The 1,129,230-nt window shown below is 44.5% G+C and overlaps 1 protein-coding gene across 2 annotated transcripts; it reads left to right on the forward strand.

The window, feature by feature from the left end:
- The first annotated feature begins 19,307 nt into the window (after positions 1-19,307).
- On the forward strand, positions 19,308-908,073 carry EPHA6 (EPH receptor A6). 2 transcript variants are annotated; one of them, XM_088481055.1, is made up of 17 exons: positions 19,308-19,410; positions 84,274-84,338; positions 210,212-210,875; positions 397,037-397,192; positions 419,015-419,350; positions 601,334-601,458; positions 652,442-652,604; positions 658,492-658,600; positions 699,380-699,450; positions 703,902-704,027; positions 737,842-738,027; positions 809,411-809,472; positions 820,546-820,755; positions 881,838-881,987; positions 900,235-900,428; positions 902,700-902,849; positions 905,514-908,073. In XM_088481055.1, the coding sequence occupies exons 1-17, from the start codon at positions 19,308-19,310 to the stop codon at positions 905,626-905,628; spliced, it is 2,985 nt and encodes a 994-aa protein (XP_088337181.1). In that variant the 3' UTR covers positions 905,629-908,073. The 2 variants fall into 2 exon arrangements, with proteins under 2 accessions (XP_088337181.1, XP_088337182.1); XM_088481056.1 differs by having other exon boundaries at positions 902,700-902,779; positions 905,514-905,649.
- Positions 908,074-1,129,230: the final 221,157 nt, after the last annotated feature.

Genomic DNA, 1,129,230 nt, shown 5'->3' on the forward strand with positions numbered 1-1,129,230 from the left:
ATCGTAAAATGGACGGTAACCATGTGAATGCCCATAACTGTTCCATCTTGTGGGAGTGTCGTAGGGCGTGTATACCGGCTTATGAGCTCGGTCTTAGCGTACAAACGGAAAACGGACGACTGTTTCAGATAGATCTTTTGTGCCCAGCATGGGGAGGGTGCAAGTCCAGATATTATTGATGACAGCTGCGGACATGAGAACAGTGGGCGGGATAGGCTTCCACATGCAGACACACAGATTTTTAGTATACATGGGCGGATTCCAGGATTAAGGAAGTAAGTAGGCTGATGCTGTCACACGGACAAGTGGCCCCGGATGCGTCAGAATCAGGCCCTTTATTTGCACTATGGGAGAGAACATTCGTTTTCCGTCAGCCCCTTAGCATGGAGTGTGCTTCTACCCAAACCTTTTACTGTACCTCCAGAATTTGTGCCCAGATAACAATTCATTCGTTACTAAATACAAATGATCTTAACATTTTGTAAAGTCTAATCACAAATACAAATTATTAAATACAAATATCTAATGAATATTCTGTTTGGAAGGATTTCACCCTGTGGGTAACTAGCCCCTTGGCAAAGATATATTTTAGTTTTCAGTAACCAACACCTATCAACCCAAAGACATTTGTTTTTGGTAGGTGGGTGAGTGCATGGGCTGGATATTTGCCCACGCTCATATATATGCAATCAATTATTAGTGAATGACTTACTGTGTATGGAAAAAATAAATGCATGGTTTACAGAGGAATCTAATATACTGTTAACACAGTGAGTATTGCTACAGTGCATGTACTTTTTTATTATACAACATTGAAGCTTGCAAATATATGTGCTTATATGCTGCTTTACATGTATGTCATTACATTATGAGGCATTAAGAGCAGACTGACAATATGTCTTATTATGACTACTGCAAATACCGCATATACTAGCATTGGTGTACGGCAGGTGTAGATGAGGAAGCCGGCGCTGGAGAAGGCAGCTGACAGTAAGTGACCTCTCCCTCTTAGTACATGAACCCCTAAGTCTATATAACAAGCATGCACTCCTGGTCCAGTGAAGAGGTATGTCAATCCTTATCTCTTCGGCATATTATCGCCGTGGAAGCTGAGTATCAATCGGATGCCTAATTCAGATCTTTTTTGAGAAATTGCTTAGATTTTGTGTGCCCCGCCATGGGCAAATGCAGGGGGGGTTTGTCTGTCTGGAAACCCCCCTCCCCAGCACACACCATGACCACAGTAGAAATAGTAATATAATAGAATGTAACTAGCGCTGCATGTTCTTCTCAGTATCACAAATTAAATGATTAGCACCACCTGTGTATCTTTTAACATGTGTCAGCTAATAATACATATACCTGTGCACCAACCATGCACTGTTAGGGGTGCACTACTATAGACCATCAATAGGGTTAATTATTAATACTGTATAATAATACACTATCCAGTACATAAGGAGACCAATATGTACATATATATGTCCAGGGCAGTGTTAGGTTCTTCTGCTGCTCCCTCAGACTCCCGGACTTGCTCCAATGATCTGGAATGATGCCCACATCTGACATAAAAACATTCAGCTCAGACAGGATGGACCTTACTGCCGCATCTAATGGCATACTGTGATCGCTGGTCCTCTATATGCTGGAATTATGACACACAATATACTTTGTATGTAACATATTAAAGCTGGATAAGTACAAATTCTACTTGGAATTGATAGAGTTTGAAATGAGGTGGTTTGGATGAGAGGAATTTTCCATCCAATGTTTTCCCTTTCTGTAATTCTAAAATTTCCGTGATATTCAGCGGAAATGGCACCAACCCTGCATTATGCTGTCCCTGTGGCTGTCCACACTCGCTCTAAAATCAAGCATTTGGAAACCCCCCTATAGAAATCCTGCGTTTGTCACTGCCTGCCCCCCCAAAAAAGAACTACAGGGAATCTTATTATTATTAGTTTTTTTTTTGTATTCATACTGGAAGTCAATGCAAAGTTTATAGTACAATAAATACAGTAATTACTTTCTAACCTGGTGATTAAGGTCCGGTTTCTGTGACATACTTCAAACTTTGCACCATATGCTCCTGGAAAAGGCACGACTAAAGTTGTAAAAATCCAATGAGTGACACAACTTCATAAAAACTATTCTCTAAAGAACCTTGCCTCCCAGGCTATTCCTGTCAGTGCCAACAAGATGGAGCTAAAGCAATTAATCTCTACAACCCTCTTTCCCAAATGCATTATGTAGTATTCTGGAATACAATTGAAACACATCTGACAGGGGGGCTGCTATTAATGAGTTCATTAAAAATCTCCATGCCCATAATTTGAACTGCCAAGTACATTAACACTTTTTTTTGTTAGTCAAATAAGGATCACAAGAACTATAGGATTATGACTACAACAAATATTGTATATTGTTAAGCTTTTCATTGAAATAAAAAATTGTATAGATGAGGTTTGCAGTAGTGACTTATGGGGAGATGTATCAAACCTTCATTGGAGGACAAGTCAATCTAGTGTACCTGATGCAACATATGCCTGCTGCTCCACCCCAGCTCTGTCATGCCCCCTCCTCGCTCTGTCCCCCTCCCTCCCATCTGTATATAGTTACCCTTTCCCAGCGCAGAGTGCCCCTTGTCCAGTGTCTAGGTATGTCCCAGTGCTCGCTGCTGTGGAAGCCGTTCAAGGACAGAGAAGGGAAAGACTTTAGGAGATTATTATTATATAGATTACGCTTATTTTGATGAGCTCGCGTCATTCAGTACCCCAGAATATCAAGATCACACTAATCTTCCCTGGGACCGACTGGTTCGGTCGGAAGAGTACCACAAACACAAAGCTGATAGAAGTCATCAGCAATCATCGACTATGACTATGGTTTCTGGTTGCCTCAAACACACTTGGAGGGTGCCTAAAGATATTGATACTTTTCAACACTGTTTGTAGAACACGCATTGGCAAACAGAGAAAATGTCCAAATTACATAGCAAGTAACGCTCATGTGTAGCCATCTTAACATGTTCTAAATTGATCAAAGCTACTCACAGATGAGTTAAAGGACTTTTGTACCTTGTTAGCAAATTGCCACATCACATACCTCCCAACCGACATTTCCAATACGAGATTCTACCCAGAGGTTATGCCCATGTCACAGTGATGGCCTTATCGCACCCACCTAGTGTACGTACTAACATTTCAATGGGGGTATAGTTACACAATTGGGGATGTGATCACAGCCACCAGGCGCATGCCTAGCATTTCAGCAGCTTCGTCCTGCCCCCAAACTCATTCACTCCCAGCACACCACTGGCAGACGTGAGGGACGCCCATACACTACCGTATTTGTCTGTTACCTCCCAACTTTCCCACCGTAGGGCACAGTTGTCCTGATCTGCTAGGCAGGATATAGCACTCCAATCGGGACTGTTCTGCCTAAATAGGGACAGCGCGTCTGATTTTGAGATGGATACAAGTGGGATGTGGACACATCACGTGCGGTTTCGGCATAATGCGAAGTCAGCAATACACGGACGGAGATCGCAACAGCAGGCAGATTGATTGGAACACTGTTAATGTGAAGCAGGCATGGGTGTAACTTGGTGGCAACCATGCGGACATCATGTCATGGGAGTGTCGTGGGCGTATAACTTAAGTTCAGTAACGTGCAGACGCAGATGGGTCACCTGTTTCAGCATGGAGAGGGTTCATGCTCAGATACTACTGATGAAGGTTGCTGCTGTAGATGGAAAATAGTGGATGGGGCGGCATTGCACCTGCATGGATGTGCGGCATTAGCATAAGATAGTAAGTAGGCTGCCTCGGCTGTACGGAAAAGCAGTCGCAAATGCCTGACTCAGGAACATCCCCGGTATGTGCAATGTAATCAGTGGCGTAAGTTCATCCCAGCCGCCCAGAGGCAAGTTATAATTTTGGTGCCCCCCCCCTCGAAGGCAGCAGCTGATGGTCTGACATGGAGCTCTCCACTATTGTATGGTGGCTTCTGAGGTGCCGGGAAGGGGTGCCGTGTATTGGGCGGCCATGACGGTACACTCCGGGAACATAGTTACAGCCCTAAGTGGGGTGAATATGTTGTGGACAATGGAGGAGGTGCCCGGCGGCAGGCGCCTCCATTGTCTCCCATAATTCTGCCCCTGAATGTAATAGATAACTTGCTGTAAGATACAGAAAGCATTGATCCCATTGCAAAACTTCAGAAACGAAGGACGAGACCAAAGCTCTGCAGAATCATGCCAGGGACTAATAACACATTGTTATTACTCCAATCTCACTCTATACCCATCCTAAGGTATGACGCCATTGAAGGACTGCTCCTCATGTCCTGTAATTACTATTTGGCCACACATTCATGTTGGTTATCTGTAAAGGCCGGATCAAAAATCATATTCACAGAAAAGGTTAACAGATAAATAGTCAGACTGGTTTACTTTACATAAAGCAATTACTGAAAAGATGCTCATTGTGTCCTATACCGAGGGCTCTCCTGCATGCAGGGGCTGCCAGCGCTTTCTGATCAGGTCACTTGAACTAAAAAGAATCCGTATTTTGTTGTGCTGCTAAGCGCTCCATTTTTATTATCTTCAGCCAAACAAGATGTGGGAGTTGCGTGTGTGTCATGGTGATACATAATGGGAAACCGTTACGGCTTCGCTTTGTGCAATTTTTTTTAAATGCAGAAGGAAAATTAAGCAGTTGGCTGCTTTTAAATTGCTAATAATGAGCTGTGCGCTCACTTTCTGGCAAGAAGAAAACTGGTATGAAGCTTAAGAAACAAGGGCAGGATTAGATATTCATGGGGGGAACTTGAACGTCCACAAATTTTTGCTCCTTATACATCATAATATTTTATAAAAAATATCTGAATACACAGCAAGTTTCCCGGGTATGTTCATCTTCATATTAATCTTCCAGCGTGCTCTAAAATTGTCACCAGCTCAGTACAACTGTGCACGAGTGTGCTTTTCTGTGTCTTTATTTTCCTGGAGGGATTGCAAAGCAGGAATAATACGGTCACAACTGGGACTCACCTCTGCCAGGATGACCTGTGGGAATGCAAGGGTTAATCAATCCAAGCCACCTGGCCTGTCAAATATGATTGAAATCCCCCTTATAATATTTGACACTCACCCTGTTCTGCCACCACTAAGAATGGATTTCCTAAAACTAAAGTCTGGCTTGTCCCCGCATATATCAACTTACTTTAGTCTGATCTACGTTTATCCTAAAAATATCTGCCGTAACATGAAGCGTTACAAAATAACTAGCATTGACTTGTAGATGAATACATTTAAAAACACAATGACAGAATTTACAGTATTTAAATGGTGCTTAAGATGACATAAAGCAGTCACACAGCTTCAGACACGAATATACCAAATCTAGACATACTGTACAGCAACAGATTACAAACATTTTGAAATAAAAGGGAATAAACAGAATGTTAAGTTACATTTGATTTATGTAGGGTGTGCCTGAGAGTGATGGACAGCTCAATGAGTGGATTGATTTACTTAAAACTGAATCAAAGGTCAGGAGACTCTGGGGGGAGAACAGCACCCTGCACTCTGGAAACTCCGGGCATGTACCCTGCAGACCGTAGGGCCGTCAGGAGTGTCCTAAGGAATACTCTTCTTATTGGCCCCTCAATGAGAAGTTGTGATGTGACATGTTCATTGGGTGGGGCCAGCACAGGGAGGGGCAGGGCCAGCACAGGGAGGGGCAGGGCCAGCACAGGGAGGGGAGGAGATGTACTAAGCCTTGGAGAGAGATACAGTGCAGGGAGATAAAGTACCAGCCAATCAGCTTGTAACTGGCATGATACAGGCTGTGTTTGAAAAATGACAGGAGCTGATTGGTTGGTACTTTATTTATCTCCACTTTATCTTTCTCCAAGGCTTGGTACATCTACCCCTAGATATGGATCATTGCAGGGGCTCTTGAAAGATGTGCACTGACATTAAGTGAAAAAGTTATCTCCTACTTCTGGCAGGAGAAATTGTAGATGTCAGCTTAGCGAGAATAACTCTTGGTGGCATATTTTTCACAATCCTCATCTTTAATACAGATGTGAGAAATATTTTACGTGTAAATTCGCAACATGCGAATGAGGATTTTCACACAGAATTTTCTATTCTGCTCTTGCCAGGAGACGGGCTCCGATCGTTGCCATACTGACGAAGAGCTGGAAGCAATGTTTTCAGGGGCGTATCTATAATGGGTGCAGGGTGTGCGGGGCACATGGGCCCCTGGGTCCAGGGGGTCCTGGCACCACACACCCTGCACCCATAGTATTATTTACCTCTCCGGAGTCCCACATCGGCGTGGGAGTCCGGAGCTGTATAAACTAGAAAATGGCCGCTGCGGCCATTTTCCCGTCATTCGCGCATGTGCAGTACAGGGAAAATGGCCACGCCGGCCATTTTCCCGGCGACCTGCGCATACTCTATAGACTCTGGGCGCACTCTAGTACCCAGAGTCTATAACTCCGGCGCCGGCCGCGCACAGCTCAGTGCGCTGCCGGCCGCCAGACAGAGAGGAGGAGGCCCATGTCGGAGACTGCACACGGGCCCCCTCCTCTCTAGAAATGCCCCTGAATGTGATAGCGTAAACCTATACACTACTTCCTGGTTCGGGTCCTCGGCGCACACTGCACATGCACGGCCATTGGCCAACGCACGCATCATGGGGACGACATAGAGGGATCCTGTCCATAGGATACTATAGGATAACGCCATCTGAAGATGGCGTTAGCTATCGGGGCCAAGCTCACATTCCGGAGCTTGGTGAATCGGGGAGCAAAGCAGGGGGCTGCTTTGGCGAATGAAAATGGAGGGACCGCGGCATCATTAAGCATGCTGCATGTTGCCGCAATTCACATACACCCTCCACCCCCACCCAAAAACAAAAACATCCCACATGCACCTCCCCTTCAGGGATCTATTATGCTTTACTAACAACACTCAAAGTAACACATGTAATAAAGAAGTTCTAGGGACCGTTCACAATCATCATTCATTTACAATATAGATGAGGCTAAACCCAGTTGCAAGGCTGGATTAAGGTTTGTGGGTGCCCCTACCAAGAAAATTGTAATTTAGCAATTTCCAAGTAATAAAAGTTCAAAGCTAAATGTCGGGTGCAGAACAATGCCCATTTACCAGGCGCCCCGTCAATCTCCTTGGTCTCCTTCTAACTCCCGTGGGGCTGTCAGAATTTCAGGGAGGGTGGGAGAGTGACGTCTGAACATGGCACGGAGCTACATGGACTGAGCAGTAGCTGTCAGACTCACAGAGAAGAGGAGGAGCTAGTGCACCTAGGAAGACTCACTATTTTCTGAAGTGGGTGTGTCATTGCTGGGGTAGAATTAGGGTAAGTGTGTGTGTGTGATTGCTGGGGTAGAATTAGGGTAAGTGTGTGTGTGTGATTGCTGGGGTAGAATTAGGGTAAGTGTGTGTGTGAGGGTGAGGCAATTGAGGTGCTGGGATAACGTTCAGTGTGCAGAAGAACGTAAAAACTATCATTGCTCAACTATGGAGCAAGAGTTGTATTTTTCCAAATTGATTGCTGCATTTGCAGAAAAAAAATAGAAACACACTTTTACTGTAAATTTAAATCTCCAATAATCCAGTGCAGTATTCTATTTGTAAATTGTAATAAATATAAGCATTTTAAATTAATTTTTTATGTTTATTTTAAGAAAAGGGGGGAGGATCTTCATTTGGGGTCTCCAAGGCCATTATGAACCTCTGAAAGTGCCTGGATCTGGCCAATAACTGCATAATGTATGCCCCAGGGGCGTGGTCCGACTTTTAATAGGCTGAAATGTGATGTATTATTTTTACTTTCCACCATGTGCATTTCCAACCACTACTGTTACCTACAAATGGCTGGGCATTATTCTTTTTCCTGGCCATTGCCAAAAAACATACTGTAGGTAAGGCAAGAATCAGCTCTTGTACTAAACTGCTTAGCTGTCTGCAAACGTGACTCAATAAACAGGCCCTGAGGAATTGTAACACTAAAATCACTAGATCCAAAGGCATTCCTTAGGGAAATATAAAAGTCACGTCAGGCACAACAGTTTATCTATTGGACTAAAACTATCCCAACTAGTTGACATTTGTAATAATAAGTGTTCACAATAATCATAAAACACAATTTTATATTATTATTATTAGTATTATTATTATTATTATTATTATTAATAATAATAATAATAATAATAATACTATTATAATAATATTATTAATACATAATAGTCTACTTCTAAAGGTGAGTAGCTGCATCTGTGCTTATTATCTATCACTTTCAGCCCGCTTACAAAATTTAAATACCAAAACTTTTTAGGTTTGATCGAGCGTGTACATTACATAAATGTACTCATCTTTGCATGGTATTTAATGCTAAGCACCCGTTCAAAAATAGTCTCATGGACAAAAAAACAAGACACTCCAGCAGTGTGTTTTTATGAGCAATAAAATTGGCAGTTTATAATAGATAATATAATAATAAAAGAGCTTAAAAAGTATACAGTATTTATTTTCCCTTTTTAAAAAATTAAATAGAACATAATAAAATTTATAAACCTAAAAATGCACTTTGTAGACCTAGCAACATCTACATAAATTGTAACATAAGCCAATAAACGTTCTCTAAGGGGATTGTGAAAATAAATTTATTACGCCTCCTTACTCTCTTGAAACACCCCTCAAGCGTACCGAGTTCCTCTACAATGTATGGAGTGGAGTGGAGTGTGTGCGGCCATAGAAATTATAAGATAAGCTTTTTCTGCCCCACTGAAGTCAATGAGGAATTCATGACAATAGATACAGAGGTAAATTGTGACTACTGTATATGAAAGGTATGTACAGTAGTTACCATCCCGGCAGTTGGGATATCATTGCTTAGAATACCGGCGCCGGAATCCCGACAGCAGTTGGAATCCCAGTGCCAGAATCCTGACCGTTGACATCCTGATGGTAAGTATTAGGGTTAGGGTTAGGCACTATCGGGAGGGTTAGGGTCAGGCTGCAGAGGGGGAAGATTAGGGTTAGGCTGCGGTATAGTTGGGTTATGGTTAGGGGTCAGGACAGTTACCTAATTGGGTCGGGATTCTGACTATCAGGATCACCTACCCTTATGAAAATACAGTAGTAGTGAATGTGTAAGTCACATGGTATCTTTGTTGTGTAATGTTAATATTTCTGTCATGTAATTTAGTGTGACTTAATGCTGATAAATTTTATTTACTACAATATGATGAAATTTCCCTTCGTATAAATGGCAACATACGTACCCTCATTACCAAATGACAAATTAGGACATCTCTACATTCACTAAAACCATGCTCAAGATCAACCAGACCACACCATTTCAGATGAGGACATGCACCTTTCCCAGTAGCCCGTGCCCTTTTTGGGTGCTTAAAATCAGGACTGTTGTATGAATGAATCACCTGCAACAGGATGTGATATGGTTTTGCCAGACAAAATTGAGCACATGTTGCTGCATATTTGCTGTCATTGGAGGTGGGGAATGCAGGAGGTGCTCAGGCATGGTGCCGTGAATTGCGCCATTGTGGTCCGGCCCCGCTGCTCATTGCCTCAATAGTATCATCAACCCCCAAGCTGCCCAATTCACTAAGGAAGTGGTCGGGACCTGGGAGACTTGTCTACTCTCTCAGGAAACCAGGAGAGCTCCCTGAAATGTACGTGTGTTGCAGGCTCTAATGAAGACACTTATTTGTAGATCTTGCAATCTGTAAAAAGTGATTAATTATCCAGAAACACAGGAATAAAAATTAACCTGAGTCGCATGGTTATTTCTTATTCTGGTATGCTGTCTGGTTTCATATATAGCTAGATTGTGAGCACCCAGGAGCAGGGTCCTCCCCCCCACTGTCTCACAGCCCTCTTCTCTAGCACTTCTATGACAGCCTTCACCTTCAGAGCTGTACTGTGTATGGAGAATTGTGTTGATAACTGTTACTTGTGTTCTGTTTATATGTTGGTTACTGTATTGTAATGTAATATTCTGTGTAGCCTTTACTGTATGTACGGTGCTGCGGACCACTTGTGGCGCCCTATAAATAAAATGTAATAAAAATAATAGTTGGTTCTTCAATTACAATCGAATAACCTTACCTAAGTAATTTGTGCGATAGTAAACTATTACTTATGTATGCGAAAACGAAGTTGATTTAGGTGTAGCATTGTACCACCCTCACACTTGGATAAAAGCGCGAGGGCATGCATTATGCAGTAGGGGAGTGGGCACTATATTGCTGCAATTCAAATAAAATTGCATAATCAAGGCGCCATCCACTTTAGAAGTAAACTCAGATAAGGGTGGGCTGGCAACTCTGTCTGGAATCTGGAAGGACTGCCCAAAATTCGGCAAGTAATTTTTGAAGCATACATTATCTGTAGTTAACCCACAATGAAAACAGCTATTTTGTGAGATGAATCATATTTTACCTGAGTGATGTCACTAGTTTTTTGGGATCAATCAGGCTCCATTCTGCTTAAATAGAATTAGAAAATATCTGCCTTGAGTGTGTGTAAGTGATGATTACACATTTAATGATCAGAAATTTATAATACTTAAGCAGGGTACACACTTACACATTTGTAGGACGACCCTGCAATGGTACGATATGATGTAACAATATATCGTGCCCGCCTACACACTACGCAATCAGCCATACGCTGAAATAATATATCTTTACAGGATTAATGTTCCCATACCACATTGTATGACAGATCATCCCATCTGATGTGCAGCACATCAAATGGGAAGATGCGACTGCTCACTTCATCAACCGATGTATCGGCGGTACACACTATTCGATGTTTGTTGCGCATCCATCGATCGCTAGATTAGCCTATATATCGTATAGTGTGTACCTAGCTTTTAAGTGATACTTGACAGGGAACTGAATGAAAAGATATACACTATAGGGGACATTGCTCATTTGACAATGCATCCAGCTCTTTAAGAATTCACTGTACATTTAATTGCAAGCAAACTGAGTGAAATTCTTCGACCAATGAATTAATTGATAAGTAACCAGCATTTTTTTTTTCCACCAGTTATAAATGTTGGACCACTTCCTAAGCCTGACGGTAAGCAGCCATAAATGTTTGATGATACCAGCTACATATTTGAAAACCATTGCAGTAACATTTGCTAGAACACAAGCCGAAGCCGTGCCAATTAAGGCATTAACCCTTACCGCAGTCGGATGGCCCCCTTGCAAAATTGCTGAGACTGGAAAATATTTTCTCCTGTTTGTCTAAAAAGATAAATACACCAATTATGCTTATTCCAATTTTAAGCATAGAGAGAGGAGCCATACTGTAATTCCCATTAGCTGCTATTGTGAAAATAAAACAAATGACAGTTTGCCAAAAACAAAAATCATGTCTATACAAATTAATGCCGATGTAGTCAACTTTGCAGCTATACATTATATAAGGCTGAACATACAAGGACAAGGTTTTAACTGAATACTGATCAAAATAACCTAAACAGACATTTTGTTTTTAAAATGAAGTTTAAATAATGGGTCAAATATTCAATATTTTTAAGGTGGTTATATATTAAAATTGAAGGTCATCTACAAAAATCCTTGGACAGTTCAAATGTAAACCGTTTGAACCAATCAAACATGTGCTTTCATTATCAACAATGGTTGGATAAGGTTTGCAAACTATTCAGAATGATATGACTTATTCTTTAGAAAAATGTGATCTTCAACAATTTCCAAATAATAGATGATAATAATAGGATCTAATAATAATATAATAATAATTATTATTATTATTATTATTATTATAATTATTATATTATATCACACTTTTCTCCCGATAGGACTCAAATAACGGGAATCTAATTAAGCAAAATACACACATTGTATCTGTTGGAAGAGCACATTGATCAATATTAAGTCTCTTTTGGAAACATGTGTGAACCTTTGTATTTCCTGACAACTCCTCCAGCAGAAATGACATCAAACAATTCCTGTTCTGTTGACTAAGCCCACACAATGATCTGCACGTATTTGGCTGCAGATGTGTCTTGATACACCCAGGGCCGTAGCTAGGGTAGTGCGGCCGGTGCCATGGCACAGGGCACCACAGGTCAGGGGGCGCTGTTTGGGCCTGTCAAATTTCTGTTTATTATCATTCTTGCTTGTAGCTTCCTCTTATTTCATCCCCAGCATCTCCTGGCCTCCCCTATCTCTTGCCTGGCCCTTCCCCATGAAGCCATGGCCCTTTTTTTGGTGCATTATGGCCCTCATTCAGAGGCGCTCGCCAAATGCGAGCGCTCGTTCTGAATGTGGGTGGCCGCTTCTCTTTTGAAGTGCAGCCTCCTGGTCGCTAGCTAAGCTGTGGGTTACCACCCACAGCTTTAGCAACCGACCAGGTAGATGGTCGCGATGGTCAAGACCATCTCGACCATCGGGGCTTGCGACAAGACCTTGAGGTTGGGTCTTGGCAACCGCAAACCCCAGGGAGCTTCCTGCTCTGATCGAGCAGGAAGCTCCCCACTGACATCACTGCTGATGTCAGTGCGGCCACCCACAAAACGGCAGCCGCCCCTTTTGTATTGAGCTCTCTCTCGCTCCGGGGCTTGTGCACGCGCAGTGCAGCCACTGCTTGTGCGCAGGGCCTAAACATCGACCCGCTTGCAAGCGCTCAGCTCTTGAATGAGGTCCTATGTCCCTTCGAAAAATGAGAGGGGCCCCAATGCTCTTTCTGGCACAGGGCACCAAAAAGTCTAGTTACGGCTCTGGATATACCTATCCTTTTTGAGCCATATAGTGCAGGATGCAGAACTTAGATGCTTCCCTACGGGGAGCAATTGCTATACATTAAGTACCATTTCCTAAATTTCCATCTTATTCCCATCATAGCCGCATAGAAATTTGTGTATGTTATACTAGGTGTTTAAGGTTAATCTTGTTGTAGGAAAGGAAACATTCTAAAGTTGCAAATTAAGCAAAGTGATGTGTGTCGCGAGGCATGGCATGGACCACTTGTATCGGACCTCTTTCTTTTGCCTTTTTACCCATATTACCTACTAAGGTGCGCACAGAAGCTGCATGAAATGACAGCATCAGTATTTTGGGTACATGTACTTTATGATTTTGTGGCATTTCTTGGTTATAAAGCATTGACGATCGATGGTTAACCCATCAATGGCTATCCTTACATTGTAGCATCCTACAGTATGTGTGTATATAGATATAAACTATTGTTGTGTTGTGTTTCGTGCTCTCTTAAATCCATGTAGAGAATGACACAGGTTAATAAATGGTGAAACACATTTTCCACGTGTGCACATAGGACCAGATTCACTACGGAATGCAACTGTGAATACAAAAGCGATTAGTGCGATAGTATGCTAATTCACTGTGATCGCTATGCCGCCGCTGCACTACATAAGGGCGCTCCCTTTACCTTACACACATCCATAATGTTTAGCGACACTGCAAAACCATCGGTAACATGGAGCACCATCGCAGCCTCACGCACACTTGCACAAGCTCTGACCTTACTCAGGAATTGCTAACTTCAGCGCACGCTATCAGGCCTCGTATGGCATCGCAGTGGATAATTTATGCACGCCCCTGCAACAGCGTTCAAACGCACCGGCACGCCTGTGTTCCCCCAACCCCCCCCCCCCCCGTCATCACCCACAAATGGCACTTCCTGTCAATCACTCTGCGATGGGTCTGTGTAGTCACGGTGATCACAGTGGCTGGTTCGTGCGCACGCAGTTATGCATATTCATGTGCAGTACGCAACAATGGGCCGATTGCGTGCATATTAGTAACTGCTTTCCTTGCTGAATCGGGCCCATAATGTTTCACCTTAATCAGGGCTCACCAGTGCAGTATATAAGGCTTATGGTCACAATGAAAATTCTATAGAGACAGCCTCACTGGAAGGATAAAAAGATTTAGAGGCATTTTTATATATATTCTATAGGGATCATATGTAAATAAGCCAAATCTATGTAAGAGATTTAGCATCTGGTAATTAGTACCAATAACTTTGGAACAATTATGTCCTAATAAATGTCTTTTGTGATCTGGAGAATGATTCAGTAAAAATATCTGGACATTTTGTAATGCTTGGACCACACAAGTGTGTCTTGTGGGCTGAAGGATATACAAGGAGAACGATACAAATAAAACCCCTGGGGACCCTACTTCCTGATAGATGCTTATTTATATGACATAGAAAATATATCAGGGTAACCTCCTTATAAAACCATGAAACATATTTATCAAAAAACACAAAGAGGAGACAGTATTCGAAATGAGGGCAATCTGGGGTGACCGGAGTCTTATTCAAAATCAAATCTTTATTAGATATGCAGATATCAGTCAGACAAATAAACAGCATGAATCCTATCAGATATTTTGTTTATAAGCTTTGGCAGACCTATGGTCACGCTCCCAGAGATCTTGGGGTATATTTACTAAAGTGAGAGTTTTTAGAAGTGGAGATGTTGCTCACACAGTAGCAAACAATCAGATTATACTTAACATGTATCTAGCACCTTCTGAAAGATAATAGCTAGAATCTGATTGGTTGCTATGGGGAACATCCCCACTTCTAAAAACTCTCACTTTAGTAAATATACCCTCTTGTGTCTGGTATCAGTTTTATCTCCTGTGCAATCACACCAAACAAGAAGAGATAATCGTGCCTGTTCCCCCCCTGGTCACAGGCTGTCTTTTCCCCTTTCTTTTATTCTGCTGGCTATGCTTCAAAATCTATAGGTGACCATCACAAGACATTAAGGGGGAGATGCACTTAGCTCTGAAAAGTGATAAACTGGAGAGTGATAAACCACAACCCAATTAGCTGCTAACTCATTTTTCAAACACAGCCTGTAACATGACATTTAGGAGCTGAGTGGCTGGCAGTTTATCACAATCCAATTTATCACTTTTGAGAGCTTAGTACATCTCCCCCTTAGACTGTGCCAGACAAAGAGTAGTTTGTATAAGTCCAAAAAGACCAATTATGATCAATGGGGGAGATGTAAGAAGCTCAGAAGCAGTATCAGCGCACGTTATGTGCGCTGATACCGCTTCTACCCGATGTATGATTGGGATGTTTGGTGGTAAATGACAGGGGCGCTATGCGCCCGTCATTATCGGCGATGCTATCTACAAGATAGCAGCGCCAATAGTCTAGGCCATGTATGAATGGTCAGATCGTCTGACCATTCTGCCCACTGTAGCTGTCGCTATCGACAGCTACAGCCTGGCGATGTCCTATCTCCACAGCAGGGACATCACTGTCCCTGCTGCGGTGGCTGCTGGCTCCAGGCTGCGTGCGGGGATCTCGCAAAATTTGCGAGATCCTGGGCATGCTCAGTGGAGTTGGCCGGGACTGAGACACAGGGGCTGATGCGCTGCGGTCTCTAGCGGGGAGTGCTGGAAAGGGGAGTTATAGCTCCCCCGCTCCGGCCGATGAGATATTTATACATCTCATCTGTAGTGCTTCCTGCTTCGTTTGGTAAAGAGGTGAAGCAGGAAGCGATATAGCGGCACGTTAAGTGCGCTATAATACATCTACCCCAATACCTGTTGAGAAGCCATCAGATATTGGTTGGGATTGATGGTAATTTATTAGGACAATGGTTACATCAGACTACAATTACAATGCCTTGTCTGACAGGCTAGTTTGGACATGGTAGTAGAATGTACATATTTCAGATTTGGTCACCAAGGTGTTTGTCCTTGTATGATTATAATCAAATGTGAAAGCAACTTGGCCACCTGAAGTTTTGCCAGAGTACATGGATTAGCTGCTGTATAATCAGTTTAAGACTTGCCGACAGGAGAACGGATTCAGGCCTTTTGCAAAAAAATAATTTTTTTGGGGGGTGGAACACTTGTGCCTAAAAAGACATTTCCACAGACAGAGAAACTGATAGAGCAATTTCACCCCTCAAAAACGTTCTTCGCAAAATAAAAATAAGATATTCTATAAGTAACCTCACTGTCCCTTTAAGGGTTATCGCAGAGTAGTAAGTACATGAAAAATTCAAAGCACTTCCTAAACACTTATTTTACCCCGTTTCATGGAATTATTAGACTTCAACACTTAGCGTCTGATACGCAATGCAAATATTTACGCAGATTGAGCGATTGTTAGCTATTGCTCATGTGTGAATGCTGCACTACACACATGCGCAGTAATTGCATTACTATTATGCTCGCACAGAGGATTCGCTCGCTGACAGGTAGTCAACGTTTGGTAATGGGAGGTGGCTAGAGAAACGCAGGCGTCTCGGGACAATTTAAACTCCATTTTACGGGCGCGCATGAATTAGCCAATGCAATCGCCTTTGCAGCATGAGAGCTCTCTGCATGTCATGAGAGCCGCAGTGTCGGAAACAGGTCAAACTTGACTTACAAGCTGTGTGGCTGCCAGATCTGCGTTGATGTTACCGATGTGTACGCAGTGGGAGTCCTTATGCTCGTCTAAGCTTTGGAAGACATTAACATATTTTAGTAATCGCGATCCTTAAGAGATCGCAATTTCATTGGCGTAAATCTCGGAATCAGGCCATTAATTCACAACATTAAGGGGAGGGGTTAAGTAAAGTTGCATGTTATGTAAAAACCGATTGAAATGTAATTGTAATAATTGTAAATCGAGTAGGCAGCTCACATCCTTAATGCACTGACTAACCATGTATATAGTACAGTAGGATTTTAAGCATTGGTTAAGAATCATATCAGCCAATGCACTTCTACAGTACTCTGCTTTGTGCATGGCAGGAAAACAATAAGGTAGAGCTGACAGAGCACTGAGTGGTATAGTGTCACTAACAGACAGAGGAAAATATCAATGGATAAACATTCTTATACACAGATGGTCTTATAATTATAGTCATTTACATACACAGACTCACATTCTTGTAATTTACATACAGTACAGTCATACACACACACACAGACACTCATGCATTACTATATTTATTATATAGTCACACACACACACACAGAGACACTCATACATTATTATATTTATTATATAGTCTCACACACACACACATACACATTTTAATTCTATAGTAACACACACAGAGACACATACATTATTATAATTCTATAGCAACACACACACATTATAATTATATACACACACATTATATAGTAACACATACACACACTGGTCCTCGTCCTCTATTAAACCCTTTTGTCGTCTGCTTGGTGTGATAAGTGATAACGGATACATGTTATATGAACAAATGATGGCTTGGACATGTAGGGGCTACAGCTTTAAATGAAGCCCACCCCCCTCTGCCGTGCTCTGCAAACCCTCTGAGAAGTGGTTAAGTGAATCCTGCTTTTATGCATTTGAACCTGTGCAGCCCTGGAAGAAGGCACCTGCTTTTCCCACGGTCTGTCCTCCTCATGCATCCACACAGAGAGCTTGTCTAGTCTACTAACCCCCTCTAGTGCCGAGCACTGCGTGTGACCTGCAGATAGCAGCCAGGGAAGCTGCTCTGCACTTCTCTGTGCCCGGCGGAGACATACAGCAGAACAGCTGGCTTCTCCCAACTCTCTGCATCCTCTATCCCTCAGCCACAGATTGCACTGGTACCTCTGTCTGTATCCATCTCCTCTGCTGCTGTATTATCCATGGAAGCAGGGCGCATTGACTTTCCCAAGCATCCCTCCTTACCTTCTGCATCTCACTGACACACCGACCCTGACAGAGCAATAAGGTCTAATGTCATATGTGGATGAGCCATCTCTTGTCAACTTGATTACATTTCTTGGGGGAGAGCTGCAAGTTTTATTTGGAGAGGCAGCTCCATGCCTGGAATGTAAAATGTCCTGTCTGCAACCTTGAGGACTGAATCCCCGGAGTGTGGCCAGATAGATGGAATTTCCCTGCCACTGATTTTTTGCTGGAAGGATTTGGGAGGAAGGAGATCTGCTGCTGCTGATGGGAGAGGGGGATGGGGTCTCTGTCATCTGAAGGGAGGGTCCTGCGAGGAGCCTTCTTCTCCAAACTTCCCACCTGCAGCCCAGAGCAGAGGCACAGCCAGGGAGCAGGACGCAGCAGTGCACTTCAAATGAGTGATCACTGGGGGTTCAGTACACACACACATCTACTCACCCTCATCTCATGCATCATGCACAGCTTGCACATCCTCAGCCAATACCTCTCGCCGTCTGTGCACTCAGTAATGCTGGTATAGCACATCTTCACAACAGATCCTCAGCACATATTGCACATCAGGGTGCAGAGCAGACTTTGGAGTGACTGCTCTGCTGCACTTGCATTGGTCCTGCAAGCCTGCCTGGTGGAGGTTCCTCATACGCACACTGTCTGCACTGGGATTAGTGCTTGGCGCACACGCAGAATACAAAGCGCTAGTGCGTGCGCCCAGCATTGCGCATACCAGTGCCTTCACTCCAGTTATAGTGCACAGTGCTTCAGGGTCGATGTACTAACTACAAGTCTGCTTATTCCAAACATGATGAAACCGATAAAACGGAGCTGCCTATTATCTGACGGGTCCACACTGAGCTGGTGCCAGACGGAGCGCACTCCAATGCTAGAACGCGCGTCTGGCTGAGTCACCGGCTGGTGCGCTTGGCTGAACCATAAGCTGCATCATAAGGAATAACTAGAACGGGCAGCGCCATCCATTAACGGGCTGCACTTCACAGACTGTCTGGCTGCACCTTTACATGACATTCTTCTGGATGCCACTGTCCACTCGCGACCCCATCTAGGCCAGGGACTAACATCTGGAACCGATACTCTTATCAGTCCTGGGCGCATGCCTATGGACTGCTTGTTAGCTGGAGGCTAAGGGCAACGCGCGAATGCAGTGTGTGACTACTAATCAATCACCTGCATAAAATAATATCACATGATCCCTGGATATTACAGAGGTTATAGTAAGCAACCGGATACACTTAAAGAATTGCCGAATTCAGTGTTTCCCAAAAGAGGTAGGAGAAACGGTATCAGATGTACTGTAGACGTCTCTGGCACCCGCTAAGTAAAACTGGAGCACATTGCACATTTGCACAAGGCCATTTTGCGACATAATTGTCTAATTGGCCTAGCCCCTCTTTTTTATTTTTTTTGCTTAAGCGCATGTGGGGAGCAGCCAGAGGCCACGCCCCCGAGGATCCTGCGCCTATTTCTGTGTTGGATTGTTAATTGCAACATTGAGAAGAGAGGAAGAAGAGCTGGAGCTGTCTTCAAAGGGAGCCGGTAAGACATGGGGACTTGTGATGAGAAGACTCTGCTGTTGAGGGCTTCTCTACTCTTGCCCCTGCTCACCAAGTTCTTGGTCGGCTCCAGCCACTTCACTGATAACCAAGGTGAGTAATGTAATGTCACTTAAGTGACACTACTTTGGTTTTTCTCAGTGACAGTACTGTGGTTTATACAGAAGTTATACTTTGTGGCATCTCTATGTGTTTTAATTAATTGTCATATTACTTGTAATATATCAGTAATCCACTAACTGGGTTTTGTTTATGAGGTTAACAAATTCACGTTATATTCAAGGCTTGGCATTAGAAAATTCAATACAGAATAACATCTCTGGTAAGGAACAGTAGAATGAATTAAATAGATGGACAGACAGAATTAAAATCAATTTATTAGTGCCGCACAGGAATATTTTGAGACTAAATATCCATGACTTCACACTATAGTGTAATACACGGGTGTAACTAAAATAACAAATAATCATTAATTCTGTATGGAATCTCTATAACATTATTTTACTTGTAAAAAAGTTAACTGACTTTTCGGTACTGTAGAGGAAAGTAGGTACTACCTGTAGTAAAAGGGGCTCTAAGCAAGTAACAAATTATGCAGTGATTCACTCTTAGGAAATGGTCAGGGAAGTTGTATGATATCCTCACCATCAATAAGGATTTGTTTAATTCAATCTTAGAAAATATATATTTTATTACTTATTAAGGTAATATGGTGTGTTGTTTTGGACAAATTATACTTTTTCCATTAGACTATTAGGATTTCTGTTTGTATTCCATTGTTGATTACTAATGTTTAGAAAGAGGTGAACTTATTGTACCTTTTTACCTATACTGTACCTGTTTAATTATATAGCTCCTACTGGTGAGTTGGTGCCTTACACAATGAATATCATTGACTTTATACAGTAAATCCATAGGCTACTGCTTTGAAGTTATTAACTTATTATATTACAAAACCTACAGTAGAAAGTACATAGACTACTCCTACAGCTTCATATAATCATGTAGTAGGCTTGCTTTGCCCACCTTCATTTCATACAGCGAACACTACTACAATAGTATTCACAATAGCCACACTGTACACCTTAAAGCGAAACATATATAACATTTGTTAGCTTTCCAATACTCATAGGGATAAAACAGCTATATACCATTTTCCTGGCTGTTCCGTGACTAAGAGGAAACACTCTTCATTTTTTAACTGTGTTTCATTATATAATTGCTATGTGTCATTAGTCAGTTGTGTGAGGACTTAACAAGTACGTGTATATGGTATTATACTCTAAAGGAATCTCCTTGCTTGAGAATTACAATTATATGCAAAGTGAGTAAATTAATACATTATCTATCTATCTATCTATCTATCTATCTATCTATCTATCTATCTATCTATCATTAAACATATTTCAATAAACATGTAGTTATTTTCTATAATCTAATGATATTTTAACTTTTTGCTAAGTTTAAGTGCATAGGTATCACTATCTGTGTATATTGTATACATACTAAACTATACGCATATAGTGCACCTTGACCCCGTATCACAAACCAATACAACTTAGAATGAGCAGCATCACATACCATAATGATCATGGGTGTTCTGGTGTTTGGACCCTTATTTGCTACACACTGCATTATATTGCTGGAGTATATTCTACCATAATAGATCTTATGGACTGAAAATTTTATATCTCTGTGTCCGATGAAAGAATAAGTTTTAAAAACTTTTAAAGTTGAGAGAGAGAGATAGAAGCCAGTTAAGTGGGTGTATTTATATTGTATTATTTTTGTAGCAAAATACTTTAAAAAGTTTGGCTTTGCCACATTCTAATGTTGCAGTCACACGCCTGTGTACTGTATTGTCTCCTGGTAAAATAAGTTTTCAGAAGTCTTGTTATAAAGAGGAATTCCACATACAGTATTGGCCTGTTTATATTTGGGCACACTACAATTGTTTATCTCCATATGAATATTTAATAATGCGTAATATCTGATGTCCATTGAAAATAGAAAGACTAGAATTGGCCAAATAGCAATATTGCCCCATAGAATAAATGGATGCAAAATGCATTAATAGATGCAACAGAAATATACTATATATTTATGATGTTACGGACGAATAACATGAATCTATTACTGGTATATTTTGGCGTTAGGGTTACCAATCGTTATTTATCAGCTGGTCTACATCAGAAATGACACATGCCGGCTGTATACTCTGTTTGCTATTTCCACTTAGGGTGTGAAATGTAGTTTTTTTTTCCAAAGTACCATCCACAATGGATTACATGCATCATAATTTGAAAACATCACTGGAAAATGGTCTACAGATGCACGCTGTAAGACATCCATTGTAAATCAATTTGGCAAAACATTAAATGCAATAAAAGGGTACATTTGCTGTAAAATGATGTTATGCCCAAAAATGTGTATTTCTTGATTAAATCAATGATTTGTCATTTTGAAATAAAGTGAAATAGATGTCTTCCATTGGCAGAATAACTGTCCACATTGCTTGCTTTTTTTTAAGTTTTACTTTTAGGAAAACCAGTATGTGTGATGATTATTTACTAACAAAGTACTATAAGTGACGAAAGGAAAAACACTCATAGCAACCAATCAGATAACTGCTTTTGTTGTCTCACCTGCACTGTATAGGTCAAAAGGTAATTGCTGAAAAGTCACCATGGGTCACTGTATTTTGCACCTTTATACTGTGTTATTAAATAACACATAGTTCAGTTTACAAAATGAATATCAAAAGAGAATGTGAACAATTGAGGTTACTGTGCTATAGCTATGATACACAGATAATGTAAAACTGCAAATTACATCTAAATTATGCATTTAATCCATAATACACCACTGGCATATGTTAACAAAAAACTAATTTGCAAGTGACCGTTTAATATTGGGCTCAAATTTACAATCTGAAAGCAATACCATAGCGCCATATCAGACAGTGCGGATAGGATGTGTTTTCATTATTTCCAAGAAGCTTCACAATTTGACATATTTCATAATTTTTTTTTAAAATAAACAGCATTTTAACTCAGCAATGAATAGGCCATCTGTCCTGCATCTATGTTAACACTTCAATCTTTAAACAGTAAGTTCAATTGAATGTATTTTATAATTCACCATAATGATTTATGCCGTTGATAAAAAAAAAAAATGTAATTTGGAGAAAATAAAAATATCTATGTATAATAGCGATGCGCAATAAAATGCTAAAACAAAATTCTAATGTTTGTTTCTGCAAGTATTTTCTTGTTCAACAACTACCTTCAATATATGAACATATTAAGAAAAATAGTTGACTGCTCTAAGATGCATGTGGACACCAGTGAGATTTTGTTTTTCCAATTTTGCTTATTGCCTAATGTTTTCCTATTTACAGTAGTTGTCTTTTTTTTTTCTTTATTTTTTTTTTTTTTTAGCCCATACTGCGAGAAAAAAAATGGCCTTTTAGCACAGGTGTTGTGTTGTTAAAAATGATTTATTATTGTAACATAGATTTCAAAGCTTTAATGTATTCAAATATTTCTTTTGTATAGGAATTTTATATTGTTATATTTCAATGCATAAATCTAATTAGGGATAATGTATGTCTAGGTGAGTACTTAGTGACAGGTGGGGTGTCTACAGATGTGGCCTTAGAAATTTGATTTAATACCTTGCTTGAAATTGATATTCTGAAAACAAAAGCAAAATCAATACAAAAAAAATAAGCTTTATTAAGTGTTGACATTTAGAACCATATATCTTGAATGTCAGAATGTCAAAAAGTTACTTTTCAATGACTGTGAGCTCATATTGTCAAAATTAATACTTTAATATTCTTTACACTGTTAAAGGTTACAGATAAATGTTTAAAATGTGCTGATTATTAAAATTAGAGGAATCTCCATAAACCCACCCTTGTTTGCACATACCATATGAGAACAATTAAAAATGAAAGCATTCAATTTGTTAAATAGACCTATTTTTCTGCTTCTTGATGCTGAAGAGAAAAATTATATAAACTCGGTAAAAATTGGTGCCAATAAAGTGCTATAGGATTGCAGAGGAGTAGTAATGTATGTAGCAATGTTAACAATGCACATATGTATACGTAATACTTTCAAATTTAAAGACATTTTGATAATTAAGGTAGAACTCCAGTCAAGATAAATATTTCAATGTAAATCATTACTATGGTTCTGTGGGAGTTGTGGCATAAGTTGCTTTTATCACTTGTCTCCGGTGGTCAGTTGTACCATAATGCTTGGTTGAGATGTCTGGAGTTCTCTGCTCGGCCAGATATTTCATATAAGCATCATGTATATCAAGGGTAGGCAATGTGTGGCACTCTTAACTGCTGTATAACTACACATGCCAGTATGCCGTGCCACAGTTTTGCTCTTAGGGCACGCTAAAACTATGACAGTATATGCTGGGATGAGTAGTTCTACAGCAGCTGGAGTGGTAGACATTGCCTACCCCTGATCTATATGGTTAAACTAGAAATTTTTCACCCGGGTAGACCTTAGATATTTACTGTTTCCATTTCCATCTCACCACTCCAGTAACATATTAATCCTTCACCTCTATAGTAATGCATCACTGCTATAGTAAGACATTACCCTCCCTCACCTATTTACTAACATATTTCACTCCCTCACCTCTGCAGTAACACATTATCATTGCTCTCCTCTGTAGCAACACATTTCTCTCCCTCGCCTGTGTTGTAACACATTCGACATTGCCCTCCCTCACATATGTAGAATTACAATCCCTCCGTCACACCTGTAGTAACACATTGCCCTCACTCACACATGTAGTACCTTATTCCCCTCCCTCACCTCTGCTCACTCCTGTAGTAAGACATTCCCCTCCGTCACCTCTGTAGTAACACATTACCACCGATAACCCCTGTGGTAATATATTCCCCTCCCTTGTCCTCTAGTAACACATTTGACATTCTTCTACCTTACCTGTGTAGTAACACATTCCCATCCCACATCTGTGTAGCAACACATTCCCCTTCCTCACCTGTGTAGTAACACATTCCCCTCCCTCACCTGTGTAGTAACACATTCACTTCCCTCACTACTATAGTAACACATTCCCCTGTCACTGCTCTTGTAACACATTTTCCTCTCTCACCTCTGTAGTAACACTATTCCCTTCCTTCACTATTCAAATGGAGCCACACCAACTGCCAGTCATATTTGGCAGCACTTAGGGTGATGGTTGATGTTTGTATATTGAACTGTACTGCAGCCATGATGAACCAGTCAGTCAGAACAATGCAAAGGGGGAGGAAAAATTTTAGGGGTCGAATTTCATAAAAATCCCTTCTTAGTGGGTACCTACATCATGGAAACAATATACTCCACGATTTTCATGTTTCTATGTCCAGGGGTTTGGGCTGGGCGTTGATAAGTTAGTGAGTCTGTCAGTACATAGGATTTTATATATATATATATATATATATATATAGATTGACTACTGATAAAAATTATGTCATCATGTTGGCATGTAATTACAGTTGGTGTGAACTATGAATCTATTCACCAGTGTCAGAGATGATACTTCCACAATGTTCCGGCATAACACACATCTACAGTCTCCAAAAACATCTGTTATTTCCCATGCTTACTCATCACATACCACCGCATGATGAAAACAAAAACACTCCTGATAATCACCCAATACCAACATCATAGCATTATCCACAACCAAAATTGTTTAATATTAAAGAAGAGATAAAACAGGCACAAATGAATAAATACAGAAATAAAAAGCAAGGATGTCTTAAAAAAAAGTACAGTAGTAAAGATAAAAAGAAAAAAGGTAAAGCTAAGGATAATCAATATATGTAATAAAATCGAGTGCTGATAAAAATGATGTCATCACATTGGTGCACCCCTTCCCCAGCTGCATCCCTAAACAAAGACAAAATAATTTCATTATCCCTCTGTAAAGTTTAGCAACACAATTCATGCATGTGCACGTTAGGTCTGCCATGCACATGTGCACAGGCCAATGCAGCGACATGTACAGTTCATGCCACAGCTTGTGTCTGGTTGGTGTAACAACTAAAAGAACTGAAGATGGACCCAATGGAAGGAGATACTGATGAGTAAAAACAGTGTGAGATGGGAGTAAAGAACAAAAAACAGAATGGATAAGAGAGAACGAGAGGGGAAAAAGTGCATGATATAAAAGGGGTGAAGCGAGAGAGAAGACAAGAAAGAGTAGTCGGAGAGAGAAAAAAAAGGTTGAATACAAAAAAAAGCAAAAATATATTGAATTAAGACGTGCTAATTGAATTGGGCATCAACCAAATTGTATTAGTTATACTAAGTGATATTGCAAAACAACATCTGGTAACTTCTGCACAGTGGACCTACAGTATCATACTTAATAACACACATAAGGCTTGTAAACCATGAATTATGATGTCTCTAGTGAAGAACTGTCATAAAAGCTGTCTTTTTGTGCAATTTTTCAAAATAGTGGGAAGCATAAAAATTTCCAACACCAAGAATAAATCTGACATCTTTTAAGATAAAATACTTTATTAATTGTCGTAGCATTCCAGAGAAATATCTTCTTTTACTGAAATATATTGGAAAAACAAAATAATTGAAACTCCAAGAACATACCTGTATGAGGAGAATAAGAAAACAATATAGAAACCCACCCAGTCTTTATTACACGATAATGCAGGAACAACAGTTGTTGTACCCTTAAAGCTTTTGAAATAATTACATGAAGAGGAAGAGGGGGAGACCTTCAGAAGACACTAGCACAAGGGTATTATTATTATTATCCTTTGTTTATATGGCACCACAAGGGTTCCGCAGCACCTCACAAAGTACATTAACAAATGAGCAAACTCGTAAAACAGAGACTTACAGTACAAGACAATACAGAATAAGAACATGGTTTATAAACATTGCTGCAGCGATCATAACACTCAAAAAGGGTAGATGTTTGAGAATTTTTAAATAAACACTTTACATCCTCATGAGTTGAACAAGGTTATGAAAAACTTATTTTTTTGGAAATAAAGTACAATATGTATCTACAGTTTTATTTCTTCTATTCCCACACTATTATTTCTGTATTTCTTTCTCAGAAAAGTTGTAAATGTCCTTAAAATATTCTTATGCTTAGTTGTATTCATTAACGTTCACTCATATTGCTCTGAATACTGACTGCTGACTTTGTATTTCTAAATATAAATATATACTGAAGTGCCAAAAGTCGTGGGATAGATGCCTAATATTGTGTAGAGTGGTATCAATCCCCCAAGTGGACGGAAGTCCTCTGGAGAGATGTGGACGTATACCATCTGGGTAGCTTCCAACAGTTACCTGATACTTGTATTTGCAGGATCTAGGGTGCGAATGAACCTCTCCACAAAATCCCAAAAATGCTCAATTGGGTCCATGTCCGGCGAATGTGGTGGCCACAATTCATCACAATTCTCCAGAATGCTATTCGAACCAATTCTGGACAACTTGGAACCGATGACACGGTGCATTATTCTGCTGAAATTTTCCATTGTTGTGGGGCTACATGAAGTCCATGAAGGGTTGCAAAGGGTGATCAAGCAATGCAACATAGCAGTTACCAGTCAATGACGTGTTCAGACAGACCCATCCCATGCCCGCGTGAATACACTCCACACCATTCTTTAACCACCGCCAGGCTGCATGGTGCCTGGTTGACAATTGGGGTTCATGGCCTCATGGGGTCTGCACTACACCCGAGCCTTTACCATCATTCCAAAACAACTGGAACTGTGACTCATCAGACCATGCCACATGTTGCCAGACCCATAGGGTCCAATTAGCGACTTCACGAGCCAGCCTCCCAGGGTCCAATTAGCGACATCACAAGCCCAGGTGAGGCGTGGTGTCCATTGTCATAGTGTTAACAGGAGGACTCTGGTGGGTCTTCTGCTCCCATTTCGCATTAAAGCTAAAGAACGTTGCACTGACCTGCTGGATATGCGTCTGGTACCTCATGCATTGAATATAGATGTGATTTCAGCCAGTGTCGCCTGCCTGTTACCATGGATAATTCTGGCCAGATGCCACTGGTCACGATCATTAAGCACTCATGGTCAGCCACTACGTTGTCTATGGTAGTTGGTTATGCCTTCCATGAGGTATTCCCGGAACACATGTGACACCGTAGATCAAGGAATGCTGAATGCCCGTACAACTACAGAAATGGAATGTTCCATCCGTTGGGCACTCACTATCGTGCTCCATTCGAACTCCGATAATCCACATTGCCTTGCCATGAGTAGCCTAGCCAGTGTTCAAACTGACTCACGAGATGTCATTACCTTTACATACTGCTATTCCATGACTTTTGGCACCAGTGTGTGTGTGTATATATATATATATATATATATATATACATTAACACCATCAATTTTAAATGTGGTCGCTATTGATTATTTATTGCAGACATTAATATTTAGTCAGGTTGACTGAGACAACATAAATTCAGACCTTTACTGATAACACCGTTTTTAGTGCATTGTCAATACTTGGATCTTCCCCGATAGTTTTTGTATTGTGGAGCATGCACAACACCATTAATTCAGTCTTTACATCTAGGAGACAAATGTTTCTTAGGTTCTGATATTAATCCTTCCCTCTAGAGTATTGAAAATTCATAGATGGGCATATAGTCCAGCTGCTTAATCCCTAGATCCTGTTACGTTATATCTCTAGTGGTAAGAAGGATTTTCAGACCTAGGAAGGCTGGGTAATCCTTCATATTGATCCATCTAACCAGATATGCTGTTTCAACCTTTTTTGTATAATTGACTGCAGATGGCCACCCAGTATTTCTAGATATGCTTATTTACTTGTTTTAATTGGTCGAGGCCACTCATTTACAGTAGTTATGTGTTGAACACGCAAATATATCTTTATATTCACCTTCCACTCTACACACTCTCTCTTCATTGGTAAATAATAGGTCAACCTAGAAGGCAGCCATCCTTTTGAAAACCTAGTGAACAATTCTCAGAAGTTCCATTGATAAACACTTTTTTAATAGTTATTAATAATCCGTTACATTAGGACTTTATTTCCCACACTTTTGACTGTTAAAAATGGGCACCATTCAGTGCTTTACTACCTATTCAAAAGCATAAATATGTTTCACTTTGCAAGAGAAATTTGCAAACAATGTTGTACTACTTCTATATATGTGTTGCAGTCATATCTTACTATGTCAAAGCCACGGTCCAGGCGTGTTGGGTTTGTTTTGTCACCATTCATAATGTTAACCTGAGAACATTGTCATTGCCGTAGTGTCGACATTCATCAGGTCGACACTGATGAAATGTTGCCATGATTATAATGTAGACAAAATTATGTATCCTGGCGGTGTGCCGATCACTTACCTGGTAGCAGCTCTGCCGACTGTGACGATGCAGCGGTGTCTTCTGGGTCCGGCGATGAGCTGATCCAGAGTTCTGGTGGTCATCATATCCATCAAGTAACGCTAACGCCCAACCCTCCAGCTAGTGCCTAAATCTATCCCACCCCTCTCGCAGCCTAACCCTATCCCACCCCACCCGCAGCCTAAACCTATCCCACCCCTCCCGCAGTCTAACCCTATCCCATCCCTCCTGCAGCCTAAGCCTCCCCTCCCGCAGCCTAACCCTCAGAATATTCATATCCCTCCCCAGCCTAACCCTATCCCTCCCCTCCTGCAGCCTAACCCTAACCATACCCTCCCGCAGCCTAACTATATCCCTCCCCTCCTGCAACCTATCCCTATCCCTCTCCTCCCCCCAGCCTAACCCTAACCACCCCCTCTCGCAGCCTAATTCTATCCCTCCCCTTCTGCAGCCTAACCCACCCACAGCCTAACTCATCGGAATTCTGCAGAATGTCGACATTTCACACGTCCACATTGCGAGTATGCAGTCTGCAGAAGTCGACATGTTGACATTTCAACAATACTGACATCCCAACTGTTGACATTGTGGTATTGACATTATGATTGTCAACATTTTTTAATGCTTACACGGTGGCTGCATTCTGTCCCAGGCTGTAGTTGTTTGGGCCTGTATTTTATGTTTTGCAGCTGTGGAGATTTTTTCCTGTAATGAATCGCTGCAATTTGCAAATATAAACTCCCTGTTACCTGGAAGAATAAAAAAAATCCTAATTATACAGAACATGTTTACTGTACTTTCTATTGGAGCTCTTCCGGAGTGATAAAAACGGAATGATTTTTTGTCATTACATAACATAAAACATGATGTAGTTAGCGGCCGCTCGTCTAAATCCCGGCGGCTGAATCCCGACAAGGGACTTGAGATAGTTGTCGAAATACAGACGCCTATCTTAACCCGAACGCCGGAACACAGAAGTACGGTTACCAGAATGAGGTAAGTCCGGGGCGTCCGTAGTGTTAGCCGCAGGGGGGGAGGGTTAGGTTTAGGTTACATAGTGGGGTTAGCGGTAGCTTTTGGGGGGTTTAGGCACCCCTAGGGGGAGGGTTAGGGTTAGCCACTAAGGGGGGAGGGTTTGGGTTAGGCACCACTGGGAGGGTTAGGGTTAGCCACTAAGGGGGGAGGGTTAGGTTTAGGCACTAACTGGGAGGTTTAGGGTGTGGAGTGGGGAGGGTTAGGCTACAAGAAGGGAGGGTTAGGGGGAGAAGGGGGGAGGGTAAGTATACTTACCTGACCTCTGTCGGGATACTAACCATTGGGATGCCGCTGTCGGTATTGTGACAGGAAGCATCCTGACGGCATTACATACCGATTCCCATAAAACTACACATAAGGCATGGCCATCAGTGTTGATAAATGACAAGAATGTCAATTTACTGTAATTGTTTTTTCTGGGTACTGTAGGTAGGATATTACATAGTACAACATGTATTCCTTATAATACATATCACAAAGGCATTCCATGACCATATAAAAGTAAAAGTCTGCAGATTTTATTTTAAAACAGACACTCAGGGATGCAGAGAGGTGGCGGCGGTGGGGGTGAGGAGGGGGTACCCTGGCTCTCAGTGATGGCATTACTGTACTCAGGGCTGGGGATATAACTTACTGGAGGTTGCAGTAATGTGACTTCCCGATATTACTGCACAACCCGACTGCTCCTACTGCCATGGCTGGAGGCCAGAGTACACAATCAGGAGATTACGGAGGAGTTAAGGAGGTAAAGTGTAGCCTCTTTAATGTATGATCAGCATGTTACAAGGATTATTTGCTGAAAAGTCAATGTACAATACCAATTAGTATGTGTTAACAAGTTCATAACGAAACAAAAAGTCGGAGCTAGTAAAACGTAATCTTTGTGTTTTGCTTTCGCTGACTGAGTCTGTCATCTGTGCAATCTCCGCACACTTTTTAAAACCAGTCATGTAGCAGAAGAAGGTGATTTTGACATTGGTCGAGTATAAAAGGTGCTTCTTGCTTTTAGCGAAACACTTAGAAGAAAAGCGTCTTTTGAACAAATGGATGGTGTGTACCAATTTGTTTTATTTCATCTGCTTAGTCAACTTGTCACTTGTTTCGAAAATACAGTGAAATAGGTGACAGACATAGGCTCAAATGTAACAGCCCGCGGTTTTCGTGCTCTGGCACAATATCATTCATATACTGTTTCTGTTAGATTTAAAGAGCCAATTAGTGTTAAGACTTTAAATATAGTGGCTATATCACCAGAATTTAGGCTGAAGCATTGGTCAGGAGAATGTAGTTTGCTGGAAACCAATAGTGATACAACTTATTTTCATGACATGTGTCTGAAGTATAGGCAGGTAATAGGTACCTTTAAATCTAGGTGTAAAGCTGTCGTGGCTTATGTGCTCAATACTTTAACATACCCACCTGTACATTTCAAGACATACAAATATTGTTTGTAATGTAATATAACGTAGTAAGCTTATATAATATATAAAATTCATTGGTATGTTTGTTTGTCTGTCTGGTTATGCATTCGAATACCCCTGCACCGATTGGGATGAAAACCTACCCGAGGTGGTACAGTTGGATCCCAGCCAGGTTCTAGGGGGGTTAGGGTCCACGTTGGACCTCCCATTGGAGTGCACTTGGCAGAACTTTGACCCAGGGAGCCTGTTCCGGGCCTTTCACTGTATGGACTTAGACAATATCACATAATTTGGCCGAAAACTTCACAGAGTGGTAACATTGGATCCCAGAAGACATACTAGGGGGTTGAGGTCCTGGTCGGACCTCCTGCTGGTATATGCTGGGCTGAACTTTGTTCCGGGGAGCCTGTACTGAGCCTTCCACTGGATGGATTTCAATGGTACTTCAACTAGTATTATATATATTGTAAGCTTGCGAGCAGGGCCTTCCTATCTCTGCCTGTCTATTATTACCCAGTTTTGTTCTATCAATGTTTCCAAATGTGAAGCGCAACGGAATATGTTGTTCTATATAAGAAACTGTTAATAAATAAATGAATAATGTTGTGTAATCAGATCTAATAGTAGTAGTTGTACCTCCCAAATCCACTACGTTTGTGAAGTTTGTCAATAGTTGATGGCAACATCGAAATACATAATAAATGTTGGACTAAACTAAAAGAACCTCTGTACTAATTATAACTGCTGTTAAGTATTGCTAATATTATAGACAGCTTATTTTAAGTTTGAAGGTGTTTGCGCAAAGAGTAATTACTGCTACAAATGATAGACATGCTCATATCTTGATCGGGGATGAATCATTAACACATCAATACATTTCTGTTGTTTAATATTAAATCTCAACTGCGATTAAACTGTATGTGAAGCATGCCTAACTCCGAGCTTTCCAGCTTGCTGCCGGCTAATTGACATGACTGCCCACGGTGCTATGTTGCACCTATCTCCTTTTAGGGTTCTTTAAAAAATACATTCTTTGTATATTGGTTCATAGTTTACATAACATATGCTAATTTCCGATGAAAATTCTCCAATAATGCCATACATGGAAGCTGATACTGTGTGCTACATAAAGATGTGCTTCCTATTAGTTTTCATTAAAAGGCTTTAAAGTAAGAGGGAGGCCACCTCTGCTTTTATTACCGCAGCCTTACCTGGCTTCTAGGGGCTGCCACCAATGCATTCCCTAGCAGCCTGTTTTTTCTGCTCATGTGTAAGTTTATGTTATCTTTTTTGCAGATGTGTAATGAATTGGGCAGATGACAGGACCACCTAGGAGCCAATCTGAATGCAGCCTGGGTCAGCACTACTCCTTGGCATTATGGGGTCTATGTACTAAGTCTTGGAAAGAGATAAACTGGAAGGAGATAAAGTACCTCCCAATCAGCTCCTAACTGCCATGTTACAGGCTATGTTTGAAAAATGACAGTTAGTAGCTGATTGGTTGATATTTTAACTCTTTCCACTTTATCCCTTCTCCAAAGCTTAGTATATAGAAACCTATGTCCCCATCCCCTACTGCTTCTTTCCTTCACATATTAAGAGTTATGGGTTTATCTTCGGCTGAACAAACAGGGAGTGTAGTGCTTGACTGTGACATCACATCATATCAGAGACCAGTGCTCCTTGTGGGGGTGCCACAATAGTATTAAAAACACTGGATGAATCATATATAAAATTAATTTGTATGTTTGTTTATTTGTCCGGTTATGCATTCGGACACCCCTGCACCAATTGGGATGAAACTTATTATAGGTGGTCAAGTTGGATCCTGGCCAGGTTTTAGGGGGGTGGGGTCCTGGTCGGACCTCGCTTGGGTGTACGCTGGGCAGAACTTTGACCCGAGGAGCATGTTCTGAGCATTCCACTGGATGGATTTAGACAAAAACTTAACAGAGTGGTAACATTGGATCCCAGAAGAAATACTGAGGATTTGAGGTCCTGGTCTGCTCTCCCTTGGTGTATCTTGGGCAGAATTTTGACCTGGGGAGCCCGTTCTGGGCCTTCCACTGGATTGATTTGGATGCAATCTTAACAGGGGGTGGCAATTGATCTGGGATGCCTAACTTAATAACCTGAAGATTAGTTCCTGTTGGACCTCCCGTTGGTGTACGCTGGGCAGAACTTTGACCCGGGGAGCCTGTTCTGGGCCTTCCACTAGATGGATTTGGATGAAAACTTCACAGAGGGGTGGCAATTGGTCTAGGATGCCTAATGGTGCGTACACACTGGGCGATTAAAGTGGACGACTGAACGATAACGATATCGTTATCGTTCAGTCGTCCACTTTATCGTCCATTTTTAACACAAAAAAGATGAACGATGACGACGACGCGCATTCCCGCGGGTCGTTCGTCATCCTCGTTCATCGGGCTGACATGCAGGCCAACCTGACGACCTCGTCAGGTTGCTGCATGTCAGGGAATGGGTGAGAGAGCCCGGCGCTGAACGATATCGCTAATGATATCGTTCAGCGGCTGTGCTCAATGTCATGAACGACATTGAGCACAGCCTGCCGGGGACACACTAGACGATATCGCTCAGGGAGCATATCTAGTGTGTATGCACCTTAACTTAATAACTTGAAGATTTAAACCCAGGCAACACCAGGTACTTAAGCCAGTGAAATTATATAACTCATTCAAGGTTTAGGCTCCCCTAAACATTGGAATTTTAGACAATCTCCTATTTTCACCTAATGGTCTCTTGATCACCCATTCCTGTCAAACAATGAAACTTTTGCACCCGGGCATAGCTTCCCTGGGAATTACATGAAAATGGGAACACTTTCCTAAGTGAGTGTGAGCCTCTGTGTATTCATTACAATAGTTTCCAGTAAACATATTGATAATTCACAAAATTGTTTGCTTCTTTACATACTTCTTATCTATATGTTTTCCTACATTTAATTCTATGCACTAAGTTGTGATGCAACCTGCAACCTAATGGTTTCATAATTTTCTGTAATGAAGAGATGGAGATATTTACTGTAAAACCAATTATTGACAATGTTGATAATGAATAGTGGAGCCATAAGCATATGTTTGCACTGCCATATTTAGTTAAACTATTTAATAAATAATGACAAGATATGTTTAAATATTTATATCGCCATCAATTAGAAAGCTATAATCTATCACAAAGACATTATCTTCTTCATATTCCAACCCCCTTTCCTGTTATCCTGTGTATTATTAACTGTTAATAGAGAGAGTTTGCGAAATGTCACTCATTCACAATAGCAGTGTAAGTAGTTTACTAAGACAGAGAATGAGCTGGTACAAACTTTAATGTGTTTACTGGTATGAAAGTATAGATAAGAATGGGTTCAGCCAACTCATTAAAATTCTGCCAACAAAAATCTCAATCGTGTTTTTATAGGATTGTACTAGGCAGGACAGTGCAGCCTATGTACTAAGCCATGGGGAGAGGTGAAGTGGATGGAGATAAAGTACCAACCAATCAGCTCCTAGCTGTCAATTTTCAAACACCGGAGTCTATGTACTAAACCTTGAAGAGAGATGAAGTGGATGGAGAAAATCTGACAGGAGCTGATTGGTTGGTACTTTATCCCCGTCCACTTCATCTCTCTCCAAAGCTTGGTACATTGGTCTCTATAAGGTTAGTCACTTCCATAAGGTTACTACACTGGTACACATTGTAGTTTTCACCCCTTGCTCGATTTTTAGGGACTACAGCAAAAGAAAAAAATACCTTTGGGTGGTAGTCAGAATAAAGTTAATTAAAAAAATGGCTTCCAGATTCCATTGTCTGATGGATCTTATGGTTTCACATTGTATTTCTCTATCCTCTTCCAGATGAGCTTGCTTACACACAGCATGATGGACAGATATATCTGCAGATATATTGGGCATTTGCTGTGCAGCACAACCGACTGGTTGGCTGGTACACACTAGCCCACGCACACAAGATATATTGATAGGACAATATATCTGCCAGCATGTACCCAACATAAAAGTCTCAAAATCTTATAGACTGGACTGGACACAATTTGAGGCTGTGACGAACATGAAACCTTTTGTGAAAGCAAACATTTTGCTGTTCCTCATATCTATCACTTGTCGAAAACGCTTTGAAATGAAAATGCATGCTATATATTGTGTGTCTGTTTACTTATTTAATCATGGCTGGCATCTAATGTTTTGATTTTAATACATATCCTGTTGCATATTGTAGCATTCACAAACAAGACTGCAAATGATAGTGTTTGTCATACTTGGCAGAGGGAAGATGGAGAATGAGTGGCTGTTTTCAGTAGCGCACGCAGGGGGGTTTCTGAGTACCTAGAAACCCCCCCTGCCAGGCCAATCCATCCCCGCAGCGCACAAGTATTTATTTGTTTTTTTTTAAGTGAGACAGAGAGCTTTGTCTCTGTCTCATCAGGCGGTTCTGTGAGCGCCGACTGGGCAGCCTCCGCGTAGCTATGGGGATGGCTGAGAGCAGTACAGGGGAGCTGCTGTGGCTGCAGCTCCTCCCTGACAGCTCCCATGTGCCTTTGAGTGCCAGTGATGTCACTCACTGCACTCCTCATCTGCACTCCGGGCAGCATGTAATTTAGCACTGCCACAAACATCATCACAGACAGGTACTGTACCTCCCAGCTCTGTTTATACCATGGGTGTGGGGGGAGATGGTCTGTAGTCCAAGTGTGTGTAATGTGCACTGCATGGTGTCTGTGTGTAATGTGCAGTATAAGTGTCTGTGTGTAATGTGCAGTATAAGTGTCTGTGTGTAATGTGCAGTGTATGTCTGTGTGTAATGTGCACTGCATGGTGTCTGTGTGTAATGTGCAGTATAAGTGTCTGTGTGTAATGTGCAGTGTATGTCTGTGTGTAATCTGCTGAATTTCTGTGTGTAATGTGCAGTGTAAGTGTCTGTGTGTAATGTGCTCTGAGTGTCTGTGTGTAATGTGCAGTGTAAGTGTCTGTGTGTAATGTGCAGTGTATGTCTGTGTGTAATCTGTTGAATTTCTGTGTATAATGTGCAGTGTAAGTGTCTGTGTGTAATGTGCAGTGTATGTCTGTGTGTAATCTGCTGAGTTTCTGTGTGTAATGTGCAGTGTAAGTGTCTGTGTGTAATGTGCAGTGTATGTCTGTGTGTAATCTGCTGAGTTTCTGTGTGTAATGTGCAGTGTAAGTGTCTGTGTGTAATGTGCTCTGAGTGTCTGTGTGTAATGTGCAGTGTGTGTCAGTGTGCAATGTGCAGTGTAAGTGTCTGTGTATAATGTGCAGTGTAAGTGTCTGTGTATAATGTGCAGTGTAAGTGTCTGTGTGTAATGTGCAGTGTATGTCTTTGTGTAATCTGCTGAGTTTCTGTGTGTAATGTGCAGTGTAAGTGTCTGTGTGTAATGTGCTCTGAGTGTCTGTGTGTAATGTGCAGTGTGTGTCAGTGTGCAATGTGCAGTGTATATCTGTGTGTAATGTGCAGTGTGTGTATGTGTATAATGTGCAGTGTAAGTGTCTGTGTGTAATCTGCTGAATTTCTGTGTGTAATGTGCAGTGTAAGTGTCTGTGTGTAATGTGCTCTGAGTGTCTGTGTGTAATCTGCTGAATTTCTGTGTATAATGTGCAGTGTAAGTGTCTGTGTGTAATGTGCAGTGTATGTCTGTGTGTAATCTGCTGAGTTTCTGTGTGTAATGTGCTGTGTAAGTGTCTGTGTGTAATGTGCTCTGAGTGTCTGTGTGTAATGTGCAGTGTGTCAGTGTGCAATGTGCAGTGTGTGTATGTGTATAATGTGCAGTGTAAGTGTCTGTGTGTAATGTGCAGTGTATGTCTGTGTGTAATCTGCTGAGTTTCTGTGTGTAATGTGCAGTGTAAGTGTCTGTGTGTAATGTGCTCTGAGTGTCTGTGTGTAATGTGGTGTGTGTCAGTGTGCAATGTGCAGTGTATATCTGTGTGTAATGTGCAGTGTGTATGTGTATAATGTGCAGTGTAAGTGTCTGTGTGTAATGTGCAGTGTAAGTGTCTGTGTGTAATGTGCAGTGTGTGTGTGTGTAATCTGCAATCTGAATGTCTGTGTGTAATGTGCAGTGTAAGTGTCTGTAATCTGCTCTGAGTGTATGTGTGCGGGAGGGGAGGAGGGGGGCAGTCCAAATTGGGAATACAACTATACTTACACAATACATTGCAAAAATGTAACTATTCATGTGTGACGGGCATGTGGGTGGTATATATATATATATATATATATACAAATCCTGCGTTTGCCCCTGGTTTTGTTCAGGGATGCAGAGAGGGGGGGTGGGTACAATTTACCCGGGCCCGGGCTTCCAGAGGGGCCCGGGTCTGGCGCCGCCTCCCCCTTTCTCCCTCCTCCCTCCCTCGCAACAGCCAATGCAGTGGGAAATTGCTCGCGGCTGCTAAGCAGCAGCCGCAGCAATCGCCTATGCCTGAGGGGGGGAGCGATCACACTGATCGCACCTCCCCCCTGGCTTTGCGCCGGGCTGAGGGGCTCACAGTGCCCCCTCGCTTGCGCGCAGCACCGCATATGGTTTTTTCCTCAAGGGGGCGTGGCCTTGCTTCCCACAATTAGGCCACGCCCCCTCTTTACCTGGGCCCGACGGCACTCTCTACGCCCCTGGTTTAGTTTCGTCTTTTTCTGTGACTGAGGCTGTACCAAGCTATATTCTAGCATATTGGGGGGAGATAACATATTATATTTGTTGAGATGTACTAAGCCTTGGGGACAAATGTAATAGGGTGAGAGTTTAGAAAATGTGAGAGTTTAGCAGTAACCTGTCACATTGGTCGAGTTTTATCTTCAAAATGGGAAAAAATCTGGATGAGATTTTAAATTGTGAGAGTTTTTTGAGTCTGAAAAACATGCGAGTTTGCTATGTTGCTTTGTTCTCTGACTCTATTATATTGGCCGAGTTTAAAAAGTGTGAGAAAACTCTCGCATTATCTAAACTTTCACCCTATTACATATGGTCCTTGGAGAAAGATAAATTGGAGACAGATAAAGTACCAACCAATCAGCTCCTAAATGTCATGTTACAGGCTGTGTAAGAAAAATGGCAGATAAAGTACCAACCAATCAGCTCCTAAATGTCACATTACAGGCTGTTTGAAAAATGACAGTGAGGAGCTGATTTGTTGGTACGTTTTCTCCGTCCACTTTATCTCTATTCCAAGGGGCCTATTCATCATCACTTAATTTTCACAAAAGCAGGTGAAAATGCACAATGAAATTATCGGGCCATTCATCAAGAAGGTAAAGCAAGAGGTATCACAGATATCTCTTACTTACCTTCCTCTTGCGGAATGGCCTGCTGTCCCCATACACCAGTATGGGGACAGAATTTATCAAGCAGCTTGACTGCGGGAGCATTCGCCATCTTCAGATGGCGAATGATCCTACTCCGACATCGCAACCCACTCCTTCCCTATGGGAAGGAGGTCCGGGTTGCGATGAAGGATCCTTTCGGATCCCTCTACCCCTGTCCAGCTCCTTCCAACAGACGTCGGGGCGTAGGTCACGCATGCGCAGTCCCGTCACTGCTCCGACAGGGGCAGTGAAAAGATTCACTGCTCCGAAAAAGAGGAGCAGTGAAGCGGCTCGCGGGGACAGCTGATATCGCATCAGCTGTCACTGCGCCGGAGCAATGATGAATTGCTCCGGTAGCCGCGGTGAGGCTGAATGTTAATTAACATCACGAATAGGCTCCCAAGGCTTAGTACATCTAACCCATTGTCTGTTCCTTTAATGCAGAATTACACATACAGTATTAAGGTATAGTAGCATATTTTAATAAAAGTATAAATATTGTGAATAGGCATCTGCATATACAATGCGGGCTATCTATATAATAAGTGAAAAGGCCTGTCTGTCTGTCTGTCTGTTTTTTTTGTCCCTTATGCACGGCCAGAGTTTTGGATCTAGCTCCACCAAATTTAGCATGGTGGTGTAGTTTGACCAGGATTAGGTTTGTGCCTAGGTTTAAACTTCATCAGGGCCACACACTGTCAAAAAGGGGACACTATTACATTACAAAGGTTCCCAAGGCTGGCTCCAGTGGAAATTGGAAGCCTCCCCCTATGTGCCATTAGCAGCCAGCGAGTGTGGATTTGGTTCCAGGATGCCAGCTATTTACAGCTGGCACACCGGCAGGCAGTGACAAACGTGGACAGACAACGCCGGCGCAATTTGAATATGGCACGGGTCGCAAGCCAATTGGAGCTTGTGGATCGACAGCCAGTCAGGAGCCGCCACTGCTGTTTCTGTCAGCCCTGCCATCTTGCAACTGATGTTGGGATAGTATGACTGATATGAGGCACAGTCTAATGGCCGTGAGGGGAAGGAGTGGTCTACCTGCTCTGACCTGGCTGGAAATTAGAATGAAATAGAGAACGTTACACACGTGTGAGGTCTTGTTACCTTACTTATTGAACCACCCTTGTATATACATGTGCATATCCAAATATATAAACCTCTAAACATCTTACAGAGAAGGTTATTGGGTTCTGTACTTAGGAAATATAATTTACAAGTGAGCATACACACGGTCAGATTTGTCAGACTTGTCAGACTTGTCAGATGAACGATTTGAACGATTTGAACGATTTTACCAAAGTTTTGAACGATTTGAACGATTGAACGATTTTTGACTGCATTAAAATGAATGGAATCGTCCAAGTCTGACTGCAAACACATCAGATGTCAGATATCGTTATCTGACAAATGGGAGCGCGCATTGTTGATCGTTCATCATTCAGGTATGTCAGATATGTAAGATTTTCCTTCAGATATGAACGACTGAACGATTTTTACATCGTTATCGTTCATATCTGAAGGAAAAATCTGACCATGTGTATGCACCAAAAGAATAATTGGCAATTATCTATTATGTGTACAGACCCAATTTATCTCCTCCAGATATTTTGAGGCTAATATATTTCAAAAGATAGCTTTTATACTAACATTATTAGTGCAATAATTATATATATATTCTGGAAATACAGGATGGTTCCAGCACTTTCTATGCTCTATCCTATAAATTTGTTTGATGGTGTTCGCAAAGTATTCAGAGATATGTAAAAAACAGAATGGTAATATCGTATAATACCGTTAAAAAAAAAGTTTCATTTTTTAAGAAATATAAACGCATTCACCATTTACCGGTGAGTGATAGGCGTTGGACACGGTGGTTGCAAACATCCAGCATATGCAGGACGATCAGACAACGATATCTAATCGTTGTCTGATCGTCCCATGTGTACAGGCCATGACAGTTAGGAGCTGATTGACTGGTACGATGGGACAGATGTACTAAGCCTTGGAGGTCTACTTACTAAGCTGTGTTAGGAGATAAAGTGAACGGTGATAATGTACCAGCCAATCAGCTCCTCACTGTCATTTTTCAAACACAGCCTGTGACATGGCAGTTAGGAGCTGATTGGCTGGTACCTTACCTCCGTTCACTTTATCTCCAGTCCTAACATAGCTTAGTAAATAGTGAAGAGTGAAGATGGCAAATGCTCCCGCACTCAAGCTCCGAAAATATTGTATTTTCGGAGCTTGATGAATTCTGTCCCCATACTAGTGTATGGGGACGGCGGGATATTCCGCGAGAGGAAGGGAAGCAGAAGATACAGTATCTGTGATATATCCTGCGTTACCTTTTTGATGAATGGCCCGATAACTTAATTTCTACAATTGCAGGTGAAAATTTTAATTTTCACCTATTTTTTGTAGAAATTAAGTGATGATGAATAGGCCCCTATCTCTTTCCAAGGCTTAGTACATAGATCCCTCTATATGAAATAACCTCTTTATTTCATTAGCAGTAAAACAGGGAACCTGTGCCTGAAGAAAAACATTTTTGCAAACTGTGCATGCTGTGCACCATGGATACGCACGTTGGTGGAAGATACGAGAGCGGATGGTTTGACCTGGGTGTGGCCGCTTTTCTCTGACAGTGAATATGTGAGTGGCAGTTGGGCGGTTACCATGCAGTTGCACACATCGGATCTGTCCCGTGGGAGTGTCATGTGCATGTTGCCTGACCTCCGTGTACATTTAAGGTGTGTGGACGGAGATGGGATTACTGTTTAAGATGTGTCTTTTGCTGATACTAATGAAGTCGGCTGCGGCCAGAAAAATAGTGGGCGGAGTTATGCATGCACATGAAACCGCATAAAAGATACTCGCATCACATAATTTATTAAATCTGCCAGCCGCAAACATTTGCATATGTCGAAACTTTGTGTCCGTCTCAGAAACAGGACCATTGTAAATGAATCAGATAGATGCTAAATTCTCGCTCAAAATGTGCATCTTATTCGCATGAATAAAACAACTGGTAGTGACAAAACGACATTGCTATGTTACACTGATCAATTTGATGAGCGACATTTGCACATCTGTGTGTGAATGACTCTGAGGGCTCTATTTACTGAGCAGTGTTAGGAGACAGAGTGAAAAGTGATAAGAAAGTGATAAGGTGCCAGCCAATCAGCTCCCAATTGTCATTTTTCAAACACAGACTGTGAGATGACAGTTGGGAGCTGATTGGCTGCCACCTTATCACTTTTCACTCTGTCTCCTAGCACTGCTTAGTAAATAGACCCCTGAATCTGTGTAAAAAGGCCTCCGATGCGAGTGCTCGCGGCTTTTCCTCACGCTGAGTTCCATTTCATCTGTGACTTACATGTGTAAAACCAATTCCTGTGTGGTAAAAGTCACAGCCTAGCATCTCTAATATACTGTGAGTGGCCTTTTGTTGCGTCTGCGATGCACATAACACGCACAATTTAAAGAAAAGTGCAGTATGCTACTCCTCTCAGTCGCAACGGGCGTCTCATGCCATATGGCGAATAGTCTCTAGGTGTATGAGGACACATCTGTAGTTCCTACTTTGCATGCAATGTGGGGGAAATCTGCATCGGCCCCCCTCTCTTTACTGTTAATTAGTGTATTATGTTCTATTCAAGCATTGTTCAAACAAAAATTTTCTTTACCATCAATTTTGTCAGAAATTGCTTGGGCTGGCATTTTTGTGACACAAATCCTCTGGTGGTTCCTGCTACATAGCTGTGTATTATAGTGTTATGGAATTGGGGGGACTGTACTGAAGACAGTGTATTTCCCTCAAGATTTCCTTATGTCACCTGCTTGAAGTCGAAAATAATTCATCACATTTTTATACTTACAAGAAATTTACATAGGATTGGCGATCTAAAAATGAAAATCGGTGCGCTTCAGCACTTGATTGATCATGCTTGTCAGCATTTGATTGATCATCCTGTGTTTTCTGAGGTATTAAACGTATAAAAGTTATACATAGCTCTGGAAGAGAGGTCCATTTCTAATGTTATAGACAGGGCTGTGATAGAGATTTGCAGCGGAAAAAACCCCAAAAACAAAGAAATCGTAGAAATAACAGCATTTGACGTAAACTGATGAAAGTGAAGCTTATGGGCTCCTAATCATTAGCATGTATTGTATAGGCTTGTATTTTAGACTGGCTCAGCACCACCTGTAAAACACTCCTTCGGTGAAGGCCCTGTGCTTTAAAATTGTAAATTATTAATGAAGAGCCTCTGAAAACAATGGCTGGCAGGTCTGCACAATGAAAGATGGCTACCATGCTGAATATTACTGCCTTTCCTTATTAATCTATAATTGCCCTGGTGCTACCACAGGTAAAGGGCTAAGAACAAAAATAAGAGCAGGTAATAGTGCTCCGGGTGATGAAGGAAAAGTAACCTGTCGGCTTAAAAACAGCAATTGATGATTCTCTGCTTGTGCAGCAGGGTTTTATTTGCCAAACTTGCCAACCCTCCCTGATTGTCGGGGACACTCCCTGAAATAGTAGCAATCTCCCTGACTCCCTGAAGAGGCTAGTAATCTCTCTGAATTCACCTTACCACCATTATTTAGCTGTTTTATAAAAAAAAAACAGATATATACATTCAGATGGGATCATTAGTATCATATTCCTGCATTGGTTATAAGGCACAATGATCCCTATGGCTACATGTATTTTCTGAAAAGTGTCAGTATGTTTTCATCAACACGTAGATCTTACTGACTGCTTTAGGGCTCATTTACATTTGTATGACACGCCTCTCAGATGTAGCAGTACACGCTCACTTTACCGCCGCGCTCATAGGTGTTGCTTTCACAATTTCCCTGAAATGTTTTTTCAAGCGTAGGCAAGTGTGTTTTATGTGCATAAACAGCATTTACGTGATGCAATTAAGACAAACACATTGAACACAATGCTACGTACCTTCAGTAAAGTAATACAAAGATTAGTGCTGTAAGGAATGTGGGCCTTATTCAGCAGTGCACGCTAGTGCTGAATGCAGATTCCCGATGATCGGGAACCTGCGCAGGCGCATAACCTGTTCTGCGCATGTGCAAAACGGGTCTGCGATCCCGCACGGAGACTGGCAGCAGACTGTTAGTGATTGACAGTCTGCTGCCGTTTGTGGGCGGGGAGGGAGCGGCGATGCCCTCCGTTTCTTGAAACGGAGGCATGTCTCCGCCGTTTGGGGGGGATGGAAGAAGCCAGGATGATAATATGCTAATCTGCGGTGGCCGACAGAGTGACCCCATGGGTCACCTTAGCCGGCCGATGTTCTGCAGAGTATCCAATGCTTCGTTGGACAACGCAGCTCAGATACGTAATGAAGTGTGATGCCTCGTCCTGCATTACCATATCTGCACAGATGGAATTGCTTGCGAGCAGCTTTGCAATTCCGTGTGAAGCTGGATCAGGCCCTGTAAGTGTAGATTTTCATTTGCTCTTAGCAAAAATACAATTATCATGGATGCTTATTATATGTTTTTGCCAAGAAGAAACCAGAATAAGCTAATGCTTTACCACAATATATGGGAGTTATGTGCATTTAGGGGCCGATGCAATATTGTAAGCAAGTCTGCCGCAATTGTTCCCACATTGCTTGCACAGAATTAAATGCGTATATTTGCCAGTAGGCGGAATCGTACGTAACTCTGCAGCAACTCTTACCAACTTTCTGGCTGCCCCCTCCAACTTCCTCCTCACAACAGGGGAACGTGGCATGGCAATCGGTGGGCAGTGCAGGGAGGGCATAGCAGCTCTATCGCGTCATCGTAGCCCGCCCCCCACTGTACAGAGATGATATTACAGGCACTGTAAAGTGGGGGCAGAGCTATGATGACGTGGTATTGCCACCCACCCCCTTACTCTTCCTGGTGGCCGTAACCGCCACCTCATTTTCGGGAGCCTCACGGCCATTGTGGGAGAGTAGGCAAGCATGCTCTGCGGTCGGACAGCCTCTATCCATACGGATTCAGTATGATTACCGCCGGTTCAAATCCCGACAATGGCAGCCCGACAAGGATGAAAATCCCGATCGTCCCAAGGTAAGTATTCACTAACCTAATTCCCTCCCTGAACCATAACCCTCCATTAGGGGTGCCTAACCCTAACCTTCCCCCCCCCCAAGTGCCTTGTGTAGTGCTGCGATGGTATAGCGATCGCAGTGAATTAGCCTACTATCGCAGTGGAACTGCGTGCATAGTCGAAATTGCAATCGCAGTGGCGATCTGTAATGAAACAGGCCCACAGTCTGGTGCAAAAGAAACAGGTGTTATGTAAGCACGCAACTCTGCGTAGCTCCAGATTTCCATCACTACGCTCTCTCTGAACCCCTTGTTACTGCCCGTTTCCTACTACTGAAGCACAAATACAAATACTACCCTGTTTTCCCCACTCTGCATCAACCCTAGTTGAGTTTTCATGCTAGCAGGACAGACATGGTGCGGTGCGACAAACTGCTAGATTAACTTTTGCAAACAAGCTGCATCAGCCCCCTAAAGTACTCCTATCGCCTGCACTATGGAAACCAACATGTTGTGGTCATTGAGTGGGTCTATCGTTATACCTGAAAGCTGCATAAATAATCACTGCAATAAGTATCAATAGGAAAAACGAATCTGCCTTATTGTAGAAATAGATAATAAACACCTATATGAGCAATGCCATTAGGAAGCACAGTTGCATCAATGACCTATTAAGCTTTAAATAGCCTAATAATGATGGATCAATGTCAAGGTATTTCTGGTGTTCTGCTTTGGCATGTGCATATATCCGCTGCTGGCATTGTCATCCTCTGATACTGAATGGTGCTGCTGACTGTGTCCCACTGTTTGTGTAAATGTGAAGACTTGCAGAGCAGACTGTGTAATAGTGTGAGAAAATGGAAAGGAGGGAGTAGTGCAACAGCTCCCTGTTATGTAACTAAAGTGTTCTCTCCAGCAGGCTGACCTTCACATTCAGATCTGGGAATACACGGCTTTTGTTGGAGTCTGAACTAGAATCAGCTCTTTTTGTAAGGGCAGAAACAGACTCTATTAATCCGAACTTACTTATACCCCTTTTCCACCTAAATTCCGGGTCTGACCCGGAGTTGGAACAAAGGGCCTGATTCTGAACCGCTGGCGAGCGCTGAGCGCTCGCAAGCAGGTCGATGGTGCCCAAGTGCGCATGCGCGTGACGGAGGCGCCTCCGTCGTGCGCATGCGCGAGACCCGAATAACGACGGCCAAGCCGTCGTTAAGGGTCTCGCACCAAAGGGGGCGTGCTGTCGATGGGGATTGACAGCACGCCCCCTTTGGTGAGCGTGCCGGGGACCTGGCTGCTCAGACGGAGGCGTTCCCATGGGAGCACCTACCATCTGGGTCCGGCCCCACTGACATCACTAGTGATGTCAGTGGGAGTGCTTTTGGCTCTGATAGAGCCAAAAGCACTCCTGGGCTTGTGGCAGCGTGACCCTACCGCAGGGTCTCATCGCAAGCCCAATGGTCGCGATGGTCTTGACCATCGCGACCATCATTTTGGCCGCTCGCTATAGCTGTGGGCCGCTCCAAAAAGGAGCAGGGACGGCCCTGATTCAGAGCGAGCGATCTGTCAGAGCGTTCGGCTCTGAATCAGGGCCACAGTTCCTATCCGGATCAGACCCGGAATTTTGCCGGCGCTGACTCGGGATATTCCCGAGTCGGCGCCGCACACACCGGAGTCGGGTCTGCATAGACCCGGCTTTTCCGGAATGAAAGTGGTCGCTTGGAGATGGCATCATCTCCAAGTGCCGCTGAAGCCGGACCAATCGGCCGGCTAGCAGCGCACTCCAGGTCATCGTGACCTGGAGTGCGCTGTTCTCACAGCGGGGTTTCACGGGCTATGCCCGTGTTAAACTCTGTTAGTTACCTGGGTTGGATTGCCAGGTCACTCGACCCGGCGATCCAACCCTCTCCCCTTTTACACCAGGGAGCTGCCCGGGTTAACCCATCAAAAACCCGGGTTTTAGCTCCGGTGTAAAAGGGGTATAAGTAAAAGAGGCTATGCCACACAGGATACAGAGGAACACTCAGGTAATGCTACACTCCCATAAGGAGTAAAGAAGAATTTGATAGAATATCCATGACTGTGCATGACTCATATGTGCCAACTCTCCCTCATTGTCAGGGAGACTCCCTGAAATAGCAGCAATCTCCCTGTCTCCCTGAAGAGTCTAGCAATATCCCTGATTGCTCCTTACCCCTATTATGTAGCTGTTATATACAAAAAAAACAGAGATATATACATTTAAATGGGATCATTAATATAATTTCCCTGCTTTGGTTATAAGGCACAATGGCCCTCATTCAGAGCCGCTCGTTAGCGGCAGTACGCTCGTTCCGAGCGATGTTTGCACATCTGCGCATGCGTACGGTTTTTAGTACGCATGCGCGAACCAGTCAGTGCGGCCAAAAATCGTTGGTACGCAATATAGCGAGTGCCTGCTATTTTGAATGACAGAATGAGGCGTATGTGGGTGGTAACAGGGGAAGGTGCTTGAAAATGGGGAGTGGAGATCTGAACGCAGGCGTGCTTAAAGGTCAAAACGGGCGTATTATGGGTGTGTATATTTAAAACAGCAGCGTCATTGTTCACGTCACTGGGTTATTTTATAGCCAGAACTGCTCGCAAATTTGTGGTAGCAAACACCAACCACAAGAATAGCGAGCAGTTCATACGCTGGTCGATGTACTCAATTAATCTAATAAATAGCGGACATGACGTAGGATGCGAGCGGCCAGGGGGCGTTTTTAACAAATAAACGAGCGTATGTTTTGCTCGCTCGTTCAGACTTAGAGGTGTGAACAGACTACAATGTGCGTACGGATCATTTGAATAGCCACCCCTTGTTTTTAAACGAACGACCGCAAATAGCGAACGGCTCTGAATGAGGGCCAATGATCCTTAGGGCTACATGCATTTTCTGAAAAGTTTTAATGTGTTTTCATCAATAAATAGATCTTACTAACTGCTTTGGGGCTCATTTACATTTGGATGTAAATCCATTTTATGACACGCCTCTCAGATGTAGCAGTACACGCCCACTTTGACGCCGCGCTTATAGGTGCTGCTTTCACAATCTCCCTGAAATGCTTTTTCAAAAGTAGGCAAGTATGGTGCATGTGAGAATGCCCATGTCCTGCTATCTTCTGTTCTGTAAGGGACTTTGTTCTTGTTTTGTTCATACTGTTTTGGTCTATGTAACCTGGAAAGCGCTGCGGACCCCTTGTGGCGCCATATAAATAAAGGATAATAATAATAATGGGAGAAAGTATCCAGAGGGAGGCGCCAGAGTAGTCTCCAAGAATAGGTTGATACTTCACCAACCAAACATTAGTACTGTGCTGATTCCTAGGGGTATATTTACTAAAGTGCGGGTTTTTAGAAGTGGAGATGTTGCCCATAGCAACCAATAAGATTCTATTTAACATTTATCTAGGCTCAGGTCTCAGAATGGGACAGTAGAGGCTGGCTGCTGCTGGGCCGGACACCCACCTACAGATATCTTTCTCCAATACATGCCGGGCCGTGGATCACAGACACCACCAGGCTGCTGCTGCCAGGGAGAGTACAGCAGTGACAAGATGAGACGTCAGGGGGAGGGGATCTGTCACTGGAGACGTCCAGTCTGCCCCGATCTTCCTCTTGTCCCTGCCCCCGCACACAGCCCTTCTCCCGGTGCCGACAGTCAGGGCTGAGTATGGGCTAGGGGGACACTCCAGCAGCTGTCATCCGCCACCTCCTCCCAAAGTTTTGCGTCCCCGCGTCCTCCCCTGCCAGCTCCCCAAGCAACCGCGGGTTCTTCAAGGACAGTTTTACGCCACCGGGCGGGCAGGCAGGCAGGCACAGGGTCGCAGGCAGTCACATGTTGCGTGAAGTCCACGACCAGACACCACAGAGTGCAGCAGACATGGAGGAGGAACGCCGCTGATGCTGATCGACGCTCAGCTCAGCGGCTCCTCTGTTTTGGAACTTAGAAGCCGGCAGGACATGGTATGGCTGGGACCCAGGTGACAATGGAGGAGGTGCCCCCTTCAGGGCTGGAGCCCGGCGGCAACTGACTCCATTGTCTCCGGGAGTTCCGCCACTTCTCCACTTCTAAAAACTCTCACTTTAGTAAATATACCCTTTAGTTGGGAGCTGAGCAAAAAAAGTTACTTACTTTGCACCTGGACAAATATGTAGCAATTCAAGTGGTACAAATATGTTTATTTTTTTGCATGCATGGTAAGTACTGGCTGCTTTTGCATGTAGCCCACAAATCAGATTTGCCAACTCTCCCTGATTGTCAGGGAGACTCTCTGAAATATTAGCAATCTCCCTGACTCCACGAAGAGTCTAGCAATCTCCCTGATTGCACCTTACCCCTAATATGAAGCTGCTATATAAAAATAAACAGAGATATATAAATTCAAATGTGATCATTAATATAATTTCCATGCTTTGGTTATAATGCACAATGGGGGAGATGTAAGAAGCGCAGAAGTGATATCAGTGCACGTTATGTGCGCTGATACTGCTTCTCCCCGATGCATGATTGGGGGGTTGCGCGGTAAATGACAGGGGCGTTATCTGCCCCTGTCATTATCAGGGCTGCTATTTACAAGATAGCAGCGCCGATCGGCAGGGCATGTATTAACGGTCAGATCGCCTGACCGTTCCGCCCACTATAGCTGTCACTATCGACAGCTGCAGCCTGGCGATGCCCTATCCCCACAGCAGGGACAGTCAGCTGCTGCCTCCAGGGCTGCATGCGGGATCTCGCGATGCTTGCGAGATCCCGCGCATGCTCATTGGAGCCAGCTGGGACAGAGACACAACGCATCAGCACTAGGCTGATGCGCTATGTCTTCAGGCAGGGATCGCTAGAGGGGGAGTTAACACTCCCCCTCTCTGGCCAATGAGATGTTCATACATCTCATCGTTAGTGCTTCCTGCTTCGCCTCGGTAAAGAGGCGAAGCAGGAAGTGATATAGCGGCACTTAACGTGCCGCTATTATACATCCCCCCAATGATCACTATGGCTACTTGCATTTTTGGAAAGTATCAGTGTGTCTTCATCAACAATTAGATCTTACTAACTGCTTTGGGGATCGTTTACATTAGGATGTAAAACAAGTTTATGACACGCCTCTCAGATGTAACAGTACACGTCCACTGCATCGCCGCGCTCATAGGTGTTGCTTTCACAATCTCCCTGAAATGCTTTTTGAAAAGTAGGCAAGTTTGCCACAAATCCTAGACAGCCGATGGCAAATCTATAATGGGAGCAGGGTGTGTGGTGCACATGGGTTCCTGGGTCTGCGGGGGTCCACACTGCACATTCTGCACCCATACAATTAATATACTCGGAGTCCCACATCGGCCGGTTCTGCAGACTGAAATCACAGGGAAAATGGTGCAGCGGCCATTTTCCTGGTGATTTGCTCATGCGCACTAGAGATGTCTCCAGAGCGCCATGTTCTCAGAGATGTAGTTCCCAGGATGAGTGCCACTACCCAGAGCTATTTAATTGCCTGCGCTGTAACCACACAACTAATGGATTTCTGCTCCCACCCTACTGAGGTGCAAAGAGAAATCTGCGCTAATTGGTGCCTTCGCATGCAGTGACAGCATTGTGCCTGACACTTAAGTCATGAAATGGCCATTTACTGTATAGCGACAAAGCCCCATTAGTCGCTGTAAACTGCATCTCCTGTATTAAGTGCCAGACGCAATGCAGTCAATTGAATAGCTCAGGGCACTCATCCTGGGAGCTACATCCTCTTCTAATTGAATTCCCCTCTAAAGGTGCATACACACTAGACGATATTTTGCACGAATTGCCCGATTTCGACACATCGGAACGACAAATCATGTTAAATATGTCCAAATTATGAGAGTCCACTCATGATCACAATGCCGATGCGCGTACCCACATGACGTACATCGCATCTTCAAATCTTGCCTACAGCAGACGAGATTTGCCAATCTCGTACACGATCTGGCGGCATACTGTGCAGTGTTTATGCCTGAACGATATGTTGTCCGGATCCGTATTCGATGCTGAATACAAAGTGAAAAAAAAAAAGGCGTGCCACACCCCCCCCCTCCCCAAAGCACAACCAGCCCTGGACGGTTGTGACCCAGTACTGGTTGTGCTAAACACAGGGGACAAACGATGTAGGAGTCCCCTGTATTTAGCGCAACCAGCATTTCCAGGTATTTCCGGCCCTGGTTCTGGAACTACCTGGGAAAAATTTTGTAGGGTTCCCATGTATTTGCCAGAACCAGCACCAAACTTTTTCTAGCATGGGGGCAATGCCACAGCCAGGGAAACCCTTTCACCTGGTCCCCAGCCAAGTATTACCGACGATCGCTAGTCAGCCCAGGCCGGAGATCGCTGGAGAATTGGGAACCCCCCAATAAAGGGGTCCCCCTCCCCAGGGCACCCCATGCCTAGGCTGAGAGTGGTAGTGTGAAGTAAAAAATTAGATGTATTTTGCTGTGGAACTACAGGTCCCAGCAAACCTCCCCCGCATGCTGGTACTTGGAGAACCACAAGTAGCAGCATGCGGGGCATTACGGACCCACTGATACCTGTAGTTCCACAGCAAAAGCATAATTAGAAAAACACATAACACACACCGTAGAAAGTAAAACTTTATTAAAACATACATGCACAAACACACATGTACACACACTATCTCACCTATGTATCCCTGTAGGCAATCTCGTCCTCTTCTCCTGTAGAATCCATAAGATACCTTTAAAAAAAATCCATACTCACCTCCTCCAATGCGTGGATCATGTCCTCTTCTGTCCATGTAAGCAATCCCCGATCTTGGCAAAACAAAACAATGGAAATACCCAGACCCGCAAACCAAGTGCTGTCCTCTAAGGACAGTACTACCCGAATGACCGATCAGCTGTGGGATTTCACCATGGAAATCCCAGTGCTGGACACTCATTGGCTGAGAGAGACGAGCCTTCCGCCACTCAGCCAATGAGCTGTTCTCACCATTGACTTCAATGGTGATAATTGCAAGGTTACTTAAGGTTACCTTTGCGGTTCTCACCATTGACCTCAATGGTGGGAACCGCTCATTGACTGAGAGGTGGATCGGCAAATCGTTAGATCGTGCACGACAGATCTTGTGTCACATTGTGCAGCTTTTGCTGCACATCGTGTCCTGGAGTGCTGGGGAGAGTTCAAGGGAAATCGCTCACGATACCGCATCGTGAGCACATCGTCCAGTAGTTATGCACCTTCAGAGTTATTGGTGTTACATAGTATCCAGAGCCGGCTATAGGCATAGGCAAACTAGGCAAATGCCTAGGTGCATGCATTCCAAGCCTAGTGACGGCTCAGCTTGGCAGCGGTGGGACCAGTGGATGGCGCTAGGCACTGACATTATGTGTATAAGGGCATTACTAATGTGTGGCATAATGTGTAAGGGGCATTACTGTGTGGTATTATGTGTATGAGGGCACTATTAATGTGTGGCATAATGTGTAAGGGGCATTACTGTGTGGCACTATGTGTATGAGGAGCTCTACTGCTGTGTGACATTATGTGTACAAGGTGCACTACTGTGTGATGTAGTGTATATATAAAGGGCACTGCTGTTTGGTGTAATGTGAATAATGAGCACTACGGTGTGATGTAATGTGAATGTCGGATACTATTGTGTGATGTAACATGAATAAGGAGTACTACTGTGTGGCGTAACATGTCGTGTAATGTAAATAAGGCACACTATTGTGTGACATAGTGCCATATTGAATTAGCGGCGAACAGCCGTTTTCGCCAGGTTTTTTTCGCCGATGATGTCATTTTTGCCGCTTTCCGGTTATCCCCGTATTCAATTGTTCTGACTTTTTGCCGGTGCGAAAAGTCAATGTATCAGGACCTGCGATAAAGTATCACCTATGAAGAGGTGGCGAGAAAAAGTGCAGAATTGGGGGTTTGGGGTTCAAACTTCCAAAAACCACCCTGCACCCCTTGGACAGTCCCCCAAAGATATTCTGTGTCAAAAATGTTTTAAAAAGTACCACGGGATACCCAAAAAAACTGCTTTCATTTGGGGGCAAAAAAAAAAACCAAAGTTGGGGGACAATCTTCTAAACTAGCAAAATAGACTTAGGGGGGGTCTCAAGGTATGCCCCAGGTGTTTCTTTCATTGCAGGTTGTTGCGTCAGGTGGATTTTTCACATATTTTAAAAGTTAACATTAGCCACTTTAAAATATGCTTGCACTCATAAACATGTACCCAAAATTTGGTGGGACTAGTCATTTTTCAAAAAAAAACGTAAATGCTTTTCTTCACCCTTTATGCAAAGACGCTAAACTGCACGTATTGAGACCCTTTAAACACCTCAAATTCCTTCAGAAGGGCTATTCCGGGATACCCATAGTGAACCCCCATGTCAGAGCATACATTGGGGGGTGTCAGGCTGATTTCCCCAAAAAGGACAGCACTTTTCACCTGTTTCAGATTCGCCGGCTCCCGTTTTCACCGATCAGGAATTGAATACGGGGATGCACGGGAACAAGCGCAATACCTTTTCTCTCTGAAAAGCGGCGATGATGGCGAAAATTTCCGGCAAGGGACTTTTTGCTCCTAATTGAATATAGCCAATAATGTGAATAAGGGGCACTATCCCGTGATGTAACGTGAATAAGTTGCACTGCTGAGTAGCGTAATTTGAATTGGGGGTACTATTGTGTGGCCATGTCCCTATTTAAGATATGGGGGGGTGCCAATGCTCTTGTTGGCAAAGGGCAGGGCTATGTGGATCAGGATTGCTATGGATGAGGGGTGATGGGTGTTGCTGGCTGCTAGTGTGTTGGGTCAGAGGTGGAACTAGTGGCGGTGCTAAGGGGCCCCAGCCAAAATCTTGCCTAGGGCATCATCTGATATTATCAATTATATTTATTATCAGTATGTTTAAAACTATTTTGCTTTTGATATGATTTACTTATTATAGTCAGAATAATGCATGCCTCCCACACGCACTGAATATTTATATACGGAACAGTCTGTGATGTATTTATCTTGATAAAGGCGCCACCTACCCCAAAAGCAGCTGCTGGCTGTTGGATAGTCTCACCTATATACTCACGCCTGTCATTAGGCAAATGTGAAGTCTAAAGCTGGATACACACGTAAAGATTTTCTGTCCAACCATCCAACTAGTTGATTGGTTGGAATGAAAATCTGGTACGGTATGAAAGCAGATGACAATCAGCAATTTGCTCCCAAATGCCGGAAACTGGACAAATTGTTTAGATCAACCATTTAACAAACTTGTCTGAACGACCATTTTCATCTGTTTTCTGGTATTTAGGAGCAAATTGCTGATCATCAGTTACTCCCATACGCAGGGCCGCCGTCAGGAGGGGACTGGCGGGACTGAAGTCCCGGGCCCGGACCCTGGCTGAAGGAGGGGGGACCCACCGGGGCCTGCTCGCTATCGCCACTGCACAGCCTGCAAACAGAAGAAAAGGGGACCAGCCGCCGGCGCCGCTGCTACCGGCCGCCAACCTGGTCCCCATGAATTGAGGAGGCAGCGGGCCCGATCGGGCCGCTCCTCCACCAACCTCAAGTTTTCCTCTTTTGAAGTCGGCGCGTGTGACGTCATTACGTCGTGCCGCGCCGCTGGAGGGAGAGCCTGAGGTAGGAGGAGCCACGGATCGAGAGGAGCTGGAGCAGCGTCTGCAGTGCTAGAGAAGAAGCAGAGAAGAAGCAGAGAAGAAGCAGAAGGCTTCTTCAAGGAAATAAGGTAAGTGGAAAAAAAATGCTGTGCACAGTAGGCAGAGACTGGATCTAATAATCGGGGAAGAGGACAGAGTGGAGTGGGGTAAAAAAAGCTGGACAGAGACTGGATCTAATAACCTGGAGGGGGGGGACCTGCCTATTTTGTCAGTCCCGGGCCCCACCATTTTTAATGGCGGCCCTGCCCATACGTTACCAGATTTTCATTCCAACCAATCAACAAGTTGGATGGTTGGACAGAAAATCTTTACGTGTGTACCCAGCCTAAATGAAGTGTTACTGTACATAAGACAGTCTTTTATGTAAGTACCTCAAGAAGGTTCCAGCTACACAATGTGGATTTGTAGGAAATAATTTTACCAAAGTGCTAGGTTGCCTATTTTTTTTTGTTTATTTATTGTCTTCATGACTGATTTTTTTGGCGTAATATAATGTTTGGGATATGATTTATTAATTTTGCTCATGTATTTATTTAATAGTGGCTGCACAGTTCTTGTTGCTCCTGTCTTACTCTCCTGATGTCAACTGGTTCTTTGATGATCAAACTTTGAATAAACAGATACTGTAATTCATCCCAGTTGAAACAAAATGAGTTAAGTCACAGGTGGGCAACCTGTGGCACTCCAGCTGCTATGAAACTACATACAGATGTATCCTCATACACTATTGCTGCAGTCACACCAAACATCTCTTCTCAACGCGCCAGGTCCTGTGCGACTCTGCTAGTGCCGAGCATCTTTTTTGCCCAAAAATGCCTCTTAGTCGCAATGCGCCAGTTGTATATCTGTGTGCGGCTGAGCCTGAATGTGTATGCCCGCACTTATCTGCCAAAATGGTGTGGTTAGGAGGGGACTGATGAAGCAATTCGCGCTGAATCCCGTCAGCGTAGCCCCACCCCCTGCTTTACACTGTCGGAAATTTCGGCATTGTATAGGAGAGATCAGGGCTGCGATGATACAGTCACACCGCCCCAATCCCGCCCCGGTCATCATTGCCGCCATCACGCCCCCTGCAGTGCCAACCTGCCATAGTCAGAAAGATGGGATGTACAGTACTGTGCAAAAGTTTTAGGCAGGTGTGAAAAAAATGCTGCAAAGTAGTAATGCTTTCAAAAATAGAAGTGTTAATAGTTTATTTTTATCAATTACCAAAATGCAAAGTGAATGAATTGAAGAGAAATCTAAATCAAATCAATATTAGGCGTGACCACCCTTAAGTCTTCAAAACAGCATCAATTCTTCTAGGTACACCTGCACACAGTTTTTGAAGGAACTCGGCATGGAGGTTGTTCCAAACATCTTGGAGAACTAACCACAGATCTTCTGTGGATATAGGACCTCATTCAGAGCCGCTCGCAAAATGCGAGCGCTTGCTCTGAAGGCGGCCGCATCTTAAAAATTATCCGGCCTCCTGGACGCCCGCTGGACGAGCGACCAGGATGATGGTCGCGATGGTCAAGACCGTTGCGACCATCGGGGCTTGAGACGAGACCCTCGGCTGCTGCAAGCTCCAGAGAGTTTTCGGCTCTAATAGAGCCGGAAGCTCTCCCACTGACATCACTGGTGATGTCAGTGGGGCCGCCCACAAATGGCAAGCGTTAGCTTGGGAACGCCTCCGTTTTTTAAACCACCCCCCCGCCACGCCTACAAAACGGGGCGAGCTGTCGATCAACATCGACAGCCGCCTCTTTTGTAGTGAGCCCCAGAGCAAGAGAATTCTCTCTCGCTCCGGGGCTTGCGCATGTGCAGTGCGGCCACTGCGCGTGCGCACAGCCAAACATCGACCTACTTACGAGCGCTCAGGCGCTTGCGAGTGGGTCTGAATGAGGTCCATAGCTTGCTCAAGTAATCCCAGACAGATTCGGTGATGTTGAGATTAGGGGGCCATATCATCACTTCCAGTACTCCTTGTTCTTCTTTACGATGAAGATAGTTCTTAATGACATTGGCTGTATGTTTGGGGTCGTTGTCCTGCTGCAGAATAAATTCAAAAGCCAATCCCTGATGGTATTCCATGATGGATAAGTACCAGCCTGCATTTCTCAGCATTGAGTACACCATTAATCCTTACCAAATCCCCAACTCCATTTGCTGAAATGCAGCCCAAAACTTGCAAGGAACCTCCACCATGCTTCACTGTTGCCTGCAGACACTCATTAGTGTACCGCTCTCCAGTCCTTCTCTGAACAAACTGCCTTCTGTTACAGCAAATATTTTGCAAATATTTTGCAAATAGTTCAGTTGCTCGGCCTTGTTTCCACATCAAAGGTATGGCTTTTTGACCGCAATTCTTCCATGAAAGCCACTTCTGGCCAGACTTCTCCAAACAGTAGATGAGTGTACCTGGGTCCCACTGGTTTCTGCCAGTTCCAAACTGATGGCACAGCTGGACATCCTCCGATTTCGAAGGGAAGTAAGCATGATATGTCTTTCATCTGATGCACTAAGTTTCCTTTGCCGATCAATGCGGCTACGGTCTTCAATGTTGCCCGTTTCTTTGGGTTTCTTCACAAGAGCTTGAACAGCACATCTTGAAACCCCAGTCTGCTTTGAAAACTTTGCCTGGGAGAGACTTTGCTGATGCAGTATAACTACCTTGTGCCGTGTTGCTGTTGCTCCGTCTTGCCATTGTGTATGACCTGTGACATGAAATTGTCTTCCACAACCTCACCTTTGCAGCAGAGTTTGGCTGTTCCTCTTCACCCAGTATTAATCCTCCTTCACAGCTGTTTATGTTTCATTTATTGGCAGCGTTTCAACCTACATAAGAAAATGCTGATCATTATCACCTGTTTGGTATGATTGGTTAATCATACACCTGACTATAATCCTACAAAATCTCTGACTCTGTGCAAGTGTACCTAGAAAAAGTGATGCTGTTTTGAACGAAAAGAGTGGTCACACCAAATATTAATTTGATTTATCAAATGAATCAGTGCAGTCACCTGGTGCAGATGCATTTTCCAATGAAAACATGCAAAAAATACCCTCAGTGCTAGCAGAGTCGCGTGGGATCTGGCGGCTCACTCACACCAGGTATCTCGCTCTGCATGGCGTATTGAGGCTAGGTGTATGAGGATACATATGTATGCCCTGCCACTGCTTTAACATGTCCTAACAGCACAACTGTGACAAGGCATGCTGGGATGTGTAGTTCCACAGCAGCTGGAGTGCCAAACATTGCCTACTCCCGAGCTAAACTATCTCTGCTAATATTCTTTAAGATTGTTCTAACTGGTTCAAAAGATAGCATTGGTGAACATCTGCCACACGGCAGGGAGAAATTAAATGCAGCCGCATGCTGGCATATACAGTATATTACATATAGCAGAAAGGCCAGCCCAATCTGTATCACTTACTTAGTTATTGCTGCTGGCTGCCAGGGCTTGGAGAAGCTGCTCAGCAGTGCACTGTGGTGCGGGCGAGGCTACTGCCTGATGACTCCTCGGATCTCTCAGCCAGTGATCTGAGCAGTCTGATGCAAATTAAACTGTCTCCTCAGATTACTGGCTGAGAGATAGAAGCAGTCATCAGGCAGCCCCGCCCCCATCACAGTGCTCTGCCTCTATAGCAGGGGTGGGTAACCTTTTTTCTGCCAAGGGCCATTTTGATATATATAACATTATTCACGGGCCCGGTGCAGGCCACGCCCCCTCCATGTGATGTCACACGGGGACGGGGCCACAATCTCCAGTGATTACAGCAATGCCAAGAGCATCCTGAGGATGATTCAGGGAGCTGTAAGGGCAGCGGTGTGACCGTCTGAAGCATCCTAAGGATGCTCCAGGTGGCACTGCTGCATAGATTCTGGCCGCAGGGTGCCATTGTAGGCACCCTGCTATCCAGATGAGGCTAGCAGAAAAAAGCTCAGAGGGCCAGACCAAATGACTCCGGGGGCCTTATACGGCCCCAGGGCCTGAGGTTCCCCATCCCTGCTCTATAGTCTCGCCCAGCAGTAGCAGTCAGGAAAAGGACTCAGCAGAAGACGTTGGCCAGGAAGCTACAGCAGGTAAGTGCAGCCTGGGGGGAGGGGGGGAACACAAAATGTGGGATGGGGTCGGGAAGCACAGTGGGGGATGGGAGAGCACAGTGTGGGATGAGAGAACAGTGTGGGATGGTGGATGGGATAGCACAGTAGGGGATGTGAGAGGACAATGTGAGAGGGGGGTTGGGAGCACAGAGGGGGATTGGAGAGCACAGTGTGGGATGGGGATGGGAGAGCACAATGTTGGATGGGGGATGGTAGGGCACAGTGTGGGATTGGGGTGGGTTAGGTCTTGAATAAGGTGCTTTACTGGACCTCTGACATCACAACCACGTGACCCGCGAGAAAAGGGGAGGGGCAAGGATTAGAACAGAGGGACAAAAGTGTTTGCTCGCTATGCTCACCACAGGTTTATATTCCCCCTCTGTGCCCATGTGAATAGTAACATGGTCTGGCTCTGCTGTGACATCAGAAGACCTTTCTCCAACTTGGATCTAGCAACAACCATGGGGGATGGGAGGGCACAGTGTGGGATGGGGAGGGCACATTGTGGGATGAGGTTTGAGAGAGTAAAGTGTCACATGGGGGGGAACAGTGGGATATGGCAGTACAGTGTGGGATGGGGAGCTTATTTGTAAAAAAAAAATGTATAATTAATATATATCAGAGAACCGGACTCACCCGAATTTTGGGGATCCGGGGTGATCAGAGTCCCTGCCTTCCCTGGATAGTTTTCCAAGGTTTTGCATTGAGCCGGCTTAACACTTATTGACGGAAAGAGCTGTCTGTCACGGTTCTCAGCGAATCAGCGTTAAGCCCACAGGAAGTTAGGTTTTAGGAAGATGCCGCCCTTGCCTGACACTGCCGGCACACCCCGCTGCCGACCCCCACTGGAAGCACCCCCCGCTGCCGATACCCCCACTGCCAACACTGCTGGCACCCTGCATTGAGGACACCACCGGCACCAATGCACTGCCGACACCATCAGGACCCCCACACTGAGGGCACTGCTGGCACCCCAGCTCTGCCGACACCACCGGCACCCTGCACTGAGGACACTGCCAGCACCCCTGCACTGCTGCCCCACATACTGAGGACACCTTCAGCGACCCCACACTGCAGACACTGCCAGCACTCCCACACTGAGGACACCACTGGTACCCCTGCAGTGCCAACACTGTCAGCACACGTGCACTGAGGACACCGCTGGCACCCTGCTTCGCTGACACCCTGCACTGAGGATACTGCCTGCACCTTCACACTCCCCCCATACTGAGGACACCGCAGCAATCCCACCCTGCCGACACTGCTGGCACTCCCACACTGAGGACACCACCGGCACCCCTGCACTGCCGACAATGTCAGCACACATCCACTGAGGACACTGCTGGCACCCCTGCTTTGCCGACACCACCGGCACCCTGCACTAAGGACACCTCAGCACCCCCGCACTACTGCCCCAGGTATTGAGGATGCCGTCAGCGACGCCGCACTGCCGCTACTCCCACACCGCTGGCACGCCCGCTCTGCCGACACTGCCAGCACTATGCACTCAGGACACTGCCAGGACCCCCACTCTGCCAACACGCCACACTGCCAACACCGACGGCATTTCCGCATTGAGGACACCACTGGCACTCTCGCATTGAGGACACCACCAGCACCCGTCACTGCTGTCACAGTAAGTGCACTATTGGTGTATCCAACCCACACTGTATAACATACTGTATCCGTGTTGGAACTTGGAAGCTGAACTGCCACATGTTAGTGCCACCCACTGCTTTTGCTTAGCTTAGTCAGCCAGCTAGCTGGATGCAACCTTTTGGCCCTAAACTAGATGAAAAAAATCAATATTGTGAGGTGGTCAAAATTGATTGGAAATGACTGGAAATAAATGTTATTGAGGTTAAGAATACTGTAGGACCAAAAACAGATCCAAATTATGTGATTTTAGCTGTTTTTATAAAAAAAATTTAGAAAAAAATCCAGATCCAAAACCAATAAACAAAACACGCAAGGGCGGTTTTGGCAAAACCAATCCAGATCCAAAACAAGAGGTGCACATCTCTAATATTAATATATATATTTGGTGACAAACAATGCCTTTTCCAGCATGATGGTGCACCTTGCCATAAGGCAAAACTGATAACTAAGTGGCTCAGGGAACAAAACATCTAAATTTTGGGTCCATGGCCAGGAAACTCCCCAGACCTTCCACTGAGAACTTGTGGTCAATCCTCAAGAGGCAGGTGGACAAACAAAAACCCACAAATTCTGACAAACTCCAAGCATTGATTAGGCAAGAATGTGCGGCCATCAGTCAGTTTGTGGCCCAGAAGTTGATTGACAGCATGCCAGGGCGAATTGCAGAGGTCTTGAAAAAGACGGGTCAACACTGCAAATATTGACTCTTTGCATGAACTTAATGTTGTTGTCAATAAAAGCCTTTGACACTTATAAAATGCTTGTCATTTTACTTCAGTACACCACAGTAACATCTGACAAAAAGGTCTAAAAACACTGAAGCAGCAAACTTTGCGAAAACCAATACTTGTGTCATTCTCCAAACTTTTGGCCATGGGCTACATATCTGTTTATATGTATATACATCTATATATATTTATATATATATATACTGAATAAATGTGTATATGCATATCATTTTTACATGGATATGTCGGCTGAACTCCACCATGGGGGGGACGACTGTATACACCCGTGCTATGGGGCCCCGAAAGAGCTAGTTACGCCCCTTATACTGCAGGTAGGTGCACAGCAGAGCATAGTCTTGAGCAGCCGTTATTCATATAGCCAGACTGCCCCACATGCTTTTTAGGAACTTTTAAAGGCATTGCAATCAATTTCCAGCCAACAGAACGGTGTTTAGAAGCTCAAATCGACTGTCTCTCCTTATTCTATTCACTTAGGGATTTGAAGTTCGATTTACAATCGATTTGCAAATCTATTGTTAGTAAATAAAGGTATCCTATATTCAACTATTGGAAAACATAGATGTTTTGCCTATATTCAAGTTTGAGTGAAATTCAGTTTTCTGATCGATTCTGGTCCTTCATGCCCCAGTCAGAACCTGGGTGGCAGATCTTGCGGACATGAGAGTGTTAAGCTGGGTACACATCTATACAATCGTCGGGCTGATCTTTCAGTATTGACCCATTCATGTAAATGATGGTTCAGCCCTGGCACTTTCCATAAAAGTGTGTGTGTTGACCTTTCATTGGGTGAGAGAAATTGGGTGAGCCCCTGGCTTTCTCAACCAATAAACGCTACCCAATAGACTTCAGTGATGGGAACTGCGGGGTTATTCAAGTTCATTCCCACCATTGACGTCTATGAGGGGTATTCAATATGAAACGTTAACTTCAATGTCGAAGTTAACGTTTCATATCTGAGTTTTTACCTGCGTTAAAGTATCGGGCGCGCTTGCGCTTATACCCGTATTCAATATAAAATTAACGAAAACGGGAAACTCCGAAAGTTGGATTTGCGTAAAGTTTCTATTTTTTCTTTAAAAAATTGTAAGACCCCCCCTAAAGTAGTAAAAACATGGGGGATCACTATGGGTACCCCCGTTTTAGCCTTTAATTGAAAGTCGGGGATTTAAATAGCCACAGCAGGTGTTTTTTTTCCGACATTGAAGAAGTGATGCAGAAGAGCACTTAGGTTATTTTTTTTCGTTTTTTTAAGTGGTCCCATCAAATTTGGGGTACATGAAAATGGGTACTAGCATATTTTTATGTCCCTAAAGTAAGTTTTTAAAAATTCTGCATTTGTGCACCTGCCGCTATAATTCTTTTCTAGAAAACATCTACCGCATACTTGCAGAATAGCCCTGAACCTATTTCCCTATTGTTAAACAATTTTTTCCCATTTTTTTTTTTCACCCCAATTTTGAAATCAATTTTTTGGGGTGTCCCTATTTTTTTTAAAACTTTTTGACGCAGTTCTTTTTTAAATGTCATTCCCAGGGGTGCAGGCTATTTTTTTTAAGCCTGCACCTCTAAACCCCAATTCTGCACTTTTTTTTGACACCTATTCAATGGTGAAAAGTTATCCCCGTTTTTTATCAAAGACTTTTCAAAACTGCGATAAGTCTTTGAAATTGAATACGGTGTAAAAGTAAAACCTGCGATAATGACGTCATACCTCCGATATTAACGCAAAAACGATGTTATCGCACCCATATTGAATACCCCTGTATGGGGGAAGCATTTATTGAGAACCGGGGACTCTCTCACACATTTCTATGGGAACTGCCATGGCTGAACTGTCAATCGGAAAGTACTGTCCTTAAATGACAGTACTGTGTCCGGTGGGCTCCACAATTTTAAATTTTTTTTATTTATGATGGCGAAAAGTCCGACCTCTGACTTTTCCCCTCAAATTGAATATGGCCCTTAGGGTCATACGAGTGAACTTGCACACACCACAATACGACCATTATCAATACAACCATTGAATGACAATTGTCAGCCCAACACGCTTCTTAGTAAATTTGAGTTCTGCTGTGGGAAACGTTATGGCAATAAGCTCCGATTTGTAATCGCAGCCCAACATGATTCTTAGTAAAAGATGGGACAGGAGATATTTTGCTTTTTCATGAGATTCTGGGGCCTGTTCATCGGCACTTATTTTTTACAAAAGCAGGTGAAATTAACATTTTCACATACATTTGTAAAAATTAGGTGTCAGGGCAATTCATGAAGTTCCGAAAAAGCTTTTTTTTGGTACTTGATGGTGTTACAGATGGCGTTCAGCCCCGATAATCTTCACAGGCTGCTATTTACATGGCCACAGCAGAGGGATCTATTAAGATCCCTCCCTGCTGTGTCTGCACTACAGAGCCCTGGAGCCGAGTGATCCGTGGCACCGCAGACATGTGGCCTGGACTCACCAGCAGAAGACAGGTGAGCCGGGGGGAGAGGATGCGGTGATGGGAGGGGAGGAGGACTGGACACACGCGCAGTGGGGGGGGGGTATCTCCCAGGTGACAGTTATGTGGGAAAGCACATTATTAGGCACATTTCATTAAAACATTAACAGCAGTGATGCAAGTGACTAAGGGGATTATCAAAGTATATTTGAGGTATAACACCCATTTTCGGGGGTTTACCTCAAATATTAAGGATCCCCTGTAAGGAGGGACTGTAGCAGGTATCTCTGATACCTCATGCATGCCCCCATAGGTTTCTATGGAGCATGCGATGCTGCCAAATTTACCAATATACCAGAATGCGATGCATTCCCAGTGTTGGCCCCCTCAGGTACCGCCATCTGAAGATGGTGTTAGCCGCTGTAGCATATGAGCTACACTGCGCATAATTAGACGGCAGAGGGATCCGCTGGAACCGCCCAGGCACTGGCCGGCAGCTCCCCAGGGACATCGCAGGGATGGGCTCCCATCGGAGCCTGTGCCCCTGCATGTCCCGGATGATACATCCGGCTGCTATGATCGCATTTTGCAATGCGATCATGGGTGGCACTGTCATGCTCTGATTGCGTTGCAAAAGCGATCATTAATACATGGGGCCCTAAGGCTCTTCCTGTAAAAAAACATATGAAATTATAACAGTAATATTTGGTATCCTCATTGACTGAGGTTAGGACCATCCTATTGGTGAGTGCACTTGGAAAATGGTGAAACTGTAATATATGTCTTTGTAAATGTATGCAATTAAGAAGTATGCATGCAAGAAATTAGAAGCTCATTTCATATTTACATTTGGTGGTTTTTTTCCTTTTTGCTGATTGGGTCCAGAGGGATCTTGGACCTCATTCAGAGGCTGACGGAGGATGCAAGCGGTCGCTCAGAAACTGGGCGGCCACTTGCATCCTGACCGCCCGCCTCTGTTGCGGTCGTTAGGCTGTGGGTTTACACCCACAGCTCTAACGACCGCTCGGGTGATGGTCGCGACCATCAGAGACCATCGCGACCATTGGGGCTTACGACGGGACCCTAGGGTAGGGTCTCCCTTGTCGTAAGCCCCGGAGAGCTTCTGGCTCTGTCTGAGCCGGAAATCTCCACTGACATCACTAGTGATGTCAGTGGGGCCTCCCCCAAACGGTAGGCGTTCCCCTCCATTTGTGCTGCCACCCCCCTGGCCCGCCTTCCAAACGGGGCGAGCTGTCAATCAACATCGACAGCTCGCCCCCTTTGGATCGAGACCCGCTACGACCGGCACTGTCGGTCGTAGCGGGTCTCACGCATGCGCACGACGGCGCCGTCGTGCGCATGCTCTGTGTGGGGCCATCGACCCGGTCCGAGCGCATCGGTGCTAACGACCGGGTCTGAATGACCCCCCTTGTCTTGTAAGGATATAGAGAACACAGATAAAAAGTTACATGATAGAAAAAAATGAATCAGGTTACTGGTAGCCTGAGAACTTGACGGTTTGCATAGTATAGTTGATAAGAACATTTTCATTGCAATAGGCCACCTTTAATCAGGGCTTCAGATGACAAAGTTATGTCTTTATATTTGCCCTTTGTACTTGTAATTTTACTAAATACGTTGCTTTTTCTTTCTGGCTTTCACACGTACATTTGAGCCAGTTTATTATGCAGGACAGAGTTTCTTACTTTCCATACCCTCGGCTACAACATAGACCTAATGTCTTCTTTGTGTTTGATGCAGTTGCCTCTAGAGAGCAGCCTTGTGTCACTCCCTAGGTTCATGGTGACAAAAATGTGTGCAAATGTTATAAATACATGGCTGAAAGGCACAGAATGAAGGTAGACCTAAACAAACAATTGTATTTAATTAAAGTTGATGGAGGACATGTAGAAAAAACTCCAGCAAATTCAAATAGTTTGAGGAGGGAAAAACCCTCTTAGCTGCACATTAGAGTGTGGTAAGGTCTGGTTCTGGGTATTTCTAAAGTATTGGGCCTATTTAATAACAGAGTTAAACAAGTATTTGCTCTGGGCAACATGCACCCGAAATCTAAAAATTCATCTGATAATGATCCTTTTGGGAAACAGTTGTACCCCTCATGGCTCCTAGAAAAGCATGAGGCTCATTAATGCTATGGGTATTTTTAACCCCGTAAGCTGCATTATCTGTTATGCATTTATATCTCATCCTTCATAAGCCTGATAGGGGAAAGTCTTTAAACAATTGATTTTTAGTTTAATCCAGGAGTCTCCATCCCCGTTAGAATCCACAAAATATAAATATAAATATAAACGTAAGTCTATAAAGTGTATCTGTTATAATAAAAACCTCTATTGTACGACACGCTTATCATCTCCTGGGGGTATAGTGCATTACTCTCCGAGCACAGGGGGTTAACAACAAAGACAGAGTTCCCTGCCACATGCCTAATTAACTTTATTATAATAATTTAAGAACTTCTTTATCAGACTAACGAAAGGCACAGTACGTTGCCGATGCCGCATAGTTTTACCCCGTGTCCATTCACTGCATACTCTCCCTGTTTGTGGATTCTAACGGGGATTGAGACTCCTGGATTAAACTAAAAATCAATTGTTTATAGAATCCCCTATCTGGTTTATGAAGGGTGAGCTATAAAGGCATGTTGCAACATTGTATCCTATTAGCAACTAAACAATTTTTGTTGGTTGACTTTGCAACATCTTTTATAACGGGATATCAATGAACTGTGTTTATTCACAAGTGGAATCCACATAACTACAACATTTTTTTTTAATGCAGATAAATAATATGTGACCCTTATATTGGTATACCAATAATATTATTTTAGATTGTAGCAATTGTATATTTATTTTTAATTTATTTTTGATTAGTTTTTTTGTATTCATTTATGTTGAAGTATGTCATATATATATTTTTTTTTGATGTAAAGATTAAATGTGATTCATTATTTTACATGGGCATTTCTTTAGACTATTTATTATCCATTCAGCGCTGTTCATTGATTTAGTTTGTTTGTTTTCTCTTTTTGGTTTGTTCAGTACTCCAGTCAGCGCCTGAGGCTGATTTCTTTAGTTTTTTCTTTGGATACTTATATAAGGACCTATCAATGCCAAAAAGTGGTTCAACTAGGTACCAGCAACTAGAGGGTGCTGCAGTGACGTAACTATAAATTTTGCTCCCCCATGCCAAAAAACTTTCAGGCACCACCTTGCCCAAAATACAAACACACCCAAAGATGACATTTAAGCTGTTGGTTTCATGATACAGTAATGTGCCTTACACCAGAGGTTCCCAAACTCAGGGCCTGATTCAGAGCCGGACGCTATTTGCGGACGATCGTTCCAAAAAAGGGGCTGGCTATTTAAATTGAGCGCTCGCTCTTTGCGGTTTGTTGACGCCTCTATGTCTGAGCGAGCGAACGAAAAATGTGCTCGCTATTTTGTAAAGACGCCCCTTTGCCGTTCGCATCACACGTCATCTCCGCTATTTATTAGATTAATCGGGTACATTGAAAGACATCTGAACTGCTTGCAGTGCTTGTGGTAGGTTTTTCCTACCGCTATCACTGCGAGCAGTTCAGGCTAAAAGACAACCAAGTGGCGTGGTCGATGACGCTCCTTTACTAATTATGCACTCCCATTAAACGCCCTTTTTACCTTTAGGCACGCCTGCGTTTTGATCTCCACTCCTCCGTTTTCAAGGACCTTCCCCTGTTACCACCCACAAATGGTACATTCTGTCAATCAAATTAGCAGCCTCTCGCTGTTTTGCGAGTGCACGATTTCCGACCGCAATGACTGGTTTGTGCATGCACATTACGACCCATACGCATGCGCAGTTGTGCGAACATCGCTCCGCCGCTTACATGCGGCTCTGAATCATGCCCTCAGTCCTCAAGGCTCCCCTACAGTTCAGGTTTTAGTGACAACCATGGTTAAGCACAGGTGGTTAAATCAAATTGACTGAGGTACTAATTAAGTCACCTGTGCTCAACCATGGATATCACTAAAACATGAACTGTTGAGGAGCCTTGAGGACCGTGATTGGGAACCTCTGCCTTACATATTGTGACACTAAGTAATGCCACTATATAACACATTATGCCACACCGGAATGCCCCTATAACACAATATGCCACACCGTAATGCCCCTTACAACATATTATGCCACACAGCAATGCCTTTACACATGCCACACAATAATGCCATGTATAACACATAATGACACACAGTAATGCCCCTATAACAAATTATGCCACGCCGTAATGCCCCTATTTCACATTATGCCACACCGTAATGCCACATACAATACAATATGCCACAGAGTAATGCCCCTTATAACACATAATGCCACACAGCATGCCACACTAAGTAATGCCCCTAATAGCAAATTGTGTACATAGTAATGCCCATTGCACATTATGCCATAGAGTAATGTAATGCCCATTACATCCCACCCTGACAGATCTACTTCACCAACCCTGCTCTCTGCTCCTGCCAGTCTGTCACTGCAGCTCAAGACAGCTTGCACAGTTTTTATCTCCATGTAGAACCAGATTATTGGGAACATAGTTTATAACCTGTAAACTGCGTATATCAATTTACTGCCCCTTATACAGTGTCCCCTGTAGTTTTGCCCCTTATGCAATGCCCCCTGTAGTCATGCTCCTTATGCAATGCCCCCTGTAGTAGTGCCCCTTATGCAGGGCCCCCTGTAGTAGTGCCCCTTATGCAGGGCCCCCTGTAGTAGTGCCTATTATGCAGGGCCCCCTGTAGTAGTGCCTATTATGCAATGCCCCCTGTAGTAGTGCCCCTTATGCAGGGCCCCCTGTAGTAGTGCCCCTTATGCAGGGCCCCCTGTAGTAGTGCCCCTTATGCAGGGCCCCCTGTAGTAGTGCCTATTATGCAGGGCCCCCTGTAGTAGTGCCTATTATGCAATGCCCCCTGTAGTAGTGCCCCTTATGCAGGGCCCCCTGTAGTAGTGCCTATTATGCAGGACCCGCTGTAGTAGTAGTAGTGTCTATTATGCAGGACCCCTGTACTAGTGCCTCTTATGCAATGCCCCCTGTAGTAGTGCCCATTATGCAGGCCCCCTGTAGTAGTGCCCATTATGCAGTCCCCCTGTAGTTGTGCCCCTTATGCAATGCCCCCTGTAATAGTGCCCCTTATGCAGTGCCCCCTGTAGTAGTGCCCATTATGCAATTCCTCCTATACTAGTGCCCCTTATGCAATGCCACCTGTACTAGTGCCCCTTTTGCAATGCCCTCTGTAGTAGTAAAGTAGTACCCCGTGTAGTTGTGCCCCTTATGCAATGCCCCTTAAAGTAGTGCCCATATGCAGTGTCCCTTAAAGTAGTGCCCCTGTAGTTGTGCCCCTTCAAGTAGTGCCTCCTGTAGTCGTGCCCCCTCCCCACCCCACCCCTGTACTTACCTGACTCAGCGCATCGTCCGGGCTGTCACTTCTGCTACTGTGCTGACTGGATCTAAATTGATCCAGCAGATGCGGCCGCGCAGGTTCCCCAGGTCGCGGGTGACGTCATGACGTCACCCGCGCACTGCATCACTGGGAGCGCTGGCCTCTGAAGTGAAGCCTCCGATCACTTCAGAGGCCAGCGCTCACAGTTGCAGTGGCGAAGCTATGGCCCCCGGCGCCCCCAAGCAACCTTGCGCCTCCAAGCCACCGCGGGGGCTGCGGGGGCAGTAGTTACGACACCAGGGCGCTATCATGTTTTCCTTTCACCTACTCCGGATTCCCACTGGCTCTACCGTCTGTTCTTTCCTAGGATCTCTTCATCATTCATCTGTTTAATGGGCATTGCAGCAAGGGACTTCTACAAATATAAGTGGGCAATGAGAAGGGGACAATGAGTTTCACCTAAGCAAGAAGCATTAGATAGGTAGAATAAACTTAGAAGTAGAATGGCATTTTTATTATGTAAACCTACTGAAGTACATGTCTACAGTATCTTAAACTTACAGGACAGCTCAACTATAGCGACTTACCCAGGAATTGTAAGATATTGCACAAACTAAGTGGCACTCTGAGCGAGTGTACCTTCCACTGTGCCCAGCGCCCACTAATGCACTCACCTTTATCTGCCTCCTGCAAGCACAAAACAGGGACTTGCTAGTTTGCTGTCATTGCTTCTCATCTAAGAACCCTTATGTTTTCTACATCTTCTGTCGGTTACATTGCTGAAGCGCTGTAAAGTGAATGCTATTTTAAGCTGACATGATAGGACGTGGCACATCTGATGCAGCATAAGGGCTGCATCTGCCTGTCGGTTCATTGCTTATTGCAGAATTGTGCAGAATCTAGGGCTCTCTGCTTAATGGCATCTTTAATACCTGATGACCTTACTTGGGGGGCGGTGGGGCGATGCAAGAAGAAAGAAAAGAAAATCCATATCTCCCTTTTGCATTATGGTCAGGTTAAAATATTTTGACTAGAGAAAAGTGAAGTGAAACATTTTATCTACACTTGTGACAAGTGAACAGGAACAGATAAGGTTGTCAGGTATTACACATATACTGTATGCTCTGCGGTAAATCTTATGGTAATGCCCCTATCTGGCTGTTTCAGTTAGTCCCTTAAAGGTAGTCATTTGACCTTTACAATGTTACCCTTTCTCCACAATGCGTATAAATGATACATATATCGATAGTGGCCTTCAGTCTGTTACACGAGAGAGCTTTTATCTCTAAGATTTCCCTATGGGAAGGTTTCTTTTTAAAGTAATCATTTTTTCTCCTGATATAATATCCAATCCCCAGTCTTAGTGGGTGGATTATATTTCATGTTCATTTCCGTATGGCTTTACTTGAAGATCTGCCTCTTATTTGGATTAAAATCCCTCTGTCCCTATTATTTTACTTAATGTTACTATTTGGGATTCTTTTCATCATTTAAATGTCATATTGTTCTTATTAAACAGTGGAAATATACATGTAGATAGATAGATAGATAGATAGATAGATAGATAGATAGATAGATAGATAGATAGATAGATAGATATGAAGGTAGATAGATAGATTGATAGATATGAAGGTGATAGATAGATAGATAGATAGATAGATAGATAGATAGATAGATAGATTGATAGATAGATATGAAGGTGATAGATAGATAGATAGATAGATAGATAGATAGATATGAAGGTGATAGATAGATAGATAGATAGATAGATAGATAGATAGATAGATAGATATGAAGGTAGATCGATAGATAGATAGATAAGATAGATAGATAGATAGATAGATAGATATGAAGGTGATAGATAGATTGATTGATAGATAGATATGAAGGTGATAGATAGATAGATAGATATAAAGGTGATAGATAGATAGATAGATAGATAGATAGATAGATAGATAGATAGATATGAAGGTGATAGATATATAGATAGATAGAGAGATAGATAGATATGAAGGTGATAGATAGATAGATAGATAGATAGATAGATAGATAGATAGATAGATAGATATGAAGGTGATAGATAGATAGATTGATTGATAGAATGCCACAGCCTACCTAAATATTGCTGCTTACCATGTGCACCACTTTAAATTGGGTTGTACATACCCCCCAACTTTCGTCATGACCAGGACCGTGCGTCGAAAGGAGTGTGACCTTGCAGCAAGAGGGCATGGCCTTGTGGGAAATGCTGTACTCACGAGCCACGCCCCCTATTTCTGTAACACTGTGGGCATGCCCAGAACTCCAGTCCCTTTCCCATGAATAGACGCTGTGTGCATGTCATCTATTCATGACTTGCTCTGCCTGAATAGCGGGGCTATCCCACCAACATCAGGATGGTTGGGAGGTGTGGGTTGTGATTTTTTTTTTTTTGGATCAGTTAGGGAGTTACTGAGGACTTGCTAAGTGTCAGCTCTTGTGGTTGCAGAACTTTGTGTTTAGCAATGAGCACAATTTTGTTTGCAATTTTTAGGTAGAGCAGATGGTTTTGTCAGATGGTTTTACCCCATTCTCTCCCACATGTCCTGCATGTTGCAATAACAGTTTTTAAGAACTAATATAGTGATATGCAATTAATGATGTTCTATAATTCCCCTTACCCGCTGGTATTAAATAGCATGATTTGACTAGCATTTGTTAAAGCTAATTAAAGCCTATATATGTGTATGGGAATGGAACCAATTGGTTGCAATAACCTCACACCCACATTTGCTTGCACCTGTGGTCATAAGCAATGGTGGCTCTAATTACTAGCAATTAAAGTGACTGCAGGGGGTCACTCACTCCCCAAGCAAGTGCAATGACTGATTACCACCATACGTCAACCGCAATCCCATTTGGAATTGTTAATACTTTGTATTCCAATTATACTGTGCTAAAAACTGGTCACACCTCTCATCCAGCATGTGGAAGCTACATGGTATATAGAGACATGGTATAAATATAAAACATGTGTGTACAAGCAAATAAGGCATTTTAAGCAGGAACACCCCTTTAGAATATATTTAAATTCTTTATTCAATAGCATATATAATTTTCTCTTAATTCAAATCTCACAACTGTAGGTTTAGGAGGGACAGTTCTGATTTCAGGGGACTGTCTCAATAGTCCAACTTTTGAAATTTGGACCCGAATATAAAGAAAGCTAAATTTTAGAAGACACAGTCAGGTCCATAAATATTGGGACATTCACAGAATTTTCAGATTTTGGCCTCTATTCACCACCACAATGGCTTTAAAATGAAACAAACAAGATGTGCTTTAACTGCAGACTTTCAGATTTAATTTCAGGGTAATTACATCCAAATCGGGTGAACGGTGTAGGAATTACAACAGTTTTAATATGTGCCTCCCACTTTTTAAGGGGCCAAAAGTAATGGGACTATCAACTCAAAAGCTATTTCATGGACAGGTGTGGGCTATTCCCTCGTTATTTCATTATCAATTAAGCAGGTAATAGGTCTGGAGTTGATTCTAGGTGTGACATTTGCATTTGGAATCAGTTGCTGTCAACTCTCAATATGAGATCCAAAGAGCTGTCACTATCAGTGAAGCAAGCCATCATTAGGCTGAAAAATCAAAACAAACCCAACAGAGAGATAGCAAAAATATTAGGTGTGGCCAAATCAACTGTTTGGAACATTCTTAAAAAGAAAGAACGCACCAGAGAGCTCAGTAACACCAAAAGACCCGGAAGACCACGGAAAACAACTGTGGTGGATGACAAAAGAATTATTTCCCTGGTGAAGAAAAACCCCTTCACAACAGTTGGCCAAATCAAGAACACTCTCCAGGAGGTAGATGTATATGTGTCAAAGTCAACAATCAAGAGAAGACTTCACAAGAGTGAATATAGAGGGTTCACCACAAGATGCAACCATTGGTGAGCCACAATAACAGGAAGACCAGATTAGAGTTTGCCAAACAACATCTAAAAAAGCCATTACAGTTTTGGAACAACATCCTATTGACAGATGAGACAAAGATCTACTTGTACCAGAGTGATGGGAAGAGAAGAGAAGGAAAGGAACTGCTCATGATCCAAAACATACCACCTCATCAGTGAAGCATGGTGGTGGTAGTGTCATGGCGTGGGCATGTATGGCTGCCAATGGAACTGGTTCCCTTGTATTTATTGATGATGTGACTGCTGACAAAAGCAGCAGAATGAATTCTGAAGTGTTTCGGGTAATATTATATGCTCATATTCAGTCAAATGCTTCAGAATTCATTGGACAGCGCTTCACAGTGCAGATGGACAATGACCCGAAGCATACTGCAAAAGCAACCAAAGAGTCTTTTAAGGCTAAAAAGTGGAATGTTATGCAATGGCCAAGTCAATCCCCTGGCCTAAATTCGATTGAGCATGCATTTCACTTGATGAAGACAAAACTGAAGGGAAAAGCCCCAAGAACAAACAGGAACTGAAGACATTTGCAGTAGAGGCCTGGCAGAGCATCACCAGGAATGAAACCCAGTGTCTGGTGATGTCTATGCGTTCCAGACTTCAGGCTGTAATTGCCTGCAAAGGATTTGCAACAAAGTATTAAAAAGTGAAAGTTAGATTTAGGATTGTTTAGTTTGTTCCATTACTTTTGGCCCCTTAAAAAGTGGGAGGCACATATAGAAAACATTGTAATTCCTACACCGTTCACCTGATTTGGATGTAATTATCCTCAAATTAAATCTGAAAGTCTGCAGTTAAATCACATCTTGTTTGTTTCATTTCAAAGCCATTGTGGTGGTGAATAGAGGCCAAAATATGAAAATTCTGTCAATGTCCCAATATTTATGGACCTGACTGTATGTGCAATTCATTATAGCAACAGAGATTAATTTTGTTTTATTATTGAACTAATATAGGTGCCTGCAATAGTAGGAATAATCTTAGACTGTAAGCTTATTTGGGCTGGACCACCTCTAATTTATGCTTCAATATTCCACTCCCTGGCGGGATGTACTAAATGGAAAATGCAATAAAAACCCAGTTTTGGGGGTGTTACCACATTTTCCATATGTACTATTGGCTGGCTCCCGGGGCTCCGATGTGGAGGGTAACGGCATAAACCCGGAAGTCCAGGGCACAGTGCTGATCACAAAGGACCGCTCTTATCGGAAGAGCTGTCTTTAGCGATACTGAACGCATATGTTAGTGCATATGCGATCGGTAGGGATGCGATGCATGGCGAGATGTACCGAGCAATGTTAGTACATCCCACCCCCTATCTAAGTTTGACATATTGATTATTTAGAATTTTTGGCTTACTTTGGTGATTCTTAGACAGCTCTTGATATCATCTATGCAAGGCTGTTTATGTCCATTGCCCACAGATATGACATAGAGCTGCTTTCTGTATACAACTGTATCCAATCCAAAAAGTAAAACAGGCTGTACTATTTCAGGGGTGATTACAATGAACAGTTCTGCCTGAAGGATACGATGACCTGGGTTTAAGATCTTCGTATAATTAGTAATTGACCAGGATATAACAGCATGGGCGTAACTATAGAGGGTGCAGGAGTTTCCATTGCTATTGGACCCAGTTTTAGGGGGCCCCGGACCCAGCTCATATAGTTGTCTACCAAGTTTCCAGAATTGTTTGTTAAGCAATTAGTTGCAGCCCGTTGCCAGGTCTGAATAGGAGGAATCATCAGCACAATATGGTGATCTCTGTCTTTCCCTCTTATTAAAGCTCCACACTGATAGGATCTATCCATACTTATCTACTCTTCTGGAAGTTGCGAGAGGCTCCCAAATTTTTGGGTAGCCCACTCCACCCTCAGAAGAGAGTCTGGATCTCCCACATCCAACCCACTTCTTAGTGAAATGGGCAGGATGGGGAGATAATTGCAGAGAATCGGCTCCTAATTGGGGGATGGGGCTAAATTATGTGTAAATGTGTCCTTTAGTCCTGCCCTCTCCTCACGGTCCCGCGATTCATAGCAATTTACCATGGCGGGGCAGGGCCTGATGACATAGGAGCCCAGCCCCAGCCCCTGAAGATGCCAGCTGCGTCTCCTGTCCGAGCATCTCCCGGAGAGGAGATATAAAATGTCGGCAAGTATGGTTCCATCTTCTGGCAGGCACTGCAATGTTACATTATATGAACTGAGAGGGGACTGTAATGTGGCATAAAATAATTTGGTGGCACCGAAATGTTGCACTGTATTAACTGGGGACACTATGATGTGGCACAATATGAATTGGGGAACTGAAATGTGGCATAATATGAACGGTGGGGCACTGCAATGTGGCATAAAATTAACGAGGCACTGTCATGTAGCACAGTATGAACTAGAGGCAATACAGTATGGCATAATATGAACAGAGGCACTAAAGTGTGGCATTATATGAACCAGAGGAACTACAATGTGGCATAATGTGAACTGGCAGCATTACAATGTGAAGAACTGAATGCACTGTATGGTGCAGTGTGAACTAGGGCATAACTATGGTGCATATTACCTACCCACCAACATGCCCCTTTCCATTAGGTACAAAATGCTCTCTGTGTTGAGCCAGTTATTTAATGAGAAGTTTGTTTCAGCACAGGTGGCTTCAAGAAGGAAGTCCAGGAGTAGAGCATTTTGTACCTAATGGAATGGGTCATGTTGGAGGGTCTGATATTATGGTTAAAAAATTAACTAGGGCACCACTATGGTACATAAAACTAACAACCGCTGTGGAGAGAGGTGTCCCTCTAGATCAGTGGTCGGGGAACAGGGGTAAATTACCCCACATGGGGTAAAAATTAAATTCCTGGGGGTAATGGACGGACAGCAGGGCATACATATGAATCATTCTATAATATAGAATGATTCATATGCATGCCCGGCTGTGCCACAGGGAGGCTCTAAGCCGGACGTTCGCTGAAATGTTATTACCAGCGGGCGCCCGGCTCCTTCCCTGCAGCGCCACTTTAGCCGGAGGCTGGAGTTCTCTTCTGAACTCCAGCTTCCGCCTCTTTCCATGCGCACTATGGGAGAGATGTCATGACGTCTCTCCCATAGTTCCGAGGAGCAGCCAGGCGGACAGCACGGCGTCGGATGCAGGAGCGGGGATTGAGGTGTTTTTTTGGGGTTTCTTTATACAAGCGGCACTACAGGGGCATTATACGGGGGCACTACTACAGGGGCATTATATGGGGGCACTACTACAGGGGCACTATATGGGGGCACTACTACAGGGGCATTATACGGGGGCACTACTACAGGTACATTATACAGGGGCACTACTACAGGGGCATAATATGGGGCACTACTACAGGGGCACTATTTGGGGGCATTACTACAGGGGCATTATATGGGGGCACTACTATATGATTTCCTTCCTTTCAAATCAAGGGGGTAACGTCGGCGTATCTAAATATATTTTGGGGTAAAAGCTAAAAAAGTTCCCTGACCCCTGCTCTAGATGCATTCGGACAGGGACCCCTTCAATAGTCGGCTTTGAGGCCCACAAAGTTCTGGCTACGCCCCTGGATAACAGTGTGGTTAGAAAGGTCACACAAGCGCATGCACAAGCAAATATAGGTCATTTAAAGTCATTTTATGTGGATATGACATACTAGGTAAATTTCATTGCACTGTACGTAATAATGTATACCTCTTAATCTATCATTTTACCAGACATTTATTCTGCACTCTCTCTTTTACTGATTGCACTTTTTTGTATTTTAAATGTCAATTCAATGTGTGATTCAAAAATGAGAGAACATAGATGCAGTGGAGCAGTAAGAATTGGCTGTAAATGCATAATAGCATATTAAAAAAAGGAAAAAAGAAAATTGCAGTCATTACTGTGTTTTCCTGTGTCAATTTACACTGTGCTTTCTTAAAGGAGAAATTGTAGGAAAAATATGTTACAAGTGTTTATGAAAACCTGGCTTATTTGCTCGATGCACTTCTATAATGACTTATCTTAGTGACTTGACAGCATTTATCTCTGTTGGATGAAGAGCACTCTGGTGCTGCCTCCAACCTCAGCGCAGACAGGTAAGCTGAGCAGGCAGTCTCTAGGACCTACCGAAGCTCAATGATGACCTCTGATATGTGCTACTGCGCATATGTGCTGTGTCTCCGCGCAGCTTTCTCCCTGGTATTCAAGCTGACTAGACGTGACTACAAGGGGTATATTTACTAAAGTGAGAGATTTTAGAAGTGGAGATGTAGCCCATAGCTGCATGCCAGCAAAAAGGGGGCGTGGTCTCATGGTTAGGGGACGTGGCCTCGTGGACAGGGGGCCCGAACCCCCGTTTTAGTCACTCCGGCAGTCCCAGAGATGCGGACTGCTCCCGGGGACCACTTTGTGTGCAGTGCCAGCTCCCTCACTGTCTCAGGAGCCAATTGTGCATGATATGCTACAGCGCAGCACCCACTGCACCCCCCTTGTGACGCTACTGTTGCAAGTTATTTTTCTTGGTTATCAGCTATTGCAGACTAAGCAGCATATGTATTAATTTTTGGGTATTACACCCGATAATTATAATTTCTTATTACCACTTATCGTGGCAATAGGGTATTAATAACTTTACTGTCACGATCGCATGGCATGATATGACCGCAGTCAGCTGGGCTTTTGCTGACACAGTTACATCCCATGTGACCATGCTGTCCCACTGGGTTCCTCGGCTGTGAATGAGGAAATCTGTTCTGCACATGTACCAAAGCCAAGCTCGAAGCATTCCAGAGCTTAGTAAATTACACAATTATACAGCCCCCATAGAAAGTGAAGGGGGCTGCTTTTGCGATATTTGCTGCGGTCCTCCCCCTAGATTTATCCAAGGGATACTTAATATTTGCAGATATCCTACAAATATTTGTTGATAAATATGCCCCTCATATAGGCTTTTTGCCGTGCCTTTCAATAGGATTACAGCAGAAAGTCTGCAGTGTATACAGGAAAAAACTGCCATGTACTGGATGAGGCGTCGGCATTTTCTAGTACCAGCTGCAGCTCAGCAGGGCCTGTTGTCTCGTCCTTCCTCCTCAGGGTCTCAGGTCACTGGACATGCCTCCTGGGATGATCAGCCCATAAGAGACTACAGAGTACCGCAAGTACCCTATGCCACCACCGCTAATCATGCTTGCCTACCCTCCCAATTTGTTTGGGAGCCTCCTGAAAATCATGGCCCTGCCTCCTTTTTCTGGCCACGCCCCCTGTGATGCCTATCTGGCAGCTCCCTCCCGGAAGGGGCAGCCAGAAAGTCGGCAATCCTGCCGCTAATACTATGGGGCTTATTGCCACTAGCCATCGGGGCATACTCCATGCCACCGCTTGGTGCACTACAACACCCATCAATACACATTTGCTCGAGGCTGCTCCAGCATTGTTGTTGTACTTGGTTATCCCTGTGTCTATGCCACATTGTTGCTCTTCATGGTTAAATAACTTGAAACCTGGTTAAGCTGTACCACATGTGGACTAACCACCAGCCGCACCTCTGCTGCTTAACTCACTTAACATCCTGTACACCCAGGGCCCAGTGTACTCCCAGTGTACTGTCTGTGGTTAAATACATATATTTACATCATACCATGTATTAAGTTCCGAACGCCAGTGTCCTTCCCTGGTCACTCTGCCAATAGGTCATGTGCCCAAGCGCACTCCGCTATACTATGCTAATACTGCGGTCACAGCTTTACCTCATATTTTTATAATATCTATACCTATTCTCCGTATCTCCTGTAGTACAAACGGTAGAGATAGCATATCATCAAGTTGGCAGGGTCTCTATGCAGGCTATTATTGTAATAATGTATTAACAGCATAGAGCACAGAGAAAAGTAGAGAAATAAATAAATGATGAGGCTAATTGCGCAGTACAGCCACATCTGCGTATGCATTGCGTGCTTGAAAATATATTCAATCTGGGCCTGATTCAGACCCGCTCACGAGTGCTGAGTGCTCGCAAGTGGGTGGATGTTGGGCAAGTGCGCATGCGCACGACGGACCCGGCTCCGTCGTGCGCATGCGCGAGACCCGGATAGCAACGGGCAAGCCGTCGCTATGGGTCTCGCTACAAAGGGGGCGTGCTGTCGATGGTGAGTGACAGCATGTCCCCTTTGGTGGGCGTGCCGAGGGCGTGGCTGGCCAGACGGAGGCGTTCCCATGGGAACGCCTACCGTCTGGGGCCGGCCCCACTGACATCACAAGTGATGTCAGTGGGACTGCTTTTGGCTCTGATAGAGCCAAAAGCACTCCAGGGCTTGCGGCAACGAGACCCTACCATCTTTTTGGCCGCTCGCTATAGCTGTGGATGGTCACCCACAGCTATGCGAGCGGCCAGGAGGCCGCTCAGAAAAAACAGAGGGACGGCCCTGATTCAGAGCGAGCGCTCTGTCAGAGCGTCCGGCTCTGAATCAGGGCCTCTGCCTTTATTCAGAGGCCGTCCCACCCCTAGACATAATATTGTGAGAGCAGGCGTCATCCTTTTCAGTACTCATTTATACCAGATCTATCGTTGGGGTGAAAGATCTGTCCGTAGGGTTACCACCCGTCCGGGATTCTGCTGCACAGTCCGGAAATCATGAGATCTGTCCGGAGACTGCCAAATCTCAGATGGGTGGTGTCCGGAATCCACAGCCTCTCTATTGCCCGCCCTCCACCGTCTCATTCAACCTTCCGGCTGCTATGTCACTGATCACTCAAGCCTGCTCCAGACCTAAGGTGTTGAGCCTTAGCAGCATTCAACAATAGGAGGGAAGTCCCCGGGGCACCACAATACTTTCCAGGACACACCATGAACTATCATCTCTGACTACCATCAAGTTTATCTACAGAGCCGGCCCTAGCCAATTTGATGCCCTAGGCAAAATTTGGACTGGTGCCCCCTAACAGATAATCCCAGCACCAATCTAAGGCCCCCATTTATCAAAGAAGCATAACCCCTTTAGCGCTCGATAAAGGGGTTATGCCATTTTTTCTGGATTTAACAAACAGCAGTAATCAAAGATTACCGCTGTTTGTCAAGCATCGCTCTCGCTATCTTTTCTGGCTTCAGCGAAACCTTCCAGGCAATGCCAGGTCCCCGTGTTATGCACATGCAAAGACGGACACACACCGGAGCCCAGTCACTGGCAGCGTTAAGCTGGCAGCAGTACAGCAGAGGACCTCGCCGAGGAGGAGGACTTCACGGGATCTCGCTGGAGGGGTAAGTATTGGTAAATACCAGTACATTTTTCATTTGTATCACATTCCCACTAAACGAAAAATTGTGCTTGTGCTTACCATCATTGATAAATGGGGACCTAAGTGTTTATACGTGGATACCAACGGTGAAAGGTGCGATAAAAAGCATTGTGTGTGTGTGTATATATATATATATATATATACACACACACATATATATATATATATATATATATATATATAAATATATATCTTGAGAAAATATATATATATATCTTGACATATATAAATATATCAACGTTTCGGTTTTATCTTGATAAAAGTTCTGCTAGAACTGAAACGTTGATCGAACCAGCCGAGAGTTGGGTGTTTTCTACTATGCCCAGAGTGCTGCACCGTGCTATATTGTAGCATTTATCCACATGAGGGCACCGGCGGCGGCTACACGGAGTGTGTCATTGGGAGTGCCAGGCTCATTGGAAATATATATATATATATATATTTATATATATATCTTGATATATATATATATATATATATACGCATTTGTATATATATATACATATATACATTTATTTAGATATATATCTATATATGTGTGTATATATATATATATACATGTGTATATTATATATAGACATATATATATGTATATATGTGTGTAATATATATATAGATATTTTATTTTTATATATATATGTTATATATTATACATATATATATATATATACACACACACACATATATATATATATATATATATATATTTATATATATACATGACACAGCTCATATAAGTTAAATGCAGGTGCAGCCTCCCTTTCTGCCCACAGTGCCTACCTGCCTGAGCAGCTGATGCTGCTGTTGACGGCTGGGGACTGAGCACTGGGCAGTGGCGGGTGGCATCCTACTGTAGTCAGAATGAGCTTCCGTGCAGAAGCTCATTCTGACATAGCTCACAGTTAGTCAGTGACCACCTGACTGCTGCACTGCCCGATCAGAGCTGAGCTCCGATCACAGCAGTAACTAGAGAGGGGGAAAGTAGCGTCATGGAGGGGGGGAAGCGGAGAGGGGGGGGGCAGCTTCAGAGCCCTGGAATGCCCTTAGGCATTCCAGTTGCCCTAGGCATTTGCTTAGAATGCCTATGCCTAGGGCCGGCTGTGTTTATCTAGGAACATTTTAGTAAGTCCTTTGTGACATCGGGATTCGGTCACTTGATCGACAGTTACCATGTGCACATTCATAATCTCAACACCACAATGTTAACATTAGAATGTCGACATAGTTCAACATGTTAACATCCTCAGAATGTCAACATTTTAAGTGTTGACATCTGAAATGTCGTCATGTGAAATGTCGACGTTTCCAGATTGCAGACGGTTAGGTGCTGCCGGAGGTTATGGTTAGGCTGTGATTTAGCGTTAGGTTACGGGGGAGGTTAGGGTTAGGCTGCATGGAGGGGGGTTAGGGTTAGGTTGTGGGGGGAGGAGGTTAGGGATAAGCTGCAAGGGGGGGGTTAGGGTAAGCACTAGGGGGAGGGAAGGGATTAGGGAATGAGGGAAAATACTCACGTCTTTGCCGGAACTGCTGGTCACATAACCACCGGGATCCGGAAGCCGCTGCTGCCAGAACAAGGTAAGGGAACCCTGGGACACTGGGGACGTTGGGTCGACATTCTGTCATGTCAACATGTCATCTGTTCAGACATGATAAATGTCAATATGGTAGCTTTGCATACAATCCATCTGTGACACTAACAATTGTAAACTCTGCTATGAAATGATCCTGAGTAATTGGAATAATCACCTGGATTACGTTCAAGAGTCTATAGCACCTACCTGCATCAATAGATCCAACCTATATACTATCACCATAACAGCTGAAATATTAACTAGTGGTTCATAGCATCTGTGTGGACAATCACAAGAGGACATGTTATCATATTATTCTGCAAATATCAAGGTCATCCTCAAATATCTGCAGCAAGTATGTTTTATTATCACCTATTGATGTGGTCTGATTGAGATGTTGCTGGACTGTTAATTTAACAATAATGTTGTGAAATTGAGATACCAACATGTTTATGTATTAGGATAATTTTTTGACCTGTCATCTATATTTTATTGGTTTATGTTTTATGTTCGCTATTAACTTTATTCTTGTCAGCGCAAATTTCCCTATTATGCTGATTGTCTGTCATTTGGGCCCAGTGCAGTGACCCCACTAGATAGCAGCAGACAATCTGTAATATTGAGCTATTTTCGCACCCATCTAAATTTTTGTTTGCATACAGCAGCGCTTTCTTTTGACGGTACACACCGGCTGCATGATACATCTGTTTATTATTTGCCGTCATCAGGTCCAGACACCACATATGACACTATACAGATGAAGGTGCTTGCTATTAGGTTATGGTTAGTCTTACTCATCCAAGCCTGGAATGTTATAGAGGAATCTGGGCCTGAATCAGCAGTGAATGCAATTGCGACTATGGGCATACATTGAGCGTTTGGCATTGCGTATGCTTATAAGACGCACTGCGGCTGCGCAGCGATTGTATTTCGATTTCGGACAAACAGAGGAATCCATTACAAAGTGAGTGACAGGCTGTCAGCTTGTGGGGGTGGTGATGGGGGGTGGTCAGAAAAACGCAGGCCTGTATGTACGGTTGAACGCCGCTTCATGGGCGTGCATAAATTAGCCACTGCGACTGCATGTGCGGCTGGTCAGACTTGTTGTAAATGGTGTGACTGCCTGATGTGCGTTGATGATACCGATGTTTACGCTGAATAGCGACATTGAATGGATATGCCACTAATTTCTTTGTAAATGTATCCATGTGAGCGAAGCTGCAGGCAAATGCTAGTTGAGTAATGCATATGATATAGTGACCCAATGGAACAGGTGATATTCTAAAAATAAGTTATTTATTAATAACATAATTGCTTAAAAATAATATATATATATATATATATATATATATAAATATACACATGCATAGGCACAGGGGTATATTTATTTAAAAGTGACAACTCCATTCACTAGCAAAGAAATAATACTGGAGAAAGGAGTTATTCTTGCTACGTTTTATTTATCAAGAAGGATACCGCAGAGAAATGACTGATCTTTCCTGTGATCCCTCATTTACTACAGCCCTCCTAATAGCCTGCTATGGGGACTGCGAGATATGCCTGACAATAGGGGACCCAGGCAGACGGCAGTAAAGGGACTCGCACATGCATCTGCCTCATACGCATAATACTTGATACCTAATCACTAAGCTAAAGGTGAGGGGAAGAAAAACTCAGCTTAGAGGTCTGTTTTTTGCTGCACTTTTGCATCAATGCGGGATGCCGATGTTCTAAATATCGGGATGCCTCTATCAGTAGTTTGACCAGCAGCATCCTGACCAGCGGAAACCCATACCCAACCCCTCTGGCCCACCTTTGATAAATATAGTAGACTCGATAGTGCTAACCTTTTTTTTTTTAGAAATGTAAGTCTATTAAACAAATTGTATCAATTAATCATTAATCAGCATCAGTTCCTTTCACATGGATGCAGCAATATAGCATAAAGCTTCCAAAATCAATAAATATAATATTAGCACAAATTCTGTAAATTCGATTGTGTAACCCAACATTATATGTTAAATGTTCACGATGATGCAAAAAAAAAAATTGTACTGCCCAGTTTTCCTCCACTTGAGTATACAGTATATCGCAACACTAATGACAAAATAGCTACCATTATCAAAGGGAACTTAAGGACTATTATTTAAGTCAATTTAGATGACAAAACACAGCAGAGTGAGTTTCATGCCTCTATCCTGGGTAGAAATAGAGAATGATTTATTTATTTTTTTGGTAAATTAAATGGGCTGCCATAGTTATAAGAGAATATATTACAGTATTGTTTTTTGTTTTTTTTAAATAAAAAAAATGAGCACTTATTTTGCCATTTTAAACCGCAGTATTAAAGGACTATTAGAACTTATATGCTACAAATAATTTTCTGTTCCCTTCAAACGAATAGACACAACTAAAAATGTAACATATTAATTAAATAAAAGATTAAAATAAATTCCTACCAAAAATATATTTATTTATTTATTGAACAAACTGGACAGGCTTAGGGTACATGTGTGTCTCAGAATAGTAGCAGTGATTGTGTTAGTTCCTAAATAATACTGACTTTTTAAAAAATTACACATATACTTCCAATTGTAATATTTAGATTTACTTTATGCAATATATCGATACAGACTATACCCAAATATTTACGTTATTTACTTTCTGTAATAAAAATAAATGAAGGAATATTTTTGTCATAATAAAAAGTAATTTTCTTATTTTATTACCCAGTAAACTAGTGAATCTGTACTAATGTAGCATGTCTATTTTCTTACAGTTGTGCTACTGGACACTACAACAGCGATCGGAGAATTAGGATGGAAGACATACCCGGTAAATGGGGTAAGACAACGTTTTCTTATTCTGTTGTTTTCATGCATACTGTACCTTCTAATTTGATCTGGCACATCAATTATTTACATCGGTCCAGCTTCACTCAAGTTAGAAATAAGGAGCAGATATATCAATACCTTCTAAGGAGGACAGATGGAGAAGTTGCCGATAGCAAACAATCAGCTTCTACCAATCATTTTATAGAATGTACTTGACAAAGGATAGCTAACAGCTGATTGGTTGCTATGGACACATTTCTCCACTTGTCCTCGTTATAAGGTTTAATACATTTCCCCTAATTGGGAACATAAATTCCAGCTAAAGATTGTGAGTCAGAGATGGACGTAATGGCGATGTTTTAATAAACTGACAATGTATTTTCTAATGTGCAAGTGTCGCAGTCACACAGTGCATTTGCCGCGATGGTCTTGCTTCGGTGGTCACAGACAGGATTTATTCGCAAAGGGATTGACAGTCAGGGACCGGTTGTGGGTGGTAACAGGGGGCAGCGCCGTAACAGGGTTTAAATGCCCCATATGTCACCCCAGTTAATGCAGCGCTGACAGGGACCTCTAATTGGCTGTACAGGCTGCCTGTCTGGAAGTGCCCAACATTGCTGCAGCAGCGATCCTGACTGCAGAGTGCGTGGGGTAGCGATGGTGCTGCCTTACAGAGCCCTATGCTCTGTGGACAGCATTGATGGTGCACCCCTAGCTACAATCCTGAAAGGGAGTGGCGACTCAAACGCTCATATGTCGCCACCATTTCAGAGAGTGTGTCACCGCCTGCGATCCCTTACGCAGTTGCTAATACGCCGGCCTCTTAGGTCCGATGCCCATACTGCTTGACCATAGGATTACTCAGAAGTTCATTGTTTGGTTGAAATGCATCTGCTGGTTGTGTCCTTGTATACAAGTGGACGTATGAACATAAATTCGAGTGGCTGCGACATTTGCATATTTTTGCACAGCTGCTGCATATCGGATCACAGATGCGACGGAAATTTGCGTCCATCTGTGAATCAGGCCCTGTGTCTCTTGAATTGTTCATAATAACTTTCTTGCTCTGCTTTTAGTCCCCTTCCAGCTGGAGATCTGCAGACGTTATCATTTGTAATAATTAATGCTGACTGGGCTTGCACGTAATTTCAGATGCTCACTGACTCTAGGATCAGAGCTTTCTCAGCTGAGTTCAGCTGCCCATATTGCTCATTTTTAGTGTTCTATAGTGAGAACAGCTACGACTACCATTAGAGGTGAATGGAAGTTTTAAATATCTCTTCCATTAAATATTCCTTCACAGGTGGATTTTTCCTGTAGGTTTCCCCTGTCCTGCCCTAACCACACCACAGCACAGGATGAATTAACTGTTGTCACCCCAAATCTATTTATCAATTCCAAGAAAAGTGAGTTTACAGATAGTGGAAATAATTCTGGGACGGGTGTAAGTTTGAATGCGGCTTCTTTTAGCAAGTTTTAGCGCTAGTTTTGCGCATGCGTCATAGCAAATATACACATCGTTACATCAGAGCAATTATGGGCCCCATTTATCAAGGATCGCTTTTGCAATGCGATCAGGGCATGCCAGTAACTCCCCTGATCACATTGCAAAATGCGATCCTATCGGCTGGATGTATTATCCGGTACATGCAAGGAGACTGGCTCCGAAAGGAACCCATCCCTGCGATGTCTCCGGAGCGCAGTCAGGGCTGCTGCGCATGCGCAGTCCCGCAGACTGCACATGAGCGGCTCTCATTGTCGGCTGATATGCGGTAAGTTGCCATAGACTACAGCGGCTAACGCTATCTTCAGATGGCGTTAGCTGCTGGGGCCAATATCGGGAATGCTTCGCATTCCCGATATTGATGCATTTGGCAGCATCGCATCCCCCATAGAAACCTATGGGGGAGGTGGCTGCTAGCAGCAATGGAGGGATCGCAGCAGGGATCGGAGATACCTGCTGCGGTCCCTCCTTCATACATCCGGGGGATGCTTAGTATTTGAGGTAAACCCCCGAAAACGTGTGTTTTCAGGGATTTAACCTCAAATATTGAATGATAAATAGGCCCCTAAGAGTGGGATGCTTGTCTCCGACATTTCTTTCAGTTCTTGAAATGTAAGTTTCCGGTTTCAAGAGGGCGGCAACATAGCATACACACGAAGGAGTACGGTCTCCTGGGCGTTTTGTTGTGGTAGTGTTGTGGGAGACATGAGTAGACCGAGGGGACGCCTATTTGAGTTTGTAGCTCAAACACCTAGCATGAGGTAGGTGTAAGCAGTGGCGTAGTAATGGAGGAGGGAGGGCGAGGGAGTAGGTAGGTCCGCACCGGGTACCACTTTTGAGGGTGCGCCAGCAGGAGTCGAGTCTGCCTAAGTCTGGCTTTGTGTCACTCACAGACTCTATGACGGTGTGTGAGTGACACAGACAGTCTCGCAGTCAAGACTCTGTCATGGCATTGACTTTGCGGCCACTTAGCACTGTGGGTGGGACTGAGTGTTGTGGGAGCCTGCCATGATTTTGTGTTCTGAATGAACAGTGTGGCTCCCAAGTTCCGTGGCACTCATGAAGGGACTCATATAGAGCACAAGCATGTATGAGCATGTAGAACACAAAGCCGGGAGGATTCAAGACTCAGAGCTGACCACAGGAGGTGAGTACTTGAGGGCACTTGGAGTTTTTACTTGCAGCATACAGTGGGCATATCTCCCACCTGTCCAGTGGGGCCACACCCCTTGCATGTGGGCATACGGAAAGTCCCTGTTTCATACTATCAAATGTTGGGGGGGGAGTGCAAAAGGTAGGGACTGCCCCGGGTGCCAAATATGTTAGGTACGCCGCTGGGCATAAGTACCAATGATGATGATAACCATTGCTCTGATGTACGGAAAAAGTGGTGAGATGCGATGTGTACCCATTAGGGCGTATATTAGCATTCCATTTGCAATCCATTTCAATTCAGAATGTGGGGCAAATTCAGGCCTGTGTGCCACTCAGATTCAGGCCCACAGTGTGGAATGATGAAGGATAAGTAGAAATCTAACACGGTGCCTTGGGAACATCGAATGCTTGCTAAGCAGGCTGTTCCGCTGCCAGATGGTGGACTGAACAATGCGTTGTCCAGTGTGTACCCAGTATAAGTAACATACAATAATATGAGACACCATTATTACCAGATCTTTGTTTTTGAATGCTGTTGAAAAAATATAACAATCCTCTTCAACCTCATCTGCAGTATCATCTTATTTTAACATTTAGGTCTGAACGCCCCCGATAATTAACATTCTAACTCGAATCGAGCCGGAGCAATTTATCATTGCTCCGGCATGGAGACAGCTGATCCGTTTAGAGCAGTGAAGCTAGAGAGCCAGTGTGACCTGAAGGTCATGCATGTGCTCAAGAGCCCCGGCGTCTGGCGGAAGTAGCTGGACTAGGGGCAGAGGGATCCAAAGTTATCCCTCTTCGTGACCCGGGACTCGCGAAGAGGGATCATTTCAGATGGAGCGGGTCCCAGGAGCACTCGCCATCTAAAGATGGCGAATGCGTCCACAGCCAAGCTCCGAAAATATTGTATTTTCGGAGCTTGATTAATTCTGTCAACATACTAAGTGTATGGGGACAGTGGGCCATTTCAGAAGTGAATGGTAAGCAGGAGATATCTGATTTTTGATGAATAGCCTGAAAACTTAATTTCTACAATAGCAGGGGAAATGTTAATTTTCACCTGCTTTTGTAGAAATTAAGTGATAATGAATAGACCCCATTATGTGTTGTTACATGTACAGCCCCAAGCCATATATTTAGTAGGTGTATCACAATCCATACAATGATGCAAGTAACACAGAGAGACGGAGGTACATACAGTAAATAGACTAATTTGCAGTTTTACCAGATGAACATACACTATGTACTGTATATAACATATGTTGCCATAACATGCTTTACAAAAATGTATTTCATTTTACATTTTATTCGACTCATGTCTTAGGTGGATATTTAACGAAGGGTGAAAACCACACTATACGCCAGTGATTTTCAACCTTTTTCAACTCGCGGCACACTGAACACGATTTTAGAATTGCTAAGGCACACCATCAAAAAAAATACACATTATCCCTCATGGAAAAAAAACACAAACATAGGTCCCACGGGAAAAAAACACACACACATTGGCCCCTACAGAAAAAAATATAAAACGCAGTGGCCACCACAGGAAAAAAAAATCAAAGACATTGGCCTCCACAGGAATAAAAATCAAAGACATTGGCCCCCACATGAAAAAAAATCAAAGACATTGGCTCCCACAGGAAAAAAAAATCAAAGACATTGGCCCCCACAGGAAAAACAAATCAAAGACATTGGCCTCCACAGGAAAAAAAAATCAAAGACATTGGCCTCCACAGGAATAAAAATCAAAGACATTGGCCCCCACATGAAAAAAAATCAAAGACATTGGCTCCCACAGGAAAAAAAATCAAAGACATTGGCCCCCACAGGAAAAAACTATAAAACTCAATTATTGCTCCAGTCCCCAGCAAAATACTAGCCTGACCTGATGGTAACAGTGATAGGAGCTCCGCACCCAGCAGTCAGGGATGTGTAGCCTCACTCACACTCAATCAATCATTTACTGCACAGTGCAGAGATAGAGCAGTGAGTGCGGGCAGATTGCGACGTGGCATGCGCAACCTATGATGTCATGCCACCACGTTTTATAGGTCACGGCCCGGGCAGTGTCTCTGAGTTACATGGAAGGGCCCAGCGCTGCTCGAAGTTAAACCGGCAATGGCTGCGCACTGGCGGCATCTCCGGCGGCACACTTGAGGACCGCTCAAGGTTGAAAAACGCTGCTATACGCTTATGTCTAGTGATCACTGCCAGCACCCATCAGCAGTAGCCGATTCCACAAGCATTGCGATACTTGTTCTGTTATTGCCATCTCAGGATGGGGCCCTCTAGACAACATTTTGAGGGGGCCCCATCCCTGCTTCACCATCTCACACAACAACGCTCTATAACAGCCGCATTTATTAGTTTAGGGACCTCTGAGCTTATATTCTATTTTTCTGCACATCAATATTTAATGATCTCTTTTTAGTAGCAGCTCATATCCATCCTGATGAATACAGCTAAAGCATATGCTGCATACAGGGGATCTTGTTTTCTATATCTTGATTCTTTATCCAGAACTGAATGGAAAAATAGAAATTGCATATGATTGAATAAGACTGGGGAACTATTGGTCTGGATGGAGCTTGTGTATATGATTGTCTTATTATAGGTGGAAAACAAAGATTGGGATTAAGGTAATTACATTTTTGACGAAAGCTTTAAATGAGTTTTGAGCAAAAAGAATAACAGAAAATGTATTTGTGGAGCATAATGTCTTATAATAGTATCCACGTAATAAGTGGTAACACAGCAGTCCGGAAGGAATCCTCTGCTTGTGCTTACTAGAGGGTAGTGTAATTTTCACATTCTGCTCTTGAGCCATTATCATCATTGTTAATGTTTCCCAACTATTAGGTCTGTTGTAGTTAAAAAAAAAAAAATTATATATATATACATATATATATATATTATATATACAGTATATCTATATATATATATATATATATATATATATTTATTTATACCAATACCCAGAAAATACTGTGCGAGGGCACTTAAGTTCAAACAAACCATATAATCTTTATAATAATGAAAGCAGTGGAAGGTATACATTCATATAATTTCTTTGTACCAGAGAAATTGACAATCCCTTTAGAGGCTTTTGGTTCCAGACTTCAGTAACGGATATCCAAAGTATTCAATTTTCTTGTACTGTAGATCTCTATCCAAAGTTCAAAAGATGTCTTAGAAATGATCCATAAAATGTCTGAGCTTGTCTGTGATTTCCTTTGGGGCACTAAAAAGACACCCTTGCACCAAGAGACACCAAAAAAATTAGGCCAATGGCCAACATTAATAGATTTGAATATTTTTTTTTATTAAAATTAATAAATTGTCAAAATAGACATAGAAAGTGCTTACACAGTTTTCAACATGCTGTTATGTTCCACATATGGGGAACATCCCCGTACCCTGAGATTAGGAATGTGGGTTCACAATAACAACCCTAACTGCTTTTAATTCCATACGCGTTTCATCTTTCCACGAGAATTCATCAGGGGTATATCTTATATAGGTGTGTAAATATCCCAAATTGGGTCACATGATATAAAACAGATGGTGCAGCATTTGGACTGAGAGATATACTGTAGGTCGTATTGGATCAGTTGAATTTAAAAACAGTTAGGGTTGTTATTGTGAACCCAATAGCAGGCTCCCTGGGTCAAAGTTGTTACCAGTGCACTCCGCCGTGAGGTCTGACCAGGACCCCAACCACCCCATTAGGCATCCCAGACCAATTGTCACCCTCTGTGAAATTTTATTCTAAATCCATCCAGTGGAAGGCCCAGAACAGGCTCCCCGGGTCCTGCCCAGCAGCCCCTGCCCAGCGGCCCCGGATCAAAGTTCTGCACAGCTTATATCAACGGGAGGTCCAACCGGGACCTCAACCATTTAGTATGTATTCTGGGATCCATTGTTACCACTCTGTGAAGTTTTTGTCCAAATATATCCTGTGGAAGGCCCAGAACAGGCTCCTGGGTCAAAGTTCTTTCCAGTGTACACCATCGGGAGGTCCGACCGGGACCCTAACCCCCCCTAAAACCTGGCCAGGACGCACACAAACAAACAGACAAATTAATAGTATATATAACATGCATATACTCTGTTGTACTTAGAAAACACTTTTAAATTCCCTAATGCAGTGGTTACCAAGCTCTTTCCTCAAAGCACCCTAGCAATTCAGGTTTTAAGGATATCCATGCTTGAGCACAGGTGACTTATTTAGTACCTTAGTCAATTTGATTTAACTATCTGTGCTCAAGCATGGATATCCTTAAAACCTGGACTGTTAATGGGTTCCTTAATGGGTCTCTGTACTAAGCCTTGGAGAGGCTTGGGGGCCTATTCATCATCACTTAATTTTTACAAAAGCAGGTGGAAAATGCACATTTTCACCTGCAATTGTAAAAATTAAGTTATCAGGCCATTCATCAAGAAGGTAAAGCACGTGATATCACAGATATCTCCTACTTTCCATCCTTTTGTGGAATGGCCCGCTGTCCCCATACACTAGTATGGGGACAGAATTCATCAAGCTCCGAAAATATTATATTTCGTAGCTTGAGTGCGGGAACATTTGCCATCTTCAGATGGCGAATGCTCCCGCTTGTGGATTGCAACCCACTCCTTCCCTATTGGAAAGAGGTCCGGGTTGCGAAGAGGGATCCACCCCTGTCCGGCTCCTTCCGCCATAAGTCGGGACTCTTGTTAACTATACCACAAAGTATAAATACCACACAGTGCGCACGGCAGCTAGTAGTGCGGCAAATTCTTTATAGTGGCTCTTCCAACCTCCACCACAGACAATACACATATGAATCAAAGAATACCGCTCCACCAGCGCTTGAAGGGTCAGTGGATGCTGTCAGTTCTTTTGCTTCTCGTATTGATTTCCAACTCCCAGGGAAGATATGTACCACCCCTCAAAAGTGCAGTTCACAACCGAAAAGAGAGGAAATAAATTCCATACATAGTGCAATATTGTAAAATACAAAATGCATTTCATCACAATGTATAAAAACACAGATAATATCACATAAAAATCCACAAATTAGACTGTATCCATAAATGTGTATCGAGATAGTCTCCCCAGCTGCAGCAACGGGTTCTCCTGGCATCAGCTCTCCTCCACAAAGCCGGCCCTGTCCACATCAAACGCCGCCCAAATAGGCACAGTCCTGCAAACATGCATGCGTTCCGACTCTCCCCGGGTCTTTCTCAAGTTCAGCTCCTGGAGTGAATGACTACAAGTTCAAATGTTGGGCTTATATCCCCCCTACTACATCCTTCTACGGGTGTATGTCTTGTGTAGCCTGCAGCTGCTTGGTAGCCGCTGTACTTGGGGCCCTCTGCCTTTGCGGCGGCTGTTTTCACACTGTGTTTGCGGATGCAAAAGATTCACTGCTCCGAAAAGGAGCAGTGAAGCTGCTCGCGAGGACAGCTGATTTCGCATCAGCTGTCACCTGGCCGGAGCAATGATGAGTTGCTCTGGATTCTGCAGCGAGTTAGAATGTTAATTATCAGGGTCCTTGTTTGGTAACCACTGGCCTAATGTGTCTAAGACGATTTGTTATAAATAACAAATCACTGACTTATTCCTGTGTAATGTTGGTTCTATTTAATACTGTTGTAACGCCTTGAAGAAGGACTCAGGAAGATATATGGTAATCCTCTAAATAACAGCAGAATATGTAGTAGTTATAGAAAATACAGTATCATACATCAGTATTCTGAATTCTCTCACTGTATTTAGGTTTGTGACAAAAAGAATACAATAACACAAGTAGGTTTACAAATTTGTGTTTTGTAAAACAGACAAAAAAAATTCTCAAGGTTTAATACTAATTTAAAAGAAAAATATATTATAATCTGTATTTTGATATACTTGGGAACTTTTTATTCCAGCCTAACTGAGTTAGAAAACTAAAGTGGTCATTATTTATACTCATTTACACTGGCCATATAACCCTGGTTATTGCCGTGTCAACCCTGGTTGCGGCTCAGTGTAAAAGGGTCCCCGAAAACCCCCCCAGGTCCAGGGACCCGGCAATCCAACACAGGTAGCGGGCAGGGTTAGTGTAAACAAGTCATCCGACCTGGGTCTCATTTACATCATGGGAATGACTGGCTCATCAGCGCTTGAAGATGATGTCATCTCCAAGTGCTGGCAGAAAACTTCTTCAGTCTATCCTGAATCTGCTGCTTAGGTCATTTTTCTCTCTCGTCAAGCTTATAATTTACTGGACCGACCTGCTCTATTACAGTGGTCTCCAACCTGTTGCTCGCAAGCTACCGGTAGCTCGCAGTCTTAATTTTGGTAGCTCACCTAGCTACAGTAATGCCAAGTCAACTAGGAGGAAGTGACCTCTGACGTGTGCTCCCCCGTGGCAACGATGCCATCGGTGGAGCCACAGGGAAGCATGTCAGGTGATTTCCGCAGCCTCCACAGCAATCACCTGACATGTTTCCCTGTGGCTACAGCGGAGCGAGTGATTCCTGCCCAGGCCGGCCGGAAAATCACACAGCAGCCCTGTCTATATATCTTTTGCTTCTCTACTGCACATACCATGTGCCTGTACTTACATTTTATTTACAAGCTACAACAATATCACTGTAATAATTAAATGCATTTTTATTTTTTATGAAACATTTTTTTTAATTTTCATTAAATTACCTTCAATTGTTTGGTTACTAGCCATTTTTTTTTTAATCTAATTTTAGTAGCTCTTCAGGAGGTTTCATTTTTCTAAAGTAGCTCACACCCCAACTAACGTTGGAGACCACTGCTCTATTACCTTATAGGACCTCTGCCAGTGATGAAAATGTTGTCCAATTGTGTGGGCAATAACCCAAGTAACCTGGATTAAATCCTTGGCCTACTACTTGCTCTCCCACTATATATTTGAATTTCTACAAGGTCCCTGCCAACATGTTCAAAAGGGACACTGGGTACCAATGGTCCCTGTAAATTGGTCTTGAGCAGGTTTTCCTACTGACAAGATGGCAATATCTGCCACATGGACTACAGCCCAGTTGAATCTGTGCAGGACCATTAAAGTGTTTTGTCCTCCCCAAGATGTCCCCTTCATATATGAGGATGTGCCATATTTAGTACCTGTGGGACCACTAGTTGTTCTAATGTATTCTATTCTCTTGGAATGTACTAACTTCATACAATAAGTCAGTTTTAACTAAAAAAAAAATGTCCCCAGCAGGTTGGAAAGCCTTTTCTGCCCCATTAGCTCTTGTTACATCTTTAAATGATTTGCTAGGGTAGCAGTGTTCAGCTGATCTCATGCAAAATACTGTAGCGGAACTGTCCTGTCCTGGGAGGCAACATTTCACCAGTGGTCTCTTCCAGTAAGACAGCACTGTGTCTCGCTCTTTTATCTTTGTTTACAACACTTTCCTCCCCGTTTCTTCTGTGAGTTGTCCAACACATTTCCCTTTTAGCATCTTGGAAATTCAGCTCAGTCTAGTGCCTTCGTTCCTCACGTGCACATGGAGGATTACCAAAAAATAAAAGTATTACCCCAGGATGAGGGAATATGGTAGCTTTGACACTACTGTTGCTACAACCTTGATAATATCTATATGTTTGCTCCACCCCTCCAGACCACAGGTGAAATGGTCTATCGACAAATTCCTTATGATCCATGTTGCCGAATTTTCCAGTTTGCATTTCTTAATTCATAAGACAATTCAGAGAGCTGCAAACTAACCCGTTTCGCTCATTCAAAGCACCAGCCATGGAATTTTTGTGCTCTCACAGTGGTTGTGACTCAAATATAAGCCAAAATCTCCTATTTTCAGTGTTGATAGTCCAACACCTGTATTTCATCCAAATCCATGTAGGTTTTCTGAACTTCACCACAAGTAAGATCCAGGCATTCGGTCCACTTTTCCACTGGACATCTGTCACATTTTCTTTCAAAACGCCTCTAGATACCCCGCAACATCATCTGCTGGCCTGATTATCTGCAGAGTATTCTGCACCACATTATCTTGCTGTTGCAGCAGTCTAGCTGTCTCTTCCTGCCTCTTATCACTTTGCAGCACTTGTGCTATATGTGCCGCAGTGACTTCCAAAATTCCTTTTTACATTCCCTCCATTTTATCTGTCTGAGTGGAAAGCGCAATCTATCAGCCTGAAAAATCCCACTTCTGGCACCACTTGTGATTCTGAAGATTTCAAGATGATGCTCACATCGTATCTTTGGTTTTACCATAGGTTGTTACATTTTTTTAAGCCCTGAGATCCTGACATACTGTAAGATCACTAATTTGTTTTGTAAAAAATAGCTTTCAACAGCCTTCACTAATGGAAACAGTGTGTGCTTTAGAAATGTAGCACTTGTACTATGTACAGAAAAATGCAAGGCAATAAGGCAATATAGAGGGGTGGCATATGTCATTAGCCTTATGGGCCTCAATCTAACTGGGATCCCCATAGCACCCTAATGTGTATTATTTAATTAAATACTGTATCTGAAATATCTAACTTTAACATTCCTATCAGAAAATAAACTTAACATGTCAAGGATTTTGTTTTCAAAGGGACAAATCTTTTTCACCTCTAATCTCAGATCAATAAAGTTAAGAAACTCTTGCCTTTTAGTTATGTCCGATTGTAAAGTCAGAGTGCAACTGTTCAATCAATGCCTTTGACTATTATGCCTTGAATATGAAAATAAATATTTGGGTTTTTGCATTGGATAAAAATTAAACTACAATAACAACTTCTGTTCTGCACTGTTCAAACGCCATCCGTTTCCCCCAGATTCTACTATTTTGCCTGTTTTACGCTTGAAAGGACTAACCAGATTGGGAAAAATGCTGCATTTTTTGTGTGCTCTACTAAGTAACTCCAGCATCTGGCTATTCAGTCTAATGCCTTTCAAACATATGGCATATTTGCATCCATGTGCAGTACATATTTATAATATCGCTATAATTAGGCTGCACCAATGAAAGGAATTATAATTATTTCACTGAAAAGTCTTTGTATACTGTAGATGTTGCCTGGGCACATATTTTTTATTTTGAATTTTTATAATAAATATTTGCGGGTCTGGTTAATAAAAAGTCAAAGGAATAACAAGGAGTATTTATGAAACAGAAAGCTTCAGTGATCAAAGCCTCCAGTGCAATTTAACATAACTTTCAACTCTCCCTAGATGACTGGTCATCTTAATGAAATTATGTGGCAGCCGAGCAGTGTCGCTGGCAGTCTAATTCAAACTCAAGTGAAAAGCTAATATTAAAAATCATATTAAAATCAAACTTCATTTTAAACACTTCCCACAGCTACCAAATAGTCTCTTCCCCTGGCAAGGTCGTACATGACATCACAGAATGCTACAATTACAAGAGGTTTTTGTTTTGCACTAGGCTGATTATTTGCCGTAATCTTTAATCAATTGCACTCACAGTATTCTATTTTATTAAAATCACAATCAGTATACCCCCTAGAGAGCAATTGATTTGAGTACCCTGCAGAAATGGGATACTGTATGTCACATTCTCGCAATAAGCTGGCTAGGAAGTTATAATCTTACAAGATTTCTAATTAAAAGAACTGTAAAGGGCAAAATGTGAATTTTCCATACATACATTCTCTGCTCATAACAGAATAACAATAGGCGGTTTCAAACGTTTGTTGTCCTTAGAAGAGTATCCTCTACAGTCAGGTCAGACATTTAAAATAGAACATGTATGAAAAACGCATGCATACACCTGTTGAATGTATCTGAATTCATTACAATTAGGTTCCGCCAGTGGTGTAACTAATGTCACTTGCAGTGGTGTCCCTCCCCGCGGTGACACCTGGTGTCGGGTGAGCTGTAGTGCGCATGGCTGCTGGTTAAAAGGGTGTGTGGCCTTGTGGGCAGGGGCGTGACCTCGCAAGGGGGGCAATTCGGGCACGGCCCGAACCCACGTTTTAGTCACTCGGGGGTCCCGTAGGTGCGGACTTCCCCCGTGGACCACTCTGTGTGCAGTGCTAGCTCTCTCACTGTGTCAGGAGCCGAGTGCTGGCACATAATGCTACAAAGCAGCACCCTGCTCCTGTCACTGAGGACCAGTCGGCACTTTGGTGTTACCCCTCGGCCGGTGACACCCGGGTGCGGCCCACACCCCCCTTGTGATGCCACTGGTCACTTACATGACCAGTCCCTTGTCTAATGTCTCTGATTTCTCTTGTCTCTAGTTAGCCCCCTCAATTTCCTTTGGACACCCTTTGCCTCATGTATTTTGTTTTTATCTACTTCCATCTCTTGTCAGCATTTTAGCTTTATCCTGCGAACATGTCCATCCCAATGCTAGGTACCCACCTGAACAATTTGACAGCATCCGATTTCGAGTGTACACAATAGTGATTAATCATTCCGATATGAACGATTATCATCTATAAGATTGCCACAAAGATTTTTAAATGAAATTTTGGCAGAAATGTCAGACAGATGATCGGAAATATATACTCACTACAAAATGGGCACGATATCGGCTCATTGTTTTTGATAAAATATCATGCAGCAGGTCAGATTCAATCATTTGATCTGATTGGTTTTGGAATGATAATCAGCCTTGGGTTCTGCGTACACACAAAGGGTCTGATTCGGAGTTGGGAGCAGGGGCGTATCTATAATGGGTGCAGGGTGTGCGGGAAACACGGGTCCCTGGGTCCAGGGGGACCTCGCACTGCACACCCTGCACCCATAATATTACTTACCTCTCCGGAGTCCCACGTCGGCGTGGGGGACCGGCACTGTAAAACGACTGGAAAATGACCACAGTTGCCATTTTCCCGTCGTTTGCGCATGCGCAGTACAGGGAAAATGGCCGCCGCAGCCATTTTCCCGGTGACCTGTGCAGACACTATAGACTCTGGGCACACTCTAGTGCCCAGAGTCTATAACTCCGGCGCTGGCCGCATACAGCTCATTGCGCTGCTGGCCGCCAGTCGGAGAGGAGGGGGCCCGTGTTGGAGACTGCACACGGGCCCCCTCCTCTCTAGAAATGCCCCCGGTTGGGAGTAAAGCAAAATGGAGGAAGTCAATTTGCACCTTGGTAAAACCATGCTGCACTGCAGGTGGGGCAGATGTGCAGAGAGATGTAGATGTGAGAGGGGCGTGTCCAAACTCGAATCTAAAAAAGAAACCATTTGTGGGCTACATACAACAGCAGCCGGTATTTACTCTGCATGCAAAAATATAAATGTATTTGTACCTCTTCCAGTGCAGCATGGTTTGTCTAGGTGCACAGTTACGTGCTCATTTTGCTTTACTCCCAACTCAAAATCAGGCCCAATGAGATGAGATTGTTGGACTGGGCAGCTGAAAATTGGCTGATTGGCCTGAATAGTATGTACCTAGCTTTATACCTCTTCCCTGCCCATAACTGAAGGACGTTCTCCAAGACAGGAGGTATCATGAGATGGCGGAGTTTGAATTGTGTACTGCATGGGGTTGCAAGTTTCTGTCAACCTTAGGCCCTTGGTTCCTATAAGTCTCAGATGGGGTAGAGGGAAGCGCTAAGTCATAAGTGTGAGATGTAGATGACTTGTAGAAATATACGTAACAACAATAAGATCATCACATACTCTTTCTGTATCATTCCCCAGCCACATAGCTGTCAAGGCAATTCTTTAGGTTTGTTTTATTTATGTGTACATTAATTTATCTTTTTAAATATACAGGGTATGTATGCTGCTTGTGTGATTGATAATTCGGTGCTGAATCTGTTTTGAACCAGTGTTTGTCAGTTTGTTGTGGAAGGAGTGTTTTACAAAGATTCCCAGGCTGGCAACAAATGTGAATTTGATGGGGTTATCAGTGGTGGTTGAAGAGATGAGGGAGCTTGTGTGCAGCCTCCGTGTGGGCCCTCTCCTCTTCCGGCAGCACAGTAGATTCTGGCTTTGTGTCAGAGTCTACTGCTCATGCGCAGGGCTCCGGGAAAATGTCAGCTGTGCCATTTTCCTAGTGAATTATGTCTGCAGCTCTGGCCGAAATGGGACTCCGGAGAGGTAAGTATAAGGTTGGTGAGTGTGCAGTGTGGACCCCCCTGTACTAAGGGGCCCATGTGCACTGCACACCCTGCACCCATTATAGATACGCCAATGAGGGCCACAGATCTAGTCCCATGACACAAACACTTGGCCACCAAGAGAGGGGAGGATCAAAGTGTTGACTAAGCCATTAAGAAACCACAAGCTCTCTGCTGGTAGGTTTCTAATGCTCTACAGTCCTCTAAGTTGTGTGGTGCTGCATCATAGGGAAGGGGGGCATAGGCCATAATAATGCCGCTAATATGCCACCAACATGACCTTTCTGTTACATTTCTGTTAGCAGTTATATGTTTTTATTTCCAGGGAGTAGATGCCAGTGACCACTCCGGGGACAAGGTCGGTCCTCCTGTGCCCCTCCCGCATGCAAAAAACATCTTGACAGTAGTGTAGTGAAATACTATTGTTCACAAAACAAATCTAATCCCCGTATATCAGGGCTCGACAAATCCCGGGGGCTAGGTCACCATGGCTACCAGATTTTCCTGCCTGGCTACTAGATTTTGCAGTGAGGGAGGAAGCAGATCCTCATCAGCTCCGGCGGAGATTCGTGCCTATAGTATAGCGGTGTTCACATCATGCACAGGAGTGCATGTGCTGAGTGTCACCTGTGGTGACTGCTGTGCCTCTGTCCGTCCCGGCCTGCACTGATGACTCCTCTCCATCCTGGCCTGCTCTGATCCCTGCTGTCTGTCCCAGTCTACGCTGATCCTCCAGTATGTCCTGTCTGTCTACTGTCTCCTATCTCCGGCTGTATAGAGCCCTCCGGTAGTAGGGTCTATGCATGGCCAGGGATTGTGGAGCGGCTTCAGAGGGATAGTGGTGTGACCACGAGGGGAGGGGGGTTTTGTTGTACTTTCTGGCACCAGTATTTTATGTGAAATGTGGTCCATTATTACTGGAGGGTGGGGGGTGGAGCAGGGGAGCTGTGCAGAGCAGTGAAGGGGCCTCCATTTTACTGTATCCATTCAACTGCAACCATTTTGTGGACTAGTATAGTGTGTGCTCCTCACTCACTCCTGTAATTTTTTGGGGGGGACAGTGGTCTGGCTCCTACACTTTCATCCTGGCTCTTAGATTTTAGAAAAATTTGTCAAGCCCTGTTGTATGTGGATGTAAGCGCAGGCCTGCACCTGATCTGGGTTTGGCAAGAAAAGGTCCCTGATCCATTACCTCCCATCACTGATGCCGCCGCCCTACTGGCCTGCCAATCTATGTACTTCCTGTAAAATTGCATGTATATACACGAAAGCGTGCACGTGGTATCAGTTAGCATTTCCATAAATAAGCCTTAAAGGCTGTAGACACCATTCTGCATAGACATTAATGTATCCTGTGCAAATTGGAAGCAGAACATCTATTATTTGTAAACAGCGGCACAATCTGTACAGTGCATCTGTCTGTCTAAACCTTTCATTAGTTCTACAATATGGGTAAACTTAGGCTCTATGAATACTGTCTGCACGCCCCATTAGTATACATAACAAAATGGATTGTTGTCACAAAAAATGCTTGTGCTCTCTCTTTTGAGAGGTTTCCTCAGGACTGTGCTGTCATGATAGGGGAAAGATTTACATTTATAAACCGGTGCTGGAGATGACATAGGTATGTGAAGTCCTCATTAGCATTCTTTAGACTTTTTTACAGCAGAGAGTGTTCTTTTTTGGCAGCTCAAATTGATTAGCGCTAATTGAAAAACGTATTGCAAATTGCTATGCTAATCAGGGTAAATCTAGCCCGAGCAGGTAGAGCATGATAACAAACTGAAATCTTTTCCAGGTCTGTTCATTTGTTGGTTCACTTTTGTCTATACTAAACAATTTGATACATTGCCTATAAAAGCTATTCACCATCCCTGGTATTCTTAACTTTTTATGCATTTACAATATAGATTTAAATTGGATCAACATACAATCTGTACTGTTAAATTAAGAAAAAAATAGTAAAGCTTTCCCTGAATTATTTAGAAAAATAAAATGCTAAAAATGAATTGACTACAGATGTCGCATAATCAATTAATTGATGTTCAATTGCATAAAACTAAAGTAGTTCAGTTTAATATATCTGTCTATTAGATGTCTCACAATTGGGTTGAACATTGTCGATCAAGGGCTTCATCACGAAGATCAAAGAGCATTCAAAGCAAATCTGAGAAAAGGTTATTGAAAAACAATGGGAGGATTAAGAGGCTTTCAAAGACCATTACTGTTCCCAGAGAGCTTGAAGTCCGTGATAAAGATATGTAGATAATATGACACCATTGTGTATTTGTCTAGAACAGGCTGTCCTCCAACACTGAACATCTGTGTGAGAATGTCCATTGTAATGGAAGTCACCTATAGATCTATGGCAACCATGGTAAGTTACAGTCTTCTATGGCAGAAAACTGGCCATTGGATTACTATTCCATGGGAATATGCACAAATTTGTTCCTTTTTGTTTTGTTTTTTTGGAAAGGTGGCATGGTTTCCCAATGCCTATTCAGGGCCTAGTGCTGACTAGAGTTCATAGCTATGGAATCCTGACCTTATTTTTAGCTCTTGATTACCATACCCCATGTCTCTACACATTACATATACTTCTTTTTCTAAGTATATGTAAGTGCATACAGGGCACTAAGGGGAGAACCATGCTACCGCAAGCGTGGCACCTAATAATGAAGTATCCAACTCACCGTGAGTTGCAATGGTGGATTCTTATCTACCAGAGCAATTCAGTATTGGCTCTGGTGCGGGCACAGCTACTCCAAAAAGCAACTGTCCAAAAAGCAACTGTCCCTGGGTGTTGGGTGTTTTCTTTTTGGATATGAGTCCAGCATTGTCTGTACTGAGAAATCATCACCAGTGTCTGTGCAATCTGAGCTGTCAAAGTACAGGACCGTTGTTTTCTCTGAGTTGAAGGGCTCACTTTGAGCAGTGCTAGCTGGCACCATGGGAGTAGAATCAGGGGTTGCGTTGAAGACTGCTATAATCCCAGTGGGCTGTGCAGGAACATCACACTAGTAAATTCAATGTAGTTCTCACTTTGATAGGACACATTTACAGAGAACAGGCGGCTTATTAGATAGCTACAAAGAAGTAGCCGAAAGTACAGAAACAGAAGCTAATTTCTGTGGCTGAACAGCTGAATTAAGTATTGTCTTGGGCCTGAAAAGCACATTCAGGGCACATTAGGGAGGCTTGGATACTCAGAAGCTGTATCTATATCAACCTTTTTCTTTAGGTGCAGTACTAGTAGATTTGTAGACTGTGTATTACTGGGTGAAATGTTCTGGAGAAGCACAGCAATAGCAAAGGCCTTCTTCCCCTCTGTGGTTGTGTTCTTCTTGAGTCCGGTGACCCTGTATGGCCCCTATCTCTATAGGTTCTTCTTTGGACCATACGTATGGAACCATGGGTTAACATCAAGCTTGGACTGGACTGAGATGGAAACACGAATACTCCTGCATTCTATACAATGTTCTTACAGCCGTAGATCAATAGTTGTACACTCAGCTTTACTCTTATCTGAAAATCCTCATTGTTACTGATGAAGACAAGTAGCCTCATTCCAGTCAGTTTCTTCGATCCAGTTGCAGATCTCTGAAGTTTAATCCAATACTGACTAGTGATTGCTTGCCTTGGCATTGGCAAGTTATATGGGCTTAGTCATGGAACTGCGGTGTGGATCACCAAATGCAGATGTGAAGGCAGTAAGGAAATTCAACATGAATGACGTTATCGGATCACTTTTTTTTACTCCAAATAAGGTTTAATCCAGATTAAGACATTGGACAAAATTTTACTAAGCAGCCAATGATTTTGTAGCGGTTTTGTGGTAGTTTTGCAACCCGCCTTTTTACTAAGGCTAATATCAAAGCACCATCAATGTTTTAGACCATAGAAAAAATAGAAAAGAAACCCCGCATTTATCAAGGCGCCAAACAACAGACCTGCATGTGGCAGGCGAGTTTGAGTGGAGCACTGCACAGATCACATTGATATGTGCAGGCTTCATTAGGTTTAAGAGGATAGAAATAGTTAATAATTAAAAAAAATAGTGGGGTTCCCTACTAAATCAATATGGTTCTTCAGCCTTAAATACCCTCAGACTGCAGGTGATTGGCTGTAACCAGGAGTTTGGAAGGAGAGCAAACTCAAGGTCAAGTGTAGCAGAACAATAGTCTACATAAACAGGAGCTGCTCTGTTTCAATTTGCAGGACTCCTGGTTTTCAATCAACAAAACTCCTGTATCAAATGCTGTGAAATGTATCAGCATTTTTTCTTGCAAAGAGCATGAGACACTGCATAGCTTGATTTGTGCAGGTGCATATTACCATCAGAGCTCAGGAGTTTGGAGAGCAGTATGGTGGTATGTGCACAACACATAGGATTTGCTGCAAGTACGGAGTAGTTGCAGAACCCTGTCCAAATGTACTTCTGAGTTAGGGCCTCATTCAGCAAGGATCGCAACTGCTAAAGTGTACGCAGACGGTCGATTGTTGCGTACTGCGTATGCAGTGCGCGTGCGTAAATTCCTCATTATGATCGGGACTGCAATCGCAGTGAGTACGCAGACCCATCGCAGAGTGATTGGCAGGATGAACCGTTTGGGGGTGGTGACGGGGGGGGGTGGTCGGAGAAACGCAGGCGTGTCAGTGCGTTTGAACGCCGTTACAGGGGCGTGCATAAATTAGCCAGACCTGCCTTAAATGTGCGAGTGGCTCCGATGTACTTCGATGTTACCGATGTTTTGGCTGGACTGCAATGTATTACGGATGTGCGAGAGGGGAAGTGGGCGTCTGCATGTTGTCCGAGCAAGTGCTTTGCAATTGCACATATTAGCATACTTTCACAGCAGACCTGCGTGCGCAATTGCAGCCGCAAGGTTTGTGAACTGAACCAATAAATACCAATGTACTTGTAGAGGCAAATGTATAGATGGATGGATGCATGATGTCTGTAAAAAACAAATATGAGCATCCACTGCAGCATTTCCATTCAGCCACGGCAGCCTATGGTACTTACTTATTCTAACGTGAGACTCCCCCCGTATATATATATACTGAAAAAAAACATACGTCTGCATGTGGAAACCTATCCCGCCCACTGTTTTTCAATCCGTAGCTGCTATCAGTATTTGACTTTAGCAGCTTCTGCAAGATATCCTCATGCTATTTCTCACCCCATAATTGATGCAGATAGTGCTGATGCTTGGATCACTGTTTTTTTTGGGAGGGGATGGGGGGTCGATGCTTGTGATCATCAGCGGCAGCACAGATCTTTGTTCCAGTGGTGGGAGACCCAATATGGATACGCCACCTGTCATATGCGCTGCTGTGTCTGCTTCTAACTATATAGCAATTACGTGAACACGCCTTCATTGTACTTGGTCTACTACAGACATAAAGAGGTATAAGTGATGGATATGTAATAGGCATAACACCAGCTCATGGATACCTACAGATGTGTCCTCATTTGCCGAGTGCTTTTGCACCATACGGTGCAAGATGCTTGCCGTGACTTAGACGCTGCACCATAGATATCCAATTTCTGAACTATAATCCGCCAAGTAGTTCACTAGGACATTGCTGTCCATATTCTGCAATATACAGTAGAGAGTCTACCAACACAGAAGCCCCCATCATGATGCATGAGAAGGAAACGTACCTCTCTCATCGTGCCTCTGCATACGTGAATGGGCCTCAGTATATTTGAAGAGCTGACAGCTGCTTGTAAGTATAATCTCCGATATGTATAGACACTCGTATAAAAAAGAAAAAATTCACTTCCACTGACAAAGACAATCCGTGCATGTATAACTGTACATTGAAATATACTGTTCCATATGGTGGATTTATGTTCTCACTCGTGAATAAGCTATTTTTGTCTTCCGTTTGGAAATATGATCAGCATTTCCTGCTATCATTCTGATTGCACTGAGACATCTCGATGCACTTGATTTTTAATGTAAGCATAATTTTGGAGATAACTGTCTGATTAAATGTGCAAGACCTCCAGCTGCTGTATTATTTCGGGAATGTTGGGGGGTAGACTGTCTGACATTAATATTTATACCAATATCTCCCAATATGTGTCACTTTTATACCAGAATTTATGAGTCTGGGGAGTTTTTCTGACAGTGGTTTGGATAACTCAGATTGTGCTGGTCCTGTCTTACTGTTTTGCTTTTAGAATGAAAATAAATTGGCAGAGTTCTACTTAGCCCAAAGCATATTAAATACACCATTATTATATCCATGACTACACAAGAATAGTTGTGTTCCCATAATTCCATTATGTGAGTGAAATATTTCAGTTTATGTATCCGACGGGGATAAACAAAATGATTTATGTTATATTTCACCTAGGCTTTTTTTTCTTCATTCAAATTAGCAGCATAATAGCTTTTTCTCATTGCTTTCGCCATAAGCCTACGCATTTTTCTTAGAGCTACTGAATGTGCTCTACATAGATGAAAACACAGATACTCAGGCACTCATTCTTTCTTCTTCATTATTGGACTTTGTGACAATGTAACTCTAAATATTTAAAGAACCAAGACATATTTAGTCATGGTCTTAAGCTGCAATGATGAGTCATATATATACTAGATTCGTTGTCCGTGCATTTCTTGCTTTTCTTTGTAGGTCAGGAGAGGGTAAAGCACTGGATCCTAGTTCTGTGAATCAAGTAATCTTCTGTGCTTTTTATGGATAGCACACATTAGGAATAGACAGGGGTGGGGGGGCTTTGGAGGTTTAATCGAGTGGCAGGTTATAATGGGGTTGGATACGGGATGCCGATGCTCTGGTTCCCGGCGGTCACAATCCCGATGCCGGCACCCCGTCAGGTTTAGGATACCGACACCTGTCGGTTGGTATCCTAACCCTCCCCCTCTTCCTACCCCTAACCCCCCCTCCCCGGTGCCTAAACCTAACCTCCCCCCTTGTACCTATAGGTAACCTCCCTCTCTCCGCACCCTAAACCTAACCCTCCCCCTCTCACTACCCCTAACCCTCCCTCTACCATGCCTAAACCTAACCTCCCCCCTAGTGCCTATACGTAACCTCCCTCTCTCCGCACACTAAACATAACCCTCCCCCCTTAGTGCCTAACCCTAACCCTCCCCCTAGTGCCTAACTCTAATCCCTAAGCCTAACCCTCCCCCTAAAGCTGCTACTTACCTTCATGATGCCGGCGGTTGAGATGCTGGTGCCGGGATTCTGACAGGTGTGGGTATTCCTGCACCGACATTCTGAGCGCCAGAATCCCCGCTGCCGGTATTATGACTGCATCCCGTTATAATGCGCTCTGTTGCGCAGTTTGTAAACTATGTAATATAAACTGCTCATCACTCTGAAACAGCAATTCCGCTTTTTGTCATAGGGGAAGCTTTCAGATCAAACTACATGGTGAACCAGGCTACATGATAGCCAATGGCCTCTTTATTTGTTATTAGGTGAACGGTGCAATAGCCAGGGTCACCACGATGAGGAGTGGGCCTCTGCATATCCCCTAAAACAGTGGAGGACAAGCCCCATTTGTCCTCCACAGCGACAGAAAAAAAAAGTACATTACTGTAACTTCTCGTCTGCGGTGCTGACAACCGGTAGGAAGTTCTGAAGCCCAGCATGAGTATTGTGAATGTGAAGTTCCCTATCACCTCCATAATGACACCTGCAACAGTGGGGGCACACACATTTGAAAGAGGGAAGTCCGCTATTTAAAATGATGCAGCCTTCTAGTGACTATTGTGTGGTAATCACCAGCCTGTGATCACCAGACATTATGAGGCTGTACTATGGAAACCATACGTTTTTCCTATATGATCAGGGTGGGCAGTACATTCCCTCTCACCCCATAATTGTATCTGAACACGTGGGGGCATCTACATTTGACAGGGGAGTTCCCTCTTTCAAATGATGTGTACCCTTAGAACTATTTGCTGTTGATAATCAGACATTATCACCGTGATGTATGAAAAAATAGCATTTTCCACAGGTGGGGTGAGAGTTTTTTCTGACCTGGACACATGTGGGGACGCCCTTATTTCAATGAAAATCTTTACAGGCCACACAGGGGTTCTTAGGCAAGGTCAGGATAACTTATTACATTTGATTTTGTATGAAGCAGCCGATTAAAAAATTATAATTATAATCAGAAATCCTGTTTATTTTGCATTGAATCCAGTATTTCTGCTTTTCTCGGACATTAAACCATGTTGTATATTTCTTCACGGTGCTTTTAAATTTAAACAAGTTTGAGTGAAATATTTTCCTCACTATGTCAGACAGATCCGAAGGATTTCCCAGATGAGCGCAGTCATAATGTTATCTCACTTTCCTGAATAACCTCCAGTCGAGTGGCCTCTGTTTTTGTGTTCTGCTAGAAGAAGCACTCTCCTGTCTTTTGTCTGCCAAGCAAATGCCAACAAATGCTTGCACAGCTTGAGTTCCATATACCACATTTATTTGTTCTGTGATAAGCACAGGCTGATGTGCGGTTTGATAAAGGAAACACTTCAATAGGGCTTCTCTACTTGGGTATTTCTAAATGAGCAGAAATACAAGTGGGACCGCATTGACATAGCAGATCACTCTGCCACACTTCAGCAAAAATTGCATGTAGGTCAGTAGCAGCAAAGTATATTATTATTATTATTATTATTACACTGATCAACACTCATTTAAAGCGATTTTGGGGTAATATTGTGGTGCAGATTCCGAATATGGCTTTGCGTTTTTCTAGATTGGCACAAATTTTGACTGCTGGTTGGGGGGGGTGCGATCATTTATATAGGGAGGGGGAATATTCTAGAATGATCGCGGAGTGAACACCTAGAATTCTTGTGCGTCTCACCTTCTAGAATGTTCAGAGAAATTCCCATATGCACGCGTTATGACTACGTTCCCGATTACCTTAGGGTGTCCATTATCTCAAGGACTAGAACCAATTGGAAAAAACTACTTTGAATTCTGCAACCCCAAAGTAAAGTAAATTTGTTCAAATGTCCATGGAAACTAAACAGTTTTGTTTTTTGTTAGGCTGTGTTATTATTATAATTGTTAATTTATAAAGTGCCACAAATTACAAGAAAATGTAGGGTTCCAACAATCAATTTATACAACAAGGAACGTAAATCCAATAACACTAAAGAAATTAAGCATAATATGTAAGATGTAAAAGACTGGTATTATTATTATTATCTTTATTTATAAGTCAACAAAGTGTCTACAGCTTTATACAGGGTGAACATGGAAACATTTCAAATTAGTAGAGTATCAGCGCAAAAGTACAATACACAGCATTAGACTATACTATACTGTAGTATAAGTACATAGGGATACGTTTAGGAAGCCAGCGGCCACTATCCCGACCGCCAGCTTCCCGAATCCTCTATCCCGCCTAGGGTTAAATGACAGGCGTCTAAAATCTAGACGCCTGTCATTTTCCCAACGCCGGGAGACAGGCGCCCGGCATCCCGATTGAAGGAATGCCGGGCGCTGCGAGTGGACAGCTGCGGGGGGGAGGGCTAGGTTTAGGGCACCCGGGGGGAATTAGGGTTAGGCACCCCCCCGGGAGGGTTAGGGTTAGGCTAGGAGGAGGGAGGGTTAGGGTTAGGCACCCCCGGGGGGGACTTATGGTTAGGCACCCCCCCCACAGGGGACTTAGGTTTAGGCAGAGGGGAAGGAGGTTTAGGATTAGGCACTTAGAGGGGGGAGGTTAGGGTTAGGCACTTGGGCGGGAGTTTAGGGTTAGGCACCCCTAAGGAGGGTTAGGGTTAGGGGGGTTGGTTAGTATAGTTTATACTTACTTTAGGGACAATCAGGATTTCCAGCGCTGTCGGGCTTCCGCTGCCGGGATCTGCTGTTTTGTCGGGCTGCCGCAGCCGGGAATCGATCTGCCAGTCATGCGGCAGTCAGCTTTTCATACCGAATGCCAGTACATAGTATAAGCAGTAAACATTAAAATAACATCACAGACTGGGTAGGACAGATAGCAGGGGCATTGGTTGGGGCTAGCAGGAATCGCAGATGAGATTCGATTCAGTATTTAGCGATCCTGTACCCAGAGTATGGGCGAGCAAACATTCAGATTCGCTGAAGGGTGAGAAGGAGTCAAGGGAGCAGACCACTGGTGACATGGAGTGTGCCAGGGAAGAACAAGATGGATGAGGGCCCTGCCAGTAAGAGCTTACATACTAAGGGGAGCGGTGAACAGTTGGAGGGTGAACTGGGAAGAATACAAGATGGAGGGGTTAGTGGAGAAAAGTGTTGAGCTATGAGGAAGACTAGTACGCTTTATTTAATAAGAAGGTAATTTTAAGGATGCTTTTCAAAGTGTGGAGCCTGGTAAAGAGTTTGACAGGAGGGGGGAGTGACTTCTATAGCATAGGGGCACCTAAGTCTTGGAATTGAGTGTGTGTGTAAGGAGGTTAGCTGCACGGAGATAACAAACGGACATCATGCTGAGTTGGATAAAATTTACGTCTAAAGCTCAAAGGGTCTATTTACTAAGCAGTGTTAGGAGACAGAGTGAAAAGTGATAAGGTGCCAGCCAATCAGCTCCCAACTGTCATCTCACAGGCTGTGTTTGAAAAATGACAGTTGGGAGCCGATTGGCTGGCACCTTATCACTTTTCACTCTGTCTCCTAACACTGCTTAGTAAACAGACCCCTTCAAGTGAGAAACATGTCCCATAAAAGGCACATTTCACTAGCCTGCAGAGCTGGCCATATAGCAAACAATATGCCTAGGATAGCCAGGGGTTGGGAACGGCATCCTAACGGTCACAATGCCGGGAGCAGATTCCCGGTGGTGAAAATGGCTAACCTCAACCCTAACCCACCCCTTCCGCAACCTAACCTTAACCACTCCTCCTTCCCTCTGCAGCTAAACCCTAACGCTCCCCTTCGGCACCCTAACTCTGCCATCCTGCAGCCTAACCATCCTCTCCCACAGCCTACCCCTAAACCCAACCCTAATACTTACCATTTGAAGTTGTTGGTATTTTGACCCGTAGGGATCCATTACCATTCTGGCTGTTGGGATGCTGACTAATTCATGATAGCCGGGGGTGCTTCAGGAAAGAACTGTAGCATACGCCAGGCGTTGTCATCATGAGTTTGCATATTGCACCAGGGGTTAAGCAGCCAGAAGTAATCTGCCTACTAGCAGGCACATATGCAGCTTTCTTGTGGTCAGCATGGTACACATTTTGCACAAACACATTCTTGCTGTAATTTGACTGCAGTTACATGCACCCTCCAACCCTTGTTCCAGCTCCCTAAGTTCAAGGTCATAAGTGCAAAATGTGTCCCAGACAGCTTGGGAAAGGACATCCACAGTTAAAAATTACAGTTTGTCGGGGAAAAACAGCTACATTTGCACTTGCGTCCAATCCCAAGGTACAGAACAGAAAATGCAAGAGACATTTAAAACTTTGGAGGTTGATTAACAGTCTAATTGGGCATGGAAGTGCTCTATGTGTGGGCAGTGGCATGAAGACAGCCATGTAAATGAGAATGGGCTGTGGTAATCATTTGGGAGTCAAACTGCTGGCTATGGGCAGAAGCAGAAAGGACTTTAGCAAGTGTAAAGTGACATGTGTCAAACTTGTGAGGTTAGGAGTGGTTCAGAGCTTTGTAGGCAAGGGTGAAGAGTTTGAATTGGATTCCATGGGATGGGAAAGTCAGTACTGGGATTGGAGGTGTGAAAACCATAAGTGGAGAGCAGAGTCAGATTGAGGGGGAAGGGGGCAGGGAGCACATGCACCCAGACCCCCCACCCTCAAAGGGCTCCCTGATCACCTCACTGGCCAATCGCGAATAGGGCTGCATAAGTTGTGCACCCCCACCTACGCAAACAAATTACTGGTTACGTTGGCTGAACTGTCCTGGGCATAAGTAATCTTACATCCAGCATTAATAAACGTCGGTATGCATGGGAGAAGGGGCGGGATGTATCGCACATGATACATCCCACCCTCAGTCTCTTTCTGAGGAGTAATTGCCCCTACCCTATAATATTCCCATTCATCTATGGGTGTTATTATTCAGCGTAAATGGTGGCGGTAGACAAATTGAGAACTGATGGGGTGTTAACTGATTTGACAATTTAGAGGTTTATAATTTGTAAGGACAAATAAAATAGCAAAAGTGGGCCAGATATGTGTTACAATGTGTTTGTTTGCTTTTTTAACCACTGTACTAATCAATCCCCTAAAAAGTACAAAGCCAAACAGTGTTTCCGAATGTTACCAGCAGCCGGACCGGATTCACTAATGTCAATAATGAGTGAGACAATAAATATTTTATATGAAATATACCAAACTACTGGAAGAATCATACCTTGCCTTGGGCAATTACAGAGGAATTAATTAGAACAGTGGTGACAACAGGTGAGTATATTGTCATTATTTTGTACTCTCCGGTGTCTGGAATATCACAGCAGAGGAGAAGCTCTATCAGCCAGTGCTAAAAACTGGAAATAATGAGCACTCTAAGGCACAAGCAAGAAATCAAGGTTATTAACATATTGTGAGTCAGCAAAGAGAATCACCATGTATGCAAATACAGCCGGCTTTTGTTCGCTGGATGCTGTGTTTTCTGGATAATGGTTTTCTTTTTATGGATAAAAGCGATTTTAACTTAATATCAAATTTATTTTTAGTGAGCGACTTCGTACACAAGTGGGTACGTTTGATATACTCTTAAGCAAATAGCCTCTGTTAGCAAGAAGATGTAAATAACTGGCAAGCTTCACGATACCTCTTCCTCTGCATTATTTCATGGCTTGCATATATATATATATGCACAGTCCGGTTCCTTTGAAACAGCTGTACACAAAGTGCAAAGGATTTATCATATATCCATGATGGCGGCACTCAGGAAAAATGACAGACTCGCAGGGTGAGTAACCAATGTTTCAATGCTGTATTGGGTAGTGCATTTTTGTCAGGGTGCACCCTAACGAAAATGCACTACCCAATACAGCATTGAAACGTTGGTTACTCACCCTGCGAGTCTGTCATTTTTCCTGAGTGCTGCCATCATGGATATATATATATATATATATATATATACACTCTGTCTCTCTCTCTCGCTATATATATATATATATATATATATATATATATATATATAATATACATAATATACTCACCCAATTCGTGAAATACAGAAATCTAGGGGCCCCTGATGATAGCCTTGATTAATACAGAAATGGACACTGACAGGTGGACATTATACATCTTTATGTTGGATTTTAAGATTCCTCTATTATTTTCATTGCAACAGTGAGTGCCGGTCCTTTCTTTCAGTATTTCATGGATTGGGTGAGTGTATTATATTATTTTTTATGGACCTTGGCACCACATTAAAATATTACTCGTCTTGTGTGCCGCAAGCTCCCTCTCTCTCTTTTACCTCTCCTCCCTCCCTCCCTCTCTCTCTCTCTCTCTCTCTCTCTCTCCTCTTACCAAGCTATGTAATATGTTACCCACCGGGAGAGGGAATTATAGAATGGCCGCTCACACAATCACAGTGTGTGCCATATTCAGGCCCGCCAAGAGCCCCCTTGCCGAGAAAAAAAAAAAAAAGATTTGCAGCGTCGCGAAGCAGCGCTGCGCGCTGGGGAGGGGGGGGCGCAGTGAGCCCCCTCAGCCCGGCGTAAAGGCATAGGAGACTGCTGCGTCTGCTGCTCAGCAGCCACGAGCAGTCTCCAACTGCGGCTCAGCACACGCTGTGTGCTGGGCTGCTGTGAGGGGGCGGGAGTGGCGCCGGCGTAATCTGTACCCGCTCCCCCCCCTCTTGGCGCCCCTGGCCATATTGGGGGCATGACCTACATGTCCCCTCTTTCAAGTCACACTGGCGGTGAGCCCAGTACTCCGGCAGCTGCTATGTTGCCCCCAGCCTCCTTACTGCACTAAATGGGCACTGCGCACAAGCGCACAGCATCCATTCACCTTCTCTGGCACCGCTGCTCTGCATATCAGTAGCGGTGACAGTGCCCCCCAACCTCCTGGCTGCCAGAATATTGGAAAAGCAGATAGTCAGCAACACTGAGGCCCGCGGGTGGGACAGTGGCCGAATAGCGGGCCCATCCCACTGCAATAGTGACCATTGGGAGGTATGCAATAGTGATCACTTTACTTCTTATACATCGCCAGAGCCCCGATCCCTGCATGTGTTGTGTTAAACATCCGTAATTTCGTATTGCCACGATAAACCGCTACAAGAAATTGTAATTATTATGACCAAGTCTTGATAATTAATAAATATGCCCTAAATTCTCATAATTCAGAGTCATGTCGTCATTTTGACCCTGTCGACCATTTGTACCCTTCGACCTTATTACATGTCGACCTTTAGTGTGTCAGCCTTTTGTCCCTGTCGACTTTTGTCCCTGTCGACCTACAGACTGTCTGAAATTTTGTGTCTATCTAGACATTGTCTACCTTTATACTGTAGATCTTTAGACGGGATCCCGTACTGTGAAGGCCTATACAGACCCGCGTATTGGGCATGATAGTGACTGCTTAAGACAGGTCTTAAGTTTATAAATAATTTTTTTTGTTTTGCTGGTTGTTTATCAGCGGACTGGGAGCTTTAATTCACAATGGTCTATGCAGCATAAATTTATTACGCTGCTACGGAAATGATTATATTCATTTTCTGGAGCAATGACATTTAAATGATAGGGTAAACTCATAGGAGACTCCTTTTCATACCAGAGTCATGTTTTTAAAATATATCAGCATGTTCCTTTCTTCTTTGTGTCAGCCATGGCAGCTGCATGCTGGGGAAAGGATGCTTACTCTATGTTCTGTCAAGACCACCTCTGTGGTTAAGTCTTTCAACAGCTCTGTCTGTTAAAATATATTTATGAAAAGGACAATAGTAACAGGCGTGTGTGGTGTGTCCATCCCTCAATGTGTCTGCTGATACTTTGCCTTTCACAACAAACCAGTAATATAGAACCAGTTAATGAGGAACCAGAAAAGCTGAGCATATCAAACATACAATACATATTTTCTGTTCTTGCCAAAGGTCCCAAATCATCCTCCGTAATTTGTGACTAACACATATATTAGATGGATTTTGCACAGATAATTTGTTATTATTTTCAACTCATAATTAGTATTAGAGATGCTGCCTATCTGGTTTTTCAGTATTGGGGAATTCTAGCAAGTAAAAATGAACGAGCAATTAACAGACAGACAAACGTTCAGTATTTTGTGCTAATCTTTAATCCTGGGATGTGATTAAGGTCACAATTTCGTGCACAGAGTTGGATAAGGCATAATCCTGCATCCTGTTTTTCATGACAACAACATCTTTATTGATTAACGCATTGTATTGAGGGCAAATTGACAGCGTTAGCATGCATGTTGCCAATTGTCCCCACTTTGCAGAAGCATCCCCAGGTTTTAAAGATTTGTTTCTTTAAATTATTAATCCAGGAAATGCCCCCTCTGTTTCACACTTACCAAACTGTAAGGGGTCAATCCAATTAGGTGCAAAGGGCATAGAAATGCTGGCAACGGCACGGCCATTCGCCTCCCTCGCGGCCCGATCTCACCTCGGACTCGCACATATTTTCTTTCTGCCACCAGAAATGTGCGAGTCCAGCAGTATCGTAGGTACAGCTGCACATACTAGCGGCTGGGAAGAACTCGCACCTAATTGGACTGACTCCACAGTACAATTCCTCTTTATTAATCTGATTTAAAAAATATCATCCATATTGAACAGATTGATAAATAGGCCCCTGTGTTTGGTAAATAGTAATTCTAGCTACTGTGCATTGTAACTGGCCCAAACCCTCACCAACTTGTCCACACGCCATCTCGTACTCAGGGCCTGACTCAGCAAAGACCACAAGTGCTAAGGCGCACGCAGTCGGACGATTTTTGCGATCTGTGCATGCGTATGCAATGCAGTGTGTGCGCACGAACTAGCCAATGCGATTGGGAATGAGATTGCAGTGTGTACGCAGACCCATAGCAGAGTGATTGGCAGGAAGTGCCGTTTGTGGGTGTCGATGGGGGTTGGTCGGACGAACGCAGGTATGCAGAACTTCCACGGTATCTTCACCTGGAAGGCCGCCACCCATCCAGGACTTCCCCGGCATCTTCTTTCTTCGGTAGCTCTTCACTGCTGCCTCTCCGCCGTCAGGCTGCCATGCCCTTGCCTCGTGCTGGCTTATATAAGCCAGCCGAGGGGGCAGGGTGATTACGTTGCGAGCCGTGATTGGCTTGCGGTGGCCATCTTTAAATTTGAGGTGCCATTTTTTAAATTGGCACGGAAGTAACCTTGAGTTACTTTTGCGGTTCTCACCATTGAAGTCAATGGTGGGAACCGTTCATTGGCTGAGAAGCCTCTCATTTCTCATACATTTCTGTAGTGCAGAGCCGTCAGTCGGGTAGTACTGTCCTTAGAGGACAGTTTTAAGTTCGTGGGTCTGGGTATTTCCAGTTTTTTTTTGTGCCAAGTCCGGGGATGCCTACATGGAATGAAGAGGACGTGATCCACGCATAGGAGGAGGTGAGTATGGATTCCTACTGGACAAGGAGATATGATGGCTTCACGGATACTAGTTGAGTATGTGAGATAGTGTGTGCATGTGCAGTGGCGGTTCTTGAGGTGGGCAAGCAGGGCTATTGCCCGGGTAGCTGCGTCCTAGGAGCACAGCCACAGTGTCCCCGCCGGCACCCACCCGGCTGTTTCACCGCCGTCATAGCTTACAGCAGATGCCACTTGCTCCTTCCCACCTTTCTCCCAGAATGCCGATGCGGCACCTCCGTGGCATTCTGGGAATCCAGAATGTAGATGTTGGCTGTCCTCTGTTCCCTGATCTTCCCCTAGAGACTTCAGGATCATTCGGCTGTGATAGAACCTGATCTCCCTGTGGATGTGCTCCCTGCTTTATCCTCCTTGTACTATGATGATGAGATGATGGCTGGGCGCTGCAGTCCTGGCATTTGGCAGGGCATAAGATGTGGCCCCTGCTGTGTTACACAGTTACTTATGTGCAGTCATCCTTATTACAATGAAAAGGGACAGTGTGCAAATGCTAGAAGTGATCATTTATAGCCCATATCCCCATGCTACTTTCTGTCTTGTTAATGTTTTGCATATAAACGTTTTTTGCTCTATATTATAGTGTGACATAATGTATTATAAAGGGCATTACTGCGTGTGGCATAATGTATTATAAAGGGCATTACTGCGTGTGGCATAATGTATTATAAAGGGCATTACTGCGTGTGGCATAATGTATTATAAAGGGCATTACTGTGTGTGGCATAATGTGTTATAAAGAGCATCTCATGTGTGTGGCATAATGTGTTATAAAGGGCATTACATGTGTTTGGCATAATGTGTTATAAAGGGCATTATTGCGTGTGGCATAATGTATTATAAAGGGCATTACATGTGTGTGGCATAATGTATTATAAAGGGTGATGAATTGGGGGTGTTCCACAAGGCCACACCCCTTCCACAATCAGCCACACACCCTTTCCGAAAGCGCATAGAGGAACGCCATCTGTAGATACTTTTTTGGGGGTCTAGAACCGGCGCTGTGCATGTGTGTGTACATGTGTGTGTGTGCATGTGTGTTTTAGTCAAATTTTACTTTCAACGGTGTGTATGTCTTGTGTTTATTTTAATATTTATTTTGCTTCGAAACTACAGGTACCAGAAGGCCTGTAATGCCCCTCATGCTGGTACTTGTGGTTCTCTAAGTACCAGCATGCAGAGGAGGCTTGCTGGGTCTTGCAGTTCCACAGCAAAAGACAATATTTTTACTATTATCATATGCACCTCACTATACTCAATCAACCCTGCACCCACCGGCCAGGGTTGCCCTGGAGAATGGGACCTCTTTGTTGGGAGTGTCCCCAGCTCCCTAGGGATCCCCAGCCTGGGCTGATTAGAGGTCAGGGGTGATGCTTCGGCTTGGAGATCCGGTGAAAGGGCTCCTCTGGCTGTGGCATTACCACTCCGCTAGAAAGGGTTTGGTGCTGGTTCTGGTAAATACAGGGGAACCCTATGCATTTTTTCCCCTCCATTTCCAGAACAAGAACTGGCTCAGAGCCCAGTGCTGGTTGCACTTAATACAGGGGACCCCTACGTCGTTTGTACACTGTATTTTGGCAACCAGGACTGGTTATGAAAAGCCAGGTGCTGGTTGTGCTGTATTTAGCACAACCAGTACTGGGCACATGTTTTTTTTTTTACACAGGTTTTCATTTTTTTTAAACACAGAAGCACATACGGATCTCACTGATTCTGTCCATGTTTCTGTGTTTATTTATCCACTGATGCAGGCACCACGGATCTTCCTGATCCGAGCCTGCATTTGTCTGCCGCTAATGCCCGCTATCTCCCCCGGGTCCTGCAGCCTGCACCACCACTGCCCGCACCGCCGCCGCTAAAGCCCGCTACCTTCCCTGAGTCCCAACCGCAGCTAACTCCCACTAACCTCCCCTCTGCTGGGTCCCGGCCACAGCTAACGCTCGCTTCCTTCCCCTGAGTCCCACCGCCGCTACCGCCGGCAAAGGACAGCCATCTTTGTGCACCCAAGTGAAGCCACTTTGAGTACACCCCCCTTCTGGAGGCACCTACTGCAGCTGCGCAAGAAGTCGAAGCTTCCTATCTGTATAATGGCGCATTTGTGAGGTAATAGTTTAAAAACTGTAACTTTCTAATTTACCTGAACCCCAAAAAGAACAATAGCTATCTAACAAAACAAACCCCATGTCTAAATTCGCCCCCTACCCTGAGTTATGCCTTCCCAAAAATCCCCCAAAGAGAACAGCAGAAAAGTGGTCCTAACTGAGAGTGTCAGAAAAAACTGACAGTTGGAACTTTAGATTACTCCCAAATCCTCATTTTTAATTGTTTTGTCCTGAAATTTGGCATGCAGCACCGAGCGAAAGTTCTACCCGTCCATGACAAATTTCAGCTCATGCCCACCTCAGGAGTTCTCTATGGGAGAATTCAGTTTTTTTTTTATTCAGCCTTAATATAAGGGCACGACTGTGGGCCTGGTTCAGCTTTGAGAATAGAGTAATATATAGCAAGTAACTGAGCATCTTGGTAAAACCATCCTGCACTGCAGTTGGGGCAGATTTAAAATGTGCAGAGAGATTTAGATTTGAGAAGGGTATGTCCAAACTGAAATCTAAATAGCAGTGTAAAAATAAAGCTGTGCAGTATTTGTGGGCTACATGCAAAAGCAGCCAGTGTTTACCCTACATTAATTTTTTTTTTAATGTATTTGCAGTTGCACCCTTTGCATTGCAACATGATTTGTCCAGGTGCACAGTTACTTGCTTTATCTTACTCTATTCCCGAAGCTGAATCAGGCCCTTTGCCCTTATAATATATATAGATAATAATTTGCATAGTTTTGATGAGACAGTCCCAGCTCAGAAATCTCAAACAGGATGGTAATTCACCCAAAAAGTGATACCAAAGCCCATCCCGATTTAGAATGAATCGGGATAGGTTTTGGTAGATCGAGGGACGGTCTTGTTTTATGTTGATTTTATGTGTCTAAATGTTGGGAAGTACGACAACACAGCACTTTTGGAAACTTTACATAATATTCCACAATAATGACTTACCATTACTGCTTATGGTACATAACAGCATTTCTATAATAATAAAGAATAAAGTATTGCAGCATTGGTGCAAACAGAATATAGGTAAAGGTGAATATGAAATGCTGGGTCTCCAAGTTTGGGTCACTTAGTGCTCTTAATAGGGAGTGCAAGGCTGACTTTGATAATCTAAGTAATAAAATCGACTGCTGATAAAAAAAAATATGTTATCACTTTGGAATGTAATAACAGTTGGTATGAACTGTGACCCATCCCACCTGTGACCGATAATAAACTACACTGGGTATTACAGCAAGTTTTATATATGGCACACTATTGGTACATGGGGAATGCAAAGCTACATATATGCCCTGATTTTACCTGGGAAAACTTGAAAAAAAAATATTCAGAGGAATCTTTACCGAACAGGGACCAAATCCGTCTTCAAATATTCCCATGCTCGCCTTAATAAAGCAAAGGTCTGAGTGGTGACACAGTTAATCCCATTTACATAAACTTTTCATTTTCATCCCTTGGCCCGGTGCCATTATAATGGATATCATAACACTCTCAAAAGGTGTAAATAAAATCTAAACTTTGAAGTGTAAATGACAGCGGAAAATATGTATTCACTGGAGTGTTACATAATAATTGCCATATAGCGCATCAATATCTCTGTGACATTCATTTTAGGCAAATGTTAAGGATAATCTTTGGCTGCTGATTGAACCTGCAACACATTATTTGCAAGAGGTGCCAGGGAGCAGTGGGCTTTCATAATTGAGAAGATCTCTACAATGGTAATTACCATAGCCATCGGTACACAGCCCAATCAATTGGAAATGATTTATAAATCATACTCTTTATGTATCACTTTCATTTGTGCGTGGTGCAGTTGATCTGCATATAAAAATAAAACTCCCGATGCACACTGTATGAAATGCAAATGTGACTAGGTTCTAATCCTTTTAGTAACACCAGCGGCAGGTCACAGCAAAAAAGCAAAAATCTGAGCAACTTTTTAAATATTTTTTCCGCCCGCATTGCCTTTTGTCAGGGCGCAATGCGATGAATTAAAGAGTTATGACATTTGCACCATCCCGGGTGTGCAGCTAAATCCTGATCTGCTTTACAGACCACTGTTCAGCAGACTAGATACTGACTCTTTTACAATTTAACTGTTTTCAGTCCTAGCAATAACTAATAACATTTCTTCAGTGTCTATGCTGCATCCGTGGTTACCAGCCTCTATTAATGTAACATATCATATGACTCACTTTCTATGTGATTACGTTTTCTGGGACACACTGATACAAAATGATTGTAATATGCAAAACCATAATTGAATTTTGTATTTTTATTTTCAATGAAAATGCGATTCATACTCTATATCAGGATTTCCCAAACTCGATCTCCAAGGCACCCTAACAGTCCAGGTTTTAAGGCTATCCATGTTTAAGCACAGGTGACTTATTTAGTACCGCAGTCAGTTTGATTACATCATTTGTGCACAAGGATGGATATACTGAAAACCTAGACTGTTAGGGTGCCTTGAGGACTGAATTTGGGAAATCCTGTAATAAAACATGATTCTGTGTGGGCAGAACATTAGGCATTCAGGCTAACCCCAGAGCTTAGACAGTTGTTAGGACCCCACACATGCCGTAATTAAACAGGAATTAGTATCATCAAAACAAGGTGTGCCGGTGAAACGTGTTGAGGTCACCAGTTTGCTGCTATGTTTGCTATGGACTTTCCCTTACAAACATCCACCGTGACCGGCTTGAGTCACTGTATATTTGAGGTATAATCCCCGAAACCACAAATATTAAATTTCCCCCGGATGTATTAAGGAGGGACCGCAGCAAGTATCTCCGATACCTGCTGTGATCCCTCCATTCCTGCAGGCAGCCGCATCCCCCATAGGTTTCTATGGGTTAATGCGATGCTTCCAAATTTACCAACATCCGGAATGCGATGCATTCCGGATATTAACCCCCGCAGCTAACACCATCTGAAGATGGCGTTAGCCGCTGTAGCTTATGGGCTACACCGCGCATAATTAGCCGGGGAGGGTGCCGGCCGTGCATGTGCAGCCCCGGCAGCTCTCTGGGAACATCACAGGGATGGTCTCCTTACGGAGCCCGTGTCCCTGACTGTGCCGGATGATACATCCGGGCGCTATGATCGCATATTGCAGTGCGATCATGGGCGGTAATGTCATGCCCAGATCGCATTGCAATAGGGATCATTAATAAATGGGGCCTAAGTCTTCAGCGGGAACACAGGACTATGCATCAATAAGGAATCTTTGATTGCCTGAATTTATCATTACTGAGCCGCCAAGGCAGGAGCTCCAAAAGGCAGTGAGGGGGGCGGGGTGGGACATAGCAGGGGGGGGCAGTGGATAGATAGGGGACAGGGCAGTGCAGCGGACAGACACTGAGGTGTTAAAAAGATGATAATAATGATAAATGTTTCTCTCTTTTTTAAATATGTTTGAGATTGTGTACAGTACATGTGCAACTGGGTTATGAAATCTGATCACATCACAGGGGAGTTTTTTTTCATTTGGGATGGGGAAGCCACTGACTGCTTAGAGGCATCTGGTCCAAAAAGAGAATAAATCTTGAAATCACTAAGTAAAATGATATGTTGGTCCTTATTTTACAGTATATTGGCATGGTTTGTTATGGCCAAGTCTGTTTGCATTAAAAAATTGGCTGCAACCTTGCAAAAAGGGGCTCTGGTATGCAAAAATGTGGTTAGTGTCTGTGAAATTGAGCTTTTAGATGGATAGTGAGCAAGATCGGCTCCTACCCTTATTGATGAGGAAGGCTGCCCACTGTGCTGCAGTCCAGGTGGTCGGAGTTCTCAGGGGAGAAAACACCTCCCCCTGGGACTGCCTGTCCTGTGTGTGATTGGCAGGTAGCGCTACCCATGGGAAGTTACTACCAGTGCACGGACTGCAACTGGCTCACTGGATGTGGCGGATTTTACTGGTGGGGGGGCGAGTTGTAGCCCTGCAGTCCCTAGATAAGATCCGCCACTGATAGTGAGCGTAACTTAATTTACTCTAATTCTAAATGGTTTGTGGTATGGGTGCAGGAAGAGAACACTTAGGGGTTTATGTGCAGATGTGTCCACATACATCTATCTCCGTGTGACCCGGTAGCGCCGAGCATCTTTTTGAGCGACTTTTTACCTTCAAATGTGCCTTATTCGCACGTGATGCAGATATAAAAATATGTGGCATGCCTATGTGCGACTGCGGGTGTATCTGCATAGGAAACGCTGAGTTACATTGTTACAGCCGCTGACACTGTAACGTAGCGTTTTGCATGCAGATACACCCGCAGTCACTCACAGAATATAGGCATGCCGCATATCATTTTAATCAGCAGAAGCTGTGCGAATAAGACGCATTTGCAAGTGAAAAGTCGCATGAATAGACACTCATATTATATATTATATATTATATTGATTATATGTGTGTCTTGTCTAGTAAGGGAGGAGTGTACATTTATTTATGCCCATATATTGTTGCTATTGGTGGATGTATACATCGGGAGCAGCAATATAGTACTACTAAATTGTCAAGAGAACTATATTTAATTGCACATGCTGATTTGCAGGCATTGCTTAGCCTGATCCCCCAACAATGTAGAGTTGTCTGTCACTTATATATTGACCATTGTCAGTGTTCTCCCTAAAAACATTTAAACGTATTCGGGTGGAGGCAGTGTAATACTTTGCAATAATGGAAAATGTTGAAATCCTTATATTGATTTGAACTCGTAGTTAACAATTTTAAATGAAAGGCCCTCATTATTATCACCAATAAGAGTACACATGAATATGCATTATGTACCCAGGTTATCCCAGATAAAATGTTATGTTGGCGGCACAATTATTTTACAACATTATAATACTCCATGTATGAAATGACCCTTTTGTATAAGCATTGCACGTGTTATGAATCTTATATTGCGGGCTATGCAGTGTCTCTCCCTATGGAATATGATTTCACGGCTTTCAGATTTTTGCTGAAATTGTTCTCGAAACTATTTCTTTGTAGAAAATAACAGAGTATTTTACCTCTGCACAGGCAGATGGCCTTTCACTGATTTGGCAACCCGAGCACTCTGTCAAAGCATTCAGAGATGGCAAGAAAAAAGGCTATTCTCACACTTTAACAGATGCTAACTTAAATTTAATAAAACTCAAATCCAGCATCGTTTTAAATAATCCTGACCATATGTATTGCCCTAGCGAGAGAGAATGTACCATTGTCTCAGTAGGTTGCTTTGTGTTTTTCCTTCTCACATTTAAATGCAACCAGGATGAGTATGATAAGTGTGATTTATCTTAATGAAAGGCTTATTACCATATTTACATAATTTATTGATTTGAAGCAAGAAGAAATAGCTGTAGTGAAGATACCTTACACAAACAGCATACTGTATATGTGACATTTTACTCTGGGACTGTGCAAGGGAAGCCAATCCCACCCCATCCTTGTAATCCCGGGATTCAGGATTGAAGAAATCTTGTCCGGGATTCGCAGGATGGATGGATGGATTGATTGGGATCCTAGGACTGGCTTCCCTAGACTGTACATACTGTATAACAGATACTCGCATTTCATGTCCCATAACTCTTGTGATTGATACATGAAGCTACACTGGAAAATATTTTAGAGCATAGAAATTAAAAAATGTAAATGAATGAAAAGTTTGCTACTAAAGTGGTAATAGGTTGGGCTTTTTAGTGACATTTATACTGCTGCCATCATGCGCATTTCCACCTGGAAACTCACAATCCCACAAACGTAGGTGTAGATTTTATCGGGGCAGGGTCAAACACCGGAATGTGGGGATGATCCTTGTTAGCAGCTAGCCAAGTAGATATAGCAATGCAGATTACTGATTGATTATTTGTGTTACTGCACACTTTGCTTAGGCTCTTTCTTAGTAAGTAACCCCTTTTAAGCAATAACAAATCAGGGCTATACTTTTTCGAAATACATTGCTACTGTATAATAATTTAGTAAGGTGTTGCACAGAGTTCACCATTCAGTAAAGTTGCCATTGCATGTGTCTCTTACCCATAATCCCCTTATCTCTTCTCAAGCCTGTCGGTTAGTTTATTCAAATGTGATAATCCTCTGTTGGGCCATTCACAATGCTACCACCAATACCATTTAAAGATGGTGAGATTGGCTAAATTACACATTTACTTATACTTAAAAAACACAACTCAAAAATTGTCTGTTAGTAAATGTGTGATTTAGCCCAGAGCGATTTTTTTAAATGGACGGGCTCAGCCTTCTACTTTCCCATCTACTTCATACTATACAAAAGAAGAAATAAACTAGCCGACAGTGAAAAGACTGAACGATAACGATATCGTTATCGTTCAGTCGTTCACTACACTGCAGGGTGCCCACACTGAACAATATGCCGTTCAGTGCAGGCACAATAAATCATCTGCAAACATGCTGAACCTGACGATATCGTCAGGTTGACCAGCATGTTTGAACGATGATAGATGTCTAAACGATGTCTAAAAGACCAAATTTTCAAACGATTTTCAAATGATTTTCAAACGATTATCGAACTTAATCGTCTAGTGGATATCCTAAAGGCGGGTATCCACTAATAGATATACAAACGAGAGCGGGTATCCACTAATAGATATACAAACGAGAGCACGATTACGACATTCCAGTCGTGCTCTCGTTTGTATATCTAGTGATGTGCCTAGACTGAATGTTCACTCGTTCAGTCCCGGCACATCCCTCATCCCCGCACATGCTGAACCTGATGGGATTGTCAGGTTGACCAGCATGTACGGGCGATGTCGGGTGTCGGCAGCGACCAGCGGGCACGCGCATCGCTGGTCGCTTCCGACCAAAACATGCCCAAGGCATGCGCGATTTACAAGCGATTGCACAATAACGATGTCGTTATCATGCAATTGCTTGTTAAAATCGCCTAATAGATACCCCTCTTAAGGGTTTAGGCAGATTACCTCCTGGAACTGTGTGATGTCTAAAACACATCTAAGCAGAAAGAGGAAAACTATTACTGAGCTCAAATTTCCATGGACTTGTGTCACCATTGAAAAAAATATATAGTATCTTAAATTAACAACAATTTATTTAATAAAAAGCAGATATAAAACAAAGCAGTATAACTATCAGACCGCTTTTACCGATATTCTGCCAGGTCGGTGCGGGGGCGTGCTTGCCTGATCCCGCCAATATTACCGGCAATGTAAAGCAGAGGACGGGGCTATGATGATGCTGTTCAGCGCGAATCGCGTCATTCCCGCAGACCATCCACTTTTGAGTGCAGGCATCGGGGCGGGGGGGGGGGGGGCGGCAGCTGTTCCGGGAGACTTGCCTACTCTTGCGGGGGTCGGGAGCGGCACCCGATTTTTTGAGAGGCTCCCGGCAGTCCCGGGAGTGTAGGCAAGTATGTATCAGACAGCATGCACACCAATGGAAACTGTGTTACTGACTGAACTGAATAAACGGATAATGGTATAAGGGATCTTGAAGACAGAATCGTATTGTCTGCCTCAGTCCGGTCCGGTATAAATGAATCACCACAGATAAACTTTCTCCCTGCAGTTGGAAATGTTCAGATTGAATAGACTATTAGGTGTATATTTACTAAAGTGATAGGTTTTAGAAGTGGAGATGTTGCCCATAGCAACCAATCAGATTCTACTTAAAATGTAACTATCACCTTCTAGAAGATAATAGCTAGAATCTAATTGGTTGCTATGGGCAACATCTCCACTTCTAAAAACACTCACATTAGTAAATTTAGCCCTTACAGTGTTCTCACAACAAAGTCCATGCTTTTTTTTAGGACAGTGGTAAAGAGTACACCCAATCTACTTCCCACTCTGGTATCCCAATTCTGTAATAAAACTGCCAAGGTAAAGCATTGAACTCTTGTTTCTATGCTACCCAGCACTGTACATTCCTCAGCTTAAACTCAGTAGCCGCTAATTAGCTGTCATGGTGCACATACAGTAAGTCTATCTACCTCACTGGCCCCCTGACCCACTATCACTGTGTAATACAGTACATAACCCACACCATGAGATGGGAAGCCTTCATAACATCTGCCCAGCTGGTTCTCTAAGGCTGGTACACGCTAGACATTTTCTCGGACAATATGGCAGATAGGACCAACACATCATCCGGATCGTGTGTATGCACTATGCGTGCTCCCGCGCAGCATCATCGGAGTCTTTACATCGGCCGTGCATGCACAGCAGATGGAGTGACCCAGCTACCGATGCCAGATGGGTGAATGGTCACACCGGATTGTGCCGTGTGTACGGACCACCCGATATATCGTGCCATTGTACCATCGAGCGTCGCATTGGCGGGTTGGGTAATGTGTATCTGGCTTAATGGTGCGATTACAATATTGTAATCGTACAGTCGTTCCTCTTCCCTAGCAGTGCCTTCACTGAACGACATGTCATTCAGTGCAGGCACCCTCCCTCATCCCCGGACATCCCCAATCTGTCGTTATCGGCAGATTAACCGGCATGTTTAGGCGATGATTGATGTCGAAAACGACCAGCGGGAGCGCGCATCGCTGGTCGTTTCCGACATTTTCATGCCCGATTTGTGCACGATTAATGAACTATAACGATGTCGTTATCGTTCAATCGCTCTGTTTAATCGGCAAGTGGATACGCAGCTTAAGACCTCCACTTATTCAAAGGACAACCCATGAGCCCCTCCCCTTAATCACATCACTGTCTGTGACAAACAGACAGTGATGTGAACAGCAGTAACAAATCAAATATTCATATCTCTAATAATTCCAAATAAACTTTTCACATTTTACATAACCTCTCATACTTAAAAAAAATATATAATAATAATAATAATAATAATAATAATAATAATAATAAAAAAGAATATATAATAATAATAATATAAAAGAATTATTTGCCTTGTATTATGAATAACAATTCATAATACAAGGCAAATACAAGCAATTTCCCAGCATCCCCATACTCAACTCTCCCTCACTTCAAATGGGTGGGGCTCATTGGAGTCATTTCACCTTCCCTTACTGTAATGCCGGTGTCAGGATTCTGACCGCTGGGATCCCAAACACGGGCATCCCGTACCCAACCCTTCACCATGACTATCAAGATTTCCAATTCCACAAGAAAGAGACCAGCAACAGGCTTCCGCTGCAGTCAGCTCTTGTTGGCTTCTGTAGGGAAAGCAGCTGGCGTAAGTACCCACTGACATCTCACTTGTCTCCTTGTGATGGTCCAAGACGTAAAGTGCTATGTTGCAAGATGCAGAGTTTTTGAAAGGATTCATCTTATATTGAAGCAGAGTACTGAGGCGCCTTACGCATCAACAGTATTAGCCATAATTGTATATATAATTTGGTCTTACATCATTCTTGCAATTGTATTATAATAGGCATAACATTGTTTCCTACTCAAGTTAGCCATCTTGCCGCAGTTACAGTAATACGTTATGTATTCAATACTTATTAAGCATCGCAAATTTGACAGCAAATCCAGAAACGTCCTGTACTAGGAAGAACATTTCCCTTTATGTAAACATTATTATTTCAAAAAGAAGGCATCAGAAAGGATTAATTTATAATTTATGGTCTGTGGGGTAAGAAGAAATATGCACGTCTTGCATGATTTATGCTACCGTGATATATTATGCAATAGATTATGGGTAGTACCAATAGGTTTCCCAGAATTAATCAGAAGCTTTATATTGATCTAACTCTTAATTAAAAGTTAAGCCATTATAAAAGCCCTACCCAAGTTATTATTAATTGAAGAAGTGCATCAGAAACACAGCTTTGTATAAATGTTTTAAGAATGAGTTCAACAGTTATTACAATCAGACGACAACTTGTAGTGGTAGAGTTTTGTAACCTCTCTGTTCCCAGCAATTTGTTTGCAGTCTGTCAGAGCAAGGGTGGCACTAACAAGCAAACAAACCATATCATTTTGTTTGTGCTGATTTACCCTTAGCTAACGATGCCATGGGTTCCATTTTTTTCTTTCAGTGGCTTTCATTAGTGTTTATCAATGGCTGAGAACAGTTGTGGCTGGCAGCAGACCTCGTAGCAGCTGTAAACAGTGACTCTGAAATGCAGGACTGGGAGTCTGAGCCTGCACAGTAAAGACCAGCTGATATACAGTACAGTATATACTACTAACTTGGGATACCAACTCTCCTGGCGGGATGTAGTCATGTGACTGGTTGTCACAATCCCGACAGCGGAATGCCGGCTAGGAATTCATGATAGGCGTCGAAATACTGACGCCTATCATAATCCCGATGCCGGAATGCCAAGGACGCCAGCCCGAACAAAGGTAAGTCTGGGGCGTTCATAGCGTTTGCCTCGGGGGGGGGGGAGAGTTAGGATTAGGAAGCCTAGCAGGGTTAGTGTTAGGTTTGGGGGTGGGATTAGGGTTAGGCACCCGTAGGGGGGAGAGTTAGAGTTAAGCACTGCCAGGGAGAGGTTAGGGTTAGGCACCCCCATGGGAGGGTTAGGTTTAGGGAGCGGTAAGGGAGTGTTAGGTACCCCCGGGGGTAGGTTAGAGCTAGGCACTAGTGGGTGAGGTTAGGGTTAGGCACCACTAAGGTAGGGTTGGGGGGGGGGCAGGGGAGGTAAGGGTACATACCTGCCCCTGTCGGGCATCCGCTGTCGGGATAAACAGCCGCCGGCATTTCAATCCCATTCCCTTCTGCCAAGTGATGACAGCTTGACAGTGTGTATCAGCAGTCTGTGTTGTCAATTGCACTAGCAAAATCACTAGTCCATCTCTAGTTCATACTACAGAAGGTCAGCAGCCGTGATTATCCCATTTATTTTAGCCACATGCCTACAAACTATCCCACTCCCTATTATTGACAGGTGGGTGGGTCACATAGTATAGAGTGTGGCCTCACTACAGTTAGGTGCATTATGGGCAGATTTGGGAGTTGTTTGGTTGGGTAATTTATTAAGAGTTTACAATCGGTAATGATGGCAGGTATGGGATTATTCTCTAGCCTCCTAGAGGCTTGTATCCTGATTTAATGCATAGTACTATACAAGTTATCAGTATGGTTGTAGCTGACACTCTATATGGCTAGGTCCTATAGTAGTTGTACCATTAACTATTCAGTTAGGAGGAGCTGTATGAAAGTATAACGTTGCCCATAGCAACCAATCAACTTCTGACTGTCATTTTATAGACTGTGCTAGATAAATGATAGCTACAGTAGCAGCTGATTGATTCCTATGGGTAACTTCTCCACTCTATGTGTAATTTCTGGCCACAGGAAATGTTGGGACGGGTGCACTATAATCTATGGAGCAATATGAAAAGTGCTAGGATAGCTCAAATTAATATACACACAAATTCACAAATCCCCAAATTTGACATGTAACCATTACTTTATATGTATATTTATTACTATTTCTCAATAGAAACACTTGTACAGTATTTTTGTTTTAGTGGAACATTTGTCACTGTCCAGAGGAAACATTGCATTGGGCTTGATTCAGAGATGTGCACTAATGCTGCCGCAGTAGGGATTTATATTGAGCCCACCAGCGGCTTCGCAAATGAAAGACGCAGCTCGGCAGCAGATCAGCCGATTATCAAACTTTTGAGTAACCCTTTGGTCGTGCCGAATTGCCGCCGGAACTGAGACGCCGGAGCGTCTTTGACAGTGCACGGGATCGCAGTCTAATGCAGAGACACGCCTCAAAGACGGTCGTGACACGTCTGAGTTTGAGCCGCCGCCCCCCTCGTTTCCGTCCAATAACGGGTCCTGCCTGTCAATCACTTTGCAAATAAATCCTTACTGCCAGTGACAATGGTAATGAATCTTGGCATATGCGCAATGCGACTCAGAGACATGCGCAGACAACCGATAATCGCTCAACTGTGTAAACATCACGATTCTGTCCATGCTGTATCTGAATCAGGCTTAGTTAGCCCGCAGGCTTACAATATAAGCATGAGGGACATTAAACCACGAGTGTTTGGAGCGTTGCCATTTTAATAAGGTGTTGGTGATTGCTCCTTTAAGTTTCGTTTGATAGGCAGCCAATGACTGGTTTGGGGGAGTGGTTAAGGTGTATATAGTGAAGAAAAGCAGTGTGATCTGCCTCTTTGTTCCAGTTTCCCACCCTCCCATCCCTTTTTTTTTTTGTTTGAATGTTTGATTGTTGTTGTGAGTGGCAGAAAAGAACGGCACTTTGAGTTAGTTTATGTTAATAGTTAGGCTTAGTGGGTGCGCTCTCCTTGAAGTGGAGTAAGGCGACAGCCAATTGTCCTGGACGGAAATGGCTATACCACCTGGACGGGTGGTTGAAGGTAAAGGAGAGTTGATTACCAATGCTTGGCTTGTGTGTGTCTGTTTGAGCTGTTTGGTTGTTTTTGTCCTGTGCGTCCTTTTTGTGCCGTCACCATTATTATTATTATTAACTTATAGTCTAAAATTTATTGACTTGTCAAAAATAAATTTGACAAAATGTTTTAACACCAACACTGTTGCCGGTATCTTTATTTTAGAAGTTTCATTGTATTTAAGAAGGTTATTATATGGTAACATGATAATGCACGTAAGTGAGTTTATATCTTTTCAGACTAATAATACTCTACCTTGATAAACAGATTAGACCACTTATAAAATGAAATTTCGATTCAACAATATATCTAACTGTAAAGTTTATTTCACTTGAACTTTTAGCTCATAGATATAGGCATATTAATAGGCTGTAATTATTTATTCCCTTAGAGAAATCATTAATTAAATGTAAAGCAATTCATTAAACATAGGCAAAAAATTGGTGTTATGCCTTTTAATTAAATTAAGGCTATTTTTTCATGGTTTCACACTGTTCCCTAATTGCAATACAGTGCTAATGAAATTTGTATTTTTTTCTAAGAAATTCAGTAGATATTTAATCTATATTGTTATGTACCATACAGTATATCTCTTTATTAAAAATTTTTTTTTTTTTAATCTTTTTTATTCAAGTGTTTTTTCAAAGATATGAGACATACAGTACAGCAATTAAAAGAAACATATAGCAAGTTACAATTACTATCGGGTTTACATAGCTGCTTGAGATATTGTTTAGAAGCCACAACAATAATAACATTGTATAATATAGAATCCTATTGTTGCTAAGCGTCTGTTTTGAATAAACATAAACATAGTGTCACAGAGGGACAAAGGGTGTTAGCTAAGACAGATAAAATTTGGGCTCCTTATTGGCGTGTACCATTTTACATTCCGATGTATGTAAATAAGGAGTAAATTGTTAAAGGAGTAGCAATATTCTGAAATAATTGATTAAGATACCCAGAATAGTAAAGTAACATATAGACAAATACAGAGAGGGGTAGGAAAGAACACGGGGGGAAGATAGGGGATTGATATTATATTAATAAAGACGCCTTGACATAAGGCCTGAGAATTTCTACAATTGTGACCGTACAATGAAGAATAATCACATATAAATGTTCTAGAGATTGTTGATAGTGTTGAGGTTGCTAGGGGGCTATCTAAAGTTGTCGGTGGAGAAACCACTCTGTTGTCTCAAAAATTTTATAGATTTGTGTTTGAGTAGATTGTTCCAGTTTATCAATATAGAGACCCCATTGTTTATAATAGGTCACAGCCCCTCTTTCTATATGTGGTTGTGTGGATTTCCTATCGAAATACATAAATTGGAGAAGTTTTACCTTAACTTCAGCGAGAGAGGGAGAGGATCTGGAAATCCAATGTGTCAATATGATCTTTTTCGATATCGTCACTATCATAGTAATAATAGGAATATGGGGGGTAGTAGAGGGTGTCATGTTCCAGTTGGAGAGGTCGACACAGAGGCAGGCCAGAGGGTCGGGTGAAAACCGGGTTGATAATAACTCATTAATATAGGCTACCACTTTGTTCCAGAAATGTTTAATTTTCCGGCATGTCCAGAAACAGTGGAAGAAAGATGCGAGTGAACATTGACATTTAGGGCATTCACCTGTAAGGTGTGGGGAGAAATGGGAGCATTGAGCAGGAGAGGTATATGCTCTTTGAATAGTACGCAAATGTACTTCTTGTAGATATCAGCAGTTAAGAGTCTTCATCGTCGAGTCAAACTGGTCAAACAATTGGTCTGAAGACAGTAAATTTGGGAGGTCTTTCTGCCATTGTTTGATCGTTCTGTCCCCACCAGAACTCGCAAATCTGTTAATCAGAGGGAGGTATATAAATTTAATGCGACATGTGAGATTTTCGCATAGGCTTATGGTGGACTGTAATAAGTCAGTATTTGTGAGATATCTGCGTTTAATATATTGTACTGATGAAAGGTAGTGTCTCACTTGTAAATACATATAGAAGTGTGACTGAGGTATGTTGTATTTCTCCCTAATGTCTGAAAATGTATATATTTGTCCTCCCGGATCAAATACTTGGGATGAGTTTGTTAGGCCTTTCTCTCTCCAGAGTGAGAAGTAATTATTGGACAGGGAGGGAGGGAAGGCTGGGTTGCCCCATAGAGGAATATATGCGGAGTAAAGTGGGTTTTGAGTGGAGTAGGGCTCCTGGGGACATAGGGTAAAAAAGAGCCTCATCTAATCGAATATAAGTGAATGTATTTTTTCCTAAGATCCAGTCTATCGCATACCTAGTTAGCACGGAGATAGAATAGGATGCAAAATCTGGGACCCCCAATCCCCCCCTTCCTCTGGGAGTTATAAGTTTAGTCATAGCTATTTTTGTTTTTTTCCCACGCCACATAAATTTATTCATGGACGAGCGTAGACGCAAAATGTCTGCTTTTTTTCAAGGAAATTGGTAACATCCTCATTAGGTAAAAAAATTTTGGAAAGATAACGCTTTTGAGTACCGCTACCCTGCCTAGGAGTGAAAGAGGGAGTAGTCTCCAATTAATTAACATCCCCAATATCTTAGAAATCATGGGAGAGAAATTTTCTTCATAAAGCTTAGAGAGATTGGCTGTAATCTGGATCCCCAGGTAAGTGAGTTTATTAGGAGCCATTTTGAATATGGATAGAGGGGGGCAAAGACTAATCGTGTCGTTAGATTGGTTAAGGTATAATAGTTCAGAGTTAGAAATATTAATACGGTATCCTGCGATTTTACAGAAGGAGTCTATTAGTTTTAGGATTTCTGGAATAGATGATAGAGTGTTTGAGACGAAGAGAAGCATGTTGTCTGCAAATAGGGATACTTTCAGAGTGACATTTGAGATTTTAATACCTGTAACGGAAGGCGAAGCCCTGAGGGCTATCGCTAATGGCTCCAATGCTATAGCGAATAAAAGTGGTGAGAGAGGACATCCCTGCCTTGTCCTTTCTGAATGAAAATAGAAGGGGATGTGTATCCATTGCAAATAATTTGTGTCTGGGGTTTATAATATAGGATTTTTAGTGTGTTTATGAAAGGTTCGGGGAATCCAAAGATGGAAAGTGTCTTGAACAAATGATCCCATTCGATTAAATCGAACGCCTTTTTGGCATTTAGGGACAGGATTGCATTCGATTGTGTATGTTAGTTCGAGGTGGATGTGTATATAGCTGAGATTACTCTTCTAATGTTGACTTCCGAGTGCCTTCCCCATATAAATCCTGTTTGATCTGTATGAATTATGTGTGGGAGAATAACCTTAACCCGATCTGCAAGAATTTTCGTTAATATTTTATAATCCAAGTTTAGAAGGGATATCGGGCGGTAAGAGCCTGGGAGAGAAAGATCTTTTCCAGGTTTTGGAAGAACTTTTAGGGTGGCAGAGTTGAAATGTGGAGGTAAGACGTCAGTTTTAAGCAGGGAGTTTAATACCAGTGTTAGTGAATCACCTATGCGGGGTAACAATATTTTATAAAAATCTCCGCTATACCCATCTGGGCCTGGAGCTTTGTCGCTTTTGAGGTGTTGGACAGTGTGTTGTATTTCCTCTAATGTTATTGGAGCCATAAGGGTTTGTGACAAGTCTGTAGTGATTTGAGGACAAGGCAGGGAGTCTCAGAAATCAGGAGGGATTGGAGCATTAGAGGGAATTGTTTGATTACTGGATGTGGTGGAAGAGTAAAGATTGGTATAAAAGGAGTGAAGTATTTCTACTATTTCTTTGTTAGATGTTGTGAGAGAACCTTTATCGTTTATGAGTGGTTGTACCACTGCAGGAGGACGGGAACCTTTGAGTAGGTTAGTGAGGAGTTTCCCCGTCTTATTACCAAATTTATGGTATCGGTAGTTTACAGAGAAAATATATTTTTTTCCCCCATGCCCCCCAAGAATTCATCGAAGTGAGTCTTGGCCAAGATATAAAATTGTTTATTTTGAGGGGAGGGGTTGGATTTATATTGTTGGAATGTTGTTGTGAGGTCTGACTGGTATTTCATATATTGCGTGGCATATTTTTTGTTTAAATCTGCGACATATGAGATTATTGCACCTCTTAAGCTTTTGCCGTCATCCAGAATAAAAGTGGGTCATTCTCAAGGTGTAGGATATTGTCATTTTTGTATTCCTCCCATACGGTTTCCAGCCTTTGTCTGAATCTAATAGATTTTGCTAAGTAGGATGGAAATTTCCAGGATTTTGAGGACCCAGATGACTCAGGGATATGCAGGGTGGCCGTTATCATAGCATGGTCAGAGACCGAGATAGCTTCTATTTTCGAGTCTGTGATATTAGGGAACAGTACTTGTGACATGAAAATGTAGTCTATCCTAGATAGAGTGTGGTGTGCCGCAGATAAGCAGGTATATTCCCTATCAATCGGGTGTAGGGCTCTCCAGACATCTATAGTTTGGAGATGTTGTGTTATAGAGGCGATGCCCAGTTTAGGTAAGGGAGGGGGGCGACGTATGTGTTGGGATTTATCTAGGATTTCAGAAGAAATTAAATTGAAATCTCCGCATAGGTTTAAAGGGATATGGAGGAGAGGGGATAAATGTGCTAACAGCTTTTGAAAAAATACTTTGGAATACTGGTTTGGGGCATAGACACTAGAGAGAATATATGCACAACCTCTGATCTTAATATGTATAGTCACAAATCTACCATGTGGATCTGTGTGGGTTTGTATAATTTCTACAGGAATGTGACGTTTTATTAGAATAGCCACCCCTCTGGCTTTGGAATTAAAAGAGCTGGACCCTAGAACCTTCCAATTAAGTATGTTCAGCTTCGCGACTTCCTCGGGGACTAAGTGAGTTTCCTGTAGGCAGACCATATCTACATTTTGTTTATTCAAATAAAGGAGTATTTTCCTTCGCTTTGCCGGGGAATTAAAACCCCCTACATTTAAGGAACCAATTTTTAGGTCAGTCATAGTATAGTAGTGAAATTAATAATGTCATAGGCCAATCAACCTTCAAGAAAAAGATAATATGCCAATAAGGGGGGGGAAGGAGACGGTAAGAGGGGAGGGTAGAAAGGGAGGTCAAAGGGGAGACAAGACAAAAGGAGCAAAAACATATTATAAAATGAATATGGTGTTGACAATGTTATACGGGTAATACCCCGTACTTCCGGGAGATAAGACTTTAGAAAAATAATTAGCAGGCAATAACTGCAATACAAATTGCCGGTGTGTGTGAGGTCCTGTTCCATCACAACCACCAGGATTTTAACAGATAGTATTTAGCATATAACACCAACCCGTGCTTAACCTGGAATTATGGAATCATAATTATAACTATACCTTTAGGCATCATCTTACAAATGAATTAGCCATAACATATTAATATGAATTATTAGACACAGAATTTTGAGGCATCTGCTCTTATAAAATCTAAGATGCAGAAATTCGTACAATAAGTAGTTTAGGGAGTAAGATAGACTTATCACAATACCGCGATTGGTATTAAGTTAAGAATATAAACAGCATATACACAGCATTATATAAGAACCTTGTGGGTAAATGGTATAATGAGCCTTAGCCTGTAGGAGAGTCACCAATATCAGTATCTGCAGCTTGGGATAATTCCTCTAAGTACCCTGATGCGTCAGCTGGGGTATTGAAATCGACATGCGAAGTTCCATCATATATCCGAAGGCGAGCAGGATACAATAAGCTGAATTTGCGGCCTTCTGAGATTAGCTTTGAGCAAATAGGCGAAAACGCTTTCCTGGCCTTTGTTAGTTCCACAGAATAGTCTTGAAAGACATATAATTTGTGGCCTTCCCATGTCAGGTTTTAGATACGGCGAGAAGCTGACCAGAATGCTGCCTTATGCAAGTGGTTAAGGCACTTAAAGAGGGTGACTCTAGGACGTGGTTTGCTTGGAGAAGGAGGAGGTCCCACCCTATGGACTCTTTCAATGACTAAGTCACTACATTCTTGAGTGATCTCCAATAAGGATGGTAATGTGTTACGCACAAAGTGTGCCAGGGAGGCTCCTTTCACGGATTCAGGTAATCCCACTAGGCTTATATTATTTCTACGGGCTCGGTTTTCCATGTCGTCTAATTTATTATGGATTTGGTGATTTTCTGAGGTGAGCTTCTGCCTGTGTGACTCTGTTTGTTAAGCGCTGAAGCTGCTGTGAAATATCTTGCACAGCTTGTGTTAACAGCGGGGCCATGGCCATTTGTATAGCCTCCACAACATCCCCATATGTGACAGGGGAGTCTAGTGGGCAGCTTACCTGGGGTGTTGTTGAGATGTCAGACTCCACTATTGTTTTTTTGGAGCTGGGAGAGGCAGGATGGGGACCTGCGGTCGGCGCCATATTGCCAGATGCGCGCCTTTTCTCCTGGCGGTTCTGCTGCTGTGGCGTCTGGGAGGCAGTGAGGACATAGCGGTCCATTCTGTGCAGCGGGAGGTAAGGAATGATGCGGGTGGTGGGTGGAGGCAAATAATTGCCTTTAATAGGTGTTTCCCGGTGGTCGGAGACGGAGCCCGAATCGGAGGCTTCCTCACTCCATCAGACCGGAACCGGAAGTCCTATTACATTTTAAATATACAGTATGGGTTGTTTTGTTGTCATTTGCATTCAGGACAAGACGATAAATAACAGCTGTTTATTGAACTCCATAGAGTTTCCCAGCTACTTCTGCCATACACAGAAACACAGAGATGCTGTAACTGCTAATATATTTCATTGTGATTAATTTTTCATAAGCGTGATTTTTAATTATCAGATTTAAGTTCCCCCAATGACTCATCTGATTGGAAGCACACCCTTGCTTTAAAATCATTTACAAGAAGAAGAAAAATATGAAATAGAAGAGCAAGCTACATAAAATATGAGTTTAAGTATTCATTTATAATAAATGGTAATTTCACAGAGAATTATAGTAAGTGTAGCATGTAAAAATTGAAATATAATTTGTTTCTTTTTTTTGTCACAAATTTACATTGCTTTTATCATTATTGGAACTGCAGTCTGTATTGTAGTTCAATACAGAAACAAAATTATGCCTTAAAAGAAATCTCTACCTTTTAAGGCATAAGTTACTTCTAAAGCCCTGTACACACTGAACGATGTGTTTATTGAGTGATATCGGCAGCAGCAGGCCCGGCTGGGGTTCCGGCAGCGGTAAGTGCATACACATTTGCCGATCCCGGGAACAATGCACAACTGTGAGGGGGGGGGGCATGCTGCATTCAACAGCATGGCATCGTAAACGATATCACCACATTGAGCTGCATGTACAGATGACTGGGGATATCGTTATCGACCACGGGAGAGCGCATCATTCATCGCTTAGTGTATACACACTGGACAATTTGAACGATGTATCGATCAAAGATGTAATTATCGTTCATAACGTTCACAAGAATCTTCCAGTGTGTACAGGGCTTTAGGATTCAAATGTGCAATATAGACTTAAAGACGGCGATTCAATTGTTAAATCGGAATTTAGCTCTCTGGAGCTATTCATTTAATTCCTGCGACGGCCTTTTTTTCGCTATAGAATGCACAGGGTTAGCCACTTAAGCAGCTTCTCCATGTACCCATGCAGTTATGGCGCACCTGACACTTGCGGCAAGCCCTTCTTCAAGCAGAATCCGCGATAAGTGTAGCCTTGGGGCTGGTTTCTGTAATTATTTGAATAGCACCCAGACACTTAGACCAAATTTCCCCTTAACAATTATCTATGAACAGCAAAATGATGCGAGTGCGCCTTATTGTCTGTTTAGTGCATGTCAATGTACAAGCTTTCTCCCAGAGCTTTGTAAACACCCCATGAATAATAATTACATGGAGACAAAATAACACTATAGGACCTAATTATCAGGTATATATTTGTTATAAATCATGGAGAGACATTTTCGTACTATTAGTATCAAGGTTGTTAAGCAATACATTAAAGCACATACAGTATCTCCTGCTTTAACCAAACTACTGCTCAGTACCGCCATCCGACCCGGCGACAGGGGGGTACAAAGGTACATCTGTCTAGAGTCCCAAAATGGGGCCTTGTTACCTAATAGTTATTTATAAACAAAATGGTGCAGCTGCCCGTCCGGCGCAAATAGGCAAAAATAAAATACAAAGCTGCCCCAACACCCTCGGTTATCCCCAACAGTGGCCTAGGCCATTCTGGTACTGCGCATTATAAGAATAACGTCACAATGCGTGACGTCATTGCTCATGATGCTGAGCCGGGCGTCGGCCCTTTCCTGCCGCCGTGGCTCAGCAAACCAAAGAGGAGGCAGAGCACTGCAGTCGAGCAGGGAACAGGAAGAAACGGCTCGCTGCCAGGCAACCTCAGATGCAACAGTACCCCTGAATGCCTGCAGCCCGGTGTTAATGAATGTGTGAATGTACCGTGTTATACATGGTTCCGGCGGTTACTGGTTTGGTCACTTCTATCTATATATGGTGGGGTAAGTAGGTTGTTTTTTTTACTGGATGATATTTTTCATACCTCCCAACATGACCCTCTCCAGGAGGGACACTGGGCCTGATTCAGAGCCGCTCGTAAGCGGCCACTCGTTCGTTCTGAGCGATGTTCGCACATCTGCGCATGCGGATGGGTTGTAATATGCATGTGCGAACCAGTCAGTGCGGTCGGAATTCGTGTGCTCGCAAAATAGCGAATGCCTGCTAATTTGAGTGACAGGAGGAGGCGTTTGTGGGTGGTAACAGGGGAAGGTGCTTGAAAACGGGAGAGTGGAGATCCGAACGCAGACGTGCCAAACGGTCAAAACGGGTGTTTTAAGGGTGTGCATAATTAACAAAGCAGCGTCATCGACCACGTCACTTGGTTGTCTTTTAGCCTGAACTGCTCGCATGATTGCGGTAGGAAAATGCTACCACAAGAATAGCGAGCAGTTCATACGCCTTTCGATGTACTCGATTAATCTATTAAATAGCGGAGATGACGTATGATGCGAGCGGCCAGGGGGCGTTTTTTTCAAAATAGCGAGCGAATGTTTCGTTCGCTCGTTCAGACATAGAGGCGTCAACAGACCGCAAAGAGCGAGCGCTCAATTTAAATAGCCAGCCCCTTTTTCTGAACGAGCGTCCGCAAATAGTGTCTGGCTCTAAATCAGGTCCACAGTGCTCTGGTCCTGGACTTCCCTGGTAATTTATGATTGGTGGAGGCTCCAGGGGTGGGGCTGCAGTACAGTCCAAAATTCAAATAGGGGTCACACCAACTGCCAGTGAGTCCCAGCCATGGATGTTTGGCAGTGTGTGAAATGACAGTTGGTGTGACTCCCCTATTTTACTTTTGAACTGTGCTGCAGCCCCACCTCTTACCAGGGAAGTCCAGGACCAGAGCATTGTGTCCCTCCTGGAGAGGGTCATGTTGGGAGGTATGTCTTTTTGTCTATTCTGTGTACTATTTTATTGTCTTACAAACGGTGCAGGATAGCACCGAAATGTGATTGCTTAAATTTCCCATACAAAGCTGGTTTTGCCTTTAAAATGATTGCCGCTTTAAAAATACTGTAAGACTCTCAGGTGTTTCCGCAGTGGCTGCAGATCACAACTTATTACATAAGCCCCCTGGTGTTTAACTCTCAAAATGGCGCGACTGTGTGTGGGTGAAAGGTGCACTCTAAGCTGCGTATACCTTGAAAGTTTAAGAACAATGGGCCTGATTCAGCAAGGAACGCACGGATGCAGACGCACACACCCGTCCACTGCGAGAATATGCTAATGATTGCATACGCAGGGCAATCGCAACACAAAGATGCAGACGCCCAGCACTACATAATGCCGCCCCCTTTACTCTCCGCTAACGTCCGTACTGATGCGCAAGGCTGAGAAAACATCGGGAATATCGAGTAACATCGGATCCGCACGCAGACTAAAGGTAGACCTGACCCTGCCGCAGGAGTTGAGAGACTTCCTGCATGCAGAGGGACGCCAAGCTGTCTCTGGCATCAGCGGCTAATTTATGCACGCCCCTGTAACATAGCGCAAACGCACTGGCACGCCTGCGTTCGGCAGACCACTCCCCGTATCCACCAACAAACGGCACTTCCTGTCAATTACTTTTCCCTGGGTCTGAGTATTCACTGCACTCGCTTTTGCGGACGCGACCCAGACGTATGCGCAGACCGCGAACATCGGACGATTGCGTGCGTCTGCATCCGTGCGTTCCTTGCTGAATCAGGCCCAATATTCAAACTGTTATTTTTTCAAGTCGACACACTCTTTCAATGCACGTAAGCTGTATACATACATACAGTATACTTCACCAAAGACCTGTTTAACGTTCCCCAAATACAATTATAGCTGATTCAAATTGTGCTCTAGTTACCCTGCAATTTACATTTATTTTATTTTATTGAATGTAGTAAGTGATTTTGGAATATGAAAATCTAACTCGCAAGACGGCTTAAGAATGATTTACAGAATGTAGTGTCAATTAGGGTCTGTTTCAGCAAAGACAAGCATTACATTTACATTTTCATCAGTGCAATTCTGTTAAAAACATTGCAATCACCTGGAGAAAGTAATTGAGAGCTTGAAAATCCGAATATTAAAACATTACCTTGGTGTAAAGTCATGATTTCGGGAGAACTACGTGACCATTATGTTACCAGAATTGCATTTCATGTCCTGCAGAATAACTGTTTTGGTATGTGACACTCTCTGCATGATAGCTCAGTGTCATAGAGTAATAATCTCTAGCTTATTTTCATATTTAAACGTGATCCATATTTAAACGTGATCCAGGCGACTGAGTCATTATATAAGATTACCACGTACAGTAGTATGTGTACAAATCTATTGCAAAGGCCAAGAATCTTTGAAATGTGCAGTTTAAGAAAACTTGCTGCCTACACACAATACGCTAAGGCAGCCGTTATGTGGTTGTAACAATGTTCATGAGAAATCAGCTATCAAATCATTAGGAATCACTTTTTGAGGCACTTCATGTCCACTTCATTGAGGCACTTCATGTCCACTTCACTGAGGAATGTCATGTTCACTTCATTCGGACACTTCAAGTCCACTTCATTGAGGCACTTCATATAAATTTCATTGAGGGCTTCATGCCCACTTCATTGAGACACTTAATGCTCACTTCATTGAGGCACTTAATGCTAATTTCTTTGAGGCACCTCATTGAGGCACCTCATGTTCACTTCATGATTACTTTATTGAGGAACTTCATGTTAATTTCATTGATGCACTTCATGCTCACTTCATGGATAAACTTCATGCTCACTTTTGAACTTCATGCTCACTTCATGGTTGAACTTCATGTCCACTTCATTGAGGAACTTCATGTACACTTCATTGAGACACTTCAAGTTCACTTTATTGAGGAACTTCATGTTAATTTCATTGATGAACTTCATGCTCAGTTTATTGATGAACTTCATGCTCACTTCATTGATACACTTCATGCTCACTTCATGGATGAACTTAATGCTCACTTTATTGATGAACTTCATGCTCAAATAATTGATGAACTTCATTCTCAATTGATGAACATCATGTTCACATCATTGAGGAGCATCATGTTCACTTCATTGAGGAAGGTTATGTTCACTTCATTGATGAACTTCATGCTCACTTCATTGAGGAACATTATGTTCACTTCATTGATGAACTTCTTGCTAACTTTATTGAGGAATTTCATGTTCATTTCATTGATGAACATCATGCTCACTTCATTAATGAACTTCATGCTCACTTCATGGATGAACTTCATGCTCACTTTATTGATGAACTTCATGCTCACTTCATGGATGAACTTCATGCTCACTTTATTGATGAACTTCATGCTCACTTCATGGATGAACTTCATGCTCACCTTATTGATGAACTTCATGCTCACCTTATTGATGAAGTTCATGCTCACTTCATTGATGAACATCATGCTCACTTCATTAAGAAACGTTATGTTCACTTCATTGATGAACTTCTTGCTCACTTCATGAACTTCATGTTCACTTCATTGAGGAACGTTATGCTCACTTCATTGATGAACATCATATTCACTTCATTGAGGAATGTCATGCTGACTTCATTGATGAACTTCATGCTCACTTCATTGATGAACTTCATGCCCAATTCATTAAGTGGCCTTTTCATCATTGGATGCCGTATGGCCTCTGATGATGAAGTATTCAATTCGCAGCAAGGGATACTTAAGTATCCAACTCGCAGCAGAGGAAATGCTCCAGTGAGGGGACAGCTGCTCCTAAAAACAGCTGTCCCCTCGGTTAGTATCACTCCTCCCAGTCATCCTGGCTACGTATGCGTGACCCGAGGTCACGCATGCGCACAGCCACTGGGGAAGTAGTAAGGAGGCGGTGGAGGGATCCGCTCGGATCCCTCTTCGCATCCCTGGAACTCTTTCCCACAGGCAGGAGTGGGGCTACGAGAGCAAGCGCTGTCTGAAGATGATTAAGTAAATTAAAGTTTTCGGAGTTTGCTGAATATCAGGTGGTCCTTTTCGGACCCTTGATGATGAATGGCCCGGTAGCTAAAATATTTCAGCATGGTTACCAGGCCATTTAGGGTTGATGAATAGGCCCCTAAGGGGCCTATTTATCAAGCTTGTTTTCATAAAATTATGTATAAACTGCAGTTTCTGCTTAATTTTATGGTTTGTTGCTATTTACTAATAGCACAATGCAGGAGATTTCACAGAAATCTCAGGCAGAGTGCTAATTAGCACTGCGGATTGCAGTCCCTATTATTATCAATGGGGACTAAAATCTGACCCCTTGGTACCCCTATGTACCTGGCCCTGTTAGTTTACAGTGTAAACTGCTTTAAGTCTATGGAGGCTTACAATCTTGCGGGCTGTGTCTTAAGCTGACTTTGTGCACATGTGCAGTGTCAGATTCCTACAGATGAATCTTTCGCAAATGTGAAAGACTTCTACCAAATGCCGGGGATGTAGCTCACATCGGTTATCGCAACTGTTGTCCCTGCGAGTTTCACTTATAACATAGTGGGGATATTTTCAGTAAAAATGTAAATATCCTTTTTAAAAACGGATACATAATAATCATTTCAGTTCCACGATTATTAATACATAGACCCCTAACTGTTCACTTCATTGAGGTACTTCATGTTCACTTTATAGTAGAAGTACATGTTCACTTCATTGAGGCACTTCAACATACCTCTCAAGTCTCAACTATCCAGATTTTGGAAGGATAATCCATATTTTGGTTGACTATTCTGCCATCCCCTGACCAGGACGTCCATCTGGATTTGCAGAGGGTTGGTAGGTATTCCACTGGCTCATTCAGCTAGACAGTGTGCTACATAACAATTGGCATTTTCTTGTTAAAACGGCCCACCACGCCCATTATGATGTGGTCATACCCCCAGCATGCTGCAGTCACGCACCCTGGCCTGATTTAGAATCCACCGTTGTTGGGAGGTGTGTTTAACAGCTATAGTAATATTCCTGAGGTCATTGGTTCTTTAGGGATTAATTGACTACAGTATAATGGAAGTGACAGTGAACTGTAACCAAAAACTTTACCCTAGATTTTTATTAATTAATGTGTTCAGTAACATTTGTGAACACATAAATCTGTGTATTTATTAGTATAAGTCCACATTAGATAAAATACGTTTTGTAAATAGCAACAATGCAGTGCCACCTAGTGTTTACATCATCACAAAACATAGCAGGTTGCTTACGTACTGTATCATTTTGCCATATCCCAAATATTTTTTATCAGCAAATAGATCTATAACGCAGTCATTGTACAATCACTAAATGATGTCCCTGTATATTGACTACTGATTCATTTACCATCTTGTAACATATTTTCCATTGTTGCATTTTCCTACAGCCCGATTTCTCAACTGAACATCTCAACAATAATGAATAAATCTGACTAAAAATACAAACAGGGCAGTAAACGTCATCTGTCAATGTCAGGAAAGTTGCTTAATCAGTGTTTATAGCCATGGTCTTAAAGCATAAAATCATGCATCATGTAAAGTTATGAGGTATTTACAGAAATAATCAATCCTTATTTCACTTTCATCTTAACGGGAAATATGCCTTCACGGCTTTGATAAATGCAGATATTTAGTTATCATGTCAGCTGTTTGCTATTTAGTTTGGGAGTCACCCAGCAGCTAAGGTGTTATAGAGTAAGGGAGGTAGAAAGTGCTTGGATATGGACAAGCTGAATAAAGAGATAATAGGACAGATAGGATTAGAGGTCTTACAATACTGGGGTCATGGACAAAGTGGACAGGACCAATGGTCCAGCCACGTATTCACTCTATTGATTACACTGAGATAGCTTTATTTAAAGTATCATCTGCAGACGGTGGAATCAGTTGCTTTGTGGCCAGAACCAACAGTCAGCCAATCAATGTACTAGTATGACATTACTGAGGCATGAGGTACAAATTGCACTGATGAGTTGAATGTGGGAACAAACAGTGGGCCGGATTCAACATGGATCACAGTTGCAACCGCGTAGACAGATCGTCCGATTATTGTGTGCTGCATATGCACCGCACTGCTGGACAATCGCACTGTGATTACAGATGCAGCCAGGAATCCATTGCAGGCCGTGAGCGTTTGGGGGTGGTGACGGGGGAGTGGTTGCAGAAACGCAAGCGTGCCTGTCCGTCTATACGACGTTGCATGGGCGTGCATAAATTAGCCACTGTGATTGCCTACACAGCTTGTGTACTCACTGCATGCAACGAGACTTACAATTTCTGAGACAGGTCAGAGCTGCTGTAATTGTGCATGACGGGCCGATGTTCTCCGATGTATATGCAGGTCTGCGAGGTATTACGGATGTGAGAAAGCAGTAGTGGGCGTCTCTATGCTGGCTTAACGGTGGCAGACATTAACATATTTTCGCAGCTGCATTGAGTGCAATTATGCAGCTGCGATCCTTGCTGGATCAGGCCCAGTGTGTGTTGGTGACAGGCACCCAAATAAGTGGTTGCAAAATATATCTCAGGGCTCAATTTCCTTAATTTTCCTTATTCAACCTCTGATTACAGACTGACGAGAAAACCATGATTTGCACCTGATGTAAAATGGTAACATGCCTATATATATATATATATATATATATATATATACACAGTATATATATATATGTGACATCATTGCCTGGAGATCTATATCTTTCTTACATTGCATGTCTACAGCAGTGGAATTTTGGTTGGTATTAACTTTTAACATTTATGTTACGTATAAGGCCTCATTCACATTTATGGTTATTCATCGGTTGAGGTGTAATAAAGAAAACATCAATATAAAGTCTACATAGTGCGTTTGGGCCGTTACTTGCGGCCATTGCAACATATGCGTATCATGTCATTGAATCTACAAGTGTCTGAAGTTGAGTAGCAGGGATGTAACCCCATTCTTCTGAAACAAGTCACTCAACTGGTGCCTGGATGATGATGTAATATGCTGTCTTAGGGGTCATTCCAAAACATCCCACAAACACTGAATTTGGTTGGGTTCTAGTAACAGAGAATACTTAACATATGGATAACTTTAATGGCAAACCAATGGGCGATTACACATGCTCTATGGATAAGGCCATTGTCATCCATAAAGCGACCGGGAAGCATCCTACTGTAGGAATGATATGCTGCAATGGGGGTGGGGAGAAGGAGCAGTAAGTTCCATTATGTATTAGCATTGGCCTTCCCTTCTCAGGAAATGACATTACACAAACTACAGTATACACAGAAAAAAGAAAATTGCCCCCCAGCACACTGCAGATAAATCAAAAATACTTGAATCCTACATGATAATAGAAATTCAGAGTTATTGGTTTACATACATTTGCAAATATATGAATAAGCGCTGGGCCGACGTCAAGGCTCCTCTATACCAGCGTCCCTAACATTAAGGGGTTCACATCCGAGAAACAAGGCACCCCAAAAAATTCCAGCCAAGAACCATCCCCAGGGCATCACACGAAAAGGGGAAAAAAGGTGATAGTGAAGTGTAAAAGAATAGATGTGTAAAGATAAATCAATAAGTGTTAATGAAATGTAAAAGAATTAAAATGACATAAATAATATACAAACGAATAGAGAAGTGAAAAAATATTCTATGTGAATTAAGTGGTGATGCCATGAGAAAGGTCCAGCCAGAACAACCCCGGGGGCCCATTCCCAAACGCTCACCCCAAAATAATTATTGCTACATAATAGTAGCACCCACTCTGGGTCATATAATTACAAATTGGTGTACTGCATGATAACAATACATGTATGAGCTGAGAGCTAACTTACCTTGGAGGTACCCCAAAAAACCTCCACATGGCACTATAAGGATCAGCACCTCCTCCTAATGCTGACTCCCTTCATGCCTCCAAACTGCAAGCAAAAAATATGGTAGTTGCTCAATCAGCTTAATGATATACTACAGGTTCTTGTAAAGGGTGGGGTTTACACTGAACACAGAAAAAAGAAAATTGCCCCCAGCACACTGCAGATAAATCAAAAATACTTGAATCCTACATGATAATAGAAATTCAGATGTATTGGTTTACATACATTTGCAAATATATGAATAAGCGCTGGGTCGACGTCAAGGCTCCTCTATACCAGCATCCCTAACATTAAGGGGTTCACGTCCGAGAAACAAGGCACCCCAAAAAATTCCAGCCAAGGACCATCTCCAGGGCATCACACGAAAAGGGGAAAAAAGGTGATAGTGAAGTGTAAAAGGATAGATGTGTAAAGATAAATCAATAAGTGTTAATGAAATGTAAAAGAATTAAAATGACAAAAATAATATACAAACAAATACAGACGTGAAAAAATATTCTATGTGAATTAAGTGGTGATGCCATGAGAATATAATTCACATAGAATATCTTTTCACTTCTCTATTCGTTTGTATATTATTTATGTCATTTTAATTCTTTTACATTTCATTAACACTTATTGATTTATCTTTACACATCTATCCTTTTACACTTCACTATTACCTTTTTTCCCCTTTTCGTGTGATGCCCTGTGGATGGTCCTTGGCTGGAATTTTTTGGGGTGCCTGTTTCTCGGACGTGAACCCCTCAATGTTAGGGACGCTGGTATAGAGGAGCCTTGACGTCGGCCCAGCGCTTATTCATATATTTGCAAATGTATGTAAACCAATACCTCTGAATTTCTATTATCATGTAGGATTCAAGTATTTTTGATTTATCTGCAGTGTGCTGGGGGGCAATTTTCTTTTTTCTGTGTTCAGTGTAAACTCCACCCTTTACAAGCACCTGTAGTATATCATTAAGCTGATTGAGCAACTACCATATTTTTTACAAACTACAGTATGTCAGTAAAATGCACCGCACAACATGACGGGACCAGGGGCAATTTAAGAGAGGAGATGACGCATGTGCAGTCTCCTTGTGTACCCCCTCCACTCTCGTGACACAGTTCTGAGTAGACCATGCCATTTTCCCAGTGACTTCTACAACAACTAATCCGGACCCCTCGTCCATATGCACCTCACAGTTTACATCCATTATACTGTAGATACGGCACTGGTCGGAACACTCAGACCCTCTGCTTTTGTAAACTAGCACACAGGGCTGTAGCGTTCTTTAGGCTGGCTCCACATGTGCTCTCATCTGTTGGTCAAGGATGATTCATCTGACCATATCACCTTGCTCCAACGCTTGCTAGTTCAGTGCCTGGGCTCTTGGCACGACAGAATTTGCAAACATGCATTCCCAAGTGGGACACGCAGTTTGTGTATTCCAACTCCACTGTGACATCCTGCTCTGTGGAGTTCATGTTGTACCATTTTATGCTGAAACAATCTTCTAATTGGCCTGCATATGTGGGAAATAGCCATTAAGAGACAGCTCAACTAACATCACTCTAGTCACTAGTCACCTTTAAAAATGGAGTAAAAAAGTCAGTATAAAATAAGTCAAATAGGATCCTAAAGGTGGAGAACACACAATTTAAATACAGATGTGTGTTTTTTGTGACTTTTGCTATGTGGGAAAATGGCTGTGACTGTAAGAAGACAATCATTTAGCATATATTAGGTGAATATTAAAATTGGCTACAGAGCCCAAAGCCAACATTCAGCTCAGTCCTTCAAAATTAGAGACAGCTGGCAAGTGACAATTATGGAGTAGCATCAATTTACCTGCATGAAAACTGGGCAGAACAGAATAGGGAAAGTGTTCCTCTTCCCTGATGGACATTCATAGAAGTGTTGAATGTATTGTTTATTGTCCAGTAGTCTCCAGTTTTAACAGGACTGTCCCGATTCTTAGCTCCAAATAGGGTGTTAGCTTTTGCCCAAGGCGCAAATATTTTCTGAAATATTGGGGGTCATTTTTTATTGTGTTAAAAGTGCACACGTGCAGTTTCCATTAGCAACAAGTAATAGTGTTAAATACTGTTTATGAGTGTTGATCAGTGTAGTGAAGATTAGAATATAAAAGCAGATGTCTGATTGTTGATACCACTTACTGTACTGCAATGTATACATATCTGCAAATGACCACCACTGTGATATTTAAAATATAAATCTCACATTGGCCTACTGGAAAGCTGTCGTTATCTCATTTTCAAATTCTTTCTGGAGGTTGCAAAAATATGGCAGTCATGTAAATCAGAGCAAACTGAGCTTAGAAGGGTGTTCAAAAGCCTGTCTTCTCACTACTGTACATTAAGTGACTGTGGTTGCCATAACACTGTGCTGAATTATAAATCGTTAATAGTGTCCTGCAGAAACAAACCAATGAAAAATGGCAAATAATATTCCTATAGCCTGCTACAGTGATGTCTGTTATTGCTGCTTTAATGTTCTTAGACATGCTGAAAGAACCTACTGTATCAGCAATATTTATGACCTAACATATACACATACAGTTTAAGCAAAAACACACAAGTAACTGTAAAGTTGTTTTCTGTCAATAAAGGCTTAATGAGCACTTTGTAGGTTCATATAAACACATTTGCGTCTACCTCATCCCAATGTGACACTTCACACAATAAGGATTGACAGCAGTTATTTTAGATTTTTAATGTTCTGTGGGAATTTTTGACTTGTGAAAACTCTTTTCCTGAACATATTGGCAGTGTTACTCCATAACAAGATCTTTTTCTTAGGTGTGCAATTAATGAAACCGAAAGAACAGCAGGGAGCATTGTACTACTTATAGAAATATGTAGACGATAGCATTAGACTACTTTTTGGTAAATAAATAAACCAAGAATTTACATTTGGTTTTGATGAGTGAACAATGGTCACCGCTTACCCCCAAATCTTCAGATTTCAACGGGACAGTCCCAATTAGCGGACTGTCAATGGGTTGGGGTTTAAGTGTGTGGAGCTCCACCAGTGTAGTTGGATGGAAATGAGGATGGGGTGAGATGTTGATAGATCGGAGGCAGGACTTGTTTTGTCCCAATTTTTCTGCATATATGTCTCAATATGGACAATCAGAATATCGACATGGACATTATGTGGACATTTGACATGTCGACATACACAAAGTCGACATTGTCATAATGTCAACATTGCCATGTCAGTGATGTGCATGTTGACAGTCGGCATGTCGACATAACGTTTATCTAGTATTAGAGGGCATGATTCAAAGATGTACGTTCATCCGAGGATGAATGCACATCTGCGATGTTGTAGTGTCTGTGCCAGTGCTGACCCCCCCAAGCAGCAGCATGATTGACATGCTGCAGCATTTAGGGGGCAGAGCAGGGGCGCGTCGGGGCACAGTTCCCGGAAACAGAGGCTTGTCGTCTCCGTTTTCTGTGAGGGTCGGGGCCAGGGTCTGCGTCGGTGGATACAGATTCCTGGCCTCTTGCGTGACCAGGTACCGGCCAGGCTATGCGAGGCTTTAGCTCCCACAGCCTGACCGAAGAAGCGACCATCGGTTCCGATGGTTGCAAAGGTGATCCCAGCCTGTGATGTCGATCACAGTGCTGGGATCACAAATGCAGTAAGGAGGTGTCTGACACCACCTTCAGCATTTGCATGTGAGATGGACGGATTTGCACAGCCTCTTGTGTGCGGCTGTGAAAATCCGTCCATCTCTGAATCAGGTCGAGTACTAACCCTTACCCTAAACCTTTACTGTTGGCGTTGTGATTGTCAACATTTACAATGTCAACATTGTCCATGTCGATATGTCCAATCATAATGTTGACACCACAATGTTCTCAGTTATGATGTTGGCATGCAACATGTCCACATCTGCAGAATGCCGACTTGTTCATAATGTCATCATGTGAAATGTTGACAGTCTGCATGGAGCGAAGGGTTAGGCTATGGCAGCGAAGGATTAGCGTTAGGACCTGGGAGGTGATGGTTGGGGTTAGGCATTAGGGGGAAGGTTAGGCTGTGGTAGCGAAGGGTTAGCGTTAGGACCTGGGAGGTGATGGTTGGGGTTAGGCATTAGGGGGAAGGTTAGGCTGTGGCAGTGAAGGGTTAGGGTTAGGATCTGGGAGGTGATGGTTAGGGTTAGGCACTAGTAGAAGGGTTTGGTTGCGGTAGGGAATGTTAAGTTTAGGCACTAGGGGGAGGGTTAGAGTTATAGGCTAGTGATACTCACTGCCAGAAGGCCCGCAGGAACAGCTGGAAGTCAAAGTCAGCTGACCGCTGGACACGAAGGGCACCGCTAGAGCCATTGGAACTATGGAACCAGGTAAGTCACCACTAGACCACCAGTAAACATTTTGTTGACATTTTAATCATGTTGTCCTTTCATCAATGTTGACATGATGAATATATGTATGGACAGTGCCACATGTTGACTTTAAAACCATGTTGACATTCTCATGCCAACAATATGAATGTCAACATGAATGTTGACAAAATATACAGAACGCTTCTATAGTGCCAATATAAGTGTTAAAACGTTTATATAATGGTTTGGGACATTGGGTGAGATGTTTAACACATTAAACACCATTCATGTTGGGATTTTCGATCATCTGTCCATGCCTATTATCATTTATCATTTCAAGGAATCTAGTCTAATTTACCTGCACACCTCTGTGGGGTACAAGGGAAAAGAGGATACATTGCCACGGAGGGTCTTCATGACCATTCTGACAATGGAGTGAAAATGACAATTACCTCCAAACACCGAGACCTTGATATATCAAACATGAATAACCTGAATTTCCACTACTTGTTTCCAGTAGACAAATCTAGGAATGAGACCTGACAACAAAGGTCATTCCTATGTAGGAGTATTTAACCGTACTTTAGCTGCATTACACATGAACAAAGCTTGGTTAATGAGTGTTCACAGACACTTAAACAAAATATCTTTAAAGCTGTGCCACATAAGTGACAGGATATGTACAATTGGATGACCAATCAGAAGTCAAAGTGTCCATGATTGTACTTTAAAATTGTTGCAGGTAGTCGGGTTCAGGAGGATCAATCAGAAGTCAAAGTGTCCATGATTTTGGCTTCTGATTGGACCTCCTGCTCACCACCACCACCACCCTTCGCAGAGTCACACAGCCCTTGGCACAGTGACTGGCTCCCTGTGTAGAGTGATTTTATAGAACACGTACAAGACTGTCATTTTTACCTCATTTTATGTATTGACGGGAAAGGAAGGTAACATATAGGAAAACCAGGTACCTGCATATTACAACACTGTTCGAATATGCATACGATTTTTTCCACTGATATTATGTACTATATAACATTTACATTCTTTAATCACTAGGTATAAGTATAGCACAAAAACTAACCAAACAGAATATTTAGCAGTTGCTGTATGAGAATGTTACTAATTATTCTGCAAATTAATGACATCAATGTTACTTGTTCTGTAAAAATGACTGGATTACATTAGCCGTCCTTCGCGACTGGGAATAATAGGAGTCGTAGTTCAGCCACAGCTGGAGAGAAATCTTTGAAATGATGCACTATGCAGTAATTCACCCAGCAAATGTGCGATGAGCTCAGTAAATCTAATGAAAATATATTTTATTCTACAAATATCATTTCATTCCTTTCAGTGAACAAGTGGTAAATATTTAATACTCCTACATATTTCACATGTTGACATTTATAGGCCATTTGCATTGATATTTACATTAAAATATGGTTATAAAATCTGTAATGTCCTGAGTTATTTCCTGTCCGCTGATGATACCCAGCTGTTTCCATCGCTGATGTTTTTTGGAAAGAAATTGTTGGTGTCAGAGATACTATGGTCTTACCGAGAACTCCTTCACACTTATGGTGATTTGAATGCACTTTGCCCATTGTGCCTTTGTCTCCTGGAATGTTAAGAAATCTAAAAATGTAAAATATTTTTGGAGTTATATACAATTATGAAATAGTAAGCCAAAAGTAGGGGATACTGTAGATGAACCACAAATTAATCACAGGTTGGGAAACCTCCATCACGACAGGTTTTAAATAGGAATTCTCGATATCTAAACTTATATACATCGGAGAGGGACATTGCCCTATAATAGCAAGATAGCTTAGGTAGACTTAACTTAAAAGTGAATTCTGTTCATTTCCAAGGTGACAGGGATCTCTCTATCTCCAGATCCTCTTGTAGCGTTATTTCAGCTTTATTATGGTGATGTAGCCTCGGGATAGGTATGTGATGGGCCACATTCTCATTGCCAATAAAGCTCTCATAGCGCACCATTGAAGTTCAAATGTTACACTGCGTCTTGAAGCAATTGAAAACAAGGTTCAAACTCATTGTGACTTTGAGACTGTGGAGATTCCTTATTCTACCACGGCCAATAACCTATTGGTTTGGGTGGATTGATTATAGGGCTATCTCCAACACAACTGCTAGTACCACTGGCATTCCCCTGGCTTCTTTCCCTATGTAGGGGGCTGGGTTTTGGTTATGGTTGTACGTTCTGCTTCATATACATAAGTTGTTGTTTTCTTTTTGTATTATTTATTTATTGTAGTTTACAGTTTATTGGGGGGGTGGCAAATCCATGTTTTGCTTTGTTGTGACTATTTGATTTCCCCCTTTTCTAGTTGTTTATATATGTATGTGTACATACAGTATGTATATACATAGATATATGTATATGTATATATATATATATATATATATATTATTTTTGTTATTATTTCTTCTTTTTTATATGCTTTACAGGAAAGTGTTTAATGGAATATGTAAGTGGTTGCATTGACTTATATAATTTCTAATTTTGCAAAAGAAAAGTGAATTCTGAGTATAAAGTTTGACACTTAATGGTTCAATTAAACTATGGAGGTACCACTAACTCTGCAGAGTGTTTTGTGGTGAGACATGCATGAGGTAGCACTGAATAATTGGAAACCAGTTTAGTAGCATGTGTCCTAGCCCCTTTCGCAAACTTGAATTGCTATGCAGACACAGCTGTACAGGGTTGTTTGCCTCTGCTAGAGCTGAAATGTCAGAAGTCTATTTAGCTAATATACAGTAGAAGGTTTTCTAACTGGAAGCACTGATGGCATCTGATTTCTAGAGGGGAGTGTTCAAATTTCTTGATTCAAAACAAAGCAAAGAAAACAAAGACGATATGACAGAATAGAGGTACCTGTAGTACAATATATAAATGTAATAACATGTTGCATTTAAAAAAAAGAGAAAGAGGCATAAAGTAAGCTAAACATAAAAAAATCATTACTAGAAAACTCATTTAAATAAATCCATATTGACCATATTTCCAGATTAATATAATACCTTGTAAATTAATAACAGTGTGCAAATTTATTTCAAATCTTCCCTCATATCAAATAAAATAACATAACAAATACAATTGATGTTACAGTTACTCACCCGGAATTTCACATCACTCACATGAGCACAAGTAAACTATTTTTCTGCATTTTCTTCTTTTTATAGCCATGTAAAAGTTCTAGAGCAGAAAAAAAATAAGAATCACAACCTAGAGCAAAAAAAATAACTAAAACCAACAATGATTACCATTTTGTTGAACCAAATTTTATTACAACATAGGCAGATCCCCACAAAAAAATTAGTGTAAGTGGTAGATTTACTAAATGTCGATTTGTCAAAGCCCCTGATGTTCAGCTGCTTTGACCAATTAATTTAAAGCAGCAACAGAAATAAATGCTAAACCGGGCTGTTTTAGTATTTATTTCTGTTGCTCCTTTAAATCCATCTGTCAAAGGTTTTGTCAAGCCACTAATTAGAAAATCTATCCCCTAGACTGCAAAGTATTAAAAACTCTAGTAAAGGGCTATTTTAGTTTCTGTCACAATAATATTACAATAATATTACACTAATATTACTAAAAAGAAAAAAAACTTTTCCAAAAATAAATTATGGCAGCGATAATCAATATAGAAAATTGTCTCAAGATGTGAGCATTATCAATACATTAAAATTATTATATAATCAATAAACCCAAAAAATGTTTTACCATACAATAATGTAATAAATTAATATTTGATTAAAAAAACCTAGGCTACAGAATATGGCTGGTATATAGATGGTTTATTTATAATTTGGGATGGGGTTATGATTTATCATTTGTGTTTGTTGCACACCATAATTAAATTAATTTAAATCCAGAATTCACTCATCATTTTAATTTTTACAATTAAGATCATGGATCTCACTCTATTGGTGCAGGGAAAAAGAATAATTTCCACAAATTCTATGAATCCAGATAATGCTAGTACGTATTTATATTTTACGAGTATTATGAAACAGAATGTTACCCTATATTTGAATTTAAACAAGTCAATAAGTTGTTGGATAGCTTTGCAGATAGAGGTTTTCCTGAAACAGTACTCTATTGCAAAATGGTTTAGTCCATGCTCCCTACCTCCAACTGGGTCAAAAGAATAAGGAAAGTTTTCTGCCAATAATCCCATACATTTTGTCTGAAAATTAAATAAAACTAGGAACATCTCCCTCTTTGTGTTAGCTCATCACCTTGATTATTAACTCTTGCTAGCAGGAACCTTTCTCTACTGTACTCTCTGCATGATTATGTAATTAGAGTACTGTAATTATTTATATAATAGCATATTTGCCCCCCCCCCCTTAAGTGCTCTGCCTGAACTTTCCAACATTCCCATCTTTCCATTCCCCCACAGAGGGTGCCATATCAATAGATTATAAAAAAACAACATATAATATTTTGAGGCATGATTCAATATTATACTGTATTGTTAAATAGATGCCAACAATAATTTTTAAGAATATACAAACCTGAAAAGTATTCTGGATTGACAAAGGAGAAGAAATCTTGGATCAAGACCCCCAGTTTTCTATTAATGCAATTTATACCATTTTATACCACATGATTTATTGGAATAAGATGACTAAAGTAATTTTGAGTGTTACAAATAACAAGTTCTCTATATGCCAATTTAACTGTGAATCTACTTATGTTATGAATGCAATTCCTCTCTCGCTGCCCCATATCTGCTGCGCAACTCTTCAAATCCCGATACTCGCTCAGAATGACCATCAGGATTAAATATGCCCACCTCAACCCTTCATACAACTCTGACAATATTGTGAGCTACACTCCCATCTGCCCTCTTTGACCTTCCTCTGACCCGTGACTCTCATCCTATTTTATAACCTGCCTGTCACTCCCGCCTCTAAAGCCTCCTGTGATTCTCCCCATTGTTGGAACTAACTTCCCTGCCTGACAAGACTCTCCCTCAACCTCGAATCTTTGGAGGACCCTATCAAAACCCACCTCTTCAATATGGGATATGGTTAATATCACAACCACTGGGATTCCGGCAGTCAGATTGCCAACACCAGAATCACGATACTTGTCAGAATGCTGGCGGAGAGGGGGTTATGATACAGACCAACAAAGTGTGAGTATTCTAACCCTGTTGGGATGCCCGCGTTGAGATTCTGACCGACGGGATCCCAAACACTGAGATCCCATACCCAACCTCTTCAATCTAGCCTATCCTACCTCCACCTGACTGACTCTACTATCTTAGCATGTTCTACCATTGTCCCACTAGCTTCTGTTGTCTGGGCTTTGTCCTATTCCTCTTGACATAGTAAACCCTGCCAGGCTCTACAGTCTGTTGTGAGAACACTACTTGTGTTCTGCCACTAGGTTTGAGAATTGAAGAAAACATGCGATTATGCTCTGTGAGGTTTACTACCCTTCCATCCCTCATTTGCATTGTACCTGGTGCTGCGTATGTGGGCCTATTTTAATTATTTGGCTGTAGGTCTAGTACTGCAGTATTGCATAAGTTGTCACTATACCAACAAGAAGCAGGCATCTAAACCAAATGCAAGGCAGCTGCATGTTCAAAATGCCTGACTTGGTCTCCATCTACCTTCTCGATATGGCAGCTCTGACGCCAAAGCTTTTTTAGAATGCATGAAGCGCTTGGAGAGATTTCATTGCAAACCTTGTTTTATGTCAGAATTTATAGATTTCGTGTGATAGGCCTTTGATTACTTTAGCTATGAAAATTTTTAGTATTTGCATTAACTGTAAAAAAAACTGATAATAAAAAAACATTCTCTGCCATGGATGGCCGTTCACTGCAATTGGGAATAGAATGTGACTCTCTTTTTACTGTAAGCAATCTAAGTTTTCAATTATGTAATTGATCATTTATTTCTTGTAAGTAGTCAACAATATTTATATGGCAAGTTTTAACTGTAGGAAATTTTATGAGCCTGAGTTGACCTCAGATTATTTTATATTTGATTTTACCAGTTTTGTGAGCTGACTTGTGAACATATATATAATTTTCGCATATCTTTCAAAGCAGCCCAATCTCCAAGTCATTGGTTGCTGCCACCACACTAACAGAAAAAAAAAATCAATTTCAATGTGTGCTCCCATCGGACCCAGACAGCGGGATGTTGTCATTGTCCTCACTTAACCTCCCATACTTGCACATCAAGACACTAGAAGACTGTACAGTATCTTTTCCTCAGTAGAATATTCTAGTGCGCACATCAAGGGATCACCTCTGCAAATCGCCAGCCTCATTCTAAAACTGATTTTGAGCTGGTGATTAGATTGCTCAAATTAGAAAATACGACCGCGCAATTAGAAAGATGACGGCTGACCCTTTTTTTATTTTTGAAGTTTTTGTAAAAGGGCTTTAATGTTGAGAGGAGAAGAGAAGTGATAACAGAATGAATAAATATATTATAGACTTACTTGTCGGCACAGTAAAAGATGATTTGATAGGTTATAGTAATGTAATTTTAAAGTGAAAGTATACTTTTATATGTATGGTTTATTTTAATGTTCTTTTATGTAACTATAAAATATGTTTTTGTTTAAATGTGTGTAGTATATTTAATTAATGCAATGTTAATCCAAAAACGATTTTTCATCAGATATGTTACCCATAGACAACAATAGGACAGGGCCATCTACTTGGCAAGTTATCATTTTATATATAAAATCTATTGGTCTGTTTGTTTGTCTGTCCACTTATGTTATTCGGACACCCCTGCACCAATTGGGATGAAACCAATGCAAGGTGTTCCAGTTGGGTGTGGACAGATACACAGTAATTAGATAGACAATGGTTAGATAGACACCAGATGTTAGATAGTCAATAGTTAGACAGGGACAAAAGGTCTACAGGGACAAAAGTCAGACACACTAAAGTTCGACATGTAAAAAGGTCGACAGGTACAAATGGTTGACAGTGTCAAAAGTTCGACATGAAAATGGTCGACACAAAAAAGGTCAACAAAACTTTTAATTTTTTTAGCCCTAATCTTCATCCTAACCCTCCCCTTGGTGCCTAACCCTAACCCTGCCTCCTGGTGCCTAACCCTAACCGTCTGAGTAAGTGCCTAAGCCTAACTGTGGGGGTAAGTGCCTAACCCTAAAAAAAAGAAGTGTCGACCATTGTCTGTGTCGACCATTTTCCGTGTCAACCATTTTCTGTGTCGACCATTTTCTGTGTCGACCATTTTTGTGTCAAACTTTTGACCCTGTCGACCTGTATACCTGTCAACATTTTTACATGTCGAACTTTAGTGTGTCCGACTTTTGTCCCTGACTGTCTAACATCTGGTGTCTATCTAGACATTGTCTAACTAATTACTGTCTATCTATAGTCCGGAACCCGTTCAAGTTGGATCCTGGCCAGGTTTTAGGGGGGCTAGGGTCCCGGTTGGACCTCCTGTTGGTGTACGCTGTGCAGAACTTTGACCCAAAAGCCTCTTCACAGAGGGGTGGCAATTTTCCTGAGATGCCTAATGGGGTGTTTGGGGACCCGGTCTAACCTCACGGCAGGGTGTGCTGGGCAGAAATTTCCTCATGGGTGTGTTGGAAGAGCTGCTAATTATTTTTAAAATGTTGACAGTTACATCCAACTCAGTGATAGCTTAATAACTTGAAGATGTAAACCTGCACAACTCCGGGTACTTCAGCTAGTAAAGAAATAAATATGATATACAGATTTTCTGCACACCTCTCTTACATATGGCTCTGGAATGATTTGATGCAGTTCAACCCATGATATGTGGAATGTATGCAGACCACAGGAAGAGCAACTGTATAAATAGAAGTGATTTATCGCTTGTTAGTCATTCTCTTTGGAGCTCGGTGAGCAGCAAGTTGTCATTGTTAAGGGTTCCTTATTTTTTTTTACCTTGAAAAGTGTAGGAGCCGCCACTGCTAAGGACTATGGGCCTGATTCAGTACCGATAGCGCCTACAGATTGCGACTGTGAAAATATGCTAATGCCTGCCAAAGCACAGACGGCATAAAGCCGGATTCAATTACCGGCTATATTATCGCATCCACGATATTAACGACTGATTTTTCGGCGATATTATTGCACCCGCTATAATTTATCGCCGATTTTTCATTGAAAAATTGAGAAAACTTTTCTTCATTTTGAGAAATGGGGAAAAATGTGCAAAATCCCTATTTTTGTGTAAAAGTGTGGAGATTTATTTCAAAACCCTTTGGCCAGCTTCACTTTTGATTTGTTTTCATAAGTTGCATACTTTGACGAAAAACGACCACTGAAATTTCTGTGTTTTTTTTTGTTTTCAGGACAAATGCATTTAATGTATTGGGTCTGGTATTTCAGAGGGCCATAAGGATGCGTCAAGTGTTTTAAACATCGCTCGTGGCTGGCCCAGGTGATATTTTAGCGGTTTTAAAAAACTACCTGCGCCAGCCATGTGCGAAGAATAAAACACTTGACACATCTTTACGGCCCTCCGAAATACCAGACCCAATACTTTAAACGCATTTTTCATGGAAAAAAAAAAACATTTTGACCGAAATTTCAGCAGTCGTTTTTCGCCAAAGAACGCAACTTACAGAATTTTTTTTTTTGCTAAAGTATCATTAGAAGAGCTGTCCAAAGGGTTCTGAAAGAAATCCCCACATTTTTACCCCAAAATAGGGGTTTATCAAAAAAATTTCACCTGCCCCAGGCAGGAGAATTTTTTTTTCCACTTTTTAGGTGAAAATCAGCTGCTTTTTTCGCCATCGTTGGCAAAATCGGCCGCAGAAATTTTGCCAGCGACAGTGAAATCGCCTCTAATTGAATTCCCCCCTAAGGGAAGGATAAGAGCAGAGGCAGACAGATTATTCTATGTGCCTATTTTACTGTGTAAGTAGGAGGAGGAAGAGAATAAAGGAGGAGATATGTGGGCGAAGAAACGTCTGTGAGACTCCTATGAGAGAGGGGCCAGGAGAAAATAACTTATGTGCCCCCATCTACTGCAAAGTCACTATATCAGTGTCAGACAAGCAGAAGTTTGCTGCTGGGACCATCAGTGCCAGCAGTCCTTAACGCACACATTTTCACACACAGCCCTGACTAAGGCGTCCGTCCAGCGGCACTTGGTGTAGCTATTTCCCTCCTTGTTAGCTCCACCCGTCCCATGTAACCCCGCCTCAGCCCTGTGCAGTCCTGCCTCTTGGTGACATAGAGAAAATCACCAGGACTCGGAACGGGATGCGGCGGGAGGGGGGGGGGCTTTCATCATCGGAATCAGGTGGTTTAAGTTTTAATTGTGCGCCAAGCACTGTGCCCACTTCTGTACAGTTTACAGAATAATAGAAGTGACCTGCCACTGGCTGCACAACGGGCAGAGTGAGGTGAGCTGGGAGCAAGGAGGCGGGCCCTGTAGGTACTATGGGCCCGATAGCAACTGCACTCCCTGCACCCACAGTAGCTACGCCCTTGTTGAGAGGTATGGCATCAGCCTGGTAACATAACCTTCCTTGTTTGAAATATTTATTATGATTGGGAATCAGATAGATCTAGAAATGATCATCAAGGTAGATAGATACAATTTATAAATTAGGGTTAAAACAGATAAATGGTAACATTAATCATCATAAGTAATACATCCTGAAATTATAATTTGCATACATAGTAAACTACTTTATGCTACAGCTCAAAACACCAAAATGGCAAACATTGCATCATAGCAAAACGGTGCTATAAAGAGGGTTTATTGAATGTATATACAGTAATTTCCATATGTGTAACTTGAAGGTGAAATGCAGTGCTGAAATGTAACCTGATTTTCCATTGCAGCTCAGTAAAAAAAAATAGTGTTATTGCAGGGGTGTCTGTAGAGAGGAGGGGGCCCGTGTGCATCCCCTGTGACGAGCCCCCTCCTCTCACCCCGGCAGCCGACTGACGCAGCTGGCCGGCCACCGCAGAATCAGTAGACTGTGCGATTTGCTCATAGCGCATGCGCAAGATTGCGGAAAAATGGCAGCGGCGGCCATTTTCCTGTGTTTTGAGCAGTGCTGAGAGACCCGACATGGGACCTCGGAGAGGTAAGTTTTAGATAATTTGGGTGCAGGATGTGCAGTGCAAGAGACAAATGACATACAGCTGCCAGGATTTAATCTACATTATTAGAAAATTCAGCTACAAAATGTTTTATTTGTATATATGTTGCAATAAATATCTGATAATCAAAGTATTTATTTACAATAATAACATTTAAATGTGTCTCTGCATAGCTGCATAATTTAATAATACATATCAAGTTTGCATTCCATCGCCTGAATGAATGAGTTGTAACAGGCTGATTAAGGTCTCGTATTGCCGATCCACATCAATTGAAACCATTGACTTACAAAATCAGATAGTTGTGGACAGGCTGATTAAAGTCTCATGTGATCCATGTCAGTTTAAAACCCTTTGACTGAGAAAATCAGATGGTAGTGGAAAGGCATTTACTGTCCAATCAACAGAGGGGTAAACAACAAACTGGATGCAGAGTGCACTAGTGTATGATAGTCTTATTCAACCTGTGCAGTAGCTTCTGTGCATTCACTGTATAAGTCCAAGTTGTTTCTGGTCCGCTGTCAGAATCTATTATTCTGTATACCCATGAGTGTTTTTTTTTTCTCCCACTAAATTGAATGTCACTCAGGAGTTATTGAGTGAAGAGAGCTTGTATACAGCCTATAAAGATGCAATCAATTAAGGGATATCCCTTGACGCGTTTCAGTGTCCATAAAACACTTTCCTCAGAAGGCATGCCTCGCTCCTTTCAACTAATATTATTTGCAGATGAGAGAAGTAATAGATTAAGCAGGAACCAGGGGTGAAACTATTGGCACTGCATGTTTTGCAGCCACTTCTTGCCCTATAGTTGAGGTGTCACGGAAATGTTTGAACACCCTCCTGAACTAGTGCATTGCGCTTGCTAATAAGGGCTTGCTTACTATTTATGTGATGTGCATATTAAGGTGGATACACAAATCTAAGTGTATCCCCTATTTAATTATTCCATGCCAGGAATGAGAAGTGGGTGTGGACCGTACACAAAAAAAGAATCAGTGTTGTTTTTTTTTTTTATGGTTTGTAATATAAATGAGCCTTACAGTCTGCCTAGTATATTTTGACTCTACTTAGTTGTTCCTGTTAAGGGCTATATCCAATTAGCCACGAAAAGCCGCGTTTTGGCGATGTGTTTGTAGGTACGAAAACTCCATAGACAAAAACCAGCGAGCTGTTTTCACTATCTCAGCGCAGGTGAGAAAATGTGCAAAATCCCTGACAAATTAGGCCCAAATATTTTTTTAATTATCTTAATTTGGCCAATAATGACATGTAATTTTTGGGGTGCAAACATTAAAAAGTGTTGGAAAATGGGTTAAAGTAGTGGGTCTGGTATTCTGGGGGGCTCTTTGGATGGGACGTGTTTTAAACATTACAGGTGGCTGCACCAGGTGTATTTTTACCATTTTTTAAAAGTGCACTTTTAGGACACAAAAATATACCTGCATCCATTTTACTGGACCCCTAATTTAAGTGCAGCATTTATTTTAGCCAAAAAACCTTGCTTTTTACAATGTTTCCAATGTTATACAAATATGCATACAACAGCCATTTAAGTTTTTAACACAATTTAAGCACCCAAAATACTTTTATGAGGACCACTAGTACACTTCTAAAATTATTTCCTATGTCAGTTAGCCTTTTTATGGGGTACAGATTTCCCCAAATCTTGCTGTACTTTTCGCTGGTTTCTCCACTAACAGTTTTCATGCAAATTAATTTTCACGTCTTTTGTAGTAGGGTTGCGCCTAAAACGGGAGCGCGCATAGGCAAAAGACCCAAAAATATCGCACCGAAACACACGAATTGTGTGAAAACTTCTCCTACGTTAAGTTTTAGCTTTGTTGTGGCTAATTAGATATGTCCCTAAGTTGTCCCAGAGGACCTGATTCAAAGTTGAATGCAAATGCCGTCGCATCTACGATTCTGTATCCAGTGGACTTGCGATAACATGCTATTGACTCAGGCACCTTCTTGTGCGTTGATATGCCCACCTCTGGTGTCTGATATCCGCCTATCACATACAGCAGTGGGAACACTGGAAACATCGGTCGCACATCGAACCTCTAACTAAGCCTATGCTGTATCAGACAGATGTCGGGCCTCACCAGCTGCGAACGAATTTGCAGAACCTCACTAAAACACACCCAGAAAACAGTACTGACACACCTGCATTTTTCTAAATGTTACCTCACGCAAACGCTGACTACCTGTCACTGACTTTGCGCAGAAATCCTATCTGCTACCGCCATCACTAATCCATTGCTGCTCTGCACAGTGTCGTTTTGGCGCATGCGCAGTGGCAACAAAATTGCTCCGCTGCGTCCAACACCGACCTAGCGTCCATCGCTGAAACAGGCCCTCTGAACGCAGAGTGCTTACACATGTTGTAGTGTAATATCTTATTTTGTAATAGATATATTGCAATGAAAAATTGTTTTAGGTACTATTGACATTATAAATGGAATTTAAACTAGATCTTGTTTGTAGTAATTTGCCCCGCATTTCACTAACAGTGTACATTTTATTAATTTCCTAGTACAAAAGGTGTGGATTTTACTCCAATTATATTAGTGGGGAATGTACAGATCAAATATTTGTGAATTGCAACATAAATATCTATATCAGCTTAGCAAGTTTTAAAAAAGACGGTTTTCATAGTAAAGGCCCCCACACACGTAGCAATATAGCGGCCGACCCGACGGTTTTGAACGATATCGCCGCTATATTGTTCTGTGCGTAGGCATGATATCATCTTCCGTGGGGTCATCCGTCGCTCCTCCAGATCTTTCTGCATGTTCAATTGATCTGGGGGATCGACGAACGAACCCATGCAGCGCTATGCAGGTGGGGGAGGGAGGTGCCGGCATATCGGGCGGTCGGCCTCCGAATCGCTCCATGTGTGGGGACCGCCCGATATGTTGATTGTCGGATCGGCCATCGCATCGCAAGGTGCATATTGCAACGTGTATGGGGCCCTTCAGTGGCAAACGCAGGATTTCTAGAGGGGGGTTTACAAACGCTTGGTTTAAGAGTGAGTGTGTCCAGTCCATGAATAATTAACACTTAACCAGCTTTAATATGCATCATACAAAGTGTATTGTGTCATAATTCCAGCGTATACAGGGACCAGTGATCACAGTATGCCATTATATGCGGCAGTAGGGCCATCCTGCCTGAGCTGAATGTTTTTATTTCAGATGTGGGCATCATTCTAGGGCATGGGAGCAAGTACAGGAGTCTGGGGGAGAAGCAGAAGAACCTAGCACTGCCCTGGACATATATATGTACATATTGGTCTCCTTATGCACTGGATAGTGTATTATTATACAGTATTAATAATTAACCATATAGATGTTCTCTTATGGCAGTGCACCCCTAACAGTGCATGTTTTCCAGCTCCCCTAGTTGCTGCACAGGTGTATTTATTACTGGTTAACAAGTATTAAAAGATCCACAGATGGTGCTAATTATCTCATTTGTAATACTGAGAAGAACATGCAGCACTAGTAAAATTATATTATATTACTGTTTCTATTGTGGTTATGGTTTGGGCTGGGGAGGGGGGTTTCCAGGCAACCGGAACCCCCCCCCCCACCTACGTTTGCCTATGCCCTTAAAGCCAGTATATAGAACAATAAAGTTTAATAAAAACATTTACCTGCAACCCTGTCAAGCACAACATTTACAGATACATCTTCAAGATGTACATGTGATCATTAGGAACAGGACTCCGGTGAGGATGATGGACAGATGTGTAGTCATAACAGCAAAGAATAAAACACTGCTAGTAATATGTCTTTCAGTTTATACAAACGTTCAAACGTCTTTGTTCATAATATTGCAGTAGGTCTGACGCAAATGATCAGAATATACTTTATACCTACTGCGCTGAAAACTGTTAAAATCTGCACCTTTTTATTTTCTATAGTTCAGATTAATTTAATATATAATATATTGAATGGCTCTATTTATCAATTATTTTTTTTACAAAAATAATGTGAAAATGGGAGTTTTCACACCCTTTTCACATTATTTTAGTTTCACTGAAATGTATTAAAAGGCTTTATGGAGCAGTGTTTGTGAAAAACTACTCCAAGCCCTTTAATTCGCATTTGTTTTATAAGCAGATCGCATTTCTCATACTTGTAATAGGAAATGCGATCTGCTTGAAATGTTCTAAGGGGGAATCGTAAAAAAAAATACCGGGTGGGAGCCCTGCTATAACAAAGCTATCTGGAGATGGCGTTAAGAAGGGTTCCCCGACTCTTGCTCTGCTCTGACGGGCAGAGCAGACGCGGGAGCCGGCCCCATGTGATCAGCTTTGAGGTCTAAATAGACCACAAGCTGATCGCTGTAAAAACAAAAAATCAAACAATCCGGTAATTGGTGAGTTCTCTCCGGGGTCACAGACCAGGAGCCCAGAGACCGGCTGACGGGAGGAGAGAGCTCACCGATCACTGATCACCGGGCAGGTAAGTGCAAGGATGGGGAGGCGATGACTGTGGTGGCGCTAGTCGGCGGCTGCGCATGCATGGAGGCACTCTCACTGTGTTTTTTGCAAAAAATACAGTGAGAAGTGTGTGGAGATGATTCGCATGGACAGAGCTTGCTTGCAAGGCTGTTTGGAAAAATTTATTTTTGTGATGGTTCCTAAATTCACAATGCAAATTTAGGTGAAATTATCACATTACAAATGCATTTGAAATGCAGATAGTAGTAAATAGGGGCCTTTGTCATGTACTTAAGTAAACCTAGTCGCATGCAGCTGTGTACAAGGCAGACTTGCCGACTTGTAGCTCCCTCCTTCCGGGAGGGAGCTGTCGGCCATCCTCAGCAGGGGGGCGTGTCCCATCAGAAGGGGCCGTGACCCGGACTATGACTAGCCAATGGGGGCGGGGCATGGGCATGACAACGCAATTGCGTCATCACGGCCCCGCCCCCTCTTCACAATGACAAGATAAATGGCAGTGTGAAGCAGGGGGCGGGGCCATGATGACGCGAATCGCGTCATCGGGCCCCCCGCTGATGGGGATAATACTGTATTTGTGGGGGGAGCGGCGGCGAGCCAGATGGATCGCCGGGGACCGGGAGACCTACCTACTTTTCCGGGGGGCCGGGAGCGGCACCCGATTTTCGGGAGGCTCCCGACCAAATCGGGAGGGTAGGTAAGAATGGTACAAGGCCGCAAGCTGCACATGCGCTGTAGAGAATATACGCATCTCTACTTATCTCCAGGGCATTTCTGAGTCAGGAGTCAGATAGATCTCGTATGTTTCTGTGGCCGCTAATTGGGCAATGCTGGGTGGCAACTTAGTGGCAGCAATGTGAATTCACGCAAAAGAACCATCTTATGTGAGTATGCCAATGGGACGCCTATTTCAGAAGCATGGTGGTGTTCATTGTTTTAGCCTATGGGCTATAATTCCCCAGAAGGAACCCTAAAGATCCTTCTACTATACTGGTCCCTTACACAAGCAGGTTATGATGTCTGATCTAGGGGGCACTTGACTCACAGTATAGCATGTAATTTATAGACTGTAAGCTCTCACGAGCAGGACCCTCAACCCTCTCAGTTCTTACCCTGCACTATCCTTGTCTCCAGTGTGCTCCCCAATTCACAGTGACTCTGATCCTTTCACCATCCCAGGTAACTGGGCTATTGCTTATTGTTGTAATTAACTGTCACTCACCTAGTTGTCTAAAGAGCTCACTGTTTGATGTTTCCACTTGTACTGTCTATTAGATCCTTTTTATATTGTATTATTCTCGTACAGGCCCTGCTGGAGAAACCCATTGGATGTAAGTCAGTATTATGACACGCCTCTCAGATGTAGCAGTACACGCCCACATTACCGCCGCGATCATAGCTGTTGCTTTCACAATCTCCCTGAAATGCTTTTTCAAAAGTAGACAAGTGTGAAACACATGCAAACATGGGAGAACATACAAACTCTACAAAGATAGGGCCATGGTGGGAATTGTACCCAAGCACTGAGTGCCGTGTGGCAGTTATACTAACCACTACATCACCCAGGCTGCCCATGGATAATAAAAACCCTTTCACAGCAAAGTAGCAGAGTCCTAGTTTAATTGGGCAAATACTGTGTTTAACATATGAAATGTAATAAAGATACTCTTACACTTGTGCTGTTGAGTAGGTCAGAGAAGAAAGGACATTGCATGTGTGTGACAACATGTATCCTAACTACTTGTTAGTTTACAGGAAATAAAATCAGGTCTGTCACCTCTTCTGTGCTCTCTTTTTTTTTTTTCTCTCTTTTTTTTTTTTTGTTCATTTCAATTTCTCATGTGTGTGACCCACTTTTCCCTACCTCCCAGTAATCACCCACATGGGAGGCCGTTCACACAAGAGATTGTCTATATTAGTTTCTGGGGGAGGCGAGACAGCCATGTGGATACACATAATAATCAGCAGTTGATATTCATGGTCTGTGTTTTATATTTAGCGTCATTTAGTGCTTTAGTTCAATGCAAATTGTGATAACCATGAAAACGCTTTGTGGCGTTGTTTCCAGTTCTGCGATTCCTGCACAATTAATCATAAACAACATCAAAGTAATCCCCATAAGATATCTCCTGCTGCAGCCATAAATACTGGTGCCTAGTATTCACCTGGGGAATAACGTTGTTGTATTTTACTTATGGGTTCAGCATATATTTCTATGTAATATATTATATATGTGCAGTAATTCCCATTTGCAATCCATGGATCAGAAAATGTTTATGACAAGTTATCATCTGTAACAATTTAATTATTCTAAATGTCACAGATGCAAATCTAGTGCAACGCAAATAGGAAAAAACCTGTAATAAATTTATCAAAAAGAAAAATGAAAGTCGGTCAGTGAAATAGTTTTCTTTTATTTATGATGGTAACTATGGATAGAAAGTACATGACATGTTGTCCTGAGAATGTGCCTGAAAGATAGTAGACGGTTAGAGGACTAGATAAATTGGAAGAACACTGGGCCTGATTCCTTACCGATCTCGCAACTGCGATTATGCACGCAATCGGCCAATTGATGTTTTCTGCGCATGTGTATGCAACGCAGTGCGTGTGCGCGAACCGGCCACTGCATTCAGGACTGTGATCGCAGTGACTACGCAGACCCAACGCAGAGTGATTGACAGGAAGTGCCGTTTGTGGGAGGTGACAGGGGGGTGGTCGGCGAAATACAGGTGTGCCAGTGTGTTTGAACGCCGTGGCATGGACGTGCATAAATTATCCACTGCGATGCCGTACACAGCAGAGGACTCATAGTGTGCAATGAAGTTAGCAATACCTGAGTAAGGTCGGAGCTTGTGCAAGTGTGCGTGAGACTGCGATGGTACTTAATTGTACCGATGGTTTTGCAGTCTTGCTAAACATTACAGATGTGTGTAAGGTAAAGTGGGCGTCCTTATGTTATGCTGTGGCGGCATAGTGATCGCAGTGGATTAGCATACTATCGCAGTGAGACTGCATGCGTAATTGCTATTGCATTCGCTTTTGCGATCCGTAATGAATCAGGCCCTATTTGGCTTCCCATGCCGCTGTACTTTCACTTTATTTTTCAAAATTATATTAATTTTGTTCTCCATACTGAAAACACAGACTCTGGGGTATCCAGTCATGATGTCAGCATTCCGAATGTCAACATGTTCTTAAAGTCAACAGACAGAATGTCGACATGGGTGTTAATGTGATGTGTCGTCATACACCATGTTGACATTGTCATAATGTCGACATATTCATTATCTTGATATTCAGAGTGTCAACACTACATTTTAGTGCTAGAACTAGGGTTAGGTTAGGGTTAGAGCTGTGTCTTCCAAACTGGGTGCCGTACCACCCTGGGGTGTCTCGGGGCCTTGCAATGGTGCCACGGGTTGGTGGTCCAGGTCTAAATCATATTATTTATGGTCAATGTGACAGGCAAAACCAGAGCTAGTGGCTGCCAGTTATAAAATATGTGGACAAACAGAATACAGCCCTGTCCACCACAACATAACTGACCCTAAGGATGACAGTTAAACACAACACTTAATTTAATATTTCTTTCTAAATTTCTCATTAAGAAACTTTTGGCCTAGAGGTACAGGTTGAGTTTCTCATATTCAAATATCCCGAAATATGGGAATTTTTTTAGCTCGACTGAGATAGTGAAACCTTTGCTTTTTTTGGTGGTTCAATGTACACAAACTTTGTTTGAGCCGCAAAATTATTGAATATATTGTATAAAATTACTTGCAGGCTGTGTGTATAAGGTGTATAGGAAACATAAATGCATTCTGTGTTTAGATTTGGATCCTATTCCCAAGATCTCTCATTATGATATGCAAATATTCCAAAATACGTATTATTCCAATATCCAAAAAAACCCTGGTCCCAAGCATTTTGGATATGGGAGACTCAACCTGTACTGTGAAAAAAAATGCTGATACTCTAGGGCGCCGTGATTCAAAAAAGTTTGGATACCACTTGGTTACGGCTTAAATAGTAAAAAAAAATACAATGTCAACATGCCGACTTTCAACATCATGGCCATGTTGACATTCTGAATGTCAATATTAAGACCATTTTGCCATTCTGGCATTCCAAATGTCAACTTAACATACCACACCCTACTCTGGTTCCTCAATTCTAATGTTACTTCCACTTGGTCAAGCACACAGTTGAATGAACTTCCCTTGGCTGGATAAACATGTAGCATAAAACTATGAACCAAAGTTCTCTCTTCCACCACCCCACACAACGGGAACCATGCACGCAAATCTGGTTTTCTGGTGGATATTGTGATTTTTTTATTTAGCACTGCGGATGCTCCATTGCCGATAGCAGACATATCAGCGAGCGATTCAGAGTCGCACCCATCTCAGATGCATCTTTTAGTGAGTTTAGTGAGTAGGATATAGTTAATAGACCGGCAGATGCGATGCCGCCAGTCTAAATCCCGTCTATACATTCCCGACACGGGATTTAAGATAGGCATCGAAACACCGACCCCGCGCCATCCCAATCGCCAAGAGCCAGGTAAGTATACTACTTAGACTGGGGATGGGGGGGTTAGGTTTAGGGACCCCCGGGGAGACTTAGGGTTAGGCACCCCCTGGGTTGGGGTTAGGCGCCACAAGGGGGAGGTTAGGGTTAGGTACCCCCCGGGAGTGTTAGGTTTAGGGTGTGGGAAGGGGGGGTTAGGTTTAGACACCCACGGGGGGACTTGGGGTTAGGCACATCCCCCTGGGAGTTTTAGGGTTAGGCACCACTAAGGCAGGGTTAGGAGGGGGAGACTTACCAGCTGGCGTTGGGATGTCCTGTTGGGCTGCCGTAGTCCAGATTTGATCCATCAGCTAAACAGCCGTCTGTATTTCAATCCCATTGAGGGCATGTCATCTGCGTCAGTGGCAAACGCAGGATTTCTAGAGGGAGGTTTCTAAATGCTTCATTTTAGAGCCAGTGTGGCCAGTCCATAATACCTGCATATACATTACCAGTGATCGCAGTAATCTATTAGATTCGGCAATAGGGCCATCCTGTCTGAGCTAAATGTTTTTATTTCAGATGTGGCCTCCATTCCAGAGCATTGGAGCAAGTCCGGGAGTCTGGGGGAGATCTCCTAGTTGGTGCACAGGTGTATTTATTACTGGCTGATACATGTTAAAAGATTCACAGGTGGTGCTAATTATTTCATTCGCGATACTGAGCAGAACATGCAGCACTTGTAAATTTATATTCTATAACTATTTCTATTGTAGTCATGGTGTGGGCTAATTCTAACCCTCTAGTGCCTAACTCTAACCCGTAACCCTCCTCCTAATCCCAATACTTACCGTTAGAATGCCGGCGGTCGGGATGTATCCTGACAGACGGAATTTAAACTACATCCCCGTCATAGTTATTTTATCAAGTGCATATGTGCCATTATGGTAGAAATCTAGAAGTGCACTGAGAAAAAAACAGTCACTTTGTCCTTGCATCTGTAGCGCTTAGTTCTACCAAATGCTGTCCTCCGGTCTACGGCTCCACAGAGGGACAGATCCGAGTTTTGCTTCCCTGGAGATCTGAAGTGGCCGCCTCGTAGTGCTTCTTTCATCGCTGCAGTCACCGTCCGTCACCAGCTGAGCTTTAGCCGGCAGACGGTTGAGAACAGTTGAACTGCAGTGATCACTCCGAGCAGACAACAGCAATGAGAGGTGTAGGGAAGGGTATAGAGACTCAGTGCTCGGCCTCCGTGGACCCATGGCCCAATTACCGGTAGAGGTGTCAACAGTGATGAATTTCCCATTAGGCACCTTAGGTACATGCCTAGGGGCGCCACATGTTGGGGGGAAGCACTTGGACACTTAATTTAATACTGTCAGTATGAAATTTACCAGTAACTTCAAAATATTTTCACTCTACCATACTGTACGCCATCTTCAGTGGAGTGTGGATTGGTAGGACATGTACAGATTGTATACATAATTAAAACTAAAATGAAAAGTCATAGTCAATGGCTTGTTTTATTATTATTATTACTATATTAAACTGGCAATCGTCAAATAAGGGCTTATAATCAAACAATGAAAATAATAAATTTGGGCAGAGGGGGCCAGCCATTCATTTTGTGCCATGGGGTGCCTTGACCCATAAATCTGCCCCTGGGTATCAACTTTTCTGGCGCCTGCTCCACTTCCTTCTACTCTCATAGAAGTCCGATGTTTTAAAGCAGCAGTCATTTAAAAGGCAAAACCAAGTTGATTTTGCCTTTGAAATGACTGCTACTTTAAAACATGAGGAAGTCTTGCACAGGACTTAACGATACCTGCAGTCCGCAGGCTATTACATATACCCCTTAGTGTGAACAATCTGTGGGTCACTGATTGGTCAGACAAAGGCCAGTATTCAATTAGAAGCGAAAGTCCATTGTCGGACTTTTTGCCGTCATCGCTGGTTGTGGGTGTGCGAAAAAGTATTGCGCTCGTCACCGTAAGCCATTCCAAATCGGTGAAAACGGGACCCAGCAAAACTGAAAACAGTGAAAAGTTCTGTCAGTTTTGGGGAAATCAGCCTGACACCACCCAAAAGATGCTCTGACATAGGGGATCACTATGGGTACCCCCAAATAGCCCTGCTAAAGGTATTTGGGGTTTTTAAATGGTCTCAGTAGGCGCTATTTAGCGTCTTTCAGCAAGTGGTGAAGAATAGCATTTTGCTACTTTTGGGGGGGAAATAAATATTCCCATCAAATTTGGGGTACGTGCAAATGGGTACAAGCATATTTCAAAGTTGCTAAAGTCAAGCATTAAAAAGCGCCAAAAACACACGTTCAGCAAAGACCTGGGCGTAAATTTACTAAGAATCGAGATAGGTCGAGTTTTTTTTTTTTATCTCGATTTGCAAATTTACTAAGAAGCCAGTTTAGCTGAAAGTCAGTTTTTGGATGGTGAAGCAAATCGAGATTTCTCTCCCGAGTTACAAGTGAAGATGTGATAACTGACCCGAGATTGCAGTGTTTTTTCACTGCAAATCTCGCCAGAGCTAGCAGCCTGCACATATCAGTGAGATATGTGCAGGCTGCTTGTTTTGTACCTGTAATAAATTTGGTTTATTTAAAAAAAAAATTATGTGAGCTCCCCCCACAAAACACTAACCAGCCCCAGACTTGCCAGCCGGTCCTGGTACCTAAAATTACAGGGAACAAAACGAATAGGGTTTTCCCGTAAATTAGGTACAAGCACCAGGCAGCAGGGACGGGGCTGGTTTTAAATATACGGGCAAAAAATTTGCATAGGGGTACCCCTATATTTAAACCAGCCCTGGACCCTTACTAGCGGGGGGCTGATGCCACAGCCAGGGGAGCCCTTTCACCGGGCCCCCCAGCCGCAGCATCAGTCCTGACCGCTAGTCAGCCCAGGCCAGGGATCCCTGGGGAGTTGAGTACCCCTCCAATCAAGGGGTACCCCTCTCCAGGGCACCCCTGGCCTAGGCTGATAGCCAATGAGCGGCTCCTCCACGTGGGTCCCAGCCAATGAACGGCCACTAATGGAAGCCACCGCTGATTGTCTAGCGCCCGGGAGACTGAACTCATTAGCAAGACTGTAACAGCATGCTGATACATGCTGTTACAGTGTGTCCGCCCACAGAATTGGATATCTGCGGAGAACGTCGCGGGACATAAGGGTGAGTATTGGCTTTTTCTTTCAGGGTTTTCCCACAGATACTTTACGTTGACAAGAGGACGTGAACATCTGGCAGCAGGTAAGTCAGTGTATGTATGTATGTGTGTAATAAAACTTTAATTTCACGGTGTGTGTTGTGGTTTTTTACTCATTTCTTTACAGGTGAACTACAGGTGCCAGCAGGACCTTAATGCCCCGCATGCTGGTACTTGTGGTTCTCCAAGTACCAGCATGCGGGGAGGCTTGCTGGCACCTGTAGTTCGACTGGAAAGACAATGTTGATTTTTCACATTTTACACAACACCGACACTATCAACCCGCCACCGACCACCCAGGGGTGGCGGGGATAGCCCCGGGCTATCAGCCTAGGCCAGGGGTGCTATGGAGAGGGGTACCCCTTGATTGAAAGGGTACTCAACTCCCCAGAGATCCCTGGCCTGGGCTGACTAGTGGTCAGGACTGATGCTGCGGCTGGGGGGCCTGGTGAAAGGGCTCCCCTGGCTGTGGCATCAGCCCCCCGCTAGTAAGGGTCCAGGGCTGGTTTTAAATATAGGGGTACCCCTACACAAATTTTTTGCCCCTATATTTAAAACCAGCCCTGTCCCTGCTGCCTGCAGCTGGTACCTAATTTACGGGATAACACTATTAATTTTGTTCCCCATAATTTTAGGTACCAGGACAGGCTGGTTAGTGTTTTGGGGGGGGACCTCACGTAATTTTTTTCAAAATTTTAAAAAAAATAATTATTATTTCGGCACGTTTCTGCATAACTCGCTGATCAAGAGGTGAGTGTTTAAAATGTCAATTTGGCAGCGAGTTTGCAGGCATCTATCCCGAGATTGTAATCTCGATTCTTGGTAAATTTGAGAGATGTATATCTGACAGTAAAAAACTGACCGATTTTTGCCGATGGTGAGTAAAGGCGAGATTTACATCTCGGGAGAGAAAAAAAAGTGAGAAAACTAAACTCACTAAAAAACCCACCCGAGTTTACACTTAGTAAATTTGCGAGATGAAAACATGTCTAAAGACACCCGAGATTGTCATCTCGACCTGTCTCGATTCTTAGTAAATTTACCCCCTGCAATAAAAAATACACCTCCCCCATACTTGCAGATCCCCCCAAAGGCTATTTCGCAAGTTTTTGAATTTGTACCCCCACTTTGATTTTTTCACCCAGTTTTTCAAAGTGTTTTTTTTGGGGTATCCTTTGTGGGTTTACCTCCTTGAAGAAGGCAGAGCCCCTGCTGAAACGCGTTGGAGACCCCCTACATTCTGACACCACAGCCAGCTTACACCAGAGCTCTTCATTCCTGCGGAGAACTCGGTCAAGCCTTGCTGCTTCCAGAACCCTCTCTACCCACCACCCGCAGGGCCACGCTGGGCATCACACCTAGCAAAGCCCTTCGCACCCCTCTTGATCACCACTACACCTGCTAGACCCAGGCGACCACGCACCGCCCCCTGGGAGCAACCAACACCAGCTCCACTCACAGCTGTTCGTCCAGCAGCAATCCCTAAGCGATCCACACCAGCAGGCACCCACCAGGCAGCGGGAACAGAACACCAGCAACGCGGTGCACCAAGCCCCACAGTGCACCAGCAAGCCACTACCACACACAGTGCTTCCTCCAACCGCTGACACCGCTGCAGCCATCCAACACCGCATCTGCAAAAGGAAACTAACACCAGCTACCAGCAGCCCAAGCCTTTTTCACCAACAAATCCTACCGGTAGGTAAGTGACTCCGAGACTTATACCCCTGGGCGAGACGCCGCCAGGGTGTACATCCACAACCACCAGACCCGCTGCCAACCCACCACTCCCCTCCCCCCGAGACATCCTAAGACTGTTGACCAAAGGTCCAGCAGGGGTAACGTGCCGGTCTATTGAACTGCACGGAAAGGAGCCCCCTAAAAGGGTCCACTCACCTCCCCAGTCTCCACCCACACACCCCCCCAAGTGGATCGCTCACCCCACCTGGGTGCCTGGGACCGAACAGGATTAGTACTGTTTTTTTCCAATAAACCCTTTGGCCCCCATTTCTGCCTCTGTCTTCATTTCCTCACCCACCACCTCCAGTCCATTAGACCCCCTTCCCTCCCTAAACCCCATCACTCCACAAACAACATCGAACACAAAAGACCACAACACACTATTACTCCAGCATTACACCCATAGGGCGAGCGCACCCTCCGCACCCTTTACCCCATTATATCGTTACACAGGACCCGGTACTCCTGCTTTTAGGAAGATGCAGCACCCCGACACAAACAATACATCTCACATCCCATCTGCCCATACAGCAGAGCGCAGTTCTAACCCATCATTTGCAGTTATCCTTTGTGGGTTTGTTTGCATTTTTTTACGCAGTTAGCGTCAGGGGGGTGTCCAAAGGCTGCAGGGTGGTTCCTGAAACATTTCACCCCAAAACCCCGATTCTGCACTTTTTTCCACCGAGTATTCATACTAGGGATGTGCGCCGGACCATTTTTGCCGGATTTGGATTTGGTTCTAATTCGTCGTCCGGCTTTGGATTTGGATTTGGATTTGCCAAACTGCGGTGACTGGCTTTGGATTTGGATTTGGATTTGGATTTTTTTACAAAAATTGACAAAAAAAGCTAAAATCACATAAATTGGTCTTTTTTTTCTTCCTAGAGTATTATTAACCTCAATAACATTAATTTCCAGTCAATTTAGACCATATCACAGCTTATAATATTGTTTTCAACATTATTGGCCAAAGGTTGCAGTGAGCTGACTGGTTACTAAGCGACAAAGCAGCGGCACAACGACACAGACACCACAGTATAAAGCACATCTATGACACATTGCCACACAGCAGTGGCAGAAATGAAAAGTAGTGCACCCACCCAGTGGGGTACGGCCAGCAGAGTCACAGTACTTGTTTACAAAGTGGGCTACGGCCCTAGGAGTCACAGTGCACAATCTTATTAGCATTACACCGCACATAGGGCCTGATTCACATTACACCATAAAGTAGTGTCTCTTATTTATGTTACGACACACAGTAGTGCCCCTTTTACACAATGCCCACAGTAGTGACCCTTTTACACAATGCCCACAGTAGCGGTGTCCCTTACACAATGTCCCCCAGCAGTGGTGCCCCCTATGCAGTCCCCTTAGTAGTAGGGTCCACTATGCAGTGCCCCCAGTAGAATGCCCCCCAGTAGTATGCCCCCCATTAGCAGCCCCCCCAGTAGTATGCCCCCCATTAGCAGGCCCCCCCAGTAGTATGCCCCCCATTAGCATGCCACCCAGTAGTATGCCCCCCCAGTAGTATGGCTCCCCCAGTAGTAGGCTGCCCCAGTAGCAGGCCCCCCCAGTAGTAGGCTGCCCCAGTAGTAGCCCCCCCTGTAGTATGGGCCCCCCCTGTAGTAGGCTGCCCCAGTAGCAGCCCCCCCCAGTAGTAGTAAGCCCCCCCAGTAGTATGGCCCCCCCCAGTAGCAGGCCCCTCAGTAGTATGGCCCCCCCAGTAGCAGGCCCCTCAGTAGTATGGCCCCCCCCAGTAGCAGGCCCCTCTGTAGTATGGCCCCCCCAGTAGTATAGCCCCGCCCAGTAGCAGACCCCCCCAGTAGTATAGCCCCCCCCCAGTAGCAGGCCCCTCTGTAGTATGGCCCCCCAATAGTGCAGATCCCCCCCAGTAGTATGGCCCCCCCAGTAGCAGACCCCCCCAGTAGTATAGCCCCCCCAGTAGCAGGCCCCTCTGTAGTATGGCCCCCCCAGTAGTATTGCCCCCCCCAGTAGAAGACCCCCCCCAGTAGTGCAGACCCCCCCCCAGTAGTATAGCCCCCCCCAGTAGCAGGCCCCTCTGTAGTATGGCCCCCCCAGTAGTATAGCCCCCCCCAGTAGCAGACCCCCCCAGTAGTGCAGACCCCCCCCCAGTAGCGCCCCCGGACCTTTGACAAGTAAAAAAATAAAAAAAATAAAACTTACCTGATTCCCCACTCCCGCGCCGTCCGCTCTGTCACACGCTGAGGAGGGAGCCGGAAGACGGAGCTCATGTGTGAGCTCCAGCCGGCTCCCTCCGTGCAGCAGCCAATGAGAGTCTGTGTGACTCTCATTGGCTGCTGTAACAAACACACAGCTGCCGCTGGCGGCTGTGTGTCTGTGTCTGTGTAGGGCAGAGCGCTATCACTGCGCTCTGCCCTACACGCGAGGAGACCTGATGTCGGATTCTCTAGTGAGAATCCGACATCAGGCGGCCGCCGTTCAGCCCCGAACGGGGATCCGAGTCAGGCGGTGAACACCCGAACATTGTTCGGGTGGACTCGGATCCCCAATGTTCGGAGCGGTTCGGATTCCACAGAATCCGAACCGCTCATCTCTAATTCATACGCGAAACTTTTTCACCTATTACATTGCATTGCGTTATCACGCCTGTGAAAAAATGCTACAATTGAATACGGGGATAAATTAAATCGGCGAAAATGACGTCATCGCCAAAAAAGTATTGCGGAAACGGACTTTTCGCTTCTAATTGAATGTGGCCCAAAGTGGCAGTGGGGCACTCAATGCAGGTGTGAGGGGGCTTAAATTCTGGGAACAGCTGACAGAACACAGTGACCGCTTAAGTGAGCTTTCCAGACATTGCCAGTCCGGGATTAACAGCAGTCCGGATTCCGGACAGATCTTCTGATTTCCAGGCTGTCCGGAGGAATCCCAGACAGGTGGTAACCCTTTTCTCACCCCTAACAGCTCATGTTTTCAGGATTTCTTTATTCATGCACAGGTTAATTCGTTTTCTTGTCAGGGTCAGAAATTATTATACCAGTTTCCGCAGACAGAAATCCTGAAAACCTGAGCTATTGGGAGTGCATAAGGACCAGATTTGGGAAACACCGTGATAAATAACAAAGTGGTTTCCACAACTAGAGTAGGCCTTTTCCACCGTTTGTCTCCAGACGCGCGTGAGAAATTAATAAAACTTGCTTTTGACTTGATAGGCACGCTCCTAGTGTTATAGAAGTACACTTGTAGTATACAGACTAACAGCACCAGCTTTGTGCGGGGAAGAGCAGAGAGATGTGGACGAAGACTAAAATTAAATTGATTATCAGGAATTCCTAGAATGGGAAGGTAAATCAAACATGAAAAGCAGACTATCTAGAGAGAATCAGAAACAACCATTTTTCAGGTTTACAATACAGCAGTGACAGGTTGATATAGAGCCTTTATACAGCAAGGGAGACACAGGACAGCATCGGCTATCAGATTGTTTACTGCATGTGCCTCTGAATAGAGATTTGTAGCCAGACTTAAAGATGAAATAAACTGCACAGTAATAACATGTAAAACTATAGCAGGCATGTAATTATTAATTTTCAGCTGTCACATATAATAGACATATAGAATGTGTAACAATATTGTCCCTCTGCCCATTGCCTGTTATCCTAGTGAATTAATAGAAAAAAATCGCTGCAGAATCAACATGTTGTATTTAAAGGGGTTTGTCGTAAATACGACTAATAAATATGTGCTCTCTGTTTTTTTTTTTTTATATATAGCTGTCTGGATTATGAATATTAATGCAGAACATATTACTGTGGTCTGTTAGATTAAGGATGCATATCATTTATTATGTGTTGTATTCTATCCAGATGTATCACATCTGTTATACCATTGAATTAAATACAGGCAAAAGTTCTAAGTGGGAATGCATTATGCAAAAAGATGTTTGAAGATTTAAGAGATTAAAAAACCTGCACAGTAATAACAGGAAAAATATTTATAATTATGAATATTTATTTCATTTCCCAGCAAAGAGGGGGTACTCTACATGTAATTAAGCTACACCGCTGTTCTTTTTTACATATAAACATTCTAATAATACATGCAGTACATACATGCAAATAATTCAAGTAATACAAAATCATAGTTTATATATACATACATTATATATGTCAAAAACAAAAAGTAAGCATATTGCATAGGTAAAAAAGCTACAAGGAAAGGATGTGTTCTGGATTCCAACAGTCATAAAAGCAGACGGTCACAATACTGATAGTGACATCCTGACGGTCACAACTGTGACAGTCTGATGGTAAGTATTAGGGTTAGGTTTTGGGTTAGGCACTAGGGGGAGGATTAAGGTAAGGGTTAGACTAAGGGAGGGGTGGGTTATGGTTAGGCTGCGGGAGAGTAGGGTTATGGTTAGGCTGCGGGAGGGGTAGGTTAGTGTTAGGCTGCGGGAGGGGTGGGTTAGGGTTAGGCTGCCGGAGAGTTGGGTTATGGTTAGGGTAATGGTTAAGATTTGGGTTAAGGTACTTACAAAAATCCGTCGGGGATTTTGACTGTTGAGATAGCGCTGTCGATATTCTGCCCATCAGCATCCCAACCTGCAGGATCCCGTACCCAACTGGCTAAACTCTTTTAGGAGTTTCTTTGCATTATGACAATTACGACTTTCAGATTTGAACACTTCAAATTATATTAAGAAAAAAAACTGAAATCGGAAAACCTACGCTGCTCCTTCGGAATAATTGCTTCTATTGGGTATGAAATGTACCTGTGGTCCCCTTAGTACACAGACCAATGTAGATTAAGAATAAAATTATTTCCATAGTGCTAATTTTTGCTGAATATCAAATGAAAATTACAGTCACTATAATTCTGGAAAATAGAGTTTGATTTAGCAAAGGTAAAATTCAAACTTGTAGGGTAAAAACTTACACATCAAAACTATTCTGCTGTCGTGCACAGACACTAAATAGGATTACATAAAATTATAATATAGACATAAAACTACTAAAAAAAACAGCTTTGCCTAAATGATCATACAATTGATGAAATAAAATTATTTATGTGTTACCCTACCATTTATTTTTAAACTTCAAATTATATGTTAATGCTGGGCAAATATAAAATCACAAAAAGGAGCAAGTTGCTCCTGGAACAAGTGATGTTGCATGGCAACAAACCAGGTACTACTGATGCTTTTATTTTATTTTTTTACCGGCTGCTTTTGTAAGTGGTAAAAAAAACAAAAAATCTGATGGAGGAAGCGAACAGGGTCCAGTGAAACGGGCAGCACTTTAGGAGGGCTACATACATACAGTTAGTCTCCTTAATCATTTTGCTCCTCATCACTTTTTTTTCATATTTTGTATATTTTATATTTTTGTTATTATTTTCTTATGATTATTTATATTTATGTACTTGTACTTGCATTAATGTTCTTGTTCTTACTATATAGTTTTTTCTGTAAAACCATCATAATAAAATATTTCAGTTTTTACTCATTTCTAATTTAATATTTTGATATGGAGTATTGCTCCTAAAATACATGCCTGCAAGTAGATATTCCATTCCACTGGACATCGGGTTTTACATGAGTGCCCAATGCCTATAACATCACACAAAAAGTGAGTACAAGAAACTATTATTAATGGATTTGCATCTCTGTTTATTATGGTTTTACACTATGCTGAATCCTCTATGACCCTTCTCTGAGCATCAGGATCCTCCTAAAACCATTGGATGGTGCCATATTCTCAGAAGTCAAAATCTGTGAAGAACACTGCACTAATGTAGAAGTAGGTGGTCCTGGCACTTCTCCAAACATCTTTGGAGATTGCCTGAAGTACTTTCAGGGGGAGAAGATTTGAACTGTCAGCAAGCATAATGGGCACTAATTCTATCCAGATTTGAGTTCTTCATAACATACCTCCCTGAATCCAGGAATGTCTAGGCCGTCACACTGACCCAGAAATTTTTTCTCAAACTCTCCATCATGAAAAACAAATTTATTATAAGGTCTAGGTTTTATTCCGGGAGAAGCCCTCTCTTTAAAGTTGATGGACAGAATTCATGCAAAATATGAAATAATCAGACTCAAATAGCGCTCAGGTGCAATAATATAATGTAGTGAACCCTATGGTGGTGCCTGCCCAGAGTCAATCAATAAATATAATTTTTACTTAGAACTATACATCCTTTAGTTATTAACTCACTAACTATTGCACACTATTCCACTCACTCCCACTCACACTGCAGCTTGAAGGGAAACCGAGGAGCAGAGAGCAGAAAGGAAGTGAACAACAATGGGTGAGTAACCTCCATCTCATCTCTCACTTCACTGCACAATGGCGTCCTATAAGTGCCTGATACTGTTCCTGATTTCCCATGAGGTGCTGTGATTAAAGTGTGAGGCATGGTATTACATGTGGATGAGGAGTGCTGGAAGTGGAAGTTACTGAGGAATTTAAGAGACATTTGCAAGATACAGTGGAACTTTTCTACCTTTTCATTTTTCCAATCTAATCACTGTTAAACAACATCAATCTCCTCTGAAGAGTAACTGTTCTAGAACAATTATTTACACTGACTTTGGAAAATTGTGTTGAATTGTTATCGGAACTACATTTTTGCCCTGGTTGAGTGCAACACAAATTCTATTGTTCTATAAAATGGCATCAATTACCAAGTTCTCAATGGCACCTGAAGGCAAGAGAATCTGCCAGCTGGAGGTCCTGCAATGTGGACAAAATTCACAATTGGCAGGGTATCCTGGCATCAGGGGAATAATTGCTCTAATGCTCCAGAAGATCTGTTGGCCAACTGTAAAGCTAGGTACACACTAGACGACTTACAAACGATGCGATGGTCGTCTAGATTTCCCTTGAACTCCCGGACAAACGACATAGTGCATACACACTGTGCAATCTACCAAATGACCATATGATATATCATCCAACGTTTGGTGATTAGATTGTTAACTATATAATGTTAACATATCACCTGATCGTCCGGTAGAGCGTACACCCTGCACAATTTGCAAGGAATCGTTAACGAGATTGACAGATTAAGCTGCATGTAGGGAAGATCTGAAGATGCGATAGACGATGATGCAGGTGCCCGTATAGTGCATGCATACTTGATGATTTGAACGATTTGTCGTTCTAATGCGTCAGAATCGGCCATATCATTCAAAAAATTGTCTAGTGTATAGGGGCCTTTATGAAGGATGTAACGCCTTTGTCCAAACATTCAGTACCTATGCATACACCAAGGTACTACAGACTGTTTTCTGATATGCTAAAGCACCAACCCATTCCACAGAGGCCATGGACCCATGTATTTATTGGTTTCATCATCCAAACATAGCATCACTATCCTGGTAGAAATGGACCAATTCTCAGCTCTCTCCCAGATCTTCACAAAAGAGGCATTTCCATTGCTCAGACTTTCTTTGGAGATTGTCTCCAACTGAGGGGTTCACTTTGTTTTTAATTTTTAGAGTCTTCTTGAGGGAACTGTTTTTTTTCTGTTAACTTCTAGTTTTGATGCCACCCCAATTTGAACTGACAGACAGAACATGCTAACTAATACTTCTAGCAGTTTCCTTGGCACTTTGTCTTGCGTGCTGAATGTCACTGGTTTCAATTGACTGCAAGGGCAGAATTATTACAGAAAAATGGTGCAGAACTGCATGGGGGTATCCCCATTCACTTGTTTCACTTCTCCCTTCTGAAACCAGGGGTGAAGGACCCATTTTTAAGATGAAATATGGTTCCTCTGCTCACATTAGTGGTGGTTGGTTGCCAGGACTACATCATCCAGTGGAATAGGCATGCGGTACCTGGTGCAAGGAATTTTGGACCCCTCTTGGATTAAGTCAACTGGTGTTCATGCATCTGCACTGATAAATACATTTTTCAGACTGCCCACTGCCAAGCCTAGAGAATCGTATCCTCCTAAAGACCTGTGATAATCTACTGCAACACCAGTTACAGACGGCAGTCAACACTTTGCTAAATTTGTATATCAGTTAAGACTAAGAAACTTCAATTCTGTGCAGCCTTTTGAAGGTTCTCACCTCTGCTCATCCTAAATGACCGATGTTGGGAATTAAATCTCTTTTGGTGCATAATTGTTTGCTTGCCTGTCTATAAACTTCACCTTTGACCCTCGCTAATTCTACATTCTCCAACCCATCGACTTCAGCTGTGCCAATCATGACCCATTCTTCCAACAACTTGGTTTTTCATAGTGTATCTCTGATAATTAGGGATGTGCACCGGACCATTTTGCTGGATTTGGATTTGGATTTGGCTCTGATTTTATAGAAATTGCCCAAAGATGCTAAGATCATATAATTTGGGATTTTTTTTTGTTCCTAGAGAATTATTAACCTCAATAACATTAATTTCCAGTCATTTACAGTAAATTTAGACCACTTCACAGCTTACAATATTGTTTTCACCATTATTGGCCAAAGGCTGCAGTGAGCTGGCTGATTACTAAGCGACAGAGCATCGGCGCAGCGACACAGACACCACAGTTTAAAGCAGATCTATGAAACATTGCCACACAGCAGTGGCAGAAATGAAAGGTAGTGCAAGATGGAATCGTCCTTGGGCCCTCCCATGCACCCAGTGGAGTACGGCCAGCAGAGTCACAGTACTTATACACACAGAGGGCTACTGCCCAAGAAGTCGGTGCTTATTTACACAGATGACTACTGCCCAAGGAGTCACAGTGCTTATATACACAGAGGGCTATTGTCCAAGGAGTCATAGTGCTTGTATACACAGAGGGCTATTGCCCAAGGTATCACAGTGCTTGTATACACAGAGAGCTATTGCCCAAGGAATCACAGTGCTTGTATACACAGAGGGCTATTGCCCAAGGAATCACAGTGCTTGTATACACAGAGGGCTATTGCCCAAGGAATCACAGTGCTTGTATACACAGAGGGCTATTGCCTAAGGAGTCACAGTGCTTGTATACACAGAGAGCTACTGCACTGCCCAAGGAATCACTTTCATTAACAGAGTAGCGCAGCATCAGCGTGCAGTGTGCCCCCCTATATTCACTTAACAGCACAGCCAGTAGCCACATGTCTGGAGTCTGGACACAGCCAACTTCCTTGCAGAGCTCTGCACAGCGTGTGTGCTGAGTGAGTCCAACTAACAAATAGCACAGAGGCCCTGATTCAGAGCTGGACGCTCTGACAGGGCGCTCGCTCTGAATCAGGGCCGTCCTTCTTGTTTTTCAGAGCGGCCTCCTGGCCGCTCGCATAGCTGTGGGTAACCACCCTCAGCTATAGCGAGCGGCCAGGAAGATGGTCGCGATGGTCAAGACCATCGCGACAATCGGGCTTGCGATGAGACCCTTGTGGTAGGGTTTCGTTGCCGCAAGCCCCAGAGTGCTTTCTGCTCTAACAGAGCCGAAAGCACTCCCACTGACATCACTTGTGATGTCAGTGGGGCCGGCCCAAGACGGTAGGCGTTCCCATGGGAACGACTCCATCTGGGCAGCCACTCCCCCGGCGCGCCCACCAAAGGGGGCGTACTGTCACTCAACATCGACAGCACGCCACCTTTGGTACGAGACACGGAGCGACGGATTGCCTGTCGCTATCCGGCTCTCGCGCATGCGCACAACGGAGCCGGCTCCATCGTACGCATGCGCACTGGAATTAGGCCCAGAGTCCCGGCAGCGCGGCGCCTTATATAGAGGCCAAATGTCATCAAAGTTTTGTGAGAATCCGACGTCGGGAGGATGACGTTCGGCCTCGAAGTGGGATCCGAGTCAGATGGGAACACCCGAGCCGCGGCTTGGGTGCAATCGGATCCCCGATGTTAGGAGCTGTTCGGATTCCACAGAATCCGGACCGCTCATCTCTACTGATAATACACCAGCCAGGTTATTCTCCTCGCAGAGCAAACAGCACCATAACACCAGTCAGATGTGAAGTACAGTACTTTATATACAGTAATTTCTCTTATATGCATGTAATGAATGGTCACATTCACCGTTATCATGGGAATTACTATCTATTTACCTTTTCTATATTTCAAACGAACAATATGCAAGACAACCACTGTGACAATTGGGGGTTCTGAACAAGCATCTGCTGCTTCGTCTAGGCAGGCTTCTGAATCCAGATTTCTGTTACAGCACAGAATATATTGTTAGTTTTGCATATAAGAAAATGTCCCATTCACGTGACTGACTCTTGCTAAAAGCTGAGATCTTCTGGTGGTTTTTGTAATGTTTTTCCATAGAGCAGGGGCATCTTAAGAGAGGAGGGGGCCGTGTGCCTACCCCGTGCCGGGCCCCCTCCTCTCTCCCCGTCGGCCGGCAACCGACTAACGCGGCTGGCCGGCTACCGCAGAGCCAGTAGACTCTAGGCACTAGAGTGTGCCCAGAGTCTACTGTGCATGCGCAGAACATGGCAGCGGTGGCCATTTTCCGGTGTTCTGTGCAGCGCTGACACCCAATGCGGGACCACAGACAGGTAAGTTTTAGATAATATGGGTGTGCGGTGCAGGACCCCTCTAGACCCGGGGGCCGTGTGCACCGCACACTCTGCAGCCTTATAGATACTCCCCTGGCATGGAGCCTATTTTACCGCTTAACTGGCTACATTTTTTTCCAAAAACTGTTCATAAATTGTAGTTTTTTTTATTATTGAATTAGGTCAAGAACATCTATTTAAAACTTACCCATCACAATTTTATATAAAAAAAAGAAATATGTATTTTTTTTTTAGACACATAACATATCGATTTTTTAAAATATCTACTGGGCGATATATCGGAATAACAGTCATCGGGACATTGTGACTTTACATTTCCTCGGCGGCTATTTCTTTCTGCAGTTGCTGGGTATACACTGAGGGGGGCTGAGGGCTGGTACATTTATATTTCCACCGGGTGGAGGGCACTGCCAGGGTGCCTTATCAGCAGCGTTCGGGAGCACGGCAGACTCTGGGGGAGGGTGCAGGGATGCAGAGGGGCTGGGAGGTCCCCCTGCCACTAGTCGCTGCTGGACGATTACCTGCCGGCAGCCACCCAGTGGGCGTTTCTGGCTGTTCACAATTGTCTTTATAAATGTCAGGTAAATGACACCTACAGTCAGGTGCATATATATTGGGACATTGACAGAATTTTCATATCTTGGCCTCTATTCACCACCACAATGGCTTTGAAATGAAACAAGCAAGATGGGCTTTAACTGCAGACTTTCAGATTTAATTTGAGGGTAATTACATCCAAATCATGTGAACTGTGTAGGTTTCTATATGTGCCTCCCTCTTTTTAAGGGGCCAAAAGTAATGGGACTATTAACTCAAAGCTATTTCATGGACAGGTGTGGGCTATTCCCTCGTTATTTCATTATCAATTAAGCAGGTAAAAGGTCTGGAGTTGATTCTAGGTGTGACATTTGCATTTGGAATCAGTTGCTGTCGACTCTCAATATGAGATCCAAAGAGCTGTCACTATCAGTGAAGCAAGCCATCATTAGGCTGAACGATCAAAACAAACCCATTAGAGAGATAGCAAAAACATTAGGTGTGGCCAAATCAACTGTTTGGAACATTTTTAAAAAGATAGAATGCACCGGAGAGCTCAGCAACACCAAAAGACCCGGAAGACCACGGAAAACAACTGTGGTGGATGACAGAAGAATTATTTCCCTGGTGAAGAAAAACCCCTTCACAACAGTTGGCCAAATCAAGAACACTCTCCAGGAGGTAGGTGTATATGTGTCAAAGTCAACAATCAAGAGAAGACTTCACAAGAGTGAATAGAGAGGGTTCACCACAAGATGTAAACCATTGGTGAGCCACAAAAACAGGAAGACCAGATTAGAGTTTGCCAAACAACATCTAAAAAAGCCATTACAGTTCTGGAACAACATCCTATGGACAGATGAGACAAAGATCAACTTGCACCAGAGTGATGGGAAGAGAAGAGTATGGAGAAGGAAAGGAACTGCTCATGATCCAAAACATACCACCTCATCAGTGAAGCATGGTGGTGATAGTGTCATGGCGTGGGCATGTATGGCTGCCAATAGAACTGGTTCCCTTGTATTTATTGATGATGTGACTGCTGACAAAAGCAGCAGAATGAAATCTGAAGTGTTTCGGGCAATATTATATGCTCATATTCAGTCAAATGCTTCAGAACTCATTGGACGGCGCTTCCCAGTGCAGATGGACAATGACCCAAAGCATACTGCAAAAGCAACCAAAGAGTTTTTTAAGGCTAAAATGTGGAATGTTATGCAATGGCCAAGTCAATCCCCTGACCTGAATCCGATTGAGCATGCATTTCACTTGATGAAGACAAAACTGAAGGGAAAATGCCCCAAGAACAAGCAGGAACTGAAGACATTTGCAGTAGAGGCCTGGCAGAGCATCACACGGGATGAAACCCAGCGTCTGGTGATGTCTATGCTTTCCAGACTTCAGGCTGTAATTGCCTGCAAAGGATTTGCAACAAAGTATTAAAAAGTGAAAGTTAGATTTAGGATTGTTTAGTTTGTCCCATTACTTTTGGCCCTTTAAAAAGTGGGAGGCACATATAGAAACCGTTGTAATTCCTATACTGTTCACCTGATTTGGATGTAATTACCCTCAAATTAAATCTGAAAGTCTGCAGTTAAAGCACCGCATTTCAAAGCCATTGTGGTGGTGAATAGAGGCCAAAATATGAAAATTATGTAAATGTCCCAATATTTATGCACCTGACTGTACATACCAGAACCTGCTCCTGGAAGCGGCAATTTGCAGTCCTATATACCACTGTGACAGTACCTATATGAGTCTTACTCTCTCTGAATCAGTGGCGTATCTATAATGGGTGCAGTGTGTGCGGGGCACACGGGCCCCCCAGGTCCAGGGGGCCCTGCACCGCACACACTGCACCCATATTATTTTAGATTCACCTGTCCGTGGTCCCACGTCGCGTGTCTGCGCTGCTCAGAACACTGGAAGATGGCCACTGCGGCCATTTTCCGGCATTCTGCGCATGTGCTGTAGACTCCGGGCACACTCTAGTGCCCGGAGTCTACTAAGGCTCAGGTGGCTGGCTAGCCGCGTCAGTCGGCTGCCGGCCGCCGGGGAGAGAGGAGGGGGCCCCGCACAGGAAGTGCACACGGGCCCCCTCCTCTCTTAAGACGCCCCTGCTCTGAATATATACTGTATGTTTATAAATGATGACAAATAATTATTATTGTGCTATTTTAATATTAAATGAATGATGCCATAATGCCTTTTAGCCTTTTCTACTCATTGTATTGTCCTAGTTCACAAAAAAATGAATTACAGCATATCCTGAATTACAGCATATCCAATTTTTGTTCTTCAAAGGGACAGCAGGCCTCATCATTCAGCAGGACATTTTCCTGGATTCTTTGCTGGATTTGTTTCATACCTCCCAATTCTTATTTGTTCTCTCTTTGATCTTCATTACGGAATAATATTTCACTGTCAGCAATTTCCCAGGGCAGTTTGACATAGTGTCTGCAATACCATTGGCAGCGTTTAACAAACGGAAAACTGCGCAAACCGTTCTCATGAAAAAAATGCCTTCTAATAAAATAAATTATGTATCCTAAAGATCCCACACCAAGATAAAAATGCAGTGGGATTAAATTTATTTTTTACTCTTTACTTCTTAGGCCTCATGGTGGCATCAGTGAACATCAATATTAAGAAATTACAGTGATTTAGAAGATGTGTTATAAGTTACGCCCTTAAATATAACCTAATCTTGCCAAAAGTGAATGGTGAACCACTTCCAGTGATCAGGACCCCATGTGACACATATAGAATACTCGCTATGAAAATTAATATACTGTATATCTTCTGTTGTAATAATTTAATTGTTTTGGATTATTCTATTTGTAATAATGAACTGCAATAAATATATTCTTAGGGATCCCTTAATACATCTAAAACACCTCATATAAATGCGTGTCTCGCTGCGGGAAACAACTACTACAGTAACCAATGTATGTCAATTCCTACATGTGTGTGCAGTATGTATAGGGTTGGGTTTGTTTTGTCAACATTCATTGTGTCGGCTTCCATACTGTTGACATGAGAATGTTAACATAGCTGTAAAGTCGAGATGCTTCATTGATGAAATGTCGACATGATTAGAATTAGTGCCTAACCCTATCTCTCCCCTCCTGCAGCCAAACCCTTTACCTCCTCTTAACCCTTACCTTCCGGTCCCGCAGCCTATCCCTAATCCTCCGCTCCCTGCAGAATGTTGACAAACATGTTGACATTTCAACAATGTTTACTTCATAAACTGTGAACATTGTGGTGTCGACATTTACTGCATACTGAAAATGTATATGTAGTGACACAAACAATGGGAGAATTGTTAAAGGGAGATATATATGGCCCAGGCTTTTATCTTCTACCTGCTAGAAGCTGATTAGCAGATTAGCAGCCTTGATTGCCAGCCCACCTGTGAGAGGCTGATAAAGGGTGTGGCAGTTTCCTTGCTCAGTTTCTTACTACCTGTGGAGCAGGTTGACAAACCTGTTGAGAGACACTACTTTCGCATTATGAAAGTGCTGTATTAAAAATCTGTTTTGTGTGAGTTGGACACTAGGTCCTCTCACCCTTAGAGAGGGAGACTTCTGTTTAGTTAGAGCCGGACAGGCTAGGATTTATTTTTATGACTATGTTTGTTTAGCTATACAAATAAAACTAGCTGCGGATACTTGTACCAAGGCCCTGGACTGGTGTGATACTGATTGGCTGCTGCATGCAGAATGCATCCGTTTACCCCAGGAAGCAGCATTCCTTAACCTGATCTTGTGAATATATATATATATATATATATATATATACATTTGTAACAGGGTCTGGGAACCGGTAGCATCTCCTGGGGTAGATGGCAATGCGCAACAGCTGACAGATCACACAATTTTGTTGGTTTGGTGCAGCTGACCTCAGCCAGTTTTATTATGCAGCAAAAACAAAATGACAAAAATAAACACCATGCTGTGTGGCACTAACTAAACACAGAATGATCCTAGCTCACTAACAAAACATACCAAGAGGTTTTACCAGGCACAACTCACTTGGTTTCAACAGCAGGTTTCTCTCACAGAGGTCTCTATTTACTACAATCCGTTTAGTGCATCCGTCTGAACCACAAACTTTTTAGAAAAGTCTGTTGTTATCAACAACGGTGTGTACATAAGGCCATTTTCAATGTCTGAATTGCTTTTTCAGCCTCAGGGCCCCATTTCACCATGTTAGACTGTTTCCCTTTTGTAAAGTCTGATAGCAGTACTGCTGTGGTGGCAACATTTGGGATAAACCATCTGTAATACCCAGTGAGCCCTAATAAGGCTCACAGGATATAACTCGTTTTTTTTGTTTATATTCTTTTGAGTGGCTGCCAGAGTCTCAGACACCTTACTTCTGGAATCATAGGGTTGAAACTACTGGCGGGCTAGGTTCGGCTGACAGGGCTAGTCTTTCCTTCCAAGGTTTGATTTGGTTAACATGATAGATTTGTTCAGGCTTCCTCTTGCCTGGTTGATATACTTTATAGTTAACCTCATTAACTTTCTCCCTGATCTCATACGGAGCTTGCCAAGACTTGCTTTCGATGGTGGGTATCAGAATAAGTACCCTATGCCCAGGGGTAAATGTATGAACCTGGGCATTCAGATTTTATACTCTTTGCTTGGCTTGTTGGGCCTGCTCGATATGTTCCTTGACAATGGGTTCAACAGCTGCAATTCTGTCCATCATGTGTGACACATGTTCAATTACACATTTATAGGGCGTGAGTTGCCCTTCCCATGTCACTTTGGCAATATCTAATAACCCTCTGGGATGTCTCCCATAAAATAGATCAAAAGGAGATAACCATGTAGAGGACTGTGGTACTTGATATAGGCAATAAGTAGTCCCAGTATTTCCCATCCTTATCAACAACCTTGTTAAGCATACTTTTTAAAGTTTTGTTGAAGCTCTTTACCAGCCCATCAGTTTGGGGATGGTACACTGACTTTCTCAGGTGAGTCACTTTGAACAACTTACAAAATTCCCTCATAATTTTAGACATAAAGGGGTACCTTTAGAAAAGAAGGAAATGAAGGTAGCGCAAGAACTCAGGTCCTAATAGGTTGCTGCCTTGTGAGGAAAAGGTAGGGGATCACCTTCCCTGGTATGTTTAAGAAAGAAAGAAAATCCTCTGGCGCCTCTTATAGGTCCCGTATATAGCAAAAAATACTAATCACAAGGTGCGTAATAAAATAGAATTAATTTAATAAAAAGCACCATAAATACATATAAGTATATATAGTATATATAGGCAAATATACTATATAGCTATAGCCATTAAAAAATAGACATACTCACTAACAACATTAAACATAAAACACATACAACTGTATATGGAGCAGCAGACACGCTAAGTATGCATTTTACTCTGCTAATTAATCCTGTTTTCCAATCAAGGATAGTCCAGATACTGGAGACATATGTCCTCCTAAGTAATGTCAATCTCAGGTAACAGTTCCAAGTAAGTATGGATATGTGCTTACCGCACTGGGTGATAATCCTCCACGCAGTAGCTTCCGAGGGAAGTAGGTCGGTAAAAATAGTTTGCCGGCAAACTCGTGGTGCCCTACATTCTGCAGACGTGAGACGGGTCCCCCTCCACTGTCATCAACGCGTTTCGCCTACTCAATAGGCTTTCTTCAGGATGGTACCATCCTGAGGAAGCCTATTGAGTAGGCGAAACACGTTGATGACAATGGAGGGGGACCCGTCTCACGTCTGCAGAATGTAGGGCACCCCAAGTTTGCCGGAAACTATTTTTACCGACCTACTTCCCTCGGAAGCTACTGCGTGGAGGATTATCACCCAGTGCGGTAAGCACATATCCATACTTACTTGGAACTGTTACCTGAGATTGACATTACTTAGGAGGACATATATCTCCATTATCTGGACTATCCTTGATTGGAAAACAGGATTAATTAGCAGAGTAAAACGCATACTTAGCGTGTCTGATGCTCCATATACAGTTGTATGTGTTTTATGTTTTATGTTTAATGTTGTTAGTGAGTATGTCTATTTTTTAATGGCTATAGCTATATAGTATATTTGCCTATATATACTATATATACTTATATGTATTTATGGTGCTTTTTATTAAATTAATTCTATTTTATTACGCACCTTGTGATTAGTATTTTTGCCATATACGGGACCTATAAGAGGCGCCAGAGGATTTTCTTTCTTTCATAAAAGGGGTACCTTGACCAGTCAAAATTTCATGTGGCATTCTCACCCTACTAAAAACACATACAAGCTCTCTAGCTATTGTCTTAGTTGACAAATTACGCAAAGGGATTGTCTCTGGATACTGACTAGCATAGTCCATTACTACGAGAATATATTGATGGCCCCGTACCAACTTTAACAAGGGCCCAGCTAGGCTATCCTGTCAAATGGAACCTCTATAACAGGCATGGACAAAGGGGACTTTTGAAATGCGGTTTGGAAGCATGATATTGGCACTCTGGACAGGAAGAACAGAACTCAGATACCTCTTTAGAAACCCCAGGCCATAAACAATGCTGTAACACCCTCTCAGTGTTTTTTTCAGCCCCTAGATGCCCTGCTGTGACGTGAGCTAGGTCCAACACGGTACTCCGATATGGGTGGGGTACCACGAGCTGTTCTATCACATCCTCACCCCTTTTTATCACTTGATATAACAGCTCATTGCTGAGGGCCATGTGTGGGTACCCAGGCTGGTTACCAGGATCTACCGGCTTCCCATTAATAGCCTTTACATTTTCCCTGGCTCTTATTAAGGTAAGATTCCTTAATTGTTCAGATGCAAATAGGTCCCTTCCCACTTCAAGGTTAGGCATACTACCAGCTCTGTCTACAGGTTCTTCCTCCCCGTGAGGAGATACATCATTTTGTTCTATTTTCCCAGCCATACCAGCAAAAGGACCTGGGTCTGAGGGTTTTGTGGTCACCACTGAGGCCACCATATTACCAGGGCAGTCTTCTGACTTTACAACATTCATACCTGTAACTACAGGAGATTCCCACATGTTCCAGAAATGGGGAATATCTCTCCCTATTATCACCTCATGTACCAAGGAAAGGACTAATCCAACCTAAACAACAGCTGTACCACAAAGAGTTTCAACATTCACTTCAGCAGTCTTATAATAACGGCGAGTGTCACCATATATATCTAGGTTACCCCAATAGTTGGTTGCTGGGACTTTAAAGCAATTATCATCCCAGCTCTAACAAGGGTAATGAGGCTCCCTGAGTCTAACAAAGCCTCTACAGGAATACCCTCCACAACAATTTTACACATTTGTTTCTCGTGTTCGGCTGAAGGTGCAACCGTACAGGCTAATTTGGCAAAGTAAGTCATTCTGCAAGACTCAAAGACATCATCACATTGCATGGGTTCCTGCACAACTGGGCAATTAGCAACAACATGTCCCGGCATTCCACATCTAAAACAGTTTATCACCTGACTGTCAAGTCTTTTAAGTGTCTGGGATCTTTCTATCCCCACTGGCCAGTCTTTGGACTGAGCATACCCAGCATCTTCATTTTGAAGTTTTCTTAATCGCCCAGAACCCTTTTTCCATGGAACAGTCTTACCCAGTGTGAAGACACCATGCCACATCCTGCGCTCAGATACGCCAACCTGACGCAGGTGGGCGGTTTTGACGTGGGTTTTACTTGAGCTGCCACCATGAAGAGTATTAGAATAGTGCTCTTGCGATCGCCAGATACTTAAATCACACTTCAACTCACAATTAATACACAAATGTAGCACGGGCCTCTCCAGGCACGTGAATTTATTAGTACACAGAGATAACGCTGATAAATATTTAGGATTTATTGACAAAATATCTCCAGGGTTAAATTACAAGGAAAAACAGGTGAATAAACAAGACATACAGATATAAATCCACAGATTGATTTCAAATAAAAGAAAATGATAAAAAGTCAGAATCCTAAGTTATCTTATTCTGAGGTCTTAGGGGATCTGTGTGGAGAGACACCACCATAGACCGAAGATGGGGAGTACTCCTAGAACCTAGCTACTCCCTTGTAGCAGTGTGGGCTGCTGGGCCTTATAGTCCCACGACTTCTCTCTCCCCCAGCAGCCCCCACCCTTTCCAGGCTCAAAAGGACTGTCCTTTGTTCCCCCAGGGTCTGTGTAGATGTAAATTAGCATGGCTATAAGAACCTACGTGTCGTATATCTCCATGACTTCAAAAGGCATTTTTTTGTAGGAAGACTGATAAGCTAAGGTGGAGAAATTACACTCTGGAAGCATGGGGGTCTGTGCATCAGGCTTGCACAATGGCCCCCTAGGGTGAAGAGCAAACATTACTTCCATAAAACTTTTGTCTTCAAAGACTAGATAGCACTTGGCCACTTGGTTCTGAGTAGCTGATGCAACCAAGTTTTGACATACTGTACCAATTCTTAGCAAGCAGACATTCCTAAAATATACTGTATATTTTAGGGGAACTATATTAATACACATCACTCTCATGGGCAGGTTGTTGCGCATAGTACCATGAGCACACTTTACCCAGGGCACACAGAATACATACAGCCATGTCACGTGGCTTTGAGAAATCGCTGTACCCCATGGCGATGGTCACACCCAGAAGTGCGCTGGCATGAATCCATGGGCCGCTGCGGCAAAGCTAGTAGTTCCTCTGCCGCCAACTAACTAGTCAGCTGTTTTTGGATCCCCATGGCTCACTCATTTGCGCACGGCCATGGGCATTGACCTCAAATATCGGTCCATGACAACTCTTTCCACCATTTATGGTCTGGTTAATGTCTCTGGTTGTGTAACCACTTTTTTGTTAGGTGTATGAGTCCGTGCATCTGTGAGCGGGGAGGCTTGTCCATGACATATACCCAGCGATGCACTCATTGTGCTCGGACTAATAGTGTAACCCCCAGACTAGTCAGAATGTCCACTTTTAGTTTCACATAGTTCAAAGCATCTATGGTGCATAAGTCAAAATAAGCTTTTTGAGGCTCGCCGGAGAGGAAGGGTGCCAGTAGACCGGCCCACTGTGCTTTAGGCCAATTCTCACGCTCGGCAGTCACCTCAAGCGTAGTCAGATAAGCCTACACATCACCCTCTGTTGGCACATTCAGATAAAAACTTCCAGGATGTGCTGCGAGGTTCCTCACCACCTCTTTAAGCATCTCTCGGTCTGGGTGCTGTTGCCTCCGTACCTCCTCAACCTCTAACTGATGTTGCTTGGTGGCTTCTTGTTAGACCCGGGAGGTCTCTTGCTGTGCTGCTGTCACTTGTAGCAAGGCCTTATAACTTCTTCCATATTGTTGGGTTTTTCCAGCAATTTTGTAGCCTCTCTTACACAGGATATCTAACGGAACATGTTTCTATAAACGTGTGGAGGCACCACAGCTTCCAGCAAGTGTCGCGCTGTAAAAATAGCTCTGCAATTTTTGCTCTGTGCCTTTATGTTAAATCTGGTTTAGTCCAGTAGACACAGTCCTGCTTCCTGAAGGGCTCTCAAAGCTCCTGCTCCTTTCACTTTTGCACAGATACAGTTACAGATACAGATGCATTCCCCACCACATTGTAACAGGTTTGGGGAACCGGTACCATCTCCTGGGGTAGATGGTACTGCGCAGCCACTGAGAGATCACACAGATCCATTGGTTTGGTGCAATTGGCCTCAGCCAGTTTTATTATGCAGCAAAAACAAAATAAGAAAAACAAACACCTTGCCGTCTGGCACTAACTAAACACAGAATGATCTTAGCTCACTAACAAAACATACAAGAAGGTTTACCAGGAACAATTCACTTGGTTTCAACAGCAGGTTTCTCTCACAGAGACACTATAGACTCTGCTTTTCCCCAGGCAGTTTCTCTTAATGACCAGCCTGACAGCCTTTAAAACACACACCCACAGCTGAAAGCCCTAATTAGCCTCCTGTGAGGCCAAAAACCCAAACTGGGCCTAATGAATGTAGCCTGCCCTCGCTCTCATCCATAAACCCCAGGAACCCTTTTCCAGCTTTGTCAAAAGCCCACAAAGCTGTTAACAAGAACACAACATTTTTTCTGGGGTTTTTAAAATACATAGGTTAGAAACCTAGGGCAAATATATCTGCCTTTTACCACTATGCCAGTGATCTTGTCACACAAACAGTCATACATACTTGCCGACTGTTTGCAAGGTGCCGGAGGAGGAGGCCTAGGTAGGAGGTCTTGGGGGCCATTATTAGCATTGATAGGTGTCAGTGGATGTGTAATGGATGTCAGTCCACAAGGAGATGTCTTAATTTGAAATGGTTTATTAATAAACAGGAACAATGCAGGGTTAACAAGGGTGCAGATGTGCAGTGTATGCATACTTAGTACCTACTCCCCCGGGAAGATGTGGAAGACTCACAATTTTTTGAGTAGTCCCCAGCACGGCTGGAAGAGTGAGTGAATCTTCCTAGTGAAGTGGGCATGATGGGGAGATAATGTCAGGAATCTCGGTTCCATATGTTGCGGCCGAGGCTAAAATGTTGCAAATCTGAGATAGGGCCTAATGATGTGAGAGCCCGACCCTGCCTCCTGGAATGGTCAGCTGCGTCTCCTACTGTATATGGGCCTCTCCCAGAGAGGAGCAACAAAAAGTAGGCATGTATGAGTATATGAAAAGTTAATGCAGTAGTAGTCAGCGGTGTCCTATATATCTCCGTATGGTAGAGAACACAGAGCAACCCCTTTCATTATGCAGATTAGCACAGAAACTGCACAGAGAAGCTGCTCATGCGCGGTAGTGCATCTGGGGTCACAGTGACATCATTGCGACTCCGGTCCTAGAATGCCGGGCCAAAGGGAGACAGCGCTCAGCCCTCTCCCTTCAACTAGCCAGAGCAGGGCCATAGGGAGGGTGGTGCGGCCGGTGCCTTTGCACAGGGCGGAATCCTCCAGGGTCACCGGCCACACACTTCCCGGCTCCAGAGGTCTGCAGGAAGAGACTTCCTGCAGTGGTGCGCTGCGCACCAAGAACGCTGGCGAAGGTTTCCGCTCGCCCTCCACTCCCTGGATGGAAAGGTAAGTGCTCAGGGAGAGGAGGGGGAGGAGGAAGGGGCGGGGGGGGAGCGAGAGGTGTGGCAGTGCTGCACAGGGCGCACTGCCGTCCAGATACGGCGCTGCGCCGGAGTTGCGTAATTGATGTACTACCCCACTATACAATACCACAGTTCTACATAAAGTGCCAGTGCAGGACACTCTGGGGAAGTGGGCAGATGCAGGAGTCTGTTCTACTCTCTTGGGAGCCAGGGAGAGTCCCCTAAACTTGAGGTGTCTCAGGAACATTCCCGGAGAGTAGACCAGAATTGCCAGACACATACTTCATGAACTTTTGGGTCTGGAGGGACATTACTGATTTACATACTTTTAAATAACAGTAAATTATAAACGGTGATAAAGGAATTGTGCCTACTGTTACGAAATGTATATAACATTAATTCTGTTTTATAGTATTGGAGATGGGCTTACCCAAATAAATATGAGAAAATGTTGCCATTAATTGCTCTTTGAACAACTCATCTGAACCGTAAAGATGGTTTCCAATTTAGAAACTCCAGAGGATTGTCTCTGATGATCTACAAAGCTTTTGTCTGAATTCTGAACAAGTTGGCATCCAGTCCATGCGTTTAGTTGGAGTGTAAGTGGGGAGCTGATTTGAACGGCTGAGAGCAGCCAAGTTTTGTTACTTACAACTGTTTATTGAAAAAGCAACTAGAAAGCATTGAAATAACAAAAACTTTTAGAAAGTTGTAGAAGTAATTTATAACACATGCATTAGATGTAATACCTATGCAAATTTTGACATTAAAATACTGTAGATTACAAACAAGACATTAAAATACTTTATAATAGGAACAAAAACAACATAACATTCTGAAAATGCTGCCACCGTAATCTAACAGTGTATATATATATATATTATATAAATAAAAAGTTTATGTGCATTCCATGACTCTTCAGTCATCTCTGAAATGTATTCATGGATGTCGATAAAGTTTAATAAAAAATCTTCCTAATAAAACTCACCCTATACAATATAAAAGGTTAATAGTATTATCCATGAAGTTTAAAGCAGTGAACTTGCACAATCTGGCATTTTAAGTTGCATTTATGAGCAGATGTTCTGCTTATTATGATATCATTTTGCATTAGCAATTAAATCCACACAGAACACAATTTTGAGAGGCCGCTCAAAGCTTTGTGCCATAGGCTTAATTTATATAGTTATCTGCTATGCAATTTTCAATAAAATATAACACAGCAAATGAAGCTCCGAAGTAATGGGGAAGTTGTTCAAGAGTGCACACAAGGATTGTGACGGGTATTCTACCGTAAGAATCGTGTTATTCAGAGTAATCAGTACGGATGGAAAAAAAAACTTAAAGGGCAGATTATTACATCAGGAGTCAAAATCATTCTGCCCATTTTTTTTTTATTTGACATGATCATATATCATAATACCATAATAATAGCAGCAGCACATTATCAAATCATAGTTATCAATATCCATATCCTTGCATACAGTAATACATATTCTGGGCTATTTTAAGTGTAATGGTAGAAAGTAATAACCTTATAAACTAAAGGTATTCCCTTTTAAACCTTTATAATACAGTGATACACTTAGGAGTCCATATTGCTGCCCTCTAACCTTCAAAAGGGCCACACATTAATCTTAATCTAAATTATGAATTAAAGCAATACATTTAATCATAGAAATCGACACATATCTGTGATAACATATCAGCACGCATTCTAAACAACCATTACAAGATATCCATGTAATAATCAGCAGTGGTCTACACCGGGATGTAGCTATGAATCGGACACCGGCTGTTGAAATCCCGGCGTCACAATCCCGACCCGGGACTAAACATAGCTGCCTAAATCCCAATGCCAGTTTAGATACCGATGCCGGATTCCCGACAGCTGGCATCCCGAACGTAAGTATAGCGGAGCCGGGTCAGGGTTAGCTTCGGGTGGCGGGGTTGGGGGGGGTTTAAGCTTAGGTTTAGGCACCACGGAGGGGTTAAGGATAAGCTAAGGGGGGAGGTTAGGGTTAGGCTATGTACAGGGAGGGTTAGGTTTAGGCACCACTGGGGGGTTAGGGTTGGCACAAATGGGATAGGGTTAGGTTTAGGCACTAACGGGGAGGGTTAGGAAGTGGGGAGGGTTAGGGTGCAAGAAGGGAGGGTTAGGGTTAGAGGCAGAAGGGGGGAGGGTTAGGATACTCACGTACCCTTGGCATCCCGACTGCCGGTATTTCATACCCAACCAGTCTACACCATTCGCAGACACACACCCCCACCCTGCTGCTCACACTGCAGCGAAGAGTTCGAGGAGGACCATGGCGCCAGCAACAGGGTGTAAGTGCAGTGAGGACTGGACAGGGAGGGGATGGGACGGGGGCTGAGCAGGGGAGAAACAGGGTGGATGGGGGTTATCTGAGGTGACATGGCCTATGCCAGGTCCATTTACTAGTAACAAATATAACAACAAAGCAGGAATGAGCTGTGGGCAGCAAACAAATGCTCAGGGCCACCTATTCCCTATTGCTGGTAAAGTTAGGTATAGTACAAACCAGTGAATGTATAGTAGGTGGCAGCCTTTTGATGACTGATTGTAAATAGATAGTTTATAGTTTAAAGGGGCTTATTCATGATAGTTAAGTAACTAGACCATTTATTATAAGGGGCCGCCTAATATTCAGCAATCTCCGAAAACCAAAAGTTTATGCAGTTTGCTTGCGGGAAACAACCGCTATCTTTAGATGGTATTGGTCCCCGGAGCTCCATTACTCCCTATGGGAAGGATGTCCAGGGTTGCCTCCGCACGGCGACCCTATAGCCCTATATGCATGACAGCAGGTCACGCATGCGCAGTAGGCGGCACAGCACTGGGCAGAAGGCGGAAGGCAGAAGGCACTGGTAAGTAACACTCCTAATTCAGTAGCAGTGTTGGGGAATGCGGGGACAGCCGCTTTTTGGAGCAACTGTCCTTGCACCGGAGCAATAATGAATTTCTCAGGTAATTAAATATCTAACGCCACAACTTGCGGCAAGTTGGATACTTAATCAACGGGGGCCACCCGACCCCCAGTGGCAGGGCCGGCTCCAGGGGTTGGAGCACCATGTGCCAGCTCTTTACAGAGAGCCCCAACATGACTGAAAATGGGGGTGGGCCCGCATGGCACGCCTCCAAATAACATCAGGCTGGGAGGGGCCTCACTAGCTGGGCTTCCCCCAGCCCCTCTCCCGTCACCGAATGGATGTCGTGCACAGCATCCATTCAGACCCCAGGGTCCGGGACTGCCACACAGTTGTGGCAGTGGGGGTCCCCAACCTCCCGATTAGACCACCTGCGGGCCACATCGGCCCATGGGTGGAACAGCGGGACAATACTGTCCCGCTGAAATTGGGATGTTAGGGAGGGGTGCACCGTCTATGGGTGGCGCCCCTGGTCAAACACCCCTAGAGCCGGCCCTGCCCAGTGGTGAATAGGCCTCAAAATGAGATGACTACTTAGAAAAAGAGATAATCATTAATGTTACTCATTCCCAGCCACTTTACTAAACAGTGTTCAATTATTAAAATGCAGTTTGTCTTGCGTGTTCCAGCCTTGCTGAAGAGTGCACTGAGGGGGGTGGCTAAATTAATTTGGTAATGACATTGCAATGTCGTTTCCAGTTGTAAAAGTACTGTAATATGTCCTAATAAGCCTTGTATCAGATCCAGTAACCAAACACTCAGTACCTAATGTCACCAGCACTTTGTACTGTATGTATGTGTAACGCTGGCCATACACGCTACAATTATCGGGGCGATCCGCCTGATATCGGCGGATCGCCCCGATAATTGTAGCGTGTGGGGAGGCGACCGAGGGTTAAATATTGCTCGGTCGGGCATGCCGGATTGTCCAGCATGCCCGTCCGATGCGATATTCTCCGGTAAACTGTCGGCCGCATCGGGCAGTGTATGCCCAGCGGCGGCCGACAGACAGACATATCCTACGGAAGGAACAGGGAAATGTCTCCTCCCCCGGGGGCGGAGCGCGGATGTCGGGCTGATACACTGTGAGAGAAATCTCAAAGTGTATGCAGGCTGCCAGATAAAATGTCTGTCGGTCTGACAGACATTTTTATCTGGCCGTGTATGCCCAGCATAAGTAATATAATCCCAAGCAATGCTACTCACCAGTATTATACCTGCAATGTCTGCTGTCATCTAGATAAAGCACATAACTCCTATCTGATAAGCCAGACTATTCTTAGTTATTACAATGTAATTTACATACAGGAAAAGATTTTTATACTTATTTGAACTGTGAAAGACAATTTCTGTCAAAAGTAAATCTTTACAAAAAGGTGCTGTTCTTAAAAGTAGTTAGATAGAATACACTGTAAATGTAGAACTCAATGACTGAACCTTGTCAAAGTGAAAATAGGACACACAGTTCTGGGAGAAAGCAGGGACAAGGCGCGCGCTATGGCTTGCAGCTGTGTGCTGGCAATCTGAGTCAAATGTATTTCAAAGCTTTATGCTCACAGGAGGTAAATTATCAATGACCCAGTGCTGCTGGAACAGCAAGAATGATGAAACCTTTACTTTGCGGTGGTTTATTTGGATTTTTTACATAATATGAGAAGTCTAGCTTCCAGCAGTACAGGAACTGAATGAGCAGAGGCAGAAGGTAACATTAGAACCTAAAGAATTGCTTGTGGCATGTTACTTGTAATAGTCAATTTCTACATATCTCTGTGGGCATCCCTCTTCTCTGGTCCAGTTAGCTACTCTGGGGCATATCTGTTAATTTATTTCTTGGACGGCGTTAAAACGAAGAACATCATTGTTTTTCTTAGGAAATTCTACATCTGTTTCAAATATCACATGACTACCTTCCCAATTAAAAAATTAGAGTTGAATCCAAGATGGTCGATTTCAAGATGGCCGCCATACTGGTGACAAACCCATATAACTGGATTAATATTTCCATACTCATTTCCTTTTTATAAGGGTGTTTCCACACTTATAGACCTCCCTGTATACACACACACACGGGTGGTTCAATAAGTAAGGTAACAAGACCTCTGGTGTGTGTATTGTTCTCTGTTTCATTCTAATTTCTCGCCAGGCCAGAGCAGGTAGACCACTGCTTCCCCTCACGGACAATAGACTGTGCCTCATATCAGTCATACTGTCCCAACATCAGTTGTAAGATGGTGGGGCTGGAAGAAACATGGCCAATCATTGAGGTGCGTAGTGTGATCAGATTTATGCATCTATCCGGCACATCAAGCAGCTTAAATTCATCGCCAACTTGTCAAGGTATACGGTGATAATGTCCACCATAGATGACAATTTGTGGCGCATTGAAGGTCTGATTCAGGAGGACAGACGCATTCAAGTTCTTGATATTGCTGACGAACAGAACATCTCAGTGGGTACTGTGCACATCGTTCATGAGCAACTGGGGTACAGGAAAAAGTGTTCATGCTGGGTCCCGAAGCAACTCACAGAAGTTCACAAATCCAATAGGATGGCATTGTTTCTCGTACACTTGACGCAGTACCATTAGGAGGGAGTGCAGTTCCTGCAGTTTATTGTTACAGGCGATGAAATGCGGGTGCATCGTGTGACACTGGAGACGAAGTAAGCATCCATGACATGGAAACACTCATCATCTCCACCTTCAAAGAAATTCAAAACAACTCCATTAGCAAAAAAGGTCATGGCGACCGTGTTTTGGGACCACAAGGGCGTGCTTCTTGTTGATTTCCTCATCAAGGGATATACTGTGAATGATGTCAGCTATTGTGACACGCTGAGCCGGTTGCGGAGGACAAGTAATTGAAAACTAACTGGGTTGCTGCAAACAGGCGTCATATTGCTGCACAATAACACCGAGCCACACTCAGCCAACCGCACACGTTAGTTATGACGCTACCATTGGGAGGTACTGGACCATTCTCACTACACCCTTGACCTGGCACCGAGTGATTTCCATCTCTATGGACCTTTAAAGAAGCACCTGGTTGAAGGGAGATTCGCAACCAACATTGGAGTTCAGCAAGCCATCATGTCATGGCTTTAGGCGCTTGACACTGGTTTCTTATATGCCAGGATAGATGTTTTTGTGTACTGTTGGAACAAAAGCTTAGACACCCTGATGAAAATGCCATTCGCATTGAAACGTTGGTAAACTACATTTACCTGCAGTTTCTATATTGAAGCATGGAGTGCCACCATTCATCTATATATTTGTATGCTGATGTTTTGGCCATCTGGGAGGGCACCTGAGAGATATATATATATATATATATATATATATATATTATATATATATAGTCCCAATAGTCCGCACTCACGTACCAACAAAATTCAGCAAAGGGGTGCTCCACTAAGGTAACAGGCAGTCCCTGTACCAATAATAGAAATAGTTATGGTCACTTGGGCCAAAAGAGGGCACTCACCAGTATAAGTAAAATGAAGGCTTTATTGATTCAACAGGTGTATCATAAGTCGACGTTGCGACCCCTGAGGGTCATTGTCAAGACAGTCCAAAAAGGCATCAGCCCTCTTTTGGCCCAAGTGACCATAACTTTGTATATATATAGATATATATATTTGTACTTAATTTTTTCATAACTTGTACTTATTTTCACTCACCAATTTCCAATAACTAATACTTTTAATGTCTTGCTCCAATACTCATTGGTCACTCTTCCGAGGCCTCACCCAATCCTTTCACAAAACACATTTGTCAAATACGCATTGTTTTTTCATGCATAGCAGAGATGGTGACAATGAGTATTTACTGTAAACTACAAGTGAGGATTGCTGTAGGTAGTATAATACATTGTACCGAAGATGAGGCTGATCCTTTGGCAGAGAAAGTGTATATGTTCATATAGACCTAGAGCTGATGTGGCACTACAAGTACTTGCATGCCTGTCCAGCATTCTGGGACTTGTAATTCTATACCTGCAATGAACCTTGGGATTATGCTGCCAGTCTTTTCCATTGCATGTGCCTTGAAAGCCCCGTTCATTCTAATTACTAGAATGAGTCAAGAGAGGCCGGATTTACTGAGCGGTATTAATCTTTGAGCCACCTTTCATGTCATTATTTAATGTCTCATTTATTTCTATTGGCCATCAGGGCCACATTTACAAAGACTGACTGGGAGGTGGCTGACTACTTTGGACAGTGAATAAATATTGTGACTAGTGCCGGCTATTCTGTTCATCTACAAACAGCAGACAGCTACTATACAGCTTAGTGATACTCATCTCCCCAGTGATACATGCTGGCACTGGTAAGAGGAATCCTGCCATATCGCCAGCAAACCCCACCATGCATCACAGGAAGTGTTAAATGACATCCAGTTTTAATTTAAAATAAATAAATACATTACATATATGATAAAAATATATAAAAATGTAAAAAAAAAATAGCTTTCTTTGAATAGAAAATAATTTCTGTGGATTAGCCAGAGAAAGGGCTAATCTAGTGTTAATAAAAACAAATTGTAATAAGAATACTATATCATATACTGTACTCTCAACTGCTGAGATCAGTATTTATGCTGCTCATATAGGGCCTCGGCTACTATAGTGCAATGTCTGTTGGGCTCCCAAATTTCGGAGGGCTCTCCCAGACTCCTGAGAAAGGTGGCCACATCCTGGATTCCGTCGATCTTCCCAAAAAGGGTGGGGTAGGACCGTGATGACACAAATCACAGCATTACTGAGAGAATTGCACCCTCACACGACACTGGCCTCTTGAATTTCCATCCATGATTTCCCTTATTGGAGGTCCAAAATGTAGGCAAGTATGGCATCATGTACTCAGGGGTGAAAGTAGATAATTTTTTACAGGTACTTCTGTGTGCGCATGCAAAAAAAGGGCGTGGTCACACATCATGAGGGGCATTGTCACGCATCCTGGGGCATGGTCACACATCATGAGGGGCATGGTCACAACCATGAGGAGCATGGTCACGCGTCCTGGGACATGGTCACATGTCATTTAGGGGCATGGTCACGCATCCCAGGGCATTGTCACGCATCATGAAGGGCATGATCACGCATCCTGGGGCATTGTCACGCATCACGAGGAGCATGGTCACGCAACCTGGGGCATTGTCATGAATCATGAGGAGCATGGTCACGCATCCTGGGATATGGTCACAATCATGAGTAGCATGGTCACGCATCCTGGGGCATTGTCACATATCATGAGGAGCATGGTCACGCATCCTGGGGAATTGTCACACATCATGAGGAACATGGTCACGTATCCTGGGGCATGGTCACACATCATGAGGAGCATGGTCACGCATCCTGGGGCATGGTCACACATCATGAGGAGCATGGTCACGCATCATGAGGGGCATGGTCATGCATCCTGGGGCATGGTCACGTGTCATGAGGGGCATGGTCACGCATCCCAGGGCATTGTCACGCATCATGAAGGGCATGATCACGCATCCTGGGGCATTGTCACGCATCATGAGGAGCATGGTCATGCAACCTGGGGCATGGTCATTCATCATGAGGGGCATGGTCACGCATCCTGAGGCATGATCACGCATCATGAGGGGCATGGTCACACATCCTGAGGCATTGTCACGCATCATGAAGAGCATGGTCACGCATCATGAGGAGCATGGTCACGCATCATGAAGAGCATGGTCACGCATCCTGGGGCATGGTCACACATCATGAGGGGCATAGTCATGCATCCCGGGGCATGTCCACTCGATACCCCCGGTTTCTCTGCACTCTGGGGGCTGGCCCAGCGCTCCGGGAGCTGTTGATTTGCCCTGGTCACTTATGAGCTGGCCCGGGCGCCGGGGTCTATCTCGCCACTGAGTGCTGTGACTCGCTTGATGGCGCAGCTAATGGCGCAGTAAGGTGGCAGGGCAGGTACGGCATAACGGCTACCAATTTCTTAATGTTATGCCGTGCCGGCTCATACCACCCTACTATCACTACTGCATGTGCAGTACTAGAATTAGGAACAAATATAAAGAGTTCATTCACCTGTTGATATGCAAGGGTTGCAATTTTTTTTGTATGCAGGGAGAATGTGTGACCTGAGTTCACGCACGCAGCCGCAGGTCTGGCAGTAAAGAGGCAGCCCGGACCCCCTAGTGTTTCTGCATGTGTAATGGGCCCATATCGGATGATGAATAGGCCCCTAAATATTAACAAATGCTTTTAAACAAAATAATCTATTTTCAGTACTTTTCACAACTTTTTCCATAACACGTTTCCATCCAAGACAGAAAATCATGGCATTAACACTCTGGTTGTGAGTTTTGTGACTTCAGTTGAAAATTTGTAAACTTAAACATTATTATTATTATTATTATTTTAACATTATTAATATTTACATTTATTTATATAGAGCTAGCATTTTACATTGTGTTTTCCAATTGGGAACACAAAAATAACACAAGACAGTGTATTAACAAACAGCCAGGTAAGAGGGCCCTGCTGACAAGGAGAAATAGGAATAATAAAAAATGTTATCAATATTTCTCTAAATGTAGTATTAATGAGAATACAGGGCCTGATTCAGCAAGGATCGATATTGCGTATACAGCTGCGAATCCGTACAGAACGCAGCTGCGAATGTATGATAATGCTTGTCACATCGCAGCGGGCATAGAGACGCCCAATGCTGCTTTCTCACATCCGCACTACATCGCACTCCGGCATATACATCGGTACCATCAATGCACATCGACCCCTCACGCATAATTTACACCAGTTCTGACCAGCTGCAGAAACTGCAAGTCTCGTCGCACACAGTGAGTACTCAAGGGGCGTATGCAATCGCAGTGGCAAATTTATGCACGCCCATGAAACAGTTCAAATGGACAGATGCCCACTACCCCGTTACCACCCCCAGACGCTCACAGTCTGTCACTCACTCTGCGATGGCTTCCTCTGTGCATCCGTAATCGCAGTGTGATCGCAGTGCAGTGCAGTTTTTACGCATGCAAACTAGTGAACAATTGGCCTATCTGCGTATACAGTTGCATCTGCTAACGTTGCTGAATCAGGCCCACACATTTAGATGATTGAACTGCCATCACAGTGGCAGATTAGTAAGCTAAGATATACAGTACACACTTACTCAATATATCTGGGCTGACATAACAACTGGGCTAGCATTTAAATGTGCCCGCCCAGTTGAGATGTCAGTGTCGGTGGTCCCAGTGTACGGGCGGTCGGCGGGTTGCCCTTAAAACAGCTGAATGTACCGATATATCTCTAAGATATATTGGCATCGGCTGTGCTACAGGGCCGACCTGATATGTCTGTGAACAACGTTATTCACAGACATATCGGGTGTACACACTTGTCAATGCACTCGCGATATATTTTGCTTGTCGACAGAACGAGTGCTGTATTGCCAAGTGTGTACAAGCATGTACACACTGACATTAAAATTCTGCCTTTAAGTTATATTTCCAGTGCCTTTTAAGCAAATGTAAATAAAGGTGAAAATATGATTACAGAATGAGACAGTACATATTGTGTTTCCATGCGTGTAACTTGCGTTGGAGACGCAGCGCACGCTTTGAAAGTTTCTTGTTCCATTTCAGTGTATCCAGCACATCAACACAATTGGAAATTTAAGCTGGGTACACACCATGCGATCCATTGCCCGATATATCATTCTGACACGGATCGGAACGATATACTGTATTGCGCGGATCGCAGAGTGTGTACCCCCAATCGCGCGTGCCCTCGGGTTGTTCATTGCATCGTACCATCTGCTTTGCTGCACTGTAGATGGGACGTGCAATGAATGACTCCATGCTGCTAAATGCAGCATGGAATGACACATCATGCTGTCGTCCACTGCATTATTCAGTGTATACGGACGGTGCGATAAATTGCTCCATCGCGTCGCCCCGATGCTGCATCCACACATCGTGTAGTGCGTACCCAGCATTGCATTAATTTCTGGGAGAGCTCATTGTAAAACGCGGTGAGATGTGGGTAAGTATTTCCATATAACAATTACCTGTTTCATTACAGAACGCGATAAATAATGTACTACAAATACCAATTTCTATGCAGCCAAAATGAACATGCAATACATATTTCTTTGCGCAGTGCTGTTGAATATTAAGCCAGATCTTACAGAGCTTCTGAGAGCCAGTAATGATTCTGTTGGCTCAATTCCACATACAATAAGTTAACTGACAGCTGGATGTCTTGATGGTTCTTAAGATCAGTTTCGGTATAATGGTCCTTTGCATCTCCACTGAAGTTGCTCCATTGAGACAATAATCTGATAAATGTGCCCAGATGGCTCTTAAACCATTGCTGAATCAGTGTCCCTTACTGCTAAGGTCACTATAATTGGTGTGTCTACACAGCTAAAACAACTTTCAGAGCAGTGGTGACATTTTCCTCAGCTACGTGAGATAAGTACTTGGGTAATGCGGGCAGCCATATTTCTATAGATTCAGAAAATATTAAGTGTGGCTGTTTCGCTGTTATCTTCTTTATTTCTCAGCAATTTGTTGTCAGGAAGCTGCAGTTTCCTAAGTGCCGTCTATTACTCATATCACTATAGCAAAATCCCAGGAAATAAGTAGGTTTATCCTTTTTATGCCCTACTCCAGCAGGTAATTAATGTGTAACTGTTGCGTCAGTGTTCTCAATGGTAGCGTTGCTTGGTTAAATCTTCCGAAGACATTTGTGTGTTGGACCAATTACAGGCACATTGAAAAGCTGTTAAACTTGTGCGAATTTTCTTGCATAGAGGCAAGTTGACATTTTGGCTTAATTCTGATAAATAATAGACCAGCCGTCAGTGGGCTTATTATTCAGGGATAATTTGCAATATGCATTCTCAACAGACAACAAAAAACAGGATTAATTACTAAAGTGCATGCTTTCACTGAAAGGATGCGTAACCTTACAGATACATTGTTGTTGTTTGGCGTTTTTATGTGCGCTGACTCTGTTTAAAGATATCAACGGCTTTTCAGTTTTGTTAACAGTAAATTATTTCTATTTGCACTTAAAGGGGTTTTCTATCTTCAGTTGACTTTAGTTTATTGGTGTGTATCTGTGTTTAGGCATCAACTCCTAATCAATGTATTTTTCTTTCCTACGAAAAGTCTGTGTTTTGTCAGGCAGTGCCATGATTGGTCATTTAGGCACAACTGCCTGTCCATTCCCCCACATTATCTCCAGCACTTGTACAACACCACCCACAATAAATACTTTCCAGGGCATATGCTTCTCATGACGTCATGACATAACCAGCGCTGTAAAGAGAAGACACCTGGCGTGTCCTTTATTGCACCGATCATAATTAATTGCACCAGGTGTCTCCTTACATATGAACAGGCTGGGCATTGGCCACACCAACCTTTCATATCGGGCAATGGTGTTTGTTATTGCGGCTATCTATACTGCCAACACACACTGTAGGTCCTGATTCTGAGTCAGACCCATCAGCGTACTTTTCTGTGTCATTTGCGACTTCATCCAAATACCGCTACAAGCCCTTCCCTGCTGCACAGCCATGTGTCTGAATGTGCAAGGACTGAGACGCCCACTTGGAGCATCTTCAGATGCTGGAATCATACTTGGTGTATCTTTGGACGTAACCATCGGTCGCACCATCGAAACTTGCACCAGCCCCATGCTAAGTGCCGATTGTCCTTCAGAGTATGGCCTCTAGTGTGAGCGATTGTGCATCTGAGTTCACAAACACTTCAGTGGGTATCGTACACATCTGCCAGTGTGTACCCGCTGTTCACTCTTGATGCGGGCTCCCAGCGACATCGCCCTTCGGACCTGCCGAATGCAGCATGCCCCCGCCGTCGTTCCGTTGCTGCCAGCATCGGCAAGTGTGTATGCACTTGTTAATGCCAGCACTGCCCCCGGGTCCAGCCGCTAACGACATCATGCTGGGTACACATCGTTTAGTGTGTAATCAGCATAAGACATACCATCTACCTCCGTCCGCATAGTCACCACACTAGTCACTGCCCAGGAACACCCCATACATTTTCTAGACAATTCTGAGTCCGTATGTCTTAATCGCAATTGCAAGTCTTTGCGCAGAGACTTTGGACGCATGCGCAGTCCAATTTAGGTGCATGCATAGCAGAATAAAATTGCTCAACTGCATCCAACATCGGCGATGCATCCAACTCAGAATCAGGCCCCTATTCATAATAATAGTCATAATGATACATACTATGATGTACTTTTTATTCATATTACATTGTGTGTATTTTTGCAGTGGGACGCCATCACAGAAATGGATGAATACAATCGGCCTATACATACATACCAGGTATGTAACGTAATGGAAGCAAATCAAAACAACTGGCTCCGGACGAACTGGATATCTCGGGACGCAGCACAAAAAGTGTTTGTGGAGATGAAATTCACCCTCAGGGACTGTAACAGCATTCCTTGGGTTGTGGGGACCTGCAAGGAGACCTTTAACCTCCACTACATGGAATCCGAGGACGCCCATGCTGTAAAGTTCAAGCCAACTCAGTACAGTAAGATCGATACTATCGCCGCTGATGAGAGCTTCACACAAATGGATTTAGGTGATCGCATCCTAAAACTCAACACAGAGGTTCGAGAGGTGGGTCCCATTACAAAGAAAGGTTTCTATCTCGCTTTTCAAGATATTGGGGCCTGCATTGCATTAGTCTCCGTACGAGTCTACTACAAAAAATGCCCATATATGGTGCGCAACTTGGCAATGTTTCCTGACACTATTCCAAGAGTTGATTCGTCTTCACTTGTTGAAGTGCGAGGGTCCTGCATAAAGTATGCAGAGGAAAGAGACACCCCTAAGTTGTATTGTGGAGCGGATGGTGACTGGCTTGTACCTCTAGGACGTTGTGTCTGCAGCGTTGGCTATGAGGAGGTAGATGGAACCTGCCATGGTGAGTAATTGACATCTTCATAATCTTTATTTTTGTCTATTGACGTTATTGTCTTTGAATGTTCATTCTTTGATTACATTAGTTATATATTTATTGATCTATCTGTGTTTATTATTGTTTTTTTGTATTATTAAAGTTGAGGAGGCTCCATTAAGGTTCTTTCTTAATTAATGTATAGATAAAGTTTAGATAAAATAAGCCCCAGCAAAACATTTTACATATATAAGGAGGTCCCCCATGTGTACGCACCACTCTTACCTGAAGCCACACTACAGGTCTTGACACTGGAGGATTAAGATCTGTCCGCATATACAACAGAGCCCATCTATTGATAACTATGGAGGCAGTGGCAGAACTATGGGAGACGATGGAGGCGCCTGCCGCCGGGAGCCAGCAATGAAGGGGCACCTCCTCCATTGCCCACAATATATTCACCCCACTTAGGGCTGTAACTATGTTCCTGGAGTGTACCGTCACGGCTGCCCAATACATGACACCTCTTCCCGGCATAGGCCCGTATTCAATTTGAGGCGAAAAGTCCGGATCCACGATATTTTTTCGCCGATGACGTGATTTTCGCCTGTTTTGGTTTTACCCCACATTCAAATGCGGTGTACAAGGCGAAAAAGTTTCACCTATGGTAGCAGGCGGAAAAAAGTGCAGAATTGGGGTTTTGGGGTGCAACGTTGTGGGAACTCCATGCAGCCTTCAGACAGTCCCCCCTAAGGTAAACTGTGTCAAAACAATTGAAAAAAATACTTAAGGACACCCCAAAAAATGACTTTGAAAAAGGACGCGAAAAAAAAAAAGTTGGGGAACAAAGTTAAAAACTAGCGAACTAGCGAAGTATGCCCCAAGTGTTTTTTTGATTGCAGGTGCTTGCGACAGATGGATTTTTCACGATTTTTTCAACTTCACTTTAGCAACTTTTAAATATGCTGACCCCCATTTTCAAGTACCCCAAATTTGATGGGAATAGTTATTTTCTGGAAAAAATGCTCCTGAATACTATTCTGGATCACGTTTAGAAAAACGCTATTTAGCAGCTATTCAGCCCGTTTAAAAACACCAAATACCTTCAGCAAGCCATAGTGAACCCCCATATCAGAGCATCTTTTGGGGGGTGTCAGGCTGATTTCCCCAAATCTGACAGCACTTTCCGCCTGTTTCAGTTTCGCCAGGTGCCGTTTTCGCCTACTTTCAAATTGAATACAGGGTAAAGCGTGCACGTGCGCGATACTTTTCCGCCTGCCAAACAGGCGAAGTAGGGGAAAAGTCCGGGCCGCGAAAAAGTATCGCGGCTCGGCTGAAATTGAATATGGCTCATAGATAGATAGATAGATAGATAGATAGATAGATATGCACTATATTTATTTTCCTTTTTGGGGGGGCACCAAATTAAAACTTGCCTCCGGGCACCTGAGATGAACTTACGCCACTTTATGGAGGCACTGCTCATTATAAAGCAGAAGGAAAATAGAGCATGATTTCAACTTAGTCAACGGTTCTTGGCTTGGCTGCTGAGAGGGTTGCGAAGGTGAGCCACACACCTATTTGATGTATTTGGGGTTCATACTTAGTAAAATAAATGCTCCACTAAAGGAGAAGATCTCCACTTAAAATAATATATATATATATATATATATATATATATATATATATATATACAGGTTGAGTCTCCCATATCCAAATATTCCGAAGTACGGAATATTCCGAAATATGGAATAATTTTGGCATGACTGAGATAATGAAGCCTTTGATTTTTGATGGTTCAATGTACACAAACTTTGTCTAAGGCACAAATTATTAAACATATTGTATAAAATTACCATCAGGCTGTGTGTATATGACACATAAATGAATTTCATGTATGTACACAAACTTTGCTTGAGCCACAAAATTATTGAAAATATTGTATAAAATTACCTGCAGGCTGTGTGTATAAGGTTTATATAACACATACATGCATTGTGTGTGTATATTGGGGTCCCATTCCTAAGATATTTCATTATGATATGCAAATATTCCAAAATACGGAATATTCCGATATCCAAAATACCCCTGGTCCCAAGCTTTTTGGATATGGGAGACTCAACCTGTATATATATATATATATATATATATATATATATATATACACACACACACACACATTTGTTTTACATGGCACTCTCTTTATAGCCAGGAGCCGCATGCATATTTGAGGCTCAATGTATACATTATTTGATTGGCAGCTCTCCTATAGTCTCCCTCCTCTACATCAGTAGGGAGCACTGATATTGAGACATGTGGCTGATGGTGGGAAGATAGAGCACTCCCAAGTCTAACTCATGGGGGAGATGTATCAAACCTTCTAAAGAAGAAAAGTGGAGGCATTGTACATTGCAACCAATCAGATTCTAGCTGTCAGTTACCTAGTACACACTATAAAATGACAGCTAAAAAATGATTGGTTGCTCTGGGGAACACCTCCGCTGTTCCTTTTTACAGTGGCGTAACTATAAATTTTGCTCCCCCCTGCCAAAAAAGTTTCAGACGCCCCCCCCCTTATTCCTCCCCCATTCCTCCCCCACATGGGATTTTGGTAAAATAATTACAGGGACGTTTATACGCAATTTGGCTCCTAGTGCAAAAGTAAAAAATGTGCCCCCACCCACCCTAGACAGTTTACGGTATTTTTCCTCCTTATAGTAATGCCCCTTACACATTATTCCACACCCCCTGCACCTCACATTACTTGCTTCCCCCCAAACCCCTGTGCCTCACACTACCTGCTTCCCTATCCTACTCCCTGCACCTCACAGTGCTCACACTACTTTGCCCCAGTTACAGTACCTCTCAGTCCCCTTTTGCTGACTGAGACCGGCTGCATCTCCTCCTTCCCATCCACAACGCTCTCCGTGGGCGGCACGGCACCAAGCAGGGCACTCCTTTGATCAGCGCTGCCTGAGGTCGGCTGCTTCTCCTCCCCTTCTCAAGGCAGGCAGTGGGTTCTCCGCGGCGGCTCAGCACCCAGCAGGAACACACACACACATCTTCAGCGCTGGGATAGTGAATCGGGTCCCCAGTGCTAGGGCATGAAGGCAGAATACAGTGGCAGCTTAAACTTTGAGCCGGCTTCTGAGGATGGATCCCACGCGGCGTCCTCATCTGCACACACTTGAGCTGCCGTCCTCAACGTTCCCCTCTCCGACCGTGCACACACACACACAGTGACAGCAGGGAGGCGGAGCTGACGAAACTGACGGGAGGGAGGCGACGCTGACGACAGCGTCGCAAGGAAGCGGAGCAGTGTACAGTTTGCCGGTACAGTACAGCGGGGAGCCCCTGGGTCCTTAAGCGTAAAAGACGCTAGAGGTCCAGTAGGATCTCTAGTGTATGTGTCCACCTTTGAGGCGGCCATATTTGGAGGGCCCGTTTTCAGCAGATTTTATGCGGACAGCTAGTCCACATGGAATCTGCAGCCCCCAAGCCTCTGCGCCCCCAAGCCACCGCGGGGTCTGCGGGGGCTGTAGTTACGCCACTGCCTTTTTAGAAGGTTGGATAAATCCCCCCTCCATAGCAAACAGTTTGGAAATCACCGGAACAGCAGATAGACCTAAGGTAATTGGACAAGTTTATAGTCCTACAATTCTTGACTGCATTCTAATTTATTCTTTCAGTTGATTTGATTGGATAATACTGTGTATTTAATAACAGTCATTAATATTTTTTATAAGTTTGATGCCCTTCTAACCACTTTTAAGCATGTAGAGTGTTGTTACTCTTTACTAAGATCTAACTTATTTCAATGTCACTGCTTTGGAGGTGTGATACTATTGTCATGTACATGTGATACTGTTCTAAGGAAAGTTTAATTGCTCTTATGCAGTCAGTAACAGTCATGATTTCTTTCATCTGATGGACTGATAAGTCATTTCTATGAGATATAAGGCTACTGTAGGAGAGGCCCCTGCCTTAGGCACTACATAATAAGAGGAGGCAATAAGTAGTAGCGATATAGGATCTGTTTACTAGGCCTTGGGGAGAGATAAAGTGGATGGAGATAAATTACCAACCAATCAGCTCCTAACTGTCACTTTACAGGCTGTGTTTGGAAAATGACAGTTAGGAGCTGATTGGTTGGTACTCTGGACCTCATTCAGAGGCGGTCGTTAGTTGCAAGCGGTCGAACTGAATCAGGGCGGCCGCTTGCATCCTGAACGGCCGCCTCCTTGTCAATCGTTAATGCTGTGGGTTACCACCCACAGCTTAACGACCGACCAGGTTGATGGTCGCGATGGTGATCACCATCGCGACCATCGGGGCTTACGACGAAACCTTAAGGTTGGGTCTGGGAACTCGTGGGCCCCAGGGAGCTTTCTGCTCTGATGGAGCAGGAAGCTCCCCACTGACATCACTGATGATGTCAGTGCGGACGCCCACAAAATGGTAGGCGTTCGGAAAGGAACGCCTCCGTTTTGGAAACCACCCCCCCGACCCGCCTACCAAAGGGGGCTATCTGTCGATCAACATCGACAGCCGCCCCTTTGGTAACGAGCTCCGGAGCGACAGAGCATCGGCGTTCGCGACCGACTCTGAATGAGGTCCTTTATCTCAATCAACTTTATCTCTCTCCAAGGCTTAGTAAGTAGACCCCACAGTACATTAGACCTCTGGAGATCTCTCTTGTCAGTTCATGTGTTCTATTGTTTTACATTTACAATGTATTATAGAGCTATGAAGATGCATTGTTGAAGTCTTTTTTCTTCCTTATCATACTACAAGTTTCAATAATTGTTTCAGCAAGAATGACTTTCCTTTGCTGGTGTGCCGTAGCTCATTTCTCTAGATAGAGGTGTGGCCTGCTTTTTATTTATTTTTTCATTTAGTACTTTTAGTACTTTGCTGATAGTAAAAATAATTTAAACTTACACTCTATGCAATAAAAAAGCATACCTTTCTACTTCTGCCGCTTCTCTGCACAGGCCATCGGGGCCTACAGCTAGTTCCATTCCTGAAGATCGATTAGTTTTGTTTCTGTCGATAATTGAAAGTCAACTTTTTAGGCAAAATGTGGCATGCTACATGGGCAAATACTGTACACAATGCACTAGACCATCAGTTCCGCTCTGCATATGGCACCATAGAAATCAAATTAAGTTAATGAAATGGAATCACAAAGACACATTTGCCTTTTGACTGATGTTTTTCTGAGCCGAAGGGACACCCCAAAGGCTCCAGTGTTCGAGGGCTGCACTTTTGTGTACTGCACCTCCTTAATTCAGACATGCTCCTGAGTTATTACTATAACTCCTTTCTTAACATATCATTCATGTGAAAGGGAACTTCACAGAGCACAGGTATAAATAACAACAATGGTTGGATATGTTTGTGCCCAGAATGCAAGCACACAAAGCATATCCTTATTGTACAAGATGAAGCCAGCATCAGAAGCATACAGTATATGCCAAGCTTACGTCAGAAGTATCAAACGTAGGGATAGATTAGAGATGTGGCTTCATTGTGTTGTTACATTAGCCTATTTGTAAACAATTTGATGACAATTCATATACACAATGTCTGGACAGTACGACTAATACATGTGGAAAACGCATTTATTATATAAAGTATAATGAAATATAAATATCTGTTAAAAATGTGAATCTTCTACTGACAGTCCAAATGGAAATGGCAATTAAGCACTGTGAGTAGATGTCAGAAAATGTATACAATATACTGTAGCAGCCACACTAATGTATAAAGTAAGGGGCCAAGATGGCATCAAGATGCAATAAGCCATTAGGAAGCAGCTGGCTGGTGCTGCCCATTGTCATCATCATTATTGCGTACAGTTGTCCTCCAGCACCCGCAAGAGATAAACCGCTTGAGAAGTGCGTATGCGTCTAGCAGGGGTATTCAATATGGGAGCGAAATGTCCGTGCTGGACTTTTCGATCCACAATCGGAGCTTTTCCTGGGATAAAGTGTCGAGCGCGTGCACGCTTTATCCCCGTATTCAATTTAAAATCAGCGAAAGCGGGACCCGGCGAATAGGGATCGGCGAAAAAAACAGGAATTTTCGGGAAATAATTGTAGGACCCTCCCCTAAAGATGTCCAGACCTCGGGGATCACTATGGGTACCCCCTTTTTAAATAGATGCAGCAGGTGTTTTCTTTTCCCGACATTGAAGAAGTGATGCAGAAGAGCACTTAGGTTTTTTTTTTCGTTTTTAAAAGTGGTCCCATCAAATTTGGGGTACATGAAAATGGGGGTAAGCATTTTTTTAAGTCCCTAAAATGTTTTTTCAAAATTCTGCAAAAAATGCACCTGCCGCTAGCACCTGCATTCTAGAAAACACCTGCCGCATACATGGGGACCCCCCCTGAGGCTATTCCGCTAATTTAATAATTTTTTCAAACACTTTTTTTTTTTTAAACCCCAAAATTTAAGTTAATTTTTTGGGGTGTCCCGAATTTTTATTTTTATTTTTTTTGACACAGTTCATCTTTAAATGACATTAGCAGGGGTGCAGGCTAATTTTTTAAAGCCTGCACACCTAAACCCCAATTCTGCACTTTTTTTCGGTGAAAACTTATCCCCGTTTTTTTTCAAAGACTTTTCGAACCTGCGAAAAGTCTTTGAAATTGAATACGGGGATAATTGAAATAGGCGAAAATGACTGTTCGCAGCCTAATTGAATACCCCTGTAGGTCTGCTTCAGTTGCCTCTACATTAATGTGCTGTTACTGCACTTGGCTTACGCTTGCTCACTTCTTCCTCCCTCTGTCCTACCTTTCCAAGTGTAAAGAGTCATATAGGCATATGAACAGGGTGCCAAGAGGGGGAGTGGGTTCCAATTACCTGGGCTTGATGGAGGGTCCAGGTCCGCCCCCCTTATTACCTGTCAGAGGCAACAGCCTCTCTCCGCAGCCCAGCACATAATGCGGTGTGCTGGGCTGCGGTGGATTCAGGGAGGCTGCTGTAGAGGGGGGGGAGCGATCGCACTGACCCCCCCCCCCTTCCTGTCTGGTTTTAACTTCTGACCGTGGCTAAGTGCACAGCATACTGTTTTTGTAGGGGTGTGTGACCACACCTCCATGATTAGGCCACAATCGCTACAGTACCCAAGCCCGACCCCACTCTCTAAGTTCCTGCATATGCATACAGATTATTGGTGCATATGCACAGTAGGAGAATGCGTATTTTATGTCATACACCCAACACTACATGAGCCCCACTGTGGGCCTGATTCAGAGGTGTATGTTATTGCAGCCGTCACTGCGTCATTATGCTAATGCTGTAGCCAATGGGATTCATACATAGAAGACTGCTGGCTGTGACACTAATCCTCCGCTGTGTGCAATAAGACACACCATCTGCGTCACATTGGTGGCACCAGGTGCAGAACATCCGTCTGAACATGGTCGCTGGAATCAGTGCAACTGCGGCAAGATCCAAATCTGGCTTGCCATTTCCCTGTTACCCCCCAGACACGGCCACTGAAATCGCCTCTCTCTAAATCTATTCTGCGGTTCCCGGTGATTACCATTGGGACGCATGCGCAGTCTGGTATCCGACATCTACACCGTGTCCACCTCTCAATCAGGGTGTGTGTGTTTTAAAAGGCCAGCTGTAGTTGGAGAGAGCAGCACAGCACTAGACCAATGTTTCTCAAACCTGGTCCTCATGGAACAGTGCATATTTTCCAGATCATCTTGCTGAAACATAGGTGTGTTAATTAACTAACACAATAGATTAACAGGTGGCACTAATTATTCCTGAGGATACCTTGAAACATTCACTGTTAGAGCTATTTCACACACTCCGGTTTTCAGCCTGGTGTAAAATCTACTACATGCAGGAATTCAGCGGGTCCTTTCACACGGCACGGTTGCCGTGTTATAGCCGGAAAAAACTACTATGCAGGACGGTGCCGTGCCGTGGCCGTGTCGTCCCTGCACGCCAGTAGTGTGAAGGAAACAATGTTTCCTTTCACACACACTGGCTTCTGCCGGCCGGGCTCGTGCAGCAGCTGATGCTGCGTATGCCCAATAGGATAAAATAAATAAATAACTAAAAGCGGCTCAAAGCCGCTACTTGTGAAAGGCACAGAGTGCCAGAAAAACCCCGGCCAGCTGCCGCTTGTTTCTTGCATGGCCGGCCAGAACCGGAGTGTGTGAAATAGCTCTTAGGGTTCTATGAAGCCTGTGTCTGAGAAACACTGCACTAGACTATTGGAGTCTGTACAAGGCTGATGATGTTTATACTGGATGGAATTTACAAAGCATTCCTTGATTTTGCAAATGCGTCTAAGTGGTCCTCCCGGCTCCAGAGGGTGAATTTAGTTTACAGCACTTTTCAAAGCCGCCATGTCTTCGACAATTCTGGTATATATGTATGTACTATTTTTGTCCCTTTAAATCCAGTGGCTGAAACTATTGAAGATGTGGTGGCTATGAAAAAACACTGCATAGTAAATGTACCCGCATGTATATCGGCATTCAGGAGCAGCCTTTGCAAACCTTTATAGGGACTAGAGGAATCTTTACAAAGTGCTCTATAAATGTCACATCAAAGTCCAATTCTACTTCCTTAGTACCACTCTTCTCATTTGCATAATCTTTCAGGGGCCTATTCATCATCACTTAATTTTTACAAAAGCAGGTGAAAATGAACATTTTAACCTGCAATTGTAAAAATTAAGTTATCGGGCCATTCATCAAGAAGGTAATGCAGGAGATATCACAGATATCTCCTACTTACATTCCTTTTGTGGATCCCTCCTCCACTATCCACCACTGTCTGCCTCCTTCCACCTGTAGGTCACACATGCGCACTCCGAAAAGGATCAGTGAAGCTGATCGCGGGGAGAAAGCTGATTTCGTATCAGCTGTCACCGGGCCGGAGCAATGATGAATTGCTCCGGATTCCGTGGAAAGTTAGAATGTTAATTATCCGTCCGGACCCTGATAATTAAGGCCCCTCAGTCTTTCTTCTAAAATATTACTGGATTATACTTAATTATGGCAGCACAGACGGTGTAATGGTTAGCGGTACTGCCTCACAGCAATGAGGTCATGGGTTCAATTCCCACCATGGTCCTAACTGTGTGGAATTTGTACATTCTCCCTGTGCTTGCGTGGGTTTCCTCCGGGTACTCCGGTTTCCTCCCACACTCCAAAAATATACTGGTAGGTTAATTGGGTCCCAACAAAAATTAACACATGTGTGTGTGTGCGTATGTGGTAGGGAATATAGAGTGTAAGCTCCACTGGGGCAGGGACTGATGTGAATGGCCAAATATTCTATCTGTAAAGCGGTGCGGAATATGTGTGCACTATATAAATAACGGGTAATAAATAATAAATAATTATAGATAGTATAAATAAAGTCAGGAGTTTTGTCACAAAACAGATACATTTTTATTAAATGTATCCAGCTCCTACCTCCATTTCACGGGGGGTCTATCTGTCTGAAATTTGGGCACGCTCGGGATTGTGACCCCGTACACGCGCACAAATCAACAAGCAGGCTTCTATGGACTGCATCAGCTGCAGTCCCTAGAAGCCAGATAGGGCTGCCGTTATAGCAGGGGAGTGGCTCCCCATTGTTAGTCCAGGCTGACAGCCTCGGGGAGAGAACACCAGTACACGTATGTAAGGCGCTGTTTAGAATCGCTCCAGATGTGTCTCAAGCAAATATATAATTACAATAAAATGATTATAAAAATTAGTAATAATAATAATAATAATGTAAAATCACACTCTGAAATTGCTGCCGTATACTAGAGTAGTCTCTCTGGGAATATACCGTACACAAACAAAAGAATAGGGAGAACCGCCGCATGTGTGATAATCTGTGTATTTATATAATTGGTATGTACACCATATATATGCACAAATTTGGAGAGTCATGTGGATATCTTAATAAATACACAATTTAATAAAATAAAATAAACAACAATAAAAATAGTATCTACAGCATGGAAAATACCAATGATATAGAACTGCTAATTAGCATGTATACATGTAGATATAGGGTATAACGTGTTTTTCTTTCTCAGAGGTACAACTCCCACAATCTGGTTTCAACCGTTTTATATATATATATATATATATATATATATATATATATAATATATATGCGATAATGTTATTGGAATAAAGGCCCTGATTCAGACCCACTCGCAAGCGGCTGTCCGCTCGCAAGTGGGTCGATGGTCTGCACTGAGCATGCGCACGACGGAGGGAGCTCCGTCGTGTGCATGTGCCAGACGCGACGAGCGAAGGAAAGTCCTTCGCTCGTTGTGTCTGATCAAAGGGGGTGTGCTGTCGATGTTGGTTGACAGCACGCCCCCTTTGGTGGGCGTGCCGGGGGCGTGCCTCCCTGACAGGGGTGTTCCCAAGGGAACGCCTACCGTCAGAAGCCGGCCCACTGACATCACTAGTGATGTCAGTGGGAGTGATTTTGGCTCTGATAGAGCCAAAATCACTCCGGGCCTTGCGGTTGAAACCTCAACCGCAAGCTCCGGCTCGCAGTTTCGATGGTTGCGATGGTCACGACCATCGCGGCCATCAACCTGCACGCTCGTATAGGCTGTGGGTGGTGACCCACAGCTATACGAGCGTCCAGGGGGACGCTCCATAGTTATGGAGGACGGCCCTCATTCAGAGCGTGCGCTCTGCTCAGAGCGTACGGCTCTGAATGAGGGCCAAAGTTCCATGCATAATTACCGGTACCACTCTTTCATGTGCAGATGGAATATGAGATATGTCCAAGGTGGGTTATTAATATCCTGCAGCCTGTGCAGTCCCTTTAGTCCTTATTCTCCAATGGCACAATGCATGAAACGGGTTCAGGGAAAATACACCTACGATCTATGCAGTCTCTGTTATCCCACAATCCCAGGTGGCACAATGTGGTTTAAGTGGTTTCAGCATGAGAATCCTGTATCAGTGTATTTGTTGTAGTAATCAAAAGGTGAAATCCGGTATAAACTCCAGTGTGGGGAGACCTCTCAGCTCTCAGGCTGATGCGTTTCTCTGACCCAGACAGCTTTATCAAAGGCATTGAATCAGGGAGAGAACACACCTGCCCTGGGACAGTCTATCTATCAGATGATAAGCAGAAAGTGCTTCCAATGGGAGGTCACTGCCACTGCTAGGCTTTCACTGGGGTGGCGGATTTTATTGGGGGGGGGTGCAACCCTGCAGCCCTTAGGTATAATCCGCCACTACATGTATCACTTTTGTGACAAGACCCCACCTTGCAGGCATGCTTACACTGCCCACTCCCAGACCCTCATGTACAGTAGGGTTGCCACTTGTCTAGGATTCCTCCAGGCAGTCTGGAAAACAGAAGATCTGTCCAGAGGGCTTTTGTTTCCAGATAGGTTGGGCTGGCATCATTGCAGACACTGTCAGCATAGCAAATCTGTAATGTATTGCAGGGTGTAGAAGGTCAGTGATGTATTGCAGGCTATAGAGCCATCAGTGCTGGAGTGAAGTATACGGCAGGGTATAGGAGGAGGTCAATGATGTATGGCAGGGTACAGAAGTGTCAGCGTGGTAGTGCAGCGATGTAGTGTGGGAATGTACAGTAGTGCAAAACATGAAGGGTTCAGGGATATTCTATAGTGTACAGAGAGATCAGGGATGAATTGCGGGATGTGGAGTGGTCAAGGACGTAGTGCAGTGTTGTCGTGCAGAGTATAGATAATCTATAGGGTTGCCACTTGTCCAGCACATAAAGGAACTTGAAGGGACTCTGAGGCATATAGAGGGGCATGAGTGAGCTCTGAGGCATATAGAGGGGCATAAGGGAGCTCTGAGGCATATAAAATGCATGTGGAGCCGATGGCACATAAAGGAACATATGATGTGAGGGCCTAAAATCTGAGAAATAAAATGGTTGTAATGATACTACTGCAGTGTTGGCCATGCCCATTTTCACGCCCATCACCGGTAATCTGAAAATGAAAAGATGGTAACCCTACCCTCATGTCCACTTCCTCTACTGTCTTCCACCACATTTAGCTAGTGCCCAATATGCTCCTATTTTCTCTCTTCTACCCTTCCTCTAGACTACAAGCTCTCATGAGCAATGTCTACACGCCTTCATATCTCATGTTTGTCCACTGTCCATTTACCTTGTATGTTCTCTGTCACGCCTTTTGCTGAATTCTGTGTGTGTACTATGCTGTTTGATTACATGCTTGAACAGATTCTCCTCTCGGTACATTCTCTGTTTGTAGCTGATGTTACTATGACGCCTCATTCATTCTTGTTCATCTTATTATTGTTTATGTATTCACGTTTGTCATATCTGTAATGATTGTCCGGCGCTACAGAATGTAGTATTATGGTGACCGCCACCTGTAATAAAACAGCCCCTTGTTATAAAAATATACTAGTCCCAGGGCTAGATAGTATAAGACTTGTGCTATAATGGTGCATCCACAAAAACACAGTATCCCCCTCCCTCCCAGGCGCTACTAGTCCCAATCTGAAAATACTGAAAAGCAGTCAACTTTGCCCTGGGCTATGCAGGACTAGTTATTCGACAAGATGCTGTGGCAGCATTGCAGTGGTCTCAATTCCAGTGGTCTCAGTGAAAGAGTCCCTAAGACCTCTTCCCATTACATCAAAAGATTTTCACTTTGCCCATCTGCTACCCAAGGTACAACAGTGAGTCCAAAATTGTGTTTGCACTGAGGACCTGCAGTTTATCCATTTGCAAACAATCTCCTTTGCATTTTTTAAAATCATAGTAAATGCAGCTAAATACCTTCGCCAATTTCATGTAGCACTATTGTGTTTATTTTTGCAGCTTCCCTTTTTGAATATATATATATATATATATATATATTCATATACAGCTGCACTGTCTTTATATCTGCTGGAAGACAGCTGTATGAATTTGGCAGTTCTCCTAACTCTTCTCTAAACAGCAGAGGGACAAACAACAAAATATCTTTTGTTTTTGGTATGCTCTCGGGACGTGCACCACAGAATACAAACGTATTGCTCACTCAAAGGCGAAATGCGTTGCTGAGGAAGGATAAGACACAATAAATGATGGTTTGGTGATTTTCTCTAACATTAAATCATTTCCCCTCTAGTTTTGTTACTATAAAGATGTCTGCCTATCCATGCTGTGAATCTAATTATTATTGCCAGTAACACATACGGAATTTGTAGGTTTATTGAAGCTTATAGTCATGCTTTGTGTGTGACAGGAACGTTTTCTGTGATTTCTCCTAAATAGTCAGTGACTGTTCACGCTGAGGTTGAACTTCGGGCCATATAACCAATCAGAATTTTCTACTATCGTTTTTTATTTTTTTATTGCCCAGAGCTGTATAACCTCTAAAGCTTTGCTGTTCCCATCCAGCTGTTGAAAAAAAAAGTAAAATGCCATGAGCATTATTAAACAAGCCACCTTGAATTCCAAATGATTATAATGCTGTCTTTTTTCCAAAATTGCCAACAAATGCAAAATACTGTCGGTTATGAGAGTAATAAATCTGAAAAAATGTGCTGCATACTTTTTTTTTCTCTTTTAGATTACAATGCTTATGCCAAGATGAAAGAAAAAACTTGGCGTAGCAAGCACACCTCCTCTCCTATCGAGCATAATCGAGAGGTATTATACAACAGCCATCTGACTATTCTCTTTGACAGCATTTTCAAAGCCGCAGACATATAGTCCTGTTATCACTCTCTTTTGTAATATTTTCTATGACTTTTCTTTAAACTTGCCCAGAGTCAATCTCTGGCATCCTTGGCAATTATTACTTTGGAATATTTGTGACATATTATGCAAGGCAATTCAGATTATAAATAGTCTGCATCACAAAATAACAATACAATATAAGCAGGTGTGCAAAAGACAGGATGAGTATATCAGCAAGTAAATAATGTTTGGTGCTGTATATTGAAACATATTTGAATAATTTAGAAGATATTATAATGCAGGCTTGGGCATACCTCCAGATGATTTCAGCTTTGTAGGGTAGTGTGATGCATAGGTGAAGTGCAAGGATGTTTTCTTGAGCGGAAAGGCATTTGGGGGTGGCTTTGTGCTTCAAAGGTGCTTGACTTGACCTCATTGTGACAAGGATTTGACATCACCATTATGTGGTGGCTACATCCCGTTTTTTCTATACTGAACTATTACAAATGGGAATATTGTGAGGTTTACTTAATCATTACGTACTTATTCACTAAGATTGCAGCGTCTGTAGACTCTGAAAGTGGGATCACAGATGTACAACAGGGCAGAGCATTGTAGTATCATTAGCATAAATTTGCAGGTGCAACTGCAGCAAAAGACACAAGAAAGGCCTCCGACTCCAAAATCAGGCCCTATGAGAAAGCAGTATCCCGCCCCCTCCACAGACCCCGCCTCCATTAGGGCTGCTGACAGAAATTTCCTGAGCTGGTTTTCCATCTCAATCCACCCCTGCAAGCAGACAAAAAAAAATAAAAAGACCATGGGGCACTTTGGGGCTGATTCAGCATTGGGCAGAATTACAAAGCTGCACGCAGGCAACTTTGTAATTCCGTCCTTGCAATTATGCAAATGCAGCAGGAGGTGTATGACACTCGCAGAATGGGTCCTGCGCACGCGAAGATTCCCGATTATCTGAATCAGCCCCTTTATTCACTTAAATGGAAAAATATACAGTTATTTTCCTTTATAAACATAAGAGGGGGAATGCTTTATTTTAAGCCCGGAGTGTCAGAAATCATACACGGACGTGCCTGGGTAGGAGGTGACATGACAATAAAGGTATTGGATTTTGGCACAACACCCAGTTTGGCACTGGCATTGTATACAGCCTTTGAGCATATTCGTCTCATTAAACTGTAGGAGAAGACTTCAATGACTATGGGAAGAATCTTCCTTTTCTTCCTGCTCTAATTATGAATTTTGTAATGAATCGGGCTGCTTGATAGCATGTATCATCTAACCTCTTTGTTCCAATCAAAGCTCTGCACATACCAGATTTCCCACAGGACTCTCCAAATCTGAATATTGCCAACCATGGAATTGTAGAGGAAGATGCAGTACTGTATATTTCAAAGAGCCAGGAGGGCTAAAGTGTCAGCATATAAAATTATGACACAAAATCCGAAGATCGCCCTAGCTTCCACACGCTCAAAATGGACAACTGCGCCATTAGATTGAGCTTCGTTTCTTTGAAATGCAGGCATTATCTTTTTGAAGAAGATCTAATGGCTTTATTTGATTCTCTCTAATAGCGCATTCATGGCCTGTAATGTAAATGTATCTTTTCATCATTAACAGCTACATGAGCGCTCAATTGTCACCCTAGTAATATTACACTGGTAAAGGATGAAAATTATATCTCATTCTCATTCAGTCTTTCAAGCTCCTACATTTGACAAAATCACATTAATGTCTAAATGGCATTACAATGTATTTGAGTGCTATGGATTTATTATTGGTATCTAAATTTAGGTAGAGGCATTGTTGTTTTCAATTGAGAGCGGATCGTGACTTTTCTAAAATGGAAAAAAAAAAACACAAAACAAAAGAGCAGTTCACATTTTTGGTGGTAAAGACAATGTTTTTAGAATTTTAATTCTTAAAAACCTGACTATGGAAGCTAATAATAATAATAATAATAATAATTTTATTTATATAGCACTTTTCTCCTAAAGGACTCAAAGTGCTTTACATTTGCCTTTACAGTACAAAATACAAAATAAGATTAAGCAAGGAACATTAGTGAAATGCTTGGGTGAATAGGTGAGTCTTGAGTTTATTTTTGAAGGATTCTTGAGTGGAGGCCTCTCGAACTGTGCGGGAAGTGAGTTTCCCCAAAACTGAGAGCTCGACCCCCAGACTAATTCCAGGAGATTATAGCTACTGTTAACAGTCCTTCATCAAATACTGTTAAATATAATTAATTTCTAACTGTAAGGGATACTGCCCTTGTTGAACCTTTTAAAGGCATTTTACACCTAAAATTGTAATTTTATTAATCTCATCCTCCTCTCTAAATTGAAAAGACAGAAGATTACATAAATCCAAGGTGTTGTTTGGTCTAGATATATGACAGCAGAATGTCCAGACTGAATAGGATGGCACAGTTGGCATAGTGGTCAGTATTACTGCCTCACAGTTCAGCTCCCAATCATAGTGGATCTGTTTGTATATTTGCTACATGTATACTCCAAGAGCTCCCGTTTCCTCTCACACTTAAAAAACATACTGGTATGTTAATTGGCTGCTGCCATTAATTAACTAAATACTGTGGGCGAGTGGCTGAAATATTCTCTGTAAAGCACTGCGTAATATGTGGGCGCTATAGAATTAATTGTAAATAAATAACGCCTAAGAGGAATATTTAGTGCACTCCTTGTAGGTCTTGCTTAAAAACTATTTGGACAAACCTGAAAAGCAAAAAGCCACAGATTGAGTGGTAGGTTGTCACTGTCTCTTTGCCTGATCCATGTTTCAGCCGCCAAAATTAATTTCTTAAGAAGTTAAAAGTGCCACCTCACAACATTTGCCACCCTTAAGCTGGGTACACACTGCACAATATATATTGTACGATATACCACTCCGACGCGGATCAGAATTATATATCATTCATATTGCAAAGTGTGTACGCCCGATCCGTCGTGAACAATGGTCTTTCATCGAATCATCCCATCTACTTTTTGACACAGCACGAGACAATGCAATGAACGACGCAGTGCATATAATGACACATTGTGGCCTCTTACACAGGATCGTGCAGTGTGTACAGCATGCGCAATGTACCGTTACATCGCATTGCAGTGTCAGCTGGGTCACACATTGTATAGTGTGTACCCAGCTTTAGACCCAAGCCTAATTTATTTGTAGGTCAGTAGTGGAGATAATAAAGTTAGAACACCTGGGGCGGGAAGCATGACGCAGGCATTTTGAAGGCGATGGATCCCGCCACTCATCGCAAGCATAATGGCATTTCCTGAGGTTTGACCACAATATGGGGGTCATTCAGACCCGGTCGTTAGCGCCGATTCACTCGGACCGGGTCGATGGCCTCCCACAGAGCATGCGCACCGACAGCGCCGGTCGTAGCGGGTCTCGATCCAAAGGGGGCGAGCTGTCGATGTTGATTGACAGCTCGCCCCATTTGGAAGGCGGGCCGGGGGGGTGGCAGCCCAAATGGAGGCGTTCCCATGGGAACGCCTACCATTTGGGGGCGGCCCCACTGACATCACTAGTGATGTCAGTGGAGAGCTTCCGGCTCAGACAGAGCCAGAAGCTCTCCGGGGCTTACGACAAGGGAGACCCTACCCTAGGGTCTCGTCGTAAGCCCCGGTGGTCCCACAGCCTAACGACCGCAACAGAGGCGGCTGGTCAGGATGCAAGTGGCCGCCCAGTTTCTGAGCGACCGCTTGCATCCTCCGACCGCCTCTGAATGAGGCCCTATATGCTTTGCTGCATCCCGCCCCTGAACTCCATCAAACATTGCCAGGCTTGCAACTTAAAGCCAGCCAGGAGACTTGTCCACTTTTCCAGGCGGCTAGGAAGCCACGTGATTGTGTAGAACCTCCCAACCGTTCCGGGACAGTAGGCAAGTATGTATATAATATTAACAAAAGTAAACTGAAATTGGTCGTGTGTCAGGTAAACCTAATAAAATAGCAAGAACAAAAAACCCTCAAACAAGACGCTAGAAATGAATAATTAACTATCGCAGCTGTGAGGAGTGTAAAACCTCCTAAATAAATCTCGAAAAAGAGACTGAAACAGAAAAAATAAACCACAGCGCTGAAACACAGGTAAAACAATAATGCAACTTTCTAATAATAGAACTCATTTAATGAATCAAAATATCAGTATTAAAACAGGAATAGCTTTAAAAAGCAGGAGCAGCAATTACTATTACACTGAATACCACACATTTAGAACCAAGCCATATATCAATACAATGAGTTTTAACTAGGGGTGTGCACCGGCCACTTTTCGTGTTTTGTGTTTTGGTTTTGGATCTGGATCTTTCTTCGTGTTTTGGATCTGGATTGGTTTTGCCAAAACCACCCTTCCGTGTTTTGGGTTCTGGGTTTTGTGTTTTGGATCTGTATTTCTTTGAAAAAAAGCATAAAAACAGCTAAAATCACAGAATTTGTAGGTTTTTCTGCTCCTATGCTATTATTAACCTCAATAACCTTAATTTCCACTCATTTCCAGTCTATTCTGAACACCTCACACCTCACAATAGTGTTTTTATGTCCAAAAGGTTGCACCGAGGTAGCTGGATGACTATGCTAAGCGACACGAGTGGGCGGCACAAACACGTGACCCATCTAGGCGTGAAACTGCAGTGGCAGACAGGATGGCAGTTTGAAAAACTAGGCCCCAAACTGTACATAATGCAAAGAAAAAAAAGAGGTGCAAGATGGAATTGTCCTTGGGCCCTCCCACCCACCCTTATGTTGTATAAACAGGACATGCACACTTTAACAAACCAATCATTTCAGCGCCAGGGTCTGCCACACAACTGTGGCTGAAATGATTGGTTCGTTTGGGCCCCCACAAAACAAGCTGGCAATTAATCTGTCCCTGCACAAACTGGCTCTACGGAGGCAAGATGTCATCCTCATCCTCCTCATCCACCGATTCCTCACCCTCTTCAGTGTGTACATCCTCATCCTCACAGAGTATTAATTCGTCCCTGCTGGAACCACAGGTCCCTCTGTATGTTCAGGAGGCTGGTCTCCCTGGAAGAGTTGATAATTCATTTTATGAACATCATCTTCTCCACATTTTGTGGAAGCAACCTCCTACGCCTTTCGCTGACAAGGTTCCCGGCTGCACTAAACACTCTTTCGGAGTACACACTGGAGGGGGGGCAACTCAGGTAAAATAGAGCCAGTTTGTACAGGGACCTCCAAATTGCTTCTTTTTCCTGCCAGTACAGGTACGGACTGTCTGACATGCCTACTTAGATGCTGTCACCGATGTAATCCTTTAACAGACAGACGCACGCTTGTCGCTGCTGCTTTGAGGATGCAAGTGCGGCTACAGCCCACACAATTCACAAAGACAGAAAAAAGAAGAAGAATATTTTTATTGTTTGTGTAGCACACTTTGAGGGTGTCACCACCCTTTAACAGACAGACGCACGCTTGTCGCTGCTGCTTTAAGGATGCAGGTGCGGCTACAGCCCACACATTTCACAAAGACTGAAAAAAAAAGAACAATATTTTAATTGTTTGTGTAGCACACTTTGAGGGTGTCACCACCCTTTAACAGACAGACGCACGCTTGTCGCTGCTGCTTTAAGGATGCAGGTGCGGCTACAGCCCACACATTTCACAAAGACAGAAAAAAAAAGAACAATATTTTAATTGTTTGTGTAGCACACTTTGAGGGTGTCACCACCCTTTAACAGACAGACGCACGCTTGTCGCTGCTGCTTTGAGGATGCAAGTGCGGCTACATCGCACACAAGTCACAAACACATTAAAAAATTTTTTTTTTTTTTTTGGAGCACTTTGAGAGTTACAACACCCTTTAACAGACAGACGCACGCTTGTCGCTGCTGCTTTGAGGATGCAAGTGCGGCTACAGCCCACACAATTCACAAAGACAGAAAAAAAAAGAACAATATTTTAATTGTTTGTGTAGCACACTTTGAGGGTGTCACCACCCTTTAACAGACAGACGCACGCTTGTCGCTGCTGCTTTAAGGATGCAGGTGCGGCTACAGCCCACACATTTCACAAAGACAGAAAAAAAAAGAACAATATTTTAATTGTTTGTGTAGCACACTTTGAGGGTGTCACCACCCTTTAACAGACAGACGCACGCTTGTCGCTGCTGCTTTGAGGATGCAAGTGCGGCTACATCGCACACAAGTCACAAACACATAAAAAAATTTTTTTTTTTTTTTTGGAGCACTTTGAGAGTTACAACACCCTTTAACAGACAGACGCACGCTTGTCGCTGCTGCTTTGAGGATGCAAGTGCGGCTACAGCCCACACAATTCACAAAGACAGAAAAAAAAAGAACAATATTTTAATTGTTTGTGTAGCACACTTTGAGGGTGTCACCACCCTTTAACAGACAGATGCACGCTTGTCGCTGCTGCTTTAAGGATGCAGGTGCGGCTACAGCCCACACATTTCACAAAGACAGAAAAAAAAGAACAATATTTTAATTGTTTGTGTAGCACACTTTGAGGGTGTCACCACCCTTTAACAGACAGACGCACGCTTGTCGCTGCTGCTTTGAGGATGCAGGTGGAATCTAGACGGGATTTGGAACCGAGGACACACTACCTCCATCAATTGTCTAAATCCCACTGCACTAATGGCGGATACCGGACGCACGTCTAACACCAACATAGCAGTCAAGGCCTCAGTTATACGTTTTGCTTCAGGATGACTGCTGTCGTACTTCATCCTCATCACTAGGGACTGTTGGAGGGTCAATTGTTTAGTAAAAGTAGTGATGTTCCTACTTCCTCTCTGGGATGATGAACAACTCCCAGCAGCAGCAACAGCACTAGGAGGAAGTGGTTCTTGATCTTTCCCTATTTTATTTTTATCGGAGAAAGTTTGGTCCTCCATTTATGTTATATTGATATATACGTGCGGCTAAAGCGCACACAAACACAGAAAATATTTTTTTATTTTTGCTGGAGAGTAGTGCACTTTGTGGGTTACACCACCCTTTAAGAAATGAGCCAGCCGTCTCTTTACTTATGGGACACAGGCGCACGCTTGGCGCTGCTCCTTTGTTGATGCACGTGCAGCCACAGTGCACACAAGTCACAAACACAGAAAATATATATTTTTTTGTTTTGGAGTGTACTTTGGGGGTTACAGAACCCTTTAACGGTCAAGCCAGCCGGCCCTTTACTTATGACACAGGCGCACGCTTGGCACTACTTTGTTGATGCACATGCGGCTACTGCGCACACAATTCACAAACACAGAAAATAATTTTATTTTTGGTTTGGACTGGAGTGTACTTTCGGGGGTTACAGCACCCTTTAACGGTCAAGCCAGCCGGCCCTTTACTTATGACACAGGCGCACGCTTGGCACTACTTTGTTGATGCACGTGCGGCTACTGCGCACACAATTCACAAACACAGAAAATAATTTTTTTTTGGTTTGGACTGGAGTGTACTTTCGGGGGTTACAGCACCCTTAACGGTCAAGCCAGCCGGCCCTTTACTTATGACACAGGCGCACGCTTGGCACTACTTTGTTGATGCACGTGCGGCTACTGCGCACACAATTCACAAACACAGAAAATAATTTTTTTTTGGTTTGGACTGGAGTGTACTTTCGGGGGTTACAGCACCCTTTAACGGTCAAGCCAGCCGGCCCTTTACTTATGACACAGGCGCACGCTTGGCACTACTTTGTTGATGCACGTGCGGCTACTGCGCACACAATTCACAAACACAGAAAATAATTTTTTTTTGGTTTGGACTGGAGTGTACTTTCGGGGGTTACAGCACCCTTTAACGGTCAAGCCAGCCGGCCCTTTACTTATGACACAGGCGCACGCTTGGCACTACTTTGTTGATGCACGTGCGGCTACTGCGCACACAATTCACAAACACAGAAAATAATTTTTTTTTGGTTTGGACTGGAGTGTACTTTCGGGGGTTACAGCACCCTTTAACGGTCAAGCCAGCCGGCCCTTTACTTATGACACAGGCGCACGCTTGGCACTACTTTGTTGATGCACGTGCGGCTACTGCGCACACAATTCACAAACACAGAAAATAATTTTTTTTTTGGTTTGGACTGGAGTGTACTTTGGGGGTTACAGCACCCTTTAACGGTCAAGCCAGCCGGCCCTTTACTTATGACACAGGCGCACGCTTGGCACTACTTTGTTGATGCACGTGCGGCTACTGCGCACACAATTCACAAACACAGAAAATAATTTTTTTTTTGGTTTGGACTGGAGTGTACTTTCGGGGGTTACAGCACCCTTAACGGTCAAGCCAGCCGGCCCTTTACTTATGACACAGGCGCACGCTTGGCACTACTTTGTTGATGCACGTGCGGCTACTGCGCACACAATTCACAAACACAGAAAATAATTTTTTTTTGGTTTGGACTGGAGTGTACTTTCGGGGGTTACAGCACCCTTTAACGGTCAAGCCAGCCGGCCCTTTACTTATGACACAGGCGCACGCTTGGCACTACTTTGTTGATGCACGTGCGGCTACTGCGCACACAATTCACAAACACAGAAAATATATTATTTTTTTAGCACTTGGGGGGAGCACCCCTGATGGACAGAGCACCCCCTGGACAACACTACAGCACTCCTTTAGGACTGGGACACTGCACAGGACTTTGGAGTAGACACAGCCCCTATGGAGAACTGACTGCACAACACAGTCCAGCCAGCCCATATGGACTTTGAAGTAGTGGACACAGCCCCTATTAACAACAGCAGCACAGCACAACACAGCCAGCCCCTATGGACTTTGAAGTAGTGGACAACAGCAGCACTACACTACACTACACTACACTACACAGCCCTAACTCCCACCCTCCCTCTTCACTGTCCACAGCCGAGTGAGAAAATGGCGCCGACGCGGGTACCTTATATAGGATCCAAAACCCGCGAGACTCGGAAGGCGGGATGATGACGTTTTGCCTCGATTTCAGATCAGAGTCAGGCGGGAAAAGTCGAGCCTGACTCGGATCGGACTCGGATCGGGGGGGCTCGGGGGGGTTCGGATTTCAGAAATCCGAACCCGCTCACCCCTAGTTTTAACAGTATATTATTAGCCACATGGGGAAAGTTTTTGATAAGCCGGAGTCCAGTACTGTGCCCTCTGATAACGGAGGTCTCCTATATAGCTTATAAATGGATGTATGGTATCCCCGAAGACCAAACTGGTATATAGGTAATAGTCTGTGGAAAGAGTTAAAGCCCCGTGCAGTGGGAGCCTGTGAAGGTGGCTGCAATAGCCTGAACTGTCACCGCATATGAAGAAATCCGGTACAGATGAGAGCGGCTGAGAGCAGGCGTCTCCAGGGATTCCAGGCAGACAGGCAAGGTGACGATTCTGTGGCACAGCTTAGAAAGCGGCTGAAGGCTGTAGGTAAATGTGGCTCTGTGCAGCCACATTTACACTAATGCAATTCACACTCATGTTTGTAATACTCCAGTTTATTATTATTATTATTATTATTATTATTATTATTATTATTATTGTCATTTATAATAGTATTTTGGTTTTATATACAATTATATACAATTATCATACAGTAGGTCATGTCATTCAGGCACGGCAGTCCACTGTCTACTAGTCTACGCCAGTGGTTCCCAAACTTTCTTGAATAACGGCGCCCTAGAGTATCAGCATTTTTTTCACAGCACCCCTGGGCCAAAGTTTATTACTGAAGAATTCACAAAAACATATTAAATTAAGTAAACTGTACTTTGCTGTCATCCTTAGATTCAGCTATGTGGTGGTGGACAGGGTTGTGCTTCTGTTTGTCCACATACAGTCAGGTCCATAAATATTGGGACATTGACAGAATTTTCATATTTTGTCCTCTATTCACCACCAAAATGGCTTTGAAATGAAACAAACAAGATATGATTTAACTGCAGACTTACAGATTTAATTTGAGGGTAATTACATCCAAATCAGGTGAACGGTGTAGAAATTACAACGGTTTCTATATGTGCCTCCCACTTTTTAAGGGGCCAAAAGTAATGGGACAAACTAAACAATCCTAAATCTAACTTTCACTTTTTAATACTTTGTTGCAAATCCTTTGTAGGCAATTACAGCTTGAAGTCTGGAACGCATAGACATCACCAGACACTGGGTTTCATCCCTGGTGATGCCAGGCTTCAACTGCAAATGTCTTCAGTTCCTGTTTGTTCTTGGGGCATTTTCCCTTCAGTTTTGTCTTCATCAAGTGAAATGCATGCTCAAACGGATTCAGGTCAGGGGATTGAATTGGCCATTGCATAACATTCCACTTTTTAGCCTTAAAAAACTCTTTGGTTGCTTTTGCAGTAAGCTTTGGGTCATTGTCCATCTACACTGTGAAGCGCCGTCCAATGAGTTCTGAAGCATTTGACTGAATATGAGCATATAATATTGCCCGAAACACTTCAGAATTCATTCTGCTGCTTTTGTCAGCAGTCACATCATCAATAAATACAAGGGAACCAGTTCCATTGGCAGCCATACATGCCCACGCCATGACACTACCACCACCATGCTTCACTGATGAGGTGGTATGTTTTGGATCATGAGCAGTTCCTTTCCTTCTCTTCTCTTCCCATCACTCTGGTACAAGTTGATCTTTGTCTCATCTGTCCATAGGATGTTGTTCCAGAACTGTAATGGCTTTTTTAGATGTTGTTTGGCAAACTCTAATCTGGTCTTCCTGTTTTTGTGGCTCACCAATGGTTTGCATCTTGTGGTGAACCCTCTATATTCACTCTTGTGAACTCTTCTCTTCATTGTTGACTTTGACACATATACATCTACCTCCTGGAGAGTGTTCTTGATTTGGCCAACTGTTGTGAAGGGGTTTTTCTTCACCAGGGAAATAATTCTTCTGTCATCCACCACAGTTGTTTTCCGTGGTCTTCCGGGTCTTTTGGTGTTGCTGAGCTCTCCGGTGCGTTCTTTCTTTAGAAGAATGTTCCAAACAGTTGATTTGGCCACACCTAATGTTTTTGCTATCTTTCTGTTGGGTTTGTTTTGATTTTTCAGCCTAATGATGGCTTGCTTCACTGATAGTGACAGCTCTTTGGATCTCATATTGAGAGTTGATAGCAACTGATTCCAAATGTAAATGTCACACCTAGAATCAACTCCAGACCTTTTACCTGCTTAATTGATAATGAGATAATGAGGGAATAGCTCACACCCGTCCATGAAATAGCTTTTGAGTTGATAGTCCCATTACTTTTGGTCCCTTAAAAAGTGGGAGGCACATATTGAAACTGTTTTTATTCCTACACTGTTCACCCGATTTGGATCTAATTACCCTCAAATTAAATCTGAAAGTCTGCAGTTAAAGCACATCTTGTTTGTTTCATTTCAAAACCATTGTGGTGGTGAATAGAGGCCAAAATCTGACAATTCTGTCAATGTCCCAATATTTATGGACCTGACTGTATATTATGATTAGCAGTCACTATCACTGGTTTTGCCTATCACATTGACCATAAATGACTTGATGTGTTCCTGGACCACCAACCAGTGGCACCCTTGCAAGTGACCCGAGGCGCCCCAGGGTGCCATGGCACCCAGTTTGGGAAGCACTGGTTTACGCTCATCCTTTCTCTGTGATCTTATCCAACCTCTTGCATAAGAGAACTTATCTATTAAGACTGTATGTATTATTATAATTATTATTATTAATATTATTTTGTTGTCTTTGATTTGTAACCACCTCGGTGCCCCACAGTGCCGGATAGTGGGGAAAAGAGAGGATTCTTTAAATATGGAACATCCCACTGTCCCATCCACAGGCCACAGTGTGCAACTGGGCAGGGGAGGCAGCAGTCATCAACAAAATGTCATCAACCAGGGGATGTGACATTGCCGACATGAAGCCACGCCCCCTTTTGAGTGTGCGCACATGAGGCGTGCACACACAGTCCCGATTCTGTCATCTAAACTGTTGGTAGGTATGGTGAAGGTCAATCCCTGGGGAAGGGTTGTATGGAGGTGGAGATCTGATTTGGAGGCTTCACAAGGGTAAAAACTTGCCTCTGGGATTCTAATTCTGCCACTGACAGTACCACTTCTCAGGCTACTGTATATATGAGGGTGGTTCAATAAGTAAAGTAACAAGACCTCTCACGTGTGTAATGTTCTCTAGTTGATGCTAATTTCCCGCCATGCCAGAGTAGGTACAGTAGATCCCTCTTCCCCTCAGAGCCATTAGACTGCGCTTAAGATCAGTCATACTGTCCCAACTTCAATTGTAACATGGCGGGCTGGCGGAAACATGAATTGCACCATTAAGGTGCGTAGTGTGATTAGATTTCTGCGTCTGAAGAGCACATCAGCTGCTGAAATTCATTACCAACCCGTTGAGGTATATGGTGATATCATCATGTCATGGAAACAGTTTCGGGTTTGGTGCACTGCCTTTGTTAATGGCAGGACAGACGTTCAAGATGAGCAGCAATCCAGCTGGCCAAGCTTGTCCACAACAGATGACAATTTGTGCCGCATTGAAGGTCTGCCCTTACCTGGCACCGAGTGATTTCCATCTCTTTGAAACATTGATGAAGCACATAGGTGGAAGGAGATTCGCAACAGACTGTGAAGTTCAGCATGACGTTATGCCCTGGCTTCAGGCGCTTGACACTGATTTCTTCTATGCCAGCATAGATGCCTTGGTGTACCGTTGGACAAATGTATGGGGACTATGTGGGAAAATTACTCTGTACCAAGGCGATACTATTGATTATATATATATATATATATATATATATATATATATACACAAGTTGATTACATTTACGCAATGAGAGGTCTTGTTACCTTATTTATTGAACCACCCTTGGATACTAAATTTCTTTGTTTAAAGTATATTAAATTCAGAATAATTGTTTTGTGGCCATGTTTAAAGATCATGAGGATTATTTAGTGAAAATTTGCACAAAAACTTAGTAACCAATCAGACATTTGCTCTCATTGCTAAATGTTGATTGATTTTTGTACCCACCTAGACAGGAATATCTATTACATCCTTATATGCACCCGTCCAAATGTTGCCAGCAAGTGTCATTAAGAAGTTGCCGGGCAGGAGCAGTGTAATCTGGCTGGACAGATATAATTTTTAAAGACTCCTCCAGGTATTGCCCACTTGCTGGCTGGACACTGATATAATTGTGTCCAGCAATGCAGGCTGAGAAACAGTGCTGTATGCTAAGACACAGTGGACATCAGCGCTCTTTGTCTATCCCATCTGCAGTGTTCCCGCCGTTTAAACTGCACATTGGGGGAGATGTACTAAGATCTGGAAAGTGATAAATTAAGAGATTGATAAACTACCAGCCACTCTGCTCCTGTCACTTTACAGGCTGTAGTTGAAAATGACAGTTAGGAGCTGTTTGGTTGGTAGTTTATGACTCTGAAATTTACCACTTTCAAGTGCTTAGAACATCTGCTCCTGCCTCTTAATGGTGGGGGAGGGATCTCCGTTGCTGTGCCTGAAACAGTAAGGTAAGCGTAGCGCTGCTCCAATTTTGACCGTCAGAAACAGGTTAGTGTGGGGGACATGTAGAAAAAGCTGGATGAAACGCCTATGAATTGATCCTGGGGAGAACGCTGCTGTCCAATCAGGGCCGGATTACAACTTGTGGGGGCCATAGGGCAACTAAGTTGTGGAGGCCTGCTTCAAGCCACACAGAGCCTAACCCCTCCCAGCCACATGGAGCCCACCAAACCCCCCCACTCCAACACACACACACACACACTCCACCGCCCAAGCCACAAGGAGCCCGACTGCCTCCAACCCCGCCTCTGATTACTCACCTGTCACCTCCCAATTCCAGCAGAGCTGCTCTGCAGTCCCCTCATCAGTGTCACTGACATGTCACGTGGCGCTGATGAGGGGACTCGGGAGCCGCACTGCGCTGTATGCAGCAGCACTGACTGTGGAACGCAGCTGCGGCAGTTGAGCCCCCATCCGGGAACAGGTGCCACTGGGCACCTGTTCTCGGCAGGGTCACACTGATCCTGTGTGGGGGCCCCAGGGCTGCCACCCCTGTCGCCCTCCCCCCTTAATCCAGCCCTAAAATTATAAAATTCTAAGAAAATATTGGCACCTATTCCTTCACAATATTCATCTTAAAAACACAACTAAAATGCAGGTTTTTAGAAGTGGAGATGTTGCCCATAGCAACCAATCAGATAGAAGGTGCTAGATAAATGATAAGTAGAATCTGATTGGTTGCTATGGGCAACACCTCCAGTCCCAAAAATCTGCACTTAAATATACCCCCTACAATTTAATTTTGGTGAATTTCATAAAAAATAAATTTTACGAGGTATATACAAATTTAATTACAATATTGTACTTACTAAAACAATACATGTAGCCATTATCAAAATATCTCCCTACCAAATACCTGAAGAGGGGAGGAGTTCATCTATGCTTTACTTCAGCAAAAATAAAAATAAATACTGTTTGCTGCATTAAAATGGTCTCTCCCTGCAGTAATACTTATAACGGGAGAGTGATAACCCACCATTAACCTCAAATTACCACAACGCTGCTGTTTCATGTATAATCTTTAAGAGTTATGTCCCCAGCCACGAATGCTCGGATTAGCGCTAATGCACGGATAAGCTCTTTCTCTCTATACAAAGGTTTTATTTAAATTAGGGATTGGAAAGTTAGCCATTTGCATAAATATTTTCCTTATTCAATAAAAAAGTTGACATTAATGGCATAAGTTGACGTTATAATACCCTTTCTCGATATTACTCTGGAGTATATATATCAATCTTATGCTATTCCTTAAAATCACTGCTGTGTCCCCTAAAAAATATAGCTAGCCTTCCTTGGACAGAATGATAACCTTATTTTTATTAAATGAAAGCAGTAGAGATATACATTATCTGTCTCCGGTAACAAGATGGAGTCAGTGGTGAAACTCATTACACACTCCGAATTAGCTTTCGTGCATGTCTTACTTTCAATTGATAATATTCTAAATGGAAATGACTATTTTCAAAATCTATTTTGCAAATGTATTTTTAAAATACTATATTTAGTGCTCCCTTTAAACGGAACAGTTGGAGAAAGACAGAATTTATTACATTTTGCATCGGCTCCATGCAATTCAGGCAAATGTTTAATGTCTATTTTTACCGACGCGTTTGCTTTTCTGCTACTACCTTGAAAACGGTTTTGTTAGCTGAAAAGATAGCATGTTCCTCCCAAAGGAAAACAGTCCAGAAAGTATGAAAATGTTTTTTTTTTTTTTTTAGCATTGCTGGAAATTCCGATGGAGCAGCTAGCACAGAGAATTGGATTTCTGAATGAATTTGAATTTAGTATATTTAGGTTTAAAGGTGCATACACTTGTAACGATTTTGTAACCAACGATTTTCTGTCAGATTTTCTGTCAGATTTTCCCTTGAAAAAGTGAACGATTTTTTGAAGTGTAATAAACGATTTTTGCAACGGTGAATGAAAAATGTTCCTTTCCTTAATGGAAATCGTTACGTTGGACAGTCTGAAATGGATGATGAACTACAAATGGGGGCACGCTTGAACGATTTTCGTTCATCGTTATAACGGTTTTTTTAACGATAACGATGTCGATAACCACAAATCGTTCAAAAAATCGTTACATGTGTATGCACCTTCACTCTTTGATTTAAATGCGTGTTTGCACAGTGGTACTGTAAAAGGACTGTTCGGGCGCCAATGTAAAAGTGGATTTTTTTCTTTGACTATTTCCTACCTGGTGTTACTATTATTATATCATATTCTTTAAGCAAATATTCTATTTTTATTATTTAATTATTTCACACCACTTATATTAATACACCATTAAGAGCTTACTCGCAAGGTTGTACCTGGGAAATATACCTTTGATTTATTAAGATAATTCTATTTAAGAAAGAGTGCATACAAGTATGAAATTGAGGCAAAAGTGAGAAAAGGACAAAGGGCCTGATTCAGAGCCGCTCGTAAGCGGCCGCTCGTTCGTTCCGAGCGATGTTTCCCAACTGCGCATGCATACGGATCGTAATACGCATGCGCGAACCAGTCAGTGCGGCCGAAAATCGTTTGTTCGCTAAATAGCGAATGCTTGCTATTTTGAGTGACAGGAGGAGGCGTATGTGGGTGGTAAGTTGGTAACAGGGGAAGTTGCTTGAAAACGGGGAGTGGAGATCCGAACGCAGGCGTGCTTAAAGGTCAAAACGGGCGTTTTATGGGTGTGCATAATTAATACAGCAGCGTCATTGACCACGTCACTGGGTTATTTTATAGTCAGAACTGCTCGCAAGATTGTGGTAGGAAAAACCAACCACAGGAATAGCGAGCAGTTCATACCCTGGTCGATGTACTCGATTAATCTAATAAATAGCGGACATGACGTAGGATGCGAGCGGCCAGGGGGCGTAGTTATCCAAAAAACGACCGCAAGTATTGTTCGCTCGTACAGACATAGAGGCGTGAACAGACCGCAAAGAGCGAACGGTTCATTTGAATAGCCACCCCTATTTTCTGAACGATCGACCGCAAATAGCGTCCGGCTCTGAATGAGGTCCAAAGAGAGAGACAGAGTGGAGGATGGCAAGTTAGACTGGTGTGAGGGAGCTATGGAGATGTGCGAGAGAAGAGAGCACATGGCCGCATGGTACTAGCGATTCTGTTAAAGCAAACTGGCTTACCAAACCAAACACACAGACTACATCTTGGAAAATGGGAGGGAGTGGAGGGGGGGTTACCCTTATCCCATTCCATTATTAATTCAACTCCCATGATAACAGACCTATTTGATCTATACCATCACATCTATCCCTATAACACAGATAGCAGTCTATGATTATATCCATGATACAATACAAGCTAATGAAGATATCTTTGCAACACTATTATAAAAATGTACAAAATGGATATCAGATGTCGATTGCTAAGGAAACATGGTAGCAGGTAAAAGATTTCCCGTAATACATGCGGCAGATCCGATATCCAATTGTCAGACAGCTCACTTTAGAGATGATTAAGTAAAATTCGCACCATTGTTCAACAAGGTCTCGGGTCCGATGCCGCCCTCCCTCTTACCTCACAGCAGCCCAGCACATGCTGCTGTGTGCTGGGCTGCATTGGGAGACTGCTCTGCCTGTGGGAGGGAGCCATCACACCCCCCCCTCCCATGGCTTTGCGCTGGGCTGAGTGGCTCACAGCGCACTGCAAAAAGGATTTTTTATTCCTAAGGGGGCGTGGTCCTGCCTCCCGCAATTAGGACTTACCCCCTTACCCCGGGCCAGCTCTTGATGCCCCTGACTAAAACAATACAATACATACCACACAATCCAATCATATTACAGGCAGTATTCACAGTCCTATGCATCCCAGGCTGTACCATTGTTCCAAGCACATGGTTCAAAGGGGGAGGGGTGTAAAGCATACTGTAGTAAGAGTAGATATACTACAATACATAAGATGATTCCACTATACACCACACATCCAACCATATCTTCTTAATCATATACAGTTAAAGCAACAATATATATAATCAATACTGTTGCTACAGCCAGCCATCCAGATATAAACAAATACAGTACTACATAACATAATAATTATTACCCTTAAAGCTAATTAAAAGTATAATAAACAGTGTCTACCAAACAGACCACCACAGCATTCCACAATAAACAGCATATACTGTTTATATTACACAAAACTGCCACAGTATTTCTACAGAAAATCTACCACATAACTATACAATAACAATTATCCATTATCCTTGTCCATGTAAGCCATGTATTTCACACATTGTACTAATTCAAGTTCCATTATCTGGCCATGTGTAGGTTACCAAAGTGTGTTATTAGATACTGTTACTTAGCCATTAATGTAGTTCATGCTTCCCCCAGGTGTGGTCAGCTCCATCGTGTGGGTCAGCGTCAGAGAGTGAGTATCTGTGTGATTTGGTGAGTGAGAGAAAGATCTTGGAATGTCCAAATCCATGGCCGAGTGAGAAAGTGTCTGGGGCCAGCGCAGGGAGCGGTCAACAGTGATTGCGCTTAGTGAAAATATGTGTGGGTCCCAGGGACCCCTCACTTTAAGAAATGGGGGTCCTAATCCACTGTTTCTGGGTCCCATTACATATTATGGGGATGAGGGCAGACAGCAGTTGCGACAGTGCTGGGGGCAAGGGGGGGCTAGGGGCAGGCAGTGCTGGGGGTAGGAAGAGGGGACAAGGGTAGTTAGCAGCTGGCACACTACTGAGGGGATATAGAAAAGGGCCTTAGACTGTACACCATGAATATATATATGTATATACAGTCAGGTGCATAAATATTGGGACATTGACAGAATTTTCATATTTTGGCCTCTATTCACCACCACAATGGCTTTGAAATGAAACAAACAAGCTGTGCTTTAACTGCAGACTTCTACTCGGGTTCGGTTCTACTCGGTTCCGTTCAGTTTTAAAAACCGAATCTTATTGGCTATCCAAAACTTGTGACAGCTGATAGCCAATAAGATTCGGTTTTTAAATCCGAACGGAACCGAGTAGAACCGAATCCGCTCACCCCTTATATATATATATATATATATATATATAATGGGAGGTGCTACCTGTGGACACAATTGTTGCATACAAAAAAAAGAAGAATTGCAAGTACACAACTCCAACATTACTAATTATATATAATACATTTTGCAATGGAATTTTACAACAAATAAATAGTGGTTTTGGCATAATCATGGCCATGGTTATGGGCCTACCCACCGCGCCCAGGTAACCTCTGAGGGTAGGTCCCTAACATACTGGGGTTGAAATCCAGAGCGCAGGACAGTACTGAGGGGACAAGGAGGGGGGTAATGGCAGGCAGAACTGGGGATAGGGAGGGGGGGCCAAGGGTAGATAGCAGTTGGCACAGTACTGGGGGCAAGGAGGGGGTTAGGGGCAATGCTGGGGATAGGCAGGGGCATCAGGATAGCAGCTGGGGCAGCATCGGGGGTAGGGAGGGGGCAAGTATAGATAGCAGCTGGGGTAGTATGGGGGACAGGGAGAGGGTAAGAGTAGATAGCAGCTAGGGCAGTACTGGGGGTCAAGGAGGGAGTTAAGGGCATGTAATACTGGGGGCAGTGCTGGGGGTAGGGAGGGGGTCAGGGTAGCAACTGAGGCAGTACTGTGGGTAGGGAGGGGGTAAGGGTAGACAGCACTTGGGGCAGTTACCTCTTTTGCTTCTGCTGGGAGCCCTTGGTTGGGTCACTTTTGTCCGCTGCAGCTCCTTTCTGCCCCATGAAGTGTAGAGAGCTCAGCTGGCTGAAGGAGCGCAGGCTGCTGAACGGTCCCGGCACCACTGACAATGCTGCTGCAGCCAAATCGCCATCGGACTTCTGGACTGTCGCCGTCCTTCATCAGGGACCTGTTCCATTTGCATCTACTTCTGATGCTCTGCTTCCTGCAGGAACAGTGCTCCTCTCTGCTGTTGCCCAACCTATGCTGGCTTCCCCACTTCTCCCTGGGTAGCTCCGCTCCGCTGGGAATGGATGCATTGCGGAGTGCACGTTGGCAGGAAAGAGGAGGTTTCAGGAGTCAGGACTTGCGGTGAGGGCGATTGGCTGGGGAGATGCCGCGCGGTGATTGGCTGGGAAGATGCTGTGCAGTGGTTGGCCGTGGAGACACCGCCATGCAGCAATTGGCTGGGGAGACATAGTCGTGCACCGATTGGCTGGGGAGACACCGCCGCATAGCGATTGGCTACTGCAGCATACACAGCGCCAGCGCAATCTGCAGGACCCCATCAGTTTTAAAATCTGGTTCCATAGTTTTCTGTAGCTCCTAAAAATGCGCTAAAGCGCATATTTTGCAATCACTGGGTCAAAATGTATTGTCTTAAGCAGAGCCGGCCCTAGGCATAGGCATTATAAGCAAATGCCTAGGGGCGACTCAGAATGCTAGGGGCATTCCTCCTCCTCCTCTCTCCCACCCCCCCGCCGCCGCCTGCCGCTAGCCGCTGCTTCCGCCTACCCCAGAGCTGGCACAGCTACCCAGTGGCTCTCTCCCCCTGCGCGCTGCCGCGATCGGAGATCTCCGATCGGGCAGCTCAGCAGATGGTCAGGCGACCGGCTTCTTCTCTTCTCTCTCCCCCCGGGCGCCAGCAGAACCCGGAGGATGGAGCTCACTCCTGAGCTCCAACTTCCATGTCCTGCAGTGCACTATGGGACTGATGTCATAACGTCACTCCCATAGTTCCAAAGAGCGGGCGCTGGGGACGGACGTCAGCAGCAGGCACTGGAGCGGGAGTGGGGTTTAAGGTAAGGATGGGTTTTTTTTGTGTGTATGTCAGTGTGCGGGGGACATTACTACCTGGGGCATAACAGGGACCTTACTACCTGGGGCATAACAGGGGCCTTACTACCTGGGGCATAATATGGGGGCATAACAGGGGCCTTACTACCTGGGGCATAACAGGGGCCTTACTACTTGGGCCATAATATGGGGCCATAACAGGGGCCTGCCTTACTACAGGGGGCATAATAGGGGCCTGCCTTACTACAGGGGGCATAATATGGGGCATTACAGGGGCCTGCCTTACTACTGGGTGCATTACAGGGGCCTGCCTTACTACTGGGCGCATCATATGGGGGCACTACAGGGGCCTTACTACTGGGGGCACTATTGGGAGCACTACAACTGGGGGCACTACAGGGGCCCTTACTACTGGGGCACTGCAGGGAGCATTACTACTGGGGGCACTACAAGGACATTACAACTGGGGGCACTACAGTGGCCCTTACTACTGGCGGCATTGCAGGGGGCATTAGTACTGACAGCACTACTACAGGGGGCATTATTTTTAGGGGCATTATTACCAGAGGGCATTGTTACCAGGGGCAATACTACAGGAGGCATTATTACTACTGGGGGCACTGTGTAAGGGGCACAATTACAGTGGGCATTGCATAAGGGGCACCATTACAGTGGGTATTTAGTGTTTTAGAGGAACTACTGTGGGTAATGTGTAAGACCTAAGTTTGGAGGGGCGCCTTAAAAATATTGCTATGAGGCCCAAAAAGTTCTAGTTACGCCCCTGGTTCTATGTATGTATGGGTATATATATATATATATGTGTATGTATGTATGTATGTATGGGTGTATATATATATATGTATATGTATAAATATATATATGTGTGTGTATGTATGGGTATATATATGTGTGTATGTATGTATGGGTATGTATGGGTGTATATGTGTCTGTGTGTGTGTTTGTATGTATGGGAATATATATATGTGTATGTATGTATGGGTATATATATGTGTGTGTATGTATGAATGTATGGGTATATGTGTGTGTTTGTATGTATGGGAATATACAGTCAGGTCCATAAATATTGGGACATTGACAGAATTTTCAGATTTTGGCCTCTATTCACCACCACAATGGTTTTGAAATGAAACAAACAAGATGTGCTTTAACTGCAGACTTTCAGATTTAATTTGAGGGTAATTACATCCAAATCGGGTGAACGGTGTAGGAATTAGAACGGTTTCAATATGTGCTTCCCACTTTTTAAGGGGCCAAAAGTAATGGGACTATCAACTCAAAAGCTATTTCATGGACAGGTGTGGGCTATTCCCTCGTTATTTCATGATCAATTAAGCAGGTAAAAGGTCTGGAGTTGATTCTAGGTGTGACATTTGCATTTGGAATCAGTTGATGTCGACTCTCAATATGAGATCCAAAGAGCTGTCACTATCAGTGAAGCAAGCCATCATTAGGCTGAAAAATCAAAACAAACCCATCAGAGAGATAGCAAAAACATTAGGTGTGGCCAAATCAACTGTTTGGAACATTCTTAAAAAGAAAGAACGCACCGGAGAGCTCAGCAACACCAAAAGACCCAGAAAACCACGGAAAACAACTGTGGTGGATGACAGAAGAATTATTTCCCTGGTGAAGAAAAACCCCTGCACAACAGTTGGCCAAATCAAGAACGCTCTCCAGGAGGTAGCTGTATATGTGTCAAAGTCAACAATCAAGAGAAGACTTCACAAGAGCGAATATAGAGGGTTCACCACAAGATGCAAACCATTGGTGAGCCACAAAAACAGGAAGACCAGATTAGAGTTTGCCGAACAACATCTAAAAAAGCCATTATAGTTCTGGAACAACATCCTATTGACACATGAGACAAAGATCAACTTGTACCAGAGTGATGGGAAGAGAAGAGAAGGAAAGGAACTGCTCATGATCCAAAACATACCACCTCATCAGTGAAGCATGGTGGTGGTAGTGTCATGGCGTGGGCATGTATGGCTGCCAATGGAACTGGTTCCCTTGTATTTATTTTTGATGTGACTGCTGACAAAAGCAGCAGAATGAATTCTGAAGTGTTTCGGGCAATATTATATGCTCATATTCAGTCAAATGCTTCAGAACTCATTGGACGGCGCTTCACAGTGCAGATGGACAATGACCCGAAGAATACTGCAAAAGCAACCAAAGAGTTTTTTAAGGCTAAAAAGTGGAATGTTATGCAATGGCCAATTCAATCCCCTGATCTGAATCCGATTGAGCATGCATTTCACTTGATGAAGACAAAACTGAAGGGAAAATGCCCCAAGAACAAGCAGGAACTGAAGACATTTGCAGTAGAGGCGTGGCAGAGCATCACCAGGGATGAAACCCAGCGTCTGGTGATGTCTATGCGTTCCAGACTTCAGGCTGTAATTGCCTGCAAAGGATTTGCAACAAAGTATTAAAAAGTGAAAGTTAGATTTAGGATTGTTTAGTTTGTCCCATTACTTTTGGCCCCTTAAAAAGTGGGAGGCACATATAGAAACCGTTGTAATTCCTACACCGTTCACCTGATTTGGATGTAATTACCCTCAAATTAAATCTGTAAGTCTGCAGTTAAAGCACATCTTGTTTGTTTGATTTCAAAGCCATTGTGGTGGTGAATAGAGGACAAAATATGAAAATTCTGTCAATGTCCCAATATTTATGGACCTGACTGTATATATATATATATATATATATATATATATATTTATGTAATAGATCTAATTTCTTGCGGCCACTCGCTGGCTAAAAGGGGCCGGCTATTTAAATCATGTGCTTGCACTGTGTCGCGTAAAGCCGCCCACTAAGTAATAGCGAGCGGCCGCACTATGCACTCGCACCTGTATAAAGATGCCCCTTTGCCACTCGAAACACACGTCATCTGAGGCAGTTGTAAGATTAATCGGGAACATCGAGAGTCATCGGAGCTGCTCGCAGCGCTTGTGGTAGCCTTTTCCCACCACAACATTGCGAGCAGTTCTGGCTAAAATACAACCTAGTCACGTGTGTAATGACGCTACTTTGCTAATTATGCACACCCATTAAACGCCATTCTGACGGTCGGGTACGCCTGCGTTCGCACATCCACACCCCCATTTACAAGCACCTTCCCCTGTTACCACCCACAAACGGCACTATCTGTCACTCAAAATAGCGGCCCGACTGCGGGCTACGGGCGAGCACTTTTCCATCGCAATGACTGGTTCGCGCACGGTCATTGCGACTCATACGCATGCGCAGATTGTGAAAAATCGCTCAATGCGAGGGAGCGCAGCATAGCGTCCGGGTCTGAATCAAGCCCAATATGTGCAATTGTAGCCCATAGGCTACTAACGGTTAGTGCCATCTGGAGATCCAATCAGGGCCAAGTTCCATCTTGGTAATCCGGCAGCACTGCTGTGGGGGCTGCACTTGAGGATGAAAATGGAGGGAACGCTGGAGCTTCTGTATCGAAGATATCTGCTGGGCCCCCTCCATATTACATCTGGGGGATCCTTAATATATGCAGGTACCCCAAAAAATGGCTGTTTTATAAAGGAATATCCCAGAAATATTTAATGATAGGCACTTTAGTGTTTAAATGTTTTATTTTATTTTTAAAGCCTATTTAGGACTCATTAAAATGTTAATATAAAAGATGTTTAAACATTTTTGTAACGTTACTATTCGCATTTGAGGTTCACAATTAAAAACGGTTAAAATGTATAAATTCGCCTGTTTGAATCGAATCACACATGTGAACAATAATAGCATGCATCATTTTATGTGTGTGTGGGTGTGCATGAATGGGGTGCTAACAGTATGACGGTGCCTACTTTAGAACGTTGAAATGGTTTGAGGAACATAATGCACCAAATAGCACAAAAAAGTCAATTGTGCCACTGCTTATGGTAACATATGCAGCTGTATAATGACAGTGACTTTTCATTACAGCCCCTAATTGCCATCACATGTCACTGGGTAGTTAGTTGCTGGATACACTTGATATATCATACCGTTCAGTTTACCTCCATTCATTCATGCAAACAGAAAAAGATTAACCAGCTCATTAACGGCCAAATAAGCCTTAGCTTACAATAGATTAGTGTTTATATTTAGTTTGGCTTTGTTGCAACAGCAATAATGTATTAACAATTTGTCCATTTTAAGTTGTCAAAGCTGTGCTAATAAAGTGTTCAGCAAAAAGAAAACAAAATCAGAGACAAGGAAGTATATTTGCTAATGGTCGATTTTTGAGTCGATTTTAATCGACTCAAAAGCGACTGTATAAATCACTGGCCAAATCTCTCATTTACTAACATTCCATTTTGAAATCAATGCGATCAAGAGTGTAAAAATGGTTGATAGGGAATGTGCACTTCACCTGCAAATCACAAAATTGGCAAAAAAGTATAGATATATAGGGGCATATTCCGGATTGTTTCGCCAGGTGCACTTTCCGCCTACATCGCTGGTTTTGGGTCCGGAAAAGTATCGTGTGCACGGCCGCTTTTCTCCCTATTCAGTTCCAAGGGTTGGGAAAACGGGACCCGGCAAAACTGAAACGGGCGAAAAGTGCTGTCAGTTTAGGGGAAATCAGCCTGACACCCCCCAAAAGATGCACTGACATGGGGGATCAGAATCGGTATAATTTACCGCCGGACCCATGCCCGGCGGTTGGAATCCTGACAGCGGCATCCTGGCAGAGGAGGAAATCCCGATCGTCCAAGGTAAGTATTGTCTAACCTAATTCTACCCCCTAACCCTAACCTTCCCCCCCCAGTGCCTAACCCTAATCCACCCTCTAAGTGCCTAAACCTAATCCCCCCTTCCCCGCCGCCCAAACCTAAGTGTCCCGGGGGGGTGCCTAACCCTAAGTCACCCCCTGGGGTGCCTAATGCTACCCCCCCTTACCCTAGCCTAAACCTAACCTCCCGGGGGGGTGCCTAACCCTAAGTCCCCTACGGGAACCCTAAACCTAACCCTTCCTCCCCCATGGCTATCCGCGTTCGGCGCTCAGCGTCCCTTCGATTGGGATGCCGGGCGCAGGTCTCCCGGCATCGGTAAAATGACAGGCGTCTAGATTTAGACGCATGTCATTTAACCCTCGTCTGGATTAAGCAGTCGGGAAGCCGGCTGTCGGGATTAGGTCCACTGGCTTCCCGACTGCATACCGGGGGATCAGTATGGATACCCCCGAATTGCCCTGCTGAAGGTATTTGGGGTACTTAAATGGTCTCAATAGGTGCTAATTAGCGTATTTGCATAAGGGGTGAAGAATAGCATTTAGCAATATTTTTTCATCAAAATAACTAGTCCCAGAAAATTTGGGGTACCTGAAAATGGGGGCTGGCATATTTAAAAGTTGCTAAAGTTGAGTTTTAAAAATCATGGAAAATCCACCTGATGCAAACACCTGCAAAGTAAAAAAAACACCTGGGCATACTTGGGGACACCCCTGGAGTCTATTTCGCTAGTTCTTATGTTTGTCCCCAACTTTGCACTTTTTCACTCCCAAAACGAAAGTGCTTTTTTGGGGTGTTCTAAAGGTTTTTTTAAACTTTTTTTATACAGTTTACCTTTGGGGGACTGTCCTAACACTGCATGGGGGCTCCCACAACTTTGTACCCCAAATCTACACTTTTTCCGCCTCCATTTAGAGGCGAATCTTTTTCGCCTATCTGAATGCATTGACTTTCCACTTAGGTGAAAAGTCATTGCAATTGAATTAGGCAGAAAGTCTTCAACTGGCGAAATTATGTCATCAGCGAAAACTTTTGCTTTCGTCTGCAATTGAATACAGCCTATAGTGTACCACCTTAAAAAGAAAAATATTGGATGGCTGCTCCCAGGGGGAAATTACCAATCCCCTTAAAGCTAAGCAAAGCTTGGTACACAAAGTAAAAATAGATGATGGAGCGCCTAATTATGAAATATTAAAACATATTAAAACATATAAAACTCACGGTTTCTAATCAGCATTTAATGTTACTAAAATTCGTCACAATGTAAAAAACAGGTACAAAGCATTCCTTTATACGTAAGCCAATAAACCAAGTATAAATTGCAATACTGTTACAAATAAGTATCTAAATATTTAAACTGAGCGATTCACAGTAGAAAAACAGACACTTTTTTAAAAAAAAGCTGAATATCCTGAGCAAACATCTTTCAAAAAGCTCCACTAACTGTTGTTCCACAGCAGCTTGGCCCTCCTGCTGCTGTGGAACTACACATCCCAGCATGCACTGCCACCTTTCTGATATAACAGCATGCTAAAACTATGGCAGTGCATGCTGGGATGTGTAGTTCCACAGCAGCTGGAAGGCCAAGGTTGAAGACCCCTGCTGTAGATGGTCATCCTGGTATCAGAGCAACAGAAGCTCTTGGCCATGTTTACACTGTACATCCGACAAATTTTGAATGCTTCTATCTCCGAAGTTTGCTTTACACCGTTACAGGTCCTACTTCCTTCGAAGACCTTAGGACTGTTGATGGGGAAGTTTGTCACACTTTTCGTGTGGCCTGCCTAAGGAGAGGTTGGTTGGAGGATGATGTGTAAACAAACATTCTTAAAATCTCGGGCAATGCCGGTTACTCCAGCTAGTTCACAATAAAGTTCTGTGACTATTAAGAGCCGTAGTTCATGCCCAGTATATTAAATAAAATATGAAGCAGTCTCCAAAAATACGAACAACTCCAGAGGTATAGAGGTGGGCAGTCTACAGTGCCGGACTGGGGCTTGAAGGGCTCACCAGGAAAATGCAGTCATGGGGCCCCACTAGGGAATTTGCCACTCTCCGGAAGGGGTGTGGCTAACCACCATAGAGAAGTGACCAGCCATTATAGCAGTGTCATAGTATACTATATAAATAAAAAGTGGACAAATAATAGGCAGTATGGGCCTGATTCTAAGTCGCACGCCATGCCGATGTTCACATAGTTTAGCGATTATTTTTACTGCGTGCATAAAAATGTCAGAAAACCCATATGACACCTGCGTAACCCTGAGTGTACGCCCAAAGGTGCTACTGCAATCTGGACAAATTTCATCATTTAAAAGTCAAAATGTTTGAACTTGACATTTAGAATGCTACAGGGGATACTGAGGACTCTAATCATCATCACTTCATTTATACAAAAGCAGGAGACAATTGTTATTTTCACCTACTTTTGTATAACTTGTCAGTGCTATTCATTATAAGGTAATGCAGGAGATGATATCAATGATACAGTATCTCCTGCTTACCTTTCATTCCCAAACTGTCCCGCTGTACCCATACACTAGTATGGGGACCTAAATTCATCAAGATGAAAATAAAAATACATTTCAGAGCTTCAGATAGTATTTGTTCCCACACTGCAACTGCTTCACTATGGGAAAGAGGGCCTGATTCAGACCCGGTCGTGAGCGCTGTGCGCTCGCAACCGGGTCGATGGTGGGCCAGTGCGCATGCGCAAGACGGAGCCGGCTCCGTCGTGCGCATGCGCGAGACCCGGATAGCGACGACCAATCCGTCGCTCCGGGTCTCGCACCAAAGGGGGCGTGCTGTCGATGTTGAGTGACAGCACGACCCCTTTGGTAGGCGGGCCGGGGGAGTGGCTGCCCAAACGGAGGCATTCCCATGTGAACGCCTCCGTCTGGGGCCGGCCCCACTGACATCACGAGTGATGTCAGTGGGAGAGATTTCGGCTCTGTTAGAGCCGAAATCTCTCTGGGGCTTGCGGCAACGAGACCCTACCACAAGGGTCTCGTCGCAAGCCCGATGGTCGCGATGGTCTTGACCATCGCGACCATCTTCCTGGCCGCTCGCTATAGCTGTGGGTGGTCACCCACAGCTATGCGAGCAGCCAGGAGGCCATACAAAAAAAAAATAGCCCGGCCCTGATTCAGAGCGAGCGCTCTGTCAGAGCGAGTGGCTCTGAATCAGGGCCAGAGTCCCAGACATGACGAGGAATCCATTTGCATGTAAGTGCAGCTGCATCTTTAGATACAGTCACTGACACAGACATGCCCGCATCTGGTAGCCACCCCCCCAGTTACCGCCCAGAAATGCCCATCGAAATTGCATGGACTTGCATGCAATTTTCATCTGCATCTCTGTGCGGTAACCATTGGGACCAGTGGTGGATGTTACCTAGGGGCTGCAGCCCCCCCCCCCCCCCCAGTAAAATCTGCCACCTCAGTGAGCTAATTGCAGTCCGCGACTGCACTTTCTACTCTGTGACTGGCAGTGGCTTCCTATTGGAAGTGCTGCCTGCTAGTCACACACAGGACAGGCAGCCCCAGGGGGAGGTGCTTTCTCCCCCTGGGACTGCCAATCTGGGCTGTGGTTATCAGAGAGCGGCTACCAGTGAAAGCCACCGCTCTGCCTTTCAGGCAGCCCTACTCAGCTTCTAATGGCTGTAACCGATGCAGTTCCTAGAATCCGATGCTATGCGCACCGCCATCCCATGTGCACATAAGTAGGTCCCGGCGCCTGCCCGATCTATTGTCCATGAGCCAGGCCGGACCAGCAGTGGCAGCTCCCCCACCCCTCTCATGCAAGAGGTTAAGATAAGCTGCTGATTGGGACACATCCGCAGAAGAAAACCATTGCCCACTTGTGTCCAATGGCTTTCCAGGGTCCACCTCTTAATCACCCCCACTGTCTCAGAGAAGAGATGAGATCTATCCATAAAGAAAGAAAGAAAAAAAACTGTGCTGCAATGGTGAGAAAAATATATATTAAGTGATGGTGCTTGATAGACCAATTAAATACAGGCTTCTTCTGACTACAGTATATATAAAAACATTTATTTCAAAATCACATACAATATAAGATTATTAATATCAGTAGTACATTCCCAATACTGCCGACAGTAATGGATAATAAGTTAGTAACAAATTCACAAACCTATGTAAATACAATGGGCCTGATTCTCCACTGGAATATTCCCCAGTGGACAGTGGGCCTGATTCAGAGCCGGACGCAATTAGCGCTCGCTCGTACAGAAAAAGGGGGTGGCTATTCAAATGAACCGTTCGCTCCTTGCGGTCTGTTGACGCCTCCATGTCTGAACGAGCGAACAAAACATGCGGACGTTTATTTGAAAAATACGCCCCCTGGCCGCTCGCATCATACGTTATGTCCGCTATTTATTAGATTAATCGAGTACATCGAACAGCGTATGAACTGCTCGCTATTCTTGTGGTTGGTTTTTCCTACCACTATATTGCGAGCAGTTCTGACTATAAAACAACCCAGTGACGTGGTCAATGACGCTGTTGTTTTAATTATGCACACCCATAAAACGCCCGTTTTGACCTTTAAGCATGCCTGCGTTCTGATCTCCACTCCCCGTTTTCAAGCACCTTCCCCTGTTACCACCCACATATGCCTCATTCTGTCACTCAAAATAGCAGGCATTCGCTATATAGCGAACAAATGATTTTCGGCCGCACTGACTGGTTCACGCATGCGTATTAAAAACCATACGCATGCGCAGATGGGCAAACATCATTCGGAACGAGCGTACTGCCGCTTACGAGCCCTGATTCAGAGTCGGTCGCTCTGACAGAGCGCTCGCTCTGAATCAGGGCTGGTCTTTTTTCTTTTTTAGAACGGCCTCCTGGCCGCTCGCATAGCTGTGGGTGACCACCCACAGCTATAGCGAGCGGCCAGGAAGATGGTCGCGATGGTCAAGACCATCGCTACCATCGGGCTGGCGACGAGACCCTTGTGGTAGGGTCTCGTTGCCGCAAGCCCCAGAGAGATTTCGGCTCTAACAGAGCCGGAATCTCTCCACTGACATCACTTGTGATGTCAGTGTGGCCTGCCCCAAACGGTAGGCGTTCACGTGGGAACGCCTCCGTTTGGGCAGCCACACCCCCAGCCCGCCCACCAAAGGGGGCGTGCTGTCACTCAACATCGACAGCACGCCCCCTTTGGTGCGAGACCCGGAGCGACGCATTGCCCGTCGCTATCAGGGTCTCGCGCATGCGCACGACGGAGCCGGCTCCGTCGTGCGCATGCGCTCTGGGTCACCATCGACCCGGTTGCAAGCGCCCAGCGCTTGCGACCAGGTCTGAATCAGGCCCAGAGGCAGCTCGCAGGGTCTGATGGGTGTGGTTTTTTGGTTTTGATTTTTGAAGTTCAGTCGCTCGGCAGGGCTCACGCATGCGCAACGCCGTACGCGGCACATGCGCAGGGGTGAAACATCGAAAGAAAGAAAGAAAGAAAGACCCATAGTAGTATAACCTCAGGATGTGCAGGTACCTAGGGTTACATAAACAACTTGGAGGACAAAGTGGATAATACTTTACAGTATTTAATTGTCAGCCCTTGTAAACATTTAAAAATGTCCACAGCAAAATGTGTATATATATGTATATTTATATCTCATCTGTCAGCCTGTTTGGCACATAACCACCATTTGTGCACATGTAAGGGGCAAGCAGAGCGTAGATCACACTGCACAGAGTAAGGTTACAGGCTCTGCCATGCCGGAGTATATAAATTATCCTTCACTGCGCATTCAACTACAAAATAAGAATGAATGCATGCTAATGCTACAGTAGCCATTGTAGCTTTGATGCACAGAAAATATTTCTCTTTGCTAGATTTTTTATTATTATTCTAATTTAGCACCTGTTTACATTCATTTTAAAAAATATTTCCCATGCACCAACATTGCTCCTGTACGGCAAGTCTCATAGGCTGCAAGTGAAATCCTGCACAGTCTTCTCCCCTGCGCTGCCCGCTCTGCGTGGCCTAAACACCCGGTACATATGACGGAACACTGTACTCTTTTGGTAATGGATACAGATGTGTTCTCATTCACCTGGCGTTTTTTTGGTGCCATATGGCGCATGGTGCTTGGTGCAACTACGACGCTCTGCCACCTTTAGTTCATATTTGTTTTCTAAGGTTGTTCCTATTGGAAGCGTTCCCTGCTAATCACAGCCAAACAGGCAGCCGATGCAGCCCCTAGCCTTCTTGTCAGTGGTTGACAATTTGTGCGCATACGCGGGATCCCACGTATGCTCACATTCAGACAGGCAGACCCAGTGCTGTGGATCTCAAGTCACTGTGCCTAGAAGTAAGCACCACCACCCCCAGAACTGACACTTTGTCCGGAGACAAGCACCACCGCCCCCGGACCTTATCGCTCTGCTCTCCCACTAGCAAGATCCTCTTCAGTTACTTGGCAAGAGGGAGCGCAGCGCAAAGGCAGACAGGCAAAAATCTTTTTGCCCAAAGACCCCCCGGGACACACCGGTGGCAGCTGACGCTGCAGGGATGGCCATCCACCATTGATGTTTATCAACCATGGATGGATTCCTCCCTGTGGTCGATAGTTGAACCATTGATAGTGGAGGTCCGATGGTAAAAGTGCATCACTTTGGCATATTGTGCATGTGTAGCAGCGTGTCATTTAATCTGTGCATTAGCGACTGTGAATTATCGATGTGTCTGGAAATAAGGGGAGGCCCCCTCCATGCAACAGTCAGGATGATGGAATGGCAACTAAATAGAGCATGTGCTCTTGCAGCGGGTGCTGCAGCAGTCAATGAGAGTCTGTCTGACTTTCATTGGCTGCTGATTCACACACACATCGCTGCCACTCGGCGGTGATGTGTGTGCAGTAGCAGCAGCAACCAATGAGAGTCTGTCTGACTCTCATTGGCTGCTGGTAAACACACACATCGCTGCCGCGCTGGTGGTGATGTGTGTGTTAGCACAGCATGAGCCCGCCTCCCACCCTCCTCCTGGCGCTATTGGTTAAGCGCTCAGGGGGAGAGAAGGGGCTCGGCTGTGCAGCACAGGACCAGCGCAGGGAAGCCTATCGCCGGTCCTGTGTAAATGTGTAGCGCTGATTGCACACACTGCGGTCGGTGCTACGCTGCCTAACTAGGGTGGGTCGGACCGTGGCCGGCGGTGCCCCCCCTCGCCTCCGGTCCTACAGCGCCCAGGGCACACACCCTGCTCGACCCCCTTTAGTTACGCCACTGGTCTTTGTGTGTTTTATATATAATAGTCTGTACATCTGTGCCTGCTTTTTAGACTTCTAATCTACAATAAAAAAATGTCCTTATCAAAAGTATTTCTCAGAAAGTTTCCATCCTGACTGTGGGGGGTCTGATGATGTGTGTCATGGCAGCCTCGCCGCCTGCTGCGCAGTTCTGTGATTTGTGTAATCATGGACCCGCCCACTTTGCTAGGGAAGATAGTAGGATCCGGGAAGGGCAGACTACTCTCCCCTGAGAAATTCCATAAATTTGGGAGTCCCCCTGGGCATTCCAGGAGAGTATGCAAGTATGATTAGAAGCCTCCCCTAACTCCTACAGTGCCTCTCACAGTGCAGGTGCTATAACATTGATTCTACCAGCATTTGCCAATCCTCTATTTTACCATATTGTTTACAGAATTGTCCCAAAGTACCTTGTGCCTCTTACTTTTGCTAGCTTCACACTTTACTATTTTCCCCTCATTATGATGTGCCTGAATGGTTCTTTGTGAATTAGAGGGAGATGTGCCAAACTTAAACAAGTGGATTATTTTCCACTTGTTTAGGTTTGATACTATCATTTAGGTGCTACCTATCATTTTATAGAATGCACTTGATAAATGCTAGCTAGGAGCTCATTGGTTGCTACTAGAGCTGTGCGCCGACCCCCGTGTTTTGGTTTTGGATCCGGATTCTGTTGGTTTTTTTTTTAATAGAAAAAAACAACTACAATGGCGTCATTTTGACCTGTTAGCATGCAATCCAAAACACAAGTTCGACTCAATACCCCAAAGTCATTCCGAACTCGGACTCTGAATGCATAAATTCGGTTGTTGTGGATTCTCCGAGAACCATCTCTAGTTGCTAGGGCGCAACTCTCCACTCTTTAGTAAGCTTAATACATTTCTCCCTCAGGGCTCTATTTATTAACATTATATTTACTAAAATAAAGTGAAAAGGGTGTTTTCACACCCTTTTCACATTATTTTAGTTTAACATAAATTTACTAAAGGGTAATTGGAGTATAATTTGTAAAATTCTACTCCAAACCCTAATTTATCACATATTTTTAGTAAGCAGATCACAATACCAATAATTGTAATGGGAAATGTGATCTGGCCAGATTTACTGAAAATAAATTGTGAAAAAATACAGAGGGAAGCCCTGTGATACTAATGCCACCTAGAGATGACGTTATCCAGGGTTTCCTCCGTTTCCCCAACTCCTACTCTGCTCTAACTGGCCACAGTGATCAGCTGTTTGGTCTAAATAGACCACAAGCTGATCACAGCAAAAAAAAAGCAAACACTTACCTCCATCCAGGATGATTGGTACTCTGGTGACGTCCTCCAAGGGCTCCAGTCAGCTGGTCTCCCGGCTCCGGCACTGTGACCCTGGTCAGCTGCTGCATAGATCAGCTTTCCAGATTCACAGTCCCGTAGCCGGGAGACCAGCTGGCTGGATTCAAATGCAGATTGTAGTAAATAGAGCCCTCAGAGAGGTTGCAGCCTTACAAAGTACATACCACCCAACTGCCCCCATTCTGGTTAGAAAATCCTCAATTGCTGACATTGGAAGGGGTGGAAAGTTACCCAAAAGTGTGTGTTTTTGTATACATAATTTTTGGAATTTGATGAATAGCTTAATTTTTACATCCCCATACTAAAGTACTAAAGTATGGGGAGTGTGGAAATTAACGCAGGCGGACTTTCTGTAACCAGGAGATATCAGTGTTAATCTCCTGTGCTAAGTGTGTTAATGAATACTAAAAAACGGTAATTAAGGAAAAATGTCCTTAAAACCGTTATTTTAGTTGATGAATAGGCCCCTTAGGTTGTTAAGATAAAAAAGGAGTTCTTCAGAGTAGCAGAAAGCACACAGGCTGTAAATGGTACTGCACTCCTGAAAAGGTTACTATTTTCCAGATAAGTAAAATATATAATATGCTGAAATGTATGTATCAGATACCATGTACTATGTTTGTGTATTGCATATTTTATGATTAATGTATTCTGTCACAAATATATAGCCATAAAATGAAGAGGAAAGGGAAAAAGGCATCTCACAGCAGTACTAAAGATTTTTACTTTATTTCCATTACTGTAAATCAGGAAAATGATGATTTCCAGAAGCTGCACATTCATCACAATAACAAATATAGAATCCCCACAGGGTTCATATCTCTCCCAGTGTGTCTGCCTGCTGGAGATGTCTCTCTATGTGAAAGCCTGTTCATTATACTGAAAGGCTATCTTTGATTTCCATAGCTTACATTACATCTATTGGATGTTGATGGAGGTTATCACTTTGCTGTTGGCAATTTATTTCAATGCTGTTATTATTTTATTCTATCAATGCAATTGAGAACCTGGGTCTTTTATTTAACAGGAGCGTTCCTGACTTGTCTTTTATAAGAAATAAATGTATTGATTGGAACAGAGACGGCACGTGGGGTCGTCGTACAGTGCTTTGTTATTTGGTGAATAACGTATGTGTTAGGTCTTACGGCACATTATAATCCAATTCTATAGACATTTAAATTAAATCAGACATTCAAAGTAACAATAACTTTATTTTTTTTGTGCTATGCATTTATAACATAGTTCATATACTGTGCCAATTCTTGTGGAACTGGCAGCAAGGCTAATATAGAAACCCTGACCTTCACTGGCAATATCTCCATACTATTTCCAGATATACTTTCTTTTCATTCATCCATCTAAGGTATCATAATCTTGGCAAAATAAAACACTGCATTACTTACAGTAGGAATTAATTCAATTCAATGCAATGGTCACGAAGCACATCCTGTACGGTCAGGCAAAGACACTTCACAACAAGTATCTTTGCAAAAATTTCCCTCACACCCAATAGAGGAGCAAGGGAAATATAGCAGAGATTGGGTACAGTAATTGGCAGTAATGATGAGTCCAGCCGGTGGTCATTGTGATATCTGCAACACATAGGGCTCTATTCGGCAAAAGTGACGATGTTGCCCAGAATATTACTGGCAACATCGTCACGATTTTTTAATTATTAAAACTTAAGTTAGCTATTCAGCATTATTTTGTGCAGGGACAGCGGTTGCGGTAACGCGCTGTCTCTGCGATGTTATAAAAGGCATTGTTTTCGGTTTCCGAAAACAATACCCTCTGTTTCTGCTACTGCGCATGCTCAGTCTTGCGCTTCCGAACAGTCTCCGTACCGGCTTTGAGGTGACCGCGGAGGGGTAAGTTCAATTTACAGCCTTTCCAAAGTGATTGACATGTGTTCACAGGCTTTATATTAGCCTGTATACATGTATATTTATGTGCTTTTATATTTAAAATGTATACATACACTTTAAATATAATAGCACATAAATATACATGTATACAGGCTAATATAAAGCCTGTGTACACATGTCAATCACTTTCGGCAGGTTTAATAGGCTCTAATTGGTCTTACCTGCCGGCGGTCACTGCAAAACAGGCACGGAGACTGGGCGGAGTTACAGGATGCTGCAGGGACTTATGGGAAATGTTCCCTCTGTCCCTGCAGTTGTCGGGCAATTTAAGACATTTTCTTCATATAACGCCATTCTCAAATGGCGTTATATAAAGTAATTATTTTTTGAGCAATTTTACACTTTTTGCTTTGCTGAATAGGAAAGAGCATTAAAGCATTGTAGAGATCAATGGCTGGTCTCTACGGTGCGAGATGGGAATTAATGGAGAAAATAATTGTGTTATCTTCTCCATTAACCCATTGCTGAATAGAGGATTTACATAAAAAATGCGGAAATTATGATTTCCGCATTTTTTATGTATGAAAATCTTTGCTGAATAGACCCCATAGCATCGATTTGAATTTTCCCCCCTACAAGATCACTGAAAATGACCATAATAAAACTGTTTTGTATAATAAACTGTTCTCATCAGGGCAAACAGTTTTTGATCATGAGTGACTATTGATCAGTATATTAGAGTTATTGTAGAAACAAAATATTGGCCAGGCCTAGTGCAGCAGAATTGCAGGAGTGAAGGATGGATATTTTACACGTTATAAACAGTAAAGTATTGATTTAATTCGACGGGTCTGGGTACTGAGGACTGTGGCCACTGGAGGGCACGTGGTTATGCCCCATGGTGGTACAGGTTTCTATATCGTTCACTGTTAGGAAGCACGGTCGCAGCATCATGGGGAGCGTGGTTACGCCTTCCCTGCGCTCCGGGGCCCCTGCAGAGGCCTTGGTACTTAGTAGTACCCGCTCCTCTATTTTCTCAGTACCCTTGGGCAAGCAATAGGGAACCATACAGAGGGTCGGGTGCTACACAAATGTGGCCTAGTGTTACAAAATGTAACTTCAGGCCTGGCATTTTTGTGTATCTTTATATACTGGTACAGAACTGGATTACAACTAAACAATCTCTGCTTTGTGCCTCACACATTATAGGTACTCTACCTACCTGCACACATTAAATAAACCCTGTACCATATTATACCAGAATTGTGCCGACATTACACTAATGTTCTCTCAAAACTGAGCCATTTGATAATTTATGAAATATATGGGTAACCAGATCAGAAACTCACCATGTACAGTATGTTGACATTTTCTGTTGATGAAATTACATACTGTAGAATGGTCTTTTTCTGTCAATTTCAGTTTTTATTACTTTAATTTCCAGATTGCGCAGCTTTTTCCGTGAACATTGTATCCAACTATTCTTACGTTTTTCATGGACTAGTACATTTGTATAATCTCCTCACTTTTTAATTAGCCAATTACTTTACTAATTTATAGAGAACTGTCAAGCTTCCAATTGGAATGTTCTACCAGACATTTCCTTGCAGAAACAATGTTACACTACAAACGTCAGTTCATTACTGTGGTTTTGGACAATTTTATAAATTTAATATATTTTGAAGAGAGTGATACATCTGAATAGATGACATCTGGGATACACTCTCTAGTCCCAGGTACATACAGTATGCCAGAGGTTCCCAAACTGTGCCATTACAGTCCAGATTTTAAGGATAACCATGCTTGAGCCCAGGTGACTTAATTAATACCTCAGTCAATTTGATTTAACTGTCTGAACTCAAGCATAGATATCCTTTAAACATGGACTGTAATGGTGGAGTTTGGGAAACACTGCAGTAGGCCATCTAATGTGTATTGGTGATAGGCTCATTCATCAACAGGAATCATAGGATTTAAAAGTAGTGGATAACATTAACATGGTTTTGGTAAAAGATTTTTATGCTTAAAAATGCATACATAAAATAGTAGTAATAATGAGTAAAACATCAATCTGTATATACAAGTGGTGGAAATATCAGTGACCCCCTAGGTATACAGCATATAGTTCTTATCTACTCAAGGCCGGTCTAAGAGCCACATGGGCCGGTGGCTGAAAATGATCAGGGGCCTATAAGCAGAAGAGGTGTGACCAGTGCTGTGTGGGTGTGGCCAGTACAATGTGGGCGTATACACCCCCTACACTACTATCACTGTCATCCCCAAAATCTCCCTAGCTAGTAGAAAAATATCATCATTTTTGTGAGGAAAGTAGAAATATACTGTAATTGTAATACCGGGAGGGGGGGTGTAGTAAGGAGGTGGTGGAGGGATTGGATCCCGCTCCGCATCCCCAGCCCTACTTCTCATAAGAAGGAGCGGGGCTAAGAGAACAAACACCATCTGAAGATGGCGCTTGTTCTTGCAGGCAAACTCCAAAAACTTTCAGTTTCTGGAGTTTGCTGAATATCATGTGGTCCTATTCGGACCCCTGATGATGACTGGCCAGGTAACCTAAATATGCGGAAACTAGTGACTCCACATGGTTAATGGGTCATTTATCGGAAGAATTGTAGCGGATTCTGGGCAGAAGGACAGAACAATTTGAAGTGAACCAATTATTCCCGGAAAGACGTCAGAAATTGTGCGTTTACACAAAGGGGCAAATATGCCACTAAACAGTTTCCATCATTTCTCTCAGCTCTAGTAGTAACTACAAATACACGTTGAAGCCAGGTCATTAAAACGTTTTGCTTTTAGCAACTGTTCAAAACCAGTGACCGCACTTCATATTTTTGGCATCAGTACTGTACATGGGAATCGCAATGTTGCAGCACAAATTTAAAAAAGAAACATTTTGCCGCATAAAAGACCCAATCTGTCTCTTTATTTGGAGCGTTATTACACAGAGCTGTTTTTGCATCTGGGATTCTTTGATAAATCCTTCATGTGGTCTCTGAAATGTAAAACTTTCTGTACTCGCACGAATAAAAGTCCAAGAAAGGTGAATTCTTTTGCTTACTCTAGATGTACTGTAGCCAAGTGGTGAATTTTCCATTTAAAGCTTTCCACACTTCAATAATTCTCATACTTCTGAAACTTTCAAACCAACATTGAATCATCCATCAGTATTCTGCGCCAGCATTTCTGCAATATGTTTCCTTTCATACCAGCCCATTAAATTGACAACCTTTAACAATCTATGTGTGCTACTCTTGGCTCCGCTCCCAAAAAGTTGAATCATTTAAGTTTTTCACTTACTGTATGCATTTCCCTTTCCTGTGCATCTTTCAATTAATGTAATTAAATGTGCAGCATAATTTGTACTTTTTATGGTGGCATGGAAAGAAATCACGTTTCATGAATACATTTTCAGGGTAGTAAAAGGATAGTTAAGTTTTGTTATCGCATTTCACAGGATGACCTTCTTTGGCAGACTTTAAAAAAAGTTCTAAGGTATCAAGGAACAGAACCAGTAAGCCGTGACATTCCGTGGGAACTGTTGGTCATGGAATGCGCTGCTGCGCTGCCTCCATATGATGCCTTTACTGAGGCATTAGGTCCTTTACCAAGATGGCTGCCAATATGTACTTTGTGCCATCTTGTCCACTGTGTGTTTGAGCACCACAGTACTACACAGCTGTATAGTACACAGCACGGAGGGAGATCGCTTAGCACCAGAATACCACTGTACATATATGACTGGACTTTCCTTCATATGCTTGCTGTGAGTGCGGCTGTACATATGTACACATCAGTGCGTAAAGGGCCGGTTGTATAGATTCAGGAGCTCTGGGCGAAAGTTTCAACAGGTGCCCTGAGCTTGAGGGTGTGGCCTGTTTGGGGGGCGTGATCATGGGCGGGGAACAATAATAATATAATATTAAAAATAAAATACTAATTGTGGGGATTCAGTTTGACCGAGGGGAGGGGGGGCGCCGTTTGCCTTGAACTTACCTTGAGAAGGCAGACGGGACCCTCCTCCTTCCTCTGCTCTGACTTCATCCACTTCTCACCACGGCCGCTCCCAGAATGCCACATGTGACGACGTCATGAGGTCACACCCGGCATTCTGGGAGACAGTGGGAGGGAACAACTGTACATCATGGCGCCACTACAGTTTACACTACATATTAATCGTGACATATTTTGTTATAAGTGAAATCTAATTTTATAGAATTATATGTTTTATGTTGATGTAATTGCTATGTAATTATTTATATCAAGTTTCTTATAACTTTTTATGTAATTAAACTCAGTCATCTGACAGTTCTTTGTACATGTCCTGTAACTTTTTGTGACTACATTGCTTTATATTGTATTTCTGCCTTCTTTCTGTGTTTTTCCGATTACTATGACTATTCTTGGCTGGACAGTTTGGTCATCTTTGACTATAAGTGTAGTGATTGCCGGAGACACTGACAAAAGAGATTAAATTCCACTTTTTCTTTTACTAATTCTAATCAATCTATGTGGTCAATATGCAAAGGCATGCTCTGACTGCATCTGTTTAATTTGGCCTACCGCATGTTTACAGATGAAGAACAATGTATTCAGACTGTAAGGTAAGAAATTATTAGAATTAGATGGTGGAAGCTACACTAGCTCCGCTTACTCCCATATGGGTCTATTAATTAAAAGGAGAATAGTCCTATTGCTGGCGAAAATGGTTGTCTATCAAATTGTCCCCACTGGCAGTAGCAAAGGCCTTCCTGTGCAAAGCATGGTGTAGCCTACCTAACGACCATCAAGGCAGTACAGGTACCACCACATTTCACCTGCTATGGCCATCTCAGGCCGCTTGATTGGATGGGTGCTACGACTTCTACAGTGCGGTGCCCTTAACGGTATGCAGTCGGGAAGCCGGCAGACCTAATCCCGACAGCCGGGTTCCCGACTGTCATACCCCGGCAAGGGTCTAAAGCCCCCTTAACACATCTAATAGTGATATGGAGGTGTTCAAAATAAGAAGTATAATAAATAAATAACTATAGGGACAGTTCCAGGAAGAAAAACCTGCAGGGACTTAAAGTTACTGTGACTTAGAGGTCTATCTACTAAGCTGAGATGTTTTCACCATTTGGATTTTCTCTGCTTCTCTCGTTTTAAGTAGCTGTTAGGCCTGGATAAATCTCTGATTGTGCCCCTCGCTGCGTTCCCATAGATATCTAGGGGGCAGCAGCATTAGTCAATTAGTCAATTTAAAAAGCTGGGCATAGCCTAGCATGGCAAATTACAGAGCAAATACCTTCTATCCAGCTGCCACTGATGATAAATAGACCCTTTAACATGGAAAAGAAGAACATGTGCTGTACACATAAGGCAGATAAACCATAAACTGCATACAAGTGCGCAACAAGGGATTACTGGAGTCATGGGACAGATTCTAATCAGGGCTTTTTCAGTGTTGAGTTTGTATGTTCTCCTTTTGTTACATGGTTTCTTCCCACATACAAATATAGATTGTAAGTTCTGCTGCGGCAGGGACTGATGTGACATTACATTTTCTCTGTAAAGTGCTGCGCAATACATAAGCGCTTTTTAAATAAATGTTAAGCCAATTGTTCATGAATTATACAGAATAACTGTTAAATTAGTCATTTGAATAGATCACAACAGGCTTAGGAAATCTATGATTCTGTTTTGGAACTACAGGTCCCAGCATTCCCTGACAGACTCTCTTGGTTGGAATTTGCTGCTGTACTGTAGCTCTGTCTCTCTGTATCTATACTCGTTATCATCAGTACTCATTTTAGGCATGGTGCAGGGAGGCTAGAAGCAGAGGGTAGACATACAGTTGTGCTAAAATGTTGGTAAATCCTTCTGAATTCCTGCATAAGTGTGACCTTAAATGTGTTCAGACTTTAATCTAAATCATAAAGATAAAGAGAACTCAATAGATAAAACTCACAAAAGGATATACATTTTTTTCATTCACCTAGTGATCAAAATGACCCAACATTATTAATATGCTTTCAGTAACTTGTATGAAATGCTTGCAGAAATGTTTTTTTCTATTCAGCTGTAATTGCCGATCAGTCCCGCACACCGGCTTGGAGGAAACTTGGCATATTGCTCTTTTACAGAAGAGCTTAAGCTCATGCATATTGGTGGGCTTTCGTGCATGAGGACCCAACTTTAGGTCCTGCCAAAACATTTCTATTGTATTTATACCCAGAGACATCACAAAGGGGTGCGGACGGCATCCGGGTGTCACCCTTCCAGGGGGTGACACTAAAATGCCGGATCCACAGATTAAAGAAGACATGGGCTTCAGTGAGGATATGTCCCCTAACTGCGAGGCCACGCCTCTATTCACAGGACGTGGGGGGGCTTATTTACAGCAGGATGGGGGGTTATTTACCGCACCGGTTGTCACTGACCCCGGTACCACCACCTGTACCTTGACTCAGCCATTCCAAAACATGAAGTGTCTTCAGCTCTGTACATTTTTTGTAGTCTGACTTTGAATTTAGGGTAGTGGCTTCCTCCTTACTATCGTCCCATGCACACTATTCTTCTTCAGTGTTTGCCTTGTGGTGGACTCATGAACTCTGACATTACCCAGTGCATAAGAAGCCTGCATAGTATCCTTTGACATTACTCTGAAATTTATATTATATGCCTCGCTCTTGGAGTGATTTTTGTTGAACTCCTGGGGGGGGATGTACTAAGCTCCGCATCTGCCGTGCGGTACATCCCGCCTCTTATTAGGTACATCCCACCTCTTGCTGGGTACATCCCGACCCTTTTTTAATTATGCCAGTATGTCCTAAGAAATGCAACTACAATTGTAAAGAACAGCTCTCCCGATAAAAGATGTCATTTGCGATAGACTCGGATAGAGGGACTTCCGGGTTTAACACCTTCTGGCGACCTTCTGTGCGCAGAAGGAAGCGCGCGCTTTAGGTGGGAGCTGGGAGGGATCCAATTGGATCCCTTCAGAGGGCGTCCTGAAAAGAAGCCCATAGGCTTCTATTGGGTAATGTCATCTTCAGATGGCGTTACCCACGGGATGAAGCGATGCATTCTGGTGCTTAGTACATTTGAGAAATGCAGTATACCCCCCAAAACTGCATTTTCAGGGGTTTTATCACATTTCTGCCCTTAGTACAGTACATCCCACCCCTGTGGAAATGTGACAATGGTGTTAAATATTCTATCTGACTGACAGTCGTTTGGTGAAGCACAATCTCTGTAGAAATCATTTTGTAACTTTTCCAGCCTGGTGAACATTGCCAGCTCTTTTTCGGAGGTCCTCAGAAATCTCCTGGCATGCATTCACAGACTTGTGTGGCATAGAACAGTCTTTGGTAGTGGAGTGTTTTTCTTACATAGGGTAAAGCTGGCCACACACTAGACCAACTTACATCCAACCATCCAACTAGTTGATTGGTTGGAATGAAAATCTGGTAAGGGATGAAAGCAAATGACAATCAGCAATTTGCTCCCAAATGCCGGAAAATGGACAAAAACTGTTGTTTGAACAAATTGTTTAGATCAAACATTTAACAAACTTGTCTGACGACCATTATCATCTGTGTTCTGGCATTTAGGAGCAAATTGCTGATCATCATTTACTCCCATACATTACCAGAGTTTTATTCCAACCAATCAACTAGTTGGCTGTTTGGATGTAATTTGGTCTAGTGTGTGGCCAGCTTTAGGCCACCCAAACTACCACCTGATGGTCATCCCATTGATTAGCACTTCTGACTCTAATTATCTCCTATGATCTTCAGGCCCCTATACATCAGCAAAATTGATTGCAGCAATCGTGCAATTTGCAATCGATTGTGTATAAACATCTTTCCCAATCGATTCCAGATTGCAGAATTGCCACAATCGATTAAAAAAGGGAAAGATTTCTATACACAATCGATTGCAAATTGCACAATTGCTGCAATCAATTGCTGATGTATGGGAGCCTTTAGAGATACACATTTTTTTCTGATAACGGTCTTTAGGGGCATTTTATTTCAGGAAATCCCCCGAAAACAGCCATATTCAGGGGATGTCACTAGCTCATAGTTATCTATGTGATACTTTTTCACATTTCTCCAATTTGCCCCCACTGACGCATGTGAAGTCCGTCCGTCCGAACCCAAAAGCAAAGAGATAGCAGTAGCTACTGTATCACTCTGTGCAGGCACAAGTCAGCTGCCATTACATTCTTTTTGCATGCATGTAATTTAATAAGGACATTCACCAAGTTACCCACATCTATACAAGTGTGTTGCCACTATCCATATGCTTGGTTCCGTAGCTGTGATCATTACCAGCAATGCACTTGCACAATCCTGTCCTTGATACAAGAGATATAGCTGATGCCAATTGCATCAACATCAACGTATCTCAGACCCACCCTCAATAAACTGTGCTTATGTGAGAACGCCCTGTTACCATCCAGTTACGCCACACGTGGAGATGCAATTTAATTGCTTACCACTCTGCGTTGTCCGCTGATACATGAGCTTGGCTCCAGAGCATGCTCAGTGCTGTAACAGGCAGGATCCATCTGCAAAACTGAGATGCATTCAAATCTACATCCGCATCACTGTGTGCCGGTGTAATGTGCTTCTACAAGAGCAGCTAGGTCTTACTTGGACTCAGGCTACTAAGCTATAGACAACACAAACCATTAAATAGTGACAACACTAATTATTTATAATTTGCTGCGCAGTGTAAAGCAACAGGTCAGGCCCAGGGAGAATAGGTACAGTACAATAGTAAATGAGGCATTTTATGCTGCGTTATTCACATTACAGCTATCGACTGCTCTAAGGTTATTTTTAAACATAAATTACAATTCTACAACTTCAACGATGGTATCTCTTTAATAGGCTGAAGTACCCATTGAATCTGTCAGAGGTACCCCTAAGGGAACATGAACCACAGATTAAGACACCATTATCTATTCTAGACAAATCCTTATTTGATGTTATAAAGGCAGGAGAACAGATTTACTTGGGAATGACAGGCTCACTTTAAAACCCAAGCCCTCTTTATTTGGGAGCATTAGATCTTGTCTCATCATAGAGTCCAGAGGCTTAGAAAGCTGCAGGATACCAGGCTGACCACTGTGCTGCATATTGCTGATCTCTGTATGAATTCTATTGTTCAGTTCAAAGTAAAGTATTCTCCTACACATGGATGCAAGCGTTCTGTCCTCTTACTGATTGCATTACATTGATGCAAATCTAAAACCACTCGTTTTGGGAATTTGCCGTTGATAGGAAAACAGAGTAATATGATATTTTGCAATTCTGTGACTATAAGCTTGATACGGTATAATGGGGTTTATAAACAAATATTTTGAAAAATCATAGATTAAAAAATCCAATTTCATGTTTGCTATATATGGGATGCAGTCAGGATACCCCGACACTGACAGCCCGACAGGGGACTAAAGATAGGCATCGAAATACCGACGCCTATCATTAGCCCCACTACAAAATCCCAACACCCGGCATATCGAACGAAGCTGTCTTAGCATCTAGCCGCGTGGGGGGGGGAGTTTTAGGTTTAGGGACCCCCAGGGGGACTTGGGGTTAGGCACCCCGTCGGGAGGGTTAGGGTAGGGAAAGGGGGGGTTAGGATTAGGCTCCACTAAGGGAGGGTTAGGGGCGGGAGATGGGAGGGTTAGGATACTTACCAGCCCCAGTCGGGAATTAGGTCCATCAATGTTCCGCTGTCGGTATTTGATCCGGCGGCCGTTCAGCCACTGGAATTAAATACCGATTCCCTATATATCTTGTATAACACTTTTAAGTAGAGACAGTTACTATGGGGTCTATGTACTAAGCCTTGGAGAAAGATAAAGTGGATGTACACAAAGTACCAACCAATCAGCTCCTAACTGTAATTTTTCAAATGCAGCCTGTAAAGTAACAGTTAGCAACTGATTGGTTGGTACTTTATCTCCGTCCACTTTATATCTCTTCAAGGCTTAGTACATTGGCCCTCATTCAGAGCCGGACGCTCTGAGCAGAGCGCTCGCTCTGAATGAGGGCCGTCCTCCATAAAAATGGAGCGTCCTCCTGGACGCTCGTATAGCTGTGGGTCTTGACCATCGTGACCATCGCCAGTGCGACCAGAAGCCTGTGGTCTGGGTTTTCGACCACAAGCCCTGGAGTGATTTTGGCTCTATCAGAGCCAAAATCACTCCCACTGACATCACTAGTGATGTCAGTGGGGCCGGCTTCTGACGGTAGGCGTTCCCTTGGGAACGCCTCCGTCTGGGAGGCACGCCCACCAAAGGGGGCGTGCTGTCAATCAACATCAACAGCACGCCCCCTTTGATCAGACACAACGAGCGAAGGAAAGTCCTTCGCTCGTCGCGTCTGGCGCATGCGCACGACGGAGCTCCCTCCGTCGTGCACATGCGCAGTGCAGACCATCGACCCACTTGCGAGCGGACAGCCGCTCGCGAGTGGGTCTGAATCCCTTATATACCAGTAGACTCTAAACAATAGAGTAGGGTAGCAGGCATAGAGACTACTAGTAGGTCCAAGTATAACGGGCCTCCAGCTGTAATCCTTGTATGCTCTTAAGGTTCAGGACTGATATGATATGACGAGAACAGATTATGGGGCAGAGGCAGACAGTTTACTGGAGGGCATGTATTATGGGGCTAGTGAAGGGGTATGTTTGGGTGATTAATGTGGGAAGCATGGCTGAGTTCATGTTGGGTATTATTAGTGGTGGTAAGATGTGAGGGGAGCGATGCTGGTCACTGGCCTGGTACACCATAGCTTGGACCAACCAGCTGGTGTAGGTGGCATCTCTATCTAGTTTTAATATTTCTCAACTCAAGGGTAGTGGTGCCAATTGGAGTAGCAGGAAAGTGCCGGGAATTTATGTCACTTCATCCAATAGACACTTTGTTCAGAATTACTAGGTGGCAGTTTGCATTTCTCTTACGGCTTGAAGTGCTGTTTGCAAACTGCACAATGTTTTAAAACCAATTTAAACCCTGTGAATTTAAACTACCTTAGGACAAAGTGCAGTGTGCTTTTTATACATTAGAAGAATCCAAAATGTGCAATCTATCAAGCTACTGTTTGCATTAAATCAACCCACAGGGTTGCCCATTTTTCTTCACCTTAAAACCTGACACAAACCCACTTTGTTGATACATTGTAAGGCAAACCTGGGTTCTTTGGAATACAAGAACATGAAACTGCCTAGATGATATAAAGGCTTTGGTGCAAAAATACAGAAAGTGCCTTGATGAAGCAATGTATTTAGTAAATTATCTAAAAGCATCAAACTACTGTATACTCCTATATCGTATCCCACTTAGACGATAGGATCATTTGTGTACAAAACATAAGTTTCGACTTTAATTTATACGTAGCGACAAAAAAGTGATATAGTGTGAGACTGCTTTAATACTACAGGTATATTTGCATATTATAATGCATAATGTGATCTTGTTGAGCTCAATAGAATTATATCCTGTCATATTACAGTGATGATTAATGTGTACAGGAAGAGGAACAGGTTGTGTATTGTTCCCTCTAGTTACAGAATGCAGATGTTGCAGAATCATTGTTTTTATAGCATGGAAAGAATTTCCTTCTTCACTTATCATTAAAAGTACTAATTATTGATTCTGTGCTAGAAGTATTCATTATGATTGAAGTCAAGAGGTGTTCTGAGACTATAGTTTTACTGCACACTAGTTTCCTTTATTGAGCTTCCTTAAGTTTATTGGAATACATTATATATGGCAATTAGTGAAGTATCCACAAAACAGTTTTCAAGAATGAAATAGTAACTGCATAATGAGTACAGTATCTGTACGCAGTATACCCACACTGATAAATAGCTGTCCAGCTGTCTTATAGTAAGTCGTTATTAGCATGAACTTTTTTAAGATACTCTTTACGGTTTGTTCTAGAGTTGTCCATCGATGGGTTAATCATTCACGGTCAATGGTTTTTAGCCATCGGGAAAAAAACGATGGTTCAGGTCTGTGCATGCGCAAGCGAACAGAGTTCGCGGCCGCACATACGTAGTATAGAAAAGCAATGTGCTTTTACGATTGAACTCCACCATGGACTATGAGGAGGAAACCATTGATGATCGATGGCTAACCCTAGTTTGTACATGACGTCCTCCAACTATTATGTAATATATTGTTTTCTTGCTTTGATTCTTTCTGTGTTATTCCACTATGTTTTTATATCCACAAGCAGTCATGGATTTTTGCCCCTTTGAGTAGCTGAAATGGACTAGGAGACAAGGGGTCTGATCCAGAACAGTACACAAACCTGATGGTTTATGTACTACTCCGATGTTAGAAGATCCATGCAGCATGAGCCTGGCCTTCTACTGTGAGATCTCTCGCAGTTCCCCAAAGCCGCAGCCTAATTGACAGACCTAGACCTGCAATGCAGGGGCGTATCAAGACAGGAGGATGCCCATGTGCATTCCCCGTCCGGGGCCTCCTCCTCTCTCCTCGGAGGCCGGCCGTGCACTGACTGCAGCAGTAAACTCTGGGCACTAATCTGTGCCCAGTGTCTACTGCGCATGCGCAAAACGCCAGAAAAAGGGCAGCGGCTGCCATTTTCAAGGTGTTTTGTGAAGCGCTGCAGCTGACGCGGAAGGGTAAGTATTAAAAAATATGGGTGCATGATGTGTGGTGTGGGCCCCCCCTGGACCCAGGGGCCTATGTGCACCACACACCCTGCACCCATCATAAATACCCCCCTGCTGCAATGTACATAGATGTTATTTGGAGGCTTTGTTTCTGCAATGGCTATTTGTGCTGTATTGGGCTAAATAATCACTTTTGAATGGATACTGATAATGCATGTTTGTTATTACCAGTGTTTTGTTATGTGGAGCCTCCATTTTTCTTTTTTGTATTCACTGTAAAATGTTATCTTCAACATGAATGTGTTTTGTTATTTAAGCAAATTGAAATTACAGCAATTACTTGGTAAAAATGTATTTTCATTTCATGTCAATTTGTCCTCTTTATTGGCCTCTCTCTGATCATAGAACAAACAAACAAAACAAATTGAATAAAACCAATCAGTGGGATAAGCTCTGAGTACAAAATAATGTTATATATTATCCAAGGAACACTGTAAAACATCTACATGTGTCTGTATGGGATGGTCATTGGAAATATAGTAACGGCACTGTTGTATACAGTATGTTACATGTGGCATAGGCTTATGCAGTACCGGGTGTGATATGTTAGGTCGACAGTTCTCATGTCAACATGCATCATGTCTACACGACCTAACATCGCTGGTGGCCCAGCAGTCACATACCTGGTCCTGGCGGCAGCAGAGTCTCCAATGCGGTCATCCATGTCCCCGAGGCAATGTGACCAGCAACACTGACGGAGCGGCATTCCGGTGAGTATTTTACCACTAACCATGCCCCAGTGCACAAGGGCACAAGGCACCGCAGGGCATGGGGCGCTATTGGGGCCTGTCACTTTTCTTGTTTACCATCATTATATTATCATCAATATTGTCAGGTTGCTGCATGTTGGGGAATGGGGGAGAGAGCCTGGTGCTGAACGATATTGTTAATGATATCGTTCAGCGGGTGTGCTCAATGTCAAGAACGACATTGAGTACACCCTGCCGGGGACACACTAGACGATATCACTCAGGGAGCATATCGTCTAGTATGTACGCTCTTTTAGGGCTCAATCCAATTACACACAATGTACTCACGGGTGCGAGTTATCGCGGCAGCGACTGCACTTGACGGCAGCCCAATTTGCATAAAAGTGCTTGCAGCCCCATAGGTCTCAGAACAAAATTATGCAAATTTGAGCTAGGTGTGGGCCACCAAGGGTGCAAGATAGCGTGCTGTTGCTGGCAACTCGCACCCTTCGCAATCAATTGGATTGACCCCTCAGATGCAAACCAGGCATATGGGCACTAGCATTGCATGCACAGTGAAAACTGTATATATTCGCCTGTATACAGATTTGTGCACATGTTGTGGTGCATCCGCTATCCATATACTTGCTTTGTTACTCTTCTTCACTTCATCATCATCAGTCCACACACCAGCCGATACTTGTTGCAAATGATGCGCTTGTAAACAAGCGTATTTACACTTATGTTCAACACTGCTTGACCCGTAGATGCGCTGACAGGCCGTCACTGAACTTTGCCTATGTGAGCACTCCATGTTACAGCCCCGTTCCCTCACTACAGTCATAAGTGAATGCAATTGAAATGTGTATGACTGCATCTCCTATATGCCTGAGATCACGCACAGTGTGAAAACACGCAATATATGATCTGCAGACAAACCATAGAGAACCATTCAGCGTGGGTAGAGCCAGAGGTGTAGCTAGGACTAGGGATGTGCGCCGGACCATTTTTGCCGGATTTGGGTTTGGATTTGGATTTTTTTACAAAAATTGACAAAAAAAGCTAAAATCACATAAATTGGTCTTTTTTTTCTTCCTAGAGTATTATTAACCTCAATAACATTAATTTCCAGTCAATTTAGACCATATCACAGCTTATAATATTGTTTTCAACATTATTGGCCAAAGGTTGCAGTGAGCTGACTGGTTACTAAGCGACAAAGCAGCGGCACAACGACACAGACACCACAGTATAAAGCACATCTATGACACATTGCCACACAGCAGTGGCAGAAATGAAAAGTAGTGCACCCACCCAGTGGGGTACGGCCAGCAGAGTCACAGTACTTGTTTACAAAGTGGGCTACGGCCCTAGGAGTCACAGTGCACAATCTTATTAGCATTACACCGCACATAGGGCCTGATTCACATTACACCATAAAGTAGTGTCTCTTATTTATGTTACGACACACAGTAGTGCCCCTTTTACACAATGCCCACAGTAGTGACCCTTTTACACAATGCCCACAGTAGCGGTGTCCCTTACACAATGTCCCCCAGCAGTGGTGCCCCCTATGCAGTCCCCTTAGTAGTAGGGTCCACTATGCAGTGCCCCAGTAGAATGCCCCCCAGTAGTATGCCCCCCATTAGCAGGCCCCCCCAGTAGTATGCCCCCCATTAGCATGCCACCCAGTAGTATGCCCCCCCAGTAGTATGGCCCCCCCCAGTAGTATGGCCCCCCCAGTAGTAGGCTGCCCCAGTAGCAGGCCCCCCCCAGTAGTAGGCTGCCCCAGTAGTAGCCCCCCCTGTAGTATGGGCCCCCCCTGTAGTATGGCCCCCCCCTGTAGTAGGCTGCCCCAGTAGCAGCCCCCCCCCAGTAGTAGTAAGCCCCCCCAGTAGTATGGCCCCCCCAGTAGCAGACCCCCCCAGTAGTATAGCCCCCCCCAGTAGCAGGCCCCTCTGTAGTATGGCCCCCCCAGTAGCAGACCCCCCCCAGTAGCAGGCCCCTCTGTAGTATGGCCCCCCCAGTAGTATAGCCCCCCCCAGTAGCAGACCCCCCCCAGTAGTGCAGACCCCCCCAGTAGTATAGCCCCCCCCCAGTAGCAGGCCCCTCTGTAGTATGGCCCCCCCAGTAGTATAGCCCCCCCAGTAGTGCAGACCCCCCCCAGTAGTATGGCTGCCCCCAGTAGCAGACCCCCCCCAGTAGTATAGCCCCCCCCAGTAGCAGGCCCCTCTGTAGTATGGCCCCCCCAGTAGTATAGCCCCCCCAGTAGCAGACCCCCCCAGTAGTGCAGACCCCCCCCCAGTAGTATAGCCCCCCCAGTAGCAGGCCCCTCTGTAGTATGGCCCCCCCAGTAGTATAGCCCCCCCAGTAGCAGACCCCCCCAGTAGTATAGCCCCCCCAGTAGCAGGCCCCTCTGTAGTATGGCCCCCCCAGTAGTATAGCCCCCCCCAGTAGCAGACCCCCCCCAGTAGTGCAGACCCCCCCCAGTAGCGCCCCCGGCCCTTGCACAAATTAAAAAATAAAAACTTACCTGTATCCCCGCTCCCACGCCGTCCGCTCTGTCACACGCTGAGGAGGGAGCCGGAAGACTGAGCTCATGTGTGAGCTAAAGCCGGCTCCCTCCGTGCAGCAGCCAATGAGAGTCTGTGTGACTCTCATTGGCTGCTGTAACAAACACACAGCTGCCGCTGGCGGCTGTGTGTTTGTGTCTGTGTAGGGCAGAGCGCTATCTGCCCTACACAATAGGAGCCCTGATGTCGGATTCTCTAGTGAGAATCCGACATCAGGCGGCCGCCGTTCGGCCCCGAACGGTGATCCGAGTCAGGCGGTGAACACCCGAACAGGGTTCGGGTGGACTCGGATCCCCAATGTTCGGAGCGGTTCGGATTCCACAGAATCCGAACCGCTCATCTCTAGCTAGGGCCCATGGTGCCCGGAGCAAAGGTTTGTGGCACCCCCCTCACCTGTACTGAATTGGAGTCGAGGCCAATATGTGAGCATGACACTGGCCATTCGTGACGTGTCAGTGACATCACACGCATCTCGCTGGGCAGGAGTTGCGGGTTCCACAGGGGTTTTTCACATAATATGGTATGTGTTGTCATTTCATTTCACGTTCTTGATAAAGGTGAAAACCCCAAAATGTTGTACAGGACAACTACATAATAGTCTGGTCTTTTTCAGCCCTGTGAGCTGGCGATGCACCAGAAGACGATCAAACTTGACTATCTAGAGGAAGTAAAACTCGTAACAAGGTTTCCGTAGGTGAACCTGCGGAAGGACCACCGGCACTTGCATAATGTGTCAGTCCATAAACTACATGAACTTAAATTGATCCTTTATATGTAAGTTTCATTTTGGATTGAGGAAACAAATACTATTTAGGTGTTCTAGATGTACAGTATTGTAGCATTCAAGTTTGAGTACTTTTTTATTTTATTCATTAAGTTTTATTTAATGTGCCCATTAATTTTCTGCTTTCTTCACCATTTCATCTTTCGCTTGTTTTTAAGTATTCTGAAAATTTAAGCCATGTGTTTATTGATTCCTGTTATTTGTTTCAGCACTGAACACGTCTGTAATAGATTGCAGTGCAATCAGCCATGAGTCATTTCAATTTGTTCTGAAAGTTTATTAATGGGTCTTCTTTTTCTTCCATAATTTTGACATAATTTTATTGGGCTCTAAATCAGTCTTTCACTTACTACATTATGCATTTGCTCAGTGAAGAAAATTCGTCTCTCCCTGTGCTGATGTATCAGGTAGTTACAGCCGTTCGAGAGTTTCTCGTAATCTGACAGCCTGAAAACCTATTTAAATTCGCATAACCCATCTGACTATATGCTTCTTTTATTTATCATGTGAATAAAACTGATCCAAGCAATACGCTTTTGAAATGAAATATTCAATTTATGCTGAAAACGAGCACAGCTCTTGCATCGACCCATTGTCACGATGTGCGGGCGGTTTATATGTTTTGTTTGTAGTTTGTGCTTTTATTGTAAATATTTTATTCTACCATGCTCTCACCTTAATAGCTTTCATTATATAAGTGTCATAATTCCATACCTCTCACCCGTTCAGTAATAAGAAATCAGGACAAAATAGTCCCTGTCTCCAATCCGCTTAGTCTTAACCCCCATTTAACTATTGCCACGTTCATAAAGAATATTATTATTATTATTACATTTTATTATTACATTTTATGTATAAGGCGCCACAAGTAGTCCACAACGCCGTACCTACGTCAACAGTAGGACAGTAAAGTGTACACAGAACATTACATTACAATACAGTAACTAAAACATAAACAGAGCACAAGTACAATTAGCAACACAATTCTCCATGCACAATACAGCTGGGAAAGTCAAGTGAAGGCTGCTAGAGTAGAGGGCAGTGAGAACAGCTCCTAAGAGCTTACAATCTAGTTACTATGGCCCTCATTCAGAGTCGATCGCTAGATAAAAGCGGTTGCTCTGAATGAGGGCGGCCGCTTGTGGTGTGAAGTGCGGCCTCCTGGTCTCTAGCTAAGCTGTGGGTTACCACCCACAGCTCTAGCGAGCGACCAAGTTGATGGTCGCGATGGTCAAGACCATCGCGGCCATCGGGGCTTGCGACAAGACCCTATTGTTGGGTCTCGGCAAGCGCAAAAACCAGGGAGCTTCCTACCTCTGATCGAGCAGGAAGCTCCCCACTGACATCATTGCTGATGTCAGTGAGGCCGCCCCCAAACGGCAAGCGTTCCGTCAGGAACGCCTCCGTTTGGCCGGCCACCCCCCATGCCCGCCTCCCAAATGGGGCGAGCTGTCAATCACCATCGACAGCTCGCCCCCTTTGGTGCGAGACCCGTAGCGACGGAGTGCCCGTCGCTAGCCGGGTCTCGCGCATGCGCACGTCAGAGCCTGGCTCCGACGTGCGCATGCCCAGTGGGCAAACATCGACCCGATTGCGAGCGCTCTGCGCTTGCCACCGGGTCTGAATAAGGCCCTATGTTTTGACCTATGAAAATTGGTAGTGTCTTATGAAAACAACAGGGCAGGATCCGATATTTATATAAGTATTGGAACAACAGCACCAAATATACTGCTTGTTTCCTACATTTGGGTGTAAATGTGTAGTTGCATGTCTTCCCTGGATTTTCAAAACAGCAAACGGGGTATTGGATTTGTATAACATAAAATACATATTATACATTTATATCCTGTCCTGGAAAACTCTACAACACAGGTTCTCAAACTCGGTCCTCAGGACCCCAAACAGTGCATGTTTTCCATGTCTCCACACTGAATCAAGTGCAATAATTAGCTCCACCTGTGGACCTTTTAAAATGTGTCAGTGAGTAATGATTACTCCTGTGCACCTACTGGGTGACCTGCAAAACGTGAACCGTGTGGGGTCCTGAGGACGAAGTTTGAGAAACACTGCTCTACAATATACATTGACCTGAGCTAGCGATGTGTGGTTCGGTTCTCCAGAAATCCAATCCACCCAAATTTCGTGACTCCCAACAGATCCGAGTAGCGGTTTTAATATCCTGATCCGGATAAATATGAGTCGCGGTTCTGATCTTCCAGCGGTTTGGAATTTGGATTTTAAATCCAAATTTCAGGTTTTGGATTGCAAAAATGACATGATTAATTGTTTTTAAAAACTTTTTATCATTTAAAAAAAAAAAAAATCCAGAACCAAAACCAAAACACGAAGATGAATCCAGATCCAAAATCCAAACACAGGGGTCAGCGCACATCTCTAATCTTGTCATTGCAAGGAGTTATGTAACAAAATGACCAGACACCAGTTAATCTCTCATACAACGTGCTTGCATCTGAAAATGTAGAGGTGCATTCTCACAATTTTACTGCAAGCTGGTAATTCATTTTGATGTTTCTGGATAATGGTCCTTATATTTCAATTGCATTGGCAGGCAGTAAAGCTGTAAGTGATCTCATCTGATTTGATTATGTTCATGTGTGGTCACATTGAATGATTAGGCTGGTACTTGTGTCTAGGGGTTGGGTACGGGATGCCAGCGCTCGGAATTCCGGCGGTCAGAATCCCAACACCGGCATCAGGGTTAGGATACCGAAACCTGTTGGCTAAGTATACTGACCCTACCCCTAACCTAACCCTCCCTCCCCGCTGCCCAAATCTAGCCCTCCCCCCCGCATCTTAAACCTAACCTCCCCCCTAATTCCTAACCCTACCCTCCCCCTAGTGCCTAACCCTAATCCCCAAACCCTAACCCTCCCCCTAACTCCACTACTTACCTTTGGTGGGGTTTGGCATTATGATCGCTGGTATCCCGTCTAGGATTCAATAATTAGTATTAGACAGGGGTGAGCTCCAAAAACCCAAAGGCCCTGCAAAACATATAATAAAATAACATACTATTATGTTGACTTTAGAACAAAGGGCCTGATTCAGCAAGGAACGCAGTTGCTAATACGCATGCAATCAGCCAATTGTTGTGCACTGTGCATGCGTATGCATCGTAGTGCGCGTGCATGAACTAGTCATTGCGATCGGGACTGTGATCACAGTGACTATGCAGACCCATCGTAGAGTGATTGACAGGAAGTGCCGTTTGTGGGCGGTGGCTGAACACAGTCGTGCAAGTGCTTTTGAATGCCGTTGCAGGGGCGTGCATAAATTAGCCACTGCGATGCCCTACGCAGCCTGAGGCCTGATAGCGTGCGCTGAAGTTAGCAATTTCTGAGTAAGGTGAGAGCTTATGCAAGTGTGCGTGAGGCTGCGATGGTTATCAATTGAAACAATGGTTTTGCAGTCTTGCTAAACATTACGGATGTGTGTAAGGTAAAGTGGGCGTCCTTATGTAATGCAGCGGTGGCATAGCGATAGCAATGAATTATCATACTATGCTGCTGAACTGCGTTCGTAATCGCTTTTGCAGTTGCAGTTGCGTTCCGTAGTGAATCTGGCCAAAAGACACTTTGGTTAACCATACAGGTGATCACCTATGAAGCATTGGTGGAACTCCTGGAGACAATGGAGTCATGACGTCACTCCCATAGTTCCGAGAAGCGGGCGCTGGGGACGGACAGCAGCAGGCACTGGAGCGGGGTTTAAGGTAAGTATTGGGGTTTTTCTTGTATGTGTGTGTGTGCGCCGGGGGGGCACTACAGGGGGCTTATTACAGGGGGCACTACAGGGGGCTTACTACTGGGGGCATTACAGGGGGATTACTACTGGGGGCACTACAGAGGGCTTATTACAGGGGGCTTACTACTGGGGGCATTACAAGGGGCTTACTACTGGGGGCACTACAGGGGGCTTATTACAGGGGGCATTACATGGGGCTTACTACTGGGGGCATTACAGGGGGCTTACTACTGGGGGAACTACAGGGGACTTATTACAGGGGGCACTACAGGGGGCTTATTACAGGGGGCTTACTACTGGGGGCACTACAGGGGGCTTACTACTGGGGGCACTACAGGGGGCTTATTACAGGGAGCATTACAGGGGGCTTACTACTGGGGGCTTATTACTGGGGGCACTACAGGGGGCTTATTACAGGGGGCTTACTACTGGGGGCACTACAGGGGCCTTACTACTGGGGCCATCATATGGGGGCACTACAGGGGGCATACAGGGGCCTTACTACTGGGGGCACTACAGTGGCATTACTACTGGGGGCATCATATGGGGGAACTACAGGGGCCTTACTATTGGGGGCACTGCAGGGGCCTTACTACTGGGGGCACTGCATAGGGGGACCACTACTGGGGGCATTGTATAAAAGGAACTGCATAGGGGGGCGGTGGCAGCTGGGGCTGGCATAGGTGCTGGGGGGGTGGTAAATGTTAATTGGGGGGGTACCAACATTTATCTTGCCTCCGGGCACCTCGGATTAAGTTACGCCACTGTAAAATAGTAAAATAAACTTAAAGTAGACATTTTGTTTTTTTATGTAGATAGATATAGATCTCACTCATAGATACAAGTGAAGTAATCCCCTGGGAATCAAAAGTCCCAGAATAACCTGCTATAACCAGACCCTCTCTCTTTAAGTAAGGGGTACGTACCCATACTTGGTTGCCCTCAGGTCCTAGGTTCTTAGGGTTAGAGGCTATTTCCAGGACCGACTCTAGCTCATAATACATGGGCGTCACAATAAAGTGATAAAGTGCTGTGTACACAAAGCACAGGTATTCCCACAGTCCTGTTGCTACTGTATGTCTGTGCAGAAATCAGCCTCTAAGGAAATCCAGGGTCACGGTTGGCAGATATCCAGGGAATATATAGGTCAGTGCAAGTAGCAATAAACATCCAACTCAGAGGTCAGAACCAGACTAGGCAAGCATTGCTAGAATAAAGCGTGTAGACAAGAAAATGTATAGCAGGCATTATATAGGAGCAGTGTGACTGTACCTATTCTCAACACCCATCATCACTCAATGTCTTCCTGCACTATAATACAGCTAGCCAATCAGGAGGCTCCGAGAGAGCTAAGCCCCCTTAGAGTAATATACTGCAGTGTGATCATAGCCTGCCCACCTGGCTTTTCAGAGATGTGAATGACAACTGTGCATCTAGGAAACAGTGGATGTGGATTGTGGTGATGTGTGCCCCATGTAGAATAATAAACCTGACCTTTCAATAGACAAACTATACTGACCAATCAGTACACTTGACATATGTATATGCATCTGGCAGTGAAATTCCAAAACTCCCAGCCATGGAAGGAGAAATATTCATTGGAGAGATGCTGTAGGGGCACTGATCTCACGCATTGCACACATGTTACCCTGGTACCTTAGTGGGGTGGGTTTAACATTAAAAGTTCCCATGAGTGGAATATTGTGCTGTTTCTGCATTACAACTTCCAGGGTCTGACAAACGTGCTTTACATTTGATGAATACCTATTGACTTTATCATACATAATCTTCTTCGGTATGTAAAATGTTGGTGTAGCGTATACACTTTACTGAACTTCAAACAGCATCTATCCCAAAAGGATCACTGATCCCTATAGTGTTAGCATTTCAATGGCCTTCATGTTTATTATATGGATTGAATACTTGGAAAATCCCATTAGACACTATATCACATATACTTAAAGTGCATACATTTTCATTACTAATTTCCCGTTTAACAAATGACTTTCCAAAAGAATAAGCAACAACATTCCTCAGGCAAAACTTATTTTGGCAACATTTAAATGAAAACCCTCTTTTTTGTGTATTTTATTCTTTTTTTATGCCCCACCTCTGGAACCGCCACTGCTAGTCAGTAGGTATTCCTGCTTCTGACATTGGTACTGTGTACTGAGGCGTCCACATTCATCGTGTCTGTGTGTTAGGTGCCAGTACCGGTTCATATCGGCACATAACACACAGACACGAGGTGGTGCTGTGTCAAATTTCACTAAATTACGGCAATTACTTTAAAAGTTATAAGAAAAACTTTGGGGCCAAGAGCGAGTGAAACATATGTGTAGTTGTGTGTTGTCCTTACTATATCTCGCAACACATTCAGAACAAACAGACTGTATGAGAAGGGGGCATGGCGAAGTATCTCAGGGCATTCTAGGCAGCGACGTAGCTATAATGGGCACAGGGTGTACAGTGAACGCAGGTCCCTGGGTCCAGGGTGGCGCACACTGCACACCCTACACCCATATATTATACTCACCACTCCAGAGTCAGCACTACAGAAATCACTGGGAAAATGGCACAGCTGCCATGTTTCAGGAGACCTGCACATGCACAGTAGACTCTGTAAAATGTCAGAGTCTACTGCATCGTGAGAGAGAAGGGGGCACGCACCCCCTCCTCTCTTAAAACCACCCCTAATTCCAGGACTCTGAACCACCGCGTCCTGTTCCCCTCCCCTTAATGCACCCGAGGAATGCTGCATGCGCTATGTCACGTGTGCGCGGCACCCATTCACTCCTATTGCTATGCAGATCATCTTTGAACGGGGCATACCTCCCAATCTTCCAGCCCGATTGGGACAAAAGGACAGGGCCATCAAGGTGGGATTGTCCCTCCTAAATCAGGACAGTTAAGAGATATTGATTGTCTGTTAGAGTGTTGCCATAGAGGAGCTGTTCACTTCTTGTTTATGAAGCACCAAACTGTAGTATTTAATTTATATGAGTAAACCAGAGATGATGTCACATGATTTGAGCAGACCCTGTCTCACAGAGCATTTAGATCTCACAGTATATTGTATAATGTGTATTCAAAAGTGCTGGGCATCATCCTTAAACTGTACACAAAATGGAGGCAGACATTGTGTGACCTGAATATGAAGCCAATTAATCCCCAAGGAAGTAGTGACATCATTAAGGCTTGAGTCACAAACTGAAATAAAAAAATATTGTTTCTGCCTCTGCTGTGAGTAGTTAATGGGTATACTTTATAATACTACAGTCTAGCCTATAAATTGCTGGAGTTTTATGATAAGGTCTGGCAGGCTACCAGCACTGAAAGATTAAAAAATTCTGCAGTAATCACTCCACAGTTCCAGACTGAGATTAGTGAACTTCTTGATTTCCATTTCTCAAATCATTAATTCTGGTTCAAATCATCAAATAATGGAAAAAAAAAAGGGTTGCACACACCAGAATTAAATGCTGCAACTATCAGTGTTGTGTTATCAGAACACAAGCATACATAACAGGTGCGTATATATATATATATATACATCAGGACAAAAATGTTGATTCATTGAAACGTTGACCACAGGAGTAACTTCCTTCTTGCATATTGAATCTTCTGAGTGCCGCACTTTTTGTATCTTTATTGTTGCAGGTCTGGACTCGTATGTGCTGGCAACGAGGTGAAGCTACAGTACATAAATATGTACTGTGTGTATGTGTATATATATATATAAGGAGGCTAAAAAAATAGCCAAATGAGGGCACTCACCGCACTAAAGATTAATGATTCAATCGGATTTATTCAAATAATGATATTCCACCAATATTCCATCAATATAGTCAATGTTTCCTAAGGGTCATTATCAAGACACATCAGCACTGACAAATATCCGGCATGTTGACAAAAGGCATGCCGACTGACATCCCGACGGTAAGGGTTAGGATTAGGCACTAGGGGGAGGGTTGGGCTGCAGGAGGGGAGGGCTAGGATTACACTGTGGGAAAGGTGGGTTAGGGTTAGAGGGCAGGTTAGGGGTTATGGTTAGGATACTTAGCTAATTATGTTGGGATTCTGACTGTCGGGATGCTGCTGTCAGTATTGTGACCGCCGTCATCCCGTACCCAACCCTATATACTTTATGTATATGTGTGTCTATATATATATATATATTTATTTATAAATATATGTATGTATGTATATAATATACACATGACTAGCACGTCATACAGGTATGATTAAATTACAGTTGATAGAATCTTCTAGCTTGCAATGTCAGTAGGATGTCATATTTCCACTCCCTGTGAGCAATTATGCATTCTGTCCCATAAATTTATTCGAGTCCCCGGTCAGCCGACTCTAACACATAATTCAAATGAGTGCATTGTTTCATTCATCTGTAGGGAAATTTATAGAGTACATTCTCGTATTTTTAACATGTTTTATTGCTTAGAAGTTAACAACACCAGTAATACTGCTGGGGCTTACCTTTTTGCGCAAACATTAAAACAGTAGTTAAAACGAACTGAATGCGGAAAATGAAACCACTTATTTGAAATATTTATGTATCCATTTATGTGCAGGTGACAAGTGTGTTATACTGAAAGAGTAAATATTATTTGAATTTCCCATACTGTTTTTGCCTGAAGAAGCTTTTTTCCCCCTCCCCAAATACTGTACCAGCCTCTACCAAACACATTGTCGGCAATTATATTTTCTGCAGGTGAGTAGCATTGCGTTGTATATTCTGGGAGCAGAGACAATTGTATTACAATGGAAATATTTTGTTTTAATTATCTATTATGTAAAACATTTATAGTGCATATATTCCGAGAAACAGCACTGTGTGCCGACCAGATTTTATTTTATGATTAAACAAAACTATTTAACACAAGCAAAAACACAATCAAGGTAAGTAATATACACAACACAATGTGGTGATGTCACTTACCTCACATTTGATGATGTCACACACCTCACATTTGATGATGTCACGCACCTCAGTTTGGACAGGAGCATCAGAATTTTCAGTAAAATCCATGGAACTGCAACTAGAGATAGTAACGTTTGCAGAAGAAAATAAGTTTTTACTTCCTGTAAGATTAGTTGGAGTGGAGTGAGGGCGTTCTTTGCTGAACTTGGAGAAGTGGCACTAGTACAGTACAGTACTAGTAGTTTTGCTGAACAAACATCTGATGATGTCAATATGTCGACCCAGTGTCGACATGGCTACTGTCAACCATCTGACCAGATACCGTTTTTCTTCTCAACATAAAAAATATGAGTGGGTTAAAATGATTTTATTTGACTTGTGTGGAATGTTATAACCCACAGTTAATATTGTAGTTCTAAGGAAAAGTAATGGGACAGTGAAATATATCTTATATAAGGTATTTGTGTTTTGTTGTATATGCTTTTTAGTTAATCTTCCAAATCATTCCACCTGTACAGGGCTGCTCTCTCACCCTTGGGCCCAAAATATTCGAACACATCACATAAACGTAATGAAATTAATGTCTGTCCAAGGGCACAAACGCAGCAGCACTGACAGAACAACAACTGTTAAAATAGACAAAGTGTTGTATCTTCGCCTCGTTATTGACAAAACGTTCAAAGCATGTTCTGTAAGCCACTCTGCAGCATAGTGTATTACTGGGTGCCGCCATAGAACCCCATTGTAGGCTACTAGCGTTAGAGCTCATGAACACTGTACGTACATTGAGACTGATGTGACATAATATGAAAGGCAGTCGGAAGGTTTGCGTGTACGGATTCATGAGTTTTAGGACTATCAACATTATAGTGCATTTGCCACGCTTTAAGAGCACACGATGAATGCCTGACAATAACCACTGTGTTGGAGCCTTACGTGTTTTGAATTGTGTATTGAGGAAAAGCCATGTTTATCGTTAACACATGACGTTTGCTCCTATTTCAGCTGCAGTAGTTATTTATGCAGCCTCTATTTTCCAAACACTGCCTATTATTGCCCCTTTCTGCAGTTCTCTTGATACGTACTTGACAGAAACCTCCATAAGTTCAGTTCTCATTGATTTTCTTGTGCAAGTGAAGGGAAGACAACTGCACAGGTTGATTGCAGCAGCAGTTGCTAACTATGGTCTATTATTTAGAGAACTGCCCTTGGTACCACACAGACACAAATGACAGACTTCCCTCTGTAAAGGAATTTCAGCTACATCCACTGCCATACGCCTGACAACATTCTAGGTACTGTGCACAGTCACTGAACATAGCAGAAGGAAAGTAATAGAATAATTATCTTACATTTATTTGTTGCCACTTCCTGAATATTCACTCACTAATTTGGTAACATAAGGTAGAGATGTACGCTATTGCAAATGTAGCTGCGAGTTTGCGCGGAGCGCAGCAGCAAAAATATGTTAATGTTTCCAAAGCTTTCCCAAGCACAGGGACGCCCACTGCTGCCTTCTCATATCCGTCTGACGACGTACAACAGCGTGAACAACGGTAACATTGACGCAGATCGGGCAGTCATGCAGCATATGCGCCAAGTCTGACCAGCCGCATATGCAGCTCTCATGGCACGCAGAGCGCTCTCATGCTGGCAATGGCTATTTTATGCATGCCCTATAAAAAGGGTTTAAATAGTCAGACAAGCCTGCATTTGCAAGCCCCCACGTTTCCTCCCCCAAATGCTAACTACCTGTCACTCACTTTGCGACTGTATCCTCTGTGCGAGCGTAATCGCAAAACAATCGCTGTGCGAGCGCAGTGTGGCTTACACGCATACGCAATGGCAAACAATCGCTAGATCTGTGTAAAAATCGGCATTGCTTTCATCTCTGTATCAGGGCCATAATGCAGTTTGGATAAACTAAATTCACACAGATGTGACATTAGGGGGTTTATTCACAGATATATCCTGCTTACCTTTCTCTCCTGGAATACCATATTTTCGGAGCTTGCCTGCAGGAGCATTCGCCATCTTCAGATAGCGTTTTCTCCTGCAACCTGCTCGTTCCCTATGGGAATGAGCCCCGGGATGCGAAGAGGGATACTTTCGGATCCCTTTGCCCCTGTCCGTCTCCTTCTGCCAAATGCTGAGGCTTTTGTAGGTCATGCATGCGCACTAGTGTCACTAATAGCATTAATTCATTCTCTAGTGATTAGCAAAGGGAATACTATACATTACTGCACCAGAATAGTATGATGAGGATTGCAGTTATTTTATTTTAGATATGCACGATCCATCCAAAGGGGGTAGTTGTTCCCAGTGCCAAACATGAGATGATATTATTATTTTCTACGGTCAGTAGTGCTGTACAGGAAGGGAGATAAATCTGAACATTCACAGTAACAAGTGTGAGAGCCGTGTTTGTGTGAGATGCCAAACAATTTCATTCTGAGAATAGCAAATTAAAAAAATATATATTTGTGACAGGTAATGGGGGCAGTGGCGTAACTAGGGCAGGGCAGGGCGAGCGGGGTGTGTGCCCTGGGCGCCATGGGACCGGCGGCGCGGGGGGCGCCGCTGGCCATGGTACCGGCCCACCCTAGTTAGCCAGTGTAGCGCCGACTGCAGTGAGTGCGGTCAGTGCTACACATTTACACAGGACCGGCGCTAGGCTTCCAGCGCCGGTCCTGTGCTGCACAGCTGAGCCCATTCCCTCCCCCTGAGCACTTGCCCAATAGCGCCAGGAGGAGGGTGGCAGGCGGGCTCAGACTGTGCATAACACACACATCGCCGCCAGCATTGGCGGTGATGTGTGTGTTAATCAGCAGCCAATGAGAGTCAGACAGACTCTCATTGGCTGCTGCTGCTGCACACACATCACTGCCGAGCGGCAGCGATGTGTGTGTGAATCAGCAGCCAATGAGAGTCAGATAGACTCTCATTGACTGCTGCGCGCCCACTGCAAGAGCCGGGGTTCCATCCGGCTCCTGCAGTGGTAATGGGAGAAACATCATGATGTCATGACGTCTCTCCCATAATGCAGAGCGGCCCGGCCCGGGAGGATGGACGTGCGGACGGCAGCGGGAGCAGGAGTGTGGATACAGGTAATCATTTTTCTTTTGTTTCATTTTACTGTGTATTTCGGGGGGGGGTCATGCTCTATTACAAAGAAGGGGGCTACTACTGGGGGCACTACTGGGGGGGATACTACTGTGGGCACTGCTTCAGGTGGGGGGGGGCAGTACTGGGGACCACTACTGGGTATGGGATACTACTGGGGCACTGCCTCGGGGGGGAACCACTACTGGGGACAACTACTATGGGGGGTACTACTGGGGCACTGCTTTGGGGGAGGGACCACTACTGGGGGATACTACTGGGGGGGATACTACTGAGGGCACTGCTTCAGGGGGGGCCCACTACTGGGGACGATACCACTGTGGGCACTGTATCGTGGGGGACCACTACTGGGGACTACCACTGGGGGGGATACTACTGTGGGCACTGCATCATGGGGAACCACTACTGGGGACTACCACTGTGGGGGGATACTACTGTGGGCACTGCATTGTGGGGGACCACTACTGGGGACTACTACAGGGGGCACTGCATCAAGGGGGACTCCTACTGGGAGAACTATATAAAGGGCACTGTATAGGAGGGACTACTACTGGGGGCACTATATAAGGGGCTCACTACTGGGGGCACTGCACAGGGGGGTCCACTACAGGGGGCACTGAAAAGGGAGAACCACTACAGGGGGCACTGCATAAGGGGGACAACTACTGGGGGCACTGTGTAAGGGGCACTGCATATGGGGGACCACTACTGGGGGCCTGTATAAGGGGAACTAATTGAGGCCTGCATAAGGGGGACCACTACTTGGGGCACTGCATAGGGGGGACTGTATAAGGGGCACTGCATTAAGGTGCAAATGGAAAGAAATGTTCCCAGTGACAAGAAAGGGGTGTGTGTCATGTTGACACGGCCCATTTTTCAGTGGCCACGTCCACTTTTCACTGCGCGAGCCTGCGGCGCTACATTTTCAAATTTGCCCTGGGCTCCAAATACTCTAGTTACGCCACTGAATGGGGGTTGTCACTTTTCTTAACATCTACCCCGGTATAGCCCCTCCCCATCCCCTGCTGTTAATTAAAGCAGGGATCGGGACAGCACTCTGGGATATATTAACGTACCTTCTCAATAATACAGCGGTAACTGACAATTGGTTCCATGGCTGCAGCAGTCATTTTTACTAGAGCTGTGCGTGGATCGCTTTGTTTTGGTATTGGTAAAACCACCCTCAAATGTTATGGTTCGGTTTTGGTTTTGAATTGTTGATAAAAACAGCTAAAATCATGTCATTTGGACCTATTTATATGCAATCCAAAATCCAAGTTTCGGTTTTTAAGTCGAAGAAGCAAATTTACATTAGACCCGAACCGGGATTCGGTTCTGCTCTGAGTCCTAAAGGTGGGAATCGTTTTGACTCAGAACCCCAAAGTTCAGGTATGTTTGGTTTTCAGGAAAACTGAACCATACATCTCTAGTTTTTACCTCTGTCTCGATGCAGCGCACTTTTCCTCCCCTCCGCAAAGACCCTTCACTGGACGCGTAATACCCAGGCTTAGTAGGAGTGACCTTTTAAAATATAACTGCGCAAGCCCCAGCCAGATAGCCTGGGCATGGGCAGTACACTGTACACATTTCCCCAATCTCCATATTTTTTCGATGGCACCCCTGGGGCAAAAGTTTCTTATTGAGTAATTCAGCAAAAAATGTAATGAAGTCAGTTGTGCTTATATGTCGCCCTTAGGGTCAGTTATGTGGTGGGTGACAGGGCTGTGCTTCTTTTTGTCCACATATTGTTTGATTGGCAGCCATGAACACTGGTTTTGCCTATCACACTGACTTAAAAATTATTTTATTTGGTGCTGGATCACCAACCCAAGGCACCCCTGCAAGTGTCCTGAGGCACCCCAGGGTGCCACGGCACACAGTTTAGGAATCACTGCTTTAATCTAAGAAAATTCAGGATTTTTGTTTGGTATCTGGGCATTCATGAATATGGGTGGTGTCTTATCTAGTTTGATGATGTGCAAAGTAAAATAAAATAACAGGTAACAGGGCCATAACTAGGATTTGTGTCCTGTGCTGTCACACAGGCTGCTGTGCCCTGGGGTTGGCGACATCACTGCCCCATGGCACCTCCATGTGGCTTGCAGGGTGCCTGGAATGGCACCCTGCAGAACCACCCAGAGCATCTGGAGCATCCAAGGAACTCTTCAGGCAGGTACCCTACAGCCTGTAGAGCTTGCCGTAGCATCCATTGGCATGACATAATTACGTCACAAGTTTAGGAGTGGAGCTGGAACAGGGCGCACTGCTGCCCTGTTACGGCACTGACGGGCAACAGTATACATAAAGTTTATCCCTGGGAACAAACAGTTATATTTTCCCATCGCTGACAATGGGCACGATTCTATTCAATGCGAAGTGAATAGCGCCGGGAATCAGCTCCCGAAGTTATTCAATTCATTTGTGCTGCTAAGCTCGACTAAGGATTTCTTGGGACTCAGTTCTAAGTAACCAGAGCTGGGACTTGGTTCTAAGTAACTAGAGCCGGGACTTGGTTCTAAGTAATCAGAACTCCAAAAGTAATCAGAGCCAGGACTCTGTTCTGTTCACAACCCCAAAAGTAATCAGAGTTGGGACTCAGTTCAACTTGGAACCCCAAAGTTCAGGTGTTTTCGTTTTTCATGAAAACCGAACCGCACGTCTCTACTATTTGAATTTTATTCCACCAATGTTCCATGCATCTGACCTGCAGCCGAAATAACCCTATGATATTGTAACAATAAACACAAAACTTCACCTATGTACTATACAGATGCACAATGTTATTATCTGACATGACTAAACATTCAACTAAAGGGAATTTTCTTTGTGCCACGCGTGAAGGCTGTAGCTTTTTTTAATGAGATTTATTTCCACAAGAAAAAAAAATATTACAGTACCATGCAATTCTGTAGTTAATTTGTTTCATGTATACATATATTAATGCAACTAGGGGCTGCCATTGTTTACGAGGCTGAGAAAAAATAACTATGCACTGGGAAAATGCCTATTAAACAAAAAACAGAAACCCTTCAGGGTATATTTTCTTTTAGAAAAAAGAACAACATTATGCAACCCTACTTATTGCATGCTAAATATCTTACATAACGTGCTCGTTCCAATTTGCATTAATTCTATATCACACAAGGCGCAAATACACTTAACGCAGGAAGGTGAACTTGGAAAGCAAACTATTTTGTCTTCCCTATTCCTGAGTTTCGGCTGCTAACGGTGGAATAAATTATGCAAAGTAAGTATCATACCTAACATTAGACATCTGAAGGAGTCAAGGGCTGCTCTTGAAATGCGTGCATTTAAAAGGCTGTTACTTCAAAGACAGTATGATCAAAGTCTACAAAAATTCTCAAAGGACACCCAAATATATGCAGACAGGGACTTTTTCTACTGCTAACAATGAATGTTTAGTTATTTGCTATGTGGTTGTTATATAATACTTTATCATGCATGTGAAATGTCTTAATTTAACTACAGTATGACAGTTTGGCTGTTACATATTTCAAAGTCCATCTTGCACGTATTTTGGGGGGCGCAAAAAAAAAAAGAGGAAAGAATTATATTTAATTCCATAATGCATGGCCAGACAGTGCAGCATACTGACAATCACAGGGAAATGAAATTAAACAGATCTGTAACTGTCCAGTTGGACAGATGCTTAAATCGTTGTTGAACTTTTATTCTAATTTTATGCAGCATTTGTGAGATTACGTGATTAAAGCCATAAATACTGTAATCTTAACGTGCCTGGAAAAACTCAATCTCCCCAACACAATTACTGAACGCCATTTAATTCTTCGGGAGCCATTGCAGCGCTGACAGCCGCAACACAAAGGCTACATGACTGTTCTTTGTTCTTTACAGATAATAATTTATACTCCATCATGAAACCAGTTGTAGAGGCAGACGTGAATTATACCTGCTTTGTCTGCAGGGCTACTTTATGTGAGAAGAAATGTTTAATTGCTGCTAGATTAGACCCATGGTTGTGTCTGGCCCCTGATAAAGTGCTGAATGAGGTTGTTAGCACAGTGATGCCATTGTGGCATCCGCCGCGCAGAAATGTTCGGTCACGGTCCCTGTTTTAAAAGGGTTATTTGGCTAATTTATCAGTCAAATAAAACCATAACTTAGAATGAGGACTGTTAATGACTACTCCATGTTTTACCCTTACTGAACTCTTCATAAAACTTTTACAATAATATAAAAGGATAAACTGTACTGTAAGTCTATTAGAGTCGCTGTGAGGGCAGAGTGATTGTCTAAATGTGGAAGTGAACATTTCTGAAAGCTATTCTACAGGTAATTGTACCGAAAGGAAAATTTGTTACCCTCAGCAACTGATAAAGGGGAGATTTACACTACAAAACCTTCTAAAGAGGACAAATGAATGTGTTACCCACAGCAACCAATCAGGTTATAGCATTCATTTATTTACTATATTCTATAAATTGATAGCTACAATCTGATTGGTTATCATGGGAAACTTCTCCCCTTTTCCACTCTTTAGAAGCAGGATCGGATTAATGCTTGTGGGGGACCCGGGGTAACTAAGTTGTGGGGGCTCCCTTCAATAAAATTGACACCTAGCCAGTATGAACCCCTTGCCTTGCCACACAGTGCCCCACACCTATATGCCACACGCTGCTCCCCCCCCCCCAATATGTCCATAGTCTTCATTTTAGCACCCTACACCTGTCACAACCCATGCAGTTCACCTATCCTGCCTGGGGTGGCGCTTTCTGCTCTGGTGCTTCTAGCACACTCAGCTGATGCAACAAACTGCAGAGATTCAGCATTTTGTGTACTAGAAGCACCAAAACAGAGAGTGACACCCCAGGTAGGAAAGAAGAACTGTACAGGTTTTAACAGGTGCAGGGTGCTAGAATGAACACTAATGGCCCACAGTGCAACCCACCCCCACTCCCCTCCCCACATGATTACTGACCTCCTGTTTGTCCGGCTTGTCTTGAATGGTTTCGGCTGATAGCTGAACTCTGTGTTTTTCTGCATGCAGAGTGCAGAGCGGCTCCAAGTTCCTCTCATCTCGGCAGGGACACACCGACCCTGTGTGGGGGCCCCTCTGTGTCTGCAGGCCCCGGGGGCTCTCCCCTTAATCCATCCCTGTTTAGAAGGCGCTATACATCTCTTAATCTATATTCACCACAATTTGTCATTAATATCTCTCTGAGGCAGCTGAGTAATACTCTGCAGACTGAGCACTACTGACGGAGCTGGGCCAGTCACTGCGATTTTGCACATGTGCAGACTTGGGGGCTCATGCAGAGTTGAATACTAATCCATTTTGCTGCTTTTTTTAATTTTGCGGCTGTAAAATGACGCATCACCATGCACATGCCGACCGAGTACATCTGTGATATCTCCTGCTTTACCTCCTTAATGAATGGCCCGATAACTTTATAAAATTGCAGGTAAAAATGTTCATTTTCACCTGCTTTTGTAGAAATGAAGAGATGATGAATAGTTCCCGACAGAATAGGGTAAGTATCCTAAACCAAAATCTAACTCTCCCCCTAACCCACCCCCCGCAGCGTAACCCTAACCTTCCTCTCTTGCAACCTAACCCTAACCCACCCCCCGCAGCCTAACCCTAAAGCTCTCCTCCTGCTGCCTAACCCTGACCCTTCCCCTAGTGCCTAACTTTAATACTTACCATTGGGATGTCAGTGGTCGGGGTTTTGGAGCTGGGATTCCGACCACCGGGATGCCGATAACAATCCGCAACGGGAGATTTTGCCCAGCCTAACTAAGCCGCATTTCAGGGGGTATGTCCCTATTATACATAACTTGCGCTTGCACCCTCCATGATTAACTCCAGGCATAGGGAGCTGCATGGTACATTTAACTATAACTGTTGAATGTCAGTACAGCTTTTAATCAGTACCATAGACGCTTTATTGAAAAAAATTATTTCATGTCAAAGTAATTTATATAGTTTTAGCAGTGGAATAACTTTTTTTTTGTGTCTTGTGTGTTTCTGTTCCACATTTTCAAACAATTTGTTTATATGTTGCATTTTATTTGTTTTTTTACAAATTAATTATTGTTCTTTTATGTTCAGAACTATTTTTACTTATTTTTACATTGTACCGAGGAATTTTATTTAATTCCTTCAGTTATCCAGACTAAATACTGTTAGAAAGAGAGCACAGCTCAGGCAATTTATACACAACAATACGGAAACAGTGAACTTTACAGCAGGTTATCAATATTGCATCTTTTCTATGCGCTGTTATTTACAGTGTGTGAAGCAACATAAACAATAACCACAGTGGGGGTTTCTATTAGTGTTTCCTGATAACAGGAGTCATATAAAAGTGTATATAAATCCCATTTAATTTTGTTTTGTTTATTGTGTATCACAATGACAAATACATCAAACGTTATTAAATTTCCATACTAAAGTACAAGATATTTTATATATTATTAGAAAGAACGATTATTTTATGTTTAATGGTAAACAAGGCGCTTAGGCATATAGTAGTTTGTTCTCTATAGTATACTGTAGAATGTGTAAGGAGGGGTTGAAAAAGCTACAGATGAAGCAGAATGTATTGCAGCAAATAGCATCGTAGTGTTTTTTTTTTAATTAACACTTATATTCCACACTATTCACAGCTAAACTTACAAGAGTTATGTCTCAAGATAGAGGTATTCTCCACTTCATCTTTAAACCATGGTGTACCATACACCGATAAACTACTCTGCATGTACAGTACATCTTTTTATTGCTAAACAGATTTATTCTAGTATTCCTACAAAAAAAAATGTTTTTCATAAGCCATGCCACTGGGGCTGTGACCATGTCATATTGGGTGCGCCCCTCCCAGCAGCCCTTTTACTACAAGAATGCACTTGTTTCCAATGTGAGTAACCTTCCAATACCCTGCAAAGCAGAATTGGGACTGTCCGGCTGAACTCGGGTTGAGATGTATGCTTTCACTGAGCTATTCAAGAGAATTTGATATTCTTTTTATGTTTTCAATTTAACCACTTGCCTGGTATGGTTGCTTGATATGTGATCACGCCAGGCTGGGCTTTCGCTTACACGGTTGCATCAGATGCAGCTGTGTCATGGAAGCAGAACCTCTGGCAGCCACCAGGCTCAGCCCACCCGCCAGCCCCATCGGTTGCCACAGCAACTTCTCCCCAGCCGGACAGCTCTTCTATCACGGCCATCCAGACTGATCGGCGCTGGCAGTGACAGTCAGCGACCGTGTCTGCTGCTGTGTTTCCCAGTATTTTTAGAGGAGACTCGTGCTGCATATGGTAAAAGAGAGTGATCCTTTGCCAATAAAGGGGGGGTTATACCAGTGGCGGCTCCAGAGGTGGGGCTGCAGCACAGTCCAGAAATTCAATTAGGGGAGTCACACCAACTGCCACCCCAAACGCTGCCAAACATCACCGGCCGGGACTCATTGGCAACTGGTGTGGTTCCCCTATTTGAATATTGGACTGCACTGCAGCCCCCACTCACCACTGGGTTATACCCCATAAAAGTTTTATTTACACCAGAGGGAGGCAGTTGCACATGTGGGATGTAGTCGAGTTCCCGGCGGCCGGAATCCTGACACTAAAATCCTGACGCCTATCCTGAGCCACATGGCAAAATCCCGACGCCCAGCATACCGAATGAAGGTAAGCCGGGTGTCTTAGGTTGTAGCCGCTGGCGAGGAGGGTTAGGTTTAGGAACCCTTAGGGTTAGGCACTAGGGGGGGAGGTTATGGTTAAGCACCCCCCCCGGTAGGGTTAGGTTTAGGGTGCGGAAGGGGGGGTTAGGCACCCCTGGGGGTAGGTTAGGATTAGGCACTAGGGGGGAGGTTAGGGTTAGGCACCACTAAGGGAGGATTTGAGGTAGGGAGAGGAGAGGGTTAGAGTGCTTAACAGCCCCAGTCGGGATTTTGATCAGTTGGTCTTCCACTGTCGGTATATGATCCAGTGGCTCTTCAGCCACTGGGATTACATACTGATTCCATACATGTATATAGTAGCACATGGGGGCGGGGTACTGATACAAGGGGGCATCTATCACCACTAGGGGGGTGAAGAGTAATGCCACTGTGGGTCTGTTTCTGCTGGGGAATTTTTTACAATGAGGGCGGGGGGAAATGTTACAATGTGTGCTTATAGACATAGTGGTGGGTGGGGGTTCGAGACACTCCCTAAGCCATTTTTTTTAATAAAATATTTCAATATCTCTTTAAAAGTATGTTCTAAACTTATTTTATTTAATTTTTTTTAAATTACAATTTCTGGGCATTTTATGAAGAAAGTAAATTGTGATTGTGTATTGTTTCCATTTGTAATGAAGTCAGTAAAAGTTTAGTATTAGTCATTTGTTTAGCATTACAGTGTTTTGTGTTATTCGGTGGAAAGAATTCCCGAATAAATTCATTTTCTTGTCCCAATGTAAGAAAATGTCACTGTCTAGCGTGACCCCTGGTCAGCGATGAGGGTCAACGTATACACTTCAGATGTATACATAGAATATATATCATATTTGTGTCAAATGTATAGTATGTGAGGTTGTTCTGCCTCTCTGTACTGTTTCCAGTACAAGAAGACTATATTTTATGTAAGTATGTTGTACATATTTATTGTAAATGGATTGATAATTAAATGAAAAAGGAATTATTTTTAATTAGTATAGCAAAATATGTTCTTTCTAAATTCATGTTATAATTTAAAGCAATGTTGCATCTCAGAAAAGTCAGAGATAATTCAGTTTTTACCATAATTAAGTCTTTTTTTTTCTTCACTTTGCTAGACTCGGAACAAACGTATTATAGCTTCTTTTCCAGACAAATAGTAGTATTTCAACAATCAAAAGGCATCCAGTAAGAAATATGAATAACACAGTACTGAAAAAAGAGCAGATCTGCATAGAGTCCCATTTTGTACAACTTTTTTTTTTTTAAATAAAAAATAAAGATTTAAGACTGTACTGATCAGATGGACAGTAGCATTATATTTTGAGCTATGTTATTGTCCATACCTCATAACTTTTTATGGCACAGAATTGGGAGAAAAGAATGACCTAGACCAGTGTTTTTCAACCAGTGTGCCCTGGCACACTAGTGTGCGGCGAGCGGTTGCAAAGTGTGCTGCGAGGTCAGTTCTGGACTCTTCTGGGAGGTGCCCGGGTCGTGACCTATGGAGATGCGGTGGCATGACATAGGTGACACATGCCGTGTTGCACGCCCACCTGCACGCTGCTCCCAGCTCTGCACTATGTGCTCAGTCACTGAGTGTGACTAAGCAACCCCAGTCGATGAGGGACAGGACAGGGACGATAGTGAGTCCTCTCAGCTGTTTTTTTTTTTTTTTTCTGTGGGGGCTAACCAATGTGATTGTTTTGTTTCTGTGGGGACTAACCAATGTGATTGTTTTGTTTCTGTGGGGACTAACCAATGTGATTGTTTTGTTTCTGTGGGGACTAACCAATGTGATTGTTTTGTTTCTGTGGGGGCTAACCAATGTGATTGTTTTGTTTCTGTGGGGACCAATGTGTGTGTTTGTTTTCTTTCTGTGTGGACCATTTTTGTTTAGATTTTTTTCTGTGGGGCCATTGTGTTTTATTTTTTTCTTTGTGGCCCAATGTGGTTTTTTTTGTTCTGTGGGGGCCAATGTCTGTTCTTTTTCCTGTGCGGAGCCAATTTGTGAGTGTTTTATCCTGTTGGGGACTGATGGTGTGTCTTAGCAATTTTAAAATCTTGTTTGGTGTGCTGTGAGCTTAAAAGGGTTGAAAATCACTGCCCTAGATCAATGCTTCTCAAATCCAGTCCTCTGAGCAGTGCCTGTTTTCCATATTTCCTTGCAGGAGCACAGGTGTATTCATTACTGATCAACACATGTTAAAAAATCCACAGATTGTACCTAGTTATTTCAAATGGGATTCTGTAAGAACACCTGGAAATCTAAGAGGATGGCGCAGAGTGAATAAAATATAACAATATAAAAGAAGTGATGCAAAAAATATATGTATATAATTAATTAATCGTATAGATAGTTAATTGATTCTGATTCAAAAATAGTGGAGGGACTGTGAATACTCTAAAAGTTACAATTTAATGGTGAATATTAAAAAGTACACACACAAGATCATTGTACACAAACGTAAATATAAAGAATATAAAAAAACACACGTGTGAAATAATTAGCACATTATTACGAATAAAAAATCTTCATAACATGAAGGTACTCATCCTTCAATTTGGACTGTATGGAACCTACAATTATGCGTATCTTATATGACTCTTGAGATATTTGGAGAAATGTAAAAAGGAGTGCAAATATCAAATCAGCATAATAATATTTATGGTGGACTTTTTATTCGTAATAACGTGCTAATTATTTCAAATGTGTTTTATATTCTTGATATTTACTTTTGTGTACAATGATCTTGTGTACAATGTACTTGTTTGTGTATTTTTTAATATTCAAAATTAAATGGTAACTTTTAGACTGAGTATTCACACGGTTCCTCCACTATTTTTGAATCAATGACTTATCTATACGATTAATTAATGCCATACATATATTTTTTGTATCACTTCATTTGTGATCTTTTATATTATTATATTTTATTCACTTTGCGCCATCCTCTTAGATCTCTATATATATTTACTTTGGGTGACTACCCTGTTTTAGAAGGCAGCAAAAAAGTGTTTTGATGATCTATTTATTTGTATAATTAAGTCTTGCTAAGGTGACCTCTGGTAGTGCCATCGTCCCCCCATACTATTTTTAGAACATGCACTGTTAGTGTATTTCCCAATGACTGGATTTGAGAAGCACTGCCCTATATCCAGTACAACTAAACACATTTCTCCCAAGTTTTCCCCAAATTCCACGGTACTGTCCTGATTTTCAGTATCAGGGAGGGACAAAGGCTTAAATATTTTGGACATGTAGCATCATCAAAGAAGATCATTTTCTTTTATTTAATCAGGCTGCACATCCCAAACATGTAAGCCTTGTTCCTCTCAGATCCTGAAATACAAGACAGTGCCGTGACATGTAAGACTATTTAAATATATGATTGTCTATGTAAACTACAACCTAGGGATGGCCATCGCAAGAATAGTATCAGCAGTGCTGCCATCGCAACATGATGGTGATGTGTATGCACAGTTGACATCTGTCTGTCTGTCAGACTATCTACATATCTAGCTACCTACGTAAAGTATGTATCTATCTATGGGCCTGATTTACTACTGCTCGTAACTGTGATTACGCACGCAATCCGCCGGTTGTTGCATTCTGCGCATGCGTCTGCGTCGCATTGTGCGAACCAGCCACTCCGATCGGGAAAGCAATCGCAGTGACTAGGCCGACCCAACGCAGAGTGAGTGACAGAAAGTACCGTTTGGGGGTGGTGGTCGGCGAAACGCAGGCGTGCCTGTGCGTTTGAACGCTGTTGCATGGGCATGCATAAATTGTCCACTGCGATACTGTACGCGTCCGACGAGGTTAGCAATTCCTGAGTAAGGTCAGGGCTTGTGCAAGTGTACGTGAGGCTGTGATTGTACTCGATGTTACTGATGGTTTCGCAGTCTTGAAAAGGATTACGGAAGTGTAAGGTAAAATGGGCATCCTTATGTTGTGTTACGACACCATAGCAATTGCAGTGGATTAGCATATCATTGCAGTGAGTCTGCGTGCGTAATCGCTATTGCAATCGCAGTTGAGATCCGTAATGAATCAGGCCCTCTATACCTTATATCTATTTAGATAACCATCATAAAGTATATGCACAACATAGACTTGTGTTTACTGAATTATATATTTGACAGACCATTTACAACATGTAATCACATTTTTTGCACTTGGCATCTTATATATGAGAGATTTAGGGAGAAGGATTTAAATGTCATGTCCAGTTACATTCTTTTTAGTATACCATTTGTAAATTCTTAAACATCCCATCTCTGATCGATTGTAATTGATTTTACCTGTCTGCAGTGACCCAGCTGGAAGATTTTCCCCTGGAGCTGTCACTTGGATGAGAAAAATTTAATTCTAATTGGCTGTGTCAAGACTCATAGTGACAATATTATAGTTTGTTTTCAGCTAATGTTTGAGGATTAATGTAATTGCACATCATCAAGGACAGGCCAGCGTACTGGGTGTTAATTTGGAATTTGTACTTTTCAGTCTTGGACACATTTTGCCAGTTGAAAAAAAAAATTGTGAAATTTCATTTAGTGATCTGAGAGGCTTCATATGAAGTTTTGTAACAAAGTTAACAGAAGAAGAGAGGTAATAGAGTTCTCGCTTTAACAGTCAGTAACAATGTTTTGACAAAAGTCCAAGACATGAATAATCGTGAGCATTTATTTTGTCTGGCTTTTTATGTACTCTCTGTTTTCCTCCCTTTGAACTGTATATAGGGTGGAAGGTGTTTATCACCTGTGCCAGCTGTTAATAGGTAAAGAATATGTCCTCTAATGTGCACATGATCCCCTCCAAATGCACATAAGCAGACATAATCATAACCTGTGATTGTTAATGTTCCAACTAATTATGCTTTCCTACCTGAAAGCCACAGTTAGGGATTCCAGTTAAAGGCACCAAGAAGGCAGTGCTGATACAAAGCACCTGTGCCCAGGCTCTTTTGGGGGCTGGCAGTGAGCGCCGTTAATGGGGGTGCAGGTTGGCACTTGGCAGAATATGCCATTCTTGATTATAATATATATATAGCGTTCCCGCTAGGCTGTTTTAGCGGGGCGCAGCGCCCTGCCCTCCTTCTGGAGGGCAAAAAGCACCCTGCCCTCCAGGAGGAGGGCAAAAAGCGCCCTGCCCTCACAGCTTGCAGGTGCCGTTCTCACCCGCGGGACGCAGTGTCCCGCGGGTGGAGAAACATGCGGGGTCCCGGTCACCGCCGGAGAATAGACGCCGGGCGCATGCGCCCGGCATCTATTCTCCCTTTCTGCAGCGCTTGGGGACTGCCCGGCATGTCCGTAAGCGCCGGGCACGCCCCCAAGTATGATGAAAAGGGGACCCGTCTTATAGACATGCCCCCTTTTCATGACCACGCCCCCTTTTCGCATAAGGTTGCCCTCTCTAGCTCCGGCACGCCCTGCCTGCCGCCGGAGCTAGAGTTAACACTACATATATATATATATATATATAAACACACACACACACATGTACGTAGTGGAAATGGTTATTGGACACAAAACCCCACTACGGGGTCTGTTGTGAGGACCCTTATATCTGCCTGCGCCTCATGGCTTCCTCTCCTCCCTCAATAGGATTAACTGTGTTGGTGTAACGAAACTTCCATGCCGGCATGTAGAATATCAATGGGAATATCATACATAGCTCTAATGAGAGCTAAATAATGAGATGTGTCCCTGAAGTAACTGCTGACTTAGCAGTCACAAGTGGCATGTCGTTTCTTAGCAAAAGTTGTTCCAGATCTGTAGTGCCGCCTAAAAAAAGAGTTGTTGATAGGAGCAGAGGAGGACTATGTTGAGTGGGAATCAACGGTATAAATTGGACGTCTGGGTGACATCTAATGTTACAATGTTTTGTAGAGCTATTCCTGAAAAAAGGAAAAATTGGCACTGCGCTTATGAAAGAGTCAAATTGAATTGGCATGGCTGAAAACGAAATGATCAAGACACCACAAAATGAAAAAATAATAAAAAAAATGTTTTACTATTAATTATAGTAATGCATATAATTGATTGTAGATGCATAATTGTTAACCCATACATATAGCTATATACATTTGCATAATTTCAAAATATATCTGTGTGTTATTACCCAGTTTTGTTCTATTTATGTTTCCAATTGTAAAGCGCAACGGAATATGCTGTGCTATATAAGAAACTGTTTAGAAATAAATAAATAATATATATCGCACATAAAATATATAAAAAATATACAGATATATATAGGTGTATATATATATATATATATATATATATATATATATTCCAGGTAAAGTAGAGAGCACTCACCAGACTTTTTATCGAAGAAAAAGGAAATATTTTTTATTACTCACACCATAGTAAAAAAGAGATGTCGAGATGTCGAGCTTCAGGTGATGCGGTCCATTGCTGTGGAACGCACGCCGGAGCTAATTATAAGTTACTTGATGATTTGCGCAGTCAGGTAGTGGCAATATGCCTTTTTTTCATGTCTCTGATTATCGTTGGCTAAACAAGTGTCCTGTAATGTGCTCTATGAGATTGTAGATATAGTTGACATTGTTTGATATGTATATGTATCCACTTCCTGGTTTTAAATGGGGGGTGTGTCTGTATGGGATGCCTCTGGTATATATAGGTCCTGTTGGGCAGGTGGTGGAATATGCTGCTTGGATGCTCTGGTCTCTGGGATTTGGGTCTTGACAAAGGACCAGATATGGTACGAAACGTCAACATCTCTTTTTTACTATGGTGTGAGTAATAAAAAATATTTCCTCTTTTCTACGATGAAAAAGTCTGGTGAGTGCTCTCTACTTTACCTGGAATATATGATGGCTAACTTTGGATGGACTCTGTTTTTTATCCCTGAGAATTATGCACCCCAGCAATTTTGATGCAAAAAACTTTGTGAGTGCCGCTTGATTCTGGACTATATATATATATATATATATATATATATACATATATATATATATGAAAAATAACAAAATAAGTAACAATAAATAAATAAATATAGGTATCTTTTATATATGAAATTGATCGACCAAAATCTATGCTGTTCACATCTAATAGAATCCTTTCATCCATTTTAGCAGATCATAAATGATAATATGCAGTCACTATCCAACTTGGGAAACTGTATGGAGTCTGTATTAGCACTTAGCTTCTCAAACCACTAGTTCTCAAATTCCCCAATTCTGTAAGTTCAGATCCAACTTCCTTGACAACCTTGAAGTCTACTGAACATTATGAAGAACAGCACACCATTTGCCACGGAATGCCAGATTATTACACCCTATAGGTTATACATTGGAAATACGAAAGCCTCTTGGAATTTTTTTTTATTGCAATAATAATCTAACGGAATTGTCCGTGTAGAACAAGATCTATTTCTCTATTGTTAAGTAATTTGTGATATAAATTTAATGGGGATTCAGCTGGTAGACTTAAAAATTCTTCCTGTTCAAACAGAACTTTCTCAGTGTCTTTGTCAGTTAAACTAATTGGCCCCATTTCAGATAGATTAAGCATCTGATCATAGTTGATTAAGCATCTGATCATCCAAAAACTTTGAATTTATTTGTGACATGACAAACATATAAATGTGTTAATGTCAAAAATTATACACTTGATAAAGAGATGGTGTGACTGAATAGCATAGCTGATCTTATAGCTGGAAATCTACACTAATTAGGAGCATGTATTAGAATAAACCACCAAAGGTTCTCAAGAGTTAACAAAACTTCACTGCAATGATCTACAATTGATAAGGTGAATAAGTAACAAAATGACACAGATGATTTTATGTTTAAATTTCCACACCTACTGTATCAGAAGCATACTAAAGAGCCAGACACATACTAAAGAGCCAGACACATACTAAAGAGTCAGACACATACTAAAGAGTCAGACGCATACTAAAGAGCCAGACAATGTCAAATAAACCAATTAATAAAGTATATTGATGGTACAGTGTACATATATGTTTAGTAACCTGAATAATTGTAGCAACCTACAGTGTCACACAAAAGTAATCAGTGGCCCAGTCAGGGTCAGCTCCAGGTGGAGTGGTGCCCTGTTTGAATATTGCTTGGTGCCCCCTGACTCCAAGCACACGGGCGTAGCCACGCTCATCCGGAAATGGGTTGTTGCCTATTTCCCATAGACCACGCTCCCAAATGATGCCATTCAGGGGGTGTGTCCATATGTCTCGCCTCCCGTTTTACATCATGCGCACGGCATCCATTCAGCTTCACCGCCACCGCTGCTCTGTGCTTAGCAAAGCAGAGCTGCGGCGGTGCGTGTCCAAAACCTCCCGACCACCTGCAGGACACTTCGGCCAGCGGATGGAACAGCAGAACAGTGCCTGAAAAACATGACTATCCCGCTGAAATCGGGACGGTTCGGGAGGACTGCGCCCTCTATGGGGTGGCGACCCTGTTTGACCACACTGGTCGAGCACCCCAAGAGCCGATCCTGTGCCCACTAATGTTAATTAACAACCTCCACTGCAATGATGTACACTTAATAAGAAGAATGTGTGAATAAATGACAGAGCTGATTTAGTAACTAGGATTTCACACACATTGGGAGCATACAGCCAAACAGGACAACATCCTGTAAATCAGTTGTGTATTAAGGGGCCTATGCACTAGGCGACCTGAAAGACTGAACGACTAGCGCTCAGACCTTCAGGTCGCCGAGGTGCGGTGCCCGCACTGAACGGCGTTCACTGAACGGCATTCAGTGCAGGAGCCTGACCACCTATCTCCGAACATCCCGAACCTGACGATCGTCATCAGGTTGATGGGCATGTTCAGTAGATAGTCAGGGTCGGCAAGGACTCAGCGTGCACGCGCATCGCTGGTCCTTGCCGGCTTTCCATTACACGACTTTCTGTATGATGCGACCAAAACCTCCGGGTTTTGGTCGGACCGTGCAAAAAGTCGTGTAATGGATAGGCCCCTTTAGTAGTACCGTGAACATATATGTTTAGTAACATGAACAATTGTGAAAGCTTGTAACGAGATCTTAATCAATATCCCACTTGCTTCTATTTAAAGAAGAATAGAATTGAACAGAGCATGAGAATGAGGGGATCGAGTCATTGAGAGGGAATTACTATGCATGATATCTGGATGGCTGGGTAGTATGTGCTGCTATATCTTACCCTTTGTGTACAATGTATTGTCCATGGAACATACACATCTCGAAGCGCTATCATATATAGGAGGCGCCATCAGTTGGGAAGGTGCACAGTATGCAGCATAGCATCAACATCGTATTTTATGCCATCATGTTTGTTATTTACTCTGGCATATTTCTTATTTTGAACCATAGGAGTTTCAGTGTCTCTTTTGCACTGGTCCAAAAACATAGCAGCATACTGTCACTGTAAGATAAGTATATATTTTTAGAGGGTTAAGGAACATTGCCAGACATTCTTTTTAAAATGATATATAATTTCTAAAAGCAATACTAACCAGCTTGTAATTGGTCAGCAACAAAGTAGCAGTATATATTTTATCTTACACATAACCGTTACTGAATAATGGATTTACACTTAAAGCGCATAATTTAAATGTCGTATATAAAAATTAAATCGTCACAGTAGAGAATGATATGCAAATCCCATGCGCATAATTAGTCCTTACTGACGTAAATGTAATCAGCGCTAAAGATGGAATAAGTCTGAGAGTTTAACCTATGTTAGCAAATATTCATGTAACAGTCACATTGTATAATCTGGACTGTCTATAGGAAATACTGTATATGAAGTAGACATATTCATACAAGAAAATTGGTATCTGTGTCACCATCCCCAAGTACATGTTCTCACACCAAATCTCCACAAACCTGTGGTTCCTTCCCTTTCACCAGTCACACACATGGCATTGAGGGCTAGCATCTTCAGGTAAAATCACATTATACTACAGTCATTAGGGTTATAACACTCTTCCACCAAAAACCCGGCTACAACCCGGGACTGAGCACCAGGGCCAGACCTCCACATAAAAATAGGCCCATCATCATAGCAGCATAAGCATGAGCAGCTGACTAGCTGGCGCATAGCCTGCAATTAAACATAAGTATTCAAATAGTTTAGTTTTCTAACAAAATTCAAATTTTTTTCTATTTTTATGTATTTAGTGTGACAGTACGGCTGATGGTATAGGGGATGTACACACCCACACCAAACTGGTCACAGTAACTCCCCTTCTCAGTATAGGCCCTTGAACATTTTCAGCCCCAGGCCCAAGTGACCCTTAATCCAGCCCTGCTGAGCACGGGTCGGAACCAGATTTTTCCCCATTCATTCCAGCGGCTGGACCCGGGTTATTCTCAGGTCCAGCCGTTCACACAGGACCCAGGTCTTCCGGTGTTACAGTTGATGCTTGGAAATGATGTAATCACCAAGCATCCCTTTACACCATGCCACATCCCGGCAATAACCCAGGTTATTTGGGCAGTGGAAAAGGGGTATTAGAGTTAGGATTCACTTAGGGTTTGAAAAAGCTTAATTATCCACATTACCATCCATACACTTATAGCTTCCCCGCAATTGATAGTTTGCCTACTTTTCAGGTCAGCTATCAAAAAATGCTATTCTGACTTCACCCCCTAATGCAGTCAAAATAGTATTTAATGTTAGATGAAACACGTTGATAAACATCTTTGTTTTCTAAAATCACGCAGCTTAATAATACATTTCCTGGACTACCTTATCACTACTTAGGAGATATATTTGTTCTACTGTATATGGGAGAAATTTGTTCTTTGTGATAGTTACCAGTATTATATGAGATAAGCAGGTTCAACCCATAATCCTGATGAAGTCATACTGACACCAAGGTCCAAAAGTAATAAGGTGAGAGTTTAGAAAATGTGAGAGTTTAGCAGTAAAACTCTCACACTAATACATAGATCGAGTTGTATTTTCAAAAGAGGAAACACCTGGATGAGAGTTTAAATCTTGAGAGTTTTTTGAGTCTGAAAAGCATGTAACTTTGCCTGTTCTGTGACTTTATTACATTGGCTGAGTTTAAAAATGTGACAGTTTTCTCTCACATTTTCTAAACTCTCATCCTATTATATTTGGCCCCTGGTAGGTGGAAGAGGTGAATTGCATTAGAGGAGCTCCAATTCCAGGGATGACTTATCTAAGAGAGAGAGCCTGATACCTGGATGTCTGATGTATTTCTGTTATTCTATTCAGATAAACTGTCTGTAATTTAAATGAATGTATGTGTGTTGCCTTTATGGTAATCTTTGTTTATATGTGTACATTGGGCGCTAGGATCTCTGGTTTACCTTTTTTTTAAGCTGCCATGCTAGAATTATTGGATATTTCTTCATTTGTCTTGAAAATATTTGATACTTTTGGAAGAATACAGTACCGGATACAAATAAGCATACCACTTTAATAGTCCACAGATTTCACACTGGTAGGGTTTTTTTTTATAATATTTGCAGTTTTTATTTGCTTTGTATCTGTTGGTTCAGTCCAATTACACGTGAAGGGTGCAAGTTGCCGTTACAGTGGCGTTAAAATGCCAGCAACGGCACTGCATCTCGCAACCCCTCGCGGCCGGCTCTGAGCCCGAAATCTCATCATTTTGCTTGGAGCCCTATAGGGCTGCGAGCACTTTTATGCAAATTCAGGCTGCCGTCAAGTGTGCCTGTTGTTGCGATGTCTTGCACCCATGAGTATATCGCGTGTAATTGGATGACCCCTTAAATATTATATTCACATATATTACATTCACATCGATGCAAAAAGTATCACTAAAATAAAAAAACATTGTTTCTGGCAAACCGATACAGTGCACACATCTGCATTTCCAGCTACATCTACTAACCCAGAGAGGAGAGGACTTGGGGGCAGAGCCAAACATCATGCTGTAGGTGTACATACCTCCCACCAGTCCCACATCACGCACCGCAAAAGGGGTAGAGAATTACACAAAAATGTGCAGATATTGGTATACCAATTCTGCATGTCTGAATGTTGGGAGGTAAGGCCCCCATACATCTGCGACGGATCGTCGTGATGTAGCGATGGAATCAGAAACGCAGATACGCTGTTTTTCAATCAAAAGACATTAGTACAATAACAAGGAATGGGATTGAAATACTGGCGACTGTTTAGCCGACTGCACAAGCCCTACAGGAGGATATCCCTACTGGGGCTGGTAAGTATTCTATTCCTCCCCCCTAACCCTAACCCTGCGTTGGTGGTGCCTAACCCTAAAACTCCCGGGGAGGTGCCTAACCCTAAATCCTCCCGGGGGTGCATAATCCTAACCCCCCCTTCCCGCACCCTAAACCTAATCCTCCTGGGGGTGTACCTAACCCTAACCTCCCCCCAGTGGAGCCTAACCTCCCCTAGCCTAACCCTAACACTCCCAGAGGGGTGCCTAAGTCCACCTGGGGGTGCCTAAACCTAACCCTCCCCCCCTGCGGCTAACAGTTAAGACGCGCCGGACTTAGATCGATCGGCCCAGCGTCTGTCTGTCTTCCAGCGTCGGAATTAAGATAGGCGTCGTATTTCGATGCCTATCTTAAATCCCGTGTTGGGCTTTAGGCGTTGGGATTTAGACCGGCGGCATTCAGTCTGCTGGTCTAATAACTGCCTCCCCAATAACACTGCTATCAAACCATCATGTTATTTGTGATTGTAAAATGAAAGATTGATTAATTACAAATGCAGATTTGTATGACATTTGATTGACATTTGTATTGTAAACTAAAGGCCATACATCTTCTGGCCATTTCCCCGATTATCTGATTGGATCGGAACCGCCGATCCACCAGTCAGAAATGCCAATAGGCAGCCATAGATGAACGCCAATCCAACGGGGAATTGGTGAAGTTCTTCATTTTAAAAATCCCCGGTTTCCTGATCCTGATCATATTTTTGTCGGGATCGACAAATCAGGGAAATCCAACATATTGGATTTCACCAATGCCCCAACCCCTGTGTTTGGGGATCAGGGAATTGCTGTATGATGGCTTCTAGTAAAATGCTCCAAAATCTGTCTCTTCCATCTCCTTTGCATTAGATTAGTAACAGCATTAGTCATTGCCAGCAAAAGACAATCAGGAGAACGCTAAATAAGTTGGAAGTATCAGTTTTTTCAAGTAAGCTAGAGGCAAGTTGTGTAAAACTTTGCGGTATGTGTAAGTAGTTGTAAGAGATCCAGGCTCATTACTCTAATCCAGTTTAGGTTTTTTTTGTTTCTATTAAATAAGCAAAATAAACCTATTTCATTGCTAACAACTGTTCAGTTCTCTTGATGTTCCAAATGTTTCTGAACCGAAGAGACAATTCAAATTTCAAGCTAATGAGATAAACTTTACACGGACTGTCTGGTTTAAATTTCATTCAATCAATAATAATGTAATAAAAGGTATATAATAAAAAGGTTTTCTTTGTGTGTCTACAATTCAATAGATGAGTCTGTTTTATGTAATGAAAAAACATCTCTATTGTACATTTTTGCTCTGTTTTACAAAGGAGACACTGGTACAATGTATGTGCTGGCGGGTGAGTAATAATATTAAAGAATATGCAAGTGTGTAAGCCTGGAACCTTTTATTCTCTTTCCTCAAATATAATCAACACCAACTCTACTTAGTAACAGCAAAGTGTATTGAATCTGAAACCATGATAAATATAAAATATTGTATCAAACTTCACAAAATTGAGAACCTTTGCAGCTATAGTTAATATGTGGCTCCGCTGCACGCTGAATGTATGTAGGAAAAGACGTACGCAAATAATGCATACTTACGTGCATACAACCCATCAGCCATAACATTAAAACCACCTACCTTGTGTAGGTCCCCCTTTGTGCTGCTAAAACAGTTCTGATCCATCGAGGCATGGACTCCACAAGACCTCTTAAAGTGTCTTCTGATATCTGCCACCAGTTCATTAGCAGCAGAACCTTTAAGTCCTGTAAGTTGTGTGCTGGGGCCTCCGTGGCTTGGAGACTTGTTTTTCTGCACAGCCCACAGATGCTCAATCAGATTGAGATCTGGGGAATTTGATGGCCAAGTCAACACCATGAACACTGTGCCATGTTCTTCAGACCGTTCCTGGAAATGTTTTCATTGTAACAGGGCGCAGTATCCTGCTGAAAGAGGCCACTGCCATCAGGGAATACCATTCGGGATGTCCTTGTTTAGGTAGGTTGTAAGTGTCAAAATAACATCCACATGAATGCAAGGACCCAAAATTTCCCAGCAGAACATTGTCCAAAGCATCACACTGACTCCCCGGCTTGCCTTTCTTACTATAGTGCATCCTGGTGCTATCTCTTCCCCCGGTAAACAACATACATGTACCTGGCTGTCCACATGATGTAAAAGAATACAGGATTCCTCAGACCAGGCCACCTTCTTCCTTACGCTTACCCATTTTTGCTGCTTCCAAAACATCAATTTCAAGAACTGAGTGTTCACTTGCTGGCTAATATATCCCACCCCTTTACAGGTGCCATTGTAACAAGATAATCAATGTTATTGTGTATTTTGTAGGTGCATCCAGCTCAAAAACAGGCAGGTGTTCATCAGGCATACAGCAAGTGAACAGTCATTTCTTGAAGTTGATGTTTGATTGCAGGAAAAATGGTGCAAGCGCCTGTAATCTATCCAGCGATATCATAAACATACAATCAGGGGCGTAACTAGGTATTTGAAGGCCCCATAGCAAAAGTTTGTGAACCAATAGGTCAATAAAACTTTTGTATTTACGACTAACACTGGGAAGTTGCATGTAAGGGCGTAACTACCATAGGTGCAAGGGGTGGTACCTATGGTAGTTACACCCATACATACAACTTCCCAGTGTTAGTAGTAAATACAAAAGTTTCATTGACCTATTGGATCACAATCTAATGATGTAACAACGTGTCATAGACACAAAAAGAAATGTCCAGACAGTTATAAATGAATGCAAAAGCTGCATTTTCCCTATGAAGCTTAGTTAAATAGTAACATCCATTGTTTTACCTATAAAGTTGCACAAAAACCTGCTTAACTGCAGTAGCCCAAGTGGAAATGAGAAATAAGTACTGTAGAACACTGATTATCTGAGTGCCATTTATTCTAAATGCCAATTATAGAAATATGACCTACAGAACCAAAGTAATTATTTTCTTTAGCTGTTCAATGCTCAAACTGGTTGGTGACTAATGCTGCTGGCATTAGTCCTTATTTCCTTATTTTCCGTTTGGTAAAATTATTTATTTAAAGGTATGTTAGCCTATAAAAAAATGTTACCTTAAAAATGAAGGAAAAACCCCAACATACATGGGCGCGACTCTACTTAGTGATGTACTATCAGTTGAAGAGGTGAATGTGCCATCATCCATCAGAAGTGGCTGTACGGTATGATGCAGCCAAGGGCGGTTTAAGAGATGAAGGGGCCTGTGTGCAGTCTCCCTTCTTTTCTCAGTGCAGTAAAAGACAGAGGACCTCATTCAGAGTCGGTCGTAAGCGACGATCGAGGATCAGAAAAAAAAACAATCGCACGGCCGGGCTATCGCAACCAAAGTGACGCCCATACGTGAACAATGCACCTCCTCTAGCTAACGAGTGATAGCAGCTAGCGATCGAGTCAATCGTTGTCAGTCGCTGTATGTTAATTTTCTTCTGCTGGTTGCGGCCGCTTGTGTTGTGTGCAAATTACACCAAAACTTAACAAAAATAAGAATAAGCCATCCCCATGAAATATATTTGTTCTTATTATTCGCTAATGCAAATGCAACTGAATCAATTACAAGCCAATTAGCAGTGTTATTAGCAACAACAAACGATTATTAGCTGCTTGCATTGTGTGGCACAAAATAGAAACATCAGACATAACATCAGTCACATTCGATAGTATCGATTGTACTCTGGGGCGTGACAGAGCACGTACACAACCTCAAGCTGTACGGTCAGCCAGGCCTCTAACCTGCTCGCAGAGTGACGTTTTACTATTTCCGGCCTTCTATGTCGGTCGTAGCAGGAAATTTATCTACGTCCCTGAAACGCCCTGAAAACGGTGAGGAACGCCTGCGTTTTTAGACCACCACCCCCCTCAACACCCACAAACGGCCTTTCATGTCAATCAACTCTCGGAAGCCACTTCCTGCTCGTAAGCCGTACGATCGACAGCATTTTGGATCGCAAGGTCTCATATGCACATGCGCACAACTAACTGTACGAATGCATGGTTTGGAAACATCGGATGCGTACGACCGAGCAGCCGCTTACGACCGACTCTGAATGAGGTCCAGAGTCTACTGTGCATGTGCAGGTTTCCAGAAACATGGCATCTGCACCATGTTCCAATTGACTCCACATGTGCAAATCTACCTCTCTTGCTAATGTAGTATGGGCGGAGGACTCCAGAGATGTGAGTATAATTATATTGGTGCAGGGTGTGTGGACCCAGGGGCCTGTGTGCACTGCACGCCCTGCACCCATTATAGATACGCCAGTGGTTGCACCAATTCTCACAGGAAATACACCTGGATATGCAACCATGTCTAATCCAGTTGCTAATGAGAATATGTCATTATTGTCCTGTTTCTATTTCCCCTTCGCACTGCCTTTCCTCCTCTACACGGCTATGGGGTTTCAAGTCGAAGGAACGCAAACATCTTCATATGAACGACGCAATTTGCATCACCATGATCCTACCCCAGGCACCACAGTGTTACGATTCCCCTCATCGTAGAACGGGGACCTGGGGCTTGCTGATGTGATTCACTGTAAATCACATAATCAAATTCCGGGAGATAATCATCATGCCCTAATAGCAACAATCAGATTCTAGATTTCATTTTATAAAATGTTCTGCATAAATGATAGCTAGGATCTCATGGTTTGTGGACAAAACCAGCATTTGACCTTTTAGAAGGTTCGATAAATCTCCCCATCAGTGGTGCACACAGGGGGGGTTTCTGAGTACCTAGAATAGTCTGCAAAGGAAAGTGGACTGTTCAGAGAGGCTGCAGTTGAGGAGGTCAGTCTCCTATACGGTCTGATCCAGCTCACTCATAGAAAAACGCATTTATGAAAGGGTGAAAAGCCCTAAAACTGTCGGCAAAAAAAAAAATTCTGCTGTTTTGTTTGATTTATTTTGTACTTCAGCTTTCATGTACAGGTTAACATACTGCATTACACAGGAAATAAATTGTAAAGTTATTTAGAAAAAGCCCCACAGAATAATTATTTTACCAGTAAAGGCCCATTGTAGATAGATGGGTGATCAGCTGTACACTTAGATGCTAATATTCCATTTATTCTCGGAACGTAACATTCTAACCTGCCAAAAAGAAATTAGGATCTGCTGTCTAAATTAGAAAATCAGTGTTAGTGCTGAGCAGTCAGCAATGTCAAGTGATGTCACGCTTCAGATCCCAGGTAATCACAGTCACTGTGCTTTAGACATCTTTGTAATTACGGTCTCTTGTGATGTTGATGCTGTTGATCAGATCATACTGTTTTGATTCCAGCTTGTAAAATTTATTAAATATTGTAGCTGTTTATACAGCCTTCAGTGCAGTTCTAAGTGTCTGAAGGATTTTTTTTTATTTCAGTATAAAATACAGACAATTATTTGTTTCAAAATAAAATGGAAAAACAAAAAATAATAGCTAGCTAGTGTATAGGTACTTAAGAATAAAATGAATTGCAATTTATAGTCTATATAAAAATCATTATAATTATATTTAAAGTAAGCTTACAAGAAACAATGGAAGAGGGACTATAGTCACAATCAGGTTAGGTACGGGATCCAAACTGTCAGGATGCAAACGGTAAGAATACCGCCAGTGGCATCCCGACAGTCAGAATCCCGACAGATTTAGCTAAGTGTTATAACCTTTACCCTAACCCACCCCTCCCGCAAGCTAACCCTCCTGTCCTGCAGCCTAACCCTCCCCTCTCACAGCCTAACCTTCCCCTCCTACAGACTAGCCCTAACCCGCCCATCCTGCAGTCTAACTCTAACCTTCCCCTCCCACAGCCTAACTCTAACCCACCTCTCCTGCAACCTAACCCTAGCCCTCCCGTCCTGCAGCCTAACCCTCCCCTCCCACAGCCTAACCCTAACCCTCTCCTCCCACAGCCTAGCCCTAGCCCTCCCGTCCTGCAGCCTAACCCTAACACTCCCCTCCCACAGACTATCCCTCCCATCGTGCAGCCTAACTCTAATCCCCTATCACAGCCTAACCCTAACCCAACCCACCCACAGACTAACCCTCTCCTCCCACACCCTAACCCACCCCTCCCGCAGCCTAACCCTCCCCTCCCACAGACTAACCCTAACCCTCCCATCTTGCAGCCTAACCGTACGATCCCCTCCCACAAAACTTTGTTTTCAACTTCTGCCCATCCTTATTAATGAGTTTTCAGGTTTGTAACAACATCAAGATCAATAATTTAATTATTTGTTTGCAATAAATATCCTGTGGTTCAGTAATGTACATGTCATTTATAGTAAATGTATATCTGGCGCTTTTGTAATGTATTTTCCCCAAATCTTGGATGGCTTTATAATGAAGGTCTCAATTTATAATATCTTTATCATTATTCCTTATAATACCTAGTGTAAAACGTAAAAGCATAAATTATCCCGTATTTACTCAAACACTTACAGTGTCTCTATTGAGAGTCAACGTCACACAAATAACACTATATCAATATATAAACTGAAAGAGTTAAAAATAAAAACACCTTGCGGCTTATGTAAGAGCCTGTGAGTTATAAGCACTGGTGAGAATCTTTCAAGTCAGCCTGTATTTTTAAAGTGGCAATCATTTAAAAGGCAACATCAACCAAGTTTTGCCCTTTAAATTACTGCTGCTTTCAAAAGATGGGCAGACTCACATCTATCTCGTCAGAGCTTGCCTCTCGCAGGTTATTACAGTACATAAGCCCCCTTGTGTATTACCCAATAATGATATTGACTGGTATTTATATGTGTGAGTGTATGCGTGTTTACACATACATACATACATAGAGAATGTATTTAGCTGCACCCTATAAATAAAAATTAATAAATAACCATAGCCGTAACTAGACTTTTTGGTGTTCTGTGCCAGAAAGAGCATTGGCGCCCCCCTCATTTTTCAAAGAGACATAATGCACCCAATAAAGGGCCATGGCTTCATGGGGAAGGGCCAGGGAATAGATAGGAGAGGCCAGAAGATGCTGGGGATGAAATAAGAGGAAGCTACAAGCAAGAATGATAATAAACAGAAATTTGACAGGCCCAAACAGTGTCCCCTGACCTGTGGTGCCCTGTGCGATGGCACCGGCCGCACTACCCTAGCTACGGCCCTGTAAATAACTATACATCTCTTGTTTTAAGTTTAATAAATAATGGCAATTTTCATTGTGACCACAGGAACTATAATAGTGTAGCAAAGATTTGTGCATTCACACTTCATACTAATTTAAATTAGTAGTTACAAATCCTCTTTATGTGCATTTGGGGGAGACGTGGCTGATCCTTGCGTAGATTTGATATTGAAGAGTCAGTCTTCATTCATTCCATTAGCCCTAATGAATGAGATTGCTATGTTATGATGAGAGATGTATTACTTTCTCTTGACCAGTTTATAGTAATATAGAAGGACAGTACATTAATAATCATTTGTCCTCACATAACACACTGTATGTCTGCAGACCCAGTCCGGGAAAGATGTAGATTCTGGGAAGATGAAGCTGAAAGTATTTTGCTATTAGACCAGCTCAGTCACACAATAGTCTACCATTAAATTCATATTATCATGTCTCCCCATTGCCTCTCGACCTTTATGCCACAATTACAATGCTTTCAAAGTAGAAGGAAAGCTGCAATAATGTTTTTGATATATTGTACTATATTGAATCTTTTCCTTGTTGTAAGAACAGTTAGTAGTGTGCAATAGAAAGTACATGATCTGTACATCGTCCATGTATTGCCGATACTCCCTGTTCATAGAGTGCTGGTTTTTGTGAGTTTTTCCCTTTAGCTTAAGGATGGACACTGAAAACCGATGGTTGGCAAACATCGATGTTCCTAATCCAGTGGAAATGCTTTTTCTACCAAATACCGGGTTTACGATGCTTGCCAACCATCAGATGCTTTCTTTCCAATCCCCATCTGATGGATGCTGGCTTGCATTTAGCTGCAAACAGTCCAGTTGCGCATGCTCCATCTTCTACTGTACACATAGTTTGACCATCAACTGGTATCCGTGCGATGGCTGCATGTGTGTGTGTGCGTGTGTTTCATTTGGGAGCAAAGTAAAGAAAAATAGTAACTTTGTACCTGGAACAAAGCATGATGCAATGCAAGGTGTGCAAATATGTATATATATATATATATATATATATATATATATATATACATATATATTTATTTATTTATTTTTTGCATGCATGGTGCTTTTACATAGGGCCCAGAAATGCTGGACTTTATTTTTAAACTGCAAATTAGATTTGACTCTGAAAACGCCATTCTCACATGTAAACTCTGCGCATTTCACATCTGTCCCACCTGCAGTTTTGCCAAGGTGCAAAGAACTTGTTCTTTTCTGCTTCCAAATCAGAATCAGCCCCTGATAAGTTTGTGTGACGTACGTGTGGTTCACTTATTGCACCTCTTGCTCAGTGAAGACATATATTAAGAAACAATTTATCCTCTCTTGTTCATTTACATGTTGGTATAAGTCATCACAGAGTTCCATGAGCTGTATAAAATCATGTAACTTGTAACCTGGTGCCCCTGTCTATATACAGAACCCCTCAGTGATTTGTAATGTCCTTAGGTACTTTTGTGCACATTTCCCAACACTTCCATATAGAATAGCAAGACAAATTCAGCAGCACTCCCAGTCTGCCGAGTCACTCCCATGTCCTCCAGAGAACTGCCCATTTAATAAAATCCACATTATTTTCCTAGAAGGCCATACTATGTAAGCTGCCTAAAATCTGGGTTGCCTGTGAAAATCGGGTTGGTTGGCTGGCAGGTATGTATATGCAGCAGGGCTGACCTTTGCAAAGGCATGGCCCTGTTTTGATAGTCATGACAAACCCCCTATCCCACCCCAGGAGACTTGGATGTGGTCATATGGACTATAGGTAGGTTAAGGCTGGGTACACATCAGACGATCCTAGATCGCGGCCAACGGGATGTATCGATGTAATGATACATCGGTTGCCCGTACACACAGAATGATATAGTGCGCGACCGCACTATATATCATTTAGTGGCTGCATCCAGGAGCATGCAGTCAACTGTTGAATTGTCACATCTGATGTGCAGAACAGCAGATGTGACGACCTCGATGTTGGCAGATGGGAGACGATGTGTTACTACAATCCGCGGGATCAGAGAACATATCGTCTGATGTTTACCCACCCTAACTGGGGACTTGATTTGTGCCTAACAAAGTCTGGCAGCCCACATCACTCTCTTCCTTTGCATATCACACACTTTCCTGTGCTCTTAGCAGAGTCCTTTTAACTGAGCTTATGTCCGGCATACAAGTGCCACATGGGAGTACTTATGCCCCACAATAGCGCAGAGATTCGGCTTACAATAGCAATAGGAGGAAGTACCACCTCTGTCTTTCTTATATAGGCTTCTCTTTGCATGGCAAAGCCTTTGCCAGAAAGCCCTAGATTGCTTTAAAAAAATAGGCAAAAACTCTCATTAATAAATAAGAAAAGTAAATAAGCCCCATTGTGGTTATGGATAGGCCTTTAGGAATCCAGTATAACTGCACAAGATGCAAGAAGGACTTACTGGTCTATTTACTAAGCTGTGGGCCTGATTCAGACCCGCTCGCAAGCGCTATGCGCTCGCAAGCGGTCGATGGTGGGTAAATGCGCATGCGTGGCGTGCGCAATGCGCGTGCACAAGCGCCGGAGCGAGTGAGAAATTCACTTGCTCCGGGGCTAGCTACAAACGGGGCGGCTGTCGATGTTGATCGACAGCTCGCCCCGTTTTGTAGGCGGGGAGGGGGGGTGGCTGGCCAAACAGAGGCGTTCCTGAAGGAACGCCTGCCGTTTGTGGGCGGCCCTACTGACATCACTCGTGATGTCAGTAGTTGAGCTTCCTGCTCTATTAGATCAGGAAGCTCACTGGGGCTTGCAGGAACGAGACCCTACCACAAGGGTCTTTTCGCAAGCCCGATGGTCGCGACCATCGCGATCATCATCTGGCCGCTCGCAAAAGCTATGGGTGGTCACCCACAGCTTAGCAAGCGGCCAGGAGGCCGGTTTTTTTTAAAAAAGCGGCCGCCCTGATTCAGAGCGAGCGCTCACTTTTTGCGAGCGGCTCTGAATCAGGCCCAGTGTTAGGAGATAAAGTGAACGGAGATAAGGTACCAGCCAATCAGCTCCTGTCATTTTTCAAACACAGCCTGTGACATGGCAGTTAGGAGCTGATTGGCTAGTACCTTTCGTCCGTTCACTTTACCTCCTAACGCAGCTTAGTAAATAGACTCCATAGGGTGATATGAAATATTACAATGGGGCTTATTTTAAAAAAATTGCTTTATATGCACTACAACAACCACTCGTATGGTTACGTTCATTTTGTAAGGTGCATGGAATTCCCCGTTGAAGTATAATATACTATAATTTGCAGTAAGGAGAACCCTGTCCCTTAAATATGTTTGTAGTATCTGTTCTCATTCTTCCCCTTTAACATGCATAGCAGCTGAGTCCCTTATGTCATCGTTAGAGATAGTATAGGGATTTACTCTATCTTTTAGCAATAATTGTGTTATTCATTTTTATACTTAGCTTCAATGAAACATTTCTAAATGTCAATCTCTGGCTCAGCTCCCTATTGCACAATTACCCATATACTAATCCTTACCCACACATCATTACAGATTCCTGCAGCGGAGCTGCCACTCGCTCCTTCATCATTTTTACTTTTGCCACAAAAGCCTTTGTTGATTGGAGTACAGAATCACGGTATATCATAATTGCAAGTTAGCACAGAACGCGTAAGTCTACCTTCTACAAATGACATCCGACTATCAGTAAGGGGACCATCCATCTTTCTACTCAATTTATCTGCCCAAGTAACTTCACTTAGCACAAACTTCAGTCTTTCCATTACTGCTAATAAATCAGAATTCTTCAATGTGACCTTCAAACTCTCCGTCCTTTCAAATTCTAAAACTTCATTTTCAATTCACTAGGCAAACAAATTATCCAGAATACCTGACAGTACATATTAGGAGATCCTTAACAAACTTATAGAAATGGAACTACCCATAACTAATCAGACCACTAAAGACAAATTTAGAAAATGTGGATTAAGTGTTCATAGCTCAGTTTGGCTAGAATCAACACAACTCAGATTGAACCATTTTAGCTGATTTGTTATGTACATTATAACCATAGCTAGAGCGGAGGGTCAGTTTCTGGTCATACACTAAGCGATAACAGGTCAACCAATGAAACAACTGCTCTGAGCTATTATCGTTCAGTGTATGGACCTGAAGAAATTGTTCACAGCCTGAAAACATGTCTGGATTGTTTGGTTTGGTTATCAAACCTGTTCGATCCTCCTGGCAGTCTTACAGGCAGTGGATGGAGATCACCTCTCATATATTTTGCAGTGTATAGTGATGCTCCGAATATCGGGCCTTCACCTTCTTGGCTCCCATTGTCCATGTTGGTTGGTCTGGTGCACTATAGTGCAGTCTATGGCCACCGTAAGTATTGACCAGTGAGATAACCTCTTGAAAATGATCCAGAGTACAGAGATGTTATAGGAAACATTGGACCTGACATGGACACTATATTACAGCTGCTATGTCATTGTACGCAGCAGCTGTGCTAACATGCGAAAGCCACAGGAGGCATCTTAAGTAAAAAAATGCCTCCTGCGTCCTCTCTGATCCGATGCTATGCTATGCTCCAAGGACGAAGCCACTGGATTACGCACGGCCAGAAAACAGGACCGCCATGCCCCATTCTCTGGAATCCTGCCCTTCGCCACCCCCAAATGCCAGCAGCATATGAATCATGCTGCACCTTTTTCGGCACTGAGAGCAACATCAGAGAAACAGATCTCCACATGAGTAGTGCACATGTGCCGCAATGCTGATGCGATGCGATGCCGGGCTCCAATTTAAGAGTTGAAGGGTTAGAGTTACTAAAACCTCTAGCATGGAGCTGTTACCCATAGAAACCAAATAGATTCTAGCGATCATTGATCTAGTACTTTACTATTCAGTCACTAATTCATATTGTTTGTAGAGAACTATTTAAAACAACCTTTTTCAATGTTTCAGTGAGGTTGCCCCCATAGCACAGGCGGTATTATGTAGTGAGGATGCCAACCACCGGCTTCCGGACTGTGCAATCCCGACAGGGGACTAATGATAGGCGTCAAAATCCTGACGCCTATCATTATCCCTACGCCCGGAGCCCGACGCCTGGCATTCCGAACGAAGGTAAGCCTGGCAGCGGGCGTGGACAGCCACGAGGGGGAGGGTTAGGTTAGGGGCTCCCGAGAGGGATTTAGGATTAGGCACTGCCCCGGGAGGTTTATGGTTAGGCTAGGGGAAGGTGGGGTTAGGGTTAGGCACCCCCGGGGGGAGGCTAGGGTTAGGCACCCCCTCGGGAGGGTTAGCTTAAGGCTGCGGGGACAGGGGGGATTGTTTTAGGCTCTTACGGGGGGTTAGGGTTAGGCACTAGGGGGGAGGTTACGGTTAGGCCAGGGCCAGCCCGAGCCTAATTTTTTTGGTAAGCGGATATAGATTTTGGCGCCCCCTAGTGAAATAATCCAAATTTTTCGGCACGAGAAAAAGGCTATTTAATTGTACAGCCTTTCCCCGTGCAGCATGGATTATTGACAGTGATTAGTCATGGGGGAAACCCTGCAGCTAATTGAATACCCCCCATAGGCTACGCATAAAAAAAAAACACATTAAGCCCCACATGAAAATAATTATGCTTTTAGGCTTTGCAAAAAAAACACATAGATCCCACATAAAAATAATTAAATACACACATATGCCCCCACATGAATATGTATACAGTCCTTATACAGCAGGACCACCCTGGGTGCTAAGCTACAATTATACCCAAAGATACATATTCAGGGAGAGGGTGACAGGGAGAGGGTGATAGCACTGGGTGATGGTGACAACAATGGTTGACAACAGGTAGAGGGTGACAGCAGTGGGTGACAGGGAGAGGGTGATGACAGGGAGAGGGTGACAGCAGTGGGTGACAGGGAGAGGGTGATGACAGGGAGAGGGTTTCAGCAGTGGGTGACAGGGAGAGGGTGATGACAGGGAGAGGGTTTCAGCAGTGGGTGACAGGGAGAGGGTGATGACAGGGAGAGGGTGACAGCAGTGGGTGACAGGGAGAGGGTGACGACAGGGAGAGGGTTTCAGCAGTGGGTGACAGGGAGAGGGTGATGACAGGGAGAGGGTGACAGCAGTGGGTGACAGGGAGAGGGTGATGACAGGGAGAGGGTGACAGCAGAGGGTGACGACAGGGAGAGGGTGACAGGGAAAGGGTGATAGCACTGGGTGACGGAGAGGGTGACAGCAGTCGGTGAGGGTGACAGCAATGGTTGACAACAGGGAGAGGGTGACAGCTGGGAAAGAATGACAGCAATGGGTGACAGGGAGAGGGTGACAGCAATGGGTGACAGGGAGAGGGTGACAGCAATGAGTGTCAGGGAGAGGGTGGCGGCAGTCGGTGTCAGGGAGAGGGTAACAGCCAGTGGATGACAAATATACAAATCAGGCCACACATGTAATGCCCTAATACATTATGCCACACATGTAATGCCCTTTATAATGCATTATACCACACACATGTAATACCTCCCCCCCCTCTCCTCAGTATTTCACTGCCTTCTAATCCTCCAAACCCAGCAACTCTTCGCCTCCTAAATCCCCCAGTGACTCACCTGCAGTTTGTCCCTCCAGGCAAAGGCAGCTCCTCCGTGTCCCGCTTCTGCAGGCTGCCCATGTCTTTAGTTCTCTCCCCTGCATCCCAGAATGCCAGGCGCAGCCGCGATGACATCGCACGGTGCGCCGCACAGGCATTCTGGGAGACAGTGGGATGGTCTTAGAGACAGTGGGAACTAGAAGGAGGCGGTGGCAGAGCCGAATTGAGACGTCATAGGACCCTAAGCAAGATATTAGTTTGGGGCCCCACTTCCTAAACTGCATGCAATTTTACACACATGGTTCTCTTAGCCTCACACACACACTGCCCCATAGCCGCACAAAAACACTTCCCCATAGCCGCACACACACACTGCCCCCACACACTAGCTGCACACACACACACACACATTGCTTTACTGACACGGACACCCCTTACTGACAGATACCAATTTCTGACACAGACCCCTTACTGACACTGATACAGACACACTTACTGACACACCATTTTCTAACAGTCACAACTTACTAACACAAACACACTTACTAACACAGGACCTGATTCAGGAGGGCACACAAGTGCACTGTTGAACGCAGATTCGCAATTATTGGGAATCTGCGTGTGCACAGAACCCATTCTGCGAGTGTGCAGACTGGGTCCTGCTAAGTCGCACGCAAGCCCTTGAATGCCTCTACCTGATTGACAGGCAGAGGCATTTAAGGGGCGGTGCGGGGGCAGGGGCTACCAGCGTGTCCGCCCTGTTTTCTAAGAGTGGCCAGCCCAGGGACTGCGTGGGCATATGCAGTCTGCTGGGCTCGCGAGCCAGCCAGTCTGGGTAAGCTGAGGCTGTCCGGCGCCATCCACCATCGTGACCATCGACCACCGATGGTTGTGATGGTGATACCAGCCTGTGACCTCTGTCTCAGTGCTGGGATCGCAAATGCAGCACCTCGAACTGCGTTTGCACTACTGCAAGGATCACAATTGCAAAGTTGCCTGCGTGCAGCTTTGCAATTGCGATCCTTGCTGAATCAGGCCCACAGATACCACTTACTGACACACACGGTCACTGACACACACACACACACTGACACACACACACACTTACTGACAGAGACATTCATTTATTATATAGTCACACAGCATGAGAAGACACACACAGTCCCCCCCTGTGGACTATAGCAGGTGGGTGCTGGAACTAACCACGCCCCCTAACTAGCCAACTAACCACGCCCCCTCCCCCGTGGTGTCTACTTTGTATGTGTGCTCACCTGTCTGCTCCTCAGCCTGGCAGCGCGTTGGTGGGAACTGTCACCATCTGCAGGCAGTCTCTGTCCTCGCTCTTACTGGCTTCCCTCAGCAGCAACAGGGCTGGGACCTCCTGCTCTCCCGACTAGTCCCGCTTCCTCCTGCTTCCACTTCCTCTTCTTCCTCTTCAGCAGCGCGCTGGCGCTGCTGCGGTGAGAGAGTTAGTGTGGTCGGTGCAGCTCTGTGCAGGGGGGCCCGGGGTTACTCAGTATAGGCTGCAGCACTGGTGGCGCCGGCGGGCAGTGCAGCGGTGCTGCTGTGGTAGACAGCGGCGGGACTCCGGACACGGCGCCCTTACAGCTTGGCGCCGTACGCGCCTGCGTCCCTGGCGTAATGGGCCAGCCAGCCCTTGGTTAGGCACCCCTAATGGTGGGTTATGGTTAGGGGGGGGAGAGGGTTAGCTATACTTACCTTAATTACCTGTCGGGATCTTCACTGTTGCCGGTGTTCCGGCATCAGGATTTGAACCGCCAGTCATTCATACCGATCCTGTCACTCTCTTATTAGGGTAATCTGCCTCCTCCACTGAGAGTGACAACCTGTCTGTTGGTGAGATTCTGTCTCAGCTCAGACCCCCAGTGAGTAAGGAAATGATGAAAGATTGGTGGAAAAACAAAATCTGCAAGCCTTATTGTATTTTGTTTTCAATTGTCTCTTTTTAAGACAACTTTTTCATAAATCTTAACAAATCTGCAAATTGTTCTGGTGCGCCTGCGTGACAAATCTCAAAAATTTTGGTTTGATATCTTTCCTGATCTTTATACACATTTATGTGATCCACAGTAGCTGCTCAATCCACTTGCCACTTGAATAATTCAATTTCCACTTCAGGGTCCATAGGGGGTCCACAGGGTTGACCTTGGGGTATAGGTTGGGAACCAAATCCGGGCACCACTCAGTTAAAGCTTTTAACTCCCAGGATGCACTTGGGTCCACTCTCCCTATAAACCCTCCCCCCAGCCAGAGGCACCTCAGTTTAAGTTGGTGCCCGTCCGGAGTCGGGTCACCGTTACTGCAGGGGGGCTGCTTAGCAGCCCCTAAGCTTAAAATTTATTTTAAAAGAGTTTTATTTTATTATTTTTTTACTACTCTTCAGAGCGGCAGCATCAGACTGTCCAATGGACGTCTGAGCTGCCGCTCCTACACCCCACCGGCGCTGCGACGCCAGTACAGATCTGGGGATCGCAGCGGGACCCCAGAGTCTGTACTAGCCGGGCTCTGGAGGAATGCCTGGGCTGCTGCCGGATCGACGGGGACAGGTAAGTCGCGTGGTCACCGCTTGCGGTGACCCGCATGTACATGCAACCTTATGCCTCCGGTCTCTGGGGACAGACCGGAGGCGCTAGCAGTGGCGGCGGGCTCCCCCTCCATGGAGGCATACCCTGCGTGTCCACAGCCCACCAGGGATTATAGCGGCAGCGGGAGCCGGCATCCCGGGGGGTTAATTGCTAGCCAGGGGAGGAAGCCTTCCCTGTCTAGCGGCTCCTCCCCTCAGCTCAGCGCGCCTTTCAATGCTACAGTCTGGCATTGCTGAGCTGCTTCCTCCGCGGGCCACGCTTCTTCTGAGGTCTCCAGCGGCCATTATCTCTCTGTGGTGCTGCAGAACTCCTAGGATGTCAGTGAGCCCAGTCCCCCTGCGTACCTGGCCATTTTGGGTGAGTGTACACAGCGCTATAGCCTTCCCAGACACTGAATCTGGGCAGTTGAATGTAGCGACATTGTGCAGTATATTATATGTCATGCAAATGTATGTATATATATTTTTCTGCATTGTATGTGACTTATGCTAGTGCTGACTGTCTGCTTTTTCTCTCACCTGTCAGTGTATATCCCTTTTCTTTATCTGCCCTAATACAGGTGTACCTGGGGTGGTTCTGAGACCTCGCATATATATACTTGTTAATATCTGTGAGGTTTGTCACATACTGTTGCGTGCTGCACGTTGCCATATTTTAGATGGAACTGTGAGTTGCATACGCTGCTAATGGGTCCCTGCAGCTAATCTTAGCGTCAGTCAGGACCGGTATGGCGCTGCTTAATATTTCCGTCAAGATAGTCAGATATATCTGACCAGGAGATTGCACACGATACTGCACCCATTATTGCTATCCTGCAAGTCATAGCCTGCAGGTAGTAGTGCGGAGGATTTTAACTCAGAAAGGTTTATGTATGCTGCACCGTCTGGTGCCGGGCCCCTTGCACGACCCCCTTAAAGGGCGGTTTATTTCTCAGGATCCTCTCCTTTGAGGATCGCCGGGCGGGCCCCATTGTCGTCACTCGCTTGGAGTTACTTCACCATACTGCCCTTTTGAACTCGGGGTATCTCGTAATTTCTTGCAATTTACCCCTGTGCAACAGACTATCGCTCCCCGCCGGGGTTTTTCACAGTACATGAATTACCTCCGATACCACATCGGTCTGTCATTCCCCTTGCAGGGATTACCACAACGGCCACCCTGGTGGATGTCGTTTTATACGAAATACTAATTGGCGTGATATACGCCCTGTGGTTACTTCCCAGTGGCTCTGCCGTGAACTGGATGGTGTATTCGGCTCTTTCCCTCTCACATGGGGGGAGCCGATTTCAAGTATTATTATCCCTGCTTTGGGGCTGGTAGCCAGGTTCATTCTGGATATAGAGAATGTCGATCCTGCACCTGTATCATACATCTCCCGTTTTCTGCCCAGCGGGTGGATCTCATAGCGGGAGTCTGGCTGTCGCCAGATACGAGGAGTCACAAAGGCCTCCTGTTTCCCATTCCCTGAGGGTCCTCACAAGTAATGGAAATCCCCTTCTGGGATGGATTTGTATGTTAATCGTCGGGTTACAGGCATTAATGCGCCTCCCATCCCGGCCTGGACGGATTTTACGGATCCGTAGGTGGTAACTTTGCCTGAAATCAATGTACTCGTTTTCAGGGCCTGTTGCCCATCCTACCATGGCCATCGCATGGTGATGCTTTTGTGACGTTTTTCCCCTCCAACACGTCTGGGCTTCAAATATCTTTTGCCGCTCACATAAAATATGCAGTGGTCATATGTGGGATTACCTACATGGGATGCCGGTCTTCTAACTTTCAGGGTTTCGGCGGCATCTGTATCCGCCGCAATACCCTATGGCTGCGTTATGGGAAAGCAGAGGTGCAGACTCCTTCCATGGGGAAGATCTTGTTTGGTCCTGACCTTGACAAGATCGTTGCATCATTGGCAGTATCACTAATGGGGAGATACCGTCTTTAGCTACTCCCACTACATTCAGACTAACTCTGTTAAGTCTTTTTGTCCTCAGGGTCAGCCTAAAGGCCTGTTTTTTCCTAGGCTGTCGGCCTCCATGTACCGAGCAGTCCTGGACTTCCGGACGACCCTGTTTCTACACCTGAGGATATACCCTCAGCCTGACGGGACATGTCTACATCTGGGGAATTCCAGAGTGAGGTACTGATTTTCAACGGCCTCTCATTGCTCAGGCGGCCTCCTAACAGGCATTGTTACACGGGCCCTTCTTCAGACCTGATCAGGGCCTTACAATCCCAGAAAGCTATACAGTCTTTGTGATAAGCAAAGCTATTTCGGCCAACCTCACTATCTCAGTGAGGGACTGGTTGTTCTACTTTCTTTCTGGGGCAGTGACCGACTGGTCCTCATTTGCCTATACTCTGTCTCAAATCCCTGAATCAGATTCCAACGGTGCCTGGACTCAGGTGGAATCGTCCATGCTCCATCATCCGACGTTTGGAACCTGGGGATTTTATGGTATATCTGAGTATTCAGGATACGTACCTACGGGTACATACAGAGCCCTCTCATCAGCATGGGTTCAGGTTTGCTGTGCCACAGCAACACTTGTAAGTTTCGGGCTCTGCCTTTTGGGACTGTCCTCAACTCCACCGGGGTTTACCAGCCTTATGGATTTTCTGACAGTTCACCTGTTCAGTGTATCCGAATGCTCCTTTCTCTGGACGGTCTCCTGCTTTTAGCAGGATCACCAAGGTACTTTACCGCCAGGTCAGGATAACCGTGGCTTCTTCTCGGCACAGATAATTAGTCAATGGAGAAAAAGTTCTCCCTGCATCCCTCACGGGGTTTTCTTCATCTGGGAGCACTGCTGGATTCTCAGAATCTGAGAATTTTTCTGGCGTAAGACAAGATCTCCACTCTTCAACTTGGAGTGTGCAGATATCTGCGCAGTCGACATATGTCATTACTCTTTGTGATGCGCGGTCTACCAGAGTGTCTACCTTTTGGTAGGGTGGAATGTGCTCAGTTCCATTCCAGGCCTTGCCATAATTGACTCCCCTCCAGATGGATCGAGTTTTTTTCCATCGGATCGCTGTTCGAACGATGATACTTTCTCCGGAGGCGAGTTGGTCTCTGTCCGGGTGGCTATGGCCATCTCATCCAGGGTGTTCTTTGCTACAGACAGTGTCTGGTCCGCATTCGTTTCGGGGCAGTTGGACGTCTGTCGCTTCTGCCCTACCACTTAACTTGTTGATACTTAAGGCTGTCTTGGACCTTCACTCTGGCCTAACCCATATGTCACGGTAAACCTGAATAGGTTCAGTCCGACAGTGTCACAACAGTGGCTTCCATCTAGGCAACACTGGTAGTTGGGTGGCAATGTCAGGAATGTCATCCATTCTGACATAGTCCAAGGGTCTTCTCCTGGCCAACTCTGCAGTGTTTATTCCCGGAGCTCTCCATTGGGAAGCGGGCTTCCTCAGCCGTCACGACGTGCATCTCGGGGACTAGTCTCTTCTCCAAGAGAGGTTTCAACTCCTGGTGAGCAGAGGGGGCCTCCCTGAGGGGATTGATCCTCATGGCCTTCTGACTCGATCACACATTACCGGTGTTACAGTCCAGCTCTAGGAGTACCTTCTACCTTCAGTGACTCTTTGTCAGTGAAGTGGTCCTTCCACTTTGTGTACCTGTGTCCTCCGGTCTCCCTTCTTCCTCGAGGTATTCGGAAGTTTAATTCGAGACGGAGGGGCTTTCCTTCTGGGGGCTCTAGTTCGTCCCAGACATCACTGGTACTAAGATTTTCGGAGTCTCCTCATCGATGCTCCTTTCCTACTGCTTCACTATCTGGACCTGTTTTTCCTTGGACCTGGATCGTTTGTCTTTGACTGTGCCCCTACTGTGGTCCTAGGGCTTCCCTGGCTCTGTCTTCATTGAGATGTTTAGAGCAGATAGGCCAGACTTTGCTGGGATCCGCCACGGACTGTGGCATTCATAATTCTTATGGTATCGTACCTGTCGATACGATCCTCCGGTGTCCAGGATTTCCAGATATTCTGGCATTCCTTCCGGCTGGCTTGGGTTTCACCCTTGGCCTGGCCTTCCTGACAGTGCGGATCTCTACACTGTCGGTATGGTTAAGATATGGAATTGCTCCGCTCTGGTATCCAGTTCATCCTTTGGAGTGTTTTCTGGATTATGCCTCCACTGGGGAGTTAGTAGTGGTTCTTTGTTCCCTCCGGGGACAGTCAATGGAACCGCTGGTTGTGATAGCCATTACATGGTCTATTGTTTAAGCTCTCTCTCTCTCTCTCTCTCTCTCTCTCAGGGTGTTTAAATCAACCAGGAGAGTGTCTGAATTGGGAGCGTTCTCATGTGGCTCCCTCTTCTGGAGGGCATCATGTCAGGGTGTGAGTTGCTCTCGCCCTGTGTTTCTTCTTAGAGTGGTTTTTAGGTTCCATATTATTCTGGAACTTATGGTACGGCCATTCAGTCCCCAGTCCTCTCGGCTGGTGTGGCCTCATTGACTGTGGTCCGGCCTCTTTGGCTTTATGTGATCCGTTCAAGTTCCTTATGGTAATCGGACTCCTTATTGGTGGTCTGCGGTTTCTGGTTTTCACAGGAAACGATGGCCGGCCTATAATGAAATGTTGGCTGGATGGCCTCGTATGTCTTCCTCAGGGGCCTACCCATGGGTGGGCATTTCTGTCATTGAGGCTTGTTTTTTCTCGGGCCATGTAACCCTCGTGGGCGGCTTGTTGTGGCGCCTCGGCTGTTTTGCCTTACTAGGTGTCCATGTGGTCTTCTGTCCATACCTTTTTAAGGTTCTAGGCATTGGTTTCCTTTGCCTCTCAGGATGCTTCCTTTTTGGCGACAGATTCTCCTCTCAGCACAGGAGCGTCCCCACCCTTGGTTGAACTGCTTTGGGACATCCCCAAGGTCAACCCTGTGGACCCCCTATGGACCCTGAAGTAGAAAACAAGAGATATGGTAAGAACTTACCTTTGTTATCTCTGTTTCTACGAAGTCCATAGGGTCCACGTGCCTCATTAATGTGTCTCACAGAGGCACGTCTTCCTATACTGTAGGTCTCGGATCATGTGTGTTGCAGAGACTTTTTATGTTATTATGAGGACCCAAAATTCTCAGCATCAAAGTGTCCCGTGAACATATTTAAAAATATTGACATTTATTCCCAAATATTGGCCAGCAAGTTCATGGTCTACCATTTGGATATCCACGGATTACCCTTGTTCATTCTGTGTTCTGAAAAGTTATATTAAGCGATCTATACATTTTTGTTGTTGCATGTAAATTGCTGTGACCACGGCACTATATCTTTCTTGTCAAGTTCCAAATAATCATAAAATAAAAGTACTGTACCCACCGAGCTCTCATTCCTGTCACTAGCCGGGAACATTTTCTCTATATTTATGTGATAAATGTGGTTGAACAATATAATTTAAAGTGCTTTACTTTTATCATCCAAGAGAAAATTGGGCCTTTACTTCATTACTCCAGAATGTTTCCCAGTCCTTATGCTAAGACACAAAAGACAGTGAAATAAATCAGATGGTGACTGGACAATTAAGAAGAAATTTGTCTTTTATTATGAATTTCTATATACCTTTATTTTTTTTGTTACATATAATTTTAGCCGAATGTGAGCATAAGAAATTGCGAAATGCCATCTAGTTGCTTTTAAGACGATCAGGATAGTATTATTTTTACTAGTTAATGTTTCTAAAATTGCTTGTTTTTTTATACATAGAAATGATTTACTAAAAACAAAACCAACAAAATAGTACTTAGAGGTATGAAATGCTATAATCTGCTTTTTCACAACTGCAGATGTAAAAGTTTCAATTGTTCCTTTATATTACAGGGAACGTAGTTTGATTATATAATAGCGTTCCAAACAGCCGCTTACTGTAAGACTGGTGTCACTTGGAAATGCTGCAGGTTGCGTCTGTTCATCACACACATCATAACTGATACACAGCTTTGCTGACACGCGGGAAGCACTTCAGAACGCCTCAGCTGTCCACAAGCTGCATGGAGGTAACAGTTATTTGGAGGCGAATTGCAAAGAAAATAGAATGAGTTTAGTTTTGTCATTGTTTTCCAAATGCTATGGTCTGAACAAATTGTTATGGAAATGAAGCTTTGCACTTGCCAAATAGGAACTAATAACATCAGTGAGGCATAAGGCTTACAACTGAGGAAGGAGGCCCACCCAGGTGTCAGTTTACAGTACGAGGATGAGGCAGAGTGCCTCCAGGTGTCGGTGTACAGTACAAGGATGAGGCAGAGTGCCTCCCAGGTGTTGGTGTACAGTACAGGGGATGAGGCAGAGTGCCCTCCAGGTGCCGGTGTAAAGTACAGGGGATGAGGCAGAGTGCCCTCCAGGTGCCGGTGTAGAGTACAGGGGATGAGGCAGAGTGCCTCCAGGTGTCGGTGTACAGTGCAAGGATGAGGCAGAGTGCCTCCCAGGTGTCGGTGTACAGTACAGGGGATGAGGCAGAGTGCCCTCCAGGTGTCAGTGTACAGAATAGGGGATGAATCAGAGTGCCTCCGGGTGTTGGTGTACAGTACAGGGGATGAGGCAGAGTGCCCTCCAGGTGCCGGTGTAAAGTACAGGGGATGAGGCAGAGTGCCCTCCAGGTGCCAGTGTAGAGTACAGGGGATGAGGCAGAGTGCCTCCAGGTGTCGGGGTACAGTGCAAGGATGAGGCAGAGTGCCTCCCAGGTGTCGGTGTACAGTACAGGGGATGAGGCAGAGTGCCCTCCAGGTGTCGGTGTACAGTACAGGGGATGAGGCAGAGTGCCCTCCAGGTGCCGGTGTACAGTACAGGAGATGAGACAGAGAGCCCTCCAGGTGCCGGTGTACAGTATAGGGGATGAATCAGAGTGCCTCCGGGTGTTGGTGTACAGTACAGGGGATGAGGCAGAGTGCCTCCCAGGTGCCGGTGTACAGTACAGGGGATGAGGCAGAGTGCCCTCCAGGTGCCGGTGTACAGTACAGGGGATGAGGCAGAGCACTCCTTGCAAAGTGAGTGACATGTAGTGAGAGTTTTTTTTTTTTTTTGGGGGGGGGGGTGGCTGGGGGCCCTGCCTAGTTTGTTAGTCCCGGGCCCCAAAATTTCTGATGGCAACCCTGGGCCCATCCATACGGACTAGTGACATCAGTGAGGCATGAGGCCCTTCACTAAGAACTAATAACATCAGTGAGGCATAAGGCTCATAACTGAGGCAATAGGCCTATCCCTAGTGGCTAGTGACGTCAGTGAGGCATGAGACCCTTCACTAAGAACTAATAACGTCAGTGAGGCAGAAAGCCTACAACTGAGGAAGGAGGCCCATCCAGATGGACTAGTGACATCAGTGAGGCATGAGGTCCTTCACTAGGAACTAGAGACTTCAGTAGGCACTAATGATATCAGACAGTGAGGCATTTCAGGGAACTAGTTCCATCACTGAGGCTTGAGGCCCTTCATTAAGAATTAGTAATTTCATTGAGGCATGAGGCCCATCAATAAAAGCATTGACATTAGTGAGACTTGAGGCCCTTCACTAGAAACTAATGACATCTTTGAGGCATGAGACTCTTCACTAGGAACATATGACACCAGTTTGGCATGAGGCATTTTGCTGCCAACTAAGGACATCTCTGATGTATGACGCCCTTCATTATGAACTAGTATCATCACTGATGCGTTATGCCCTTCATTAGGAGCTTGTGACATTAGTGAGGCATACGGCCATTAACTAGAAGCTAATGTCATCACTGAGGCAAGAGACCCTTCATGTTGTACTAGCTTCATCACCAAGGCATATGGCCGTTCATTAAGAACTAGTGACATCACTGATGCAGATGGGCACTGTCCAGTCATCCTGTTCACAGGCCGCACTGTCCCCATGGTTTCTCGGGGAAAGCCTTGACCACTCTCAGCTCCTTCCTTAATATCCCCCCACCCTTTCTGGAGACTGCGAACTATCATCACCCAACCGGTACACTTGCTGTATTATTTGTAACCCTACATAAACTACATTTGTCTCTTTTTCAGTGTTATACATTTTACGTAGTTGCTGTGTAGACCTGCCCCCCCCCTCCCTGCCTCCCTACTGCTCCTAACCGAAACCCCCCCACCCCCAATGCAGTCATTTTCTGGTTGTGTTTTTTTGCCATGTCAGTTTGTACTTTCTTTACCCTGTTATACTTGTTCAGAATGTGCTTATTACTGTAAATCCAAGGCCTATTGTGTCCTAGTTTTATGGTGCTCTGTATTGTTTGTTTTCCGGTCCTGTTAAAATAAAGAGTTGGAGAAAAAAACTTTGAATACTATCATTCCTAACACCCACCCAGCAATGCCCCATTTCTACACAAACTTCGCCTTTTTCTCCTGAACTTTCAGGAATAGTACAGCCTCCCGTATGCTGTCACTTCCCCAGCAATGTGGGTGGTTTGGTCACTTAAGATGATTTACGGCGATTTGCGACATTGTGGTGCTAGACACACCACTCCTCCTCCTACCGGCAGTCAAATGGCACAATCTCGGCATTGGGCAGAGTTATAATGACTGGATTTATGGCACCATCCGTGTCCCATCTGAAATGTCATCGAGTACTGTATAGTCAGGCACTGAGCCCTGAGTTAGCACCTACCAAAGCCGTACTTGGATCATTCAGCATTTTACAGTGCACATTTTAGGAACTGTAGGTTTCCATAAATGTGAGAAGACCAGAGAAGAAATGTCCACTCTTCTTCTATGGAAATTATTATGGGGCCTGTTCATCATCACGTAATTTCTACAAAAGCAGGTGAAAATGAACAGCAATTGTAGAAATGAAGTTCCCTCCGCCCCTGTTCGGCTCCTTCCTCCAGACGTCGGGGCTCATGTGCGCAGTGCCTGTCACTTCTCTGAAAGGAGCAATGAAAAGTTCCGTGGAGACAGATGATTTTCGGATCAGCCGTCTCCGCACTGTAGCAATGATGATTTGCTCTGGCACTTGCGGCGAGATGAAATGTTAATTATCGGGGTCCGTTCGGACCCCGATAATTTACATAATGAATAGACCCCTATATGATAGATTACATCAAGGTGCAAATTTGAAGCTCTGGATATGCAGAAACTTGTATCTGATTAGAATTACACGTAAAGTGGATATGAAAAAATATTGGAAAAAGAATGGGGAGAAAACAAGCTCCCAATAGTGTAATATTTTAAAATATGTGGTGGTTTTTATTCAAGCATCCTATTTCTATATGTGTACCAGATAAACTCTTGTACCATAACGTATCTAGTAAAAAGGGGTGTCCTTTCTCAGCTTCAAATCTTTCATCTATGGCCCACTGTGCGTCTTCGTTGTGTCCCCCATACGTGCAATTCAGCAGTATATAAAACAGGAAAATGAAGAGACCACGGGGTAAATTTGCTAAAGTGAGAGTTTTTAGAAGTGAGTTTAAAAGTGATGTTGCCCATAGCAACCAATCAGATTCTACTTAACATTTAACTAGCACCTTCTAGAAGATAATAGGTAGAATCTGATTGGTTGCTATGGGCAACATCACTTTTAAAACTCACTTCTAAAAGCTCTCACTTTAATAAATTTACCCTCACAACTGAGCAAAGTTCTATCAATAAAGTGACTTATGCAAAGAAAAAGGAGCTATTAAAGATAATATTTGTACTTTCATATGTACTAAAAATGTAGATATATATATGTCATTAAAAGTATAGAAATGTATTACACTAACACACACATCATCAAAACACCTAAAAGAAAAAAAGTGAAAAAAATATATTAGCAATGCTTAACTTAGTAAAGGAGAGTAGCTCCGTAAAGGATCTCTGTTCAGATAAGTTCCTCAGCACCAAATTTGCAGTTATTTCCTCAACTAGGTTCCAAATAAGGTAAGTCCACATACTGTATAAAGTCCATACAAATGTCTTGCAGGGATACTTATGTTCCAGACCCATAAATTACTTTAAATTCAGCTCTAAAGGGGAGATTTATCAAATAGTGAAAGGATTTGTACAGGAACTACGCTTAACCAATTAGTAGATATTTAAATCATCCATTCCAGACAATTTAAATCACAATTGACATAATTTATTAAAATTTACACCTATAATGTTGCATGGGTCCCAGCAAAAATAAACAAAACAATAATACACAATTAAAAGAGAGTAAATATTTTGCAATGACTGCAATAATAAAATATAGCCTTTAAATATCCAATTCTCTGCTGAGAAACTCTGCTGTTATTCCCACTTGTAATAATGTAGTAGTCTGTTGATGAATTGTGGCAATGTCCGTATTATAAATATGTAAAGATACAGTTTCTCACCATGATGTCTGCACAGTAATTCCGCTGTAATCCTTTAGTAGCCCATTGAGGGTGGGACATGCAGACAAGGCAGCTTATCCGGATGGTAGTGTCCAATCAGGGTCACTGGACCCTTGGCTTCCAACAGCATTCCCTGCGCTCACGCTGTGTCCGCACAGCGAGACCGACGTCTCTGCCGTACGTGAGGCTGCGGGTGCAGGGGGGGGGGGGGGAGCTGGGCAGCCTATAGCTGGTCACTCGGAAGATTCCGGCAATGTCCAATATGAGTCCCCAGACCGCCGGCTATCTGCCGCGGTAACCTCGCTCACGCTGTGTCCACACAGCAAGGCCGGCGTCTATGACGTGTGAGGAGCTGTGATTGCAGAGAAGGACAATTGTGCAGTTGAAGCTATCCCAGGGGCAGTGGCGTATCTATAATAGGTGCAGTGTGTGCGGGGCACACTGCACCCATATTATTTTAGACTAACCTGTCCGTGGTCGCACGTCGGGTGTCTGCACCCTTAGGTAATTTCGTCAAATGTTTATCAAACATACAAAAGAGGACGCATAAAGAAGATTCCCATGGGAACCAATCAGATTGTGGTTATAATTCATCTAGTACATTCTATAAATTATTGTAAGTATCTGGTTGGTTGCTGTGTGTAACTTTTCCATTTGCCCTCTTTAGAAGATTAGATAAATCCTTCCACATTACATCCTGTTGTTAACTGTTATTACATTTATAAATCATTTAAAAGCTCACAGTAAATTTTCTCACGTTTTCTAAACTTTAAATTCACTTTTAGTGCAAGTTGTAGTACCGTTCAGGAATCACAATGTATCACCATGACCTGTACCACAGAGGGAACAATTAGTTCTGCTGCAACAATCAATCAGATTTGTTTTTTTCAAGGGCTGAGTGCCGAAGGGTAACCAATCTGTCCGCAGAGTGCAAATATAATTATATTTCAGCGGAGAATGTAATACTACAGTACAGTATTTTTCTACCAAACACTCTATTTCCTTCTCAATTCAGTAGGGTTGCTATGAAATGTTGACGGGAAAACGAGCGCCAGTAATTTTGCAATCAGCTGCAATAAAAGTACATTTGAACTGTATTCTTCTAAGGATAATGCCACTCTAATAGTATTTATTGAAACAAGGAATTCCCCTTAGCTATAAAATTGTATATTTCAAACTATGTGTAAGAAATTGTTATTGAGGAATTGTTGCTTTAGTATAATGGCCTTTATTAGTCAGAATAATAGAGTTTTTCACGCTGCATATAATATCATTCATGCATTCGTTTTTGTCTGGAAACGCAAATATTTAATTCAAATCTACTGTATTGTAGATAACTCCTGTTCTGTGAACAATGGGGAATCATGTTGGTCTTCAATTGCCATTTCATTTTAAAAATAGTAATTGTTTTGTTTTGTTTCTTGTTTCTTTGATTTGGCTAATTATTTTATAAATACATCAGGGAGGAGATAGAGGCTGCGGTTGTACAATGAGTGTTGGCAGATGAACCAATTTAAGTAAGTGGTCCTTTGTTTTCTTTGAGAAATTTGTAAGGTGGGTTTGGACACTCATATGTCCCTTGGACTTTTAAGCTTTCTGCCAAGGTCACCGACACCGATAATACAAAGCTCAGATAGGTGTGTCATGGCTAAGAAATGGGGTAGGGGGGTGGTTTCTATAGAAGCTGCCACTATGATTCTCGGATGGGTGCTGTGAATCAGCCAATAGGATCCCAATATAATTTACCTATCCAGAGGGCAAACCTTTACAAAATGATAACCACTAATACAAAGGTCGAAATGTAATCGCCGACAATTTAGAGTCTGAAGAGCCAAGGTAACGGCAACAGGTGTTGGGTTAAAAACCCAAATATCTGGATAGACCCAGTGTTGTTTTTAAAAAGTGACTTATACTGTAGATATACTAGCTCTGAGTGCCTTGAAGGCACCAAAGTGCAAAGTTCAGGAAATAGATGGTTAGGAAAAAGTCCACCAGCTTGTTTCAGATGCAATAAGTTAGTGTTCTTGACAGACAACTATATAGCAAATAAGACAGCTGAGGTAATATCTAGGGTAGATCCACTCAAACAATATTTGAACTGAAGGCCTGACTCAGGTTGGTTCGCAAGGCTGCGTTCCCCGGTCGCTGCAAAAATATACTAATGAATGCAATCGCGAGGCAACCGCAGAACTATACCAAGACGCCCATCACTGTGTAAAGCCGCCCACTTCCCAAGTCAGCAAAAACATCGGTACCATCGAGTAACATCGAAACCATCCACACAGTTGTGGTTGACCTGACCCTACCGCTGAAACTGCTAAACTTCCTGTCGCCATCCTGACTTCTGCCAGCGTATGATATCACATGGGCTTAATTATGCCCACCCCTGTAACTGCATTTAAATTCCCAGGCATTTCTGCATTTCCTGACCACCCCCCGTCACCACCCTCAAATGGTCACTTCCTGTCAATCACTGTGTGTGAAGACTCTGCATGCTCACTGTGATTGCTTCCCGATCGCTGTGGCCGGTTCGCACACGCGCACTTCATCTTATACGCATGCGCAGAATGCAAACATCGTCTGAATGCATGCGAACGCAGCCTTGTGAACCAACCTGAATCAGGCCCTGAGTCCATCCATATAATCTCCGTATTGCAGTGCCCTTGTGGCCTGCAACATGTATGTATGACTACGAGAACTCTCAAAAGCTGCTGTAGAGAGCACAAGTAAAAGATCATGAAACATCTACTGAAGCATAATATCAGTAACATAAAGGAAATTCTCATGAATTAAGGGTAATAGAGGATAAAAAGATTCCCCCCCCCCAATCTTGGGAGGAGGAGGATAGACTTTCAGCCCTGTGACATAAAAGGGGTCTTTGGATATTCAAACTAAACTGCGACCAGAGCAGGGGTGAATTTAGGGGTCACACCGCCCCCTCGCTCCTCTCGGGATTCTGACGAAACTCTGCCTCCTCCAGCTACCTATTTTTTGGTCTTTTACCGGGATGAAAACTTTTCCAGGCTCCCAAATTGCACACGCAAATGTTCCCAGTGTCTCCCCCCCCTCAATATGGACCTTATCTTCCAGGTTCCTGGATGGTACATGCGCTCACTCTTGAGACTCCCCATGAGGCATCATGGGTGATGTAGTCTTTGTTCTGTGTCCAAATTGCAGTGGCTGAATTGGGACAATGGAAATCTCTGATGCAGAGGGACTGCTGTGCTGTCCTCAAAGTTTTTAAATGAGGCTTTTACATTTCACAAGTTTTGTTAAACTGGATGGAAATACAAACTTGTGTAGTATTGGAGGATGAATATTTAGCATTCTTACTACTATACTCCTCCCCCCCCTGATATTCTGAAATCTGTATCTGTTTGGTTAACCAAGATAGAGACCAGGGGGGAGATGTATCAAACTTTCTAAATAGGACAAGTGTAGAAGTTGCCCATAGTAACCAATCAGATTATAGCTATCATTTCTCAAGTGCATTGTATAAAATTATAGCTACAGTACATTAGAAGCGGATTAGTTGCTATGGACACTCATCCGTACCTCCTCATTAGAAGTAGGGATGTGCAGGCTCGGATAGGTTCGAATTTGCATGCCGAGTTCGGATTTTTCCCTCCAAAAAACGGGACTCAGAAAGAGGCAAAACGTCATCTTGCATGGTCAAACATTATCATTCCTGGACAAAAGTCCAGGAATGATTATGTTTGTCCATGCAAAATGACGTTTTGCCTCTTTCTGAGTCCCGTTTTCTTGAGGGAAAAATCCGAACTCGGCGTGCAAATTCGAACCTATCCGAGCCTGCACATCCCTAATTAGAAGGTTTCCTATGTGGTCCAGTTTGTGGGAAGGTAGAGCAAGAGTCTTATCCATTGTAATAATTGCTTCATATTTTAGGTCCAAGGTTTTTCATGACAAGGTAATGCTGACTATGGCCCTCATTCAGAGCCGTACGCTGAGCAGAGCGCACGCTCTGAATGAGGGCCGGGCTCCATTTTCATGGAGCGTCCTCTTGGACGCTCGTATAGCTGTGGGTCACCACCCACAGGCTATACGAGCGTGCATTGTGATGGTCGCGATGGTCGAGACCATCGCGACCATCGAATTTGCGAGCCGGAGCCTGCGGTTGAGGTTTTCAACCGCAAGCTCCGGAGTGATTTTGGCTCTTTCAGAGCCAAAATCACTCCCACTGACATCACTAGTGATGTCAGTGGGCCGGCTTTTGACGGGAGGCGTTCCCGTGGGAACGCCCCCGTCAGGGAGGCACGCCCCTGGCACGCCCACCAACGGGGGCGTGCTGTCAATCAACATTGACAGCACGCCCCCTTTGATCGGACACAACGAGCGAAGGACTTTCTTTCGCTCGTCGCGTCTGGCGCATGCGCACGACGGAGCTCCCTCCGTCGTGCGCATGCTCAGTCCATAACATCGACCCACTTGCGAGTGGGTCTGAATCAGGCCCTATGAGTCTATTATTGTTCCTCTGTCCTTAACTTTGGTACCCATGTATCTGTCATGTTAGATCAGTAAATGTACAGGATTACCTCTCAATGTTTATATTCCAGATGGTTTCTTTCGCAGATTTTGCTGTATATCTTTTGAAGATAATGCTAAATATGGGCAGAATAATCCTGTGTCTGTAAAAGGATTTCTTCTATTGTACAAAATGAATGGTTAATAAATCCAGTCAAAACTAAATGAGGAACCACTTCATTAGCTATACAATATTTTTTTACATAAACTATAATTATTATTATTATTATTAGTAGTAGTAGTAGTAGTAGTAGTAGTAGTAGTAGCAGTAGTAGTAGTAGTTGTAGTGATAATAATATAATAATAATAATAATAATAATAATAATAATAAAAACCCATATATATGCAGATATATGAACATGTAGCTACATTTTGGATTTTACAATAAAATATATTTTTAACAACAGGTGTTCAAGTGGAAATTTTGAAGTTTAGTTGAACATTGTTTTATAACAGTGTCTATTGTCTATGTCTGCTTTTCACAATGGGATGAAAAAAAGTCTGGAATGCTGGCACACATCAGGTGCTAACTAGCTAAGGTATTATTGTCCGCCTGTGAAGCAGTATAAAGGACAGCGTTAATACACACAATAAGCAGCTTTGATCAAGATTCAACGTGAAATGAAACGCGTCAGAGGAAACGAGTTGTAGAACTCAGGGGGTGATTCAGCGTTGGATGCAGGGAAGGCATCAGGCAGAAGTGGACAATGTTTTCCCTGTGTGCATGAGTCCTAGACAAAGATAAATGGTATTAAGGAATGCTTATGTGCACATACTGTAGACAATAGTTACCTACTCTCCCAGAATGTCCGGAATATATCTGAATTTCAGTCTCTGTCATGCAGCTCTCTTGTGTAATAGCAAAATAAAATATTCCAAATACATTTGGGAAATTTGTAAATGTCTGGTGTTACCAGCAGGTTTCTCGTTGCTGCATATTGTGCACATTGCCGGTGATGGGCGTTGATTAGAGACCCCTAAATCACATGCAGTTTAAGGTAAGCTGCAGCTGTCCTAGTTGTGGGGCAATCATACATTCAGGCTGCCACACTTAGGGTAGCAGGGCTATTGTTAAGTAGCACTGGTCCCATCCTGTTAACTCAGTGGGTAAATAATTTAGCCCCTTAAACAAATAAAAATGTTATCTGTGCCCCCTTCCTTTAAAAAAAAATATAATTTATGTGCCCCTTAAATGAATAAACATATACATACCATATTAATTGACAGCATATACTATATGTGCCAATTAACATCATATATGTGGCCCCTAAAGATTAAATATCATACCTGTGACTACCTTTGTAAATAAATTGTCCCTTTGTAATATATGGACATAATAATAATAATAATAATAATAATAATAATAATAATAATAATAATAATAATAATATTTGTGCCGTAATGATAATAAAAATTATTGATAATAATAATAATGTTCCCTAGAATTTTCTGCAGTATACTTACCTTTCTTGAGCTTGTCCAAGTGCACATCACAGGAAATATGTGACGATTAGAAACCCCTAAATGAGGAGCCAATGGAAAACTCTAAATGTGCAGCCATTGAAAGAATGCTTCTGATTCATTGCCTGCCTATAAAGTAGACGGGCTTTCCAAATCGTAACTCATTTGTGTCAGGGCGACTTCAGAGAGTGGTTCACTTATTTTTACAGGTTTTTTATTTCTTACCCCATTGGACAAAATTGGGGGACGTAATTTATTATTATTATTATTATTATTATTATTATTATTATTATTATTATTATTATCATCATCATTATTATTATTATCATCATTATTATTAGTAGTAATAAGGCGCTGAAGGACTGTCTTATTTTCTGCTTTCCAAAGGTCTGGTCTGGAGCAGCAGTCTGCAGCCCGCAGGTGATGTCTCACCAGGCCCATGGCGACCTGTGCACTGCTTGTTGCTTTAACCTAAATAAAATTACACTAGGTATATTTTTATCTTTGTATTCTCATGAGCCTTATTAAAGAAGAATTGTTTTATGGAGGATCGTCTAAGGAGACATTTTGAGATTTCAGATAAGCTTCATCATTCTTTTATATTGGTAGAGGGCCACTCTTTTTGAAGTCTTTGCAAATTTCTGAATTTCATACGCTATTGCACTGTGGGGCGCACTTGTGTTCTTAATCTATATATATAAAGTCAAATGTCCTGCCTGACTGACTCACTGACTCATCAACGCCCAGCACAAAATGGTGCATACACACGGTCAGATTTTCCTTTAGATTTGAACGATAACGATTTTAAAAATCGTTAAATCGTTCATATCTGAAAGAAAATCTGACATGTGTCCTTGCGACAATAAACGATGCGCGTTCCCATTTGACAGATAACGATATCTGACATCTGATGTGTTTGCAGTCAGATATGGTAGATTTCATTCATTTTAATACTGTCTAAAATCGTTCAATCATTCAAATCGTTTGTAAAATCATTCAAATCCTTGGAAAAATCGTTCAATCGTTCGTGGGTGAAAAGAGCTAAACTGTTTCCTCCCCCTGTGCAATGTCCTGCCTGACTGTCTCATTGTAGCTGTAGCACAGTTAATATTCCAACACCAACTCTCATCCCAAGTGCTGCCAAACATCACTGGCAGTTGGTGTGACTCCCCTATTTGAAATTGTGAGGGAAGGGAATGTGTTACTACAGAGGTGAGAGAGGAAGGGGAATGTCAAATGTGTTACTATGGGGTGAGGGAAGGGAATGTGTTACAACACGAGCGAGGGAGGGTAATGTGCTACTACAGGGGTGAGCGGGGGTAATGTGTTACTCCAGAGGTGGGGGAGGGGAATTAGTTACTACAGGTGTGAGTGAGGGTATTGTGTTATAACAGGTGTGAGGGGGAGGATTGTATTTCTACACAGGTGAGAGAGGGGAATATCAAATGTGTTACAACACGGGCGAGGGAGATAAATGTGTTACTACAGAGGTGAGGGAGTGGAATGTGTTACTCCAGAGGTGGGGGAGGGGAATTAGTTACTACAGGTGTGAGTGAGGGTATTGTGTTATAACAGGTGTGAGGGTGAGGATTGTATTTCTACACAGGTGAGAGAGGGGAATATCAAATGTGTTACAACACGGGCGAGGGAGATAAATGTGTTACTACAGAGGTGAGGGAGTGGAATGTGTTAATACATAGGTGAGGGAAGATAATGTCTTACTATAACAGTGATGCATTACTGTAGAAGTGAAGGATTAATGTGTTATTTGAGTGGTGAGAAACAGTAAATATCGAAGGTCTTCCCAGGCTAAACCAGTTACTTGAGCTAGTATATATATATGGATTGCCCTCCATTGTTCTTCCGTTAAGAAAGCCCTTCATAAGGTTGATGTTAATACCCCTACAGTGGCAAGACATTTTATGACAGCTAAACATCTCATTAAGGATTTCAGATGTATGCCAATTGACTATATACCTCATTTAAGACGAGGGGGTGACAGGAACAAGCTCTTATTGCAGAAGGAAAGTTTTTGGATTGACCGTTTAAACACTGTTTTACTCAATGGGCTTAATGAGGGTCAATATCTGAGCTGCTTTCTGTGATTTATATTTTCTTGATTTTTATTCTTATTGTATATTCTCAACTAATACCTGTATATGGGTCTATGTAATGCACCATATGCTTTTCTTTTCAGAATATTTCTTTATTTATTCTATTTAGTTTGGTTGGTATAGTGTTTTTGTATTTGTTTTTTTTATATGTTGTATTGTTCCTGTTATTGGTACCCAGTAATTGATGTGCACTTACACCATTTATAGCCACCTGTCGATTCTTACTGTGTATATATATCTTTAACTTAGTACCATTTTACATTTACTACAGGCCATGTTGTACCATATGAGTAGATTATTGACTTCTTTATGGATGAGTGTTATGACCGTCCGCACTTAGTTTTATTAAGACTATGATGTCGTCAGGTTACTATGACTACCTCATTACCAACGTTGCCTGGACGACCGCTGCGTCACCTCCGATCATGTGATCGGGGTTGTCACGTGGAGCGGCTTCACTCTGCACTTCCGGTCCCGCTGGGAATGGTGATGGAGACGCGAGCACCTGAGTTGCAGTTTGTGAGATTGGTTTGGCTATTTAAGTGGTGTTCTGTGTCACAGTTTTTCTGTTCTTGAGGAAGGCGCATGCAGCGCCGAAACAGCTGTCGAACAGATCTGTAACTATGTGGGTACTGTGAGATGTATGCATATTAACAGTTGTGGTGACCACCCTGGCTTGGCTGAGTTTACTGTTTCAACGTTATGCCTCACTTTTGTATTGGATCCCACTACATGCTGATAAAATTCATGTTGCTGCTAAGTTCATGATGCTATTGTATTTTTTTCACTAACACAGATTAACTTTTTGCATTTATAAATGGATGAGCTGGTTCTTTGTGCGAACTATTTACCAATATCTTTATGTACCAAGCACTCCTCTGCTTTTATACATAAGAGTGCAACTGGGTTTTGAACTCTCTCTCTCTCTCTCTCTCTCTCTCTCTCTCTCTCTCTCACTATATATACAAAGTCAGAAATCCACTGCACTCACCACTCCCAGATTTGAGGTGCAGATCTGCACTCGCCATTCCCAGGAATGGGGTGCAAGTGGCTTGTGACCACATTGCTTAAATAAATAAAATCAGAAAGCTCAGCACTCACCATTGTTAAATCACTCACAATAATGTATAAATAAATAATGGGGTTTTGGTTCATGGATTGATCAATGCATTTAAGCCTGCAGCCCACATCACGGGACCCCATTTCTCTGCAGGTCCTACACTATCTGTCACACTGATGGAAACCTGGTAGCTGCTATCACATAGTTTAAACTGAAAAAATGTTACCTGGTTAATTTATTTCTACATTATTGTGAGTGATTTAACAATGGTGAGTGCTGAGTTTTCTGATTTTATTTATTTAAGCAATGTGGTCACAAGCCACTTGCACCCCATTCCTGGGAATGGCGAGTGCAGGTCTGCACCCCAAATCTGGGGGTGGCGAGTGCAGTGGATTTCTGACTTTGTTTATGTGGTTAATTTTTAATTAACCATTTGTGATCATAGCTTTCTCATGCACCCCATGTGCAAACTCGTTTATAATAACCTGTGTCAGCTGCCTTTTTGGTAGTATGATAGAAGCTATGTTTGGTGACTGCCTTGCCTTTAAAAGCAATTAGCTGGCAGGTGAGCTTTAAACCAGGTAACATTTTTTCAGTTTAAACTATGTGATAGCAGCTACCAGGTTTCCATAAGTATGACAGACAGTGTAGGACCTGCAGAGAAATGGTGTCCCGTGATGTGGGCTGCAGGCTTAAATGCATTGATCAATCCATGAACCAAAACCCCATTATTTATTTATATATTATTGTGAGTGATTTAACAATGGTGAGTACTGAGTTTTCTGATTTTATATATATATATATATATATATATATATATATAATGTACTGGATATATATGCACACTCACACACGTGTCTCATTTTTTTAGATGAATCCAAATAGTCTGTTCTTTATGAAAATGACTGTACGTCTTTTATTTTCTTTGTATTGCATTATACGGGCTTCTGTATCATAATCCTGGCTGAATGGAAGATCAATGAATATTATACAAGAGCAGAATTACCATCTATACTGGAGACATTGAATTTGAATAATTTGGAATTTATCCAATTGTATCCTGTGGTTTTTTGATCTGCTAGGCTGCATGTTATATTCCTACAGACAAAAGGTTGCTATTATATAATAATGAATTAATCGTTTTAAGTGATAAAACCTGTAGCCAGGCTTTGTTTAATCCCAGCTACCGCACACAACTGCATGTTAAATTATGAGTCCCATTGGTAGATTGCATTACAAAATCTACTCTTAAAAAACTTTGCACAGTTGTACAGATAAAATAATAAGATGCAACTTTTGTAAAGCCTGAATGCATTAAGGAAAGATGTATCACTTTCAGACAGACAGCCTGTGTTCTTTTCTACCAGTCAGTGCAAGGATATCAAGATTAATTCCTTCACTTCCATGTAACAGCTTGTGTGTTTGGGAGCTGTTGTTAAAACATATTGTTTATTGTGAAAAACAGGAGATGTCCATTAAGAAGATGCAAATGAAATATTAATGAGAACATTTGAATGTGCAACATAAATGATTTCTCTGTATATTTCTTGGTATATACAGACTGGAAGAAAATAAAAGGGTTTTCTGGAAAGGTTAAACGAGTGCATGCTTTCCCTACCAAGCCATAAATAATTAGAGAACAAATGGACCTATGCATATTTATCAAGAAGAAATCTGTTAATTAAAGGGCATGTTTGTGTTTCATACATTGCTCTAAGCTATCTATGGATTCATCTTTGAAGAACGGTTCCCAGGTCATACGGAAAAAGAGACGCTCAGGTTTTCAAATGTTGACTTTGATTGTCGAATAAATTTAGGTTTTCTGTCTAGAATAGCAAATGATTATCTTTATAATATTCATATCAGGTCCTGGACTTGTCTGAAGCACCTCTACCCATTCTTAGTGTGGGGATGATACAAGGCCGCCTCTGTTAGTTCTCTCCGGTGGTTTGCGATCCAAACCACCAGAGGGAACTAAAGGTACAAATGTATGGTCCCTTAGGAGTTCGGCCGCACCTGCTCTAAAATCCTGCATTTGCCCTGCAGGCTGTGATACTAAAAATGTTAAGGTCCATCCTCATCACATATGGATCCCCATATGTATCAAAAGGATCCACAGCAGATATTAGCGCTATCTACTGAGGTCCCGCAGCACAGCAAGCCCCATAGGTTTCTACGAAGCTGCTATGTGGCCACATGCAGTAACACTTTCCGGAGCTAGTGCCCAATCACTAACGCAATAGATGCATTGGCTATAGAAGCCTATGGACTTTTTTTCTCAAAACTCTCAGGAGAGTGATCAGAAGGATCCTTTTCCATTACCTGGGTCTTGCAAATGCCCTGGTCCATGGCTGCACAGGCACATTTTGACCCCTTGATCATAAACATGGAAGTCTATGCATCACCGGGATGGCTCTATGTTGGAAAAAGCTGTCCCGGGAAAGCAGGTAATCCTGCATACCAGCGTTCTACACTGTTGTTATGGCGAATAGAGGGAGAGATGATCTCAATGTATCTGTTATAATTGATACATTTTCCTAACAGTATGGGAAAAAAAACAACAACCCTGATAGCTCAACATTTAATAATTATACATCATTGAACGTGTGTTCAGTTGACTCACCTCTGGGGGAGGGAAGAAAGCTTTTGGGGCCTATTTATCATTTGTTTTTCACAAAAAACATGCAGAAAGCAGCTGTTAGCACATTTCTTGTGCTTTGTAGTACTGTATTGGCCGCATTTATTAACCACTTTGCAGCACTCCATCGCTCCAATGTCCTGTATGGGAACGGCCATGCTTTGATGTGTATTAAGCTCTGAATTTATTTTTTGCAGACCATAGCAGGCAATTTTGCAGAGACTGCATAGAAGAGAGGGCACCTCTCAGATCCCTCCCCTGTATGTGGTCATCTCCCCTTCTCCTCCCTACTATATTTATTGGGTTTTGTTTTTTTTGTTTTTTTATTTTACTTTTGGACCACGTATATGAGTTGATAAACATGTTTTTAAAACTGATGATCTATCTTTTTATTTCATTTTTATTGATCTTTGTTTAATTTATATTTGTTTGTAAATGTTTATATAGTTTTAATACATTTCTATGAGTGGTATATTAAATTAAAAATAGTATAATAATAATATGATTCAATACTTACCTTTTCCTAAGATTTCCAAGGAACAGTCCACTGCTCTTTTTGTGAATGCCCAAGTTGAGTTCACACATTGTTTAATTGCTTCACATATGCCAATGAACGTCACTGGGACAGCTGGAGGAACTATCCTGTCACGTCTCGCTTGATACATTGTCATATAATACATTCTGAGCAATATTGGCGGATATGTACCAGCCAATTTTCACTAATATTAATACACTAGCTGGGATATCCAGCGTTGCCGAGTTGAAAACTGGACCTTGAAGTACACCTGTAGCCTTTATTTGTTTACATTGTCCTCATGTATAACCCCATTCCATCGATCCTGAAAAGGACCCCACTGTATGCTAAGATGCTTGCAAACATCAAGGGTGCAAGGGGTGTGACTGCTATGATGCCCGAGCTCCTCTCACGGAGCAATCAGAGCTCGCCAACTGGCAGCCAATTAGCAGTGGTGGCTCCTGATTGGCTGCCAGTACGCGAGCTGTGATTGTATCGCGATCAGCGCCAGATTCAAATTGCTCTAGCTCTGTCTGTCCATGTCTGCCAGTGCACCAGCTGTAGTTAGCTGGCGGCCCGGCCCCAAATCCACACCTACTGGCTGCTGATGGCACACAGGCAAGAGGCTGCTGGAGGAACATGGGGAGGTGAGTGTTGCTGGGGGGGCATAATGTGTAAAATGTGTTATATGGGGCACTACTATTATGTGGCATAATCTGTAAAGGACATTATTGTGTGGTATAATGCATACTTGTCAACTCTTCCTCATTGTCAAGGAGACTCCCTGAAATAGTCACAATCTCCCTGTCTCCCTGCAGAGTCTAGCAATCTCCCTTTTGCACCTTACCCCCATTATGAAGCTGTTGTATTAAAAAAACAAAACAAAGATATATACATTCAAATAGGATCATTAGTATAATTTCCCTTCATTGGTAATAGGGCACAATGATCCATATGGCTACATGCATTTTCTGGAAAGTATCAGTGTGTTTTTATCAGCAAATAGATTTTACTACCTGCTTTGGGGCTCATTTACATTGGATGTAAATCAATTGTATGACACGCCTCTCAGATGTAGCAGTACATGCCCACTTTAAAGTGCGCTCATAGGTGTTGCTTTCACAATCTCTCTGAAATGCTTTTTCAAAAGTAGGCAAGTATGGTATAATGTGTAAGGGGCATTACTGTGTGGCATAATGTATAAGGGGCACTACTACTGCTGCATGGCATGTGTTTAACGGGTACTACTGTGTGGCATAATCTGAATGGGGTCTGTGTGGCATAACATGAATGGGCTCTGTGTGGGGGCAAATGAATATGGTTTTTTTTACTCCAGGGGTGCCTAGAGAGGGGAAGCGGGTACTAATTACCCGGGCCCGGGTTTGTGTGCTGGACTGCTTTGGGAGACTGCTAGCTGCTGCAGCAGTCTCTGCTTGTGGGGGGGAGTGAACACACTGATTGCGCCCCCACTGGATTTGCCCCGGCTGAGGAGATTACAGCGCCCCCCTCCCCAGTGCGCAAAAATATTTTTTTCCCTAAGGGGCCGTGACCGCGCCTCCCACAATTAGGCCACAACCCCTTCCCCCAGGTCCAGGGCGGCTCTCTATGCCGCTGGTTATGCCCTTGCATGCAAACACAGAAGCTCTGGATTTAATATGAACTTGTACAGTATGAGTTATCAAGTTTGCGCAGACTGAGTTGAAAAATATATTTTTGTTGCATTCTTAAAAGTTTTTGGCAGGTTGACAATTTCCACTGGAGCCAGCCTTGGAAACTGTGTAGATCAGAGCTTCCCAAATGTTTTTGAATCGCGGCACCCTAGTGCATTAGAATTGTTTTTACAGCACTCCTAAGCCAAAAGTTTGTCATTGAGAAATTCAGAAAAAAATGTAGTGAAGTAAATTGTGCTTACCTGTCATCCTTAGATTCATTTATGTAGTGGGTGACAGGTTTGCGCTTCTGTTCGTCCACATATTTATGTTACATTGGCCATAAATAATTTGATTTGGTGCTGGACCACCAACCTGAGGCACCACTGTAAGTGTCCCGAGGCACAGTTTGGGAACCACTGGTGTAGATTAAGGGTGTCCCCATTTTTAGCGATTGTGTGATAGTGTGTGTCCCTGAAACTAATCCTGGTGAAACTACACCACCATGCCAAATTTGGTGGAGCTAGGTCCAAAACTCTGGCCGTGCATAAAGGACAAAAAGACAGACAGACAGACACGCTTTCTCACTTATTATATACAGTAGATATTGCACTAGACAGAGTCAAGTTAATTGCTGATTGGTAATAATAGTAAATTACCCTCTGTATGGTGTATATTTAATAAGGTACAGGCTTTTAGAATTGGAGATGTTGCCCATAGCAACCAATCAGATTCTACTGAACATTTATCTAGCACCATCTCTAGAAGATAATAGTTAGAATCTGATTGGTTACTATGGGCAACATCTCCAATTCTAAAACCCTGCACTTTAGTATATACCCCTATGACTTGCAAACATTAGCAACCAATAAAACACTAAGGCTGGGTACACACCTAAAGATTTTCTGTCCAACCATCCAACTAGTTGATTGGTTGGAATGGAAATCTGGTAACGTATGGGAGTAAATGATGATCAGCAATTTGCTCCTAAAGAAAATAGATGAAAATGGTCGTCAGACAAGTTTGTTAAATGTTTGAGCTAAACAATTTGTTCAGACAACAGTTTGTGTCCATTTTCCGGCGTTTGGGAGCAAATAGCTGATTGTCATTTGCTTTCATACCTTACCAGATTTTCATTCCAACCAATCAACTAGTTGGATGATTGGACAGAAAATCTTTAGGTGTGTACCCAGCTTTACTTTACTTTAAATTATATCTCCAAACACTTAGGGCCCTATTTAACAATAATATTATTACTAAAAAAAAATAAAAAAAAAATCACATCCTTTTCACATTATTTTAGTACCACATAAATGTATTAAAGGGCTTTTGGAGCAGTTTTGGTGAAAAACTACTCCAAACCCTTTAATTCGCTTATTTTTTTTAGTAAGCAGATTGAATTTTTTATACTTGTTATGGTAAATGCGAATTTGCTTGAAATGTATCAGAGGGAATTGCTAAAAAATACCGAGGGGGGGGGGGGGGCTGCGTTAACAACGCCACCAGGAGATGGCATTAAGCAGGGTCGCCCCTTTCCCAGGCTCCGGCTCTTCTCAAACAGGCAGAGCAGAGCCAGGAGCCGGTCCCTGTGATCAGCTTTGTGGTCTAAATAGATTACAAGCTGCTCAGTTTAAAAAATAAGTAAAAAACATAGTTTAAAAAAAAACACCTGAACAGGGATCGATGATCGGTGACCTCCTCTGACCAGCAGATCATCTGATGACTGCTGTCAGCTGAGATGCGGGAAAGTGCCATCAGCGGGAACAGTGGGTTAGAGAGGTGGGCTGCATCAGGGGGTCCAGGGCAGACTCAGCGCCAGCTGGGGAAGGGAGGGAGTCGGGCTGCAGTGCCAGGGTAAGACAGGCAGCAGCAGGGGGGGGGGGGGTGTCGGCATGTGCAGACACATTCTGTATTTTTTCTAAAAAATACAGTGACAAATGTGCGTAGGGGATTCATGAGTGATTCTTAATACATTCTTGTGCTATTTCCTTAATTCACAATGCGAATTTAGATGAAAATATCACACTACAGCCATATTTGAAATGCAAATTGTAGTAAATAGGGGCCTTAGGAATCCGAAATCAGGATATAATAAGCCTGCCTTCCCCAGGCACCCAAACCATACTGACCTACTCTCCTGGAAGTTATGGTAGACTCACATTTTTATCGGCCAGTCCCCAGGACCCCCGGAAGAGTAGGTGGATTGCCTACATTCTGCTTACTTCCTAATGATGGGTAGGATGGGTAGAAAATACTGGGAATTGCAGTTTCATAGGTCAAGAGCTTTGCCGAGACACTGTCCTGCCATCCTGACAGTATGGCCCTTTGACCTGACCCCCAGAAAGTTGAAGGGCTCCATAGCACTACGGTGCACTACAAGAGTCAGTGACCATGGGCCTCATTTAGTAACGTGTTTTATCACCAAAACGAGTGATAAATGTCCCTGTGTACGATAAATGGGGCTCCAGCCAATCACCTCCCAATTATCAACTGTAAGAAAAATGACAGTTGGGAGGTGATTGGCTGGAGCACCATTTATCATACACAGTGACATTTATCACTCGTTTTGGTGATAAAACTCGTTACTAAATGGGGGCCCATGTGCCTATTTGTTAGCTGTGTGACAATGTAATGAGGTATGTAAATGCATTGTTTGTAAATGGGATCTTATGTCTGTAAACAATTACTGTCTAGCATTCAGGGGCGCAGAGAGGGGGGGGAGCAGGTACAGATTACCTGGGCCCGGGCTTCCTGAGGGGCCCGGCGGGGGCACGGGTCTGGCGCCGCCCCCCCCTCACAGCAGCCCAGCACACAGCATGTGCTGAGCTGCAGTGGGAGACTGCTCGTGGCTGTTGAGCGGCAGTCACAGCAGTCTCCTATGCCTGTGGGGGGAGCGATCACACTGATCGTGCCCCCCCTGGCTTGGAGTCAGGCTGAGGGGGCTCAGAGCGCCCCCCCTCCCCAGTGCACAGCGCTGGTCACGCCTCCCGTGATTAGGCCACACCCCCTGTTACCCGGGCCCACCGCGGCTCTTGGCGGGCCGCTAGCATCCACTGCAGTATAAAATGGTGTGTCTCAGTTTATAGGGTATGCAGTCGGGAAGCCGGCAGACGCAATCCCGACAGCCGGCTTCCCGACTGTCATAGCACGGCAAGGGTCTAAAGACAGGCGTCGATATGCCGACGCCTATCATTAGACATATGCCGGGAGCCCGACGCCCGGCATCCCGATCGAAGGGATGCCGGGTGCCGAGCGCGTATAGCCGCTGGTGGGGGGGAGGGTTAGGTTTAGGGTTCCCGGGGGGGGGGGACTTTGGATTAGGCTCACCCCCGGGAGGTTAGGTTTAGGCTAGGGGAAGGGGGGGTTAGCGTTAGGCAATTAGAGGGGGTATTAGGGTTAGGTACTGGGGGGGAGGTTAGGGTTAGGCACCCCTAAGGTAGGGTTAGGGGGTAGAATTAGGTTAGCTCATACTTACCTGTGGACGATCGGGATTTCCACTGCTGCCAGGATGCTGGTGTCGGGATTCCAACCGCCGGACATGCGTCCGGCGGTAAATCATACCGATTCCGTTTATAGTTTGCTTGCATTTCCTCTTATAGGCTATGTTGTTTCTTGTGCTATAGTCAGTGGGTCTTGTGAATATCTCTCTTTCAATAATCTGATCATGTTTCTTACAATGCACTCAGAGATTCAGAGACAGCAGTGCTAGCAGCAGTATACCACCAGCATAGGAGCAGATAAGTAATATTGGTTATCAGCGCCCAGAGGACGAAAGAATGAAAGTGCTGGCACAAGGGCAAGAAGTATTTTATTTCTATGAGGGGACTGACTATATATACTGTATATTTATTTATTTCTATCCCAAATACAACTAAACCTTTTTGAAAATTGTAAGTTTAAATATAATCATTGAGCATTTTTGTCATCTGAACTTTTACACTTTACACAGTATAACTGAATTCTATTTTTACACTCCGTTATTGTCAACTTTAATTCTATTCCATGAGACATGAGTGATTCATCACACTGTGATAAACCATGAAACCATACTGCATGCTCTACGACATCGTGGCTGATAATAGATTTATTACCTGCATTAAACTCAGCTAGAATAATATAGAATGCAAAGCAAAACAATAAAACATGCTTTATGATGCAATTGTTGTGTATGAATGTATTTTAATTAAATATGATTAATGAGGTACAATTAGGAATTTTTAGGACTTGCTTCAAAATATTCTCTTATTAATTAAGCAAAAGATATTATTGCTGAACATGATGATAATATAAAACTATTATAATATGTTCCTAGGGCTTGGATCTGTTGATGTAAACAGGTGACGATGTCGATCACAAAATGCTCACTCTTCATTAGAAGCTGAATAACGCCAATATTTTATCTCCTTGCTTGTTTATATCTTTCTGATTGATGGTACAGATGTGTCCACTTGCACATATCCTCAAATTGCGGTTAAGAGCCCTGTTTGGCGCCATCAAAAAATATGACTTAGCCATGCCATGTATCAATATTTGCCAAATAGGCAACTTTTTTGCACCGCTAAAGCGAAGTTATGCGTACCCAGTATATCACTAGTGGGTTTGCGTATTAATAATAGTGAGAAAAAAGCTGCAAATCCTAAGTCTCCAGTACACTGCAAGCAGGGGCGTAACTAGGGGGGCGCCATAGGTCCAATGCCCCGCCTCCTCTGCGTGCTACCCCCCCCCCCCCACACTCACTCCTCGTGACTTACCTCAGCTGCACAGGGCAGGCACATGTCCTCTCCCGGTCAGCTCCATCTTTCCTCACTGACTGATGCTTGGAGGAGCCGTGCTGAGCCTGCTGGGACATTCCCGTATCACGGCCACGCCTCCTCCCAGTATCAGTCAGTGAGGAGAGACGGGGGCGGAGCTGACTGGGAGGGCAGATGTGTCTGCCCTGGCCAGCACACTGGCACTGCTGCTGAAGGAGGACGCGCTGGCCCGTAAGTGCAGGGGGAAGGCCGGGCCCCATAGCAGCCTCACCCCCTGCACCTACTGTAGTTACACCAGTGACTACAAGTCTGTTGGTGTGCTGCTGTGGTGCAAAAAAGACGCCATGCGATGCGAAACAGATGGCAAAAAAATTGCCACGATGCAGCGTCTAATTCGCACCATGTGGTGCATAATTGCTAGGTGAATTAGGACAGATCTGTAATAAAGTAAAACTTAGGGCCTGATTCAGAGCCGCTCGTAAGCGGCCGCTCGTTCGCTCCGAGCGATGTTTGCCCAACTGCGCATGCGTACAGATCGTTATACGCATGCGCGAACCAGTCAGTGCGGTCGAAATTCATGTGCTCGCAAAATAGCGAATGCCTGATAATTTGAGTGACAGAAAGAGGCGTATGTGGGTGGTAACAGGGGAAGGTGCTTGAAAACGGGGAGTGGAGATCCGAACGCAGGCGTGCTTAAAGTTCAAAACGGGCGTTTTATGGGTGTGCATAATTAAAACAGCAGCGTCATTGAGCACATCACTGGGTTATTTTATAGCCAGAACTGCTCGCAAAATTGTGGTAGCAAAAACCAACCACAAGAATAGCGAGCAGCCCATACCTTGGTCGATGTACTCGATTAATCTAATAAATAGCGGACATGACGTAGGATGCGAGCGGCCAGGGGGCGTAGTTTCCCAAAAAGCGACCGCAAGTTTTGATCGCTAGTTCAGACCTAGAGGCGTGAACAGACCGCAAAGAGCGAATGGTTCATTTGAATAGCCACCCCTTTTTGTTGAACGAACGACCGCAAATAGCGACCGGCTCTGAATCAGGCCCTTACAGTCCTATTTTTTCTATGGATGTTGTTGGTGACCCCCCAGTCAGGGGCGTATCAAGGAGCCATGGCACAGAGAGCATGACCCTTTCAGTCCAGTTATTTATACTCCCTTGGTTTTCTCCCCGCTCCCTGACTGACGTTACAGCACATTTTTGCGCAAACCGAACTCCGCAGCGGAACTGGACATTTTTCAGAGTTTTGCAGTTCCGGCAATACAGCATTTGAGGTTGTCTTTTGCTTCACCTTTCTGAAAATTTTACTCACTTGTAGTTTACAACCCATGACCTGATCCAACTTGTGCATTTCTAGTTATATACGGCTTGATTCAGAGCTGTACGCAAACCCGATGGTTAGCGTACAATGCCGATTGTTGGATTTTTTGCGCTTGCGTAGGACCTGTACTGCACATGTGCAGGTCTGTTTTTAGCGACTACGGTCACAGTGTCCCTAAGTCACAGCATGTTGTGGTGGTTTGAGGGGTGGAGAATGGGTAGCGATGGCCAGCGTTCCCGAAAGGTGAGTAACCTCATGTTGCTTCTTCGAATGCAGCACTTGGATCTGCGACGCCATCAGGTGGCGTCTTTTGTCCTCAGACGCCTCCCGCAGCATTAGTATGTTTCAGCACAGCTGCTGCGACCAAACACGCGGCAGCAATGCTAATAGTGGCCCATAGGCAAGTACCATATAACTTCAATCTCTCTCTACAGAAAGTATCAGAGTTGTCCTTTTGTTGATCTGTGGCTTAATATTATTGTGTTTGTAAATCTTATTCCAAAACAATATACAAATAGTGCTACAAAATATGTGAGCTGTAAATTATAATAATAATCCTATCAGAAACTTGTTCAAGAGGAAAGTGTGCACATTTTAGCAGACTTAGGGCCTGATTCAGAGCCGTTCGCTATTTGTGGTCGTTCGTTCAAAAACAAGGGGTGGCTATTCAAATGATCCGTTCGCAAATTGCAGTCTGTTCCCACCTCTAAGTCTGAACGAGCGAGCAAAACATACGCTCGTTTTTTTGATAAAAACGCCCCCTGGCCGCACGCACCATACGTCATGTCCGCTATTTATTAGATTAATCGGGTACATCGTACAGCGTATGAACTGCTCGCTATTCTTGTGGTTGGTGTTTTCAACCGCTATTTTGCGAGCAGTTGAGTTAAAAAAAAACAAGTGACGTGGTCAATGACGCTGCTGTATTAATTATGCACTCCCTTAAAACGCCCGTTTTGACCTTTAAGCACGCCTGCGTTCGGATCTCCACTTCCCGTTTTCAAGCACCTTCCCCTGTTACCACCCACATACGCCTCATTCTGTCACTCAAAATAGCAGGCCCTCGCTATATTGCGTACCAACAATTTTCGGCCGCACTGACTGCTTCGCGCATGCGTACTAAAAACCGTACGCATGCGCAGATGTGCGAACATCGCTCGGAACGAGCGTACTGCCGCTAGCGAGTGGCTCTGAATGAGGGCCTTAGATGCAGATAGTAAGGAAGAGGTTGTATTTATTTTGCACGGTTTATACCCCTTTGGGCCATATGTAAGAATTACTGTAATGTAGAATAGTCCCTACCACATGGCATTTGGAACTAAGTGATTCAGGCTGGCATCATACTGTAAGTGCTATTAATCAGCTTGCACAGCTCACAGAGAACGTGTCTCTGAGGCATTTACTTCTGTTTGCTCTAAGAGCATGATTATGTACACTACACTGCATCAGACTATCATAAATTACTTACTTTGTATCTTGTATAGTGACATGGTGGTGCAAAGAGGGATTGCATGGTGTAAGCTACTATATAGCAAGCTGAGGGGTCTATTTACTAAGCAGTGTTAGGAGACACAGTGAAAAGTGATAAGAAAGTGATAAGGTGCCAGCCAATCAGCTCCCAACTGTCATTTTTCAAACACAGCCTTTGAGATAACAGTTGGGAGCTGATTGTCTGGCACCTTATCACTTTCTTATCACTTTTCACTCTGTCTCATAACACTGCTTAGTAAATAGACCCCTGAGTCTGACGCAGGTCCAAAGGCATCCCACAGATATCTGCAGACGGCGTATGCTCTGCAGACAGCGACTGTGGGGAATGGGCGTTTCCGGGCGACAAGTGGATGGATGCAGGGAACTGGTCCGTCTCGCATGAGCATCGTGGCAGTGCCATGGCTGTGTAGGCCATACAGAGCATGCCTATAAAGATGGGAATGGATCTTTTGCACCCAGCATGGGGTGGATGCAAGTCCAGAAACTAGTGATAACGGCTGGGGATGGGAAAAAACAGTGGGCGGGCCTGCTATCGCCGTAAAGACGGGCGGATTAGCAACATAGATGGGCGGATACCTGAATTAGCATATAGAAAAAGGGCTGCAGATGGATCCGATTCAGAATGAGTTCCCTTGGCTCCACGAAACCATTTCATTAGATAAGAACCATTGTATTCCTTTTATATTCCTATTCTCAAGCTCTCATTGCATAATCAGGCCATGCTACTGCTGAGCAAGTGATGATACGTTACCTGTATGACAAGTGATTTTGTGTTACAATTTTTAATCAGACATCCTCTATAATATACTTCTAGGAGAGAAACCAATATTCTCTATTTCTCCGATGCTAAGTCATGAGTATTGCTGATAAATGCATTACCTAAAACGCTAAACAATCTTCAGGTCAATGGTTAAGCAATAAGGGGACATTAATGTATTGAGTGATGACCTCTACGTTTTATTGATTACCAGAAAAAATCTGCAAGGCGGACAAAAAATATACAGAGCTCTAGTTGTAATAGAGTTTTCTGTATTAACTGCATTTCATGTCTCTAGGGATTGTTAGCTTCATATGCAAAATAAAGGAATCTCTTTGTGTAAGTGTCCTTATATTATAGTACCGGTATATAGCTCCATGCAAGTTATACGGCCACTTGGAATGAATGTCTTTAAGTGTAAGAAGGTCACATATATGAGTGTCTTACTCTTTTACAAAGTGATGTAATTATATGGCTTAACATACAGAATTTCAGGGGGTAAAAATAGATGTTTAATTGAAGCCTGTAGTCACATGACCTTTGGGGCAGTAAACCCAGTCCCATATAATCACCGCATATTCTGTAAACCTCACGGTCCTGTTACAGATAGAACACAGATGGAGTTATGTATTAACATGTCACCTATCTCTGGTATGAGAGCTGGCTATGGCGGAAGCATTATTACCTGATTTCGTCATAGACTGCTAGTTATAATATATATTGGAGACACGGTCATAACCTGTTTTTTTCTGTGAAAACGCAGAAAAATGCATTACACAGGTCTGCGAAGTTTAAGGTATTGAAAGCTTTTTTAATAATACTTTTATATTCTTAATTATTCTCCTGTGTACATCAAGAAATAATATAGAAAAAAAGAATTACCACATCACATTTACCTATAAGGGGGTTACATACATTTTTAAGAAAAACAAGAAGTTTAATTGGTTTTTTTACAGATTTATTGTGAAATACGAAGAAGTGTAGATGATATCACTGTGTTTTTCTCTTAATTACATAATAAAATAGCAATAAAATCAATCAATAATAGAAACAAAACCATAATTATTGAAAAAATCATTAATATCTTGTTTTTTTTTGTCTTCAAACTTCGTTTTGTGGCTCTTCGCTTATAAGCTTTTTCTGTGTCGTCTCTGTGTATCATCCAGCAGTAGTCAGCCATCATGCTGACGTCCCAACGACCCTGGTATCTTCTTTCTACAACTTTAACGTCTTGGTGGAACCGTTCACCCTGTTCTTCACTGTAGTCTCCGACATTATTCGGGAAATGCGCAATATGAGAATTAAAAAAATTTACCTTTACACTCATATTGCAGCCAAGGTTTCTGTAACTATTAAGCATTTCCCTGACAATTTCTTTGTAGTTTAGAACCTTGACATTGCCTAAAAATTTTTAAATCACTTGTACTGTATGAGTGGTGTGTACTGTATATGTACTGTGTGTGTGTGTGTGTGTATGTGGTGGTAGGCAGGGGTTAAAATGAGCCGACACAGGGCAAAACTGTGTTGCATCTGTTGTATTTGCTTCCACCTTCGCCAGCTCACCTTGTAGTTGTTGTGTGTGTGTGTGTGTGTGTGTGTGTGTGTGTGTGTGTGTGTGTGTGTGTGTGTGCAATGTTCCTTTAGACCAGGGGTGGCCAGATTTTGGACTCGGTGATCTACTTCTAAAACTTAAAACCTTTTGTGATCTACCGAGCCAAAAATGGGGGCGTGGCATGCAAAAAAGGGGGCGTGACCTCACAGCAAGGGACATGGGGATCTGTCCTGGCAAAATCACAGTATCCCCAATTCAAATTACTCCACACAACAGCACAATCTTAATCACAATCTTAATCTTAATCACATTACACCACATAGTAGCGTTCCTTATTCACGTTACAACATACAATAGTGCCCCTTATACACAATTCCCACAGTAGTGCCCCTTATACAATGCCCCACTGTAGTAGTGTCCCTTATGCAATGCCCACTGTAGCAGTGCCCCATATTCAATGCCCCCAGTAGTAGTGCCCTTTATGCAATGCCCCAGTAGTTGTTCTCATTATGCCGTTCCCCTGTAGTTGTGCCCATTAGAGCCTCTTAAGAAATGCCCCTGTAGTTGTGAACATTATGCAATGTCCCCTGTATTAGAGCCCATATGCAGTGCCCCCAGTAGTACCCCTTATACAGTGTCCCCAGTAGTGCCCTCAGTAGTGCCTTTTATGCAGTGCCCCTTGTACAGTGTCCCCATTAGTGCCCATTATGCAGTGCCCTCAGTAGTGCCCTTTATGCAGTGCCCCCAGTAATGCCCATTATGCTGTTCCCCCACTAATGCCCCTAGTAGTGCCCCTTTTGCTGTGTCCCCAGTACTGGTGCCCCCTCCCCTGTGCATTACGTGCCTGGCCAGCGCTCCCATGTAGTCATTCGCTGTCTGCAGCTGGCTGGATCTAATTACATCCAGCAGGCGTGCTGCCTCTTCACATCGTGGGAGATGTGGGTGACGTCATGACGTCACCCACACTCCCGCACACTGCATCACTGGGAACGCTGGCCTCTGAAGCAATCAGAGGCTTCTTTAGTCTCTGATCACTTCAGAGACCAGCATTCCCAGGAACTGCAGCAGGTCGGTCGCTATCTACCGGCAGGAGCTCCGCAATCTACTGGTAGATTGCGATCAACCTTTTAGCCGGCCCTGCTTAGACAGTATGGGGTTTAGGCCCTTTGTAAATTTCAGCTCCAGGACCATGTGGACCTTAATCTGGCACCGGGCAGGGGGAAGTTTTATGACGAGAACTGAATTGCAATGTTCTATACTACCGACTGTATTCATTTAAGACAATGTGTTATAATAAATGTAGGCAGAATACATTTATTACTTGAATATTAAAAATATTACTTATTCATAAACAGAAAAACGTGATGTGATATGCAAAATCGGGAGTCATTTACGTGTTCAGAAGCCAAAAATCTATAAGTATCCCATATATTCGTTAAAAAATCTTTTTCATCGCAGACCTGTCTTATCACTACTTGATATATCGTAATCATATTCCTCATGTAACCCACTCCATAACTAGCTTGTTTAACACTTTCCAACCTTAAGGCCCCCATACATGGGGCAATATGCACCTGGCGATGCGACGGCTGATCCGATGGCCGACATATCGGGCTCCCCCCACACACGGAGCGATTGGGAGGCCGACAACTCGACATGCCGGCACCAAAGCATAGCGCTGCATAGGTTCGAACATCGCTCCCCCCAGATCAACTGAACATGCAGAAAGATCTGGAGGAGCAATGTACAATTCCACAGGAGCGCGCACTGGCCGATATCATACATACCCTTGGAACGATATAGCAGCGATATTGTTCCAATCCATCGGATCAGCTGCTATATCGCACTGTGTATGGGGGCTTGTAGTTTTACCCAGATTACAATCATTTTTCTTAGCAGATTAAATAGAGAAGCACACTGTGCCGATGTATTTGCTGGTCAGCGATTATCTGTAAATTGCACATGCTTCAAGTACATTACAGTAGTAGTTTTGCTGCAACTTTTTATTCACAGTCCGATTGATAGTCCACCAGTGTTTGGGTAAGGTAATGGGGAGTGGCAGCAAAAAGCAGACATGTTGCGACCGTTTTTTGGGACGTGTCACAGTCTGCACACAGGAAACATGGCTCCGGTGTCTGACTTCCTACAGCCACTTTGCAGAGTGGAGGGTAGGTAGTCTTAAGCTGGGTACACAGTAAGCGATATTTTGGACAATTTGCACAGTCTGTTATGCATTTCCCCAACCTTACTACATCCTGTGAGAACCAACTTAAAGCGGTTACATTTCATCCAGAGAAATCTGGACGGAAACATTCGCCCTCATTACCATGGTCTCTGAACGGCTTCACTAACAGCCTCATAACAGCCTCACAATCCACCTGCGAGCTGACTATTTCAGATTCTCCGGATTATTCCAACTACATGGGATCTCCAGAGCGACTTCCTAGATCACCACCAGTGAGCTCCCCGCAGGTCGGGTTGAGCACCGGAGCCAGCCATCCGTGGATGTGGTCTGCCATCACCGCTATTGCCGGACTCCCATTCAGCTTATTACGGGACATTTCTACCCGGGTTGCAGGTAAAGCCTATACTGCTACAAACTGATCACACAATACGTGTTCATTTGAAATATTGCCGGTTAAGTGCATCCACCTTCATTAACTTATCTTTAACTTGGAGCTCTGTCCATTCAGGAACAATTTACTATTGCTCATATGCTAGAGTGGTTCAGTTTCCGGGACTTCTTAATTACATTATATGCCGCATTGGCTATTACCTGTTGCAGCTCTTTAATACGGCTGCTATTTTTATTCCGCTATAAGTGTTATTGAACATGCTTTTTCATTCAACTTTTTATTTGTGTAACTGATGTGAGCGTATTAACTTATCACCGCAGACTCTGTAGTTGCTAATTGTTCCTACTATTAGTGAGGGTGACTCCCTCATACAACTACATTGAATCTGAAGGTGTTTTTTAACTCTTCAGAGCCTGGGCTATTTTATCTTGTTTCACTTCACTGAGAAGTAGGTGGGATGTGGGAAATCCGGCCACTCTTCTGGGAGTGGGTGGCCTCCAGCAACCTCTGGGAGATAAGGCAAGTAGGCAGCAGGTGCTCCTTACCCCAAATATAGAAGGACCCTCTACCTCGGGAGGTGGGCAAGGTACAAACTATGGTCCATTTTCATTTTGAAAAGGAAAGTATTGGTGTTACTTGTTCCAGCTCTATGTCCTTCCCTCTAATGTTATATTTTTTTGCCATTGACCTCTTTTGGTGCCCCACCCCTCTTTTTTCTGTTATTGTTGTAACCTCTTTTTTTGTCCCCTTCCACCTTTTCTCTTCTGTATTACATACATTGAAATTTGTTTCAATAAAAAAAATATTGAGGATAAAACAAAATAATAATAATAATAATAATAATAATCATAGCAATTCCCCTTACATCCTGATCACACACACTCTTTTCTGTGTGGCCTGGAAACCTTTGCCCTATAAATCCTGCATTTGCCCCTTCTCTATCGCACATTAGTGAATTCATTGGTAAAGGTTCTGTGATTCTAGAAACTGAGGGGCCTATTCATCAACACTAAAATAATGTTTTTAAGGACATGTTCCTTAAATAACGTTATTTTGGTATTCATGAACAGACTTAGCACAGAAGATATCACAGATATCTCCTTGCTAAGTTCCCCTGCGTTAATTTCCACACTCCCCATACATTAGTATGGGGATGTGGAAATTGTGGTATTCATCAAATTCCGAAAATTATGAATTTTCGGAATTTGATGCAGTTACTATTCGCCACTGTGAGGTGGCGAATAGCAGAATCGACTTACCTGTATCCGCGTGTGCAGGTCCCCCGACGAGTCCCTCCGGCGCTCTGCTCCGTCCTCAGGCTCCGGAGGCTGGTCGGACATGTGTGCTCCCCAGCAGAGCACAAGAAAGTTTAGAAAAAAAAAAAAAAAGTTTTTTTTTTTTCTAATCTGTCATGTGGTCTGTTGGGAAACCACATGACAGACCAGCAGGATGGAGCCGGAGGCTGCTGCGCGGACAGGTAAGTCGGGGTAGGTGAGCGGAGGGGGGTGGGGGGGGGTCGGGGGGTACACAAACTTAACGCATCTGTAGGCAGTGCTGCGCATGCGCTGGTTTTACAGATGTAACAGCGCATGCGCAGCACTGTTTTCAGATGTGATAAGGTAGTGTAGGCAGGGAAAAGTATCTATTTCCCGAAAAGCTGTCATCGCAAAAATGACAGCTTTTCGGAATAGATACTTATGGAGAGGTGGAATGATGAATTCCACCTATAATTAGGTAGAACTCCATGCGAGTTCTAAACCTAATTATCTCTACAGAATTTTTAGGTTTAATGAATAGGCCCCTGAGAGATAAAATAAAACATATCTAGCTAACCTCCATGTATGTGTGCTAGTTCTTTCTTTAATCAAAGACAAACATGAAATATTATTCTATTTTACGTTAGAACAGGAAGGTCTGTGTACATAAAACCTAAGCTCCGCACAAACTATTAGGTGGTGACTATTTGGCCCTCAGTCAATGAAACGTCTCAGGTTTTTTAGTAGAGCTACTTTGTGTAATCGTCATTGTTAGTGATGTAAGACACTGAATGACAGGTTAGATAAACAGAAACTGCAGGGTTTACAGACTGGATTTAGTCTTCTGTGTTAGTTTTTATTTTCTGAAACAGAAATTTTCAGCTAGAATCTGATACAGAACTGTGGGTATATTTTTGTTATGAATTATTTGACTTTTTTTTATAAAGTACATTACAGTATTTTAAACAGGATTTGATAATAGTGTTAATCAGATCTCAAGGATGACACTTATATTTAAGAGGGAAAAGGTGTCTTGATTCTGATTAAGTGCTTAAGCTGTTATTTCAATTGAATTGCGATAGTCTTTTTAAGTGAGTCCTTGAAAAATATTAAATAGAGTTGTAGAAAAAAAATGTTTGGCCTATAATTTCCAGGTAAGGGCAATATGGCACACTATGTAAGTTGTCTGAATGACTACTAGATTGCATTCTATTGTGCAGATGTAATTTACTAAATAGATCTCCCCTTGTTAAATAGCCCTGATGTTCAAACCAGTAATTTTAGCAGGACTGACTGCATTTTTGAGCTTACTAAATAGGCACCTAAATTTCACACTTTTGTGCTCTGTCAGTTTCAGACCAATTAGACCTTTGTCTTACTCTTAGTAATATTGTTGATACACATGTTTTTAGTATTGGTTGATCTCTGAAGCAGTTCCTGTGGCTTCCTCTCACTCAGAGAATCCCCGATGATGTTACAACTGCGATGTTACTGCACTCTCTGTTGTCTGCTGGGGACCTAAATATCCCGACAGTTGGCAAGAAAAGATTACTGTACTCTGCATTTCCCAAACTTGGTCTTCAAAGCCACCTAACGGTTTTAAGGCTATCCGTGTTTGAGCACAGGTGACTTAATTAGTACCTCAGTCATTTTGATTTACCGTCTGTGGTCAAGCATGGATATCCGTAATACCTGGACTGTAAGGGGTCTCTGAAGTCCGAGTTTAGGAAACACTGCTCTCCATGTAACCATGGGTACATCTAATTCTCTTGTGTTGAGTTCTGTTTTTTTATGTTTAATGTAGTGGTGACCCAGCATTAATACCGCTTCCAGAAATAATTGTTGAAAATCTTGCATGCATAGGGTGTTTCTACACACTAAACAAAGTGGTTGATGAACAGGGACAGAAATAAATATGTAATCAAAAATTGTGATAACAGCGAGATTCAGTCACCATATGGACCCTCACAATGTCCACAGTCATTGTTGAAACATGTCAACATGGAACATGTCGACATGTTCATAGTATCGACTACATAAATGACAACAAGTAATATATTGACATTTAACACAATGTCGACATTAGGGTCAGGCTACGGCAGGTTAGGGTTAGGCACTGGGGGAGGGTTAGGGTTTGGCTGCAGGAGGGAGGGTTAGGGTTAGGCTGTGGGAGGGTTAGGCTGTGGGAGGGTTAGGGTTAGGCTGAGGGAGGGAAGGTTAGGCTAGAGGAGGGAGGGTTAGGGTTAGGCTGTGGGAGGGTTAGGCTGCGGGAGGGAAGGTTAGGCTGCAGGAGGGAGGGTTAGGCTGCGTGAGGGAGGGTTAAGCTGCGGGCGTGAAGGATGAGCTGTGGGAGGGAGGGTTAGTTTGTGGCAGGGTTAGGGTTAGGCTGCGGGAGGGAAGGTTAGGCTGAGGGAGGGAGGGTTTAGCTGCGGGAGGGAAGGTTAAGCTGCGGGAGGGAGGGTTAGGCTGTGGGAGGGTTAGGCTGTGGGAGGGTTAGGGCTAGGTTGTGGAAGGGTTAGAGTTAGGCTATGGGAGAGAGGGTTAGGCTTAGCCTGGAGTAGGGAAGGTTAGGCTGAGGGAGGGAGGGTTAAGCTGCGGGCGTGAAGGATGAGCTGTGGGAGGGAGGGTTAGTTTGTGGCAGGGTTAGGGTTAGGCTGCGGGAGGGAAGGTTAGGCTGAGGGAGGGAGGGTTTAGCTGCGGGAGGGAAGGTTAAGCTGCGGGAGGGAGGGTTAGGCTGTGGGAGGGTTAGGGCTAGGTTGTGGAAGGGTTAGAGTTAGGCTGCAGGAGGGAAGTTTAGGCTGAGGGAGGGTTAAGCTGCGGGAGGGAGGGTTAGGCTGTGGGGGGGTTAGAGTAAGGCACTAGGGGGGGGTTAGGAATAGGGGCAACCTACTCACTGCCGGAACTGCTTCATCAAATGACGCCATTGAAACTCTGCGTCAACTGACAACAACACACCGCCAGAGATAACGGAGTAGGAAAGTGAAGCCGCTGCACCACTGGGACTGTTTTATTGAAATTCTAATCATGTGAACATTTCATCAGTGTCGATATGCTGCATGTTAACAGTACGACCTTGTCATTCTCATGTCGACATTATGGATGTTGACAGTATAAACTGAACTCATTAAGGTGGTCTATTCATGATGTTAATTATTGGGGTCTGAATAATTAACATTTTAACTCGTCGAGGACGCCGGAGCAATTCATCATTGCTCCGGCTTGGAGAAATCAGCTGTCCTCGCGAGCTTCACTGCTCCAGTAGGTCACGCATGCGCACAAGAGCCCCCATGTCTGGCGGAGGAATCCGAAAAGATCCCTCTTCACAACCTGGGACTCCTTCTCATAGGGAATAGGGAATGCTCCCGCAATCTAGCTCCAAAAATATTGTATTTTCGGAGCTTGATGAATTCTGTCCCCATACTTGTGCATGGGGACACCGGGCCATTCCACCAGAGGAAAGTAAGCAGGAGATATCTGTGATACTAGTGTATGAGGACAGCGGGCCATTCCGCCAGAGGAAGGTAAGCAGGAGATATCTGTGATACTAGTGTATGGGGACAGAGGGCTATTCCACCAGAGGAAGGTAAGCAGGAGATATCTGTGATACTAGTGTATGGGGACATCGGGCCATTCCACCAGAGGAAGGTAAGCAGGAGATATCTGTGATACTAGTGTATGAGGACAGCGGGCCATTCCACCAGAGGAAGGTAAGCATGAGATATCTGTGATACTAGTGTATGGGGACAGTGGGCCATTCCACCAGAGGAAGGTAAGCAGGAGATATCTGTGATACTAGTGTATGGGGACAGTGGGCCATTCCACCAGAGGAAGGTAAGCAGGAGATATCTGTGATACTAGTGTATTGGGACAGCGGGCCATTCCGCCAGAGGAAGGTTTGCAGGAGATTCTGTGATACCAGTGTATGGGGACATCGGGCCATTCCACCAGAGGAAGATAAGTAGGAGGTATCTGTGATACTAGTGTATGGGGACATAGGGCCACTCCACCAGAGGAAGATAAGCAGTAGATCTCTGTGATACTAGAGTATGGGGACAGCGGGCCATTCCGCCAGAGGAAGGTAAGCAGATATCTGTGATATCCCCTGCTTTACCCACTTGATGAATGGCCCGATAACTTAATTTTTCAATTACAGGTGAAAATTTCTGTTTTCACCTGCTTTTGTAAAAATTAAGTGATGATGAATAGGCACCTAAAAAGCCTAGTGTGCACACTTTTGTGTTCTGTGGCATGCAAAATTGAAGTTTCTCAATCAATTCATAAGTAACAGTAGGCGCTAGAGCGTGAATCATTATCTAGGAAAGAGCACAAACAAAAATCTCCAGCACCCTGGTGTTATCCAATAACAAAGCTCCCTTTTATTTGTAGATAAAATGCAGAATCTTAGAATTCTGTGTTACTCATGGGGACCAATGATCTCTGCGTATCTCTTTCCGAAACCCACCCAGGTGTATAACCTTAAGTGTTTCTTATTAAGAAAAGAACAGTACCTAAAGCTAGTATAAGGTAAACAGCAGGCTTTCTATTCTCCCAATTCACTGCAGAAATATAAATCTGATGTTCCATGGATTAAACATGAACCCGGCAAACTTTTTAGAAAAAGTTTACAAATAAACCTGAAGGTTTATAACTTTTATATGTTGACTAAATAGCTCATTTTATTCTATTATTTAACTAGTGATTCGCATTCGGCTTCTACTCTGAAAGAAGGTTTAAAGATGATGAAGTACATTGACAAAACACTAGTATGTACAGTATTTGCACAGACAGATAAATCTGGCTTACCATTAGTGTACCTAATCAAAATAAAATAAGAGACAGCACTAAACTATAACCAATGAGAAATATCGGTATAACGCCCCTGCTTATACCGATATTTATCCGGCTCAATTGAGATCTGCGGAGTGTTCACATGAATTACATAGTTCCACTGCATATTAGAAATGAGAATAAAGTCACAGTTGGTAAAGCAAAGACGACTATAAAGATATGATTCAGGGGCCTATTCATCAACACTAAAATAACGTTTTTAAGGACATTTTCCTTAAATAACGTTATTTTGGTATTCATGAACAGACTTAACACAGGAGATATCACAGATATCTCCTTGCTAAGTTCCCCTACGTTAATTTCCACACTCCCCATACATTAGTATGGGGACGTGGAAATTGTGGTATTCATCAAATTCCGAAAATTATGAATTTTCGGAATTTGATGGTTACTATTCGCCACTGTGAGGTGGCGAATAGCAGAATCCACTTACCTGTATCCGCGTGTGCAGGTCCCCCGACGAGTCCCTCCGGCGCTCTGCTCCGTCCTCAGGCTTCGGAGGCTGGTCTGTCATGTGTGTTCCCCAGCAGAGCACAAGGAAGTTTAGAAAAAGAAAAAAATATATATATTTTTTTCTAATCTGTCATGCGGTCTGCTGGGAAACCACATGACAGACCAGCAGGACGGAGCCGGAGGCTGCTGCGCGGACAGGTAAGTCGGGGGGGGAAGGTGAGCGGAGGGGGGTGGGGGGTGTCGGGGGGGTACGAAACTTAACGCATCTGTAGGCAGTGCTGCGCATGCGCTGGTTTTACAGATGTAACAGCGCATGCGCAGCACTGTTTCCAGATGCGATAAGTTAGTGTAGGCAGGGAAAAGTATCTATTTCCCGAAAAGCTGTCATCGCAAAAATGACAGCTTTTCGGAATAGATACTTATGGAGAGGTGGAATGATGAATTCCACCTATAATTAGCTAGAACTCCATGAGAGTTCTAAAGCTAATTATCTCCATTGAATTTTTACGGTTAATGAATAAGCCCCTCAATGTGTGGAGTAATCCGGATAATTACCCGGTCCTATTGTGAGTCCAGCTTCCGATAGTTATCTCGCTGCACATGGGGATGGGCTTCGCTGCACCAGCAATGCCTCTGTCTCCTGGTCCTGCAGGCTGAGAGCGGCTCTGAATTCTTCAGGGAACCTAATCGGAACTCAGCAGGTAAGTTTATGCACAAAGTCAATATTTGCAGTGTTGACCCTTCTTTTGCAAGGCCTCCAACAGTAAAGCATCCTGAGACCATTCATGTTTGGGGTTGCTTCTCAGCCAAGGGAATGGGCTCACTCACAATTTTGCATAGAACACAGCCATGAATAAAGAATGGTACCAAAACATCCTCCAAGGGCAACTTCTCCCAACCATCCAAGAACAGTTTGGTGATGAACAATGCCTTTTCCAGCATGATGGAGCACCTTGCCATAAGGCAAAAGTGATAACTAAGTGGCTGGGGGAACAAAACATCAAAAATTTTGGTCCATGGCCAGGAAAGTCCCCAGACCTTAATCCCATTGAGAACTTGTAGTCAATCCTCAAGAGGCGAGTGGACAAACAAAAACCCACAAATTCTGACAAGCGCCAAGCATTGATTAGGCAAGAATGGGCGGCCATCAGTCAGTATGTGGCCCAGAAGTTGATTGACAGCATGCCAGGTCGAATTGCAGAGGTCTTGCAAAAGAAGGGTCAACATTGCAAGTATTGACTCTTTGCATAAACTTAATGTAATTGTCAATAAAAGCCTTTGACACTTACGAAATGCTTGTAATTTTACTTCAGTATATCATAGTAACATGTGACAAAAAGGTCTAAAAACACTGAAGCAGCAAACTTTGTGAAAACCAATACTTGTGTCATTCTCAAAACTTTTGGCCATGGCTGTGCATTGCTGAAATAGCGATTAAAACACTCACAATAAGCAGCAAGGAGTTAGCAGTCAAGTGTTAGCTGTCCTTGTGGGGGGAGTAAGGAGTAGAAGAAAGTGTAAGGAGAAGCACATGAGGGAAGAGGTCCCTGCTCGTGAGAGCTTACATTCTAAAGGGGAGGGGCAGACAGACAGACGTGACACAGAAGGGGAAGATAGGGAGGAAAGAGCAGGAAGTGGGTTAGGATGAGAACTGGAAGGCCTTGTACTTTGCAGATATAATTTTCTATATTCAGTACTAATGACCATGTAGTTAGAAATTGATTGTCAGCAGGGATGATTATTTTGTTATGATGTCTTCAGTTTTAAAAGTATTTTGACCAGCAATAGCCATGCATGTTATGCCCAGCATTGAACACACAAGTACAATATATTGCCTAGGTGTGTGCATATACTCATTGCATCAAGAAGTGTGCACAATGATGTTGTGCCCAGCAGTGCCGACATACTCATTGTGCTCACATATTTCCCGTACACAGCATTGCCCACCTACTGATTGTGTATGTGTACTGCACAGCCCGTATACTTATAATGCCCCACGATGCCCACCGGCACTGTTTGCGCACATACATATTTGTGTTAAGAGCATACAGAATACTGTATGCAGTCAGGAATGGAACATGAGGTCATTCATATAATGATGAAACTCCATTGCTGCTGCGATCCCGTACTCAATGGACTTGTGAAAATATGCGAATGTGCTGCCATCTTGTGCACATCCGCTGCTAACGTGCAAAAACGAAAGCATCGGAAACATTGGTCGCACATCGGACCTCTGAGCAAGCCTATGCTGTCTCAGTACGAGCGTCCCACCTAAGATGCCAGGGCCTCCTCAGCTGCAAACAAATTTACAGAGGCTCACTAGGAGACACCCAGAAAACAGTCCCGACACACCTGCATTTTTCTAGCCTGCGCCAGCTACCGCCCCCAAACGCTGACTACCTGTTACTCACTTTGCGAATCAATCCTCTCTGCAACCTCCATCGCCGTTCGTGCCCAGTGCAGCTTTCACATCTGCACAGCGGCAAAAAAATCGCTACACTGCGCCCGACATCAACATCGCTGCATCTCTGAATCAGGCTCATTGCTACATCAGAATAATATCCTGGCACAGTAACATAGTGCTATTATCTTAGAGGAAGAGATGTATTCTGTAGCTGTATTCACAAAGAGGAGGGGATTATATTTGGTGGAATTGTGTCCATCATTTATAATCATAGAATATTATTGGCGACCACATCTTCTTGTCCTTCTGTTCCTCAGTAACATTATCATCGTGTGGGTGGAATATCTTTTAGATATAATGGCACCTTCCTGCCAATGCTGGCTCATAACAGTAGATTGGGACATGCTTCCACAACAGAAACATAATATCGGTACATAAATTCTCACAAAACTTCTTTTAGTCAACTCACTATCCAGGTGTATAAAGAGGTAGGTCACAGACAGGTTCATCTAGATTTGAATTTGACAACCTTGACGACCTCTGGGTAACTCCAGCCCAATCCACTTGCATGGCACTTATCTTATTTTGTAAAAATCTTATTTGATCTATTACAATAACTATATGGAAGACTGCTTTCTATCACAAACTGTCCTAGATGTGGACCCCCGGAATGGTATTTGCTAACTCATTTCATAGAGTTTAATGGGAACCCAGGTGTTAACCAAGAACTTCTCAAGTTGATGAACTTGAGATGAACTTGGTTGCAAAGAACCCATAGGTCTTAGCCCCAAGGGCAGCCTCGCTAATTACATACTGATAGACAGAAGAATGGGAATGCCTGATGACCAAGGACAAGGAGCATACAGTATATTTATAAACTGATAACTAATCCAAAGGTCTGCAAAGCGTCAATTACTTCTTGACTTTAGCATTCCCCTTTCCCATAAATCAGAAGAAACATTACATCACTGATTCTGTGCTCTGGGCACCCCCTAACCATTGGTGTTGTAAGTAATTGCCTAGGTTTGTCTAACGGTAGTGTCAGCTTAGATTCCAAGGTGTCCTACTGTATACACAAATTGTTAATAGTACATAGCTCTATTGAAATAATCATGAGGGCCCCACTGAAGTACCCCATTTTTTTAAGTTGCGACATACTGATTAGAAACACCTACAATCCCGTTTCTTGTTTCTTTCATATTGTCCAAAACCCAAAAAAATTCCATGCTAATGCTGATTTCTTTTTTTTTATTGGTACAGCATCAGTTTATGTTTTCTCTTTACAGTACTAAGCATGCAGCCTACAGTAACTGTTGTCCTTTGGTCCTTGTAATGTGCATCTCAATGTTATACCGTTTCTTTGCAGCTAAGATTCTCATTAGTAATATTTCCACGGCTTACCTTACCATGGAAAGCACAGCTTGCAAGCAGATTCCTTTTTCATGTTATGAGAATATGTGTGGGTGGTGAGTGTTCAGAATACTTGTCTTAATTGCACTTAAACAGGCATCGACAACCGCTAAAGTGGATCAGTTTAGACAGCTGTATGTTATAAAAATCCTTCTAGTGTCTACTTAAGTTAAGGCAATGATCAGATTGTTATAAGGCAGCATTACTTAACGGAAAAAAAATAAGAGGTTTGTTTTTTCCCACTAAGGGACAGTACTGAAAAGAGGTAATAAAAAAAAGGCGTAAATGACCGTATTAAAGTAGCCACAAGCACTAAATTTTACGATTGGTTTCGATCTTTGATTTAATTTATTTTTCCCACACCTTTTCATGGGCATTCTGCCAAGGAGACCTTAGTCAGCAAAATTATCAATTTGTATTGCTCTTCATTAAAATATCTACAGATGACACCACCCTAGGAAATCGTATTGGTGTATAGGCCCATAATGTGTACTATTCCTGAGAAAAAAACGTGATTTGCAAAAACCAAAGAGCAAAAATAAAAAGTAATATAATTAATGCCATTTAAATTAACTTTAAATAATGTTGGCTTTGCACCCTGACTAGTGCAGACTCATCTAGTTGGCCTATATGATAATATGCCCCAATTTAACTTAGGAGGTAACCAGTGGTTTGGGAGCAGGCAGGGCCGGCTCAAGTTATACTTGCACCCTGTGCAAGATTTTTTTGGAGCCTACATCCACAGAAGATTTGTGGTTAGTTCTCCAAGATGTTTGGAACAACATCCCTGCCGAGTTCCTTCAAAAACTGTGTGCAAGTGTGCCTAGAAGAACTGATGCTGTTTGAAGACTAATTTGATTTAGATTTCTCTTCTGTTCATTCACTTTGCATTTTGTTAATTGATAAAAATAAACCATTAACACTTCTATTTTTGAAAGCATTCTTACCTTGCAGTATTTTTTCCACACCTGCCTAAAAGCAAAGTATTGTGTGTTTATATATACACTGTACATATATGTAGATTTCAATTATGTGACTTTTATGTTAGGGTATTTGTAAATTTTTTTTTTTACTGTACATACATTTTTTATGATATTTCCTTTGTTAAGGGGCTCCTATCCAGTTGTCCAAAATTTATGGCTGCATTCCCTCTGAAGCGTAACATTAGGAAATGACCCTGCATTTGATGGAATTGTCCAAAGATCAAGGTTAATATCAGCAACAGTGATGATTCAATGTTTGGTTCTATCTTGGAACAGATCTGTACAAGTGAATTAATAAACCCATAAATCCAGTGTGTATCAACTGAGGGGCCTTCACTGAAACTGTTGTGGATTTCTTATAATAAGTATTCAAACTGTTTCATGATAAATAGATTAAAAAATGCATAAAATCTGAAAGAAGCAATTAAAGAAAACCCATACAGCTAAATTAAATCATTAAGCTCTTAGCGCAAAATATAGAATGGTGGACTTTGGATTTAATACAATGTTATAATATATAACTAATAAGATCTTCTCTCTCTCTCTTTCTCTCTCTGTCTCTCTCTCTCTCTCTCCCTCCCTCTCTCTCACTCTCCCAACCACCCACCCACCCACCAACTCAAAGTGTTAGGCCTACCAACCTGACTTGTCCTGACATTCCTTTCTGATTTCCACCTGGCACTTTGCAGTTCATTTGTGTAACAGTCCTGATTATGCTGTCGGGTCCTTTCCTTCTGCTTGGCAACAATAGAGCCTTAGCAGGACAGAGGGTAATGACTTGTGACGACCCCATAAGCAGCGAAGCCTCCATATTGGGGTCCCTGGTGAAAACTTAGGGTCCATTAGACTCTGTGCCTCTATTTCTGAAGGCGCTAACTACATACTAGCCAACTTTTCAAAAAGCAAGAGAGTTCTTGGAAGGGGCAACCATATCAAAGGTGTCGGAGAGGGCATGGCGCCGCTATTGCCTTAACATGGCTCTGCCCCCTGCTGTCCAGAGATGTCATTTGCTGCATTTTACAGCAGGGACAGGGCCACAATGATGCAATTCAATGCGAAACGCGTTGTAAAATCCCTGAGCTCTCTTATTCACTCGGGAAGTGGCAGCATGCAGGGGACCAACCTGTTCTTTCAAGAGTGTGTGAATCCCCCTGAAGTTCGGGACTCTCCTGGATGTTGCAAGGGAGTTCACAAGAGAGCATGGCTAACCCAAATCGGCAATTATACTTGGTTCCCTTTCAACATTCATGGCTTGGTGAAACCCTGGCCAGGAATGTGCTTCATCCATTTAAGACCTAATTATTTTCTGTTCCAACAAAGAAGACCACATAATAAATGCACTAATACATAAGGATGCAGCCCAAGTAATAATAGTAAGGTACAGTGACAAATTCACATGAATAGTTATGTATGTCGCAACAACAAAGAAAAACTTTAATACTTAAGCTGCATACACACACAACGATTTTGTTACCAACAATTTTATGAACGATTATCTGTCAGATTTTTTTAAGTGTAATGAACGATTTTTTTGAACTACAAATGATTTTTGCATATTCCCTTAATGAAAATCGTTGAGTTGACAAGTCTGACTGAACTACAAACGTGAACACGCATGAACGAAAATTGTTCATCGTTTGACTCAGAAAGTGAACGATTTTTTTCAAATGATTATCGTTAAACGATATAGTTTAACGATAATCGTTCAAAAAATTGTTGTGTGTGTATGCAGCTTTAAAGATATGATTTTTCTGCTCCAAGATTGTGAGTTAAAAAAAAATGGGGAAATGTGACACATTTACAGTGAATAATAAAATGTTTAGCATTTGGTATGTGAAATGATAATTGGTGTCATTATTTGATACGTTACACTGTATAATTGTTAGTAACATGACTGGAGCTATTTAACCATCATCCTTGCCAGCTTCCAGCTGAGCCTCAGTGCCCCCACTGTGAGGCTGCCTCATCACAATACAGACATACTTCAGTCACATACAGGATCTTACAGTATTTGTTTCTTTTCAAACCAACTCATTTAAAGTGTGAAGGCACTAAAGTATGTCTGACATGAGACATAGGGCCTGATTCAGACCCGGTCGCTATGAGCGTACGCTCGCTCAATGCGTATGCAAATATTTGAAAGTGACGTGGCGGGGAGCGATCGCTCGCCAAGGCATAAGCACGCCCATCGTACCTGTACGAGCGTTCGCTTTGTGTATGCAGACTCCCCTTAGTGAATGCAGAGACGCCCACTGCCCCACGTCATCTCCTAGAAGTTTGTGAAAACATTGGTACATCGACCACTATTGCATGTGAACGCAGTGCTTGTGGTAGCTTTTTACTACCGCAAGCATTGCGAGGAAAACAGAGGAAAAAAATGGCTGGTTACGTGTACTATGACGCTGCCTGTTAATTATGCACGCCTCTAAAAATGGCGTTGAAACACTCAGGCACGCCTGCGTTCGCACCTCCACTCCCCCGTTTTTACTGGACTGCCCCTGTCACCACCCACAAACGGCCTCTCCTGTCACTCACTCTGCTGGGCTGGCTTTGCTGTAGGAGCGAGGGAACTGCGAACGCACTGTGTAGTTTGCTCACGCGCGCTGCGATGCATATGCAGATTAGCAACCATTGGCAATAGCGAGCGCACTGCGGATAGTGTCTGGGTCTGAATCAGCCCCATAGATCCTAACGCTTTGTATTCCACATTTATAAAGACATTCTGATGGGGAAAATGCAAACTTAATATAGTTATGAATGAAGGCACATATTTAGCAACAGCAATCTTTATGCAATAATTTTGGAACATTTGATTGGGTAAATGCCCCATACATCAACAATCAATCGAGCCAATTCTGCGTTTTGACGATGATTGTGTAAAAAAATCGTCATTGTATGGGGATTATCAATCGCCGTTTCCGACCAAAAAATTATGGGAATCAGCGATTTAGGATTTCCAACATGTTGGATTTTGCCAATCATCTGTGAATTGGAGATTGGGCATCGTAGGGAAATCAGGCAATTGATGTAGGCGCTGCATAAATCTCTGTAATATTGATAATCATGACAAAAGCAGGTGCTGTTGATTGTCTTAATAGTGATCTACAAGCAGGGACGGACTGGGGCTGCTTGTAGATGCCCCTGAATTGCCTTGCTGCACGCCCCTTTCTTTCAGTATACCCGGCCGAGCAGAGCGCCGGGAGGCGGAGCTCCTCTGCCGAGGTTTGCAGCCGGACCGGCCCATCTGGCCAGCATAAGTACTAGATGGGTAGCGCGGCCCTGCCTACAAGTCAAATGTTTTCTAATTATTATTCTCATTTGTTTTTTTAAAATGTGACAGTATCTACCGCAGCAATGTGGAGAGTGATTATAACAATGCCAGTCTTGGATCATTTTGTGGCTGATGCTGAACTCCACTTGCTGAGCGTATCTTGGGGTTTTTCTTACTGCGTATGTTCCGGTACCAAGCATTGGTATGCAATCCAGTCACATCGCCACTTGCATCTGAGTAAGTGGCATTGCATTGTAATGGGGCACCCTCATGTAGGCTATGATAGGGCATGTCAGCTGAACTGCAAGCTATGCAGGTGTACATACTCCTGTTTCCAGATGCAGCTTTTCACCAAGGATAGGTCTGTGAAATGTGCACTAATAATAATGCCTATGAATCCAAGTGTATGGATAAGGGGCTGAGCAAGTACACACATTTACTTCTTTGCACATGGGAACTATTACAACTTGAGTTCAACTCTGCATTGGAGCAAACATGATGACAATGGGAATATGAAGCCACGTAAAACAACTTAACATATAACGGAAAAGGAATATAAGCAGGAGGTGAAAATAGAAGTTCACAGAGTGTGTATTAACAAGTTATACGTGGAGTGAGCAATTATGGGATCACATTATATATGTGTCTGAAGAAAGTAGTTTTGAGGGAGTATTTTAAAGTTTAGCGACTTAGGGGTCTTTTCATCATCGGGGACCTTATGACCGCTGTAATGAAGTATACACCTTGCAGCGGGGGATTCTTATCACTGGAGCAATTCAGCATTGCTCCTGTGCAGGGACAGCTACTCCAAAAAGCAGTTGTACTTACTTCTGTAACAGCGTTACTTACCTTTCCCCGTCGCCAGCTTCTGCGCGTATGTGACCTGAGGACACACATGTGAAAAGCCACTAGGGCGGCAGTGAGGAGGCAGCGGAGGGATCCCTCTTCGCATCCCGGATCTCTTTTCCATAGAAAGGAGCGAGGCCCCGACAGCAAGTGCCATCTGAAGATGGCATTTGTTTTCGCAGACAAAGTTGGAAAACATTTTGGAGTTTGCTGAATACACTGCATAACAATGAAAATGTTTCCGATGTGAAAATAGTTACTTCTAATTGATTTCAGCATGCAAAGAATGAATATGACATTTAAAACTCTCAGTTAGCTCTGAGTTCCGAGATATAGCCCATTTATGACGATGTAGGGGTATTCCTAGTGAAGTGGGCAGAATGGAGAGAATCTTACCAGCAATCTGCGTTCTGCGCAGAGGGGGCGGGGCCTAATGATCCAATTAAATGAATCAGTTATTTGTCCCCTCCCCTATTCAAATATATGCGATTCACGGGATTACCCACACAAGATAACTGTGGTGCACTGAGTGACAAGCATAGTGAGCGATTCCACCAAGACATTTCAGCAATGGAACAAAGATATCAGGGTAGGTGATCACTACTGTTGGACAGTGACAAGAGATGCCTCAGAAGAGGAGTACAAGCGACAAGCAAAGAGAAAGCACCCCCATGAATAGGCCACTATATTAGATAGTACTTTCGTTTGCTGTATGTTTGTTTCGTATGCTGTATGTTTGGTTCGTATGCTATATGTTTGTTTCATATGCTGTATGTTTGTTTCGTATGCTGTATGTTTGTTTCGTTTTGTGTTCTTATTTGTGATTGATTGAATTAAAACAACTGTTATTTATTTTCTATCAAGAAAATATCAGATTATTTTAAAATAGCTTTTCACTATAACTATATTACTAATGTACATACAGTATAGTGCAAGTAGTGTAGCTCAAAAAATAGAGCTAGTAAAAACATTCTGAAATCATTTTAGTTTTTCTTGACCTCAAATTAGTAATGTATGACTATTTTTAAAAAGGAAACAAATTAAAAGTATTAATTTGTTGTACAGTGAATATCAGATGGTCCTATGAAATCCCTGATGATGAATGGCCCGTTACCTTAAATACGCAGAAGCTAGCGTTTCCACATGTGTAACGGACCATTACGAGATGATGAATGGATCCCTTAAAGTGATGGGGAAATTGAGGAATAGGTCCAGAACTAGGAAGAGGTAGAAAGAAGGAGATCGTTTGCAGAACCAATATTCCTTTTAGGGGAGTACATAAACATTAGGAAATAATCATAAGCAGGTGTGAAATTGCTGAGAAGTTGATGCTTTAGGCTAAGACTAGGATTTTTAACTGCATCCTGTGCTTAATTGGGACAGCAAATGATAGTACATGAGGAACAGTAGGACACATGTATTGGAGTGGAGCTAGTCTGTTCAGTGTACAATAATACTATTTATATAGCCTTTTTGTCCCAATAGGACTCAAAGCACTTTACATTTGCATTTAAAAATCATAAGATAGAAAATAAAATGAACAGAAAAGAGAACTAAGCATTTGGGTGGTAGGTTTTAGGAACTAAAGAGACATTAGTGAAATGCGTGATTAAACAGGTGAGTCTTGAATCTGTTTTTAAAGAATTTTAAATTGGAGGCTTCTCGAACTATGCAGGGAAGCGAGTTCCATAGAGTTGGAGCCACAGAGCTAAAAGCTCGACCCCCAAATTGAATTTCAGGTAGATTCTAGATACTGCTAATAGTCCTTCATCTACAGATCGCAGCAATCGTGAGAGACAGTAAGGAATCAGAAGCTGCCTGAGGTACCTTGGTCCTGGTTTTGTAGGGCTTTGAAAGTCATTAAACCAATTTTGACTTAGTTTCTCCATCTTACAGGCAGCCAGTGAAGAGAGTAGAGAGTGGGTGTTATGTGTCTGGAACATGGCTGGTTGGTTAATAGCCTGGCAGCTGCATTCTGTACCATCTGCAAGCGGTGCACTTCTTTTGCTGGGAGACCCAGGTAGAGGGCATTGTAGTAGTCTAATTGTGATAATACAAATGCATGTGTGACTCTATGCAGATCTTCTGAGGAAATTAAGTGCTTCTTTCAGGCTATGTTCCTCAGGTGAAAGAATGAGAATTCGATTGTGGCTGATATATCTAATTTTTATGTGTCAACTCACTATACAGGACAAAACCAAGATTTCGCAAATGTTCAGTGTTTTTTAATTCTGATCCCCCAAGCGTAAGATCAGTTGGTTGGCAAAGCTATAGTTTTGTCCTTTGATGGTGAGCTCCTATCATAAGGACTTCTGTTTTATCAAGATTCAGTCACAGTCAACTGGCACTCATCCACTACTGGAGCTCAGCTAGACAGCCATTTAAGGTTGGCATTGGTTAGTTTAGGCCAAGACATCTGATTATTTCACCCAGTTGTAGCATGTATACTGCAAAATGCATGAGAGGTAGTATAAAACCTTGTGGAACACCGCATGGCAGTGGCACTAATTAGTATACTCCAGAAGAAACTATCTGTGATCTGCCGTGAGAAATTATTTTAACTAGCTAAGGACTGTGCCATCCAGTCCAAATGTGAGCTTGGCTATAGTATAGACCAATGTTATAGCTGTATGATGTGTCAGAATGCAATGGATGCGAGAGATATTCTTAGAGGGGTATTCAATATGGGAGCGAAAAGTCCGTGCTGGACTTTTCGCTCCACATCGGAGATTTTCCTGGGATAAAGTATCGGGCGCGCGCCCGCTTTATCCCCGTATTCAATATAAAAGCTATGACAACGGGAACCTGCGAAGTGGGATCTGTGAAAATATACGACATTTTCCTGGAATAAATTGTAGGACTCCCCTAAAGCTGTAAAAACATGGGGGATCGCTATAGGTACCCCCGTTTTAGCCTGCAAATGAAAGTCTGGGTTTTAAATAGCGGCTGCAGGTGTTTTTTCCCCGACATTGAAGAAATGTTGCAGAAGAGCACTTAGGTTATTTTTTCTGGTTTTTTTTTAGTGGTCCCATCAAATCTGGGGTACATGAAAATGGGTACAAGCATATTTTTAAGTCCCTAAAGTCTTTATTTAAAAATTCTGCAAATATGCACCTGCCGATAATAGCCTATTCTACAATACACCCGCTGCATACTTGCAGAATAGCCCTGAACCTATTTCCCTATTTTCAAACACTTTTTTTCCCTTTTTTTTTTTTTTCACACCAAATTTGAAATAATTTTTTTGGGGTGTCCCTATTTTTTTTTTTTGACACAGTTTATTTTAAAATGACATTCCCAGGGATGTAGGCAATTTTTTTTAAGCCTGCACCCTTAAACCCCAATTCTGCACTTTTTTTCGTCACTTATTCAGTGGTGAAAAGTTATTCCCGTTTTTTTTCAAAGACTTTTCGAACCTGCGATAAGTCTTTGAAATTGAATACGGCGTAAAACCAAAACCAGCAAAAATGACATCATCGGTGCGAAATTATCGCAAAAACTGACTTTTCGCTCCATATTGAATACCCCTATTAAACTGAAAAGCAGAGCTGAATGTGAGTGATGAATGAGAATTTATAGGTACAAATTACCCATAGGGCTTTGGAACTAGAGAAATTAGAATGCTATTAACAGTGATCAGACAATGGAACAGACTTAGGGCCATTTCCAATTAGCTGTTATACTTAGCATGGGCTTATAGCCTCGGACTTTAATGCTCAGAGGTATTCAATTACAAGCCCTTTTCCTCGTGCCGTAAGTCCGCTAAAGCTACATGTTTACGAGTTCATGGCGCCCGCAGTAAGGGCAAAAAGCCCTTCTTTCCGCAGATTTCTGTTGAGTGCAGCTTGCTGCGGCTGGCTGTAATTGAATAGCCGTGGGAACTGCTACAAGCCCGCAATAATCAGCGCAGCTTATTGAATCTGACCCTTAGAAGGAGGAGTGATCAGTTGTCCCAAAGACTACAGAGAGATCAGTAAGTAAGGGCTATTTGTGTGGAGTAATGAGAACGGAGCTTGGATCAAAGAGGGTCTATAAGAGAATATCAGTAAAGATGAACAAATTTAGATAAACATGTAATCGAGTACATTAGCTGTCACCTTTATGCCAACGTGTACATGTCTTTCCTAGACCCAACAGTCCAAATTTTAGTAACGCAAAGGGGCGAGCCATCAACTATTGGCATTGTGTGAGGCAACTCCAGTCGTGCCCTGATTGCTTGCAGGAGAAATTTTGAGGCATTGCATTGTCTTGTCACATCACTATTGTACCTGAAATTGCTAAATAAGAACCCAGCCAAAAACCGTTGATCACCCCTCTATTAGTAGAAAAAAAAAATCTCTCTGTGTAGTCCAATGGGTAGTTTTAATCAATGGGAAACCTTAATTTCTGTATTCAGTTAAAGCAAGGTCTTCACAATTATAATCTAAGAGGGCAGCACAGTGGCAAAGTTGTTAGTATTTTTGCCTCACAGTGCTGGGGTCATGGGTCCAATTCCAGACAGTACTCCACCAAAGAGATGGCACCTCCTGCCAGGGCTGTCTTTACAGCAGTGTAGGCCCCAGGGCAAAGCAATGCACTCGGGCCCCTATTAAAAAATCCTCCGCCAGGGATGGGATGTTACTGGTGAAGGCAGTGCCGTGGGGGGTGGGGGGGGGGGGTGTTGGCTATCGGCAGAAGGACAGAAGTCATTTGCAGGAAAAGAGCACAAGTCACAGTCTTAACATGTCTAGTGCAACACATTCCGAACAAATTGTGAGCACACATTATATTCTATATTTCCAGTGAAGGACAGGAAAAAAAGCTGTTTTTTAAAAAAATGTACTGAAAACACAGATAACATAGCACTTGCTGTGAATGAATAATGAGCATACACCATGAAACATACACATCTAAAGGCACAACATGCGTCCCAGAATAATGTCATAAGATTGGAATATGGAAAAAGAGAGAGGGAAAATGACAGCAGTATAACGTGATGGCAGAATAGGAACAAATAAGAAGGAAGTGTATAACCCACATACACAGCAGGAAGCCTGGCTGGTGTGACATCAGTAAGTGCTGCATAGCAGGGGGTACAGCAGACAGGACAAGGGGTGCCAACTGTGATGAGGGATGTACCTGGGGAAGATCATGCAGGTGTCAGTGGGCAATAATACACAATTTACCTGGCAGCTCTTCTTGTTGTGAAAGCCCACCACCACTATATAGAGCACCAGCCCCCCTCTACCACTGCCGCTCCCGGGACTCGTCTGCCCAGCCTGGACTCCCATATGCGAGCAGGCACAGCATGTTCGGCCAGAGCCAGCAGGGGGAGCCCTCCTGTGACACGGCATGAAGATTGGTGTGTGCGGGCAGTCTCCTGGAACACGGGAATCGGTGAAGCTTCTCTCTCCCTGCAACTCTCACACCCTGTGCTGTGTGTTACCCTGCAGATGGTTCCATGCCCCATGCAGGACTATCAGCGGTGGCAGCTATGCGATGGGGGGTTGGGGTGCTATCGGCCACGGACCCTTGAAATCCTGTGGCCCTTGGGCAACTGCCTGATTAGCCTATAGGTAGAGATGGCCCTGCCTCCAGCAATAGGTATGAAGGGACCTGCATCATGTGAGGGACCACATTCTTCACCCCACCCACCCTGTCTCAAAATTCCCCTATCTGGCTACCTCCAATCATCAATCTGAAGACAAACATGAAGGTTAATTAGTTACAATAAAAAATTTGTGTGCGTGCGAGGAATTTAGATTGTAAGCGCCAAAGCTGTATGTACTAATGTGAGTGATTTAAAGAAAAATAAAAAACAACAACTGAACGCACCCAAGATGGCTCCCTCACCTTCTGTAACAATGTAAAGTGCTTTGAGTCCTACTGGAAGAAAAGTTATATAAGGAATTATTACTATTATTATTATTATGCTTATTAAATTGGATTGTTGTCCATGCTACAGCAGAATTGCACCATCTAGTGCCCAAATTGGAATGGAGACCCCGACTTTCTACACCACTATGTATGATAATTTCTATTTGAATATATGAAATGGTGCTTTGACATTTCCAAGCAATTACTTTTGCAGACAACATCTCTGATACATAATGTACAGTTTATGCATACACAAAACATATGTTGTATTTCATGTCCAGAAAGTCTGTCCCTTTAACTCCTTGTCACATGGAACTATTTGTGTCTCTTCATTATAATTTGTCATCCTTGGTGGTATTAAAACAGATGCCACAGTTTCACCCAGATCGGCTACTATTTCATATCTCTCCCTGCACAGTGTAATGGATTAATGCCTATTTCTGATCCCTGGCTGACCTCATGCCCTCACACTATACAGACTTATTGCCTCTCTGAGTGCAGAACATTTACATTTTTATTAAGGAGCCCACAATTCTCAGACTTGACATAGGGTTATTTATGCCCAGCCCTGTACTACATGTCAAGCAAATATTTTCTTCTATAATCCTATAGATTTCAGGATTTGCCGTATAATTTATTATGGGGGATTTGACTTAGTCTTCAATATGATTTACTATTTGTCATCTTTACACATATCAATATATATTTTTTTAAGTTGGACTTCAATCTTGTTTTTTTCATGATTGGATTGGTATTTCTTTATGAGCAAAACTAAATATATTACTGTATTGGTTTTTGAGCTAACCGTCTTGTGTTTGCTAACTGCAGTTTATGTACCGTATACTCTATTACCACCCCCACCCCCCTTGGGTACTTTGGGTATCTAAGAAGGAGTTGATCCTCACAAAGGAGGGCCTTTACTGGACTAGGTCACCTCAGATCATAATCCTCCCTTAATATAACCTGCTGCCCATGTGGCAATCCATCCAGTCTTCTTAGTAGAGCTGTATGATGTGATTCCTGGTAATATGAGAAGCCTGGGAGCCCTATTTGCTATATAGGCTATTGGGTCACATTATGGGGAAATACTACTGATATTTAGGAGAATGATTCTTCTTAGTACTTAATATGGACTGTTTTATGATACAGACCATATGATATTTTAAACACCCTCTAAATCAGTGGTCAGGGAATAGGGGTAAATTACCCCACATGGGGTAAAAATGAAATTCCTGGGGGTAATGGTCGGACAGCCGGGCATGCATATGAATCATTCTATAATATAGAATGATTCATATGCATGCCCGACTGTGCCGCAGGGAGGCTCTAAGCCGGACGCCCGCTGAGATGTTATTACCAGCGGGCGCCCGGCTCCTTCCCTGCAGCGCTGCGTTAGCCGGAGGCCGGAGTTCTCTTCTGAACTCCAGCTTCTGGCTCTCTCCATGCGCACTATGGGAGAGATGTCATGATGTCTCTCCCATAGTTCCGAGGAGCAGCCGGGCAGACAGGACGGCGGCGGATGCAGGAGCGGGGATTAAGGTAAGTGGTTTTTTGTTTTTGTTTTTTTGTACAAACGGCACTACAGGGGCATTATATGGGGGCACTACTATATGATTTCCTTCCTTTCAAATCAAGGGGGTAATATATTTTGGGGTAAAAGTTAAAGTTCCCTGACCCCTGCTGTAAATGTTCAACTGAGCTGAAGATTACAGTGGTTCTAGTCTTCTTCGTAGCCATCGACCAAATACTCTTATGAAATGCATTATCATGGAATCCCTAATTACTTACCAAGAAGCACAGTAATGCTAACCTTGTCAGATACTGTGCCAATACACTCACACCAATAAAACCACAACTGCAGTTTTTTATTTATTTTATTTTAAGGCCTGTGACAGTGTATACAGTATATTATTGATATGAACATTGTTTGCCTTATATTTTATTTATTTTGCCATTTGTTACATTTTTAACTAAATATCTGCATTGTAGTTGTCCTTCCCATTTTCATCTTCATACATTTTTGTTACATGACTGAAGAAACATAAATACATTTCATTATAAAGTTTGTGGTTTTGTTTTACATATGAATGGCTATATACTGTAATAATGATACTTTGTAACATCCTGTGCTATGAGTGTTATACATTGTCACTTAAGCTGTAGTAACCAAATGAAAGCTAATTGCTGATTGGTTGTTACAGTTTGACTTTTCTTGATGCAGGAAATGGAATTGATGCACAGCGATATGTACAGGGATTGTCTTTGTCTTTTTATCTCCCTTAGAACATGGACCCCCTTGATGGCAGGAGGGAGAACATAGGGCCTGATTCAGAGCCGCTCTTAAAAAGTGCGAGTTTGTACTGAAACTCGCAAATTCAATAGCCTGCAAACTTTTCAGCTCGAGGCTACTGCATTTGCGAGTTTAGGTGAGTTTAGGACTATGTAAACTGACACCTTTTAATGCGAGTAGCATTAAAAGGTGCGAGTTTTAGAGAAGCCATCACAGATCAGTGAGATCCGTGATGGCTTCTGTGTGTGTGTGTAAAAGAAAAAAACCGTGCACCCCCTCCCCAAAAGCATAACCAGACCCTGGCTTTATAAAGCCTGTTTCGGTTCTAAAAATACAGGGGCCAAAATGCGTAGGGGGCCCCTGTATATTAAGAACCAGCACAGGGCTTTGTTGAGCTGGTCCTGGTTCTGGAAAATCAGGGGACAAAACGAGTAGGGGTCCCCTGAAAATTCCAGAACCAGCACCGAACTCTTTCTAGCGGGGGGATAATGCCACAGCCAGCATTATCCCTGACCGCTAGTCAGTCCAGGCCGGGGATCTCTGGGGAGTTGGGTACCCCCTCCAATAAAGGGGTACCCCTCTCCAGGGCACCCCAGGCCTAGATTGATAGCCCAGGCTATCCCCAGCACCCTAGGGCGGTGGGTGCTGGGTTGATAGTGCAAAGTGTAAAAATAAAGTTTGCATATTGTCTTTAGTTGTAGAACCACAAGTACCAGCAAGCCTTCCCTGCATGCTGGTATTTGGAGAACCACAAATACCAGCATGCGGGGCATTACGGGCCTGCTGGCACTTGTAGTTCCACAACTAAAGAAATACGTAAAAAAACAAACATACACAGTGAAAGTAAAATTTTAATAAAACATACATGCACACTCACACTCACACATACTCACCTAGTATCCGAAGTAATCCATAGGGGTGTACCTGAAAAAAAAAAACCATACTCACCTCTCCTATGCGTAGATCGCGTCCACTTCTCCACGTAGGCAATCCAGGGGTTAAAATAAAAAAATGCAAAAAAACCCGATCCATGCCGGACTGAGCAAAGGTATGTGTGTACACATACCTTTGCTCCGCGTAAATGACCGGGGCACACGTGTGCCCCGTCGGTGAAGGGGCCGCCAGCCAATCAGGGAGCATCTCTGTCGGAGCAGCTCCCTGATTAGCTGAATGCGGCCAGCCTGTGTCTCCCATAGACTTCTATGGTAACAAATCCCCATTGAAGTCTATGGTGGGAACCGCTACATCGTAGCCGCAAGATTAATTGAGGTTGTCGCGACATTGTATCATTGATGTAACCACAAGATTAACCTCAATTAATCTTGCGGCTACGATGTAGCGGTTCCCACCATAGACTTCAATGGGGATTTCTCACCATAGAAGTCTATGGGTCACAGGCTGGCCGCATTCAGCTAATCAGGGAGCTGCTCCGATGGAGATGCTCCCTGATTGGCTGGCGGCCCCTTCACTGACGGGGCACACGTGTGCCCCGGTCATTTACGCAGAGCAAAGGTATGTGTACACACATACCTTTGCTCAGTCCGGCATGGATGGGGTTTTTTGCGGTTTTTTATTTTAACCCCTGGATTGCCAGTAGACGTGATCGACGCATAGGAGAGGTGAGTATGGATTTTTTTTTTCAGGTACACCCCTATGGATTACTTTGGATACTAGGTGAGTATGTGTGAGTGTGAGTGTGCATGTATGTTTAATTAAAATTTAACTTTCACTGTGTATGTTTATTTACGTATTTCTTTAGTTGTGGAACTACAAGTGCCAGCGGGCCCGTAATGCCCCGCATGCTGGTATTTGTGGTTCTCCAAATACCAGCATGCAGGGGAGGCTTGCTGGTACTTATGGTTCTACAACTAAAGACAACATGGAAACTTCATTTTTACACTAACACTATCAACCCGGCACCCACGGCCATAGGGTGCCGGGGATAGCCCCGGGCTATCAGTCTAGGCCTGGGGTGCCCTGGAGAGGGGTACCCCTTTATTGGGGGGATATCCAACTCCCCAGGGATGCCTGGACTGACTAGCGGTCAGGGATAATGCTTAGGCCGGGGAAACCGGTGAAAGGTTTTCCCTGGCTGTGGCATTATCCCCCCGCTAGAAAGAGTTCGGTGCTGGTTCTGGAATTTTCAGGGGACCCCTACTTGATTTGTCCCCTGATTTTCCAGAACCAGGACCAGCTCAACAAAGCCCTGTGCTGGTTCTTAATATACAGGGGCCCCCTACGCATTTTGGCCCCTGTATTTTTAGAACCAGAACAGGCTTTATAAAGCCCGGGGCTGGTTATGCTTTTGGGGAGGGGGTGCACGTCATTTTTTTTTTATTTAAAAACATTTTACATAAGTACACACAGAAACATGTGCATATCTCATGGATATGTGCATGTTTCTATGTTAATCTGACCTGCTCAGGATGTACTCGCTAGCCTGAAGCAGGTCTATTATTTGGGGACTTTTGGTAATCTTTTTTTTGCGAGTCTGAAACAGACACATTGGGCGAGTTGATTGTTTTCTATGTGAAAACATCTGGATATGAGTTTGAGAATGGAGAGTTTTAGTAACTCTGAAAAATGCGAGTTTTAGTGAACAGACACCCTATTACATTGGAGAATTGTGAAAAATTGCGAGTTTAGCACCAAACTCGCAATTTACCAAAACAGACTACCTATTACATTTGGCCCAATAACCCTGATGTTACAAATTCTGAGTTGGGAGTAAGCTGGATATACCATGTTGCACTGCAAATACATTTATTTTTTGCATGCATGGTAAATAGTACTGACTGCTTTGCATACACAGTAGCTGCACAGCTTTATTTTAATTGCATTTGGACATGCCCCTCTCACATCTAAATCTCATTTTACATCTGCCCCACCTGCAGTGCAGCATGGTTTTACCAAGGTGCAGTTACTTGCTTTTTTTTTTTTTGCTTTACTTCCACCTCAGAGTCAGGCCGATAATCCTCTTAGGTAGCTCATGTGTATTGATCAGTGTAGGTGCTCCTGTAGGTCTCCCAAACTGTATGACTGTCCAGAGCAAGATGGCAGCATTTGTGAAGGCACAGAAAAGCAAAACAGCAAAGTATTTCTGTCACGGGGCACTGACGGATTAATCATACTTGTAGCCATAACAACTAGTGACCCATGATGAATTTAAAATATAACTTTTATTATGTCCTCTAAAATTAGGTCAGCAAAATATTTAGAATTGAATGTGAATAAAAAAAATTAGCTCTTTGCTTTTGCTGTTGTGACTATTTTTATTCCTGTGTGCGCGTCCCTCCATAATAATTATAATAATTTATTCATATAGAGGGAAGGATATTCTAAGAATAGAAGTTTGTGCGGATATTTTTCTACGTCTCTAAGCATTTGTGAAGGGACAGATTTTTGCATTGGCTATTATTATTATTATTATTATTATCCTTTATTTATACGGCGCCACAAGGGTTCCGCAGCGCCTTACACAGTACATAAACAAATGAGCACATAAGAAAACAGTTATTAACAGTACAAACAATGCAGGACAGATACATGATCAATACATTGCTGCATAACACTTAAATAAGCAGCATGGATTCAGCACCCAAGGGTGGGGTGCTGTTGTAATTAAAATATAATTAAGTGAAGGAGAAGCACATGAGGGAAGAGGGCCCTGCTCGTGAGAGCTTACATTCTAAAGGGGGATGGGCAGAGAAAGAACAATCCCTACTGACTGCCAAACCAAGGCCTTGTTCGGTTGAGCAACCAGTGTGTCTCCTATATAAGGTCCCCACATTTTACTTTACCTCTACGAATCCTGGCACTACAAGACAAACTAAAGTAAAGGTTGGCAGCGAGAAGACATGAGCATGGGGTCCATGTACTAATAGACCACTTACTGTGGAGAAAAAGCCGTTCCTGCTTCGTCTTTTACCGTTGTGAAGCAGGAGGAGGCTACCAGGATTGTTACTAATGCCGGGTACACTATGTCGTCTGATTGCGCAGATTGGGGCGACACATCAGGCACATCGTCATAGTGTGTACCCACTATTCGTGCCCCCGCTGCCCAACACGAGGTCGTTCTATCGTCCGTACATGCACGGCTGACTTTGCGACCCAGCTGCCGACGCCGGAAAGCTCAATGGTGCCAGTGACCGCCATATCAGGTGGTCAGTCAGCGGATTGTGCAGTATATAACATCCACCCAAAACAGATATGTCCTCTTGCATCTTTGCTGCGTATGCGGCAAATAGCGCCACGTATGGTGCGAGGCGTATGTCCGTGGGCGGATAAGCGCACTGCATTCACACCCGCAACCCCATAGGATTGCATGGTGCGATTGCAGTGCGTGCCATGGCGTATCGTAGCAATCACATGGCACAATGCGTGCGCACTTTGGTAGCGGGAGCGTCAAGGATTTTAAGAGGACACATCTGTATGTTATTCATCGGCACCTTAAGAGTAGCCCTGCAGGGGAGAGAGTGAACGTTAAGTCACCCCCCCGACGGTGGCATCACGGACACATCTTGTGCTGACTGCACCGTGTGTGACCACCTCTGCCCTATCCCGTGCAGCTGCAGCAGAGAGGATTTTTTTGTTTTTCAAAACTTTATTAACAAGCGGCCAAAGTGACAGATAGGCTACTGCCTGCTTCTTCACTGAGGAGGTACAAATAACGTCAGCTAGAGGTGACAAAGCTGACGCTGGGGAAGACAGCTGACAGTATGTGACCTCTCCCTCTAGTAACACCTGGGTCACTTAGTGCTAGCAGGTTGAAGGCAGAGGAAACCCTTTAGTACATACGGAGAAGCGATATGTACAGTGATTTTCCCTGTTTTCTTCGTCTGGCCCCCTTATCTCCCCTAAGTACATGAATCCTAATGTCCCATGATGGCAGGAGGGAGAACATAGATATAGGTGTACGCTTGAGCATAACACATAAAATGACAACAGTGTATCACAGGGATTTACTATAAATCCCTTGCAGGGACAGAGCTTGCGATAAAGCTCTGTCCCTGCGGATCCCATCCGCACTCTAGTCGCGGTATTTTCGGAAAAAATACCGCGACTAAGAGCCCGCGCATGCGCCGACCGACCACCCCTACTACACCCCCACCGACGCTAAGCCCCGCCCCCCGGTGCTAAGCCCCTCCCCCCGCGATCGCGGACCCCCGCGACCCCCCCTCCCTTCATTACACTTACCTGCATCCTCCTGGCCTCCGGTGATCTTCTCCGGGCTTCCCGATCAGGTGATCTCCCATACTGCACTGGGGCCCGATCACCTGATGACCGGGCAGCAGTGCACTGTGGGAGACCAGCTGACCGGAGAGGAGCCATCACCGGAGGCCCGTTCACCGGTCCCTGGAGTCTTTTTTTTACAGCAATCAGCTTGCGGTCTGCTTAGACCACATAGCTGATTACTGGTACCGGCTCCCGCCTCTGCTCTCCCCGTTAGAGCAGAGTGGGAGCCCAGTAACCGGGGGAGACCCTGGATAACGCCACCTCCGGGTGGCGTTATTATCACAGGGCTTCCCCCGGTATTTTTTTACAATTTATTTTTAGTAACTGTGGTCGGATCACATTTCCCATTACAATTATGGGAAATGCGATCTGCTTTACTAAAAATAAGTGATACTGGGGGTTGGAGTAGAATTTTACTAATTCTACTCCAATTGCCCTGTAATAACTACAGGTGAAACTAAAATAATGTGAAAAGGGTGTGAAAACACCCTTTTTCACTTTATTTTAGTAAAAATAATGTTAATAAATAGAGCCCACAATAACCCTGATGTTACAAATAACTTGTAGCAGTGATCATGTAACATTTTCTGAAGAGATTATGTAAAATAATAGTTTATACAGAAGCCCCAGGCTGGAGTAAGATCATGTATTTACTTTATTGCAAAATGAAAGTTTACATCAGGTAAGAACAGGTAACTTAGGGCCTGATTCAGACACGTTCGCACGCAGCTGTCCGCATCCAAAGTATGCAAATCCCGCCATCGCTAACAAGACATTAGCACGGCCACTATGCCTTGCCGTGCGATCGCGGTATGTATTTAGACGCCCACCAGCCTGACACAAGTCGCCCATTTACCCTTAGTAACATACGTCATCTCCAGGAAGTATATTCAACAATCAGTAACATAGGCTGACATCGGACCCATATGCAGCACTTGTGGCCTACGGCAAGCACTGCGAGTGCTTCAGTGTGTAATTCAGCCATGTGACGTGTATGCTGACGATGCGTCTTAATTATGCACATCCCTGAAATGGTGTGTCAACGCACAGACACGCCTGCGTTCGCACCACCACACCTCCGTTACCATCGACCACCCCCTCACCACCCACAAATGGCTCATCCTGTCATTCATGCTTACGGAGCGTCAGTGTACAGGGTGCGAACGCCTCCCAATCGCATGGACTAATTTGCGCACGCGCTCTGCGTCCTGTACGCATGCGCAGATTGCAAACATCGGCAGGTTCGTGCGAACGCAGCCTTGCGACTGGGTCTGAATCAGGCCCTTAGTGTAATAAACATGATACATGAACGTACCTGGGATACTATCACATTGTTTTGGTTAGTTTTATGATTTCAATAAATAGCTAGTAGAGAATATAAAATATAATTCATACTGGCAGAAAAAAGCAAAATCACAGTCATGACACCAGCCATACAGTACATCACGTGCCTATAGATTTTATATAATGTTTTCCACAGTAAACTCATGCAAACAGAACTATCAATAATAGATGTATAAGTACACATTGCAGCATCATATACTGTAGATGGAACTGAGGTGTGCCATATTAAATGCACCGTGTAGGATTTTCATGCGTTTGCTGTGAGTAAATAAAAATATAACTGTTATAGAGATGTGCGGGTCCAGTACTCAGAGAACTGACAACAACAGAATTTAGGGGTTCCGAGTGGAACCGAGTCCAAGATCAGAATAATTTTGGGGCACCAAGTCGAACCGAATCTTGGGTTGTAGCATCCCGCAGTTTGGAACGGATTTAAAAAAACAAACTCGTGTTTTGGATTGCATGCTAACAGGTCAAAATGACATAATTTTAGCTGTTTTAAAAAAAATATAAAAAAAATGCAGAAGCAAAACCAAAAGCAAAACACATAAGGGTGGTTTTGCAAAACCAAGACACAAACGTGAATCCGGATCCAAAACACCGGGGTTGGCGCACATATCTAACCTGTTATTTTTTGCAGAGCAGCACCTTGAATTCCCAGTTAGCGAATTCACACCAAGCATGAGCCATTACTGCTAAAAGGCATTATGGCATAGTAAATTGCATTGACTTTGGAAAATCACTAAAATGACACCTGTACCTAGCGTAAGTAAACTCATTACATACGAGGAGCTCATAGCAACCAATCAATCACGTTCTAGCTATCACTGTATAAAATGTACTAGATAAATGATAGCTGCAATCTGATTGGTTGGTATTGGAAACACCTTCATGTGTCCTCTTCAGAAGTTTTTAAATACCTCCCCCACAGTGTAGTCCTCAAATGCTCATTAACTCTCAAAGTGCTGGGTTACTTTTTCCAGCTGAAATCTGTATTCTAAATTGGACGAGGATTGAAGAATATGCAGCAGTTGAGAAAGCTAAGAGTTTCAGGTTATGGCATTAGAATTTATAACTAATTAAGTAACAGAGACTATAATAGGTCATAAATATCACTGTTGTGAGGAAATTGAGAAACTATTGACAGTAAAAGCCGTTTTCGGAGCGGTTATTGATTTGATTTGAGCTGTTGAGTACCTGCCTCCATGAAGAGACTAATGGTGAAGTGCTGGGATTTCTAACGGATTACTCTCTTTGGAAATTGCCCTTTGCTTGTAAAATGCAATTTGTATCATGTGAAATAATACAGTAGAAAGTGTAACACATTCAAAGATTATCCTTAAAACCTTGTAATCCTTAGGGGGAATTCATGAGTCTCTTCAAGTAGAGATATTAATGTGAGAGCTGTTCTTTATTCCTTTCAGGCTATTAGTATTTCTCAGCGAATGTTATATCTAATCACATGATAATACACTAGCTTATTTATATGTAAATGTATCAATGATGCTTAGGTTAAGTCGGGAAAGTTGATAGAGTTCATATACATGTAGGGTTGTAGCGGGCAGAACTACAGAGACAATCATGACTCTTTTACAGAGAAAAACATTTTTTTTACACATCTAATGTGCAATTTATTACCACAACGTGGATGTATGAACTTTGATTTATATTGATTTGCCTCTGATACCACAATCTTCCTGCATCAATGTAAACAGTGCAACACGTTACTCCACTGTAATGTGGGGGGACCCTGCTCCTTCCATTGTCATGTGTCTTCCAGCTTCCATCTTTTCTTCTCATCATGGGAGCCTAGGGGGGTTGAGTGCCTGAATGCAGAACTGTTGAGACATCCACAATGTACTAAAGGGGTGTGCCCAGATGCAGCAGGAGTGGCCATGCCCCCCTCCAAAAACTAATCATCAGCAGCAAGCCTGGGCCCTTACTGGGCCAGTCCAACAGACCCGGGCCTGGAAATTTAGTACTGGCTTCCCCCTTTCTCACCACCCCTGCCTGGGAGTGCAGGGGAGACGTAACCACATTGGTATGTACAAAAGGCGGTGAACCTGCACCCCCTCAGTGATCATGCCCCCTCAGTGGCTCTGCTTTTTATCACATCATGACACTGCACTTGTCACATGCAGTCCGCTCCTCATTAACACAATCACACAAGAGGACAGGTCACGATCACTCACAAAATCAGTACACTCATCTCCTGAAATAATCTGTGCTGCTGCAAATTTTTTTGATGCTCTAGTTGCCTACAGGTTGTTCTGTCCCCTCTATGAAATTAGGGACATTCAGATGAGAAGGAGATAACGATTGAATATAAAAAAGTGTTCTGACCCTAATCAAATGCACCTTAAAAACCCCAAGTCTGAATGAAAAGTGCTTGTGGAGTCTTTAGAGATAGATAAAGTGCAGAGAGATAAAGTACCAACCAATCATTTCCTAACTGTCATTTTTCAAACACAGCCTATAACATGGCAGTTAGGAGCTGATTGGTTAGTACTTTATCTATCTACATTTTATCTCTTTCCAAGGTTTGATACATCTCGCCCTTAAGGAAGATACTTAGAGTATGTGGTCTGAGGATACAGTATATGTTAGATGAACGATGGGAGCTGAAAAACATGGAACAGTAATTTAAAAGGGGAGAGAAGCGTTAAAGTGACTTTTCCACAGAAGCCACACTTTATTGTAAAGCTGAGTTGTGTAGGATGCTTTTATACATTCTTTACTATAAGTGAAGCATATCCGATTCATGACCAAAGCAAGTAAGGAGGGGACCAGCTCTTCCATTATGGCATTAATTGGCATGTTGAATTAGTATAGTTAGAACTTAGATGCATACATAGTGACTCCAAGAGAGGTACAGTAGTAGAATATGTTTGGATGCATTTGGGACACCTGCGACTAAGTTCCTTTGTGCATTAAAAACAGTCCCTTTATCCAATCGCTGTTATTGTTCACTTAATACTTAAATAGGGCTTGAATGGGGAGAACTTAAATAATGAGTATGGTGGTCCTCCTAATGTGTTAGTGTCCAGAACTCTGAAGTTCCATTGTTACTATTTCTGCTTTGCGCAGTTCCAGTCAGTCCTGCTATCTTGTACTGTACAAAACAGGAGCATCCCGTTTTTTTTTATCAGAGATGGTTCCAAAAGAATCAATTGTAGGTGGATTTTGTACTGAATAGTTACGCCTTGTCCATTGTATTGTAATGTACAGGTTAGTGATGTCTGTATGTCCCCACTTTTGAACTATGGATGCACGGAGACATGCATTTTTCATGCATTCAGCAGGTCTCCTTTCAATTTAATGAACTGAATCCCGCTAATTACATCAAAGTGAATAACTAGTACGACAGATGTGCATGAAAAGTATAAAAAGTGCAACGACAATTCATTTTCCTGTACTGTTCATGCACTTTTGGCGTGCTGACTGAGTAGGACTTCATTCAGTTTAATAGATTCCGATAATCCACCCACCTACATCCTCACTGAATATATTGACTTGATTGCATATGTACAGCTGTGCATGTGTGTAATGCACTTCCATCAAAAATATGAACAATTTTTTAAATTTCTTTATTATTTAACATTAAATTTATGTAAATTTTGGGGAATCGGTATGATTTACCACTGGACGCATGGCCGGCGGTTCGAATCCCGACAGCAGCATCCCGGCAGCAGTGAAAATCCTGATCGTTCTAAGGTAAGTATAAACTAACCTATTCTACCCCCTAACCCTCCCTTAGGCGTGCCTAACCCCCCCCCCTAGTGCCTAACCCTAATCCCCCCCTCTAAGTGCCTAAATCTAACCCCCCCTTCCCTGCTGCCTAAACCTAAGTCCCCCGGGAGGGGTGCCTAATCTTAACCTCCCCCGGGGGTGCCTAACACTAACCCCCCATTCCCCTAGCCTAAACATAACCTCAGGGGGGGGTGCCTAACCCTAAGTCCCCCCGGGAACCCTAAACCTAACCCTCCTTCCCCCGGCTATCTGCGCCGGTCTCCCGGCGTATGTCTAGGATTTCGACGCCTGTCTTCTTTAGACCCTTGCCGGTATCAGATAGTCGGGAAGCCAGCGGTTGGGATTAGGTCCGCCGGCTTCCCGACTGCATACCCATTTTGGGCCTGATTTAGAGATGGACGGATTTGCAGAGTTGCACACAAGCGGCTGTGCAAAAATGTCCATCTCAGATGCAAATGCAGAAGAAGGTCAGACACCTCCTTTCTGCATTTGCGATCCCAGCACTGCGACCAACATTGCAACCATTGCGACCTGCTCCTTCGGCCAGGCTGTGGAAGCTGAGGCTTCCCGCAGCCATGACCGGGTGCTGGTCTCTGAAGAGGTCATGAATCTGCATCCAACAACGCAGACCCTGACCTTGTTCCTCAAAGAAAATGGGAACGTGACCAGGCACGACCCTGCTCCGCCCCCCAAAAACCGCAGTTTGTCAATCATGCTGCGGCTTTGAGGGGGTCAGTGAGCAAGAACGCACAACCTGTTGTGCACATGCTCAAAACGGGTCCTCTGCAGACGCAGACCCCTCAACATCGGAGATGTACGTTAATCATCAGATTAACGTATATTTCTGAATCAGGCCCATTGTTTGTGTGGCTTGATTTATTATTATTATTTTCTGTTATTTAAGTAATTTAATTTGCAGTGTTATCTTGTACCTGGTACCGGTGTCTTTCCAATAAATGCCAGAAAACAAGTGCTTTCAGATGCTTCTATGGCTTCTGTTCTGTCAGTGGCAATGTCCTTTACTAGTCTTGTGTGTGTATATATTTGTTTATCATTCCTACAATGCCGCCATACAAAATGATAAAGCTAATATGTTCTGCGATTACTTAATTCTGTGTATCGTTAAAAAAAAAGCAAGAATACAGGAAAAGGCCATGTAAACATGATCACAGATTGAGTTTAGGGCTGGCCTCAGTTCAGAATTATAATTTTGACAATTACTTACTGTCACTGTGGGAAAACAGGCATAATGAAGTTCTGCCTGCAAGGATTTACAATCTAATTGTGCTGTCTGAGGTGCAGGGAGATAAAGTGACTTGCCTGCGGTCAGATGGAGCTTATATAGAGCGTCTAAGCAGGATTTCTCACTGTCACAGGAGAATGACAGATGAAATGAATGGGAGAAGTGAAGGGAAAGCATTGACTGGTTTGTCTTATTTTTTTTGCAGCGTGTCGGCCTGGGTTCTACAAGGCGTTTGCTGGGAATATCAAGTGCTCCAAATGCCCTCCGCATAGTTTCACGTACGTCGAGGCCACAACTGTCTGCCAGTGTGAAAAGGGTTACTACAGAGCAGAGAAAGACCCTCCGGCCATGGCCTGTACAAGTAAGTCATTATACAACGTGGGACTTAGTCAAAGACTTCCTAATCTCATAGAGTACCATATATTTGCCTACTTTTGAAAAGGAATTTCAGAGAATTTGTGAAAGCAAAACCTGCGTGCATGGTTTCGAAGAGGGTATGTAATGCTACCTACTTAGAGGCGTGTCATAAAATTAACTTACTTCCTTCTGTAGATGAGCTTTTTTACTTTACAAATATGACAGATAACAGGGTAAGGTGCAAATGCATTCCTCCAAACTTTAAAGTTGAAATAAGGACGATTGCAAGTGGTGAAAATGCATTCCCCAAAAAAGGGGTGTGACCTCATGACAGGGAGTGTGGCTCACGGTGCAGTATTTCTTACTAGGCTATTTTGTCATGCTGGGGCATGCCCAGCACTCCGGGAGCTACTGGGGTGCCCACTGTCCCTATCGCCACAGTGAATAGATACCGCCCACCACAACTGGTAGAACAGTGGGACAATGCCTGAAAAGCGGGACAGTCCCGCCAAAATAGGGACGGTTGGCAGCTATGCAAATATGATAAGTCTGTGGGCCTGACTCAGAGCCGGGCAATCTGACCAGAGCGCTCGCTCTGAATCAGGGCCCTCCTACCTAAAATTGGAGCGACCCACAGCTTATGCGAGCGGCCAAAAAGATAGTCAAGACCATCGCGACTATCGGGCTTGCGACGAGACCCTGCGGTAGGGTCTCGCTGCCGCAAGCCCAGGAGTGCTTTTGGCTCTATCAGAGCCAAAAGCACTCCCACTGACATCACTAGTGATGTCAGTGGGATCGGAGCCAGACGGTAGGCATTCCCATGGAAACGCCTCCGTCTGGGCAGCAACGCCCCCGGCACGCCCACCAAAGGGGGCGTGCTGTCACTCACCATCGACAGCACGCCCCCTTTGGTGCGAGACCCATAGCGACGACTGGCCGTCGCTATGCGGGTCTTGCGCATGCACACGACGGAGCTCCCTCCGTCGTGCGCATGCGCACTAAGGCACCATTGACCCGCTTGCGAGCGCTCGCGAGCGGGTCTGAATCAGGCCCTGTGCTTTGAGTCAAGTGTTTAAAAATAAAAAATCTACAATGGTCACAGACAGAGCCTGTAAAGATGACCAGTATGTTTGTTCTTTAGTCCAATAATTAAATCCACTAATGTGGGATGTTTTACCATGCATGACTTTGTTCAAAGTGCATTAAAAATATGCTGTACTCTACTATTTTTTAGCAGCTTTAATTAACCTCTCTAACATCTCCAGTAAATCTCACCTCCTTGGGCAGAAATTACCTGTAATTCATCCCACAATCTTAGACACTCATGTAGTCAATGTGCTGGAGAGTGGTGGCCATTTTGTTGTAGCACACTTCCTTCTTATTCTTCTCCCCAGTTTTTCATCCATGGTGGGCAGATAGTGATCTCATCATCACACCCAGACCAGCCTTAAGCTGGTGACAGGGTACATATTATACAATGTATCATTCAATATATCACTCCGACGTGAATCAGAAAGATATATAGCACACATTGTATAGTGTGTATGTCTGATCTGCTGTTCTGCTCGGCAGATTGGACCATGCAATAAATGACATGCTGCATGTAACAAAACATTGCGCCTTTGTACACCAGATTGTGCAGTGCGCAATGTATTGTTACATCGCATCATGCATGTCGCTAGGTTGCACCATTGTATGGCGTGTACTCAGCTTATGGGAGATTGCCAGACTCTTCATGGAGTCATGGAGATCAGCGCTATGCCATGGAGTCTCCCTGACATTACAGTTGGCTGGTATGGGGTATACGGTATTAAGTTTGCACAATAGACATATACAGTATATGAAGAGAAGACATATAAATAAAGTAAACATATGTTGGATTTACTGTAAATCCATATCTGTGATCTAAGGGCCTGATTCAGCATGGATCACTATTGTGATTGCAGCTGCGATTACACATGGGGGTCTGCTATGAAAATATGCTAATGAATGCAATCACACAGCCAGCATAGAGATGCCCACTACCGCTATCTCCCATTCGTAATTCCTTGCAGTCCTGCGTATACATCGGAAACATCGAGTAACATCACAATTACAGAAGGTCTCACCTGCCGCAGAAACTGCAAGTCTTGTTGAACTCAGTGATTTTCAGGAGCGGCTGTTCCGGGGGTCTGGTGTAAGAAGTTAGTTACCTTCTTGGAAGCTATAGGTACTAATGAGAATGGGATCTTCCCGCCTGCTTGCAAGAGCATGCTCACTGTGCTCCTTTCCGTGAGATTGTCACACTACTAGCTATAAGCTCTGTATGATCACACGGTATTAATGTAAAAGTACAGTATCATCAGCCATCACTGACAGCGACAAGTGCCCGAGTATTTTAAGAGGAGAATTAGAGAAGAAAGAGTTTGGTAGTTTAGTTTTTTATCTGATCTTTCTAAGAATATTATGTGTTAATCCTTTTATATTACAATTAGACTTTTACTCGTACAATACTATTAATCTTAGATTTACTGAGGGCACATAGCAAATTATTCCAGCTTGTTACATATACTACAGTATATTTTAAGGTACTCCCCGAATCCACTGTTTTCCTGCATCATGCTGAGGTCATTTTCAGAACAAACAATACTACACAGCAGTTTAGCATCACGTGCTGGTACTTTTAATTGAGCGACGCTGTGTAAAATAGATGGAGGAAGGGGAGTATTGTCCTGCAGGCACCAGCTAATTGTATGAGAGATGGTTTCCCCGGGGAGCCAAGGGAAAAGAATGTCCTGAAATGCGCTATTACAGCCGCATAATGTAATTATATTTCAAACTGTAAAGCCGGGCAGTGGTGACTTCTATTAACAAATCTTAGTGTAAGTATGCATAAAGTATAATGGAACTTTCAATAAATATGGAGTAATACGTTAGGATAGGACTTTCTGTTCTTCTTAACATAAACATTCTATTAAGTGATGAGTGTCATGTGTACATGTCATCTAAATTAACATAAATAGAGACTCAAGGGGAAATGTACAGTATCAAGCCTCGGGGAGCAATAAAGTGGAGAAGTTGCCCAAAGCTTCTACAGTAACTGTCATGTCAATGTCTGTGCTAGATAAATGACAATTGGAAGCTGACAGGTTGCTTTTGGCAACTTCCCCACTTTATCTTTCTCCAAGGCTTGATACATCTCCCCAGGGCCAGATTAACAATGGGGCGGATGGAGCTACAGCTCCAGACCTTCACATGAAAATAGGCCCATCATCATGACAGCATGATGTTGACTGGCCATCTGCTGTCCACAAGGTCAGCCATAAATCATAAGTAGTAAAAAAAATTTCTAGTTCCCTCACAAAATTAAGCTTTTTTTTTCTTTTACATATTTGGGGAGACATTGCGGCTGATAGTGTAGGGTGTGTACACACCCACATGGCGCTGGCCACACCCACACATTAATGGTTACACCTCCTCTGCTCTCATAATAGGCCCTTGATCATTTTTAGCTCCAGGCCCATGTAACCCTCAATCCGGCCCTGCATCTCCCCCTCAGAGACGTTTATTGGCAGGTAAAGTTTAGCTAGTTCTTGTAAACTGTTAACAAAATATATAAGGCAGTTATATAAGGCAGTACAGAAAGGATGGTCAGAATCAGTGCAGCCTATCAATGCACAACAAATCATCAACCATTCATTAACCAAAAAACAAAGTAGGGTATCCTAATTCTACCTTCTAACCTGACTATTTACCTGGTAGGATGATGACGTTGACCCATTTAGGGTGGCCAATGAAGGTGATTGAACCATTGCAACAAAGCTCATGATTTACTGTTCTTTCTCACCCAAAAATAGCCACCATAAAAAAACGATCAATTAAACCACCAAACCAATAAAAAAAGGAGGTAGGGTAAGTGTGTAAGTCACGCCCAGGCTTGAGCGTTAAAGCTACAGCATTAAATAACCTAACACAAGAGCATGCCCCCACAGCACAATTGGAAACTTAAACTATATAAGCAACAAGCCAGCCTGCACAAGCCAGCCTGCAGCCTGTGGTTTAATCCACCTCAGGCTTATAAAATACCTTCAGTTCTTTGGAAGTGTAGTACACACAATAATCATTCCATTTTTTGCACTTCCAATATTTTCAGTCCAACCAAATTCCAGAAAGTTTTTGTTGAAGGCTGCCATTCACAGTTCTTATGTAACAAAACCACTTGTATGTTGCCTATTGCATTGCCTATCTGATGCAAACCATAAACATGAAGCTAAGAAATAACAGCATGTTATACTGAAGCTTCACAGTCAAATATAAAACCCGTTACCTAATTAACTACTGTATGGATATTATATGATTGATGAGGGTCTCTAAGATCTAAAGCTACAAAGAATGCCGTGCTACAGAAAGCTCAGAGAGCCTTGTAGAAGAATGTCAGCACTTGGCTTATCGGCGCCTGACTTATCTTACTTGTAGCTTCATCTGTGCATAATGTATAAATGATAACAAAGCAATCAGGCCATATTCATAAACAGCCCAGTGACACATTATATTGTTAAATCTAAGGATTAGAATTAATTGTCCCTCTTTGTTCCAAGTTCTAAATCTTACTAAATGATTCACTGTATGTCATTACAGCTTAATATTTGCATGAAATCACAGTTTAGCCAGCATAATTTAATGGCAATTAAAAAGCTATTTAATCGTCATGCAAATTGGCATAAGGGCCCTTTAGTAAAGAGGGTATATTTTTTTCAGCATTGCGGTTGAGTGTTTTTTTTTTTCATTGGGACCCTATACTGTAATTGATAATATTGTGGTTATTCGAAGAACTAGGATTTTGCATTTATCTGTGCATAGTAATTAAATGAATAAATACAGGGAACTGAATAATTTGTCCTCCAACGCTGTTCCCTAACTATTCATTATTCATATTGAATAAAACTAAAAAAAAAACAGTAAAAGCACAAAAGATGAGTTCATGTGGAAGCCATTGATAGCTATTTCAGACATATGACATGGGTAGGAAACACATCCATTCCCTGTTATTTTGACAACTGTGAATTGAAAAATCCATCAGTGAAGAATGTGTTATCCCTATCAAAATTGACATTGTTACTAGAATTTCAAAAGTAGCGCAACCAGCTAAGAATCAAATCACGTGAATAAAAGCAGAAAACATTAAAATAATTTAAAATAATGAACATAAATAACTAATTTTTCAAATTAAGGAGGAGATATGTAAAGAGTGCGGAGGTGGAGAAGTTAGCCATAGCAACCAATCATCTTCTATCTATCATTCATAGAATGTACTTGATAAATGCAATCTTAACGGTGATTGGTTGAAAGTTAGCGAGCTGGCCATGCGGACATATCATATCATATATATAATATTTCTGGTTGCTGATCACTGAGCTAAATAAATGACAAAATATGTACATTTTATTGTTTTAAATACTCTTTATAAAGTATGGCAAAAGCAAAGTATAAATGGATTAACTCTTTAAAATGTATTGGTTCAAATTAGGAGCCTGACAGAACAGTGAAGTTGGTAGCCAGGTTTCCTCACCGTTGCCAGGGACCAGATAAATGACTTAAATCCTTGGAGATAATCATCTTCTTGGTACTTACACTGTCAGCCTTTCCTGCTGAAGTATGGCAGCTGTACAACAGGACACTGGCCCAACGCGTTTCTGCAAACACTTTATAGCACTATACTGAACACTGTGATTTTACTGGGAAGGATATGTTCTGAAATCAACCAATCATTGCACTTTGTTCACATTGGGAGTTTATTTACTATTGGGTGTTTTGTCAGCATCTTAGATAACAATGCAGTATAGAGGCTCTTATTGGTAATAAGGAAATTACTATAGGTTCTTAAAATGTGTCAAATGGCTTTTTTAAATGTTTTATTAATAATGGAAAAAATTATAGTTAACAAAACTTTTTCAGCAATTAAAGTCTTTACAGTATTTTGAGGTAATGAAAAATGTCTATAAAGTGATAGTTCAGTGTTTTTATTTACAAAACAGTGTTCCCATCATTACAACTCCTCAACATACCTGTCCCACATCATTTATCTAATTATTGAGCTTTTTAGAGATATTCACCTTAAACATGACATGTCTTTATTGGCCAAAGGGGTCGGGTATGAAATACTGGCAGTCGGGATGCCTGCTGTCAAAATGCCGACAGCAGCATCCAGATGCTCGGTATCCCGACAGGGGTCGGGTAAGTATACTAATCCTCCCCCCTTCTCCCCATAACCCACCTTTCTTGCACCCTAACCCTCCCCACCCAGTCGCACACATATACAGTATTCAATATATACACATATCAAATTAATCAGTGAAGTCTCCTGCGTCCTAGTTAGATCGCATTGCAACTGACGCATTTTCGGCAAGGACACCCAATGCTAGCAGAGTCGCACAGGACCTGGCTTCCCGAGAGGGGCTGTTTTATGTGACTGCAGCAGTGATGTGTGAGGACACATTTGTACAGTCACACACATAGTCCCATGATTATACACATACATACTGACAGTGCCCCCTCTCTGAGACCCTTTTACCTTATAGGCTGACTGCAGGATAGGCCTCGTCCCTTTGGGTCTGCAGCAGTTTTTACCCTCCTCTATCATGCTGCTGACACTGAATGTAGAGTGCCATGTAGTCACGCCCCCTTCTTAGGCTCCACCTTTCTCTTCTCCAGCTCACAGTGCAGTCCTGTTCTGCACTACAGCTGTAATTAAAGGATGGGGGGATCCAGAGCCAGCCCTAGCCAATTTGGTGCCCTAGGCAAGATTTTGTCTGGTGCCCCCTAGCAGGTAATCCCATACTGTATATATGATATAGTGATAGAAGCACTGGAAAAGTTTGGAATGGCTTCTATGTGCTTCCCAGATTCCTGTCCTATGTGTTTTGAAACCCCCAGGAGAAGTCTGTTTGACAAAACTGGCTAGAAATGTCGGCTTTGGTAAAAAGCCGGTATGGGTCCTGGGGGTGTTGATGTGAGGAGAGGGAGGGCTCCATCCACAGGCCACTCCAGGTGTTGGGCCTTTCAGCTTGGTAGCAGGCTCATTAGGGCTTGCACCTGGAAGTGGCTGATATAAGCTGGGTTTAGGCTGAGTGTCTCACACCTGGGAGAGCAGGCCCGCAGGCTAGCTTGCTCTGAGACACTGTTTGATATAAACCTGTAAGTACTGTGGACGTGAACTTGTTTTAGTGTTCTGATAGTGAGGGAATCTGCTGTATAGTTAGAGTCCAGACAGGCTAGGATTTTGTTTATGTTTTATTTTGTTTATGTGTCTGGTACAATAAAGACTGGCTCCGTCCAGCTTGCACGAGAACCCCAGAACTGTGTCTTGGAGGGAGTCCATCTACCCCAGGAGAGGGACCCCTATCCCTACTGTGTCACAATTGGGGGAGAATGCGAGCAGTCACACACTGAAATTGCAGCAAGGAAAAATTTTCCTTTAAAATTTAAAGGGACAGACACGAGATTGTGGAATCCATGAAGGTGGCATCAGCAAATGCTCAGAGGCCAGGTTCTGCTTTCAGCCTACCCCTAAAGACAACATGGAGGGCGTTGTAAAAGCCTTGCTTCAGGTTATGTCCGCTCAGCAAGATGCCCCCAGGGCTCAGCAGGAAGCTACCAGAGCTCAGCAAGAATCCACCCAGGTGCAACTATTAGCCTTGGAGGTAGCCCAGAGGCAACAACAAGTCACCATCGAGGAAACCCGCCAGGCCATAGCGGAAAACAGCCAGGCCATAAAAGAGGTGGTACAACACCTAGTAGCCTGGTCTGGAGATGCTTCCACTCCAACCCTCACTTCCTCCATACGCGCCAGTCATTTTTTACAGAAGATGACTCCAAGTGATGATGTGGAGGCATATCTCACAGCCTTTGAGAGAACTGCAGAAAGGGAGAGTTGGGCCAAGGAACAGTGGGCAAGTCTTGTGGCACCCTTCCTGTCTGGAGAACCACAAAAGGCCTACTATGATTTGTGCCTGGCTGATGCAAAGGACTATGTAAAGCTAAAATGGGATATCCTAACTTGCTTGGGAGTCGCCACATTTGTTCGTGCCCAATAAGTGCCCAATAAGTCCACCGCTGGGAGTTCCAAATGGGAAAGCCTCCAAGCTCACAGATGCATGACCACGTCCATCTAACCACAAAATGGCTACAACCCAAGATGCTGACAGGACCACAAATCATGGAATGAGTCGTGATGGACCAGTATCTGCGATCGCTACCTGCAACTCTGCGCAAGTGGGTGAGCCATGCAGACCCTAAGTCCGCAGACCAGTTAGTTGAACTGGTGGAGAGGTATGTTGCGGCTGAGGAGCTGTTGAGGCTGCCCCACTGAGCCCCGATGGCGCATCGGCGAACTCCTGTTGACACTGGTAAGACTGTTCCAGGGGAGAAGGGTGCTGGGCAATGGAATGTACTGAGGGTGTGGAACCTGGAGACAGGACAGCCAGGCAAGGAAGGTTCCTACCCCGTAAAAGACTAGATAATAAAATGATTCAGTGTTTCCAATGTGGTGGTTTCGGCCATATTGCGGCTAATTGTTCACTTACCTCTGAACCTATGCAATGTGATACTGCTCATGTCAACCGCAGGGGGTCTTTCTTTGCACAGCCACCCTGTACTGCTGACCGGCAGGCTGAGACAGATAAGCACATGTGTGTACTCACTGTAGAAGGCAACCGAGTAGAGGCTCTGTTAAATTCTGGTAGCCTGGTTACACTTATAAAAGCTGAACTGGTGAACCCCTTGGGACGTAAGGGGAAAACTGTTGGTGTGACCTGCATACATGGGGACACTCGCTATTATGTTACTGTGGAAGTGAACATAGAAACGCCATGTGGTTCTGCAATAGTCTCTGTGGGTTTGGTACATGGCTTAATGCATGATATAATATTGGGGAGAGACGTTGCTCAATTCTGGAAGTTGTAGGAAAGCCGATTTTTTACAGAGGTAAACCACCCTGATCCATTTGAGAAGGTTACTGATGTAGTTGCAGAGGAAGTTTCTTTAGGGTCGGAGATGCTCCCTTTTTCTAGTATGATTGGTGAACTAGAGAATGCGGAGCGTGATGGTGGCTTGCCAAGTGATGTGCCTCCCACTGAGGTGGGAAGTGTTATTGAGTCAGTTGATCATCTGCCTGATTTAGAGGTCAGAAGAGAGGTCTTTGCCGTGGAGCAGTTAAATTACCCTACTCTGGTAATAGCCAGGGAGAATGTCAAAGTTTTCGATGGCAAACCCATAGACCCTGATAGTCCTTTGTCATATCCTCACATGGCAGTTTGTCGGGATTTTTGTATCAGGTGACTAAGAAAGGGGAAGATATTGTGGAACAATTAATAGTTCCCAAAGCATACAGAAGAACATTGTTATATCTGGCTCATGGTCATATAACGGCAGGCCACCTGGGGGTAGAGAAAACCACTGAGCGAATTTTGCAGATGTTTTTCTGGCCCGGGATCCATAAAGAGGTATTTGACTTTTGTGCATCCTGCTCTGAATGTCAGTATCATGCTCCCAGACCACATTTTAAAAGTCCACTAGTCCCATTACCTATTATAGAGGTGCCATTTGAAAGAATAGCTATGGATTTGGTTGGACCCTTAATGAAGTCTGCCCGGCCCATCAATATATTCTGGTGAAAATTGGTTACGCTACCAGGTACCTGGAAGTGATACCATTGCGCAATACTTCAACCAAGTCCATTGCAAGAGAGTTAGTCCATGTCTTTAGCAGGTTGGGAATATCTAAGGAAATACTGTCCGACCAGGGTACCCCATTTATGTCAATAGTCATGAAAGAGTTATGCCGCCTGTTCAAAATTGAACAGTTAAGAACTTCGGTCTATCACCCCCAAACCGATGGGTTGGTGGAGAGGTTTAACAAGACGTTAAAACATATGCTAAGAAAAGTAGTCGACAAGGATGGTAGAGATTGGGATTACTTGTTGCCTTATTATTTGTTTGCCATAAGAGAGGTTCCCCAATCCTCCACCGGGTTTTCACCTTTCGATTTGTTATATGGGAGACACCCAAGGGGGTTACTAGAGCCCTCTGACGAAGTCCAAGCGATGAAATGTGTAGGGTGGGGACCTAGCGTTACCATTGCATGTTATGAGATTGCCGAGGAGAGTAACTGCTTGTTCCCGGAGACGTTTCTTTTTAAAGCTGTGTCTACTGTACCTGCGGTGGTCTGTCTGTACGTGTTTCATGACATATGGTTCATGTACTACATGTTTTCAATAAATGCTTAAGATAATGCATCATTGGGCGCTCCCTTTGTTTATCTTTTAGAAATTCATTTACCTGTATTGTGGATACAGGGACCTTTGCAAGGAGGGAAAGACGCCAGCCCAATATATGAGGCAATGCATACAGACCCACGGAGATAAAATATTTTATTGGGACTGAACTTTATTCAAGACTTGCGCTCCGATTGGTGTTTTTTATTATTTTTATATATATATATATATACATCATATATATATACAGTATATACTGTATATACAGTATATGACATATATATATATATACAATATATTTATATATATATTTTATTTATTTGTGTTAAAGACTGGCCACGCCACAAGGAAATATATATGTATGCCCATCCCCAGGCCACCAATGGCTCTCCAATCCAGCAGCACAGTTAGTTAGCACCCGAAGCAGCACCTCTCAGACTCAGTCAGATGATGATCCATCCAGCAGGCAGCACAGCACCCCTTTTTCCAGTGCCCATCAGCACCCCAGACAGCATCACTAAGTCTGACTCTGAGAGGCACTGAGTCTGACTCTAAATGGTGCTAGCTGGCAGCAGCACCACTCTGTGCCCAGTGCCTGCTCCTCTCCCAGCCTCAGCTAAGACAGACTCACTCTTGTCTGGTGGTGGTTTAATCATCTGCCTCTTCTTCAGCCAGGCCCGAAAGTGGGAGTCAGGACCGTCCCTGCTGCAGTACTAGTGACTTCTCCTGATGCCAGGATGTGTGGTGGGTGGTGGTGGCTAATGGAAGCGGAGGCAGAGCCATTAGTTGTCACTCCTCTGCTCCGCAAATGCCCTTTGGGAGGAATGACCGCGGCTGGGCATGTGCATCATGCCCTCCCGCAGCCATCTCACTTGTCTTGAAGCCAGAATGAGCTTCTGTGCATGAGCATGTGCAGTAGGAATCTGTATGGGTCCGGCGGTTCAAATCCCGACAGCGGCAGCCCGACAAGGATGAAAATACCTGATCGTCCCCAGGTAAGTATTCACTAACCTATTCTACCCCCTAACCCTCCCTTAGGGGTGCCTATCCCTAACCTCCCCCCTAAGTGCCTAACCCTAATCCCCCCTCTAAGTGCCTAAACCTAACCCCCCTTCCCCGCCGCCTAAACCTAAGTCCCCCGGGCCTAACCCTAACCTCCCCCCGGGGGTGCCTAACCCTAACCCCCACTTCCCCTAGCCTAAACCTAACCTCCAGGGGGGGTGCCTAACCCTAAGTCCCCCCCAGGGAACCCTAAACCTAACCCCCCCCCTCCGCAGTTATCCGCGCTCGGCGCCCGGCGTCCCTTCCATCGGGATGCCGGGCGCCGGTCTCCCGGCGTCAGTAAAATGACAGGCATCTAGATTTAGACGCCTGTCATTTAACCCTCGCCGGGATTCAGAAATTGGGAAGCCGGCTGTCGGGATTCGGTCCGTCGGCTTCCCGACTGCATACGTGCAGCATGCCCTCCCGCAGCCATCTTACTTGTCTTGTAACCAGAATGAGCTTCTGTGCAGAAGCTCATTCTGACCCGACCACTGCGCTGCCTGATAAGAGCTGAGCTCTGATTGCGCTAGCAGTGGGGATCCGGTAATCGCTGCACCCAGCTAGCGGTGCAATCATTATGTCATATTTGGAACCTGCAGAGCCATGGGATGCCTGTAAGGCAGTGGCGTCAAACTCGGGCCCTCCAGCTGCAGTGGAACTACACATCCCAGCATGCAGTGCCACCGTTTTGCTATTAGGGCATGCTAAAACTGTGGCATGGCATGCTGGGATATGTAGTCCCACAAAAGTTGAAGGGCCTGAGTTTGACACCACTGCTCTAAGGCATTCCAGATGCCATAGGCATTTGCTTAGAATGCCTATGCCTAGGGACGACTCTGGGCTGATCCCTGAGAGAGCGGGCCTGGGGCATGTGGTCCCCCCCCCCAATCTAGCTGTAGCCCTAACCATTGACGGCCTAGGCAGCCACCTAAGTTCCCCTAATGATAGAGCTGGCCCTGACTGTATCAGTTATTCTTGGGAATTGTGTGCAAATGAAAATCCCAGTCTTTCATGCTGAGTAAATGATTCAATGTAAAATTTTAAATAATTGGTACTGCAGTGGCGTCACTAGGCAGATGCGGGGGGTGCGGCCCGCATCGGGTGTCACCCTTCAAAGGGGTGACACCAAGAAGAGCAGCACTCACACCCTCGGGCCGCACCCTTCTCAGACACATCCCCACCGCACACCTCTTCCCCCTTACCACCGCACTTGGTCCCCGCTGACTCCATGAGCTGGATGCCGCAGATGCTTCACGTCGCCGCCAGGGCTCAGCTAATTCTGTCAGTGCGGCCGGCATCCAGAGACACACACAGGCACAGAGAATGTCTGTGCTTGTGTGTGGTGCTGGACGCCGGCCGCGATGATGTCATCGCGCGCTGCACGCTGGCTCCACTTGTGCTTCTGGGAGCCTGAGGGAGAAGAAGAAGGAGCCGGAGGGACTACGACTGTGAGCGCTGCCAGAGAGAGGACCATTTATTTAGCAAGTGTGCACCCCACCACCCAGACACCCCGAGTGCAGGCCAGGTCAAGAAGAGAGGGTAAGTAATGCACAGTGCACAGGGAAGGGGGCACAGCATAAGGGGCATTACTGGCCACTGAATAAGGGGCATTACTGGGGCCACTGAATAAGGGTTATTACTGGGGCCACTGAATAAGGGGCATTTTGGGGGCCACTGCATAAGGGGCATTACTGGGAGCACTGCATAAGGGGTGCTACTGGGGGTACTGTAAGGGGCACTACTGGGTTCTAAGGGGTTCTAATTCAGGAGCATTGCATATTGGGCACAACTACAGGGGGTATTGCATAAAAGGGCACTACTACAAGGGGAACTGCATAATGGGCACTACTACTGGGGGCATTGCATAAGGGGACAACTACAGGGGGCATTGAATAAGGGGCACTACTACAGTCATCATTGTATAAGGGGCACTACTGCGGGCATTGTGCATAAGGGGCACTACTACAGTCATTGTATGAGGGGCACTACTGTGGGCATTGTGTATACGGGGCACTATTACATTGGGCATTGCATAAGGGGCACTACTACAGTCGTAATTGTATAAGGGGCACTACTGTGGGCATTGTGTATATTGTTTGGATCGGCACTCACTCTAAGCAGCGTTCAGCAGCTCCGGTGCCCTCCACATAAATACAGTCCACAAGCAGCAACAAAAGACGGCGGCACTCAGAGGCTTCCACAAATATTTATGTATTCAAATAAGCATGTTAGACACCAACGTTTCAGGACCACAATGTCCCTTTGTCAAGGTAACACTTGGTGGTCCCGAAACGTTGGTGTCCAACATGCTTATTTGAATACATCAATTTATGTGGAGTGCCACCGCCTTTTGTAGCTGCATATATATATATATATGTTACAAAACAAAAACAAAAGGTGGAGAAAGAGCACCTCCTAGAGCAATATTATTACGTATCGGTAACCTGCACCCTCTGTGGATGGGGGTGTACCTTATTAAGTGGAATACACCACTTATAGATCAGTATGAACAACCAATGGAGTCCCCAAGTTATAGATTCTGGAAACCACTCGATATCTCACCTTCCATAGATGTTAGATTACTGTGGCCCTTGTATCCAGCCCATCTGTGTCACCCCTGGATGCCACGGTCACAGTAATCTAACATCTATGGAAAGTGAGAGGGGGGGGGGGTGACACCATGAGCCACCACACCGGGTGACACCAACCCTAGTGACGCCTCTGTGGTACTGTATACTGAATGTACATTTTGATCTGTCTATGTAGCTGAAAACCACCCAGTTATTACATTCTTGACGACAACAACCTTAAGTTGTTGGAACCTGGCCTGTTATACGGAGAGATAATCAATGTTTTGTTCACAAGAAACAAGACAGCATAATATAAGCATCTGAAAATATACCTCTCATCTGCAGAAAAGCAAATATTTTGACACCACTGTTGGACAAACTAAGGTGTTAGCTGCCAAGAAACAAATATTACAGTCATGAATTCAATTTGTATGTTTTTTTCTTCTCGAGCTGTATAAACAAGTACATGGTGTTTTATGCTATAAATTTTTTGTTTTTGCACTTGCTTGCTTTTATTTGCATTTGTTTTCACTGTGTGACCAGACTCGTTATTCTTAAGACTTGAATATCACATTAGCTTGAAAAATGTTATTATTTTCAAACTTATTCCCCTAAGTAGAGCAATGAATATTCTCTGGGGAAATGCTTATCTCTCAGTTTTCATTGAACTTATCCTTTTTTTTTTTTTACACATTTTATGCAGGATGGGACTTATTGGCATTTTAATGGTATAATACCCTGTAAAAAGTGAGTTTGTGTTCCTTTAACATAAATCACTCTGGAGAATTGTAAGAAGTTGGAGTTGCTAACTTTTCATTTGTGTTTTGAGTTTGCTATGAATGATTTATAATTTGCTAAGTGTCATGTGATTACCATGACTACCACAGTCACATTACATATTTTTTAGTGGTTTCAAAGAAATTGAAATTAGTGATGAGCAGTTCGGTTTTGACTGTGTTCTTTTCAGCAAATTAGTGCAAATTTGACTTTCCAAAACACGCGAGAGCCAGATAGCCAATAAGATGCCATTTTTTATATACAAACATAACCGATTAAAACCGAACCATTCATCTCTAATTTAAATATTCATGTCATGAACTCTGTTCCCTCCTTTCTCTACTGTCATAGGAGCACTGAGGAGCTTTTCGACTAACTGGCTCAGGCTTAGAGATCCGCTTAGTTATAGAAGAACCTCTTGGAAAAAATACAACTATATCATATTTGCCGACTTCTGTACTGCCCCCTTCAGCAGAGTCCTCTAGGGGACAGCTCTCTCTGATGGGGAGGGGATGTGGTGCTGCATTTGTGTCATCAAGGCCAGCCCCCCAACAAATTAAATACGTTATTTGCAGCATTTTGCAGTGGGGGCAGACCTACATGTTATCATGACCCCACCCACTGCTAGGATGATTTGATTAATTGTAAATCGTGCCATCCAACCTCCGGGCCACCCACTTCAATCAGGAAACGGGTGGCAGCGCGAGGCCAGGGAACTGTGTTGGGATCCCTGGAGAGGCAACCTATATTCGGTACTCTCCCGTCCCTACCACGAGAGTTGGCAAGTTTGAGCATTTGGTACTCTCCCGTCCCTTCCAGGGGAGTTGGCAAGTTTGAGCATATGGTTAACAGCTATTTTAATAAAAATAAAATGAAAGGTATATGTGGATTTGCACCTGTTAACACTTTATAGTTACCCAATCAACACTTTTCGCCTACACCTTTGTCATTGCTCCAATTACTGAATAATAATTTGATTTGACTTAATGCAATTATTTTATACCATGCACTTAAAATAAGTTTGATAAAAAATTATAGGAAAAAGGCATTAGTCAAACAATATGCCCAGAATATTATTGTGTCAACATAATGGAAGCATTAGCCGACACTGCAAAACATGATCGTATGAAAGCTTCTTAGCTTTATAGGATAAATGTAGATATCCTTGATTATCACTTAGCAGCCTAGACTACAACCTTTAGCATGACTACACTATTTTTATCAGCTGGAATTGTTCAGTGCACAAATGGAAATGAAAGGGGGTCATTAAGCACGTGGGCGCAGGGCAGTAACAAGGCGGCACCCGGATGCTATGGGCAGCTCTGTAGAAGCACTAGTGGTGGCAGGGTGCCGTTCCAGGCACCCTGCAAGCCACATGCAGGTGATGTGGGGCAGCATTATAAGCCAAAGGCTAAACTAAGCGACAGTGCAGCAGCACAAACACATACCAGTTTAAAAGAATATAGCACATCTATGAAACATGTGGTACTGGAGTGGCAGACAGGATGGCAATTCAAAAAACCAAAGGACCCTATAGAATGTTTTCATCAATCAAGAACTAATAGCGTAAAAGGTAAAAGCCTAGTAGTAAATATATTACCAGCACACTTCTCCAAATACCAACTCACAGGTCTCAGGCCAATACAGGCGATTCAACAGCCTAGTAGAAAAGATAATAAAAACAAACTTCTCCAACCAGCAAATCACAGGCTTGAGGCCAGTACAAATAAATGGGGATGGAGTAACAGTCTAGTAGTCTTTACACCAATACAGCAAGGTGGGCAAAGTTCATAATGAAAAGTGGTGCACGATGAATTTGTCCCCACCCACACTTATGTTGTATACTAAAAAGGACAGGCACAGTTTAACAAACCAAGCATTTCAGTGACAGGGACTCTCACTTTTGTGGCTGAAGTGCTTGCTTTGTTTGGACCCTAACAAAAGAAAATATTTTGGTGGTTTGGTTAAACCAAGCTACCAATGGGCTAAAGGCTAACAGTGTTAATCATTCTCAAATATCAAGATGTAATCATCCTCATCATCACCCTCATCTTTGTTGTTAATATCTTCACCACACAATATTAGCTCATCCCAACTGGAATCCAGTTACAGTCTCTGTTGTAAATTGGCAGCAAAGGTCTTCCTCATGGAATTTGTAGTTCATTTTGATGAACATCAGTTTTTCCAAATGTTTTATAAGTAGCGTCCTAAGCCAATCGCTTACAAGGTTCCTGGCTGTGCTAAAATCTCTTTCCGAGTATACATTGAAGGGTGGGCAGTGTAAGTTTAAAAAAAGCTAGTAACTACGAGGGGTTCTAATTTCCTTTTTTTCCTCCTAGTATTCAAAAAGACTCTGTGAGATGCTAATTTGTTCATTATCATAAAAGTAATCCTCCACCAATTTAATGATGTTTATTGTATCGGAGTCCATGCTAGAGGTGTCAATATATGGGGACAATTTGTTTAAGCCTGATCAGATGTCATAATGGTGTTTCACTCTAACTCATCCTCATTACCATTATCTTGGGAAAGGTCAGTTCCTGGCAGTAGCATTTGCAGGAGAAACTGAAGCACAAGATGTTGTGGCATGTGCCACTTGAGCTGACAACTTGCTTGCAAGGAGCTCTTTCATCTCTTAAGATCTGTCACTTGGAACAAAAATGCATTGCTTAAACCTAGGATTAGACATGGTTGGAAAATTGTAGTTTTCCAATTCCAAGATGTAGCAAACCCTTTGGTCTATGGTCTGTCCAACTTACGTAGCAGAATCACTTAATCTCCTCCAGCTTCTCTAGCTGCTTTCCAGTAGTTTGATTAAGGGTATGCCCTGACTGGTAGTGTCTAAACTCACTTCACAGGTTACAATTTCAAATTGTTTCAGTAATTTGCATAAAACGGAGTGTTCTCCACTGTGCTGGAGTAAGGTGATAACTTGTTCCCCCTCTCCGTATCTCATGGCTTGATATGTACATCATGATGACTTGTTGCTGTTCCTACAGTTGCTGTAGCATATAAAGGGTGGAATTCCACCTGGCTACTACCTCTTGCTTCAGTTGGTGGCATGGCAATTTAACCTTTCTTGCAGCACTTTAAACGTTCTTTATGTGGTTGCTGAATGCCAAAAATGCCCAGATATTTTACAGGCCACAGCCAGCATCTCCTGCATGGACCTGTCATTTTTTTATAAATTCTGAACCCCCAAGTTTATAGTGTTTGCAAAACATGGTATGTGTTGGAACTGACCAAGTTGTAATGCTCGCACAATATTACTTGTATTATCGGAAATGACAAATCCTAAGGAGAGTCTTAGCAGAGTAAGCCATTTTGTTATCACATCCCTGAGTTTTTCCAACAGATTGACACCAGTATGCTTCTTAGTGAACAGAGAGTAGCCTGTCTGTGAATGAGCTGACGTTGTGTGTTAGATACTGCTGTTGAAAGCGATACACCCACCTAGTGGGCTGTCGCCATCATGTAATCTTTAGTTTGACCAGAACTGCTTGTCCACATATCTGTAGTTAAGTGGTTAGTTGGTACAATGGCATTTTCAAGCCAAAGATTAATTTTTTATTTAAGGTGTACAGGTGAGGAATTGCTGTTCTGGTAATAAAGAATCAAGATAGAATTTGATAAACGTGGTCACATGACCTCAACTAATCAGCTAAAACCAGATGCATTTATGGCGGATATTGAGCACAGATCTAATGCTAACATAGCCATCATGACTTCAGTGATCCGCTGTGTAACAGGTTGGCAGCTGTCATGCTTAGTTCCTCTTGAAAATTATTGTTTTAGTCAATTACTAGTATTCTTGGGCCCCTTTTGTGATGAAGATTCAGACCAAGCAGAAGGATCAGCCCTAGCACGCAAGGTTTCTTCTTGAGAATGGTGGATTGCATTAGGGGAGTTAGTCTGCCTGAGAAAAATGGATGCAGTACTATTTCTGATCGCTAATGAGGAGGTTGATGATAAAGCTGTTGACGGTGGAGATTGCATGTGCTGGTATTTTCCTTGCTGCTGGTAGCTGACGCTGGACTGCTTGTTATTATGTTTGATTTTCCAGAGTTTGATAAACAACTTGAATGAACTTGCTGCAATTGACGTAACATGGAGGAGATGCTTAGATGGTTAATGTCCATACCTCTACTTACGTTCACACTAAAAATGGTGCAGATGCCTTGACAAATGTTGTCAGGATTTGGGTAAACAAATTCCACACATAAGAGGCATCTTTTTGGTCTTTTGCCCAGGCATGACAATCCACTTCTTTTCACTGGCATGAAGTGCTGCCATTGGTAGCTGATGTATTTCAACATAAACAACATCATCCTCTTGAATTTTATCAACTTGTTCTTGTCCAATACATTCATCATCAACATCCTCATTAATGTCAGATACATAATTATCCTCCTCATCCTGTTGCATTTCCAATGTAGCATCCTCAGGGGCCTAGTCATCAAAACATAATTATCACTTGCAGTTTTATTAAAAGACGGAAAAAAGTTTTAAACCTTGAAAAACTATTTTTTTGTAACTGTTATTATTTTGGGTCGCAACACCCAGTGAGTACAGTAATATTATCTGCCTCTCAAAAACACACAGTTTTCCCTTTATAAATTTAAAATGAATTATAAAAGACTTGAGAATTTTTTGAAACCACAAAAAAAAAATCTTTATACTGTCTCTGCCCCTAATGCACAATATAAGGTTGGGTATGGTAGACCGGCAGTTGGGATGCCATCTGTCAAAAGACCCGCTGCTACAAGCTAACACGGCCCGCTATATTTACGTTTGGGATGCCGGCTGTTGGGATTCAGGCGTAGGCATCTCAACTGATATCGGGATTCCAGCGCCGGTGTTCTGGCCGCGTGTCGGGATTCCTGCACAAGGGATTTTGACCTCCGGTAACCCGAACGGTGGTAAAATAACTACATCCCCACAATATATACTGCAGTGTAGATGATAGAAATACCCTTGTGAAAAACAATTGTAAGTGCAGCTCACTTCAACAAACAGGAGCAGCCTGTATTGCTGATTGCTTGTTTGTGTCTGACCCTCACAGACACACAAATTAAAGATGCCTTCTTTAAAAATATACTGCAGTGCAGCTTCATTTTATCCACCTACTCCAACCCCCTACAACTACAGTATCTGTAATGGCAACTGTGAAAGCACAACTACAGCCCACATCCCTCTCCATGCACTCTCCTGTGTATAATGGCGCCTGAAATAACGAGGGAGGAACTTATATGCAACCCAAGACACACAAGAGCCAACATTTCCAGGAAAATTAAGTTTTGCCTCGATTTGAGAACAAAACTTGGCGGGAATACCAGAACCTCTAGCAGGATCCACTCGGTAACTCAAAATTCGGTTCTGTTGGATTCTCCCAAATTCGAACAGCTCATCTCTAGTTTCCAGCCACTAAAGAGAAGCTACTAACACAAATCTCTCCCTTACAAGCCCTGCTGTGCCTATGAATCACACGGGACTTATGGTAACACAGTTGATCCACACCATGTCCCAAGTTCAGGACTGTAACATTTTGCCGAAGATATCCATTGATTTAATTTTCTATATTAACCATGATGAGCAATGTGCAACTGTTAGTGCCATGTTCGTACAACAGAAATAAACCAAGAAACTCCTACAGACATGATAGCTGATGCAGAGTAAGTACTATGCCAGTTTGCCTATCGTACCTGCGTGCAGTTGCTCTGTGTATTCTCAGAAAATGAACACATCCTGTACGTGTGCACTATTGCAAATCTGCCAGCTTCTGACACTTATAACCCCATATGATTGGATAGGTGAGGCTAGGGAGAGAATGGGGCCATGCAGCGTAAACTGAGTACAGTAAAGGCATTTATTCAAATGAGGCTATCACAGACCTGCCAAAACACGCATATACTACTGTTAGGAGGCATGTCTTTTGACCTGCTACAGGGTAGGTGCAAATTCACGCTGATGATGATGATGACCTAATGTAATTCAGGCATTTATATTCTGCCAACGCAGAGGCATAGAGTATGCAAGTCCCTCTCTGGGAGGTCAGTGAGGAGGAAAGTCCAGGTGGGCAGGATGGGAATGGGGCCCCGCAAATTATGCCATCGTAGCCCCGCCCCCAAGGACGGTTAGCCCTGATTCCCGTCTTTGCATCACTTGGGGCAAGGCTGTGATTATGTGACTCACAGCAAAATGCATTATCATTCCTTTTGTCCCGCCCACTTCACCTGAGAAGTGGTGTCGGTCGGTAGGTTGCGGGTGAGTTGCTCACTTTTCCGGGTGCTGGGAGACTCTCCCCCAAATTCAGGGGTCAACCATGAAGTTCTGGGAAAGTGAGCAAGTATGATCTAAGTATATCTACGGCTGTGAGTGTGCGCGGGAATGCACTATTATATTTTACGTTTTATTTGTTTGGGTTTTTTGCACTAATGTACTACCATTGTGCCAACAACTCTGCATTAGTCCCACTATGACATACTGTGGTATTCCTGACTTTGTTTTTAAAAAAAAGAAAGTGCATTGTATGTTAGCACAGCAAATTATACAGGGGTCATCATACCTGGTTGTACAGCAGCTTTCTCCTGTACCATGTTATTATTGATATAAAGCGGGGTAATAAATAAGCAAAGGGCAATTTTTTTAATTATTTAGATGAACAATCTTGTACAAAATAAGGAGGCAGAGAGGCAATGCTATACTCACACACTGTCCTGCAACAGTAAAACGTGCTTAATATAGAAAGAATTATATTCTATAAAATAGACACGCTTCCCTGGCTGTGGGTTACTGTTGGAAAGAGAGCACCTGTTGCATGCTGCCTTTGATGTTGTGTCTCAGTGGTATTGGACTTATTTTGTGTTGCTTGTCTTGGCTAGTTTTCATTTGCAAAATAGTTGAGATGTTAAAATGAGACATGAATTTTTAACACATTTTAAATTAAATCATTAGATTTATAGAGCTTAATGCAATTTCTTAAGGGTCTAGAGTGTTCTTGGCAGTGTTCGCATTGTCCCAGTAGGGGGCTGATTACTAACTAAGACTTGATTATTGGAGGAATGATTGCTTCATAGTCTACAACTGGGAAATCAAACTGTGCTCGGAACACAAGAGCGCAAAGGTGGGATGTCACCCAGATTGTATTAATTTCTTATTGTCGCTATTGTTTATTTTTGGCTTGCAGAACCACCTTCAGCTCCAAGAAATGTCAATTTCAACATGAATGAAACTGCCCTATATCTGGAATGGAGTCCACCGTTCGACACTGGAGGCAGAAAGGATCTCATCTACAATGTTCTCTGCAAGAAATGCGGGTTTGACCCTAGGCAATGTGACCTTTGTGGTGGGGGAATACGTTTTGTACCTCGTCATTCTGGCTTACTCAACTCTTCGGTCACCGTGTTGGACTTTTTATCTCATGTCAACTACACTTTTGAAATCGAGGCAGTCAATGGGGTATCGGAACTCAGTTTTACTCCCAAACACTACACGTCTATCACCATCACCACAGATCAGGAAGGTAGGTTCAGGGTTCATATTATTTTGCATTTGGAAATATTTCTTGCAAGGGTTAAGACCGGTGGAAGCTCCAGAGGTGGGGCTGCAGCGCAGTCCAAAATTCAAATAGTGGAGCCACACCAACTGCCAGTGATGTTTGGTAGCGTTTGGGGTGGCAGTTGGTGTGTTTCCCCTGTTTGAATTTTGGACTGCGCTGCAGCCCAACCTCTGGAGCCGCCACTGGTTAAGATGTAAAAGTTAGTGGAACCATTATGTAATTGTAATATGTTACAAGTACAACTACTAAAAATGCAAATGTTTGGTCAGACCAATTATGAAGATCTTCAAATACAATTTGCTTGTGTTGTACAGTTACAAAGGTTGTATCTAAAATTCACGTTTAAAGTTCACGGGTGCAGCTTGTACTTAGTAGGCAATAAATCAGGTTATATATAATTCAGCATGAGTTTTATTGTATATATAGTTGTTTGAGTTTGAATTTGCAGTCTGCATGCAAAAATACAGTACTACAAGATGAACATATTACATTTTGAACAAGCTCAAACCTATCTCTGATGGACAATAAAGAGTCTGGTGCTATATAGAATAATAACTACATACGCTCCTTCCTGACAAAATGACTGTACCATACCTCCCAACATTTGGGAGAGGAGAGTTTGGACTTTGTGCACGGGGATGAAGATGGGACGTGACCATGCACCCTCCCCCACTGCTCGTCATGCTGGGATTGTGCCATGTGCTTCCCAATCTTCTGGGTTGCCCCAGCCTCACTGTACACCGTTTAGATGCTGCATGTGCATCATCCATTCACTGCTGCTCTGCTCTGAGAAGTGGGACTGTCCTGGCAAAATGGGGACTGTTTGGAGGTATGCATTATTACCTCATTGTAAGGTAGACCCAGAGCCGGCCCTAGCCAATTTGGTGCCCTAGGCAAAATTTTGACTGGTGCCCCCTACCCCTACACACACACATATATATATATATATCATATCTATGTATATATATTTATATATATATATATATACGTACATAGTAATGACCCTGTAGTAGTGCCCATATACAGTAGTAATCCCCCTATGGTAATGCCCCTATAGTAGTGCCCCCATAGTAATGCTCCTGTAGTGCCCATGTACAGTAGTAATACCCTCATAGTAATTTACCTGTAGTGCCCAAATAGTAATACCCCTGTAGTGCCCAAATAGTAATGCCCCTGTAGTAGTGCCCCCATAGTAATGCCCCTGTAGTAGTGCCCATCTACCCCCATAGTAATAACCCTGTAGTAGTGCCCATATACCCCCATAGTAATGCCCCTGTAGTAGTGCCCATATACCCCCATAGTAATGCCCCTGTAGTAGTGCCCATTTACCCCCATAGTAATGCCCCTGTAGTAGTGCCCATATTCCCCCATAGTAATGCCCCCATAGTATTGCCCCTGTAGTAGTGCCCATATACCCCCATAGTATTGCCCCTGTACTAGTGCCCATATACCCTCATAATAATGCCCCTGTAGTAGTGCCCATTTACCCCCATAGTAATGCCCCTGTAGTAGAGCCCATATTCCCCCATAGTAATGCCCCCATAGTATTGCCCCTGTAGTAGTGCCTCCATAGTATTGCCCCTGTAGTGTCGCTTATAAAAACAAAACACCTTAATCCCCGCTCCTGCATCCGCCGCAGTCCTGTCTGCCCAGCTGCCCCTCGGAACTATGGGAGAGACGTCATGACGTCTCTCCCATAGTTCGCATGGGGAGAGCTGGAAGCTGGAGTTCAGGAGAGAACTCCAGCCTCCGGTTAACGCAGTGCTGGAGGGAAGGAGCCGGGTGCCCGCTGCTAATAACATCTCAGCGGGCGTCGGGCTTGGAGCCTCCCTGTGGCGCCGGGCTGGAGGACACTGGCACTGGGTGCAGTGGCGCACCCGGTGCACCTGCACCTCCAGCCCTGCCAGAATTAGCTTCTGTACAGAAGCTCATTCAGACCTGGGTCCTGGGCAAACACTGAGCTGCCGTTCGGAGCTGAGCTCTGATCGTGGCAGCGCCGGGGGCGGGGGGGCAGCGGCGAGGGGAGCTGCGCCTTGGGCAAACAACAGAGCCATCGGATGCCCCTGGGCATTTCAGTTGCCCCTAGGCATTTGCTTATAATGCCTATGCCTAGGGGCGGCTCTGGGTAGACCTAAAGGTACAGGAAGCTTTGCTGCTGCTTAGCAAAGCCTAATACCGGCAGTGGCAGTTTTTCTTGTACAAAATTAAAGATAGATAGATAGAAATAGAGAGATAGATATATATAGACAGAGTGATAGATATAGATAGATAGATAGAGATAGATAGATAGATAGATAGATAGATAGATAGATAGATAGAGATACAGTATAGAGAGAGAGAGAGAGAGAGAGCGAGAGAGAGAGAGAGAAAAAAAAGAGAGAGAGAGAGATACTTGTATAGGTATTTATTTTTGCAAATGTACTACTGGAAGCACAAGTTCAAAAGCAAAGTTGTGTCACACATACAGTATGCACAGAAAGGACCTGGGCTGACCGGCAAAGCATTAAGGACCTCATTCAGAGTCGGTCGTTGCGGCTGCTCGGTCGTAGGGGAAAGGGGCCGAATATGCAAACGAAGCGATCGTAAGTTGCGTCGCTAAGATGGGTTCGTTAGCTGAACGACCGAGGGTAAGAAGCGGTCGTAAGACTAAATACACGCCCCCTTCTCGATCACAACACAGGTCATCTCCGGGGATATAAGGATTAATCGAGACCATCGGGACCCAACGGAGCTGATCGCAGAGCTAAAGGTTGACCATGCCATCTCTTAAGCACTACAATCTAGTCAGTGTAATAACCACCCATGTCACGTGTGCCATGACATTACTTTGTTAATTATGCACTCCCATTAAACTCCCCTTGCATAGTCAGGCACGCCAGCGTTTGGATCTCCACACCCCTGTTCACAAGCACCTTCCCCTGTTACCACCCACAAACGGCTCATTCTGTCACTCAAACTAACGACCTGGCTGTGTTCAAGGAGAGAGCAATTTCTGATCGTAACAGCTAGTTTGCGCACGCGCATTGTGAATTTTACGCATGCGCAGTTTAGCGAACATCGGTTGCGTACGACCGAGCGGCCGCAATGACCGACTCTGAATGAGGTCCTAAGTCCCTGCTTACCGCTGCCAGGCAGTATCACCAGTATTACTTAGATGCCCCAGTGATGTTTTTTAGTCAAATAGGTCTGAAAAGCTTTTTCTGTAGAAAGAGAATTGCAATATAAAATTACTCTTTTTGGGCCATATTGATAAATAGGCTCCTGATGAACAGGTAAAGATACTTTAGGAACAGATAGGAGTCAGAAAGGGGCAGAGTGGCCCAGTGATTAGCTTGCTGCCTCACAGCACTGAGGTCTTGGGGTCGATTCCCACCAAGGCCCTATCTATGTGTAGTTTGTATGTGCTCTCAGTGTCTGCATGGGTTTCCTCCAAGTGTTCTAGTTTCCTCCTACAATCCCAAAATACACTTGTAGCTTAATTGGCTTCTGAAAAAAATGTACCCTAGTGTGTATATGTTTCCATGTGATAAGGTATATAGGGCCTGATTCAGAGATGTACACTAATACCGTCCTGACTGCCTCTTTTTACACAGCTGCTATCCGAAATATGCAAATGTTGCAGTTGCTGGGATATGAATTGAGATGCCGATCTGCGGCTTTGCAAATCTAAGCATCTGTGCAAAAAGTCACTGCAGATCAGATGATCGGCCGCAGATCAAACGATCATCATTCTTCCGAGTAACCCTTCAGCTACTTAGAATGGACAACAGAACTAAGACGGCACCAGTAAAACTGTATGCAAAGACGCAGTTGCTGGATCTGACTAGCCTATATAATGATTGCGTCACGCCCGCATTTTTCTAACTACCCCTCCATTACCACCCACAAACGGTCCATAACTGTCAATCACTCTGCGTCTAAATCCTGTCTGCGTGCAACACCGCAGAGTCACCGGGACTCATGCGACGTGCATCTAAGACACATGCGCTGTAATAAAAACACCGGCCAACTGCGTAAATTTCAGCATAGTGTACAACGGTGACTCTGGCCCATAGACTGTAAGCTCCACTGGGGCAGGGACTGATGTGAATGACCAAAAAAAAATACTAAATATTTCCTACAGTGTTAAATCTGCTGAAGAATAGAAGTTTGATTGGATGATCGTGATACATATTACTGCAGTGTTCATTCCTCCAGAAGATGACCTTAAATATATAGTGTGTTTATGATGTATTAATTTCTTTATGACTAATTGCAGTAGCTGGAGTCCCTGCATTCTGTAATACTCACTTTATTCCAGCTATAAGATTATTGTCTGTGCCCGGAGTTCACTATTTCCAATAAATCTCTCTGACACCACACAGGAACTTCCACATCAGAGAATGTTTTTCACACTGCACCCTTCTACTCTGACGGGAGCTGGCTCATAAATCTGTAACCACATAGATATAAATATGTAGCAGAATACTGGATGGACACTGACCCTGTGACTTTCAGAGATTTACATTGACACATCCATCCATACTTACCTCCTCTTGTGTCAGAAGATTTGCTGCACTTCTGGGTTTTTTCTTTCCTTTTAAAGGTGCATTACTATTTAATTTCTGGATGCTACTCACCTGCTCCTTTCCACAGTTACCAGCTTCTATAATACAGAAACGTAGGAGCCCAGGATAGTAAAACGTATTGATTAGATCAGTGGCTCTCAAACTCAGTCCTCAGGACTCTACACAGTTCACGTTTTTCAGGTCTCCTCACAGAGGGTATAGGAAAGGTTCCTGGACTGCACACCCTGAATATATATAATGGGAGGTGCTACCTGATGAGACTAATTGCAGGCACAGAAACAGACAAATCTCAGGTGCACAACTCCAAATTACTGATAATATATAAATGCAATAACGTTTTGCAATCAATAGAGGTTTTTAGCATAATCATGGCCAAGGTTATGGGCCTACCCACCATATCCAGGTAACCTCTTTAGGGTAGGTCCCTAACATACTAGGGTTCAAATCAAGAGCGCAGGACACCCCCAAGCTAGCCCAGCTAAGCCGCCCCAGGGCACCGCCATAGTAAGAAAAGTGCAGTGTAAAAGAGATAGTTAAGGGTTAAGGGGCCTATTCATCATGGAAGGCTGTATGGCCACCGATGATGGAGTTTTGAACTTGCTGCGAGGGATACTTAAGTAACCAACTTGCAGCAGGGTAAACGTGACACCGGAACAATTCATCATTGCTCCAGTGAGGGGACAACTGCTCCGAAAAGCAGCTGTACCCATGGTTACTATTGCAGCTACTTCTGTAGCTCCATTACTTACCTGCTCCCCATCGTCCCAGCTATTCAAAGCCGCCAGGGAGCATCCCTCTTCACATCCCGGAACTCCTTCCTATAGGAAGGTGCGGGGATCCGAGAACAAGTGCCATCTGAAGATGGCGCTTGTTCTCGGCAGCAAACTCCGACACCTGCGTGGGAGGGGTCATCAGACATCTGCGCTGGGGCGGGTCATCGGACAGCCGCAGGGTGGATCATCGGACACCCGCAGGGGGGTCATCGGACAACGGAGGACGCGGGGGTGGGAGGGGGGTATGGATCGGACACTGGAGGCTGCGGGGGGGAGGAGGAGAGACACAGCGGGGGAATAGAGAGTAAGGGAGGGGGGAGAGACATGCAACAGTGAGGATACCTCAGCTGTATGGGGAAAAGCTGACTCCGCAAAAAGAACAGCTTTTCGAAAGTGATACATTTGTTAGTGAGGCATGATGAATGCCTCCAAAACAATTTTTAAACTCGCAGCGAGTTTAAAACAAAATTATCACTAGTGATAATTATGTCATGATGAATAGGCCCCATAGGATTATAACCAATATAATGTTTGGTTCATATATTGTTATCTTTTGGACATACAGGGTAGATATTACGAAGCAGCAGCTGCTTCCAGGCGGGTCGCAGGAGTCAGTGTAAAGCACGCCGGGCTTTACACTGACTCCGAGTGCCATTTAAAATACTCACTGGCAATCCGCCGGGAAGCAGCGGTCATAAATTCTCCCCGTAGTGTGTTAAGTTAAAGTGTGGTTCTATATTGTTGGAACCAGCAACTATTTGAGACCACAGTAAATTGATGAATGAAAGCGCATTTACTAATTAGAATTAGAAACAAACTACATACTATTGAATCGGCAAAGTGTAGCTGGTGTGATGCGCCCAACTTTATAAACAATGTAACTGTGATCAAATATGCAATGTCAGATATGTTCCATGTAGGCAGCTGCAGGTCAGGCTCTGTTCATTTACAGGCAGTATTCCTATGAAATCTCACCACATGGATTATTCAGTGCTGTGGTCTCACAGGTGCTGCAGTGTCCTTTCTCCTTTAGCTGCCGTAGGTCAATAAGTGCTGCAGGAAGATCATGTGGTCACTCTATATAAGCCTCAGGCTATAGACTTTTCGTCTCCATACCGCTCAGATGTAAAACACTGAATGCTGGGAGAGATGCTATCTGCCGCCTTCTCGCCAAAAGCCTCCAAACCTGAGCATGTCTGCTTTCCCCAGGGAAGCGTGGTCTCCAAAGTGTGCATTATTATGACTCAAACTGAACCAATCACTTTGAACGTTAGTAATAATGGTTCACAATTCCAACAACTCAGTGGAGTTATTCTTATTAAATCTACAGAGTAAATGGATATGAGCCTCTTTATCCATTTGTTCATAAATCCAACTTTCTATGTGGTAGCAAGCAGGGCCGGCCTTGAACAATTTTAGTGCCCTTGGCAAGCTTTTAGCTGGTTTCACTTTAAATACGTTGGGGCAGGTCATAGTGATTCCTGGGTACCCACCCGCTCCCTGTAGCAAAAGTCAACAAGGTCCCAAGGAATCGTGACCGATGGGGCTTAAGCTCACCATACACTTTACAATAATTGATCAGATCATAGTCAGCCAATGGAATGATTATCGTTCATTGTATAGACATGAATGATAGTTCACAGCGGGAAAACGGCAAGAACGGGTTTGGTTGATTTGATTATAAAGCATGTCCGATAATCCTCACCATCGTTCAGCTGATTCCATGCTGTGAAGTGCAGATGGTTCCAATGCATTATGCAGTGTATGGAGGCATATCACTTATCAGTCCATCGCTCGGTCCCTTGTCTGTTCCGTCGGATCGTCTGCATAATGCTGTTGCCAGTATTGGAGTGTTCTGGCACTGTAAGAAAGGAAATGTGTTAGGTTAGTTCAATATTCTAACTATCCTTATATTAAACATATGTGTACATTGTAATACATTTTTTGCATTCTGCAATGTAATAATAATCCCAATTTTGGCAAATTCACTGATGTCTAAATGGGCGTTTCTGGGTGGATAAAAGTAGAGTTTGGGTGTATCAGGGGCTTATTTGCCCTAATTTTGAGTGTGTACATGTCAGGAGCTATAGTATGTTTCTTATTGCATGTGCTTACTGAGTGTGAATTGATATGCTGAGATTCATTAAGTAGACAACATAATGTTAATACAGTCTGAATGTCGACATTCAGAGTGTTGATGTGTTCATAATTTTGATAGATGGCATGTCGACATACACAATGCCAACACATGATGTCAACATTTTTAAATTGCTGACATACTGAATATCGACAGACACATTGACACTAATATTTTGTAACTCTGCTTGCACCTTAACCATGATTGAAGCCTAACCCTGTCGACATTGTGAGCATGTAGACAATATGTCAGTGTCGACATTGCGGATTGACATGTTATCTGTCGACATTCTGATTTTTGACATCCTGACTGGAACACGGGCTTACTATATTCCATACTTATCTGTTTTGATTATGTATGACTTTGCAATGTATTACTTGAATGTGTGAATAATAATATATAACCAAGTACAGGGCATGTGCTCCAATTTCTTTACTAAAAGCTGAGTTGCAGCACCAAATGTTAGTAAACTTTATACTGTACTCTGCAAGGGAGAAAAGATACAATAAGCATAAATTATTGAGCTTAGAAGAATTATTAAAGAAGAATTACACAGTATACTGCAGTATTTACTTTATCTTCAGTGTGGTTATTTATGAATATCACTATGTTTGACTCGTCTTTGCTATTTGGGTTCTAACGCCTGCCAGGAGGGGCTCCGTGGGAGTGCAGGGGAAGCGTGGAGCCTAGGAAAGTACTCCCCTCCAAAGGTTGCGCCCCCGCACCAGGGCATGCCCGACATATAACAGCCATGTCTGTCACATACGTTGCCTTTCCAGCTCACGTGGAACGATGCTGAGCGAGAGTGTAAATATAGTAGTTCCTCTGGATGTTAGCTTTATTAAATTACATGGAAAAATAATTGATGGAGTAAACAGTGTTGAGATTGAGTTTGTAGAAATAGTACATAGACCTGGCCCAAGGCAAAGGAACAGCAAAGGTGGCAGACTTCTATTACTCCATTTGTATTTATTTAGGCCACTTCTGAGACTATTTTTATTTTCCTTGTAACTGTCTGAAGTATATTTGTTCTGAAGAATGTAAGGAATAGTTCAACACAGGTAGGCAAGTTCTAACTTTTATGTGACAGTGTTTTCAAATTTGAACTCATCTTTTATACACTTTAATACTATGCTTGTATTGCATTAATTAGTTCTAAAAATAGTTAGAACCAGGCGCAACAATCTAAACAACTGTCAATTTGTATAATTCAATAACAGCAACCTCCCAGTAGGTAAATCTGAATTACCAATGGCTATGAAAAAGTAAATTAAGATGAATACACATCATAGGGGGCGCTCATAAATTAATCCAAAAACACATACTATAATATAAGAATATTTAGTAACATAATATAGTTCATAAAACACAAATTAATATAAAACTAGTTCTCATTCACAGGTAGACCACATCCACTTATATGTATTCTTGATCTAATACAAGTGTACATTTAATTAAAACAGCTTGCATATAAATACCAAGTTCTACCACATTTGTATAAAAGATCAGAATTAGTACACCTGTGTAGATATACAGATTTAATCCACTATTGAAGTTCCCAGGTGAAAAATCAATCACATATTATGCAAAGTCTCCTCCGATTGAGCTGGAGAGCTAATAAACCCACCTCCAGACATAATAAACAGGAGTAAGTTAGTGTAGCAAAAGATTTCAAGTCCTGTTACAGGTATCCCGCCGGCAGGTACCCCCATAGTTGTGTGGCCACTGGGGGGGAGAGACTAACTACTCAGTAATGTGACTGTGGGGGGGGGTTGTTTGCCCTGGGGGAAGCTGCGCAGCAATGTCGCTGCAGAACGGTGGTTTGCCTGGGGTACCCCCTCAGTAGTGTGGCTGTGGGAGTTGGTTGCCTGGGGGTTAGGTGCTCAGGAATGTGGCCCCAGGGGAGCTGTGCACAGCAGTGAGGGGGCCTCCATTTTACTGTATCCATTCAACTGTGTACATTTTGTGGACTAGTATAGTGTGTATAACAGATGCATAACACACAGAGCTGTGCTCCTTACTCACTCCTGTAATTTTTTGTGGGGACGGTGGTTCGGCTCCTACACTTTCATCCTGGCTCCTAGATTTTAGAAAAATCTAGGAGCTAAGTTTATTCATCTCTATATTTTCATTTAAACCATTCGGGATTACAGTACCCATGGTAAAGATCCAATAGTCCTATCTCAAACATAGCTGATTGAATCTGTCCCCACCTTTGCTGTTGGTGACGCTTTCTCGATACCTTTCACTGTCAGAACTTTTACATCTCCATGTTCAGAAAATACGTGGCGGGACACACTATGTAAGGGCTTCTTCTTGAGCACATTCCTTCTGTGCTCTAAAAATCTTGTATTCAGGCTTCTCGTTTTTCTATCCACATACTGTGCCCTGCACATGCAAGTAATAAGATAAATAATATATGTCGATTGGCAGTTGATATAGTTCTCAATTGTATGTGAGGTACACAATAAAGAGGAACAGAACCCTACACTCTTGTGTCTCACAAAATCACAAGGAATACATTTGGGTCTACCACATTTGTGGCATCCATTTGGTTTCATCGCCAACCAGGTGGGGCCCAACTTACTCACCCCCTTAGTGTCACTTTGTTTAGCAAAAGAATCGGAGCCAGATGGTTTTTAAGGCTTTTTGCCTTTTTAAAGATAATTACAGGTTCTTCTCCCAAAAGGGGTGCCAGAACCTTTTCCATCTGTAATATGGAGAAATTATTTCTTACTGTCCTCCTCATTTGATTTAAACACACATTAAACCTTGATATTAATGATAGTTCAAACTTTCGATCCCTCTCCCTTTCTTTGCTCCTCACTAAACCTATTCTATCTAGAAGCTCTTGTCTCTCACACTTTTCTACCTCATCAAATGGTTTACACAGGAAATCTTCTGAATAACCCTGCTTATGAAAGGCCCATGTCAATTCATGCGCCTGTTCATAATATTCCTCTATATTGGAACAATTACATTTAAGATGTAAATATTACCCTTTCTGGATATTACTCTTCCATTTTTGATGATGACAACTTGAAAAATGCAGGTAATTATTACAATCCACCTACTTTTTGAATGTTTTTGTGTGTATGCGACCATCTCTGACCGAGATGGCGATGTCCAGGAAGTTCATGTGTTTGGGGTGAACCGTGTGAGTGAAAGACAACCCAAAGTGTTAGAATTCAAGTGAGAAATAAAAGAAGAAACCAAATCCAAACGTCCTCTCAAAATAATAAATAAATCATCAATATACCTGCCATAGAGCACCAAGTTTGTCCCATATGGACCACCCCATATATATTTGACCTCGAAGAGGCCCATATACAGGTTGTTAAAACTTGGGGCAAACCTGGTGCCCATGGCAGTTCCGTGAAGCTGTAAATAAAATTGTGCATCAAACAAAAAATAATTGTGAGACAGTATGAACAAAATAGAATCCACCACAAACTTACATCTCCTCTTGCTAAGGTCACCATTAGAGTTAAGAAACTAGTGGCTGCCCTCAACACCCCCAATATCATGTTGATATTCTTTTGTTTATAGATGCAATGCACTCCAATGTAGTAATCTTTTCTTCTTTGCTTCCTTTTCCCCCTTTCTTTGGTATTCTATTATACCTAGAGGTAATCATATATGTCTAATGATATTGGAATGGTTTTATTTATTCTAATATTTACTAAAATTAAATTTAAATTAATTTATATGTGCCTCAGCTTGGAATAGAACTTGGGACTTCCTGGTGACTGTACCTGTGTCTTTAGCAGTTGAGCCACAGAACATGGGCTTTGAGTTAAATAGATTTGAGTATATGAAACATTAATGGTTTTCTGTCAATTTTATATATATGCATGTAATTTAGACAGATAGTTTGCTAATGTCTGTTTTTCATTGTGAACACATACTATTTTAATTGTTGATTGGACGCGTGTTTTTTGTATAACAATCATTAGGCCAGCCTGGGATAGGACAAGGGCGGTATATAAGGCCTTATTGAGTGCTAGCTCCTCTATACTCACTTCCTGATGAAACCGTCAGATTACTGTGATGGAGAAACGCGTCAAGGGATTTTCACTTTGCGGACCTACCACCTACCACCTTTGCTTATATATGGCAGTGAAATTCCCTGGAATCAACCACAGAACCAAGTACCGTGGAGCAAGTGCTGTTTAAAGCTTACCTGTTGGGACAAGCATATGTGCTCTTAGCGCTGTCTGTGGATCCTGTAGCCGCAGCCGGAGTGTGAAAAGACCGGACCAGCAATACCCTAAGGAAATGCATTTTGGGAGTCAGCTGGGTAATGCTCATAATTCTGCTGATGGTGGGATACCTGTAACAGGTCTTGAAATCTTTTGCTGTACTAACACGCTCTCGTTTATTACGTCTGGATGTGGGCTTATTAGGTCTCCAGCTCAATCGGAGGAGGAGATTTTGCATAATATACTATTGATTTTCACCTGGGAACTTCAATGGTGGATTAAATCTGTGTATCTACACAGGTGGACTAATTCTGATTTATACAAATGTGGTAGAACTTGGTATTTATATGCAAGTTGTTTCAATTAAATGTACACTTGTATTAGATCAAGAATACATATAAGTGGATGTGGTCTATCTGTGAATGAGAGCTAGTTTTATATTCATTTGTGTTTTATGAACTATTTTATTATAGTATGTGTTTTTACATTAATTAGTTCTGCTTAAGCAATATTCATTGCTTTTATTTCACAGTGAGTTTCTCCATATAATTAATAAGTCAATTCAAGTGCGGTCAGCCTGTGTTTTGGTAATGCATCTTGTCCAGTGTCAGATTTTATCTAGAGGCTGCAGGACTGCAGCCCATCCAGTACAGTCGGTCACCTCATTGGACCAGTTGCAGTTTGTGACTGCACTGGCTACACTGTGACTGGCAGTGACTTCCCACTGCAAGTACAAGCAGCCCCAGGAGGAGGTGTTTTTTCTTTGGACTGCCAGTCCTGGCTATGATTAGCAGAGAGCGGCTTCCAGTGGAAACTGGTGCTTTGCCTATTGGGCAGCCCAACATGGCCTCTAGGGGCTGCAGCCAATGAGGTCCCTAGAAGCCAGTGTGAATGAGGTACTGGCGCCTTCCAGATCCCTTGTGCAGGCACGCTGGACGGACAGACCAGCAGTGGCAGCCGCCTCATGCCAGAGGGTAGGAGCAGCTGCTGATTTTGTCTGCAGTACATCCAGCTCTGGGGTGATGGGGTGAATATTTATTTATGACCTTGTAGATTGCCCATAGAGTAAGATGTCCACATTTTCTGGTGACACTAAGCTACATCCGGTTATCAACACAGAGCAGGATAAAAATTTGGTACTGAAATATTAAGACAAATTTGCAAACCAGGTCATCTAATAACTAATGTAGATAAATGCAGAGTCATTTGCCTAGAAGATCATGGTAATGACTTTGTTTTACATGAAGAAACTGAGATGGATATGGACTTCGGGAATATAAATTGACACAATGCTGAGTAGCAGCACAGTGCCAGGCAGCAGCTGTAAAGCAAATAAAATCTGGTGATGTGTAAAACAGAGATGAAAATATGGTGAAAACTCAGCATTTCCATTGAATAAATTACTACTTAGGGCAGAGGTTCCCAAAGTCCGCCATTACAGTCCACGTTTTAGGGCTATCCATGCTTGAGCACAGGTGACTTAATTAGTACCTCAATCCATTTGATTTAACCATCTGGACTCAAGCTTGGATATCCCTAAAACGTGGACTGTAATGGCGGACTTTGGGAACCTCTGCTTAGGGAATTATGGATTTGATTGAACCAGGCAATATATCCGATTGCTGGTGTCTTCTAACTATAATATCTCTCTCTCTCTCTCTCTCTCTCTCTCTCTCTCTGTGAAGACCTGATGCAGAAAAGGAGCAATATTCACCTTGGCAAAACCTTGTTGCATTGTATGGGGCAGAGTGAAAGTGTGTAGAGAACTTTATACATGGGATGAGATGTGTCCTAGCTAAATTCTAAATTTCATAGTAAAAACAAAGCTGCTCAGTATTAATTTTATAATTATAATTACATTTACACCATTGCATTGTAACATGCTTCTAACTGTGAATCGGATCTATATGGTTTGCATGTTTCTGCTTGGCACTTGGAAACAGGCACATTAGGGGAAACATTTCCAGCAGAAAATATTCATTAAATTTTTTAGTTACAGGAAGTCATAGACTACACATATCTTTCAAATGGATGTCACTTGGACCTCTGTGTTATGAGAGGCAAGGAGTGCCACAGCCATCGAGTCCTGCGACGGAGGCAAACACTCATAAAGACTGCTGCATGGTTGTGTAATGGTTAGCATTACAGCCTCGCAGCATTGAGGTATTGGGCTCGATTCCCTTCACGATCCTAACTGTGTGGAGTTTGCATATTCTCACCATGCTTATGGGAGCTTCCTCCGGGTACTCTGGTTTTCTCCCACAGTCCAAAAGTATACTGGTAGGTTAATAGGCTCCTAACAAAAATTAGCAATAGTGTTTGCGTGTGCATGTGGTAGGGAACATAGGGAATAGAGTAAGATATAGCACGTAACTAATCATCTTGGTAAAACCATGCTGCAGGTGGGACAGATAAAAAATGTGCAGAGAGATTTAGATTTGGGGAGGTGGGTGTTCAAACTGACATCTAAATTGCAGTGTAAAAATAAAGCTGTGCAGTATTTGTGGGCTACATGCAAAAGCAGCCAGTATTTTCCCTACATGCAAAATAAAATGTATGTATATTCACCCCTTGCATTCAGGGCCGGATTAATAATGGGGCGGGTGGAGCTGCAGCTCCAAGCCCACCATGGAATTAGGCCCACAGGATCCACTGCAGACAGTACTGACAGGGAAAATAAAAATCCCTGTAAACACTGTCTGCACTGCACTGAAGCCTGACAACATGACTGTCTGTATTGCAGACAGTGAACTAGGATACGAATCCCGGTCCTTTCACACCCTCCCCCCCCCTATGCCGCCCAAAGCCACGCCCCGAACAGACAAGCTCCGCCCCTGGCTTTCCAAAGATCTTCTCTGTGTAGTTCAAAACTCCGCCCCCATGCTCCCGAAGCTCCGCCCCCAGGTCCTGCTTAACCAACCCGGCCTGGGTCGCCCACCATAGTTGTGTCCCCCAGGTGACCAGAAGGTCGGGTTCCGACTCCCTGGGTCATCTAAAGCTCCCCCGCCTTCCTCTGCAACTGGGCTGATACAGCTGGCCCTGGAAATTATGAGGCTGAGGTGGAGCGCAGAGGCTGAGCTGCCTTGCACAGGAGGGAAGGCACCTGTCACCAGCTGAAAAACAGCATGCATAACCAGGTCAGTGTAATGCCTGCCACCTATGTATGTGTTTATCTATGTGTGTGTATGTTTGTATGTATGTATATATGTATGTATATAGTGTGTGTGTGTACGTATGTATATAGTGTGTATGTGTTTATCTACTGTATTTGTGTATGTGTATATGTGTATGTATGTATATAGTGTGTATATATATATGTGTGTTTATGTATGTATATAGTGTGTGTATGTGTGTATATGTATGTATATAGTGTGTGTATGTATGTGTGTATATGTATATAGTGTGTATATGTATGTGTGTATATGTATATAGTGTGTGTATGTGTATATGTATGTACATAGTGTGTGTATATGTATGTATGTATATAGTGTGTGTATGTTTATCTATGTGTGTGTATGTATGTATGTATGTATGTATATAATATATATATATATATAAAATGTGTGTGTGTATATATATATATATTTATATATATATATATATATATATATATGTGTGTATATAGTGTGTGTATGTTTGTGTGTATGTGTATATAGTGTGTGTGTATATATTATATGTATACTTTGTGAACCTTGAAAAAAGAGTCTGGAGGCTCTGAAGCGTTGGTTTCTATGCTAATATAGATCGTCTTGTGCATCAGACTTGGAGTGCTGCAGTTCTTTCTACTTTTTCTATGCATCACTGAGGGCACCCAAGCAGCTTGGTTATATAGTCAGGAGTGCCAGTTCAATAGCGAAAGGGAGAGAGAGGGAGGGGGGGGAGAGATAGAGAGAGAGAGAGGACTGCAGCTATGTTGGCCTCCTGCCACAGCCGCAGTCTCAGTGTGCCCATGATGGCACGCTGGCTGCGGTGCACACAGTATGGAGGGAGTTGGGAGTGAATGATGGGGGAGGTAGGAGGGCGCAGGGCAGTGCTGTATTATAGATATAGGGCCTGATTGATGGTCAGATGCAGGTGAGGGATACCACACAGTTTTCCAATTACTGGAAAACTGCGCGTATGCAGAACAGATTCTGCAATATCGCTCTGAGATCCTCCAAGCCGCAGCATGATTGACATGCTGTGGTGTTTGGGTGGATGGAGCGTGGGCATGCCTGGGCACCGTTGCCAGAAATGGAGACGGGTCACCCCTGTTTTCCGGGAGCACCGAGGCCAGGGTCTGTGCCTGTGGACGCATATTTTCTGGCCTCACAGGCTGCCAGCCTGAATAAGCTGGAGCTTACTTAGTCTGGCCAGTGCTGCCGCCATCGAGACCGATAGTCGCGATGGGGATCTGAGGCAGCATCTACAGACACTGCACTCAGATTGCTCATGCTGTCAGGAGGCGTTTGCTTCCTATAGACACCTACTGCAGTATACAAATATTTGCTATACAGTGTTGCACAGCCGCTTCCTTGCAGCTGCCCAATACTGTCTGACCATGATCAGGCCCATACATCTGCCAGCAGCTTCCTATCTAACTTATCCCATTTCAGGTGCCATAATCGGTGGGTGTGATGTCCCCTGTATTTTGTAGTGGTCTTTGGAGTTCTCTGTATTATATGTCACTATGTGCAGTGTTCTTTGTAGTGTATGGTGGCCACTTGGATGCTTAGTGTATTATACTGTATGGTGGGTACTGATGGTCTATATGATGGTCAGTATTATATGGCACTAACTACTCTTTACATGGCAGTCACTTAATGCTCTCTGTATTATATGGCACACACTGTGATGCTCTCTCTATTATTTGGCACTCACTGCGATGCTCTCTGTATTATATGGCACTCACTGCGATACTCTGTATTATACGGCACTCACTGCGATGCTCTCTGTATTATATGGCACTCACTGCAATGCTCTCTGTGTTATATGGCACTCACTGCGATGCTCTCTGTGTTATACGGCACTCACTGCGATACTCTGTATTATACGGCACTCACTGCGATGCTCTCTGTATTATATGGCACTCACTGCAATACTCTGTATTATACGGCACTCACTGCGATGCTCTCTGTGTTATACGGCACTCACTGCGATACTCTGTATTATACGGCACTCACTGCGATACTCTGTATTATACAACACTCACTGCGATGCTCTCTGTGTTATACGGCACTCACTGCGATGCTCTCTGTGTTATACGGCACTCACTGCGATGCTCTCTCTATTATATGGCACTCACTGCGATGCTCTCTGTATTATACAGCACTCACTGCGATGCTTTCTCTATTATATGGCACTCACTGCGATGCTCTCTGTAATATATGCCAGTGTATTGCACTCTATATTATATGGAAGTCCCTGTGATGCTCTTTGAGATATATATATATATATATATATAACCATACAGAGTGTCCACACTTGCAGCACCAGAATCAACTTGGGGGTGCTCAATTAAGGACAAAACAGCCCACGAAATATAAAAAATGAGAAGAATTGGCACTCACCAGGTAGCTGACAAGAAAATTGGTTTTTAATTACCCATCTTGAGGGAGAAAGTGCATAAAGCCATAAAGTGCAATAGTCATAGTCTACGTTTCGGTCCTATGTAGGACCTTCTTCAGGACATCACAGCAGACATGTTTCAGCTTGAAAACCAAAGACAGACTAAATACCACCACCACTAGCTGACATATATACCCACTTCCATTAGGTGGAACTCCACCCACGCAAAACACAATGTATGCTGGGACATAGTCACTGCATATTATAAACAACTAAATAAACATATCCCAGACGACACTAAGATGATTTCCTTATTAGCAATGAGTCCCACCGCCCATAGAGCATCGAGAACAACTTCCACATGGAATTAAACAACAGATATAAGAGAAAGAAAACGGCGCTATTACCGGAAGTTCCATGCGTTCCACAGCAGTGGGACGCATACCTACAACCGGAAGTCGCGCACAAATCATTGTCGGGAATTAGTCAGCGCTATAGTTACAAATAGCGCTGACATTCTCATGGGGCTGTCATTATAATAGTGTCAGAGTGCCCATAATGGGATCAACGTCATCTGCACATTCAGCAGCAAAAGTTTATTGCTCTAATGCCTTCAATGGCACATAAGGACCCAAACAATAGAGGGCATGCAGCACAACATATCTCAATAACACCCCCTGCTGGTCTGGAGGATAATACAACTACACACCACAGGGAATAAATGTTCAAAAGTGGGTTCTCATTTAAAAAAATATTATTAGCAATGGGTTGGTGTAGGTAAATATGTCAGCATAAAACCAAACATTGAAAAAAATATATATTACATAAAATAATAATCAACAATAAAAAGTCATATATAAAGAGATGACCCTAAACAACATTAAATAAGGAAAAGGAAAAATAGGGACTCCCATAAATAAATAGAAGCCCTCATTTCAAAATACCATCATTACAAAAAACAACATCATTTCAAAAAAACATTAAGTGGATTGGATTCATTAAGTCCCTTTGGAACTAGAGTGTCTAACTCAAAAATCCATCTTGCTTCACGTTTACGTAAGGCAACATCCCGGTCACCACCTCTTCTCAAAGCAGGGATATGATCTATCATCATGCATTTCATACTAGACACTGAGTGCCCAAGTTGTAGAAAATGTAGTGCCACAGGTTTATCTGTTCTCTGTGTCTCTATCGCCATTCTGATGGATGAGCGATGATTCACCATCCGTTCTCTGAAGGGTCTCTTCGTCATCCCGACATAATACAACCCACATGGGCAAACTAGGATGTAAATAATAAAGTCCATAAGACAATGTAATTTGTGTTTTATTTTTATCCTTCTGCCATTGTGCGGATGAACGAAAGTAGCTCCAGTCAATAAAGACCGACAAGTTGTACAGTCTGGACATCTGAAACATCCCATCTTCCGATTGTGCAGCCAAGTGTTCGTTTTTACTTCTGGTGTCATAGTTGGTCGCATTAAAAGATTACGAAGATTGGGACCACGTCGATAGGCACAAACCGGCGGCTTCTTGCCCAATGCTCCTAATTCACGATCTGACGTGATTATGGGCCAATGTTTACAAATAACTTTATTGGCATGATTAGAGGTTGCATCAAAGGTGCTTGTAAATAGCATCCTTGTCGGGTCCAATCTGGAATTTTCTGTCAGACCTGTCTGTGAGTGCCGTGTTCTTGCCTTAGATAAACATCTACGTAAAGTCATGTCTGAATAACCTCGTTCCAAAAATCGCTGGGTCATCCCCGCAATTTGTGTTTCTGCTTGGGAAACTGAGGAATTGTTCCTAAAGATACGTAAGTATTGAGAAATTGGTAGACTTTCTTTTAATTGACTTGGATGTTGACTCGTAGAGTAAAGTAAGGTATTGCGATCGGTGTCCTTCCTATAAAGGGTGGTGCCGAGAGTGTTGCCATCACGATATATCGTGACATCCAGAAAATTGATCTCACAATGGTGTACTTGACTAGTAAATTTTATAGGGGAATCCAATTCATTCAACAAATTGACCATGTCCATAAATTGAGCCTCAGAGTCCAACCAAATCAAAAACAAATCATCAATGTAACGCTTGTAAAATAAAATTTTTGACCCAAATACAGGTAGGATATGCATCTGTTCAAATTGTGCCATATATAGGTTGGCATACGCCGGCGCCAAATTTGACCCCATGGCGGTGCCTTTACGTTGTATAAAATAACTATTACCATATTGAAAATAATTATTAGTCAGAACTAATTCAATAAGTTCCAGCATAAATTCAACTGGAGGACCATGATAATCATTGTTTGTGAGAGCTTGTTTAACAGCCTGTAGGCCGCCATCATGAGGGATCACAGTGTATAGCGAGGATACATCTAACGTAGCCAACAGTATATTGTCAGGAAGATATGTCAATGATTTAAGGCTAGTGAGAAAATCATTAGTATCCTTCACATAACTAGGCATCTTAACAACAATAGATTGCAAAAAAGAATCGACAAATTGAGCTAATGGTTGTAGAGTAGAATTGCGTGCCGATATTATCGGTCTCCCTGGAGGATCAACCAATTGTTTGTGTATTTTAGGTAGCGTGTACAATATCGGACACACTGGATATTCCACTCTTAACCACCCAGCAACCTTTTCATCAATCCAACCATGCTGGCATGCCAACTCAATGGCAGAGTCGACTTTACGTTTCACTTTAATCATAGGACTAGTATCAACCTTGGTGTAAGTGTTTATATCAGATAACTGTCGTTTGATCTCTCTGTCATAGGCATGCCAATCCTGCACCACTGTAGCTCCGCCCTTATCAGCTTGTCTAATCACAATTTGATCATTTTGTATTAGAGATTTAAGGGCAATTCTTTGAGCTCTAGACAGATTATCATATCTCGGCTTGGAGTTGACCATCCTCATATCATAATCCAAAAGCCGTAAGAAGGTTTTAATGCTTGCGTTGTTACTTTGGGGATCAAAGATACTAGGTGATCTAAACGATGAATCTGGTATAGAATTGTTGGAGTTACCAAAAAATTCTCTAAGTCTCATCTTCCTACCAAGTTTATAATGGTCGACAGACCAACCAAAACTATTATGTAAACTGGTAGGAACAAACGATAAACCACGAGATAAAACTTCCAACTCTGCTGTAGATAATTCATAGCTAGATAAATTGAATACGTTATTTAGTAGCGTCTGCCCCTGCCTCTCCTTCTTCTTGTACCCCCCTCTCCTCGTAGGGTATCTGGACCTCTTCCTCTGACCTGATCCACATTGGATCTGGTCACTCTGCCTAAAAAAGTGCCACTGGGAGGTCTAGAGACAACTAAATAACGTATTCAATTTATCTAGCTATGAATTATCTACAGCAGAGTTGGAAGTTTTATCTCGTGGTTTATCGTTTGTTCCTACCAGTTTACATAATAGTTTTGGTTGGTCTGTCGACCATTATAAACTTGGTAGGAAGATGAGACTTAGAGAATTTTTTGGTAACTCCAACAATTCTATACCAGATTCATCGTTTAGATCACCTAGTATCTTTGATCCCCAAAGTAACAACGCAAGCATTAAAACCTTCTTACGGCTTTTGGATTATGATATGAGGATGGTCAACTCCAAGCCGAGATATGATAATCTGTCTAGAGCTCAAAGAATTGCCCTTAAATCTCTAATACAAAATGATCAAATTGTGATTAGACAAGCTGATAAGGGCGGAGCTACAGTGGTGCAGGATTGGCATGCCTATGACAGAGAGATCAAACGACAGTTATCTGATATAAACACTTACACCAAGGTTGATACTAGTCCTATGATTAAAGTGAAACGTAAAGTCGACTCTGCCATTGAGTTGGCATGCCAGCATGGTTGGATTGATGAAAAGGTTGCTGGGTGGTTAAGAGTGGAATATCCAGTGTGTCCGATATTGTACACGCTACCTAAAATACACAAACAATTGGTTGATCCTCCAGGGAGACCGATAATATCGGCACGCAATTCTACTCTACAACCATTAGCTCAATTTGTCGATTCTTTTTTGCAATCTATTGTTGTTAAGATGCCTAGTTATGTGAAGGATACTAATGATTTTCTCACTAGCCTTAAATCATTGACATATCTTCCTGACAATATACTGTTGGCTACGTTAGATGTATCCTCGCTATACACTGTGATCCCTCATGATGGCGGGCCTACAGGCTGTTAAACAAGCTCTCACAAACAATGATTATCATGGTCCTCCAGTTGAATTTATGCTGGAACTTATTGAATTAGTTCTGACTAATAATTATTTTCAATATGGTAATAGTTATTTTATACAACGTAAAGGCACCGCCATGGGGTCAAATTTGGCGCTGGCGTATGCCAACCTATATATGGCACAATTTGAACAGATGCATATCCTACCTGTATTTGGGTCAAAAATTTTATTTTACAAGCGTTACATTGATGATTTGTTTTTGATTTGGTTGGACTCTGAGGCTCAATTTATGGACATGGTCAATTTGTTGAATGAATTGGATTCCCCTATAAAATGTACTAGTCAAGTACACCATTGTGAGATCAATTTTCTGGATGTCACGATATATCGTGATGGCAACACTCTCGGCACCACCCTTTATAGGAAGGACACCGATCGCAATACCTTACTTTACTCTACGAGTCAACATCCAAGTCAATTAAAAGAAAGTCTACCAATTTCTCAATACTTACGTATCTTTAGGAACAATTCCTCAGTTTCCCAAGCAGAAACACAAATTGCGGGGATGACCCAGCGATTTTTGGAACGAGGTTATTCAGACATGACTTTACGTAGATGTTTATCTAAGGCAAGAACACGGCACTCACAGACAGGTCTGACAGAAAATTCCAGATTGGACCCGACAAGGATGCTATTTACAAGCACCTTTGATGCAACCTCTAATCATGCCAATAAAGTTATTTGTAAACATTGGCCCATAATCACGTCAGATCGTGAATTAGGAGCATTGGGCAAGAAGCCGCCGGTTTGTGCCTATCGACGTGGTCCCAATCTTCGTAATCTTTTAATGCGACCAACTATGACACCAGAAGTAAAAACGAACACTTGGCTGCACAATCGGAAGATGGGATGTTTCAGATGTCCAGACTGTACAACTTGTCGGTCTTTATTGACTGGAGCTACTTTCGTTCATCCGCACAATGGCAGAAGAATAAAAATAAAACACAAATTACATTGTCTTATGGACTTTATTATTTACATCCTAGTTTGCCCATGTGGGTTGTATTATGTCGGGATGACGAAGAGACCCTTCAGAGAACGGATGGCGAATCATCGCTCATCCATCAGAATGGCGATAGAGACACAGAGAACAGATAAACCTGTGGCACTACATTTTCTACAACTTGGGCACTCAGTGTCTAGTATGAAATGCATGATGATAGATCATATCCCTGCTTTGAGAAAAGGTGGTGACCGGGATGTTGCCTTACGTAAACGTGAAGCAAGATGGATTTTTGAGTTAGACACTCTAGTTCCAAAGGGACTTAATGAATCCAATCCACTTAATGTTTTTTTGAAATGATGTTGTTTTTTGTAATGATGGTATTTTGAAATGAGGGCTTCTATTTATTTATGGGAGTCCCTATTTTTCCTTTTCCTTATTTAATGTTGTTTAGGGTCATCTCTTTATATATGACTTTTTATTGTTGATTATTATTTTATGTAATATATATTTTTTTCAATGTTTGGTTTTATGCTGACATATTTACCTACACCAACCCATTGCTAATAATATTTTTTTAAATGAGAACCCACTTTTGAACATTTATTCCCTGTGGTGTGTAGTTGTATTATCCTCCAGACCAGCAGGGGGTGTTATTGAGATATGTTGTGCTGCATGCCCTCTATTGTTTGGGTCCTTATGTGCCATTGAAGGCATTAGAGCAATAAACTTTTGCTGCTGAATGTGCAGATGACGTTGATCCCATTATGGGCACTCTGACACTATTATAATGACAGCCCCATGAGAATGTCAGCGCTATTTGTAACTATAGCGCTGACTAATTCCCGACAATGATTTGTGCGCGACTTCCGGTTGTAGGTATGCGTCCCACTGCTGTGGAACGCATGGAACTTCCGGTAATAGCGCCGTTTTCTTTCTCTTATATCTGTTGTTTAATTCCATGTGGAAGTTGTTCTCGATGCTCTATGGGCGGTGGGACTCATTGCTAATAAGGAAATCATCTTAGTGTCGTCTGGGATATGTTTATTTAGTTGTCTATAATATGCAGTGACTATGTCCCAGCATACATTGTGTTTTGCGTGGGTGGAGTTCCACCTAATGGAAGTGGGTATATATGTCAGCTAGTGGTGGTGGTATTTAGTCTGTCTTTGGTTTTCAAGCTGAAACATGTCTGCTGTGATGTCCTGAAGAAGGTCCTACATAGGACCGAAACGTAGACTATGACTATTGCACTTTATGGCTTTATGCACTTTCTCCCTCAAGATGGGTAATTAAAAACCAATTTTCTTGTCAGCTACCTGGTGAGTGCCAATTCTTCTCATTTTTTATATTTCGTGGGCTGTTTTGTCCTTAATTGAGCACCCCCAAGTTGATTCTGGTGCTGCAAGTGCGGACACTCTGTATGGTTATTAGTTGTATCTGGTTTTATTTATAAACTGGATTTTGTCCAGCACTGCTCAGTTTTTGTGGATTTGTTGTCAAGGATTATTACAAGTGATTGAAGAAAACCTGGATATTGACTGTTCCGCCATTTCACTAAATATGATCATTTTTTCCGTGAAAATTAAAATATTTTTTAATGAATAGGTGTTTTTGTATGTCACTTTTTATTTATGGTGACATTGTTGTCCATTTGTTGAGCCTCTCTGTCCAGCCCTGTTATTTGTTATTTGTTATTTATTATTTTCTATTATGGCGTCTGAACAGGTATATGAAATTGATGAAGCTATGTTTAGTGCCATTGAGAATAATGTCATTTCTCTAACTGATGATGATGCGGACAAAGTTCTCTTTGACCATTTGGAGTTTACACAACTTCCTGATGAAACTCCTAAAGATTTATTCTATAAAGGTTTAAGACTAAAGAAACGAGAAATTGAGCTTAAGTTACATGGGCAATTCCTGTCGGATTATTATAGAAATAAGAGGATCCCTAGAGGGTTTAGAGTGAACAATGTACCCACCATTGGTCGTAATAATCTTACATTCTGCACCAAATGGTGTGGTGTGTTGAACAAATGTTCATTAGATCTTATGTTGTTAGTAATTGAAGAGGTGGGGGTAGAACTTACCAAAATCCGACAGGAGATTGCCATATTTGATGAAAGCTCTCTGACTCTTCTTACAACAGATAAAACGGCTAATTGGTGTGATAAGCTCAAGGAACAAATTGACAGGTTCCAGCAGGATTTAATCACTTTCAAACGTAAAAAACTTATAACGGTCAATTATGACTATAACAACCACCAGGTGTATAAGTGGTTGAAAGGTGATTCAGGTCCCAAAAGATCAAGATGACTACCCAGAGCCCATACATATACATCTAGACATATTGATTCTTCCTCATCCCAATCTCTCTCGGAGAGTGAACACACTGATTCAAGTGTGATGGGCTCTATTGTCTCTAGACCTCCCAGTGGCAGTTTTTAGGCAGAGTGACCAGATCCAATGTGGATCAGGTCAGAGGAAGAGGTCCAGATACCCTACGAGGAGAGGGGGGTACAAGAAGAAGGAGAGGCAGGGGCAGACGCTACTAAATAACGTATTCAATTTATCTAGCTATGAATTATCTACAGCAGAGTTGGAAGTTTTATCTCGTGGTTTATCGTTTGTTCCTACCAGTTTACATAATAGTTTTGGTTGGTCTGTCGACCATTATAAACTTGGTAGGAAGATGAGACTTAGAGAATTTTTTGGTAACTCCAACAATTCTATACCAGATTCATCGTTTAGATCACCTAGTATCTTTGATCCCCAAAGTAACAACGCAAGCATTAAAACCTTCTTACGGCTTTTGGATTATGATATGAGGATGGTCAACTCCAAGCCGAGATATGATAATCTGTCTAGAGCTCAAAGAATTGCCCTTAAATCTCTAATACAAAATGATCAAATTGTGATTAGACAAGCTGATAAGGGCGGAGCTACAGTGGTGCAGGATTGGCATGCCTATGACAGAGAGATCAAACGACAGTTATCTGATATAAACACTTACACCAAGGTTGATACTAGTCCTATGATTAAAGTGAAACGTAAAGTCGACTCTGCCATTGAGTTGGCATGCCAGCATGGTTGGATTGATGAAAAGGTTGCTGGGTGGTTAAGAGTGGAATATCCAGTGTGTCCGATATTGTACACGCTACCTAAAATACACAAACAATTGGTTGATCCTCCAGGGAGACCGATAATATCGGCACGCAATTCTACTCTACAACCATTAGCTCAATTTGTCGATTCTTTTTTGCAATCTATTGTTGTTAAGATGCCTAGTTATGTGAAGGATACTAATGATTTTCTCACTAGCCTTAAATCATTGACATATCTTCCTGACAATATACTGTTGGCTACGTTAGATGTATCCTCGCTATACACTGTGATCCCTCATGATGGCGGCCTACAGGCTGTTAAACAAGCTCTCACAAACAATGATTATCATGGTCCTCCAGTTGAATTTATGCTGGAACTTATTGAATTAGTTCTGACTAATAATTATTTTCAATATGGTAATAGTTATTTTATACAACGTAAAGGCACCGCCATGGGGTCAAATTTGGCGCCGGCGTATGCCAACCTATATATGGCACAATTTGAACAGATGCATATCCTACCTGTATTTGGGTCAAAAATTTTATTTTACAAGCGTTACATTGATGATTTGTTTTTGATTTGGTTGGACTCTGAGGCTCAATTTATGGACATGGTCAATTTGTTGAATGAATTGGATTCCCCTATAACATTTACTAGTCAAGTACACCATTGTGAGATCAATTTTCTGGATGTCACGATATATCGTGATGGCAATACTCTCGGCACCACCCTTTATAGGAAGGACACCGATCGCAATACCTTACTTTACTCTACGAGTCAACATCCAAGTCAATTAAAAGAAAGTCTACCAATTTCTCAATACTTACGTATCTTTAGGAACAATTCCTCAGTTTCCCAAGCAGAAACACAAATTGCGGGGATGACCCAGCGATTTTTGGAACGAGGTTATTCAGACATGACTTTACGTAGATGTTTATCTAAGGCAAGAACACGGCACTCACAGACAGGTCTGACAGAAAATTCCAGATTGGACCCGACAAGGATGCTATTTACAAGCACCTTTGATGCAACCTCTAATCATGCCAATAAAGTTATTTGTAAACATTGGCCCATAATCACGTCAGATCGTGAATTAGGAGCATTGGGCAAGAAGCCGCCGGTTTGTGCCTATCGACGTGGTCCCAATCTTCGTAATCTTTTAATGCGACCAACTATGACACCAGAAGTAAAAACGAACACTTGGCTGCACAATCGGAAGATGGGATGTTTCAGATGTCCAGACTGTACAACTTGTCGGTCTTTATTGACTGGAGCTACTTTCGTTCATCCGCACAATGGCAGAAGGATAAAAATAAAACACAAATTACATTGTCTTATGGACTTTATTATTTACATCCTAGTTTGCCCATGTGGGTTGTATTATGTCGGGATGACGAAGAGACCCTTCAGAGAACGGATGGCGAATCATCGCTCATCCATCAGAATGGCGATAGAGACACAGAGAACAGATAAACCTGTGGCACTACATTTTCTACAACTTGGGCACTCAGTGTCTAGTATGAAATGCATGATGATAGATCATATCCCTGCTTTGAGAAGAGGTGGTGACCGGGATGTTGCCTTACGTAAACGTGAAGCAAGATGGATTTTTGAGTTAGACACTCTAGTTCCAAAGGGACTTAATGAATCCAATCCACTTAATGTTTTTTTGAAATGATGTTGTTTTTTGTAATGATGGTATTTTGAAATGAGGGCTTCTATTTATTTATGGGAGTCCCTATTTTTCCTTTTCCTTATTTAATGTTGTTTAGGGTCATCTCTTTATATATGACTTTTTATTGTTGATTATTATTTTATGTAATATATATTTTTTTCAATGTTTGGTTTTATGCTGACATATTTACCTACACCAACGCATTGCTAATAATATTTTTTTAAATGAGAACCCACTTTTGAACATTTATTCCCTGTGGTGTGTAGTTGTATTATCCTCCAGACCAGCAGGGGGTGTTATTGAGATATGTTGTGCTGCATGCCCTCTATTGTTTGGGTCCTTATGTGCCATTGAAGGCATTAGAGCAATAAACTTTTGCTGCTGAATGTGCAGATGACGTTGATCCCATTATGGGCACTCTGACACTATTATAATGACAGCCCCATGAGAATGTCAGCGCTATTTGTAACTATAGCGCTGACTAATTCCCGACAGTGATTTGTGCGCGACTTCCGGTTGTAGGTATGCGTCCCACTGCTGTGGAACGCATGGAACTTCCGGTAATAGCGCCGTTTTCTTTCTCTTATATCTGTTGTTTAATTCCATGTGGAAGTTGTTCTCGATGCTCTATGGGCGGTGGGGCTCATTGCTAATAAGGAAATCATCTTAGTGTCATCTGGGATATGTTTATTTAGTTGTTTATAATATGCAGTGACTATGTCCCAGCATACATTGTGTTTTGCGTGGGTGGAGTTCCACCTAATGGAAGTGGGTATATATGTCAGCTAGTGGTGGTGGTATTTAGTCTGTCTTTGGTTTTCAAGCTGAAACATGTCTGCTGTGATGTCCTGAAGAAGGTCCTACATAGGACCGAAACGTAGACTATGACTATTGCACTTTATGGCTTTATGCACTTTCTCCCTCAAGATGGGTAATTAAAAACCAATTTTCTTGTCAGCTACCTGGTGAGTGCCAATTCTTCTCATTTTTTATATATATATATATATATATATATATATATAAACACACGTATTTTCTCTCTCTCTCTCTCTACTAATAAAATACATTACATAACTGGTACTGCATGATAGAAAGTTTGTATTCTACAACCCCTTCCGGGAGGAGATATTTTTATGGACCCCCTGCACCCATTATAGATACGCCCCTGCCCCCACATCACTAGTCACATCACCACAGCGCTTATCAAACTCCCCTGTGGTGACACACAATAGGCCCTTCATAAATTTCAGCTCCAGGCCCATGTGGACCTTAATCTGGCACTGCTTGCATTGCAACATGGTTTGTCCAGGTACACTAGCTCTATCTTACTCTATTCCCAAAGCTGAAACAGGCCCTTAGTTTGTAAACTTCACTGGGGCTCCAATGGCCAAATATTATCTGTAAAGCACTACAGATAATGGGGGCAATCCATTTACCCGCGAAGGGTGCGCATCGGATGCATTTTGCCATTGCCACGGTGTTCAAACGCCACCAATGGCACTGCACCTCGCACCCCTCGTGGACCTCTTTTAGGCTGAATTCGCTGAATTTTCTACACAGCCCTGTGGGGCTGTGAACTGTTTAGAGCGAATTCAGGCTGCTGTCAAGCGCGGCCATTGTCACGATGACTCGCAGCTGCGAATGCATTGCGCTCAATTGGATCGGACCCATAGTGTGTGCTCTATAAATAACTATTAATAAATAATAATAATAATAAAATAGATGATGGCTCCTCAATCAGACCTGGCATCATGAGTGTGGGAGCCCCTTACTTTTTACAACTGGGTAACTTTCATACTAAGCAGTGTTTCGAACAAAAGCCTCTCTATTTGGATCATAGGAGTTTGCTGCCTTGTATGCATAAAAAATTCTATTGCTGGACCGTACAATATGTGCGACTGGGATGCAATCGGGAAACCGGTTGACGTGATCCCGACAGCCGGCTTCCCGATTGCTTTATCCCGGCGTGGGTTAAATGACAGGCGTCTATATCTAGACGCCTGTCATTTTCCCAATGCCGGGAGACAGGTGCCCGGCATCCCGATCGAAGGGATGCCGGGCGCTGCGAGCGGACAGCCGAGGGGGTGGAGGGTTAGGTTTAGCGCACCCGGGGGGTCTTAAGGCTAGGCACCCCCCCGGGTGGGTGAGGGTTAGGCTAGGGGGGAGGGAGGGTTAGGGCTGGGCACCCCCGAGGGGGACTTAGGGTTAGGCACCCCCCCGGGGGACTTAGGTTTAGGCAGTGGGGAAGGGGGGGTTAGGGTTAGGGTTAGGCACTTACAGGGGGGATTAGGGTTAGGCACTTGGGGGGAGGTTAGGGTTAGGCACCCCTAAGGAGGGTAAGGGGGATTAGGTTAGTATATACTTACCTGAGGATGATTGGGATTTCCAGAGCTGTCGGCCTGCCGCTGCCGGGATCTGTCCATCTGTCGGGCTGCAGGGAATCAAATCTCCGGCCATGCGGCCAGCGGTATTTCATACCGATTCCTGTGCGACCTATCTGTGCTATTCATTATGGTAAAGGCACTTTCTGCTGTATTGTAATAAGCATTGCTATCCACTGCTGTCACGGTGATGTCCATGATCCCATGTTTCACAAGCAAACATGGACCTGTTTCCGTGAGTTGAGACCGACTAGCAACCACAGTCTCTGGTATGTTGCTTCAGGGCTTAGCTGGGGAGGCCTCTGCTTGGTCATATGTCCTGCTTGACTCTTGTTATTGAAGAATTTTCATATTGTTATGATGAGTGCCATGGATTGGTCCTTCCTTCACTGAAAGTGATCTATGGAAGATACAGTTACTGCATCTCTGCAAACCTTATTATTCCACTTGTATATACTTATCTGTATACTACTTGACATTTTGCCCTGCCCCACCTGGGAGATACCGGCGGGGGAGGTGGATGTCATCATGGCTCTACATCTCATGTAAAATGCTGTGATTTGCTTTCTTACGCAGCAGGTGGGGCCAGAGTCATATTACCTATTAGAAACCTAGGCTCCTGTCTAGCGCACAGTGGGTATTAAGGGGCCCCAGATTACTGACTCCAGTTTTGAGTGTGATTTTTTTTGTCAAACTGAGAGAGGGGGGGGAAAGGGATCCCAAATCAGTATATTGCATAGGGCCTTAATGCAGCTCAGAGCAGGGCCATGATGATGAAATTTACTGCAACTCATGTCATGGAGCCCCCAGTGGGGCCCCGTACACGGTGCGATATGTACCTTGTGACGCAACAGGTGATCCGGTCCCCACACATGAAGCGATCCGCTGCCCGACCGCCCGATATGCCGGCACCCCCTCCCCCACCCGTATAGTCCTGCATGGGATCGTACATTGCATCCCCAGATCAAGTGAACACGCAGTAAGATCTGGAGGAGCGACCCCACTGGAGCGTGCACTGTGCGATATCATGCCCACACACGGTACGATACAGCAGCGATATCGTACTAATCCGTCGGATCGGCTGCTATATCGCACTGTGTATGGGGCCTTTACTCTCTTGGGAACCTGGAAGAGCTCCCTGACACTCGGAAGTCTCTCGGACCTTCCAGGAGAGCAGCCCAGTATGATCTTGTGTGACTGTCAGGATGGGTATGAAATCCTGGCTGTCGGGATGCTGCTGGGGTGAATACCGACAGCGACATCCTGACACCCATAACCCTAACCCCGCACCCTATGCTGGTGGTGGGGATACTGGTGCCGGGATCCTGACCTGTCGGGATTTCGGCGCCGGTATTAAGACCGGCGGCATCCCACTCGCCGGGATGCCGCCTACATCTCTATGGAATCATATGCTACTGTAGGACTACAGTAGTTAGTGGTTATACTGTAGGAATTTATGCTATCCATGAAGAATTGATATGAATATAATTTGGCACAGGCTGAGCTCTGTCTGCAGATGTTTATATTTTGCTATGTTGCATTTACTTTGTTCTTTTATGAACCTCTTAAATATATTTTCTTCTCGGTAACCTATTTCTACATGCAATGTAATGGCAGTGTTATGTTAAGTTTATGCAAGTTAGCATTGCCATTATTCTAGCCTGTGTCCTTTGTCAATTGTCTGCATCTAATGTCACCTTAAATCATAGTTATGAGGCGTCACTTATAGAAAGGTCATAAGCAGAAGAGGTACATCTTTCACACCCCAGTTGTCTAACCGTAGCTCAATAAACCGAAGTCCACGTTTGAAATAACAATTCAGATCCAAATGTTATCGTTATGCCTGCCTCAGGGACTGCATTCATATTTTTTGTTGTTGTAAATGAAGGTTGGTCTCTGCACCATTGCAGCTCGGCAAGGTACATTGAAAATGCAATAACGTGAAGGCAGTCACACCAGTAATCATTTCTCTGCTGTTTTTGGCATTTGTTGCCAGCTCTGAGCTCTATTTCCAATACACTTCAGCAATTTCACAGTTCAGCATCAGAATACTATATACTATTAACCAGTTGTGACCCCGAGACCTTATATACAGCTTTCTCTCTCTCTGCCAGTGAAAAATCTCAGCCTTCCAGTTTTGCAGTCACTGGTTAAACTGCGGATGAGATACATGAGTGCCATGTTCAAGGCTTCTATTAATTCATCTCCAGTTGGGAAATTGCTTCTTAAATATAATCTTACAAATGAAAGATAATTTGTTACGTAAAAGGGGGTTGTTCTATTTATTATACAGAAATAATCATTTCTGTGATGATGTAGAGATTTGTCTTAGCTAACTAGGCTTTATTTGTTAACTTTTGAAACTGGATATTAGCAATAAAAGTATTCATTATGGGACTGTACGCTATATTTACCAGTATAATAGATTGTGGGTCCTGCATCATTTGAGCAGAAAATTGTGATCAGTTATAGATATATAACAATTTACACTCCATTATAATACTAGAACTGAGACCTTGAAATACAGTAGCACAGAATCCAAGGTATCTAGCCTACCTAGAGATGTAAAGATTGTAAGAATACACTAACTGCCTGACTCTAAACTGTCACAGTAAACGGTTTGAATTGATTGTGCAAGTAGTTTGGAGAAATAGTTTGTCCTCCTCTGAATCATTATGTACCATAGTGATCTCCAGAACATTTTTACTGTCGTACAGTATGCTTCAGGACTCAATAAACACTATGACTTCCATCACTGGGGGATAAAAAACATGTTTCCTGCACTTCAAGTTAGGTCAGTTGTAACTTCTAACGGAATCAGTATGTGTGGTTCAAATCCGACGGGGTAAGTAATTCAACTATTGATAACCCTCTCCCCCCCTAACCCTCCCCTAAGGGTGCCTAACCCTAATCTCCCCCCTAGTGCCTAACCCCCTAACCCTCCCTTCCCCTAGCCTAACCCTAACCCTCCCGGGGGGGTGCCTAACTATAAGTCCCTCCCAGGAGCCCCTAACCTAACCTCCCCCTCCTCCCGCCCCACGACTGTCCACTCCCGGCTCCCAGCTTACCCTCGTTCGGAAAGGGATAAAGATAGGTGTCGGGATTTCGACGCCTATCATTAATCCCTTGCCCGGGATTTGACAGGCGGGAAGCCGGCGGTCGTCATTTCGACCGCCGGCTTCCTGACTACATACCGTTCTAACTATGGGCCTGATTCAGCAAGGGTCGCAACTGTGATTATGCATGCAATCGGCCTATTGTTGCATTCTGTATATGCATGGTAGTGCGCGTGTACGAACACTCCACTGCGATAGGGACTGTGATTGCAGTGGCTACGCAGACCCATCGCATAGTGATTGACAGGAAGTACAGTTTGGGGGTGGTGATGGGGTGTGGTCATCGAAACGCACGCCAGTGCATTTGAACGCGGTTGCAGGGGCGTGCATAAATTATCCACTGCAATGCCATACGCAGCTTGCGTACCCACTTCGTGTGACGAGGTTAGCAATTCCCAGTGTCGGACTAGAGCACGAAGGGCCCACCGGGGTAATGCAGTGATAGGGGCCCATATTTAGGGGTGTGTCCAGCATCCAGAAGGGGTGTGGCTAGCCTCCACAGAGGCTTAGCTAACCATTACAGAGTGCATGATCTGGGCCTCTTAAAAAATATATTTAGTAAATACTGCTAGTGCATACAATATATAATAGATTAATAACAACAATGCATTGTTGAATATACACCATAGTACTGTGCAGTATAATGTAACATACTGCATGTATAATGTATAATTCAAGTGCACAGTCTGGAACCTGATCCCTAGAGGAGGGGGTGGGCCCTTGGGCAGTGGGCCCACCGGGGGTTTCCCCTATGCCCCTGTGGGCCAGTCCGACCCTGACAATTCCTGAGTAAGGTCAGAGCTTGTGCAAATGTGAGTGAGGCTGCGATGGTACTCAATGTTACCGATGGTTTCGCAGTCTTGCTAAGTATTACGGATGTTTGTAAGGTAAGGTGGCCGTCCTTATGTTGTGCTGCGATCGCATAGGATTAGCCTACTATCGCAGTGAGACTGCTTGCGTAATCGCTATTGCAATCGCAGTTACGAGCCATACTGAATCAGGACCTGTATATATACCATTGTAACTGATCAACCAAATTCATAATCTTTAATTAAAATAAGTTTCAATTAATGGGCCTTAAAAAATTGTATTTGTGTCAAGGGACTGGTCATTTGTGCAACTTGCATCTGTATCCTGTATCTGGAGTGTCGTGTATACTGCACTAGGGGACATTTTACTTGGAGAAGTGGGTCAGGGGCAATCACATGTACAGTAAGTTCAGTACAATGAGGGTGTTGAGATGTGAGACAAATAGGCCCTTTAGAGATTCATCCAATTTTGATGTAGATTTACAATATACCTTTTAGAAGGTGTATCTTTGTATATCCCATAGACTTGGTGCATGCTTATGAGTTTATAATGATAATGAGGACACAGGGCCTGATTCAGAGCCGGACGCTCTGACCAGAGCACTCGCTCTGAATCAGGGCCCTCCTAGCTAAAATTGGAGCGGCCTCCTGGCACCATCGACCCGCTTGCAAGCGCTCAGCGCTCGCGAGCGGGTCTGAATCATGCCCACAGTTTTGCTCCATTCTATACTGTACTCTAGATTGAAGGCTGCATGTATTTAAAAAATAACTGTAACTCAAAATACAGCTGCAAAATATAAATGTAGGGATGCATTTCTGTGTCTACACAAGTCAAAATTTTATGTTCAACTCTAAATCATATTTATTTTGAATATATCTCATTATATCATAATTAGTAGAACAAGAAATGTCTTAAAGTTAAAACTTAATGATTTCATCACATTCCTGTCCCAGGATTTGTATATTTTCTTGCCCAGACAGTGGAAAAACTTGGGACCAAATGTAATAGGGTGAGAGTTTAGAAAATGTGATAGTTTAGCAGTAACCTCTCACTTTGGTCGAGTTTTATCTTCAAAATGGGAAAACATCTGGATGAGAGTTTAAATCGTGAGAGTTTTTTGAGTCCACAAACATGCGAGTTTGTATATTCTCAGACTCTATTACATTGGCCCAGTTTAAAAAAGTTTGAGAGGTTACTGCTAAACCCTCACATTTTCTATACTCTCACCACATTACATTTGGCCCTTGATCTTTGTGTTGTGGAATCCCATACAGTTGTATAAGACCTCCAGAGCCAAGGAGAGGTCTTCCGCCAATAACAGCCACCCCCTGTTCCCTTAGTGATAGATGTTCACACTGGTACTTAGGTGACCTCCTGGACTTAAGTCTCTAGCAGGAGTTTCTTACATAACTGAGGAAAGACCGCAGGACTGCTGGCAGGAGACAAGGTTATGCTATGAAGTGGCAGTCCTATCACTGCAGGAACTAGCTGGAGTTAAGCTGCAGGCAGTATGTAACTTGTACAGGAACAATGGTAAAGTACACTGGCAGCTGCAAGTGGTGATGGTCTCAGGTGCATCTAGGGACTATGATGCGACTGAGGCGCCAGGCATAAAGCAGCTAAACACTGAGTGGATATTTACTAGCTATGGAGCAGGAGCGACCGGGACTCTGATACAGCAGGGTCTCAGGCTATGGAACAAATAACTATGGATTCCAGTGCAGCTGAGCTGCAGGCTGTGGAGCGGCAGGATTGTGGTCTAGAGTGACCAGGCTGCAGAGTGATAGGAGCAAGGGCTTTGATGCGGCTAGGCCGCGGCAGGAGCGATTGGGCCATAGATGGTGATGCAGCCAATTTGCGGACTGTGAAACAACTGGACTGAGCACAATAGTGTGGCTAGGACAATGGCTGATGTAGCTGACTATGGTCCGAGGTGTGGCTGGTGATCGCTGGTGCGGCTTAGACCGCAGACTGGAACAACTGGTCTGTGGATGGTGATGCGGCCTACGCTGTGGACCTGCAAGCCCTACAGACATCCTCCTTCATGGCTGAATGGATTGCAGCTGTGAGCTGCACACACACTGACTAAGTTTCAGTTGCCTAGCAATAGCTGGGACTGGAATCTAAGGCATGATGCAGCGTGCCAGTCACCTAATACAGCCGGGACCTGCAGCCAAGATGATCCACTGCCGCGTATCATCATACCACTTTCAAAAAGTTTAAGAGGCGAAATGCGTTGAGGTTGGATGCTATATGTACAAGGAGGAGATGCTTTCTGATACATCTCTCTGACCAGCAATTATGTCATTTATATATATATATATATATATATATATATATATCTATAATAAGAGGTGGCAAGTACCTTTTATTAAATATGACTTACACTATACTTTTTTGACGTTTCCATTAATCTATATATCCACTATTGCTGTGTTATCATTTCCATACCTATGATTAAAAAAATCAACTTAATTTTTCTGCATGTAGATAAATGTACCTTGCAAACAAAATAGGTCACTGATAATAGATTTCTAGCATAAATGTTCCAGAGTTCAGCAATTATGTCCTTGCAAACCTTTAAGAGATTGTAATTGAAGACTGCTATAGAAGTCTTTTCTTTTTTGTGCACTCCAGTCAGTGATAAATTGAAGTACGGAAATCAAACACATTTCAATTAGCGGGAGCCTTTGCCACCTCTATTGTCAGAGCCCATATTGATTCTTTCACTGAGGCTTTAGTATGAGATTACATGTTTATTCTCTTAATTGCTGAAGTGTTGTTGTCCAGCAATGCACCATACAGCAGCCACTTTGTAATTAGAGCCCTATAACATAAACCTTAATTGAGTGACTCTCAGACTAGAGTCAAGTCATCAGCTTTATTTAGAAACCGATATCAGGGATTCATGCAGCACAGTGAACATCATGTTATGTTTATGATATGTAAAAGGGAAAATCTATATTTTATAAGCTGGCTAATAAAATCATCATGAAAAGGGGGCATTTTACATCACAGAGCTCCTTACATCGCCTGTGGAAGATCAAAGGAGGTTTTGGGTCAAGTAAAGTACAGGAAATCATTAATCACGGTTAGTCAATCTGAAACAAATTGTGTTTGTAGTGCGGTGACTTTCAAATAAAACTTTAGGGACCACGTTCAAAGCGAAGGACAAGCTAAAATATACAGTAAACCAATTCTGCTGATGCAGACTTTTTCGTAGGTAGCACATGTCCTTTGTATGGTCTGTCGCTGTTTGTCCTATGGGTGCAAAAGAGGCCAAATTCGTGGCAATTTGACATCCCTGGAGGAAGCATTGCTGTTTGCATTGGAAACTAATGGGTGCTAACTGTGATTGATGTAGGTGCGATGAAAAGTGGGATAAGGTGTCATTAGCAATACATTACATGATGGTAACAGCTAAACTGTTGTGAATGATATGTTACAGTAAGTCATTGTAGGAAGTCAGTAGCCATTGGGAAACTAAATAAAAACAGTTCACTCAGTTGAAGCAAATTTTATTTCTACATAGTCCTGCAATTGGACCCACCTGTGCGCCTTCTCTGAACAATGCTAGGAATACCATCACTTTACCAGCTCCTGCCCTCTGATAAAGTGAACAGAGGTAAGGCACCAGGTACCAGCCAATCATCTCCTAACTGCCATCTCACAGGCTGTGTTTGAATAATGGTAGTTAGGAGCTGATTGGCTGCTACCTTATCACTGATCACTTTATCTCCTAACACAGCTTAGTAAATAGACCCCTTAATCTGCACATTATAATGACGCCTGCCCTTATACAAGACTGTGGAAATGAACATGGCATCAGATCATGCAAATATCCCCTACTGTCCTCCAATTTTTCTATATGATTGCAAATTGGCCCGACTATTTAGGGACCCAGGTTTAAAAGTATTGTTAATGTTTTACCCTGAAATGCCTTTATTTGCATATACAGCCCAACTGTTCAGTATAATTCTTTCTCCATCCATGTATAAGATGCCATTCATTTAATTTATTCTTCTACTCTGGGCTTTACATGTTAATATGTATTAAGGATGTGACTCTAAAAATAAAACAATGAATACATTATAATTCTGGTAAGTTATCATGCATCACACTGTTGGCATCTTGACAGCAGCAGTAAACCTGGAAATGATAGTCAAATGTTGAGCACAAATCTATTGTGTGGAATACTCACCCCGTTCCACATATGGTAGCAAAATGTTGCATGTTTCTCTGATAGAAGTTTCCTTAAAGCAGCAATAATCAGGCAGGAAGAAGAATTGGCACTACCCAGGCTGCTGTTATTCACTGGTTCGCTGGCATCCACACTGTGCAGATGTTTCTCTCAGGGTTTTTGTGATATTATGGATCTCGTGACTTCTGATTGGTCCTCGCACCCCTTTCAGCAGCCATTTAAACATTGTGGCACAGAGTCCCTGGCTGTAGGGGGTAAATCTCTAAATAGTCCCAGACCTACCACAGGACAAGAGGAATTAAATGATTAAGTAGACTGAACTTTGTGCCTCTGCAAAAGGACCTTTACACCTGCAAAAACCAATGGGCACAACATATTACCTAACTATTAATTCAATAATTCTGTGCAGTTTTGTTTTGTGTTGCAACTAGTGAGAGGCTTGCGTATCTTTTGTGAGCGTAGACTTATGATGAAAGCATGCTGCGATCTATTAGCGTGCCACTGTACAGGACAGTATGCCAAATGCCAAGGTGTACAGGCTATAAATATGCAAGGGAAAGTAAATTTATAATAAATAAACAATAGCATTCCTAACCAAAATGAGCTCTGACAAGGGGCACTATGCAGCTGATTAGACATATACTGTACCTTTGTGGTTCTACATTATTAATCCTCTCTAAGCAGGAGTTTAAAGTGGACATTACACACACTCAAGCCTAGAGCGTAAACTTAGTGGTCTTCAAGTTGCATACCTACTTTCCGGAGACACCCCTGAACGGGTTGGGTATGAAATCCTGGCAGTCGGGATGCCTGCTGTCAAAATGCTGACAGCGGCATCCCGATGTTGGGAATCCCTACAGGACTCGGGTAAGTATGTTAACCCTCCCCCCCTTCTCCCCGTAATCCAGGGATGGGGAATCTTTTTTCTGCCGAGGGCCATTTTGATATATATAACATTAGTTGTAGGCCCAGTGTAGACCATGCCCCCTGCATGTGATGTCACACAGGGGGCGGGGCCACAATCGCTGGTGATTACAGCAATGCCCAAAGCATCCAGAGGATGCTTCGGGGAGCTGTAAGGGCAGTGGTGTGACCGTCTGAAGCGTCCTAAGGATACTCAAGGTGGCACTGCTGCATAGATTCTGTCTACAGGGTGCAATTCTAGGCACTCTGCTAGCCAGATGAGGCTAGTAGAAAAAAGCTCCAAGGGCCAGACCAAATGATCCTGCGGGCCTTATACGGCCTCCGGGCCTGAGGTTCCCCATCCCTGCCCTAATCCTAACCCTCTCTTCCTGCACCCTAATCCTAACCCTCCCCACTCTGCACCCAAACCCTCCCCGTTAGTGCCCAAACCTAACCCTCCCCTCTTGGTGCCTAGAACTAACCCTCCCCCCTTAGTGCCTAACCCTAACCACCCCAGTGGTGCCTAACCCGAACACCACCCCCGCCCCTGAAGCCTAACTCTAACCCCCCCATGGTGCCTAAAGCTAACCCTCCCCCCTGCGGCTAACAGCTAAGGAACCCCGGCTTACCTTCGATCAGGATACCGTCTGTTGGGATTCCGCTGTCAGTCTGTGGGCTGGCGTCGGGATTTTGCTGCCTATGTTAAATCCCGGGTCGTGATTTAACCGCATAAAGTTTCAAGCCGTCATATCAAAATCTGCTATCCTCATTTTTACGCAAGGAGAGAATACAGTTGTGCTGTGTGTTAAGCTGTGTTATGCAAAGCCGCATGTCAAAGTGCTAGAAGAAAGGCAGGCATTTTACACGTGGTTCTGTATGATTCTTATATAAAGAAACATTTCTGCTGCTAAGGATCTGTATTATCTGTTATTATTATAGATATTATAGCTCAGTGATGGGCTCAAAAGTGCCACACAGCACCCTTAATTTCAAGTATTAAAAACAATTTCAAAACGGTTACAGTTACAGCACCATAGATCACTCCTTCCAAAATCCCAGTCCCATATGCCCATAATTGGCACCAAGATTTTACCACAATGCCACTCAGACCCCCAACTTGCCACAAAATCCCCCCACAGGAACTCTGATCACCACTTGCCAAAAAATATCCCCGATACGCAACCCAGATCTCCCCACATTCCTGCATATGCCACACAGAGCTCCCCACATCCTGTCCAGGACAGCTCTCATGTCCCACAGATTGCACCATATGCCGGTCAAACTTTCCCATTTGCCCCCATTCACTAGATAATCTAGTTACCTTATATAAAATGAAACTAAAAATACTTCTCTGTAGTTTGGAGGCCACAGACCGCAGAGCTCCTATTATATGTACTGTTTTACCTTCCATCAGTGTGTATCAGAGGTCACAGGACATGTGCTATAGCTTATATAGTAAGCATAATACATTTTGATGTTTATTTGAGGTGCAAGCTTTTTATTTGCAGTTAGATCTTGTGCAGCGAGAAAACAAATTGAAACCTTTAGATTGATTCAAATGCAACACAACCGATCAAATACTATAAATGTGAGAAACAAGGGATAATAGGGAAAGAGTTTATCTGATATGGATAGGGGTTTTATTTTCTCTCTCTTTTTGGTTGACTCTGAGTGCATATGCACATAGTTTGTCAAATCACAATTATGCTGCCAAAGAATCATTATTAATTCTTAAACCTTCCAACATATTGTATACAGAATGCAGAGCTACAATTGAGTATTATTTGTGTAGAGAGCAGCACTAATGGTGATCAGGTCGCAGCTAATAAAATAAAGAATGTACTATCATTGGCAATGTAGGTAATTGGTAAAAATGATTTTTAAATTGGAAAACCTCTCTTACATAACTGGTTGCCAGTCTGTGACAGACCATTACTTGGCTACTGTCATGGAATGTCTGGAAGACTCACACATTTTGGGGAGTTCTCCTGCACTGCCGGGAGAGTAGACTAATCTCCCAGATCCCAGCTACTTTACTTTGAAATGCGCAGTCCATTAGCTTGTTGATGCAATTTGCTGTCAGTCGTGTCACAATATTGAATACTAGCTGATGTACAGGGTTGTCTTAACAGCAGTGTGGGCCCAGGGCAAAGCAATGCACTGGGCCCCCTACCCACCCATTCACGGGAAAAAAATGTAAATGGTCAATAAAATTAAGCCCTCCTGTATGCCCATCATGTGAGGTTCTGGTTTTGTTGTGGACCCGGGGTGGTATAAGGAGCAGACACTGGAGCTGATTTAAAAATAAATGTGGATTTTTTAATAAGTGGTTTGACAGACATGAAAATGGCAAAACAGAAAGTCCGGGTTTAGCACTAAATGCAAATGGGAAAAAGTCCAGGTAGTGACAACAGAAGGTCAAATGGCACCCATGCCAGAACGGAACGGAAGCATTGCCAGGCCTAACCAGCACAGAGTGACAATATGCCCAAACAGGACTACGTACAGCCAAAGCTCCCCACCAGGCACCAGCACCACCACCAGACGCCCCCCACCACAGCATCCTCACAGGTATCACCCGACCACCATGCCGAGAAACGCTGGTCATGACAAATCAGACCTCCCACACATGCAGAGAGACTCTGACTGGTCTGAAGCCGGCAGATGAAGTGAAACTGGGACTGAGGTGAGTACTTATCACCAGGGGGTGGAAGGTTAGATCAGAATACAGTGCAGCGGCGGCTGGCTTATAAAAATATCACAAATTTACCAACTGGCCGCGGCTCAGGGGGGGCAGGTTGGTGGGCCCCCACAAGCTTTGGGCCCTTGGGCAGCTGCCCAACAAGCCCAATGGAAGAGATGGCCCTGCTGATGTACCCGGTTTCACCTGGGTAGACCTTAGAAATGTACTGTTTCCATTTCCAACTCACTACAACAGTTACACAATAATCCTTCACCTCTATAGTAATGCATCACTGTTATAGTAAGACGTTACCCTCCCTCACATGTGTACTAACACATTCCACTCCCTCACCTCTGTAGTAATACATTATCCTTGCTCGCCTCTATAGTAACACATTTCCCTCCCTCGCCCTTGTTGTAACACATTTGACATTCCCCTCTCTCACCTGTGTAGAAGCACAATCCCTCTCTCACACCAGTAGTAACACATTACCCTCACTCACACCAATAGTAACTTATTCCTTTCCTTTCAATCTGGAGTATCACATTCATTCCCCTCCCTCACCTCTGTAGTAACGCATTACCCTTGCTTACTCCTATAGTAACACATTTCCCTTCCTCACTTATGTAGTAACACATTACCCCCGCTTATCTCTGTAGTAACACATTCCCCTCCCTCACCTCTGTAGTAACACATTACCCCCACTCACCCTGTAGTAAGTAGTAACACATTCCCCTCCCTCGGCTCTGTAGTAACACATTATCCTTGTTCACCGCTGTAGTAACACATTCCATTCCCTCACAAATAGGGGAGCCACACCAACTGCCAGTGATGTTTAACCCCCTCCTCCCCACCCATAGTAAAAAGGTAGGAACCTTCGCTGAAAGGTAAGTCTGCTATTATCCCCTGTTTAACTCTTCACAAGTTGAAGTGGAATAAAAAAAAATTAACATTCCCAGGATGGGATGCATCAAGCATGCAATGTATCCTGCCACTCATCGTATACATGCCTGCATTAATAACGCCGGTATGCATGAAGACTTGCGAGTTAAATCGTAAAGGACAGCTCTCCCGGTAAGAGCTCTCCTTTGCGATAAAGGGACGTCTGGATTTCTGACCCAAAAGTCCCTCTGCACATGCGTTGTACGCCGCGCGCCACAGGGGGTGCTGGGAGGGAGCCGATGGGATCCCTCTCACAGCACACTGCGATAAGAAGCCCATATGCTTCTATTGGGCAAAGCCATCTGAAGACGGCATTGCCCACCGGGTCAAAGCTGCGGGTACATAATGAGAGATGCAGTCAAACCCCTGAAAACAGCATTTTCGGAGGTTTGATCGCATAATTGATAACAGTGCATCCCGACCTTAGTGTAAAAGTACATTAACAATGAATGTATTTTCAAATGTGACTTTAATGCAGCCCAGTGGACTTTATTGTTTGATCTGGGATGATGTCTCTATTAAGGGGAGTAGGTGTCATTGAGATAAGCAGTATTTATTATAGTGAGTGGGGAATATTCCTCTATCTGGGACTAGATGCAGCCAGTGAGCTGTAACAGGGTTAGAGAGCAGTGAGTCCGGCACAGGTGTCAGACACAGTATTAAACTTCCCCACAAGACAATACACCATTCATCATCTATATTGTACTAAACTTCTAACACTGCAATTTTACAATGCAATCAGCTTTATAAATCTTTATAACTGCAGTTTAAATACTGTGTGTGATGTGATATTTTGCAGTCAAGACTACAGCAGGCACTGGAAATATCTGACAGAATCACTAACCTCCAACATGGGAATCACAGCATGATCCTGTGTTAATTGCATTCCAAGTTAATACCTGGTATTATGGCTCAGCGAGTCCCCAGGCTTTCTCAATGTCATGTACAGTATATACCGCAGCTTCTTCTCTGCATCTAGGATATATTGGATGCCATATTAAACTCGTGTGTGCAATTGTACTGAAATAAAAGAAGTATCAGCTAAATATGGAACTACGTAGTGATAGAAAACACACTGGGTCTAATTTCAAAGAACTCAGGCGTAATGTGACCATTCTGGGGACGTCACACTATGCAAGGAATATGGCTCCAGCATCTCAACTCCTAAAGCCATTCTGCGGCACCATAGGTTTACTCAGGACTGCGATAATCGAATGATCTGCAATCGATGCTGCGTCTTTGTAGGCAGATGATTGGATTTGCAAAGCTACTGGTTGGCGTCTCAATACATCACCCAGCGGCTGCAACATTTGCATATTTAGTGTTCCCGCTAGACTGCTGGCAGGGCAGGGCAGGGCGCTGAGGGTGTGAGCACGGGGTTTCTGTGCGCTCCCGAAAGGGTACATGGCTGACAAGGGGAGGGAGCCTGTCCTTGTGACATGCCCCCAATTCTCTCAAATTTTGGGGGCATGCTCAGCACTTATGGAGGTGCAGGGCTTTCCCATGCGCACAACATCTATTCACCCAGCGGAGATCTGTCATCATAACTTATTCCACCTGCAGGACACTGCGGCCCGTGGGTGGGGAAGGCATAGGACAGGCCGTTTTAGCGAGGCACCGCTAAAAGGGCAGGGCACATTTTGCCCCTTTAAAATTGGGCACGGCGCGGCACCCCGCTAAAACAGTAATAATTTTGCATAGCAACTGCAACAGCATTAGCGTACAACCCTGAATCAGGCCTAGTATGTAATGTGTATGCGGTGCGTTTTTACTTAACTAGCAGCAAGTTATATATGTGAAAGGTATCTTTAATTTAAGGGATATATTATTATTATTATACTTTATTCATAAAGTACCAACATATGCCGGAGCGCTATGGCAGTGACTTGTGAACATACAGGGGCTAATTCTGAGTGACAAGCAGCGATCTCCATGTCTGCGTGATTGGACAGTCACACGTCTGCGACTTTATACAAATGCCGCTACAAGCCCTTCCCTGATTACAGCCATGTGTCCTAGTGTGCAAGGACTGAGACGCTCACTGTAATGAATCTTTAGACACAACCATTAGTCGCACCATTGAAACTTGCACCAGCCCCGTGCTAGGGGCAGATGCTCTGTCAGCGTTTGGCTTCCAATGTGAATGACTGTGTGTCTGAGTTCGTAACCACTACAGCGACACACCTGTGATACTCCCATAACACGCCCATAAGATGGACCATGACTGTGCGTCTGCTTAGTCACCACCCAGGAACGGCCAATACATTTTCATGACATTTCTGATACCGCACATCTCAATCGCAACTGTGCAATCGCAACTGTGACTCTGTGCGACTAAAGTTGGGTACACACTCGTTGATGTGTTGTCCGATCCAGCGGAGCATGCCGCCATGTCGGCAAGTGTGTATCTACTATGACCGACCATGCGCGATCCTGCGGGGTCATTCATCGCATCGACAGATCGAGCCTACATGCTGCTTAATGTGCCAATTTGATGAATGACCCCATGCTTGTGGAGGCGGCTGGTGAACGACATACCGTGCGGTCCTTCACCAGACTGTGTGGTGTCAAACGGCCGCACAATATGTCGTTCATCGCATCGTGCATCGGCTGGGTACATCGTCTAGTGCTGTGGTGTCAAACTCAGGTCCTACAGCTGCTGTGGGACTACATATCCCAGCGTGCCCTGCCACAATTTTAGCATGCCCTAATAGCAAAACTGTGGCAGTGCATGCTGGGATGTGTAGTTCCACTGCAGCTGAAGGGCCCGAGTTTGACACCACTGGTCTAGTGTGTACCCGGCATTAGATGCATGCGAGGAGAAGTAAAATATTGCTCACCTGCATCGGCACTGAGTTCAGTGACACAGACGGTAAGAGAGGCCTGTGTACAAGAGCTTATTTATAGGATTGATCAATATTTCCCACATGGGAAGCTCTCAGTTTAATATGGACCAGAGCAATAAATGGTGATATTGGAAGAGGTTGCATAGAAAGGGGTTTGGTTTTCCAATATCCTCGTGCAGATAGTCTGTTTATAAAATTCATTAGGCTTCCCCGGATAGGTGCATTTTCAGCAAACACTTGAAAGATTATAGGATGATGCTTCATTGAACAGGAAAAGGTACTTAATTCCACAGTATTCGTACATCAAGGGAGGATGATAGAACTTGGGTAGTGTAAAATCAGGTAAGTATGTAAAGACAATGGCAGCAGTTCAGTATAGGATGGTACAGCATAGTGCAGAGGTCTTAGAAGGTTAGAGTCAAGTTTAAAAATGTTACCCTAAAGGCAGTAGTTAACCAAATGCATTGGATCTATAGATTGTAAGCTTGTGAGCAGGGCCTTTCTACCTCTATGTCAGTCTGTTATTACCCAGTTTGTTCTATTAATGTTTCCAATTGTGAAGCGCAACAGAATATGTTTCGCTATATGAGAAACTGTTAATTAATAATGACGTTGGAGCAAGTGATATATCAATCTGCCATCGGCTGTGCTGTGCAGCCAATACGATATATATGTATATGTATACTGTATATATGCAGTTGTAACCATATAATACTTTGTGTCATATCCCAGCATTATTATATATATACTTGGTTAAAACACACAGAGGGAATCCAGACTATCTAACAGACAGTAAGAAGATAAATAACATTATATATTGATAAAATATAGTTCATAAATGAAGCCTTTATAACTGCACAAATGCATAAAAGTTATAAAATTAGTCTTCCTTCCCCCCCCCCCCCCCTCCATTCAGTTACTGTGGCTGATTTGTTTTCCTATGCTAAAAATCCAATGTCTCATTATTTATATTTTGTGGCATAAGAAAATAAATGAATGTGCATCACAATAAATGTGCGCGCAACTTATCACTATCCAAATGCAGCTCTGTTTCCTAATCACTGTCATTAATCCATTTTACCTTTGCCATTGCGTAGCAACTAAAGATCAACACGAGCGCTGGAGTAAGGAACACAATGAGACAATGGATACAAAAAGAGAAATAGCAAAATGTAGCCACATTATTCATTATATAGTGTTACCAAGGTGTTTAATTCCAGTGCTGTAAGAGCATAAAAGAAAATTGTTATCATGTGACAAAGGATCTTATTTCTCTAAGAAGTGCTATCCTGTGTAGTCTAATGGTTTCCAGTCCTTTCAAATTATGGTTTTCAGCAATTAAAACCAATGCACCTGATGCCTCGTGATTATGATTTACATATTAGCTTGACAAAGACTTAAATCATATTTCAGTGTACATTGTATCTTCCAACTGCTAATCCTTAGTGAGCAAATCCAATCAACTCATTGATTTTTTGATTTTAACTTTTATTTTGTAATTTCTTTACTTCTTTTCATAATGTGAATTTTATATTTATCTATACTAATATAATAAGAACATTGAGTCTGTTGTTCCAAGTTGGTGCAAGAAACTACTGAACCGATATCCATGAAAACTGCATCATTTTGTAGTGGAAACTCCTAGAAATTACCTGCACTTTCTTTCATCTTGATCCGTCAAGTTAAAGCTGAGCAATAACAAAAACAAAATTTATCAACATCACCAATGCAGGAGATAAGTGTGGGACCATGCCCGCGGCTGGTAAAACAGTACTGTGCAAAGGTTTTAGGCAGGTGTGGCAAAAATGCTTCACACAGTGGGTGTTGATTCAAGAAAAAATGGTTCAACTACAAAGAAGAATTTCCTGTTTTGGTGCACTCTTTTCGGACAATACTGTCTAAAACTTAGCTTTTAACACAATCGAAAAATTAAAAAAGACTGAGCAACAAAAACAGTTTGCTTATTTTTCAAGCTTGATCCAACAAGTGATTTTTAACCAAATATATCGCTGCAAGGGTCTTCTCCCAGAGACAGTTTTTAATACATAAGTAACATTTTTCTGGCTCAAGGTAGTGTAGAAATCCATTTGGTATTGTAGCAATAAAATTTAACAAAGAAGCCGCATAGCTTTCAATATAAACACATTGTTGCATTTAACCAAGTATCAGGTATTCCAAAGAACAAAAAGTGAAATAACTATTGTTACCAATTTACCAATAATAGTGTTTAAATTATATTTAACCATATACCAGATTTATTTTTATTTCTTATTTCGGTTCAATACCTTAATATTTGTATTCTATGTATATGATAAATTATCTACTGCAAATAACTCATCATTGTTATACTGTAAATCCCTATTTATTGCTGATTAATTCCCAAAAACATTTGATCAGGTATATAAAAATTCATATATTCCTATCTCAAGTCCTTTCACCTATGACTTGTAACAGTTCTTAACACAATCGTCATCAATATGTACTTGTCTCCAGTATGTTACAAAATAAGCATCTGCTAAATACAAACCATAATAGCAAATAATTTATATTATATAATTGAAAGCAGACAGGATAAAGGAGTCAAAGAATTCTGACTTAATGGAGGAAGACCCCTCACCTCTGTCCCTGTTTACCTGATGGTATTGAACAGAGCAGTGGGAGAGCGAGACCCCCTAGGTTCAGAATGGAAGCAAGGAGGATAGGACCGGCTTCTACTGTCCATGTGGTCTCCAGTTATCCCCTGTTGTAAGACCACATTGCAAGGCGAACACACCAGAGACTGCTGGATGAGAGAGCCGGTAGAAATACCTGTAATAGCTGGAAGAGCAGTGTGGATACGGGTGTGCGGAAGCGTGGTCCCGTGTTGCAGCATTCAGGTGCTGTCGAGTGCCGGGTCATGTGGGCGCCATGCAGAGGCCCGGCAATCCAGCCCTCACAGATAGATGACGCGCGTTTCACTTAGGAGCTTGTTCACATCAGAGCCTGTGAGTTCTTTGTGACAAGACCTCTTTTAAAGCAATTGGGGGTGTGCTAAATTAGTTAATTATCATACTCATATGATTGCCGTTTGGGATTAATACTTTGGGACTCTGTATCCCATGTCAAATCTAATATAATCAGGTTGAGAAATACTCTTTAATTAGCATGGGGCATCATACATAGTCCAAATTGAAATAGTGCATTTGTGCAATATTCAGATTATTGTAAACAGTGTGATAATGAACATTGATAGTTAGATAATTGTTACTATATAAGTGATTACTAATTAAAGTGTTAAACAAAACAATAAAATTAAACAATGTGAATAAACAGTGCTATTAGATCTCCTAATCCTTTTATAAGGAATACAGAGAATATGGGAAAGTAATATAATTGTATGATATTTGTACGGTGATATAATATTCATTAGATGTGCAGTTTTACTAAAGTATTTAGTAATACTAAGATAAATCCATATTAAATAAAAACCATTGTGACTTATCCTAAAGTGCTGTGTACTACGTTAGATATTTAAACCATAGGTATGAATATATTACCCTCATTCGAGAATTCTATATACCGACAAGTAACAAAAACATTTTTTAGTGACAGGTAAGAATGAAATAAATCGATTCAATTTCCCCTAAAAGTGTTAATTATCATGAAGGAATAAGATATCTTAAACAAAGAAAAATAAGAATAAAATTATATACAAAGCATCTTTAACAAATATTTTTAAATTATTTAAATAACATGATATAGTGGTGTAGTGACATATCGTTTCCATCATATATAGATAGAGAATAGCATACTTAAAAGTTTCAAGTAGGATTCAGCTTCAAAAGTGCTGCAAAGTAAGAATGCATTCAAAAATAGAAGTGTTAATAGTTTATTTTTATCAATTAACAAGATGCAAAGTGAATGAACAGAAGAGAAATCTAACAGTGAACACTTCTATTAGCCTTCTTACTTTGCAAGATTTTTTCCAAACTTGTGGAATAAACTTTTGCACAGTATTGTGTGTGTGTGTCTGTGTATGTATATATATATATATATATATACACATACATACACACATATATTTATATATATATATATATATATATATATATTTATATTAAAATGTAGGGGTGACCTCACCAGTCTTTCCATCATATAGATATCAAAATCTTTATTCCATCATATCAAAAAAGTATTCACCAACGTTTCGGTCCTATCTGGACACCTGTCAAACTGTAGCGCAGGTGTCCTAAGGCGAGCTCAGGGAGGACAGAAACCTCCCGTGGAGCAGAAGGGCAATAGATATACTTTTTTTACAAAATAAATAATTGCATTTTTAGACTATTTCAGAAAATTATTAAATAGGGTAAACACTCTACCAGTGCTGAACCTGTACAAAATAAATAGATTGTTAGTTTGCAAGTGGGCCCATATACCTTTCTGTCTGCCTGATAACACCCAGTCTCATTTTATTACTGTTTTCTCCCTATAATTTCCAATGTTATTTATATATATATATATATATATATATATATATATATAAAGCACAGTATAATATGTTGGCACTATATAAATATCTATTATGGAAATAAAAATAATAATAATTGCCTTGAGTCATTGGTTAGGTACACTCTATATTAGGCTGTATCGCAAGGCCCAAACGTTATATGAATTACATGGAAATTAATCTATGTTATCTATTCTCCAGCTGTATCACTTTCCGGAGACAATGCCAATACCTTTGGCTACTGGGGTCAGCAGCGATATCTGGAGAGGAGCGCAGCTGCTGGCAGGAGTTTTGTGTCTGTTCTCCTCTAGAGTTTTCTATGAGTACGTCAGTTGTAAGTTTTATGCAATAGATATAATGCTGTGAAATATAGCACTTCCTTATATCAAGGTCAATTACAGATGGAGTAGACTTATTTTTATTTTGCAAGGTAACAAGAAATTAGTTAACACAAGTTGAATGTTGCAGCAAACTACACTTTGTATTTACAAGCAGATTTGTATTGGAGATGTCAAACACCATATAAAGACTAAGGGGCCTATTCATCAACACTAAATGGCGCAGTAACCATGCGGAAACGCTAGTTTCCGCATATTTTAGTTACCAGGCCATTCATCATATGGGGTCTGGTAGGAGCACCTGATATTCAGCAAACTCCTAAAACTGATAGTTTTCGGAGTTTGCTTCCGAGAACAAGCACCATCTCCAGACGGCGCTTGTTCTCGTAGCCCTGCTCCTTCCTATGGGAAGGAGTTCCAGGGATGCCAAGAGGGATCAGAACGGATCCCTCTGCCGCCTCCTCACTACCTCCCCAGTGGCTGTGCGCATGCGTGACTCCTGTAGCTGCGATACTAACCAAGGGGACAGCTGCTTTTCAGAGCAGCTGTCCCCGCACCGGAGCAATGATGAATTGCTCCGCTGTCAAGTTTCCCCCGCTGCGAATTAAGTAGTATCCCTCACAGCAAGATGATAACATAATCGTCAGGGGCCGTACGGCCACCGATGCTGAATAGTCCCCTAAAGCTGGGTACACACTATACGGTATATTGGTCAATCTTGAGATTCGCAATGGATCGCAATGACCATCATATAGTATGTACCCCCAATTCATTGTTTGATTAATTGTGTGGTCGCATATTCCCATCTCATGTGCTGCAGTATGATGCTGTGCAGGAACATTAATCCTGTAATGTTATATTGTGTCATTGTATGTTGGATCGTGTAGTGTGTATGCGGACATGATATATCGTTGCATCGTATCGGACTGTCGCAAGATGGCTAAGTTGTTCAACTCTGTACCCAGCTTAAGATTATTTATAATTTGTTAACATATAGGGGCAGAATCAATTAGCTGCAGGTCCCGTGCTCTGTATTCACGGGTTAACATTACTTGCTTTTTATGGGATATTATCATGAAGCCCCCCTCCCCCCGGTTCCCTTGCAATTCAGGTAGAAACAGCAAGCCGTGCATGTTGCACGCCAATTCTGCAGTTTACGACCTATGTGAAGAGTGGGGAAATCCCCCTGGACCCCCCAAAAGTGGCAAAAAGGATAGCAGGGCAGTGTATGAGGCTGTTATTGGGCCATAAGCAAAGCATTTTAGGCAATTACATGGCGTCAAATGGTAAAGTTTTGCAACATGATAGAAAAGTGATAGCCAGCAAGTATATTTCAGCAAATAAAAGTACCTAGAGTGTCTTGGTCCTCTAGCTAAAAGCGCAGTGATATATCCTGCATTGCAAGAATGCTAAATTACCCTGGCACTGCATTTATACAAAAATAGGGGAAAATCTTAATTTTCACCAACTTTTGTAGAAATTATATTCCTAATTCTCTTCTAAAATGCAAACTAAAAAAAAAAAATAATAGTATCTTGTTAGTTATACAATGGGGCATTTTTTTCTACCAGTCTCAGCACTATTTGTGGAAATACTTTCCTTCAAAACAAGTGACAGCAATGCAGTTATAGGAACCTTTATCTGGATACTATTATCCAGAGGGTTGCCAATCCCAAAACACAATCATTGCTAACTGGGCTGTCATCAGCAGGGGCTGTAGGGTCTAAAGTCACCAGCCTGTTACAGTTTGTGCACCGGCAGACAGCCATTAAGAGACAATGCTGGCGGCATTCCGAATTTGGCATCGGTCGCGAGCCAGTCTGAGCTTGCGGACCGGCAGCCAATCAGGAGCGGCTGCAGTAGCGGCACCTAATTGACTGCCGGTCCGCAAGCTCCAATTGGCTCGCAGCCAGCACCAAATTCTAAATGCCGCCGGCACTGTCTCTTCATGGCTGTCTGCCAGAGAGAGGTGAATGGGTACTAGATATGGCCATCGGTGGCTTTCCATTGATGGTCACCATCTGTCTCATTCCGTCTCTAGCTGTCTCAGGGTCTGAATCAGTAAGGAACCCAATTCTGCGTATACGCACGCACCGCAGTTGCTAATATCAGCGGTGCTATTTAAGTGTGTGCATTCACATTGCGTATGCAGCCTGACATAAGGACGCCTACTTCCCCTTACAACCGTATACTAGGTCAACATAGCGAAACAATCAGTTGAGACACACTGGCAAGCCTGCGGTCGCCCGACCACCCCCCTGTGATTACCCACAAACTAAACTTCTGTGAATCACTCTGTAAAGAGTCTGCGCTACGATGCACACACATGCGCAGTGCAAAATTATCGACCGATTGCGTGCGTATACACAACTGCGTTCCTTACTGAATCAGGCCCTCAGTGTCTCTGTATAGATCAGGTTCTGTGTCTCGATGTCTCCTTGTACCCCCTCAGTCCTTGCCATGCCCCCCTTGATTATTTTGTCAGACCTGAGTTCCACAGTTTCTGATGGCAACCCTGCCTGCTACTAGTATTGTTTATAACACAGAAATTCTGTTCACTGCGATTTGGCAGAATTTCATCTCAAAATAGAATCACTGAACATTTGTTTTACAATTCTGCTTGCAAATCACAATTTGCTTTGACTTGTAGGGCTTCCAGCTCTGGTTCACTTACTATTAGCCATCTAAAATCTGTGTGGAAACAGCAAGCAATACAACACAGTGGGTGAAAGCTAAATTGCGTGCTTCAGTGTAGAAATGCAGAGGTTGTTTAGTGTTGGTGTATAAAGCAAGCACAGTTATGCCTGAAAATTATAAGCGACTAGGCACTTGCCATGTCGGCTCTGCATGAGCCCTCAATTCCTGAAATGACACAGATTCAACAAACTTGAAAGGCATAATTTCTAAAGCTAGAATATTTGTTAGGAAAAGTGCTTTGCGATGTGTCCCGCAGATTACCGTGGCATTATTACCAGCATTAAGTGACTGTGACTGAGACATTACAATTTGCAATTGTCATCAGGTGCATCTTCAGTCCCAGAATGATCAATATGTACATCATCGGCACCCGCACCACCTCCATCCAATTCAACAACACTAGAACACTATTTAACATGTACATTTGTATAAATGGAACTTCCATTTGGTTTGTCAGGTCTGGGGTGTTTCTCTGAAACCAGACTATGATGTCTTTCCATTCGTTTGAACAGGACCAACATTTACAGGGGTAGTCAATATGGGAGTGAAAACTCTGTTTTTGCGTTAATATCGCACCTATGACGTCATTATCGCAGGTTTTAGTTTTACACCGTATTCAATTTCAAAGACTTTTCGGAGGTTTGAAAAGTCTTTGATAAAAAACGGGGATAACTTTTCACCATTGAATAGGTGTCGAAAAAAGTGCAGAATTGGGGTTTAGGGGTGCAGGCTTAAAAAAAATAGCCTGCACCCCTGGGAATGACATTTAAAAAAGAACTGTGTCAAAAAAGTTTAAAAAAAAAATAGGGACACCCCAAAAAATGAATTTAATTTAAAAATTGGGGTGAAAAAAAAAATGGGAAAAAATTGTTTAACAATAGGGAAATAGGTTCAGGGCTATTCTGCAAGTATGCGGCAGGTGTTTTCTAGAATAGAATTATAGCGGCAGGTGCACAAATGCAGAATTTTTAAAAACTTACTTTAGGGACATCAAAATATGCTAGTACCCATTTTCATGTACCCCAAATTTGATGGGACCACTTAAAAAAATGAAAAAAATAACCTAAGTGCTCTTCTGCATCACTTCTTCAATGTCGGGAAAAAACACCTGCTGCGGCTATTTAAATCCCCGACTTTCATTCAAAGGCTAAAACGGGGTACCCATAGTGATCCCCCATGTTTTTACAACTTTAGGGGGGTCCTACAATGTTTTTAAGGAAAATTTCGTAACTTTACGCAAATCCCACTTCGCAGGCTCCAGTTTTCGTTAGTTTCATATTGAATACGGGGATAAGAGGGCGCACGCCCGATACTTTAACGCAGGTAAAAGCTCCGATATGAAACGTAAACTGCGACAGCGAAGTTTACGTTTCATATTGAATACCCCTCTTAGAGTTCTGGTCTCTTATGACCTTGACTGACTTTTTGTGCACATACTATGCATGTTGCCATTTACAGTGCTTCACTCTAAAAACAAATTTCAAACAGATTGTGTTTGGCACTCAGTGGAGTCTGGCCTTGTGCATAATATAGGCTCTTTTTCTTGTGTTTACTGTTGTAGGTGATGGTGAATTAGTAATCATAGCATTGTCTTTATTGTGTGTTGCATCATTATGCATAAGTAGTCTTCCCCGATCACATAAAGGTGCAAACCTATGGATAATTGCATTCTGGACTCCAGACAGACCACAAAAGACAACAGGATCAGAAGGTAAAGATAGGTATGTTGGACTAAATACTTAAAGGAAGGTAGAAACTAATGTCATCCAAGGTGGGTCTCAAGTGGATGAATAATATTCAATACAGGAAGAGGAGCTGGAACGTTCATGTACTTTTAGTAATCTTCGGGTCACCACCAAGTTGAGGAGAGTGTAACAAACACTTTGAGACGAAGTGCAGGAGTCACAGGTGGATGCTAATCCTGTTTCGGCTGCGTCGTTATACGCAGCGGTACTGAGATTTTATGCTAACGCTAACTGAGATTTTATGCTAATTTGTACAGACATGCCCACCGGCTGTGTCTCTAATATCCACCGCTTGTGTACAAAGACGCACTATCAGTTGCACCATCAAACTTCTGAGCAACCCTATGGCTGTTCAGAATGCCCATTAGAAGTAAGCCTCCGGGGCCAGTGAAACTGTTTTGAAAAATGCAGTCGCTGGCTGCGACATGCCCACAAAATGCTTGCGGAATGCCTGTTTCTGACTAACCACGTCCCATTTCCTCCCATAAATGCACACTAACTGTCAATCACATTGCGTCCAAATTCCCACTACGGCTGCCATCGGTAAACCATCGTGAATCATGCGCAGTACAAAAACATTGCCCAACTGCGCAAACATCGGAATAGCTTCCACCACTGAATCAGGCAACTAGTTACCTAGACCCCAAATATGCTGTAGGGAAGCAGAGGATCCCTCTAGTGTCATTTAAGAGCTTGTCAAGGTGTGTCCTGACTGGAAAAAGAAGCTGCAGCACTAGCAATATATACTCATACCTAGGAGACTACATCATGTTTTATAGAGGTCTCCAAACCACTTCTCTGTGTCTCAGTAATGACAAGTGGCATCATCTCGTCCTAAAATAAACTAAACTAAAATATGACACAGTATATTCACCTACCAGGCTAACAGTTTTCTTAGCGCGTTCCCCATCCTGGAGTGCCAAAAGCGGTAAGAACTCTGAGTGAGGTTGGGAGGGAGACAAAACCTCCCCCAGGTTGCACTCTGTCACAACTTGTTTTTATTACCACCAACATAGTGACTTGTTGTGTAGTCAGCAGAACGCACAAGAGATCACAACAGTCTCACCCACAGCCTCTATTTAGGAAGCAGACCATAAAAGAGTGCAGACATAACTTCCTTTCATAAATGCTTTCATGTGCGCATCATCTTTTACTATCTTGCCACCTACTGGCATAAAATGCTAATGCAGCACACTTGACAACACAAAGATATTATTTTCTTGCAAACTTGGGGGCACTGGTTTATCAAAGGGTGGAGAGAGATAAAGTAATAACCAATCAGCTCCTAACTGTCAAATACAGCCTGTAAAATGACAGAAGCTGATTGGTTGGTATTTTATCTTTCTCCACTTAATCTCTCTCCCAGCTTTGATAAATCTTCCCCATAGTAAGATTTAAAGCTGGCCTGACAGAACTTCTTGTAAGAAAGGGCACATTCAGCATATACATAGCTTCAGCATTCATTAAACAAAATAGAACATTTGTTCTCACACATGAGTGTTCAATAGACATTGCAAGGTGTGTGCCTACAAATCTGATAAGGAGTCTTGTAACTGTACATCGATATAGACCATCTGTCCACTTAGTCATTGGAATGTCTGTCCATTCTTCTTGTTCTAGCTTACTCTGCTGAAAACAGTTATACCCAGTATGTCTCACAGAAAAATGTATACAAACAATTCATAGGACAGTGGTTCCCAAGCTGGGTGCCTCGGCATTTGCAGGGGTGCCTCAGGTTGGTGGTCTGGGATCAAATCAAATTATTTATGATCAGTGCGATAGGCAAAACCAATGCTTGCAGCTGCCAATCAAAATATGTGTATAAACAGGAGCACAACCCAATAACTGAACCTTCGGATGACAGATAAGCACAATTTACTTAATTTTATACTTTTTTTTAGCCTACGGGTGCCATGAAAATATGCTGATACTCTAGGGCACCGTGATTCAAGAAAGTTTGGGTACCACTGACATAGGGTATTAAAACTATGATATATATATATATATATACTATTTACTAATATACTGAATTATTGTATTATTATTATTGTTGTTATTATTATTATTATTATTGATAATACAGTAGTCATTAATCATTGGCTATCAAACCTACAGGTCTGCCACTGTCCTCTCTGCATCTCTCCTTTCTCTCTCTCTCTCTCTCTCCTGTTCAAACTCCTTTTTTCCTTTTTGCTTTCTTTATCACTGTCTTTTGTTTTATTTTTCTTTTCTCATTTTGTGTTTTATTTATTTTTTCTCTGTTTTTCTTGTTATCTTTTCTCATCTTTTTTTTCTCAGTTAGGGGTATATTTATTATCCCTTAATGGTGTTTGTTTCCAGACCCGTATAGGAAAGGGGTCCTTTTGGAACCCTTCCGACCCTGTTTGACTCCCTCCACTGGCCATTGGGATCTCTGTGTCCAGTGTGTATCCAGCTTAAGAGGGCGGAATCAAGTGTGACACTAAAGGAGTAAGCTTAAAAATTGTGGTGCTATTGTCGGTGAAGGCGATTAGATTTCATACCTCCCAAACATCCATATCTCAGCTGGACAGTCCCACTTTTCGGAGGCTGTCCCACCAGTGTGCTGCAGTGTACCGTGATCAGGCGGGAGGATGAGGGACACCCTGCCACCGCTCCTCTGCGTATGCTTGCGGTGTCCATTCACTGCCGGGAAAGGCTGGGGGCAGTGGACTTGCCTCAGCATGATGAAAAATGGAGGCATGACATGCGGTCACTGTGTAATTTGCAGTTAGTTGTATTTCAGGTGGGCTACCTACAGTACACATGGCTGCCGAATATTGGTGATTTAGATTATCTCCTTCTCAGTCCCTGAGGTTATTTTAATTTCCTTTCAGGTCAACTAGACGGGGAAGTTAAGGAATAGGGTTGATGGCAGGAGCACAGCTAGAGCTATGAGAGCTCCATACCAAAATTTTCTTGGGGCCCCCACAGGTCTAGCTACTCTCCTGAGTCTCTCCTCACTGATGCTGGGCGGAGGCGTGGCTGTGGTCCAGGAGTGTCCTAGCAGGCTCAGCACAGCCACGTGTCCTCCCAGCATCAGTGAGGAGAGTCATATCAGAAGAGGGGGGCCTACAGCGCTGATGATCCCTGCAGCAAACTGCTTCCCAGTCACAGGCTGAAGTATGCCTGTGACTAAGAAGCAGTTAACAGGAGGGATAAGTGGTCACTTCTATCACTGTAATGCTGCTGAGGCGAGTTTGGTGCAGTGGAAGGCGGGCCCCAAAGTAACCGCACCCCCTGCAACCACGGTAGCTACACCCCTGATTGATAGGGCAGGTTGTGTGGTTACTGTAGAGACTTTGGGTATATTTGCTAAAGTGCAGGTTTTTAGAAGTGTTTTTGCCAATAGCAACCAATCAGATTCTACAGTACTTAATTTATCTAGCACCTTCTAGAAGATAATAGCTAGAAACGGATTAGTTGCTATGGGCAACATCTCCACTTCTAAAAACCCGTACTTTAGTAAATATACCCCTTTGTCTTCGGTTAGTGTAGAGAATGACCTGAAGGTGGACTGAGGAGTTTCGAAGAAAGTGGATGGGTTATGTGGGGTTTGGCATTACAAAATGTTGACAGGATCCCATTAACTCTACCATATTCCCATTTTTTTGTTTATTTTTTGCTTTTGCAGATGGATCACTGAAGCTTTTCCTTAAATACCATTGTGGTAATAATGACCTCCTTTGCCCCATGTACCTAAGGTCCCTGCCGCCCAAACACGGCTCTAACAATATGGTCAGCCTTCTTTATTTAATTTTAATATTTTTGGCCTTGTGCCTCCCACAATTATCCACGTTACCAACATTTCTATAATATGAATAAGACTATGGGCAAAATTTACCAAGCGGCGGTTTGACGGCGGGTTCCACTCTAAGCCCCGGCGGTTTGGTGGTGGGTTCTATTCTGTTCTAAAATGTGTTTTGACTGTGGTTTGGCGGCGGTTTTGCTATTTGCAGATTTACTAAGGCCAAAACCGCTGCAAAACTGCCATCAAAACTCATTTTAGAATAGAATAGAACAGGGCTGTCATTTAGAAACCGCTGCAAAACCGCCACCAAACCCCCGGGGTTTAGAACAGAATAGAACCCGCCACCAAACCGCCGCTTAGTAAATTTTGCCCTCTGGGTTTAATCCACTGTATGATGCAAAATAAAGTAGTCATAAAAAGAGTATATTGCTTTTCAAATATGTGTATGGTGTGAATGTTGATGGAATCTAGTGAAGGTGACCTGCCAATGATGTATTGCGCTACTAAAACTGAAACTAAATGAGATAATGAATTTGTGCCTTTAGAACTCCTGTTGCAGAATGTCATGGAACATGTATATGTCTCTATCAAGTCTCACCCGATATGAAAACCACCGTCAGCTATTCTCCTAGTATGATATGCCAGAAAGAACAATTGGGCTGTAAGCGAATGTGACCTTATGGAGCGTAAGGCATTGTAAATCACGTGTCCCTTATCTAAGGCCCTCGTTTATTTTAGTTTATGTCCAGCTGGAACACAGATACAGTTGGGCAGTATGCTTTTTAATAATTTATTTTCTTTAGGCTTCATGCCTTGCTCTTTGATTTAATGCCTGTTACAATATCTGTAGCAATATATTACAGGCAGTGCGGCCCGACGTTAACAGCCCAACTGTTTTGTACATCTTTTACAGTGTAAATATTCCCTTTGCGATTATAACAATAGTAAATTATTTATCACATTACAACAGAAAACCCAGACACTGCTTACACAATACGATAATGCATCATTATTATAGCACCAGAAGATGTTCTAGAACACTGAATAAGGTTCACAATTTGACATATGAATAACACAGGACAATGCCAGCAAAATTGCATGCTAATTTACTCTTATAAATATTCTTTGGAAAAACATTGTTCGTTGGTAATAACACAAAAGAGCTTCATATGGTGCGGTGACATCCAATATATAGCTCTTTCCACTTCTTTTATTCTAAGAGCCATTTTATATGCAATAGTCAGCATAACACTGAGGTGCTGGTTCACAGCATTTCATCCATGTTCTTGAAAGAGGCCAGCTGCTGTAGGCTGCAAATTAAAATAAACCAATACACGGAAGCTTATTATAAACCCCTATTTCCAGATAACTGTTGAGTTGTCTGCATGGAAATTGGCTTGTGAAGAGATATTAGCAAGATATATAGTTTTTATTTAAATTTCTGTGTAAGCCGTGAGGGGTCCAACTCAGAAATGTTTCCAATTGGAACTTTACCCACCTAAAGCTAAACACTGACTGCAAAGTTATCCATGAGACATGGTCTAGGTGAAACTTTTACCAATTTTGAGCTATTTACTGTAAGTGTAAAATAGTAACCTGGATGACGCACTTGTGTAAATGGTATGCGTTTGGCATCCTGGCAGTCTGAATGACAACGCTTACCTTACCAGCACCAGAATACCGAAGCCAGTCAGAATCCCGGCGCCGGCATCGCAACCGTCAGGTTGCCGAAGGTAAGTAGCAGGGTGTGTGGGAGGGTTTAGGTTTAGGGATTAGGGTTAGGTTCTAGGGGGGGAGTTAGGGTTAGGTACTAAGGGGGGAGGGTTAGGTTTAGGGTGCGGTGAGGGGGAGGTTATGTTTAGGCACTTTGGGGGAAGGTTATGTTCAGGCACCAGGGAGGGAGGGCTAGGGTATGGAGAGGGGGAGCATTAGCATACCGACCAACAAGTGTCGGTATGTTAACCCTGTCTGGATCCAGGCATCGGGATTCTGAACACCTGGACACCTTCTGTCGGTATTACATACAGATTCCGAGTAAACAATTTGCGGCTATTGCAGAGGAAGATGCTTCTTTGAGTTCCCCTTTCCTAATACAACTCTTCATTATAGAAAATCATAAATATTAACCTGACAGTGGAAGCTGTGGGGTATTAGCTGTGGGGTAATAGCACTGTACTCCCTTAAGAGCTCCCATTGGAATGTGAGCCAGTGTACTACTAATAATGTGGATGTTAGGTGTAGTCAGTGGTGGCTCTAGAGGTGGGGTTGCAGAGCAGTCCAAACTTCAAATAGGGGAGCCACACCAACTGCCACCCCTATTTGAATTTTGGACTGCACTGCAACCCCACCATCGGGGGTAGTGTCCTCTGAAAACAATCCACTGCTAATGTTTGATCATCAATGCTACCTAAAAGTTTACATTTAATAGAAGTTTTATTGACGCTCCATGAAAACCTAAAATAAGTAGTCTGTTCATTTTCGAACTGTACGTCTTCCATAATTTCATTAGGCCTTTCAATTGTTTGGTTAACTAATTATGTTAAAATCATTAAAGTTCATTAGCGCAAAGCTATTTTGTCAGAGGATTGCATTATGAGTACTAATTTTAAGGGCCTGTAATAAAATGTAACTTTGCTTAAACATGTACAATGTGTAGAATTCACTACAGGAAACGAGGAAACTGTATGCAGTTGTGCCATATGTCCTAACATTGCTTAAAGTCCCCATGGGTAGAAGTGTGTACATTGCCCAAAAGCTCTGGTATATTTCCAGAAGGGACATGACCATCCCATCTTGTGAGATTGATTACAAAAGTAGCAGGAGATGACCCTTCTATGTAACACATTTTACTTTTACTAACACATCCCCCACATCCCTTCTGTGGTAACATATTTCTCCCCCTCATCTCTGTTGTAACTCATTTCCTGCTGAGCTCTGTAATACCCCCATTCCCACATATACCTTTCACAGGGCCGGCTCCAGGGTTCAGAGCACCTGCGCCAGCTCTTCAAAGTACGCTCTCACAATGGGGGTGTGGCCTAATTACCATAGGCCATGCCCCCTATGAGACGTTATTTGGAGGTGTGACCGCATGGCACGCCTCAAAATAACGTCAGGCTGGGGGAGCCTCACTAGCTGGGCTTCCCCAGCCCTCTCCCGTCACTGAATGGATGCCGCGTGCATGTGCGCAGCATCCATTCAGACTCCGAGGCCCGGCGCGGTGCCAGACCCCAGAGTCTGAATGGGGTTCCCCAACCTCACGATTTCACCACCTGTGGGCCACTTACTGTCCTGCTGAAATCGAGATGTTGCGGTGGGGCACGCCCTTTATGGGTGATGCCCCTGTTCGACCGCACTGGTCAAACACCCCTAGAGCCGGCCCTGGTCTGTCATATTGATGCTTTGTTGGTGCCAGGACGAAACGCATTGGTGGTCTTGTGTCATCTCCTCTCCTAAGAATTGTCCTTAGGGTTTTTCAGATAATCTTTTTCTATTAGTTTTACTGCACATGTATTTCTTTATAATAATTATAATATACTTTCTACTTTCTAAGAGTGACTGGCACCCTGACCCAAATGGGCTACCACAGCTTTTTGTAGCTCCATGCAATACCCTCTGGTTTCATAAAATGCAAAGAGGGGACACATCAATGTTACAACAATAAAAAACACAATAAAATAAATAGGATGCCATAGAGATACAGTGAACACTAAAGAGTGAGGTAAAAGTTGTCATAAATACTTCAAACAAGTTAAAATAAACTCCAAACCAACATTGAGTCAGTTTACTTTGGTGGCATTCCGCAATGACATATTTCCAGCTCTTGGGAAGCAGAATGGTGTCACAATATGCAGTCTTATGGCAGCGTGATATTTCGCTGTATTAAATATTCAATATACATATAAAAGGTCTTTATGGCAACATCCACGGGGCTCACCAAATAGAATGATTGATATCTCAAGTTTTCTCTTGAAAAGCATTTATGTGTGTGAGTGATATGTTTTGGCACAATATGAAATTACAGTCAACCTGCAACAGTCCATTTGTATGACTCTCGCTCCCCAAAACAAATCACTCAACAAATTCAGCAAATCAACTAATAACATTTATAATAAACTATGTCGCTGTAATAACATTTTGGATACAAATAAAATAAGATGTATTAATGGTGGTAAACTACACTGATGCCAGTATATACCAATGCTGCACACAGCCAGGGCCGGATTAAGGGGGGGGTGACAGGGGCTTCACCCGACGCTAGTGTCCCCTCCGCTAGTGTAGTGTAGACCGCGCAGTGAGCGCGGCCACACTACACAGTGACAAACACACAGCCGCCGGCGCCAGCTGTGTGTTTGTTACAGCAGCCAATGAGATTCACACAGACTCTCATCGGCTGTTGCTTCTACGGAGGGAGCCGGCTGGAGCTCATTCATGAGCTCCGTCTTCCGGCTCCCCCCGGGTGATGATGGGAGTAACATCATGACGCTGACGTCTCTCCCATAGTGCAGGAGAAGAGCCGGAGCGGACAGCGGTGGTCGCGTCAGGAGCGGGGATTCAGGTAAGTTGGGTTTTTTGTGTGTGTGTGTGTAAGGGGCACTGCATAGGGGGGGCCGCTTCATGGGGGTACTGGGGGCAAAGCATAGAACAACTACTGGGGGCAGTGAATAGGGGGGACTACTGGGGTCACTATATAAGGGGCACTGCATAAGGAGAGACCACTACTGGGTCTGGGGGCACTATATAAGGGGCACTACTGGGGGTACTGTATAGGGGGACCACTACTGGGGGCACTGCATAAGGGGCATTACTACAGGGGGCACTGCATAGGGGGGAACTACTACAGGGGCCCCCACAGACCTTAATCCGGCCCTGCACACAGCTGAAGGCTACAATTACCCCAACATACAGTACATTGCAAAAAATGAAGATAATTATTTTGTGAAGACTTAGTTGAAATAAAAACAATGGCCCTCATTCAGAGCCACTCGCTAGCGGCAGTACGCTCGTTCCGAGCGATGTTCGCACATCTGCGCATGCGTACGGTTTTTAGTACGCATGCGCGAACCAGTCAGTGCGGCTGAAAATCGTTTGTACGCAATATAGCGAGTGCCTGCTATTTTGAGTGACAGAATGAGGCGTATGTGGGTGGTAACAGGGGAAGGTGCTTGAAAACGGGGAGTGGAGATCAGAACGCAGGCGTGCTTAAAGGTCAAAACGGGCGTTTTATGGGTGTGCATAATTAATATAGCAGCGTCATTCACCACGTCACTTGGTTTTTTTTAACTCAGAACTGCTCGCAAAATAGCGGTTGAAAAAACCAACCACAAGAATAGCGAGCAGTTCATACGCTGGTCGATGTACTCGATTAATCTAATAAATAGCGGACATGACGTATGGTGCGAGCGGCCAGGGGGCGTTTTTAACAAATAAACTAGCGTATGTTTTGCTCGCTCGTTCAGACTTAGAGGTGTGAACAGACTGCAATGTGCGAACGGATCATTTGAATAGCCACCCCTTGTTTTTGAACGAACGAACGCAAATAGCGAACGGCTCTGAATGAGGGCCCATATCCGTAGTTATAACGACTATTACTGGGTGCAGATTAGCATGAATTGCTAATTTATTGTATAACTTTCAAATGCATGAAAAGATCTGTCTTACAAGTTTAAATGTAGGGTTTTTTTTTAGATAATGGACCTCTCATCGAATGCATGGGCTCTTTTTGTGTCATAGTTGCTACCATTGGTGTTTCACTTTATTACAAAGACCTCAACCAGCTCCTGGGGTAAGAGTCCTAGCCTGGCTGTCAATTCCTCTAGCAAATTTGCGTTGCCACCGTTTTATTTTTTACAACACTTGATACACACAAACACACAGGGGTGTGACCATTGGTGTATCAGTAAAGGGTGCAGGGTTTGCAGTGCACATGGGTCCCTGTGCCAGTGGGGGAACACCTTGCACCTAGAACAAATGCCACAGTGTGCCTACATTGGGTCACCCACCTTACCTATAGATAATGAATTAGAAACAGAAATGGGTTTTGCGCTAATTGATAATATATATCTGAAAGATATGAAAATATAAAAGTATAATAGGGATATGGTAGAACCACACAAAGATCAAGACGTCATTTTTAATAACATATAGGACCTGATTCAGACCCGCTCGCTCCTAGCGTATGGAAATTCAGCTAAGTGACATCAAGGCAGCCGCTCGCAGGGCAAGTCATAAGCACGCCCACTATGTATTGGCGAGCGATCACTTTTGTTTGTAGACGCCCACCAGCCTGTCTTAATACGCCCACGTGCGTACGTCATCTCCAGGAAGTGTACGCAACCATTGGTACATCGAGTACCATCGGATGCGATCGCAGCGCTTGAGGTTGACTGTACCCTGCCGCAAGCACTGCGAGCACTTCAGTGTAGATTTCAAACAAGCGACGTGTCCTATGACGCTGGCTGTTAATTATGCACGCCGCTGAATTTCTCAGGCACGCCTGCATTCGCTCCAACACTCCCCTGTTTCCAGTGGCCTGCCATAGTTACCACCCACAAAGGGCTTGACCTGTCACTCATTCAGCTGGGCTGATTATGCTCGGCGAGCGAGAGTTTCCCCATCGCTCATACCAGTTCGCGCACGCTCAATACGAAGCGAACGCATGCGCAGATTGAAAAACATCGCTCGCTCTGAGCGATCGGCCGCTTGCGAGCGGGTCTGAATCAGGCCCATAGTGTATTCTGAATAAAAGTAACAATAATATAACAATAAAAATATAACAATACACCCACATTAATAATAGCAGCATGAATATTAGCAGGAGCCCACTGGGATCTAATGCACTATAATGAGAAATCCTTAGAGCCCAGACCTGAACCATCGATAGTCAGCTTTGAAAAGTACAATTCTGTATTTATAAGTGCAAATTTAGCGTCCGCATAGGAATCTCACCACATCCAACCGGAAATGGACACCAGAGTCCACTCTTATGTATACAGGACCTGTCACAGAGTGCACCGTCTCGATCTTTGTGTGGGTTTTACCATATCCCTATTATACTTTTATATTTTCATATCATTCAGATATATATTATCAATTAGCGCAAAACCCATCTCTGTTTCTAGTATCTAGTGACCATTTTTTGGCCACAGTATTTGAGCTCACACAAGCACATCATTGTTTTGCTGCTTTTTTAGACGTAGTGATATATAGTTTTAATTATGTATTAGCGCCTGCTTAGTGGTTATTTTGTCCTATTACATAATGAATTACACTGGTTTATATCAATAATCTTGCTTGATGTTTGTGGGCCTGATTCAGCAAGGAATGCAGTTGCTTATACGCATGCAATCGGCCGATTGATTTGCACCGCGCGTGCGTACGCATCGTGGTGCGCACACCAGACACTGCAGTTGGGACTGCGATGGGAGAGGCTACTCAGACCCATGGCAGAGTGATTGACAGGAAGTACCATTTGTGGGTGGTGATGGGGGGGGGGATCGGGCGAACGTACGTCTCAATGTCGTTGCATGGGCGTGCATAAATTAGCAACTGCGATACCAGATGCAGCCTGAGGCCTCATAACGTGCGCTGAAGTAAGCAATTCCTGAGTGAGTTCTGACCTGCATTAACTGTGTGTATGCAATGCGAATGCAAATATTTACATATCACCACTGATATTAGCAACTGAGTTGGGTGCATATAAGCAGTATAGTGATCCTTGCTGAGTCAGTCCCTATGATCTTAAAGTTTTCATAACAAGAATTAAATAGGTAAACCTCCCGGATGATTTCTAGGAATATAATGTTAGCTTTATACGCTTAGTATATCGTATTGTATTTTTTAAATTGTTTTGTACTTTGTTGTTTTTTTTTTAGTATATATTGTATTTTCTTTCTCCAGTACTGTATCATATTTTCCTTGCAGTATATCCTATATTTTATGTTTCTCCATAGCTACTTTATGTAGCGACAACTTCACTGTATTCTATTATTTTCAATAAAAGGCTATTTTAAGTAGAATCCAGGATCTGCCAAGAACGTTAATATATTTATTCTTTGTTGCCGTGGCTGCAGTTATTCATTCATATATTCTATTACTAGCACATATATGTTAAGTAATATCACGACTGCAAATGTTCAAATTTGTGACTCTATTTATCATCTGTATAAACCTGTAGGAGATCTTTTGATACAGTGTCACCAGTCTACATTCTACCATTGATATGTTTTTCTGTATAAACACACAATAGACATACTGTAGAGTCACCTCCCATCTTGAGTGCAGATTTTACAGGAGCTAAATAAGGCACCAGCTACTGAAATATCAATTTGTCGTAGCTGGAATGGTTTACCCTGCAGAGATGTTATGCTGTAAAAATGAAATTAATGTAGTATACTTTTATATCATGTATTCTTTTTTTTATATCAAGCATCCATGTACATCCTGATAATGACAAAAGAACAAAGCCTAAATAAACATTTTGTTTATTATTTTTTTGTCAAAATGTTTTTTTTTTTTAATTAATCTATTAAAGTTCCAGCACATTAAATGATTATCATGTTGAATTTTAATTTTATACAAGGGGCACCGTTCTGTAATGAGTTGCATGTGCATTCTGATTCAGTTATGTTACTGAGCTCTACCACCTAGGTAAAATATGGTACTAAAGTGCCCGTCAGAGCTGTGGGGGCTGCTTCATCCAGCTGTTATTCCTGCAGCTATAATACATAGCCAGCAAAATCAATTAAGCTAACCGACATGCAGAGCATGAGTGGGAGCATCAATCAGTGTGTGATTGCTTATGCGGCCCGAGGCATAATCGGCATAGGCAGCTGTCTAGGGCCTCACCATTCAGAGCTGGATTAAGGGGGAGATGTTCTAAGCTCTGGAAAGTGATACATTGGAAAGTGATAAACTACCAGCCACTCATCTCCTAACCATCATCTTACAGGCTGTGTTTGAAAAATGGCAGTTAGGAGCTGATTGGTTGGTAGTTTATCACTGTCCACTTTATCACTTATCAGAGCTTAGTACATCTGCCTCTAAGAGAGAAACTTGCCAGGGCCTCCCTCACTCAGCGGGCCCCTTGCCACTGGTCGCCCACCGATCACCAGTGGGCAGCCAGTGGTCAGTGACAGCCTGAGTAGGCTCACTATCCAGACACAGGTAATACAGGCTTTAGGTTAGAAGTGGAGGATGGCACATGTGCCAAGTGAGGAACGCATAACACAGCAGCGAGTCTGCAGTGGCACAGGTTGAAAAAGTGAATCATTAAAATAATGACCACAAAACAATATATTTTCTAAACACATGGTGGATTGGGGGAGGGGGTATCTCTATGTATGTTCAAATTATATTGGAAATGGAGATGAGGAAAGAGGTAATAGGGTAGAATAGTGATTTTTTTTTTATTATGTCATTGTTTTATGGGGTCTGTCTTTTTTGCCTAAAGCTGTCTCTGTGTGACTGGTCCACCTGCCCATTCCCTCCTTGTTGATTTTCCATTAAGCAATACTAGATCATAACAGCATATAGTAGTAGTAAAATACTTCTGCCTATTTTTCTCTTGGTGTATATGCATCACTGTAACTCACTGCAATTAGTTGTTATTGTACTGATGACCCTATATTTTATGTTACATGTTTTGTTTTATGCAGTAACTCTGGCTTGATCCTGGAGATTGCCAGCATTTCATAAGAAGGGTGTGAGAATTTTACCAATATAAATCCAGATTAAGATCTTTTACCTGTTGCTGTATGGATTCTAGGCTTTTTAATAACCGTCCTCCATTGACCATAGGCCCATTTACCCACAGCTGGGAGCATCCAGTTATTTATATCTAAGTAGCGTATGTGATGGGTTCATCGGTAGTGATACTGGCAATCCTACAGATAGGGTCGCTAAGAAGGGGTATTTACAAAGCCTGGGCCAGCCGGTTTAGTGTATGTTGTGTGTAACTAACCTTGTCCCCCAGTATTGGAGCTGAGCTGTGCAGAGGTTGGTGCAGATGGAAATTAAGTAGGGGTGTGCACCGGCCACTTTTCGTGTTTTGTGTTTTGGTTTTGGATCTGGATCTTTCTTCGTGTTTTGGATCTGGATTGGTTTTGCCAAAACCACCCTTCCGTGTTTTGGGTTCTGGGTTTTGTGTTTTGGATCTGTATTTTTTTTTTAAAAAGCATAAAAACAGCTAAAATCACAGAATTTGTTGGTTTCTCTGCTCCTATGCTATTATTAACCTCAATAACCTTAATTTCCACTCATTTCCAGTCTATTCTGAACACCTCACACCTCACAATAGTGTTTTCATGTCCAAAAGGTTGCACCGAGGTAGCTGGATGACTATGCTAAGCGACACGAGTGGGCGGCACAAACACGTGACCCATCTAGGAGTGACACTGCAGTGGCAGACAGGATGGCAATTAGAAAAACTAGGCCCCAAACTGTACATAATGCAAAGAAAAAAAAGAAGTGCAAGATGGAATTGTCCTTGGGCCCTCCCACCCACCCTTATGTTGTATAAACAGGACATGCACACTTTAACAAATCAATCATTTCAGCGCCAGGGTCTGCCACACAACTGTGGCTGAAATGATTGGTTCGTTTGGGCCCCCACAAAACAAGCTGGCAATTAATGTGTCCCTGCACAAACTGGCTCTACGGAGGCAAGATGTCATCCTCATCCTCCTCATCCACCGATTCCTCACCCTCTTGAGTGTGTACATCCTCATCCTCACAAAGTATTAACTCGTCCCCACTTGAATCCACCACCACAGGTCCCTCTGTACCTTCTGGAGGCTGGTCTGCCTGGAAGAGCTGATAATTCATTTTGATGAACATCATCTTCTCCACATTCTGTGGAAGCAACCTCCTACGCCTTTCGCTGACAAGGTTCCCGGCTGCACTAAACACTCTTTCGGAGTACACACTGGAGGGGGGGCAACTCAGGTAAAATAGAGCCAGCTTGTACAGGGGCCTCCAAATTGCCTCTTTTTCCTGCCAGTACAGGTATGGACTGTCTGACATGCCTACTTGGATGCTGTCACCGATGTAATCCTCCACCATTCTGTCAATGGTGACAGTATCATATGCAGTGACAGTAGACATGTCAGAAATTGTTGCCAGGTCCTTCAGTCCGGACCAGATGTCCAAACTTGGTCCTGCCTGCCCTGCATCACCGCCAGCGGGTTGCTTAGGATACCTAAGTTTTTTCCTGGCAGCCCCAGTTGCGGGAGAAAATGAAGAAGGAGCCGTTGACGTGTCATGTTCCGCTTCAGCTGACAGTGTGTTCACCAGCAGGTCTTTGCACCTCTGCAGGCTTGTGTCGGCCGGAAAGAGAGACACCACATAGGCTTTAAACCTAGGATCAAGCACGGTGGCCAAAATGTAGTGGTCTGATTTCAACAGATTGACCACCCTGGAATCCTGTCAAAGCGAATGAAGGGCTTCATCCACAAGTCCCACATGCCGAGCGGAATCGCTCCGTCTTAGCTCCTCCTTCACTTTCTCCAGCTGCTTCTGCAAAAGCCTGATGAGGGGAATGACCTGACTCAAGCTGGCTGTGTCTGAACTGACTTCACGTGTGGCAAGTTCGAAGGGCTGGAGAACCTTGCACAACACGGAAATCATTCTCCACTGCGCTTGAGTCAGGTGCATACCCCCTCCTTTGCCTATGTCATAGGTGGATGTATAGGCTTGTATGGCCTTTTGCTGCTCCTCCATCCTCTGAAGCATATAGAGGGTTGAGTTCCACCGCGTCACAACCTCTTGCTTCAGGTGATGGCGGGGCAGGTTCAAGAGTGTTTGCTGGCGCTCCAGTCTTCGGCACGCAGTCGCTGAATGGCGAAAGTGGCCAGAAATTTTTCGGGCCACCCAAAGCGTCTCCTGCACGCCCCTGTCGCTTTTCAGAAAATTCTGCACCACCAAGTTTATTGTGTGAGCAAAACATGGGACGTGCTGGAATTTGCCCAGATGTAATGCCCGCACAATATTGGTGGCGTTGTCAGATATCACAAATCCCCAGGAGAGTCTAAGTGGGGTAAGCCACTGGGCGATGATTTCCCTCAGTTTCTCTAAGAGGTTGTCGGCGGTGTGCCTCTTACTGAAACCGGTGATACACAGCGTAGCCTGCCTTGTAACGAGCTGGCGTTTCTGAGATGCTGCTACTGGTGACGCTGCTGCTGTTGCTGCGTAAGGTGATACATCTACCCAGTGGGCTGTCACAGTCATATAGTCCTTAGTCTGCCCTGTTCCACTTGTCCACATGTCCGTGGTTAAGTGGACATTGTGTACAACGGCATTTTTCAGGACACTGAGGACACTTTTTCTGACGTTTCTGTACAGTCTCGGTATCGCCTGCCTAGTGAAGTGGAATCTAGACGGGATTTGGAACCGGGGACACACTACCTCCATCAATTGTCTAAATCCCACTGCACTAATGGCGGATACCGGACGCACGTCTAACACCAACATAGCAGTCAAGGCCTCAGTTATACGTTTTGCTTCAGGATGACTGCTGTCGTACTTCATCCTCCTCGCTAAGGACTGTTGGAGGGTCAATTGTTTAGTAAAAGTAGTGGTGTTCCTACTTCCTCTCTGGGATGATGAACGACTCCCAGCAGCAGCAACAGCAGCAGCGGCAGCAGTAGGCGTAGCAATGCAGGATCCTCCAGAGGAATCCCGGATAGGAGAGTCAGTCATGCCAGTGACATGGCCTGCAGGACTACTTCCGATCCTGACTAAGGAGGAAATTGACGAGGAGGGAGTTGACGGTGTGGTTTGCAGGCGCTTGGATACAACAGGACAACGGGATTTAGGTGTCCCTGGACTGCTTACGGTCTTAGCCAAAGTTTCTGAACTTGACAGTAACTTTTTATGAACGCGCTGCAGGTGCCGTATAAGGGAGGATGTTCCTAGGTGGTTGACGTCCCTACCCCTACTTATTTCACCTTTACATATGGTACATATGGCAAGACAGTTGTTGTCCGGATTTGGATAGAAATATTGCCAGACCAAAGAGGTGGAATGTTTGGTCTTCTGCCCAGGCATGACCGTGATGGGCTTTTTCATCCCACGGACAACAACTGTCTCCCCCGGAGCCTGATTTAAACAAACCACATCACCATCAGAATCCTCCTCGCCAACTTCCTCCTCAGCGCCAGCTACACCAGTATCCTCATCCTGTTGTACTTCAACAGTGACATCTTCAATTTGCATATCAGCAAGTGGACTGTGGGTGCTCCTTTCAGCACTTGCAGGGGGCGTGCAAATGGTAGAAAGAGCCACCTCTTCACGTCCAGTGCTGGGAAGGTCAGGCATCGCAACCACCACCACACTTGGACTCTCCTTGGGGATTTGTGATATCTTCTTAGAAAGCACAGTTCTTCGCTGTGCTTTTGCCAGCTTAACTCTTTTGATTTTTTTAGTGGGAGGAGGGCTTCCATCGTCATGTGAAGCTGAACCACTAGTCATGAACATACTAGGGATCGACCTTAGCCGTTCCTTGCCACTCCGTGTCGTAAATGGCATATTGGCAAGTTTACGTTTCTCTTCAGCTGATTTAAATGTCTTTTTCAAGGTCATTTTCCTGAACTTTGCCATTTGGGATTGTATGTGCCCTCTACTATGACATTGGGCATCGGCCTTGGCAGACGACGTTGATGGCATGTTATCGTCTATGTCATGACTAGTGGCAGCAGCTTCAGCACTAGGAGGAAGTGGTTCTTGATCTTTCTCTATTTTATTTTTATCGGAGAAAGTTTGGTCCTCCATTTATGTTATATCGATTTGATATATACGTGCGGCTAAACACAGAAAATAATTTTTTTTTTGGTTTGGACTGGAGTGTACTTTGTGGGTTACAGCACCCTTTAACGGTCAAGCCAGCCGGCCCTTTACTTATGACACAGGCGCACTCTTGGCACTACTTTGTTGATGCACGTGCGGCTACTGCGCACACAATTCACAAACACAGAAAATAATTTTTTTTTGGTTTGGACTGGAGTGTACTTTCGGGGGTTACAGCACCCTTTAACGGTCAAGCCATCCGGCCCTTTACTTATGACACAGGCGCACGCTTGGCACTACTTTGTTGATGCACGTGCGGCTACTGCGCACACAATTCACAAACACAGAAAATAATTTTTTTTTGGTTTGGACTGGAGTGTACTTTCGGGGGTTACAGCACCCTTTAACGGTCAAGCCAGCCGGCCCTTTACTTATGACACAGGCGCACGCTTGGCACTACTTTGTTGATGCACGTGCGGCTACTGCGCACACAATTCACAAACACAGAAAATAATATTTTTTTTGGTTTGGACTGGAGTGTACTTTGGGGGTTACAGCACCCTTTAACGGTCAAGCCAGCCGGCCCTTTACTTATGACAGAGGCGCACGCTTGGCACTACTTTGTTGATGCACGTGCGGCTACTGCGCACACAATTCACAAACACAGAAAATAATTTTTTTTTGGTTTGGACTGGAGTGTACTTTCGGGGGTTACAGCACCCTTTAACGGTCAAGCCAGCCGGCCCTTTACTTATGACACAGGCGCACGCTTGGCACTACTTTGTTGATGCACGTGCAGCTACTGCGCACACAATTCACAAACACAGAAAATAATTTTTTTTTTGGTTTGGACTGGAGTGTACTTTGGGGGTTACAGCACCCTTTAACGGTCAAGCCAGCCGGCCCTTTACTTATGACACAGGCGCACGCTTGGCACTACTTTGTTGATGCACGTGCGGCTACTGCGCACACAATTCACACAGAAAATAATATTTTTTTTGGTTTGGACTGGAGTGTACTTTGGGGGTTACAGCACCCTTTAACGGTCAAGCCAGCCGGCCCTTTACTTATGACACAGGCGCACGCTTGGCACTACTTTGTTGATGCACGTGCGGCTACTGCGCACACAATTCACAAACACAGAAAATTATTTTTTTTTTGGTTTGGACTGGAGTGTACTTTGGGGGTTACAGCACCCTTTAACGGTCAAGCCAGCCGGCCCTTTACTTATGACACAGGCGCACGCTTGGCACTACTTTGTTGATGTAAGTGCGGCTACTGCGCACACAATTCACAAACACAGAAAATAATTTTTTTTTGGTTTGGACTGGAGTGTACTGTCGGGGGTTACAGCACCCTTTAATGGTCAAGCCAGCCGGCCCTTTACTTATGACACAGGCGCACGCTTGGCACTACTTTGTTGATGCACGTGCGGCTACTGCGCACACAATTCACAAACACAGAAAATAATTTTTTTTTGGTTTGGACTGGAGTGTACTTTCGGGGGTTACAGCACCCTTTAACGGTCAAGCCAGCCGGCCCTTTACTTATGACACAGGCGCACGCTTGGCACTACTTTGTTGATGCACGTGCGGCTACTGCGCACACAATTCACAAACACAGAAAATAATTTTTTTTTTGGTTTGGACTGGAGTGTACTTTGGGGGTTACAGCACCCTTTAATGGTCAAGCCAGCCGGCCCTTTACTTATGACACAGGCGCACGCTTGGCACTACTTTGTTGATGCACGTGCGGCTACTGCGCACACAATTCACAAACACAGAAAATAATATTTTTTTTGGTTTGGACTGGAGTGTACTTTGGGGGTTACAGCACCCTTTAACGGTCAAGCCAGCCGGCCCTTTACTTATGACACAGGCGCACGCTTGGCACTACTTTGTTGATGCACGTGCGGCTACTGCGCACACAATTCACAAACACAGAAAATAATATTTTTTTTGGTTTGGACTGGAGTGTACTTTGGGGGTTACAGCACCCTTTAACGGTCAAGCCAGACGGCCCTTTACTTATGACACAGGCGCACGCTTGGCACTACTTTGTTGATGCACGTGCGGCTACTGCGCACACAATTCACAAACACAGAAAATAATATTTTTTTTGGTTTGGACTGGAGTGTACTTTGTGGGTTACAGCACCCTTTAACGGTCAAGCCAGCCGGCCCTTTACTTATGACACAGGCGCACTCTTGGCACTACTTTGTTGATGCACGTGCGGCTACTGCGCACACAATTCACAAACACAGAAAATAATTTTTTTTTGGTTTGGACTGGAGTGTACTTTCGGGGGTTACAGCACCCTTTAACGGTCAAGCCATCCGGCCCTTTACTTATGACACAGGCGCACGCTTGGCTCTACTTTGTTGATGCACGTGCGGCTACTGCGCACACAATTCACAAACACAGAAAATATTTTTTTTTTTGGTTTGGACTGGAGTGTACTTTCGGGGGTTACAGCACCCTTAACGGTCAAGCCAGCCGGCCCTTTACTTATGACACAGGTGCACGCTTGGCACTACTTTGTTGATGCACGTGCGGCTACTGCGCACACAATTCACAAACACAGAAAATAATTTTTTTTTTGGTTTGGACTGGAGTGTACTTTCGGGGGTTACAGCACCCTTAACGGTCAAGCCAGCCGGCCCTTTACTTATGACACAGGCGCACGCTTGGCACTACTTTGTTGATGCACGTGCGGCTACTGCGCACACAATTCACAAACACAGAAAATAATTTTTTTTTGGGTTTGGACTGGAGTGTACTTTCGGGGGTTACAGCACCCTTAACGGTCAAGCCAGCCGGCCCTTTACTTATGACACAGGCGCACGCTTGGCACTACTTTGTTGATGCACGTGCGGCTACTGCGCACACAATTCACAAACACAGAAAATAATTTTTTTTTGGGTTTGGACTGGAGTGTACTTTCGGGGGTTACAGCACCCTTAACGGTCAAGCCAGCCGGCCCTTTACTTATGACACAGGCGCACGCTTGGCACTACTTTGTTGATGCACGTGCGGCTACTGCGCACACAATTCACAAACACAGAAAATAATTTTTTTTTGGTTTGGACTGGAGTGTACTTTCGGGGGTTACAGCACCCTTTAACGGTCAAGCCAGCCGGCCCTTTACTTATGACACAGGCGCACGCTTGGCACTACTTTGTTGATGCACGTGCGGCTACTGCGCACACAATTCACAAACACAGAAAATAATATTTTTTTTGGTTTGGACTGGAGTGTACTTTGGGGGTTACAGCACCCTTTAACGGTCAAGCCAGCCGGCCCTTTACTTATGACACAGGCGCACGCTTGGCACTACTTTGTTGATGCACGTGCGGCTACTGCGCACACAATTCACAAACACAGAAAATAATTTTTTTTGGGTTAGGACTGGAGTGTACTTTGGGGGTTACAGCACCCTTTAACGGTCAAGCCAGCCGGCCCTTTACTTATGACACAGGCGCACGCTTGGCACTACTTTGTTGATGCACGTGCGGCTACTGCGCACACAATTCACACAGAAAATAATATTTTTTTTGGTTTGGACTGGAGTGTACTTTGGGGGTTACAGCACCCTTTAACGGTCAAGCCAGCCGGCCCTTTACTTATGACACAGGCGCACGCTTGGCACTACTTTGTTGATGCACGTGCGGCTACTGCGCACACAATTCACAAACACAGAAAATTATTTTTTTTTTGGTTTGGACTGGAGTGTACTTTGGGGGTTACAGCACCCTTTAACGGTCAAGCCAGCCGGCCCTTTACTTATGACACAGGCGCACGCTTGGCACTACTTTGTTGATGTAAGTGCGGCTACTGCGCACACAATTCACAAACACAGAAAATAATTTTTTTTTGGTTTGGACTGGAGTGTACTGTCGGGGGTTACAGCACCCTTTAACGGTCAAGCCAGCCGGCCCTTTACTTATGACACAGGCGCACGCTTGGCACTACTTTGTTGATGCACGTGCGGCTACTGCGCACACAATTCACAAACACAGAAAATAATTTTTTTTTGGTTTGGACTGGAGTGTACTTTCGGGGGTTACAGCACCCTTTAACGGTCAAGCCAGCCGGCCCTTTACTTATGACACAGGCGCACGCTTGGCACTACTTTGTTGATGCACGTGCGGCTACTGCGCACACAATTCACAAACACAGAAAATAATTTTTTTTTTGGTTTGGACTGGAGTGTACTTTGGGGGTTACAGCACCCTTTAACGGTCAAGCCAGCCGGCCCTTTACTTATGACACAGGCGCACGCTTGGCACTACTTTGTTGATGCACGTGCGGCTACTGCGCACACAATTCACAAACACAGAAAATAATATTTTTTTTGGTTTGGACTGGAGTGTACTTTGGGGGTTACAGCACCCTTTAACGGTCAAGCCAGCCGGCCCTTTACTTATGACACAGGCGCACGCTTGGCACTACTTTGTTGATGCACGTGCGGCTACTGCGCACACAATTCACAAACACAGAAAATAATATTTTTTTTGGTTTGGACTGGAGTGTACTTTGGGGGTTACAGCACCCTTTAACGGTCAAGCCAGACGGCCCTTTACTTATGACACAGGCGCACGCTTGGCACTACTTTGTTGATGCACGTGCGGCTACTGCGCACACAATTCACAAACACAGAAAATAATATTTTTTTTGGTTTGGACTGGAGTGTACTTTGTGGGTTACAGCACCCTTTAACGGTCAAGCCAGCCGGCCCTTTACTTATGACACAGGCGCACTCTTGGCACTACTTTGTTGATGCACGTGCGGCTACTGCGCACACAATTCACAAACACAGAAAATAATTTTTTTTTGGTTTGGACTGGAGTGTACTTTCGGGGGTTACAGCACCCTTTAACGGTCAAGCCATCCGGCCCTTTACTTATGACACAGGTGCACGCTTGGCTCTACTTTGTTGATGCACGTGCGGCTACTGCGCACACAATTCACAAACACAGAAAATAATTTTTTTTTTGGTTTGGACTGGAGTGTACTTTCGGGGGTTACAGCACCCTTAACGGTCAAGCCAGCCGGCCCTTTACTTATGACACAGGTGCACGCTTGGCACTACTTTGTTGATGCACGTGCGGCTACTGCGCACACAATTCACAAACACAGAAAATAATTTTTTTTTTGGTTTGGACTGGAGTGTACTTTCGGGGGTTACAGCACCCTTAACGGTCAAGCCAGCCGGCCCTTTACTTATGACACAGGCGCACGCTTGGCACTACTTTGTTGATGCACGTGCGGCTACTGCGCACACAATTCACAAACACAGAAAATAATTTTTTGGGGGGTTTGGACTGGAGTGTACTTTCGGGGGTTACAGCACCCTTAACGGTCAAGCCAGCCGGCCCTTTACTTATGACACAGGCGCACGCTTGGCACTACTTTGTTGATGCACGTGCGGCTACTGCGCACACAATTCACAAACACAGAAAATAATTTTTTTTTGGGTTTGGACTGGAGTGTACTTTCGGGGGTTACAGCACCCTTAACGGTCAAGCCAGCCGGCCCTTTACTTATGACACAGGCGCACGCTTGGCACTACTTTGTTGATGCACGTGCGGCTACTGCGCACACAATTCACAAACACAGAAAATAATTTTTTTTTGGTTTGGACTGGAGTGTACTTTCGGGGGTTACAGCACCCTTTAACGGTCAAGCCAGCCGGCCCTTTACTTATGACACAGGCGCACGCTTGGCACTACTTTGTTGATGCACGTGCGGCTACTGCGCACACAATTCACAAACACAGAAAATAATATTTTTTTTGGTTTGGACTGGAGTGTACTTTGGGGGTTACAGCACCCTTTAACGGTCAAGCCAGCCGGCCCTTTACTTATGACACAGGCGCACGCTTGGCACTACTTTGTTGATGCACGTGCGGCTACTGCGCACACAATTCACAAACACAGAAAATAATTTTTTTTTGGTTAGGACTGGAGTGTACTTTGGGGGTTACAGCACCCTTTAACGGTCAAGCCAGCCGGCCCTTTACTTATGACACAGGCGCACGCTTGGCACTACTTTGTTGATGCACGTGCGGCTACTGCGCACACAATTCACAAACACAGAAAATAATTTTTTTTTTGGTTTGGACTGGAGTGTACTTTGTGGGTTACAGCACCCTTTAACGGTCAAGCCAGCCGGCCCTTTACTTATGACACAGGCGCACTCTTGGCACTACTTTGTTGATGCACGTGCGGCTACTGCGCACACAATTCACAAACACAGAAAATAATTTTTTTTTGGTTTGGACTGGAGTGTACTTTCGGGGGTTACAGCACCCTTAACGGTCAAGCCAGCCGGCCCTTTACTTATGACACAGGCGCACGCTTGGCACTACTTTGTTGATGCACGTGCGGCTACTGCGCACACAATTCACAAACACAGAAAATAATTTTTTTTTGGTTTGGACTGGAGTGTACTTTCGGGGGTTACAGCACCCTTTAACGGTCAAGCCAGCCGGCCCTTTACTTATGACACAGGCGCACGCTTGGCACTACTTTGTTGATGCACGTGCGGCTACTGCGCACACAATTCACAAACACAGAAAATAATTTTTTTTTTGGTTTGGACTGGAGTGTACTTTGGGGGTTACAGCACCCTTTAACGGTCAAGCCAGCCGGCCCTTTACTTATGACACAGGCGCACGCTTGGCACTACTTTGTTGATGCACGTGCGGCTACTGCGCACACAATTCACAAACACAGAAAATAATATTTTTTTTGGTTTGGACTGGAGTGTACTTTGGGGGTTACAGCACCCTTTAACGGTCAAGCCAGCCGGCCCTTTACTTATGACACAGGCGCACGCTTGGCACTACTTTGTTGATGCACGTGCGGCTACTGCGCACACAATTCACAAACACAGAAAATAATATTTTTTTTGGTTTGGACTGGAGTGTACTTTGGGGGTTACAGCACCCTTTAACGGTCAAGCCAGACGGCCCTTTACTTATGACACAGGCGCACGCTTGGCACTACTTTGTTGATGCACGTGCGGCTACTGCGCACACAATTCACAAACACAGAAAATAATATTTTTTTTGGTTTGGACTGGAGTGTACTTTGTGGGTTACAGCACCCTTTAACGGTCAAGCCAGCCGGCCCTTTACTTATGACACAGGCGCACTCTTGGCACTACTTTGTTGATGCACGTGCGGCTACTGCGCACACAATTCACAAACACAGAAAATAATTTTTTTTTGGTTTGGACTGGAGTGTACTTTCGGGGGTTACAGCACCCTTTAACGGTCAAGCCATCCGGCCCTTTACTTATGACACAGGCGCACGCTTGGCTCTACTTTGTTGATGCACGTGCGGCTACTGCGCACACAATTCACAAACACAGAAAATAATTTTTTTTTTGGTTTGGACTGGAGTGTACTTTCGGGGGTTACAGCACCCTTAACGGTCAAGCCAGCCGGCCCTTTACTTATGACACAGGTGCACGCTTGGCACTACTTTGTTGATGCACGTGCGGCTACTGCGCACACAATTCACAAACACAGAAAATAATTTTTTTTTTGGTTTGGACTGGAGTGTACTTTCGGGGGTTACAGCACCCTTAACGGTCAAGCCAGCCGGCCCTTTACTTATGACACAGGCGCACGCTTGGCACTACTTTGTTGATGCACGTGCGGCTACTGCGCACACAATTCACAAACACAGAAAATAATTTTTTGGGGGGTTTGGACTGGAGTGTACTTTCGGGGGTTACAGCACCCTTAACGGTCAAGCCAGCCGGCCCTTTACTTATGACACAGGCGCACGCTTGGCACTACTTTGTTGATGCACGTGCGGCTACTGCGCACACAATTCACAAACACAGAAAATAATTTTTTTTTGGGTTTGGACTGGAGTGTACTTTCGGGGGTTACAGCACCCTTAACGGTCAAGCCAGCCGGCCCTTTACTTATGACACAGGCGCACGCTTGGCACTACTTTGTTGATGCACGTGCGGCTACTGCGCACACAATTCACAAACACAGAAAATAATTTTTTTTTGGTTTGGACTGGAGTGTACTTTCGGGGGTTACAGCACCCTTTAACGGTCAAGCCAGCCGGCCCTTTACTTATGACACAGGCGCACGCTTGGCACTACTTTGTTGATGCACGTGCGGCTACTGCGCACACAATTCACAAACACAGAAAATAATATTTTTTTTGGTTTGGACTGGAGTGTACTTTGGGGGTTACAGCACCCTTTAACGGTCAAGCCAGCCGGCCCTTTACTTATGACACAGGCGCACGCTTGGCACTACTTTGTTGATGCACGTGCGGCTACTGCGCACACAATTCACAAACACAGAAAATAATTTTTTTTTGGTTAGGACTGGAGTGTACTTTGGGGGTTACAGCACCCTTTAACGGTCAAGCCAGCCGGCCCTTTACTTATGACACAGGCGCACGCTTGGCACTACTTTGTTGATGCACGTGCGGCTACTGCGCACACAATTCACAAACACAGAAAATAATTTTTTTTTTGGTTTGGACTGGAGTGTACTTTGTGGGTTACAGCACCCTTTAACGGTCAAGCCAGCCGGCCCTTTACTTATGACACAGGCGCACTCTTGGCACTACTTTGTTGATGCACGTGCGGCTACTGCGCACACAATTCACAAACACAGAAAATAATTTTTTTTTGGTTTGGACTGGAGTGTACTTTCGGGGGTTACAGCACCCTTAACGGTCAAGCCAGCCGGCCCTTTACTTATGACACAGGCGCACGCTTGGCACTACTTTGTTGATGCACGTGCGGCTACTGCGCACACAATTCACAAACACAGAAAATATTTTTTTTTTGGTTTGGACTGGAGTGTACTTTCGGGGGTTACAGCACCCTTTAACGGTCAAGCCATCCGGCCCTTTACTTATGACACAGGCGCACGCTTGGCTCTACTTTGTTGATGCACGTGCGGCTACTGCGCACACAATTCACAAACACAGAAAATAATTTTTTTTTTGGTTTGGACTGGAGTGTACTTTCGGGGGTTACAGCACCCTTAACGGTCAAGCCAGCCGGCCCTTTACTTATGACACAGGTGCACGCTTGGCACTACTTTGTTGATGCACGTGCGGCTACTGCGCACACAATTCACAAACACAGAAAATAATTTTTTTTTTGGTTTGGACTGGAGTGTACTTTCGGGGGTTACAGCACCCTTAACGGTCAAGCCAGCCGGCCCTTTACTTATGACACAGGCGCACGCTTGGCACTACTTTGTTGATGCACGTGCGGCTACTGCGCACACAATTCACAAACACAGAAAATAATTTTTTTTTTGGTTTGGACTGGAGTGTACTTTCGGGGGTTACAGCACCCTTAACGGTCAAGCCAGCCGGCCCTTTACTTATGACAGAGGCGCACGCTTGGCACTACTTTGTTGATGCACGTGCGGCTACTGCGCACACAATTCACAAACACAGAAAATAATTTTTTTTTTGGTTTGGACTGGAGTGTACTTTCGGGGGTTACAGCACCCTTAACGGTCAAGCCAGCCGGCCCTTTACTTATGACACAGGCGCACGCTTGGCACTACTTTGTTGATGCACGTGCGGCTACTGCGCACACAATTCACAAACACAGAAAATAATTTTTTTTTTGGTTTGGACTGGAGTGTACTTTCGGGGGTTACAGCACCCTTAACGGTCAAGCCAGCCGGCCCTTTACTTATGACACAGGCGCACGCTTGGCACTACTTTGTTGATGCACGTGTGGCTACTGCGCACACAATTCACAAACACAGAAAATAATTTTTTTTTGGTTTGGACTGGAGTGTACTTTCGGGGGTTACAGCACCCTTTAACGGTCAAGCCAGCCGGCCCTTTACTTATGACACAGGCGCACGCTTGGCACTACTTTGTTGATGCACGTGCGGCTACTGCGCACACAATTCACAAACACAGAAAATATATTATTTTTTTAGCACTTGGGGGGAGCGCCCCTGATGGACAGAGCACCCCCTGGACAACACTACAGCTCTCCTTTAGGACTGGGACACTGCACAGGACTTTGGAGTGGACACAGCCCCTATGGAGAACTGACTGCACAACACAGTCCAGCCAGCCCCTATGGACTTTGAAGTAGTGGACACAGCCCCTATTAACAACAGCAGCACAGCACAACACAGCCAGCCCCTATGGACTTTGAAGTAGTGGACAACAGCAGCACTACACTACACTACACTACACAGCCCTAACTCCCACCCTCCCTCTTCACTGTCCACAGCCGAGTGAGAAAATGGCGCCGACGCGGGTACCTTATATAGGATCCAAAACCCGCGAGACTCGGAAGGCGGGATGATGACGTTTTGCCTCGATTTCAGATCCGAGTCAGGCGGGAAAAGTCGAGCCTGACTCGGATCGGACTCGGATCGGGGGGGCTCGGGGGGGTTCGGATTTTAGAAATCCGAACCCGCTCACCCCTAAAATTAAGGACTGGAATTTTCAGCTTCGACTCTGGTAGCCAGCACGGCCTCGGTGCACTTTTGCTTTGTACACCCAAATGTGGTGTGGCCACACCACCACCAACACAGCGTGGCCACACCGCCACCAACACAGCGTGGCCACAACCCCTTCGGTGGCGCTTCACAAACTCCTATGCATCTATGGAAATTTTTCCTGGTGGCCATGCCTACAGATCCTGGATAGATCTTTTTGGAGGCACACAAAGACTGATAATGACTTTTGCAATTAATGTCTATTCCCTTTCATTAGTATAGGTAATGATTTAACGTGAATGAATAAAATGGAGGCGGTATAAACAACAGAATGCATAATATGTAGATATATTTAACACTACAGATATACACTAAGGCCCAAATTCAATTAGCAGTGTATTACAGCTGGTCAAAAACCCACGGCCCCAACTTTTTCCTATTCAATTAGAAATTCACATTAAGTTAACGCAGGCCTCAATGGGAGTTACTGTAACACAGATCTTATTTTGCGGCCCCTGAGTAGGTGTAAAGTAGCAATATGAATTAAATAATCTCAGCGCCTGCTCTACACTCAAATAAAAATCAGTGTAAATTAAAAATCGCACATGCAGCAGAATGAAAGAGGAACTGTCAGCCTCTCATATAAAAATAAGAAATAAAAAACACATCAGCGCTGGTGTAATAATAATTATCCACTTATGTACACAAAAAAAATTGATTAAAGATGAATATTTATTAAAACTCATCACACATATTAATAGATAGCAATGGCACCATACACTAATATAGCAGTATTTAGTTCTCATGTTTATTAGATATACATATCAAGCTAAATAATGTTTGCAACATCAAATATAAATCCAGCGACCATCGATTCAAAAGTAACAATTAAGTTACAATGTTAATTGGTGTTACTGAAGGTGTTGCTGCTATGTACTGTAACCGTTTGTATTTCTGCAGCAAATAGCTGTGACCATGAGAGTCCAAATAAAGTCACAAACTTGCTGATACAGTGATATGTGTCAAAATGAGGTACCTGGTAACTTACCAGGACAAGAAATTGGGCATGATTCAGCTTTAGGAATAAAGGGCCTGATTCACTACCGATCGCAACTGCGATTACGCATGCAATCGGACGATTGTTGCGTCCTGCGCATGCATCACAGTGCGCATGTGTGAATCGGCCACTGCGACCGGGACTGCGATTGCAGTGACTACGCAGACCCATTGCAGAGTGATTGACAGGAAGCATCGTTTGGGGGGTGGTGACGCTGGGGGTGGTAATGCAGGCGTGCCAGTGCGTTTGAACGCCGTTGCATGGGCATGCATAAATTATCCACTGCAATGCCGTACGCAGCTTAAGGACTCATAGTATGTGATGAAGTTAGCAATTTCTGAGTAAGGTCAGAGCTTGTGCAAGTGTGCGTGAGGCTGCGATGGTACTCGACCGTACCAATGGTTTTGCAGTCTTGCTAAACATTACAGATATGTGGTAAGATAAAGTGGGCGTCCTTATGTACTGCTGCAGCGGCATAGCGATCGCAATGGATTAGCATACTATCGCAGTGGAACTGCGTGCGTAATCGCTATTGCATTCGCAGTTGCGATCGGTAGTGAATCAGGCCCAAAGTATGGTATTGCAAGTACCTGTGCATCTTGATTAAACCATGCTGCACTCACATAAAATGTGAGAGAATTAGATTTGGGAGGGGTGTGTCCAAAATGATATCTAAACTGCAGTGCAAAAATGAAGCTGTGCAGTGTTTGTGGGCTACATGCAGAAGCAGCCAGTATTTACTCCACATGTAAATAAAATATATGTATTTGCTTCCCTTGCATTGAAACATGGTTTGTTCAGGTACACAGTTACTTGCAATATTGTACTCTGGGCCTGATTCAGCAGTGCACGCAAGCGTACTGCTGATCGCAGATTCCCGATTATCGTGAATCTGTGTGTGCACAGGGCCCATTTTATGAGTGTGCAGAATGGGTCCTGCGTAGTCTCATTCAGGCCCTTCTATGCCTCTGCCTGATTGACAAGCAAAGGCATTTAAGTGTGGGGGCGGCCGGTGTTCCCGGAAACTAGGGCATGTCAGTCACGTTTTTTGGGAGTGGCAAACACAGGAACTGTGCCAACCGACGCAGTGTTCTGGGCTCGCAGCTGGCTGGCAGCCCGGCGCCATACACCATCGTGACCATTGACCACTGATGATCGCGATGGTGATCTCTCATACACCTCCTGCTGCATTTGCATAATAGCAAGGATGTAATTGCTTAGCTGCCTGCATGCAGCTTTGCAATTGCGATCCTTGCTGAATCACCCCTCTATTCCCAAAGCTGAATCAGGCCCAGAGCCGTGTATATTATGCTGCCGACAATAGAGGAATAATGTGCCATGGATCCTCAGTTGCTGCGCCATTTAATGGCAGTTCAATCCAATGCACCACTCACATAACTTGCACTAAGATACCATACAGTGGAGGGTGTCTAGCTTAGAATAAATGAGCTGAAATAGGCAGCAGCAGCTGCACTTAGAAATGCCACTATTATGATTGCCAATACAAATTAATCAAAACTACACCAAAAGATAACATTTCAGCGCAATTTACTGAGTGACATCCTGCCAGTTACGCCAGTTGTACCCCTTTGCCACTTTTTATGATTCTATGTTAATCAGTAAATAGACTCTGAGACTCAGTATTAGATTCAAATATAGAAATACAACGTATTGGTACATATAAGTGATACAAAGAAAACAGCGTGCAATTCAATAGAATAATAATTTTATAAAGAATTAATTATAAGTTAATACTCAGCTTTTAAATGTGAAGAGCTGTAAATATGTCCTTCATATCTGCAATATGTCTGAGGGGAATCTGCCATCATCGCTTTTGATGCTCAGAATCAATGGTCAAGAGTGACATGGGGGGGTCACCCAGGGCTCGTGCCCTGAGAGCCATCGTATCGGCAGTGCGAGGGGGGGCACAGCCAGCCACGGTCCAGGCCCATTTCAGTCAGTGTAGTGCGGACTGCAGTGAGTGCGGTCCACACTACACAGTAACAAACACACCGCTGCTGGGTATTACACTCGTACTACCCGGCAGCGGTGTGTTTGTTTTAGCAGCCAATGAGAGTTAGATATACTCTCATTGGCTGCTGCACCCGTGGCCGGAGTCGGGCTGTAGCATTACCTGGGATTGAGGTTTTTTGGGATAATAATTCACTATGCATGCATGATGTTTAAGTCTAACTCTCCCTACTACCCAGGCCTAAAAAATTCCACAGTCCTGCCCGAAATACCTACTGTACTTGTTTGGATTATTTTTCTTGCTGCAAGCTCCAATTGTAGTTTATTATTCCATCCTATTAAAAGTGCCGGTTTGAAATATTTTTGGCACAAGGATACTTTGTCACAGATGTATTGAGACAAAGGCCCTGATTCAGAGCCGCTCGTAAGCGGCCGCTCGTTCGTTCTGACCGATGTTCGCACATCTGCGCATGCGTACGGATTTTAATACGCATGCGCGAACCAGTCAGTGCGGCCGAAAATCGTTTGTTCGCTACATAGCAAATGCCTGCTATTTTGAGTGACAGAAGGAGGCGTATGTGGGTGGTAACAGGGGAAGGTGCTTGAAAACGAGGGTGTGGAATTAGATCGCAGGCGTGCTTAAAGGTCAAAACGGCCGTTTTAAGGGAGTGCATAATTAATACAGCAGCGTCATTGACCACGTCACTTGTTTTTTTTTTACTCCGAACTGCTCGCAAAATAGCGGTTGAAAAAAAAGCCACAAGAATAGCGAGCAGTTCATACGCTGTTCGATGTACTCGATTAAGCTAATAAATAGCGGACATGACGTATGGTGCGAGCGGCAAGGGGGCGTATTTTTCAAAATTACAACCGCAAGTTTTGCTCGCTTGTTCAGACTTAGAGGCGTGAACAGACCGCAATTAGCAAACGGTTCATTGGAATAGCCACCCCTTGTTTTAGAACGAACGACCGCAAATAGGGAGCGGTTCTGAATGAGGGCCAATATACATACTTTTCTCTACAAAAATATACTAATTGCATATTTCTAAACGGAATCATATCTGGAAATTTCTATGTTGCAAGTGTTTTAACTATATGCCATTTTACTGTGTAGAGTATATTACTGCTACATTTATTTTCTTAGTAGGAATAGAAATGCTGATATATTTGTGGTCTTGTTGATAATTACGCTATATGATCATCATTTTTCTTGTTGTATTGTGCTGGTGCAATAGAGTTGTTTTTTTAGATTAATACATTTCTTTTATATTGCATGTGTTCATTTCTTTTATATGTTATTAAAGATACTTTACTACTGACTAGCGCCTATCCCCTTTTTCCTTATCTTTGTTTTTTTGGGGGGTATCCAGTATCCCCCCATACGTGGAAGGGTAGCTGTCAGTAGAATTGTGCTATTTTGCACTATTAAAGCCATGATATATTTATCTAGTAGGTTAAGCACCTGTCTGTTTTTTCTACTCATGAGCTCCACCTTCCGGCTCCCGCAGTGGGTGATGGGAGAGACGTCATGACATCTCTCCCATAGTACCAAGCAGGAGGACGGAGGAGCGGACACCAGCGGATTCGGCAGGAGCGGGTATTCAGGTAAGTGTTTTATGTATATATGTCTGTGTGTTATATTCAGGTAAGTGTTTTATGTATATATGTCTGTGTGTTATATATGTAAGGGGCATTACTGGCTGAGGGCAGTGTATAGTGGGCACTGCATCACTTCTGGGGACACTGCATAAGGGGGACCACTATTGGGGACACTGACATCGCAGAAATACTAAGCATAGACACATTCCACATGGCTCTTTGCCTTTGTCGAATTCTGATAAAACATGGGTAAGACCTTTTCATGTATACTCACAATTCCGCTAACAAAGCTACTATTTCTGCTATTACAAAAAATTCCCTATAAACTGGTACTAACGGGTATTTGGACCATAATGCTCAGTGTACCCATTCTGTTACATATAACACCTGTCTTATGTTTAAGTTCTGTTTGCCATTCTGTTACACAAAGTTTGTAAGATCTGGGTAAAAACTCCTTGGCAGGGCCTCAGGTACTATAATGCAACAAAGATCTCTGAATTTCTATTATCATGTACTATTCAAGTCTTTTTGCTGTGCTGGAGGGAATATATTTTTTTTGTAGTCTAGAGTAAACCCTCCTCCAGCACCTGTGAAGGTTGATCTGAGCAACCACTAGTTTATAGTACTCACTACTCAGGCACTAAAATGGTAAGGCATGTACTGTAGAAATCACCAGCTACAATTTTAACCCACTGGTGACAAGTTGGAATTCATAGCTAATTAAACTGTGCCCTTTGTATGCAAATAATGTAGCAACTACATCAAAATTAGTCTCATTGAACTAGTTATGCCCAAAAAGTAAAAACTTAAATCAACCTCAATTAACAAGATAATTATTCGAAGTGAGAGGAAAGAAATTCATTAGTGTCATCTAATGACAGAGAGCGGAAAGCAGGCTTTAAATTAAAATTCAAGAAGAGAAGGAGAGGTATTGATTATTTCTTTAAAACCAGGCATAGCACGCTCATTGTAATAATCATCTTCAGATTTTTGCATGGGTGTTATTGCCATAAGAGTATTGTCTGTATATAGCCATACATTGTCAATGGGACAGTTCAATTGATGTTTATGCTGGTAAGGCCAGAGCCGGCCTAGGCATAGACAAACTAAGCAAATGTATAGAGGCATCCAAGCCCGCCCAGGGCTGGTGGAGGTTTGGTACAGGCACTGCTGGAGCACCTGCTGCCAGCTGGGCAGAGACTCTGGCAGCTGCTACTGCACAGTGTCCACGATTGGAGTTCAGTTGTCAGCTCCGATCGGACCTGGCAGCTGCAAACAGTGAGCGGGCAGCGGCAGAAAAGCTGGCGGCAGTTTGCGGGGGGCAGAGCACCTGGACGGCGGCTAATGATTAACGTTGGGCCGGCTCTGAGGTGTCACACAATCAGAATGAGCTTCTGCACATGTGCAGAGGCTCAATCAGGACTCTAAGTAATGGTCATGGAAGGGCTGCACCACGGGCCTTTGCGGAGCTCGGAGTAGTGAGTGTCACACAGCTGCAGCCTGCCAGCCTGAGATGGGAAAACTGGGTGCGCCACCCGCGGCTTGCTGTACCTTGAGTCGGACAGCTCTGCAGGCTGTGCTCAAGTACAGTTTGGAGCTGGGAGAGGGCAGGGGTGCTGTTGTGCTCATTGCTGGGAGAGGGGTGGGGTACGAGAGTGGGTGCTGATAACGTTCTGTGCTGTTATAAGGGGTGTGCTGTGCTGGGTGACAGCCCCTTCTGTGAGGCCACACCCCTTTTCAGGATGCCACGGGGAGGGGGCACTACCCAAAATCTTGCCTAGGGCACTAATTTGTCTAGGGCCGGCTCTGGGTAAGGCCGCGCACATGTCACACTTAATCTGGGTACACATTAGATGATATGTCATCAGATTGCATGCAGGTCCGATGGGCGATTACTTCAGCAGGGGCCATGCTCCCAGCATTGGCAAGTGTGTACACACATTACGCTGCCGGCACACCTGCAGGGACGCTACACATCGGCTGGGTACACATTGATAAGTGTGTACCCAGCATACTGTAACTGTATGTCTGATATTGTGTATTTTTGTGCGCACTACTATGGGACTGCAAGCAAAAATATGTGATTATGGGCAAAATTATTTGTATAACCTGTTGATAGAACCTGTTTGGTTACAATAGGTGTCATTGTAATGTGAAATGGATGTTAGTTACACAGATGTCCTAAACAGGATGTTGGATTTATTTGGGAACAGCAGTGTACACAGGGTTAACAGCTGTGGCAGCAGTAATAGCTGTGGCTGCGATAACAGCTGCAAGTCTCACCTAAGGAGCTAAGTACGTGCTGCAGCACTCTACACAGTGGTGCGAACAGAGTTTGCGCATGCTTACTAGCACGGCTGAGACATCATCCCACCGGCGCATCAATGGATAGGAGGAGACAGTGCAGGAGTGCACTCTAAAAGGGCAGCAAAAATGGCCAACCAAAATGGCAGCAAACTTGGGGAGATTTGGTGTGCCGCTGCTGGCATTTCCACACCGTTGCAATAGCAATTCGTGGGCATTGTCCGCAATTGAATCGTTCCCAAATGGTACTGTGCTCCAAATATTTTGGTCTAATGTAATACCTAACAGAATAATAACAAGGTTATCATAAAAATGTGCTATAGTTGTATGTCAGAAAAAAGTCAGTAAGTATTACAGTATACAGCGGTGGAGCGGTAGAGGTCCTTTAAGGATCCGCATGATGGATACTGGATGGCTGAAATATATATATATTAACACCCTGTCACTAAGCTAGCTAATCGCCTGCAGAGTAAACAAAAAACCACCACTCACGTTTAGATGAATCCACAGGTTTAATCACAAGACGTGTAGACAGACAAAGCACACAGCTATCAGTGGCCCAACGATCGTTTCAACTGTACTTCAGTCTCCCTCAGTGCTGGTTTTTTGTTTGCTCTGCAGGCGAGTAGCTAGCTTAGTGACAGGGTGTTAATATTACAACTTGTTTTGGACCTAGCACCCCTCTGCCAAATAGTGTTTTTTAAGTGCCATCTCTCATGATAGAGATATATATTATATATATATATATATAATATATATAAATATATATAAAATTATGTATATCCACTCTGTCAGTTCCTACATTGGTTTCCGCAGAGGTCATTTTCCTGCGTTCTGTGCTTGCGCAGTAGACTCTGGAGTGTGCCCGGAGTCTACTGCGCATGCGCAGAATACCGGAAAATTGGCCGCGGTGGCCATTTTCCGGTGTTCTCAGCAGCACTGACACCCAACGCGGGACCACGGACAGGTGAGTTTAAAATAATATGGGTGCAGGGTGTGCGGGGGCACTCGGGCCCCTGGGTCCAGGGGGGCCCCGCACCGCACACCCTACACCCATATTATTTTAAACTCACCTGTCCGTGGTCCCGCGTCAGTTGGCTGCCGGCCACCAGGGAGAGAGGAGGAGTCCCACACGGGGAGTGCACACGGTCCCCCTCCTCTCTTAAGACGCCCCTGCTTCATAGCTTTCCTACCAAATTACATTCCTTCTTACAGTCCACACATAACCTCACATATTTTCTCTTTCTTTACTTTCACATCCTCCTAACCCTAGGCCAGCATTCCTGTGTGACTGGATCATGCAGCCCACCAAGAACCTTTGCAATCTGGCTGGACCATTTTGCAATATGTAGCACCTATCCTTGTGTATCAACACCTATTTCCCTATAGATGTAAGCATGCGAGCATTACGTTTATGTCTTTCTGTTACTACCCAGTTTTGTTCTATTAATGTTTCCAATTGTAAAGCGCAACAGAATATGCTGCGCTATATAAGAAACTGTTAATAAATAAATAGAGAGAGAGAGTCTACTGCACCGCAGAGAGGAGGGGGTCTGCACAGAGTCTACACATGGCCCTCAGCCCTCTTAAATCGCCCCTGGTGATAACCCCTGTTTTGCAGAAGGGAAAGGTTATCACTGTTTCTTTCTATTCAACAAAACGGCTGCCGCATAGAAATCACGAATTTCTCCTGCAGTCCCTTTATTTCACTTGTTACAGCAGCTGCAAAGTGGATTCATTTAACAAGTGATAAAATGCTATGCTTTTTTTCCATTAGGTAACACAATCTTGAGAATCCCTTACCCTATACCCATCAGTGTGGGACCTGCGAAGCTGAAGGGGAAGCAGTCGGGAAGCCGGCGGACGTAATCCCGACCGCCAGCTTCCCGACTGTCTAATCCCGGCAAGTGTCTAATGACAGGCGTCAAAATCCCGACGCCTGTTATTAGACCTACGCCCGGGAGCCCGACACCCGGCTTACCCGTCGGGAGGGTTAGGTTTAGGCAGCGGGGAAGGGGGAGGTTAGGTTTAGGCACTTAGAGGGGGGTTAGGGTTAGGCACTTGGGGGGGAAAGTTAGGGGTAGGCACCCCTAAAGGAGGGTTAGGGGGAAAAAATGGTTAGCGATACTTACCTTTTGTAGCTTCAGGATTTTCACCCCTGCCGGGCTTCAGCTGTTGGGATTTTAACTGCCGGCCATGCGGCCAGTGGTAAATCATACTGATTCTAGCTGAAGAGGCTTCCCAAGATGCCCTCCAGTAAAATACTGCTGTTACTGCTTGCTGGCAGCATTGGGCTGCTGGTGTGGAGAAGTAAACCTCTGCATAGCAGCAAGAGGAGATTCAGATTGATAAATTGTAGCTGTAGCATGGAGGATTTACAACAGGGACAGCTGGGGCTGTAGATCAGCCCTGGCAGTCTGCCCTGTGCGCTCGCTCACGAAGGGGGGAGTGGTTGTTCAAAGGTGGAGTGCCGCTAGTCACGGGGACCTGGCCTCGCGATACGCCCCCGTCTCTTCCCAGCCAAGCACAGCACACTGGCCCATCACTGCCTCCACCCCTTCCATCTCCCTGAGCTCATAGTGAATCTGGAGCCGGGGGGTGGAGGGTGAGGGACACTTCCTCCCTCCTCGAGCCGGCCCTGAGGCCATCGGCCCTTCTAGCAATTGCGGATGACATATCGTCTAGTGTGTACCCTGTTTGCAGAAGGCCCAATGGCCAGTCCAATCCTGCTTAACAAGCTAAATTCTTGGAGTGTACAATATACAGTAACAATAAAGAGAGCCTATACAATGACATCGTAAGACACAGCACCATCTCCAGTCCCTCCAGTACAGCTTCTCAAGCAATAATCAGTTTGCAGCTTATTATTAATTTAGATGGTTTTTTGTTGTTGTTTTTTTCACTGCTTGGTTTTGTGCAATTTATTCTTTAAATTAAAAGTGAAAAAACAGCGCTTAGTGGGTATTACCTCCTTATTCATAATAAAGTAAAAATCATATATGTGGCTTGGTCAATAGTAAAAAAACATTTAATACAATTTAAAACATTATAATGTAGCAATATCCTATAGATTGTAAGCTTACGAGCAGGGCCTTCCTACCTATATATCTGTCTGTTATTACCCTGTTTTGTTCTATTAATGTTACCAATTGTAAAGCACAACGGAATATGCTGCTCTATATAAGAAACTGTTAGTAAATAAATAAATAAATAAATAAATATACTGTATAATAAATGTTCATGCATGGAAGAACGCAATAGCAAAAAGCTTAAAAATGAAAGAACAGTGTGTCCTCTGTTCCAATTAAGGGCCGTATTCAATTAGCCGAGATAATTTTGCAGCTGTTAGCGGAATGTACTTTTCGTCGACTTTGCGTGTTTTTGGAGGCAAAAACTTTTCGTGCACGGCCCCACTTTTCGCCCTAATTAATTCCACAGGATGCGAAAACGGCATCTGGCGAAACGCAAACAGGCGAAAAGTGCTGTCAGATTTGGGAAAATCAGCCTGACACCCTCCAAAAGATGCACTAACATTGGGGATCAATCTAGATGCACCCGAATAGCCCTGCTGAAGGTAGCTGGGGTACTTAAATGCTCTCATTAGCTGCTAATTAGCGTCTTTGCACAAGTGGTGAAGAATAGCATTTAGCAGGTTTTTGGGGAGAAAATAACTAGTCCCAGCAAATTTAGAGTACATGAAAATGGGTGCAAGCATGGTTAAAAATCGCAAAAGTGAAGGACAAAAAACGTAAAAGCGCCCCTTCACCAAGCACCTGCAATCATAATAACAGCTCCCCCGTACTTGCAGACCCCCCAAAGCTTATTTCGCTAGTTTTTAAGTTTGTACCCCGACTTTGAGTTGTTTTTTTCGCCCCCTAATTTTTTTGGGGGGGTATTAATTTTTGGGGGGGGATTTTTTTTATGCAGCTATGCTTTGGGGGGCTGTTCCAAGCGTGTTGAGTGGTTTCCCGACATTTACACCTCAAAACCGAAATTCTCCACTTTTTTTCACCACCTATTCATAGACGAATCTTTTTTGCCTATTACATTGCACTGTGTTTACGCGGCCGCGAAAAGTATTTGGAATTGAATACGGCGATAATTTTCCGCCTGGCAAAATTACTTTATCGGCGAAACTTTTTCGCCGAAAAATGGCTTTTCACGTCTAATTGAATACAGCCCTAAGTCTGAAATTAGTGCAAAAGTCCTGTGAACTTAAACACACTAATAGATGATATGGTGGTATATGAGAAACACAATGTTCCGGTATAATGTCCAGTAGTAGAGAAACTTGTGTTACCCAATTGTCCAAAGTAACCCATGCAGATCTCAATTAGCAAGGCATCCTCGCAAGGGTCTCATCAGAGGCAGCATGTAGTATGGGTGGGTACATCAGCTAATACCCTCTGAACCATCCCTTACATTCCCCACATTTGAGGTTCATGCTATACGACTCTTCCAACCAGTAAACCTCAGAGTAGCTGTCATTTACCGTCCCCCTGGCTCTCCCTCCAAATTCCTTGACAACTTCGCTTCCTGGCTCCCTCACTTTCTCTCCTCAGATCTTCCCTCCATTATCCTAGGTGATTTTAATATTCCTATTGACATTCCCACAGAATCCTCTGCAGCTAAACTCCTTACCCTCACCTCTTCATTTGGTCTCGCCCAATGGACCTCCTCACCCTCCCATGTGAGTGGGCACTCACTTGACCTGGTCTTTACGCACCGTTGTGATATTTCTGATTACTCCAATTGCCCATTCCCCCTCTCTGACCATCACCTTCTCTCTTTTAACCTATCCCTCTCTCCTTGCCCTCCTCTAACTCCTAAGGCTACCATTACTAAGCGTAATATTGAGGCTATTGACACTGTTGCTTTTTCCTCCCTGCTGGACTCTCTTCTCTCCCCTATCATTTCTCTCTCCTGTCCTGAACAAGCTACTTCCCTGTACAATTCCTCCCTTGCTTCTGCTCTTGATTCTGTTGCTCCAGCAATAACCACTCACCCTCGCAGATCCACACCACAACCCTGGCATTCCAAATGCACCAGATACCTACAAAAGTGTTCAAGAATTGCGGAGCGTCAGTGGAGAAAGTCACGCTCTAAGGCTGACTTCCTCCATTTCAAATTTATTCTCTCCTCCTACAGTGCTTCCCTGTCTCTCTCCAAACAAACATATTTCAAGAACCTCATCTCCTCCCAGTCCTCAAACCCCCGGCGTCTCTTTGCCACTTTCAACTCCCTACTCTGCCCTTCCCCTCCTCGCCTTCCCTCCTCGCTCTCTGCCCTCGACTTTGCCACCTACTTTACATCTAAAATTGACTCCATACGTGAGGACATCATATCCCATCAGACCCTTAGCACTCCTCTCCCTCCTTGCCCTTACCACCCCTCCCCTTCTGTCTCACCAACTCTGACATCCTTCTCCCCTGCTTCTGGAGAGGAAGTCTTGGCCCTCATCCGGTCCTCCCCTCCTTCCACCTCCCCTCTTGACCCTATCCCTTCCCGTCTCCTCTCCCACTTGTCTCCTTCTGCCTGTTCCCATCTGGCTCACCTCCTTAATCTTTCCCTATCATCTGGCACTGTCCCTTCTGCATTCAAACATGCTCTTGTCTCCCCCATTCTTAAAAAACCTACCCTTGATCCTAACATACTTTCAAACTATCGACCCATCTCTCTTCTCCCTTTTGCTTCCAAACTCCTTGAGCGTATTGTCTACAACCGCCTTACCACCTTTCTTTCCTCCCACTCCCTCCTTGACTCATTTCAATCTGGCTTCCGATCTCTCCACTCCACGGAAACTTCCCTCACGAAAGTCAGCAACGACCTCCTTGCTGCCAAATCCAAGGGTCACTACTCTCTGCTCATTCTCCTTGACCTCTCTGCTGCATTTGACACTGTAGACCACCCTCTCCTCCTGCAAATCCTTTACTCTCTCGGTTTACGTGAAACTGCCCTCTCCTGGCTTTCCTCCTACCTCTCTGATCGTTCCTTCGCTGTGTCCTCTCATGACTCCTCTTCCCCTCCACTTCCACTAAAGGTAGGAGTTCCCCAAGGTTCTGTTCTTGGACCTCTCCTTTTCTCCCTATATACATCCTCTTTAGGTGAACTCATTAACTCCTTTGACCTCCAATATCATCTCTATGCAGATGATACTCAAATTTACCTTTCCACCCCTGAGCTCACCCCTGAGCTCCTTACCCGTATCTCCAACTGTCTCTCTGCTGTCTCTTCGTGGATGTCCCAGCGCTTTCTTAAACTTAACATGTCTAAGACTGAGCTGATCATCTTCCCACCCTCTTCCACTACATCACTTTCCACAATTTCGTTATCTATTGATGGCACAACTATCTCCTCTAGCCCCAAAGTGCGCTGTCTTGGAGTTATCCTAGACTCCTCCCTCTCCTTTAAACCGCACATTCAGCACATCTCGCAGTCCTGCCGTTTTCACCTAAAAAATATCTCCAGGATTAGACCCTTCCTCACCCAGGATGCCACTAAAACCCTCATCCACTCACTGGTCATATCCAGATTGGACTACTGTAACCTTCTCCTAGCTGGCCTCCCAGTCTCTCACCTCTCTCCACTACAATCTGTTCTCAATGCTGCTGCTCGGCTCATCTTCCTCTCCAGACGTTCTATATCTGCTTCCCCTCTCCTTCAAGCCCTACACTGGCTCCCCTTCCCCTTCAGATGCCAATTCAAGGTTCTTACATTCACCTACAAAGCCCTCACCAAATCCTCTCCCGCATACATTTCTGACCTTCTCTCCCTTCACAATCCCACCCGCCCACTTCGCTCAACTAATGCATGCCGCCTCTCTTGCCAACTGATTACTTCCTCCCACTCCCGCATCCGAGATTTTGCCCGTGCTGCTCCCTACCTTTGGAATGCTCTCCCTCTCCCTATCAGACTCTCCACCTCTCTACAAATCTTCAAACGGGCTCTCAAGACCCACTACTTCATCAAGGCCTTCCAGCACTCCTCCTAACCCACCTCATGCTCTTTCCTTCCTATCTTCCCCTTCTGTGTCACGCCTGTCTGTCTGCCCCTCCCCTTAGAATGTAAGCTCTCATGAGCAGGGACCTCTTCCCTCATGTGCTTCTCTTTACATTTTCTTCTACTCTCTACTCCCCATTAGGGCACCTAACACGGGACCGCCAACTCCCGGCAGCTTATTGTGAGTGCTTTAATCACTATTTCAGCAATGTATATAAGTTGTGTCCCTGTCCTGCACTGTAATGTACTGTAAGTTACTTGTTTCTTGTTCACTTATTAGTTCTATGTACTATGTAAGGCGCTGCGGAACACTTGTGGCGCCATATAAATAAAGGATAATAATAATAATAATAATCTACTGTTGTAAATGGTCCAGAAAAACACAGGCAGGGTGGTATAACATGCAGGCAAATAGCGTTTCCGTGTGGAATAGACCAACACCTCCCTCAGGAGCAAATATGTATATGTCCCAAAATAGGGCCAAGCATATACAATATACTGCTCTTAACAGGTAAGTCATGTTCAGGTGTGATTTAATCAGTAACCAAGCCGCATAATAAAATGCAATATAAAATCATCTAGACCGAGGCAATCATGATGCAAACTTGGTATGTTAACCGTAAATAAAAATAAGTGCAAATACCTTCTATCTCAGTATAAATAGCTGTATTTGTGGATACAGTCCACGTCACGTGAGCATATCCCAGTCGGCTTAGCTGCCCCCTATTACCTACCAGATACGCTTACTGAAGTCAATACTCTGCGCCCAAACCTGTTCTGCATCCACATGTGATAACGTATGCGCAGTACAACTCCGACACATGCACAGAAGAAAAAACATCGGTCATTTGCGTGAATATCGGCACAGCGTTTGACTGTAAATCAGGCCTTTGTTCTCATGTATCAAATTTCCTATTTCCATATAGATTGTAAGCTTGCGAGCAGGACCCTGTCACCTCTTTCTCTGTTATTATTACCCAGTCTCATTTTATTCCCGTTTAGTTCCCAGTTGTAAATAATAATGGAATCTGGTGGCGCAATATATAAATTAATGTTAATAAATACATAAAATAGGTTAATCTCATACAGTACAAACATCTTATAGTCTATCTGCGCTGTTAAGTCAGCTTTTCATACTTCTTAACATTACTGAGAAAATAATGGGACACTGACTGTGCTTAAGATTCAGCTAGCCAAACCCTTACTAGCCAAACCCTTACTAGCTTAACCCTTACTAGCCAAACCCTTACTAGCCAAACCCTTACTAGCTAAACCCTTACTAGCCAAACCCTTACTAGCCAAACCCTTACCAGCCAAACCCTTACTAGCTAGACCCCTTACTAGCCAAACCCTTACTAGCCAAACCCTTACTAGCTAAACCCTTACTAGCTAAACCCTTACTAGCTAAACCCTTAATACTCCCAGCCATTTATTATTTCTTAATGTTTACCTATATGGCACCAGCAAACTCTGTCACACTTTATAATTGGGAACAAATCAGTAATAAAACAAGATAGATGAGAATAAGTGCTTCATATAGCAAATTGGTGCAGCCAGGTTGCAGAGGTTCTTTATAGTGGAGATGTAATTGGGTGGAATAACTTACATATAAAGGTTATGTGGGTGGTTCTGGAATAATATAAGCTTCTCTGAAGAGGTGAGTTTTTTTAGGGAATGCTTATAGGTTTGGGAGTATATTTATCACAATCCGCAATTAAAATCTGATTGTGGTGTTATGTTATTGCAGAAATTCGCATTAGGAAATACCACATGAATGTATTAAAATTGGGCTTTATTCAGAGATGAACGCAATGCCGATTTTTATACAGATTGTTTGCCATTGTGCATTCGTATAAGCCAAACTGCACACTCGCAGAGATTGGTGTGCGATTCCATATGCACAGAGGATCCTTTCACAAAGTAATTGACAGGTAGTCACCGATTAGGGGAGTGTGGCAGGGTGTGGCTTGAAAAATGCAGGCGTCTTATTATTTAAATGCCGTTACATGGGCATGCATAAATTAGCCGTTGCGATCTCCTACGCAGCATGAGAGCTCCCTGTGTATCAGGAGAGCCGCTGTATTTGGTACAGATGAGAAGGCAGCAAGTGGCGTCCCTATGCTCGGGTAAACTTTGGAACTATCAGCCTATTTTTGCAGCTGCGCTCTGTACAAAATTGCAGCTGTGATCGCATTAGTGTCCTTCTCTGAATCAGGCCCGATGTGCAGTGATCGGTGATCCAGTAATCTCTAAGGTGACCAGGTCAGCTGATCGCTGGGGTCCTGCTCTGTGACCCCGGTCATCTGATCTGTGCAGTAAAAAAGCCCTTTGATACATTTAAGTCATACCAAAATAATGTGAAATGGGTGTTTTCACTTTATTTTAGTAAAAAAAAAGATTGATAAATAGGCCCCTTGGAGAGTAGAAGAAGGGAGGGCATTCTCCAGAGTGGGTGCAGCATAAAAGAAAGTCCTAAGTAATGCATGTGGATGAGAGATGACGATCTTCTGAAGAGTGGAAGTGTCAAGCTGGGAGATATTTTGAGATAAGCAGAGAGATGTAAGTTGCTGTACTTTTGGTCAACAGTCTTATGTGTAAGTAGAAGTATTTGATATTACAGTCAGTAAAATACTGGCAACCAATGGAGGGACTGACAAAGGGGAGCAGCTGCAGAAGAAGACAAACAGTTTGCTAGGAAGATCAGTTTCTAGCTGCTGCATTCAAAATAAATTGTAGGGGTGAGATTCTGCTTAGGGGTAGACAAGTAAGGAGAATATTACAGTAATCTGTGTGTAAGTTAATGAGTCTGATTCTGAAGTTGGTTGTATTCGCGATGGCTTTTCCATTCAACCTTGGTAGCCTACTTCCTCCCTTCTGTTAATGTGAGAATCCACCTGTGTATACTAGAAATCCAAGTGTCTGCATATGGAAGCTTATCCTGCCCACTTTTTGTGTCCACAGTCACAACCATCATAGTATCTGGACTTGAACCCACCTCATGCTGGGTACAAAAGATCCGACTGAAACGGACGCCCAAATTCCACCCATGCTCTACTATCGAGCAAGAAAGCAAGTATGGCTTCCAAGCCAGAACATTTTATGAGTAGTGACCACAGGCTCATCTAAATGGATGGAGGCAGCTCCTCATCCAACATCTTAAATGTATGTATCGTGATTTGAATACAGATTGGATGACATATAGGCAACAAGTATGAGGTGTAGGGTTTATTGTCATAAGATCTCAGTCAACTAACATGAAAAATACCTCAACCCTTTAGGCTGCCAATCAAACTCAAAAACTCATGAAGATGTATCAAGCCCTGGAGAGAGATAATTTGGAGCAGTGGCGTAACTAGGGCAGGGCCACCGGGGCTCGTGTCATGGGCGCCAAGGTACCGGCGGCATAGGGGGTGCTGCCGGCCTAGTTAGCCAGTATAGTGCCAACCACAGTGAGTGTGATCAGCACTAAACAATTACTCTGGACTGGTGCTAGGCTTCCCCACGCCCAGCGCCATCCTGTGCTGCACAGCCACGCCCCTTCACTTCCCCTGAGAGCTTACCCAATAGCGCCTGGCGAAGGGTGGAAGGCAAGCTCAGGCTAGCCAGTGCATAACACACACATTGGCACCAACGCGGCGGCAATGTGTGTGTTTCAGCAACCAATGAGAGTCAGACAGACTCTCATTGGCTGCTGCTGCGCCCACTGCAAGAGCCGGGCTGGAGCTCACTCATGAACTCCGCCTTCCAGCTCCTGCAGTGGGTTATGGGAGAGACGTCATGACGTCATGATGTCTCTCCCATAATGCAGAGCATGCCAGCCCGGGAAGCCCAAGGTGCGGATGGCGGCAGGAGCAGGAGCCCGAGCGGGGATTCAGGTAAGTGGGGTTTTTTTTACTTGTGTGTCTGCACTACTGGGGGCACTGCATTGGGGGTGACCTCCACTGGGGGGGACTACTACTGGGGGCACTGCATCGGGGAGGGGGGCATCTACTGGGGAGGGACTACTGGGGAGGGACTACTACTGGGGGCACTGCATCGGGGGGGGACAACTACTGGGGGCACTGCATCGGGGGACCACTACTGGGGGCACTTCATAGGTGGGAACCACTACTGGGGGCACTATCTAAAGGGTACTGTATAGGGGGTACCACTACTGGGGGCACTACATGGGGGGACTACTACTGGGGGCACTATATAAGGGGCACTGCTTAGGGGGGACAACTACTGGGGGAACTGAATAGGGAGGACCACTACAGGAGGCACTGTATAAGGGGCACTGGATAAGGGTGACCACTACTGGGGGCACTGTATAAGGGTCACTACTTGGGGCACTGCATAGGGGGGACCACGGCATTTTGCACTGCATAAGGGGTATCACTACTGGGTGCCTGCATAAGGGGTACCACTGCTAGGGGTACTACTGGGGGCCTGTATAAGGGGGACCACTACTGGGGGTACTGTATAAGGGGCACTACTGGGGGCCTGCATAAGAGGGACCACTACTGGGGACATTGCATACTGGGGGTACTGTATAAGGGGCACTACTGAGGGACTAAAACTGGGGGCACTGCATAGGGGGGGCTGTATAAGGGGCACTGCATTAAGGTGCATATGAAATGGAAAGGTATGTTCAGATTGACGAGAAAGGCGTTTGTGTCATGTTGACATGCCCCATTTTTAAGTGACCTCACCCATTTTTTTGCCCCTCGCGCACATAGGGGGGGCTCCATTTTTCAATTTGCCCTGGCCCCAAATACCCTAGTTACGCCACTGATGTGGAGAAGTTGCCAAACCAACCAATCAGCTTCTGTCATTTATCCAGCACAGTCTTTGAAATTATAGTTAGCAGCTGATTGGTTGATTTGGGCAACTTATCCACTTTATCTCTCTCCAGGGCTTGATACCTCTCCCCCCAAGTCATATCAAAGCTCTTTAAGAATAATATTGTGATACAGGACAGAATGCGACACTTGTACATACTTCAATTTTGTTTCAGTTTTGTTAATGAATGAATCTGTAGAACTACAATTCCATGCAGTTCTGCTTTCTCCTGCCTGGGCTTAAACATTAGTATCAAGACCGAAAAGGTGGCATTTAAGAACAAGAGAAGACAGTCTTTGTTTGGAAAGTAAAGAATGGGTTAGAAGGCCATTTCTCCACAGGGAGGCATGCTGCGACTGACTGGTCTCATGTGAAACTTATTCTGCTTTTAGCACGGATCAAGAGATTCTAACAGCCTGTGAAAGAGATCTGAGCGGAAAGCAGGGATGAGGGAAGCTATTCCTATGGGCCGTTATCTCTCACCTGGTGACATTTGTGCAGAGATGCGCACAATCGGCTTATGATGTTGTGTGGGCACAAAAATAATTAAACCCTCTTTTTTATAGAGGAAAAATTAACTTAATGAAGCAGCCACTATTTTAATAGCAGTTGGCTAAAGTCATTTAGAGGTTTATTAAATACTGGTCATATACAGCATATCTTGTCTAAGGGAGCCGGGACTTTCCAACATTGCAGGAAATGTTCCCTACTGCACAATAAAGAAGCTTCTTATGGGATTAGAAAGCAGGTAAGTATCGCACGTTGGTGAGATTAAGTTATTGAAGTAGAGATGAGTGATATTTTCAAAACTGTTATACGTGTAGCCCCCTTCTCACCAGTGTGTACTGTTGTGGTGTCTGACACACTTGTCTCTTGCTCTGGGTTTCTCCAGGCTAGTTTAGCCTCTCTTATCTCTGGGCTCTCTGGGTAGAGGTGGTAAGCAGAAGAGGCCCTTGCAAACACAGATTTGAAAATCAGTCTGTTTAGTGACGACACAAACATAAAGTTCAGTTCATGTTACCGTTGATAAATAGCTATTGCACTCACTCGATAAAGTTTCTCCCCTTTATTGAATATTTCCAAAACATATCGGAGAGCTGCAAATAATTAAATGACAGAGGGCCTGATTCAGAGCCGCTCGTAAGCGGCCGCTTGTTCGCTCCGAGCGATGTTCGCACATCTGCGCATGCGTATGGGTCGTAATGCGCATGCGCCAACCAGTCATTGCGGTCGGAAATCGAGCGCTCGCAAAATAGCGAGTGCCTGCTAATTTGAGTGACAGGATGAGGCGTTTGTGGGTGGTAACAGGGGAAGGTGCTTGAAAATGGGGAGTGGTGATCCGAACGCAGGCGTGCCTAAAGGTCAAAACGGGCGTTTTAAGGGTGCGCATAATTAACAAAGCAGCGCCATCGACCACGTCACTTGGTTGTTTCTTAGCCTGAACTGTTCGCATGATTGCGGTAGGAAAATCCTACCACAAGCACTGCGAGCAGTTCAGACGCCTTTCGATGTACTCGATTAATCAAATAAATAGCGGAGATGACGTAGGATGCGAGCGGCCAGGGGGCGTCTTTACAAAATAGCGAGCACATGTTTCGTTCGCTCGCTCAGACATAGAGGCGTCAACAGACCGCAAAGAGGGAGCGCTCAATTTAAATAGCTGGCCCCTTTTTCTGAACGAGCGAGCACAAATAGCGTCCGGCTCTGAATCAGGCCCAGAGTCCCACACAGGGCTGGCTTAACTACGGGGTGGATGGGACTCACTAAATTATGCAATTTTTGGTAACTTATGAGACCTGTCGAGAGCTTCACCATCGGGATGCCGCTGTCAGTCTCCTGACCGCCGGAGTCCCGTACGTCGGTATAGCATATGGATTCCCTTTTGAAATAGCAACTTTACAAATCTTAATAGACTGACTCCTGGGATCATCATAAGAATCCTTTGTGGGACTCAAAGGGGTCTTTCAAATCCCCCCAGTTACCAGTACATCTAAATTATGGTGTTAGTCTAAGGCAGGGATCTAGCAGGGTGCCTAGAATGGCAAATTGCAGCCAGAATCTATGCAGCAGTGGAGCATGGAGCATCCTTAGGACGCTTCAGACAGTCACACCGCTGCCCTTACAGCTCCCCAGGGCATCCTCAGGATGCCCTGGGCATTGCTGTAATAACTGGCAGTTGTGGCCCCGTCCCCATGTGACATCACATGGAGGGGGCGTGGCCTGCACCGGGCCCGTGAATAATGTTATATATATCAAAAAGGCCCTTGGCAGAAAAAGGGTTCCCCATCCCTGGTCTAAGGGGCTTTAAATAACACTTTAAATAACACATAAGTGTCAACAACCTGTAACTGCCAATCAGATTCCATCATTTCTCAATAGATTACACCCCCTTTTGGGCTATGCACACAGTTTTCAGGAATTGTGCCGTCTATAGTATGTATAATAATATACCTAACAGCAGGTATAGACCCCCCTAAAAAACTATTCTCCAAAACCTATTATATTACATTCCTAATAAATGGAGGTTCTTGTTTTGCTAGTTATGTAAGATATAATGATAACATTTTATTTTACCACTTACAATGCTCTTAAAAATGTGAATTACCACTATAGATAAATGTATATAAATGTAACTTCAATGTTACATTTTATGCATTTGTCACATACTGTACAAAGTGATTTTTTTTTTCTTTAAGTGTTTAGGTTTACTGCAAAGTTTACAACCGGCATTCTCTACAGGTCTCAACGGGCCTTTAAAAATGTCCATGTGCTCAGGAGTAGTAATGTAACCTGCCGCTGCGCTGTCATTAGCTGTGTTGGTTAATTCTCCTTTCATGAATACCAGCAGCAGCAGCAGCAGCAGGTTACTTCAGTGATCTCTGCTTGGCACGGAGAGGGGAGCTGATGTCCTAGTACTGGTCATCAGCTCTCTGTATGATTTTGTCTGGTATTACCGGGGAGTATTGTAAAGCTGCACTGCGGGAACAGGAATTTATCTCAGACTCATCTTAAAGAGTTGATGTGTGTCTGTATATCACATCAGGTCGCAGTAACAGGGCTGTTCATGGCATAATAGTTAACAGATGAGTTATCTGCACTGTATGATTGTCTGCACTTCATACTGGTCATCAGGCGATGAGAGGTGTGCAAGGGCAAATGCAGGATTTCTAGAGGGGGGTTTCCAAATGTTTGATTTAAGAACAAGTATGGCCAGTCTATGAAGAGGGCATAATTAGCACTTAATTATAATGTATGTCATATGAAGTATAGTGTATGTAACAATTCTGACATATACAGGACCAGCGATCACAGTATGCCATTATATGTGGAAGTAGGGCCATCCTGCCTGAGCTGAATGATTTTATTTCAGATGTGAGGAGCAGCAAAAGAACCTAGCACTGTCCTGGACATATATGTACACATTGGTCTCCTTATACACAACATGTGGTGCTAATTATTACATTTGCAACACTCAGGGGATCTTAAAAACATGCAATATTAGTGTTATATGCAATTTTTTTTTATTGTGGTCTTCATGGTGTGGGCTGGGGAGAGGAGTTTCCAGGCAACTGCCCCCCCCCCCCTTCCTGCGTTTGCCTATGGTGTGCATTTTATTCTGGTCATTACGTAATGAGGTTGTACATTTGTATACTGATCATCAGCTATTGGGATGATGCAATATGTTGTATATTGTATTCTTCAATCATTCAAAAACGCCACTGGCTTCAAATATCCACACTTGAAAGTCATGTCCAAAGGCCAATATCCCATGCCCTTATTCTATTTCAGTGTGCACCATATATCTCCCTAATCTGTGCACCCATACAGTAGGTTTATGTTACTGTCAGTGATGCTGGCATGACAAACAGACAAACTAAGACCGATATTACTACAAATGTAGATATGTATAAACATAAACAGCAGGTACAGTAATACAGTGTAACCTATCATATATGTACTTAGTTAACATTCAGCCACAGTCATAAAATTGTTGATTGGTCACTACGGTTTGCTGTACTTGAGCCCCACTTATAGTAGAAAACTCTCAAAAATATTTTGGTTAAAGAGCTGCCCACTTAATATCATCTAACCTTTAGCTTTGCAGCAGACAAAAAGCATCAGCAAAGTCATGCGGAGTACCGTCTTCATTTCACGTAATATTCATTTATATTTTGTTATGTTCTTCACAGGACAGAGAAACTTTCATATAGATAATTTTTTTCTGAAGGACCCCCTCCCCAGCTCTATCAACCATCTCTATAAAAAATGATAATGGGAATTTCCGCAGTGCTGCACATAGATAACTGACCTTTGTACTGTGTGTCACTGGCCTGTATGAACAATAATATAGCATATTGCACAGCAAGGCTTCCGGAGGGGAAGTAACTTGACTATTTTCCAGAACAGTGCAGCTGACCAACATGACTAGCATTCCTTCCTACCTTTCTATGGAACCCTAATAAATGTACATAGATCTGTAAAATAAGCTTTGTACTAAGAACCACTTATTTTTTTTGCCCCTTAGGCCAAAATTTGTCATCCCTGCCCAGCAACTATAGACTATGTACAGCTATATTGTTAAACTTCCAGACTTAGCATAGGCGTATCTATAATGGATGCAGGGTGTTCGGCGCATGTGGGCCCTTGGGACAGAAGGGTCCCGCACCGCACACCGTGCACCCAGAGCAAAATTGGTGCCAGCAAGTGGGCTACCCTTCTAACATGGTGTCATCTTCCCAGTAATAGCTTCAAAAAGATGGTGCTGCTCATTGAAAGCAAGCACTTTGCCCAAGTCTTTTCTATCTTGTGCACTTGCACCATCTTCCCAAATATCGCTGGGAAGATGTCACTACGTATAAGGGGGACCCACTTGCCTGAGTGTGTAGGGGGTAGGGGTGGGCACTGTTCTGTGGAATATGGGCCCTGATTCAGAGCCGGACGCTCTGACCAGAGCGCTCGCTCTGAATTAGGGCCCACCTCCATAATTATGGAGCGTCCTCCTGGACGCTTGTATAGCTGGGGGTCACCACCCACAGCCTATACGAGCGTGCAGGTTGATGGTCGCGATGGTCTTGACCATCGCGACCATCGCCACTGCGAGCAGGAGCCTGCGGTTGAGTTTCTCAACCGCAAGGCCCGGAGTGATTTTGGCTCTATCAGAGCCAAAATCACTCCCACTGACATCACTAGTGATGTCAGTGGGGCCGGCTTCTGACGGTAGGCGTTCCCTTGGGAATGCCCCCGTCAGGGAGGCACGCCCCCGGCACGCCCACCAAAGGGGGCGTGCTGTCAATCAACATCGACAGCACGCCCCCTTTGATCAGACACAACGAGCGAAGGAAAGTCCTTCGCTCGTCACGTCTCGCGCATGCGCACGACGGAGCTCCCTCCGTCGTGCGCATGCACACTGCACACCATCGACCCACTCCTGAATCAGGCCCATGGTTCGCTGCACACAGTCCACCTCGAGCGTTAATACTGAGATTTGCTAATTCATAAATTATAGAAAGTATCTCCTTTATCAAGAAAACAATATGATAAAGACAATAGCAATTTATTATTTTATGTAAGCATATTTTAAAATGATAAGTACAGAAAAAAGTACTAAGGGCCTGTTTCAGAGTTGGGAATAGAGTAAGATAGAGCAAGTAACTGTGTACCTGACAAACCATGTTGCACTGCAAGGGGTGCAAATACATACATTTTATTTTGCATGCATGGTAAATACTGGCTGCTTTTGCATGTAGCCCACAAATGCTGGACATCTTTATTTTTACACTGCAATTTAGATTTCAGTTTGGACACACCCCTCCCAAATCTAATGGTGCATACACACTGTCATATCTGTCAGATGAACGATTTGCACGATTTTAACAACGATTTGAACGATTGAACGATTTCAGACAGTATTGAAATGAGTGAAATCGTCCAAATCTGACTGCAAACACATCAGATGTCAGATATCGTCATCTGACATGCGGGAATGTGCATCGTTCATCATTGTAGGGACACGTCAGATTTTATTTCAGATATGAACGATTTTTAAAATCGTTATCTTTCAGATCTGACACAAAATCTCACCATGTGCATGCACCTAGACACCATAACTCTATCTGCACATTTTATATCAGCCCCACCTGTGGTGCAGCATGGTTTTACCAAGATGCACAGTTACTTGCTCTATCTTTTTCTGTTCCCAACTCTGAATCAGGCCCTAAAATCTAAATTCAAACTACATATTATTTTCAAATTAAAGATGTCAAACGTTTTAAACTGTGGACTAATATACTGCAAAATTGCCAATTATTTTAGTTTAGCTTAGAACACAAAATATTTTTTTTAAAACAGTACAGTAAAATATTTATACTGTATTGTATATCCAACTTTTTTTTATTTAGTTTGTACTGTCTGCATGCAGGTAATCAGTTGACAAACAGTCAGCGTTATATTGTATCTGTGCTATAAATGCTTAACATACACTGACTAGGGGGACACTAAAAATGATTTATTATGGGAAAATAAGACAATTACAGTGCACTTGCACCTAGCTTCTTCAGTTTCAGCAATGTGAACAAGAGCCAGATAACGGGTCTTTGAGTTTAGAAGATTAGCTGTGACAACCAGCTGGGAAAAATAGCTGAAGCTAACAAAATATTCTGATGCAACAAAAAGTCTCATAAAAGTTATACAATAATGGACCATGCTATAAACACTTTCACTTAAATCCATTAAATAAGTCATGGGACACTTTTTTGCTTTACCCAGCAACTCCTACAAAATTTGTAGGGACATTTCTAGATAATGTATTTATTTTGTCATTGAATGTTTTACAAAACAGAGGGAAAGGCAGAGTGCGAGAGAAAACATTACCTGCAAAATGTAGTACTGAGGGATTAAACAAAAGAAAAAAAATAGAGAGCATGACAAAGACAGGGTGAGCTTATGTCATAGAGCTCGAAATTTAGCACCGCACCAGATTGTAATTTTTAATAATATTTTTATATCCGCTCCCGCTTTAAATAGTCTATGTTACAGCAGTAATCATTAATCACCAATTCTTTAGGGAGGTGCTACCACTAAACATAATTGTAGACCAATTGGGAACATTAAAAACAGTAAAGTTTGGAGCAGGTTAGGTCATTTCAGAGAAAACAGTTATCTCTGGCCCTAAATTCCTAGGATTTGTTGTAATTCCAGTGTAAAAGCCGTGAGGTTTCTCACATTGGATCCCATTTAGGATTAAGACTGCAGAGCCTATTTAGTTTTCAGTTTTTATATGGAAATGAATTTTGCAACACGTAAGGCGCATATCCACTACACAATATAAATGAACGATTAAACGATATCGTTATCATTCATCGTCCGCAATATCGTGCAGTGGATATGCCGGCAACGACCAGCGATACGCGTAGTTTTCGGCATCTGTCAAGTTGAGCATGTTCGGGGATGAGAGAGGGTGCCTGCACTGAACGACATCTCGTTCAGTGTGGGCACAATATCCACTGCACAGCATGATGAACGATTGGAACGATAACGATGTCGTTATCGTTCAATCGTTCATTAATCGTGTAGTGGATATGCCCCATTAGCTTTGCTTTATCAGACCTACTTGACGATGTTTATTTGCCAGGTCAACGCTTTTGAAAAAAGGCTGTCCTAGTGAAACGCTTTGCCCATTGTGAAGTCTCAGGAAAGTACTTAACTTCCTAGGTGACTGCAGCTTTGGGAGAGGGATACAATAATCTTCTTTGGCGATACTATAGTCCATAGGCTACAGTGGCTAGTAAATTGGGTCAGACTGTGGTCTGCAACCTTAAGCTGGGTACACACTGATAGATAAATCGTCTGTTCAAATGGACAATATATCTATAGTGCATCACCGGGTGTGTACAGTGGATGTCTGTGCACAACATTGTTCACAGACATATTCGGCCTGCTGTGCAGCACAGCAGATGGCCACTATATCTGAAAGATATACCGGCCATCTGCTGGGGTGTACGGGTGACCCGCCAATTGCCAGTACACATGCAGTGGGACCTGGCGGTGATTGACAGCTCAACTGGCCAGGCAACTTAAATGCCCGCCCTTTTGAGCTGTCAAGCCCGGCACATAGGGCAGACAAATTGGTAAGTGTAATAGTATATAATGTATGGAAACACAAAATGGCGCTCAATGTGTAAATGTATAGCAGCCTAATCCACCACCTCAGTTTCACACAAGAAAACAAAAACAATGCCAATATATGAAATATGGTGCAGATACTGGCGCTTAGCACTGATCACATACACCCACATGCTAATTGACTTAAAAGTACTTAAAGGAAATAATACTTCTCTTAAAATGTCATTTGGGTGCTGATTATTTCACAAACACTCTACTCCACCTAGGCGGTGGAGTAGAGTGAGTTGGAGTACGGAGTAATTTAACCACGAAGTTGGAAACATCGGATGCCGGGTCTCAAAAGTTCCGGAGCCTTGGATCTAGTCTTTGACTTACATGCACCTGATATATCACTTTCTGGTAAAAGCCTCCAACCTGCACCTTATGTGCTTTTTTTATTTTATTTATGTGTTATATTTGTGGAATAAATGTTGTGTTAATTATACTACACTATGTTGGGATTTCTCTCTTCTTTTATATTTTTTTGAGGTTACTGTATATTTTCCTGGAGAACGTGTGAAATAATCAGAATGCAAATTACATTTTAAGAGAAGTATTATTTCCTTGAAGTACTTTTAAGTCAATTAGAATTGGTAAGTGTGCATACACTTACCAATCATCAGATAGGTCTGTGGCTTACCCGTCAACCTAGTGTGTACCCAGCTTTAGTTTGCCCATTGCAGGTGATATCTCTGATATATTTTTTATAAAGCATTGTTATGTCTTCCAAACTATTTACTTTTATTTTTTTTAAATACTGGGCAATCTGCACTACAACCCAGGGATTGGGCTTTCAGTACGCATACCTGTTTTATAGCTGGTCAAATTTCCCTGTGAAAATTTGTACTTAAAATGCCATGGTACATACATTAGGTGAAAGTTTACAAAACTAAGGGCCTGAATCAGACCCGCTCGCTAAGCCGCGGACGCACGCTTTGGGCAATAGTCGCCCGTTTGACTTAGAACTGGTGCGGACCAGGGGAATCCGACTGTTTAATCAATATGCGCATGCGTCCGTCACTAAGTGCGATCGGGAATCGCGCTCTCATAGTACACAGACTGGACGCTATTTTGAGTGACACATTGCGCCGTTTGTGGGTGGTAACAGGGGAAGGTGCTTGTGAAAGGGGGAGTGGTGCTGTGAACAAAGGCATGTCTGACCGTCCAAACTGAGTTTTATGGGTGTGCATAATTAGCAAAGATGCGTCATTGTACACGTCACTTGGTTGTATTTCAGACTGCAGTGATCGCAGTGCTTGCGGCAGGGTAAGGTCTACCTCAAGCTCTGCGTGCAGTTCCGATGGCTCTCGATTGTTCCTACACTTCCTGGAGATGATGTGTGTTAAGAGAGATAAGTGGGCGTCTTTATACTGCTGTGCGTTCACTCTGCCGTCGTTCTCTAAGACATAGAGGGTGTCCTTATACCAGACAGTGCGATCGCTGCATTTGCATACCCGGCCCCTTTTAGCTGCGTGAGAGCGCAGCTTAGTGTCTGGGTCTGAATGAGCTCCTAAGGACGGTACAGAAAAATGCAGAAAAGGTAATTTTTATATCAAGTGAAATTTTATCTTGATCAGAGCCAAATTTAGTGCAAACCCTATTCCTGATCACGGTCAAATGTCTCTGAAAATGGGGATAAGAAACTTGTACAGTAAATGGAAACACTGCGCGAGGCTCATGTAAATTGTCCTGCAGCTTCAGGTGGCTGCATGATGCATCGTTTTGCTTCATTAAAAGCGCATCTTCAGTTAGTGTTCAGTGTGGATTAAAAGAACAACACATAAAGCAGCACTGTACAAAAAGGTAAGCAAACATTACTTAAAGCTGCATACACACGGTACGATCTGTTCAGTGAACGATATCGCTGAACGATTTCCCTTGAACTTTCTGTAGTGCAGGACAACCGATATTGGGTGTACACACTGAAAGATATCTATCATAGATATCTTTCAGTGAAGTCATCCTACCACATCTCTGAACAGGCAAATCTTGATGAAATCATCCAAGTTGGCCTGCATGTACTGGTCGTACGTTGGTCGTTCGCTGCATAAAAATGAGCGATAAGAATTATTTATCGTTGAACAATATCGTTATCGTTCATATCGTTCATAGATATCGTACCGTGTGTACATACTTAACAGTTCAAAGCAAGAAGCAAATACGACGTAGCTTGTATAAGCAAATCGAAAGTGTCCAGGGCAGATTGTCTTTTGGTACAAAATGGCTGTGCAGCCATTTCATGATCAAAATCTCATTTACTCTCCATAAATAACCTGACTAATAATAATAATAATAATAATAATAATATAAGAGGAAGAATATATGGCTTATTTAATTTAGTGTCAGCTCTAGGAAGACTGCCTTCTCCATACCTCCACCTGTGCTCATTCAAAGAAACAGCCTAAATAACTGAATTCATTTAAATCTTGATTTAGTGAACTATCCTACTAGTGATTGATGAGCGTTATGACAGAAAGGAAGAGGACATTAACTTGCCATTGACGACCCATGTGGTTATCGCCCCAGTCATTTAGCATTAAGTCAGCGACCTTTTGCTTTGACATCACTAGGTCAGGGGTCACTGCCCGCTGCTGCTGATAGTGGCGCAATCTGAAATATAGGAAATGTCAGTCTATAAAGTGAATGTCTTCTTTCTTTCTCTCTTTTTTTTAACTCAGTAGTAAATAAAGCAGTAAAACAGAAAATGGCTGAGATGGGATATAAGCGCGCTCTCCATATATCACTTTTTTATATGTTTTTCACCGTATAGTAGCAATAAAATAGGAAATAAATATGGTGTCTAACTCAAAAAGGTAGCGCTCCCAAAAGAGTCATTTTTTTGCCTTCAAATGTCTGATATTCTGTAAGCTCTGCTCATTTTTGTTCAGCATTTTAAGCTCCAACAAAGAAATCCATCTTTCCCTGTTAAGAGCCATATTTTATGACAGGATTAGATAAGGATTTGGGCTGTGTTGCGTAACAAATGAATGCCATTTATGTAAGGGCTCAGCATTCTGTGCTATTGGCTTAATATGTACTGCTCTGTAACCTACTAACTGACACATTACTACAGAATTCATTTCTTCAGCGTCACAGTTTCATTTTGATCTCTTAAAGCCGTATTCTGTACTGTCCTAAACAGTTCTGTTTTTTGTTTTGTCTTTTTACCTATTCAATTCACATAAATGTGTACTCACTCATTAGAGTTAAAATGTGCACTAGTATATAACATTAACTGAATGCAGGATAGTGCAGTACAAAACAGCTAATACTAAATATATATATGTGTGTACAAAATAAACGTTCCTAGTGACACTGGCAATACGTGATTGGAACACCTGTCCTTCAGGTCTGAAGTTACGCTTGTATGCCCCCTTAGCCCATGTTACGTTTACTGCCCAGAACCCTACACCCCAAAAATCACAATTATCCATCTCTATAAAACAAATAGAAACAGCTCAGTCACTACTAATGCTTATGTTGAATGGCTTCGGTGATTTTGTATCCTTGTAGGTGTGTCACTCTTGTATGTCTGCCCCTCCCCATTAGAATGCAAGCTCTCACCAGCAGGGCCCTCTACCCTCTTGTGCTTCTCCATACCTTCATCTACTCCTCAATCCCCACGTGGGCACCAATCAATTGTTTGCTTATGTCCTGTTGCTTATTTGAGTGTTATGATCACTAATGCTGCATACTTTCCTACTCTTCCAATTCGGCTGGGAGTCTCCTGAAAACCGGGTGGTACTCCCAGCCCCCCAGAAAATTAGGCAAGCCTCCTGACACACCTCACCACCCCCCCCCCGGCAATTTGCAGGCAAAGCCCGGCAGCGGTGGGGCGATGACACAGTTCGCACTGAATCGCGTCATCAAGACCTTACCCCACTGCTTCACAATGCCAGTAATCTCAACATTGTGTTGCGGGGGCATGGCCATATTGATGCAATCATGTGGCCCCGCCCCCATTAGCCCCTATTATCAGGTAATATTCCCCCCTGTACATCGACACCTCCCCCCCACCCCCCCTTGGCTTCCAGAATGACAGCAAGCATGATATAAACCTTGTCCTTGTCCTGCATTGTATTGTACTGTAAGTCACTGGTTCACTTATTTATGTATTTTGCAAGGGGCTGCGGAACATTTGTGGCGCCATTTAACTAAAGGATGATAATAATAATACTAAGGGGCATATTCATCATACCTAAACTTTCTCTGGAGGTAATTAGGTTTAGAACTCGCATGGAGTTCTACCTAATTACCGGAGGAATTCATCATTCCTCCTCCCCATAACTATCTATTCCGAAAAGCTGTCATTTTTGTGATGACAGCATTTCGGGAAATAGTTATCCCTGCCTGCTCTAACTTACCGCAGCTGGAATCTGTCATCCGCTCACCTCCCCCGCCCTCCGCTCACCTGCTCCCCTCCGCTCACCTCCCTCCGTCCCCGACTTACCTGCTCGCACAGCAGCCTCAGGCTCCATCTGCTATGCTTTCATGTGTTCTCCCCAGCAGAACTCAGTAGTTTAGAAAAAAAAAAAAAAAATTTTTTCTAAACTTTATTGTGTTCTGCTGGGGAGAACACATGACAGCATAGCAGACGGAGCCAGAGGAGAGTCCAGAGCGATGGAAGAAGATGCCGGGGGACCTCACCAGCTGAAAGCAGGTAAGTGTTACCTACTATACACCACCTCACAGAGGCGAATAGTAACACCATCAAATTCCGAAAATACATAATTTTCGGAATTTGATGAATAGCCTAATTTCCACATCCCCATACTAGTGTACTAATGTATGGGGAGTGTGGAAATTAACGCAGGGGGACTTGACCAGGAGATATCAGTGATATCTCCTGTGTTAAGTATCTTCATGAATACTAAAATAACGTTAATTAAGGAAAATGTCCTTAAACACGTTATTTTAGTGTTGACGGATAGGCCCCTAAAACTGTTGTTTTATATTATATCTCTTAGTAGGCAGAAATTATTTTGGGTTCTCATTATTATATGAAGAAGAGATAGAGTTTCTCCCTATTTAACTATTTAACAATCCCTGGAGTTGGTGGCTATTGCCAGGAATTACCTATCGCGTCTGTACTGCTGTAATCATTTTATTGCTATTGCTGTACTAGAATGGGTATAGTAGAGAAAAAGATGATTTGTTAATGAAATAAACAATTTTTTAATTTTTAAAAGTATATTAAAATAATAGTTTTATTTGAATTTTTCTTAGAATGTTTTTATTTTTATTATTTCTACTTTGTATGAAAACTGCTACAGGAAGCTCAAGTCGGGACACATGAGTGACACACATGCGCAGTGGGGAAGGCGCTGAGACCCCATACTTATACCAGCCAGTGCGGGCAGTCTTTTCTATGTGATAAGCGGTGATAGAAAATCAGTTTGATCGCCCATAATGGTAAATAGACACATTTATATGGGTTTAGCACAGAAACTGTGATTGAGAAGAAATCCTCTTAAGTAGGGTCATTGATTGATCTGCAGTGTCAGCAATCACAGATGCAGAAATTATTGACCAATAAGAAACCTTTACACATTTGGTAGTCTCTCAAAAACTTTGTCAGTGGCAGATTTTGAACCTGCATTAATAATATATTTAATTATTTAAGCCATTCTCAGTCATCATAAGTTTGTCACTTTTCAGCAAGCTTACTTTAGTTAAAGTTGCCTAAATATGGGACCTTGCACAGTGGTGTACGACCCTTTACTAAGAATCAGGAAATGGCAGCCTAGGTGCCAGCGATGAAGCCAGGAATATGTACTGATCATTCCTGGTCATAGAGTTGCTGTACATAGCGTTCAACTTGGACACGATGTATAACCCAGTGGGGAAGCACAGCATTTCACATTGCTGTGACATGACACCATTAAAGATTTACTTCAGCGGTAATAAGGCCAGGAATCTGCCTCTGTCTCAGATCTCCGCTGCCTGTCATCACTGGCATGTTAATTTCTCTAAGACCCAGGTTATACTGAATCTATCAAAGCTGGCAATAGTAGAGATCTGCTGATAAAACTACCAGGAAAAACAAACTCTATATTTAGAAGTATAAAAGATAAAAAGGGATTGGGGGAATTCAATTAGCCTCCATAATGCAATAATTGATCACGCGCTAAGCTTTTGCACCCTTCATAGGATTTTAATCGCTTATTGTGGCTATTTGCGTCCACATTTTTTACATGGCATTCGCATGATCATTTTTTGTGGATTTTGTCGCGATAAGTATTCATAAAAACGGGTAAATCTGACTCTACCCTCCAAAAAAGGCAAACTAATATAGGATAACAATAAAAAAAAAAGTATTAGTGGCCATATAAAAGTAATTGGGATTTTTAAAATGTATCAAAAGGCTGTTATACTGTATGCATGTTTCTAAAACGGAAAAAAATGAATTATGGGTGCATAAAAATGCCTATAAGTATGTATTTGTGCAATTTAAAGACGCCTTAAAAAAACCTTCAAAAATACACTTCTAACACCCAACTGCAATCTTAAAAACAGCTGTCCCACTCATATAGTACCCCCATATACCTGTCCCAGAGACGGAGACTTAGCTTTATTCGAAATGAACATTGGACATTTTATCGTTATTTGTGACTCTTAGGGCCTGATTCAGAGCCGTTCGCTATTTGTGGTCGTTCGTTCAAAAACAAGGGGTGGCTATTCAAATGATCCGTTCGCAAATTGCAGTCTGTTCCCACCTCTAAGTCTGAACGAGCGAGCAAAACATACGCTCGTTTATTTGATAAAAACGCCCCCTGGCCGCACGCACCATACGTCATGTCCGCTATTTATTAGATTAATCGAGTACATCGTACAGGGTATGAACTGCTCGCTATTCTTGTGGTTGGTGTTTTCAACCGCTATTTTGCGAGCAGTTCTGAGTTAAAAAAAAACAAGTGACATGGTCAATGACGCTGCTGTATTAATTATGCACTCCCTTAAAACGCCCGTTTTGACCTTTAAGCACGCCTGCGTTCGGATCTCCACTCCCCGTTTTCAAGCACCTTCCCCTGTTACCACCCACATACGCCTCATTCTGTCACTCAAAAGAGCAGGCCCTCGCTATATTGCGTACCAACGATTTTCGGCCGCACTGACTGGTTCGCGCATGCGTACTAAAAACCGTACGCATGCGCAGATGTGCGAACATCGCTCGGAACGAGCGTACTGCCGCTAGCGAGTGGCTCTGAATGAGGGCCTTAGTTCCCACTTCCAGCTGTATGGATCAGAACTTTCATTAATTTTTGATATTAATCATTTATGCTTACTATTAGCATTACTGTTTTTATGAATTATGTGATATATGTGCTCCCGGGAGTAATTAATATTAGCTTATGGTATCTATTTATGTTTAATAAACATTGTATTACTTTCAATTTGGTCTAATATTATGCTCAAGTTGGTACAGCGCCTTTGCAGTATTTCCTTGTTTTAACCACATCACCATATACCTATCCCACATCAATTATCCCATTTTACAGCATTTTTGTACTTTTTCAGCCCAAAAATTACATGTCATTATTGTCCAAATTAAGCTAATTAAAATAATAATGTCTACCTAATTAGCCTTTAAGGAGCCTGTCCCAGTGGTTCTGAACCAAGTCACAGCATTTTTAACCAAAAATAGGGGTTTCCCACAACTTTTCACCTACAAAGGAGGTGGTGAAAACTTTCTGCGGATAATGGTATGGAGAATTGGCACACCCGCGAAAAGTAGTGGCTAATAGAATTGCGTGCCAAGTATAAATTTGTGTGATAAGTCTTTTTTTTGCGGAAAAGCAGCTTATCACAGCTTATTGAATTTACCCCTAATTGTAATGTTCAAACCCCAAATCAATCATGATTACAATTAAAAAAAATAAGATAAATCCTTTCTTCACAGTACCAACTGTATACTTCAGACAAATTGGCCCAATCTTTGGGTAAAGTTATACAAGGAAGGAAAAGATATAGGTTATCTACAGTGTCAGACAGGGACACGAATGGCCCACCAGGGGAATGCAGTGATAGGTGCCCATACTTAGAGGTGTGGCCAGTCTCCAGTGGGGTGTGGCCAGCCTCCATAGAGGCTTGGCTAACCATTAGAGAGTGCATGGTCTGGGACCCTTTAAAAAATATATATAGTAAAAATATATATAGTAAATACTGCTAGTGCATGCATTATAATGTACCAGATTATTAACAGCAATGCATTGTAGAAAATACACCATACTCCTGTGCAGTATAAAGTAACATACAGTATGTATAATGTATAATTCAAGTGCACAGTTTGGAACCTGATCCCTAGAGGAGGGGGTGGGCCCTCAGGCAGCCGGGCCCATTGGGGGTTTCCCTTGTACCACTGTGGGCCAGTCTAACCCTGGTTATATACATAGTATCGCCATCTTTCCCAAATAATCCAAATAAATATGTAGATGGGGGCCAAATACCAGCTCATCACCAACAACTCAAGGCTTAGATGGGGCCAACTGCCAGCCCATTACCAACAACTCAAGGTACCCAAACTCACCTGCCAAGGACATATAAAAAGGCTCACCGAGACTGGTGGTGTTAATGACTCCAGTAAGGTAGATTGAGCCTGAACCCGTGCTCCTCATTTTCTATGCCAGTTTCAACTTTTAGGTATCACTCCAGCCTCTTGTCAAGGAGGCTGGAAAGACACAGGGCAGGTAGCGACATAGCAGGCACAAATCTGGTAGAACTTCAGGAGGATGGAGTGACAGGGGGAAGGAGGCTGGAAAGACAGGAGGTTGGAGTGACAGGGGTCAGGAAGCTGGAGTGACACACCAGCCTCCCTCCTGCCCCCTTTGTCACTCCAGTCTAATGTCCCTTATGTCACTACAGCCTCCTGTCTTTAAAGCCTCCAGCCTCCTGTCACTCCAGCCTCCTCTCTTTCTAGCCTGCCATGTAACCTCAAGAGCCAATCAGACTGGCTGCCATTTCGTGAGCCCTGATTAGCTCACAGCCAAAGCCATATTCAAAATGCCGCTGTCTCTTCAAGACTGGATGGCTGCCTGTTCGCAGCTCCAATCCACACCGCTGCCACTCGAATCCCAGGCGGGTTCCGGAATGCCGTTCCTGATGATGTAATTTTTCAATAGAGCTTCAGGAACAGTGTTCCATCGAAAATGAAATGCATCGCATGCGTGCCAGGTGGGTACCCAGAAATCTCGCAGATGCAACGACAAGTCGTGCAAGAACACCGTTCGAATGTCGGAGAGAATACCCGATTTCCTGACATTGATTGTGACGTGTGACGAATCGTGGATTCGTCATTATAATCCGGAATCCAAACAACAGTCCAGCATATGGAAACACGCAAATTCTCCTCCGCCCAAAAAATTCTATGTGATTCTTTTGACGTGTAAAGTCATGCTTCTGCTGTTATTAGATGCGCACGGTATGATCATATAGCACTGGGTTCCCTGTGGACAGACAATTAATGGTAACAACATAAAGAGGTTTCAAGCACTCTTCTCTAGGTACAGTCCAATAAAGAATTTTTCTTAATCTTAAAAGAATATACTTAGAAAGTCACATAGTCATATAGTCGCTTTTCTGTATTTCCAATAGTTTCTTATTCCTGTAGGTATTCCACTAAGTCCTGTTTAAAAAATCTTCTTTAACCTGGTCTCTCTGATGATAAAGGTTGTAGGTTCACACTTTAACCCCAATAAAAATGGTCCCGTACCATCAATAACCTTTTTTGAAAGGCACAATTCCAAGCATATAGGGGTATTAGATGCTTGGAATTGTGCCTTTCAAAAAGGTTATTGATGGTACGTGACCATTTTATTGAGTTTTTATGATTGTGTTTTATACAAATAAATGTTATGGTTTTACACTATATGTGCTTTCCCCTGTTTTGTTGCATGTACACTACATTTATGAGTGCATCGGTGCAGATGGGTGAATAGGACGCTACTTTGAAAAAGAAAAATTTTCAGATCCTTTGGAGTCATCTGTTTATGAATAAAAAAATCAGTCTCATTACTTTTCAATCAGCCCTTGTGTGTGTGTGTATATATATATATATATATATATATATCTCCATAATGGCAGCTCTCAGAAATGAAAACAGGCTCGCAAGGTGAGTTACCAACATTTCAATGCTATATTTGGTCGTGCATTTTCGTCAGGGTGCAAGATACGTAAAATGCGCGACCAAATATAACATTAAAATGTTGGTAACTCACCTTGCGAACTTGTTTCTAATTTCCGAGTGCCTCGTGTACAGTGGATTGGAAGGCACCGGCTTTAGGTATTTAAACGCATATTTGCACATGTTGAGGAGTGCCGCTTTCAAGATTTTGTTATATATACAGTATATATATATATATATATATATATATATATATTAATGTATGATGTCAAAATGTGAGTAATGACACATATTATGTATTGGAGCGGTGAAAGATAAAAATGGTAACCAGATATTGTTCTAAACATTACTTGGATTGAGCCGGAATAAAGATATTAACAAATAAAAGATGAAGGGGAAGGGGCTCAGCTGCAGCAGAGAAATAATCACAGGCGTTTCACCCTTATTTAGAAACTTAATGTGACCAGAGACGGTGTTGCTGAGTGCCTTATAAATCATGCACATTCCTCAATGTAAGAGCAATATTTGATCTATGCTGTGCATCCACCAGAACGCAATTAAAAAGTGAGATCCTTGTTTTCTATCAAATAAGGGGGTAAAGCTCTCGGGAGTGTAATTTGGAAAGGCTTTCTAATCTGTTTATTCTTCAAGAACAGAAGGAACAGACTGTGATAGATATTACTTCCAGTGTGTACAGTTACCATAAAAAATGTTATTGATATTTAGACATGTGCAGTGAGCCAAAAGACTGTGATTTAAATCTGTGTCCAAGCTAACGGCTGGGTGCCAGACTCGCCTTCTGTGACATGCATCACACACCATGTACTAGATGTTTCTATGATACTTTGGCACGCTATAAAAACACTGTTACTATGCTTTAAGGGGCTCATTTAGGGGCATATCTAACATGCATGTTTTTGCTGGCATTTGGACTCATCATTGCGTTTGCGTAACCCAATACAGTGCCGCAACTAGACATTTTGGTGCCCTGTGCGAGAAGTAGAATCGGTGCCCCCCCTCCCATGATTCTCTCTTCCAGATCCAGCACTCACCCGGGAAAATTAAAATGATCCTTCCTGTTCCAAGTATAAGGTAATAATTTATCAGATGGGCAATAAACAATAATATCTTCTTGTTTGCCATTGTCTTATTAAAATGAAGATATAGGATAATCCTGTGTTTTCATTTAAATACGATTACAGCAAACAGGAAGATATTATTGTTTATTGGTCACCTGATAAATTATTACCTTATACTTGGAACAGGAAGAATAATATTAATATTATTATAATGTCATATTGTAATCAGCTCCCGCTCCCACATCCTACTACCCAGGCTCCCTCCTACATGCAGTCAGCAGTGCACTCAATGATACTCTATGACCAGGCACAGACTGACACAGATTGTGTCACTGACACGCTGTTAGTGTCTGGGCTCTGCAGGGCCAGATTAACAATGGGGCCCATCATCATGACAGCATGATGTTGACTGACCATCTGCTGGTCAGCCATAAATCATAAATAGTAAAATTGTATTTCTATTTACCTCACAAAATACAGCATTTTTTTCTTTTACATATTTATGGAGAAATTGGTGTTGAGATTATAGAGGGTGTATATGCCCATGTGGCTCTGGCCACACCACACAGCCCTGGTCACACCTCATCTGCTTCTCATAATAGGCCCGGGATCATTTTCAGCTCCAGGCCCATGTGGCCCTCAAGCCGGCCCTGGGGCTCTGGAGTGCACTGAGGGTTCGGTTATGTCTAGACTGTACAGGGCTGATGGCCCTGTGACATCACACCAACGTGACTCGGCCTGAAAGGGGGAGGGGCGGGAATGGTAACGGGGGACCAAAACTGTCCCCTCGCGGGCTCGCTGCGCTCGCCACGCTTCGGGCACGGTGGCTCGCTGCGCTCGCCACAGATATTTATTCCCCCTCTGTGCCCTAGTGGATGGTAACGCAGGAGCGGTCCTGCCTCCTGCAGCGGTCACGTGGTGTCTACGTCACAGAGGTCCTTTCTCCAACTTGGAAATAGCAGCAACCCTGAGGGTTCTGCCCGGCCGGCGCTTGTGTATGGTGGTCTGCTCTGCCGCTGCACGCCCAACAGCTCCTCCTACCTCTTTCCAGTGTGGAGAGATGTTTTTCCCTACAGAGAGTGCCGGAGCCATAGGGGAGGCGGTGCTGGCTGTAAGTGATAGACAGGTGAAGTGTTACCGAGCGCACCGCTACTGATTTACACAGCAGCAAGCGCCAGGCAAAACAGAGTTGCGGTGGGTGTCCTGTTCTGCCCCAGGGTATCCTGCGCTCTGTGTGATGGAACCAGTCACACCACCCTAGTTACGACCCTGACCCAATATATGGAAAGCATTACCATTTTATTATCATCAGCAAAGGCATCTCCATGCAAGTCTAAGATATGCACAAATCTATATAGGAACAGAACTTAGAGCCTGATTCAGAGCCGCTCGTAAGCGGCCGCTCGTTCGCCCCGAGCAATGTTCGCTCGTCTGTGCATGCGTATGGGTCGTAATGCGCATGCGCCAACCAGTCATTGCGGTCGGAAATCGAGCGCTCGCAAAATAGCGAGTGCCTGCTAATTTGAGTGACAGATTGAGCCGTTTGTGGGTGGTAACAGGGGTAGGTGCTTGAAAACAGGGAGTGGTGATCTTAACGCAGGCGTGCCAAAAGGTCAAAACGGGCGTTTTAATGGTGTGCATAATTAACAAAGCAGCGTCATCGACCACATCACTTGGTTGTTTCTTAGCTTGAACTGTTCGCATGATTGCGGTAGGAAAATCCTACCACAAGCACTGCGAGCAGTTCAGACGCCTTTCGATGTACTCGATTAATCAAATAAATAGCGGAGATGACGTAGGATGCGAGCGGCCAGGGGGCGTCTTTACAAAATAGCGAGCGCATATTTTGTTCGCTCGCTCAGACATAGAGGCGTCAACAGACCGCAAAGAGCGAGCGCTCAATTTAAATAGCCGGCCCCTTTTTCTGAACGAGCGAGCTCAAATAGCGTCCGGCTCTGAATCAGGCCCTTAGTTCCTCCGCAATGGAAATGCGCATATTTACTCAACATTGTGTTAAGAGTGGAGCGCACTTCTGAGCAGACTCCTACTCCAAGGAGGCTTCATTTCCTCTACCAAGATGGCCGTCGACCTTACTACTGCACATGCGTAGGAGCGACGCAGGTGTACACATATGTACCACTTAGTTTCAATGAAACCCAGTATTACCTGATATCCAGATGCTTGTCCAGCATTCCGTATCATTTCCCGTATCCAACATACACTCACCAACTGACAAGAGTGTGTATAACAGTGAGTACGGCTGCACAATGTAGAACATCAATAAACCACTGTATTGGTTAAGCAGCTAGGATTGTTCATAATTTTGAGGCATCCGCTGATGTATACAAGACCTCTGCTAAATCCTCAAGTCTGTACACACATATTTCCATCAAAATGGATGTTCCTTCCAACTCTAAATGCTCTGAATAAAAGCAGACACAATATCACTTTTAATTTTTTACTCTTGTGTCAAAGCTGCATTTCTACCTAATCTATAAATGTTACTAAATTGCCCCTTAGGCTCCCAGTAGGCTCATCAGGCTGCAACGTAAAACGCTGAGTCCCCAGGTGCTAATACTAGTACTAATATCTGAAAGAAACATTTTTATTTTATTTAATGCCACTGGTGGCCACAGATCTTATAAGCCACCATCTCCCTTGTTATTAAACATAACCAGCCATTCAGCCCCTCTAGTGTCAGGTGCATAAAGCACTGTGCATTGTGTTTCGGGCAATTGGATACTATTGAGAAGATGTATTAAGCCTTGGAGACAGAGAAAGTGGAGTTGGTGCCCAAAGCAACCAATCAGCATCTAACTTTGCTAACTTGATACATTTGCCCCTATGTATTGTATGGCGGTCCCTGGAATGCTCTCTGTATTGTGAATGTGTCTCTGCATTACTCTCTGTTGTGTATTTTGGTCTCTGAAATGCTTTCCATATTTGTATTTCGATGAATGGAATACCCTTTGAACTGTATATCGGCTTTGTCATTGTTGTTACTTTTAACGTAAACATTGTTGCTAGATGGGGCAGGGGACAGTTGTTCTGTGAATGTATTAGCCTTGGAATGGCCAGAAGCTTTAAGCTTGCCAAGCAAACTTTTTCCCAGTGTTTACGGTTTCTATAGTATAGCATTAATAAGACATTTAAGTTTTTAATTGTAAAATGTCTGTGAAAGGGGGATCAAGCGGGAGACATGGGGGTATATTTACTAATGTGCAGGTTTTTAGAAGAGGAGATGTTACCCATAGCAACCTATCACCCCATGGGCTATATGATTGTGGCTTCTCACTCACACCTGCTCTTCACAGCATCACACAGCCAGCGCAAAGCTGCTCGTACAGGAGCACAAACGATTGTCAAACTTGTTTCATTTTCTTGGATTTAGCACTTTTTTCTCTTTAATTCAAGAAATGGCAACAAATTATTTTCATTTTGGTACCGATTAGACAAATAGGTTAAAAAAATAATGAATGGGCACTTTGAGCATCTCTAATTCTGATGTCTTGTTGTTATGTTATGTTGGTGTTATAGAGGGATATGTCCATGTATAGTAAGAGGCAGAAAGAGGCTCAGTAAGCCAGGAAATAATATATATGGGGAACCAGAGTAGACTAGATGACTAGTTAAAGGTTGCTCATTGTAGGCAGCCTAAGTGGTTTTATAGTAGACAACAGAACCGGCCCTAGGCATAGGCATCATAAGCAAATGCCTAGGGGTGACTGAAATGCCCAAAGGGCATCCAACGGCTCCGTTGTTTCCCCAAGGCGCAGCTCCCACGCCTTGGGGAAACAACGGAGCCGTTGGATGCCCACGCAGCTCCCCCCCCCCCCCCGGCGCTCAGTTCCGATCGGCAGCTCAGTGTTTGGCCAGGACCCAGGTCTGGCAGGGCTGGAGGTGCAACGGGTGCGCCATAGCACCAGGCGCCAGTGTCCTCCAGCACGGCGCCGCAGGGAGGCTCCAAGCCGAACGCCCACTGAGATGTTATTAGCAGCGGGCGCCCGGCTCCTTCCCTGCAGCACCGCGTTAGCCGGAGGCTGGTGTTCTCTCCTGAACTCCAGCTTCCAGCTCTCCCCATGCAAACTATGGGAGAGACGTCATGACGTCTCTCCCATAGTTCCGAGGGGCAGCTGGGCAGACAGGACAGCGGTGGATGCAGGAGCGGGGATTAAGGTAAGTGTTGTTTTTTTTATAAGCGACACTACAGGGGCATTACTATGGGGGTATATGGGCACTACTAAAGGGGCAATACTATGGGGGTATATGGGCACTACTACAGGGGCATTACTATGGAGGTATTACTATGGTGGTATATGGGCACTACTACAGGGGCATTACTATCGGGGTATATGGGCACTACTATCGGGGTGTATGGGCATTACTATGGGGGCACTACTACAGGGGCATTACTATTTGGGCACTACAGGGGCATTACTATTTGGGCACTACAGGTACATTACTATGGGGTATTGCTACTGTATATGGGCACTGCTACAGGGGCATTACTATGGGTGTATTACTCCTGTATACGGGCACTACAGGGACATTACTATGGGGGCATTACTACTGTATATGGGCACTACTACAGGGTCATTACTATGTATATATATATATAAATATATATATATATATATATATATGTGTAGGGGTAGGGGGCACCAAATTGGCTAGCGCCGGCTCTGGTACATAAAGTGGCATGGGGGTCCAATATTACACAAACAGGCATAGGGGGTTTCTAATGTAGCCTGATAGACATTCAGAGTTACATACAAGTAGACACAGGGGCATATTCAATTGGGGGCGAGCATATCAAAAATCCAGCTAAAAAATTTCCTGCAGGCGTGGGATTTTTGCTAATCAATAAGGTGTGTGTTTTTTTCTATTTTGAGCGCCGGGAGGTTTTTTTTTCTTGCACCTCCAGAGCAAGTCTGATCTTTCCTAAAATCATTAATTTTAGGAAAAATCAGTGGGACTTGCTCTGGGACCTCGGTGGCACCCCCCTCCTGAGGACTAATTAAGGAATTGGAAGTTTCCAATTAGCTTAATTAGTCCTTAATTACTTTCCTTCTGCAGCGCAGTATTCTGCATCCAGTGTCAGGTCTGCAGCAGCGGTGAGTATGCAGTGTGTTTGTGTATGTGACCCCTGGCGTGTCCCCCCCCAAGTGTATGTATGCCCCCCCGTAATGGGCACTGGGAGAACTACATCTCCCGGCAGCTCTTGTGCCTCCCTGCAGCCCCTGGAGCCTACCAGCAGTCCCAGGGACACCCAGCAGCCCCCTCCCCAGTGAGAAGATGGAGGGGAGGCAACGGAGACCACCCGAGACCCCAAGGCAAGTAAGTGTAATTCTTTCTTTTTTTCTTTTTTTACGCAGGGTTTTCAGAGCTGAAAACCCCATGACCATGTTTTTTTTAATTGGATACCGCGGGTATCGGGAGTGCGCATACCCGTCGTAATCCAAAATTGGACGCAAGGGGCGTGAGTTTTTTTCCTCACTAAACCTCTCGCTCACTTGAATATGCCCCAATGTGTTCTCTTTTATGGGGCAGGTGGTAGTCAGAGAGAAATGCAAATAGAGGTCAGGAAGCATGGATTTATTTATTTGTGCACCAATGGTGCTGTTACTGGAAGTTGGGGAGCAAAGCTGTAAGTGACTGGTTGCTTAGATGGCCCACACTACATGTATCTCCATCAAGCTCTTACAAGCCTTTTTTCAGACCATGAATTTCCCATGATTATCCCATTCCAGAAACCCTACAAGTCAATTACAGGTGACACCGCTGCCCCAGATTGCACTCCGCTAGTACAGACATGTGTGGTAATAGTCTTGAGGGTAACCAAGTCTACTGAACTTTGTAATATCTGAGTGATCTCAATTCAGTATTATATACAGTGATTGTGTACACTGTATATATACTGCCTTGCAGTAGTATATACTGTATAGTTATTATGATTTAGGATTGTAGTAGAAAGGCATTACTACAGCTATTGTGTGGCCAATAAAGAAGCATGTTTTAATGTAACAACAAAGGGCCTGATTCACTACGGATCGCAATATTGCGTACGCACGCAGTTCAACTGCGATAGCAAGCCAAACCACTGCGATCGCAATGCAAACTCAGCACTATATAAGGACACCCACTTTACCATACACACATCCGTAATACTCAGCAGAATAGCGAAACCATCGGTACAATCGAGTACCATCGCAACTTCATGCACACTTGCACAAGCCCTGACCTTACTCTGCCTATGGCTTCACAGTGACTAATTTATGCATGCCTCTGAAACGTCATACGAACGCAGTGGCACACGCCAGTGTTTCCCCGACCACCCCCCGCCACCACCCACAAATGGCACTTCCTGTCAATCATTCTGCGATGGGACTGCATAGCCTCTGCGGTCGCAGTCCCGATCGCAGTGGCCAGTTCACGCACACGCACTGCAATGCGTACGCATGTGCAGAATGCAACAATCATCCAAAGTCTTTAGTTATAGCAATTACCAGTTATTTTTAATTTGGCAACTCAGTCATTCTGTAGAGTCAATTTTGCTTCAGTACTTGAACAGTAGTTTGAGAGATTGCATAGCATCCCACTTCCCTCACACCATCCGCCTGTCAGACACAGAACATACCATTGCTGCATTACAGCTGTGAATCCACAAAGTTGAAAAATGAGGCCACTCAGATATTACAAAGTTCAGTAGACTTGTTTTTCTTCCAAACTATTTCCACACACACACACACACAACTGTGTACTACAATATTTACTATTCAATCCATCAGCCTTTTTCCTAAACTCAATAAGGAGACCTTTTGTGTTTTCAACTTTTTAAGTTCTCTATTTTCTTGCCAGGAAATTGATTTTAACGTTTATTTAACTTTTTATATATTTATATTTAAACACTGACTTCGTGATTTGCATAAATACATTAAAAAAGATTGGACATTTGTCTCATCATTCTCAGCTTATTTTATGAAGCTATTGCAACTATATTATAATACATTAGTGTTAGAGTAACTGTATTTAATAATAAAATAATTAATACTCAAAGTTGATTGATTCATCTCTTTTAAATTAATCAAATCATTTAGTCAACTAATTAAATAAATAAATAAATAAATAAATGTATTATTAATTAATTTTGTACAATAATACAAAATGTAACATACTACAAGAAGAAAAGTTTTAACAGTGTGTAAATGAAAAGTATCAATCTACTTAACCAGATTTTGATTTGACTTGATTTTTTTGTCAGTATATAACAAATGAAAGAACAAATCTCAAATAAGGGATGAGTATGAAGCTCTACACTGCCTCCTGCTGTTGTTTTAATTTTTCATCTTAGCGACCACCATACAAATATATTATGAGCATCCCTATACAGTGCCATCGCTAGGGAGGTTCGGGAGTGCAGGCCACACTGGGTGACACCATCTTAGTATTTGTAAATATAAGAATCGTATCACAACACCCGGCGCTGATGTCACCATAACAATTGTATAGACAAATAACAAGGTAGGATAAGAAAAAATAAATAAACAAAAATACTTTCCTTAAGACTGTATTTTTCTCTCAGTAAGTAGGTCAATATTTCATCATAAAAAGAAAAATATGAGCAAACATAGTGTAATTCCATAAAATATGATTTATTCCAAATAGGATCCAAATATATAAAACACAATAACATAAATACTAAAATCACAATATACTATACTGTATACTAAGGGTGTGTTCAGGTGTAAGTGCAGGTAAGCTTTTAACTGTGCAAAATAGCAACTTACAACACAGAAACAACAGCCAAACTATCACACCATACCAGAAAGCCACCCAGGTAGGCTTGGGGTGCAAATAAGGTGACTCCGGATTTCACCTTACGTGTCTAACAGAAATAGTCCTTAGTAGTCCTTGGTCATCAGATGTAAAGTAGCATGAAAGTTGTACCAATGCATTTCAAGTATAAGCTCTTCCTCAGCGTTAAGCCCTGAGGAAGAGTGTATCTCAACTCTAGGCTGCTGATCAAAGGTGCACTTTTTGGTCTATTTGCACCCCATTGTGTTTTCATACCATCTGACTATTAACTGAGTGCCTCATCGGGTGTCACCACCTATAGTGACTCCACTGTCCCAGTGGAAGCCATACAATACAAAGGACATCCAAATAACTGCCATGCAATACAGAGAGCATTAAAGTGACCAGTATACAATACAGAAATCAACCCAGTGACCACAACACTATACAGAGAGTATTCTAGTCACCTTAGAGTTTATCAATCCATTTCAACATTAGTAACTCTTTTATACTCATTAGTTCACTCATACCTATTATTAATTAACCACATCGCAAGTTAATCCCATTACCTCCATCAGTCTCATAAAAAGAACTACTATTTATTAATTAACACTATTAAGATTATTATCCCCTACACCAGGGTTTCCCAACCACGGCCCTCAAGACACACTAGCAGTCCAGGTTTTAGGGATAGCCATACTTGAGCACAAGTGACTTAATTAGTGCCTCAGTTACTTTGATTTAACCATCTGTGCACAATCATGGATATCACTAAAACCAGGACTGTAAAACTAGCCACACACTAGACCAACTTACATCCAACCAGCCAACTTGTTGATTGGTTGGAATGAAAATCTGGTAACGTATGGGAGTAAATGATGATCAGCAATTTGCTCCTAAATGCCAGAAAACAGATGAAAATGGTCGTTCAGACAAGTTTGTTAAATTTTTGATCTAAACTATTTGTTCAAACAACAGTTTTTGTCCATTTTCCAGCGTTTGGGAGCAAATTGCTGATTGTCATTTGCTTTCATACCTTACTAGATTTTCATTCCAACCAATCAACTAGTTGGCTGGTTGGACAGATAATCTTTAAATGTGTGGCCAGCTTAAGTGTGCCTTGACGACCAAGGTTGGGAATCACTGCCCTACACTCTCCTTATCAAACCCAATAATAAATAAAAAAACATTTTTAACCCCTTAATTATACCCCGTCCTCCTTCCATCCCCACTCACCTGTTGCTAATCATTTTGTTCTGTGTGTGTGTGTGTGTCTGTGTGGGGAGGGGGGTTCCACAAGAGAAGAGGCAGGGGTTGTGCAAGAGGGGTGCATTATTCTCTCCAGGCACCAGCTCACCTCCCCCAATGAAATGAAGCAATACAAAAAACAGGAGGTGGCCTTACAAGGAAAAAAATTAACATTAAGATCTATGTCCTCTTTGCCACTAGTATGCCTTCCCCCAACTTGGTTCCCTAGTCTACAGCCTAATCAGCCAATTGTTTTACCAGGCACAGTGTGTAAGAGCTCTAGTTTTTATTCTGCTAAATATTTTTGATTCAAATATGTTTTTATCCATATCCGAATAAAATGTTCAGTGTCCATGGGGTCTAAACTAATTTTTAGCAGTTTGTTGCACAGATGTATGTTGATTGACAAGTTCTCCTTGCATTTCTATTATAAAAAAAAAAAGATTGCAATTTTTCTAAAATTATAAGTCAACATTTGCTCTCGGTGTGGTCCCAAATCCACATGAAATCTTGGGCTGATTTTGTTTCATCTCACGATAAACAACATGGATAAATTTTCCAGTGAAACAAATTAACTTTTCATTCCTGGAAAAAATTACTTTACAGTCAAGGAGAGTTGTAGAACAAACAAGTTTCCTCTGAGTGTTCAAAGAGCACTTAGTAGAAGTTCTCAATGAGCCAAAAATGAGAAGGCAGACCCTAGAGACCGATCAGGTACAAATCAGTCCATTACTTAAAAAAATAGCACTTTTAAGTTACGCACATACTGTTTTATTGGTTCCCTTTTCAGGGAGAGCAGCTGATTTTTTTTAGCATCATCTAGAAAACTGGATATAGAAATCCTCAGGGCGGTATTTTGAACCAGATGCTAATGGTACGTGAACCTCTGAGGCTAGATAACAACACACATTTGCATAATACATAATGCATCAGAATCAGATAGACACAGAAGTGAAGAGACTTTAGGCGTTTCTTATGCGTTAACAAGTGCTCTGATTCAAACTGTTGAAAACCCCTAAATGTAAATGCATCTTATCTGTGGGAATTGCAGCTGACACATAATACAGGCACACCTGTCTTACTCTGTATAATAATAAAGTATTACAGCAGAATTTATACATATGTATTGTCAGTGGAATATATAATTTTGCAAACATATACAGTGCAAAAAGTTTTAGTACCTCTTATTTATTATACAGTATGAACCATTAATGATTGTTTATTATTATCTCTCTGGATATTTGCAGGTGTTTGTCCTGTTTTATCTCCCCCTTGAAATATATACTCTATGTATAAACTAAGAAATGCGTTACTAGAAAAAGCAAAACTTTAACTTCAAAGTTCCACCTACTAATAGTTTAGCATTACCCCTTAATTAATTTTTTTTTGAAAAATAGTTTCCTGCTAAATAAGGCTCAATTATCTTTTAGATAATTCAGGGATACATTTTGTTGCAGGTACTACTGTTTTACATTTAAGCTAATGTTATTTTACAATAACAAAGAGCGCAAAAAAATTATATAAATCAATATTTATAAAAAAAATGCACAAATATATACAGTTAAATATACTTTGCAATATATAGTGTCACAAAAAAACACTCTATTATATTTGATCTTACAGTACAACTTTCAATCTTCAATAATGTTGATGTATAGAAGGTGCATAGAAAGAATCCCATAAATCCAATTTAGGGCAACCAATTATATCCTTGTTTATTAGTAGAAATAGTTCAAAAGCCAGGAATCTCAGTAGTCCTTGTCTCCAAATATTAACGCTAGATATAGCACTTCCCTTTTAACTTGATGTAAGTCACAGTATCCAGACCACAAAATCCCCAGATTATAGCGGTATTATAAAGCAAAGCAAAGTCCTAAAATTAAAACTTTAATTTCCCTTGTTTAGAATCTATACGGGCTATGGGCCTGATTCAGAGCTGCTCGTAAGCGGCCGCTCGTTCGTTCCGAGCGATGTTTGCCCAACTGCGCATGCGTACAGATCGTAATACGCATGCGCGAACCAGTCAGTGCGGCCAAAAATTGTTTGTTCGCTAAATAGCGAATGCCTGCTATTTTGAGTGACAGGAGGAGGCGTATGTGGGTGGTAACAGGGGAAGGTGCTTGAAAACGGGGTGTGGAGATCCAAACGCAGGCGTGCTTAAAGGTCAAAACGGGCGTTTTAAGGGTGTGCATAATTAATAAAGCAGCGTCATTGACCACGTCACTGGGTTATTTTATAGTCAGAACTGCTCGCATGATTGCGGTAGGAAAAACCAACCACAGGAATAGCGAGCAGTTCATACGCTGGTCGATGTACTCGATTAATCTAATAAATAGCGGACATGACGTAGGGTGCGAGCAGCCAGGGGGCGTAGTTTCCAAAAAAACGACCGCGAGTTTTGTTCGCTCGTTCAGACCTAGAGGCGTGAACAGACCACAAAGAGCGAACGGTTCATTTGAATAGCCACCCCTTTTTTCAGAACGAACGACCGCAAATAGCGTCCGGCTCTGAATCAGGCCCTATGTTCTCCCCGCTCCCTCGGTTTGTGCAGGGCAAGCGGGCAGTGTATAGCAGAGTCAGTCTCCGGGAGGGAGTGTGCTGTGTATTTACATTTCTCTGGCTGGTACTCTTTCTGCCTTCTGAAGAAACCGCTACCCATAACAGTGGAGAAACGCGTTAAGTAAAGTAAAGGGATATTCCACTTACTTGTTTCCGTTGATTTCTTTGTATGCACCTTCTATACATCAACATTATTGGAGATTGAAAGTTGTACTAAGATCAAATATAATAGAGTGTATTTTTGTGACACTATATTTTGCAAAGTATTTTTACATTTATATGTATATGTATGCATTTTTATTAAATATTGATTTATGTACTTTTTTGCGCTCCTTGTTATTGTAAAATAACATTAACTTGTATTATTACCTGGAGTATTACAGAAATACTCAGTAGGAGCAGCAAAATATTAATACAAAAGGAAGTATTTTAAAATAATCTTACTTTAAGTTTTTATGCTCCTGAATTATATTTGATTTGGTTGTTTTACATATAAATGTTTATATTACATTTGTATTTAGGAGCATAATAATGTGCTTTACTGTGTAGATTATACCTGGTTGGTGCAGGTGACCTATTAAAAATGCAGTTTGCTGCCCGATCTCCCCTTTCTCAAAGGATATTATTTTTGGAAAGAGAAAGACCTTGTGTACAGCTGATAAAGCAGGAACATCCTCTTAAATGCTCAACATTCAACCCTTGAAGCTGATTGAAATATGTTAATTTCTCATCCTGCAATATGAAGTGTTGTTTTACATGAGGACACGTACATGAGGACACGTATGCCACTGTCGTGTTCGGATTTGGTTGTGGGTCCGGACTTGAGTCTCTGGCAGGAGTGGGTGCCTGGAAACTGGCTTGTCTGATGTAGTTCTGCTCATAGGACCTGGTTGCAACTGGTTGGAGTTTAACCGAAAGGCTGCTGATGAGTAAACCTCTAAGGATGACGCTATTTTGCGTATGCAGTTATACAGTAATTAAAGACTCCAGACCTAGAACCTGTGGTTCCAAAGCACAAAGTATTATTCAAGTAAAAGTACAGTCAGTTACACGCTAGTTATAAGTACAATTTAGCGCAAAGGAATTATACAAACCCAAGTACAGTTATACATACGCAGCGCTCTGGACCAGATGTAGACATCAGCAAGAAACCCCTCGTCAATCAGCATTCAGCACGAAGACTAGAAACCCAGGGTCAGAGCACAAATATTTATACCCCCCCCAGAGATAGACAACACAATAGAGAGTTTGTTGCTAATACCATTGGTCCTAAAGGAGAGGGCATATGTTACAAGACATCTAACAAGTTGGCTCAAATAGACACAGTCAAGCCTCTAACATCTGGTGGTCTCTGGTTTCCATACTCATGCACATCCTAACAGTTGGTCGTATAATGTACATTTTGTTGCTTGAAGTCTCTGCGGTCCATAAGTTGAGAATGCATGTTGCGATCTCTACATCGATGTTACCGGAATACTGTTGAGAGAGTACGCATCAGTACAATACCAAACATGGCTTATTTATCACGTATAAAACCTTAGTTACAAAATAATCTTTATTTCATAGCAATTATAGTAAATGTGCATACTTGAATCTTATACATTAAAGCTTATGGAACCTTGTATGTGAATATGTAATGTGTGAGTATGTGGGGTTTGATGTAAAGACGCTAGTTAACTTGGGGCAGATGCGTGTGCATGAAGCTAATATTCGGAGTTTTCATACACGATCTTATGCATTCGCTAATATGCGACTAGTTAACTGCGCAATTGTGTCTATTAATGTGTGTATGCGAAATGGTGTAAGATGCAATCGCATGATGCTAATAGTAATATCGCCACATGTACTAAAGTGTGAGTTTATCTAAAATGGCTTTGGGCGGCCATTCACAAAATGTCGTCTTGCTATTTTATTTCCAAGATGGCGTCTTGCGGCCAGTCGCAAGATGGCGTCGCTGCGATTCAGTTTTAAACTGATCTTGTCTCAGCCAATAATCCAGCTTCGACATTATGTGCCCAGCTGGATACAGTCTCTACTACAAGACCCACTGCGCCCAATGCAAAATGTTGAACTCTTGATTCTCCCACTTATTTTCTTATTGTAGCAGCTTAGTCTGAATAATTCAGTAAAGTTTTTACTTCACATGGGTTAATGTATTCAGCCTGGGATGTTACAATTTAAAAAAATATGCAGGAATTTTGGCAGCAGAAAATGTTGCCCTAGGTGACATGGGTTATGTCAGCGGATGAGCCTGTAGGTATTGGAAATTTGTAAATATTGTTACTCTTGTAGAAAAAGTACAATTTTATCCAGGAGCATAAAATACATAAATCAACGTATTGGATTGAAACATTTTTGTTTGCTGGTGGAGTAAACTCAGTATTACATATATAGGGGGAAACATCTAAAATAGAAATCACAGAAGCTTTTTGTTAGGCTTGTTTGCGAATGGAAATACTACGTCCACAAAGCACAGAGATAAGTCATTATGCCACACACAGTAATATCCTTTACACATTATGTCAGACACAGTAATGCCCCTTATAACATATGCCACACACAGTAATGTCCCTTACACATTATACCACACACAGTAATGTCCCATACACCTTATGCTTCCTCTGTGTCCCTCCAGCAGCCTCTCACCTTGTCCCCGTGTCCCTCCAGCAGCCTCTCACCTTGTCCCCTTGTGTCCCTCCAGCAGCCTCTCACCTTGTCCTCCGTGTCCCTCCAGCAGCCTCTCGTTTGCCTCAGCGGGTTTGGATTTGGAGCCGCACTAGCATATAGCCGCCTGCAGTCGTTGAGAGACACAGCCGTCATTCAAATCTGGTGCATCATTATCATTCAATCGCTTGTTAATTGGGCACAAATCGGGCAGCTTAATGTCAAAAACGACCAGCGATGCTCGCTCCCACTGGTCGTTTTTGACATCTATCATCGCCCGAACATGCTGGTCAATCTGCCAATAATGACAGATTGGCCATGTTCGGGGATGAGGGAGGGAGTCTACACTGAACGACTGATCGTTCAGTCATTTAGCATCACACTCTATGCTAAATGACTGGGTTGGTAGTTGTTTCAGAGCTGGTGGAGCTCTTAATCATACTTACAGGCCCACACCCTGATCTGATTCAGAAGACATTGATGAAATGGAAATTCTGGGGATAAACTATCTGTGTTATAACCTGATGAGGCAGTAACATAGCGTCAGCTGCCTTTTCAACAGTTACACTAAGATAATTACAATGGGGTTGTAGTCCCAATAATAATGTTCCATGCAGCTGTATTTCCTGGGGCACCACTGATTCTGAAATATAAAACTGGCATGACAAATGGGATGACAGATTAGTTGCGGCAATCTCTGTTACAGCAGCTTCTGATTGGTCATCCCTCTCATATCCCGCCTTCTTCTTGCACAGCCACAGATTTTACCCAGCACTGAGGTAAACATGGTTCTCTGGGAAAACTGGCTGTGTGGAGTAGGGTTGTCCATCGACAGTTCAGCTATCAAGGGTTGATGGTTTTTCACCATTGGCCAACCTCGGGACTTCCAGGGCAAATATTCACCATTGGTGAACATACAATGATGGCAATACTATTTGCCATTGATATCAGACCTTCAATGATTTCTAACTATCCCTAGTGTGGAGCAGCCCCCTAGGGCTCTAGGGAAACAAAGGAGCAGGTGAGTCAAATTTTGCAGTTAGGTGGCAATGTATTTGTAAAGTGAAGCTATATAACAACTGTTCATAAGTAGTCTCTGTAATCTCTGTTACTGCCAGAAATGTTCCTGTGTCACTAGAAAGAAATAATCAACTATATAATAAGTGGATGATGCGTTGCAAAGTGCACAGGACTCTAAGAGGTACATTTACTAAGATGGGAGTTCTATTACAAAGTGATGTTGCCCATAGCAACCAATCAGATTCTAGATATTATCTTCTAGAACAGGGTTCTTCAAACTTGGCCCTCCAGCTGCTGTGGAACTACACATCCCAGCATGCACTGCCACCTTTTTGATATAACAGCATGCTAAAACTATGTGCAGTGCATGCTGGGGTGTATAGTTCCACAGCATCTGGAGGGCCAAGTTTGAAGACCGCTGTTCTAGAAGGTGCTAGATAAATAAGAAGTAGAATCTGATTGGTTGCTATGGGCAACATGACTTCGTAATAGAACTCCCATCTTAGTAAATTTACCCCTAAGCCTAAGTTATAATTGGAAACAGTACTTGGCACTAATTCCACATTCAGATATGAGCATCCTGTGTAGATGAAAAAGAGTGACAAACTTCTATTTAACAAAGCAACAGTAATATAACTTGGAGATGCTTTTTAGTGTATGTAGTTAGTATTAAGAACTCAATAGCTGTTAGATTAATCCAAATGATTATTTAGAGTGATTTTTGTGTTTGTCATTTGTGTTCAAGTATGCTAATATTTACATAGCCACAACAATGCACACTGGCACTAATGATATAATGGTGGGGTTATTCATTTGTTCATGGAATAGAATAATAATGCCACAGAGATGATTATACAATGCTGTTGCTTTCAGCTTTGTTATGTTATCTAGAGCTAAGTTTCATGCTCTCACCCCGATAACAATATTCTCAATAGACGTAATGTGAAGAAACAAAAAAAAAGGGCATATTGGGCCCCATTTATTAACAAGTACCAGCAGCATATTTTGTTTAATATGGCAGTGATACAAAGGAATATGCCACTGGTATTCAGCATTACTTACCTCGCCGGCGAGGTCCAGCGACGTCCTCCTCGTCTGCAGGGTCCTCCGCTCAGCTACTGGCAGCCTATATCACTGCCAGGGACGCGCTTCTATGTTATTCGCATGCGCAATGGTCAGGCTGCACATGTGTACGGCTGTTTAACCCGACGGGGACCTGGCAGTGCCTGGGAGGCTTCACTGAAGCCGGAAAGGCTGCTGCCGGGTTCCCATTGCCAGCAATGAGGACCGCAATGCTCTCACCATCTAAAGATGGCGAGAGCGATGCAGTGACAAGCAGTGGTAATCTTAGATTACCGCTGATTGTTAAATATTAAAAGGATGACATAACCCCTTTAGCGAGTGGTAAAGGGGTTATGTATCGTTGTTAAATAGGGCCCAAGTTTATGCAGTTTAAGGTGGATTGCCTACCAGATGGGGAAGATGCACTAAGCCTTGGAGAGTGATAATGTGGAGTGATAAAGTACCAACCAGTCAGTTCCTAACTGTCATTTTTTAAACACAGCCTGAAACATGACAGTTAGAAGCTGATTGGTTGGTACTTTATCTTTCGCCATATTATCACTCCCCAAGGCTGTTAAATTGCATGTTAGAAACGGGATGCAATCGGGAAACCGGCTGACGTGATCCCGACAGCCGGCTTCCCGACTGCTTTATCCCGGCGTGGGTTAAATGACAGGCGTCTATATCTAGACCCGATCGAAGGGATGCCGGGCGCCACGAGCGGACAGCCGTGGGGGGGAGGGTTAGGTTTAGCGCACCCGGGGGGGACTTAGGGTTAGGCACCCCCCCGGGGGACTTAGGTTTAGGCAGCGGGGAAGGGGGGGGTTAGGCACTTACAGGGGGGATTAGGGTTAGGCACTTGGGGTGGAGGTTAAAGTTAGGCACCCCTAAGGAGGGTTAGGGTTGGGAGGTTAGGTTAGGTTAGTTATTACTTACCTGAGGACGTTCGGGATTTCCAGCGCTGCCGGTGGCATTTCATACCGATTCCGTTAGAAACAGTGAGGGGTGTTCCACTAAGAGACTCCTAAAATGTCCATCTGAGCGTTCTGGTAGATGGTAAGGGCAATCCTACGATGGGTGCAGGTGTCCTTGGATCTGGTCGCAGTGGAGCAAGGTTTTGTTATTGCGTGTACGTCAGAAATGCACTGTACACACACAGTAATTAGTTAGAATACATACGCGAAGTGAGTGATAGGTAGTGATAGATAGCGTTTGGGGAAGATAACGGGGAGTGGCTAGAAAAAACGCGTGTGTGTCGGGACCGTTTTCTGGGTGTGCACTGCTAAGCCTCTGAGAACTTTTGTAGCACAGCTGCAGAGGCCCCGGCGTCTTAGTTGAGATGCTCATCCTATGATAGCATAGGCTTGCTCAGAGGTTCCATGCGCAAACGCTGTTTCTGATGTTTTAGCTTTTGTATGTAAGAGGTGGATGCATTATGTGAGACATCGGAGGTGGGTGTCTCTGGGCCTGATTCACTACGGAACGCAACTGTGAATGCAATAGCGTTTACGCACACGCAGTTTAACTGCGATAGTATGCTAATCCATTGCGATCGCAATGCCCTCGCAGCACTACACAAGGACGCCCGCTTTATCTTACCACACATTTGTAATGTTTAACAAGACTGCGACACCATCGGTACAATCACATACCATCACAGCCACACGCACACTTGCACAAGCCCTGACCTTACTCAGAAATTGCTAACTTCATCACCCGCTATCAGGCCTCAGACTGCGTAGGCCATTGCAGTGGATAATTTATGCATGCCCCTGCAACGGCATTGAAATGCCCTGGCACGCCTGTGTTCACCCAACTACTCCCCCATTACCACCCACAGATGGCACTTCCTGTCAATCAGTCTGCGATGGGTCTGCATAGTCATTGCGATCGCAGTCCCGATCAAATGGCCAGTTCGCGCACGGGCACTGCGATGCATACGCAGTATGCAACAATCGTGCAATTGCGCGCATAATCACAGCTGCGTACGATAGTGAATCATGTGCACAGAACTACAACGGAGTCATTAGCATATTTTTGCAAGTCCGCTGTGTATAATATCACAGCAGCTACGGTATTGTGTGTATTTCTGAATCGGGCCCATAATCTTCAGTCCAGTATATTGTCCAACGCAGCTCAGTAGTACTTAAAGTTGTGGATGCTACTGTACTTGCTATTTATTATATATTGTACCCTGAAGTCTGGATCAAATACTTCTAATCTGTCTGTTTTTGGATGATGAGTTTTATTTTTTTATACTACCTGACTGAAGCTGTGTTGCCGAAGTTTATCTACCTTTGATGTTTGTCTACTTTCATGCTAAGTTGTTACTTTGATGCACCAGCAGTAGCTATAATTGAAACACAGAATGCTTCCTATGTACGTGCTTGTATTTCAGCTTCTGTGTACAGAAGAGCGGGTATGTGTTCTGAATTACAGGCACATTGCTCATTAGTACTGACAGCATTCAGGGGGTGTCACATCAGGGCGGGGGTTTTTTTGCATAATAAGAGCCCTGGTGCACCATCCCCAAAATATACAGGAGTAACTACATTTTTTTTTCTAGTAAAAAAATAAATAAATATATATATGTATGTATGTTTATATATAAACAGGAACAAATTCAGTGGCACTCAGAGAACTTGCAGAAATGGTACTATTGGTGTATTAACACCTAACACCATACTGTATCTCCACGTGGTAAACGTTTCATTTTATTTAAAAATTTCATCCTGAGGAAATTTTTAAATAAAATGAAACGTTGACCAGATGGAGATACCGTTTGGTGTTAGGTGTTAATACACCAATAGTACCATTTCTGCAAGTCCTGTGAGTGCCACTGAATTTGTTCCTGTTTGTATTCCACCTGGTCTGGAGGCACCTGGGCAAGATGGACCTATAGCGCAGTTGAGTGTCAGCTTACTTTGTATGTTTATATATATATATTGTATTTAGACAAAACTGCACATGCGCAAAATACAAAAATGGAGTGCAAAGCACATAATCATGTCGCAGCAGGAATAAAGGAGCCAGCATGTCCAAGGTTAAATATCTGACAATTTTGTATATATATATATATATATATATATTAGGGGTGAGCGGGTTCGGATTTCTGAAATCCGAACCCCCCCGAGCCCCCCCGATCCGAGTCCGATCCGAGTCCGATCCGAGTCAGGCTCGACTTTTCCCGCCTGACTCGGATCTGAAACCGAGGCAAAACATCATCATCCCGCCTTCCGAGTCTCGCGGGTTTTGGATCCTATATAAGGTACCCGCGTCGGCGCCATTTTCTCACTCGGCTGTGGACAGTGAAGAGGGAGGGTGGGAGTTAGGGCTGTGTAGTGTAGTGTAGTGTAGTGTAGTGCTGCTGTTGTCCACTACTTCAAAGTCCATAGGGGCTGGCTGGACTGTGTTGTGCAGTCAGTTCTCCATAGGGGCTGTGTCCACTCCAAAGTCCTGTGCAGTGTCCCAGTCCTAAAGGAGTGCTGTAGTGTTGTCCAGGGGGTGCTCTGTCCATCAGGGGTGCTCCCCCAAGTGCTAAAAAAATAATATATTTTCTGTGTTTGTGAATTGTGTGCGCAGTAGCCGCACGTGCATCAACAAAGTAGTGCCAAGCGTGCACCTGTGTCATAAGTAAAGGGCCGGCTGGCTTGACCGTTAAGGGTGCTGTAACCCCCGAAAGTACACTCCAGTCCAAACCCAAAAAAAAATTATTTTCTGTGTTTGTGAATTGTGTGCGCAGTAGCCGCACGTGCATCAACAAAGTAGTGCCAAGCGTGCGCCTGTGTCATAAGTAAAGGGCCGGCTGGCTTGACCGTTAAAGGGTGCTGTAACCCCCAAAGTACACTCCAGTCCAAACCAAAAAAAAAATTATTTTCTGTGTTTGTGAATTGTGTGCGCAGTAGCCGCACGTGCATCAACAAAGTAGTGCCAAGCGTGCGCCTGTGTCATAAGTAAAGGGCCGGCTGGCTTGACCGTTAAAGGGTGCTGTAACCCCCGAAAGTACACTCCAGTCCAAACCAAAAAAAAATTATTTTCTGTGTTTGTGAATTGTGTGCGCAGTAGCCGCACGTGCATCAACAAAGTAGTGCCAAGCGTGCGCCTGTGTCATAAGTAAAGGGCCGGCTGGCTTGACCGTTAAGGGTGCTGTAACCCCCGAAAGTACACTCCAGTCCAAACCAAAAAAAAAATTATTTTCTGTGTTTGTGAATTGTGTGCGCAGTAGCCGCACGTGCATCAACAAAGTAGTGCCAAGCGTGCGCCTGTGTCATAAGTAAAGGGCCGGCTGGCTTGACCGTTAAAGGGTGCTGTAACCCCCGAAAGTACACTCCAGTCCAAACCAAAAAAAAATTATTTTCTGTGTTTGTGAATTGTGTGCGCAGTAGCCGCACGTGCATCAACAAAGTAGTGTCAAGCGTGCGCCTGTGTCATAAGTAAAGGGCCGGCTGGCTTGACCGTTAAAGGGTGCTGTAACCCACAAAGTACACTCCAGTCCAAACCCAAAAAAAAATTATTTTCTGTGTTTAGCCGCACGTATATATCAAATCGATATAACATAAATGGAGGACCAAACTTTCTCCGATAAAAATAAAATAGAGAAAGATCAAGAACCACTTCCTCCTAGTGCTGAAGCTGCTGCCACTAGTCATGACATAGACGATAACATGCCATCAACGTCGTCTGCCAAGGCCGATGCCCAATGTCATAGTAGAGGGCACATACAATCCCAAATGGCAAAGTTCAGGAAAATGACCTTGAAAAAGACATTTAAATCAGCTGAAGAGAAACGTAAACTTGCCAATATGCCATTTACGACACGGAGTGGCAAGGAACGGCTAAGGTCGATCCCTAGTATGTTCATGACTAGTGGTTCAGCTTCACATGACGATGGAAGCCCTCCTCCCACTAAAAAAATCAAAAGAGTTAAGCTGGCAAAAGCACAGCGAAGAACTGTGCTTTCTAAGAAGATATCACAAATCCCCAAGGAGAGTCCAAGTGTGGTGGTGGTTGCGATGCCTGACCTTCCCAGCACTGGACGGGAAGAGGTGGCTCTTTCCACCATTTGCACGCCCCCTGCAAGTGCTGAAAGGAGCACCCACAGTCCACTTGCTGATATGCAAATTGAAGATGTCACTGTTGAAGTACAACAGGATGAGGATACTGGTGTAGCTGGCGCTGAGGAGGAAGTTGGCGAGGAGGATTCTGATGGTGATGTGGTTTGTTTAAATCAGGCTCCGGGGGAGACAGTTGTTGTCCGTGGGATGAAAAAGCCCATCACGGTCATGCCTGGGCAGAAGACCAAACATTCCACCTCTTTGGTCTGGCAATATTTCTATCCAAATCCGGACAACAACTGTCTTGCCATATGTACCATATGTAAAGGTGAAATAAGTAGGGGTAGGGACGTCAACCACCTAGGAACATCCTCCCTTATACGGCACCTGCAGCGCGTTCATAAAAAGTTACTGTCAAGTTCAGAAACTTTGGCTAAGACCGTAAGCAGTCCAGGGACACCTAAATCCCGTTGTCCTGTTGTATCCAAGCGCCTGCAAACCACACCGTCAACTCCCTCCTCGTCAATTTCCTCCTTAGTTAGGATCGGAAGTAGTCCTGCAGGCCATGTCACTGGCATGACTGACTCTCCTATCCGGGATTCCTCCGGAGGATCCTGCATTGCTACGCCTACTGCTGCCGCTGCTGCTGTTGCTGCTGCTGGGAGTCGTTCATCATCCCAGAGAGGAAGTAGGAACACCACTACTTTTACTAAACAATTGACCCTCCAACAGTCCTTAGCGAGGAGGATGAAGTACGACAGCAGTCATCCTGAAGCAAAACGTATAACTGAGGCCTTGACTGCTATGTTGGTGTTAGACGTGCGTCCGGTATCCGCCATTAGTGCAGTGGGATTTAGACAATTGATGGAGGTAGTGTGTCCCCGGTTCCAAATCCCGTCTAGATTCCACTTCACTAGGCAGGCGATACCGAGACTGTACAGAAACGTCAGAAAAAGTGTCCTCAGTGTCCTGAAAAATGCCGTTGTACACAATGTCCACTTAACCACGGACATGTGGACAAGTGGAACAGGGCAGACTAAGGACTATATGACTGTGACAGCCCACTGGGTAGATGTATCACCTTACGCAGCAACAGCAGCAGCGTCACCAGTAGCAGCATCTCAGAAATGCCAGCTCGTTACAAGGCAGGCTACGCTGTGTATCACCGGTTTCAGTAAGAGGCACACCGCCGACAACCTCTTAGAGAAACTGAGGGAAATCATCGCCCAGTGGCTTACCCCACTTAGACTCTCCTGGGGATTTGTGATATCTGACAACGCCACCAATATTGTGCGGGCATTACATCTGGGCAAATTCCAGCACGTCCCATGTTTTGCTCACACAATAAACTTGGTGGTGCAGAATTTTCTGAAAAGCGACAGGGGCGTGCAGGAGACGCTTTGGGTGGCCCGAAAAATTTCTGCCCACTTTCGCCATTCAGCGACTGCGTGCCGAAGACTGGAGCGCCAGCAAACACTCTTGAACCTGCCCCGCCATCACCTGAAGCAAGAGGTTGTGACGCGGTGGAACTCAACCCTCTATATGCTTCAGAGGATGGAGGAGCAGCAAAAGGCCATACAAGCCTATACATCCACCTATGACATAGGCAAAGGAGGGGGTATGCACCTGACTCAAGCGCAGTGGAGAATGATTTCCGTGTTGTGCAAGGTTCTCCAGCCCTTCGAACTTGCCACACGTGAAGTCAGTTCAGACACTGCCAGCTTGAGTCAGGTCATTCCCCTCATCAGGCTTTTGCAGAAGCAGCTGGAGAAAGTGAAGGAGGAGCTAAGACGGAGCGATTCCGCTCGGCATGTGGGACTTGTGGATGAAGCCCTTCATTCGCTTTGCCAGGATTCCAGGGTGGTCAATCTGTTGAAATCAGACCACTACGTTTTGGCCACCGTGCTCGATCCTAGGTTTAAAGCCTATGTGGTGTCTCTCTTTCCGGCCGACACAAGCCTGCAGAGGTGCAAAGACCTGCTGGTGAACACACTGTCAGCTGAAGCGGAACGTGACACGTCAACGGCTCCTTCTTCATTTTCTCCTGCAACTGGGGCTGCCAGGAAAAAACTTAGGTATCCTAAGCAACCCGCTGGCGGTGATGCAGGGCAGGCAGGACCAAGTTTGGACATCTGGTCCGGACTGAAGGACCTGGCAACAATTTCTGACATGTCTACTGTCACTGCATATGATACTGTCACCATTGACAGAATGGTGGAGGATTACATCGGTGACAGCATCCAAGTAGGCATGGCAGACAGTCCATACCTGTACTGGCAGGAAAAAGAGGCAATTTGGAGGCCCCTGTACAAACTGGCTCTATTTTACCTGAGTTGCCCCCCCTCCAGTGTGTACTCCGAAAGAGTGTTTAGTGCAGCCGGGAACCTTGTCAGCGAAAGGCGTAGGAGGTTGCTTCCACAGAATGTGGAGAAGATGATGTTCATCAAAATGAATTATCAGCTCTTCCAGGGAGACCAGCCTCCAGAAGGTACAGAGGGACCTGTGGTGGTGGATTCAAGTGGGGACGAGTTAATACTTTGTGAGGATGAGGATGTACACACTGAAGAGGGTGAGGAATCGGTGGATGAGGAGGATGAGGATGACATCTTGCCTCCATAGAGCCAGTTTGTGCAGGGACACATTAATTGCCAGCTTGTTTTGTGGGGGCCCAAACGAACCAATCATTTCAGCCACAGTTGTGTGGCAGACCCTGGCGCTGAAATGATTGGTTTGTTAAAGTGTGCATGTCCTGTTTATACAACATAAGGGTGGGTGGGAGGGCCCAAGGACAATTCCATCTTGCACCTCTTTTTTTTCTTTGCATTATGTACAGTTTGGGGCCTAGTTTTTCAAACTGCCATCCTGTCTGCCACTGCAGTTTCACGCCTAGATGGGTCACGTGTTTGTGCCGCCCACTCGTGTCGCTTAGCATAGTCATCCAGCTACCTCGGTGCAACGTTTTGGACATAAAAACACTATTGTGAGGTGTGAGGTGTTCAGAATAGACTGGAAATGAGTGGAAATTAAGGTTATTGAGGTTAATAATAGCATAGGAGCAGAAAAACCTACAAATTCTGTGATTTTAGCTGTTTTTATGCTTTTTTAAAAAAAAATACAGATCCAAAACACAAAACCCAGAACCCAAAACACGGAAGGGTGGTTTTGGCAAAACCAATCCAGATCCAAAACACGAAGAAAGATCCAGATCCAAAACCAAAACACAAAACACGAAAAGTGGCCGGTGCACACCCCTAATATATATATATATATATATATACACAAGTAACAATACCATTATCCTGCGCCAAAATTAGTAGTAAACTAAGCAGCACCCCTAAAAAGGTCTCCTGTTAGTGAGGCCGATAGTAATATGGCTTACAAGGTCTGAAGGGGGCGCTATTTTCTTAAAATCTTGGGTTATATATTAAACTGAAAGATGGTAATATATTTTAACCATTTACTTGGTCTACTTGCTCATTTGTTTGTATCAAAAGCCCATACAAATAATAAAATATATTATTGTAGACAGCCTAGAACAATTAAAAAACTTTTTATGACCACAATTGTTAAAATAGTACTTTACAGAGTATAAAATCATGTACAGTTTGGCAATTCATCATACAATTTTTCACTCTTGCGTTAATGAAATTCACCCTTTTAGGGACATGATTTTTCCAGTTGCTCACAAGTGAAGTACACAGTTGCAGGGAAGCTGCTCTCCAATGAATATCTCCAGCTGACGACAATAAGAAACATCAGGCTGGATAGGCCATTCATCATTTGACCTTGAAACTGAATATATATTGTGATAGGAGCAGCCAGTTACCTTAGTCTAAGTGCCTTTTAAAGGACGTACTTTTTGCCATCCTGATTGAGGATTAAAGTTTAGGCTGAAAGTTCATACACTTTGAATTAAACACCCCTGAAGAAGTCATTATTGACGAAACGCATTGGTGACTTGTTTCTGTGACCAAAAAGTGGGCTCAACAAGCAGTCAATGAGCTTGCCCCATTAAGAGGTGACAGCGAGTTATTAACAACATCTAACACACAATGGACACAATATATATGTGATGTAAGGTTTTCATTAATTTTACATTTATTTGTTTTAAATAAAACCAGATGTTAACGAAGCAGACAGAAACTGATTGATTGTCATTGGGTGTACTCTGGTTGAGGGTGTCATTGTAGAAACTGAAAGTGGACCCCTTCTTCGTCTTCATCTTCATCCCCTAAAAGGACATTAAAACAGAAAATATCAAGGGAAAATTTTAAACTGCATAATTAGAGTTTGGCGCTCCCCAAGATCACCATTCTATATATAAATATATATATATATATATATATATACACACACAATACTGTGCAAACGTTCTAGGCAGGTGTGGAAAGAGAGTTGCAAAGTAAGAATGCTTTCAAAAGTAGAATTGTTAATAGTTTATTTCCATCAATTAAAATGCACAGTGAATGAACAGAAGATAAATCTAAAGCAAATCAATATTTGGTGTGACCACCCTTCAAAATAGCATCAATTCTTCTAGGTACACTTGCACATAGTCAGGGATTTTATAGGATTATAGTCAGGTGTATGATTAACCAATCATACCAAACAGGTGAGATCATCATTTTCATAAGTAGGTTGAAACACAGTCATTGACTGAAACAGAAACAGCTGTGTAGGAGGCTTAAAACTGGATGAGGAACAGCCAAGCTCTGCTACAAAGGTGAGGTTGTGGAAGACAGTTTCATGTCACAGGTCATACAGTACACCATGGCAAGATTGAGCACAGCAACAAGACACAAGATAGTTATACTGCATCAGCAAAGTCTCTCCCATGCAAAGATTTCAAAGCAGACTGGGGTTTCAAGATGTGCTGTTCAAGCTTGTTTTGAAGAAGCACAAAGAAACGGTCAATGTTGAAGACCGTAGACGCAGTGGTCGACCAAGGAAACAGTGCATTAGATGAAAGATACATCGTGCTTATGTCTCTTTGAAATCGGAAGATATCCAGCAGTGCATCAGCTGAGAACTGGCAGAAACTAGTGGGACTCAGGAACACCCGTCTACTGTTCAAAGAATTCTGTCCAGAAGTGGTCTTCATGGAAGAATTGCGCCCAAAAAGCCATACATTCGACGTGGAAACAAGGCCAAGCGTCTCAACTATGCACGAAAACATAGGAACTGGGGTGCAGAAAAAGAGCAGTTGGTGCTATGGACTGATGACTCAAAATTTTAAATATTTGGCTGTAACAGAAGGCAGTTTATTCACCAAAGGGATGGAGAGTGGTACAATAAGTGTCTGCAGGCAACAGTGAAGCATGGTGGAGGTTCCTTGCAAATTTTGGGCTGCATTTCAGCAAATGGAGTTGGGGCTTTTGTCAGGATTAATGGTGTCCTCAATGCTGAGAAATACAGGCAGGTACATATCCAACATGCAGTACCATCAGGCATGCGCCTGATTGGCTCCAAATTTATTCTGCAGCAGACAATGACCCCAAACATACAGCCAATGTAAATAAGAACTATATTCAGCGTAAAGACAAACATGGAGTCCTGGAAGTGATGCCATGGCCCCCACAGAGCACTGATGTCAGCATCATTGAGCCTGTCTTTGATTAATTGAGTTGAGCAAGCCTACATCCACAGAAGATCTGTGGTTAGTTCTCCAAGATGTTTGGAACAGGATGTAGTCAGCATCCCAGCGCACGGGATGCCAACGGTCAAAATACCGGCGCCGTAAACCCGATCTCATATCTAGAATCCCGACCCGCTGGCATCAGGTATGGATATGGAGTTATGAAGGTATGGATCTGGGGTTAGGGGGAGGTTAGGTTTAGGGTTTATGGTTAGGCATTAGGGAGAGAGTTAGGGTTAGGCACTAAGTAAGGGGTGAGATTTAGGTTGCGGGGAGGGGGAGGTTAGGTTTAGGCACTAGGGGGGAGGTTAGGTTCAGGCACCGGGGAGGGAGGGTTAGAGTTAGGGGTAGGGGTACAGGTTAGTGGTAGGATACTTACGTAATGGTGTTTGTATTCTGACCGGCGGCGTCCCGACCGCTGGGATCCCATATGCAACCCGTTTGGAACAACCTCCTTGCCGAGTTCCTTCAAAAACTGTGTGTAAGTGTGCCTAGAAGAATTGATGCTGTTTTGAAGGCAAGGGTGGTCACACCAAATATTGATTTGATTTAGATTTATTCTTCTGTTCATTCACTTTTCATTTTGTTAATTGATAAAAATAACCATTAACACTTCTATTTTTGAAAGCATTCTTACTTTGCAACTTTTTTTCCAATCCTGCCTAAAACTTTTGTACAATACTATATATATTAGGGGTGTGCACCGGCCACTTTTCGTGTTTTGGTTTTGGATCTGGATCTTTCTTCGTGTTTTGGATCTGGATTGGTTTTGCCAAAACCACCCTTCCGTGTTTTGGGTTCTGGGTTTTGTGTTTTGGATCTGTATTTTTTTTTTAAAAAGCATAAAAACAGCTAAAATCACAGAATTTGTAGGTTTTTCTGCTCCTATGCTATTATTAACCTCAATAACCTTAATTTCCACTCATTTCCAGTCTATTCTGAACACCTCACACCTCACAATAGTGTTTTTATGTCCAAAACGTTGCACCGAGGTAGCTGGATGACTATGCTAAGCGACACGAGTGGGCGGCACAAACACGTGACCCATCTAGGCGTGAAACTGCAGTGGCAGACAGGATGGCAGTTTGAAAAACTAGGCCCCAAACTGTACATAATGCAAAGAAAAAAAAGAGGTGCAAGATGGAATTGTCCTTGGGCCCTCCCACCAACCCTTATGTTGTATAAACAGGACATGCACACTTTAACAAACCAATCATTTCAGCGCCAGGGTCTGCCACACAACTGTGGCTGAAATGATTGGTTCGTTTGGGCCCCCACAAAACAAGCTGGCAATTAATGTGTCCCTGCACAAACTGGCTCTATGGAGGCAAGATGTCATCCTCATCCTCCTCATCCACCGATTCCTCACCCTCTTCAGTGTGTACATCCTCATCCTCACAAAGTATTAACTCGTCCCCACTTGAATCCACCACCACAGGTCCCTCTGTACCTTCTGGAGGCTGGTCTCCCTGGAAGAGCTGATAATTCATTTTGATGAACATCATCTTCTCCACATTCTGTGGAAGCAACCTCCTACGCCTTTCGCTGACAAGGTTCCCGGCTGCACTAAACACTCTTTCGGAGTACACACTGGAGGGGGGGCAACTCAGGTAAAATAGAGCCAGTTTGTACAGGGGCCTCCAAATTGCCTCTTTTTCCTGCCAGTACAGGTATGGACTGTCTGCCATGCCTACTTGGATGCTGTCACCGATGTAATCCTCCACCATTCTGTCAATGGTGACAGTATCATATGCAGTGACAGTAGACATGTCAGAAATTGTTGCCAGGTCCTTCAGTCCGGACCAGATGTCCAAACTTGGTCCTGCCTGCCCTGCATCACCGCCAGCGGGTTGCTTAGGATACCTAAGTTTTTTCCTGGCAGCCCCAGTTGCAGGAGAAAATGAAGAAGGAGCCGTTGACGTGTCACGTTCCGCTTCAGCTGACAGTGTGTTCACCAGCAGGTCTTTGCACCTCTGCAGGCTTGTGTCGGCCGGAAAGAGAGACACCACATAGGCTTTAAACCTAGGATCGAGCACGGTGGCCAAAACGTAGTGGTCTGATTTCAACAGATTGACCACCCTGGAATCCTGGCAAAGCGAATGAAGGGCTTCATCCACAAGTCCCACATGCCGAGCGGAATCGCTCCGTCTTAGCTCCTCCTTCACTTTCTCCAGCTGCTTCTGCAAAAGCCTGATGAGGGGAATGACCTGACTCAAGCTGGCAGTGTCTGAACTGACTTCACGTGTGGCAAGTTCGAAGGGCTGGAGAACCTTGCACAACACGGAAATCATTCTCCACTGCGCTTGAGTCAGGTGCATACCCCCTCCTTTGCCTATGTCATAGGTGGATGTATAGGCTTGTATGGCCTTTTGCTGCTCCTCCATCCTCTGAAGCATATAGAGGGTTGAGTTCCACCGCGTCACAACCTCTTGCTTCAGGTGATGGCGGGGCAGGTTCAAGAGTGTTTGCTGGCGCTCCAGTCTTCGGCACGCAGTCGCTGAATGGCGAAAGTGGCCAGAAATTTTTCGGGCCACCCAAAGCGTCTCCTGCACGCCCCTGTCGCTTTTCAGAAAATTCTGCACCACCAAGTTTATTGTGTGAGCAAAACATGGGACGTGCTGGAATTTGCCCAGATGTAATGCCCGCACAATATTGGTGGCGTTGTCAGATATCACAAATCCCCAGGAGAGTCTAAGTGGGGTAAGCCACTGGGCGATGATTTCCCTCAGTTTCTCTAAGAGGTTGTCGGCGGTGTGCCTCTTACTGAAACCGGTGATACACAGCGTAGCCTGCCTTGTAACGAGCTGGCATTTCTGAGATGCTGCTACTGGTGACGCTGCTGCTGTTGCTGCGTAAGGTGATACATCTACCCAGTGGGCTGTCACAGTCATATAGTCCTTAGTCTGCCCTGTTCCACTTGTCCACATGTCCGTGGTTAAGTGGACATTGTGTACAACGGCATTTTTCAGGACACTGAGGACACTTTTTCTGACGTTTCTGTACAGTCTCGGTATCGCCTGCCTAGTGAAGTGGAATCTAGACGGGATTTGGAACCGGGGACACACTACCTCCATCAATTGTCTAAATCCCACTGCACTAATGGCGGATACCGGACGCACGTCTAACACCAACATAGCAGTCAAGGCCTCAGTTATACGTTTTGCTTCAGGATGACTGCTGTCGTACTTCATCCTCCTCGCTAAGGACTGTTGGAGGGTCAATTGTTTAGTAAAAGTAGTGGTGTTCCTACTTCCTCTCTGGGATGATGAACGACTCCCAGCAACAGCAACAGCAGCAGCGGCAGCAGTAGGCGTAGCAATGCAGGATCCTCCGGAGGAATCCCGGATAGGAGAGTCAGTCATGCCAGTGACATGGCCTGCAGGACTACTTCCGATCCTAACTAAGGAGGAAATTGACGAGGAGGGAGTTGACGGTGTGGTTTGCAGGCGCTTGGATACAACAGGACAACGGGATTTAGGTGTCCCTGGACTGCTTACGGTCTTAGCCAAAGTTTCTGAACTTGACAGTAACTTTTTATGAACGCGCTGCAGGTGCCGTATAAGGGAGGATGTTCCTAGGTGGTTGACGTCCCTACCCCTACTTATTTCACCTTTACATATGGTACATATGGCAAGACAGTTGTTGTCCGGATTTGGATAGAAATATTGCCAGACCAAAGAGGTGGAATGTTTGGTCTTCTGCCCAGGCATGACCGTGATGGGCTTTTTCATCCCACGGACAACAACTGTCTCCCCCGGAGCCTGATTTAAACAAACCACATCACCATCAGAATCCTCCTCGCCAACTTCCTCCTCAGCGCCAGCTACACCAGTATCCTCATCCTGTTGTACTTCAACAGTGACATCTTCAATTTGCATATCAGCAAGTGGACTGTGGGTGCTCCTTTCAGCACTTGCAGGGGGCGTGCAAATGGTGGAAAGAGCCACCTCTTCCCGTCCAGTGCTGGGAAGGTCAGGCATCGCAACCACCACCACACTTGGACTCTCCTTGGGGATTTGTGATATCTTCTTAGAAAGCACAGTTCTTCGCTGTGCTTTTGCCAGCTTAACTCTTTTGATTTTTTTAGTGGGAGGAGGGCTTCCATCGTCATGTGAAGCTGAACCACTAGTCATGAACATACTAGGGATCGACCTTAGCCGTTCCTTGCCACTCCGTGTCGTAAATGGCATATTGGCAAGTTTACGTTTCTCTTCAGCTGATTTAAATGTCTTTTTCAAGGTCATTTTCCTGAACTTTGCCATTTGGGATTGTATGTGCCCTCTACTATGACATTGGGCATCGGCCTTGGCAGACGACGTTGATGGCATGTTATCGTCTATGTCATGACTAGTGGCAGCAGCTTCAGCACTAGGAGGAAGTGGTTCTTGATCTTTCTCTATTTTATTTTTATCGGAGAAAGTTTGGTCCTCCATTTATGTTATATCGATTTGATATATACGTGCGGCTAAACACAGAAAATAATTTTTTTTTGGGTTCGGACTGGAGTGTACTTTGTGGGTTACAGCACCCTTTAACGGTCAAGCCAGCCGGCCCTTTACTTATGACACAGGCGCACGCTTGGCACTACTTTGTTGATGCACGTGCGGCTACTGCGCACACAATTCACAAACATAGAAAATTATTTTTTTTTTGGTTTGGACTGGAGTGTACTTTCGGGGGTTACAGCACCCTTAACGGTCAAGCCAGCCGGCCCTTTACTTATGACACAGGCGCACGCTTGGCACTACTTTGTTGATGCACGTGCGGCTACTGCGCACACAATTCACAAACACAGAAAATAATTTTTTTTTGGTTTGGACTGGAGTGTACTTTCGGGGGTTACAGCACCCTTTAACGGTCAAGCCAGCCGGCCCTTTACTTATGACACAGGCGCACGCTTGGCACTACTTTGTTGAGCCACGTGCGGCTACTGCGCACACAATTCACAAACACAGAAAATAATTTTTTTTTTGGTTTGGACTGGAGTGTACTTTGGGGGTTACAGCACCCTTTAACGGTCAAGCCAGCCGGCCCTTTACTTATGACACAGGCGCACGCTTGGCACTACTTTGTTGATGCACGTGCGGCTACTGCGCACACAATTCACAAACACAGAAAATAATTTTTTTTTTGGTTTGGACTGGAGTGTACTTTCGGGGGTTACAGCACCCTTAACGGTCAAGCCAGCCGGCCCTTTACTTATGACACAGGCGCACGCTTGGCACTACTTTGTTGATGCACGTGCGGCTACTGCGCACACAATTCACAAACACAGAAAATAATTCTTTTTTTGGTTTGGACTGGAGTGTACTTTCGGGGGTTACAGCACCCTTAACGGTCAAGCCAGCCGGCCCTTTACTTATGACACAGGTGCACGCTTGGCACTACTTTGTTGATGCACGTGCGGCTACTGCGCACACAATTCACAAACACAGAAAATAATTTTTTTTTTGGTTTGGACTGGAGTGTACTTTCGGGGGTTACAGCACCCTTAACGGTCAAGCCAGTCGGCCCTTTACTTATGACACAGGCGCACGCTTGGCACTACTTTGTTGATGCACGTGCGGCTACTGCGCACACAATTCACAAACACAGAAAATAATTTTTTTTTGGTTTGGACTGGAGTGTACTTTCGGGGGTTACAGCACCCTTTAACGGTCAAGCCAGCCGGCCCTTTACTTATGACACAGGCGCACGCTTGGCACTACTTTGTTGATGCACGTGCGGCTACTGCGCACACAATTCACAAACACAGAAAATAATTTTTTTTTTGGTTTGGACTGGAGTGTACTTTCGGGGGTTACAGCACCCTTAACGGTCAAGCCAGCCGGCCCTTTACTTATGACACAGGTGCACGCTTGGCACTACTTTGTTGATGCACGTGCGGCTACTGCGCACACAATTCACAAACACAGAAAATAATTTTTTTTTTGGTTTGGACTGGAGTGTACTTTCGGGGGTTACAGCACCCTTAACGGTCAAGCCAGTCGGCCCTTTACTTATGACACAGGCGCACGCTTGGCACTACTTTGTTGATGCACGTGCGGCTACTGCGCACACAATTCACAAACACAGAAAATAATTTTTTTTTGGTTTGGACTGGAGTGTACTTTCGGGGGTTACAGCACCCTTTAACGGTCAAGCCAGCCGGCCCTTTACTTATGACACAGGCGCACGCTTGGCACTACTTTGTTGATGCACGTGCGGCTACTGCGCACACAATTCACAAACACAGAAAATATATTATTTTTTTAGCACTTGGGGGGAGCACCCCTGATGGACAGAGCACCCCCTGGACAACACTACAGCACTCCTTTAGGACTGGGACACTGCACAGGACTTTGGAGTGGACACAGCCCCTATGGAGAACTGACTGCACAACACAGTCCAGCCAGCCCCTATGGACTTTGAAGTAGTGGACACAGCCCCTATTAACAACAGCAGCACAGCACAACACAGCCAGCCCCTATGGACTTTGAAGTAGTGGACAACAGCAGCACTACACTACACTACACTACACAGCCCTAACTCCCACCCTCCCTCTTCACTGTCCACAGCCGAGTGAGAAAATGGCGCCGACGCGGGTACCTTATATAGGATCCAAAACCCGCGAGACTCGGAAGGCGGGATGATGACGTTTTGCCTCGATTTCAGATCCGAGTCAGGCGGGAAAAGTCGAGCCTGACTCGGATCGGACTCGGATCGGGGGGGCTCGGGGGGGTTCGGATTTCAGAAATCCGAACCCGCTCACCCCTAATATATATATATATATACATATAAATATATAAATATACATATATATGTGTGTGTATATATATATTTATTTATATACATTGATACCTTGACAAAAGGGCACATTAGCCCTGAAACGTTGGACAATAAACTATTGATTGACTGATTAAGACCTCCATTGCCGCTGACTACCGAGTCTAGCTATCACTTTTACAGAGGGCACGGAGGCAGGGTTCTGATTACACAGGAGTAGTGCGGACCATTTGGATTTTGTATATATATATATATATATATGTATATATATATGTATGTATATATATATATATATATAAACAGAAAACTCAGCACTCACCGTTGTTAAATCACTCACAATAATATATATATAAATAAATAAATAAATAATGGGGTTTTGGTTCATGGATTGATCAATGCATTTAAGCCTGCAGCCCACATCACGGGACCCCATTTCTCTGCAGGTCCTACACTATCTGTCACACTGATGGAAACCTGGTAGCTGCTATCACAGAGTTTAATCTGAAAAAATGTTACCTGGTTTAAAGCTCACCTGCCAACTAATGGCTTTTAAAGGCAATACAGTCAGCAGACATAGCTTCTATCATACTACCAAAAAGGCAGCTGACACAGGTTAATATAAATGAGCTTACACATGGGGTGCATGAGAAAGCTATGATCACAAAAGGTTAATTAAAAATTAACCAAATAAACAAAGTCAGAAATCCACTGCACTCGCCACCCCCAGTTTTGGGGTGCAGACCTGCACTCGCCATTCCCAGGCATGGCGAGTGCAGTGGCTTGTGACCACATTGCTTAAATAAATAAAAATAGAAAACTCAGCACTCACCATTGTTAAATTACTCACAATAATGTATAAATAAATAATGGGGTTTTGGTTCATGGATTGATCAATGCATTTAAGCCTGCAGCCCACATCACAGGACCCCACTTCTTTATTTATATATTATTGTGAGTGATTTAACAATGGTAAGTGCTGAGTTTTCTGTTTTTATTTATTTATTTTATTTATTTAAGCAATGTGGTCACAAGCCACTGGCACCCCAGTCCTGGGAATGGCGAGTGCAGGTCTGCACCCCAAACCTGGGAGTGGCGAGTGCAGTGGATTTCTGACTTTGTGCATATATATATATATATATATATACACACACACACACAGGTTGAGTCTCCCATATCCAAATATTCCAAAATATGGAGTATTCCGAAATACGGAATATTTTTAGCATGACTGAGATAGTGAAACCTTTGCTTTTTGATGGTTCAATGTACACAAACTTTGTTTAAGGCACAAATTATTAAACATATCATATAAATTACCTACAGGCTGTGTGTATAAGATGTAAATGAAACCTAAATTAATTCCATGTACTGTATGTACACGACCTTTGTTTGAGTCACAAAATTATTGAAAATATTGTATAAAATTACCTGCAGGCTGTCTGTATAAGGTGTATATAACACATAAATGCATTCTGTGTTTAGATTCCAAAATACGGAATATTCCGAAATCCAAAATACCCTTGGTCCCAAGCATTTTGGATATGGGACACTCAACCTGTATCTATATAAAAATCTGATTTATTTTTATTTATTTTTAAGTACAGGTTGAGTCTCCCATATCCAAATATTCCGAAATACGGAATATTTTTAGCATGACTGAGATAGTGAAACCTTTGCTTTTTGGTGGTTTAATGTACACAAACTTTGTTTAAGGCACAAATTATTAAAAATAAAGTATAAAATTACCTATAGGCTGTGTGTATAAGGTGTATATGAAACAAATATGAATTTCATGTATGTACACAAACTTTGTTTGAGCCACAAAATGATTGAAAATATTGAATAAAATAACCTTCAGGCTGTGTGTATAAGGTGTATATAGAACATAAATGCATCCTGTGTTTAGATTTGGGTCCTATTCCTAAGACATTTCAATATGGTATGCAAATATTCCAAAATAGGGAATATTCCGATATCCAAAATACCCTTGGTCCCAAGCATTTTGGATATGAGAGACTCAACCTGTATTACTAGTGGGAAAATAAACCTTAATTATTTGCATGGAAGATTTTAAAGCATCAGAATTAGTGAGAGCTACTTACATTTGCATTAGAATGTGGTGCTATTAATCTAAAAATATCCATTTGAATGCTTCACCCCTACAGATTGTTCCTGAGGCAGCGTTACAGCACCATATTACCTATAGCTTGTGTTTTTTGAGAATAAAGCAGCCACAGTTGGAGTCAGCATTTTACTAGCCTTCTAGAACAAAGCAGCATGGTAAAATATACTGAGGTTTTAAGTGATTGTCGTGACAGGAGGCTTTGTTTTGCTGAAATTTGTATTACCTAACTGTGGGAGCTACAGTCATGTGCAGTATTAGATTATCTCGGCAGTATACCATTTTTACTTTACATATGGTTTTTTTTGCATGTCTTTGGGGACATTTTTGGAACTGGCTGTATTAAGTTTGATGCCCTTCTTTTTTTTGTATGTTAGCTACAGCCAATAAAATAGCTAAATGGTACTGCAATTAATTAAGTGACCTATATTTTGAGTGGGAAGAGATTAAGCGTTGCTCATAGGATTTGTATGGTGGCATAGAGGGGGATTTAACAAAGCCGCCCCCGTTTTCCGTAGGTTTTCTTTATACTTCAAAAAGGTCTGTTTTTCAACTTATTTGGACAAAAGTTAAACAAATTAAAAAATGGCAGTGTTGCAAAGGGTAAACACAGGTACAAAGATACCGTCAACCTTCTGCTGAATAGGGGGATGGAATATATCATAGCAGCTGTTCAAAGATTGAGATGAGTCCAGGTTTCTCTGTGCAGAATTCTGCTCTTTTGCATACTGTATTTTGTTTGTTCTCTGATTTCTCCTGACTACAGCATAAATAAACTTGTCAGGATTATTATGACTGAAGCAAATGTGTGTCCTTTTTTGAACCTGCCTCAGTCTTTTGAAGTTAAAAAATGGGAACTTCTAGTCTAGTGCAGGATGATTTTCATATTATGCAAATGCCAGATTGTACTGTCTACTGCTAAAAAACAGATAGGGCACTTGCTGCTGTGATATCTATCTGCCTGTCTGTCTATCTATATATCATCTATCTTTCTATCCATCATCTACAGTATCTATCAGTACATGGAGTACTAGAGCCTGGGCTCACACTTTAGCTCCTTTAGGTTTGCGCATCACACAGGTAAGGACAATAGAAATACATAATGACATCTTTATTACACAGCAAAGAATATAGAGTAATTCAGTAGCATAACTTTAACCAGAAAGCATTAAAGAATTGCCAGATAAATGACCAAGTTTCCAGGACGGGTTTGGTACATTTTGGCGACACTCATCCTGTCGGCATTCATGTCAACATGAGAAAAACTATATGGTCGTAATGTAGACAGGCTTGACATGTGAACATTCACCATGTGGACACTGATTAAATGAGGACGTTATTAGAATGTCGACAAAACTGTGTACTAGTAGTGGATCTGCGGCGGCGATGATGGTGACTTCCAGCTGTTATTCGGTGGCTCCAGTGGTTAGTAATGCTAATATCTAACCCTCCCTTTTCGCGGCATAGCCCTCTCCCTAGTACCTAACCCTCCCGCAGCCTAACCTTAACCCACTCGTACTGCACCCTAACCCTCTGGTCCCAGACCTAAACTATCCCCCTAGTACCTAACCCTAACTCTCCCACATCCTAACCCTCTCATGCTGAAGCCTAACCTTAAACCTCTGGTCCTGCAGCCTAACCCTAACCCTCCACTCCCTGCAGAATGTCAACATTTCCATGTTGACATTTCAATGATGTCAACATCATAACTGTGGTGTCGACATTCTGATTATGGACATGGCATCTCTCCAGAAGGCATCCTCAACCCTTCAATAGTGTTTGTACTCAACTTGGACGAATCTCAGTATTAGTGCTGTCACGTGTCCTAAGTTGGCTTGCCTAGCGACATGGGTCATGGATACTCAGCAAACTACTTTATGCTCTTGTCCGTACTTACTGACCCTCTCTGGTCCAGAATGCCATCTACCAGCGTGGTGGGGAACAGATATCAGTCATCCTACTTCTAGGGGTCTCTAAACCATTTCCTTCTTCTGATGGACATGTCATTGTAGGAACAAAGGTGAATGGAAGGGACCGGATATCAGTCACCTTACTCCTATATTTCCGTTGGGTTCTCCAAGCCATGACCGTCTCCTGATGGACATGTTAATGCATGTGCGAAAGCAAACACTTCACTTCCAACAGCGGGTGTTTCAGGGATAGCTTATCTTGTCCTAACATTGTAGAAGCCTACAACACAATGGTTACCCAAAAATATAGACCACTATAAAGTTCCAGGCTTGCTCTCTTTGTACACAATCAAATTCCCACAATGTTAGTATCACCCAAGGGGCGTATTTAATATTCCACAGCATGCGATTGGATAGCAATTTGAGATGGACTGTCTTGATGACATTTTATAATAATATAATACTTGTTTTTGCTCTCTACCCCTTTTGGTGCCAGTGAGTCTAACGTTGTACCTCCAAGGACAGTGGCCTCATTTAGTTTGGATCACATGTTTGCGTTCACACGCAGCCGGTCCATGTCCACGTTCTGCGCACGTGTAAGCACCGCAGTGAGCGTGCGCGAATCGGCTGCGAATCGGCCGCTGCAATCCCAGAGCCACAGAGAATTGATTGACAGCATGTGCCATTTATGAGTGGAGAAAGGGGGGTGGTCGACGGAATGCAGTTGTGCCTGTGCTTCTGAACGCTGTTACATAATTATGCCCATGCGATGGCATACGCAGCCAGAGGTCTAGATAGCGGCAGGAAGTTTCGCAGTTTGTGAGTCAGGTCAAGCTCAACCACAGCTGTGCATATGGGTCAGATGTTACTCGATGTTACCGATGTTTTTGCTGACTTGCAGATGTATGTAATGGGAAGTGGGTGGCTTTATAAGCTGGTGGGCATCTTGGTATAGTGCCCAGTGTCCACTCCACTATACTGACGAAGGGGCTTGGTCTGTGAGAGGAATATACTTCAAATAGTTAGCTCTTCACATGATTTTTATATGTAAATGAGATCCCAGTTCTTACTGTAGCTTCATGTTGGAAAGCAAAGGCCGAGGGGACAGGCAATGGGGAGCTGACAGATGAGGAACCTGGACCTGTATCTTATGAAACATAATAGAAACATAGCAGCCCGGATCGCGCGGTATAGGGGAATACTTGAAATCACTAATTTAACATAACAGAATATGCACCATCCAGAGTGCAATGTGTACCTAATAAAGCCGAATTTTCCTCTAATTGTGTAATAGTTGGCGGTCATCACCCTGTTATGATGGACATACAGCATTTATGTATCAGCGTACATTAGAACTGACCACATGTTCATATATACCACCAAGCTGCACTCATGTCCATTTTGTCCCCACTGTTGGATTATCCTGCTATTGCTCACTGGTTTCAGGCCAGCAGAAGGAAAGTTGTCACCGCATCACAGGATAAGATTGATTCCAGGTAGTGGGACGGCGATACGTTCAGTATCCCAGCACTGGCGATGCTGGCACTAAGAATACCAGCACCGTAATTCCGACATCTGTCAGAATCCCGGCGCCGGCATCATGAAGGTTGGTAGCATGGTTGGGGGAGGGTTAGGGTTAGGCAGTAAGGGGAGGGTTAGGGTTAGGCACTAGGGGGGGAGGGTTAGGTTTTGGGTGCTGGAAGGGGGAGGTTAGGTTTAGGCATGGGGGGGGAGTAACAGTTAGGCTCAGGCACCGGGGAGGGAGGGTTATTGTAGGAAGAGGGGGAGGGTTATGATGCCTAACCCTGTCGGGATGCTGGCATTGGGATTTTGACCGCCAGGAACCCGAGCGCTGGCATCCCGTACCCATCCCGTGTAACGAACTTGTCCCCATTCCAGTATGGAGCTGGGAAACATTAGAGGGCCTATAAAAGTATCAGTTCTTACCTCCTCTATTGAGTGAGTCAGAAACAGGAGACATTTTGAGTAAACAAATAGTGGTACTCCCTTGGAACCTGCCAGTGGGTAAAACCACACCTTGTTTTTTTGCAAATAGCAATGTACTGTAGAGTGCAGGCTGTTCTCTTTTCTTTATCCGGATGCAGTGAGATAATGTATAACTACCTTGAAATCTATACTCAAGCAAGAACACTACTATATGAAAAATACAAAAATCCATTAAGTTAATGATGTATACAAATAAAATTGTTTTTATTCCTTTGCAACACTTTGTGACATCTGTTTTAAAAGAACATATAGACAGACTTGACTAGCCCGTCTTTCCTCCATACATTTCCCAATACTGCACCTCTCTGTTGTTATTTTGTGTCCCTTATGTGGATCTATAAAATATAGATTTTCCTGCATACATCTCATAAATTACTATCAATCTTTCAATCTGGCTACTTAATTCAATATAACCATATTCTTTATGTTCATTGAGGATGCATTCCGGTTCCGCCTGCACTTCCTTTGCAATCTCTTGTGTCGATATGTTGATCATTTGTGAAAGACAGTGATAAACCATCTCTTCCCTTGTAATGCCACCCAAGGCGCAGTTAGGGCAGCCATGATGTTGTGGCCAAGTTAAAACATTTCAGCGATTGTGGCATCTTACAGGAAGCTAAATGTTTGTCATTACCTAGAAAAGCCAATCAACGTTTGCACACTGTTGAATTCCGTAAAGTGCGTGGGGGAGATTTATCAAATTACCAACCAATCATCTTTTAACTAGCACAGCCTGCAAAATGACAGGAGCTGATTGGTTGGTACTCTATCTCTCTCTACTTTATCTCTCCATGGGGCATATTCAATTAGCTGCGAAAAGTCGAGTACTATTCGCATGCCGGACTTTTCGCCATTATCGTTGGTTTTCCATGCGGAAAAGTTTTGTGGGCGTCCCCGCTTATCCCCGTATTCAATTAGAAATCGGCAAAAACGAGACGCAAACAGGCGAAAAGTGCTGTCAGATTTGGGGAAATCAGCCTGACACCCCCCAAAAGATGCACTAACATTGGGGATCATTGTAGATATCCCCAAATAGCCCTGCTGAAGCTATTTGGGGTACCGTCTCTGCACAAGGGGTGAAGAATAGCATTTTGCAGTTTTTTTGGGGGAAAATAACTAGTCCCAGAAAATTTGGGGTGCAAAACGTGAAAAACGCACCTTCAGCCACCACCAGCAAAAAAAAAAAAAAAAACCTCCCCCATACTTGCAGGCCCCCCACAAAGTCTATTTTGGTAGTTTTTAATTTGTACTCCAACTTTGTACGCTTTCACTCCCTTTTTCAAAGTCATTTTTTGGGGTGTTCTTTACATTTTTTTTTAGGATTTTTTTATGCATTTAACCCTTGGGGACCTATCCCAATGGTGCAGGGTGGTTTCCCCACCTTAGCACCCCAAAACCGCAATTCTGCACTTTTTTCCGGCTGGTTTCATAGGCGAATATTTTTCGCCTATACATTGAGTTTCCGCTCTGGCGAAAAGTCGCCACAATTGAATAAGGGGATAAGTTTTCGCCAGGCGAAATGACGTCACCGGCGAAACTTTTTCGCCAAAAACGGCTTTTCGCACCTAATTGACTATGCCATGATTTAATTTATTTGTCCCTTTATACTGTATACAACTTTTATTTCTTTTGTGTCTCATTTAGATTGTGTGTCTGCCACCCCCCACCCTCCAACAAGAAGAATGCCAGTTTTTAATCATTCACTGAATCACGTTATATCAGAGAGACAGAGTTAAAACAAATGTCATTTTTCCTCCAGTCATTTATTAAGGCTACAAAGATCAATGCTGAAACGGCTCATAAGCGTGATGATATCAGTAACTTAAAGCTCTGCTACAAATCACTGATGCAACAAGCAAATTGTCTGTTTGTGAGCATGCCGGCATCATTACCCCGAGAAATGAATTACAATAACTCACCCAGACACCATCATTCGTTTTCATTTCATTTTTAGCTCTTGACTTTCCATTTGAACTGACATTGCCTTAAATCAATTGAAAGTTGTCACTGTTTATACATTTCTGACTTCCTGTCTGTTATGTTTTATTTTGAGACACAAGGAAGAGATTTTTACAATAGAACACAGACCTGCCAAGATGCCTATTTATGACTCTTGTCATTCCTAAAACTAAGCAGGAAGCCCATTACAATTTATACAAAAAATACACTTTTAAAATGCTTAGTACAATAGAAAAGTATGTAGTCCGTGCAGTTACTGTACAAGTAGTCACTGCAGTTACTGTAGAAGTAGTCGGTGCAGTAGCATTTACTGTACAAGTAGTCAGTGCAGTTACTGTACAAGTAGTCAGTGCAGTTACTGTACAAGTAGTCAATGCAGTAGCAGTTACTGTACAAGTAGTCAGTGCAGTAGCAGTTACTGTACAAGTAGTCAGTGCAGTTACTGTACAAGTAGTCAGTGCAGTAGCAGTTACTGTACAAGTAGTCAGTGCAGTAGCAGTTACTGTACTAGTAGTCAGTGCAGTTACTGTACAAGTAGTCAATGCAGTAGCAGTTATTGTTCAAGTAGTCAGTGCAGTTACTGTACAAGTAATCAATGCAGTAGCAGTTACTGTACAAGTAGTCAGTGCAGTTACTGTACAAGTAGTCAGTGCAGTAGCAGTTACTTTACAAGTAGTCAATGCAGTAGCAGTTACTATACAAATAGTCAGCACAGTTACTGTACAAGTAGTCAGTGCAGGAGCAGTTACTTTACAAGTAGTCAGTGCAGTAGCAGTTACTATACAAGTAGTCAGTGCAGTTACTATACAAGTAGTCAGTGCAGTAGCAGTTACTTTATAAGTAGTCAGTGCAGTTACTGTTCAAGTAGTCAGTGCAGTAGCAGACACTTTACAAGTAGTCAGTGCAGTAGCAGTTACTATACAAGTAGTCAGCGCAGTTACTGTACAAGTAGTCAGTGCAGTAGCAGTTACTATACAAGTAGTCAGTGCAGTTACTGTTCAAGTAGTCAGTGCAGTAGCAGACACTTTACAAGTAGTCAGTGCAGTAGCAGTTACTATACAAGTAGTCAGCGCAGTTACTGTACAAGTAGTCAGCGCAGTTACTGTACAAGTAGTCAGTGCAGTTACTGTTCAAGTAGTCAGTGCAGTAGCAGACACTTTACAAGTAGTCAGTGCAGTAGCAGTTACTATACAAGTAGTCAGCGCAGTTACTGTACAAGTAGTCAGTGCAGTAGCAGTTACTGTAAAAGTAGTTAGTGCAGTAGCAGTTACTATACAAGTAGTCAGTGCAGTTACTGTTCAAGTAGTCAGTGCAGTAGCAGACACTTTACAAGTAGTCAGTGCAGTAGCAGTTACTATACAATCAGTCAGTGCAGTTACTGTACAAGTAGTCAGTGCAGTAGCAGTTACTGTAAAAGTAGTTAGTGCAGTAGCAGTTACTATACAAGTAGTCAGCACAGTTACTGTAGAAGTAGTCAGTGCAGTAGCAGTTACTGTAAAAGTAGTTAGTGCAGTAGCAGTTACTATACAAGTAGTCAGCACAGTTACTGTACAAGTAGTCAGTGCAGTAGCAGTTACTGTAAAAGTAGTTAGTGCAGTAGCAGTTACTATACAAGTAGTCAGCACAGTTACTGTACAAGTAGTCAGTGCAGTAGCAGTTACTATACAATCAGTCAGTGCAGTTACTGTACAAGTAGTCAGTGCAGTAGCAGTTACTGTAAAAGTAGTCAGTGCAGTAGCAGTTACTGTAAAAGTAGTCAGTGCAGTAGCAGTTACTATACAAGTAGTCAGCGCAGTTACTGTACAAGTAGTCAGTGCAGTAGCAGTTACTGTAAAAGTAGTTAGTGCAGTAGCAGTTACTATACAAGTAGTCAGTGCAGTTACTGTTCAAGTAGTCAGTGCAGTAGCAGACACTTTACAAGTAGTCAGTGCAGTAGCAGTTACTATACAATCAGTCAGTGCAGTTACTGTACAAGTAGTCAGTGCAGTAGCAGTTACTGTAAAAGTAGTTAGTGCAGTAGCAGTTACTATACAAGTAGTCAGCACAGTTACTGTAGAAGTAGTCAGTGCAGTAGCAGTTACTGTAAAAGTAGTTAGTGCAGTAGCAGTTACTATACAAGTAGTCATCACAGTTACTGTACAAGTAGTCAGTGCAGTAGCAGTTACTGTAAAAGTAGTTAGTGCAGTAGCAGTTACTATACAAGTAGTCAGTGCAGTTACTGTACAAGTAGTCAGTGCAGTAGCAGTTACTGTAAAAGTAGTTAGTGCAGTAGCAGTTACTATACAAGTAGTCAGCACAGTTACTGTACAAGTAGTCAGTGCAGTAGCAGTTACTATACAATCAGTCAGTGCAGTTACTGTACAAGTAGTCAGTGCAGTAGCAGTTACTGTAAAAGTAGTTAGTGCAGTAGCAGTTACTATACAAGTAGTCAGCACAGTTACTGTACAAGTAGTCAGTGCAGTAGCAGTTACTGTAAAAGTAGTTAGTGCAGTAGCAGTTACTATACAAGTAGTCAGCACAGTTACTGTAGAAGTAGTCAGTGCAGTAGCAGTTACTGTATAAGCAGTCTTTGCAGTAGCAGTTACTTTACAAGTAGTTAGTGCAGTTACTGTACAAGTAATAAGTGCAGTTACTGTACAAGTATATATATTGTGGGTTTGATTTAGAGTATTGCGCAATTCAGCCACATTGCCTGTTTGAAAATAGATCTCTGACTGTATTCAGAGTCGGCTGCGTCTATACGCCAGCTGCACTCTTATAGATCCGCACGTGGAAGTAGCTGTCATTACTGTCAGCAGACATTTGCATCAACCTTATCCTTGGTACAACAGATCTGGCTGATATTTGCCGGATCTCTGCCTATGGCCACCTCTGAATAGCCCGCAATTCCGTCTCCACACCCATGGTACACTTATCTTAAATGCGGACACTCCATTGCCTCCCAGCTACACCCATTTGGAGATGTGTCTCATTTGTAGTTGACAGATCTGCAGTGATGCGTATGCTCGCCTCGAGCTTGGTGCAGAAAACTGCAGATGCGGCTGCTTTGCGTGACCTGACCCTTTGTCTGTAATACAAATCAGTGAGAATGCTGTCACAAAAATAAATATTGTTAAAGATCATCAATTTACATAGAAGATAAAGCCAGAACCAAGGCAATACAATGCCCTGCCCACAGAAAAGGGAAACACAAAAGTGATTCCGAGGAAGAGTATCAGTTCAACTAATGTGGGGATTTGCGCACGTGCAAGCGGGAATCCTTGCCGCCCATTGATTTTATGCTGGCAGCCACAACCATCGACATTAGTATCATACTTGCCTATTTTCCCGGAAGTTGCGCGATGCTCACGATTATACAGGTAGTCCTCCCAAACCCACGGAAGATCCCCAGGGTCCTGCCCACTTTCTAGTGAAGTGAGGAGAATGGGGGAGATAAAAACGAGAATTGCCAGCCCCCTCTCCACAGACCAGTGAATCTCGCCATTTTGCTGCAATGGGAACAGGGCCTAATGATATCGGAGCCCGCCCCCAAAGTAGCATGCTCCGCCTACTCTCCGTGCTTCTCACGGAAAGGAGATAAAAAGAGTAGGCAAGAATGATTAGTATTAGCACTTGAACCAGCCCCATTCTGAGTGCCAGAGATCCAGCTGAAACCATTTTCCCTTCCCCCTACGCACGGTTCAGATTCGCACAGAGCTTTTGATTCATGTCCATGATACTCCCACAAGTTAGGATGGTTAAGGGGGTGATTCAGTAGTAGAGATGTGCGCCAGGCCATTTTTGTTGGTTTTGGTTCTAATTCATTGTCTGGTTTTGGGTTTTCCAAAAATTGATTAAAAAAAAACTAAAATCACATAATTTGGGCCTGTTTTTGTTACTAGAGTATTATTAACCTCAACAACATTAATTTCCAGTCAGTTCCACTCAATTTTGACAACCTCGCAGCTCACATTATTGTTCACCAATATAGGCCAGAGGCTGGCTGGCTAAGCTAAGGAACAAAGCAGCTGCACAAATACACAGCAATTATTTATTTTTACAAATGTTTTGCAAATTAGTAATGTGATCAATCAGCCTTTTTGTTGAGCAGTTCCACAAAATCTCTCCAACCATAAAACCGGCTCTCCGTACCTGCGGGTTAGATACAGTGCAGGTTACAGTGCGGGTTGGATACAGTGCAGGTTACAGTGCAGGTTGGCTACTGGGCCTGATTCAGACCAGCTCGCGAGCGCTGAGCGTTCGCAAGCGGGTCGATGGTGGCCCAGTGCACATGCGCACGACGGAGCTGGCTCCGGTGTTGCGTGCACGTGCGAGACCCGGATAGCGACGGGCAAACCGTCGCTCCGGGTCTCGTACCAAAGGGGGCGTGCTGTCGATGTTGAGTGACACCACGCCCCCTTTGGTGGGCGGGCCGGGGGAGTGGCTGCCCAGTCGGAGGCGTTCCCATGGGAACGCCTACCATCTGGGGCCGGCCCCACTGACATCACAAGTAATGTCAGTGGGAGCGCTTTCGGCTCTGTTTCAGCCGAAAGCACTCTAGGGCTTGCGGCAACGAGACCCTACCACAAGGGTCTCTTTGCAAGCCCGATGGTCGCGATGGTCTTGACCATCGCGACCATCTTCCTGGCCGCTCGCTATAGCTGTGGCTGGTCACCCACAGCTATGCGAGTGGCCAGGAGGCCGCTCTAAAAAACCAGAAGGCCGGCCCTGATTCAGAGCGAGTGCTCTGTCAGAGCGTCCGGCTCTGAATCAGGCCCACAATTCCAATCGTATACAGTGCGGAATACAGTGTGGGTTGGATATAGTGCAGGTTGATTAAAGTGTGGGTCAGATACAGTGCAGGATACAGTGCGGGTTGGATACAGTGCAGGTTGGATAGACCAATGGTGCACTTACTGTGACAAAGTGTCCCGGCGTTGTCCTCAGAGCGGTATGCAGTCGGGAAGCCGGCGGACCTAATCCCAACAGCCGGCTTCCCGACTACTTTATCCCAGCGAGGGTTAAATGACAGGCATCTAAATCTAGATGCCTGTCATTTTACCGACGCCAGGAGACCGGCGGCCGGCATCCCGATCGAAGTGATGCCGGGTTCCGAGCGCGGACAGCCGCGGGGGGGGGGGGAGTGTTAGGTTTAGGGCTCCCGGGGGGGACTTAGGGTTAGGCACCCCCAGGGAGGTTAGGGTTAGGCTAGCGGGAGGGAGGGTTAGGGTTAAGCACCCCCAGTGGGAACTTAGGGTTAGGCACCCCCCCGGGGGCCTAAGGTATAGGCGGCGGGGAAGGAGGGGTTAGGTTTAGGCACTTAGAGGGGGGATTAGGGTTAGGCACTGGGGGGAAAGTTATTTCCTCCTCTGCCGGGATGCCGCTGTCGGGATTCCAACTGCCGGGCATGGGTTAGTGAATACTTATCTTAGGGATGATCAGGAATTTCACCCATGTTGGGTAGCCGTTGTCAGGATTCCAACCGTTGGAGAGGTGTCCGGCGGTAAATCATACAGATTCCCTCAGAGCGGGGGTGCTGGCGGTGTCAGCCGTGTTTGTGGCAGTTCGGGGGGTGGTGTGGGTGTCCTCAGTCCAGCAGTGCTGGATGTGTCGGCAGTACAGGAGTGCCGGCACTATTCTCAATGCAGCAGTGCTGGATGTGTCGGCACTGCAGGTGTGCCGACACTGTTCTCAGTGCGGGGGTGCCTGCAGTGTCAGGGTGCCGGCGGTGTCCTCAATGCGGGGTTGCTGGTGGTGTTGGCAGTTCAGGGGTGCCAGCGGTGTCAGCATTACAGGGATGGTGGCGGTATATTTGGTGCGGGAGTGCTGGCAGTGTTGGCAGTTCAAGAGTGCCAAAAGAATTCTCAGTGCGGGGGTGCTAGCAATGTCGGCAGTGCAGGAATGCTGGCAATGTTCTGTGTGCAGAAGTGTGGGGTTGCTAGCTGTGTCGGCAGTGTTGGGGAGTTCCGGGGGTGTTGGCACCGCGGTGGGATTAAATCTGGGAGTTCTATCTAATTATCGGAGAAATTCATCATTCCTCCTCTCCATAAGTATCTATTTCAAAAAGCTGTAATTTTTGCGATGACAGCTTTTCGGGAAATACATACTTTTCCCTGCCTGCCTGCACATTTCACTGTCATCTTCTGTGTCTCCTCGCTCCTTCACCTCTGTCCCCCGGCTCCCACCCCCGCTGCCCGCTCCATGCACTCTCCTATTTGTCCACCGCAAACCTGCCCCCGCCTTCTTTCCAGGCCGGTCCTGCCTGGCTGTTCGGACCCCGGAGCTGTCACTTGTGGGCGGCTTTGAAGGGTCGCGGCCGGCAGGGAGATATGAGCTGGGCAGAGGGGGCTGCAGTACTTACCTCTGTTCTCCCCACTGCCGCATGCTGCTGCCGGAAGCGTCTACCATCTCACGGCTGTAGCTAGGGTACTGCGGCCGGTGCCATCGCACAGGGCACCACAGGGCAGGGGGTGCTGTTTGGGCCTGTCACTGTTTATTATCATTCTCACTTGTAGCTTCCTCTTATTTCATCCCCAGCATCTCCTGGCCTCCCCTATCTCTTCCCTGGACCTTCCCCATGAGGCAATTCCCCTTTTTTGGGTGCATCATGTCCCTTTGAAAAATGAGTTGGACGCCAATGCTCTTTCTGGCAAGGGGCACCAAAAAGTCTAGCTACGGCTCTGTGTCCCCTCTGTTCCCCGGTGACACTTTTTATTGTAATTAAACAGTTAATAGAAGAAGCACTTGCAAGTTGTCACCGGGGAACAGAGTGGAGAATCCGGCAGCAGGCAGAGGGGTGGACATACAGCCGGAGCCGGAGGAGGCAGCGACGGAGGGAGCCGGAGGAAGACCTGCAGGTAAGTATGTACCGCTGCTACACAAGCTGCCATGTAAACGGCAGCTTGTGTAGCCTTGCAGGGGCTGTACACCATCTAAACTTGCCGAATAGTAACACCATCAAATTCCAAAAATACATAATTTTTGGAATTTGATGAGTAGCCTAATTTCTACATCCCCATACTAATGTATGCTTAGTGTGTAAATTAACACATATGGACTTAACCAGGAGAGATCAGTGATATCTCCTGCGTTAAGTGTGTTATTGAATACTAAAAAACGGTAATTAAGGAAAAATTTCCTTCAAACCGTTAATTTAGTGTTGATGAATTGGACCCTCAGTGTGTTAAAGCATTTGGGTTTGGGTAGAGCAGGAGGGCCGGGCCCTGGAGGCGGCCTGAGCCCCGTAGCAGCCGCACCCACTGCACCTACTATAGCTACGCCTCTGTGCATAGCCTCTTACTATGATGATACCTAAAACATATATGAATCTAAATACAAATCTAAAACAGATATTGTATGAAGGAATAAGTCATTTAATTCATATTCGGAAAGATTAATGTATGAGAAGGAAGGAATTTTATTTTTAGGTCAAGATACATCTAGGAATTTAGTTTTTTTTATGTCTTGGCAAAATTCACAAATATTTCACTAAAACACTGGGCCATGCCATAATTTACCAGCACAGAATTATTATCATCCCATTCATCAGAAAATGCAGATCAATACTTGAAACCACTAGACAGGCATTACCTTACACATCAGATAATAATGAAATATTAGAAACATTACAATGAGAATGAGTATTGATTATGTACAATGTATGTATGTATGATGCTTATTTAGCATTACGGATGATCAACAAGATTTTAAAGTCACAAGATTTTCTCTGTAGAAAGATGGCATATTACCACAGCACAGCTAGATTGTCTCTCTGCCAGGTTGAGTCTCCCATATCCAAAATGCTTGGGACCAGGGGTATTTTGGATATCGGAATATTCCGTATTTTGGAATATTTGCATACCATAATGAAATCTCTAGGAAACTAGACCCAAATCTAACCACAGAATTAATTTATGTTTTATATACACCTTATACTGTACATACAGCCTACAGATCATTTATACAATATTTTCAATAATTATGTGGATCAAACAAAGTTTTTGTACATACATGAAATTCAATTATGTTTCATATACACCTTATACATAAAGGTTGAAGGTAATTTTATACAATATTTTTAATAAATTTGTGCCTTAAACAAAGTTTGTGTACATTGAACGATCAAAAAGTTTCCCTATCTCAATCATGCTAAACAAAATTCTGAATATTTGGATATGGGAGACTCAATCTGTCTGACTTTCATTTTAAACCAAAACAGTTTTTTTTCCTTCCAACTACTTGGCACTGCCATGGACACCTGGTGTTCACCCAGTGATGCTAACCTTTTATATAATATTGGATACATGGCACTATGGCATATGTTTAATGCAAACATTATTTATTTTTGAGAAATTAGCAAATTGTTTGCTATTACTGAATGTCTAAAATAAATGACATGAGAAGAGAATGTTTTAGTATTAGATACACTGAAGGAGTAGTAAGAAAGGTAGGAGGTGATCCAGAGAGAATAGTACAGCAAAGACCACAGGCATAGAGGAAAAGAGGGTGGTTGATTGTTTAAAGCATCAGAAAAATCAAGAAGGCTGAGTAATGAGGGGTGAACCTTTCGACTAAGCCATGAACAGATAATGAATCACTTTGGAAACTTCTGCTAGTGCTGTAGAATGTTAAGAGGTAAGCCTCCACACCACCCTGGACCATGCACTGCTTGGCTCTATCCCATACTAGCCCTTCTCCACCCTGGCCTCCACATCAGGACTATACCTCTGTCACCCAGGCCTCACCACCATCCAGCCTCTTCAATACATTCTTCTGTTACTTGGACCTCAACCCATGGACATACTCTCTCTGACCCACAACCATCTCTTCAATGGACCCTCTTATGACACCTGATCCACATCTCCTTCAGCTGCTGATTGCTGTCACTCTATCATAGTTATTAATCTGTATTACCATCTGCATTGCCATGTTTATTCGTATGTTTTCTCCCCAAGGTTTATCATAGCTACACTTGTGTATTGTTGTTTTTTGCAATAACCATGGTCTCCAATTTTTTGTTTTTATTTGTTTTACTACTTTATTGTTTTCTTGCATTCGGCATTACCTCACATACGGTCTTGCAGCTATTGGAGCCTTCTCACTCTTGAATGTCCTGTCCACCATTTTACTGTATTACTTCACCCAAGATGGGTTTGGCCTATAATCCCACTGGCTCCTTTTTATCTCTTTAATTCCCTTACTTTAGAATGTAAGCTCACACGGCTAAGGTCCTCCACCTTATGGGCCTGATTTAGAGGCGGACGCTAATTCCACCATGACAGTGACTTTTTACGCATAGCTACTGAGGCTTTATGCTAATGCAGCAGCTGATGGAATATGTTCAGAGACACCCACCACTGCTTTGCAGATCCGCAACTTTGTGTAAAAAGACGCATTATCTGACGCACCTTTGGACATTGCCACAGCTCTGGAGAAGCGAATGATGTTGGTCTAAACATGGCCGCCAAAATCAGTGCTACTGTGGAATAACCACTGTTTCTGGGCACGACAAGCCTGCGACAACCCCGAGTCTGGCTAGCTACAGATGTATCCTCGTACATTCTTGCCAATCACACTACAAACGTGCGCATACATCGCGCCATGTGATTACCCGCAGCAGCGAACGTGACTCTGTGACTAAATTCGTTCTGCATCCCCTGGCTGTAACTATCGGGTAACATGGCAGGAGTCCATCTCTGAATTAGGCCCAATATCTAAATATTAGTCCATCCTTTATAGTCCTCACGTACTGTATGCCTGTATAGGCCAAACTCTGCTGTCTGCCATGCAATTTGGTTGAAATGCATCCTATCACCTTTATTCTGCTTACTTGTATTAGTCACCTCTTGTGCGACACTGCAGACACTATGGGCAGTGTCTAACAGAGAACAAAAAGAAACTAATTTTCATTGGGGAACATAAAAATAATTTATAACTAAACATATAATTCAAATATGTCATGAACAATATTATTTATGTTATGTGACAATTATATGGTTTTTGGTAATATGGAGCAATTTGGACACTGTGTGCAGCCAACATCTTACAAGTATCTGTCTGATGGCCCACAGGGCACAACATTATCCAATGATTATAGTATCTCCTTACCTGTTTCTTATTTTCTAGGATTACTGCTATACTATATGTGGTTGAAATGTTTTAAATGTGGATTGAAGAAATCTTATACTGTGTATAAAATTGATTCACTGTTTGTTTGTTTATTTGTTTGTTTGTTTATTTGTCTGTCCGATTATGCATTCGGACACCCCTGCACCGATTAGGATGCAACCAATGTGAGGTAGTCCAGTTGGATTCTGGACAGCTTTTTAGAGGTTTTAGGGTCCCAGTCGGACCACCCATTGGTGTATGCTGGGCAGAACTTTGATCCAGGGAGCTTGTTCTGAGCATTGCACTGGATGGATTTGATCTAAAATGTCACAGCGTGGTAACATTGGATCCCAGAAGACATACTAGGAGGTTGAGGTCCAGGTCGAACCTCCCGTTGGTGTATACTGGACAGAACTTTGACCCATGGAGCCTGTTCTGGACCTTTCATTGGATGGATTTGGTTGAAAACTTCACAGAGTGGTAACATTGGATCCCAGAAGACATACTAGGAGGTTGAAGTCCCGGTTGGATGCTGGGCAGAACCTTAACCTGGGGATGCTGGCCAGAACTTTGACCCAGGGAACCTATTCTGAGCCTTCCACTGGATGGATTTGGATGAAAACTTCACAGAGGGGTGGCAATTGGTCTGGGATGCCTAATGGAATGGTTGGGGTCCTGGATGGACTTCCCGGCGGAGTGCGCCGGGCAGAACTTTGACCCAGGGACCCTTTCCTGGGCCTTCACTGAATACCAGTTAGTTTTAGATAAGCCTTAAGGATATGATTTGATTATTTTTACATTAGAAAAATGACTGATTTGGATGAAAACTTTACAGAGTGGTAACATTGGATCCCAGAATACATATTAGGGGGTTGAAATCCCGGTCGGACCTCCTGTTGGTGTACACTGGGCAGGACTTTGACCCAGAGAGCTTCTGGGTTTTCCACTGGATGGATTTGGATGAAAACTTCACAGAGGGGTGGCAATTGCCTAATGGAATGGTTGGGGTCCTGGTCGGACCTCACGGTGGAGTGCACCTTGGCCCAAGGAGCCTGTAATGGGCCTCCACTCGATGGATTTGGACGACATCACATAATAAAACTTATAAAGATTTAAACCCAGGCAATGCCGGATACTTCAGTTAGTTTTAAATAAACTTTAAGGCTATGATTTGATTATTTTTACATTAGAAAAATGACTGTAAGGAAAGCGATCAGAACTGTGGTTCTTTATAAAAGACAACTTAAATACTACAATGTTTATAGGACTTTCTCTTAATAGATAAAATAGTTTGATTTCTTAGGATTTTTTTTTTGTCTTTAGCATACCTAACCTGTTCTGGTAATAGAGCATCATTTTTTGCTGTTTTTCTGATGCTTCAAAACTCACCCAAACTACTCATCAAAATATGCCCTTTGCACTATCCAATATATATGCTTCAGCACTATCCAGTTACCCCATCACCATTTTCACCCCATCTTTCTAAAATATTGATCTTCAGGTCTCTGTACTTCTAATTCCACACTTATTTGTTGAATAGGGATAGGTATGGGATGCCAGCGCTCGGTATCCCGGTAGTCAAAATCCTGACGACTCCATCCTGACAGGGTTAGGATACCGACACCTGTTGGTAGGTATCCTAACCCTCCTCCTCTCCCTACCCTAACCCTAGCCCTCCCTTCTCGGTGCCTGAACCTAACCTTCCCCCTAGTGCCTAAACCTAACCTCCCCGCACCTAATCTTAACCCTCCCCCTTAGTGCCTAACCACTAACCCTTCCCCCAACCCTGCTACTTACCTTCGGGGTGCCAGCGGTCAGGATTCCAGCACCGGTACTCTAAGCACCCGCATCCCCTGCATCGGGATAGTGAATGTATCCCATTGAATAGATCCCAATTTTAATTATGCATCTTAAGATTTAGACCAGTGGTGGTTTGATCAAGGTGACCAGTCTGCATATATAATGTAATTTTATCTGTGTGCTTAATGCTAATAAACAGCAGCAGCTCCTACCCTCTTGGATGATTAGGACTGCAGCTACCCATGCTGACGCTGCCCGTGCTGCAGGGAGGACACAGTAGTACTGGGTGACCGGATCTCGATCTGGCAAGCACCGGGACCCATGCATGTGCACTTGTGGTGGTGAGACCACGCATACGCAAAACACTGGATTCTAGGAACTGCATCGGTTACAGCCTCTAGAAGCTGGGTAGGGTTGTCCGAAAGGCAGAGCATTGGCTTCTCACTGGATCTCTCTCGCTCTGCTAATCGCAGCCTGGCAGTCTCAGTGAGAGAAAACACCTTCCCCTGGCACTGTTTGTCCTGTGTGTGAATGGCAGGTAGCGCTTCCAATGGGAAGCCACTGCCAGTCACAGTGTAGCCAGTGCACTCATGGATTGCAACCGGCTCACTGAGGTGGGAGATTTTAATGGCGAATGTTGCAGCCCTTAGGTAAAATCCACCACTGCTAATAAATACACTAATAAAAAAGGCATGCTAATTGCAGTCATGCTTAATATTTTTACTAGCATTTTACTGTAGGATTCCCAATGCGATTATAAGCAAAACTCAGGAATTAATAGTGGTCTCTACTGTCAGATCCATTCACATGAATTCTGCATGTATTATTGAGTTTGATGATTTTAATATGGACAAAATGTAATGAGGATTAATACATATTTAAATTACAGTGTAGAATTCAGAAAATATTTATCACAATTAGAGATGTTTGCTCTAATTTATAAATTAATTTTGATTTTTAGATTCTATTTTGAGAGATTTTTTTTTAATGCTATAGTATGTACTGTAAACAGTCAGTATAACTCTATAGTATGTAGACAGTCAGCATAACTCTATAGTATGTAGACAGCCAGTATAACTCTATAGTATGTACTATAAACAGTCAGTATAACTCTATAGTATGTAGACAGTCAGTATAACTCTATAGTATGTAGACAGTCAGTATAACTCTATAGTATGTACTGTAAACAGTCAGTAAAACTCTATAGTATGTAGACAGTCAGTATAACTCTATAGTATGTAGACAGCCAGTATAACTCTATAGTATGTACTGTAAACAGTCAGTATAACTCTATAGTATGTAGACAGCCAGTTTAACTCTATAGTATGTACTGTAAACAGTCAGTATAACTCTATAGTATGTATACAGTCAGTATAACTCTATAGTATGTAGACAGCCAGTATAACTCTATAGTATGTACTGTAAACAGTCAGTATAACTCTATAATATGTAGACAGTCAGTATAACTCTATAGTATGTACTGTAAACAGTCAGTCTAACTCTATAGTATGTAGACAGCCAGTTTAACTCTATAGTATGTACTGTAAACAGTCAGTATAACTCTATAGTATGTAGACAGTCAGTATAACTCTATAGTATGTAGACAGCCAGTATAACTCTATAGTATGTACTGTAAACAGTCAGTATAACTCTATAGTATGTAGACAGTCAGTATAACTCTATAGTATGTACTGTAAACAGTCAGTATAACTCTATAGTATGTAGACAGCCAGTTTAACTCTATAGTATGTACTGTAAACAGTCAGTATAACTCTATAGTATGTAGACAGTCAGTATAACTCTATAGTATGTAGACAGCCAGTATAACTCTATAGTATGTACTGTAAACAGTCAGTATAACTCTATAGTATGTAGACAGTCAGCATAACTCTATAGTATGTAGACAGCCAGTATAACTCTATAGTATGTACTGTAAACAGTCAGTATAACTCTATAGTATGTAGACAGTCAGCATAACTCTATAGTATGTAGACAGCCAGTATAACTCTATAGTATGTACTGTAAACAGTCGGTATAACTCTATAGTATGTAGACAGTCAGTATAACTCTATAGTATGTAGACAGTCAGTATAACTCTATAGTATGTACTGTAAACAGTCAGTATAACTCTATAGTATGTAGACAGTCAGTATAACTCTATAGTCTGTAGACAGCCAGTATAACTCTATAGTATGTACTGTAAACAGTCAGTATAACTCTATAGTATGTAGACAGCCAGTTTAACTCTATAGTATGTACTGTAAACAGTCAGTATACCTCTATAGTATGTAGACAGTCAGTATAACTCTATAGTATGTAGACAGCCATTATAACTCTATAGTATGTACTGTAAACAGTCAGTATAACTCTATAGTATGTAGACAGCCAGTTTAACTCTATAGTATGTACTGTAAACAGTCAGTATAACTCTATAGTATGTAGACAGCCAGTATAACTCTATAGTATGTACTGTAAACAGTCAGTATAACTCTATAGTATGTAGACAGTCAGTATAACTCTATAGTATGTACTGTAAACAGTCAGTATAACTCTATAGTATGTAGAAAGCCAGTTTAACTTTATAGTATGTACTGTAAACAGTCAGTATAACTCTATAGTATGTAGACAGTCAGTATAACTCTATAGTATGTAGACAGCCAGTATAACTCTATAGTATGTACTGTAAACAGTCAGTATAACTCTATAGTATGTAGACAGTCAGCATAACTCTATAGTATGTAGACAGCCAGTATAACTCTATAGTATGTACTGTAAACAGTCAGTATAACTCTATAGTATGTAGACAGTCAGCATAACTCTATAGTATGTAGACAGCCAGTATAACTCTATAGTATGTACTGTAAACAGTCTGTATAACTCTATAGTATGTAGACAGTCAGTATAACTCTATAGTATGTAGACAGTCAGTATAACTCTATAGTATGTACTGTAAACAGTCAGTATAACTCTATAGTATGTAGACAGTCAGTATAACTCTATAGTCTGTAGACAGCCAGTATAACTCTATAGTATGTACTGTAAACAGTCAGTATAACTCTATAGTATGTAGACAGCCAGTTTAACTCTATAGTATGTACTGTAAACAGTCAGTATACCTCTATAGTATGTAGACAGTCAGCATAACTCTATAGTATGTAGACAGCCAGTATAACTCTATAGTATGTACTGTAAACAGTCAGTATAACTCTATAATATGTAGACAGTCAGTATAACTCTATAGTATGTACTGTAAACAGTCAGTATAACTCTATAGTATGTAGACAGCCAGTTTAACTCTATAGTATGTACTGTAAACAGTCAGTATAACTCTATAGTATGTAGACAGTCAGTATAACTCTATAGTATGTAGACAGCCAGTATAACTCTATAGTATGTACTGTAAACAGTCAGTATAACTCTATAGTATGTAGACAGTCAGTATAACTCTATAGTATGTACTGTAAACAGTCAGTATAACTCTATAATATGTAGACAGCCAGTTTAACTCTCTAGAATGTACTGTAAACAGTCAGTATAACTCTATAGTATGTAGACAGTCAGTATAACTTTATAGTATGTAGACAGCCAGTATAACTCTATAGTATGTACTGTAAACAGTCAGTATAACTCAATAGTATGTAGACAGTCAGTATACCTCTATAGTATGTAGACAGCCAGTATAACTCTATAGTATGTACTGTAAACAGTCAGTATAACTCTATAGTATGTAGACAGCCAGTATAACTCTATAGTATGTACAGTCAGTATAACTCTATAGTATGTAGACAGCCAGTATAACTCTATAGTATGTACTGTAAACAGTCAGTATAACTCTATAGTATGTACAGTCAGTATAACTCTATAGTATGTAGACAGCCATTATAACTCTATAGTATGTACTGTAAACAGTCAGTATAACTCTATAGTATGTAGACAGCCAGTATAACTCTATAGTATGTACAGTCAGTATAACTCTATAGTATGTAGACAGTCAGTATACCTCTATAGTATGTAGACAGCCAGTATAACTCTATAGTATGTAGACAGCCAGTATAACTCTATAGTATGTACTGTAAACAGTCAGTATAACTCTATAGTATGTAGTCAGTCAGTATAACTCTATAGTATGTACTGTAAACAGTCAGTATAACTCTATAGTATGTAGACAGCCAGTTTAACTCTATAGTATGTACTGTAAACAGTCAGTATAACTCTATAGTATGTAGACAGTCAGTATAACTCTATAGTATGTAGACAGCCAGTATAACTCTATAGTATGTACTGTAAACAGTCAGTATAACTCTATAGTATGTAGACAGTCAGCATAACTCTATAGTATGTAGACAGCCAGTATAACTCTATAGTATGTACTGTAAACAGTCAGTATAACTCTATAGTATGTAGACAGTCAGCATAACTCTATAGTATGTAGACAGCCAGTATAACTCTATAGTATGTACTGTAAACAGTCTGTATAACTCTATAGTATGTAGACAGTCTGTATAACTCTATAGTATGTAGACAGTCAGTATAACTCTATAGTATGTACTGTAAACAGTCAGTATAACTCTATAGTATGTAGACAGTCAGTATAACTCTATAGTCTGTAGACAGCCAGTATAACTCTATAGTATGTACTGTAAACAGTCAGTATAACTCTATAGTATGTAGACAGCCAGTTTAACTCTATAGTATGTACTGTAAACAGTCAGTATACCTCTATAGTATGTAGACAGTCAGTATAACTCTATAGTATGTAGACAGCCAGTATAACTCTATAGTATGTACTGTAAACAGTCAGTATAACTCTATAATATGTAGACAGTCAGTATAACTCTATAGCATGTACTGTAAACAGTCAGTATAACTCTATAGTATGTAGACAGCCAATTTAACTCTATAGTATGTACTGTAAACAGTCAGTATAACTCTATAGTATGTAGACAGTCAGTATAACTCTATAGTATGTAGACAGCCAGTATAACTCTATAGTATGTACTGTAAACAGTCAGTATAACTCTATAGTATGTAGACAGTCAGTATAACTCTATAGTATGTACTGTAAACAGTCAGTATAACTCTATAATATGTAGACAGCCAGTTTAACTCTATAGAATGTACTGTAAACAGTCAGTATAACTCTATAGTATGTAGACAGTCAGTATAACTTTATAGTATGTAGACAGCCAGTATAACTCTATAGTATGTACTGTAAACAGTCAGTATAACTCTATAGTATGTAGACAGTCAGTATACCTCTATAGTATGTAGACAGCCAGTATAACTCTATAGTATGTACTGTAAACAGTCAGTATAACTCTATAGTATGTAGACAGCCAGTATAACTCTATAGTATGTACTGTAAACAGTCTGTATAACTCTATAGTATGTAGACAGTCAGCATAACTCTATAGTATGTAGACAGCCAGTATAACTCTATAGTATGTACTGTAAACAGTCTGTATAACTCTATAGTATGTAGACAGTCAGTATAACTCTATAGTATGTACTGTAAACAGTCAGTATAACTCTATAGTATGTAGACAGTCAGTATAACTCTATAGTCTGTAGACAGCCAGTATAACTCTATAGTATGTACTGTAAACAGTCAGTATAACTCTATAGTATGTAGACAGCCAGTTTAACTCTATAGTATGTACTGTAAACAGTCAGTATACCTCTATAGTATGTAGACAGTCAGTATAACTCTATAGTATGTAGACAGCCAGTATAACTCTATAGTATGTACTGTAAACAGTCAGTATAACTCTATAATATGTAGACAGTCAGTATAACTCTATAGCATGTACTGTAAACAGTCAGTATAACTCTATAGTATGTAGACAGCCAATTTAACTCTATAGTATGTACTGTAAACAGTCAGTATAACTCTATAGTATGTAGACAGTCAGTATAACTCTATAGTATGTAGACAGCCAGTATAACTCTATAGTATGTACTGTAAACAGTCAGTATAACTCTATAGTATGTAGACAGTCAGTATAACTCTATAGTATGTACTGTAAACAGTCAGTATAACTCTATAATATGTAGACAGCCAGTTTAACTCTATAGAATGTACTGTAAACAGTCAGTATAACTCTATAGTATGTAGACAGTCAGTATAACTTTATAGTATGTAGACAGCCAGTATAACTCTATAGTATGTACTGTAAACAGTCAGTATAACTCTATAGTATGTAGACAGTCAGTATACCTCTATAGTATGTAGACAGCCAGTATAACTCTATAGTATGTACTGTAAACAGTCAGTATAACTCTATAGTATGTAGACAGCCAGTATAACTCTATAGTATGTACAGTCAGTATAACTCTATAGTATGTAGACAGCCAGTATAACTCTATAGTATGTACTGTAAACAGTCAGTATAACTCTATAGTATGTACAGTCAGTATAACTCTATAGTATGTAGACAGCCAGTATAACTCTATAGTATGTACTGTAAACAGTCAGTATAACTCTATAGTATGTAGACAGCCAGTATAACTCTATAGTATGTACAGTCAGTATAACTCTATAGTATGTAGACAGTCAGTATACCTCTATAGTATGTAGACAGCCAGTATAACTCTATAGTATGTTGACAGCCAGTATAACTCTATAGTATGTACTGTAAACAGTCAGTATAACTCTATAGTATGTAGTCAGTATAACTCTATTGTATATCCATGTGTCCCAAACCTTTTTAATTGCCCCTACAGCCCCATAGCCCTGGCACTTGTTCTCATGATAGTAGCATGGACCCCACCTCATGGTGTCTCAGTCAAAGTAGAAACCAGCCAAGCCTGAGTGAGTGAGCCTGGTTGACTGTTTTTGTAGGTTTGGAGTGGGCGCACCTTTCCTGTTTTTCTTTTTATTTGTTATACAGGGCATTGTACATGGAGACTGTTAAATGGTCTAATTGGCCTTAATTGCAGAAGTTCAGTCCTAGATACTTTTCAAGCAATGTAATAAAAAGTTTTTAACAAAAAGGGACACGTAATAAAAAAACAGTTCCGATATCCCCTCAGGATTTCTTTTGGTGATATATAAAGCTGAAAACAGCAGTTAATTAGGAGAAAAAATTAAATATTTAATTGAGAAAGGTGTTACTGAAGGGGTAGGAGGTTGGACTGTAATTATACTTTTCCACAATAACCATTTATCTGCTTCTCTGCACATCAAGGGGCACTTTTAGGGGCTGAGTTGAATGCAGGTCGGTTTTGCAGACAAATATTGCAGGTTTTTGCACTCCACATGCTCTGGAGCCAAGCATATGCAAGTATGGGCAATGTCAAGTGGCATCATTACTTGTGTGCTCTACAGAGCTGTGCGTACAGTATGTGTAATTGAAGCTATTTTCAGACTGAGCTTTTGCAGCATGCTTAGGGCTGTTGAAAGTGTACACAGACAATGGTGATGGCTATGAAAAAGTAGTGTACATGATAAGATTGTGTTCAAATCTGCCTTAGTGCTACAAGGTCAGAGAGTGGAGATGTACATTCCTGTGTGCATCACTGCAATACTGATGCGTTTTAAAGGGCATACTGAAAATGTTTTGTTTGGCGTATTAGGTGCTATTCAAAAATGTAATCCAATGTATTTAGTAAAGATTGCAATAGTACTTGTACATACCAATAGTTTCATTATTAATCAATCTAACAATGATCACCAGAGCAAAGGAAATACATTGTCTCACATAAATGTCTTTCTATCCTGTATAAAAGTACATTTTGTCTATATTTACACTATTATTATCTTCTTCTTCAGCTCCATCGCTAATTGGTATGGTGCGGAAAGACTGGGCATCTCAAAACAGCATTGCTCTTTCGTGGCAAGAACCAGACTATCCTAATGGGGTCATTTTGGATTACGAGATCAAGTACTATGAGAAAGTAGGTCTTGCTCAGCATTCCTGGAAAAACACTTAAGATGCAAGTAGTGCTTTCTTTCTGACTATCCGTTACATAATGCTTCCTATCTGTGTCTTAAATTCAACTTTAGAAATGTGTAGGATATTAAACAGTAAATTTTGGGACTACATTTAAGAAACATTTGTAATTTTGTTGTTATTTATTTTTATTTAGCAAGTTACCTTGATTACTCATTGTTTTTGCTATGCTTTTAGATGTGTGCATTTTTTTAAACATGCATTTATGACAACCAGTTAATATCTTGTTCAAGCCAATTGCACGTGGAAATACATACGCAAATTCTTCTTAACCAAATAGAAATTTATACCTGTCCCTCACATCATTATCCCAGTTTCAAAATCAAGTATGGCTGCCTGTCACACACAGATACAGATTCCTAGTATGTCAAGTGAAGGCAGAGTGGGTAGTTTACATTACACAAGGAATCTGACTGTCGTTGTCATGAAAGTCCAAGAAACTGTACAGAATTATAAATCATTAATAGCAGACTTAGGAAACACGAATACAGTGATTATTCCAGAGACCACCATACAATATAGAGAGCATTCAGAGGCCTCATACAATACAGAGAGCATATCGGTGACCAACACACACTACAAAGGGCATTCCAGCGACCACCATACAATATAAAGAGCATCCTAGTGACCACCATACATAACAGAGAGCACCACAATGACAGCCATACAAGGTAGAGAGCATCCTAGTGACCACCATACAGTTAAGAGAGAGCATTCTTTTGACTCTCATACAATACAAATAGCATCACACAATAGCATGTTTTCATCATTAATTAACACTTCCTCAAATCTTCAGCATCATCATAACAACCCCATTCAACATAATTAGCCCAGCATACAGGGAAAATATACACTCTTCCCCTGAGTCATAGCACCTTATCAAAAGACTTATCAGTTCTGCCGTACAGAAATATTCAATACCGGGATTCCACTCAGGCCTGTGGACTCCCCAAGCACTGTCAATGTTCATTCTTGTATGAAACAGTTAAGTTCTTCTGTGATAGCATTTGTGGACTTCATTTTATATCTATTCTACAGTGCAACACATGCAGTGTATAAATGTGGCTTTGTGTTTAGGATTTCAATGACCTGTGATTCAATTTATTTGTGTGTATGAGGTTTGAAGAAGACCGGAAGCTGATTGAGTACTGTGGCCTCTTTACACTAAAGAAGTTATAAGCTGCCAATTTATTAACAAACTTGCTTCAAAATGAATGGGTACGGTCAATAGGAAACATATCTCTATGTGAACCTAATCACATAGGTGCAATAACCTTAATAAACCAAGGAAACCCCAAAGGTGTTGCTGCGTATGTTAAATATATTTAGAGGTCAACACAATATTTGCAGCAATTTCATTTACCCTAAAATATAGATCTGAGTTCTGTTGGAAAATATGTTTTTATTCTGCCGTCTTTCCCTATCCATCCTAGTTTGTGATGCTAATGTCATTTTATTCTAGCACACTACCTCTAACAAATATAAATAAAGCAAAACTGTATTTTCTACAAGGACGCTTCCTCTGGAGATTAAGTGGCAAATTGTTGCAAGCAACTGTAAAATGAATTATAACATTTGTTGCCAAATTGCATTTACAACTAGCTCAGCTATTTAAGCTTACTGCTGTGGTGATTTCTGTTTAATCCTCCATATTTTTCTTATATTTAAGTCAAGTCTACAGCATGTTTACACCGCAGAATATATTTTTTAAAAGCCAAGCTGGTGTAAGCTAAGAGAGAATTTGGCTGTGATCATCGTTTATGAGTATATGGCACATATGTCTTATATATATATATATATATATATATATACACACACATTATATTGTAAATTATTAAAAGTTTTAAGATTTAAGTGTTGCTCTTGCGGTAAGCAGTCGGAAAGCCGGCGGACCTAATACCGACAGCCGGCTTCCCGACTGTCATATCCCGGCAAGGGTCTAAAGACAGGCGTCGATATGCCAACGCCTGTCGCTAGACATACGCCGGGAGCCCGACGCCCGGTATCCCGAACGAAGGGACGCCGGGCGCTGAGCGCAGATAGCCGCGGGGGGGAGGGTTAGGTTTAGGGTTCCCTGGGTGTCTTAGGGTTAGGCACCCCCCCCGGGAGGTTAGGTTTAGGCTAGGGGAAGGGGGGGTTAGCATTAGGCACCCATGGGGGGGGGACTTAGGGTTAGGCACCCCCCAGGGGACTTAGGTTTAGGCGACGGGGAAGGGGGGGTTAGCTTTAGGCACTTAGAGGGGGGATTAGGGTTAGGCACTGGTGTGAAGGTTAGGCACCCCTAAGGGAGGGTTAGGGGGTAGAAATAAGTTAGTCAATACTTACCTTAGGACAATCGGTATTTCCTCCCCTGCCGGGATGCCGCTGTCGGGATTCCAACTGCCGGGCATGGGTCCGGCGGTAAATCATACCGATTCTGCTCTTGCACCATAACTGTTTTGAATGGAAAGCATCAAACATGTATTGCAAAGCACAGCACAGACTTGCTGATAATATATATATATATATATAGAGAGAGAGAGAGAGAGAGAGAGACAAATGCAGCACTCAGAGGCTTCAACAGTATTCACAATAGATATACTTCCTGTGGTCAAGACCATCGCGACTATCGGGCTTGCGGCAAGACCCTTGCGGTAGGGTCTCGTTGCCGCAAGCCCTGGAGTGCTTTTGGCTCTTATCAGAGCCAAAAGCACTCCCACTGACATCTCTAGTGATGTCAGCGGGGCCGGCCCCATACGGCAAGCGTTCCCATGGGAACGCCTCCGTCTGGGTAGCCACGCCTCGGCACGCCCACCAAAGGGGGCGTGCTGTCAATCACCATTGACAGCACGCCCCCTTTGGTGCGAGACCCAGCGCTCGCGAGTGGGTCTGAATTAGGCCCAGAGGGTTAAGGTGCCCACACACATACCGATGTGCTCACGATCCGATTTCTTGTCCAATTTCCTCATGAACTTTCACGGGAGCTCCCTTGCCGTCGTGATCACGATTTTGCAAAAAAGACACCCAATCTGTTTTACGATCTATCCCGGAAGGAGCAACCAGATAGTCGGCAAGTATGATGTATTCCATCATTAAAAAAAACATAATAAAATTGACAGATTTGATTACACACATTGGTTGTTTGGCAATCTAGCTGATGTAGCTGCATGGAACTTCTATGTTCCAGGTAAATGTACTGTACATGATAGATTTGCCAGCATACATCAAGATCCATCTTGTTTGGTCAATATCAGTTTGACTTTATTGGGTTTTGGTTTGACATGATGGTCATTCAGCAGATATACATATATTTTCAGTGTCCGCCTAAACTGGACAACAATCATTTAAACTGACAGATACATTTGGTTTGTAGATGACTTGTTTAACATGTACGCAAATGTACTGCTATTGTGAACAGAATACCGTCAAAGTAAAATTTTAGTTTATGGTTTTATTAACAGTCACTAGTTTAGGAATGAGGGCACAAATCTCAGAATACATGGCTGCCCCAGCAGCACCTGTTTCCAGCTACACAAAGAGCTGTACACAGTATCAGGGCCGTAACTAAGGTAGTGCATCCTGTGCCATGGCACAGGGCACCGCAGGGCAGGGGGTGCTCTTTGGACCTGTCCATTTTCCTGTTTATTATCATTCTCACTTTTAGCTTCCTCTTCTTTTATCCCCAGCATCTCCTGGCCTCCCCTATCTCTTCCCTGGCCCTTCCCCATGAGGCCATGGCCCTTTTTCAGGTGCATCTTACATCCCTATTTAAAAAATGGGGGGGGGGGCAATGCTCTCTCTGGCACAGGGCACCAAAAAGTCCAATTACGGCTCTGCACAGTATCCCCGTAAAATTGCAGAGAAGCCAGAGAAGAATTACAGCAGCTGAGAGTAGCCCTAGTCGAGCAGTGATGCCAGGATAGATAAGAGTTGACTTAGTGCTTCCCTGGGCCAGTCCCTAGAGACAGGCGCTTACTGTACAGCACATTGGGATGGAGGTAAACGCTTTATTACCAAAATGATATATTCCTTTTCTATTTTTTACAAACTAATTTCTTTCTTCTAATTTTTTTATTTATTTTTTAATTAATGCCAAATCTGCAACTATAAGCCCAAGCCCAGGCTTCCTGTGCAGTGTGCACGAGTGTCCTGCCAAAGCCAGGCTGGGTGTGTGCAGAAGTAACCCAGACTGGCTAGCATAGTGGTAAGTCTCTGGTTACCACCGCCAGCCAGTATTGCTCGGGAGGGGAGCATCGCTCAGGGGTGTGGTATGTTAGGTCGATATTTATCATGTCAACATGCATCAGGTCGACATGAGAATGTCGATATGGTCAAAATGCAGCACGACCATTTCGACATTCATCATGTCTACACGTATGACATATCAACATGATAGACTGGTGGTCCAGTGGTCACTTACCAGTTTCTTCTTCCTGGTGGCAGCGTTCATGTGTGCAGCAGTTCTGGTCGGACGAGCAGCTGTTCTAGTAAGTATTTTTCTTTTATCCCTAATACAAATCCCTACCCCTAACCCTCCCCCAGTGCCTAATCCTAACCCCTCGCAGCCTAACCCCTCCTCGCAGCCTATCCCCAACCCTCCAGGTGGCGCCTAACCCTAATGGTTGGCATTCTGAGGATGTCAACATTATTGTGGTGTCGATATTATGAATGTCGACATGGTCACTATCGACTATGTGACCGGACCCCCCGTTTAGATGCCCCAACAATGTTTTTATTTTCTTTAAATAGGCCAGAAACAGATTGTCTATCTCACGGCAACGGGAAAAAAATCTTTAATGTCCTACAGTACTTGATAAATAGGCCACTAAAACAGTGTGAGCCTTCTTGTGGATCCTTAGTGCACGACAAGTTGTTCTGGTCAGGTCAGCGAGGTAACAGCTATTAAAACAGTGATATCCCTCCTTATTTTGGAAATAATTACTTATGTATTTTGCCCAGGAACTATAGTTTGAAAATCTCTCTTATCTCATATCTAATGTCATTGTTTTAGTAAAAATAAAGATATAAAAAAATTCCTGAACCTAGGGTCAGAGGGCCTGATTCAGAGACGGAAGCTAATGCGATCGTAGTAGCGTTTTCATATGCAACTCAGCTGCAAAAATATGGTAATGTTTGCGAAGATCACCTGAGCATAAAGATGATGCTTTCTTACCTGCGTGCGACGGACCATACCTGCGTAAATATCGGTACCATCAACCCACATCTGCGGCCATCTTGCATTTGCAGCAGGTCTGACCAGCCGCCCACTCGGGAGCTCTCCACTAACGCAGAGATCTCTCATGCTGCGCATGCAGTCGCAGTGGCTAATTTATGCACGCCCATATAGCGGCGTATAAACGGACAGCGTTTTTCTGACCACTCCCCGTTATCTCCCCCAAACGCTGACAGCCTGTCACCCACTTTGCGATGGATTCCTCTGTACATCCTTAATCGCAGTACGGTTGCTGCGCACGTGCAGTGCGGCTTATATGCATGCGCAATGGCACACAATTGCTCGGTCTGCATGAAAATCACATTAGCGCCCATCTTTGAATCAGGCCCAGGCTCCAGAGGCCTTTGGTGGGGGGATTGGGGGGGACTAAAGACTCCATAATTTCTGTCATCCCCTCTCAGTTTACCCATTTATAGCAAATAGCATTTTGGGTTTTCTTGCCATTGGCCTACTAACCAGAGAACCGCGCACGTTTCTACAAATAGCTGGATATAATACTGTACATGCAATCCCTTTCATGTGCATTAGGGAGACTTTTTATCTCCTTACTAACAATGTGCACTAAAGTATTCAAAATGGGGAAAAAAAATCTAACATTTTCATGAATATGGTATTAAAAAAAAGTTTAATTCGATCACTGAACACGGACCACATTTATACGTAAGATGATCAACTCTATCACTTTTATGGTAGACAGAAGCTGGTTTAGTGGCAAAGCCTATAGAATATACTGGAAAACAGTAGAAAATTATGTATTATCAGATAGTATGTTTCAGCTAAGACCTGGATATATTACAAATGGGCTCATAAGTCTTCAACATTACATTTCGCTGTTGCGGACTTAATATTTTGCCCTGGAACAAAGCTTTTGTTCTAGATACTGTTTTAACTCAGAGGAAAAAAGAGAATTTAAGGCTTGTGTCGGCAGCTTCAGGGTAGTTTGACAATTTTCTATTTAAAATGAGTTTCACTGCCATTCATTACAGCCAAAAGATTTCAACTAGTGTATAGCCCTTCGGGGATGAGCAAATCCATCCGCTTGCATAGGGAACATATTTTTCCTTCTCTTCACCACACAGGCTCCGAGCGGTAATTCCGGGGCCTTCGAATATTTTTACTAAAAAAAGCTGTGTGTGTTACTGTACGTTGCTTGTGGCAGAGAGATAAGGGACGCTGATATTAAGACCTGAGTAATGAGGCTGAATAATCCTGTGAGGTAGAATAATACACACTGCTCTGTTGTAAAAAAAAAAAGATATATATATAGATATACAATCAGGTATAAATATTGGGACATTGACAGAAGTTTCAGATTTTGGCCTCTATGAAATGAAACAAACAAGTTGTGCTTTAACTGCAGACTTTCAGATTTAATTTGAGGGTAATTACATCCAAATCGGGTGAACGGTGTAGGAATTACAGCACTTTCAATATGTGCCTCCCACTTTTTAAGGGGCCAAAAGTAATGGGACTATCAACTTAAAAGCTATTTCATGGACAGGTGTTGGCTATTCCCTCGTTATTTCATTATCAATTAAGCAGGCAAAAGGTCTGGAGTTGATTCTAGGTGTGACATTTGCGTTTGGAATCAGTTGCTGTCAACTCTCAATATGAGATCCAAAGAGCTGTCACTATCAGTGAAGCAAGCCATCATTAGGCTGAAAAATCAAAACAAACCCATCAGAGAGATAGCAAAAACATTAGGTGTGGCCAAATCAACTGTTTGGAACATTCTTAAAAAGAAAGAACGCACCGGAGAGCTCAGCAACACCAAAAGACCCGGAAGACCACGGAAAACAACTGTGGTGGATGACAAAAGAATTATTTCCCTGGTGAAGAAAAACCCCTTCACAACAGTTGGCCAAATCAAGAACACTCTCCAGGAGGTAGATGTATATGTGTCAAAGTCAACAATCAAGAGAAGACTTCACAAGAGTGAATATAGAAGGTTCACCACAAGATGTAAACAATTGGTGAGCCACAAAAACAAGAAGACCAGATTAGAGTTTACCAAACAACATCTAAAAAAGCCATTACAGTTCTGGAACAACATCCTATGGACAGATGAGACAAAGATCAACTTGTACCAGAGTGATGGGAAGAGAAGAGAAGGAAAGGAACTGCTCATGATCCAAAACATACCATCTCATCAGTGAAGCATGGTGGTGGTAGTGTTATGGCGTGTGCATGTATGGCTGCCAATGGAACGGGTTCCCTTGTATCTATTGATGATGTGACTGCTGATAAAAGCAGCAGAATGAATTCTGAAGTGTTTCGGGCAATATTATATGCTCATATTCAGTCAAATGCTTCAGAACTCATTAGTCTGCGCTTCACAGTGCAGATGGACAATGACCCGAAGCATACTGCAAAAGCAACCAAAGAGTTTTTTAAGGCTAGTAAGTGGAATGTTATGCAATGGCCAAGTCAATCCCCTGACCTGAATCCGATTGAGCATGCATTTCACTTGATGAAGACAAAACTGAAGGGAAAATGCCCCAAGAACAAGCAGGAACTGAAGACATTTGCAGTAGAGGCCTGGCAGAGCATCAGCAGGGATGAAACCCAGCGTCTGGTGATGTCTATGCGTTCCAGATTTCAGGCTGTAATTGCCTGCAAAGGATTTGCAACAAAGTATTAAAAAGTGAAAGTTAGATTTAGGATTGTTTAGTTTGTCCCATTACTTTTGGCCCCTTAAAAAGTGGGAGGCACATATAGAAACTGTTGTAATTCCTACACCGTTCACCTGATTTGGATGTAATTACCCTCAAATTAAATCTGAAAGTCTGCAGTTAAATCACATCTTGTTTGTTTCATTTCAAAATCATTATGGTGGTGAATAGAGGACAAAATATGAAAATTCTGTCAATGTCCCAATATTTATGGACCTGACTGTATATATATATATATAGAGAGAGAGAGAGAGAGAGAGAGAGAAAGAGAGAGAGAGAGGTACACTAGTTGTTACGTGTGATTTTGTCCACAATTAAATCGCTCCTGACAAAAAGTTTTTATTTGCGGTGTTCTAGTTGTATTGCTTTGCATAGGGGCTCTGTCGTGGGAGTGGCACACGTGACCAGCAGCGCTATACAGACTGTTGGCAGCAGCGCCTTCACCCACCACTCACACCAATGTCACTGTGTGCCCTGTGCACAGACTGCTATGTAGCCTGCCATATTTAAGTGGACGTGGGCCCAAAGCACCTCTCCTTCCTTCTCTTAACGGCCGCCAATAAATTCAATATGTCAATACATTTTTATATTTTATTTTCATTTATAAGTTTTTGTTATTGCTCAGCTTTAATTTGACAGATCAAGATGAAACAAAGTGCAGGTTATTTCTAGGAGTTTCCACTACAAAATGATGATTCATGAAAATCGGTTCAGTAGTTTTTGCGCCTACTTGGAACAAACAGACAGATACAACATTCTTATAATATATATATATACAAAAAACGGCACTCTGGAGGCAGCTGGAGCCTGATAATTAACTTGCTCGGGTGCCTTCCTTGGGATACTGTACCCCCAATGCATCCAACAAAATAAGGTGGCTCTCCGAGACTTGCATCAAACATGAAAACTAGTGTGTGTGTCCTGATGAAAAGGTACTGGACCCCGAAACGTTGATTAGACACTCTAGTTATCATATTTGATGCAAGTCTCGGAGTGCCACCTTATTTTGTTGTATATATATATATATATATATATATATAAATATACATACATAAAGTATATAGCACTTTAGCATGACATTGAAAGCAGTGTAATTAAAAGTATAGATTAACTGTTTTAGTGCCAGCTGCAGATAATGGAAAAGGAGCGTTCTGGAATCAGCAAGGGTGGATTAGCAGGGGAGTTGGCCCGTGTGCAGTCTCCGTGTGACCCCCTTCTTATGTAGACCCATGCACTGAGTAGACTCGGTTATGGTTGCAGGGAGTATGGTGTGGTTCCCCTTCGTCCCTGGGGCCCATGTGCGTCGCACAGCCTTCACCCAATATAGATACACCAATGGGAATCAGAACCCATAGTCAATGCTAATACTGAGTGATGCCATCAGTGCAGTCCATTTACAGACCCATACTGCTTTTTTTGTTTCAACAAGCACGCTCAATTGGCCGCTAGGCACATTTTAAGGCCAAATCCCTCATCAAATAAATTGCAGTTACATACTGTATGCAGGTTTGCCGATATTCCAGAAATTGCACTTCGTGAAAACCATAAATTAAAAAGTCACTGCACACTTCAGCCTATTTCCACTATAGAACCCCCCCCCCTTAATTAATTGAAACATTTTCAATTCCCTAGTAAAATACGGCTTAATTTATTTTAATTTGTGTGTTCAATTAATCATGATAGTGACATCGGGGCTGGAATTATTACCTGTAGCACTACTGGGTGGTTAAATGCTTTTAATGCATTAGTTGAAGTATGCCTAGATATGCACCGTTACTTGTATCTCCTCCAGTTAGCCATTAAAACGGTCTATGTACTAAGCCTGGGAGAGAGATAAAGTGGATAGAAATAAATAACCAACCAGTCAGGTCCTAACTGTCATGTTACAGGCTGTGTGAAAAATTATCGTTAGGAGCTGATTAGTTGGTACTTCATCTCCATCCACTTTATCTCTCTCCAAGGCTTAGTACATAGACCCCTTAAACTTGTCACTTCGGCATACGTCACCATTTTGTTTTGAAACATAAAAATAGGGGAATTTGCAAAATGGAGGACATGTGAGGTCGCCAATGAGTATTTGCATTGTGCTTCCACAGTCTCTGTAATACAGACGACAGGCCAATAATTGGAGGCCTCTATACACATGAGAGGTGTATGGAGGAGATCTCCATTCACAGCGTGGAATCGGTCTCAAGGATTGGACAGGCTTGATAACCAAAGCTAACGATCCAGAACGATTATCATTCCTGGCCTTACACTGAACAATAGATTGGTGTAGTTTGAAACCTTTACATGTTTATGCAATGAATAGTCTGTTGTAGAGAAAGCAGGGAATCTATGTGCAAATCGTTGATCTCTAACATCAAGGAGAAAAAAACAAGTATTGTGCAAATTATACACATTAGATAGACTATTTGTTCTATTATTATTATTATTATTTATATTTTCTTTCTACATAATTGACAACTTAATTTCCTCATTGGACAGCGGGAGGGAACATCATTACTCCGAGTTTACCTACAGTACGTGAAAACAGGAAGAACATACCATATCAATGCAGATAGCACACCGATCAGCACTGACCCTGTCGTTCATTTATACAGTTACAACCTCTGTGGTTGGCATGCATTTTACAGGAATGCACAAATACATTTACTATTAGTGTATATTTAAAAACTGCACAATACATCACAAGCTGTAATTACAGACGTGCTCTCTAGATGTATTTATAAAACAGTAAAGCTGTACTAGCACGCTAGATTTAACATCAGAGCAGCATAAAGCTTAAGGTGATAACTCACCTTCATAATGAATACTGTAGTTGTACGCATGAGCTGTCTATGAAAATGTACCTCTAAATGATTCTATTTTATGTGTAAGTCTTTTCACATTAACAGAGAAACTTCCGATTTATACTCTAAAGCTGGGTACACACTAGACAATATTTTGGACGGATTGGTATGACAAATCGTTCAAAGTGTACTCACTATCGCGTTCGTTGCGTCTTTTGATCAGTCCTACATGCTGTTCAATCTGAGGATGCTGTAAAAGATTTTTACCACATCGTGCAGTGTGTACGCTCTACCGAACGACCAGGCGATATGTTAACATTATCTGTTAACAATCTAACCACCAAACGATGCACGATATATCATTCCGTTGTTTGTAAGATTGCACAGTGTGTATGCACTTTATCGTTTGTCCGAGACTTCAAGGAAAATCGTTGACGATATTTCATTGTTTGCACATCGTCTAATAAGTACCCAGCTTAACTATGGTTAATTAAACACATACTGTACATATTTGCCTACACTCCTTGAATGTCAGGGAGAAATAGTTGTGATCTACCTGTCTCCCTGGAGAGTTTAGCAATCTTCCTGAGGATGGGCTGGGTTTTCACAACACAGTGATGATGTCATCACTCTCCGCCCACACATGAGAATGTCAGCTCTTGAGCCAAATGTCATTATTACCAAGCAGCTAAGTGATCTGTGCTGGAGTGTAAAGTGAGCAAATATAAATAAAGACTACCTTGTTTATCTTCAGCAAAGAAAGAGCGGACCTGGCACAAATTAATTTTTTTACACCTGCTGTCCGTACGCCATTATCCATAGGCAAACACAGGGGGTGGTGTCCAGTTGGCTGGAAACCCTCCTTTCAGTCTGACCAATGTCTCGATGACCACAATAGCAGTGGCATATAATACAATATTACCAGATCTGCAGCCAGGGACGTGCAGTCAGGGTAGGCAGGTCATACTCCTGAGATTTGATACAAAAATAATTAGAATAATACAGAGAAGATATTTATAACTTAAAACATCTTCTTTGTTTATTGTAATAATTTTTATAGTTAACACTCACCAGCTTTGTGCAGCTTCCTGGGACAGTAGGGAGACGAGAGATGAACAGGAATACTACTTGCAGAGCTGGGGGTGGAGCTACACCACAGGCAGTAAGCTGTACAGAAAGAGAGCTAACAGAGGTATGCCTCTGAGTATGGAGGGCATGCCTTGAGCACTGATGGACACCTTGGATTTGTCAATGGACCAGGAAGTGCACTGCAGTGTTTAGAGATCGGAGCTCAGTCAGCACTGCAGCAGAGAAGACACAGTGATGCATGTAGGAGAATCAATGGAAACTGAAGCTTAGTGTAGTGAGGGGAGAGTTACAGTGAGTAGGGGTTGAGACAGACTCCCGGCACTCAGACCCATCTCCATGCGTGCCTCTCCAGCCATTGTCCTCACCACACGTCACTGTCTGCAGATACAACATGAGGAATAAGGGAGGTAACAGAGCTGTGCTCTACTGGCACATCTCATTGCTTGCTGTGATCATTGGCCCTGTATATGTCTGAAGTTTTACATATGTTGCACTTTCTATGATGCTTGTTAAGTGAAAATCATGGACTGGCTGCACTCACTGTAAAATTAAGCATTTGGAAACCCTCTATAAATCCTGCGTTTGCCCCTGATTATCCTTGTACATATACACTACATGAATGTGCTGTTATTAAACCTGCATGTGCAGCTCCTCAGTGGCCTATGAGGACCTGAAAAAAGAAAGACTGGATTAGAACCAACGTACATTTTAAAGGTCACCGCTGAGGGACATTCACTTACCAATAAACCAAGGGGCTACAAATACGTATAATGCTATTTTCCCCAAAAAATATATTTCATCATTTATATACATTAAATTCTTTTTTCAATAGTTTTATAATGTCTATTTTATCTATACTTGCCTACTTTAAATTTTTCCTGCGCGGGAGAAGCCCGGGGAGGAGAAACAGGTGGACGCTGATGGGGCGGGGCTGGATGGTTCATGTCGCTAAGCCCCGCCCCTAGTGGGAAATGACTGATAATACCGTATATTTAACTAGGGGCGGGGCCAAATGACACAAACCTTCTGTGGGTGCGGGGGGGGTTACTCGAAAAATCGGGAGCCTCCTGCAGTTCCAGGGAGAGTAGGTAAGTGTGATTTTATCGGGTTATCAGTCACTAGCATTTTAATTGGTGATTAGGCATTTCAAACCATATTTGTTTATGTTCATGTTTAGAAAAAAACAAAACATGAAATCGCTCCCTTATTAGGCCTAATTGAACCCAGATTGACCCAGAGCCCTTCTGTACTTGGATCAGGTTAACATTTTAATTGCTGAAAAGATCCACAATAAAGACTTTTGAGCACAGCAGCTTATGGCGTTATGCTGCCTATGGTGCGACTGTTGAGTTGGGAGGATTGTTTAGTAAAGTGTTATCACTGCACTTGAAATACTGCAATTAAGAGGTAAATACAGTTGCACCAATGAAATGTAAAATGACACAAGCTTCAATCTGCTACAGAAAGCATTTTCTTTCTTTTTCCCCCACTGTACAGAATATGCATAATTTATTATTAATGGTTTCATTGTGTCCTTTCCCGTGCACTTGTCAGAAAGGCTGAGTTAACAACCTATTATTGTGTACTCCTCACTGTGTCGTTAATAGCTTAGTGTCTTTTGTGGGAATACACCTGCTGCTCATAAAAGCATTCAGACTGCTGCAAAAATGTGACCAGGCTTAAGGTTGTTTTTTTGGGATGACCTTGTACAAACTTTGCCTATCTCCATAACAAAGCCATAGATTGTGGCTTTAAAAAGCATTGCATCTGTTTGGAAAAAGCAAAGGAAACATGCTCGATGTCTTAGATGTTTATAAAACCGTTTCGTATTGCTGTTGCTCACATTTAGCATCTATTTTTATCCAGCTTTCAGCAAGCTCTCCAGATTTTGTTTCGATCCGTATATTGTGATGGCAGCTGCCTCCAACCTCTGTGTTTTGTGCAGATTGTGTTTGATAATTGCTGCCATTGACAATAACTTATGTTTACCAGTAGCTGAATGTGGTTTTATTCTCTCAACAATATGCTAAATTTCATACAATTCACTCAATCTAACCTTTGGTTGCCAATGTTTCTCCTTATTTTATTTCTTGTTGACATTACTGCAGAACATTACTCCTGATGTGCTGTTTTATTTGAATTATATATTTAGGTAATCAGCAATTATGAATCTGAAGTCTGCTGCAGTCTTATAATATTTTATAGTCTATAAATTGCCATAAGGACTATCTCTAGTCTTTAGATTGTGTGTAGGCATGATTGAGCTTAAGTCCTAAATGTTTGGTACGTGCTACATGTGTGTTTAAGCCATTTTATTGCTGGGTCTGTATTGGCTGGCAAGTGGGAAGTTGTTTTTAATAGGATGCACACCTGGCTACATCTCTACTTAAATATCATTCACTAGGCTGGTTAGTCTTGGCTGGAGTTAGCAGACGCCTAAGTGCAGAATCACAAGTGCAAAATAGATTTTAGGGAAAATGTCTGCCTTAAACCGAAGGAAAACAGAAGGAGAACATTTAATCAAACGCAAATAAACTGCTATCAATACTGCATATGGACACCTACGGAGCATCACTATCTCTTCAGAACAAATATCTGCTGCCTGCATAACCAGGACATGCAACACTGAACTCCTTGTTTGATCATTGCATAGACAATATGTCACTTGCTACTATTTGTGCTGCCTCTTTTTTCACTAAAAACAAAATTCTTATTTGAACCAATGCAAAGTAAACTCTAAACCTTGCATATACGGTCTGATTTACCATTGCTTTTGCCTAGTCTCACAACTTTGACCTTTTTTTTTTTATTACTCATTTTCAAAACCCTTAAAATCACATTTAATCCCCTCAATAAAAAAAAACACAACTTTGGTCATCAAGCATATACATTCACTAACAGTGTTCTTTCACCAGCATTTTTGAAAAACCTTCAACACTGTCGTTCTCACACATACACTATTCTTAGCTCATCCACACCGTGACCATGTTTTCTTCAAATTCTCACTTTACTCTGTGCCTACCTAATCCTTTATTCTGCCCCCTGTTCCCACCTCTATCCTTCCCCCCTAGTCTCCTCCCCTTCTCTCCCCTCCTCTGTCTATATTCCTCCCCTCTGCTTCCCTCCTTCTTCTCTCCCGTTACTCCTCTTTCATTCTTTTATCCCTCACAATGGTTCTACTACCCAACCACTAAGCTGAGCACCACCCTCCTCTCCCTATCACTTTACCAGACCTTCATCTACATCACACTAATCTCCCTCCCTTTCCTACAAATGCATCCAACCTCTCTTGTCTATTAATCAATTGCTTCCACTCCTACCTCCAAGATCTCGCCTGTGCTGCTCCCTTCCTCTGGAACTCTCTCCCTCTCAGACTCTCCACCTCTCTACAAATCTTCAAACGGGGTCTCAAGACTCACTACTTCAAAGCCTTCTAGCTCTCATCCTAACCTGCTGCTTACATGCTTCTTCCTCACTGTCTACCCTATCTGTGTCACCCCTGTCTGTCTCCCCCCCTATAGAATGTAAGCTCTCACGAGCAGGACCCTCTTCCCTTATGTGCTTTTCCTTCCCTCACTCATATGATCATCTACTCCAAACTCTCCACAAGGGCACTTTACACTTGGTAGCTGACGCCTTGCTGCTTATTGAGTGTTTCAGCAATGTTTATAAACTATGTTCATATTCTGTATTGTCTTGTAGTGTAAGTCACTGTTTTACGTGTTTTCTCATTTGTTAATGTACTTTGTGAGGCGTTGCGGAACCCTTGTGGCACCATATAAATAAAGGATAATAATAATAATTGTAGTAATAAAAATGCCATGAAGGCAGCCATCTTAGATTAATTATTTTTAACTTCGGCCATCCTAAAGAAATGTTGTGTAGTGCATTTATGGTTATAACATACTTGCTTGCTCTCCCAGAATGGCCGAGAGGCTCCCAAATCTGGGGTTCTGCTCCCGGCTGCCTGGTAGAACATTGAAGTCTCCCAGAGGCTGCAGTGTCTGAGTAAAGTGGGCGGTCCGGGCTTCATTGTAGCCATGCCCCGTGGTAATTCTGGCATTGTAAAGCGGGGATGGGGCCACGATGAAGAGATCGCGCTGTCATGTCACCTGCACCACCCCATTTACTTCGCCACGACCCATTCACTCTACCTGCCTTGCCAACCTGGCTTGGCTGCCCCCTTCCAGACAGCCAGAAAGTCGGCAACTATGGGTTATACTGTGTGTTATAATTTGTAAGGACAGGAAGCCTCATTTACTGATTGTTCTAGTGTTAGGCCAATACTTTAAGCTCAACGCCTTTTTGCCATTACTCTGTTGTCAATTGTGTACCCTTGCACTGCACTACGGAACCCTTTTGGCACTTTATTAATTAAACATAATAATAATAATAATAATAATAATAATACTTCCAATTGCCCCAACTTCGGGGCAAATTCACTCTGCAAATTTTTGTTTCCTGCAGCATCCTGTTTTCTTTTCTCCATACTGAGTCTGACATGACTGCCAGGCAGTGTAATTACTATGAAGGAATGCACTTTCATAGTAACCTAACAAAAATTATACTCTTAGGGGTAAATTTACTAAGAATCGTGTCTGGTCGAGTTTTGCAGATTAGAAACTCAATTTCCATCGCTGAAACTCAGGTGATTTTAAGCTTCTGAAACAGAGCAAATTTACCAAGAATTGTGTTTAGCTGACATCGTATTTTCCAATGGTGTAAGTGATCGAGTTTTGTCACCCAAGTTTTCAGTGTCTGACTACAGCCAAACACTCCCGAACAAGCAGCCTGCGCATATCAGTGGGATATGTGAAGGCTGCTTGTTTGTCCTATAAGTTACATTTATAAAAAAAAAAGACATAGGCCCCCCAACCCCCCCCCCCCCCCCAAAAAAAAGCATATCCAAACCTGGGCTTTCCTGCTAGTCCTGGTTCCAAAAGTACGGAGTAAAAAACATGTATGGCTCCCCCATATTTTAGGAACCAGCACTGGGCTGCTGAGCCAGTCCTGGTTTTAAAAATAGGGTGGAAAAAATTGCGGTGGGTTCCCCTTATTTTTAAAACCAGCACTGGACTCAATTCCAGCCGGGGTGTAAGCCACATCCAGGAACCCCTTTCAACGGGTCACCTCAGCCAAAGCATTATCACCCCAAGGCGCTCAGGCCAAGCCGGGAATCTCAGGGGAGGTGGGGACCCCCCCAATAAAGGGGTCCCCCCTCTCCCGAGCACCCCAGCCTGAAGCCCAGGGCTCTTCCCCGCACCCGTGGGCGGTGGGTGCAGGGGTAATAGTGGTGAAATTAACTATTGTTTTTTACAGTGGAACTACAGGTGCCAGTGTGCCTGCCCTTTGGCACTTCTGGCCGGCACACGTACTCCCGCTGTAAAAAAATAGTTAATAAAAACACAACACACACCATAGAATTTACTTTACTAGAGTTTAAGTTTTTTGCATACCTACCACACTCACACATACTTACCTGTCCCCTTCTCCTTATAGAAATCCACAGATGTACCTGTGAAAAAAAAAATCCCTTACTCACCTAAGTCTTGGTCTCTGTATCATCCAGGGGTCTTGGCAAAATAACAAACGAGAACCTGGACCATTTTGGACATTTAGAGATGCATGTGTGACCACATACATCGCTACCCGGCAATACCGACCGCCGGCTTCCAGACTACTTAATCCCGGCGAGGGTTAAATGACAGGCGTCTAAATCTAGACGCCTGTCATTTTACCGACGCTGGGAGACCGGCGCCCGGCATCCCGATCGAAGGGATGCCGGGCACCGGCCGCGGACAGCCATCTGGGGGGGAGGGTTAGGTTTAGGGCTCCCGGGGGGACTTAGGGTCAGGCACCCCCCCGGGAGGTTAGGGTCATGCTAGGGGAAGGGGGGGTTAGAGTTAGGCACCTCCCCTGGGAGGTTAGGGTTAGGCACCTCCTCGGGGGACTTAGGTTTAAGCGGCGGGGAAGGGGGGGGTTAAGTTTAGGCACTTAGAGGGGGGATTAGGGTTAGGCACAGGGGGGTTAGGGTTAGGCACCCTAAAGGAGGGTTATGGGGGAAAATTAGGTTAGTTTATACTTACCTTTAGGACTATCAGGATTTCCTCCTCTGTCGGGCTGCCGCAGTCGGGATTTGAACCGCCGGCCATGTGGCCAGCGGTGAATCATACCGAAGGCGTCACCATGAGTTTGCCAGTAATGACAGTCAAAGAGGATGCTGGATGCAGATGGATACAGGAGCATGGGATGGAAGCACATATTTTTAATTCATATCTTTTTTTCACAACTGATGCCACACAAACTAAATGATTAAATGCACATTTTCATTGGACATAGACTTTAAACGCCACAGTCTACCCCTTTCTGGACAGGTCCCTCAGTTAGTTTGAATTGAAATTCTTCCTTCCACATTCAAAGTATTATTGTCGCTCAAATATTTGTGCATAATAGTAAAAACAGACACAACCCTAAAAACATTGGCATACACTACAATAATCGTATAGTGTGATAAAACTATGGTTAGGGCTCCCAAACAGCAGTTAGGGCACCCTAACCAGGAGTTTAGATGAGTTTAGTCTTTTTATACTGCTAAAACCCAGTCTAATAGGACGTGGTGACCGCAATAATTAATGGGCGCCCAGAACAATTGAATTGCAACATGGGGTGCCCATTAATTATTGCCTGCCCTGTGTGTTGCAGCAGGACAGCGCCACTAGATGTTGAGGTTGGAGGGAGAACTGCAGGCTGAGCAAAGCTGTCATTTTACAAATCCTGTAACAATAACAATCCTGTAACAATTTTGGCAGAGGTGCAGTATTGCCATGTTAAAAAAATCCAAGTTCTGGATCTTTATGTCCTCAGTTATAGAGGGGGGGGGGGTATTCTAAACAGGGAGGGAGGGATTCTAAACAGGGAAATAGGCTGTTCTTTGATCTGACTATTTTACCTTACCAGCTGAGACAGTGGGGGTTCAGCAGATAAGGCATTATAACCACACTTTGGAATAGATTGAAAATGTTTTACTCAGATGGGTCATTAACCTAAGTGTGCAGAAAGCCTAAATGCAAGCGCACCAGCACTAAACTACAGTACGTGTGCTTATTCCAAATACACCATTCCAATCATAAGTAATCACAGTGCTATTTTCAATTTCTATAAAACATTTTTTTTTTAAATGGGAATTTTAACATCCCTTATGCAATGCTTTAATTGCTTGTCATATTTTACAATCTTGGAAGCAGCTTGCGGAAATGTCTATCCTATACCATACATCCACACTACCAACATGCCCAAAATAACACAATTCAAGCTATAATTCTGGCAATGTAATGCGAATACTGTCATTTGAAGAGTCTACATATGTCAAATGAGCCTGTCTCATGCAACAGTGTTTGAGCTGTTTTTTTGGCAAGATGTTTCCAACAATTCTTATTGCTGAGCTAATCCAGTTCAAACGCAAGAAGTAATTGTTATAAAAGTTTGTGTAGAGGAGATTATTGCGGCCCTGTAGAGCACTAAAGGGTTTGGAATGTATATGTGAAGCATGAGAAGGAAGATAAAAGAGGTGATAATGAAAACACAAAGCTCGTCTCAGATGCCATGCTTTCTTGTTCACAGTTTCTTTCATCAACTAATCACAATTGATGAGTCAATAAAACACTCTAAAGGAAAAAAATAGTAAAGCAAAAACAACACACAAAGACACACAGATAATCATTTACATATATTAAAGCCCAACAACAAGATACGATCTTAGAAAGTAAAAAAGAAGAGATGATTGAGATAACATATGGAGGTAGTAAAAATAAATACGAAGCAATAGAATTAACAATTAATTGAATGTGCATTTGAATTGGAAAGTGCATTATTGTTGAAAAAAGGATATCATTTGCCAGGCTCCCACTACAGCTGAAAGCTGGTGATGTTCTCCAAGACTGATTTTAGAACCATGGTGCACAAATCCAAACCTAATATTTTAACGAGGGATGGCAACCCCTGGCCGTACCTTGATTGGTCGAGAGGGGTGCCATCAGCAAGATATACCTGGCCAAAGAGGCTACTCAAGGATTGGATGTAAGCAGGTGATTGGTTTACATATACATACCACATTGGGACTCACTTTTCACCAGGGTCACCCCATTGCTGTAAAGCTTCCCCATCAGTTGCATTAAATATTTAAATTCAACCAGCGATTTCATTACAAAAGCACTAAAGGCATTTTCCATTATGAACTGCTCTGGATCACTATGGATAAATGTCTTGTTTACATGCATAATGTTGCTCTCAGCACATACCCTATTACAGAACACAGTTTGAATAAATATGCAGCTTATAGAGAACAATACATCCAGTAATTCACCAGAAAATTCCAATACATTTATTGATTTGACAATAGTCCAAGGTCGTCCTCATGCTGATATTTAGGGGGAATGTATCAGGCCTTCTAAAGAGTGTAGAAGAGGACACATGGAGAAGATTCCCGTACTGTAGCAGCCAATCAGCTTTTAGCTAGAGTTTATCTAGTACAGTCTATAAAATAAAAGGTAGAGCATATTTGTTGCTACGGGCAACTTTTCCACTTGTCCTCTTCCTCACTCTATTGAAGGCTTGATGTGTTGTACCCCGGCGCGGAAGTGTGGGCACAAATAAGTTAGGTACAGATGGTTCCTTGCTGTTGGACTTCCGTTCTTTTGGCAATAACTCCAGTGGCTTTTTCTTCCCAGACTACAGCAGAGAGGCCAGGCCCGTACACAGTAAAATGCCTTAACATGATAGCCTTGATAGGCAGAATAATCTGGTAAATGTATTATTGGGAGTAAAAGGACATAGGTCTAGGTATAGGATATGCAACAAATGACATGGGACTTCACCCAATAAAGAATATGCAGCGAATAGGTAGAAAGCAATTAGCACTATACAAAATATATACAATTAAAAATAATATTAATATGCAACAAATTCCTATCACTAACTCATGATTCATAACCGGCTAACTGTGTGTCTCTTTCTTGTTAATCAAACACACTTCTTAACTACGGCTGCTGCAGCACCTCTTTAATTATGACTAAGTTGAGAATGAGATTCCTAAACTACCTCAACACATTATAGTCTGAATTTACACAGGTAACTCTCACACATATGGATAGAACAGCAAATATGATCCTTTATGTTACTATGCAAAACATAAATACCCCACACTGATCAGTCATTTACTTTATAGGTGATCACAGCATTCTGTTTGTTGGAGTACTCACTTGCTAGGTGGTCACTCTCCTATTACATGCATGTAATTGGAATCCATAATAAGGCAAAGGTTAGCATCTAATGCTGTTTGTCCTGCACATAGAGAAAATGATATCTTCCACACTTTAGTAAGTACATCTCAGTCCTGAGTGCACAAATCTCTCCAGCTCTTAGCGATCAATATATAAAATCTTATATGTCTCTTCAGCACTGAGTAATGCTCAGTCCACTTTACACATAATACAAGCAAGATGCAGTACAGTCTTACTAAGGGCTTACTTGCTAACTTTCTGGCTGCCCCTTCCGGGAGTGGGCAGCCAGGTCGGAGCAGCAGTGGCTGTTGCAGCAGCAATGGTGGGCAGTGTGGGTGTGTGGTGGCACAATTGCTTCACCACGGCCTCGCCCCCGCTATACTATGCTGAGATTATCGGCATTGTAAAGCAGGAAGCGGGGTTACAATGATGCAATTCATCACTCGATAAGTGGGCGTGTGTGTGGGGGGTTTGGGGGGTGGGTGCACAGGTGGCGGCCAGTCTGGGAGACTTGCCCTTTCATACAGGTAGCCGGGAGCACCACCTGATTTTTCGGGAGAAAAGTGGGCACTTCACTTTTTACCCACTCACCAGCTCCACTTCTCAGCGCGCTCTCCGCCACACTTCACATGTGCAGCCAATAATCCCCTATTAAATTGCCCAAACATTTCTCCTGTGCTCCAAAGCGCCACCACCGTCAGTCCTCCAGTAATACAGGACCCATAGGCTTTAATGATAAAGCTGCGCTCAGGGGAATCTCAGATAAATCTCCCCTTTAACCTCTGTATATATGGGAAGTGATCCATGACTTATGATGCATTGGGACCTCAGCAGATATGGGGCCTTTGGCTGCCAATCCTCTTGTATATCCAGTTAGAAAGAGAAGATATCTGCTTTATTTTACAGACTGTAGTCTTGCTGTAGCAGCAAATTTGCAAGAGGTGGTGCAGGAAAACACTACCCACCCCAAGTAACAATTTGGTCATATGACAATAAAGGCTGCTTTTCAGCTCAGGATTTCAAGCTGACTTCAATGGCTTTATTGACGAAGCAGCAGCTTTTGTAAACCGCTGCTTCCTGGTGGGTTGCAGGTGAAAATCACTGACTGCTGGTGCCGTTTTACATTTTCAGCTGCAACCTGCTGGGAGGCAGCGACTTACAAAAGCCACTGCTTGTAAATAAAGCCCCAAGTCTCCATTTCACCTGGTTTTAATCATCCACAGTACCTGTGTAATTCACGTGTCCCAAATTAAAGGAATGATATGACAAGCCTACCTATACATGGCGTAATTGTACAAGGGAGAGTCAAGTCTTTTGATTGCATAGATGTCAGCCTGATCCATTTCACCTGGGAAATAAATCTCTGCTCCTAATTCAACAGTGAATTAAACTGAGCTCAATTAATTAATTGGCGTAAATGTCTTGTTTTATATCAGTCAATTAACGAAGCCTAGATTAACTGTAGAAAAAAGAAAGTGCTAATTTCAGGAGAAAACACATGTCTCCTGGATGAAATGGGTCATGGTGATGTCTGAAACCTATGCTATTTTTTCAACTTGGGGTATCTAATTATATCTTTTTTCCACCAAAAATCTGGGTCCGTCCTGGATTTTCAGACATGGTTCCAACCCAGGTCAGACACCGTTTACACTCACCATCGTTCTGGGTTATTCCCAGGTCAGCCCCGTTCACACTGCACCTGGGTCTGCCCTGCTAAACTTGTGAGGTCATAAAAAGTGGGAGGTGACTGCTCCACAACCACCAATCAGCTCATTTTAGGCATAACCCAGGTCGGATAACCCGGGTTGCGCCTTTTACACTGCACCATTACCCAGGTCCATCCTGGGTCCGACCCTGGATCTGGAGCTACCTGAGTTGGATTGCTAGGTCACTTGACCCGGGTTATTTTTCAGGGACCCTTTTACACTGAGCTGCGACCCGGGTAGACCCAGCAAAAACCCAGGTTTTTGCTCTGGTGTAAAAGGGGTATTAGATGTGGAGTGTCTTTCCCAAACCCTTATTCCTATGGGTTCAATAATCAAAAAAGCAGCAAACCAAAAACAAGCAAAGACCAAACGCTCATGATCCAGAGAATAGATTTTGATAAGGAATAATAGATCAGGAATAATAGAAATTCTCACAGCATAAAAAGATAAATAACTCATCTTTCTGACACATGCAGTTTACAGTGCGAATTGAAGTTACCTAAGGAATTGCACTAAGAATAAAAAAACAGCATATCTCAACACCACTGGTGTTAGGAGCCGAGCTTAGTGCTCATGCATAATAATTAGTAGTCCCTCTGGCCATGCCATTTACATTTAGCTAGTAATTATGGTAATTATACAAATAATTTGCAATAACCAAAGGAAAATGCATGATTGTTTAGGCTTTGGGCAGAGAAATATAATAAAGTTGTAATCACGAACATGCTAGAATAATTAAGGAATAATCATTCTTTAAGAGCCACTGTTAGGTTAGTTACAAAGTTGTTTCTTTTTACTGCTATGTCAGTGAACAGAGAAGCTTATGAACTTATCACTTACACATACTGGGGGCTGACATTTTGTTAATTGAATCATAAGAATGAAGGTGGTCACTGCACTTTAAGGTTGATGTGATGTCATTGCTTCCTAGTGAATTGATGAGCAGAATGGAATTTAGACTTTAAGCTCCAATGGACAGGGACTGATGAGTGACATATTATTATTATTATTATTATTATTATTATTATTATTATCCTTTATTTATATGGCGCCACAAGTGTTCCGCAGCGCCTTACATAGTACATAGAACTAATAGGTGAACAGGAAACAAGTAACTTACAGTACATTACAGTACAGGACAAGGACACGATTTATATACATTGCTGCAATAGCGATTAAAACACTCACTATAAGTAGCAGGGAGTTGGCAGTCACGTGTTAGGTGCCCTTATGGGGAGTAAAGAGTAGAAAATGTAAAGAAAAGCACATGAGGGAAGAGGTCCCTGCTCGTGAGAGCTTACATTCTAAAGGGGAGGGGCAGACAGACAGGCGTGACACAGAAGGGGAAGATAGGGAGGAAAGAGCATGAGGTGGGTTCAGGGGCGCCGAGAGGGGGGGGGAGCGGGTACAAATTACCCGGGCCCAGGCTTCCTGAGGGGCCCGGTGGGGGCCGGGTCCGACGCCGCCCCCCCCCTCCCTCACAGCAGCTACGCACAGAGCGTGTGCCGAGCTGCAGTGGGAGGCTGCTTGTGGCTACTGAGCAGCAGCCACAGCAGTCTCCTATGCCTGTGGGGGAGAGCAATCACACTGATCGCGCCCCCCTGGCTTTGCGCCAGGCTGAGGGGGCTCAGAGCGCCCCCCTTGCCATCGCGCAGTGCTGCTTCGCGGCGCTGAACTTTTTTTTTTTTTCGATGTGGGCGTGGCCACGCCTCCCACGATTAGGCCATGCCCCCTGTTACCTGGGCCCTCCGCGGCTCTTGGCAGGCCTGGGTGGGTTAGGATGAGAGCTGGAAGGCCTTGATGAAGTAGTGGGTCTTGAGAGCCTGTTTGAAGATTTGTAGAGAGGTGGAGAGTCTGATAGGGAGAGCATTCCAAAGGTAGGGAGCAGCACGGGCAAAGTCTTGGATGCGGGAGTGGGAGGAAGTAATCAGTTGGCAAGAGAGGCGGCGTGCATTTGTTGACATATATTCTCTGTACAAAGTTGTTTAATTTGTGGCTCTATATAACCAAAAACTATATTATTAGATGCGAGTGGGGTTCGGTCAGCTTTAGAGTGGGATTTGAGTGGTACTTCTATTTATTGTCACAAATACTATTTTATTATGTCATAGAGAATCTATGCAGACCTAGATATACAAGTACAGCAGTGATACATTGGTTTGTTTCCCTTTTATTTCCAAGAACAAAAAAAGGGTATAACGAGAAACAGTATAAAATCAATAATGTTGCAAACCGCATCAATTGTGCAGCTTTGTATTAAGTTACCACAGTGTTTCTCGTGAAAGACATCTAAAGAAAGTATAGATTTATGAGTTTAGGTTTAAAGAGCTCAAAGTCAATTTTAAGAACAATGTAATAATGTTGAAGAAAAGATAAAAGGTTTTTAAAAGAAAAAAAAAAGAAGAGTAGGAGAAGAGGAGGAAAGATGTTTAGAAGAGGTCAGAAATCTGACATACTTCTATTTATGGTATTTATCCTTAGTAATCTCCACAAGTGGAATTATGGGCCTAATTCAGTCCGGATCGCAACTGTGATCGCAATAACGATTACGCATGCAGTCTCACTGCAAAGATATGCTAATGTTTGCGTTCGCTATGCCATACGCAGCCTAACATAAGGACACACATCCGTAATACTTAGCAAGACTACGAAACCATTGGTAACATCGAGTACAATCGCAGCCTCACGCACACTTGCACAAGGTCTGACCTTACTCAGGAATTGCTAACCTCATTGCGCACAGTGAGTACACAAGCTGTGTATGGCATCACAGTGGCTAATTTATGCACACCCCTGCAACTGCATTCAAACGCACTAGCAAGCCTGCGTTTCGCTGACCACCCCCCATCACCACCCCCAAACGGTAATCCCTGTCAACCACTCCGCAATGGGTCTACGGAGTTGATGCGATGGCAGTCCCGGTCGCAGTGGAGTGTTCGCTCACGCGCACTGCGATGCATGCACATGTATGCACAGAATGCAACAATCGGCCGATTGCGAGTGTAATCGCAGTTGCGATTGGTAATGAATCAGGCCCTATTTCAATTGTCAACGGTGCACACTTGGTTTTCTGGACAGTGAAGTCCATGTAGATTGAGAGCAGAGAGAATGCTGGAGCACAGGCTTTGTTTGGTAACTAGAATGGTTAGTGGTGTGATTGCACTAAAGGGTTTTCAGTTTCCAACCAATGACAGTCCTTGGGTGATAGCTTGTGAGCAAGTCCATCTATTCATTGCTTCTCTATTTTGAGGGGATTTTCTGCCAATAAAGTTCGTTATGCAGTGTTGAAAGATTTGATTGTCTTGATGTCTGATTAAGATGAGTAGGAGAAAAACATGTAGAGTAGATGAGCCAAGAGCTTAATTTTAATAATGTTAAACCTGGACATTGGATTTACTGTATGTTTCAGGCAAGTCGTTCTTTCTTCAGTTTGCTGAATGCAGTGCTTACAGTGATGATGTGAGATTGACCAGCAGGTATTACCATTTTAAATTAAGTTACACTTTGTCTTTCCTTTCAGGGGATAGACATTGAGGGCCTCTGAGTTACTGAAATTAATCTTAAAGCTAGAATTCTTAATAATTTTGATACTGAGCTGAAAAGCTTAGAGAGGGAATTGATGTTAGGGATCAGTTGTTGGCCATGAACAGGAAGAAATGAGACGTTCCCAGCCTCTATCTTTACTAACTATCTGGATTGAAGTTCTAGTTGGGCACATAGCTACAAGACAAGTGCCTATCTAACAGGTGACTTTGCTACAAGTGACTAACAGGTGACTTTGCTACAAGTGCCTATCTAACAGGTGACTTTGCTACAAGTGCCTATCTAACAGGTGACTTTGCTACAAGTGCCTATCTAACAGGTGATTTTGCTACAAGTGCCTATCTAACAGGTGACTTTGCTACAAGTGCCAATCTAACAGGTGACTTTGCTACAAGTGCCTATCTAACAGGTGACTTTGCTACAAGTGCCTATCTAACAAGTGACTTTGCTACAAGTGCCTATCTAACAGGTGACTTTGCTACAAGTACCTATCTAACAGGTGACTTTGCTACAAGTACCTATCTAACAGGTGACTTTGCTACAAGTGCCTATCTAACAGGTGACTTTGCTACAAGTGCCTATCTAACAGGTGACTTTGCTACAAGTACCTATCTAACAGGTGACTTTGCTACAAGTGCCTATCTAACAGGTGACTTTGCTACAAGTGCCTATCTAACAGGTGACTTTGCTACAAGTGCCTATCTAACAGGTGACTTTGCTACAAGTGCCTATCTAACAAGTGACTTTGCTACAAGTGCCTATCTAACAAGTGACTTTGCTACAAGTGACTTTGCTACAAGTGCCTATCTAACAGGTGACTTTGCTACAAGTGACTAACAGGTGATTTTGCTACAAGTGCCTATCTAACAGGTGACTTTGCTACAAGTACCTATCTAACAGGTGACTTTGCTACAAGTGCCAATCTAACAGGTGATTTTGCTACAAGTGCCTATCTAACAGGTGACTTTGCTACAAGTGCCAATCTAACAGGTGACTTTGCTACAAGTGCCAATCTAACAGGTGACTTTGCTACAAGTGCCTATCTAACAAGTGACTTTGCTACAAGTGCCTATCTAACAAGTGACTTTGCTACAAGTGCCAATCTAACAGGTGACTTTGCTACAAGTGCCTATCTAACAAGTGACTTTGCTACAAGTGCCTATCTAACAGGTGACTTTGCTACAAGTGACTAACAGGTGATTTTGCTACAAGTGCCTATCTAACAGGTGACTTTGCTACAAGTACCTATCTAACAGGTGACTTTGCTACAAATGCCAATCTAACAGGTGATTTTGCTACAAGTGCCTATCTAACAGGTGACTTTGCTACAAGTGCCAATCTAACAGGTGACTTTGCTACAAGTGCCAATCTAACAGGTGACTTTGCTACAAGTGCCTATCTAACAGGTGACTTTGCTACAAGTGCCTATCTAACAGGTGACTTTGCTACAAGTGCCAATCTAACAGGTGACTTTGCTACAAGTGCCAATCTAACAGGTGACTTTGCTACAAGTGCCTATCTAACAAGTGACTTTGCTACAAGTGCATATCTAACAGGTGACTTTGCTACAAGTGCCTATCTAACAAGTGACTTTGCTACAAGTGCCTATCTAACAAGTGACTTTGCTACAAGTGCATATCTAACAGGTGACTTTGCTACAAGTGCCTATCTAACAAGTGACTTTGCTACAAGTGCATATCTAACAGGTGACTTTGCTACAAGTGCATATCTAACAGGTGACTTTGCTACAAGTGCCTATCTAACAGGTGACTTTGCTACAAGTGCATATCTAACAGGTGACTTTGCTACAAGTGCCTATCTAACAAGTGACTTTGCTACAAGTGCCTATCTAACAAGTGACTTTGCTACAAGTACCTATCTAACAGGTGACTTTGCTACAAGTGCCTATCTAACAAGTGACTTTGCTACAAGTACCTATCTAACAGGTGACTTTGCTACAAGTGACTAACAGGTGATTTTGCTACAAGTACCTATCTAACAGGTGACTTTGCTACAAGTGCCTATCTAACAGGTGACTTTGCTACAAGTGCCTATCTAACAAGTGACTTTGCTACAAGTGCCTATCTAACAGGTGACTTTGCTACAAGTGCCTATCTAACAAGTGACTTTGCTACAAGTGCCTATCTAACAGGTGACTTTGCTACAAGTGCCAATCTAACAGGTGACTTTGCTACAAGTGCCTATCTAACAGGTGACTTTGCTACAAGTGCCTATCTAACAGGTGACTTTGCTACAAGTGCCAATCTAACAGGTGACTTTGCTACAAGTGCCTATCTAACAAGTGACTTTGCTACAAGTGCCTATCTAACAGGTGACTTTGCTACAAGTGCCTATCTAACAGGTAACTTTGCTACAAGTGCCTATCTAACAAGTGACTTTGCTACAAGTGCCAATCTAACAGGTGACTTTGCTACAAGTGCCTATCTAACAGGTGACTTTACTACAAGTGCCTATCTAACAAGTGACTTTGCTACAGCTGAGTCTGCACCAACTGCCACCCCACGTCTTGCTTTGGGCCTCATCAGGCAAGTTATGACTGTTCTAAAAGGAAATACAGTAACACTGATTATTTTGCACCATGTATTTCTTACACATTGCCAAATCACATAATACATTACTCTGGCAATGCCGAGGACATCAGCTAGCAGTACATTTAACAACTGAATAAAAAGAGAATAAAAATAAAAGTCAGCAAAAGTGTATATTTGAGTAAATGATAGTAGGATCTCACAGATACTGTATATATAAATACATGTCCATAGCCAGGTGTTGGTATGTATTCAGCTGTATGAATTAATACAAAGTATGTGTTCCGTGCACCTAGGTGTTCCAGAATGCGGCTCAGGCCTCCCACACACAATTTATTCCAATGCTTAATATCAGAAAGCATCATTCAATAATATGCAGTCCAGTCAGGCCTGGAATATACTACTAAAAGCACAGAAACATTATTAGGCAGTAGAGCAGGGACACAGCGCTGTTTTAACCATGTGAAAATTTACTAACGCTTTCAGGGACTGTGAATTTGGTCTCGAGGGAGCAGTTTCTCTTTTTATTACCTTGACAAGTTATGCTCTGTGAGGCTTTCCACACTCCATCTTGAAATTTCCAGCTCTAGCAAATTTAGTTTCCCCATTAAGCACGAGAAGTGTGGATGTGATTTTAGCCTTTGCCTTACAAGAACAAATAGATTTTTTTTTCCCCGACATGGATCCTACAGAATGATATTATTTTCTCCCACAAAGACTTCTGCGTTAATCTGTTTTACAGAGCTATTTTTATTTTGATAATGTGATATAAAATATTTGCAGTTTAAAAAGAGGAAAAATATAATTTTGTTAGTATTCTTCTGCCCAGGAATATTCAGTGTATATTGTAACAGTAGCTGCTTTTTTTTTAACTCTTCGATTTCCAAAGGGTAATGCTGCTTCAAGACCACTCTGAATTTTACTTCTTGGAATGCACCAACTTTTAGGACCTATTATAGATTAGCCAACACAAATATTTAGCTTTTTTTTTTAAGGCTGAGAACAAATGTTCTTTAAATTTATGTAAAAAAAAATTCAACATGGTGGTGTTCATCTTATGTACCTGGGTGCCAAGAACCTACAGTATGCAGGGCTGTAGTGAGCTTAGTGGGGCCCCAGTAATATGGGGGTGTGGCTTAAGTAAGTAGGAGTGACCACTCCTTAAAAAATGATTTAAAAAAAATATATAGTATTTGCTGTGCCAATGCGCTCCACAGGGGGTGCCATGTTCCCCTCAGCCAGGGGGTCTCACCACAGCCCAGCACCCAGCAGCATGCTTGGCTGAGGAGACACATGCTGCTGCTGCTGACATGTAAGGGGGAAGGGAGGGTGGGCTGTGCACCCGGACCCCCACTGAGCCTCTCCATTAAGACTTCTACACTAGTACCCACCCTCTCGGTGCAGCCCTGTGGTAATATTTAAATGGGGCGGAATTCCACCCAGCGCAAACAGGATTGGGTAGTATTACCTTCCCTTAATTGGCTCAGCACTGGTTCTTCCCTGAGATGGGGACGAGGTACTCCCCTGAGGTAGTGACTCATTCGCCACTCTCAAATAGGAAATGCCACCAACTACTCTTGTGCCAAAATAGGCCAATGAGGAGCAGTGCTATCTGCCAAGCTGCGCCTTCCTTGATGGAAGAAAAGTACATGATATACATACAATCCAATGAAAATAAAAAAGACATAAAACAAAACAAGTTGTATGGGTGGGTGGGATCACAAACTGGAAAGATGAAAAATGGTAGGGATGGCCATCGACCATCGATGATTAACAAACATTGATGGTTCACCACCGATGGGCGATTGATTTTCCATCGATGGCAGTAATCCAATGGCTCGTCGCCATCAGTGGTATAGAGCCAAACAATGTTCTTATTTCCCTCCACGTGATGTTACTTTTTTCTCCCTCCATATGCCATGTTCCACCCCCCGACATGACCCGCAAAGTCCCCCCTCTCTTCCTGATTGGCCCGCTGCCCGGTCAGTATTAAAACAGGGATGACCATCGGTGAATGAAACCATTGATGATTATAAGTCGATAGTTTCATACCATAGATGTCATCCACCGATGGTACCATCGATGGCGACTATCGATGAGCAAGCTACTGATGGCCATCCCTAGAAAATGGATCCTCTTCCATTCTATTTATATGACATGTAAATCCCTCCTCTTTAAGGGGTCTATTTACTAAGCTGTGTTAGGAGATAAAGTGAACGGTGGTAAGGTACCAGCCAATCAGCTCCTAATTTCCATATCACAGGCTGTGTTTGAAATATGGCAGCTAGGAGCTGATTGGCTGGTATATTATCACCGTTCACTTTACCTCCTAACACAGCTTAGTAAATAGACCCGTATTAATCTAACTGGCTAGCTAAAACAGATTGACAGCTAAATGCTCTAAATCAAATATTTAAACCTTAACCTCCCCAAGCAAGTAACAATTACATAGAAAACAGTTTTCTGATATGTTTTCTTCATAAATTAGTGGAAAATACAAAGTGCAAGACATGTTACATCATGTTTTGCTAGAAACGCTATCACTATCAAGAACTAAAGAGAAAAATGAAGCACTGTTCACCAAGCAATTACTTTCAATACATTTAATTGTAAATATACAGTCAGGTGCATAAATATTGGGACATTGACAGAATTTTCATATTTTGGCCTCTATTCACCACCACAATGGCTTTGAAATGAAACAAACAAGATTTCTATATGTGCCTGCAAAGGATTTGCAACAAAGTATTAAAAAGTGAAAGTTAGATTTAGGATTGTTTAGTTTGTCCCATTACTTTTGGCCCCTTAAAAAGTGGGAGGAACATATAGAAATCGTTGTAATTCCTACACCGTTCACCTGATTTGAATGTAATTACCCTCAAATTAAATCTGAAAGTCTGCAGTTAAAGCACATCTTGTTTGTTTCATTTCAAAGCCATTGTGGTGGTGAATAGAGGCCAAAATATGAAAATTATGTCAATGTCCCAATATTTATGCACCTGACTGTGTATTATACCAATTTTGACATATATAATGGAAAGTTTGGACTCACTATAAAGAAACTTCTAATCACCAAAACAGGTTACTAATTAGCAACTGGCTTGACAGTATATGAACTGAGCTGGATAGCAATACAAGTTTGGCTATCAACAGCTTAATATATGGATATTGATTCTTTGGAAGTCATATAAATGAAATTAAGGTTATTTATGTGTTTTCCTTTTTGTGTTTAAGTATGAAGTATTAACAATTGTTTGAACTTTATATGTATCGGCCGTGTGTTTTAAATAGTATAATATATATTTACATTAAATGTAATGAAAGTAATTGTTTGGTGAACAGCACTTAATTTTTTTCTTTAGTCTATATATTGGGAGATTTTCAGTAACCCCACAAATTGGAGATAGAGTCTTCCAACATATTATATTTCACCAACCTTATATATTGGTAATTTGCACCTGATTACCTTTTAGACACTATCAAGAATTGCTCACCTCTGGCTGCAAATGCTGCCATCTTTATATACAACAAATATGTTGAGCCCATAGCTGCTTTTTCCTTGGGTGGCAGATGATTTTTGCTTTGTAAATTAGCAACACTGACCCCCTTTGAGATTAGTCCCATTTTCTTCTCATAGCATTTTAACAAATACATCAGTTGATATCACAATCATACCCCTTTTCCACCTAAATTCCGGGTCTGACCCAGAGTTGGAACATTCCCGAGTCAGCGCCGCTCACACCGCAGTCGGGTCTGCATAGACCCGGCTTTTGCGGAGTGAAAGTGGTCGCTTGGAGATGACGTCATCTCCAAGCGCCACTGAAGCCGGACCAATCGGCCGGCTAGCAGTGCACTCCAGGTCATCGTGACCCTGAGTGCGCTGTTCTCACAGCAGGGTTTCACGGGCTACGCCCGTGTTAAACCCTGCTAGTTACCTGGGTTGGATTGCCAGGTCACTCGACCCGGCGATCCAACTCTCTCCCCTTTTACACCAGGGAGCTGCCCGGGTTAACCCTTCAAAAACCCGGGTTTTAGCTCCGGTGTAAAAGGGGTATAAATTGCCAGTGTTTTTCTGCATCTACATAGCTAATGGCACTAATCACAAGTACAGAAACTAATTGTGCTTTGTGGTGGTCAGTGTATTGTAGTAAGGGTGTAAAAAGTGTAGGAAAAAAGTAAAATATAAATCAGTCAGAGAATGCGCCAGTTTTGTTTATATTAGAGGCAATGGGATGAGGGGCGTTACCAGGTCCATGCCACATTGAGAACCTACTCCAGCCTCTGAGTGGGTGAGGCCACGTACCCTGAGGTAATTTTTTAAAGTAAAAACATTTTATATGGTGAGCACTTTGGAGACACTTGCCTCTACAGCGTGCGGACCTCCCAACCACCACACGAATCAGGACAAATATCCTGATTGGTCCTAAGAAATTGTGACTGTCCCGCCAAAAATGTTTAGACAGCTATGTAGTAAATGCAGTGTACAGCAGAGTGTACAGTACTGTAGCCTGGGCTACAGTCACAGAGAGCATCCACAGACATCTTCCCCTAGTACAGTGCAGGAGCAATGAGCGTCAAGTGTGCTGTAAGCACTTTTTTTTATAAACTGTATACATTTTACTTTTGCTTGTTGATTGGTTACTTTATGTTCCATGCACTGTGATTGGCCTGGGTGTGAATTGTTTGGTGAATTTCAAGTGAATTGGGAATGATTTGTCAATTAGTCAATAGAAAGTCTAGGAAAATTTCCAAATCAGCTGTCAGTTCGCCAATCTCCAGTGATTGGGTTCCTAGATGTCACATTTAACTGGTCATAGTGGTGTTCAGTGGCAGTCTGGTTCCAGCTCCAGCATGATAGAATAGATTGCCTTTTATACAGAGTTTACTTGCCTACTTTTCTAATCCAATTTAGGTGACAGCTGATGGGGGCAGGTCCATACTAGTTGCATCATTAGGCCTCCCCACGTGGCAAAATTCTGTGAATTAGGCATCTGAGAAGACGGGACGTGGATGAAATGACACAGGTAGTATAGAATATAGCGTCTTATTGACACTGCCACCTCAAACACGGACGCAATTCCAGGTGTTATTCTCCCCATCCTGCCCTCTTACATAGCCAAGATGCAGGAGGACCACCTAGTCTTCCATGTGCCTGGGACACTCCTTAAAAATTAGGAGTCTCCCGCAGGTTGAGGGAGAGTAGGTAAGTATGATACAAAGTGCCTATTTGACTCCTGTCTGAATACCTTGAATACTGCCAGGACACAGGTGGTCAGCAGTCTCCAATTAGTTAAAGAGTACCTCTTGCTTACACAGTGGATTAAACTATTTTGTGAATTTAAGGAATATTCATTAGATACCAGCTTGTCACTGCAGTTCAATCTAGTGGGATCACCCTGGCATGAGGCACATACTGGCAAATGAGACATGCAGTGCCTCGTACCTCAATGATGTCACTAATTCTCTTGGTTGCATTCGCTGTAATATTGCTAGAGCCCACAAAATGGTTGCCTACATTGTGTTTTAACAAAACAATTCTGAATGCGCGAACAACATTTCCAATAGAAGCAATGCCGAGCTATGTTGGTAATGATCACTCCATCAATATTTCAGCTTCACGTGTGACTTTCATATTTCTGTGTGAGAAGCTGATTTGGTGAGTTGCTCTTTATTCTCCAAAGAAGAGAATAACAAGCCTCTGGTCCTGTGCTCAGTCAGTCAGTGCTTCTCTCCAGTTACTGGAATAACTGAAAGAGACTCAATATAAATGTTATTTTGGGCAACTGCAGGCACAAGAGCCCGAAAAGACAGCAATTATACATATTCGTATTTCATGAAAATGTCACATTCACTAATAACACCGTCAAGACTCTCTTGAGTATGGGACACACAGTTATCATTGGGAATAATATATTTGTAAACCTGTAGTAGAAATAGTGCTGTGTTCTGAGTCAGCTGTGTCTTGAGATCTCTATGAACGGTGCTTTTTCTATGAAGAAAAAGGTGCTGTATTTCACTGATTTCTTTCCCATTCCGGAACCAGTTATTAGAAATAAAAACTGTACTAAAAATGTATATATATATATATATATATATATATATATATATATATATATATATATAGACCGCAGACAGTAGTGGCACTCTGAGACTTAAATGCAAAAAACGTACACCGTTTATTCCAACATTTCGGGGCAACACCGCCCCTTTGTCACCTTGACAAAGGGGCGGTGTTTCCCCGAAACGTTGGAATAAACGGTGTACGTTTTTTGCATTTAAGTCTCAGAGTGCCACTACTGTCTGCGGTCTATACATTTGTTTTAGTGGAAGGCACCTGAGCATTTCAAGCTCTGGGATTGTTGTGAGTGCCGGACTATCCATGCGCATATATATATATATGGAATCGGTATGAAATACTGCCAGACCTAAGTCCGGCGGATGAAATACTGACGCTGGAAGGCCGGCACATGAAGATCCCGACACATCCCATATTATATATACAAAATATATAAACTTCACTGGATAAGCGGCACTCAGGAGACTTTCAAAGGTGACGAAACAATGTCTTTGAAATAAAAGACACATTGTTTCATCACCTTTGAAAGTCTCCTGAGTGCCGCTTATCCAGTGAAGTTTGCATTGGAGGGGAGTGATCTCCACCTATTGAGGGCACCTCTGGAGCAAGGTATGTGCCCAGTTTTGGGCTCATGGAGTGCCGGGCCATTTGTATATATTTATTTATATATATATATATATATATATATATATATGGGATGTGTCAGGATTTTCATGTGCCGGCCTTCCAGTGTCGGTATTTCATCTGGCGGATTTAGGTCCGGTGGTAATTCATACCAATTCCATATATATATATATATATATATATATATAAAACCAGGTTCCGGCACTCATGAGGACAATCCATAATTGCTGGTCCGGGTGCCTTCCATAGTGTGTTTCAAAGTCCAGAAACACTCTAGCACATACACAGTCCAATGGCGGCACTCCGTAGAAAAAATCACTCAACAAACTGAACTTGCTGCAAGTGCCGCCATTGGACTGTGTATATATATATATATATATATATATATATATACAGTTAGGTGCATAAATATTGGGACATTGACAGAATTTTCATATTTTGGCCTCTATTCACCACCACAATGGCTTTGAAGTGAAACAAATAAGATGAGCTTTAACTGCAGACTTTCAGATTTAATTTGAGGGTAATTACATCCAAATCAGGTGAACGGTGTAGGAATTACAACAGTTTCTATATGTGCCTCCCACTTTTTAAGGGGCCAAAAGTAATGGGAGAAACTAAACAATCCTAAATCTAACTTTCACTTTTTAATACTTTATTGCAAATCCTTTGCAGGCAATTACAGCCTGAAGTATGGAACGCATAGACATCACCAGACACTGGGTTTCATCCCTGGTGATGCTCTGCCAGGCCTCTACTGCAAATGTCTTTAGTTCCTGCTTGTTCTTGGGGCATTTTCCCTTCAGTTTTGTCTTCATCAAGTGAAGTGCATGCTCAATTCGGATTCAGGTCAGGGGATTGACTTGGCCATTGCATAACATTCCACTTTTTAGTCTTAAAAAACTCTTTGGTTGCTTTTGCAGTATGGTTCGGGTCATGGTCCATCTGCACTGTGAAGCACCGTCCAATGAGTTCTGAAGCATTTGACTGAATATGAGCATATAATATTGCCCGAAACACTTCAGAATTCATTCTGCTGCTTTTGTCAGCAGTCACATCATCAATAAATACAAGGGAACCAGTTCCATTGGCAGCCATACATGCCCACGCCATGACACTACCACCACCATGCTTAACTGATGAGGTGCTATGTTTTGGATCATGAGCAGTTCCTTTCCTTCTTTATACTCTTCTCTTCCCATCACTCTGGTACAAGTTGATCTTTGTCTCATCTGTCCATAGGATGTTGTTCCAGAAAGGTAATGGCTTTTTTAGATGTTGTTTGGCAAACTCTAATCTGGTCTTCCTGTTTTTGTGGCTCACCAATTGTTTACATCTTGTGGTGAACCCTCTATATTCACTCTTGTGAAGTCTTCTCTTGATTGTTGACTTTGACACATATACACCTACTTCCTGGAGAGTGTTCTTGATTTGGCCAACTGTTGAAAAGGGGTTTTTCTTGCCCAGGGAAATAATTCTTCTTCCAATACAGTTGTTTTCCGTGGTCTTCCGGGTCTTTTGGTGTTGCTGAGCTCTAAGGTGCGTTCTTTCTTTTTAAGAATGTTCTAAACAGTTGATTTGGCCACACTTAATGTTTTTGCTATCTCTCTGATGGGTTTGTTTAGATTTTTCAGCCTAATGATGGCTTGCTTCACTGATAGTGACAGCTCTTTGGATCTCATATTGAGAGTCGACAGCAACTGATTCCAAATGCAAATGTCACACCTAGAATCAACTCCAGACCTTTTACCTGCTTAATTGATAATGAAATAACGAGGGAATAGCCCACACCTGTCCATGAAATAGCTTTTGAGTTGATAGTCCCATTACTTTTGGCCCCTTAAAAAGTGGGAGGCACATATAGAAACCGTTGTAATTCCTACACCGTTCACCTGATTTGGATGTAATTACCCTCAAATTAAATCTGAAAGTCTGCAGTTAAAGCACATCTTGCTTGTTTCATTTCAAAGCCATTGTTGTGGTGAATAGAGGTCAAAATATGAAAATTCTGTCAATGTCCCAATATTTATGCACCTGACTGTATATATATACACACACATGTGTATGTATGCCGGTACTGCGTATCCCTGAGTACCATCACGAAAACAGCACTGCCTTTGACTCAAATACATATGGGACACCGCAATTTTTGTGATAGAATTTGCGCATGGATGTTGAAAATGCAAAAGTGCATCCAACTCTAAACGAGGCCCTAAATGTGCACAGAAATTGAAAGCACCAATAGAAAGCCAAGAGAGAGTTACAGATTGACGAAATGAAATCTACAGAATAGTATAAAGTATAAAATAATGGGGTGTAGGCACACCAGGTGTGACCAGTACAGCTTGTATGTACCATGCCATTGCATACCTCCTAACTGTCCCAATTTCAGCTGGGCATTCCATAAGTTAGGGCTCTGTCCTGCCCTAGACTTAGGGAAAGTATTGTTCCTATTAGTCAGAAAGGTGTGTCCCATTCACTGGTGCTTGTGGGTGTTAAGCAGTGGGGGGTCAGTTTAGTGTGCAAGCCGCTGAGGGGGTGTCACGGCCAGGGTATTTCAGCATGGCGCTAGGCGGGTGTTACCTGTGAGGTCGTTGTGGCACGGGCTGTCTGGTGGCGGAGCTGGTGTCTTGCGGGGGGCTTTGGCTGCGCGCGTTGTTGTGCGAGCCTGTTGTCATTCTGCGCTGGTAAGGCCTGGCGGCGTCTCCGTTCCGTTTGGCATGGGCGCCGCCATCTTGCCTTCTGGCCATGTGAAGCGGCCGGCCAATCCTGGTGAGTCACATGTTCCCTCCGGCCAGTAACAGCACAGCATGGGGTATTTAGGAAGGGTCAGTGCCTTCCTTCTTTGCCAGTGCAACGTGTATCTCAGCCTAGCTGAGAGGGAGTTCTCTGTGCTTATCTTGTTCCTGTGAATTCGCTGTCTGCCAGTCTGCCTGTCAGCTCCTAGCTTCCGCTGGACTACCCCGCTTCCTCCATCACCCTTGCCCATACCTGAGTGCCTGAGCCTGCTGACATCCTGCTCATTGCCTTAGTTCACTGCCTGCATACCTGGCTATTATTTTCCTGCATCACTACCTGCATACCAGTTTGATTATTTTCAGTCTCACTACCTGTACACCTGGACAACTCTAATTGTTTCTACTTGGACAGTAACCCATTGCTCCCACCACAGAACTCTTGTGGACATTTATATATTCCTGGACTTTTATTTACTGCCATATTTTATGTCTTTTCAAGCACCTATTAAAAAACCTAGTTTTTTATTCAAATCCGCTTCTGTGATCGCTCCTGCTACCACCCCGAGTCCACAAACAACCCAGAGCATAACAGTTTGCACTGGCCCCATGGAGCCGGCCATGGATCAGGAGTCAGGAGTGGATTTGTTCCGGTGCATTTCTGGTCGTTTAGAAAATCTGGAAAACATGCAGCATCAGATGGCTCAATTTCTGCAAGAGATGTCCAAGCGACAGGATAGTTTGCAAACTTCCTTTTCTACCCCTGTAGTACCAGCATCTACATCCGCATCAGTGTCTGGGAATACAGGAGGCAGATCATCTCCGTGCTTACATCTTCCTTTACCAAGTAAATTTGACAGCAACCCTAAACTCTGCCGAGGATTCCTAAATCAGTGTGACATACATTTTACCCTGCAGCCTGACAACTTTCTAACTGCAAGAACTAAAGTGGCTTATATAGTCTCTCTGTTATCCGGCCAGGCCTTAGAATGGGCTTCCCCACTCTGGGAGCGCTCAGATACGTTGCTGGATAATTACGCAGGCTTTGTGTCATCTTTCAGGAGGATTTTCGATGAACCTGGGCGTACTGTATCAGCATCATCAAACATCATGACACTGAGACAAGGGGTCCGTCCTGTCAGTCAATATGCCGTGCAATTTCAAATTTTAGCATCAGAACTCAAATGGAATGAGGAAGCCCTCACCTCGGCCTTCTGGCATGGGTTGTCAGACCCACTAAAGGATGGTCTAGTCACTCGAGAGCTTCCCACTAATCTGAACAACATGATTTCGTTGTGTATCAAAGTTGACCTACGCTTCAGGGAACGTCAGGCTGAAAAACACAGAACTGACCGGCAAAGGTCATTTGCCCCCTCCATTTCTACCCATCCCATTCCTTCTCCTATTGAAGAGGAGCCTATGCAGGTGAATTATACACACCTCTCCAAAGAAGAACGTCAGAGAAGAATGCAAAAAACCTCTGTCTGTACTGCGGAGAGTCCGGACACCTGCTGATCTCCTGCCCCCGTAAACGGGAAATGCCAAATCCTAACTGACCCTGGAGACATCAAGTTAGGAGTTATGAGCCCGTCTCCAAAAATTAAAGATTTCACGGTTACCCTAGCGTTGGATCTTAAACCCAAACCTGTCTTTGCTACTGCTCTACTTGACTCGGGAGCAGCCGGAAATTTCATAACGTCTAGTTTCATAGATAAATTTCAGATTCCCTGTTCGTCTCTCAACCATGCCATCTCTCTGACCTCTATAGACGGACGCCCTCTAACTAACGGGATAGTCACCAAGGAGACTCAACCAGTATTGGTCCGAATTGGGGCACTTCATTCTGAGTCCTTAAAATTTCTGGTGATATCAGAGGCCTCTCAAGAAATTGTTCTTGGTCTACCCTGGTTGCGTCAACATAATCCCAGGATTGATTGGAGTTCTATGTAGATTCTGTCATGGGGTATGGACTGTCAGAAATCCTGTCTTCCAAAAATTCGACCTGTAAGAAAGACAGTTCCATTAGTTTCTTCTGCCATTCCCAAGGAATATCAGATGTTCACCGACCAGTTCTCTGAGCAGCAAGCAAATACCTTACCTCCTCATAGGGAATGCGAGCTGTCCAATTGAATTGATACCTGATAAGACACCACCTCGTGGTCGTACCTACCCACTGTCCTTGCCTGATACTCAAGCCATGACTGAGTACATCTGGGACAACCTGGCTAAGGGGTTGATTCGCCCCTCTACCTCACCTGCCGGAGCTGGTTTTTCTTCGTTGGCAAGAAGGACGGTGGTCTAAGACCATGTATCGATTATCAGGCCTTAATGACATTACTGTAAAGAATCGATACCCTCTTCCCTGATTACTGAGTTGTTTGATAGGGTCAAGGGCTCTGTCATTTTTTCTAAATTAGATCTGAGAGGGGCTTACAACCTCATTCGTATCCGAGCTAGCGATGAATGGAAGACCGCTTTTAATACCAGAGATGGACATTTCGAATATTTAGTAATGCCTTTGGATTGTGCAATGCCCCTGCTGTCTTTCAGAGTTTCGTTAATGAGATTTTCCGGGATCTGTTATATTTTTCGGTTGTTGTCTATCTGGATGACATACTGATTTTTTCACCCTCCGTGGCTAAACATCAAGAACATGTTAAAGAAGTTTTGACCCGTTTGAGAGAAAACCACCTTTACTGCAAACTGGAGAAGTGCGTCTTTGGTGTGCCCAGTGTACCTTTTCTCGGCTACGTTATTTCTGGCTCCAGTTTGGAAATGGACCCCAAGAAGGTACAAGCAATTCTGGATTGGACCCGACCTCAGACACTGAAAGCCGTCCAGAGATTGTTGGGCTTCGCCAATTATTATAGACGCTTCATCAAGGGATTTTCTACATTGCTGGCTCCCATTACAGCCTTGACCCACAAAGGTGCTAATCCTTCCCAAAGGTCACCTGAGGCAGAGTCTGCCTTTCATCTTCTAAAACAGGCCTTTATCACAGCACCAGTTCTTTGACAACCAGATCTGGACAGGCCTTTTTTGTTGGAAGTAGACGCATCATCTGAAGCTGTGGGAGCAGTCTTGTCTCAACGTTATGAGGACAACCGAGTCCATCCTTGTGGGTTCTTTTCTAAAAAATTCTCACCTGCCGAAAGGAACTACGCCATAGTTGAGCAAGAGCTACTAGCTGTTAAGTTGGCGATGAAGGAATGGAGATATTTAATAGAAGGTGCTAAGTTCCCATTTACTGTATTTACGGACCATAGAAATCTCCTATTTCTCAAAAACCTTCAATGTGTGAGTCCTCGTTTAGCCCGCTGGGCAATATTCTTTGCCAGGTTTCAGTTCACCCTGACCTTCCGGTCTGGAGTACTTAATCAGAAGGCTGATGCCCTATCGAGATCTCTCCTCTGTGATGATCAATCTGAAAATCAAAGCAATACCCCTGTCTTGGAATCAAGAGTCTTTGCCGCATTACAGCTTCAGCCTCCTACGGGAAAATCATTTGTGGCCCCGGAATTAAGGAAGTGGCTTCTCACTTGGGCACATTCCTCCCACTTCGCAGGGCACTCAGGCACTTGGAAGACCTTGGAGTTCCTGAAAAGACACTATTGGTGGCCTTCTATGAAGGCAGATATAATGGAGTTCATCTCTCCCTGCTCCTCCTGTGCCCAGCATAAATCATCACGACAAGCTCCAGCTGGGGAATTGCTTCCACTACCTACTCCATCACGTCCATGGACGCATCTCTCCTTGGATTTCGTCACAGACCTGCCAGTCTCTCAAGGCTTCAACACTATCTGGGTTGTAATAGACCAATTCTCTAAGATGGTCCACTATATACCGTTGAAGAAGTTACCTTCTGCCCCTGACCTGGCACAGTTGTTTGTCCAACACATATTTCGTCTACATGGCATTCCTGCTGAAATTGTCTCTGACTGTGGTGTGCAGTTTACTGCAAAATTCTGGAGGGCTTTGTGTTCTGTTCTTCAAGTGAAGTTAAACTTTTCCACGGCCTACCATCCGCAAAGCAACGGCTCCACCAAGAGAGTTAATCAAGATCTAGAGACCTTCTTAAGAATTTTTATATCATCTTCCCAGGACAATTGGGCTGCCTTGCTGCCATGGGCCGAGTTTGCACACAATGCTTCCTACCACTCGTCAACTAACCAAACGCCATTTCAGGTTGTTTATGGCCTTCATCCTCGTGTTCCCGAATTCCGAAGCCTGCATGTTCCAGCCGTAGAGGACACGGTGCGGAATTTTGCTGCCATCTGGACTCAAGTACGGTCTGATTTGCTGAAGGCATGCTCTCGCTATAAGACCCAGGCCAATAAGAAGCGTAGAATAGTTCCATGCATGCAACTAGGAAACCAGGTCTGGTTGTCTACCCGGAACAGTCGTCTAAGAGTTCCTTCAATGAAATTTGCACCCCGCTTCATCGGTCCCTTCACCATAACAGAAGTCATTAATCCAGTGGCTTACCGTTTACAGTTACTCCCATACCTAAAAATTCCTAATTCCTACAATGTTTCCTTATTAAAGCACCTGGTCCTGAATAAGTTCCATAATGCTCTACCTGCTTCTCCTTGAGTCCAGACGGAGAGAGGAGTTGAGTTTGAAGTCGCCCAGGTCTTGGACTCTCATCTGCGCAGAGGTCATCTACAGTATTTGCTTGACTGGAAAGGTTACGGTCCAGAGGAACGTTGCTGGACCGATGCTTGTGATATCCGGCCAGGGTATTTCAGCATGGCGCTAGGCGGGTGTTACCTGTGAGGTCGTTGTGGCACGGGCTGTCTTTTGGCAGAGCTGGTGTCTGGCGGGGGCTTTGGCTGCGCGCGTTGTTGTGCGGGCCTGTTGTCACTCTGCGCTGGTAAGGCCTGGCGGCGTCTCCGTTCCGTTTGGCATGGGCGCCGCCATCTTGCCTTCTGGCCATGTGATGCGGCCGGCCAATCCTGGTGAGTCACATGTTCCCTCCGGCCAGTAACAGCACGGCATGGGGTATTTAGGAAGGGTCAGTGCCTTCCTTCTTTGCCAGTGCAACATGTATCTCAGCCTAGCTGAGAGGGAGTTATCTGTGCTTATCTTGTTCCTGTGAATTCGCTGTCTGCCAGTCTGCCTGTCAGCTCCTAGCTTCCGCTGGACTACCCCGCTTCCTCCATCACCCGTGCCCATACCTGAGTGCCTGAGCCTGCTGACATCCTGCTCATTGCCTTAGTTCACTACCTGCATACCTGGCTATTATTTTCCTGCATCACTACCTGCATACCTGGTTGATTATTTTCAGTCTCACTACCTGTACACCTGGACAACTCTAATTGTTTCTACTTGGACATTAACCCATTACTCCCACCACAGAACTCTTGTGCAAATTTATATATTCCTGGACTTTTATTTACAGCCATATTTTATGTCTTCTCAAGCACTTATTAAAAAACCTAGTTTTTTATTCAAATCCGCTTCTGTGATCACTCCTGCTACCACCCCGCGTCCACAAACAACCCAGAACTTAACAGGGGGTGACCATCCACCATTTGTCTCATGGTCATTCGATCTACCCCAGCCCAACTCCAGATCCCCTCACTTGAAATGTTGGGAGGCATGCCATAGAGTATCCCAATGTTTCAAGTTATGCAGGAGGGGGAGCAGCGTTATGTTTCAGCAAGAAAGTTGAGTGATGCCTGCTTGCTATTGGAGAAAAACATTGCATCAGGTAACTTGGTTGGCTTCAGTTCTGTTTACTGAGAAGACCATGACATATGGATAACACAGGTGTAATGCTCATCAAACCATTGATGAATCACACACACTCTTGGCCTGACACTATTCATGAGTGGCTGCGATCTCTTACAGATTGCCAGTTCAGCATTCACCTTCTGTAATAACGTGTGACTGACTGAGTAAACACTGAGACGGCCACTTTCACTGTCTGAACACTCCACCATCGATGCAAAAAATAGCCTCTGTGGTTTTGATGCTGTGAAAGAGAACGCAGCTGCGTGTATTAATATGGCCGTAACACTCCCATAACTGACTCTTTCTGCGTTCACTTCAGGTCACCTCCCAGTCACCACCTAGAAACGCTCATGATTGGCAGTCTCCTTTTCTAATGATAACGATCCCGTACACAACTACGGACGCTAATGAACAGTTAGGCTAGTGCGTGCGCAGTATGGGTTTTAAGGACTTTTCTCTCAGTAGGCAAAAATTGCTCAACTATGCCAATATCGGCATAGCGTCCACCTCTGAATCAGGCCCTCTGTTATACTTGAAGATACTTTGCCTATCAGGAAAGAAATGCTACAACATGGGGTGAAGACCATCACTCAAGATCATTATGTAGAGATTAGCACCCAAACTACGCTTGGAAATTGTGTCTGACAACATTACAGGACCAACAGAACCCTTCAATGTTGAAAGCAAATATTTGGGGGGGACAACATGGAAAAAGATGGTCCATCTGCGTACATCACTTTCCTCCACTGCTTAGTAGTCCATTGCCTGTGCTCTGTGGGCCAATGAAATGGCAAGGTGTATTATTCTCTGTGAGATTCAGGTTACGCACCAAGGTTATGATATTCTATTCTGTGGATTGCGTCTTACACTGCCTTTGATTACACTGTCTGCTTATGCAACAGCTGAAAATTTGCAGTCAATTATTCTTGCCTGTTTTGCTTTGTACTTTGAAATATCATACCAACTGCAACTGGAAGTTTTGATAAATATTAATATACACTGTATAGTTGTTGTGACCTCTACAGGAAAACCAAGTGATAACAAACTATATAATGTAACCAATGCCTAATTTGAAAAGGAAAAACAGCAACATGTTTGCAGAAAATATACATTATTTTTAGCTCTATACAAAGTACACAGACCACAACGTATTGTGTACACATACATACTGCAGAATTTATGTAATTCTGAAGAATTAAGCCACTTCTGAAATTTTATAATATTATATGTCTCTATAACATCTCCATGATATGGTTTGTGGCTACAACAAGCCTGTTATGCAGCTACTGAATAAACCATCAATGTTTAATTATATGGGTTTACCGCCATCAGATATCTTTAACTAGTTGAACAACGTTAACTCAATGCCTTGCTTCCTTGCTTTACTTCCCTTGTGTAGTTTTCGATCCTCCATGTGTTTAAGTTTCTAATAAACCATCACATGGTTCCATCCTTCACTCCTTTCGCTTATTTTAAAAATTTGGGTGTAGGATAGTCAGGCAAAAAAGTTATGTCCTCTCTACCTCACTAAGCATCTAGCTAGCATTTATGAAGTATAAAATGATTGGTAGAAACTCATTAGTTGGTAAGGTCAACTCCTCCACTTAGCAAACTTATAAACTCTTTAGAAAGCTTGAAACATCTATCCCTAAATCCCTTTTCCTCTTGCTCCCCCCCCCATTTCTAAAGAGTAGACAGATAGAAATGGTGTCCTGCAGGTGTTGTAGTGTTCAGAGGAGAAGAACTTCTTTTGTGACTACCATCCCCAGAAACTCCTTACTAGATACACAGAAGTTTACATCAGGCCCACAAGTATGTCATATGAGGACTCTCCTCTGTATTGCTGGTTCTATAAGAGAAAGACAGTGTTACAATTGATGACCTTATACAATCTTTAGATCTAGCATGCCAGTTTGGTGTCCATGAAGAGTCACAGTTCTAATTTCAGGCGCACACAGGGAGAAGTGTATAGAAAATATAGTAGGCGTTCCTGGGCAATGACAGGGAGGTGGCTTAGCGCACACACGGGAATGGTCCATCTTATGGGCGGGTTATGGGAGTGTCACAGGTGTGTGGGGGAGAATGGTTGCATACACAGATGCTGGAAAGCTCCCATTGGAGGCCATAATCGAATGAAGTACCTGCACCTGCCAAAGGATTACTGCAAGTTTCAATGGTGTGACTGATGGTGACATCTAAGGGCGCACCAATCGTTATTACTGAGTGTACATGTGCTGCAAGAGGGTGTCTTGCACATTCAGATGCACCGATGAGCACAAGGGAAGAACTTTCACAGATTGGCGATCACCAATAGACGCAGCCGCGGGCGCCTCTGTGTCCACCTCTAAATCAGGCCATATGGCTTTTGTTTAAAACCAAGCATACCACACTGCCAAGTATTGGAGAGTAGAAGAAAAGAAAAAATTTTGCAGGCTGTAAAGGCATTGGTGGAAAAATTGCATGGTAGAAGATAAGCTAAAAATAATTACGTGTGCTGGGGGGAGACGAAGACTGAGAGAAGGAAGGAAAGATACATAAAAGGTGAGAGGGATGATCTGGAAACATGTTATCCATACAAATATTCCTGTTTAATTAGATCATACTACTGTGGGTCAGCTTTTCTGCCTGGTGAAGAAGCAGAACTGTATGTCTAATGCATGATTCAGCCATTTGAAGTTAAATGTGCAATAAGTTTCCAATCTTTTTTGCTAACAAGGAATCTTTCATCTGGGCCAGAGTCCCAAAATTGCTGTCAAATATGTGCCAAAGGTCAAGGCCTGAGAAAGTGAATTATCTGATCTTTGATCCCCTGGATAGAGAGGATTACTGTAAGTTGCGTCCCAGCATTTGTGATCCAAATGCAGCCCCAACAAAACTCCTAATAGGGTATATTCATCTAACTGATCCAGAATTTGCAAAAAATTGTACAATGCTATTTGCAGACAGACATTTTCTCCTGAACTGCTAAAGGAAACAGTTCCAAACCTCTTCTTCATACATTTTCATCACAACCAGATTGCTTGGCTAATGACAGGCTGGCGTAAACCCTCCATTTCCAGGCAAGGTTATTGAGAAAGTAGTTGCAAGCCAACTGGAAACCTCTCTGTCAGCCTATCAATGATCCTTTGTGATCCATGTTTCAGGAGATGACATAATACTGAAACAGCCCTGATGTGTGTGCTTAATGATCTTCTTGTGGAAAGAGACAGAGGCAATTGTTTAGTCCTAATCCTCCTTGACTTGTCTGCAGCGTTTGATACAGTGGGTCATGAGATTCTTATTGAGTTTCCTATGAACTGGCACTATCCTTAATTCATTTTAACTTCATTCTATCATTGGTATGTCACATGGTGTTTCATGTTTCTAATTTATCTCCCAGGCTATTTGCAGTACTGGATAAAGCAATCAGACCTCAAGGCATGGATTACCATTGCTGTGCAGACAATGCTCAACCAGGCTTAAGATTTTAGGTTCTGAGTTGCCAAACATCATGTGCAGAATTGTTTTGTTATCCTTGTTTGTGGCTTGACACTTGTACAGTAGACATTAGCCATAGTCACTTGGACAACTGCGTCTTTCTTCTTGATTCTTCTTCATTTGTATTTCTTCTGTCTTCTCTCTTTTTGCTTCTTCTTTCTTCTCTCTTCTTCTTCCTGCTTCATTCTTCTTAATTTGTCTTCTGCTTTCCTCTTCATTCTTTATTTTTCTTTCTTCTTTCTTCTTCATTCTTCTTTCTTCTTTTGAACTATCCAATACAGTCATATAAAAATGACCAAAAATTTAATTTTCCTAGAACTTGCACTTAAATAATATTTTCGGCCCAACTAGTTTATTCTGTATGGTTCATCTCAAAATACTCCATGATAGCATGTTACAGTTATTGAATGTAAAATTCACCCAGATAAGACTATCGCTTTATACTACAGCAGTGATATAGGCTACAACTCTAGCTGTAAGGCAGGCCTTGTGTATTTTATTATTTTTGATACATTTTGTGAATATACCATTAATATAGTCTAGTAACTATTTTACTCTTCCTATAGCATTACCTATCTTTACAGCGACTGTGAATGCAACTTGTCGAAGCACAATGTTACTTATTCTCCTTTCAGTTTATTTATACATGTTAGTATCAGCAGAGGTAGAATTAATTAAAATTATATGCATGTTTCTCTCTCTCACCAACAGGACTACCCCCGGATAGCGCCGGCATTTTGGCACTACCTGCGGGTAGAAGTGAGTAATGATGAGTATTTAATGCTCACACTTACGTCTTCCATCCGTGTAACTAACAATGGGAGCTGCATACATGAGAATAAGTTATGGTTAACAGTGTAGTTTTAATTTAAACATTTTGTTTCCATGTATATAGTGTAGTTGAAGGCTTCAGGTGCTGCAGACATGAAATGGCCCTTAGTTATCGCTATGTTTACTATAAAGCATTTAATCAAAATGCACATAATCTGTATAATAAAGTAGTATGCAAGCAATACTGGCATAAATATATATTAAAGGGAAGTGCCACACACATTTTTTTCTCTATTCTCAATTGCTTAATAAATTACCTGCAAACTATTAAAAATAATTTTTTTACATTTTGCGATAAATAACACTTAAAAGTAACAGTAACCATGCCATTCCGGATAACGGTTTCAGAAATGAATGTAACTTTTAAAAAAAGGTTTTAAAGGTTGCAGAACTCAATTGGCTGCCTGCTACAGTCTATGATTGTGTATGAGCCAATTCAAAGTAAACACCCCACTATAATTAAATTAAAATTATAGAAGGTCAGCATGATCTTTCAGCGTACAAGTACAGATAGAGTAGAGTTTAGTGCAGGAAAGTTATCTTTTGCAAAAAGGCAGTGACCTTCTTAATACAGTAGGCCTGATTCAGAGATGGGCACAGTTAGCATCGTTGCTGCCAGTGTCGGACTGGGGTATGAGGGACCCACCAGAGGAAGGCATTGGTAGATGCCCATGCTTACAGATTGTAGCCAGGAACCACAGAGGCTCGGCTAACCGTTGTAGAGGACATAGCCTGCAGACAACATGGATACTACATGTATGGTCTGTTCATCCTTGTTCCTGCTCTACCAGGAAACTGACCCTATACTAGCGTAATAATGTATAATTCAAGTGCACTGTCTGAAACCTGACATTAGAAGAGGAGGTGTGGCCCACCGGGGATTTCCCCTGTACACCTGTGGGCCAGGCCGACCCTGGCTGATGCATCTTTGGATGCTGCGTGATGCTAACATATACTAATGCAGCCAGAGGCATCTGTAGGAAAATGACACATCCTGGCAGCATCTGCAATCCGAGTGTTGCGTCCAAAGACGCAGCATTCGATCACCATGTTAACAATCGGTCGCGATAGCCGCATTAATAGCCCATCTGCGTAAAGTTAAGCTTTTTCAGAATGAGCAATGTAACTGCTCAGCTGGGGTCAGGCAAGTCTGCATTGGGAGACGCAGACCCTGACCCTCCCAGAAAATGGGCTGGCACGCCCCATTTCCTTGAACGCAGGATGGCTCAACCCTCTCCCACCCCCAAAACGACCCCAGCCTGTCAATCAGTCAGCGGCTTTGGGGCACTGCGATCCCACTGTTGAAGACCTGTGCATGCTTAGTACAGATCCTGCACATGCACCAATCTTCTAACATCGGACATGTACATAAACTATCGGGTTTGCACACATCTCTGAATGAGGCCCAGTGCCTGGTTGTAGTGGAGTAACCTCTACTCCACCTGAAGATATAGTTCAACCATTGTAGAAGAGAAGATCCAGGGCCTGTTTCAGACTTAGGAGCAAATCAAACAAGGAGCAATTTGCTCCTGGAACCAACCATGTCACAATGCAAGGGGTGCCTCTACACTTTATTGTTTACCATGCAGAGAACACACTGGCTGATTTTGTTTGTAGCAAGCAAATACGTGACAGCTTTGTGTTTAAACTGACAATTATAACTAAGCAGCCAGTGTTTAGTTCTAAATGTTCCCCATCCCTACTTGAAATCTCTCTGCACATTTTGAATCTGCCCCACCTGCAGTGCAATATGGTTTTGCCAAGGTGCAAATTGCTCCTGTTTTTGCTCCTTTTTTGGATTTGCACCTTACTCTGAATCGAGCCCACAGTGTACAATTTAGGGGCATCTCCTTGTATAGTTTCAATCTGTCTCCAGAAAAGCCTATGTCAGCTCTAAGGTGACGCCAATAGTCATTAGTCCTCTATTGGGGAGGAACGGAGATCTCAGGGAATTCTGGTATTTGGCAAACTGCCCTGTCTGCTGTCTCCGGTGCATTCAGCTGTTGTCATTACATGTGATAACCAGGGAGCAAACTCAGGCTTTTACAAGTTGGCATGGCTACTGGATTTGAAGACTGTAGATGTAATCTGAATATGTATTCACCCAAATGCATGGGATTCATTAGCTGCAGTCTACTAGTGGCCATGCCAAAAGACTTGCAATATTTGGAGAATATTGGTATTGGCGATAGTAGGTGACGCTAAACCCATAACATTCACCTATGAAATATTCTAGTTCACCTTTAAGCCTGACTTATTATCATCGGTGTGGTGCCCCATGAAAGAAGCAATGTTATATTTCATTTTGCTTGAAAGTATGAATTGAGCGTTCATTGTCAAAGTATAGCTGAGTTTACCATACAGATAATTTCAGCACCGCTACAGCGCTTGTCATTTCACGCAGCAAATCAAAGACGCAGCTTTCAAAGTCAAACGAACAACAAAACAGTGGGGGAAAAAAAAATCTCACATTCAAACACATCTGTTACATAAACGCATTGTGCTTCTCACATAAAAAGTCCAAGCTGGGCGTCCGGATTAAAAATGAGAATAATATGGATACGTTTTATTTTATTCTAATCTATGACTGTTTTCTTTTGTCTACAGGAACACGAACAACTCAGTTATTCCTCCACAAGATCGAAAGCTCCCAGTGTCATTATCACAGGCCTCAAGCCATCCACCAAATATATATTTCACATTCGAGTCAGGACTGCTGCAGGGTACAGCGGCTACAGTCATAAGTTTGAATTTGAAACCGGAGATGAAAGTAAGTTTAATTAACCACAGTGTGCTTTATGTAAAAAAAACATACAGTATCAGATTTTAAAATGCTCCTTTTTATGGGACTTCGTGCTAATTAAAACATGCAAAAGTTCAATCTTTTCTTAATTTAATTGTACAGCTTTATTTTGTTACAGTAATAAGTGCACACAATAAGTTAGCCAGAGACAGGTAATTTAATGGCAGTAGTTGAACACTGCAAGGTAAAAGTTCTTCTGTTCAAGATTTTCACTGAAATATTTCTTGTGGTTATCTGGTAATTGAAATGGGACCGGAAGAAGGCTCCTCTTACGTCGTAGCATCACCTATAGGAAGAGAATGGGTACTGCATCCCAATCTTCATATTAAAGTGGACGTACAGTAAGGCCTACACACACCACATAGAGACATTTTTAAAAATAAAATGTAACAGTACCCAGTACTGGCACATTTTGTGAAGCCCTCCACCCATACAATATTTTAATACACCACCATTGTTGGTATATTTTAACTTCCCTGCCTGGATCTTTTATCACTTTGTTTTACGGGCCACCCTTTTAACTACTTAGCAAAAATCCTGGTGTGTTCCTTCACTTGGGCAGTGAATATCAGCCTCCATCATTCTAGCTACCTCATAGACCGGGGAGACACTTTACTTGGTTACAGCGCCTTCAGCGGAGGTCAGTACCGGTACTTTTTTTTTTCATAGACGAAAAGCACTGGTTAAATATATTAGTATATCATGATGACTATGACAGTGGCAGCTGATTCTCCCCCAAACTTTTATCCAATGCTGATTCCAACCTTGAGTCTTATTTGTATTAATGCCAAATTAGTGATTGGATGTGCTAAGTCCCTAATGTTGGAGCTTGCCTGCCATGCACAGGCTATTATGCACATATGGCCAATACGAAATCCCTATGCATGCCAGCTTTCCTAATGTAAGTATAGAGCTGTGGTTGAAGTGGGAAGAAAGAGGAAGATGTGGCATTAGTACCAGCAACCCCCGTGCCGTAGTACTGATGTTACAGAATTCAAAACGCTCTGGATCTCAGCATGTCTGGAAACTCAACAGTTATCACTGAACAACACAGTATTTATTAATAACATTTCTATTTGTAACCTGTACACAGCCCATAAGAGGAATAATTCAACATTTCAATATATTATTTTTTTTTATAAAAAGGTACATAGCTTGCATAAAACCAATTTATTATGTTTATTGCATACATAGTCAATAGTATTACCTTGACCTCCGCGGAAATTATACATTGAAAGGATTGAAATCCGCTAAAACGGTTGCTGAGTTGCATATCGCGCTGCCTATATAAAATATAGGTCTCATTAAGATCAGAGCAGTACTGCAGTAATGAACAGCGTGCAGTGGTTACTTCGAGGTTTTATTTTTTGTTTGAGGCGGCACACAATTTGTGCCGCCTCAATAATTTACAATAGAATCAGATGCATCATTACTAGAAGCATCCAGATGTGGAAAACCATTTTCATTTATAAGTGATTATTAATAGTAAGTTAGAAAGCAGATGCAAAAACGGCTGACCCGGCACGACTAGGAATTATTTTAAATCAATCATACAACGTATACATTCTTTTTTATTCTGCCAAATGAATATATGCAAATACTTAATGGCTCTATAGGGGCTATATAACTGTTCTATCCAGGTCTCATAAATAACAGCTCCCTTTACATCAAGCAAGCATAGATTATTACTATTTCTAGCTTTGCATGTAATTGGATAATCTCCTGTAACCCACTTTCTAAAAGAAAACAAGCAAAGCACGTGACAGAATTAGCATATGTATTAACTGAATCCCACTTTATTTATATAGTTACATTTGATTATGCTAATTTAGACTAAGTACAATAAAATGTTGTATTTAATATTATTAGTTGTTAAATTTATTCATGTTTCTTTTGTTAGAATTTATACTTTTAATATTCATCACCAGTATAATATTTGATCTTTGTATGTATGTATGTATATATATATATATATATATATTTTATATTATTTATATATACACACACATACACATATATATATATATATATATATATATATATACTTTTTAGATTATTTATAAATCTTTCACCATCATTATAGCATCACAACATTTTCTTGGTAATGTTTTTATTGTTATTAGAATTTTATATATTCGTTATTTCCACATTTTTTGGGAATTGCTATAGATTTCATGCTCTGCTTCAGCTATGATAAGATAGACACGTAGGTAAATACATTATTAGAGGATATTGTGGGATTTCTCTTAATGTAGGGAAACTGCACGGGTATAGTAGTGTGAGTGGCGTGGCATCAAGTATTAAAGTACCTTTTTTAATTTTTTTTTTGCGTAAAATCTTCTTTTATTGTTAATTTATTTTGGGATGCTGGGCGAAATGTTTATATTACACCTGTGGAGCTACAACCTCTTCAGATAAATTAAATAATATATATGCCCACTATACTGAGCTGGATACTTAGGTGCCGGTTCAATTAAGTGCAAGGTCCCTTATAAACTAGGAACCATAACACTTAGCAGGGCCATATCAAGAGAGATATGACCGGTGCTGCCACCCACAGCGCAGTGCTGAGGTGATGGTATGGTCGCTAGCCGGTGGCACCATGTTCTACCTTGCAGAGTGCTTGGAGAGGCAGTCTGCTACATGCAAAGTACTATTCATTTCTTGTGTGCATAAGACTAATGAGTTCTACTATTTCAGAATTAGATAGATAGAGAGATAGATAGATATGAAGGTGATAGATATATAGATGTATAGATAGATAAATAGATAGATACATAGATATGAAGGTGATAGATATATAGATGTATAGATAGATAGATAGATAAATAGATAGATACATAGATATGAAGGTGATAGATATATAGATAGATATGAAGGAGATAGATAGATAGATAGATAGATAGATAGATAGATAGATATGAAATATATAGATACTGTAGATATGAGATAGATAGATATGAGATAGATAGATATATAGATATAAGATAGATAGATAGATAGATAGATAGATAGATAGATAGATATGAGATAGATAGATATGAGATAGGTAGATATATAGATATGAGATAGATAGATAGATATGAGATAGATAGATAGATAGATAGATAGACAGATAGATATGAGATAGATAGATAGATATGAAATAGATAGATACTGTAGATATGAGATAGATAGATAGATAGATAGATAGATATGAAGGTGATAGATAGATAGATAGATAGATAGATATGAAATAGATAGATAAATATGAGATAGATAGATAGATAGATAGATAGATAGATAGATAGATATGATAGATAGATATATAGATATGAGATAGATAGATATGAGATAGATAGATATATAGATATGAGATAGATAGATAGATAGATAGATATGAGATAGATAGATAGATAGATAGATATGAGATAGATAGATAGATAGATAGATATGAGATAGATAGATAGATAGATATGAGATAGATATGATATAGATATATAGATAGATATGAGATAGATATATATATATATATATGAGATAGATAGATATATAGATATGAGATAGATAGATATGATATAGATAGATATATAGATATGAGATAGATAGATAGATATGAGATAGATAGATATGAGATAGACATATAGATAGATATAAGATATATAGATATGAGATAGATAGATAGATATTAGATAGATAGATAGATATTAGATAGATAGATAGATATGAGATAGATAGAGAGATAGATAGATATGAAGGTGATAGATAGATAGATAGATAGATATGAGATAGATATATAGATATGAGATAGATAGATATATAGATATGAGATATATAAAATAGATAGATAGATAGATATGAAGGTGATAGATAGATAGATAGATAGATATGAGATAGATAGATATGAAGGTGATAGATAGATAGATAGATAGATATGAAGGTGATATATAGATAGATATGAGATAGATATATAGATATGAGATAGATAGATAGATAGATATATAGATATGAGATATATAAAATAGATAGATAGATAGATATGAAGGTGATAGATAGATAGATAGATAGATAGATAGATATGAGATAGATAAATAGATATGAGATAGATAGATATGAGAGTGATAGATAGATAGATAGATAGATATGAGATAGATATAGATAGATAGATATGAAGGTGATAGATAGATAGATAGATAGATAGATAGATAGATAGATAGATATGAAGGTTATAGATAGATGGATAGATATGAGATAGATAGATATATAGATATGAGATAGATAGATAGATAGATATGAGATAGATATAGATAGATAGATAGATAGATAGATATGAAGGTGATAGATAGATAGATAGATAGATAGATAGATAGATAGATAGATAGATATGAAGGTGATAGATAGATGGATAGATATGAGATAGATAGATATATAGATATGAGATAGATAGATAGATATGAGATAGATAGATAGATAGATATGAGATAGATAGATAGAAAGATAGATAGATATTAGATAGCGAGATATGAAGGTGATAGATAGATAGATAGATAGATAGATAGATAGATATATAGATAGTTAGATATGAGATAGATATATAGATATGAGATAGATAGATATATAGATATTAGATAGATAGATATGAGATAGATAGATATATAGATATGAGATAGATAGATAGATAGATAGATAGATAGATAGATAGATATGAAGGTGATAGATAGATAGATAGATAGATAGATAGATATGAAGGTGATAGATAGATAGATAGATAGATAGATAGATAGATAGATAGATAGATAGATAGATATGAAGGTGATAGATAGATATGAAGGTGATAGACAGATAGATAGATAGATAGATAGATATGAAGGAGATAGATAGATAGATAGATAGATAGATATGAAGGAGATAGATAGACAGATAGATATCAGATATATAGATAGATATGAGATAGATAGATAGATAGATAGATAGATAGATAGATAGATAGATAGATAGATAGATAGATATGAGATAGATAGATTTAAAGTTGTGTATTCGCATGTATTACCGTACTGAATAATATATATACTGTATCAGTACTTGCTGGATGGCATTGCAGAAAATGTTATAAAAAGTGTGGATTGACTGACTTACAGACATGGGCGGGACCAATAATGTCACAGTAACTCAGTTTAACTTTTTGACCAGTATCGATCCCTTCAGGATACTGGTCTAAAGATGTGGGTGGAGTTTCAACCGTCTGTAATAGAGTCAGCAACTAATTCAATTACTTTTTAACAGAGCTGCAATGGATTGTTAGGTTACTACTAGATAATGATTTATATCTGAATGTATAAGTGTTCAGGCATCCTTTACTGCAGTCAGAGTACCCATATAATGGAGATCTGGGGGTGCCGTGTGGGGGGCAGCCATTCCCCCAAGATGGTGTGCCCTTGACTCCTTGAGCATCTACACATTAGGGGTCCCATATTCACAACATGAAATGGCTACGTAAACACATGCTTGGTCAGTCCCCCCTTCCCTCCACCAGTAACTGGGTCCCAAATTGTTTTATGGCGGTCCTGTGGACAAGTACAGGTTTTTACAAGAGGGTTTTCATGCTTGTTAGAGGCTCACAAGCATATGTGCATATAGATCTAATAAGGCTACTCTTGAATTCTTAGGCATTACTAGGCATTTGGTGTCACCGGTTTCTGTTGAGTGATTTACAGAACCGTGTTAAATTGTAATCACCAGGTGCCATAAGGCAAGTTTATTAACAGTACAGTATATTTTCTATTGTGCCTTTTTTTCTGTTTGTTTTAGTTGCCTCTCCTATTTTCCATGTACATGAGACACTGTTGTTTAATGCTGCTTGTTTTGTTTGTTGCAGCTTCAGATATGGCGGCAGAACAAGGGCAGATTCTGGTAATTGCCACCGCTGCTGTCGGAGGATTTACGCTCCTGGTTATACTCACTTTGTTCTTCCTCATCACTGGCAGGTAAGTAAAACTTCCCTATATTAGAACATAAAAACACATAAAGCCCCATCTCCTACAGAAAACATTGTCGATCTGCAAAGCGTCTATATTGTGCCTAGACATAGCATAAGTGTTCTGCATATAATACTGCATATTAGTAAATTTAAAACTATTGATCAGATTCACTTGCTGTTGATCTCCAACTGCTATATCGGTTTATACAGCCAAAAATGTGCAATATGTACAACTTAAAATTATGTATATATCTCTATTGTTCCATTTAAATAATGTAAAAATAATAAAATATAAATAAATCAGGTTTCAGTAATTTTTATTATGGTCAGTGTCGCCTAGACTATATGGCCCTGATGCAGAGCCGGACGCTCTGACCAGAGCGCTCGCTCTGAATCAGGGCCCACCTGCATAATTATGGAGCGTCCTCCTGGATGCTCGTATAGCTGTGGGTCACCACCCACAGCCTATACGAGCGTGCAGGTTGATGGTCGCGATGGTCTTGACCATCGCGACCATCGCCACTGCGTGCCGTAGCCTGCGGTTGAGTTTCTCAACCGCAAGGCCCGGAGTGATTTTGGCTCTATCAGAGCCAAAATCACTCCCACTGACATCTAGTGATGTCAGTGGGCCGGCTTCTGACGGTAGGCGTTCCCTTGGGAACGCCCCTGTCTGGGAGGCACGCCCCCGGCACGCCCACCAAAGGGGGCGTGCTGTCAATCAACATCGACAGCACGCCCCCTTTGATCAGACACAACGAGCGAAGGAAAGTCCTTAGCTCGTTGCGTCTCGCGCATGCGCACGACGGAGCTCCCTCCGTCGTGCGCATGCTCAGTGCACACCATCGACTCACTTGCGAGCGGACAGCCGCTCGCGAGTGGGTCTGAATCAGGCCCTATGTCTGGAATGGGTTCTGGGGGACTTGCAGGAGGGGACGTGGTTATGCCCCCTTATTATATTTACAGTTATAGCCCCTGCACCGGGGGTCATGATCGCGGCATAACAAGGGGGGTGGTTACGTCTCCCCTGCACTCCCAGGTCCCTATAGAGGTAGGAGCCCAGGTAATCCATACCCACTCCCCACTCCGCTCTTGGCAATCCTGATTGCGCTTGATAATGCCAACCATTGAAACCAGTAGTCTCTTCCTGATTATAGTAATAGAATAATAAATATCTGAGTCAATGTTAAATTAAAATCTATGGTACATTTTTCATACTGTTTAAAGTGAATGTGATCAATTTAGTGATTTGATTAATAGTTGTTTAAATTACTGTTTTGCTAAATAACAGAAATACATTTTGACATGGGAATATTTAATACATTTGTTTTAATCTTTACTGCGTACTAAGGGCCTGATGCAGCAGCAGAGGCAATGGCGATTACGGACGCAGATCAAGCGATTGTGTGCCATCGTGCATGCATATATGCTGCGCTGCTTGTGTGCAGCGCTCGCACTGCGATTACGGACACACAGAGGAATCCGTCGCAGAGTGAGCGACAGGCTGTCAGCATTTGGGGGCAATCGGAAAAACGTAGCAGTGTCTGTCTGTTTGAACGCTGTTTCATGGGCGTGCATAAATTAGCCACTACGATTGCATACGTAACCTGGCTGCTCTCTGCTTGCGAGGAGACTTGCAGAGTTTGCGGCTGGTAATGATGTTTGCACAGAAGATAGACATCGGACCGATATAAAGAGCAGCAGTGGGCATCTCTATGCCGCCTGAGCTATGACAGGCATTTGCATATTTTTGCAGCTGCGTTCCGTGCGTCCTCTGCTAAACCAGGCCCTATGTCTGAGAAAGCATAAAACATTTCTTACTTTTCCAAAAGTCATATATTGCAGTTATTTCCCTTTATGTCCTCACTCTGCTGCCTTCCTATTTTCATCATTTCATTCTGTTTTTGTCAAAGGTGAAGTGCCATCATGATGATTTAATTAGCAGACTGTTATTTCTTGCTTTGCATACTAATTACCAAAAATAAGTGCCTGAAATGATTAGCATGGAACTCATTTACAAGAAGTAGTATTTCACTGTTATAAAATGTCAGCCATTGATTGTGGGAGAGAAACATATTCTCTGTAAATGGACCAAAGAGGAACTGTAGCCATAGTCCTTTCTGTGCTAAAGGGCATTCAACAAGTTTTAAGGTTGAAAGGGATGACATTCTTTATTTTAATCACGCTAATTAACCTGAATTTTGTGCTGTGACTTCTAATGATTCTTAATTATTTATATTTTTTTTTATCTTGTTGCAAATATATGATACATGCAGAAGTCTCATTAAAACTTGAAAAATAGCAATTTTAGTCGACTGATACAGCCTCTCCCGTCAGTGCAATAAAAAAATGAATTATTGCACGTATGGAATGTGAGATGGAAGATTTAGATAAAGGACGTTATTGACAATGATGCTGGGTTAGCACAGCTATAACTGACGTGTCACAGATACAGCCTTCTGGGATATTTAAATAGATCCAAGCATAGAGCTAGGTAGACTGTGCATTTGGCAGGTGGAGGCGGTGGCTTTATTACCTGCTTAACACATATGAACATACTGTTTTACTTTCATCAAAGTTCATTAATAAACTGCAGGAATTAAAGAGATTATTTCATAGGAGGTTACCCGGGTTGCATTATTATAGTACATAACAAGACTATAGAATGTTCTCTGAAATAGTGGCACGGCCATGGGAGTAAATATGGAGACCAGCTCCCCGTGTAGCTGCCACCATAATGACTCTGGATCCTGCTCCACTTTCTATCTGCTCAGAGTGCTGCACTCAGATGAGAATAGCGCTTCCACAGTCAACAGTGAGGGTAAGATGCCCTTTGCAGTGTGACTACTGGCTGTGCAGGGCATTAGAAGCCATGGAATGCTACACATGCAAGCAACCCTGCCTATGACCCCATTTCTTTTACTGTATCTCTCCTTTGAAGCTGTTACTTGCTGTGTTCATGACTGGATAATTGCAAGCAGTTTTTTAAAGGGTCCATCAGCCTTGTCATACATTTAGATTGCTTGATTGTGTTACAATACACTGATGTTCATGCTCTTGCCAATCTTTCAGTCAGTGATTATTAGTTATGTGTCATACCTCCCAACTGTCCTGATGTCAGTATGATAATCCACATTAAAATGCACTGACTCTCTACCCTACGATTTGGATGTTCTTCCCTATTAACAGCGATGGTGGATGGGTTGGGTGGTCTTCCTATACAGACATTGGAGGCAGGTGACTCCAGTGCATACAGCATTCAAATGGTATTTTTGCTAAAAATGCTGACCGAGAGTATGGCGACGACCACTTTGACATGATCACACCCCCAGAGCCACGCCCTTGTCTCTATTAAAATCTGCCAATATGTTACCGGACCTTGGAGAGAGTAGGCCAGTCTCCCGCATGCCGCTCACCTCCACTCACAGTCTCATACTTCGTGAGTGAAGTGGGCGGTCCAGGCGGATTGATAACATGATTCACGTTGATGCTAATCTGCAATTCATACACCATCATCTAAGAATGTGCAAGCATTCACTTATCTAATCCCTCTAATCCGTGAGCTGCAGGGTTTGGCTAGAAGTCACAGGTAAACTCCCATAGCTCAGATTTACATGTGCTGCAATACTCATATGTAATGTGATTCGTAGGATTCAGTCACTTGAACTAGGGAAGATCTTTTCATGCTTACATTCTCCATCTTATTGTGACGCCATTTGTCTTAACTGCAATAGCATTTCTGACTGTTTTGGTACAAAACAAAGGTCTACACCATAGTGAAATAAAAATAGAACATGATTTAGCTTTGACTATTAGCATCAGTGATATAACATACGAGTAAAGCAAACAATATAGCTAATTCCCATGGTGAATACTAACTTATTTACCCTTCTCTATCAACTGTGAAACCGGGCGGGGTGGTTGGGTTGCGGGACTAGCAAAAGAGCAAAGTAGGGGGGGCGAAGCAATGGATAGAGCAAGTTGCAGTAAGGGGTGACATAGAGACTGGTCAGATGGTAATGGAAAAAGATGTGCAAGTGAACAGGATGGGGCGGGCAGGGCTAAATGAGGGTAGATGGCCATGGCAGCTTACAATCTAATGGGGACAGGCTGACAGAAGGATACACAGAGTGAGAGTAGAGGTGCAGAATAAATCGGGCAGGTGACTAGTAGGCTTTGATGAACAGATGAGTTTTCATTGAGCGTAGGAAGCATTGCGGCTAATGAGTTCTAAAGGTGGAGGGGCAGCTTGGGAGAAGTCTTGGAGGTGGCAGTGATCATAGGACATTAACAGCTGTTAAGCAGGGGATGTTGGCTGAGCAGAGAGGGCAGAAGGGAGCGTGGAAACAATATGATGATAGTGCAACAAAGACTCGGGGGCTGGCAGAGTTGGGTGTATGCACTTTCGTACTGTGCATGCCCACATAGAAAGGTGTATGCAGTCTATGGCTGTATGCAGGTTTGGTATTTATTCCTCCTTATGCTTGGAGAAACAGAACGGGGAAGGGAAGGGGTGTACAAGTTTGGAACAAGCACAGTTAAGGTGCATTCACAATTGGCAAATGAATTCAGACTCGCATGCAATGTATCTCAGTAACTATATCCTTGGTGACAACAACTGCTGCAGAACTTAGGGAACAAGTCTCCTGGCTCTGTTTCTAGTATAAGGTGGATGAAAACACCAGCTACACATTACTGGACATAGCAGTCGGATAACCACAAGCCAATGCTTTCCTACTCTCCCAGTACATCCGGAAGACTCCTGAATCTCGGGTGGCTCTCCCAGATGCCCAGAGTAGTAGGCAAGTCTCCCCGATGCATCCCAAGTAAAGTGGGTGGTCTGTGCAGCTCAATGAAACCACTTGCTTGCAGCACCCTATCAGGGGGGAGGGGGTCTTAGCCCAACACAATAAAATCACATTCTTCTCAGGAACCAGTAAGGGAAGGATGTACAGGTTTTCCCTTAAAATAAGAGCAAAAACATATTACATTCAGAAAATATTGCCTTTGTATATTTTATTTTATTTTAGGACTGGAGTAAATATTTTGTGCACATGACCACTAGATAAGTGTTAGGTGTCTTTTGTAGCCGCCTATAATTGCTGTACTCACAAATCCAAAGATTAGGTCAGTAGTTATTGGCTTAACATGCACAGGTATGCTAGCTATATGGGCAACATTAGTCTTCCCCTGTGACAAATCTAGGATACCTATGAGGGAACTGCCGCCAAAATAACACTTTGCCTGACCTTTCACATGTTTACTAGGCCAGATAGAAACGCAAATAAACTGATTTGTAATAACAATTACTTACATAGTAATAGAATAGTAATGAGGTCACTTGTATCCCTTCCTCCTTTATTGGAATCATGGTAACACTAGAACAGTGTTTTTTTAACATATATACGTAGCATTCCCAAATAATAAAGGCCCCTCTATCCACTAAACAGGATGTGCTAATGCATTTGCTGTCCATATAAAGGAGCAAGAGAGTTGACTAGAGCAGGTGAGACCTATACCGGAGGGTTTCGGGGCAGACATTAAAATCAAGGAGATCAGATAAGGGACATGGTAGACAAGCTAAGAATTTGCATTGTGGACTAGATGTCTTTGTGCATCAGTTATTGACATGATTGTTCTACTGCTGAATGTCAGTGACTTCTCCATCACTACAAGAATTGTAATACCTCCTGGATCACGGGGGCTTGATGACACTATCCTCAGCTAATTGCACCATCATGCCCCCTTCTACTCGATGCCTCAAAACGCAGCAGTATGCCCCCTCACTACTACCTAGGGGATGTAGTTAATATACCTACATGCGGCATCCTGGCTGACAAAATCCCGGCGCCGTAATGCCTTACCAGGCCAGAAGACTAGCACCGGAATACCAACAGTAGGTGACATGCCAACACCGGAATCCCAACAGCCAGGATGACGAACGTATGTAGAGCGAGCTTTTTATATCTTAGCCGCGGGAGGGAGAGATAAGTTTAGCTGTCAGGGGGGGTTAAGGTTAGGTTTGAGGAGGAGGAGGTTAGGGTTAGGTACCCCCAGGGGTGGGTTAAGGTTAGGCACCTCTGGGGGGAGGGAGGTTTAGGTTTAGATACTAATGGGAGAGGGTTAGGTTTAGGCAGCAAGCGGGCAGGGTTAGGTATAGGTACGATCAGGGAAGGTTAGGGTTCGAATAGGGTGGGGGGAAGGTTAGTGTTAGGATGTAGGAACAGAGGGTTAGGGGGAGAAGGGGGAGGGTAACTATACTTACCTGACCCTTCTCGGGATCCTGAGCATCGGGATGCCGCTGTCGGTATATTGACAGCAGGCTTCCCGACTGCCAGGATTCCATACCCATTCCCTACCTAGGGATGGTCGATTGGAGAGCTCCTATTTATCTTTTAGGTTGTTATTAGAAAATTTATACATGCGCACTGGGGGCCCTCTTCGTTGACAGAACACCCCTCTAACAGTGCAAGCAGTGCAAAGAGGGTAATTACAGATCCAGTCGATATATCACATGGACTCTATCGATAGAAAATCTGACCAAGAGCACTAAGGAGTAGATTTACTAAAGCTTCTAAAACAGACAAGAGCTGGTGTTGCCCATAGCAACCAATCAGATTCTGTCTACCATTTTTTAGAATGCAACACAGAAATGTTAGCTAGAATCTGATTGGTTGTTATGGGCAACACCTCCACTTGTCTATTTTGGAAGCTTTAGTAAATCTACCCTAAATATTGATGCTCGCGATACATACAGTATATATTCTCGATGCTCAACCCTAAAGCTACCTCCCCTCCAGGATCTCCTGGAGAGGAAGATTTCGAAGTACAGTAGACCAGTGAGGTTATTTCACTTGTTCCTAGTAAATGGCTAAACTGCCTTTCATGAATAGTGCTTGAGCCTACACTTGTGGCTGCCGCACTATCTATGTGTATGGTGTACTTTAACTGGGGATAAATGTGGACCTCTTAATGTGTTGGCTGTTGTGCACTGAATAAATAATCATGAAGCAGAGAAGGTGAATAATTACGAGGTAGGTAGTGCATTGTAGCAGATGTTTGTAAGAGTCAATGCACCTTTAATGGTGCAGATAACATCCAGTGTTTCATTGCCATTTCCTCAGAATCCAATTAGCTATAGTTCCTTCAATATTTATAGTGAATGGGGAAGAATCTTATGTCTTCATTTTCCTGAACGCACTGACTGAAGGACCTGTAGCATGTCGTAGCTAATCACATATGATGAGACCACATTAGGTATTTTTACCCTTGTGATTCCAGCTTGCTTTCCTTCAAGGCTGGAAAACATACATCATGAGAGAATTCTACAGCTCATTTCACATCAGTGAGGCTAATCTATTCTCATACAACAATTAACCATAGAGGCACAAGCATGCTCTTTCCATCTAGGTGCTGAGTTTGTGCAATCTATCAATGTGCTCCATCTGTAACACTATTGTTCTTATTTTACAGTGCGTACCTTTACTACTTGTATTTATAACTTGCAGATTATAGGCTTGCTAAAGCACTGCGTAATCTCAGAGACTTCTCAAATGTGTATATTGAAATACTGATGTTTCGATGATAAGATTTAAATTAGAAGCCAGAGAAAATGGATTTGTTTTAATTTTTAACTTTTTAACACCAACTTTTCTAAAGCAACCAAATTCTTGCAAGACATTTTCTTACTAGATCTGCCTTCTGCCCCGGGACACAAGTTTTCTCCGCTGTCTATTGCAAAGCCATACATCGCGCTTTTGTCAGGGTAGTCCCATTTATTGAAGACTGACCCATGGTCCAGCAATGGTAAGGATGGGATACATACGTTACACAAGACTGTCTTTATGTGGACATTGACTATGTCAAAATAAGAATGCTAGAGCCACGTTACCGACACAGTTGTACTGTTACTTATAGCATTTTAACTGTCCGAGCATTCTATCTTTAAACATGCTGTTAAAGTTAAAGTTAGAATGGCCGCACTTAAAGATCTATGTATTAATACTTGCAGAACTGCCGCAATTAATAAGGAGCTATATCACAGTGGATATTTTCATTTTTCTTAAAACTATCCCTGCTATGTACTAAGGGAAACTCGCAGGGACATCAGTTGTGGTAACCGCTGTCCCTGCAAGTTATATCCACGGCATTTTGTTGAAGTCTTTAACACGCGCACAGTGTCAGTGTTTGCGCAATCAGAAGATCTCTCTCCTGCTTGAAACCCTCCATAAGCTTAAACCTGTTTGGTACATAGGGGTCAGAGTGTAGTCCCTATAATAATAATGGGAACTGCGATCTGCAGTGCTAATTAGCACTGAAACGAAGATTTCTGTGAAATCTCCTACAATGGGGCATATTCAATTGGGGATGAGGTTTATCAAGGAAATAACCTAGCGCCCAATTTTGGATTACCGCGATAATGCGTGCTGCCGATACCCGTGGTAGACAATAAAAAAAAAGTGGTTGCGGGGTTTTCAGACCTGAAATCCCACGCCTTGTAAAAAAAAAAAAAAACACCTGCCCGGGGGTCTACGATGGTCTCCGTGGCTCCCGGTGGCCTCCCCTCCATCTTCTCACAGTGGATGGGGCTGCTGGAAGTCCCGGAGGCTGCTGGGAGGCTGCAGGTGCTGCAGGAAGGCACAAGGGCTGCTTGGTGAAGTAGTTCTCCCAGCACTTGTTACAGGGCGGGGGGCCTACTTACACTTGGGTCATACACACACCGAGGGTCACACACTCATGCACACACACACTGCTGCAGGAGACCGGGTCCCGAAGTTGGAGGGAGAAGACAGCTCTTTGGAAGGTGAGTATTACTAACTAATTAAGTTAATTGGAACGTACCAATTGCTTAATTAGTCATTAGGAGTGCCGCCGGGGTCCCAGAGCGTTTCCCAACCATTATTCCTAATATTATGAATTTTAGGAAAAATTGGTCGTGCTTTGGAGGTGTGCAAAAAAAACCTCCCGGCACTCAAATAATCAAAAACCCCGCTCCTAATTGAGTAGCAAAAATCCCGTACCTGCAGGCAAAACCTGGCGGGTGCGGGATTTTTACTATTCTCGCCCCCCAAATGAATATGCCCCATTGTGCAATTAGTACATAACAACAATTCATAAAATTATACAGAAACTGCAGTTTCTACATAATTGAATGAAAAAAGCTTGGTAAATAGCCCCCATAGTCACTGTCGACATAGTGATTGTCAAAAAAATGACTAGATACAATAACAACATTTGTCCCATTCTGTGGAGGTGTAGCACTGCCATGCACTGTGGTGGCAGGTATCCACAGGGATATGGCCACTCCTTCAGTGAGCATTGGCCACGGACCCCCCTCCCCCATCGCACTGCTGAGACCTCCAGTTTTGGGAGATATAGCTTAACAACTCCCTTATTGTATAGGCCTTCTTCTGAATTGACCTAAAAGTGTCAGATTTTATATACTATATTTAACTTGATTTAAAATTTAGCTTGTATAGGATGTGAAAAATATTTTACATTTAGGAAAATTTAATCTGTTGGCCATTTCTCTCTCGTACTTTCTTGCTTTTCATTTATCTGTATTTCCTGTTTAATAGCAGTGACATGCTGGGGAGGCACTGGCTAGTATCAGAGCCTAATTTACAGATAAATATATGAACCTGAGGGTTCATGTGGGCATTATACAGCGCTGCAGCAGTATATACTGTAGTGCTGGAAATTTGGTGTGTTTTGATCAGGGATGTGCGGAAATGGTAGACAGGGGAGGCAGTGCCTCACCTGCCATACACTTTTTACTCCAGCGTTTTGATTTTAAAAATGATTAGAATAATACATAGATATTTATAATTTCTACTTCAGGGTCCATAGGGTATCCACAGGATACCTTGGGGTATAGGTGATGACGTCAGTCTTCAGGCACCACAGAGTTAAAGTTTTCAGCCTCCCAGGATGCATCTGGGTCCCTCTCCTATACCCCGCCCCCGGGCCAAGGCATCTCAGTTTCGTTGGTGCCTGGCCGGAGTCGGAGGCACTGTGCAGAGGGGGGCTATGAAGAGCCCCTGAAGTTTCTTTTAAAGGCAGCGCTGGCTGCACATCTGGGAGTACAGCATGGACAGTCAGTACTGACGTCCATGCCGTCTCCCTTACACCCCGCCGGTACCAGAACGCCGTTACTGATCCGGGGATGCTGGTATACATCTGGGGTCACGGCTAGCGGTGCCCCCAGATGTCTTGGACCATGGCCGGATCCCAGGGGATAGCAGGTAAACAGCGGGGTCCCGCGGTGGGTCCCCGCTGGTCACATGGTCCTGAGTCCCCAGGCAGGGGGCTCCCTGGGGACTGGCTGCAGCATGGAGCCAGACGACCAACCTGCGCTTCCACTACCCCCTGGGACAGCGGGCCGCTGCTGAGCGGCATGCGCTGCGGCGTCCCAGGGGTTAAATGCATGCCAGGGGAGCGCGCTTTCCCTGTCTCACAGCCGGCGCCTCCCCTGCTGCACACAGCCTCTCTGCTCTTTCTGATTGGCCATAGTGTGTCAGCGCTCCTCCCCCAGGCCGGCCTCCTTCATCCTCTGCTCCTCGGTGGCCATCTTTGAAGCATGGTGAACGCTGCTGGAAGCCTGTGAGCGGTGGCATTGCGGTCTGGGTCCCCCAGCATACCTCTCCTCTGTTTGTCACAGGTCAGTGTATGCAGCGCTGAGTCCTACCAGCCTGAGGGTCCGAGTAGTTGAGAACCAGCGCTAATAGTGCAGGGATTTGTTTCTTCTGCATTGTATGTGACTAATCTGCTAGCCTGCTGTCTGTACTTTCACTTTCTACTGTCAGCCTTATTACTGTCCCTGATCTTGCTCTGCTCAAAGCCCTTGCGGTGCGCGTGTGCAGGGTGTTATTCGCACTATACCAATACGTATAGGTGTGAGTGTCACATACTTACCATCATGTCTGAGACTGACTTTCCTCTCCAGGTCATGTGTACTAAATGTAAGGTACCAATAGCGGAGGGGGAGGGTAACGTGGAGGGGTTATGTCCCCAGTGCATGGCACTGTCACGACCGATTATGGTCATGGTCCCGGTACAGGAACCTCCCTGGGCTTGTTTCGCTAAGGCGCTTACAACCCTTGTGGGCCAGCTAGCTCCGCCACCTGCGTTTACCCAGACGGGTTTGTCCCAGCGGTCAGTGGTGTCGTCACCCATGCGGGAGTTCCCGAGACAATTGATGGTACCCCACAGTCTCCCTGTTCCTTCCCAGGTTTCTCCAGAGCCTGCGTGGGTTAATACTCTAACTACATCGGTTCAGCATTTGTCCGATGTTTTACAGGGGCAGTCTGTGTTGCGGCCTCATAAAAGGCCGGTGGCGTCTTTAGCTGCTCCTTATGGGGATGACGATGAGACGTCAGATGATGGGGAGATTCTGGATCTATCTGACCAAGAACCTCTCCGTACCAAAGAGCCGGACGCTAAGTCCAAGGTGTATATCCCTGGTCTTATTCGAGCGGTCCGCTCGACTTTAGTTATTGAGGATATTGATCCTTTCGTGGCCACATTCATATATGCCTTTTTAAGGATATTAAGGGTGAGGCTACGGTGTTCCCTCTTTCTGATCAATTAGTGGATCATTTAGAGGAGGCGTGGAAAAATCCAGGTAAACGGTTTCAGCCCCAGAGGCACTTCGCCGTGGCTTATCCGTTTGCGGTCAATTATTTTTCTAAGTGGGAATCCCCTACGCAAGTGGATTCACATGTCACATGCCTAGTCAAAAGTGCCACGTTGCCTATGCCTTCGATGTCATCCTTGAAGGATGTCACTGACCGCAAGGTGGAGATCTGCCTCAAATCCGTTTATTCCCTTGCAGGGAAGCATCCAGACCGGCTCTGGCCGTGTGTTGGGTAGCCAGAGCTATGGAGCGCTGGGCAGATAATTTGGAGGCGTCTTTGGACTCTGACTGTTCGGCTGAACAGACCGAGTTGGTGGGCAATCTCCGAGGCTCGGCCACTTACATTAATGAAGCGGCCTTAGATATTTGTATGCTCACCTCTAGGATCTCCTCTGCAGCCGTGGCTGCTCGTCACACCTTATGGTTGCGTTCTTGGAAAGCGGACGCGGATTCCAAAAAGGGATTAGAACGTCTGGACAGGTGCTATTTGGTCCAGATCTGGACAAAATAGTAGCTACGTTGGCAGCAGCAAAATCTGCATGTCTTCCGTCTGCTACGATTCCTTCTAGTGCTGGTGGGTCGTCCTTTCGGCCTCACAGGGCCCAAGGTAGGCCTAAAGTACAGTCCTTTCCACGGCAGGCTGGGACCAAGTTATTTTCCAAGCCCAAGAAACAGGTCTGGAGTACCAGACGTCCGGCTCCTAGGTCAGATAACAAACCTGTGGCCTGGCGGTCCAGGCCTCCCTTTGGGGGACCCCAAAGTGAGGGGCGTCTGCTTCAGTTCGCCCAGTGCTGGTCGAGGACTACGACAGACACTTGGGTTCAGGAGGTGGTCTCTCACGGGTATGCCCTCTCCTTTCGGCACAGGCCTCCATCCCGGTTCTTTACCACAGGCCTTCCGCTAGACCGGAGCAAAGCCTCGGAACTGCGGAAGGTTTTGCACACTATGCTCCAGGCTGGAGTTTCAGTGCATGTTCCAATTTCCCAAAGGGGCCTGGGTTTCTATTCCATTCTATTTTTGGTGCAGAAACCCAATGGGACTTACCGTTCAATACTCCTAAAGGCCCTCAACAAGTCCTTGAGGGTGCCTCTGTTTCGGATGGAGACCCTGCGTTCCATTATTCTGGCACTGGAACCTGGGGACTACATGGTGTCATTGGACATCCAGGACGCTTACCTGCATGTCCCTATTCTTTTGCGCCATCAGCAGTTCCTCAGATTGGCAATCTGCAACGAACATTTCCAGTTCCGGGCACTGCCTTTTGGCCTGGTGACTGCTCCACGGGTATTCACCAAGGTCATGGCGGTCATGGCGGCTCTCCTGCGGACGCAGGGAGTCCGACTGTTGCCTTATCTGGACAACCTCCTGTTGATAGCGGGGTCTCCAGAACTTCTTTTACACCATCTGGATCTGACGATTGCGGTACTGCAACGTCACGGCTGGTTGACAAACTGGCAGAGGTCCACTCTCACCCCGTCTCAGAGGATCCTGCACCTCGGGGCCTTATTGGACTCCAGGCAGCAGTGGATCTTTGTGACGGAGGAAAAGATCCTTGCTTTGTAGTTGAGGGTGCGCAGTTGTCTGCAGTGTCGTCGAGTGTCGATACACTCGGCAATGAGGTTATTGGGCTCAATGGTGTCGGTATTCGACATGGTGGAGTATGCCCAATTTCTCTCCAGACCTCTGCTGCTATTGATCTGGTCCTGATGGAATGGATTGCCTCAGTGTCTCAAGTCCCAGACGATGGGGCTCACTCCGGACGTTCGCCTGTCTCTAACCTGGTGTTTGCAGATGACCCACCTCAATCTCCCAGCATTATCAGCAGTGTTCATCCCGGGAGTCCTCAACTGGGAAGCGGATTTTCTCAGCAGGCAGGACGTGCATCCGGGAGAGTGGTCGTTACACCAGGATGTCTTTCAGCGTCTGGTGGACAAGAGGGGTCTTCCAGAGATAGACCTCATGGCTTCCCGGCACAACAACAAGTTGCCGGTGTATGGGTCTCGAACAAGAAACGAAAAGGCGTCTCTGGTGTATGCCCTGTCCGTCCAGTAGACGTTCCAGTTTGCCTACCTTTTCCCTCTGTTTTCCCTTCTTCCGCGGGTAATACGGAAATTCAAATCAAGAAGGAGGTACGCTACTGTTGATAGCTCCCGAGTGGCCCAGACGGCACTGGTTCTCCGACCTCCAGAGTCTGTCAGTAGACATTCCTCTGAGGTTACCATTATGACCGAATCTGCTGTCACAGGGTCCTTGTCTTCACCCGGACCTGACTCGGTGTGGCTGTTGAAACGGTCATGCTAAGGTCCAGAGGGTTTTTCTGGCTCCGTGGTGCAAACCATACTAAGAGCTCGTAAACCTTCCTCGGCAAGAATCTACCATCGTGTTTGGCATACTTTCTTCCGGTGGTGTAGACCTAGAGGGTATTCCCTTAGGGAGTTCCGCCTGTCTAGGGTGTTGGCTTTCCTACAGGCTGGACTGGATCATGGGCTTCGCCTGGCTTCTCTGAAAGTGCAGGTGTCTGCCCTGTCAGTCTGGTTTCATCGTAGGATTCCTGCGCTCTCTCATGTGCACACCTTTATGCGAGGTGTTCTTCGAATTCAGCCACCTTTTGTTCCACTGGTGGCGCCTTGGAATTGGGCTGTGGTCCTGAGAGTTTTCCAGGGACCGCCGTTTGAACCACTGGACTCAGTGGACTTTAAATAGCTTACAGCTAAAACCATATTCCTTCTGGCCATTGCCTCGGCCAGAAGGGTTTCGGATTTAGGGGTTCTCTTGTAGACCCCCTTTTCTGATTTTTCATAGGAATAGAGCGGTGCTTCGCACTCGTCCGGGATTCCTTCCCGAAGTGGTATCCAGTTTTCACATCAATGAAGAAATTGTTGTGCCGGCTTTCAATTCACCTGGACTTTCAGTGGGTGACACCACTTGGGATGTTGTGCGGGCATTGAGAATTTATGTTGACCGCACTTCTTCTTTTAGGAAGTCGGACGCCTTGTTTGTCCTCTATGGCTTCCGTAAAAAGGGTTGGCCTGCTTCAAAGTAGACTTTGGCAGGCTGGATTCGTATGGCAATTTCAGAAGCTTATCTTCATGAAGGTCTTCCAGTTCCCTCCTTGGTGAGGGCTCATTCCACTAGGTCTGTGGGTCCTTCGTGGGCAGCTAGACGTGGTGCCTCTGCAGTTCAGTTCTGCAAGGCTGCTACGTAGTCTTCTGTCCATACCTTTGTGAGGTATTACGCTTTTGACACCTTTGCCTCTCAGGATGCTTCCTTCGGGCGGCGGATTCTCCTCTCAGCACAGGAGCGTCCCCACCCTTAAAGGATACTGCTTTGGGACATCCCCAAGGTATCCTGTGGATACCCTATGGACCCTGAAGTAGAAAATATGAGATATGGTAAGAACTTACCCTTGTTATCTCTATTTCTACGAAGTCCATAGGGTTCCACAGGACTCCCGCCCTGTCGCACCTGTACTGCAGATGGGCTTTATTCTGGTCACCAGTTTTTCCGTCTCCCTATGGTGAGAATGTGATTCTTGTGAGTGTCCAGATTTTTTTCTTCTTTCTCTTTCTTCTCCTCCTCCGGCCTATGGCTTGTGACGTAACTGAGATGCCTTGGCCCGGGGGCGGGGTATAGGAGAGGGACCCAGATGCATCCTGGGAGGCTGAAAACTTTAACTCTGTGGTGCCTGAAGACTGACGTCATCACCTATACCCCAAGGTATCCTGTGGAACCCTATGGACTTCGTAGAAATAGAGATAACAAGGGTAAGTTCTTACCATATCTCATATTATTTTCATTCAATTTTTCTTATAATTTCTATAGTCAAAACTGTGGAGTATACCTAAGTATGACAGGATAGGCTCTGCCTCACCTGACCGCACATCACTGTTAATAGTTTAGAACAGTGACAGGGACCATGTTCGGCAGCCCTCTAACCTTGATAAGGGCACCACATTACCTCTAATCTCATTAATAAGTTATAGCAATAGATTTAATGAAAGAGACCTCTATCTGTAATAAAATATCAGGTATGTCAAACAAATGTTAAATGCAGGCTTACCGTCTCTCCAGCAATGTCCGGAAGGCTCCCGAAAATCAGGGGAAGCTCGTGGCCCCCCGCAAGAGAGGGCAAGTCTCCCGGTTTGGGGGACACCGGAGAAAACTCTCTTACACACTTCTGCTACATAGAGGCGGAAAGCCGTGATCGGTTTTCGCCTGTTTCCGAAGTATCGCCCTATTCAATTCCAGGACGTTTTCGCCTAGGCGAAAACTCCATAGGCAACAACAGGCAAAAAGTTTATCCACCAAATGGCAGGAGAAAAGAAGTGCAAAATCCCTATTTTCAAGTAAAAAAGTGGGGACTTGGTTCAGAATCCTTTGGGCACCCTTCCTAATGATTAATTAGGCAAAAACATTTAAACAATTTCTAAATACCCCCTAAAAAAGCCATGTAATTTTTGGGGTGAAAATGCAAAAAGTATTTGATAATTGGGCTAAAGTACTAGGATAGGTATTTTGGCGGGCTCTATGGATGGGTCAGGTGTTTTTAGGATTGCAGGAGGCTGCAGCAAGTGTATTTAAAAAAAAATATTCTGCACTTTACAAACCCCAAAATATACTAGTTACCATTTACATGTACCCCCAATTTGACTACAGCAATTATTTATTATTTAATATCAATTTTCCACACTTATGTAAATATGCATATAACAGACCTTTAACCACTTGCCTGGCACGGTCGTATCAGATACGACCATACCAGACTGGGCTTTCCCTGACATGGTCGTATCCTTCTGGTCCCTCTACACCCGTGGCTCCCTGCCGCTGCGGCTCCGGAGAAACTTAGAACAGAAGAAGCAGCAGCTGCTGTTATGTACACTACCTGGGCAGCCCAGTGGCGCCCCCATCCACTCCGTCTTCCAACCTCAGCTCCGCCTCCCCATATGTCCCGATCACTGCTGGCCACAGTGATCAGGCAATATGTAAAATATAATAATATAGACTATATATACTGTGTATGTATGTATATATATATATATATATATATATATATGTACAGTATGTATATATGTACATATATATATATATGTGTGTGTGTATATATATATATATATATATATACACACATGTGTACATATATATACAGTATGTGTGTATATATATTTCAAAAGGGTCTGGCACTCACTAATAAAATATAGACTGCACCCCGTTGCCTGCACATGGGCGTTCGGACTCCAGACCCACAATATTAAAGATGAAGAAAGTGCGGCACTCAGGGGATTTAGGCCCTCATTCAGAGCCACTCGCTAGCGGCAGTACGCTCGTTCCGAGCGATGTTCGCACATCTGCGCATGCGTACGGTTTTTAGTACGCATGCGCGAACCAGTCAGTGCGGCCGAAAAACATTTGTACGCAATATAGCGAGTGCCTGCTATTTTGAGTGACAGAATGAGGCGTATGTGGGTGGTAACAGGGGAAGGTGCTTGAAAACGGGGAGTGGAGATCCGTTCGCAGGCGTGCTTAAAGGTCAAAACGGGCGTTTTATGGGTGTGCATAATTAATATAGCAGCATCAATGACCACGTCACTTGGTTTTTTTTAACTCAGAACTGCTCGCAAAATAGCGGTTGAAAAAACCAACCACAAGAATAGCGAGCAGTTCATATCCTGTTCGATGTACTCGAATAATCTAATAAATAGCGGACATGACGTATGGTGCGAGCGGCCAGGGGGCGTTTTTAAGAAATAAAAGAGCGTATGTTTTGCTCGCTCGTTCAGACTTAGAGGTGTGAACAGACTGCAAAGTGCGAACGGATCATTTGCATAGCCACCCCTTGTTTTTGAACGAACGAACGCAAATAGCGAACGGCTCTGAATGAGGGCCTTAGTATGCAAACAAGGACTTTACTCCTGTGGTCAACGTTTCAATGAGTTAACATTTTCGTCAGGACAAGGTATACAAAAGAGACTCACCCTATTTATGTGTTCACACTTCACCACACTGGGACGCTGACTCCCGCTGTGTGTGTACATATATATATAATTTTATATATATATATATATATATATATATATATTAGGGGTGTGCACCGGCCACTTTTCGTGTTTTGTGTTTTGGTTTTGGATCTGGATCTTTCTTCGTGTTTTGGATCTGGATTGGTTTTGCCAAAACCACCCTTCCGTGTTTTGGGTTCTGGGTTTTGTGTTTTGGATCTGTATTTTTTTTTTAAAAAGCATAAAAACAGCTAAAATCACAGAATTTGTTGGTTTCTCTGCTCCTATGCTATTATTAACCTCAATAACCTTAATTTCCACTCATTTCCAGTCTATTCTGAACACCTCACACCTCACAATAGTGTTTTCATGTCCAAAAGGTTGCACCGAGGTAGCTGGATGACTATGCTAAGCGACACGAGTGGGCGGCACAAACACGTGACCCATCTAGGAGTGACACTGCAGTGGCAGACAGGATGGCAGTTAGAAAAACTAGGCCCCAAACTGTACATAATGCAAAAAAAAAAAAGAAGTGCAAGATGGAATTGTCCTTGGGCCCTCCCACCCACCCTTATGTTGTATAAACAGGACATGCACACTTTAACAAATCAATCATTTCAGCGCCAGGGTCTGCCACACAACTGTGGCTGAAATGATTGGTTCGTTTGGGCCCCCACAAAACAAGCTGGCAATTAATGTGTCCCTGCACAAACTGGCTCTACGGAGGCAAGATGTCATCCTCATCCTCCTCATCCACCGATTCCTCACCCTCTTCAGTGTGTACATCCTCATCCTCACAAAGTATTAACTCGTCCCCACTTGAATCCACCACCACAGGTCCCTCTGTACCTTCTGGAGGCTGGTCTCCCTGGAAGAGCTGATAATTCATTTTGATGAACATCATCTTCTCCACATTCTGTGGAAGCAACCTCCTACGCCTTTCGCTGACAAGGTTCCCGGCTGCACTAAACACTCTTTCGGAGTACACACTGGAGGGGGGGCAACTCAGGTAAAATAGAGCCAGTTTGTACAGGGGCCTCCAAATTGCCTCTTTTTCCTGCCAGTACAGGTATGGACTGTCTGACATGCCTACTTGGATGCTGTCACCGATGTAATCCTCCACCATTCTGTCAATGGTGACAGTATCATATGCAGTGACAGTAGACATGTCAGAAATTGTTGCCAGGTCCTTCAGTCCGGACCAGATGTCCAAACTTGGTCCTGCCTGCCCTGCATCACCGCCAGCGGGTTGCTTAGGATACCTAAGTTTTTTCCTGGCAGCCCCAGTTGCGGGAGAAAATGAAGAAGGAGCCGTTGACGTGTCACGTTCCGCTTCAGCTGACAGTGTGTTCACCAGCAGGTCTTTGCACCTCTGCAGGCTTGTGTCGGCCGGAAAGAGAGACACCACATAGGCTTTAAACCTAGGATCGAGCACGGTGGCCAAAATGTAGTGGTCTGATTTCAACAGATTGACCACCCTGGAATCCTGGCAAAGCGAATGAAGGGCTTCATCCACAAGTCCCACATGCCGAGCGGAATCGCTCCGTCTTAGCTCCTCCTTCACTTTCTCCAGCTGCTTCTGCAAAAGCCTGATGAGGGGAATGACCTGACTCAAGCTGGCAGTGTCTGAACTGACTTCACGTGTGGCAAGTTCGAAGGGCTGAAGAACCTTGCACAACACGGAAATCATTCTCCACTGCGCTTGAGTCAGGTGCATACCCCCTCCTTTGCCTATGTCATAGGTGGATGTATAGGCTTGTATGGCCTTTTGCTGCTCCTCCATCCTCTGAAGCATATAGAGGGTTGAGTTCCACCGCGTCACAACCTCTTGCTTCAGGTGATGGCGGGGCAGGTTCAAGAGTGTTTGCTGGCGCTCCAGTCTTCGGCACGCAGTCGCTGAATGGCGAAAGTGGCCAGAAATTTTTCGGGCCACCCAAAGCGTCTCCTGCACGCCCCTGTCGCTTTTCAGAAAATTCTGCACCACCAAGTTTATTGTGTGAGCAAAACATGGGACGTGCTGGAATTTGCCCAGATGTAATGCCCGCACAATATTGGTGGCGTTGTCAGATATCACAAATCCCCAGGAGAGTCTAAGTGGGGTAAGCCACTGGGCGATGATTTCCCTCAGTTTCTCTAAGAGGTTGTCGGCGGTGTGCCTCTTACTGAAACCGGTGATACACAGCGTAGCCTGCCTTGTAACGAGCTGGCGTTTCTGAGATGCTGCTACTGGTGACGCTGCTGCTGTTGCTGCGGAAGGTGATACATCTACCCAGTGGGCTGTCACAGTCATATAGTCCTTAGTCTGCCCTGTTCCACTTGTCCACATGTCCGTGGTTAAGTGGACATTGTGTACAACGGCATTTTTCAGGACACTGAGGACACTTTTTCTGACGTTTCTGTACAGTCTCGGTATCGCCTGCCTAGTGAAGTGGAATCTAGACGGGATTTGGAACCGGGGACACACTACCTCCATCAATTGTCTAAATCCCACTGCACTAATGGCGGATACCGGACGCACGTCTAACACCAACATAGCAGTCAAGGCCTCAGTTATACGTTTTGCTTCAGGATGACTGCTGTCGTACTTCATCCTCCTCGCTAAGGACTGTTGGAGGGTCAATTGTTTAGTAAAAGTAGTGGTGTTCCTACTTCCTCTCTGGGATGATGAACGACTCCCAGCAGCAGCAACAGCGGCAGCAGTAGGCGTAGCAATGCAGGATCCTCCAGAGGAATCCCGGATAGGAGAGTCAGTCATGCCAGTGACATGGCCTGCAGGACTACTTCCGATCCTGACTAAGGAGGAAATTGACGAGGAGGGAGTTGACGGTGTGGTTTGCAGGCGCTTGGATACAACAGGACAACGGGATTTAGGTGTCCCTGGACTGCTTACGGTCTTAGCCAAAGTTTCTGAACTTGACAGTAACTTTTTATGAACGCGCTGCAGGTGCCGTATAAGGGAGGATGTTCCTAGGTGGTTGACGTCCCTACCCCTACTTATTTCACCTTTACATATGGTACATATGGCAAGACAGTTGTTGTCCGGATTTGGATAGAAATATTGCCAGACCAAAGAGGTGGAATGTTTGGTCTTCTGCCCAGGCATGACCGTGATGGGCTTTTTCATCCCACGGACAACAACTGTCTCCCCCGGAGCCTGATTTAAACAAACCACATCACCATCAGAATCCTCCTCGCCAACTTCCTCCTCAGCGCCAGCTACACCAGTATCCTCATCCTGTTGTACTTCAACAGTGACATCTTCAATTTGCATATCAGCAAGTGGACTGTGGGTGCTCCTTTCAGCACTTGCAGGGGGCGTGCAAATGGTGGAAAGAGCCACCTCTTCCCGTCCAGTGCTGGGAAGGTCAGGCATCGCAACCACCACCACACTTGGACTCTCCTTGGGGATTTGTGATATCTTCTTAGAAAGCACAGTTCTTCGCTGTGCTTTTGCCAGCTTAACTCTTTTGATTTTTTTAGTGGGAGGAGGGCTTCCATCGTCATGTGAAGCTGAACCACTAGTCATGAACATACTAGGGATCGACCTTAGCCGTTCCTTGCCACTCCGTGTCGTAAATGGCATATTGGCAAGTTTACGTTTCTCTTCAGCTGATTTAAATGTCTTTTTCAAGGTCATTTTCCTGAACTTTGCCATTTGGGATTGTATGTGCCCTCTACTATGACATTGGGCATCGGCCTTGGCAGACGACGTTGATGGCATGTTATCGTCTATGTCATGACTAGTGGCAGCAGCTTCAGCACTAGGAGGAAGTGGTTCTTGATCTTTCTCTATTTTATTTTTATCGGAGAAAGTTTGGTCCTCCATTTATGTTATATCGATTTGATATATACGTGCGGCTAAACCCAGAAAATATTTTTTTTTTTGGTTTGGACTGGAGTGTACTTTGGGGGTTACAGCACCCTTTAACGGTCAAGCCAGCCGGCCCTTTACTTATGACACAGGCGCACGCTTGGCACTACTTTGTTGATGCACGTGCGGCTACTGCGCACACAATTCACAAACACAGAAAATAATTTTTTTTTAGGTTTGGACTGGAGTGTACTTTCGGGGGTTACAGCACCCTTAACGGTCAAGCCAGCCGGCCCTTTACTTATGACACAGGCGCACGCTTGGCACTACTTTGTTGATGCACGTGCGGCTACTGCGCACACAATTCACAAACACAGAAAATAATTTTTTTTTTGGTTTGGACTGGAGTGTACTTTCGGGGGTTACAGCACCCTTAACGGTCAAGCCAGCCGGCCCTTTACTTATGACACAGGCGCACGCTTGGCACTACTTTGTTGATGCACGTGCGGCTACTGCGCACACAATTCACAAACACAGAAAATAATTTTTTTTTAGGTTTGGACTGGAGTGTACTTTCGGGGGTTACAGCACCCTTAACGGTCAAGCCAGCCGGCCCTTTACTTATGACACAGGCGCACGCTTGGCACTACTTTGTTGATGCACGTGCGGCTACTGCGCACACAATTCACAAACACAGAAAATAATTTTTTTTTGGTTTGGACTGGAGTGTACTTTCGGGGGTTACAGCACCCTTTAACGGTCAAGCCAGCCGGCCCTTTACTTATGACACAGGCGCACGCTTGGCACTACTTTGTTGATGCACGTGCGGCTACTGCGCACACAATTCACAAACACAGAAAATAATTTTTTTTTGGTTTGGACTGGAGTGTACTTTCGGGGGTTACAGCACCCTTTAACGGTCAAGCCAGCCGGCCCTTTACTTATGACACAGGCGCACGCTTGGCACTACTTTGTTGATGCACGTGCGGCTACTGCGCACACAATTCACAAACACAGAAAATAATTTTTTTTTAGGTTTGGACTGGAGTGTACTTTCGGGGGTTACAGCACCCTTAACGGTCAAGCCAGCCGGCCCTTTACTTATGACACAGGCGCACGCTTGGCACTACTTTGTTGATGCACGTGCGGCTACTGCGCACACAATTCACAAACACAGAAAATAATTTTTTTTTTGGTTTGGACTGGAGTGTACTTTCGGGGGTTACAGCACCCTTAACGGTCAAGCCAGCCGGCCCTTTACTTATGACACAGGCGCACGCTTGGCACTACTTTGTTGATGCACGTGCGGCTACTGCGCACACAATTCACAAACACAGAAAATAATTTTTTTTTAGGTTTGGACTGGAGTGTACTTTCGGGGGTTACAGCACCCTTAACGGTCAAGCCAGCCGGCCCTTTACTTATGACACAGGCGCACGCTTGGCACTACTTTGTTGATGCACGTGCGGCTACTGCGCACACAATTCACAAACACAGAAAATAATTTTTTTTTAGGTTTGGACTGGAGTGTACTTTCGGGGGTTACAGCACCCTTAACGGTCAAGCCAGCCGGCCCTTTACTTATGACACAGGCGCACGCTTGGCACTACTTTGTTGATGCACGTGCGGCTACTGCGCACACAATTCACAAACACAGAAAATAATTTTTTTTTGGTTTGGACTGGAGTGTACTTTCGGGGGTTACAGCACCCTTTAACGGTCAAGCCAGCCGGCCCTTTACTTATGACACAGGCGCACGCTTGGCACTACTTTGTTGATGCACGTGCGGCTACTGCGCACACAATTCACAAACACAGAAAATAATTTTTTTTTGGTTTGGACTGGAGTGTACTTTCGGGGGTTACAGCACCCTTTAACGGTCAAGCCAGCCGGCCCTTTACTTATGACACAGGCGCACGCTTGGCACTACTTTGTTGATGCACGTGCGGCTACTGCGCACACAATTCACAAACACAGAAAATAATTTTTTTTTAGGTTTGGACTGGAGTGTACTTTCGGGGGTTACAGCACCCTTAACGGTCAAGCCAGCCGGCCCTTTACTTATGACACAGGCGCACGCTTGGCACTACTTTGTTGATGCACGTGCGGCTACTGCGCACACAATTCACAAACACAGAAAATAATTTTTTTTTAGGTTTGGACTGGAGTGTACTTTCGGGGGTTACAGCACCCTTAACGGTCAAGCCAGCCGGCCCTTTACTTATGACACAGGCGCACGCTTGGCACTACTTTGTTGATGCACGTGCGGCTACTGCGCACACAATTCACAAACACAGAAAATAATTTTTTTTTAGGTTTGGACTGGAGTGTACTTTCGGGGGTTACAGCACCCTTAACGGTCAAGCCAGCCGGCCCTTTACTTATGACACAGGCGCACGCTTGGCACTACTTTGTTGATGCACGTGCGGCTACTGCGCACACAATTCACAAACACAGAAAATAATTTTTTTTTGGTTTGGACTGGAGTGTACTTTCGGGGGTTACAGCACCCTTTAACGGTCAAGCCAGCCGGCCCTTTACTTATGACACAGGCGCACGCTTGGCACTACTTTGTTGATGCACGTGCGGCTACTGCGCACACAATTCACAAACACAGAAAATAATTTTTTTTTGGTTTGGACTGGAGTGTACTTTCGGGGGTTACAGCACCCTTTAACGGTCAAGCCAGCCGGCCCTTTACTTATGACACAGGCGCACGCTTGGCACTACTTTGTTGATGCACGTGCGGCTACTGCGCACACAATTCACAAACACAGAAAATAATTTTTTTTTAGGTTTGGACTGGAGTGTACTTTCGGGGGTTACAGCACCCTTAACGGTCAAGCCAGCCGGCCCTTTACTTATGACACAGGCGCACGCTTGGCACTACTTTGTTGATGCACGTGCGGCTACTGCGCACACAATTCACAAACACAGAAAATAATTTTTTTTTAGGTTTGGACTGGAGTGTACTTTCGGGGGTTACAGCACCCTTAAAGGTCAAGCCAGCCGGCCCTTTACTTATGACACAGGCGCACGCTTGGCACTACTTTGTTGATGCACGTGCGGCTACTGCGCACACAATTCACAAACACAGAAAATAATTTTTTTTTAGGTTTGGACTGGAGTGTACTTTCGGGGGTTACAGCACCCTTAACGGTCAAGCCAGCCGGCCCTTTACTTATGACACAGGCGCACGCTTGGCACTACTTTGTTGATGCACGTGCGGCTACTGCGCACACAATTCACAAACACAGAAAATAATTTTTTTTTTGGTTTGGACTGGAGTGTACTTTCGGGGGTTACAGCACCCTTAACGGTCAAGCCAGCCGGCCCTTTACTTATGACACAGGCGCACGCTTGGCACTACTTTGTTGATGCACGTGCGGCTACTGCGCACACAATTCACAAACACAGAAAATATTTTTTTTTTAGGTTTGGACTGGAGTGTACTTTCGGGGGTTACAGCACCCTTAACGGTCAAGCCAGCCGGCCCTTTACTTATGACACAGGCGCACGCTTGGCACTACTTTGTTGATGCACGTGCGGCTACTGCGCACACAATTCACAAACACAGAAAATAATTTTTTTTTGGTTTGGACTGGAGTGTTCTTTCGGGGGTTACAGCACCCTTTAACGGTCAAGCCAGCCGGCCCTTTACTTATGACACAGGCGCACGCTTGGCACTACTTTGTTGATGCACGTGCGGCTACTGCGCACACAATTCACAAACACAGAAAATAATTTTTTTTTGGTTTGGACTGGAGTGTACTTTCGGGGGTTACAGCACCCTTTAACGGTCAAGCCAGCCGGCCCTTTACTTATGACACAGGCGCACGCTTGGCACTACTTTGTTGATGCACGTGCGGCTACTGCGCACACAATTCACAAACACAGAAAATAATTTTTTTTTAGGTTTGGACTGGAGTGTACTTTCGGGGGTTACAGCACCCTTAACGGTCAAGCCAGCCGGCCCTTTACTTATGACACAGGCGCACGCTTGGCACTACTTTGTTGATGCACGTGCGGCTACTGCGCACACAATTCACAAACACAGAAAATAATTTTTTTTTAGGTTTGGACTGGAGTGTACTTTCGGGGGTTACAGCACCCTTAACGGTCAAGCCAGCCGGCCCTTTACTTATGACACAGGCGCACGCTTGGCACTACTTTGTTGATGCACGTGCGGCTACTGCGCACACAATTCACAAACACAGAAAATAATTTTTTTTTGGTTTGGACTGGAGTGTACTTTCGGGGGTTACAGCACCCTTTAACGGTCAAGCCAGCCGGCCCTTTACTTATGACACAGGCGCACCCTTGGCACTACTTTGTTGATGCACGTGCGGCTACTGCGCACACAATTCACAAACACAGAAAATATATTATTTTTTTAGCACTTGGGGGGAGCACCCCTGATGGACAGAGCACCCCCTGGACAACACTACAGCACCCCTTTAGGACTGGGACACTGCACAGGACTTTGGAGTGGACACAGCCCCTATGGAGAACTGACTGCACAACACAGTCCAGCCAGCCCCTATGGACTTTGAAGTAGTGGACACAGCCCCTATTAACAACAGCAGCACAGCACAACACAGCCAGCCCCTATGGACTTTGAAGTAGTGGACAACAGCAGCACTACACTACACTACACTACACAGCACTAACTCCCACCCTCCCTCTTCACTGTCCACAGCCGAGTGAGAAAATGGCGCCGACGCGGGTACCTTATATAGGATCCAAAACCCGCGAGACTCGGAAGGCGGGATGATGACGTTTTGCCTCGATTTCAGATCCGAGTCAGGCGGGAAAAGTCGAGCCTGACTCGGATCGGACTCGGATCGGGGGGGCTCGGGGGGGTTCGGATTTCAGAAATCCGAACCCGCTCACCCCTAATATATATACATATATATATATATGCTCGGGACCAGGAGCATTTCGGATATGGGATTTTTTACATGGGGGTCTGGCTTGCATCGCAGGGGTTCAGCGGCATCGATGGTTTCTATTGATGGTTGAACCTATCAGCCAACGATGGTACAGCTGTCAATGGCCATCATTACAGTATACCATAAGAATTGCTATTTTATGGTATTTCATGGTATATGGTGTTTAAAAAATTTATTTATTTTTTTAAATCGTGTTGAATAAACTGTAAAAAGATGTTCTTGACCTAATTCAGTCATAAAAAAAACAATTTCTGAGCGGTTTTTGGGAAAAAAATTGTCAGTTAAGTGGTTAACTCAAAATAAGATCCCTAATTACTTTTATTATGACTAATAATATACTTCTATATTGATTCCCCGGGTGAGTTAGGCTTTATTGGGGGTACAGACTGATTTCCCCCCAAAAAACTGACCTTTTTCGCCAGTTCCGCTATTCAGAGCATTCGTCCATATATGTTTTCGCTTGTTTTACAATTGAATACGGCGAAAAGCGGGTGCGTGCATTGAGTAATCAGGCGAAAACTTCGCCTTAATACATGCGAATGAGGCGAAAACATTACGCTTTTCACCAATCTCTGCTTTTTGCGGCTAATTGAATCTGACCCTTAGAGTAGAAAGGATGTACTCAGTAGGTTGACATTGGCAATGGCAACACCACAATGTTGACAGTTATGTTGACATTGTTAAATAAGTTGACATGATCAGAATGTTGACATGTGAAATTAGCGTTAGGCTTCGGGGGGAGGATAGGGATAGGCTGCGGCGGGAGGACTGGGTTAGTCTGAGGGGGGGAGGATAGGGTTAGCCTGTGGCAGGAGTACAGGGTTAGGCTGCGGAGGGAGTACAGGGTTAGGTTGCGGGGGGGGGGATAGAGTTAGGTCGTGGGGAGAGAGGAGGCTTTGGTTAGGCACTAGAGGGAGGCTTAGGAATAGGGATAGGGGAGAAATACTCACCGGAATGCCGGAGGATCAGAGGTCTGACCTACAAGTGAAAGTTACATGACAGCCACTGCAGTTATGAGTGCTAAATGGCAACATGGTCAATGCCGACATTATGACCGTGTCAGCATTGTGACTATCGACATACAACACACCTGAATAGAAGGTTGTATTTAAAACATGCAGAAAAAGTGAGCTACAGAATTTTGATTTGTAATATTAATGTCATTTAGTGGATATCACTCATTTCCCCTCAGTGTTTTCTCTTGGTAATCACTGTGTATGATAAGTGCAAATGTAATAGGTTTAATGGATTCTAGTTCTGAGTTTGCCCCTATATAGAACATTAGCTGCTCTGATCCATTTGGAGAAGTGCGAGTGTAAAGCCACGTGCACGAGCTATAAATTCATTTTGGAGTATCATTTAAGCACAGTGATAAGGGGAATTCATTGGAAATTATTCTGTGAATGTCAGGCTGGGAAATTGTGAATAAATACTCCATTTACAAGCAAAAGTTAAAACAAATTTCATTTTGAAGAAGTGGATTGGTCCCTTACAGATGTGTTCTGCTACATTCCTTGGAATTAGCAATTTGATGAACTGTCGCATGGCACGTTTTCTGATGAGTCTATTCATATTGGAGAGGCCGCTGAGATAAGCACCTGCTGGTTTATCCGCCCAGCGATTATCCTCCAGAGGCAAACAGAATTCATTTCACAACCATTGCAAATAACATGCTGAAAGGTGTAATGCCAAAGATATGCCAAATGGCTTGTAGTAATTCCTTGGAAAGCGTGCCCTTTTGTGCCGCCTCTGCCTTAAAATTAGATAGAAAAGTGTGGAAGAGCATCTTAATTGTTCCCTCCGCCGTGTAAGGGGTCAGATCCAGCACAAACGATCATAAGTATATATTACATCATGGAGATCTACGGGAGTTACGTCAATCACAGCTCCGCTAAATGGAGATGTATCGTGTCGCTGTCAATATCCTAATCATAAGGAAGCCAATTGCTGCCTGATCTTCATGCGGCACACTACTTCTTGTTTTGATTAATATATACAAAAATGACAAGAACAGCATAAGCAATCTAAACAATATTTCAAATAATACCCCAACTAAAGCTACAAATGAACAACAAAAAGGGCGTAGGGGGAGAGGAGGAAAGTTCAACCATCTGCTTTATTAGGCCTGTGTTACCTTTTATAATTTTGTATGTGACATTTATAAGACATTTGGGGCTCAATCCAATTAGCCGCGAGTCTCCTGTATGCCGCACTTACGGTAACTCTGGTTTTTGTTCACGGCCCCATAGGGCTGCATACAAAAATGTGTGAGTATGGCGTGAGATCGGGCTGCAAGGGGTGCGAATGGCGGTGCCATTGCAGGCAGTTTTACGCCGTTGCAACGGCAATTCGACCCCTTTGCACCGAATTGTATTGAGCCCTTGGTGTTCTCTATAGTTTATGTACCTGCAAAAATATTTATTCGAATAAAATGACATCTTCTATTTCTCATAAGGGATGATAATTTTGTCACAAACGGTATAAAAAGTGTCCTTACTTCCTAATTAGCATGCAAATAAGAGACATTACCTAGGACTAAAGTTTGCTACCTGGCATCTCCTGAAGCTTAGTGGTTGCCGTAAATTCCTTCCAACCTCCATTATGTTTTAGTGGTAGCAGCCTTAATTGTAAATGGCTTCTTTGATGCGCCATGTGAGTGACGTCCGATCTTGCTGTATGCCTTTTGATGATTGTTGCATTAGTGAAATTAACATAGTTACATTAGTAATATAACCTAATATAAAATAAGCTGATAAAATAATAAAAAAAAAACAATAAGTGACTGTTATGTTACATGGTTTAAATTTTTGGGTTAATTCCACTTTAATGGAGTACTCTGTAGTCTATAGCTGTATGAGAGTAACAAGATAAAGATAGAAATTCTGAAAGGAGAGATGGACAGGAGATTTGGGTACACACAGTTGGGATCTGTGCCGTCCAAAAGGTCAGGTCCCCCAAGGCTAGCAGAATAGATTATTTGTGAAAATAATTCCAACATCCTCTGTGATACGTCAGATTTCACAGTTGGGGGTATCTTTTAATATGCTTGTTCTAATTATGTGCAGAATAGATTAGAGGTTACTGCTGTGACTATTTACAGAACACTAAGCATTGCCGTTTCAATATAAATCTAGATGCCAATTACTCATTACTGTGTGTTCTTTTAAATAAGGCCATCTTGTGTGAGCTTAGGGCCTGATTCAGAGCCGTTCGCTATTTGTGGTCGTTCGTTCAAAAACAAGGGGTGGCTATTCAAATGATCCGTTCGCAAATTGCAATCTGTTCCCACCTCTAAGTCTGAACAAGCGAGCAAAACATACGCTCGTTTATTTGATAAAAACGCCCCCTGGCCGCACGCACCATACGTCATGTCCGCTATTTATTAGATTAATCGAGTACATCGTACAGTGTATGAACTGCTCGCTATTCTGTGGTTGGTGTTTTCAATCGCTATTTTGCGAGCAGTTCTGAGTTAAAAAAAACCAAGTGACGTGGTCAATGACGCTGCTGTATTAATTATGCACTCCCTTAAAACGCCCGTTTTGACCTTTAAGCACGCCTGCGTTCGGATCTCCACTCCCCGTTTTCAAGCACCTTCCCCTGTTACCACCCACATACGCCTCATTCTGTCACTCAAAATAGCAGGCCCTCGCTATATTGCGTACCAACGATTTTCGGCCGCACTGACTGGTTCGCGCATGCGTACTAAAAACCGTACGCATGCGCAGATGTGCGAACATCGCTCGGAACGAGCGTACTGCCGCTAGCGAGTGGCTCTGAATGAGGGCCTTAGTTTGGTGGCCACTGCATCACATCACTTAGCATTTATTTATTTATTAACAATTACCTGTATAGTGCCAACACATGCCATTGTGCTTTACAATTGGAATCATATCAGTAATGTAACAAAACTGGGTACTAACAGACAGACTAAAGCTGGGTACACACTATGGGGGGTATTTAATTAGCCGCAGAGTTTACCCCGTGACTAATTGCCGGCCAAAATCCCCACGGCGCAGGGAAAAACTACTCAATAAAATATCCATTTTCCTGCACCGAAAAATCGGGACTCAAATGCATAAACACACTGATTCCGCGTAAACTGTGGAACCAATGGGTTTTTTTTCCCCGCACTAGCCCAATTTGGTGGATTTTACGCGGATTTTACCTCGCACCTCCATGAGCTGCAAGGTAAATACCGACTGTGGGGACTCGCACGCGGGATCTCGGGGACTCACACGTGAGGAATCCCTGCTGATTGAATAGGTCTGGCGCAGCAATTAGCTGCGGGGTAAACCCTATATGGGTGTATTACATGATATATTGCCCTGCCGCGGATTGGAACAATATATCGTATAGTGTCTGCCCGATCCATCGCTCCCAACTGTTGTTCAACGCATCGTCCCATCTGCTGTACTGCACGGCTGGGTAGGACAGTTACACGCAGCATGTAACCAAACATTGCGCCATTGTACGTGGGATCATGCAGTGTGTAGGGCACAGCCGATGTATCATTACATTGTTTGGGTCATCGCTGGGTCGCACTTCTGGGTCACACCGTCGTTCAAGTGTGTACCCAGTTTAAGAAGTGAGAGGGCCCTGCTCACCAGCTTACAATCTATAGGGAAGTTGGCATTTAATACACAAGAATCAGTGCTACATATTGTATATTACAGAGGTTTTTGGTGGGCTGTATGATCCGGTCACGCAGCAATGTTGACCTGGGGTCAGCAGAATTTGTGAGTGTAGAAAGAGAACATGTATAAAGTTATGTGTAGAAGGGAGGTAATTAGTAGAATAACTTTTAGAAGTTATGTTGGTTCTGAAATTTCATAAGCTGGCTTTAGAGTAGGGGTGTGCACCGGCCACTTTTCGTGTTTTGTGTTTTGGTTTTGGATTGGTTTTGCCAAAACCACCCTTCCGTGTTTTGGGTTCTGGGTTTTGTGTTTTGGATCTGTATTTTTTTGAAAAAAAGCATGAAAACAGCTAAAATCACAGAATTTGTGGGTTTTTCTGCTCCTATGCTATTATTAACCTCAATAACCTTAATTTCCACTCATTTCCAGTCTATTCTGAACACCTCACACCTCACAATAGTGTTTTTATGTCCAAAAGGTTGCATCGAGGTAGCTGGATGACTATGCTAAGAGATATGAGTGGGCGGCACAAACACGTGGTCCATCTAGGAGTGGCACTGCAGTGGCAGACAGGATGGCAGTTTGAAAAACTAGGCCCCAAACTATACATAATGCAAAGAAAAAAAAGAGGTGCAAGATGGAATTGTCCTTGGGCCCTCCCACCCACCCTTATGTTGTATAAACAGGACATGCACACTTTAACAAACCAAACATTTCAGCGCCAGGGTCTGCCACACGACTATGGCTGAAATGATTGGTTCGTTTGGGCCCCCACAAAACAAGCTGGCAATTAATCTGTCCCTGCACAAACTGGCTCTACGGAGGCAAGATGTCGTCCTCATCCTCCTCATCCACCGATTCCTCACCCTCTTCAGTGTTGTGTACATCCTCATCCTCACAGAGTATTAATTCGTCCCCGCTGGAATCCACAACCACAGGTCCCTCTGTACGTTCTGGAGGCTGGTCTCCCTGGAAGAGTTGATAATTCATTTTATGAACATCATCTTCTCCACATTTTGTGGAAGCAACCTCCTACACCTTTCGCTGACAAGGTTCCCGGCTGCACTAAACACTCTTTCGGAGTACACACTGGAGGGGGGGCAACTCAGGTAAAATAGAGCCAGTTTGTACAGGGACCTCCAAATTGCTTCTTTTTCCTGCCAGTACAGGTACGGACTGTCTGACATGCCTACTTGGATGCTGTCACCGATGTAATCCTTTAACAGACAGACGCACGCTTGTCGCTGCTGCTTTGAGGATGCAAGTGCGACTACAGCCCACACAATTCACAAAGACAGAAAAAAGAAGAAGAATATTTTTATTGTTTGTGTAGCACACTTTGAGGGTGTCACCACCCTTTAACAGACAGACGCACGCTTGTCGCTGCTGCTTTGAGGATGCAAGTGTGGCTACAGCCCACACAATTCACAAAGACAGAAAAAAAAAGAACAATATTTTTATTGTTTGTGTAGCACACTTTGAGGGTGTCACCACCCTTTAACAGACAGACGCACGCTTGTCGCTGCTGCTTTGAGGATGCAAGTGCGGCTACAGCCCACACAATTCACAAAGACAGAAAAAAAAAGAACAATATTTTTATTGCTTGTGTAGCACACTTTGAGGGAGTCACCACCCTTTAACAGACATACGCACGCTTGTCGCTGCTGCTTTGAGGATGCAAGTGCGGCTACAGCCCACACAATTCACAAAGACAGAAAAAAAAGAACAATATTTTTATTGTTTGTGTAGCACACTTTGAGGGTGTCACCACCCTTTAACAGACAGACGCACGCTTGTCGCTGCTGCTTTGAGGATGCAAGTGCGGCTACAGCCCACACAATTCACAAAGACAGAAAAAAAAAGAACAATATTTTTATTGTTTGTGTAGCACACTTTGAGGGTGTCACCACCCTTTAACAGACAGACGCACGCTTGTCGCTGCTGCTTTAAGGATGCAGGTGCGGCTACAGCCCACACATTTCACAAAGACAGAAAAAAAAGAACAATATTTTTATTGTTTGTGTAGCACACTTTGAGGGTGTCACCACCCTTTAACAGACAGACGCACGCTTGTCGCTGCTGCTTTGAGGATGCAAGTGCGGCTACAGCCCACACAATTCACAAAGACTGAAAAAAAAAGAACAAAATTTTTATTGTTTGTGTAGCACACTTTGAGGGTGTCACCACCCTTTAACAGACAGACGCACGCTTGTTGCTGCTGCTTTAAGGATGCAGGTGCGGCTACAGCCCACACATTTCACAAAGACAGAAAAAAAAAGAACAATATTTTTACTGTTTGTGTAGCACACTTTGAGGGTGTCACCACCCTTTAACAGACAGATGCACGCTTGTCGCTGCTGCTTTAAGGATGCAGGTGCGGCTACAGCCCACACATTTCACAAAGACAGAAAAAAAAAGAACAATATTTTTATTGTTTGTGTAGCACACTTTGAGGGTGTCACCACCCTTTAACAGACAGATGCACGCTTGTCGCTGCTGCTTTGAGGATGCAGGTGGAATCTAGACGGGATTTGGAACCGGGGACACACTACCTCCATCAATTGTCTAAATCCCACTGCACTAATGGCGGATACCGGACGCACTTCTAACACCAACATAGCAGTCAAGGCCTCAGTTATACGTTTTGCTTCGGGATGACTGCTGTCGTACTTCATCCTCATCGCTAGGGACTGTTGGAGGGTCAATTGTTTAGTAAAAGTAGTGATGTTCCTACTTCCTCTCTGGGATGATGAACAACTGCCAGCAGCAGCTACAGCACTAGGAGGAAGTGGTTCTTGATCTTTCCCTATTTTATTTTTATCGGAGAAAGTTTGGTCCTCCATTTATGTTATATTGATATATACGTGCGGCTAAAGCGCACACAAACACAGAAAATATTTTTTTATTTTTGCTGGAGAGTAGTGCACTTTGTGGGTTACACCACCCTTTAAGAAATTAGCCAGCCGGCTCTTTACTTATGGGACACAGGCGCACGCTTGGCGCTGCTCCTTTGTTGATGCACGTGCAGCCACAGTGCACACAATTCACAAACACAGAAAATAATTTTTTTTTTGGTTTGGACTGGAGTGTACTTTGGGGGTTACAGCACCCTTTAACGGTCAAGCCAGCCGGCCCTTTACTTATGACACAGGCGCACGCTTGGCACTACTTTGTTGTTGATGCACGTACGGCTACTGCGCACACAATTCACAAACACAGAAAATATATATTTTTTTGGTTTGGACTGGAGTGTACTTTGGGGGTTTCAGCACCCTTTAACGGTCAAGCCAGCCGGCCCTTTACTTATGACACAGGCGCACGCTTGGCACTACTTTGTTGATGCACGTGCGGCTACTGCGCACACAATTCACAAACACAGAAAATAATTTTTTTTTGGTTTGGACTGGAGTGTACTTTGGGAGTTACAGCACCCTTTAACGGTCAAGCCAGCCGGCCCTTTACTTATGACACAGGCGCACGCTTGGCACTACTTTGTTGATGCACGTGCGGCTACTGCGCACACAATTCACAAACACAGAAAATATTTTTTTTTTTGGTTTGGACTGGAGTGTACTTTGGGGGTTACAGCACCCTTTAACGGTCAAGCCAGCCGGCCCTTTACTTATGACACAGGCGCACGCTTGGCACTACTTTGTTGATGCACGTGCGGCTACTGCGCACACAATTCACAAACACAGAAAATATTTTTTTTTTTGGTTTGGACTGGAGTGTACTTTGGGGGTTACAGCACCCTTTAATGGTCAAGCCAGCCGGCCCTTTACTTATGACACAGGCGCACGCTTGGCACTACTTTGTTGATGCACGTGCGGCTACTGCGCACACAATTCACAAACACAGAAAATAATTTTTTTTTTGGTTTGGACTGGAGTGTACTTTGGGGGTTACAGCACCCTTTAACGGTCAAGCCAGCCGGCCCTTTACTTATGACACAGGCGCACGCTTGGCACTACTTTGTTGATGCACGTGCGGCTACTGCGCACACAATTCACAAACACAGAAAATATATATTTTTTTGGTTTGGACTGGAGTGTACTTTGGGGGTTACAGCACCCTTTAACGGTCAAGCCAGCCGGCCCTTTACTTATGACACAGGCGCACGCTTGGCACTACTTTGTTGATGCACGTGCGGCTACTGCGCACACAATTCACAAACACAGAAAATAATTTTTTTTTTGGTTTGGACTGGAGTGTACTTTGGGGGTTACAGCACCCTTTAACGGTCAAGCCAGCTGGCCCTTTACTTATGACACAGGCGCACGCTTGGCACTACTTTGTTGATGCACGTGCGGCTACTGCGCACACAATTCACAAACACAGAAAATAATTTTTTTTTTGGTTTGGACTGGAGTGTACTTTGGGGGTTACAGCACCCTTTAACGGTCAAGCCAGCCGGCCCTTTACTTATGACACAGGCGCACGCTTGGCACTACTTTGTTGATGCACGTGCGGCTACTGCGCACACAATTCACAAACACAGAAAATAATTTTTTTTTTGGTTTGGACTGGAGTGTACTTTGGGGGTTACAGCACCCTTTAACGGTCAAGCCAGCCGGCCCTTTACTTATGACACAGGCGCACGCTTGGCACTACTTTGTTGATGCACGTGCGGCTACTGCGCACACAATTCACAAACACAGAAAATATATATTTTTTTGGTTTGGACTGGAGTGTACTTTGGGGGTTACAGCACCCTTTAACGGTCAAGCCAGCCGGCCCTTTACTTATGACACAGGCGCACGCTTGGCACTACTTTGTTGATGCACGTGCGGCTACTGCGCACACAATTCACAAACACAGAAAATAATTTTTTTATTGGTTTGGACTGGAGTGTACTTTGGGGGTTACAGCACCCTTTAACGGTCAAGCCAGCTGGCCCTTTACTTATGACACAGGCGCACGCTTGGCACTACTTTGTTGATGCACGTGCGGCTACTGCGCACACAATTCACAAACACAGAAAATAAATTTTTTTTTGGTTTGGACTGGAGTGTACTTTGGGGGTTACAGCACCCTTTAACGGTCAAGCCAGCCGGCCCTTTACTTATGACACAGGCGCACGCTTGGCACTACTTTGTTGATGCACGTGCGGCTACTGCGCACACAATTCACAAACACAGAAAATATTTTTTTTTTTGGTTTGGACTGGAGTGTACTTTGGGGGTTACAGCACCCTTTAACGGTCAAGCCAGCCGGCCCTTTACTTATGACACAGGCGCACGCTTGGCACTACTTTGTTGATGCACGTGCGGCTACTGCGCACACAATTCACAAACACAGAAAATAATTTTTTTTTTGGTTTGGACTGGAGTGTACTTTGGGGGTTACAGCACCCTTTAACGGTCAAGCCAGCCGGCCCTTTACTTATGACACAGGCGCACGCTTGGCACTACTTTGTTGATGCACGTGCGGCTACTGCGCACACAATTCACAAACACAGAAAATTATTTTTATTTTGGTTTGGACTGGAGTGTACTTTGGGGGTTACAGCACCCTTTAACGGTCAAGCCAGCCGGCCCTTTACTTATGACACAGGCGCACGCTTGGCACTACTTTGTTGATGCACGTGCGGCTACTGCGCACACAATTCACAAACACAGAAAATATATATTTTTTTGGTTTGGACTGGAGTGTACTTTGGGGGTTACAGCACCCTTTAACGGTCATGCCAGCCGGCCCTTTACTTATGACACAGGCGCACGCTTGGCACTACTTTGTTGATGCACGTGCGGCTACTGCGCACACAATTCACAAACACACAAAAAATATTATTTTTTTAGCACTTGGGGGGAGCACCCCTGATGGACAGAGCACCCCCTGGACAACACTACAGCACCCCTTTAGGACTGGGACACTGCACAGGACTTTGGAGTGGACACAGCCCCTATGGAGAACTGACTGCACAACACAGTCCAGCCAGCCCCTATGGACTTTAAAGTAGTGGACACAGCCCCTATTAACAACAGCAGCACAGCACAACACAGCCAGCCTCTATGGACTTTGAAGTAGTGGACAACAGCAGCACAGCGCAGCACAGCACAGCACAACACTACTCTGCACTACACTACACTACACAGCCCAGCCAGCCCTAACTCCCACCCTCCCTCTTCACTGTCCACAGCCGAGTGAGAAAATGGCGCCGACGCAGGTACCTTATATAGGATCCAAAACCCGCGAGACTCGGAAGGCGGGATGATGACGTTTTGCTTCGATTTCAGATCTGAGTCAGGCGGGAAAAGTCGAGCCTGACTCGGATCGGCCTCGGATCGGGGGGGCTCGGGGGGGTTCGGATTTCAGAAATCCGAACCCGCTCACCCCTACTTTAGAGGTGAGTTTTCAGAGAATGCCAACCATGCCAACTGTAGCACTGCTTCATCTAGATGCAGGGCCGGACTGCCCATCTGACACTTCTTGCAAATGCCAGAAGAGCCGATGGCCAGATGGGCCGGTCCAGTGTCAAACCCTGGCCAAGCAGCTCTGCCTCCCGGAGCTCTGGGATACTGAAAGATGGGGGCATGCTGCAAGGCCAGGACCCCGTGACTCGCGACACACCCCCATGAGACAAAGGCCACACACCCTTTTGAGATGAGGCCTCGCCCCTTTTGTGGGTGCGCAGGGGGCTGCCAGGAGTCCGTCCGACGTACAGTCCTTCTTCACACTTAGAAGAACCGAAAACCTCCATGGAAAAACAGAGCAAAAAAATATGCAGCTCCCAGTAAATTAAGTGACAAGGCTTATTTGAAAATTAATGACTTTAAAGAATGATTGTATACACTAGATTAAGAAAAAAAATCTTAAAAGACAAAGAGATATCGTAACATATTTGTGGACATCCAATGGAGTAGTCATTTAACCCGTGTATAGCAGGTAGGTTGTCAGAAAAGTTAATAGGGGTCGTATTGCTCAAACCATGCTTACACACAGATTTTTTGTGCTGGAATATAATCTTTGTGGGTTACAAGAATGGATATTGGCACTCATTCAGAGGCGGTCGTAAGAAGCGAGCGCTCGCTCTGAAGGAGGGCGGCCGCTTCCCTTTTCAAGTGCGGCCTCCTGGTCGCTAGCTAAGCAGTGGGTTACCACCCACAACTTTAGCGACCGCCCAGGTCTCATCGGGGCTTGCGATGAGTCCCTAAGGTTGGGTCTCGGCAACCACAAGCCCCAGGGAGCTTCCTGCTCTGATCGAGCAGGTAGATCCCCACTGACATAACTGCTGATGTCAGTGCGGCTGCCCACAAAACGGCAGGCGTTCCTTAAGGAACGCCTCCGTTTGTGAAACCACCCGCCCGCCACTCCTACAAAACGGGGCGAGCTGTCGATCAACATCGACAGCCGCCCCTTTTGTAGTGAGCTCCGGAGCAAGAGAATTTCTCTCTCGCTCCGGGTCTTGCACACGTGCAGTGCGGCCGCTGCACGTGCGCAGGGCCTTAATAGCGACCCGGTTGCGAGCGCTCAGCGCTTGCGACCGGATCTAAATGAGGGCCATAGTCTTTGCCAATTAATCTGGCAATAAAACTAGTGTCCCAACATATAAGACACTCTTGGCTTATTATTTTGTATTTTTTAACTATAACAATTTGTACACAGTTTTTAACATAGGTTTTTAGTCTAAAGATGAGCAAAAACTGTCATTAAATATATGCCTAATTTTTCATGTTTCACTGGAGGAAGTTGACATTGAGGCTTCCCAGTGTTACCCCTGCAATACAACACAGCAGAATGATTTGACAATTGTCAGCCAGGGTCTACTTTATTTAGAAACTACAAATTTAATAAAATGTACATATAAAAGCAGTTCTTAATGGCATTACGGAGAATGGCAATACAAATTCACACCTTGGTAAAATAGTCTGTTCCACTGCAAAATTTCATATGCAGGACATTTTGCTGTGATTCGGTCAGTTCTAATTTGATGCCTCACAATCCAGTTATTGTAGCAGATTAAATGGCTTATATATTAAATGGAGAAGATGCAGGTCTCTGGCGAAGTTGTTTTGCAGTCACATACAGTAGTCATCAATTTCTATGTCAACCTTCATGTCGACAGTTATGTCGAGATATGGAAAATTACGACATTAGGGTTAGGTTTAGGGGTTACGGCTCCCTGGAGTGTGTGCTGCTCATTAGAGCGTCCAATCAGCACTGCACCTATTGGTCCTGCTGGCCCCACCCCCTCCCCGCGACATAATGACGTCATGCGCATGACGTCAGACACTAAGGGGGCTGGACGGCACAGGGCGCTATTTAGCCTTGTTACGGCACTGTTGTTCATTGTTGACATACTATACCAAACCCACAAAAATTTAATTACTAAAGATAGGGCTTCTCACTAACTGTCAAAAGGTCACCCGGGGAATATATTCGCTGTGTCGCCAGTGAATGCGTCTCAATGCAAACCTGGGGAAGCCTATTTAACAAGGTTTGCAGCAAATGTGTGAACCGTCTAGCCTTCAGCCCGTCACAAATAAACCCATAGAGAGGTAGAAAATAAGGTGTCTGAAACCCAGTCTGTCAGTGTGAGTTTCTCTTAAATTGAGACTGTCCTGCTTAAATTGGGACATTTGAAGTTACAGATGTGTCCTCATTAAAGTATCCTCAAACCACAAAAAAGTCAAAGAAAATATGAATTATCCGCACTACACAACCTACCACACAGTTTGTACCAAATGTGCGTCTAAAGCTGGGTACACACTGGAGCGATGTCGGGCCGATATGCCGTTTCGTAACAACATCGCCTCCATCGCTCAGTGTGTACTGGCAATTGCGTGCTCTCGCGGTCGCTAGCGACGGTCACCAGGTTAATGTGCTGCACATCAAACCTAGCGATATCGCTAGCGGCTAATGCATTGTTAATGAATGACGTAGCGCTGATCGTCCCGTCGTTCATTAAAGTCGTCCAACATGGATGCACAATCACTGTTCATGGGCATTTGTTACGATATCGGAACGAAGGCCTGTCGCTCCAGTGTGTACCCAGCCTACTTGCACCACGATTTGCAACAATAGTCTAATGCATGAGTATCCTGAACACTGCTATCGGCTTTGCATGCAGCAGCGGTGTGCAACACGGACACTAAAGACCCCCTTACATCAGCAATTGATTGCAGCAATCGTGCAATTTGCAATCGATTGTTTATATAAATCTTTCCCTTTTTCAAACGATTGCAGAATTGCCACAATCGATTAAAAAAGGGAAAGATTTTTATACACAATCGATTGCAAATTGCACAATTGCTGCAGTCAATTGCTGATGTATGGTGGCCTTAACCTGTGAAAAAGGCCGATAGGAGGAAGCCACGCCAAGCAGCACGCCGCACCAGTGTGTGATGTTATACCAACTCCATTGTGAGTTGTGCAAGTTAAGTTGATAGTCCGAGAGTCGCTACACGTGGTGAAATGACTGTGTCCCGCGCAATAACAGTGGGTAAATAAGGACTCATCTATGTGGTTCCTACCTTACTTTTCTTCTGTGCAGGCTTTAGAAAGCTTATCAGGGAAAGGGTGCAGCAAATAAACAGAGATGTGTATAAAATAATCTCTCTAGTGAAAGTATTTTCAGGGGCATCCTGTTTTATGTTGTTTTGCTAAATACACAGCAAATAAAGAATAAGTAAAAGAACAAAAAAAAGATTAAAGGAATTTTACTATAAGAGGATTTAGATGCTTTATAACTTGTTTATGCATTTTACAATATAAACAGTCTTATATTCTCATAATGATGATCACTTTATCTTTCCTCAAAGGTGCCAATGGTATATTAAAGCCAAAATGAAATCTGAAGAGAAAAGACGTGCAAATCTACAGAATGGAAACTGTGAGTACTGTGCTCGTCATTTGTTTTATGGTTGGTTTTTTTTGTGCGTGTGTTTTATATATATTTGTTCTGTTGTGTGTCATGAAAAACATTTGAGAGGTAGAAGATGAAGAGACAATTCTGTCTTCTCAACTCATTCTAAGCAAAAGATCAGAGGAACAAAACCTGAATAAAATGGTTTGAAGCATTGAAGTATGTGAAGTTGTCCAGTGCTGAATGCCATATTTAAAAAATTAATTAAAGTGCCTACTGGTTCTCTGTAACAATACTGCTTGGAACAGTCTGTGTAAGCAATAATTGCAATTCAGACAAACCTGACGACTTTGTAGGGGTTGAACACTTTTCCAAGCCACTACATGTATCAAATATTTTATATATATATATATATATATATATATATATATATATAATGGTTTATGTGTGGATTGATTTCTAGAGAAATTATCAGGGTTATCACAGTTTTTTACATGGAAATCTAAAAGTACCAAAGTACCAAGCACCTTGTCTAGCACAATTCCCCTATGGTGCCAGTGTATTGCAAGTAAATCATCTGCAGAATTTCCCGTCTTAGTAAACAGGGATTTGTGTATAAGCATCAAATATTCTCTCTACTGTGGGCATTTTAAAGCCCTGAAAATGTACCTTGTATTTGAAGCATCAGATTAAATTATTCATCATGCACAATTGACTCTAGAAGCACTTGACCTCTGTTCCATCCATAATAATACATGCACTTCTCATCCCGTCATGCCTGGAAGTCACCTATTATAACACTAGGGTGTAAACTCCTCTGGGCAGTGTCTCGCTTGTCTATGTTATTATCTGCATGCTGCTCTTTTTCTTAGTGTTTGTTGTCTACATTATCTTTTTCCTGCATTATAAATGTGCAGATTTACTGGACAGAGCATGAGAGACTGGAAATCACAAATTAACTACTCTTCAGGACAAGTGTGCTAAGGCAACTATTTCAAACAAACAGTGAGGGCCCATGAACTAGCATATTATCAATATATTATTATTAGTAGTAATAGTAATATTAGTATATAATAATAATAATAATACATTATTATTATTATTATTAGTAGTAGTAGTAGTATGTGTCTGCCAAAATGGAAGTAGCTATGTAGATTCTTTAATTATCTATAATGGATGCAGGGTCTGCGGTCCACGGGGATGCCATACCGCACACCCTGCACCTATATATTATACTTACCTTTAGGAGTCCCGCTTCAGCGTTGTTGAAATCACTGGGCAAATGACCCATAGCCAGAATCTTCTGCACTACAAAAGAGGAAGGAGAGTGCACAGAGACTGCACATAGGCCCCGTCCTTTCTTAAACCACTCTTGCTACACACACTAGACAATTAGCTTTATATTAAAATAAACACCCTTACAATTGTTTTCTATACACTAAATGCAGCTCATCTCTCTCTCTCTTTTCATTAGCGTAACTAGTGCTGGAATGCACTAGGACATAAGCCTGTGACTCCACCATATCTTGTGTTAGCAGCTGTGCACTCCCACTTCTATCCATTTAAAACACTATTGACACTATTATTGTATTCACATACTGTAGTGCTACTATATTTATATTTAAATTTTCCATCTGATCTAGACAGCTTTTTAACTAAATTTCTCAACTTTTTTGTCATGTCTGCCAGGACTTAAGGCACAAAAGTGGAGGCAAAACCTTGTGAAAATGCAGAAATCTTTATTACACTTGATATCAAGTTAAAATTTTAAATAGTCCTTTGGATCAAAGAGATAACTCACTATTGCACACTGGTAGCAATGTCAGGAATTTACGATTGCACATGGGTTGCATGGTGACAGGGACTCAGCATTGCACAAGGCTATGTGGAATACTCTACAGCAAAAAATAGGGTGTAATGGTTTTAGGATTGCACTTGAGTAGCAAAGTTTAAGCAACTCACAATTGTACATGCATAGCAGGGTATCAGGGACTCAGAATTGCATGCATGAAGCAGAGTGTCAGGATTGCACATGGAATGGAGAGTGTCAGGATCTCAAGATTACACTTGAGTTGCTGACTGTAAGAAACTGAGAATTGCAGACAGATACCAGATACACAAATACCAAAGTGCAACACTAAAATAACATATGGGTACCATATGTAACCCCTATTTTGGGTCAACACAGTTAAATATTAAATGTTGTCATTATTTATGTGTAATGTAATAGCTGTATATGTAATATTTATTTAATTTCATATGGATAAAAATATGTATGTAAAAAGTAATGTATGTATGTAATGTATTTCTGTACTGTTCTTACTTACATTTTAAGTTTGTCCTCAATTGAGATCACAAGAAAAGAAGAGTTCCTGATAAATAAAAGTAAAGTAAAGAGAGCTCTGTGTTATTGTACCATACATCTGTGTTCTTTGTTACTTAAGTATTCAGAGTATACTGTCTAAAAGAAAATTGTTGAATTTAAGAAACACATTTAGTCAAGTGTAATAGGGGTTGTCCCAAGTTAGCTTCTCACAAAATTGCAATTTTCTATATTTTCTATTAGCTTGGGTGGAGACACATCTAGTTCAGTAACCTACAGAACAATAGAACTATGGTTACACATATTGTCAGGAACTCAGCCTTGCACTTGGGTAGCAAGGTGTTAGGATCTCACAATTGCACATGGATAGTAGAATGCCTGGAACTTCTTATTCCACATTGATAGCAGAACGTTAGGTCTTCCAGACTGCACATCTGTCACAGATTATCAGGATGACATGGATAGCCACATATCAGGAGCTCACAGTTGCATACTGGTAGCTGAGGCACAGGAAGTCAAGATTGCACACGTGTAGCAAAGGCACAGAAACACAGGATTTCACACTGATAGCAGAGGCACAGGAACTAGAGCTTGCAGGATCAAGATACCTGGGGTATATTTACTAAAGGTTGATTTTTAATTGATTTTGATCAATTTTAAATCAATCTAATTTAATCTTGTGTTTCTGGGGTTAAATCACACATTTATTAACACTTAAAAAAACAAATCAAAAATTGTCTGTTAGTAAACGTATGATTTAGCCCCAGGAATACAACATTGATTTAGATCGATTTAAAATAGATCAACATCAATTAAATTGACCTCTAGTAAATATACCACCAGAGCACTGGATAGCAGTAACAGGATCATGACTGAATCACATGAACTGTAATGGTGCCTATCCACTAGAAGGCAGGCAAAAGACTGCACGATTACGACATTGTAATCGTGCAGTCGTTTGTCAGTATGTGATGTGCCTACACTGAACAAGCAGTCGTTCAGTGTAGGCACAATCAATCATCTGCAAACATGCTGAACCTGATGTTATAGGCAGGTTGACCAGCAAGTTTGCCCGATGATAGATGTTTAACGACCAATTTTATAAACAATCTGCAAACGATTTTAAATGATTATCGAACAATCGAACAATATCAATATCGTTAGAGTTCAATCGCTCATTTTAATCGTCTAGTGGAAAGGCACTTTACAGCATAAGATCAACAAAAACATTGCCATGATGGCAAAGAGCCGAATCTTTATCGACTAGGCAGCAGGTGCCATTTATTAACTACTTGGGAATAAAGCAGAGTATATTTGATCTGTTATTACAAACAGTTAGGTTTTCAAAAGTAACATATCCATATACACCAACTTTTCATACAGTGTTAATCCAGAAAAAGGCACAGCAAAGTCCTGAGTGTAAAAACAGCTGCCAGTTGATATTGCAATCACTATTCCCCAAGTGCCCCACTACATGTACAGAATATATACTATCTGTTCTGTTATATATGTATCATGAAAATGATTAAACGTTCTCAGTTAAACGCTGTGTAATATTTATTATAGTGCTATAAAAATAAAGGTTAATAATAAACAAGGGTCAATAATTGCAGATTGAAGGGCTCTGCCTCTAAAGTAGTTTGTTCTTCTACCGCTAGCGTTGAGAAGTTGTCTTTTAAAGTAGATATAAATCAGATTCCTTTGCAAGAACCGCAGCTTCATACTCCCAAATTATCTTTGAATAGTTCCTTTGCTGTTCCTTTAATTTATAATAATAATTGAATTTCAGTTTTAACTTGTTGAGCTCGGAGTTCAATGTCATGTACGTACTGTATATAAAAATTTGACCTTGTGCATTTACTGTATATGGGCACTGAAATCCTCTGCGATCCTCTAATATCCTTACATTTCACATTAAACCTGTTATCCCATATATTAAAATATATTTTAAAAGCACAAATTCAAAAAAACTCTCGATGTCCAAGGCATACAACTTAAGAAGAGATTAGGTCCATGACAGCGTACAGAACATGGCACACAGTACACTGCTGTTAGACAATCATGAAAATCACACAATCTTCCAGGGGCTTCTCCTATATTTGTAGACATTTTGTAAATTGAGCATTTTATGACAATTTAACTTTTTTATTTACAGTGAGGTTCCCAGGTGCAAAAACCTATATTGACCCAGACACATATGAAGACCCGGCCTTAGCTGTTCATGAGTTTGCGAAAGAGATTGACCCATCTAGAATTCGTATTGAAAGAGTTATTGGAGCAGGTAAGAAGTAATACAATTTTTCTGAGGTTTTCTACGCAAATCATTTGCTGTGTTTTGCAAATTTGATAGTGAACAATTAATATATGCTTGTCCATTGCAATCAGCGATAATAAAACTAATGATTCAAGAATGATCTAAATCAGGGGTGGGCAGCCCTTGGCACTAGTGCCAAAAGGTGGCACTTGAGGATATTGTGACTTCTGAGTGGCATTGGTGGGGTCCTCCATTCCCCTTCCAGCTCCTTCCTTCACAGAGGATACCCTTTTGGAACGCTATAACCTCTCCAAAACAAAGCATGGTCTGAATACACAGCCAAACCTGGGTCTCTGGTGCATGATCCACAGTTAGTCTTGGTCACAGTTGACAGACTTACAAATGATCAACTTAACCTGTGCAAACTAGCTTAGCAAAAGCATGGTCACGGAAGCCACTAACATGTATGTAGAAAGTGTACAATAAATCTGTGACCTATTTTGGCTTGGAATGATGAACTCCTGACACCCAAAGAGAAAAATGTTACCCACCTTTGATTTAGATTTTTTGGTTTCTGCATAAGAGTAGTTACCATGTTAATTACAGAGTTTGAGAGAGAATTTTCCAAATGGGGATTATGTATTTTTCTAGATTAGAAATTGTTCAATAAGAAAAGTGAAGCAACCCAAGCCAAATCATGGAATTAAAGAATAACAGCAAATGTACAGTACTAGTTTCCAATAATTAAAATTTTCTACTACAAAAACACATTGGGGTATATTTACTAAAGTGCGGGATTTTAGAAATGGAGATGTTGCCCATAGCAACCAATCAGATTCTAGCTATTATCTTTTAGAAGGTACTAGATAAATGTTAAGTAAAATCTGATTGGTTGCAATGGGCAACATCTCCACTTCTAAAAAACTGCACTTTAGTAAATATACCTCATTGTGACTACACATCCTGCCTCCTTTGGTCGACCTTACCTCATATGGTGCCTGATCACACCAAGCAGTATAGATTTGGGAGGTTGCGGGAGCAGGGCAATGTTTCAAGTGGGAACAGGGGTGAGTATCAGCCTTGGGATTATAATTTAGGATAACATTGCAAACATCAAAACCACGACCTTCTACATCTGTATCTTTATACATATGTAATTAAATGCCACCATCTGACTTTTCTTACTATACCTAAGCCCCCAAATCATCATCATTATTAGCTTCAGAATCAGGATCTACAGTAGCACAAACTCTTCATAATAGGGGATATACTGTATGGCTGAGTACACACCTAAAGATTTTCTGTCCAACCATCCAACTAGTTGATTGGTTGGAATGAAAATCTGGTAAGGTATGAAAGCAAATGACAATAAGCAATTTGCTCCAAAATGCCGGAAAATGGATGAAAACTGTTGTTTGTTAAAAGTTTGATCTAAACAATTTGATCAAAGTTGTCTAACGACCATTTTCTTCTCTTTTCTGGCATTTAGGAGCAAATTGCTCATCATATACTCCCATACGTTACCAGATTTTCATTCCAACCAATCAACTAGTTGGATGGTTGGACAGATAATCTTTAGGTGTGTACCCAGCTTAAGTCTACTGCCAGTGCTATTAAAGTTTTATTACCCATTGACAAGAGTGATTTGTCTACACTGGCAACACCAGTAAATACAGTAAATGTTTTGATACATTCTGCAAACAACCCACCCCCCCTCCCCGGACCCACACCAGCCCAACATCAACAGGGGCACTACATAAGGGCAATATATCTTTCTGATATTCAGGTGTTGCTCCTACTAAGATAGCAGTGGTATTGCTCTACATTTTTGTTGATGTTGTTGGAAATATGTGTGTACATGTGTGGTGGTTTGGCAGTGTTATGTCCACTACAGGCAGTTCAGTTCCTTAACCAGTAGGATGGTTTATTGGAGGATATGTGATGTGCAGCTGTACTCACTGTGATATACTGGTTTATGATAGAGTGGAGCGGGGTGAGATACAGATCACTAGCCGGTGACTGTATACAGCTTGCGGGTATTGGTGCAGGATGCTGGAACAGCCATAGGCAAACGCAGGGGGGTTTCCAGTTGCCTGGAAACCCCCCTTCCCTGTCCACGCCATGAATAGATTATAAATAGTAATAAAATGCAATTTTACTACTGCTGCATGTTTTCCTCAGTATCACAAATGAAATAATTAGCAACACCTGTGGATCTTTTAACAGTGCCAGCCACTAATAAATGCACCTGTGCACCAACTAGGAGATCTGGAAAACATGCCCTTTTAGTGTTGCACTGCTATAGACCATCTATAGGGTTAATCATTAATACTGTTATCCAGTGCATAAGGAGACCAATATGTACATATATACAGTATCCAGGGCAGTGCTAAGTTCTCTGGAATGGTTCCATCATGTGACATAAAAACACTCAGCTCAGGCATGATGGCCCTACTGCTGCATCTAGTGGCTTACTGTGATCGCTGGTCCTGGAAATGCTGGAATTATGACACACTATACACTTTGTATAATCTATATCAAATCTGGCCACACTCTAAAATTGAGCATCTGGAAACTCCCTTCTATAAATCCTGCGTTTGCCACTGGGAACAGTGGTAAAAAACAGCTTAACACTCCGGGTCTCTCAGAGATAAGTAGGAGACGTCCATCACCCACTGTGTCACTCTCTCATAGAAACAAGATGGCGCCACACATGCAGCCTTGGCAGCCATCTTGAATCAGGGAATGAAGCCTCCGTGGAGGTACTTTAAGCTTGCAGTCTTGCGCAGTACGCACCCCACTATCAACAAATGTAACACGCATGTCAGCTTTTCACCTATGTGTCTCATATCAGCATGACCAAGTACCTGTACAACAGAGTCCCTTTGAGTTTGTTTGCTTATATTTAAGTCAGTAATTTTACATCTGCATTTTTTTCTAGTTCAGCATGTTTTATGAATAATATTAGTGGTAATGAAAACAAAAGGATACATCAGAAAAGTGTGCTGAAATATTTATCAATCACTGTCTAATATTTCACAACTACCGTAATAATCACAAAATATCATTCTGAAATGTCAAAGAACAAGGACACAGTCTTATGCTGGGTAAACAATGGACATTCACAACTGAGTGGGAATATTTAAATGGAATCTTCTGAGCAGACATATCATGCGGCCGATTGGTATTTGTGTATGTACAATATGGTTTCCTGCAGGGCCGGACTGGGACTAAAAATAGGCCTTGGCATTTAAAGAGCGCACAGGCCCAACTCGCGTCAGCATCTGGCTGTTGGCTTGGACTCCTCCCCTTACTATTATTGGCCCCTCCCACTTCTTAGTCTATTCTCTTACATATATAATTGATATTAGAACAACATACTGTACAAGTACACATCATTCTCTGTATTAATAATGTAATACCTACAACAGAGCTCATCCTGCAGGGGATTCAAACATGTGCCATAGTCAGACATTACTGGTGTAGGTCACACACAAAGAAAAGGGAACGCAATTCCCAAATGACCAATCCCTGGCTTAGCAGTTGTACAGGATTAGATAGTGTTCACTGCAGGAATTTTTTAGGGCAGGGGTGCTGAACGCAGAGAACACATCTGTGCCACCAAAGCAGAGCCGTAACTACACATTTTGACAAAAGAATGTGTGTGCCGCAAACCACAGGTGAAGCAGGGAAAGCGCGTGCCTTCGGCACGCGGAAAAGAAATCCAGGTGTGGTCTCGCTGGGAAGATGCGTAAGCACATAATAGTACCCCCAATTAAAATTATGCCACACAGTAGTGCCTCTTAGTCACATTATTATTATCCTCTATTTCTATGACGCCATAAGTGTTTAGCAGCACCTTACAAAGTACAGTACATAAACAAATAAGTGAACAAGAAACCAGTGACTTACAGTACAATAGAATACAGAACAAGTATATGCTGCATTAGCGATCATAATGCTCAAAATAAGCAGTAGGGAGTCAGCAATCACGTTGCATCACACTGTAGTGCCCCATAGTCATGTTATGTCATACAGTAGTGTCCCTTAGTCACATTACACCACATGGTAGTGTCCCTTTGTCACATTACACTGCACAGTAGTCTCCCTTATTCACATTACGTCACACAGTAGTGCCCCATAGTCACATTATGTCACACAGTAGTGTCTCTTAGTCACATTACACCACACGGTAGTGTTCCTTCGTCACACTACACTGCACAGTAATGTCCCTTATTCATGTTACGTTACACAGTAGTGTCCCTCTTTCATGTTACGTCACACAGTAGTCTCCCTTTTTCATGTTACGTCACACAGTAGTTTCCCTTTTTCACGTTACGTCAGTGTCCCTTTTTCATGTTACATCACACAATAGTGTCCCTTATTCACATTACACCACACAGTATAGTCCATTCAGTTATGCCACCCAGAGCCCATTCACATTATGCCACACAGTAGTAGTGTCCCTTATACATTATGCCATGCAGTACTAGTGCCCCTTATACATTATACTACACAGTAATGCCCCTTATACATTATGACACACACAGTAATGCCCCTTAAAACACATTATGCCACTCACAGTAATACCCTGCCATCTGCAAATGGCGTCTGTCAGCAGATCATGAGGTGTCCAAAGATGGCATCCAGTCCATCCACTCAGCTTCTTGCCCGCCCTTTTCATCCATTGGCCGGCCGAGTCATGACATCAACGCGGCCGCACGTGACACTCCAGTTACTCCACCATGTCCTCAGCATGGTGCCACCGGGCAATCCTGCTGGCAGCTCACAGGAGCTGTCAAAATGCCGTCCAGCCATTCCTCCCAGATTATTCCCGGGCCCAGCCCCCGCCGTGCATCACATACCAGCCCACATCACTAATGACGTGGCCCAGGGCCATATTAAGACGTATTAAGACTTGTGGGGGCTCCATCAATAAAATTGCCAGGGGGAAGGGAGAGAGAGAGAGACAGAGGGAGGGAGGGAAAGAGTAATAGAGATAGAGAGAAGTCGAGGGAGGGAGAGGGAGAGAAAAAGAGGGAGGGACAGGGAGTGAGATATATAGCGGCCTATTCATCGACACTTAATTTTTACAAAAGCAGAGGAAAATTAACATTTCCACCTTCAATTGTAGAAATTAGGTTTTTGGGCCATTCATCAGGAAGGTAAAGTAGGAGATATAACAGATATCTCCTGCTTACCTTCCTCTTGCGGAATGGCCCATGTCCCCATACGCTCTTGTGCGCATGCGCACTTGTCTCCTCTGAAAGGAGCAGTGACACACTTTGGGGAGACAGCTGATTTTTGGATCATCTGTCTTCACGCTGGAGCAATAAGGAATTGCTCCGGTGCTCATGTAGCATTAAAATGTTAATTATCAGGGTCCGTTCGACCCTGATAATTAACATCAAATAGACCCCTAAGAGAGGGAAAGGGGGGGGGAGAGAGGGAAGCCAGCAGACGGAATGCCACCAGACGGTTTCCAGACAATTTAATCCAGACGAGGGACGAATGACAGGCGTCTAAATCATTTTATGTACGCTGGGAGACCTGCGCCCGGCATCCCGATCGAGCGGATGCCGGGCACCGCAGTGGACAGCCGCGGGGGGGGAGGGTTAGGTTTAGGGCTCCCGGGGGGACTTAGGGTTAGGCACCCCCGCGGGAGGTTAGGGTTAGGCTAGGGGGAGGGAGGGTTAGGCACCCTTGGGGGGAGGGAGGGTAAGGCACCCTTGGGGGGAGGTTAGGGTTAGGCACCCCCCCGGGGGACTTAGGTTTAGGTGACGGAGTAGGGGGGATTAGGGTTAGGCACAGGGGGGGAGGTTAGGGTTAGGCACCCTAAAGGAGGGTTAGGGGGAAAAATAGGTTAGTTTATACTTACCTAGGGATGATCGGGATTTCCTCCTCTGTCGGCCAGCCGCTGTTGGGATTTGAACCACCGGCCAGGGGTCCAGCTGTAATTCATACCGATTCCGGGAGAGAGAGGGAGAAAGGGACAGGGAGGGAGACAGGGTAAGAGAGGGGGGAGAAAGTGAGAGAGATGGAGAGAGACAGAGCATGAGGTAAAGGAAGAGAGAGGGAGGGAGGGGGGGACAGGAGTAGGGGACAGATAGAGAGAGAAGTGGAGTGAGGAAGAGAGAGAGATTGAGTGGTAGGAAAGGAGTGTGTGTGCACTGTACACTCTCTCAATAGCACTTAGGTACCAGCTTTCCTAAAAGGGGCGGGCACTTCGCGGCATAAGGCCATGCCCCCTACTCATGGCATTATTTCATAAAGAAAAGGGTGATGCTGCCGGGACGTGGGAGCCAGCCAGGGGGCCCCAGGACGACCGCCCTGCATATAATCCGGCCCTGACGTGGCCGCACATAGTAGCTGCCGAAGCAGGGCTGCTAGGCACTGTAGGCAGCCCTGCACATTGACAGCTCGCAGGACCCGTCTGACTAATTCACCTGCCCGGGGGTGGAGCTTTGATGGAGTCTTGGTGGAGCTTGACCGCCGGCCGCGTCATAACGTCATGACGCGCCTGCGTCATGACGTCATTACGCAACGACGCGGCCGCTGCTTCAGAGCATGGCGCCGCCCGGGAGGTAGTTCTGCCGGGCACGCCAGCGCTTTGTCAAACCGGCCTTTGTGGCCATCGGCCCTTCTGGCATTTGCCAGAAGTGCCCGATGGCCAGTCCGGCCCTGGTTTCCTGCATCCTTTTCAAAATCATAACAGTGGTCGTTCGGTCGTTAGAGCCATCGCTCAAGTGTGTACCCCACATTAGTCTAAGCAGCAGCTTGCAATGATAAGACATTTTTTTAAGTTGTAAAACACAGTTACCAACACATCCATTTCAAAAACTATAATTTAAGTTGCTTTTTTTAAGGAAATGCTTATGGAGATTTTAAAATTTGGTGACTGTTTTAAAGGAAACTTGCCATAAAGTCATTGATTTCTCAATCCCTCCCCTGCCAGACATTGCTGTTAAGTATAGAATAGGCTTAATATGTGACTGATTAATTTCATATATTGCCAAAAACTAAAGTCAGTGGTTTCAGACACTTGCCTTATAACCTGGGTGTGTGCTGAGACTGGCGATAGCAATGTCATCGACGAAGTGAGCAAAAACCGTAATGATTAATTATGAGTACAATGTGCTTACCTGCCATCTTCAGGTTCAGTTATATGGCGTAAAACACAGTCTTGGAACCATATTCAATTTGGAGCGAAAAGTCAGTTATCGGCGATAATTTATCGCCCATTTTGTCATTTTCGCCATTTTTAGTTATCCCCATATTCAATTTCAAAGACTTTTCGCCGCTGATCAGGTGGCGAAAAAAAGTGCAGAATTGGTGTTTTGGGGTGCAGACTTTAAATAAGTACCCTGCACCCTGCACCCCTTGAACTGTTCCTTAATAGGGATGTGTCAAAATATAAAAAAAGAAAAACCCATAGAACACCCCAAAAAAGTGGTTTCATTTTGGGGGCGATCAAAAAAAAGTTGGGGGACAAACTTAAAAACTAGCGAAATTGCCTCGGTCCCCATGTATGCGGCGGGTGTTTACTAGAATGCGCGTGGTTGCGGCAGGTGGATTTTTGAAGAATTTTAGAAAATCACTTTAGGGACTTAAAAATATGCTTGCACCCATTTTCATGTACCCCAAATTTGATGGGACTAGTAATTTGTCCAAAAAAATAAAGCTAAATGCTATTCTTCACCACTTCAAAGACGCATTTATGCACCTGCCGCGGCTGTTAAAAAACCCCAATTACCTTCAGCAGGCCATTTCGAGGGTACCCATAGTGATCCCCCATGTCAGACCATCTTTTAGGGGGTGACAGGCTGATTTCCCCAAAAGTGACAGGACTTTTCGATACTTACCTTTCTGCCGGGTCCCATTTTTCGCTGATTCCTAAATGAATACGGGGATAAGCGGGCACGCGCCCGATACTTTATCCCCTCCAAAAACGGCGATGATGGTGAAAAGTCCAACCTCAGACTTTTCCCTTCAAATTGAATTTGGCCCTTGGTCTCCATTTGTCCAAATTACTTCTGCTCAATAGCCACCAGCCTTGGGGAGGGGACAAAGGCACAATTGGGAATGGTGGAAGGGGGAGGGTCAGAGATAGAGAGGGGGCAGGGTCAGTGGATCACATAGGGAGAGGGGATAAGAAGAACACATGGAGATGCAGTGGTCAGTGGCACACATGGGTAGTGGTCTGAAGCACACATGTGGATGTGGGGTTCAGAAGCACACATGGGGAGTGTAATTAAGAAGCCCTTATGGGTAGGGGTTCAGAAACACTTTTGGGTAGAGAGGTTCAGAAGTACATATGAGAGAGTTAGAGTCAAATATGGGGATAGATGTGGGCAGAGGCACACATGGAAAAGTTGTGTGTGCCTCTATTACTATGCAAGTGGAAGTAAGAGTAGAATAAAGGAGGAGAGTTGGGGACATTGATACGTGAATTGCATGAACCGAGATGGAGATGGTCTCTAGACATAAGCTGGAGAACACAGCTTTCGTGCCTCACTCTAAATCCCCAGGCAAAATCAGACGTCTGCCTGAACCTAAGAAGCAGTTTGCAGGAGGGATCATCGGCCCCCACTGGTTCGCTGTAAGTTTGGGCCCCAAACATTAGTACCCCCTGTACCCTCCTGATGGTGGCCCTGCTGGCCATACACTTTTTCAGTAGTTCACCTAGCTGAACGATTATCTGATAGCTAAAAACAAGTTTGGTGTGCACATCACACACTTTAAAATAGAACCAGCACTAGTGCTTTCACCAAACCAGGTGAAAAAAGTGATATGGGGTCCCTCCTGGTGTTTGGCTAACTAGTACTAGGTTTTACCCGTCTGACAAGGTGGATCCATAGAGACCATTTTCCTCTAAAGCTGGGTTCGTTGGGGAGTGTGCCTGCAAATTGAATAAAAGTGTGCACCCCCCATCTAGAGTGTACCCAGTGCTATTACCAGTAGCACTAGGACCCTTCTCTCACCCTTGTAGAGTTGGGTTCTGGGTAATAGAGTGAAAAAATAGACTAATTACATTTTGTCTTTGGCATACTACAGGTTACAGCAGTGTCCAAAATATCTGCTAGGACATGTTGGCGCTTGGCCAACCCTGTAGCACGCCAAGGAGAAATGTAAAAACCCCACAAAAAAATAAAAACACTTAAAAAAAAGCCTCCTGGCACCTTTTTAGCACAGCCATATTTGTCAAATCCCTACCTCCATAGGCATCCACTTGAATATTCTTCCTTTAAACCATAATGGGTTAAAGAACATCCTTCTAAAAAACGCATGTTTACTCCAAGGGTACGTGAAATTATGAAACAATGGCCAGAACTACTTTCCTATTCTTACTATAGTTACTCAAGGTCAATGCCATGGGAATATACCATATTAAGAATAGGAATGTAGTTCCCCCCCAGTGATTCTTCATTATTATGGGGACTTGAGAGAATCCAGTCGCTATTTTATAAATTTTTAACCCAATATGGCAGAGGTTACCAAACACAGTCCTCAATTCACCCCAACTGTTCAGGTTTTAGGTTTTCCATGGTTGAGCCAGAGGCGATTTAAGAGAAGAGGGGGCCCTTGTGCAGGCTCTGATCGGGCCCCCTCCTCTCTGGTGGCGCAGTAGACTCTGGCATTGTGCCAGCGTCTACTGCGCATGTGCAGGCCTCCGGGAACATGGCACCCGCGCCGCATTCCCGAGACATCTCTTATGCGCATGCATGTATTACCGGAGAAATGGCCGCAGTGGCCATTTTCCTGGTGACGGAGAGGTGAGTATATTTAACTGGGTGCAGGGTGTGCAATGTTTGGGCCCCCCTGGACCCAGGGGCCCCTGTGCACCGGGATCGGCATGAAATACTGCCGGGTGCATGTTCAAATCCCGACGCCGAAAGACCAGCAACTGAAGATCCCGCCAGGTAAGTATTGTCACTATAACTAACCTTACCCCCCCTAATCCTAACCTTAGAGTTGCCTAACCCTAACCTCCCCCCAAGTGCCTAACCCCCCTGTAAGTGCCTAACCCTAACCCCCCCCTTCCCCTAGCCTAAACCTAACCCTCCTGGGGGAGTGCCTAACCCTAAGTCCCCCCCCAAAAGCCCTTACCTAACCCCCACACCCCACCGCGGCTGTCCATGCCCACCGCTCGGTTTACCTTCATCCGGTATGCTGGGCGTTGGGCTCCCGGCGTAAGTAAAAATGTCAGGTGTCAGGATTTCGACACCTGTCATTAGACAGTCGGGAAGCCAGCGGTCGGCATTTCGACTGTCGGCTAACTGACTGCATCCCTGTGCACCGCACACCTTGCATCCATCAGAAATTCCTGGGTTCAGCACAGGTGGTTAAATCAAATTGACTGAGGTACTAATTAAATCACCTGTGCTCAACCATGGACATCTCTAAAACCTGAACTGTTGAGGAGCCTTGAGGACTGCGTTTGGGAACCTCTGTATTATGGATTCAAAGAAATACGTAGACAAATATGAAATATACCTATGGTACATTTATTGTGCATACACGCAGGGCCGGATTAAGGCTTGTGGGGGCCCTGGGGCAACTAAGTTGTGGGGGCCCCACCAAGCCACACGGAGCCTACCCTCCCGCCCCCGCCACACAGAGCATACACCCACCCTCCCTGATTACTTACCTTCTGGCTCTGTGTTGTGAATGCAGCAGCACAGTCAGCGCTGCTGCAATGAGTGCAGAGTGGCTCCTGAAGCCCAACATCAGTGATCAGCGCCACATACTGTACATGATGTGTCACTCGATGCTGATGAGGGGACTTGGGAGCTGCTCTGCACTCTATGTGGCAGCGCTGACTGTGCTGTTGCATTCAGAACACAGATCAGCGCTCAGCCCCCATCCGGGAACAGGGTCCACTGGACACCTGCTCTCCGCAGGGTCACCCCGACCCTGTGTGGGCAGGGGAAAATACAGGATTTTCTGTGGGTGGGGGGGTTAAATACATTATATATATATTTTTTTTGTATTCTTTTTTTTTATTTATTTATGCACGTGTGTATTAAACACACACACTCATATACATATATATATAATATATGTAGCAAGCATATATAATATATATAAAATACACACATATACAGTATATACACACATACATGCACACTAACACATACACACATATACAGTATACACACATAAACACACACTAACACATAAAACACATACAGTATACAGTATATACACATAAACACATACATACACACTAACACAAACACATATATACACTCGCATATATACAGTATGCACACACATAAACACATATACAATATACACACACATACATACACACCAACACATATACATTATAAACACACACACACATACATACACTAACACATATACAGTATACACACACATAAACACATACATACACACAGCAATATACACAAACACTAACACATGTATACACATTAACACATACATATACATATATACACATTAACACATACATACACAATTAAACAGTACACATATACAGTATACACACACATAAACACATACAAACACACACAGCAGTATACAAATACTAACATACTGTATATACACATTAACACATACATACATACATACATACATACATACATATATACACAGCAGTATACACACACATTAACACATACATATACATATATACACAATAAAACAGTACATATATACACTTACTTTTTATGCAGCTGCTACTCACATCCTTAGGCTCCGCCCCCCCACGCCATAATGCCGCAATTCGAGGGTCATTTTGGGGTGGGGCTTGTAGTATTGGCTCCGCCCCCTCCGGACATGTTAGCAGGGTGAATAGCTTCTCAGAAACCCCCCTTGCGTGCTCTAGAAGTGGGGACCCCTCTGTGTGTGGGGGCCCCTGGATGACCGCCCCTGTCGCCCAGCCCTGCATACATGGCATATATAGTATCCTTGCACCCACAGTGCATTTTCCAGATAATACGCACAGTTGAGGATTCCTGTACCACTCATTTTAGATTTAAAATACTATGAAATGTACTTTGTTTATTATCAGGGAAAAATATGGTTTTTATTATCATTTTACACAAGGGAAGTATTTAGTGTAAATAACCTCTTGATTGGTATATTTTAATTAAAAACAAAAAAAATAAATACTTAACAGCACACATCTCACAGCAGTTTCTGCGGCTTGATAGGCTATTAGCGTATTCCACAAGGTATGAAGAAACACTCCAATGTGTGCTTTGCAGCCTTAAACTTTGTATGACTTTTCCTATACATGGCTAGAAAGCCTATTGTGCTGTTGATGAACGTCAGTAATTTCCTTGGTTATTTGAACTTATGACCCTACTTTATTCAACTGTTTCATATCCCTTACATACAAAAATTAAGATTTGTATATGGTTTATACACTGTGTACTTGCAATATGATTATTCAGTCTACTTGCTATGTTAATTTAACAATTAAATCTTACATGCTGGGGCGTTGCAAGGCCATGGCACCGGGGTGCCGACTCTGGGGCTAGATTTACTAAGTGGCAACTTTTACAAGCCATTGATTATCGGTGGTTTTGACTCTGAAATTTAAAACAACAATAATATCAAATCTAAAAGCTGCCACTTAGTAAATCTAGTCCTAATGGTGCATACACACAGGACGATCGACAACGATATCATTGTACGATCTCCCGGCTGTGCTGGATGATCGATATCGATCATGCAGCACACCACCAATTCACCAACGACTATAGCGATCCCTGGTCAATATCGTCCAGGTTGGCCTGCATGCATGGTCGATGGACGATATCGATATCATCCACAGTGCCTGTGCATCGCAGATAGTTGGACACCGAAAAATGCATGATATGAACGATAACGATATGATCGATATCGTTTATATCATCCATTTTAATCGTACCGTGTGTACGCACCTTAAGGGGTATATTTACTAAAATGCAGGATTTTAGAAGTGGAGATGTTGCCCATAGTGACCAATCAGATTCTAGCTATTATCTTCTAGAAGGTGCTAGATAAGTAGAATCTGATTGGTTGCTATGGGCAACATCTCCACTTCTAAAAACCCGCACTTTAGTAAATACACTCCGGTCTCAATATAGCATGATGGTTATTTTTTAATATTGATTGATAAATTTTTTATTTCTACGGTGTCATAAAAACATACTGTATATGATATATGAGTCCAGCACCAGTAGAGAATTAATAAACATACATTTCTTTCTTTATTATGGGTTTATCACATTTGTGCATGGTAGAAGTAAGTAACTTGGTTGAGGTACATACATCAGGTACCATATGTTTTGCCTTGTTGTAATAACGGGTTTATTTTTATAACAGTATATTTCGCTATAATATCAGTCCTCATATCTTGCATGTCCCCAGGGCCGTAACTAGAGTAGTGCAACCTGTGCCATCACACAGGGCACCGCAGGGCAAGGGGGCACTGTTTGGGCCTGTCAGTTTTTCTATTTATTATAATTCTCACTTGTAGCTTCCTCTTCTTTTATCCCCAGCATCTCCTGGCCTCCCCTATCTCTTCCCTGGCAAGGTTCCCCATGAGGCCATGCTTTTTCAGGTGCACTATCTTATGTCCCTATTTAAAAAATGGGCAGGGGGTGCCAATGCTCTTTCTGGCACAGGGCACCAAAAAGTCTAGTTACAGCTCTGCATGTCCCTATGTGGCCAGAGATAGAATTTTACACCAAAGTAAAAAACAACAAGTATTCAAGGCGCTGTCAATTAATACACTTTTAGATGGCATAGCCATATACCAATATTTAAATTCACATAAAATCACATAATACAATAAACATATTTCACATACACTAAACAGTAATCCTGCAAAGAAATTAAAAATGCACAGAGAAAGCTCCTTGTTCCAAGGCCGTGTGTTAAATCCTTATAACACAGCTTACACTACTATGTAACAATTTCACCAAGCAAAGACAATTTAAGTTGTTAGTATCCAATCTCTGGAATTATGTAGCAATTCACTTTCCAATAGAAGCCTGTTTTTATAACAGGGAATGTAATTAAGTCCACTTAATAAAATGCACTGAATATCTAGATAAAAAACACAAATGAGAGCTGTCTTATAGCAATCTCTGTTCATCAGCAGTATAGTACTTTTGTGTAACCACAGATGATCTTTAGTTTATAGGAAAAGATAAAGTTGAACCAAAACAGTTTGATTGATTGAAGAAAACAGGATCTTTTCCTTTTATACCCCTTTTACACCGGAGCTAAAACCCAGGTTTTTGAAGGGTTAACCTGGGCAGCTCCCTGGTGTAAAAGGGCAGAGAGTTGGATCGCCGGGTCGAGTGACCCGGCAATCCAACCCAGGTAACTAGCAGGGTTTAACACGGGCTTAGCCCATGAAACCCTGCTGTGAGAACAGCGCACTCCGGGTCACGATGACCTGGAGTGCACTGCTAGCCGGCCGTTTGGTCTGGCTTCAGTGGCGCTTGGAGATGACATAATCTGCAAGCGACCTCTTTCACTCCACAAAAGCCGGGTCTATGCAGACCCGACTGCGGTGTGAGCGGCGCTGACTCGGGAATATCCCGAGTCGGCGCCGGCAAAATTCCGGGTCTGATCCGGATAGGAACTTTGTTCCAACATTTATTTAGGTGGAAAAGGGGTATTACAAAAGGAACAAGATTAATGGAGTGAAAACCACTCCATTAAGGGCGCGCGTTTAAGTAGATGAATCAGGACACAGGTATACATCTAAGTATTAATTTTATTCCACACTAAAAAAGCATATTTAAACCCTCATTAAAATGTGTGCACATAAATATATGTAATAAAAGAAAAAACTCTCCTCCTCTTAAATACAATACTTGAAGACAGGAATCAATAGATAAATAAAGTCCTGCCCCAATTGATAGCACTTGATTAGTGGTTTATTCCATCCTGTTTCCACAAGAATTATTAAAATTGAAAGGTTACTTTGTAAGCTTTACTCCATATCGCAGCTTGATACACCTGTAAATAATATAGTCTCGTAACAATTAAGCAGTCTCTTCAGTTTTGACTCCAATGAGTCCAATATAATTATTAATATGAATTTGATCTTATAGAACTTGCTGAAATTCTCTATGGAAGCTGTTCCTTCTCACAAAGTGGACTTAAGCCAAACAGTAATCACCAATAACCGACTCCGGGGTAATGCAGGGAGCTGTGCAGAGATGAAAGAATCACTTGTCCCCTCTAGAAGCTGTCAGCAGTGGGACATACAGTGCCCACAAAGGTGTATAAAGAAGTGACTATAAGGTCTTGGCATAGGCTTGATTACCACATAGTGATTAGCTAGGTCCTCGCTGACGGGTAATAAGCGGTGGATATGGGAATTGTCCACATTAATCCAGTATCTGAATAGATTGTTAGGAGTAATCCACATAGTCCCATTATTCTTATTCTTGACGCGTTTCTCTGTTTAAATGTAATCACCGTTTCCTCAGAAGATAAGTAAAGTTGAACCAAAACGTGTTTGATTGATTGAAGAAAACAGGATCTTTTCCTTTTACTGTGTATAAATTAACTCAGATCCATTGTTTAGTGAGGACACAAACTAGCAGTCTCTGATCACCAGCATGGTACTTTTATTTTATATTTGTATATAGCTGCTTGTGGATCTTATCCCAGGAGGGGGAGAGCTTAAATTAGGTAAGCAGTATTCACTATGTCCCTCAGCAGCATGTGTGATTAAGCACCGTTCCTCATGCATGTGAGTCCAGGCCCTTTACACTACTAGCCGGACCAAGTAAGTCTCTCACCACCACTCCTTATCGCTCTCACGGCTTCAGCACTGTAATCCTATGTTGACCGGTCTGCTGTCTTCACTGTGAGACGTCTTCTATGCGTTTCTCTGCCTACTTTTTCAGCGGCTTCCTCAAAAACCTGCACCACCTGGATTGTAAATTCATTTTGGCAAGGTTATCTTTACCCAGTGCCATAGCCATTAAGCAACTCACACTTATACACATCTGCAAATTCATAATGGACAGTTATTGCTCTGGGACAGTATCACATTGGCAGCTGAGTATAAGCTGCTCCCAAGATTTTTTTTTAGTCAATTTCTGTGATAGAAGATATTGCTGTTAAAAGGGGCCTGTTGATAAGTAGGCCCCTCTGTGATCTGTGTTCTCACATGATAAGGGGCATAACTACAGCAGGTACAGGGGGCTTAGTTGCGATTGGGCCCTAACTGCATACCTCCTGACATATGGGAGTTAAAATCCAGAACCCTTTGCGAACACTGAAAAGGGAGTCCGGGAGTGTTGCCTTGAATCATGCCCCTATTTCCATAACTCTTGGAGATGCTGGACTGCCCACAGGCTCTCCCTGCACTGTGTAGATGCTGTGCTTCCCCCATTCCCTCCCAGCGGAACAGGGTTGAGCCCTGTGATGTGAAGAGGTCAGAGCAGGGTTGAGCCCTGTGATGCGGTGAGGTCGGAGCAGGGTTGAGCCCTGTGATGCGGTGAGGTCGGAGCAGGGTTGAGCCCTGTGATGCGATGAGGTCGGAGCAGGGTTGAGCCCTGTGATGCGGTGAGGTCGGAGCAGGGTTGAGCCCTGTGATGCGAAGAGGTCGGAGCAGGGTTGAGCCCTGTGATGCGGTGAGGTCGGAGCGGGGTTGAGCCCTGTGGTGTGATGAGGTCGGAGCAGGGTTGAGCCCTGTGATGCGAAGATGTCGGAGCAGGGTTGAGCCCTGTGATGCGGTGAGGTCGGAGCAGGGTCGAGCCCTGTGATGCTGTGAGGTTGAAGCAGGGTTGAGCCCTGTGATGTGGTGAGGTCGCAGCAGGGTTGAGCCCTGTGATGCAATGAGGTCGGAGCAGGGTTGAGCCCTGTGATGCAATGAGGTCGGAGCAGGGTTGAGCCCTGTGATGCGGTGAGGTCAGAGCAGGGTTGAGCCCTGTGATGTGATGAGGTCAGAGCAGGGTTGAGCCCTGTGATGTGATGAGGTCGGAGCAGGGTTGAGCCCTGTGATGCTGTGAGGTTGAAGCAGGGTTGAGCCCTGTGATGCGGTGAGGTCGCAGCAGGGTTGAGCCCTGTGATGCAATGAGGTTGGAGCAGGGTTGAGCCCTGTGATGCAGTGAGGTCGGAGCAGGGTTGAGCCCTGTGATGCGGTGAGGTCGGAGCAGGGTTGAGCCCTGTGATGCAATGAGGTTGAAACAGGGTTGAGCCCTGTGATGCAGTGAGGTTCCAGAACAGGGTTGAGCCCTGCAGTGTAACTAGAATCACTAGAATCCGGAGCGGGGTTAGCCCCGCGATGCAATGAAGGTTGAAGCAGGGTTGAGCCCTGTGAAGCGGTGTGGTTCCGGGAACAGGGTTGAGCCCTGCGGTGTAACTAGAATCCGGAGCGGGGTTGAGCCCCGCGATGCGGTGATGATAAATGTAACGGTGCAGTTGACAACTGTAACGAAGATGGGTTCGATGTCCACAAGAGTAAGAGACAACAGGCAAAGTAAATAGTGCAGCAAAAGGTGAAACCACAGCAATGGAGCAGAAATCCATACTTAGGCAATGGTTATGCTGAGCACTGTAGTGCGGCTGGTAACTGGCATCAGAAGTTTAGCTGGAACATGAGCGGAGATATAGCAAAGTCCACAGCAACCCACAGATACAGCAGGGATCTTGCAGGAGTCCAAGAAAGACCTGAAAGTAACGTTGCACAGACACTGAGACACAGTAAGTAACGGGCTTTATACTAGAGGTCTGTGATGCATAGGAAGTTCAGAACATGTGACCCAAATGGAATCAGGTTTGAAATAATGAGCAATCTAGGAATCCCACAACCTGACAACACCTTGGAAACAGATGATAACTTTAACTCTCTATCCCCTGTATGTGTAGAAAGTCAGCAAGCAGGATAGCTCCTCCAACGACCACAAAGGAACTATGGAAAAAGTAATCTATCTTTATGTACTGAGATAGTCGCACTCCTGACAACGGCCCATGCGTTGGATGACGGGACAGTCACTGAAAAATGCAACTGTCCCAACCAAAGCAGGGCAGTTGGGGGGTATACACCACTCTGCCAATAAGTCACATGCCCAGCTATACTCTGATAATAGTGGGAGTTTGCTTGTGTGTGTGGTGTCACAGATTGCAGGCACCGATGATCCCTCATGTGAACTGCTTCTTATGCTGGGTACATGTTTAACGATGTGCTCCCAGCAACCTATCATGCGATGGGACCCGGTGGGGGTCCCAGCATTTGCAAGTGTACACACACTTGTCGATGTCGGGAACGGCAGTGCGGCACCGAGGGCCATGCTGCATTCGGCAGCATGGCCCGCTGACAAAGTCGCCTTTCGGACCTGCATGCAGGTCCGACGGGCGATGTCACTGACGATGTGCACACTGACATTGAGTGTGCACACTAGACGATGTGCCCTATATGGATCAGACGACATATCCTCGAGTGTGTTCCGGCCATAAGTCACAGGCAGATTCTTGGACGAACAGACACAAGTCCGTGTATAAATCATTAGGGCTTTTTGTCAGAATGTAAGCTCTCACGAGCAGATCTCTACCCTCATGTGCTTCTTTTTACATTTTCTTCTACTCCTTACTCCCCATAAGGGCACCTAACACGTGACTGCCAACTCCCTGCTGCTTATTGTGAGCGTTTTAATCACTACTGCAGCAACGTATATAAATCGTGTCCTTGTCCTGCACTATAATGTACTGTAAGTTACTTGTTTCCTGTTCACTTATTAGTTTTATGTACTATGCAAGGTGCTGCGGAACACTTGTGGAACCATATAAATAAAGGATAATAATAATAATAAATTGTCGAATACAGTGCTATTGCCAGCGATAACCCTTGATGGTTATGACTGCCAGATTATGGCCTCCAATGTAAGCAATTAAGCATCAACAACTTTGTGACAACATTTGCGCCACGCCCGCGGCGCTCCTATAACACGCCCATAAGATGGTACATCTCCATGCATCTGAATAGCCAGCTCCCAGTCATCGCCCAGGAATGCCCAATACATTTCTGAGATGTGCGTCTCAATCCCTATTGCACCACTGTGTGTACACACCATGACACGCATGCGCTGTACGAATTTTTCATGACTTGAAAAACATTGAATATCAGCATTGCATGCAACTCAGAATCTGGCTCTAAGTGTCCTCCAAAAAGCACAATGTTATAATTTAAAACTCCTACTAAATTGATGGGGAAGATTGTGGAATATTAAATTCATAAATTCAACTTGTCAGTCAGTGTAAGCTACAGTCTCAGTGAATTGCCCAATCATAGTCCCAATTTCTGTGCATAAGGAGCAGGGCCAGCTTCAGGTGTGTTCGACCAGTGCGATCGCACAGGGGCGGCACGCATAGAGGGCGCACCCCTCCCCAACACCCTATGGTAATTAGTCTACACCCCCATTTTCCGTCGTGCGTAGCTTCGCCAACACAGGGTGCTCTGACCCCTGAAGCCGGTCCTGCATCTGCGCAGACCCAGAACCATCGGAGATGTACACAAACATCTCTGTATCAGGAGCAATGTCATCATGCCCTTGTTCCGGCCATTTCACCTAAGAATTAGATGCAGTTAATGCATTTTGAGAGAGTTGCTCACTTTTCCGTGAGCCAGGAGACTCTACAAATTTGGTAGTTTGCTGGCAATTCCGGGAGAGTGGACAAGTAAGAGTGAGTCTATCCAGAATGCTACCTCTCACATCCCTATGCTGTAAAGCAGCTACTTAGAAGGGAAGCGCTTCTCTATCTTCTATCACTGTGGTGCAGTGCAGAGTTTAAGTGATTAGTTTGCCAGAAATGTTCTGCAGGTAGTGCAGATCGGTGGGTATACATGCAGGCACATAGCCACAATGGTGGTGTCACAGCAAACACATCTAATTATCTAACCTTTATCATTTCAGATTTGTCTCCAATAATAACGCAGCTTTAGATGATGTCTGTTCACTGTAGAATCTGGCTTTTCATGTATTTTTTATATAAAGAAATTATTTTATTTTATAGCAAAGCTGCAGTTTAAAGTTATATTAAGGTGGGGCAAGTGCATTTCACAATTAAGTTGCGTAATTTTGGTTGTCCTTGTATTATGAACCATTCTTGATACATTCTTTTCATAAAATTATAAAAGTTAGGCACAAAGACATTGTATACAGTATTTAGTAATTACAGATAAATAAATGGCTTGCTGAATATGTCACATATCCGCCATATTGTAACTAACATGGCAAAGTAAGTTAAATACACGTCTATATTAGCTTATTAATCAGTCTGTGAGCTATCTTAACCCCCATATTATAGTCCATAGTAATTTTAATTCAATTCTGTTTTCATCAGTTCGAGTCATTTATTTAAATTATCATAATTAATGTTGTAATGTAGCCAGTGGTCCATGAAATAAGGCAAAATAATGTAATTTAACCTTGTTAATGTTTCACCGCCTGCCATAACTGCATAAAAACACAGATTGTGACGAGTTTAATAACATTACGGTGGGTATATAAAAGTGTTTCTCCTGCCCTCCCTTTCTGTTTATTTTTCCTCGCTGAATAAGTTCTCTTCTGCCCTATCTAGTAAGCTAGTTCTACTTTCCACCCTGTGGATCACACTGTCAACATCCTCTTTCTTTCCTCATTAAGCGGGTTCTCTGCCGAGTTCGCCATAGCAATGCTGAGCATTTTGTTTTATCTTTTTCCGATGTCAGCGTTTAATAACATGTCTGACAGTAGATGGTCAAATCACACAGCAACGGGGCTCTCCTCCCTCTTGGGGCCGTATTCAGTTAGTGGTGAAAAGCAGATAACGTCATTTCGCCAGGCGGAAACTTTTTGCCGTATTCAATTGCAAAGACTTTTCATGTACGCGGAAAGTCAATGCAATGTAATAGGTGAAAAAGTTTCGCCTATGAATAGCAGGCTGAAAAAAGTGCAGAATTGCGGTTTTGGGGTGCAAAGGTGCGGAAACCACTCTGCACCCTTTGGAACAGCCCCCCAAAGGATAACTGCGTAAAAAAAAACTAAAAAAAAAAGAGGAACACTCCAAAATATGACTTTGAAAATGGGGGCGAAAAAGTATAAAGTGGGGGTACACACATAAAAAGTAGCTAAATAGACTTTTGGGGGATCTGCAAGTATGGATGAGGTGTTTTTTTGATTGCAGGTGCTTGCTGAAGGTGCGTTTTTGACGTCACTTAAAACTTCACTTTTGCAGATTTAAACCATGCTTGCACCCATTTTCAAGTACACCAAATTTGACAGGACTACTTATTTTTCACGAAAAAAATACTAATTAATGCTATTCTTCACCACTTGTTCAAAGGCACTATATAGAGGCAATTGAAAGCACTTAAGTACCACAAATAGCTGTCAGGAGGGCTATTCGGGGACATCTGTACTGATCCCCAATGTTAGTGCATCTTTTGGGGGGTGTAAGGCTGATTTCCCCATCTTTGACAGCACTTTTCGCCTGTTTGAGTTTTGCCGGGACGTGTTTTCGCGTCCTTTGGAGTTGAATACGGCGAATAGCGGGGGCGCGCACGAAAAGTTTCCACGTACAAAACACGCGAAGTAGGTGAAAAGTCCGGCATGCGAAAAAGTATTGCGGGTGCGAAACTAATTAAATACGGCCCTTACTGGGAACATTAATGGTCAGGCATAGCTTGTGCTCTTTTTACTTCTTTCTAGGCCAGTGGACAGGACAGGCATCACCCACAGACCCCTCTGCTCTCCATCTGTCCCTACTACCCCTATTGCTCACCTAGGGCAGGATGCATGAAGCATCACACTCTGAATGCGATGCATCCCGCCACCCTTTGCATGCATGCCGGCGTTAGCAACACCGGCATGCATGAAGAACACTGCAAAGGACCACTCTCCCGGTAAGAGTGGCCCTTTGCGATGGAGGTACTTCTGGTTCTAAGACCCAGAAGACCTTCTGGCGTCCTTCTGCGCATGTTCTAAAGGACGCACGCGCCGCGGAGGTGCTAGGAGGGATACTATTGGATCCCTCTCACAGCACTCTCTCGATAGAAGCCAATAGGCTTCAATAGGGTAACACCATCAGGAAGATGGCGTTACCCACTGCAACCAAGCCCCGGAGTGCATCGGGTACCTTTGTATCTCTCCAGCATGTCTTTATAGGCCTGGGGGTATTCCTGCTCGTCCATGCGGTACTGCGAGGAGGAGGCACATAGAAAGCAGGGCCGGTGTGAGCTAAATTTCCTTGCTAAGCGAATATTGAGGGGGCGTGATCTCGTGGGAAAAGCCGTACCCCCGAGCCACACCCCATGTTTGGCACGCTGGAGGCATGCCCAGCGCTGAGTGAGACCGTAGACAGGTGCAAGACATTTGAAAAGAAAGAGCAAGAGAGGCAGAGAGGGGGGCAGGGGGGCAGAGAGGAGAGAGAGGAGAAAGGGGAGAGAGAGAGGCAGAGAGGGGAGAGAGGTGGCAGAGCGGGGAGTGAGAGAGGCAATGAAAGGAGAGAGAGAAGAGAGAGACAGAGAGAGGAGTAAGGGGAGAGCGAGAAGAGAGAGGGGACAGAGAGAGGCAGCAGAGAGGGGAGAGAGAGAGGCAGCAGAGTGGGGAGGGAGAGAGGCAATGAGAGGAGAGAGGGGAGAGAGAGAGGCAAAGAGAGGAGTGAAACATTTCCCTTTTGCCAGAAGGTAAAGAGAACCCCATGCATGACTGGAGAACACACTATCCATCAACCAGGCATATACCAAGTACAAACCACAAGAGGGACAATAGTTCACTTATTTGACTTTATCAATGTCACCACTCACTACAATAGCACTGACCTGAGATCAGATCTTCAGGCTTCCTATCCAATATGGTTTATATGCCACAGTGTGTCTTCAATTTTAGTTGTACATATACACACACCCACATATATGCAGGGTTACATATAGAGACATACAGTACATACACACACACAATACATACAGGGTTACATAGACACATACAGGGTTACAAAAAGACACACACACATATATATATATTCAGGCAGGGTCACACAGAGAGTGGAGGACATAAGCAATATCTTCCCCTGTAGTCTCACCTCCTCTCACCTTGATGTGGAGCCTCCAGTATTTCCCTTGTCCTCCATGCTGCCTGAAGCCCTGGACTGAGGAGTTGAAGAACAAGACGGTGTAGCCCCGCCCCTGCTCAAGTCAGAGGCGCACGTGTACTGAGCTCCTCCAATCAGGGCTCACCACACGGTCCTCTGACCTCCGGACTATCTCATAATATAGAAGCAGCAGGAAAGAGCTGCCTCCTGTGAGTATTGTGTGCCAGAACACCATTAGCATCCCTTCCCTGACGTAAATGTATACGCGAAATACAGAAAAACCAGCGCTAAAGAATAAAATATTACCAATAATATTGGTAAAAAAATTTATACGCGACCCTGGCCCCCGAGGACTCCGCGCCTGCCAGTGCTGCCACCAGGCTGCTACAGCTGGCAGAGACAACAGATGAGATGTCAGGGGGAGGGTATCTGTCACTGCCTCTTTTTGTCCCTGCCTGCACACACGGCAGCCAGTGTCCCAGCTGCCACAAGCCCTTCTCTCGGCGCTGACATGAGCATGGGCTCGGCTGTGTCCGTGGCATTGTACACGCCAGCCGCTTGTCATCCACCACTTCCTCACCAAGTGTTGCACACTGGAGAGGCAACTAACTGTAGGTACCCATGATAATTGGGTGGGGGCAGCATACCACTAGAACTCTGACCGCTATTCACTGCTTTCCATCCTCACACTGTAGAGACAGCTTAGGTACCTTCGATGAATGGGTGGGGATACCATACCACTAGAACTCTGACCACTAGACCCTGCTCTCCATCCTCACACTGGAGAGACAGCTTAGGTACCTTTGATAATTGGGTGTGTCACGGTCTTGCGAGCCAAACCTCAAGATACACCAATCTGAGAATCGCCACCCGTGACTTTTACAGGTTACCTCAGCACATGTGGTTCACTAAACTTGGTAACTGCCACCAGCAGAAGAAAACTGTAATGCTAAAGCATGAGGTGAGCTTCTGCTCTCACCTGCATACACAATTATCAATACTTATAAAAATAGGTAACATAAGCCATATGAGGCTTTGGGCCATAAAAACACAGATCCAGAACTAGAATTAATGTTTATTCAAGAATATCTTCAAAGCTTACAGTATGTACAAAATATTTTCAAAGCTTACAGTATGTACAAAAAGTTATAAAGAATATAGTATTGTTAAAAAGAATCACACAGTTACTGATGCTTTCTATAAAATAAAATAAAGGGGAAAACAAACCATTTGAGTCACAGTGGATTAAATAGTTCTCGGATGAGGCCTTCCCAGTGTCAAACTCTGGATCATCTGTATCCTTCGATAGCCTCATGCAGAATGAACGATAAGCCAGGGTTGAGTCACATACTTATGCCTGCTTTTCCAGCACCCCCTCCCTGTGGTGATTTTAACCCTTTTCAGCTCAGAGTGGATTGCCCAGCTGGCTGAAGCTCAGGGTTTCCTGGCCACATGTGCAGGGGTTCTTTACTTACACATTCAGCTCTCTTTGAAGTTGGGAAGCAGGCTGGGGTCATAAATGTACACAGCTGACTAGGTGAAGAGCGCTCACTCTGAATTAGGGCTTTTTTTTTGTGCGGCCTCCTGGCCGCTCATATAGATGTGGGTGACCACCCACAGCTATTGCGAGCGGCCAGGATGATGGTCGCCATGGTCAAGACCATCACGACCATCGGGCTTGCGACGAGACCCTTGCAGTAGGGTCTCGTTGCCACAAGCCTGAGAGAGCTTCCAGCTCTAATAGAGCCTGAAGCTCTCACACTGACATCACTGGTGATGTCACCTGCTCACTGGTGATGTCAGTGGGGCCGCCCACAAACGGCAGGCATTCGCTTCTGAACGCCTCTGTTTGTGAAGCCACACCCCGCCATGCCTACAAAACGGGGCTAGCTGTCGATCAACATCGACAGCCGCCCCTTTTGTAGTGAGCCACGGAGCGTGTGCTTTTTGCGCTCGCTCCAGGGCTCGGGCACGCGCAGTGTGCGCGCCGCACTGGGACACCATGAACCCGCTTGCGAGAGCTATGCGCTTGTGAGCGGGTCTGAATCAGGCCCACAGGCTCTTAATGACTGTTTTAGCAAGGGTCTGGTCAGCTGTCATATAATTCAACAGATATATTTCTTTCATGCCATATACAGCGAGACGGGTTGATGGCTGTTCAGGAAGACAGACCTTCATACAACCCCTCTTAGATTACACAGACCGTAGTTCAAAGCATTTGAACATAAAAATGATGCTACATAAATGGACAAGGGAAATTTTCCTGTTTTTACCAACATAATATCATGTGCAGTTATGCCCATGCTGATGTGAAATTAGCTTTTCTGCTACAGGATGGGGGTACCATACCACTAGAACTCTTACCACTAGACCCTGCTCTCCATCCTCACACTGGAGAGACAGCTTAGGTACCTGCGATAATTGGGTTGGGGCACCATACCACTGGTACTCTGGCTACTAGATCCTGCTACCCCTCTTCACACTAGAAGGACTGCTTAGGTACCTGTGATGAAGTGTGCACAAGCACATCCACTGTTAAGGGTAAGCAAATGGTTTGTAGGGGCGCATCTAGCCCACTGTTCTTCTTCCTTTTACAGTTACCTCTGTTGTCACCCACTTCTATCATGGCACAGATACTGCCAGCCAAAGCTGCCTCTAATTACCTCATTATAGATACACCTCTGTCTCCGATAAGCTATCAGCAGGTAGAGGCTTGCCCGCCAAAAGTAAATGCAATTAAAAATACAATATTATTTTCATCCCAAAAGGGAACCTTTATCACAAGTTGTCAGCAACTGTGGCAATACTAAATTATTTTTATCTTTTAATCAAATGAACATTTCACACGCCAGTAGTCCTGTATATCTCTCTATTTGCCATCCTCCATTTGATTAGGGTACCTATTACAAAACAGCTCATTATTACATTTCAATACCGCCATGTACCAGTGCATATTAATATCCTCCAGCTTGAGTCCACAGCTCTGTGTAGTACATCGGCTTGAAACTGAATTAATGTGTCATTATAAACTATAACAGTAATTGTGTGTTGCACCCCAGCACCACCACTGCGGCGAAGTGGCTACACTAATGTGCTAGTTCATCTAAAAATCTATTAAGCAAAATGTATTTTAGATGCTAGATAATTTTCTAAGCATTACTTAATTTTTATTCACAATACCCCATCCACATCAAACACTGATTATCTAACTAATGCAGCTTTCTGCTGTGCACAGTGATCATACACACAACTCCCTTCTATACTGTACTTCATTTAAGGAAATGTAACCTTATTGCATCATTACGCTACGGGCCCTGATTAAAGCTCACGTATTATTAGAAAGTGCCTGGCTAACATAAAAAATGTTTACTGCAGAAGATTTTCCACTGTAATGATAATTCAGAACCATCATTTAGGTAAACTGAATGAACACACAGCACAATTTCTCCAACAATAAAACATCTAATCTGTTTGAGTAGGTAGAAGGCTAAATATAATGGACTGCACCACAAGTATCTATATTTTATACTGAATGAAGAACATAGTACAACAAAACCTATAAAAATAAACAGCAATTATCTTCGCAAAAAGGAGAAATGGGCGGAAGGTAGGCGGGATACCTAAACTAAGTTTTGTACATTACAATTTCTGCTACCTGAATTACTAAACTAATAAAATACTGTCAATAGGAATGAATACATTTTGGATTGAATTCATCTTTCTGTATGTGTATATGAATGAACACGCCCAATACATGTCTTTTTAACAACCATCAAGTTATTTGACAAAATATAAAATAACACAGGGCCTGATTTAGAGATGAATAGCAGATCCACAGGCAACCAGCTGTTCAATTCCATCCATCTCAGAGGCAAATGCAGAAGTAGGTGTCAGACACCTCCTTGCTGAATCTGCGTGATTCCAGCACTGCGACCGAGGTCGCAGTGCTGGGATCACCATCAGAACAATCATACACAACATATAGTGTGTATGCCCGATCTGTCCATAACGACGGTCGTTCGTCGCATTGTCCCATCGGCTGTCCTGCACAGCTTATATTCAAGTATTTATCAGGCCAAAATATCTAACTTCATTGTAAACAATTACTGTACTCCGAGATTTGGTTTATATATATATATATATATATATATATATATATATATAGAAATCACAGGGGCTCTGCACTCACCATAATAACTAATAATAATAATAATAATAATAAACATAATAAACAGTGGGGTTTTGGTTTATGAATTGATCAATGCATTTAAGCTTGCAGCCCATCGTCACGGGACCCCACTTTACTGCAAGTCCCTACTCTATTGCTCAGAATTATAACATGGACATAGCCATCACATTAGTGTTAAACTCAGGGTATGCTATCAAGGTTTAAAGCTCACAGCAACTTTGCTTTTAAATGTGAGACAGTCACCAAGCATTGATCAATGCATTTAAGCTTGCAGCCCATCGTTTATTGGTGAATGGTGAGTGCCGTGGATTAGTGCTTTTTGTTTATTATGATTCATTTTTATAATTAATCATTTTTGTGATCACATTTTCTCATGCACCCCTATTAACTAGTTATCTAACTTGTGTCAGCTGTTTTCCTAGGTGCTTTGCAACAGGTGTGCTGGGTGACTGTCTCACATTTAAAAGCAAAGTTGCTGTGAGCTTTAAACCTTGATAGCATACCCTGAGTTTAACACTAATGTGATGGCTATGTCCATGTTATAATTCTGAGCAATAGAGTAGGGACTTGCGGTAAAGTGGGGTCCCGTGACGATGGGCTGCAAGCTTAAATGCATTGATCAATTCATGAACCAAAACCCCACTGTTTATTATGTTTATTATTATTATTATTATTATTAGTTATTATGGTGAGTGCAGAGCCCCTGTGATTTCTATTTAAACAATGTGGTCACATACCATGTTGCACCCCAAAACTAGGAATGGTGAGTGCCGTGGATTAGTGCTTTTTTTTTTTATTATATACTATATATATAGTTTGCATATAGTGCTAGCACCTAATAAAGTGCATAAAGGAGATTAGTAAACAGAGTAGAGCATAGAATAATACCTTGATATACATATATTAGGAACTAATCAGTCCCAAGCTAACGTCAACATAACTCCACTAACGCCAGTACCCCATAGAAATGATTAGATCAGGGTCATATCATCACTTCCAGGACTCCTTGTTCTTCTTTACACTGAAGATAGTTCTTAATGACATTGGCTGTATGTTTGGGGTTGTTGTCCTGCTGCAGAATAAATTTGGAGCCAATCAGACGCCTCCCTGATGGTATTGCATGATGGATAAGTACCCGCCTGTGTTTCTCAGCATTATGGAGACCATTAATCCTGACCAGGGATGCAATCGGGAAACCAGCTGATGTGATCCCGACAGCCGGATTCCCGACTGCTTTATCCCGGCGTGGGTTAAATGACAGGCGTCTAAATCTAGACGCCTGTCATTTTCCCGACATCGGGAGACAGGCGCCTGGCATCCCGATCAAAGGGATGCCGGGCGCTGTGAGTGGACAGCCGCCGGGGGGGAGGGTTAGGTTTAGAACACCTGGGGGGACTTAGGGTTAGTCAACCCTATGGGAGGGTTAGGGTTAGGCCAGGGGGAGGGAGGGTTAGGGTTAGGCACTTACAGGGGGGATTATGGTTAGGCACTTGGGAGGGAGGTTAGGGTTAGGCACCCCTAAGGAGGGTTAGGGTTAGGGGCTTTAAGTTAGGTTAGTATATACTTACCTGAGGACGATCAGGATTTCCAGCGCTGTCGGGCTGCCGCTGCCGGGATTTGTCCATCTGTCGGGCTGCCACTGCCGGGAATCGAACATGCGGCCAGCGGTATTTCATACTGATTCCCCTGACCAAATCCCCAACTCCAATTGCTGAAATGCAGCCCCAAACTTGCAAGGAACCTCCATTATGCTTCACTGTTGCCTGCAGACTATCATTATTGTACCGCTCTCCAGCCCTTCGGCGAAAAAACTGCCTTCTGTTACAGCCAAATAATTCACATATTGACTCATCAGTCGAGAGCATCTGCTGCCATTTTTCTGCACCCTAGTTCCTATGTTTTCATGCATGGTTGAGTTGTTTGGCCTTGTTTCCACGTCGAATGTATGGCTTTTTGGGCGCAATTCTTCCATGAAGACCACTTCTGGACAGAATTCTTTGAACAGTAGATGGGTGTTCCTGAGTCCCACTAGTTTCTGCCAGTTCTCAGCTGATGGCACTGCTGGACATCTTCCGATTTCGAAGAGACATAAGCACGATGTGTCTTTCATCTGATGCACTGTTTCCTTGGTTGACCACTGCGTCTACGGTCTTCAACGTTGCCCGTTTCTTTGTGCTTCTTCAAAACAAGCTTGAACAACACATCTTGAAACCCCAGTCTTCTTTGAAATCTTTGCCTGGGAGAGACCTTGCTTATGCAGTATAACTACCTTGTGTCTTGTTGCTGTTGCTCCGTCTTGCCATGGTGTATGATCTGTGACATGAAACTGTCTTCCACAACCTCACCTTTGTAGCAGAGTTTGTCTGTTCCTCACCCAGTTTTAAGCCTCCTACACAGCTGTTTCTATTTCAGTTAATGACTGTGTTTCAACCTACATATGAAATTGATGATCATTATCACCTGTTTTGTATGATTGGTTAATTATACCCCTGACTATAATCCTGCAAAATCCCTGACAATCCCCTTGCGCAAGTGTACCTAGAAGAATTGATGCTGTTTTGAAGGCAAATGGTAGTCACACCAAATATTGATTTAATTTAGATTTCTCTTCTGTTCATCCACTTAGCATTTTGTTAATTGCTAAAAATAAACTATTAACACTTAAATTTTTTAAAGCATTCTTACTTTGCAACATTTTTTCACACTCACACACACACACACACACGTGAGGCAGACCCTTTCCTGTTATGCTTGGGTATACTCCAGAGTTTTGACTATAAAAATTAAAAGAAAATGTAAAGAAAATATTCTAACTATCTTCTTTGTATTATTCTAATAATTTTTATAGTCAAAACTGTGGAGCTAAAAGTGTCTGGCAGGTGAGGCTTCTACATTTTCCGCACATCCCTGATCAAAACACACCAAATTTCGAGCACTGTATACTGCTGCACCTTTGTATAATGCCCAGGGGCGCCGAGAGGGGGGGGGCGGGTACAGATTACCGGGGCCCGGGCTTCCTGAGGGGCCCGGCGGGGGCCCGGGTCCAGCGCCGCTCCCCCTCCCTCACAGCAGCCCAACACACAGCGTGTGCTGAGCTGCAGTGGAGACTGCTCGTGCTTAGCCACAGCAGTCTCCTATGCCTGTGGGGGGAGCGATCACACTGATCGCGCCCCCCCTGGCTTTGAGCAGGGCTGAGGGGGCACAGAGCGCCCCCCTCCCCAGTGCGCGACGCCGCTTCGCGGCGCTACATATCTTTTTTTTTTTCCGGGAAGGGGGTGTGGCCACGCCTCCCACTATTAGGCCATGCCCCCTATTACCCGGGCCCGCCGTGGCTCTCAGCGGGCCTGATAATGCCCACATGAACCCTCTCCCCCGGCCAGAGCACATTACTGCACTGTGCAGTGCAGTGTATTTTCCAAGGGCTGGCCGATGAGTGGGCGTGGGCCAGACAACAAGTGGGGGCAGTGCTGACAAGAGAGGGTAAGCTAGATCAGTGGGGGCTGGGCCCTGTGTCTTAAGTGCCCCTGGCACCATAATGGCTAATCCGGCCCTGCCTTCAGAGGGTTATTAAAAAGGAGATAATGATTTGTAGGAGGACATTCCTGCTCCTCCTCCTCTCCCTCTATACTTGCCCCACTGTCTAACATGTCTCGCCAGTAGTGGGAACCATTGGACGGGGACCCCAGCTCCCACTGTACACGTCAGAGAAATTACTGATTTAGCAGATTATATATATAATTGCATGTCATCGTGGACAAGCAGATGTGTGCTTCACTGGTTAGAGAAAAACTGCAGATAGAGGTTTGTGAGCAAATAATTGCTGGCCAAGCTGGCCCGACCCCTCTCCCCCATACTCCAAACTGCAGCACATACCTCCACTTCCATAGAGTGGGAGCCATTATTATCGATAGAGAGAGAGAGAGAGAGAGACGGAGGGATAAAGAGAGAGAGAGATGCACACATACATACATGTATTACCATACATTTTTCATCAGATATATATCTCCAATAAACACCAGGTCCCTAGAGAGGAATAGCATATAAGGTTATTATCTCCCATATAAGCCACATGCTGGGATTATCCCATGGTATTATTTCAAATTGCTTTGTAATATTCATGAAAAATTTAGGCCTGAGTTTAACTGAGATGAGCATGCATAGATATATTATTAACCTAAAACCTAGTAATGTTGACCTAGGGGGAAATCACTTTGATATTACTGGTGGCAGGAAATAGATTTATCATTATGAGATATTACATACAGTACCATGTGTCATCCATCCATCATGAAGACTATTCTATCTTTAAAAAAATATATTTTATATGATTATTTTTAGCATCACATAATTTCAGAAAGATAACAACATTTTCTACTGTATACTAAGGAGACATGCAAAAGGGGTGTTCGCTAACCCTAACCTTCCCCCCCCAAAACCTAACCCTAACCCTGCTACACTCCCTAACCCTAAACCCCCCCCCCCCTGCGGCTAACACTAAGCAAGTCCCGGACTTACCTGGTTCGGGCTCTCGTCCTTCGGTGTTCCGGCATCGGGATTCAGATAGGTGTCAGTATTTTGACGCCTATCTGAAGTCCCCCGTCGGGCTTCTCGTGGCAGGATATAGACCAGCGGCATTTTGTCCGCCGGTCTATAAACTGCATCCCATGAGGACATATGGTTTAAAATTCCAACTGTTTCACACTTTTAGATATCATCATAGCTTCAGTGATTTATAAAAGTAATTTCATGCTGAGCCAATATTTTAAAATTCACAAATAACTTATAATTTTCTGTTACATTTGCCATGTTCAAAAAAAGAATAAAGAATTAAAATGAACATTAAAGCTTTAAATCAAACAGAACAGTGTAAGCAGTACTTACCGCACTATCATTGTATCTCTAATTGTCTCTCTTTCTGCTTGTTATTATTTCTCTCCTTCATCTACTGATTTCACGTTATTCACAAATCTACGCAGACATGTTAAATAATCAGCAGTGCAAGAAGATTGCTTTTATCTTTGGAACTAAGTGTACCAGACTTAAAGTTGCACTATGCGTATAATACTAGTTCCTATTTTGCATATATTTATTTTTGCCTTATGCTAAACTAATAAAATATTTCCCTTTTCCAACTATTCCTATCCGAAATATTGTCCATCCGGCAAAGAAGCAATCCTTTGCTGGAACCAAACTGACAACGCAGAAACCTGTACTCTCTGAGTGGCCAGGCGGAGACCGAGGACTAACCCAGTTCCAACTATTCCTTTCCAGATGTATATGTTTTTTTAGTTCAACATATACTTCATCAGGGATAACTTTAAAAATGGATTTAATTTCTTACAGGAACTTTGTGCCTACACATATTCCCTTATTTAAGAAATATATTTGTGCAGCTATATGTAGTAACATTGTGCTGATATTAGGATTGTTCTTATAGAACAAGATGGAACAGACTATAATTGCACATTTTGGATAGTGGACAGTAGATGTTTTTGCAATCTATGGGACGTATTTAATTCCGTGTGATGTTGAATAGCTGCGGGAGGGAGCTCCTGCAGCTATTCAATGCAACGCGCTGTTTGCCTTGTCGGGAATTGGTTAAGTCTGAGAATACCGGTTCTCGCGACTTAACCTGGATGCTGAGGTGCGTAGCCGGCATTCTCTGACTAAAGTGCCGGGCGCCTGGCTGTTAGCGCCACGCTAAGCCGGTCAACAGCTGCGCGCCCGGCACTTTTGTCAGATTTCTCCTCGCATGCCCAGGGGGGTGCGAGAAGAAATCCTTTAGCCACCCAAAAAGCGTGGCGTATTGAATAGCTCCCTCCCGCTGTTATTCAACATTGCACTGAATTGAATTCGGTCCTATAATTCTCAACTTCCTCTGGTAGCCACTGTGTGTTGTTCAACATTGTAGTTAAACAAATGGTGAAAGGAGACAGAAACAATGGTGCTTATTTATCAAAGGGTGAAAAGCTATATTACCAAGTGAAAATGTTTTTTTTTTGGTGAGTGATGCGTTTGGTCTAAGTCGCGCTAAGGGTTACTGGTAATAGCTTGCCCTGTTGCCTATTTTACACATTTTGCAGTGGTACATGTACGTCACTATTTTTATTATGTTGTTGGCTGTAACAGATCAAAATGATTGATAGTGGTTTTTTTAATGTTCAATGGTTTCTAAATATTTGTTTTTAGAGTACTTTCTATCTATTTTGTTTGTATTCATTAGTGGGACTGAAAGTCCATACAGCATTATAGAGTATTGTTTTACTTTTATATTTTGTGAATTGTTTTCTATCAGTTAATATCAATATTCACCACCTGTAACAATATTTTTTTTTTCTTTAATAAAAAAGTAAATTGTAATTAGCAATTTGCATTTCTTGTACTAAACAGTAGTGTAGTCAGAACAGCATTAAATGTTAATGTTATTCTAGTTGCTGGAAGATGTGCGTGGTGTTCCGGACATAAATAATATGAGTAGAGTATGATTTCTCATTGTTACTGTGTTTGGAGTAGACGTAAGAAATGTTATGAGTGTAGGTTGTACAATTTACACCATGATATGAGTGCTATTTATATTAATACCAAGTTATCTTTTAGGGGAATTTGGAGAGGTGTGCAGTGGAAGATTGAAGACTCCTACAAAGAAGGAAATCCCAGTGGCCATTAAAACTCTAAAAGGAGGTTATATGGACAGGCAGCGGAGAGATTTTCTCCGAGAAGCAAGTATCATGGGACAGTTTGATCATCCAAATATCATCCGGCTTGAAGGTGTTGTTACAAAAAGTAAGTTTTTAGATTCCTGTTAATGTGTCTGTTGACAGGAATCTTCCTTTTCACAATATAGCACTGTTTAATAGATCTTTTACTTGTAGTGGACACAAACAAACTCTAATACAAGCTGTTCAATTGTCCAAACAACTATAAATCTGTATTTTCAACCACTAATAGGCCGGATAACCACTGGTTATAAAATACATTCCCTTGCTAGTGTTGTTTTTAATGCCACAAACTCCAGGTAAATGCATAAGCGAATGGAACATATATATATACATATATATATATATATATATATATATATATATATATATATATATATATAAAAACAAAGTCAGAAATCCACTGCACTCGCCACTCCTAGATTTGGGGTGCAGACCTGCACTCGCCATTCCCAGGACTGGGGTGCAAGTGGCCTGTGACCACATTGCTTAAATAAATGATAACAGAAAACCCAGCACTCACCATGTTTAAACATTCACAATGATGTATAAATAAGTAAATAAATAATGGGGATTTAGTTCATGGATTGATCAATGCATTTAACCCCGCAGCCCACATCACGGGACCCCACTTTCTGCAGGTCCTACACTATCCGTCACACTGTGTATGTGATAGCAGCTAACAGGTTTCCATCAGTGTGACGGATAGTGTAGGACCTGCAGAAAGTGGGGTCCCGTGATGTGGGCTGCGGGGTTAAATGCATTGATCAATCCATGAACTAAATCCCCATTATTTATTTACTTATTTATACATCATTGTGAGTGTTTAAACATGGTGAGTGCTGGGTTTTCTGTTTTTATTTTTATTTTTTTTATTTTTATATATATATATATATATGACCACCTACCCACTTGCGCTCATGCCTGCGGATGGGTGCGGTGGCTGTAGCACGGCAGTAAAAGGGCCCATACATCTACGACTGATTGCAGCAATTCCCTGATCCCCGACGCCACCAAAAAATGATCAGGACTAGCAAGTCGGGGAGCAACATATCGGGTACATTGTCCATGATATGTGCACTCCCGCGGGTCGTGAGCAACATCCCCCATTCAGCCCTACTACAGGGCTGATGGGGGATGTCACTAATGATGCCACATCCCTCCACCCTGTCGGTCCCATCGCCCCCAAACGCCGGCCTGGGTACACATCGTCTGATGTCCACCCAGCTTTAATTAGTACCTCAATCAATTTGATTTAACCATCGTGACTCAAGCATGGATATCTGGGCTTCCTGTTACACGTATGCTAAGCACACTTGCCTACTATCCCGGAACTTCCGTGAGGCTCGCGAAAATCGGGTGGCACTTCCGGCCACCCTAAAAGTGGACATCTCTCCCGGCTTCACAATCCTGGTAATCCATGCCACGCCCCCTTATACTGCGCCACGTCTCCCCCAAACACACGCTGTGCCGATGCCGACCTGGAGAGGACTGCCAGAATGTCAACAAGTATGATGCTAGGGCGACTAATGATAAATGAGTTTATAGGATTACAGTGAGCAGGCTGCTGTCAGTACACAGGCTCTGTACATCCTCATTAATAGTAACACAGTAAATGTAACATATGGCTAGTTACATGATGTCTCTTCTGTTATCTGTTTAATGTGCATTTGTGTCTAAGTGACAGCCAGGTATCCTTTAATATAGAACTTACAACTCCTAGGAGTAACATTTCGCGCTGTTAGGTCTTTGACTGCTCTGTAGTGAATCAATCAGAGCTTCTTAAAGGTGATATAATTATAAAATATCTCTTAGTGAGGTACTGTAACTTATAGCGGTAAGACACGGTGGCAACTCTTACTTATGTTCAGTATATGTGAATAGTGCAAGGTGCTTTCTCACATCTCATCTGCTGATTAGAATGTAATGAAATTATTCTGTCAATCTCCAAACTATTTTAGTAAACTACATGCATGAGAAGCAGGTGGGTTACCAGTGACTGAGATCCTCCCTTAGGACCTGATTCAGACCTGTGAGCGATTTTCGCCCATCTGCGCATGCATATAAGTCACAGTGCGCGTGCGCAAGCCGGTATTTGCGATCTGATTTTGGTAGCTCGTAAGTCACTATCAGGTCGCTGCTTTGAGTGACAGATAGTGCCGTTTGTGGGTGGTAACAGGGGAAGGTGCTTGTGAACGGGGGAGTGGATGTGCGAACACAAGCGTGTCAGGCCGCCAAAAAGGCATTTAAGGGGCGAGCATAATTAGCAAAGTAGCGTCATTGTACACGTCATCTGCATGTATTTCAGCCCGCACTTATCGCAGTGCTTGCGGCGGGGAGAGGCTACCTCAAGGGCTGCGAGCATCTCCGATGGCTCTCGATGTTACTGATTAATCCTACATTTCCCAGAGATGACGTGTGTTGCGAGTGGCAAGGGGGCGGTTTTATACACTAGCAAAGTGCTCATTGCCGTAGCTTGCTAACAGAAAGAGAGCATGCTTACGCGACGCAGTCCGAGTGCTTCATTTAAATATCCAGCCCCTTTTTGCCAGCGAGCGATAAAATCGTGCGAGCAGGTCTGAATGAGCTTCTTAATGTCATAGTTATTGATATAAGACTTACGCATGTTGCAATTTGCAATTTCCAGAGTAGGACGTATACGTAATGTGTAATATAATGTATATAGCAGTGGTCCTCAACCTCAAGTTTTCTCAGCTGGTCATGTTTTCATGATTTTTGTCTGTGGAAGCATGTAGAATAGCTACTGACCCAGCAAAACAGAGAGATACTCCTTTTTCAGCAAAATGCCTTTCCGTCCCAGGATTTCGATTACCGTACCAAGCTGTGTCATAGCTGGGTCAGACCCTTTTTACACAGCACATTGGACCTCATTCAGAGTCGGTCGCAAGCGCCGATGCGCTCGTAACCAACTCGATGGTTAGTCCTGTGCACGCGCAGCGGCCGCACTGCACGTGCGCAAGCCCCGGAGCGAGAGAGAAACTCTCTCGCTCCGGAGCTCATTACCAAAGGGGCGGCTGTCGATGTTAATCGACAGCTCGCCCCCCATTTGGTAGGCGGACCGGGGGGGTGGTTTGCAAAACTGAGGCTTTCCTTAATGAACGCCTATCGTTTTGTGGGCGGCCGCACTGACATCATCAGTGATGTCAGTGGGGAGTTTCCTGCTCAAACAGAGCAGGAAGCTCCCTGGGGCTTACGAGTGCCGAGAACCAACCTTAGGGTCTCGTCGTAAGCCCCGATTAACCTGGTCGGTTGTTAAGCTGTGTGTAGTAACCCACAGCTTAACTAACGACCAGGAGCACTTCAAAAATGAAGCAGCCGCCCTCATTCAGAGAGAGCAATCGCTTCTTGCGACCGCCTCTGAATGAGGGCCATTGACCTGTGTCAGCCCTGCATGTCACTTTCTTGAGGCGGGCCTCTGCATCCACAGCCAATCAGCAGCTTTCAAAACTCACTCCGGGTCGAATAACCCAGGTTGCACCGTTTACACCGCGCCATTACCCGTGACTGTACCAGGTTTGACCCTAGTAGCTACCAGGGTCGGATTCCTGGGTAACGTGACCGGGGTTGACACTTTCACCCCAAACCTCGATCCGGGTTAAAAGTTTGGTGGAAAAGTGGTATTACTCACCTGTGCATGATAAAGACATCCACAAAACATGACCTGTTGGTGGTACTTGGGGATAGAATCCCAGATTTATAGTATTTGCAATTTATGCATAGACATAGAATGTGACATTTTTGGTAAAGGGAAGAGTTTGTTTCCCCTCTATGAAATTTCCCTGAAATGCATGATATATCTGTACATAGTACTGTGATTCTGTGTAAAACTATGGGTTCTAGGTTTTTTAATAGCAATAGGTCAGTAACTTTGTGGGAACTTAATGCACCATATATAAGTACTGACGCAGAGGGAGCCCTATGCAAGAGGGTGTGGCGTATTTTCACACTGTGTGGACGCAAAGTATGTGACGGATACAGATGCAGAGAGAGATGCATTATGGACACAACGGGCCTTCAGACCAGAAAGGCAGAATAGGGATGCAGAATGGTGTTCTCACAGAAGAGGAGAGGTATCAAACCTTGGAGAGAGATAAAGTGGAGAAGTTGCCCAGAACAAACAATCAGCTTCGGTAATTTATTTAGCACAGTCTATAAAATGACAGAAGCTGATAGGTTGCTGTAGGCCAGTGTTACCCAAACTCATTCCTCAGGGAGCACTAACAGTGCATGTTTTCCAGAGTCACCAGTGATATATTTAGCTCCTTGCTATGGATTTTTTCAAATGTGTCAGTCAGTAATGATTGCACCTGTGCACCAACAAGGAAAAATGGAAAACATGCACCGTTAGTGCTGAGTAATGAGTTTGAGAAACACTGCTATAGGCCACTTCTCCACTTTATCTCTATCCAAGGTTTAATACATCTCCCCCATTTAGAAGAGTTCAGTATGGTCGTGTTCAAGCAAATGTGTATTATTCAGACCAGCAGTTTTACCCATACCGCAGTTTGGAAGTGTAATTTTTCCATCGGCTTTAAGGCAGATGCAAATGCATGCTGACAATAATCACTTTTAATAAACCAGGGGCATATGATGACCATGAAGATCCGGACACACCTTTAGATGTGTACGGCTCTACAATCAATGGCATATCTATAATTGGTGCTGCGTGTGCAGTGTACACGGGCCCTTGGGACCAGGGGTCCCACATCGCACACCCTGCACCCATACTGTAGTATAGTTATACTTACCTCTCCGCTGGCCGGAGTTGCAGAGCAGCAAAAATCAAAGGGAAAAGGGCGCTGCAGCCATTTTCCCGGTGATTTGTACACTAGAGATGTCCCTGTAAATAAGGCACAGACACCATTTTCCTGGAGACTTGCGCCATGCCAGAGTCTACTGCGCTGCCAGAGAGAGGGGGCCTACACAGAGACTGCACTCGGGCCCCCTCCTCTCTTAAACCGCCCCTATCTATAATACTGTACACCTGTATGTGGAAATAAGCAGTTGCACACAATTTGATACCAACTCTGCACTATCCCCATAATGTGTCCATTACCTTTAATGTTAGAGGGCTTTGTATGTGATGGGAAAGTATGTTAAGTTATAGTAACCTTACTTTCTCTTGACGCTGCTTCTTTCCCTCGTTTATAACTGTCTCCCCGGCAGGCTCTTACTTGTCTAGCACGTAATGAGGCTCTAAACCCATTTTACAATGCATTTAACAGCTCTCTTGACCAAAATCATCTCTTAATTACCTCACATACAGCAACCTCTTCCCCTAGTCTGAGCTGAGATATCAGCAGAGCCCTTACAATTATAATTTTACTGTGCTAACCATGGCAATTGCAAGCTTTTTTTTTTGCTTTTTTTTAGAGGGAATCTTTATTTCAGCCCACAAAATTGGATGTTACCGGCACCGTCCTGCTTTTGCAATATGATATTAGACAAAATTATGCATTATATAGTAATTTTAGTTAAACAAGTACAGTATGTCATTTTCAAATCACTAATAATATTTTATCACCAATGATGGGACTGATACTGCATTTGCATAAAAAAACGCAGAGGGAGACTGTGCTAACTGCAAAATGCAATGGCGTGCGGATGCAAATTTTAATGAATTTCAGGATGTGTGCCAGTGTGCGCCAGTAATATATGCTTCAGGTTTACGTCAGGTATACATCAGAGACAGTTACACTTAGTTGTTTAAACATTTGTTTGTCAGCAAAAAATTCATTGCCTATTTGGTTTGAAAACCTTTCAAATATACCAGGTATACAAAGAAAATGAAGACAAGTACAATATGCCCACAATCATGTAATATATGCACAAACACAGATGTCAGCACTGTCAGCTCCAGAAGTGAGCTTGCAATCAGCCAATTAGAAGTGGGTAGCTAGTGCTGGGCAGGCGTGCTGAGGGGGGTGGATGAGGACATTGTACCTGGGCCCAGGCTTGTTTCGGTGGCCCGGGCCAGTTGTGCAAACCGCCATGTGCCACAAACAGGCTTGGTCATGCCTCCAGAATTTGGCCAAACCTCCCCAGCACTTGGGTCCATTATTGATCTCTACGGCTCTAGTGCTGGTATCTATGGGCATGTCTGGGCGCATGTCTGGGCGCAAGACATTGCGGTCGTTTTATCATAGTCCTGCCAACCGCTATGCAATGCTGCGATTACCGGCATTGAGAAGTGGGGGAGGAGCCACAAGGATGCAATTCAACGCTAGTTTCGTCATCGGCTGCCTTTGTCCGGAGCAAGATCAGGCCGTAAGTGGGTGAGAGGAGGGGCAGTTGCCACGACAATTCACCCCCTCCCGGCTAATTAAACTGACCCCAGAGACTGATACAAGTGTGCACTGATGATGATAACGAGTCGCCAGCAAACAAAACGCATAGATAAGAGGTGGGCGCATAACAAGATGCGTAAATAATGTGTACGTCTCTGCATACAGGCAAATATACGCATGTATTTCTGCCATTAGCTTGAGAGTCTGAAGCTACTGAAAGTGTGGCATATAGCCGCACTTACTCGCGCGGATTCACAGGGGGGGAGCTCAAGAAATGACCCCCTATACGTGGTACATACGATATGCCTGGAAATAGGCCTATTTGTGCTTCCATCCATCTCTGCATAGCCCGCTGTTCTGTCATTGCGCCCTGACTAGACTGCACCTACATGAGAACTCCTTATTACATCCCAGTTATACCGCATCAGATATAAGTGGCCATGCAGTTGGAATGTGTACAACTCTGCTTTGCCTGTACTTGTGAGCTCTTGGCTCCGGAGCACACACTGGGACTGTTTCTGAGTCACATAAAAAGTAGCTGTGGTTGCCAGCGGCCATGGAAATCTGATTTCTGCTTATGCTAATGCAACTGTCCGTTCAACTAATGTTGGGGATAATGCGCGTGTGCAAGCGGAAACCAATGCCGCCCATTGACTTTATGCAACCATCATTAGTACCTGTGCTAGCACCAGCTCCATGCTACAAGTAGGTGCAGGAGATGCGTCAGAAGCAGGTTTCCCTTCCCCCAATGCAGGACTCTGAATCGCTTTAAATACTGGCCCATGGCGTGCCCACAAGTCAGGGCGGTTACATGAGATCGCACCACTGTCAGCTCCCAGTTCCTGACTTTGCTATTTTATAACTCTTCCTGTCTCTTAGCAGGGACTGTCATGGCTTCTAGTGCTGGGAAACCACTTTGATTGATATCTATTAAGGGTAAATATAATTTTGGTAAGACAATTTCCAGGATCAGAAAAATTTGATAAATGACCCCATACGATAAGCACAGTATGATAAATGTGACAACGTGCAAGAAAGAACGGTGACAGCCATCAGTTAGAGTGAAGGAAAATATTACTAACAGAAAACAAAACAGCATTTTATTGAATAAGGTGGAGTGATGGGAATTTATTGATGCACAGATTAAAGCCCACATGACTTGACATGGACAGTGGAGTAAATTGGTGATGAATGTACATGTCACAGTGGCTCCAATAAGTATAGACATATTCATCCATTGCTGTAGCGATTAGCGATTATCACCAGCACTCCAAAGGGGAACTTGTTGCTTTTTACAAGATGTTTTATTTAAAGTGACTTCCTCTGTATTTAAATCATGGTCATTACTCAGAGCATGCTGCAGGCAACAATGCTGCTTTGTCAGGTTTATATCAAAATATGGATCCCTTCAGGGGATCATGCTGCTGTTCAGGGTCATTTGTCTATTGTTGGGATATCATCATTGGATTTGATTACCACACAAGTTTTCTGTAGATCAAAATGTATCCACAATAATACCTCTTTTCCACCAAAAACCCCGGGTCCGACCTGGGTTTTCAGACAAGGTTCCAACCCAGGTCAGACACCATTTACACAGCACCATCTATCTGGGTTATTCTCAGGTCAGCCTCGTTCACACTGAACCTGGGTTGGCCCTGCTAAACTTGTGAGGTCATAAAAAGTGGGAGGTGACTGCTCCACAACCACCAATCAGCTCATTTTAGATATGACCCAGGTCGGATAACCCGGGTTGCACCGTTTACACTGCACCATCACCCAGGTTTATCCTGGGTCTGACCCTGGTAGCTAACTGGGTTGGATTGCCGGGTCACTTGACCCGGGTTATTTTTCAGGGACCCTTTTACACTGAGCTGCGACTCGGGTAGACCCAGCAATAACCCAGGTTTTTGCTGTGGTGTAAAAGGGGTATAAATGGAGCAAATATTAGCACTATAGTAACAGTAAGAGCCACTACTGTCGGTAATAGGGAGAAATGTAAGTCTACAGTATACAAGATAATGATCAGTTGAAAATAATCTACCATAAATCCCTACAGTTTATATGAAGAACAAATGTTACCAGTATACATTGTGTGGTTATTCAGTCCTATACAGATGTCCTATTGCAAGATTCTAGCTTCAGGCCTATACAGTGTATTGTGTATTGCTGTGTTTAGGAAGTTTCTCTGTTGAATTACATCTTGAGATGCATAAAAACTGTATGTATGTAAATGCACTTTTTTTCCCTGCATGCATCTTTTCCTGCCTACTGTCGGGGCACAATTGTGTCCAGCTCTACATGAGTTCTTATGTATTATCCAACACAAGATAAAGTCAACTATTATGTAAGCAGAATACATGTCTTTGAGAATGCAGTGCCTCGTACCTCAGTAATGCCTCAGTGATGTCAATGCTTCATAGTGATTTGTTAGCCTAAACTTTCCTTAATAATTGGCGAAGTTCACACAATGGCGTCCCACACTGGCTGTAGCTTGAAGGGTATACTTTAACCAAAGCCACTAATAGGCAATATCTACTACCATAGAGGCACCACTGCTTTATCGCCTATAAAGTTTCACATGCAACAAATAATAACTAGGTCATTATTAACACCACGGGAACACTTCTTAGATATAAATTAACTAGCCGGGATACCCGGCGTTGCCCGGGTTGAAGAATGGACCTTGAAGTACATCTGCAGCCTTCATGTTTTACATTGTCCTCACCTATATCCCCATTCCATTGATCCTGAAATTTGCTAACATGGTTTTAGCACTGAAAAGGACCTATCTATCCATTGGGAAGTGGCAGCAGTGATCCTACACAATGGTAGACTTGATCCTGAACTTTAAATTTTCCATACATGAATGTTGAATCATCAAATGGACCTGTTGCTCCAAAGGAAGTCATTTGGAGAGCAGAGTTATATTTTCGAATGTCTGAGCAAAACACTTTAGATGTATTGTGTGTTCCAGCAACCAGAGACTTAAGTGGCTCAGGTGGGTTCAAGAGTGGTGGGAGTTTCACCTTGCCCCTACAGTAACACATACCATGTGTTTTTCTGCCCCATGTATTACCACTGCAGTACATGCATTGCCTGGACAGGTTCCCAATATTTACCTTAGGGTGGATATTTGCATCATAGTGAAATGCAGCATTTTCCAGTCTTGCCATGGTTTTAATCTAAGAACAGCAGATTGCTAACAGCATTAGCAGATTATCAAAATTGTGTTGCTGCTGGAGACTCCATGGCTCTTGAGGCTGTATTTTGCACAGAATTGGGTGACCGGTGGGTTTGTTTGTATCTGGGGACTCAAAGGCCCTGGATGTAGTAGTTTGTGCAGCCTTGATTTACTGACATGTTTGTCTTGCAGCTGCCGACTCCATGGCCCTTGAGGCTGCATGTCGAGTGGTGAGGTAGCCTTGCATTGAGTCATTCTCTCTCTCGAGTTGCTGCTAGTCTCTCTTGTTGAGCTGCCAAGTGTGCTTGTACTTTCTCTGAGGACTCCTCATGCTTTACCTCTCTTTTACTTCTAGCAGCTGAGGAGCTGTGACCCAGACTGGTTCGATTTTTTGTTGGCATGGCTATTCTGAAACGTAGTCTTTGGTTGTGCTTTAACAGTGAATGGCAGGGTCGTAACTAGAGTGTTATGACATGTGCCACAGCACAGGGCACCGAAGGGCAGGGGGCGCTGTTTGGGCTTGTCAATTTTTTGTTGAAAGCCATTCTCACTTTTAGCTTCCTTTTCTTTTATCCCTGGAATCTCCTGGCCATCCCTATCTCCTCCTTGGCTGACCTCCCCTCCATCTGGCCACCTCCACAAGCACCTTCAGTCGCATCCTCGTTTATTTAACACACAGCTATCTGCTCCATAAGTTCTGATGGCAGTCATGAACACAGCCACCATTCCCGACCCATCCTTGCTGGTGAGTTTTACTGCCGGTGCAGGGTACATACATGAATTTCCCCGCCGCTGATATTTGCTGCATATTTACAGTACTAAAAGCAGCGCTCTTTCTATACCTCCAGTCAGTGATGTACACTCCTGGCTCCAGACTTGTGCACGGCTGTTCTGACGGACAAATCCCGCTGCAGGTGCAGCTTCACCAGCGCTCTCCTACATGTAGAGCTGGTGAGTTATACTGCATAATTATTGTGTATGATCGCTGCAGTCATTGGATTCACACTGTATTTGGCAGTGACTCCTGTATAACAGTGGTACTCCCTCATCGTACCGGACAAATCAGATTTGTCATGGCCCACTGAAAAATGGGGAAGCATTAATGCTCTTTCTGGCTCAGTGCACCAAAAAGTCTAGTCACGGCTCTGGTGAATGGTCTTGAAAAGCACCACACTTTTAAAGGCTACGATGTGAAAAGAACTAAACTTAGTTTGAATGTGCTATACTAAAGGGGAAAGCTCTGACAAGGAATACAGAAGTAATTCACACTTGGATAACAATGCCATTTTGGAGTAAATAATAGTGCAGGCAGGAGTATTCGCTGACTGTTTGGAATGGGGTATATCAGGAGCAGAGCATCTTACAGCACAAGACAGAAATCGGTATAGCTTGCCAAATCACTGCAGTTTTAGAAATCACTGTATAACAGAAATAGTGCAGAATGCAAATCATTGCCGAGCAGAAATCTCTGTAGACCAACATTGGAGACCATGGCATATGAAAATGTTCTTGGAGAAAATTAGTAACTGTCAGTGCAGGTGCAGTGTGACAGTTGATCCTCCAACTCACTGCTCTTCCGTTGGAGCTCTGCCTACCCACACTGGTACATATCAGCCTGTGCCTTCAGGTCAGTGCAGTTTTAAGCATTGGAAGACATCCTGAGCAAACTTGCGTAAACAAAAATTTCAAATCAGAGACTCCTTGGTCCTGCCAAACTTTAAACATATTTCAAAACCTAATCCTGGTCAAACTACACAACCATGCCAAATTTGATGGAGCTAGGTACAAAAGTCACACACACATTTACTCACTTATAATATAGATATTACATCTTCCCTTAAAAGTATGATTATCCGAATGGGTTGGAAATTTTCTCCTCTATCTGTTCCTCTCAGGAGAAGTATATAGAGTAAAAAACAAATCTCACAATAATGTTATATCATACAGTTCAGTATACACAAATGATTGGTAAAAAGTCCAAAACAAAAATTAGAGGTAGAAATAGGTTCACAGGTGTCAACTTTCAGGGATCATCCCCTATGGTAACATGCTTACATTAAAGCTCTTTAACATGTACATATTAAGTTCAACTTCCATGGTGCTCCCTTATATGTCTTGATCCCTTTGGGTACTTATGCTGTACATAGGGAATAGGAGTCAAAACAATAGGATACTGTGGTAGCATTTTAAAAAGGTTTATTGATATAATCAATTAAGAGATCAACTAAAAAGACTTAATTTCTAAACAATAAGAGGGTGGATTAGCAGCAGGAGCTGGAGATTCAAACTGTAGGGGAAGTTGTATTATTCATTTATTTTTATGTTTTAGCTTTACTAGAGAAACCCATCTCTAGGGAATTGCATTTATCGGATTCCACTCTACATTACTGGTTTTTATCACATTAAATACAGCACAATATTTAGCTTCCGACAAACTAACAATTAATAATTCATTTATTGTCCACAGATTGGTCAATACTGAGTGATAATTAAGAAATTCTTATTGATGCATTTAGGAAGAATTGTCATTTTATGGCCTAGCACTAATCAGGACCATGGACAGCAATTACTATTACTACATGCACTATGCATTACTTTGAACGCTCCCATAAATACAGCAACACAACCTCCCAGCTAAACATACTGTATGTCACATTGCATATGGTGCTTAATTCCCTTTTACAGCAGGTAGTGTACGGGCAAAACTGGTGCATGTCATACTTTATGGGTCATGGGGGAGGTCAATACCAACTCCCATTGGCTTTACTTATTCACAGAAATGACGATCATTATATAGTTTAACAGGTTTTTTTTTTTCAAATTTTTTGTAAAAAAGTTGCCTTTTGTGTACAGAGAGTCTGATTCAGAGCCGGGCGCTATTTGCGCTCGCTCGTCCAGAAAAAGGGGCTGGCTATTTAAATTGACCGTTTGCTCTTTGCGGTCTGTTGACGCCTCTAGGTCTGAACGAGCGAACAAAACATGCGGACGTTTTTTTCTAAAAACGCCCCCTGGCCGCTCGCATCCTACGTCATCTCCGCTATTTATTTGATTAATCGAGTACATCGAAAGGCGAATGAACTGCTCGCTATTCTTGTGGTTGCATTTTCCTTCCGCAATCATGCGAGCAGTTCTGGCTAAAAGACACCCAACTGACGTGGTCGATGACGCTGCTTTGTTAATTATGCACACCCATTAAACGCCAGTTTTGACCGTTTGGCGCGCCTGCGTTCGGATCTCCACTCCCCGTTTTCAAGCACCTTCCCCTGTTACCACCCACAAACGCCTCACTCTGTCACTCAAATTAGCAGGCATTCGCTATATTGCGAGCACAAGATTTCTGACCGCACTGACTGGTTTGTGCATGCGTACTAAAACCCATACGCATGCGCAGATGTGCGAACATCGCTCGGAACGAACGAGCGGCCGCATACGAGCGGCTCTGAATTAGGCCCAGAATCCATTAGAATTCTCCCCTTTCCCTATCTTTGTGTTGTTAATAGTTTTCTTTGTCAAAGATTGCCATTAAAAAGTGAAATAGTATTTGATAATATTCTGGATGTATTGTTAACAAAGAACATTACCCACCATGACCTTGTAGTTAATTGCAAATATTATTTTAAGTATACATTATTTACATTGCGGATTTTCCCAATGGGCTTTTTTGTATTGTACTAAAGCGGCTCAGCATTAAGCCAAATCTGTTCCTTGCTGCTTTTTACAGAGTATTACATAGACGTCTTGTACGTGCTAAATTTAAGTTTGAAATATACCCCCTGCTGAATATCACCATTGTTTCTCAGTAGCTAGAGAATGCGTGTCTTTAAATAGAATGAGCACTAATTAAATTCTTAAACATAACCCAAGATGGGTTTCCATGTTTAAATTATTTAAAATAACTACAGCAATAGCTCAATCGCCATAAATATTTTCTAAGTCCCCAATTCGGCTTTTTGTTGAAAGCCTCTCTTATGTTTTGGTACGGTTAAACATATTAATTATTTCTACATCAAATTATAATGACACAGAAGTGTGATTGAACTTTTTGTTGATTCTCCTCTCAAAGCGATGTTTATTTTAATTAGGCAAAAAAACACACTGCTGGAGCATTCCTAAACTAATTAGAAGACCTTAATTATGTATGTAAGGTAGCAACAGATTGTGCATTGTGTTGTTCAAAATGGCAAAATCTATTGTTTGCAATAATCAAAGTCTACTATCTTGAATGGCATTCGGATCACCCAGACATTATATATGTAAGGAGATGAAAGAAAATTGTAATGACATGTTTGAAAGTATCTGTCTACATTCCCCGCACATCTTTCAACTCAGACCTGAGGATAAATAAACAAAATAAAAAGAATATTTACAATTATCTTGCCCTGTCTTCTCCCTGGAACATACGACTGATTAATACACTTTGTATGCAGAAAAAAAAACTTCTTAAAAGTTATGTAAAATATTTAATGACAATTATAAGCCACAGGATTAGTAACAAAAAATAATTAGTGGATTTTAGTAATGTGTGTTTGTTCTGTACAGACTTAACTGCATCTTTCTTTATATAAAACTGCTGAAAATAAGTTTGTGATCTCCACACAATGGAGCTTATTTATTAGTATGGTGCTGTGTGCAAAAGTGTGATGTAACCCACAGCAACCAATCCAATTATAGCTGTCATTCTGTAACCTAGACTAGAAAAATTTAATTGAGAATCTTATTATTTGCTATTAGCCAACGTATCTTTATGTACCTTTATGTATTTTGTATTATACAGAAAATGTGGTGAAAGGTCCCTGATCTCAAACTTACAATTTATTTATTTATAAATTAACATTTATATATGTAGCACCAGCTTATTCAATATTGGTTTACAATTTTGGAACAAATACGATAGTAAAACGAGACTCGTTATTAACAAAGAGGTAAGAGGGCAGTGCTGGCCAGCTTGCAATCTTTATGACAATAGGAGTTTGAAACATGAGGAAAGATGCCACATATTGCATATTGTTTCAGCTAGATTGCAAGGGTAAGAAAAGCGTTGTGGTCTATATGATCAACTTACACAGCATTGTCACATAGCAATGTTGGTCTGAGGTCAGAGGGTTGAGTATAGAAAGAGAACACAAGTTTTGTGTAATCTGTCTTAAGCAGTAATTTGGCTAATATGACTAGCGGGATATAACTGGTTAGAAAAACACGACGGGTTTGAGAGGGATGCTTAGGAACATGGTTAGTTTGCTTAAAGAGACGAGTTTTCAGGGAACACTTAATGGTTTGGAGGCTAGAAGAAAGTTTTGTGAGGGAGTGCAAACCAGGGCTGAATCTAGACCTTGTGTAGCTCAGGGAGAAAGTTTATTTTGGTGCCCCCATATCTGAAAGAGGGACAGTGCGTGGCTTAATGGAAAGGGGTGTTACTACAGAATAGTACCAATTCACATTACTGTACACCACACGGTAGTGTCTGTTATTCACATTACACCACACAGTAGTACTCTTTATACAAATTATACAACACAGTAGTACTCTTTTTACATGTAACACCACAGTAGAGCCCCTTATACACATTATGCCATGGTAGAGACACTGCAGAAGATGGGGAGGGAGCGGAGCGCACAGGACAGGCAGCTGCATCGCTGCCCACTATAATGTATATTAGCAGCGCTGCATCCGGCAGAGAAGGAGCCGGGCGCACCGCTACTATTATACACTACAGTAGCCAGTGGGTGGTAGGTGGTCAGTGGCGGCAGCGCATACACGTGTGGATTGCTGCATCCCCAGAAAGCTGTATAAGCTGGGAAATGTTGTTCTCCATGTGAAAACACTTAAATAGAAGCATTGCCCCCAACTGAAAACTCTGACAAACTCCACCACAGAGAGCTCCACTTCCCCCATCCACAACCCACACAGTGCTCCCCTTCCCCTATCTACATTAACACATGGCTCCTCTTCCCCTATCTACATCCCACACAGGGCTCCCCTTCTATCTACATCAACACATGGCTCCCCTTCCCCTATATACATCTACACATGACTCCCCTTTCCCCTTGTGTTCCCCTTCCCCTCCTCCTAATCGCACAGTATAAAATGACCTAATCCCACCTCCCGGTGGCCGCGGATTGCCTCACTGCACTTAACTTCCATACTCTCCTCCCCCTCCTGGCTACAGCTGACCAGGACCTAGAGAGGCTGAGCACTGGGGTGGGTGCTGGGCTGCTTTATGTTGATTCCCAGACCACTGGCTGAGCAATCTGAGGAGGCAGCCCTGCCCTCACACTAGTGCTGCCCAGCCCCCTACAGTACCGGCGGCTGTCTTATTAAAGAGTGTCAGAGGGATGCTGATGCCAGCCAGTTTTGAGGGTCGCCTGTGTCCAGAGCTGGCCCTGTATGTATATGCAGTGTGCAGCCTAAGGCAACTGGTGGCCCCCAGGGCTTAAATCGTAATGGCCACGGCAGGTAATGGCAGTGGCACCGTGGTGGGCGGTCAGTATGGGGCAAGGACAGTATTGGTTGTGGTTCTAGGTGTGCCGGTAGGATGACTGTGGCCATGCCCTCAAACCGCAGTGCTCACGGGCCCTGCTTGCCCACCCCCCAAAAACCACCACTGGTGCAAACAATAGAGTGGGTGCAGCCCAGAAATGTATTGTAACTGGGAATGGGAAGAATGGGAAATATGTAAGACATATTTGGGATATTTAGGAGAGATGTACAGTAAGTCAGGTCTGGACTGTGTATGAGATATGTAAGACCTATTTGGGATGGGGAGGAGAGAAGTAAGTCATGTCTAAGCTGTGCATGAGATATGTAAGACCTATTTGGGATGGGGAGAAGAGAAGTAAGTCATGTTATGTCATGTTAAGTCATGCCATGGGCACATCATTCGCACCAAGCTATGGGAACCTATTTGTAGCTTGGTGGGAAGACAACTGCATATTGCAGAACAACCCATTCCTAGATAAGATCAAAATATGGTGGAGATACATAGACGACCTCTTTTTCATATGGGAAGGTACAAAAGAAGAACTAACAGAATTCTTCAAAATGATGAACACAAATACCCTCAACTTAGAATTCACATCGACCTTCAAGAACTGGTCATCTTTTTAGATCTGGAAATCCTTGTCAAAAATAACCATCTACAAACAAGAAATCATGTGAAAGAAGTGAATGGGAATAACATTCTACCAGCCCAAAGCAACCACCATAAGAAGTGCATCAGCAATATTCCTGGTGGACAATTTCATAGTCTCAGATGAAACTGTACGAAAGACATCACCTTTAGACAACAGAGTACAGAGATGAAGAACAATTTTGTTCAAAAAGGGTACAAAGAGGAATATCTGGAATCCGAAATTGATAAAGTGTCCAAACTCAACAGGAAAGACCTTATAAACTATAAACCAAAGAATCAAGAAGTCTATGGACCATTATCATTTATTAGAACAGCAATCACACAATTTTCGAAAGGATTTTGCATAAGCACTGGAAAATTCTACTTCTAGATGAAGAGATGAAGAAGATACTTCCTGAAAAACCAAAAATAATATATACCAAAGCAAAAAACCTAAAACAACAACTGAAGTTTTTTGCCTACAAACACTATGAATAAAAGAAATAAAGAAAAAAACGGTTTTCACTACTGTACAAAATGTATAGGTTGTAGAAACAAAACAACAGGTACAAACCCATTCTGGAATTCACTTCGAAAACAACCAAAAAAACAACACAAAATTCTGAACGCAATTTCCTGTGAAACAGAGGGTGCCATATACCTATTGGAATGTACATGCGGCACACAATATGTAGGACAAACAAAGAGAAAAATAAAAATACGAATTTATGAATATATTAACAACATCAAGAAAGGATTAATGACCCACAGTGTATCAGCCCACTTCCATCAACATCACAATAGGAACCCAAAAGGTTTGACATTTTTTGGGCATCCAAAAAGTGACCCCCAATTGGAGGGGTGAGGATATAATTACTTTACTGAAAAAAAATGAAACACAATGGATCTATACATTGAAAACTTTAGATCCATATGGTCTGAATATAGACATCGAACTAAAAGCATTTTTTAAATTTTTTAAAGTGATATACAATCCCTAGCCTATATACTAAATACATCATTTTATCCTTCCCATGAGTTTTACATGTATTCCAATTTAATATAATTTTTTACACATATAGTATTTATAGAATGAGCGTTGAACCGGCAAGAAATACAAATGACTAATATATGAATTTTTAAAGTGGATTTTTATTTCAGTTTTGACAACACATGGTTGCCACCAAAAAGAAGGAAGTTCCGTTTTGCAGACTTCCTGTTTTAACCGATAGCTTAATAAAGAACAGCATAAATAGAGGCCTCAAGCAGCCCAACCCCCATCCTTGACAAAGGACCCAGCGAGGTCCGAAACGCGTTGGAGCAGGATAGTCTGGAGTCACGTGAAACAGTCCTCACCGCTAGAGCCCACTAGACACCCGTCTGCCGCTGCTGCATCTACAGCGCTGCAAGCAGAGTAGTGATCCGGAGGGAGAAGGCACCCCGTGCAAGGGAGAAGATAGCCGCTATCACCGGACACTCTGAGGTATAGTAAGGGATAGCTAGGAGAGGAACGGGCACACGGACTGTCACTCACAGCAACGCTGATAAGACACCAGCAAGCTGCAACTCTCACACCGTCGCAAAAGATTATAAACATATATGTGTTATTTGTACGTTTGTTTGTTTGTCTGCTCAGATCACTACAAGCGCTTAAACACTTTTTTCATTAGCATAAATGGGACAGATTAAGCTGTATTCAGCCAATCAGAAGTGACCACCGATCTTTATCATCATCACTTTGCATTTTGCACCAGTAGTCATGTACCCCCAAACTGGGTGTTACGGCGCTCTGCACTGACCACTCCCCTCAGCGCATGACATCATGACCTCATACTGAGAGGGGCGGATGCGCTAGCTATTCTTGCTGTAGTGTGCTTTTCCAGGCTCCATGCTAGCCAGATGCAGGGACCACGGGAGAACAGCAATGGTACCGCCAACAGGGCCGCGGCAACACTAACACACTCCTAGTTACAGCCCCGCCCCCAAGAGACCTGACTCCAAACAGGCGCACTTGCTTCTCTCTTATGATGAGCATGAAACACATTTTGCATGAATAGGCTCTTATAGTACTGTGGCTGCGCTTACACTTCAATTTCCTTTAGCGCAAGGGGTCGTAAGCTCCAAATGAATCTCTATCAGCATGGGAAATGATGCATACAAAGTTTTGCAACACAATTTGTGGGAAGAGAATGACAGATGTGCCCTCAATAGTCTTTGCTGCAGTCCTGCCAAATAGCCCCTCTCAGTCCCGTGAGACTCTGCTAGTGCCAGGCGACTTTTTTGCAGCTTTTTTTGGGGGGGGGCAAAAATGTGTCTAAGTCGTAATGCAATGAGCCTAGGATGCGCCAGGAGACTGTGCTGATTCATTTGATATGAGGCACTTGTATATCTATGCTAGTCTCTGAATCAGCATGCAAACTGCTACGATGCAGTGGCCGGAGCTTTTTTCCACGCCAAGTTCCTTTTACAGACTCCGTCGCACACAGATATACAAGTGTCGCACATGAAATGAATCAGCACAATTTCCTGGTGCGTCCTAGTCACATCACATTGCGACTTAGATGCATTTTTTGCAAAAATAGACGCTAGCAGACTTGCACAGGACCTTTCGGCTCTCTCACGCCAGGCATATTGTGCTGCATGGTGTATTGAGGCTAGATGAACAAGGACACATCTGTATACAAATTTAATTTACGTCCAACTGCACTTGAGCCTCTAAGTGTTCCAATTGTTCACCCATGACAACATAATTTGTTCTCATTGAGTGACTCAATTAACTATATCTTTCTCTATCAATATCTTTCAAGCTTTTGTGAATGTTTACAGGAATAAAACTTTATTTTCGACATCAAATGTTATTCTAATCAGAAAGTATTGGTGGCTGTGATCGGCCCAATTCAATGGAGAAAACCTTTGTACTCATGCTTCCGTGATAAATCTCTCAAAACATTTTGCACCTTAAGCTGGGTACACACTGACAGATATATTGATCAATTGATCGGCCAATATATCTGCTGACCGTCGGCCAGTGTCTACCCGCGATATGTCTGTGAACAACGTCGTTCACAAACATATCACGTCGGCTGTGCTGCACAGCCGATGGACAGATATATCTGCAGATATCTCTGTCCATCGGCAAGTACTGCGGCAGCCGCGGGGAGGGGGGCAGACACGCCCCCGACCCACCCGCCGGCCAGTGGGACCCATCCCCTTCTACTCACTGAATACAGATGATGAACAACCCTCATCCTAATGCTTTGCCATCTGTGTGTTGCCAATCGTAGTAACATTTCTTGGATTCTTCCACTAATATGGCCAGTGGTACCCACAGTGCTAGCAGCTTCTGTACTACTTCTCCAAATATTGTGCTTCAGTTCGGAGGAGTTTAACTGTTCACCTTTCCTAGGAGTGTGCTTTATAGTGCCACAGGTAATGTGTGACGAGAGTATAGAGCTCACCTGAATTCTTTTGCCATCTGCCGCCTGTGCTGAGACCCTCTTCCTCTGGCATGTTCTCATCTTCTGCCCTTACTGTACTGGACGTTCCTTTACTGTATGTCTACTTTTTTTTATCTTTGGTGCTTCTGTCTTTAGGGGTTGCTGCAGGGATATGCCTCAAACTCCTTCTTCAGTGATCTCTTGCGGAAATATGTTATTCTAGCCCTCCATGTAAATTGTGCCCTATTCCGCAGTCACAATTGCTAGGAAATAAATATCACTGACTACAATGAAAGTGAGCTAACGTTAGTTGCAATAAACCAACCATAAAAATAACTAAAGAGTTAAATGAAAATATAAGTTAACTGTGATATAAGAAAATCTGAGTAAAGTACCTCTGTTCTGATAAATCTAAAGCGTACAAACAGCAAAGTACAAAATCAATGAATTAGGTTTACAATAAACCACTGTCTAGATTGGATAGAAAATACTATAACTATTGAAAATGCAATTAAACAGTGCAGACAATATAAAATATGAAAAATATGTCGCACTAGAATCTAGATTTAAATTAAAAACACAAAAATATAATTACAGTATAAGGAAACAAATAACCCCAAGTACAACTAATCTGAATTAAAGTTAACTGTAATAAACCAACCTTTAGCTAAGAGAAGTATGTAATTGCATACAAAGAGTAATGTTAAATCAGCCAATATGAAGCAGGTATCTCTGTATAGCAGACAAATGCTACAATTGTGGAGCATACCAATAGAACAATATAGGCAATGGAGCCAGTGGCAAATGCAGGATTTCTAGAGAGGGGTTTACAAATGCCTGATTTTAGAGCGAGTGTGGCCAGTCCATGAAGAGGGCAGAATTAGCGCTTAACCAGATTTAATATGCGTCATACAAAGTGTATTGTGTGTCATAGTTCCAGCATATACAGGACCAGTGATCACAGTAAGCCATTAGATACGGCAGTAGGGCCGCTGAATGTTTTCATTTCAGATGTGGGCACCATTATAGAGCATTGGAGCAAGTCTGGTAGTCTGGGGGAAAAGCAGAAGAACCTAGCACTGCCCTGGACATATTTTGTATGTACATATTTGTCTCCTTATGCACTGTATAGTGTATTATTATACAGTAGTAATAATTAACCCTATTAATGATGACTGACTGACACATGTTAAAAGATTCACACATTGTGCTAATTATTTCATTTGAGATACTGAAAAGAACATGCAGCACTAGTAAAATGTTAGTACATTACTATTTCTATTGTTGTCACGGTGTGGAATGGGGAGGGGGGTTTCCAGGCATCCGGAAACCCCCCCCACGCATTTGCCTATGAATGGAGCTAATGTTGAGTTGGACGTACACCAGTTTCTGTAATACAGACTGATTCTGCCTGAGAGCAAGTTAAAATACAGATTGATAATGATGACGGTAGCCAGCACTAACTATACATTTCAGATTGTCTGAAGGACTGTGCATATTTTATATGATCTTGCAATTCCTCCAACTTTGCATATTCGTTTTTGGTGAACGCATTTTATGTCTACCTTTATTTTACCCAATTGCATTCAGTCTCTTTCTCCAATAGCTTTAAAGATAAAATTATGAAGCTGTCCCTCACTAGCTATGTGTGCATAGAGATGTGTCCTGCAACATCTTTGCTGTGTACGTGGCAAATCGCGACACGCATAGCATAAGGCGTGCATCCACGAGCGGATACGCGCACTGCATTCGCACCTGTGACTCGATAGGATTGCGTATGCTACTGCGGGTAACTGCATGGCGCGATGCGTGCGCATGTATGTAGCGCAATCGGCAAGGGGGGTGTAAGTTCACACATCTGTATCCGTACATCTGTATGCTTGTAGGATAAGTGTGGGTGCTGGGCTTACTTACCAACTTTTGATTTCTCTCCTCCAGAAGAAGCATGGAGGGGAGATGCAGCTGACTGGTGATGGGGGTGGGGCTGGGAGTTTTTCATCCTTAGGCCCCTCCCCCTAGTCCTAGTAGCATAATGCACAAATCAAAGTCAAGCAGTGTAGACTGGCACTATCAGTCACAGAGCCGGCACAGGGCCCTGAAGCAAGCTGCCTCCAACATTTCTTGCTTAATGTTTGTACAAACCCTCAGGAAGATTCAGGAGGCCGGGTCCAAGGGACAAGTGAGGAGACAGATTGCTCAGTCACCGTCCCATCCCCTACTGCATATCGGAAAAGAAAGTGAAACATAATCCGATATGCAGTTTTCCTCCTAACGGATGATAGGAAACAGCAGCGGCTCCTACTCTCTTGCATGAGGGGGCTGCCGCTGCTGCTGGTCCGACCGGCCAGGTCCCGGCACCTGCGCAAAAGATCTGGCAGGCCTTGTCCTTAGTCTGGCAATCTTTTAATTTATAAACATTAGAAAAATGATGTTCCACTTCCTCCTCTGCCCAGGGTGGAGCTTGCAGTGCATGCCTTTCTCTCACCTCACTATCATGCTTAAACTGACTGCTGTGACAAGTGCAGGGTGCCGGGCTACTTAAATATAACAGTTAAGCCCATCAGTAACTTTATATAGTACATTCAATGGGAGGTAGTTGAAATCCCGACAGCTGGGATGCAGGTGCTTACAATGCCATCGCCGGTCAGTCAGAATCCCGGTGCCGGTATCCCAACGGTTAGGAGGAGGGTAAGGGTTAGGCACTAGGGGGGAAGGTTAGGGTTAGGCATAAGGGGGTGTTAGGTTTAGGCACTGGGGGCGGAGATTAGGTTTAGGGTGTGGGTATGGAGGGTTAGGGGTAGGGTTAGGATACTTACTGACAGGTGTCGTTATCCTAACCCTGTCGTGATGCCGGCATCATGATTCTGACTGCTGGGATCCCGTACCCAATTCCCTTTGGTTTATAATTGTATGATCACTGTTCTCGCATTTTAGCAGGTGGGTTCCAGAGGTATCTATAGTTTCCCTGACATACTGTTTCACCCAAAATATCGACTATCACTTGAATTCATCGAGGTAAAAAGACAACTGTCTCACCCTCAAGAGTCGCCCCGACCACCGGCATAAGACTTTGCGGGATGTCCTATGATAGTAACTAAGGGCCTGATTCAAAGGTGGACTTGGTTTTGGTTCATTTGCAAATGGCTATTGTTGTGTGTGCTGCGAATGCGTCTGAGCCACATTGTGCATGTGCTGCGATGGTCTTGCAACGCTGGTCGCAGTGCGGTTTCAGGCAGAGTTTGTTTCACAGACTGCAACTTTTTGGGAAAGTGACGGAGAGGGGTGTTTAAAATGCAGGTGTGTTTGGGGGCATGTTGAAGCTAGTGACTGCGTCTTCCAAGGCAGATTCACCGGCTCCAACAGCTTTTACTGTGGCATAAATTCGAAGCAACTATAGGGTTGCTCAGAGGTCAGATGCTCCTGATGTTCGTCCAATTCTGCATCTTCAGACGCATGCACCAGATCTGAGAAGCCAGCGGAGGGCGTCTCGTAACAAAAGATGGCTCTGCAACATTTGCATATGTTCTCAGTTCCGCTGCGACCAGAGGTGCAGCACCAACCCAATTTGCATTTATCTCTGAATCAGGTCCTATGTCAGCCATGTTGTGCAGCAAGTGCCAGTCAGTCCAGAGCATGATTCTTTCTAAAAGGACAGTAAAGGGTTGAAAGGTGGCATGGCATGAGGTGCCCAGATAACAAAGCGATCCTGTTCCTTTGTTTGGTGGGCAAACATTATTCTACACTGAGTCAAGCTAGACAAAGTGCCTGCTGTTATGTGAGGTCCGAGGGGAGGCTAGGTGATAGCCCCTCCGATAAGCAGGTACCAATCCGGTGTGAACTAGACCAGGAGTAAAAGAGGACAAGAGTCTTCTCTTTGGGACAATAATATCTAGTCACAGCTCCTGTTGGGCTGGTCTGACATTTGGATTATTTATTTATTTAGAAAGGCCTAGCCTGGTTTCAGCAACAGCACAATAAAAACATGGTACATAGGTGCAGATTTATTCAGCCATTTATCGACATCTTAATATAATACAGTAAATTTAGATAGGTGGTTAGAGGTTGAGTAGCAGTTAAAGAGCAGCCTGATACCCTTGCATGAGCTGCTTGACTACATGCAGGAGCTTAACTAGAAGTTTGTTGGCCCCAGAGTGACATTTGGAGGGGGCCCCCAATGCTTCTAGAGAGATACCTCTCTCTCGCAGTGGATGTTCATTTTATGCCCCATAGGAGTGCCTTAATTTATTGTATACCCCATCATTGTACCCTGATGAATTGTATGCCCCATAGTATTGTCTCCAGTTCATATTATGCCACATTATACCACATTGTATTGTCCCCATTTTACCGTATGCCACATTCTAGTGCCCCTGTTAATATTATGCTAAATTGCAGTCCCCTATTTAACATTTTGCCACATTGTAGTGCCCTCAATTCACAATATGCTGTAGTGTAGTGCAGAGCCGTAGCTAGGATATTTTTGTGCCCTGTGCCAGAATTTGCATCGGTGCCCCCCCCACCCATGTTGTAAACAGGGACAGTGCGCGTTACAGGCGCGCGTCTGAAAAAAGGGTGTGGCCACACTATACTACCCCCCAATTCACATTACGAGACATAGTAGTTCCCCTTATTCACATTACACTACATAGTAGTGTTCCTTATACACGTTAGTAATGCCCCTTACACATTATGACCACACAGTAGTAGTGCCCCTTACAGATTACGCCACACAGTAGTAATGCCAATTACACATAATGGCCAAAGTAGTAGTGCTCCTTACATATTATGCCCACAATAGTAGTGCTCCTTACACATTATGCCCACAGTAGTGATGCCCCTTACACATTATGCCCTCAGTAATGTACCTTATGCATTATACCCACAGTAGTAATGCCCCTTACAAATTATGCCCATACAGTAAAATTCCCCCCTCCCCCTTACACATTATGCCCACACAGTAAAGTTCCCCCTTACACATTATGCCCACACAGTAAATATCCCCCTCCCCCTTACACATTAGGCCAAACAGTAACCCCCCCCCTTACACATTAGGCCAAACACTAAAAATCCCCCCTCCCCCTTACATAGTATGCCAATTAAAATCCCCCATTCCCGCACATAAAGCAGCACAGCTTTATAACGAGCCGGGGATGGGGGCATTAGGGAGCCGCAGTCTCTGTATGTGCCACAGTAGGGAGAATGGCAGCGGGCCAGCGGCTCCTCATCACAGGGCACCTTGGAACTGACTGGGAGACGTCATGACGTCTCTCCCAGTCCACAGTGATACTATCAGAAACAGAGAGGGGGAGCCCGGTCCACTGTAAAAAATATAAGTAGCGGTGTGCCCGGCAGTTAAAGAGCCAAGCACACCGCTACTATTAATCGTTGTAAAGGGCAGTGGTAGCCATGATCGTAGGTGGAGGCGGCCGGTACCGCCCACAGAGCAAGTGCGCTCTGTGCGGACGCACCGGCCGCACCACCCTAGCTACAGCCCTGGTGTAGTGCCCTGTTCATATTATACTCCACACTGTAGGGCCTCCATTTCATATCATGCTACACAGTGCCCCCCATTGACATTTTGTAACACAGTGCCCACAGTTTATACTATGCCTTAGTTCCCCCAGTTCACAATAGCTGCTTTCTGTGTGCCAAGCCTGCTGCATGCGTTCCAAAGTCAAGTAGTAGGGTGGTAGAAAGGGACAGTACACTGTACACTGAAGGGACGGGATGGACCACAGCGCTTGTGAGCGATGTTTAACAGAAGCCAGCCCCTGGAGAGGTCATTTTATGAAAACGAATGGTAACTTATCATTATAGTTCGTCATAGGGAAATGCTACCAAATACCGCTTATATGTACAAACCCTTTACATGCAATAATAAATATCGGGCACAGTTGTTTATCATCACTAACGACGAGTTTAAACAGCATAAACTCGTTAGTAAATGGAGCCCTTATTATCTTCTGAAACATGGGGGGTGCCATTCACCAAACTTTCTTATTTGTTTACAGATGCAAGAATATGAGTGTTGTAGCAATCTAGCTACTCCTGCTTTAAATGACTAATGGTGAGAAGCAGGTTTATGACTGAGGTCATCACCCCACTGACATTGGATGTGTAATAGCGATAACCCACATGTGTTTTCAGTTGGAGGATGCCAGCGGATATCATAATATTAATGCTTAAGTTCCCATCTCTCCTTTCTGCTCTTGCAGCCACACAGTGGAATGATTAGAAGATGCACTGCAACACAGCCTGTCCTGATAAGAGCCTAAGCTATTTATTTGATAGGTATCAGTGAGCTGTGAATGTAGGGCTGTAACTAGAGGAAAAAAAGTTTGATTAATAGAGCTGTAACAGTAGTCTCATCACATCCCTTCCCAATGCGAGCCATTACTTATCAGCTTGAAGCTATTACTAGTGCATACTGAAGTCATTTACAGGCATTTCTATTCATAACATTGTCACTGTGTATCGAGCTTAAATATTTTACTGCTACCCCAAATTTTACAGGACTTCTGGAGGAAAGGTTGACTAATTCAGCAACACAGAACTAGAGCAATATAATGACGGTAAGCGTCTGTCTGCTGGCATTGCTGAATTAATATTGCACAGAAAATGCCTCACCTTGCACTCACGTATTCTTGGTAAAGCAGTAAATGGGGCTGTTACAGCAATACTTTATGTTTAGTGGATGCTCCCTTCGCATATTTCATTTCTGAGAAAATTGCAGAGATATGTAGCAGTTTCTCATAGGATTTCCTATCAGATTATTCAGCTCCTCTTGCTAAATTGCTATATTATAAATAGGGCCATATGACTTCTTGGAACTTAGGAAGTATATTTCTTTTGGGTGAGACCATGTCGCTGATGGTGAGTTGGCCACAATTGTGCCCCAAACCACGGTAAATAAGTTGCCCTTCAGTTGCAACCAATCAGCTTCTACCTATCATTTTATAGAATATACTTGATAAATGCTAGCTAGAAGCTGATTGGTTGCAATGGGGAATTTCTACACTAGGACACTTCTGCACTCTTTAGAAGTATTGATACATCTCCCCCTTAGGTTTTTATAAAACTTATAAAAACTCTATTACATGAGTTGCCACTCTCCATCTTATGAACGAAAAAAAATAAAAATAGATAAAACTCATATACAAAAATTTTATAAATAAATGAGCAATGAAGGAATCACTTCCTATCCTCAGACCTCTCCACCATCATTATGGGTGATTTCAATATCCCCATTGACAGTCTACAATCTCCTCATGCCTCCAAACTACTCTCTCTAACCTCCTCTCTTGGCCTCTCCCAATGGACTGACTCCTCTACTCATAAGGAGGGCCACTGCCTTGATCTTGTATTTACCAGACTATGCCCAGTTTCTGATTTCACTAATGCTCCTTTCCCTCTCTCAGATCACAATCTTATCACCTGCACACTTTCCTCCATTACATCAACCTCAATGTCAGTGAAATCAACCAAACCTCCTAAAACCCGCAGAAATATTAATGCAATTAACTTTCTACAACTATCTACCTCTATACAACAACGACTCTCACCAATTTCTGCATTCATTTCTCCTGAGACTGCTGCACACACCTAAACCAGATTCTAGTAAAAGCCCTCGGTGAAGTAGCTCCAGCTACCCATCACACACCACGTAGACTTAGACGTCAACCGAGGCATTCTAACTTAACAAGGCATCTACAAAAACTCTCACGTAAAGTAGAACGTCAGTGGCGAAAGTCTCGCACTCCACGTGACTTCCTCACATATAAGTCTATCTACAACTCTTATCGTACTGCTCTGGACACTGCCAAACAAACATATTTCCAATCTCTTATCTCTGCTCAAGCCTCTAAACCCAAGCGACTTTTTAATACATTTAAACTGCTTCTTACCCCTCCCTTACCCAAGCCACCTGCTACTATCTGTGCACAAGATCTTGCCTCCTATTTCAAGGACAAGATTGATAATCTCCGAAATGAAATGTTATTCTCTTCCTCAGCTAGTGACCTACTCAATTCCCTACCTGAACCTTCTGGCACATTCTCTTCATTTGACCCCACAAATGAAGTTGAAGTATCTACACTCTTCTCATCCTCCTACTCTATTAACTCTCCTCTAGATCCTATACCCTCACAAATTAGTAAAGCTCAGTCTCCTGTGCTCATCCCAACCCTAACTAAAATCTGTAATCTCCCTCTCTCTACTGGCATCTTTCCATCACTGTTCAAGCATGCAGTGATTACTCCCATTCTGAAAAAACAAAATTCTGACCCTAACACTCTCTCAAATTACCATCCTATCTCCCAGCTCCCATGCCCCTCCAAGCTACTGGAGAGACTTGTCTACACCCACCTCACACACTTTCTTAACACCCACAACTTATTGGACCGACTTCAGTCTAGCTTTCGTTCCCAGCACTCCACAGAGACAGCACTGACTAAGGTAGTAAATGATTTGGTCACTGCCAAGGCTAATGGCCATTACTCACTCCTAATTCTTCTAGATCTCTCTGCTGCTTTTGACACTGTTGACCACTCTCTTCTCGTACAAACATTACAATCCCTAGGTCTTAAGGACACAGCTCTTTCTTGGTTCTCTTCCTACCTATATGATCGCTCTTTTTCTGTTCGTTTTTCTGATTCTGCCTCCTCTTCGCTACCTCTATCAGTTGGAGTACCGCAAGGCTCTGTCTTAGGTCCTTTGCTATTCTCAATCTATACCACCTCTCTTGGCAAACTAATACGCTCTTTTGGATTTCAGTACCATCTGTATGCGGATGATACTCAAATCTACCTATCCTCTCCAGATTTATCGCCATCTGTATTGGTCCGTGTCACTGAATGTATTTCTGCCATTTCATCTTGGATGTCATCTCGCTACCTGAAACTTAATATTTCTAAACCAGAATTAATTATATTTCCACCGGCCAATAACAGTTACCAATCTGATCTCTTTATCACTGTTGATAACTCAACAATCCACCCCACCCCACAAGCTCGCTGCCTTGGTGTCATCCTTGATTCTGAACTGTCCTTTGTTCCCCACATTCAATCTGTCTCAAAATCATGTTACATACATCTAAACAACATATACAAAATTCGACCATATCTCACACAAGACACTGCAAAAACTCTAATCCATGCACTCATTATTTCCTGCATTGACTATTGCAATAGTCTCCTTACTGGTCTTCCCAAAAACAGGCTATCGCCATTACAATCCATTATGAATGCAGCTGCGAGGCTTATCTTCCTTGCCAAACGTTCATCGTCTGCTGCCCCACTCTGTCAGTCCCTCCATTGGCTGCCAGTTTTCTACCGTATTCAATACAAAATACTGTTACTTACAGATAAGGCCATTAACCGAATTACACCAACATACATCTCTTCACTTATCTCAAAATATCTCCCAACCCGACCTCTCCGCTCAGCACAACATCTGCGTCTCTCATCCCCGCGCATTACTTGCTCCCATTTACGGTTACAGGACTTTCTTCGGGCTGCACCCACTCTATGGAATGCCTTACCACGCACAAATAGACTTACCTCTAGTCTTCAATCCTTCAAGCGTTCCCTAAAAACACACCTCTTCAGACAAGCTTATCAGATTCCAGAACTGACCACATAACCTTCATAGCTTCCATGTCTAATTACATCCCCTCTCACAGTCCACACATAACCTCACACATTGTCTTTCCGTCACATATCCTGACATTTGGCCGACATTCCTGTGTGACTGGATCATGCAGCCCACCAAGAAACTCTGCATTCTGGCCGGACCAAATTGCAATATATATAGCACCTATCCTTGTGTATCAATGCCTATTTCCCTATAGATTGTAAGCTTGCAAGCAGGGCCCTCTTACCTCTATGTCTGTCTGTTATTACCCTGTTTGTTCTATAAATGTTTCCAATTGTAAAGCGCAACGGAATATGCTGCGCTATATAAGCAACTGTTAATAAATAAAGGAATCACCTAGCAGCGTCAGTAAGTGCATTTGCAATCAGTCAGTCACAAGTGGTTTGTTAGTGCTAGTAAACATCAAATCATCATTGTGTATTTGCTACTGCACAATCACTGAATATGGTATGAATTGTAGGGGAATATAAGCATTTCTGTGCCATTCTGCATGTACATAACTGTGCAAACATGCCTTTACAAAACTCATTAATTCACCCCTTCCCTCCCGCATCTTCCTTTAACGGCTCAAGAGGGCGCAAGTGTCAGATTCAAACAAATCTGCATGGGTGCATATATGTGTGTCGCCTGTGAGTGATGGCATCTATTTTACCCTAAACAAATGGGCATATGTTTACTTTGCATCAACCCTAAACAAATGGGCATATGTTTACTTTGCATCAACCTCAATCTCTGGGTAGGCACATGCCAATGATAACATTGCTGAAGGGACTTTAGAAATGTATTTTATATAAATTTGACTTCAAGTTATTGTTTGTTTATTTAATATGTGAATATAAACCTATTTGACACCCCTGTTTTCATTGCACTGTTCATGCACATCTCTGAGTATCCCTGGCAAAGGTGAACTTACGTCCTCTATGAACACAAAGATTGACTTCAAACACCCACACTCTGGCAGGCTCCCAATCCTTGGTGCCCATCCTCTAGTCACACCAGAGTCGGACTGGCCCACAGGGGTAGAGGGGAAATCCCCGGTGGACCCCATTGCCTGAAGGCTCCACCCTTTACTCTAATGACAGGTTCCAGACCGTGCACTCAAAGTATACATTGCTACTCTATTAGAGATCCTTTTACATGGCAGAGCAGGAACGTGGGTACTTGGTTTGTTTTCTATAAAAACTACACCGAGAGTCCGAGCGGATAATCAAACTTTTTTTTTTTACAATGGCTTGTATGTAATTTGACCTTTACTAGACCTAATGCAGTCCCCTATCATATGTAAAGTGCACTAAAGTGGTATATATAGACAGGATCACCATCATGTGTATTATTATTATACATATATTACATTATACTGCATTCCCAGAGTATTCATTACAGTGGTGGCTGGCCAGACTCCTTAGCATGAGCTCCTACCATTGCAGTCCCCTGGTCTGACACTGAGGGTAGAATGCATCAAGCATTGCGCATCTCACCACTGGGCCTAATTCAGTACCAATCCCAAGTGCAACTACGTACGCAGATCAAGCAATTGTTTGTCATTGCGCATGCTTATAAGTCGCACTGCGTGTACGCTGTGATCGCACTGCGATTACGTGTAAACAGAGGAATCCATTGCAGAGTGAGGGACAGGCTGTTAGCATTTGGGGGTGGTGGTGACGGGGAAGTGGTCGGAAAAACGCAGGCGTGCCTGTCCGTTTGAACACTGTTGCTTGGGCGTGCATAAATTACCCACTGTGATTGCATACGCAGCTTGAAAGCCCACTGCGAGGAGACTTGCAGTGTCAGCGGCAGGTCAAACCTGCTGTAAATTCTACATGTGTGGTCGATGTGCATCGATGGTACCGATGTTTATGCAGAAGAGCAACAGTGGACGGATGTGAGAAAGCATTTATAGCCCCATCGGCCAGCGCACGCACGAGCCACGGGGGACTATTGGAGGGATCCTATTGGATCCCTTTTGGGGAAGGCTCCAAAAAGAAGCTGCAGTAATAGGCTCCTATTAGGCAATGCCATCTATAGGTGCCGTTGCCTATCGGGTCCAAGCTCCGTTTTGCTTTCCGGAGTGTGGTGCATAAAGTGATTGTGGCCAAACCTAAAACTGCATTTTTGGAGGTTTGACCACATTTTGCAGCACAGCGCATCCCGGCCACTTTCGCATGTAACATTCTCTATCTTTGGTGGTCCTGTTACAGAGCAGAATTATGACATTACTCATCTTCTGCAATAAACTGTATTTTGCTCAGATAATGATTTTTGCTAATGAAAGAGAAAAGGGCGGTATTCAATTAGTTTTGCATGGGTGAAAAAGTTCTGCCCACCTGACTTTTTAGCCTACATCACGTGTTTTGGACGTGAAAACTTATCATGCGCGTCCCTGCTTTTCTCCCTATTCAATTACTAACCAGGCGAAATCGCCAAGCGGCGAGTACAGAACAGGCAGAAAGTACTGTCAGAATGGGGGAGATCAGTCTGAACCCCCCAAAAAGATGCACTTAAATTGGGGATCAATGTAGATGTTGACCAAAAGCCCTAATAAAACTATTTGGGGTACTGAAGTTGTTTAAAGTCCTTGTTATTAGCGTCCTTGTAAAAGTGGTGAAGAATGGCATTAAGCAGTAGTTTTTTGGTGAAAATAAGTGGTCCTGTCAAATTTGAGGTACTTGAAATGGGTGCTAGCATATTTTTATGTCTCTAAAGTGAAGTTTTAAAAAACCTGGAAAATGCACCTGCTGCAAGCACCTGTAATCTTAATAACACCTGACCCATCCTCGCAGACCCCTAAGAAGGCTAATTCGCTAGCTTTTATGCTTGTCCCCCACTTTGTACTTTTTCACCCCCAAAAAGAAAGTACTTTTTTGGGGTGTTCTTATGTTTTTTCTCCAGATTTGTTGACAAAGTTGTACTTTGGGGGCTGTCCCCAGGGTTCTTAGTGGTTTCCCCACCTTTGCACCCCAAAATAAAAATGTTGCACTTCTTTTCTCCTGCTATTCAGAGGCGAATCTTTTTCGCCTATTATATTGCATTGACATTCCACGTAGGCGAAAACCGGCTGGAATTGAATATGGACCACGCGGAAAGCCACGATCAGCGATACTTTTTCACTTCTAATTGAATACGGCCCTAAATGTAGAAGGTCAGAGTTACGGTACCAAACTCTGCTTACTGAGCATAATTCTAACTTTATCAGTGTTCCCTGATGTACATATGGAAGCTCGTTTAGAGTTGAATGTATGACAATTAATTTAGCATGATGCACACATTATGTGCTTCAAGTGTAATGCGTATAATACTGTTTTTCAACTGGGCCAATATTATATGTCTGACTCAATGTACCATCATATGTAGGTTTTCTTTGCATGTGTCTTAATCTGTGTATATTTGGGACACATATGCATTCAACCAGTGGCGTAATGACGGGGGGTGCGTGTGAGACACTTTGCCCTAGGCGCCATCTGGTAGACCCAGTAGAGGGGGCGCCGCTGGCCAGGGCAATGTCAAGTATTTTATCCCAGTGCCGGAAGTTCTGCAGTCCGGTGAGATCATCCCCAATTGGACACATCAGTGGCCACTGCTGGGACAGTGTGTCTGTTCCAAGTGCTGGACTTAGACCAGCAGAGGGTGACATTTGGTGCCGTCACTGAGCTGGGTACAGCTCGTGGACTGGCAGGCATTGAAGAGCGGTGGCAATTTGAATTGCGAAGAGCTTCGGCAACCGCATAAGAGGCCAGAAGACGCCAGGCTCAAGAGAGAAGAGGATCGAAGAGTGCTGCATTGGTGGGAAAGTAAATGAGCTAATGAAGCTCACCACTGCACAGGTAGGCCCTCTATGAGGTCTTCCCATCATTAACCACTTCCTAGACAGCCATGTTATGGGGTAATCAGGCCCTAGGCCTGTGGCACAGATAGGCAGGCATTAGGCTTGTGCTTCTGAGGCTATAAGTGACTCTGGGCAAAAGGCCCAGGTCACTTAAATGGCGGGCATCATTTTTTCAACTTGCCCTGGGCACCAAACCCTCTACTTACGCCCCTACATCCAACTCTAAATAAGATCCATGGTTCACAACTGTTCCCAGCACCAGATTTACACAACTGCTCAAAGACTTCATATAGGTAGAAATAGTTGATATACCATGGCGCCTGATTGGAATTTGTATGCAAACCTGATGGTTTACGTACAAATCCGATGACTCTGGGTCTGCGGAGGTGCAGGACCCATTCTGCGCATATTTAGACTGCATCCTGCATCATCGCTTGCAGTCCCACCTTAGCCACAGCATGTCAGTCGTGCTGCGGCTAAGGGGGGGCTGTGAGCGATCACATTTCGGGGACCAGAGCAGGGGCCCGATGACCAGGACCGTTCTACAAAACGGGGAAAGGAGGTTCGTCCTCGTTTTATAGGCGTGCCGAGCCCAGATGAGGCAGACTTTCTAGACCCGGCAGAGGGGTTCTAATGGCCATGCTGAGATAGCTTCTGCTTACGCAGCCTGGCTGAGGGAGGCGATGGTGATCTGAAGCGGCGTCTATGGACGCTGCACTCGCATCGCAGATGCATGCAGGAGGCGTTTATTTCGACAGACACCTCCTGCTGCATTTGCATTTTACTTGTATGGTTAGGCTATGGCAGGGTTAACTACCCTCCCGATTCGTCCGGGAGCGTCCCAAAAATCGGGTGCCGCTCCCGGCCACCCAGAAAGGCATGCAAGCCTCCCGGCGGCCAATGACCCATCCGCCACCCTCCACCCCGCAGTTACATTAGAACGCACTGAATCGCATCATCGTGGCCCACCCTCTGCTTCACAATGCCGTTAATTTCGGCATTGTGAAGAGGGTGCGGGGCCACGATGACGCAATCATGCTGTCACACCCCAAGCTCCGCCCCCAACAGAGCATAATCGCAGCGTCACCTCTGTGGAAGCCTCACAGCTCCCTCCCGGTAGAAGGGAGTTGAAAGTAGGAAACTATGGGCTATGGATAAAGGCATGATGGGACAGGTCGTTGTTTTAGGAGAAGCAATCTATAGGGCTAAGTGATAACAGACCCATGGATAAACTATTTTGGTCAATGAATAATTTCTCACGTAGCTGTGTTGTTACTAGGATGCGTCTATATTGATGTGTTCTTGAAAAAGGCCTATAATGAGATCTTCTAATAGAGTGATTTTAACTGGTGATATTACTTAGGTAGGGGGTGGGCAATAAGCGGCCCGCCAGCTGTTGTAGAACAACACATCCCAGCATGTCCTGCCACATTGTGCTATTTGGCCATGCTAAAACTCTTGCAAGGCATGCTGGGATGTGTAGTTCAACAACGGCTGGAGGGCCGCTCATCGCCCACTCCTACACTAAGGCATACAAGTGCAATTTTTTTGATGCTAGAAACAGGTGTGATAACAGAGCTTCTGTACAAAATCCACTCAGAAGGCATATTCTATGAACAGCATTACTGGCGTAAGCCTTTAATTATCATGGGAATTCTTTCATTAAATATTCACCTTCCCTAACAAAAAACCAAACAATGTATATTCCTGAAGCCAATAAAATATGCAGCTCAGGAAAATGTTAGCTTGTTTTCCATAAGAGAAAGCTAATATATTAGTCTCATTAATCTAAATACATGACTGTGAGATTTGAGGACTTTCAGAGAGAAATATTGGACAAAATGTGTGACCTATGACATTTATCGCTCATTAGACAAAAAAGAGGACTCTTAAATTGGACTACACCCCCAACATGGTATATACACTGGACCAGTGTCGGACTGGAGCATGAAGGGCCCACCGGGTGATTGCAGTGGTAGGGGCCCATGTTTAAGGGGTGTGACTAGCCACCACAGTAATTTGGCTAACCTTTAGAGAGGACATAATCAGCCTGCAGAGAACATGCCATGAATACAGCAAAGTACATGTCTATATGGGGAAATCAACAGCCAGCCAGCTCCAGCAGACTTAAATAACTCCATTACCTATTACCAAATTATCCCATTGCCATGCACTGGTCCTTCCAAACTTTAATTGTGTCAACCTTAGTCGTCATGCTTATGTTTTCAGCTTTCCCTAATCCGGTACATTATTATTATGGGAAGCATTTGGAAGGCAGTACACCCAGACCCACAATGCAGTAGTACGGTACATTCGCCAACAGACAGGAACATATTTCTCTAATGATACCAGACTATCCCTATACTAACTAAATGGTGTTCTGATCTTACTGTCATCCACCTAGCACACAATAGGGGACATTTAAAACAAGACCGCATAGGTAAAAGATGCTATAACCTATGGCAACCTTTGGAAAATTGTACCTACTGTAAAACTTACATGGGAAACATATAATCTCAATGCTCACATAGGTTTACCGGGTGCCCTCTGCAGATTGGGTAAACTATGTTACTTTTGAGTCTCACAGTTAATCTCCATTAAATATTGTAATGTGGTTGAGGGCTGCCTTCCTCTTTAAGGAGTATATCCTATTAACATTTCTAAAACAAAAGTACAGTTATACCCTTCCAGACTTAAGCCTAAAACTCAGGTTTTTGCAGGTGAATGTGCATCAACCCGAGTCTAGCGTAAGTCTTATGCTGCCCATCCACTAGGCAATTATACCTAGCGATGGAGCGATAACGACGGTCGTTATCGCTCCTTCACTTGGTAATCGCCCGCAAATCGGGCAGTAAAAGGTTAAAAACGACCCGCTGGTCATTTTTAACATCAATCATCGCCTGAGCATGACGGTCAACCTGACGACCGCCGTCAGGTTGCCATGTTCGGGGATGATTGATCTGCACTGAACGTTCAGTGTATGCAGTTCACCCCGCCGGAGACGACGGCGTCGTAATCGTGCCGTCGTCCCCCACATCGTTGGATGGGCAGCATTAAAGGTTTGACCTGGCTTGACAGTCCCGGGTCTGCAACTCTGCTCTCTAACAGGATTTTTCCTGGACTTGCAACCTGGGTCGACAACCTGGCTCAAGTGTGAAAGGTGCGAACAAGGGCTTGATGACCTGGGACACGCGTAAAACAAACTGATTGATCGGGGATAGTAGTGCCCAAAGTGCCCACTGAATGCTGGAAGACCAGTGTCACTGTCTGCAAGACCCGGGTTCGGTGTTAAGGCTGACAACCCGGGGTAGCCTGAAGGGGTAGCCTGGCTTTAACCCTTGCTCTGTGTCCCGGGTCTGACCTGGGTTGAAGCCAGGAATTTAGTTCTGAAATTGGTATTAGCCTAGAGAATGCTAAGCAATAGCTGATTAGATTATACATATACTGAATATACTGTAGTGTGAATATTCATGTGGTCATTTTAACTTTTATTTCAAAACTTCCAACACCCTGACAAGTTCATATATTACAGTACTTTGTAATATGCAATTAAATATTCTCAGCAGAAACTTTTGAATGATATTCTGAGCTTGTGGAACATGTGCAGATTTGCATTCAACACGCCCAGCTCTGTATCTGACTGTGTTCAGCATTAGTAGTGAGAACAATCACTATATTAGGATCTGTATTATTGTGCCTGATTCCATCACTATGGCTCTTGAAGCAAGCTGTGCCTTTGAAAATGATATTAGCTGACACACTAGCGAGATCACATATAGATCACTTGCTTAAAGGACAACTTCTGACGACGCAAATGAAACCCTGGGGTCAGAAGGTATTAGTGCTCTGTCTTAGTTACCTCGACACTGTTTATAGACTAACACTTAAGGTACTTAATTAGGGTAGTTAACTGTAAAAAAAAGAAAAACACCAGACAGAAAATCAAGACACTTCTACATTGGAAATAATTTGCAAAAAAACATATTTTTAACCTAGGAATTCTAACCTAAGACTATTGCTGTGTTGTGCTATACTGTGTATCTGACAAAACTTGAATTATGTTGTTGGTCCTGCTCCACTGAGATAACATCACCACTTTCCGCAAACAGTCACAAGATAGGTGTTTGTAAACAATGAGAAAGACCAGCTTCGGGCTGATTGATAAGACTTCCTCTAAAAGAATCAGGGAGTTCAGGAACCAGCAACTTGTTAGCCTGTCCTGAATTTTATCTATTGCAGCTGTACAGTCTGATTATATCTACTGTATAAAGCGTCTGGCGTGGAAGATGTTCCTGCACAAGAGGTTCAGATCAGTAGTTATTTACAGGTCTTTTATAGTTGTGACAGTAAACCCTTTCTCTGCCGATGTGATGCTTGCGAGTTGCAACAGAAAAATATTTTATGCATGGTGATGTCTGACTTAAAGAATAACAATAATTTTACACATAAACAGGCTGTTCTGGTTTACATACGTATTGATGAATTTATTAATAGCTTATAATGATAAATGATCCAGTGCAGGTGGATTCCCCAGACTTTTTAACCACACCGATAGGCTTAAAGTCTTCACCTCTCCAAGGTGGGGATATCAGATATTCTACAGATGTGTCCGGCTACATCTTTGTCGATCGCACTACAAACGTGCCATGCGATTACCCACAGCAGTATATGCTATGGCGTGCACTGCAATCGCTACATGCATTTCTATGGCAGTGCGAGTGCAAACGCAGTTCACGTATCCACTCACGGGCACATACCTCACGGCATGCGTGGCACAATTTGCGGCGTACGCATCAAAGATGTAGCAGGACACATCTGTATGCGGGAAAAGTATTATACATACTAATAAACAGTGGAGAAGTGAACAAGTGTAGAAGTTCCCATAGCAACCAAGTAGCTTCTAGCTACTTGTATAAGCGCATGCTATAAAATGATAGGTAGAAGCTGATTGGTTTACTAAAGGCAACTTCTCCATTGGTCCATTTCTCCACTCTTCAGAAGGATTGATAATTTTTCCCCTAATCTTTTCTTGATCCATCTAGAAAAATGCAATTCTGCATAAATATACCAAAATAACCCAACATACTGAAAAACAAGTTAATAACATATTTGACACTTGCAATAGAGGCAGCATTGAAGTTTCCTCACTGTTACGTGTTATATGAAACATAAATAGGTGTCAGACAAGCTGTAAATTGTGAGAAATGGTCTAAGAATAAATGAATGAGAGGGAGGGTGAAATATGAATGCAGGCTGTGATTAGTGGGGCACATTTTAGTGCAGGAAATTGGCTTTTGAGATCCACCATCAGATCTGATATGATCAGATGCTCAGCAAGCTTTACCTTTTTTGCACTAACTGATATGCCGTTTGTCCTACATTGGAGAGTCACAGGTAAAGCTGGGTAAAGGCCCGGCGACAGGGCCTTTCATTCCTTCCATCCCTCCGGTGGTCAGCCTTCTGTGAGTGTCCATCCCTCCGGTGGTCAGCCTCCTGTGAGTGTCCATCCCTTTGGTGGCCAGCCCCCTGTGAGTTGAGCTGCATTCCTTCACAGACTCCCCGTACGGACCTGGCTGGTACTTGCCTACTGTGCCCTCCTGATCATGCAGAAAAGAAAGTACTATGTGTGGGCCCCTCCTGTGCCCCCTACAACCTTGGGGCCTGCCACAGCTGTGCCCCTAGTCCCCATCAGCATGTGCTGGGCTGCTGTGTTGTAAGAAGGGAGGACAACACCGGACCCGGGCCCCCACCGAGCCCCTCCATTACTACCTGCCCCCCACACTCTTGGCGCCCCTGATGGGGTGCCCCTAAAAATTTATGTACTGGACCCCATGATTTCTGTTGCCGACCCTGGCTGGGTACACGCTGACAGATATAGAGGCCGATCAATTGATTGGCCAATATATCTGGTGCCCATTGGCCAGTGTGTACCAGCGATATGTCTGTGGAGCCCGCCCCCCGGCCAGCGGGACCCGCGGCTGCCTGGAAGATGATGGTCTTTCATTGTCCACAACATATTCACCCCACTTAACCATGTACCCGGAGTGTGCCGTCACAGCCCAATACATGGTACCCCTTCCCGGGACCTAAGAAGCCACCATACACTAGTGGAGAGCCTGTCTGCATGCAAATTGCTACATTGTCAGCGGCTGTGACGGGGGGGCACCAAATTATAACTTGCCTTCGGGCGTCTTGGACGAGCTTACGCCACTGCATGCAGCCGCCACCAGCCACTGAAGCCACTGCTTTGCTCATTTCACTAACATCCGGACGTGCAAGAAAAAAGTAGAGGTTTTAACCTTCATTAAAATGTTGATGCCACTCTAGTCACTGTATAACGATATGCAAGATAACTTCAGTGAATCTCAACCCTATGGCTAAATTTACTTTGCAGCAGAGTCTGTGTCATTTAGTAACTGCCAGAAACTGCCATATTTTGACATCAGTTTCCATGTGTAATTGATTAAACATTAATTGGACTGCGCTTTTATGGTTGATAATAAATATGTTTGATGTATCAATACTTATACCTTAGTAACACTTGACTGAATAACCACAACAAAACAAGGCTTCTCTTAAGAATATACACATTTTATATCATACACAGTATGATACACATAACCCACTAATATGACATACAATGTTTAAAGCATGCAGAAATTGATAAATTATATATCCAAGGACTGAATAGCTGGTCTTACCTTCATTTGATTGCTGTGGGTGTTCCAGAGCTACCTAACCAGGCGAGTCACAGCCACCAGTTACCAATACCTATATTTATTTGGACTTATCATTCTGCCGACGGGTAAGAGAACTTGCTTATTAAACTCCCTATGGTTGATATGCGCACTATACCTTACCGACTTAGCACAACTAAAACTTATCTAAAAATAAACACACAGACAACAGGAGTTGGATTTAAAATTAAAGGTCAAATTTATTTGACATCAGATTATTAATAATTAATAAATAATTAATCATATTAAATTTGGGTTATCTAATTAGATAATTAGATGTTGCCAATTGAAATTAATTGTGAGCTTAAAGTTAGTATGGTAGTGGACAACAAAGAACGGACACTCCCACAGACACATGCAGACCAAACACATTGGTTTGTGTTCAACTCTCCCCAAAAAGCACTCCCGGACGAGCTGTGTCATTCCCGGAAGGGATGGGTTTGGCCTATCATTGAACCAGGAGAGGGCACCCATCTAATTTGCAGAACTAAAAGCACACTACAGTTCTTTCCCCCACAACACTCAAAACAAACACACAACAAACAGAGAGGGAGGGTGGGATTTCCAGAAACAAAGAGGAGTTAGTTGTCTTTGGCTAACAGACCTAATATACCAGCAAGGCCACACCCCCAAGGCACCCTATAGGATAACACTAATGACTGACACTTAACCACAAAAGTCTTTACAGGTATACTGCTCCCACAACCACGGGGTTTAAACTGGCTCAGTCAGATTGCGCCTGCCTTACGCTGTCCTTATACGGGCTGTGCACTACAATTGCTGCACAGGTTTTAAGAGAAGTAACACATCTACCAAGAAAAATTAAAAGACTGTGTACATTGGTTGTTTCTGATGTGCATCCTAGCGGTAATATATTATACAGTTACTAGTATCTATAAGTGGGTTATGTGTATCATATTGTGTGTTATATTAAATTTGTATATTGCCTTGTTTTGTTGTGGTTATTCAGACAAGTGCTACTAAGGTATAAGTATTGATACATCAAACATATTTATTATCAACCATAAAACCGCAGTCCAATTAATATTTAATCAGTAGTTTGCGCAAGAAGTGGACCAGTTGGTACTGCTAAATGGACTAGCTGCATTTAAGGGGGGATTTTTCAATAATAATAATTATTTTTTTGGAATTTAATATTATTTTTATTATAGCGAAGCGCAAGGATATTGGTTACTAAGCAATTAGTATCCAATAAATATCCATGTGTAATTGGGAGTATTTATTAAGCCACGTTTTTTGTGTCTAAACTGAATCCACCATCAATCCCTGGAGGTTTCTAAATGACAACCCACTGTAGCAAGTTCTATTTGGCGGGTGTTTCTATTGTAGTTAAACAATAGACCTTCCTGTGACAGGTGAGTTTGGGTGAAGCACTGAACAGATCACTATGATCTGTGCAGGCTTCATTAGGTTTAAATGTATAGCATTAGTTACGATTAAAAAAAAAAGTGGGTCCCCACTTCCGTAGGGATTCTAGCCCTGAGCTGGTTAATGGTATGGTAGGGGGCCCCAAGCTATGTGTCTCCTTGCTATAACATTATCTCCTGGCTAGATCAGTCTGGTGCTGGTTATATCCCGCTATTTTCCAATTCCAGACGAGGCTGAGAGGTCCGGGGCTGTTTATTTTTTGGGGGACCCCATTATTTTTTTCAATTTCTATATTGATATTCAATTCTGTTCTATTCTAAAGTGTGCTTTCTGTATGGTTTTGTTGCAGTTTTGGCCTTAGTAAATTGGCAGATTGCCAAACCACCTCAAAACCACTGGGAATTACAATCTGCCACCTAGTAAAATTAGCCCCTAGTGTTTAATGGCTGAACATGTAACAGAAGACACAACGTTAAGTTACAACAAAATAGGAGCAACTTCTTCTATAATCAGCTAAAGTTTACAAAAATTTTCCAAGATGGCAATTGAAATTTGACGGCCTTTTTCCCTTTAAAAAATGTAGAAAAGCAAAGCGATAGCTCTTTGTGCAGGAAAGTACATGGAAGAGAGTACTGTTTCATTTAATTTACTCTATTGACAAATTTTAAAAGATATGTTGAGTGAAATAATATCGTAATCAGCTAAAATGAATCATCATGTGCTCTGACTGTTTTTGCTTTTTATAGGAGAAAAACAAAGCAACTAATTTTTTCCACTTGTTACAAAAAAAAGCACATTTAGGTTATAACTATAATATCGCTTTCATTCTCCTTTCTTAGATTTTATTCCAGCACAAATGAATGGATATGTCTGAACAACCTCTTAGTTCAGTGGGATAAATGACAGTTTTGTCTGATTGACAACAAGCAATACTTTGATGTTATAGTCTGAAAAACATTTTTAGAATGTAAGCTCTTATGAGCAGGACCCTCTATCCTCTTGTGCTTCTCCCTACTTTACTTTCATCTACTTCTTACTCACCACTAGGGCACCTAACACTTTTTTGCTTATGCTCTGCTGCTTATGTGGGTGTTATGATCGCTAATGTAACTATGTACATTATCCATGTCCTTGTCCTGCATTGTATTGTATTGTACTGTAAGTCACTGTTCACCTATTTGTTTCTGTACTTTGTAAGGCGCTGCGGAACACTTGTGGCGCCATATAAATAAATGATAATAATCTGTATCATTGTATGATAAGAATGTTTACTTACTAGAAATAGTGCAATACCATAGCGATGGATAAGTCACTGACAGTATTAAAGGCTAAAACTGGTCACATTCATGACAAGAATTTGGGTGGACTCACCGGGCATATGGTCCATTCGGTAACTTTAGACAGGTCTGGTCACTTAGTCAGTGGGCCTAACAAATGGCTTATATTATATAGATCATGGAACTATGGCACCTATTATTTACCATTGGTGGGCATGGGTGACGATCATTATGTATCATTGCATATCATAGCAATACATAATCAAGTACCGCTGCAATTTCTCATTGAACTTTCACCGCAACCAATGTCCACGCATGCACATAGTGATTTGACCCGAGGGGACCCAGCAAACACTCTCTGGACCCCCTTTGACTGATAAGCAAAATAACTTGGCACAATGGTAAGCTCTTCAAGCAAGGGTAATGTTGGTGAAACCTGTTTTCTCCAGTGTTAACCCTTTATTAACCCTTTTTTTAAATACCAAAAACCGTTTGGGGCTGCCATTTTGGCTCTTCCCCACTTTTGAAATAGACCACAGCTTCCAACCATCCCTGTTTCAGAGGAACAGACCCTATCTGAGGACTATATCGTGTGCAGTGTTAAGCTACTCTAACCAAAAAGAAACTCCTTGCAGAGTTGGGCGCTCGTCGTCGGGGCTCCAAGAGCTCAGGCATGGTGAATACAAGAGCAACTTCAATCTGTATCATGGCAATACATTTTGTTAGTTAGTGCTAGAGACTGGTAAAAAGACCCCTTCATACCAGCACGTTTGCAGCTATATTGCTGACAGAAAATTGAATAGATTTGATAAAACATTTGTTGCAGATATTCAGCAATTATCACTTACTGGACACCACAGTTGTAATTAATATTGTATTTTTTGTTTCTTTTGAAACATTTTTACAAATTGTACATACAGTAGTGCTCTGTTCTTTCATTGTTCTGCACCAATTTATCTCAAATTTGTGAGCAATTATGTATTTTATTTCATTTTAAAAGCCCTCCTACACTAACTTGGGAAACTAACAACTGCCATTGTAATGAGATCATTTATACATACTGTAATTTAGAAGAAATAAAAGCAGCTGCTACATCTATGACTTTTTAATGGAGTTTAATCTAGTAAATGTCAAGCTATTTGCATTAGTGATGGCTGCATTGTGGTTAACAGGACCTAACCAAGGATGTTATTACATAACATGAAATATATGATGTAGACTTGTCCTCAGGAGTGTTACTTTAATCACATCTATGATAGGGAATAACATAGAGCTGTACAATGAGACCAACCTAATTGGTCTCATTGCAGCTTTATTACCAAGCCACTTTACTCATATTAAAACTTATATGAAACACTTATACTGTATATTGTTACTTATCTTTATAAAACATGAATTACTTCTTGTCCACGCCCATTTGTTATATATAATAATTCATGACTGCTAAATGCCAATGAGCTGGACTTGTAAGAAGACGTGTAGAGGGAGATCTGTACACTGTACATTTATACACTTGGAGACTTACATTGGTTAATTTGGTCAAGTTGACCAACCATATATAGGGTGGGATGAATCAAGTATCTCAATAGGTATATGATGCATTCCGCCACTCATCGCATGCATGCCGGCATTAATAACACCGGTATGCATGAAGAAAATTGCAAAGGACAACTCATAAATAGCGCTATACACTGCAGCCGCCAGGTCACTGGTTCCCCACTCCGTGGTCCGACTCTGTGACAATCTCCTTCCAGCTGCAGCTTCTTCTCACCTCCTGCAGGCTTCCCAGCTTCCACATGCAACATTCCCTCCAATGCTATCTGCTGGGCACAGACATGATAGTCTGTATCAGGTGACTGTCCATCCACCAACAGGAGGCCAGTTTGCTGTCACCTGATGCCTGCAGCCAATCCCTGCTTTCCCAGGGGTATATAAGGATTCTCCTTGCACACAGCACTTGCCAGTGCAATGTTGTCCTAGCTGCATGTTCCATAGGTGAGATACAACATATTATTCCTCTTGATCCGCTGTGCAAATTCCCACCTAGCTGCACCACTGGCTCCTGTTATCCAGTTCTACTCCGGTGATCCCGCACTCCGGTTCCATTGCGGTCACCCCGCACCATCGGTTTCAATTCAATATCCTGTATCATTGGTTCCAATCTGATAACCAGCACTATCAGTTCCAGTCCAATACCTGATTCCATCGGTTCCAGTCCAATATCCTGTATCATCTGTTCCAATCCAATAACCAGCACCATCATTTCCATTCCAATACCTGTATCCATTGATTCCAGTCCGATATCCTGTTTCTTCGGTTCCAATCCATTAACCAGCACCATCGATTCCAGTCTGATACCTGATTCCATCTGTTCCAGTCTGATACCTCACTTTGTTGGTTCTGAACCAATCACATTCTGGTGATCCAGCAATCAGGTCCCATTCCAGTGTTCCAGCAATCCAGTGCCATTCCAGTGTTCCAGTGATCATGTTACATTCCAGTTCTCAACATTTCGGTTCTAGTCCGGTCCAGTGTATTGTGGTCCAAGGCCAGTCCAGAGCTACTCCAGGTTCTGCTTGATCCAGTTCCCATCTGGTTCCAGCCTGGGTAAAGGTACCAAAGCTCTCCTTCATCTTGTCTACCTGCACTTGAGTGCATCAAGTATCTTCACTCTGGTTCCAACCAAGACGCTATTCCACCAGTGCTTCTAGTCGCCAGCAGCCAGATCTTGGATACCAGGTACACACAGTGCACTCTCAATACATTCCACCATTCCTTACACTAATCCATAAGCAGAACCCTACTTTAGACCATCATCATGCATCAACAGCTTTAGACTCCATTCCAGTCCATGACTCAAATTTGGTTCCACAAACAAATCCATGCACAAGAGTGACAGCGATAAACCCAGAAGTCCCTTTCCACATGCGCAGAACGCCATGCACACCGCAGGGGGCACTGGGAGGGATTCGATCCCTCACAGTGCTGAATGCGAATAGAAACCCAAAGGCTTTTACTTGGCAACGCCATTTGAAGATGGCATCACACATCATCTCCAAGCTGCTGAAAGCTTTGCTTTCTGAAGCTTGGTGCATATGAGAAATGCTGTCAAACCCCTGAAAACAGCATATTTGGAGTTTGAACGCATAATAGAGGATAGTGCATCCCACCCATAGTATTATAACACCTGACATATTCAAAATTTAATTGCATTAGATTTGATTTAGCAGGATATAAAATTAAGGTTGAAAAATAAACCACTTTATCTGAGGGGCAGGATCGGCCTTTGCGTGCCCAAATTGGTCATGTACTGTACACACAGCACGTACATAACCTCTTTCAGCTCTGGTCATCTTCAAATATTTTTCTGTCACAAAGCAAATGTATGAAAAACAAACTTAATTATAGCTAATTGTTAGCCTATAACCCTAATCTCCATATATTTTGTGAACATTTTTTAGAGTTTAATTTCTTATAAAAAAATATGATTTTAGTAATATGCTATCATGCATATATGCTTGAAAATGTGAAAATACCATTTTATAGCATATTTAATGTTTTGAATTTGGGCAGTCGTTACTAAAAATATTTATATGTCAGTAGTTATTAAGAGGGTTTAATACAGATTCACATTTCTTACTAACAAAAACTGACCATAACAACCTATACAGTACACGTGTTTGTTCTTACTCAACCACGCAGTTCATCTATTACAGAACAATTCTTTATAGCTTGCAGATTATTTGTATACTAACCAGTCCATGTAATACATTTTCTATTCTGTAGAAAATCCTGTAAACAAAACCTAAACTAGATTTTTGTTTTAACTCCTTATTACTGTACCTGTAATTTCCAATTTCTAAATGAAACTGGACTAAAAGTGACATTTTGGGTGCAGGTAGAAGTTTTATATGTGGAAAGTGATATAGTTTATACCAGCTGTGACCAAAAATTATATATCTTTTAAATCCCTAATTTTTTTTTTACTTAAATAAATATTGTAATAGGTGTGGGTAACAGTTCTGTTCATACCAGCTGTGCCCAAAAACTGTCTCATAAACTGTTTTTCTCTCAAATAAGTATTACGATAGCAGTTTTTCAAATTCAGATGTTTAAAGGAAATGTAGGGCGGAATATGTTATGAGTTATGAGTGCCTCTTTTACATTTGAACAAATTTTCCAATAGATGTTGCTGAAAATGTTTCTATGTACTTTATACTATTTTTCAAAGGAATATTAGTATGGTTCAGACTGCAGCAATATGTTTGTAATATTCGTTATACTTGTTGCAATAGATGTAATAAATGAATGGGTTAATTAAAAAAAAAAAGGACAGTGGGCCTGATTAAGCAGCGTACGCAATAGCTATTACGGACACAGTCGTGCGATTGGCATTTGCATATGCGTACCAGCTGCACTGCACGTGTGCAACACTCGCACTGCGATTACGGGCGCACAGAGCAATCCATCGCAAAGTGAGTGACAGACTGTCAGCATTTGGGGGTGGTGATAGGGGGTGGTCGGAAAAAAACGCAGGTGTGTCTGTCCGCTTGAACACCGTTTCATGGGTGTGCATAAATTAGCCATTGCGATTGCATACGCAGCATGAGAGCTCTCTGCGTGCAATGAGACTTGCAGTGTGTGCTGCATGACTGGTCAATGTGCATCGATGGTACCGATGTTTACGCAGAAGAGCGACATTGGGCGGATATGAGAAAGCAGCAGTGGGCGTCTTTATGCTGGCTGAGTAGTGACAGGCATTAGCATATTTTTGCAACTACGATCCGTACAAAATTGCATCTGCAATCGCAATTAAATTAAAACTCAAAAAGTCAAATCATGCACTGGCCAGATCAAGTTGGCGGTTCTAACTAACAATGTAACATCCAATTTCTGCTCATCATTTTTATTACATCATTATATAATTTACCCATACTTGCCGACATTCTAAATCCCCTCGCCGGGAGAAGCCCCGGAGAGGAGATTCTGTGACATCTTCGGGGGGCGGGGCCGGACTGTATACGTCATTAGGCCCCGCCCCACCACCGAAAAAAGCCCATGATTCGTGGGTCCACGAGCAGGGGGTGTGGCTAAATGACGTGATTCGCATAATTTTAGCCTCGCCCTCTACTCGCGGACTCGAAAATTCCCATAAAATCTCCCCCTCCTGCCCACTTCACTAGGAAGTGGGCGGGATGCGGGAGATATGCCTAATCTTCCGGGGGTGCCCGAAAAATGGGGAGCATTTACCAATATCATATTACATCATATTACCGATTTTATAAAATATGAAAATAAAAAAGGAGTGAAAAACTAGTAGACTGATCTACCTGACATACAGTATACACTAAATATCTACTTGCTATAGGTCAGAGAAGTCGAGGACATAAAATGAAAGGATAAAACGACAAAAACAATTCAAACAAACACCTCCGCCATCCCCTATTTATATTAGACAGAGAGTAACCAAAATGGCTCGAGGGTGCGGTGACTTAGCAGAGGGTACGGAGCCAAAATGGCTCTAGGGTACGGTGACTTAGCTACACAGTAAATTCCATTTACTAATGCTGCTTTCGTCAACAAATCACTGAATTGATTTGCGTTTTCAGCTAAATTCCTTGCAAATTGCTATCTGGCAGATTGGCTCATATACAGGTAGAAATAACTTACATCATTGGGTGCAGGTTGATTGAGGAAAAGGTTTATCTGCTGCCAGTTTTTCAGCTGGTATACACTGCAGGAACTCAGGCCAATCTTTTTGCCAGAAGTTAAGTATTGGAAATAAAAGATCTTGGATATTCCCACTAGCCAGGCCTGAAGCAATCCCAGCAATTTCATTGCAGGTCAGCTACTTTGCCGCAGGGCAAATAAACATCTCTTATGTCTTATATCTACTTATGGCAATAGCCACAAGGGCACTGATCAGCCTGGACATACGGTGTACGGTCTAATCTTCAATGGGTGCAGGGAAAACAGATACAGATATGTTCACATACATCTAGCCTCACTGAGCGCTAAACCTTCTAATGGCGCGACTCGGTAGCGCCGAGCATCATTTTGTGCAACTTTTTCCCTTAAAATGTATCTTATTCACAAAGCTGATTAAAATGATATGCGGCATCCCTGTATTCTGTGTGCGACTGCGGCTGTATCTGCATGCGAAATGCTACGTTACAGTGTCAAAGCCGCTGACACTGTAATGTCGAATATAGGCATGCCGCATATCCTTTTAATCAGCAGAAGCTGGTTGCGCGTCCTAATTCACATCACTTTGCACATAAGTCGTATTTTAAGGAAAGGATGCTTGGTGCTACCAAGTCGCACGACGCTCACTCGTTATGTGTAACGCGACTTGTAGCATGCGGAGAATAGATGTATGTGGGCACATCTGTACATTCACTCATTTTAACTATTAAACATGCATTGTTGCCGGGAATCAGGACTTAATACACACTTGACTTATCTGATCTGAGTTGCATTAGTTGACCTGTAGCCTTTTCACAAGGCTCAAAAATAAACCTTGCCCAGCCACATCCCAGCTTCTGGTGGAGCTGTTTAGCTAAAATCTATATTTCCTATGCTAGTGTATATCTCTCGTTATATCAGCATTTTTCTAAATCCATTCATGAGATATAATTATTTAGAAACAGCACTGTTGGCTCAAAATATATAAGATCAGTCATATGTTTCTTTAGCCTAAACCAAATTAGACAAATTATTCGGCTCCTTTCCCATAATGGAAGGAAGAGCTAAATAATTTAAAGAATTGCAGTGTTCTGCAGAACCTCAGTAATATAATTTTCAAATAAGGTGTGATAAATGACGTTCCTATTGCTGCAGTGCACGCTGTCCTGTCTTATATATACATTTAAATTAGATATCATAATACATGCATTGTAAGCGAGGGCTGGTTACTCTGTTTGCATATGAAGCTCATGCAGTACGATACTAATATATATATATTTTTTGTAGTAGGCTCATAAAGGTGGAGTTATAGTTATGCCAAAATGAAGTCAGCTTGTCTAGAACATCTTGTTTTTATTTCACTTAAAGCTCTATTTATAAAGAATTTTCCATAGGTATTGATCATTTTACAAAAAGAAAACACAGTATCTTCTGGTGTCTTCTGCAGTTGTGCGGTATCATGGTCCCCCAGCAAACTTCTAAAAATCCCTCGGTAGGACTTTTTGCCAATCTTGGACGTTTTAGTATAGCATATGCGTGGGCAGGGATTCCGCACATGCGCAGGTAACTGAGACACTTGTCTCAGTTAAGGCAGGGCTGGGCATGCATGAGCCGATAAGGTCGGGCATGATTACCAAGGCAACACTTCAACTTTCATTGCATGCGCGTAGTACCAATTTTGCCCTGGATCGCAGACAGGTGAAATGGCAAGGCCATTATTTAAAGGCTGTTGAGCCAATAGAGTGATGTATAAATTCCAAAAAGACTGAAGAACAGTGGCGGCTCCTAGACTCTTGGACAAGGAGGGCTACCTGTACTGCAGTCCTGAGACAGAGGCCCTGATTCAGAGCTGCTCGCAAAAAGCGAGCGCTCGCTCTGAATCAGAGCGGGCGCTTGTTTTTTTAGTTGCAGCCTCCTGGCTGCTCGCATAGCTGTGGGTGAACACCCACAGCTAATGCGAACGGCCAGGTGATGGTCGCGATGGTCAAGACCCTCGCGACCATCGGGCTTGCGACGAGACCCTTGCGGTAGGGTCTCGTAGCCTCAACCTCAGTGGACTTCCTGCTCTAATAGAGCAGGAGGTCCACCTACTAACATCACGAGTGATGTCAGTAGGGCCGCCCACAAACGGCAGGCGTTCCTGCAGGAACACCTCTGTTTGCCCAGCCACCCCCCCCCCCGCCTTCCAAACGGGGCGAGCTGTCGATCAACATCGACAGCCGCCTCTTTTGGATGCGAGCACCGGAGTGAATGCTTTTTGCGCTCGCTCCGGGGCTCGCGCATGCGCACTGCCTAACAATCAGAGGAGCGGCTTGCTATTGGGAGCGCTCTCTGTTATTCGCGGCCCGGACTGTCAGTAGGAGAAAACACCTCCTCCTGGCACTGCCTGTACTGTGTTTGTGAATAGCACATATTGCTTCCAACAAGAAGCCACTGCCATTGAAGCCAGTGTACGATCCATGAACTCCAACTGGCTCACTAGGGCTGGCGTAATTTACTGGGGAAAGAGGGGTGCTGCGGTCCCTAGGTCAAACCCGCCACTGCTAAATAATGGTCAGCAGCACCTGAGTGACTGCCCAGGAGAGGAGAGAAGCTGCCTGTGTCTCCTAGGTAACCTGCACAGCAATCTGGCTGCTTCTAATACAAAGGTTTTGCTAAAATATAAACATCTCATAGATAAGATTAATAATCTACTATTCTAATAATGGCATTGGCTATTACAGTACCTCCTTTTGTTATTATTATATACGGTATGTCAGCAAAAGGTTTTGTCCCCTTTACTTACCGAACACGCCAATTTCTCCTCAGCCTGACCCAATCCGCATCTGATTTCTTTCATAGCCTATGGTCTGCCTATCCAGAAATACTACTCTACCATAATTTTTCTGAGTCTGCTTCATTTCCTATAATCGGCCCTATTTGCTTTTGCAGTATTTGTTATCTGTCTTAAGTACCACATTCACTTTATTTTCCTTAGCTTTTTTGTAATCTGATGAGACAGAAAATAACATTATCATTATGAGGCACTCCTGGGGTTAAATCTCTCGTATAGAGGAAATATTTCTCTACATAATAAAAAAGAAAAATGACTTTATTAGTAAATTATGGATTATTAAACAATGTTCATTGAATCAACCCATAGCGAATATTTAAAAACATAGATGTGAAATGTAAGAAATCATATCTGTGTTAAGATTTAAAACTTTTTTCAAAAATTCATATTATTAGGTTCTCACATAAAACGCATGTCTTGGTTGTATCATCCTATTACCATCAATCTTGTTCTGACATCAATGCTTTGTCTTTCATGTAATAATGATTCCATGTACACTGAGAGTTCCCCATGTAACTAAATTGCAAGCAAGGGTACTGTGCTCCGCAGACAAAATAATATATTTTAATCACTGTGTTGTCTCTGGTGTAAGGTGATTTGAATTTATAATCGCAGGTTTACTTTATAATATAGTTGTTTTCATGGTGTTGTAAATAAAAGCGTGTGACATCTAAACCTTGTCAGTCTTTATGTTATTAGGTCTTTATGGGTGACGCCATCGCCACCCAAGTGCCCTTGCTTCTGGCAAGCAGGGTGCTTGGTACGACACCCTGCAGCGGGGATCGCTTGTGCAGTGCTGTACTGTGGATGCTCCCGATTGGCACACTGCATTCTGTGCAGCCAACCAGGCATCCTCAGGTGTTCGGTCAGCGCTGCATTTACCGGTTGCGCCGTCCCCGCCCCTTTTGCGCTCAGGGGGTGGGGTCAGCACAGGGCACATTTGTGCCCTATGACGGCCCTGGTGAGCAGTACCGTCTCCCAGGGTGTAGCACCCTGGAGGTGGCAGCCTCACTGTAATTGGCTTGCAGGGTACCTGGAATGGTGACCTCTGACTTGTAGTGCTGCTGCAAAGATGCCCGGAGCTTCCTTTGGACGCTCCAGCAATGCACCCTGGAGCCTGTACTGGCTTCCGGAAATTCCTAATGACACACATTACATCATGCTGTACACAACCCACAGTGTGATGCCATGATATTATGTGTTTGGGGGCCAGGCTGGCACAAGATGCATAATCTCCCTGCTCTGGCACTGTACTCAGTAGGGATGGCCATCAGTGGGTTAGCCATCGATGGTACCATTGGTGGTTAACCTTGATGGTGTGTAACCATCGACAGGAAACTATCAATGGTTTCGCCCAGCAATCATCAGCCCTGCTCTAGTAGTCCCCGAGCTGTGGGCCAATCAGATTTTCGGGGTGGAGCTTTGTAGATCATGCTGAGGGTGGAGTTATGCTCTGTGTCCTGGCACCAGAAAAATAAAAAAACACTGTGGGGCTATGAGCCATCAGTGGCAGAGAACCATTGAATCTCCACCATTGATGGCAAAACTCTGAGCTATTGGTGGTGGAGAACCATTGAATCTTCCCCATTGATGGCAAAACCATTGGCCATTGGTGGTTAACAATTGATGGTTGGTAATTATCGATGGTCAGTGGCCAGCCCTATTACTCAGGTCCCCAATCTCTGATAGAGAACTCTATCTAAATGGTAACTAGTGTATTTTCTCATTATTATCTCACAATAAATCCTTTGAGAAGTCACACATAGAGAATTACAGCTCTAAACAGACACCATTTGTTCAGTGGTCACGGGCAGCAAATACACAATGTTAAAGGCCTCTAAGTTTACGTATTCCGGTCGCCCATCTACCTCATCTAGGGACAAGTGCCATTCTGGTTAGAAAAACCTCTAGCACAAAAAAATCCCCTTTTAATTGTTATACATCCCATGAAGTAGAAGATATTTCACAAAAACAAGCTATAGAATCTTTAAAAAAAAAAAAAAAAAGATAAAATAAATGTAACTTATCACAGCAGATAACTAAATTGACAGGCGCTAGATACACAAATCAATTTTAAATTGCTGTCACATTAGATGTTGCTATGGCATTTTCTGTTTTACAGTCTTTGTGCAGCCTCTTCTCTTCTGTGCCAAGTAACGGGAAGAAATATAGATTTCCGGCCTTTAAAGGGATTCTCTGCACAAACCCATTCAGACCAATAACCCATGCACAAACCCATTCAGACCAATAACCCATGCACAAACCCATTCAGACCAATAAAAATGAAATAATCAGTGGGGGTACTGTACAGTAACATAAAACATTGTATATTGTCACTGAGCTTCATTTCTTGCAGGAATAGGTTAAAGGTTTGGCAAAGGATGTTTTTTTCCCCTGCCATGCTTACGGATAGACAGTGAGTTATTATACCCACCGGTGGACCACGCAGCCTGGTGCTGGGAGCACTTTCTAAACAAGACATACAGCATTTGTGAGGCTCACTGACAGGGCTCTCTGTGGGACTGTATTTTGTATACAACACATTAGTCAGTATAAGTAATCAGTAGATACAGGCTTCTATGCTTCCTTCTGGTTTAATCTGTTTATCAGACTGCTTTGCAGAATGGTTTAAAATATATTTTGTTTATTTCATTTATAACAGTGCGTATTGTACTTGGCAGTGGGTATATGCAGGAAAATAGCCTACTCTGTCTATGCAGTCCGTGTGAGCTCCCCAAAATGCAGGACCCTCCCGTACATTCTGGGAGAGTAGGCAGCTATGCATGTAGACTATCTTTCAATAGTAAGGTTTCTAGAATTACCAGAAAATAATCATTAACAGGTTGTTAAATAGTAATAAGTCAGTGGCATTTACAAGACCAAGATGTTGGTTTTGTATATTGGAAAGTTACAGCTTTAAATCTAGCAGCTAAATAGGTGAAATCTTATGGCTGCCGGCAACTCTAGACTATTACATTTATCCCCAAGACTTATGGAACCAGTACATCAGGCAGCTATTGGGGCAAGACCCCTTTCGGCTGATGCCTTGGTCAGGGCATCGGGGAAGTTCAACATGTTGGATAATCCCAATTCTGACCTGAAAATGGTCAGAATCTGTAAATTGGGGATTGTTAACATGTTGAATTTCCCCGATCCGTTGACGGATCGGCAGAACAGGGAATTGGGGCCGTAGATATATGGCCCATATTACATGGCACATCCAGGCGCGCAGACAGCCGCGTCGGTCCCGGGTGAAGGGGGGCATGGCCTATTCGCGGGAGGCGTTGCCACTCCTCCTTAGAGAAAAACAAAACATTTTTGCGCGCTATGGAGGGGGCACTGTGAGCCCCTCAGCCCGCGCATAGCCAGTGGGGGGCACGAACAGTGTGATCGCTCTCCCCACAGGCATAGGAGACTGCTGCGGCTGTGGCTTAGCAGCCGCGAGCAGTCTCCCAGTGCAGCCCAGCACAGAGGTGCGTGTGTGTTAACTTTCTTTTTGTAAATATATGTTTACATCCTAACTCTAAGCAAAGCTCAATATAAGGTGTGTCTTCACACAATCAAACTCCGAAAATATTGTATTTTCAGCGGTTGATGAATTCTCTCCCCACACTAGTGTATGTTGACATCGGGCCATTCCGCAAGAGAAAGGTAAGCAGGAGATATCTGTGATAACTTCAGGGCTGGCAACATAAATCTTGGGCCTTGTACACTGATCTTTCTTGGGGGCCCACCTCCTCACCCACACATCCCTCCCCTGCTTGTGTGATATTGTATGTGAAGCATGATAATGTTAATTGAAATATATGCCAGACTTGAAATAAAAGAAAAATACACTATGACTTACCACACTGGCTCTCTTTCACTAACAGTGCACGCCGTAGTGATTGTCTACTGTCTCTTCCAAGGTCTTCTATACTGGCAAATAATGGACATTCTATTGGCCAATACTGGCAAATAATGGACATTCTATTGGCCAATACTGGCAAATAATGGACATTCTATTGGCCAATACTGGCAAATAATGGACATTCTATTGGCCAATACTGGCAAATAATGGACATTCTATTGGCCAATACTGGCAAATAATGGACATTCTATTGGCCAATACTGGCAAATAATGGACATTCTATTGGCCAATACTGGCAAATAATGGACATTCTATTGGCCAATACTGGCAAATAATGGACATTCTATTGGCCAATACTGGCAAGTAATGGATATGTTATTATGGCTGTTAATGGGTACCTAACTGGGCAGTAGTCTTACTAATTGGCATCTTTTGGCTAATAGTGCTACTTTGGAGAATCTTACTGAGAATGTATCCTCCTAATGGTAATTATTATTACTGGGTATCTTATTGGGAATCTGCTGCTAAGGGCCATCATGTGGCATTATTATAGGCAGTAGTAGCACTGGTATATTTTTTAAGGTTTATCAGTAACATCTTGATTTAGTTTAATTGTACTATATGATGGGCTACTACTGCATATGTTCTAGTTTTTCCTGGAGAATCCTCTTTTTCCATCCAAAACACTTTTTTATTCAACATCTTATTTTCCCACAGTTTACATTCCACATGGACTTCATTTATGAATATAGGGCCTGATTCAACATGGATCGCAACAGCTAAAGCGTACACAGACAGCTGATTGTTGCGTACTGCGTATGCAACGCAGTGCGCGTGCGTGAAGGTCTCATTATGATTATGGAGACGACGGATAGCCATCGCAGAGTGATTGACAGGCAGTGAACATTTCGGGGTGGTGACTGGGGGGGGTAGTCGGAGAAGCGCAGGCGTGCCTGACCGTTTCAATGCTGTTACATGGGTGTGCGTAACTTTAGCCACTGCGATGGCATACACAGCTTGAGTGCTCACTGCGGGCAGAAAGGTTATCTATTGAGTAAGGTCTGACCTGCTGTAATTGTGCGTGAGGCTCCCAAGTTACTTGATGGGGTACAGATGTTTTCGCTAAACGAAGGTATTACGGATGTGAGATAGGGGAAGTGGGCGTCTTTATGTTGGTCTGTGGCGGCTTTGTGATTGCATTCATTAGCATATTTTCGCCTGTACATCTGACCGCGATCAGAACACCTCCTTGTTGCCAGAAAACTTCCGAGCTCAATCACAGCAAGCCACTCCAGTCTCGGCATCAGACACCACGAGCCGTACAATCCCTCATGTGGCTGAAATAAAACACTACCACACACTGCTACAGCTAATTCAGCCGGAATCATATTAACTACACCTGTCAGCATTCGGCATTCGGATCTGCTAGCTCAAACCACGGCTAACTGCTTAAACCTGCCGGACGTTTTTACCAGACGAATCTGTTAACCAAGCCTACAGTACTATGGGCCTGTTCAGACCCGGTTGCAAGCACCATGTGAACGCCTCCGTTTGGGGGCGGCCCAACTGACATCACGAGTGATGTCAGTGGGAGAGATTTCGGCTCTGTTAGAGCCGAAATCTCTCTGGGGCTTGCGGCAATGAGACCCTACCACAAGGGTCTTGTCGCAAGCCCGATGGTCGCAATGGTCTTGACCATCGCGACCATCTTCCTGGCCGCTCACTATAGCTGTGGGTCGTCACCCACAGCTATGTGAGCGGCCAGGAGGCTGTTCTAAAAAAAAAATAGCCCGGCCCTGATTCAGAGCGAGCGCTCTGTCAGAGCATCCGGCTCTGAATCAGGGCCTATGTGCTAACTCTTAAGGCTATTCTAATGTGCAGGAAGAGGGATGACTGGTGAATAACCTGGAGGTGTTCTTTCAGATTTTAATCTATTGGGAGAGGCATATGTTGTTCAGATAATCCTAAATCCCAATCAAAGTCAACATATGGACTAACTGAGAAGTACAAATTGCGGATTTCTATATGACTGATTAAATACTCATCGGTGCTGATTACCGCCGATGTAAATGCAGAGAGATCAGTATAATTCATGTGCACTTATTGATACAATTCTTACCACTGCATTTTATGAAGAATAGATACATTGTGTATAAAGAGATTTTTTTGTGTGTGTGTCTTGTGAGGAGAACTTTAACTGATACACTGTGTTCTAATCACTTATTAGTATTAGAGGACTTATATGTGTATTGTATGTTTTTTTTATTGCTGGATGTCCACAATAACTGTGACATTTTTTTTATATATGCTTTACAATCTTGGCTCATATATTATCTTAAGGTAGCTGAAGGCTGCATAAACCTAAAGCTACATAAGTGTACAGGCTTGGAGCCGATAGTAATAAAGAAACCAGGTTACATAGTTGTTGATTGACAGGTCGGTAGGACCTGTGTTTTCTTTGTCCTATCAGAGCGTAGGTAGGGCGGGTGTTTAGAATTTATATAGGTTTAAGTGGAAGCTGAGGACTTCCTCATTGCTCCAGGATTCCCAGGATTCCCCGCCCACCCACCCAATTATTTTATTTAATTAGTGGTCGTTGCTGTTTGTCTTATGATAGTTTGTTTTGAATGGATGGTATGTTCTGTCTAATAAATCAAGGAAATTATAACAAACATCATCAAGGCGGGAAAGCATTGCTTCTCAGCGGCCAATAGTGGACGCAAGTGGTAGCTGTTGGGGGCACCTTCCCTTTCGCAGGGCGAGCTGTCTCTGCCCAATGGGGGGACCTGGGCTTCTTCATTAAGGTTGGGCCCCAGCAGAGCTAAGCCAATAGATGGGGGAGTTTAGGCCTCCACGGCTCAGTTTGCGTCGGGGGGTGTACAGCCGCCTCCCCCCATTTGATAGTGAAGAATGTTTGGGCTAGAGCTGAGATTAGCAATGCTTTCTTTGGCCACCTTCTTTTTCTAATAAAAATTTGATTAGTTAAAATTAAATAATAAAAGTTGTGACCTTATTTAAATAGCAATTTCTGTGTCTGTCGTTATTTCTAGTTATATAGATATTAGTGAAGTAGGTTAATGATGATTAGAGGTTATCAAACTATAGACAACTTATATATACAGAATAAGATCAGCTCAAACTTTTTTGTCTTAATTATTTGTGAGTAAGGTCTGACCTGCTGTAATTGTGCGTGAGGCTCCAGGTGTAAAGCTGGCCACACATCTAAAGATTATCTGTCCAACCAACCAACTAGTTGATTGGTTGGAATGAAAATCTGGTAAGGTATGAAAGCAAATGACAATCAGCAATTTGCTCCCAAACGCCGGGAAATGGACAAAAACTGTTGTTTGAACAAATTATTTAGATTAAACATTTAACAAACTTGTCTGAACTTCCATTTTCATCTGTTTTCTGGCATTTAGGAGCAAATTGCTGATCATCACTTACTCCCATACCTTACCAGATTTTAATTCCAACCAATCAACAAGTTGGATGGTTGGATGCAAGTTGGTCTAGTGTGTGGCCAGCTTTACTTGATGGTAGCAATGTTTTTCGCTAAGTTGCAAGGTATTACAGATGTGATATAGGGGAAATGGGCGTCCATATGTGGTCTGCGAAAGGCTTTGCGATTGCATTTATTAGCATATTTTCGCAGCAGACCTGCGGGCGATTACGGAGATGTGATCGCAATAGCGATCCTTAATGAATCAGGCCCACATAATCCTTATAACTGTTTTACCATATTTGTTTGTATGGCCTGAATATTATGGATCCTAACCACAGGTGCTCATGGGATGTCCTAGGCAATTGTACACTGTTTTTGTCATGGTACCAGATGTTTAGGCCTCTTGTGTCCTATGGTTTTCCATATTGCAATTCTGTAACATTGAATTCTTATTTTCACAGAATACCAATTGATCTAATGTCAGGTTACAAATATGAGTGCCCCAATTTTCTTTTTCAAATTTACTTAAGCTGTATACAGTAATATTTGTCTTAGAAGTCAGTCATTTCTGCAGATTGCAAAAAAACCTGTTTTCCTCCTTTCTATGTGGGTTTATGATGCTTTGAGCACCTATTGTGTTGTTTCTTGAAAGCTGGGCACACATGCATGTTCTGGTGATTAAGTGGACCATAACATCGGTGCCGCCGTCGTGGCAAAGGTGGACACTTAAGGAATAAAATCCAATTTTTCATGTCACATGCTATGGAGACATCTGTCTCTGCAGTGTACAGTATGGCAACACCTCCCAACATCCCACCCACCCCTCGAGCGAATCGGGACAAACGTATTGCAAATAGACAGCCATTATTTTATAAAATGTAGCTGCAAAGTTAATCATACAAGTATTATCAGCTGGGGAGCTTAATAAATTATTAGCTAATCAGAAACGGCTCGGTTCTCCCTTCTTGCCCCGGATCCCTAATCGAGGCAAAACCTTGCAATCCCACTGTCGGATCTCGAGATTTTGCCTCAAGCGGCCATTTTACAAGTCCCATTAAATTCAATGGGCTTAATGCTTATTGGCTGAGAGAGCCATATGTCATGGCTCTCAGCCAATCAGCATTAAGCCCATTGAATTCAATGGGCACAGGAAGGTAGGAAGAAGCTGTCCATCCCCCTTGCCTGACAACGCTGCTCCTCCCGCTGCCAACACCACCACCCCCCCTGCCAACACCCGCCACTGGTGGCACCCCATGCTGCTGTCACCCCCTGCTGCCAACACTGCTGGCACCCTGCATTGAGGACACCACCGGCACCCATGCACTGCCGACACCGCCAGGACCTCCACACTGAGGACACCGGTGGCACCCACACTCTGCCTACACTACCGGCACCCTGTACTGAGGATACTGCCAGCACCCCTGCTCCACATACTGAGGACACCATCAGCATTCCCACACTGAGGACATCATCAGTACCCCTGCACTGCTGACACTGTCAGCACACGTGCACTGAGTACAACACTGGCACCTCGCTTTGCCGACACCGCAGGCACCCTGCACTGAGGACACTGCCAGCCTCTCCGCACTCCCCGCGTGCTGAGGACACCGTCAGCAACCCCACACTGCTGACACCGCTCTGCCTACACTACCGGCACCATGTACTGAGGATACTGCCAGTACCCCTGCTCCACATACTGAGGACACCATCAGCAGCCCCACACTGCCTACAATGTCAGCACTCCAACACTGAGGACACCATCGGCACCCCTGCACTGCCGACACTGTCAGAACATGTGCACTGAGCACAATGCTGGCACCCCTGCTTTGCCGACACCACAGTCACCCTGCACTGAGGACACTGCCAGCACCCTTGCACTCCCCACGTACTGAGGACACCGTCAGCAACCCCACACTGCCGACACTCCCACACTGAGGACACCACCGGCACCTCTGCACTGCCGATACTGTAGGCACACGTGCACTGAGGACACCGCTGGCACCCCCGCCCTGTTGCCCCATGTACTGTGGACACCATCAGCAACCCCGCACTGCCAACACTCCCACACCGAGGGCACCCCCACGCTGCCGACACTGTCAGCCCCCCTGCCCTGAGGACACTGCCGGCACCCTGCACTGAGGACACTGCCAGCACCCCCACTCTGCCAACACCCCTGCATGAAGGACACCACTGGCACTCTCATTTTGAAGACACCGCCAGCACCCCGCACTGCCGACACAGTAAGTGCACTATTGGTGTATACAACCCACACTGTATAACACACTGTATCCAACTCGCACTGTATTGAACCCGCACTGTATCCGACATGCACTATATCAGACCCGCACTATAAACTGCACTGTATCTGACCTGCACTGTAACTGACTCCCACTCTACCCTGCATTATATTCAACCCACATTGTATCTTGCACTATATCAGACCTGCACTGTATCCAATCCAACACTATATCTGACCTGCACTGCATACAACCCACTATGTATCCCCCCCACTGTATCCGACCCACACTGTATTCAACCCACACTGTATCCGACCTGCACTGCATCCAACCCACTATGTATCCCTCACTGTATCCGAGCCACACTGTATTCAACCCACACTGATCCGACCTGCACTATAAACTGCACTGTATCCGACCCGCAGTGTAACCGACTCACACTGTACCCTGCACTGTATCCGACTTGTATTCAACACACACTGTATAACACACTGTATCTGGCCTGCACTGTATCCAACCCGCACTGTATCCCCCACACTATATCAGACCCGCATTGTATCCCACACTGTATCTGACCTGCACTGTATCCAATCCACATTGTGTCCCGCACTGTATCCGACCTGCACTGTATCGCACTGTAACCGACTCACACTGTATCCGACCTACATTGTATCTGACCTGCACTGTATCTGACATGCACTGTGGGCCTGACTCAGAGCCGCTCGTAAGCGGCCGCTCGCTCACTCCAAGCGATGTTCGCACATCTGCGTATGGTTCGTAATGCGCATGTGCCAACCAGTCATTGCGGTCGGAAATCGTGTGCTCGCAAAACAGCGAGGGCCTGCTAATTTGAGTGACAGGATGAGGCGTTTGTGGGTGGTAACAGGAAAAGGTGCTTGAAAAACGGGGAGTGGAGATCCGAATGCAGGCGTGCCAAACGGTCAAAACGGGCGTTTAATGGGTGTGCATAATTAACAAAGCAGCGTCATCGAACCACGTCACTTGGTTGTCTTTTAGGCTGAACATTCTCGCAGTGATTGCGGGAATTAAAACCTACCACAAGCACTGCGAGCAGTTCAGACGCCTTTTCGATGTACTCGATTAATCTAATAAATAGCGGAGATGACGTATGATGCGAACGGCCAGGGGGCGTCTTTACAAAATAGCGAGCGCATGTTTCGTTCGCTCGCTCAGACATAGAGGCGTCAACAGACCGCAAAGAGCGAGTGCTCAATTAAAATAGCCGGCCCCTTTTTCTGAACGACCGTTCGCAAATAGCGTCCGGCTCTGAATCAGGCCCTCTATCCGATGTGCACTATATCTGACTTGCAGGTACGGAGCGCTGTTTTTTATGGTTGGGGAGATTTTGTGGAACAACTCAACAAAATGGCTGATTGATCGGGGCTTTACATGGGTCAGTCATAGGTGGTCCAGTGCCCCCAGTAGGAATATACAGTTTGGGCACTGAGAATAGACATGTGCTGGGGGCATGTGCACTTGTGTAGGGGGCATTCATGTCTGCTGTTGCTATTTACAAATGATTTAGAGGTTTGTTGTTTGCTGCTTGTTAACTACGACTAATTGTTTGGAGCAAGGGTATTCCACGTATGATTTTTAGTACATTTCTGTGTTGTTTTGTTTTCTATAGAATGTACTTGTGAGTTGGTTGGGCCTATGTAGGTGAACAATATTGTGTGAGGTGGTCAAAATTGACTGGAAACAAGTGGAAATTAATGTTATTGAGGTTAATAATACTATAGGAACAAAACAAAAGCCCAAATTGTGTGATTTTAACAGTTTCTATAAATTTTTGGGAAAAAGAACAGATCCAAAACCAAAACACACAAGGGCAGTTTTTGCAAAACCAAATCCAGATCCAAAACATGAAGGAGATACAGATTCAAAACCAAAACACGGGGGTCGGCACACATCCCTATTGCTTGCTGTTGCATCAGTCCTCCAGTACCTGCTACTTACGCCAGCGAGAGAGGGGTGGGCACTCAGAGCCTGCACATGGGCCCCCACCTCTCATAATATATCTGGGGATACGTCCATGTCTAATGATACTGCAGTCATATGAACATATCCTATTGTACCGAGCCCAGCTTGCTTTTATCAGCCTATCCCTGTCCTGCTTCTCTGGACACAAGTAAACAATCTACAAAAAAATCTATATTTTTGGTGCCCAGTAAAGAAATGAAAAAATTGATGTCCAGTACATCCAACTTTAAATGACCCCCCAAAGTCACATTATTTTTGTAGCTGCATTCGGTAACAAACTGTAACTAACTCAACATAAAGTCCAATTACTGTATTTTTAATTACATTGAAAAGTTGGAAAATGGCAGTAAATTATTAGATTATAAAAGTTGTAATAGGAAACATAACGTTTCTGTAATTTAATATAATTGTAGTTTTCCGCAACTGCGTTTTGCAGGGGGCATACATTATTATACACAATTGCTTCCTATTATATAGTTGAAAAACAGCAATAATTAAATTTCCACGACACTTACTGTAAAACACATGCATGAATTAAAAAGTCCTTTAAAGTATGTGGAGAACGGTAAAACTTAGTTGTTCCATGTGGAACAGCGAGAGGTACAATTCATTTGTTTGCACTACATTTTCAACGTTAATACCTTAAGTACATCTGGAAAATGTGACAAGTGGAACATTAAATTTGATAATTGAAAAATAAGACCACCCACAGCTAAGTCTGTCTGCTTATTTTATTCATTACAGATAAATGTACAGTACCTATATTCTTAATCCTTTTAATATACCTACAAAACATGATAAATGTATGTTCTTGTCATCAGTAATTAAAGAAGAACTCCAGCAACTGTACAGTTTCGACCTGATTTAAAATGGCGCCACGTATACTACACTTTAGGGCCATTGCGGTCAGAGAGGTTTCCTTGGCCCGTGACGTTAATGTACAAGAACAGTTCAGTGAGAACGTAGAGACACAAGTTACGCAATTTTGCAGTGCATCTTATTTTGTGCTCCACGGATTTTGAAATACGTTAGCTAAGAGACATAGATTTTGCCCATACATATACTGGGTGGTAGTTTTGGAGTTGTTAACGATGATAATCAGGGGCGTATCTACCCCTTGGCCAGGATGGCACTGGGTATGCCACTTAGTGGTGCCAACCACGGCCAGGGAAGTCATCCCTTCCAAGGCCAATTCACAGGTCCCCATCCGGCGCAGGCGGCCGGTACAGTAAAGTGACACGTTACAAAGTCCGTTACTTTGCCAGGGGTGCTCGGACCCCTAGATACACCCCTGATGATAATTGCCACATAGTTGATTCGGATGCATCTACATCTATAGTTGCATGGAACTCAAAATATAGGTTTGCTTGTGTGCAGAAGGAGCTTTGTTCATTAACCAACAGGGCCTCTTTGTGATCAGCTCTGAATCTGCTCCTTTATCAACAAGCCCTTGTCTCCCCAGCTGGTAGAGCTAATGCCAAGATACTCTGATTTTATAATCGTAAATACAGACATCTGCAGAACCGTAAACCCGGAGAGGTGGATCATGGACTTACACATGCAAGATCGTTATAGAAGGGGCGTGCACACAGAAGAGATACATGATGATAGCATCAGAACATATCTTTAGTCTATGGTTGCCTTGCATAGTTTCACAATACTACATAATAGTAAAAAAATCAACAGAGACAACCTAGAAAAAGCATGAAATGGTCCACATATTTCAGGGAACATATCACTGCCATCCAGGAGAGAGGAGTGGGAGCATGGCACCACAAATCTATTTGCCGGATTGTATCACAAGGCCATCCATTGCGGTAGCTATGATGATGTGATAAATGCCATCATGCTTCCCACACACTTCATTGGAAACGTATGCGGATACAAAGGAGGTTGTCTACTTTCACAGGAGCCAGGAAAGCTCTACTAAATTCCGGAGTATTGCAGAAATTCTGGGACAGTAGCCAAATATACTTTGCAGCCACTTGGACAGATTCCTACATGGTTGCACTCCACCTGTCCATCATCTGAGTCCTATCTTTTACATGTGCTAAATATAAGGCGACTTCAAACACTCCCTGGCTAAACTATATATACTACATTGTATTGCTAATTGTCTGTTTAGAGGACGTACTCAAAATTTACAATGTCATTACCACAATGTCGACAGCTGTGATGACAACATTGTTAAAATGTGAAACGCCGACATTCTGTATGGACTGGCAGCGGAGGGTTATTGTTAGGCTGCGTGAGGGGAGGATTAGGGTTAGGAATGGAACAGAGGGTTAGGCTGCAGAAGGGTAGGATTAGGATTAGGAATGGGAGAGAGGGTTAGGCTTCGGGAGGGGAGGATTTGGAATGGGACAGAGGGTTAGGCTGCAAAAGGGCAGGATTAGGAATGGGAGAGATGGTTAGGCTGCAGAAGGGGAGGATTAGGAATGGGAGAGAGGGTTAGGCTGCGGGAGGGGAGGATTTGGAATGGGAGAGAAGGTTAGGCTGTGGGAGGGGAGGATTAGGAATGGGAGAGAGGGTTAGGCTGTGGGAGGGGAGGATTAGGATTAGGAATGGGAGAGAGGGTTAGGCTACGGGATTGGAGGATTAGAAATGGGGGAGAGGGTGAGGCTGTGGGAGGGGAGGATTAGGAATGGGGGAGAGGGTAAGGCTGTGGGAGGGGAGGATTAGGAATGGGGGAGAGGGTGAGGCTGTGGGAGGGGAGGATTAGGAATGGGGGAGAGGGTGAGGCTGTGGGAGGGGAGGATTAGGAATGGGGAGAGGGTGAGGCTGTGGGAGGGGAAGACAATTCTTAGGAATTGGGAAGGGGGTTAGGCTGCGGGATGGGAGGATTAGGAATGGGGAAAGGGTTAGGCTGTGGGAGGTGAGGATTAGAATTAGGAATGGGGAGAAGGTTAGGCTGCGGGAGGGGAGGATTAGGGTTAGGAATAGGAGAGAGGGATAGGCTGCAGGAGGAGAGAATTAGGGTTAGGAACAGGGAGAAGGTTAGTCTGTGGGAGGGGAGGATTAGGACCGGAGGAGAGGGTTAGGCTGTGGGAGGGGAGGATTAGGGTTAGGAATGTTGCTTCACCATCGGAAAACTCACTCTCAGCTAAACTCACTTCTTAGTAAATTTGTGAGTTTCAAGAGCCTCAGATCACCCGAGTTTCGGCGATGCTAATCGAGTTGAAAAAAAAAAAAAAACTCGACCAGACTCGATTTTTAGTAAATTTACCCCTAGCAGTCTTCCTGATTGCAGCTTACCCCCATTATGTAGCTGTTATATACAGTACTTGGGGGGGGGGATAAATCAGAGATATTTATATACATTAAAATGGAATCATCAGTGCCATTTCCCTGCATTGGATATAAGGCACAATGATCCCTATGGCTACATGCATTTTCATATAAGGTTTTTCATGGCCACTTATATAGAGCCATTTGTAAAACACAATACATGAGCAAGTCCTGAAAAGTATCAGTATGATTTAATCAACAAGTAGATCTTACTAATTGTTTTAGGTTTACATTTGGATGTAAATCAATTTTATGACACACCCCTCATGTAACAGTACACGCCCACTTTACCACTGCGCTCATAGATGCTGCTTTCACAATCTCCCTGAAATGCTTTTTCAAAAGTAGGCAAGTATGTCCTAGACCCCCGTTTTGGTTTTGGAATCGGATTCATCTTCAACTTTTGGTTTTGGCTTTGCAAAACAACCCTCGTGTTTTGCGATTGAATCTGTATTCTTTAAAAATAATTAAAATAAAAAAACAGCTAAAATGATGTCATTGTGACCTGTTAGCATACAATCCAAAACCCAAGTTCGTTTTTTAAATCAGATTTCCGAACCGCAGAAAGATCCAAACCGGCACTTGGTTCAACTCGATACCCGAAAGTGATTTTGAACTCGGACTCGGTTCGACTTGTAACCCCTAAATTCGGTTGTTGCCGGTTCTCTGAGAATCGGACCCGCACATCTCTAGTAATTACCACTATAAAGTTAAGGCCCCCATTACACGGCACGATATACGTGCTGATCCGACGGATCGGCACGATATAGGTGCTATATCGTGCCATGTATGAGCACGATATCGTACCTGATATTGTGCTGTGCGCTCCCGAGGGATCATAAATTGCATCCCCAGGTCTTCCTGCATGTTCATCTGATCTGGGATACAATGTACAATCCCACTCAGATGAAGGAGGGGGAAGCCAGCATATGGTGCGGTCTGCAGGGACTGCACGATTGCTGGCGGGACAGCACGATCCGTCTGCTGATGGATCGGTAGTCGCCCTACATGGTGCATTGCACCATGTATGGGCACCTTTAGGCTTTGCTCTGTCTTAATACAATACTTAAGCAAAAAGCACTAGAGCCCAAAGCGTTAAATCTGTCTCCTCAGCTAAATCCGTAATTTCCATTTTAATATCTTTATTTATTTTTAATCACTTTCTAAAGTGATTCAAAGTGTGTGTATTACATTTCTGTATGTGCTTAAAGACATTGGATTAAGTTCTGCCGTTGTTCCACATCCACGTTAATTCCCACCTATCATACAGAACAAGTTTCACGGATTCAGTATGGCAACATGATAAATGAATGTAAGTTCTGAAAAGGCTGATCAGCTTCCAATAGGATAAGTGAATATCTTCAATTTCTATATTCTGACTGCAGGAAGGAAAAAACACAAACAAACATTTATCTGTAAGACCAGATTCCACTAACAGGGAACAGGGGGTTATTTAAGTCAGACACTGATCCAAGCGCCTACTTCAAAATAGTGATTAAAAGTAATTTCTTTCAAGTCTGTGACTTCTAAATGGCTGGAAATTACTGAAAGGTGACAATCAGCACGAGCAGCCTCGACCTATGTGGAAGTCACTCCATTAATTGCCTGTTTTGTTTGGAGAATAGCTTTGGGGTTTTAACATTTATTTGCGCATCTTCAGATAAAATGGTTCCAGGCATTTCTGCCTGTTAAATTGGTAACCCCGAGGCCAGGCCTAAAGATTGTTGACAAGCCTCTGTGCTTCCAAGCAACACATATTACATTCACAGCAAGGGTCTCTGAACTCTGAGATTGTAAGCGGTCTGCTCTCTCTCTGTTTATAGTAGAGATGCACAGCTCTAAATCACAAGGTCACTGCTGACAGGCTGAAGCCAGAACCTTTATTGTATCTTATTTTAACATTTTAAAAATTTTCAGAATTGGTATTTTGCTCGTGTTACGGAAAATCATTTTGGATGTTTTTTAAAAAAAAAAATGATATTGACCTAGTAAATTAGGTATGCAGTCATCATGACGAAATTCAGAACGCCGGCACCGTTATGTCGACATGGTCTGAATGTTAACATTCAGGGGTATATTTTCCAAAGTGCAGGTTTATAGAAGTGGAGTTGTTGCCCATAGCAACCAATCAGATCTAGATATTATCTTCTAGAAGGTGCTAGATAAATGATAAGTAGAATCTGATTGGTTGCTATGGGCAACATCTCCATATACAGTAAATTAGTAACAAACTTACTGTATATGTGACATATGTGTATATATGTGTGTGTGTGTAAGGTATTTGTGACATATGTATGTATGTATATATGTGTGTATATCTATATGTATGTGTATGTATACATGTATGTGTATATACACACACATACATATATATATATATATATATATATATATATATATATATATACAATATATATAAATATATATATATTTACACAGTTTGTTGAGATCAGCACTCCATATACTCAGTCCAGCGACCGGGGTGCAAATTCCAAAGAGCCAGACCTACAGCCAGGACACCATAAAAAATTTAGAAAAAGGCAGGACTTCTACGGTTTAAAGACACGGGAGAACTTGCTTCACGTGCAACGTTTCAGATGATTTATTTCATCTTTCAACTATATGCGTGTGTATGAATGTGGAAACCCCCCCCATAAAAATCCTGCGTTTGCCCCTGACGTCATCTCCTGGAAGTGTATGAGAACATTGGTACATCGAGCACCATCGGATGCGATCGCAGCGCTTGAGGTTGACTATACCCAGCCGCAAGCACTGCGATCACTTCAGAGTGAAATCCCACCAAGTGACGTGTACTATGACGCCGCATTTTATTTATGCACGCGTTGAGACACTCAGGCACGCCTGCGTTCGCACCTCCACTCCCCCGTTTCCAGTGGCCAGCCCGTCACCACCAACAAATGGCTTCTCCTGTCACTCACTCTGCTGAGCAGTCTATGCACAGTGAGCGAACGCATCCCGATCTCTCGCACTGGTTCGCACACGCGCATAGCGATGCATACGCATGCGCAGATTGCAAATATCGGCCAACTACGAGCGTTCGCATCATAGCGAGCGGGTCTGAATCCGCTCCAGAGTGTGTCTATGCTGTACAAAGTATTAGCAAATTGCATAAAGGCCATGACAGAAGATGTGGTTATGCAAATGATTTCTGTTTCTAACACGCCTTCGTTTGAATATTAAAAATACACTTTTTTTTGCTTTAGAATATATTATTATTTAATTAAGTTATTAATGCTTCATTTTTTTCTTATATATGATGTCCATTAGAAGCAGTCATGCATCATAAGATGTTATGTGGTATAAAATTTTATTGTGCAGCTGATCAATATAAAATAAAAGGAAATTTCTAGGGAAAACATTTCCATGACCAGATTTGAATACCATGGAAATGAAGGATTATTGGCAACTATGTATTTATATTTATCATGTATGGCACAGTTTGTTCAGTAATAGGAACTTTTAGGCTCCATTTCAAATTGGAGGGAAATGCTGTCACCAGGGCAACAGTCAGCACAGTTCTACAGTAGTTGATGGGGCTTTATACATTATATTTATTTTCTTTCATGGAAAGCTTATTTACTATCAGGGTGCAATATGCACAAATGTGGTGTAACTCATGGTAACAAATCCAATGTTGTTGTTTATCTACATTTTTCTAGCCAGTAAACATCTGATAATCTAGTTTTATGAGTTACTGCATGCTGAAGCCCATGTTATCTGTACATGTACAACGTTACCAGCTAACAATTCTCGCCATACAGTACCATGTTCTAATACAGTATGTTCTTTATTGTCTCTTGATTGTTGACTTTGGTTGAATAAATAAATAGAAATCAAGTCATGAAAACATAGATTTTAGGGTAACCGTTTATAAAAGGGGACAATCAATCATTGCTATTGTATTTTAATATACCTGTTTAAAATAGGTATTGGTAGACCTGTTTTTCTCATAATGGGGGAAATGTACCCTTAATCGCAAATATATTGTGATCATCTACCCCTGTTTTCGGTTACATACTGGCATTATAGATGCACAGGATGAAGGAATGCCTTCTTGCCTGGACAGCTCATCTGACTAACAGCTTTCCCTTCAATGCAGAAAGTTCCAGGATTATGACCAGGGTGTTAAAACGCGCATGCGTGGTCATCTACCTGCACATACGCAAGCCGCAAGTAACAGAGAGGGATCCTTCTCCAGGATTTTTTGCAAAAATAAGCCAACAGGCTTCTATAGCCAACGCCATCTAGCTGGCTGATGCCCATGGGGCAGTGTCAGTGCCACCCGCACAGCCCTGAGCTGTGAGCCTGATTCAGACCCGCTCGCAAACGCTTGAGCGATCGCGAGCGGGTCGATGGTGTGCTCTGCGCACGTGCAGCGGACGCACTGCGCATGCGCAAGCCCCGGAGCGAGAGAGAAAATCTCACTACAAAAGGGGCGTCTGTCAGTGTTGATCAACAGCTCGCCCCGTTTTGTAGGCGTGGCTGGGAGGTGGCTTCACAAACTGAGGCGTTCCCAAGCGAACGCCTGCCGTTTGTGGGCAGCCCCACTGACATCACCAGTGATGTCAGTGAGAGAGCTTCCGGCTCTATTAGAGCCAGAAGCCCTCTGGGGCTTGCGGCCACGAGACCCTATCACAAGGGTCTCGTCTCAAGCCCGATGGTCTTGACCATCGCGACCATCATTTGGCCGCTCGCAATAGCTGTGAGTGGTCATCCACAGCTATGCGAGCGGCCAGGAGGCCGCACACAAAAAAAACGCCCAGATTCAGAGCGAGCGCTCTTTCAGAGCGTCCGTCTCTGAATCAGGGCCTCAGTGCGGAGGCATCACTAGCACAACCCTAGTTACAGCCCTATTATTTATATCCCATATTCTATTTTGTGATTGCAAGTGATTAACAAAGATGCCCATAGTTGCACTAATGAAGTCCTGTGCCCGGCCTGCTGAGAACCGGGTCATACACAGCGTCTGTCCGTGTAGTCAGCGAGTAACATTCAGTGACGGATATTTGGCAGCATCCACGCTAGGTAATTTACTTCCAATGTTTTTTCCCCCTGCAGCATGAGACATATGAACTTCATTAAAGTAATACAGATAATCTTTCCGTAACAGCTGGAAATGTATAACCAACCCATAATACACCTTTAATCTTCCTAATGAATTCCTTTGCTGTTTTTGCAGGCAGACCCGTAATGATTGTGGTTGAATACATGGAGAATGGATCCCTGGACTCATTCCTGCGGGTGAGGTGTCATTTTCTGGTGACATTTGAATAAGAAACAATTCTTGGCTAGGATATCTCATAAATTAATTTTTACATAATGTTATTCATGGCTTTTATTTCTTTCGAATATCTGCGTTTCCCCAGGCTGAATTGTGATGATACATTAAACAATGTCTGGCAAATAAAGACCATTTGAACTTAAGAATATAATTGGTTCTAAGCAGAGTTACCATTTAGGAACAATGAAACTTAAAGTATTAGAAATAAGAAATACTGTAGATTTGTGTGCGCTGCCACTGCGGACGCTTCATGCCACGCAAGCTCAGAGCCCGTTTGCTTTTAGTTTCTTAGTGCATGTGCCGTCTTCGGAAGATCACGAGCAGCGCCTATTTTTGAACTTGCGTTTGATCCTATTAGCGCTGGTGCTGCGAGACCTTTTTTTGATGGGGACCTTTGTTTATTAAAATAACTATACATTTCTTTTTTGTGAAACACCAGAAAGGTCTATGTTAATCATCTTCAACGGTTACCTGGCAAAAGGGGTCACACACTCCCATCACAGACACATCCTTTGGCTTGTCTGTGGGGGCTTGCCACTTTGAAATATATCACAGTTATGTTAACACACCTTTAATGTAGATAGTCTATTCTAATAAGTCCCTTTCCTTCCCCTGGTCTGCCTCTGTAAGTGTAGGGAGTTACAAGTGGAAGCTGGGAAAATGCACTTTGCATTGGGTTTTATGCACATAATGTTTTTTTTGTGCAAATCTGCAGTATGCAAAATACATATTAATGCAGAAGAAAGTACTTGTATGCATCTTTACTCTAGATGAGCCCCAGAAAGTTGTAGCACCCCAAATATAAATAACCACTTTAAGGAAGGATGAGAATTAGATGTAGCTGCTACAGAGAGAATATCGGATTTATATGGTATCTAAGAATCTCACTTTATCCCTGTTATATGGAACTGCCGGTGTGTCCTTTGAAGATAGCAAATTCTAAACAAAGAGATAAAAGGATCACTGAACTCTGCGATCACTAGACCATGATATGTAATAAAGTAGCATAAAAGCTCTAACAAACATATAAATGAGAGCAGAGGTAAGGCATCTGGCCAACGGCTGCTTTGTGTGCGGACACACAAGCTTCGGCAAAGTACATGCGATCCATAAACTCTCTATCTCTTTTGTTTGGCAAAATGTCAGTTATGTTTCCAGTGAATTTATCTTATCTAACTCATGTGAGTTATTTTGCACCCAGGATAGGGCTGGTGTAAAATGCCTGCTGACAGCGATGGTGGCTGTTCTCACAAGCGCATGTACAGGAACAATGCAGCCACATACCTGCAACCAACTCTGAATACAGGGAGAAGTCCGCAAATATTTTAAAGAACACTTTGTGGCCACAGACTTGACCACTTTGCTTACCACTCTGAATCCGCACCATTGAGTATATCTATAAAAGTGTCCTGGTGAAAACATAAGATATTCATAATTATTGCTGTTTTACATTGTCTCAAAATGAGCAGCAGCCAAATAAAGTCTCACATTTTAATAAAACTGTGATTTTCCTATGAGATGCAAATAGATGTATGTAAATCACAAAAAAATTGCCATAAATACGCAGTTTTCAGCTCTTTGGTCTTCGCCTTTCAGGGGGTCCTTTCATTATATTAATTATCTGGTAGCCCCGATAATTAAGTATCGAACTTGCTGCGAGTAGCAGCGATGGACACAAAACCATCGGAGCATTTCAACATTGTTCCAGTATGGAGACAGCTGATTCACAAATCTTCTGTCTCTGCCATCCCCTTCACTGTTACTTCTGTAGCAGTGAAAGTTAGCACTGTCAAGTGCTGGTGCGCCAGCATGATCTGGGCTTCACGCAGACACAGAAAGCGGAAGGAGCCGGACACGGGCAGAGCTATTTGCAACCAGGACTCCTTCCCAAAGGGAAAAAGCAGGGGTACGAGAGCAAACGCCATCTGAAGATGGCAAATGTTCCCGCATTCAAGCTCCAAAAATATTGTATTTTATTGAACTTTATGAATTTAGAGCCCCATTAAGTCCATATGGGGACTGCGAGCCAGATCGGGGCTGACAGATATGCAGGAGATTTCAGTGATTTCTCCTGCATTACCTTTATGATGAATGGCCCCGATCCTTAATTTCTACAAAAGTAGGTGAAAATTTTAATTTTCAGATGCTTTTGGAGAAATTAAGTGGTGATGAATAGATCTCTAAATGAAAACAAAAAATTGTACCCCTATCCCCGATTCAGCTTCTGGCCTGGTCCTCTAGTGAGGAAGGGGTGTGGGGCTGCAGAACAAATGTGCAGCTCTCATATTCCTACAGATAACTGGCCCAGGGCTGAGTAGCATCGGGAACTTCCTGGTGCCCCTTCAGATGGATATCGAGAAAATAAGATTAATAGGGACCACACAATAATAAATGGGTTTTTTTTAAATACATACAGAAGAAAAGTGCTCCCATAAATAAAATATGATACTGTACATCCTTGGCCCTTTAACAAAACAGTGTACCATAGTAAAATAAAGAATATAAATATGCCCAGTTAGAATTACATATACATGCCACCATAGATATTACATTTTTAAGTATTGCCCTGATTTCATTTTAAAAAAATACCACCATCAAAAAGTAATTTCCTAACTTTGTATCTTTTACCTACATCCTTGTTCCTGTTGTGATCCAACGTAGTCTGTAGACTTGCTACAAAGAACCTCAGCAACGCAATGAGTTAAAAAAAAAAGGGCTGTGTTTTATCTTCAAGATAAGAAACAAAATGCATTTTTTTACATTTGTCCTAGTTCAACTCCTAGTAGCAACCTGACGCGTTTCCTCTTTATAACGACTTCATCAGAGGTATGTCAACAAAAATCTCTGTGAAGACCCAGCATTATCCATGTACAGTGCATGTCTCTATATATATATGTTAAAAAAGTGGGAAGCGCTCTTTTTAGTGCTTTGTTACTTTACTAGCTATCTAAATGTTGTTGAATCATGGTGCCTCGTCTCTATAGTGTACTATGTTACATTTGGTATCTATATATTTTCTGCATTTCTTATATTTAGATAGATGGCCTGAATAGCTCTTATTTGGTTGAGCAATAAAGCCACTTCCGATGTGATGTATTCCATTCAAGAGCACACATCTGGTGGTGTCTCTTTGCTAGTCCTTTCACTTTGTTGCACCCTGTACTGGAGTTTCTATGCCACACTATCATGATGATGATGAATTTCAAAGGTTTTTAACTGTTATCTCTTGTTATGCAGCATGTTTGATGCCAGGGCCGTAACAAGGGGGTGCAAGCGGTGCTGCAGCACAGAGTGCAGAGCCCTGTGGGTGACACCATCGCTGCCTCACAGCCCCTGCATCTGGACAGCACTGCTAGAATTGCTGTTGCAGTGCTGCCTGGAGCATCCTTTGGACACTCCAGACATGCACACTGCAGCAAGTACAGCTCCGGGCAGTGCTGTAATGCCCAGCGACGGCCCCAACCCCTCGGCATAACATCATACGCTCAGGGGGCGTGGCTGGAACAGAGTGCAATAAAGTCCTGTTACAGCACTGTTTGATGCATTCCACGGTGGAGCGCATTTCTGTCCCTTTCTGTTCCCCTTCTGGTTCTCAGACATTTTACAAAAATGGCGCCATAATCTATCTATCTATCTATCACCTTCATATCTATCTATCTACCTATCTATCTATCTACCTATCTATCTATCACCTTCATATCTATCAATCTATCGATCTATCTATCACCTTCATATCTATCTAACTATCTATCACTTTCATATCTATCTATCGATCTATCTATCTATCTATCACCTTCATATCTATCTATCTATCGATCTAACTATCACCTTCATATCTATCTATCTATCTATCTATCTATCTATCTATCTATCACCTTCATATCTATCTATCTATATATCTATCTATCTACTATAATATAGTATACCTCAAAATTTATTCTATTTTGAAATATTATTATATCTGTGTGTAAACTACCTAATATTATGACCGCAGGAGCTGTTCTTCTACAGAGATTGTGATATAGAACCATTAATCTTGTGTTATTATTTACCGTTAGTTACCGTTAGTACTGCAAAAAAGAATTTGTCAGTCACTGCCATGGCACGGTCTTGTTCCACCCACAGCCATTCTGCAGTTTAACAATGTGCCCATCAGTGTTCATTACACTTCTGGTGACATTTAAGACATCTATAAAACTGTACATAGCGTAAGAAGCATAAAAATAATAATTACTCACAAAATACAGACTTACTGGTTTTAAATACATGTTTAAGGCTTCATTTAACATGCTGTTCCGTATCCTCGCCACATTTTCTTGAGAGAATCTGCAGTGCCTACAAGTACCTGTCTTGGGAGTTATTATTATTTTAAATTTTGGAGGAAAAGTGACCACCACTGTTCCTGCCATATCTTCCATGCCCATGCCCATGTCCATGCTAGCTCTAGCACTAGTGCATCTTGTGGGAGCTGTCAGCTAACAGTAACAGCTGTCCAGCACCTTTCACCCTCTCACTTCTGTTACATCTAACCACCACTAGCTCCTCACCATCACCACCTTCATCGTCATGGTGATTTAGCTTCTATTTCATACAGTGATTTATAACTGCCCCCCAAAAAAGAAGAACAATGTCACCTTTGCAAAACGGCACTCAATTAGATTTCCCCCATGCCTGGTATAATTTGCTTGCTGTAAACTAGACCCTGAAGGTATTGTAATGGATTAAATAGATTATACTCTATCTTAACAATACTGTATATTCCTTACCTCCACATTCTGTTGAGCATAAACCCACAACTGTCACCTACTGTATACTAGCGGCCTGACAGTGATGCACCACAACATCTGATACACCTGTTGGCCTGCAATACAAGCCAGATACTACGCACACTAACTTCAACCATGAGTAATGGTGGGTGTGGAACAATGTTATAGATATAACACAGTAGTATCTATTGTAAACTTCAGCATTTGACCACAAAACATTGTTTACTTAAACATTCAGACCATTTAATGCATTTAACATTACACATTGTATTGTATTGCTAAAATTAGTATCCAGTTAAATTTGTATTATTAGCAAATAACATAATCAGTTGTGTGACGTTTACAGCATCTTATTGTTGATTGTTTTTTATTTGATTTTTTTATTTTTCCAGTTTGTGCTACAGCAACTCCTGCAAATATCTGTCACGTTTCCAGATCCTAAATTACAACCTTAAGTAGATGTGCGCTAAAATGTTGGCCTTGGACTCTCAATTATGTGATTTTGACTAAGTTAGCTATTTATGGTTATGCATGTGGTCGGTGTAAATGTATGTGTCAGCAGATCCCTTACATTTCAATATCCTGGGCATAAAACACCTTCATTAAAATCATAAGGAAACAAATATGGCAATTTCATCATCCCTGACAGGAAGCATGCGAATAAAACAGTGACCCCTTAGCAAGCAGGAAATGAATATGTCCCCTGAGTTAGTATGTTCCACACAAAAACAGCCTGTCTAATTAGACCTGGAACGTTTGGAATCCCTGGTTGTCCAGTGTTAGTTTTTAATTTTATTTTGCAAGAATAATGTAATTGTTAGGCAAACGGCTCCCATTGTCAGATATGTCTACTTTAAAATGAGCAAAAAGAACAATAAACCTTTTATTATAGAAGTTGCTTCTTGGCACAGTAGAAAACGTGTCTATGTGCTCATTTACATGCCCGTATCTGGGATCCCTTATGCCTAAGGTGTTCTTGAATTTGTAAAAGACTTGTTATAATGTCTGTTTTTGTCATGTAAATTTACAGCGCTGCTGCATTATTCTGTGCTGTGTATATCATAGTTTTTCATTTCCTTGTCTTCAGTTTGACAATAGTTCAGACTGAGCTCAGCTGAATAGCCAATACTAGTGAAGCAGAAACATAACTATGCTTTCTCAACTAAGATAGGGGGCAGCCATTTTGTTGGCTGACCTAGTGACCATGAGAATGTAGCCTATCAATTGACTAGAAAACAGTGATATTGCTTAGAGTACAGTCTATTGCTTGACTAGGAATTGCTGACTTCACTGAGGTCAGAGCCGTAACTAGGGTAGTGTGACCAGTGCCATGGCACAGGGCACTGCAGGGCAGTGGGCGCTGTTTGGGCCTGTCAATTTTCCTGTTTATTATCATTCTTACTTGTAGCTTCCTCTTCTTTTATCCCCAGCATCTCCTGGCCTCCTCTATTTCTTCCCTGGCCCTTCCCCATGAGGCCATGGCCCTTTTTCAGGTGCTCTATTATGTCCTTTTTTTAAAAATGGGAGGGCGCCAATGCTTTCTCTGGCACAGGGAACCAAAAAGTCCAGTTAGAGCTCTGACTGAGGTATTACTATTCATGATATGCATCAATTCACAGGATATTTTTTTAGACTACATAATGGCTGCCTCCATAGGAATTCCTTTATGAATCTCACTGGATGCACACTGAAAATGGCACTGGTTTTCCAGCATTATTCCACAATGGTCCCCCCCGTGCTTTTTCTGGTGAATACCTTCTCTCCAATTTCAGGAGAGCTAGAAGTGCTCCTAAGTGTCTAACCATTAACCACTTCATGACCAACGCTTTTAATAAAAATATATATTTTTTTTCACCTAAAATGCTACTTTGGTTTATCTTAGTTTAAAGCTTAGATTAATATTGAAACTCTGGTAACATCAGGGGGTAAATTTACCAAAAGTAAATTTTGGATCAAGTTTAAAATCAACCAAAGTCCAACCAACATCCCCACAAAATCGACCCCAGTGTTTCTAATCAAAATAGATGATTTACCATGATATGGACACCCAGAATGCCCCACATGCTTATCTACCCTGCTATAGGCATCATAATGATGTTTCAGCCAATTGCATATGTTTTAGAAGTTAAATAGACCTTTTCAGATGTGTCTATTAATTTTAGTGATTTGGGGTCCATTTTGAGGCAGTTTTTAAACAGACTGTTAGTAAATAAGAGATTTGTATAGGACTCTATGTTAAAGTACTGATGTTTTGGTCAATGTTCTATTTCAGTTCTATTTCAGATTAAAGTCTATTTTCTGGTGATTTTGAGTTGATTTTCAGTCCATTTTGCATGCAGGAAATACCTGATTTTCAAAATGGACAGAAAATAGACTGAAAATAACATGAAAATCAAAACTGACTGTTAGTAAATATATCCCCAGGTGACATTATGTGTCACTCTACTGTATACGGACCTTTTTATTATGTTGCCTTGATATGCGCTTCTTGGCCAAAGTGCAGCATGAAAGTGTGAAATTTGCCTCAATAAAGTCACTCAAATGTCTCCAACTTTGAACTGGTGCAATATTTAGTAGTAGCAGTTTGCTAAGTGAAAATGGTCTCCATGGAAACACCATTGTGATTGGCTGAGAGTTTCTTGATCCTTCATTCATTTTAAGTGATTCCACCACCGAAATACTGCAGCACGGCTAATTGTTTCTCCACTACATGCTTGCCGTAACATTTCATGAGTTTCATTTCCGCTTTTTCCAAGTTTAACACAAAATTCAATCACACATCTCTGACGTAACCTCACAGACACGTCTTCCTCATCTGCCATGATGTGACGTACAAAGATCTTCCACTCGCTGTGACCAAGCAAACAAGACTACGGCAGTCCAACAGCAGGTTCAGACTCATTGATGTATGAGCTTCACAAGGAGTCTTCTCTCCAATGTGACGGATGGAGGTGGCACTCTGATAAAGAAAGTATTATATGAAGCAAGTTATTGTAGTGTCGTAACTGCACAGCTGGCGCTAAATACATTTTATATATTGTAACAGTGTTATTATTCTGGATAGGTCACTGCTGTATACAGCTTTAAATAACAATTTGCCATGATATTACATATAGTAGCTTTAAGGAATAATAGAGTTAGTATATTTGTACGGAAGGTGTAATGGAAGTACGTATGTGTATACAGAAACACAGAAAATAAAAGGATTAAATGTGTGTCTGTACCCACACACCAGTGGCGTAACTTCATCCCAGGTGACCGGAGGCAAGATAAATGTTGGTGCCCCCCCCAAACTAAAATGTACCACCCCCCAGCACCTATGCCAGCCCCAGCTGCCGCCGCCCCCCTTATGCAGTTCCTTTTATATAATGCCCCCAGTAGTGGTCTGCCTATGTAGTGCTCCACAGTAATGGTCCCCCTATGCAGTACATCCAGTAGTGAGCCCCCGGTAGTTGCCCCCAGTAGTGAGGCCCCTTGTAGTTGCCCCCAGTAGTGAGCCCCCGGTAGTTGCCCCCAGTAGTGAGGCCCCTTGTAGTTGCCCCCAGTAGTGAGCCCCCTGTAGTTGCCCCCAGTAGTGAGGCCCCTGTAGTTGCCCCCAGTAGTGAGGCCCCTGTAGTTGCCCCAGTAGTGAGCACCCTGTAGTTGCCCCCAGTAGTGAGGTCCCTGTAGTTATCCCCAGTAGTGAGGCCCCTGTAGTTATCCCCAGTAGTGAGGCCCCTGTAGTTGCCCCCAGTAGTGAGGCCCCTGTAGTTGCCCCAGTAGTGAGCACCCTGTAGTTGCCCCCAGTAGTGAGTCCCCTGTAGTTACCCCCAGTAGTAAGGCCCCTGTAGTTACCCCCAGTAGTGAGCCCCTGTAGTAGGCCCCTGTAGTTGCCCCCAGTAGTGAGCCCCTGTAGTTGCCCCCAGTAGTAGGCCCCTGTAGTTCCCCCCAGTAGTAGGCCCCTGTAGTTGCCCCCAGTAGCAGGCCCCTATAGTTGCACCCAGTAGTGAGCCCCTGTAGTTGCCCCCAGTAGTGAGCCCCTGTAGTTGCCCCCAGTAGTGATGGCCCCCACCGCGCGCACACACACACACAAAAAAAACACTTACCTTTATCCCCACTCCAGTGCTGCTGCCGTCCATCCCTGGTGTCTGCTCCTCGGCACTATGGGGTGACGTCATTACGTTCCCATGGGAACGCCTCCGTCTGGGCAGCAACGCTCCCGGCCCGCCCACCAAAGGGGGCGTGCTGTCAGTCACCATCGACAACACGCCCCCTTTGGTGCTAGACTGTTGCTATGCGGGTCTCGCGCATGCACACGACGGAGCTCCCGCTCAGCGCTCGCGAGCGGGTCTGAATCAGGCCCTTAGTTCTGAATAATATAAATCCCTGGTAACCCAGCAATCATTTACATCTCTTACTCTATTAGTGGACTAATATTATTGCTAATTGTTACAGTTGGTGACTATACATTTGATTTTTCACACTACATGCCATTGGTCATAAAAGAATAACATCACTCCCTCCCATTGGCCCATTGGATGCAAACGAAAAAGGAAAAGAGTTGTCTTATTGGAGACACTCCTGTATAGAAAAGATTGTTAACTTTATTTAACAGGATAACTCCTTTATTTTTTGTTTTGCATGTTTATAGACGATATCCGAAAGAGCAGCCACTGAAAATATAAGCACTAAATATTAACAAAATATGATTAACAAGTGCATCACAGTTATAATCAAAATATTTCTGTAGGAATTTTATAGATACCAGTGCTGAGGTCATCCACATTCTCCCTTTCATTGGACTAAAGTGTTACTGATGTAGCTTCGTCTATCCTTATGATCCACTATCCTTATATTCTAACAGGCATCTATTTCCCAAGCCAATGCAATCCTCAATGCTCATTCACAACTATATGCTTTTATGCGCCTTTCAAACATTTATAGATTTATAAAAATAGGGGAAATGTGTCAGGAGTCCAGGGGGAAATTCCCCTTGTGTATGTGTCCGGAGGAATCAAAAGTATCACGGATGTAGATAAAACACAGGGTTCAATGCAGGACATAACAGGTGGGAGACACTGGATCAAACAAAGGTCAATAAAGAATTAACCTAGGAAAGACAGTATAGTGCTGAGTTGAGGGCAGAGTCAAAGGCACTTCAATATACACATGGAATGTGCTGCAGACAAAACAGAACACTTGTTTTGCTGATTTAAACAAAGTATTTAGAACAAATAGCAGAATGCAGTTTAGAGCCAGAAGCCTTTAAAGCAACCTAATAAACTGCCATGGAATTCCAGACACTGAGAAATAGCCCAGAAGTGGTGACACAGTGAACAAACACATGGGTTCTAATGATGATCTGGCAAGAGAAGCACTGTGAAGCAGGTATAAATCAGATAGACACAGGTGCAGCCCATAATCAAGACTGGCTTGCAGAATGACAGAAGGAATATGCTGGACAGGCACCACCAGGAAGAGCAGCGCCACTTGTAGGAGAATGGTACTGCGACAGATTGTGACAAAATTAGAGTCATTGGTGCTGTCTCTATCAATTGTACAAACTTATTGTATTTAAGTTTCATCATATGCCACCAGTACACTAGAGTGTGTTGGCAACAGCACATCACATGGAAAACGTGTTTTCATGCATAATTATAATGCAGCTAAAGCGTGCATATGTTTTCATTTGTTTTTATCTATTTTTCAGCACATACATGTATGTGTGAATACGACCTTAGTCATCATGCCTTCCACACTCCTTTTTGCCTTTGGCACAGGATGCTCATTACCAATGGTGGCTGAGGAAACAACACTGATTGTTGATTAAAAAAAAAAATCTAACAAAGTCATTTAACATGACCAAAACTGCTTGTCATGTATAGCTAGTTTTATGCATAAAGCTGATCACATGCAGCCCTGGCAGGTGAATGCTTTATACAAACGCCTGATTTACAGTATCAGTTCAGCTACACAGTGTAATGGTGGCAGTCATGGGTAGAGCCTGTAGGGGAGAAGTTTAACCATAAAAAAAAATCATAAAAGGTAATAAAATAAAGTTATAAATTATTCTAAATTAGCAGCCGGAAGATTAACTATAGCAGATCCAACTACTTAGTCATAATAATTTGGCTTCCTGCAGTTTATGGTTGCATAAATCCTGCGTACATTTGATCGTCCTGTGCCTTCTCCCCATGAGATGAAAACAGAAGACAAATGTGTTTGATATGAGACATTTCTCTAAGCACGGCCATGGAAAGCTAATCTTGCCTTGTAAATGTATTGCAGAAACACGACGGTCATTTCACTGTTATCCAGTTGGTGGGAATGTTGCGAGGGATTGCGTCCGGGATGAGATACCTCTCCGACATGGGATATGTGCATCGTGACCTGGCAGCCAGGAACATCCTCGTCAACAGCAATCTGGTGTGCAAAGTGTCCGATTTTGGCCTTTCTCGAGTGCTAGAAGATGATCCTGAAGCTGCTTACACAACCACAGTATGTACACACGAACATTTCATTATATCATTATAGGGTTTGTTTACGTCATAAATATTATAAGCTATAAGAAAATCAGAGCATTTAGGGTTTTGTAATGTATAATAAGTAACAGGTTTGCATTGATCTATCTGGCATAAATTGCTTATTTGATACACAAGAGACTGTAATCTCTACTTTTCATGTAGCAGTTCTATTTACAAAATAAAAAGGATGTCCTCTTTGTGGGTGTGGTTAACACGGATAGAGGGAGTGGTCTGGTAAGGTCATGGTCAGGGCTGTATTAGTGATGTATTTTTTTATTTTTAATAGATCTGGTAGTGGTACGGTGTGCAGAATATCATTAATATTTGCAAAGGGTTTTTACTTATATGCAAATATCTAAAATAAGTATGTACATATGGAGCAGCTTTTATTGCAACATTAAGCTTCAAATGATTGTCAATTAGATATAAGAAATTCACATATTTTACATGGGAAACAATGGTTTTGACATGTTGAGATATTTAGGGGTCTATTTACTAAGCAGTGTTAGGAGACAGAGTGAAAAGTGATAAGGTGCCAGCCAATCAGCTCCCAACTGTCATTTTTCAAACACAGCCTGTGAGATGGCAGGTGGGAGCTGATTGGCTGGCACCTTATCACTTTTCACTCTGTCTCCTAACACTGCTTAGTAAATAGACCCTTAGTGAAATATCAGATGTCTGAATGGCAGAAGGTGCTATAATGTACTGCTCAGATGAACAATTTACATGTATCTTTTTCTTAGCCATGTAATGTCACATAATGTTTATCTGTGTGTTACAACTTAAGAACAAATGATTTTGCAGAAGACTGTCCCAGCAGAGGCTGAAGCAATAAAGTTTTCCTTATTCAACAAATAGCGGAGGCTGCCAGTATTATAGGATACACAAAGCTTTCTATACTCTTCATGCCTTTGTCACTAGCTTAAAATTCTGATGAAAAATATTAACATTATTCCTCCCACAATTGGATGTGTGTAATTTAATCATTATTTAAAAAGGCTTCTTTTATCATTATAGCATTAGTTACGGTAAGTTGATTCAGATACAAAAGGCCAATATGTATTGTATTTCTTACGGAAATAATTTCTGTTTATTTCTATTAATTCACAATGTTCTTTTAAAATGTCTAGGAGTAGGAGTAGAGGAAAATGTCACTTGCACTATTAAATTTGTAAGGCTTCACAGCTTTTCTTTAAAAAAAAAAAAAAAAGAAATAAGATAATACTGAAAATAGAATAGAATAGAATACAGTAGTAAAAAGACAAATTGCTTTCCCTTAAAATCTTTATAATTAGCCAACACCATTTTAGTTACATTATGGTATGTTGATATATTCATTTGTGAATATTTTTGCGTATAGAGACAACTTTAATGATGATATTCATTTGGATCTTATTCATACACACACAATTAAGATCTACAAGTAGACTGGTCATTAATGTTACCCACGGACATAACAATGTAACGCAAGTTCTAAATGAAATGAAAGGCACAAAGAAAACTTTTTAAATTGATAGTATTGCTACAGAATATTTCAAAATCATAAGCAACCCGCTGACCAGGCTTCAAGAAGGTATTTTAATATAGGGAATAAAAGTTTCAGGGTTCATTACCATCCTGAGCAACCAATCAGACACTCACTTTCACTGTCTAAGTTGCACTTGACAAAATAAAAGCTATATGCTGATGGCAGTGAGGTCACTAGGGGGGTGCGTACCACACTGGGTGTTACCCTCCGAGGTGGGTGACGCCAAAATGCCAACTCCTGCACTGTTACGTTAGTGTGCAGCATCTGGCTCCCAGTCACTGAGGAAAATACGGCAGTGTGGGGAGACGTGCAGTCAGGGTCATAATCTTGAGATTTGATATAAAAATTATTAGAATAATACAAAGAATATATGTATAACTTATAAACATCTTCTTTGTTTACTGTATTCATTTTTATAGTTAACACTCACCAGCTTTGTGGAGCTTCCTGGGACTGCAGGGAGATGAGAGATTAGGCAGAAACAGCTCAGCCTCACTTCTGTATAGTCAGACACTGCTTGCAGAGCTGGGGGCAGGGCCACACCATAGGTAGTTAGCTGCATAGAAAGAGAGCTAATAGAGGCATGCCTCTGAGTATGGGAAGCATGCCTTGAGTACTGATGGACACTTTGGATGTGTCATGTGCTCAGGAAGTGCACTACAGTGTTTAGAGATCGGAGCTCAGCAGCAAGACAAAATACAGTGATGCAGGTAGGGGAATCCATGGACACTGAAGCTTAGTGTAGTGAGGGGAGAGTTAAAGTACAGTGAGTTGGGGGTGAGACAGGCTCCCAGTACTCAGACTCATCTCCCCAGCCATTGACCTCACCGCGCATCATTGGTCTCTGTGGGCAGCTCGGCATCTCTGGGAGTGCTGCTCACAACCCCCAGAGTGATGAAAACGGAGGCGGTGTGCCGGTAGACACACCCCTTATGTGCAAGACCATACCCCTTAATGTACGCACATGCCAGAGACTTGCTCAGGGGATCTATCAGCCGCACTAGGTGTCACCTACCTCAGCTGCATCACTAGGGAGGGATGCGGGTAGCCGAGGTGTGACATCAGAGTGCTGATTGCTCCTCAGTGACAGGAGCCAAGTGCTGCACTGTAGCATTACGTGCAGCTTTCGGCTCCTGACACACTGAGGGAGCCAGCACTGTACACAGACTGGTCCCCAGGGGCAGTCCGCATCTCTGGGACCCCCAAAGTGACTAAAATGGGGTTTGGGACCCGAGGCCACACCCCCTAGCAGCAGATGCCACGCCCCCTTTTTTGCAGTCACTTGTTTGGTTTTCTAACTTTTCCAGAGAGCTGCAGGTCATTTCCTTTACTGCAAAGGAAAACTTGGTGGACTTAGGTTAAGTACAGTACCTGTATACATTCCAGTGAACAACAGGACATCAAGTGTCTTTACTGCATGCAAACTTGCACATAACTGAAGAAACAACATGGCCAACTGGAGGTTTCCAGGGCAAAGACTGGTTTTCACAAAGGTCACTTTTCTCAATCATGGAACTGTACATATCTACTTACAGTATTTTGCATTTTATATACATGAAAAATAAATGGTAACAATTTGAGTATTCTGATGAGTACTGTTCTTCTGCAAATACAAGATTTCATTTCCACTGGTTAAAATCTTATGCTGAGATGGAGTAGCTGAAAATTGCTCATATTTGAAAGTGTTCCTGAGTTAGAAGAAAGACTTTTTAGCCCTGTAGGGGCAGATTTTCAATAATGTTTCAATTTCTTACAAATGATATAATAAGCAATAATCTGGGGTGATGTTTTTACTTTTGCAGAAATGTGCCCTTCAGTCATGGTCATAAATATCTGGAACATGTCAAGTGATCAATGAAATTGCAAAATACATATTAATCTATATATGCAGAATGGGCCTAATCTAGAGTCGGTCATACATCCAATTTTGGGTGGTAAATATACATATTTCCGTACTGCACAGGTTGTTATCTAACATGAGCTTTTATCTAGATTTGAGCATATCTGAAACCTGCAATTCCTTACGCTGGACGATTTTGTGGGTCATGTGGGCCTGGTGTAAAGACACTTGAGGAGGAGGAGAATGATGATGATGATGATGATAACACCAGCAGCGCTGTCTAGCTGTTACTGATTGGTTGCTTGTGTATGGAGCCCTCTAGCTGATGGTACTCTATGAAGGAAGATCCCCACTTGATTTCTAAAGTGGCAAATGATGGATATTGAGGAGTTTGTATTTCATTACAAGGTTTTCATTTATTAATAACAGTTTCAAAACACTATCTTCTCTTGTGTATACGACATAGAATGACAGCACTGTTCCTTTGTGTTGGATGTATCTTGAGATATATGCGACTCATAATACATATGTAAGTCTGTAAAATAATATTTATGACAAAAGTTTTACATATACATTCAATATGCATCAACCCCTAAAGTAGTCCCCAAAATAAACTCTATAATAGGTGCAACTGTGATTGAAAACTGACTGTACGGCCATATTTTCCAGGTTATTAAATGAACCGTAGTCCTGTAATGTCCTTGACTCAGACACTATTCTGGTCCATGTATCGCTAAATGACATACTCTAGTCAGGTCTACTGAGACCAGGCCGAGCACTTGCAGTTTTCTTGCTATTGATTATGTGAACGGCAATGATGTGGCACACTGCCATGTTTCTACGATCTGCACTGTTTAAACAACCTCATAAATTAACTTATTCGGATGTTTATTCATTTTCACATTTAATTATTGCCACTGATTTATTCATTAGACAGCTCACCCAGACGCTCTCATTCACGCACTCACTGCTTTGATTGTATACAATTGTATTATTAGAGAACTAGGGACGGCTGAACTACATTGTATTGTTGTACAAGCGTTTCATTATTCACTGAAGATATAAATATTATGGGTTATCATTGTACTTATCGTTCTATCTACAGTCTCCTTTCAAAATATATTCTAGTTCCTGGTACAGTTATAGTAGCAATTAATTAATTGTTCTGAGTTACTCGGTTCGTAAAGGATACTGATATTATAATGGTCACAGTGAGCATCTATAATTTTATATATACAGTCAGGTGCATAAATATTGGGACATTGACAGAATTTTCATATTTTGGCCTCTATTCACCACCACAATGGCTTTGAAATGAAACAAACAAGATGTGCTTTAACTGCAGAATTTCAGATTTAATTTGAGGGTAATTACATCCAAATCAGGTGAACGGTGTAGGAATTACAACAGTTTCTATATGTGCCTCCCACTTTTTAAGGGGCCAAAAGTAATGGGACTATCAACTCAAAAGCTATTTCATGGACAGGTGTGAGCTATTCCCTCGTTATTTCATTATCAATTAAGCAGGTCAATTTTGGGACTATCAACTCAAAAGCTATTTCATGGACAGGTGTGAGCTATTCCCTCGTTATTTCATTATCAATTAAGCAGGTAAAAGGTCTGTAGTTGATTCTAGGTGTGACATTTGCATTTGGAATCAGTTGCTGTCGACTCTCAATATGAGATCCAAAGAGCTGTCACTATTAGTGAAGCAAGCCATCATTAGGCTGAAAAATCAAAACAAACCCATCAGAGAGATAGCATAAACATTAGGTGTGGCCAAATCAACTGTTTGGAACATTCTTAAAAAGAAAGAATGCACCGGAGAGCTCAGCAACACCAAAAGACCCGGAAGACCATGGAAAAAAACTGTGGTGGATGACAGAAGAATTATTTCCCTGGTGAAGAAAAACCCCTTCACAACAGTTGGCCAAATCAAGAACACACTCCAGGAGGTAGGTGTATATGTGTCAAAGTCAACAATCAAGAGAAGACTTCACAAGAGTGAATATAGAGGGTTCACCACAAGATGTAAACCATTGGTGAGCGACAAAAACAGGAAGACCAGATTAGAGTTTGCCAAACAACATCTAAAAAATCCATTACAGTTCTCAACAACATCCTATGGACAGATGAGACAAAGATCAACTTGTACCAGAGTGATGGGAAGAGAAGAGTATGGAGAAGGAAAGGAACTGCTCATGATCCAAAACATACCACCTCATCAGTGAAGCATGGTGGTGGTAGTGTCATGGCGTGGGCATGTATGGCTGCCAATGGAACTGGTTCCCTTGTATTTATTGATGATGTGACTGCTGACAAAAGCAGCAGAATGAATTCTGAAGTGTTTCGGGCAATATTATATGCTTGTATTCAGTCAAATGCTTCAGGACTCATTGGACGGCGCTTCACAGTGCAGATGGACAATGACCCGAAGCATAATGCAAAAGCAACCAAATATTTTTTTAAGGCTAAAAAGTGGAATGTTATGCAATGGCCAAGTTAATCCCCTGACCTGAATCCGATTGAGCATGCATTTCACTTGATGAAGACAAAACTGAAGGGAAAATGCCCCAAGAACAAGCAGGAACTGAAAACATTAGCAGTAGAGGCCTGGCAGAGCATCACCAGAGATGAAACCCAGCGTCTGGTGATGTCTATGCATTCCAGACTTCAGGCTGTAATTGCCTGCAAAGGATTTGCAACAAAGTATTAAAAAGTGAAAGTTAGATTTAGGATTGTTTAGTTTGTCCCATTACTTTTGGTCCCTTAAAAAGTGGGAGGCACATATAGAAACCGTTGTAATTCCTACATCGTTCACCTGATTTGGATGTAATTACTCTCAAATTAAATCTGAAAGTCTGCAGTTAAAGCACATCTTGTTTGTTTCATTTCAAAGCCATTGTGCTGGTGAATAGAGGCCAAAATATGAAAATTCTGTCAATGTCCCAATATTTATGCACCTGACTGTATATATATACTGTCTTCTTTTTAATACAATCAGATCAAGCACAGTCATATGTTACTAAGAGCGGACAAGTATTTCCCATGCCTTTGGCTTTAGGGTTGATTACAGAATGTCCTCATCTGTAATAGGGCTCCCACCTGTACCTCCCCTAACTCTGATCTCACTGACCCAGTAATTCTACCTATTCATGCAGATTCCTTTCATGTGGACACATTGGGGATGATTTGGATACAGATGGGGCTTATTTGGATACAGATGGGGCTGATTTGGATACAGGTGTGGCTTATTTGGATACAGATGGGGCTGATTTGGATGCAGATGGGGCTGATTTGGATGCAGGTGTGGCCATGTATCATTTGCCGCAGTCACACCTGTAACTTTATGCTAGTGCTGCTACAAAGCCCTTCCCTGATGTACAGCTCTATGGCAGGTGCAGCTTCTCCTTTCTGAGTATTGCCTCCTATGTAAGCAGTTGAGTGTCTCTGTACGTGACCTATCAGCAATACACCCGCAACGCACCTGTGACACTCCCATAAGATGCTACCTCTCCCTGAGGCCTTTTAGCCACCTCCCTAGTACCTCCTTGTCGCCGACCATGCGTCCGAATCTGTACTGCGTCTCTGAACAGGCACCATTAGGATGCAGGCGCGATACAACCATGACGCATGCCCAGACATAGAACATTGCTCCACTGCGTCCAACATCGCCGCTGCGTTCAGCTCAGCATCAAACAACACATCTGATGTTTGCTTTTATTTCCTATACAGGGTAAAGGAAATAGAGTCTGGTCACTATGTGCAAAGCAACAGTTCACTCTTTCATAACTGTCCCAAATTGTCATTCTTGCAGTAATGTGCTCAAATACTATTAAATAACAAGCAAGCTCTTATCATGGCCTGTGCCCTTTGTGTAAGAAAATGTTGCAGCAAACATCCGAAGCCATGTATTCATTATAGCCACATATAGTATTGCACTAAGGTCACAGGTTACCAAGTGTTTGGGGTTCTATTCCTTGTGGTATATGAGTACTTATAGAAATGCTTCTCTTGCAAAAATGATATCTTATATATAAAATTCATTTGTCTGTTTGTTTGGTTGTCTGTCCGGTTAGGCATTCGGACACCCCTGCACCCATTGGAATGAAACCAACACGAGGTGGTCCAGTTGGATCCTGGGCAGGTTTTAGTGGGGTTAGGTCCCGGTCAGACCTCTCGTTGGTGTACGCTAGGCAGAAGTTTGACCCAGGGGCATTTTAAGAGAGGAGGGGGCCCATGTGCAGACTCAGTGCGGGTCCCCTCATCTCTCGTGCGGTGCCGCAGAGTCACAATGGTGCAGTCAATTCTAGCTTAGTGCCAGAATCTACTGCGCATGCGTGACTCTCTGACAATATGGCGCCTGCGCCGCTTTCCCGGGACAGCAGTGTCATCATCATTTCATCATCATTTAGTTATATGGCACCACAAATGTTCCGCAGCACCTTACAAAGCACATTAACAAGTTGTAGAGAAGCGGAGAAGTGACTTACAGAACAATACAATACAGGACCAGGACATGGATAATATATATTGCTACATTAGTGACCATAACACCCAGATAAGCAACAGAGCATAAGCAACCAAGTGTTAGGTGCCCTAGTGGTGAGTAAGAAGTAAATGAAACTAAAGTAGGGAGAAGTACAAGAGGGTAGAGGGCCCTGCTCGTAAGAGCTTACATTCTAAAAGTACACCGCATGCGCAAATCACTGGGAAAATTGCCACCATTTTTTCCTGTGATTTTTGCTGCTCTGCAATGTCGGGCCATTATATTGATACGCCCCTGTGGGGAGCATGTTCTGAGCCTTCCACTGGATGGATTTAGACGAAAACTTCACAGAGGGATGGCAATTGGTCTGAAGTGCCTAGTGGAGAGGTTGGGGTCCCGGTCGGTCCTCACGGTGGAGTGCAACGGGAAGAACTTTGACCTAGGAAGCTTGTTCTGGGCCGGGTACTTCAGCTAGTTGGCCATAAGTGCCAATGGACTAGTGGAACCCGAAAAAGTATGATGAGAAATTATTTGGGTAACAAAGAAAACCTTGCCAGGACAGTGGCCCTGCACATACGCATAGTCAAATTGTGTCAATCGGCCAAGGAGGAGCATGGAGTTTGCCATGGAGGCCTCCATAAAAAAAATGGCATTAGCTAATGGGGTCAATCTTTCTCTCTCTCTCCCCCTCTCTCCTTCTCTCTCTCTCCCTCTCCCTCTCTCACATTTCTAGGAAGGACAAGTCTCTTGTAAAGAAGTATAACCCCACTCACCTTAAATGGTTGATGTATTTGTTTAAACGTTATAATATTAATAATAATAAAGCAAGGACAGTATTTAACTAGTAGAATGTAGATATCAATTTTTATGAACCAAAATAAAATCGAAGGACAAACAAACCAACAGGGATAACGTGAGGGAAGGTAGTGATGGGAAGACGGGGGTGAAAAGTGAGTTGGGGAACATAAGAGGTAAAAATTATTTATAGTAAGAAAGTTAAAAAAAAGGAAGGGGGATGATAGTATGGTATGTATATACCAATCCAATCAAAAATTTATTAAAAAATAAGAATAAGAATATAAAAGTCCTTCCTTGAAAAAGGCTGCCGAAGACGGCAGAAACGCATTGGACACTACAGAAGAACACCAGCATCACTGTGGACCGCGAGTGACGGACAACAACCACGTCTTAAGCCACGCGATAAGGTAAGCCATGACTATGTGCTTAACAAGGGAGACATTGCCGGACGTGGGTACGTGACGGCTTGTACGGTATCAGCGGCGCACCTGCTGCCTGTACAAACCTGCACTATATCCCAAAACCCCGGCAATTATCCCCTTTAGCCAGGACTGCAGGGATCGCTGTATACACTGTCGACCATTGCAGTGTGGAATAGCGCTATTTCCAGACATTAACAACTATTACAGACCACCAAACTACATTGGGATTATTTACCTGAACATGAACTTTCCTGGTCAAAAATTATGACATATTAAGTCACAGCAACTCAAAGTGTTACTTTGTTTCTATGATATTTATCTGTCTGGTAACTTTTTAACAATTGGACTCCATGAACTATTATATTCTTATTTTTTAATCAATTTTTGATTGGATTGGTATATACATCTCCCTTCCTTTTTACTTTCTTACTATTAATAATTTTTACCTCTTATGTTCCCCAACTCACTTTTCACCCCAGTCTTCCCATCACTACCTTCCCCCACGTTATCCCTGTTGGTTTGTTTGTCCTTATCAATATTTATGAACCAAAATAAAATCTATCTACATTCTACTAGTTAAATACTGTCTTTGCTTTATTAGTATTAATATTATAACGTTTAAACAAATACATCAACCATTTAAGGTGAGTGGGGATATACTTGATTACTATAGTCATTTAATTGGATTTATGGACTAGATTCCATTCTCTTAAATTTCATTATACACATCAAGATGAGCCCTATATAACTAAACGTTTACAGTATTGCTAGGAATGGAGGTGGTGACTCATTTAATATAGCAGCTCCCGGACCCTTGCCCCAATAAATTAGCATAAGCACAACACTTATTTTTCTGTATTCTTATAAAGAAGTGCCTGCTGTAAATGCCTCGTGCAATCCTCATGCCACTAATTTGGCTAATCTACATTAGTAGTTGTCATGATGTTTCAATAGATAACTCAAAGTGTGACTTGCTCAATACAGAGATATCATAATTATAATCTTACATTGATGCATTTCTATTTATTAATATTGATATCATTTAATCAGAAAGTGATATCTAAATATGTTTTTCTCTGAATAATTTGAATATGTGAGATTATTAGTCAAGATAAAATCACATAGTTTGAACATGTCAGCACAAACTGAAATGGTACCAAATTGAGCAGATTAATAATGTCAAATGAAAAATGTGCAATAATGTGTTTGAGATAAGACTGGCAATGATGTAGCTTGGCAATGCATAGTAAACTGAGGCTTGGAAATAAGTCACCCATTGTTTGAATCTTACACAATGCTAATTCACTCACTTAACTACTAACTAGAATTAACCACACGGACACCTATGTGGAATTAAAAGAGGACACAGCCGAGATGTATTGATCAATTTGTATTAAGAAAATGGAGGCAGTAAAAAAGCAGTGCTCCAAGGCCACAGCTCGGCAAATATATTTGACTAAATAAGTAAGAGGTGGATCCCCTCCCGGCGTAAATTGGCCTGAGGTAGGACCATTCACCCTTAATTGGCATAGCCTCGACCTTTCCATAAGATGATGGCCCAGTCCCACCCTAAGGGGAATGACCAACTCGCCGCTATCAAAAGGCAAATGCTACCCAGGCACTCTTACGCTATAATAGGCCGCCTAGGAGCACTGCTTCCCGCCAGGCTGCACCTCCACCTGTTGGAAGGAAAAATTTTAAATTGCACAGTCTTGAACAAAATGTTCAAGAATTGCATACAGAACAGCTTAGACAGGTGGGTGGGGTTCCAGAACTGGAAAAGAGGAAGATGGCTCCTCTTCCAGATTATTTATAATGAATAGTAGGGGCCCTGCCCTTTATTGCTGCCATAGGCTATTATTTTGATGGACACAATCCTGGCTACGCCCCCTCCTCTCCTTTAACCCCTGGTGAGCTAGTAATATTCCATCACTAAACAGGGTGCTTATCTTTCCTCAAACTTATTCAAGTATTCAGATCTATTAAGTCACCCATTGTTTGAATCTTACACTATGCTAATTCACTCACTTAACTACTAACTAGAAATAACCACACGGACACCTATGTGGAATTAAAAGAGGACACAGCTGAAATTTATTGATCAATTTATAATTCGAAAGATGGTGGCAGTAAAAAAGTGCTCCAAGGCCACAGCCCGGCAAATATATTTGACTAAATAAATAAGAGGCGAATCCCTGCCCGGCGCAAACTGGCGTGAGGTAGAACCATTCGCCCTTAATTGGCATAGCCTCGACCCCTCCCTCAGATGATGGCCCAGTCCCCCCCTAAGGGGAATTACCAACTTGCTGCTATCAAAAGGCAAATGCTACCCAGGCACTCTTACACTATAATAGGCCATCCAGGAACACTGCTTCCCGCCAAAGCTCGACTCAAAGAGCCGAGCCCCGCCACCCATCAGGAAATTATCACCCAACAAGGAAGACTGCAATGCCGCCCCAATCCTGAAAAATGTGTGCCAAACTGATCTGGTGGCAAATCTAAAGCAAACAAACAGTTGTGAAAGACCCTTGTAAAGTAATACCTAGATAATGTTGTCTGAGTGACATGGATGAGCCAGCGTGCGCTGCCTGGGGGCCATAACCCATTAAACATACGGCCAAGCTGACTAGGATTGGTGAAAGGGTGTGCTTGAGCTGGGATCGCCCTTTAGCAAACTGTTCAGTTTATTAATCCATGAATACGACACAATTATAGGTTATACCGAAAACTTCATTCTCAAACAACAACCCGTTGATGTCTAGCTCATCTTATTTGATAACAACCCGCCAATTATAAAGATCCCTAAATAAGCTAACCAAAATCCCAAATGAAAGAGTTGTGCCTTTAAATAAACCGATGCGATACCCGATCCTGTAACTAACGGCTCCTTTAAAATTGATAGTTCAGTAGGTCTTTGCGAAATCACTTAGAATGAGGCGCTCCACCCCTGACCTCTCCCTACCTTAGCTCATAAAAAAACATCAGTTCGCAACCGACATACCAGGAAACTTTGCAAAATAAGGAAACGCTAGACCAAGCTTTGCTCGTGCTATTTCCAAACGATTCTAACAGGTGTGTATGGAATGGCAAACCTCCCTTGCCCTCATAAGCCAAGAAACCTTGCTAAACATTACAAGCCGTCAACTAAATCCTAAGCATACGCGAAGCCAATGACATCAAAACAAATTAATTAAATTCTGGCGCTACAACCAGCAGATATTAACAGGACCAGAGTAAGCCGTGTATTTCAGCAAAAAAGGGGGAGACCAGCCCCCGAAACCCAATTCATGGACAACAAGACAAGAACATCTGCTATCCCGTACTCCACTCCCGGAACGTGACGTGCCCTAACATCTATGCTCCTGCGCAAACACACAATGAGGTGAAAAAAACGCCTAAACAAATGCAAAGCCGGAGGGGACTCAGCCCCATAAATATTGATAGCATGAACTACACTCAAGATATCTCTGCATAACACAATCCTACTGCTGCCGAGTCCGGTAGCCCAGATTTCAGCTGCAATCATGATTGGAAAAACTCCCAAAAACAGCATTTGTCAGTTAGATCTTGCCGCATCCATGAATCCGGCCAAATTCTCACGTACAGCCGCCCTCCAATAACTCCCTTAAAGCAGCTTAACTAGACGCGTCCTTCAAACAACTGAAACCAATAATTATCCACCTGAGCAGGTAGCCAATTCTAACTCCGTTGAAATCCGGAAACATTGCCAACCAAACTTGCAGATCCACCCACCGGTCTCGAGACAAGCCAAAATGGCGAGATCTTGAATCCTGGCTATGCAGCAGTCCAAGCGACGACAATTTCCTGCCCGTGGGTACTACTCTACAATCAAAATTCACTGCCAATAAGCGATTGCAATTGCCTAAGTGACACTTCCCCAATAATTCCCCAATTCACTAACTTTATCCAAAGGCAATCGGCAAAGACCTAGCAAAGTGTCTATATCTATTCCCAGATAGGACAAACACAGAAAAGATACGGAGTGAAAGCGGCATTAAACGAAAATGTATTCGGTATCCACTTTAGCCAGGTGAGCTCACTCGCCAAAACTTTTCACCCTCTCCAGTGCCTACTCGAAGGTACAGCTCTCAGCAAACTGCCAAATCTAAACATGTCGTTACCAGATCACCGTTCTGGGTAGGAAAATTGCTGAATAAATCTAAACTTGCCTGTTACCCTCTTAGGTACAAACCCCAAAGGTGAGGTACAAAATCCCCTCCCAGGGAAAGACCAGAAATAGCCACCCATGCGCTCTAATCTAAAATCTGCTTCCCATTTATTCCAAACGACTTCTGGGGGATTGTGTATGGACTGAAAGTTCAGTTTGGAATACGATTTATATATTGCGCATTAAGAGCAAAAGAAAACTGCATTAAAATTCCCCTAACGCTATGAAATACCCCCTCGTCCTGCACCACCCATGTGGCTATATTACTGGCCGATGGCCATCACCACACAGCCCACAGAATTCAATGTACCTACGCCCGACTCCCTGTTGCAGTGGGCATTACTGAACGCATAGCCCTCACCGCGCCCGGTACTTGAGGAACTTGGACAGGCTGGACAGTGCTGCCTCCATGCTATCGTGGAACCCATAGGTATGCAGGACTGCCGAGTAACCTTCAACCCCACGTCCTTGAATCACGAACTGAAACACTGCCTAACCTTCCTGCTTCTTCCTGAAAAAACTACATGTACTTCAGCACATCCATGTATTTCCCGGCCAGGTTCTCCAGTAAAACTCACCGTGAATACAAACAAGCCAGTTAACAAAATCAGGTATGAATGACGGGAACCGACCCCAAAATGCCAAACCCATGCCTTTGCCTCAAACAACACTGAGAGAACATACACACTCCACATAGCTAGCACCTTTTGGGATTCAAACCCAAGCCCTCAGTACTGTGAGGCAGGAATGCAATGCCGTTTAAAATTAAACCTCAAAGTCAGCCCTGAGAGGCAGTAACGTTAACCACTACACCCTCTGAGCTGCCATAACTTTAACCTGAAATCACCTAAGTAGAGCTGCATTTGCACAATGGACCCCATCCCCCGCCGCAACCGGGACCCTAGCTGCTAATATAGTACTCTATCTCTTTGGGCTTTTACGCTTACTCTTAATCGTTTGCGCAAACAACCCTTGGACTTACTGATCAGTACGGCGATTCTTACTGATACGGTGTATCAGTAAGAATCGCCATACACAGCAAAGAAAAAGAAAAATGCTGCACAAAAAAAGAACAACATGCTCACATGATCCAGTAGATGAAGGCCCGACCCTGGCCAACTGCCCGCTAACGCTTGCCCCTAGCTGCGAGGTGCACCCACCACGACATGAGTCGCCTTCTGAACATCCTGGACAGCTGAAGACACTTCCTGTGGAACCCTGGAAGACTCTGAGACGGCAACCTGAGGACTTGGAATAAAATACGTGAGGTGGAAGCATGGGGCGTGAGCTCTATCCGCTGATCAGGATGGTGGTAGTGGGCCCGGGAGTAGTGTGGGGGGGTGTATATGACTGCGCTGAAATGACATGCGGCTGTAATTGCTGTTGAACCGGGAGCAAAATGTGAATTGGGCACAATCATGGCTGCATGGTTGCTGCAAAATAGGGTAACCAACTGGTGTGCAACAATAGGTGGGGGCTAGGAGCGTCCGCATGATAGTGTACAGAGCCTCGCTGCCGTTATTACCATTGCGGAGGGGGGGCTGCCCAGTGGTGAGGGGAGTAAGTGTACTGGGGGAAAAGGAGTATCTATGAGGAAAAGCAGGCCCTGGCCCCCTGGGGCCGATTTATGAAGCAAATAAATGCCATGGGCGTGCCCCTCGTGCCTGATGCGTGGGGGCGGGGGACAGCAGAGGCCATCATGGCCTTGGCCTGCTGCTGGATGGGAACTAAAATGTCCAACGGGTTGTAGTGGGCGGGGCCAGACGGTGGCGTGGAGCATGAGGAGGCTTGGACTGGGCTTGCTTGCACAGCCAGGCGGGGGTTGCTGGCCGCCTGCGGAGTCCCCCGTGACCAGGCAGTGAGAGAAGGGGGCAAACAGCGTGCCAGTTCTCCCGGTGCGCGTGCAGAGAAGGGGAGGAAGGCGCGTCATAACGTGCTGCCTGAAGCCAGAACGTGTCTGGAGAGAGGCGCGGCTGACGGGTAAGGGGAAATATGAAGCGTGGTGGAGGGGGAGAAAAGCGGTATGGTGCATGGTGGAGAAGGGGCTTTGGGGATGGAAGGAGGGAGGAGGGGGAGGGTGGGTAGAAAAGTGCAGCTTTGCTGGAGGCACGGGTCGGAAGAGCACAGGGGGTTTTAGGCCGGAGATGGAGGTGGGTTAAATAAAGCCACAGCTAGCATACAGTGGAGAATAAGACAGCAATATTAAATATAATTAGTGATACTCATCCCAGCCTGGTTCCAGAACTGGAAAAGAGGAAGATGGCTCCTCTTCCAGACTATTTATAATGTATAGTAGGGGCCCTGCCCTTTAATGCTGCCATAGGCTATTATTTTGATTGACACATTCCTGGCAACGCCCCTCCTCTTCTTTTATTCTTTTACCCTCTGGTGAGCTAGCAATATTCCATCACTAAACAGGGTGCTTATCTTATTTTAGTTTGTTATTTTAGTAAGTTAAAGAGGCTGTTTATAAAGTGCATACTACATTTGAGCCACAAAGCAAGTTGATTTTACTCTGCTGTTGTCAGATGGCCAACTAGCTTATTTTAAGGAGCAAGTTTGCTCACCCCGCCCTGGAGATGCCTTGGGAAACTCTGCCGAGAGAGCACTGCGCAATAGTCACATTAAAGTCCAGTCTCCTATCGCTTTGGTAGCACCCCAAAATAAAGCTTTCCTGTATTCTCCTAAAATCGTTCTCACTTTAGCCTCATTTATGACTTCAGTTAATAAGAGTGAGATGACTTTGGGCTCTATTTATTAACATTATTTTTACTAAAATAAAGTGAAAAAGGGTGTTTTCACACCCTTTTCACATTATTTTAGTTTCACCTGTAGTTATTACAGGGCAATTGGAGTAGAATTAGTACAATTCTACTCCAACCCCTAGTATCACTTATTTTTAGTAAAGCAGATCGCATTTCCCATAATTGTAATGGGAAATGTGATCTGTGTGCAAGTTACTAAAAATAAATTGTTTAAAAATACCGGGGGAAGCCCTGTGATAATAACGCCACCTGGAGGTGGCGTTATCCAGGGTCTCCCCCGGTTACCGGGCACCCACTCTGCTCTAACGGGGAGAGCAGAGGCAGGAGCCGGTACCAGTAATCAGCTGTGTGGTCTAAGCAGACCGCAAGCTGATTGCTGTAAAAAAAAGAAAAAAAAAATTAAATATTTTTTTTTTCACTTACCTGAATCCAGGGACCGGTGATCGGGCCTCCGGTGATGGCTCCTCTCCGGTCAGCTGGTCTCCCACAGTGCACTGGGGCCCGGTCATCAGGTGATCGGGCCCCAGTGCAGTATGGGAGATCACCTGATCGGGAAGCCCGGAGAAGACCACCGGAGGCCAGGAGGATGCAGATAAGTGTAATGAAGGGAGGGCGGGGTCGCGTCGCGGGGGTCCGCGGTCGCGGGGGCGGGGCTTAGCACTGGGGGCGGGGCTTAGCGTCGTGGGGGGGTAGTAGCGGTGGCCGGTCGGCGCATGCGCGGGCTCTTAGTCGCGGTATTTTTTCCGAAGATACCGCGACTAGAGTGCGGATGGGATCCGCAGGGACAGAGCTTTATCGCAAGCTCTGTCCCTGCAAGGGATTTATAGTAAATCCCTGTGATATTGCCTGAATTCGCAATGCGAATTCACTCGGTAATATCACACTACAATCCGCATTCAGTATGCGGATTGTAGTAAATAGAGCCCTTTGTGTCTTTATTACATGTGGCATAATCACTCCAATTATAAGTATAAGATGGGACTCGAAGACCTCAAACTCTGAGCTGAAGCATAGTAAAACTGCAGTAGTGCATGCAGGTGGGGTTTCTGAGTACCCCAGAAACCCCCCTGACAGACTTAAGAGCAGACACCATGTTCTTAAGCCCCATCCCCGATTCATGGGTCATTCGGGAGGAGGTGGAGCCAATATGATGTGATTCCCTTAGAATCACCTTATATGGCTCCGCCTCATCCTGAATGACCCATGAATTGCTGGCATTTTGCCGCTAGAGGGAGGAGCCTAATGGCATGGTGCAAGGTAAGTGTGTGTGTGTATACTGTATGTGTGACATATGTGTGTGTGTGCATATATGTATGTGTGTGTGTGTAAGGTGTGTGTGTGTGTGTGTGTGTATATATATATATATGTGTGTGTGAGGGCATATCTATATATATGTGTGTGTGTATATAGATATATATATATATATATATATATGTGTGCGTATGTATATAGATATATATATGTGTGTGTGGCGCCCTGTAAAAATCCTGCGTTTGCCCCTGTATTGATATCATTTTGTAGAAAGCCATACGTTCTCTGCACAGTGTGGAACGCCCTGGCAATGCTCTCTTCAACTACAGAAAACAAAAAAGAAAAACAGTTTCCCTCCAGCACACTGCAAAAAAAACAGCATAAAGGCTTGAATGCTACATGATAATAGAAATATATGCCTAAGCGCCGGGCCGCGTCAAGGCTCCTCCATACCGGCCTTCCTAACGCTACATAATAATAGCACCCACTGTGGGTCATATAATTGCATATTGTTGTGCTACATAATAACAGCACATACATAAATATATTTAAGCTGAGAGCTAACTCACCTAGTAGGTACCCCAGAAACCTCCAAATAACACTACAGGAACCAGCACACCCTCCCAATGCCGGTCCCATCCATGCCTCTCAGAACAGCAATACAAAATAAAGGTTGCTCATATCAATTTAATGGTTTTTCACAGGTGCTTGTAAAGGGAGGGGGTTACTGTGCACTACAGAGAAAAAAGAATAAAAGTTTCCCTCCAGCACACTGTAAAAATAACAGCACGAAGACTTAAATGCTACATAGAAATTCAGAGGTCTTTGTTGCATATACTTGCAAATATATAGTTGTCCCTAACGCTACATAATATAACCATAGCTGCAATCTGGCTGGGCAAATATGCAGTACAGTAGGTAGTACCTACTGTATCCCTGTATATCAATGCCTATTTCCCCATACAAATGTAAGCTTTTGAGCAGGGCCCTCTTATCTCTATGTCTGTCTGTAATTACCCTGTTCTATTACTGTTTGTTCAAAATTCTCCCCCTAACCTTAACCCTCCCTTCTTGTAGCCTAATCCTAACCCTCCCCACCCCACACCATAACCCTAACCCTCCCCTTTAGTGCCTAAACCTAAGTCTCCCCCTTTCGTGTCTAAACCTAACCGTTCCCCAGTGGAGCCTAACCCTATCCCCCCTAGGTGTGCCTAACCCTACCCCATCCCCAAATGTAACACTAACCCCACTATGCTACCTAAACCTAACACTCCTCCCCTGCGGTTAACAGCTAAGACGCCCTCAGCTTACCTCGTTCGGGTTGGCGTCTTGTCTGTATTCCGGCGTCAGGATTAAGACAGGCGTTGGTATTTTGATGCATATCTTAAGTCCCGTGTCGGGCTTCCACCATCGGGCTTCAGACCGGAGGCATGCCGTCCACCGGTCTAGTAACTACATCCCAAATACCAGGACCCAAGGTTTGCCAGCAGAACATTGCCCAGAGCATCACACTGCCTCTGCCGGCTTACCTTCTTTCTCTAGTGCATCTTGGCTCCACCTCTTCCCCAGGTAAAAGACGAACATGCAACTGACCGATCACGTGATGTAAAAGAAAACGTGATTCATCAGACCAGGCCACCTGCTTCCAAATCTGACCCTCACATGCCCATTGTAGGCACTTTTGGTCGTGGACAAGTGTCAGCATATGCATCAAGTGTGTTCTGACTGATAAACCGAATTCTGGTTTATCTGAAAATAAGACATTTTCTAAAGACGCGCTCAGTACATACAAATAAGATGTGCTGATATTCCCAGAACTACATTGTAATGCGCCCCTGCCCATCCATCCTTGTCCACCTATAATTCCCTATGTGCTGGAAAATGACTTCCCCAGGAACACTCTTCATTGATTTCCTCTTTCTATTCTAACCTAGGTTCACCTGTGTCACGTCAACCAATGCACTTAAATTTCGCTCAGTGAGCATAACGAGAGCAGCAGATGTCAGCTTTCCAGGTTAGGGAACTGTCTTCTAGTTGGGAATGCAGCATGCAACAACAGAGCACTTACAGTGGAGATTGCTGTGTGCCTGTCCCTGCATACAGAGCATGTAGCCACTATATCTCAGTGATGCATATAGTTATTAGGCTGCATTGCCATGAATACTGGTTCAGCCTCTGAAATGGCTTCTGCTATTAGGTCTAGGTATTGGGTACACTTTGACAGTCTGTATTTATAATTCTTATTTATTTAGCTGTATAATGGGTCTATTTACCATATGCTGCAATTGAACAAGACATGTTCGCAGGTGTAGCTGAGCCAGTGATACTGGTTGGGGAGGTAAGAGGGTTATTAGTGCTTCCACAGTCTTGGGGCCTTATGCAGATGTGCAGCTGAATTGGAAGCAAGGACTTGGGCTTTCGGTTACACTTTTCTGGAAATTTTAGTTATAAGTAAAACATAATAGCAACAAAAAAAAATAGTAAAGACATAAGACATATACATTAGGCATTAACTTTTGAATTAGATTCTTTATTTTGATAATAAAACACTGTAACTGTATCCTTCCTGTCTTTTCATGTTAGTCTGCTAATGAGGAAACGGCTACATGTGACAGGGACAGTGGCCCTCATTCAGAGGCGCTCGCTAGAAGCAAGCGCTCATTCTGAATGAGGGTGGCCGCTTCTATTTTTTAGTGCGGCCTCCTGGTCGCTAGCTAAGCTGTGGGTTACCACCCACAGTTTAGCGACCGACCAGGTTGATGGTCGCGATGGTCAAGACCATCGCGACCATCGGGGCTTGCGATGAGACCCTAAGGTTGGGTCTCGGTAGCTGCAAGCCCCAGGGAGATTCCTGCTCTGATCGAGCAGGAAACTCCCCACTGACATCACTGCTGATGTCAGTGCGGCCGCCCCCAAACGGCAAGCGTTCGCTTGGGAACGCTTCTGTTTGTGAAACCACCCACCCCGCCTACAAAACGGGCCAAGCTGTCGATCAACATCGACAGCCGGCCCTTTTGTAGTGAGCTCCGGAGCGAGAGAGTTTCTCTCTCGCTCCGGGGCTTGCGCACGCGCAGTGCGGCCGCTGCGTGTGCGCAGGTCCTTAACATCGACCTGGTTGCGAGCGCTCAGCGCTTGCGACCGGGTCTGAATGAGGTCCAGTGTCTTGGTGGGTGGAAGGAAATTGAGGCATGTGGGGAGCCACAGAGATTGAGGGGTCTATTTACTAAGCTGTGTTAGGAGATAAAGTGAAAAGTGATAAGGTACCAGCCAATCAGCTCCTTACTGCCATTTTTCAAACACAGCCTGTGAGATGGCAGTTAGGAGCTGATTGGCTGGTACCTTATCACCGTTCACTTTATCTCCTAACACAGCTTAGTAAATAGACCCCTTAGACAGAGGAGTGACCAGAGGGCCTGATTCAGAGCCGCTCCTAAGCGGCCGCTCGTAAGTGGCCGCTCGTTCGCTCCGAGCGATGTTTGCACATCTGCGCATGCATATGGGTCATAATGCGCATGCGCCAACCAGTCAGTGCGGTCGGAAATCGAGTGCTCGCAAAATAGCGAGTGCCTGCTAATTTGAGTGACAGGATGAGGCGTTTGTGGTTGGTAACAGGGGAAGGTGCTTGAAAACGGGGAGTGGTGATCCGAACACAGGCGTGCCAAACGGTCAAAACGGGCGTTTCAAGGGTGTGCCTAATTAACAAAGCAGCGTCATCGGCCACGTCACTTGGTTGTCTCTTAGCCTGATCTGTTTGCATGATTGCGGTAGGAAAATCCAACCACAAGCACTGCGAGCAGTTCAGACGCCTTTCGATGTACTCGATTAATCTAATAAATAGCGGAGATGACGTAGGATGTGAGCGGCCAGGGGGCGTCTTTACAAAATAGCGAGCGCATGTTTCATTCGCTCGGTCACACATAGAGGCGTCAACAGACCACAAAGAGCGAGCGCTCAATTTAAATAGCCGGACCCTTTTTCTGAACGAGCGAGCGCAAATAGCGTCCGGCCCTGAATCAGGCCCAGAGTCCACAGCAGCACATAGTAGTAACGTGAGGCTCTGATACAAGACGTTTGTGGTAGCAAATTCACCTTTATGCGACATTACATACTTACAATGCACCAGTTGTACAGTTACAATACATCAAGCACCAATTTTCCTACAGGCTTGCAGCCAGCGCTACTGACTTGCTATTCTAGGTGGTTGCCTGGGGTGCTGGTGTTTGGGTGGTGCTCAAACATTGAATAAGTGACACGATGTTACTAATTCAGTGTCTTTTTTGGGGGCTGCAGTGTCCCCTCCCCATGGCCAGCCCCTGTTACCACCTACAAACAGCTTCCCCTGTCACTCACTCTGCTGGGCTGTCTATGCGCAGTGAGCGAATGCATTGTGAACTTTCGCTAAGGTATGCACATGCGCACAATGTATACCATCGGCAGCAGCGAGAGTATACATCTTAGCGAGCGGGTCTGAATCAGGCCCTAAATTCTTCTGCCTTTGCTGTGCTAAGCAAGTGCTAAAATACTTTAGATTGGATCTGTTGTCTCATCAAAGTTTTGTTTTGTTTTTTTGTTAAGTTTAACAAACTTTATATAAAATTATATACTGTATACTACTAATATTCAAAATGAATATTAACAGAACCTTATTCAAACGCATCCAGAGTGCTTATCAAGATTAACAATATGCTGTTGTCTTGCCAATAGGCTGTTGTCTTGCAATTATTTTATGCAAATAAACCTGGCAAATTCAGGGATGGACTCGTATATGCTCAGACAGACAGTTACTGAGAATTCAGGAAGTTAAGAAAACATATATTTTACTTCTCTTCCAATTTAGTATATTGATTTATCTAAATACTGACCCAAGTTCTGTATCTTGTGGAAGCACCAATAGCCCATATGGTACTTCAGAGGAGGTAAGGCTATGACAGTCCAAGCACTATGGGGGAAATGTACTAAGCTTTGGAAAGTGATAAATTGGAGAGGGATAAACTACCAGCCATTCAGCTCGTAACTGTCAAGTTACAGGCTTTGTTTGAAAAATGACAGTGAGGAGCTGATTGGTTGGTAGTTTATCACTCTCCAATTTATCACTTTCCAGAGCTTAGTACATCTGCCCCCAAGTCTTTCCAGGATGGTGCTGAGTCGCAAACTTCCTGCCCTGTATCTAGCCAGTCATAATATTTCTAGGATAACACCAATTGCATTCAGTTGTGCAGTATAAATAACGTACAGATAATTAATCATAATGAGCTTTGTGCACAACACCCATGTGCCATTTGCACTTAAGTGTGCACTGCTCGCATTCATTAACCAAGCTATGGTGTTATGTAGGATATGCCTAAGGGGCATTTTCATCATCACTTACAGGCCCATTTATTATTATTATGATTATTATTATGCTTTATTTATATGGCGCCACAAGGGTTCTGCAGCACCTTACAAAGTGCATAAACAAATGAGCACACAAGACAAGTACATAAACAAATGAGCACACAAGAAAACAGTTAGTAACAGTACAAACAATGCGGGACAAATACATGATTTACATAGCTGCATAACACTTAAATAAGCAGCATGATGTCAGCAACCAAGGGTTAGGTGCCGTTGTAAATTAAAGTAGGAGTAAGTGAAGGAGAAGCAGGTGAGGAAAGAGGCCCCTGCTCGTGAGAGCTTACATTCTAAAGGGGAGGGGGCAGACAAACAGGGGTGACAAGGTTGGGCTGGATTGTGAGGAAGGAACATGGAGTAGTGGGTTAGGATGAGAGCTGGAAAGCTTTGAGGAAGAAAGGGGTCTTGAAAGCCCATTTGAAGATTAGGAGTCAAGAAGCAAAGTTAACATGGAATTTTGAGTTAAGGCCAGGGGGACAAGGAAAGTCAGCTACTCGAGGAAGTTGATATGAGCACTCAATGCAAATAATGAAGTGGAGAGTTTAGAAGGTAATAGTTGGTGGGAGTGACCAGATGATAGAAGTACCCCAACACAGTGGCAACCTCCAGGCCAGGGAGTGTGAAAGAATGTGAGGTCCCCAAATGAGAAAGCTGCAGGAGAAGTGGTGTCAGATAGGTAAGTCCATTTATCATTAGTGGCCCATTCTGGCCACCCCATAAGCAACAACCACCAAAGACCTACTGTATACTCATTAGGGCACATTTGCCACGTAATAAAACAGCCCCCACGCATAGTGTCCTGTGTAATAAACAAACATACAATAAAAAAAGAGCTGTTATCCTTACACCAATCCATAAGCAGCTCCAGCACTAGACAGCTTTGGTAGATTTCCACCATACCATAGAGACCACAGGTTTGGTTGTGAACAGAACTGTGACTCTATGGGAAGAGGGGCTGCAAACAAACTTCCAGGTGGAGTTCATATAACTGTAACTTTAAGACCAATGCCTTAGTGTTGTTTGTTATAGGACAAATGACTAGCATCTAAAATGCCAGAGTTCTGACTCTGGGCAGAAAAAGAATGCCATCTTCTACACTGTATATTACCCAATTACCATTCTCATAGTCAGAAATTTCAATGTAAGTTTTTGTTTTTCTTTAGTTCCACCAAAATTTGAACTAAAGAAAAAGTCAAACACAATTCAATGTCAGAAATGAAGAAAGTAAACAAGTATAATGAAAGGAATGGTGATCTCAGCTTATGTTCTTTACCACTGTAATTATTGTCAGAATTTCTAAACAGATTGAGTTATCAGAAAATCATTACTAACCGCTGTCAAAATGGGTCGGCGACCCTGGTTTTAACATGATTATTAGGGATGGGAAATTGCACACAAAGCTCTGAGAGCAAGTGGAAAAGAAAAGACATATAGTAGAGAAAACCAAAAGTTTGACCTATTAAAACGATTGCAGTTAAATGTCTCCATTTTACTGTAGCCTGAGAAGGCCGCATTTTGATATGTTGACCCTGTCCATTTTGGAGGTCTTATAGTCAGACAGTCAGTAGGCATGAAAAACTGATTTGTAGATGACAAAAAAATGATGTAAAAGAAATTGCAGATCTGTCACTAAGAGGAGTAGAGAGGTTATATGGCATTCGGGGGCAAAGCAATATATTTGTGCCTCTTTTATGTAAATTATTTAAAGCAATACTCCTCATTAGCCATGGCAGTGCTGTTTGACTGCCTTTCTAAGATGGCCACTGAAAATAGGTGTCCCCCTCAGCACCATTAAACATAGACAAGACAAGTTAGATTTTAGTGATGCATATGTCCCTTTTGTCTCTCTATTCTGGTCTTTACCAACTCTGTCTCAGTCTCCTCTCATCTCCTTTTACCCTCTGTGGGCCTCCAGCTCTCAGACACCTATGTTATCTGCTGACCACATCTACAGTACATTGTCTGCACCTCCTCATTACATGTTTGCTTCCATATGTGTGCTTTCCCATGTCTCTCATCTTCTTCCCATCTCTGCTCTGTAGGACTCTTCCTCATGTTGGTTTCCCACATCTGATCCACATATCACCCCCATGTCCACCATTTCCTCACATCTCCTCCGCCATTCTCCATGACTTGCACCAAGTTCATAAATAAATCTTTTGTGTTGAGCCTATGCTTCTGTCGGCACCTCAGGAACAGGACACATGTATGGGCACCATCTGTTTTGCCAACTTTTGAAAGGCTTTACCGAACAGTAATGGTAATCAGGGCTCCTAGTCAAAGTTGTCTTAAGAGATAAAACCCAGTATGAGCAATCTCATATTAAGGCACAACTAAAGACCAAGCTCTATAACACAACAGCAAAGCTATTTCCAATATCTAAGATTACATACATGGGCCTTAAGCTGGCCCCTATGTAGTGGCTAGCATACATGGGAAATAACAGTCTGCAGGCTAATAAATACACCTGACTCCAATATGGAGGGTAGTTTGCAGTGGTGATCCTAAAGTAATATCTAGTGAACAAAGTAGAACCCAATTTGGTTACCTATAAAGCAGACACCAATCTGGAGGCTGTACCCACAGGCTTCAATAGTGAAGACAGTGGTGTTAATGGCTGAACCAGCTATGTCTCTGGACTTGCAACTAACCTTAAAGTGGAGCCTGAAGATGAGCATAGGACAGGGCAGAAAATGTAGCACATGCTGACTGTAGCTACATCTTCTATTGAGAACCTTTCTTGTCCTACCCAGCCCAGCAATCGCAGCATTCACCTTGACAGCAACGACTATAGTGACTCTCCGATGAGATACCGTTGCAACCGTAGAGTTCCGTCCCTGCCATATATCGTGTATTACAGCTTGTTCAACAGGGCTCAAACGGTCTATCTGGCGACACTCCTCTTCCCAACCTGGACACATTATTTTATTTATTTATTTTATTTATTAACAGTTATTTATATTCGCACACATATTCCGGATCGCTGTACAGAGAATATCTTACCATTCACATCTGTCCCTGCCCGAGTGGAGCTTACAATCTATATTCCTTACCACATGCTCACAAACATACACACTATAGTCAAATTTTTGTGGGGAGTCAACTAACATACTAGTATATTTTTGGAGTGTGAGAGGAAACTGGAGTACCCGGAGGAAATCCACGCAAGCACAGGGAGAATATACAAACTCCACACAGTTAGGGCCATAGTGGTAAATGAACCCATGACCTCAGTGCTGTGAGGCAGTAACGCTAACCATTACACCGTCTGTGACACATCCAGCAATGTTTAACCATTAAGCTGCAGGCCACCACCAAGGAAATCTCACTTGCTAAATGTAACCACATTCGGGTTGACTACGTGTGGCAGTATAGCTTCAGAGACAGATGAACTACCCCACATTACGGAATATAATGAGTTGGAAAGAATAAGAAGTAAATGGCAAAAAGGAAAAGCACACAAAATGACACTCCAGGGAAGAAAACTGGCAAATGGAAAGTACACGATGGAGAATATAAATACATCACAACAGAAAAATGCATTAGGTCTAAATGAGTCAGGATTATAATTACATACTGTGCTCTATATATTACTTATTATTAGTATTGGGTTTTCTCCAGCATAGGAACAGACTCATTTGTAGGTTAACTTGCTAACATTTCCCTGTAGTGCTAAACATTATATACTTTTTAGCAGGATTAATTACTCCTTGGAGATCATGTTTCTGTAGTCTTGTTTCCTGGTTACTTTTTATTTTAAGAATAGAGTAAGAATTACCATGAATCATGATTCTTTTGGAAAGCTCAGTGCCAGGTGCGGTAGAGAGATGAGATATGATTATTAATAAGACATGCCTGAAGCTCTGGGATATATAACACAGATCAGTAGCAGGTAAATTGTGCATTGCAGACTAAGTGTATAGATGGACCTTTTTTTATCACAATTGCAGTTAAACTTAATTACAGGTGTCTTCCAGTCATATGACTAATTCCCTCATTTCACATTAATATACAGTAAATCATCAGATGTCTAGATTACTATTTAAACGCCTCTGCCAGCTGCAAAATGCAGGATGTACAGAAACATATTTGTGGCTGTTTCAGCGGCTGAAGGAATCAATAGTGATTTCCATCTTGTTGACAGATAGTATAAAATGTAACATAAAACATAAAGTAAGGAAGAAATTATAGATACACTGAATCGTGGTGGTATATTGACACAGGGTAAAAAAGGACTTTTATTTTTTTTCTTCCTAAACTTCCAGATACAGTACATTCTGGACTATTCTGAGAGATAAAAAAAAATAGGCTAGACCACCGTGGCCAGTAATAAGTCTGATATTTTAAGTATCACTGCAGAAGTAGAAGAAACTTAGGTCTTCACATAAATGAATTGTTATAAATTAAATTGATCATCTATTAATATCTGCAGTATTAGTATAAATACTGGCTGCAGTAGTGTGCAGAGGAGAAAATAGACAGCACTCTGGAACAGATGCAATAAACAAGGTGTGTTTGTTGTGCAGAAAACTGGCACTCTGCTCAAAGCAGCACGTACACGACACAATAGCATCACAATGGTGGCAGAGATGTCGGTTCCCGTAATATGTCACGGCGTCACCAACAACCCGTTCACTGTAGCAACTTTTGCTTTCACTGTTGCTAAAGTGTAACTTTGTCCCTGAGACTACAATGGGTGGCAAAAATTCGCTAACTTAGTTGCCTGGATGGATCTGCCTTGTAAGTGGTAAAACCCTGGTGTAAGTTGCACCAGTGGTCATGCTACGTTTTGTTTGGTGGAGTAAAAATATTCACATTTTTGAGGAGTATATTTACCCAAAGAGGTGTTTATCATTATCAGACTCCTCACTTCCATCCATGCTGTTGTTTGTTGTATAACTGCAGGGTTGTTGCTAGATCCAAGTTGGAAAAAGGAGCTCCGACGTCACAACCATGTGACCACTGCAGCAGGGCCGGACCGCTACCAGTGTTACTATCCATGTGGGCATACAGGGGGAATACAAACCTGCCTGAAGCATGGCACGCATAGCGAGCCTGCGAGGGGACACTTTAGGCCCCCATTCTGAACTTTGCCCCTCCCCCTATTGCCATGGGTCACATGAATGTGACATCAGAGGTCCTTTGCAGCACCTTGTTCTAGACCTAACCATAACTGCAGACCCCCTGGAGATCACGTCACCGCAGATGGTCTGTGATTGGCTGCTCGTGAGAGTTGTATGACGATCAGCAAACGGAAAACTGCTGTCACTACAAAAGACTTTTTCAGAGCATGCCTGTTTTTTCATAGGTATCTATATAGGCATTATTGCGATGGTAGGCTGTATTTCCCCTTCGCGCTAGGGACCAGGAAGTGACGTGAGTGAGGGCGGAAGTGCAGTTCCTGCCCATGACAGCCAGCTACAGAAATACTTTGTCCCCACTTACACAAGTTTGTTGTCCCCTCGCGGGCTCGCTGCGCTCGACACGCTACGGGCACGGTGGCTCGCTACGCTCGCCACATGGTTATATTCCCCCTCTATGGCCACTTGGATGGTAGGGAATGACTCTGGACACTGGCTGATGACGTCAGGGTCCTCTCGGTGAAGGGGATTTAGACATTACCTTATTGCGAGTTGAATGATGATGATGATTGGTCGCAGATGTTGAAAACACACCCATTCATGCAAAATCACTAAAAAGGCTCTCTCCTCTGGTACCCTCTCCTCTATCCTCTGATACGCTCTCCTCTCTCCTCTGGTACCCTATCGTCTCTCCTGTGGTACCCTCTCCTCTGGTATCCTCTCCTCTGATACCCTCTCCTCTCTCCTATGATATGCTAACCTCTTTCCTCCAGTACACTATCCTCTCTCCTCTGGTACCCTATCCTCTCTCCTCTGGTATCCTCTCCTCTGGTACCCTATCCCCTCTCCTCCGGTACCCTATTCTCTCTCCTCTGGTATCCTCTCCTCCATTTCCCTCTCCTCTGATACGCTAACCAATCTTCTCTGGTACCCTCTCTTCTATCCTCTGGTACCCTCTCCTCTCTCCTTTGGTACCCTCTCCTCGCTACTCTGATACGCTAACCTTTTTTCTCCGGTATATTATCCTCTCTCCTCTTGTACCCGATACTCTCTCCTCTGGTACCCTCTCCTCTCTCATCTGGCACCCTCTTCTCTCTCCTCTGATACACTAACCTCCTCTGGTATGCTATCCTCTCTCCTCTGGTACCCTCTCCTCTGGTACCCTCTCCTCTCTCCTCTGGTACCCTTTCCTCTCTCCTCTGGTATCCTCTCCTCTGGTACCCTATCCTCTCTCCCCTGATATGCTAACCTCTCTCCTCAGGTACACTATCCTCTCTCCTCTGGTACCCTCTCCCCTGGTACACTATCCACTCTCCTCTGGTACATTATCCACTCTCCTCTGTTACCCTATCCTCTCTCCTCTGGTATCCTCTCCTCTGGTACACTATCCACTCTCCTCTGGTGCCCTCTCCTCTGGTACACTATCCACTCTCCTCTGGTACCCTCTCCTCTGGTACCCTATCCTTTCTCCTCTGATACGCTAACCTCTCTCCTCTGGTACCCTGTCTTCTCTCCTCTGGTACCCTATCCTCTGGTACCTTATCCTTTCTCCTCTGGTACCCTATCTGTTCTTCTCTGGTATCCTTTCCTCTCTCCTCTGGTACTCTGGGCCTGATTCAGAGCCGGACGCCCTGACCAGAGCGCTCGCTCTGAATCAGGGCCCTCCTACATGAAAAACTACATGGGAACGCCTCCGTCTGGCAGCCACGCCCCCGGCACGCCCACCAAAGGGGGCGTGCTGTCAATCAACATCGACAGCACGCCCCCTTTGGTGCGAGACCCGGAGCGACGGCTACCCCGTCGCTAGCCGGGTCTCGTGCATGCGAACGACGGAGCTCCCTCCGTCGTGCGCATGCGCGGTGGGGTAACATCGACCCGCTTGCGAGCGTCCTGCGCTCGCGAGCGGGTCTCAATGACCCCCTCTGTCCTCTCTCCTTTGGTACCCTTTCCTCTGTCCTCTGGTATCCTCTCCTCTCTCCTCTGGTACCCTATCATCTCTCCTATGGTGCCCTTTCCTCTCTCCTATGGTGCCCTTTCCTCTCTCCTAGAATCCTGTCCCCTGGCATCCTTCTCTCATCAGTCCTGTCCCCATCACTGTTTCCTCTCTCTCTCTCTCTGAACTGTCCACACCATTTTCTGATGCCTTCTAATTTGGCATGCTCAACTTTCTCCTCTAGCATCCAGTAGTCTCTCCTGGGGACCAGGTCCTCTCCTTGCATCTGACCACATGGCACCTCTCACCCCCTTTTTCCTGGCATTTTCTCCAGAATCTTCGAAAATCCTCCTATCTCTTTTCTGACCTACTCCATTGGGGGGCCATTCCGCAACTCCCACCACACTCCGCTGCTTAAAATAAAAACGAATCATATGGAGCTTTTCTTTTTATTATTGTACGTATATTTATTTAATTAATGCTGAAAGTCACAGCTTTTCTTGCATGTGAAAAAAGCAGTATGGTAAAAATGAATTCAGCTCAGAGGATAAACTATGAAAACCGTAACCATAATTATATGAAAATAGTTTTTCCACCCATTTCAGCACCTGCATAATGATAGAACTCCTCGTATATTTTACATCACAATGTAGAATTCATTGGGAAGATACATAGTTCATCCTACGACAAAAGTTGAAGGTTAGCCGCCTCATTTCATTGCTAAGTAACCTGGAGATAAGCACCGCAGTACAGTGTATTACATTGCAATGTGCTGCTACACTAAGGCGCCAAAAAAAAGTATTAATTATGAAACGGGCGCACTAAAAATAAATAAGCTTAAGGAGCTTTCTTGCAACAAATGTAAGCACAAATTCAATTAAAAGTAAGGAGATCTTTTACAAAGCCTAAAACCTTATTTCAATTAAGATAATTACCCTCTTTTATGATAGAAGAATTTAAGTCTGTCTGTAAATGTTATTTTCTAACAATGCGTCATTTTTATTCTAATAATTGTTTAGGGCCACCTGTAACAGCTCGCCTTAATTTTAATTACATTGCAGATTAAAAGTCCTTTTAATGCGAAATGCAAAGGTATTTACTTTAACAATTATTATTACAACAAGTAGCCTGGCTCAGAAAGCTGTAACTCTAAATAAGCAAAATGCATGTAGATAATGTTACTGCCAGATAACATCATTATCATTATGCACTAGATATGGACAATCCCATACTTATTAACTGTCCTGATTTAGTGTGACTGTCCCACCGTACTGACAGTGAGGACCTTTGTCCTGAGTTATTGGGAATGTCCTGCTCACCACATTACTGCTGTACGATAGGTGCCAGCGGCAATGGAGAGGTGTCACCAATGGAGGCAAGAAGTGTCAGAGGCAGGAATGGATAAATGGTTGCATGAGCCCCTGGAACTCCGGGTAGTCAGAGAGGCCACTTTAATAAACTGTGTTCTTGCTGGTTATTCTACTTTAATGCTTGAAGGCTATAAATGTGGTGTCTCGTGATAAAAATTAATATCTAGTCATGTATGATGTGCTACGGGGAGCGGGAAATAGTCGAGAAGCCAGCGGATGCAATGCCGACCGCCGGCTTCCCAACTGCTGAATCCCGGCAAGGGTTAAATGACAGGCGTTGAAATCTTGACGCTTGTCATTTTACCTACGCCGGGAGACTGGCACCCGGCAACCCGATCAAAGGGATGCCGGGCATGGAGCGTGGACAGCCACAGGGGGAAGGGTTAGGTTTAGGGCTCCCGGGGGGGACATAGGGTTAGGCACTCCCTCTGGAGGTTAGGGTCAGGCTAGGGGAAGGGGGGGTTAGGGTTAGGCCCCCCCGGGGTACTTAGGATTAGGCGGCGGGGAAGGGGGGTTAGGTTTAGGCACTTAGAGCGGGGATTAGGGTTAGGCACTGGGGGGGGTAGGGTTAGTCACCCCTAAGGGAGGGTTAGGGGGTAGAATAGGTTAGTTTATACTTACCTTCCGACGTTCTGGATTTCCAGCTGTGTCGGGCTGTCGCTGCCGGGATTTGAACCGCTGGCCATGCGGCGGTTCATACTGATCCCACGGGGAGCACATACAGTGCATCCGGAAAGTATTCACAGCGCTTCACTTTTTCCACATTTTGACAATGGCTATGCACCGACACCCAACCTGATGGAGCTTGAGAGGTGCTGCAAAGAGGAATGGGCGAACCTGCCCAAAGATAGGTGTGCCAAGCTTGTGGTATCATATTCAAACAGACTTGAGGCTGAAATTGCTGCCAAAGGTGCATCAACAAAGTATTGAGCAAAGGCTGTGACTACTTATGTACATGTGATTTCTTTGTTGTTGTTTTTTATTAAATTTGCAAAAATCTCAAAAGAAACCTTTTACACGTTGTCATTATGGGGTATTGTGTGTAGAATTATGAGGACAAAAAGGAATTTATTCCATTTTGGAATAAGGCTGTAACATAACAAAATGTGGAAAAAGTGAAGCGCTGTGAATACTTTCCGGATGCACTGTATCGGCTAATTACGGTAGTCCCAGCATTACAGGTCTTCCTGATCACCCCTGTAGAGTGTGTGGCAAAACTTGCAAAATAGATGACGTTCCAGAATGGCAAATTACCTCCATCACCGAGAATCGAAGTCCCCCATAAATCGTTTGTACAGGCCAATAGTATGAAGTGAACCCACCTGCCAACACTCAGTATGTCCTCATTTGTCAATTTGCGAAAGGTGACTATCCTGCCAAAAATGGGACGAGGTCTTGCATAAAAAGTGGGTCTGATATGGTCAGTGCTAAGCTATGTTTATGTGAATTAGCGCATGGTCTAATTTGCCTTGATTTTCCAATTGGAAATGCTGAGATGTGTGTTACAAATAACTGTATGCGTGCATGCAAAGGAGCATTATAATGTTACATTTTTTGCATTGTCACTTGCAGCATATAAATATTTCTAACTTTAGCTGATGGCTCCAACCTCTATATCCTGGGGGCGTCTGTCGGTCTGCAATGTGCGCATGTTCGAGATCGCAATCCCACACATGTGCACAAATCAACAAGTAGGCTTCTGAGGGCTGCATCAGCTGCAGCTTCTAGTAGCCAGATCAGGCTGCTGTTTTAGCAGAGGAGCGACAGCCTGACCAGTGGCAGTGGCTTCCCATTGGATGCGCTCTCGCTGCTAATTGCAGTCTGGAGTGGCAGTCCCCAGGGGGAGAAGCACCTTCTTCTGGGACAGCCTGTCCATCAAGTGACTAGCAGGGAGTGCTGTCACTGGGTTCGTGGATTTTAATGGGGATGGGGGGCTGCAGTTATTACTGAGCTGTCAATGGGAGATCTCCTTCAATTTTTTTGGATTGGCAATGTCAGTAGTGTCGCAGGATTATGTACCATTACAACAGCGTGTATTTACTGGCACTCCAGTGCAGCTAGTGTAAGCAGAACATAAGGTGCGGAAACCACAGTTGATCATCCCCTCACATCCCCACATTTTACAGCCAATCAGATTCTGCTTACCATTTAACTAGCACCTTCTAAAACTCGGTTTTTCAACCACTGTGCCGCAGCAAACTAGTGTGCCGCGAGCGGTTGTCAAATGTGCTTCGGCGGTCAGCTATGTGCACTTGGCCTGAGGAGGCCAATGTAGTGTGTCTTATTCCTGAGGAGGCCAATGTAGTGTGTCTTATTCCTGAGGAGGCCAATGTAGTGTGTCTTATTCCTGAGGAGGCCAATGTAGTGTGTCTTATTCCTGAGGAGGCCAATGTAGTGTGTCTTATTCCTGAGGAGGCCAATGTAGATGGATTTTTTATGTGGGAGCCAATGTGTATGTTTTTTCATTGGTCATGCACGCCGCATCGGCGGATAGTGTGCCTTGGCAATTTTAAAATCTTTTTGTACTGTGCCTCGAGTTGAAAAAGATTGAAAATCACTGTTCTAGAAGATAATAGCTAGACTCTGATTGGTTGCTAAGGGCAACATCTCCACTCCTAAAAACTCTCACTAGTAAATGTAGCCCATACTGTACATTCCTCTATTTTCATAGAACTCCATAGACTTAAGCTGGGTACACAGTAAAAGATATACCCAGCAATATGACGGGCGACCCCCCCCCCACTGACAGGCCAACATATTGGGCAGCCAGTACACATTAGACGATCCAGTGCCTGGCTGCCCGATATGCAGGCCCCTGCCTACCCTCCCGATTCGGCCGGAAGCCTCACGAAAATCGGGTGCTGCTCCCGGCCACCCAAAAAGGCAGGCAAGCCGCCGACTCTTCTGGACCCCCGCCACCCATGGTAACAATAGAAACCCCCACGGGGGGTGGCCGATGACGTGATTCACGCTGAATCATCATGACCCCGCTCCCTGCTTCACAATGTCGGTAATCTTGGCATTGTGTAGCGGGGTCGGGACCAAAATTATGCAAACGCATGGCCACATCCCCGCTCCGCCCACAAATGCCAGGTAATATGCCCGGCCATGCCCCCCTTTGCCAGCCACGCCCTCCTGCTATGCCGACCTGGCTGCTCCCTCCCAGGCCAGAACGTTGACAAGCATGATGTAGGGACGACCTGACGATGCGGCTGACGACCAAATGGGAGCGCGCAACAGCCGACATAGTGGGTACATACTAGACGGTTTTGACTATATTTCATTCCGAGCCTTCGGAATCGGGCATATCATCCGAGAAATCGTATAGTGTGTACCATGCTTTACATAGACTTCCCATTGTTCATATGGCCGTGATCTTGCGGGATTACCGATAAACCCCCAGAATCCTGGAAAACCATATATATATATTTATACAAAATTTTGGGTGGTATGGAAAATGTAAAAATAATTCCTGGCAAAACAAACACAGCACAAAATCATGACAATGGGTTGTGTCATAGAGGTACCCTGTAAACCACTCCTGGGGGTTTATTTGCTAAGAGTCGGGTACTAAAACACGGCTAGTAAAATAATTACTCTTTTAAAATTGTGGCATAAACACGACCGGAAGCCCCTGGTTTTGGAACCTGACAATTAGTAAATAATCAACCTGGCCTTGAAAGGGTCAAAGACCACCTGACACCTACACGCAACCGCGGAGGGCTTTATTGTGGGAAGGAGCAAGTTTTAGCTTAATTTATCAAGAATCATGTGAGCGCTAATTATGTTATACAGCAGTTGGATGGTAGGTTAGGTCTGATGACCTTCTCAAATTGACAGCACAGCTTTTTTCTTATAATTACCAAGATATGCTCTGTGGTAGAATACTTGGTATTTTAATACAAAGGGTACAGTGAAAGCCATCTTGTCACCCCTAACGTATGATAAAAGGATAAAGGCAGCGGGGATCACCGTAACTCGTTTGAAATGTCAGTGACCTTTGCTAATTACAGAAATCCAGTTACTGTGGCTGTCCTTGTTTCATGGTTCCTACATGTGCTTTGGGCCTGATGCAGAGTTGCAGGCTATTGCACAGCCTCTGCAACGTTGTACACAGCGGATGTGCAATACTATGCGAATACCGCGGGAGGCGTCTTGTGTAAATAGACGCCTCCTGGCGGCTTCTGTGATTCACTGCTGCGTCCAAGGGTGCAGCATCCGATCACTATGCGTGACCCTCGTTCATCTGAGTGGTTACACAGGATGGACGGTGTTTAACGCAGCTGAAGCCAGTGACAGTGCATACAAGGATGCAGCCACCAGCTTCAGCACATCCAGAAAATGGAGCCAACATGCCCCCGTTTCTGGGATGATGCCTGACACCGCCCCTGGTCCTCCCCCAAACGGACGCAGTCTGTCAATCAGGCTGCGGCATCCGGGCAATGCGAAAGGAAAAACAGTGGGTGTATACTTGCACTAGACCTACGGAAACTGGCATTAGCATAAGGTAGTAAATCAAGCTCCCACAGCATCATGGAAAAAGAGCCACTTTGCGTGAGAATCAGTCCCAACATGTCAGCACGTCTGTCCTTTCTACAAATGTGGCAAAAGTTTACGTTTGTGACTAAATGTTTTCAAATTTTTCTTCTATTGACTCAGAGGGGAAACAGCTGGTGTCCTTGTATCTGCCCTATGGTGTTCTGATTTCTTCTTTAATGCTGAGACTGTGGGGTATAATTTTTGTTACTGAGCCTTGGCTTCAGGTAACGAGGCCAATCCCGGGATCAGGAGCTTCCAATCCCGGGATTTCAGGACTATTGATCACATGCACTGATTAGTTATTTTATTTATTTTTATGCCGGGCAGCACTGAGAATCTGCAGCACTTGTACAGATGCTACCCAGCTGCCCCGACCCCCAGCTGTGCATCTGTGTGCAACGTGACGTGACATCGGAGGTCACTCTGCACAGCCCTACACCAGCCCACCCCTTCAGCCGCACCTGCCCGTCCCATTGACCAACTCAATCCCAGGTATCCTAGGAATCCCAGGATTGAGTGGCTTTCAATCCCGAAAACCGGGATGATAATAACAACCCGGGATTGGCCTCCCTAGCGTCAGGTGATGCACTTACCTTTTTATCACACTCAACATCATATATGCATAGAACTGCCACTTAAAAAGAGATAATTACTCTAGTCATTTGCTGGACATTCACAGTATTACATCTGTTTTGCTTTAACCAACATAAAGAAATGAAAAAATAAATTATAGGAGATTAATGTTTTAAACAGCGAGATGTCCTTTTTCTTGTCCAATGTCTCCCACAACGTTTTTCCACTTAATTGATCGTAACAAAAGAATAATGAGACAAGAAAGTGCTCTGAGGAGAGACAGGAATTTCAGACTTACATCTATATACTCAGTGGAATTTGCAGTCTTTGAGTAATATTTAATTTTAACTTATCTCCCTTTATACATAAGACATTGGCGCAGTACCTGGTCTGTGACATTCCTGTAGAGAGCCCTGTCCTCTTGCTGCACATTACTCAGTCCGTGTGACACTTGTCTCCTCATTAGCGGAGATCCTTGACAGCCCACTGGTATTTGTCATTTCATTACATTCTGAGATAATTCAGCATTGTCATGAGTCAGGAGGCACTAAGAAGCCCAATTCATAAACGTTTCAATAGTTCAGTTAATACTGCATATTGCTCAGGAATCAAATTAGCATTTTTCTCTCAGCTCATTATAGTTTTATAGGCTGGGCAGAAATGCAGCATCGACCAGTTCAGATAGAGAGAGAGAAAAAGCTTGTTACCGGTAAAGGTTTTCTGGAGTAGGGAAATGACAGGTTTGATGAATCCTCTTCAGTACTCAGATCATTTAGGAATATTTCTAACCGGCGAGCAAGCACTTAGCATATTTTGGTCATGTTTTCTAGTCAGTATGAAGCAGAATAAAAAATGAGGGAAATGATCTATGAATTAGCATGGCAACTGTGGGGGTCAATATAGATCAAAGTTGTGTCCCTCCAGCTGTTTTGGAACTACAAATTCCAGCAATCCCTTGCCAGCCTTTTTTTATTGCCAACTTCTACTGCAGTTTCTTGCACCAAAGCAGAATATCCTTTTCAGGGTAACTATGCACTGAACCACATTTTTGGTCTAAACTACGGCTGTATTTGGAGTTAGTGCTCTGTAGAATAGGCTGGCATGAAGCTGAATTTAAAATACATAGGATTTACAAAACAATTTATTAATTAATTCCCATGAGGTCAGAAGAGCCACAAAGTAGCAGCATGCTCCAAGAAGAGGTGTGGCTGCCCCATCCATCTTTCCCTTCCCTTGTAATGCATTTACCCCTGTAGAAAGTTAGAAACACATTCTCCCCTCTTCCCCCTGTTGCAGCACAATCTTCCCTCTTCCCCCTGTTGCAGCACATTCTCACCTCTTCCCCCTGTATCAGCACATTCTCTGTTCTTCCCCCTGTATCAGCACATTCTCTTTTCTTTCCCCTGTATCAGCACATTCTCTGTTCTTCCCCCTGTATCAGCACATTCTCTCCTTATCCTCCTGTAGAAACAATTAGTCCCCTCTTCCACTGTAGAAACACATTCTTCCTTCTTCCTCCCATAGCGCACATTCTCCCCTCTTCCCCCTGTAGAAACATATTCTCCCTTCTTCCTCCCGTAGTGCGCATTCTACCCTCTTCCCCCTGTAGACCACAATCTGCCCTCTTTTTCCTGTATCAGCACATCCCCCCTTTTCCCCCTGTAGAAACACTTTCTCCCCTCCTCCCCCTGTAGAAACACATTCCCCATCTTCCCCCTGTATCAGCACATTCTCCCCTCATCCTCCTGTAGCAGCACATTCTCCCCTCATCCTCCTGTAGCAGCACATTCTCCCCTCATCCTCCTGTAGCAGCACATTCTCCCCTCATCCTCCTGTAGCAGCACATTCTCCCCTCATCCTCCTGTAGCAGCACATTCTCCCTTCATCCTCCTGTAGAAACATATTCTCCCCTCTTCCCCCTGTAGCAGCACATTCTCCCCTCATCCTCCTGTAGCAGCACATTCTCCCCTCTTCCCCCTGTATCAGCACATTCTCTGTTTTTCCCCAGTATCAGCACATTCTCTCCTTATCCTCCTGTAGAAACACTTAGTCCCCTCTTCCCCCTGTAGAAACACATTCTCCCTTCTTCCTCCCGTAGCGCACATTCTCCCCTATTCCCCCTGTAGAAACACATTCTCTCTTCTTCCTCCCGTAGCGCATTCTCCCCTCTTCCCTTGTAGAAACACATTCTCCCTTCTTCCTCCCGTAGCGCACATTCTACCCTCTTCCCCCTGTAAAACCACAATCTGCCCTCTTTTTCCTGTATCAGCACTTCCCCCCTCTTCCCCCTGTAGAAACACATTCCCCATCTTCCCTCTCCCCTCTTCCCCTTGTAGAAACAGTCCCCCGTCTTCCCGATGTAAAAACACATTCTCCCCTCATCCTCCTGTAGCAGCACATTCTCCCCTCATCCTCCTGTAGCAGCACATTCTCCCCTCATCCTCCTGTAGCAGCACATTCTCCCCTCTTTCCCCTGTAGCAGCACATTCTCCCCTCATCCTCCTGTAGAAACACTTTCTCCCCTCTTCCCCCTGTAGCAGCACATTCTCCCTTCATCCTCCAATAAAGACCCATTCCACCATCTTCCCGCTGTAGAAACACATTCTCCCTCTTCCCCCTGTAGCAGCACATTCTCCCCTCATCCTCCTGTAGAAACACTTTCTCCCCTCTTCCCCCTGTAGCAGCACATTCTCCCCTCATCCTCCTGTAGAAACACTTTCTCCCCTCTTCCCCCTGTAGCAGCACATTCTCCCCTCTTCCCCTTGTAGAAACACAGTCCCCCATCTTACCCCTGTAGCAGCACATTCTCCCCTCATCCTCCTGTAGCAGCACACTCTCCCCTCTTCCCCTTGTAGAAACACAGTCCCCCATCTTCCCCCTGTAGCAGCACATTCTCCCCTCATCCCCCTGTAGAAACACTTTCTCCCCTATTCCCCTTGTAAGACAGTCTTCCCTCCCCCCCTGTAGAAACACATTCCCCCATCTTCCCGCTGTAGAAACACATTTCTCCCTCTTCCCCCTGTAGCAGCACATTCTCCCCTCATCCTCCTGTAGAAACACATTCTCCCCTCTTCCCCCTGTAAGACAGTCTTCCCTTCCCCCCCTGTAGAAACACATTCTCCTCTCTTCCCCCTTTAGAAACACATTCCTCCCTCTTCCCCTTGTAGAAACAGTCCCCCATCTTCCCGCTGTAGAAACACATTCTCCCCTCATCCTCCTGTAGCAGCACATTCTCCCCTCATCCTCCTGTAGCAGCACATTCTCCTCTCATCCTCCTGTAGCAGCACATTCTCCCCTCATCCTCCTGTAGCAGCACATTCTCCCCTCTTTCCCCTGTAGCAGCACATTCTCCCTTCATCCTCCTGTAGAGACACATTCCACCATCTTCCCGCTGTAGAAACACATTCTCCCTCTTCCCCCTGTAGCAGCACATTCTCCCCTCATCCTCCTGTAGAAACACTTTCTCCCCTCTTCCCCCTGTAGCAGCACATTCTCCCCTCTTCCCCTTGTAGAAACACAGTCCCCCATCTTCCCCCTGTAGCAGCACATTCTCCCCTCATCCTCCTGTAGCAGCACATTCTCCCCTCATCCTCCTGTAGCAGCACACTCTCCCCTCTTCCCCTTGTAGAAACACAGTCCCCCATCTTCCCCCTGTAGCAGCACATTCTCCCCTCATCCTCCTGTAGAAACACTTTCTCCCCTATTCCCCTTGTAAGACAGACTTCCGTCCCCCCCTGTAGAAACACATTCCCCCATCTTCCGGCTGTAGAAACACATTCCTCCCTCTTCCCCCAGTAGCAGCACATTCTCCCCTGCTCCCCCTTTAGAAACACATTCCCCATCTTCCCCCTGTATCAGCACATTCTCCCCTCATCCTCCTGTAGCAGCACATTCTCCCCTCATCCTCCTGTAGCAGCACATTCTCCCCTCATCCTCCTGTAGCAGCACATTCTCCCTTCATCCTCCTGTAGAAACATATTCTCCCCTCATCCCCCTGTAGCAGCACATTCTCTGTTCTTCCCCCTGTATCAGCACATTCTCTCCTTATCCTCCTGTAGAAACACTTAGTCCCCTCTTCCCCCTGTAGAAACACATTCTCCCTTCTTCCTCCCGTAGCGCACATTCTCCCCTATTCCCCCTGTAGAAACACATTCTCCCTTCTTCCTCCCGTAGTGCACATTCTCCCCTCTTCCCCCTGTAGAAACACATTCTCCCTTCTTCCTCCTGTAGCACACATTCTACCCTCTTCCCCCTGTAAAACCACAATCTGCCCTCTTTTTCCTGTATCAGCACATCCCCCCTCTTCCACCTGTAGAAACACATTCCCCATCTTCCCGCTGTAGAAACACATTCTCCCTCTTCCCCCTGTAGCAGCACATTCTCCCCTCATCCTCCTGTAGCAGCACATTCTCCCCTCATCCTTCTGTAGCAGCACATTCTCCCCTCTTTCCCCTGTAGCAGCACATTCTCCCCTCATCCTCCTGTAGAAACACTTTCTCCCCTCTTCCACCTGTAGCAACACATTCTCCCTTCATCCTCCTGTAGAGACACATTCCACCATCTTCCCGCTGTAGAAACACATTCTCCCTTTTCCCCCTGTAGCAGCACATTATCCCCTCATCCTCCTGTAGAAACACTTTCTCCCCTCTTCCCCCTGTAGCAGCACATTCTCCCCTCATCCTCCTGTAGAAACACTTTCTCCCCTCTTCCCCCTGTAGCAGCACATTCTCCCCTATTCCCCTTGTAGAAACACAGTCCCCCATCTTACCCCTGTAGCAGCACATTCTCCCCTCATCCTCCTGTAGCAGCACATTCTCCCCTCATCCTCCTGTAGCAGCACACTCTCCCCTCTTCCCCTTGTAGAAACACAGTCCCCCATCTTCCCCCTGTAGCAGCACATTCTCCCCTCATCCTCCTGTAGAAACACTTTCTCCCCTATTCCCCTTGTAAGACAGTCTTCCCTCCCCCCTGTAGAAACACATTCCCCCATCTTCCCACTGTAGAAACTAGGGATGTGCAGGCTCGGATAGGTTCGAGTTTGCACGTGGAGTTCGGATTTTTCCCTCCAAAAAAACGGAACTCAGAACGAGGCAAAACGTCATCTTACATGGACGAACATCATCATTCCTGGACTTTTGTCCAGGAATGATGATGTTCGTCCATGTAAGATGACGTTTTGCCTCGTTCTGAGTTCCGTTTTTTTGGAGGGAAAAATCCGAACTCCACGTGCAAACTCGAACCTATCCGAGCCTGCACATCCCTAGTAGAAACACATTCCTCCCTCTTCCCCCTGTAGCAGCACATTCTCCCCTCATCCTCCTGTAGAAACACATTCTCCCCTCTTCCCCCTGTAAGACAGTCTTCCCTTCCCCCCTGTAGAAACACATTCTCCTCTCTTCCCCCTTTAGAAACACATTCCTCCCTCTTCCCCTTGTAGAAACTGTCCCCCATCTTCCCACTGTAGAAACACATTCTCCCCTCATCCTCCTGTAGCAGCACATTCTCCCCTCATCCTCCTGTAGCAGCACATTCTCCCCTCATCCTCCTGTAGCAGCACATTCTCCCCTCATCCTCCTGTAGCAGCACATTCTCCCCTCTTTCCCCTGTAGCAGCACATTCTCCCCTCATCCTCCTGTAGAAACACTTTCTCCCCTCTTCCCCCTGTAGCAGCACATTCTCCCTTCATCCTCCTGTAGAGACACATTCCACCATCTTCCCGCTGTAGAAACACATTCTCCCTCTTCCCCCTGTAGCAGCACATTCTCCCCTCATCCTCCTGTAGAAACACTTTCTCCCCTCTTCCCCCTGTAGCAGCACATTCTCCCCTCATCCTCCTGTAGAAACACTTTCTCCCTTCTTCCCCCTGTAGCAGCACATTCTCCCCTCTTCCCCTTGTAGAAACACAGTCCCCTGTCTTCCCCCTGTAGCAGCACATTCTCCCCTCATTCTCCTGTAGCAGCACATTCTCCCCTCATCCTCCTGTAGCAGCACATTCTCCCCTCATCCTCCTGTAGCAGCACATTCTCCCCTCTTTCCCCTCTAGCAGCACATTCTCCCCTCATCCTCCTGTAGCAGCACATTCTCCCCTCATCCTCCTGTAGCAGCACATTCTCCCTTCATCCTCCTGTAGAAACATAATCTCCCCTCTTCCCCCTGTAGCAGCACATTCTCCCCTCATCCTCCTGTAGCAGCACATTCTCCCCTCTTCCCCCTGTATCAGCACATTCTCTGTATTTCCCCCAGTATCAGCACATTCTCTCCTTATCCTCCTGTAGAAACACTTAGTCCCCTCTTCCCCCTGTAGAAACACATGCTCCCTTCTTCCTCCCGTAGCACACATTCTCCCCTATTCCCCCTGTAGAAACACATTCTCCCTTCTTCCTCCCGTAGCGCATTCTCCCCTCTTCCCCCTGTAGAAACACATTCTCCCTTCTTCCTCCCGTAGCGCACATTCTACCCTCTTCCCCCTGTAAAACCACAATCTGCCCTCTTTTTCCTGTATCAGCACTTCCCCCCTCTTCCCCCTGTAGAAACACATTCCCCATCTTCCCTCTCCCCTCTTCCCCTTGTAGAAACAGTCCCCCGTCTTCCCGCTATAAAAACACATTCTCCCCTCATCCTCCTGTAGCAGCACATTCTCCCCTCATCCTCCTGTAGCAGCACATTCTCCCCTCATCCTCCGGTAGCAGCACATTCTCCCCTCTTTCGCCTGTAGCAGCACATTCTCCCCTCATCCTCCTGTAGAAACACTTTCTCCCCTCTTCCCCCTGTAGCAGCACATTCTCCCTTCATCCTCCTGTAGAGACACATTCCACCATCTTCCCGCTGTAGAAACACATTCTCCCTCTTCCCCCTGTAGCAGCACATTCTCCCCTCATCCTCCTGTAGAAACACTTTCTCCCCTCTTCCCCCTGTAGTAGCACATTCTCCCCTCATCCTCCTGTAGAAACACTTTCTCCCCTCTTCCTCCTGTAGCAGCACATTCTCCCCTCTCCCCCTTGTAGAAACACAGTCCCCCATCTTACCCCTGTAGCAGCACATTCTCCCCTCATCCTCCTGTAGCAGCACACTCTCCCCTCTTCCCCTTGTAGAAACACAGTCCCCCATCTTCCCCCTGTAGCAGCACATTCTCCCCTCATCCTCCCGTAGAAACACTTTCTCCCCTATTCCCCTTGTAAGACAGTCTTCCCTCCCCCCCTGTAGAAACACATTCCCCCATCTTCCCGCTGTAGAAACACATTCCTCCCTCTTCCCCCAGTAGCAACACATTCTCCTCTCTTCCCCCTTTAGAAACACATTCCTCCCTCTTCCCCTTGTAGAAACAGTCCCCCATCTTCCCGCTGTGGAAACACATTCTCCCCTCATCCTCCTGTAGCAGCACATTCTCCCCTCATCCTCCTGTAGCAGCACATTCTCCCCTCATCCTCCTGTAGCAGCACATTCTCCCCTCTTTCCCCTGTAGCAGCACATTCTCCCCTCATCTTCCTGTAGAAACACTTTCTCCCCTCTTCCCACTGTAGCAGCACATTCTCCCTTCATCATCCTGTAGAGACACATTCCACCATCTTCCCGCTGTAGAAACACATTCTCCCTCTTCCCCTTGTAGCAGCACATTCTCCCCTCATCCTCCTGTAGAAACACTTTCTTCTCTCTTCCCCCTGTAGCAGCACATTCTCCCCTCTTCCCCTTGTAGAAACACAGTCCCCCATCTTCCCCCTGTAGCAGCACATTCTCCCCTCATCCTCCTGTAGCATCACATTCTCCCCTCATCCTCCTGTAGCAGCACACTCTCCCCTCTTCCCCTTGTAGAAACACAGTCCCCCATCTTCCCCCTGTAGCAGCACATTCTCCCCTCATCCTCCTGTAGAAACACTTTCTCCCCTATTCCCCTTGTAAGACAGACTTCCCTCCCCCCCTGTAGAAACACATTCCCCCATCTTCCCGCTGTAGAATCACATTCCTCCCTCTTCCCCCAGTAGCAGCACATTCTCCCCTCCTCCCCCTTTAGAAACACATTCCCCATCTTCCCCCTGTATCAGCACATTCTCCCCTCATCCTCCTGTAGCAGCACATTCTCCCCTCGTCCTCCTGTAGCAGCACATTCTCCCCTCATCCTCCTGTAGCAGCACATTCTCCCCTCATCCTCCTGTAGAAACATATTCTCCCCTCATCCCCCTGTAGCAGCACAATCTCCCCTCATCCTCCTGTAGAAGCACATTCTCCCCTCTTCCCCCTGTAGCAGCACATTCTCCCCTCATCCTCCTGTAGAAACACTTTCTCCCCTCTTCCCCCTGTAGCAGCACATTCTCCCCTCTTCCCCTTGTAGAAACACAGTCCCCCATCTTACCCCTGTAGCAGCACATTCTCCCCTCATCCTCCTGTAGCAGCACACTCTCCCCTCTTCCCCTTGTAGAAACACAGTCCCCCATCTTCCCCCTGTAGCAGCACATTCTCCCCTCATCCTCCTGTAGAAACACTTTCTCCCCTATTCCCCTTGTAAGACAGTCTTCCCTCCCCCCCTGTAGAAACACATTCCCCCATCTTCCCGCTGTTTAAACACATTTCTCCCTCTTCCCCCTGTACCAGCACATTCTCCCCTCATCCTCCTGTAGAAACACATTCTCCTCTCTTCCCCCTTTAGAAACACATTCCTCCCTCTTCCCCTTGTAGAAACAGTCCCCCTTCTTCCCGCTGTAGAAACACATTCTCCCCTCATCCTCCTGTAGCAGCACATTCTCCCCTCATCCTCCTGTAGCAGCACATTCTCCCCTCATCCTCCTGTAGCAGCACATTCTCCCCTCTTTCCCCTGTAGCAGCACATTCTCCCCTCATCCTCCTGTAGAAACACTTTCTCCCCTCTTCCCCCTGTAGCAGCACATTCTCCCTTCATCCTCCTGTAGAGACACATTCCACCATCTTCCCGCTGTAGAAACACATTCTCCCTCTTCCCCCTGTAGCAGCACATTCTCCCCTCATCCTCCTGTAGAAACACTTTCTCCCCTCTTCCCCCTGTAGCAGCACATTCTCCCCTCTTCCCCTTGTAGAAACACAGTCCCCCATCTTCCCCCTGTAGCAGCACATTCTCCCCTCATCCTCCTGTAGCAGCACATTCTCCCCTCATCCTCCTGTAGCAGCACACTCTTCCCTCTTCCCCTTGTAGAAACACAGTCCCCCATCTTCCCCCTGTAGCAGCACATTCTCCCCTCATCCTCCTGTAGAAACACTTTCTCCCCTATTCCCCTTGTAAGACAGACTTCCCTCCCCCCCTGTAGAAACACATTCCCCCATCTTCCGGCTGTAGAAACACATTCCTCCCTCTTCCCCCAGTAGCAGCACATTCTCCCCTCCTCCCCCTTTAGAAACACATTCCCCATCTTCCCCCTGTATCAGCACATTCTCCCCTCATCCTCCTGTAGCAGCACATTCTCCCCTCATCCTCCTGTAGCAGCACATTCTCCCCTCATCCTCCTGTAGCAGCACATTCTCCCTTCATCCTCCTGTAGAAACATATTCTCCCCTCATCCCCCTGTAGCAGCACATTCTCCCCTCATCCTCCTGTAGAAGCACATTCTCCCCTCTTCCCCTTGTATCAGCACATTCTCTGTTCTTCCCCCTGTATCAGCACATTCTCTCCTTATCCTCCTGTAGAAACACTTAGTCCCCTCTTCCCCCTGTAGAAACACATTCTCCCTTCTTCCTCCCGTAGCGCACATTCTCCCCTATTCCCCCTGTAGAAACACATTCTCCCTTCTTCCTCCCGTAGTGCACATTCTCCCCTCTTCCCCCTGTAGAAACACATTCTCCCTTCTTCCTCCCGTAGCACACATTCTACCCTCTTCCCCCTGTAAAACCACAATCTGCCCTCTTTTTCCTGTATCAGCACATCCCCCCTCTTTCCCCTGTAGAAACACATTCCCCATCTTCCCGCTGTAGAAACACATTCTCCCTCTTCCCCCTGTAGCAGCACATTCTCCCGTCATCCTCCTGTAGCAGCACATTCTCCCCTCATCCTCCTGTAGCAGCACATTCTCCCCTCATCCTCCTGTAGCAGCACATTCTCCCCTCTTTCCCCTGTAGCAGCACATTCTCCCCTCATCCTCCTGTAGAAACACTTTCTCCCCTCTTCCACCTGTAGCAGCACATTCTCCCTTCATCCTCCTGTAGAGACACATTCCACCATCTTCCCGCTGTAGAAACACATTCTCCCTTTTCCCCCTGTAGCAGCACATTATCCCCTCATCCTCCTGTAGAAACACTTTCTCCCCTCTTCCCCCTGTAGCAGCACATTCTCCCCTCATCCTCCTGTAGAAACACTTTCTCCCCTCTTCCCCCTGTAGCAGCACATTCTCCCCTATTCCCCTTGTAAAAACACATTCCCCCATCTTACCCCTGTAGCAGCACATTCTCCCCTCATCCTCCTGTAGCATCACATTCTCCCCTCATCCTCCTGTAGCAGCACACTCTCCCCTCTTCCCCTTGTAGAAACACAGTCCCCCATCTTCCCCCTGTAGCAGCACATTCTCCCCTCATCCTCCTGTAGAAACACTTTCTCCCCTATTCCCCTTGTAAGACAGTCTTCCCTCCCCCCTGTAGAAACACATTCCCCCATCTTCCCACTGTAGAAACTAGGGATGTGCAGGCTCGGATAGGTTCGAGTTTGCACGTGGAGTCCGGATTTTTCCCTCCAAAAAAACGGAACTCAGAACGAGGCAAAACGTCATCTTACATGGACGAACATCATCATTCCTGGACTTTTGTCCAGGAATGATGATGCTCGTCCATGTAAGATGACGTTTTGCCTCGTTCTGAGTTCCGTTTTTTTGGAGGGAAAAATCCGAACTCCACGTGCAAACTCGAACCTATCCGAGCCTGCACATCCCTAGTAGAAACACATTCCTCCCTCTTCCCCCTGTAGCAGCACATTCTCCCCTCATCCTCCTGTAGAAACACATTCTCCCCTCTTCCCCCTGTAAGACAGTCTTCCCTTCCCCCCTGTAGAAACACATTCTCCTCTCTTCCCCCTTTAGAAACACATTCCTCCCTCTTCCCCTTGTAGAAACTGTCCCCCATCTTCCCACTGTAGAAACACATTCTCCCCTCATCCTCCTGTAGCAGCACATTCTCCCCTCATCCTCCTGTAGCAGCACATTCTCCCCTCATCCTCCTGTAGCAGCACATTCTCCCCTCATCCTCCTGTAGCAGCACATTCTCCCCTCTTTCCCCTGTAGCAGCACATTCTCCCCTCATCCTCCTGTAGAAACACTTTCTCCCCTCTTCCCCCTGTAGCAGCACATTCTCCCTTCATCCTCCTGTAGAGACACATTCCACCATCTTCCCGCTGTAGAAACACATTCTCCCTCTTCCCCCTGTAGCAGCACATTCTCCCCTCATCCTCCTGTAGAAACACTTTCTCCCCTCTTCCCCCTGTAGCAGCACATTCTCCCCTCATCCTCCTGTAGAAACACTTTCTCCCTTCTTCCCCCTGTAGCAGCACATTCTCCCCTCTTCCCCTTGTAGAAACACAGTCCCCCATCTTCCCCCTCTAGCAGCACATTCTCCCCTCATTCTCCTGTAGCAGCACATTCTCCCCTCATCCTCCTGTAGCAGCACATTCTCCCCTCATCCTCCTGTAGCAGCACATTCTCCCCTCTTTCCCCTCTAGCAGCACATTCTCCCCTCATCCTCCTGTAGCAGCACATTCTCCCCTCATCCTCCTGCAGCAGCACATTCTCCCTTCATCCTCCTGTAGAAACATATTCTCCCCTCTTCCCCCTGTAGCAGCACATTCTCCCCTCATCCTCCTGTAGCAGCACATTCTCCCCTCTTCCCCCTGTATCAGCACATTCTCTGTTTTTCCCCCAGTATCAGCACATTCTCTCCTTATCCTCCTGTAGAAACACTTAGTCCCCTCTTCCCCCTGTAGAAACACATTCTCCCTTCTTCCTCCCGTAGCGCACATTCTCCCCTATTCCCCCTGTAGAAACACATTCTCCCTTCTTCCTCCCGTAGCGCATTCTCCCCTCTTCCCCCTGTAGAAACACATTCTCCCTTCTTCCTCCCGTAGCGCACATTCTACCCTCTTCCCCCTGTAAAACCACAATCTGCCCTCTTTTTCCTGTATCAGCACTTACCCCCTCTTCCCCCTGTAGAAACACATTCCCCATCTTCCCTCTCCCCTCTTCCCCTTGTAGAAACAGTCCCCCGTCTTCCCGCTGTAAAAACACATTCTCCCCTCATCCTCCTGTAGGAGCACATTCTCCCCTCATCCTCCTGTAGCAGCACATTCTCCCCTCATCCTCCGGTAGCAGCACATTCTCCCCTCTTTCGCCTGTAGCAGCACATTCTCCCCTCATCCTCCTGTAGAAACACTTTCTCCCCTCTTCCCCCTGTAGCAGCACATTCTCCCTTCATCCTCCTGTAGAGACACATTCCACCATCTTCCCGCTGTAGAAACACATTCTCCCTCTTCCCCCTGTAGCAGCACATTCTCCCCTCATCCTCCTGTAGAAACACTTTCTCCCCTCTTCCCCCTGTAGCAGCACATTCTCCCCTCATCCTCCTGTAGAAACACTTTCTCCCCTCTTCCTCCTGTAGCAGCACATTCTCCCCTCTCCCCCTTGTAGAAACACAGTCCCCCATCTTACCCCTGTAGCAGCACATTCTCCCCTCATCCTCCTGTAGCAGCACACTCTCCCCTCTTCCCCTTGTAGAAACACAGTCCCCCATCTTCCCCCTGTAGCAGCACATTCTCCCCTCATCCTCCCGTAGAAACACTTTCTCCCCTATTCCCCTTGTAAGACAGTCTTCCCTCCCCCCCTGTAGAAACACATTCCCCCATCTTCCCGCTGTAGAAACACATTCCTCCCTCTTCCCCCAGTAGCAACACATTCTCCTCTCTTCCCCCTTTAGAAACACATTCCTCCCTCTTCCCCTTGTAGAAACAGTCCCCCATCTTCCCGCTGTGGAAACACATTCTCCCCTCATCCTCCTGTAGCAGCACATTCTCCCCTCATCCTCCAGTAGCAGCACATTCTCCCCTCATCCTCCTGTAGCAGCACATTCTCCCCTCATCCTCCTGTAGCAGCACATTCTCCCCTCTTTCCCCTGTAGCAGCACATTCTCCCCTCATCTTCCTGTAGAAACACTTTCTCCCCTCTTCCAACTGTAGCAGCACATTCTCCCTTCATCATCCTGTAGAGACACATTCCACCATCTTCCCGCTGTAGAAACACATTCTCCCTCTTCCCCTTGTAGCAGCACATTCTCCCCTCATCCTCCTGTAGAAACACTTTCTCCCCTCTTCCCCCTGTAGCAGCACATTCTCCCCTCTTCCCCTTGTAGAAACACAGTCCCCCATCTTCCCCCTGTAGCAGCACATTCTCCCCTCCTCCCCCTTTAGAAACACATTCCCCATCTTCCCCCTGTATCAGCACATTCTCCCCTCATCCTCCTGTAGCAGCACATTCTCCTCTCATCCTCCTGTAGCAGCACATTCTCCCCTCATCCTCCTGTAGCAGCACATTCTCCCCTCATCCTCCTGTAGCAGCACATTCTCCCTTCATCCTCCTGTAGAAACATATTCTCCCCTCATCCCCCTGTAGCAGCACATTCTCCCCTCATCCTCCTGTAGAAGCACATTCTCCCCTCTTCCCCTTGTATCAGCACATTCTCTGTTCTTCCCCCTGTATCAGGACATTCTCTCCTTATCCTCCTGTAGAAACACTTAGTCCCCTCTTCCCCCTGTAGAAACACATTCTCCCTTCTTCCTCCCGTAGCGCACATTCTCCCCTATTCCCCCTGTAGAAACACATTCTCCCTTCTTCCTCCCGTAGTGCACATTCTCCCCTCTTCCCCCTGTAGAAACACATTCTCCCTTCTTCCTCCCGTAGCACACATTCTACCCTCTTCCCCCTGAAAAACCACAATCTGCCCTCTTTTTCCTGTATCAGCACATCCCCCCTCTTCCCCCTGTAGAAACACATTCCCCATCTTCCCTCTCCCCTCTTCCCCTTGTAGAAACAGTCCCCCATCTTCCCGCTGTAGAAACACATTCTCCCCTCATCCTCCTGTAGCAGCACATTCTCCCGTCATCCTCCTGTAGCAGCACATTCTCCCCTCATCCTCCTGTAGCAGCACATTCTCCCCTCATCCTCCTGTAGCAGCACATTCTCCCCTCATCCTCCTGTAGCAGCACATTCTCCCCTTTTTCCCCTGTAGCAGCACATTCTCCCCTCATCCTCCTGTAGAAACACTTTCTCCCCTCTTCCACCTCTAGCAGCACATTCTCCCTTCATCCTCCTGTAGAGACACATTCCACCATCTTCCCGCTGTAGATACGCATTCTCCCTCTTCCCCCTGTAACAGCACATTCTCCCCTCATCCTCCTGTAGAAACACTTTCTCCCCTCTTCCCCCTGTAGCAGCACATTCTCCCCTCATCCTCCTGTAGAAACACTTTCTCCCCTCTTCCCCCTGTAGCAGCACATTCTCCCCTATTCCCCTTGAAGAAACACAGTCCCCCATCTTACCCCTGTAGCAGCACATTCTCCCCTCATCCTCCTGTAGCAGCACATTCTCCCCTCATCCTCCTGTAGCAGCACACTCTCCCCTCTTCCCCTTGTAGAAACACAGTCCCCCATCTTCCCCCTGTAGCAGCACATTCTCCCCTCATCCTCATGTAGAAACACTTTCACCCCTATTCCCCTTGTAAGACAGTCTTCCCTCCCCCCCTGTAGAAACACATTCCCCCATCTTCCCACTGTAGAAACACATTCCTCCCTCTTTCCCCTGTAGCAGCACATTCTCCCCTCTTCCCCCTGTAAGACAGTCTTCCCTTCCCCCCCTGTAGAAACACATTCTCCTCTCTTCCCCCTTTAGAAACACATTCCTCCCTCTTCCCCTTGTAGAAACAGTCCCCCATCTTCCCGCTGTAGAAACACATTCTCCCCTCATCCTCCTGTAGCAGCACATTCTCCCCTCATCCTCCTGTAGCAGCACATTCTCCCCTCATCCTCCTGTAGCAGCACATTCTCCCCTCTTTCCCCTGTAGCAGCACATTCTCCCCTCATCCTCCTGTAGAAACACTTTCTCCCCTCTTCCCCCTGTGGCAGCACATTCTCCCTTCATCCTCCTGTAGAGACACATTCCACCATCTTCCCGCTGTAGAAACACATTCTCCCTCTTCCCCCTGTAGCAGCACATTCTCCCCTCATCCTCCTGTAGAAACACTTTCTCCCCTCTTCCCCCTGTAGCAGCACATTCTCCCCTCATCCTCCTGTAGAAACACGTTCTCCCTTCTTCCCCCTGTAGCAGCACATTCTCCCCTCTTCCCCTTGTAGAAGCACAGTCCCCCATCTTCGCCCTGTAGCAGCACATTCTCCCCTCATCCTCCTGTAGCAGCACATTCTCCCCTCATCCTCCTGTAGCAGCACATTCTCCCCTCATCCTCCTGTAGCAGCACATTCTCCCCTCATCCTCCTGTAGCAGCACATTCTCCCCTCATTCCCCTGTAGCAGCACATTCTCCCCTCATCCTCCTGTAGAAACACTTTCTCCCCTCTTCCCCCTGTAGCAGCACATTCTCCCTTCATCCTCCTGTAGAGACACATTCCACCATCTTCCCGCTGTAGAAACACATTCTCCTTCTTCCCCCTGTAGCAGCACATTCTCCCCTCATCCTCCTGTAGAAACACTTTCTCCCCTCTTCCCCCTGTAGCAGCACATTCTCCCCTCTTCCCCTTGTAGAAACACAGTCCCCCGTCTTCCCCCTGTAGCAGCACATTCTCCCCTCATCCTCCTGTAGCAGCACATTCTCCCCTCATCCTCCTGTAGCAGCACACTCTCCCCTCTTCCCCTTGTAGAAACACAGTCCCCCATCTTCCCCCTGTAGCAGCACATTCTCCCCTCATCCTCCTGTAGAAACACTTTCTCCCCTATTCCCCTTGTAAGACAGACTTCCCTCCCCACCTGTAGAAACACATTCCCCCATCTTCCCGCTGTAGAAACGCATTCCTCCCTCTTCCCCCAGTAGCAGCACATTCTCCCCTCCTCCCCCTTTAGAAACACATTCCCCATCTTCCCCCTGTATCAGCACATTCTCCCCTCATCCTCCTGTAGCAGCACATTCTCCCCTCATCCTCCTGTAGCAGCACATTCTCCCCTCATCCTCCTGTAGCAGCATATTCTCCCCTCATCCTCCTGTAGCAGCACATTCTCCCCTCCTCCTCCTGTAGCAGCACATTCTCCCTTCATCCTCATGTAGAAACATATTCTCCCCTCATCCCCCTGTAGCAGCACATTCTCCCCTCATCCTCCTGTAGAAGCACATTCTCCCCTCTTCCCCTTGTATCAGCACATTCTCTGTTCTTCCCCTTGTAGCAGCACATTCTCCCCTCATCCTCCTGTAGCAGCACACTCTCCCCTCTTCCCCTTGTAGAAACACAGTCCCCCATCTTCCCCCTGTAGCAGCACATTCTCCCCTCATCCTCCTGTAGAAACACTTTCTCCCCTCTTCCCCCTGTAGCAGCACATTCTCCCCTCTTCCCCTTGTAGAAACACAGTCCCCCGTCTTCCCCCTGTAGCAGCACATTCTCCCCTCATCCTCCTGTAGCAGCACATTCTCCCCTCATCCTCCTGTAGCAGCACACTCTCCCCTCTTCCCCTTGTAGAAACACAGTCCCCCATCTTCCCCCTGTAGCAGCACATTCTCCCCTCATCCTCCTGTAGAAACTCTTTCTCCCCTATTCCCCTTGTAAGACAGACTTCCCTCCCCCCCCTGTAGAAACACATTCCCCCATCTTCCCGCTGTAGAAACGCATTCCTCCCTCTTCCCCCAGTAGCAGCACATTCTCCCCTCCTCCCCCTTTAGAAACACATTCCCCATCTTCCCCCTGTATCAGCACATTCTCCCCTCATCCTCCTGTAGCAGCACATTCTCCCCTCATCCTCCTGTAGCAGCACATTCTCCCCTCATCCTCCTGTAGCAGCATATTCTCCCCTCATCCTCCTGTAGCAGCACATTCTCCCCTCCTCCTCCTGTAGCAGCACATTCTCCCTTCATCCTCATGTAGAAACATATTCTCCCCTCATCCCCCTGTAGCAGCACATTCTCCCCTCATCCTCCTGTAGAAGCACATTCTCCCCTCTTCCCCTTGTATCAGCACATTCTCTGTTCTTCCCCCTGTATCAACACATTCTCTCCTTTTCCTCCTGTAGCAGCACATTCTCCCCTCATCCTCCTGTAGCAGCACACTCTCCCCTCTTCCCCTTGTAGAAACACAGTCCCCCATCTTCCCCCTGTAGCAGCACATTCTCCCCTCAACCTCCTGTAGAAACACTTTCTCCCCTATTCCCCTTGTAAGACAGACTTCCCTCCCCCCCTGTAGAAACACATTCCCCCATCTTCCCGCTGTAGAAACGCATTCCTCCCTCTTCCCCCAGTAGCAGCACATTCTCCCCTCCTCCCCCTTTAGAAACACATTCCCCATCTTCCCCCTGTATCAGCACATTCTCCCCTCATCCTCCTGTAGCAGCACATTCTCCCCTCATCCTCCTGTAGCAGCACATTCTCCCCTCATCCTCCTGTAGCAGCACATTCTCCCCTCATCCTCCTGTAGCAGCACATTCTCCCCTCCTCCTCCTGTAGCAGCACATTCTCCCTTCATCCTCATGTAGAAACATATTCTCCCCTCATCCCCCTGTAGCAACACATTCTCCCCTCATCCTCCTGTAGAAACACTTTCTCCCCTCTTCCCCCTGTAGCAGCACATTCTCCCTTCATCCTCCTGTAGAGACACATTCCACCATCTTCCCGCTGTAGAAACACATTCTCCCTCTTCCCCCTGTAGCAGCACATTCTCCCCTCATCCTCCTGTAGAAACACTTTCTCCCCTCTTCCCCCTGTAGCAGCACATTCTCCCCTCATCCTCCTGTAGAAATACTTTCTCCCCTCTTCCCCCTGTAGCAGCACATTCTCCCCTCTCCCCCTTGTAGAAACACAGTCCCCCATCTTACCCCTGTAGCAGCACATTCTCCCCTCATCCTCCTGTAGCAGCACACTCTCCCCTCTTCCCCTTGTAGAAACACAGTCCCCCATCTTCCCCCTGTAGCAGCACATTCTCCCCTCATCCTCCCGTAGAAACACTTTCTCCCCTATTCCCCTTGTAAGACAGTCTTCCCTCCCCCCCTGTAGAAACACATTTCCCCATCTTCCCGCTGTAGAAACACATTCCTCCCTCTTCCCCCAGTAGCAACACATTCTCCTCTCTTCCCCCTTTAGAAACACATTCCTCCCTCTTCCCCTTGTAGAAACAGTCCCCCATCTTCCCGCTGTGGAAACACATTCTCCCCTCATCCTCCTGTAGCAGCACATTCTCCCCTCATCCTCCTGTAGCAGCACATTCTCCCCTCATCCTCCTGTAGCAGCACATTCTCCCCTCTTTCCCCTGTAGCAGCACATTCTCCACTCATCTTCCTGTAGAAACACTTTCTCCCCTCTTCCCACTGTAGCAGCACATTCTCCCTTCATCCTCCTGTAGAGACACATTCCACCATCTTCCCGCTGTAGAAACACATTCTCCCTCTTCCCCTTGTAGCAGCACATTCTCCCCTCATCCTCCTGTAGAAACACTTTCTCCCCTCTTCCCCCTGTAGCAGCACATTCTCCCCTCTTCCCCTTGTAGAAACACAGTCCCCCATCTTCCCCCTGTAGCAGCACATTCTCCCCTCATCCTCCTGAAGCAGCACATTCTCCCCTCATCCTCCTGTAGCAGCACACTCTCCCCTCTTCCCCTTGTAGAAACACAGTCCCCCATCTTCCCCCTGTAGCAGCACATTCTCCCCTCATCCTCCTGTAGAAACACTTTCTCCCCTATTCCCCTTGTAAGACAGACTTCCCTCCCCCCCTGTAGAAACACATTCCCCCATCTTCCCGCTGTAGAAACACATTCCTCCCTCTTCCCCCAGTAGCAGCACATTCTCCCCTCCTCCCCCTTTAGAAACACATTCCCCATCTTCCCCCTGTATCAGCACATTCTCCCCTCATCCTCCTGTAGCAGCACATTCTCCCCTCATCCTCCTGTAGCAGCACATTCTCCCCTCATCCTCCTGTAGCAGCACATTCTCCCCTCATCCTCCTGTAGCAGCACATTCTCCCTTCATCCTCCTGTAGAAACATATTCTCCCCTCATCCCCCTGTAGCAGCACATTCTCCCCTCATCCTCCTGTAGAAGCACATTCTCCCCTCTTCCCCTTGTATCAGCACATTCTCTGTTCTTCCCCCTGTATCAGCACATTCTCTCCTTATCCTCCTGTAGAAACACTTAGTACCCTCTTCCCCCTGTAGAAACACATTCTCCCTTCTTCCTCCCGTAGCGCACATTCTCCCCTATTCCCCTTGTAGAAACACATTCTCCCTTCTTCCTCCCGTAGTGCACATTCTCCCCTCTTCCGCCTGTAGAAACACATTCTCCCTTCTTCCTCCCGTAGCACACATTCTACCCTCTTCCCCCTGAAAAACCACAATCTGCCCTCTTTTTCCTGTATCAGCACATCCCCCCTCTTCCCCCTGTAGAAACACATTCCCCATCTTCCCTCTCCCCTCTTACCCTTGTAGAAACAGTCCCCCATCTTCCAGCTGTAGAAACACATTCTCCCCTCATCCTCCTGTAGCAGCACATTCTCCCGTCATCCTCCTGTAGCAGCACATTCTCCCCTCATCCTCCTGTAGCAGCACATTCTCCCCTCATCCTCCTGTAGCAGCACATTCTCCCCTCATCCCCCTGTAGCAGCACATTCTCCCCTTTTTCCCCTGTAGCAGCACATTCTCCCCTCATCCTCCTGTAGAAACACTTTCTCCCCTCTTCCACCTGTAGCAGCACATTCTCCCTTCATCCTCCTGTAGAGACACATTCCACCATCTTCCCGCTGTAGCAGCACATTCTCCCCTCATCCTCCTGTAGAAACACTTTCTCCCCTCTTCCCCCTGTAGCAGCACATTCTCCCCTATTCCCCTTGTAGAAACACAGTCCCCCATCTTACCCCTGTAGCAGCACATTCTCCCCTCATCCTCCTGTAGCAGCACATTCTCCCCTCATCCTCCTGTAGCAGCACACTCTCCCCTCTTCCCCTTGTAGAAACACAGTCCCCCATCTTCCCCCTGTAGCAGCACATTCTCCCCTCATCCTCATGTAGAAACACTTTCTCCCCTATTCCCCTTGTAAGACAGTCTTCCCTCCCCCCCTGTAGAAACACATTCCCCCATCTTCCCACTGTAGAAACACATTCCTCCCTCTTCCCCCTGTAGCAGCACATTCTCCCCTCATCCTCCTGTAGAAACACATTCTCCCCTCTTCCCCCTGTAAGACAGTCTTCCCTTCCCCCCCTGTAGAAACACATTCTCCTCTCTTCCCCCTTTAGAAACACATTCCTCCCTCTTCCCCTTGTAGAAACAGTCGCCCATCTTCCCGCTGTAGAAACACATTCTCCCCTCATCCTCCTGTAGCAGCACATTCTCCCCTCATCCTCCTGTAGCAGCACTTTCTCCCCTCATCCTCCTGTAGCAGCACATTCTCCCCTCATCCTCCTGTAGCAGCACATTCTCCCCTCTTTCCCCTGTAGCAGCACATTCTCCCCTCATCCTCCTGTAGAAACACTTTCTCCCCTCTTCCCCCTGTAGCAGCACATTCTCCCTTCATCCTCCTGTAGAGACACATTCCACCATCTTCCCGCTGTAGAAACACATTCTCCCTCTTCCCCCTGTAGCAGCACATTCTCCCCTCATCCTCCTGTAGAAACACTTTCTCCCCTCTTCCCCCTGTAGCAGCACATTCTCCCCTCATCCTCCTGTAGAAACACTTTCTTCCTTCTTCCTCCTGTAGCAGCACATTCTCCCCTCTTCCCCTTGTAGAAACACAGTCCCCCATCTTCCCCCTGTAGCAGCACATTCTCCCCTCATCCTCCTGTAGCAGCACATTCTCCCCTCATCCTCCTGTAGCAGCACATTCTCCCCTCATCCTCCTGTAGCAGCACATTCTCCCCTCATCCTCCTGTAGCAGCACATTCTCCCCTCTTTCCCCTGTAGCAGCACATTCTCCCCTCATCCTCCTGTAGAAACACTTTCTCCCCTCTTCCCCCTGTTGCAGCACATTCTCCCCTCATCCTCCTGTAGAGACACATTCCACCATCTTCCCGCTGTAGAAACACATTCTCCTTCTTCCCCCTGTAGCAGCACATTCTCCCCTCATCCTCCTGTAGAAACACTTTCTCCCCTCTTCCCCCTGTAGCAGCACATTCTCCCCTCTTCCCCTTGTAGAAACACAGTCCCCCGTCTTCCCCCTTTAGCAGCACATTCTCCCCTCATCCTCCTGTAGAAACACTTTCTCCCCTCTTCCCCCTGTAGCAGCACATTCTCCCCTCATCCTCCTGTAGCAGCACACTCTCCCCTCTTCCCCTTGTAGAAACACAGTCCCCCATCTTCCCCCTGTAGCAGCACATTCTCCCCTCATCCTCCTGTAGAAACACTTTCTCCCCTATTCCCCTTGTAAGACAGACTTCCCTCCCCCCCTGTAGAAACACATTCCCCCATCTTCCCGCTGTAGAAACGCATTCCTCCCTCTTCCCCCAGTAGCAGCACATTCTCCCCTCCTCCCCCTTTAGAAACACATTCCCCATCTTCCCCCTGTATCAGCACATTCTCCCCTCATCCTCCTGTAGCAGCACATTCTCCCCTCATCCTCCTGTAGCAGCACATTCTCCCCTCATCCTCCTGTAGCAGCACATTCTCCCCTCATCCTCCTGTAGCAGCACATTCTCCCCTCATCCTCCTGTAGCAGCACATTCTCCCCTCCTCCTCCTGTAGCAGCACATTCTCCCTTCATCCTCATGTAGAAACATATTCTCCCCTCATCCCCCTGTAGCAGCACATTCTCCCCTCATCCTCCTGTAGAAGCACATTCTCCCCTCTTCCCCTTGTATCAGCACATTCTCTGTTCTTCCCCCTGTATCAGCACATTCTCTCCTTATCCTCCTGTAGAAACACTTAGTCCCCTCTTCCCCCTGTAGCAGCACATTCTCCCCTCATCCTCCTGTAGAAACACTTTCTCCCCTCTTCCCCCTGTAAGACAGTCTTCCCTTCCCCCCTGTAGAAACACATTCTCCTCTCTTCCCCCTTTAGAAACACATTCCTCCCTCTTCCCCTTGTAGAAACAGTCCCCCATCTTCCCGCTGTAGAAACACATTATCCCCTCATCCTCCTGTAGCAGCACATTCTCCCCTCATCCTCCTGTAGCAGCACATTCTCCCCTCATCCTCCTGTAGCAGCACATTCTCCCCTCATCCTCCTGTAGCAGCACATTCTCCCCTCATCCTCCTGTAGCAGCACATTCTCCCCTCTTTCCCCTGTAGCAGCACATTCTCCCCTCATCCTCCTGTAGAAACACTTTCTCCCCTCTTCCCCCTGTAGCAGCACATTCTCCCTTCATCCTCCTGTAGAGACACATTCCACCATCTTCCCGCTGTAGAAACACATTCTCCCTCTTCCCCCTGTAGCAGCACATTCTCCCCTCATCCTCTGGTAGAAACACTTTCTCCCCTCTTCCCCCTGTAGCAGCACATTCTCCCCTCATCCTCCTGTAGAAACACTTTCTCCCCTCTTCCCCCTGTAGCAGCACATTCTCCCCTCATCCTCCTGTAGAAACACATTCTCCCCTCTTCCCCCTGTTAGACAGTCTTCCCTTTTCCCCTTGTAGAAACACATTCTCCTCTCTTCCCCCTGTAGAAACACATTCCTCCCTCATCCCCCTGTAGAAACACATTCCTCCCTCTTCCCCCTGCAGCAGCACATTCTCCCCTCATCCTCCTGTAGAAACTCATTCTCCCCTCTTCCCCCTGTAAGACAGTCTCCCCCCCTGTAGAAACACATTCTCCCCTCTTCCCCCTGTAAGACAATCTCCCCCCCCCTGTAGAAACACATTCTCCCCTCTTCCCCCTGTAAGATAGTCTCCCCCCCCTGACATTCTCCTCTCTTCCCACTGTAGAAACATATTCTGCCCTCTTCCCACTGTAGCAGCACATTCCCCAATCTCCTCGCTGTAGCAGCACATTCTCCCCTCATCCTCCTGTAGTAACACATTCCCCCATCTTCCTGCTGTAGAAACACATTCCTCCCTCTTCCCCCTGTAGCAGCACATTCCCCAATCTCCTCGCTGTAGCAGCACATTCCCCAATCTCCTCGCTGTAGCAGCACATTCTCCCTTCATCCTCCTGTAGAAACACATTCTCCCCTCTTCCCCCTGTAAGACAGTCTCCCCCCCTGTAGAAACACATTCTCCCCTCTTCCCCCTGTAAGATAGTCTCCCCCCCCACTGTAGAAACATATTCTGCCCTCTTCCCCCTGTAGCAGCACATTCCCCAATCTCCTCGCTGTAGCAGCACATTCTCCCCTCTACCGTGATAGCACATTTTCCTCTCTCCTCCTGCAGTAAAACATATTATGGATGGCCATTGACCATCAATGGTTAGCAACCATCAATTACTTGCCACTGATAGTGGAAATCTAATGGGTTTTTTTTCTATGCCCCCTGGTTGTAGCACACAGACTCCCCTTCCCTTATTGGCCTGCAGTCACACAGAACAGGAATGGCACCACTGAAGAAGACCGTCATTGGTTAAACCTCCAATGGCCACCCCTTACACATCTCCCCATATAGTAACACATTCTCGCGGCTCTAACTTGCTCTTCAAAGTAGCTGCTGTTACTTTCTGGCAAAACTAAGCTCTGCAGCAGTAAAAAGATTGTCTGCTAACCAAAGTAAGGCTCATGTATCCTAACTCACTGCCAGACTGACCTCTCTGACCAATGCTGGGTCTCTCTGTGGCATTTCTTTGCCCCATCCCATCTCCACAGTTGCAAGTGGATGAATGTGTCAGATTTGAGCACATCTGCATAGACACTTACGTGTGCAGCCATTTACTAGGAATGTGCAGAACCAATTTGCCTATATATTATGCATCTCAATACAATGAGGCTGATGCTCAACCTAAATACAGTGAGCCTGAGCATCAGCCCCATTGTTTGATATGCAAAATGTGGACTGAACCACAGCAACCAATCAGAAATGAGCTTCTGTGTAGTGGAAGTTTGACATGAAGATGTCTAATATGTTCTGATTTAGTGCAAATTTGCACATAAAATAAATGTGTCCAGCCAGGGCTCCTACAACTCGTCAAAACACTGGAACTTCTGAAACTTTGCTCCATAAAGTTTTAAAATGTACACTAGGCCTGATTCAGCAGTGGTTGCAATAGCATGTTGGTTGTAATTTGGCCAATGTTTTGCGAATGAGCATGCAGTGCAGTAGCAATGCACACAAGCAGGCGAATGTTTGCGGTCCTGCAGAAACATCAAAACAGCAGCACAGTGATGATTAACAGCCAGGCAGCGTTTGGGGGAGGTAACTGGGGGGTGGTCAGCTGATGCAGGCGTGACAGACCGCCAACTGTAGGGTGTGCATAAATTAGCCTTTACGATCCTTCACGCAGCAGGCCAGCTCTCAGCATATTACCGGCGTGCCACTGCATTTGAGACTTACCGAGAAGCTCCTGCGCCAGCCAATCCGCGACTATGTTACTGATTTTCTCGCTATTTGCCGACATCAAACGGACATGTGAAGGGACTGGATGACGTTCTTATCTACTGGGGAACCGGTGATTATTAGCATATTATCGCAGAAGCGTTCTTTGAAAGAATGCAGTTACGATTGTGTTAACAACCACTGCTGAATCAGGCCTCCTGTGCGCTAAACCAACCTAAATATATGGAGGCAGCTCACATTAACTTTCAGGTCCGTTTCTTAATGCAAATTAATACAGTAAAGATATTTTCTCCTTTTAGGGTGGAAAAATCCCCATCAGGTGGACAGCTCCAGAAGCGATAGCCTACCGAAAGTTTTCTTCTGCAAGTGATGCCTGGAGCTATGGGATTGTTATGTGGGAAGTGATGTCATATGGAGAGAGACCATATTGGGAAATGTCTAATCAAGATGTAAGTAGACATGTCATGTGTGTTATTTATAGTCATTGCCTGTTTCAATTTATTTTACATTCTATGGGACGTATTTAATGCCTCACAGGGGGAAATGATTCTCCCAAGTATAAAAAATAGTCCCTTTCCCCCATATCAATTGTATGTTTTTTTGCTTTTGAAAAGTTCCTGTCATTCATTTTGTTCGATGGTGTAATCATTCGTTGTCATTCGTATTATTGATTTGAGCAGCTGCCATTTTCTGTTTGTTGTTATGAGATGCATGAAGGAGCCAGCATTAGTAGGACATGCTGGTTCTAGTAGTGCTAGTTGGAGTTCCCAGGGGTGACTCCCAGGTAAGCTGGCTCTCAATTTGGATGCATTTATGTATGTGCCTTTATCAATTGATAAAATATACATGTGCCTTTATCATGGGGCCTAATAATTGGTAAATATATTACCTTTGGGGTGAGCATTTGGACGTAGGGCTCCCGGGGCTTCTCTGGCTGGGCCTCCTCAGGGCATCACCACTTAATATACATAGTCACTTTTCATATCACCTTTTATGTTTGTTTTTTATTCATGTAATTTTTTCACATATACTTTAACCCTTTTTCAACACTTATTAATTAGTCTTACACATCTATACTTTACACTTCACTGTCACCCTTCTTCCTTTTTTCATGTGATGCCCTGAAGGGGGTCCTGGGCTGGACATTTTTTGGGGTGCCCTGCGTCCCGGACGTGAACCCATTAGTGTTAGGGACTGCAAGTAACAGAGAAGCCGTGATGTGGCCTAGCAGCTTCCCATGGATTTGCAAATGCATGCAGCTAATATCTCTGAATTTCTATCAGCACAGACGGTGTAATAGTTAGCGTTACTGCCTCACAGCAATGAGGTCATGGGTTCAATTCCCACCATGGCCCTAACTGTGTGGAATTTGTATATTCTCCCTGTGCTTGCGTGGGTTTTCTCCGGGTACTCCGGTTTCCTCCCACACTCCAAAAATATACTGGTAGGTTAATTGGCTCGCCTCAAAATTTACCATAAGTGTGTATGTGTGTGTGCATGTGGTAGGGAATATAGATTGTAAGCTCCACTGGGGCAGGGACAGATGTGAATGGCCAAATATTCTCTCTGTAAAGCGCTGCGGAATATGTGTGCGCTATATAAATAACTGGTAATAAATAAATAAATAAATATAGTCTTCATGTATTGTTGCAGGTACAATTCAGTGTGCTGAGGAACAATAGGGGGTTAACCCCCCCCCCTTTTTTTCTACTAAATTTCAATAGTATAACACACATCACAGAGCCACATACCATTTCCATTGTAGAAGAAGTAATAGTTTATTAAATTAAGTATGTCACTCCTGTAATAGTTCATCTTTAAGAGCACACCAAGTTGTAGTATCTACAGTACTTTGCTAGGCAATTACTTACTATACAATGTAGCATACCTGCCTACTTTTGAAAACTAGTTTCAGGGAGATTGTAGTTGGTAGGAGAAAGCGCCGTTGAGGGGGCGTGTGATGCTTCCCCCAAAGTGCATATCTAGCTCTACCTATGGGTGTATTTATTGCCACTCGGGTGTTTTCTGCAGTGGCAGGGGAAACCTATCGTAGGGGGAGATTTAATAAAGCTCGGAGAGAGATAACATTGTGAGAGATAAAGCACCAGTCAATCATCTCCTAACTGTCATTTTTCAAACACAGACTGTAAAATGACAGTTAGGAGCTGATTGGTTGGTGCTTTATCTCCATCCACTTTATCTCTTTCCAAGCTTTACTAAATCTCTCCCTAAGCGTAACATACTGAGTTAGCAAACGTATAGGGGAAGATCTGCTGCACTCCACTACTAGGGGTTCTTGATAAGGTGCAGCCACTTGGAGATTAATCAGAGTCCTGGGCCCCTTCAAATGGAATATAGGTATAAGGAATACTCTAGAGCACACAAAGACTGGGATGGAAGACTCAAAATACCACAAGTTGCAAATCCCAAATGGTCAATACTATATATATTTTTGTGGCAATCAGAGTTTAATATACAATCAATTCTATGATTATTGTATTAATAAAGGTAAATTTGGAACACTACTTAATGCTGGACCATACTGCTTGATGTGGCACCAGAAAAAGCAGCCTCCAGTTAACAAGGCAGCCCACAACAGCCTGCAAAGTACATAAAATACATCCACTTGGCTACTTAAGGGGGAACACACATTTGTGACACAGCCTCAGTGAACAGCTTACAAAGTACAGTACTTTATAGTTACAGGCTCGGAGACAACCCCAGAGAAGTCACAGGATGTCGCTCCAGTGTCCCATCCCATAGTACTAAGCCCTTTCCCTTGAAGTGAAGGTCCGTCTGACACCCTCGATATGTGCTTCACAGCTCTGACCCGGGTCACTCTGTCAGTGCTGCTATTCCCCTTCTCTACGTGCACAGCAATGCTGCATGCATCTGCATCGTGGGGGCGGAGCCACATGTCAGTATGTTCCCGGTGAGAAGCCCTGGACAATCTCTACTAGTACATCAGCTGGTCCATGGCCGTGTTCCAACCCCATCACATTCACTCGGGGCAGTTGGAAATCCAGAACGTACAGGTGACATCCACAACCCACCCCCATTGCATCTGCACTAGCCCGGGTGCTATCTGGATTCATGACGGGGCAGTGGGGATTCCAGGAGTTTTATGTTACTTCCCGGGGCAGCAGGAGACTCTGTGGTCATCCGGGAGTCTCCCGCAGGATGCGGGAGGGTAGGCAATCTTGCAGTGTGGTGACCTCCATACAATACAGAGAACATTTTAGTGACCACAATATCATATAGAGAGCATTATAGATTAAGCCATACAAAACAACCATCCTAGTCACTCTTATGCAACACAGAGTACATCCCAATGACCGATATATAATACTCAGGGGCGAGATTTCCAAATGCTGGATTTCACCATAAACAATGAGTTCTCAATTCCAAAACTAAAGTACCACCAACAGGTCATGTTTGTAGATGTCTTTAATCATCCGCAGGTGAGTTAATCTACATTGCTGGGTCAGTAATTATCCCTCCTGCTTCCACAGACAAATATTCTCAAAATATGACCTGGTGGGGGTACTTCACGCTTGAGGCCGAGAAACACTGCCACAAAGCAATAAAAAAAAGAACAACCATATAATGAGAAAATAAATTGTACATAAACTGAACAAGGCCTATACAAGGGATGTCCTTCGAATATCAGGCAAATTTTAACCAAGATAGACCATTAGCGTAAGGTCTGTCTCTGCATAACAATTCATATAAATATGGCGATAGCCGCATTGTGTTGTGCAACGATAAACTGCAGTTAATTTCAAAAACAAAACAAAAGAAACATCCCATAATCTCTACTCTCTTCCTCGCCTCTGCTCCTTTAGCTCCATTGGATCAGCCGCTATGGGGCATATTCAATTACCCGCGGGACCTCTCCCGCGAGTAATTGATAGGTGAAAGTCCCGCGGCGCGGGGTAAAGCTATTCAATAGAATAGCTTTTTCCCCGCGTCCAAAAAACAGGACTTCCACGCGAGAACACACTGATTCCGCGAGAACTGCGGAATCAGTGTGTTAATATTGCTCGCGCGAGGCCGAATAGGGCGGCCTCACGCTGATTTTACCTCGCACCTTCATGAGGTGCGAGGTAAAATCAAACAGCGGGGACTCACGCGTGGAATCCCCGCTAATTGAATCCAGTCAAGCTCGTCAATTAGCCGCGGGCTAAACCCCGCGGCTAATTGAATATGCCCCTATGTGTTTAGATTAGGGATGTGCAGGCTCGGTTCTACTCGGTTCCGTTCGGTTTTTTTTACCGAATCTTATTGGCTATCCAAAACTCGTGACAGCTGAAACCCAATAAGATTCGGTAAAAAAAAACGAACGGAACCGAGTAGAACCGAGCCTGCACATCCCTAGTTTAAATGAGATGTAATTTAAACAAACAGAGATAATTGGTATACATACAGTAATAGAGACGAGCTGTATAAATCCTCTGGCCCTAATTCAAATGTGCACACTATTGGAGCCATCACTATGTCTTTTGCCACAGCGCTTCTACATCTTTATGCTAATGCAGTGCCCGATGATCTTCCTAATGAGACGCCTACCGGACGTGGCACTAATCCGCCACTATGCACACAAAGATACACCATCGGACAATGCACCAGCCCTATGGTCGCATAAACCGCCGCTGCTAGTGCAACTGTGGCAAAAGACCCATAATTGTAATGGGAAATGCGATCTGTCTGCAAGTTACTAAAAATAAATTGTGAAAAAATACTGGGGGAAGCCCTGTGATAATAACGCCACCTGGAGGTGGCGTTATCCAGGGTCTCCCCCGGTTACCGGACTCCTGCTCAGCTCAAACAAGCAGAGCCCGGAGCCAGCCCCAGTGGTCTAAACCACACAGCTGATCACTGGTTAAAAAAAATAGTAAAAAAAAAAAATAACTTACCTGACTCCATGAACCGGAGATCGGGGCTCTGGTGATGTCCTCCCTCTGGTCAGCTGGTTTCCCATCCTGCACTGGGACCCGGTCATCAGCTGACTGGGTCCCAGTGCAGGATGGGATGTCAGCTGACTGGAGCCACGGAGGACATCACCAGAGCCAGATCACCGGAGGTAAGTGTAACTAAGAAGTGGGGGGGGGCATGATCGCAGGAGGGCAGGGCTTAGCGGTGGCTGGTAGGCGCATGCGCGGGCACTTGTCACTGTGTTTTTGCGAAAAATACGTGATAAGTGTGCAGAGGGGATTCGCAGGAACAGAACTTTATCGCAAGCTCTGTCCCTGCAAGGGATTTTAAGTAAATCCCTGTGATATTAGCTGAATTCACAATGCGAACTCAGTCGGTAATATCACACTACAATTTGCTTTCTAAATGCGGATTTTAGTAAATTGAGCCCTAATTCTCTCACTAGGGGCAGATGCATTAAGTTCTGGAAAGTGATAAAGTGGTGAGCGATAAACTACCAGCCACTCTCCACTTTATTACTTTCCAGACCTTCATACATCAGGCTCTTCCACAACACCAGCTGGTGACTGTCACATAAAAAAAAGACAGCTGCGATCGCACATCGGAACCCATATGGAATCTCTGCTCAGGTGACCAGGAAGAGATGGAAGGAACGGGAAAAAACAGGAGTGGATGGGAAGAACATGGAGGAATGGGAAGAACATGGGGGGGGAGAGAACAGGGGGAGACGGGAAGAACAGAGGTATATGGGAGGAAGACGAGGAAGAACAGGGGAAGATGGGAGGAAAACAGGGTGAGACAGAAGGAAGAAGGAAGAACAAAATGGGAAGATGGGGGGGGAAATATATTATATATATGTATATATATATATATATATATATATATATGTATATAGTTTTGCTGGTCCAAAATAAATCAAGTCCACACACGGCACTACCAATGCAAATTAATGTATTTGGTATAGTTTAGTACATATTTTCAGTACACAGCAAAGTCAGCAACGTTTCAGGATCCCTTCGGACCCCGTCTTCAGGCTGCTGTGTCAATAATAATGTTATTTGCTATTATTATTGACACAGCAGCCTGAGGTCCGAAACGTTGCTGAAAATATGTACTAAACGTTACCAAATACAGTAATTTGCATTGGCAGTGCCGTGTGTGGACTTGATTTATTTGGGACCATAAAATCTACCTGTTTAAATACAAGTCGAGCGCACTGAGCTGCATCATAACAACCGAGTGCCGGATCTATGGAAAATTATATATATATATATATATATATATATATATACATATATATATAGCATCGCAGGGCCACTCACTGCTGGCATGAATTCCTGTCTACAGCAGATCAATCTCGACTCTCGTTCCTCCTAGCGCTGTGCTCACTTGAAGAGCCGCAGCGGGCGCAGCAATTGAGATTAAAAAAAATCCCGAAAATGTACAACACCTATAAACGCTCATTTGTCCGCTAAAGGGGGAAGAATTGGGAGTTTTTAAAGCTTAGGTGGAGCTTCTTCAGAAGCAACCAATTACTGGTATACTCTATACAGTAGTTTTTCAGCATTTCAGAATAACTCCAGCACACCTTCATAATAGGTTAATTTAAGTCCTGAAATTTCACTTGTTTAACTGTGTTCTATCTGTAATTTTATCTATTCCATGGATCTACATTTTGTTGGCTACAGTAAAGTGTGATGTATTAGATTTACCTGATACACTGGCGTTCTTCTGGATTGCTTCTAATGTAGCCTCTGGGAAGACTAATCCACTTCTGCCTGTCAATGATTTTTAATTTGACCTCAAAGGACTAAGAAAATGGCATCTTACATCCATAATAACCACTGCATATAATGAAGCATCTGTAAGACATGAGAGTAACCTTCAGCACATCACTCTACAGATCCAAGTACACCCTAATAAATGCTATAATAAGCACAATTTGTCTCTGCTGACTCTTACATCGTACCACTCCTCTCGCCTCATGGTAAGAACAGCTCAGGCCATCTATGAACATGAAAACCTGCAGACCCCGAGCACCAGGGCCGGCTCTAGGGGTATTCGACCTGAGCGGTCGAACAGGGGCGCCACCTATAGAGGGCGCACTCTTCCCCAGCATCACCGATTTCAGCTGAACAGTAGTGTCCCGCTGTTCCACCCGTGGGCCGAAGTGGCCCGCGGGTGGTCAAATCGGGGGGTTGGGGACCCCCACCGCCGCAGCAGTGTATCCATTCAGTGCCGTAAGAGGGCTGGGGGAAGCCCAGCTAGTGAGGCTCCCCCCCAGCCTGACGTTATTTGGAGGCGTGCCATGCGGGCACGCCCCTCAGATAATGTCACATAAGGAGGTGTGGCCTATGATAATTAGTCCACACCCCCAATTTGGGTGGCACATAGCTGCTCCGCGCGCGATAAAGAGCGCATAGCACTCGGCCGCCACAGGGCGCTATTAGCCCTGGAGCCGGCCCTTCCGAGCTCACATTACATTTGTTAGGTCATGCAACTTTTTTTTGTACCCTAGTCTATGGGACGCACATGGAATGATCTGGTCAAAATGGTGGTGACAGCAGTGGTGCAAACCTATACATGTTCTGATGGCAGGAGCTGGGTAAGGAGAAGGCAATCCCTCCCCAGCATGCTGGACTGTGCGCATACACTGACTGATGGCGGAACTTGCACAATAATGACATCGGATGTTCATCCTTTTCCCACTGTCATACAGCAAGCAGTGAGAGAACTGTCAGTGGGATTCAATTATTGCATGAAATGATTGATAAATGGCCCACAAATAGCATACATTTTCCACGCTCCGTACCTACAATATAGTCTGTGATTTGTGTTTTAATTTTAACCCTTCAAAGCATTAGCTAATTATCCGGCGGGTTTGGATGGCATAACTGCAATATGCAGTACTTACAAACCCGCACAGAAAACTGCTCCTTGATCATTTTACCCCATAGATGCAACATTACAAAAAAGTAAGTTTGTGTCTTTTATTTCTAAAAAAAAAAAAAATAATAATTTCTTGCCTGGATGGGGGTGAGAGATTTCAGGGGCTTAACTGTATTTGAAGGCCCCAAAGCAAAAGTTTGTTAGGGCCCCTACATACCACCCAATGGTGAAAAATGTCTATAACACATGTACCTTTGACAAGGAAGATGGGCCCCCTCAGCTCTGGGCCCCATAGCAGCTGCAGCCTTTTCCCCTCTGGTAGTTAAGGCCATGGGTGAGGATATATCATTAGCCACCTTCCATGTCATAATGACCAGTAACAGCTCTGTAAAATATCTCCTAGTATATTACCCCAGAACTTGTACACAGAGAAACAGAATTATGGGCCTGATTCAGACCCGGTCGCAAGCGCTAAGCGCTCGCAACCGGGTCGATGGTGGCCCAGAGCGCATGCGCACGACGGAGCCGCCTCTGTCGTGCGCATGCGCGAGACCCGGATAGCGATGGGCAATCCGTCGCTCCAGGTCTCGCACCAGAGGGGGCGTGCTGTCGATGTTGAGTGACAGCACGCCCCCTTTGGTGGGGCGGGTCGGGGGGGTGGCTGCCCAGACAGAGGCGTTACCATGGGAACGCCTACCATTTGGGGGCGGCCCCCACTGACATCAGTGGGAGAGATTTCGGCTCTGTTTGAGCCGAAAGCTCTCTGGGGCTGCGGCCACGAGACCCTACCACAAGGATCTATTCGCAAGCCCGATGGTCTTGACCATCGCAACCATCATCCTGGCCACTCGCATTAGCTGTGGATGGCAACCCACAGCAATGCAAGCGGCCGGGAGGCCGCTCCATAAAAAAAAAAAAAGGCGCCCTGATTCAGAGCGAGCGCTCTGTCAGAGCGTCCAGCTCTGAATCAGGGCCTATGTCCGAATATGTCTCCGAATGAAAACACTTAATAATATCTACTCTATCTACTACACAGGACATCAACTCCATTGCTAAGTGTGCAACACAGCATGTACTGAAGAGCCATTCACACCAATGAATGGGAGGAATGTTGGAAACAGCAGCTGTTCCCATTCAGAAGAATCTGAGTTATAAGAAATAAATGAGAAAACTTTACATCGCCGCCATTATGTGCGGAAAACATTCAAAACGATTTTTATCTGCAGAAAACAAAAAGTTTAGGCAAAGTACTTCTATCGTATATAGAATAATTCTAAAATACTTCTTTTCAATCCGTAAGTGAATGTATAAATTAACGTGCACTATAAAGCTTACGGATTCTCTGAGAAAGGGGGAAAAAACCGAGAGCACAGCTAATGGATTTCAAACAATACTGACATAATTGCTTGGAAAAAATTGAACAAAGAGCATGGCAGGCTGCTGCTAAGTGCGGTGTCTCCCAAGAGTAACAGCGGATCCAGGGGGAATGTCACTGTATTGTTCAAACTGATGGGGAAAAGTAAAAAAAAGAAAGTAACAATTTCTACTCAATTTATTCATCAAAAAGCTTTTTTTGCCGTTAAATCTACAATAAATGCCCCCAGAGAGCGCGGCACAGCATGCGGAGTAGTTATGAGGAGATAATGGAATTACTTGGTAAATGAACTCTAGGACCATTGGGTTTCACTACTCAGTGTCTTTGTTGCACATAGATGTTGCGGCATTATAGTTAATAAGAGCGAAACGAAATACTTTTTAAAGCTTTGTATAAATCACTCGTACATCACTTCAGCCACCCGGTGGTTAGTCATCTCACAGCCATGTACAACACCAATATTAAATCACGAAAACAATTAACATCAAATTCCCAACAGCAGCCCCTTTGGAACCTCACAATAGACCTGGGCTCCATGGGCTTGTAATAACAGGCCATGTAAATATAGTTCCGTTCAGCAGTAGTCTCGTTATTCTGGTGTTAATAGAATTTTCCCAATTATATAATAATAATGCAATCGTCAAAATAAGACATTTTGTTATATGGTTAACACTTTTAACTCCTATGTGAACATAAATCAATGTGCACATCTATAGTGTGTGTGGTGGGGGTAGGGTTTCCACTCTTACATTGTTCAGTTTTGGCTTTTTAATAATCCAGGATGGGCTAAAGCAGCCGTGCCACATGGTCAGTCATTTGTGATGGCGAGTGCTTTTGGAAGCAAGTTTTGATAATCCTGCTGAAGACTTGGTTGCAGGAGAGGATAGGGGGCTTTCCAGCAAAACCACAACATAAATGGCAGATATTCTGAAAAAGGAAAATAATCCAAACTCACACATGAATTACAGACAGTGGGAGACATGTAAGGAACATCCTAATAAAAGCAGACATGCCTCCTTAGCAAGCCAATAATACAGTCATCAGGAAATGTCACAGGGTCTCTATACTGTATGTGTATTGCTGACTCCTAATTTGGCTACCCTCTAATTAATAGAAAGTTCAGGCAAATATCACATTAAGCATTATTGGAATCATGTACTAGATTATGATAATTTTCCCCTCCTGGGTGCTGTATAAAGATGGCAAGTGGGATAATTATTATAATATATGGTACAGGGGGCGTGGCCTGACTGGCAAGCAGGGAAGACGTGCTTTGCTGCAGCTCCCTAAATTACCCTGCAAAATCACCCGTTCCCGCCGACTCCTGTGGTTATAGAGGGTCCTCTTCACAATCTTACCCACACGGGGCCCCACTGACCTCCTGGCTGACACCCAGGACAGAGTTACACCTCTGGGGCCTTTGCGGCCTACTCCGCCTCCAGAAGCCGCGGCCTCGATTTTGGCGCCGGGCCCGAGTTTGCCGCGCTAATCGCCGATCACCGCCGGACGCTGCCACAACTGCCATACCCTAACGGGACCCTCGCTGTCTGGCTGGAGAGGTGGGATAGGCAGCCTGTATCAACAGAAGACCCCTGGAAAGGCCCGTGATCGGAGTCGCAAACCTCAGGAGGACGCCATTTTAAACCCTATCCTCTACCCTGCAAGCGCTGAGTGCTGGAGGCTGCCCACTCTCTTTAGCATATACATGCTCTGTGGCCTCTCTCCTACCTACTAGCTGGGCTTCCGTGGTGAAGTGGTCACTGGCTGCTCTGTGCTTGGCGCTATTCCATTAACTTGCTGCCGCTGCTGTGTTGCATGAGGACCTCTGGGTGACTCTTCTATTTCTCTGCCGAAGGAAGGTGAATCTGCAGGAGGGGTCTGTATTACTCTTGCATTGCACCTGTAGTGTTATTACATCATATTGCACCCTACAACTTTGCTCACTCCATACATGAGGGTCTAGCTCCCTCTTGTGTCAGCATGATGTTAGATCAAGATTTAAAGAAACAGTGCCTCAGAATATATCATCAAAGATTTCCGGTGGGCGGGCCAAACGTAGCGGCCCCCTTTTTAAGAGAAGCTCCCTGTTCACTGTTGACCCAAGAAATAAATAAATCTTACTGGACAGCAACCAGGGATAAGCTCAGGCAAGGCGCTTACATCAACGCCGGCTCCCTGCTCTCTATACCCCCGGATCACGGCCTTGTGGCATATTGCGCTGCGGCCATTTTATTGTAATTTCTGGCGGCTGTTTCTCATATATTGACAGAGTGCTCAATGCGGCCAGTGGAAATAGACGGCGCCTATTTTGACTTCCTGCCCATAGTTCCTCTTCTACAGACAACGCCTTGTATTATTCTACATATATCCTAACAAGGAGCGCCACTTTAATCAACAGACACGCCGGTATCCCTTGCCCTTCTCTACTCACAAGAATCTCTCCACACTTGGTGTCTACAATGGAAAAATATGTGGCAAAAACCCCCAGAGGTCCTAGAGGCTCGCAAACTGGGCGCAATAAGGACAAAGCCTCAGCATCTGATGCTTCTTCTTCTCCAATGTCTTCTAAAAGGGATGACTCAATTGATGCTCTATTTGACACCGATAAATACAGTTCCCAATCTGTACAAAAAGCTAAAGAAATATCAGACATCATTTCGCCCTTACTTGATATAAAATTAGCACCACTAACAGAGGCAATTACAGCTGCAACTGCGCAACTCACACAACATTCCCAACGGCTGACAGAGGCGGAGGATCGCATCTCTACATTGGAAGACGAATTACATGAGGCAAAGTCTCTTCTCCAATCACATGATTCCACTGTGGCGGCTCTTCATGACAAACTTGAAGATATGGAAAACCGTAACAGAAGAAACAATTTACGTCTTATAGGTCTCCCTGAATCAGTGAAACCAAAAGATCTTCTTCACCTAGTATCTACATGGCTTCCTGAAACACTGGGTATATCATCTACCTCCTCATCCATCTTGGTGGAACGGGCGCATCGCATTGGTCCGGATCGTCAGAATACTCAACAACGTCCGAGACCTGTCATTTTCAAGCTTCTGAACTATCTTGACAATGTTAAAATATTGGAGGCTTACCGCAAATCTACAGGCGTTTACTACGACGACTTCAAATTGCTATTGTTTCAAGATTTTTCTTTTCAGGTTTCCACAAAGAGAAGAGAATTTTCCACAGTTTGCAAGGAACTGTTTACAAAAGGCGTCCGTTTTGCGCTCTTGTATCCAGCTAAATTGAGAATCTTTCACGCTGGAAAGCCACATTACTTCGACTCCCCAAAGTCAGCACAGAATTTTCTTCAGTCCCTGGGATCTGTCTCTCCTCATTCTACCCTGGACGATAATGACTGAACATTGGGAGAGTTGATAAGTATTACATTATTGTCTGTTTGAAATATCCCTATTGCCTTTTCTATATGTTATCTTTATATATTATGTCATTATTACTGCTACATTTAGCTGTGGTGTATTTTTGTTACGTATTTTTGCTGAATATGTATGTTTTTCATTCATATGTATTCCGACCCTTAGGGTTGTGCTCTTCTAATCTTTTTGATTACTGGTTTAAGTTGGCATGCCCTCAGGGGCTACCAAACTGGATTTTTCAAATATGTAAAAATTTTGATAGGCTGTTTTTTACGTGTATTTGTGTTATCTATGTCCACACTGGGTTTGCTTTGATTGTTCAGGTTATCGGTCATTATCAGGGATTCCCCGTGATTGCCCCCTTCTCTGCTCGCTGGGACAGGGTAAGGGAACCGGATAGAGAAGTTTCCTTTTTCATGTTTCCCAAATGGGGGTTGGTTGATGTCTACTATGCCACTAACTGACAATCCTAATGTCCTAACCAAAAGATCCATTAAATTCTTATCTTGGAATGTAGAGGGGTTAAACTCACCTGTTAAAAGGAAAAAGATACTACGTCATCTTAAGAAATTTCGTCCAGACGTGGTTTTTTTACAAGAAACGCACTGGAAATTAGATGACCCTAATACTTTGAAGGATAATTGGATACAAGAGTACAAAAGTACGTCCTTCACTACGAAAACACGGGGTGTGCTTATTTTGTTTGGTAATTCTATTAATTATAATATATTAGAGGAGTGGATAGACCCAGAGGGAAGGTTTCTCTTTTGAAGGTGAATATTGAAAACAAGATTTTCACCTTTGCATGTATATACGCCCCTCCAGGCCCTAATGCTTCCTTTTTCTCAGACATCTATGCAGCTTTACAAGGTTGGCTAGAAGGTTCCTTGATTTTAGGAGGTGACTTTAATGTAGCATTTGATTCCTCATTGGATGTTTCAGGTGGGCCTAGACAGACCGGAGGTAGACGTGGAAAGCCGTCTACTTTATCATTGCTTATAGAGTCTTTCCAACTAATTGATCCATGGAGACATTTAAATCCAGATTCTAGAGAATATTCCTTTTTCTCGCACCCACATAACTCCTTCTCTCGGCTTGACTATTGGTTGATACCAGGGATCTTATGTCATAGGGTTGAAAATGCTGCCTTAGCTGACATATTAATTTCAGACCATGCACCCATATGGTTTACTATTAAGTTGGAGGTTCCACGTTTTTCTTCTTTTAATTGGCGGTTCCCAGATTATTTGGCCTCTTCGGAAGACTTTCAACAACAACTAGTTCATCATTTTCAAAATTATTTAACAGATAATGTTGCTCATAATCAGAATATTAATCTTCTCTGGCAGGCGTCCAAACCAGTTTTAAGAGGACATTTATTAGCTTACGTATCTTTTAAAAAGAAAAACTTACAACAAAGATTCCAACAAGCTAGTGCTACTGTAACGTCTACCTACTCTGATTTATTGAATGATCCCTCTGAGGTAAATAGACAATCCTACAGGGAAGCTAAGGCCTTATATGATACTCTTTGTACGGAGCAAGCCCAAAAGAATCTGACTTATCAGAAAAATAGATACTTCCGATGGGGTAATCGACCAGGTAAATTGTTGGCAAATCTAATAAGGTCCTCTACTAACCGCAAACATATTTCCTCTATAAAAACTTCTACTGGGTCACTTAGCACTAATCCAGAAATGATTAATGACACCTTTCTTACCTTTTTTGATTCTTTATACCAAGCACCCCCTGATGAACCTACACAGGGAATTGAATTTTTGAGACAAGCGGGTCTTCATAAACTCAATAATGACGATAGAGAGGCTATCTTATCTCCTATAACAGACTTAGAAATAGAATCAGTAATTAAATCATTGCCAACAGGCAAAACACCAGGTCCAGATGGATTCTCAGCCGCCTACTATAAAATTCTCTCCTCACACATTGTACCACACCTTTCAACACTATATAATTCCATTCTTGCAGGTAATTCAGTTCCTTCAGGTTTTAACACAGCTTGAATTATCATGCTGCCAAAACCAAACAAAGATCCTACTCAGGTGTCATCCTATAGACCCATCTCTCTATTAAATCAAGATTTCAAAATTTTCACAAAAATATTAGCTATACGTCTCCAACCTATTTTGTCCAAAATACTTCACCCGGCACAAACAGGTTTTATAAAAACCCGTCACTCTGTTCATAACATCCGCACATTGTTGGCTACCATGATCAAAACACACCAGCTGAAAGAAAGGGGGAATATAGTGATTAGCTGTGATGCGGACAAAGCATTTGATAGAGTGTCTTGGTCTCATCTTATTAGAATATTTAATTACCAAAATTTTGGCCCTGCTTTCTTACATGTCTTTAACAGTCTATACCAAAATTCAACTGCCTTTTTGACTATTAACTCATTAAACACACGTTCTATCTATTTATCTCGTGGTACAAGACAAGGCTGCCCATTATCCCCGCTTTTATTTAATTTGGCCCTCGACCCCCTCCTTCGACATTTCATTAAAGAGACTAGATGGCAGGGTATTACATTTGGTCAGATAGAAATAAAATTTTCAGCATTTGCTGACGATCTTCTGCTGTACTTTGCAAACCCAAAAGTGGCTATGCCTTTTCTGGTCTCTTTATTTCATACCTTTGAATCAGTAGCTGGGTTTAAAATCAACTACACTAAAACTGAAGCACTGGCTTTTTTTCCTGACGCAAAATTGGGTTGGGGGGATTCTTTCCCTTTCAGATGGGCTGCTGATTGCATTACTTATCTTGGAATCAAGATTACTACACACCCCTCCCACCTATATGTTGCAAATTACACACCATTATTACAAAAGATTTTTTCAGATTTTACGAAATGGAGATATCTCCCTTTGTCCTATATTGGTAGGTGTCACCTATATAAAATGATTAGTTTCCCAAGGCTACTCTATGTTCTCCAAATGCTTCCTCTTATACCATCAAAGAACGACCTGAAACTGCTAATCAAAGCCCTAACAAAATTCATATGGGCAGATAAACGTCCCAGAATATCACTATTCAAATTACAACAGACGACTGATTTAGGTGGTGTCAATTTGCCATGTCTCCAATCCTATGCCCTAGCGGCTAATTATAGAATCGCCATTGATTGGATAGGGGGGGGCTAACAATTATACCATAAGATCTATGGAACAAGCTTTTATTCCAGACTGGAATCTAATATCTCTTTTACATACACCTCCACGATCTCTACCAACAGAAGTTAAAGATAATTTATTACTTTATACTACTTGTATGGCATGGAGATTGGTCCGTTCTAAATTGAAGATATCTAGATATGCATCTTTATTTTTACCTCTCTGGGGCAATCCAGCCTTTTGTCCTCATAGAACATCGCTGATATTTAAGATATGGCATGATAGGGGCCTTAAATATGTTTATCAATTTTTAAATGCAGATACTATGAATCCACTAATGCGTTCTCAATTACAAGACTTACACCCATCTATTACAATCCCTTTATTTCCATTTTTACAAGCCTTAAGTTATGTACAATCAATATTGCATGGGTTAGGTGAGAGGGACATGGAATGCGGATTGGATAACATGGTGCGCTGTAGACCTGAGAACCTCTATTCTACCTCACAGATATATGCGAACTCTCGTTCGCGACTTAATATAGATTCCGGTAATGTGGGATTATTAAAATGGAACATTGATTTCCCTGAGCTTTCATTGAAAACCATATTAGCTTCTTATGTCAAACTAAATAAACAATTAATTTAAATTTCATATACTGAAATGCATCAGAAAATACTACACAGGGCATATTTTACACCAAAATTGAAGTTCCTCATCGGTGAGTCTTCCACTTCCAACTGCTATATGTGTGGAACCCCAGAGGCTAATATTATACACTGTCTATGGGCCTGCCCTCAGGTGCAAGCATTGTGGATGAATCTTCAAAATTATATCAATAATACACTTAAGATTAAGTTTGTAGTCACAAAAACTTGGGCTTTTTGGGATATTCACCCCCAGGATACTGTTCATGGCCCCTCCAAAGGTAATCGTGTGTTACTTGCAAAATTGGCAGCAGCCACTAAAAAGACAATTTTATCTCAATGGATCTCATCAGATCCTATATCTATAACACTATTACACCCTAGAATTTCTTTTTTATTTTCTATGGACTGGTCTGAGGCATCATTGCATAAAGAAAAGCAGGTCAAACGGTTCTTTGACACATGGCTCCCATACATACACAATTTATCCCCAGTAATGAAAGAAAATTTGAGGAAATGTTTTCAGTTCACTTCTTGGTATAACCTGGAGGTTCTTAGTAATAGCACTCCTCCCTTTTGAATTTCAGATTGTTTTGAGGGTTGGATTGTATGTTCATTTTGGAATCTTCTAAGATATTGTTAAATATATTGACTCTGATGATGTTACGATTGGATATATTTGTGATGTTCAAGTGTTTTATAACTGTTGACCATTCTATATTGTATGATTGTATACAACCCAGATGTGTACTATTTATGTTATTTGCAAACCTATCAATAAAAATTGTTTAAAAAAAAAATAATAATAATATATGGTACATGGTCCTAGGTAGGCTGAATGAGATGGTTCCATGAACCCCTTACACAGATCTAAGGGATAACTGGATTTGGGTTTAGTTATATTTGGGGGGATCCTTATGAAACGGTTCAAATCCCGACGCCGGAAGACAGGCAACAGAAGATTCCGACAGGTGAGTATTTTTACTATTACTAACCCTACCCCCCTCTAACCCTAACCCTCTCTTAGGGGTGCCTAACCCTAACCTCACCTCCAAGTGCCTAACCCTAACCTCCCTGTAAGTGCCTAATACTAACCCCCCCTTACCCCGCAGCCTAAACCTAACCCTCCCGGGGGGTGCCTAACCTTAACCTCCCCCACGGGGGTTCCTAACCCTAACACCCCCTTAACCTAGCCTAACCCTTACCCACCGGGGGGTGCCAAACCCCTACATTCCCCCCGGGAGTCCCTAACCTAACCTAACCCCCCCCCCCCACACAGCAGATGATGGGATTTTGACACCTATCATTAGACCCCTGCCAGGATTAGACAATCGGGAAGCCGACGGTCGGCATGTCAATCATCGGCTCCCTGACTGCATACCTATGTGGGGTTTATATACATGTGTGGTGGAACTATCCCATTGCTAGGCTACACTAGAAACTTGGAAGCCCACCTTTCCATTTGCTTTGCCACCTTTTGCCCATCTGCTTTGATCCATTCTCCCACCACCCACGTGCTACCCCCTGCCTTATTAACAATGAGTAACCGCTATTTAAACAGATAAAACAGATACCAATGATATCTGAGAGTATGAGCCAGTGGAATGTCCCTCTTTTCTGCAGTTAGACTCCTAAACGTCTCTTGCTTTAGTATGGGCACCTTACCTCTGATGGTCAGCAGCAATAACTACGGCTCTGGCCCTCAGTCTCTTGTTTTGTGGGCTGTTAGCTTCCAGGACCTGATTGGCCAATGAATAAAACTCTTTATTTGGACTGGGCAGTGATTACACTGGTACCTCGGCGATATCTAGTATACATATAATTTACAGTAGGGAGTGCATTGTCTATATATACATATAAAGCTAAGTAGTGATAAAACGGACAATAGTAAAGATTAAACAAAAAAAGGTAATGCTAAAGATAATCTTTGAGTATATAATAAATCTAGTGTTGATAAGAGAAATAGACAGATGATGGGGAAGAAACAGACAGAGTATCAGGGGGAGAAAGAAGAGGAAAAAAAGGGGGGGAGGGCTGAAGAGAGAGAGAGCGGAGGAAAGAGAGAGGCAGAAGGAAAAAGAGAGACAGTAGGAGAGAGAGAGAAAACCCAGACAGTGATGAGGACAACATCTAGTCCAATATACAATATAACCCAAGTATTACAAAAAGTGCATTCTGAAATAAATGCTTTCACACAGTACTTTATCGCAGGTCCTTTCCAGAATATCTCAGGTGCTGGGTTATTTGGTCTTCATAACAAAGGCAGTTATACTCTGTATATACAACATATGTGTAATATAGTGCTATCTGTGTTATATTTCTTTAGGTCATTCTGTCTATAGAAGAAGGGTATCGTCTCCCTGCTCCGATGGGCTGTCCAGTCTCTCTTCATCAGTTGATGCTTCATTGCTGGCAGAAAGAAAGGAATCACCGACCCAAGTTCTCAGACATTGTGAGCTTTCTAGACAAGCTCATCCGCAACCCCAGCGCCCTTAACATACTAGTGGAAGATATTCTCGGGTAAGGAATACAGTATACCATAGGAATGGCTGCCTCTCGTACAATAAAAGCATTGCCCTTCAATGTGACTGTGTTCATAGCTTACACCATTAAGATAAGGTTGTGTTTAGCAATCAGCTAACTAGATAAAGGGCATGACATACATACTATTTTGTATATTATTTACTTTTTTTTTGTTTCCAAATCACTTGTGGGTTCAGGGTCCAAAAATCCTGTCTATCCCGATCTGTTCACCCACCTGCAGGGCTGCCATCAGAAATTGTGGGGCCCAGGACTGACAAAATGATGAGCACGCTCCCCCTTTCCCCGCCCCCCCCCCCCTCCAGAAGTGAATTAGGAAAGTTCCACGGCCACCCAAAATAGCCACACAGGACCCTAATCTCAAAAATACAGGAACACTTTTAGGTTGCAAAGCTCAATCATCCCTTATTATACATCTATAGCCAAATCTGACAGATATTGACCTTATTATATGGGCAGCTTCATTTTTCAATTTGGCATATAGTAAGTTGAGGGGGGAAAAACACAATTAGGGGGAGATGTATCAAATCTTCTAAAGAAACAGGTAACGTTGCCCAAACTGTAGCAACCAATCAGCTTCTAGCTATCATTTCATAAATAATAGCTGGAAGCTGATTGGTTGCTATGGACAACTCCTCCACCTGCCCTATTTTGACAATATATAAATGAGGGGGTTGCATCAGCTAATAATATAGCAAAGCAAAAGGCGGCAGAAAACAGATCACAAATTAAGATAATTAAATTCAAATGACTTTAACCTATGAACAGAAAAATAAGTCAATGTACATATTAAAGTAAAACCTTGACCAATATAGCTGCTATTAATCTACATGCATAAAGCCACCTCATAATGAAGAGGAGCTGAGCTGCAGGGTGACTGGAGTGTGCCCTCTGTGCTATGGCTCTGTTATTTATTCAGGTCTTAAACTTGTCATTGGAGTGGCACAATGCACCTGTGCTTTTTGTTCATTTACAGCATGCTGTTATCCTGAAAGATCTCTTAATCACGGTAATTACAGCTATCTGTTCCACTGACACAATCCTTTGAAGTATGAGTGTTGTCCATTATGAACGGTGAGCACAGCTCTCTGTAACGGAACACTAAACCTCACTTGATGAATTGTCACATCTGGGTTATTGGTTGGGGTCAGGTTGTTAATATATCATCGATACTATTGCTCCCATTGTTCTGTTCTGTCACTGCCAACCAACGAAAGAGAGATCGTTACAACGATGGTATACTGTACTAGAAAATGACTCAGAAGAGAGAGTCTTCGGGGATCATTAAGACTAATGGGTCACTTCTGATGATGGCATGTGATGGACCAAAACGTTTAAATGTGTTTTATTTCAGTGCCATTTTTTTTCTGTATTCTGTCTTGCACTGTTTCTTAATGCACTATTTTGCAAACATTAAAATATTGTTGGAGCCCTAGTATGGCTCTGCCTCTCATTTATATTGCAGCCTCACTTCTCTCTTACCCCAACCACAGAACACATTGCCCCAGTCATTGTCCCAGTTCTAGACTTTCAGCTGATGGCGAACTGATGAATCAAAGTATATCACTGGAACTTTGCCCGCCTGTGGACAGGCCCATTCCAGCACTCAATTCCACCCCACCAGAGGCAAATCCAGACCTTTGTGGGATCCATAGAAACATTTTGAAGGGGCCCCTGTCCCAATGCTTCTAGATAAACAGCTCTCAACAACTCTCCACAGTTGTTCATTTTATTCCCCATAATATAATAGTGCCCTAGTTCATTTTCTGAACCATTCTAGTGCTCTTCTGTAGTTCATGTTATGCCCCATATTAGGTCCCTAGTTTATTTTATGAACCATAGTAGTGTAAGTGCTGTACAAATAAAAATAATAAAAAAAAATATATATATATATCTATATTAGAATTAAAATATGGTGGTTACATTCATTATGTTATTTATTCTTATTACATGTTATGCTATTTTATTCTTATTATATGTTATTTTATTCTCATTATATGTAGAGATGAGCAGTTCATTTTACTTGGTTATGTTTGGATCTCAAAAACTGCATCTTATTGGCTATCCGGCTCGCGCGTGTTTTGGATGGCCAATATGATAAATCCGAACTTGTGCTAATTTGGGCAAAAAGAACAAAATCAAAACCGAACCACTCATCTCTAATTATATGTTAATTTATTCTCATTATAAGTTATGTTATTTTTCATAACTAAAACCTGACTTTTTCTCATGTGTCTATTCTCCTTGTAGTTTGCCGGAATCACCGGGGGAAGCACCAGAATATCATTTTTTTGTCACAGTCACTGAGTGGCTAGAATCCATTAAGATGGGTCAGTACGCTAATAATTTCATTGCAGCTGGGTTCACAACGTTGGACTTAGTGTCTAGAATGAGCTTTGAGTAAGTAATATAGAACTAAAGATAAACATTCCAGAACTGTTAATACAAAGCAAATCAGTTTCTGTATTTACCCAAACTTATATTATTGTATTGTTTAAATGCTAGAAACAAATCCCCAATAAGGAAGAATAATGAACATTATAACGGTATAATGGTACCCCGTGTTTGGAAAATGTATCAAAAGAGTTTGGGTTATGAAATATACAAAAAGAAACAGTTGTTCGTTTAAAACCATTTGAGAAACAACAAAGACAAATACATGACACGCTGTTATAAAAAAAAAGAAATGTAGTATCACAAACTTCAGAAGCAGTAACATTGTATAAAGCACATCTACAACATAGCCACGGCCCAGGGGCGTAAGTTCATACCAGGAGCCCAGAGCCAAGATAGTGGTTGGTGGCCCTTCCACTTGTATTCACTACCAACACCCCAGTCCCAGAAGCACTCAGACTCACTCCCCCTACCCACATTCATTATCAACACTACGGTAGCACCCAGTCACACCATCCACCACATTTACTACTAACACCGCAGCAGCACCCAGACACACACTCTCCCTCCTCCTGCATTCTCTAACAGCAGTACCAGACACACACTCTCCCTCCTCCTGCATTCTCTAACAGCAGTACCAGACACACACTCTCCCTCCTCCTGCATTCTCTAACAGCAGTACCAGACACACACTCTCCCTCCTCCTGCATTCTCTAACAGCAGTACCAGACACACACTCTCCCTCCTCCTGCATTCTCTAACAGCAGTACCAGACACACACTCTCCCTCCTCCTGCATTCTCTAACAGCAGTACCAGACACACACTCTCCCTCCTCCTGCATTCTCTAACAGCAGTACCAGACACACACTCTCCCTCCTCCTGCATTCTCTAACAGCAGTACCAGACACACTCCTCCCCCCCGCTAACTGTTGCTGATCAGAGTTTTCCATTCGGTATGCGTTCAGCATTCCGGCGGTCCGGATGCCAGCGCCAGAATACTGACACCGGTCAGAATCCCGGAGCCGGCATCTCAACCGCCGGGATGCTGAAGGTAAGTAACAGGGTTGGAGGGAGGGTTAGGTTTAGGGGTTAGGCACAAGGGGGAGGGTTAGGTTTAGGGTGCGGGGAGGGGGAGGTAAGGTTCAGGCACTAGGGTGGGAGGTTAGGGTTAGGCATCGGGGAGGGAGGGTTAGGGTAGGGAGAGGGGGAGGGTTAGCTGGAAACCATAGCAAATGTAATGAAAAAGCCGGAAATACATAGTAAATGTATTGGAAAAGGTGGAAATCATAGTAAATGTACTGGAAAAGCCGGAAATCATAGTAAATGTATTGAAAAAGTTGGAAGCCATAGTAAAGACTTCAATAACTTTCATATGGTTCCCAGCTTTTTCAATATATTTACTATAGTTACCGGCTTTTTGAATGCATTTAATATGATTTCCAGCTTCTTCAATACTTTTACTATGGTTTCTGGCTTTAACCCACACCCCATATTATACAGTGTTTTCATTGTAAACTTAGTAGCAGCAATAGTACAAAGGACGTGAAGTACTGATATTGTGGGTTCTTAACCAGTAGTGTGGTGAATCCTGTCATTTTGAATTGTCAGGATGATTACATAGTTTTTGTTACTGACCAGCAGCATTATTTATGACTATAATTTTTGCATTTACTGATGGTTGGCAACTATGTTCCCATCTTGCTTTCTCTGTACACTGTGGTATACCTGTCTGTCACCACACCTCACGTTCCCGCACAAATGGCAGGTGAGATGAAACCATTAGAAAAGACATGCATGGATCACAATGGTGCTAAGCAGGAAGAGGTGACATCTGTAATCTACAGCAGCCATGGTCCATAGCTAGGTGTTACCAAGCCCTAAACATATGCATGGTGATAGCAACAAATCCGTGTAGGTAAAGGTTACCTCACTATTAGTCCTATTTATCATTCATATGCCCAAAAAAGGAGATTATTTCCAAACATTAAAGAAAAAAAAAACAGCATCTACAGTACATGTATCCGCTTTTCTGTAGCAGTAAAGGTTAATTGTTTTCAGTGTGTCAGTGCCATAGCAGGGTGCCGAGGCGCATTGATCCGGCAACCCCTGCCCCGCCATACAGGATGAGCACCAGGGTGGCAGAGGAGGAGCAGGAAGGCGACTGCTGGTTGTAGTGCGCAGCTGCGACTTTCCTTACAAGGTAAAACAGTGTGGCAGGGTGCCATCGGGTGCCGACCATGCTGCTCCCTCGGCCCTGTGCCCTGGGCAGCAGTACCACTTGCACACACCTCTTTATGGCCCTGCAGTGTGTATTAACACTGTTTCAACAAAGTAAAAAGTGGATTGCACAGATATTAGATATTATCGCTTTAGTGCGCTGTTCATATGGTGCAGTTTGGCTGCAGTTAGAGCCCCCCCCTCATTGCATGCACTGCGCACAGCGAATACAGCAGTCATTGCAATGTTTGCGCTCCAACTACACCCCCCTCCCCCATATAAATATACTAGTATCTTTACAGTGTGAGGAGCAGAATGATAAACACTCTTTCCTCTCTATTCCTAGTAGATCGAGAACATTTTCAGATTCAGATTAATATATTTATTTTTTATAATTATTATTTGTTATTTATATATGATTGGTTGTAACCATCCTTTTTTCTTCTGCTTAGTGACATCAGGAGAGTTGGCGTCACACTCATCGGACACCAGAGAAGAATAGTGAGCAGCATACAGACTTTACGATTACAGATTATGCATATACAAGAAAAGGGATTTCATGTATGAAAGTAGTAGGAGAGACTGTTTTGTGCCTCAGTATTTCTTTAACAGAAGAGATTCTTATTCCTCATATTGGACTCTCGCTCTCTCGGCTATTGGACTCTTCTGGCCGGAGAGAGAGAGAGAACCCAACACTTCCAGACAAGTTTTTGAAAAACTTTAAATAGATAATGTCTTCAAGTTACTGACAAGTAGAATCCTGGGCCCCACAGCAAGACCTCTCGCATCTGATGAGTGACTTTGCATGGGTGTGCAACGTCGTGTGACAACTTCATCCTACTCTTCTTGAACTCGGTAGCAATTTTTGTCCACATTAACTTCCTGCTCATGTAGCAAGACTATAAATGGTAACAGTCCAACCAACTTTCCGCTTTTCTTTTTTTTGTAAACTTGTAGGTACTAATATAAAAAAAAGTGCAAATTAAAAAGAAAAAAAACAAAAAACAGAAAATATATAGATACAATATTTTAGGTGAATTTTGGGTCTACCGTTTCAAGTGTACCGCTCAACTTTTCACAGCGGAGGCAGCCATTTTGTGAGCTGAACCTATGTTTACGAGAATGCAGTCAATCGGGCATCACTGAGACACGTGGCACCTTGGGTAATTCGTGCCTCATTCCTCAGTGATGTCACTATTTCCTAGGGAATTCCTAGGAATACCGGATCCGCCAGCACGGTGGTTGCCTCTTCTGTGTGTATGCAACAGAAACCGTGAAAATCCAAAATTGAAGCTGCTAAAGTTTTTTTACTTTAAGTTATTATTCAGGAGTACTAGTTATCGCTACATATTTAAGTAATGGTTTGTTGTAGTGAGCTTGTGCGTATGAATATTTGAGGTAAATAACAAAGTGTACTTCCTGAGGCCCAGGATTAAATTGTCCATGTAATCAATACTCTATATTCTTGTACTTTTACAGTTTAGAATCTAAAAAAAAAAATCTTTGTCTTCTAGCGTTTTTACTTCATCTATGCCTCTTAGAACCTTTCCATAAAAGAGATGCAAGGGAGCTTTGTCAGTACTGGAAGCAGCCAGGAGAGGGCAGCTCAGATAGGACTTTGTTTTCTAGAAAATATATAAAAGCACATGGTAAATATAGAATAGACAATAGATTATATAGAAATGTTACAATACACCATGATTTTTCATGGTTCTGTATGGTTATCATATAGCGCTGTCTTTGGTTGCTCAGAACCCACATTACTTTTGTTTCTGATGTACAGTGGCATATTGTGCCTTCTTACAGGGTCGGTAATAATAACACAGCATTGCTGCTTCTAAAAGACTCCATACAAGTTCTCTGCAAATTTATTTATAGTCATTTCAACATCACTTTTGGGCAATGTCAGATAACTTTTTTCTGTACTCCCTAATACAATACTGTACTCCTTAATGCAACACAAAATGGTACATGGTATAATAATAGTTGAATACTCGCCTGCAATTTGTCAGAGACTCCTGGATTAGAGGGAAGCCTCCCCAACACCCGAGAGAGCAGAAAGTTCTTCTCCAAAGGCACTAACCTGACTACAAGATGAGCGGGGAGATGCAATGATCAAGCAAATGGCATAAGTCAGCTACAGAGTACAGTAGATTGGATCATGATGAGTTAGATAGGAACATCATCATACGTACACATTGTCCCACCCAATTCACGTCACCAAGTAACGATCACCCCTGCCTTTCATACCCACCATGCAGTATTCTTCGGAGGCAGGAGCATAACTAGGTATTTGAAGGCCCCATAGCAAAAGTTTGTAAGGGCCCCTATGTACTATCCAATGGTGAAAATGTATATAACACATGTAACTATGACAAGGAAGATGGGCCCCTCTCAGCTCTGGGCCCCATAGCAGCTGGACCCCTTGCAGCTATGGTAGTTACACCTATGCCCTGAGGGTAGCGCTGTAGCAGCTCTGCAATAGCCAAATACAAACAGTCCACAGGGAACTGGGACAATCACAGATAAGTCAAACATATATATATATGGGAAAATATATAACTTCTAGCACTTGTTTTAAAAGGTATAAGAACATAAGGGTTTATTGTAATTTGCCTAAAAAAATCTATTGAAAAATTACAGTCTTTCAGTCTTCCGCCATAAAGTACACACACATTATACATTATAGACAAACACTGTTTAGTAAAGTAACCAAACAGACCTCAAATATAACACTTGTGCACTTTGCGCTAGCAGGATAACATATGCTCAGGGGATGTCCTTCACAGAAAACAGTTACTTCATATTATCAAGTAAGTGGGTCATCCTCATAATCAGACATCAATATATCCCTTACTATAAAATATAAGGCAGTTAAAGGCCACATGAGAGCTTTGTGGACATACTGTATATTAGTGACTGACACACAGGGCCTGTTTGAGCAGGGGATGGAATTGCAAAGTCGCACACAAGCAGCTGTGTAATTCCGTCCTTGCTAAAACGCAAATGCAGCAGCGCTATTCCAGCACTGTGACCGAAGGTCATAGCCTGGTATCACCATTGTGACCATCTGTCTCGTTGGGTGGCGCTGGCCTGCTGAGAAAGCCTCAGCTTACACAGGCTGGCCGGCATGAGAGGCCAGGAATCTGCATACATGGACGTAGATCCTGGCCTTGCCACTCCCGGAAAACAGGGGCAAAGCGCCCCCAATTACGGGAACACAGGTCGTCAATCAGGTAGAGGCCAGCGTACGATCATGCAGGATTTGTTCTGCACATGAGCAAAACGAGTCCTGCACACGCACAGATTCCCGAAAATCAGGAATCTGTGATCGGCAGTGCACGCTGAATCAGGCCCACACTCCTCTCTGATTTCTAATACCTTATTATTCCTGAATTCCTTATAATATACTAATTTCTATTTAAAGCAAATAAAGTTGCTTGTGTGATGGAGGTGGGTAACCCTTAAATACAGGTATTCCATTATTTATTACCAGACTGGGTAATAACAGACCTGCAGAGAGAGAAGAGGGTTCTGCTTATATTTGATAGGATAAACTACAAGGTTAAACATTGCTTGGTGGGCTATATGATTCAGTCACACAGCAATGTTGGTTTAGGGTCAGAGGGTTGTTTGAATATAGAAAGAGAACACATGTAAATTTTGTGTGAACTGTGTAGTCACGTAGCACAAGTGGTATCCATATTCTCCAATTATAATAATGGCATTACTACTTACCAAATATAAGGATATATTTTACAGTATATTTTATATATATATATATTCATATCAATTGTGTATTATATGTACGGCTCTCTTCTCTGGTAAAGTTATTCAGAAAGTTCCAAAGTAAGAAAGGGAAAAAATAAAATATTGCTGCTGAATTTCTCTGATTTTATCACACATATAGACATAATCACCATGTGATCACCACCGCCTATAGTCACTATGAGGAACTCTGCTAACAATGTAATGAGGAGTGTTCAGAATGTGTTTTAAATACATTTTACTGTATTTTAAACATGGAATTCCACATTGTTTTAAAAAAAAAATCCTTATCCAGAAAACTGAAAGTCACAAGTTTTCCAGATCAGACTGTAGCAGTCCAGTTTAATCCTGACTATGCATTATGGGAAATAAGGGGGAGATTTATCAAATATTCTAAAGGGGGCAGGTGGAGATGTAGTCCATAGCAGCCAATAAGATTATAGCCATCATTTTATAGAATGTACTTGATAAATCATTGCTAGAATCTGGTCGCTATGGGCAACTTCTCCACTTCTGTATAAGGTTTGTTCTCCACTTCTGTATAAGGTTTGTTATTCACATAGGTGTAGATGTATCTAGCCTTGGAGGGCAGTAAAGTGGAGACAGATAAAGTACCAACCAATCAGCTCCAGTCATTTTTTAAACAAAGGCTTAGATTTATCAACAAGTGATGTTCTTGTTATCACTCGTTACTCATCCTAAATGGTGCTCCAACCAATCAGCTCCTACTGTAAGGCTGGGTATACACTTAAAGATTTTCTGTCCAACCAACCAACGAGTTGATTGGTTGGAATGAAAATCTGGTAACGTATGGGAGTAAATGATGATCAGCAATTTGCTCCTAAATGCCAGAAAACAGATGAAAATGGTCGTCAGACAAGTTTGTTACATGTTTGATCTAAACAATTTGTTCAAACAACAGTTTTTGTCCATTTTCCGGCGTTTGGGAGCAAATTGCTGATTGTCATTTGCTTTCATACCTTACCAGATTTTCATTCCAACCAATCAACTAGTTGGATGTTTGGACAGAAAAAAATCTTTACGTGTGTATGCAGCATAACTGTCATTTTTCAAACACATGACAGTTAGGAGCTGATTGGTTGGAGCACTATTTAAGATGAGTAACGAGTGATAAGAATATCACTCGTTGATAAATCTGGGCCACAGTCTGTAAAATGACAGAAGCTGATCTCTCTCCAAGGCTTAGTACTGTACATCACCCCCATAGTCCTAATTTGGACATTTAGGGGCATATCCAATTAGTGGCTAATTCACTTCCCAGACCTATTTAATTAGGTCCTGCATCCACATGCATAATGTTGATTTTTTTTCCCCTCAAAGCCTCAGGAGCTGCAAGGAAAAATCTGTGTTAAAAGCAACTTCACACATGGGGAAACCCATTAGATCCCAAGATTTTATGCAGAATCTATGGGTTACCCCAGGGTTTACTATAAGGGGAAAATGCAGAATAATTGAATAGCTCAAGACATGAATCCCGGAGCTTATCCCTGTGCAGTAAACCCTGCGCCTACTTGAATATGACCCTTAGTTTTTTTTTATACAATGTCTATAATAAGTAGTATGTACAGAGCACAAAAGTGCTGATATACCTACAGAAAATCAGCCAGTGTTAAAGAAAATATATATTTATTTCATACAGAACCTCTTTCCTAAAAAGTTACAATATAAATACACAATATTCAAGGACTGAAATAAAGTAACAATATAAGCTTGTATATTAAATTCATTACTTTGCCAGCATTTATACCTTATGTTATGTTACAATATAAAAAAAAAGTCTTCAATTAAAAATATTTTGTCTCGGGTGTTTATACCATTAATTATGGTTTATGGTTTATCCTATACGGTACCATATATTGTTAGTTCCAGATGGTTACAGCTTAATTTGTACTTATCTGTATCCTTATCCTAGTGCCAGTTATATTATGCAATGCTCGTATACTGGTGCTAAGAACAGGTTATATTATGCAATGCTCGTATACTGGTGCTAAGAACAGGTTATATTATTAATTTAGGACTTTTTTATGAGAATATTTTAAAATAAGGTATAAATGCTGGCAAAGTAATTAATTTTATATATAAGCTTATATTATTACTTTGTTTAAGTCCTTGAATATTATGTATTTTTATTGTAACATTTTAGGACAGAGGTTCTATATGAAATAAATGTTTTTTTTTGGTTTTTTTTAACATTGGCAGATAATTGGTCTTGTATGTGGATTTGTGGGGTTAGCAATACCCTTATATAAACTGCAGCAGGTAATAACCTTCATCTCAATTGTGATTCAGGCGCTTTGACATTTTTCCTTTTTCAGGACTGTGAGGGTGATTCAGGCTCGGACGGAGACACTATCGCAGCTGCTACTATGTTAGCAGCTGCGATGGCACTACTATGGTAACGCAGCAGGAGGCGTCCTGTCCTCTGCATGCATTGCTGATCTGCGCGATCCACTGCTGGTTGAGCAACCATGGGGTCACGCAAGGCGGCGATCGCAGTTGCTCAAAAGAGGCCAGGAAATCTCGGTCAGCCGAGATCCTGGCCTCTTCCCTCACCCCCCAATGGCGGCGACATGCCTCCATTTTGGGAAACGGTGGCCATCGCCGTCCCCTCCCCGCCCAGAAACTGCAGCAGACTGTCAATCACTGACAGTCTGCTGGCGCTCTGCGTGCTGGATCGCAGTCCAGTACTAGACATGTGCGGTATGGGTCCTACGCCAGCTACAATCGGAGATGTGCACTAACCATCGATGTATTGTACATCTCTGAATCAGCCCCAGTATATAGAGAGCACATCAGCCTGTTATTTACTGAGCAATATACATCTAACTGAGCTTACTATACAGCTTACAGGGTGTGGAAGTGTACAGTACAGTATATAGAAAAATATACATATTCACTACACTCTGTACAGTGTTTCTATGTACCAATAGTTTTCATCTTCAGGTTACTGCTATATATAACTGATGAAGAGAAAAATGTTTATGAACATTTTCCATATTGGTTTGTAATTGACTATTGTGCAAATGGGTGCACCTCTGCTCTACGTCAATCACACACTTAGGTTTGCACTAAAGCATTTGCCTGTCCAGTGTGCCATACTACAAATTAACATCTGCTTCACTGTTTGGTCTCCCTCATTACACGTCAAAATATAATTGCTCCTGCATATAAGGGGACACCTGAGCTCTGTATTACAAGTCTCTTTTATATAGATTTGAAATTTTACATATTCTATTTTGTGCACCTATCATTTGCTGGTGGCGCCCTAATAAACATGCTATTGCTATTTTTGATCAAGCAATACAATTATTGTTAATCATGCATCGAGAACTACCTGAAACTGTCTGTCATCATCAATAGCAAACATTTGCCCTTTTTCAACACACCTAATTTTGAAGTACATAAACTCTAAAGCTCCATACACACACAACAATGTTAGTAATCAACGATTTTAGTGAACGATTGTCGTCCAGATTTTCCCTTGAAAAAGTGAACGAAAATCGTTTATAAAAATCGTTGGTTACTAAATTAATAAACGATTTTCAAGAACGATGAACGATTTTTTAATCATGCATACAGTGAATGGACATCGTTCATGGTTCATTCTGTACAGCATGAACGATTTTCTGAACTAAAATCGTTTGTTGGACAATCAGAATGAACTACAAACGTGAACGCGCATGAATGATTATCGTTCACCTTAAAAAGATGAACGATTTTATAAATGATTTAACGATAACGACGTCGTTATAGTTAAATCGTTCAAAAAATCGTTATGTGTGTACGCACCTTTAGGGGTAAATTTACTAAGGTGAGAGTTTTTACAAGTGAGTTTTAGAAGAGATATTGCCCATAGCAACCAATCAGATTCTACTTAACATTTAACTAGCACCTTCTAGAAGATAATAGCTAGAATCTGATTGGTTGCTATGGGCAACATCACTTCTAAACGCCCTCAACATAACAGCCACACCCCCTCTCCAAAATTCATGGGACAGCATTGCTGAGATGTATGCATGTGTATGCTATTGGTAGACTAAATACTGTAAATCTGCTGGAAAGGTACTGTAATTGCTGATTGGCTGCTACCTGTTATAGCACATAGGGGTATATGTAATAGTCTGCGGACTGCAGGCATTGGCGAGTCCCGTGCAAGACTGCCCAATGTTTTAAAGTAGCAGTCATGTAAATAACAAAATCAACCTGGTTTAGCCTTTTGAATAACTGCTACTTTAAAACATTGGGTATTCTCGCACGGGACTGGCCGATGCCTACAGACCACAGGTTATTACATATACCCCTAACTAGAGTGTTCCAATACACTAGTAAATCCTACTGGGCATACATTGTCATGTATGGTGTTCTACCTCTGGGCAAAAAGAACACTGTAAAAAGTGTTCAAAACTCTGTTTAAATGAAAACTGTCAATATATACATCGAATAACTTTTTCCATCTTCCAACTCTTAGTTGCTTTTCAGATGTAACTGAAATTGTAAACATTTTTACAATTTTAACTATTAAGATTAAAAAAAAAAAAAAAAAAACTTGAGCCAAATTATTTTTTTTTCTGCTGGTTTATTTTACTATTTAAAATAGAAACATGACATTCTAATGCAAACTAGTATAGTCCTAAATACACTCCTACCTAGGAATCAGTCCCAAGGGTGCTGTTAAACATGTTACAGTGCAGTGACGTGCGTCAGGGGAGGCAGAGCCTCTCCTGTTGTACTCCTTAGATTTGATATAAAAATTATTGAAATAATACAAAGATGATATTTATAACTAATAAACATCTTCTTTGTTTATTGTAATAATTTTTACCATTAACACTCACCAGCTTTGTGGAATTCCCTGGGACTGCAGGGACACCAGAGATGAGGCAGCAACAGCTCAGCCTCGCTTCTGTATATTCATACACTGCTTGCAGAGCTGGGGGTGGGGCCACACCACGGGCAGTAAGCTGAGCAGAAAGAGAGCTAATAGAGGCATGCCTCTGAGTATGGAGGGCATGCCTTAAGCACTGATGGACACTTTGGATGTCATGTGACCAGGAAGTGCACTGCAGTTTTTGCAGATTGGAGCTCAGTCAGCAGCAGCAAGAGAAGACACAGTGATGCAGGTAGGAGAATCAATGGACACTGAAGCTTAGTGTAGTGCAGGGAGAGTTACAGTGAGTAGGGGGTGAGACAGTCCCGATACTCAGACCCATCTCCCCAGCCATTGACCTCACGGCACATCCTTGGTATCTGGGGGCAGCCCGGCATCTCTGGGAGTGCTGCGCACACCCCCAGAGAGATGAAACCGGAGGGGGGGTGCCGCAAGACTACACCCCTTATGTGCAAGACCATACCCCTTATGTGCAAGACCATACCCCTTATGTGCAAGACCATACCCCTTATGTATGCAAATGCTGGAGACATGCACAGGGGATCTATCAGCCGCACTAGGCGTCACCTACCTCAGTGGCTTTGGTGTCGCCGAGGGGTGACACCAAAGTGCCAATACCTCCTCAGTGACAGGAGCCAGGTGCTGCACTGTAGCATTACTTGCAGCTTCAGCTCCTGACACACTCCATGCGTGCCTCCCCAGCCATTGACCTCACCGCACGTCACTGTTACAGCATTAGCAGTGCAGAATATGAAGAAAATGCACTATTATTCTGAAATGTGTTCATAAGAGTAGTCACTTAAAAAAAATATATATATATATATTTCTTTTCTAGAGTCTTAGAACTTACACAAATATTAAATAAGGACAATGCATGTGGTACAGTACCTTTATTATTTAGTTATGGGCTAATTGAAAAGGGACACACACATCTGCCACTATTTCCATCATACATATATATATATATATATATATATTATATATATATTCTGTGCAGTAATGTGATGAGAGAGATAGCTGTGCTATTGCACCATCTTGTGAAGGACAGCAAAGCTCTGGCAACAGAAATAACCTTCAGAGTGTCATCACTGGGAACGTCCATCTCACTGACCCAGATCCGTCTCCCCAGGGGCTTTCCGTCTACGTCACAGCTCCTGGCCCTGAGAGTGCTTGTGAGACAGAGGGACAGACTATAGGAGGCTGCCAGGGTGCAAGCGCATCTCTACCTACTGCCGAAATCGCACGTACAGTCACGTTCTATATGATTACATAGCGCAACAGAGCAAGCTGGGAAGATGTCATCACAGGAGATCTCAACGAAGGAAGCTGAGATTGCAATTACTAATTAATACATTTATATTATGAGACGGATTTCAATTGTATACATTTATTATTAAATATCTATTTTAAAATGTAATTGCAAATGATTTAATATGTATTCACAAATGGTTCAATAGGCCTGTAGTGACCTGTTATAACTATAATTCATACAATCGCCTCAAAAGAGACTGGAACTATTATTTATACGCAGCCATATCATGTGCACTAATCATATACTGTACATATGTCATACACATATATTATAAATATCATGTACACATAACATATCAGCCGTAACATGTACAGTAACCATATACATATCATATTATACATATCTTTTACACACATACATCAGCCATAACATGGACACTAATCATAAACATATCACATACACATATCATATTAAACATATCATGTATACACATATAAGCCATAACATGTACTGTACACTAATCATAAACATATCATGTTGTAAATATCATGTAGACTTCAAATTATACATAGCCACAAAATCATGTACACTAATCATATGCATATCATGTACACATATCATATCAGTGAGATAATTATACAGCTATGAGAGTGACAAGTAACAATAGTAAAGCTTCATACACACTACACAATATCGTCATCAGCAGGCCCAGAGGGGGTATACACACTTGCCAATGCCGACCAGCAACGGACGACGACGGGGGGTGGAAGCGGGGCCATGCATTGAGCAGCATGGCTTCGCTCACGATATCCCCAGATTGGGCTACTTGTACAGCCAACTGGGAATATCATAAATGACCAGCCGGTCGTTTTTCACATACACACTGGCCGTTAGTGTGAACAATAACGATATCGTTCAATCGTTCCAATTATAGGCAAGTGTGTACGCGGTTTAGCACACAGTGACTCAGTGCTCTGAGGGTGGTGGACAGGAGGGATCACAGTTGCTGAGTGTGAGTGCACTGGAGACAAGGACACTGCACGGTGAGAAGCGAGAGGGTAGAGGACCCTGCTCAGTGTAAGGAGTTGGTGCATAAGACTGGGAGGTTAAATGGAAGGAGATGATTCGGGAAGAGAGAGGGGTCAGTAGGGATGTGAGGAAGGCTGGTTGGCTATAATGGTGTGTTTCAGGGCACGTTTGAACCCATGCAGGAAAGTACATAGGACCTCATTCAGAGTCGGTCGTAAGTGGCCGCTCGGTCGTACGCATCCAATGTTTCCAAACCACGCATGCGTACGGTTAGTTGTGCGCATGTGCGTACGAGGCTTTGCGATCCAAAATGCTGTAGATCGTACGGCTTACGAGCAGGAAGTGGCTTCCGAGAGTTGATTGACATGAAAGGCCGTTTGTGGATGGTGACGGGGGTCGTGGTCTGAAAACGCAGGCGTGCCTCAGCATTTTGAGGGCGTTTTAGGGGCTACGACCGACATAGAAGGCCGGAAGTAGTAAAACGTCACTCTGCGAGCAGGTTCGGGGCCTGGCTGATCGTACAGCTTGAGGTTGGGTACGTGCTCTCTCAAGCTCCAGAGTACAATTGATACTATCGAATGTTATTGATGTTAGGATTGATGTTTCTATTTTGAGCCACACAATGCAAGCAGCTAATAATCGTTTGTTGAAGCTAATAACACTGCTAATTGGCTTGTAATTGATTCAGCTGCGTTAGCATTAGCGAAAAATAAGAATAAATACATTTCATGGGGATGGCTTATTCTATGCGTTTTTTTGTTAATTTTAACATGCATTTAACAACAACACAACATTATTATTCCAAAATCCGGGTTTAAAATCTTTTTTATTTACAAACGCACTACCAGTAAAACATCAGCATGAACTAAATGACATTTGAACAATACAACACAAGCGGCCGCAACCATCAGAAGATAATTAACATACAGCGACTGACAACGACTGACTCGATCGCTAGCTGCTATCACTCGCTAGCTAGAGGAGGTGCATTGTTCACGTATGGGCGTCACTTTGGTTGCGACCGACCGGCCGCGCGATTGCTTCCTTTTTCAGTTTCTCTGTCGTTAGGCGTACGACCGAGCGGCCGCTTACGACCGACTCTGAATGAGGTCCATAATCTGATAGGACAGTTGAATGAGCTACATACTCGCCTACTTTCCCAGATTTCCTGGAGTTCTCCTGGTCCCCCAGGAGAGTAGGTCAACCTCCCGGATCCCACCCGCTGATGAATCGCTGTGAATTGTGTCATTAAGCCACGCACCCTCATGCATTATTTAGTGCAATTGTGCAGCAGGGGGCCGGACTGCAATATGCTAATAACGATGCCACACCTCAACTTCAACATTGTCCGGGTGAATATTTTCCATATATGGGTTTTACCCAAAGGTTAGGGAAAAACCTAGTAGAAAGGTGCTATAAGTTTACCCAGTATACACACACAACTTTACTGTATTTCAGTTGTTTATTTAAGTGAACTAATGGTTATGTTCTTTGTGAAAATCACATTATTCTGTGGGAAATGGTTTCAGTAAGTAAACACTTCGGAACTGGCACAAATAACATTCCCCCTTCCTAACGTACATAACCGTGATACATCTCTATGAAGAGTTTGCAGTAGCGTAGAGGCTGAGTGCCTCCCAGGGTTTCAGAAAAATATAAGACTGGGTACACAGTGGAGCGACGGGCATTCGTTCCGACATCAGAACAAATGCTTGCGAACAGTGATTGTCTGTCCACACTGGATGACTTTAATAAACAACGGAATGACCACCGTTATTTCATTCATTAACAATGCACTGGACGCTAGTGACATCGCTAGGTTTGATGTGCAGCACATCAAACCTGGCGACCATTGCTAGCGACTACGGGAGTGAACAAGCACCGGTACACACTGAGTGATGTAGGCGATATGTCATTACTAAATCCGTACACACTATGCAATCTTCCGAATGTCGGCATAATATATCATGTTGGGGGATTGCTTCCAGTTCGTGGTTTCTCCTGTACACACTATGCAATCATTGTGTAGATCATGGGCAGTTCAGGTGATGTCTTCAGTGGAAAGATTGGAGCAATATATCTTGTGGTTGTGTGAATGTGTCTGTGTGTACACACTACACAATGTGCACCACATCATTCATTGCATCGTCCTATCTGACGTGCAGCACAGCAGATACGACAATGTGGTGAATGACAGTAATGAATGACACATTGGGCATAGACAGTTACACTCTATATGATAAGTACAGTATATAACTGCAATCCACGTCAGACCAATATATTGGACAGTAGCTCTTACCCAGCTTAAATCTCAGTAATAAAAACAGCCCCAAAATTAACCCTACAAATAAACATAACATATACCTTGGGCCATCCACATGCCACTCGGATTCCCCACATGCTCCAAATTTACCACAAACTGTCCCTATATGCCATTCAATGTTCCACTCGGCACAAAATGCGCCCACTTGTCCCCAGAACACTACTTTCTAGAAAATGCCTCCACATGCCACACAGACCTCACTTACCTTGCCAATCAGTCTGGAGGCCACAGAAGTGGTAAGGACAGCACTGCATCCCTCCAACTATTTGTTCTAACAATCACTATGAGGAGCACTGATAAACAATTTAACTAGGAGGGGAGTTGCCATAGGTATGTCACCATGGATCAACCTAGGTCATGATAACTGCAATTTAGTATATTTTTAGCATGGTACCGCAAACTACCGAGGAAACATTAACCGAGTATCAATAAGTCACAAGCATTCCACAAAGTCTACTCTATAAAATGGAAGACATTTATACGCACAAGGCCCCGTGCTTGCACATGGGATCTAACATGCACAGAGCACGTCAACATAAGGACATATGTTTTATTACACTCACATACCCCATTCAGTACCACACTATTGACTGGGCGCGTGTGGGGTGTACGTTAGGTGGCACATGCACCCACATGGCACAGCAGCATACAGTTGGCAGCTGGGTGAGGAGGGGTGAAAGACTCTTATGGCCCATTGAATGACAGGTCACTAGGTGAAAAAAATAGATTGTGTTTATTATAATTCACATCATACGCTATATGATAATTAAAATTACACCATTGGCAAAGAAAATTATTTTGAATTTATGAAAAAAATACACAGCTGTAATCACTCACACATGAAGCAACATCAATATGCTTACAAATATTACAGAACATAATAAGAGTTGTCCACTGATTACTTTCAGATTGAAGCATGTGTGCTCAAGGTGATAAATTAAAATAACTACATTATACTAAAAATATCTAAACCATTGACTTTAATACACTGAATTAATTACATTACCTTTTTATTTTTATGTATCAATGTATTGCTGCTATCTCTTTACTGCAAGACAAGTACATTTTTATAGTCATTATCTAGAGATACTATAATAGCTTTTATTGCACTTACAGCATTAAACTGAGGCATTAATACCGGCAGCATTATCTAACAGACTAGATTTATTTAACAAACTATCCTCCATTATATTCACCAATTATAGTGTTATCACACCTAACATTAGCTTTGATTATTACATAGAAGAGTTGGAGAAAGTATGGGAAATCTGTTGTTTTCTTTTGTCTTTTGTATCTATTTTGTTACTTTGTATTGCCAATTCCCGATAAAATGATACAAAATGTATAGTTTTTTATGTTGACATGCATCCTTATGGAATGTGGTCCTGCTTTGTTTTTTATTCTTTTTCTCGCTTAGCAAATTTGTTTAGACATATATTTTATTATTTTTGTTTTCTTGGAATAAAGTTCTTCATCTCATGGTATTTTGCAGTTTCTATTCCCAAAATTATCCTAAAATATTCCAAAAGGGGAATTAAACTTGACACTCCACCCTCTTATACTCTTTTCAGACCTAAAATCCCGGCTCGAACAAGGGACACTGAGCACTGGTTGAAGTCAGGGTTACCCTTTTCAAACACGACACCGGAAGCGGGTCTTCCTGCATTCAGTGGGCACTTGGAGATGACCCCGACCAATCAATTTGTTTTAGGTGTGGCCTGGGTCATCAGGACCCATTTCGCACCTTTCACACATGAGCCGGGTCGTCGACCCAGGTTGTAAGTACCTGGAAAAAACCTTGATAGTGACCAGGGTCACGGACCTGGGACTGTCAACCCGTATCGGACTTTTTAGACATACTCCAGACCCGGGTCGATGCACGTTCACATGGCTGATAGAGGGAATGAGGAGGTTGTTAATTATATATGTTTTTTTATTGCCACACTGGGGCCAAACATCCCCCACCTCTGGTTACCTGTTATATAAAGATATGGAAAGGGAGGGTATAACTGTTAAGTCAATGGAATAGCAGAGTGGACAATAAGGCAACATGAAACCGTGCACCCCTAATACTGGGATGAGAAGAATATATGGGGAAAACTAATGGAGAGTGAGTTGCATGGTGGTCCACAACCCCATGTCATAACCAAGCCCACTCTGCCAGCATGGTGATTGGGCCATGGACTGACAGTTTGAGTATGTTGCCTGCTCCACTGGCCCTGACTGATGCTTGCCGTACATCTGCAATCACTAAAATGGATGAACCAATTCTGCAGGGTCTTTTCCCACCGATTCACCTATACGCGCCCATACATTGGTGATACTTTACATTGATTTGGAGATCTTTTTCATCCAATGACCGGATATGCGAATCATGAAAGGGTCCATACATCACCTCATAGGGTCGTCATTTTACTAGTCACATGTAAAGAAAATTGCGCTATACGCAAAACGGTCAGTAAAACGGCTGATCGTTATCATACGCTGGCAATCTATAGCTCCTACTGGTCTGTGAAATCCAACATGATTCACCCATTCCAATAATTTTTTGGTCGAATTCTGCAATCTGTGAACCCCATACATTGCAGGGGGGTTTTTTTTGTTTGTTTGTTTTTTTACAAAATCATCATCAAAAATCAGAATTGGCCCAATTGATTTCAGTTGTATGGGCCCCTTAAGGCACTAGCTCACTAATACCCATGAGGTCTGATTTATATTCATGAGGTGCTCAGTCGATAATCCTCATGAATATTTGTTCAGCACACATAATCGCTGACTCCACTGTGTCTAGGGGATAGGGCCTGAAATATCCCACCATGTACAGATATGTTTATATTCTGCTAAATATATTTGTGAAAAGTCAGGATTCAGTGTAGAGAATTGTCTTTGGGTACAGAGCATCCTTTCATACAATATATAGAAATAAAAATTTATTTTATTGTCCTCTCATATCATAAAAACTATTAAACAAATATCACAAATGTGTGAAGTCAGAGGGAAATTACAGTGTAGTACTGATGAGTAATTACCCCAAGGACAGGCTGGTTTATACCATCTATTGGAATGCAGGACCTGATTCAGAGCCGCTCGCTAGATGCGATCGCTCGCACGATGTGTATGCAAATTGCGTAGGCCCAATATTTCTTAGAGAGCGATCACATAGTGTATGCAGACACCCAGCAGCCTGTTTTAAGATCCCCACTTGTACACACCATGTCCAGGACGTGTATGCAACCATCGGTACATCGGATGCTATCGCAGCGCTTGAGGTTGACCATACCCTGCCGCAAGCACTGCGAGCACTTCAGTGTAATAACAAGCCAGGTGACGTGTGCTATGATGCTGTCTTATAATTATGCACACCTCTAAAACGTCGTTGAGATGCTCAAGCACGCCTGCGTTTGCACCTCCACTTCCCCATTTTTAATGGCCAGCCTGTTACCATCTACAAATGGCTTCCCCTGTCACTCACTCTGCTGGGCTGTCTATGCGCAGCGAGCGAATGCATTGTGAACTTTTGCTAAGGTATGCGTACGCACTGCGATATATACACACTGCATAACATTGGCAGCAGCGAGAGTATGCATCTTAGCGAGTGGGTTTGAATGAGCTCCACAGTCTCCAGTCAGCTGCTAGATCCAGTGAGTTACAGTGTCACTGCTGCTGTAAGAGGTCCTGGAACACAGGTCGGACGTGGACAGTCGCGAATGGGGTTTCCACTCCTGGCCCTGGAAAAGGCCCAGCCTCCGCGTGGTCTTTGCCGAAGGTGGAACACCTTACGCCACTTCCGGGCTTCCTGAAGTCTTCACCTGGGCAGCAGTGGCCTGGGATAGGTCTTTTTCAAGGTCCACCGCTGCCCCAAGGCTTCCAGCATCTTCTCCGGCTCCACTCCTGGTGGGCGTCGGTCGGCTGCTCTTCACCCGGTGGGCGGCGGCCTGTGTAAGCTCTTTTTCAATGGCCGTCGCCCTGCAGGACTTTCGGCGTCTTCTTCCTGCTTCTATCTTCGGGAGCTCTTCACCGCTCTGTTCCGGCCATCGTACTCTCTCTGCCCTCCTGCTGGCTGCCGGTCTGTGAGCCCTGATTGGCTCAAAGTCGGCGCCAAATTCAAAGGGGTGCATGCTGATTGGCTGAGTCTGAATCCATCAGGATTCAGACTTGCCATCACGCACGTGGAGCAGCGGCGATAATCCACCGCTACCTCCATGCCCGCTGCGCCGGATGGGGGGCGGGATCACGACCTATCCCGGCCCACCGCCCGGCCTGTTGCTGGGCCCCGCCACACCCTCAAACGGGCTGGGATCCCTCCGGATCCCACCCCACTCTGATGCCCAGGAATCCGTCCAACCCAAGGCACCCCCACCCTCCAGGCGTGGAAGGTGAGATGCCTAGTAGCAGGGTGAGTGACCGCACTGGTATACTCAGCCCTGCTATACTGCCATCTCTGCTCCTACTTTAGTGATCTCCGCAACCTCCTTGGTTGCAGCAGTTGCCAACACAATCTATGCAAATATGGACATGTGTTATGGCTTTGGTTACAGCAGTGAACATGACGCCAGACATGTAATCTACACTACATGTTATGGGTTGCCATCAGCCTAACCATTTTCAGTGGCACACAGATAGAAACTATAAAGTCCTTGCCTGCAGAGCTGAGAATGGTCTGGATATGGCTCGTGGGGCATGCAGGAAAGCCAGTGAGTGCATATGAGACAGCGGCATCAGATTAGTCAGTAAGAGCACGGCATCGGATCAGTCAGTAAGAGCATGGCATCTGATCAGTCAGTAAGAGCACGGCATCTGATCAGTCATTGAGAGTACCACATTGGTTCAGTTAATGTGAGTATGGCATCGGATCAGTCAGTGAGAGTACGGCATCGGATCAGTCAGTGAGAGTACGGCATCGGATCAGTCATTGAGAGTACGGCATCGGATCAGTCAGTGAGAGTACAGCATCGGATCAGTCAGTGAGAGTACGGCATCGGATCAGTCATTGAGAGTACGGCATCGGATCAGTCAGTGAGAGTACGGCATCGGATCAATCAGTGAAGCTGGGTACACGCTATGCAATTATCTGGCAGATCATCTGAGAATGTTATGATCGGCCAGGGAATAGTATAATGTGTACAGTACGCACACAGGGCCTGGTACAGAGCTGGATGCAGGGTCGATGCCGGACGCAAGTGGCCGATGTTTTCATTCCGTACATGCATCCGAATCACACTTCAGTCCACGCATGAATCCCCTTGGTTACTGCCAGGGGATGCAGTGCGAATTTGGACGCAGAGAGGTGACATTTCAGAGGGCGTTTCTGGGTGGTAACAGGGGGGTGGCTAGCCAGGCACAGGTGTGTTGTAGGCGTGTAGCAGTCAGCAAGTGTGAATTTTCCACCGTTGCACAGATTTCGATGACCATTTTCAGACGGATATTCTCCTCCATAGGGCTGGTGCAATGTTTGGTGGTGTGACTGGTGTGCGACCGAAGGTGCATCTTTTCACACAAGCAGCGGATTGGTGCCGCAGACATTGGGCATCTCTGTACAATTTCCATCGGCTGCAGCATCAGCATAAAGCCACAGTAGTGCTGCGTGAAAAGTCACTGTTGCACTGGCCTAAGCGTCCACCTCTGAAACAGTCTCCAATTATTGCAGATAAATCAGTGGATCAATAAGTATGCTTCAAAGATTCACATCGAAAGTGAGCATTGCATAGGAGGTTGGGAACGCAATCCCAGCACACACGATGCCAGCGGTTAGAATCCCAGCACCAGAATTCCTATGGTGGAAATCCCGATGCATGGAGGTAAGTGATCTACCCTTCCCCTAATTCTACATCTGACCATAACCCACCTTTCTGCAACCTAACCCTAAACCTCCCCTCCCACAGCCTAACCCTCTTCCCCTGCAGCCTAACCCTCCCCTCCCAAAGCCGAACCCTAGCCCTCCCCCTAGTGCCTAACCCTAAACCTATCCCTCCGCCTAGTGCCTAACTCTAACCCTAATACTCACCATTTTGATTGCAGCCGCCGTGATTCTGTAGCCGGGATTCTGACTGCTATTGGCATTTTGGTGCCGGGATTCTGAGAGCCGACATTGTGTGCGCCGGGATGCCGACTACATCCCTTGTATAGTGAGTACCTAGCTTGACTGCAGCATTGAATGGGATCAGTCAGTGAGTGTGTGAGAATGGCAGCAAGGCTTTCATTAGAGCTGTTTGTCATCCCGCTCTAAGAACCATCCCAGGTGTTCCAGAATTGGCAGGAAGAGTAATGGGTAGGAGGATACCTCCAAGCTGCAAGCGCAGTGTCACCAAAGTCAGGTTCTGAGCTGCTGGAGAAGGACTCCTGTACAGCCAGGCATTTGTGTAAAGCATATTGGTACCTGGGACACATATATCTGAGACAAGGCTCACAGTGCTAGATGCACCTCAGTACTAAAGTGACATATATGAACATATATGGGCTCTGCATCCACAATTTTACTACTATAATAATAAAAAGTTGCGGTTTAGGTGATAGGTAAAGAGTTTGGGACATAGTGATCTGTTGGGTAGAGACAATAGTCTATAAATTAGTTTAAAATACGGTAATTGGTTGTCTATTACATTTGGAACACTGCCTATAAAATAATAATCTTGGTAAGTCTATTTATCAATTGTGTTATCATAGACCTGTTTACAGTGAGTTTATTCTAATAAATTATCTCAGATTGTTTATAACTTTAGAAGGTGTGAGATCAATTAGCTAATTGTGTGGGTGCTATTTAGCTATTTCAATTGTTTCCATTCCTTATCTACTCCTTTTAATAAATGATTAATTCTCTAATCTCTGTGCAAATGTGTTGTCTATTGGGAAGGGTGTGGCACCAAGGTTCATCAAACCTGTAGTATAGGTCGTAGGGGTTCCCTGAGCTGATGGCTAGTGAACGTCCGCCTACTGGAGAGAAGACAGAGGCTCAGGTGGAGGCACAACCAAGACACAGGATCTGGCCAAGAAAGTTAATGTGATTCGCTCACCTGTTGACAAAGACAAATCCAGAAGAGCAGATGTCACAGACACATAAATTAGACATACAGCTACTCCAAGCATTAGAATCACCACAAGAGTCTCCATGTAGCATGAAAGCCAAAGATTTCCCCAGAATTGTCTTAGATATTTCTGCAGTGACTGATTAATTTTTAATGTCTCCACAGGGGACAGCAATGGAGTTGTTTCATAATGAGAGAAATATTAAATTCTAGGACTTCAATTGTTTCTGTATGGGTTTTGTAGTCAGATAACAAGCTGTAATGCCTGATTCCCCTACAAAGATTAGGTACAGGAGTAAGATGGATAGTTAATATAAATCTAACCCCCACTGCTTGCTGTGAAACACGGTGAAACTCATACTTGCCAACTCTCCCTGATTGTCAGGGAGGCTCCCTGCAATAAAAGCAATCTCCCTGTCTCCCTGAAGAATCTAGCAATCTCCCTGATTGCACCTTACCCCCATTATGAAGATGTTATATATAAAAATAAACAGAGATATCATAAAAACAGCTAAAATCACATAATTTGGGCCTGTTTTCAGTTCCAACAGTATTTTTGACCTCAATAACATTAATTTCCACTCGAATATATAGAGATATAGTTCTTGCGCCACTAGAAAAAGTCACAAAATATTCCTCTGTAAAATATAAGGAATAGGTCCGATGATATCAGTCACCAACGTTTCTTGCACAATATTACTGTCTCAAATCTTCTTATGGCCCAGGATAACACTTTAATGAATATTCCAAAGATCATGTAAACGAGAAGAAAATAAAAATTTCTGTATGGTGAACTATGTTTAGACAAACTTTATTTCCACATCAACATATAAAAACACAATCCAAGGATAGGGTAAAGATTAGCCGTGTACCGTATTATAGGGGTGTAGTCTCCTAGCACCCAAGCAAGCATAAGATGGTAAAACTCCACTACGTCTCCCGGGAATGACTCGTGGACTTGCTTCAGTCTTGGAGATATCCCCCCACGGTACCAGTCACACACCAACGCGTTTCGACTCACCAATAATCAGAGTCTTCCTCAGGGTATGTGTGTCCTGTATGCCACTCACTTATATCCCCCTTACTGGTTTCTCATTGGGTAGGACAATAACCTTTCAATTTTGTCTTAGTCCTAATCTGTCAGATCAATCACTATCCTTAATCCACTAGGTACTTTTTCAGTTAACCTGTATATATTCATTTCTATAAATAAAATCAAATATTAAACATATAATCCACAAATATACTTAATTGCGTTCCACAGCCGGAACGCATAGTGCTTCCTGTTTCCTGATTCCCCATTATCCATTTACTTCCGGTCCGGAGTGCATATCGTTCCATATCCTGCTGTCAATCTAAAGTCACCATGGTGACAGCCTCAACATCCTGACGCTGCCATACCTCCATGGTCCTTACCTACTACTGTAGCTATCGGGAATGTACAACCGATAACGCTAGTCGCGCCTACCACATGACTCTAGTCACGCCCTAAAGGCTACAAAGGTGCCGATATAGAAGGCCCTATCAAGGAGATGATAGAGGTTAATAGAGATGATTTATTACCGATCAGGGGAGGAGAGAAAAAGTTGGGAAATAACAGTGATTTGTCATTTATTACCACATTCAGTAGTCAATATAAGGAAGTGGAAAAAATAATTAAGAGACATTGGCATCTTTTGGGGAAGGATGTTTTGTTAAAATCCATCATATCAGAGCAGCCAAAGTTCGTGTATAGGAGGGCACCCAATATAAGAAATAAGTTGGTTAATAGTGCTGTGCCACCCAAGAGAGAGGGCAGAATTAAAACGACAGGGTTCCACAGATGTGGACTTTGTCTGATGTGCAGAAACCACAGGGGACAATCAAGTAAAGTTGAAACCTTTTTTTCCAATGTGACCAAGGTTAGGTATAAGATTAAAGATTTTATTACCTGTAACAGCAAAAACTGTATATACCTTTTGGAATGCCAGTGCGGACTCCAATATGTTGGTCGCACTTCAAGACCTTTAAGGGAATGCTGGGCAGAACATTTAAGAAATATAAAAAAAGGGTTTGAGAAACATTCGGTCTCCAACCACTTTAAAGAATTGCATGAATGTTCCGTTAAAAGTCTTAAATTTGTTATGGGCATTAGTCAGGTCACCAATCATTGGCGAAAGAAAAATATAGGTGATGATCTGGCCAAGGTTGAAATGAAATGGATTTATGACCTATGCACCTTGTCCCCTAATGGATTGAATACGGACTTTCAGCTCAAGTGGTTTCTTTAATGGTTATGTATCGTTTATGGACTTTTTTATCTGTTTTTATTAGTATATATTATTCATGTATTTTACTATATATTATATTTATTCTGTGCTGCACGTTGAGGCTACCCATTTGGGTATGGTTTTAGTGTCCCTTAAAATCGGTATTAAGTTTAGCTGTAGCAGCTTTATATGTATTTGTAACCAGCCTGTATCACTATTTATTTTGCTTTTTTGCACATTTATGGTGACTATTAGTATACTGATCCGGTTACCCACTCCGTATGTGGAACGCAATTTTCTGTGTTTGCGTTCCAAGGAGGTTGGGAACAACAAGCACATCCGGGATGCTGGACGTGACGTATTTCCGTCACGTGGAGGGCGTGACTAGCGTCATGTGGTAGGCGCGACTAGCGTTATCGGTTGTACATTCCCGATAGCTACAGTAGTAGGTAAGGACCATGGAGGTATGGCAGCGTCAGGATGTTGAGGCTGTCACCATGGTGACTTTAGATTGACAGCAGGATATGGAACGATATGCACTCCGGACCGGAAGTAAATGGATAATGAGGAAACAGGAAGCACTATGCGTTCCGGCTGTGGAACGCAATTAAGTATATTTGTGGATTATATATTTAATATTTGATTTTATTTATAGAAATGAATATATACAGGTTAACTGAAAAAGTACCTAGTGGATTAAGGATAGTGATTGATCTGACAGATTAGGACTAAGACAAAATTGAAAGGTTATTGTCCTACTGAGAAACCAGTAAGGGGGATATAAGTGAGTGGCATACAGGACACACATACCCTGAGGAAGACTCTGATTATTGGTGAGTCGAAACGCGTTGGTGTGTGACTGGTACTGTGGGGGGATATCTCCAAGACTGAAGCAAGTCCACGAGTCATTCCCGGGAGACGTAGTGGAGTTTTACCATCTTATGCTTGCTTGGGTGCTAGGAGACTACACCCCTATAATACGGTACACGGCTAATCTTTACCCTATCCTTGGATTGTGTTTTTATATGTTGATGTGGAAATAAAGTTTGTCTAAACATAGTTCACCATACAGAAATTTTTATTTTCTTCTCGTTTACATGATCTTTGGAATATTCATTAAAGTGTTATCCTGGGCCATAAGAAGATTTGAGACAGTAATATTGTGCAAGAAACATTGGTGACTGATATCATCGGACCTATTCCTTATATTTTACAGAGGAATATTTGGTGACTTTTTCTAGTGGCGCAAGAACTATATCTCTATATATTCGTGTGACTTTTATTTGGAGGAATAGAGACTTCTCCTATGTAGTTTTTTTGCAGCCTTAATAGTGTATGTGAAGCGCTGGTGCATTTTCTACTGTGTTTTAATAAATTTCCACTCGTTTCCAGTCAATTTTGACCACCTCACAGCTCACAATATTGTTTTCATCCAGTGTAGGCCCATAATTTGCACCAAGCTAGCTGGCTGACTAAGCGAAGTGGCAGCAGTGGGCTGCACAAACACGTAGCTGTTCAACATCAAACATGGCACATAAGGAAACATATGTTTTCATTAATCAAGAGGCCTGAGGGAGATGGAGTATTATTAATATTATTATATTTTATTTATATGGCGCCACAAGTGTTCCGTAGCGCCTTACAAAATATATAAACAATTACGTGACCAAAGACTTACAGTACAATACAATAGAATTCAGTACAAGGACATGGATAATATACATTGCTACATTAGCGACCATAACACCCACATAGTCAGCAGAGCTTAAGCAACCAAGTGTTAGGTGCCCTAGTGGGGAGTAAGAAGTAGATGAAAGTAAAGTAGGGAGAAGCACAAGAAGGTAGAGTATGTATGTAGTTGAAGGCAGGGAAAGGAAGTGTTGATTCATAGTAAATTGTATTTAAGTTTTGGATTCCAACGCAAATTTATGAAGGAGGGAGGTGGGGAGTCATTTTCAAAGAATATTTGACTCATTCACATCAGTCCTTGCCCCAGTTGAGCTCTTGTGGTGGTCCAGTATATATATTTTTTTTAATTAAAGGGGCATGCAGGAGATGCTGTCTGTGGCAGCACACAAAACGGAAGCTCTGAACAGGAAGGGGGCAGAGGGATTTTTAAAGTCTGGTACTAAACATCTGTTATCATTGTGCTTCTGGAATTATGGATGGGAAGGCTGGGAGGGGAGGAGAGAGAACATCTTCAGATACCATCACAAAATAGCCTTTCCATTTGGTGTTTGAGTTGCATCTGACCAAACATGGCTGTTATGATCAAGGACAACCAAGCCCACCAAGTTGGTATCTACAAATCATGGTTGAAAAATGGCATAAGAGTATTTTGTAAGTATGCCTATTTGTGATATGAGTTGAAATAAATACAGTATGAAACTATAAAAAACAATTAAGCGTCAGAGCAGCGGCACATAAGCATCGCAGTTTAAAAAATATAGTACATCTATTAAAAGTTTGCAACACAGCAGCGGCAGACAGGGTGGCAATTTCATAAACTATAAAATTAAAAATATCAGGCAGTAATGCCCAAACAGCACATAATGCAAAGGAAAGAGGTGTAAGATGGAATTGTCCTTGGGCCCTTCCACCCACCCTTATGTTGTATATATTAAATTAAACTTGGGCCCTTCCACCCACCCTTATGTTGTATATAGGACATGCACAGTTTAACAAAACAATCACTTCAGCGACAGGGACTGGCAATTGTGGTTGAATCAATTGTTTTGTTTGTCCTCCCACAAAACAAGCTACCAACAGGCAGCTGACATTGCTGGCAATGATCTCTGTGTGCACAAACTGGCTTTACAGAGGCAAGATGTTGTCGCCATCATCATCTGATTCCTCACCCTCATCAGTGTGTTCATCATCTTCACACAATATTAATTTGTCCACCATTACAGCCTCAGGTGCCTCTGTAATTTTTGGATGTAATTGGTGGTAAAGGTCTTCCTTGTGGAATTTCTAATTCATTTTGATGAACATCATCTTTTCCACATTTTGAAGAAGTAGCCTCCTATGCCGATCGCTGACAAAGGTTCACAGCTGTGCTGAAAACTCTGAGTATACACTGGAGGGTGGACAGCTCAAATAAAGCAAAGCCAGTTTGTGCAAGGGCCTCCAAATTGCCTTTTTTTCCTGCCAGTAGTGAAACGGACTGTCTAACATGCCTATTTGGATGCTATCATTAAAATAGTCCTCAACCATTCTTTAAATGGTGACCGTATCAGATGGAGTCATAGTAGAGGTCTCATTAATTGTAGGCAATTCTTTTAGACCCAACCAGATGTCAAAACTTGGTTGCGTTGACTGCATCACCAGTGGGTCTTTTTTGGGAAAGTTTAGTTTTTCCTGGCAGGCGCACTTGCTGGAGAAACTGAAGGAGGAGCCATCGCTGCATCACGTGCTGCTTGAGATGACAATTTGCTTACCAACAACTCTTTGCATCTCTTCAGATCTGTGTCTGTTGGGAAGAAAGACACAAAGTATGACTTAAACCTATGATCGAGCACGGTTGACAAAATGTATTGCTCCGATTGGAAGATCCTGGTAAGCCTTGGATCCCGTCGAAGAGAATAAAGGACTTGATCTACAAGTCCGACATACTTAGCAGAATCGCTTCATTTCAGCTCCTCCTTCAGTTTCTCAAACTGCTTTCCAACAGTCTAATGAGAAGAATTATCTGACTCAAGCTGGCAGTATCTGAACTCACGTCACAGGTGACTACTTCAAAGGGTTTCAGCACTCTGCACAACATGGAAAGTATTTACCACTGAGCTTGAGTAAGGTACAGTCCCTCTCCTCTTCCAATGTCATAGTTCATTGTGTAGTTTTGGATGGCTTTTTGCTGTTCCTCCATTCGCACAAAGATATAAAGGGTGGAGTTCCACCTCGTAACTACCTCTTGATTCAGCTGGTGATAGGGCAAATTCAACATTTCTTGCAGGTTCTGCAATCTTCCATATGCACCTGCTGAATGGCGAAAATGCCCAGAAATGTTGCGGGCCACGGAAAGCATCTCCTGCACGGCCCTGTCATTTAAAAAAAAAAAATTTGCATCATCAAGTTAATAGTGTGAGCAAGAACAGAGGACCTCAATTAACTGTCTAAAACCCAATGCACTAATGGCGGATGTCAGACGCACATCTAATACCAGCATAGATGTTATGGTGTCAGTGATCTGCTGTGCAACCGGTTGGCTGCTGTCATACTTGCTCCCCCTTGTAAAGGATTGTTTAACAGTCAATTGTTTTTTAGACCTACTTCTAGTAGTCTTCCTGGTCCCCTTCTGGGATGAAGATCCACTCCCAGCAGCAGCAGGCGTAGCACTCAAGGATTCTTCTGAGGAATCCAGGAGGCGGAGGACTGAGTTAGCCTTATCAAATTGGATGCAGAACTACTTCCGATCATGCTTGAGGATATTGTTGTTGAAGGTGTTGGTGGTGAAGATGCCAGGTGCTTGGATCTAGCAGAGAGAAGGGAGCTAGCTAATGCTGGACTGCGTGTTGTTACTTTTTTAGCCAAAGTTTCTGAATTTTGCAAATACTTTTGATGGATGCGCTCTAGATGATGTAACAGGGAGGAGTTTCCTAGATGGTTAGGGTCCTTACCTCTACTTACTCTGGCATGATAACGGGTACAGATGGCTTGACAATTGTTGTCCAGATTTGGGCAGAAATGATTCCACACATAAGAAGTGGATTTTATTGTTTTATGACCAGGAATGACAATGGGCTTTTCTTTATAATGGGCAACAACTGTTTCCACTGGGGCCTGATTTACACAAACAACATCCTCATCAACAACATCCTCATCATCAGCATCATCAACATTCTGATTAGCGTCAGCTACACAAATATCCTCCTCATCCTGGTGCACTTCAACAGAAACATCCTCAATTTCAGCATGTTGACTTGTGGTGCTCATCCCCACATGTGCAGAGGATGCACAAGTGGTGGAAGGAGGCTCCTCTTCGAGTACAGTATTGGAAAGGTCAGGCTCACACATGGCACCCACCGACACAGTTAGGGGTTAATCCTATTAGATGCGTAGGGTGCGATGTGCTGTTGCAACGGCATTTAAATGCCAGCAACAGCACTGCATCTCCCACCCTTTACTACCCGACCCGAGCCTGGATTCGCATAAGTTTGTTCGGAGCCCTATGGGGTTACGACCAATATTAGGTGAATCCGGGCTGCTGTAAAGCGTGGCCACTGCTACGATGACTCACATCGGCTAGATCATTGCGACTAATAGGATTGACCCCTTATGCTCTCCTCAGGTATTTGTGACATTTCTGAGCGCACAGTTAGTTCCTGTGCATTAACGATTTTAATTTTTTTTAAACGTCTACAGGGAGAAGGGCTTACATCATCATTAAAGGCAGAACCACCAATCATAAATAAAGGCCAAGGCGTTAGTCTTTCCTAGCCACTTCATGTGGTGAAAGGCACATTTCTGCAGTTAACTATCCCTTTGATGTTTTTTTCTTTACCACTGTAAAATATTGGTTCTTTGATTTTAGATGCCCTGACTTAAGCCCTATATGTCCTTGGGCATCCGCTTTAGTGTAGATGGACTAGTATCATCATGACTGGTGGCACTGGCAGCAGCTCCAGAACAAGTATGTGGTTCCTGCTCTCCTCCATATCAACAACACGAAGGAAGTGGGGTACAACACACATCAATTTGTACCAATTTTAAATATTACACTACAGTATCAATGACCTACAGTGACAAAATATTTTTTATGAATGAGAAAAGAACACACTGCTCTACCACTTACAGTGTCACAATATTTGTTATGAATAATAAGACACTACACTACCACTTACAATGTCACAATATTTTATATGAATAAGAATAACATACTGTGCTACTACACAGTGTCATAAGATTTTTTATGAATATGAATAAGACCCTGCACTACCACTTACAGTGTCACAATATTTTTTATGAATGAGAAAATAATAACACACTGCGCTACCACTTACAGTGTCATAAGATTTTTTGAGTAAAACACTGCACTACCACTTAGTGTCATAAAATTTTTTATGAATAAGCCACTGCGCTACCACTTAGTGTCACAATATTTTTTATGAATAAGAAAAGAATAACACACTGCGCTACCACTTACAGTGTCATAAGATTTTTTGAGTAAAACACTGTGCTACCACTTAGTGTCATAACATTTTTTATGAATAAGCCACTGTGCTACCACTTAGTGTCACAATATTTTTTATGAATAAGAAAAGAATAACACACTGCGCTACCACTTACAATGTCACAATATTTTTATAAATAAGAATAAGATGCTGCACTACCATTTACAGTGTCACAATATTTTTAATGAATAAGAAAAGCATAACAATCTGTGCTAACGCTTACGGTGTCACAAGAGTTTTTATGAGTAAAACTCTGCTCTACCACTTACAGTGTCACAAAATTTTTATGAATAAGAATAACACCTATAGTGTCAAAATACGTGGATGATAAACTGCGGTCTGGCCGGCAGTGTCACCGAACAATAATTTTTTTTTACACTGGGGAAGAGCACACCTGGATGAGGCAGCAGACTCTTGATGAACAACACAGCACCCCTTTATGGACAACAAAGCACAACTGCGGAGTGCGGACGGAACACCTGCAGAGTCACAAATACATTGATGATAAACTGCGGTCTGGAAGGTAGTATCACTGAACAATAATAGCGTAGCTAGCACACAAAAAAAAAATTTTTTAAAATTACTATAAATTGTAACTTTTTTTTTTTTTTTTTACACTGGGGAAGAGCACCCCTGGATGACACAGAACCCCTTTATGAACTGCAGGTCTAGCCCCTTGATTGACAGGACAACAGTGATACAGCAGCACCACCCACTTTATGTACTGCTAACACTGCACCCTTGAACAACATAGAACAGAGCACGTCTGTTCTGTACACTCTCCACAGGCGGAGTGAAAATGGCGCTAATCACCGGGACCTTTATAGAATCCAAAACCCGTGAGAATACGACAGCGGGATGATGACATTTTGTATCATTTTGGATTCCGAGTTACGTGGGAAAAACCTGAGCCGGACTCGGATCCTACTCGGATCCACTATGTTCAGATTAGGGGTGAGCGGGTTCGGATTTCTGAAATCCGAACCCCCCCGAGCCCACCCGATCCGAGGCCAATCCGAGTCAGGCTCGACTTTTCCCGCCTGACTCGGATCTGAAATCGAGGCAAAACGTCATCATCCCGCCTTCCGGGTCTCGCGGATTTTGGACCCTATATAAGGTACCCGCGTCGGCGCCATTTTCTCACTCGGCTGTGGACAGTGAAGAGGGAGGGTGGGAGTTAGGGCTGGCTGGGCTGTGTAGTGTAGTGTAGTGTAGTGTAGTGCAGTGTAGTGTTGTGCTGTGCTTTGCTGCGCTGCTGTTGTCCATAGGGGCTGTGTCCACTCCTTCAAAGTCCATAGGGGCTGGCTGGACTGTGTTGTGCAGTCAGTTGTCCATAGGGGCTGTGTCCACTCCAAAGTCCATCAGGGGTGCTCCCCTCAAGTGCAAAAAAAATATATTTTTTCTGTGTTTGTGAATTGTGTGCACTGTGGCTGCACGTGCATCAACAAAGGAGCAGCGCCAAGCGTGCGCCTGTGTCCCATAAGTAAAAGGCCAGCTGGCTTGTCCGTTAAAGGGTGCTGTAACCCCCAAAGGGCACTCCAAACAAAATAAAAAAATATATTTTTTGTGTTTGTGAATTGTGTGCGCAGCAGCCGCACGTGCATCAACAAAGTAGTGCCAAGCGTGCGCCTGTGTCCCATAAATAAAGGGCCAGCTGGCTTGTCCGTTAAAGGGTGCTGTAACCCCCAAAGGGCACTCCAAACAAAATAAAAAAATATATTTTTTTGTGTTTGTGAATTGTGTGCGCAGTAGCCGCACGTGCATCAACAAAGTAGTGCCAAGCGTGCGCCTGTGTCCCATAAATAAAGGGCCAGCTGGATTGACCGCTAAAGGGTGCTGTAACCCCCAAAGTGCACTCCAAGCAAAATAAAAAAAAAAATTCTGTGCTTGTGAATTGTGTGCACTGTGGCTGCACGTGCATCAACAAAGGAGCAGCGCCAAGCGTGCGCCTGTGTCCCATAAGTAAAAGGCCAGCTGGCTTGTCCGTTAAGGGATGCTGTAACCCCCAAAGGGCACTCCAAACAAAATAAAAAAATATTTTCTGTGTTTGTGAATTGTGTGGGCTGTAGCTGCACGTGCATCAACAAAGGAGCAGCGCCAAGCGTGCGCCTGTGTCCCATAAGTAAAGGGCCAGCTGGCTCATTTCTTAAAGGGTGGTGTAACCAACAAAGTGCACTAGTCTCCAACAAAATTGAAAAATTATTTTCTGTGTTTGTGTGCGCCTTAGCCGCACGTATATATCAATATAACATAAATGGAGGACCAAACTTTCGCCGATAAAAATAAAATAGGGAAAGATCAAGAACCACTTCCTCCTAGTGCTGAAGCTGCTGCCACTAGTCATGACATAGACGATAACATGCCATCAACGTCGTCTGCCAAGGCCGATGCCCAATGTCATAGTAGAGGGCACATACAATCCCAAATGACAAAGTTCAGGAAAATGACCTTAAAAAAAACATTTAAATCATCTTAAGAGAAACGTAAACCTGCCAATATGCCATTTATGACACGGAGTGGCAAGGAACGGCTAAGGTCTTTCCCTATGTTCATGACTAGTGGTTCAGCTTCACATGACGATGGAAGCCCTCCTCCCGCTAAAAAAATCAAACGAGTTAAGCTGGCAAAAGCACAGCGAAGAACTGTGCGTTCTAAGAAGATATCACAAATCCCCAAGGAGAGTCCAAGTGTGGTGGCGGTTGCGTCGTGTGCATGTGCGAGACCCTGATAGCGTCGGGCAAGCCGTCGCTCCGGTTCTCGTACCAAAGGGGGCGTGCTGTTGATGGTGAGTGACAGCACGCCCCCTTTGGTGGGCGTGCCGGGGGCGTGGCTGCCCAGACGGAGGAGTTCCCATGGGAACACCTACCGTCTGGGGCCGGCCCCACTGACATCACCCTACTTGTGGTAGGGTCTCGTTGCCTCAAGCCCTGGAGTGCTTTCGGGTCTATCAGAGCCGAAGGCACTCCCACTGACATCACAATGTCAGTGGGAGTGCCTTTGGCTTTGATAGAGCCGAAAGCACTCCAGGGCTTGCGGCAATGAGACGCTACCACAAGAGCCTCGTCGCAAGCCCGATGGTCGCGATGGTCTTGACCATCGTGACCATCTTCCTGGCCGCTCGCTATAGCTGTGGGTGGTCACCAACAGCTATACGAGCGGCCAGGAGGCCGCTCTAAAAATTAAGAAGGACGGCCCTGAATCAGGGCCTCAGTACTGTGAGTGCCCAATGTCATCACAACACCAGGAATCGGTACTGTGAGTGCCCGATGTCATCCCAACGCCATGAATCAGTACTGTGAGTGCCCGATGTCATCACAACGCCAGGAATCACTACTGTGAGTGCCCAATGTCAGAACAACCCCAGGAATCAGTACTATGAGTGCCCAATGTCATCACAACCCCAGGAATCAGTACTGTGAGTGCCCGATGTCATCACAACACCAGGAATCAGTACTGTGAGTGTCCGATGTCATCACAACAACAGGAATCAGTACTGTGAGTGCCCGATGTCATCACAACACCAGGAATCAGTACTGTGAGTGCCCGATGTCATCACAACGCCAGGCATCAGTACTGTGAGTGCCCAATGTTATCACAACGCCAGGCATCAGTACTGTGAGTGCCCAATGTCATCACAACGCCAGGAATCAGTACTGTGAGTGCCCGATATCATCACAACGCCAGGAATCAGTACTGTGATTGCCCAATGTCATCACAACGCCAGGAATCAATACTGTGAGTGACCGATGTCATCACAACGCCAGGGATCAGCATTGTGAATGCCCGATGTCATCACAATGCCAGGAATCAGTACTGTGAGTGCCCAATGTCATCACAACCCCAGGAATCAGTACTATGAGTGCCCAATGTCATCACAACGCCAGGAATCAGCACTGTGAGTACCCGATGTCATCACAACGCCAGGAATCAGTACTGTGAGTGCCCGATGTCATCACAAAGCCAGGAATCATTACTGTGAGTGCCCGATGTCATCACAACGCCAGGAATGAGTACTGTGAGTGCCCGATGTCATCACAACGCCAGGAATCAGTACTGTGAGTGCCCGATGTCATCACAACGCCAGGAATCAGTACTGTGAGTGCCCGATGTCATCACAACACCAGGAATCAGTACTGTGAGTGCCCAATGTCATCACAATGCCAGGAATCAGTACTGTGAGTGCCCGATATCATCATAACGCCAGGAATCAGTACTGTGAGTGCCCGATGTCATCACAACCCCAGGAATCACTACTGTGAGTGCCCGATGTCATCACAACCCCAAAAATCAGTACTGTGAGTGCACGATGTCATCACAACGCCAGGCATCAGTACTGTGAGTACCCTATGTCATCACAACACCAGGAATCAATACTGTGAGTGCCCGATGTCATCACAACGCCAGGAATCAGTACTGTGAGTGCCCGATGTCATCACAACGCCAGGAATCAGTACTGTGAGTGCCCGATGTCATCACAACACCAGGAATCAGTACTGTGAGTGCCGATGTCATCACAACACCAGGCATCAGTACTGTGAGTGCACGATGTCATCACAATGCCAGGAATCAGTACTGTGAAGGCCCGATGTCATCACAACGCCAGGAATCAGTACTGTGAGTGCCCAATGTCATCATAACGCCAGGAATCAGTACTGTGAGTGCCCAATGTCATCACAACGCCAGGCATCAGTACTGTGAGGAGCACAACTACACGGGCACTGCATAAGGGGCACAACTACAGGGGCACTGCATAAGGGGCACAACTACAGGGGCACTGCATAAGGAGCACAACTACAGGGGTATTGCATAAGGGGCTCTGCTACAAGGGGAACTGCATAAGGGGCACAACTACAGGGGGCAGGGTCGTAACATGGCACAGGGCACCGCAGGGCAGGGGGCGCTGTTTGGGCCTGTCAATTTTCCTATTTATTATGACTCTCACTTGTAGCTTCCTCTTCTTTTATCCCCAGCATCTCCTGGCCTCCCCTATCTCTTCCCTGGCCCCCATGAGACCATGGCCCTTTTTCAGGTGAACTATCTCATGTCCCTCATGTCCCTATTTAAAAAAATGGGGGGGTGCCTGCCAATGCCCTCTCTGGCACAGGGAACCAAAAACTCTAGCTACAGCTCTGACAGGGGGCATTGCATAAGGGTCACTACTACAGGGGGCATTGGATAAGGGGCACTACTACAGGGGGCATTGCATAATGGACACTGCTATAGCGAACATTGCATAAGAGGCGCTACTGTGGGCATTGTGTATAAGGGGCACTATCGTGTGTCGTCCCTTGCTGCAAGGTCACGCCCCCTTTTGCATGCCACACCCCCTTTTTCAGGCTCGGTAGATTGTGAAAGGTTTTTAGCTTTAAAAGTAGATCACCAAGTCCAAAAGTCTACCCACCCCTGCAGTATGGTGACATTTATATTTTCACTACACTTTAGAAAACTTCAAGGAGTACATATATTTTTTTAATATGCCTATTAGTGAGCATCCGTTACACAAGCTTATTTACATATTTCTAGATCCATTTCTAGATAATGCATAATAAAAATGGCATACAAATTGAATTATGTATGACTATTTAAATAATACCATCAATACATATGTATTTATTTATATCTACTTAAATGCAGGAAATAAACCAAAGTAATTATATTCTACACTCAGGCTACATTAACATACCATTACTGCCAAATACATTTCCGCAGAATATAATTAATTCTCTAAATAATACATCATTTCCATAAGACTTGTATCTGCATAGCAATTCAAACACTCTGGTAGGGATCAGTTATTACATTGTGGTTTATGACAGGGATGGAGGGAACAAGCAAGATTCTCAGAGACAGCTGGTTAGGGATTGATGAGAAGTCACAGAGATTAGATTGTAGAATATTCCAACTTTGTGGCTACTTTGTTTGGTTTATCAAACTCACATGTGCAGAACGGGTCCTGTGATCTCGCATGCAGACCCCCAAAGCCGCAGCATGACTGAGTTTGGAGGACAGAGTGGGGGCTTGCTTGGTCGCTGTTCCCGGAAACACAGGCATGTCGCCTCCATTTTCCAGGAGGGACGAGGTCAATGTCTGCGTCGGCGTGATCAGGCACCGGCCAGGCAGCGGGAAGCTTCAGCTCCCCGGGCCTGACCAAATGAGCAATGGTGATCCCAGCCTGCGACAGTGCTGGGATCGCAATGCAACAAGGAGGTGTCTGACATCTATGTTCAGCTCTGCAAATATGTCCATCTCTGAATCAGGACCTCAATCAGGTCTCGTGCTAAGTGCATTTAGCACTGTGTACTGACACATTGCTTACTATCGGCGGTGACCCAACATTCATGGCCTCTCTGGTAAAGGAGAAACCAACTGATGCGGTTTAGCACTGAGGATTTGGGGGTATTTTCGTGGTGTTTTATGTTATGAGGAATGTTTCTTAATTATTCATTTTTATGACAGTGGGCCTGATTCAGCTTAGGATGGCATTGCAAAGCTGCACGCAGGCAGCTTTGTAATTCCGTTCTTGTAATTATGGTAATGCAGCAGGAGGCATCACACCTTAGGTATGCCTTACTTATCTGAGCTGCGTTGTACAATGCAGCATTTTATAATCTGCAAAAACATTGGCCGGCTAAGTGACCCATCGGGTCATGCAAGCTGGCCACCGCAGAAGAGAGAAAGAGGCTAGGAAATCTTCGTAAGCTGACGGAGATCCTGGCCTCTTCCCTCCCCCCAAACGGCAGCAACACGCCTCCGTTCTGGGAAACGAAGGCCGTATCCGCCCCTTCCGCCCACCAACGGCAGCAGACTGTGTTTGACACTCTGCGTGCGAACATGCAAGGCCCGTACTGCGCAGATTCACGAACATCTGCACTGCTGAATCAGGCCCAGAGTACTCTATATACAGTATATCTCTATATATTGTGACACAGTCAGATTAGGGGTCCCTCTCCTGGGTAGAGGTCTCCTTCCTTACACACACACACAGCAGCAGGGAAGCAGCACACCAGTCTGGATGCAAGTACAAGCTGGTCAGCGCCAGTCTTTATTGTACAGTGTCAGAAATAACATAAAGAAAACATAAACATAAATCCTAGCCCTGTCGGGGCACTAACTTCACAGGTGGTTCCCTCACTACCAGAACCTGGCAGGGCCTAATGCCCTCACCAGCAACAAAGGCACAGCACAACACTCACAGTTAGGTTTTCATGTCTCTGAGCAAACTCCCTGCCTGCTCTCCCAGGTGAGACACTAAGCCCTAAACACACTAGGCTTATATTGGCCACTCTCAGGTGGAAACCCTAACAAGCCTGTTACCAGGCTGCGAGAACTAAAACCTGGAGTGGCCGTGGGTGGAGCCCTCCCTCTCCTCTCACCCACAACCCCCAGGTCCCAAACCGGCTTTTCAAAAAGCCGAGACTCAAGCCTGCTACACTGCAGACTTTCTCCTGGGGGTTTAGAACACATAAGACAGGAATCTGGGACAAATGTACCTGCCACAGACCACTTTACCAGTGATTCTATCACAATATAAAATCAGATGAGCTGACTGACTCACTGACTCATCAACGCCCAGGCCAAACCCCCTGGACCTAGAAACATGAAAATCCAGGGAGTATATTTCTTCCATGATGTAAGTACCCACTAACAAGGGATTTTTCATAATATGACTCCTAAGGGGGTGAAAAGAGATAAGGTTTCCTACCCCTGTGCAATGTCCTGCCTGATTGTCTCACTGTGGCTGTAGCACAGTTCAGAATTCAAACACCAACTGTCATCCCAAGTGCTGCCAAACATCACTGGCAGTTGGTGTGGCTCCCCTATTTGAATAGTGAGGGAAGGGAATGTGTTACTACAGAGGTGAGAGGGGAATGTGTTACAACAGCAATGAGAGGGGAATGTGTTACTATAGAGGTGAGGGAGGGGAATGTTAAATGTGTTACCACAGGGTGAGGGAAGGAAAGTGTTACAACACGGGCAAGGGAGGGGAACATGTTACTACAGGGGTGAGCGAGGGCAATGTGTTACTACAGATTTGAGGGAGAGATTGCATTTCTACACAGGTGAGGGAAGGGAATGTATTATTAATGTGTTATTTATTTATTTTTTAAAATGGTCTACACACGTGTAGTGCTCAGTAAATATATACTGGGGTTCAAACCTGGTTCATACAGGTAATGGATCCCATTATAAAAAGCAAAAAAGGGTGCACTCACCAGATTCTTCACAGTATCAAAAAATGTTTTTTTTCAGGCAGCATCATAGAATCAAAACTAACCAATGTTTCGGTCCAGTGCAGAGACCTTTGTGTTAGCTGCTGATTGCACTTATTGTGGGTTGTTTCCTACAGCACATTCTTGGTCCCATGCAATTGAAACATTTCACGATAAGTTCTCTGGAACATAGTTTTAATAGTATAGGAGAAGGGCAAATCTGTTTACTAATTATTATTTTTTTTTACAACTTTTCAGGTAAAGGTATCACATCTGCAGCAAAAGTAGAGCTGAAGGGTATGCCCGAGGCAATTCGGGACTATGCTAGACAAGCAAAGCAATAAGTGTATTTATTAATTTACTTAAAAACATTCCTGCAAATGTTAATGTAAATTAAAATACTCCTGTACAACTGCGATGCATGCTCTGAGTGAAAAGGATGAACAATTGTTAGTATATGAGAAAACAGAGGCACTTTATGCAGACGAGCCCAGTGTAGATTATAACATGCTGCGGGTAAGAACTGGCAATGAAACATTACAGACAGAAAAAAAATGATTTGACTGGAATTCTGTCACTTGTAACTACATAGAGATGCTGCTGGCTGAATATTAGTTCAAATATGGTAGTAAAAATAAAATAAAAAATGATGAATAGATTGCCGAGGGCTAATGATGTAGGTAATGATGTGTGTTTTAGCTAGATGTGTCTGCTAAATGTGTTTGTGAAGCCTCCTTATTTATTTCTATATTATTTATAAAGAAATATTTATATAGTGCCTATATATTACCCAGAGCTTCACAGAGAATACTGCAGTCATTCACATAAGTCCCTGCCCTAGTGGAGTTTACAATCTATATTCCTCATGACATGGATGGGCACATTCACAAACTAGGGTTAATTTCATCATAAGCCAATAGTCCTACCAGCAGAGGAGCCAGCTCTGTGGGTGTTGTGTGTTCTACCTCAAAATATGTGCAGTGTGCTAGAGATGGCCATCGGTAAGCTAACAATTGATGGTGCCATCGGTGATCACTATTGATGGCACAAAACCTTCTCTGGTGAACCATCAATGGTTTTCAACTCTCAATGGCCACCACTGCTGGGGGGCACGACGGGCTGAGGACCTATCAGCATCAGGAGTGTGGCTTAGTGGGTTGCAATGGGGTGGCGCTATGCCCAGTTTTGCAGGGACTGGCAGGAATAAAAACCTTGGTTTCTAGGCTGCCATCGATGGTGGAGCACCATTGAATCTCCTCCATTGATGGCAAAATCATCGGCCAAGGTAATTAACCTTCGAATGTTATTAACTATCGATGGTCGATGGCCATACCTACTGTGCACTGTCATGCCTATGCATAGCAATTTTTAGTTATATGGTGGATGACATGTGAGAGAGTGAGTTATATGAGATAAAAGAGATGTAGATAGTTCAAAGGAGGAGAAATAGATTTGTGTGTCATCTGCATATAGGAGAGAGTGGATCTATGCAGTGCCATGGTCCATGTTTGGATCTCTGCAGCGCCAAGGTCCAAGTTTGAATTCCCACAGTGTCAAGGTCCAAGTTTGGATTTCCACAGTATCAAGGTCCAACTTTGAATCTCCACAGGGCCAATGTCCAAGTTTGGATCTCCACAGTGTCAAGATCCAAGTTTGGATCTCCACAGTGTCATGGTCCAAGTTTGAATATCCACAGTGTCAAGGTCCACGATTTGATCTCCACAGTAAGGTTAGAGATTGAATCTTTGCAGTGCCAAGGTTTGGGTTTGGATCTCTTCAGTGCCAAAGTCTGGGATTGGATCTCTGCAGTGCCATGGTCCAAGTTTGGATCTCCACATTGCCATGGTCCAAGATTTGGATCTCCGCAGTGCCAAGGTTTGAGTTTGGATCTCTGCAGTACCAAGGTCTGGGTTTGGATCTCTGCAGTGCCAAGGTTCAAGATTGGATCTCCACCTAGCCATGGTCCAAGATTTGGATCTCCACAGTGCCAAGATTTGAGCTTGGATCTCTGCAGTGCCAAGGTTCGAGTTTGGAGCTCCACAGTGCCAAGGTGAGGTGGCTAAAGCTACATTGTCTTGGCGACTTCCTTTTCTTTCTGTCCTTCTCCACTGCCACTTTCTGCCCTACTTTACTTCTCCATTTTGCTTCCATACCACTTGAGAGGCTTGTATGTAACCACCTGACCCGCTTACATAGGTATACAAAAAAAACAAAGATGTGTGTACAACAATTCATACATGATAAAAAACTTGTGAAACAATATTAATAAAAACCTTTGTGCCAAAACATTCCAATGTACAGTCAGGTGCATAAATATTGGGACATTGACAGAATTTTCATATTTTGGCCTCTATTCACCACCACAATAGCTTTGAAATGAAACAAACAAGATGTGCTTTAACTGCAGACTTTCAGATTTAATTTGAGGGTAATTACATCCAAATCAGGTGAACGGTGTAGGAATTACAACGGTTTCTATATGTGCCTCCCACTTTTTAAGGGGCCAAAAGTAATGGGACAATTATTATTATTATCCTTTATTTATATGGTGCCACAAGGGTTCCGCAGCGCCTCACAAAGTACATTAACAAATGAACAAACTCGTAAAATAGCGGCCTATAGTACAAGACAATACAGTATAAGAACATGGTTTATAAACATTGCTGCAGCGATCTTAACACTCAAAAAAGCAGTAGGGCGTCAGCTACCAAGTGTTAAGTACCCTTGTGGAGAGTTTTGAGTAGATGATCGTATGAGTGAGGGAAGTTAAAGCACATAAGGGAAGAGGGCCCTGCTCGTTAGAGCTTACATTCTATAGCTGTTGAAACTGTTCAGGAAGCTAAGGAATAAAATCCATATACAAAGCCCTCTCAAAATCTTCAGACTGGGACAATACAAATTATTAATAGTAGCAACACATGAGAGCCTTCAGTTACAATATAAAAAATAATGTAAATAAAATTAGCACTGGCAAATTACCACAACAAAGTTTGTTGTGTGCATTAAACCATCAGAAATCAATGGTTTCACTACCTAAGTCATGCTAAAAAATTTCCATATTTCGAATATTTAGATATGGGAGACTAAACCTGTATTATAAAGTGTTCAAAAGTCATGATATAATCTACAATGTCTTGTTAGCAAAGAAGCTAGAGTTTATCTACAAGTCACCTCATTAGAGCCAGGTACCTATTGGCTGGTACTGATGGTACAAATCCTTAAGGGTAAATGAAATAGAACTTCCAGAGTAGATGGAAAGTATGAACGGCACTTGTGAGCTCACTGTTCCTAATTTAGTAGATTCAGTGGCCACGGTAATCGGCTCCTGTGTTGGAGCACCCTTTGAAGGGAATCTCAATTCACTTGCAGCGAGTAAGGTATAGTTCTATATGCACTGCAAGTCAAAGCCATGGCTCTCATGTCATGGTGTGGTAGTAGTGCACTGGGTCAGCCAGTGAGCGGGTGGGAGATGCTTAGTTAGTACAGCGACCGGTACAAGGTGGACTGGGGGCTCTCAAAGATTGTCTCCTCAACAAGTTTCTCTGTCATATGGACAGCTTTTTCAAGATGCATATAAAAGGTTTGTCACACGTCAGTTTCCTTCACAAGGCCCTGAAAGACTATTGAAAAGAAAAGTCATCTACTCTAAAAACATGAATAAATAAAGCACCCCAAAGTAAGAAATTACCTAGAAATAAGTATTCTTCTGTTTTTTTCCGGATGGTTTTAAGCTCCTTAATGGCAGGCTGTGTTAACAATCCTACTCATTGCATGGATTTTCCATGCTGTAATTTGTTACCTGCCAGTTTATACAATCGGCGATCCTGAAGGAACATCATGTGTGGGCCATCACCATTCCTAGTATTTGTGTGCACATTCCATAGAAGTTGAGTTCAAGTAGAGTGGAAGTCAAGTCTACAGACCATGCATGTATCAACTAGTGTCTCAAGGATGCTGTCCTTGTTTGCAATACAGAGATGCATCAAAGGGACACTATCGACTTGCCAGGAACGGATAAGCCACCTAGATATAAAAGCTCAAAACGCCTACACTGACACTACACACAACCATAGGAAATAGACACAGGAATGAAAAATTCCACTATCTACATTCTAGAGGTTTTTCTTTTCCAGTCTCCACTCTGCTGTTTACAGAGTTAACCTATTCGTTACGGCTGCTATGGAATTTGAGAAGGAAAAATAGCTTTTTATGAGACTGGCAAATCAGTTAACCCCAATCTGTTGTACAAAAATGTACTTACTGTGCTGAACACAACATACTTCCATCTGTTCCATTTTCAGTGAGACAGTTCAGATTTTGAGAGAATGTATTGCAGCGAAATAATGCATTCAGCTATGCTAATGTGCAAACCTATTTGGAGGTGACTATGGTTGTTAATATTGAGGATACTGATGCAGTTTAGTTGTTTAGGGTTGGCTGTTGGATGAATGGAGAATGAGACATTAGTATGGCTATTTAGAGACTATCAACTCAAAAGCTATTTCATGGACAGGTGTGGGCTATTCCCTCGTTATTTCATTATCAATTAAGCAGGTAAAAGGTCTGGAGTTGAATCTAGGTGTGACATTTGCATTTGGAATTAGTTGCTGTCGACTCTCAATATGAGATCCAAAGAGCTGTCACTATCAGTGAAGCAAGCCTCATTAGGCTGAAAAATCAAAACAAACCCATCAGAGAGATAGCAATAACATTAGGTGTGGCCAAATCAACTGTTTGAAACATTCTTAAAAAAGAAAGAATGCACCGGAGAGCTCAGCAACACCAAAAGACCCGGAAGACCACGGAAAACAACTGTGGTGGATGACAGAAGAATTATTTCCCTGATGAAGAAAAACCCCTTCACAACAGTTGGCCAAATCAAGAAAACACTCCAGGAGGTAGGTGTATATGTGTCAAAGTCAACAATCAAGAGAAGACTTCACAAGAGTGAATATAGAGGGTTCACCACAAGATGTAAACCATTGGTGAGCCTCAAAAACAGGAAGACCAGAATAGAGTTTGCCAAACAACATCTAAAAAAGCCATTACAGTTCTGGAACAACATCCTATGGACAGATGAGACAAAGATCAACTTGTACCAGAGTAATGGGAAGAGAAGAGTATGGAGAAGGAAAGGAACTGCTCATGATCCAAAACATACCACCTCATCAGTGAAGCATGGAGGTGGTAGTGTCATGGCATGGGCATGTATGGCTGCCAATGGAACTGGTTCCCTTGTATTTATTGATGATGTGACTGCTGACAAAAGCAGCAGAATTAATTCTGAAGTGTTTCGGGCAATATTATATGCTCATATTCAGTCAAATGCTTCAGAACTCATTGGACGGGGCTTCACAGTGCAGATGGACAATGACCCGAAGCATACTGCAAAAGCAACCAAAGAGTTTTTTAAGGCTAAAAAGTGGAATGTTATGCAATGGCCAAGTCAATCCCCTGACCTGAATCCGATTGAGCATGCATTTCACTTGATGAAGACAAAAACAGAAGGGAAAATGCCCCAAGAACAAGCAGGAACTGAAGACATTTGCAGTAGAGGCCTGGCAGAGCATCACCAGGGATGAAACCCAGCGTCTGGTGATGTCTATGCGTTCCAGATTTCAGGCTGTAATTGCCTGCAAAGGATTTGCAACAAAGTATTAAAGTTAGATTTAGGATTGTTTAGTTTGTCCCATTACTTTTGGCCCCTTAAAAAGTGGGAGGCACATATACAAACCGTTGTAATTCCTACACCGTTCACCTGATTTGGATGTAATTACCCTCAAATTAAATCTGAAAGTCTGCAATTAAAGCACATCTTGTTTGTTTCATTTCAAAGCCATTGTGGTGGTGAATAGAGGCCAAAATATGAAAATTCTGTCAATGTCCCAATATTTATGCACCTGACTGTAACTAACTACTGATGCATGCAAAGATTTTTCGAATAACTTAACAACTTAAAGAACTAAAAATCGAAGTAAGGTTGTAACAGTGACCATACTCTTCAGAAGTAACTGAATGGCCCAGACAGCCCCCATGTGTAAGAAACTCCCCTACAGGGCCCCTAGCTAATGATCCATTCTACTACCGCTGATGACAAAGCAGTTTAAAATCTTGGTGCTGGACACATTGTCAAAACAATTTGGATCTCTTGCTTAGCTAAAGGTGCCCACACACATAGCGACATTTTACACGATTTGGCTGATTTCGACGAATTGTGACAACAAATCGGGTAAAAAAAGTACAAATCGTGAGTTTATACTCACGAGCACGATGCCGATGCGCATCCCTGCTAGTCGTATATCGCATCTTCTGATCTGCCGTGCTGTAGGGCAGATTAGCCAACCATGAACCCGATGGACGCCGATCGTGAGGGTTTTTTTCCTCATGATGAATCGTACGATTCATCACACAATGCGGAATTTGACTGACAGAAGCCTGGACACGCCCCATCGCCATCTTGTGCAGCATCGTGTATGGAGCAAGACAGTCGCACTTTGGGAGCCTGCACACTGAAGTCTTGTTTTGTTGTATATTTGGTGAGTATTTGTACAGTTTGCAACCACACTGACCACCAATATGTGCTCCCCACTGCCCACCAATGTATGCCCCCAGGCAATAAATGCATGACCCAGCCACCGCCCGCCGTATTGAGGCGGGGGGTGGCTGGGTCATGCATTAAGCTCCCCCACTGCCCACCAATGTGTGCCCCCAGGTAATAAATGCATGACCCAGCCACCGCCCGCCGTATTGAGGTGGGCGGTGGCTGGGTCATGCATTAAGCTCCCCCACTGCCCACCAATGTGTGCCCCCAGGTAATAAATGCATGACCCAGCCACCGCCCGCTGTATTGAGGTGGGCGGTGGCTGGGTCATGCATTAAGCTCCCCCACTGCCCACCAATGTGTGCCCCCAGGTAATAAATGCATGACCCAGCCACCGCCCGCCGTATTGAGGTGGGCGGTGGCTGGGTCATGCATTAAGCTCCCCCACTGCCCACCAATGTGTGTAATACCTCAAATAAATAAATAAATAAACACGTTTTTTACAAAAAAAACACCATACATTACATTTAAAAACAAACATTATTTAAAGCTGGGGGTCTTCTACCTTTCGGTCTCCAGCTGTTGTGGTCTCCAGCTGTTGTGGGTGACAGGATGACCTGCCACCCACCTTTGAAACTGTTTTTAGGGCATCCTGGGATCTGTAGTTCTACCACAACGATAGGCCCAAAGGTGGAAAACCCATACTGTCAAACAAAGAAAAACATTATATTACCAAGCAATAAACACATAACATTCCTGTAAAAGAAAACATGATTAGAATACCATAACAAACCTTTAAAAACCTGTAAAAAAGAAAATATTAAAACATTAAAAATGTGAACTATAAGACTGCAAACACATCAGATGTCAGAAATCGTTATCTGACCATCGGGAACGCGCATCGTTGATCGTCCATCGTTCAGGCATGTCAGATATGAACGATTTTCCTTCAGATATGAACGACTGAACGATTTTTAAATCGTTATCGTTCATATCTGAAGGAAAAATCTGATCGTGTGTATGCACCATTACAACATTAAATTTTACAAAACTATATACACAAATATTTAAATGTACTTTTTTTCTTATTCATAGATAATGTCCATGGATTCAGAACGTGAATTCGTTACAGGATTCATTGAAATCCTGCACTCGAAAGACTGTCTGTGGAAGATCAGTTCTCGGAAGTACCACAATAAGTCGCAGAAGTTGGCCGCACTCGAGGAACTGTTGGTGTATACAAAAAAATACATATCTGATGCAGACCTGAAAACTGTACAGCAAAAGATACAAAATCTCAGGACAGTATACATCAAAGAAAAAAAGAAGGTGGATGACTCCAAAAAATCAGGAGCGGCTACAGATGAAATATATACTCCTGCGCTGTGGTACTACCAAATGATGTCATTCATCAGTGAACAAGAGCCTCAAAGGGAATCAATCATCTTGATGTCTGAGCGTGAGGGAGATGAGGAGGTTGCAGAAGTCTTGGTAAGTAGTGACACAGTTTAAACCAAAATCCTTAATGTTTTTGTTGTTAAATCCTAAATGTCCAATTTAGTCAGTAGTCCACAGACAGTCCTCCTGCCATGGTACAGCACCTGGTCCATTGAAATAGGCCATGTACTCCTCCCTCACTTCTTTGGCACGTGCGGTGGATGTTGTTGTAGTTGTTGGTGCAGACACAGATGTCAAATGTCCAATGTCCTCCAGGGGTCCTACATCTTCTGGTCTAGCTGGGACTGGTCCTCGTTGAGTACATTTTCTTCGCAGAAAGTTGTGCAGCACACAGCACGCCATCACGACCCAGTCTATCTTCTCCACATGTAGATTGATGGTGGTGTGGAAAATGCGGAAGCGGTTGCTCATTATTCCAAACGCATTTTCCACAATGCGCCGTGCCGGGATAGACGGTAGTTGTATATCCTTTTCTCTCTGGTCAGGCCCCTGTGTGCAAATGGCTTCATCACATGTTCATGTAATGCAAAAGCCTCGTCTGCAACGAAAACGTAATTTAGGCCGTGCTTTGTCTGGTCCAGTGAGGGCAGGTTGAGGGTTTTGTTGGCGAGTCTCTGGTAGAAAGCCGTCTTTTTGAAGGACCCACCATCCGAAGCACGGCCATTCTTGCCGACATCCGCAAACAGAAATTCGTAGTTGGCATTCACCACTGCCATGAGAACGATGCTGAAGAATCCTTTGTAGTTGTAGTAATATGATCCGGTGTTGGCAGGTGGGTTGATGCGGATGTGTTTCCCATCGATGGCTCCTCCGCAGTTAGGGAAATTCCAACGTTGTTCAAAATCTTCCGCGATGCTGGTCCACTCCTCCACGGTGTTAGGAAACTGTAAAAATAGGAAAAAAGATGTTAAAACATGACTATAATATTTTTTATATCTTTTTTCCCTATATAGACTCCCACCCAAGACCCTGATTTAACATCAACACCGGACCTCAGTCTGCTCGATGGCGACAGTGATCCGGAGAATAGCACACAAGTGGAAAGTCAAGTTCCACCTGGACCCTCATCTTCGCAACAACCCCAAAAAAAGAAAAAAAAAGTCAGAAAGGAGAATTTTACAGAACGAGAGGACCATTTTTTACAAAACGCAGAACGGCTGCTGCAGAAACCCCCAGATGCAATTGATGATTTCACAGCTCATGTGAACAGCACATTGAGAAATCTGGATGCAGATATCCAACGAAATTTTTTAAGGTTAAACTACGACCTGTTGAGTCGCTGTATGAGCAAAAATATCTCAAATTCGACATACATTGCAGATCCAATGCTATTTTCCCCTGCCCCAAATAGGTATGTCCGCCCCCCCCTGCCCAGTTAGATATTACTCCCCCACCAAGCACCCCAAGCACCAGCACCACCTTGTATAATGCTCTGCTGGATGCAGCAGATGAGTCGCCCCAATATACACAGATGTAAATTTTTTCTATATTGTAATATCACCAAATTTTATGAATTCCAATCGGTGCCTGCATGGGATAGGGTGGTGATGACGCCATTTGAACAAGGTCACTACGCACATGGCACAAGTACACATAGCTGGAAGCCGGGGCCACAATGTGTACTTGTGCCATGTGTGTATTGGCCAGTTCAAACTGGCGTCTGACCCACCCTATCACATACAGCCAGCTACCTATTGGGATTCATAAAATTTGGTGATAATGTTCTTTTGTAAAGTTGTAATAAAAAAGTATTTTGCACACAGTTTAGTGCACACTTTCAGTTGCCTGCAGGTCAGTGCACATTGTACTTAATGAAGGCTATTTATTTCTTTGTTTTAGAAAAAAATTAAATTTCTTTACACAAGAAACCAATGTGTGGTGTTCTTTTTTAACTTACCTTGCAATACTGGTACTGTAGCATTTTTACGATGGCTTTGCAGGTCTCCGGAATGATGACGCCCAAGGACTGAGGTGAGATGAGTGTCCCAAACTTTAGGTCTTCCAGTGACCTTCCTGTAGCCAGGTATCTCAGGGTAGCCACCAGTCTGTCTTCAGCAGGGATTGCCCTCCGCCACCTTGTGTCCTGTCTCTTGATGTGGGGGGTCACCAGATGCAGCAATTCTTGGAAGCTGGCGTCATCCATGCGCAGTAGTTCCGATAGTCCTCCAGGTTGTTCTCCTTGATCTCTATCAGCAGGGACATGTGAGAGTGGGTATCCCTTTGTAGCAGCCACTCCTTGGTCCAGCATGCTCTCGTCCTTCTTCGCTGGGCCCTCTTCCTAATCTCCCGGACCCCGGCTTCAGCGACCAACACTTTATACTGATAGGGACGCATCAGTACAGAATTCAGGAACAGGATAGAATGCAGGTAGGTAGCACACACTTTCAGGTAGAATAAACTTTGTATAAGGCAAGCCAAATACAAAGAGCACAGTAGCAATGTACAGGATTCAGCAGGAGTACACCTAGCCTCATCTAGTAGCAGAGCAGAATGTAGACAGAGTTTAGGGTGCCTGCTTTTTTTATACTCCCAAGCTAGCCCCTCCCATTGTTATGACTATTTAAATTTCCCTCCTATAGTCAAGAGCCTGTTTTATTTTTTTTTTCAACTCACGATTTGTTATGTCTAATCTCACGATGCGTACGATCCGATAGATCGTGAGATCGTAAGACAGATTGGGTGTCTTTTTTCCAAAATCGTGATCACGACGGCAAGGGAGCTCCCGTGAAAGTTCATGAGGAAATTGGCCATAAAATCGTATCGTGAGCACATCGTTATATGTGTGGGCACCTTAAGACCACAGACAATATCAAAACCTCGGTCATTGCTGAGCATAAGAACATCTGTCTAAGTAAGAGAAAAAGCTATTGATATTTTTTGTAGTCCAAAAGCCAGGATAGACCAGAGGAGGTACAGTAGGAGTAAATAATTACAAGGGCAATTACCAGAAAATAATTGAGGTCAGTAGACATAAAAAATAGTGAAAACCATCTAATGTCAGTCTCAGCCTTAGACAACCATTTCTAAGTGTGTAAAAGGGATGTTTTCAGAGATGTGTAGGCACACGGCATCTTTTACCAGTGTGTGGTTTTATTACTGTAATAATAATCCAAATGATACAACTACATGAGGTTTATTATTGTGTTTTATGACAGGCGCACTTATCGAGCATGACAGCATAGGAAGAAATAAAACTGAAGTGCAGAGTTCTATGCCATAGAAGGGAGACAAGGACAAGGACTTCATAACATAAAGCATCTTGTATGTCTTTTCCTAAACCCGCAGCAAACATTCTTACGCAAGATTCCAAGAGCTACATCTGAGTCGCGCTGTGAACTATCACCGCTGGCAATTGTACACATGCTTTTGAGAATTAAAGCCCCCTGCCTGTGTCGGCTGTGGAGATTAACCAGCACAATAAGAGAAAAAATAAAATACTCAAGACAAAAAGATTATATCCATTAGAAATTAGTTCGTAAACTTTTCCACAAAACAGTGTAAAACCTTGGCTGTATGTAAATTGGTTTAGGTCACAGACACAGGGACTGATTCACTACGAATCGCTGTTATGCTTATACGTACGCAACGCAGCTGCTAATATCAGCGGTGACATGTAAATGTTTGCATTAGTATTGCGATCACAGTCTGATATAAGGACTCCCACTTCCCATTACTCACATACAGGGCCGGATTAAAGGCAGGGCATCCCGGGGCCCCCACACATAGGGTGCCCCCACGCAGTGGCGGATTCAGGGGGGTGGCACTCAGGCATGTGCCCCCCCTGTCATTTCCGGGCACATTTTTTTTTTAAATTGCAATTTCTTTATTGCAAACAATGCGCTGGGACTGGGAGGAATGACGGAAGTAGGAACCCGCCCACCTGGCACCCGTCTGCAACCTCTGATTGGACGGGTGCCGGCCCACATGACCTGCTGGAAGGAAAGGAAACCGAGATGCGCTGCCGCGACACGACCCTGTCGGTGCTGAGAGCTCGGCTCAGTCAGTACCTGCAGCTGTAGTAGGTTACTGTGACTGTGGTGACACATCAAATGCAGGCTGCGCTACCATCAGTCAGCCCACCTTCCTCATCTACTTTTGTGGACGGTATCAACAAGAAGTTGGTGGCAATGGACAGAGGCGGCATGAGGGCAGGATGGTGGCATTGGACAGATTGAGCATGAGGGCAGGATGGTGGCACTGGACAGAGGGGGCATGAGGGCAGGATGGTGGCAATGGTTAGAGACAGGGGATGAGGGCAGTATGGTGGCACTTGATAGAGACAGGAAATGAGGGTAGGATGGTGGAGCTCAAGAGCGGCGGCATGATGGCAGGATAATGTTGCTGGACAGAGACAGGGCAGGATGGCGCTCAAGGGAGACAGGGCATGAGAGCAGGATGGTGGCACTGGATGGAGACAGGGTATGAGGGAAGGATGGTGGCACTGGACAGAGTCGGCATGAGGACAGGATGGTGGCACAGGATGGAGACAGGGCATGAGAGCAGGATGATGACACTAGATGGAGATGGTATGATGGAAGTCTGGTGGCACTTGAGGGAGATGGCATGAGGGAAAGATGGTGTTGCTGGCTGTATACAGGGCATTAGGGCTGTATTGTGGCACTGGATGGAGACAGTGTATGAGGAAAGGATGGTGGCACTGGATGGAGACAGCGTATGAGGGTAGGATGGTGGCACTTGATGAAGATGGCATGAGGGCAGTATGGTGGCACTGGACAGAGACAGGGAATGAGGGTAGGATGGTGGAGTTGAAGAGAAGCGGCATGATGGCAGGATAATGTTGCTGGATGGAGACAGGGCAGTAAGGCGCTCGAGGGAGACAGGGCATGAGGGCAGGATGGTTGCACTAGATGAAGACAGTGTATGAATGAAGGATAGTGGCACTGGACAGACACAGGGCATGAGGGCTAGATGGTGGTACTGGATGGAGATGGCATGAGTCGAGTAGCAGCATTGAGGACACACTGGAGAGGAGAGAGATGGGTTTTGGGAAGACCAGATAGGAGGAGGTTGCAGTAGTCCAAACTGGAGATGACCAGTGAGTGTAAGAGGGTTTCAGTAATATCATGGGTGAGATAGGGTCTGATCTTGGAAATATTTTTGAGATAGAAACGACAGGACTGCGAGAGGTTCTGGATATGTGGTTTGAAGGAGAGGGATGAGTCCAAGATAACTCCAAGATAGCGCACTATAGGGCTAGATGAGATAGTCATCAATTGATTAGAAAAAGGAGGGGGATTTAACCCCCTATTGTACCTCAGCACACTGAATAATACCTGCAACAATATATGAAGACTATATGGTCATAGAAATTCAGAGATATTAGTTGCATACATTTGCAAATACATGGGAGGCTGCTGGGCCACGTCACGGCTTCTCTGTTACCAGCAGTCCCTAACACTAAGGGGCTCATGTCCGGGGCTGGACGTTATTTGGGGTGCACTGCGCCCCGGACGTGAACCCCTTAGTGTTAGGGACTGCTGGTAACAGAGAAGCCGTGACGTGGCCCAGCAGCCTCCCATGTATTTGCAAATGCATGCAACTAATATCTCTGAATTTCTATGACCATATAGTCTTCATATATTGTTGCAGGTATTATTCAGTGTGCTGAGGGACAATAGGGGGTTAAATCCCCCTCCTTTTTCTACTTAGTCTGACCCCTCCCTTTCATGCACCTGATTAGTACTGCTAGATTGATTGAGCAGCTGCCATTTTTGTTTGTTTGTTATGAGTTGCATGAAGGAGCCAGCATTAGTAGGGCATGCTGGTTCTAGTAGTGCTAGTTGAAGTTCCCAGGGGTGACTCCCAGGTAAGCTGGCTCTCAATTTGGATGCATTTATGTATGTGCCTTTATCATGAGGCCTTACATTTAACAAAATTATATATGTGCCTTTATCATGAGGCCTTATAATTGGTATATTTTACATTTGGGGTGAGCGTTTGGGCGTAGGGCCCCCGGGACTGGTCTGGCTGGGCCTCCTCAGGGCATCACCACTTAATACACATAGTTGCTTTTCACATCACCTTTTATGTTTGTTTATTATTCATGTATTTTTTCACATATATTTTAACCTCTCATTCCACACTTAATGATTACTCACACACAGCTATACCTTACACTGCACTGTCACTCTTTTTCCATTTTCGTGTGATGCCCTGGGGGGGTCCTGGGCTGGACGTTTTTTGGGGTGCACTGCGCCCCGGACGTGAACCCCTTAGTGTTAGGGACTGCTGGTAACAGAGAAGCCGTGACGTGGCCCAGCAGCCTCCCATGTATTTGCAAATGCATGCAACTAATATCTCTGAATTTCTATGACCATATAGTCTTCATATATTGTTGCAGGTATTATTCAGTGTGCTGAGGTACAATAGGGGGTTAAATCCCCCTCCTTTTTCTACTTAGTCTGACCCCTCCCTTTCATGCACCTGATTAGTACTGCTAGATTGATTGAGCAGCTGCCATTTTTGCTTGATAGTCATCAATTGATAAAGAAATAGTGGGAAGTGAGGTTATGTGGGAGGGTGGGAAGATGATCAGCTCAGTTTTGGACTTCTTAAGTTTAAGAAATCGCTGGGACATCCAGGAAGAAATAGCAGAACGACAGTTGGAGATACGAGTCAGTAGAGAGGGGCAGAGATCAGGGGAGAAAAGGTAGATCTGAGTATCATCAGCATAGAGATGATAATGGAGGTCAAAAGAGCTGATGAGTACACCTAGAGAGGATGTATAGAGGGAGAATAGGAGGGGTCCAAGAACAGAAACTTAGGGAACATCTATTGCAAAAGGCTGTGGGGAGGAAGAGAAGTCATGAGAGGAAACAGAGAAGGATCAGTCAAGATGATCCACTGTATCAAAAGCAGCAGAGAGGTCAAGGAGAATGAGCAGAGAGTAGTGGCCCTTGGATTTAGCAGCAAGGAGGTCATTGAAGACTTTCATGAGGGCAATTTCAGTGGAGTGGAAAGAATGGAAGCCAGACTGAAAAGGGTCAAGGAGGGAGTGGGAGGAAAGGAAGGTGGTAAGGCACTTATAAATATTATGATCAAGGAGTTTGGAGGCAAAAGGTAGGAGAAAGATTGGTCAGTAGTTAGAATGTTAGGATCAAGGGTAGGTTTTTTAACAATCGGGGAGACAAGAGCATGTTTGAATGCAGAAGGGACAGTGCCTGATGAGAAGGAGAGATTAAGGAGGTGGGCAAGATGGGAGCAGGCAGAAGGAGAGAGGTAGCAGAGGAGGAAGGAAGGGATAGGGTCAAGGGGATGGTGGAAGGGGGGGGATGACCAGATGAGGGCTATGATTTACAGGGGAGAAGGATGTCAGAGTCGGTAAAATGGATGGGGAGAGGTAAGGAGGAGGTGGAGAGCTGGGGGACCCGGTTGGATATGATGTCCTGACGTATGGAATCAATTTTAGATGTAAAGTAGGTAGCAAAGTCAAGGGCAGAGAGTGAGGAGACGAGGAGGGGGTGAGCAGAGGAGGGAGTTGAAGGTCGTGAAGAGATGCTGGGGATTTGAGGACTGGGCAGAGATGAGGTTCTTGAAATATGACTGTTTAGAGAGGGAAAGGGCAGCACTGTAGGATGAGAGCATAAATTTAAAATGGAGAAAATTGCCTTAAAGTGTGATCTTCTCCACTGTCACTCGGCAGCTTGTGAACACTTTTGCAGGTATCTGGTGCATTTGGAATGCCAGGGTTGAGGTATGGATCTGCGAGGGTGAGTAGTGATTGCCAGAGCAACAAAGTCAAGAGCAGAAGTAATGGAGGCATTGTATAGGGAAGAAACTTGTTCAGGGCAGGAGAGAGAGAGAGAATAGGAGAGAGAAGTGAGTCAAGCAGGGAAGAAAAGGAAACTGTCTCGATAGCCTCAATGTTATGCTTAGTGATGGTGGCTTTAGGAGGTAGAGGAGGGGAAGGAGAGAGGGATAGTTTAAATGAGAGAAGGTGATGGTCAGAGAGGGGGGAATGGGGAATTGGAGTAATCAGAAATATCACAACTGTGAGTGAAGACCAGGTAAAGTGAATGCCCACTCACATGGGAGGGTGAGGAGGTCCATTGGGAGAGGCCAAATGAAGATGTAAGGAGTTTGGAGGCAGATGATTCTGTGGGGATATCAATTGGAATATTGAAGTCACCTAAGATAATGGAGGGAAGGTCTGAGGAGAGAAAGTGAGGGAGCCAGGAGTAACCGGGGGAAAAAAGGACCCCAACATGGCGACCCCCAGAATGAGGGGTATTGGAGAAGGTGAGAGAGTGCTGCAGGAGAAGTGGTGTCAGAGGGTGAATTCCAAGATCAGTAATGGCTAGGAGATTCAGGGAGTTGGAGATGAAAAGGTCATGGGTGGGGACCAGTTTATTACAGACTGATCTGGCATTACAGAGGGCACAGGATAGAGGATCAGAGTTTGTGGGAGAGATGTGAATGAGATTATCAGGGTTGCTGTAGCGTGGAGGTGAGATTAATTTGGGGGACCGAGATGAATATAGTGTAGGCTCCAGTGCTAGGAGGGGAACCTGTAGGAGGTGGGCAGGGAGTGGGAATAATGAGATGTGGGTGGAGGTGGGGAGAAGTGACAGGGAGAGGAGGGTGGGAGGAGAGTTTAGCAGTGGGGTGTAAGAGATTGAAAGTGGAGTAATGGGAGAAGAGGGGGAGGAAGGCAGACAGAGGAAAGGCGATAAGGGGAGGAGGAAGTGGAGGAGACCAAGGGGAAAGGATAAAGCTGGAAGCAGGGGGCAGAAGCAAGATTAGGTAGACACTGAGTGAAGGGAGGAGTTGAAGAAAACATGGTCATGGTTTGGTTGAGGTAAATATGGGAAGGAAAGGAAGTAGGAATGAAGTTAGAATGAGAGAGTGCAGATTTCCAGAAATGGAAGTAAAAGCACAGTGTGGGAGAAAGTGTCTGCACAAAAAAAGTTTATTATTGAGTATAATAAAAGTGGAGAATTGATGAGAGCATAAATTGAATATTAAAGTAGACAGTGGTAGTAGATAGATGATGTAAGACTAGCAAAAGAGCCAAGTTAAAGAGACATTATTAGAGAGGTAAATTGACATTTACACAGATAAGTATGCATTAAGATTATATGTAAAGCACAGAGCCAGCACAAATAGTAGCAAGTGAAGCACAAGGTTTATGTAGCCACTAAACAGGGAGTCCAAAAATGAAAGTCCAGGGCAGGGGTGTTTCTAGAGAGGAGGGGGCCTGTGTGCAGTCTCCTATACGGGCCCCCTCCTCTCCGCCCGGCTGCCAGCGCCGGAGTTATAGACTCCGGGCACTAGAGTGTGCCCAGAGTCTATTATGTATGCACAGGTCATCGGGAAAATGGGCGCGGTGGCCATTTTCCCTTTACTGCGCATGCGCAAACGATGGGAAAATGGCCACCACGGCCATTTTCCAGTCGTTTACAGCGCTGGACCCCCGCGCCGACGTTTGACTCCGGAGAGGTAAGTAATATTATGGGTGCAGGGTGTGCGGTGCGTGCCCCCCCTGGACCCAGGTCCCCATATTCCCCACACACCCTGCACCCATTATAGATACGCCCCTGGTCCAGGGTATGTAGTCTGCAGGATCTTGTAGTAAGGAGATTGTGAACCCACATTTGTTGATTCAACTTTGTCCAAATATAATTTAGAGTGTAGATAGATTGTTTCCTTTCTGTCTCACTTCGGTTTATCGCCAGTATAGCACCAAAATTACATTTAAAGTGTAAAGTGCACTTATGATATTCGGCACACCAGCCTGCAAATGAACCCGACATGGGAGACCTGGCATGTGAATCCACTGAATGCTAACAACCCCCAAAACACTACCACTAATACTGTATGGCTAGCAATAAATGAACTTAAACAAACAAACAGCCCATACCACTAAGCTAACATCTGGGTATGTACTTCAATAAGCTAACTAAAATAAAACATCACATAGAGATACTATGGGGTGTATCCAATTGGGGGCAAGAAAAGCAAAAATCCCGCACCTGCAAGGTTTTTCCTGCAGGTGCAGAATTTTTGCTATTCAATTAGGAACGGATTTTTTCCTTTTTATTCTCGCACCTCCAAAGCTAGTGTGATTTTTTATAAAATCGTTAATTTTAGGAAAAATCAGCAGGACTTGCTTTGGCACCCCGGTGGAACTCCCCTGAGGACTAATTAAGCAATTGGAAGTTTCCAATTAGTCCATAATTTCTGCAGCAGGGTGAGTATATCAGTGTGTGTTTGTTAGTGTTTGTAAGTGTGTATGAGTGAGTGAGTGTGTGTGTATGATTGTTGTGTGTGTGTAACCCGTGATGTGTGTGCCCAGAGCCGTAACTAGACTTTTTGGTGCCCTGTACCAGAAAGAATATTGGCGCCCCCCTCATTTTTCAAAGTGACATAATGCATCCAAAAAAGGGAAATGGACTCATGGGGAAGGGCCAGGGAAGAGATAGGAGAGGCCAGGAGATGCTGGGGATGAAATAAGAGGAAGCTACAAGCAATAATGATAATAAATAGAAATTTGACAGGCCCAAACAGCGCCCTCTGACCTGTGGTGCCCTGTGCCATGGCACCGTCCGCACTACCATAGCTACAGCCCTGTGTGTGCCTCCTGGTGTCTATGTGCCACCCATAATGGGCACAAGGAGAACTACATCTCCCAGCAGCCCTTGCTCCTCCCACCAACCCCTGGAGCCTCCCAGCAGCTACCAGGACTCCCAGCAGTGAGAAGATGGAGTGGAGGCCACCGGGAGCCGCAAAAAACCCCGGAGACCCACGGGCAGGTAAGTGTAGAATTTTTTTTCTATTCTTTTTCATGCGGCGCAGAGTTTTCAGCTCTGAAAACCCCGCGACCGCTATCTTTTAATTGGATACCGTGGGTATCGGGAGCACTCATACCCATGGTAATCCAAAATTGGGCGCAAGGTGTTTTCTACGCTAAACTTCACGCTCAATTGAATATGCCCCCATGCATTGATATGCTATTTAACATTACTTATGTTAAATGCTGAGAGGTGTAGTCAAGTACCTAATACAAGTTTTGAGGCTGAGAAGATGAGAAAAACATTCAAAAGCCATACAGATAGGACTTTAGTATGGAATTGAACTTATGACCCCATTACTATGAGCTAGCAATGCTAACCACTGTGCCCCATACCATGTCATATCTCACACATCATTGTTCCATTACACTATACCCTCCAACATTTCACAGGAAAAACCTGGTACAGGGGCGTGGCCACATACAAAAGGGGCAGGGTTACAGTTAAAGGGGCATGTCCATGGGTACTGTACATGGGGGCAGGGCCGGCTCCAGTGGTCTGAGCACCGTGTCGGCCCAGTATGCCCTGCAATCATGCGTGGCGTCATCGCGTGCAACCAAAATTGGGACGTGGCCTCATTTCCATAGGCCACACCCCTTAAATGACATTCTTTGGAGGCATACCCGCATGGCACGCCTCCAAATAACGTCAGGCTGGGGTAAAGCCCAGCCCTCCGTCACTGGCTGGGCTTCCCCCGCTCTCTCCCATCAGTGAATGGATGCCATACGCATGCGTGCCGCATCCATTCACACTCCGGGGGTCCGGCACTGCTGCACAGCTGCGGCAGTGGGGGTTCCCAACCTCCCGATTTAACCAACCACGGGCCACTTCGGCCCAAGGGTGGAACAGCGGGACAGTACTGTCCTGCTGAAATCAGGATATTGGGGAGGGGTGCGCCCTCTATGGGTGGCGCCCCTGTTCGACCGCACTGGTCGAACACCTCTAGAGCCGGCCCTGCATGGGGGCTGGAGACAGCTGACGCTGGCTGGTTTAACAGTCTGACTTCTGTGACTACATCAGTGTCAGTGCTGACTGCACTGCAGAGAACCACGGAGGATGGAGCAGAGCCGCCTGTCACTCAGCAACACTGCAGGAGTCCTGTGTCCCAGCAGTGCTGCTAAAGAATTCGGGAGATTGTACCCACCCAGTACAAAATGGTACAGACCTTTAAAAAAACAGTACTGTACCAGCTAAATTGGTATAGTTGGAGAGCATGTTACACCTGACTGCAGTTTCTGTGCCCCAGCTCATATAAGATCTCTTTATTGCCAAAGTTTCTCTTTTGCACTCTTGTTTCAGTCCCTGCTCTTCGCTTTTACCTCACATCAGCTGCATCTCTCATCATGGGCCAAATGTAATAGGGTGAGAGTTTAGCAGTAACCTCTTACACATTTTAAACTCAATGTCATAGAGTCCGAGAACCTGCAAAGTCACATGTTTTTAGACTAAAAAAAACTTGATTTAAGCTCTCATCCAGATGTTTTCCCATTCTGAGGATAACACACGACCAATGTGACAGGTTACTGCTAAACTCTCACATTTTCTAAGCTCTCATCCTATTACATTTGGCCCCAAGTCTCTTTTTCCCCTGCCTCATGTCTGCTCCTGTAGTCTCATTTCTTCCCTTGGTGTCTCTATTGTGTCTCTATTGTGCACTAACCTTAATGTTTTGCTACCCATAAAAATAGAATGCAGTATGTTTCCCCTTATCTCTATTTATCTTCATCTGTCACCTCTTATTCATAGATTGCCAATATGACGGTCTGAACCAATCTTCATATATATATATATATATATATATATATGTTTCTCATTACCTAATGCCACGTCTCTCCCTCTTGTTGCTGTACCTACAACACTGGGGTGGGTACTAATTACCCGGGCCCAGACTTATTGGAGGGGCCCAGTGGTCAGCTGCTACTGCGTCCCATCCATGTGGTCCTCGCGTCCCATCTGAGCAGGCTGCAGCAGCTGCTGGGGGATACAGCCCTGTTCTCTGCGGCCCTGTATGTCTCTTGTCTGACACTTGACCTCATTACCTACGCTTATCTGTCGACATGCTGCTCGTGCCTTCTTTATCTACATCTGCTTTGTTTTGGAGAAGCTGTTTGCTCAATTTTAGAGCTTTCAAAGTACACAGGAAACAACACAATTCACCTCTATGTTGAATACTCCCGTCGGCAGCCCAGCACACGCAGTAGAAGACTGCTTGCTGCTGCTGAGCAACAGTCTCCTCTCCGCTCCCCCTGGATTTGTACCGGGATGAGGGTCTCACAGCACCCCCCGCCCCAGCGCGCTGCAAAGACAAAAACAGAAAAATAAAAAACCAAAGGGGATGTGGCCCCACCTCCAACAATTAGGCCACGCCCTCCCTCGGGCCTAGGCCAGCTCTCTAAGGTCCTGACCATTACACCAATGCTATAGTGGAATTGTTCCCATTCATATCAGTGGCCCATTCATTTCAAAGAGGTTTTGCGCTACATGTAGAATCATTGAAATTAATAAGCCATTAAAATGTTTGGGCTTACACAGTATTGCTCATTTGTTTATTTCCCCCACCACTAATCATCAATTTATATCTATTGATGTGTGATTCAATCAGGGAGTCCCTCAACAGTCACGGTTCAGGGAAACACTGGATTAGTTAGTATTGGTGCTACTAATACCAGTAGCACTGTTCTAATGTACTGGGGACCCCAGCAAGGTGGTTTGGACTTTGTTGCGCCAGCCAGGGATTCGGCAACAGAAACCTTAGGGCCCGATACACTGATGGATCTGGGGGCCCTCCACCGCCATCCTCGACTCCACTACCCTCAACCCCTGCACCCACACATACCTCCCCTGCGTGTACCAATACATGTAACACCAAATATCCTACACATACTCTTACGTCACACTGTTTCACTAATGATAATTCATGCTGCCACCTGTGTGTACTACTTGTATCATGACTCACTGGTCAATAGACTACTAGGTACCGCTGGCCTGGTACCGGGTCTGGTACTATGCTGCAGCTGCCTCAGGGGTGAGGAGGGTGTCTGCAGGACAGTGTGGCAGCTGCTTGCTCTCCCTTGCTTTCTGCACCTCGAAGGTGGCAGGGGTGGCGACAGGTACAGAGAAGGACCGGTGCATCACAGCATCGCTTGTAATGACGCTGCCTCGGCGTCACTGATTACTGTGGAACATGGCCAGCAGTGGTGCACTAGGTGATGTTTCCTCGGGGGGACGTGGATAACCGGGCAGACTCCGGAGAGGTAACTATTATTTTGTTTTACTTTGTATAGTGTCGGCCGGCTTGGTCCCTACTGCAAATTTAGCTAGTTGGTGCTGCGGCCCTTGGTTTTTGGTGCTTTGGTTTTGTGCCCATCCAGACTCGGGGCCCCTCAGGAACCTCAAGAACTATCCCCTTAGCCACCCCCCTGTCGCCGGGCCTGGCGCCAGGTATGCAGTTTTTTGCCTCCCAGGTTTCTAGGGGGACATGCATCAAGCCTTGGAGCAAAATAAAGTGGAGAAGTTTACGCAAAGCAACCAATCTAGCACAGTTTTGAGATGACAGTTAGATGCTGATTGGCTGCTTTGGGCAACTTCCCCACTTTATCTCTCTTCAAGACTTGATACATCTCCCCTATAGCCTGATAGGCTGGTGGTGAAGAAGCACAGAGAGTACTCATCAAGCTGAGGTCTGGTAGACTTTGGTTCTCATATATGCTATAGGCATTATTCATGTAAGAGTCAGGTTCAAGCCAGAGGTCATACACGGAGAGGTCACAGATAGCCAGAAGGATAATTGCAGAGAGGTGTCAGGAACACGCTGGAGGTCATACACTGGAAAAGTCTCAGACAAGCCACAGGGATTGCAGCACAGGAGAGAAGTCAAAGTCAAGTCAGGAGTCACACACAGGGGAGCAATACAAAATGGGAACAATGGAAACTGGAGCAAGGCGGTGAGCTTAACACTCTGGCAGCATGTTGCAGCTAGAGTGAGGCTTAAGTTTTATGGATACTTAATTAAAACCTCTATGCAATCCTGATTATTCCTACTAAAATCCTGCCTATACTTTCTAAAACTGTCGCCATTTAGCGTAATGAGTCGCACAGTAAATAAATGCTTTCATGCTTTGAATGTGGTTCTAAAGCACAAAAAGTTATTATTCAATATAAAAACAGATGGTTACACGCTGTGATCTAAAGACAATTAGCGCAAATAAATCATACAGACCCAAGGTACAGTTGTTATATACGCACGCGCTCTGGGCCCAGATACCGGCATCAGCATTAGAAACCTCCGTCAACAGCACAGCAAGAAGACTCAAGACTGGGGTCAGAGAGCGCACATATATACTCTTACAGGGATAGGCAATACAATAGACAAGTTTGACATGATTCCAATGGTTCTTCTTAAAGGTGCTTCTGTTACAGGATAGTTCATAGGTCAATTCGAATGGACACAAACAGCCTCTAACAACCCTTTGTGTCCTTATTCCCTCTGCAAGCTAATTTAAGCTGCTAACATTACAGAGTACATTTTAATGTTTTAACTCTATAGTCCGTAGTTTGCAGACGCATGTTGCGATCTTCTCACCAATACCGGAAATCTGTGGAGACACAGTGGATCAGTACAACACCAAACACGGTCTGTTTACCATGTACTAAACCTTACATATCAAATAACCTTTATTACACAACATTAATAAATACTGCATAAACCTTGGATATTACACTTTAATGCTAGGGAACCTTTTATGTAAGTGTGCAGTGTGTAAGTATTGGGGAATTGGGAAAAGACGCTAGTTAGCATTGTGCGACCATGTGTTTTGTGGAGTACACCATGGTACGTGTTTTGCAGGGATAATCATTTTATATGTTTTAATGACTGTCTGTATTTACATGACGAGGACTTTTAACTTATTTCTATTGCGTGGGAATCGCACGACGCTATATAATAGCATCGCCGTATGTACTTATAATGGCGAGTTTCACTAAAATGGCGCTGGGCGGCCAGTCGCAAAATGGCGTCTCATTGCCATTCGCAAAATGGCGTCGTCCCGATCTAATTTTACACCGATCCTATCTCAGCCAATTATCCGGCTTCGACAGTCCACCCTTTGATAGCAAACAACATGCTATCATACTCTGACTTTAAAATTAATTTAGGCTTACATTATGACATATTATTCAATGTTATATTGTGGGATGGCACAAGGTGGTTCTTAATCCATCAATAATGTGTCCCTAGGAGGGTACATAAAACTACCCTTATACAAACACCGCGGATCTTGGGAGATCATGGGAAAGATGTGGGGATGCACCAATCATATAAAGAAAGTCTTGGGGGTGAATAGGGACTTACATTATTTAAGATGTTTTAAAATTACATTTTAATAATACATTTTTATGCATGTCTAAATATTGTACATTATATTATGGTATTTCCTAGTTCAGGGTTCTAATGCAGTCCTACATTTAACTCAGTATTCATATTGTTACTAGTGACCACCATCATAATTTCATTCTTCCGGTTCACCTTATCTTTACATTTTCCACATTTCAACACAGTAGAAAGAACACACCTGACACATAAGCCAATTACTATGATGACAACCAGTATGAGGATCAGCAGTTTACCTATGCTCGCAATGATTTCCTGGGCACACTCTCCTACACTTGAGAACCATTTCACTGGGTTCAACCATGAAACCTATTCCTCTACCTTCTCCTCTACTTCAGCCACTGAAGCATTATGGTTCTTTCGAAATTCCCATTTTAGCTGCAGAATTTCATCCATCTTATGGTCTATTACGTCCTTGGGATCGCTGGTATCATTTGTAATGTAAGTGCAACACTTTACTCCAAATTGGGTGGCCAAAGTTACGCAATACCCTCCAGTGACAGCTGTTAAATAATTTAACACTAGTCTGTGTTGCACCAGTTCTTTCTTGTATGCTTGCAATTCCCTACCTGTATACCTGAATGTGTCATCATACATCTCAGTGATATTATCTATTAATTTAGCAAGATCTTGGATATATCTAAAATTTAGTGTACCCCGAGCGATCCTGGTGGGATCCAGTGCTACCAAAACTTGAAAGCCAGTTGTCTCACTAATTAACTGAGTGGCTTTATGCACGTCACAAGGTATCATATTTCTTTTGTCTCTGTGTTCATACTGTGTGTGAAGATATGGTGATGGTGTGCTTTTATGAATACCAGTGGCGTAACTAGGGCAGGGCGAGCGGGGTACGTGCCCTGGGCGCCATGGCAAGCCCTGCAGAGGGGGCGCCGCCGGCCAGGACATCGTACCCGCACGCCCTCCCCCGTACCACCATTGTGTCCTGAGTTTGGTTTTCAATGAGCAGGCAAGTGTGCCTGCTGTTGGCTTGGCTGCCTGTAGGGGGAGCTGCAGTGGAGACTCGCAGCCCCTCCTAAGCAGCCTTCTTACAGCTCTATCCTCCCCTCCTCCTGATCTGCTGGAGTCCTGGACTAGAGCCAGAGCTGCCGTCTGCGCCGGGTGAGGAGTGATTCTTCCCTCCCCGGCGCTCTTCATCTCCGCTGCCCGCTCTCACTACAGGTAAGGTCTTGGGAGAAGGGGGGAGGGTGGCTAATGGATCTGCTGGGGGGAGGCTGTATTGGATGGCTAAACTGCCGCTGGAGGGGAGGGGGGTGTTCATTTTTGATGTGGGGGGCTGCTGGCTGCATTTGTATGTAAGTGTCTGTATAGGCTGTATGTGTGTGTGTCTGTATGTAAGTGTCTCTTTATAGGCTGTGTGTGTGTGTGTAAATGTCTCTGTATAGGTTGTGTGTGTGTGTAAGTGTCTCTGTATAGGCTGTGTGTGTAAGTGTCTCTGTATAGACTGTGTGTGTAAGTGTCTCTGTATAGGCTGTGTGTGTGTGTGTGTGTGTAAGTGTCTCTGTATAGGCTGTGTGTGTGTGTGTGTAAGTGTCTCTGTATAGGCTGTGTGTGGAAGTGTCTCTGTATAGGCTGTGTGTGTGTGTGTGTATGTGTGTAAGTGTCTCTGTATAGGCTGTGTGTGTGTAAGTGTCTCTGTATAGGCTGTGTGTGTGTGTGTGTGTGTGTGTGTGTGTGTGTGTGTGTGTGTGTGTGTGTGTGTGTGTGTGTGTGTGTGTGTGTGTGTGTGTGTGTAAGTGTCTCTGTATAGGCTGTGTGTGTGTGTGTCTCTGTATAGGCTGTGTGTGTAAGTGTCTCTGTATAGGCTGTGTGTGTGTGTGTAAGTGTCTCTGTATAGGCTGTGTGTGTAAGTGTCTCTGTATAGGCTGTGTGTGTGTAAGTGTCTCTGTATAGGGTGTGTGTGTGTGTAATTGTCTCTGTATAGGTTGTGTGTGTGTAAGTGTCTCTGCATAGGCGTTGTAAGTGTCTCTGTATAGGCGTTGTGTATGTGTGTGTAAGTGTCTCTGAATAGGCTTTGTGTGTGTGTATATGTGTCATGGTGTATGTGTATATTTGTCAGTGTGTGTGTGTGTATATATGTGTCAGTGTTTGTGTGTATGCAGTGTTCGCAAAATACGCGTTACAGACGATGAAGGACTCCATTTTTTAAATGAACGGGTCCTGTAAGAACGCGCTGTGTGCCTGCCGCCGCAGCAGCTGGGCCAATTACATCCTCAGCAGCTACCACACCAATCACCATGGGCGGCAGCATCTTCTCCTCCAATCGGCATCAGAGTCTCCGCCTCCGGGTCACGTGACGCTGCCAGGCTTTCTCTACTCAAGATCTCTGCAGCACCGAATCCTGCCTCCTGTTCCCTGACACCCTGCGCGCATACTGCGGGCAGAACTGACATGCGACACTGGCTGGCATGTGACACTGTGCGGCTACTGGCTAGGTGACTCAGGATCCCCCCTTCTCCTCCTGGGCCGATCCTCAGACCCCAGCTGTGTCCAATATTGTCTGCCGAGTTCATGGGCCCCAAGAACAGGCTGCCGGGTGCTTATGACCTTGAAGTCTTCCCCGAGCTGCAAGTGTGTGTGGTGGGAACTTTCTGTGTGGTGCCAGGGTGCTCCCCCTGTGAGCCTTCTTTGTGATGCCACTATGTGTTGGGACCCTACTGTTTGGAAACAGGGTGCTGCCAGTGTAGTACCAGTGTGTGGTGGGACCCTTCTGTGCAGTGCCAGGGTTGTGCCATTGTGTTTTGGGACTCTTTCTGTGTAGTACCAGTGTGTGGTGGGAGAGGACCCTTCTGTGCAGTGCCATAGTGGTGCCATTGTGTTTTGGGACCCTTCGATTTGGTGCCAGTGTGTGATAGGGCCCTTCTGTCTGGTGCCAGGGTGCTGCCAGTGTTTGCTGGGATCCTGCTGTGTAGTGCTAGTGTTTGCTGAAACATGTTTGTGCAGTGCCAGGGTGCTTTCAATGTGTGGTGGGACCCTTCTGTCTAATGGCAGTGAAATGCAGTAACCCCTCCTTGTCCCCCAGTACTGCATCAGCTGCTATTTACCCTTGCCCCAACCCTACCCCCAGCCCTCCCTGCCCCTTGTCTCCTCCTTGCCCCCCAAGCACTGTCGCAACTGCTGTTTGCACCAACACCCTCCCTACCCCTAGCATCACCTGCCCTTATTTCCCTCTACCCTCAGCGCTACCCCATCTTCTCCCTGCTTTTACCCCCCCAGCTCTATCCCAACTGCTACTTACCCTTAACCCCCTCTACCCCAACTGCTACCTGCCCCCAGCTATGTCGCGACTGCTGCCTGCCCTCACCCCCCATAATATGTGATGGGACCCAGAAACAGTGGAGTAGGACCCCAATTTTCTAAAATGAGGGGTCCCCGGGACCCACAAATGTTTACGCTCAGCACGATCACTGGTATGTATATGTATGTATACATTATATATATATATATAATCTATATCAGAGTGTGTGTATATGTCAGTGTGTGTCAGTATGTATATGTGTGTGTGTATATATGTATATGTGTCAGTGTGTGTGTATATGTAAATGTGTCAGTATGTGTATATTTTCGGTGTGTATGTGTTAGTGTGTATCTATGGTAGTGTGTGTGTGTATGTCTGTCAGTGTGTATCTATGGCAGTGTGTGTATGTGTGTGAGTGTGTCTGTGTGTTGAGAGACAACGCGGGGGGATGTGATGGTGTGCTGAGAGTTAATGCAGAGGGGAGATGATGGTCTGCTGAGAGATGACACAGGGGGGGAGGCAATGGTGTGGCTAAGAAAAGATGACACAGAGGGAGATGATGGTTTGGCTGAGATGATGCAGTGAAATGATGGTATGGCTGAGAGACGCAGAGGGAAGGAGTCTGGTTGAACCGCTATCGTATGATGATGACCTTGTTAATATTCCTATACAAACAGGCATCTTCCGGACAATGTGACCTACATGAATATTGAATACCGACTGAAGACGCCGTCGTCCCAGGGAGGATGTATTTCTTCAGAGGTTCCACAGTGTGAGAAACTACCATATAGGTAAGGTGCGTATGGAATAGAAAGGAATGTTCCCAGACTGACAAGAAATTGGTGGCATGTCATGTTGGCCCGCCCCATTTTCAATAGCCACACCCCTTTCTGCATTTGACCACGCCCATTTTTGCCGCTCGCCGAAGGCGCGCTAAACTTAGTGGGGGGCTCCAATCTTAAATTTGCCCTGGGCTCCGAAGACCCTAGTTACGCCACTGATGAATACCAAGCATTTCACTATGTGTAAGGGTCATAACCTCTGGGACTACTCTTCCCAGGTAACACAAACTTCGGAACTCGGAGAGTGCCACTTATACGTTTTCTTTCCACATATAAAATATACATCATCGGGGAGAACATAAGCAATAGTGGGCCTGTTTCAGAGACGGACGCTCTGAAAGAGCGCTCACTCTGAATCAGGGCCGGGCTTTTTTTTTTTGGAGTAGCCTCTTGGCCGCACGCATAGCTGTGGGTGACCACCCACAGCTATTGCGAGCGGTCAGGATGATGGTCGCGATGGTCAAGACCATCATGATCATCAGGCTTGCGACGAGACCCTTCCCATCTGGCAAATACATGTTTCTGGTTGAATAACCTTAGCACAGTACCCTTCTGATATTCTACCAATCATTTCTTTGGTGTTACTCAGTGTATATTTATATCGGAAGTGTCTTCCGCCTGACCTAATTTTGCATAACAGTTCATAATTCATAAACTCATGGTCAGCTCTTTGTGAGAAGGTCATCGTCTGGTTATTCCCAGTCACCTCCCAACTTCCTGGTTCATTGGAGTTGGTGATGTTTAAACATAAAAGTGCTTTATCTGCCTGGTACTGGTGGAGTTTAAAATGGGGTGGTTTAGTGTTAAGAAATTTTCCATCCAGTGTCTTCCTTTTTGCAATTCTAAAATTTCAGAGATATTTAATGGGAATGGCACTAATCCTACATTTTGTTGTCCTTGGGGCACGTGAGAGCACACCCAACAGTCGGTTTGGTTAAAAATTTTGCCCACCATGGTTTGATAATCCCCTAAAGGATACCCACCCCAATACTGGTTATACTTAGATTGACACTGTTGGATGCATCTCTTTGACTATGGACCCACAGAACTCACACATACAATAATTCTCAGACGACAGACCTTCACACTGTCTCCGAGTATCCAAAATAGCAGATTTTTTAACAATTACAGTACTAAGGTTGGTCAGACACTCCCTTGATTGGCATAGCACTCCTCCTCTCGACTCCACTCCATCAATACTGCCATTAGCTCCCATTTCCTCTATCAGTCCCCCGTCACAGAAACCAGAAATCCCTGAACAAACCAAGATGATGGAAACTCTGGAAGAGAGTACAAAAATGAACACAGCAGACCAGTCCATTGCCGTAGCAAGGACCTACAAATTTTTTTAGCTCAGATATCTCACTGCAACCTTTTAACCTTCCTGGAACAAGCTCGCGATCGACAGGTCCACGTTATCTGCCTCGTCTCCGCCTTGTTTCTCCACCGGTTGGTTGACCTTCTTGCAGTGAGTGGAATGGACCCAGGTATCTCTCTTGGCCACCTTCAGTGATGTGGTATTCATCAGCAACACCTGATACAGACCTTCCCAATGATCAATCAAACAACCTGAACGCAAGAAATTTCTGATCACAACATCTTCTCCAGGTTCAACATCATGACAGTTTGTTTCAGGCATATCATGGGACAACAATTTCAGTTTCTGCTGTTGCTATTTTAACTGTTTACTCATTGTTATAAGATACCTTACAGTTACCTCTTTGTTACCTTTCAAATCTTCCTGCGGACTTATAATCAAATGAGGTTGTCTACCAAACAATATTTCAAAGGGGGACAGATTTAGAGGGGTCTAGGAGTGGTCCTTATGCTATGTAGGACCAACGGTAATGCTTCTGGCCATCCTAGTCCAATCTCTGCCATGATCTTACTTAATTTATTTTTAATAGTACTGTACATCCTCTCCACCTTGGCACTGGCTTGCGGTCGGTAGGGGGTATGAAGTCAACTATTAATACCCATCAGTTTACACATATTTTGAAAAACATCACCTGTGAAATGAGTACCCCTATCACTCTCGATAATTTTAGGGATACCATATCTGCACACAAACTTTAAGATCGTGCGCAAACTAGCCGCTACGATCTTAAAGTTCTCTCTCCTTGAACACAGCCAGGTCGGTAGTTTGAGTGACAGATGGAGGCGTTTGTAGGTGGTAACAGGGGAAGGTGCTTGAAAACGGGGGAGTGGAGATCCGAACGCAGGCGTGCCTCATTATGCGAATGGCATTTTATGGGAGTGCATACGGATTATGGGAGTGCATAATTAACAAAGTAGCGTCATGGCACATGTGACATGGGAGGTTTTTACACTGACATGATCGTAGAGCTTAAGAGAGGGTATGGTCAACCTTAAGCTCTACGACCAGTGCCGATGGTTTCCGATGGTCTCGATTAATCCTTATATGCCCGGAGATGCCGTGCAAAGCGTACGAGAAGGGGGCGTATTTTTTAGTCTTCCGACCGTTTCTTCCCCTTGGTCGGCCAACTACCGATCCGAACTTAGGGACGCAACTTGCGAGGGAATCATTTGAATATCCGGCCTCTTTTTCCATTTCGACCGACTCTGAATGAGGTCCTAAGTCCTGTAATAGCAAGGCCAAAATAGAAAAACCTGGGATCCACATTCTGCAGTATCCACACATTCCCAAGAAGGTATGAATTTGCTGTTGGTTCTGCGGCAGTGTCATGTTCTGTATGGCTTGGATTCTGTTATTTGTAAGATGTCGTAACCCCTGAGTTAGGCAGTGTCCTAATATTTAACCCTGGACTGGCATGGCTGTAGTTTGTCCTTAGCAACCTTGTGTCCTGTTTGCGAGAGATGAAGCAACAAAAGTTTAGGATCATTTAAACATGACATAAACGAGTCAGAACATAACAATAAATTGTCCACATATTGTATTAGAACAGATCCATTGGCAGGTTGAAAAGATTGTAAACAGTCGTATAAGGCCTGGGAGAAGATACTGGGGCTGTCTATGAAACCCTGGGGCACTCGTGTCCATGTGTATTGTACACCCCTGTATGTAAAGGCGAATAGGTACTGACAGTCAGGATGAAGAGGTACAGAGAAGAAAGAACAGAGGTCAATGACAGTGAAATGGGTTGCATTGGGTGGGATCTGCATAAGAATGACAACTGGATTTGGCACTACGGGAAATTGGCTTTCTACCACCTTATTAACTCCTCTAAGGTCTTGTACCAGCCTATAACCCCTCCCACCACTCTTCTTTACAGGAAAGATGGGACTGTTGGCTACACTTGCTATATGAACTAAAATTCCCTGCTGTAACAATCGCTCAATTATGGGATAAACCCCTAATTCTACCTCCTGTTTTAATGGGTACTGGGGAATTTTAGGCACTTGCCTACCACTTTTTAGATTTACCTTTATGGGACTTACATTTGCCATTAATCCAGTGTCCTGTCCATGCTTGGTCCAAAGTGAATCTGGAATTTGGGATAACATTTGATCTACCTGAGATGGATTTCCACTTAAACCAGTAGAGTGATACATTATCCTTTGGGGAGTGTCCAGCATATCCCTCACCTCGTGCGCAACTCTCTCTGGGATATCTAGAAATACACCATCAAGGGTACAACACATGATGCATCCCATCTTACATAACAAATCCCTTCCCAGTAGGTTAGTTGGAGCCGCTGCTGCCAGGAGGAAACTGCTACTTTCACATCATAAACATTTTCTTTATGATTACTTATGAGAGGGTACAAGTTACTTGTTACATTTTTATGGGTTTTTTCAACAACTGTACCTGCACCCCCATCCACATAGGGCGGCAGTGGTGCGCATGCACCACTGGCAATACCTTCCGCAACGCTACCTTGCTGCCCGTGCGCGCTATCTTGCGGCACGCACGCACCACTGTTTAGTGCTGCGTGTGTACTCTCCGGTAACGTGCTCACGACACTAGTTTGTGTCGCGTGCACACATTTAAGCCACGCATCCCCCTCACATTGCCAGAATTTTAAACACTCATTATATTTTACCTTTTTCATTCAAGAGCGCACCATACAGATGCTATCTTAGACATTGTTCAATACCTCCTTATCAAAGCTGCCAATTCTGGGAAACGGTCTAACACTCTTCATCGTCATTTTAAACCATACATCACAGTACCTAATTGCATAAGCACCATACTTAGTATGCATAATATGGCGTGCCGACCCAAGCTGCGCTTCCAACAGCAGCACATCATCTAACATCTCTACCGTTTGCTTGGCTCCCATTCTGGGAGAACCCTAAGCTTTTCAATAGAGATTTAAACTGGTGAAAGACAGTCAAGATATTTTCACTTACCTGCGGACGATATTAACAGGATGCATCCACACACCTATGGAAGAATAACCAGGCTGCTTCCACGCACCTAATCCCTTTTTGACTACCTTTTAACTGCTAGCATGTAGGCATTCCAATAACACCTACCCTTTTCAGTGATTTCATCCACCCTCTACCCAGTTCACAATCACAATTTAGCCAAAACTGTGCGATTCAATTACAATGCTCAAATAACCCTAACTGATCACTGAATACTGTAATCACACTGGGAGCAGAACCTAAAACAAAGACAACAACTACACCTGCTTATGTGTTAGAACGGTATCTACTATCAAGCTACTAGGTCGACCCTTGCGCCTAGTCCTTAAGGGTCCTACAATACCCTTAACTAGGGAACTGTCGTCCCTACCAACAAATACTCACTGTTACACACCCTTTTCCTGCGCAGAAAAATACACGTTTTCCCAGACTATGGCAACACTGATCAATGTATTTACAACAATGCTATCTATCAATATCACTGTGCACTCTCAACGGCTTTGTTTAAAACACGTGGCAGCAATACAGGAAATACGTGTACGCTATTGTGCGACTAGTCGCATACACAATAATGTGACTACTACACAACATGTATTATGATTCTTATGCTATAGTGCAACTGGTCGCATACACAATAATGCAGCTTCCCCTTTTTAACACAAAAAACTATCGATGAAGGAAAACAAACTTTTTCCTCCCTCGTCCCTGGATTCTCAATCAGCGCTCCTAAAGCTACAATAACAGGTAGCGGACCCTCAGCAACAAAGTGGTAGCAGATTTCGAAGGCACAATGCATTCTCCTGCTATGGCGCCTCCACCCTTTTGCTGAGAGATCGCTACCGAGTGTTACCAAGTGACCGGTAGTGTGATTAACACTGTGAGTCCCCAACTACGGATACCTAATTAAAACCTCTATGCAATCCTGTTTATACCTTCTAAAATCCTGCCTATACCTTCTAAAATTGTCGCTATTTAGCGTAATGAGTCGCACATTAAATAAATGCTTTCAGACTTTGAATGTGGTTCCAAAGCACAAAGTTATTATTCAATATAAAAACAGATGGTTACACGCTGTGATCTAAAGACAATTAGCGCAAATAAATCATACAGACTCAAGGTACAGTTGTTATATACACACGCGCTCTGGGCCCAGATACCGGCATCAGCATTACAAAACCTCCGTCAACAGCACAGCAAGAAGACTCAAGACTGGGGTCAGAGAGCACACATATATACTCTTACAGGGATAGGCAATACAATAGACAAGTTTGACATGATTTCATTGGTTCTTCTTAAAGGTGCTTCTGTTACAGAATAGTTCATAGGTCAATTCGAATGGACACAAACAGCCTCCAACAACCCTTTGTGTCCTTTTTCCCTCTGCATGCTAATCTAAGCTGCTAACATTACAGAGTACATTTTAATGTTTTAACTCTCTATAGTCCATAGTTTGCAGATGCATGTTGCGATCTTCTCACCGATGATACCGGAAATCTGTGGAGACACAGTGGATCAGTACAACACCAAACACGGTCTGCTTACCATGTACTAAACCTTAGATATCAAATAACCTTTATTACATAACATTAATAATTACTGCACAAACCTTGGCTATTAGACACAGTGGATCAGTACAACACCAAACACGGTCTGCTTACCATGTACTAAACCTTAGATATCAAATAACCTTTATTACATAACATTAATAATTACTGCACAAACCTTGGCTATTACACTTTAATGCTAGGGCACCTTTTATGTAAGTGTGCAGTGTGTAAGTTTCGGGGAATTGGGAAAAGATGCTAGTTAGCATTGTGCGACTATGTGTTTTGTGGAGTACACCATGGTACGTGTTTTACAGGGATAATCATTTTATATGTTTTAATGACTGTCTGTATTTACATGGCGAGGACTTTTAACTTCTTTCTATTGAGTGGGAGTCGCACGACGCTAAATAATAGCATCGCCGTATGTACTTATAATGGCGAGTTTCACTAAAATGGCCCTGGGCGGCCAGTCGCAAAATGGCGTCTCATTGCCATTCGCAAAATGGCGTCGCCCGATCTAATTTTACACTGAACCTGTCTTAGCCAATTATCCGGCTTCGACAGTACGCATGCCCGCTATTAGGGGGGTAGGGCCGGTACTGATGTAAGGGGCCCTGGCTTATGAAAGGGGGCACAGCATGCTGATGATCTCGCCGCAATCTGTCTCTTATTCACAGGCAAGAGCCTGATTCTAAATTGGGAATAAAGCAAGAAAGAGCCAGTAATACCCCTTTTACACCAGAGCTAAAACCCGGGTTATTGCTGGGTTAACCCGGGTAGCTCCTTGGTGTAAAAGGGGAAAGGGTTGGATTGCCCGGTCAATTGACCCTGCAATCTAACCCAGATAACTTGCAGTGTTTAACACGGGAATAACCCGTGAAACCCTGCAGTGTAAATGGCGTGTTCCGGGTCAGGGTGCAGGGAGATTTAGATGTGAGAGGGACTTGTCCAAACTGAAATCTAAATTGCACTGTAAAAATAAAGTTGTCCATCATTTCTGGGCTACACGCAACAGCAGCCAGTATTTACCCTGCATGCAAAACAATATATGTATTTGCACCCCTTGCACTGCAGCATGGTTTGTTCAGGTGCATATTTACTTGGTTTTGCTTTATTGCCAATCAGTCCTAGAATCACCAGCAATAAAATCCTGGAACAAATCCTGCAAGAGAGCTAATGCATCTATTGTTTTGTAAGCAGGGAAAAAAATGGCTGATTTCACATGAGCAAATACCGGGCAGCTTTGCTTTTATATTGCAATTTAGAAGAAGTTAGGCAACATCCTTCCCAATTATAAATGTATCTGCACATTTTAAATCTGCCCCACCTGCAGTACAACATGGTTTTGTCAAAATGCAAATTGTACCTAACTCTGAATCAGGCCCTAAGTCATACAAACCTACTCTCCTGGAAGTGTTGGGAGTCTCCTGAATTATTGGGGAACCCCCACACCCCCGGAGGAGCATCCACGTCTCCAGCATCCCGCCCACTTCCTAGTGAAGTGGACAGGATGGGGAGATAAATACTGGGAATCACGGCTCCGTATGGAGTGGGCGGGGCTAATGATGCAAAAACGCCCCCTCAACATGCTCCCACGATTCGCGGCAATTTGTCGTGGCTGGGGCAGGGCCTAATGATGTAGAAAGCCGGCCACGGCCCCTAAGCGGTCACCAGTGTCTGCTCCCCGGGCATGTCCCGGGGAGCAGATAAATTAAAGTAAGTATGCCCTAAGTGCATTTAACCATTCCAGTTCCTCCTTTCCCACCAGCAATTCTCTTCTTCCCTCCCTATCAGCCACAATCTATACCCCATTCCATCAAGAAAATCAATCCTCACGCTAGAAATGTCCCGAAAGATGATTTTCTTTAATGTTAAAGGGTCTGGACGGTCCCCAGAAGTGTACTAGCCCTTTCTCTTCTGTAAATCAGATGGCAGGGGATGCTGTGTTTTTCCAGGAAACTTAAGGTGCGTACACACTAGGCGATCAGGAAAGACAGTACGATTACAACATCGTAATCGTACCGTTGTTCCTGATCCCCTGTAGTGTCTGCACTGAATGATCAGCGTTCAGTGCAGGCACTGTCCATCATTCCTGAACATGCCAATCTGTCGTTATCGTCAGATTGTGCTGCATGTTCAGGCGATGGACAATGTCGGAAACGACCAGCTGGAGTGCGCATCGCTGGTCGTTTCCTACATACAAGTGCACGATTTGTGCACGATTACTGAGCGACTGCACGATTACGATGTTGTAATCGTGCAGTTGCTCAGTAATATCGCCCAGTGTGTACCCACCATTACTTCTTGGGAAAGAAACCTTCTGAATTGAAATACAAGAGATATCCTAATACATCTTGCATGCGATTCCAGACAAAATAAAGAGTTACAAAACATCTCCAATTTCAACCAGATGATAAAATCAGGAGAGTACAGAGTGGAATTATATAATATTGGGTTAAGTCCCCCGTACAAGTTACAGTCAGGGTTGCCAAGGGGGGGAGCGAGTACTAATTAACCGGGCCTGGGCTTGTTGGAGGGGCCTGGTGGGGGCCCGAGTCCGACACCGCACCTTCTCCCTCTTACCTGTCAGTAGCCCACCACACACTGCTATGTGCTGGCTCCAGTGGAAGAAGACCAGGGAGACAGTCTGCCTGTGGGGGGAGCGATCACACTGATCATGCCCCCCCCCCCTAAATTTGCGCCGGGCTGAGGAGCTCACAGTGCCCTTCTCCTCTGCATGTGGCTCTGCAAATAGGGTATTTTCCTAATGGACAAAAGAAGAATTGTTCCACAAGAAAAGAACTCTATGGGGCATATACAATTGGGCGCGAGGTTTAGTGAGGTAAAGATCTTGCACTCCTCATGCCCAATTTAGGAATTCTGATACCCACGGAATTCAATTAAAAAAATAGTGGTCGCTGGGTTTTCAGCTCTGAAAACACAGCGCCACGTAAAAAATAAAATAAAAAAAATCTTCACTGACCTGGCTACAGCGGCTCCCGGTGGCCTCCCCTCTCTCTTCTTACTGGAGAGGGGGCTGCTGGGAGTCCCGGGGACTCTTGTGAGGCTCCAGCGGCAGGTGGGAAGGGCAAGGGCTGCTGGGAGATGTAGTTCTCCCAGCGCCCGTTCTGGGGGGCCCACACATACACACACTCATGCACACACACAGTCACTCATACACATTTACAAGCACCACACACACTACATACTCCCCCTGCTGCAGAAGAGCCGGCTCCCGACGCTGGATTCAGAAGACACTGCTTCGTAAGGTGAGTAATTAAGGACTTATTAAGCTAATGGGAAACTTACGATTGCTTAACTAGTCCTAATGGGGGGTGCAAGAGCAAGTCCCACTGATTTTTCCTAAATAACGATTTTAGAAAAAAAACACGCTTGCTCTAGAGGTGCGAGAATAAAAACCTCTGGGCGTGCAAAAAAAAAAAACACGCACCTAACTGAATAGCAAAAAACCCGCACCTGCAGGAAAAACCTTGCAGGTGCGTGTTTCTTGCTATTCTCGCACCCAGTTGAATATGCCCATAAGGGAGCACTCTAATAGCTTAGGTCAGGGTTGCCGACATTCTGGCTGCCTCTTCCGGAAGGGGGCAGCCAGATCGGTATAGCAGGGGGCGTGACTGGCATTGAGGGGCGGAGCGGGGAGCATGGCCATGCGACCGCGTCATTTTGGCCCCGCGTCCGCTACACAATACCGAGATTACCGGCATTGTAAAGCAGGGGTTGGGGCCAAAATTACGCGATTACTCGTCACCGTCCCCGTCACTGCGGGGGATTCTCTTGTAACCACGGGGGAAGGCGGAGTGGTTGGCGGCCGCCGGGAGGCTTGCCTGCCTCTCCGGGAGGCTGGGAGCAAATAGGGACATAAGATATTGCACCTAAAAAAGGGCCATGGCCTTATGAGGAAGGTCCAGGGAGGAGATAGGGGAGGCCAGGAGATGCTTCAGATAAAAGAAGAGGAAGCTACAAGTGAGGATAATAAGCAGGAAAATTGACAGGCCCGAACAGTGCCCCCTGCTCTGTGGTGCCCTGTGCCATGCACTACCCCAGTTATGGCCCTGTTAAATGGTGTACAAGCCACTGAAGGTCCTACATTATGAAATCTTATTAAATATATTGATTCTCACTAACCGAATCTGTTTGGGCTATTACTTCATTTAGCTACCTATTTCATATTATTAGAAATATCCAATCTCCTTAGTAAAGTGCAAATGCTCGAGTAAACTTTTACATAACACGGATGCATCAAAATATAACATTTGTACATCAAGCAGGTATGCGTATATTGCTTCCATTAAGACATATGTATAGCCCAAGGTTCAAAAAATCAATGTAAGGAATAAAGTGCATATGCTTAATCGAAAATAAAATAAACCCCTGTATCCGGTAAATATAGTGCTAGTGTCTAATATCTATCCAGACAGATCACAAATTTCATATACAGAGTTCAGAGAGGGTTCTTTCATGAAGTCCAGCTGTAACTATGCACAGATTTATACATGAGTAGTGTAGCAATACCTTCAGCTACTACAAATTAATATCTTATTCATCTTACAAAGTATGCCTGTCATTATGGACAATATAGCAGTGTTACTACCTGTCAGCGTCTGTAGACAGGGATGTGAGATGAAAAGAAATGCACTTGCACTTGGTAATTAAATATTCTGGTAATCACATACGACCTTGGTGTTGGGGTGTCCCGTACTGTGCAGTCACGAGGCACCCTGGATTACACACTGGTGGCCGGTACAATAAAGATTTTTGTTATTGTGGCACATGGGAGCTTGGAGTGACACAGGGGAGCCTAGAGTGACACAGGGGAGCCTGAAGAGACACATATGGTGACAAGGGAAGTCCTGTAGAGACACAGCGGACCTGGAGTGACACGGGGGGTCATCTGGAATGACACAGGGGGGCTGGAGTGACACAGGGGTCACATGGAGTGACACAGGGGGCAGTCCTTTACTTTGCCAGGGGCGCTCGGACCCCTAGATACACCCCTGGTGGTGTGTACTGGTTTGTGCTTCAATTGGAAGCTCTTACTGCTAATCTTATGCAGAGTTAGCAGGCCCAGGTGGAGGAAACTCCTTCCCCTGGGACTTCCTATCTGGAGTCTGGAGCAGTAAGAGCTTCCAACTGGAAGCCCACCTGTCAGCAGATTTATCTTTTAAACTCTATAAGGCAGTTAATTATAAATGATAATTAAGCCTTTTATAGTGTTCATGTTGCTGACAGGTGGAAGATTATTCCTATAACATTAGTAATTAAAAATAATTTTAGAACACTAACCCACTATGATTATATAAGTATTTGAAAAATATATGCATTAACAACACTATAACTGAAATTGCAGCCCCCCTTAAATCTAAAGGTAGGAGCGTGGGTTCCCAGGTCCAAAATTAAGTAAGTCTCCAAGTCTCCAGCCTGGATCCACGAGGGTGGCAACGTATCACGTATGGAGCCAGCAGTCCTGCTGAGAACACAGAGAAAAATGTCTGGAGAGCGAAGACTGCTTCAGCAAGCAATGCAACCCATAGCCTGAAAGGACAGGCTGACCAAATCTCCCTTATATAAACTCTACAACGAGAATCTCTGTTCTTTTTATGTTTAAGTGCTGGTGTTTTATTGCAGCAATAATACAAGTGTAAACCACTGACAAGAGATTGTTACTGTGAAGTAGCTGAATGCTGCAGGACAGTTTTTTTTGTATTATTTGGCACTGAAAAAGGATTTGTCGATAGACAGGTTGGATTTATAACCTGTGAGAAGCACAGGAGATGAGAGCAACGCAGAAAAAAAGAGAGCAAATTAGCTCCTTGGCAAAACCATGTTATACTGTAGATTTAGAATGTGCACAGAGAATAAAGTTGGGTTTGGCGTTTCCTAGCTGAAATATAAATTGCAGTGTGAAAATAAAGCTGTCCAACATTTGGTGGCTACATGCAAAAGCAGCCAGTATTTACCCTACATGCAAAGTAAAAATTGCCACCCTTCTGTGGGGTACCTCTCAACCACATGAACAAACATGTCCAACAAAAATTCTTATATGACACCTAGATCAATTTTGGGCACCAGTGTTGGGCCATATGTACAGCAATATCAGTTTATTGGCCTGTTATCGGCTGCAATATCACAGCATCTATGCAGTGGCAGAACTAGAGAGTGGTGGGCCCAGGTGCAAGAATATGCTTTGGGCCCCCCTATGCAGTGCTCCCAGTAGTGGTCCCCCTATGCAATGCCCCCAGTAGTGCCCCATATACAGTGCCCCCAGTAGTGGTCCCCCTATGCAGTGCCCCCAGTAGTGCCCCATATACAGTGCCCCCAGTAGTGGTCCCCCTATGCAGTGCCCCCAGTAGTGCCCCTTATACAGTTCCTGGGAAAGATTTCTGGACTGCACAACCTGACTATATATATGATGGGAGGTGCTACCTGATTAGACTAATTGCAGGCACAGAAACAGACAAATCCCAGGTGCACAACTCCAAATTATTAATAATATAAATGCAATAAAATTTTGCAATCAATAGAGGTTTTTAGCATAATCATGGCCAAGGTTATGGGCCCACCCACCATATCCAGGTAACCTTTCGGGTAGGTCCCTAACATACTAGGGTTCAAATCCAGAGCGCAAGACCCCCCAAAACTGGCCCAGCCAAGCTGCCCCAGGGCACCAGCATAGTAAGAAAAGTGCAGTGTAAAGAGATAGTTAGGAGCAGCTTCAGCTGTATATAAAGAATGAAAATAAAAACGTGAAGTACATATATATTAAACACATAGTGAAGGCTTAAAATGTGTTATAAAGGAAAATGTGTTATAATACGGTGCCCTGAGACAGATCAACCAACGCAATCCAGGGGGACCCACACCCCAAAAATTAACCAAAGTTGCACTACAGTATATAACTTGTAGGACTTATCTAGAATTGTGCCTAATACAGTGTGCATATACATTACCATACTCCATGCTTTTAAACCAATAAGGAAGGGTGCTAATCCAGAATGGGGGCGTCTCCTTTCCCTCAACAGTGCAATAAAGCACATTAAATGGAGCATATGGGAAAGATTTCTGGACTGCACAACCTGACTATATATATGATGGGAGGTGCTACCTGATGAGACTAATTGCAGGCACAGAAACAGACAAATCCCAGGTGCACAACTCCAAATTATTAATAATATAAATGCAATAAAATTTTGCAATCAATAGAGGTTTTTAGCATAATCATGGCCAAGGTTATGGGCCTGACCACCATATCCAGGTAACCTTTCGGGTAGGTCCCTAACATACTAGGGTTCAAATCCAGAGCGCAAGACCCCCCAAAACTGGCCCAGCCAAGCTGCCCCAGGGCACCAGCATAGTAAGAAAAGTGCAGTGTAAAGAGATAGTTAGGAGCAGCTTCAGCTGTATATAAAGAATGAAAATAAAAACGTGAAGTACATATATATTAAACACATAGTGAAGGCTTAAAATGTGTTATAAAGGAAAATGTGTTATAATACGGTGCCCTGAGACAGATCAACCAACGCAATCCAGGGGGACCCACACCCCAAAAATTAACCAAAGTTGCACTACAGTATATAACTTGTAGGACTTATCTAGAATTGTGCCTAATACAGTGTGCATATACATTACCATACTCCATGCTTTTAAACCAATAAGGAAGGGTGCTAATCCAGAATGGGGGCGTCTCCTTTCCCTCAACAGTGCAATAAAGCACATTAAATGGAGCATATGGGAAAGATTTCTGGACTGCACAACCTGACTATATATATGATGGGAGGTGCTACCTGATGAGACTAATTGCAGGCACAGAAACAGACAAATCCCAGGTGCACAACTCCAAATTATTAATAATATAAATGCAATAAAATTTTGCAATCAATAGAGGTTTTTAGCATAATCATGGCCAAGGTTATGGGCCCACCCACCATATCCAGGTAACCTCTTTCGGGTAGGTCCCTAACAAACTATTGTTCAAATCCAGAGCGCAAGACCCCCCCGCAAGACCACCCTTCACTGTGTGTTTAATATATATGTACTTCACCTTTTTATTTTCATTCTTTATATGCAGCTGCTCCTAACTATCTCTTTACACTGCACTTTTCTTACTATGCTGGTGCCCTGGGGCAGCTTGGCTGGGACGGTTTTGGGGGGTCTTGCGCTCTGGATTTGAACCCTAGTATGTTAGGGACCTACCCGAAAGAGGTTACGTGGATATGGTGGGTGGGCCCATAACCTTGGCCATGATTATGCTAAAAACCTCTATTGATTGCAAAATTTTATTGCATTCATATTATTAATAATTTAGAGTTGTGCACCTGGGATTTGTCTGTTTCTGTGCCTTATGCAGTTCCCCCAGAAGTGGTCCCCCCTACGCAGTGACCCCAGTAGTAGTCCCCACTATGCAATGCCCCCAGTAGTAGTCCCCCCTATGCATTGCCTCCAGTAGTAGTCACCCCTATACAGTGTCCCCAGTAGCAGCCACCCCTATGCAGTGCCAGTGCCCCTTACACACACACACACAAAAAAAACACACAACTTACCTGAATCCCCGCTCCTGCTGCGACCGCTGCTGTCCGCTCCTCCCGGCCCGCTCTGCACTATGGGAGAGACATCCTGATGTCTCTCCTATCACCCGCTGCGGGGTGTGTTTGTTACTGTGTAGTACGGACCGCTCTGTCTGCGCTACACTTAAATACAGTGGGGCCTGGGGGACACTGGCGGCGGGAGCAGTGGCTATGGGCCCCTGCATCACAGCAGGCCCCGGTGCAAGCCACCGCCTGCACCGTCGCTAGTTACACCACTGCGTCTAGCATCAGCATTATGCTTGCTATAAACATGTTAAGCTGAATGTTTGACATTCACATCCATAACAATTAAATCACATGTAGATTGATTCAATTAATGACATAAAAAAAATATATATATATATTAAATAATTAATTTAAAAAACTAATATTTCCCTCACACAATTATAAAAAAATACTCTTGAATCCCATCAATTTCGGTCCACAAACTTTCAACTAATAAGAATGGATTTATAATCAATTTGGTTACATAGATTTACTTGCATTGGGTTGTACACATTTTTTTAACAAATTAATTCAAGTCAATAGAATGAAGCAACCAGAAATGGTACAAAGGAAAGCGGTTAAAGGAAAGTTTAGTTTAGCAAAAACTGAAAAAAAAAATGTAGATTTCAGAGTTATAGAAAAAAGGCTTTTTTAAAAAATAAATAAAAGAAGTAATGAGTAAAGAGCTTGCAGCTGTTGTGCAGCAATATGAAAGAGTCTTGCCTGGGCCAGGAAGTACCACCAGTGGACTACTGAAGACCGGAAGAAGGTCTTATGGACCGATGAATCAAAATGAGAAATCTCAGGTTCATCACGCATGGTTTTTGTACATCACTGAGTAAATGAAATGATAGTTCCTCCGTGTGAGTGGCTTATTTACTAGTGTTGGCTTGTAAAAGCTGTTTCCCAGCATGTTTAAGCCCAAAATGTTTTGCTATATCAAGCATTCTTGACAAGGTTTACTGAAAAGCAGGAGTTTTCCCCAAATTTCTTACACTATACAAATGTTGCCTATAACCCTTTCCAAAAAGGGCATTCATGATTATGAGAAGGTATTTACTAGGTTTCTTTGGCAAGAGAAAAGGCCTAGGGTTGCTCTGTCTAAACTACGATTACCTAGTCCGCAGGGGGGTCTTGGAACTGCGGATATTCTGACCTTCGCTAGGGCAGACAGGCTATGGAGCAGGGACCCCTACACAAATAGATTGCTTGAGCTCACCATACTCACCGGCTGCCCTACTCCCCTTCTAGCATCCCGTCAGAGATACAATCTAATATTATGTTTATAGACACTTATTGCTCCTGGTTGATGATCAATAAAAGGTTTAGTAGGAACCATATTTCCACACCATTTACCACATAGTGGGGTACCCAATTTAGGTGGAGATGTACTAAGCCTTGGAGAGAGATAAAGTGGAGAGAGATAATCAGCTCCTAGCTGTCATTTTACAGTCTGTGCTTGAAAAATGACAGCTAGGAGCTGATTGGTTGCTACTTTATATCTCTATACTCTATCTCTCTTCAAGGCTTTGTATACTTACCCCTTATTCTTGGTCTGGATAGATAAAGGTATATTAGCCATTTGGGATGTATTTGACCCTGGGGGAGTTATTATTAAAATAGTATTAAAATTATTAAACTTTATTTATAGGGCACCGCACATGGGGCTCGATTCAGACCCACTCGCTAGATGCGTTTGCACTCAGCGAAAGTATGCAAAACCGCGATCGCAGTGTATAGCAATAGCATGCCCACTATGTCTTAGCGTGCGATCACTCTGTGTCTGCAGGCGCCCACCAGCCTTTCTTAAGATGCCCACTTTCCCACATCATGTCCAGGAAGTGTATGCAATCATCGGTAATATCAAGCGCCATCGGATGCGATTGCAGCACTTGTGGTTGACCATACCGTACTGCAAGCACTGCAAGCGCTTCAGTATGTAAAACAACCAAGCGACGTGTACTATGACGCTGCGTCTTAATTATGCACACATCTGAAATGGTGTTAAGACGCTCAGACATGCCTGTGTTCGCACCACCACTCCCCCGTTTTCATGGACCATCCCCTGTCACCACCCACAAACGGCTTGTCCTGTCACTCTGGCTAGCGAGCAGTCTATGTGCAGCGAGCGAACACTTCCTGATCACATGGACTAGTGTGTAATTGGGAAAGGCAAGGGAGAAAAAGATAACCAGCATTTCCCCATTAATGAGATGAGTCATTACGAGACAAACTTAAATGATGACATGACACACACACAAAGTTATTGATACAAATGCCCACTGCTTGGACTCCACAGCAGGGACACACACAGGCAGACTCACAAATTTGTCAAAGAAAACATGATGATCGGTGTCCGCGTGGGTCCTCTAATGGCAGCTCCTCTAATGGCAGATGACGTCACTGCGTTGTCGGAAGAGTGACAGTGGACGGAAAGCAGCAGTGGGCGTCTTTATGCCGGCTGAGCTTTGGCTAGCATTATCTTATTTTAGCAGGTGCATTCCATGCGAGTTTGCAGTAGCGATCGCTGCAGAAGGCCCCCTGACCAGTATGATTCCCACGCCCAGTTAGCCCCATGCAGCTGCAAGTGGAGATGCTGCTGAGATGTGCACAACTGCCCAATAAAGCATGCATCCGGCCAGGGGCGTAACTAGAACTTTGTGGGCCCCATAGCAAAATTTCGAAAGGGGCCCCCCTAAGTCAGGTATCCACCACAGTGCCCCTCACCCTGTAGCACCTCACTCACTCCCTTCACCCTGTAGCACCTCTCCCTTCACCCTGTAGCACCTCACTCCCCTCACCCTGTAGCACCTCACTCCCCTCACCCTGTAGCACCTCACTCCCCTCACCCTGTAGCACCTCTCACTCCCCTCACCCTGTAGCACCTCACTCCCCTCACCCTGTAGCACCTCACTCTGTAGCACCTCACTCCCCTCACTCTGTAGCACCTCACTCCCCTCACTCTGTAGCACCTCATTCCCCTCACCTCATAATACCTCTCACTCCCCTCACCCTGTAGCACCTCTCACTCCCCTCACCCTGTAGCACCTCACTCCCCTCACTCTGTAGCACCTCACTCACTCCCTTCACCCTGTAGCACCTCACTCCCCTCACCCTGTAGCACCTCACTCCCCTCACCCTGTAGCACCTCTCACTCCCCTCACCCTGTAGCACCTCACTCCCTTCACCCTGTAGCTCCTCATTCCCCTCACAATACCTCTCACTCCCCTCACCTCACAATACCTCTCACTCCCCTCACCTCACAATACCTCTCACTCCCCACACCCTGTAGCACCTCACGGACTCCCCTCACCCTGTAGCACCTCACTCCCCTCACCCTGTAGCACCTCACTCTGTAGCACCTCACTCCCCTCACTCTGTAGCACCTCACTCCCCTCACCTCATAATACCTCTCACTCCCCTCACCCTGTAGCACCTCTCACTCCCCTCACTCTGTAGCACCTCACTCCCCTCACCCTGTAGCACCTCACTCCCCTCACTCTGTAGCACCTCACTCACTCCCTTCACCCTGTAGCACCTCACTCCCCTCACCCTGTAGCACCTCACTCCCCTCACCCTGTAGCACCTCTCACTCCCCTCACCCTGTAGCACCTCACTCCCCTCACCCTGTAGCACCTCACTCCCCTCACCTCATAATACCTCTCACTCCCCTCACCCTGTAGCACCTCTCACTCCCCTCACCCTGTAGCACCTCTCACTCCCCTCACTCTGTAGCACCTCACTCCCCTCACCCTGTAGCACCTCACTCCCCTTACCCTGTAGCACCTCTCACTCCACTCACCCTGTAGCACCTCACTCCCCTCACCTCATAATACCTCTCACTCTCCTCACCCAGTAGCACCTCACTCCCCTCACCTCATAATACCTCTCACTCCCCTCACCCTGTAGCACCTCACTCCCCTCACCTCATAATACCTCTCACTCCCCTCACCCTGTAGCACCTCACTCCCCTCACCTCATTGCACCTCTCACTCCCCTCACCCTGTAGCACCTCACTCCCCTCACCCTGTAGCACCTCTCCCTTCACCCTGTAGCACCTCACTCCCCTCACCCTGTAGCACCTCACTCCCCTCACCCTGTAGCACCTCTCACTCCCCTCACCTCACAATACCTCTCACTCCCCTCACCTCATTGCACCTCTCACTCCCCTCACCTCACAATACCTCTCACTCCCCTCACCCTGTAGCACCTCACTCCCCTCACCCTGTAGCTCCTCATTCCCCTCACAATACCTCTCACTCCCCTCACCTCACAATACCTCTCACTCCCCTCACCTTGCAGCACCTCACTCCCCTCACCCTGTAGCACCTCACTCCCCTCACCCTGTAGCACCTATCTCCCCTCACCTCACAATATCTCTCACTCCCCTCACCTCATTGCACCTCTCACTCCCCTCACCCTGTTGCACCTCACTCCCCTCACCTCACAATACCTCTCACTCCCCTCACCCTGTAGCACCTCACTCCCCTCACCCTGTAGCTCCTCATTCCCCTCAAATACCTCTCACTCCCCTCACCTCACAATACCTCTCACTCCCTTCACCTCACAATACCTCTCACTCCCCTCACCCTGCAGCACCTCACTCCCCACACCCTGTAGCACCTCACGGACTCCCCTCACCCTGTAGCACATAACTCCCACCACACCAGGGGGGTAGGGTGTACTCTCCCTCATCGGCAGCGGGAGTCCATCTGATCTGTCCGAGTCAAACGCCGGCTTCTTCTGCACTGCTTCCGGACTTGCATGATGATGATGTCATCATCTTGCGGGTCTTTGGCATCTTGCGGGCGGCTTTCACTCTCCTCAGTTCGGAACTCCTGGTGAGACCCGAACGGATCTTAAACTTTTATTAGAATAATAAAAATTAGATTGAAATTATCTTTAAAAAAAAAAGAAAAGAAAAATAAGTTCAGATTGCTTATTTCAGATAGCGGCGGGGCCCCATAGCAACTGCACTCCATAGGGTACGATGTAGTCAGGAAGCCGACGGTCGAAATGCTGTCCGCCGGCTTCCCGACTGTTAAATCCCGGCAGGGGGTCTAATGATAGGCGTCGAAATCCTGACACCTATCATTATCCCTACTTCAGGAGCCCGACGCACGGCATACCGAACGAAGGTAAGCCGGGCGGCGGACACCTGGGGGGGGAGGGTTAGGGGCTCCCGGGGGGGACTTAGGGTTAGGCACCCTCCACGGGAGGGTTAGGCTAGGGGAAGGGGGGGTTAGGCACCTCCGGGGGGAGGTTAGGATTAGGCACCTCTCCGGGAGGGTTAGGTTTAGGCTGCGGGGAGGGGGGGTAAGGCTTAGGCACTTACAGGAGAGGTTAGGGTTAGCACTAGGGAGGAGGTTAGGGTTAGGCACCTCTCCGGGAGGGTTAGGTTTAGGCTGTGGGGAGGGGGAGTTAGGCTTAGGCACTTACAGGGGAGAGGTTAGGGTTAGGCACTAGTGGGGAGGTTAGCGTTAGGCACCCCTAAAGGAGGGTTAGGGTTAGTGGGGGTTAGTTCATTTACTTACTCCGTCGGGATCTTCACTTCCGGTCTTCCGGCGTCGGGATGTGAACCGCCAGACTTAGGTATTTAGGATTTAGGAATCATACTGATTCCCTCCATAGTTACGCCACTGCATACGGCTACATGGGCAGCGCTACAAAGTCTGTGATGCTACATTTAGTAAGGAATCAAAGATTTATTAAAATGGATACACTGATCTTTGACTTGCTAACTTAAAGTTTTATATTTTATGATTAGGCAATACTATTATATGTATCAGATTGCTATATACCCGTTTTGGTATCTCACAGACAATGACTGTATATTTAGTACAGATAAAGTTGGCCACATGTTTGCTCTGCATATACTGTACATAACCTGAAGTCAGTACACCAAGATTCAGAACAAAGGATCACCATGGGATGTCAGCATGTATCTGAAGAAGTGTTATTGTTTAGGTGTGAGTGTAAATATATATCTCACAGCTTCCAGGCTGCCAACTGACAGATCACAACTTGTAATGAAACTTAAAAAAGGGAGAAAGTGTTAAGTACATTTTTATATTGTACAAAATCATTTAAATGGAAGCAGTAGCCAGTAAGTTTAGCCAGGAAGTTTCACGTTCTTTTTAAACTACTATTAGCCAATGAAAGTCATTATTTGTATTTCTGTCATCTACGACCCACATCCCATTTTGTCCTCACCTTCACTACATAATTGAAGGGGTTGCACTAGAGGACTTACATTTTCCAAATGGTTCTGCGTAAATTCACCTCTACATTTGGGGCAAACAATGTTGCATGCTTCACTGGCAGAATACGATCTTGAGTGCTCCCAGTTATGCCCTGACCATAGCCAGGGATGGATTAAGGGTTGTGGGGGCCACATGGCAACTGTCTTGTGGGGGCCCCTATCAACAAAATTGTACATATTATAAACTGCCATCAACATATGGGGCCCCATATGCTACTTAACTGCCCATTAGATCTCGCCATGCCCCATTCCATCAGACCACTCCAGCAAAATAGGAGACCTCAGCCAGAGTATTTAACCTGCCTCAGAGAAAGCCAACTTCACCTCGGTCCCTAGAGTACTGCCAACCCTTGTATATGAGCCACAATGGGAAACAATGTGATGGGAATGTGCTGACAAGCACTTTTGTTAAAAATGTAGCCGCACTTCTAGGGGTAGGGCCACGGACAGGTAAAAGTTCAAAGCATGAGGTACACTAACTTTTTACCATATAGATATGAGATAGATAGATAGATGTATATATGGTAAAAGTTTACTTATGTTAGGTTATTATATCACGTGTTTACGTATGTTAGGTTAGTGAACTCCGAGTTCTGAACTTTTACCCAGGGAATGGACGGGTGATTGTGGCTACACTGTGATAGGGGTGGAGATCGCTCCGATTGCCCCCTTCTGGATGCGCCACTGTCTCCAACCTGACTGTAAATCTACATGCCTGCCTGAGGTAACATTGGCTGCTGTGATACATAAACAAGATCTGGCCCTGCTGCCGGAAACTTCTGGCTGCCGAGATCTGAGGCCATTTACTGTCAGCCTCTTCTCCCTACTCCACAGAGACACTACCTTTGAGTGCCTGGACCTTACAGATTCACTTTTTCTGTTCTGACTTAATTTAGCTACCCTAGGCTGCTGGCTCCAAGCTTTCTGCACAAGCGGGACTATTCCCCCAGTTACAGATCAGCAGCGACAGATCCCCATAGTCAGCCCTCATCAATTTTGTTATTTAGCTTTGGCAGCTAACTGCTAAAAGGGCTCTCCGCTACTTTAGTGTAACCCCCTCATCTTTGCCCTGCTTGATGAGCTACAGGGCTGTCACTGCAGGAGTTGTTGAGCCTGAATAAGAGATGCATGCAGTGCCGAACTTTACAAAGTTGAGCAATGTTTTGCTACTGTGCATGCAAGCCAAAGTGTATGATGGCGTATGCATTTACATACAACGTCTTTATTACTTGAGACAGCTTCTGTAATCCATAGGAGGGTCAGGGTGGAGATTGGGAGGTGATCTAAAGTCTTTGCAAAAAGAGGAGCTGACATGGAGCATCTTATGGAAGTGTGCTGGGCGTGTTATGGGAGTGTCCTGGACGTGTTATGGTAGTGTCCTCGGCGTGTTATTGGGAGTGTGCTGGGCGTGTTATGGGAGTGTGTTGGGCGTGTTATGGTAGTGTCCTCGGCGTGTTATGGGAGTGACAAAGGCGTTTTATGGAGTATCCTGTGCGTATTATGGGAGTGACATGGGCGTGTTATGGAAGTGTCCTGGGCTTGTTATGGAGTGTCCTGAGCATGTTATGGGAGTGTGCTGGGCGTGTCATGGTAGTGTCCTCGGCGTGTTATGGGAGTGACAAAGGCGTTTTATGGAGTATCCTGTGCGTATTATGGGAGTGACATGGGCATATTATGGGAGTGTCCTGGGCTTGTTATGGAGTGTCCTGAGCATCTTATGGGAGTGACATTGCATGTTATGGGAGTGTCCTGGGCATGTTATGGAGCGTTATGGGCGTGTTGTGGTAGTGACATTGGCGTGTTATGGACTGTTATGGGAGTGTCCTTTGCATGTTATGGGAGTGTTCAGGGCAAGTTATGGGAGTGACATGGCGTGTTATGGGAGTGCCCTTGGTATGTTATGGGAGTGACATTGGCGTATTATGGGTGTGTTATGGGAGTGTCCTGGGCATGTTATGGCTGTGTCCTGGGCATGTTATGGGAGTGTCCTGGGCGTCTTATGGGAGTGTCCTGGGCGTGTTATGGGAGTGTCATGGCATGTTATGGGAGTGTCCCAGGCATATTACGGGAGTGACATGGCGTGCAGTGGAAGTGTCCTGGGCATGTTATGGGAGTGTCTTGGGCGTGTTATAGGAGTGTCCTGGGCATGTTATGGGAGTGTCATGGCGTGTTATGGGATTGTCCTGGGCATGTTATGGGAGTGACATTGGCGTATTATGGGAGTGACATGGACGTGTTATGGAGTGACATTAGCATGTTATTGGAGTGACATGGTGTGTAGTGGGAGTGTCCTGGGCATGTTATGGGAGTGTCATGACGTCTTAAGGGATTGTCCTGGGTGTGTTATGGGAGTGACATTGGCATATTATGGGAGTGTCATGGTGTGTTATGGGAGTGTCCTGGGAATGTTATGGGAGTGACATTGGCGTGTTATGGGAGTGTCATGGGAGTGTCCTGGGCATTTTATGGGAGTGTCATGGCGTGTTATGGGAGTGACATGGCATGTTATGGGAGTGTCCGGGGTGTGTTATCGGAGTGACATGGCGTGATATGGGAGTGTCCTGGGCATGTTATGGGAGTGTCCTAGGCGTGTTATGAGAGTGACATGGCGTGTTATGGGAGTGACGTTGACTTGTTATGGGAGTGTCCTGGGCATGTTATGGGAGTGACATTGGCGTATTATGGGAGTGACATTGACGTGTTAGGGAGTGACATTAGAATGTTATGGGAGTTTCCTGGGCATGTTATCGGAGTGACATGGCGTGTTATGGGAGTGTCCTGGGCATGTTATGGGAGTGTCATGGCGTGTTATGGGAGTGTCCTGGGCGTGTTATGGGAGTGACATTGGCATGTTATGGGAGTGTCATGGCGTGTTATGGGAGTGTCATGGCGTGTTATGGGAGAGTCCTGGGTGTGTTATGGGAGTAACATTGGCATGTTATGGGCGTGTCCTGGGTGTTTTATGGGAGTGTCATGGCATGTTATGGGAGTGACATTATCGGGTTATGGGAGTGTACTGGGCGTGTTATGGGAGTGTCCTGGGCATGTTATGGGAGTGTCATGGCATGTTATGCGGAGTGTCCTGGGCTAGTTATAGGATTGAAATTGGCGTGTTATGGGAGTGTTCTGGGCATGTTATGGGAGTGACATTGCCGTGTTATGGGAGTGTGCTGGGTATGTTATGGGAGTGTCATGGGCATGTTATGGGAGTGACATGGCGTGTTATGGAGTGTTATTGGTATATTATGGGAGTGGCATGGCATGTTATGGGAGTGTCCTGGGCATGTTATGGGAGTGTCCTGGGCATGTTATGGGAGTGTTCTGGGCGTGTTATGGTAGTGACATTGGCGTGTTACGGGAGTGACATGGGTTTGTTATGGCGTGACATTGGTGTGTTATGGGAGTTTCCTGGGCATGTGATGGGAGTGACATAGCATGTTATGGGAGTGTCCTGGGCGTGTTATGGGAGTGACATTGGCATGTTATGGGAGTACCCTTGGCATGTTATGGGAGGGACATTGGTGTGTAATGGGAGTGTCCGGTGTGTGTTGTGGGAGTGTCATGGCGTGTTATGGGAGTATCCTGGGCATGTTATGGGAGTGACATTATCTTGTAATGGGAGTGTCCTGGGCATGTTATGGGAGTGTCATGGGTATGTTATGGGAGTGTCCTGGGCATGTTATGGGAGTGTCCTGGGCATGTTATGGGCGTGTCATGGTGTGTTATGGGCGTGTCATGGTGTGTTATGTGAGTGTCCTGGGCATGTTATGCGGAGTGTTATGGGAGTGTCCAGGGCATGTTATGGGAGTGACATTGCCGTGTTATGGGAGTGTCCTGGGCGTGTTATGGGAGTGTCCTGGGCATGTTATGGGAGTGTCCTGGGCATGTTATGGGAGTGTCCTGGGTGTGTTATGGGAGTAACATTGGCGTGTTATGGGAGTGTCCTGGGCGTTTTATGGTAGTGTTATGGGAGTGTCCTGGGCGTGTTATGGGAGTGTCCTGGGCATGTTATGGGAGTGTCCTGGGCATGTTATGGGAGTGTCATGGCGTGTTATGGGAGTGTCCTGGGCGTGTTATGGGATTGACATTGGCGTGTTATGGGAGTGTTCGGGGCATGTTATGGGAGTGTCCTGGGCGTGTTATGGGAGTGTGCTGGGCATGTTATGGGAGTGTCATGGGCATGTTATGGGAGTGACATGGCGTGTTATGGAGTGCTATTGGTATATTATGGGAGTGGCATGGCATGTTATGGGAGTGTCCTGGGCGTGTTATGGGAGTGGCATTGGCATGTTATGGGAGTGTCCTGGGCATGTTATGGGAGAGACATTGGCGTGTTACGGGAGTGACATGGGTGTGTTATGGCGTGACATTGGTGTGTTATGGGAGTGTCCTAGGCATGTTATGGGAGTGTCATGGGCATGTTATGGGAGAGACATTGGCATGTTATGGGAGTATCCTTGGCATGTTATGGGAGGGACATTGGCATGTAATGGGAGTGTCCTGGGCGTGTTATGTGAGTATCATGGCAAGTTATGGTAGTGTCCTGGGCGTGTTATGGAGTGACATTAGCATGTTATGGGAGTGTCCCAGGCATGTTATGGGAGTGACATGGCGTGTTATGGGAGTATCCTGGGCATGTTATGCGGAGTGTCCTGGGCGTGTTATGGGAGTGACATTATCGTGCAAAGGGAGTGTCCTGGGCATGTTATGGGAGTGTCCTGGGTGTGTTATGGGAGTGTCATGGCGTGTTATGGGAGTGTCCCTGGCATGTTATGGTAGTGTCCTGGGCATGTTATGAGAGTGTCATGGTGTGTTATGGGAGTGTCCAGGGCATGTTATGCGGAGTGTTGTGGGAGTGACATTGGCGTGTTATGGACTGTTATGGGAGTGTCCTGGGTGTGTTATGGGAGTGTCCTGGGCGTGTTAGGGAGTGACATTAGCGTGTTATGGGAGTGTCCTGGGCATGTTATCGGAGTGACATGGCATGTTATGGGAGTGTCCGGGGCATGTTATGGGAGTGACATTATCGTGTTATAGGAGTGTCCTGGGTGTGTTATGGGAGTGTGATGGTGTGTTATGGGATTGTCCTGGGCATGTTATGGGAGTGCCCTAGGCGTGTTATGAGAGTGACATGGCGTGTTATGGGAGTGACGTTGACTTGTTATGGGAGTGTCCTGGGCATGTTATGGGAGTGACATTGGCGTATTATGGGAGTGACATTGACGTGTTATGGAGTGACATTAGAATGTTATAGGAGTTTCCTGGGCATGTTATCGGAGTGACATGGCGTGTTATGGGAGTGTCCTGGGCATGTTATGGGAGTGTCATGGCATGTTATGGGAGTGTCCTGGGCGTGTTATGGGAGTGTCATGGCGTGTTATGGGAGTGTCATGGCGTGTTATGGGAGTGTCCTGGGTGTGTTATGGGAGTAACATTGGCATGTTATGGGCGTGTCCTGGGTGTTTTATGGGAGTGTCATGGCATGATATAGGAGTGTCCTGCGCATGTTATGGGAGTGACATTATCGTGTTATGGGAGTGTACTGGGCGTGTTATGGGAGTGTCCTGGGCATGTTATGGGAGTGTCCTGGGCATGTTATGGGAGTGTCATGGCATGTTATGCGGAGTGTCCAGGGCTAGTTATAGGATTGAAATTGGCGTGTTATGGGAGTGTTCTGGGCATGTTATGGGAGTGACATTGCCGTGTTATAGGAGTGTCCTGGGCGTGTTATGGGAGTGTGCTGGGTATGTTATGGGAGTGTCATGGGCATGTTATAGGAGTGACATGGCGTGTTATGGAGTCTTATTTGTATATTATGGGAGTGGCATGGCATGTTATGGGAGTGTCCTGGGCATGTTATGGGAGTGTCCTGGGCATGTTATGGTAGTGACATTGGCGTGTTACGGGAGTGACATGGGTTTGTTATGGAGTGACATTGGCATGTTATGGGAGTACCCTTGGCATGTTATGGGAGGGACATTGGTGTGTAATGGGAGTGTCCGGTGTGTGTTATGGGAGTGTCATGGCATGTTATGGGAGTGTCATGGCGTGTTATGGGAGTATCCTGGGCATGTTATGGGAGTGACATTATCTTGTAATGGGAGTGTCCTGGGCATGTTATGGGAGTGTCCTGGGTATGTTATGGGAGTGTCCTGGGCATGTTATGGGAGTGTCCTGGGCATGTTATGGGCGTTTTATGAGAGTGTCATGGTGTGTTATGGGAGTGTCCTGGGCATGTTATGCGGAGTGTTATGGGAGTGTCCAGGGCATGTTATGGGAGTGACATTGCCGTGTTATGGGAGTGTCCTGGGCGTGTTATGGGAGTGTCCTGGGCATGTTATGGGAGTGTCCTGGGCACGTTATGGGAGTGTCATGGCGTGTTATGGGAGTAATATTGGCGTGTTATTGGAGTGTTCGGGGCACGTTATGGGAGTGTCCTGGGAGTGTGCTTGGTATGTTATGGGAGTGTCATGGGCATGTTATGGGAGTGACATGGCGTGTTATGGAGTGCTATTGGTATATTATGGGAGTGGCATGGCATGTTATGGGAGTGTCCTGGGCGTGTTATGGGAGTGTCCTGGGCATGTTATGGGAGTGTCCTGGGCATGTTATGGTAGTGTCCTGGGCGTGTTATGGGATTGACATTGGCGTGTTATGGGAGTGTTCGGGGCACGTTATGGGAGTGTCCTGGGAGTGTGCTGGGTATGTTATGGGAGTGTCATGGGCATGTTATGGGAGTGACATGGCGTGTTATGGAGTGCTATTGGTATATTATGGGAGTGGCATGGCATGTTATGGGAGTGTCCTGGGCGTGTTATGGGAGTGGCATTGGCATGTTATGGGAGTGTCCTGGGCATGTTACGGGAGTGACAATGGCGTGTTACGGGAGTGACATGGGTGTGTTATGGCGTGACATTGGTGTGTTATGGGAGTGTCCTAGGCATGTTATGGGAGTGTCATGGGCATGTTATGGGAGTATCCTTGGCATGTTATGGGAGGGACATTGGCGTGTAATGGGAGTGTCCTGTGTGTGTTATAGGAGTGTCCTGGGCGTATTATGTGAGTGTCATGGCATGTTATGGGAGTGTCCTGGGCGTGTTATGGAGTGACATTAGCATGTTATGGGAGTGTCCCAGGCATGTTATGGGAGTGACATGGCGTGTTATGGGAGTATCCTGGGCATGTTATGCGGAGTGTCCTGGGCGTGTTATGGGAGTGACATTATCGTGCAATGGGAGTGTCCTGGGCATGTTATGGGAGTGTCCTGGGTGTGTTATGGGAGTGTCATGGCGTGTTATGGGAGTGTCCCTGGCATGTTATGGTAGTGTCCTGGGCATATTATGAGAGTGTCATGGTGTGTTATGGGAGTGTCCAGGGCATGTTATGCGGAGTGTTGTGGGAGTGACCTTTGCATGTTATGTGAGTGTTCTGGGCAAGTTATTGGAGTGACATGGCGTGTTATGGGAGTGCCCTTGGCATGTTATGGGAGTGACATTGGCATGTTATGGGTGTGTCCTGGGTGTGTTATGGGAGTGGCATTGGCGTGTTATGGAGTGCTATGCGAGTGACATTCGAGTGTCCTGGGCATGTTATGGGCGTGTCCTGGGTATGTTATGGGAGTGTCCTGGGCGTGTTATGGGAGTGTCCTGGGCGTGTTATGGGAGTGTCCTGGGCATGTTATGGGAGTGTCCTGGGCGTGTTATGGAGTGACATTAGCATGTTATGGGAGTGTCCCAGGCATGTTATGGGAGTGACATGGCGTGCAGTGGAAGTGTCCTGGGCATGTTATGGGAGTGTCATGGGCGTGTTATAGTAGTGTCCTGAGCGTGTTATGGGAGTGTGATGGCGTGTTATGGGATTGTCCTGGGCATGTTATGGGAGTGTCATGGGCTTGTTATGGGAGTGTCCTGGGCATGTTATGGGAGTGACATTGGCGTATTATGTGAGTGACATGGACGTGTTATGGAGTGACATTAGCATGTTATTGGAGTGACATGGTGTGTAGTGGGAGTGTCCTGGGCATGTTATGGGAGTGTCATGGCGTGTTATGGGATTGTCCTGGGTGTGTTATAGGAGTGTCCTGGGCGTGTTATGGGAGTGACATTGGCATGTTATGGGAGTGTCATGGTGTGTTATGGGAGTGTCCTGGGTATGTTATGGGAGTGAGTGACGGTGTGTAGTGGGAGTGTCCTGCGCATGTTATGGGAGTGTCATGGCGTGTTGTGGGATTGTCCTGGGTGTGTTATTGGAGTGTCCTGGGCGTGTTAGGGGAGTGACATTGGCATGTTATGGGAGGGTCATAGTGTGTTATGGGAGTGTCCTGGGTATGTTATTGGCGTGTAATGGGAGTGTCCTGGGTGTGTTATGGGAGTGTCCTGGGCATGTTATCGGAGTGTCATGGCGTGTTATGGGAGTGACATGGGCATGTTATGGGAGTGTCCGGGGTGTGTTATCGGAGTGACATGGCGTGTTATGGGAGTGTCTTGGGCATGTTATGGGAGTGACATTATCGTGTTATGGGAGTGTCCTGGGCATGTTATGGGAGTGTCATGGTGTGTTATGGGAGTGACATGGCATGTTATGGGAGTGTCCTGGGCATGTTATGGGAGTGACATTGGCATGTTATGGGAGTGACATGGGTGTGTTACGGGAGTGTCCAGGGCATGTTATGGGAGTGACATTGGCGTATTATGGGAGTGACATGGGCGTGTTATGGAGTGACATTAGCGTGTTATGGGAGTGTCCTGGGCATGTTATCGGAGTGACATGGCGTGTTATGGGAGTGTCCTGGGCATGTTATGGGATTGTCCTGGGCGTGCTATGGGAGTGTCCTGGGCGTGTTATGGGAGTGTCCTGGGCATGTTATGGGAGTGACATTGGTGTATTATGGGAGTGACATGGACGTGTTATGGAGTGACATTAGAATGTTATGGGTGTGTCCTGGCATGTTATTGGAGTGACATGGTGTGTAGTGGGAGTGTCCTTGGCATGTTATGGGAGTGTCATGGCGTGTTATGGGAGTGTCCTGGGCGTGTTATGGGAGTGACATGGGCATGTTATGGGAGTGTCCTGGGCATGTTATGGGAGTGACATTGGCGTATTATGGGAGTGACATGGGCGTGTTATGGAGTGACATTAGCGTGTTATGGGAGTGTCCTGGGCATGTTATCGGAGTGACATGGCGTGTTATGGGAGTGTCCTGGGCATGTTATGGGATTGTCCTGGGCATGCTATGGGAGTGTCCTGGGCGTGTTATGGGAGTGACATGGCGTGTTATGGGAGTGTCCTGGGCATGTTATGGGAGTGACATTGGTGTATTATGGGAGTGACATGGACGTGTTATGGAGTGACATTAGAATGTTATGGGTGTGTCCTGGCATGTTATCGGAGTGACATGGCGTGTAGTGGGAGTGTCCTTGGCATGTTATGGGAGTGTCATGGCGTGTTATGGGAGTGTCCTGGGCGTGTTATGGGAGTGACATTGGCATGTTATGGGAGTGTCCTGGGCATGTTATGGGAGTGTCACGGCGTGTTATGGGAGTGTCCTGGGTGTGTTATGGGAGTGTCCTGGGCGTGTTATGTAGTGACATTAGCGTGTTATGGTAGTGTCCTGGGCATGTTATCGGAGTGACATGGCATGTTATGGGAGTGTCCTGGGCATGTAATGGGAGTGACATTATCGTGTTATAGGAGTGTCCTGGGTGTGTTATGGGAGTGTGATGGTGTGTTATGGGATTGTCCTGGGCATGTTATGGGAGTGTCCTAGGCGTGTTATGAGAGTGACATGGCGTGTTATGGGAGTGACATTGACTTGTTATGGGAGTGTCCTGGGCATGTCATGGGAGTGACATTGGCGTATTATGGGAGTGACATGGACGTGTTATGGAGTGACATTAGAATGTTATGGGAGTTTCCTGGGCATGTTATCGGAGTGACATGGCGTGTTATGGGAGTGTCCTGGGCGTGTTATGGGAGTGACATTGGCATGTTATGGGAGTGTCATGGCGTGTTATGGGAGTGTCATGGCGTGTTATGGGAGTGTCCTGGGTGTGTTATGGGAGTAACATTGGCATGTTATGGGCGTGTCCTGGGTGTTTTATGGGAGTGTCATGGCATGTTATGGGAGTGTCCTGCGCATGTTATGGGAGTGACATTATCGTGTTATGGGAGTGTACTGGGCGTGTTATGGGAGTGTCCTGGGCATGTTATGGGAGTGTCCTGGGCATGTTATGGGAGTGTCATGGCATGTTATGCGGAGTGTCCTGGGCTAGTTATAGGATTGAAATTGGCGTGTTATGGGAGTGTTCTGGGCATGTTATGGGAGTGACATTGCCGTGTTATAGGAGTGTCCTGGGCGTGTTATGGGAGTGTGCTGGGTATGTTATGGGAGTGTCATGGGCATGTTATAGGAATGACATGGCGTGTTATGGAGTGTTATTGGTATATTATCGGAGTGGCATGGCATGTTATGGGAGTGTCCTGGGCATGTTATGGGAGTGGCATTGGCATGTTATGGGAGTGTCCTGGGCGTGTTATGGTAGTGACATTGGCGTGTTACGGGAGTGACATGGGTTTGTTATGGCGTGACATTGGTGTGTTATGGGAGTTTCCTGGGCATGTGATGGGAGTGACATAGCATGTTATGGGAGTGTCCTGGGCGTGTTATGGGAGTGACATTGGCATGTTATGGGAGTACCCTTGGCATGTTATGGGAGGGACATTGGTGTGTAATGGGAGTGTCCGGTGTGTGTCATGGCATGTTATGGGAGTGTCATGGCGTGTTATGGGAGTATCCTGGGCATGTTATGGGAGTGACATTATCTTGTAATGGGAGTGTCCTGGGCATGTTATGGGAGTGTCCTGGGTATGTTATGGGAGTGTCCTGGGCATGTTATGGGAGTGTCCTGGGCATGTTATGGGCGTGTTATGAGAGTGTCATGGTGTGTTATGGGAGTGTCCTGGGCATGTTATGCGGAGTGTTATGGGAGTGTCCAGGGCATGTTATGGGAGTGACATTGCCGTGTTATGGGAGTGTCCTGGGCGTGTTATGGGAGTGTCCTGGGCATGTTATGGGAGTGTCATGGCGTGTTTTGGGAGTGTCCTGGGTGTGTTATTGGAGTAACATTGGCGTGTTATGGGAGTGTCTTGGGCGTTTTATGGTAGTGTCATGGTGTGTTATGGGAATGTCCTGGGCGTGTTATGGGAGTGTCCTGGGCATGTTATGGGAGTGTCCTGGGCATGTTATGGGAGTGTCATGGCGTGTTATGGGAGTGTCCTGGGCGTGTTATGGGAGTGTTCGGGGCATGTTATGGGAGTGTCCTGGGCGTGTTATGGGAGTGTGCTGGGTATGTTATGGGAGTGTCATGGGCATGTTATGGGAGTGACATGGCGTGTTATGGAGTGCTATTGGTATATTATGGGAGTGGCATGGCATGTTATGGGAGTGTCCTGGGTGTGTTATGGGAGTGGCATTGGCATGTTATGGGAGTGTCCTGGGCATGTTACGGGAGTGACATTGGAGTGTTACGGGAGTGACATGGGTGTGTTATGGCGTGACAATGGTGTGTTATGGGAGTGTCCTAGGCATGTTATGGGAGTGTCCTAGGCATGTTATGGGAGTGTCATGGGCATGTTATGGGAGTGACATTGGCAAGTTATGGGAGTATCCTTGGCATGTTATGGGAGGGACATTGGCGTGTAATGGGAGTGTCCTGTGTGTGTTATGGGAGTGTCCTGGGCGTGTTATGTGAGTGTCATGGCATGTTATGGGAGTGTCCTGGGCGTGTTATGGAGTGACATTAGCATGTTATGGGAGTGTCCCAGGCATGTTATGGGAGTGACATGGCGTGTTATGGGAGTATCCTGGGCATGTTATGCGGAGTGTCCTGGGCGTGTTATGGGAGTGACATTATCGTGCAATGGGAGTGTCCTGGGCATGTTATGGGAGTGTCCTGGGTGTGTTATGGGAGTGTCCCTGGCATGTTATGGTAGTGTCCTGGGCATGTTATGAGAGTGTCATGGTGTGTTATGGGAGTGTCCAGGGCATGTTATGCGGAGTGTTGTGGGAGTGACATTGGCGTGTTATTGACTGTTATGGGAGTGACCTTTGCATGTTATGTGAGTGTTCTGGGCAAGTTATCGGAGTGACATGGCGTGTTATGGGAGTGCCCTTGGCATGTTATGGGAGTGACATTGGCGTGTTATGGGTGTGTCCTGGGTGTGTTATGGGAGTGGCATTGGCGTGTTATGGAGTGCTATGCGAGTGACATTCGAGTGTCCTGGGCATGTTATGGGCGTGTCCTGGGTATGTTATGGGAGTGTCCTGGGCGTGTTATGGGAGTGTCCGGGGCGTGTTATGGGAGTGTCCTGGGCGTGTTATGGGAGTGTCCTGGGCGTGTTATGGAGTGACATTAGCATGTTATGGGAGTGTCCCAGGCATGTTATGGGAGTGACATGGCGTGCAGTGGAAGTGTCCTGGGCATGTTATGGGAGTGTCTTGGGCGTGTTATAGGAGTGTCCTGAGCGTGTTATGGGAGTGTCATGGCGTGTTATGGGATTGTCCTGGGCATGTTATGGGAGTGTCCTGGGCTTGTTATGGGAGTGTCCTGGGCATGTTATGGGAGTGACATTGGCGTATTATGGGAGTGACATGGACGTGTTATGGAGTGACATTAGCATTTTATGGGAGTGACATTAGCATGTTATGGGAGTGTCCTGGGCATGTTATTGGAGTGACATGGTGTGTAGTGGGAGTGTCCTGGGCATGTTATGGGAGTGTCTTGGCGTGTTATGGGATTGTCCTGGGTGTGTTATAGGAGTGTCCTGGGCGTGTTATGGGAGTGACATTGGCATGTTATGGGAGTGTCCTGGGCATGTTATGGGAGTGTCATGGTGTGTTATGGGAGTGTCCTGGGTATGTTATGGGAGTGAGTGACGGTGTGTAGTGGGAGTGTCCTGCGCATGTTATGGGAGTGTCATGGCGTGTTGTGGGATTGTCCTGGGTGTGTTATTGGAGTGTCCTGGGCGTGTTATGGGAGTGACATTGGCATGTTATGGGAGGGTCATAGTGTGTTATGGGAGTGTCCTGGGTATGTTATTGGCGTGTTATGGGAGTGTCCTGGGCATGTTATCGGAGTGTAATGGCGTGTTATGGGAGTGACATGGGCATGTTATGGGAGTGTCCGTGGTGTGTTATCGGAGTGACATGGCATGTTATGGGAGTGTCTTGGGCATGTTATGGGAGTGACATTATCGTGTTATGGGAGTGTCCTGGGCATGTTATGGGAGTGTCATGGTGTGTTATGGGAGTGACATGGTGTTATGGGAGTGACATGGCATGTTATGGGAGTGTCCTGGGCATGTTATGGGAGTGACATTGGCATGTTATGGGAGTGACATGGGTGTGTTATGGGAGTGTCCAGGGCATGTTATGGGAGTGACATTGGCGTATTATGGGAGTGACATGGGCGTGTTATGGAGTGACATTAGCGTGTTATGGGAGTGTCCTGGGCATGTTATCGGAGTGACATGGCGTGTTATGGGAGTGTCCTGGGCATGTTATGGGATTGTCCTGGGCATGCTATGGGAGTGTCCTGGGCGTGTTATGGGAGTGATATGGTGTGTTATGGGAGTGTCCTGGGCATGTTATGGGAGTGACATTGGTGTATTATGGGAGTGACATGGACGTGTTATGGAGTGACATTAGAATGTTATGGGTGTGTCCTGGCATGTTATCGGAGTGACATGGCGTGTAGTGGGAGTGTCCTTGGCATGTTATGGGAGTGTCATGGCGTGTTATGGGAGTGTCCTGGGCGTGTTATGGGAGTGACATGGGCATGTTATGGGAGTGCCCTGGGCATGTTATGGGAGTGTCCTGGGCATGTTATGGAAGTGACATGGGCGTGTTATGGAGTGACATTAGCGTGTTATGGGAGTGTCCTGGGCATGTTATCGGAGTGACATGGCGTGTTATGGGAGTATCCTGGGCATGTTATGGGATTGTCCTGGGCATGCTATGGGAGTGTCCTGGGCGTGTTATGGGAGTGACATGGCGTGTTATGGGAGTGTCCTGGGCATGTTATGGGAGTGACATTGGTGTATTATGGGAGTGACATGGACGTGATATGGAGTGACATTAGAATGTTATGGGTGTGTCCTGGCATGTTATGGGAGTGACATGGCGTGTAGTGGGAGTGTCCTTGGCATGTTATGGGAGTGTCATGGCGTGTTATGGGAGTGTCCTGGGCGTGTTATGGGAGTGACATTGGCATGTTATGGGAGTGTCCTGGGCATGTTATGGGAGTGTCACGGCGTGTTATGGGAGTGTCCTGGGCGTGTTATGTAGTGACATTAGCGTGTTATGGGAGTGTCCTGGGCATGTTATCGGAGTGACATGGCATGTTATGGGAGTGTCCTGGGCATGTTATAGGAGTGACATTATCGTGTTATAGGAGTGTCCTGGGTGTGTTATGGGAGTGTGATGGTGTGTTATGGGATTGTCCTGGGCATGTTATGGGAGTGTCCTAGGCGTGTTATGAGAGTGACATGGCGTGTTATGGGAGTGACATTGACTTGTTATGGGAGTGTCCTGGGCATGTCATGGGAGTGACATTGGTGTATTATGGGAGTGACATGGACGTGATATGGAGTGACATTAGAATGTTATGGGTGTGTCCTGGCATGTTATCGGAGTGACATGGCGTGTAGTGGGAGTGTCCTGGGCATGTTATGGGAGTGTCATGGCGTGTTATGGGATTGTCCTGGGCGTGTTATGGGAGTGACATTGGCATGTTATGGGAGTGTCATGGCGTGTTATGGGAGTGTCCTGGGTGTGTTATGGGAGTGACATTGGCGTGTTATGGGAGTGTCCAGGGTGTGTTATGGGAGTGTCATGGCATGTTATGGGAGTGCCCTGCGCATGTTATGGGAGTGACATTATCGTGTTATGGGAGTGTACTGGGCGTGTTATGGGAGTGTCCTGGGCATGTTATGGGAGTGTCCTGGGCATGTTATGGGAGTGTCACGGCATGTTATGCGGAGTGTCCTGGGCGTGTTATAGGATTGAAACTGGCGTGTTATGGGAGTGTTCTGGGCATGTTATGGGAGTGACATTGCCGTGTTATGGGAGTGTCCTGGGCGTGTTATAGGAGTGTGCTGGGTATGTTATGGGAGTGACATGGGCATGTTATGGGAGTGACATGGCGTGTTATTGGTATATTATGGGAGTGGCATGGCATGTTATGGGAGTGTCCTGGGCATGTTATGGGAGTGGCATTGGCATGTTATGGGAGTATCCTGGGCGTGTTATGGGAGTGTCCTGGGCATGTTATGGGAGTGTCCTGGGCATGTTATGCGGAGTGTCCTGGGCGTGTTATGGGATTGACATTGGCGTGTTATGGGAGTGTTCGGGGCATGTTATGGGAGTGACATTGCCGTGTTATGGGAGTGTCCTGGGCGTGTTATGGGAGTGTGCTGGGTATGTTATGGGAGTGTAATGGGCATGTTATGGGAGTGACATGGCGTGTTATGGAGTGCTATTGGTATATTATGGGAGTGTCCTGGGCGTGTTATGGGAGTGACATTGGCGTGTTACGGGAGTGACATGGGTGTGTTATGGCGTGACATTGGTGTGTTATGGGAGTGTCCTAGGCATGTTATGGGAGTGACATAGCATGTTATGGGAGATTCATGGGCGTGTTATGGGAGTATCCTTGGCATGTTATGGGAGGGACATTGGCGTGTAATGGGAGTGTTCAGTGTGTGTCCTGGGCGTGTTATGTGAGTGTCATGGCATGTTATGGGATTGTCCTGGGCGTGTTATGGAGTGACATTAGCATGTTATGGGAGTGACATGGCGTGTTATGGGAGTATCCTGGGCATGTTATGCGGAGTGTCCTGGGCGTGTTATGGGAGTGAAATTATCGTGTAATGGGAGTGTCCTGGGCATGTTATGGGAGTGTCCTGGGTGTGTTATGGGAGTGTCATGGCGTGTTATGGGAGTGTCCTGGGCATGTTAAGGGAGTGTCCTGGGCATGTTATGGTAGTGTCCTGGGCATGTTATGAGAGTGTCATGGTGTGTTATGGGAGTGTCCTGGGCATGTTATGCGGAGTGTTATGGGCGTGTTGTGGGAGTGTCCTGGGCATGTTATGGTAGTGTCCTGGGCATGTTATGAGAGTGTCATGGTGTGTTATGGGAGTGTCCTGGGCATGTTATGCGGAGTGTTATGGGCGTGTTGTGGGAGTGACATTGGCGTGTTATGGACTGTTATGGGTGTGACCTTTGCATGTTATGTGAGTGTTCTGGGCAAGTTATCGGAGTGACATGGCGTGTTATGGGAGTGCCCTTGGCATGTTATGGGAGTGACATTGGCGTGTTATGGGTGTGTCCTGGGTGTGTTATGGGAGTGGCATTGGCGTGTTATGGAGTGCTATGCGAGTGACATGGGAGTGTCCTGGGCGTGTCCTGGGCATGTTATGGGAGTGTCCTGGGCGTGTTATGGGAGTGTCCTGGGCGTGTTATGGGAGTGTCATGGCATGTTATGGGAGTGTCCTGGGCGTGTTATGGAGTGACATTAGCATGTTATGGGAGTGTCCCAGGCATGTTATGGGAGTGACATGGCGTGCAGTGGAAGTGTCCTGGGCATGTTATGGGAGTGTCTTGGGCGTGTTATAGGAGTGTCCTGAGCGTGTTATGGGAGTGTCATGGCATGTTATGGGATTGTCTTGGGCATGTTATGGGAGTGTCCTCGGCTTGTTATGGGAGTGTCCTGGGCATGTTATGGGAGTGACATTGGCGTATTTTGTGAGTGACATGGACGTGTTATGGAGTGACATTAGCATGTTATGGGAGTGTCCTGGGCATGTTATTGGAGTGACATGGTGTGTAGTGGGAGTGTCATGGGCATGTTATGGGAGTGTCATGGCGTGTTATCGGATTGTCCTGGGCGTGTTATGGGAGTGACATTGGCATGTTATGGGAGTGTCCTGGGCGTGTTATGGGAGTGTCCTGGGTATGTTATTGGCGTGTTATGGGAGTGTCCTGGGTGTGTTATGGAAGTGTCCTGGGCATGTTATCGGAGTGTCATGGCGTGTTATGGGAGTGACATGGGCATGTTATGGGAGTGTCCGGGGTGTGTTATCGGAGTGACATGGCGTGTTATGGGAGTGTCTTGGGCATGTTATGGGAGTGACATTATCGTGTTATGGGAGTGTCCTGGGCATGTTATGGGAGTGTCCTGGGCATGTTATGGGAGTGTCATGGTGTGTTATGGGAGTGACATGGCATGTTATGGGAGTGTCCTGGGCATGTTATGGGAGTGACATGGGTGTGTTATGGGAGTGTCCAGGGCATGTTATGGGAGTGACATTGGCGTATTATGGGAGTGACATGGGCGTGTTATGGGAGTGTCCTGGGCGTGTTATCGGAGTGACATGGCGTGTTATGGGAGTGTCCTGGGCATGTTATGGGATTGTGCTGGGCATGCTATGGGAGTGTCCTGGGCATGCTATGGGAGTGTCCTGGGTGTGTTATGGGAGTGTCCTGGGCATGTTATGGGAGTGACATTGGTGTATTATGGGAGTGACATGGACGTGTTATGGAGTGACATTAGAATGTTATGGGTGTGTCCTGGCATGTTATGGGAGTGTCATGGCGTGTTATGGGAGTGTCCTGGGCGTGTTATGGGAGTGACATTGGCATGTTATGGGAGTGTCCTGGGCATGTTATGGGAGTGTCATGGCGTGTTATGGGAGTGTCCTGGGTGTGTTATGGGAGTGTCCTGGGCGTGTTATGGAGTGACATTAGCGTGTTATGGGAGTGTCATGGCATGTTATCGGAGTGTCATGGCATGTTATGGGAGTGTCCTGGGCATGTTATGGGAGTGACATTATCGTGTTATAGGAGTGTCCTGGGTGTGTTATGGGAGTGTGATGGTGTGTTATGGGATTGTCCTGGGCATGTTATGGGAGTGTCCTAGGCGTGTTATGAGAGTGACATGGCGTGTTATGGGAGTGACGTTGACTTGTTATGGGAGTGTCCAGGGCATGTTATGGGAGTGACATTGTCGTGTTATGGAGTGACATTAGAATGTTATGGGAGTTTCCTGGGCATGTTATCGGAGTGACATGGCGTGTTATGGGAGTGTCCTGGGCATGTTATGGGAGTGTCCTGGGCGTGTTATGGGAGTGACATTGGCATGTTATGGGAGTGTCATGGCGTGTTATGGGAGAGTCCTGGGTGTGTTATGGGAGTAACATTGGCATGTTATGGGCGTGTCCTGGGTGTTTTATGGGAGTGTCATGGCATGTTATGGGAGTGTCCTGCGCATGTTATGGGAGTGACATTATCGTGTTATGGGAGTGTACTGGGCGTGTTATGGGAGTGTCCTGGGCATGTTATGGGAGTGTCCTGGGCATGTTATGGGAGTGTCATGGCATGTTATGCGGAGTGTCCTGGGCTATTTACAGGATTGAAATTGGCGTGTTATGGGAGTGTTCTGGGCATGTTATGGGAGTGACATTGCCGTGTTATGGGAGTGTCCTGGGCGTGTTATGGGAGTGTGCTGGGTATGTTATGGGAGTGTCATGGGCATGTTATGGGAGTGACATGGCGTGTTATGGAGTGTTATTGGTATATTATGGGAGTGGCATGGCATGTTATGGGAGTGTCCTGGGCATGTTATGGGAGTGGCATTGGCATGTTATGGGAGTGTCCTGGGCGTGTTACGGGAGTGACATGGGTTTGTTATGGCGTGACATTGGTGTGTTATGGGAGTTTCCTGGGCATGTGATGGGAGTGACATAGCATGTTATGGGAGTGTCCTGGGCGTGTTATGGGAGTGACATTGGCATCTTATGGGAGTACCCTTGGCATGTTATGGGAGGGACATTGGTGTGTAATGGGAGTGTCCGGTGTGTGTTATGGGAGTGTCATGGCATGTTATGGGAGTGTCATGGCGTGTTATGGGAGTATCCTGGGCATGTTATGGGAGTGACATTATCTTGTAATGGGAGTGTCCTGGGCATGTTATGGGAGTGTCCTGGGTATGTTATGGGAGTGTCCTGGGCATGTTATGGGAGTGTCCTGGGCATGTTATGGGCGTGTTATGAGTGTCATGGTGTGTTATGGGAGTGTCCTGGGCATGTTATGCGGAGTGTTATGGGAGTGTCCAGGGCATGTTATGGGAGTGACATTGCCGTGTTATGGGAGTGTCCTGGGCGTGTTATGGGAGTGTCCTGGGCATGTTATGAGAGTGTCTTGGGCATGTTATGGGAGTGTCCTGGGTGTGTTATGGGAGTAACATTGGCGTGTTATGGGAGTGTCCTGGGCGTTTTATGGTAGTGTCCTGGGCGTGTTATGGGAGTGTCCTGGGCATGTTATGGGAGTGTCCTGGGCATGTTATTGGAGTGTCATGGCGTGTTATGGGAGTGTCCTGGGCGTGTTATGGGATTGACATTGGCGTGTTATGGGAGTGTTCGGGGCATGTTATGGGAGTGTCCTGGGCGTGTTATGGGAGTGTGCTGGGTATGTTATGGGAGTGTCATGGTCATGTTATGGGAGTGACATGGCGTGTTATGGAGTGCTATTGGTATATTATGGGAGTGGCATGGCATGTTATGGGAGTGTCCTGGGCGTGTTATGGGAGTGGCATTGGCATGTTATGGGAGTGTCCTGGGCATGTTATGGGAGAGACATTGGCGTGTTACGGGAGTGACATGGGTGTGTTATGGCGTGACATTGGTGTGTTATGGGAGTGTCCTAGGCATGTTATGGGAGTGTCCTAGGCATGTTATGGGAGTGTCATGGGCATGTTATGGGAGTGACATTGGCATGTTATGGGAGTATCCTTGGCATGTTATGGGAGGGACATTGGCGTGTAATGGGAGTGTCCTGTGTGTGTTATGGGAGTGTCCTGGGCGTGTTATGTGAGTGTCATGGCATGTTATGGGAGTGTCCTGGGCGTGTTATGGAGTGACATTAGCATGTTATGGGAGTGTCCCAGGCATGTTATGGGAGTGACATGGCGTGTTATGGGAGTATCCTGGGCATGTTATGCGGAGAGTCCTGGGCGTGTTATGGGAGTGACATTATTGTGCAATGGGAGTGTCCTGGGCATGTTATGGGAGTGTCCTGGGTGTGTTATGGGAGTGTCATGGTGTGTTATGGGAGTGTCCCTGGCATGTTATGGTAGTGTCCTGGGCATGTTATGAGAGTGTCATGGTGTGTTATGAGAGTGTCCAGGGCATGTTATGCGGAGTGTTGTGGGAGTGACATTGGCGTGTTATGGACTGTTATGGGAGTGTCCTGGGTGTGTTATGGGAGTGTCCTGGGCGTGTTATGGAGTGACATTAGCGTGTTATGGGAGTGTCCTGGGCATGTTATCGGAGTGACATGGCATGTTATCAGAGTATCCTGGGCATGTTATGGGAGTGACATTATCGTGTTATGGGAGTGTCCTGGGTGTGTTATGGGAGTGTGATGGTGTGTTATGGGATTGTCCTGGGCATGTTATGGGAGTGTCCTAGGCGTGTTATGAGAGTGACATGGCGTGTTATGGGAGTGACGTTGACTTGTTATGGGAGTGTCCTGGGCATGTTATGGGAGTGACATTGGCGTATTATGGGAGTGACATTGACGTGTTATGGAGTGACATTAGAATGTTATAGGAGTTTCCTGGGCATGTTATCGGAGTGACATGGCGTGTTATGGAGTGCTATGCGAGTGACATTCGAGTGTCCTGGGCATGTTATGGGCGTGTCCTGGGCATGTTATGGGAGTGTCCTGGGCGTGTTATGGGAGTGTCCTGGGCGTGTTATGGGAGTGTCCTGGGCGTGTTATGGAGTGACATTAGCATGTTATGGGAGTGTCCCAGGCATGTTATGGGAGTGACATGGCGTGCAGTGGAAGTGTCCTGGGCATGATATGGGAGTGTCTTGGGCGTGTTATAGGAGTGTCCTGAGCGTGTTATGGGATTGTCCTGGGCTTGTTATGGGAGTGTCCTGGGCATGTTATGGGAGCGACATTGGCGTATTATGTGAGTGACATGGACGTGTTATGGAGTGACATTAGCATGTTATGGGAGTGTCCTGGGCATGTTATTGGAGTGACATGGTGTGTAGTGGGAGTGTCCTGGGCATGTTATGGGAGCGTCATGGCGTGTTATGGGATTGTCCTGGGTGTGTTATAGGAGTGTCCTGGGCGTGTTATGGGAGTGTCCTGGGCATGTTATGGGAGTGTCATGGTGTGTTATGGGAGTGTCCTGGGTATGTTATGGGAGTGAGTGACGGTGTGTAGTGGGAGTGTCCTGCGCATGTTATGGGAGTGTCAAGGCGTGTTGTGGGATTGTCCTGGGCGTGTTATTGGAGTGTCCTGGGCGTGTTATGGGAGTGACATTGGCATGTTATGGGAGGGTCATAGTGTGTTATGGGAGTGTCCTGGGTATGTTATTGGCGTGTTATGGGAGTGTCCTGGGCATGTTATCGGAGTGTCATGGCGTGTTATGGGAGTGACATGGGCATGTTATGGGAGTGTCCGGGGTGTGTTATCGGAGTGACATGGCGTGTTATGGGAGTGTCTTGGGCATGTTATGGGAGTGACATTATCGTGTTATGGGAGTGTCTTGGGCGTGTTATGGGAGTGTCCTGGGCATGTTATGGGAGTGACATGGTGTTATGGGAGTGACATGGCATGTTATGGGAGTGTCCTGGGCATGTTATGGGAGTGACATGGGAGTTTCCAGGGCATGTTATGGGAGTGACATTGGCGTATTATGGGAGTGACATGGGCGTGTTATGGGAGTGTCCTGGGCATGTTATTGGAGTGACATGGCGTGTTATGGGAGTGTCCTGGGCATGTTATGGGATTGTCCTGGGCATGCTATGGGAGTGTCCTTGGCATGCTATGGGAGTGTCCTGGGTGTGTTATGGGAGTGTCCTGGGCATGTTATGGGAGTGACATTGGTGTATTATGGGAGTGACATGGACGTGTTATGGAGTGACATTAGAATGTTATGGGTGTGTCCTGGCATGTTATCGGAGTGACATGGCGTGTAGTGGGAGTGTCCTTGGCATGTTATGGGAGTGTCATGGCGTGTTATGGGAGTGTCCTGGGCGTGTTCTGGGAGTGTCCTGGGCGTGTTATGGGAGTGACATTGGCATGTTATGGGAGTGTCCTGGGCATGTTATGGGAGTGTCATGGCGTGTTATGGGAGTGTCCTGGGCGTGTTATGGAGTGACATTAGAATGTTATGGGAGTTTCCTGGGCATGTTATCGGAGTGACATGGCATGTTATGGGAGTGTCCTGGGCATGTTATGGGAGTGACATTATCGTGTTATAGGAGTGTCCTGGGTGTCTTATGGGAGTGTGATGGTGTGTTATGGGATTGTCCTGGGCATGTTATGGGAGTGTCCTAGGCGTGTTATGAGAGTGACATGGCGTGTTATGGAAGTGACGTTGACTTGTTATGGGAGTGTCCTGGGCATGTTATGGGAGTGACATTGGCGTATTATGGGAGTGACATTGACGTGTTATGGAGTGACATTAGAATGTTATGGGAGTTTCCTGGGCATGTTATCGGAGTGACATGGCGTGTTATGGGAGTGTCCTGGGCATGTTATGGGAGTGTCATGGCGTGTTATGGGAGTGTCCTGGGCGTGTTATGGGAGTGACATTGGCATGTTATGGGAGTGTCATGGCGTGTTATGGGAGTGTCATGGCGTGTTATGGGAGAGTCCTGGGTGTGTTATGGGAGTAACATTGGCATGTTATGGGCGTGTCCTGGGTGTTTTATGGGAGTGTCATGGCATGTTAAGGGAGTGTCCTGCGCATGTTATGGGAGTGACATTATCGTGTTATGGGAGTGTACTGGGCGTGTTATGGGAGTGTCCTGGGCATGTTATGGGAGTGTCCTGGGCTAGTTATAGGATTGAAATTGGCGTGTTATGGGAGTGTTCTGGGCATGTTATGGGAGTGACATTGCCGTGTTATGGGAGTGTCCTGGGCGTGTTATGGGAGTGTGCTGGGTATGTTATGGGAGTGTCATGGGCATGTTATGGGAGTGACATGGCGTGTTATTGGTATATTATGGGAGTGGCATGGCATGTTATGGGAGTGTCCTGGGCATGTTATGGGAGTGGCATTGGCATGTTATGGGAGTGTCCTGGGCGTGTTATGGTAGTGACATTGGCGTGTTACGGGAGTGACATGGGTTTGTTATGGCGTGACATTGGTGTGTTATGGGAGTTTCCTGGGCATGTGATGGGAGTGACATAGCATGTTATGGGAGTGTCCTGGGCGTGTTATGGGAGTGACATTGGCATGTTATGGGAGGGACATTGGTGTGTAATGGGAGTGTCCGGTGTGTGTTATGGGAGTGTCATGGCATGTTATGGGAGTGTCATGGCGTGTTATGGGAGTATCCTGGGCATGTTATGGGAGTGACATTATCTTGTAATGGGAGTGTCCTGGGCATGTTATGGGAGTGTCCTGGGTATGTTATAGGAGTGTCCTGGCCATGTTATGGGCGTGTTATGAGAGTGTCATGGTGTGTTATGGGAGTGTCCTGGGCATGTTATGGGAGTGTCCAGGGCATGTTATGGGAGTGACATTGCCGTGTTATGGGAGTGTCCTGGGCGTGTTATGGGAGTGTCCTGGGCATGTTATGGGAGTGTCCTGGGCATGTTATGGGAGTGTCCTGGGTGTGTTATGGGAGTAACATTGGCGTGTTATGGGAGTGTCCTGGGCGTTTTATGGTAGTGTCCTGGGCGTGTTATGGGAGTGTCCTGGGCATGTTATGGGAGTGTCCTGGGCATGTTATGGGAGTGTCATGGCATGTTATGGGAGTGTCCTGGGCGTGTTATGGGATTGACATTGGCGTGTTATGGGAGTGTTCGGGGCATGTTATGGGAGTGTCCTGGGCGTGTTATGGGAGTGTGCTGGGTATGTTATGGGAGTGTCATGGGCATGTTATGGGAGTGACATGGCGTGTTATGGAGTGCTATTGGTATATTATGGGAGTGGCATGGCATGTTATGGGAGTGGCATTGGCATGTTATGGGAGTGTCCTGGGCATGTTATGGGAGAGACATTGGCGTGTTACGGGAGTGACATGGGTGTGTTATGGCGTGACATTGGTGTGTAATGGGAGTGTCCTAGGCATGTTATGGGAGTGTCATGGGCATGTTATGGGAGTGACATTGGCATGGTATGGGAGTATCCTTGGCATGTTATGGGAGGGACATTGGCGTGTAATGGGAGTGTCCTGTGTGTGTTATGGGAGTGTCCTGGGCGTGTTATGTGAGTGTCATGGCATGTTATGGGAGTGTCCTGGGCGTGTTATGGAGTGACATTAGCATGTTATGGGAGTGTCCCAGGCATGTTATGGGAGTGACATGGCGTGTTATGGGAGTATCCTGGGCATGTTATGCGGAGTGTCCTGGGCGTGTTATGGGAGTGACATTATCGTGTTATAGGAGTGTCCTGGGTGTGTTATGGGAGTGTGATGGCGTGTTATGGGAGTGTCCTGGGCATGTTATCGGAGTGACATGGCATGTTATCGGAGTGTCCTGGGCATGTTATGGGAGTGACATTATCGTGTTATAGGAGTGTCCTGGGTGTGTTATGGGAGTGTGATGGTGTGTTATGGGATTGTCCTGGGCATGTTATGGGAGTGTCCTAGGCGTGTTATGAGAGTGACATGGCGTGTTATGGGAGTGACGTTGACTTGTTATGGGAGTGTCCTGGGCATGTTATGGGAGTGACATTGGCGTATTATGGGAGTGACATTGACGTGTTATGGAGTGACATTAGAATGTTATAGGAGTTTCCTGGGCATGTTATCGGAGTGACATGGCGTGTTATGGGAGTGTCCTGGGCATGTTATGGGAGTGTCCTGGGCGTGTTATGGGAGTGACATTGGCATGTTATGGGTGTGTCATGGCGTGTTATGGGAGTGTCATGGCGTGTTATGGGAGTGTCCTGGGTGTGTTATGGGAGTAACATTGGCATGTTATGGGCGTGTCCTGGGTGTTTTATGGGAGTGTCATGGCATGTTATGGGAGTGTCCTGCGCATGTTATGGGAGTGACATTATCGTGTTATGGGAGTGTACTGGGCGTGTTATGGGAGTGTCCTGGGCATGTTATGGGAGTGTCCTGGGCATGTTATGGGAGTGTCATGGCATGTTATGCGGAGTGTCCTGGGCTTGTTATAGGATTGAAATTGGCGTGTTATGGGAGTGTTCTGGGCATGTTATGGGAGTGACATTGCCGTGTTAAGGGAGTGTCCTGGGCGTATTATGGGAGTGTGCTGGGTATGTTATGGGAGTGTCATGGGCATGTTATGGAGTGTTATTGGTATATTATGGGAGTGGCATGGCATGTTATGGGAGTGTCCTGGGCATGTTATGGGAGTGGCATTGGCATGTTATGGGAGTGTCCTGGGCGTGTTATGGTAGTGACATTGGCGTGTTACAGGAGTGACATGGGTTTGTTATGGCGTGACATTGGTGTGTTATGGGAGTTTCCTGGGCATGTGATGGGAGTGACATAGCATGTTATGGGAGTGTCCTGGGCGTGTTATGGGAGTGACATTGGCATGTTATGGGAGTACCCTTGGCATGTTATGGGAGGGACATTGGTGTGTAATGGGAGTGTCCGGTGTGTGTTTCGGGAGTGTCATGGCATGTTATGGGAGTGTCATGGCGTGTTATGGGAGTATCCTGGGCATGTTATGGGAGTGACATTATCTTGTAATGGGAGTGTCCTGGGCATGTTATGGGAGTGTCCTGGGTATGTTATGGGAGTGTCCTGGGCATGTTATGGGAGTGTCCTGGGCATGTTATGGGCGTGTTATGAGAGTGTCATGGTGTGTTATGGGAGTGTCCTGGGCATGTTATGCTGAGTGTTATGGGAGTGTCCAGGGCATGTTATGGGAGTGACATTGCCGTGTTATGGGAGTGTCCTGGGCGTGTTATGGGAGTGTCCTGGGCATGTTATGGGAGTGTCATGGCGTGTTTTGGGAGTGTCCTGGGTGTGTTATGGGAGTAACATTGGCGTGTTATGGGAGTGTCTTGGGCGTTTTATGGTAGTGTCATGGTGTGTTATGGGAGTGTCCTGGGCATGTTATGGGAGTGTCCTGGGTATGTTATGGGAGTGTCCTGGGCATGTTATGGGAGTGTCCTGGGCATGTTATGGGCGTGTTATGAGAGTGTCATGGTGTGTTATGGGAGTGTCCTGGGCATGTTATGCTGAGTGTTATGGGAGTGTCCAGGGCATGTTATGGGAGTGACATTGCCGTGTTATGGGAGTGTCCTGGGCGTGTTATGGGAGTGTCCTGGGCATGTTATGGGAGTGTCATGGCGTGTTTTGGGAGTGTCCTGGGTGTGTTATGGGAGTAACATTGGCGTGTTATGGGAGTGTCTTGGGCGTTTTATGGTAGTGTCATGGTGTGTTATGGGAGTGTCCTGGGCGTGTTATGGGAGTGTTCGGGGCATGTTATGGGAGTGTCCTGGGCGTGTTATGGGAGTGTGCTGGGTATGTTATGGGAGTGTCATGGGCATGTTATGGGAGTGACATGGCGTGTTATGGAGTGCTATTGGTATATTATGGGAGTGGCATGGCATGTTATGGGAATGTCCTGGGCGTGTTATGGGAGTGGCATTGGCATGTTATGGGAGTGTCCTGGGCCTGTTATGGGAGTGACATTGGCGTGTTACGGGAGTGATATGGGTGTGTTATGGCGTGACATGGGTGTGTTATGGGAGTGTCCTAGGCATGTTATGGGAGTGTCCTAGGCATGTTATGGGAGTATCCTTGGCATGTTATGGGAGGGACATTGGCGTGTAATGGGAGTGTCCTGTGTGTGTTATGGGAGTGTCCTGGGCGTGTTATGTGAGTGTCATGGCATGCTATGGGAGTGTCCTGGGCGTGTTATGGAGTGACATTAGCATGTTATGGGAGTGTCCCAGGCATGTTATGGGAGTGACATGGCGTGTTATGGGAGTATCCTGGGCATGTTATGCGGAGTGTCCTGGGCGTGTTATGGGAGTGACATTATCGTGCAATGGGAGTGTCCTGGGCATGTTATGGGAGTGTCCTGGGTGTGTTATGGGAGTGTCCCTGGCATGTTATGGTAGTGTCCTGGGCATGTTATGAGAGTGTCATGGTGTGTTATGGGAGTGTCCAGGGCATGTTATGCGGAGTGTTGTGGGAGTGACATTGGCGTGTTATGGACTGTTATGGGAGTGACCTTTGCATGTTATGTGAGTGTTCTGGGCAAGTTATCGGAGTGACATGGCGTGTTATGGGAGTGCCCTTGGCATGTTATGGGAGTGACATTGGCGTGTTATGGGTGTGTTATGGGAGTGGCATTGGCGTGTTATGGAGTGCTATGCGAGTGACATTCGAGTGTCCTGGGCATGTTATGGGCGTGTCCTGGGCATGTTATGGGAGTGTCCTGGGCGTGTTATGGGAGTGTCCTGGGCGTGTTATGGGAGTGTCCTGGGCGTGTTATGGGAGTGTCCTGGGCGTGTTATGGAGTGACATTAGCATGTTATGGGAGTGTCCCAGGCATGTTATGGGAGTGACATGGCGTGCAGTGGAAGTGTCTTGGGCATGTTATGGGAGTGTCTTGGGCGTGTTATAGGAGTGTCCTGAGCGTGTTATGGGATTGTCCTGGGCATGTTATGGGAGTGTCCTGGGCTTGTTATGGGAGTGTCCTGGGCATGTTATGGGAGTGACATTGGCGTATTATGTGAGTGACATGGACGTGTTATGGAGTGACATTAGCATGTTATGGGAGTGTCCTGGGCATGTTATTGGAGTGACATGGTGTGAAGTGGGAGTGTCCTGGGCATGTTATGGGAGTGTCATGGCGTGTTATGGGATTGTCCTGGGTGTGTTATAGGAGTGTCCTGGGCGTGTTATGGGAGTGACATTGGCATGTTATGGGAGTGTCATGGGCATGTTATGGGAGTGTCATGGTGTGTTATGGGAGTGTCCTGGGTATGTTATGGGAGTGAGTGACGGTGTGTAGTGGGAGTGTCCTGCGCATGTTATGGGAGTGTCATGGCGTGTTGTGGGATTGTCCTAGGTGTGTTATTGGAGTGTCCTGGGCGTGTTATGGGAGTGACATTGGCATGTTATGGGAGTGTCCTGGGCATGTTATGGGAGGGTCATAGTGTGTTATGGGAGTGTCCTGGGTATGTTATTGGCGTGTTATGGGAGTGTCCTGGGTGTGTCATGGCGTGTTATGGGAGTGACATGGGCATGTTATGGGAGTGTCCGGGGTGTGTTATCGGAGTGACATGGCGTGTTATGGGAGTGTCTTGGGCATGTTATGGGAGTGACATTATCGTGTTATGGGAGTGTCCTAGGCATGTTATGGGAGTGTCATGGTGTGTTATGGGAGTGACATGGTGTTATGGGAGTGACATGGGTGTGTTATGGGTGTGTCCTGGCATGTTATCGGAGTGACATGGCGTGTAGTGGGAGTGTCCTTGGCATGTTATGGGAGTGTCATGGCTTGTTATGGGAGTGTCCTGGGCGTGTTATGGGAGTGACATGGGCATGTTATGGGAGTGTCCTGGGCATGTTATGGGAGTGACATTGGCGTATTATGGGAGTGACATGGGCGTGTTATGGAGTGACATTAGCGTGTTATGGGAGTGTCCTGGGCATGTTATCGGAGTGACATGGCGTGTTATGGGAGTGTCCTGGGCATGTTATGGGAGTGACATTGGCGTATTATGGGAGTGACATGGGCGTGTTATGGAGTGACATTAGCGTGTTATGGGAGTGTCCTGGGCATGTTATCGGAGTGACATGGCGTGTTATGGGAGTGTCCTGGGCATGTTATGGGATTGTCCTGGGCGTGTTATGGGAGTGTCCTGGGCATGTTATGGGAGTGACATTGGTGTATTATGGGAGTGACATGGACGTGTTATGGAGTGACATTAGAATGTTATCGGAGTGACATGGCGTGTAGTGGGAGTGTCCTTGGCATGTTGTGGGAGTGTCATGGCGTGTTATGGGAGTGTCCTGGGCATGTTATGGGAGTGACATTGGCATGTTATGGGAGTGTCCTGGGCATGTTATGGGAGTGTCACGGCGTGTTATGGGAGTGTCCTGGGTGTGTTATGGGAGTGTCCTGGGCGTGTTATGTAGTGACATTAGCATGTTATGGGAGTGTCCTGGGCATGTTATCGGAGTGACATTATCGTGTTATAGGAGTGTCCTGGGTGTGTTATGGGAGTGTGATGGTGTGTTATGGGATTGTCCTGGGCATGTTATGGGAGTGTCCTAGGCGTGTTATAAGAGTGACATGGCGTGTTATGGGAGTGACATTGACTTGTTATGGGAGTGTCCTGGGCCTGTCATGGGAGTGACATTGGCGTATTATGGGAGTGACATGGACGTGTTATGGAGTGACATTAGAATGTTATGGGAGTTTCCTGGGCATGTTATCGGAGTGACATGGCGTGTTATGGGAGTGTCCTGGGCATGTTATGGGAGTGTCATGGCGTGTTAGGGGATTGTCCTGGGCGTGTTATGGGAGTGACATTGGCATGTTATGGGAGTGTCATGGCGTGTTATGGGAGTGTCATGGCGTGTTATGGGAGTGTCCTGGGTGTGTTATGGGAGTAACATTGGCGTGTTATGGGAGTGTCCTGGGTGTGTTATGGGAGTGTCATGGGCATGTTATGGGAGTGTTCTGGGCATGTTATGGGAGTGTAACGGCATGTTATGCGGAGTGTCCTGGGCGTGTTATAGGATTGAAATTGGCGTGTTATGGGAGTGTTCTGGGCATGTTATGGGAGTGACATTGCCGTGTTATGGGAGTGTCCTGGGCGTGTTATAGGAGTGTGCTGGGTATGTTATGGGAGTGTCATGGGCATGTTATGGGAGTGACATGGCGTGTTATTGGTATATTATGGGAGTGGCATGGCATGTTATGGGAGTGGCATTGGCATGTTATGGGAGTGTCCTGGGCGTGTTATTGGAGTGACATTGGCGTGTTACGGGAGTGACATGGGTTTGTTATGGCGTGACATTGGTGTGTTATGGGAGTTTCCTGGGCATGTAATGGGAGTGACATAGCATGTTATGGGAGTGTCCTGGGTGTCTTATGGGAGTGACATTGGCATGTTATGGGAGTATCCTTGGCATGTTATGGGAGGGACATTGGTGTGTAATGGGAGTGTCCGGTGTGTGTTATGGGAGTGTCATGGCATGTTATGGGAGTATCATGGCGTGTTATGGGAGTGTCATGGCATGTTATGCGGAGTGTCCTGGGCTAGTTATAGGTTTGAAATTGGCGTGTTATGGGAGTGTTCTGGGCATGTTATGGGTGTGACATTGCCGTCTTATGGGAGTGTCCTGGGCGTATTATGGGAGTGTGCTGGGTATGTTATGGGAGTGTCATGGGCATGTTATGGGAGTGACATGGCGTGTTATGGAGTGTTATTGGTATATTATGGGAGTGTCCTGGGCATGTTATGGGAGTGGCATTGGCATGTTATGGGAGTGTCCTGGGCGTGTTATGCTAGTGACATTGGCGTGTTACGGGAGTGACATGGGTTTGTTATGGCGTGACATTGGTGTGTTATGGGAGTTTCCTGGGCATGTGATGGGAGTGACATAGCATGTTATGGGAGTGTCCTGGGCGTGTTATGGGAGTGACATTGGCATGTTATGGGAGTACCCTTGACATGTTATGGGAGGGACATTGGTGTGTAATGGGAGTGTCCGGTGTGTGTTTCGGGCGTGTCATGGCATGTTATGGGAGTGTCATGGCGTGTTATGGGAGTATCCTGGGCATGTTATGGGAGTGACATTATCTTGTAATGGGAGTGTCCTGGGCATGTTATGGGAGTGTCCTGGGTATGTTATGGGAGTGTCCTGGGCATGTTATGGGAGTGTCCTGGGCATGTTATGGGCGTGTTATGAGAGTGTCATGGTGTGTTATGGGAGTGTCCTGGGCATGTTATGCGGAGTGTTATGGGAGTGTCCAGGGCATGTTATGGGAGTGACATTGCCGTGTTATGGGAGTGTCCGGGGCGTGTTATGGGAGTGTCCTGGGCATGCTATGGGAGTGTCCTGGGCATGTTATGGGAGTGTCATGGCGTGTTTTGGGAGTGTCCTGGGTGTGTTATGGGAGTAACCTTGGGCGTTTTATGGTAGTGTCATGGTGTGTTATGGGAGTGTCCTGGGCGTGTTATGGGAGTGTCCTGGGCATGTTATGGGAGTGTCCTGGGCATGTTATGGGCGTGTTATGAGAGTGTCATGGTGTGTTATGGGAGTGTCCTGGGCATGTTATGCGGAGTGTTATGGGAGTGTCCAGGGCATGTTATGGGAGTGACATTGCCATGTTATGGGAGTGTCCTGGGCGTGTTATGGGAGTGTCCTGGGCATGTTATGGGAGTGTCATGGCGTGTTTTGGGAGTGTCCTGGGTGTGTTATGGGAGTAACATTGGCGTGTTATGGGAGTGTCTTGGGCGTTTTATGGTAGTGTCATGGTGTGTTATGGGAGTGTCCTGGGCGTATTATGGGAGTGTGCTGGGTATGTTATGGGAGTGTCATGGGCATGTTATGGGAGTGACATGGCGTGTTATGGAGTGTTATTGGTATATTATGGGAGTGTCCTGGGCATGTTATGGGAGTGGCATTGGCATGTTATGGGAGTGTCCTGGGCGTGTTATGGTAGTGACATTGGCGTGATACGGGAGTGACATGGGTTTGTTATGGCGTGACATTGGTGTGTTATGGGAGTTTCCTGGGCATGTGATGGGAGTGACATAGCATGTTATGGGAGTGTCCTGGTGTGTTATGGGAGTGACATGGTGTTATGGGAGTGACATGGCATGTTATGGGAGTGTCCTGGGCATGTTATGGGAGTGACATTGGCATGTTATGGGAGTGACATGGGTGTGTTATGGGAGTGTCCAGGGCATGTTATGGGAGTGACATTGGCGTATTATGGGAGTGACATGGGCGTGTTATGGAGTGACATTAGCGTGTTATGGGAGTGTCCTGGGCATGTTATCGGAGTGACATGGCGTGTTATGGGAGTGTCCTGGGCATGTTATGGGATTGTCCTGGGCATGCTATGGGAGTGTCCTGGGCGTGTTATGGGAGTGACATGGCGTGTTATGGGAGTGTCCTGGGCATGTTATGGGTGTGACATTGGTGTATTATGGGAGTGACATGGACGTGTTATGGAGTGACATTAGAATGTTATGGGTGTGTCCTGGCATGTTATCGGAGTGACATGGCGTGTAGTGGGAGTGTCCTTGGCATGTTATGGGAGTGTCATGGCTTGTTATGGGAGTGTCCTGGGCATGTTATGGGAGTGACCTGGGCATGTTATGGGAGTGTCCTGGGCATGTTATGGGAGTGACATTGGCGTATTATGGGAGTGACATGGGCGTGTTATGGAGTGACATTAGCGTGTTATGGGAGTGTCCTGGGCATGTTATCGGAGTGACATGGCGCGTTATGGGAGTGTCCTGGGCATGTTATGGGAGTGACATTGGCGTATTATGGGAGTGACATGGGCGTGTTATGGAGTGACATTAGCGTGTTATGGGAGTGTCCTGGGCATGTTATCGGAGTGACATGGCGTGTTATGGGAGTGTCCTGGGCATGTTATGGGATTGTCCTGGGCGTGTTATGGGAGTGTCCTGGGCATGTTATGGGAGTGACATTGGTGTATTATGGGAGTGACATGGACGTGTTATGGAGTGACATTAGAATGTTATCGGAGTGACATGGCGTGTAGTGGGAGTGTCCTTGGCATGTTGTGGGAGTGTCATGGCGTGTTATGGGAGTGTCCTGGGCATGTTATGGGAGTGACATTGGCATGTTATGGGAGTGTCCTGGGCATGTTATGGGAGTGTCACGGCGTGTTATGGGAGTGTCCTGGGTGTGTTATGGGAGTGTCCTGGGCGTGTTATGTAGTGACATTAGCATGTTATGGGAGTGTCCTGGGCATGTTATCGGAGTGACATTATCGTGTTATAGGAGTGTCCTGGGTGTGTTATGGGAGTGTGATGGTGTGTTATGGGATTGTCCTGGGCATGTTATGGGAGTGTCCTAGGCGTGTTATAAGAGTGACATGGCGTGTTATGGGAGTGACATTGACTTGTTATGGGAGTGTCCTGGGCCTGTCATGGGAGTGACATTGGCGTATTATGGGAGTGACATGGACGTGTTATGGAGTGACATTAGAATGTTATGGGAGTTTCCTGGGCATGTTATCGGAGTGACATGGCGTGTTATGGGAGTGTCCTGGGCATGTTATGGGAGTGTCATGGCGTGTTAGGGGATTGTCCTGGGCGTGTTATGGGAGTGACATTGGCATGTTATGGGAGTGTCATGGCGTGTTATGGGAGTGTCATGGCGTGTTATGGGAGTGTCCTGGGTGTGTTATGGGAGTAACATTGGCGTGTTATGGGAGTGTCCTGGGTGTGTTATGGGAGTGTCATGGGCATGTTATGGGAGTGTTCTGGGCATGTTATGGGAGTGTAACGGCATGTTATGCGGAGTGTCCTGGGCGTGTTATAGGATTGAAATTGGCGTGTTATGGGAGTGTTCTGGGCATGTTATGGGAGTGACATTGCCGTGTTATGGGAGTGTCCTGGGCGTGTTATAGGAGTGTGCTGGGTATGTTATGGGAGTGTCATGGGCATGTTATGGGAGTGACATGGCGTGTTATTGGTATATTATGGGAGTGGCATGGCATGTTATGGGAGTGTCCTGGGCATGTTATGGGAGTGGCATTGGCATGTTATGGGAGTGTCCTGGGCGTGTTATTGGAGTGACATTGGCGTGTTACGGGAGTGACATGGGTTTGTTATGGCGTGACATTGGTGTGTTATGGGAGTTTCCTGGGCATGTAATGGGAGTGACATAGCATGTTATGGGAGTGTCCTGGGTGTGTTATGGGAGTGACATTGGCATGTTATGGGAGTATCCTTGGCATGTTATGGGAGGGACATTGGTGTGTAATGGGAGTGTCCGGTGTGTGTTATGGGAGTGTCATGGCATGTTATGGGAGTATCATGGCGTGTTATGGGAGTGTCATGGCATGTTATGCGGAGTGTCCTGGGCTAGTTATAGGATTGAAATTGGCGTGTTATGGGAGTGTTCTGGGCATGTTATGGGTGTGACATTGCCGTGTTATGGGAGTGTCCTGGGCGTATTATGGGAGTGTGCTGGGTATGTTATGGGAGTGTCATGGGCATGTTATGGGAGTGACATGGCGTGTTATGGAGTGTTATTGGTATATTATGGGAGTGGCATGGCATGTTATGGGAGTGTCCTGGGCATGTTATGGGAGTGGCATTGGCATGTTATGGGAGTGTCCTGGGCGTGTTATGCTAGTGACATTGGCGTGTTACGGGAGTGACATGGGTTTGTTATGGCGTGACATTGGTGTGTTATGGGAGTTTCCTGGGCATGTGATGGGAGTGACATAGCATGTTATGGGAGTGTCCTGGGCGTGTTATGGGAGTGACATTGGCATGTTATGGGAGTACCCTTGGCATGTTATGGGAGGGACATTGGTGTGTAATGGGAGTGTCCGGTGTGTGTTTCGGGCGTGTCATGGCATGTTATGGGAGTGTCATGGCGTGTTATGGGAGTATCCTGGGCATGTTATGGGAGTGACATTATCTTGTAATGGGAGTGTCCTGGGCATGTTATGGGAGTGTCCTGGGTATGTTATGGGAGTGTCCTGGGCATGTTATGGGAGTGTCCTGGGCATGTTATGGGCGTGTTATGAGAGTGTCATGGTGTGTTATGGGAGTGTCCTGGGCATGTTATGCGGAGTGTTATGGGAGTGTCCAGGGCATGTTATGGGAGTGACATTGCCGTGTTATGGGAGTGTCCGGGGCGTGTTATGGGAGTGTCCTGGGCATGTTATGGGAGTGTCCTGGGCATGTTATGTGAGTGTCATGGCGTGTTTTGGGAGTGTCCTGGGTGTGTTATGGGAGTAACATTGGCGTGTTATGGGAGTGTCTTGGGCGTTTTATGGTAGTGTCATGGTGTGTTATGGGAGTGTCCTGGGCGTGTTATGGGAGTGTCCTGGGCATGTTATGGGAGTGTCCTGGGCATGTTATGGGCGTGTTATGAGAGTGTCATGGTGTGTTATGGGAGTGTCCTGGGCATGTTATGCGGAGTGTTATGGGAGTGTCCAGGGCATGTTATGGGAGTGACATTGCCATGTTATGGGAGTGTCCTGGGCGTGTTATGGGAGTGTCCTGGGCATGTTATGGGAGTGTCCTGGGCATGTTATGGGAGTGTAATGGCGTGTTTTGGGAGTGTCCTGGGTGTGTTATGGGAGTAACATTGGCGTGTTATGGGAGTGTCTTGGGCGTTTTATGGTAGTGTCATGGTGTGTTATGGGAGTGTCCTGGGCGTATTATGGGAGTGTGCTGGGTATGTTATGGGAGTGTCATGGGCATGTTATGGGAGTGACATGGCGTGTTATGGAGTGTTATTGGTATATTATGGGAGTGGCATGGCATGTTATGGGAGTGTCCTGGGCATGTTATGGGAGTGGCATTGGCATGTTATGGGAGTGTCCTGGGCGTGTTATGGTAGTGACATTGGCGTGTTACGGGAGTGACATGGGTTTGTTATGGCGTGACATTGGTGTGTTATGGGAGTTTCCTGGGCATGTGATGGGAGTGACATAGCATGTTATGGGAGTGTCCTGGGCGTGTTATGGGAGTGACATTGGCATGTAATGGGAGGGACATTGGTGTGTAATGGGAGTGTCCGGTGTGTGTTTCGGGCGTGTCATGGCATGTTATGGGAGTGTCATGGCGTGTTATGGGAGTATCCTGGGCATGTTATGGGAGTGACATTATCTTGTAATGGGAGTGTCCTGGGCATGTTATGGGAGTGTCCTGGGTATGTTATGGGAGTGTCCTGGGCATGTTATGGGCGTGTTATGAGAGTGTCATGGTGTGTTATGGGAGTGTCCTGGGCATGTTATGCGGAGTGTTATGGGAGTGTCCAGGGCATGTTATGGGAGTGACATTGCCGTGTTATGGGAGTGTCCGGGGCGTGTTATGGGAGTGTCCTGGGCATGTTATGGGAGTGTCCTGGGCATGTTATGGGAGTGTCATGGCGTGTTTTGGGAGTGTCCTGGGTGTGTTATGGGAGTAACATTGGCGTGTTATGGGAGTGTCTTGGGCGTTTTATGGTAGTGTCATGGTGTGTTATGGGAGTGTCCTGGGCGTGTTATGGGAGTGTCCTGGGCATGTTATGGGAGTGTCCTGGGCATGTTATGGGAGTGTCCTGGGCATGTTATGGGCGTGTTATGAGAGTGTCATGGTGTGTTATGGGAGTGTCCTGGGCATGTTATGCGGAGTGTTATGGGAGTGTCCAGGGCATGTTATGGGAGTGACATTGCCATGTTATGGGAGTGTCCTGGGCGTGTTATGGGAGTGTCCTGGGCATGTTATGGGAGTGTCCTGGGCATGTTATGGGAGTGTCATGGCGTGTTTTGGGAGTGTCCTGGGTGTGTTATGGGAGTAACATTGGCGTGTTATGGGAGTGTCTTGGGCGTTTTATGGTAGTGTCATGGTGTGTTATGGGAGTGTCCTGGGCGTGTTATGGGAGTGTCCTGGGCATGTTATGGGAGTGTCCTGGGTGTGTTATGGGAGTGTTCGGGGCATGTTATGGGAGTGTCCTGGGCGTGTTATGGGAGTGTGCTGGGTATGTTATGGGAGTGTCATGGGCATGTTATGGGAGTGACATGGCGTGTTATGGAGTGCTATTGGTATATTATGGGAGTGGCATCGCATGTTATGGGAGTGTCCTGGGCGTGTTATGGGAGTGGCATTGGCATTTTATGGGAGTGTCCTGGGCATGTTATGGGAGTGACATTGGCGTGTTACGGGAGTGACATGGGTGTGTTATGGCGTGACATGGGTGTGTTATGGGAGTGTCCTAGGCATGTTATGGGAGTATCCTTGGCATGTTATGGGAGGGACATTGGCGTGTAATGGGAGTGTCCTGTGTGTGTTATGGGAGTGTCCTGGGCGTGTTATGTGAGTGTCATGGCATGCTATGGGAGTGTCCTGGGCGTGTTATGGAGTGACATTAGCATGTTATGGGAGTGTCCCAGGCATGTTATGGGAGTGACATGGCGTGTTATGGGAGTATCCTGGGCATGTTATGCGGAGTGTCCTGGGCGTGTTATGGGAGTGACATTATCGTGCAATGGGAGTGTCCTGGGCATGTTATGGGAGTGTCCTGGGTGTGTTATGGGAGTGTCATGGCGTGTTATGGGAGTGTCCCTGGCATGTTATGGTAGTGTCCTGGGCATGTTATGGGAGTGTCCAGGGCATGTTATGCGGAGTGTTGTGGGAGTGACATTGGCGTGTTATGGACTGTTATGGGAGTGACCTTTGCATGTTATGTGAGTGTTCTGGGCAAGTTATCGGAGTGACATGGCGTGTTATGGGAGTGCCCTTGGCATGTTATGGGAGTGACATTGGCGTATTATGGGTGTGTCCTGGGTGTGTTATGGGAGTGGCATTGGCGTGTTATGGAGTGCTATGCGAGTGACATTCGAGTGTCCTGGGCATGTTATGGGCGTGTCCTGGGCATGTTATGGGAGTGTCCTGGGCGTGTTATGGGAGTGTCCTGGGCGTGTTATGGGAGTGTCCTGGGCGTGTTATGGAGTGACATTAGCATGTTATGGGAGTGTCCCAGGCATGTTATGGGAGTGACATGGCGTGCAGTGGAAGTGTCCTGGGCATGATATGGGAGTGTCTTGGGCGTGTTATAGGAGTGTCCTGAGCGTGTTATGGGATTGTCCTGGGCTTGTTATGGGAGTGTCCTGGGCATGTTATGGGAGTGACATTGGCGTATTATGTGAGTGACATGGACGTGTTATGGAGTGACATTAGCATGTTATGGGAGTGTCCTGGGCATGTTATTGGAGTGACATGGTGTGTAGTGGGAGTGTCCTGGGCATGTTATGGGAGCGTCATGGCGTGTTATGGGATTGTCCTGGGTGTGTTATAGGAGTGTCCTGGGCGTGTTATGGGAGTGTCCTGGGCATGTTATGGGAGTGTCATGGTGTGTTATGGGAGTGTCCTGGGTATGTTATGGGAGTGAGTGACGGTGTGTAGTGGGAGTGTCCTGCGCATGTTATGGGAGTGTCAAGGCGTGTTGTGGGATTGTCCTGGGCGTGTTATTGTAGTGTCCTGGGCGTGTTATGGGAGTGACATTGGCATGTTATGGGAGTGTCCTGGGCATGTTATGGGAGGGTCATAGTGTGTTATGGGAGTGTCCTGGGTATGTTATTGGCGTGTTATGGGAGTGTCCTGGGTGTGTTATGGGAGTGTCCTGGGCATGTTATCGGAGTGTCATGGCGTGTTATGGGAGTGACATGGGCATGTTATGGGAGTGTCCGGGGTGTGTTATCGGAGTGACATGGCGTGTTATGGGAGTGTCTTGGGCATGTTATGGGAGTGACATTATCGTGTTATGGGAGTGTCCTGGGCGTGTTATGGGAGTGTCCTGGGCATGTTATGGGAGTGTCATGGTGTGTTATGGGAGTGACATGGTGTTATGGGAGTGACATGGCATGTTATGGGAGTGTCCTGGGCATGTTATGGGAGTGACATTATCTTGTAATGGGAGTGTCCTGGGCATGTTATGGGAGTGTCCTGGGTATGTTATGGGAGTGTCCTGGGCATGTTATGGGCGTGTTATGAGAGTGTCATGGTGTGTTATGGGAGTGTCCTGGGCATGTTATGCGGAGTGTTATGGGAGTGTCCAGGGCATGTTATGGGAGTGACATTGCCGTGTTATGGGAGTGTCCTGGGCGTGTTATGGGAGTGTCCTGGGCATGTTATGGGAGTGTCCTGGGTGTGTTATGGGAGTAACATTGGCGTGTTATGGGAGTGTCCTGGGCGTTTTATGGTAGTGTCCTGGGCGTGTTATGGGAGTGTCCTGGGCATGTTATGGGAGTGTCCTGGGCATGTTATGGGAGTGTCATGGCGTGTTATGGGAGTGTCCTGGGCGTGTTATGGGCGTGTTATGAGAGTGTCATGGTGTGTTATGGGAGTGTCCTGGGCATGTTATGCTGAGTGTTATGGGAGTGTCCAGGGCATGTTATGGGAGTGACATTGCCGTGTTATGGGAGTGTCCTGGGCGTGTTATGGGAGTGTCCTGGGCATGTTATGTGAGTGTCATGGCGTGTTTTGGGAGTGTCCTGGGTGTGTTATGGGAGTAACATTGGCGTGTTATGGGAGTGTCTTGGGCGTTTTATGGTAGTGTCATGGTGTGTTATGGGAGTGTCCTGGGCGTGTTATGGGAGTGTCCTGGGCGTGTTATGGGAGTGTTCGGGGCATGTTATGGGAGTGTCCTGGGCGTGTTATGGGAGTGTGCTGGGTATGTTATGGGAGTGTCATGGGCATGTTATGGGAGTGACATGGCGTGTTATGGAGTGCTATTGGTATATTATGGGAGTGGCATGGCATGTTATGGGAATGTCCTGGGCGTGTTATGGGAGTGGCATTGGCATGTTATGGGAGTGTCCTTGGCCTGTTATGGGAGTGACATTGGCGTGTTACGGGAGTGATATGGGTGTGTTATGGCGTGACATGGGTGTGTTATGGGAGTGTCCTAGGCATGTTATGGGAGTGTCCTAGGCATGTTATGGGAGTGTCATGGCGTGTTATGGGAGTATCCTGGGCATGTTATGGGAGTGACATTATCTTGTAATGGGAGTGTCCTGGGCATGTTATGGGAGTGTCCTGGGCATGTTATGGGAGTGTCCTGGGCATGTTATGGGCGTGTTATGAGAGTGTCATGGTGTGTTATGGGAGTGTCCTGGGCATGTTATGCGGAGTGTTATGGGAGTGTCCAGGGCATGTTATGGGAGTGACATTGCCGTGTTATGGGAGTGTCCGGGGCGTGTTATGGGAGTGTCCTGGGCATGTTATGGGAGTGTCCTGGGCATGTTATGGGAGTGTCATGGCGTGTTTTGGGAGTGTCCTGGGTGTGTTATGGGAGTAACATTGGCGTGTTATGGGAGTGTCTTGGGCGTTTTATGGTAGTGTCATGGTGTGTTATGGGAGTGTCCTGGGCGTGTTATGGGAGTGTCCTGGGCATGTTATGGGAGTGTCCTGGGCATGTTATGGGAGTGTCCTGGGCATGTTATGGGCGTGTTATGAGAGTGTCATGGTGTGTTATGGGAGTGTCCTGGGCATGTTATGCGGAGTGTTATGGGAGTGTCCAGGGCATGTTATGGGAGTGACATTGCCATGTTATGGGAGTGTCCTGGGCGTGTTATGGGAGTGTCCTGGGCATGTTATGGGAGTGTCCTGGGCATGTTATGGGAGTGTCATGGCGTGTTTTGGGAGTGTCCTGGGTGTGTTATGGGAGTAACATTGGCGTGTTATGGGAGTGTCTTGGGCGTTTTATGGTAGTGTCATGGTGTGTTATGGGAGTGTCCTGGGCGTGTTATGGGAGTGTCCTGGGTGTGTTATGGGAGTGTTCGGGGCATGTTATGGGAGTGTCCTGGGCGTGTTATGGGAGTGTGCTGGGTATGTTATGGGAGTGTCATGGGCATGTTATGGGAGTGACATGGCGTGTTATGGAGTGCTATTGGTATATTATGGGAGTGGCATCGCATGTTATGGGAGTGTCCTGGGCGTGTTATGGGAGTGGCATTGGCATTTTATGGGAGTGTCCTGGGCATGTTATGGGAGTGACATTGGCGTGTTACGGGAGTGACATGGGTGTGTTATGGCGTGACATGGGTGTGTTATGGGAGTGTCCTAGGCATGTTATGGGAGTATCCTTGGCATGTTATGGGAGGGACATTGGCGTGTAATGGGAGTGTCCTGTGTGTGTTATGGGAGTGTCCTGGGCGTGTTATGTGAGTGTCATGGCATGCTATGGGAGTGTCCTGGGCGTGTTATGGAGTGACATTAGCATGTTATGGGAGTGTCCCAGGCATGTTATGGGAGTGACATGGCGTGTTATGGGAGTATCCTGGGCATGTTATGCGGAGTGTCCTGGGCGTGTTATGGGAGTGACATTATCGTGCAATGGGAGTGTCCTGGGCATGTTATGGGAGTGTCCTGGGTGTGTTATGGGAGTGTCATGGCGTGTTATGGGAGTGTCCCTGGCATGTTATGGTAGTGTCCTGGGCATGTTATGGGAGTGTCCAGGGCATGTTATGCGGAGTGTTGTGGGAGTGACATTGGCGTGTTATGGACTGTTATGGGAGTGACCTTTGCATGTTATGTGAGTGTTCTGGGCAAGTTATCGGAGTGACATGGCGTGTTATGGGAGTGCCCTTGGCATGTTATATGAGTGACATTGGCGTATTATGGGTGTGTCCTGGGTGTGTTATGGGAGTGGCATTGGCGTGTTATGGAGTGCTATGCGAGTGACATTCGAGTGTCCTGGGCATGTTATGGGCGTGTCCTGGGCATGTTATGGGAGTGTCCTGGGCGTGTTATGGGAGTGTCCTGGGCGTGTTATGGGAGTGTCCTGGGCGTGTTATGGAGTGACATTAGCATGTTATGGGAGTGTCCCAGGCATGTTATGGGAGTGACATGGCGTGCAGTGGAAGTGTCCTGGGCATGATATGGGAGTGTCTTGGGCGTGTTATAGGAGTGTCCTGAGCGTGTTATGGGATTGTCCTGGGCTTGTTATGGGAGTGTCCTGGGCATGTTATGGGAGTGACATTGGCGTATTATGTGAGTGACATGGACGTGTTATGGAGTGACATTAGCATGTTATGGGAGTGTCCTGGGCATGTTATTGGAGTGACATGGTGTGTAGTGGGAGTATCCTGGGCATGTTATGGGAGCGTCATGGCGTGTTATGGGATTGTCCTGGGTGTGTTATAGGAGTGTCCTGGGCGTGTTATGGGAGTGTCCTGGGCATGTTATGGGAGTGTCATGGTGTGTTATGGGAGTGTCCTGGGTATGTTATGGGAGTGAGTGACGGTGTGTAGTGGGAGTGTCCTGCGCATGTTATGGGAGTGTCAAGGCGTGTTGTGGGATTGTCCTGGGCGTGTTATTGTAGTGTCCTGGGCGTGTTATGGGAGTGACATTGGCATGTTATGGGAGTGTCCTGGGCATGTTATGGGAGGGTCATAGTGTGTTATGGGAGTGTCCTGGGTATGTTATTGGCGTGTTATGGGAGTGTCCTGGGTGTGTTATGGGAGTGTCCTGGGCATGTTATCGGAGTGTCATGGCGTGTTATGGGAGTGACATGGGCATGTTATGGGAGTGTCCGGGGTGTGTTATCGGAGTGACATGGCGTGTTATGGGAGTGTCCTGGGCGTGTTATGGGAGTGTCCTGGGCATGTTATGGGAGTGTCATGGTGTGTTATGGGAGTGACATGGTGTTATGGGAGTGACATGGCATGTTATGGGAGTGTCCTGGGCATGTTATGGGAGTGACATTATCTTGTAATGGGAGTGTCCTGGGCATGTTATGGGAGTGTCCTGGGTATGTTATGGGAGTGTCCTGGGCATGTTATGGGCGTGTTATGAGAGTGTCATGGTGTGTTATGGGAGTGTCCTGGGCATGTTATGCGGAGTGTTATGGGAGTGTCCAGGGCATGTTATGGGAGTGACATTGCCGTGTTATGGGAGTGTCCTGGGCGTGTTATGGGAGTGTCCTGGGCATGTTATGGGAGTGTCCTGGGTGTGTTATGGGAGTAACATTGGCGTGTTATGGGAGTGTCCTGGGCGTTTTATGGTAGTGTCCTGGGCGTGTTATGGGAGTGTCCTGGGCATGTTATGGGAGTGTCCTGGGCATGTTATGGGAGTGTCATGGCGTGTTATGGGAGTGTCCTGGGCGTGTTATGGGATTGACATTGGCGTGTTATGGGAGTGTTCGGGGCATGTTATGGGAGTGTCCTGGGCGTGTTATGGGAGTGTGCTTGGTATGTTATGGGAGTGTCATGGGCATGTTATGGGAGTGACATGGCGTGTTATGGAGTGCTATTGGTATATTATGGGAGTGGCATGGCATGTTATGGGAGTGTCCTGGGCGTGTTATGGGAGTGGCATTGGCATGTTATGGGAGAGACATTGGCGTGTTACGGGAGTGACATGGGTGTGTTATGGCGTGACATTGGTGTGTTATGGGAGTGTCCTAGGCATGTTATGGGAGTGTCATGGGCATGTTATGGGAGTGACATGGGCATGGTATGGGAGTATTCTTGGCATGTTATGGGAGGGACATTGGCGTGTAATGGGAGTGTCCTGTGTGTGTTATGGGAGTGTCCTGGGCGTGTTATGTGAGTGTCATGGCATGTTATGGGAGTGTCCTGGGCGTGTTATGGAGTGACATTAGCATGTTATGGGAGTGTCCCAGGCATGTTATGGGAGTGACATGGCGTGTTATGGGAGTATCCTGGGCATGTTATGCGGAGTGTCCTGGGCGTGTTATGGGAGTGACATTATCGTGCAAAGGGATTTTCCTGGGCATGTTATGGGAGTGTCCTGGGTGTGTTATGGGAGTGTCATGGCGTGTTATGGGAGTGTCCCTGGCATGTTATGGTAGTGTCCTGGGCATGTTATGAGTGTCATTGTGTGTTATGGGAGTGTCCAGGGCATGTTATGCGGAGTGTTGTGGGAGTGACATTGGCGTGTTATGGACTGTTATGGGAGTGTCCTGGGTGTGTTATGGGAGTGTCCTGGGCGTGTTATGGAGTGACATTAGCGTGTTATGGGAGTGTCCTGGGCATGTTATCGGAGTGACATGGCATGTTATCGGAGTGTCCTGGGCATGTTATGGGAGTGACATTATCGTGTTATAGGAGTGTCCTGGGTGTGTTATGGGAGTGTGATGGTGTGTTATGGGATTGTCCTGGGCATGTTATGGGAGTGTCCTAGGCGTGTTATGAGAGTGACATGGCGTGTTACGGGAGTGACGTTGACTTGTTATAGGAGTGTCCTGGACATGTTATGGGAGTGACATTGGCGTATTATGGGAGTGACATTGACGTGTTATGGAGTGACATTAGAATGTTATAGGAGTTTCCTGGGCATGTTATCGGAGTGACATGGCGTGTTATGGGAGTGTCCTGGGCATGTTATGGGAGTGTCATGGCGTGTTATGGGAGTGTCCTGGGCGTGTTATGGGAGTGACATTGGCATGTTATGGGTGTGTCATGGCGTGTTATGGGAGTGTCCTGGGTGTGTTATGGGAGTAACATTGGCATGTTATGTGCGTGTCCTGGGTGTTTTATGGGAGTAACATTGGCATGTTATGTGCGTGTCCTGGGTGTTTTATGGGAGTGTCATGGCATGTTATGGGAGTGTCCTGCGCATGTTATGGGAGTGACATTATCGTGTTATGGGAGTGTACTGGGCGTGTTATGGGAGTGTCCTGGGCATGTTATGGGAGTGTCCTGGGCATGTTATGGGAGTGTCATGGCATGTTATGCGGAGTGTCCTGGGCTAGTTATAGGATTGAAATTGGCATGTTATGGGAGTGTTCTGGGCATGTTATGGGAGTGACATTGCCGTGTTAAGGGAGTGTCCTGGGCGTATTATGGGAGTGTGCTGGGTATGTTATGGGAGTGTCATGGGCATGTTATGGAGTGTTATTGGTATATTATGGGAGTGGCATGGCATGTTATGGGAGTGTCCTGGGCATGTTATGGGAGGGACATTGGCGTGTAATGGGAGTGTCCTGTGTGTGTTATGGGAGTGTCCTGGGCGTGTTATGTGAGTGTCATGGCATGCTATGGGAGTGTCCTGGGCGTGTTATGGAGTGACATTAGCATGTTATGGGAGTGTCCCAGGCATGTTATGGGAGTGACATGGCGTGTTATGGGAGTATCCTGGGCATGTTATGCGGAGTGTCCTGGGCGTGTTATGGGAGTGACATTATCGTGCAATGGGAGTGTCCTGGGCATGTTATGGGAGTGTCCTGGGTGTGTTATGGGAGTGTCATGGCGTGTTATGGGAGTGTCCCTGGCATATTATGGTAGTGTCCTGGGCATGTTATGGGAGTGTCCAGGGCATGTTATGCGGAGTGTTGTGGGAGTGACATTGGCGTGTTATGGACTGTTATGGGAGTGACCTTTGCATGTTATGTGAGTGTTCTGGGCAAGTTATCGGAGTGACATGGCGTGTTATGGGAGTGCCCTTGGCATGTTATGGGAGTGACATTGGCGTATTATGGGTGTGTCCTGGGTGTGTTATGGGAGTGGCATTGGCGTGTTATGGAGTGCTATGCGAGTGACATTCGAGTGTCCTGGGCATGTTATGGGCGTGTCCTGGGCATGTTATGGGAGTGTCCTGGGCGTGTTATGGGAGTGTCCTGGGCGTGTTATGGGAGTGTCCTGGGCGTGTTATGGAGTGACATTAGCATGTTATGGGAGTGTCCCAGGCATGTTATGGGAGTGACATGGCGTGCAGTGGAAGTGTCCTGGGCATGATATGGGAGTGTCTTGGGCGTGTTATAGGAGTGTCCTGAGCGTGTTATGGGATTGTCCTGGGCTTGTTATGGGAGTGTCCTGGGCATGTTATGGGAGTGACATTGGCGTATTATGTGAGTGACATGGACGTGTTATGGAGTGACATTAGCATGTTATGGGAGTGTCCTGGGCATGTTATTGGAGTGACATGGTGTGTAGTGGGAGTGTCCTGGGCATGTTATGGGAGCGTCATGGCGTGTTATGGGATTGTCCTGGGTATGTTATGTGAGTGTCCTGGGCATGTTATGGGAGTGTCCTGGGCATGTTATGGGCGTGTTATGAGAGTGTCATGGTGTGTTATGGGAGTGTCCTGGGCATGTTATGCTGAGTGTTATGGGAGTGTCCAGGGCATGTTATGGGAGTGACATTGCCGTGTTATGGGAGTGTCCTGGGCGTGTTATGGGAGTGTCCTGGGCATGTTATGGGAGTGTCATGGCGTGTTTTGGGAGTGTCCTGGGTGTGTTATGGGAGTAACATTGGCGTGTTATGGGAGTGTCTTGGGCGTTTTATGGTAGTGTCATGGTGTGTTATGGGAGTGTCCTGGGCATGTTATGGGAGTGTCCTGGGTATGTTATGGGAGTGTCCTGGGCATGTTATGGGAGTGTCCTGGGCATGTTATGGGCGTGTTATGAGAGTGTCATGGTGTGTTATGGGAGTGTCCTGGGCATGTTATGCTGAGTGTTATGGGAGTGTCCAGGGCATGTTATGGGAGTGACATTGCCGTGTTATGGGAGTGTCCTGGGCGTGTTATGGGAGTGTCCTGGGCATGTTATGGGAGTGTCATGGCGTGTTTTGGGAGTGTCCTGGGTGTGTTATGGGAGTAACATTGGCGTGTTATGGGAGTGTCTTGGGCGTTTTATGGTAGTGTCATGGTGTGTTATGGGAGTGTCCTGGGCGTGTTATGGGAGTGTCCTGGGCGTGTTATGGGAGTGTTCGGGGCATGTTATGGGAGTGTCCTGGGTGTGTTATGGGAGTGTGCTGGGTATGTTATGGGAGTGTCATGGGCATGTTATGGGAGTGACATGGCGTGTTATGGAGTGCTATTGGTATATTATGGGAGTGGCATGGCATGTTATGGGAATGTCCTGGGCGTGTTATGGGAGTGGCATTGGCATGTTATGGGAGTGTCCTGGGCCTGTTATGGGAGTGACATTGGCGTGTTACGGGAGTGATATGGGTGTGTTATGGCGTGACATGGGTGTGTTATGGGAGTGTCCTAGGCATGTTATGGGAGTGTCCTAGGCATGTTATGGGAGTATCCTTGGCATGTTATGGGAGGGACATTGGCGTGTAATGGGAGTGTCCTGTGTGTGTTATGGGAGTGTCCTGGGCGTGTTATGTGAGTGTCATGGCATGCTATGGGAGTGTCCTGGGCGTGTTATGGAGTGACATTAGCATGTTATGGGAGTGTCCCAGGCATGTTATGGGAGTGACATGGCGTGTTATGGGAGTATCCTGGGCATGTTATGCGGAGTGTCCTGGGCGTGTTATGGGAGTGACATTATCGTGCAATGGGAGTGTCCTGGGCATGTTATGGGAGTGTCCTGGGTGTGTTATGGGAGTGTCCCTGGCATGTTATGGTAGTGTCCTGGGCATGTTATGAGAGTGTCATGGTGTGTTATGGGAGTGTCCAGGGCATGTTATGCGGAGTGTTGTGGGAGTGACATTGGCGTGTTATGGACTGTTATGGGAGTGACCTTTGCATGTTATGTGAGTGTTCTGGGCAAGTTATCGGAGTGACCTGGCGTGTTATGGGAGTGCCCTTGGCATGTTATGGGAGTGACATTGGCGTGTTATGGGTGTGTTATAGGAGTGGCATTGGCGTGTTATGGAGTGCTATGCGAGTGACATTCGAGTGTCCTGGGCATGTTATGGGCGTGTCCTGGGCATGTTATGGGAGTGTCCTGGGCGTGTTATGGGAGTGTCCTGGGCGTGTTATGGGAGTGTCCTGGGCGTGTTATGGGAGTGTCCTGGGTGTGTTATGGAGTGACATTAGCATGTTATGGGAGTGTCCCAGGCATGTTATGGGAGTGACATGGCGTGCAGTGGAAGTGTCTTGGGCATGTTATGGGAGTGTCTTGGGCGTGTTATAGGAGTGTCCTGAGCGTGTTATGGGAGTGTCATGGCGTGTTATGGGATTGTCCTGGGCATGTTATGGGAGTGTCCTGGGCTTGTTATGGGAGTGTCCTGGGCATGTTATGGGAGTGACATTGGCGTATTATGTGAGTGACATGGACGTGTTATGGAGTGACATTAGCATGTTATGGGAGTGTCCTGGGCATGTTATTGGAGTGACATGGTGTGAAGTGGGAGTGTCCTGGGCATGTTATGGGAGTGTCATGGCGTGTTATGGGATTGTCCTGGGTGTGTTATAGGAGTGTCCTGGGCGTGTTATGGGAGTGACATTGGCATGTTATGGGAGTGTCCTGGGCATGTTATGGGAGTGTCATGGTGTGTTATGGGAGTGTCCTGGGTATGTTATGGGAGTGAGTGACGGTGTGTAGTGGGAGTGTCCTGCGCATGTTATGGGAGTGTCATGGCGTGTTGTGGGATTGTCCTAGGTGTGTTATTGGAGTGTCCTGGGCGTGTTATGGGAGTGACATTGGCATGTTATGGGAGTGTCCTGGGCATGTTATGGGAGGGTCATAGTGTGTTATGGGAGTGTCCTGGGTATGTTATTGGCGTGTTATGGGAGTGTCCTGGGTGTGTCATGGCGTGTTATGGGAGTGACATGGGCATGTTATGGGAGTGTCCGGGGTGTGTTATCGGAGTGACATGGCGTGTTATGGGAGTGTCTTGGGCATGTTATGGGAGTGACATTATCGTGTTATGGGAGTGTCCTAGGCATGTTATGGGAGTGTCATGGTGTGTTATGGGAGTGACATGGTGTTATGGGAGTGACATGGCATGTTATGGGAGTGTCCTGGGCATGTTATGGGAGTGACATTGGCATGTTATGGGAGTGACATGGGTGTGTTATGGGAGTGTCCAGGGCATGTTATGGGAGTGACATTGGCGTATTATGGGAGTGACATGGGCGTGTTATGGAGTGACATTAGCGTGTTATGGGAGTGTCCTGGGCATGTTATCGGAGTGACATGGCGTGTTATGGGAGTGTCCTGGGCATGTTATGGGATTGTCCTGGGCATGCTATGGGAGTGTCCTGGGCGTGTTATGGGAGTGACATGGCGTGTTATGGGAGTGTCCTGGGCATGTTATGGGTGTGACATTGGTGTATTATGGGAGTGACATGGATGTGTTATGGAGTGACATTAGAATGTTATGGGTGTGTCCTGGCATGTTATCGGAGTGACATGGCGTGTAGTGGGAGTGTCCTTGGCATGTTATGGGAGTGACATGGGCATGTTATGGGAGTGTCCTGGGCATGTTATGGGAGTGACATTGGCGTATTATGGGAGTGACATGGGCATGTTATGGAGTGACATTAGCGTGTTATGGGAGTGTCCTGGGCATGTTATCGGAGTGACATGGCGTGTTATGGGAGTGTCCTGGGCATGTTATGGGAGTGACATTGGCGTATTATGGGAGTGACATGGGCGTGTTATGGAGTGACATTAGCGTGTTATGGGAGTGTCCTGGGCATGTTATCGGAGTGACATGGCGTGTTATGGGAGTGTCCTGGGCATGTTATGGGATTGTCCTGGGCATGTTATGGGAGTGACATTGGTGTATTATGGGAGTGACATGGACGTGTTATGGAGTGACGTTAGAATGTTATCGGAGTGACATGGCGTGTAGTGGGAGTGTCCTTGGCATGTTGTGGGAGTGTCATGGCGTGTTATGGGAGTGTCCTGGGCATGTTATGGGAGTGACATTGGCATGTTATGGGAGTGTCACGGCGTGTTATGGGAGTGTCCTGGGTGTGTTATGGGAGTGTCCTGGGCGTGTTATGTAGTGACATTAGCATGTTATGGGAGTGTCCTGGGCATGTTATCGGAGTGACATTATCGTGTTATAGGAGTGTCCTGGGTGTGTTATGGGAGTGTGATGGTGTGTTATGGGATTGTCCTGGGCATGTTATGGGAGTGTCCTAGGCGTGTTATAAGAGTGACATGGCGTGTTATGGGAGTGACATTGACTTGTTATGGGAGTGTCCTGGGCCTGTCATGGGAGTGACATTGGCGTATTATGGGAGTGACATGGACGTGTTATGGAGTGACATTAGAATGTTATGGGAGTTTCCTGGGCATGTTATCGGAGTGACATGGCGTGTTATGGGAGTGTCCTGGGCATGTTATGGGAGTGTCATGGCGTGTTAGGGGATTGTCCTGGGCGTGTTATGGGAGTGACATTGGCATGTTATGGGAGTGTCATGGCGTGTTATGGGAGTGTCATGGCGTGTTATGGGAGTGTCATGGCGTGTTATGGGAGTGTCCTGGGTGTGTTATGGGAGTAACATTGGCGTGTTATGGGAGTGTCCTGGGTGTGTTATGGGAGTGTCATGGGCATGTTATGGGAGTGTTCTGGGCATGTTATGGGAGTGTAACGGCATGTTATGCGGAGTGTCCTGGGCGTGTTATAGGATTGAAATTGGCGTGTTATGGGAGTGTTCTGGGCATGTTATGGGAGTGACATTGCCGTGTTATGGGAGTGTCCTGGGCGTGTTATAGGAGTGTGCTGGGTATGTTATGGGAGTGTCATGGGCATGTTATGGGAGTGACATGGCGTGTTATTGGTATATTATGGGAGTGGCATGGCATGTTATGGGAGTGTCCTGGGCATGTTATGGGAGTGGCATTGGCATGTTATGGGAGTGTCCTGGGCGTGTTATTGGAGTGACATTGGCGTGTTACGGGAGTGACATGGGTTTGTTATGGCGTGACATTGGTGTGTTATGGGAGTTTCCTGGGCATGTAATGGGAGTGACATAGCATGTTATGGGAGTGTCCTGGGTGTGTTATGGGAGTGACATTGGCATGTTATGGGAGTATCCTTGGCATGTTATGGGAGGGACATTGGTGTGTAATGGGAGTGTCCGGTGTGTGTTATGGGAGTGTCATGGCATGTTATGGGAGTATCATGGCGTGTTATGGGAGTGTCATGGCATGTTATGCGGAGTGTCCTGGGCTAGTTATAGGATTGAAATTGGCATGTTATGGGAGTGTTCTGGGCATGTTATGGGTGTGACATTGCCGTGTTATGGGAGTGTCCTGGGCGTATTATGGGAGTGTGCTGGGTATGTTATGGGAGTGTCATGGGCATGTTATGGGAGTGACATGGCGTGTTATGGAGTGTTATTGGTATATTATGGGAGTGGCATGGCATGTTATGGGAGTGTCCTGGGCATGTTATGGGAGTGGCATTGGCATGTTATGGGAGTGTCCTGGGCGTGTTATGCTAGTGACATTGGCGTGTTACGGGAGTGACATGGGTTTGTTATGGCGTGACATTGGTGTGTTATGGGAGTTTCCTGGGCATGTGATGGGAGTGACATAGCATGTTATGGGAGTGTCCTGGGCGTGTTATGGGAGTGACATTGGTATGTTATGGGAGTACCCTTGGCATGTTATGGGAGGGACATTGGTGTGTAATGGGAGTGTCCGGTGTGTGTTTCGGGCGTGTCATGGCATGTTATGGGAGTGTCATGGCGTGTTATGAGAGTATCCTGGGCATGTTATGGGAGTGACATTATCTTGTAATGGGAGTGTCCTGGGCATGTTATGGGAGTGTCCTGGGTATGTTATGGGAGTGTCCTGGGCATGTTATGGGAGTGTCCTGGGCATGTTATGGGCGTGTTATGAGAGTGTCATGGTGTGTTATGGGAGTGTCCTGGGCATGTTATGCGGAGTGTTATGGGAGTGTCCAGGGCATGTTATGGGAGTGACATTGCCGTGTTATGGGAGTGTCCGGGGCGTGTTATGGGAGTGTCCTGGGCATGTTATGGGAGTGTCCTGGGCATGTTATGGGAGTGTCATGGCGTGTTTTGGGAGTGTCCTGGGTGTGTTATGGGAGTAACATTGGCGTGTTATGGGAGTGTCTTGGGCGTTTTATGGTAGTGTCATGGTGTGTTATGGGAGTGTCCTGGGCGTGTTATGGGAGTGTCCTGGGCATGTTATGGGAGTGTCCTGGGCATGTTATGGGCGTGTTATGAGAGTGTCATGGTGTGTTATGGGAGTGTCCTGGGCATGTTATGCGGAGTGTTATGGGAGTGTCCAGGGCATGTTATGGGAGTGACATTGCCATGTTATGGGAGTGTCCTGGGCGTGTTATGGGAGTGTCCTGGGCATGTTATGGGAGTGTCATGGCGTGTTTTGGGAGTGTCCTGGGTGTGTTATGGGAGTAACATTGGCGTGTTATGGGAGTGTCTTGGGCGTTTTATGGTAGTGTCATGGTGTGTTATGGGAGTGTCCTGGGCGTATTATGGGAGTGTGCTGGGTATGTTATGGGAGTGTCATGGGCATGTTATGGGAGTGACATGGCGTGTTATGGAGTGTTATTGGTATATTATGGGAGTGGCATGGCATGTTATGGGAGTGTCCTGGGCATGTTATGGGAGTGGCATTGGCATGTTATGGGAGTGTCCTGGGCGTGTTATGGTAGTGACATTGGCGTGTTACGGGAGTGACATGGGTTTGTTATGGCGTGACATTGGTGTGTTATGGTGGTTTCCTGGGCATGTGATGGGAGTGACATAGCATGTTATGGGAGTGTCCTGGGCGTGTTATGGGAGTGACATTGGCATGTTATGGGAGTACCCTTGGCATGTTATGGGAGGGACATTGGTGTGTAATGGGAGTGTCCGGTGTGTGTTTCGGGCGTGTCATGGCATGTTATGGGAGTGTCATGGCGTGTTATGGGAGTATCCTGGGCATGTTATGGGAGTGACATTATCTTGTAATGGGAGTGTCCTGGGCATGTTATGGGAGTGTCCTGGGTATGTTATGGGAGTGTCCTGGGCATGTTATGGGAGTGTCCTGGGCATGTTATGGGCGTGTTATGAGAGTGTCATGGTGTGTTATGGGAGTGTCCTGGGCATGTTATGCGGAGTGTTATGGGAGTGTCCAGGGCATGTTATGGGAGTGACATTGCCGTGTTATGGGAGTGTCCGGGGCGTGTTATGGGAGTGTCCTGGGCATGTTATGGGAGTATCCTGGGCATGTTATGGGAGTGTCATGGCGTGTTTTGGGAGTGTCCTGGGTGTGTTATGGGAGTAACATTGGCGTGTTATGGGAGTGTCTTGGGCGTTTTATGGTAGTGTCATGGTGTGTTATGGGAGTGTCCTGGGCGTGTTATGGGAGTGTCCTGGGCATGTTATGGGAGTGTCCTGGGCATGTTATGGGAGTGTCCTGGGCATGTTATGGGCGTGTTATGAGAGTGTCATGGTGTGTTATGGGAGTGTCCTGGGCATGTTATGCGGAGTGTTATGGGAGTGTCCAGGGCATGTTATGGGAGTGACATTGCCATGTTATGGGAGTGTCCTGGGCATGTTATGGGAGTGTCCTGGGCATGTTATGGGAGTGTCCTGGGCATGTTATGGGAGTGTCATGGCGTGTTTTGGGAGTGTCCTGGGTGTGTTATGGGAGTAACATTGGCGTGTTATGGGAGTGTCTTGGGCGTTTTATGGTAGTGTCATGGTGTGTTATGGGAGTGTCCTGGGCGTGTTATGGGAGTGTCCTGGGCATGTTATGGGAGTGTCCTGGGTGTGTTATGGGAGTGTTCGGGGCATGTTATGGGAGTGTCCTGGGCGTGTTATGGGAGTGTGCTGGGTATGTTATGGGAGTGTCCTGGGCATGTTATGGGAGTGTCCTGGGCATGTTATGGGCGTGTTATGAGAGTGTCATGGTGTGTTATGGGAGTGTCCTGGGCATGTTATGCGGAGTGTTATGGGAGTGTCCAGGGCATGTTATGGGAGTGACATTGCCATGTTATGGGAGTGTCCTGGGCGTGTTATGGGAGTGTCCTGGGCATGTTATGGGAGTGTCATGGCGTGTTTTGGGAGTGTCCTGGGTGTGTTATGGGAGTAACATTGGCGTGTTATGGGAGTGTCTTGGGCGTTTTATGGTAGTGTCATGGTGTGTTATGGGAGTGTCCTGGGCGTATTATGGGAGTGTGCTGGGTATGTTATGGGAGTGTCATGGGCATGTTATGGGAGTGACATGGCGTGTTATGGAGTGTTATTGGTATATTATGGGAGTGGCATGGCATGTTATGGGAGTGTCCTGGGCATGTTATGGGAGTGGCATTGGCATGTTATGGGAGTGTCCTGGGCGTGTTATGGTAGTGACATTGGCGTGTTACGGGAGTGACATGGGTTTGTTATGGCGTGACATTGGTGTGTTATGGTGGTTTCCTGGGCATGTGATGGGAGTGACATAGCATGTTATGGGAGTGTCCTGGGCGTGTTATGGGAGTGACATTGGCATGTTATGGGAGTACCCTTGGCATGTTATGGGAGGGACATTGGTGTGTAATGGGAGTGTCCGGTGTGTGTTTCGGGCGTGTCATGGCATGTTATGGGAGTGTCATGGCGTGTTATGGGAGTATCCTGGGCATGTTATGGGAGTGACATTATCTTGTAATGGGAGTGTCCTGGGCATGTTATGGGAGTGTCCTGGGTATGTTATGGGAGTGTCCTGGGCATGTTATGGGAGTGTCCTGGGCATGTTATGGGCGTGTTATGAGAGTGTCATGGTGTGTTATGGGAGTGTCCTGGGCATGTTATGCGGAGTGTTATGGGAGTGTCCAGGGCATGTTATGGGAGTGACATTGCCGTGTTATGGGAGTGTCCGGGGCGTGTTATGGGAGTGTCCTGGGCATGTTATGGGAGTATCCTGGGCATGTTATGGGAGTGTCATGGCGTGTTTTGGGAGTGTCCTGGGTGTGTTATGGGAGTAACATTGGCGTGTTATGGGAGTGTCTTGGGCGTTTTATGGTAGTGTCATGGTGTGTTATGGGAGTGTCCTGGGCGTGTTATGGGAGTGTCCTGGGCATGTTATGGGAGTGTCCTGGGCATGTTATGGGAGTGTCCTGGGCATGTTATGGGCGTGTTATGAGAGTGTCATGGTGTGTTATGGGAGTGTCCTGGGCATGTTATGCGGAGTGTTATGGGAGTGTCCAGGGCATGTTATGGGAGTGACATTGCCATGTTATGGGAGTGTCCTGGGCGTGTTATGGGAGTGTCCTGGGCATGTTATGGGAGTGTCCTGGGCATGTTATGGGAGTGTCATGGCGTGTTTTGGGAGTGTCCTGGGTGTGTTATGGGAGTAACATTGGCGTGTTATGGGAGTGTCTTGGGCGTTTTATGGTAGTGTCATGGTGTGTTATGGGAGTGTCCTGGGCGTGTTATGGGAGTGTCCTGGGCATGTTATGGGAGTGTCCTGGGTGTGTTATGGGAGTGTTCGGGGCATGTTATGGGAGTGTCCTGGGCGTGTTATGGGAGTGTGCTGGGTATGTCATGGGCATGTTATGGGAGTGACATGGCGTGTTATGGAGTGCTATTGGTATATTATGGGAGTGGCATCGCATGTTATGGGAGTGTCCTGGGCGTGTTATGGGAGTGGCATTGGCATTTTATGGGAGTGTCCTGGGCATGTTAAGGGAGTGACATGGGTGTGTTATGGCGTGACATGGGTGTGTTATGGGAGTGTCCTAGGCATGTTATGGGAGTATCCTTGGCATGTTATGGGAGGGACATTGGCGTGTAATGGGAGTGTCCTGTGTGTGTTATGGGAGTGTCCTGGGCGTGTTATGGGAGTGTCATGGCATGCTATGGGAGTGTCCTGGGCGTGTTATGGAGTGACATTAGCATGTTATGGGAGTGTCCCAGGCATGTTATGGGAGTGACATGGCGTGTTATGGGAGTATCCTGGGCATGTTATGCGGAGTGTCCTGGGCGTGTTATGGGAGTGACATTATCGTGCAATGGGAGTGTCCTGGGCATGTTATGGGAGTGTCCTGGGTGTGTTATGGGAGTGTCATGGCGTGTTATGGGAGTGTCCCTGGCATGTTATGGTAGTGTCCTGGGCATGTTATGAGTGTCATGGTGTGTTATGGGAGTGTCCAGGGCATGTTATGCGGAGTGTTGTGGGAGTGACATTGGCGTGTTATGGACTGTTATGGGAGTGACCTTTGCATGTTATGTGAGTGTTCTGGGCAAGTTATCGGAGTGACATGGCGTGTTATGGGAGTGCCCTTGGCATGTTATGGGAGTGACATTGGCGTATTATGGGTGTGTCCTGGGTGTGTTATGGGAGTGGCATTGGCGTGTTATGGAGTGCTATGCGAGTGACATTCGAGTGTCCTGGGCATGTTATGGGCGTGTCCTGGGCATGTTATGGGAGTGTCCTGGGCGTGTTATGGGAGTGTCCTGGGCGTGTTATGGGAGTGTCCTGGGCGTGTTATGGAGTGACATTAGCATGTTATGGGAGTGTCCCAGGCATGTTATGGGAGTGACATGGCGTGCAGTGGAAGTGTCCTGGGCATGATATGGGAGTGTCTTGGGCGTGTTATAGGAGTGTCCTGAGCGTGTTATGGGATTGTCCTGGGCTTGTTATGGGAGTGTCCTGGGCATGTTATGGGAGTGACATTGGCGTATTATGTGAGTGACATGGACGTGTTATGGAGTGACATTAGCATGTTATGGGAGTGTCCTGGGCATGTTATTGGAGTGACATGGTGTGTAGTGGGAGTGTCCTGGGCATGTTATGGGAGCGTCATGGCGTGTTATGGGATTGTCCTGGGTGTGTTATAGGAGTGTCCTGGGCGTGTTATGGGAGTGTCCTGGGCATGTTATGGGAGTGTCATGGTGTGTTATGGGAGTGTCCTGGGTATGTTATGGGAGTGAGTGACGGTGTGTAGTGGGAGTGTCCTGCGCATGTTATGGGAGTGTCAAGGCGTGTTGTGGGATTGTCCTGGGCGTGTTATTGGAGTGTCCTGGGCGTGTTATGGGAGTGACATTGGCATGTTATGGGAGTGTCCTGGGCATGTTATGGGAGGGTCATAGTGTGTTATGGGAGTGTCCTGGGTATGTTATTGGCGTGTTATGGGAGTGTCCTGGGTGTGTTATGGGAGTGTCCTGGGCATGTTATCGGAGTGTCATGGCGTGTTATGGGAGTGACATGGGCATGTTATGGGAGTGTCCGGGGTGTGTTATCGGAGTGACATGGCGTGTTATGGGAGTGTCTTGGGCATGTTATGGGAGTGACATTATCGTGTTATGGGAGTGTCCTGGGCGTGTTATGGGAGTGTCCTGGGCATGTTATGGGAGTGTCATGGTGTGTTATGGGAGTGACATGGTGTTATGGGAGTGACATGGCATGTTATGGGAGTGTCCTGGGCATGTTATGGGAGTGACATTATCTTGTAATGGGAGTGTCCTGGGCATGTTATGGGAGTATCCTGGGTATGTTATGGGAGTGTCCTGGGCATGTTATGGGCGTGTTATGAGAGTGTCATGGTGTGTTATGGGAGTGTCCTGGGCATGTTATGCGGAGTGTTATGGGAGTGTCCAGGGCATGTTATGGGAGTGACATTGCCGTGTTATGGGAGTGTCCTGGGCGTGTTATGGGAGTGTCCTGGGCATGTTATGGGAGTGTCCTGGGTGTGTTATGGGAGTAACATTGGCGTGTTATGGGAGTGTCCTGGGCGTTTTATGGTAGTGTCCTGGGCGTGTTATGGGAGTGTCCTGGGCATGTTATGGGAGTGTCCTGGGCATGTTATGGGAGTGTCATGGCGTGTTATGGGAGTGTCCTGGGCGTGTTATGGGATTGACATTGGCGTGTTATGGGAGTGTTCGGGGCATGTTATGGGAGTGTCCTGGGCGTGTTATGGGAGTGTGCTGGGTATGTTATGGGAGTGTCATGGGCATGTTATGGGAGTGACATGGCATGTTATGGAGTGCTATTGGTATATTATGGGAGTGGCATGGCATGTTATGGGAGTGTCCTGGGCGTGTTATGGGAGTGGCATTGGCATGTTATGGGAGAGACATTGGCGTGTTACGGGAGTGACATGGGTGTGTTATGGCGTGACATTGGTGTGTTATGGGAGTGTCCTAGGCATGTTATGGGAGTGTCATGGGCATGTTATGGGAGTGACATTGGCATGGTATGGGAGTATTCTTGGCATGTTATGGGAGGGACATTGGCGTGTAATGGGAGTGTCCTGTGTGTGTTATGGGAGTGTCCTGGGCGTGTTATGTGAGTGTCATGGCATGTTATGGGAGTGTCCTGGGCGTGTTATGGAGTGACATTAGCATGTTATGGGAGTGTCCCAGGCATGTTATGGGAGTGACATGGCGTGTTATGGGAGTATCCTGGGCATGTTATGCGGAGTGTCCTGGGCGTGTTATGGGAGTGACATTATCGTGCAAAGGGATTTTCCTGGGCATGTTATGGGAGTGTCCTGGGTGTGTTATGGGAGTGTCATGGCGTGTTATGGGAGTGTCCCTGGCATGTTATGGTAGTGTCCTGGGCATGTTATGAGTGTCATGGTGTGTTATGGGAGTGTCCAGGGCATGTTATGCGGAGTGTTGTGGGAGTGACATTGGCGTGTTATGGACTGTTATGGGAGTGTCCTGGGTGTGTTATGGGAGTGTCCTGGGCGTGTTATGGAGTGACATTAGCGTGTTATGGGAGTGTCCTGGGCATGTTATCGGAGTGACATGGCATGTTATCGGAGTGTCCTGGGCATGTTATGGGAGTGACATTATCGTGTTATAGGAGTGTCCTGGGTGTGTTATGGGAGTGTGATGGTGTGTTATGGGATTGTCCTGGGCATGTTATGGGAGTGTCCTAGGCGTGTTATGAGAGTGACATGGCGTGTTATGGGAGTGACGTTGACTTGTTATGGGAGTGTCCTGGGCATGTTATGGGAGTGACATTGGCGTATTATGGGAGTGACATTGACGTGTTATGGAGTGACATTAGAATGTTATAGGAGTTTCCTGGGCATGTTATCGGAGTGACATGGCGTGTTATGGGAGTGTCCTGGGCATGTTATGGGAGTGTCATGGCGTGTTATGGGAGTGTCCTGGGCGTGTTATGGGAGTGACATTGGCATGTTATGGGTGTGTCATGGCGTGTTATGGGAGTGTCCTGGGTGTGTTATGGGAGTAACATTGGCATGTTATGTGCGTGTCCTGGGTGTTTTATGGGAGTGTCATGGCATGTTATGGGAGTGTCCTGCGCATGTTATGGGAGTGACATTATCGTGTTATGGGAGTGTACTGGGCGTGTTATGGGAGTGTCCTGGGCATGTTATGGGAGTGTCCTGGGCATGTTATGGGAGTGTCATGGCATGTTATGCGGAGTGTCCTGGGCTAGTTATAGGATTGAAATTGGCGTGTTATGGGAGTGTTCTGGGCATGTTATGGGAGTGACATTGCCGTGTTAAGGGAGTGTCCTGGGCGTATTATGGGAGTGTGCTGGGTATGTTATGGGAGTGTCATGGGCATGTTATGGAGTGTTATTGGTATATTATGGGAGTGGCATGGCATGTTATGGGAGTGTCCTGGGCATGTTATGGGAGTGTCCTGGGCGTGTTATGGTAGTGACATTGGCGTGTTACGGGAGTGACATGGGTTTGTTATGGCGTGACATTGGTGTGTTATGGGAGTTTCCTGGGCATGTGATGGGAGTGACATAGCATGTTATGGGAGTGTCCTGGGCGTGTTATGGGAGTGACATTGGCATGTTATGGGAGGGACATTGGTGTGTAATGGGAGTGTCCGGTGTGTGTTTCGGGAGTGTCATGGCATGTTATGGGAGTGTCATGGCGTGTTATGGGAGTATCCTGGGCATGTTATGGGAGTGACATTATCTTGTAATGGGAGTGTCCTGGGCATGTTATGGGAGTGTCCTGGGTATGTTATGGGAGTGTCCTGGGCATGTTATGGGAGTGTCCTGGGCATGTTATGGGCGTGTTATGAGAGTGTCATGGTGTGTTATGGGAGTGTCCTGGGCATGTTATGCTGAGTGTTATGGGAGTGTCCAGGGCATGTTATGGGAGTGACATTGCCGTGTTATGGGAGTGTCCTAGGCGTGTTATGGGAGTGTCCTGGGCATGTTATGGGAGTGTCATGGCGTGTTTTGGGAGTGTCCTGGGTGTGTTATGGGAGTAACATTGGCGTGTTATGGGAGTGTCTTGGGCGTTTTATGGTAGTGTCATGGTGTGTTATGGGAGTGTCCTGGGCATGTTATGGGAGTGTCCTGGGTATGTTATGGGAGTGTCCTGGGCATGTTATGGGAGTGTCCTGGGCATGTTATGGGCGTGTTATGAGAGTGTCATGGTGTGTTATGGGAGTGTCCTGGGCATGTTATGCTGAGTGTTATGGGAGTGTCCAGGGCATGTTATGGGAGTGACATTGCCGTGTTATGGGAGTGTCCTGGGCGTGTTATGGGAGTGTCCTGGGCATGTTATGGGAGTGTCATGGCGTGTTTTGGGAGTGTCCTGGGTGTGTTATGGGAGTAACATTGGCGTGTTATGGGAGTGTCTTGGGCGTTTTATGGTAGTGTCATGGTGTGTTATGGGAGTGTTATGGGAGTGTCCTGGGCGTGTTATGGGAGTGTTCGGGGCATGTTATGGGAGTGTCCTGGGCGTGTTATGGGAGTGTGCTGGGTATGTTATGGGAGTGTCATGGGCATGTTATGGGAGTGACATGGCGTGTTATGGAGTGCTATTGGTATATTATGGGAGTGGCATGGCATGTTATGGGAATGTCCTGGGCGTGTTATGGGAGTGGCATTGGCATGTTATGGGAGTGTCCTGGGCCTGTTATGGGAGTGACATTGGCGTGTTACGGGAGTGATATGGGTGTGTTATGGCGTGACATGGGTGTGTTATGGGAGTGTCCTAGGCATGTTATGGGAGTGTCCTAGGCATGTTATGGGAGTATCCTTGGCATGTTATGGGAGGGACATTGGCGTGTAATGGGAGTGTCCTGTGTGTGTTATGGGAGTGTCCTGGGCGTGTTATGTGAGTGTCATGGCATGCTATGGGAGTGTCCTGGGTGTGTTATGGAGTGACATTAGCATGTTATGGGAGTGTCCCAGGCATGTTATGGGAGTGACATGGCGTGTTATGGGAGTATCCTGGGCATGTTATGCGGAGTGTCCTGGGCGTGTTATGGGAGTGACATTATCGTGCAATGGGAGTGTCCTGGGCATGTTATGGGAGTGTCCTGGGTGTGTTATGGGAGTGTCCCTGGCATGTTATGGTAGTGTCCTGGGCATGTTATGAGAGTGTCATGGTGTGTTATGGGAGTGACATGGTGTTATGGGAGTGACATGGCATGTTATGGGAGTGTCCTGGGCATGTTATGGGAGTGACATTATCTTGTAATGGGAGTGTCCTGGGCATGTTATGGGAGTATCCTGGGTATGTTATGGGAGTGTCCTGGGCATGTTATGGGCGTGTTATGAGAGTGTCATGGTGTGTTATGGGAGTGTCCTGGGCATGTTATGCGGAGTGTTATGGGAGTGTCCAGGGCATGTTATGGGAGTGACATTGCCGTGTTATGGGAGTGTCCTGGGCGTGTTATGGGAGTGTCCTGGGCATGTTATGGGAGTGTCCTGGGTGTGTTATGGGAGTAACATTGGCGTGTTATGGGAGTGTCCTGGGCGTTTTATGGTAGTGTCCTGGGCGTGTTATGGGAGTGTCCTGGGCATGTTATGGGAGTGTCCTGGGCATGTTATGGGAGTGTCATGGCGTGTTATGGGAGTGTCCTGGGCGTGTTATGGGATTGACATTGGCGTGTTATGGGAGTGTTCGGGGCATGTTATGGGAGTGTCCTGGGCGTGTTATGGGAGTGTGCTGGGTATGTTATGGGAGTGTCATGGGCATGTTATGGGAGTGACATGGCATGTTATGGAGTGCTATTGGTATATTATGGGAGTGGCATGGCATGTTATGGGAGTGTCCTGGGCGTGTTATGGGAGTGGCATTGGCATGTTATGGGAGAGACATTGGCGTGTTACGGGAGTGACATGGGTGTGTTATGGCGTGACATTGGTGTGTTATGGGAGTGTCCTAGGCATGTTATGGGAGTGTCATGGGCATGTTATGGGAGTGACATTGGCATGGTATGGGAGTATTCTTGGCATGTTATGGGAGGGACATTGGCGTGTAATGGGAGTGTCCTGTGTGTGTTATGGGAGTGTCCTGGGCGTGTTATGTGAGTGTCATGGCATGTTATGGGAGTGTCCTGGGCGTGTTATGGAGTGACATTAGCATGTTATGGGAGTGTCCCAGGCATGTTATGGGAGTGACATGGCGTGTTATGGGAGTATCCTGGGCATGTTATGCGGAGTGTCCTGGGCGTGTTATGGGAGTGACATTATCGTGCAAAGGGATTTTCCTGGGCATGTTATGGGAGTGTCCTGGGTGTGTTATGGGAGTGTCATGGCGTGTTATGGGAGTGTCCCTGGCATGTTATGGTAGTGTCCTGGGCATGTTATGAGTGTCATGGTGTGTTATGGGAGTGTCCAGGGCATGTTATGCGGAGTGTTGTGGGAGTGACATTGGCGTGTTATGGACTGTTATGGGAGTGTCCTGGGTGTGTTATGGGAGTGTCCTGGGCGTGTTATGGAGTGACATTAGCGTGTTATGGGAGTGTCCTGGGCATGTTATCGGAGTGACATGGCATGTTATCGGAGTGTCCTGGGCATGTTATGGGAGTGACATTATCGTGTTATAGGAGTGTCCTGGGTGTGTTATGGGAGTGTGATGGTGTGTTATGGGATTGTCCTGGGCATGTTATGGGAGTGTCCTAGGCGTGTTATGAGAGTGACATGGCGTGTTATGGGAGTGACGTTGACTTGTTATGGGAGTGTCCTGGGCATGTTATGGGAGTGACATTGGCGTATTATGGGAGTGACATTGACGTGTTATGGAGTGACATTAGAATGTTATAGGAGTTTCCTGGGCATGTTATCGGAGTGACATGGCGTGTTATGGGAGTGTCCTGGGCATGTTATGGGAGTGTCCTGGGCGTGTTATGGGAGTGACATTGGCATGTTATGGGTGTGTCATGGCGTGTTATGGGAGTGTCATGGCGTGTTATGGGAGTGTCCTGGGTGTGTTATGGGAGTAACATTGGCATGTTATGGGCGTGTCCTGGGTGTTTTATGGGAGTGTCATGGCATGTTATGGGAGTGTCCTGCGCATGTTATGGGAGTGACATTATCGTGTTATGGGAGTGTACTGGGCGTGTTATGGGAGTGTCCTGGGCATGTTATGGGAGTGTCCTGGGCATGTTATGGGAGTGTCATGGCATGTTATGCGGAGTGTCCTGGGCTTGTTATAGGATTGAAATTGGCGTGTTATGGGAGTGTTCTGGGCATGTTATGGGAGTGACATTGCCGTGTTAAGGGAGTGTCCTGGGCGTATTATGGGAGTGTGCTGGGTATGTTATGGGAGTGTCATGGGCATGTTATGGAGTGTTATTGGTATATTATGGGAGTGGCATGGCATGTTATGGGAGTGTCCTGGGCATGTTATGGGAGTGGCATTGGCATGTTATGGGAGTGTCCTGGGCGTGTTATGGTAGTGACATTGGCGTGTTACAGGAGTGACATGGGTTTGTTATGGCGTGACATTGGTGTGTTATGGGAGTTTCCTGGGCATGTGATGGGAGTGACATAGCATGTTATGGGAGTGTCCTGGGCGTGTTATGGGAGTGACATTGGCATGTTATGGGAGTACCCTTGGCATGTTATGGGAGGGACATTGGTGTGTAATGGGAGTGTCCGGTGTGTGTTTCGGGAGTGTCATGGCATGTTATGGGAGTGTCATGGCGTGTTATGGGAGTATCCTGGGCATGTTATGGGAGTGACATTATCTTGTAATGGGAGTGTCATGGGCATGTTATGGGAGTGTCCTGGGTATGTTATGGGAGTGTCCTGGGCATGTTATGGGAGTGTCCTGGGCATGTTATGGGCGTGTTATGAGAGTGTCATGGTGTGTTATGGGAGTGTCCTGGGCATGTTATGCTGAGTGTTATGGGAGTGTCCAGGGCATGTTATGGGAGTGACATTGCCGTGTTATGGGAGTGTCCTGGGCGTGTTATGGGAGTGTCCTGGGCATGTTATGGGAGTGTCATGGCGTGTTTTGGGAGTGTCCTGGGTGTGTTATGGGAGTAACATTGGCGTGTTATGGGAGTGTCTTGGGCGTTTTATGGTAGTGTCATGGTGTGTTATGGGAGTGTCCTGGGCATGTTATGGGAGTGTCCTGGGTATGTTATGGGAGTGTCCTGGGCATGTTATGGGAGTGTCCTGGGCATGTTATGGGCGTGTTATGAGAGTGTCATGGTGTGTTATGGGAGTGTCCTGGGCATGTTATGCTGAGTGTTATGGGAGTGTCCAGGGCATGTTATGGGAGTGACATTGCCGTGTTATGGGAGTGTCCTGGGCGTGTTATGGGAGTGTCCTGGGCATGTTATGGGAGTGTCATGGCGTGTTTTGGGAGTGTCCTGGGTGTGTTATGGGAGTAACATTGGCGTGTTATGGGAGTGTCTTGGGCGTTTTATGGTAGTGTCATGGTGTGTTATGGGAGTGTTATGGGAGTGTCCTGGGCGTGTTATGGGAGTGTTCGGGGCATGTTATGGGAGTGTCCTGGGCGTGTTATGGGAGTGTGCTGGGTATGTTATGGGAGTGTCATGGGCATGTTATGGGAGTGACATGGCGTGTTATGGAGTGCTATTGGTATATTATGGGAGTGGCATGGCATGTTATGGGAATGTCCTGGGCGTGTTATGGGAGTGGCATTGGCATGTTATGGGAGTGTCCTGGGCCTGTTATGGGAGTGACATTGGCGTGTTACGGGAGTGATATGGGTGTGTTATGGCGTGACATGGGTGTGTTATGGGAGTGTCCTAGGCATGTTATGGGAGTGTCCTAGGCATGTTATGGGAGTATCCTTGGCATGTTATGGGAGGGACATTGGCGTGTAATGGGAGTGTCCTGTGTGTGTTATGGGAGTGTCCTGGGCGTGTTATGTGAGTGTCATGGCATGCTATGGGAGTGTCCTGGGCGTGTTATGGAGTGACATTAGCATGTTATGGGAGTGTCCCAGGCATGTTATGGGAGTGACATGGCGTGTTATGGGAGTATCCTGGGCATGTTATGCGGAGTGTCCTGGGCGTGTTATGGGAGTGACATTATCGTGCAATGGGAGTGTCCTGGGCATGTTATGGGAGTGTCCTGGGTGTGTTATGGGAGTGTCCCTGGCATGTTATGGTAGTGTCCTGGGCATGTTATGAGAGTGTCATGGTGTGTTATGGGAGTGTCCAGGGCATGTTATGCGGAGTGTTGTGGGAGTGACATTGGCGTGTTATGGACTGTTATGGGAGTGACCTTTGCATGTTATGTGAGTGACATTGGCGTGTTATGGGTGTGTTATGGGAGTGGCATTGGCGTGTTATGGAGTGCTATGCGAGTGACATTCGAGTGTCCTGGGCATGTTATGGGCGTGTCCTGGGCATGTTATGGGAGTGTCCTGGGCGTGTTATGGGAGTGTCCTGGGCGTGTTATGGGAGTGTCCTGGGCGTGTTATGGGAGTGTCCTGGGCGTGTTATGGAGTGACATTAGCATGTTATGGGAGTGTCCCAGGCATGTTATGGGAGTGACATGGCGTGCAGTGGAAGTGTCTTGGGCATGTTATGGGAGTGTCTTGGGCGTGTTATAGGAGTGTCCTGAGCGTGTTATGGGAGTGTCATGGCGTGTTATGGGATTGTCCTGGGCATGTTATGGGAGTGTCCTGGGCTTGTTATGGGAGTGTCCTGGGCATGTTATGGGAGTGACATTGGCGTATTATGGGAGTGACATGGACGTGTTATGGAGTGACATTAGCATGTTATGGGAGTGTCCTGGGCATGTTATTGGAGTGACATGGTGTGAAGTGGGAGTGTCCTGGGCATGTTATGGGAGTGTCATGGCGTGTTATGGGATTGTCCTGGGTGTGTTATAGGAGTGTCCTGGGCGTGTTATGGGAGTGACATTGGCATGTTATGGGAGTGTCCTGGGCATGTTATGGGAGTGTCATGGTGTGTTATGGGAGTGTCCTGGGTATGTTATGGGAGTGAGTGACGGTGTGTAGTGGGAGTGTCCTGCGCATGTTATGGGAGTGTCATGGCGTGTTGTGGGATTGTCCTAGGTGTGTTATTGGAGTGTCCTGGGCGTGTTATGGGAGTGACATTGGCATGTTATGGGAGTGTCCTGGGCATGTTATGGGAGGGTCATAGTGTGTTATGGGAGTGTCCTGGGTATGTTATTGGCGTGTTATGGGAGTGTCCTGGGTGTGTCATGGCGTGTTATGGGAGTGACATGGGCATGTTATGGGAGTGTCCGGGGTGTGTTATCGGAGTGACATGGCGTGTTATGGGAGTGTCTTGGGCATGTTATGGGAGTGACATTATCGTGTTATGGGAGTGTCCTAGGCATGTTATGGGAGTGTCATGGTGTGTTATGGGAGTGACATGGTGTTATGGGAGTGACATGGGTGTGTTATGGGTGTGTCCTGGCATGTTATCGGAGTGACATGGCGTGTAGTGGGAGTGTCCTTGGCATGTTATGGGAGTGTCATGGCTTGTTATGGGAGTGTCCTGGGCGTGTTATGGGAGTGACATGGGCATGTTATGGGAGTGTCCTGGGCATGTTATGGGAGTGACATTGGCGTATTATGGGAGTGACATGGGCGTGTTATGGAGTGACATTAGCGTGTTATGGGAGTGTCCTGGGCATGTTATCGGAGTGACATGGCGTGTTATGGGAGTGTCCTGGGCATGTTATGGGAGTGACATTGGCGTATTATGGGAGTGACATGGGCGTGTTATGGAGTGACATTAGCGTGTTATGGGAGTGTCCTGGGCATGTTATCGGAGTGACATGGCGTGTTATGGGAGTGTCCTGGGCATGTTATGGGATTGTCCTGGGCGTGTTATGGGAGTGTCCTGGGCATGTTATGGGAGTGACATTGGTGTATTATGGGAGTGACATGGACGTGTTATGGAGTGACATTAGAATGTTATCGGAGTGACATGGCGTGTAGTGGGAGTGTCCTTGGCATGTTGTGGGAGTGTCATGGCGTGTTATGGGAGTGTCCTGGGCATGTTATGGGAGTGACATTGGCATGTTATGGGAGTGTCCTGGGCATGTTATGGGAGTGTCACGGCGTGTTATGGGAGTGTCCTGGGTGTGTTATGGGAGTGTCCTGGGCGTGTTATGTAGTGACATTAGCATGTTATGGGAGTGTCCTGGGCATGTTATCGGAGTGACATTATCGTGTTATAGGAGTGTCCTGGGTGTGTTATGGGAGTGTGATGGTGTGTTATGGGATTGTCCTGGGCATGTTATGGGAGTGTCCTAGGCGTGTTATAAGAGTGACATGGCGTGTTATGGGAGTGACATTGACTTGTTATGGGAGTGTCCTGGGCCTGTCATGGGAGTGACATTGGCGTATTATGGGAGTGACATGGACGTGTTATGGAGTGACATTAGAATGTTATGGGAGTTTCCTGGGCATGTTATCGGAGTGACATGGCGTGTTATGGGAGTGTCCTGGGCATGTTATGGGAGTGTCATGGCGTGTTAGGGGATTGTCCTGGGCGTGTTATGGGAGTGACATTGGCATGTTATGGGAGTGTCATGGCATGTTATGGGAGTGTCATGGCGTGTTATGGGAGTGTCCTGGGTGTGTTATGGGAGTAACATTGGCGTGTTATGGGAGTGTCCTGGGTGTGTTATGGGAGTGTCATGGGCATGTTATGGGAGTGTTCTGGGCATGTTATGGGAGTGTAACGGCATGTTATGCGGAGTGTCCTGGGCGTGTTATAGGATTGAAATTGGCGTGTTATGGGAGTGTTCTGGGCATGTTATGGGAGTGACATTGCCGTGTTATGGGAGTGTCCTGGGCGTGTTATAGGAGTGTGCTGGGTATGTTATGGGAGTGTCATGGGCATGTTATGGGAGTGACATGGCGTGTTATTGGTATATTATGGGAGTGGCATGGCATGTTATGGGAGTGTCCTGGGCATGTTATGGGAGTGGCATTGGCATGTTATGGGAGTGTCCTGGGCGTGTTATTGGAGTGACATTGGCGTGTTACGGGAGTGACATGGGTTTGTTATGGCGTGACATTGGTGTGTTATGGGAGTTTCCTGGGCATGTAATGGGAGTGACATAGCATGTTATGGGAGTGTCCTGGGTGTCTTATGGGAGTGACATTGGCATGTTATGGGAGTATCCTTGGCATGTTATGGGAGGGACATTGGTGTGTAATGGGAGTGTCCGGTGTGTGTTATGGGAGTGTCATGGCATGTTATGGGAGTATCATGGCGTGTTATGGGAGTGTCATGGCATGTTATGCGGAGTGTCCTGGGCTAGTTATAGGTTTGAAATTGGCGTGTTATGGGAGTGTTCTGGGCATGTTATGGGTGTGACATTGCCGTCTTATGGGAGTGTCCTGGGCGTATTATGGGAGTGTGCTGGGTATGTTATGGGAGTGTCATGGGCATGTTATGGGAGTGACATGGCGTGTTATGGAGTGTTATTGGTATATTATGGGAGTGTCCTGGGCATGTTATGGGAGTGGCATTGGCATGTTATGGGAGTGTCCTGGGCGTGTTATGCTAGTGACATTGGCGTGTTACGGGAGTGACATGGGTTTGTTATGGCGTGACATTGGTGTGTTATGGGAGTTTCCTGGGCATGTGATGGGAGTGACATAGCATGTTATGGGAGTGTCCTGGGCGTGTTATGGGAGTGACATTGGCATGTTATGGGAGTACCCTTGGCATGTTATGGGAGGGACATTGGTGTGTAATGGGAGTGTCCGGTGTGTGTTTCGGGCGTGTCATGGCATGTTATGGGAGTGTCATGGCGTGTTATGGGAGTATCCTGGGCATGTTATGGGAGTGACATTATCTTGTAATGGGAGTGTCCTGGGCATGTTATGGGAGTGTCCTGGGTATGTTATGGGAGTGTCCTGGGCATGTTATGGGAGTGTCCTGGGCATGTTATGGGCGTGTTATGAGAGTGTCATGGTGTGTTATGGGAGTGTCCTGGGCATGTTATGCGGAGTGTTATGGGAGTGTCCAGGGCATGTTATGGGAGTGACATTGCCGTGTTATGGGAGTGTCCGGGGCGTGTTATGGGAGTGTCCTGGGCATGCTATGGGAGTGTCCTGGGCATGTTATGGGAGTGTCATGGCGTGTTTTGGGAGTGTCCTGGGTGTGTTATGGGAGTAACATTGGCGTGTTATGGGAGTGTCTTGGGCGTTTTATGGTAGTGTCATGGTGTGTTATGGGAGTGTCCTGGGCGTGTTATGGGAGTGTCCTGGGCATGTTATGGGAGTGTCCTGGGCATGTTATGGGCGTGTTATGAGAGTGTCATGGTGTGTTATGGGAGTGTCCTGGGCATGTTATGCGGAGTGTTATGGGAGTGTCCAGGGCATGTTATGGGAGTGACATTGCCATGTTATGGGAGTGTCCTGGGCGTGTTATGGGAGTGTCCTGGGCATGTTATGGGAGTGTCCTGGGCATGTTATGGGAGTGTCATGGCGTGTTTTGGGAGTGTCCTGGGTGTGTTATGGGAGTAACATTGGCGTGTTATGGGAGTGTCTTGGGCGTTTTATGGTAGTGTCATGGTGTGTTATGGGAGTGTCCTGGGCGTATTATGGGAGTGTGCTGGGTATGTTATGGGAGTGTCATGGGCATGTTATGGGAGTGACATGGCGTGTTATGGAGTGTTATTGGTATATTATGGGAGTGTCCTGGGCATGTTATGGGAGTGGCATTGGCATGTTATGGGAGTGTCCTGGGCGTGTTATGGTAGTGACATTGGCGTGATACGGGAGTGACATGGGTTTGTTATGGCGTGACATTGGTGTGTTATGGGAGTTTCCTGGGCATGTGATGGGAGTGACATAGCATGTTATGGGAGTGTCCTGGTGTGTTATGGGAGTGACATGGTGTTATGGGAGTGACATGGCATGTTATGGGAGTGTCCTGGGCATGTTATGGGAGTGACATTGGCATGTTATGGGAGTGACATGGGTGTGTTATGGGAGTGTCCAGGGCATGTTATGGGAGTGACATTGGCGTATTATGGGAGTGACATGGGCGTGTTATGGAGTGACATTAGCGTGTTATGGGAGTGTCCTGGGCATGTTATCGGAGTGACATGGCGTGTTATGGGAGTGTCCTGGGCATGTTATGGGATTGTCCTGGGCATGCTATGGGAGTGTCCTGGGCGTGTTATGGGAGTGACATGGCGTGTTATGGGAGTGTCCTGGGCATGTTATGGGTGTGACATTGGTGTATTATGGGAGTGACATGGACGTGTTATGGAGTGACATTAGAATGTTATGGGTGTGTCCTGGCATGTTATCGGAGTGACATGGCGTGTAGTGGGAGTGTCCTTGGCATGTTATGGGAGTGTCATGGCTTGTTATGGGAGTGTCCTGGGCATGTTATGGGAGTGACATGGGCATGTTATGGGAGTGTCCTGGGCATGTTATGGGAGTGACATTGGCGTATTATGGGAGTGACATGGGCGTGTTATGGAGTGACATTAGCGTGTTATGGGAGTGTCCTGGGCATGTTATCGGAGTGACATGGCGCGTTATGGGAGTGTCCTGGGCATGTTATGGGAGTGACATTGGCGTATTATGGGAGTGACATGGGCGTGTTATGGAGTGACATTAGCGTGTTATGGGAGTGTCCTGGGCATGTTATCGGAGTGACATGGCGTGTTATGGGAGTGTCCTGGGCATGTTATGGGATTGTCCTGGGCGTGTTATGGGAGTGTCCTGGGCATGTTATGGGAGTGACATTGGTGTATTATGGGAGTGACATGGACGTGTTATGGAGTGACATTAGAATGTTATCGGAGTGACATGGCGTGTAGTGGGAGTGTCCTTGGCATGTTGTGGGAGTGTCATGGCGTGTTATGGGAGTGTCCTGGGCATGTTATGGGAGTGACATTGGCATGTTATGGGAGTGTCCTGGGCATGTTATGGGAGTGTCACGGCGTGTTATGGGAGTGTCCTGGGTGTGTTATGGGAGTGTCCTGGGCGTGTTATGTAGTGACATTAGCATGTTATGGGAGTGTCCTGGGCATGTTATCGGAGTGACATTATCGTGTTATAGGAGTGTCCTGGGTGTGTTATGGGAGTGTGATGGTGTGTTATGGGATTGTCCTGGGCATGTTATGGGAGTGTCCTAGGCGTGTTATAAGAGTGACATGGCGTGTTATGGGAGTGACATTGACTTGTTATGGGAGTGTCCTGGGCCTGTCATGGGAGTGACATTGGCGTATTATGGGAGTGACATGGACGTGTTATGGAGTGACATTAGAATGTTATGGGAGTTTCCTGGGCATGTTATCGGAGTGACATGGCGTGTTATGGGAGTGTCCTGGGCATGTTATGGGAGTGTCAAGGCGTGTTAGGGGATTGTCCTGGGCGTGTTATGGGAGTGACATTGGCATGTTATGGGAGTGTCATGGCGTGTTATGGGAGTGTCATGGCGTGTTATGGGAGTGTCCTGGGTGTGTTATGGGAGTAACATTGGCGTGTTATGGGAGTGTCCTGGGTGTGTTATGGGAGTGTCATGGGCATGTTATGGGAGTGTTCTGGGCATGTTATGGGAGTGTAACGGCATGTTATGCGGAGTGTCCTGGGCGTGTTATAGGATTGAAATTGGCGTGTTATGGGAGTGTTCTGGGCATGTTATGGGAGTGACATTGCCGTGTTATGGGAGTGTCCTGGGCGTGTTATAGGAGTGTGCTGGGTATGTTATGGGAGTGTCATGGGCATGTTATGGGAGTGACATGGCGTGTTATTGGTATATTATGGGAGTGGCATGGCATGTTATGGGAGTGTCCTGGGCATGTTATGGGAGTGGCATTGGCATGTTATGGGAGTGTCCTGGGCGTGTTATTGGAGTGACATTGGCGTGTTACGGGAGTGACATGGGTTTGTTATGGCGTGACATTGGTGTGTTATGGGAGTTTCCTGGGCATGTAATGGGAGTGACATAGCATGTTATGGGAGTGTCCTGGGTGTGTTATGGGAGTGACATTGGCATGTTATGGGAGTATCCTTGGCATGTTATGGGAGGGACATTGGTGTGTAATGGGAGTGTCCGGTGTGTGTTATGGGAGTGTCATGGCATGTTATGGGAGTATCATGGCGTGATATGGGAGTGTCATGGCATGTTATGCGGAGTGTCCTGGGCTAGTTATAGGATTGAAATTGGCGTGTTATGGGAGTGTTCTGGGCATGTTATGGGTGTGACATTGCCGTGTTATGGGAGTGTCCTGGGCGTATTATGGGAGTGTGCTGGGTATGTTATGGGAGTGTCATGGGCATGTTATGGGAGTGACATGGCGTGTTATGGAGTGTTATTGGTATATTATGGGAGTGGCATGGCATGTTATGGGAGTGTCCTGGGCATGTTATGGGAGTGGCATTGGCATGTTATGGGAGTGTCCTGGGCGTGTTATGCTAGTGACATTGGCGTGTTACGGGAGTGACATGGGTTTGTTATGGCGTGACATTGGTGTGTTATGGGAGTTTCCTGGGCATGTGATGGGAGTGACATAGCATGTTATGGGAGTGTCCTGGGCGTGTTATGGGAGTGACATTGGCATGTTATGGGAGTACCCTTGGCATGTTATGGGAGGGACATTGGTGTGTAATGGGAGTGTCCGGTGTGTGTTTCGGGCGTGTCATGGCATGTTATGGGAGTGTCATGGCGTGTTATGGGAGTATCCTGGGCATGTTATGGGAGTGACATTATCTTGTAATGGGAGTGTCCTGGGCATGTTATGGGAGTGTCCTGGGTATGTTATGGGAGTGTCCTGGGCATGTTATGGGAGTGTCCTGGGCATGTTATGGGCGTGTTATGAGAGTGTCATGGTGTGTTATGGGAGTGTCCTGGGCATGTTATGCGGTGTGTTATGGGAGTGTCCAGGGCATGTTATGGGAGTGACATTGCCGTGTTATGGGAGTGTCCGGGGCGTGTTATGGGAGTGTCCTGGGCATGTTATGGGAGTGTCCTGGGCATGTTATGTGAGTGTCATGGCGTGTTTTGGGAGTGTCCTGGGTGTGTTATGGGAGTAACATTGGCGTGTTATGGGAGTGTCTTGGGCGTTTTATGGTAGTGTCATGGTGTGTTATGGGAGTGTCCTGGGCGTGTTATGGGAGTGTCCTGGGCATGTTATGGGAGTGTCCTGGGCATGTTATGGGCGTGTTATGAGAGTGTCATGGTGTGTTATGGGAGTGTCCTGGGCATGTTATGCGGAGTGTTATGGGAGTGTCCAGGGCATGTTATGGGAGTGACATTGCCATGTTATGGGAGTGTCCTGGGCGTGTTATGGGAGTGTCCTGGGCATGTTATGGGAGTGTCCTGGGCATGTTATGGGAGTGTAATGGCGTGTTTTGGGAGTGTCCTGGGTGCGTTATGGGAGTAACATTGGCGTGTTATGGGAGTGTCTTGGGCGTTTTATGGTAGTGTCATGGTGTGTTATGGGAGTGTCCTGGGCGTATTATGGGAGTGTGCTGGGTATGTTATGGGAGTGTCATGGGCATGTTATGGGAGTGACATGGCGTGTTATGGAGTGTTATTGGTATATTATGGGAGTGGCATGGCATGTTATGGGAGTGTCCTGGGCATGTTATGGGAGTGGCATTGGCATGTTATGGGAGTGTCCTGGGCGTGTTATGGTAGTGAAATTGGCGTGTTACGGGAGTGACATGGGTTTGTTATGGCGTGACATTGGTGTGTTATGGGAGTTTCCTGGGCATGTGATGGGAGTGACATAGCATGTTATGGGAGTGTCCTGGGCGTGTTATGGGAGTGACATTGGCATGTAATGGGAGGGACATTGGTGTGTAATGGGAGTGTCCGGTGTGTGTTTCGGGCGTGTCATGGCATGTTATGGGAGTGTCATGGCGTGTTATGGGAGTATCCTGGGCATGTTATGGGAGTGACATTATCTTGTAATGGGAGTGTCCTGGGCATGTTATGGGAGTGTCCTGGGTATGTTATGGGAGTGTCCTGGGCATGTTATGGGCGTGTTATGAGAGTGTCATGGTGTGTTATGGGAGTGTCCTGGGCATGTTATGCGGAGTGTTATGGGAGTGTCCAGGGCATGTTATGGGAGTGACATTGCCGTGTTATGGGAGTGTCCGGGGCGTGTTATGGGAGTGTCCTGGGCATGTTATGGGAGTGTCCTGGGCATGTTATGGGAGTGTCATGGCGTGTTTTGGGAGTGTCCTGGGTGTGTTATGGGAGTAACATTGGCGTGTTATGGGAGTGTCTTGGGCGTTTTATGGTAGTGTCATGGTGTGTTATGGGAGTGTCCTGGGCGTGTTATGGGAGTGTCCTGGGCATGTTATGGGAGTGTCCTGGGCATGTTATGGGAGTGTCCTGGGCATGTTATGGGCGTGTTATGAGAGTGTCATGGTGTGTTATGGGAGTGTCCTGGGCATGTTATGCGGAGTGTTATGGGAGTGTCCAGGGCATGTTATGGGAGTGACATTGCCATGTTATGGGAGTGTCCTGGGCGTGTTATGGGAGTGTCCTGGGCATGTTATGGGAGTGTCCTGGGCATGTTATGGGAGTGTCATGGCGTGTTTTGGGAGTGTCCTGGGTGTGTTATGGGAGTAACATTGGCGTGTTATGGGAGTGTCTTGGGCGTTTTATGGTAGTGTCATGGTGTGTTATGGGAGTGTCCTGGGCGTGTTATGGGAGTGTCCTGGGCATGTTATGGGAGTGTCCTGGGTGTGTTATGGGAGTGTTCGGGGCATGTTATGGGAGTGTCCTGGGCGTGTTATGGGAGTGTGCTGGGTATGTTATGGGAGTGTCATGGGCATGTTATGGGAGTGACATGGCGTGTTATGGAGTGCTATTGGTATATTATGGGAGTGGCATCGCATGTTATGGGAGTGTCCTGGGCGTGTTATGGGAGTGGCATTGGCATTTTATGGGAGTGTCCTGGGCATGTTATGGGAGTGACATTGGCGTGTTACGGGAGTGACATGGGTGTGTTATGGCGTGACATGGGTGTGTTATGGGAGTGTCCTAGGCATGTTATGGGAGTATCCTTGGCATGTTATGGGAGGGACATTGGCGTGTAATGGGAGTGTCCTGTGTGTGTTATGGGAGTGTCCTGGGCGTGTTATGTGAGTGTCATGGCATGCTATGGGAGTGTCCTGGGCGTGTTATGGAGTGACATTAGCATGTTATGGGAGTGTCCCAGGCATGTTATGGGAGTGACATGGCGTTATGGGAGTATCCTGGGCATGTTATGCGGAGTGTCCTGGGCGTGTTATGGGAGTGACATTATCGTGCAATGGGAGTGTCCTGGGCATGTTATGGGAGTGTCCTGGGTGTGTTATGGGAGTGTCATGGCGTGTTATGGGAGTGTCCCTGGCATGTTATGGTAGTGTCCTTGGCATGTTATGGGAGTGTCCAGGGCATGTTATGCGGAGTGTTGTGGGAGTGACATTGGCGTGTTATGGACTGTTATGGGAGTGACCTTTGCATGTTATGTGAGTGTTCTGGGCAAGTTATCGGAGTGACATGGCGTGTTATGGGAGTGCCCTTGGCATGTTATATGAGTGACATTGGCGTATTATGGGTGTGTCCTGGGTGTGTTATGGGAGTGGCATTGGCGTGTTATGGAGTGCTATGCGAGTGACATTCGAGTGTCCTGGGCATGTTATGGGCGTGTCCTGGGCATGTTATGGGAGTGTCCTGGGCGTGTTATGGGAGTGTCCTGGGCGTGTTATGGGAGTGTCCTGGGCGTGTTATGGAGTGACATTAGCATGTTATGGGAGTGTCCCAGGCATGTTATGGGAGTGACATGGCGTGCAGTGGAAGTGTCCTGGGCATGATATGGGAGTGTCTTGGGCGTGTTATAGGAGTGTCCTGAGCGTGTTATGGGATTGTCCTGGGCTTGTTATGGGAGTGTCCTGGGCATGTTATGGGAGTGACATTGGCGTATTATGTGAGTGACATGGACGTGTTATGGAGTGACATTAGCATGTTATGGGAGTGTCCTGGGCATGTTATTGGAGTGACATGGTGTGTAGTGGGAGTGTCCTGGGCATGTTATGGGAGCGTCATGGCGTGTTATGGGATTGTCCTGGGTGTGTTATAGGAGTGTCCTGGGCGTGTTATGGGAGTGTCCTGGGCATGTTATGGGAGTGTCATGGTGTGTTATGGGAGTGTCCTGGGTATGTTATGGGAGTGAGTGACGGTGTGTAGTGGGAGTGTCCTGCGCATGTTATGGGAGTGTCAAGGCGTGTTGTGGGATTGTCCTGGGCGTGTTATTGTAGTGTCCTGGGCGTGTTATGGGAGTGACATTGGCATGTTATGGGAGTGTCCTGGGCATGTTATGGGAGGGTCATAGTGTGTTATGGGAGTGTCCTGGGTATGTTATTGGCGTGTTATGGGAGTGTCCTGGGTGTGTTAGGGGAGTGTCCTGGGCATGTTATCGGAGTGTCATGGCGTGTTATGGGAGTGACATGGGCATGTTATGGGAGTGTCCGGGGTGTGTTATCGGAGTGACATGGCGTGTTATGGGAGTGTCCTGGGCGTGTTATGGGAGTGTCCTGGGCATGTTATGGGAGTGTCATGGTGTGTTATGGGAGTGACATGGTGTTATGGGAGTGACATGGCATGTTATGGGAGTGTCCTGGGCATGTTATGGGAGTGACATTATCTTGTAATGGGAGTGTCCTGGGCATGTTATGGGAGTGTCCTGGGTATGTTATGGGAGTGTCCTGGGCATGTTATGGGCGTGTTATGAGAGTGTCATGGTGTGTTATGGGAGTGTCCTGGGCATGTTATGCGGAGTGTTATGGGAGTGTCCAGGGCATGTTATGGGAGTGACATTGCCGTGTTATGGGAGTGTCCTGGGCGTGTTATGGGAGTGTCCTGGGCATGTTATGGGAGTGTCCTGGGTGTGTTATGGGAGTAACATTGGCGTGTTATGGGAGTGTCCTGGGCGTTTTATGGTAGTGTCCTGGGCGTGTTATGGGAGTGTCCTGGGCATGTTATGGGAGTGTCCTGGGCATGTTATGGGAGTGTCATGGCGTGTTATGGGAGTGTCCTGGGCGTGTTATGGGATTGACATTGGCGTGTTATGGGAGTGTTCGGGGCATGTTATGGGAGTGTCCTGGGCGTGTTATGGGAGTGTGCTTGGTATGTTATGGGAGTGTCATGGGCATGTTATGGGAGTGACATGGCGTGTTATGGAGTGCTATTGGTATATTATGGGAGTGGCATGGCATGTTATGGGAGTGTCCTGGGCGTGTTATGGGAGTGGCATTGGCATGTTATGGGAGAGACATTGGCGTGTTACGGGAGTGACATGGGTGTGTTATGGCGTGACATTGGTGTGTTATGGGAGTGTCCTAGGCATGTTATGGGAGTGTCATGGGCATGTTATGGGAGTGACATGGGCATGGTATGGGAGTATTCTTGGCATGTTATGGGAGGGACATTGGCGTGTAATGGGAGTGTCCTGTGTGTGTTATGGGAGTGTCCTGGGCGTGTTATGTGAGTGTCATGGCATGTTATGGGAGTGTCCTGGGCGTGTTATGGAGTGACATTAGCATGTTATGGGAGTGTCCCAGGCATGTTATGGGAGTGACATGGCGTGTTATGGGAGTATCCTGGGCATGTTATGCGGAGTGTCCTGGGCGTGTTATGGGAGTGACATTATCGTGCAAAGGGATTTTCCTGGGCATGTTATGGGAGTGTCCTGGGTGTGTTATGGGAGTGTCATGGCGTGTTATGGGAGTGTCCCTGGCATGTTATGGTAGTGTCCTGGGCATGTTATGAGTGTCATTGTGTGTTATGGGAGTGTCCAGGGCATGTTATGCGGAGTGTTGTGGGAGTGACATTGGCGTGTTATGGACTGTTATGGGAGTGTCCTGGGTGTGTTATGGGAGTGTCCTGGGCGTGTTATGGAGTGACATTAGCGTGTTATGGGAGTGTCCTGGGCATGTTATCGGAGTGACATGGCATGTTATCGGAGTGTCCTGGGCATGTTATGGGAGTGACATTATCGTGTTATAGGAGTGTCCTGGGTGTGTTATGGGAGTGTGATGGTGTGTTATGGGATTGTCCTGGGCATGTTATGGGAGTGTCCTAGGCGTGTTATGAGAGTGACATGGCGTGTTACGGGAGTGACGTTGACTTGTTATAGGAGTGTCCTGGGCATGTTATGGGAGTGACATTGGCGTATTATGGGAGTGACATTGACGTGTTATGGAGTGACATTAGAATGTTATAGGAGTTTCCTGGGCATGTTATCGGAGTGACATGGCGTGTTATGGGAGTGTCCTGGGCATGTTATGGGAGTGTCATGGTGTGTTATGGGAGTGTCCTGGGCGTGTTATGGGAGTGACATTGGCATGTTATGGGTGTGTCATGGCGTGTTATGGGAGTGTCCTGGGTGTGTTATGGGAGTAACATTGGCATGTTATGTGCGTGTCCTGGGTGTTTTATGGGAGTAACATTGGCATGTTATGTGCGTGTCCTGGGTGTTTTATGGGAGTGTCATGGCATGTTATGGGAGTGTCCTGCGCATGTTATGGGAGTGACATTATCGTGTTATGGGAGTGTACTGGGCGTGTTATGGGAGTGTCCTGGGCATGTTATGGGAGTGTCCTGGGCATGTTATGGGAGTGTCATGGCATGTTATGCGGAGTGTCCTGGGCTAGTTATAGGATTGAAATTGGCATGTTATGGGAGTGTTCTGGGCATGTTATGGGAGTGACATTGCCGTGTTAAGGGAGTGTCCTGGGCGTATTATGGGAGTGTGCTGGGTATGTTATGGGAGTGTCATGGGCATGTTATGGAGTGTTATTGGTATATTATGGGAGTGGCATGGCATGTTATGGGAGTGTCCTGGGCATGTTATGGGAGGGACATTGGCGTGTAATGGGAGTGTCCTGTGTGTGTTATGGGAGTGTCCTGGGCGTGTTATGTGAGTGTCATGGCATGCTATGGGAGTGTCCTGGGCGTGTTATGGAGTGACATTAGCATGTTATGGGAGTGTCCCAGGCATGTTATGGGAGTGACATGGCGTGTTATGGGAGTATCCTGGGCATGTTATGCGGAGTGTCCTGGGCGTGTTATGGGAGTGACATTATCGTGCAATGGGAGTGTCCTGGGCATGTTATGGGAGTGTCCTGGGTGTGTTATGGGAGTGTCATGGCGTGTTATGGGAGTGTCCCTGGCATATTATGGTAGTGTCCTGGGCATGTTATGGGAGTGTCCAGGGCATGTTATGCGGAGTGTTGTGGGAGTGACATTGGCGTGTTATGGACTGTTATGGGAGTGACCTTTGCATGTTATGTGAGTGTTCTGGGCAAGTTATCGGAGTGACATGGCGTGTTATGGGAGTGCCCTTGGCATGTTATGGGAGTGACATTGGCGTATTATGGGTGTGTCCTGGGTGTGTTATGGGAGTGGCATTGGCGTGTTATGGAGTGCTATGCGAGTGACATTCGAGTGTCCTGGGCATGTTATGGGCGTGTCCTGGGCATGTTATGGGAGTGTCCTGGGCGTGTTATGGGAGTGTCCTGGGCGTGTTATGGGAGTGTCCTGGGCGTGTTATGGAGTGACATTAGCATGTTATGGGAGTGTCCCAGGCATGTTATGGGAGTGACATGGCGTGCAGTGGAAGTGTCCTGGGCATGATATGGGAGTGTCTTGGGCGTGTTATAGGAGTGTCCTGAGCGTGTTATGGGATTGTCCTGGGCTTGTTATGGGAGTGTCCAGGGCATGTTATGGGAGTGACATTGGCGTATTATGTGAGTGACATGGACGTGTTATGGAGTGACATTAGCATGTTATGGGAGTGTCCTGGGCATGTTATTGGAGTGACATGGTGTGTAGTGGGAGTGTCCTGGGCATGTTATGGGAGCGTCATGGCGTGTTATGGGATTGTCCTGGGTATGTTATGGGAGTGTCCTGGGCATGTTATGGGAGTGTCCTGGGCATGTTATGGGCGTGTTATGAGAGTGTCATGGTGTGTTATGGGAGTGTCCTGGGCATGTTATGCTGAGTGTTATGGGAGTGTCCAGGGCATGTTATGGGAGTGACATTGCCGTGTTATGGGAGTGTCCTGGGCGTGTTATGGGAGTGTCCTGGGCATGTTATGGGAGTGTCATGGCGTGTTTTGGGAGTGTCCTGGGTGTGTTATGGGAGTAACATTGGCGTGTTATGGGAGTGTCTTGGGCGTTTTATGGTAGTGTCATGGTGTGTTATGGGAGTGTCCTGGGCGTGTTATGGGAGTGTCCTGGGCGTGTTATGGGAGTGTTCGGGGCATGTTATGGGAGTGTCCTGGGTGTGTTATGGGAGTGTGCTGGGTATGTTATGGGAGTGTCATGGGCATGTTATGGGAGTGACATGGCGTGTTATGGAGTGCTATTGGTATATTATGGGAGTGGCATGGCATGTTATGGGAATGTCCTGGGCGTGTTATGGGAGTGGCATTGGCATGTTATGGGAGTGTCCTGGGCCTGTTATGGGAGTGACATTGGCGTGTTACGGGAGTGATATGGGTGTGTTATGGCGTGACATGGGTGTGTTATGGGAGTGTCCTAGGCATGTTATGGGAGTGTCCTAGGCATGTTATGGGAGTATCCTTGGCATGTTATGGGAGGGACATTGGCGTGTAATGGGAGTGTCCTGTGTGTGTTATGGGAGTGTCCTGGGCGTGTTATGTGAGTGTCATGGCATGCTATGGGAGTGTCCTGGGCGTGTTATGGAGTGACATTAGCATGTTATGGGAGTGTCCCAGGCATGTTATGGGAGTGACATGGCGTGTTATGGGAGTATCCTGGGCATGTTATGCGGAGTGTCCTGGGCGTGTTATGGGAGTGACATTATCGTGCAATGGGAGTGTCCTGGGCATGTTATGGGAGTGTCCTGGGTGTGTTATGGGAGTGTCCCTGGCATGTTATGGTAGTGTCCTGGGCATGTTATGAGAGTGTCATGGTGTGTTATGGGAGTGTCCAGGGCATGTTATGCGGAGTGTTGTGGGAGTGACATTGGCGTGTTATGGACTGTTATGGGAGTGACCTTTGCATGTTATGTGAGTGTTCTGGGCAAGTTATCGGAGTGACATGGCGTGTTATGGGAGTGCCCTTGGCATGTTATGGGAGTGACATTGGCGTGTTATGGGTGTGTTATGGGAGTGGCATTGGCGTGTTATGGAGTGCTATGCGAGTGACATTCGAGTGTCCTGGGCATGTTATGGGCGTGTCCTGGGCATGTTATGGGAGTGTCCTGGGCGTGTTATGGGAGTGTCCTGGGCGTGTTATGGGAGTGTCCTGGGCGTGTTATGGGAGTGTCCTGGGTGTGTTATGGAGTGACATTAGCATGTTATGGGAGTGTCCCAGGCATGTTATGGGAGTGACATGGCGTGCAGTGGAAGTGTCTTGGGCATGTTATGGGAGTGTCTTGGGCGTGTTATAGGAGTGTCCTGAGCGTGTTATGGGAGTGTCATGGCGTGTTATGGGATTGTCCTGGGCATGTTATGGGAGTGTCCTGGGCTTGTTATGGGAGTGTCCTGGGCATGTTATGGGAGTGACATTGGCGTATTATGTGAGTGACATGGACGTGTTATGGAGTGACATTAGCATGTTATGGGAGTGTCCTGGGCATGTTATTGGAGTGACATGGTGTGAAGTGGGAGTGTCCTGGGCATGTTATGGGAGTGTCATGGCGTGTTATGGGATTGTCCTGGGTGTGTTATAGGAGTGTCCTGGGCGTGTTATGGGAGTGACATTGGCATGTTATGGGAGTGTCCTGGGCATGTTATGGGAGTGTCATGGTGTGTTATGGGAGTGTCCTGGGTATGTTATGGGAGTGAGTGACGGTGTGTAGTGGGAGTGTCCTGCGCATGTTATGGGAGTGTCATGGCGTGTTGTGGGATTGTCCTAGGTGTGTTATTGGAGTGTCCTGGGCGTGTTATGGGAGTGACATTGGCATGTTATGGGAGTGTCCTGGGCATGTTATGGGAGGGTCATAGTGTGTTATGGGAGTGTCCTGGGTATGTTATTGGCGTGTTATGGGAGTGTCCTGGGTGTGTCATGGCGTGTTATGGGAGTGACATGGGCATGTTATGGGAGTGTCCGGGGTGTGTTATCGGAGTGACATGGCGTGTTATGGGAGTGTCTTGGGCATGTTATGGGAGTGACATTATCGTGTTATGGGAGTGTCCTAGGCATGTTATGGGAGTGTCATGGTGTGTTATGGGAGTGACATGGTGTTATGGGAGTGACATGGCATGTTATGGGAGTGTCCTGGGCATGTTATGGGAGTGACATTGGCATGTTATGGGAGTGACATGGGTGTGTTATGGGAGTGTCCAGGGCATGTTATGAGAGTGACATTGGCGTATTATGGGAGTGACATGGGCGTGTTATGGAGTGACATTAGCGTGTTATGGGAGTGTCCTGGGCATGTTATCGGAGTGACATGGCGTGTTATGGGAGTGTCCTGGGCATGTTATGGGATTGTCCTGGGCATGCTATGGGAGTGTCCTGGGCGTGTTATGGGAGTGACATGGCGTGTTATGGGAGTGTCCTGGGCATGTTATGGGTGTGACATTGGTGTATTATGGGAGTGACATGGATGTGTTATGGAGTGACATTAGAATGTTATGGGTGTGTCCTGGCATGTTATCGGAGTGACATGGCGTGTAGTGGGAGTGTCCTTGGCATGTTATGGGAGTGTCATGGGCGTGTTATGGGAGTGACATGGGCATGTTATGGGAGTGTCCTGGGCATGTTATGGGAGTGACATTGGCGTATTATGGGAGTGACATGGGCGTGTTATGGAGTGACATTAGCGTGTTATGGGAGTGTCCTGGGCATGTTATCGGAGTGACATGGCGTGTTATGGGAGTGTCCTGGGCATGTTATGGGAGTGACATTGGCGTATTATGGGAGTGACATGGGCGTGTTATGGAGTGACATTAGCGTGTTATGGGAGTGTCCTGGGCATGTTATCGGAGTGACATGGCGTGTTATGGGAGTGTCCTGGGCATGTTATGGGATTGTCCTGGGCATGTTATGGGAGTGACATTGGTGTATTATGGGAGTGACATGGACGTGTTATGGAGTGACGTTAGAATGTTATCGGAGTGACATGGCGTGTAGTGGGAGTGTCCTTGGCATGTTGTGGGAGTGTCATGGCGTGTTATGGGAGTGTCCTGGGCATGTTATGGGAGTGACATTGGCATGTTATGGGAGTGTCACGGCGTGTTATGGGAGTGTCCTGGGTGTGTTATGGGAGTGTCCTGGGCGTGTTATGTAGTGACATTAGCATGTTATGGGAGTGTCCTGGGCATGTTATCGGAGTGACATTATCGTGTTATAGGAGTGTCCTGGGTGTGTTATGGGAGTGTGATGGTGTGTTATGGGATTGTCCTGGGCATGTTATGGGAGTGTCCTAGGCGTGTTATAAGAGTGACATGGCGTGTTATGGGAGTGACATTGACTTGTTATGGGAGTGTCCTGGGCCTGTCATGGGAGTGACATTGGCGTATTATGGGAGTGACATGGACGTGTTATGGAGTGACATTAGAATGTTATGGGAGTTTCCTGGGCATGTTATCGGAGTGACATGGCGTGTTATGGGAGTGTCCTGGGCATGTTATGGGAGTGTCATGGCGTGTTAGGGGATTGTCCTGGGCGTGTTATGGGAGTGACATTGGCATGTTATGGGAGTGTCATGGCGTGTTATGGGAGTGTCATGGCGTGTTATGGGAGTGTCCTGGGTGTGTTATGGGAGTAACATTGGCGTGTTATGGGAGTGTCCTGGGTGTGTTATGGGAGTGTCATGGGCATGTTATGGGAGTGTTCTGGGCATGTTATGGGAGTGTAACGGCATGTTATGCGGAGTGTCCTGGGCGTGTTATAGGATTGAAATTGGCGTGTTATGGGAGTGTTCTGGGCATGTTATGGGAGTGACATTGCCGTGTTATGGGAGTGTCCTGGGCGTGTTATAGGAGTGTGCTGGGTATGTTATGGGAGAGTCATGGGCATGTTATGGGAGTGACATGGCGTGTTATTGGTATATTATGGGAGTGGCATGGCATGTTATGGGAGTGGCATTGGCATGTTATGGGAGTGTCCTGGGCGTGTTATTGGAGTGACATTGGCGTGTTACGGGAGTGACATGGGTTTGTTATGGCGTGACATTGGTGTGTTATGGGAGTTTCCTGGGCATGTAATGGGAGTGACATAGCATGTTATGGGAGTGTCCTGGGTGTGTTATGGGAGTGACATTGGCATGTTATGGGAGTATCCTTGGCATGTTATGGGAGGGACATTGGTGTGTAATGGGAGTGTCCGGTGTGTGTTATGGGAGTGTCATGGCATGTTATGGGAGTATCATGGCGTGTTATGGGAGTGTCATGGCATGTTATGCGGAGTGTCCTGGGCTAGTTATAGGATTGAAATTGGCGTGTTATGGGAGTGTTCTGGGCATGTTATGGGTGTGACATTGCCGTGTTATGGGAGTGTCCTGGGCGTATTATGGGAGTGTGCTGGGTATGTTATGGGAGTGTCATGGGCATGTTATGGGAGTGACATGGCGTGTTATGGAGTGTTATTGGTATATTATGGGAGTGGCATGGCATGTTATGGGAGTGTCCTGGGCATGTTATGGGAGTGGCATTGGCATGTTATGGGAGTGTCCTGGGCGTGTTATGCTAGTGACATTGGCGTGTTACGGGAGTGACATGGGTTTGTTATGGCGTGACATTGGTGTGTTATGGGAGTTTCCTGGGCATGTGATGGGAGTGACATAGCATGTTATGGGAGTGTCCTGGGCGTGTTATGGGAGTGACATTGGCATGTTATGGGAGTACCCTTGGCATGTTATGGGAGGGACATTGGTGTGTAATGGGAGTGTCCGGTGTGTGTTTCGGGCGTGTCATGGCATGTTATGGGAGTGTCATGGCGTGTTATGAGAGTATCCTGGGCATGTTATGGGAGTGACATTATCTTGTAATGGGAGTGTCCTGGGCATGTTATGGGAGTGTCCTGGGTATGTTATGGGAGTGTCCTGGGCATGTTATGGGAGTGTCCTGGGCATGTTATGGGCGTGTTATGAGAGTGTCATGGTGTGTTATGGGAGTGTCCTGGGCATGTTATGCGGAGTGTTATGGGAGTGTCCAGGGCATGTTATGGGAGTGACATTGCCGTGTTATGGGAGTGTCCGGGGCGTGTTATGGGAGTGTCCTGGGCATGTTATGGGAGTGTCCTGGGCATGTTATGGGAGTGTCATGGCGTGTTTTGGGAGTGTCCTGGGTGTGTTATGGGAGTAACATTGGCGTGTTATGGGAGTGTCTTGGGCGTTTTATGGTAGTGTCATGGTGTGTTATGGGAGTGTCCTGGGCGTGTTATGGGAGTGTCCTGGGCATGTTATGGGAGTGTCCTGGGCATGTTATGGGCATGTTATGAGAGTGTCATGGTGTGTTATGGGAGTGTCCTGGGCATGTTATGCGGAGTGTTATGGGAGTGTCCAGGGCATGTTATGGGAGTGACATTGCCATGTTATGGGAGTGTCCTGGGCGTGTTATGGGAGTGTCCTGGGCATGTTATGGGAGTGTCATGGCGTGTTTTGGGAGTGTCCTGGGTGTGTTATGGGAGTAACATTGGCGTGTTATGGGAGTGTCTTGGGCGTTTTATGGTAGTGTCATGGTGTGTTATGGGAGTGTCCTGGGCGTATTATGGGAGTGTGCTGGGTATGTTATGGGAGTGTCATGGGCATGTTATGGGAGTGACATGGCGTGTTATGGAGAGTTATTGGTATATTATGGGAGTGGCATGGCATGTTATGGGAGTGTCCTGGGCATGTTATGGGAGTGGCATTGGCATGTTATGGGAGTGTCCTGGGCGTGTTATGGTAGTGACATTGGCGTGTTACGGGAGTGACATGGGTTTGTTATGGCGTGACATTGGTGTGTTATGGGAGTTTCCTGGGCATGTGATGGGAGTGACATAGCATGTTATGGGAGTGTCCTGGGCGTGTTATGGGAGTGACATTGGCATGTTATGGGAGTACCCTTGGCATGTTATGGGAGGGACATTGGTGTGTAATGGGAGTGTCCGGTGTGTGTTTCGGGCGTGTCATGGCATGTTATGGGAGTGTCATGGCGTGTTATGGGAGTATCCTGGGCATGTTATGGGAGTGACATTATCTTGTAATGGGAGTGTCCTGGGCATGTTATGGGAGTGTCCTGGGTATGTTATGGGAGTGTCCTGGGCATGTTATGGGAGTGTCCTGGGCATGTTATGGGCGTGTTATGAGAGTGTCATGGTGTGTTATGGGAGTGTCCTGGGCATGTTATGCGGAGTGTTATGGGAGTGTCCAGGGCATGTTATGGGAGTGACATTGCCGTGTTATGGGAGTGTCCGGGGCGTGTTATGGGAGTGTCCTGGGCATGTTATGGGAGTATCCTGGGCATGTTATGGGAGTGTCATGGCGTGTTTTGGGAGTGTCCTGGGTGTGTTATGGGAGTAACATTGGCGTGTTATGGGAGGGTCTTGGGCGTTTTATGGTAGTGTCATGGTGTGTTATGGGAGTGTCCTGGGCGTGTTATGGGAGTGTCCTGGGCATGTTATGGGAGTGTCCTGGGCATGTTATGGGAGTGTCCTGGGCATGTTATGGGCGTGTTATGAGAGTGTCATGGTGTGTTATGGGAGTGTCCTGGGCATGTTATGCGGAGTGTTATGGGAGTGTCCAGGGCATGTTATGGGAGTGACATTGCCATGTTATGGGAGTGTCCTGGGCGTGTTATGGGAGTGTCCTGGGCATGTTATGGGAGTGTCCTGGGCATGTTATGGGAGTGTCATGGCGTGTTTTGGGAGTGTCCTGGGTGTGTTATGGGAGTAACATTGGCGTGTTATGGGAGTGTCTTGGGCGTTTTATGGTAGTGTCATGGTGTGTTATGGGAGTGTCCTGGGCGTGTTATGGGAGTGTCCTGGGCATGTTATGGGAGTGTCCTGGGTGTGTTATGGGAGTGTTCGGGGCATGTTATGGGAGTGTCCTGGGCGTGTTATGGGAGTGTGCTGGGTATGTTATGGGAGTGTCATGGGCATGTTATGGGAGTGACATGGCGTGTTATGGAGTGCTATTGGTATATTATGGGAGTGGCATCGCATGTTATGGGAGTGTCCTGGGCGTGTTATGGGAGTGGCATTGGCATTTTATGGGAGTGTCCTGGGCATGTTAAGGGAGTGACATGGGTGTGTTATGGCGTGACATGGGTGTGTTATGGGAGTGTCCTAGGCATGTTATGGGAGTATCCTTGGCATGTTATGGGAGGGACATTGGCGTGTAATGGGAGTGTCCTGTGTGTGTTATGGGAGTGTCCTGGGCGTGTTATGGGAGTGTCATGGCATGCTATGGGAGTGTCCTGGGCGTGTTATGGAGTGACATTAGCATGTTATGGGAGTGTCCCAGGCATGTTATGGGAGTGACATGGCGTGTTATGGGAGTATCCTGGGCATGTTATGCGGAGTGTCCTGGGCGTGTTATGGGAGTGACATTATCGTGCAATGGGAGTGTCCTGGGCATGTTATGGGAGTGTCCTGGGTGTGTTATGGGAGTGTCATGGCGTGTTATGGGAGTGTCCCTGGCATGTTATGGTAGTGTCCTGGGCATGTTATGAGAGTGTCATGGTGTGTTATGGGAGTGTCCAGGGCATGTTATGCGGAGTGTTGTGGGAGTGACATTGGCGTGTTATGGACTGTTATGGGAGTGACCTTTGCATGTTATGTGAGTGTTCTGGGCAAGTTATCGGAGTGACATGGCGTGTTATGGGAGTGCCCTTGGCATGTTATGGGAGTGACATTGGCGTATTATGGGTGTGTCCTGGGTGTGTTATGGGAGTGGCATTGGCGTGTTATGGAGTGCTATGCGAGTGACATTCGAGTGTCCTGGGCATGTTATGGGCGTGTCCTGGGCATGTTATGGGAGTGTCCTGGGCGTGTTATGGGAGTGTCCTGGGCGTGTTATGGGAGTGTCCTGGGCGTGTTATGGAGTGACATTAGCATGTTATGGGAGTGTCCCAGGCATGTTATGGGAGTGACATGGCGTGCAGTGGAAGTGTCCTGGGCATGATATGGGAGTGTCTTGGGCGTGTTATAGGAGTGTCCTGAGCGTGTTATGGGATTGTCCTGGGCTTGTTATGGGAGTGTCCTGGGCATGTTATGGGAGTGACATTGGCGTATTATGTGAGTGACATGGACGTGTTATGGAGTGACATTAGCATGTTATGGGAGTGTCCTGGGCATGTTATTGGAGTGACATGGTGTGTAGTGGGAGTGTCCTGGGCATGTTATGGGAGCGTCATGGCGTGTTATGGGATTGTCCTGGGTGTGTTATAGGAGTGTCCTGGGCGTGTTATGGGAGTGTCCTGGGCATGTTATGGGAGTGTCATGGTGTGTTATGGGAGTGTCCTGGGTATGTTATGGGAGTGAGTGACGGTGTGTAGTGGGAGTGTCCTGCGCATGTTATGGGAGTGTCAAGGCGTGTTGTGGGATTGTCCTGGGCGTGTTATTGGAGTGTCCTGGGCGTGTTATGGGAGTGACATTGGCATGTTATGGGAGTGTCCTGGGCATGTTATGGGAGGGTCATAGTGTGTTATGGGAGTGTCCTGGGTATGTTATTGGCGTGTTATGGGAGTGTCCTGGGTGTGTTATGGGAGTGTCCTGGGCATGTTATCGGAGTGTCATGGCGTGTTATGGGAGTGACATGGGCATGTTATGGGAGTGTCCGGGGTGTGTTATCGGAGTGACATGGCGTGTTATGGGAGTGTCTTGGGCATGTTATGGGAGTGACATTATCGTGTTATGGGAGTGTCCTGGGCGTGTTATGGGAGTGTCCTGGGCATGTTATGGGAGTGTCATGGTGTGTTATGGGAGTGACATGGTGTTATGGGAGTGACATGGCATGTTATGGGAGTGTCCTGGGCATGTTATGGGAGTGACATTATCTTGTAATGGGAGTGTCCTGGGCATGTTATGGGAGTATCCTGGGTATGTTATGGGAGTGTCCTGGGCATGTTATGGGCGTGTTATGAGAGTGTCATGGTGTGTTATGGGAGTGTCCTGGGCATGTTATGCGGAGTGTTATGGGAGTGTCCAGGGCATGTTATGGGAGTGACATTGCCGTGTTATGGGAGTGTCCTGGGCGTGTTATGGGAGTGTCCTGGGCATGTTATGGGAGTGTCCTGGGTGTGTTATGGGAGTAACATTGGCGTGTTATGGGAGTGTCCTGGGCGTTTTATGGTAGTGTCCTGGGCGTGTTATGGGAGTGTCCTGGGCATGTTATGGGAGTGTCCTGGGCATGTTATGGGAGTGTCATGGCGTGTTATGGGAGTGTCCTGGGCGTGTTATGGGATTGACATTGGCGTGTTATGGGAGTGTTCGGGGCATGTTATGGGAGTGTCCTGGGCGTGTTATGGGAGTGTGCTGGGTATGTTATGGGAGTGTCATGGGCATGTTATGGGAGTGACATGGCATGTTATGGAGTGCTATTGGTATATTATGGGAGTGGCATGGCATGTTATGGGAGTGTCCTGGGCGTGTTATGGGAGTGGCATTGGCATGTTATGGGAGAGACATTGGCGTGTTACGGGAGTGACATGGGTGTGTTATGGCGTGACATTGGTGTGTTATGGGAGTGTCCTAGGCATGTTATGGGAGTGTCATGGGCATGTTATGGGAGTGACATTGGCATGGTATGGGAGTATTCTTGGCATGTTATGGGAGGGACATTGGCGTGTAATGGGAGTGTCCTGTGTGTGTTATGGGAGTGTCCTGGGCGTGTTATGTGAGTGTCATGGCATGTTATGGGAGTGTCCTGGGCGTGTTATGGAGTGACATTAGCATGTTATGGGAGTGTCCCAGTCATGTTATGGGAGTGACATGGCGTGTTATGGGAGTATCCTGGGCATGTTATGCGGAGTGTCCTGGGCGTGTTATGGGAGTGACATTATCGTGCAAAGGGATTTTCCTGGGCATGTTATGGGAGTGTCCTGGGTGTGTTATGGGAGTGTCATGGCGTGTTATGGGAGTGTCCCTGGCATGTTATGGTAGTGTCCTGGGCATGTTATGAGTGTCATGGTGTGTTATGGGAGTGTCCAGGGCATGTTATGCGGAGTGTTGTGGGAGTGACATTGGCGTGTTATGGACTGTTATGGGAGTGTCCTGGGTGTGTTATGGGAGTGTCCTGGGCGTGTTATGGAGTGACATTAGCGTGTTATGGGAGTGTCCTGGGCATGTTATCGGAGTGACATGGCATGTTATCGGAGTGTCCTGGGCATGTTATGGGAGTGACATTATCGTGTTATAGGAGTGTCCTGGGTGTGTTATGGGAGTGTGATGGTGTGTTATGGGATTGTCCTGGGCATGTTATGGGAGTGTCCTAGGCGTGTTATGAGAGTGACATGGCGTGTTATGGGAGTGACGTTGACTTGTTATGGGAGTGTCCTGGGCATGTTATGGGAGTGACATTGGCGTATTATGGGAGTGACATTGACGTGTTATGGAGTGACATTAGAATGTTATAGGAGTTTCCTGGGCATGTTATCGGAGTGACATGGCGTGTTATGGGAGTGTCCTGGGCATGTTATGGGAGTGTCATGGCGTGTTATGGGAGTGTCCTGGGCGTGTTATGGGAGTGACATTGGCATGTTATGGGTGTGTCATGGCGTGTTATGGGAGTGTCCTGGGTGTGTTATGGGAGTAACATTGGCATGTTATGTGCGTGTCCTGGGTGTTTTATGGGAGTGTCATGGCATGTTATGGGAGTGTCCTGCGCATGTTATGGGAGTGACATTATCGTGTTATGGGAGTGTACTGGGCGTGTTATGGGAGTGTCCTGGGCATGTTATGGGAGTGTCCTGGGCATGTTATGGGAGTGTCATGGCATGTTATGCGGAGTGTCCTGGGCTAGTTATAGGATTGAAATTGGCGTGTTATGGGAGTGTTCTGGGCATGTTATGGGAGTGACATTGCCGTGTTAAGGGAGTGTCCTGGGCGTATTATGGGAGTGTGCTGGGTATGTTATGGGAGTGTCATGGGCATGTTATGGAGTGTTATTGGTATATTATGGGAGTGGCATGGCATGTTATGGGAGTGTCCTGGGCATGTTATGGGAGTGTCCTGGGCGTGTTATGGTAGTGACATTGGCGTGTTACGGGAGTGACATGGGTTTGTTATGGCGTGACATTGGTGTGTTATGGGAGTTTCCTGGGCATGTGATGGGAGTGACATAGCATGTTATGGGAGTGTCCTGGGCGTGTTATGGGAGTGACATTGGCATGTTATGGGAGGGACATTGGTGTGTAATGGGAGTGTCCGGTGTGTGTTTCGGGAGTGTCATGGCATGTTATGGGAGTGTCATGGCGTGTTATGGGAGTATCCTGGGCATGTTATGGGAGTGACATTATCTTGTAATGGGAGTGTCCTGGGCATATTATGGGAGTGTCCTGGGTATGTTATGGGAGTGTCCTGGGCATGTTATGGGAGTGTCCTGGGCATGTTATGGGCGTGTTATGAGAGTGTCATGGTGTGTTATGGGAGTGTCCTGGGCATGTTATGCTGAGTGTTATGGGAGTGTCCAGGGCATGTTATGGGAGTGACATTGCCGTGTTATGGGAGTGTCCTGGGCGTGTTATGGGAGTGTCCTGGGCATGTTATGGGAGTGTCATGGCGTGTTTTGGGAGTGTCCTGGGTGTGTTATGGGAGTAACATTGGCGTGTTATGGGAGTGTCTTGGGCGTTTTATGGTAGTGTCATGGTGTGTTATGGGAGTGTCCTGGGCATGTTATGGGAGTGTCCTGGGTATGTTATGGGAGTGTCCTGGGCATGTTATGGGAGTGTCCTGGGCATGTTATGGGCGTGTTATGAGAGTGTCATGGTGTGTTATGGGAGTGTCCTGGGCATGTTATGCTGAGTGTTATGGGAGTGTCCAGGGCATGTTATGGGAGTGACATTGCCGTGTTATGGGAGTGTCCTGGGCGTGTTATGGGAGTGTCCTGGGCATGTTATGGGAGTGTCATGGCGTGTTTTGGGAGTGTCCTGGGTGTGTTATGGGAGTAACATTGGCGTGTTATGGGAGTGTCTTGGGCGTTTTATGGTAGTGTCATGGTGTGTTATGGGAGTGTTATGGGAGTGTCCTGGGCGTGTTATGGGAGTGTTCGGGGCATGTTATGGGAGTGTCCTGGGCGTGTTATGGGAGTGTGCTGGGTATGTTATGGGAGTGTCATGGGCATGTTATGGGAGTGACATGGCGTGTTATGGAGTGCTATTGGTATATTATGGGAGTGGCATGGCATGTTATGGGAATGTCCTGGGCGTGTTATGGGAGTGGCATTGGCATGTTATGGGAGTGTCCTGGGCCTGTTATGGGAGTGACATTGGCGTGTTACGGGAGTGATATGGGTGTGTTATGGCGTGACATGGGTGTGTTATGGGAGTGTCCTAGGCATGTTATGGGAGTGTCCTAGGCATGTTATGGGAGTATCCTTGGCATGTTATGGGAGGGACATTGGCGTGTAATGGGAGTGTCCTGTGTGTGTTATGGGAGTGTCCTGGGCGTGTTATGTGAGTGTCATGGCATGCTATGGGAGTGTCCTGGGTGTGTTATGGAGTGACATTAGCATGTTATGGGAGTGTCCCAGGCATGTTATGGGAGTGACATGGCGTGTTATGGGAGTATCCTGGGCATGTTATGCGGAGTGTCCTGGGCGTGTTATGGGAGTGACATTATCGTGCAATGGGAGTGTCCTGGGCATGTTATGGGAGTGTCCTGGGTGTGTTATGGGAGTGTCCCTGGCATGTTATGGTAGTGTCCTGGGCATGTTATGAGAGTGTCATGGTGTGTTATGGGAGTGACATGGTGTTATGGGAGTGACATGGCATGTTATGGGAGTGTCCTGGGCATGTTATGGGAGTGACATTATCTTGTAATGGGAGTGTCCTGGGCATGTTATGGGAGTATCCTGGGTATGTTATGGGAGTGTCCTGGGCATGTTATGGGCGTGTAATGAGAGTGTCATGGTGTGTTATGGGAGTGTCCTGGGCATGTTATGCGGAGTGTTATGGGAGTGTCCAGGGCATGTTATGGGAGTGACATTGCCGTGTTATGGGAGTGTCCTGGGCGTGTTATGGGAGTGTCCTGGGCATGTTATGGGAGTGTCCTGGGTGTGTTATGGGAGTAACATTGGCGTGTTATGGGAGTGTCCTGGGCGTTTTATGGTAGTGTCCTGGGCGTGTTATGGGAGTGTCCTGGGCATGTTATGGGAGTGTCCTGGGCATGTTATGGGAGTGTCATGGCGTGTTATGGGAGTGTCCTGGGCGTGTTATGGGATTGACATTGGCGTGTTATGGGAGTGTTCGGGGCATGTTATGGGAGTGTCCTGGGCGTGTTATGGGAGTGTGCTGGGTATGTTATGGGAGTGTCATGGGCATGTTATGGGAGTGACATGGCATGTTATGGAGTGCTATTGGTATATTATGGGAGTGGCATGGCATGTTATGGGAGTGTCCTGGGCGTGTTATGGGAGTGGCATTGGCATGTTATGGGAGAGACATTGGCGTGTTACGGGAGTGACATGGGTGTGTTATGGCGTGACATTGGTGTGTTATGGGAGTGTCCTAGGCATGTTATGGGAGTGTCATGGGCATGTTATGGGAGTGACATTGGCATGGTATGGGAGTATTCTTGGCATGTTATGGGAGGGACATTGGCGTGTAATGGGAGTGTCCTGTGTGTGTTATGGGAGTGTCCTGGGCGTGTTATGTGAGTGTCATGGCATGTTATGGGAGTGTCCTGGGCGTGTTATGGAGTGACATTAGCATGTTATGGGAGTGTCCCAGGCATGTTATGGGAGTGACATGGCGTGTTATGGGAGTATCCTGGGCATGTTATGCGGAGTGTCCTGGGCGTGTTATGGGAGTGACATTATCGTGCAAAGGGATTTTCCTGGGCATGTTATGGGAGTGTCCTGGGTGTGTTATGGGAGTGTCATGGCGTGTTATGGGAGTGTCCCTGGCATGTTATGGTAGTGTCCTGGGCATGTTATGAGTGTCATGGTGTGTTATGGGAGTGTCCAGGGCATGTTATGCGGAGTGTTGTGGGAGTGACATTGGCGTGTTATGGACTGTTATGGGAGTGTCCTGGGTGTGTTATGGGAGTGTCCTGGGCGTGTTATGGAGTGACATTAGCGTGTTATGGGAGTGTCCTGGGCATGTTATCGGAGTGACATGGCATGTTATGGGAGTGTCCTGGGCATGTTATGGGAGTGACATTATCGTGTTATAGGAGTGTCCTGGGTGTCTTATGGGAGTGTGATGGTGTGTTATGGGATTGTCCTGGGCATGTTATGGGAGTGTCCTAGGCGTGTTATGAGAGTGACATGGCGTGTTATGGGAGTGACGTTGACTTGTTATGGGAGTGTCCTGGGCATGTTATGGGAGTGACATTGGCGTATTATGGGAGTGACATTGACGTGTTATGGAGTGACATTAGAATGTTATGGGAGTTTCCTGGGCATGTTATCGGAGTGACATGGCGTGTTATGGGAGTGTCCTGGACATGTTATGGGAGTGTCATGGCGTGTTATGGGAGTGTCCTGGGCGTGTTATGGGAGTGACATTGGCATGTTATGGGAGTGTCATGGCGTGTTATGGGAGTGTCCTGGGTGTGTTATGGGAGTGTCCTGGGCGTGTTATGGAGTGACATTAGCGTGTTATGGGAGTGTCCTGGGCATGTTATCGGAGTGACATGGCATGTTATCGGAGTGTCCTGGGCATGTTATGGGAGTGACATTATCGTGTTATAGGAGTGTCCTGGGTGTGTTATGGGAGTGTGATGGTGTGTTATGGGATTGTCCTGGGCATGTTATGGGAGTGTCCTAGGCGTGTTATGAGAGTGACATGGCGTGTTATGGGAGTGACGTTGACTTGTTATGGGAGTGTCCTGGGCATGTTATGGGAGTGACATTGGCGTATTATGGGAGTGACATTGACGTGTTATGGAGTGACATTAGAATGTTATAGGAGTTTCCTGGGCATGTTATCGGAGTGACATGGCGTGTTATGGGAGTGTCCTGGGCATGTTATGGGAGTGTCATGGCGTGTTATGGGAGTGTCCTGGGCGTGTTATGGGAGTGACATTGGCGTGTTACGGGAGTGACATGGGTTTGTTATGGCGTGACATTGGTGTGTTATGGGAGTTTCCTGGGCATGTGATGGAAGTGACATAGCATGTTATGGGAGTGTCCTGGGCGTGTTATGGGAGTGACATTGGCATGTTATGGGAGGGACATTGGTGTGTAATGGGAGTGTCCGGTGTGTGTTTCGGGAGTGTCATGGCATGTTATGGGAGTGTCATGGCGTGTTATGGGAGTATCCTGGGCATGTTATGGGAGTGACATTATCTTGTAATGGGAGTGTCCTGGGCATGTTATGGGAGTGTCCTGGGTATGTTATGGGAGTGTCCTGGGCATGTTATGGGAGTGTCCTGGGCATGTTATGGGCGTGTTATGAGAGTGTCATGGTGTGTTATGGGAGTGTCCTGGGCATGTTATGCTGAGTGTTATGGGAGTGTCCAGGGCATGTTATGGGAGTGACATTGCCGTGTTATGGGAGTGTCCTGGGCGTGTTATGGGAGTGTCCTGGGCATGTTATGGGAGTGTCATGGCGTGTTTTGGGAGTGTCCTGGGTGTGTTATGGGAGTAACATTGGCGTGTTATGGGAGTGTCTTGGGCGTTTTATGGTAGTGTCATGGTGTGTTATGGGAGTGTCCTGGGTATGTTATGGGAGTGTCCTGGGCATGTTATGGGAGTGTCCTGGGCATGTTATGGGCGTGTTATGAGAGTGTCATGGTGTGTTATGGGAGTGTCCTGGGCATGTTATGCTGAGTGTTATGGGAGTGTCCAGGGCATGTTATGGGAGTGACATTGCCGTGTTATGGGAGTGTCCTGGGCGTGTTATGGGAGTGTCCTGGGCATGTTATGGGAGTGTCATGGCGTGTTTTGGGAGTGTCCTGGGTGTGTTATGGGAGTAACATTGGCGTGTTATGGGAGTGTCTTGGGCGTTTTATGGTAGTGTCATGGTGTGTTATGGGAGTGTTATGGGAGTGTCCTGGGCGTGTTATGGGAGTGTTCGGGGCATGTTATGGGAGTGTCCTGGGCGTGTTATGGGAGTGTGCTGGGTATGTTATGGGAGTGTCATGGGCATGTTATGGGAGTGACATGGCGTGTTATGGAGTGCTATTGGTATATTATGGGAGTGGCATGGCATGTTATGGGAATGTCCTGGGCGTGTTATGGGAGTGGCATTGGCATGTTATGGGAGTGTCCTGGGCCTGTTATGGGAGTGACATTGGCGTGTTACGGGAGTGATATGGGTGTGTTATGGCGTGACATGGGTGTGTTATGGGAGTGTCCTAGGCATGTTATGGGAGTGTCCTAGGCATGTTATGGGAGTATCCTTGGCATGTTATGGGAGGGACATTGGCGTGTAATGGGAGTGTCCTGTGTGTGTTATGGGAGTGTCCTGGGCGTGTTATGTGAGTGTCATGGCATGCTATGGGAGTGTCCTGGGTGTGTTATGGAGTGACATTAGCATGTTATGGGAGTGTCCCAGGCATGTTATGGGAGTGACATGGCGTGTTATGGGAGTATCCTGGGCATGTTATGCGGAGTGTCCTGGGCGTGTTATGGGAGTGACATTATCGTGCAATGGGAGTGTCCTGGGCATGTTATGGGAGTGTCCTGGGTGTGTTATGGGAGTGTCCCTGGCATGTTATGGTAGTGTCCTGGGCATGTTATGAGAGTGTCATGGTGTGTTATGGGAGTGTCCAGGGCATGTTATGCGGAGTGTTGTGGGAGTGACATTGGCTTGTTATGGACTGTTATGGGAGTGACCTTTGCATGTTATGTGAGTGTTCTGGGCAAGTTATCGGAGTGACATGGCGTGTTATGGGAGTGCCCTTGGCATGTTATGGGAGTGACATTGGTGTGTTATGGGTGTGTCCTGGGTGTGTTATGGGAGTGGCATTGGCGTGTTATGGAGTGCTATGCGAGTGACATTCGAGTGTCCTGGGAATGTTATGGGCATGTCCTGGGCATGTTATGGGAGTGTCCTGGGCATGTTATGGGAGTGTCCTGGGCGTGTTATGGGAGTGTCCTGGGCGTGTTATGGGAGTGTCCTGGGCGTGTTATGGAGTGACATTAGCATGTTATGGGAGTGTCCCAGGCATGTTATGGGAGTGACATGGCGTGCAGTGGAAGTGTCTTGGGCATGTTATGGGAGTGTCTTGGGCGTGTTATAGGAGTGTCCTGAGCGTGTTATGGGAGTGTCATGGCGTGTTATGGGATTGTCCTGGGCATGTTATGGGAGTGTCCTGGGCTTGTTATGGGAGTGTCCTGGGCATGTTATGGGAGTGACATTGGCGTATTATGTGAGTGACATGGACGTGTTATGGAGTGACATTAGCATGTTATGGGAGTGTCCTGGGCATGTTATTGGAGTGACATGGTGTGAAGTGGGAGTGTCCTGGGCATGTTATGGGAGTGTCATGGCGTGTTATGGGATTGTCCTGGGTGTGTTATAGGAGTGTCCTGGGCGTGTTATGGGAGTGACATTGGCATGTTATGGGAGTGTCCTGGGCATGTTATGGGAGTGTCATGGTGTGTTATGGGAGTGTCCTGGGTATGTTATGGGAGTGAGTGACGGTGTGTAGTGGGAGTGTCCTGCGCATGTTATGGGAGTGTCATGGCGTGTTGTGGGATTGTCCTAGGTGTGTTATTGGAGTGTCCTGGGCGTGTTATGGGAGTGACGTTGGCATGTTATGGGAGTGTCCTGGGCATGTTATGGGAGGGTCATAGTGTGTTATGGGAGTGTCCTGGGTATGTTATTGGCGTGTTATGGGAGTGTTCTGGGTGTGTTATGGGAGTGTCCTGGGCATGTTATCGGAGTGTCATGGCGTGTTATGGGAGTGACATGGGCATGTTATGGGAGTGTCCGGGGTGTGTTATCGGAGTGACATGGCGTGTTATGGGAGTGTCTTGGGCATGTTATGGGAGTGACATTATCGTGTTATGGGAGTGTCCTGGGCATGTCATGGGAGTGTCATGGTGTGTTATGGGAGTGACATGGTGTTATGGGAGTGACATGGCATGTTATGGGAGTGTCCTGGGCATGTTATGGGAGTGACATTGGCATGTTATGGGAGTGACATGGGTGTGTTATGGGAGTGTCCAGGGCATGTTATGGGAGTGACATTGGCGTGTTATGGAGTGACATTAGCGTGTTATGGGAGTGTTCTGGGCATGTTATCGGAGTGACATGGCGTGTTATGGGAGTGTCCTGGGCATGTTATGGGATTGTCCTGGGCATGCCATGGGAGTGTCCTGGGCGTGTTATGGGAGTGACATGGCGTGTTATGGGAGTGTCCTGGGCATGTTATGGGAGTGACATTGGTGTATTATGGGAGTGACATGGACGTGTTATGGAGTGACATTAGAATGTTATGGGTGTGTCCTGGCATTTTATCGGAGTGACATGGCGTGTAGTGGGAGTGTCCTTGGCATGTTATGGGAGTGTCATGGCTTGTTATGGGAGTGTCCTGGGCGTGTTATGAGAGTGACATGGGCATGTTATGGGAGTGTCCTGGGCATGTTATGGGAGTGACATTGGCGTATTATGGGAGTGACATGGGCGTGTTATGGAGTGACATTAGCGTGTTATGGGAGTGTCCTGGGCATGTTATCGGAGTGACATGGCGTGTTATGGGAGTGTCCTGGGCATGTTATGGGAGTGACATTGGCGTATTATGGGAGTGACATGGGCGTGTTATGGAGTGACATTAGCGTGTTATGGGAGTGTCCTGGGCATGTTATCGGAGTGACATGGCGTGTTATGGGAGTGTCCTGGGCATGTTATGGGATTGTCCTGGGCGTGTTATGGGAGTGTCCTGGGCATGTTATGGGAGTGACATTGGCATGTTATGGGAGTGTCCTGGGCATGTTATGGGAGTGTCACGGCGTGTTATGGGAGTGTCCTGGGTGTGTTATGGGAGTGTCCTGGGCGTGTTATGTAGTGACATTAGCATGTTATGGGAGTGTCCTGGGCATGTTATCGGAGTGACATTATCGTGTTATAGGAGTGTCCTGGGTGTGTTATGGGAGTGTGATGGTGTGTTATGGGATTGTCCTGGGCATGTTATGGGAGTGTCCTAGGCGTGTTATGAGAGTGACATGGCGTGTTATGGGAGTGACATTGACTTGTTATGGGAGTGTCCTGGGCCTGTCATGGGAGTGACATTGGCGTATTATGGGAGTGACATGGACGTGTTATGGAGTGACATTAGAATGTTATGGGAGTTTCCTGGGCATGTTATCGGAGTGACATGGTGTGTTATGGGAGTGTCCTGGGCATGTTATGGGAGTGTCATGGCGTGTTAGGGGATTGTCCTGGGCGTGTTATGGGAGTGACATTGGCATGTTATGGGAGTGTCATGGCGTGTTATGGGAGTGTCATGGCGTGTTATGGGAGTGTCCTGGGTGTGTTATGGGAGTAACATTGGCGTGTTATGGGAGTGTCCTGGGTGTGTTATGGGAGTGTCATGGCATGTTATGGGAGTGTCCTGCGCATGTTATGGGAGTGACATTTTCGTGTTATGGGAGTGTACTGGGCGTGTTATGGGAGTGTCCTGGGCATGTTATGGGAGTGTCCTGGGCATGTTATGGGAGTGTAACGGCATGTTATGCGGAGTGTCCTGGGCGTGTTATAGGATTGAAATTGGCGTGTTATGGGAGTGTTCTGGGCATGTTATGGGAGTGACATTGCCGTGTTATGGGAGTGTCCTGGGCGTGTTATAGGAGTGTGCTGGGTATGTTATGGGAGTGTCATGGGCATGTTATGGGAGTGACATGGCGTGTTATTGGTATATTATGGGAGTGGCATGGCATGTTATGGGAGTGCCCTGGGCATGTTATGGGAGTGGCATTGGCATGTTATGGGAGTGTCCTGGGCGTGTTATGGGAGTGACATTGGCGTGTTACGGGAGTGACATGGGTTTGTTATGGCGTGACATTGGTGTGTTATGGGAGTTTCCTGGGCATGTAATAGGAGTGACATAGCATGTTATGGGAGTGTCCTGGGTGTGTTATGGGAGTGACATTGGCATGTTATGGGAGTATCCTTGGCATGTTATGGGAGGGACATTGGTGTGTAATGGGAGTGTCCGGTGTGTGTTATGGGAGTGTCATGGCATGTTATGGGAGTATCATGGCGTGTTATGGGAGTGTCATGGCATGTTATGCGGAGTGTCCTGGGCTAGTTATAGGATTGAAATTGGCGTGTTATGGGAGTGTTCTGGGCATGTTATGGGAGTGACATTGCCGTGTTATGGGAGTGTCCTGGGCGTATTATGGGAGTGTGCTGGGTATGTTATGGGAGTGTCATGGGCATGTTATGGGAGTGACATGGCGTGTTATGGAGTGTTATTGGTATATTATGGGAGTGGCATGGCATGTTATGGGAGTGTCCTGGGCATGTTATGGGAGTGGCATTGGCATGTTATGGGAGTGTCCTGGGCGTGTTATGGTAGTGACATTGGCGTGTTACGGGAGTGACATGGGTTTGTTATGGCGTGACATTGGTGTGTTATGGGAGTTTCCTGGGCATGTGATGGGAGTGACATAGCATGTTATGGGAGTGTCCTGGGCGTGTTATGGGAGTGACATTGGCATGTTATGGGAGTACCCTTGGCATGTTATGGGAGGGACATTGGTGTGTAATGGGAGTGTCCGGTGTGTGTTTCGGGAGTGTCATGGCATGTTATGGGAGTGTCATGGCGTGTTATGGGAGTATCCTGGGCATGTTATGGGAGTGACATTATCTTGTAATGGGAGTGTCCTGGGCATGTTATGGGAGTGTCCTGGGTATGTTATGGGAGTGTCCTGGGCATGTTATGGGAGTGTCCTGGGCATGTTATGGGCGTGTTATGAGAGTGTCATGGTGTGTTATGGGAGTGTCCTGGGCATGTTATGCGGAGTGTTATGGGAGTGTCCAGGGCATGTTATGGGAGTGACATTGCCGTGTTATGGGAGTGTCCTGGGCGTGTTATGGGAGTGTCCTGGGCATGTTATGGGAGTGTCCTGGGCATGTTATGGGAGTGTCATGGCGTGTTTTGGGAGTGTCCTGGGTGTGTTATGGGAGTAACATTGGCGTGTTATGGGAGTGTCTTGGGCGTTTTATGGTAGTGTCATGGTGTGTTATGGGAGTGTCCTGGGCGTGTTATGGGAGTGTCCTGGGCATGTTATGGGAGTGTCCTGGGCATGTTATGGGAGTGTCCTGGGCATGTTATGGGCGTGTTATGAGAGTGTCATGGTGTGTTATGGGAGTGTCCTGGGCATGTTATGCGGAGTGTTATGGGAGTGTCCAGGGCATGTTATGGGAGTGACATTGCCATGTTATGGGAGTGTCCTGGGCGTGTTATGGGAGTGTCCTGGGCATGTTATGGGAGTGTCCTGGGCATGTTATGGGAGTGTCATGGCGTGTTTTGGGAGTGTCCTGGGTGTGTTATGGGAGTAACATTGGCGTGTTATGGGAGTGTCTTGGGCGTTTTATGGTAGTGTCATGGTGTGTTATGGGAGTGTCCTGGGCGTGTTATGGGAGTGTCCTGGGCATGTTATGGGAGTGTCCTGGGTGTGTTATGGGAGTGTTCGGGGCATGTTATGGGAGTGTCCTGGGCGTGTTATGGGAGTGTGCTGGGTATGTTATGGGTATGTTATGGGAGTGTCATGGGCATGTTATGGAGTGCTATTGGTATATTATGGGAGTGGCATCGCATGTTATGGGAGTGTCCTGGGCGTGTTATGGGAGTGGCATTGGCATTTTATGGGAGTGTCCTGGGCATGTTATGGGAGTGACATTGGCGTGTTACGGGAGTGACATGGGTGTGTTATGGCGTGACATGGGTGTGTTATGGGAGTGTCCAAGGCATGTTATGGGAGTGTCCTAGGCATGTTATGGGAGTATCCTTGGCATGTTATGGGAGGGACATTGGCGTGTAATGGGAGTGTCCTGTGTGTGTTATGGGAGTGTCCTGGGCGTGTTATGTGAGTGTCATGGCATGCTATGGGAGTGTCCTGGGCGTGTTATGGAGTGACATTAGCATGTTATGGGAGTGTCCCAGGCATGTTATGGGAGTGACATGGCGTGTTATGGGAGTATCCTGGGCATGTTATGCGGAGTGTCCTGGGCGTGTTATGGGAGTGTCATGGCGTGTTATGGGAGTGTCCCTGGCATGTTATGGTAGTGTCCTGGGCATGTTATGAGAGTGTCATGGTGTGTTATGGGAGTGTCCTGGGCATGTTATGCGGAGTGTTGTGGGAGTGACATTGGCGTGTTATGGACTGTTATGGGAGTGACCTTTGCATGTTATGTGAGTGTTCTGGGCAAGTTATCGGAGTGACATGGCGTGTTATGGGAGTACCCTTGGCATGTTATGGGAGTGACATTGGCGTGTTATGGGTGTGTCCTGGGTGTGTTATGGGAGTGGCATTGGCGTGTTATGGAGTGCTATGCGAGTGACATTCGAGTGTCCTGGGCATGTTATGGGCGTGTCCTGGGCATGTTATGGGAGTGTCCAGGGCGTGTTATGGGAGTGTCCTGGGCGTGTTATGGAGTGACATTAGCATGTTATGGGAGTGTCCCAGGCACGTTATGGGAGTGACATGGCGTGCAGTGGAAGTGTCCTGGGCATGATATGGGAGTGTCTTGGGCGTGTTATAGGAGTGTCCTGAGCGTGTTATGGGATTGTCCTGGGCTTGTTATGGGAGTGTCCTGGGCATGTTATGGGAGTGACATTGGCGTATTATGTGACTGACATGGACGTGTTATGGAGTGACATTAGCATGTTATGGGAGTGTCCTGGGCATGTTATTGGAGTGACATGGTGTGTAGTGGGAGTGTCCTGGGCATGTTATGGGAGCGTCATGGCGTGTTATGGGATTGTCCTGGGTGTGTTATAGGAGTGTCCTGGGCGTGTTATGGGAGTGTCCTGGGCATGTTATGGGAGTGTCATGGTGTGTTATGGGAGTGTCCTGGGTATGTTATGGGAGTGAGTGACGGTGTGTAGTGGGAGTGTCCTGCGCATGTTATGGGAGTGTCAAGGCGTGTTGTGGGATTGTCCTGGGCGTGTTATTGGAGTGTCCTGGGCGTGTTATGGGAGTGACATTGGCATGTTATGGGAGTGTCCTGGGCATGTTATGGGAGGGTCATAGTGTGTTATGGGAGTGTCCTGGGTATGTTATTGGCGTGTTATGGGAGTGTCCTGGGTGTGTTATGGGAGTGTCCTGGGCATGTTATCGGAGTGTCATGGCGTGTTATGGGAGTGACATGGGCATGTTATGGGAGTGTCCGGGGTGTGTTATCGGAGTGACATGGCGTGTTATGGGAGTGTCTTGGGCATGTTATGGGAGTGACATTATCGTGTTATGGGAGTGTCCTGGGCGTGTTATGGGAGTGTCCTGGGCATGTTATGGGAGTGTCATGGTGTGTTATGGGAGTGACATGGTGTTATGGGAGTGACATGGCATGTTATGGGAGTGTCCTGGGCATGTTAAGGGAGTGACATGGGTGTGATATGGGAGTGTCCAGGGCATGTTATGGGAGTGACATTGGCGTATTATGGGAGTGACATGGGCGTGTTATGGGAGTGTCCTGGGCATGTTATCGGAGTGACATGGCGTGTTATGGGAGTGTCCTGGGCATGTTATGGGATTGTCCTGGGCATGCTATGGGAGTGTCCTGGGCATGCTATGGGAGTGTCCTGGGTGTGTTATGGGAGTGTCCTGGGCATGTTATGGGAGTGACATTGGTGTATTATGGGAGTGACATGGACGTGTTATGGAGTGACATTAGAATGTTATGGGTGTGTCCTGGCATGTTATCGGAGTGACATGGCGTGTAGTGGGAGTGTCCTTGGCATGTTATGGGAGTGTCATGGCGTGTTATGGGAGTGTCCTGGGCGTGTTATGGGAGTGTCCTGGGCATGTTATGGGAGTGTCATGGCGTGTTATGGGAGTGTCCTGGGTGTGTTATGGGAGTGTCCTGGGCGTGTTATGGAGTGACATTAGAATGTTATGGGAGTTTCCTGGGCATGTTATCGGAGTGACATGGCATGTTATGGGAGTGTCCTGGGCATGTTATGGGAGTGACATTATCGTGTTATAGGAGTGTCCTGGGTGTCTTATGGGAGTGTGATGGTGTGTTATGGGATTGTCCTGGGCATGTTATGGGAGTGTCCTAGGCGTGTTATGAGAGTGACATGGCGTGTTATGGGAGTGACGTTGACTTGTTATGGGAGTGTCCTGGGCATGTTATGGGAGTGACATTGGCGTATTATGGGAGTGACATTGACGTGTTATGGAGTGACATTAGAATGTTATGGGAGTTTCCTGGGCATGTTATCGGAGTGACATGGCGTGTTATGGGAGTGTCCTGGGCATGTTATGGGAGTGTCATGGCGTGTTATGGGAGTGTCCTGGGCGTGTTATGGGAGTGACATTGGCATGTTATGGGAGTGTCATGGCGTGTTATGGGAGTGTCATGGCGTGTTATGGGAGAGTCCTGGGTGTGTTATGGGAGTAACATTGGCATGTTATGGGCGTGTCCTGGGTGTTTTATGGGAGTGTCATGGCATGTTATGGGAGTGTCCTGCGCATGTTATGGGAGTGACATTATCGTGTTATGGGAGTGTACTGGGCGTGTTATGGGAGTGTCCTGGGCATGTTATGGGAGTGTCCTGGGCTAGTTATAGGATTGAAATTGGCGTGTTATGGGAGTGTTCTGGGCATGTTATGGGAGTGACATTGCCGTGTTATGGGAGTGTCCTGAGCGTGTTATGGGAGTGTGCTGGGTATGTCATGGGCATGTTATGGGAGTGACATGGCGTGTTATGGAGTGTTATTGGTATATTATGGGAGTGGCATGGCATGTTATGGGAGTGTCCTGGGCATGTTATGGGAGTGGCATTGGCATGTTATGGGAGTGTCCTGGGCGTGTTATGGTAGTGACATTGGCGTGTTACGGGAGTGACATGGGTTTGTTATGGCGTGACATTGGTGTGTTATGGGAGTTTCCTGGGCATGTGATGGGAGTGACATAGCATGTTATGGGAGTGTCCTGGGCGTGTTATGGGAGTGACATTGGCATGTTATGGGAGGGACATTGGTGTGTAATGGGAGTGTCCGGTGTGTGTTATGGGAGTGTCATGGCATGTTATGGGAGTGTTATGGGAGTATCCTGGGCATGTTATGGGAGTGACATTATCTTGTAATGGGAGTGTCCTGGGCATGTTATGGGAGTGTCCTGGGTATGTTATGGGAGTGTCCTGGGCATGTTATGGGCGTGTTATGAGAGTGTCATGGTGTGTTATGGGAGTGTCCTGGGCATGTTATGCGGAGTGTTATGGGAGTGTCCAGGGCATGATATGGGAGTGACATTGCCGTGTTATGGGAGTGTCCTGGGCGTGTTATGGGAGTGTCCTGGGCATGTTATGGGAGTGTCCTGGGCATGTTATGGGAGTGTCCTGGGTGTGTTATGGGAGTAACATTGGCGTGTTATGGGAGTGTCCTGGGCGTTTTATGGTAGTGTCCTGGGCGTTTTATGGGAGTGTCCTGGGCATGTTATGGGAGTGTCCTGGGCATGTTATGGGAGTGTCATGGCGTGTTATGGGAGTGTCCTGGGCGTGTTATGGGATTGACATTGGCGTGTTATGGGAGTGTTCGGGGCATGTTATAGGAGTGTCCTGGGTGTGTTATGGGAGTGTGATGGTGTGTTATGGGATTGTCCTGGGCATGTTATGGGAGTGTCCTAGGCGTGTTATGAGAGTGACATGGCGTGTTATGGGAGTGACGTTGACTTGTTATGGGAGTGTCCTGGGCATGTTATGGGAGTGACATTGGCGTATTATGGGAGTTACATTGACGTGTTATGGAGTGACATTAGAATGTTATAGGAGTTTCCTGGGCATGTTATCGGAGTGACATGGCGTGTTATGGGAGTGTCCTGGGCATGTTATGGGAGTGTCATGGCGTGTTATGGGAGTGTCCTGGGCGTGTTATGGGAGTGACATTGGCATGTTATGGGTGTGTCATGGCGTGTTATGGGAGTGTCCTGGGTGTGTTATGGGAGTAACATTGGCATGTTATGTGCGTGTCCTGGGTGTTTTATGGGAGTGTCATGGCATGTTATGGGAGTGTCCTGCGCATGTTATGGGAGTGACATTATCGTGTTATGGGAGTGTACTGGGCGTGTTATGGGAGTGTCCTGGGCATGTTATGGGAGTGTCCTGGGCATGTTATGGGAGTGTCATGGCATGTTATGCGGAGTGTCCTGGGCTAGTTATAGGATTGAAATTGGCGTGTTATGGGAGTGTTCTGGGCATGTTATGGGAGTGACATTGCCGTGTTAAGGGAGTGTCCTGGGCGTATTATGGGAGTGTGCTGGGTATGTTATGGGAGTGTCATGGGCATGTTATGGAGTGTTATTGGTATATTATGGGAGTGGCATGGCATGTTATGGGAGTGTCCTGGGCATGTTATGGGAGTGTCCTGGGCGTGTTATGGTAGTGACATTGGCGTGTTACGGGAGTGACATGGGTTTGTTATGGCGTGACATTGGTGTGTTATGGGAGTTTCCTGGGCATGTGATGGAAGTGACATAGCATGTTATGGGAGTGTCCTGGGCGTGTTATGGGAGTGACATTGGCATGTTATGGGAGGGACATTGGTGTGTAATGGGAGTGTCCGGTGTGTGTTTCGGGAGTGTCATGGCATGTTATGGGAGTGTCATGGCGTGTTATGGGAGTATCCTGGGCATGTTATGGGAGTGACATTATCTTGTAATGGGAGTGTCCTGGGCATGTTATGGGAGTGTCCTGGGTATGTTATGGGAGTGTCCTGGGCATGTTATGGGAGTGTCCTGGGCATGTTATGGGCGTGTTATGAGAGTGTCATGGTGTGTTATGGGAGTGTCCTGGGCATGTTATGCTGAGTGTTATGGGAGTGTCCAGGGCATGTTATGGGAGTGACATTGCCGTGTTATGGGAGTGTCCTGGGCGTGTTATGGGAGTGTCCTGGGCATGTTATGGGAGTGTCATGGCGTGTTTTGGGAGTGTCCTGGGTGTGTTATGGGAGTAACATTGGCGTGTTATGGGAGTGTCTTGGGCGTTTTATGGTAGTGTCATGGTGTGTTATGGGAGTGTCCTGGGCATGTTATGGGAGTGTCCTGGGTATGTTATGGGAGTGTCCTGGGCATGTTATGGGAGTGTCCTGGGCATGTTATGGGCGTGTTATGAGAGTGTCATGGTGTGTTATGGGAGTGTCCTGGGCATGTTATGCTGAGTGTTATGGGAGTGTCCAGGGCATGTTATGGGAGTGACATTGCCGTGTTATGGGAGTGTCCTGGGCGTGTTATGGGAGTGTCCTGGGCATGTTATGGGAGTGTCATGGCGTGTTTTGGGAGTGTCCTGGGTGTGTTATGGGAGTAACATTGGCGTGTTATGGGAGTGTCTTGGGCGTTTTATGGTAGTGTCATGGTGTGTTATGGGAGTGTTATGGGAGTGTCCTGGGCGTGTTATGGGAGTGTTCGGGGCATGTTATGGGAGTGTCCTGGGCGTGTTATGGGAGTGTGCTGGGTATGTTATGGGAGTGTCATGGGCATGTTATGGGAGTGACATGGCGTGTTATGGAGTGCTATTGGTATATTATGGGAGTGGCATGGCATGTTATGGGAATGTCCTGGGCGTGTTATGGGAGTGGCATTGGCATGTTATGGGAGTGTCCTGGGCCTGTTATGGGAGTGACATTGGCGTGTTACGGGAGTGATATGGGTGTGTTATGGCGTGACATGGGTGTGTTATGGGAGTGTCCTAGGCATGTTATGGGAGTGTCCTAGGCATGTTATGGGAGTATCCTTGGCATGTTATGGGAGGGACATTGGCGTGTAATGGGAGTGTCCTGTGTGTGTTATGGGAGTGTCCTGGGCGTGTTATGTGAGTGTCATGGCATGCTATGGGAGTGTCCTGGGTGTGTTATGGAGTGACATTAGCATGTTATGGGAGTGTCCCAGGCATGTTATGGGAGTGACATGGCGAGTTATGGGAGTATCCTGGGCATGTTATGCGGAGTGTCCTGGGCGTGTTATGGGAGTGACATTATCGTGCAATGGGAGTGTCCTGGGCATGTTATGGGAGTGTCCTGGGTGTGTTATGGGAGTGTCCCTGGCATGTTATGGTAGTGTCCTGGGCATGTTATGAGAGTGTCATGGTGTGTTATGGGAGTGTCCAGGGCATGTTATGCGGAGTGTTGTGGGAGTGACATTGGCTTGTTATGGACTGTTATGGGAGTGACCTTTGCATGTTATGTGAGTGTTCTGGGCAAGTTATCGGAGTGACATGGCGTGTTATGGGAGTGCCCTTGGCATGTTATGGGAGTGACATTGGCGTGTTATGGGTGTGTCCTGGGTGTGTTATGGGAGTGGCATTGGCGTGTTATGGAGTGCTATGCGAGTGACATTCGAGTGTCCTGGGAATGTTATGGGCATGTCCTGGGCATGTTATGGGAGTGTCCTGGGCATGTTATGGGAGTGTCCTGGGCGTGTTATGGGAGTGTCCTGGGCGTGTTATGGGAGTGTCCTGGGCGTGTTATGGAGTGACATTAGCATGTTATGGGAGTGTCCCAGGCATGTTATGGGAGTGACATGGCGTGCAGTGGAAGTGTCTTGGGCATGTTATGGGAGTGTCTTGGGCGTGTTATAGGAGTGTCCTGAGCGTGTTATGGGAGTGTCATGGCGTGTTATGGGATTGTCCTGGGCATGTTATGGGAGTGTCCTGGGCTTGTTATGGGAGTGTCCTGGGCATGTTATGGGAGTGACATTGGCGTATTATGTGAGTGACATGGACGTGTTATGGAGTGACATTAGCATGTTATGGGAGTGTCCTGGGCATGTTATTGGAGTGACATGGTGTGAAGTGGGAGTGTCCTGGGCATGTTATGGGAGTGTCATGGCGTGTTATGGGATTGTCCTGGGTGTGTTATAGGAGTGTCCTGGGCGTGTTATGGGAGTGACATTGGCATGTTATGGGAGTGTCCTGGGCATGTTATGGGAGTGTCATGGTGTGTTATGGGAGTGTCCTGGGTATGTTATGGGAGTGAGTGACGGTGTGTAGTGGGAGTGTCCTGCGCATGTTATGGGAGTGTCATGGCGTGTTGTGGGATTGTCCTAGGTGTGTTATTGGAGTGTCCTGGGCGTGTTATGGGAGTGACGTTGGCATGTTATGGGAGTGTCCTGGGCATGTTATGGGAGGGTCATAGTGTGTTATGGGAGTGTCCTGGGTATGTTATTGGCGTGTTATGGGAGTGTTCTGGGTGTGTTATGGGAGTGTCCTGGGCATGTTATCGGAGTGTCATGGCGTGTTATGGGAGTGACATGGGCATGTTATGGGAGTGTCCGGGGTGTGTTATCGGAGTGACATGGCGTGTTATGGGAGTGTCTTGGGCATGTTATGGGAGTGACATTATCGTGTTATGGGAGTGTCCTGGGCATGTCATGGGAGTGTCATGGTGTGTTATGGGAGTGACATGGTGTTATGGGAGTGACATGGCATGTTATGGGAGTGTCCTGGGCATGTTATGGGAGTGACATTGGCATGTTATGGGAGTGACATGGGTGTGTTATGGGAGTGTCCAGGGCATGTTATGGGAGTGACATTGGCGTGTTATGGAGTGACATTAGCGTGTTATGGGAGTGTCCTGGGCATGTTATCGGAGTGACATGGCGTGTTATGGGAGTGTCCTGGGCATGTTATGGGATTGTCCTGGGCATGCCATGGGAGTGTCCTGGGCGTGTTATGGGAGTGACATGGCGTGTTATGGGAGTGTCCTGGGCATGTTATGGGAGTGACATTGGTGTATTATGGGAGTGACATGGACGTGTTATGGAGTGACATTAGAATGTTATGGGTGTGTCCTGGCATTTTATCGGAGTGACATGGCGTGTAGTGGGAGTGTCCTTGGCATGTTATGGGAGTGTCATGGCTTGTTATGGGAGTGTCCTGGGCGTGTTATGAGAGTGACATGGGCATGTTATGGGAGTGTCCTGGGCATGTTATGGGAGTGACATTGGCGTATTATGGGAGTGACATGGGCGTGTTATGGAGTGACATTAGCGTGTTATGGGAGTGTCCTGGGCATGTTATCGGAGTGACATGGCGTGTTATGGGAGTGTCCTGGGCATGTTATGGGAGTGACATTGGCGTATTATGGGAGTGACATGGGCGTGTTATGGAGTGACATTAGCGTGTTATGGGAGTGTCCTGGGCATGTTATCGGAGTGACATGGCGTGTTATGGGAGTGTCCTGGGCATGTTATGGGATTGTCCTGGGCGTGTTATGGGAGTGTCCTGGGCATGTTATGGGAGTGACAATAGCATGTTATGGGAGTGTCCTGGGCATGTTATGGGAGTGTCACGGCGTGTTATGGGAGTGTCCTGGGTGTGTTATGGGAGTGTCCTGGGCGTGTTATGTAGTGACATTAGCATGTTATGGGAGTGTCCTGGGCATGTTATCGGAGTGACATTATCGTGTTATAGGAGTGTCCTGGGTGTGTTATGGGAGTGTGATGGTGTGTTATGGGATTGTCCTGGGCATGTTATGGGAGTGTCCTAGGCGTGTTATGAGAGTGACATGGCGTGTTATGGGAGTGACATTGACTTGTTATGGGAGTGTCCTGGGCCTGTCATGGGAGTGACATTGGCGTATTATGGGAGTGACATGGACGTGTTATGGAGTGACATTAGAATGTTATGGGAGTTTCCTGGGCATGTTATCGGAGTGACATGGCGTGTTATGGGAGTGTCCTGGGCATGTTATGGGAGTGTCATGGCGTGTTAGGGGATTGTCCTGGGCGTGTTATGGGAGTGACATTGGCATGTTATGGGAGTGTCATGGCGTGTTATGGGAGTGTCATGGCGTGTTATGGGAGTGTCCTGGGTGTGTTATGGGAGTAACATTGGCGTGTTATGGGAGTGTCCTGGGTGTGTTATGGGAGTGTCATGGCATGTTATGGGAGTGTCCTGCGCATGTTATGGGAGTGACATTTTCGTGTTATGGGAGTGTACTGGGCGTGTTATGGGAGTGTCCTGGGCATGTTATGGGAGTGTCCTGGGCATGTTATGGGAGTGTAACGGCATGTTATGCGGAGTGTCCTGGGCGTGTTATAGGATTGAAATTGGCGTGTTATGGGAGTGTTCTGGGCATGTTATGGGAGTGACATTGCCGTGTTATGGGAGTGTCCTGGGCGTGTTATAGGAGTGTGCTGGGTATGTTATGGGAGTGTCATGGGCATGTTATGGGAGTGACATGGCGTGTTATTGGTATATTATGGGAGTGGCATGGCATGTTATGGGAGTGCCCTGGGCATGTTATGGGAGTGGCATTGGCATGTTATGGGAGTGTCCTGGGCGTGTTATGGGAGTGACATTGGCGTGTTACGGGAGTGACATGGGTTTGTTATGGCGTGACATTGGTGTGTTATGGGAGTTTCCTGGGCATGTAATAGGAGTGACATAGCATGTTATGGGAGTGTCCTGGGTGTGTTATGGGAGTGACATTGGCATGTTATGGGAGTATCCTTGGCATGTTATGGGAGGGACATTGGTGTGTAATGGGAGTGTCCGGTGTGTGTTATGGGAGTGTCATGGCATGTTATGGGAGTATCATGGCGTGTTATGGGAGTGTCATGGCATGTTATGCGGAGTGTCCTGGGCTAGTTATAGGATTGAAATTGGCGTGTTATGGGAGTGTTCTGGGCATGTTATGGGAGTGACATTGCCGTGTTATGGGAGTGTCCTGGGCGTATTATGGGAGTGTGCTGGGTATGTTATGGGAGTGTCATGGGCATGTTATGGGAGTGACATGGCGTGTTATGGAGTGTTATTGGTATATTATGGGAGTGGCATGGCATGTTATGGGAGTGTCCTGGGCATGTTATGGGAGTGGCATTGGCATGTTATGGGAGTGTCCTGGGCGTGTTATGGTAGTGACATTGGCGTGTTACGGGAGTGACATGGGTTTGTTATGGCGTGACATTGGTGTGTTATGGGAGTTTCCTGGGCATGTGATGGGAGTGACATAGCATGTTATGGGAGTGTCCTGGGCGTGTTATGGGAGTGACATTGGCATGTTATGGGAGTACCCTTGGCATGTTATGGGAGGGACATTGGTGTGTAATGGGAGTGTCCGGTGTGTGTTTCGGGAGTGTCATGGCATGTTATGGGAGTGTCATGGCGTGTTATGGGAGTATCCTGGGCATGTTATGGGAGTGACATTATCTTGTAATGGGAGTGTCCTGGGCATGTTATGGGAGTGTCCTGGGTATGTTATGGGAGTGTCCTGGGCATGTTATGGGAGTGTCCTGGGCATGTTATGAGAGTGTCATGGTGTGTTATGGGAGTGTCCTGGGCATGTTATGCGGAGTGTTATGGGAGTGTCCAGGGCATGTTATGGGAGTGACATTGCCGTGTTATGGGACTGTCCTGGGCGTGTTATGGGAGTGTCCTGGGCATGTTATGGGAGTGTCCTGGGCATGTTATGGGAGTGTCATGGCGTGTTTTGGGAGTGTCCTGGGTGTGTTATGGGAGTAACATTGGCGTGTTATGGGAGTGTCTTGGGCGTTTTATGGTAGTGTCATGGTGTGTTATGGGAGTGTCCTGGGCGTGTTATGGGAGTGTCCTGGGCATGTTATGGGAGTGTCCTGGGCATGTTATGGGAGTGTCCTGGGCATGTTATGGGCGTGTTATGAGAGTGTCATGGTGTGTTATGGGAGTGTCCTGGGCATGTTATGCGGAGTGTTATGGGAGTGTCCAGGGCATGTTATGGGAGTGACATTGCCATGTTATGGGAGTGTCCTGGGCGTGTTATGGGAGTGTCCTGGGCATGTTATGGGAGTGTCCTGGGCATGTTATGGGAGTGTCATGGCGTGTTTTGGGAGTGTCCTGGGTGTGTTATGGGAGTAACATTGGCGTGTTATGGGAGTGTCTTGGGCGTTTTATGGTAGTGTCATGGTGTGTTATGGGAGTGTCCTGGGCGTGTTATGGGAGTGTCCTGGGCATGTTATGGGAGTGTCCTGGGTGTGTTATGGGAGTGTTCGGGGCATGTTATGGGAGTGTCCTGGGCGTGTTATGGGAGTGTGCTGGGTATGTTATGGGAGTGTCATGGGTATGTTATGGGAGTGTCATGGGCATGTTATGGAGTGCTATTGGTATATTATGGGAGTGGCATCGCATGTTATGGGAGTGTCCTGGGCGTGTTATGGGAGTGGCATTGGCATTTTATGGGAGTGTCCTGGGCATGTTATGGGAGTGACATTGGCGTGTTACGGGAGTGACATGGGTGTGTTATGGCGTGACATGGGTGTGTTATGGGAGTGTCCTAGGCATGTTATGGGAGTGTCCTAGGCATGTTATGGGAGTATCCTTGGCATGTTATGGGAGGGACATTGGCGTGTAATGGGAGTGTCCTGTGTGTGTTATGGGAGTGTCCTGGGCGTGTTATGTGAGTGTCATGGCATGCTATGGGAGTGTCCTGGGCGTGTTATGGAGTGACATTAGCATGTTATGGGAGTGTCCCAGGCATGTTATGGGAGTGACATGGCGTGTTATGGGAGTATCCTGGGCATGTTATGCGGAGTGTCCTGGGCGTGTTATGGGAGTGTCCTGGGTGTGTTATGGGAGTGTCATGGCGTGTTATGGGAGTGTCCCTGGCATGTTATGGTAGTGTCCTGGGCATGTTATGAGAGTGTCATGGTGTGTTATGGGAGTGTCCTGGGCATGTTATGCGGAGTGTTGTGGGAGTGACATTGGCGTGTTATGGACTGTTATGGGAGTGACCTTTGCATGTTATGTGAGTGTTCTGGGCAAGTTATCGGAGTGACATGGCGTGTTATGGGAGTGCCCTTGGCATGTTATGGGAGTGACATTGGCGTGTTATGGGTGTGTCCTGGGTGTGTTATGGGAGTGGCATTGGCGTGTTATGGAGTGCTATGCGAGTGACATTCGAGTGTCCTGGGCATGTTATGGGCGTGTCCTGGGCATGTTATGGGAGTGTCCAGGGCGTGTTATGGGAGTGTCCTGGGCGTGTTATGGAGTGACATTAGCATGTTATGGGAGTGTCCCAGGCACGTTATGGGAGTGACATGGCGTGCAGTGGAAGTGTCCTGGGCATGATATGGGAGTGTCTTGGGCGTGTTATAGGAGTGTCCTGAGCGTGTTATGGGATTGTCCTGGGCTTGTTATGGGAGTGTCCTGGGCATGTTATGGGAGTGACATTGGCGTATTATGTGACTGACATGGACGTGTTATGGAGTGACATTAGCATGTTATGGGAGTGTCCTGGGCATGTTATTGGAGTGACATGGTGTGTAGTGGGAGTGTCCTGGGCATGTTATGGGAGCGTCATGGCGTGTTATGGGATTGTCCTGGGTGTGTTATAGGAGTGTCCTGGGCGTGTTATGGGAGTGTCCTGGGCATGTTATGGGAGTGTCATGGTGTGTTATGGGAGTGTCCTGGGTATGTTATGGGAGTGAGTGACGGTGTGTAGTGGGAGTGTCCTGCGCATGTTATGGGAGTGTCAAGGCGTGTTGTGGGATTGTCCTGGGCGTGTTATTGGAGTGTCCTGGGCGTGTTATGGGAGTGACATTGGCATGTTATGGGAGTGTCCTGGGCATGTTATGGGAGGGTCATAGTGTGTTATGGGAGTGTCCTGGGTATGTTATTGGCGTGTTATGGGAGTGTCCTGGGTGTGTTATGGGAGTGTCCTGGGCATGTTATCGGAGTGTCATGGCGTGTTATGGGAGTGACATGGGCATGTTATGGGAGTGTCCGGGGTGTGTTATCGGAGTGACATGGCGTGTTATGGGAGTGTCTTGGGCATGTTATGGGAGTGACATTATCGTGTTATGGGAGTGTCCTGGGCGTGTTATGGGAGTGTCCTGGGCATGTTATGGGAGTGTCATGGTGTGTTATGGGAGTGACATGGTGTTATGGGAGTGACATGGCATGTTATGGGAGTGTCCTGGGCATGTTAAGGGAGTGACATGGGTGTGATATGGGAGTGTCCAGGGCATGTTATGGGAGTGACATTGGCGTATTATGGGAGTGACATGGGCGTGTTATGGGAGTGTCCTGGGCATGTTATCGGAGTGACATGGCGTGTTATGGGAGTGTCCTGGGCATGTTATGGGATTGTCCTGGGCATGCTATGGGAGTGTCCTGGGCATGCTATGGGAGTGTCCTGGGTGTGTTATGGGAGTGTCCTGGGCATGTTATGGGAGTGACATTGGTGTATTATGGGAGTGACATGGACGTGTTATGGAGTGACATTAGAATGTTATGGGTGTGTCCTGGCATGTTATCGGAGTGACATGGCGTGTAGTGGGAGTGTCCTTGGCATGTTATGGGAGTGTCATGGCGTGTTATGGGAGTGTCCTGGGCGTGTTATGGGAGTGACATTGGCATGTTATGGGAGTGTCCTGGGCATGTTATGGGAGTGTCATGGCGTGTTATGGGAGTGTCCTGGGTGTGTTATGGGAGTGTCCTGGGCGTGTTATGGAGTGACATTAGAATGTTATGGGAGTTTCCTGGGCATGTTATCGGAGTGACATGGCATGTTATGGGAGTGTCCTGGGCATGTTATGGGAGTGACATTATCGTGTTATAGGAGTGTCCTGGGTGTCTTATGGGAGTGTGATGGTGTGTTATGGGATTGTCCTGGGCATGTTATGGGAGTGTCCTAGGCGTGTTATGAGAGTGACATGGCGTGTTATGGGAGTGACGTTGACTTGTTATGGGAGTGTCCTGGGCATGTTATGGGAGTGACATTGGCGTATTATGGGAGTGACATTGACGTGTTATGGAGTGACATTAGAATGTTATGGGAGTTTCCTGGGCATGTTATCGGAGTGACATGGCGTGTTATGGGAGTGTCCTGGGCATGTTATGGGAGTGTCATGGCGTGTTATGGGAGTGTCCTGGGCGTGTTATGGGAGTGACATTGGCATGTTATGGGAGTGTCATGGCGTGTTATGGGAGTGTCATGGCGTGTTATGGGAGAGTCCTGGGTGTGTTATGGGAGTAACATTGGCATGTTAGGGGCGTGTCCTGGGTGTTTTATGGGAGTGTCATGGCATGTTATGGGAGTGTCCTGCGCATGTTATGGGAGTGACATTATCGTGTTATGGGAGTGTACTGGGCGTGTTATGGGAGTGTCCTGGGCATGTTATGGGAGTGTCCTGGGCTAGTTATAGGATTGAAATTGGCGTGTTATGGGAGTGTTCTGGGCATGTTATGGGAGTGACATTGCCGTGTTATGGGAGTGTCCTGGGCGTGTTATGGGAGTGTGCTGGGTATGTTATGGGAGTGTCATGGGCATGTTATGGGAGTGACATGGCGTGTTATGGAGTGTTATTGGTATATTATGGGAGTGGCATGGCATGTTATGGGAGTGTCCTGGGCATGTTATGGGAGTGGCATTGGCATGTTATGGGAGTGTCCTGGGCGTGTTATGGTAGTGACATTGGCGTGTTACGGGAGTGACATGGGTTTGTTATGGCGTGACATTGGTGTGTTATGGGAGTTTCCTGGGCATGTGATGGGAGTGACATAGCATGTTATGGGAGTGTCCTGGGCGTGTTATGGGAGTGACATTGGCATGTTATGGGAGGGACATTGGTGTGTAATGGGAGTGTCCGGTGTGTGTTATGGGAGTGTCATGGCATGTTATGGGAGTGTTATGGGAGTATCCTGGGCATGTTATGGGAGTGACATTATCTTGTAATGGGAGTGTCCTGGGCATGTTATGGGAGTGTCCTGGGTATGTTATGGGAGTGTCCTGGGCATGTTATGGGCGTGTTATGAGAGTGTCATGGTGTGTTATGGGAGTGTCCTGGGCATGTTATGCGGAGTGTTATGGGAGTGTCCAGGGCATGATATGGGAGTGACATTGCCGTGTTATGGGAGTGTCCTGGGCGTGTTATGGGAGTGTCCTGGGCATGTTATGGGAGTGTCCTGGGCATGTTATGGGAGTGTCCTGGGTGTGTTATGGGAGTAACATTGGCGTGTTATGGGAGTGTCCTGGGCGTTTTATGGTAGTGTCCTGGGCGTTTTATGGGAGTGTCCTGGGCATGTTATGGGAGTGTCCTGGGCATGTTATGGGAGTGTCATGGCGTGTTATGGGAGTGTCCTGGGCGTGTTATGGGATTGACATTGGCGTGTTATGGGAGTGTTCGGGGCATGTTATGGGAGTGTCCTGGGCGTGTTATGGGAGTGTGCTGGGTATGTTATGGGAGTGTCATGGGCATGTTATGGGAGTGACATGGCGTGTTATGGAGTGCTATTGGTATATTATGGGAGTGGCATGGCATGTTATGGGAGTGTCCTGGGCGTGTTATGGGAGTGGCATTGGCATGTTATGGGAGTGTCCTGGGCATGTTATGGGAGAGACATTGGCGTGTTACGGGAGTGACATGGGTGTGTTATGGCGTGACATTGGTGTGTTATGGGAGTGTCCTAGGCATGTTATGGGAGTGTCCTAGGCATGTTATGGGAGTGTCATGGGCATGTTATGGGAGTGACATTGGCATGGTATGGGAGTATCCTTGGCATGTTATGGGAGGGACATTGGCGTGTAATGGGAGTGTCCTGTGTGTGTTATGGGAGTGTCCTGGGAGTGTTATGTGAGTGTCATGGCATGTTATGGGAGTGTCCTGGGCGTGTTATGGAGTGACATTAGCATGTTATGGGAGTGTCCCAGGCATGTTATGGGAGTGACATGGCGTGTTATGGGAGTATCCTGGGCATGTTATGCGGAGTGTCCTGGGCGTGTTATGGGAGTGACATTATCGTGCAAAGGGATTTTCCTGGGCATGTTATGGGAGTGTCCTGGGTGTGTTATGGGAGTGTCATGGCGTGTTATGGGAGTGTCCCTGGCATGTTATGGTAGTGTCCTGGGCATGTTATGAGTGTCATGGTGTGTTATGGGAGTGTCCAGGGCATGTTATGCGGAGTGTTGTGGGAGTGACATTGGCGTGTTATGGACTGTTATGGGAGTGTCCTGGGCGTGTTATGGAGTGACATTAGCGTGTTATGGGAGTGTCCTGGGCATGTTATCGGAGTGACATGGCATGTTATCGGAGTGTCCTGGGCATGTTACGGAAGTGACATTATCGTGTTATAGGAGTGTCCTGGGTGTGTTATGGGAGTGTGATGGTGTGTTATGGGATTGTCCTGGGCATGTTATGGGAGTGTCCTAGGCGTGTTATGAGAGTGACATGGCGTGTTATGGGAGTGACGTTGACTTGTTATGGGAGTGTCCTGGGCATGTTATGGGAGTGACATTGGCGTATTATGGGAGTGACATTGACGTGTTATGGAGTGACATTAGAATGTTATAGGAGTTTCCTGGGCATGTTATCGGAGTGACATGGCGTGTTATGGGAGTGTCCTGGGCATGTTATGGGAGTGTCATGGCGTGTTATGGGAGTGTCCTGGGTGTGTTATGGGAGTAACATTGGCATGTTATGGGCGTGTCCTGGGTGTTTTATGGGAGTGTCATGGCATGTTATGGGAGTGTCCTGCGCATGTTATGGGAGTGACATTATCGTGTTATGGGAGTGTACTGGGCGTGTTATGGGAGTGTCCTGGGCATGTTATGGGAGTGTCCTGGGCATGTTATGGGAGTGTCATGGCATGTTATGCGGAGTGTCCTGGGCTAGTTATAGGATTGAAATTGGCGTGTTATGGGAGTGTTCTGGGCATGTTATGGGAGTGACATTGCCGTGTTATGGGAGTGTCCTGGGCGTATTATGGGAGTGTGCTGGGTATGTTATGGGAGTGTCATGGGCATGTTATGGAGTGTTATTGGTATATTATGGGAGTGGCATGGCATGTTATGGGAGTGTCCTGGGCATGTTATGGGAGTAGCATTGGCATGTTATGGGAGTGTCCTGGGCGTGTTATGGTAGTGACATTGGCGTGTTACGGGAGTGACATGGGTTTGTTATGGCGTGACATTGGTGTGTTATGGGAGTTACCTGGGCATGTGATGGGAGTGACATAGCATGTGATGGGAGTGTCCTGGGCGTGTTATGGGAGTGACATTGGCATGTTATGGGAGTACCCTTGGCATGTTATGGGAGGGACATTGGTGTGTAATGGGAGTGTCCGGTGTGTGTTTCGGGAGTGTCATGGCATGTTATGGGAGTGTCATGGCGTGTTATGGGAGTATCCTGGGCATGTTATGGGAGTGACATTATCTTGTAATGGGAGTGTCCTGGGCATGTTATGGGAGTGTCCTGGGTATGTTATGGGAGTGTCCTGGGCATGTTATGGGAGTGTCCTGGGCATGTTATGGGCGTGTTATGAGAGTGTCATGGTGTGTTATGGGAGTGTCCTGGGCATGTTATGCTCAGTGTTATGGGAGTGTCCAGGGCATGTTATGGGAGTGACATTGCCGTGTTATGGGAGTGTCCTGGGCGTGTTATGGGAGTGTCCTGGGCATGTTATGGGAGTGTCATGGCGTGTTTTGGGAGTGTCCTGGGTGTGTTATGGGAGTAACATTGGCGTGTTATGGGAGTGTCTTGGGCGTTTTATGGTAGTGTCATGGTGTGTTATGGGAGTGTCCTGGGCATGTTATGGGAGTGTCCTGGGTATGTTATGGGAGTGTCCTGGGCATGTGATGGGAGTGTCCTGGGCGTGTTATGGGAGTGACATTGGCATGTTATGGGAGTACCCTTGGCATGTTATGGGAGGGACATTGGTGTGTAATGGGAGTGGCCGGTGTGTGTTTCGGGAGTGTCATGGCATGTTATGGGAGTGTCATGGCGTGTTATGGGAGTATCCTGGGCATGTTATGGGAGTGACATTATCTTGTAATGGGAGTGTCCTGGGCATGTTATGGGAGTGTCCTGGGTATGTTATGGGAGTGTCCTGGGCATGTTATGGGAGTGTCCTGGGCATGTTATGGGCGTGTTATGAGAGTGTCATGGTGTGTTATGGGAGTGTCCTGGGCATGTTATGCTGAGTGTTATGGGAGTGTCCAGGGCATGTTATGGGAGTGACATTGCCGTGTAATGGGAGTGTCCTGGGCGTGTTATGGGAGTGTCCTGGGCATGTTATGGGAGTGTCATGGCGTGTTTTGGGAGTGTCCTGGGTGTGTTATGGGAGTAACATTGGCGTGTTATGGGAGTGTCTTGGGCGTTTTATGGTAGTGTCATGGTGTGTTATGGGAGTGTCCTGGGCATGTTATGGGAGTGTCCTGGGTATGTTATGGGAGTGTCCTGGGCATGTTATGGGAGTGTCCTGGGCGTGTTATGAGAGTGTCATGGTTTGTTATGGGAGTGTCCTGGGCATGTTATGCTGAGTGTTATGGGAGTGTCCAGGGCATGTTATGGGAGTGACATTGCTGTGTTATGGGAGTGTCCTGGGCGTGTTATGGGAGTGTCCTGGGCATGTTATGGGAGTGTCATGGCGTGTTTTGGGAGTGTCCTGGGTGTGTTATGGGAGTAACATTGGCGTGTTATGGGAGTTTCTTGGGCGTTTTATGGTAGTGTCATGGTGTGTTATGGGAGTGTCCTGGGCGTGTTATGGGAGTGTCCTGGGCGTGTTATGGGAGTGTTCGGGGCATGTTATGGGAGTGTCCTGGGCGTGTTATGGGAGTGTGCTGGGTATGTTATGGGAGTGTCATGGGCATGTTATGGGAGTGACATGGCGTGTTATGGAGTGCTATTGGTATATTATGGGAGTGGCATGGCATGTTATGGGAGTGTCCTGGGCGTGTTATGGGAGTGGCATTGGCATGTTATGGGAGTGTCCTGGGCCTGTTATGGGAGTGACATTGGCGTGTTACGGGAGTGATATGGGTGTGTTATGGCGTGACATGGGTGTGTTATGGGAGTGTCCTAGGCATGTTATGGGAGTGTCCTAGGCATGTTATGGGAGTATCCTTGGCATGTTATGGGAGGGACATTGGCGTGTAATGGGAGTGTCCTGTGTGTGTTATGGGAGTGTCCTGGGCGTGTTATGTGAGTGTCATGGCATGCTATGGGAGTGTCCTGGGCGTGTTATGGAGTGACATTAGCATGTTATGGGAGTGTCCCAGGCATGTTATGGGAGTGACATGGCGTGTTATGGGAGTATCCTGGGCATGTTATGCGGAGTGTCCTGGGCGTGTTATGGGAGTGACATTATCATGCAATGGGAGTGTCCTGGGCATGTTATGGGAGTGTCCTGGGTGTGTTATGGGAGTGTCATGGCGTGTTATGGGAGTGTCCCTGGCATGTTATGGTAGTGTCCTGGGCATGTTATGAGAGTGTCATGGTGTGTTATGGGAGTGTCCAGGGCATGTTATGCGGAGTGTTGTGGGAGTGACATTGGCGTGTTATGGACTGTTATGGGAGTGACCTTTGCATGTTATGTGAGTGTTCTGGGCAAGTTATCGGAGTGACATGGCGTGTTATGGGAGTGCCCTTGGCATGTTATGGGAGTGACATTGGCGTGTTATGGGTGTGTCCTGGGTGTGTTATGGGAGTGGCATTGGCGTGTTATAGAGTGCTATGCGAGTGACATTCGAGTGTCCTGGGCATGTTATGGGCGTGTCCTGGGCATGTTATGGGAGTGTCCTGGGCGTGTTATGGGAGTGTCCTGGGCGTGTTATGGGAGTGTCCTGGGCGTGTTATGGAGTGACATTAGCATGTTATGGGAGTGTCCCAGGCATGTTATGGGAGTGACATGGCGTGCAGTGGAAGTGTCTTGGGCATGTTATGGGAGTGTCTTGGGCGTGTTATAGGAGTGTCCTGAGCATGTTATGGGAGTGTCATGGCGTGTTATGGGATTGTCCTGGGCATGTTATGGGAGTGTCCTGGGCTTGTTGTGGGAGTGTCCTGGGCATGTTATGGGAGTGACATTGGCGTATTATGTGAGTGACATGGACGTGTTATGGAGTGACATTAGCATGTTATGGGAGTGTCCTGGGCATGTTATTGGAGTGACATGGTGTGAAGTGGGAGTGTCCTGGGCATGTTATGGGAGTGTCATGGCGTGTTATGGGATTGTCCTGGGTGTGTTATAGGAGTGTCCTGGGCGTGTTATGGGAGTGACATTGGCATGTTATGGGAGTGTCCTGGGCATGTTATGGGAGTGTCATGGTGTGTTATGGGAGTGTCCTGGGTATGTTATGGGAGTGAGTGACGGTGTGTAGTGGGAGTGTCCTGCGCATGTTATGGGAGTGTCATGGCGTGTTGTGGGATTGTCCTAGGTGTGTTATTGGAGTGTCCTGGGCGTGTTATGGGAGTGACATTGGCATGTTATGGGAGTGTCATGGGCATGTTATGGGAGGGTCATAGTGTGTTATGGGAGTGTCCTGGGTATGTTATTGGCGTGTTATGGGAGTGTCCTGGGTGTGTTATGGGAGTGTCCTGGGCATGTTATCGGAGTGTCATGGCGTGTTATGGGAGTGACATGGGCATGCTATGGGAGTGTTATCGGAGTGACATGGCGTGTTATGGGAGTGTCTTGGGCATGTTATGGGAGTGACATTATCGTGTTATGGGAGTGTCCTGGGCATGTTATGGGAGTGTCATGGTGTGTTATGGGAGTGACATGGTGTTATGGGAGTGACATGGCATGTTATGGGAGTGTCCTGGGCATGTTATGGGAGTGACATTGGCATGTTATGGGAGTGACATGGGTGTGTTATGGGAGTGTCCAGGGCATGTTATGGGAGTGACATTGGCGTATTATGGGAGTGACATGGGCATGTTATGGAGTGACATTAGCATGTTATGGGAGTGTCCTGGGCATGTTATCGGAGTGACATGGCGTGTTATGGGAGTGTCCTGGGCATGTTATGGGATTGTCCTGGGCATGCTATGGGAGTGTCCTGGGCATGCTATGGGAGTGTCCTGGGCGTGTTATGGGAGTGACATGGCGTGTTATGGGAGAGTCCTGGGCATGTTATGGGAGTGACATTGGAGTATTATGGGAGTGACATGGACGTGTTATGGAGTGACATTAGAATGTTATGGGTGTATCCTGGCATGTTATCGGAGTGACATGGCGTGTAGTGGGAGTGTCCTTGGCATGTTATGGGAGTGTCATGGCTTGTTATGGGAGTGTCCTGGGCGTGTTATGGGAGTGACATGGGCATGTTATGGGAGTGTCCTGGGCATGTTATGGGAGTGACATTGGCGTATTATGGGAGTGACATGGGCGTGTTATGGAGTGACATTAGCGTGTTATGGGAGTGTCCTGGGCATGTTATCGGAGTGACATGGCGTGTTATGGGAGTGTCCTGGGCATGTTATGGGATTGTCCTGGGCGTGTTATGGGAGTGTCCTGGGCATGTTATGGGAGTGACATTGGTGTATTATGGGAGTGACATGGACGTGTTATGGAGTGACATTAGAATGTTATGGGTGTGTCCTGGCATGTTATCGGAGTGACATGGCGTGTAGTGGGAGTGTCCTTGGCATGTTGTGGGAGTGTCCTGGGCGTGTTATGGGAGTGACATTGGCATGTTATGGGAGTGTCCTGGGCATGTTATGGGAGTGTCCTGGGTGTGTTATGGGAGTGTCCTGGGCGTGTTATGTAGTGACATTAGCATGTTATGGGAGTGTCCTGGGCATGTTATCGGAGTGACATTATCGTGTTATAGGAGTGTCCTGGGTGTGTTATGGGAGTGTGATGGTGTGTTATGGGATTGTCCTGGTCATGTTATGGGAGTGTCCTAGGCGTGTTATGAGAGTGACATGGCGTGTTATGGGAGTGACATTGACTTGTTATGGGAGTGTCCTGGGCCTGTCATGGGAGTGACATTGGCGTATTATGGGAGTGACATGGACGTGTTATGGAGTGACATTAGTATGTTATGGGAGTTTCCTGGGCATGTTATCGGAGTGACATGGCGTGTTATGGGAGTGTCCTGGGCATGTTATGGGAGTGTCATGGCGTGTTAGGGGATTGTCCTGGGCGTGTTATGGGAGTGACATTGGCATGTTATGGGAGTGTCATGGCGTGTTATGGGAGTGTCATGGCGTGTTATGGGAGTGTCCTGGGTGTGTTATGGGAGTAACATTGGCGTGTTATGGGAGTGTCCTGGGTGTGTTATGGGAGTGTCATGGCATGTTATGGGAGTGTCCTGCGCATGTTATGGGAGTGACATTTTCGTGTTATGGGAGTGTACTGGGCGTGTTATGGGAGTGTCCTGGGCATGTTATGGGAGTGTCCTGGGCATGTTATGGGAGTGTAACGGCATGTTATGCGGAGTGTCCTGGGCGTGTTATAGGATTGAAATTGGCGTGTTATGGGAGTGTTCTGGGCATGTTATGGGAGTGACATTGCCGTGTTATGGGAGTGTCCTGGGCGTGTTATAGGAGTGTGCTGGGTATGTTATGGGAGTGTCATGGGCATGTTATGGGAGTGACATGGCGTGTTATTGGTATATTATGGGAGTGGCATGGCATGTTATGGGAGTGTCCTGGGCATGTTATGGGAGTGGCATTGGCATGTTATGGGAGTGTCCTGGGCGTGTTATGGGAGTGACATTGGCGTGTTACGGGAGTGACATGGGTTTGTTATGGCGTGACATTGGTGTGTTATGGGAGTTTCCTGGGCATGTAATGGGAGTGACATAGCATGTTATGGGAGTGTCCTGGGTGTGTTATGGGAGTGACATTGGCATGTTATGGGAGTATCCTTGGCATGTTATGGGAGGGACATTGGTGTGTAATGGGAGTGTCCGGTGTGTGTTATGGGAGTGTCATGGCATGTTATGGGAGTATCATGGCGTGTTATGGGAGTATCCTGGGCATGTTATGTGGAGTGTCCTGGGCGTGTTATGTGAGTGACATTATCTTGTAATGGGAGTGTCCTGGGCATGTTATGGGAGTGTCCTGGGTATGTTATGAGAGTGTCATGGTGTGTTATGGGAGTGTCCTGGGCATGTTATGCGGAGTGTTATGGGAGTGACATTGCCGTGTTATGGGAGTGTCCTGGGCGTGTTATGGGAGTGACATTGGCATGTTATGGGAGTGACATTGGCATGTTATGGAAGTGACATTGGCGTGTTATGGGAGTGTCCTGGGCATGTTATGGGAGTGACATTGGCGTATTATGGGAGTGACATGGACGTGTTATGGTGTGACATTAGCGTGCTATGGGAGTGACCCAGGCATGTTATCGGAGTGACATGGCGTGTTATGGGAGTGTCATAGGTATTTTATGGGAGTGACATTGGCGTGTTATGGGAGTGTCCTGGGCATGTTATGGGAGTGTCCTGGGCATGTTATGAGAGTGTCATGGTGTGTTATGGGAGTGTCCTGGGCATGTTATGCGGAGTGTTATGGGAGTGTCCAGGGCATGTTATGGGAGTGACATTGCCGTGTTATGGGAGTGTCCTGGGCGTGTTATGGGAGTGACATTGGCATGTTATGGGAGTGACATTGGCCTGTTATGGAAGTGACATTGGCGTGTTATGGGAGTGTCCTGGGCATGTTATGGGAGTGACATTGGCGTATTATGGGAGTGACATGGACGTGTTATGGTGTGACATTAGCGTGCTATGGGAGTGACCCAGGCATGTTATCGGAGTGACATGGCGTGTTATGGGAGTGTCACAGGTATGTTATGGGAGTGACATTGGCGTGTTATGGGAGTGTCCTGGGCATCTTATGGGAGTGTCCTGGCTGTGTTATGGGAGTGACATTGCCGTGTTATGGGAGTGTCCTGGGCGTGTTGTGGGATTGTCCTGGGCATATTATGGGAGTGTCTTATGTGTCGAAGCTGGATTATTTGCTGAGACAAGATCAGTTTAAAATTGAATCGCAGCGACGCCATCTTGCGACTGGCCGCAAGATGCCATCTTGGAAATGAGATCGCAAGACACCATTTTGCGAATGGCCGCCCAAGCGCCATTTTAGATAAACTCACACTTTAGTACATGTTGCGATATTACTATTAGCATCATGCGATTGCATCTTACACCATTTCTCATACACACATTAATACGCACAATTGCTCTGTTAACTAGTCGCATATTAGCGAATGCATAAGATCCTGTATGAAAACGCAGATTATTAGCTTCATGCACACGCATCTGCCCCAAGTTAACTAGCGTCTTTACATCAAACCCCACATACTCACACATTACATATTCACATACAAGGTTCCATAAGCTTTAAGGTATAAGATTCAAGTATGCACATTTACTATAATTGCTGTGAAATAAAGATTATTTTGTAACTAAAGGTGCCCACACATATACCAATGTGCTCACGATACGATTTTATGGCCAATTTCCTCATGAACTTTCACGGGAGCTCCCTTGCCGTCGTGATCACGATTTTGGAAAAAAGACACCCAATCTGTCTTACGATCTCACGATCTATCGGATCGTACGCATCGTGAGATTGGACATAACAAATCGTGAGTTGAAAAAAAAAATAAAACAGGCTCTTGACTATTGGAGGGAAATTTAAATAGTCATAACAATGGGAGGGGCTAGCTTGGGAGTATAAAAAAAGCAGACACCCTAAACTCTGTCTACATTCTGCTCTGCTACTAGATGAGGCTAGGTGTATTCCTGCTGAATCCTGTACATTGCTACTGTGCTCTTTGTATTTGGCTTGCCTTATACAAAGTTTATTCTACCTGAAAGTGTGTGCTACCTACCTGCATTCTATCCTGTTTCTGAATTCTGTACTGATGCATCCCTATCAATATAAAGTGTTGGTCGCTGAAGCCGGGGTCCAAGAGATTAGGAAGAGGGCCCAGTGAAGAAGGACGAGAGCATGCTGCACCAAGGAGTGGCTGCTACAAAGGGATACCCGCTCTCACATGTCCCTGCTGATAGAGATCAAGGAGAACAACCCGGAGGACTATCGGAACTACCTGCGCATGGATGACGCCAGCTTCCAAAAATTGCTGCATCTGGTGACCCCCCACATCAAGAGACAGGACATAAGGTGGCGGAGGGCAATCCCTGCTGAAGACAGACTGGTGGCTACCCTGAGATACCTGGCTACAGGAAGGTCACTGGAAGACCTAAAGTTTGGGACACTCATCTCACCTCAGTCCTTGGGTGTCATCATTCCGGAGACCTGCAAAGCCATCGTAAAAGTGCTACAGTACCAGTATTGCAAGGTAAGTAAAAAAAAAACACCACACATTGGTTTCTTGTGTAATGAAAACATTTTTTTTTATTTTTTTCTAAAACAAAAAAAAAATAGCCTTCATTAAGTACAATATGCACTGACCTGCAGGCAACTGAAAGTGTGCACTAAACTGTGTGCAAAATACTTTTTTATTACAACTTTACAAATTTTATGAATCCCAATAGGTAGCCGGCTGTATGTGATAGGGTGGGTCAGACGCCAGTTTGAACAGGCCAATACACACATGGCACAAGTACACATTGTGGCCCCGGCTTCCAGCTATGTGTACTTATGCCATGTGCGTAGTGACCTTGTTCAAATGGCGTCATCACCACCCTATCCCATGCAGCAAGCACCGATTGGAATTCATAAAATTTGGTGACATTAAAAGCAAGTCAAAAAAACAACCAAATTAAATATCACCAAATTTTATGAATCCCAATAGGTAGCTGGCTGTATGTGATAGGGTGGGTCAGACGCCAGTTTGAACTGGCCAATACACACATGGCACAAGTACACAGTGTTTTTCCGGCTTCCAGCTATGTGTACTTGTGCCATGTGCGTAGTGACCTTGTTCAAATGGCGTCATCACCACCCTATCCCATGCAGCAAGCACCTATTGGAATTCATAAAATTTGGTGATATTACAATATAGAAAAAATTTACATCTGTGTATATTGGGGCGACTCATCTGCTGCATCCAGCAGAGCATTATACAAGGTGGTGCTGGTGTTTGGGGTGCTTGGTGGGGGAGTAATATCTAACTGGGCATGGGGGGGGGCGGACATACCTATTTGGGGCAGGGGAAAATAGCATTGGATCTGCAATGTATGTCGAATTTGAGATATTTTTGCTCATACAGCGACTCAAGAGGTCGTAGTTTAACCTTAGAAAAATTCTTTGGATATCTGCATCCAGATTTCTCAATGTGCTGTTCACATGAGCTGTGAAGTCATCAATTGCATCTGGGGGTTTCTGCAGCAGCCGTTCTGCGTTTTGTAAAAAATGGTCCTCTCGTTCTGTAAAATTCTCCTTTCTGACTTTTTTTTTTTCTTTTTTTGGGGTTGTTGCGAAGATGAGGGTCCAGGTGGAACTTGACTTTCCACTTGTGTGCTATTCTCCGGATCACTGTCGCCACCGAGCAGAGTGAGGTCCGGTGTTGATGTTAAATCAGGGTCTTGGGTGGGAGTCTATATAGGGAAAAAAGATATAAAAAATATTATAGTCATGTTTTAACATCTTTTTTACTATTTTTACAGTTTCCTAACACCGTGGAGGTGTGGACAAGCATCGCGGAAGATTTTGAACAACGTTGGAATTTCCCTAACTGCGGAGGAGCCATCGATGGGAAACACATCCGCATCAACCCACCTGCCAACACCGGATCATATTACTACAACTACAAAGGTTTCTTCAGCATCATTCTCATGGCAGTGGTGAATGCCAACTACGAATTTCTGTATGTGGATGTCGGCAAGAATGGGCGTGCTTCGGATGGTGGATTCTTCAAAAAGACGGCTTTCTACCAGAGACTCGCCAACAAAACCCTCAACCTGCCCTCACTGGACCAGACAAAGCACGGCCTAAATTACGTTTTCGTTGCAGACGAGGCTTTTGCATTACATGAACATGTGATGAAGCCATTTGCACACAGGGGCCTGACCAGAGAGAAAAGGATATACAACTACCGTCTATCCCGGGCACGGCGCATTGTGGAAAATGCGTTTGGAATAATGAGCAACGCTTCCGCATTTTCCACACCACCATCAATCTACATGTGGAGAAGATAGACTGGGTCATGATGGCGTGCTGTGTGCTGCACAACTTTCTGCGAAGAAAATCTACTCAACGAGGACCAGTCCCAGCTAGACCAAAAGATGTAGGACCCCTGGAGGACATTGGACATTTGACATCTGTGTCTGCACCAACAACTACAACAACATCCACCGCACGTGCCAAAGATGTGAGGGAGGAGTACATGACCTATTTCAATGACCAGGTGCTGTACCATGGCAGGAGGACTGTCTGTGAACTACTGACTAAATTGCACATTTGGGATTTAACAACAAAAACATTAAGGATTTTGGTTTAAACTGTGTCACTACTTACCAAGACTTCTGCAACCTCCTCATCTCCCTCACGCTCAGACATCAAGATGATTGATTCCCTTTGAGGCTCTTGTTCACTGATGAATGACATCATTTGGTAGTACCACAGCGCAGGAGTATATATTTCATCTGTTGCCTCTCCTGATTTTTTGGAGTCATCCACTTTCTTTTTTTCTTTGATGTATACTGTTCTGAGATTTTGTATCTTTTGCCGTACAGTTTTCAGGTCTGCATCAGATATGTATTTTTTTGTATACACCAACTGTTCCTTGAGTGCGGCCAACTTCTGCGACTTATTGTGGTACTTCCGAGAACTGATCTTCCACAGACAGTCTTTCGAGTGCAGGATTTCAATGAATCCTGTAACAAATTCACGTTCTGAATCCATGGACATTATCTATGAATAAGAAAAAAAAGGACATTTAAATATTTGTGTATATAGTTTTGTAAAATGTAATGTTGTTATAGTTCACATTTTTAATGTTTTAATAATTTCTTTTTTACAGGTTTTTAAAGGTTTGTTATGGTATTCTAATCATGTTTTCTTTTACAGGAATGTTATGTGTTTATTGCTTGGTAATATAATGTTTTTCTTTGTTTGACAGTATGGGTTTTCCACCTTTGGGCCTGTCGTTGTGGTAGAACTACAGATCCCAGGATGCCCTAAAAACAGTTTCAAAGGTGGGTGGCAGGTCATCCTGGGATCTGTGGTTCCACAACAGCAAGAGACCGAAAGGTAGAAGACCCCCAGCTTTAAATAATGTGTTTTTAAATGTAATGTATGGTGTTTTTTTTGTAAAAAACGTGTTTATTTATTTATTTGAGGTATTACACACATTGGTGGGCAGTGGGGGAGCTTAATGCATGACCCAGCCACCGCCCGCCTCAATACGGCGGGCGGTGGCTGGGTCATGCATTTATTGCCTGGGGAAACACATTGGTGGGCAGTGGGGGAGCTTAATGCATGACCCAGCCACCGCCTGCCTCAATACGGCGGGCGGTGGCTGGGTCATGCATTTATTGCCTGGGGGCACACATTGGTGGGCAGTGGGGGAGCTTAATGCATGACCCAGCCACCACCGGCCTCAATACGGCGGGCGGTGGCTGGGTCATGCATTTATTGCCTGGGGGCACACATTGGTGGGCAGTGGGGGAGCTTAATGCATGACCCAGCCACCGCCCGCCTCAATACGGTGGGCGGTGGCTGGGTCATGCATTTATTGCCTGGGGGCACATATTGGTGGGCAGTGGGGGAGCTTAATGCATGACCCAGCCACCGCCTGCCTCAATACGGCGGGCGGTGGCTGGGTCATGCATTTATTGCCTGGGGGCATACATTGGTGGGCAGTGGGGAGCACATATTGGTGGTCAGTGTGGTTGCAAACTGTACAAATACTCACCAAATATACAACAAAACAAGACTTCAGTGTGCAGGCTCCCAAAGTGCGACTGTCTTGCTCCATACACGATGCTGCACAAGATGGCGATGTGGCGTGTCCAGGCTTCTGTCAGTCAAATTCCGCATTGTGTGATGAATCGTACAATTCATCGTGAGGAAAAAAAACCCTCACGATCGGCGTCCATCGGGTTCATGGTTGGCTAATCTGCCCTACAGCACGGCAGATCAGAAGATGCGATATACGACTAGCAGGGACGCGCATCGGCATCGTGCTCGTGAGTATAAACTCACGATTTGTACTTTTTTTACCCGATTCGTCGTCACGATTTGTCGAAATCGGCCAAATCATGTAAAATGTCGCTATGTGTGTGGGCACCTTAAGGTTTTATACGTGATAAGTCATGTTTGGCATTGCACTGTTTCGTACTCTCTCAACAGTATTCCGGTAACATCGATGTAGAGATCGCAACAGGCATTCTCAACTTATGGACCGCAGAGACTTCGAGCAACAAAATGTACATTATATGACCAACTGTTAGGATTTGCATGAGGCGGGAAACCAGAGACCACCAGTTGTTAGAGGCTGGACTGTGTCTATTTGAACCAACCTGTTAGATGCCTTGTAACATATGCCCTCTCCTTTAGGACCAATGGTATTAGCAACAAACTTCTCTATTGTGTTGTCTATTTCTGGGGGGTATAAATATGTGTGCTCTGACCCTGGGTTTCTAGTCTTCGTGCTGAATGCTGATTGATGAGGGGTTTCTTGCAGATGCCTACATCTGGTCCAGAGCGCTGCGTATGTATAATTGTACTTGGGTCTGTATAATTCCTTTGCGCTAAATTATACTTATAACTAGCGTGTAACTGACTGTACTTTTACTTGAATAATACTTTGTGCTTTGGAACCACAGGTTCTAGGTCTGGAGTCTTTATTTACTGTATAAATGCGTACGCAAAATAGCGTCATCCTTAGAGGTTTATAGGCAGGATATCAGAAGGTATAGGCAGGGGTGTATAGAGGTTCAAAGGCAGTATTGTTATAGGCATGTTATGGGAGTGTCCTGGGCGTGTTATGGAGTGTCCTGAGCGTGTTATGGGAGTGACATTAGTGTGTTATGGGAGTGTCCTGGGCATGTTATGGGAGTGACATGGTGTGTTATGGGAGTATCCTGGGCGTGTTATGGGAGTGACATGGCGTGTTATGGGAGTGTCCTGGGCGTGTTATGGGAGTGACATGGGGGTTTTATGGAGTGACATTAGTGCATTATGGGAGTGTCCTGGGCATGTTATGGGAGTGACATGGCGTGTTATGGGAGTGTCCTGGGCGTGTTATGGGAGTGACATGGGCGTGTTATGGGAGTGTCCTGGGCATGTTATGGGAGTGTCCTGAGCGTGTTATGGGAGTGACATTAGTGTGTTATGGGAGTGTCCTGGGCATGTTATGGGAGTGACATGGTGTGTTATGGGAGTATCCTGGGCGTGTTATGGGAGTGACATGGCGTGTTATGGGAGTGTCCTGGGCGTGTTATGGGAGTGGCATGGGGGTGTTATGGAGTGACATTAGTGCGTTATGGGAGTGTCCTGGGCATGTTATGGGAGTGACATGGCGTGTTATGGGAGTGTCCTGGGCGTGTTTTGCCATGCAGCTGCATTTTGAGAAAGTTACGAGAGACTCCGCCAAGCAAAGGCTGCTCGAGGAGTCGATGTTGCGACCAATGGTGTGTCGATGGTGGAGAGATAAGACCCACCGGTGCTCTTAAGCATTGCTCATGTATGCAAAGTAGGTGTTGTAGAGTTTGCTAGGTCTGTTGCACGCTAGTGCACAAGGGAAATGCCTAAACTCCCTTTTGCATATTTTTGCACTTGCAAATCTGTGAGAAATCGCAGCTGCATATGAACTGTGTGCACCTATGATTCAGGTCCTTCAGAACTCCTGCAGCTGTACTATACTTGCTGCTGGCTCCATATGCCAACCTCACTGTTGTTCACCTGCAGATCATCCTACATTACTGCACATTTACCGGCTACTAGCACTGCATATCTGCAGCTTCTCCAGACCTGGGGAGATGGGGGGGAGACGGAGGGGGTGGTCAGTGACACGTAGGCGTGCCAGTGCGTTTGAACGCCGTTGCAGGGGCATGCATAAATTATTCACTGCGATGCCCTACGTACAGGGGCGTATATATAATGGGTGCAGGGTGTGCAGTGCACACGGGACCCCAACACCCATACTTTGTATTACTTACCTCTCCGAAGTCCCGCAACGGGCCTCCCAGCACTGTTCGAACACCGGAAAATGGCCACTGTCGTTTTGCGCATGCGCTGTGGGGAGATAGCACGGAAAATGGTGGATGCGCCATTTCCCCGGAGATCTGCGCATGCGCAATAGACCCTGGGCACACTGTAGTGCCCAGAGTCTATTGATTCTGCGGTGGCCGGTCAGAACGCTCATCCAAATGTTTTCCCATTTTGAAGATACAACTCGGCCAATATAGTAATGTGAGTCAGTGGCGGAACTAGAGAGTGGTGGGCCCAGGTGCAAGAATATGCTTTGAGCCTCCCTATGCAGTGCCTCCAGTAGTGCCCCTTATTAGTGTCTCCAGTAGTGCCCCATATACAGTGCCCCCAGTAGTTGTCCCCCTATGAAGTGCTCCCAGTAGTGCCCCTTATACAGTACCCCCAGAAGTGTTCCCCCCTATGCAGTGTGCCCAGTAATAGTAGCCCCTATGCATTGCCCCCAGTAGTAGTCCCCCCTATGCAATGCCCCCAGTAGTGGACCCCCTATGCAGTGCCCCTTATACAGTCCCCCCTATGCAGTGCCCCCAGTGGTAGTCCCCCCTATGCAGTGCCCCGAGTAGAGGCCCCCTACATATATAAGACAAACACACACTCAAAAAAAAAATCCCACACTTACACGCTTCTGCACCCACCGCCGTCAGCTCCTCTGTCCTCCCACTCTGCACAGTGGGAGAGACATCATGACGTCTCTCCCATCACCCACTGCAGGAGCCGGAAGGCAAAGCTCAGGAGAGAGCTCCAGCCCGGCTCCCTCCGTGGACGCAGCAGCCAATAAGAGGCTGCTTGACTTTCATTGGCTGCTATAACAAACACACAGTAGCCGCTGGCGGCAGTGTGTTTGTTACTGTGTAGTGCGGACGCTCTCACTGAGATCAGCGCTACACTTAAATACTTAAATGTGGGGCCCGGGGGACACGGGTGGCTATGGGCCCCTGCACCACAGCGGGCCCCGGTGCAAGGCACCGGCTGCACCGCCGCTAGTTCCGCCACTGATGTGAGCGTTTACTGCTAAACTCTCACATTTTCTAAACTCTCACCCTATTACATTTGGCCCCATATTGGGGAGATGTAAGATTGTGTTGTGTGTTGAGAATTTTCTGCATACGGTATAACTCTCATATCACATTCCGGAACCTGCACCAAGAATTATCTGCATATGGTGAGAATTCCAAAATTAGAAGCAATATAGACTTAACAGAGGTCCCAGACCCTAATATCCCTATAGAGAAGCATACTACTTTACATTTTGCTGGCAAGTGCATCAGATAACTATGTTATTTACACTACTAAGTGCAGTCTGGTCCGTTCACATTAGCAGTCCTGTGATGATTTACTCTACTTTATTTACATTTTTTTTACTGCTTTATTCTACAATATATGCAGGTATATGTGGGCCCGAGGGCAAGTGTTGCACTGGGCTCAGATAATCAATGTTATACCAGTTGGTTCAGGGTTTCTAGCTTGTCTGTTATTTTTATTTCTTGTTATATCTTTATTTCCTGGGGTCCAGAAAACAGACATGAGGCACTCTGAATTTGCTGCTTTCCTGTGGCAGAGATCTGGCTTAAATAGGCAGTCTTTATTGGCTGGTCAAGATATACAGAGGAGGAATTCAACATGTGGCCCTCCAGCTGCTGTGGAACTACACATTCCAGCAATCCCTGCCACAGTTTTGCTATTAGGGATTGCTAAAACCGTGGAAGGGCATGCTGGAATGTGTAGTTCCACAGCAACTAAAGGGCCACATGTTGTATACCCCTGATGTACAGTACAGGGTCAACACCCAATAAATTACATCCAAAAGAAGTCACAGTGGTCAGATTACAACCTATGGTTTTTAAGGTAAATTTAAGCAAAGTGTGATTTCCGGAGATTTACAATAATAGGGTGACAACCCCTTCTTAACCACCTCACTGCCAATTTTATTTCTAAAGACTGCTCAGAAATTGACTTTTTTTTTTTATGAGTGAGATTTTTTTTAAAAATATTTGTAAATAATCATTTTTTCTTTAAACATCGGAACATCGGATCACCACCATCAGAACATCGGGAACATTGCGACTTTACTTTTCCCAGCAGCTACAGCCACCAGGTACAAACTAGGGGGCTGAGGGGGGATTTATTTACTTTTCCTAGACGCTGCTAATCTCTGTAGCCACTGGGTGGTAGGTCAAGCTGTGCTGACGAATCATCAGTGATCGGCAGCATGGCAGATACTGGAGGAGGCTGCAGGGAAGCAGAGGGACCTGAAGGTGCCTCCGTGTGCAGCAGCTCTTCCAGCAGCTGCCCACACTGTGTATCTGACTGGTCACATTGTTTGATACCAGATCAGATAACGGACAGCCTGTAGTGGTCGTAAACAATGTGACCATGCCAGGCAAGTGGTAAAAGTAACCTTCCCCTATGTATACTTAATAGGGATGTCCCACCATCTGGAAACACCACATACCAATAATGAAAGCACAGACCCCATAGCAATGCAACACTGAACTGTGCTAACATCGTAGGAGGGACATAAATGGATTGTAGACCATTCATGAACCAGCAATGGAGCTCTATTACACTTATAGGCAATGAAGGGGAGTTTCAAGTTGACCGTAACACCCCCCCCCCCATCCTTTCCATGACCAGCGACTAAAATATTGACCTATATAAAGGTAGGACATAAAACGATTTCACTAGAGCTACGGCCACAACATGCAGTATAGGGGACGTGTTTGAGCTGCTGCACATGACCAGTAGCAGTAGCTTCTCCTACCAAGTCTGCTGTGTGTGTAGATCTGAGCATTTAACATACTGGATCAGAGAGCAGCTGCCAGGAAAAAGACTGGCGCCTTACCATGAAGTGGGAGAATGTGTGTTTAGAAAGTTCTGTTCTGTCTCCTACTTATTATATTGTGTATGTATGTATATTCCCCAATCGCAGCAAAATGCAGGGAATTGTGAGTGCTCATGGAAGGGGTGGAGCTAAATGCTCAAATTGCCTCATGATAGCCCCAACCCTCCATACGGACCCGCAATTCCCTGTATTATCCTCCCTTCCTGCCCACTTCACCAGGAATTTAGGAGATCCACCCACTCTTCCAGGAGTGCGGGGGACTACCCAAAAAATCATGAGTCTCCCGCACCTTCCAGTAGAGTAAGCGAGTATGTCAAAGCGTCTCTAGCAACCGATTCCTTTACCCCTTGCTACAGCGATTAACCACCTACCCATTATATTCTATGGAAGTGGTCAACCGCTGTGGCAAGACATTTTAAATTACGTCTGTTGTTCTCGATTATTTTTCACCTGGATACTCCCTGGAAGCCCATTTGCCTTATTTGTACCCCAACATGTGCAAAGCAAAACATTTGTAATGAATGTAATTACTATTAGATACATTATTTAGGCACCAATGAATATACAACCAATAAATGTGCTAAAAATAAATTGTACAAAAAAATGACAACAATTGTACATATATATTACTGATTAAAGTTAATTGACAATAAAACTACAGTAAATATATGCTAACAGTATTTTTTTTAAATCTGTGTTATGTCCTATTACAGGAATACAGGGATAGGGGACGCTGTATCAGAAAATATCTGGATTTCACTAAATTCAGAAAATCTCCTGATACAGAGGCGTAAGATGTACCGACATTGGCTTAAGTGATAGATTATTTGGTATTGCGTATGCGCAAAATGGGCATCGCAGGATTTGCTCAATCTTTGGCACGGTAGTACACAAGGGGAATGCCCAAGCTGACACTTGCATATTTTTGCACTGGCAAATCCGTGAGAAATCGCAGCCGCACATGAACTGCGTCCACCTCTAATCAAGCCCCTATATCACTGTATACTCCTGCCTGTTATCAGGGTAGTACTGTGACGCATGAGCTAGAAATCATTAAAACACTGGCAGTAGCGATTCCCTGTGTGTCTAATTATCATCTGGTTTCTATACCAAGTATAAAATGTGGCCATTCTCCATTTCGTTTCTAGTTTTATTTTTTTTACTTTTCTATATTTTTCCTCACTGCCTCCAACTTCAACAAACACTTTTCACAGTTGGTTTAGCTGATGAAGTGTTTGCAATTTTCATTCTTTGTAAGTGAGAGCTGCAAAATGCTTTACTCAAATCACTTCAACCACAATTGTCTCTATTTTCTCTGTTTGAACTTTATGGTTCAGCACACGGCGGTGTATATATATATATATATATATATATATAACAGTTCATTTTGTTTTGCGATTAACTGCTGCATGTGCTTGATAGGCACTAACATCAGTATATTTGCATTTCTTGAGTGTGTTTTGGTTTTAAAATTGCCATCTTCTTTGGGATTTTGTTCCTGTAATTTAAAGTGACACAATCTTGTATAATCTATTTATAACTAACCACATTCATTTACCACTCGCAAAGGTAGTTACCAGTTTAACCCCACAAATACAATTCCGTTTCTGCTCTAAAATATCTCTATTAAACCTTTATATATATGACTATATATCAAATTGTATACATTCAACTTATTACAACGGCAAAACCGGTTTCCTTATTTTTTCATTCTAAAGGCAATTACCTGTTTGAAGTTTTAAGTACTTTTTTTTGTTACGTGTTTATTGAAAGGTGTTTTTTTTTGGTACACAAAATCAAATGCACAAAATTACGTGGAAGGGCATAGGTCACACCATCAGCAGCGAAGCAAGATCACCAAAATAGCTACACCAAAATTTGACAAAACAATCAATGTGAAAAACAGACAAAAATGTGCAAGATGAGATGGCAACGCGTTTCGTGTGGATGACCTATGTAGCAAAGGGTAGAAGGAAACAGAACTACCCCATGTGTTACGGTATAATAAGGTACATGGAAGGACAAGGTAAGTAGAAGGAGAAAAGGGCGAAGGGGTGTGGGGGTGGAAAGAAGGAGGCCTAATCCAGGTCCACTGTATGCAATAAAAGAGTGTCAAAGCTTTTAAAAGAAAATAGCAGTATAGAGAAGCCCTAAAATAATTAAAGCAAGAGGTCCACAAAGCTAGCATGAAGGGCTCCTTGGGTCATATAGCTATTATAGACAAACCAATCACACCACACTTGGAGGAATTTATGAGAGGTTTTACGCAAATAAGCACATTTTCTCCATGATGCCAAGTGCCAGATTTTATTCAGGAGTTGCTGGCGGAAAAGATGGTCTGGGCATTTCCAATGTCCAGCAATCAGGCATCTAGCTTGTCAGCATACAGTAATATCCAATCCGTCCAGCCAAGGAGAAAAGACCAAGGAGATTTGGGTATTGGCATTTTAAGAACCTCAAAAAGAAGATGAGCAACCACATCCCAAAATTAAGCTAGCTACGGGCATGACCACCAGAAAGCAAAGAATGAACCCACACTGCCACCTGCTCCAACACTGATCCGAGGCAGAGTAGTACATCCTCCGTAATTGATCGGGTACTAGATATCACCTATAATAGATCTTGTATGCGTTCTCCCTAACCAAGGAGGAGATAGAAGACCTAGAACTCTTTCTCTCACCACGGACCAAGGGGTAAATGTAACAGGCTACGGCTCTGATACATCGGAGAGTCCCATGTGAGACTGCCCAATGTTTTAAAGTAGCAGTCTTT

The sequence above is a fragment of the Taudactylus pleione genome, unplaced genomic scaffold (assembly GCF_031769625.1).
Source record: "Taudactylus pleione unplaced genomic scaffold, aTauple2 ptg000262l, whole genome shotgun sequence".
NCBI classification, from domain to species: domain Eukaryota; kingdom Metazoa; phylum Chordata; class Amphibia; order Anura; family Myobatrachidae; genus Taudactylus; species Taudactylus pleione.

Excerpts from the sequence above, each read along its gene's own strand:
- EPHA6 (XM_088481055.1), top strand. The coding sequence starts at position 19,308 with ATGGGGACTTGTGATGAGAAGACTCTGCTGTTGAGGGCTTCTCTACTC. Across the intron at positions 84,339-210,211 it reads AGACATACCCGGTAAATGGG|TGGGACGCCATCACAGAAAT; the intron begins GTAAGACAACGT and ends GTATTTTTGCAG. Across the intron at positions 210,876-397,036 it reads GGTAGATGGAACCTGCCATG|CGTGTCGGCCTGGGTTCTAC; the intron begins GTGAGTAATTGA and ends TTTTTTTTGCAG.